Source organism: Bufo bufo, chromosome 1, assembly GCF_905171765.1.
Source record: "Bufo bufo chromosome 1, aBufBuf1.1, whole genome shotgun sequence".
Lineage (NCBI taxonomy): Eukaryota > Metazoa > Chordata > Amphibia > Anura > Bufonidae > Bufo > Bufo bufo.
The window spans coordinates 637,457,212-638,610,644 of record NC_053389.1 but is presented as its reverse complement, the minus strand read 5'-3'; the positions used below and the strand labels follow the sequence as shown (position 1 = coordinate 638,610,644).

The following is a 1,153,433-nucleotide window of genomic DNA, read 5'->3' as shown; positions in this document are numbered from 1 at the left end:
GAGATGAGCAGGAGCCAGGGCGCTCCACTGCTTCCAATTTAGTGCAAATGGGGGCCTTCATGCTCCAGTGTTTGAAGAGGGACCCCTCGTATAAAAAGCATAAATGTCAAGGAACTGTACTGGGTGGCAATGTACTTAGACACCCGGTACAAACACAAAATGGCGGACATGTTACCAGCGGGCTTGCAGAATGCAGCATTTCCAGGCCTTGCTGTGAGAGATGTTGAATTCTGCTGTTGTTGGCACTGGCAGAGGAATTTTCACCCACAGAGAAACAGGTGCGGGTACCAATCCTACCGCACCTGCAAGAAGAGGGCGGTTTGAAGATGTGTTGGTCATTTCGGATATGAGATCATTCTTGCAGCCAACCCATCGACAGCTGCCCTCCGGATCCAGCCTCAGGGAATGCCTAGACCGACAGGTGTCTGACTACATCAGGTTAACGGCTGATGTGAACGCTCTGAGAAGCGAGGAACCCCTTGACTACAGGGTGTGCAGGCTTGACCTGTGGCCAGAGCTGGCACAATTTGCCATGGAACTCTCGGCTTGCCGCTCGTTGAGTGTCCTGTCCGAAATGATGTTCAGCGCAGCAGGAAGGATCGTGATCGATAAGCGCACTCCCCTAGGTCACAACAGTCTGGACTACCTGACATTTTTAAAAATGAATGAGGCATTGATCTCGAAGGAATTCAACACCTGTGATGACCACGTGTAATTGAAATTCCTCATTCCAGCCCACACATATCTGCCACCACCAAGAACGAAGAATGGTCCTGGCCTTATCTATATACAGCATAAAAGGCCTTTTCTGTCACGTGAATGCCAAATTTTTGGGGCCTATACAGGCCGACAGTTACATATTTATGCTGTGACAGCCTAATTCACCTCCAGCCACAGAATCCAAAGTTCTGTGCTGTCAGGTGAATGTCTATTGGCTAATTTTTGGGGCCTGTACTTTCTGACACTTCGATTTTTATCCTGTGACCGCCTAATGTACCTCCAGCCACAGAATCCAAAGTTTTTTGCTGTCAGGTAAATGCCTATTGGCAAATTTTTGGGGCCTGTACTTGCTGACAGTTATATTCCGTATTTTTCACTTTATAAGACGCACCTGATTATAAGATTCACCTAGGTTTTTGAGGAGGAAAATAAGAAAAAAAATATTTTGAACCAAAAGGTGTGCTTTTGGTGGATTTTGAACTAATGGTGGTATGGGGATGATATTGTTATGGGGGACCTGTGGATGACACACTGTTATGGGGGATCTGTGGATGACAATGTTATGGAGGATCTGTGGCTGATGCACTGTTATGGGGGATTTGTGGGTGACACACTGTTATGGGGGACCTGTGATTGACACACTGTTATGGGGGATCTGTGGCTGACGCACTGCTATAGGGGATCTATGGCTGACGCACTGTTATGGGGGATCTGTGGTTGACGCACTGTTATGGGGGACCTGTGGATGACACACTGTTATGGGGATCTGTGGATGATGCACTGTTATGGGGGATGTGTGCTGTGACACATAGGGCCATGAGGGGGACCAGCATAAGATGCTATATGTGTGGATGACACACATATAGCATCTTATGCTGGTCCTCCTCATGGCCCTATGTTTCACAGCATTACTTTATTAATATGTGTCCCATTACACTCTGCGCACAGCAGTTAGAGTTATGCGGGGTGGGAGGAGGGGCTGGAGGCTGGCAACTTGCGGCGGGGCCCGGTGCAGTCACTGTATTACACCAGGCCCCGCGCACAGCAGTCTCTTTGTATGTAAATCGCTCTCCTTTGATAAACTAGCCTAATCGCCTGAAACAGTATTCACTCTATTAATGCAGCGGTCCGGCTGGCGCATGACGCCACTCAGTCAGTCACGCTCCTCCCACTTCATTAATGAAGCAGGAGCAGGAGCGTGACTGACTGATTGACGTCATGCGCCAGGACCACTGCATTCATAGAGTGAGTACTGTTTCAGGCGATTAGGCTAGTTTTATTGCTTCAGCATTAAAGAAATAGACTTTACATACAAAGAGACTGCTGTGCGCGGGGCCTGGTGTAATACAGTGACTGCACCGGGCCCCGCCGTGAGTTGCCAGCCTCCAGCCCCTCCTTCCACCCCGCACTGTGACTGATGTATCGCCGGCCGCGCTGTGCAGCATACTGGCCAGCGATACATCAGTGTCAGCCATGTAAAAATTACACCATCGCGTTATAAGACGCACTGCCATTTCCCCCCACTTTTTTTTGGGCGGGGGGGTGCGTCTTATAAAGAGAAAAATACAGTTTATCCTGTGATCTCCTAATGTACCTCCAGCCACAGAATCCAAAGTTCTTTGCTGTCAGGTGAATGCCTATTGCCTAATTTTTGGGGCCTGTACTGGACAACAGTTACATATTTATCCTTTGACAGCCTAATGTACCTTCTGCCACAGAATCCAAAGTTCTTTGCTGTCAGGTGAATGCCTATTGCCTAATTTTTGGGGCATGTACTGGCCGACAGTATTTTTTTTTATCTCTAGCCACATAATCACACCCTTGTCTCACTCCTCTGCCACTCATTATGGTGGCATATGAACCGCATTCACCATAAGGACCTTCTAATGTCGCAGGGTCATGTGACTGTGCCCTCCACCCCGTACTGTGCCCCTCATCCTATACTGTGCCCCCTTACACCCTGCATTGTGCCCTCTTACCACACCCTGTGCAGTGCCCCTAGTCATTCCCTTTCATCCAGTCACGGTATGGCGGTATTATCCGGTCACTGTACAGAGGTGTTATCCGGTCAATGTATGGCAGTGGTATCCAATAACTGAATGGCCATAACTGTATCCCTTTCCCTGCCCATGCCATCCTTTTTTAGGCCTCGCATGAGCGGGAAAAAATGCAGATTGCGGTGCTAAGGACCTTTGCGCCACAATCTGTGTCAGAAATACGCCTAACATAGACTTATTTCTATATAATAAATGACCACCTAATTGTATAATTATTCGGGGGTAGGGCTAATCATTTTATATTATATAGATTCCCCTATAGCAGAAACCATTAAGAAAGCGGTTTTGAACAACTGGCATATGCTACAAAAAGATGACCAACTGAGCGAGAAAACAAATAATATGCTAACTGTGAGTTTTAGCCCTCATGCACACAACCGTTGTTGTGTCCCGTGTCTGTTGTTCGGTTTTCTGTGATTTTCTGCGGACCCATTGACTTTCAATGGGTCCGTTGAAAACTCGGCTAATGCACCGTTTGTCAACCGCGTCCGTGATCCGTGTTTCCAGTCCGTCCAAAAAATATAACCTGTCCTATTTTTTTCACGGAAAACGGTTCGCGGACCCATTCAAGTCAATGGGACCGTGAAAAAACGCGGAGGCACACCCGATTGACATCCGCGTCTGCGTCCGTTTTATTTCTATCTTTTGCCATGGCCAAAACTTGTGCCAATAAAACGATTAAAAAAATATATACAGGAAGTTTAAGGTCACAGGTTATGCTAATTGCTAGCCACCTGTGCCGAAAAGCTGTAGTGTGGTGAGGCAGACATTGCAGCTTTATTTTCTTCAAACATGCCACGCTGGAATGTGGAAAAGCTTAATAATTTGGTACAGGAGAGGCCCGAGCTCTGGGACACCAGATGCAATTCCTATCTGGACCGAGTCAGAAAGGATGCTGCGTGGGAACAAGTGGCCCGTAGTATGAGATGGGCCGAATGGGCCAAAGCAGATAGCCGAGGCCGGGCAGATTTAGGTAAGTGATAGCAATGTAGTTGTGCTGTCCTTGCCCTGTGTGTGCCAAAATGATGTAGTTATAAATTCCATGAGGTCAGAATAGTGTTTATTTTGTGGTCCAGCTTCATTTTGCATAAAGGCCTGTACATGGTTTTTTTGCACTAAATACCATACCCCACCATTTCTAACTTTAAATGGCTGTCCTTCCCTTTGCTACAGCATACAGTACTCATGTCTAATCACATGCATGGGCACTTTTTATTTGGTGACACGTGTCCTTGTTGTAATTGAGCATCTTATAGTTGTCACCCTCACATATTCTAAAGTATTTTAGTCCAAATGACTTGCACGACTAGTCTCCTCCTCCCTGACCTTGTACATTAGTATCCACACACCTGCAGTACTGTACTATGTGCTGTATAATCTGGCCAATTCAGATATTTTGGTGATTTGTCTCCTTGAACTAGGATAACATTTCCACTTTTTTTTTTGTTAACTATTTGTATGTATTTTTTGATTCTATTTAATTTTTAGTAATTGGTATATTATGTCATTTCTTTACAGTCAAACAGACTAAAACCCGCTGGGCAAGTTGCCGTGACCAATTTAGAAGGGAGGTAACAAGCAAAGGCCGGAGCGGTGAGGGAACCTCCAAAAAAAGGTCATATCTTTACACTGCGCAGTTGCAGTTTTTGAGGCCAGTTATGGATTTGAGGCCATAAGTATTTTTGATGTTTTTTTGTCATTAAAAATGTTGTTTAAACTTAGGTTATAATCTTGGTGAGCAATAGTGGAAAAGAAAGTAATGGGTTGTGTTGCGTTGTACTACTGATGACCTATCCTTTGAGTAGGTCAGGCATGTCAAAACTGAGGCCATCCAGCTGTTTCAAAACTGCAACTCCCAGCATGCCATAATAGCTGTAAGCTATCCAGTCCTGCTGGGAGTTGTAGTTGTGCAACAGCTGGCGGGCAACAGTTTGGACATGCCTGGTGTAGATGGTCTCCATCATTTTTGTGGTGGAGTCACACCAGGCACCACCGCTGATGAGCTGTATGATGAGACGACACGTGCAGTGTGCAGATGGCGCCTCCCCTCTCTCTTTTGTTCCTGTGAAGCAATATTTTCACGGTCAAGGAACATAGATGTTTGCAATCTGATCAAGAATAGAGAAGGGAGATGGCACGTGCGCACTGCACGCATTATCTCCTCATACAGTTGATCATCGTGTTAGACGGCTGTGGGTCACACACCAATATATTCTTGTGTACCTATCCTATGGATAGGTCTCAAATCTCAAAAGGTAGGATAAACCCTCTTTTTTTGGGGGCCCTGAATAGTGTAGCCATTTGTGTTTGTTATATCTTTTCCATACATACCTATTATCTTACTGTTGTATGTTTTAGAATTTGATACCCATTAGGTATTGTCATTGTCATTTATATAGGTTAAATGCTATACTACAAACCACAACATGGCTTCCTAAAAGTTCTCATATAAAATGCCAATAACATAATTCTATGATAATGGAGTATAATGATGTTCCAACTACGTTTGACCAGCAGAATTTAAACTACTACTCCAACCATGGTCAAGTGTTGCCTGGTACATGTTGTTTCTCTGGAAATGATGTTCTATTAGGTTTACATTACATCAAGGATGTTTGGATGGTGGAAGGAGGCGACATACAGACGAGATGGACTGAATATCAGCACTGGTTTTGGTCCTTAAATGAGTAATCCTCTTTTGAGGCTGGACAGCTCCAAACGCCAAACAATGTGTTCCAAATAGTGTCACATTAGGCCTTTACATGACATTTCCCATCGTTTATTAAAAAAATTTCCCAATTTTTTCATGGAAAAATTCATATTGAAGGTGTTATTCATTGTGTAAAAACAAATATCTGATGTATGCTGCCACACCGTATATATATTGCACACACACAGCTGTTTTCACTTATTAAAAATGATGTACTTTTGCAATGAGGAAATCAAATGATATAATATATTTTTTTGTGTTTCTTTCAAATACAGTACTGTGGACAGTCTGAATGCCTCTGATGACTCGGAGACGGCGGGGAGTGAAACCCCGGCTGTTTTCTCCCCGGCCACAAGTCCAGCACCAACGCCAGCGGAGGACCCTGAAGATTCGACACTGGCCCAGGCCACCCTACCACTGGCCAATCCACAAAGAGTTCATCAGCCGCAGCCCAGGCGTTGCCGCCATGTCCCTCCCTCTACCTCTGGGCAAGAGAATCGTGAAATGATTGACGCACGCGTCATAGACTTTCTTGCTCAGAGGAGGAGTGATGGCTTGGAGGAGGCGATGCTAAGGGGACTAGGGCCACTAATTAAGCAGGTCACTCCTGAAAAATACCATGAGTGCCTGGCTTCATTGGCCCTAGTCATCAAGATGTATTGTACCCCTTACCAGGGGGACATACTTGCCAAAATTAATTTTCTGAAAAATGAAATACTAAATGCTGCTCAGCAGCAGCAAACAGGCAGCTATCATCAGCCTCCCCAAACAACCCAAGGGCCATCTTCCCCCCCCAACCACCATACCAGCAATCTCAAGAACCAACACATCATGTGGGTCAGCCGCATTATCCCGGCACTTTGCCAACTGGGGCCACACAACAGGCCCATGTAAGGCCACGGTCGTCATTTGATCATGGGTCATTTACCCAAGACCTAGTTGTTTATAAAAAATACACAAGCACTTTTTCTGTATATGTTTTTTATTTATCTACATTGCTATTGTTTTTGGATTTGAGATCCACATATTTTATTTAAAGTTTGTTTGAGAGAAAACAATTTGACTTGTGTTTATTTTCTCAATCCACAATACATTTAGAGTTCAACACATTGTAAAGACAATTCCACACGCACTCTAGCTCACAAAGCAACACTTTATTTCGAAGAACAACATCTGTATTTTGGGATACTGTGATCATGAGGTATTAGAAAAAAATTTGGACCATATATGCAAAATACTAAAGATGTTTAAGTCAATTTACATTTTAACAAAAACATCTTTAATATTTAGTTATATGCAGTTTAAAATATGTGATGTCGAAAAAAAAATCTCAGCCCGCAAGCCCACGTCAAGGGTCCTCATTCTCTTGCGAGTCCCTACACTCAACTACCACAATAAATTTTAGTAATCTATCTGCAAAATAATAAACAACTAAAGAGCCCAGAAGATTTCAAAAACTGCCACGAATAGCGTCCCTCTGCCATGGCAAGGACCCCTCTGGGCTGTAAAAGTAGTCTGCATAGAGTTCCCGAACCGCAATGCCTGCAGTCCCAGGTCGTGTATGCAGGGTCCTTTCCAAACCCAAATCTGATGACGTAGGAAGATCTTCCATGTCAACAGAAGAGGAAGCCTCGTGAATCCTGGTGAAGTTATGTAGAACAACACAAGCTTGAATCACCAGGGTAGCATTCTCCGGATCCATCTGTATGAATGACAATAACACCCTCGACTTGCTAGAGAGTATCCCAAAAGCGCACTCAACATATCGACGGGCACGAGTCAACCGGTAGTTGTAAATACGCCTCCTGACATCCAAACCACACTTTGGGAAGGGCCGCATAACATGTGGAGTCAATGCAAACCCTTCATCCGCCACGATGACAAATGGAGCCGGCGGATCTGCATATCCGGGCAGTCTTCTGGACTCGGGAAGGGCAAGCTGGTTGGCACGAAGCCGCTCACCCATTCTAGAAGCACTAAAGATGCGTGCATCCGCAGTGCTTCCATAGGCCCCGATATCAACCATTATAAACCGGTAGTTACTGTCAGCAACAGCCATCAGCACTACCGAAAAATATTGTTTATAATTGAAGAATCGGGACCCTGAGTGAGGAGGCTTCTTCACACGGATGTGCTTGCCATCCATTGCCCCGATGCAGTTGGGAAACTGCGCAGAAATTTGGAAGCCCTCAGCAATCCGAACCCAATCGTCCGCCTTGGGCTGCGGCATCACCGTCTCTCAGAGTTGCTGCCAGATGACATGGCAAGTGTGACGTACAATCCGAGAGATCATCGAGGTTCCTAAAAGAAACTCAAAATGCAGGGATGCAAAAGAGTTCCCAGTTGCAAGGAATTAGTTGAAATTTGAAAAAAAATAAAATCAGTCAGCAGCAAATCAAAGGGAACATCAGATTCATGAATCACGTATAATGTTGTATACAAGACATGATTTTAAACACCCTATGTCAGTGGTGGCGAACCTATGGCACGGGTGCCAGAGGTGGCACTCAGGGCCCTCTCTGTGGGCACCCACACCCTAGAAAAAGTCTATGGTTTACCAATATACCTTAGACTTTTCCGACCATTCATCAGCACAGGGCACACTATGAAAAGGACAGGCAGCACTGAATGTAGGCAGGCTATTATAGCTAAATGATAAGATACATGGAAGATAAACTATATTGGACTATAGTATTCAGGTTAAATTGCCGTGTTGGCACTTTGCGATAAATATGTGGGTTTTTGGTTGAAGTTTGGGAACTCAGTCTGAAAACGGCTCGCCATCACTGCCCTATGTCCTTTGTCGACTAAACAAAAATAAAAAATTAGAATTTGTGTCTATGAGCAAAATACTCCCATCTATTGGGGTGTGGACAGTACTACCACAACTAAGTAACAACAACGGTGTTTAGCCCCTTTGAAATGCTGAAAGTTATGGGCAACTTCAAAATAATGTGAACATTATGCATGATGAGGACGTTAGCTGAAAATCTCAGGGGTTGGCAGCACCACAATCCCACAAAATAGGGTACAGACCGGTATATAGGCTTCTAGCCGGGTGGTGCACGCAGATAGGGATCCTGACTGAGGGTCCCAATTCTTCCAGACACTCCCATAATCCGCAGCACTCGCCAGTAGTTTGTGAAAAATGGTGATTTAATCACTCAGACAGGCAGGTTACAGCCTGCTGTAACCTGACTGACTGACTGAATAAATCACAATTTTTCACAAACTACTGGCGAGTGCTGTAGATTATTGGAGTGTCTCGAGGACGTTAGCTGAACACAAGTTTGAAACTTGCACAAAAGAATAGACAACCTTCAATATTGGGATGTTATGTGTCAGGGATTAACGGTTTTAAAAACAAATAAAAAAAACATTCCCACAAAACATTATGGGCAAAGAAAGGTTACTTCAGCAAACAGTAGCACATGTCTAACAGCAGCCATTTTCTAGCACATGTTCCTCCTGACAGAAGCAGTGTATATTACTGGTGAAACTTTAAACGGAAAATATTGCTTACCTCAACGTGACGATGAGCCTTTCCTCAGGAGAAATGCTGCGCCTCATATTGGTGTCCATGAAGGTAAGGACAGTACGTAGAGACGACAGCAAGCAATCAAATGTAGTCACTGACATCCTACAGAAGGAAAAAAACTTCTCTGGATGCAGGCGCAGATCTTTGTAGAGGGTATGAAAGTGTCCTTTCCGGTAGCGTTGTGAAACAATCGGATGGACCCAAAATCGCCGCCTTCTACTCGGTTCCTCATCCAACAAAGGAGTGCGCTGTCCCCATCGCCGAGAAACAAGCCAATGCAGTAAGACCTCTTCCTCAGAGTCATCCGCCATGGTGATACAGCAAAGACAAGCAACCAAAAGAACCTCTGTACTCTGTGAAGACTACAGAAAATTGCCACAAAACCAAACTCAGGTGACCTTCATTTATACCAGTCTCCTTGGTGGAGTTATTAAAATTTAATTTTTTTCACCATTCCTTGTTTTCTGACGGTCCGCAAAAAAAACGGACACACGGACACATGGAAGCATAAAGGAAGAAAAAACGGACACGGATCACGGAACAACGGAACCCCGTTTTGCGGACCGTGAAAAAATACTGTCGTGTGCATGAGGCCTTAGACGTAGCAAAACCATAGGAGACGTGATTACTAATAGTAACCTACTCTATGCCAGAGAGAATTGGTTGGAGAGATGGCGTCCTGGGGGCAATTTCAAATGTGGACACTGCTCAATGTGCACTTTTGTGTACAAGAGCACACGGATACACATGGACAATGCAGAACATACAGTTAGCCAGTTCATTATTGTAAAACGAAATTTGTGGTTTATGTTGTTCTTTGCCCATTTGGACGCTTTTATATGGGTAAAACCTATAGAGCCCTTTATATGCTCTTCAGAAAACATAAGAAGTCGATTGAAACTGGAATTGGAGCTACAAGGCTTATGGAACGCGCACATGTAAAACAAGAGGTTTTAAAATGTGCAGGCATTGAAGTGGTTAATTTGCTAGCTAGAGGAGTAGATAGGAAACTTATTTTGTTACAAAAAGAAGCCGAATGGATTATTAGAACCAATGCAATGGGAGTGTAGTATACGGGAGTTGTAATACCCGTTACTACCAAAGGTCACTTGGTGTGCTGTCGTCCCTCCTTAATTATGGGGAAGTTGTTGTATGCCAGTTTTATAAAATGTAATGTAATGTGTGTATTTCCCTGTCACTGAAACTTGCACTTACAGGCCTGCTAGGGGTGTCATTCCTACTTCTAGTCCATAGAGGGAGCTAGGGAGCCCTAGTTTATATAAAGCCCAGTCAGGGAAGTGCAGGGGAGACGGAGTCTAGTGTCTGTAATCTACAGTTGGAGTTTAGACAATGTCTGAGACAAGTCCAGGCCTGAAGCCTGCTGTTCAGGAGAAGATTCCCTCCTGAATACCCATATGCAGAAGCAGGAACATCTTAGCCTAAGGGCCTGAGGAACCATTCAGAAGCTAGGAGAGACTGAGGCAAAGATCAGAGGAGCCAGAGGTACTGAGAGAAACAGAGGAGGTACTTATAGAAGCCATAGCCAAGGATATAAAGCCAGAATTAGGTTAATGGGCCTTGGTGAAGAATTGCTACATTCCAGGATCAGACAGAGTTAGAGTGCAAGCTCCTTTGCTGCAAGTCCTGTGTTCAACACTCTGTAATTACCCTGCTGTACTGAATTGCCTGCATCGACCGAATTGCAAAATCGACTGTATGCTGAGGAACTGCGTTTCCAATATTGTCTCTGCCTGCAAACTACTAAAGTTGAAGTTCTGTTTTAACACCACGTTTCCTCAAATTATTTCTGCTTTCCGCAAACGGCGTGCCACCGTTTACTTGGCACTGGCGTCACGAACTATTCCCTACCTATACCTGCCCTTGCAGAGAGTCAGCTGTACCAGGTTAGTGTATATTGCACTACATCACCCAGAAACACCTACTACGCACAACTTGAGTACGCTGCACCTCTCTTTTGGCGTCACGAACAGGATACGCACGCTTTCTAGTGCAAGAAGCGTGAACTTTGTGCCTTATACCGTTGCCCTGTGACCAAAGTGACAATTTGCCTGTTTTATTCAAGTGGACTTTGTGGATTAAAAATCATAACCAAAGTGTGTCAAAAACTTCTAAAAAGCGCTGTACAGTATTGCGCTGCACAGAGGAAGAAAGTCGCCGCATTGGAGTGTGGTTTTGTGGACTTTAAACATTCCTGCTTGCCGTCAGTGAATAGACAGCGTTTGTACCTAAAGATGGCCGCTGGGCTTGCTGAATTTACTGCTGCGTCACCTTCATCCCGAAAAGGCGGGAAAAATTGGCGCCTTTCTGAGGAAAAAGCGGGAAGAAGGTCAAGGGCAGGCGCCACGGCTTATCTGGACATTTGCATGTCTGCCAGCATGGACACCGCCCTCCATATACTGGAATACCTGGGGGGCGGCCTCCCAGTGCAATGGGAGGAGCTGGCTACTTTAATTGACGCGACCCTATCGCTCTCCTCAGAAGGATCGAGCATGTTGAATTGTGAGCAGAGTGTTGCTGCAGCGTCCGCACCTGTAATTGAAAAGATGATCGACACCGGTGTAGAGCCAGGAGAGGCTCCACCGGCCTACGCTCCGGGACCGGAGCAACCCGCCTGCCGCACCAGGGAGAAAGAACCCGAGCCCTACTATGGCTCATGGAGGGACTTTTTTCAGCCATCGTTCAAATGGTCTTCCCTGATGGCGGAGATTCGAGAGGCCGCTATCAAGCGAAATACCAAGACTAAGATCGTGTGTGAGGAATTGACCAAGACCATTCACGAGAAGCATACACACACCCAACCCCGCCTGGAAAGGAGAAAGGGAGTGGTGCTGTCGTTTGACAAACCCCGTGGCTACGGGTTTATTCAGGACTATCTTACTGGCAGAGACCTCTATGTCAATCGAAGGTCTGTCAAAAGAGACTACCTCCCTTCGTACCAGCACAGCCTCCGCGAGGGAGAGGAAGTGGAGTACACCCCTGCCGAGGGCCTGCGAGGCCCCTATGCGACTGCTGTGACCCGTCCGAAGCGAGGACCTGAGGATTGGGAGGCAGAAGAAGGAGAAGACTACTCTGGCTGCGAGCGAGAACCGGAACGCTCTCCAGAGCCGGCCCATCATGCCTTTCAGGAGCGGAGCTCCTTCATCGGGCCGAACGTCTTCTGGCAGCCAACCGTGTTGGAGAAATGGGTGAGCCCCTATCCTTCCCCCGAGCTGCCTCGTCGGGAGAAGACAATATCTGAGCTGGAACAGTTAAAAGGACTTAGTGCTACCTTTGAGAACATCCGGATGGGACGGAGACCAGATGCAAGTCCAGAACCTGAAGAGGCCGAGTCTGCGTCATCGGTGACTGTACCTGCGCCGGCGGCGCCAGCAGAGAACAGCGACTCCGACACAGAGAGTATCGGTGAGCAGATCGTCCGGCTGGAGGAGAAGTTGCGGGAGTTGCGTAAGACCTACACCGCCAGGATCCAGACACCGCCGAGGAAGGATGAGGTAAGGGTGCCTGTCACCACCCGCCGACCGCCTTCTGTTGTCACCGCTCCGTCAGTGCCCCAGACCGGACCCGCGATTGCCGTGAATTGCTGCACCCAGAGCACCGGACCGCTTGCTGCGGCGGTGCCAAGCACGTCACACCCTGCAGTGATCATGCCAGGGCCGGCACGGTCCATCAGAGGGTTCACCCCTAGGCCTATGGGGCCAATACCTATTAGGGGCCCCTTTACCCTGCAGCTGCCCCCTGATACTGTTATGTGGGCACATCCTCCTGTAGAGGACTACTACAGACGATACCTGCCAGCAGAGCCAAGCAGCTACAATATGCCACTGTGATCAGCCTGCTAGGCCTTTGATTTATTTCTTCAGAAGGTGATGTTAACCCTTCCAGGACAGGAGTCCTATGTTGCTGGTCCTTTGTTGCGGCTGCCAGTTTGTCCACGGCTCAGTGGTAGGTGTTGACCACTGAAATCACAAAGTCAGCAAGGCCACGTTTGTTTCCAGGACCTCCTGCCTGCTTTTGTTACCCACGCCAAGTTGTGCCTGTTCCTTTGTTGCACCTTTTACCCTTCACCCCCTTTTCAGGTTGATCAGGGGTTTTACAGCACTTGTCTTTGCTGTCCATTTTATTGTGCAACCAGTTACCAAGGAACCGTGCCCGGAGACAGACTCAAAAGTACCTGAGCCTCTGCGATTCTTACTCTTTTAAAAGTATTGTGCCCAGAGATGGACTCCACCGCATGAGAGCCTCTGTGATTTAATGAGAAATAACCTGGGTACGGACTCATGTTTGTTATTTGAGCCTCCAAGAACTTTTATACCGTTTTCTACTGTTTTATCATGGACTTATTCATTGTCATGGACTATCCTGGTTATAATGTTACGCTGTGCCAGGTCAGCGCCCCCGTTCCGTTCACTATCCTGAGAGAAGAGAACGACGCCCCTTGTCACTACCCTTCACTTTTGCCAATTGGACCTGATGTAAATGTAAATGCAGATGAATTACATGTATGTATGCCTGCATGTCTCTATTTTCTATTTCAGGTAGAGATTCCAGTTGGGCGACCCATGATGGAGTACGAGGTCGTACTCAGCTTAAAGCAGTGGGGTATGTAGTATACGGGAGTTGTAATACCCGTTACTACCAAAGGTCACTTGGTGTGCTGTCGTCCCTCCTTAATTATGGGGAAGTTGTTGTATGCCAGTTTTATAAAATGTAATGTAATGTGTGTATTTCCCTGTCACTGAAACTTGCACTTACAGGCCTGCTAGGGGTGTCATTCCTACTTCTAGTCCATAGAGGGAGCTAGGGAGCCCTAGTTTATATAAAGCCCAGTCAGGGAAGTGCAGGGGAGACGGAGTCTAGTGTCTGTAATCTACAGTTGGAGTTTAGACAATGTCTGAGACAAGTCCAGGCCTGAAGCCTGCTGTTCAGGAGAAGATTCCCTCCTGAATACCCATATGCAGAAGCAGGAACATCTTAGCCTAAGGGCCTGAGGAACCATTCAGAAGCTAGGAGAGACTGAGGCAAAGATCAGAGGAGCCAGAGGTACTGAGAGAAACAGAGGAGGTACTTATAGAAGCCATAGCCAAGGATATAAAGCCAGAATTAGGTTAATGGGCCTTGGTGAAGAATTGCTACATTCCAGGATCAGACAGAGTTAGAGTGCAAGCTCCTTTGCTGCAAGTCCTGTGTTCAACACTCTGTAATTACCCTGCTGTACTGAATTGCCTGCATCGACCGAATTGCAAAATCGACTGTATGCTGAGGAACTGCGTTTCCAATATTGTCTCTGCCTGCAAACTACTAAAGTTGAAGTTCTGTTTTAACACCACGTTTCCTCAAATTATTTCTGCTTTCCGCAAACGGCGTGCCACCGTTTACTTGGCACTGGCGTCACGAACTATTCCCTACCTATACCTGCCCTTGCAGAGAGTCAGCTGTACCAGGTTAGTGTATATTGCACTACATCACCCAGAAACACCTACTACGCACAACTTGAGTACGCTGCAGGAGCATTAGGGCTGAATGACAAGAATGACTTGGCTGTTTTTATCTGATCATTACTTTGTTTTTATTGTGAAATTTTGCATTTGTACGAGTAGTTCATATGTGTGATTGATTCACCTGTCCGGCTGTGAGGTAGGTGTGGGAGGTAAGTATTTACTGCGCTCTCCCCCTGCGTCACAGTAGGCTTGACAAAGCGCTATTCAGCGCGAAACAGCTGTTGCCTTGTGTCTCTGTGAAGTGCCCCGCATCTGCTGGGATTTTAATATGGAATAAAGCTGCAAGTGATACAATATTCCGGTGAGTGCCGGCATTGTTTTTTTCCTTCAATTGTGGTATTGCTACGGACATTTATTGGGCAGAGCATCATCAATTCTATCGCATGACGATCCCTATGAATGTGAATCCTGCTGTATACTAAGAGCACACTGGGCAGTGCCGACTGTTTTTCTATTATATTTTACTTCTAGTAAGTGTTTGCTGGCTGGAAATATGACCTGAAGGTTTTTCAGGTTCGCCTGCCATTAAAGTGATTGGTGCCCGCCACGAACGTGCGGTTCGCAAACATTTGATCGCGAATGCTTTCGTGAATCGTCCCGGCCGATGTTCGTCCATCACTAGACACAACACAGATGCCATTCATGTTTTTTCTGTGGTTTTCACAGATCGCCTCTAGGAGATGCTCTGGAAACTAAGTTTTAAACTAGCAGTGTCTGTGAAATATAAAGCATGCTGTGGGTATAGCCAGGGTCGGACTGGCCCACCGGGGAGGCGGGGGATTCCTCGGTGGACCCCCAGTCTCCTGCACCCGGAGATAAGACAGACGAGTAATTATTTCTCTTGTTTCTCAAGAGAGATAATTATTATAGCCACTAGGTGGCAGTATCACACAGTGATACAGCCTCTTACTGGTGTAAATTGTACAGGAGGCCCCGCAGTATCTTTTAAACTTCCCGGCTGCTGTCAGTGAAGGAGGAGAGAACATGTCTGGCCATTCTCCTGCCCTCCCTGCTGTCAGAAAACTGTGGTTGCTGGAGAGAAGGACTCCTCTGCGGTGCTGGGCTGATTTCTCAGGTGTGTGACAGTAGTGAGCTGTAGGAGACTGTAAGGGGGAAATAGGGGATTTGTTAACAGTAGACTCAGATCTGTGCATGTGTGCTGCTCTCTGCAGAGTTCAGAGTGGCATTGGGGGAATTCTGCCCTAGGTCCCCCCAATACCTCTGCTTTAGGTGCACCCTCATTAGTGCCACAGCTCTAGATGCCCCCTAATGCCCCCACTCTAAATGCACCCCTAATATTGCCTCTTCTCCAGTTGCCCTCCCTCTGCTCCAGGATCTCGACTATTACCCTGCCTCAGGCAACCCTAATGCCTCTACTTTAGGTGCACCCCCATAAATGCCCCAGATCCAGATGCCCCAACTCTAAATGCACCACTAATATTGCCTCCTCTCCAGTTACCCCTGCTCCAGGATCCACACTACTATCCTGCCTCAGGTAACCCTAATGCCTCCGTTTCAGTTATGACCCTCCATTTGTGCCCTTTGCTCACGTTGCTAATCTAGCACCTTTGCTTTGACTTTGTTAAAGGTTATGACCTGCAAAGGGGGTTGGACTTATGACTGAAAAATTCTGCACAGTGCGTCACATTCTCCAGTATTGACACGTATGGTTTACATGGCGGCAGTGGTGATATTTCGTATTTACAGCCATCACTGCTGCCATGTAAAGAGATACTGGTGGTGGAGTGGTGGAGGATTTAAAGGGGTTGTCCAGGTTTTCAAGTTATCCTCTCCTCACATAGGGCATAACTATATAATTAGTGGGGTCCGATTCTGCGACCCCCACTTATACCAGGAACGGGTCCTGTTCCCCCTTTTTGATGGTGCGGCAGGCCACACATACGCCCTGCTGCTCCATTCATTCTCTTTGGGACCACTGGAAATAGCCAGCCCTGTGCTCCGCCATCTCCGGCGACCCCATAAAGAATGGATGGAGAGGCAGGGCATATGCTCGACCTGCCACTCAATCAAGAAGGGGGATCAGTGGGGGCTCCAGCGTTCAGACCCCCACAGATCACTTAGTTATCCCCTATCCTGTGGATAGAGGGTAACTAGAAAATTGGACACAGGCCCTTTAACAGGTGAGCATTTCTATTTTAGTTTGACACATATTTTGGGCTGGATTTTTAATTTTTATTTATTTATTTTTACACCCAAAGAAAACCTTTAAAGATAGGGAATGTGAAAAGGTCCAACAGCTATGACACGACAGGTGATAAGTGTCTGATTAGTGGGGGTCTGACTACTGGGACCCCCATGATCAAGGCAACGTGGTCTTAGGACCCTTGTGTACATAGATTGGCGGTAATGTAATTGAATGTCTCAGGACCCCTTTTTTCATAATCTGTGGGTGTTCCTGCAGTCAGACTCCAGCAATCTGATATTTATCACCTATCCTGTAGATAGGCAATAGGTCCTTGTGGTCGGACAACCCTTTTAATAAGGCCTCATGCACACGACCGTGCTGTTTTTTGCGGTCCGCAAACCGCGGATCAGCAAAAAAATGCAAGGCGCCCGTGTTGCCTTCCTCAATTTGCGGAACGGAACGGGCGCCGGCAATATAAATGCCTATTCTTGTCCGCAAAGCGCGGACAAGAATAGGACATGTTATATTTTTTTAGCGGGGCCGCGGAACGGAGCCATGGATGTGAACAGCACATGGAATGCTGTCCGCATCTTTTGCGGCCCCATTGAAATGAATGGGTCCGCATCCGAGTCGCCAAACGGCGGCTCGGATGCGGACCCAAACAACGGTCGTGTGCATGAGGCCTTATACTGTAGATTATGTTCAATTTGAGAAGGTTAAGATTTGATAAATTTCATGCCACACAATTATGCTTAAAGGGGTTTAAGGGTTTGTCTCACTTCAGTAAATACAATAAATAGTTGGTAAGGGGCACTCGGCTATCTGGAACCAATGGATAACCAATACAATATTAATTGTAATGGATTATATTTATTCGATAAAATATGTATGTATGGAATTACAATTGCAATAACATCCACATCACATAACAATAACCTTTCACAAATAAAAAGGCGCCAATAAAATACATGCATACACTATCCAATAATAAACAAAATTTGAGGGATTGTAATGGCTACCCTCCACCTTGGCAAAGATAGACCAATATGTTCCAGTTCTCATAGGAGTGTATGGCAAAAACAGCAGCACTGTATGTTGTAAAAGTTCACTGGATAACCCCTTTGGTTGTGGGTCAATGCCCAAAATTCCAGTGCGCTAATGTCACCTATATTTCGAGACGAAACATCAACTGATGAATATATAACAATATTCAATTCATATATTCGATATAGAGGAATGTGTGGAAATATTCGACTCGTATATTCAATATAGATGACTAAATTCGAGACATACAGTCATAGATATATTCGGCACGTATATTCAGTACGTTACCCTTCCACGTGTCGCGTACATAAATTCAATCCTCCTAGATCAGAAGATATCTCCGTACGGTAAGGACGCCGAGTAGGTATGAAGGACCTTCCTGTTAGGTCACGTGCAGACTGATCAGATGATCTGCTTTATCCACGTGTTCCAATATGAGGCGGAGTTAAGAGATGGTATCGGAGGCTGTAGTTTGTATCAGCCTATAACAACTCACAGTCTTTAGTAGTAGGCACGCGTCTATTTGTTAATCACTCCGCTTGAGTGAATGGATCCTTTGGGAGCAATTTTTGGAGACTTTCTTTCTCTCAATAAAGCCAAACGATATCATGGCTTCTCCGGATCCTGTAGCTGCTTGTCACCAAACGCGTTTCGGGGTCTGAACTTGCCCCTTCCTCAGTGGTTAAGCAGCATACTGGCGGTGTCTTAATTAGGGCGTTAGGTGACAAGCAGCTACAGGATCCGGAGACACAGAATATTGAACCTTTTCACAATATTCTAATTTTAAGTTGCATGAATGCAACTCCTTTTAAGTTGCATTTCTAAAATAAATGAACTTTTGCATGATATTCAAATTTTTCGAGTTTTACCTGTTTATGTTTTATGTATCAGTGGTGTATGTGCAGTATGTGACATAAGCATCAGTGGCATGTCAGCCATGTATAAGTGTCTTGTGTGCCACATCTGTCCAATGAGTAATTGGTGTGCGCTGCATGTGTCTTGTTTCTGACTGACTTAGGTGCAGGATATCCATATATGTGTAAATTCTGCCATATGTATGTTTGTGCATTTTGCTGTGAATGTCTGCCATCATACTTCATCTTTAATATTTCTGTTATCACTGTAAGTGCTCGTAAACACTACCGTTGGATGTTTTGCAGTCTGCAAATTGCGGATCCGCAAAACATGTATACCGGGTGCATTCCACATTATGCCGAACAGAACAGCCGGCCTCTAATAGAACAGTCCTATCCTTGTCTGTAATGCTGCCAATAATAGGACATGTTCTATCATTTTGCAGAACAGCCATGCGGACATACAGACACGGAATGCACACAGAGTCTTTTTTTTTTTTTTTTTCGGCCCCATTGAAGTAAAAAGAACGGTACAAGCATGGAAAAAAAATAAGTTTGTGTGCAGGAGCCCTAAGGTGGGCCCCCAGAATCAGTTACACTGGTGGGCCCTAAGTACCCCAGTCCGACACTGCGCACAGGTGCGTACTAAACATGGAGGAGGTAATGGCAGTATAGCTGGAGTTATCTAATTGCTCCCATTTTATCAGGTCTGAGTAGATATTACTGATTGGTGCACTAAGTATTGTTGTGACATCACAGCACTATGTTTGTAGCATGTATGTATGGACAGCAGAGAAACAGTAATTTCTATCACACTATCTAACACCCTGCATATAGCTTACACTATATCACTATCTAACCTATACTGACTATCTCCCACTAACTATCTGTATTATATATATATGAGCTAACTAACTATCTAATGTAATTGGATAAGGAATAGGATCCAGATGAAAGCACAGAGCACAGCAATGTCACTGCTGTCTCTCTCAGAACTGCAGAAAAACAACAGAAAATGGCTGCTGGGGAGTTTCCTATATAGTAAGGGGTAAGCAACTTTCCTATTGGTTGGTAGGGAAGTTGCCAATCTCTGACAAAGATTTTGCAGCCTTCTCATTGGCCCACAAGCAAGAAGGGAGGTTACTGATGAAAAAAATTCTAGAATATTCGCGATTACGAATATATAGCACTATATTCTAAATCTTTGCAAAATCTCGAAGTGCCTATCTTCGCGATAAAAATTTGCGATTAGAATATTCGCGATCAACACTATTCTCTATGGACACATTCCCTTTAAATCTTTTATATATTAATTGAAATTAAATCACCTCACGTGAGACTTTAGCTTCTGCAGAACAGACTCCTGAGATTGGGATTGAGATTCCTCAATCATGGACATTAAGTTTTGAGGATGTGGAACTTCCTTTTATAGAACTCAAAACAGCACACATACTGTAACATCCAATATCTTTATTGGTGGGTAAAGCTTTGATGTGCTTAACCAACTCTTGAAGGTCCCAGTCATCATCTGGCCCTACTCATCATTGGAGCTTATAAAAATAATCTAGAAAAAAGTTCTTATTGGTCACACATTTTAGACATGCGTTGACATGGTTTTTTGTCTGAAAAAATGCCTAGAGCATGCTGCTGAAAAATGTAGGAAAAAAATGCCCCAAAAAAGCAAAAACCTAAAGAAACATTTAAAAATCTTCCTAGAGTTGTTTCTACCAAAGTCACATGTTCTGTTTCACAGTGCCATGCATAAGTGGAACGAATAAGTGTTTTTTCTGGATAAAACATAATTCCTTTCTTCCTAAAATAGTGCCACTCCAGTATGGCTTTTTCAGTGTTTTGCGGTCCGTTTTTTACGGATCCATTGTTCCGTTTTTTGTTTCCGTTGTGTTTCCGTTTCCTTTCCGTTTTTCCGTATGCCATATACAGTATACAGTAATTACATAGAAAAAATTGGGCTGGGCATAACATTTTCAATAGATGGTTCAGCAAAAACGGAACGGATACGGAAGACATACGGATGCATTTCCGTATGTGTTCCGTTTTTTTTTTTGCGGACCCACTGAGTTGAATGGAGCCAAGCACCGTGATTTGCGGACAAGAATAGGACATGTTCTATCTTTTCATGGTACGGAAATACGGAAATACTGAAACGGAATGCACACGGAGACACTTCAGTATTTTTTGCTGAACCATTGAAATAAATTGTTCAGTATATGTTCTGCATACTGAACTCAAACAAACGTCCAGTATACTGAACGCAAAATACTGTTGTGTGCATGAGCCCTAAATGTGATATTGTAGTTCAGCCTAATTCACTTCAATGCAGTAGAGCTGCAAGTCCAGACACTTTCCATGAACAGACAAGTGCGGCACTATTTAAAGAAGACCTTTCATCAGCATCAAGTATGTAAACTGAATATACATACATGGAGAGCGGCGCCCAGGGATCCCCCTGCACTTACTATTATCCCCGGGCGCCGCTCCGTTCTCCGGTTACAGGCTCCGGTAAAGTCATAGTTAGGCTCCACCCATTTGAGCCTGCCGGCGTCTCTTTCTCCTATGTTGTAGCGCTGGCCAATCGCAGCGCTCAGCTCTTAGCCATGCTATGAGCTGAGCGCTGCGATTGGCCAGCGCTACAACATAGGAGAAAGAGACGCCGGCAGGCTCAAATGGGTGGAGCCTAACTATGACTTTACCAGAGCCTGTAACCGGAGAACGGAGCGGCGCCCGGGGATAATAGTAAGTGCAGGGGGATCCCTGGGCGCCGCTCTCCATGTATGTATATTCAGTTTACATACTTGATGCTGATGAAAGGTCTTCTTTAAAGAAGGAAGCACCCAAGGTTTTGTAATTTTGGATAATCCATTTAAGGTTTTTTAGGCTAGTTTCACATTTGCATCAGGGAACTGGGGCAGGTTGTTTGGGTCTGCCGGACAGACCTGCCAAAGCACCCGACTGCGGGACATGGCTAATAACCTTGTTCCTGTTATAGTTACTACTGCTAGAGAACCGAAAAACATAAAAAAAAACTGAAGATATTTGCACAGCTGATCAGGAATCGTAATGCAAGAAAGTATAACATCTTAAGAAAGAAGTATCATAAAGGAAATTTGCCTTCCCTAGCATGCAGTCTTAAACTGCGATATAAAATTAAGAGAACATTAAATGTTTGCATTTCAGTGCTGTAAAATGTTTTTGATGATGGGCATATTTTGTATATAGCTATAATTTTCAGCTAAGCATATGTTTGTTGACATTCTGTAAGACATTCATTTTAAGCCTTTTTAGATAAGGTTTTTGTTGATAATTTATTTCTATTTTTCTAACTGGAAATTCATGACACCATGCATTTTAATTTTAATAATGTCTTCCATTTTTCTTATTGATAGTGCCAGGAATCCCTAGTGGTGCATCACACACCACAAGTTGAAATCAAGCTGAGAGTATAACAGAAGAAAGAAAGAGAATGTGTCAGCAGGGAATCTCTTCCATTTTCAGATATGAGTGTACTTTCTTTGGAGTTTGTCTCAATATGATAAAAGGTTTTGACTTAACTTGAAATATCTATTATGGCTTCAACAGAGAATACCCCACAGTGCACCAACTCACAACCTGTCATTGTTCTCTGCAGTATGTTCTCAAGAGTTCTGCTGTTTGTAGAACTTAAAAACCAAATGCCAACACCTCCCAATGAGCTGCTCATTGATGTCTAATTTCCAGGACCTGCGGTTTATAAATGATATGACTGAAGGGTCCCAGAGGTTTAGTAATGAAATGCTACATTGAATTTATCTTGCTCAACTTTTCTGTGCTTACCATGCTAAAAGTTGAAGTGCTCTATGAGTAAATATAGCAGACTAAAATTGAACCTGTCATGTTGAACATGATGTCTGAGCTATGGCCGGCATGTTATAGAGCAGGAGGAGCTCAGCAGATTGCCATATAGTTTTATGGGAAAATATTCATTAAAACATGAAATTTTATTATTTATATCCATGCTCATTCTGAGCTTTGAAGTCAAGGAGGTGGTCCTGTTCAGTGATTGACAGCCATCCCTCTATGACTGTGTATATAGATAGCTGTCAATCACTGATAGGACCACCTCCTGGACTTCAGAATGCTCAGAATGAGCAGGAATTTAAATGAATAAATTGCATAAGTTTTATTGAATCTTTTCCCACAAAGCTATATATCAATCTGCTCATCTCCTAGTGCCCTATAATCTGCTGCCTGCAGATTCTCATTCTGCTTCTCATTTTCATGATGACAGGATCCCATTAGGATGTCTAAAAATCTTCAATAGCTACAGTATACCACAAGAAAAGAGGTTCAAGAGCCACACCGATGCCAAGTGAACATACTGTATATAAGTGTGAAGAAAATTATTATATTACATTGTGGACTGAACTGAATATAACTGGACTGCACCTACAACTAGACAAACCCCCAAATTGTTAATAAAATGAATGAATACTTTATTAGAGTAAATTAAAAACATATATAAAAAATGCATAATAATGAGTTACACTGCATAAATGGGACTACATTACCTAATTATATAAATCAAGTACATGTACAAATATAAACTCTATAAGTATTCAAAAGTACAATTTATAAGTGTATAAAGCATGTACATCTGCAAATGTCTATAAATGGTCAAAATTACAATTAATTCATTAGAACACTTATACATTTATCTACAAATAATATATCAAGATGAGCAAATGTACACTCAACATCAATAAACACACCCTCTAGACCAGGGATGTTCAACCTGCGGCCCTCGAGCTGTTACAAAACTACAACTCTCAGCATGCCTGGACAGCCTACAGCTATCAGTCTACAGCAGGGTATGGGGGAAGTTGTAGTTTTGCAACAGCTGGAGGGCCGCAGGTTGAACATCACTGTTCTAGAAAAATAGCTAGCAAGGAGCAAGAATTGCACACAATAAATATCATAAAGATTAAGGCAACATTTTTTGACCTGGTACAGTCCAAATTATATTAATCAATAATTACTATACCGTTGAATTCAGGAAGTGAATTGTCATGTTTAGAAATGGCCTTGCGGTTCGCCCGACGGTCGTTTCGCGGCAAACTTTGTTTGTTCGCGATTCGCAGAACATGCGAAAATATGGCGATATTTGCATGTGGATAAGAAGTAGAACCGGCACTCAAACCATGAGGAATACACGTGGAGCCGAAATATAAAGTTTAAGAATTTATTAAACAATATACCCTGTGTGCACTGGGTTAAAAATACTTTTAAAATATATATAAAAAATAATCAATAAAAACATATATTAGAACACCTTGCCCATGTAATTCACTATGCCAAATCAAGATGCTTCCGTATCTTCCTCTATGGGTCCGACTCGTTGGATCACAGCCCTGTGTGGCAGAGTGAACCAGGACTAACTATATAGCTGTATTCAAATGTGGTTCGTTGCATATATGGAATACAATAAAAGCATACAAATTAAGTAAAATATACAAAGTATACAAAGTATCACCATGCAGGACGAAAGATATAGATTATTCGGATGTAAACCGTATTGTCACTTCTTATAATGAAGAGAATGTCCATCCACTATAGTTTGTGTCAAAGGACTGGGTGTGCGAAGTATCAGTTCAATTGTCCAGCATATCTGTTGCACATGTACTTGTATCGTTTTTGTTTTTTGTTGTTCAACAATGCGGTGTAACTGCACTTATAGTAGAATCATAGTTACTCACTGTGGTCTCACTGTATCCATTCCGCGGGAGGGTTACTGCCGTGGCGTCCCACGCTTCAACCTTTCTCCGCTGTGACTGTGTTGGTTCCGGTTTTGCCAAGGTCTGGTCACTAGTCTCGCGACAGACCTTTCTCGGATACTGTGCTTTTGTGAGTCTTCCAGCGATTTTGATCTTGCGTGGAGCAAATAAAGAGTTACCACGTCTTTGTTGTAAATAGATTTTTCGTCTTTCAGTACATGGCCATGCACCGCCGGGATGGTTGTCTCACAGGTATTACGCCCAGACGCGTTTCGAGATATCTTATCTCTTCCTCTTCCCTTCCCTTACACAACATCGCAACACTGAACCATAGTATACAATACTCTACAATGGGATACATCACAATATTCTATAATGGGATAGATTACTACTAAGGGAATTTTCCAATATACAGCAGGAGGTGGGGAGATATAGGATCAAAGAGGATGAAATCTCTGCGCCCTCAATCACAAAAACTAAAAATAAAAATAAAATTAAAACAAAAACTTTTTTGATAGAAATATTGGGTATATATTTTATGATGCTCATATTAAAATCTATCTAGGAGCGTATTGAGAGGGTGCCCCCAAAGCGAAACTCCTTGGGAATGATTTCTGAGTGATTTCCGGAAAAAACGCAGCCAAAAGGCACAAGAAACGCAGGTGCGTTTTTTGGGGAAACAATGCGGTTTTTATTCTGAGAGATCCTCGCACACTTAGAAAATGAGACAAAAGGGATATGTTTACGATGTAGAAGTTGTCACTATAAAGAGGGCAATGAAAAGTAATAAAAATGAATAGATATATAGAACACTGATTATGACTGAACATGTGTTTTGTTAGAGAGAGACCATTCCACTCTTCCTATTTGAGAAATATCCATTTGGAAACAACTAAAAGGTGGAGAAGAGATATAATGAAACCAAATGAAACAATGGGATGAGTGCTTTGGATTAGTTTTTAAAAAGATTTGATTGTATAGTTCTGATTGTTATATATAAATTAAAGAACTTTGGACTTTTAGAAAAGCATCAAAATGAATATATATGTAGCATAAATCCATGCCAGGGTTTAGGTGGGTGGTTGGGAACCACACAGTATATAAGTAGGAGGTAGTTGGATCCCACATTATAGCCACTGAGGAAGAGGATTAACCCTCGAAACGCGTCTGGCCTGATTTAGAGAGGACCAACTACCCATCTAAACCTAAAGAAAACCTAAAGAAAGTGTATTTGAGAAAATCGCTCATTGTACGGACCGATATATGCACTTATCCATAATCAGGAGCGGTGCTCGAACATATCGCGAGCTAATACGAGAGTTGCCGGGAGAATGACACGCAAACCAGACGAGGTTTGATGACGTCAGAGGAAGGCCACGAGACTAACTAAGAACGCCGAAGATCCCGTGAACAACTATCGGACTTTTACTATATCCAGCGGTGATACATAGCTAGTCGCACCGAAGCAGACCACCTAAAGCAACGAACACCACGCAGGGGAAGGTAAGAGGGTGAGCATCAGGGGGACGCCCCAGACGCAACCCCTATATACTAATACCTAACCCCATATACTAACATCTAACCTCTAAGCTACATTGATTGCCAATACTGGAGGAATATTGACGGATACTGGGAGACCTATACGTCTATCCTAAGCTCTCAATTCGTCTGTCCTGACATTTAAACACTGCACGAGGATTTTATCACATTGAATATTTTTACCTTGACACCTTGTCTTTATATTTTTGAAACAGCATTTTTTCATTTGGAATCACTTGAACATTTTGTCACATCATGGACACTTTTGGATGTATTTCTTGATATTTATTTGATACTTTGTTAGTTGTTACACATGGTGTAAATGTACTAGTTATAGGTATACCAAAGGCAGGACATTTATTCCAGATACTAAGAGCCAAAATATATTCACCAGATATATTCACCAATATATAGGAATCTATACAATTATGTTTTAGGATATATTAATTTTATATGTGTTGTAATCAATTTTAAATATTTAAATAGATAAAGTATTGACAATATACCAGGTGGTGAGTGCTTATTTTATTCATTTATCCAATTTAAACCTTTTCGTTACTGGGTGGATAGGTGAACCACCCATAAAATATAGCACCATTATCGTACATCAGATACGGGTGAGCCACGATATACATTTTTCCTATGAGGTGTGCTTTCGATAGGTGTGATATACTGAGGGGTGTGATATACTTATGCTTTCCAACATAGAAAGTATATTATAGTGCATTTGTATTGTGCAGCAGTTGTGTGAGGTTCTGCTGCGATATTGCAGCTATATAGAGGGACAAACGCTATTGGAATAGCTAATTGCAACTGGTGTTATATTACTGTTGCCCCCCAAAAAACTGATTGAAGGGTGTGATTTACCTACAATATACTTTCTAACATATAAAGTATATTATAGTGCAGTTGTATTGTGAAGCAGTTGTATGCGGTTCTGTTGCAATACCGCAGGTATATAAAACAACAAGCATTATTGGAACAACTATTTGTAACAGGTGTGATATACCTGTTGCCCCAAAAAAACAGCTTCAGGGGTGTGATATAACTGCTTCCACAAAATACTGATTGCGGAGTGCGATATACCTGCTTCCACCAAATATTGATTCAGGGGTTCTATATATCTGTTTCCACAAAATACTGATTAATGGGTGAAATATACCTGCTTCTACAAAATACTGATTAAGGGGTTATATATACCTGCTTTCACAAAATACTGATTGAGGGGTTCTATATACCTTCTTCCACAAAATACTGATTGAGGGGTGTGATATACCTGCTTCTACAAAATACTGATTAAGGGGTGCGATATACCTGCTTCCACCAAATATTTATTCAGGGGTTTTATATATCTGTTTCAACAAAATACTGATTGAGTGGTAAAAAATCGTTAATTTCTAACGATAATTTGTTTTCCCTTAGTCCTAACAGCAGCACAGATGGGGTTAACTGCCCCCCGTGGACTGGTAGGACCGGCGGAATTTTTAATGAGCCCAAAGAATAACCAATAGAAGAACTCCAGCTCCCTTAAAGGGAGGGGTTCGCCCCCCAGCCCACCGTGTCTATAACAAGAAAGTACTTAGGGCGGGAAAATTTGTGTGCTGCTGTTAGGACTAAGGGAAAACAAATTATCGTTAGAAATTAACGATTCCCTTACATCCTACCAGCAGCACAGATGGGGAGATAGCAAGAAGAATCCCCTAGGGAGGGTCCTCATGCCCGGCAGAAGTAAGAACTGTCTGCCCAAAGGCCGAAAACTCTGCTACCTTAGCATCTATTTTATAATGAGAGATGAAGATTGATTCAGAGCTCCAGGAAGCTGCCTTACAGATCAACTCTAGGGGGAAAAGATTTCTCTCCGCGACAGAGGTAGCTACGGCCCTAGTAGAATGGGCCCTCACAAACTCCGGAGGATATAAGGACTGGGAGGTGAAAGCTTCCCTAATGGCTTCCTTGACCCAGCAACTAATAGTAGTTTTAGACGCCTTACGGCCTTTAGAATTACCGGCAAACAGGATGAAGAGGTTCTCATCTATCCTGAATTCTCTGGATCTATCCACATAGACATAGGCATCTCGATATATCCAGTGGATGTCGGACTGGAACATCAGAGGAGGAGGCGGAGAATAATACAGATAGAGAGATTACCTGATTGATATTTTGAAAGGTTGGAACTTTAGGTCTAAAATAAGGTAGAAATTTTAGAAGGACCCTGTCCTGTAAGAAAATGATGTATGGGTGTAGAGTGGAGAAAGCTTGCAGCTCCGAAATTCTTTTAGCTGAGGTTATAGCCAGAAGAAAGGCCACCTTGAGTGTTAGAAATTTAAAGCTTGCCTCCTCCAAGGGTTCAAAGGGGGGAGATGCTAACCCCCTGAGAACTACTGACAAGTCCCATTGGGGAACGGGTTTCAGTATTGTAGGCTTCAATCTTTCCGCTCCCTTAAGGAAGCGTTTGATGAGCGGGTCCCAAGAATATGGCCTCTTGAGACAGGCCGAGATGGCAAAAACTTAGACCTTCAGGGTAGATGGGGAGAGACCTCTGTCTAACCCATCCTGGAGGAATTGTAAGATCGCAGAGAGGGGAGGATCTGCAGATGCCACCTGGTTGGAACTACACCAAGAGGTGAAGATCCTCATGATCCGGGAGTAGGCTTTCTTGGTAGACTCTGCTCTGGAATGCAACAAAGTTCTCAGGACCGACCATCTGAGGGAATTCCGAGTTTGGTTAGATAGGGAGCACAGGGAATCTAGCCCCGCAGGGCTGCCGTTCAATTTGTTTAAGACCTCCGACTGTAGAGGTCGGAGGTGCCATAAAGCCCAAGGGACTGCATCCGCAGCCGCTGACATGAGCCCCAACATCTTCATGAGGGTCCGTATGGAGACTCGTCGTGGTACGTAAAGGAACCCTGCCAGGTCCTGAATCCACGCTCTTCTTTCTGGTGTCAACTGGAGGAACATCTCCAGAGAGTTGATTACGAATCCTAGATAATGGATAGAAGTTGAAGGGCTCACGTTCGACTGCCAGTTGATGATCCAGCCTAGGCAGAGCAGAAAGGAAAGTGCGACATGAAGATGATGGGAAAGTAAAGGGACCGAAGAGGCTAGAAAAAGCCAATCGTCCAGGTAAGGAACAATGGTCAGGCCCTGGAGTCTCAGAGCTGCAACCGATACTACCACTTTGGTGAAGATAAGGGGGGCAGATGAGATTCCGAAGGGGAGGGCGGCAAATTGAAAATGCCTGCGCACTCCAGAAATCTGGACCGCGATCCTGAGAAATTTCCAGGAGGAAGGATGGATCGGGATGTGGAGGTAAGCATCCTTGAGGTCCAGAGTAGCCATCACGTCCCCAGGGCTGAGGAGGTGGCTGACTGACCTTATGGTTTCCATGCGGAACCTGGTTCTCCTTACGAAACGATTGAGGAATCTCAAATCTATGATCATCCGGAGATCTCCTGTCTTTTTGGGTACCATGAATACTGGAGAATAAATCCCTAGACCCCTCTCCCCTGCCGGTACCTCCTCCAGGGCTCCCTTGGAAATGTAGTCCTGAATATAGGACTCTATGATCTTTTGTCTGGCCGGCAAAAAACTGTGCGTGGCAATGAATCTTTCTGGGGGGAGAGAAACGAGGTCTATTAGATAGCCTGTAGCTACTATGCTTTGGACCCAGGGATCTGCGATTTCCTGGGCCCATACGTATTTGAAAAAAGAAAGACGACCCCCTACAGGGAGGTGAGGGAGGGGTACGGGAAAATCTAGAGGCGTAACGACAGGGATCGCAGGGTTTATCCAAGAGCCTCTGAGAGGCCCATAGTCAGGAGGGTTTTGCCTCCCTGGTGGGTTTACGGGAGCGTCTAGAGAACTTTCTAGACTGCCCCCCCCCCAGTCTCTACGTCTAGCCTGCTGTCCAGGTCGGCCCCCGCGAGCTTGTCCACCCCTGCCCCGAAAGGGCTGTTGGGGGAGACTTTTTCCCTTTTTATCCAAGAGACCCTCCATGATGGTGTCTAATTCTGAACCAAATAAACGGTTCGGTTCGAAGGGAAGCCCACAGAGGTCATATTTGGATGCGTTGTCCGCATTCCAGGGCTTTAGCCACAGAGGTCTCCTAGCAGCAGACACTAGAGCCATTGTTTTGGCTGCCAATTTCAGCTGTAGCTGGGACGTGTCACACAGGAAATCCATGGCCAGATTGACGGATTTGAAGGCGGCGAGGATGTCGTCTCGGGAGACACTCTGGTCGACGTCCTTTTGGATCTGGTTCAGCCTAGATCTAAGGAAAGAATAGACCTCTGTGGCAGCAATGGAGGTTGAGGCCGAGGCTGCAGCCGCCGAGTAGCCCCTTCTTAGGGTTCATTCTGCCCTCCTATCTAGAGGGTCCTGCAGACTAGACCCATTGTCTGCAGGAACCAGAGTGCGCCTGGACAATTTGGCTATCGCCATGTCCACCTTAGGAATGGAACCCCATGATTCCACTAAGGGTTTAGCCATCGGAAACATTAACTTACATTTCCGGGTAAGGACTGGACCTTTTTCCGGCTTTTTCCATTCTGTGCGCATCACAGAAAGAAGGGTCTCATCTGCCTTAAAGACCCGCTGAGTCCGGCAGACGGGATCGGAAGACTCCCCTATGTCAACATCATGGTCCCCCGACCTGATGGACTTTAATAGCTTCTGTGTCTTTTCGGGTGGAAAGAAACATGAAGTTGATTCCTCCTCATCCGAGGAAGATGACCCCACAGAAAGGGGCATAGGTCTGTCAGTGGGGGCGACAACCTCCATCGGAGTCTGAGAGGGAACCGGTAACCTCTCATTTAGAAGGCGTACGACACCCTTGATGGAGTCGTCCACGTACGTCTTAGCCCACTGGTACATGTCCTGCATAGTAGGTTCTGTAGCAGTGCCGGAGCGGCAGCTGTCTCACCTGGAATAGAGGCAACTGTCGTCAAGAGGCGTGTTGCAATCGTAACAGGCCAGGTGTTTCCTCTTGGCTGCAGACTTCATTGCTGGTCTGACTCTCTAGGAGAAGCCATAGCGGAAACGAAAGAAGAAAATTAAAGCATCCCTAAAAAACTAAGGGAGAATAAACATTAATTAGCGGCACAAACCAGAGGAGAAAAGTCAAGCACTTTGAAAAGATAGGAGCTGAATGGAATTCAGAAGATAGCAAAAACTCTCACTGAAACTAGTTTGCTTTAAGCAAAATAAAAAAGGACATCAGCCGAAAGACCGGAAGTGACGCCGCCGCCGGCTGCGCGTCACTTCCGGTCATGGCGGCGCCCATACCACGCCGGATCGTAACGAGCCGATGCATCCAGGAGGGGAACCTTAGTGTACTAGGAACACATTGCCCCCAGGTATCGCTAAACATAGCAGCTAAATGGGGGAAATGAAAAAAATAAGCGCATAGAATAAGCGCTAGATGTAAGGACAAAAAGAGACCAAACAAACAATAGGGTAAGGGTCTCCAAATCTCAGAGGGGGAGAGCTTCGCCAGTCCACCTGTCCAAAGGACAGAAAAAAACATGGTGGGCTGGGGGGCGAACCCCTCCCTTTAAGGGAGCTGGAGTTCTTCTATTGGTTATTCTTTGGGCTCATTAAAAATTCCGCCGGTCCTACCAGTCCACGGGGGACAGTTAACCCCATCTGTGCTGCTGGTAGGACGTAAGGGAATACCTGCTTCTAGAAAATACTGATTAAGGGGTTCTATATACCTGCTTCCACAAAATACTGATTGAGGGGTGCAATATACATGCTTCTTCAAAATACTGATTAAGGGGTTCTATATACCTGCATCAACAAAATACTGATTGAGGGGTGCAATATACCTGAATCTTCAAAATACTGATTAAGGGGTTCTAAATACCTGCTTCCACAAAATACAGATTGAGGGGTGTGATATACCTGCTTCCACCAAATATTGATTTAGATGTTCTAGATACCTGCTTCCAGAAAATACTGATTAGGGGTTTGATATACCTGCTTCCACAAAATACAGATTATGGGGTTCTATATACATACTTCCACAAAATACAGATTCATGTGTGCAATATTCCTGCTTCCAACAAATATTGATTGAAACCTGTGATACGCCGGCTTACACAAAATAGTGATTGAGGGGTACAATATACCTGCTTCCACATAATACTGACTAAGGGGTTTGATATACCTGCTTCGACAAAATACTGATTGAGGGGTACGATATACCTGCTTCCACAAAATATTGATTCAGTTGTTCTATATACCTGTTTCCACAAAATACTGATTGAGGGGTGCGATATACCTACTTCTACAAATTACTGATTGAGGGGTTCTATATACCTACTTCCACAAAATACTGATTGAGGTGTGCGATATTCCTGCTACCACCAAATATTGAATGAGACCTGCGATACACCGTCTTCCACAAAATACTGATTCAGGGGTGAAATATACCTGCTTCCACATAATACTGACTATGGGGTTTGATATACCTGCTCCCACAAAATACAGATTGAGGGGTGCGATATATCTGCTTCCACCAAATATTGATTCAGATGTTATATATACCTGTTTCCACAAAATACTGATTGAGAGGTGCGATATACCTACTTCTACAAAATACTGATTAAGGGGTTCTATATATCTTCTTCAACAAAATACTAATTGAGGGGTGCGATATACCTGCTTTCACAAAATACTGAATATGGGGTTCTATATATCTGCTTCCACAAAATACTGATTGAGGGGTGCGATATACCTGCTTTCATAAAAAACTGATTAAAGGGTTTGATATACCTGATTCCACAAAATTCTGAATGAAGGGTGCGATATACCTGCTTCTACAAAATACTGATTAAGGGGTTCTATATTAGAGTTGAACGGACACCTGGATGTTCGGGTTCAACGAGTTCGACCCGAACTTTGGAGCACTAAAATGGCTCTAAAAAAAAGTAATTGAAAGGGTTAGAGGGCTGCAAATGACAGCAAAATGTGGTTAAAGGCATGGCAAGTGCTCTGCAAACAAATGTGGATAGTGAAATTACTTAAAAATAACACAAAATATGTAAAAACATAAATAAATAATCTTGATCTAGGAGTAGGAGGTAGTGATGAGCAAGCATGCTCGGCCAAGTACTGGTTCGGCTCGAGCATCGCTATGCTCAGCAGATCCGAGTGCTTGGCCGAGTACCACATTTGCTCTAGCGCCATGCTCGAGTTTCCGCCCCGCACGTTTGGCACTAAACATGCTGGTAAGTATTGCCATCACTGTAATGCCATTAGCCATGTTTTCTACTGGCATTACAGTGATTGGCTGGCCGGAACACGTCATCGAGTGATATATAGCACCCGGTCATGTGGGTTCGACTTATTGCGAGTCAGGGAGAGCTGCTGTTAGGAAGGGACAGACAGTGTAGGGAGATTGGGATCGCAAATTACTTTCTTTCTCAAGATGTTTCAAAGACCCAAAAGTCCTTTTAAGGACTACCGTGTGTGTTGGCAGCAATTTAAAGTGCAGATTTTTTGTTTTAATTTACAAAAAAAATCGCTTCATTGGCTATCTTAATAGAAGGTGTCTGCAGTGACTTCAGACATCTGTGCAATACCTTCTGTGTATCAGGGGCATAGATATGAAGAATATCAGTGAAAATAGCACCCAGTTTTTTTGTCTGCGGCAGAAACAGTTTATCACAGCGCATTGCATTTCTATACCGTCTGAGTGCTTCAATCTCATATATTGGGAAAAAGTGAAAATCAATATATATATATACAAATTTCACTGAATCAGCACCCAATTTCTGTCTGCGGCAGAAACCGTTTATCACAGCGCATTGCATTTCTATACCATCTGAGTGCTTCAATCCCATATATTGGGAAAAAGTGAAAATCAATATATATACAAATTTCACTGATTCTGCACACAGTTTTCTTGTCTGCGCTAGAAACCATTTATCACAGCGCATTGCATTTCTATACCATCTGAGTGTTCTATCCCATATATTGGGAAAAATTGAAAATCAATATATATACAAATTTCACTGAATCAGCACCCAGTTTTTTTGTCTGCGGCAGAAACCGTTTATCGCAGCGCATTGCATTTCCATTTCTATACCGTCTGAGTGCTTCAATCCCATATATTTGGAAAAAGTGAAAATTAATATATATACAAATCTCACTGATTCTGCACACAGTTTTCTTGTCTGCGCTAGAAACCGTTTATCACAGCGCATTGCATTTCTATACCGTCTGAGTGCTTCAATCCCATATATTGGGAAAAAGTGAAAATCAATATATATACAAATTTCACTGAATCAGCACCCAGTTTTTGACTAGTTTTATTGAACTGTCATCTAGCACAAAAAGTGCATTATGAATTAAAGAATGCTATTATTTTCCATTATAACCATGTTATAATGGAAAATAATAAAGTAAATGGGGTCCGGGGAAACTCATCCCTCATCTCCTTAGCAACTATGCGTGAAAATCGCACTGCATCCGCACTTGCTTGCGGATGCTTGCAATTTTCACGCATCCCCTTTCATTTCTATGGGGCCTGCGTTGCGTGAAACGCAGAATATTGAACATGCTGCGATTTTCACGCAACGCACAAGTGATGCGTGAAAATCACCACTCATCTGAACAGCCCCATTGAAGTGAATGGGTCCGGATTCAGTGAGGGTGCAATGCGTTCTCCTCAGGCATTCCAACTGCGCAGAATTCTCGCCCGTGTGAAAGGGGCCTTAAGGAAATTTTGTAGCTACCTGTTTAGATATCAAGGTTATGAAGCGAAAAGCATTATAAGGCCTTGGTGCTTGGAAGGGATTACTGGATAAAGCGAGCCTTCTATTTGCAGGCATTTCATAGCATCATGGAGGGATTACAGTACATGACACCCCCACGCTTCTGGTGGTACTAGAGCTTGGTATCCACAACCCGGGAGTATTTGAGCGCTTTTGTGCATACTTAACCACTTCAGCCCCCAGTGCTTAAACACCCTGAAAGACCAGGCCACTTTTTACACTTCTGACCTACACTACTTTCACCATTTATTGCTCGGTCATGCAACTTACCACCCAAATCAATTTTACCTCCTTTTCTTCTCACTAATAGAGCTTTCATTTGGTGGTATTTCATTGCTGCTGAAATTTTAACTTTTTTTGTTATTAATCGAAATTTTACGATTTTTTTGCAAAAAAATGACATTTTTCACTTTCAGTTGTAAAATTTTGCAAAAAAAAACGACATCCATATATAAATTTTGCTCTAAATTTATTGTTCTACATGTCTTTGATAAAAAAAAAATGTTTGGGTAAAAAAAAAATGGCTTGGGTAAAAGTTATAGCGTTTACAAACTATGGTACAAAAATGTGAATTTCCGCTTTTTGAAGCAGCTCTGACTTTCTGAGCACCTGTCATGTTTCCTGAGGTTCTACAATGCCCAGACAGTACAAACACCCCGCAAATGACCCCATTTAGGAAAGTACACACCCTAAGGTATTCGCTGATGGGCATAGTGAGTTCATAGAACTTTTTATTTTTTGTCACAAGTTAGCGGAAAATGATGATTTTTTTTTTTTTTTTCTTACAAAGTCTCATATTCCACTAACTTGTGACAAAAAATAAAAAGTTCTATGAACTCACTATGCCCATCAGCGAATACCTTGGGGTCTCTTCTTTCCAAAATGGGGTCACTTGTGGGGTAGTTATACTGCCCTGGCATTCTAGGGGCCCAAATGTGTGGTAAGGAGTTTGAAATCAAATTCTGTAAAAAATGACGAGTGAAATCCGAAAGGTGCTCTTTGGAATATGGGCCCCTTTGCCCACCTAGGCTGCAAAAAAGTGTCACACATCTGGTATCTCTGTATTCAGGAGAAGTTGAGGAATGTGTTTTGGGGTGTCTTTTTACATATACCCATGCTGGGTGAGATAAATATCTTGGTCAAATGCCAACTTTGTATAAAAAAATGGGAAAAGTTGTCTTTTGCCAAGATATTTCTCTCACCCAGCATGGGTATATGTAAAATGACACCACAAAACACATTCCCCAACTTCTCCTGAGTACGGAGATACCAGATGTGTGACACTTTTTTGCAGCCTAGGTGGGCAAAGGGGCCCATATTCCAAAGAGCACCTTTCGGATTTCACAGGTCATTTTTTACAGAATTTGATTTCAAACTCCTTACCACACATTTGGGCCCCTAGAATGCCAGGGCAGTATAACTACCCCACAAGTGACCCCATTTTGGAAAGAAGAGACCCCAAGGTATTCGCTGATGGGCATAGTGAGTTCATGGAAGTTTTTATTTTTTGTCACAAGTTAGTGGAATATGAGACTTTGTATGAAAAAAAAAAAAAAAAAAAATCAGCATTTTCCACTAACTTGTGACAAAAAATAAAAATTTCTAGGAACTCGCCATGCCCCTCACGGAATACCTTGGGGTGTCTTCTTTCCAAAATGGGGTCACTTGTGGGGTAGTTATACTGCCCTGGCATTTTCCAGGGGCCCTAATGTGTGGTAAGTAGGTAAATGACCTGTGAAATCCTAAAGGTGCTCTTTGGAATATGGGCCCCTTTGCCCACCTAGGCTGCAAAAAAGTGTCACACATGTGGCATCGCCGTATTCAGAAGAAGTTGGGGAATGTGTTTTGGGGTGTCATTTTATATATACCCTTGCTGGGTGAGAGAAATATCTTGGCAAAAGACAACTTTTCCCATTTTTTTATACAAAGTTGGCATTTGACCAAGATATTTATCTCACCCAGCATGGGTATATGTAAAATGACACCCCAAAACACATTCCCCAACTTCTCCTGAGTACGGCGATACCAGATGTGTGACACTTTTTTGCAGCCTAGATGCGCAAAGGTGCCCAAATTCCTTTTAGGAGGGCATTTTTAGACATTTGGATACCAGACTTCTTCTCACGCTTTGGGGCCCCTAGAATGCCAGGGCAGTATAAATACCCCACATGTGACCCCATTTTGGAAAGAAGACACCCCAAGGTATTCAATGAGGGGCATGGCGAGTTCATAGAATTTTTTTTTTTTTGGCACAAGTTAGCGGAAATTTATATTTTTAATTTTTTTCTCACAAAGTCTCCCGTTCCGCTAACTTGGGACAAAAATTTCAATCTTTCATGGACTCAATATGCCCCTCACGGAATACCTGGGGGTGTCTTCTTTCCGAAATGGGGTCACATGTGTGGTATTTATACTGCCCTGGCATTCTAGGGGCCCTAAAGCGTGAGAAGAAGTCTGGAATATAAATGTCTAAAAAATTTTACGCATTTAGATTCCGTGAGGGGTATGGTGAGTTCATGTGAGATTTTATTTTTTGACACAAGTTAGTGGAATATGAGACTTTGCAAGAAAAAAAAATAATAATTCTGCTAACTTGGGCCAAAAAAATGTCTGAATGGAGCCTTACAGAGGGTGATCAATGACAGGGGGGGTGATCAATGACAGGGGGGTGATCAATGACAGGGGGGTGATCAGGGAGTCTATATGGGGTGATAACCACAGTCATTGATCATGCCCCTGTAAGGCTTCATTCAGACGTCCGGATGCGTTTTGCGGATCCGATCCATCTATCAGTGCATCCGTAAAAATCATGCGGACATCTGAATGGAGCTTTACAGGGGGGTAATCAATGACAGGGGGGTGATCAGGGAGTCTATATGGGGTGATAACCACAGTCATTGATCATGCCCCTGTAAGGCTTCATTCAGACGTCCGGATGCGTTTTGCGGATCCGATCCATCTATCAGTGCATCCGTAAAAATCATGTGGACATCTGAATGGAGCTTTACAGGGGGGTAATCAATGACAGGGGGGTGATCAGGGAGTCTATATGGGGTGATCACCACAGTCATTGATCACGCCCGTGTAAGGCTTCATTCAGACATCCGGATGCGTTTTGCGGATCCGCTCCATCTATCAGTGGATCCGTAAAAATCATGCGGACATCTGAATGGAGCTTTACAGGGGGTTGATCAATGACAGGGGGGTAATCAATGACAGGGGGGTGATCAGGGAGTCTATATGGGGTGATAACCACAGTCATTGATCATGCCCCTGTAAGGCTTCATTCAGACGTCCGGATGCGTTTTGCGGATCCGATCCATCTATCAGTGCATCCGTAAAAATCATGCGGACATCTGAATGGAGCTTTACAGGGGGGTAATCAATGACAGGGGGGTGATCAGGGAGTCTATATGGGGTGATAACCACAGTCATTGATCATGCCCCTGTAAGGCTTCATTCAGACGTCCGGATGCGTTTTGCGGATCCGATCCATCTATCAGTGCATCCGTAAAAATCATGCGGACATCTGAATGGAGCTTTACAGGGGGGTAATCAATGACAGGGGGGGTGATCAATGACAGGGGGGTGATCAGGGAGTCTATATGGGGTGATAACCACAGTCATTGATCATGCCCCTGTAAGGCTTCATTCAGACGTCCGGATGCGTTTTGCGGATCCGATCCATCTATCAGTGCATCCGTAAAAATCATGCGGACATCTGAATGGAGCTTTACAGGGGGGTAATCAATGACAGGGGGGTGATCAGGGAGTCTATATGGGGTGATAACCACAGTCATTGATCATGCCCCTGTAAGGCTTCATTCAGACGTCCGGATGCGTTTTGCGGATCCGATCCATCTATCAGTGCATCCGTAAAAATCATGTGGACATCTGAATGGAGCTTTACAGGGGGTTGATCAATGACAGGGGGGTAATCAATGACAGGGGGGTGATCAGGGAGTCTATATGGGGTGATAACCACAGTCATTGATCATGCCCCTGTAAGGCTTCATTCAGACGTCCGGATGCGTTTTGCGGATCCGATCCATCTATCAGTGCATCCGTAAAAATCATGCGGACATCTGAATGGAGCTTTACAGGGGGGTAATCAATGACAGGGGGGTGATCAGGGAGTCTATATGGGGTGATAACCACAGTCATTGATCATGCCCCTGTAAGGCTTCATTCAGACGTCCGGATGCGTTTTGCGGATCCGATCCATCTATCAGTGCATCCGTAAAAATCATGCGGACATCTGAATGGAGCTTTACAGGGGGGTAATCAATGACAGGGGGGGTGATCAATGACAGGGGGGTGATCAGGGAGTCTATATGGGGTGATAACCACAGTCATTGATCATGCCCCTGTAAGGCTTCATTCAGACGTCCGGATGCGTTTTGCGGATCCGATCCATCTATCAGTGGATCCGTAAAAATCATGCGGACGTCTGAATGGAGCTTTACAGGGGGTTGATCAATGACAGGGGGGTAATCAATGACAGGGGGGTGATCAATGACAGGGGGGTGATCAGGGAGTCTATATGGGGTGATCAGGGGCTAATAAGGGGTTAATAAGTGACGGGGGGGGGGGTGTAGTGTAGTGTAGTGGTGCTTGGTGCTACTTTACTGAGCTACCTGTGTCCTCTGGTGGTCGATCCAAACAAAGGGGACCACCAGAGGACCAGGTAGCAGGTATATTAGACGCTGTTATCAAAACAGCGTCTAATATACCTGTTAGGGGTTAAAAAAAACACATCTCCAGCCTGCCAGCGAACGATCGCCGCTGGCAGGCTGGAGATCAACTCTCTTACCTTCCGTTCCTGTGAGCGCGCGCGCCTGTGTGCGCGCGTTCACGGGAAATCTCAGCCATCGCGAGATGACGCATATATGCGTGACTGTGCGCAGGGCTGCCACCTCCGGAACGCGATCCTGCGTTAGGCGGTCCGGAGGTGGTTAAAGTGAAGTACAGGTATTTGGTTGGTTCGCTGCGAGGGGGAGAACCATTGCAAGACACCCTACTCATACGGGCAGGAACCTAGGGGTAGCCATCTTAAATGTTAGTCCTTGTATGTCAGTATTCTCATGCAGCACTCTGTATTTGTTTGGTACCCTGAGAGCATATTATATGTAGCCTAAGCACAAGCCAAGGATGGCTTGCCTTTCAGTAAGGGGTAATGTAATGTTCTAGAGTGGCATTACCACATTTTGCGCCTCTCCACTATTTTTAATGGGTGATTCTGTGTCATTTTATACATCTATTACCATGTCCTGCACCATGTGTATTTGTATGTTAAAGTGCAATGTGCCTGGTTCACCGGCAGATTGCAGCACCTCTGGCAGAGATGTGTTAGCTAGAATGGAACCCTTCTTCTATTCCAGCCCTCTCTCTAGACAGGGAGGAGTTCAATGTTAGTGAAGGTCAGACTAGAGTATCCCCTGCAAGGGGAAGGTCGTTTGCAAGCCAGCAGAGCACACCTTCAACTATGTTGAGCATAGAGGCCCAAGATGCAAGCATCAGAAGCCAGGAGTGAAGTTCCCTGGATAACGATAAAGACAGACCAGACTATAGGAAGTAAAGTTCAGCAGAAAGAAAAAGTTTCTATTTAATCCAGTTAGCACAGCAGCGCTAAAGAGGTTCAGATGTAGTAGAGCCGAATGTGTTTGCCTGCCAAAACCTATGCCAAAGCTTGATGGTGACCAAGATAAAGCAGGAAGATTGTTTTCTGATGAAAGTTTATGCAAGTAAAGCTGTTTCAACTTCAGTACATGTGTGGACTCAATTTATTCTACAAATTCCTCAATTAGCCACCTTATTTGCACTGCTTTGGACAACCACGCCTGGGGTTCCAGGATATCCAGGTAGGAGCACCGTGACACGTGTACAGCCACAGCACAGAAAGGGACATTATAAGCTACCCTTCGCCCACTCTGGCACCCCTATACCTGACTCACGTTACATAGAGGACCCTTGTGGTAGGTGCCAATTGCACATTAGTTGCAGAAAGCTGCGTACACCGTGTTTTATTGTAGTAACATAATTTGTCCTCCCTTTCTGCCAGAGGAAAACATTCCCCCATTTTGCCTTGGTAGCGAGAGTCTAAAAGCATGGCTATCCAGTGATCATCAGACTGCTTGATGTCACCGAACTGCCTATCACTGTGTGAGCATGCAAGACTACAGGTCGCCATTCTAGTCAGCGTACCCGAGAAGCCAGTTCTTTCCACCTCATCCCTACTGAGACGATTGGGTGTCGTAGCCAGTGTCTCCATCATCATCATCATCATCATCCTCTTTCTCCTCCACTTTCGACTCCTCTTCTTCCTCCCCCATGGTAGTTTCTCATTGTGGCTCCCCAACAGTTATAGGGCCACCTGTTGCATGAGCATCAGCATCTCTTCAAAAATATATATGAGGGGGATGAGGGACAACTGCAGCTCCCTGCTGACGTGGTCTGGTTCATGACCAAATCATTCATGCACTCGAGCATGTGCAATGTTGAATTCCAGAAAGTTGAAACGTCGCAGATTGCAACGGGCGGGGGCCTACCAGGGGTCCCTTAAAGCGAAAGGGTCCCTGGCTGTCATGCCCTGCTCTGACTATGTGCGGAGGTCGGCCAGAATAGCAGCACGTGTTTAGTTTTTTGTTTTGTTTTGGAGTCATGCTGGATCCGCCTCCCTTCAGGTGCACTGGGTGGGGTCATTGGTTTAAATCTCACTCAATTCCAGTGTTCTGTGCGGGTTATAGAAATTAGTCTGGCCTTGGAAGCAAGGAAGGAAGGATTGTCTGTTCCAGCTCAGATAAGATAAGTTTGGTTTCTGTTTTGGTTGTTTGTGTGTCATCTGTCCCCTCCAGGTTCTGAGGGAGCAGGCTGCTCCTATTCCCCTTTTCACCATCTCAGGGATTCTAGGGTATTTTAGCCCAGGCACGAGGACACATTATTCCTACCATCAAGGTCTGAATGTGGGCTTAGCAGTGTAGGGAGAGAAGTCAGGGATTTGCTAGGAGGTGACCCTTCCCCTGCTTCTCGCCTGGAACCTGGTTTGTTGGTTTATCTGTGTATCTGAGATCCCGTCCGCTGTGACACTGGCCTGTCGTGACGCCACTTGTTTTGCAGCGGGCGGTTGACAGCGTCTGTGGTATCCCTTGCCCCTTAGGAAATTTCTATGAAATATGTCCCTCTTATTAGTGTTGAGCGCGAATATTCAAATACCGAATATCGAATATTGGCACTTCGAGAATTCACGAATATTTAGAATATAGTGCTATATATTCAAAATGACGAATATTTGTAATTTTTTTCTATCTGAACACATTATTCCTCCCTGCTTCTTGCTTGTTGGCCAATGAGTCATTGGCCCACAAGCAACTTAAGCAGGGAGGAATCACGTGTTCAGATTGAAAAAATTACGAAATATTCTAAAAACGAATATATAGCACTATATTCTATAGTGCTACATATTCGTTTTTGACCCACATCTGTATTGAGAGCGCAATATTCGCATATTTCGCGATCATTACCTTGCCGATTTTCACATAAAAAAAGAATGTTGAATATAACGAATATATGAATTTGCGAATATATGACAAATATTCTACAAAATATTCGCAAAATATCACAAATTCGAATATGAGCCCTGCTGCTCATCACTACCTCTTATAGAGGTAAACGTGACGCCAGTTAAGCAACGAGGACATGGAGTCCCCTTTTTAGATGGTAGTGTTGGTACCCAGGGTAGGATTGACAGAGTGGTGTAGAGTGGCCTACAATGTGTCTGTAGATGTATACACATGTCACGGTGTTCCAACCTGGATATTGTTGGATTCCACACATGGTGTAGTCCGAAGCAGTGCAAAAAGGGTAGTTGAACTTGGATGAGGAATAAGTAGAATAAATGGAGTCCAGACTTGTATGAACGTTGAACACAGCTTTACATGTCATAAACGGTAATCCAAACAGTTTCCAAACGGTATCTTGGTCATCAGCAGGTATTGGCTTAACCTGGCAGGCAAATACTTCTCTGCAACAATATCAGCTCTACTATGCTAGCTGGAGTAAATAGGAACTTTCCTCTTCTGCTGGAACTTAGTTTAGCAGTCTGTAGTCTGTCTCTTACTTTAATCCTAGGAACTTCTTGTCCTGGCTTTGGAGTACCTCAAGCTCTAGCTTCAGCTTGGATGAAGGCAATGCAAGCGCAGAAGGGGACAAGCAACCATGTAGACTTCAGAGCCAGGGCCTCTGGGCCTAGCAGAGTAAGCAGTGCTCTGCTAGTTGACACACAATCTCTCCCTAAGGAAGGTGGCCTAGACCCTGACGCACTGACTAACTAAACTCCTCCCTCTCTAGAGAGTGCTGGAAGGAACTAGGAGTTCCTCTCCAGAGAAACTATCTCTGCACAGATCTGCTGCCACCCGCTGGTGAATCAGGCACATTACATGTTAACATTAGTTTTGCAAGGAAATGAATATACACATTGCAGGAAATGACATTAAATATGAAAGATGACACAGGATGCACCAACCAAGATAGTGGGAGTACAAAGGAGGTGGTAATGGCACTCCGAGACATTACAAGATTAGACAATGTAGCTGCATAGCATTCTGACGTTGCAAGTCCAGGAGAGCGTTCCTCAGCATGTGAGAATGTCTGAAAAGAGGGACAGTCTCTTGGAAATTGCTAGTACCTCGCGCAAGACAGTGAATTTTTTTGAAAAGGCCATGCAAGGAGCATGTGTTATTCCCCCAGGTTCAGCGTGGCCAGAATGTTGTGCTCATGACCACCTGACCACCTTGCCCAGTTGGTGAGGTGATAGCCAGCGGGATATTTGCTGCTTGATGTACTGATTGCTGGTGTGGCTACTCTCTCCCAGGCTGATCATCTCCAAGATGGCATGGCAACACTTGACTTGACACATGTGATAGGAAGGATGGGTAGTGTGAGTAATGCTGTGCCCAGCTGCTGTTTGGGATGGGATCATATCCATGGAGGAGGTGGAGGAGGCAGATAAGTGCTTGCTGTGGGAGCCAGTCCCATAAAATGGTGGGATGGGGCCAGAAGGACCTAGCCATGGTGCTGGTGTGCTGCCCCTCCACTGCTGCAAAAAACATTGACCCAGTGTGCTATGAAAGGCATATAGTGTCCTTGACTGTAACAGCTGCTCCAGGTGCCTACTGTGGAGTGCAGCTTGATGCATGTTGAGAATCACAAGGAGTGGCTCACATTATCTGCCACGTGAGAGTACAAGGCACTACTACAATGATACAGTGACTGCACGGGCAGCAACGTGACCAGGTGGGGTTTCAGCTTATAGACAAGCTAATTGCTTGTGGAGAAAAGTTTTTTCCTGGCAAAATGTTCCATTTTAGATGTCTCACAATAAAGCTGATGAATAGGAGGAGTCTTATTGGAAGAAGAAGGTGATGATGACCAGGGCCGGTGCAAGGATTTTTGTCAACACAAGCGAATCTACATTTTGGCGCCCCCCTCCCCCCCTCCCCCCCCCCCAATCATTTCACATTTCACATTTCTGCCCCTCATGATTCATGTCCATTTCTTGCCCCCCCCCCCATCATTTCACATTTCTGCCCCTCATGATTCATGTCCATTTCTTGCCCCCCCATCATTTCACATTTCTGCCCCTCAAGATTCATGTCCATTTCTTGCCCCCCCATGTGCCAATATCATAGTGCCATCCTCTCCCCCTGCCCCCTAATGTGCCAGTATCAAGTGCCTCTCTCCTCCCCCCTCCATGTGCCAGTATCATGGCGCCAATACCCCCCCCCTACCCCTCTCCCCCGTGGCAGTAAAGTAACAGTCCGGTATTTAAAAAACAAACAAACACTTTTATACTTACCTCCATGTCAGTGATGCGATGCAGGCCTCTTCCTCTTCCTGTGTTCCCACCAGCCTCTAGTGTTGAAGATTTGGTGCTCGTATTCTTATTTAGCCTGTCTTTCAGAAAAGTTTATGATGGGATTCAAACCCATGACCTTATGTATCAGAGTCAAAGCAGTTACCCACACAGCTATGAGAGCTGTATAGCCAGTTACTTAAAAAATAAAAATATAAGACCTCTACTGTAGATAACTTTGATACCTAGTGTACAACCATACACATGACAGTTGCCCCAACAAACCCAGCTCTGCTACATCCATACACAGTGTGCTGGAGCAGCTGTCATGTGTATGTAAACTAGGTATCAAAGTTATCTACAGTAGAAGTCTTATATTAATTTTTTTAAGTAACTGGCTATACAGCTCTCATAGCTGTGTGGGTAAATGCTTTGCCTCTGATGTGAAAGGTCGCGAGTTCAAATTACAGGAGAAACTTTTCTGAAAGACATGCTAAATGAGATTTAAATACACCAGGGTCTCATAGCAGAGTGTGTGTTGCTGTGGCTGAGACACCGTCTGCGCCCTCAAGCAGCCGCTTGTGCTGCCTTATGATAACAAAGATTCTGTATTGCTTGGGGATGCGTATTGGCTGCCACAAAGATAACCAGGAGAAGGAGGACAGACTTGTTCAGATGGAAAATGCTGGCCAGTTGTATTTACCCAAAGGATCCAGTGATGCTGCCTCATGTGCTGCAATAGACCTCTGTTACCTATATGGGAGTTGCTCGAACAGAGCTACAGGCAGCCAAGCTCGGCTTAGCTCTGGCATCTTTTGGGTTGCTGCCACCGCCATTCTCCACTGTTGTTGCCTCCTCAGCAATTCCCCCCCTTCGATCTGGCTCCCAGGTTCTGTCCAGCACACAATCGTCATCGGAGTCCTCAACCTCCCTGATGCTTTTATCAGATTGTGAGATATCATGAGCTCCTGGGTCCCCAACGCTGCTCTGCATTTCCCCGACTACCACTGTCACTGCCCCCACCGCGAATGCTGTGGCTACAGGTGCCACTATTACCACCACCATATCACTGGTATGCATGGGGTCACCAGCCTCTTCCCCAACCTCCATCTCAGGGCAGCTCAGTGAGGGCTCTTACACAAGTCATCAACAGGGAGACTCCCTTGACTAACTGCTGTAGGACATGGTGGAGTTTTGTTGCCACTTCTTAGGAAAAAGGAAGGTGCCACTCTAGGCAGGGGCAGTGAAGACTAGGAAGACTCCACTGTAGAGATGGCCTTGCGGTTCGCCCGGCGGTCATTTCGAGGCGAACTTTGCGTGTTCGCGATTCGCCGAGCATGCGAACATATGGAAAAGTTTGCGCCCGCCATATTCTTTTACATTGTGAAGAACTTTGACCCATGACACATCCATCAGGTGGTACAGGACAGCCAATTGAGACGTTTCAGCACATGGACATACCCCCTATCTTATAAATAAACCTGATCTGGCTGCCATTTTACATTCAATGTTTTGCCAGTGTATGGAGAGGTTGCTGTGTGGAGCAGGGACAGGCTGTTAGGGACACCAAAAGTCATTTTAAGGACTGGTATAGGCAGGGGCGGTCTGGGACGGGGGGCAGGGAGGCAATTGCCCCCAGGCCGCCCTAAAGTATGTTAACCACCTCCGGACCACCTAACGCAGGATCGCGTTCCGGAGGTGGCAGCCCTGCGCACAGTCACGCATATATGCGTCATCTCGCGAGACGCGAGATTTCCCGTGAACGCGCGCACACAGGCGCGCGCGCTCACAGGAACGGAAGGTAAGAGAGTTGATCTCCAGCCTGCTAGCGGCGATCGTTCGCTGGCAGGCTGGAGATGTGTTTTTTTTAACCCCTAACAGGTATATTAGACGCTGTTTTGATAACAGCGTCTAATATACCTGCTACCTGGTCCTCTGGTGGTCCCCTTTGTTTGGATCGACCACCAGAGGACACAGGTAGCTCAGTAAAGTCCCACCAAGCACCACTACACTACACTACACCCCCCCCGTCACTTATTAACCCCTTATTAGCCCCTGATCACCCCTGATCACCCCATATAGACTCCCTGATCACCCCCCTGTCATTGATTACCCCCCTGTCATTGAGCAACCCCCTGTAAAGCTCCATTCAGATGTCCGCATGATTTTTACGGATCCACTGATAGATGGATCGGATCCGCAAAACGCATCCGGACGTCTGAATGAAGCCTTACAGGGGCATGATCAATGACTGTGGTTATCACCCCATATAGACTCCCTGATCACCCCCCTGTCATTGATTACCCCCCTGTAAAGCTCCATTCAGATGTCCGCATGATTTTTACGGATGCACTGATAGATGGATCGGATCCGCAAAACGCATCCGGACGTCTAAATGAAACCTTACAGGGGCATGATCAATGACTGTGGTTATCACCCCATATAGACTCCCTGATCACCCCCCTGTCATTGATTACACCCCTGTCATTGATTACCCCCCTGTAAAGCTCCATTCAGACGTCCGCATGATTTTTACGGATCCACTGATAGATGAATCGGATCCGCAAAACGCATCCGGACGTCTGAATGAAGCCTTACAGGGGCATGATCAATGACTGTGGTTATCACCCCATATAGACTCCCTGATCACCCCCCTGTCATTGATTACCCCCCTGTAAAGCTCCATTCAGATGTCCGCATGATTTTTACGGATGCACTGATAGATGGATCGGATCCGCAAAACGCATCCGGACGTCTGAATGAAGCCTTACAGGGGCATGATCAATGACTGTGGTTATCACCCCATATAGACTCCCTGATCACCCCCCTGTCATTGATCACCCCCCTGTAAAGCTCCATTCAGATGTCCGCATGATTTTTACGGATGCACTGATAGATGGATCGGATCCGCAAAACGCATCCGGACGTCTGAATGAAGCCTTACAGGGGCATGATCAATGACTGTGGTTATCACCCCATATAGACTCCCTGATCACCCCCCTGTCATTGATTACACCCCTGTCATTGATCAACCCCCTGTAAAGCTCCATTCAGATGTCCGCATGATTTTTACGGATCCACTGATAGATGGATCGGATCCGCAAAACGCATCCGGACGTCTGAATGAAGCCTTACAGGGGCATGATCAATGACTGTGGTTATCACCCCATATAGACTCCCTGATCACCCCCCTGTCATTGATTACCCCCCTGTAAAGCTCCATTCAGATGTCCGCATGATTTTTACGGATGCACTGATAGATGGATCGGATCCGCAAAACGCATACGGACGTCTGAATGAAGCCTTACAGGGGCGTGATCAATGACTGTGGTTATCACCCCATATAGACTCCCCGATCACCCCCCTGTCATTGATTACACCCCTGTCATTGATCAACCCCCTGTAAAGCTCCATTCAGATGTCCGCATGATTTTTACGGATCCACTGATAGATGGATCGGATCTGCAAAACACATACAGGCGTCTCCCTGGAGCCTTCCAGGGGGAGTGATCAATGACTGTGGTGATCACCCCATATAGACTCCCTGATCACCCCCCTGTCATTGATCACCCCCCCTGCCATTGATCACCCCCCCTGTCATTGATCAACCCCCCTGTCATTGATCACCCCCCTTACAGGGGCATGATCAATGACTGTGGTTATCACCCCATATAGACTCCCTGATCACCCCATATAGACTCCCTGATCACCCCCCTGTCATTGATCACCCCCCCTGCCATTGATCACCCCCCCTGTCATTGATCAACCCCCCTGTCATTGATCACCCCCCTGTCATTGATCACCCCCCTGTCATTGATCACCCCCCCTGTCATTGATCACCCCCCCTGTCATTGATCACCCCCCTGTAAGGCTCCATTCAGACATTTTTTTGGCCCAAGTTAGCGGAATTATTTTTTTTTTTCTCACAAAGTCTCATATTCCACTAACTTGTGTCAAAAAATAAAATCTCACATGAACTCACCATACCCCTCACGGAATCCAAATGCGTAAATTTTTTTAGACATTTATATTCCAGACTTCTTCTCACGCTTTAGGGCCCCTAGAATGCCAGGGCAGTATAAATACCCCACATGTGACCCCATTTCGGAAAGAAGACACCCCCAGGTATTCCGTGAGGGGCATATTGAGTCCATGAAAGATTGAAATTTTTGTCCCAAGTTAGCGGAACGGGAGACTTTGTGAGAAAAAAATTAAAAATATCAATTTCCGCTAACTTGTGCCAAAAAAAAAAAATTTCTATGAACTCGCCATGCCCCTCATTGAATACCTTGGGGTGTCTTCTTTCCAAAATGGGGTCACATGTGGGGTATTTATACTGCCCTGGCATTCTAGGGGCCCCAAAGCGTGAGAAGAAGTCTGGTATCCAAATGTCTAAAAATGCCCTCCTAAAAGGACTTTGGGCACCTTTGCGCATCTAGGCTGCAAAAAAGTGTCACACATCTGGTATCGCCGTACTCAGAAGAAGTTGGGGAATGTGTTTTGGGGTGTCATTTTACATATACCCATGCTGGGTGAGAGAAATATCTTGGTCAAATGCCAACTTTGTATAAAAAAATGGGAAAAGTTGTCTTTTGCCAAGATATTTCTCTCACCCAGCATGGGTATATGTAAAATGACACCCCAAAACACATTCCCCAACTTCTCCTGAATACGGCGATACCACATGTGTGACACTTTTTTGCAGCCTAGGTGGGCAAAGGGGCCCATATTCCAAAGAGCACCTTTAGGATTTCACAGGTCATTTACCTACTTACCACACATTAGGGCCCCTGGAAAATGCCAGGGCAGTATAACTACCCCACAAGTGACCCCATTTTGGAAAGAAGACACCCCAAGGTATTCCGTGAGGGGCATGGCGAGTTCCTAGAAATTTTTATTTTTTGTCACAAGTTAGTGGAAAATGCTGATTTTTTTTTTTTTTTTTTCATACAAAGTCTCATATTCCACTAACTTGTGACAAAAAATAAAAACTTCCATGAACTCACTATGCCCATCAGCGAATACCTTGGGGTCTCTTCTTTCCAAAATGGGGTCACTTGTGGGGTAGTTATACTGCCCTGGCATTCTAGGGGCCCAAATGTGTGGTAAGGAGTTTGAAATCAAATTCTGTAAAAAATGACCAGTGAAATCCGAAAGGTGCTCTTTGGAATATGGGCCCCTTTTCCCACCTAGGCTGCAAAAAAGTGTCACACATCTGGTATCTCCGTACTCAGGAGAAGTTGGGGAATGTGTTTTGTGGTGTCATTTTACATATACCCATGCTGGGTGAGAGAAATATCTTGGCAAAAGACAACTTTTCCCATTTTTTTATACAAAGTTGGCATTTGACCAAGATATTTATCTCACCCAGCATGGGTATATGTAAAAAGACACCCCAAAACACATTCCTCAACTTCTCCTGAATACAGAGATACCAGATGTGTGACACTTTTTTGCAGCCTAGGTGGGCAAAGGGGCCCATATTCCAAAGAGCACCTTTCGGATTTCACTCGTCATTTTTTACAGAATTTGATTTCAAACTCCTTACCACACATTTGGGCCCCTAGAATGCCAGGGCAGTATAACTACCCCACAAGTGACCCCATTTTGGAAAGAAGAGACCCCAAGGTATTCCGTGAGGCTCATTAGCATATTAATAAAAGTTCATTTTTTAGTGAAACGGATCCACACACAGGTATGATAATAGCATGGTTAGGTAGATCAGACACTCGCTAGTGTCTGAGAGCTAATTAGGTCAAAATGAGGTGGTAGAAAATCTTTAAAAATGGCCTGTTCCTGGTATCTTCTCTCTGGGCTCCCGACAAGTTGTTAAGAAGTAGGACCTTTCCCACTCAGCCAATCAGTGGCTGCAGCTGTGTCACATGTCAGGCCAGTGAATTCCTGCTGAGCCAATTACTGGCCTGACATATGACACAGCTGTGGCCACTGATTGGCTGAGTGGGATAGGTCCTCAACAACTTGTCCGGAGCCCAGAGAGAAGATACCAGGACCACACAGAGGAGAAGGGGAGCCAAAATGTAGCTTCGCTTGTGTTGGCAAAAATCCTTGCACCGGCCCTGGCTGTCAGCTGTGCAGAGCTGTGCACAGGCGTAAGGCGCTCTGTGATGTCACGCTGTGCGCAGCCTTCACAGCACAGCAGACAGCAGGAGGATGCAGATCACGTTGGAGGAAAGGAGCGGCGGCGTCCAGGAGCAGAAAGGGTAAGTGTTTTTTTTATTTTATATTTATGAGGCTGATGGACACTTCTGGGGGCAGATGAGAGGCACTGGAGGCTGATGGAGAGGCTGCTGCGGGCTGAGAAGCTACTGGGGACTGATGGAGAGGCTGCTGGGGCTGAGAACGTTTTATCTTTATGTATATTCTAATGGATTGCCTTCCATGTACAATGTTATAATATACTTTCTATGTTAGAAAGTATATTATAGTGCATTTGTATTGTGCGGCAGTTGTGTGCGGTTCTGCTGCGATACAGCAGGTATATAGAGGGACAAGCGTTATTGGAACAAATAATTTCTCCTGGGGTGATATACCAGTTGCCCCCTAAAAAAACTGATTGAAGCGGGGTGTTATATACCAATATACTTTCTTTATAGTGCATTTGGGTACTGTATAGTACATTTGCACATGCGCGTACGCGAAAATTATATTGCCGATATTTCGCATTGAAAAAAATAATGAATGGAGATCGCAAATTCGAATAATACATCTGGTATGTCACTGTCCATGTTATGGGACTGTTTGTGCACTTCTAGTAATTATTTCTTAGCTGCAAATATGAACTGAAGGTTTTCCAGGTTCGCCTGCTATTAAAATGAATGGGACCTGCCGCGAACTTGCGGTTCGCGAACATTTGATCGCGTTTGCGCAATCGCAAACCGTCCCGTAAAATGTTCGTCCATCACTACTCCACTGAAAGCCTTCTTTGGGGCTGTAAGGAGGAGCAGCAGGCGGAACGATGTGACCCCTGGCTCCACGGCACAGTGTTGGACTCTGAAGTGACCTCCACATCATCCTGCTGCGACTGAGTGGAGGAGTGAGCCATTCAATCCACTTTCTCCTTAACTATAATGTTGCGCCTTTCCAAAACCAAATGTATTAAAAATGTGTGAAATAGGAAACAGATTTAGGCTTAAATTCATTATCACTCCCAGATACTTTTGTTTGCTACCCTGTCTATTGGTGTAGTAAACACGTATATGCTGCTAGTCTAAATATAATCAACAACTCCCCTCCCCCCCCAAAAAAAAAAAAATTGCGAAATAGGGAAACAAATTTGGGCCTAAATTTGTTATCACTCTCAGATACTTTTGTGTGATAACCTGTCTATTGGAGTAGTAATCATGTGTATATATACCTCTAGTTTGAATATACTCGGTGCCCAATAAAAATAAATTGTTTGTGACCACAAAAATAAATGTAAACTGGTTTAGCCCTAAATTCGTTATCCCTCACAGATACTTTTGTGTGCTGGCCTGTGTATAGGTGTTGATCACCTATATGCCGGTTTAATGAAATTGAACAAGTCCCAAAAAACATTTAAATTCCAACCGTGTAGAAATATAATTCATGGAAACGGATGACTGAGGCTTGGCGCTCTATTTCTCCTAAATGCACACAGTTAGATTGCTGTTATACCTTATTACCTTGTGTCTTGTATTAAATATATATATATATATATATATATATTAGAAAAACTACAGCGGCTCACCCCCTCCCTATATGGAAAAGGAAAGCAGTCGCTCAATATCTACGTCATACGAGCGTGTATCCGGTCCCCTAGGCAACCAGGTCACGTGGGACGCCACGTACAGGCCGAGCACACCACGTGAGACGCTGCTGGTGTGCGGCCACCTGGATCTACGCTGCGGAAGAGGCAGTGAACACGGGTAAGACCGGGCTCAATCTTGAGCACTGTTATTTTTGTGGAAGAAAGTGATATTTAACCCACCATTGTGGGCGTTACACCACAAGTGTGTCGGACAGTGAACTGGGCCCTTATTATATCATATCATTGCATTGGACAGTGAAGTGGGCTTTTGGACTACAACCTCAAAGTATCACATTACTGCTGGCTAATCTGTTTATGGACAGAGAGTCACAGGACTGGTGACAGAATCCCATTACAATAATATTTCCCTGAGTGGGACCTTTGCCGCTACGCGGTTTTACTGCGACTATTTGGTGTTTGCCGCAGAGCCTGAGTGTTGGATATACAGGTTTACACGTATGTGTTATATGTATTTTATTTAGATGTTTTAGGGGTATGTTCTTAATATTTTAGTTTAATAAAGTGTATTATCACTATAACCGCTTGTGGTTCCCTTGAAGCTCATCAAGAGAATGCCAAGAGTGTGTAAAGCAGTAATCAAAGCAAAAGGTGGCTACTTTGAAGAACCTAGAATATGACATATTTTCAGTTGTTTCACACTTGTTTGTTATGTATATAATTCCACATGTGTTAATTCATAGTTTTGATGCCTTCAGTGTGAAACTACAATTTTCATAGTCACGAAAATAAAGAAAACTCTTTGAATGAGAAGGTGTGTCCAAACTTTTGGTCTGTACTGTATATATATATGTATATATACTGGTTTTATTACAATTAACAAAAATAATAATAATTTCTGACCATGTGGAAACTGAAAATATGTAAACAGATGATTGAGGCTAGACGCTCAATTTTAACCTAACACACACAGGTAGATTGCTTCTACACCACGGGTATTGATTGAGGGGTGCTATATACCTGCTTCCACAAAATACTGATTGAGGGGTGCCATATACCTGTTTCTGCCAAATACTGATTGAGGGGTGCTATATACCTTCTTCCACAAAATACTGATTGAGGGGTGCTATATACCTGTTTCCGCCAAATACTGATTGAGGGGCGCCATATACCTTGTTCCACAAAATACTGATTGAGAGGTGCTATTGCTATATACCTTCTTCCACCAAATACTGATTGAGGGCTGCGATACACCTGCTTCCACAAAATACTGATTGAGGAGTGCCATATACCTGTTTCCACCAAATACTGATTGAGGGGTGCTATATACCTGTTTCCAGCAAATACTGATTGAGGGGTGCCATATTCCTTCTTCCACTAAATACTGATTGAGGGGTGATATTGCTATATATGTTCTTCCACCAAATACTTATTGAGGGCTGTGATACACCTGCTTCCACAAAATACTGATTGAGGGGTGCCATATACCTGTTTCCACCAAATACTGATTGAGGGGTGCTATATACCTTCTTCCACAAAATACTGATTGAGGGGTGCTATTGCTATATACATTTTTCCACTTAATACTGATTGATGGCTGCAATATACCTGCTTCCACAAAACACTGATTGAGGGGTGCCATATAACTGCTTCCGCCAAATACTGTTTGAGGGGTGCTATATACCTGTTTCTGCCAAAAACTGATTGAGGGGTGCCATATGCCTTCTTCCACTAAATACTGATTGAGTATTGCTATATACAAACCAGATTCCAAAAAAGTTGGGACACTATATAAATCGTGAATAAAAAACTGAATGCAATGATGTGGAGGTGCCAACTTCTAATATTTTATTCAGAATAGAACATAAATCACGGAACAAAAGTTTAAACTGAGAAAATGTACCATTTTAAGGGAAAAATATGTTGAATCAGAATTTCATGGTGTCAACAAATCCCAAAAAATTTGGGACAAGGCCATTTTCACCACTGTGTGGCATCTCCCCTTCTTCTTACAACACTCAACAGACGTCTGGGGACTGAGGAGACCAGTTTCTCAAGTTTAGAAATAGGAATGCTCTCCCATTCTTGTCTAATACAGGCCTCTAACTGTTCAATCGTCTTGGGCCTTCTTTGTTGCACCTTCCTCTTTATGATGCACCAAATGTTCTCTATAGGTGAAAGATCTGGACTGCAGACTGGCCATTTCAGTACCTGGATCCTTCTCCTACGCAGCCATGATGTTGTGATTGATGCAGAATGTGGTCTGGCATTATCTTGTTGAAAAATGCAGGGTCTTCCCTGAAAGAGATGACGTCTGGATGGGAGCATATGTTGTTCTAGAACCTGAATATATTTTTCTGCATTGATGGTGCCTTTCCAGACATGCAAGCTGCCCATGCCACACGCACTCATGCAACCCCATACCATCAGAGATGCAGGCTTCTGAACTGAGCGTTGATAACAACTTGGGTTGTCCTTGTCCTCTTTGGTCCGGATGACATGGCGTCCCAGATTTCCAAAAAGAACTTCGAATCGTGACTCGTCTGACCACAGAACAGTCTTCCATTTTGCCACACTCCATTTTAAATGATCCCTGGCCCAGTGAAAACGCCTGAGCTTGTGGATCTTGCTTAGAAATGGCTTCTTCTTTGCACTGTAGAGTTTCAGCTGGCAACGGCGGATGGCATGGTGGATTGTGTTCACTGACAATGGTTTCTGGAAGTATTCCTGAGCCCATTCTGTGATTTCCTTTACAGTAGCATTCCTGTTTGTGGTGCAGTGTCGTTTAAGGGCCCGGAGATCACGGGCATCAAGTATGGTTTTACGGCCTTGACCCTTATGCACAGAGATTGTTCCAGATTCTCTGAATCTTCGGATGATGTTATGCACAGTTGATGATGATAGATGCAAAGTCTTTGCAATTTTTCACTGGGCAACACCTTTCTCATATTGCTCCACTATCTTTCTGCGCAACATTGTGGGAATTGGTGATCCTCTACCCATCTTGGCTTCTGAGAGACACTGCCACTCTGAGAAGCTCTTTTTATACCCAATCATGTTGCCAATTGACCTAATTAGTGTTAATTGGTCTTCCAGCTCTTCGTTATGCTCAAATTTACTTTTTCCAGCCTCTTATTGCTACTTGTCCCAACTTTTTTGGGATTTGTTGACACCGTGAAATTTTGAATCAACGTATTTTTCCTTTAAAATGATACATTTACTTGGATTAAACGTTTGATCTGTCATCTACGTTCTATTACAAATAAAATATTGGAATCCGGTTTGTACTTTCTTCCACCAAATACTGATTGAGGGCTGCGATATACCTGATTCCACAAAATACAGATTTAGGGGTGCCATATACCTCTTTCCGCCAAATACTGATTGAGAGGTGCTATATACCTGTTTTGGCCAAATACTGATTTAGGGGTGCCATATACCTTCTTCCACAAAATACTGTTTGAGGGGTTCTATTGCTATATGCCTTCTTTCACAAAATACTGATTGAGGGGTGCCATGTACCTTCTTCCACAAAATACTGATTGAGGGGTGCTATTGTTATATACCTTTTTCCACCAAATACTTATCGAGGGATGCTATATAACTTCTTCCACAAATACTGCTCTTCTCTACAGACTTAGGCAGAGGGTCATTTAGAAAATGACAGGCAGCGGAAGAGGCAGACCGTTCCGCAATGATGGTAGGGGTTGGGCAGGTGCCTAAGTGGGGAGTAGTCATGCTCCAGAAAGAAGGTGTAAGGTACAATGTCACTGATGGGACCCTGGTTGCGACTGACCAGTTTGGTGATCTCATCAAATGGCCACAGAAGTCTGCATGCGTCTTGCATGAGCAGCCACTGGTGCGGTGAAAAGAAACCAAGTTCCCCAGAACCTGTCCTGCTGCAGAGTTCGTACAGGTGGTATTCAATAACTGGATGGCCATAACTGTATCCTGTCATGCCCTGCTCTGACTATGTGCGGAGGTCGGCCAGAATAGCAGCACGTGTTTAGTTTTTTGTTTTGTTTTGGAGTTGTGCTGGATCCGCCTCCCTTCAGGTGTACTGGGTGGGGTCATTGGTTTAAATCTCACTCAATCCCAGTGTTCTGTGCGGGTTATAGAAATCAGTCTGGCCTTGGAAGCAAGAAAGGAAGGATTGTCTGTTCCAGCTCAGATAAGATAAGTTTGGTTTCTGTTTTTGTTGTTTGCTGTCTAGGTTGTTTGTGTGTCTTCTGTCCCCTCCAGGTTCTGAGGGAGCAGGCTGCTCCTATTCCCCTTTTCACCATCTCAGCGATTCTAGGGTATTTTAGCCCAGGCACGAGGACACATCATTCCTACCGTCAAGGTCTGAATGTGGGCTTAGCAGTGTAGGGAGAGAAGTCAGCGATTTGCTAGGAGGTGACCCTTCCCCTGCTTCTCGCCTAGAAACTGGTTTGTTGGTTTATCTGTTTATCTGAGATCCCTTTCCCTGCCCACGCCATCCTTTTTTAGACCTGGCATAAGCGGGAAAAAATGCAGATTGCGGTGCTAAGGACCTTTGCGCCACACATGTTTGCGCCTAACATAAATGGATTTCTAAATAATAAATGATTACCTAATTGTATTATTATTCGGGGGAGGGCTAATATCTTTATATTATATAGATTCTAGTGTATTATACTGTGCCCTGTATTTCCCAGTAGAATATGATCCCTGGGAAGCACAGTCCTCATCCCTGACCACCAGGACCAGGTAGCGCTCTGTCAGTACATGGCGGCCTCCCCTCTCCGCCACACTGCTCCGATGTGTACTGGTGCTTATTCTGACACTAGGGCTGGGTTTGCATACTATTTTTGCCATCCATTTAATGCATACCAAAAATTTATGCGTTAACAGATGCCTCAGGCTGATGTCGTACAGTGGCGTCCGTTCACCATACAGTACCATGGTAGAATTTTTTTTTACGTTAATGTATGCATATTTTCTAGGCTCCAGCAGGGCACATTTTTAAGACGTATAAAAAATGGGAATTTTTTCCAATGATCCTCCTCTGGTATATCACTGTCCATGTTGTGGGACTATTTGTGTACTTCTAGTAAGTGTTTGCTGGCTGCAAATATGACCTGAAGGTTTTTCAGGTTCACCTGCCATTAAAGTGAATGGGGCCCGCCGCGAACCCGCAGTTCACGAACATTTGATAGCGAACGGGTGAACGCGTATCGGCCCAGCCGATGTTCGTCCATCACTAATAGCCATTGTTGTGAGGAGCAACAGCAAGTTAAAGGGCCGGAAGCTGAATTGTTTGTGTTGGACATTTAAAGGACCAGTAGCTTAAGTTACTGAACTGACATTTTGAAAGAAAATTTGTGTCACTGGATGTCCTGGTTTAAGGCTGCTATTAGAATTAAAGGCCAGGCGGATAAAATGGAGGATCTTGAGAAGCACCTCGTGCAGGCCAGCACCCAACAGTAGCAAGCACAACGGGAGACTAACCAGCTCCTCATAAAGCAAATGGCCATAATTCCCACAGAAATAAGGAATTCCAGCAAGTATGGCGGACAGTACGAGAAGCCATGCAAAAAATGACCACACAGGACAACGTAGAAGCCTTCCTCACAGTCTTTGAGTGGATCGCTGAGCGTGAGAGACTACCAGCTGAGCAATGGCCCAAGGTCTTGGCCCCATTTCTCTCAGATGAACCCCAGAAGGCTTATTATGACTTGTCACTGCAGGATGCCCAGGAGTACCCCAAACTAAAAGCAGACATCTTGACACGTCTGGGCTCAGAGGGTGCATCAATGGGGGTTTAGGAGAAGCAAGCCTCCCAAATGTTTGACCTACTACAGCTCGTCCAGAAATGGCTACAGCCGGATGTCTGTTCCCCAGTCAAAATGGTGGAGCAGGTCATATTGGACCGCTTCATGCACGCTCTCTCCAAGCCAGTGCAGTGCTGGGTTGCACAAGGAAACCTGCTGACTGCAGATGACTTGTTACCCTTGGTAGACAGATTTTATGCAGTGGAGAACGCCATAGCTGACTCAGGGTCCCTGACCTTCCCATACGAATGCGCGGAGTGGCTCTAAAGGTCAGAGGAAGGGACTAAAAACTCCTCAGGAAGGACATTCTAATGCCAAGAGCATACCAGAGCCAACGCCAAGACCTTCCCTTAGAGAGATCATCTGCTGGAGATGCCATGCCCCGGGACATATGGAGGCCCAGTTCCCCCTCAGTTCCGACCAAATGGACTGTTCCGTGGAGAGACGGAGCTCCATGTTTGCATGAAGTGCTGTTCCAAACTCTTGGAAGGGACGGCCATTCTGTTCAATCAGCGTTAATGACACCCCCACAACTGGACTTCTGGACTCAGGGAGCCTGGTCGCACTCCTAGTGGCCCGTATCCCTCATTGGTTGGTCCCTGGGAAAACCTTGGGAGTCACCTGTATTCATGGCGATACTAAGGTTTACCCAGTGGCCCAGGTCACCTTAAAAACAGAGGAGGGTACTGTGTCTCACCAAGTAGGGGTGGTGCAGGGGCTGATGCATGAGATGATCATTGGACGGGATTGTCCTTTGTTCTGGGATCTTTGGGGCGGTACCGCAACAACGCCCTGTGTGCTATGACAGCCCTGTGCTCATTGACCCTGAGGTGGTCCCTGAATTTCCGTTCTCGGCCATGGTAGGTGATAATGAGGTTGAGTTTATAGAAGTAAAATTGATTTAAGGATCAAAAAGAATGGCTCAAACCGCAATCTTGTTCCAAGCGCAGCAGGTCTATGGTGAGGTAGTTTCCAATTCACACTAGATCCAAAGTTCTATAAAAGATTGCACAGCTTGTATATCTTCCAACGGGAAACTGTTCAGTCAGACTCAGGAGCAAAGAATATCTGTCACTTGTATTTAATCACTGGGCTTGCACTCCAACTCCAATCTCAGTCATTCGCTTTATTTCCTAGATGTTATTCGGAAAGAGCTTGACATAGTGAAGTACTGAGTGAAATAGAAAAAGACGATTCCGGCACTTATTTTTCTTCCCATATAATCTTCCTCTTTATTAAATCACATCATATGCGGGACAGTATCACAGACAAGCTGTTTACGCGTTTCGGAGACCTTCTCCTTAGTTGTTAAAGAGGAAGATTTTATGGGAAGAAAAATAAGTGCCGGAATCGTCTTTTTCTATTTCACTTTGTCTACGTCCAGGAACTTGCTGGCTTGACTCCGTGCACACGGGATATTACACGCCGACCAGGTGAGCTGGATAACATTACCTATATAGTGAAGTACTGCAAGTATTTTTTTGGTCACGCATTTATTTATATACTCACAAGATTAAAATTAATCAGCACACATAAAATTATATATAGTATGAAAAGGTGAAGTTGAAAAACCGAGGAAATACTTCATATGATTTTATGTGTGCTGATTAATTTTAATCTTGTGAGTATATAAATAAATGCGTGACCAAAAAAATACTTGCAGTACTTCACTATGTCAAGATCTTTCCGAATAACATCTAGGAAATAAAGCGATTGACTGATATTGGAGTTGGAGTGCCAGCCCAGTGATTAACCCCTTCAAACCCGGGCCTGTTTTCACCTTCCTGCCAAGGCCATTTTTTGCAAATCTGACCAGTGTCACTTTATGTGGTAATAACTTTAGGCCATTATGAGATTGTTTTTTCATCACATATCGTACTTCATGACAGTGGTAAAAATGAGTAAAAAAAAAAGCATTTTTATTCATAAAAAAATACCAAATTTTCAAAAAAATAATAAAATTAGCAAATTTCCAAATTTCTATTTCTCTACTTTTATAATAGATAGTAATACCTCCAAAAATAGTAATTACTTTACATTCCCCATATATCTACTTCATGTTTGGATCATTTCAAAATATTTAATTTAATTTTTTGGGGACTTTAGAAGGCTTAGAAGTTTGGAAGCAAATCTTAAAATGTTTCGGAAAATTTCCCAAACCCACTTTTTAAGGACGTTCAGGTCTGAAGTCAATTTGTGAAGCTAACATAATAGAAACCACCCTAAAATGACCCCATTTTAGAAACTACGCCCCTCAAGGTATACAAAACTGATTTTACAAACTTTGTTAACCCTTTAGGTGTTCCACAAAAATTAATGGAAAATAGAGATGAAATTTCAGAAATTCACTTTTTTGGCAGATTTTAGATTTTAATCCATTTCTTCCAGTAGCAAAGCAAGGGTTAACAGCCAAATGAAACTCAGATTCTGCGGTTTACAGAAACACCCCACATGTGATCGCAAACTGCTGTACGGGCACACGGCAGGGCGCAGTAGGAAAGGAATGCCATATGGTTTTTGGAAGACAGATTAAGCTGAACTGGTTTTTAGATGCCTTGTCCCATTTGAAGCACCCCTGATGCTCCCATACAGTAGAAACTCAAAAACTGACCACATTTTAGAAACTACGGGATAACGTGCCCGTTTTATTGGTACTATTTTGGGGTACATATGATTTTTAATTGCTCTATATTATGTTTTTTTGTGAGGCAAGGTAACAAAAAAAATGGATGTTTTAGCACCGCTTTACAGCGTTTACCTGAGGGATTAGGTCATGTGACTTTTTATAAAGAATATCTTTATGGACGTGGTGATACCTAATTTGTCTATTTTTTCTTATTTTAAACAATAATAGCATTTTTGAAACCGAAATAATGATATTTTAGTGTATCCATAGTCTGACAGCCATATATTTTTTTATTTTTTGGCCGATTCTCTTAGGCAGGGACTCATTTTTTGTGTGATGAGGTAACGGTCTGATTGGTACTATTTTCGAAAGTATACGCCTTTTTGATCACTTGCTGTTGCAATTTTTGTGATGTAATGTGACAAAAATGGCTTTTTTTATTACACTGTTTATTTATTTATTTTTTTACGGTGTTCACCTGAGTGGTTAGGTCATGTGATATTTTTATAGAGCTGGTTGTTATGGACGTGGCGATACCTAATATGTATACTTTTTTTTAAATTTTTATTCACTTTAGCACAATAAAAGCAGCTTTGAAGCCAAAAATTATCATATTTTAGTGTCTCCAATGTCTGAGAGGGATATCTAGAGTTGAGCGAACACCTGGATGTTCGGGTTCGAGAAGTTCGGCCGAACTTTCCGGAAATGTTCGGGTTCGGGAACCGAACTCGACCCGAACTTCGTCCCGAACCCGAACCCCATTGAAGTCAATGGGGACCCGAACTTTTCAGCACTAAAAAGGCTGTAAAACAGCCCAGGAAAGGGCTAGAGGGCTGCAAAAGGCAGCAAGATGTAGGTAAATCCCCTGCAAACAAATGTGGATAGGGAAATGAATTAAAATAAAAATAAAATAAATAAAAATTAACCAATATCAATTGGAGAGAGGTCCCATAGCAGAGAATCAGGCTTCATGTCATAGCAGAGAATCATGCTTCATGTCACCCACCACTGGAAACAGGCCATTGTCAGATATTTTTAGGCCCCGGCACCCAGACAGAGGAGAGAGGTCCCATAGCAGAGATTCAGGCTTCATGTCATAGCAGAGAATCAGGCTTCTTTTTTTTTTATTTTTTTATTAAATCTTTTTATTTCCATTTCATAAAGACATATACATTCTAAACATATCAACTCAACAATAAAAAATTTCAGTGTCAGCAGGAAATAATTACATTTTCAATTTGTCAAACCAACAAGTTTTTCCATACATAAAAAATAGGGATGAGTGAACCCGAACTGAATTTTGGGGTGTCCGTGACACGGACCCGAACATTTTCGTAAAAGTCCGGGTTCGAGTTCGGTGTTCGGCGCTTTCTTGGCGCTTTTTGAAAGGCTGCAAAGCAGCCAATCAACAAGCATCATACTACTTGCCCCAAGAGGCCATCACAGCCATGCCTACTATTGGCATGGCTGTGATTGGCCAGTGCAACATGTGACCCAGCCTCTATATAAGCTTGGGTCACGTAGCGCCGCACGTCACTCTACTGTTACAAGCGGGCGAGATTAGGCAGTGATTAACTCCTCCAAAAGACTTCATTCAGTGATCGATCTACAGCTGTGGATCATTGAACTGCTGCTATTCAATTGCTCAGTGTTTTTAGGCTGCCCAGAGCGTTTTTCAGTCACTTTTTTCTGGGGTGATCGGCGGCCATTTTGTGGCTTGTGGTGCGCCAGCACAAGCTACCACCAAGTGCATTTAACCATCAATAGTGTGGTTATTTTTTGCTATATCCTACATCAGGGTCAAGCTTTCATCAAGTGCATTTAACCATCAATAGTGTGGTTATTTTTTGCTATATCCTACATCAGGGTCAAGCCGTCATCAAGTGCATTTAACCATCAATAGTGTGGTTATTTTTTGGCCATATACTACATCAGGGGCAAGTTGAGCCTGTCACCCAGCGCCTAAAAAATAGGCCTCACATTTATATTCATCCAAATCTGTCATTACTGCTTTAGCTGGTCAAGTTATTTAGTGTCCGTCAAAGCACAGTTTTTGTTCTGGGTTGAAATACAATTCCCAATTTTGCAATTCTCAAAATTAGTGGTTTCTGGTGTATCAGGCCTACTTTAAATCTATCCCTAAAAGGGTATATTAGATTCAAGGTGCTGATAGGGTAATTCTCAAGAACTTCACACACACGCTACAGTGCAGATCCAAGTCTAATTCTGTGATTAAACGTATACCTGTCACCCAGCGCCTAAAAAATAGGCCTCACATTTATATTCATCCAAATCTGTCATTACTGCTTTAGCTGGTCAAGTTATTTAGTGTCAGTCAAAGCACAGTTTTTGTTCTGGGATGAAATACAATTCCCAATTTTGCAATTCTCAAAATTAGTGGTTTCTGGTGTATCAGGCCTACTTTAAATCTATCCCTAAAAGGGTATATTAGATTCAAGGTGCTGATAGGGTAATTCTCAAGAACTTCACACACACGCTACAGTGCAGATCAAAGTCTAATTCTGTGATTAAACGTATACCTGTCACCCAGCGCCTAAAAAATAGGCCTCACATTTATATTAATTCACATCTGTCATTACTGTTTTAGCTGGTCAAGTTATTTAGTGTCCGTCAAAGCACAGTTTTTGTTCTGGGTTGAAATACAATTCCCAATTTTGCAATTCTCAAAATTAGTGGTTTCTGCTGTATCAGGCCTACTTTAAATCTATCCCTAAAAGGGTATATTAGATTCAAGGTGCTGATAGGGTAATTCTCAAGAACTTTACACACACGCTACAGTGCAGATCCAAGTCTAATTCTGTGATTAAACGTATACCTGTCACCCAGCGCCTAAAAAATAGGCCTCACATTTATATTAATTCACATCTGTCATTACTGTTTTAGCTGGTCAAGTTATTTAGTGTCCGTCAAAGCACAGTTTTTGTTCTGGGTTGAAATACAATTCCCAATTTTGCAATTCTCAAAATTAGTGGTTTCTGCTGTATCAGGCCTACTTTAAATCTATCCCTAAAAGGGTATATTAGATTCAAGTTGCTGATAGGGTAATTCTCAAGAACTTTACACACACGCTACAGTGCAGATCCAAGTATAATTCTGTCCGTAAACGTATACCTGTCACCCAGCGCCTAAATAATAGGCCTGAAATTTATATTCAGCTAAATCTGTCATTACTGGTGTGCCTGTATTAGTGTAATACGGTACCTAAATAGATAGCCAGTGTTAGGTGTCTGTAAAAAAAGGCCTGAATTTGAATTCAATACATTGGCCCGAATAATATTTTTCTTATTGTGGTGAACGGTAACAATGAGGAAAAAATCTAGTAAGGGACGTGGACGCGGACATGGTCGTGGTGGTGTTAGTGGACCCTCTGGTGCTGGGAGAGGACGTGGCCGTTCTGCCACAGCCACACGTCCTAGTGTACCAACTACCTCAGGTCCCAGTAGCCGCCAGAATTTACAGCCATATTTGGTGGGGCCCAATGCCGTGGTAAGGATGGTAAGGCCTGAGCAGGTACAGGCATTAGTCAATTGGGTGGCCGACAGTGCATCCAGCACGTTCACATTATCTCCCACCCAGTCTTCTGCAGAAAGCGCACAGATGGCGCATGAAAACCAAGCCCATCAGTCTGTCACATCACCCCCATGCATATCAGGGAAACTGTCTGAGCCTCAAGTTATGCAGCAGTCTCTTATGCTGTTTGAAGACTCTGCTGGCAGGGTTTCCCAAGGGCATCCACCTAGCCCTTCCCCATCGGTGGAAGACATAGAATGCACTAACGCACAACCACTTATGTTTCCTGATGATGAGGACATGGGAATACCACCTCAGCACGTCTCTGATGATGACGAAACACAGGTGCCAACTGCTGCGTCATTCTGCAGTGTGCAGACTGAACAGGAGGTCAGGGATCAAGACTGGGTGGAAGACGATTCAGGGGACGATGAGGTCCTAGACCCCACATGGAATGAAGGTCGTGCCACTGACTTTCAGAGTTCGGAGGAAGAGGCAGTGGTGATACCGAGCCAACAGCGTAGCAAAAGACAAAGAGGGAGCAGTGGGCAAAAGCAGAACACCCGCCACCAAGAGACTCCGCCTGCTACTGATCGCCGCCATCTGGGACCGAGCACCCCAAAGGCAGCTTCAAGGAGTTCCCTGGCATGGCACTTCTTCAAACAATGTGCTGACGACAAGACCCGAGTGGTTTGCACGCTGTGCCATCAGAGCCTGAAGCAAAGCATTAACGTTCTGAACCTTAGCACAACCTGCATGACCAGGCACCTGCATGCAAAGCATGAACTGCAGTGGAGTAAACACCTTAAAAACAAGGAAGTCACTCAGGCTCCCCCTGCTACCTCTTCTGCTGCTGCCGCCTCGGCCTCTTCAGCTGCTGCCGCCGCCTCGGCCTCTTCCTCCGCCTCTGGAGGAACGTTGGCACCTGCCGCCCAGCAAACATGGGATGTACCACCAACACCACCACCTGCGTCACCAGGCATCTCAACCATGTCACACGGCAGCGTTCAGCTCTCCATCTCACAAACATTTGAGAGAAAGCGTAAATTCCCACCTAGCCACCCTCGATCCCTGGCCCTGAATGCCAGCATTTCTAAACTACTGGCCTATGAAATGCTGTCATTTAGGCTGGTGGACACACACAGCTTCAAACAGCTCATGTCGCTTGCTGTCCCACAGTATGTTGTTCCCAGCCGCCACTACTTCTCCAAGAGAGCCGTGCCTTCCCTGCACAACCAAGTATCCGATAAAATCAAGTGTGCACTGCGCAACGCCATCTGTGGCAAGGTCCACCTAACCACAGATACGTGGACCAGTAAGCACGGCCAGGGACGCTATATCTCCCTAACTGCACACTGGGTAAATGTAGTGGCGGCTGGGTCCCAGGCGGAGAGCTGTTTGGCGCACGTCCTTCCACCGCCAAGGATCGCAGGGCAACATTCTTTGCCTCCTGTCTCCTCCTCCTCCTACTCAGCTTCATCCTCCTCTTCTTCCACCTGCTCATCCAGTCAGCAACACACCTTCACCACCAACTTCAGCACAGCCCGGGGTAAAGTCAGCAGGCCATTCTGAAACTCATATGTTTGGGGGACAGGCCCCACACCGCACAGGAGTTGTGGCGGGGTATAGAACAACAGACCGACGAGTGGTTGCTGCCGGTGAGGCTCAAGCCCGGCCTGGTGGTGTGCGATAATGGGCGAAATCTCGTTGCAGCTCTGGGACTAGCCGATTTGACGCACATCCCTTGCCTGGCGCATGTGCTGAATTTGGTGGTGCAGAAGTTCATTCGCAACTACCCCGACATGTCAGAGCTGCTGCATAAAGTGCGGGCCGTCTGTTCGCGCTTCCGGCGTTCACATCCTGCCGCTGTTCGCCTGTCTGCGCTACAGCGTAACTTCGGCCTTCCCGCTCACCGCCTCATATGCGACGTGCCCACCAGGTGGAACTCCACCTTGCACATGCTGGACAGACTGTGCGAGCAGCAGCAGGCCATATTGGAGTTTCAGCTGCAGCACGCACGGGTCAGTCGCACAGCACCACTTCACCACCAATGACTGGGCCTCCATGCGAGACCTGTGTGCCCTGTTGCGCTGTTTCGAGTACTCCACCAACATGGCCAGTGGCGATGACGCCATTATCAGCGTTACAATACCACTTCTATGTCTCCTTGAGAAAACACTTAGGGCGATGATGGAAGAGGAGGTGGCGCAGGAGGAGGAGGAGGAGGAAGAGGGGTCATTTTTAGCACTTTCAGGCCAGTCTCTTCGAAGTGACTCAGAGGGAGTTTTTTTGCAACAGCAGAGGCCAGGTACAAATGTGGCCAGACAGGGCCCACTACTGGAGGACGAGGAGGATGAGGATGAGGAGGAGGTGGAGGAGGATGAGGATGAAGCATGTTCACAGTAGAGTTGTTGCGATACCAAATTTTTGATTCGGTTTCGATACCATGAAAAAGTATTGCGATACTCGATACCATTCGATACCACGCGAAAAAAATAAACAAAAAAAGCCACGTGCATTCCTCATTTTTAAAAATGGCGAATCGCGCAGTTTTTATTTTATTTTTTCTGTTCCGGCATTCACCACCTAGATTTTTTTTTTTATATTTTAATAGTTTGGACTTTTCTGACGTGGCGATGTAATATGTTTATTTATAAATTTTATATGTGAAATTGGGAAAAGGGGGGTGATTTATACTTCATATTTTAGTGTTGTTTTTTTTTTCACTTTTTATTTAATAACTATTTCCCCCCTTAGGGGCTAGAACCTGGGATCTTTCATCCCTTTTCCTATTCACCCTGATAGATCTCTATCAGGGTGAATAGGACTCCACACTGTCCCTGCTGCTCTGTGCTTTGTGCACACAGCATCAGGGATGTTACCATGGCAACCAGGGCTTCTGTAGCGTCCTGGCTGCCATGGCAACCGATCGGAGCCCCGGGCTTACACAGCTGGGGCTCCGATCAGAAGCTGCCACTGCACCACCAATGAGGGGGAGTGGAGAGGTCCCTGTGGCCACTGCCACCAATGATTTTAATACTGGAGGGTTGAGAGGGGCCGGCGCACTGTGCCACCAATGATTTTAATGGGATGGGGGGATTGAGGGGGGGGGGCACACTGCACCACCAATGATTTTACCCCTTTATACAGGAGGCGGGTACTAGCAGATCAGCGGCAGTTAACTGCCGCTGATCGCAGCTCCCTGTCAGGGGCAGGGTGCCGGCAATGCGATTCTGCTGCCGGCACCCGCCTCCTGTATGTGTTAAAGACTGACTACTGTATATGAGTCCAGACTTTCACTATTAGGCCACACAGAGCGGCGCCCAGCGATGTCTCAGCACTCACCATTTAGTCCTGGGCGCCGCTCCGTTCGCCCGCAGTGCCCCATTACTGTCTCCTCTCCTGCTCCACATGCTGCTGATTACTATCGGAGCGATGGGAGGAGACATCAGCTTCACTAGTGGGCGTTCCTTCTCCCTGGCTGTAGCGCTGTCCAATCGCAGCGCAGGGAAAAGGAACGCCCACTAGTGAAGCTGATGTCTCCTCCCATCGCTCCGATAGTAATCCTATCATTGGTGGCGCAGTGCGCCCGCCCCTCCTCCGCCCCTCTCTTCTCATTGCCGCCCCTCCTCCACCCCCTCTCTTCTCATTGCCGCCCCTCCTCCACCCCCTCTCTTCTCATTGCCGCCCCTCCTCCGCCCCTCTCTTCTCATTGCCGCCCCTCCTCCACCCCCTCTCTTCTCATTGCCGCCCCTCCTCCACCCCCTCTCTTCTCATTGCCGCCCCTCCTCCGCCCCTCTCTTCTCATTGCCGCCCCTCCTCCACCCCCTCTCTTCTCATTGCCGCCCCTCCTCCGCCCCTCTCTTCTCATTGCCGCCCCTCCTCCGCCCCTCTCTTCTCATTGGTGGCAGCGGCAGCAGCACAGGGGGAGGGAGGACAGCTTCCTTCTCCCCGTGCTGCTGAGAGAGAACATGAGCGCGCCGATAGCAGCGCGCTCATGTTCAGAGATACTAGACTGCGCAGAAGCGCAGCCCAGTATCGAAAAAACGGAAATCCCGGTATCGTATCGATACCGGGACAAAAGTATCGATTGGGTATCGAAATTTCGATACCCGCAACAACCCTAGTTCACAGCGGGGTGGCACCCAACGCAGCTCGGGCCCATCACTGGTGCGTGGCTGGGGGGAAATGCAGGACGATGACGATACGCCTCCCACAGAGGACAGCTTGTCCTTACCTCTGGGCAGCCTGGCACACATGAGCGACTACATGCTGCAGTGCCTGCGCAACGACAGCAGAGTTGCCCACATTTTAACGTGTGCGGAGTACTGGGTTGCCACCGTGCTGGATCCATGGTACAAAGACAATGTGCCCACCTTACTTCCTGCAGTGGAGCGTGATAGGAAGATGCGCGAGTACAAGCGCACGTTGGTAGACGCGCTACTGAGAGCATTCCCAAATGTCACAGGGGAACAAGTGGAAGCCCAAGGCGAAGGCAGAGGAGGAGCAAGAGATCGCCAACGCAGCTGTGTCACGGCCAGCTCCTCTGAGGGCAGGGTTAGCATGGCAGAGATGTGGAAAAGTTTTGTCACCACGCCACAGCTAACTGCACCACCACCTGATACGGAACGTGTTAGCAGGAGGCAACATTTCACTATTATGGTGGAACAGTACCTGTGCACACCCCTCCACGTACTGACTGATGGTTCGGCCCCATTCAACTTCTGGGTCTCCAAATTGTCCACGTGGCCAGAGCTAGCCTTTTATGCCTTGGAGGTGTTGGCCTGCCCGGCGGCCAGCGTTTTGTCTGAACGTGTATTCAGCACGGCAGGCGGCGTCATTACAGACAAACGCAGCCGCCTGTCTACAGCAAATGTGGACAAGGTGACGTTCATAAAAATGAACCAGGAATGGATCCCACAGGACCTGTCCATCCCTTGTGCAGATTAGACATTAACTACCTCCCCTTAACAATATATTATTGTACTCCAGGGCACTTCCTCATTCAATCCTATTTTTATTTTCATTTTACCATTATATTGCGGGGCAACCCAAAGTTGAATGAACCTCTCCTCTGTCTGGGTGCCGGGTAGGGATGAGCAAACCCGAACTGTATAGTTCGGGTTCGTACCGAATTTTGGGGTGTCCGTGACACGGACCCGAACCCGAACATTTTCGTAAAAGTCTGGGTTCGGGTTCGGTCTTCGGCGCTTTCTTGGCTCTTTTTGAAAGGCTGCAAAGCAGCCAATCAACAAGCGTCATGCTACTTGGCCCAAGAGGCCATCACAGCCATGCCTACTATTGGCATGGCTGTGATTGGCCAGTGCACCATGTGACCCAGCCTCTATTTAAGCTGGAGTCACGTAGCGCCGCACGTCAATCTGCTATGATCAGTATAGGGAGAGGTTGCAGCTGCGACGTTAGGGCGAGATTAGGCAGATTAACTCCTCCAAAAGACTTCATTCTGTGATCGATCTGCAGCTGTGGATCATTGAAGTGCTATCATTGACTTGCTCACTTTTTTGAGGCTGCCCAGAGCGTTTTTAGATCACTTTTTTTCTGGGGTGATCGGCGGCCATTTTGTGACTTGTGGTGCGCCAGCACGAGCTATCACCAAGTGTATTTAACCATCGATAGTGTGGTTATTTTGTGCTATATCCTACATCAGCTGCAGGCTGAGCCTGTGTCACCGAAGTGCATTTAACCATCAACAGTCTGGTTATTTTTTGGCCATATACTACATCAGCTGCAGGCTGAGCCTGTTTCACCCAAGTGTATTTAACCATCAACAGTCTGATTATTTTTTGGCCATATACAACATCAGCTGCAGGCTGAGCCTGTGTCACCGAAGTGCATTTAACCATCAACAGTCTGGTTATTTTTTGGTTATATATTACATTAGGGGCAAGTTGAGCCTGTCACCCAGCGCCTAAAAAATAGACCTGACATTTCTATTCAACCAAATCTGCACAGTTTTAGCTGGTCAAGTTATTTGTAGTGACCGTCAAAGCAGACTTTTTGTTCTGGGTTGAAAAAGCATTCCCAAATTTGCCATTCTGAAAATAACTAGTTTGTGGTATTTCAGGCCTACTTGAAATCTATCCCAAAAAGAAAATCTTACATTGAAGTTATTGATAGTATCATTCAGAAAAACCTAAGACACACGCTAGCGTGCTGATAGAAGTGTCATTCTGTGATTAAACCTATAACTGTCACACAGCGCAAAAAAAAACAGGTCTCACATCTCTATTCAACCAAATCTGCACAGTTTTAGCTGGTCAAGTTATTTGTAATGACCGTCAAAGCAGACTTTTTGTTCTGGGTTGAAAAAGCATTCCCAAATTTGCCATTCTGAAAATAACTAGTTTGTGGTATTTCAGGCCTACTTGAAATCTATCCCAAAAAGAAAATCTTACATTGAAGTTATTGATAGTATCATTCAGAAAAACCTAAGACACACGCTAGCGTGCTGATAGAAGTGTCATTCTGTGATTAAACCTATTACTGTCACACAGCGCAAAAAAAAACAGGTCTCACATCTCTATTCAACCAAATCTGCACAGTTTTAGCTGGTCAAGTTATTTGTAGTGACCGTCAAAGCAGACTTTTTGTTCTGGGTTGAAAAAGCATTCCCAAATTTGCCATTCTGAAAATAACTAGTTTGTGGTATTTCAGGCCTACTAGAAATCTATCCCAAAAAGAAAATCTTACATTGAAGTTATTGATAGTATCATTCAGAAAAACCTAAGACACACGCTAGCGTGCTGATAGAAGTGTCATTCTGTGATTAAACCTATAACTGTCACACAGCGCAAAAAAAAACAGGTCTCACATCTCTATTCAACCAAATCTGCACAGTTTTAGCTGGTCAAGTTATTTGTAGTGACCGTCAAAGCAGACTTTTTGTTCTGGGTTGAAAAAGCATTCCCAAATTTGCCATTCTGAAAATAACTAGTTTGTGGTATTTCAGGCCTACTAGAAATCTATCCCAAAAAGAAAATCTTACATTGAAGTTATTGATAGTATCATTCAGAAAAACCTAAGACACACGCTAGCGTGCTGATAGAAGTGTCATTCTGTGATTAAACCTATAACTGTCACACAGCGCAAAAAAAAACAGGTCTCACATCTCTATTCAACCAAATCTGCACAGTTTTAGCTGGTCAAGTTATTTGTAGTGACCGTCAAAGCAGACTTTTTGTTCTGGGTTGAAAAAGCATTCCCAAATTTGCCATTCTGAAAATAACTAGTTTGTGGTATTTCAGGCCTACTTGAAATCTATCCCAAAAAGAAAATCTTACATTGAAGTTATTGATAGTATCATTCAGAAAAACCTAAGACACACGCTAGCGTGCTGATAGAAGTGTCATTCTGTGATTAAACCTATAACTGTCACACAGCGCAAAAAAAAACAGGTCTCACATCTCTATTCAACCAAATCTGCACAGTTTTAGCTGGTCAAGTTATTTGTAGTGACCGTCAAAGCAGACTTTTTGTTCTGGGTTGAAAAAGCATTCCCAAATTTGCCATTCTGAAAATAACTAGTTTGTGGTATTTCAGGCCTACTTGAAATCTATCCCAAAAAGAAAATCTTACATTGAAGTTATTGATAGTATCATTCAGAAAAACCTAAGACACACGCTAGCGTGCTGATAGAAGTGTCATTCTGTGATTAAACCTATAACTGTCACACAGCGCAAAAAAAACCAGGTCTTACATCTCTATTCAACCAAATCTGCACAGTTTTAGCTGGTCAAGTTATTTGTAGTGACCGTCAAAGCAGACTTTTTGTTCTGGGTTGAAAAAGCATTCCCAAATTTGCCATTCTGAAAATAACTAGTTTGTGGTATTTCAGGCCTACTTGAAATCTATCCCAAAAAGAAAATCTTACATTGAAGTTATTGATAGTATCATTCAGAAAAACCTAAGACACACGCTAGCGTGCTGATAGAAGTGTCATTCTGTGATTAAACCTATAACTGTCACACAGCGCAAAAAAAAACAGGTCTCACATCTCTATTCAACCAAATCTGCACAGTTTTAGCTGGTCAAGTTATTTGTAGTGACCGTCAAAGCAGACTTTTTGTTCTGGGTTGAAAAAGCATTCCCAAATTTGCCATTCTGAAAATAACTAGTTTGTGGTATTTCAGGCCTACTTGAAATCTATCCCAAAAAGAAAATCTTACATTGAAGTTATTGATAGTATCATTCAGAAAAACCTAAGACACACGCTAGCGTGCTGATAGAAGTGTCATTCTGTGATTAAACCTATAACTGTCACACAGCGCAAAAAAAAACAGGTCTCACATCTCTATTCAACCAAATCTGCACAGTTTTAGCTGGTCAAGTTATTTGTAATGACCGTCAAAGCAGACTTTTTGTTCTGGGTTGAAAAAGCATTCCCAAATTTGCCATTCTGAAAATAACTAGTTTGTGGTATTTCAGGCCTACTTGAAATCTATCCCAAAAAGAAAATCTTACATTGAAGTTATTGATAGTATCATTCAGAAAAACCTAAGACACACGCTAGCGTGCTGATAGAAGTGTCATTCTGTGATTAAACCTATAACTGTCACACAGCGCAAAAAAAAACAGGTCTCACATCTCTATTCAACCAAATCTGCACAGTTTTAGCTGGTCAAGTTATTTGTAGTGACCGTCAAAGCAGACTTTTTGTTCTGGGTTGAAAAAGCATTCCCAAATTTGCCATTCTGAAAATAACTAGTTTGTGGTATTTCAGGCCTACTTGAAATCTATCCCAAAAAGAAAATCTTACATTGAAGTTATTGATAGTATCATTCAGAAAAACCTAAGACACACGCTAGCGTGCTGATAGAAGTGTCATTCTGTGATTAAACCTATAACTGTCACACAGCGCAAAAAAAAACAGGTCTTACATCTCTATTCAACCAAATCTGCACAGTTTTAGCTGGTCAAGTTATTTGTAGTGACCGTCAAAGCAGACTTTTTGTTCTGGGTTGAAAAAGCATTCCCAAATTTGCCATTCTGAAAATAACTAGTTTGTGGTATTTCAGGCCTACTTGAAATCTATCCCAAAAAGAAAATCTTACATTGAAGTTATTGATAGTATCATTCAGAAAAACCTAAGACACACGCTAGCGTGCTGATAGAAGTGTCATTCTGTGATTAAACCTATAACTGTCACACAGCGCAAAAAAAAACAGGTCTTACATCTCTATTCAACCAAATCTGCACAGTTTTAGCTGGTCAAGTTATTTGTAGTGACCGTCAAAGCAGACTTTTTGTTCTGGGTTGAAAAAGCATTCCCAAATTTGCCATTCTGAAAATAATTAGTTTGTGGTATTTCAGGCCTACTTGAAATCTATCCCAAAAAGAAAATCTTACATTGAAGTTATTGATAGTATCATTCAGAAAAACCTAAGACACACGCTAGCGTGCTGATAGAAGTGTCATTCTGTGATTAAACCTATAACTGTCACACAGCGCAAAAACAAACAGGTCTCACATCTCTATTCAACCAAATCTGCAGTTCCCAAATTTGCCATTCTCAAAATTGTGGTGAACGGGAACAATGAGGAAAACATCTTATAAGGGACGCGGACGTGGACATGGTCGTGGTGGTGTTAGTGGACCCTCTGGTGCTGGGAGAGGACGTGGCCGTTCTGCCACAGCCACACGTCCTAGTGAACCAACTACCTCAGGTCCCAGTAGCCAGCAGAATTTACAGCGATATTTGGTGGAGCCCAATGCCGTTCTAAGGATGGTAAGGCCTGAGCAGGTACAGGCATTAGTCAATTGGGTGGCCGACAGTGGATCCAGCACATTCACATTATCTCCCACCCAGTCTTCTGCAGAAAGCGCACAGATGGCGCATGAAAACCAAGCCCATCGGTCTGTCACATCACCCCCATGCATATCAGGGAAACTGTCTGAGCCTCAAGTTATGCAGCAGTCTCTTATGCTGTTTGAAGACTCTGCTGCCAGGGTTTCCCAAGGGCATCCACCTAGCCCTTCCCCAGGGGTGGAAGAGATAGAATGCACTAACGCACAACCACTTATTTTTCCTGATGATGAGGACATGGGAATACCACCTCAGCACGTCTCTGATGATGACGAAACACAGGTGCCAACTGCTGTGTCTTTCTGCAGTGTGCAGACTGAACAGGAGGTCAGGGATCAAGACTGGGTGGAAGACGATGCAGGTGACGATGAGGTCCTAGACCCCACATGGAATGAAGGTCCTGCCACTGACTTTCACAGTTCGGAGGAAGAGGCAGTGGTGAGACCGAGCCAACAGCGTAGCAAAAGAGGGAGCAGTGGGAAAAATCAGAACACCCGCCGCCAAGAGACTCCGCCTGCTACTGACCGCCGCCATCTGGGACCGAGCACCCCAAAGGCAGCTTCAAGGAGTTCCCTGGCATGGCACTTCTTCAAACAATGTGCTGACGACAAGACCCGAGTGGTTTGCACGCTGTGCCATCAGAGCCTGAAGCGAGGCATTAACGTTCTGAACCTTAGCACAACCTGCATGACCAGGCACCTGCATGCAAAGCATGAACTGCAGTGGAGTAAACACCTTAAAAACAAGGAAGTCACTCAGGCTCCCTCTGCTACATCTTCTGCTGCTGCCGCCTCGGCCTCTTCTGCTGCTGCTGCCGCCGCCTCGGCCTCTTCCTCCGCCTCTGGAGGAACGTTGGCACCTGCAGCCCAGCAAACATGGGATGTACCACCAACACCACCACCTGCGTCACCAAGCATCTCAACCATGTCACACGGCAGCGTTCAGCTCTCCATCTCACAAACATTTGAGAGAAAGCCTAAATTCTCACCTAGCCACCCTCGATCCCTGGCCCTGAATGCCAGCATTTCTAAACTACTGGCCCATGAAATGCTGTCATTTAGGCTGGTGGACACACACAGCTTCAAACAGCTCATGTCACTTGCTGTCCCACAGTATGTTGTTCCCAGCCGCCACTACTTCTCTAAGAGAGCCGTGCCTTCCCTGCACAAACAAGTGTCCGATAAAATCAAGTGTGCACTGCGCAACGCCATCTGTGGCAAGGTCCACCTAACCACAGATACGTGGACCAGTAAGCACGGCCAGGGACGCTATATCTCCCTAACTGCACACTGGGTAAATGTAGTGGCGGCTGGGCCCCAGGCGGAGAGCTATTTGGCGCACGTCCTTCCGCCGCCAAGGATCGCAGGGCAACATTCTTTGCCTCCTGTCTCCTCCTCCTCCTACTCAGCTTCCTCCTCCTCTTCTTCCACCTGCTCATCCAGTCAGCCACACACCTTCACCACCAACTTCAGCACAGCACGGGGAAAACGTCAGCAGGCCATTCTGAAACTCATATGTTTGGGGGACAGGCCCCACACCGCACAGGAGTTGTGGCGGGGTATAGAACAACAGACCGACGAGTGGTTGCTGCCGGTGAGCCTCAAGCCCGGCCTGGTGGTGTGCGATAATGGGCGAAATCTCGTTGCAGCTCTGGGACTAGCCGGTTTGACGCACATCCCTTGCCTGGCGCATGTGCTGAATTTGGTGGTGCAGAAGTTCATTCGCAACTACCCGACATGTCAGAGCTGCTGCATAAAGTGCGGGCCGTCTGTTCGCGCTTCCGGCGTTCACACCCTGCCGCTGCTCGCCTGTCTGCGCTACAGCGTAACTTCGGCTTTCCCGCTCACCGTCTCATATGCGACGTGCCCACCAGGTGGAACTCCACCTTGCATATGCTGGACAGACTGTGCGAGCAGCAGCAGGCCATAGTGGAGTTTCAGCTGCAGCACGCACGGGTCAGTCGCACTGCGGATCAGACCCACTTCACCACCAATGACTGGGCCTCCATGCGAGACCTGTGTGCCCTGTTGCGCTGTTTCGAGTACTCCACCAACATGGCCAGTGGCGATGACGCCGTTATCAGCGTTACAATACCACTTCTATGTCTCCTTGAGAAAACACTTAGGGCGATGATGGAAGAGGAGGTGGCCCAGGAGGAAGAGGAGGAAGAGGGGTCATTTTTAGCACTTTCAGGCCAGTCTCTTCAAAGTGACTCAGAGGGAGGTTTTGTGCAAAACCAGAGGCCAGGTACAAATGTGGCCAGACAGGGCCCACTACTGGAGGACGAGGAGGACGAGGATGAGGAGGAGGTGGAGGAGGATGAGGATGAAGCATGTTCACAGCGGGGTGGCACACAAAGCAGCTCGGGCCCATCATTGGTGCGTGGCTGGGGGGAAACACAGGACGATGACGATACGCCTCCCACAGAGGACAGCTTGTCCTTACCTCTGGGCAGCCTGGCACACATGAGCGACTACATGCTGCAGTGCCTGCGCAACGACAGCAGAGTTGCCCACATTTTAACGTGTGCAGACTACTGGGTTGCCACCCTGCTGGATCCCCGGTACAAAGACAATGTGCCCACCTTACTTCCTACACTGGAGCGTGATAGGAAGATGCGCGAATACAAGCGCACGTTGGTAGACGCGCTACTGAGAGCATTCCCAAATGTCACAGGGGAACCAGTAGAAGCCCAAGGCGAAGGCAGAGGAGGAGCAAGAGGTCGCCAACGCAGCTGTGTCACGGCCAGCTCCTCTGAGGGCAGGGTTAGCATGGCAGAGATGTGGAAAAGTTTTGTCACCACGCCACAGCTAACTGCACCACCTCCTGATACGGAACGTGTTAGCAGGAGGCAACATTTCACTAACATTGTGGAACAGTACCTGTGCACACCCATCCACGTACTGACTGATGGTTCGGCCCCATTCAACTTCTGGGTCTCCAAATTGTCCACGTGGCCAGAGCTAGCCTTTTATGCCTTGGAGGTGCTGGCCTGCCCGGCGGCCAGCGTTTTGTCTGAACGTGTATTCAGCACGGCAGGGGGCGTCATTACAGACAAACGCAGCCGCCTGTCTACAGCCAATGTGGACAAGCTGACGTTCATAAAAATGAACCAGGCATGGATCCCACAGGACCTGTCCATCCCTTGTGCAGATTAGATATTAACTACCTCCCCTTAACAATATATTATTCTACTCCAGGGCACTTCCTCATTCAATACTATTTTTAATTTCATTTTACCATTATATTGTGGGGCAACCCAAAGTTGAATGAACCTCTCCTCTGTCTGGGTGCCGGGGCCTAAATGTGTGACAGTGGCCTGTTCCAGTGGTGGGTGACGTGAAGCCTGATTCTCTGCTATGACATGAATACAGATTCTGCGCTGACATAAGGCCAGATTCTCTGTTACGAGACCTCTCTCCTCTGCCTGGGTGCCTGGGGATAAATGTGTGACAGTGGCCTGTTCCAGTGGTGGCTGACGTGAAGCCTGATTCTCTGCTATGACATGAAGACAGATTCTGCGCTGACATAAGGCCAGATTCTCTGTTACGGGACCGCTCTCCTCTGTCTGGGTGCCGGGGCCTAAATGTGTGACAGTGGCCTGTTCCAGTGGTGGGTGACATGAAGCCTGATTCTCTGCTATGACATGAATACAGATTCTGTGCTGACATAAGGCCAGATTCTCTGTTACGGGACCTCTCTCCTCTGCCTGGGTGCCTGGGCCTAAATGTGTGACAGTGGCCTGTTCCAGTGGTGGCTGACGTGAAGCCTGATTCTCTGCTATGACATGAAGACAGATTCTGCGCTGACATAAGGCCAGATTCTCTGTTACGGGACCGCTCTCCTCTTTCTGGGTGCCGGGGCCTAAATGTGTGACAGTGGCCTGTTCCAGTGGTGGGTGACGTGAAGCCTGATTCTCTGCTATGACATGAATACAGATTCTGCGCTGACATAAGGCCAGATTCTCTGTTACGGGACCTCTCTCCTCTGCCTGGGTGCCTGGGCCTAAATGTGTGACAGTGGCCTGTTCCAGTGGTGGCTGACGTGAAGCCTGATTCTCTGCTATGACATGAAGACAGATTCTGCGCTGACATAAGGCCAGATTCTCTGTTACGGGACCGCTCTCCTCTGTCTGGGTGCCGGGGCCTAAATGTGTGACAGTGGCCTGTTCCAGTGGTGGGTGACGTGAAGCCTGATTCTCTGCTATGACATGAATACAGATTCTGCGCTGACATAAGGCCAGATTCTCTGTTACGGGACCTCTCTCCTCTGCCTGGGTGCCTGGGCCTAAATGTGTGACAGTGGCCTGTTCCAGTGGTGGGTGACGTGAAGCCTGATTCTCTGCTATGACATGAATACAGATTCTGCGCTGACATAAGGCCATATTCTCTGTTACGGGACCTCTCTCCTCTGCCTGGGTGCCTGGGCCTAAATGTGTGACAGTGGCCTGTTCCAGTGGTGGGTGACATGAAGCCTGATTCTCTGCTATGACATTAAGACAGATTCTGTGCTGACATAAGGCCAGATTCTCTGTTACGGGACCTCTCTCCTCTGCCTGGGTGCCTGGGCCTAAATGTGTGACAGTGGCCTGTTCCAGTGGTGGGTGACGTGATGCCTGATTCTCTGCTATGACATGAAGACAGATTCTGTGCTGACATAAGGCTAGATTCTCTGTTACAGGACCTCTCTCCTCTGTCTGGGTGCCGGGGCCTAAATGTGTGACAGTGGCCTGTTCCAGTGGTGGGTGACGTGAAGCTTGATTCTCTGCTATGACATGAAGACTGATTCTGCGCTGCAATAAGGCCAGATTCTCTGTTACGGGACCTCTCTCCTCTGCCTGGGTGCCTGGGCCTAAATGTGTGACAGTGGCCTGTTCCAGTGGTGGGTGACGTGAAGCTTGATTCTCTGCTATGACATGAAGACTGATTCTGCGCTGCAATAAGGCCAGATTCTCTGTTACGGGACCTCTCTCCTCTGCCTGGGTGCCTGGGCCTAAATGTGTGACAGTGGCCTGTTCCAGTGGTGGGTGACGTGAAGCCTGATTCTCTGCTATGACATGAAGACTGATTCTGCGCTGACATGAAGCCATATTCTCTGCTATGGCATGAAGAGACTGATTCTCTGCTGACATGAAGCCAGATTCTTTGCTATGGCATGAAGAAACTGATTCTCTGCTGACGTGAAGCCAGATTCTCTGCTATGGGACCTCTGTCCAATTGATATTGGTTCATTTTTATTTTTTTATTTTAATTTTAATTCATTTCCCTATCCACATTTGTTTGCAGGGGATTTACCTACATGTTGCTGCCTTTAGCAGCCCTCTAGCTCTTTCCTGGGCTGTTTTACAGCCTTTTTAGTGCCCAAAAGTTCGGATCCCCATTGACTTCAATGGGGTTCGTGTTCGGGACGAAGTTCGGGTCGGGTTCGAATCCCGAACCCGAACATTTCCGGGAAGTTCGGCCGAACTTCTCGAACCCGAACATCCAGGTGTTCGCTCAACTCTAGTGCCGGGGCCTAAAAATATCTGACAGTGGCCTGTTCCAGTGGTGGGTGACATTAAGCCTGATTCTCTGCTATGACATGAAGACTGATTCTCTGCTGACATGAAGCCTGAATCTCTGTTATGGGACCTCTCTCCTCTGTCTGGGTGTCGGGGCCTAAATATATGACAATGGACTGTTCCAGTTTTGGGTGACGTGAAGCCTAATTCTCTGCTATGAAATGAAGACTGATTCTCTGCTGACATGAAGCCTGATTCTCTGCTATGGGACCTCTCTCCAATTGATATTGGTTAATTTTTATTTATTTTATTTTTATTTTTATTCATTTCCCTATCCACATTTGTTTGCAGGGGATTTAACTACATTTTGCTGCCTTTTGCACCCCTTTAGCCCTTTCCTGGGCTGTTCTACAGCCTTTTTAGTGCCGAAAAGTTCGGGTCCCCATTGACTTCAATGGGGTTCGGGTTCGAGACGAAGTTCGGGTCGGGTTCGGATCCCGAACATTTCCGGGAAGTTCGGCCGAACTTCTCGAACCCGAACATCCAGGTGTTCGCTCAACTCTAATAAAAAATTATTTTTGATCCCCATTTACCCACATTTTTTTCCATACTTCATCAATACTTTTTGCTTTTTTACTATGGCCCTCCATCACCCGTTCCTCTTTAATCAGGTTATCAACTGCTTTTCTCCACTGTCCCACTGTCGGAGGGTCTACCCCTACCCATTTCTTAAGTATAAGGAGTCTGGCTTGGAATAGCACTTTGCACAGAACCGTTCGTGTATCTCTATTTAAGTTCAGGTGTTCAGTTGCCCCCAATATACAAGTCACAGGATCTTCAGATACTTGGACCTTCAAGATTAAATATACAGTCTCTGCTATTTCTGTCTAATATCTGAACAATCCTGGACATCTCCAGAAACGAGGTATTAAATCAGCATTCTCTCCCACACATTTTGAGCATTTGTCCGAGGCTCTCACACCCATTCTTTTCAATATCCATGGGGATCGATGCATCCTTTGAACTACAAAAAACGGTGAAATCTTATGTGAACCCCTATCAGAGACCCCAGAATAACTTCTAAGAGCATATTTCCATTTCTCTTCCGTATAATATTTAAGTTCATTTTCCCATTTTTTTCTGGCGAGTATTGTAATCCGTTTCTTTTTTCCCTCCATCAATATCCTATATCTTTTTGCGGTTGTTCGTCCTCTTTCGCCCTCATTAGTAAATTTGTACAATATATCTGATTTTTCCATTCTATATTTATCATCCTGCACAACTGTCCGCAACGCATTCCTAAGCTGAAAATATTTGTACATATCTTTTTGGGGAATCCCAAACTCTCTAACCATTGTATTAAAGTCTTTCAGTTTGCCCTGTTCGAATATCTGGCCTAGTTATTTCATCCCTTTTTTCCCCCAGTCTATATACATCTTAATCATTTGCAATTCCTTAAGATTTATATTTTTCCAAATAGGTGTATAGTGCAAAAACCCTTTAATCTCTAATATTTTTTTTAATCTCCACCCATATAAATTGAACCACTTACACTCTTCAGAGCCTGCTCTTTCTGAGGCTTGCTCTACTAAGTGGCTTCTTATTAAGTGGAGTTAAAAAACAAGGAGTTCTAGAAAAGGAGTTTGGAAACTAAGGTTGGATATAATTTCCTTGTGTGTTGTTGGCTTAATTTTACGTGGTCCTTCGACTACAGCAGACAGGATATAAATCATTTATACTGTTTTACTTTTTTACTGTTGTAATCCCCATTTAGTATGTGTTGCACAATTGACAATGCAGTCCAGTGCACATCTTGCATGATGTATGCAGTCCTGGAACAGCCGTTCAAGGGTGTATATCTTTGTTCTAGATGTGAGCAAATTACCCATTTGGAATCGCAGATCGAGTCTCTAAATGGGCAAGTTGCAACACTGAGAGGCATTGATAATTTGCAAAAGAGTTTGCTTCTCACCGAGCAAGCACTCTTTGGGGTAGATGAGGGGGAAGGTGACAGAGAGGAAGCTGAGGAAAGGGAGGTAGCTAGCTGGGTAACAGTTAGAAAGCGGGGTAGAGGGAAGAGTGCCAGGGAGGCTAGCCCTGATCTGACACACCCCAACAAGTTTGCACGTTTGGCAGATGAGGGGGATGTCAGTCCGGGGACGGCACTGCTGCAGCCAGACACTTCCTCTGCCAGTCAGGGGAATGTCAGCTCCAGTAAGCAGGGAACCAGGAGAGCAGGGCAGGCCAGACAGGTGCTGGTAGTGGGAGACTCCATTATTAGGGGAACAGATAGGGAAATCTGTCACAAAGACCGTGATCGCCGAACAGTGTGCTGTCTTCCTGGCGCTAGAGTTCGACACATCGCGGATCGGGTTGACAGATTACTGGGAGGGGCTGGAGATGATCCAGCGGTCATGGTTCATATCGGAACCAATGACAAAGTTAGAGGTAGGTGGAGAGTCCTTAAAAATGATTTCAGGGATTTAGGTCAAAAGCTGAGGGCAAGGACCTCAAAGGTAGTATTTTCCGAAATACTGCCTGTACCATGAGCCACACAAGAAAGGCAATGGGAGATTAGGGAGATTAACAAGTGGCTCAAGAACTGGTGTAGGAAGGAGGGGTTTGGGTTCCTGGAGAACTGGGCCGATTTTTCTATCGGCTACAGGCTCTATCGTAGGGACGGGCTGCACCTCAATGGGGAAGGGGCAGCTGTGCTGGGGAGAAAGATGACTAGAAGGTTGGAGGAGTGTTTAAACTAGGGACTAGGGGGAGGGTAATTACGTTATAGGAGGGGAAGATAGTGCAGATAGAGACCGGGGGCAAGGTAATAAGAATGGGGGAGGAATGGAAGAAGGGACTAGAACAGTTCAGAAGGAAAGGTGTAGGGTAAAAAATATATATAAACCTCTCAAATGTATGTATACTAATGCCAGAAGCCTGACTAATAAAACTGGTGAACTGGAATTAGTGATGTGTGAGGAGGACTATGACATAGTGGGAATAACTGAGACATGGCTGGATGATAGCTATGACTGGGCAGTTAATGTACAAGGTTACAGTCTGTTTAGAAAGGATCGTCAAAACCGGAGAGGGGGAGGGGTCTGCCTTAATATAAAGTCCTGTCTAAAGCCCACAGTCCGAGAAGATATAAGTGAGGGACATGAACATGTGGAGTCACTGTGGGTAGAGATACATGGAGCTAAAAACAACAATAAATTACTAATAGGAGTTTACTATAAACCACCAAATATACCAGAGTCCACAGAAAATCTACTACTAAACGAGAAAGACGAGGCGGCAAATCATAATGAGGTGGTTATTATGGGGGACTTCAACTACCCAGATATAGACTGGGAAACTGAAACTTGTATATCTCATAAGGGAAACAGGTTTGTGGCAATAACCAAAGACAATTACCTCTCCCAACTGGTTCAGGACCCGACTAGAGGGACGGCCATACTGGACTTAGTATTAACCAATAGACCTGACAGAACAACAGACGTGCAGGTTGGGGGACACCTGGGAAATAGTGACCATAAAGTAATAACCTTCCAATTATCATTCAAAAGAGCGTTTCTACAGGGAGGAACAAAAATACCAAACTTCAAAAAAGCTAAATTTAGCCAACTAAGAGATGCCATAGGCCAAACTAATTGGGACAAAGTCCTCACAAATACAGACACAAAATGGGATATCTTTAAAAACATCCTAAAAACTCATTGTGAGAGGTACATACCGTATGGTAATAAAAGGTTAAGGAGCAAAAAGAAACCAATGTGGATAAATAGAACTGTAAAGAAAGCAATAAATGACAAAAAGAAAGCATATAAAACACTAAAACAGGAGGGTAGCACGGAAGCACTGAAAAACTATAAGGAAAAAAATAGAACATGTAAAAAACAAATAAAAGCGGCCAAACTAGAGACCGAGAGATTAATTGCCAAAGAGAGTAAAACTAACCCTAAAATGTTCTTCAATTATATAAATGTTAAAAAGTATAGATCTGAAGGTGTTGGCCCTTTAAAGAGTAATGAGGGGGGAGTCGCAGAGAGCGACGAGGAGAAAGCAAAGCTGTTAAATATTTTTTTCTCCAATGTATTCACTGAGGAAAATAAATTGTCAGATGACATGCAGAATGCAAAAATAAATTCCCATTAAAAGTGTCCTGTCTGACCCAGGAAGAAGTACATCAGCGACTTAAAAAGATTAAAATAGACAAATCGCCAGGACCGGATGACATACACCCCCGTATCCTAAAGGAATTAAGTAATGTCATAGCCAGACCCTTATTTCTGATATTTGCAGACCCTATACTGACAGGGAATGTCCCACAGGATTGGCGCGTGGCATATGTGGTGCCAATATTCAAAAAGGGGCCAAAAACAGAGCCTGGAAACTATAGGCCGGTAAGTTTAACATCTGTTGTGGGTAAACTGTTTGAAGGTTTTCTGAGAGATGCTATATTAGAGCATCTCAATGGAAATAAGCAAATAACGCCATATCAGCATGGCTTCGTGAGGGATCGGTCATGTCAGACTAATTTAATCAGTTTCTATGAGGAGGTAAGTTCTAGACTTGACAGCGGCGAATCAATGGATGTCGTATATCTGGACTTCTCCAAAGCATTTGACACTGTACCACATAAAAGGTTAGTATATAAAATGAGAATGCTCGGACTGGGAGAAAACATCTGTATGTGGGTAAGTAACTGGCTGAGTGATAGAAAACAGAGGGTGGTTATTAACGGTACACACTCAGATTGGGTCACTGTCACTAGTGGAGTACCTCAGGGGTCAGTATTGGGCCCTATTCTCTTCAATATATTTATTAATGATCTTGTAGAAGGCTTGCATAGTAAAGTATCAATTTTCGCAGATGACACTAAACTGTGTAAAGTAATTTACACTGATGAGGACAGTATACTACTACAGAGGGATCTGGATAGATTGGAGGCTTGGGCAGATAAGTGGCAGATGAGGTTTAACACTGATAAATGTAAAGTTATGAACATGGGAAGGAAAAATGCAAGTCACCCGTACATACTAAATGGTAAAACACTCGGTAACACTGACATGGAAAAGGATCTAGGAATTTTAATAAACAGCAAACTAAGCAGCAAAAACCAGTGTCAGGCAGCTGCTGCCAAGGCCAACAAGATAATGGGTTGCATCAGAAGGGGCATAGATTCCCGTGATATGAACATCGCTAGTCAGTTTACTTTACAAATCGCTAGTCAGACCACACATGGAGTACTGTGTACAGTTCTGGGCTCCTGTAAACAAGGCAGACATAGCAGAGCTGGAGAGGGTTCAGAGGAGGGCAACTAAAGTAATAACTGGAATGGGGCAACTACAGTACCCTGAAAAATTATCAAAATTAGGGTTATTCACTTTAGAAAAAAGACGACTGAGGGGAGATCTAATTAATATGTATAAATATATCAGGGGTCAGTACAGAGATCTATCCCATCAGCTATTTATCCCCAGGACTGTGACTGTGACGAGGGGACATCCTCTGCGTCTGGAGGAAAGAAGGTTTGTACACAAACATAGAAGAGGATTCTTTACGGTAAGAGCAGTGAGACTATGGAACTCTCTGCCTGAGGAGGTGGTGATGGTGAGTACAATAAAGGAATTCAAGAGGGGCCAGGACGTATTTCTGGAGCTTAATAATATTACAGGCTATAGCTACTAGAGAGGGGTCGTTGATCCAGGGAGTTATTCTGATTGCATGATTGGAGTCGGGAAGGAATTTTTTATTCCCCTAAAGTGGAGAAAATTGGCTTCTACCTCACAGGGTTTTTTTCCTTCCTCTGGATCAACTTGCAGGATAACAGGCCGAACTGGATGGACAAATGTCTTTTTTCGGCCTTATGTACTATGTTACTATGTTACTATGTTACATATGTATTCCAGTAAATTTAATATTCTATTTCCTGTATTATTTTTCCCAGTGTACCAGATTCCAGCACCTCTAAGTATTTCCATTCCTCTTATCACCCCAATCTATTTAGTGCCTGCCTACCCACTAAACCATTTAACCCCTTAAGGACCAGGGTCATTTTCACCTTAAGGACCAGGCCATTTTTTGCAAATCTGACCAGTGTCACTTTAAGTGCTCATAACTTTAAAACGCTTTGACTTACCCAGGCCGTTCTGAGATTGTTTTTTCGTCACATATTGTACTTCATGTCACTGCTAAAATTGGGTCAAAAAAGTCAATTTTTTTGCATAAAAAAATAAAAATTTTACCAAAATTTTTGAAAAATTAGCAAATTTCAAAGTTTCAGTTTCTCTACTTCTGTAATACATAGTAATACCCCCAAAAATTGTGATGACTTTACATTCCCCATATGTCTACTTCATGTTTGTAGCATTTTGGGAATTATATTTTATTTTTGGGGGATGTTACAAGGCTCAAAATCCCAGTTCAGGTTTGAAGTCATATTGTGAGGCTTAGATAATAGAAACCTCCCAAAAATGACCCCATTCTAGAAACTACACCCCTCAAGGTATTCAAAACAGTTTTTTCTAACTTTATTAATTCTTTAGATCTTCCACAAGAGTTAATGGCAGATGGAGAAACAATTTTGAAATTTCTATTTTTTGGAAAATTTTCCAATATAATCAATTTTTTCCAGGAGTAAAACAAGGGTTAACTGCCAAACAACACTCAAAATGGGTTGCCCTGATTCTGTAGTTTGAAAAAACACCCCATATGTGGTCGTAAACTACTGTTTGGCCGAACGGTAGCACATAGAAGGAGGGGAACACCATATGGGTTTTGGAAGGCAGATTTGGCAGGACTGGTTTTGTTTATACCATGTCCCATTTGAAGCCCCCTGTTGCACCCCTAGAATAGAAATTTCAAAAAAGTGACTCCATCTAAGAAAGTACACCCCTCAAGGTATTCAAAACTGGGTTTACAAACTTTGTTAACCCTTTAGGTGTTCCACAAGAGTTAATGGCAGATGGAGAAACAATTTAGAAATTTCAATTTTTTGGAAAATTTTCCAATATAATACATTTTTTCCAGGAGTAAAACAAGGGTTAACTGCCAAACAACATTAAAAATGGGTTGCCCTGATTCTGTAGTTTGCAAAAACACCCCATATGTGGTCGTAAACTACTGTTTGGCCGAACGGTAGCACATAGAAGGAGGGGAACACCATATGGGTTTTGGAAGGCAGATTTGGCAGGACTGGTTTTGTTTATACCATGTCCCATTTGAAGCCCCCTGTTGCACCCCTAGAATAGAAATTTCAAAAAAGTGACTCCATCTAAGAAAGTACACCCCTCAAGGTATTCAAAACTGGGTTTACAAACTTTGTTAACCCTTTAGGTGTTCCACAAGAGTTAATGGCAGATGGAGAAACAATTTAGAAATTTCTATTTTTTGGAAAATTTTCCAATATAATAAATTTTTTCCAGGAGTAAAACAAGGGTTAACTGCCAAACAACACTCAAAATGGGTTGCCCTGATTCTGTAGTTTGCAGAAACACCCCATATGTGGTCGTAAACTACTATTTGGCTAAACGGCAGGACATAGAAGAAGGGGAACACCATATGGTTTTTGGAAGGCAGATTTTGCTGGACTGGTTTATTTACACCATGTACCCTTTCAAGCCCCCTGATGCACCCCTAGAGTAGAAACTCCATAAAAGTGACCCCATCTAGGAAACTACGGGATAAGGTGGTTGTTGTTTTGGGACTATTTTTGGGGTAAATTTGATTTTTGGTTGCTCTATTTTACTCTTTTTTGAGGCAATGTAACAAAAAAATGTAATTCTAAAATTGTTTCTACATTCGCGATTTAGTTTTGTGGAACACCTAAAGAGTTAACATAGTTTGTAAAGTAACTTTTGAATACCTTGAGGGGTGTAGTTTCTTAGATGGGGTCACTTTTTTGGAGTTTCTAGTCTAGGCTACATCAGGGGGGGCTTCTAATGGGACATGGTGTAAAAAAAAAAAAACTGTCCATCAAAATCTGCCTTCCAGAAACCGTATGGAGTTCCCTTCGTTCTATGCCCTGCCGTGCGGCTATATAGCCATTTACGACCACATATGGGGTGTTTCTGCAAACTACAGAATCGGGGTAATAAATATTTAGTTTTGTTTGGCTGTTAACCCTTGCTTTATTACCGGCAAAATGGATTCAAATTGAAATTGGCACCGTTTTTATTTAATATTTTTAACACCGTTCATCCGAGGCGTTTGGTCAAAAGTTATTTTTATAGCGACGACTTTTACGCACGCGACGATGCCCAATATGTATGGCTCTCCGACTTTGGAAACACTAAGCAGGCATCCTAAAACTGCGGCCCTCCAGATGTTGAGTAGTGGTGTCCTTCCGTACCCCCCTCTTGTGACACACTCTGCACTTTTTTTGGGTTTGTCCCTTCTTTCCAGTATGGGGGACCACACCTGGAAAGTGTTGGCCAGGGACGATCCGGGCGCCTCCAGTTCCCGAGGTACTCCGGCCTGCTCTTTCCCGGTCCGAAAAGATAAGGGCCTTGAGGACTGCCTCATAGAACTGGAGGAATGTCCCTGTGCTGCCAGCGCTTCGGGATAGTACAAAAGAGTTGTACATGGCAACCTGTACCAAGTAGACCGTAACTTTTTTGTACCATGCCCGGGTTTTGCGCATGGCGTTATATGGCGTGAGGACTTGATCAGAGAGATCAACTCCTCCCATATACCGATTGTAGTCGACGATACAATCGGGCTTGAGGACCGTTGCCGCGGTACCTCGCACAGGGACAGGGGTGGTGCCATTACCATGGATTGTGGACAGCATAAGGACATCCCTCTTGTCCTTATACCTGACCAGCAACAGGTTTCCACTGGTAAGGGCACAGGTCTCACCCCTGGGGATAGGTACCTGGAGGGGGTAGGCAGGGAGGCCGCGTTGATTTTTCCGCACGGTCCCACAAGCGAACGTGGATCTGGCTGCAAGGGACCTGAACAAGGGAATGCTGGTATAAAAGTTATCCACGTACAAGTGGTAACCATTATCCAGCAGTGGGTACATAAGGTCCCACACGAGTTTCCCGCTAACACCCAGAGTGGGGGGACATTCTGGGGGTTGAATACGGGAATCTCGCCCCTCGTACACACGAAATTTGTAAGTGTACCCTGAGGTACTCTCACAAATTTTGTATAGCTTCACGCCATACCTCGCCCGCTTTGTGGGAATGTATTGGCGGAAACTGAGTCTCCCCTTGAACGCAACGAGAGACTCATCAACCACGACCTCTCTTCCAGGTACGTAGGCCTCCATGAATTTGGCCCCAAAGTGATCGATGACCGGCCGTATCTTATGCAGCCGGTCATAGGCAGGATCACCTCGGGGTGGACATGCTGCATTATTGGAATAATGAAGACATTTCCGGATGGCCTCAAACCATGTACGTGTCATGACCATACTGTACAGTGGGGTCTGGTATAGGACGTCCCCACTCCAGTATTGCCTGACACTGGGTTTTTGGACTAGACCCATATGCAGCACGAGGCTGGTGGGGGGGCTGGTGGGGGGGGTAAGTGGCAGGGGGGGGTCTGGGTTAGGGTTAGATGGATAGATGGAAGTTTGGAATAAAAGTACTTTTTCTTTTTTTTTTTCTAACTTACTTTTCCCTTCTTTCCCTGCCTAACGGTGCCTCTCCCTCACTGACCCTAACCTACCTGGGTGGCGATGGGTGCAGGAGGGTGATGTATGCCGATTAGGGGGACGCAGGAGCTGGTGCTGGACGATGCTGCACGGTCAGGGTGCTGGACAGGAAGAGGAGGGGAGAGAGGAGCGCAGGAAGTTTGAATCTCGCGCCTCTCTCCCCTGCACCAATCAGCACCCTGGACAGCGGCGTTCAGCACCAGGGCCAGCACCGCCTCTCCAAATCCTCGGACTGCGATAGGTGGTGTATAATTACGCCACCGATCGCAGTCTTTTTCCGGTTCATCGGGTCACAGGACACCCGAATGGACCGGAAACGCAGAAAACCGCAGGTCTGAATTGACCTGCGGTTTTCTGCGATCGCCGATACGGGGGGGTCAAATGACCCCCCCCCCTGCGTTGTTACGGGATGCCGGCTGAATGATTTCAGCCGGCGTCCCGTTCCGATTAACCCCCGCGGCGCCGGAATTCCGATTTTAAGTCAGGACGTACTGGTACGTCCTTGGTCCTTAAGGACTCGGGAAATAGGGCGTACCGGTACGTCCTATGTCCTTAAGGGGTTAAACTGCCTTTTATATGACCATATTGTGTTATTAAATAATAAAAAAAACAGATCGGAACAGCTAATCCACCCTCTCTCGTTGGGAGCTGAAGCACTTCTTTCTTTACCCTAGGGATAGCACCTTTCCAAAGAAAATCACCCATTAGGCTATCAAGTAACTTAAAAATATTCTGCGGTAGCCTCAATGGGGCGTTTTGGAGGACGTAGAGTATTTTGGGGAGAAAAACAATTTTTATTAGATTTACCCGACCCTGTATTGACATTGATAATCTTCGCCAAATGTGTATTTTGGTCCTGAATTCTTTTAGTAAGGGGAGTACATTTAATTTTTCATATTCTTCTATATTTCCAGAGATTTGTATACCTAGATATTTGAAATTCTCGTGTTTTTCAAGCACATGGACCCTTAAATCTCCCTGTGGTTGTACGTCGCCTAACATCAACATATGTGATTTCCCCCAATTAATATTTAATGCAGAAAAAAAAAAAAACTTATCTATTATATCTATAACTCTATTAAACTGATCCCCAGTATTGTGCATAAATAGTAAAATATCGTCCGCATACATTAACTGTTTTTCTTCTCCTCCCTCGTATTGAAAGCCTTTAATCTCCCTATCGTTTCTTATTATACATGCCAGGGGCTCAATCGCAATAGCGAATAATAGTGGGGAGAGAGGGCATCGCTGCCTAGTGCCCCGATAAAGGGCAAGGGGCAGGGACAAGCTCCCATCCACCATCACTCTAGCCGTAGGATTATAATATATTAGCTGGATCCATCTTATAAATCCCTCCCCTATACCAACCCTTTTTAATACTGCCCACAAGTACTCCCATTCAATACAATCAAATGCCTTTTGGGCGTCCAGTGAAAGTACAGCTTTCTCCCTTACTTCTAATCTATTAGCTTCGATATTTAGAAACAACCTTCTTATATTTGAATATATCGTTCTACCAGGTATAAACCCTGTCTGGTCTTCATTTATTACACCTTTAATCACCTTTGATAACCTATCGGCCAGGACCTTTGCCAAGATTTTAACATCCGTGTTTAGAAGAGATATTGGCCTATATGATCCGGGGTCTAGTTGTTCTTTACCCTTTTTTGGGATTAGTGTAATAATTGCCTCTTTCATGGAGTCTGGTAGATCACCTATTTTTTGGGCCTCATTCAATGTTGTTTTTAATTCTGGTACTAACACCTGAGAAAAGGTTCTATATATTTTAAAGGGGAGCCCATCACATCCTGGTGCTTTATCAGGTTTTACCTTCCCCAAAGCCTCATTTATTTCCACCATCGATATTTCTTTTTCTAAATATTCTTTTTGGGCGTGGGATATCTCTCTAAGAGAGATCCGGTCTAGGTATAGGTCCAGATCTTGTTTTGAGTATTGTACCCTGGATTTGTATAGTTCCTGGAAATATTCCAGAAACACTTCTTTAATTCCTTCCGGTGTACTAATTATTTCACCCGTTTTATCTTTAATCGCCCCTATCCAGGATTTCCCTCTTTGATTTCTTACTATACTTGCCAAAATTTTACCAACCTTTTCTCTCTCTGAGGCTAACCGGATCCCTTGAAAAAGTAATTCTTTCCTACTTCTATCCATTTGATGTACCTTTAACTTTTCCTGTTCTTCCTCCCATATTTTCCTATTATAATCCGTAGGGTGTGTTATACATGTTATTCTCGCTTCTTGTACTTTTTTCTCCAGTGCATTACCTATTTCTCTAGTGCTTTTTTTCCAATAATTCACCTTTTTAAACAACAATCCTCTCAAGTATGCCTTAGCAGTATCCCAAACAATTAGCCTACTAGCGGAATCATTATTCTCCAGAAAAATCTTTTTTAGTTCTTCCATTATACTCTCTTTATCTGGGATCATCGTTAACCAGTGGGAATTGAACTTAAATAGTGGCAAAACATTCTTTTTACTCAGATCTAATTCCATTACCACTGCACTGTGATCTGATAAGGCCATGGGCAAGTACTTTATCTTAATCCTATTTTGGGACATTAGGTTTTTATTTCCCAGGACCATATCCATTCTTGACCAAGTTTGATGTGTTTTGGAATAGCAGGAATACATGGTTTCATCCGGGTTCTGGAAACGCAAAACATCAACCCAATAAAATTCTTGGGCTAGTTTAAAAAAATCTACTTTTGATGGGGGAATATTCAGCTGGTTGTCTATCACAGTGCATGGCAGTGTATGGCAGTTATTTTAGCCATACTTATACTGATACTCCCAGTTCGATTTTGATTAACCGTCTGAAGAACCCCCTCTATGGTATTAACCCCTAATCTTTCTAACACCTCTACCTTCAAACCCTCTTGGACTAAATTGGGATTAACGACTTCACATCTTCAGCTTCAGCTTCACTCAATTTCACTTTCAATAGATAAGTGGACATTTGTTTGTGACAAGTATTTGGGACGGCTCTGTGCCATTTTTGGAAAAAGCGGACACCCTTTTCTTTGATCAAATTAGTGACCTTGCTGGATAATAAAAGAGCACCTACAATCTAGTTGCTGGACTTTCTGTTCTTCTATTCTATCTCCCCCCCTCCCCTTGTGAATATTATTTGTTTTTGGTTATTAACAAATTGTCTTTACTTTACAGTTTGTTTTTCTCATATTCTGGTAATTCAGTAGTGGTGGTGGGTGGGTAAAAGAGGGGAAAGAAGGTGAGAGAAAGGGAGTTTAAAATGCCACCCAAGAAAAAGGAGGAACAGCGTGGCCCTACGGGCGGCAGCGGTAGGAGATCAGTAACAGGGTTAGAGAGTGGGCCCAAACAACAGGGTTTAAATAAATTTCTAGCTCCGAATTCGCCAGGTTTTAGATCCCCACAAAAAAGAAAAAACTCTAGAGCTAGGGCCCCACGGTCTGATACATGAGAATGGGTCTACGGGGGGAGGGGGAGAAAAGGGAGCCTTAGTGACATTTACAGAAACAGATGCAAGGATGATGAAGGACATATTTTGCGCCGTCTCGAGGATGGAGAATGTAATGGGGAACATAGTGACCCAGATCGGGGCAGTGCAAACGAATGTCAGTATAATACGGGATGAGATGGAGAAAATTAGGCAGCGTTTACATGAGATGGAGAAAAGGGTCCCTGGTCTGGAACACTCGGTACAGAACTTAGAGAAGGAGGTGGTTTTCTTAAAGGAAATGAATACCAGGATGGAACAAAAATTAATAAGTCAAGAAGATAGATCAAGAAGATCCAATATAAGATGTGTAGGTATCCCAGAGCATGCAGAGGGAGATAACTGTACTGAATATATGGAGAGATGGATAAGGGAGAATTGTAAAGAGGGTACTCTCTCCCCATTTTTTGCCATCGAAAGAGCACACAGGGTCCCTACAAAAAAGAGGGTCCCTGGGGAATACCCCAGACAGATACTGGTTAAATGTCTACTTGCTAAGGATCGTGATATAATAATATCCGATGCGAGGAACTCCGAAAAATATCAGATACAGGGCGAAAAGATAAGATTATTTCCAGATTATTCTGCTTATACTAATGCCCATATATTGCTGTTAAAAAGAGATTGAGGGAGGCAGGTCTTTTCCAGGCAAAACTAAGGGTAGAATATAAAGGTAGGACTGGTTTTTTTCAGACCCCGGAGGAGGTTAGCGAGTGGGCGGATGGGGAGGGCCTTTGAGGTTGGAAGAGGCGGAGGGGAAAGGAGTAATTATGCTAAGATATGGAGTCGCCCCGACTGCTGGCCAGCAGAGGGGGGGCTATCTATGGTGGGGGGGCATTTATGGGATGAGGAAGAGGGGGAACTTTTTTTTTTTTTGTTTGTTTTTGCTCCTCCACCTCTGCTAGATGGCTAGGATCCTTTTGTTAAATGTGAGAGGTTTACGTGAGAGAGTAAAGAGATATGCTATCCTTGAGTGGATGAAAAGGTTCTTGCCAGCCATCATTTGCCTCCAAGAGACACATTTGGATAAGGAATCTTTAAGGTGGTTGGAGAAGTGATGGATAGCGGAAGGGTACCACTCAGTATACACTACCTATTCTAGAGGGGTCTCAATTTTGATACACAATAAGATTAAATTTGAGTGTTTGGCATATGAGGCCGATGACTATGGTAGGTACCTCTTTCTATATTGTAATATGAGGGGGTAAAAACGGTTATTGCAAATATATATATTCCACCACCATCTAAGCCAGATGTCTTGTATCAATTGTATAGATTTATCCTGAATAGACAGGAATCTATAATGATTGCGATAGGAGATTACAACGCGGTGATGGATCCACTCAGGGATAGAATGTCTGGCAGAGGGGGAGGAGCATCAAAAAAAAGAGAATCAGGCTTCATGTCACCCAACACTGGAACAGGCCATTGTCAGATATTTTTAGGCCCCGGCACCCAGACAGAGGAGAGAGGTCCCATTGCAGAGATTCAGGCTTCATGTCATAGCAGAGAATCATGCTTCATGTCACCCACCACTGGAACAGGCCATTGTCAGATATATTTAGGCCCCGGCACCCAGACAGAGGAGAGAGGTCCCATAGCAGAGATTCAGGCTTCATGTCATAGCAGAGAATCAGGCTTCATGTCAACCACTACTGGAACAGGCCATTGTAAGATATTTTTAGGCCCCGGCACCCAGACAGAGGGGAGAGGTCCCATAGCAGAGATTCAGGCTTCATGTCATAGCAGAGAATCAGGCTTCATGTCACCCAACACTGGAACAGGCCACTGTCAGATATTTTTAGGCCCCGGCACCCAGACAGAGGAGAGAGGTCCCATAGCAGAGATTCAGGCTTCATGTCATAGCAGAGAATCAGGCTTCATGTCACCCAACACTGGAACAGGCCATTGTCAGATATTTTTAGGCCCCAAAACCCAGACAGAGGAGAGAGGTCCCATAGAAGAGATTCAGGCTTCATGTCATAGCAGAGAAACAGGCTTAATGTCACCCAACACTGGAACAGGCCACTGTCAGATATTTTTATGCCCCGGCACCCAGACAGAGGAGAGAGGTCCCATAGCAGAGATTCAGGCTTCATGTCATAGCAGAGAATCAAGCTTCATGTCACCCACCACTGGAACAGGCCATTGTCAGATATTTTTAAGCCCTGGCACCCAGACAGAGGAGAGAGGTCCCATAGCAGAGAATCAGGCTTCATGTCATAGTAGAGAATCATGCTTCATGTCACCCAACACTGGAACAGGCCATTGTCAGATATTTTTAGGCCCTGGCACCCAGACAGAGGAGAGAGGTCCCATAGCAGAGATTCAGGCTTCATGTCATAGCAGAGAATCATGCTTCATGTCACCCACCACTGGAACAGGCCACTGTCAGATATTTTTAGGCCCCGGCACCCAGACAGAGGAGAGAGGTCCCATAGCAGAGATTCAGGCTTCATGTCATAGCAGAGAATCAGGCTTCATGTCACCCAACACTGGAACAGGCCACTGTCAGATATTTTTAGGCCCCGGCACCCAGACAGAGGAGAGAGGTCCCATAGCAGAGATTCAGGCTTCATGTCATAGCAGAGAATCAGGCTTCATGTCACCCAACACTGGAACAGGCCATTTTCAGATATTTTTAGGCCCCAAAACCCAGACAGAGGAGAGAGGTCCCATAGAAGAGATTCAGGCTTCATGTCATAGCAGAGAAACAGGCTTAATGTCACCCAACACTGGAACAGGCCACTGTCAGATATTTTTAGGCCCCGGCACCCAGACAGAGGAGAGAGGTCCCATAGCAGAGATTCAGGCTTCATGTCATAGCAGAGAATCAAGCTTCATGTCACCCACCACTAGAACAGGCCATTGTCAGATATTTTTAGGCCCCGGCACCCAGACAGAGGAGAGAGGTCCCATAGCAGAGAATCAGGCTTCATGTCATAGTAGAGAATCATGCTTCATGTCACCCACCACTGGAACAGGCCATTGTCAGATATTTTTAGGCCCCGGCACCCAGACAGAGGAGAGAGGTCCCATAGCAGAGATTCAGGCTTCATGTCATAGCAGAGAATCATGACTCATGTCACCCACCACTGGAACAGGCCACTGTCAGATAATTTTAGGCCCCGGCAACCAGACAGAGGAGAGAGGTCCCATAGCAGAGATTCAGGCTTTATGTCATAGCAGAGAATCAGGCTTCATGTCACCCAACACTGGAACAGGCCATTGTCAGATATTTTTAGGCCCCGGCACCCAGACAGAGGAGAGAGGTCCCATAGCAGAGATTCAGGCTTCATGTCATAGCAGAGAATCATGCTTCATGTCACCCAACACTGGAACAGGCCATTGTCAGATATTTTTAGGCCCCGGCACCCAGACAGAGGAGAGAGGTCCCATAGCAGAGATTCAGGCTTCGTGTCATAGCAGAGAATCAGGCTTCATGTCACCCACCACTGGAACAGGCCATTGTCAGATATTTTTAGGCCCCGGCACCCAGACAGAAGGGAGAGGTCCCATAGCAGAGATTCAGGCTTCATGTCATAGCAGAGAATCAGGCTTCATGTCACCCAACACTGGAACAGGCCACTGTCAGATATTTTTAGGCCCCGGCACCCAGACAGAGGAGAGAGGTCCCATAGCAGAGATTCAGGCTTCATGTCATAGCAGAGAATCAGGCTTCATGTCACCCAACACTGGAACAGGCCACTGTCAGATATTTTTAGGCCCCGGCACCCAGACAGAGGAGAGAGGTCCCATAGCAGAGATTCAGGCTTCATGTCATAGCAGAGAATCAGGCTTCATGTCACCCAACACTGGAACAGGCCATTGTCAGATATTTTTAGGCCCCAAAACCCAGACAGAGGAGAGAGGTCCCATAGCAGAGATTCAGGCTTCATGTCATAGTAGAGAATCATGCTTCATGTCACCCACCACTGGAACAGGCCATTGTCAGATATTTTTAGGCCCCGGCACCCAGACAGAGGAGAGAGGTCCCATAGCAGAGATTCAGGCTTCATGTCATAGCAGAGAATCAGGCTTCATGTCACCCAACACTGGAACAGGCCACTGTCAGATATTTTTAGGCCCCGGCACCCAGACAGAGGAGAGAGGTCCCATAGCAGAGATTCAGGCTTCATGTCATAGCAGAGAATCAGGCTTCATGTCACCCAACACTGGAACAGGCCATTTTCAGATATTTTTAGGCCCCAAAACCCAGACAGAGGAGAGAGGTCCCATAGAAGAGATTCAGGCTTCATGTCATAGCAGAGAAACAGGCTTAATGTCACCCAACACTGGAACAGGCCACTGTCAGATATTTTTAGGCCCCGGCACCCAGACAGAGGAGAGAGGTCCCATAGCAGAGATTCAGGCTTCATGTCATAGCAGAGAATCAAGCTTCATGTCACCCACCACTGGAACAGGCCATTGTCAGATATTTTTAGGCCCCGGCACCCAGACAGAGGAGAGAGGTCCCATACAGAGAATCAAGCTTCATGTCATAGTAGAGAATCATGCTTCATGTCACCCACCACTGGAACAGGCCATTGTCAGATATTTTTAGGCCCCGGCACCCAGACAGAGGAGAGAGGTCCCATAGCAGAGATTCAGGCTTCATGTCAAAGCAGAGAATCACGCCTCATGTCACCCACCACTAGAGATGGCCCGAACTATCCGACGGCGAACAGTTCCCGGCGAACATAGCTTGTTCGCGTTCGCCTCTGCCGGGCGAACACATGCGATGTTCGGTCCGCCCCCTATACATCATCATTGAGCAAACTTTGACCCTGTACCTCACAGTCAGCAGACACATTCCAGCCAATCAGCAGCATACCCTCCCTCCCAGACCCTCCCACCTCCTGCACAGCATCCATTTTAGATTCATTCTGAAGCTGCAGTCTTAGTGAGAGGAGGGAGACTGTAACTGCTGCTGATTTAATTGGGAAATCGATAGCTAGGCTAGTGAATTCAGTGTCCACTCCAGTCCTGAAAGACTCATCTGATCTCTGCTGTAAGGACAGCGTCCTGACAGCACCCCAAAAAGCCCTTTTTAGGGCTGCAACATTAGTCTGCTTTTTTTTTTTCCTTTATATACATATTGCAGTTGCCTGGCCTGCCTGTGTGTGAGGAGCTGCAGGCCCACAGACTGTAGTGTGCCCACTGCCAGTGCTCACCCCTGTCATTCCGTGTGGCACAGGACTTTGCTTAAAAAAAGGCACTTAATTTTTACACTTTAATCTAAGGTTAGTTGCCTGCCAGTGTGTGTCAGGCTGACTTCCACTGACTGTAGTGTGCCCACTGCCAGTGCCCACCACTCATACCGGCTGGCACAGGACTTTGCATAAAAAAGGCATTTAATTTTTACACTTTAGTGTAATTTCAGCTGCTTGCCTGCTGCTAGTGTGTGTCAGGCCGACTTCAACTGACTGTAGTGTGCCCACTGCCAGTGCCCACCCCTGTCATCCCGTGTGGCACAGGACTTTGCTTAAAAAAAAGGCACTTCATTTTTACACTTTAATCTAAGGTTAGTTGCCTGCCAGTGTGTGTCAGGCCGACTTCAACTGACTGTAGTGTGCCCACTGCCAGTGCCCACCCCTGTCATCCCGAGTGGCACAGGACTTTGCTTAAAAAAGGCATTTAATTTTTACACTTTAGTGTAATTTCAGCTGCTTGCCTGCTGCTAGTGTGTGTCAGGCCGACTTCAACTGACTGTAGTGTGCCCACTGCCAGTGCCAACCACTGATACCGGGTGGCACAGTAGCTTGCCGATAAATAAGGCATTTAATTTTTAGACAGTAGTCTAAATTCAGTTGCTTGCCTGCTGCCAGTGTGTGTCAGGCCCGCTTCCACTGACTGTAGTGTGCCCACTGCCAGTGCCAACCACTGATACCGGGTGGCACAGTAGCTTGCCGATAAATAAGGCATTTAATTTTTAGACAGTAGTCTAAATTCAGTTGCTTGCCTGCTGCCAGTGTGTGTCAGGCCCTCTTCCACTGACTGTAGTGTGCCCACTGCCAGTGCCAACCACTCATACCGGGTGGCACAGTAGCTTGCCGATAAATAAGGCATTTAATTTTTACACTTTAGTGTAATTTCAGTTGCTTGCCTGCTGCCAGTGTGTGTCAGGCCCGCTTCTACTGACTGTAGTGTGCCCACTGCCAGTGCCAACCACTGATACCATCTCCCCGTTCGAAAAATCTATTCAATAAATGGCACCCAGATTGGGGACGTTAGAGGGATTAAACTGATGAGAATAGTACTACAGAAAATACCACTCATATCGGGTGTGACAGTAAATTGCACGGCGCAGACGCAGTCACCGTGGATTAAAACAGAGTGGAGGGAGCCAGCGTTTTTTTAACCATCTCCCCGTCCGAAAAATCTGTTTAATAAATGGCCCCCAGATTGGGGAGTCGGGGACGTTAGAGGGATTAAACTGATGAGAATAGTACTACAGAAAATACCACTCATATCGGGTGTGACAGTAAATTGCACGGCGCAGACGCAGTCACCGTGGATAAAAACAAAGGGGAGGGAGCCAGCGTTTTTTTAACCATCTCCCCGTTCGAAAAATCAATTCAATTGACCTTTCGGGGACCCTTGGTGTTGTACGTGGCTGGGTGGAGGAAGAAACCTTCAATGACATCACCGGGACGTGGCTAGCTTGGTATCCAACCTTGTGCAAATGGGGAGTTTGCGGTTGTGCAAATGAACTGTTTGCGGTGCATTAAAAGGGGAGTTTGGTCTGTCAATGTCTGTGATGCGGGCGTAACCCTTACACTACCTGATCGATACAACATCATACCTGATCGTATACACACACTGGATGTTTTAAAGCACGTTATTCCAAACAATTTAGGAATGTTAGTTGATTTATGCCCTTTATGGATTAAAACCCGACTCTGCGTCCACTACGTAATTTTCCATGGGAGTTTTGCCATAGATCCCCCTCCGGCATGCCACAGTCCAGGTGTTAGACCCCTTGAAACAACTTTCTCATCACTATTGTGGCCAGAAAGAGTCCCTGTGGGTTTTAAAATTCGCCTGTCTATTGAAGTCTATGGCGGTTCGCCCGGTTCGCCAGTTCGCGAACATTTGCGGAAGTTCTCGTTCGCTGTTCGCGAACTGAAAATTTTATGTTCGCGACATCACTACCCACCACTGGAACAGGCCACTGTCAGATATTTTTAGGCCCTGGCACCCAGAGGGAGGAGAGAGGTCCCATAGCAGAGATTCAGGCTTCATGTCATAGCAGAGAATCAGGCTTCATGTCACCCAACACTGGAACAGGCCATTGTCAGATATTTTTAGGCCCCGGCACCCAGACAGAGGAGAGAGGTCCCATAGCAGAGATTCAGGCTTCATGTCATAGCAGAGAATCAGGCTTCATGTCACCCAACACTAGAACAGGCCATTGTCAGATATTTTTAGGCCCCGGCACCCAGACAGAGGAGAGAGGTTTCATAGCAGAGATTCAGGCTTCGTGTCATAGCAGAGAAGCAGGCTTCATGTCACCCACCACTGGAACAGGCCATTGTCAGATATTTTTAGGCCCTGGCACCCAGACAGAGGAGAGAGGTCCCATAGCAGAGATTCAGGCTTCATGTCATAGCAGAGAATCATGCTTCATGTCACCCACCACTGGAACAGGCCACTGTCAGATATTTTTAGGCCCCGGCACCCAGACAGAGGAGAGAGGTCCCATAGCAGACATTCAGGCTTCATGTCATAGCAGAGAATCAGGCTTCATGTCACCCAACACTGGAACAGGCCACTGTCAGATATGTTTAGGCCCAGGCACCCAGACAGAGGAGAGAGGTCCCATAGCAGAGAATCAGGCTTCATGTCATAGCAGAGAATCATGCTTCATGTCACCCACCACTGGAACAGGCCATTGTCAGATATTTTTAGGCCCCGGCACCCAGACAGAGGAGAGAGGTCCCATAGCAGAGAATCAGGCTTCATGTCATAGCAGAGAATCATGCTTCATGTCACCCAACACTGGAACAAGCCATTGTCAGATATTTTTAGGCCCCGGCACCCAGACAGAGGAGAGAAGTCCCATAGCAGAGAATCACGCTTCATGTCATAGCAGAGAATCAGGCTTCATGTCACCCACCACTGGAACAGGCCACTGTCAGATAGAGGAGAGGTTCATTCAACTTTGGGTTGCCCCGCAATATAATGGTAAAATTAAAAAAAGAGGATTGAATGAGGAAGTGCCCTGGAGTACAATACTATATGGTTAAGGGGAGGTAGTTATAAATGTCTAATCTGCCCTTGAGGAGACGATCCCTGACTTAGAAGTATCTCAGGGAAACTTTAGGACTGCCCAACTTTGAGATGAGACTTTAAAAGGGGCTTTAAATAATGTGGGGGGTAGTCAATGAGGTACCTCAAGGGCCAGGGGCAGACGAAAGGTACGCTCACTGAATGGAAATTTGTACAGGGTGACTTCTATGAAGAATTAGTGGAACAGCTCGTGGTTTCCAAGCCATATAGACGCATGGTAATGGACCTGGCACATGGATATGTCTTAGGGGGGACACTTGGGGGCAGATAAGATCCTTGAAAGGGTTTTACATAGATTTTATTGGCCAGGGTGTTACAGAGAAATTAGGGATTATTGCCAGTCCTGCCCTATGTGTCAAGTAACCTCCCCAGTCGCAAATTTCCACAGGCCTTTAATACCATTGCCTATTATCGAGGTCCCATTTGAGAGAATAGCGATTAATCTAGTAGGGCCTTTGGTGAAGTCTGCTAGGGGTCACCAATATATATATATTAGTTGTAATGGATTATGCCACCCGGTACCCTGAGGCAGTGCCCTTGAGAAAGGCTTCCTCCAAGGTTATTGCTAGAGAGCTGTTTCAGATTTTTTTCCAGAACAGGGCTGCCTAAGCAGATCCTGACCGACCAGTGGACCCCGTTTATGTCAAGGGTAATGCAGGATCTCTGTAAAGTACTGAAAGTTACCCAATTACGCACCCCGGTTTACCACCCACAGACAGATGGCTTGGTAGAACATTTTAACAAAACCTTGAAGGCCATGTTGAAGTAAGTAGTTGAAAAGAATGGCTAAAATTGGGATTACCTGTTGCCTTACCTACTGTTCTCAATCAGAGAGGTGCCTCATGTGTCAACAGGGTTCTCGCCTTTTGAGTTGTTGCATGGCAGGCATCCTCGAGGGCTATTAGATATAGATCAGGTAACCTGGGAGAGTGAGGGCATCTGCTCCAGGCCCAAAAGGCACAAGCTAAAATATATAACAGTTCGGCCGGTCTTAGACAGTTTAGTCCAGGGGACCGGGTTCTAGTCTTAGTGCCCACAGTAGAGAGCAAATTCCTAGCAAAATTGCAAAGGCCCTATGAGATAGTTGAGAGGGTGGGCAAAGTTAGCTATTGGGTACATCAGCCAGGTAGGAGAAAGCCCTATCAGATTTACCATATCAACTTGCTTAAGCCATAGAAAGATAGGGACCCTCCTGAGGCCCGTGTCTGATGACCCAACCAGATGCCACCGTAGAGAATGTGAGGATTGCAGAATCCCTGTCCCCCTCCCAAAAATACCAATGCAAGCTCCTGTTGCTGCAGAATAGGGACTTGTTTACAGAAACCCCAGGGTTACCCAATGTCGTGGAACATGAGATTATCACAGAGCCTTATGTAAGAATTCCCGAGGCCCTTAGGGAGGTAGTTTCCAAGGAGGTCCAGAGAATGTTAAAGCTGGGGGTGATTGAGGGATCTAAAAGTGGGTAATCCAGTCCCATATTGCTAGTCCCAAAGCCCAATGAAGAGTGGCAATTCTGTAACGACTACAGCAAGTTAAGCGAGGTATCCAAGGTAGATGCATACCCCATGCCCCGGGTGGATGAGCTTATTGAGAGACTAGGGCCAGCTCGCTATATAACTACCCTAGATCTTACCAAGGGGTATTGGCAAATTCCCTTATCTAAAGAAGCTAGAGAAAAGACAGCGTTTTCCACACTAGAAGAGCCCTTCCAGTACATTAGGAAGCCGTTTGGTTTACAAGGGGCCCCCGCCACTTTCCAGAGGGCTATGGACCAGATCTTACGGCCCACACAGGGAATATGTGGCAGCTTACTTGGATGACATAGTGATCTTCAGTCATGATTGGGAGAGTCACCTCAGTAAAATTCAAGCCGTCCTAGAAGGCCGGTTTCACTGTAAATCCAAGTAAGTGTGCCATGAGGATTGAAGAGGCCAGGTACTTGGCATACATTGTGGGAAGAGGGGTTATAATATCCCAAGTAAATAAGGTGGAAGCTATCCAAGAATGACCCCGCCTACTTAACAAGAAACAGGTTAAGGATATTTTCCCCAAGTTTGCGGAAATAGCAGTATCTCTGACCGACCTTACAAAGGGGGAAAGTCTGCCATGATCAAGTGGTCCCCGAGTCTGAAGAGGCCTTTCAGAAGCTTAAGTCAGCCCTCTGTAGACAGCCAGTCTTGATAGCTCCGGACTTCTACTGAGAGTTTATCATTCAGACGGATGCATCAGAGGTAGGGCTAGGGGCAGTGATGTCTCAGGTCATAAATGGGGAGGAACATCCCGTGTGTTTCCTCAGCAGAAAGCTGTCCCTGGCAGAGCGGAATTATTCGATAATTGAGAGAGAATGCTTTGCCATTAAGTGGGCTCTTGATTACCTCCGATACTACCTCCTGGGGAGGAAATTTAAGCTGGTATCGGATCATGCCCCTCTGAAATGGCTAAGCGAGAAAAAGGGCAACAATGCCCATGTCACCCTCTGGTTTCTGGATCTACAGGATTTTAGGTTTTCTATGCCGCATAGGCCGGGCAATCTGCAAGGCAATGCAGTTGCCTTATCTGGAGTACACTGCATGCTCACTGAAGTTGGGGGTATGGGGGGTATGTAGGAAGGCACAAGGGACCATCAATGATGGTAGCTATGTGTCACCGAGGTTCCTGGCCTCGGTGAAGTAAGAGCCAGTAGTTCAGTTGTGTCAGCGGCAGTAGGTGGTTGACAATGACATTTTGTATATTTAGTATAGCTGTGAATAGCTGATCCGGGACGGCTCTTACTGAGAGTAGTCATAGTGCTGGGTGGGTGACTACTCCCCACGTTCAAGGCAGGGTCTTGACTGGCCTATAAAAAACAGCCAGCAAAGTCAGGTGGTAGTGATTACATCTGACTGTGGAGCTCTGTGGACAGCTGTGTGATCAGAGTCTGAGCTGGAGTTGCAGTGCCTGAAAGACTGAGGACAAAGCGAGGTCCACATACACCCCGTGGGGTTACGGTACTGTGCAAAACCATACAGGACTTTATTGTTTCTTTAACGCCGGCTGGAATAAAGCCGGTCACTGATGTTTTTTTTTATTTTATTTTATTCGTTTTATTGAATACACAAAGCAAGTAGTAATGACAGTCTTAGTACAAAGTCCAGCATTAATTGTACATTATTGTTATCCTGAAGAAATGTACTTATGACATGTGCATTATAATGTTAAATAAAATAAACAAAATAATAAAATAACAGTTAACAATAAACTTCTGTGCTGTATCGTTACACTGCCTCATTACATCAAGCAGAAAGGCTCTCCCAACTGGAACAAATAAAATCACGTATACATTGTAGGTTTGTCCCTGTTTATCTACTTCAGTACATTCTATTCCCCTCTATACCACAGAATCACTGCTGTTCGGCTTGTTCTGCCCTTAAGGCCTCAGACAATCTATGTGCAAAGTAAGCAGTACTCGGGGAAGTACACCAAATCCCCCATACCTTTTGAAATTTAGATATGTAACCCCTATTTTTAAATACTATATTTTCATATGGTATAATGACGTTGACTAGTTGTTTCTATTGTGTTAAGGTGGGTGGTCTATCGCCCATCCACCTCATGATGATCGCCTTCCGCGCCAGGAACAGTACTTCCCTCAGGAATATCCTAATATGGTGTGAGTACATAGTCTCATCCATTATCCCAAAGAGACAGATCTTCGGGTGTAATGGTACTACATATCCCAGTAAATCCGTGAGTAGTTTGACTACCCCTTCCCAAAACACATGTACATAAGGGCATTCCCATATAAGGTGCCAAAAGTCAGCATCCACTGACACACACCTGTGACACTCAGAGTGGGTAAGTCTGCCCATTCTGTTTAGCCTCAGCGGGGTCAAGTAGCTCTGGTGTATTATGCAAACTTGGATAAACTTATTCACGGCAGGCGACACTAATGTGGGGGATTCTAGAATATCTACCTCATCTTCATTAGTTAAATCTGGAATTTTAGCCTTCCATTTACTGAGTGCTTGAATTGGGGTGCCCTTCAGCTTAACGTCTAGTAGGTGGGTATGCAATGTTGAAATGAAACCTCGAGGTCCTTGTGAACGAATAATTCCAATCATTGGAAAATTGGACAGTATGATTGGGGTATCCCTATTATGAGTTTGCATGGCGTGCCTCAACTGTAGGAATCTATAGAAAGCCTGTCTAGGTAGTTCATGCCTGTGACTCATGGACTCATAATCATTGAATACATTATTGCTGTAAAGATTGCCCAATGTGACAACCCCATGTTCCTTCCAGAACGCCCTTTCTTGCATTGCCAGTAGATCAGGGAACATGGGGTTATCCCAAATCGGGTTTCCTGCAAATCCGCTTCTATACTATGTAGCCTCTTAATAGCTTTCCAAACCTGGATGGCCACCCTATGAATTGGTAGTAGTTTACGTGAGAATAAACCAGGTTGTTCCAGTACCAGCCATAAGTTGGTAATGCCCAGGCATTCAGCTAGTTGCCTCTCTTGCCTGCATAGATCGCCTCTCGGTGACAACCAGGACTTAATATGCCTCAATTGTCCAGCTAAATAATATAGGTATACATCAGGTAAAGACATGCCTCCTTCCTTTTTAAAACGGGACAGGTTAATTATCGAGAGCTTGGGTCTATTTGTGCCCCAGATAAAGGGTGACATCAGCGAGGTGAGGCTCTGAAAGAACTTTTTTGGAACCGCGTATGGTGCATGCTGTAAAATATATAAGCACTTTGGCAGGACAATGAGTTTTATCAAATTGATTCTCCCTGGTGCAGACAGAGGCAGGTTCTGCCATATCCTGAATTTCTCCTTACAATACGTCAGCAAAGGTTGAATATTCAGCACATGGAAGGACGTGACATTTTTGGTGATATGTACACCTAGATATTTATAACTATGCACAATGGACAGTTCTCCTGAGTCAAACGTATCTTCCAGTTGGTATAAAGGACAGAGAGTCGATTTGGACCAGTTTATCCGCAGTCCCGAGAATTGGCTAAATTATTTGATTGTGGTAATCACCCTGGGGAGTGTAGACTCCGTTTGTGACATGAAAAGCACCATATCATCGGCATATAGCCCCACCCTATCCTCTTGTTCACCTATTTGGATGCCATGATAGTATGGGTCTACTCTAATGCGCATGGCCAGTGGCTCTATAGCTAGGGCAAATAGCAATGGCGATAGGGGACAACCTTGTCTAGTTCCTCTCCTCAGATCAAAGCTGTCTGACAGTAACCCATTCCCCAATATACCTGCCCTGGGACTTTTATATAATAATTCCACCCATCGTCTGAATTTGGGGCCAAATTTCCTAAGGACCTGAAATAAATATGGCCATTCAACCGAGTCGAATGCCTTTGCTGTGTCTAATGACGCCAGAGCCCATTTCTTCTGCCTCTAAACACCAATCTGGGTCACCACCTGCACTCTTCTGATATTGTCAGTAGTGGATCTACCAGGCATAAATCCAGATTGATCTGTTTGCACCAGGGTGGTGGCCACTCTACCCAGACGTACAGCCAACATTTTTGCTATAACCTTATAGTCTATGTTTAACAAGGATATCGGACGATATGACCCGCATTCATCCGGTTCCTTGCCAGGTTTCAAAAGCACTACTATGGTTGCATCATACATTGTTGGTGGAAAACATCCATTTCTGAAGGCGTCATTATACATTTTAAGCAAAAGAGGAGTAATATGAGCAGAATATTTAACATACACCTCTAAAGGTAGTCCATCGGGACCCGAGGCCTTACCCCTCGCCAGCTGCGAAATGGACTCCTGTATTTCTAAGATAGTTATGGGAGCTTCCAAGCTGTCTATTGCCTCCTGCGATAAAGTTGGAAATTCCAAATCTTCAAGGTAGTGCATGACATCCTCTATCTCATAATTTACCCTGGAATCATAAAGATCTCTATAATATTCTTGGAATCTACCTGCTATAGCCTCTGGGTCTGAAAGTATCTGTCCATTTACTGCTTTAATGCGCAATATAGCGGGGGATGCTTGGCTCTGCCTAACGATGTGAGCTAGCAGTTTACTGGACTGGTTGCCCAACTCAAAGTATGTTTGCTTGGAGAAAAACATTTTCCTTTGAGCTTTTTCCTTAAGCAGAGTCAAGTATTGTCTCCCTTTAGATAACCACGCCTCCTTGTTTAAATCAATGGGATCGGCGACATACTGTATGCTGCCTCCAATCTAGAACAATCTGCCGCCAGGCCTTCCTCCTGCCTAGCCGCTGACTTTTTAATATATGATATAGTAGATCTGAGGCAGCCTCTAAGATATGCTTTCATGGTTTCCCATAATAGTGTATTATTCGGTTCCTCCTCATGCACCTCCATGAACACCTTTAACTGGTCAGGGATACGATCAGACGGTCCGAACAAGGTCAACCAAAAAGGATTAATCCGAGCTGAGCGTCTGGTCCTATCCCCACCCAGCCCCAATGTCAATTGCACAGGGGCGTGGTCAGATATGCCCCTCGGTCCATATTCTATATCATACATTAAAGAACTTGTACTTGAGTTGCCCAGAACATAATCTATGCATGACAATGCACCATGACTGGCGGAATAGCATGAGTACTGTCTGATATCTGGATGTTTCAGTCTCCACATATCCGTCCACCCTACCTCTTCCATTAATTCAGCTAGAGACATCTTATTATAGAAGCGACTATCAGCAGCTTCTACCGGATGGTGTCTGTCTAGGTCCTTATCTAAGGTCATATTAAAATCACCCAGGCTAACTACACGAGCTGATGGATAGGAGGCTGCAAAGCTCACTGCCTGCTGAACCACTTGCATGGAAAAGGGTGGAGGGATATATACCCAATGATAACATACAGTATACAGTTAATGTAAGCAGCTACAAACACAAATTTACCCGCCGTATCTATCTGGCATGTTTCCACCTCCCATCTGAGAGACTTGTGAACCATGAGAGACACGCCCCTAGACATATTCGTATAGCATGAGTATTGCGCCCATTGGATCCAGGGCTTTTGTATGCGGCTCGTATTATCCGCTGTTAAATGAGTCTCCTGCAGGCAGAGGATATGTGGGTTGAATCTCCTGACTGCAGAGAACACCATGGCTCTTTTCCTAGCGGCACCCAATCCCCTGACATTCCATGACATTATACGCAATTCTGACATAGTGACATTGTACAATGAACCACAGTTACCTTCCATTCCTCCCACCACTTAGCATTATAACTGATACAGCACATAAAACATAACATTTTTGCCGTCAGGTTTATCCTGACATATACTGTGAGTGCCTGCATGGTGTAACACTTAACCATTCGCATCACTCTTGACACATGAAAACAAAAACAATATACCTCGTCTGTTAGGTGGCACTTCAAATTAACGGGGTGTGCTTTTGGCAGTTAACCAGTAGCACCACAAATCTTGCAACTAGTACAGAAGTGATTCTAAACACATACAGCTTCGGACCCAATCCCCAACCTCTGATGGGATCCCAGGTCAGAACCTAAACACCCGGACCAACACGAACACTCTCAGTGAACTGGGAAACACATGTGTTATTCACTACCTCCCACCCTGACTATGATCCACCCAGTACCTCGGAAATTTAGATCAGGTGAATATTAAACTAATTCCTGAGAGTCCAACAGATATATACTTAGGCAGTCCAGATGATATCGTTGGTCCAATGTCCAGTCTCCTGGGTCCCTCTTCCTTGAGCAAACAATAAAATAATGAGGAATATCCCACTTTTATCTTGGGGCTCTTGCGTTTCTTCCTCTTCCATCCAGCCAATTAGTGGCTTCCTCAGGGCTGTTGAAGAACCTGCTCACATCGCCATCTGCTACTCTCAGGCGAGCTGGATACACCATGGAATATGGCAAATTCTTCTCACGTAGCCTCCGTTTCACCACACTGAATGTGGCTCTGCGTTTTTGTAATTCGGATGAAAAATCCGGAAAGATCATAACAGTGCTGTTTTCAAACTTAAGCTCCTGTTTCGTGCGCGCCATCTGCAATACATGATCTCTGTCCATAGAGTTCAATAACCTTGCAAGCAAGGGTCTTGGAGGGGCCCCCGGTGGAGGAGGTTTGGCGGGAACGCGATGTGCTCGCTCAATAATAAATGCAGCTGAAAATGCCGCATCCGGAAAGGAATCTCGGAGCCAGGTAGTAACAAACGCACTTGGATTATTGCCCTCTGCTTTCTCAGGCATGCCGATTATCCGTAAATTGTTGCGTCTTGTGCGATTCTCATAATCGTCACATTTCTGCTGCCAAAAGTTTACTTTTTGCTCCAATTCCTGTACCTTAGCGGGAAGTGGTTGCAGGCGGTCCTCCACGTCAGAGATCCTGTTTTCGGTCTCCTTAACGCGATCTCGAATGGCCTGCATGTCATGGCGGAGCAGGCCAATATCCACCTTTACCTCCTCCAGTTTGCCCACCATGGACGTGCGGCAGACAGATATTGCTTGCAGCAGTTGTTCAGTAACTTGTTTGAGAGAAGGTTCACTGGCCGAGGGTTCAGCCTCCCCAGACACAGCATCCTCTTTCGTCCTCTCCACTGACGATGCACGAGAGCCCGCGCCATCTTGGTCTTCCACGCGGGCAAACTCTCGGAGCTTGTCCACTGCAGACTGCGCTCTGTTTCGAGCCATATTCGGGTTGCGGGTTTTTCCTAACCTCCTGCCGGTCCTAGATGTAATGTTTGTGGCGATAAATTAACAGGATAATGCAGAAGTTAGGGGAATTGGGTCCGGAGCTCCTCTACATGCGTCCTCACATATCAACTTCCGGTCACTGATGTTTACTGCCTTATTGTTTTGTCAAGAATAAAAGACAACAGTTGCTTTGTTTCCACCGCTAAAAGGCTGCTGCTGTGTTCTTATCTAAACGCTACCAATGGGGAAGATCCCTACTATATATACAGTACAGACCAAAAGTTTGGACACACCTTCTCATTCAAAGAGTTTTCTTTATTTTCATGACTATGAAGGCATCAAAACTATGAATTAACACATGTGGAATTATATACATAGCAAACAAGTGTGAAACAACTGAAAATATGTCATATTCTAGGTTCTTCAAAGTAGCCACCTTTTGCTTTGATTACTGCTTTGCACACTCTTGGCATTCTCTTGATGAGCTTCAAGAGGTAGTCCCCTGAAATGGTCTTCCAACAGTCTTTAAGGAGTTCCCAGAGATGCTTAGCACTTGTTGGCCCCTTTGCCTTCACTCTGCGGTCCAGCTCACCCCAAACCATCTCAATTGGGTTCAGGTCCGGTGACTGTGGAGGCCAGGTCACCTGGCACAGCACCCCATCACTCTCCTTCATGGTCAAATAGCCCTTACTTTCAAAGTTTTCCCAATTTTTCGGCTGACTGACTGACCTTCATTTCTTAAAGTAATGATGGCCACTCGTTTTTCTTTACTTAGCTGCTTTTTTCTTGCCATAATACCAATTCTAACAGTCTATTCAGTAGGACTATCAGCTGTGTATCCACCTGACTTCTCCTCAACGCAACTGATGGTCCCAACCCCATTTATAAGGCAGGAAATTCCACTTATTAAACCTGACAGGGCACACCTATGAAGTGAAAACCATTTCAGGCGACTGCCTCTTGAATTTTATCAAGAGAATGCCAATAGTGTGCAAAGCAGTAATCAAAGCAAAAGGTGGCTACTTTGAAGAACCTAGAATATAACATATTTTCAGTTGTTTCACACTTGTTTGTTATGTATATAATTCCACATGTGTTAATTCATAGTTTTGATGCCTTCAGTGTGAATCTACAATTTTCATAGTCATGAAAATAAAGAAAACTCTTTGAATGAGAAGGTGTGTCAAAACTTTTGGTCTGTACTGTATATATATACACTCACCTAAAGAATTATTAGGAACACCATACTAATACGGTGTTGGACCCCCTTTTGCCTTCAGAACTGCCTTAATTCTACGTGGCATTGATTCAACAAGGTGCTGATAGCATTCTTTAGAAATGTTGGCCCATATTGATAGGATAGCATCTTGCAGTTGATGGAGATTTGAGGGATGCACATCCAGGGCACGAAGCTCCCGTTCCACCACATCCCAAAGATGCTCTATTGGGTTGAGATCTGGTGACTGTGGGGGCCATTTTAGTACAGTGAACTCATTGCCATGTTCAAGAAACCAATTTGAAATGATTTGAGCTTTGTGACATGGTGCATTATCCTACTGGAAGTAGCCATCAGAGGATGGATACATGTTCTCATTCTGTTTACGCCAAATTCGGACTCTACCATTTGAATGTCTCAACAGAAATCGAGACTCATCAGACCAGGCAACATTTTTCCAGTCTTCAACAGTCCAATTTTGGTGAGTTCGTGCAAATTGTAGCCTCTTTTTCCTATTTGTAGTGGAGATGAGTGGTACCCGGTGGAGTCTTCTGCTGTTGTAGCCCATCCGCCTCAAGGTTGTGCGTGTTGTGGCTTCACAAATGCTTTGCTGCATACCTCGGTTGTAACGTTGGTTATTTCAGTCAACGTTGCTCTTCTATCAGCTTGAATCAGTCGACCCATTCTCCTCTGACCTCTAGCATCCACAAGGCATTTTTGACCACAGGACTGCCACATTCTGGATGTTTTTCCTTTTTCACACCATTCTTTGTAAACCCTAGAAATGGTTGTGCGTGAAAATCCCAGTAACTGATTAGATTGTGAAATACTCAGACCGGCTCGTCTGGCACCAACAACCATGCCACGCTCAAAATTGCTTAAATCACCTTTCTTTCCCATTCTGACATTCAGTTTGGAGTTCAGGAGATTGTCTTGACCAGGACCACACCCCTAAATGCATTGAAGCAACTGCCATGTGATTGGTTGACTAGATAATTGCATTATTGAGAAATAGAACAGGTGTTCCTAATAATTCTTTAGGTGAGTGTATATATATATATATATATATATACAATACAGACCAAAAGTTTGGACACACCTTCTCATTCAAAGAGTTTGCTTTATTTTCATGACTATGAAAATTGTAGATTCACACTGAAGGCATCAAAACTATGAATTAACACATGTTGTATTATATACATAACAAACAAGTGTGAAACGACCACCTTTTGCTTTGATTACTGCTTTGAACACTCTTGGCATTCTCTTGATGAGCTTCAAGAGGTAGTCCCCTGAAATGGTTTTCACTTCACAGGTGTGCCCTGTCAGGTTTAATAAGTGGGATTTCTTGCCTTATAAATGGGGTTGGGACCATCAGTTGCGTTGAGGAGAAATCAGGTGGATACACAGCTAATAGTCCTACTGAATAGACTGTTAGAATTTGTATTATGGCAAGAAAAAAGCATCTAAGTAAAGAAAAACGAGTGGCCATCATTACTTTAACATATGAAGGTCAGTCAGTCTGCCGAAAAATTGGGAAAACTTTGAAAGTAAGGGCTATTTGACCATGAAGGAGAGTGATGGGGTGCTGCGCCAGATGACCTGGCCTCCACAGTCACCAGACATGTACCCAATCGAGATGGTTTTCGGGTGAGCTGGACCGCAGAGTGAAGGCAAAGGGGCCAACAAGTGCTAAGCATCTCTGGGAACTCCTTAAAGACTGTTGGAAGACCATTTCAGGGGACTACCTCTTGAAGCTCATCAAGAGAATGCCAAGAGTGTGCAAAGCAGTAATCAAAGCAAAAGGTGGCCACTTTGAAGAACCTAGAATATGACATTTTTTGAGTTGTTCCTCACTTGTTTGTTATGTATATAATTCAACATGTGTTAATTCATAGTTTTGATGCCTTCATAGTCATGAAAATAAAGAAAACTCTTTGAATGAGAAGGTGTGTCCAAACTTTTGGTCTGTACTGTATATATATATATATATATATATATATATATATTTGAACCAAACAAAAAAGGATTTCTGTGAAAATGGGGACACAAAATGAAAATATTAGCTTGCAGGTAGCTGCTTTTGAGGTACACATGCACTTCTGATGGCAGGCATAGCCACAGGTTCTCTGTATTGCAATCCTTGACTTTTCCTTCACTCTCTCTGTCAAAAAGCTTGATTGATTGATTTCTGACTGTCCTCGGTTGATTTTTAACTGTCCCTGTCTCCCTAAGGCCAAGTTGACACTTCAGTTATTTGGTCAGTTATTTCCATCAGTTATTTTGAGCCAAAACCAAGTATAGGTCAAAAACAAAGAACAGGTGCAAATCTTTCCATTATACCTTATCTCTGAGTAGGCTTCACTATTGGTTTTGGCTCACAGTAACTGATGGAAATAACTGACCAAAATACAGACCCCAACACAAAATGACATTCTTCTCATTCTGCCAGGGGACCTCCCTGTGTGCTGCAGCATTGATTGGCTCATCCAGGCTGTCTATCAACCTGAGAGCCAATCAGGGCAAGCCCCCCACTTTCTATCAGGGTCATGTGAGAGCCCTTCTTTTTCCTCCATAGTGCTTTTTTCCCACCGATGAGTGCACTAAAATTGCACAATCCGCCATTTTAGTAGATTCAGTCACATCTGCTTTGGATTTTCCACTGCATACAATTTGCAGGGGACCTACCCTAAGACTTGAAAATGTAAGGAAAAAAATAACTATTACTTTCAGTGTGTCAGTAGATTAAATGCAATATGAAATAGTTGGCACATTTTTCTGATGACTTTTTTCTTTCTTTGTACAGTAAAACGTGTCCACTATTCATCATTAAGAAGAACCAGGCAGCAATTTAGTTATGCCATTGTTTCATATTGTAGGCGCGGTATACTAATAACTGCTCATGCAATCAGAAGTAATGGGACTTTGTCATACAAAATAAAGCTTGATTACAATATATTTGCTTCAGAGATGAGGTTTTCTGCTAATCATTTCAGCTTTACATTACAAATGCTGTATAATAATGCTAAGCAGCAGTTGTCCAAAATTCATTATTATCCTCCTTTATATCACAGACTTTTCTGTGTAATTTAGTTAACTCCAAGCTAAGCTAAGATAGATAGCAGCATGCTATGCCACATCAAAAACCAACCTGCTGAAAAACTTTTTTGCATGCTGTGAGGGAGTTTTTCACATGTACTATATAATTTTATCTAATAACATTTTTTGTTGATATTATTATTTGTATTATTAACCCCTTAAGCACCCATGACATACCGGTACAGCATGGTTCCCGAGTCCTTAACCCTTTCATGACCAAAGGTCATTGATGCCCCAGTGTCCAGGTCAAAATTTACAAATCTGACATGCGTCACTTTAAGTGGTAATAGCTTTGGAACACTTTTACTTATCCACGCCATTCTGAGATTTTTTTCTCGTGACACATTGTACTTCATGACAGTCATAAATTTGAGTCAATATATATCACCTTTATTTATGAAAAAATCCCAAATTTACCAAAAATAAATAAAAATTAGCAATTTTCTAAATTTCAATTTCTCTGCTTCTAAAACAGAAAGTGATACCTCATAAAATATTTATTACATAACATTCCCCATATGTCTACTTTATGTTGGCATCATTTTGGAAATGTTATTTTATTTTTTTAGGACGTTACAAGGCTTAGAAGTTTAGAAGCAATTCTTAAAATTTTTAAGAAAATTTCCAAAACCCACTTTATAAGGACTAGTCCAGGTCTGAAGTCACTTTGTGGGGCCTATTTAGTAGATACCCCCATAAATGACCCCATTGTAGAAACTAGACCCCTCAAGTTCCTTAAAACCGATTTTACAAACGTTATTAACCCTTTAGGTGTTCCACAAGAATTAAAGGAAAATGGAGAGGAAATTTCTAAATTTCACTTTTTTAGCAGATTTTCTATTTTATTACATTTTTTTCTTTAACACATTAAGGGTTAACAGCCAAACAAAACTCAATATTTATTACTCTGATTCTGCGGTTTACAGAAACACCCAACATGTGGTCGTAAACTGATGTAAGGGCGCACGGCAGGGCGCAGAAGGAAAGGAACACCGTATGGTTTTTGGAAGGCAGATTTTGCTGGATAGGTTTTCTGAACGCCATATGTTTTTTATTTTTCTACCGATCGTCTTGTGCAGGGGCTCATTTTTTTGCAGAAAGAGTTGAGGTTTTTATTGGTACACTTTATGGGACGGGGTGGCCAAAAAATTGGCTGTTTTGGAACCTTTTTTTTTTTTTTTTACAGCGTTCATCTGAGGGGTTAGGTCATGTGACAGTTTTATAGAGCATATCATTACGGACGTGGCAATACCTCATGTGTATACTTTTTCTTATTTATTTAAGTTTTACACAATAATAGCATTTCTGAAACCAAAAAAATGATGTTTAAGTGTCTCCATAGTCTGAGAGCCGTAGCTTTTTTATTTTTTGGGCGATTGTCTTAAATATGGGCTTTTTTTGCGGGATGAGGTAACGGTTTGATTGGTACTATTTTGGGGTATATACGCCTTTTTTGATCGCTTGCTGTTGCACTTTTTGTGATGTAAGGTGACAAAAATGGCTTATTTTTTTACACCGTTTTTATTTTTTATTTTTTATGGTGTTTATTGTACGGGGTTGATGATGTGATATATTTATAGAGATGGTCGCTACGGACGCGCTGACACCTAATATGTGTGGTTTTTGTTAGTTTTTTGGGGTTTTTTTATAGGAAAAGGATTTTTTTTTAACATTTTTATTTATTTCTTTTTACTTTTATTATTTTCAATTTTTTTTTTTATCAGTTCCCTCTTGGATCTTGAAGATCCAGTGGGGCTGATGGTTGTACTATACTTTGCAATGCTTTTGCATTGCAAAGTATAATACAATCAGATGCCTGTAGGTGGCAGCACCGGACGCCTATGCCATGGCAACCGGACGCCTTTGCAAAGCGTCCGGTTGCCATGGCAACCATCGGGCGCTGCGATCGCAGCAGCCCTGATGGTTGAGAGAGAGGGAGCCCCCTCCCTCTATTAACCCCATGGATGCCGCTACTGCGGCATCTATGCGGTTAGAGCAGTGTCAGCATAGAGCTGACACACGCTGCTGATGGCGGCGGCTCAGGAATGGAGCCGCCGCCATCACACACAGAAGGGGGACCGCATCGGGGGCAGCATTTTACTTATTACAGATCGGGGCAGGAGGGGGCGGACGCATCGGGGGCAGGGGGCAGCATTTTACTTATTACAGATCGGGGCAGGAGGGGGCGGATGCATCGGGGGCAGGGGGCAGCATTTTACTTATTACAGATCGGGGCAGGAGGGGGCGGACGCATCGGGGGCAGGGGGCAGCATTTTACTTATTACAGATTGGGGCAGGAGGGGGCGGACCGCATCGGGGGCAGGGTAAGAAGAAGAACAAGAAGGGGGCACAGATCGGGGGCTTCAGGACACATTACCGATTTCAGGCTGTGATCTGCAGAGCGCAGATCACAGCCCGAAACCGGTATTTTAACACTGCCGCGATCCGATTGGTTAGTCTGCACAGACTAACCAATCGGATCGATTGCCGGCAAGGGGCCACTCTGATTGGTCCATTGCCGGCATTACTGCACTGTATGTTGTCCGTGACAGCAGCAGGGCAGGGGCAGAAGCTTTAATCCAAGCGCTTTGTAGCGCTTGGATTAAAGAGCTGGCTTGACGTCTATACACGTGATAGCTGCACGGGTTATGTGCAGCTATCACGTATATATACAGATTGCGGTCGTAAAGAGGTTAAGGACCCATGACGTACCGGTACGTCATGTATAGTTCCGATCACCGCCGCCCGGCGGGCGGTGATCGGAACCCGGTGCATGCTCAAATCATTGAGCAGGCACCTTGGCTAAATGCACGGGGGGTCCCGTGACCCCCCGTTGTCGGCGATCTCCGCAAACCGCAGGTCAATTCAGACCTGCGGTTTGTGGCTTTTACCTGGTGTGGCGGCGGTGGTGCCATCGGGTCCTCATGGGGCTGTAGGGGGGACCCGATGGCATGGAAGGCAGCGCGATGCCTTCCTGAGGCATCGTGCTGCCTTCCGGTGACGAGCCTGTGAGATCCAGCCCCCTGGATTTCACAGGCCGGAAGCTGTATGAGTAATACACACAGTATTACTCATATAGCCAATGTATTGGAATGCATTGTAAAGTATTAGACCCCCAAAAGTTCAAGTCCCAAAGTGGGACAAAAAAAAAGTGAAAAAAAAAGTTGAAAAAAGAAAGTTTTCCCCCCAAAAAAATTTAAGTTTCAAGTAAAAATAAACAAAAACATCATTTTCCCCAAATAAAGTAAAAAAAAAATAGGTCAAAAATAGGGAAAAAAAAGTATACATATTAGATATCGCCACGTCCGTATCGACCGGCTCTATAAACATATCACATGACCTAACCCCTCAGATGAAAAATAAAAACTGTGCTAAATAAACAATTTTTTGTCACCTTACATCACAAAAAGTACAACAGCAAGCGATCAAAAAGGCGTTTGCCCACCAAAATAGTACCGATCTAACCATCACCTCATCCCGCAAAAAATGAGCCCCTACATGAGACAATCGCCCAAAAAATAAAAAAAAACTATGGCTCAGAATATGGAGACATTAAACATTTTTTTTTGTTTCAAAAATGATATTATTGTGTAGAACTTACATAAATAAATAAAAAAGTATACATATTAGCTATCGTTGCGTCCGTATCGACCGGCTCTATAAAAATATTACATGACCTAACCCCTCAGATGAACACTGTAAAACATTTTAAATAAAAACTGTGCTAAATAAACCATTTTTTGTCACCTTACATCACAAAAAGTGTAATATCAAGCGATCAAAAAGTCACACGCACCCCAAAATAGTGCCAATAAAACCATCATCTCATCCCGCAAAAATCATACCCTACCCAAGGTAATCGCCTAAAAACTGAAAAAATTATGGCTCTCAGACTATGGAAACACTAAAACATGATTTTTTTTGCTTCAAAAATAAAATCATTGTGTAAAACTTACATAAATAAAAAAAATGTATACATATTAGGTATCACCGTGTCCGTGACAACCTGGTCTATAAAAAATCACATGATCTAACCTGTCAGATGAATATTGTAAATAACAAAAAATAAAAACGGTGCCAAAACAGCTATTTCTTGTTATCTTGCCTCACAAAAAGTGTAATATAGAGCAACCAAAAATCATATGTACCCTGAACTAGTACCAACAATACTGCCACCCTATACCGTAGTTTCTAAAATAGGGCCACTTTTTTGAAGTTTATACTCTAGGGGTGCATCAGGGGGGCTTCAAATGGAACATGGTGTAAAAAAAAAACAGTCCAGCAAAATCTGCCTTCCAAAAACCGTATGCCATTCCTTTCCTTCTGCGCCCTGCCATGTGCCCGTACAGCTGTTTACGACCAGATATGGGGTGTTTCTGTAAACTACAGAATCTGGGCCATAAATATTGAGTTTTGTTTGGCTGTTAACCCTTGCTTTGTTACTGGGAAAAATGGATTAAAATGGAAAATTTGCCAAAAAATTGAAATTCTGAAATTTCATCTCCATTTGCCAATAACTCTTGTGGAACACCTAAAGGGTTAACGACGTTTATAAATTCTGTTTTGAATACCTTGAGGGGTGTAGTTTCTTAGATGGGGTCTCTTTTATGGTGTTTCTACTCTAGGGTTGCATTAGGGGGGCTTCAAATGGGACATGGTGTAAAAAAAAACAGTCCAGCAAAATCTGCCTTCCAAAAACCGTATGGCATTCCTTTCCTTCTGCGCCCTGCCGTGTGCCCGTACAGTAGTTTACAACCACATATGGGATGTTTCTGTAAACTACAGAATCAGGGCCATAAATATTGAGTTTTGTTTGGCTGTTAACCCTTGCTTTGTAAAAGTAAAAAAAATATTAAAATGGAAAATCTGCCAAAAAAGTGAAATTTTGAAATTGTATCTCTATTTTCCATTAATTCTTGTGAAACACCTAAAGGGTTAACTACGTTTGTAAAATCAGTTTTGAATACCTTGAGGGGTGTAGTTTCTTAGATGGGGTCACTTTTATGGAGTTTCTACTCTAGGGGTGCATCAGGGGGGCTTCAAATGGGACATGGTGTCAAAAAAAACAGTCCAGCAAAACCTGCCTTTTAAAAACCGTATGGGATTCCTTTCCCTCTGCGCCCTGTCGTGTGCCCGTACAGCGGTTTACGACCACATATGGGGTGTTTCTGTAAACTACAGAATCAGGGCCATAAATATTGAGTTTGGCTTGGCTGTTAACCCTTGCTTTGTAACTGGAAAAAAATTCTTAAAATGGAAAATTTGCCAAAAAAGTGAAATTTGGAAATTGTATCTCTATTTTCCATTAATTCTTGTGGAACACCTAAAGGGTTAACAAAGTTTGTAAAATCAGTTTTGAATACCTTGAGGGGTGTAGTTTATAGAATGGGGTCATTTTTGGGTGGTTTCTATTATGTAAGCCTCGCAAAGTGACTTCATGTCCAATTATTCTACATTTTACTACTTTTACACAAAAATAGCATATTTCATAGAACAAAAAAGACATAAAGGGACTAATTGGTTTTGTGTCCGATTCACTGAATAAAAAAATTTTGGAGTTGAATAATTCATCACAAATTGAAGTTGCTCCAGAAAATTGGCATATAACACCCTCTAGTCTCCTAGGACTGAGATTTTTTAGGAAAAGATGTTATCTCCTTTTGTTAATTTTTGCTCTTTTTCTCCACTCTCCCCTCTCCCTAAGCTCTTGAAAGAAATGATAGCAATAGCAAATAATGAGCGACACTGATATATAGCTATGGATAAATGCATGTCTGACGGTGTTAACAAGCAGCATACTTAAAAATACTGCACCGCTGCATGCATATGTTATGTGTTTTTCATATTACAAAGCTTTCAAAAATGTTCCCTTAATGGGGGATGATGCTATTTATACACACATGGTGTTAGGGCAAAAATACAGTGACTTGTTGGGACCAAGCATCCAAACATTAGGCTTCAATAGGGGCAGATCCCTGCCCCTGTTTATACTAAACTACATTAATGTCATAAGAAAGAGTGGCGCATCCAAACATTATGCATTCATGGGGACACAATGCCTGCCCATATTTATACATGTACAAGTGTTAAATATCAGAACAAATAGTGGCTTGTTCTGAATGAACTTGGAAAAATTCTCCCTTTTAATTGGGAGCAGCAGCAGTAAAGTATGGATGTGGAAAGGGTAGGTTAGGGCAGTGGTCCCCAACCTTTTTTGCACCAAGGACCAGTTTAATGCAAGACAATTTTCCCAGGGACCAGGTGGGGTGGGGGGTTCTTGGGCGGGGCTTAGGGGATGCTGGTCGGCGCTGACTGATTCACGTGCATAAAAAAACACAAGGTGCATATTAAAATATTTAACACTATATAACGATTACATTATTATTTAAAGGGAACCTGTCACCGGGATTTTGTGTATAGAGCTGAGAACATTGCTAGATGGCCGCTAGCACATCTGCAATACCTAGTCCCCATAGCTCTCTGTGCTTTTATTGTGTAAAAAAAACGATTTGTTACATATGCAAATTAACCTGAGATGAGTCCTGTCCCTGACTCATCTCAGGTTAATTTGCATATGCATCAAATGTCCTCAGCTCTATATACAAAATCCCAGTAACAGGTTCCCTTTAAATGTGACTCAACTCACCATAATGCAGAATCAGTGTGAAATAGGCCTTACTATTACATTGATATCTCCCTGCCTTTATTTAAGGCTGACATGGTAACTATACTTTGGCTGCACAAAACTGACTAGGGTCTAGTGGTCACTGGGCTTTGCTGCACTGCTGATATTTTTAAGGTGACATGGAAGAGGAACTGAAGGTCATTCTCCCACTTACTCCCTCAGTAACTAGCTTAAACTGGACGCTGACAACCCCTCTTCCCCCTCAGGCGGTCATATTTATTTCCAGTGGTGGGGCAGTGAGACCTAACCAATCCCTGCCTCACTAGCCCTTTTCAAGCATTTTCATTGGTGGCAGTGGCTGGCCGGCATCACAGTTGGAAGGAAGGAACGCTCTCCTTCCTTTCCGCTGTACGGCCGCGCGGTGTGTGTTATGTGCGCTTCGGGCCTGGCGTCTCCGCTCATCTTTAATGCCACGACCCGGCAAACAATCTTCCAGGGCCCGGTCCTGGGCCGCAGCCTGGCGGTTGGGGACCGCTGGATTAGGGTACTTGTAGCATGTCATGGCAATAGTAGAGATTGCGGTAGCAGCATAGCATGTAACGGATAAAGCAGTAGATGTGTGTAGTGGTAGATGTATGCCGTAGTACTAGTAGTGAATGTGTAGCAATAATGGTAGTGGCAATAAAGGAAAAGTAAGAGGCATTAGGGGATTAGCAGCAGGGAATAGCAGCTAAGGCGATGGTGATAGCTAGAGATGAGCGAATTTTTCAGTTTGCAGAATTTCACAAAAAGATTTGATCCAAATTTTTTTGTGACGAATCGCGTTAAATACTGTTATTTCCTGGCTGCAGAGAGCCTGTATAGTGGTGTAGAACACTGTGCCTTTCAGTAACACGCATAGAGAGTCTGCTGGGGTAGTGAAACAGTACTGTGAGTCCGTATGACACGCAGATGACACTGTTAGAATCACTGCACACTTCACTTTCTTGGTCAGTTACGGGGACAAAACTGACCAAATAACTCAAGTGTGAAATCAGCCTGACAGGTCAATATTAGCACCAGGTATGAAGAACTGTGCAGTGGCCCAAGATTCTACTATATAAGATTCTACACCCCAAAACTGGTTGTATTAGAATGAAATTTCACCCCAGAATCAAAGATGAATGAAGATACATATATATATAATCTAAATACACCCCAAAACTGGTTGTATCAGACTGCAATTGCACCCCAGAATCAAGTACTGTAGGAATGGATGTACTTATATAGAAAATAAAAACACCCCAAAACTATTTGTATCCGAACGCAATTTCACCCCAGAATCAAGGAGGAATGGATGTACTTATATATCAACTAAATACATCACAAAACTGGTTGTGTCAGAGCAAGGATTACTGGAATTACTGATGTATCAAAGAATGCAAACAACCTAAAATCTGTAGCAGGGCCGGCGTCAGCACCCAGCACACCTGGGCAAGTTCCGGGGCCCACTGTGCCCACTCACTCCTGCAGCTGTGTCCTGGTCTTCATTAAACTGCCTGTTCTGAATTCTAGGGCAGCTTACCCCAGCAATGAAGACAATTTTTGCGGAGTGCACTGCTGGGATGGGCGGCCCCAGTACTCAGAACAGGGTAGATGGAGTTTTCTACCGGGCTAAAGGACCTTCCTGATGTCATCCACCCATGTGACCAGTGGGGTAGGAGCCGTAGGAGCAGAGAGCTGTGTTCCTGTACGGAGAGGAGCCTGGCTGGGTGTGGTGAGGCCTAGCTGTGTGTGTGTCCCTATGTCTGTGTGTGTCTGTCTGTCCCTGTGTGTGTGTGTCTGTCCCTGTGTGTGTCCCTGTGTTGTATCTATCCCTATGTGTATTTGGCCATCCCAGTGTGTGAGTCTGTCCCAGTGTGTGTGTGTCTGTCCCTCTGTGTGTGTCTGTCCCTGTGTGTGTCTCTGTCCCTGTGTGTATTTGACTGTCCCAGTGTGTGCATCTGTGTGTGTGTCTGTCCCTGTGTGTGTCTGTCCCTGTGTGTGTCTGTCCCTGTCCGTGTCTGTCCCTGTCCCTGTGTGTGTGTCTGTCCTTCTATGTTTGTCCCTCTGTGTGTTTGTCCCTGTGTGTTTGTCCCTGTGTGTGTTTGTCCCTGTGTGTGTCTGTCCCTGGGTGTGTCTGTCCTTGTGTGTGTCTGTCCCTGTGTGTGTCTGTCCTTGTGTGTCTGTCGCTGTGTGTGTCTGTCGCTGTGTGTGTCTGTCGCTGTGTGTGTCTGTCCCTGTGTGTGTCTGTCCCTGTGTGTGTCTGTCCCTGTGTGTGTCCGTCCCTGTGTGTATGTTTGTCCCTGTGTGTGTACATGTCCCTATGTGTATTTGACCGTCCCTGTATGTGTCCTTTCCTGTGTATGTGTCTGTCCCTGTGTGTGTGTGTGTGTCTGTCCCTGTGTGTGTCTCTCCCTGTGTGTCTGTCCCTGTGTGTGTGTCTGTCACCATCACCATGCCCACAGTGTTCCTATATCTTGACACTGCTGCATCAGGACGTTCTGTGCTGGGCAAGAAGAAGAAGATGGAAGAGGAGGCAGCGCCGCCAGCATGGAGTCCGTGAGAGAGGCATAGGGAGGCACACTAAGGATGTAGGTAACACTACCACATTATCAGCACTAGTGTTATCTGTGGTTTTACATAGGACTGCAGGTAACAGTACTGCATTATCAGGTCTAGTGTTATCTGTGGTTTTACATAGGACTGCAGGTAACACTACCACATTATTAGCACAAGTGTTATCTGTGGTTTTAATTAGGACTGCAGGTAACACTACCACATTATCAGCACTAAATGTTCAAAATAGAGATAGGCACAACCAGATATTTGGGTCACTTGAAAAATGCAATAATTTATTAAACATCCGATAGCATAAAAATAATAAGCAATATAATAAAAAACATATATATAAAAACCTATTGGCAATTCGCCACAGGGCAATAAAACAAGGAGATAAGTAGTGTAAAATCACCAAGCAATAATGTGCAATGACAAAAACAATGGTCACATATAAACATATGGAAAAAACTATGGACTCCGATCTATAGATGACGGATCAAGATTGGATCTGATATCATTGTCTCTCCAGGGATAATACAACAAGTTGGTTGTGTGCTGTGCGTCCTAACACTGACGTCGTTCAGTGTATTCCCCAAGATTTCATTAAGTGGGGATATTAAATGTTGTTACGCGTCCACTTTAAATTAACACCAGATCTCTACAAATTATTCTTTCGGAGTATCGGCATAACAGGGTACTCACGGTTGATGTGACCAGACTGCGGATGGAGTTGCACGCTGTGTGGCGTCCCACCTGTATTCAGCGTGACTATGGTTCTTTGTGCAGTAAGTCTCATGAGTTATCACGGGAATTTGGAGTGTTCACCCTGTTGAACTTGCCGGCTTTCAATCCTGGGGTATGTGGATCGGTGGACAGCTGTTCCTTATACCTGATCAGGCTTGTGAGCACGATTTTGTAGGTAAAGTTCTGTATATTATTTCAGTTGCGCAAATCTGTCGTTTTTCTTCAGAAAATACCTTGGCACTTCATAGATAATTCATTAAAACCAAACGCGTTTCGGAGTGTATATAATTTCTCACTCCTTCTTCAGCGGATTTCATTGATTGTGCATTTGTGAGATTGAGAAACAGCTCTCATTGTTTGAACACTGTTTGTGTGTGGATTAAGTTAAATGATCAGAACTGATATTCTGCTGTTTGGCCACAAGATGCCGCTGTTTCTTAAACACAGCTAATAGACTGCAGATATTTAAATATTCAAAGGAGGTGGGGTTTTGAGAACTTGCTAGAGGAAGCAGCAGCCATAGCCACAGCTGCAGCTGAGTGAAGCTGATCATTGTCCAAGACCCAGATCCTGTCCAGGGAAAGGAGGACTGTTTCCAGGAAGGTTGATAAGAGCTGAGTACCAAAGCTGCATACCCTGCGGGAACTCATGTTTGCTGGAGAGACTGGTTTTTCGGTTCAGAGTTGCCAGTGGATAAAGAGCAGACCAGGGTCAGTAAGATCGTGCACGCACCTCACTGCAGTGTTGGCGCCTAGAGACTGAGACCAGGCCTGTAGTTAGCTAGTTAGGGTCTCTGCTTTGTGTGAGGCCTAAACTGTTACTATTGTTACTACAAGGACTCCATTACTTAAAGGGACATTGCACATTTGAGAGCTAATAAACACCCCCATAAACTTAATCCAGTTCAGCGTTTTGCTCAGGAGTAATACTCAGGGACGTGCTACCGGACTAGTTATGGGAGGCGGAATACTATAGAGCATGGTAAGATTGTAAACTGTTGTGTTGCACTGCAGGCTAGCCCATACTAAGCACCCAAACAATTGTTTGTGTTTACTTCAGGGTAATAATAGGTACGGTGAGGCAGTTTTAGTTGTGCCAGCCAGAGGGCGTCATGCTGTGCAACACAGGGGTCTCAGCCTTCAGGGTGGGTGTATGTACATTCTTTTAATGTTCTCAGCATTTGTGGTTGTGTTTATTACCACGTGTTAGTGAAATTCTGTTTTGGCAAAAGCTGGTGTTGGAGTTGCTTTCCTCGTTTGTGACTTTGCTGTATCCTGGGGAGCCCACCACGGTACATGGCTTGCACATTTAAAAAAATATGAATAGGGAGTCTGCTGTGGTAGTACTGTGAGTCAGTATGACAGGCAGGTGACAGGCGTCACTCTCAGAATTACTTCACACTTCACATATTTTGTCAGTTACGGGGACAAAACTGACCAAAAGCTGAAGTGTGAACTTATCCTTATGGTTAATATTAGTGTCAGGTATAAAGAACCGTTCAGTGGCCCAAGATTGTACTATAGAGTGAAAGAGTGCACTCTTTTTACACCATTGTCAGCTGATTCCACATAGATTTCTACAGAGCCTGTTCTGTTACACGCTGATACAATTAGTGGAGAGGGTGTCAGCAGTAGGTTTGTGATGACAGAACTGCTTATTTTGCCCTTCTTCTGATCCATCATAAGAACAACCCCCAAATAAACGGACCATGTCTTTGGAGCATCCGCCTTCACATGGTTAGCTTTTGGTCAGTAAGCCAAAAAAACTAACAAACAGAAGTGGATCCAAAATAGAGATGATACAAGTTTGCATGTAGTCTGTGTTTTGTACCCACTCTTGCTTTTGGCTTCCAAATCATAAGCATATCCTGATGAAAAATGGGGACTGTGTGATACAGGCCTTATGGATGCTCCAAAGACAGGTTGAGTTGTGTTTAGTATTTTTCCATCTTTCTGACAGATCAGAAGAAGGCTAAAATTCATAGGGATGTCAACTAGGCCAAACAGGGACAATAGTGGCCCTGTCATTGAGTGGGGAGGGAGGCAACCACATGAGGAGTCAACAAAGTGGCCCAGTTACATTATGGGGAGGGTGGCAACCGCATGAGGAGTCAACACAATGGCCCAGTTACAGAGTGGCAAGGGTGGCAACCGCATGAGGAGTCAACACAGTGGACCAGTCGCAGAGTGGGGAGGTGGCAACCGCATGAGAAGTCACACAGTGGCCCAGTTATAGAGTGCCGGGGGTGGCAACTGCATGAGGAGTCAACACAGTGGCCTAGTCACAGAGTCTCAGAGTGGTGAGGTGGCAACCGCATGAGTAATCAACACAGTTTGGACGTGGCACCTATAATGATCTAGTCTGATGCATCAGGCACTGGTGTGTGGAAATCCTGGGTGATCCACACCTGATTCATCTTCACAATGGTCAATCTCTCCCCATTTTAGGTGGAAAGGCGAGTTCTCCTTGGGGTAACTAAGTCCCCCGCTGCACTAAACACCCCCTCTGATGCCACACTACTGGCAGGGCAGGAAAGGTTGTCCAGGGCAAACTCGGTCAGTTGCGGCTAAAAATCAAGTTTGGCTGCCCAGTAGTCCAGAAGATCTTGGATGTGGGGTGGCAGGGTGCAGTACAAGTATGCCACCACCTACTGGTTCAGGTTCTGCTCCATGTCTTGCTGCTGCTGGTGGGTGGTTTCTTCACTAGGCAGGTGAAGAAAAGTCCTCATCAGAGAGTCTAGACTTACGTTGCTGAGGATGGAGCTGGTACTGCTCCTGCCTCCCCCTCCAACCTCCAACAGCCAAGGCAGTGGAATGTGAGCACAGAGGGTCCCCCCGGTCAGACCTACGTGAGGATGGGTAATGGCACACATAGGCAGCGGCCAACTGACTACATAGGATGTTGTGATGGTAGTTCAGTTTATCTTCCCTCTCAGCGGGTGGAAAAAAGGCCCCCATTCTGGACCAGTAGTGAGGGGCTAAGATGGAGGAGAGCCAGTAGTCATCCCTCTGCTGAATTGTGATAATTCGGCTGTCACTACACAAGCAACTAAGCATTTTCGCAAGGGACTCGCGGGGACTTTCTGCCTAAATCTCCACTGCTGCATACTGCCACGTTGTGTTAGGGTCATCGGCCTGGTCTTCCTCATAGCCCTCTAGCTCTTCCTGCTCTTATCCTTTCACTTGTGCAGAAAAACCACCCATTTCTGTATACATTGCCTGTATGTGAATGTCCTCCTCCTCCATTTCAGCCCCCACAGGGCTCACATGGCCATGAGATGTAGGCACCATGTATCCTGTCCCCTGGCCAGACAGATTTAGCAGTATCTGCTCCAGGATGTGAAGGAGTAGTATGATGTTGTTCATCCCGTAGTCCAGGGCGCATGGATCAGCCCTCCTTGACACAGCGCCAACACAATGTTCTTCCCGTTGTCGGTGACCATAGTTCCAATCTTAAGTTGGCGAGAAGATAGCCAGGATTCGATTTCCTGTTGAAGAATGTGGAGCAGTTCCTCCCTGGTGTGACTCAGTTCGCCCAGGAAAACTAGGTGCAGAACAGCATGACACCGCCATACTCTGCACAGGTGGGATGCTGGAGGACCACTCCGAATTGTGCCTGCAGTGGAGGCTGAGGACAAGGTGGAGGATGAGGAGGCAGAGGAGGACATTGGCGCAGGAGCAGGACTCACAGCTTGGAGGTGGCAGTGCCGTCACCAGTGACACAGATGAATGGTGCGGTGGGACAGGGAGGAGGCGTCTCCCATCCCTGTTCCTCTCATAGGCTGCAGGCCTAGGGCCTGTAGTGTATCCGAGGCCAGTGCAGGCAGTGTGATGACGTCATCGTACAGCACGGAACACAGACCGGAAAAGGCCTGCATCGCACCGCTGAAAGCTGCACGGAGGTGAGTATATATGTACATTTTTTTATATGGCACAATGCAGGAGAGGAGCACTATGGGAGCATCTAGGGGCACTTCTTACTGGCAAATTATTGGGGGGCACTATGGTGGCATCTACTGAGGGCACAAAAAAAGGGGTATTTTATATGGGGGCACTATAGTGAAGAGGGGAGAGGAGCACTATGGGGCATCTAAAGGCACTTCTTACTGACACATTATTGGGGGGCACTATGAGGGCATCTACTGAGGGCACAAAAAAGGGGTATTTTATATGGGTTACTATGGGGAAGGGGGGAGAGGAACACTATGGGGCATCTACTGAGGACACAAATAAGGGGTATTTTATACTGGCCAATTATGGGGGACACTGAGGGCATCTACTGGGGCACTGTATATGGGAATTTTTATACTGGTACATTATGGATGGCACTTTGAGGAAGGGGGAGAGGAGCACTATAGGGGCATTTACTTGGGGCACTATATATTGGGATTTTATACTGGAACATTATGGGGCACTATGGGGAAGGGAGAGAGTAGCACTATGGGGGCATCTACTGGGGGCACTATATAGGGGTATTTTACACTGGCACATTATGGGGGCACTATGGGGAAGGTGGAGAGGAGCACTATTGGGGCATTGACTTGGGGGCATTATATAGGGGTATTTTATACTGGCACACATTATGGGGCCACTATGGCGACATTAGCTCAGCTGGGGGCACCCCATAATCAAGGATAAATGGATGTACTTCCATATAAAAAATACACCCCAAAATGTGTTATTTCACCCCACAATCAAGGATGAATGGATGTACTTATATATAAAATAAAAACACCCCAAAACTTGTTTTATCAGACCGCAATTTCACCCAAATAACAGAATCAAGGATTACTGGAATTACTGATGCAAAAATCCTAAAATCTGTAGTATTAGATCACTTTTTGTAGCCACAATTGTGCAGAAAGTTGTAATAGAATGGCTCCTATTACCCAGGCTTTACACTGTGCAATTGGTCCCTGCTCTCCTTACAGTGTGGATAATGCCTCCCTATTATATCCCTACACTATGAATAATCTTTCCCTGAACTGCTCAATAGTTATTTTTCCACAATAAAGTCTTTCCTAGTCACTGTCCCTAGTGCCTGTCACGTCTCTCTCTTCACTAAGTTCACTGGAAAATGGCGGAGGCTGAGCAGGCTGAGGCTTTTTATAGGGCTGTGACATCACATGGGCTGGCTACCTGCTGATTGGCTTGGCTGCATGCATGGCAGCGTGGGTGATCCCTCGTTCACAGGCTTCTTACTTTCTCATTCTAACATGAGCAGCAGCCATTTTAGAAAAAAATCTTATTCGTTACCACGAAGCGCAAGGAAATTCGACTTCGGAATCAATTTTTTCCTGAAATTCTGATCAAATTCGACTTCATCAAGTTGGATTCGCTCATCTCTAATTACCACTTTGCAAAGCTTCGGTGTGACCTCATCTGGAATATGCAGTTTATTTCTGGGCATCAGACCACAGAAAAGATGCCCTGGAGCTGGAAAAGGAAAAAGGAGAGCTACTAAACTGATAAAAGTCATGGAGCTTTTTAGTTATGAGGAAATATTAAAAGAATTACATTTATTTAGTCTTGAGAAGAGGCGCCTAAGGGGGGACATGATTAACCTATACAAATATTTAAGATTGGCCACGCAAAAAAAAGTATGGTGCACAACTGTTAAATATAAAATCCCCTAAAAAGACTAGTAGGCAACTTCTTTACTTTAAGAAATGTAAATCTGTGGAGTAGTCTACCTCAGGACATGGTCACAACAGGAACAGCGGGCTGTTTTTAAAAGGGATTAGATGAATTCTTAAAAGAAAATGCCATATTTTTCAGACTATATGATGCACATTTTTCCCCCAAAAGTGAGAAAAGAAGTGGCAGAGCATCTTATAGTCCAAATGCTAATGACCGTAGCTAGAAGAAGACCAAGGAGCTGTGAGTGAGTGGCAGCGCTGTCTAAAACAAGAGGTACATTTATTTATTTATGTCTAATATGAGGTCTGATGTGGTTCTGACCTGAGGCTGATGGGGTCTGATCTGAAGCTGATGGGGTCTGATCTGAGGCTGTGGGGGTCTGACCTGAGGCTGGTGGAGGTCTGACCTAAGGCTGGTGGAGCTTAGGGAGCCTGAGGGTTTGATCTGAGGCTAATGAAGAATGGGGATCTGGTGAGGATTGGGGGTCTACTCTGAGGTTTGATAAAACATATATTTTTTTCTTATTTTCCTCCTCCAAATCATAGATGCTTCTTATAGTCCAAAAATATTGTAACATTAATGCTTATGAAAATGTCTAGAAGTCTGGGTCACACTCCCCTTTTTTTAAATTAACATCCCCACCTATCCCTTGGTTCAACTTGATTTACTTACCATATTTTTCGCCCCATAAGACGCACTTTTTCACCCCCCAAAATGGGGGGGAAATGCCCCTGCATCTTATGGGGCGAATGCTTGCAGTTTTACATCGCAAGCTGCGATTTACGAGCGAGCGGGGACTCGGGAAGGGACTGGGAGGAGGAGCTGGGGGCCGGGAATAGCGGCGGGCGGTGCAGTCAGTGTAGTATAGCCCCGCTGCTCCGGTATACTAATATAAGATGTTTTATTCAATTAATAGTTATTAAACATGCCCCCTCACTCCTAATAGTACCTTACATCCTAACAGCTTCTGTAGAATGCAGGCAGGCAGGCCGGGCGGGCGGCAGCGTAACTCCCTGATGTCACGTGCCTGCGCCACCTACTTTATGAATGAAGCAGGCGGCGCAGGCAAGTGACGTCAGTGAGGGACACTCCGGCCGCCCGGCCTGCCTGCCGGCATTGTACAGAAGCTGTTAGGATGTAAGGTACTATTAGGAGTTGGGGGGCATGTTTAATAACTATTAATTGAATAAGACATCTTATATTAGTATTAGGGTGGGGGATCTGTGGATGGCACTGTTATGTGCTGGGGGGGTCTGTGGATGGCACTGTTATGGGCTGGGGGGTCTGTGGATGGCACTGTTATGGGGTGGGGGGGTCTGTGGATGGCACATATATAACAGTGATACTAAAGTGGGATTTGAATTTATCAAATGTTAGGTCGCACTACTGTGTTGGGTGGCCCGGATGAGTGCTCTCAGCCCACAGATTCACCCAATCTATAAGCTACAACAATATTTCAAAGAAAGGGCTGGGCACTCTTTATATCTGGAGTCAATGGTACTTTATTCAATAAATTCAATAAAATATTGTACTATAAATAATAACAATGTTAATAAAATGATTAAATGCACAGGTCTGGCCAGACTAAAATAGTACCTACAAACAATTATAAAAACCGCAAAGTAGCTAAAACACAATGGTTATCTTATGATCCAATGTTCGAATTTCGTATACATTTTCGAATAAAATTTCGAATAAATAATCACAAGGAAAAGAATACTAATGAATTCCAAATATTCGATTCAAATATTCGATCCAATGTCCAAACTCTTACATATAATCGTGGCTTATCCAATTTTCGCTATAAGCTTGGTTAGTCTCTTTAATCAGCACGATGCAACATCAATAAATATCTTCAAATAGGACTAAATGTCGATTATATTTACATCGCAAGTGCTTATTCCTTCTATGGTTATTTTGTCTACTCACGTAACAGGTGTACGTAGGCGGCTCCGATCAACAGTCCGCGCCGTCCCACGTGGTAATCAGAATATGATCTTCCGCTACTGCTTACAAACGTGAGTATCGACTTTAGCGTGGAATAATAATGTGCGATATATCCAAAAATTCTGAATTCGAGCTGCAGAAAGCCATTATATGATGTATATTATAATTTTAATACTGTTATTGCAACATTTTTATAGAGTCTTTTAAGATTTTTGAAATATTTTTAGATATTAGTTGATTTTGGGAATATAGATCTCTCCGTATCGTTGTATATGACATGTATCAGCATGAAGGCATCAATCTTTTTAAATTTTTTACATTTTTTATATTTATATATTTTTATGTATTATGTATGTATTTTTTTGGGATATATATGGGGAATTTATGTACCATATAACTCAAACAATGTTTTTTTAATGAAAACGCAACAAAAACGCATCAATACTGCATATGCGTTTTTTTGATATTGTGCGTTTTTTTGGTGCAAAATCACCTATAGACTGGAGCAAGTTTACATAGTGAAGATCAACATGAAGACATTAATTATTTGACTTTTACATCTTTATATATTTATGTATATATTTATTTGGGTTATATATGAGGTATTTATGCATCAATATAGCTCAAATCATGATTTCCAATGAAAATGCAACAAAAACGCATAAATACCGCACATGCGGTTTTTGATTTTGGTGCGTTTTTTGGTGTAACATTACTTAGAGCATGTAAAAAGTTTGCAGAGTGAAGATTACTGCGAAATACATTGTCTTTATTGGAGAAAATAATACTGTTTCATTTAAAGTGATCCTACAACCAAAATCCATCACTGAGTTTGAGGAAAACTTGATCCATTTCCTACTTTGCAAATTTCTGAAATCCTCTATAAAAGGAGAGGCATTATGGAGGGGAGGTCAACCACTGAGGAAGGGGCCACTAAGAGCCCCGAAACGCGTTTGGTACTGGACCCCCTGATTCAACACAAGGATCATCAACCTTTGCAGCTTTGAACCTTTTTGGAGGAAATCTACTGAGGGTACATCGTATGTATCTGCAGAGCCGTGGACTATAAAGAAACTACTGGCGCCAGTAAGTGAAAACTAAGTGTTCAACTAAAGGACATTCTGTCGAAATTCCCTCGAAATTTTTGGATATATCGCACATTATTATTCCACACTAAAGTCGATACTCACGTTTGTAAGCAGTAGCGGAAGATCATATTCTGATTACCACGCGGGACGCCGCGGACTCTTGATCGGAGCCGCCTACGTACACCTGTTACGTGAGTAGACAAAATAACCATAGAAGGAATAAGCACTTGCGATGAAAAATATAATCGACATTTAGTCCTATTTGAAGATATTTATTGATGTTGCATCGTGCTGATTAAAGAGACTAACCAAGCTTATAGCGAAAATTGGATAAGCCACGATTATATGTAAGAGTTTGGACATTGGATCGAATATTTGAATCGATATTTGGAATTCATTAGTTTTCTTTTCCTTGTGATTATTTATTCGAAATTTTATTCGAAAATGTATACGAAATTCGAACATTGGATCATAAGATAACCATTGTGTTTTAGCTACTTTGCGGTTTTTATAATTGTTTGTAGGTACTATTTTACAGGGAGTGCAGAATTATTAGGCAAGTTGTATTTTTGAGGATTAATTTTATTATTGAACAACAACCATGTTCTCAATGAACCCAAAAAACTCATTAATATCAAAGCTGAATATTTTTGGAAGTATTTTTTAGTTTGTTTTTAGTTTTAGCTATTTTAGGGGGATATCTGTGTGTGCAGGTGACTATTACTGTGCATAATTATTAGGCAACTTAACAAAAAACAAATATATACCCATTTCAATTATTTATTTTTAATAGTGAAATCAATATAACATCTCAACATTCACAAATTTACATTTCTGACATTCAGAAACAAAACAAAAACAAATCAGTGACCAATATAGCCACCTTTCTTTGCAAGGACACTCAAAAGCCTGCCATCCATGGATTCTGTCAGTGTTTTGATCTGTTCACCATCAACATTGCGTGCAGCAGCAACCACAGCCTCCCAGACACTGTTCAGAGAGGTGTACTGTTTTCCCTCCTTGTAAATCTCACATTTGATGATGAACCACAGGTTCTCAATGGGGTTCAGATCAGGTGAACAAGGAGGCTATGTCATTAGATTTTCTTCTTTTATACCCTTTCTTGCCAGCCACGCTGTGGAGTACTTGGACGCGTGTGATGGAGCATTGTCCTGCATGAAAATCATGTTTTTCTTGAAGGATGCAGACTTCTTCCTGTACCACTGCTTGAAGAAGGTGTCTTCCAGAAACTGGCAGTAGGACTGGGAGTTGAGCTTGACTCCATCCTCAACCCGAAAAGGCCCCACAAGCTCATCTTTGATGATACCAGCCCAAACCAGTACTCCACCTCCACCTTGCTGGCGTCTGAGTCGGACTGGAGCTCTCTGCCCTTTACCAATCCAGCCACGGGCCCATCCATCTGGCCCATCAAGTCTCACTCTCATTTCATCAGTCCATAAAACCTTAGAAAAATCAGTCTTGAGATATTTCTTGGCCCAGTCTTGACGTTTCAGCTTGTGTGTCTTGTTCAGTGGTGGTCGTCTTTCAGCCTTTCTTACCTTGGCCATGTCTCTGAGCATTGCACACCTTGTGCTTTTGGGCACTCCAGTGATGTTGCAGCTCTGAAATATGGCCAAACTGGTGGCAAGTGGCATCTTGGAAGCTGCACGCTTGACTTTTCTCAGTTCATGGGCAGTTATTTTGCGCCTTGGTTTTTCCACACGCTTCTTGCGACCCTGTTGACTATTTTGAATGAAACGCTTGATTGTTCGATGATCACGCTTCAGAAGCTTTGCAATTTTAAGAGTGCTGCATACCTCTGCAAGATATCTCACTATTTTTGACTTTTCTGAGCCTGTCAAGTCCTTCTTTTGACCCATTTTGCCAAAGGAAAGGAAGTTGCCTAATAATTATGCACACCTAATATAGGGTGTTTATGTCATTAGACCACACCCCTTCTCATTACAGAGATGCACATCACCTAATATGCTTAATTGGTAGTAGGCTTTCGAGCCTATACAGCTTGGAGTAAGACAACATGCATAAAGAGGATGATGTGGTCAAAATACTCATTTGCCTAATAATTCTGCACTCCCTGTAGTCTGGCCAGACCTGTGCATTTAATCTTTTTATTAACATTGTTATTATTTATAGTACAATATTTTATTGAATTTATAGAATAAAGTACCATTGACTCCAGATATAGAGAGTGCCCTGACCTTTCTTTGAAATATTGTTGTAGCTTATAGATTGGGTGAATCTGTGGGCTGAGAGCACCCATCCGGGCCACCCCACACAGTAGTGCGACCTACCATTTGATAAATTCAAATCCCAGTTTTGCATCACCCTTTAAGGCCAGCACACTGTGTGTGGGCGACCATGGATATCTGGAGTCATGTGGAAAATAAAAGACAGAAAATTGAGGCCTTCATGTTTGATGGAGAAATTGGTATAGAGACGAATGGAGATGTCTGTATTAGGGACACATTCAAAGAGTTAGAATTATTACTAACTAGGGAACTTAAACAAAGATGGGAAATCAAAACCTTGGAACAATACATTTTATTAGACAAAATCCCAAAGAGTCTTACATTGACAAAAAACCCAGCACAGGATTTATGGGAGCCCTCATTTAATGATGAATGGGAGGCGCTACTACATCAACAGTCTATAGCCCTCATCAGACTCATCATTAAAAGGAGAAAAATAATACTTGAAGAAGTTTCCATCAAAATTAATGAAATCAAAGAAATCATTGTTAAATTACCTAAAAACGATGAATATAATATGTGGCAGGGGAGATTATGTAATAACGTAGATAAGGTAGAATATGATATAGTGGATAAAAAAACAAATAAAATGAGATACAATAATAGTAAAAATAAGAATAAAAATCAACTCAGCCAGATGGACAGAAATGATCAGTTGAGCAGTAATAGAGATGTATATTATGGTAGATAGGAGACATGATAGCTCAGATTCCAGTCCACAATAGATTTGAGGCCTTAGAAGAACGGGGGCATTTTTTAGACCAAACCCCACCACACCACAGATCACGAACACGTCAAAAGACGCCCCAATTAAGGATGCACATGCACAATATGAATTCCCCCCCCCCGAATCACAAATACAATTTGAGGAACAAGCACCCCAATTCACAACAGGAGCACAAATCACGTCACCAACAGAGAACCCCAAAATGGGACACACACCAGGAGAGTCACTACACTCAGAGACACCGATCACTCACAAGGAGAGACAGAGTAAGAGGAGGAAGATTAGAAGAGGGGGGAGGAAGAACACGGGAACACCACAGATAGACGAATCAGATCTAGATAGTGATTCTATTCTAAATCTGAGCACATTTCAACTCACAAACACTCAGAATAATTTATTAAATAAAGGTCTAAAGTTTGCCCCTACGAAAAAACTCAATAAATTTGAAACATTCATAGGCGTTGAGAAATATATAAGATGATTGTGTCTCAAGAAATATCATATTAGAAACATAAGGAATGAAGAAGAAGTTTCCAAGGATTAATACATACATACTACTTTAAAAAGAAAATCTAAAAAATACCCACGTAATGAGATGGGTCCCGAATTGACCACCTTCAAAAAATGTGTTGAAAACGATATAAGGAAATTAAAAGAAAAGCCTAGATTTAGGAGAAGTAACCTAACTAATTGTGAAGTGAAGGCAATTAAGGAGTTACAAGAGGAAAATAATATCATTATCCGCCCAGCCGACAAAGGCGGTTCTATAGTTATCCAGGATAAGGAAACATATGATGCTGAATGCCTACGCCAACTATCAGACACAAGCACATATAAACTCATTATAGGGAACCCAACTGAGGCGTTCCAAAAAGAATTGAAGTTGTTGTGCGATAGAGGTTTGGAGAAAGGCATTTTAACAGATGATGAACATCTTTTTATCCTGAATAGCCAACCAAGAATACCAATTTTTTATTGCCTTCCAAAGATCCATAAGGATAAAGTAGACCCACCAGGGAGACCAATTGTGTCGGGCATTGGATCACTAACTGCGAACTTATCCCAATATATCGATGTACTACTTCAGCCCAAGGTAAAACTAATATCGTCATATACGAAAGACACGACCCAAATTATAAAGATAGTGGAAAATTTAGATGTTGAATCAAACTGGATAATGGGCACCTTGGACGTACAGTCACTGTATACAGTAATCGATCATGAACAGGGGAAAGATGCAATAAGAGATATACTTTATAAGGATAGGACTCTCCCTAATGCACAAGTAGATTTTATCATTGAAGGGATTGATTTTATTCTCAAGCACAATTATTTTGATTTTAATGGCCAAGACTCAGCGCACTGCCATGGGCACCAGGTTTGCCCCCAGTTATGCCAACTTATTCATGGCGAATTGGGAGGAGACCACCATTACTCCCAGGCTGGGGACAGACCTGGTGCTCTGGCAGAGAAACATCGATGATGTATTTTTTATTTGGCAATCAGGCCAATCAAATTTGGACCAGTTTTTAATTGATATTAATAATAATAATTTGAATTTAAAATTTACCTCCACAATCAGTCAAACGAAACTTGAATTTTTGGATCTTCAGATCCAAATTGAAGATAGAATAATAAAATGAAGAACTTTTATTAAACCCACAGCCCGTAATAGTTTTATACTATATAACAGCTGCCATCTTCCAAAATGGCTTTTAAATATAGGGCAGTTCAGAAGAATAAAAAGAAATTGTACAGCGGACCAACAATTTGAGGTTGAGGCAACAAGAATGAAAAAACTATATTTATCAAAATAATATCCTTCAAAAATGCTTGATGAAACCCTTGATAGGGTCCGCAATATGGATAGGAGTTCCTTTTTTGATGATAGCACTGTGCCTCAAAAAAGGACCATTGATGACCAGGTCAGGATGATATTACCATATAATGAACAATATGTGAAAATTCAAAAGATCATCAGGAAATACTGACACATAGTCCAGAAGGATAAGATTATTGGAGCCATGATGCCAGAATTCCCACTGATCTCCTTCACGAAGGCCCCAAATTTGGGCCTTAAGGTAGCCCCATCTATTAAACCTAGAACGAAAAAAACACAAACTATACAAAAATGGGCCGATATCAAAGTTTTTTTTACGTGTGGACAGTGCAATAATTGCAAGTCCACGACCTTCCCAAAAAAGACAATGGAAATAACATCGACTTCAAATGGACATAGATATATGATCAAAGAATTCCTATCCTGTGATACAAGTGATGTTATTTATATTATTGAATGTCCCTGTAGATTACAGTACATTGGGAGAACAAAGAGATTATTAAAGAAAAGAATAGCGGAGCACATTGCCAAGATCAAAAAGGGCTTCGAGAATCACTCCCTTTCTAGTCATTTTAAAGATATGCACAATCAGGATCCCTCGGGTCTCAAGTTTGCCGCCCTTGAAAAGGTACATAGGGATTGGAGGGGAGGGGACCACAAGGTAGGATGTCAAGAGCGGAGACACAAAAGATTTTTGAATTCGACACACTCCTTCCAATGGGGTTGAACTCCGAATTTGAACTATTTGGCTTCCTGTAGACTTGATCAGGGGTGAGTGCCATCGGCCGACTAGGGACCGTGCCATATTTAAGGTGGCCGGTCCCTCTCTGCCGTTGGCACCCACCCTTAACATACAACAATGAATTCTGAATTCGAGCTGCAGAAAGCCATTATATGATGTATATTATAATTTTAATACTGTTATTTCAACATTTTTATAGAGTCTTTTAAGATTTTTGAAATATTTTTAGATATTAGTTGATTTTGGGAATATAGATCTCTCCGTATCGTTGTATACGACATGTATCAGCATGAAGGCATCAATTTTTTTTAATTTTTTTAAATTTTTTATATTTATATATTTTTATGTATTATGTATGTATTTTTTTGGGATATATATGGGGAATTTATGTACCATATAACTCAAACAATGTTTTTTTAATGAAAACGCAACAAAAACGCATCAATATCGCATATGCGTTTGTTTGATATTGTGCGTTTTTTGGTGCAAAATCACCTATAGACTGGAGCAAGTTTACATAGTGAAGATCAACATGAAGACATTAATTATTTGACTTTTACATCTTTATATATTTATGTATATATTTATTTGGGTTATATATGAGGTATTTATTCATCAATATAGCTCAAATCATGATGGGAATTTATGTACCATATAACTCAAACAATGTTTTTTTAATGAAAACGCAACAAAAACGCATCAATACCGCACATGCGGTTTTTCATTTTGGTGCATTTTTTGGTGTAACATTACTTAGAGCATGTAACAAGTTTGCAGAGTGAAGAAATACATTGTCTTTATTGGAGAAAATAATACTGTTTCATTTAAAGTGATCCTACAACCAAAATCCATCACTGAGTTTGAGGAAAACTTGATCCATTTCCTACTTTGCAAATTTCTGAAATCCTCTATAAAAGGAGAGGCATTATGGAGGGGAGGTCAACCACTGAGGAAGGGGCCACTAAGAGCCCCGAAACGCATTTGGTACTGGACCCCCTGATTCAACACAAGGATCATCAACCTTTGCAGCTTTGAACCTTTTTCGAGGAAATCTACTGAGGGTACATCGTATGTATCTGCAGAGCCGTGGACTATAAAGAAACTACTGGCTCCAGTAAGTGAAAACTAAGTGTTCAACTAAAGGACATTCTGTCGAAATTCCCTCGAAATTTCACAATATTATTCCACGCTAAAGTCGATACTCACGTTTGTAAGCAGTAGCGGAAGATCATATTCTGATTACCACGCGGGACGCCGCGGACTGTTGATCGGAGCCGCCTACGTACACCTGTTACATGAGTAGACAAAATAACCATAGAAGGAATAAGCACTTGCGATGAAAAATACAATCAACATTTAGTCCTATTTGAAGATATTTATTGATGTTGCATCGTGCTGATTAAAGAGACTAACCAAGCTTATAGCGAAAATTGGATAAGCCACGATTATATGTAAGAGTTTGGACATTGGATCGAATATTTGAATCGAATATTTGGAATTCATTAGTATTCTTTTCCTTGTGATTATTTATTCGAAATTTTATTCGAAAATTTATATGAAATTCGAACATTGGATCATAAGATAACCATTGTGTTTTAGCTACTTTGTGGTCTTTATAATTGTTTGTAGGTACTATTTTAGTCTGGCCAGACCTGTGCATTTAATCATTTTATTAACATTGTTATTATTTATAGTACAATATTTTATTGAATTTATTGAATAAAGTACCATTGACTCCAGATATAGAGAGTGCCCAGCCCTTTTTTTTTAAACATATATAACAGTGCCACCCACAGATCCCCCCTGTAACAGTGCCATCCACAGATCCCCCCCTGTAACAGTGCCATCCACAGATCCCCCTGTAACAGTGCAAGCCACAGATCCCCCCATAACAGTGTCCGTCATCCACAGATCCCCCCCATAATAGTGTCCGTCATCCACAGATCTCCCCATAACAGTGTCCGTCATCCACAGATCCCCCATAACAGTGTCAGTCATCCACAGATCCCCCCATAACAGTGTCCGTCATCCACAGATCCCCCCATAACAGTGTCCGTCATCCACAGATCTCCAGTAATAGTGCCATCCACAGACCACCATTAGTTCCAAACCCACCAAACACACAGCACACCTTTTGGTTAAAAATATTTTTATTTTCTTATTTTCCTCCCCAAAAACCTAGGTGCGTCTTATGGGCCGGTGCGTCTTATAAGGCAAAAAATACGGTATGTCTTTTTCAACCTTAACTATGTAACTATGTAATGTTTATTTTTTATGTACAACCCCAATTTCAAAAAAGTTGGGATGCTATGTAAAATGCAAATAAATGTAAATAAACAGAATGATTTGTAATGATTTGCAAATCTGATAGACCCATATTTTATTCACAGTACAGTCCCTGACAAAAGTCTTGTCGCTTCTCTATTTTGTAGAAACTCCTGCTATTAACCTGACTTTTAATTAATCAATTGGTGTTAGAAATAGCTCATATGAAAAGCTAAAGCCCTCCCAAATGATGTTTAATGCACTGAAATAAATTAGTTTCACTGAAAAAAGATTTATCATTTAATCAAGACAGAAAGGTCAAATTTTGGCAAGACAAAAGTTTTGTCGCCTATACAGAAATTGAACAACTTTACTGCAAATCCAAAAATATGTCAGCAAATTAAGTAGTGGTGCTGTGAGATCCAAATTTAATATCTTGTATGACTTCCATGAGCTTGAAGGACAGCATCCATGCGGTTTGGCAAGGATTCATACAATTTATTGATGAAATCATCAGGAATAGCAAAGAAAACAGTCTTGCATGCCTCCTAGAGTTCATCAATATTCTTTGGTTTCGTCTTCCATGCTTCCTCTTTCATCCTACACCACATATGCTCAATGATGTTCATGTCTGGTGACTGGGCTGGCCAATCCTGGAGCATCTTGATCTTCTTTAACTTAAGGAACTTTGATGTGGAGATGGAAGTATGCGATGGAGCACCATCCTGCTGCAGAATTTGGCCTTTTTAATGCTTGGGAATATAAGAGGTAGCTAAGATTTCTTGGTATTTTAGACTATTGATGTTGCCTTCCACACTGCAGATCCCTCGCACACCCCCATACTGGATGTAACCCCAGACCATGATTTTGCCTCCACCAAACTTCACTGTTTTCTGGGTAAATCTCGGCTCCATGCGGGTTCCAGTAGGTCTCCTGCAATATTTGTGACTGTGGTGTAATTCAACAGAAGATTTATCAGAAAAATCCACCTTCTGCCACTTTTCCAGCATCCATCCTTTTAGCAGGCTTTGGCCCTTGGCAAATGCCACACGGTTTTTCAATTGTCTTTTGTTTAGTGCTGGCTTATGGGCACTGATTCGACCATGGAGGCCATTTCGAGACAGAATCCGACAAACTGTTCTGGTTGACACAGGGACTTCAGGTGACCAGGTCTCGTGGAGCTCTGCTGCAGTGGAAAATGGGCTGGCCTTGGATTTTCGAGCCAACAAACGGTCCTCTCAAGCAGTTGTCTTGCGGTTCGGCCTGACCTGGCCTTGTCCAAAACGTCTCCAGTCTCTTCAAATATTTTTTTTATGCTCTGAACTTGACGCTGAGACACATTGAAGGTGTCTGCCACATCAGCAGTGGATCAGGTCTTCAGCATCTTGATAATCAACACTTTAGTCTCCGGGTGAATCTTAGGCATGTTTGCAGAGGTCTAGTTGCAGTTGATGTGAAGGTCTAGTGTACTGGGGTTCTTTTTATACACACCTGAGACCTAATTGATCCATTATTCGTCATAGGTGAAGCTCATATGACAAGGCGACAACACTTATGTCTTGGCAAAAAATTGACTCAATGGGCTTTACCAAGCTGTGAATATTAGACTACTTTTTGTCAGTTTCGTTTTGCACTGAAACATTATAACAAAAGCTGTTGGGATTAAAATGACCAATTTCTTGTAACAAGATCTTGATTAGAAATATATTTTAGCGGCACTTCAGGTCAATTTGTACACAAGCGACAAGACTTTTGTCAGGGACTGTAGATCATAGAACACACATATGCTGAATGTGAGACATTTTACCATTTCATTAAAAAAAATTAACTCATTTAGAACTTGATGGCAGTGATGCATCTCAAAAAAGTTGGGACAAGGCAATGTCTACCATTGTATAACATTGACTTTTTTTTTAACAACAGTCTGTAAATGTCTTGGAGGTGAGGAGACCAATAGATAGAGTTTTGGTTGAGGAATGTTGTCCCATTCTTGTTTGATGCAGGATTCTAGCTAGTCAACAGTCCTTCTCCAGATTTTTTGTTTGATAATGTAAAAAACGTTTTCCATTGATGAAAGGTCCAGACTGCAGGTAGGCAAATTCAGCACCTGGACTCTTCTTCTGTGAAGCTGTGCTATTGTGCATCATCTTGCTGAAATATGCAAGGAATATGTTATTCTAAGACCTCTATATTCTGTTTAGCACTGGTTGTGCCTTTCCAGATATTTAAGCTGCCCATGCCATAGGCACTAATGCAACCTCATACCATCAGAGATGCAGGCTTTTAAACTGTGCTCTGACAACAAGCTGGATGGTCCCTCTTCTCTTGAGTCGACAGAACACGGCATCTGTGGTTTCCAAAAATAATTTTAATTCATCTGACCATAGAACAGTTTTACATTTTGCCGCAGTTCATTTTGAATGAGTTTTGGCCCAAAGAAGAAGGTGGTATTTCTGGATCCTGTTGACATATGGCTTAATATTTGCATGATACAGCTTTAACTTTAATTTGTGGATTGCATGGCGAACTGTGTTCATAGACAATGATTTCTTGAAGTGTTCCTGTGCCCATGCAGTGATTTCCAGTCATGTCTGTTTTTAATGCAGTGCTGCCTGAGGGCCCATAGATCAGCAACATTGACCATCGGTCTTGTCCCTTGTACACATTGATTTCTGCAGATTCTCTGAATCTTTTGAAGATATGTTCTGTAGATGGTGAGATATCCTTAGTCTTCATAATTTTACATTGAGGAACATTTTTACTAGTCTATAATTACCTATGGAAGACCTAGAGCCCTTTTTAAATATGGGCACCACATTTGCCTTGTGCCAGTCACTTGGCACTGTACTAGTCGTTAGAGAATCTTAAAAACCATCAACATGGGCACAGCAATAACTGAACTGAGTTCTTTAAGAACTCCAAGTCCAAAATGCCTGAAGTATTAAAATATAAAAGTACTTATCCTGTACATGAGCACCATAAAGGAAAAGAAGTAAAAATGCTTGAATTTCTTTTTTGTTGTTTCACTTCCCCAAAATAATAGAATAAAAAATCATCAAAATGATTTTAAACAACCCCTCACACTGTTTTATGGATGGAAATATAAAAAGTTAAGTGAGTCAGAATATAGCGATGCAAGGACCTTTTAAAGTAGTAAAACCTAACAAAAACTACTGTATATAGCTTTGGTATCACTGTAATCCTACCAACCTGCAGAATAAGGGTAATGTCTCATTTGTATTGCAAATTAAATGTCTTAAAAATTAAACCAGTAAAACACTGGAACAATTGCATTTTTTCTACTACATTAATATTTTTTTTATAGATTTCTAATACATAGTATGGAATATTAAATAGTGCCATTATAAAGTACTTGTCCTGCAAAAAGCCCTCATAAGGCTACAAGAAAAGAAAAAAGTTTTACACAAACCTATTTAGTGAGAGCCCTTGAAAGTCTTCATACCATGGAACATGAGATATACAATCATAAATGCTGGCAGCAAAACAGCAAAAGCATCTGGATCATCTATGTAGACCCTTACTCTATGTCCTGGCATAACTGCTATGACAAAATCTTAAAATTTACAACATAATTTAAAGCCAAATATAGTTTGTAAGTAGGGGCGGATTAAGTGCATGATAGGCCCGGGGCTATCTACCCAACTTGGGCCCCTCCCTCCATTTTAGTTTAAAAAAAAATTTGTATGAAGAGGCTGCGGTGCTTCATGAGCGCACAGTCTCTTACTAGGCCATATGACATCTTCATGTACACAAACTGAAAAATTGTGTAATGGGTATGCGTCCTTATACACAGTGAAATAAATATATGTGGGGATAGGATGCTAAAACAAAATAACAAATACTTTATTAAATTGTCTCAATAAAATATAGGGGTATCTACCCAAACTGCACAAAGCAGCAACTTAAATCGTCACTGATTTATGGGACCACCCTCATAATAACCACATAGATGGTGGTGGGGCCATATCGGGATAAATGAAGGGTGGATCCCACAAACTAAAACCCACTAACACTTAGGGGGGCCAAAACACCACAGGGTCCTATGTGTGTGACCTTGGTGAGGTACTATCTAGGTGGATATCTGGTACCAAGTAGACGCCAGGTATCACTCCTAACAGTGAATGTTAGCGTGCAGGCATCCACTGCACTAACATAGTACAGGTGCAGGACTGTGACAGGGCAAAACCCTTGGCTCCGTTTAATGTACTTGGAGCACCGATTACCCTGACACTGTCCTCAGTGGTAAATGCTCTACGTGTTTCCATGCATTAAACATGCATTTCATCAGGAGCAACATGCATCACAAATAATGAAGCCCAAAACCTCTGACATAGATATTTGACCGAGGCTATGAACGAAGGCAGGTCCCTTCACTAATCTTATACTGCCATCTACCAAAATGCTCCCCTTCAGTGATTGTACTCCTATTGACACATTTGTGTCTGTGGTCTCTAGCAAGTTAAGTCAGATTGATCTCCATGCATATAGCATGGATAATCTGAATGAACAGGAGAGAGAGGCTCTCTGGACGCTCCAACAGGACAAGGAGCTGGTGATTAAACCTTCAGACAAGGGTGGGAATATTGTGATCCTTGGGCACGAGCAATACCACAACATGTGCATGAGAGTGCTCAAGGATAAGCTCACATATGAACAACTCCCGTTTGATCCTACATCAGCTTATAGGATGGAACTGTCCTGTATTTTAAAAAGAGCTATAGAGCAGAAACTTATTGATAGAACTGAATTAGCTTTTCTTCTACCTGCACACCCAGTCACAGCCGCCTTTTACTGTCTTCCCAAAGTTCACAAGGGGTATGAGCCTCTAAAAGGCAGGCCTATAGTGTCTGGGACCAATTGCCTCACGGCTAACATCAGTACGTACGTGGACACTGTTTTACGCCCATTCGTCAGCAGTTTACCCTCACATGTCAGGGACACCATGGAGGTACTGGGACGTTTGAACGGTGTCCATTGTGACAAGGACACTTTTTTGGCTAGTTTGGACGTGGAGGCTCTCTACAGCTCAATTCCTCATGATTTGGGCTGTAGAGCGGTCCTCACGTTCCTTCAGCAAAGAGGCGAGCACTGCAGGAACCACAATACTTTTGTAATGGAACTTTTGGGTTTCATTCTCAAGCACAATGTGTTTGTTTGATGGGCGGATCTTCCACCAGCTCAGGGGGGTCGCAATGTGCAGTCCCTGTGCCCCAACCTTTGCAAACCTCTACCTGGGCTGGTGCAAGAGGGAGGCGGTATTCTTTGAGAACATGGAGCAATTCACATCTGTCATCCCCCTCTGGATCAGATACATCGACGATGTGCTGGTCCTGTGGGGGGGTGATAGAGTCTTGTTCCAGGAGTTTGTTGCAGCCCTGAATATCAATGCACTAGGGCTATTTTTTACGTCGGACATCGATTCCAACTTCATTTCCTTCTTGGATCTCACCATTTCACTTGATGCTGGTGGTCGCATCAGTACTAATGTATTTAGGAAGCCCACAGCTACTAACAACTTGCTGAAATGGGAGAGTGGGCACCCGTTGGCCCTCAAAAGAGGGATCCCAAAGGGTCAATACTTAAGGGTGAGGAGGAATTGTTCTCAACTTAGTGACTTCAGGGTGGCTGCGAGAGACCTTCAACTGAGGTTCCGGCGTCTCGGTTATCCCCAGCGATGCCTGAGACAGGCGTATCAACATTCATTAAGCACCAACAGGGACCTTCTGTTATCCCCTAAAAAGAGGGATATCGGTGATAACATTGTCAGAATTATTGGCACGTATGACAGTGCCCATGAGGCTGTACGCCAAGTCCTCTCTGAACATTGGGATATACTTAAATCTGATCCCGATATTGGCAGTATGATCCCACCCAGACCCTCTGTCACCTATCGGCGTAGCAACAACTTACGAGATATGTTGACACACAGTCTATATGTAAGCCCTAAACCACAGTCTTGGTTGCGTAATCAGCTCACAGGGACATTTCCCAGTGGATCCTGCAAATTCTGTGGGTTTATAGACAAGACCAAGAGTTTTGCCAGCAGCACTTTAAACAAGACCTTTTTTATTAGGTAATTTTACAACTGCAAGTCGATTGGTGTTATCTACCTGGTGACATGCGTGTGTGGCATCAAATATGTTGGCAAAACCATTAGGGAGCTCAGGCGACGCATTGGGGAGCATGTTTTGGACATTACGAACCTAAAGGACACCACTATTGCACGCCATGTATCGGATTTTCACAGTGGAAGAACGTCATCGGTTAAATTTCAGGTGATTGATTCTGTGAAGATGTCATCAAGGGGCGGTGACTGTGACCGCATCCTGCTGCAAAAAGAGGCGAGATGGATTTTTTCTTTAAATACCATCAAACCGTCTGGCCTCAATGATGCCATCTCGTTTGTGCCCTTTATATGAATTTACACTGGCTTTGTTGAGTCCTATGTTATTCATGTATTAAACATCAGGGGTACTATTGGATATACTTGGGCTCCCTAGTATACAGCTGTGTGTCAGCACTCTTTCTTAGGTTCTTCGATTTTGGTCTTATTCCACTGTCTACAGATAGTAATGTTTAGGTTTTGATGTTGCAATGGCATGCTCATACTGAGCCGCCGTGAATTTCTCTGTCTTTAATGCGGCGCATTGCGCTTTCCCCGGGACTGATGTAGCTCCTCCTGCTGTTCAGCCATTGGTTGTTCCTGTACCGAGCCTCCTGGCCGGATTGGCTGTCACACGGGGGGCATGTCTAGCGGGGCGGGGATTCACCCTTTAAATCGCAGGGTTCTGTGAGCCGCTTCGCGGCCATTACAGCGCCGATTTATTTGCACACCAGCACGCTGCCATCAACCTAGAGGTGGTCAGCTTAGGCAGGAGCGTAGATCATAGTGACAATACCGTACCTCTCACTAGAGGAACTCGGTGTCAGGCAGGTCACCCTACCTCTGCCTTGTGTTCATAGCCTCGGTCAAACATCTATGTCAGAGGTTTTGGGCTTCATTATTTGTGGTGCATGTTGCTCCTGATGAAATGCATGTTTAATGCATGGAAACGCGTAGAGCATTTACCACTGAGGACAGTGTCAGGGTAATCGGTGCTCCAAGTATATTAAACGGAGCCAAGGTTTTTGCCCTGCCACAGTCCTGCACCTGTACTATGTTAGTGCAGTGGATGTCTGCGCGCTGACATTTACTGTTAGGAGTGATACCTGGTGTCTACTTGGTACCAGATATCCACCTAGATAGTACCTCACCCAGGTCACACACCTAGGACCCTGTTGTGTTTTGGCCCCCCTAAGTGTTGGTGGGTTTTAGTTTGTGGAATCCACCCTTCATTTATCCCGATATGGCCCCACCGCCATCTATGTGGTTATTATGAGGGTGGTCCCATCAATCAGTGACGATTTAAGTTGCTGCTTTGTGCAGTTTGGGTAGATACCCCTATATTTTATTGAGACAATTTAATAAAGTATTTGTTATTTTGTTTTAGAGTCAAATCCCACATATATTCATATGACATCTTCAGACTAAAAAAAATACCCCAAATTGGGTCCTAAACTGAAAAATTTGGTCGGCAAATTTAAAATACATATAATTATAATAAAAAAGACATAGAGGAGAATACAGCCCCACATACCTCTTACATCCAGTGACATTTCCTGTCATGTAGACCTTCACTTTCCTCTTCTCCTCCATTTGACCCAGACCACCATGGCAAATTCTTTCAGCCACATCTCGTCTCTACAGTTTGTAACACAGACACGTTAGATTTCTCCATTTTTCCATCAACCTCCTCATCCTGGTGTCTCCACAGTGTCATCCTGCTGCCACCCCAATACTGTGCCCGTGGTGCCCCCCAATGCCTCAGGTACTATACTGCTGAAAAAATAGTGACCCTAATATAGATAATTGGAGTCATTTATCAAACTGGTGTAAAGTAGAACTGGATTTCCAAAAGAGCTGTCAAATATGAAAGGTGGAAGCTGATTGGCTGCTATGGGCAACTAAGCCAGTTCTACTTTACACCAATTTGATAAATTACCCCAAATGTTCCTATAGTGTCCACAGCAGCTATAATGTCCCTTAGAGTGCCCCGAGTAATAATACCACCCTCTATTGTGCTCCAGGCAATAATCACTGTATAGTGCCCCAAAAAATAATAGAATTGCCCCTACAGTGCCTCCCCAATAGCAACACCCCCATATAGTAATTTCCACCACACAGTAATTTCCCCCAAACTGCCCCCATATAGTAGTTTGCCCCACATAGTAATTTCCACCACACTGCCCCATATAGTAATTCCCCCATAGCAATTTGCCCCCACACAGTAATTTCCCCAAAACTGCCCATTTAGTAGTTTGCCCCCACATAGTAATTTCCACCACACTGCCCCATATAGTAATCCCCCGATAGTATTTTGCCTCCACACAGTAATTTCCCCCAAACTGCCCCCATATAGTAGTTTGCCCCACATAGTAATTTCCCCCACACTGCCCCCACATAGTAACTTCCCCCACACTGCCCCCACATCGTAATTTGCCCCCACACTGCCCCACATAGTAATTTGCCCCCACACTGCCCCACATAGTAATTTCCCCCACACTGCCCCCACATCGTAATTTGCCCCCACACTGCCCCACATAGTAATTTGCCCCCACACTGCCCCACATAGTAATTTGCCCCCACACTGCTCCACATAGTAATTTGCCCCCACACTGCTCCACATAGTAATTTGCCCCCACACTGCCCCACATAGCAATTTCCCCACACTGTCCCCACATAGCAATTACCCCACACTGCCCTAACATAGCAATTACCCCACACTGTCCCCACATAGCAATTTCCCCCACACTGCCCCACACAATAGTTTCCACCACATAGTAATTTGTCCCCACATAGAAATTTCCCCACACTGTCCCCACATAGAAATTACCCCACACTGTCCCCCATAGCAATTACCCCACACTTTCCCCACATAGAAATTTCCCCCACACTGCCCCACACAATAGTTTCCCCCACACTGCCCCCACATAGTAATTTGCCCCCACATAGTAGTCTCTCCCATAATAATTTGCCCCCACACTGCCCCCACATAGTAATTTGCCCCCACACTGCCCCATATAGCAATTTGCCCCCACATAGTAGTCCCTCGCATAATAATTTGCCCCCACATAGTAATTTGCCCCCACATAGTAGTCCCTCCCATAATAATTTGGCCCCACACAGCCCCATATAGTAATTTGCCCCCACAAAGTAGTCCCTCCCATACAAATTTGCCCCCACACTGCCCCATATAGTAATTTGCCCCCACATAGTAATTTGTCCCCACATAGTATTCCCTCCCATAAAAATTGGCCCCACACTGCCCCCACATTCCCCCCATGTACTCAATGTCTCTTACATAATATGTCCTCCTGCGTGTCCCCCCACACATGTCCCCTAAAGTAGGCACATGAAATAAAAAAATAAAAAAAATGAAAAGCTAAATACTCACCTATGTCCAGGGCCAGGCGCTTGCTCGCAGAGGAAGGCGGGATGAGGCAGACGTGCACACGTCACAGTGCTGCGTACCGACACAAGCGCACAATGACGTCATCACGCATGCCTGCGCCAGGATTTCACTACCGCATAGGCCTCAGGCCTACTAGGCCTGATGCCTATGGTGGTGATCGGTGACGGGACAGGGAGCTATGCGCTCCCGTGCCCCGCCGCAGTATGTGGGCGTTCGGGTCGGCGTTGGGCCCCCCAGCGGTGCTGGGCCCGGGGCTGCCGACACGAACGTCCCTATTGTAATCTGCCACTGATTGTAAGCTTATATGCCCTGTGCTGTAATACCTGTATCTGAAATGTATTGCATAGCTATTTTCTTGTTTTCATGTGTACCGAACTATTTTGGTTTGTTTTTACATGGAAAGGTAATTGTTGATATGTATGCAGAATACCTATTCTTTTATAATGTAACTATGTCTGCTATGGGGTCATCTAATGAAGAAGTGTCTAACACGCCAAGCAAGTTGTGTCAAATTTATCAAACCATTTGTGCCCATTTAATAATTTTGGTGTGCTTTGCAGCATTTTTGCCTTCATGTACACGATGCATTTTGTGCCACTCTTAATCATTCTCCACCATTATCTCTAAATAAAGAAGGAAGTAACCCCTTAATGACCAATTAAGTACTGTGTACGTCATGATGTGGGGTTAACAGTTCGCCGGCAAACAGTTCCCGGCTAACATAGCTTGTTAGCGTTCGCCGCGGCGGGCGAACATATGCGATGTTCGGTCTGCCCCTATACATCATCATTGAGCAAACTTTGACCCTGTACCTCACAGTCAGCAGACACATTCCAGCCAATCAGCAGCATACCCTCCCTCCCAGACCCTCCCACCTCCAATCAAAAAGCAAGGACAGCATCCATCTTAGATTCATTCTGAAGCTGCAGTGTTAGTGAGAGCAGGGAGAGTGCTGCTGCTGATTTAATAGGGAAATCGTTAGCTAGGCCAGTGTTCTGTATCCACTCCAGTGACTCCAGTGACTCCAGTGACGTAGTGACTTGCGTGACTTCTCCGCCACCAACTAGGGTTAAATGTTTTAGTGCACTTTCTGCCTGGAAAACATCAATTTTTCCGGCCGCTGCTACAGCAGCGGCTGCAACAATACATAGTTTTTCAGGCATGTGTACATGTCTAATTTTTCTGGCCTCTGGTGCTGCATTGTGGCTGAAAAAGCAAAGCAAAAAAAAAGGCACATACATGTGTCAATTCCCCTTCGTGATCGTTACCTTGTTGTGGTGAAGGGGCTTGCGTATCACAATGAAGCGATCACCTCTATAAGTGTGTTGGCAATGGCAATGTTGGCACACCCCAGATGATAAGGTCGTTGCTTCATTGTGAACAGACCAAAAGCAATCGGCTGGAAAATTTTACATAGAAAAGACATTAATTTTCTTTGTGATCATCTAAGGTGATCATTAAAGCCTACTAGGCCAACAATGGGCCCACACTACAGAATCATTGTTTTCTGGGTCACTTAACTGTCACTTAACTGGGTCACTTAACTTTCACTTAACTGTCACTTAACTGTCACCTCAGCACGACCATAGGCTTTGAAAAACTGCCATCGCCTGCAATCTCCCAAACGTGCGCACGAGCACAGTCATCACTACACCAAGATTGACGCATAGAGGAATAACATTTATGTCATGAGTGTGTCAACTATTGACAACACTTTGCGGTTGTCTAAACTCTATTCGATACACGTCCCCTGATAGGGGAAGTAACAGGGATTAAACTGATAAGAATAGTACTACTTAACACACCACTCATATAGGGTAGCACGCGCAGTGCCCCAAATTGAAAGTAAGAGGACCAACCAAGCATCTTTTTCCATCTCCCGGTTCCTAAAATCTATTCCATACACTGGCCCCTGATAGAGGACGTAACAGGGATTAAACTGATAGGAATAGTACTACTTAACATACTACTCATATAGGGTAGCACAGTACATTGCAAGGCGCACGCGCCATGCCCCAAATTGGAAGTAAGAGGACCAACCAAGCATCTTTTTCCATCTCCCGGTTCCTAAAATCTATTCCATACACCAGCCCCTAAAAGGGGATGTAACAGGGATTTAACTGATAGGAATAGTACTACTTAACATACCACTCATATAGGTGGCACAGTACATTGCACAGCGCACGCGCCATGCCCCAAATTGGAAGTAAGAGGACCAACCAAGCATCTTTTTCCATCTCCCGGTTCCTAAAATCTATTCCATACACCAGCTCCTGATAGGGGACGTAACAGGGATTAAACTACTTAACATACCACTCATATAGGGTAGCACATTACATTGCACGGTGCACACGCAGTGCCCCAAATTGGAAGTAAGAGGACCAACCAAGCATCTTTTTCCATCTCCCGGTTCCTAAAATCTATTCCATACACCGGCCCCTGATAGGGGACATAACAGGGATTAAACTGATAGGAATAGTACTACTTAACATACCCCTCATATAGGGTAGCACAGTATATTGCACGGTGCACGCGCAGTGCCCCAAATTGGAAGTAAGAGGACCAACCAAGCATCTTTTTCCATCTCCCGGTTCCTAAAATCTATTCCATACACCGGCCCCTGATAGGGGACAAAACAGAGATTAAACTGGTAAGAACAGATTTTTTTTATAATGGCTGTAGGCTCATGCGTCCTTTTGCGGAGGTGACAAACCTGGTCAGTCAAACCCAAGGCAACATCATCTACCTCATCCCATATGCGTTTTTTCTGGAGCGTGCCCTGTGAAGAGTGCTGGATCAAGCCGTAGATGAGCATGAAGAGGAAGAGTTATGGTCACCATCACCACCATAAGCAGCCTTGTCGTCGTCAATTGCTGGACCTGCGGGAACGCAGAGGGAGGAGTCTGAAGAAGAGGAGTCAGAGGAGGAAGGTGGCTTTGAGGAGGTGGAAGACCAACCACAGCAGGCGTCCCAGGGGGCTTGTTGTCACCTTTCGGGGACCCTTGGTGTTGTACGTGGCTGGGTGGAGGAAGAGACCTTCAATGACATCAGTGAGGACGAGGAACGGGACATGGCTAGCTTGGTATCCAACCTTGTGCAAATGGACTGTTTGCGGTTGTTTGCGGTGCGTTAACAGGGGAGTTTGGTCTGTCAGAGTTTGGTCTGTCACTGTGAAGCGGGCGTAACCCTTACACTAGCTGATCGATACAACATCATACCTGATCGTATACATGCACTGGATGTTTTAAAGCACGTTATTCCAAACAATATAGGAATGTTAGGTGATTTATGCGCTTTATGGATTAAAACACGACTCTGCGTCAACTACGTAATTTTCCATGGTAGTTTTGCCATGGATCCCCCTCCGGCATGCCACAGTTTAGGTGTTAGCCCCCTTGAAACAACTTTTCCATAACCATTGTGGCCAGAAAGAGTCCCTGTGGGTTTTAAAATTCGCCTGCCTATTGAAGTCTATGGCGGTTCGCCCGTTTCGCCCATTCGCGAACATCTGCGGAAATTCCCGTTCGCTAACGGAAAATTTTATGTTCGTGACATCTCTAATGTCAGCCGTGTAACCTCTTCCATGCCGTGGTCCGTAGGGAACGCTGTATGGAAGGGGTTAACAGGGAGGAAGCTCCCTCCTCCCCCATCGGGCGCTGTGCTGCTGTGGCAGTGTCCCAATTGATCATAACAAAGGGGTTAACAGGGAGGAAGCTCCCTCCTCCCCCATCAGGCCGCGGCTCTGCTGTGGCAGCATCCCGATGGTTACCATGGCAACTGGGTGCCTTATATAGGCATCCAAACTTGCCATGTTATGTAAAACTGACAGGGTCCTGCCAGAGGCAGGAGCCTGATCAGACTTACTGTGAATGAAAATACACTGCAGTACACTATGCAATGTACATCAATGTATTGTATTGACATCAGAACCACTGGATCTTCAAAAATCAAGTGGGTCTGAGTCAAAAAAGTGTAGAAAAAGTGTAAAACAAAAATGAAAAAAGTAAAAAAAAAAAAAAAATCTATCACTTTACATATACGCAAACTTATAATTGGATGAAAATGAAGAAAATAAAAAATACTAAACATGTTTTGTATCTCCGCATCCATAACAACCAGTTCTTTAAAAATATCACATGACCTAACCTCTCAGGTGAACACCGTAAAAAAAAAAAAATATTTAAAAAGTCGCAAAAAGAAATTTTTTTGGTCATCTACCATCACAAAAAGTGCAACACTAAGCAATCAAAAGGGCATGTGCCCTCCCCAAAATAGTACCAATCAAACCGTCACCTCATTCTGCAAAAATTGAGAACCTACCTAAAACAATCGGCCAAAGAAAAAAGAAGAAGCTACGGAGACACTAAAACATGATTTTTTTTTGCTTCAAAAATGCTATTATTGTGTAAAACTAAAATAAATAAGAAAAAGTATACATATTAGGTAGTGCCATGTCCGTCGTAACGACCTGCTCTAACAAAATATCACATGACCAAACCCCTCAGGTGAACACCGTAAAAAAAAAGTGCCAAAAAAGACATTTTTTGTCACCTACCATCACAAAAAGTGCAACACTAAGCGATAAAAAAGGCGTATGCCCCCCAAAATAGTACCAATCAAACTGTCACCTCATCCTGCAAAAAACGAGTCCCTACCTAAGACAATCAGCAACAAAATAAAAAAGCTATGGCTCTTAGACTATAGAGACAATAAAACATTATTTTTTGTTTCAGAAATGCTATTATTGTGTAAAACTTAAATAAATAAGAAAAAGTATACATATATCTACATCCATAACGACCTGCTCTATAAAAATATCACATGACCTAACCCCTCAGGTGAATGCCATAAAAATAAATAAATAAAAACTGTGGCATAATTACCAACGTTTTGGTCACCTTGCCCCAAAAAGTGTAATAATGAATGCTCAAAAAATTATATGTACCCAAAAATTGTACCAATAGAAATGTTAACTCCTACTGCAAAAAACAAGCCCCTGCACAAGACGATCAGCAGAAAAATATAAAAAATATGGCGTTCAGAAAATGGAGACACAAAAACATAATTTTTTTTCAAAAATGCTTTATTATGTAAAACTGAAACAAACAAACAAAGAAAGTAGACATATTTGATATCATCGCATCCATAGAAAATGCTCTATAAAAATAGCACATGATCTAACCTGTCAGATGAATGTTGTAAAAAAAACAAAATAAAAAATGGTGCCAAAACATCCATTCTTTGGTTAGCTTGCCACACAAAAAACATAACATACAGCGATTAAAAATCATATGTACCACTAAATAGTACCAGTCCAGCAAAATTTGCCTTCCAAAAACCATACAGCGCTCCTTTTCTTCTGTGCCTTTTCTTCTGTGCCTTGCCATGCTCCCATACAGCAGTTTACCACCACATGTGGGGTGTTTCTGTAAACCGCAGAATCAGGGTAATAAATATAGAAAGGCTGTTAGCCCTCGATGTGTTAAAGGGTTTCTATCACTTCGTTTTACATATTTAGCTTTCAGACACTAGCGATCCGCTAGTGTCTGCTCTATCTAACCACCCTAATATAAGAGCTTATTGTCCTGCCGTTTAGCTAAAAAAAGAACTTATATAGATATGCAAATGAGCCTCTAGGTGCTATGGGGGCGTGATTAGCACCTAGAGGCTCCGTCTACCTTAACAAACTGCAGCCGCCCAGCGCGTCCCTCCAGCAGACATCTCCACTGCGCCTGTTCCTCGGAGCATTATGACGTCATCGGCGCAGGCGCAGTGGAGATGTCTGAGCAGGGAAGCGATCAGACATTCACTGCGCATGCGCCGAATACAGACGCGCACGGGGAGCATCGCATTCCGGAGGAGATGGGCGGGCTGGAGGGACGCGCTGGGCGGCGGCAGTTTGTTAAGGTAGACGGAGCCTCTAGGTGCTAATCACGCCCCCATAGCACCTAGAGGCTCATTTGCATATCTATATAAGTTCTTTTTTTAGCTAAACGGCAGGACAATAAGCTCTTATATTAGGGTGGTTAGATAGAGCAGACACTAGCGGATCGCTAGTGTCTGAAAGCTAAATATGTAAAACGAAGTGATAGAAACCCTTTAAAGAAAAAAATTTATTAAAGTGGAAAGTCTGCCAAAAAAGTGAAATTTAGAAATTTCATCTCCATTTTCCTTTCATTCTTGTGGAATACCTAAAGGGTTAACAAAGTTTGTAAAAAAAAATTTGAGTAACTTGAGGGGTGTAGTTTTCAAAATGGGGTCATTTATGGGGGTTTCTACTATGTAAGCCCCACAAAGTGACTTCAGACCTGGACTGGTCATTAAAAAGTGGGTTTTGGAATAATTGCTTCTAAAATTCTAAGCCTTCTAACATCTCCAAAAAATAAAATGACATTTTACAAAATGATGTCAACATAAAGTGGACATATGGGGAATGTTAAGTAATAAATATGTTATGAGGTATCACTTTATGTTTTAAAAGCAGAGAAATAGAAATTTAGAAAAATGCAAATTTTTCAACATTTTTGGTAAATTTGTGATTTTCTCATAAATAAAGGTGAATATATTGACTCAAATTTATGACTGCCATGAATTACAATGTGACATAAGAAAAAAGTCTCAGAATGGCTTGGATAAGAAAAAGTGTTCCAAAGTTATTACCATATAAAGTGATACATGTCAGATTTTCAAAAATAAGCCTGGTCAGTGGCAAAATGTCTCGGTCATTAAGGGGTTAATGGAAAAGCATGAATTTACCCTGCACATCAACACTGGATCTAATATACAAAATTGGACTTTTTCCATTTTCACTCTGACAGTGAGGTCTAAGAAACATATGTACTTCTGAAAATGCGTAACTCAAAGATACTACTATTTCAAATCTTTGGAATTTTCCACTGTAAATCTGGAAGAATCCAGCATGTATGATATGTAGATGCTATCATTGAATTTATGTGGATTTGCTGCAGATCTGGCACTTTATATTACATTTTGTTCACATCACATTTTAGGTGTATGCCTAGTCTTATTTCACCTTCTGGCAGAAGACAAATCTCTTTGGTCTTATCGTATGGAACTATTAAAATATAATTTAAAAAATGCATTTCTAAGGAGTACATTTACAATAATAAGTACAAAGTTTTATAAGCTTTGCTTTACTCCCAGAATCTAAATCAGCACTATTCAAGTACATTTTGTGTGCATATTTCCTGGAGCCAATTCCCAGACACTTTGCTGAATGCCAGAAACGCATTTCAAGCAATATTTGTCTTAAAGCAATATGATATTGCAGTAACTGTGTGCTGCCAATAAGCAGGTTTTCAAGTCATCACAATGTAGTTATTTTTATGTTGCTTGCAACTGTAAAATTCAATTTCCCTTAAAGTATAAAATCATAAATAATATTTGCTGATTCCATGAACAAACCTTTATAAAGTTGGAAAGCTGTGTAATAGACTTAAAAGTGGAAAGTGTTGTATACTACTAAGCTTCATTGATATTGGACCTGAACTTCAGGAATAAACACCCTAATAAATCTGATTTATGTACTGAGAGGAAGCAGGACTGTGCTTCAATTTACAAACAATATAGCTAATGGTCTATTTCATTGAACACATGAGCATGTGTCATTGACTTGGTAATATAAAAGCACTATTCTAGGTTGTGCTAAACACTGTACTAAATTGTTATATTAATATTTAATGATTACATAGCTTCAAACTAGAAAAAATATATTTGAAAGGAAGGATATTCCTTAGTATTGTGTAAGTAGCACTGCCTTGAGGAACCATTCACCACGTCATGGTTTTGCAGTTGTATACGTTTAAACTTTTTGTTTGTCTGAAATATTAAAGACAGAACATATGAAACATTGGTTAAGTTACATAGGTGCCACCTTTATTTATAAATCATTGGATCCATACTTTTGCTACTTGTACAAATACAGTTTCAAGAAAAAGTATGTGAACCCTTTAGAATGATATGGATTTCTGCACAAATTGGTCATAAAATGTGATCTGATCTTCATCTAAGTCACAACAATAGACAATCACAGTCTGATTAAACTAATAACACGCAAAGAATTAAATGTTACCATGTTTTTATTGAACACACCATGTAAACATTCACAGTGCAGGTGGAAAAAGTATTTGAACCCCTAGACTAATGACATCTCCAAAAGCTAATTGGAGTGAGGTGTCAGCCAACTGGAGTCCAATCAATGAGATGAGATTGGAGGTTTTGGTTACAGCTGCCCTGCCCTATAAAAAACACATACCAGTTCTGGGTTTGCTTTTCACAAGAAGCATTGCCTGATGTGAATGATGCCTCGCACAAAAGAGCTCTTAGTAGACCTACGATTAAGAATTGTTGACTTTCATAAAGCTGGAAAGGGTTATAAAAGTATCTCCAAAAGCCTTGCTGTTCATCAGTCCACGGTAAGACAAATTGTCTATAAATAGAGAAAGTTCAGCACTGCTGCTACTCTCCCTAGGAGTGGCCATCCTGTAAAGATGACTGCAAGAGCACAGCGCAGACTGCTCAATGAGGTGAAGAAGAATCCTAGAGTGTCAGCTAAAGACTTACAAAAGTCTCTGACATATGCTAACATCCCTTTTAGCGAATCTACTATACGTAAAACACTAAACAAGAATGGATTTCATGAGAGGATACCACAAAGGAAGCCACTGCTGTCCAAAAAAAACATTGCTGCATGTTTACAGTTTGCACAAGAGCACCTGTATGTTCCACAGCAGTACTGGCAAAATATTCTGTAGACAGATGAAACCAAAGTTGAGTTGTTTGGAAGAAACACACAACACTATGTGTGGAGAAAAAGAGGCACATCACACCAACATCAAAACCTCATCCCAACTGTGAAGTATGGTGGTGGGGGCATCATGGTTTGGGCTGCTTTGCTGTGTCAGGGCCTGGACAGAGTGCGATCATCGAAGGAAAAATGAATTCCCAAGTTAATCAAGACATTTTGCAGGAGAACTTAAGGCCATCTGTCCACCAGCTGAAGCTCAACAGAAGATGGGTGTTGCAACAGGACAACGACCCAAAGCATAGAAGTAAATCAACAACAGAATGGCTTAAACAGAAGAAATACGCCTTCTGGAGTGGCCCAGTCAGAGTCATGATCTCAACCCAATTGAGATGCTGTGGCATGACCTCAATAAAGCGATACACACCAGACATCCCAAGAATATTGCTGAACTGAAACAGTTCTGTAAAGAGGAATGGTCAAGAATTACTCCTGACAGTTGTGCACGTCTGATCTGCAACTACAGGAAACGTTTGGTTGAAGTTATTGCTGTTTACCAGTTATTAAATCCAAGGGTTTACATACTTTTTCCACCTGCACTGTGAATGTTTACATGGTGTGCTCAATAAAAACATGGTAACATTTAATTCTTTGTGTGTTATTAGTTTAAGCAGACTGTGATTGTCTATTGTTGTGACTTAGATGAAGATCAGATTACATGTTATGACCAATTTGTGAAGAGATCCATATCATTTCAAAGGGTTCACATACTTTTTCTTGCAACTGTAGGTGTATATTGTACTTAAAGAATACATATACTTTTCTATTTGGACTTCATAAAAAATGTTGCTCTGTTAAGGCTACTTCAGCTTGCTTGTCTTCCAATATATACAGTAGCAGGCTACAGAATGACTTTTACAGTCAATTCCATCAGATGTGCCCCATCTCCCTCTAGAACACTCAGATGTTTTGGGAAGTCCCATAATGGAGAGCAAACCATAAATGTGCTTGAGATGCCATAAATATAACAGATAAGAATACCCTTTATAAGGACTGTTTTACCGCTTTAAAATGCAAGCATTTTAGCATTTATACTTGTAATGGGCAATAGGTTTGGACTTACCGTACCACATAACTTGTTTTAATTTGGGCTAGTCCTAAGGGCATTATCCTAGCAATCCCCTGGTTTTCACCTTTTAACCCCAATACAGGGATCCAGCATTTGTTGCATGGGACCTCCCAGACTGCTAACTATTGGAATAATTCAGTGTAGTTGGCAGCTGACCCACAGACACCGATGCAAAGCACCAAAGGGTTAGGTGATAATTGTAGTCAGTAAACAGGCAGAGGTCAGGGCAGGCAGAGTTTTTGCAATTCTGTGAAAATAATCTGAGGACTGACAGCACAGGGTCAGTATAGTAGACAGGCTAAGGTCAGGGCAGGCAACAAAATAACAGAGTCACTATACAGGCAGAAGTTTGGAACGCACGCCTCAACTGGTTAACCAGTTCCCCACTATATATATATATATATATATATATATATATATATATATCAAAAGTTGAAGAGCAGCACACAAATCAAAGCTGGTGCAATTCCTTGAAGCAGACCACCGACCCGGTCCTGATAGATATATGCAAAAAAGGCCAAGGCAGCACACGAATATACGTGAAAAAAAGGGTATTTTATTCACCCATGTGGTAACAGCAACATTTCAGCTCACTCCATGGAGCCTTTGTCAAGCCATAATACATAGTGCAAAATCAAGTGCTTATATAGCATACATAATTAACAAAGTGACTACATGATTATACATCAATATCAATAAAAACTGTTAAAACGATATACAGGAGGATGTGCATAATTATATCTCACTAAAAACAGACAATGAGTCATAAAGTGCTATGTGCCAATGATGTGTCCATAAATTCATATGATTACAGTGCATAACATCATTACTCAATATCGCAACTCAGGTGTACATGATCGTGTTAATTAAACACAAATAATTCATTCAATCGAAGGTTCTCACATGTAGCTTGAGACGGCAGGACCTGGTCGGCGTTCGAGATTGTAGTGCGCAGGCGTGAAATGCCTCTCATCCCGCGAGACTATTCTATCACATAGAAGACATAGGCGCCCACAACCAAGATGGCGACCTCGTGCTGGGCATCAACTGAGCATGCCCCTTCCCAAAGTAAGGTGGAAACAGTCTTTCGATCACATTACGGAGTCACATGACCGCCATTCATACCAGCGGACAATCCATATATCATTTCTTTAGTGATTACTCAAAAGGTGGGAGTCAAACAATACAAAATGGGCTAGTGGCATCCCGCCATTGTCACCCTTACAAACATACTCCCATACCATCATGTATCAATAGTTGTATATCTAATGGTCCACCTGTCATAGGCAGTCACACTTTCTCTAAGGGGGCATGGCGTCCCCGCCAGGGGTCACCCGTTCGGGGGCAGCATGCCCAAATGGGATCCAAGGACGCAGCCGTCACCGTGAAGCGACCCTACAGCCCGATCCCCATCCTGAAATGCCATCCAATCATACGCAGACCGTATAATACCCTAGGGATACAATACACACAGATACATGACCTCCAACAAGTGTCAATCTGCACTGTGCCAAAGGTCCCATATAGTTGGAAGGATTGATGCAAGGTCAAATCTTGTCTGTGTCATCATATGTCTCAATGTGATTACATACATACAACATTGTACACAAAATATAAATAAAAAATGGTTTCACATATCCATAACCGCCAGTATGGTCCTGCTGTCTTGCAGCTTCCAAGGAGGTAATTCATTGTTAAAAAGGTTTGTATATCCATCTATATAAAAAAATAAAAAATAAAACATAAATCAATTAATGGAATAAATCCAATGGTTGCACATGTATAAAACCTGTACGAGAGAGGAAAGCAGAGTTCATCAGAACCATGGAAGGGAAAGAAAAAGAAACAGGAATGAGGGAGAAGAGAAAGAAGAGCCGACAGCAGATGCAGATCGCTTTAGAAAAGGCCGGCAGTGTCCAGGAGCAGGAAAAGTGTTTTTTTATTCTATTTTTTATTTAGGCTGATGGACACTGGGGGCTGGTGAGGGCACTAGAGGCTCATGGAGAGGTTGCTGGGGGCTAATGAGAGGAACTGGGGGCTGATGAGAGGCCCTTGGCACTGATGAAAGGCACTGGGGGGCAGATGAGAGGCACTGGGGGCAGATGAGAGGCACTGGGGCTGATGGAAAGGCTGCTGGGGACTGATGAGAGGCACTGGGGGCAGATGAGAGGCACTGGGGGCAGATGAGAGGCACTGGGGGCTGATGAGTGGCACTGGGGACAGAGGAGAGGCACTGGGAGCTGATGAGAGGCACTGGGGGAAGTTAGAGAGGCTGCTGTGGGCTGATGAGAGGCACTGGGGGCTGATGAGAAGCACTGGGGGCAGATGAGAGGCACTAAGGGCTGATGGAGAGGCTGCTGGGGGCTGATGAGAGGCACTGGGGGCAGATGAGAGGCACTGGGGGCTGATGAGAGGCACTGGGGGCTGATGAGAGGCACTGGAAGATGATAGAGAGGCTGCTATGGGCTAATGAGAGGCACTGGGGGAAGATGAGAGGCACTGGGGGCTGATGGGAAGCACTGGGGGCTGATGGGAGGCACTGGGGGCTGATGGAGAGGCTGCTGGGGGCTGATGGGAGGCACTGGGGGCAGATGAGAGGCACTGGGGGCTGATGAGAGGCACTGAGGGCAGATGAGAGGCACTGGGGGCTGATGGAAAGGCTGCTGGGGGCTGATGAGAGGCACTTGAAGCAAATGAGAGCTACTAAGGATGGATAAGAGGCACTGGGGGCTGATGAGAGGCACTGGAGGCTGATGAGAGGCACTGGGGCTGATGGAGAGACTGCTGGGGCAGGTAAGAGGCACTGGGGGCAGATAAGAGGCACTGGGGCTGATGAGAGGCACTGGGGGCTGATGGAGAAGCTGCTGGGGGCTGATGAGAGGCCCTTGGCGCTGATGACAGGCACTAGGGGCAGATGAGAGGCACTGGGGGCTGATGGAAAGGCTGCTGGGGGCTGATGAGAGTCACTAGGGGAAAATAATAGCTACTGAGGGCGGATGAAAGCCACTGGGGGCTGATGAGAGGCGCTGGAGGCAGATGAGAGGCCCTGGCGGCTGATGAGAGGCTCTGGGGGCTGATGGAGAGGCTGCTGGGGGCTGATGAGAGGCACTGGGGTAGATGAGAGGCACTGGGGGCTGATGAGAGGCACTGGAGGCAGATGAGAGGCACTGGGGGCTGATGAAGAGGCTGCTGGGGGCAGATGAGAGGCACTGGGGGCTGATGAGAGGCACTGGGGGCTGATGAGAGGCACTGGGGGCTGATGGGGAGGCTGCTGGGGGCTGATGAGAGGAACTGGAGGAAGATAATAGGCACTGGGGCAGATGAGAGGCACTGGGGGCTGATGAGAGGCACTGGAGGCTGATGGAGAGGCTGCTGGGGGCTGATGGGAGGCACTGGAGGAAGATGATAGTCACTGAAGTAGATGAGAGGCACTGAGGGCTGATGAGAGGCACTGGGGACTGATGGAGAGGCTGCAGGGGGCTGATGAGAGGCACTGCGGGCAGATAAGAGGCACTAGGGGCTGATGGAGAGGCTGCTGCGGGCTGATGAGAGGCACTGTGGAAAGATGATAAGCACTGGGGGCTGATGGAGAGGCTGCTGCGGGCTGATGAGAGGCACTGGGGGAAGATGATAAGCACTTGGGGCTGATGAGAGGCACTGGGGGCTGATAGAGAGGCTGCTGGGGGTAGATAAGAGGCACTGGGGACAGATGAGAGGCACTGGGGGCAGATGAGAGGCACTGGGAGCTGATGGAGAGGCTGCTGGGGGCTGATGAGAGTCACTGGAGGAAGATGATAGGCACTGGGGCAGATGAGAGGCACTGGGGGCTGATGAGAGGCACTGGGGGTTGATAGAGAGGCTGCTGGGGGCTGTTGAGAGGCACTGGAGGAAGATAATAGGCACTGGGGCAGATGAGAGGCACTGGGGGCTGATGAGAGGCACTGGAGGCTGATGGAGAGGCTGCTGGGGGCTGATGGGAGGCACTGGAGGAAGATGATAGTCACTGGGGTAGATGAGAGGCACTGAGGGCTGATGAGAGGCACTGGGGGCTGATGGAGAGGCTGCTGGGGGCTGATGAGAGGCACTGCGGGCAGATAAGAGGCACTAGGGGCTGATGGAGAGGCTGCTGCGGGCTGATGAGAGGCACTGGGGGAAGATGATAAGCACTGGGGGCTGATGAGAGGCACTGGGGGCTGATGGAGAGGCTGCTGGGGGTAGATAAGAGGCACTGGGGACAGATGAGAGGCACTGGGGGCAGATGAGAGGCACTGGGAGCTGATGGAGAGGCTGCTGGGGGCTGATGAGAGGCACTGGGGGAAGATGATAAGCACTTGGGGCTGATGAGAGGCACTGGGGGCTGATAGAGAGGCTGCTGGGGGTAGATAAGAGGCACTGGGGACAGATGAGAGGCACTGGGGGCAGATGAGAGGCACTGGGAGCTGATGGAGAGGCTGCTGGGGGCTGATGAGAGTCACTGGAGGAAGATGATAGGCACTGGGGCAGATGAGAGGCACTGGGGGCTGATGAGAGGCACTGGGGGTTGATAGAGAGGCTGCTGGGGGCTGTTGAGAGGCACTGGAGGAAGATAATAGGCACTGGGGCAGATGAGAGGCACTGGGGGCTGATGAGAGGCACTGGAGGCTGATGGAGAGGCTGCTGGGGGCTGATGGGAGGCACTGGAGGAAGATGATAGTCACTGGGGTAGATGAGAGGCACTGAGGGCTGATGAGAGGCACTGGGGGCTGATGGAGAGGCTGCTGGGGGCTGATGAGAGGCACTGCGGGCAGATAAGAGGCACTAGGGGCTGATGGAGAGGCTGCTGCGGGCTGATGAGAGGCACTGGGGGAAGATGATAAGCACTGGGGGCTGATGAGAGGCACTGGGGGCTGATGGAGAGGCTGCTGGGGGTAGATAAGAGGCACTGGGGACAGATGAGAGGCACTGGGGGCAGATGAGAGGCACTGGGAGCTGATGGAGAGGCTGCTGGGGGCTGATGAGAGGCACTGGAGGAAGATGATAGGCACTGGGGTAGATGAGAGGCACTGGGGGCTGATGAGAGGCACTGGGGGTTGATAGAGAGGCTGCTGGGGGCTGATGAGAGGCACAGGAGGAAGATGATAGGCACTGGGGGCAGATGAGAGGCACTGGGGGCTGATGAGAGGCACTGGGGGCTGATGGAGAGGCTGCTGGGGGCTGATAAGAGGCACTGGGGGCAGATGAAAGGCACTAAGGGCTGATGAGAGGCAATGGGGCAGATGAGAGGCACTGGGCTGATGAGAGGCACAGGAGGAAGATGATAGGCACTGGGGCGGATGAGAGCACTGGGGGCTAATGAGAGGCACTGGGGGCTGATGGAGAGGCTACTGGGGGCTGATAAGAGGCACTGGGGGCAGATGAGAGGCACTGGGAGCTGATGAGAGGCATTGGGGCAGATGAGAGGCACTGGGGGCTGATGAGAGGCACTGGGGGCTGATGGAGAGGCTGCTGGGGGCTGATGATAGGCACTGGGGGAAGATGATAGGCACTGGGGCAGATGAGAGGCACTAAGGGCTGGTGAAAGGCACTGGGGGCTGATGGAGAGGCTGCTAGGGGCTGATGAGAGGCACTGGGGGCTGATGAGAGGCACTGGGGGCAGATGAGAGGCACTGGGGCAGATGAGAGGCACTGGGGGCTGATGAGAGGCACTGGGGGCTGATAGAGAGGCTGCTGGGGGCTGATGAGAGGCACAGGAGGAAGATGATAGGCACTGAGGGCAGATGAGAGGCACTGTGGGCTGATGAAAGGCAGTGGTGGCTGATGGAGAGGCTGCTGGGGGCTGATAAGAGGCAATGGGGCAGATGAGAGGCACTGGGGCTGATGAGAGGCACAGGAGGAAGATGATAGGCACTGGGGCAGATGAGAGGCACTGGGGGCTGATGGAGAGGCTGCTGGGGGCTGATAAGAGGCACTGGGGGCAGATGAGAGGCACTGGGGGCTGATGAGAGGCATTTGGGCAGATGAGAGGCACTGGGGGCTGATGAGAGGCACTGGGGGCTGATAGAGAGGCTGCTGGGGGCTGATGAGAGGCACAGGAGGAAGATGATAGGCCCTGAGGGCAGATGAGAGGCACTGGGGGCTGATGAGAGGCACTGGCGGCTGATGGAGAGGCTGCTGGGGACTGATAAGAGGCAAAGGGGGCAGATGAGAGGCACTGGGGCTGATGAGAGGCACAGGAGGAAGATGATAGGCACTGGGGCAGATGAGAGGCACTGGGGGCTGATGAGAGGCACTGGGGGCTGATGGAGAGGCTGCTGGGGGCTGATAAGAGGCACTGGGGGCAGATGAGAGGCACTGGGGGCTGATAAGAGTCATTGGGGGCAGATGAGAGGCACTGGGGGCTGATGAGAGGCACTGGGGACTGATGGAGAGGCTGCTGGGGGCTGATGATAGGCACTGGGGGAAGATGATAAGCACTGGGGCAGATGAGAGGCACTAAGGGCTGGTGAGAGGCACTGGGGGCTGATGGAGAGGCTGCTGGGGGCAGATGAGAGGCACTGGTGGCTGATGAGAGGCACTGGGGGCAGATGAGAGGCACTGGGGGCTGATGGAGAGGCTGCTGGGGGCTGATGAGAGGCACTGGGCGAAGATGATAGGTACTGGGGCAGATGAGAGGCACTAAGGGCAGATGAGAGGCACTGGGGGCTGATGGAGAGGCTGCTGGGGGCTAATGAGAGGCACTGGGGGCAGATAAGAGGCACTAGGGGCTGATGAGAGAAACTGGGAGCAGCTGAGAGGCATTGGGGGCTGATGGAAAGGCTGCTGGGGGCTGATGAGAGGCACTGGTGGCAAATGAGAGCTACTGAGGGTGGATGAGAGGCACTGGGGGCTGATGAGAGGCACTGGAGGCTGATGAGAGGCACTGGGGCTGATGGAGAGACTGCTGAGGGCCAGATGAGAGGCACTGGGGGCAGATGAGAGGCACTGGGGGAAGATGATAAGCACTGGGGGCTGATGAGAGGCACTGGGGGCTGATGGAGAAGCTGTTGGGGGCAGATGAGAGGCACTGGTGGCTGATGAGAGGCACTGGGGGCAGATGAGAGGCACTGGGGGCTGATGGAGAGGCTGCTGGGGGCTGATGAGAGGCACTGGGCGAAGATGATAGGTACTGGGGCAGATGAGAGGCACTAAGGGCAGATGAGAGGCACTGGGGGCTGATGGAGAGGCTGCTGGGGGCTAATGAGAGGCACTGGGGGCAGATAAGAGGCACTAGGGGCTGATGAGAGAAACTGGGAGCAGCTGAGAGGCACTGGGGGCTGATGGAAAGGCTGCTGGGGGCTGATGAGAGGCACTGGTGGCAAATGAGAGCTACTGAGGGCAGATGAGAGGCACTGGGGGCTGATGAGAGGCTGCTGGGGGCTGATGAGAGGCACTGGGGGCTGATGAGAGTCTCTGGGGGAAGATGATAGGCACTGGGGCAGATGAGAGGCACTAAGGGCAGATGAGAGGCACTGGGGGCTGATGGAGAGGCTGCTGGGGGCTGATGAAAGGCACTGGGGGCAGATAAGAGGCACTAGGGGCTGATGAGAGAAACTGGGGGCAGCTGAGAGGCATTGGGGGCTGATGGAAAGGCTGCTGGGGGCTGATGAGAGGCACTGGTGGCAAATGAGAGCTACTGAGGGTGGATGAGAGGCACTGGGGGCTGATGAGAGGCACTGGAGGCTGATGAGAGGCACTGGGGCTGATGGAGAGACTGCTGAGGGCCAGATGAGAGGCACTGGGGGCAGATGAGAGGCACTGGGGGAAGATGATAAGCACTGGGGGCTGATGAGAGGCACTGGGGGCTGATGGAGAAGCTGTTGGGGGCAGATGAGAGGCACTGGGGCAGATGAAGAGACTGCTGAGGGGCAGATGAGAGGCACTGGGGGCAGATGAGAGGCACTGGGGGCTGATGGAGAGGCTGCTGGGGGCTGATGAGAGGCACTGGGGGAAGATGATAAGCACTAGGGGCTGATGAGAGGCACTGGAGGCTGATGGAGAGGCACTGGGGGCTGATGAGAGGCACTGGGGGCTGAGGGAGAGGCACTGGGGGCTGAGGGAGAGGCTACTGGGAACTGATGAGAGGTACTGGGGGAAGATGATAGGCACTGGGGCAGATGAGAGGCACTGGGGGCTGATGAGAGGCACTGGGGGCTGATGGAGAGGCTGCTGGGGGCTGAAAGAAAGGCTACTGGTGGCAGATGAGAGGCACTGGGGCTGATGAGAGGCACTGGGGGCTGATGAGAGGCATTGGGGCTGATGGTGAGGCTGCTGGGGGCTGATGAGAGGCACTGGGGGCAGATGAGAGGCACTCGAGCTGATGAGAGGAACTGGGGGCAGATGAGAGGCTCTGGGGGCTGATGGAAAGGCTGCTGGGGGCTGATGTGAGGCACTGGGGGCAAATGAGAGCTACTGAGGGTGGATGAGAGGCACTGGGGGCTGATGAGAGGCACTGGAGGCTGATGAGAGGCACTGGGGGCTGATGGAGAAACTGCTGAGGGGCACATGAAAGGCACTGGGGCTGATGGAGAGGCTGCTGGTGGCTTATGAGAGGCACTGGGGGCAGATGAGAGGCACTGGGGGCTGATGGAGAGGCTGCTGGGGGCTGATGAGAGGCACTGGGCGAAGATGATAGGTACTGGGGCAGATGAGAGGCACTAAGGGCAGATGAGAGGCACTCGGGGCTGATGGAGAGGCTGCTGGGGGCTAATGAGAGGCACTGGGGGCAGATAAGAGGCACTAGGGGCTGATGAGAGAAACTGGGAGCAGCTGAGAGGCACTGGGGGCTGATGGAAAGGCTGCTGGGGGCTGATGAGAGGCACTGGTGGCAAATGAGAGCTACTGAGGGCAGATGAGAGGCAATGGGGGCTGATGAGAGGCTGCTGGGGGCTGATGAGAGGCACTGGGGGCTGATGAGAGTCTCTGGGGGAAGATGATAGGCACTGGGGCAGATGAGAGGCACTAAGGGCAGATGAGAGGCACTGGGGGCTGATGGAGAGGCTGCTGGGGGCTGATGAAAGGCACTGGGGGCAGATAAGAGGCACTAGGGGCTGATGAGAGAAACTGGGGGCAGCTGAGAGGCATTGGGGGCTGATGGAAAGGCTGCTGGGGGCTGATGAGAGGCACTGGTGGCAAATGAGAGCTACTGAGGGTGGATGAGAGGCACTGGGGGCTGATGAGAGGCACTGGAGGCTGATGAGAGGCACTGGGGCTGATGGAGAGACTGCTGAGGGCCAGATGAGAGGCACTGGGGGCAGATGAGAGGCACTGGGGGAAGATGATAAGCACTGGGGGCTGATGAGAGGCACTGGGGGCTGATGGAGAAGCTGTTGGGGGCAGATGAGAGGCACTGGGGCAGATGAAGAGACTGCTGAGGGGCAGATGAGAGGCACTGGGGGCAGATGAGAGGCACTGGGGGCTGATGGAGAGGCTGCTGGGGGCTGATGAGAGGCACTGGGGGAAGATGATAAGCACTAGGGGCTGATGAGAGGCACTGGAGGCTGATGGAGAGGCACTGGGGGCTGATGAGAGGCACTGGGGGCTGAGGGAGAGGCACTGGGGGCTGAGGGAGAGGCTACTGGGAACTGATGAGAGGTACTGGGGGAAGATGATAGGCACTGGGGCAGATGAGAGGCACTGGGGGCTGATGAGAGGCACTGGGGGCTGATGGAGAGGCTGCTGGGGGCTGAAAGAAAGGCTACTGGTGGCAGATGAGAGGCACTGGGGCTGATGAGAGGCACTGGGGGCTGATGAGAGGCATTGGGGCTGATGGTGAGGCTGCTGGGGGCTGATGAGAGGCACTGGGGGCAGATGAGAGGCACTCGAGCTGATGAGAGGAACTGGGGGCAGATGAGAGGCTCTGGGGGCTGATGGAAAGGCTGCTGGGGGCTGATGTGAGGCACTGGGGGCAAATGAGAGCTACTGAGGGTGGATGAGAGGCACTGGGGGCTGATGAGAGGCACTGGAGGCTGATGAGAGGCACTGGGGGCTGATGGAGAAACTGCTGAGGGGCACATGAAAGGCACTGGGGCTGATGGAGAGGCTGCTGGGGGCTGATGAGAGGCACTGGGGGAAGATGATAAGCACTGGGGGCTGATGAGAGGCACTGGGGGCTGATGGAGAGGCTGCTTGGGGCTGATGAGAGGCATTGGGGGTAGATGAGAGGCACTGGGGGCTGAAGAGAGGCACTGGGGGCTGATGAGAGGCACTGGAGGCTGATGGAAAGGCTGCTGGGGGCTGATGAGAGGCACTGGGGGAAGATGATGGGCACTGGGGCAGATGAGAGCACTGGGGGCTGATGGAGAGGCTGCTAGGGGCAGATGAGAAGCCCTGGGGGCAGATGAGAGGCACTGGGGGCTGATGGAGAGACTGCTGGGGGCTGATAGAAAGGCTACTGGTGGCAGATGAGAGGCACTGGGGCTGATGAGAGGCACTGGGGGCAGATGAGAGGCACTGGGGGCTGATGAGAGGCATTTGGGGCTGATGGAGAGGCTGCTGGGGGCAGATGAGAAGCACTGGGGGCAGATAAGAGGCACTAGGGTCTGATGAGAGGAACTGGGCCAGATAAGAGGCTGCTGGGGGCTAATGGAAAGGCTGCTGGGACAGATGAGAGGCACTGGGGGCAGATGAGAGTCACTGGTGGCTGATAAGAGGCACTGAGGGCTGATGGAGAGGCTGCTGGGGGCTGATGAGAGGCACTGGGCAAAGATTATAGGCACTGGGGGCTGATGAGAGGCACTGGGGGCTGATGGAGAGGCTGCTGGGGGCTGATGAGAGGCACTGGGGGTAAATGAGAGGCACTAGGGGTAGATGAGAGGCACTGGGGGCTGATGAGAGGCACTGGGTGCTGATGAATGGCACTGGGGGCTGATGGAGAGGCTGCTGGTAGCAAATGAGAGGCACTGGGGGCAGATGAGAGGCACTGGGGGCAGATGAGAGGAACTGGGGGCTGATGAGAGGCACTGGAGGCTGATGAGAGGCACTGGGGGCTGATGGAGAGACTGCTGGGGGCAGATAAGACGCACTGGGGGCAGATGAGAGGCACTGGGGGCTGATGAGAGGCACTGGGGGTTGATGAGATTCTGCTGGGGGGTGATGAGAGTCATGGGCCTCTTATCTGAGGTCTGATTGGGAGTCATTCATATTGGGGTCTGAGCTGAGGTCTGATTGGGGGCCTGATCTGAGGTCTTATTAACATTGGGGATCTTATTGGGGCTGTTAGCTGAGGTCTGATTAACATTGGGGGCCTGATTAGTGGTCTGACCCGAGGTATAATGAAAAATATTTTCCTCTTATTGTCTCCCTCTAAAACCTAGGTGCGTCTTATGGGCAAAAAATATGTTACTTGCTTGCTCCTCCTCCCGATCGCCTCTGTCCCTTGTGTACGCCGCTCGCCGTGATGTCACACGGAGGCATTGCAACGCTAGGGTGAGCCGAGCCCCGGTCTGCTTCCTGAACTGCAGAGTGGTGCCCACTTCCAGCCCTGACCCCATCTGCCTAGAGCACTGATCCTGAGCCTGCTGGAGTCTTCCTAACCGTAAGTATGTACAGTCATTCTCTGTAAGCTATATTATATACACTGCTCAAAAAAATAAAGGGAACACTTAAACAACACACTGTAACTCCAAGTCAATCACACTTCTGTGAAATCAAACTGTCCACTTAGGAAGCAACACTGAGTGACAATCAATTTCACATGCTGTTGTGCAAATGGGATAGACAACAGGTTGAAATTATAGGCAATTAGCAAGACACCCCCAATAAAGGAGTGGTTCTGCAGGTGGTGAACACAGACTACTTCTCAGTTCCTATGCTTCTTGGCTGATGTTTTGGTCACTTTTGAATGCTGGCGGTGCTTTCACTCTAGTGGTAGCATGAGACAGAGTCTACAACCCACACAAGTGGCTCAGGTAGTGCAGCTTATTCAGGATGGCACATTAATGCGAGCTGTGGCAAGAAGGTTTGCTGTGTCTGTCAGCGTAGTGTCCAGAGCATGGAGGCGCTACCAGGAGACAGGCCAGTACATCAGGAGACGTGGAGGAGGCCAACAACCCAGCAGCAGGACCGCTACCTCCGCCTTTGTGCAAGGAGGAACAGGAGGAGCACTGCCAGAGCCCTGCAAAATGACTTCCAGCAGGCCACAAATGTGCATGTGTCTGCTCAAACGGTCAGAAACAGACTCCATGAGGGTGATATGAGGGCCCGACACCCACAGGTGGGGGTTGTGCTTATAGCCCAACACCATGCAGGACGTTTGGCATTTGCCAGAGAACACCAAGATTGGCAAATTCGCCACTGGCGCCCTGTGCTCTTCACAGATGAAAGCAGGTTCACACTGAACACATGTGACAGACGTGACAGAGTCTGGAGACGCCGTGGAGAACGTTCTTCTGCCTGCAACATCCTCCAGCATGACCGGTTTGGCTTTGGGTCAGTAATGGTGTGGGGTGGCATTTCTTTGGAGGGCCGCACAGCCCTCCATGTGCTCGCCAGAGGTAGCCTGACTGCCATTAGGTACCGAGATGAGATCCTCAGACCCCTTATGAGACCATATGCTGGTGCGGTTGGCCCTGGGTTCCTCCTAATGCAAGACAATGCTAGACCTCGTGTGGCTAGAGTGTGTCAGCAGTTCCTGCAAGACGAAGGCATTGATGCTATGGACTGGCCCGCCCGTTCCCCAGACCTGAATCCAATTGAGCACATCTGGGACATCATGTCTCGCTCTATCCACCAACGTAACGTTGCACCACAGACTGTCCAGGAGTTGGCAGATGCTTTAGTCCAGGTCTGGGAGGAGATCCCTCAGGAGACTGTCCGCCACCTCATCAGGAGCATGCACAGGCATTGTAGGGAGGTCATACAGGCACAGGGAGGCCACACACACTACTGAGCCTCATTTTGACTTGTTTTAAGGACATTACATCAAAGTTGGATCAGCCTGTAGTGTGTTTTTCCACTTTACTTTTGAGTGTGACTCCAAATCCAGACCTCCATGGGTTGAAAAATTTGATTTCCATTTTTTTATTTTTGTGTGATTTTGTTGTCAGCACATTCAACTATGTAAAGAACAAAGTATTTCAGAAGAATATTTAATTAACTCAGATCTAGGATGTGTTATTTTTGTGTTCCCTTTATTTTTTTGAGCAGTGTATATATTACTTGTTTTATGTGAGTAAGGGTGCTGGGTGGTTGGAGAAGGGGAGGGATAAAGAAGGGAGAGGGAGGGGTGAATGGAGGGGTTAGTAGTACATTTGTATATTTGTCTTGCTTCGTAACATCAATATCCGTTATAAAACAAGGAAAAGGAAGGCGTGAATGGTGAGCTGTTTTGGTGGTGCAATGGGCCAATTGACTGGATTTGCCCCCCAGGACTAAGGCTGCCAGCCCTCCCCTGCCCTGTGGTTGAGTGCATAGAGCGGTTAGGACAAGCCCGGTATTCATTGGCCGCGGAGTGATCAAACCCCAAGCGAACAAAATAGAGGCGATACGGAATTGGCCCCGATCTGTCACCACTAGGCAAATAAAGTAATTCCTGTTAATGGTGGTCTATTACATGAGGTTTGTTCCCTACTTTGCTACTCTAGCCGCGCCCTTGATAGGGCTCTTGAAGGGATGAAAATCAGTGATGGTTCACTGGGATGATAGGGCGGAAGAGGCTTTTGCCGCTTTGAAGTCGGCCCTGTGCGAGTCCCCAGTTTTGGTGACGCCCAACTTCAAAAGGGAGTTTATAGTACAGACGGATGCCTCCAAAGTAGGCCTCAGTGCTGTATTGTCTCAGGAAGTCAACGAGGAGGAGCATCCCATTGTCTTCCTCAGCCGTAAGCTCACCCCAGCCGAGACCCGGTAAAGTACAGTAGTGAGAGAGTGCCTGGCTATCAAGTGGGCACTCAAGTCTCTCCTCTATTATTAGTAAAGTACAGTAATGAGAGAGTGCCTGGCTATCAAGTGGGCACTCAAGTCTCTCCTCTATTATTAGTCACCCCATTTCACCCAGGCACAGCAGGGGTTAATTCACGGCAAAAGGGGGATCTTGTCACCCAGCAATAGAACAGAGGATTTTGAGAGATTTAGGCCCCTGTCACCCAGGCACAGCAGGGATTCAGTCACGGCAAAAGGGGGTTCATGTCACCCAGCAATACAACAGAGGATTTTGAGAGATTTAGGCCCCTGTCACCCAGGCACAGCAGGGGTTCATTAACGGCAAAAAGGGGTTCTTGTCACCCAGCAATAGAACAGAGGATTTTGAGAGATTTAGGCCCCTGTCACCCAGGCACAGCAGGGGTTTGTATACGCCAAAAATGGTAAAATGTCACCCGACAATTGAAAATAAGAATTTTTTCAATTTAGGGCACTAAAATTGGCACTTTTTTGCATTAAAATGGCTCTAAAATAGTCCTTGAAAAGGCTAGAGGGATGTAAAAGGCAGTAAAATGTGCTTAAGAGCATGGCAACTGCTCTGCAAACAAATGTGGATAGGGAAATAACTTAAAATGAAATATAATAACTAAAAATTATAAATTATTAACCTGCAACTCAGAGAAGGAGGAGGATATGGAGTCGGAGGTTGAGGAGACGGTGAATGTGGTGTTGTAGGTGGAGGCAGCAATGGAGGAGGAGGAGGTAGCCAACAATGTTTTTTTATTTTTTTATTGGGGTAGGTAGCCCCCAAAATATTGGGAGAAATAAAAAAAAGAAAACAAAGAATCATTGCACTTGACTTGAGTACAAGAATGTATGTTTGATGGTGGTATAAATGTCTATTCTGCACAAGGTACAGACAAGTCTTGTGGGATCCAAGCCTGGTTCATTTTAATAAACGTGAGCTTGTCCACGTTGGCTGTGGACAGGCGGCTGCGTCTGTCTGTAATGACGCCTCCTGCCGTGCTAAATACATGTTTAGAGAGTACACTGGCTGCAGGGCAGGCCAGCACCTCCAAGACATACAGGGCAAGCTCTGGCCATGTGGTCAATAGAGATGTCCCAAACTATTTGCCGGCGAATAGTTCCCGGCGAACATAGCTTGTTCGCGTTCGCCGCGGCGGGCGAACATATGCGATGTTCGGTCTGCCCCCTATTCGTCATCATTGTGTAAACTTTGACCCTGTACCTCACAGTCAGCAGACACATTCCAGCCAATCAGCAGCAGACCCTCCCTCCCAGACCCTCCCACCTCCTGGACAGCATCCATTTTAGATTCATTCGGAAGGTGCATTCTTAGTGAGAGGAGGGACAGTGTAGCTGCTGCTGATTTAATAGGGAAATCGATAGCTAGGCTAGTGCATTCAGTGTCCACTACAGTCCTGAAAGACTCATCTGATCTCTGCTGTAAAGACAGCACCCCAAAAAGCCTTTTTTAGGGTTAGAACATTAGTTTGCTTTTTTTTTTCCTGTGTAATCTAATTGCAGTTGCCTGCCTGCCAGCGTGTGTATCAGGCTCACAGTGTATACTGTGCCCACTTGCCCAGTGCCACCATTCATATCTGGTGTCACATTCGATTACATTTAAAGAAAAACAACAATTTTGACTGTGAATAAATAGCAGTCAGTTGCACACACGTGTTTGTGTGTTTAAGGCCCAGCTGCCAGTGCATAGTGTCACTTCAGCGCCATTCATATCTGAGGAAGGGGTGTAGACGCCCCGAAACGCGTCTGGTGACTGGAAGAGAAGCGCCCACCTAACCCACTGGATCCGGATGAAATACATTGCATGGCCATGCGATAAGGAATTCCAATAATACCGCTCTAGGATACAGGAGATAACTACAGGTTCCACCAGCGATTTATTATTCCTATCAGCCGAATTTTGTGATCCCGCGATATCGTGACGTCAGCAACCCGAGATTTGCGACGTGAGACGCCGAAGCGGCCGGCATCACTCGCTCCTCATGGTAGGACGGCTCAGCGTGGAACGATTTGGAACAATTTGGGATAAGGTAGGAACCTGAACTGTATACTGAGTGGCGTGCTATCTATAGCCCTGTGCGGTTATATCGGATTATCTGTGGAGAGACTGTTATACTGGAAGACATATCTACATACATGAGGACACTTGAATATTAACTTGGAGTCATATGTACTTCTCATTGGGACATTAAAACTGCCGACCGCGGTCTGCGGTATTACCACTATCCAGAGTGGTTTGCCTTCTTTATATTCCTACACGGTGTAAAGTGCTATTTTCAATACTAAGTACGCAAGGATTGCACAATTACCATTCGTCAGTGTCATTTTACGTTGGTACCAACCATTATTTTATGAAATTTTATTATATTTGAATGTTGATGTGATTGATGTATTGCATACCACTTACTAAATATATCTTATGGTCCAGATGGTGTGAGTGCTCACTCCTTTCTTTTTCTGCCATTTACAAATCTTTTTGGGGTTCGGGCGCCCAAGTTGTGAGTTAGTAGCACCTACCCATAACCACCTGAGTGTGAGCCAACCACCAATCTATCACATTAGTTGCACACACGTGTTTGTGTGTTTAAGGCCCAGCTGCCAGTGCATAGTGTCACTTCAGCGCCATTCATATCTGGTGTCACATTCGATTACATTTAAAGAAAAACAACTATTTTGACTGTGAATAAATAGCAGTCAGTTGCACACACGTGTTTGTGTGTTTAAGGCCCAGCTGCCAGTGCATAGTGTCACTTCAGCGCCATTCATATCTGGTGTCACATTCTATTACATTTAAAGAAAAAAAACAATTTTGACTGTGAATAAATAGCAGTCAGTTGCCCTGCACGTGTTTGTGTGTTTAAGGCCCTGCTGCAAATGCATAGTGTCACCAGCGCAGCTCATATCTGGTGTCACAGTAGCTTGCACGCATAGTACAACTAAACTAATCTAAAAAAAATGACAGGCAGAGGCAGGCCACCCCGCAGGGGCCGTCGTGGTCGTGGTGCTGTGATTCGCTTTGGCCCTAGAATAATGCCCAGTGTTCAGAGGCCACGTACCCTGAACTCGAAAAGTTCTGAGGACATAGTTGACTGGCTAACACAGGACACCCAATCTTCTACAGCTTCCGCTCGGAACCTTGACGCACCATCCTCCTCCAGCTCAGCTTCAGGCACCTCTCAAGTTACCACTCGCCCACCTGCCACCACCACCAACACTAGCACCACAGCCGCTTCACTTGATCTGTCAGAGGAGTTATTTACACATCAGTTGGAAGAAATGAGTGATGCGCAACCATTATTGCCAGAGGATGTAGATAGCAGGGATATGTTTCAGTCAGGCAGCATTACACACATGGACGTACGGTGTGATGATGATGTTGTACCCGCTGCTGCTTCCTTTGCTGAGTTGTCAGATACAAGTGAAGCGGTTGATGATGACGATGTGTCCGTGGATGTCATGTGGGTGCCCGCTCGAAGAGAAGAAGAACAGGTGGAAAGTTCTGATGGGGAGACAGAGAGGAGGAGGAGACGAGTTGGAAGCAGGGGGAGGTCGACGCAAGGAGCTAGTGGCACAGTCAGACAGCATGCATCGGCACCCGGGGTCAGCCAGACAGCACGCCAATCAACGCATGCTGTTGCCACCACCAGAATGCCGTCATTGCAGAGCTCAGCAGTGTGGCATTTTTTTTGTGTGTCTGCCTCTGACAACAGCGATGCCATTTGCAACCTGTGCCAAAAGAAACTGAGTCATGGGAAGTCCAACACCCACCTAGGTACAACTGCTTTGCGAAGGCACATGATCGCACATCACAAACGCCTATGGGATTAACACATGAGTACAAGCAGCACACAAACTCAAAGCCGCCATCCTCCTCCTGGTCCAACATCTTCAGCCACGTCAACCACTGCTGTCCTCCTTACCCCCTCTCAACCATCCGCAACTCCGACTCTCGCCTTCAGCAGTTCCTGCTGATCTGCCCACAGTCAGGTGTCTGTCAAGGACATGTTTGAGCGTAAGAAGCCAATGTCACAAAGTCACCCCCTTGCCCGGCATCTGACAGCTGGCTTGTCTGAACTAATAGCCCACCAGCTTTTACCATAAAAGCTGGTGGAGTCTGAGGCCTTCCAAAAATTTGTAGCTATTGGGACACCGCAGTGGAAGGTACCCGGCCGAAATTTCTTTGCACAAAAGGCAATCCCCAACCTGTACTCGATTGTGCAAAAGGAAGTAATGGCATGTCTGGCACACAGTGTTGGGGCAAGGGTCTATCTGACCACTGACACCTGGTCTGCAAAGCACGGTCAGGGCAGGTATATCACCTACACTGCGTATTGGGTAAACCCACTGACGGCTGCCAAGCATGGAATGCGTGGCTCTGCAGAGGAGTTGGTGACACCGCCACGACTTGCAGGCAGGCCTTCTGCCACCTCCTCTACTCCTCCTACTCCATCCTCTTCCATAACCTCCTCGGCTGAGTCCTCTTCTGCTGCTGCGTCTTGCTCCACATCAACGGCACCCCCCTCAGCTCCCCAGGGGCTATTCCACATCCCGGATACGACAGTGTCACGCTGTCTTGGGGTTGACTTGCCTGAAAGCAAAGAGTCACACCGAACCAGCACTCCTGTCCGCCCTGAACGCACAGGTGGATCAGTGGCTGACTCCGCACCAACTGGAGATCGGCAAAGTGGTGTGTGACAACGGAAGCAATTTGTTGGCCGCATTGAATTTGGGCAAGTTGACAAATGTGCCGTGCATGGCACATGTGTGTAATCTGATCGTATATCGCTTTGTGCATAAGTACCCAGGCTTACAGGACGTCCTCAAGCAGGCCAGGAAGGTGTGTGGCCATTTCAGGCGTTCCTACATGGCCATGGCGCACTTTTCAGATATCCAGCGGCGAAACAACATGCCAGTGAGGCGCTTGATTTGCGACAGCACGACACGTTGGAATTCAACACTCCTAATGTTCGACCGCCTGCTCCAACAAGAAAAAGCCGTCAACGAGTATTTGTATGACTGGGGTGCTAGGACAGCCTCTGCGGAGCTGGGAATTTTTTTGCCACGTTACTGGACGCTCATGCGCAATGCCTGTAGGCTCATGCGTCCTTTTGAGGAGGTGACAAACCTAGTCAGTCGCACCGAAGGCACCATCAGCAACATCATACCATTTGTTTTCTTCCTGGAGCGTGCCCTGCGAAGAGTGCTGGATCAGGCCGTAGATGAGCGTGAAGAGAAAGAGTTGTGGTCACCATCACCAACAGAAACAGCCTTATCAGCATCGCTTGCTGGACCTGCGGCAACGCTGGAAGAGGAGTGTGAGGAAGAGGAGTCAGAGGAGGAATGTGGCTTTGAGGAGGAGGTAGACCAACCACAGCAGGCATCCAAGGGTGCTCGTTGTCACCTATCTGGTACCCGTGGTGTTGTACGTGGCTGGGGGGAAGAACATACCTTCAGTGAGATCACTGAGGACGAGGAACGGGACATGAGTAGCTCGGCTTGTGCAAATGGGGTCTTTCATGCTGTCGTGCCTGTTGAGGGATCCTCGTATAAAAAGGCTGAAGGAGAACGACCTGTACTGGGTGGCCACGCTACTAGACCCCCGGTATAAGCAGAAAGTGCCTGAAATGTTACCGAATTACCACAAGTCGGAAAGGATGCAGCAGTTCCAAAATAAATTAAAAAGTATGCTTTACACAGCGTATAAGGGTGATGTCACAGCACAACGGGAATCTAACAGGGGAAGAGATGAAATTAATCCTCCTCCTCCCACGACCACGCCGGCAAGGACAGGACACTTTACAGACGTGTTGTTGATGGAGGACATGCAGAGCTTTTTAAGTCCTACGCATCGCCACAGCCCTTCGGGGTCCACCCTCAGAGAACGACTCGACCAACAGGTAGCAGACTACCTCGCCTTAACTGCAGATATCGACACCCTGAGGAGCGATGAACCCCATGACTACTGGGTGTGCAGGCTTGACCTGTGGCTTGAGCTATCCCAATTTGGATAGAACTTCTGGCCCCACCCCGCTTCAAGTGTCCTGTCAGAAAGGACCTTCAGTGCAGCAGGATGTATTGTCATTGAGAAGAGAAGTCGCCTAGGTCAAAAAAGTCTAGATTACCTCACCTTTATTAAGACGAATGAGGCATGGATCCCGAAGGGACTGACAGTGGGCGATACATTCGACTAAAAAAGGCCTGATGAGATGAGCTGCCTTGGGCTAAAAATGGTCCACACGCTGCTGTAATTTAACTGTGAATGCCGGAGGACTTGCGTGACTTATCCGCCACCAACTATGGTTCAAGACGCAATGTTTTAGGGCACTTTCTGCCTGGGAAACATCAATTTTTCTGGCCGCTGGTGCTGCACTGTGGCTGCAAAAACCAAACAAAAAAAAAGGCACATACATGTGTCAATTCCCCTTCGTGATCGTTACCTTCTTGTAGTGAAGGGGCTTGCGTATCACAAAGAAGCGACCACCTCTATGAGTGTGTTGGCAATGGCAATGTTGGCACACCCCAGATGATAAGGTCGTTGCTTCATTGTGAACAGACCAAAAGTGATCGGCTGGATAATTTTGCATAGAAAAACATACATTTTCTTTGTGATCATCTAAGGTGATCATTAAAGCCTACTAGGCCAACAATGGGCCCACACTGCAGAATCATTGTTTTCTGGGTCACTTAACTGTCACTGAACTACCTCAGCACGACCATAGGCTTTGAAAAAACCCCATCGCCTGCAATCTCCCAAATGTGCGCACGAGCACAGTCATTACTACACCAAGATTGACGCATAGAGGAATAAAATTTATGTCATGAGTGTGTCAACTATTGACAACTCTTTGCAGTTGCCTAAAATCTATTCCATACACATCCCCTGATAGGGGATGTAACAGGGATTAAACTGATAGGAATAGTACTACTTAACACACCTTATAATAATAATAATAATACTAGTGGACGTAACAGTGATTAAACTGATAGGAATAGTACTACTTAACACACCACTCATATCTGGTCGCACAGTACATTACACGGTGCACGCGCAGTGCCCCAAGTTGGAAGTAAGAGGACCGACGAAGCATCTTTTTACATCTCTCAGTTCCTAAAATCTATTCCATACACGTCCCCTGATAGGGGAAGTAACAGGGATTAAACTGATAGGAATAGTACTACTTAAACACACCACTCATATCTGGTGGCACAGTACATTGCACGGCGCACGCGCAGTGCCCCAAATTGGAAGTAAGAGGACCGACCAAGCATCTTTTTCCATCTCCCGGTTCCTAAAATATATTCCATACACGTCCCCTGATAGGGGACGTAACAGGGATTAAACTGATAGGAATAGTACTACTTAACACACCACTCATATCTGGTGGCACAGTACATTACACGGCGCACCCGCAGTGCCCCAAAATTGGAAGAAAGAGGACCGACCAAGCATCTTTTTCCATCTCCCGGTTCCTAAAATATATTCCATACACGTCCCCTGATAGGGGAAGTAACAGGGATTAAACTGATAGGAATAGTACTACTTAACACACCTTATAATAACACAGAGAGAGGCAACGCAGAGAGAGGAGTCTGGAGAAGAGGAGTCAGAGGAGGAAGGTGGCTTTGAGGAGGTGGAAGACCAACCACAGCAGGCATCCCAGGGGGCTTGTTGTCACCTTTCGGGGACCCTTGGTGTTGTACGTGGTTGGGTGGAGGAAGAAACCTTCAATGACATCAGTGAGGACAAGGAACGGGACATGGCTAGCTTGGTATCCAACCTTGTGCAAATGGGGAGTTTGCGGTTGTGCAAATGGACTGTTTGCGGTTGTTTGCGGTGCGTTAAACGGGGAGTTTGGTCTGTCACTGTGAAGCGTGCGTAACCCTTACATTACCTGATCGATACAACATCATACCTGATGTTTTAAAGCACGTTATTCCAAACAATTTAGGAATGTCAGGTGATTTATGCCCTTTATGGATTAAAACCCGACTCAGCGTCAACTACGTAATTTTCCATGGCAGTTTTGCCATGGATCCCCCTCCTTCATGCCACAGTCCAGGTGTTAGTCCCCTTGAAACAACTTTTCATTCACTATTGTGGCCAGAAAGAGTCCCTGTGGGTTTTAAAATTCGCCTGCCTATTGAAGTCTATGGCGGTTCGCCCGGTTCGCGCGTTCGCGAACATTTGCGGAAATTCGAGTTCGCTGTCCGCGAACTGAAAATTTTATGTTCGCGACATCAATAGCTATAATCTATCTATCTACCCCATCTCTCCCAGGAAGCCCTGAAATCTTCTCCCCCTCCAGACATCTGCATTGTATGGGACCGGATTACTTTTATGTTACATTTTAAGTTTTTCTTGAACCTACAGGATATGGTAAGGGTAAGGGTATGGTATATGATAAGGGTAAGTTTACCGGCAGTTCTATGTAACTTGCGAACACATGTTGCCTTCAAAACAGACTACAAACTCCGCTCTGCTGGATGACAGTGTAGGTGCTCCCTGGTGCCTGTCAGCCCCTTCCTGGTGAAGTCTGCCCCGGGCTGTGTGACACTACCCCCTGTGTGCAGCCAAGCCTCGCAGCTAAAGGCTTATTCAGCAGCCTGACCTGCAATCGATGATCCGGGCTGCACACTGGAGGCAGCCGCCAATGTGCCTGATATGGAAACTGAGAGCAGACCGGTGTGGGCAGCGTGTAGAGCGCTGTGTGCCAATTGGTATCTGAGAGGTCGATTTTACAGTGTGGTTTATGTATGGAGGGCAGTGTCCAGAGATCACACAGAGGACTATGGGTTACACTGTACTAGGGCTGAAACGATTAAAATCAATTGAATTGAGTCATTCGACACAAAAAGCCAATGTGGCCAAGTTTCCTTGCCGTTTAAGATCGACTTTTCCTACTAGCATTTATGCACTACTGTTCTAGCGGCCGTTATTCTAACGGGCATAATGTGTAGTATATATATATATATATATATATATATATATATTGAAGAAAAAGTCCAGCGGGAGCACCACCCAAGGAGCGGGTGCAATGTCCAACAAGGGTAACGGCAATACCCAATAGTATAAAAAGCGAAAAAGTGGGACTGCACTCCTGAATTGTAGTGAAATCAAAATGCTTTTATTCACCCATTATATGGCAAACTTGCGACGTTTCGGCTCACAAGAGCCTTCCTCAAGCATAGAGACAGTGAAAGTGAGGGCATATAAAGACATATCCTGAGTGACCAACCAATCACAGTATAATTACAATCATAGTTAAATTAAATACATCTGATGCATGTGCTAAAAGTAAACAAAGTGCATGTGCATAAAGTGACATGTGCCATGAGATCCACAATACGAGAACTGTATCCTTGCATGTAGATCAAGTAACCATAAGGTATACAAGACATCAAATACATATAGATTACATCTTTAGTGAGATTATAATAAAAAGTGACTTAATGTAGCGCATGAGGATCATGGGAATCGCACCTCTGAAAGTCATGGCGCCCGCAGAGACCATCGCGCTCCATTGAGCGTCTCCAACAGTTCATTGCGCATATCCAGACGGGCGTCATCATGTGTGTCATAGCGCTTCAATGTGACGCAAGCGCTCTTCACAGTTGTAATCAAACCGCCATTTTACTTGAAGGCAGACTGCCCTACGGTGCCATTAGTGTTTGTTACAGATATATTTATTATGCAAAATGCCTCCTCAACAATGTATCAAGCCGCGGTAGGAGACATCTACGTTGTCCAGCATATGGGGAGAGCTCCAACTCGGCCGAGATAGACCCCAACCCAATGGGTCGCCTATGTCAGAAGGGGACACCTCAATGAACCCCGCTGGCACTGTCAACTCAATTGCCGGCAATAACGCAGCCATAGGGGGGTTCTCCCCAAAATTCTAAGGAAAGCATTACACAAAAATTACATGTCTGGAATTGCGCAAAAGAAGGAGAACACCGGTACTATTGCTGGGCGTCACCACTTTCAAAGAGGTTTAGTTCAGGGATCCACATCCGATCATGTGAAGGTTAAAATAACTAAAAGGCAAAGAGAAATATACACATTAGTTTCAAATTAGATGATATGATTCATGTGAATTACAAACTGTACTTTCACCATTCCTTTGCACTATCATACATAATTGAGACAGGAAAACCATAAATACAAGGAAAATCAGGATCAACCTCAAATCAATGGTCTCTCACCTAAATTCAGCATTAAGCCCTCTGGGGTGCAAGCTATCCAAGGCATATATCCATCGTAGTTCTCTTTTTTTTTAAATTGCTAAACGATCGCCACCTCTTCTGGGTAGCGCAACATGATCGATAATCCAGCATCTTAGATCCCGTTCAGTATGATGGAGGGATCCAAAATGTTTAGAGACTGGTAAATCGATACGCTTTTTCCTTATTGAATTTCTATGATTATTTAACCTTAGTTTCAATTCCGTTGACGTTTCTCCAACGTATATTAGGTTGCAGGGACATGCTAGCACATAAATCACATATGATGAAGAACAAGTAAGATGGAATTTAATGGGATACTCTTTTCCTGTATATGGGTGTACAAAGGATTTAGATTTACAAATATAGCGACAATTGACGCAGTTGAGGCACGGGAAACATTCCAGCCCCGACTGCGTCAATGTTCGCTGTAAACTGCTTCTTTTGGGACCTACATCTGCTCTGACCAAATGGTCTCTGATGTTTTTATTCTTTCGATATGATAAAAGAGGAGGAATTTTAAACTCAGGAACATCTTTAATGCATCTACTGAGAATACTCCAATTGTTTTTCAGAATCTGTCCTATCTCCAAACTACAATCAGAGTATGTAGACATGAACGGTATCCTTTGAGTTTTTTGAGAAATAGGTTGTACCCTTGCTATGTTTGTATGAAGGATTTTACTTTTTTGTTCATTTAACAATTTACGAGGGTAACCACGTTCTTTAAATTTGCCTTCCATCATATCCAATGTTGTGGACAATTCAGCCCGATTGGATATAATGCGCTTTGCCCTCAAAAATTGTGAATGAGGGAGATGTTTAATCAAACTACGTGGATGGTTACTTTCAAACCGTAAAATCGTGTTTCTATCTGTCGGCTTAATGAACAGACCCGTACAGATTAAACCATCAACCAGTTTAACATTAGTATCCAGAAATGACAGATTTGTTTAAGAATAAGACACTGTATACTGAAGATCAAGGTCCACACCATTAAGGTATTCATGAAATTCACTCAATTGTGTTTCAGTACCCGTCCAAAGGAGGAAGATGTCATCTATGTATCTCCACCACCTCAAAACATGTTGAAAGTGGTGGGATACATAGATAAAGTCCTCCTCCATGTGGCGCATATATATATTTGCGTACGTTGGGGCCACATTTGACCCCATCGCAACGCCGCGTTTTTGATTGAAGAAAGTGTCCTGAAACAGAAAATAGTTGTTCTCAAGTATCAGTTTCAAAAGGGAGCTAATAAAGTGTTTTGTATCCAGAGTTATGTGTGAGCCATCCAGATATTTATTGACTACAGCGATACCTTTCTCATGTCCCATCGATGTGTATAAAGATACCACATCAAAAGATACAAGAGTCAGAGACTGCACACCACCAATATCAACTGCTCTCAATTGTTTCAAAAAATCCCCTGTATCTTTGATATATGATTTTCCAGCTGTCGAAAAATCCCTAAGCATCTTATCAAGGAAAATAGCTATTCTGCTAAATACCGAGTCTGTACCTGATACGATGGGGCGGCCAGGAGGGTCCACAAGACTTTTGCGGACTTTAGGCAGTATGTGTATTACTAGGGTGATGGGGAAGGGTACCGTCAAGTATTCCCTTAACCCCTCATCTATAATGCCCCCCACCACCGCATCAGACAGACTCTTCTTAATTGTATTCATAATATGGAATTTTGGATCACCCTGTAAAATACCATAAACATTTGTATCCCCCAATTGACGTTGAATTTCCTTAATATAGTTGAGCGTATCAAGTACAACCACCCCCCCGCCCTTGTCGGTGGGTTTGATCGTTAGGTGGGGGTTGTTCTTGAGCTGCGATAGGGCCTGAATTTCTGCGGAAGTCACATTAGGACTTCTTAATTTATCTGTTTCTCCTATAAAGGATTTTAAATCTCTTATATCACTTTTATCCTCCAATGATGCAGACGTAGAAAAAGGGCAGCACTCCAATAAATAAGATAGCAAAAAAACTTTATTTACCCATAAGGCTGTAGCGACGTTTCGGCTCTAACACAGGAGCCTTCCTCAAGCAGGAACCTGCTTGAGGAAGGCTCCTGTGTTAGAGCCGAAACGTCGCTACAGCCTTATGGGTAAATAAAGTTTTTTTGCTATCTTATTTATTGGAGTGCTGCCCTTTTTCTACGTCTATATATATATATATATATATATATACAGTACAGACCAAAAGTTTGGACACACCTTCTCATTCAAAGAGTTTTCTTTATTTTCATGACTATGAAGGCATCAAAACTATGAATTAACACATGTGGAATTATATACATAACAAACAAGTGTGAAACAACTGAAAATATGTCATATTCTAGGTTCTTCAAAGTAGCCACCTTTTGCTTTGATTACTGCTTTGCACACTCTTGGCATTCTCTTGATGAGCTTCAAGAGGTAGTCCCCTGAAATGGTCTTCCAACAGTCTTGAAGGAGTTCCCAGAGATGCTTAGCATTTGTTGGCCCTTTTGCCTTCACTCTGTGGTCCAGCTCACCCCAAACCATCTCGATTGGGTTCAGGTCTGGTTACTGTGGAGGCCAGGTCATTTGGCGCAGCACCCCATCATGCTCCTTCATGGTCAAATAGCCCTTACTTTCAAAGTTTTCCCAATTTTTTGGCTGACTGACTGACCTTCATTTCTTAAAGTAATGATGGCCACTCGTTTTTCTTTACTTAGCTGCTTTTTTCTTGCCATAATACAAATTCTAACAGTCTATTCAGTAGGACTATCAGCTGTGTATCCACCTGACTTCTCCTCAACGCAACTGATGGTCCCAACCCCATTTATAAGGCAAGAAATCCCACTTATTAAACCTGACAGGGCACACCTGTGAAGTGAAAACCATTTCAGGGGACTACCTCTTGAAGCTCATCAAGAGAATGCCAAGAGTGTGCAAAGCAGTAATCAAAGCAAAGGTGGCTACTTTGAAGAACCTAGAATATGACATATTTTCAGTTGTTTCACACTTGTTTGTTATGTATATAATTCCACATGTGTTAATTCATAGTTTTGATGCCTTCAGTGTGAATCTACAATTTTCATAGTCATGAAAATAAAGAAAACTCTTTGAATGAGAAGGTGTGTCCAAACTTTTGGTCTGTACTGTATATATATATATATACATTTCAACAATTAGTTAATTGAATGAATAAATAAATAAGGTTTAATAAATTTATGAAAAAATTGATAAATAAACTTGATCGATTGATAAAAAAATAACAATTATTCTCCAAATAAATGCATAAAGAAATTCAACAACAGAGAAATATATAAATAAAGTCTTCCATAAATAAATACATAAATAAATTCATCAATAAATAAATACAAAAATAAATTCATCAATACAGAAATATGTAAATAAAGTGATCAATAAATAAATATATAAAAAATAAATAAATAAATACATTCATCCAGAAATATATACAGAAGTTAAAAACAACGATGTTTGGAAGGGAAAGCCAAGGAGAGGGATTGACAAGGGACCCTTCAGCGCCCTAAACTGATGGCGGGGCCAAGAAGTCGCCGCCGTTTCAGGGCTCATTAATTTTGATAAATGTCAGTCTGTCCACGGAGTGGACAGACGGGTCCGCTTGTCGGTGACCACCCCACCTGCCGCGCTGAATGTCTGCTCAGACAGTAAGCTGGAGGGGGGGGGGGGTTGGCAGGTAGTACTTCCAGCGCATACTGAGTGAGCTCACGGCAGCTGTCCAGCCTGGCAACCCAGTACTCCATGGGATCGTCAGTCCTCATGCTGTCGGAAGCACCGATGAACCCCATGTGGTCTGCCACCATGCCGGCCAGCCAACTGGTGTTGACTGCTGCTGCTGCTGTTGCTACTGGATCGCTTAGTCTGGTAGAACAACCTCATCTCACCCATAAGATCACCTACTCGGCTGGAGCTGCTTGGGCCAGCCACCTGCTGGGTGAGATGAGCGGGGAGAACTGGAGCGTGAGGCTAAGGGTTTGCCTGCTCCAGCCGGAGGAGCAGACAGGTCCGCAGGTTTTGCATATGGTAATCCCTCCGGCTGGCTGGGATGAACTGCTTCAGTTTCCCCTTGCAGTGAGGGTCTAAAAGGGTGACCAACCAAAAATCACCCCTCTCCTTAATTTTCCTGATCCAGGGGTCCCTTCAGAGGCATTGCAGCATGTGGGCAGCCATGGGGGAGACGACAGCCCGCTGTGACTCTTCTTGGCTACACGGGACCATGACATCTTTGTCCTCCTGCTGTTGCTGCTGCTCCCTGTGGGAGTCGCCCCACCTCTGGACTAACGGTACACCCAGCACCTGCTTTCCCTCCTGACCAGGCCCAGTCTCCTGGAGGTCAGAAAACTCCTCATCAAATTCTTCCTCGTCCTGGGCCTGGTCTTGGTGGAGCAATGTTTCCTCTTATTGCTCCACCAAGGCACTCTCCCCAGCATCGAGGAGGCATTCTATTGTCTTGTCCAGGTGGAACACTATGGGGAGCACGTCATTTAGGCCGACATGCTCCCCGCTGACCATCTTGGTTGCCTGCTTGAATGGGGCCAACACGTGGCAGACCTGGTGTATCTGCCCCCACTCCGCATTGGTGATGTAGGGGAGTGGGTGTGATGGCCAAGAAGTGCCTTGGTCCAGCAGGTACTCTTTCACCGACCATCGCTGCTCACACAACCTCTCCAGCATGTGGAGGGTAGAGTTCCACCGTGTCACGCTATCCTGTGAGGTGGCAGGCTGTTGTCCTGATCCAGTTTGGAAAGGGACGCTGTGGCGGTTGGGGAGTGTCGGAAGTGGCTTGCAATCCTCCGTACCATTTGCACAATGTCGCTCAACCTTGGGCATGTGTGTAAGAACTTCTGTACTACAAGGTTGAGGACATGTGCAATGCAGGGCACGTCTGTTAGACTGCCCACATGGAGGGTGGTGAGGAGGTTGCTGCCGTTGTCACAGACAACCATACCTGCCTGGAGCCTTCGGGGTGACAGCCACTTGTGGACCTGAGCCTGGAGGGTGTCCAGAATATCAGATCCAGTGTGTCTCTGTTCCCCTAAGCTCACAAGCTGGAGAACAGCCTGGCAGCGGACGTGCCCCACACTTGTGTAGCTACAGGGACGCTTGCTCGGGGGCTCAGCAGCGGTGGAGACAGTGGCTTGAGGGAGAGTAGCAGTTCTCCCCTGGATACCCCGGGGTGGCACCACAAACTGAGATGCCGCCATATCTGATGATCCCTCCCCGGCGCCTCGGAGGGACACCCAATGGGTTGTAAAGCTGATGTATCGTCCCTGCTCATGTCCACTGGTCCAGGCATCCATTGTCAGATGCACCCTGTCGCTGACAGCGTGATCCAGCGACAGGGATACATTCTGCACAATGTGCTGGTGTAGGGCAGGGACGCCGGTCCTGGCAAAGAAATGGCGGCTGGGGACACGCCATCTGGGTTGGGCCTGCTCCAACATCTGCCAGAATTAATTGCAGTCCACAATATTGAAGGGCAGAAGATGTTGGGCGATAACCCTTGCCAGAAGCCCATTGAGTGAACGCACATGTCGGTCCCCGGGTGCATAGGGTCGCGGTGCGTTCAAATGCATTGGCAGCCGATAGCTGGCGACGGACGGCAGTGGAGGGTGCAGAGGAGGCAGAGGTCTGTCTGCCGGTACCCGTACCTCTAGGAGAGGGAGTGGGGGAGTAGGAGTGCATTTTTAGAAGGGGGAGGGGTGGCTGCAGGACAGTGGCAGGAGCTGCTGTTCGCTGCACACTGCTGCTGTCACTGCTACGACCACCCTGCATCTGTTCCCACTCCAGTGGTTGACTCTCAGGTGCTGGGTAAGGGCAGTGGTATCCAGCCGAGCAACAGACCTCCCTCTCCTCACCCTGGCATGGCACAGCTGACAGATGGCAGATGGCAGATGGCAGTTGTCTGATAGTCTGCTGTCAGGGTGAAGTAAGCTCAAACAGGCAACTTACGCACCGACTTCTTGTCAGATGGGGTGGTGCTGGCTGGCGCCTGTTCGAACTCTGCTGCTGCTGCTGCCATCTCCTACTGCCATTACAGATGGAGTCCCTGTAACTGGTCTCCCTAGTGACCTGGCACACTGTTTGCCTTGGGTGCCTACCTTCCTCATTAGTGCTGCTGTCACCTGACAAGAGAGGTGGAACCCATTCTAAGTCACCCTCCTCTTCATCCCCAGTAATGTCAGACCCAAGGTCGACCAGTGGTTGACTGAGGGCAACAGCAGACATCGAGCCCCTGACCTGGCTCCGCTGTCCCCTCACTGACAACTGGGTGTGACTAGGTGCGGGGGTTCTGTGGCTGAAACCACCCGCAACAGTTGAAAGGGATGTCACTGGGGTACCCCCTCCTCCTCCATCCCTTCTAAGAGGTCCTGAGCACCCGGACCAAGCTCTAGCTCACTCTTCTTCATTTCCACCCCCAAGATGTCCCTCTCACTGTCGCTGTCAAACAGCATCAGGGACTAGTCTTGGGGGCTGAGGGCTGGTCCTGCACGAGGCAGAGAGCTGCTGCTGCTCAGAGCCGAGGCAGAGGACTCCATGCCACTGGCTTGTGTCATGAATGACACAACTGCCTCGGCGTCATGAGATGAAATGGGGTGGCTGCCACGCCCCAAAAAAATCATGAACGAGGCGGACACCCCTGCCGCCTGCCCCTCCGTGGGTAGAGGAGCGGCCCCGTGCTGGCAGCGGTCCAGCACTGGAACCAACTCCCCTACCACGACCATTGCTGCCGGTAGGACCACATCCACTCATGATTTGACCAAATGACCACAATGTTTTTAAACAACAGAAAAAAAAATATAGAAAGAAAATAATGAGGGAGTTTGGGCAAACTTTATTGGATTGGGGACAATGGGGCAAAAATGAAATAAAATAGACACAAAACTCTAGGGCAATGGCACAAAAAAAAACAGGAAAATACTTTTTTTTTTTTTCACAAACAAAAGACGCTGACAATAATCCCTCCCTAGCAAACGAAACACTAAAACGGTAACAGTAAAACACAGCAAAATACTTTTTTGGGGGTTTTTTGTTGTTTTTTTCACAGACAAAAGACGCTGACAATAATCCCTACCTAGCACACGAAACACTAAAACAGTAACACTAAAACACAGCCAAAGACTTTTTTTGTTTTTTGTTTTTTTCACACACAAAAGACACTGACAATAATCCCTCCCTAGCACACAAAACAATAAAATAGTAAGACTATAATACAGCCAAAACTTTTTTTTTTTTCTAGAATTGATTGATTTTGAGGTAAGAAGGAGAGAATAACAAAGTTGCGGCAGGGGTGTCCGCCTCGTGAGGAAGGGTTATTTATTAAGTTATAAATATTGGACGTGGCTTTCTTAATAGGGGAACATGTGTTTACACCTTTTTGCACTGCATTCGGCAACAGAGTGGTAACTTCATGTGCTTCTGATAACATGATACAGTCTTTTAGCTGTGCATATTCTACAGTGGAGAGATTTAAATCTGGGAAATAAGAGTTAATGTTGGTTTGCAAGATGAATGTGTTTATTATACAGTAAGTTCCATAGAAGAGATGCATGTAACAGCACAAAATGGCTGCTGGGGACGTTCTTATATAGCAGTGGTGGCGAACCTATGGCACGGGTGCCAGAGGCGGCACTCAAAGCCCTCTCTGTGGGCACCCGCACCCTGGAAAAAGTCTATGGTGTACCAATATGCCTTAGACTTTTCCTGTCATTCATCAGCGCAGGACGCACTATGAACAGCACACTGAATGTAGGCAGGATATTATAGCTAAATGATAAAGTACATGGAAGATATACTATACTGGACTATAGTCTTGCCGTGTTGGCACTCTGCGATAAATAAGTGGGTTTTGGGTTGCAGTTTGGGCACTCGGTCTTTAAAAGGTTCACCATCACTGTTATATAGTAAGGGGTAGGCAACTTTCCTATTGGTTGCTAGGGATGTTGCTAAGCTCAGACAAAGGTACTGCAGCCTTCTCATTGGCTCACAAGCTAGAAGCAGGGACGGATCATGTGTACTGTTTAAAAAAAATGAATATTTGAAATTACGAACATATAGCGCTATATTCTAAATATTTGCGAATTCTCGAAGTGCTGATATTCGCGATAAAAATTTGCAATACGAATATTCGCTCTCAACACTATTAAACAACAGTGGATTACAGTTTACTATAGAAGAGAGCATTTGCCTGCAGCCATCTTAGGAGCAATATAAAAGAGTATCTGTAAACTCTCATGACATGTTTGCTTTAGCAACTGCTAGCATCTCCTTTATAATAACAATTCAATTGAATTACTAGCAGTTATAAATGAAGGTCCAGATGGGTGTTACCAGTTGGCTGCTTGTTCCTGCACAATCTGACATCCACAGCACTGATTGGATAATGTCACAATATGTAGGAACACCCCCCTCAATGGGTAACACTGATCTGGACCTTCAGTGCACACTGATCGTAAATCATTTGTAACTTTCACACTAGCGTTTTTCTTTTCCGGTATTGAGTTCCGTCCTAGGGGCTCAATACCGGAAAAAAACTGATCAGTTTTGGGCCTCATGCACACGGCCGTTGGTCGGCCGTGGCCGTATAGCAGCCCGCAAACGGCGGGCCGGCAATCCACTGCCGCCATGTTCACCCCGCATCACGAATGCGGACCCATTCACTTGAATGGGTCCGCAATTCCGGAGATGCGGAACGGAGTCATGGAACAGAACACCGGAAGCACTACAGAGTGCTTCCGTGGTGTTTCTTTCCGTGGTTCCGCACCGCAAAAAAATGACATGTCATATTTTTTCACGATGTGGACATACCACCCGCTGCATGGATGTTGCTCGTGCATTGGGGACCACAATTGCGGTCTCCAATGCACGGAACGGCCGCGTGCATGAGGCCTTATCCTAATGCATTCTGAATGGAGAGCGTTCTGTTCAGTATGCATCAGAATGCATCAGTTCAGTCCCTCTTACTTTTTTTGGCCGGAGAAAATACTGCAGCATGCTGTATTTTTCTCTGCAGCCAAAAATCCTGAACACTTGCCGGAATGCCGGATCCGGCATTAATTTTCATTTAAATGTATTAGTGCCGGATCCGGCATTAAAATTGCCGCATTGACTGATCCGTTCTTCCAGTCGGCGCATGCGCAGACATTTAAATCTGTGGGGGGAAAAAATAACGGATCCGTTTTTCCGGATGATACCAGAGAGACGGATCCGGTATTTCAATGCATTTGTCAGACGGAACTGCCTGCCGGAATCCTCTGACCCAAGTGTGAAAGTAGCCTAAGCAATTGCACATCATAGAGTCATAAGAATAGATGATCCAGAATTGGTATTACATGGGAACATTTTCTATGATCAATAAGAATAAATAACACCAAACTCTTGTTTGGATAAAACTCCTAGATTATATTCGCTTCTAATTCTGGGCAAATTATGGCTGACCCAAAAAAGTCCATCCTGACACATCCATAAGTTACTTAGATCCTTTCATTTTTGCACACACAACTCCCCTATTTTTGTATGTATGTGGGCGATATGTTAAGTTCAACATGCCGTATATGGTTTACATATACTGTGCATTAGTGTTGAGCGAACCCAAACTGTAAAGTTCGGGTCCGTACCGAACTTTACGATGTTAGGTACCCAGACCCAAACCTGAACTTTGCCAGAAAAGTTCGGGTTCAAGTTCAGTGTTCAGGCACTTAATAAAGCTTGTTGAAAGGCTGCAGGGCAGCCAATCATCAAGCTTTTAAGCTGTGGGCACTTAGAAGCCATCACAGCCATGCCTAGTAATGGCATGGCTGTGATTGGCCGATACATCGTGTAACCCAGCCTCTTTAAAGCTGAATCTCGTGTAGCACCGCCCCTCAGCTCTGAGTAGTGCAGGGACAGGAAGCAGGCAGCTGAAGCGAGGAACAGTGTTAGGAATCTTATCTGGCTATTTGTTCTGTTGGTGACCTATAGTGAATTTTTTGTGGGTGCTATACACCAGCTTTGCACCCCTGACAAAGAAATATAATAATTAATCAGGCAGTTAATTCTGTCGGTGACCTATAGTGATTTTTTTTTTTGTGGGTGCAATCCACCATCTTTGTACCCCTGACACAAAAATATAATAGTTAATCCGTCTGTTAGTTCGGCCGGTGACATATACCCATTTTTGGTGTGAGGTACACCTGCACTGCATACATGACAGTGAAATTGATATAGTTAATCCGTCTGTTAGATTGGTGGGTGACATATACCCAATATTTTTGTGTGAGGTACACCTGCATTGCATACCTGACAGGAAAATAAATATAGTTAATTCGTCTGTTCGGTGGGTGACATATACCCATTTTTTGTCTGAGGTACACCTGCACTGCATACATGACAGTGAAATTGATATAGTTAATCTGTCTTTTAGTTCGATGGGTGACATATACCCTTTTTTTTGTGTGAGGTACACCTGCATTGCATACGTGACAGGGAAATTAATATAGCTAATCCGTCTGTTAGATTGGTGGGTTACATATTCCCATGGCAATTCATGGCACATGCTCACAAAACACATAATAATATATATATATTTTTTATAATAAAACCTTAATGCAATAAAAACACGAGACTAGAGAGTGGAAATAAGCCGAGGCCTGTGTATTTAAAACTCAAACCAACTTTAATATATACTCAAAATATTAACCATATAAATACCATGAGCCTATTCCTAAACTAAGACTCGTTTAAACCATCAATACATCAAAGTCCATCCCATCCCGGGATGACTATATCAACCACCCACCAGGGATGCTGAGCCTTCAAGAAGGCAGCAAGGGGCCCACCCCACCCACAGCTATTTCTATCATAGCCTGCAGGTTGAGGGTGAAAATATCATAACCGATATCAGATAAGTGTATACCATCATTGAAAAACAGGCCTGCCTCTCCACTTTCCAAATCCACATGTCTGAAAGAAAAGCCCCCTAATAAAGGCATAAACTTTGCCAACACGCGGGTAATCCGTTTCCGGACCTTGTCCTTAAACCTTAAGGCAGGATAAACCCTTCAACACCACCTAGAGATAATTTCGGAGAAAACAAGCCTCATGTCAGGGTTTTCTTCATTTGAAAAATCAACTCCATGGTGTCTCCGCCACCTACATCGTTACCACCTATATGAATAATGACAATGTCCGGGTTAGGAAACACATCATGCAGGTATAAAATTAGATCGATCAAACCTGACCACCGATGACCCCGAACTCCAGCCCAGCAGATCGTGACAGAATCTGAAGGTAACGATAAATTTAGTCCGTAGCAGCGCTCTGCGGCCCTCCTATTCGCCCAGTGGACATAACAATGGCCCAGAATCCATACCGTACGACCTGTAAAAACTAAAACATGTTAATCAATCAGCAAATGAGGTCTAACATACAGTTGATATCTATTAGACGACAATCTCCCAATCCGTTTAATGGCCGACTCATTCAACCCTGGAAGAGCAGCAGACGTTGCCGCTCCAATGCGAAAGGAATGGGAAGAAAAGAAATGAGCACCCAAACCAAGCTTCTCCAAACATTTAGCTAACACTGCCCTAAATTGAAATTGGTACAGATGAGACAGATTTTGATTTGTGTTGCTAACCCTGGGCCGGTCGCCAAATAATTCAAAATCGCATTATTGATAAAAGGATATGTCCTTATCCTTTTATCAATAATTGAACCAATACTTACATAATAACCTCTACCCTCCTGATCAGTTTTAGACCTCACAACAAAAATAGACAATATAGAACCTCTAACTGAAACATGACTCAAACTTAAACCAGACTGATCAAAATGAGAACACGGCAACAATTCACCAATCCTCAAGGCACCAAAGAATAACAAAGTAAACGCTATGTGAACCAATAAAGCTTCAAAGCCAGAAAAACAAACAGAGCTGGTAACAATACACAATTGTATCAACAATTCTGGAGAGATAGGACATCTACCATCTGGCAGATATCCAATAGATTTGTAACCTTTCAGAAGCTGTTTAATTAAAAAGAAATCTGAAAAGGACCTAGAACCAAATAATCCTAGACACTGAGCTATGTGCCAGCTTTTCTTCAAATAATTTCAAACAAAAAGACAAAGCTATAGACTCGTATAATAGCAAAGGCGATAAGGATAAACCTGTTGTAAAACGGTCCCAGTGTAACCAGGGTGACATATAACTTTTGCACGTTGAAGCTGGCACTGAACGGCTCAACAAATTCAGCGCTAAGACCAAATCAACCCCCACAGGTGCTCTGGACAAGGAGTCCCGCGAACATCCGCCGATGGAGCCAAAGCGCGAAAACGATCCATCTGAAAAACGTGACAAGGAGTCAGCAATGTCATTATTACAACCAAGAATATGGACTGCCTTAATCCAAATATTTAATTTTCTTTAATTTTATTTAATGTCTTAAGAGCTTCACCACCAATGGGCTTTTAGATGACAAACAGTTTACAGCAAATAACACCTCTTTATTGTCTGTATGGAAACGAATCCGAATTTGCCCCACAAGGCCAATGCTACTACTAGAAATAAAGCGATGAATCCAGCATTGAAGTTAGAAAATATTGTGGGTTCTTTTATTCAGTGTAGTACAGATCCATACAGTGACAGCATCACCTCAGTGTTCCAAATGAACGTCTACGAGTTTCGAACAAACATGTTCTTAGTCGTGACCGATCAGAAATCCAATTGGCCATGTCTATATAGGCTAGTCGCAACCTCTCCTCCCACCTCCAGGTGATAATTAAAAGGAGCTGATTGCAGCACACCCAAGGCACAGCCAATAGGAACAACTGAAATTAACATTGGTGCAAGTATAACATCTATAAAAACCAAGTGAGTGCACATAAAAATATATATACTATTCAGGCTCCTGGGTCCTAATCAGGAATGACAAAACATGCCAGTCTCCGAAAAATTCAGCAAAGGCGAGAAATTGGCAAAATACATATATGAATTCCTGAAAAAAACGCATGGTCTGAAAGGTGGTTTACAATGTTAAAAACAGAAAAATGCAAATTAGAAATGGCGAAAGTATCCTCATAGTTGCTAATCTGGATGAAGCAACACAATAAGAATATATATAAGCACACCAGGAATGGACCAAATCCTAATAAAGATACATGAGTTCCTTTTCCTTTTTTAAGTTTAAACCATTTGGATGTCTTGTTTTTAATCGTAGAATCCAAAAGGCCTCCCTTTATATTAATTGCCTTTAGAAATCACCCCCTCGAATAGAGGGAAAAACTCGCTCGATTCCAAAGGCAGAAAAAGTTCGTAAGCTCCTACCATGCATCGAAACAAAGTGCCTAGCAGCATTCGAAATATTGACATAGGAAGAATTAGTAACATAATTCAAATGCTCCAGGATTCTATTCTTTAACCGTCTTGTGGTGCTTCCCACATAAAGGAGGTCACACCGAGTACATCTGATAACATAAATTACCCCAGTGGTATTGCAATTTATATAAGATTTAATGGAAAAGGTTGAGATATGTTCTGAATCCTCGAAGATTTTGGTGGGGACAACATAGCCGCAAGTTTTGCAGGGATGACTGCTGCACCGTGTGAACCCGGTGTATTTAAGCCAGGTGTTGGTCTGATTTAAATCATGAAGGGGACAGGGATGAAGCCAGCGTGGGAGACCATCTGGCTGCCACTCTGTAGCCATCCTGCAGTAAACCATGTAAAATATCGTCATCATATAGAATCGATATACATTCTGATACTACCCGTTTGACCTGCTGAAATTGATTACTGTAGGTAAGAACCAAAGTAGGTGGATTAATGTGATCTTTCACACCCGCTGTGTTTCTTTCCTTCCCTGCCTTATCATCTCTCCTAAAAAGTAATGTCTTACGATTTTTCGTCTGTGCTATTTTTTCAACGCTCTTGATCATCCAGGTAGGATAACCCCTTACTAATAATCGTGATGTGATGAGTCGGCATTCCAATGAGAAGGTCGTATCATCACTGCAATTTCTTCTGGCACGCCGGTTGCGACTAGCCTATATAGACATGGCCAATTGGATTTCTTATCGGTCACGACTAAGAACATGTTTGTTCGAAACGTGTAGACGTTTATTTGGAACACTGAGGTGATGCTGTCACTGTATGGATCTGTACTACACTGAATAAAAGAACCCACAAAATTTTCTAACTTCGATGCTGGATTCATCGCTTTATTTCTACTATTTCACGGTTTTACCAAGGTCTCCGTGCTTCAAGGAAGTCGACACAAGGGATAGAGGCAGCAGGTGAGCTGGACATTGTTTACAATACGAATCATATTTGAAGTTTTCTGTGTCTCCCTACCTATCCCCTTCCAAAGTTTGTTCCGTCGGATCCGAAAGCAGTGTGTATACTACAGCATCTTTACCTCTTGACTGTTTCCTTTGCAAATTTAAGCATGGCTTTTGCATCTGCACCTGACCGCAAAACCAAAGCGGATCAGGTTTTTTCCACTGATGATATGCCTATACAAAGTCAAATAGGTATGAACAACCTTGGGTTTGAATTGGAAAAACTTTTATTACATGAAATCAGATTGTGGTGGGACCATACTACTCTCACCAAATATCTAGAAAAATCGATGATACCCAGGGGTCTAAGACTTAAGAAGATCCCTACTGTTGTATTTTCGGATTCATTTGTGGAAGACTGGAACAACACTCTTACTGACTGCTCACTCAAATTGATGTCTCTGATTGTTGAACAGGAGGGTCTCAAGCTAGCAGGCTTACAAATGGAAATTGATGAGTGCAAATTGAATTTTAAACAATATGAATCTCTCCCTGAGTATGAAGCCCTACAACAAAAAATCACCACTTCACTTCGTCAACTTGAAGAAAGTATAACTGAAATTAAGCATAGAAAGTTTCAGAGAGACTTATACGATTATCATCACAAACAGGTGTATGAGTGGGGGAGGAGAGAGCAAATGCGCAATACACCAAGACCCATTCTCAAAAAATCGAAAAACAAACACAAGTCTCCATTTAGAACTCGGACTGTCAACTTTTCTTCAGAATCCGAATATTTGCAATCCAATTCTGAACATGATGACCCCTCGACTGAACATGAAGCCGATATTCCGCCTAACAAAATTTCGTATTACAAAAAAATCAATAAATAAAGGCAAGGGTGATAAAATTTCAAAAAAACGACCCAGAAGAGGGGGCCGCAAACACAGGAAAGCCGCATACCATGGCTACGCGGCATCGCAAGAAATGAACCCCATTGCAGGGAATGCCAACGATTTTGAAGTTATCAATCTGTCAGACGAACTGTTAACTGATAATCAAATTGACATATTGAGACTTGGTTTGAATTTTGCTCCGACCCATGATTGACTTATTTTCAACTCTCATGGACATCAACAAATTTATCAGAGACCTTACGGTTAAGAGATATTTTCACAGGTCTGAGAACATGTCCAATCAACTCTCACATCCACAACAATGTAATGAATTTACTAGTATGTCTTTTACTGAACAATTGTCCTTAGTCAATTTAATCGAGCTTCAGTCAGACTATGATGGTAGCACTGCGACTTCCGAGGTTCTGGATTTTCGAACCGGGAACACGCGATTCTACACTCTGAATTCACGTACACCAGGAATGGACCTTTTCCAAGAGGTAGTCGAAAAAAGGCTTCTCTCTGTTTAAAGAGAGGCTAGCTCCCAACGAAACAATCTGTCCAAATCCCAAAGAAATGCTCTTCTTGAACTAAAAGACAAAGTAAATATCATTGTAAAAATGGCAGACAAGGGGGGCGCAGTGGTGGTATTGAATAAAATGGTTTATTAGCAACAAATTATGGATATTGTTCTGGATACCTCCACCTATAAACAATTAAAAAACGATCCAATTGTCGATTTTCAGGCACAATACCTTACTCTTTTAAACAAGGGCAAGGATTTAGGCTATTTCAGCCATAAACAATTTTTGTACCTATAGGTGGAGTCACCCATAACACCCATCATACATGTCTTACCCAAAATTCATAAGGGGTTAAATCCACCCCCACTGCGGCCTATTGTCTCTGGCATAGGCTCCCTGACCGAAAAATTAGGAGAGTGGTTAGATGCGATTCTACAGCCCCTTGTTAAATGAGCGCCAGGTTACATTGAAGACACTGGAGACATCTTAAGAAGTTTTTACAGTACCAGAAAGAGTGGTCTTCCAGTTTCACCTGACTTACTAGTGATGTTTCATCGCTTTACCCTTCTATCCCTCACAGCGTGGCTCTATTCGCATTAGAATTTCATTTGCACAAGTACAGCTGCCATGAGCCATATTACATAGATTATGTTATAGAAGTCACTGAATTTTTATTGACTCATAACTATTTTTCTTTTGACGGCTTGTTCTTTCTGCAAATTCGGGGAGTTTCGATGGGGGCCAAAGTTTCCCCTTCCCTAGCGAATCTAACCATGTCGTACTGGGAAGAAAGGTATATACACTGCTCAAAAAAATAAAGGGAACACAAAAACAACACATCCTAGATCTGAATTAATTAAATATTCTTCTGAAATACTTTGTTCTTTACATAGTTGAATGTGCTGACAACAAAATCACACAAAAAAAAAAAATGGAAATCAAATTTTTTAACGCATGGAGGTCTGGATTTGGAGTCACCCTCAAAATTAAAGTGGAAAAACACACTACAGGCTGATCCAACTGTGATGTAATGTCCTTAAAACAAGTCAAAATGAGGCTCAGTAGTGTGTGTGGCTTCCACGTGCCTGTATGACCTCCCTACAACGCCTGTGCATGCTCCTGATGAGGTGGCGGACGGTCTCCTAAGGGATCTCCTCCCAGACCTGGACTAAAGGATCTGCCAACTCCTGGACAGTCTGTGGTGCAACGTGACGTTGGTGGATTGTCACGGCTGAGGATGGGGGAAACCCTCAGCCGTGTGCCGAAGGATGATGGTCGCTGCTTTACCAGGACAAACAGGATTAGGGAGCAGGTCACCTCCTACAGCATCCCTAACCTGACCCTAACTCCTACCTGCATGGGCCGACCTTGAAGGTAGGAGGACCCATGCGCAGGAACCTCGGAGCCCTAACTTACCCTCCGACCGGTCCCTGGGCTAGGAGTCAGAGTAAGACATCCTGTTCCTTCTGGATACGGAGGAACAGGAGTCTCAGTGGCCAAGCTGCAAGCAAGGGGAAACAAATACAACCTATGGCAATGGCAGGTACTTGACACAAGCATAACAGAGACCTACCACAGACAACAAAGCCTGGAACCCATGTGGATGTACTGCCCACAGACAGCAGGACTCAGCACACAAACACACGGGAACCCAGGACCACAGGTGCAATAAAGAAACATAAAACCAAACACATCTTCCAGACACCAAAGGACATATATATTTGCTTATGACCAGAAGGTTGGCCCCCACTGGCAGTTGGTAAGTAACCAGGAGGATGTCTACAGCCAGCATGGCTGAAACACCCTCTCTGGCTACTGCCTACAACTGAGGCTTTATAGGGCCAAGCAGCCACACCCAACAATCAGACACACCCCGTGACTCACATACACTGAAAGGGAGTTAACCCTTCCAAAACCACAGAAGGGAAAACATAACTTAAAGGGGAAGTGTCCAAACAACAAACACACTGTGGCTGTTGCCGCAGGCAACGACATGGGTGGCAAGCGTGTCCTGGGAGTCAGCCCGAAGGCCGGGACACTGCCACCAGATGTACAACATACAACCAAACGTTGCCACGGACAGCCACAGTGAAGGGAAAATGTCAGTGCACACCAAACATAAACAAAGTGCACACAGACATACAAAAGTGCTTACAAACGCGCACACAACTCTGAGGGAACCGCACACATAGCTGTTGTCCGCGGCAACCGCACTTGAGGCTAACAACCTTATGCCTCAAGCTGCGGTTGACACTACAACCCAAAACCGCGGGCAACAGTATGCGGCTCCCAAGGAGTCACGGCCAAAACCGTGGCCGTGACACTCCCACCCCTCAAAGCCCCCCCCACCAAAAAAAAAAAACACGTGAGGGACTCACACAAGGGGATGGGAGAAGGGGACGTCCACTCTCAGACACGGTTCAAAAAGTCGCTGTCAGCTGCATCCTCTCCCAGCACACAACTCAGCCAGTCCGACGAGGCCTGCAGCCCGCACCAGCAACACAGGGGGGAGAACCACAAAGAGATGAACGAGGGGACTCTCCACACACGTCCCCACTCCAGTCGCTGCCAGCAGACACTCCTAACCAGCACGCAGCCGGACCACTTACGGAGTGCTGCTAGCAAACGACCAGAGATGGGAACATGGAGAGGGACGAGGGATCCCCAACACGGACACGGAAGGTAATGTGGCGGGGAAAAGCCACCAACCGTGCCGTTAACGGTGATCCCCCCGGAACGCTCTCCCTCCGGAGAACACGCATGCAGGCCACAAGGGGATGGCACTGCATGCTGCACCCTCTTTCGAAGGTATGCAAACCGCATACCAAACAAACACCACGTGTAATAAAAAATATCAGGGGACGCCAAACGAACACGGTGAGGAAATGGCGGGGAAAAAGCCACTCACCGCGCCGTCAGCGGCTAGACCCCCATAACGCTCTCCCTCCGAAGAGCGCGCATGCACCCCATAAGCATATGGCGATGCATGCTTTACCCTCTTTCGAGGGAAACCAGGTGAGGAGCCCTTCTGGTCATACTGTCACGGCTGAGGATGGGGGAAACCCTCAGCCGTGTACCGAAGGATGATGGTTGCTGCTTGACCAGGACAAACAGGATTAGGGAGCAGGTCACCTCCTACAGCATCCCTAACCTGACCCTAACTCCTACCTGCATGGGCCGACCTTGAAGGTAGGAGGACCCATGCGCAGGAACCTCGGAGCCCTAACTTACCCTCCGATCGGTCCCTGGGCTAGGAGTCAGAGTAAGACATCCTGTTCCTTCTGGATACGGAGAAACAGGAGTCTCACTGGCCAAGCTGCAAGCAAGGGGAAACAAATACAACCTATGGCAATGGCAGGTACTTGACACAAGCATAACAGAGACCTACCACAGACAACAAAGCCTGGAACCCATGTGGATGTACTGCCCACAGACAGCAGGACTCAGCACACAAACACACGGGAACCCAGGACCACAGGAGCAATAAAGAAACATAAAACCAAACACATCTTCCAGACACCAAAGGACATATATATTTGCTTATGACCAGAAGGTTGGCCCCCACTGGCAGTTGGTAAGTAACCAGGAGCATGTCTACAGCCAGCATGGCTGAAACACCCTCTCTGGCTACTGCCTACAACTGAGGCTTTATAGGGCCAAGAGGCCACACCCAACAATCAGACACACCCCGTGACTCACACACACTAAAAGGGAGTTAACCCTTCAAAAACCACAGAAAGGAAAACATAACTTAAAGGGGAAGTGTCCAAACAACAAACACACTGTGGCTGTTGCTGCAGGCAATGACATGGGTGGCAAGCGTGTCCTGGGAGTCAGCCCGAAGGCCGGGACACTGCCACCACATGTGCAACATACAACCAAACGTTGCCACGGACAGCCACAGTGAAGGGAAAATGTCAGTGCACACCAAACATAAACAAAGTGCACACAGACATAAAAAAGTGCTTACAAACGCGCACACAACTCTGAAGGAACCGCACACATAGCTGTTGTCCGCGGCAACCGCACTTGAGGCTAACAACCTTATGCCTCAAGCTGCGGTTGACACTACAACCCAAAACCGCGGGCAACAGTATGCGACTCCCAAGAAGTCGACTCCTTGGAGTCCCAAGGGTGTGTCTGATTGGTTCTAAGTCAGCTGTCTAAAATTAATACAAATAAGTCACAGGGGCCTGATGGGATACACCCAAAGCTATTAAAAGAGCTCAGCGTTGAACTAGCAAAACCATTAACAGATTTATTTAACCAATCGCTGGCAACAGGAGTCGTCCCAGAAGATTGGAAATTAGCAAATGTTGTGCCCATTCACAAGAAAGGTAGTAGGGAGGAATCGGGCAACTATAGGCCAGTAGGCCTGACATCAATAGTGGGGAAATTAATGGAAACCATACTTAAGGAGAGGATTGTGGAACATCTAAAATCCCATGGATTGAAAGATGAAAAACAGCATGGGTTTACTTCAGGGAGATCATGTCAAACTAATCTTATTGATTTTTTCGATTGGGTGACTAAAATAATAGATGGAGGAGGTGCAGTAGACATCGCTTATCTAGACTTTAGTAAGGCTTTTGATACTGTCCCACATAGAAAGCTTATCAATAAAGTGCAGTCTTTGGGCTTGGACTCCCATATTGTTGAATAGATTAGGCAGTGGCTGAGGGACAGGCAACAGAGGGTTGTAGTCAATGGAGTATATATTCAGACCAAGGTCTTGTTACCAGTGGGGTACCTCAGGGATCTGTTCTGGGATCCATATTGTTTAATATCTTTATCAGCGAAATTGCAGAAGGCCTAGATGGTAAGGTGTGTCTTTTTGCTGATGACACAAAGATTTGTAACAGGGTTGATGTTCCTGGAGGAATACACCAAATGGAAAAGGACTTAGGAAAACTAGAGGAATGGTCAAAAATATGGCAACTAAAATTTAATGTTGATAAGTGCAAGATAATGCACCTGGGACGTAAAAACCCAAGAGCAGAATATAAATCAGTGATACAGTCCTAACCTCAGTATCTGAGGAAAGGGATTTAGGGGTCATTATTTCAGAAGACTTAAAGGTAGGCAGACAATGTCATAGAGCAGCAGGAAATGCTAGCAGAATGCTTGGGTGTATAGGGAGAGGAATTACCAGTAGAAAGAGGGAGGTGCTCATGCCGCTCTACAGAGCACTAGTGAGACCTCATTTGGAGTATTGTGCTCAGTACTGGAGACCATATCTCCAGAAGGATATTGATACTTTGGAGAGAGTTCAGAGAAAAACTACTAAACTGGTACATGGATTGCAGGATAAAACTTACCAGGAAAGATTAAAGGACCTTAACATGTATAGCTTGGAAGAAAGACGAGACAGAGGGGATATGATAGAAACTTTTAAATACATAAAGGGAGTCAACAAGGTAACAGAGGAGAGAATATTTAAAAGAAGAAAAACTGCTACAAGAGGACATAGTTTTAAATTAGAGGGGCAAAGGTTTAAAAATAATATCAGGAAGTATTACTTTACTGAGAGAGTAGTGGATGCATGGAATAGCCTTCCTGCAGAAGTGGTAGCTGCAAATACAGTGGAGGAGTTTAAGCATACATGGGATAGGCATAAGGCCATCCTTTATATAAGATAGGGCCAGGGGCTATCCATAGTATTTAGTATATTGGGCAGACTGGATGGGCCAAATGGTTCTTATCTGCCGACACATTCTATGTTTCTATGAGTCACGGCCAAAACCGTGGCCGTGACATGGATAGAGCGAGAAGTGATGTCCCAGATGTGCTCAATTGGATTCAGGTCTGGGGAACGGGCGGGCCAGTCCATAGCATCAATGCCTTCGTCTTGCAGGAACTGCTGACACACTCCAGCCACATGAGGTCTAGCATTGTCTTGCATTAGGAGGAACCCAGGGCCAACCGCACCAGCATATGGTCTCAAAAGGGGTCTGAGGATCTCATCTCGGTACTTAATGGCAGTCAGGCTACCTCTGGCGAGCACATGGAGGGCTGTGCGGCCCTCCAAAGAAATGCCACCCCACACCATTACTGACCCAATGCCAAACCGGTCATGCTGGAGGATGTTGCAGGCAGCAAAATGTTCTCCACGGCGTCTCCAGACTCTGTCACGTCTGTCACATGTGCTCAGTGTGAACCTGCTTTCATCTGTGAAGAGCACAGGGCGCCAGTGGCAAATTTGCCAATCTTGGTGTTTTCTGGCAAATGCCAAACGTCCTGCACGGTGTTGAGCTGTAAGCACAACCCCCACCTGTGGACGTCGGGCCCTCATATCACCCTCATGGAGTTTGTTTCTGACCGTTTGAGCAGACACATGCACATTTGTGGCCTGCTGGAGGTCATTTTGCAGGGCTCTGGCAGTGCTCCTCCTGTTCCTCCTTGCACAAAGGCGGAGGTAGCGGTCCTGCTGCTGGGTTGTTGCCCTCCTACGGCCTCCTCCACATCTCCTGATGTACTGGCCTGTCTCCTGGTAGCGCCTCCATGCTCTGGACACTACGCTGACAGACACAGCAAACCTTCTTGCCACAGCTCGCATTGATGTGCCATCCTGGATAATCTGCACTACCTGAGCCACTTGTGTGGGTTGTAGACTCCGTCTCATGCTACCACTAGAGTGAAAGCACCGGCAGCATTCAAAAGTGACCAAAACATCAGCCAGGAAGCATAGGAACTGAGAAGTGGTCAGGTCACCACCTGAAGAACCACTCCTTTATTGGGGGTGTCTTGCTAATTGCCTATAATTTCCACCTGTTGTCTATCCCATTTGCACAACAGCATGTGAAATTGATTGTCACTCAGTGTTGCTTCCTAAGTGGACAGTTTGATTTTACAGAAGTGTGATTGACATGGAGTTACATTGTGTTGTTTAAGTGTTCCCTTTATTTTTTTGAGCAGTGTATATTGAATTGGTATGGCAGGTACATCGATCATTTGCTCATCATTTGGAGCGGCGATGTGCCTGCCATACCTGATTTTATCCGCTACCTCAATGACAATCCTTATAATCTGAGATTTAGTTATTCGCAGGATAGGTTTACGATTAACTTTCTCGATTTAACTCTTACGGGCATCCCCTGTTCGAATATGCATACAACTACTTACCGTAAACCAGTCTCTGGGAATGCGATCCTGAGAGCCAACAGCCATCATCCTATACATACTATTAAGTCTATTCTGGTTGGAGAGATGTTGCGTGCCAGAAGAAATTGCAGTGATGATACGACCTTCACATTGGAATGCCGATTCATCACATCACGATTATTAGTAATGGGTTATCCTACCTGGATGATCAAGAGAGCTGAAAAAATAGCACAGACGAAAAATTGTAAGACATTACTTTTTGGGAGAGATGATAAGGCAGGGAAGGAAACACAGCGGTGTGAAAGATCGCATTAATCCACCTACAGTACTTTGGTTCTTACCTACAGTAATCAATTTCAGCAGGTCAAACGGGTAGTATCAGAATGTATATCGATTCTATATGATGACGATATTTTACATGGTTTACTGCAGGATGGCTACAGAGTGGCAGCCAGACGGTCTCCCACGCTGGCTTCATCTCTGTCTCCTTCATTATTTAAATCAGCTTCGAAAAGAACTCAGACCAACACCTGGCTTAAATACACTGGGTTCACACAGTGCGGCAGCCATCCCTGCAAAACTTGCGGCTATGTTGTCCCCACCAAAATCTTCGAGGATTCAGAACATATCTCAACCTTTTCCATTAAATCTTATATAAATTGCAATACCACTGGGGTAATTTATGTTACCGTATCAGATGTACTCAGTGTGACCTCCTTTATGTGGGAAGCACCACAAGACGGTTAAAGAATAGAATCCTTTGAAGCATTTGAATTATGTTACTAATTCTTCCTATGTCAATATTTTGAATGCTGCTAGGCACTTTGTTTCGATGCATGGTAGGAGCTTACGAACATTTTTCCCTCTAATCGAGGGGGTGATTTCCAAAGGCGATTAATATAAAGGGAGGCCTTTTGGATTCTATGATTAAAAACAAGACATCCGAATGGTTTGAACTTAAAAAAGGAACTCAGGAGCCTGAATAGTATATATATTTTTATGTGCACTCACTTGGTTTTTATAGATGTTATACTTGCACCAATGTTAATTTCAGTTGTTCCTATTGGCTGTGCCTTGGGTGTGCTGCAATCAGCTCCTTTTAATTATCACCTGGAGGTGGGAGGAGAGGTTGCGACTAGCCTATATAGACATGGCCAATTGGATTTCTGATCGGTCACGACTAAGAACATGTTTGTTTGAAACTCGTAGACGTTCATTTGGAACACTGAGGTGATGCTGTCACTGTATGGATCTGTACTACACTGAATAAAGGAACCCACAATATTTTCTAACTTCGATGCTGGATTCATCACTTTATTTCTACTATTTCACGGTCTTACCAAGGTCTCCGTGCATCAAGGAAGTCGACACAAGGGATAGAGGCAGCAGGTGAGCTGGACATTGTTTACAATACGAATCAATGCTACTACTACCGGGAAAATCTCCAACAAAACCAGATTCTTCAATACAGCATTCGCAACCCAGGATTCATGCCAAGCAACAGCACACCAATGCCCATTCAAGTATGCACCAAAACCAACACTACCTGCCGCATCCGTGAACAAATTTAACTGAGCAGCATCCAAAAATTCCTCTTGCCACATAGACCTACCATTAAAATCCTGCAGAAAACTCAGCCAAACCAATAAATCATCCCTAATATCCTTATTTAATGACACATGCAAAGAAGGATTGCGCACTCCAGCGACTCTCAAAGATAATTGCCTGCAGAAAATACACCCCATAGGCATTATCCTGCAACAAAATGCTAACAAACCCAACAAAGACTGCACCTCTCTGACAGTGACACTATGCCGAGACAGAAAAACTTTAATTCCTAAAGCTGCTTTCAAAACCTTTTCTATAGGTAATCTACATTCACCAAGACCAGCGTCAATAACTATTCCTAAAAATTCAGGACAACTAGAAGGTTTTTTGTTTACTGTTTAGCCGACGGGTGGCCTTTTGTAGGTTAACAACTAGAAGGTAAAACAGTTTTTTCAAAAGCAAGGGGAACATCAAAATCTTCACAAACTGAATAAAAACACTCTAACAACTCAGCACAAACAGGAGAATCAACAGGACCAACAAACAGGAAATCGTCTAAATAGTGAACAACACTGCCCTTCATTGCACGCACTGAAACTACCCAATCAAGAAAAGTGGAGAACGCTTCAAAATAAAAACAGGAGATAGAACAACCCATAGGCAGACATTTGTTAAAATAAAATGAACCTTGAAAACTAAAACCCAAAGAATTAAAAGCTGCCGGATGGATGGAAAGGAGGCAAAATGCAGACTGAATATCAGCCTTGGCGATTAAAGCCCCCCTACCAAAAGACTTCACCACAGCAACCGCAGAGTCAAAAGTAGCATACCTAACTTTAGTCAATGAACTATCAATCTCATTCAATGACTGACCAAATGGATAAGACAAATGATGAATTATCCTGAAAGAATTAGGCTCTTTCTTCGGCACCACCCCAAGAGGAGATAAACGAAAATCCTCAAAAGGTGGCACTTCAAAAGAACCTGCTACCCTGTCTGACACAATTTCTTTCTGTAACTTAGCCACCACCACTTAAGGCAGCTGCTGAACAGAAAGCAAATTCCTGACCATGGGACAACAATGACCAGGGAATGCAGGCAAAACAAAACCAATAAATTAGCTATGTGACGATTTGAGAACCTGCTTAACCAAGGCAGCATTCTCAATAATTTTACCGGCGTCCATGCTTTTGGAAAGAAAAGCCACGTCTCATTGCATTACCTGACACAGACACTTTCTGATTAACTGCTGGCGGTCTCTGGGGGACCAAAAGATTGAACCATAAGCCCACATCCTTGGTGTCCCATTGCAAATGAGGATACACCACCAAATTCTGACAGAAATTCTCATCATATTGAAACCACCCAAAACCGCCAAAACTCTTGTAGGCCTCCAACACAATATCAACATGTTGGAACAATCCTGAACATTTCTCAGGATGTTTCTCACCAAGAACACTCGCCAAAATAGAAAAAGCCTGTAACCAATTATTAAACGAGCGATGAATAGGACGGCGCCTATACTTCTCTGATCTCTCATCCCTGCGTTCCCCTTTAGAGACAACTTCCTTAAACGCAGCAAGCAGAGATAAAACATCAACATATTCACCATTCCAAATTTTTTTCTTTTACCGTTGCTGGCATATGAAAACCCAAATATTACATGGTAAAACTTCTTTAAAACTATTTTCATTGACCCCTTTAGATTTGTCTAACAATGGCAAACATTGTGGAACTGATAAAGGATCCAAAACACTGTCAGTGTTACCCCAACCCTCACCCTCAGCTGCGAGCCAAGCAGAAGCTACATTAGAAAATATAGGCTCAGAAACAGCAGGCTGAGGGGGGGGGGGGAGGGGTGAAGGATGAGGGATTAACCCTCCCAAGGAAGACAAAATCTGAGACAAAGATGAAATGACTGGGGCCAGCTGTGTAGCAGCACACTCTGAGGTGCTGCACCAACCGCCGGCGTTGGAGTCCCTGTAGCTCCGGGCGGCGATCCACTGGACATCACAGCTTCTTGCATCCGGTGTCCTCCGGCATTTCCTTCCCTACCCTGCAACCCGCAAGCAAGGGTCTGCAAGGAGGGTGGAGAAATCCGCACTTGACCTGCGAAGGTCCTCCCGACAGACGAAAGCGCTGGGCATCCTGGTCCCGCTGAACCGCGACGTTCTGCCGCGATACCGAAGTCTCCGCGATCTTCAACTTGCGCGTGAGACCGCGCATGCTTACTAGGCGATGGGGAAGATCTTCTCTTCTGACGCCGAGTCCTCCTGCTCCTCTCGCGAGATCCCGCAGCGCTACCCATCTCAGGTACGTCCAGGCTCAGCAAAGGTTCAGCCTCCAGGCCAGTATCAGCCGGAACATCGCGGTCATCTACAGCCGATCGCAAGGAGGGGAAAACAGGTACCAGACATGGCTCCACAGCAGCGGGTACCGGAGGGCTCAGCTGGCGAAGGCACTCTCAAATCCAGGATGGGGCATCTTGGTCCATAGCGCGGCTAGTAAGCTCTTCAAGCAGGGACTCCATAGAAGGCACAGCTCAAAAGACCACGGCTGTGTTCAGGAACAAACTGGTCCAGGCTCCCAGGGCAGGTGAGGCAAACAGGCAAACCAGCCAGCGGAGCCGGGACACTTATAGCCCCCAAACCCCACTAATCCACCAATGATTTACTGTCACCAGGGCTCGGGCAGCGACATCATAGGTCATCAAGATGACCAATTAAGAACATCACCGGGCAGAATAAAAATTCTGCCCAGCGATCCTTACAGAAGAGCGGGAAAATTTTTCCCTCCAAAACTTCTGACTAAAAATAGCCCATAATCACTGGGCAGAGAACTGACCGCCCAGTGACCAGAACCCATACACAGGCAATGCAAGTATTGCCATGTGTACCCCTCCATAATGTCCGGGGTACCTCCATTCTTGTTGTGAGGTACACCTACACTGCATACCTGACAGGGAAATAAATGTAGTTAATCTGTCTGTTAGTCCTGTGGGTGAAATATACCCATTTTTTGTGTGAGGTACACCTGCATTGCATACGTTACAGGGAAATTAATTTAGGTTAGTTCGGTGGGTGACCTCAAAGAATAAGGAGAGCATCAAATAAGGGACGTGGCTCTGGTCGTGGTGCTGCTAGTGTTGGTGGAGCTTCTGTTGCAGGGAGAGGACGTGATCGATCTGTGCCAGTTACACGCCCAAATGAAACACCTTCCTCAGGTGCACGTAGACGACAGAACATTCAGCGTTATTTTGTAGGCCTGAATACCGGTGTACGAATGGCGAGGCCAGAACAAGTAGAGGCAGTAGTAGATTGGGAGGCTGACAGTGCCTCCAGTTCCTTCACATTGTCTCCCACCCGGTCCCCAGCTGAAAGCGCAGAGTTGGCACCTGCAGCCCATGGCCATCTGTCTTTCACCTCACCCCCTTTCAAATCAGCCAAGCAGTCTGAGCTCAAGTCATGCAGCAGTCTCTTATGCTTTTTGATGACTCTGCTGGCAAGGTTTCCGTGGGCCATCCACATACAGTAGCCCTGCCCCAGAAGTGGAAGAGATTGAGTGCACCGATGCCCAACCACTTATGTTTCGGGATGTGGACATGGGAGGTCCACCGCAGCACGTCGTGATGATGACGAAACACAGGTGCCAACTCCTGCAGTTTTCTGCAGTGTACAGACCGAAAAGGATGGCAGGGGTGAAGAGTGGGTGGAAGATGATGTGGAGGATGGTTAGGTCCTAGACCCGACATGGAATCAAGGTCATGCGAGTGACGTGTGCAGTTCGGAGGAAGAGGTGGTGGTCACACAGTGCCAGCTGGGCAGCAAAAGAGGGAGCAGGGTGCAAAAGCAGAGTGGCCATCCCCTAGCTAGTATGCCTGCTACTGCCCACCGCACCCAGGGACTGAGCACACCAAAGCCAGCTCCAAGGAGTTCCGTGGCGTGGCAGTTCTTCACACAATGTGCCAACGATTAAACGCGAGTGGTTTGCATGCTGTGCAATCAGAGCCTGAAGGGAGGCATAAATGTTCTAAACCTAAGCACCACCTGCATGACCAGGCATCTAAATGCAAAGCACGAGCTGATGTGGAGTACACACCTCAAAAACCACAAAAGATCTCAGGCTCCTCCTGCTCCCTCTTTTGCTGCAGTCTCGGCCTCTTCCTCCCCCTCTGGAGTGACAGTGGCACCTGCCACCCCGCAAACAAAGGGATGTGGCAGCAATGCCACCACCTCTGTCACCGTAGCCAAGCGTCTCCACATTGTCCCATGGAAGCATTCAGCTGTCCATTTTGGAGAGAAAGAGAAAGTACCCCCCTGCACACCTGCGATCCCTGGCCCTGAATGCCAGCATTTCAGAATTTCTGGCCTTTGAAATGCTGTCTTTCCATCTGGTGGAGACGGAGACTTTTAAAAACCTTATGGCGGTGGCTGTCCCACAGTACGTGGTTCCCAGCCTCCACTACTTTTGCAGGCGAGCCATCCCTGCCCTGCACTACCAAGTGGCAGACAAAATTAGGTGTGCACTGCGCAACATCATCTGTGGCAAGGTCCACATAACCACCGATACGTGGACCAGTAAGCACGGGCAGGGATGTTATATCTCCCTAACTGCACATTGGGTAAATCCAGTGGAGGCTGGGCCTAAGGCAGATAGCAGTTTGGCGCATGTCCTTCCGCCACCGATGATTGCAGGACGTTTCTCTTTGCCTCCTGTTGCCTCCTCCTCCTACTCCGCTTCCTCTTCTACCACCTCCTCATCCGGTCAGCATAACACCTTCACCACCAACTTCAGCACAGCCAGGGAGAAACTACAGCAGGCTGTTTTGAAACTCATCTGTTTAGGGGGAAAAACCCACACTGCGCAGGGGCTGTGGACGAGCATGGAACAACAGACCAATGAGTGGTTGGTGCCACTGAGCCTCAAGCCCAGCCTGGTGGTGTGCGATAACGGGCAAAATCTTGTAGCAGCTCAGGGCCTAGCCAGTTTGACGCACATCGCTTGCCTGGCGCATGTGCTGAATTTGGTGGTGCAGAGGTTCCTGAAAAATTACCCCGATATTTCAGAGCTACTGCAGAAAGTGTGGGCCATCTGTGCGCGCTTTCAGCATTCTCACCCTGCTGATGCTTGCCTGTCTGCGCTGCAGCGTAATTTCGGCCTCCCTGATCACCGCCTCATATGTGACGTACCCACCTTGCACATGCTGGAGAGACTGTGCAAGCAGCAGCAGGCGATAGTGGAATTTCAGCTGCAGCACTTCAGCGATGATGGAAGAGGATGTGGCACAGTAGGAAGAGGAGGACAAAGAGGGATCATTTCCATGGTTACCAGGCCAGTCATTCACAAGTGGCTCGGAGGGTGGGTTCCTGCACCAACAAAGGCCAGGTACACAACTGTCCAGCCAGAGCACAGTTCTGGAGGATGATAAGGAGGAGGAACCATGTTCACAGCAAGGTGGCACCCAAAGCAGGTCATGGGAATCACTGGAGCGTGGCTGGGGTGATACAGAGGACACACACAGACAATACACCTCCCACAGAGGAAAGCTTGTCATTGCCTCTGGGCAGCCTGGCACACATAAGCGACTACATGCTGCAGTGCCTGCGCAACTACCACCGAGTTGCCCACATGCTAACCAGTTCTGATTACTGGGTGGCCACCCTGCTGGATCCCCGCTACAAGGACAATGTGCCATTCTTAATTCCATCACTGGAGCATGATTGGAAGATGCATGAGTACAAGCGCACACTGGTAGACCCGCTGCTGATGGCATTCCCACCTGACAGCGGGGGCTCAGTGGAAGCACAGGGCGAAGGAGGCGGAGGAGGAAGAAGTCGCCAACGCAGCTGCGGCACCGCCAGCAACTCAGAAGGGAGGGTTAGCATGGCCGAAATGTGGAAAAGCTTTGTCAGCACGCCACAACAATCAGCACCACCAGCTGATACGGAACATCTTAGCAGGAGGCAGCATTTCAACAACATGGTAGAACAGTACATGTGCACACGCCTACACATACTGACTGATGGGTCTGCCCCATTCAACTTCTGGGTCTTCAAATTGGGACAAGCCCACGTTCTTTAAAATGAACCAGGCATGGATCCCACAGCACTTGTCCGTACCTTGTGCTGAATAGACAAGTATACTTGCCGCACCCAGCCATTGTTATACTCCAGCACACTTTCTCTTTGCATTCTCTTTTCTATTTCCCAATGTTTTGGGGTCTTCCAAATTTACAAACAAAAAATTCATAAATAAAGGGGGAAAAAATTTAAAATAAAAAACAACTAAAACAGTGTTGGTTACCTCATCCACCACCGCTTATACCTACACCTCCACGTCCACCGCCTTCTCAACCTCCTAATCCACTATGACCTCCGTCTCCTAATTCAAGATTATTATTCTATGTTATTTTATGTCATTTCCCTATCCACATTTGTTTGCAGGGCATTATCATGCTCTTACCCCCATTTTGCTTCCTTTTGCAGCCCTCTAGCCCTTACTATGACTATTTTACAGGCATTTTAGTTCCCCAAAGTTCGAGTCCCTGTTGGGCCCTTAACAAAGACCTTCACAGCACCCGCCCCTTTAACAGTGACCTCCACAGCATCCTGCCACCTTATCAGTGACCTCCACAGCAGTCCACCCCTTTAACAGTGACCTTGACAGCATCCCGCCCCCTTAACAGTGACCTCCACAGCAGCCCACCCCTTTAACAATGACCTTCACAGTTGCCGCCCCTTTATTAGTGACCTCCACAGTACCCCATCTCCTTAACAGTGATTTCAAGAACACACCGTCCCCTTAACAGTGGCCTCTACAGCAATCTGCCCCTTAACACTGACCTCCATAGCGGACCGTCCCCTTTACTGTGACCTCCACAGCAGCCTGCCCCTAAGATGGCCAGAGGTCCCGTCTTAGGCTTTCAGACTCCCTGTCCTACGTCCGGCGCAGGGCCTGGAAGGACACAGGGATGTTCTTTTGAACAGCTCACTCTCAGACAGCAGCACTGTGCTGTCTGAGCATGAACTGCAGGGAGAAAGTCACCCTCCCTCCCACCCCTGCAGCTGACAGAAGTTGATTTTTACCTTCATTTTTTCAATCCCCGTTGGCTGCGGAGTGGGAGGGGGCATGGCTTAGTGGGATCTGGGGGTGGGGTTTTTAAATCTGTCTTTTGAAGGTGGCCTGAATTGCCACCCTACCTGCCCCTGAACTGTGACCTCCACAGCACTCCGCTCCCTTAACAGTGTTCACAGCGCCCTGCCCCTTTAAAGCTGACTTACAGCAGTGAAGAAAAATGGCTGGGTTAGTATGGAAACCTGGTGTAAAACTGTGTGTATGTAGAGACTAAGTGCTTGCGAGCTTCTATTGGCTGATAAGGGTCATGTGACCAGGCTTCTATTGGCTAATGCATTTTTTGGGACTATCTCATGCAGGGATGTTCTTTTGAACAGCTCACTCTCAGACAGCAGCACTGTGCTGTCTGAGCATGAACTGCAGGGAGAAAGTCACCTCCCTCCCACCCCTGCAGCTGACAGAAGTTGATTTTTACCTTCTTTTTTGTTCAATCCCTGTCGGCTGTGGAGTGGGATGGGTGTGACCTAACCTGATCGGGCGTGGCTTAGCTGAACCCTGGGGTGGGGTTTTTAAGTCTGTCTTTTGGGGGTGGCCTGAATAGCCACCCTACCTGCCCCCTGAACTGTGACCTTCACAGCACTTCGCTCCCTTAAAGGCCCCTTTCACACGGGCGAGTATTCCGCACGGATGCGATGCATGAGTAGACCGCATTGCACCCGCACTGAATCCTGACCCATTCATTTCTATGGGACTGTGCACACGAGAGGTGATTTTCACGCATTACTTGTGCGTTGCATGAAAATCGCAGCATGCTCCTCTTTGTGCGTTTTTTAACGTAACGCAGGCCCCATAGAGATGAATGGGGTTGCGTGAAAATCGCAAGCATCCACAAGCAAGTGCGGATGCGGTGCGATTTTCACGCACGGTTGCTAGGTGACGATCGGGATGGGGACCCGATCATTATTATTTCCCCTTATAACATGGTTATAAGGGAAAATAATAGCATTCTGAATACAGAATGCATAGTAAAATAGGGCTGGAGGGGTTAAAAATAAATAAAAAATAATTAAACTCACCTTAATCCACTTGCTCGCGCAGCCGGCATCTCTTCTGTCTTCTTTTTTGCTGTGTGCAGGAAAAGGACCTGTGGTGACGTCACTCCGGTCATCTACCCAGCACCTAACCCAAACCCGAACTTCTGTGAAGAAGTTCGGGTTTGGCTACCAAACATGCCGATTTTTTTCACGCGAGTGCAAAACGCATTATAATGTTTTGCACTCGCGCGGAAAAATCGCGCATGTTCCCGCAACGCACTCGCACCTTTTCCCGCAACGCCCGTGTGAAAGAGGCCTAACAGTGTCATCCACAGCGCCCTGCCCCTTTATAGCTGACCTACAGTAGTGAAGAAAAATGGCTGGGTTGTTATGGAAACCTGGTGTAAAACTGTGTGTATGTGGAGACTAAGGATTTGCAAGCTTCTATTGGCTGATAAGGTACATGTGACCGTGTGTATTTCAGTTGGGATATGAAGAGAAAGACCTGCAGGCTTCTATTGGCTAATGTAGGTCATGTAATGTGCCAAATTTGCATTTTTTGGGAATATCTCAGGAACGGTACTTGATATGATAGAGAGCTGAGACACGGTCTAAAATCTTTCCAGACACCTGATGTACCTGTGTGCCAAATTTCATGATTGCAAATGCGTCGGTGCGGATTCCTTTAGCGGACATACATACACACACACACACACACACACACTCATTCATCATGTATAGTTGTAGATTCCGTTTCTTGAAATGCCAAGCTTGTCCTTATCTCCCGGTTTATCATGTGGTTATGCAGATGAAGAATTTAATGAGATTACAGACTAGAGGCCTAAAGATATATCTAACAGAATGAAAATAAATTATGAACAGCAAGGTATTTGCAACTTTTCCTCTTCTTGCACATAAAATTACTTGCATATGTAGAGTTTATTTCCAGTGTATATTTGCATGATTTAAAAAGCCTGCCTTAATTTTACAGACAGAACCTTACAAGAATATTCCAGCATGGAATTACACAGATAATTCAGGGCTTATATTCCTCTTGGAAATGAGTAACTGCTAAAAATGGTTATTCTGATCTATAAAATTGTACTGATAGCATTTCTTATACTCAACTAATTCAACATGCCTTTGATGATTATGGATTAAAATTCTCCTGCCCAACAGCTGAACATGGGCTTCTATGCATTTGAGAACTACTACTGCCTCATCAGTTTACAGTATTAGAGGAGCAATGATAAAAAATGTGGTTATTTTTTTTCGTCTTTCCAAAAACTAATGCTACAATTCTATTTAAAGCGTGACATGTAGCTGTTGCTGGTCGAGTACAATGATTGGTTGTTTCTGCCATTTAGGCCTCATGCACACGACCGTTGTGTGCATCGGTGGCCGTTGTGCCGTCTTCCATTTTTTTTCGCGGACCCATTGACTTTCAATGGGTCCGTGGAAAAATCGGAAAATGCACCGTTTTGCAGCCGCATCCGTGTGATCCGTGTTTCCTGTCCGTCAAAAAAATAAGACCTGTCCTATTTTTTGGACGGACAACGGTTCACGGACCCATTCAAGTCAATGGGTCCATGAAAGAACACGGATGCACACAAGATTGGCATCCGCGTCCGTGATCCGTGGCCGTAGGTTACTTTCATACAGACGGATCCGAAGATCCGTCTGCATAAAAGCTTTTTCAGAGATGAGTTTTCACTTCGTGAAAACTCAGATCCGACAGTATATTCTAACACAGAGGCATTCCCATAGTGATGGGGACGCTTCTAGTTAGAATATACTGCGAACTGTGTACATGACTTTGGTGGCCAGTGTGGGCCCCCCCCCCCCGCCCCCCCCCCTATTATAATATCATTGGTGGCCAGTGTGCGGCCCCCCCCTATTGTAATATCATTGGTGGCCAGTGTGCGCCCCCCCGCCCCCCCCCCTATTGTAATATCATTGGTGGCCAGTGTTCGGCCCCCCCCGGCCCCCCCTCTATTGTATTAATATCATTGGTGGCCAGTGTGCGGCCTCCCCTCCCCCCCCCCCCCCCGATCATTGGTGGCAGCGGAGATTCCGATCGGAGTCCCAGTTTAATCGCTCTGGGGCTCCGATCGGTAACCATTGCAACCAGGACGCTACTGCAGGCCTGGTTGCCATGGTTACTTAGCAATATTACAATATTAGAAGCATCATACTTACCTGCTGGCTGCTGCGCTGTCTGTGTCCGGCCGGGAGCTCCTCCTACTGGTAAGTGACAGGTCTGTGCGGCGCATTGCTTAATGATCTGTCACTTACCAGTAGGAGGAGCTCCCGGCCGGACACAGACAGCACAGCAGCCAGCAGGTAAGTATGATGCTTCTAATATTGCAATATTGCTAAGTAACCATGGCAACCAGGCCTGCAGTAGCGTCCTGGTTGCCATGGTTACCGATCGGAGCCCCAGAGCGATTAAACTGGGACTCCGATCGGAATCTCCGCTGCCACCAATGATCGGGAAGGGGGGGGGAGCGAGGTTAGGCCGCACACTGGCCACCAATGATATTAATAAAATAGAGGGGGTGCGGGGGGGCGCACACTGGCCACCAATGATAATACAATACAGGGGGGGGCTACGGAGGCCGCACACTGGCCACCAATGAAATTACAATAGAGGGGGGAGGGGGGCCGAAGGAGGCCGCACACTGGCCACCAATGAAATTACAATAGAGGGGGGGAGGGGGGCCGACGGAGGCCGCACACTGGCCACCAATGAAATTACAATAGAGGGGGGGAGGGGGCTCGACGGAGGCCGCACACTGGCCACCAATGAAATTACAATAGAGGGGGGGCCGCACACTGGCCACCAATGATATTCAAACTTGGGAGGGAGGGGGGTCTGCCCCCTGCTGCCTGGCAGCCCCTGATCTCTTACAGGGGGCTACGATACGCACAATTAACCCCTTCAGGTGCAGCACCTGAAGGGTTAATTGTGCTGATCACAGCCCCCTGTAAAAAATCGGGTGCTGCCAGGCAGCAGGGGGCAGTCATGTACACAGTTTGTAGTATATTCTAACTAGAAGCGTCCCCATCACTATGGGAACGCCTCTGTGTTAGAATACACTGTCGGATCTGAGTTTCACGATGTAACTCAAATCCGATGGTATATTCTAACATAGAGGTGTTCCCATGGTGATGGGGACGCTTCAAGTTAAAATATACCATCAGATTGGAGAAAACTCCGATCCTATGGTATATTAACTCCTGACTTTACATTGAAAGTCAGTGGGGGAGGATTCCTTTGAAATTGCACCATAATGTGTCAACGTCAAACGGATCCGTCCCCATTGACTTGCATTGTAATTCAGGACGGATCCGTTTGGCTCTGCACGGCCAGGCGGACACCAAAACGACTTTTTTTTCATGTCCGTGGATCCTCCAAAAATCAAGGAAGACCCACGGACGAAAAAACGGTCACGGATCACGGAAAAACGGAACCCCGTTTTGCGGACCGTGAAAAAATACGGTCGTGTGCATGAGGCCTAACACTGAATAGAGCAGTACGGAGCATTTTTGGATTGACAATCCATTCAAACTCCTCCTCACTTCGGCGCACACTCAGGATCTCCGTTCTAGTGAGTGGAGGTCCCAATATCTCCAACAATCATATCTGAAGTGAATATAAGTGGAAGACATCTCAGGTGACTAAAGTGCATTTTAACCCCTTAGCGACATAACTAATTGTGACCTTAAAGGGAACCTGTCATGTGGATATTTGATTATAAGCTAACTAATTATATACAATCATTAACTACTAAAAAGTACCTTAGATGTATTCACTTACTGGTGTGACAGATGGTTATCTCATAATATACACACAAAGATGCCGCATGCCGCATGCTAATGAGCTGATTGGAGTCCGGCGTGATGTCATTGAGTCCAGCGTATATTTAATTCAGAGCTATAGCCACTCCCCTGCCCACCTGCTGCTGATTCATAAGGAAAATAACTGTCAATCAGCAGCAGGTGGGCGGGGAGAGTCAGGAGCTCATGAATATTCATGACTCATCATTATCAGATGGAGCTTTTCAATACAAGATGTTGGCAGATTGACTGGGTCAATTAAAGAAAGTGACCCAGCATTGTGCTAAGAGAATCAATCACTTATTTATGTTGCCCTTAGTTAGGACACCATAAAACTGGTGATAGGTTCCCTTTAAAGAAAACTCCTGCAAAAAAATGTTATTCTCTGACCAGCTATAAAGGTACATGATGTAATCTGTAGTGGATGTAATCTTCTCATCAGTGACTGTATTTGTGACCTATCCCCTCCCTTCTGTTCTTGGCTGTGTGATGTGACCAGCAATCAGACTTTCCAAATAACACAGCATCTTATGTGTGGACAGGAAGTCAGTTTCATAGGAATGAATAGAGAAGTAACGGACTTCCTGTCCTGTGTCAGTTGGAGATCAGAGAGTTGGGCACATGACACAGCTAAAAATTAGAAGGGAGAGGATAACTCACAAATACAGTTACTGATAAGAAGGTTACCATCACTACAGATTACATCACGTACCTTTATAACCGGTCGGAAATTAAATTTTTTTTGTGGGAGTGCTCCTTTAAGGACAAAAATTTTTCCACCTATGTGTTCCGGTGGTCATAACTTTCGTTTTTCTTCAATTTGAGCTATATGAACCATTTTGGGGTACATACAATTTATTTAATAATGTTTATTATTTTTAGGGAGAAGAAAAAAACTGCAATTTTAACATTATTTTGTGGGATTTATATGCATGGTGTTCAATGTGTCTTATAAGTAATATGATAACTTTAGTCTGTGGGTCAGTAGAATTATGATGGCAAATATATTGCATTAAAAACGCTTGTTTTTTATAAAATTATCTGTTTTATGTCTCTGCATTCCAAGGCTGGTTGAGATCATAGCAGCTCACAGGGGAGGATTTCTTTAACCCTTCATATCTTGGCCTCTGCAGGAGGCTATAAAACAAGACCAGAATTGCAGTATCAGGGGATATAGCCATTAGAAAGCAGGTTGGGAGTGAAAGCAGCTGAAGAGATAATGCTGTGATCTTGATCTAGTTTTAAAACTTAGATTGCCAGCTTTCAAACAAGAAAAGGGCCTACAAACTGTGAGAAGTTTTAAAGCAGCCCATTCTCATCACCCTGCTGCCTGAGCTCTGCTGGGTCTAAACTGTTAGGTCCTTTTCTGAAATCCCGAGCAGAGCTTGAACAAAACTGTTTGGAAGTTAAAGGGAGCTGCATAAGGGTAGAGAAAAAGGCTGCATTTCTTCCAGAAACAGTGCCCCTTTTGTCAGTGGTATGTGTGTCTCATATTGTAGCGTAGCAAGTAAAGTGAATAGGACTTAAATGTAACCCATGGTAAAGAATGATTATGTGGATTTTATTAAATTTTGTATACATGGTCTGCAGTCTAAGGTGAAGAAGGATATTGCTATAAATTATGAATTGTGGTTATGATTCAAAGGGGTTATCCCATGATTAAAGTAAAAAAATAAAAATAAATCAGATATCATATATTACATGACAATCTCTAAGGCCTCATGCACACGACCATTTGTTTCCGCGTCCGTTCCGCACAATTAGCGGTTCAGATGCGGAACCATTCATTTCTATGGAGCTGTTGAAAATGCGGATAGTCCACCATATGTTATCCACGTCCGTGGTTCCAGTCCGTCAAAAATATATAACCTGTCCTATTCTTGTCCGCGAAAAACGGTTAGCGGACCCATTCAAGTCAATGGGACCGCTAAAAATGTGGATGTACAACTGTATGTCGTCCGCGTCCGTTTTTCTACAATCAGTTGCATGGCAACCTGTCTGCCAGTCCTTGTGCCAATAAAAAATGTTTAAAAAATTACAGGAAGTTGAAGGTCACAGGTTATGCAGATTGCTGATTGCTAGGCACCTGAGGTAAAAGTTTGGAGTGTGGTGTGCAGTCAGTGGATTGGGATTTTCAGCAAATATGCCTAGCTGGAATGTAGAAAAGTTGATCACTTTGGTGCAGGAGAGGCCTGAACTATGGGACACCCGGACAAATGCCTACCAGGACAGAGTTCGGAAGGAGGCGGCATGGGAGCAAGTTGCCCGTAGCATGAGAATTGGCAAAAGCAGATGGCAGAGGGCGGGCAGTTTTAGGCAAGTGCCAGCAATGTTGTTGTACTATCCTGGCCCTGTGTTGTCACTAATGATGTAGCTATTAATTCCATGAGGTCATACTACTGTATATTTTGTGGGCCAGCTTCATTTTGTATTGGCCTGTACATGGTTTTTTGAAGAGTCGTGCACTTTATACCATACCCCATCATTTTTTACTTAAAATGGCTGTCCCTATCTTTGCTACAGCAAACACTAGTCATGTATAACCTGTATGTGCACTTTTTATTTGGTGACATGTGTCCCTGTTGTAATTGAGCATCCAATAGTTGTCACCATCCCAAATGGCTTGCACGAATAATCTCCTCCTTCCTGAACTTATTGTACATTAGTATACCCACCACTGCACTACTGTACCATCTGATGTATAATCTAATAAAAGAGTTGGCGACTTGATTTAGCTAACATTTTAGCTTTGGTATTTGTCCTGTTATTATTTAATAGTTGTTTTTCCGATTTTTATAGTAATTTTTATGTTTGATTTCTTTACAGAGAAACAGACAAAGACCCGGTGGAACAGTTGCCGGGATCAATTCCGCCGTGATTTAAATGCCAAAGGCCGTAGTGGCGAAGGACGGCTCCAAGAAAAGCCCCTACTTGTACACGGCCCAATTGCAGTTTTTGCGGCCTGTTATGGATTTCAGGCCGTAAGTATTTTTGTTGAAAAAAAACACCTTATTTGCAGGTTATCAATAGTTCATAATCTTGGTTAACAATAATCGGAAATAATTAAAGGGGTTGTGTGGCGTTGTACTATTAATGACCTATCCTCTGTGTAGGTGATCAATATCATTTTTGTGGGGAACTAACACCTGGTACCACCGCTGATCAGCTGTATGATGAGACGACACGTGCAGAGCACACATGCCGTCTACCGTCTCTATTTTACTGTGTGGCACTATTTTCTAGATCAAATAACATAGATATCTGCAATCAGAGCAGGAATAGAGAAGGGAGATGGCACGTGAGCACTGCGTGCATTGTCTCCTCATACAGCTGATCGTCGTGGTTGCCGGCTGTTGGTCCCCCGCCAATCTGATCTTGTGTACCTATCGTGTGGATAGATCATAAATATAAAAAGGCCGGACAAACCGTTTCGCATTTTTTAGGCCCTGAATAGTGTTATAATTTGTGTATGGTTAGTTGTGTTCTTTTTTTGTTAACATACATGCTAAAATGGTATTAATTTTTTTTTAAAATTTTTTTTGTAACCCTTCTGTACTGTAATTGTCATTTACATAGTTTTAATGTTGGCTTACAAACCACAACATGGATTCAAAAAAGTTCTAATAAAATGACAATTACATACTTTACTATACATTACTTATTATAATAGAGTATTGATGCTCCAACTGCGTCCCTCCAGCTGATTGTGATGCCTGGTCCATGTTGTTAGTTTGGGAATGATGTTATTTTTTTGTTTTCCGTACATAAGGAGGTTTTGATGGTAGAAACAGGCCAGATACAGACGGACAAAATATCAGCACTTGTTTCGGTCCTTGAATGTGTATACCTGTTCTAAAAATAGTTTCCCATTTGGCATTAGTCTCAAAAAATAAACATATGTAATGTTTTTTTGTTTTTTATTTTAGCAAATAAGGTTTGAAGGTGACAATACAACATTAGAAAACAATATGTGATGTATGCAGGCTCACCGTATATATAGTACACACACAGCTCTTTTTATTTTAAAAACATTACGTACTTCGGAAATGTAGCAGTCAAATGATGTAATATATGTTTTCATGTCATTTTTCTATACAGTACTGTGGACAGTCTGGATGACCCAGAGGACTCAGATGTTGGAGGAAGTGACACTCCTGCGGTTTTTCCCCTAGCCAGAAGTCCTGCCCCAACACCGGCTGAGGAGCCTGACCAACCATCACTGGCCAAGCCTACCATTTCACCACGTAGCCCTGAAATAGCCCAGCAACCTCAGCCCAGGCGTCGCCGGAATGTCCCACACTCTTCCTTTGGGCAACAGACTCTGGAGATGATAGATGCCTGAGTCATTGAGTTCCTTGCCCAGAGGAGGAGTGATGGGCAAGAAGAGTCTATGTTGAGGGGCCTTTCTCCATTACTGAGGCAGGTCCCTTTAGAAAAACATCATGAGTGTGTTGCTTCCATTGTCATAAAAATGTATCCCTACCCTTACCAGGGAGACATACACACGCAAATTAATGATATGCGTCGCCACATATTGAGCCTCCCACCTCCCCAGCATGGACGCACCTACCCCCAGCCTCCATACACACCTCAAGAGCCATCTTTACCCCCCTCAAACATACCACCGGTCACAAGACCCAACACCCCCCCTTGGGCAGCCAAGTTATCAGCCCAGTTTTACAACAGGGGCCCCAGATCCTGGCCATGTACGCCCAGACTCATCATATGGGCCAGGCTCCTTTACGCGAGACCTGTTCGACCTTTAATTTGATAGTGTCAAATGTTATATATTTTAATTTTTTAAATACTTTATGGGATTGTTTGGAATTTGGATTTGTGTTCACCATGTTTTCTGTAAAGTTTATGTCAAAACTTTCAATTAGCTTGTGTTCATTTTTTCAATACACATAACATTTACAGTTCTACACATTTCCACTAAACATAGACACGCACAATAGTTCTAAAAATATCACTTTATTTAGAGGAACATAATCGGTATTTAGGTAATGTGAACATGAGGTATTAGAAGATTTTTTGGACCATATAGGCAAAATACTAAAGATATAAATTAGGGAATGTAAATGGCTAGGTAGAAAGAGGAGGGGAAAAGGAGCTAGGAAGGGAAAGTATAAAATGTATAACAAACAAACGAATGAAGGATGCCTGAAATCCCCGATATGAGATCATGAAATCAATCACTTGTATTGAAACTCCCAAGACAACCGAGGGGGGGGGGGGGGGGGGGGTAACAATTTTGCTTTATATATTTTTTGTTATTAGATACGAAACAAGATAAAAATAGAATCTTGATGTTACTTAACGATAATTATGAAACACACGTTTGAGTAGATTTTTGTACTTTTATTGTCTACCCTTTTTTCTTGTTCGGTATTTTTATATGTCGAAAGTGAAAATAAAAAGGATATGGAATAAAAAAAAAAAAAGATATAAATTACCTTTAAATTTTGGTGAAAACATCATTAGTATTTACACTCACCTAAAGAATTATTAGGAACACCATACTAATACGGTGTTGGACCCCCTTTTGCCTTCAGAACTGCCTTAATTCTACGTGGCATTGATTCAACAAGGTGCTGATAGCATTCTTTAGAAATGTCGGCCCATATTGATAGGATAGCATCTTGCAGTTGATGGAGATTTGAGGGATGCACATCCAGGGCACGAAGCTCCCGTTCCACCACATCCCAGATATGCTCTATTGGGTTGAGATCTGGTGACTGTGGGGGCCATTTTAGTACAGTGAACTCATTGTCATGTTCAAGAAACCAATTTGAAATGATTCGAGCTTTGTGACATGGTGCATTATCCTGCTGGAAGTAGCTATCAGAGGATGGATACATGTTCTCATTCTGTTTACGCCAAATTCGGACTCTACCATTTGAATGTCTCAACAGAAATCGAGACTCATCAGACCAGGCAACATTTTTCCAGTCTTCAACAGTCCAATTTTGGTGAGCTCGTGCAAATTGTAGCCTCTTTTTCCTATTTGTAGTGGAGATGAGTGGTACCCGATGGGGTCTTCTGCTGTTGTAGCCCATCCGCCTCAAGGTTGTGCGTGTTGTGGCTTCACAAATGCTTTGCTGCATACCTCGGTTGTAATGAGTGGTTATTTCAGTCAACGTTGCTCTTCTATCAGCTTGAATCAGTCGGCCCATTCTCCTCTGACCTCTAGCATCCACAAGGCATTTTTGCCCACAGGACTGCCGCATACTGGATGTTTTTTCCTTTTCACACCATTCTTTGTAAACCCTAGAAATGGTTGTGCGTGAAAATCCCTGTAACTGAGCAGATAGTGAAATACTCAGACCGGCCCGTCTGGCACCAACAACCATGCCAGACTCAAAATTGCTTAAATCACCTTTCTTTCCCATTCTGACATTCAGTTTGGAGTTCAGGAGATTGTCTTGACCAGGACCACACCCCTAAATGCATTGAAGCAACTGCCATGTGATTGGTTGACTAGATAATTGCATTAATGAGAAATAGAACAGGTGTTCCTAATAATTCTTTAGGTGAGTGTATATTTACTTTGAACTATTTTATGGCCAAAAAAACTCACGTAAAGGGTCCTCATTCTTTTGCGAGTCCCTATACACAACTACCACAATAAATTTCCATAATCTATCTGAAAAATCTAATGAGCCCAGAAGATATCAAACACTGCCACGAATAGCGGAATAGCGTCCCTCTGCCATGGCAAGGACCCCTCTGGGCTGAAAAAGTAGTCTGCATAGAGTTCCCGAACTGCAAAGCCTGCAGTCCCAGGTCGTCTATGCAGGGTCCTTTTCAAACCCAAACCTGCTGACGTAGGAAAATCTTCCATGTCAACAGAAGAGGAAGCCTCATGAATCCTGGTAAAGTTGTGTAGAACAACACAAGCTTGAATCACCAGGGTAGCATTCTCCGGATCCATCTGTATGGATGACAAAAACACCCTCCACTTGCTAGAGAGTATTCCTAAAGCACACTCAACATACCGATGGGCACGAGTCAACCAGTAGTTGAAAAAACGCCTCCTGACATCCAAACCACGCTTTGGGAAGGGCCGCATAACATGGTCAGTCAATGTAAACCCTTCAGCCGCCGCGATGACAAATGGAGTCGGCGGACCTGCATATCCGGGCAGTCTTCTGGATTTGGGCAGGGCAAGCTGGTTGGCACAAAGCCGCTCACCCATACTAGAAGCACTAAAGATGCGAGCATCTGCTGTGCTTCCATAGGCCCCGATATCAACCATTATAAACCGGTAGTTACTGTCAGCCACAGCCATAAGCACTACCGAAAAATATTGCTTATAATTGAAGAATCATGACCCTGAGTGAGGAGGCTTCTTCACACGGATTGCTTGCCATCCATTGCCCCGATTAGGAAACTGCACAGAAAGATTGAAGCCCTCAGCAATCCGAAACCAATCATCCGCCTTGGGCTGTGGCATCACCGTCTCTCAGAGTAGATGCCAGATGATATGGCAAGTGTGACGCACAATCCGAGAAATGGTTGAGGTTCACAAAATGAACTCAAAATGCAGGAATGCAAAAGAGTTCCCAGTTGCAAGGTATCTGTTGAAAAAAGAAATAAAAACCATATCAGTAAGCAGCAAAAAGGAACATACGATACATGGTTCCTCTAATGTTTGATATGAGACATGTTTAAACAATCAATGTCCCTTTACAAAAAATACAATTTCTAATGTGAATTTGGGTGTATGAACAAAACACTAGCAGCAATTGGGGTGTGGGCACTACTCCCACAACTAAGTTACACCAACTGTGTTTATGCCATTTCCATGCAGAATGTATGTGCGACTTAAGGATGATGTTAAACACTCTGCATGATGATGACGTTAGCTGAACACAAATTGTAAACCAGTTTAAAATACACGACTACCTTTAATCTTGCCATGTTATGTGTCAGGGATTTTACAAAAAAAAAAGAGATTTTACAATGGTCCAAACATATTATGGACAAAGAAAGGTAACTTCAGCAAACATTATCACATGTCTAACACCAGCCATTTTCCAAAACATGTTCTTCAAGTAAGATATTGCTTACCTCAACGTGACGATGAGCCTTTCCTCAGGAGAAATGCTGCGCCTCATATTGGTCTCCATGAAGGTAAGGACAGTACGTAGAGTTGACAGCAGGCAATCAAATGTAGACACTGACATCTGACAGAACGGAAAAACTTGGTAGAGGGTATGAAAGTGTCCTTTCAGGTAGAATTAGGAAACACTGGGATGGACCCAAAATTGCCGCCTTCTACTCAGTTCCTCGTCCAACAAAAGGGAGCGCTGTCCCCATCGCCGAGAAGCAAGCCAGTGTAGTATGACCTCTTCCTCAGAGTCATCCGCAATGGTGAAACCAAGACGCAAAAAGGGAAAATCCAACAACATCAAAGCCAAGCAACCAAACAAACATTTGTACCCTGTAAAGACTACAGAAAATGGCCACCAAAAAAAAACTCAGGTGACCAGCATATATACCAGTATCCTGGGTGGGGATATTAAAATTACACTTTTTTTTCCTTCCTTTTTTAGGACGGTCCGCCAAAAATAAAAACAAAGACACACGGAAACACAACGGCAACGGATCCCCAATTTGCGGATCGCAAAAAAAAACTGTTGTGTGCATGAGGCCTAAAGAAAACTTGATCCAGCCTGTACCTCACATGGGTCTGGGGTTCCTGCTATTAATTGCTCCAATTCCTATACAAGATTTATTTCAAGCTGGTAGATCAAGGTTGTGTCCTGCTACACGGCTCTCTCTATCACAACTTAGTGGCATGTCCTTTCTTATAGGGTGTTCTGCTGCAGTTCTCTTGCCATCACAGCTTTTAACAGGAGCCAGATCTGGTAGCAGGTAAGGATGGAGCTGAGCATGTGTGTCCACCTCAGCGAAGTTACTGTGGTGGAGGAATATGGAATACAACAAACAATAGATGGCACTATACAAATACTTAAAAATACTGTATAAAAGTATTCAGATCCAGGTGCTGCACTGAAAAATGTAAAATATTTTTTATGGGACAACCCGTTTAAGACTTTAAGATGTAACATGTTTGGAGGTTCATTATATATATATATATATATATATATATATACAGTTGCAAGAAAATGAATGTGAACCCTTTGGAATGATATGAATTGCTGCACAAATTGGTCATAAAATGTGATCTGATCTTCATCTAAGTCACAATAGACAATCACAGTCTGCTTAAACTAATAACACACAAAGAATTAAATGTTACCATGTTTTTATTGAACACACCATGTAAACATTGACAGTGCAGGTGGAAAAAGTATGTGAACCCCTAGACTAATGACATTTCCAAGAGCTAATGTCACGGCTGAGCATGGGGGAAATCCTCAGCCGTGCGATGATGGAAGATGTCCAGTCGCTACTCGCCAAGAACACAGAATCAGGGAGCAGGTCACCTCCTGTTGCGTCCCTAACGCTGACCCTGTCTCCTACCTGCATGGGCCGACCTTGATGGTAGGAGGACCCATGCACAGGAACCTCGGATCCCTGACTTACCCTCTGACCGGTCCCTGGGCTAAGGAGCAGGGTAAGACAACCCCCTCCTCCTAGGCACGGAGGAGCAGGAGTCTTACTGGCCAAGCAGCATGAAGAAGGGGGTACATAAACAGGACTATGGATAAGACAGGTGAACCAAACAGTTCCACACAAACCTGTCTCAGCCTTGCTGACTGGAACCCGTGCTAAGGAAAGGCTGTCCACACAGACAAAGGTAAACAGCACACACATGAAGACACACAGGGACCAGGACATCCATAGCTGCACAAAAACCAAAGACACAAGACATCAACAACACATCACGGTATTAGAACTTATGACCGGAAGGGTGGCCCTTACAAGAAGATGGAAAATCACAGGAGGCTGCTACAGCAAAGCATGACTGAAGCAACCTACTGAGCCATGCCAAAGTGAGAGGCTTTACAGGCCTAAGAGGCCACACCCAACGGTCAGACACACCCAGTGACATCACACACACTGGGAAGGGAGTTAACCCTTCCAGAACCACAGGTAAGGGAAAACACCAACTTAAAGGGAAAGTGTCCAACACAACAAACACACTGTGGTTGTTGCCGCAGGCAACGACATGGGTGGCAACCGTGTCCTGGGAGTCAGCCCCAAGGCTGGGACACTGCCACCACATGTACACAACGACAAACGTTGCCACGGGCAACCATTGTGCAGGAAAGGTGTCCGTGCACACCACAAACTACACAGAGTGCACACAAACGACAGTGCATACATGCACGCACACAAACTCCAAAGGGACCGCACACATACCTGTTGTCCGCGGCAACCGCACTTGAGGCAAACAACATTAAGCCTCAAGCTGCGGTGGAAACAACAACCCAAACCGTGGGCAACTGTATGCGGGTCCCAAGGAGTCACGGCCAAAACCGTGGCCGTGACAGCTAATTGGAGTGAGGTGTCAGCCAACTGGAGTCCAATCAATGAGATGAGATTGGAGGTATTAGTTACAGCTGTCCTGCCCTATAAAAAACACACACCAGTTCTGGGTTTGCTTTTCACAAGAAGTATTGCCTAATGTCAATGATGCCTTGCACAAAAGACCTCTCAGAACACCTACGATTAAGAATTGTTGACTTGCATAAAGCTGGAAAGGGTTATAAAAGTATCTCCAAAAGCCTTGCTGTTCATCAGTCCACGGTAAGACAAATTATCTATAAATAGAGAAAGTTCAGCACTGCTGCTACTCTCCCTAGGAGTGGCCGTCCTGTAAAGATGACTGCTAAAGCACAGCTCAGACTGCTCAATAAGGTGAAGAAGAATCCTAGAGTGTCAGCTAAAGACTTACAAAAGTCTCTGGCATATGCTAACATCCCTGTTAGCGAATCTACGATACGTAAAACACTAAACAAGAATGGATTTCATGGGAGGATACCACAGAGGAAGCCACTGCTGTCCAAAAAAAACATTGCTGCATGTTTACAGTTTGCACAAGAGCAACTGGATGTTCCACAGCTGTATTGGCAAAATATTCTGTGGACAGAGGAAACCAAAGTTGAGTTGTTTGGAAGAAACACACAACACTATGTCTGGAGAAAAAGAGGCCCAGCACACCAACATCAAAACCTCATCCCAACTGTGAAGTTGGGAATCATGGTTTGGGGCTGCTTTGCTGCATCAGGGCCTGGACGGATTGCTATCATCGAAGGAAAAATTAATTCCCAAGTTTATCAAGACATTTTGCAGGAGAACTTAAGTCCATCTGTCCACCAGCTGAAGCTCAACAGAAGATGGGTGTTGCAACAGGACAACGACCCAAAGCATAGAAGTAAATCAACAACAGAATTGCTTAAACAGAAGAAAATATGCCTTCTGGAGTGGCCTAGTCAGAGTCCTGACCTCCACCCGATTGAGATGCTGTGGCATGACCTCAAGAAAGCGATTCACACCAGACATCCCAAGAATATTGCTGTACTGAAGCAGTTCTGTAAAGAGGAATGGTCAAGAATTACTCCTGACCGTTGTGCACGTCTGATCTACAACTACAGGAAACGTTTGGTTGAAGTTATTGCTGCCAAAGGAGGTTCAACCAGTTATTAAATCCAAGGGTTTACATACTTTTTCCACCTGCACTGTGAATGTTTACATGGTGTGTTCAATAAAAACATGGTAACATTTAATTCTTTGTGTGTTATTAGTTTAAGCAGACTGTGATTGTCTATTGTTGTGACTTAAATGAAGATCAGATCACATTTTATGACCAATTTGTGCAGTAATCCATATCATTCCAAAGGGTTCACATACTTTTTCTTGCAACTGTATATATAGTTAGTGCAAAATTCTTATAAAAGTTGTGGCTCTATTCTTATATAAAGAGCTCCAAATCTCCTGGTCCCTTCACACGTCTAAAGTAAAATTCTATCTTCTGCCGCTGTCACTATGGGAAGCTCACAGCATAGAAATTTGCACTGCTCTCATTAAATTAAATGAAGAGTTTACATGCAGAAAAAGTTACAGACTTCAACTAGATTATTTTTGCTGTGTTGTTCAGTGATGTGTTTGCAGGTACTTATACAGGGAGTGCAGAATTATTAGGCAAGTTGTATTTTTGAGGATTAATTTTATTATTGAACCCAAAAAACTCATTAATATCAAAGCTGAATATTTTTGGAAGTGGTTTTTAGTTTGTTTTTAGTTTTAGCTATTTTAGGGGCATATCTGTGTGTGCAGGTGACTATTACTGTGCATAATTATTAGGCAACTTAACAAAAAACAAATATATACCCATTTCAATTATTTATTTTTCCCATTAAACCAATATAACATCTCTACATTCACAAATATACATTTCTGACATTCAAAAACAAAACAAAAACAAATCAGTGACCAATATAGCCACCTTTCTTTGCAAGGACACTCAAAAGCCTGCCATCCCCATGGATTCTGTCAGTGTTTTGATCTGTTCACCATCAACATTGCGTGCAGCAGCAACCACAGCCTCCCAGACACTGTTCAGAGAGGTGTACTGTTTTCCCTCCTTGTAAATCTCACATTTGATGATGGACCACAGTTTCTCAATGGGGTTCAGATCAGGTGAACAAGGAGGCCATGTCATTAGATTTTCTTCTTTTATACCCTTTCTTGCCAGCCACGCTGTGGAGTACTTGGACGCGTGTGATGGAGCATTGTCCTGCATGAAAATCATGTTTTTCTTGAAGGATGCAGACTTCTTCCTGTACCACTGCTTGAAGAAGGTGTCTTCCAGAAACTGGCAGTAGGACTGGGAGTTGAGCTTGACTCCATCCTCAACCCGAAAAGGCCCCACAAGCTCATCTTTGATGATACCAGCCCAAACCAGTACTCCACCTCCACCTTGCTGGCGTCTGAGTCGCACTGGAGCTCTCTGCCCTTTACCAATCCAGCCACGGGCCCATCCATCTGGCCCATCAAGACTCACTCTCATTTCATCAGTCCATAAAACCTTAGAAAAATCAGTCTTGAGATATTTCTTGGCCCAGTCTTGACGTTTCAGCTTGTGTGTCTTGTTCAGTGGTGGTCGTCTTTCAGCCTTTCTTACCTTGGCCATGTCTCTGAGTATTGCACACCTTGTGCTTTTGGGCACTCCAGTGATGTTGCAGCTCTGAAATATGGCCAAACTGGTGGCAAGTGGCATCTTGGCAGCTGCACGCTTGACTTTTCTCAGTTCATGGGCAGTTATTTTGCGCCTTGGTTTTTCCACACGCTTCTTGCGACCCTGTTGACTATTTTGAATGAAACGCTTGATTGTTCGATGATCACGCTTCAGAAGCTTTGCAATTTTAAGAGTGTTGCATCCCTCTGCAAGATATCTCACTATTTTTGACCTTTCTGAGCCTGTCAAGTCCTTCTTTTGACCCATTTTGCCAAAGGAAAGGAAGCTGCCTAATAATTATGCACACCTAATATAGGGTGTTGATGTCATTAGACCACACCCCTTCTCATTACAGAGATGCACATCACCTAATATGCTTAATTGGTAGTAGGCTTTCGAGCCTATACAGCTTGGAGTAAGACAACATGTATAAAGAGGATGATGTGGTCAAAATACTCATTTGCCTAATAATTCTGCACGCAGTGTACACCCCCTCCCCCGTCACTCAAGTGTGCACATTGCATAGGCGCATATTGTATCAATTTTACCCACCACCTATTACAGATACCCTTTATTTAGTCCTATAGCATTGTCTGGCTGTCTAGACATTGGCACCTGAATTATAGTAATTGCAAACTTTTTATTTTTTACTTTGTATAATATTATTATGATAGACTATAATTATTGGAGGATATTGTTTTTGCAATCGGCAAGCATTACCTCTTAACAAGATTCTTAGTAAAGATTGTTGCACAATTATGAAGCGCTATCAGAAATGTCAGCCTTAATCTCAATCTTCAGCGTCCTACTAAAAGGAAAGGTTTAAATGGATGACCTACTGTGCTTCAAGAGCAATTATGCTAAGAATAATTATATTTGGGGAAGTTTGGTTTACTTAGAATTTCAGTACGATGATATGCTGTATTGAGAATGAATTTGCAAATACTACTAAGCCAACTGTGCTGTTTGCCTATTGTTTCCCCATCAGAAAAGTACACATCTACATTACATGGGACAATTGTTACATGGAATGTGTCATCAGAAAATAACCTATTGTTTAAATCATGATTTTATGTTAAACATATTTTTTTATAATTTTTGATGATATTTTTAATTTTCTATATCAATATCTATATTTAAACAAAAGCCAAAAAGACCTGGAGTTTTCACACTGACCAATAAAAGTCCCTTTACAAGGGGCAATTTAGCAGGAGATTGTTGGGAAAGAACCGTTCATTCCTGCCAAGCGCCTGCTTGTCAGTGAAGAAGACCGACGTATTCACATGCAGCAATCTCCTCCATAGTATTGCTGATGCCATCACTCGTCTCCATACATAATCATCGGTTGCCAGCAGCAGAGCACGTTTAGACAGGAAACAATGATTTTGGTGACCAGTGCTTTAAGTGGGCCAAAAGAGGTGCCGGTACTCTATTAGGCGCCGGTGCTCCCCCCCCTGCACATCAGACCCCCCCATCACACACATATATATTAGTTCCTCTATGTACCAGTACAGTACCCCCCCCACCACCGCACATTCGTTCCTCTCTGTACCAGTACCCCCCTGCACATCAGACCCCCCCCCCACTCATCACACACACACACATTAATTCCTCTCTGTACCAGTACCCCCCTGCCAGGGGGGTACTGGTACAGAGAGGAATTAATGTGTGTGTGTGTGTGATGAGGGGGGGGTCTGATGTGCAGGGGGGTACTGGTTCAGAGAGGAACGAATGTGCGGTGGTGGGGGGGGGGGGGGTACTGGTACATAGAGGAACTAATATATATGTGTGTGATGGGGGGTCTGATGTGCAGAGGGGTACTGGTACAGAGAGGCACTAATGTGTGGTGGTGGTGGGGGGGGGGGACTGGTAAAGAGAGGAACTAATGTGTGTGATGTGCAGGGGCCCCCTACACATCAGACCCACCCATCAGACACATATATATTAGTTCCTCTATGAACCAGTACCCCCCCCCCACCACCGCATATTCGTTCCTCTCTGTACCAGTACCCCCCTGCACATCAGACCCCCCCCCCCCCCTCATCACACACATTAATTCCTCTCTGTACCAGTACCCCCCTGCCAGGGGGGGGGGGTACTGGTACAGAGAGGAACTAATGTGTGTGGGGGGAGGGGGGGTGCCTGTCACTCACCAGTACTCTTCAGAAGTTGGATTCCAAAGCAAAGTCGATGTTCTTTGCTGCACCGTCCGACTCCTGACTCCAAGGAGGACCAGTCACTGGTCGCCGCACTGATAGCTCCTCAGTCACAGGCGCGCGGGAAGGAGTTGACGTCACCTAACGTGAGGTCAACTCCCTGCCTGCGCCAGCCTGAGCCGTACTCTGTAACGACCCGCCCCCCTCCACTAGCTGCCCAGCCAACGACATTAGGGAGGAGATACTGCCAGCCAGCTGCGCTCCGGTACCGGAAACCCACGTACTGGGCGCACGGAGAGGTGCTGGTACTCTCCAGGGCAATTTTTGGAAGTGGCGGTACTGAGTACCGCCGCGTTCCGGCCCACTTCAAGCACTGTTGGTGACCACATATTAACCGGTGAACTAGTGTTTTGCTCGTTCATCGGGTAATCAGGGACACCTTTACACAGGTAGCTTATCGCTAACAAATGTTTGTATGGTGGCAATTATATGGCTGATTCTCGGACTGTGTAAAGCAAAGGAAAATGAAGGAAAAGGACCTCCGTTAGGAAAGAAGACTAATAAATCTTTTGATTCATGTGTCTTTACAGAGGAAGAGGTTCTAAGTCAGCTGTCTAAAATTAATACAAATAAGTCACAGGGGCCTGATGTGATACACCCAAAGCTATTAAAAGAGCTCAGCAGCAAACTAGCAAAACCATTAACAGATTTATTTAACCAATTACTGGCAACAGGAGTTGTCCCAGAAGATTGGAAATTAGCAAACGTTGTGCCCATTCACAAGAAAGGTAGTAGGGAGGAATCGGGCAACTATAGGCCAGTAAGCCTGACATCAATAGTGGGGAAATTAATGGAAACCATACTTAAGGAGAGGATTGTGGAACATCTAAAATCCCATGGATTGAAAGACGAAAAACAGCATGGGTTTACTTCAGGGAGATCATGTCAAACTAATGTTATAGATTTTTTTGATTCAGTGACTAAAATAATAGATGGCGGAGGTGCAGTAGACATCGCATATCTGGACTTTAGTAAGGCTTTTGATACTGTCCCACATAGAAGGTTTATCAATAAATTGCAGTCTTTGTGCGTGGACTCCCATATTGTTGAATGGATTAGTCAGTGGCTGAGGGACAGACAGAGGGTTGTAGTCAATGGAGTATATTCAGACCATGGTCTTGTTACCAGTGGGGTACCTCAGGGATCTGTTCTGGGACCCATATTGTTTAATATCTTTTTCAGCAAAATTGCAGAAGGCCTCGATGGTAAGGTGTTTCTTTTTGCTGATGACACAAAGATTTGTAACAGGGTTGATGTTCCTGGAGGGATACACCAAATGGAAAAGGATTTAGGAAAACTAGAGGAATGGTCAAAAATCTAGCAACTAAAATTTAATGTTGATAAATGCAAGATAATGCACCTGGGGCATAAAAACCCAAGAGCAGAATATAAATCAGTTATACAGTCCTAACCTCAGTATCTGAGGAAAGGGATTTAGGGGTCATTATTTCAGAAGACTTAAAGGTAGGCATACAATGTCACAGAGCAGCAGGAAATGCTAGCAGAATGCTTGGGTGTATAGGGAGAGGCATTACCAGTAGAAAGAGGGAGATGCTCATGCCGCTCTACAGAGCACTAGTGAGACCTTATTTGGAGTATTGTGCGCAGTACTGGAGACCATATCTCCAGAAGGATATTGATACTTTGGAGAGAGTTCAGAGAAGAGCTACTCAACTAGTACATGGATTGCAGAATAAAACTTACCAGGAAAGATTAAAGGACCTTAACATGTATAGCTTGGAAGAAAGACGAGACAGAGGGGATATGATAGAAACTTTTAAATACATAAAGGGAATCAACAAGGTAAAATAGGAGAGAATATTTAAAAGAAGAAAAACTTCTACAAGAGGACATAGTTTTAAATTAGAGGGGCAAAGGTTTAAAAGTAATATCAGGAAGTATTACTTTACTGAGAGAGTAGTGGATGCATGGAATAGCCTTCCTGCAGAAGTGGTAGCTGCAAATACAGTGAAGGAGTTTAAGCATACATGGGATAGGCATAAGGTGAGCCTTCATATAAGATAGGGCCAAGGGCTATTCATAGTATTCAGTATATTGGGCAGACTAGATGGGCCAAATTGTTCTTATCTGCCGACACATTCTATGTTTCTATGTAACCTAAGCCTAAGGAGTCAATAAGGTCAGCTCCAGACGATTCTGTTCTATGGCTCATGTGGCTGCCGTAAAGCAAACTTCTTAAGGCCTCTTTCACACGGGCGTCATGTTTTTGGACCGGATAAGATGCGGGTGCGCCACGGGAAAATGCACAGTTTTTCCGCGCAAATGCAAAACATTTTAATGCATTTTGCACGGGCATGAGAAAAATCTGCATGTTAGGTACCCAAAACTGAACTTCTTCAAAGAAGTTCGGGTTTGGGAACGGTGTTGTGTAGATTGTATTATTTTCCCTTATAACATGGTTATAAGGGAAAATAATAGCATTCTTAATACAGAATGCTTAGTAAAATAGGGCTGGATGGGTTAAAAATAATAATAATAATTTAACTCACCTTAATCCACTTGTTCGCGCAGCCCGGCTTCTCCTCTTTCTTCAGGACCTGGGTAAAGGACCTTTGATGACATCACTGCGCTTATCACATGGTCCATCACATGATCCATCACCATGGTGATGGATCATGTGACGAACGATTTGATGAGCGCAGTGACGTCACCACAGGTCCTTTTCCTACTGCACAGCAAAGATGAAGACAGAAGAGAAGCCGGGCTGCGCGAAGTGGATGAGGTGAATTAAATTTTTTTATATTTTTTTTAACCCCTCCATCCCTATTTTACTAAGCATTCTGCATTAAGAATGCTATTATTTTCCCTTATAACCATGTTATAAGGGAAAATAATAATGATCGGGTCCCCATCCCGATCGTCTCCTAGCAACCGTGCGTTAAAAAAATTGCACCGCATCCGCACTTGCTTGCAGATGCTTGCGATTTTCACGCAGCCCCATTCACTTCTATGGGGCCTATGTTGCATGAAAAACACACAAAATAGAGCATGCTGCGATTTTCTCGCAACGCACAAGTGATGCGTGAAAATCACCGCTCATGTGCACAGCCCCATATAAATGAATGGGTCCGGATTCAGTGCGGGTGCAATGCGTTCACCTCACACATTGCACCCATGCGGAAATCTCGCCTGTGTGAATGAGGCCTAATGCTTTCTAAATACTGTTAAGGACTGCTCAGGCAGCCCCCATAATCATGTTCAGTAAATAGAATACAAAAATCTGTGATCAGAAGATTAAAACAGATTAGAAAGAATGATATATATTGCTATCTATATATATTAAAAAGAAAAAAGACTGCAGTCTTTTTTCTTTGGATACATCTGAACTGCTGGCACTCTGCTATCTTTGCTATCGATCGTGCTGCCCTGATTTTCACTGCTATATTTGTATATATATACAGTACAGACCAAAAGTTTGGACACACCTTCTCATTCAAAGAGTTTTCTTTATTTTCATGACTATGAAGGCATCAAAACTATGAATTAACACATGTGGAATTATATACATAACAAACAAGTGTGAAACAACTGAAAATATGTCATATTCTATGTTCTTCAGAGTAGCCACCTTTTGATTTGATTACTGCTTTGCACACTCTTGGCATTCTCTTGATGAGCTTCAAGAGGTAGTCCCCTGAAATGGTCTTCCAACAGTCTTGAAGGAGTTCCCAGAGATGCTTAGCACTTGTTGGCCCTTTTGCCTTCACTCTGCGGTCCAGCTCACCCCAAACCATCTCGATTGGGTTCAGGTCCGGTGACTGTGGAGGCCAGGTCATCTGGCGCAACACTCCATCACTCTCCTTCATGGTCAAATAGCCCTTACTTTTATATTTTTCCCAATTTTTCGGCTGACTGACTGACCTTCATTTCTTAAAGTAATGATGGCCACTCGTTTTTCTTTATTTAGCTGCTTTTTTCTTGCCATAAAACAAATTCTAACAGTCTATTCAGTAGGACTATCAGCTGTGTATCCACCTGACTTCTCCTCAACACAACTGATGGTCCCAACCTCATTTATAAGGCAAGAAATCCCACTTATTAAACCTGACAGGGCACACCTGTGAAGTGAAAACCATTTCAGGGGACTACCTCTTGAAGCTCATCAAGAGAATGCCAAGAGTGTGCAAAGCAGTAATCAAAGCAAAAGGTGGCTACTTTGAAGAACCTAGAATATGACATATTTTTAGTTGTTTCACACTTGTTTGTTATGTATATAATTCCACATGTGTTAATTCATAGTTTTGATGCCTTCAGTGTGAATCTACAATTTTCATAGTCATGAAAATAAAGAAAACTCTTTGAATGAGAAGGTGTGTGCAAACTTTTGGTCTGTACTGTATATATATATATATATATATATATACACATATATATATATCTCAGGCTTCAGTGAATCATAGACGCAAAGTCGGTTTGTTCAAAAACTTTGATTTTAATGCCATTTCCGAACATACGTAATGCTTTGGTACCGAGGTACCAGCCAAAGTAATTCATAATGAATAGAATTTCTTCACGAAGTTCAGCGAAGCAGCCAAGTCGAATTTTTCAAAACTTTGCTCATCCCTACCACTACTGAATGGGGACACTAAGGGGCCACCAGTACTGAGGGCATTAAAGATGCACTCTTACGGTGTAGGGGACACTAAATACACACAATACATAGGAGGGGCACCATAGGGGTCTTGACTAGATTTTGGAGAGCACAAATTTGGCCCCTGTACTGGGAATCACTTATGCGTGGGGGGCACTATTACAGTGGGGAAGCTAAAGGGGCACTATTAGGCTACTTTCCCATTAGGGTTTTCAATTCCGCTATTGAGATCCGTCATAGGATCTCAATAGCGGAAGAAAATGCTTCAGTTTTGTCCCCATTCATTGTCAATGAGGACAAAACTGAACTGAATAAAACGGAATGCACCAAAATGCATTTCGTTCCGTTTGGTTGCGTCCCCATCGCAAGCAGCGTTTTTCTGTCCATGATGTCGTGCGGAGCAAGACGGATCCGTCCTGACACACAATGTAATCCAATGGGGGCGGATCCGTTTTCTCTGACACAATAGAAAACAGATCTGTCCCCCATTAATTTTCAATGGTGTTCAAGATGGATCCGTCATGGCTATAGAAGACATAATACAACCAGATCCATTGATGATGGATGCATGCGGTTTTATTATTGTAACGGAAGCGTTTTTGTAGATCCATGACGGATTCTCAAAAAACGCTAATGTGAAAGTAGCCTTACTTTGTAGAGAGCAACATTAGAGTATTGGAGGCAGTGTTACAGTGTGAGACATAAATAAGGGCACTACTACTATGAGTAGAGCCATTATTGCTGAGTGGTGCATTTGTAGTGATATGGGGAATCTAAGATTATCATGTGCTCCAAAAGTCGCTTTAAGTTTTGTCTACACAGACAGTATGTATAATGCAGCCGAAAATTGTGAATTTGGCCATGGAAAATGCGTTAGGGCTTGTTCACACAAACGTTTTTGCGTTCCGTATACGGGCCGTTTTTTTTTGTTCTGTATACGGTCCGTATACGGAACCATTCATTTCAATGGTTCCGCAAAAAAAAACGTATTTTTCCGTATTTCCGTTTTTTTTTGTTCCGTTCAAAGATTGAACATGTCCTATTATTGCCCGCAAATCACGTTCCGTGGCTCCATTCAAGTCAATGGGTCCTCAAAAACGGAACACATACGGAATGTACTCCGTATGTCTTCCGTATCCGTTCCGTTTTTGCAGAACCATCTATTGTAAAACGGATCCATTAAAAACAGCCCTCAAAACACTGAAAGAGCCATACGGTCGTGTGAACAAGCCCTTACATGGAGATCATCAGTTTAAATGGACATGGCGTGGATGGTCAGTTTACAATGCAGATGTTTTCCTCAAATCTCCATCATTTAAGCCTCTTATTGGACATACCCTTATTGCCAAGCTGTCTTCAATATATTTTGGGCGTTGGACAGGGACAAAACACAGTTCTCAGGGCTTATGCCCCCAATATTTTAGATCCTAGCAGCGCCCTTGTTTCCTACTATAGTTTTCTGAATATTTTCATGCAGACTAAAGCTTCAAATTTAAATCTTCCTCATCCTTTCATAAAAATGTATCATAGCATACATCACTCTAGCATAGAGTGTCAAGCATGTATTTTGCTATCTCTGAAAGGGCTAGGGACAGTGGCTATGAAAAATGTGTGAAGTGCTAAGTGTTTGATGAATGTTCTTTTGTTGCTGTTACTTTTATAGCTAGGACTTATAGGGACATTCAGACGATTCTCTGCAACCTATTTATTGTTACCTGGCTTGTGTACTCTTAGACATTTCGATTATAGAGCAGAATGTGACCGGGATGAATTATTTTTTATTTTCTTAGATTTTTGTATAGCGCAAGCAATTTAAACCATGGTCACAAACACTGATGCAATAAATGGCTCACATCCACAATACACATTTTTTTTTTCAAATATGCACAAAATGAATTTGGCGGGTGATGCTGGATTTAGATTTATGTTTAGCAGTGGCGAAAAGATCTGACAAAATTAAATTTCACTGGTATTTCAATTTTCAAATGTAGCCAAAAATCTGGACAGCAGATAAACTACAGCCAGTTTGTGCAGTCATTTGCCAATGTCATGAATAAGCCCATATTTCATCCCGCTGCTCAGCATGAAATGACAAATTGTCAGATCAGTCAAGCACACGTGTAGACAATCTGAGAACTGGCCCTAAACATAAAGTCCCAGCATCGCTTACAGGGGCCGATTATAGGTTGTGGTTAGTAAGCTATATACTGGTTATTAAAAATTATATCGGATGCTCAGTTGACAAGATGACAAAAAATGAAATCTGCATTCTACATAATTGTATGACTTGATATGTACCCTACTAAATCCACTTCATGCTGGAATCACACAAGCAGTTTTTTTTGGAGGTTTTGTACTTTTGGGAGAAAAACACAACATTGATATTTTTTGGCTTATCAAAAAAAGCCAGGATATTCTGTGTACTTTTTAGGTGGTATTTTTGTAGTCACACAGTGGACCATATTTACTAAACCTATGGAGTAAAGTTAGGCTGTCTAGACCTGCATCAGATTTATCACAGTGGCTCAGGCTGGATGATAAATGTGGTGCATGGACAGTCGGACAGACACTATTTTTTCTCTGACTCTATACCAACTATTGGTCGCCTTAGGCCTCATGCACTCGACCGTTGTGCGTTTTGTGGTCCGCAAACCGCGGATCCGCAAAACACGGATGGCGTCTGTGTGCGTTCCGCAATTTGTGGAACAACACGGACAGCCTTTAATATAACTGCCTATTCTTGTCCGCAAAGCGCGGACAAGAATAGGACATGTTATATTTTTTTGGCGGGGCCACGGAACGGAGCAACAGATGCGGACAGCACACGGAGTGCTGTCCGCATCTTTTGCGGCCCCATTGAAGTGAATGGGTCCGCATCAGAGCCGCCAAAACTGCGGCTCAGATGCGGACCAAAACAACGGCCGTGTGCATGAGGCCTTAGGCCTCATGCACACGGCCATGGAACACGGCCGTGAGCGGTCCGTGCTATCCCGGCCTGGCATCCTGCTGAGAGCAGGAACGCACGACGTCATTGGTTGCTATGACGCAGTGAGTTTCATGCCGCCGCTGCACTACAATAATACACTCGTATGATCTATATGAGTGTATTACTGTAGTGCAACGGCGGCATTAAGCGCACGGCGTCATAGCAACCAATGGCACCATGCGCTCCTGCTCTCAGCAGGATGCCAGGCCGGGATACCACGGACCGCTCATGGTCTTGTGCATGAGGCCTTACTTTGAGATTTAACTTGATGACAGAATTGTGGTGCAATTTTGGTAGAAAGATGTTGCATTGTAAGTCATGTGCCATTTCTGGTTAAGCCACGCCCTTCCAGCTAAACCCCCTTTCAGACAAGTCAGGAAAATTTGTACCAAATTGTAACAATTTAAGACACTTTTTACATGCAGCCAGATGGCCTCAATCGTGAATATGAATTGAATGCCTTTCTATAGGATCTAATCCGTATGTTTTTATTTTTATTTTCCTTACAGAAAACTTGATGTGAAAAGATATCACTTCAACAGGTTTCTTTTTCTTTTCAATATAAGACTAACAATACTAATCAGGGTACAATTTTGTATACTACGTTTTGTATACTACTTATTGAGATACTTTGTATTTATTGTCTATAATATTGTTTATATAACATTGATATTCTTGTCATTTATATTATCCTTATTACCTTTATCTTCCTCTCCGTGTATATTTCGGCCCGGTTTCCGTGTAAGTCCTCGATGTGTTTGTTTGTTGGTTTCCCTGGTTACTCAACGTCACTTCCGTTGATGTTGCAACAGGGGTTCTATTAGAATGTATTAATCTTATACTTACACTTGGATATATAGTTTTATCTTATTGTCTCTAACAATTTTCACCTTGTTATGCTTTTCCCCTCAAGTTTCCCGTTGATGTTTATGTGTAACTATTTGTTTATATATTCTCTTGGTTACGAGACGTCACTTCCGCTGACGTAGTAATAGGTGGTCTATTTAAATGTACTAAATTTGTATTTATATTCACTGGTTTGACAAAGAGTCGTATAGAGTCGAAACGCGTCACCTGTTATTGTTCCTCCGTGTGATACAATAAAGAAAATCGCATTGACATCAGTGAGTGCCGGTCTTATTCATATGGACTTTTTAGATGCAGTCGTATGAGTAAATCTGGGCCAATGTTTTTTTCTGAATTATTTTTCACATAGTGGGAGAACTCCTGAAAAATGGCACACCTGCAATAAAAAAAAATATCAAGAGGGCAAAAACAGTGTTTTTAGGGCGTGTTATATGAAAAATCTGTCTGTGGCATTACTTCCTGTCTGTGGCATTAATTCACATTTGAGAGACAGAATTTAAAAAAGATAATTTAGGAAATCACATTGTATGATTTTTAAAGAATTTATTTGTCTTGCACTGCTGAACATAAGCATTTGAACACCTGAGAAACTGCAAGAATTCTGTCTCTCAAAGACCTGTTACTGTGCCTTTAAAAACTCCACCTCTACTCCACTCATTAATCTAACTTAGTAGCACCTGTCTGAGCTCTTTAAAGACCGCTGTCCACCCCACAGTCAGTCAGACGTCAACTACTACCATGGGCATAACCAAAGAGCTGTCAAAAGGCACCAGAGACAATATTGTGGACCTCCACAAGGCTGGAAAGGGCTAGCTACAGGGCAATTGCCAAGCAGCTTGGTGAAAATAGATCAACTGTTGGAGAGATTGTTAGAAAATGGAAGAGGCTAAAGATGACTGTCAGTCTCCCTCGGACTGGGGCTCCATGCAAGATCTCACCTCGTGGGGTATAACTGATGATAAGAAAGGTGAGGAATCAGCCCAGAACTACAAGGGAGGAGCTGGTCAATGACATGAAGAGATCTGGGACCACAGTTTCAAAGGTCACTGTCGGTAGAACACTACGCTGTCATGGTTTCAAATCATGCATTGCACGGAAGGTTCCCCTGCTCAAGTCATCACATGTCCAGGCCAGTCTGAAGATTGCCAGTGACCATCTGGATGATCCAGAGGAGGCATGGGAGAAAGTCATGTGGTCAGATGAGAACTTTTTGATCTAAACTTCACTCGTGTTTGGAGGAAAAAGAAGGATGAGTTGCATCCCAAGAACACCATCCCTACTGTGAAGCATAGGGGTGGTAACATCATGCTTTGTGGGTGCTTTTATGCGAAGTGGACAGGACGACTGCACTAGTGATTAATAGGAAAAGAGAAATGTAGCAGCTCTCACCTGCCCTTCCTTTAGTTGTGAGCACGGATGGCCCGTGTCAGGTGCGGGCAGCAAATGCAGAAAGAAGTTGAGAAAAATCCAGCTCCACTTTAAAGGAATTGCGTTTATTCAGCTTGCGGTTAAAAACTCATCCAAGAAATACAAAAATTTAGCAGTCTTGTCTTGTCTACATGTTTCGGGCTATCAGAGACATTTCCAGCCCTTCTTCATGACACAGAAAGACATTAAAAGTGAGACCTTTTAAAGGGGAGGGTGCACCTGTGTTCACTGATTGTTTCCACAGGCCTGTAACCGCCCCCAGGAAAAGGTGCCACACTTCCAGTTAACTCTTCTCATGAAAATTAAATGAAAGAAAAAACAAAAATATATAATATTTACGCCTGAGGGGGGACCCCGCCACCAGTCAGGTATCCACCTGCACATATAGGAAACCTATGGCAGGCAATACCACATTACATGCGACATCATGTCATCCTAAACATGTAACTGCCAATATACCCAGGGGGGAAATCATCCGTGCAAAAAGGAATTGCACAGAGGAAATTGGCTTCATGGAGGAAGCTGGACATATTTGCCATAGACTGGGTCAAAGAGGCTATAGCATTAAACATGTAAAAGATGCTATAGCTCAGGTCTCAACCATTGAAAGGGGATCCCTCCTTTATCCCAAACAGCAAAATCCTGTGCATAAGGAGGTTCCACTACTGGATATAGGCACTAATAGTGAAAACAAAAATAGAAACACAAACAACATTATCAAGGACAAGGACAGAAGGAATCTGTTTGTAACACAATATAGTACAGAGTACCAACAGATATGTCATATTATAAAAAAACATTTTCCTGTCCTGTCTTATGACAGAGAATGGACTGACATAGTTGCAGATGGGGTTAAATGCGCAGCCAGATGGGCGCCCACAATTGCAAACTATGTCAGCCCTAGCCTATACCAAGAAGACAAAAAGTCGCAACCTGTGTGGCTTAGGACCAAGGGGAGTTACAGGTGTGGACACCACAGATGCATTTGCTGCACACATATGATGAAATCCAAAACCTTTTCCTCAACTGTAAACAACAGAGTCTTTCCAATAAAAGCGTATCTTAACTGCAATACAACCCACGCTGTATACTTGATCACCTGCACAAAGTGCAAACTGCAATACGTGGGTTGTACTATCAATGCAATAAAATCTAGGATACGCAAACACATCTCTGATGTGCCCCACCATGGCAGTCGCAATGTGTCTGCAGCTAGTCTGCATTTTGCTGTCTGCCATGGTGGGGACACATCAGATATGATAGTACAAGGCATAGAAAAAGTTTTTCTGCCTAAACGTGGAGGAGACCATAGAAGAAAATTATTAAACAGGGAATCCTTTTGGATTTTTTCACTGAATACACGCCAACCTGAGGGGCTCAATAAACGCCTAGATCTGATTTTGCAGCAATAATTCTCATGCTAATAATATTTTGGCATGTGAATTTCTTCCTTTCCTGAGAATGCTACAACACATTTCTGGTGACCTGATTTCCATTACATTCCACCATGGTTTGCTAGAATATTGCTGTATATCTGGCTCATACCCCATGTATCCTCTATATATGTATACCCTTGTATGACATAGTTTTTTTCATAGTCACTATACTTTTATTTTCTCTATGCATACATATGGTTATATATTTTTGTTTTTTCTTTCATTTAATTTTCATGAGAAGAGTTAACTGGAAGTGTGGCACCTTTTCCTGGGGGCGGTTACAGGCCTGTGGAAACAATCAGTGAACACAGGTGTACCCTCCCCTTTAAAAGGTCTCACTTTTAATGTCTTTCTGTGTCATGAAGAAGGGCTGGAAATGTCTCTGATAGCCCGAAACATGTAGACAAGACAAGACTGCTAAATTTTTGTATTTCTTGGATGAGTTTTTAACCGCAAGCTGAATAAACGCAATTCCTTTAAAGTGGAGCTGGATTTTTCTCAACTTCTTTCTGCAGGACGACTGCACTGTATTAAGGAGAGGATGAATGGGGCCATTTATTGTGAGATTTTGAGCAACAACCTCCTTCCCTCAATCAGAGCATTGAAGATGGGTCGTGGCTGGGTCTTCCAACATGACAACGCCCCGAAGCTCACAGCCAGGATAAACAAGGAGTGGCTCCGTAAGAAGCATATCAAGGTTCTGGAGGGGCCCAGTCTCCAGACCTAAATCCAATAGAACATCTTTGGAGGGAGCTGAAACTCCGTGTTGCTCAGAGACAGCCCCGAAACCTGACAGATCTAGAGGAGATCTGTGTGGAGGAGTGGGCCAAAATCCCCGTTGCAGTGTGTGCAAACCTGGTCAAGAACTACAGGAAATGTTTGACCTGTAATTGCAAACAAAGGCATCTGTACCAAATATTTACACAGATTTTCTCAGGTGTTCAAATACTTATATTAAGCAGTGCAAGACAAATACATTCTTTAAAAATCATTCAATGTGATTTCCTGATTATTTTTTTTTATTCTGTCTCTCAGTGTGGGAATGCACCTACAATGTGAATTTCAGACCCCTCCATGATTTCTAAGTGGAAGAACTTGCAAAATCGCAGGGTGTTCAAATACTCCTGTTTCTCACTGTATGTCTCCATAAGCTTTATTTTATATTTGCACCAGGGCACTTAATACATACAACAGCAATATTCACATTATAATGAATAGATGACGAGTAGATGAACTGGGTATGCCGGAGTGGAGGCTGCTCTAAACGTCCCTTTAGACTGCCTGATGTTCAGACAAATTATCGCTAACAAGCATTAATTTGAACACTCGTTACAGATAATCTGATGGTTTAAAACTGCCATCGATTACCTGATGAACAAGTGAAACACCCTTTTATCGAGTAATAATTGTTGGTTCGGTCACCTAAATCATAGTTTGCCAGTGGCAGATCGTGGTGTCTAATCACGCTCTAAGGCCAGCAAATAATAATTCTGTATGGGGACAAGCAATTGCATTAGCGATCAGTCCTCTCCACACTATGGAGGAGATCACTGCATGTATGCAGTGGGCAGCTCCACTCACGAGCAGGAGATTGTCAGGAAGTAAGACAGGTTCTCATTGCCCTTTAAGTGTATCAGTTTTAAAATGTTAGAGTTTTCTTCATAATGGAAGTAACTAGGAGATCTTTATTGACATTGTTTTTGTCAAGCTTAAAAGAAAACATAATTTTTGTTTTTAGTAGAGGTGACAAACATCTTCTACCATTCCTAGAACATAGCTATCAAGGGCTTTATGAAAACATCTGTAAACATCAATTCCAAGCCTGCCTTAAGCTGACAACCGTTTATGTACACTTTTTAGGACATTTTTATTTGTAGTGTGCAGCAGTCTGGTTGAAAAGCAAACTTCATATTATTTCCTGCATCCAATTAGGAAAGCTTTTAACTAAATCTATCAAGCATTGATTTCCAACAGGCGGCATTCAAATTCAAAAGGAGACTTGTCCTTATCTGTCATGCATGAAGTCATGAATGCTGGGGGCTCTTTATATTCAAGAATAGCAATGCTGCCACCTGCTGGCTCACTTGAATACAACAAATGAAAAAGCTGCAGAATTTTTTGCTAAAAATAATTTTGGAAAATTGTTTTGTAATTGAAATAATGTCAATGAAGTTACATTTTTAAGTAATATCAAACTTATTTTAGCTGGGCAATCTCATAAGTCCCGGTATCAGATAATAATCTTCATACGCATGAGGTTGAATGAAATTTTCTTTCTAACTGGTGTATTTGTATTGATGCATAACCCAATGTCACTTGGTGCTTGTTGTTAGAGTAAAGGTAACTGACTATTGGTATAGCCATTTATGTTGCTTTATATGTAAATTATGGCATCATCTACAAATGGATTTCTCATTTATAATAGATCTTAGGCTACTTTCACACTAGCGTTTCTATTTTCCGGTATTGAGATCCGTCATAGGGTCTCAATACCGGAAAAAAAAACCACTTCTGTTTTGTCCCCATTTATTGTCAATGGGAACAAAACGTAACTGAACAGGACGGAATGCTCCAAAATGCATTCCGCTAAGTTTGGTTGCGTTCTCATATATTGCAGCCTTCTCATTGGCCAACAAGTAAGAAGGGAGGTTACTGATGAAAAAAAAAACTAAAATATTCGCGATTACGAATATATAGCACTATATTCTAGATTTCCGCAAATTCTCGAAGTGGCGATATTCACAACGAAAATTTACCATTAGAATATTCGCGCTCAACACTATTGCACAATATCATAGACATGCCAATGGCAAACAATAGTGTTCAGTGATGTAAGCAGGTTCTGCCTTGGTACTAGTGCCAACAACTACTTTTATCATACCTCCCAACCATCCCAGATCTGGCGGGACAGTCCCAGATTTCAGTGGCTGTCCCACGGTCCCGCTACGGGGGAGGTATGTCCCGCTTTCTGGCAGCTGTCCCTGCATCCATAGGAAGCAGAGACAGTTGCCATAATGAAACAGAGAGCCGTCACCAGTATCAGCTCCCTGCTTCATTGTTCCTGCCGACTCTCCACACCTCTGGTTTGTGTGGGGGGTGGGGCCGGCCATCAGTCAGCCTTGGCTCCGCCTTCTTCACAGACTAGAGCAGCCGATGTCCTGCTGCTGCTGTACAAGGTTGGTATGTGGGGTTTATTTTTTTTTACATTCTGTGAGGGGCATAATGTGGGCATATTACTGGGGGCACAATGTGGGCATATTACTGGGGACACAGCAGGGCATATTACTGGGGAACAATGTGGGCATATTACTGTGGGCGCAGCTGGACATATTACTGGGGGCACAATGTGGGCATAATACTGTGGGCAAGGCTGGGCATATTACTGTGGGCACAGCTGGGCATATTACTGGGGGCACAGCTGAGCATATTAGTGGGGGCACAGCTGGACATATTACTGGGGCACAGCTGAGCATATTAGTGGGGGCACAAAACTGGGCATATTACTGGGGGCACATAACTGGGCATATTACTGGGGGCACATAACTGGGCATATTACTGGGGGCATAGCTGGGCATAATTCTGTGAAGGATGCACAATGTGGGGAAAAATACTGTGCAGAGGCATGAAAGGGGAATAATTACTATGTGGGGCATTAAGGGGACTGGGTGGGATTAGGTGTATAGTTATGTTTTGGGCAGAGTTAGAGGCGTGGCCTAGTGCATAAAAAATTTGCTGCGGAGCGCAAAGTGCACCGCACAATGTGTCCCTCATTGTTCGTTTACAAATTTGGGAGGTATGCTTTATTGAACTATAGTGTTGGTCTGGGATATTCGAAAAGCAAATATTATTCGCGAATATCGGCACTTTGGGAATTCTCGAATATTTAGAATATAGTGATATATATTCGTAATTTCCAATATTCTAGATTTTTTTTTTCAACAGTACCCTCCCTTCTTCCTTGTGGGCCAATGAGAAGGCTGCAATGTATTTGTCTGAGCTTAGCAACATCCCTAGCAAACAATAGGAAAGTTGCCTACCCCTTACTATAAAAGAACCTCCCAGCAGCCCTTGTGTGCAGTATTTAGCAGTTCTAAGAGAGACAGCAGTGTTATCGCTGTGCTCTGTGCTTTCCTGTGTCATTACATTAGTTAGTTAGTAAGTTAGCTTATATACATAATACAGATAGTTAGTGGGAGATAGTCAGTGTAGGTTAGATAGTGATATAGTGTAGCTGATAGGTTCTGCTGTCCATACATACAGTACAGACCAAAAGTTTGGACACACATTCTCATTCAAAGAGTTTTCTTTATTTTCATGACTATGAAAATTGTAGATTCACACTGAAGGCATCAAAACTATGAATTAACACATGTGGAATTAGATACATAACAAACAAGTGTAAAACAACTGAAAATATGTCATATTCTAGGTTCTTCAAAGTAGCCACCTTTTGCTTTGATTACTGCTTTGCACACTCTTGGCATTCTCTTGATGAGCTTCAAGAGGTAGTCCCCTGAAATGGTTTTCACTTCACAGGTGTGCCCTGTCAGGTTTAATAAGTGGGATTTTTTTTGCCTTATAAATGGGGTTGGGACCATCAGTTGTGTTGAGGAGAAGTCAGGTGGATACACAGCTGATAGTCCTACTGAATAGACTGTTAGAATTTGTATTATGGCAAGAAAAAAGCAGCTAAGTAAAGAAAAATGAGTGGCCATCATTACTTTAAGAAATGAAGGTCATTCACTCAGCCGAAAAATTGGGAAAACTTTGAAAGTAAGGGCTATTTGACCATGAAGGAGAGTGATGGGGTGCTGCGCCAGATGACCTGGCCTCCACAGTCACCGGACCTGAACCCAATTGAGATGGTTTGGGGTGAGCTGGACCGCAGAGTGAAGGCAAAAGGGCCAACAAGTGCTAAACATCTCTGGGAACTCCTTCAAGACTGTTGGAAGACCATTTCAGGGGACTACCTCTTGAAGCTCATCAAGAGAATGCCAAGAGTGTGCAAAGCAGTAATCAAAGCAAAAGGTGGCTACTTTGAAGAACATAGAATATGACATATTTTCAGTTGTTTCACACTTGTTTGTTATGTATATAATTCCACATGTGTTAATTCATAGTTTTGATGCCTTCAGTGTGAATCTACAATTTTCATAGTCATGAAAATAAAGAAAACTCTTTAAATGAGAAGGTGTGTCCAAACCTTTGGTCTGTACTGTGTATATATATATATATATATATATATATATATATATATATATATATAAAATGTGACAGAGTGTCTGGAGAAGTAGTGGACGGGGTTTATGTGTGCCCAAGGTTCATCACTTCTGTCATTTAAAAAAGCAACCAGGAAAATGTTCAGCAGAGGTCTACGCAGACATCTCTGCAAATCGGGTTTGTATAAAAAAAATAAAAAAACTGTGTTTTTAGGGCCTGTGTTGCTGGAGTGGGGAGAGAAGGGTGGGCCCCAACTCCATCTGGACAGTCCGGGTTTTGGGCTGTCAGGTAATCACTACTCAGGTGTGCTAGCCTGATATAAGGCTGAGAATGGAGACACGTCTCTGATTCTGCCTGGAGACAGAACTGCTTGGAGTCTCTGAGAGTATAGCAGGTGGTACAAACAATAGGGTTATGTTTGGTGCCCAGTGTTAGGCTGGCACCAAGTTAGTCAGGAGTTCCTGATTGTATAGTTAAAGCCGGACAGGCATCGAATTTTATTTTTTTATTTTTTATTTTATGTATCACCCGCTGTCGGGGGGCAGCCTCTGAGTTAGTTTTTAGCACAGGTAGTGAGCGCTATAAAAATTTACATAGGAGGTAGAGATGGATAGTCTGAAAGTGTAAGTGCCAGTGGCAGCCAGCGGCCACTGACGCAGACAAGCTGAGGAACTGTGAGAGATAGGCTGCCAAGCCACAGACCAGCACTACATGTGCAATAGCCCTAGCTCACCCTGATAGTTTTTAAGCTTAGTTTCTTTCTGTTTGTTTTCTTACTAGTCAAGCTTATAACTAGAGATTCGCACCGAATCCGAATTTCCTCATGCTTCATTGTAACGAATCACAATTTTTCCTAAAATGGCTGCTGCACGTGTTAAGACATGGAGCAAGGAACTCTGGGAATGAGGGATCACCCACAATGCCATGCATGCAGCCAATCAGCAGCCAGCCAGCCCTATGATGTCACAGCCCTATGAATAGCCTCGGCCATCTTGGATTCAGCCATTTTCCAGTGTACTTAGTGCAGGGAGAGATGTCAGCAGGTGCTTGGGACAGTGGTAGAAAAGACTTTAAAGCTTAAAGCTTATTTTGCTGTATAGAAGTTCAGGGAAAGGATAGGGAGGAATCATTCCACAGTATTGAAGCAGAACAGGGTTCAGTAGGGGAGTTTACAGCCTGGGTAATAGGAACAATCCTATAACACCTTGCTGCACTGACTGCGGATCCAAATTGCCATTATACAGCTCTGTAATTCCAGAAAACCGTTCTTGTTATTGGGGTGCAAATGCTGTTTGATACAGCCATTAAAGACTTGATTGTGTTGAAAATACGATTTATAAGTGCAGGGAAACGGTTTGCTAAAGCCCTTTTTGGTGTGCATGGTGAAAAAAAAAGGGCTTAATAGCCGTTTTGTGGTGAAGTGAGAAAATTACAGACTTTTTTGGGGTGTTTTATTTCCTTTTTATTTATTTATTTGATCTAACAGTATGTCAGACAGAGAAGTTCCAGGCCCTGCACAGGGGAATGGCAGAGGCCTAAATGTTTCTGGCGCAGGCACAGGTCGCAGCAGTGTAAGGGGGCGTGGCAGCAGGAGTCGCAGTGAGAGGCCTGAGCTCCCAGTGTCATCTAGCAGTCGTGTCTTGACCAGCAACCCAGCAGTTCTTGAATGGTTGACTCGGTCATCCACTTCATCCCAAATGACATCAGAAACCCACACCCAAGAGTCGGTGGATTCATAAGACACAACCCTTAGTTGGCATGGCCCGGGAACCAGTCCTGTGCCCTCACCTGTCCTCAACCTGCCTCTGTACTTTTCTGTTCCTTCAGCCAGAGAAGTATTATATGCTGTGGGCTCAGCTCCACTATACAGCGAGGAAGAGCTACTAGAGGACAGTCAGCAGCTACTGGCCAGCCAAGATGTGGAGGAGACATCCGCCGCTTCCTCCGGTAGGCGGGCAAGTAATGATGAGGAGAGTGGCGTGGGAGCTGGTGTTGCAAGCGGTCAGGCTCCTGACCCATAGACCGTTGAGGAGGACATCAGTGGCGTGCAGACAGTACTCGATGATGATGATGTAGCTGATTGCACTTGGGAGCCGGGTGAATTAGGGGCTTCATCATCATCGGGAAAAGAGGGTGGCAGCTTGCCTGTGAGGCAGCAGCGGAGCCAGCAAGTCGCTAGCTTGGCCAGCAGTCAGCAGAGTGGCAGTAGTGGGAGGTCGGTAGCCAAACATGCCCAGGGTTGACCACCCGCTTCACAGGAGCCTACCTGCCCGGAAAGTAGAGGTGCACCGGTTCACAGAGGCAGCGGCAGTAGCAGTCAGTCAGTGCGTAGTGTTGGGGGTAAAATCACCTACGCGGTGTGGCAGTGTTTTGTTAAGCCGCCTGCATTACCCAGTGGCACACACCCGATTTCAGGCAGTCAAGGCTCCACCACCTCAGCCGAAAGGAGCTATTTTCCCTTCCCATCATCTGCTGGTCCTGATGCTCGTACTCCTCCTCCTACTCCTTGCCAGTCATTCCATCAGCAATCGATCACCGAAGCGATTGCCAAAAGACAACAGTATGTGTGCACTCATCCAATGGCGCAGAAGCTGAATGTGCTCCTGGCCAATTTGCTGGTGTTGCAGTCCCTCACTTTCCAAGTGGTGGACTCTGCACCTTTCAGAGAACTGATGGCTTGTGCCGAGCCGAGGTGGAGAGTCCCAAGCCGTCATTTATTTACGAAAAAGGCAGTACCAGCCGTGCACAATTGTCGAACAGCCGACATGTGGAGCTGTAACTACAGTCAGGGACAATACATGTCCTTTACGGCCCACTGGGTGATTGTGGTTCCTGCCCAGCCACACCAGCAACTTAGCCAGGTGACGCCGCTTCCGCCTCTACGTTCTCACGCCGATGGTTCTGCGACAATGTCCGCCTCTGCCTCCTCATCCTCCACTGTGTCCTCAGCCTCCACTACAAGGACAATTCACAATGCCCCTCCAGCATACCACATGTGCAGGGCACGGCGATGTCACACAGGGGAGGAACTGCTCCGTGTCCTTCATCAAGAAATCGAATCCTGGCTTTCTCCACGACAACACAAAATCAAAACCATGGTGACCAACAACAGGAAGAACATGGTGTCAGTGCTGCGTCAAGGAGGGCTGAGCCATGCGCCCTGCATAGCACACGTGTTCAATCTGGTTGTTAAGCGTTTCCTGAAGTCTTCCACCCCTCTGCAAGACATCCTAAAAATGGCCAGGAAACTTTGAATGCACTTTAGCCACTCGTACACCGCAGAGCACACACCCCTTTAGCTGCAGAGGCAGAACAGCATCCCCAACATAGGCTGATATGCGAAGGTTCCACCCATTGGAATTCCACCCTCCATATGTTGGACCGACTATACGAACAGAGAAAGGCCAAAAATGATTTCTTGATGATCCAAGCGGACAGAGGTACTCCCCTGTGTAACTACAATGTAAGCCAGTGGCAGCTCATGCGTGATACCTGCCGTTTCCTCGTGTCCTTTGAGGAGGCCATTTTATTTGTCAGTCGCCAGGACTATAGGATGAACAATGTCATTCCACTGATTCATATCCTGGAAAAGATGCTGGTAAATCTGGCTGGTCAGGGGAGTGGAGATGTGGCACCTACATCTCACGGCCATATGAGCCCTGTGGGGGCTGAACTGGAGGAGAAGGACATTGGAGAACAAACAATGTGTAACAAAATGGGTGGTTTTTCTACACAGGTGACAGGAGAGGAGGAGCAGGAGCAGCTGGAGGAACAAGAGAGATGAGGCAGATGAGGAGGATGACCCAGGCGTAACGTGGCAGTATGCAGTGGAGATGGAGGTAGGGAGTCCCTCCGAGTCACTTGCGCAAATGGCTCGATGCATGCTCACTTGCTTGCGTACTGACAGCCAAATTGTCACCATTCGGCAGAGGGATAACTACTGGCTCTTCACCATGTTAGACCCTCACTACCAGTCCAAAATGGGAGCCTTTTTTACACCCGCTGAGAGGGAGGACAAACTGAACTACTATAGAGACATCCTATGTAGTCAGTTGGCCGCTGCCTATCTGTGCCATCGTCCATACTCTCGCAGGTCTGACCGGGGGAGCCCTCTGCGCTCATGTTCCACTGCCATGACTGCTGGGGGGGGGGGGGGTGGCAGGAGTAATACCAGCTCCATCAGCAGCAGCCTGAGTCTAGAGTCACTGATAAGCAGCTTTCTTCACCCGCATAGTGAAGAAACTTCTCACCAGCAGCAGCTAGACATAGAGAAGAACCTGAACCAGCAGATGGTGGAATACTTGGAGTGCACCCTGCCAGGTGACATAGTTTGGAGATGGCAGCAGCAGCTGCATCAGCAGACCACAAAGTGACCCGGTAAGAGAATGGGGCGGTGGATGGCAATACCAGTACACACTGACAAAGTCGGGTTAAATAAGGACCACTTGGTATCAGATGTGTGGCATCAGGTGGGTTGCAGCATCACAGTAGTAGCTGAGGCAGGTAGCCAGAAGAAATTGGTCTCTTTTAACAAAGTGTTGGTGTGGCACCATGGATGATCTAGTATGATACATCAGGAATTGGTTGTTGGAAATCCTGGCTGATCCACGCCTGATTCATCTTGACAAAAGTCAGTCTCTACACATTTTGGGTGGACAGGCGAGTTCTCCTTGGGGTAACTATGGCCCCCGCCGCACTAAAAATCCGCTCTGATGCCACACTATTGGCCGGGCAGGACAGATTTTCCAGGGCAAACTCTGCTAGTTGTGGTCACAAATCCAGTTTGGCTACCCAGTAGTCCAGTGGATCTTCACTGTTGGGTGGCAGGGTGCTGTCCAAGTATGCCACCACCTGCTGGTTCAGGTCCTGCTCCAGGTCCACCTGCTGCTGCTGGTGAGTAGTTTTTTTACTATGCGGGTGAAGAAAGCTACTTATCAGTGAGTGTAGACTGCTGCTGATGGAGCTGGTACTGCTCCTGCCACCCCACACCTCCCCAGCATCCATGGCAGTGGAACATGAGCGTAGAGGGCCCCCCGATCAGACCTGCAAGAGGATGGACGATGGCGCAGATAGGGAGCGGCCAACTGACTACATAGAATGTCTCTGTAGTAGTTCAGTTTGTCCTCCCTCTCAGTGGGTGTAAAAAAGGCCACCATTCTGGAACGGTAGCGAGGGTCCAACAAGATGGAGAGTCAGAAGTCATCCCTCTGCTGAATGGTGACAATTCGGCTGTCACTACGCAAGCAAGTAAGCATGCATCGTGCCATTTGTGCAAGTGACTCAGAGGGACTCCCTGCCTCCATCTCCACTGCATACGGCCACGGTGTGTCCAGGTCCTCTGTCTCGTCTTCTTCATCACCCTGTAGCTCCTCCGGCAGCTGCTGTCTTCCTCTCCTGTCAGCTGAGTAGTGCACATACTTTGGAACAGCAGTGTTGATACTCATTTTTTTAAACATTGTAAAATATATTTCATTGGTGTATTTGTAGTCTGCATTTGCATTGGTGGCTAATGTAGATTTGGCCATACTTTAGTCTACATGGTGTAAGAAATAAGCTGCTATGAATATTTGGTAGAAGTTCTGGGATGATGTGGCAAAGAAATAACAGACCAACAAATTGTGTTTTATGACAAATATTTATATAATGAGAAAATCACTTGTTACAAAAGCTACCACCTTGATACACACAGAAATAAGCACACTACCACGATATAGTAGAAGAAGACACTAATACCCCCTAATCAGAAGAGCCACACAGAACAACATAACCCAATTGTCTGCAGCCTTTGACCTTCGAGGAACAAAGATACACAGTATACCTCTCCTTTCTGGATTTTGGTAGCGCTTTCCTCTTCCTTTCTTGGCTGGAGCAGAGTGTTGTTGTGCGAAAGGCATCTTGATCCTGGAACTCCTAGGTGATAGACCCCTTGGCGTCGTCCTCTTGGTGGTTTCCCTCTAGTATCTTCAGTCTCTTCTTCCTCTTCTCTTCCTTGTTCCTCTCTCTGTCTCCCCCTCTGGCTATTTATATGTTTAAGAGCTAGTTCCAGAACATACTATGACATACCTTGGCAGGTTCTGATTGGTTGCTTATGTTAGCTTTCTAGCACTTTCCAATTCCTCACGTGACTGATGGAAGAAACTGGAACTTGATGCTTCTAGCAGGTTCCACCATTCTCCTGAATGTTTAGGACTCTATTGACTCTATTGACTAAGAGACAGTCATTGTTGTTGCCTTTGATATGTAAATGGTTTTTGACCAGTTGGACCCTATCTTGATAACATTAACTAGCCCTAATTGGTTTGGAGAGGAATGTCTGTGAAGGTTCTCATTTATCCAGGTCATGGTATATCTGTAAAGAATAAATCAAGGCAACTGGACTTACTGTAGATTTCTTGAAAACGTTTTACTCGTTCTTCCAACGAGCTTTCTCAATTCCGAGTAACTGTACAAGAATTCTCTGGGAATAAATATGTAACTGAATCAACATCTGGTAATTATACCCAGCATGGGGTCAGAGGTCATTATACCCAGCATGGGGTCAAAGGTGTTGATTCCATTATCCTAATTGGAGTCAGTAGGTGATAATGACCTCCCCGAAAAAGGTGTCAAGACAGCATTGTATGTGGAAGACAATAGATGTCTAACCCCTCTTCAAAGGTGTGACCCAAAAGACCCAACGCCTAAACACAAGATGGAGAACATTGTGTACGCAGTCCAGTGCAATGAGGAATGCTCAGAACTGTATATCGGCGAAACAAAACAACAACTACATCAGCGTATGGCTCAGCATAGAAGAGCCCAAAAATCTGGTCAAGATTCAGCCGTGTACTTACATCTAAAAGAAACAGGTCACACCTTTGAAGACAGTCAAGTATGTGTTTTGGTTAAGGAGGCCGATTGGTACAAACGAGGTGTGAAGGAGGCCATCTACGTAAAAATGGAGAAGCCAAGCTTGAATAGAGGCGGGGGGTTAGACATCTATTGTCTGCCACATACAATGCTGTCTTGACACCTTTTTCTGGGAGGTCATTATCACCTACTGACTCCAATTAGGATAATGGAATCAACACCTTTGACCCCATGCTGGGTAAAATGACCTCTGACCCCATGCTGGGTATAATTACCAGATGTTGATTCAGTTACATATTTATTCCGAAAAAATTCTTGTACAGTCACTCAGAATTGAGAAAGCTCGTTGGAAGAACGAGTGAAAAGTTTTCAAGAAATTTACAGTAAGTCCAGTTGCCTTGATTTATTCTTTACAGATATTTGGAGAGGAATGTTTCTTTACAACTAGAAGTCAAAAGCTGAGACAATAGATATGAATATATACAAAGTGAAATTGTCATCGACAGTTCTGTAAGAAGGTCTGGCAGACGTTCTTCTCTACCTCTTGTATGACGTTCTTTGTTTTGGTTTCACTTTGTTATCTCCTTTCCTTCTGCCAGGTGTCACTTATTCTTCCTTTATATCCGTCCCATACTGCCTCACTTTGCGGTTTATACTATTTCCTGGATAAAGTGTTCACTGCTGGAGGCTGCTGCTCTTTGCTCAGATAAGTCTTTTCCTTTATTGTGTTTCCTTGCTGGCTTGATTCTAGGTGACCCTGACTCCGTCTGTATTAAGTGCAGGGAGCCGGTGGTCGTGTCCCCTCACTATTATTGGGTTTTCAGGTGTCACACAGTCTTAGGTACGTGGGCATGCAATCGTCTACCATTGAGACCCTTGCATGTGCATAGCAGTCAGGGAGAGCTCTTAGGGTTTTATAGGGCTCCCCTTTATTCTCCTTAGTTTGGGATCAAGCCAGTCGGTCATTTATTTATAAGTTCCAGCTATCTGCAACTTCATCCGTGACAGAAATAAAATGACACAAATACAAAATAGTTAGAAATCTTACACAAATCCCCACCTAGAGGGTGAATAGCGCATCAGCGACATGATCCCTCTCAATAATTTTGCCCATATGCAATTCGTTCTAAGCTCCTGATGCTATTTTCCAATTTCCAAAATTTTAAATGACAATCTTAACAAGGGATGTTCTTCCATACTGTATAAAGACTCCGACCATCTAACATCCTTAAGCTGCAAAATGTTCTCTTTAACCCCTTTAGTACTTCCACCCGACACCGCTGCAAGTACCCACACCGCCACAAGTACCTCGAATGCTATTCCCCACCCCCCTTATAGTTGTTCCACTGATCTGCTAAGCTGGTACTTAATGGGGGGCAGTGCAGGGGCCAAATTACATAATGTGCGGCAGTGTGGGGGACAAATTACATAATGTGGGGCAGTGTGGGGGGAAAATTACTTAATGGGGCAATGTGGGGGCAAATTACATAATGTGGGGCAGTGTGGGAGCAAATTAATAATTTGGGGCAGTATGGGGTCAAATTACATAATGGGGCAGTGTGGGGGGGCAAATGACATAATGGAGGAAGTGCGGGGGCAGTATTACTAATGAGGGCATTCTAGAAGGGAATTACTATTGGTGGGACTATGAGGAGCACTATTATTTCTTCAGGATAGTATTTGGTGGTATTGGGGGGCACAGCGAGCAGCAGGATAACACTGTGGGGTCTCCAGATTGTTGGGGATGATGATAGAAAAGTAAGCAAGCTAAGATATCCGTGTATCACACTCTGCAGAGACGAGGCGGCTGAGAGAAGTTGTCCGGACCGAATGGAGAGGATGATGAGAAGATCTACATCAGAGGAGACGTCACCTGGAGGCCCTGGATGCGAGAGGTATGTGGTGCTGTATGGCGAGTACAGGAAAATGCGGTGTGCAGGGGGAGGGTTGATTTAGAGAACTGGGCCATATTCATTGGGGCTTGGGCCCCGGATCTTCTGAGACACTAGCAACGCCCCTGAGTACAATTATTGGCTTCCGCGGCCGCCCGGCGTGTGGCCTAAGTGGACTAATGGAATGGAAGAGCCGCAGCGGGGACCGCGGCTGCTCTGAGCCCCTCTCTGCCTCTTTAAGAGAGCAGTGGCTGCTGGGGCTCGGAGCCTGTCGCCCACAGGCACGTCTTCTGAACGTTGCTAGCTCTGGCCCTAGAGCGCTGCGCAGCCACGCAGGGGGGGAGAAGAAGGAGCCAGGGCCCTCACCTCAGTCCGTGTCTGGCCCACAAACAGACAGTGGTGCCCGACCAGTGAATATAAGTCCAAGGTACAAGATCACCCTGTACTATGTGCTGCAAGCATGCAGCTGCTTAACCCTGACTGTGACATCACTGTGTATACCCTGTACTGTGATGTCACTCACTGTGCATGTTAACCCTGTACTGTTAGTCACAGTACATGGTTAATATGCACAGTGATGTCACATATAGTACAGCCAGGGACCAGGGTTAATGCACTGTGGCATCCCAGTATATCCAGGGTTAATGCAAAGTGTTAATATGCACTGTGAATATAAGCCCTGTACTGTGTTGTCACTGTGCATATTAACCCTTTTCTGTGATGTCACTGCATATTAAAGGGGTACTCCGGGATAGGAAATTAAATCCCCTATCCAAAGGATAGGAGATAAGTGTCTGATCGGGGGGGTCCGATGGATGGGATCCCCCACGATCTCCTGTACTGTACTCCGGATCTCCTTGTGCCCGGATCGGTGGTCAACATTCCCCCTCCATGTATCTATAGTAGAGCCGCAGATACAGCAATTGTGTATCTCCGAGTCTTCCATATAGATACATCGAGGGGGAGTGTTGACCACACCACCACTCCGTGCGGTGGTTGACACAGCTTATTTTTTGAGGACTGAGCCGGGGCGCCGTATGGGAGATCACGAGCATCCCAACGATCTTTGTGGGGGCCTCATGTTCGAGTTTCACCTAAGGCCTCACAAAGTCTAGAGCCTCCTCTGCTAGAGACAAAGGTGGAATTGCTATCTTGAAATGAGGAGTCAATCTCTTCACTTCCTCCTCATAACGCAGTTTGACTTGTATAAGTGAGGCATTATGAAATACTGGCACAGGCATGATGGTATTCCCATTTATCATCATCGTCTTTGTCACGTGTAAGCAAAAGTTAGAGATGTTGACTGTACATTCGTGTTCTTCATAGATAAATATAGGTTCTATGGCTACCATACAATATGTCCCTTTACCCACATAAGCAATCTTCACCATGTCGTCTCTCCACTGGGTGAGTTTTATAGCACAACTTACAAAGTCATTGTCCTCACTGGTGCTGTTTCCTTGGGCTTCATTTGTTATTACCCCACATGTTGCTTCCACTTGTTCAAAGATATTGCACCGGCAGATATAATTGTCATGCTCTTGGTAACAGCAAGATCTTTGTGCCAATTGCCACTCTCCTGATCGATGTCTCACTAGTAGTTGCGGCGGCCTGTTAAACTCTTTCGAAATGTTGCCATCCAGGACTCTGAGTGAATGAATTTGAACCATGTCCTTGTACACCTCATTTGGAGGTATTATTGGCAAGGATATTGTTAGGAGAATCACTTTGCTGAAATTGTCGCTACATTTAATGGTATGCACAGTGACCTTAGCCAAGTCCAGTATGGTACACATGTCCATTTCTGTCTCCAGTTTGCCATATCATGCCTGAATTTTCTCATCCTCTAGGAAATCAAAAATCCTTTGCAACTTGATGTCACACAGGTTGTCAGAAATTTTGCTGAGGAGGAAGCTTCCATACGCATTGCAGGCCATGTTTTTGCCAATTTTATTGTTGCACAGAACTGTTAGCATTGGCTTGAGGGTACGATTCCCTCTTTTAACGGCTCTAGAAGACTGTGGATGTTAGGCAATATGCAACTCTTGTTTAATATCCAACAGCTTCTGCAACTGTGAAAAGATTTGACCAGTAAATGCTGATCCCCTGTCACTCACTACCACCTGAGGCAATCCTCACCTAGAAAACAACTCAGACAACAATATCTTGGCTGCAGTTAAAGACTTTTGATTCTAGTAGGAAACACCTCTATCCATTTGGTGAAGACATCAATCACTACCAGGCAATGACTATAGCTCTCAGGTGTTTTGGGTAGTGGATCAATAAAATCCACTTGAATTTGTGATCAAGGACCCTCAGCTGGTGGTGCTGATCTTAGTAAAGATCTGTTACTACAGGCTGGTGGATTGACTTGCAAACATGGTAGACATGAGGAACACCTGCTAATGACATCCTCTTTCACTGATGGTCATCACACCGACTGCAACACTTTGTGCAGTGTCCTTTCTGCTGAAAAATGACCCCCTACCGGATGTGCATGAAATACCTGGAAAAACTAATCTGAACAATCAGGAGGCACACAAACTACTAGATAAGGCAAATCTTTTTGGTATATTAAGCCCTATGAATGTCCTTTCACCTTTATTAATGCGCATGGTATCACCCTTGCTTGCAGTAACTCCCAAATTTATTTGAGCATAGATGCATGAGTCAGGGTTTTTCCATCAGAAGACCTAAATCCATCTTTTACATACATCGGTAGCATAGTCAAAGTATTCACCACATACGCACTATCACTGTATATGTTACAAGCATTGTTCCTACACAGTTCCAAAGTACATGCTATTGTCTGCAAGCTCTGCATACTGAGATGAGTGAGGCAAACACCTATGCATTATCGTTGATCGGGCATGCTCGACCGAACACTAGTTCGGCTCGAGCATCTCGATGCTCGGCACATGGCGGTATTCGGCTGAATACCGCATATGCTCGAGCGCAATGCTCGAGTCTCCTCCCCGCACATTTGTTGGCTGCTACGCAGCCAATAAACATGCAGATAAGTACTACCCTTAACTGTAATGCCGTAGCCATGTTGATTACTGGCATTACAGTGATTGGCTGGCCGGAACGCGTCATCGGGTGCTATATAGCACCCGATGACACGTGTTCGGCTCAGTGTTAGTCAGGGAGAACTGTGCTGAAGAAGAGAAAGATAGTGTAGGGAGTGAAAAAAAATTTTTGTAAGTTTAAAAACTTGGCAGAGACCCAAAAGTTCTATTGTTGTGTGTGGCAGCAGCAAAATATATATTTTAGCGCAACCTGCGCTAAATTGCTAATACTTTACAGACCCAAAAGTCCTTTTAAAGGGTTTTCTGTCACCTGAAAAATGGGTATTAAGCTGGCTGACATTAGCGATGTGCTAATGTCAGCTGAACATAAATATATTAGTCCCATCTCACTGCCTGCCGCCGTTATTGAGAAAAACGAACTTTGGTAATATGCTAATTAGCCTCTAGGAGCAGGGGAGCCGTTGCTCCTAGAGGCTCCGTTCTCCCACCTCTGGCCACGACCTGCTACACTAGATTGACAGGGGCCGTTGGTCTCCTACCTCCGGCCCTGTAAATCTCGCACCGTTCAGTATTTGGCGCAGGCGCAGCGAGTGAAGGGCGCTCGCTGGCTGCCAGCTTCCTCACTGCACCTGCGCCGAATACCGAATGGCACAAGATTTACACTGCAGATAGGGCCGGAGGTAGGAGACCAACGATGCCTGCCCCTGGCAATCTAGTGTAGCAGGGCATGGCCAGAGGAGAACAGAGCCTATAGGAGCAGGGCCAACGCCCCCGCCCTGCTCCTAGAGGCTAATTAGCATATTTATTTTTCTCAATAACAGCGGCAGGCAGTGAGATGACACTAATATAGTTATGTTCAGCTGACATTAGCACATTGCTAATGTCAGCCAGCTTAATACCCATTTTCAGGTGACAGAAACCCTTTAAGGACTATTGCTGTGTGTGCCAGCAGCAATATATATTTTAGCGCAGCCTGCGTTAAATTGCTAAAACTTTACAGACCCAAAAGTCCTTTTAAGAACTATTGTGTGTGGCAGCAATATCTATTTTTAGCGCAGGCTAAATAGAGTGCTATAGTTAGGCCGCTGCAGACAGCGACTTTATCTGCGCTACATCTCCTGTGTAACGTGTGCGCATCCCAAAAATATCTGTGACATCCAGTGTACTTTTTCCATAGACGGTGTCCACTGCGGAGAGTGACATTAGCTGCGCTACATCTTCTGTGTAAAATGTTCACATCCCAAAAATATAAGTGACATCCAGTGTACTTTTTCCGTAGACAGTGTCCTGTTACGGGGTAGAGTCGCGGGTATAAAGATAAAAATGCACCCCCTGAGCTGCCACCCGGTCCCCTGTCCCTGCCTACTTGCACCACCCGCCCTAGGTGACGGGGCCCAACTGGCCGACAGTCCCTGACCTGAGTAAGTGCAAGCAGAGAGATAGAGACAGCAGGGAAGTGGACAGCCAATGAGAGGTAGCACTAGAGCGGACAGAGAGGTGGAACAAGCAAGGTACCACCAAAAACAGACGGGCGAGGCGGGTCAACTAGCCGGGGTCAGTCCAGGATGTCACGTCAGTATGAGAGAAGAGGCAAAGACAAAATCCAAAAGCAAGCCGAGGTCAAAATCCGAGAGGTAGCGTCAAGGTTCAGGGAGCAGGCAGAAGAGGTGTCAGAAAGCAGATCAAGGGTCAAATCCAAAGGTAAGCTAAATAACAATAATAATACACAGCCTAAGGGACCAAAATCACAGGCAACCTGTAGCCAGCAGGTTGCCTGTATTTATAGTGGGGAGTGAGGGTCATGTGACGTAGCCAGCGTCACATGACCGACAGACAAACAAGTCGAGCACCGAGTGATCAGCTCGGCGCTAAAGGCAGACCTAGGAGCAAGGAGCCTCCCAGCTAGCAAAAGCCGCCCTGGGAACGAGGCTGAACACAGATCCTCGCTCCTGAAGCTAAGCAGCAGGTCTGCGGCTGATGGGAGACCGAGTGCACCTTCGGCGCCCCGTTACAGTACCCCCCCCTTTTACTTGGGGCCACCGGACCCAAGCCCTTGGGTACAAATCTCCCAGGATGCTCATCATGAAACTTCTTGATGAGCCTCGGGGCATGGATCTTAGTAGCTGGGACCCAAGACCTCTCCTCGGGTCCATAGCCTTTCCAGTGGACCAGGTATTGAAAGGAGTTCCTAACCTTTCTAACATCAATAATTCTAGAGATGATGAATTCCTCCTGACATTCAACCTCCACAGGTGGAGGAGGTTTTTTAACCGGAACCACTGGTGACACATATCTCTTAAGCAACGACTTATGAAACACATCATGAATACGAAAGGAGTCGGATAGCTTAAGTCTAAAGGACACTGGGTTAACAACTTCAATAATATTGTATGGTCCAATGAAACGCGGAGAGAATTTCCTAGAACACTGTTTCAAAGCAAGATTCTTAGTCGACAACCACACCTTATCGCTGAGTACAAAACTTACCCCCTTGGAACGTTTCTTATTGGCATGTTTACACTGGGTTTCCTGGGCCTAGAGGTAAAAGAATCTGCCTGCGGGTTGAGTGAGGATACAGAGGGACTAAAACAAAAGCGAGGATGCAAACCACTGTTACAAAAAAAAGGAGACACCCCCGTGGAAGAATTAACTCGATTGTTAATAGCGAATTCTGCCAACGGGAGGTATCTCACCCATAAGAGTTGGTTATGTGATACATAGCACCTTAGAAAAAGCTCCACAGCCTGATTTAACCATTCCGTCTGCCCATTGGTCTGTGGATGGAAAGCAGACGAAAAGGATAAAGAGATGTCGCATCTTCGACAAAAAGCCCTCCAGAAAACAGAAACAAACTAAACGCCTCTATCAGAGACGATATTCTCAGGGACACCATGCAGACGTACCACATGTTCAATGAACAAGGATGCTAAGGTCTTCGCATCAGGGAGCTTACTTAAAGGAAGAAAGTGCACCATCTTGCTAAAACGGTCAACCACTACCCACACCACTGATTTCCCCTCAAAAGGGGGCAGATCAGAAATAAAATCCATGGAAATGTGAGACCATGGCTTGCAGGGAATGGGTAGTGGTTGTAGTTCAACAGCGGGAAGGGTTCTCTTAGACCTGGCACAAACATCACAAGCCAAAACATAAGACTGTACATCCTTAGACAAAGTGGGCCACCAGAAAGACCTCAGCAGCAATTCCTTAGTGGCAGCAATACCTGGATGACCAGAGAGCACGGAGTTATAACATTCACCCAATAATTGAAAACGAAAGCACTGAGGAACAAATAACTTATCTGCCGGTGTTTGTGGATGAGCAAGTTGCTGAGCCCGTTGAATCTCAGAGGAAAGATCCGCAGAAATTGCTGCCACAAAGATGCTTGCCGGCAAGATGGGTTCCGGGGGGGTGTCAGGAGGTTGGATGGCATTAAAACTCCAGGATAAGGCATCTGCCTTAATATTTTTACTACCTGGTCTGAAAGTAACAGAAAAATTTAAACGAGTAAAAAACAGGGTCCATCTGGCTTGTCTAGGATTAAGGTGTTTGGCCGCCTCAAGAAACACAAGTTCTTATGATCGGTGAGGACAGTAATACAGTGTCTAGCCCCTTCTAAAAAATGCCTCCATTCCTCAAATGCCGATTTTATGGCCAGTAATTTGCGGTTTCCAATATCGTAATTTCTCTCCGATGGAGAGAACTTACGAGAGAAGAAGGCGCATGGCCTTAAATTAGTGAGATTAGAAGACCCCTGAGAAAGGATGGCCCCCACTCCATCGTCTGAGGCATCAACCTTCACCACAAAAGGTTCTTCAGTATCGGGCTGAACCAAGACTGGAGCCATCTGAAAACAGTTTGTAAGGGTATCAAAGGCTCGACAGGCCTCCAACGACCAGTTAACCAGATCAGAACCTTTTTTAGTTAAGTCAGTAAGGGGCTTGGCAATAACAGAAGAATTCTTTATGAATTTACAGTAAAAATTGACGAATCCTAAAAAGCGTTGGAGTGCCTTTAAGGAGGATGGTCTTACCCAGTCTTGGACTTACCCAGTCTCTGAACCTTACTGGGATCTATTTTAAATGAATGAGGAGAAAGAATATAGCCGAGATAAGGAATCTCTTGAACTCCAAACAAACATTTCTCTAATTTAACGGACAGATGATTCTCCCTGAGGATTTTAAGAACCAATCTGATGTGAGACACATGAGAATCCCAGTCAGGTGAAAAGATAAGAATATCATCGAGATAAACAATCATAACTTTACCAATGAGTTCTCAAAAATGTCATTCATGAAATTCTGAAACACAGCTGGGGCATTGCAAAGACCGAATGGCATAACAAGATACTCAAAGTGTCCCTCTGGAGTATTAAAAGCAGTTTTCCACTCATCTCCCTCCTTAATACGAACTAGGTTATATGCTCCTCTCAAATCAAATTTAGAAAACCACGAAGCACCAAAATCTGGTTAAACAAATTAGGAATCAACGGGATGTAATACTGATTCCTAATAGTGATTTTATTCAAATTTCTATAGTCAATGCAGGGCCTGAGACCACCGTCCTTCTTTTTAACGAAAAAGAATCCTGCTCCCAGTGGAGAGGTGGAGGGCCTAATATGTCCCTTCTTGAGACTCTCCTGGATATAGTCTTTCATGGCCCTGCGCTCAGGACCGGAAATATTATAAATCCGTCCTTTAGGAAATTTGGACTCAGGTACCAAGTCGATAACACAGTCATAAGACCTATGGAGAGGAAGAGTATCTGTCTCAGTGGTGGAAAAAACATCTGAATAATCAGAAATAAAATTAGGAATAATATCAGATGAAACCCCAGCTTGAACTACGGTTAAGCAAGAACTACAGTTAGGCCCCCATCTCTCTAACTCGCCCGAACTCCAGTTAATGACCGGATTGTGTTGCTGAAGCCAGGGCATACCAAGGACTACCTGAACAGGAAGATTCTCTAAAACAAATAAAGAGCATTTCTCTGAGTGACAGACCCCCACAGACAGGGTAACCTCCAGAGTACGGAGTTTTACTGTGCCCCCTAGCAGGGGGGTAGAATCGATGGCGACAACCTGGATCGGGGTGGACAATTCTAGTATAGGAATTCCCATTTGTTTAACAAATTTGTAATCAATAAAACTAAAAGCTGACACTGAATCCACAAAGGCATTTCCTGACCCCTTTAAGACTCCAAAGGCAATAGAAACCGGCAACAATAATTTACTTCTTACCACCTCCGGGAGTACCATGTCCTTGGATACTTCAGACTTGGATGACTTTCCAGAAGGCGGAGCTTTAGGACACTGACAGATCCAGTGGTCGGGATTCCCACAATACAATCAAGAGCCCCGACGACGGCGTAGCTCTCTTCGCGTCATCCCGAGTTGCATGGGCTCGTCCAAGTGGGCCTCCATCTTGGGTTCAATAGGGGAAACCTCAGGTTGAAGAACGGTATGAGGAGAAAACAAATGCTCTCGCTGTCTCTCTCTGATCCGTCTATCTAGTCTGATGGCTAGCGTCATGGTCTCCTCTAAAGAGTCAGGACAGGGATAACAAACCATCATGTCTTTTAACTTCTCAGTCAAGCCTGCCCTAAATTGACATTTGAGCACTGGTTCGTTCCAACCCGAGGGAACGCACCACTTGCGGAACTGTGTGAGGGCCTTAAGATTGGATTCTGCCACAGGGGCTCGGTCTGGTTCATCATAAAGAACCCCTAACGCCTGGAAAAAGAGGTCCACAGAATTTAGACAAGGGGAATCCGGAGGCAAAGAAAAGGCCCATTCCTGGGGGTCCCCTTGAAGCAGGGAGATGATAATACCAACCCTCTGTGGATCAGGACCAGAAGAGTGAGGACGTAGTCGAAAATAAAGTTTACAGCTTTCCTTGAAAGCTAAAAAACTTTGGCAGTCATCCGAAAATCGATCTGGTAATTTAATGTGTGGTTCTACCTGAACGGTGGTGGGAGCAAGAGTGGGGGGAGTTCGGACGGTCTCCTGAACCTGTAGTCTCTCCCCAAGTTCCTGTACTATTTTAGCAAGACCCTGCACATGTTCGGTGAGGCTCTGTAGATGGTCCATACTAAATTAAGGCCTGTGAATCTGTCATGGGGTAGAGTCGCGGGTATAAAGATAAAGCGGAGGTGCACCCCCTGAGCTGCCACACGGTCCCCTGTCCCTGCATACTTGCACCACCCGCCCTAGGTGATGGGGCGCAACTGGGCATCAGTCTCTGACCTGAGTAAGTGCAAGCAGAGAGATAGAGACAGCAGGGAAGCGGACAGCCAATGAGAGGTAGCACAGAGAGGTGGAACAAGCAAGGTACCACCAAAAACGGAAGGGCGAGTCGGGTAAATTAGCCATGGTCAGTCCAGATGGTCACATCAATACAAGAGAAGAGGCAAAGACAAAATCCAAAAGCAAGCCGAGGTCAAAATCCGAGAGGTAGCGTCAAGGTTCAGGGAGCAGGCAGAAGAGGTGTCAGGAAGCAGCAGATCAAGGTTTAAATCCAAAAGGTAAGCTAAATAACAATAATAATACACAGCCTAAGTACCCAAAATCACAGGCAACAGGTTGCCTGTATTTATAGTGGGGAGTGAGGGTCATGTGACGTGGCCAGCGTCACATGACCGACAGACAAACAAGTCGATCACAGAGTGATCAGCTCGGCACTCAAGGCAGACCTAGATGCAGGGAGCCTCCCAGCTAACAAAAGCCGCCCTGGGAACGAGGCTGAACACAGATCCACGCTCCTGAAGCTAAGCAGCAGACCTGATGGGAGACCGAGTGCGCATTCGGCGCCCCGTTACAGTGTCCGCTGCGGACAGTGACATTACCTCGGGTACATCTCCTGTGTAACGTTTCCACATACCAAATATCTGTGACATTCCCTGTAATTTTTTATTAACCGCTGATGACATCAGCGACATTATCTGTGGTATTTCTCCTGTGTAATGTTTCCACATCCCAAATACCTGTGACATTTCCTGTAATTTTATATTAGCCGCTGCTGACATCAGCGACATTATCTGCAGTATTTCTCCTGTGTAACGTTTCCACATCCAAAATACCTGTGACATTCCCTATAATTTTATATTAGCCACTGGTGACATCAGCGACATTATCTGCGGTATTTCTCCTGTGTAACGTTTCCACATCCCAAATGCATGTTACATTCCCTGTAATTTTATATTAGCTGCTGCTGACATCAGCGACATAATCTGCGCTACATCTCCTGTGTAACGTGTGCGCATCCCAAACATATCTGTGACATCCAGTGTACTTTTTCTGTAGATGGTGTCCGCCACAGAAAGTGACATTAGCTGCGCTACATCTCCTGTGTAACGTGTGCACATCCAAAAAATATCTGTGACATCCAGTGTACTTCTTCGATAGACGGTGTCCGCTGCGGACAGTGACATTACCTGGGGTACATCTCCTATGTAACGTTTCCACATCCCAAATACCTGTGACATTCCCTGTAATTTTTTATTAGCCGCTGGTGACATCAGCGACATTATCCGCTGTATTTCTCCTTTACACATCCCAAATACCTTTTTTAATTTTTTTGCGCATACACTTCCAAATCCTACGCTACTGTACGTGTTACATACTTTCAAGCATATATCACATTTAAAATGAAGAAGGCGAGCAATAAAGGATGGGGAAGTGGCCGTGATGCTGATGGTGCACGCAGAGGCCGTGGCAATGGGCACGTTGAAACTGCCTGCTGCCATAGCACAAGAAAAACAGTCATCCACGATACCTAGCTTCAAGTCCCAGTTTGCAGGGCGGCGCAGGATACTACTCTTGAAGTCAGACCAGTGCAACCAGGTGGTCAGTTGGATTTAGGCAGATAATGCTACCAGTCAGTTAAGCACCACCCTGTCTTCCACCAAGTCCAGTCTTGATACTCCTTTCTCCCACCATGGACAGTCTGACCAAACAAGTGATCCCACACTCGGATATTCCAAAGACCTCTTTTCCTCGCCATTCCTTGATTTGGCCCTCCCGCCAAGCATGCTTGAAGAGGGAAAGATCTTGTGCCCTGATTCCCAAACTCTTGAGCATCCACAGTCACAAGAAGATGACGGTGGGGAATGGCAATTACTGTTTAATGAGGTGGATGATGATGAGACACTTTTGCCAATAACTCAACAGCAATTACTGTTTTAAGACGTTGAGGAAGAGGATGAGACACAGTTCTCAATCACTGAGGTTGTTTTTAGGTCAACAAGTCAGGAGGATGAGCAGAGTGAGGAAGTGGAAGAGGAGGTTGTGGACGATGAAGTCATACTTTCAAGCATATATCACATTTAAAATGAAGAAGGTGAACAGTAAGGGATAGGGAAGTGGCCGTGATGCTGATGGTGCACGCAGAGGCCGTGGCCCTGGGCACGTTGAAAATGTGCCTGCTGCCAGAGCGCAAGAAAAAAAATCATCCACAATACCTAGCTTCATGTCCCATTTTGCTGTGCAGCGCAGGAAAACGCTCTCGAAGTCAGATCAGTGCGACCAGATGGTCCGTTGGATTGCAGCAGATAATGCTTCCAGTCGGTTAAGCACCACCCTGTCTTCCACCAAGTCCAGTCTCAGTAGCCAAAAGTCCGCTCAACACAATCCTCACCCTGATCCTCCTTCCTCCCACCATGGAGAGTCTTGCCAAACAAGTGATCCCACACTCGGATATTCCGAGGAGCTCTTTTCAGCACCATTCCTTCATTTGGCCCTCTCGAAAAGCCCACTCGAAGAGGGACATGAGATCTTGTGCCCTGATTCCCAGACTCTTAAGCATCCACAGTCACAAGAAGATGACGGTGGGGAATGGCAATATATGTTTCACGAGGTGGATGATGATAATGAGACACAGTTGCCATTAAGTCAACTGCAATTAGTGTCTCAAGAGGTTAATAATGAGGATGAGACACAGTTGTCAATAACTGAGGTTGTTGTTAGGTCAACAAGTCAGGAGGATGAGCAGAGTGAGGAAGGGGAAGTGGAGGTGGTGGACGATTAAGTCACTGACCCAACCTGTGAAGATGGCAAGCCGAGCGAGGACAGCAGTACAAAGGGGGAGGGATCCACAGCACGGCAACAGGCTGGAAGAGGCAGTGGGGTGGCAAAAGAGAGAAGGCAGGCCACACTAAACAGGCTCACAACTGTTACCCGGAGCACCCCCTTGCGGAAATCTCCCTTGCCAAGGGGTAGGTGTTCCGCAGTCTGTCGCTTTTTTGAGGAAAGTGTGGACGACAAAAGAATTGTAATTGGCAACCTGTGCCATACAAAAATGAGCCAGGGCGTGAACACTAGCAACCACACCACCACTAGCATGATCCGCCACATGGCAGGAAAGCACCATAATAGTTGGGATGAACACCTGGGTCCACACTCTGTTTCTGTGGGTCACACCACTGCCTCCTCTTCCCCTGTGTTACGTGCTGGCCAATCCCCTGTCGAAGGCGCAGGCCTACATGCCTGCCACCCTGCACCTGGACCTTCGCAAGCACCATCAGTGACCACATCCACTTCTGTGTCCCAGTGCAGCGTACAAATGTCCACCCACCCACAGGCCATAGCACTAAATGCGCAACTTTCCAAATTACTGGCCATGGAAATGTTGCCATTTAGGCCTGTGGACATTGAGGCCTTCCGCAGCCTGAACTCTGTCCCCAGCCGCCACTATTTTTCATGGTGTGCCGTGCCCGCCTTACACCAACATGTGTCCCGAAACGTCACAAGTGCCCTGACCAACGCAGTTACTGGGAAGGTCCACTTAACCACGGACACATGGACAAGTGCATTTGGCCAGGGACGCTACATTTCCCTGACGGCACACTGGGTGAACATTGTGGAGGCCGGGAGCGAGTCGTACCCTGGGATGGCACAGGTGTTACCGACGCCAAGGATTGTGGGCCCGAATTACATCAGGGTTTCCGCCAGCACCTATGTTAGTGGCTCCAACCCCCACTTCTCCTCCTCCGCCTCCTCCTCCACTTCCACTTCCGAATTATACGCGTGCAGCACCAGTCAGCCATTAGCCGGTAGCTGGAAGCAGTGTAGCACTGCAGTGGGGAAGCGTTAACAGGCCGTGCTGAAGCTGATATGCTTAGGGGACAAACAGCACACGCCGCAGAGCTGTTGAAGGGGATAAGAGACCAGACTGAGCTGGGGCTCTCGCCACTCAACCTACAACCAGGCATGGTTGTGTCTGATAATGGCCGTAACTTGGTGGCGGCTTTGGAGCTCGGCAAGCTCACACACATCCCATGCCTAGCCCACGTCTTAAACTTAGTGGTTTAGCGGTTTCTCAAAACCTACCCCAATTTGCCTGAGCTACTGGTGAAGGTGCGCTGTGTGTGTGCACATTTCCGCAAGTCATCGACAGCTTCAGCCGGTCTGTCAACGCTGCAGCAGCGCTTACAATTGCCAGCTCACTGGCTGGTGTGAGACGTGAGCATGCGCTTGAACTCGACGTTCTACATGTTGCCCAGGCTTGGTGAGCAGCCGAGGGAAGTAGTGGAATACCAGCTGCAACATGGTCGTCGCCTTTCCAGTCAGCTTCCACTAATCACAAGCGAGTAGTGGGTATGGATGTCTGACCTCTGTGAGGTTTTAAGAAACTTTGAGGAATCAACACAGATGGTGAGCGGCGATAACGCTATTATCAGCGTAACCATCCCACTTCTGTGTCTACTCAAACGCTCGCTGCTCACAATTAAGGACGACGCTTTGCATGTGGAAGAGGTGGAAATGGCGGAAGAATACATTACACAGGGTGATAGCCAGACCACCCTCTGTCCGTCTTCTCAGTGCGAATTGGATGATGAAGAGGAGGAGGAGGAGCAGGAGACGGTTGCCTCCGCTACAGAGGGTAGTACCCATGGAAGTTTAATTCCATCTGTTCAGCGTGGGTGGGCAGAAGAGGAGGAAGAGGATGAGGAGATTGAGAGTGATCCTCCTGATGATGACAGCGAAGTCTGACGTGCGATCGCCTAGAAGTTATCTAGAGTCAACAAAGTGGCAGCAGGCCCTCACCTACTGTACAAGTCTAGTCTCAGTAGCCAAGAGTCTGGTCAACACAATCCTCACCATGATGGCACACTGGGTGAACGTTGTGGAGGCCGGGAGCAAGTCGGCTGCTGGCACCAGACTTGCCCTCCAATAGATCCTCGTTAACGGAAAGTGTACTCATTCCAATAACAGGGCCTCTTGTTATTTATCGTCACTACCTCCCCGAGTCGGGAGTGGGTAATTGCTGCGCGCCTGCTGCCTTCTTTGGATTCTTGAACTTTAATAACTTGACCCACCCTCTCTGGGTGGTTCACATGGGCGTAGGAAGCAGGGGGGACAGATCACCCCCAGGAAATAATGCGGGGGGGACAGGTATGGTCAAATCCCCACCAGCGGCAGCGGGGCAATGTGTGCAGCGGCGGCGGGGCAGGCACTGAGATGAGCGCTTCCATTGTGGAAGCGAAGCGCTCATCTCCATAGTGATCTGTTTGTATCGCCATCCGCAGGACAGCGATACAAACAGAAGGCTGCGGAGGAGCAGGGCAGGGAGGTGTGTCCCTTTCCTGTTCCTCTGATAGGCTGCCGGCACTACTAGGCTGGCAGCCTATCAGAGGCCGACGTAGGCCGACGCAGCCTGAGCCGTACAGCGCTGGAGTCAGGACACAGTGACAGGCCGGAAGAGGCCTGCATCGCATCGCTCCAAAGAGGTAAGTATAAGTGTTTTAATTTTTTTTTTTAGATATACAATACTTTGTTTTACTGGCACATGATTTGGGGAGTGGGCTATTACTGGCACTTGATTGGGGGGGCTATTACTGGCACTTGATTGCGGGGGGCTATTACTGGCACATGATTGGGGGGCTATTACTGGCACTTGATTGGGGGCTATTATTGACACTTGATTGGGGGGGCTGTTATTACTGGCACATGATTGGGCTGGCTGTTATTACTGGCACATGATTGGGGAGGCTGTTATTACTGGCACATGATTGGGGGGGCTGTTATTACTGGCACATGATTGGGGGGGCTGTTATTACTGGCACATGATTGGGGGGGGCTGTTATTACTGGCACATGATTGGGGGGCTGTTATTACTGGCTGATGAGAGGCACTGGGGGGCTGATGAGAGGCACTGGGGCTCTTATCTGAGGTCTGATTGGGGGTCATTTATATTGGGGTCTGAGCTGAGGTGTGATCTGAGGTCTTATTAACATTGGGGATCTTATTGGGGCTGTTAGCTGAGGTCTGATTGACATTGGGGGTCTGATTGGTGGTCTGACCTGAGGTGTAATGAAAAATATTTTTTTCTTATTGTGCCCACTTCCAGCCCGGAGCCCAGCTGCCCAGAGCACTGATCCGGAGCAGCTTGGAGAAAAAGGCCTCACAGTCTCCCACACTCCTTCTGCCCGGCCAAGCCAGCCAGCACCTCAGGCAAGCCAGTCAGCACCCCTGAGTCTTCAGAACTGTAAGTGTGGGGGGGACGGGGTTCACACACACACACTTAAAATTTAACGATATAAATAACTCGCAGTTTACTGAATAAGAATATACCAGGCAAGCAAAAATGCTGTCCCCCCCAGATTTTTTGGGGTTCCTACACCCATGGTGGTTCATAATTAGGAAGAAAAAGTGGCAAGGCAACAACAGTCAATCAGATTTCAGCCATTGACCTCCCTTGGATGTGGTATTCCTTTCTCAAGCTCCCTCTGTGGCATCGAACCTTGATTCCCAGTTACCCGTGATCACCATGGTAGGCGCAGAAAAGAACATCGAAAGCAGATAGGGCAGACATCCGAATGGATCGTCGCCGTCATGGGGACGTGCAATCGCCCAGAGGTTATCTAGAGTCACCAATGCGGCAGCAGGCCCTCGCACCTAATGTTTTAGATGGTCAGATCAGCAGGCCCTTGCTCCAAATGTTTTTGAGGGTCACCAGCAGGCCATCAATCATAATTTTTCAAGGATGGGTATGATGCTCTCCTTTATGTGTAACAAAGGGTGTTTTGGAGTGCTGGTTCCTTGTAAATCTTGGCAGACCTTTCACTTAGTGCATAGGCTTTATGAGTGTAGGTCGGAGTCCCACTACCTGAACTATTGTAGCACAATGTGAATGAGGCCCTCCATTATGTGATATACAGGTTGTATCGGAGTACCTCTTTCTTGTAATTTTTGGCAGCACTTGCACTTTATATACAAATAAATATACAGGAAAGAATGTTTCTTAACAATTTTTCCTCTAAATTTTTTTTTTTTCGGTTTTGTGCGTATTATTGTCAGTCTGTAAAAATTGTGTACTATTCAGACAACATGGTTCCCGGCAGCGACCTGGGAGTCCAAGATGCATCCAAACATCCTCCCCATGCTGTTCCCGAACCATTTCGGTGGTGTTTCCCTCAATTTCTGACCTTTTCCTATGAACCAGACACCCCCCCCCCTCTTCAGAGCAGGGGGTGCCTGGTTTAATACTCGGGTTCTCCCATTGACTTCCATTATACTCGGGTGCTCGGTACAGCACCCGAGCATCCCAATGTGTTCAGCCAGAGCACCCGAGCACATTGGTGCTCGATCAACACTATAATTAATTACAATGGGATATTCCTAATGTCCAGGTCTTACACATGTCTGTTGGTTTACCCTGACCACTTGTAGCAATGTTAGGGCTATAAGACTTTCACAGTAGCTTTGGTATATTCAACCCTGATGAAGCCATACATAACAGCGATAGGTGTGGGGTCTCTTTCCCCACTTTGACTTTGGACACTTGTGTAGTGTCCCCACTAGCTAAGCGTGGGCACTACACGAGGGTCAATTGGGGTGTGCGTTACTTCTCCTCACTAGGGACAGGGATGTTATCTCTTATTGTGCATTTTATGTAAATTGTAAAGTATTGTTTTTTATATGTAATGTTTTTCCCTGTATTATGAAGTATCAGGCCTAGTCTCTGTCGTTAGTCATCCAAGACACTAGAGGGAGCTAGAGTAGCCCTGGTATAAGTATTCAGGCCCAGACAGGAGTTGGTGGTTCAGAGTCAGGAGTCTGCAGAGACAAGTGGTAAGGCACCAGCTAGTGATAAGCTGTGCCCTTCTCCTGACATGCAGCTAGACAGCCCAGGCTGTTAGTTGTTACCAGGGGGCTAGCAGAGGGATCCTAGCCTACCTGTGGATCAAGAGAGCCTTAGTTAGCTCTGAAGACGCCCCAGTAGAAGGATAGCACCTCCTGGGAGAAAACCAGCAGTTACCCTCCAGTCAAGTCAGGACAATACCAGGTCAGATAAGTACCATGATGGACAGAGGTTATATAGAATACAGCAAGTGCCGATATTGGAGAAAGAAGCGATATACCAAGGATAAAAGCCAGCATTTAGGCATCCGGGCCTTGGCATCCAGCCAGCTAGAATAGCTGAAGGGGATAGAGCAGGGTTGCACTGTAAAGCAATCATCATTGTGTTCCTCCAAGTATCTTGCCTGTTTATTTCCTGCCGCCATCTGGAGTCTACCTGTTTGTGAAGTATTGTCTGAGGAACTGCATTACAATCATTTATCAACTGAACTGTATGTACAAAGTTTGAACCGTGTTCTTCAAGTAAAAAGACGTTTGGTTTATCTACTGATTCCTCAATTATTCCACCTGTCACTACACGGTGTGCCACCGTCCAATTGGCACTGGCGTCACGTACCTCAAAGGGACCTTGCCCCAGGCACATAAAACACCTGCAACATCCAGGGCACCTCATCCACCACCAGGCCTGGTCCCTAAATACAGAGTGTGCCCCAGAGGACTCCTGTGCCAGCCTCTCCTTCACTGATGTACGCCTGCCCAGGGTTTCCCTACAGAACTGTGAGTAACCCTCGCTTGCCATTAACCGTGACCTCACAATCGCAATACCCTGCAGGTCTGGCGTACTGCACTTGGACACTGCCAGGCTCTGTAAATTCATTCCTTTTGGTAGATTTCTACATTTACTCTTATTTGCACTGTGGGGACTCGCTCTGGTAGACAAGTTCTTTGGATCAAATAGTTCAGTGTTTTATTCACACTTTAGGCAAGTGACAAAACAAGCAGTCATATTTAAACAAAAAGTCACCTTGCAGTGTTGGTGGTAATTCACACCGTGCGGCAATTCTGCCTCAAAGAGTCCTTGCTGATAGCAGCACCAACCTGTTTTCACGCTAAACAGGTAGCAAGCCTTCATCCAGACACAAGGCTCCCAGATCCCAACACAGAGACATGGCTTCTGAGCCCAGCTGTCTATTTAAGGACAGCCAGGTGCTGCCAAAACCCGGATCGGCATTTAAAATCCGGTCCGGTATTTGACCTCCAGCACATGCTTGGAGGAAAATACCTGTTTTCCCAGACCAAACCTCTCACTGTGTCACTTACTTTACCTTTTTTAGGTAGGATTTGATCGTATTGTGTTTCTTGTGCGATTTATGTAAACCCCTCTGTATATTGTCTGTGTTTGTGTGTTAGTGCAGTGTTATCACAGATTTTCATCCTATTCACTTGAATGGGAGTAAAAAGTGTAATTACACTGCACCGCTGCTACAATGAAGATGGCGTTGGGGTAAACATTGAAGAGGATGCAGCACTGAGGGTATGTCATCAATATTACACCAGTATGCAACCCCTTCAAACAAAAAACTAAATTTACTTCAAGAGTTTGTTAATCACAACGGTTCCAGTTCACTCACAGCGCTGTTCTCCTAGGGACCTAGGCACCCCTGTGCAGAACAGACATACGGATGCGAAAAGCCCGCAGATGTCTTCTTAGTTTGTGAACCTTTGAGACATGAAGGTTCCACACCCCACAACTTTGACACGATTCCGAGGCAGTCATTGTACTTACATCAGGAAGGTTTTTTACATTATATGAAACAAATGGTTGAATAAATTAAAGGTTGTGAATAAGTGAGAGATATGTTTAGTAGTTTTCTTCCATGCACTCAACGAGGAGTGTACATTAGGCTGCGTTCACATCTGTGTTGGCAAATCCGTTTTAAACAGATAACTTAAAACAGATAAAAGGATAGCATTTGTAACGGATCCGTCTAACGGATCTGTCTAAATGGAAGCTAATTTGCTGTCCTTTTAAACGGATCCGTTAAAAAGGGACAAATTTTTCCTTTTTTAAACAGATCAGTCTGATGGATCCGTCTCAATGGTGGAACAAAGTGTTATTTTCATATCTGTTTTGATCATGTATTAACGCATTTATTGTTCTTCTGTTATTATGTAAAATTTTTTACATTTATTTAAACCCCCTGGAATGCGTTTCCACAAGAAGTAAAAAAGGGCTCTCATTCCAGACTTACTGTCCAACATGAAGCCACCAATTGTACAGAAGATGCTGCCAGTTAATATAATTTTGTCTTTGGACATATTGCTTCTATGTATCCAAAGTAGAAGATATGCAAGATATGCACGTCAGAGACGTTTACGCCGCTATTGGGTTCACCCTATACCTTCATCACGACTGTCATATGGTGTTTTTTCAACCCTATATCTAGAACTTCAGGCCCATTATTTATCTGAACGAAGTGATGGATATTATCAATACAAGTTTGTTAATCTAATTAAACTAAAACAGTAGCACACCCTGTAATCCAATTACTTGGCAAGACACTATTTGCATAAATTTACTTACTTTAACTCTGCACACATAAACACCAGTATACAAACGCGTTACCCTAGATAATGGGTGTCACTGTTTACAGGAAACTCCACCATTCCTTTTGCCATTTACATGAATCTCTGTTTAAGTAATCTTACGTTGATTATGTTCATTAGGTTTTTTTCCTCCAGTTACATCCAAAACAATGTTCAGCTATTTTCTTGTAAATAGAAGTAACAGCTAAAGCTAAACACTTTTAAACGGAATGTGTTATCAGAAAATGACATTTTTAATTTTCCATGTGAATATCTATTGTAGGGATTTGCTCGGTAGGCAGGGTAAGCGGACGCAATACAGAGGCAAGACCAAGGTTAAAAAAACAAAAGTCCAGTGTTTATTCACACAGAAAAGGCAGAAAAGAAAAAAGCAATGCTTTACAGAGTCCTGGTGTAAGTTCACACAGCAAGAGCTCCCAAAATAACATAAATCACCTGGCAGACCACAGCAGGCTTTAGGGCGCCTGACTCCTAGCAGGCAGCTCTCATGCAGCTCTCAGCCTTGCAGTATGGCGGATCTCCTCAGCTCCCAAAAACACAGAGCTTCCACATCTCCACTATCGCTTGGAGGAACATACCACACCCAGCTCAGCTGCTGGCTGGGTTTTTAAACCCCAGCCCAAAACCTGGCCTGGACGTGGGGAACAGCCACCCACCCTGCTCTTTGGCTGCTCCCAATAAGAACCGCCCCGGATTGGCTTTACAGCCACACTAAGTAAAACAGTGTCAGCGAGCACTAGCTGCCGCTGACACACAAAATTACCGATTCTTATCTCACCAAGGCCAGGAACCTCGGTGACACGTACCTTCCGTCAATGACGGACCCTTGCACCTTCCTACATACCTCCCCCCTTTGTTCAACCCTGGGGGGTGAACACATGCCAGACAGTGTACTCGGGACAGGGCATCCGCGTTTCCCTGTAACCAGCCTGCCCTGTGTTCTACCGTAAACTTAAAATTTTGAAGAGACAAGAACAACTGGGTGACCCAAGCATTCCTCTCCTTGGCCTGGCTCATCCACTTGAGAGGGGAGTGGTCGGTCACCAGCGGAACTTCCTCCCCAACAGATAATAGCGGAGAGACTCGAGTGCCCACTTGATGGCCAGGCACTCTCTATCCATTATACGGTACTGGGTCTCCGCTGGAGTGAGCTTACGGCTGAGGAAGACAACGGGATGCTCCTCCCTGTTGACTTTCTGAGACAGTACCGCACCGAGACCTACTTCGGAGGCATCGGTCTGTACCACAAATTCCCTCTTGAAGTAGGGTGTCACCAAAACCGGGAACCCACACAGGGCCGACTTCAAAGCGGAGAAAGCCTCTTCTGCCTGGTCATTTCAGCGGACTATCAAGGACTTCCGTCCTTTTAAGAGCCCCGTCAACCAAGCAAAATGGGTTATGAACCTCATATAATAGCGCACCATTCCCAGGAACGACTTTACTTCTCTAGAAGTGGCAGGTCGGAGCAAATTCCGTATCGCCTCTATTTTGTTTACTTGGGGTTTGATGACTCCGTGCCCAATGACATACCCAAGGTATTTAGTCTCCTCTAACCCTATCGCACATTTCTTTGGGTTAGCCGTTATTCCCGCCTTTCGAATGGAGTCCATCACGGCCTGTAATTTTGGCAGGTGACTTTCCCAGTCGGTACTGTGAATGATAATATCGTCCAGGTAAGTCTAGGCGTACCGCCGATGTGGACGAAGTACAATATCCATTAGCTGTTGAAAAGTGGGACAGATCTTGTGCCCTGATTCCCAAACTCTTGAGCATCCCCAGTCACAAGAAGATGAGGGTGAGGAAGGGCAATTAATGTTTAATGAGGTGGATGATGATGAGACACAGTTGCCAATAAGTCAATGGCAATTACTGTCTCAGGAGTTTGATGAAGAGGATAAGACACAATTGTCAATTACTGAGGTTGTGGTTAGGTTAACAAGTCAGGAAGATGAGCAGAGTGAGGAAGGTGAAAAGCCGAGCGAGGACAGCAGATCAGAGAGGGAGGAATCTGCTGCACCGCAACAGGCTGGAAGAGGCAGTGGGGTGGCCAAAGGGAGAAGGCAGGCCACACCCAACAGGCCCGCAACCATTCCCCGGAGCACCCCTTGTGGAAATCTCCCTTGCCAAAGGGTAGGTGTTCCGCAGTATGGCACTTTTTTGAGGAAAGTGCGGATGACAAAAAAATAGTAGCTTGCAACCTGTGCCGAACCAAAATGAGTCGGGATGTTAACACTAGCAACCTCACCACCACCAGCATGATCCGCCACATGGCATCAAAGCACCGTAATAAGTGGGCCAAACGCCTGGGTCCACAGTCTAGGTCTGCGGGTCACACCACTGCCTCCTCTTCCCTTGTCGAAGGCACAGGCCTGGATGCCTCCCGTCCTGCACCTGGACCTTTCCAAGCACCATCAGCGACCACATCCACTTCCGTTTCCCAGCGCAGCATACAAATGTCCTTACCCCAGGCATTTGAACGCAAGCGCAAATACCCACCCACCTACCTACAGACCATAGCACTAAATGCGCAACTTTCCAAATTACTGGCCCTGGAAATTTTGCCATTTAGGCTTGTGGACACTGAGGCAGCCTGATGTCAGTGGCCGTCCCGCTTTATGCAGTCCCCAGCTGCCACTATTTTGCAAGATGTGCCGTGCCCACCTTACACCACCAACATGTGTCCCGTAACTTCACATGTGCCCTGACCAACACAGTTACTGGGAAGGTCCACTTAACCATGGACACATGGACAAGTGCATTCGGCCAGGGACATTACAATTCCTTGACGGCACACTGGGTGAACGTTGTGGAGGCCAGGAACAAGTCGTACCCTGGGATGGTAAAGGTGCTACCGATGACAAGGATTGCGGGCCCTAATTCCATAAGGGTTTCTGCCACCACCTACATTAGTGGCTCCAACCCCCACTTCTCCTCCTCCACCTCCTCCTCCACTTCCACCTCCGAATTATCCATGTGCAGCACCAGTCAGTCATCAGTCGGTAGCTGGAAGCAGTGTAGCACTGCAGTGGCTGATGTGCTTAGGGGACAAACAGCACACCACCGCAGAGCTGTGGCAGGGGATAAGAGACCAGACTGAGCTGTGGCTCTCACCACTCAATCTACAACCAGGCATGGTTGTGTCTGATAATGGCCGTAACTTGGTGGCGGCTTTGGAGCTCGGCAAGCTCAGACACATCCCATGCTTACCCCATGTGTTCAACCTTGTGGTTCAGCGGTTTCTCAAAACCTACCCTAATTTACCTGAGCTACTGGAGAAGGTGCGTCGCGTGTGTGCACATTTCCGCAAGTCATCGACAGCTTCAGCCGGTCTGTCAATGCTGCAGCCGCGCTTGAACTCCACACTCCACATGTTGGCCAGGCTTTGTGAGCAGCAGAGGGCAGTAGTGGAATACCAGCTGCAACATGGTCGTCGCCTTTCCAGTCAGCTTCCGCTATTCACAAGCGAGGAGTGGGCATGGATGTCTGACCTTTTTGAGGTTTTAAGAAACTTTGAGGAATCAACACAGATGGTGAGCGGCGATAACGCTATTATCAGCGTAACCATCCCACTTCTATGTCTACTCAAACGCTCGCTGTTCGCAATTAAGGACGATGCTTTGCATGTGGAATAGGTGGAAATGGGGGAAAACAATACACAGGGTGATAGCTAGACCACCCTCCGTCCGTCTTCTCAGCGCGAATTGGACGATGAAGAGGAGGAGGAGGAGACGGTTGCCTCCGTTACAGAGGGTAGTACCCATGGAAGTTTAATTCCATCTGTTTTGCGTGGGTGGGCAGAAGAGGAGCAAGAGGATGAGGAGATTGAGAGCCATCCTCCTGATAATGACAGCGAAGTCTTGCCTGTTGGTACTCTGGCACACATGGCTGACTTCATGTTAAGCTGCCTTTCCAGCGACCCGCGCATTATACGCATTTTAGACAACACGGATTACTGGTTGTTCACTCTTCTCGACCCCTGCTACAAAGAGAACTTCTCATCTCTCATTCCTCCAGTGGAGAGGACGAGCAAAATGGTGCAATACCAGAACGTCCTTGTTGAAAAATTTCTCCAAAAATTTTCATTTGATAACGCTGGCAGCAGAATCCGTAGTTCCTTGGCCAACCGAGGAGAGGAGACAAGGGGAACACACAGCAGTTCCAACAGAGGTAGGGCAACACTCTCCAAAGCCTGGGACAGTTTCATGACACCCCACCATCACCCTCATGCTGATGCGGGGCCTACTGTGACAAGGAGTGAAAAATTTTGGAAGATGGTGAATGAGTACATAGCACACTGTGTCAGCGTCCTCAATGATCCTTAAATGCCTTACAACTACTGGGTGTACAAGCTGGAGACATGGAACGAACTGGCGCTCTACACCTTGGAGGTGCTGGCTTGCCCTGCTGCCAGCGTTTTGTCTGAGCGGGTATTTGGTGCTGCTGGTGGCATTATAACAGATAAGCGTATCTGCCTGTCAACTGAAAATGCTGACAGGTTGACTCTTAAAAAAATGAACAAGGCCTGGATTGACCATGACTTCTCGACTCCACCAGAGGAAACATAAAGGCACTTTAAATGTGTTGTTTATAATGTACTGAATACACTGTATTCCCATACCCATTCCACCACAAACAAGGGTATATGGTTGAATCTTCCTTTTCTCATCCTCCTCCTCCTCTTCCATCATATCAACAGGGTCAGCTCACCTACAGGCCCTAGCATATAATTTTTTAGAGGGTTAGCTCACCAACAGACCATCAATCATAATAGTGCATAGGCTTTATGAGTGTAGGAGTCCCACTACCTGAACAATTGTACCACAATGTGAATTAGGCCCTCCTTTATGTGATATACAGGTTGTATCGGATCAACTCTTCCTTGTAATTTTTGGCAGCACTTGCACTTTATATACAAGTAAATATACAGGAAAGAATGTTTCCTAACAATTTTTACTTTGTCTAAAATTGATTTGATCTTTGGTTTGGCAGGCCCTCGCATATAATTTTTTTAGAGGGTCAGCTCACCTGCAGGCCCTCACATACAATATTTTACAGTATCAGCTCACCTGCAGGCCCTTGCATAAAATATTTTAGAGGGTCAGCTCACCAACAGGACATCACTCATAATAGCGCATAGGCTTTATGAGTGTAAGAGTCCCACTACCTGAACAATTGTACCACAATGTGAATGAGGCCCTCCTTTATGTGATATACAGGTTGTATCGGATCGCCTCTTCCTTGTAATTTTTGGCAGCACTTGAACTTTATATACAAGTAGATATACAGGAAAGAATGTTTCCTAACAATTTTTCCTCTGTCTAAAATTGGTTTTATCTTTGGTTTGGTGCGCATTATTGTCAGTCTGTAAAAGTGGCGTACTACTCGGACAACATCGTTCCCAGCAGCGACCTGAACCATTTCAGTGGTGTTTCCATCAATTTAGGAACTTTTCGTATGAACCAGACACCCTCCCCTCTTCAGAGAAGGTGGTGCCTGGTTTAATGCTCTGGTTTAATGCTTCCCGAGGTGTTCGGCCCGAGCCCCCAAGCACTATAGTGCTCGATCAACACTAGGGACAGGTCCTTTTTAAGTGTGAAACCCATATGATGTTAGATACGTTTTAAGTTCCAGTCCTTAGTAGGATATGACGATTCAACCCTCCTGAGCCTTTTCAAAGTGTCACAAATGGAGTATGTTAGAATTTGCCGATATAAGCACAGTAGGGAAGGGTAGATGAGCACTTATAACACTTTGTCTCATGGAGGCAGTTGGTATACATATCTTGACAACTAATATCATCTTAAATGCTTTACAGGTTTCTAATAAGTACTTACCTTCAGTAAAATGCAAGACTGAAGTGAGCAGCAATTCGCTAATTACTATGATGTGAGATGAGCAGGATGGGAAGAGATATCAATGTACTGTAAGTAACAAAAAATCACTGTTAGGGCTCATGCACATGAACGTATTTTCTTTCCCTGTACGTTCCGTTTTTTTGCGGACCGTATACGGAGCCATTTATTTTAATGAGTCTGCAAAAAAATACGGAAATTACTCCATGTGCATTTGTTTTCAGTATGTCTGTTCTACAAATATTAGAATATGTCCTATTATTGTCTGCATTACAGACAAGAATAGGATTGTTCTATTAGGGGCCAGTTGTTCAGTTCCCCAAAATACGGAATGCACATGAATGTCATCCGTATGTTTTTCTGGATTTATGTTTTGCGGACTGCAAAATACATACGCTCATGTGCATGAGCCCTAATTACTATGATGTGAGATGAGCAGGATGGGTAGAGATATCAATGTGCTGTGAGTAACAAAAAATCACTGTTAGGGCTCATGCACACAAACATATTTTCTTTCCGTGTCCGTTCCATTTTTTGGGGGGGACCGTATACTGAACCATTCATTTCAATGGGTCCGCAAAAAAAACGGAAGTTACTCCGTGTGCATTTCATTTCCATATGTCCGCATGTCCGTTCTACAAAAAAATAGAACATGTCCTATTATTGTCTGCATTACGGACAAGGATAGGACTGTTCTATTAGGGGCCAGCTGTTCCATTCCACAAAATATGGAATGCACACGGACGTCATCCGTATTTTTTGTGGATCCGTTTTTTGTAGACCGCACAACAAAAAGGTAATTTCTTTTGTATTTCTGTTACTTTTAAACAAATTGTATTTAATTGTGTACAATGGTTATGGGGGTTTTCTTGCAGGGACACTACCATCAAAATGGTTTTTTTTTCTCACATTAGCAGTCTATATGTGAATATTCTATGTAATAAAAAAAAATACAGGTGAATGGTTTTCTGGATATAATCTTTACATAATTATTTTATTTCAAGAATCTGATATTATATAATAAAATTAAAAAAATACCAATCCAACCCCAAACTCACTCACCAGTATCCTGCTGAAGGAGAGGAGAGAAAGACAAAAAAAGAGAGAAAATAAAGAAGGAAGGAGAAAAACCATCCACATCCTCATTATTCATAAAGAAGATCCCCATCTTGACTAAGTTCTCACTTGGCCATATTGTTCTTATTCAATTTTATTTTATTTTATATTCTCTAACCTTATTAATAAAGTTAGTCCAAAGTCCGCAAATCTGGTGGCTCTTTTGCCATCCACACTCTGGCAATTGTTACATAGTTAATACGGTTGAAAAAAGGCATAAGTCCATCAAGTTCAACCAAGGGATCTAAGGGGCGCCAAAACACCTTTGAACAGTGGCGTCTCTAGCTTTCAAATTTTGGGGGGGCACACTGGGGGCCAGGACAAAAGTAGGGGGGGCAGCTATAACAACGATACATTTACACAAGTACGCTTAGAAATGCTGCAATACTTTACCCAATACCTAAAACCGCAACAGGGAAGAAAAGTCCAGCTGTCTGTGGATGACACTTTTATAGAGAGGGGGATCTGTGGATGACACTGCTATGGGGGGGATCTGTGAATGCCACATACCGTATATAGCATCTTATGCTATATGTGTCATCCACAGATCCACCCCATGACAGTGTCATCCCCATTTCCCTCTCCATAACAGCGTCATCGACAGATCTCCCTCCCTATAACAGTGTCATCCACAGATCTCCCTCCCTGCCTCTCACAGGAGTGTACATATATAAAATAAACATATTTCACATGAAAACGTACAGTTACTTGGCTTGGCCCTTGGGGATCTCGGACACCACTTCAACACTTGGCCGGGGGCTCGGCGGAGCTGATGTTGTGTTTTATCCTAATGAGAAAGATTTCATAATAAGGATTTGGAGAAGGGGCAGAGGGATAGCAGAGCAGAGAGAGGCTGGTGCTGCTACTAGGGGGTCATACCATGGGGGAGTAATAAAACCCACCATAATGCCCCCCCCCAGTAGAAATAATTCTCCTTATAATGTGCAAAACATACCCCCTTATGCCCCCAGTTGAGCTAATTTCCCCCATAATGTGCCAGTATAAAATACCCCTATATAGTGCACCAGTAAATGCCTCCATAGTGCTCCTCTCCCCCCTTCCTGCTAGTGCCCCCCATAATGTACCAGTATAAAATGTCCCATATATCGTGCCCCAGTAGATGCCCTCAGTGTCCCCCATAATTTGCAAGTATAAAATACCCCTTCTTAGTGCCCCCCGTAGATGACTCCATAGTACTCCTCTCTCCCCTTCTCCATAGTACCCACCATAATGTGTCCCAGTATAAAATGCTACTGTACAGAGCCCCCCATATAAAACACCCCTTCTTTGTGGCCTCAGTAGATGCCCCTATAGTGCCCACCAATAATGTGCCAGTAATAAGTGCCCTCAATAACGTGCCAGTAACAAGAGCCCCCCAATGTGCCAGTAATAAGCCCCCATCACGTGCCAGTAACAAGAGCCCCCATCACGTGCCAGTAATAAGCCCCCATCACGTGCCAGTAATGAGCCCCCCATCACGTGCCAGTAATGAGCCCCCATCACGTGCCAGTAATGAGCCCCCATCACGTGCCAGTAATAAGCCCCCCATCACGTGCCAGTAATAAGCCCCCCATCATGTGCCAGTATTAAGCCCCCCCATGTTCCAGTATTAAGTCCCCCCATCATCATGTGCGAGTATTAAGTCCCCCCATCATCATGTGCCAGTATTAAGTCCCCCATCATCATGTGCCAGTATTAAGTCCCCCATCATCATGTGCCAGTATTAAGTCCCCCATCATCATGTGCCAGTATTAAGTCCCCCCATCATCATGTGCCAGTATTAAGTCCCCCATCATCATGTGCCAGTATTAAGTCCCCCCATCATCATGTGCCAGTATTAAGTCTCCCCCCATCATCATGTGCCAGTATTAAGTCCCCCCCATCATCATGTGCCAGTATTAAGTCCCCCCATCATCATGTGCCAGTATTAAGTCCCCCCATCATCATGTGCCAGTATTAAGTCCCCCCCATCATCATGTGCCAGTATTAAGTCCCCCCATCATCATGTGCCAGTATTAAGTCCCCCCCATCATCATGTGCCAGTATTAAGTCCCCCCATCATCATGTGCCAGTATTAAGTCCCCCCCATCATCATGTGCCAGTATTAAGTCCCCCCCATCATCATGTGCCAGTATAAAGTCCCCCCCATCATCATGTGCCAGTATAAAGTTCCCCCATCATCATGTGCTAGTATAAAGTCCCCCCCCATCATCATGTGCCAGTTTTGTAATAAGCCCCCCCAATGTGCCAGTAACACTATTGTTAAAAAAACAAAAAAAAAAACACTTATACTTACCTAAGTGTCAGCGATGCAATGCAGCCTCTTCCTGTGTCCCACGCTGTAATGTAAGGCTCAGGCGGCACGATGACGTCATTGCGCCGGCCTCTGATAGGCTGCCGGCCTAGTGCCTGCAGCCAGGGGCGTACATAAAAATCACTGGGCCCCATAGCAGGAATCTAAATTGGGCCCCCATTCCCCTTTTATAGCCTCTCCCTTTGTTCCATGAACTATTCTTGCTGCTGCGTTTTATAATTTATGCCATCAGGGCCGGAATGGGATTACAAAACAGCCCTGGCACACAAAAGAGGTATAATAGATGCAGATGTATATTATATACAGCAGTGTACAGTTATGTGAGGTACGCGGTATAATATATGCAGTGTGTACAGGTATATAGTATATTCCCTAGTGTTCTGATATGTGAGGTACAGGGTATAATAGATGCAGTGTGTACAGGTATATAGTATATTCCCTAGTGTTCTGATATGTGAGGTACAGGGTATAATAGATGCAGTGTGTACAGGTATATAGTATATTCCCTAGTGTTCTGATATGTGAGGTACAGGGTATAATAGATGCAGTGTGTACAGGTATATAGTATATACAGCAGTGTACTGATATGTGAGGTACGGGGTATAATATATGCAGTGTATACAGTATATACAGTAGTGTAATATGTGAGGTACGAGGTATAATAGATGCAGTGTGTACAGATATATAGTAAATACAGCAGTGTATTGACACCTCGTACCTCAGATATCAGTACACCGCTGTATATACTATATATCTGTACACACTGCATCTATTATACCTCGTACCTCAGATATCAGTACACCGCTGTATATACTATATATCTGTACACACTGCATCTATTATACCTCGTACCTCACATATATAGTATATACAGAAGTGTACTGATATCTGTACACACAGCATCTATTATACCTTGTACCTCACATATCAGTGCACTGCGGTATATACTATATATCTGTACATATTGCATGTATAATACTGTGTAATATATGCAGTGTGTGTGCATGTATGTGTGTGTGTATATATATATATATATATATATATATATATACAGAGCAGTGTATTGATGTGACACATAGAAGGTATAATACTGTAGATGCAGTGTTTATAGAAATATGTGGTCAGTTATGCATTATAGTCACTGTGAGGTACATGAGGTAGTGGTAACTGTCTGAAGTATTATACATGAGTGAGCAATGAGTAAAAACAGGGCATGGAGGGGAGGTAAATGATGAAAAGTGGAGGACCTCCTCTTACCTTTCCATTCCAGTCTGTATGGATCAATGCAGAGCTGCTTGTGAACTTTTAATACTTGCTGTTAGGGGTTGAAGGACCTGTGATGATGTCATCACAGGTCCTGGCAGATGTACCTTTGAAACCTAGGAACTACACCATTTTTGGTGCAGTTCCTTTGCTAGATTCTGCAGGACCTGTGATGTTGAAGATGATGTCATCACAGGTCCTGGCAGATGCACTGTTCTAACCTGGGAACTACACTTTACACTGTGCAGTTCCCTTACAGGACCTGTGATGACATCATCAAAGGTCCTTTAGCTTTAGAAAGGTAAACAGGAGTAATTAGGGGGCGGGGCCTCTCCTCCACTTCGGTGCCTGCCTGCAGCCTATCAGAGGAAAGGGAAGGGACACGCCTCTCCCTCCCCTGCACCTCCGCTGGCACAGACAGTTTACAATGGAGATGAGCGCAATGGAAGCGCTCATCTCCCTGTGCCCAGCGGCGGTGGCTCACTGGGGGGGTCATTTTAGTTGGGGGGGGCACAGCATGATGTAGGGGGGGCCGTGGCCCCCTCTGGCCCCCCCCCTGGCGACGCCACTGCCTTTGAATAACAAATGATGTAGGAAATTTATTATTCCCCTTATACCTCTTTTTAGTCTATAAAAGTCGCAAATCCACATTTCTAGTTGCAGTCTGCAATTTATGCAGCTCTCGCCAGGGGACATTTTGTGTTCCAAGGACATGGACATTGTGCTTGATAAATGTAGAGAGGCTCCAATAGGTGAACATTATGCTTAATATGAACCAAGTTAGTTTTTTTTTTATCATTCTTTTGAGGAAGTCTTTTCTATAATTCATCTAGAGCAAAATGGATGTATCCCTTATAAAAACACTCATATTCATCTGTGACTGCTTTGCCATTATCCAATCATCATTTTGGGGGTGTCAATCCATTCTGTCTTTGGACACCACTAGTGGTGCTACCTCTCTCTACTGACGCCTACATAAGTATAATATTCTGTATTAAATTTTCAGTGGTATAGTACTGCCAAAAATGAAAAATAAAAACTGCAAAAAAGTGTCCCTTTAACTAATAAAGCAACCCTTAAAGCGGATTATATCCTGGGGATAGATAAAGTTGGACTTTCAGATAGCCTCCGATTGTACTGAGTTGTGCTGGCCAATTCAATGCCCTATAGGTCAATGGTGTAAGGTAGCGAAAAGTTCATGGCTCTCTGGCATAATAATGTTTTACTACTATGGATAGGTCTGAACACTTACAGAGGCAATATGCATCCCAGCTAAAGGTTACATCTTTAATTTGCTGCAAAATAATAATGCAGGGGCAATGCTCATTCCTTAGACCTGCAAAAACCTTTAAAATAGCACCAAGGGCAAGATGATCAAGTTTATGGTATACTGTTAGAACCTGAATAATTGAGTCTTTGCTTTGGCTTGCATCTGTTTTGGCTCCTGAAAAAAGAGCTGATTTACTGCCAATAACTTGTCTACTTTACATCCTTCAAGCAAATTACACAAAAATACTCAGCTGCTTATTTCTCCTTTGTGAAGTGCTCCTCACTTATTATTCGACAGCATTTTGGCACCATCATGAAACTTTTATACATGGCCTTCTATATGATGGCCTTCATTATAAAAAAAACTGAATTTCAATTAGATTTTTTATTAAAATGTTTTAACACTTTATTAGAGTTTTTATAATTTTTTTACTTTGGATTTTTTAAATAAAATGTATTAAACTATTTTAGTCCCTCCTAGGGGCTTTAACTTGCTATCCTGTGATCATTTTTATAATATACTATTATATTTCTGTATTGTAGTGTTAGGCTCCTTTCAAAATAATCAGTATTCAGTCAGTTATTTCCACCAGTGAAGCCTACACAGAAATCACTGAAGGAAATCACTGACCAAACACTGACCAAATTACTGACATGTGAAACAGGCCTTATACTGCAAGAAATGGTGAAACCACACAGCTGTGAAAGTAAAGGTGCTACCTAAAAAGATTCTTCAATCAACTGTGTAATAAAAAACGATACATGCACATTTTGATTTGATATGAAATTGATGTTTAGTCACATCTGATTGCACAAGTGCATAAATTAAAGGGCTTCTGTCAACCCCAAAAGCCAAAACCCATATTTTTTTTTTTTTTGAGCTTGTTAAAATCCTTTTATAACAACTATTCCCTACATAGAGCTTTTATCTTTGGCTGTGGCTTCTTTTCCTTAAAAAACGATCTTTTAAAATATGCAAATCAGTTCACTACCAGCAAGTAGGGCGTCTACTTGCTGGTAGCCGCCGCAAAAAAACCGCCCCCTCGTCCTGTTGATTGACAGGGCCAGGGAGCTCTCTCCTCCTCCGGCTGGCCCTGTCAGCATTTCAAATCCCGCGCCTGTCTTCATTCGGCGCAGGCGCTCTAAGATAAGGAGGCTCGCCTCCTCAGCACTCCCTCGGTGCGCCTGCGCCAAAGACGTCTTCTCTTTCAGTGACGTCATTGGCGCAGGCGCACTGAGGGAGTGCTGAGGAGGCGAGCCTCCTTCTCTCAGAGCGCCTGCGCCGAATGAAGACAGGCGCGGGATTTGAAATGATGACAGGGCCAGCCGGAAGTGGAGAGCGCTTTTTTTTTTTTGTTTTTTTGCGGCGGCTACCAGCAAGTAGACGCCCTACTTGCTGGTAGTGAACTGATTTGCATATTTTAAAAGATCGTTTTTTAAGGAAAAGAAGCCACAGCCAAAGTTAAGAGCCCTATATAGGGAATAGTCATTATAAAAGGATTTTAACAAGCCCAAAAAAAAAAAAAGGGTTTTGGGGGTGACAGAAGCCCTTTAAGTATATACTTCTACGCAGTACATACATAGGTGACAGTGGCGTAACTAGAATTGACTGGGCCACAGAGGAAATTTTTTAATGGGGTTTCCCCCCAGCAACCCTTCCTCCTGTGCAACCCTCACTCCTGTGGCTTGTAAAGATAGCTCTTTTTGACCAGGCCAAGCAGCCGCTCTATCCGTCACTCTATATGCTTTCGCGTCATTGTATAATACTGTTGAAGTGCGTTGACAATAAAAAAAAATTAAGTCCTTCTCCCAGACGGGAGTTTGGACCTCATACCCCCTGCTTCACCTATAGCTAAGCCCAGATGCTGGTGGTGCATGTCAGTGATCACTGGGGGAAGTGGTATCCATGGATGCTGTCAACAAAGTTCTGCTTTGCTGAGCTCAGCGATCAAGTTGTATGCAACAAACATAAAACATGCCAGTTTAGAGGAGGATAGGAACACAGCATCGCTAAGTTATAGGCAAATGACTATTTGCCGCATTTGTGTGAGGGGAGGCGGGGTCATGTTGCTTATAAGCCGCAGTCTCCTCCTCACCTTACCGGCGGCTTGTTCCTGCGTCACTTCCAGTCACAGCGGTACGCACGTGAGTAGCAGGCTCTGGCTCCCCATCGGGACAGTATTCGCGTCAGGCAGTGGTAAGATCGGGGCCTAATGGCCTCATCCTAGGGCAGTAGGGAGGAATCGGCACGTCGCATGTATTTACCTGCTTCATCTCGGGGGGCGGCAGAGCCGGCTTCCACATGTTCTCAGCCGTGCTCTGCTGCCTCAACTTGTCCCAGCACACCATCTGCTGGCCGGCAGGGTCATTACCGCGCATAGTTTACTATTGTCTCCTCGTTACTCTGTGTATGGTTGGGAGTGTTTGTCATCTTGTGTCAGAAAGAAAAAAAATTATAATTATAAAAAAAAGTATGGCTCATATGTATATCCAGTATTGTGCTACATCATAGGACGGGGCAGTATACACTGGTTTATACTCAGTCCCACAGGGGTTGTATCTGGCTACAGGGGTGCCTTGGTTGCATTGTTTTATCCTGGTCACGGCAACTCACCTTATGGCGGTCTCATGAACTGGTGGGGGGCATCTCAAACTATACTTTACTTACCAATTACTGGGTCAATTGTCTATAGGTCTATTTTTGTTATATATGCTTTCCATAGGTTCGTGGCTCCTTCTATCCACCCGCTGCACAGCTTCTTACCAGCAGACGCAGCTGCATACTTAGTGGGCACGTTGGCATCAGGGTCAAGTAAGCTACTATGTATCACAGAAGTGGATTTTTGATTCTAGGGGGAATTGCGCAGTTGCTAATACTCTGTTTTAACATGTTCAGGTACGTTTCATTCACTGCATCAGCGAGGTACAGTAGCATTGTGGGTGCATACTCACATTCCACTTACAGGGTAGGAATAGCAGGTAGTGGCAAATCTGTCTGACTGGCAGGACTCTCATGTGTCTATTATATCCTCGGTTAGGCTCTATCCTGTCACGACTACAGGCTACATCTCGATACGTCTGTCACATCTACAGACACGTTTAAGTCCTGTCACGACTACAGGCATCAATTTGATACGTCTGTCACGTCTACAGACACGTTTAAGTCCTGTCACGACTACAGGCATCAATTCGATATGTCTGTTACGTGTACACACACGCAAGTCCTGTCACGACTACAGGATACGATCCTTCACTGCATGCCTTGTTTCACTCTCATGTCTCAGTGTACACTCGTTCGGGGCTTGCAAGACAACTTAGGTCACAGTGTATTCTGCGGTGTACACATCTTCCCATATTCAGTCACTTCAGGGGAGGGGTGCTCCGCATGCTGGACGGTATCTCGTGTGCTGGTACAGCGGTTCTTGGCACATCGGTGTTTCGGGTGTCACTGGTGAGTGGCACAAGCCTGGTGTCGGGTATTCACCTTCTGCATTAATCATGTTATGTTTTTAGTAGGATGTCTCAAGAATCATTGCTGGGCGATACATCATCATCCCGTGGGAGCGTGGCGTCGCATTCCGCAAAAGACTCCACACCATCATAAAGGTCGTGGACTGTGCCCAAGTTGATGGCAGAGTTAACCAAGAGAGGCATTCCATTTCCAGCTTCTGCAAGGAAGGCGGAACTGTTTCGTCTTCTGTCTTCAGTTCCAGTGGACCAAAACCCGCAGGTGGTGTCCATGGACACTATTCAGACCTCACTTACGCAACTGCACGCGGCCATCAACTCCATGGCATCGTCAATGTCGAACTTTCAGGCCAGGCTAGAGTCGGTTGAGGCAGGCGATACAGCTGCCCGTTTGGTGTGCCAGAGTCCGGCAGGTTCTTCTAGCTCCCAGGCTTGTGTGGCTGGTGGGTCAGGTTCTATACCCTCTATCGCACATCCCACTTCATTCCACCCAACATACAGCAGGACATAATTGACGGCAAGGACGTGAACTTAGCATCCTTACTCATAACAGCCCATGAGGCGCCAGACAACAAGACCATAGTCTGTGGGGAGGTCTCGGTTGTTCTCAAATCTAAGGATGTAAGGTTAAATAGAAAACTCAGCATACCAGAGTTCGTCTTAGCCTTTAGTCTGTACAGGGATGTTGTCTGTTCTGTTAATCCTCAGCGCAGGGAGGAGTTAGATCTTTATTTGTACAAGGTGGTGGATCTAGCCTATAAATATGGTGGGTCCGCCTTTTACGACTATCACCGTTCCTTCTCAGCGAAAGCTGAAGCGGCGTTGGCTCAATTCCAACACATGGTGGATTGGTCCAATATGGATACAGAACTGTTCTGTAGACACATTGCGGGCCTCAAAGCTCCTGCCTGTTCTAAATGCAACTCTTACTCCCATATGGCAGACTGATGCTCATATGTCAACAATCCAGCACAGTCGCAGGCTAGTAGTGTTCCTGGGCCATCAGTTAAGCAAAAGTGTCCCGGGAGTAAACAAGTTGGGGCGCCCCATCAAGTATCTGGGGAAGTCCCAGATCTGCAACAACTTTAATTACTCGGCGTGCCATTACAGTTCATGTGAAAGATCCGAACTTCCCATCTCTAGCCCGCACTACTGAGTGAGTGATTCACAAATCACAACACAGAGAACATACACAGATGACACATGACAGATGGGGGTGGGGGTGGCGTTCGGACCCAGCGGAGGCAGAGCGTGCATGGCGGGCGCAGGCTGGGAGTGCGGCAGCCGCAGAGTTGACATCACCACGTAAAGCTGCGTGCCTGCCCACCGGCGCGAACGCTTTCTTCTGTTCTGCAGCTCTGCTACTGCGTCTGCTAGTGTCAGTGAGCCTGTCTGTGCCCATCCCAGGCCCCAGCTTCGGACAGGAGAGGTCCAGAGGAGGACTGTGTGTGGCAACTTCACAAGAACTCTGCCTGGCCCTGCCCTGGCCGGCCCCTAGGCAAGCTAAGAAGAAAACAAAGTAAGAATAAAAAGTTTTAAAAAAGTATGTACCCCCACTACCTCGCCTCATGGCCTGCCTGCTTGCGCCCAGCCCCTTCTCAACCCTGATACCCCTATAACTTAGGGGTATCAGGGTACATTATACAGGGGTAATATAACTAAGGACCCCTGTATAATGTCCCCTGATAGCACTGAGTCCTCCTCAGTTATATTACCCTTGTATAATGTACCCTGATACCCCTTAGTTATAATATTACCCATAATGTCCCATGATACCCCTCAGTTATATAACTGAGGGTAATCAGGGTACATTATACAGGGGGTAATATAACCAAGGGGTATCAGGGTACATTATACAGGGGGTAATATAACTTATATTACCACCGTCTAATGCCTGATAGGCCTCCTGAGTAACTTATATTACCCTTGTATAATTATGTACCCGAATACCCGGCGGGGTCATATAACTAAGGAGTATCAGGGTACATTATTATACAGGGGTAATATAACTCAGGAGGCCTATCAGGCATTATACGTTGGTAATATAGCTTACATTACCCCTGTATAATGTCCAATGATAGCCCTCCTCAGTTATATTACCCTTGTATAATGTACCCTGATACCCCTCAGTTATATTACCCCTGTGTAATGTATCCTGATATCCCTTAGTTATATAATATAACTAAGGGGTATCAGGGTGCATTATACAGGGGTAACATAACTGAGGAGTGCTATCCTATCAGGGACGTAATACAGGGGTAATGTAAGCTATATTACCCCTTTATAATGTCTGATAGCCCTCCTCAGTTATATTACACCCAATGTACCCTGATACCCCTTAATTATATTACCCCGGCGTCAGGGGCGTAGCTGCAGGGGAAGCGGATGCTTTAGTATTTTTCAGTAGTATGATTAGCTGGTGAAAATTATTAGTGCCCCTTCATTTTAGACTGTGTATCTTCTGTGCCCCCCCCCTATATATTGATCCTAGAGTCGCCACTGGCTATATTAAAGCAACCTCGGGGGATGCTCCTCTGCTAAGGCTGGGTTCTGCGCCTTTGAGTTGTCTGAACTTCCTCAAATTTATCCGCGTATTGTTGAGAAATGTTGGTATCAACCCCAGTTCCATCGCGGGGCATTCATTTCGCATTGGTGAGGCTTCCGCCGCCTCCAAGCACAACGTCCCGATGCATGTTATCAAGAAGTTATGAAGGTGGCAGTCGGCTTGTTATGCACGGTATATACCAAATCCGCAGTGTGAAATGTTTAATGCTTTCAGGAATCTGGTCTTGTAATTCTTGTTAATAAACACTATTGCCCTGAGCTATGTTTGTGGTTTTTGGCCCCTTTAGCCTACCCTCCGTACAGCAGTCTCGGCATAACCCTACTGCTTAAGGAGACGTAGGTAGGCATACTACTCATAAGCCAACCTGAATACAAGTTATAGGCAAATTACTATTTGCCGCATTTGTGTGAGGGGAGGCGGGGTCATGCTGCTTATAAGCCGCAGCCTCCTCCTGACCTTATCGTCGGCTCGTTTCTGCCCCACTCTCCCAAGTCCCCTTTATTCTAACTACTCAATGGGGTGGGCCCCTTTAGCCTACCCTCCGTACAGCAGTCTCGGCATACCCCTACTGCTTAAGGAGAAGTAGGTAGGTAGGCATACTACTCATAAGCCAACCCGAATACAAATGGAGTGATCAACCAATGAAGCAGAGAAGGAGAGGTGAACTACAGCATAAAGCATGATAAATATGGAGCAACCCATATATAAAGATGGCGTGTGGGGGAGGATCCAATATTTATGATTCTTGGCAAGCGCCCGACTGGTGGTCCCCCCCCTTTTTCCCCTTCCTAGCCATGGGTCATATGGTGCACCTTGCCGGTTTCTTTTAGGTGCCTGAGGGGTTAATGGAGGTATGGTGGCACGTCACTGGGGGACGAGTAGGAGATGTCTCCTCCCTTTAGCAGGGTATATAACCCCCTCCCCTGCTGCTGCACTTCCTCTTTGCACCAGAAGCCGAGTTGCCCACCCTCCCGCCCTTGAATGGGTATCTCAGCGGGGAGTTTCCTTGTTTCTGTTAAAAAATAAATAAAAAAAAGAGTTGAAATAAAGGGAAGTTAAAGGAATAACGATGATATGAGAAATAATTTAAAGAAGGGTTGGACCTTTTACCGTTGTTTTATGTTATTTACATTGTCTTCTTCTTTTAGGAAGGGCGGTATGATTTGAGGTATGAAGTCACAGCTGGCGGCAATTGATACAGCGGAGTGTTGGAGATGGCTGATGGCGTACTTGCCTGCCGGGAGTCCGGCGGTTGGCATACCGCTCCAAGATGTTATTTGGTTTTGCCGTATAAAATAAATAAGCTGTGGCCGATCATCACCCAGCTAAAAGGTTACCTGTTGTCCTGCGTGTTATTATATGGGTCAGTTAAGTAAGGGGAGCTACAGGTAGGCAGAGGTGCCGGCCCGGTTCTTAGCTCTCCTTTGCCCTCTCCTAAATACCAGCAGTCATAGAGGCAAATAGTTTGTGCAAAATCACACTGTAAAGCAGATATGTTGTAAAACAATATATGTAATGGGAGTCCAAAGGAGACAAGCACACATCATGGGGGTAGTGGTGGGATGGACCAGGTAAATAGATTTTAAGGTCATGGGAAAGAAGTATTAAAAATCAAAAAAGGGGATAAGTGATTAATGGCTATGGACCTACGTTATCGCACCAAATCTGCCCACCCTGGTAAGAGTCTCACTTTATTAAGTCTGCACAGAAAAATATCCAAATAAATATTAGCAAAGAGTTACACCAGAATCTGCATGATACAGTAAACCAGATGTAGTTGTAAGAACAGTGGTTGTGGAACCACAATCTTAATTGACCAGTTTGAAATTGGTCTAGACTTAAGGCCTTTGTCTTAACAGTCTTCTGGATTTCACCCTTTACCCACTATAGAGGGATCTGGACTTTGCTGCAGGGAAGCCTCCAAGCGCTACCTCTTGGAATAGTCCCAGTGTAGTTGTTGGCAGCTGACACAACAGGTCAGTCTGACCAGTGCAAGGCACAGGAAGCACAAGCAGAACCAGACAAACCAAACAGGCAGAAAAGATGAAACATCCACGGAACAGACTTCAGGACACAGTTTGGGCATAGCACGTACATGTGCAGAAACTTAGCAAGACAGAACAGACACAGAACTCTGGGAAACAGTTCAGGACACAGTTCATACAAAGCACATCCAGATACAAAATCTTGGCAAGGCAGATCTCACAAGAACTAGAATTTTTAAATCCATTGGTACAAAGAACTAGGACAAAATTCTGAAAATGCACAGAAAAGACTCATGAGCATGGCAAACAGAAGTTGGATAGCAGATAATGTTTGCCATGGCACAGTTGTCAAATTTCGCCAAATAGGTTCTGTGTTGGACCAGCAAAAAAGTGGACATAACAAAACTGCCACAGACAAAGCAACAACAATGGTGTCCTTCAGCAAGATCCCACATAGTAGCACTCGGCGTCTATCACAGGAGAGCGGGGTGACTCGAACCAAGATCCAGTTGCTGCATCATCTCAAAGAGAACAATCTCTATGTTGAATTTGCAGTCATATCTGTGTCTGTAACAAAGATGAGATTGTTAATAACAATATCTATAAGCCATAAGCCAAGTCTGTAACAAAGATGAGATTATTAATTACCTTGGTAGGAATAAAAGTATGTCACATTTAAGCACATATGTGGATTTTTCTGCAAATTCTCTAATAGATTCATATGTCACATGGACCCCTACCATTTGAAAACTTGGTTCCAAGATGGCAGCTTTAAAAATAGCCACAGTGTTGAACACTGCCCCTTACAGATTTGCCCCCTTCCCCCGTTCCCAAGCACCATTTTCACTTTTTAAAGGTGTCTCTACAGGGCCCTCCTTGCCAGTGGTGCACCAATTATGTATCGCCATCCGCAAGGTGACTATACAGTTAGATGCTGCGGCAGGGCAAAGAAGCGATGTCTCCCTGCCCCACCTTTCCGTCTGATAGGCTTCAGGAGTGCCTGTAGGCATCAAATTATTCCTGAAATTCGAATCAAAGTATACTTCGTATACTTCGATTCGCACAACACTAGTGAAGGGTAGAGGTGAGCAAAGTTAAAAAAATTCGATTCGGATGCTTTGATGAATTCTTCCCCAAAATTTGCTTTGTTCCAAATTAATTTATCACAAAGCGCATTAAATCAGCTATATGCTGGTATCTCAGTGTACAGTACATCACTGTCCATTGCAGCAAGATGCATAGCTAGTCCTTTCTGGCAGTGAAACAGTTACTGTGACAGGGAGGTGGACAGCCCAATAAAAGTAAAAATAGACAGCTTATTCACCCCAATTTGAGAATCAATGCCTAAGGCTGCATTCACACGTCCGTGGTGTGTTGCAGACCCGCAAATTGCGGGTCCGCAACACACCAGCCCGGCACCCCCATTGAAATGCCTATTCTTGTCCGCAAGCTGCGGACAAGAATAGGACATGCTCTATCTTTTTGCGGACCCAAAATCGGGGCCGCGCTCCGCAATTGCGGCTGCAGACAGCACACTGTGTGCTGTCCGCAACCATTCCGTCCCCATAGAGAATGAATGGGTCCGCACCCATTCCGCAAAATTGCGGAAAGGATGCGGACCCATTTTGCGGACGGGTGAATGGAGCCTTATGGAACTGTTTATCCAATAATCAAGGTGGACACCCAATAACAGATAAAGGAGAAAGCTTATTCACCCCAATTTGAGAATCAAGGCATAATAGAATTGCTTATCTATGAAACAAGGTAGGCACCCCAATACCAGTAGTATTAGACAGATTATTTACCCCAATTTGAGAATCAAGGCCTAATGGAATTGCTTATCTATTAAATGGGTGGACACTGTCCAGTTAGATATCTATGTGCCCACTGCAAAATGAGCAGTCTCCTATGGATCCCTTCAGCTTCAGATTACAGAGCCTACACTGTCCCTGCACTGTTCATGCAGTCTCCCTATCTTCTTTAACACTGCCCTTAGCGCTTGTCACAACATCCCTATGCTCAGATCACAGTGAAATGGCCGAGACCCCTCAGGATGAGGCTTTTAAAGGGCTGTGGCATCAAAGGGGATGGCCAACTGCTGATTGGCTAGCTGCATAGCATTATGGGTCACATTGCATTTCCAGGCTTCTTACTTTCACTTTGTAACGCCTCATGCACACGTCAGTGTTCCATGTACGTGTGCTATGCGTGTTCTCCACAGACAGCACACGTACCATTTCATTTTAATGTGTGTATTCACACATCAGTTTTTTACCATGGTCCGTGGGTCTGTGTTTTTAGCATGGATGCATGCTCTATTTTGTCCGTGTTCACGGATCCATCACTCCTATTATAGTCTATGGGTCAGTGAAAGCCATGGATGCAACACGGATGTCATCCGTGTTTCATGGATCATTAGGAAGAGATGTTTTGAAAATTACATTTCAGCTGTGCAATGTCAGTAAAACACGAATGACACACGGACAGCAAAAAATGAACACACGGACCCAAATCAGATCCATCATGGAGGCATCACTGACCACCTTTTCACGGATTTAAGCATGTACACAGACGTTTGAATGAGTCTTAACAAGTGTAGCCACCATTTTAGGGAACAAAATGATTTGTTACCACGGATTGGATTAAAAACTGGCTGGAGATTGTGCCCCCTTCATAGTAATAATCCCATTCATTTTCTATGGGGACGGAATGGATGCGGACAGCACACAGTGTGCTGTCAGCATCCGCATTTGCGGAGCGCGGCCCCGATCTTCAGGTCCTTAGCTCCGCAAAAGATAGAACATGTCCTATTCTTGTCCGCAGCTTGCGGACAAGAATATGCATTTCTATAGGGGTGCCGGGTGGGTGTGTTGCGGATCCTCAATTTGTGGGTCCGCAACACACCACGGACGTGTAAATGGAGCCTAAGGGTCAATTTACACGTTCGCAAATGGGTCCGCATCCGTTCCGCAATTTTGCGGAACGGGTGCGGACCCATTCATTTTCTATGGGGACGGAATGGATGCGGACAGCGGAGCGCGTCCCTGTTCTTCAGGTCCGCAGCTCCGCAAAAGATAGAACATGTCCTATTCTTGTCCGCAGCTTGCGGACAAGAATAGGCATTTCTATAGGGGTGCCGGGTGGGTGTGTTGCGGATATGCAATTTGCGGGTCCGCAACACACCACGGACGTGTGAATGGAGCCTAAAGCTCACAGTCCTCTCATCCCTGCAGGCACAGATCGCTCTGCAGCACTGTGTGAGCGGAGCTTATGCAGATTACCGGGCCGCAGGCTCCGCCCGCACATGCCGGCAGCGCGATTCGTGCCTGCAGGCTGAATGGTGGATCAGGGAGAAGTCTTCCTGCTTCACCATTCTGTGCGCCGCCAGCCTGAAGGAGGGGAGGAGCGCTGGGAGCTGAGCGGTGAGGGACAGGAACGCAGCTCCCAGCGCTACAGCAATGAGCGCTTCCATCTGTATTGATGGAAGCGCTCATTGCTTCTGGCACCCCCCTGAGAGCCGGCACCCGGGGCACCCCCCTCCCCCCTTAGTACGCCACTGAGTGCTGTCCGCATCTTTTGCGGCCCTGTTGAATTGAATGGGTCCGCACCCGAGCCGCAAAAACTGGGATCCGAAAAACGGTCATGTGCATGAGGCCTAAACCTGTGAGCTGTAGGTCTTTCTTTGGAGAATTGAATTGCCTTTTGTTCAGGCTGGAAACAGAAAAACATTTCCCATGTTGTCTGGTCATGTGCACATGGTGGTGGTTTTTCTACTGCTGATTTCAAATCTGCTTGAGAAGTGCAAGTTACTGCTTTGGAATGGATTATGGATTTAACTGCGTCCCCAGTGAAATCAGGGAGAATGGCTAAAATAGATCACTTTTTGCAAATTTTTGGACGTGTTTCTGATGCCAAAAATGTACTTTTCACAGAGGCAGGTCATCCTAATCATCTGCAACTGGTTTTTGCATGCAGGAGTTTTGCTGTGTGAACATACCCTTGGTGATCCTTCAAACACAGTTTTGCCCCTAGCATTTTTGCATAAAGAAAATGGGGGAGATTTATCAAACTGGTGTAAAGGAAAACTGGCTTAGTTGTCCATTGCACCCAATCAGATTTCAACTTTTATTTTCCAGAGGAGATCTTAAAAATGAAAGATGGATCTGATTGGTTGCTATAGACAACTAAGCCAGTTTTCCTTTACACCAGTTTTGATAAATTTACCCCAATGTCTCAAAAAATGTGTGTTATCATGGGACTTGTAACTGTTTTAGTAAAAAAAAAAGGCTGCAAGTGCCTTTCTTGACCGTCCATGCAACAATATTTAGTCACAAGGCCGGTTTAGCGCTGTGTTGAACAGTTGAGTGGGATGTAGGCAGAGCAGGGGTATGATGGAGGGCTGTGCTAGTCTGGGAAAAGTTACCAATATTTACACCTGGAAACAGGCATATATATTGGTGAAAACGACTCCAGTCAGGCTGGAGTAATTTGTACGCCTAGCACACAGATGCCAGAGCTTCATCCAATTTATGACTAAACGTACAATGTGTTATAAATGATGCACATCCTCTGCAAGGTCAAAGGGGAAATAAAGACCAGCATAAAAAGCCAGTCCTTGTAAATGACCCCTACTGTTGCGTAAATGTGGCCTCGGGCTATGCACATACAGAGGATAGTAAGGGCTGCACAGTGGCCTAGAATCCACGTCAAAATCCACAGGGAAGTTTTATCAAATTGGGGTAATGCCCCCCTTTCACACGGACGAGAATTACACACAGGTGCAATGCGTGAGGTGAACGACTTGCACTCATCCTTCTATCTTCATTCAGCAGGACCTGCACTGACGTCACTACGTGGTGAACGCGATTACATCAAAGGTCCTTTTGCAGGTCCTTAAAGAAGAAAGAAGACTATGCCGGCTGCGCGATCAAGTGGATAAGGTGAGTTATTTTTTAACCCTCAATTGACATTGGACTTTGCATTCTGTATTAAAGAATGCTATTATTTTCCATTATAACCATGCTATAAGGGAAAATAATAAAATCTACAGAACACCAAACCCGAACTTCAGTGAAGAAGTCCAGGTTCAGGTCTGGGTACCACATTCAGTTTTTTCTCACACGCGTGCAAAACGCATTGCACTCGCGTGAAAAAAAAAAAGAAAACATCAGAACGCAATCACAGATTGACTGCAATTGCGTGCCTACTCGTGCGGGTTTCCCGCAATGCACCCTGAACGCATCCGGCCCTCGCCCGCGATACCCGTGTGAAGGGGGCCTAAAGGAAAACCGACAATCAGATTCCAACTTTTATTTTCCAGAGGAGCTCTGAAAATTGGAAAGGTGGAATCTGATTGGTTGCTATGGACAACTAAGCCACTTTTCCTTTTGACCAGTTGCGTTAAATCTACCCCCATCTACCCCCACGTGTTGCATGTAGATAAGTTTTTCAATTATTGCAAATCTTATGCAATTTTTTTCTCCATCATATCTGTTACTACCCAGGTTAAGACCTCATGCACACGACCGTATTTTGTTTCCGTGTCCGATCCATTTTTTTTTGCGGATAGGATGCGGACCCATTCATTTCAATGGGTCCGCAAAAAACGCAGACAGCACACCGTGTGCTGTCCGCATCAGTATGTTTGTTCCGTTGCTCCGCAAAAAAAATAGTGCATGTCCTATTTTTTTCTAGTTTGCGGACAAGGATAGGCATTATTACAATGCAATCCGCAAAAAAAACGGATCCGCAAAAAAAAAAAAAAAACGGATGCCAAAGGGAACGTCATCCGTTTTTTTTAGCGGATCCGCAATTTGCGGACCGCAAAACACATACGGTCGTGTGCATGTAGCCTAAGGCTGGGTGCATCTCTAAACATAGAACAGGTGCAGATCTTCCCCTTATACCTTAGGTCTGTGGAGGCGCCAATCCTGGTTTTGGCTTCCAATCACTGATGTAAATCACTGACCAAAACACGGACGTGTGAATGAGGCTTTAGGCCATGCACACGAACGTAGGCCGTCCATACCCACCTGTTCTATTTTTTTTGCGGCGCAGAGGCACGGATCGGAGGCCCGCAAAAGATCTACGGAGCGGATTTCCATGCCTCTGCACTGCAAAAAAATAGAGAACATGTCTTATTTTTTGGGGTGCAGACCGTGTATTGCGGATCGCTGACCCATTCAAGTCAATCGGTCGGCTAACAGCGTGCACATAGACGGTGCCCGTGCATTGCGTATGGCCTACATTTGTGTGCATGAGGCTAAAGTGCTGCAGATCACCCAATGAATGAGCAAAATGCTCGTTCATCGGGTGAAAAATGAATGGTGGAATCTGGTTGCTATGGGCAACTAAACCAGTTTGCCCTTACACCAGTTTTTATAAATCTCCCCCAATAAATTTGTACGAGCAATGACAGCAGCCATTGCTCATCCTTACACAGTGGAGATGAACGCTGTACGCTCTTCACCTCCACTGATGGGAAGGCAATTTTCAAGAGAGAACGCTTTGTCTGCTTGTCGACCCTGTGTAAATGCAGCACAACACACTACCTGGTAGCAACTGAATCAAATTCAACATTGTCCTCCTGTTCCTTTGTCATGTACTCTCCCTCTGTGGTTTCTTTTTGTCTTTGGCTTTCACATGTAAATGATACATCGCACCCATTGATTGGATAAGACGGCTAAATCTTTGGGCTTACATAGGTGTGCCTCTGTTATTTCCACACCCTACAGCTTATAAACCAGATCCCAATTTGGATGGGGTTCATTCATTTGATCAGATTTTTTTTCCTCAGTTCTAAAACAAACCACCTCATGAGTGGACTTTGTATATTCCATGTTGAGGTAGACCATAATCTGATCCTTTTCTAAACTACTCATGCTAATGAATGCCCTGGAATATTCAGGTGTGAAGACTCTGGACAGAACATAAGAAGGGATTCATTCCATTGCCTTTTGATTCAGAGATCTACTTTTAGAGGAGCTGAAAGGAACATGTAGCTTGTTCCTCAGACCTTGTCTTCTGAAGGTGTGGATTCTTCTAATACCTTACAGCACTGCACTGTGGAAGCCTGGACACCAGTAAGTATATTCCGTTTTATCCAACTTTCTGTGCAAACTGAAAAAATAGCAAGCATTAGGTACATGCACATGACCATGTTGTGTTTTGCAGTCTGCAAATTGCAGATGCCGCCTGTGTGTGTTCCGCAATTCCGTGGGCTAGACTGGGCCGCCTATTCTTCACAAAACGAGCAAGAATATAACTAGTGTTGCGTGAACTTGTGTTTTAAGTTCGGCGTCTAAAGTTCGGGTTCGGGTTAGGGTTAGTGGAGAATCCCGATATGGATTCTGCTACCACGGACCATAACGGAATTTAGAATCCATAACGCGATTCTTAGATGATGCCGAACTTAAAACACAAGTTCGCTCAACACTAAAAATAACCTTTTTTCTATATTATTATTTTTTATTTTTTTTGTGGGGCCACAGAACGGAGCAACGGATGAAGACCGCACACACAGTGCTGTCTGCATCTTTAGTGGCCCTAAGTCTGCATCCGGCCTGCATTCTGTCATGTGCATGAGGCCTTATTTGTAGCTCTGCTAGAGGGGGAATATGTGTGTGTGTGTGTGTGTGTGTGTGTATATATATATATATATATATAATCGGTCTCTCCCCTTACAAAACAGGAAAAATGTAGGGAGCTTGGCATGACTCTTTAGCAATTATTTCCAACACTAGTGTTGGAAGAAGCAGCACAAGTTTTTTAGAAATATTTTTGTGCCATGGGGCGGGTGCCCAGTTGACATGTTTGCCCTGCTCAAACTGGGGCAGCAAAGGGCCTTCACTATGACAGCTGGGGGGCAGGACAAAGTCATGGCAGGGATCAGCAAACTTTGGCACTCCAGCTCCTGAGAAACTACAACTCCCAGCATGCAAACTTGCTCGGCTGTTCTTGTAACTCCCACAGAAGTGAAAGGAGGATTCTGGGAGTTTTAGTTTCAGAACAGATGGAGTGCCAGAGGTAGCTGATCCCTAGTTTATGGCATTTTAAGAAATGCCATGGGAAATTTGCCAACCCCTTTACTAATCCTCCTTTCTAGCTGCGTTGTTAAGAATTATAGTTTTTGTTGTGTCCCAAACTCGAAAATGCATGCTGAGTGGGACACATTCTGTAACAAATCTGCTAGATGTGAAAGTCCTGTCATTGAAAAATATTTTCCATTCATCCAGCTGGAGTTGTTTTAGGCAGTAAGGACCTCAGTTTCTGCAAGTTCTGTTCTGATGAATGTGTCAGAAATTTCTGCAACAAATCTACTGCATGAGAATATACCATTAGACTAAATCCAGATCCCCAAAATCAGTAAAATTTGGCGGAGGCTTTAGTGGAGTTGTAGCTGTATACTAAATGCAGGATGAAGAGGTTGTGTTTTTTTGTTTTTGTTTTTTCCCTTAAGCTTTTAATTAAAAAAATAATAATTTTTAGCCTGCGTTTGTTTAGGAACTTTAGCTCTGATAACTCGGAAGCTCGTGCTTGACCATAGCTATGGCGCTCGTGAGAGAGCGCCATATTTAAAAGCTCTACTTCTGCTGTACATGTACAGCGGTGGTACTTGAGGTTAAAAAATGCCAGGTGCTAAAACACTGATTTACTCATGTGTCGGTGACAAAAAGCTGTCTAAAAAAAAAAGTGCCATAGCTTGGCACATCTGGAGTGTCTACACAATTTTTTTTTTTGAGGCTTAACAAGGGTGTGGAGCTTTGTGGACAGGGACGAGGTTTACGGCCTCTTGAATACGGCTGTTCCGCAATACATGGGTCACCAGCCGTGTGCATTCAGCATCACTGATGCGGACCCATTCACTTGAATGGGTCACCGTGGGGTTCCTCCAGTGCTTCCGTTGCGCCCAAAAAATAGAACTTTTTTTTTTTTCTGCGGACCTCATTCAAATGAATGGGTCCGCGATCCTCAGGCGGCTGCCCCATGGTCGGTGCCCGGCCAGCATATGGTCGTGTGCCAGAGGCCTAAGATGCACCATTTTCCGCCACAATTCTGACTTAAAGTCTCAGTCAGTCAACCAAGAGTTGGTATAGAGTCAGAGAAGAGTGTCTATCCCTGCCCCACATTTATCATCCAGCCTGAGTCCCTGGGCATCAGACCTTACACCATATTTATTTTAAGTAAATTTGGGTCAATATATTCAGTGTCTTAATAAGTGCTGATAGGGGATATGATAGAAACTATTAAATACATAAAGGGAATGAACAAGGTAAAAGAGGAGAGAATATTTAAAAGAAGAAAAACTGCTACAAGAGGACATAGTTTTAAATTAGAGGGGCAAAGGTTTAAAAGTAATATCAGGAAGTATTACTTTACTGAGCGAGTAGTGGATGCATAGAATAGCCTTCCTGCAGAAGTGGTAGCTGCAAATACAGTGAAGGAGTTTAAGCATGCATGGGATAGGCATAAGGCCATCCTTCATATAAGATAGGGCCAGGGGCTATCCATAGTACTCAGTATATTGGGCAGACTAGATGGGCCAAATGGTTCTTGTCTGCCAACACATTCTATAATCAGATTGTAAATTTTTTTCAATGTATTAAAAAAGTCTATGTGCAGCATGAAAGGCTACACGTTTCAGTAGAATGCCTTTGTTGAAGCCTAAGGCCTCATGCACACGACCTTTGTGTGCATCCGTGTCCGTTGTTCCGTTTTCTGAGATTTTCTGCGGACCCAATGCGGACACAGACTTTCAATGGGTCCGTTAAACTTGGAAAATGCACCGTTGTTCATCCGCATCCGTGTTCCCTGTCCGTCAAAAAAATATGACCTGTCCTATTTTTATTTTTTTTGACTGACAACGGTTCGCGGACCCATTCAAGTCAATGGGTCCGTGAAAAAACACGGATGCACACAAGATTATCATCCGACTCGTGATCTGTGTCCGTAGGCTACTTTCACACAGACGGATCTGCAGATCCGTCTGCATAGAGCTTTTTCAGAGCTGAGTTTTTACATCGTGAAAACTCAGATCCGACAGTATATTCTAACAGAGGTGTTCCCATGGTGATGGGGACGCTTCAAGTTAGAATATACTAAGAACTGTGTACATAACTGCCCCCTGCTGCCTGGCAGCACCTGATCTCTTACAAGGGGCTGTGATCCGCATAATTAACCCCTCAGGTGCTGCACCTGAGGGGTTAATTGTGCGTATCATAGCCCCCTGTAAGAGATCGGGTGCTGCCAGGCAGCAGGGGGCAGACCCCCCCCCCCCTCCCTCACTCCCCTGTATTAAATTCATTGGTGGCCAGTGTGGCCCCCTCCCTCCCTCCCCTAATTAAAATCCCCCCCCATCATTGGTGGCAGCGGAGAGCTCCGATCGGTTACCATGGCAACCAGGACGCTACTGCAGTCCTGGCTGCCATGGTTACTTAGCAATTTTAGAAGCATCATACTTACCTGCGCTTTCTGTGACCGGCCGGGCGCTCCTCCTACTGGTAAGTGACAGGTCTGTGCGGCGCATTGCTTATAAGCACAGACCTGTCACTTACCAGTAGGAGGAGCGCCCGGCTGGTCACAGACAGCGCAGGTAAGTATAATGCTTCTAAAATTGCTAAGTAACCATGGCAGCCAGGACTGCAGTAGCGTATTGGCTGCCATGGTAACCGATCAGAGCCCCAGCGATTAAACTGGGACTCCGATCGGGAACTCTCCGCTGCCACCAATGATTGGGGGGGGGATTTGAATTAGGGGAGGGAATTTAATACTGGGGAGGGGGGGGGGGTCTGCTGCCTGGCAGCACCCGATCTCTTACAGGGGGCTGTGATCAGCACAATTAACCCCTTAGGTGCCGCACCTGAGGGGTTAATTGTGCTTATCACAGCCCCCTGTAAGAGATCGGGTGCTGCCAGGCAGCAGGGGGCAGTCATGTACACAGTTCTTAGTATATTCTAACTTGAAGCGTCCCCATCACTATGGGAACGCCTCTGTGTTAGAATATACTGTCGGATCTGAGTTTTGACGATCTAACTCAAATCCGATGGTATATTCTAACATAGAGGCGTTCCCATGGTGATGGGGACGCTTCAAGTTAAAATATACCATCGGATTTGAGAAAACTCCGATCCGATGGTATATTAATAGGGACGCCTGACTTTACATTGAAAGTCAATGGGGACAGATCCGTTTGCAATTGCACCATATTGTGTCGACGTCAAACGGATCCGTCCCCATTGACTTGCATTGTAAGTCAGGACGGATCCGTTTGGCTCCGCACGGCCAGGCGGACACCAAAACGACTTTTTCCTTCATGTCTGGTGATCTTCCAAAAATCAAGGAAGACACACGGAAACAAAAACGGAAACGGATCACGGAACAACGGAACCCCGTTTTGCGGACCGTGAAAAAATACTGTTGTGTGCATGAGGCCTTATGAGAACTGGTGCTCTTCAACTGAAAAAAAGAACATCTATTTACATATTCAGAACATTGTTCACACTGCCCTTGTTGAATTGCCTTTCTATAATTTTTTCTTTTTTCCCTCGCATTTACTACTGGAATTATGCCTTTGGAGGCAATTTTGAAGTTTTAGACTAAGGGCTCATTCAGACAGCCGTATGTGTTTTTTACGGTCTGCAAATTGCGGATACAGGCCTCTGTGCAGAACGCACATGCCCGGCACTCTCATAGAAAATGCCTATTCTTGTTCGCACTTGCAGACAAAAATATGACATGCTTTTTTTTTTTTCTTTTTTTCTTTTTTTTTGTGGGGCTGCAGAACGGAACTACGGATGCGGACAGCACATGGTGGGCTTTATCGCATCTTTTGCAGCCCCATTGAAATGAATGGGTCCCCACACGTTCCGCAAAATTGCGGACCCGTTCATACAGCCGTGTGAATGGGCCCAAAATCTGAAGTTTCCAAACTTTTTTTTTATTTTTTTAGGACCTATTTATGTAAGTGTCTTTTTTTTTTTTCTTTTTTTTTCTCGAGGGATGGCGTACTTCATCAGTTTTGAGTAGTGAAGTGTGACCTTGCTCACATTAAGGCCCCTTTCACACGGGCGAGTATTCCGCGCGGATGCGATGCGTGAGTTGAACGCATTGCACCCGCACTGAATACCGACTCATTCATTTCTATGGGGCTGTTCACTTGAGCGGTGATTTTCACGCATCACTTGTGCGTTGCATGAAAATCGCAGCATGCTCTATATTCTGCGTTTTTCACACAACGCAGGCCCCATAGAAGTAAATGGGGTTGTGTGAAAATCGCAAGCATCCGCAAGCAAGTGCGGATGCGGTGCGATTTTCACGCACGGTTGCTAGGAGACGATCGGGATGGAGACCCCATCATTATTATTTCCCCTTATAACATGGTTATAAGGGAAAATAGTAGCATTCTGAATACAGAATGCATAGTAAAACAGCGCTGGAGGGGTTAAAAAAATAATAATAATAATTTAACTCCCCTTAGGGTACTTTCACACTAAGGCTAGTTTCACACTTGCGGCAGGACGGATCCGACATGCTGTTCACCATGTCGGATCTGTCCTGCGGCTATTTCGCCGTGCCCCCGGGCCGCCGCTCCGTCCCCATTGACTATAATGGGGGCGGAGCTCCGGCGCAGCACGGCGGTGCACGGCGAAAGGCTGCCGGACTAAAATTACTGCATGTCAGGTTTTTTAGTCCGGCGGCTTTCGCCGTGCTGCGCCGGAGCTCCGCCCCCGTCCCCATTATAGTCAATGGGGACGGAGCGGCGGCCCGGGGGCACGGCGAAATAGCCGCAGGACGGATCCGACATGGTGAACAGCATGTCGGATCCGTCCTGCCGCAAGTGTGAAACTAGCCTTAGTCCACTTGATCACGTAGCCAGCATCTCCTTCTGTCTTCATTTGAGCTCTGTGCAGCAACAGGACCTATGGTGACGTCACTCCGGTCATCACATGATCCATCACGTGATCTTTTACCATGGTGATGGATCATGTGATGACCGGAGTGACGTCACCACAGGTCCTGTTGCTTCGCAGAGCTAAGATGAAGACAGAAGGAGATGCCGGGCTACGCGATCAAGTGGACTAAGGTAAGGTTAAATTATTTTTTATTTTTTTAACCCCTCCAGCGCTGTTGCATTCAGAATGCTATTATTTTCCCTGTTATAAGGGAAAATAATACAATCTACAGAACACCAATCCCAAGCCCGAACTTCTGTGAAGGCCTCTTTCACACGAGCGTGACGGATTAGGTCCGGATGCGTTCAGTGAAACTCGCACCATTTTGCAAGCAAGTTCAGTCAGTTTTGTCTGCGATTGCGTTCAGTTGCTCAGTCTTTTCCGCGTGGGTGCAATGCGTTTTGATGTGTTTTTTACGAGCTTGATAAAAAAAAAAACTGAAGGTTTACAACAACATCTCTTAGCAACCATCAGTGAAAAACGCATCACATCCGCACTTGGTTCCGGATGCAATGCGTTATTCACGCAGCCCCATTCATTTCTATGGAGCCAGGGCTGCGTGAAAAAAAGCTAAATATAGAACATGCTGCAATTTTCATGCAACTCAGAACTGGCGCATGAAAAACAATGCTCATGTACACAGCCCCATTGAAATGAATGGGTCGGGATTCAGTGCGGGTGCTTATGCATTCACGTCCCGCATCGCACCCGCGCGGAAAACTCGCTCATGTGAAAGGGGCCTAAGGGTACAACTACATTGTAATGATAGTCTATGTCTATGGTGTCGTGGATTTATTTTTTTTATTTTTTTTAGACTATCGTGTCAGTTGCAGCATGTCGCAGTGCGACATCATAGACCAGTGTTGGCTAACCTCCGGTACTCACTCCAGCTATGGTGAAACTACATGCTCCATTCATTTCTATGGAGTTCTGAGTAAGGCTGAATGCACACGGCCGCGTTCCGCGGCCGAGAGCGGTCCGTGGTATGCCGGGCTGGATTCCTGCTCAGAGCAGGAGCGCACGGCGTCAGTGGTTGCTATGACGCCGTGCGCTTCATGTCGCCGCTGCACTACAGTAATGCGCTATACGAGTGTATTACTGTAGTGCGGCAGCATGAAGTGCACGGCGTCATAGCAACCACTGACGCCGTGCGCTCCTTCTCTGAACAGGAATCCAGCCCAGCATACCACGGACCGCTCTCGGCCGTGTGCATTCGGCCTAAGTGCACATCTTGAGAGTTGTAGTTTTATCACAGCTGGAGTGCCAAAGGTTAGCCATCACAGCCATAGACTATCATTACAATAAATGTCGCGTCGCGTTTTAGTGTCCGCCACCAGAGCGGAATGGAGACTGATTGGATGCATTCTGAGCAGATCCTTTTCCATTCAGAATGCATTAGGGCAAAACTGATCCGTTTTGGACCGCTTGTGAGAGCCCTGAACGGATCTCGCAAACGGAAAGTCAAAACGCCAGTGTGAAAGAAGCCTAACTTTTCAGTAGCTACTATCATCACCACAGACAGAATTACAATGACAAGTAACACACCTCTATATAGATAACACAGGACCCACCATTTACAATTGGTGATATCCGTTTATTAGCTCACTACTGACCTCTGACTAGGTCACAGAGCAGGTCTTGAAAGCTCTCCCATAGAAGTCAATGATATCCTCTCCTGTCCATTGTGTCTGTGGACAATGTAGCTGCTCTCAAAAGACAAGAAGTCTTAACATATTTTATACCTACTGTTAAAATTGCAGCATCATATACTTTTATATATAGTTGCTGACATGGAAAACTTCCAAAAAAAAAAATTGTTTAATATAAAAACGTGCAAAAGGGCATTTTCTGATGACACATTCCCTTTAAGGGAGTTCTGAACCTTTTTTATTAATGATCTATCCTTTGGCTAGATCATCTGATCGCAGGAGTCTGACACCTGGAATCCCTGCCAATCAGCTGTTTGAGAATATAGCGATGTGGCTAGTGTTGATCGAGCATGCTCGGCCCAACACCAGTTCAGTCTCCTCCCCGCAACCAATAAACGTGCAGGTAAGTACTGCCCTTAACTGTAATGCCGTAGCCATGTTGGTTACTGGCATTACAGTGATTGGCTGGCCGGAACACTTCATCGGGTGCTATATCGCACCCCATGACACGTGTTCGGCTCAGTGTTAGTCAGGGAGAGCTGTGCTGAAGAAGGGAAAGATAGGGTAGGGATATATATATATATATATATATATATATATATATATATATATATATATATATATATACTGTGTGTGTGTGTGTATATATATATATATATATATATATATATATATATATATATATATATATAATTTTTTTTAAGTTAAAAAACTTGTCAGAGAAAAAGTCCTTTTAAGGACTATTGTGGTGTGTGGCAGCAGCAATATATATTTTTAGCGCAACCTGCGCTAAATTGGTAACCTTTTACAGACCCAGAAGTCCTAAGTACTATTGTATGGCTGCAATATCTATTTTTAGCGCATACTGCGCTAAATAGCGTGCAATAGTTAGGCCACTGCAGACAGCGACATTATCTGCCCTACATCTCCTGTGTAACATTTCCACATCCCAAATACCTGTTTTAATTTTTTGCGCATACACTTACAAATTCTACGCTACTGTACGTGACAGTTTCAAGCATATTTAATATGAGGAAGGAGAGCAGTAAGGGACAGGGAAGTGGCTGTGATGCTGATGGTGCACTCAGAGGCCGTGGCCCTGGGCTTGTTGAAACTGTGCCTGCTACCAGAGCACAAGAAAAAAAAAAACATCCACGATACCTAGCTTCATGTCCCAGTTTGCAGGTCAGGACAACGCTCTCTAAGTCAGACCAGTGCGACCAGGTGGTCAGTTGGATTGCAGCAGATAATGCTTCCAGTCGGTTAAGCACCACCCTGTCTTCCACCAAGTCCAGTCTCGGTAGCCAAAAGTCTCGTAAACACAATCCTCACCCTCATCCTTCTTTCTTACCATGGAGGGTCTTGCCAAACAAGTGATCCCACACATTTGGATATTCAGAGGAGCGCCATTCCTTTATTTGGGCCCCTCGACAAGCCCGTGGGGTGGCAAAAGGGAGAAGGCGGGCCACACCAAACAGGCCCACAACTGATCCACGGAGCACCCCCTTGCAGCAATCTCCCTTGCCAAGGGGTAGGTGTTCCGCAGTCTGGCGCTTTTGAGGAAAGTGCGGACGACAAAAGAATTGTAGTTTGCAACCTGTGCCATACAGAAATGAGCAGGGGCGTGAACACTAGCAACCTCACCACCACCAGCATGATCCGCCACATGGCATCAAAGCACCATAATAGGTGGGCCAAACACTTGGGTCCACAATCTGTGTCTGCGGGTCACACCACTGTCTCCTCTTCCCTTGTGTTGCGTGCTGGCCAATCCCCTGTCGAAGGCACAGGCCCAGATGCCTCCCGCCCTGCACCTGGACCTTCGCAAGCACCATCAGCGACCACATCCACTTCCGTGTCCCAGCACAGCATACAAATGTCCTTACCCCAGGCATTTGAACACAAGCACAAACACCCAGCCACTCATAGGCCATAGCACTAAGTGCGCAAATTTCTAAATTACTGGCCGTGGAAATGTTGCCATTTAGGCTTGTGGACACTGAGGCCTTCCGCAGCCTGATGTCGGCAGATGTCCCTTGTTACGCAGTCCCCAGCCACCGCTATTTTTCACGGTGTGCCTGCCTTACTCCAGCATGTGTCCCGTAACATCACCCGTGCCCTGACCAACGCAGTTACTGGGAAGGTCCATTTAACCACTGACACATGGACAAGTGCTTTTGGCCAGGGATGCTACATTTCCCTGACTGCACACTGGATGAACGTTGTGGAGGCTGGGAGTGAGTCCTACCCTGGGATGGCACAGGTGCTACTGACGCCAAGGATTGCGGGCCCTAATTCAATCAGGGTTTTCACCACCACCTATGTTAGTGGCTCCAACCTCCGCCTCCTACTCCACTTCCACCTCAGAAATATCCTCTTGCAGCACCAGTCAGCCATCAATCGGTAGATGGAAGCACTGCAGTTGGGAAGGGGCAACAGGCCATGCTTAAGCTGATCTGCTTAGGTGACAAACGGCACACCGCTGCAGAGCTGTGCCAGGGGATAAAAGACCAGACTGAGCTGTGGCTCTCACCACTCAACCTAGAACCATGCATCGTTGCATCTGATAATGGCTGTAACTTGGTGGCCGTTTTGAAGCTCACATATACCACGCCCAGCCCACGTCTTTAACTTGGTGGTTCAGTGGTTTCTCAAAACCTAACCAAATTTGCCTGAGCTACTGGTGAATGTGCACCGCGTGTCTGCCCATTTCCGCAAGTCATCGACAGCTTTTGCAGCTCTGTCAATCCTGCAGAAGCTCTTACAATTGCCAGCTCACCGACTATTGTGTGACGTGAGCACGCACTGGAACTCCACGTTCCACATGTTGGCCAGGCTTTGTGAGCAGCAGAGGGCAGAAGTGGAATACCAGCTGCAACATGGTCGTCTCCTTTCAAGTCAGCTTCCGCTCTTCAAGCAAGGAGCGAGCATGGATGTCTGACCTCTGACGTTCCAAGAAACTTTGAGGAATCAACCTAGATGGTGAGCGGCGATACTGAGATTATCAGAGTCACCATCCCACTTCTGTGTGTACTTAAACGCTCACTGCTCACAATTAAGGCCGACGCTTTGCATGTGGAAATGGGGGAAGACCTTACACAGGGTGATAGCCAGACCACCCTCAGTTTGTCTTCTAAGCACAAATTAGATCAGGAGGAGGAAGAGTAGCAGGCGACGGTTGCCTCAGCTACAGATGGTAGTACCCATGGAAGTTTAATTTCATCTCTTCAGTGTGGATGGGCAGAAGAGTATGAGGAGATTGAGTCATCCTCCTGATGACAACAGCGAAGTCTTGCCTGTTGGGACTCTGGCACACATGGCTGACTTTGTTGGGCTGCCTTTCCCGTGACCCATGCGTTTTACAGATTTTGGACAACACCGATTACTGGTTGTTCACCCTTCTCGACCCCCGCTACAAGGAGAACTTCTGATCTCTTATTCCTGTGGTGAAGAGGACGAGCAAAATGGTGCAATACCAGAAGGTCCTTGTGGAAGAATTGCTGCAAAAATTTTCAGCTGACAACACTGGCGGCAGAGTACGTAGTTCCTTGGGGAGACAAGGGGAACGCACAGCAGTTCCAACAGAGGCTGGGCAACACTCTCAAAAGCCTGGGACAGTTTCATGACCCCCCGCCAGCACCCTTAGGCCCCCTGCACACGAACATGTGCACCCCGTGGTCGTGCTGCAGGCCGCAATGCACGAACACAGTCCGTGGGGCAGCGGATCGCGGACTCATTCACTTGAATGGATCCGGCCGTTCCGCAAAAAGATAGGACATGTTCTATCTTTTTGCGGGACAGAAGTACGGGACAAAACCCCACGGAAGCACTCGGTAGTGCTTCCGTAGGGTTCCGTTCCGCATCTCCGGATTTGCCCACGGAATGGCACCCGTGTATTGCGGATCTGCAAATGCGGTCCGCAATATGGCAATGGGAAGCACACGTTCGTGTGCTGGGGGCCTTACCCTGATGTGCGGCCTAGTGTCACAAGGAGGGAAACCTTTTGGAAGATTGTAAAGGAGTACGTAGCAGACCGTGTCTGCGTCCTCAATGATCCCTCTGTGCCTTACAGCTACTGGGTGTCCAACCTGGACACGTGGCACAAACTGGCGCTCTATGCCTTGGAGGTACTGGCCTGCCCTGCCACCAGCGTTTTGTCAGAGCAGGTATTTAGTGCTGCTGGGGGCATAATAACTGATAAGCGTATCCGCCTGTCAACTGAAAAGGTTGACTCTCATAAAAATGAACAAGGCTTGGATTGCCCCTGACTTCTCTACTCCACCAGAGGAAAGCGACTGAACCTAAAGGCACTCTAAATGTGTTTTTTGTAATGTACTGAATACACTGTATTCCCATGCACCCCTTCCACCACAAAAAAGGGTATATGGTTCAATCTTCCTTTTCTCGTCCTCCTCCTCTTCCATCATATTAACATGTTTATCAGTCTGCCCTTGCTCCTAATGTTTGAGGGTCAGCTCACCTGCAGGCCCTCAACCATTGTTTTACAGGGTCTGCTTAGCAGCAGGCACTCTCCCCTAATGTTTTAGATGGTTAGCCCAGCAGCAGGCCCTCGCCTGTAATGTTTTTGAGGGTCACCAGCAGGCCATCAATCATAATTTTTCAAGTGTGTATTATGCCCTCCTTTATGTGTAATAAAGGGTGTATTGTAGTGCCGGTTCCTTGTAATTTTTGGCAGCCCTTTCACTTAGTGCATAGGGTGTATGAGTGTTGGAGTCTCACTATATGAACAATTGTACCACAATGTGAATGAGGCCCTCCTTTATGTGATATACCGGATGTATCGGAGTGCCTCTTCCTTGTAATGTTTGGGAGCACTTGCACTTTATATACAAATAAATATACAGGAAAGAATGTTTCCTAACAATTTTTACTCTAAAATCGATTTTCTCTTCGGTTTTGTGCGTGTTAGTGTCAGTCTGTAAAAGTGGCGTACTACTCGGACAACATCGTTCCCAGCAGTGACCTGGGAGTCAAAGATGCATCCAGATGTCCTGCCCATGCTGTTCCCGGACCATTTTGGTGGCGTTTCCATTAATTTCTGACCTTTTTCCTATGAACCAGACATCCTCCCCTCTTCAGAGCAGGGGGTGCCTGGTTTATTGCTCGGGTTCTCCCATTGACTTCCATTGTGCTCGGTAGAGCACCCAAGCACTTTGGTGCTTAATCAAAACTAGTCGTGGCCTTTTCGCTGTTTCCCACAGGCCAGTGACGTCATGACTATTATCACCTCAATAAAGTTAACTGGTCTAAGCCACGTGCAGGCCAGTGATAATAGTCGTGACATCACTGGCCTGCAGGAAACAGCAATAAGGCAGTGGTGCTACTGCAAGCACCACTATCTTGAAATAGCTAATCGGTGGGGGTCCTGGGTGTTGGACCCCCGCCAATCAGATGCTGATGATTTATCCAAAGTGTAGATCATCAGTAGTAAAAAGATACAGAACCCCTTTCAGTGTAGAGTGAATACCACACGGACTAAACACTGATCCATGCCATGCACCTAACCAATGTCTGATGGATCATTCAGAGAATTTTAACACGTACCATTTAGGGCCGCTGTTTGTTAGACTCGCCCATACAATCCTGTGACGTTACTGCATGCCTTCTTAGAATCTATACAAGTTGGATATAATGCCTTTTGAAGGACACTGATGTAGTGCAAGGGCCATAGCAGACACAGATGTGTAAGTGTGCTATTCTAGGAAACGAGGCACCTTTTTATATACCTCTGCTTTCATATGGGGGCACACTGGGGGCTCTTTCTGCGTGATTCTCTAAAGATCCTACGTAATGAATTGTGTTATGCATGCGTCATCACATTCCGTATGTACAGAACTTGTACATCAGCACATGGATGTCATATCGCTCTGTACTAGGGAGCTATAAAGCACCTGGCCTATATGATAGTCTATCAATATCAGATTGCTGGGGGTCTGACACCATTCAGGTCAAAGGGAGCAGCACTGCAGTTAGCAGCTTCGGACACTACACAATGGGCAGAGCTGTGAAGCTTCCAACACCAGAGCTGCAAAAAAAAAGTTGACTGGTGGGGGTTAAAGGTGTTTGATCCCCACTGTTGTGATTCTGATGGCCTACCCTGAGGGTAGACCATTAATTTCAAAATCCTGGACAACCCTTTTAGTCTGAAACAAAATCATTAACAGTAATTTAACAGCAGATAGGTGGGGTTCCCATAAAATATCAGAGCTACATTCCACCAATTTAAGTTGGAAATAACTAGAGATGAGCAAATTTCAAAAAAAATTAGGTCGGCTCTCGGAATTTTCTAAAAATATTAGGTCCAAATTTATTTGTGACAATCGCGTTAAACAGCTATTTCCTGGCTGCAGAGAGCCTGTATAGTGGTGTAGAACACTGTGCTTTGCAGAAACGTGCATAGGGAGTCTGCTGGGGTAGTGAAACAATACTGTGAGTCAGTATGACATGTGGATGACAGGCGTCGCTCTTAGAATCACTTCACTTATTTCATCAGTTATGGGGCCAAAACGGACCAAGTGTGAATTCGGGGTCACAGGTCAATGTTGGCACCAGTTATGAAAAACTGTGCAGTGGCCCAAGAGTCTACTATAGCATGAAAGAACACATTCCTTTTTCACCATCAACTGATTCCATAGACTTCGAAATAACCTGTTCTGTTGGGTGGAGAGGGTGTTGGCAGTAAATTTATGTTGGCGTCACTGATCGTTTTGCCCTTCTTCTAATCCGTCAGAAGAACAACCCCCAAAAAATGGATCCTGTCTGTTGAGCATCCGCCTTCACTCGGCCAACATTTGATCAGTATTGTTAAGGCCAAAAAAAAAAGAGTGGATCCAAAACAGAAATGACACGTGGATGGAATATTTGCATGTCTCCTGTGTTTTGTACCCACTCCTGCTTTTGGCTACCTAATCATGAGTCAATCCTGATGCAAAATAGAGACCATGTCATATAGGCCTTACGGCTGTTCTGGAGACAAATCTCTTTTGTGCGAAAAAGGCAGTACCACCCCTGCACACACATGCAGAACAGAAGGTGGACAAGTCCTTGAGCCTGGGTAAATGTGGTTCCTGCCCAGCCACACCAGCAACTTGGCCAGGTGACGCCACTTCTGCCTCCACGTTATAACGCTGTTGGTCCTGTGACAATGTCTGTCTCCACTGCAGGGACAATTCACAGTGCTCATCCAGCATACAACATGTGCAGGGCACGGCGGTGTCACGCTGTTCTGCACCTAGTTTGCCTGGGTGAAAGGAGTCAAAATGGGGAGGAACTGCTCTGCGTTCTTAATCAAAAAATCGAATCCTGGCTTTCTCCTCGACAACTCAAAAGCAGAACCATCGTGACCAACAATGGGAAGAACATTTTGTTGGCGCTGCGTCAAAGAGGGTTGAGCCATGTGCCCTGCATGGTGCATATGTTCAATCTGGTTGTAAAGTGGTTCCCTAAGTCTTAACCCTGAAGACATCCTGAAAATAGCAAGGAATCTTTGCATGCACTTAAGCCACTCGTACAGCACAAAGCACACCTTTCTTTAGCTGCAGCGGCAGAACGGTGTGTCTCCCCAACATCGGCTGATATGCGATGTTTCCACCAGTTGGAATTCCACCCTCCATATGTTGGACCGATTTTTATATGAACGGAGAAAGGCCATAAACTATTTTTTGATGATACAGGCGGACAGAGGTACTCCGCTGTTTAACTTCGATGTTAGCAAGTGGCAGCTCATGCATGACACCTGCCGTTTGCTTGGGCCCTTTGAGGAGGCCACTTTATTTGTCAGTCACCAGGACTACCGGATGAACGTCATTCCACTGATTCATGTCCTGGAAAGATGCTGCTAAATCTGGCTAGCCAAGGGATAGGAGACATGGCGACTACATCTCGCCAGTACCAGCTCCATCAGCAGCAAGTTAAGTATACAGTGAGTGCAGAATGATTAGGCAAATGAGTATTTTGACCACATCATCCTCTTTATGCATGTTGTCTTACTCCAAGCTGTATAGGCTCGAAAGCCTACTACCAATTAAGCATATTAGGTGATGTGCATCTCTGTAATGAGAAGGGGTGTGGTCTAATGACATCAACACCCTATATTAGGTGTGCATAATTATTAGGCAACTTCCTTTCCTTTGGCAAAATGGGTCAAAAGAAGGACTTGACAGGCTCAGAAAAGTCAAAAATAGTGAGATATCTTGCAGAGGGATGCAGCACTCTTAAAATTGCAAAGCTTCTGAAGCGTGATCATCGAACAATCAAGCGTTTCATTCAAAATAGTCAAAAGGGTCGCAAGAAGCGTGTGGAAAAACCAAGGCGCAAAATAACTGCCCATGAACTGAGAAAAGTCAAGCGTGCAGCTGCCAAGATGCCACTTGCCACCAGTTTGGCCATATTTCAGAGCTGCTACATCACTGGAGTGCCCAAAAGCACAAGGTGTGCAATACTCAGAGACATGGCCAAGGTAAGAAAGGCTGAAAGACGACCACCACTGAACAAGACACACAAGCTGAAACGTCAAGACTGGGCCAAGAAATATCTCAAGACTGATTTTTCTAAGGTTTTATGGACTGATGAAGTGAGAGTGAGTCTTGATGGGCCAGATGGATGGGCCCGTGGCTGGATTGGTAAAGGGCAGAGAGCTCCAGTCAGACTCAGACACCAGCAAGGTGGAGGTGGAGTACTGGTTTGGGCTGGTTTCATCAAAGATGAGCTTGTGGGGCCTTTTCGGGTTGAGGATGGAGTCAAGCTCAACTCCCAGTCCTACTGCCGGGTGGAAGACACCTTCTTCAAGCAGTGGTACAGGAAGAAGTCTGCATCCTTCAAGAAAAGCATGATTTTCATGCAGGACAATGCTCCATCACACGCGTCCAAGTACTCCACAGCATGGCTGGCAAGAAAGGGTATAAAAGAAGAAAATCTAATGACATGGCCTCCTTGTTCACCTGATCTGAACCCCATTGAGAACCTGTGGTCCATTATCAAATGTGAGATTTACAAGGAGGGAAAACAGTACACCTCTCTGAACAGTGTCTGGGAGGCTGTGGTTGCTGCTGCACGCAATGTTGATGGTGAACAGATCAAAACACTGACAGAATCCATGGATGGCAGGCTTTTGAGTGTCCTTGCAAAGAAAGGTGGCTATATTGGTCACTGATTTGTTTTTGTTTTGTTTTTGAATGTCAGAAATGTATATTTGTGAATGTTGAGATGTTATATTGGTTTCACTGGTAAAAATAAATAATTGAAATGGGTATATATTTGTTTTCCATTACGCCCCATGACAGCACCTGTGAGAGATCCTCCTCCTTCCGGACAGGAAACAGGAACTTCCTAGATCTTTAAATTGGTCCCATGCCTTCCACCTTCAGTTCTTTCCTGTTTCCTGTCCAGGGACAGGAGGATTTCTTTCCAGGTCTATTTTCGGCTGCAGGATCTCTAGGGTTAAAACGAAACCTAGTGGAGGTACCTGTCGGCGTAAGTCTCCACTAGGAGCCGCTGAGAAGCCCGGCGTTTGCTGTTTTTTCCCTTCTTCGGTGCCATGGGGGGAATCCTGTTGCTGCCTTGTGACCCTGCCTGCCGGCGAAGTTGCGGCGTGAGGGGGGAGGTTCGTCTTCTCCTCTCATTGAGGCTGGCTGAGCTGGGCGTGCGCGTCGCACCAGAGGCAACGTGTGCGTTCCACCGGCCGGAAGGGGAGGAGCTTAAACATGGCGGGCGCTGCGCGGCCCATTTGAAAAAGGGAACACCAGCCAGCGTGGAGGGAGCAGCAGCAGGCAGATACTGACCGGACGCCAGGCGGCACCTGTAGCCCTCCATTGGCCCCCCTTGAGGCAGCATTATCATGCAAGAAGAGGGGGAAGTACAACAGCGCACCGACAGACAGGAGCAGCTTTCGGAACCAAGCATGGTACTCCTGGGGGTAAGAGGGGTTAACCCCCACCATCTCCCTTCGGGGAGTTATTATTATGGTCAGGTTAGACTGATTGGGCTGTTTTTATTAAATGCAGGTTAAAGAAGCCCCAAAGAAAGCTTCCCACAAAAGAGCTAAAGAGTGTGGAATTTGCAAGCGGAAGTTGGATCCGTCTTACCCAAAAACATGTTGTCAATCATGTCTGGATAAGTTAGTGGCAGAGGAGTCGCCATCTTTATTGCAAAGTATCCAAGATTTAGTTAAAAATGAAGTACGTTCTTCTGTGGAGGAGTTTAAAAAATCCCTGCCTAGCTCATCCAGGCATAAGAGGCCCAAAAGGCGATAGTGGAGGATTCTATGGACTCTGGGTCTGAGGAGGGCGCTATTGCAGACTCAGATTCCTCCTCTGAGGATTTGACAGGGAAGCCGTTATTTAGAGCGGAAAATACAGATCTACTATTGAAGGCGGTTAGATCCACGATGGAGCTTGAGGAAGAAAAGGAGTCCAGGTCTAGACCAGAGCTAATGTTTGAGAGCCTAAAACCTAAAAAGTCTAGGGTGTTCCCCATTCAGGACTGTATCAAGGACCTGATTAAACGCGAATGGGAGAAGCCCGATAAAAAATTCTTTATCCCTAGAGCGGTCAGGAGAAAGTACCCCTTTGACGATCAAGAAGTATCAGCTTGGCAGGAGGTACCGAAGGTAGACGCTTCCGTAGCTAAGATAAACAGGAAGTCAGCTCTCCCGTTTGAGGATTTAGGGTCCCTTACAGATCCCATGGACAAAAGGGCTGATGCGTACTTAAGGAAGAGGTGGGAAGCTTCCACTTCTGCCTTTAAACCAAATATAGCGACTACCTCGGTGGCAAGGTCATTAAAGCTCTGGTTGGAGGAATTAGAGTCTCATATAGAGAACAAGACTCCTAGGGATCAGCTGCTGGAGGCTATACCAACTATGTCCAGTGCAGTGGATTTCATCTCTGATGCCTCTGCTGATGCATTGAGGCTTTCCGCTAGGGCGGCTGCATTGTCCAATTCAGCCAGAAGGTCATTATGGTTGGAAGGGCGATGTAGCTTCAAAATCTAAGCTCTGTGCCCTCCCTTGCCAAGGAGATTTTTTGTTTGGGTCGGCCTTAGATGATATTTTGGATAAGGCATCTGATAAGAAAAAGATTTCCAGCACCGTCCTTTCCTAAACAGGGGAAGCCATTTCGGATCAATGAAAGAAGGAAAGGTTTGGGGATCAAAAGATAAGAAGGGAGTGGAGTTCTGATAAATCCAAAGGTGTGCTGTTTAAATCCAGACCTCAAACATCAAGTTCCACTCAACAATGACGCCAGACCCCAAGTAGGCGGTCGTCTTTCCTTATTTTTTCCGGCCTGGCGAAATATTACCGCAAGCGCCTGGATAAAGGATGTTATAAGGGAAGGCTATCGCCTAGACTTCAAGAGACTACCACCCAGGACATTCAAAATTACTTCATTAAACCAAAATCCTCCAAAACAGGTGGCACCTTCGGAGGAAATAAACAACCTCCTGGAGAAGGTACTCCTTGTTCCAGTCCCAAAGGACGAACAAGGAGAGGGTTTTTATTCAACCCCATTTCTGGTCCCCAAGCCCAACAGGCTGATGATAAATCTGAAGGGCCTAGTCTATGCTTTCCCTCCCATCACCCTATTGCCCAGAGTGATCCAGAAGATCAGGAGGGAACAGGCTACAGTGATACTAATAGCACCATTCTGGCCAAAAAGAGTTTAGTTTGCTTGGTTGAGGAGACTATCAATAGCCGATCCCTGGGTGCTTCCAGAAAGACAGGACCTATTATATCGGGGCCCTCTACGTCATCCGGAAGTCAAGAACCTCCACCTGACAGCTTGGATTTTGAGAGGACATTCTTCAGGTCTAGAGGCCTATAAGAACAAGTCATTGGGACTCTCCTGGCTAGTAGGAAAAAAGTCGCCTCCGAAATCTATCTGAGAGTATGGAAAACCTTCCTTCGGTTTGCAGGTCCAGGCTTAGACTTGAACTCACCCAACATTCCGTTAATTTTGAACTTTTTGCAGGAAGGCCTTAACAAAAAGCTTAAACCCAGTACTCTCAAGGTGCAGGTCTCAGCACTGAGTGTCCTGTTTGACTTTCGATTGGCTACTCATCCTTGGGTCAAAAGGTTCATTAGGGGGTCCTCTAGACTATGTCCTATAGTTAAATCTAAGTCAGCCCCATGGGACCTTAACCTGGTTCTTTCTGCTCTAACCAAGGCTCTGTTTGAGCCTCTGGGGGACATCCCCTTAAAGATGTTGTCCTAGAAGACCGTATTTTTAGTGGCCATTACATCTGCCAGACTAGTAGGAGAGCTGTCCGCCTTGTCCTCTTCCCCACCATATACTCAGATTCTGGAGGATAGGATTGTTTTCAAACCAGACCCTGCATTCCTGCCCAAAGTAGTGTCGGTATTCCATAAGTCTCAGGAGATAGTTCTCCCTTCCTTTTGTCAGGACCCAAAGAATGAAGGAGAAAGATCCTTTCATACTTTAGACATTAGAAGGTGTGTCTGTGCGTATTTAGAGTCTACGAAGGACTTTAGAAAGACCCCGCAACTCTTTGTTCAATTTCAGGGTCAGAACAGGGGCTCAAAGGTTACAAGCCGTACCTTAGCCAGAAGGATCAAGAGAGCGATAGGTTTGGCATATTCACTATCAGATTGTCAGGTCCCTTCAGATTTTTCAGCCCATTCCACCAGAGCAGTAGCCTCTTCCTGGGCAGAAAAAGGGTGTGCTACCATAGAACAAATCTGCAGGGCTGCAACGTGGAGTTCCCCCTCTACGTTTTACAAGCACTACAGGTTGGACCTTTCATCTGTGCAGGATATGTCTTTTGGGAGAAAGGTGCTGCAGGCTGTAGTCCCTCCCTAATAGTTGTCTAGTCTAGTCTCTCACAGGTGCTGTCATGGGGCGTAATGGAAATACTTCAATTACTCTTACCGGTAATATGTTTTCCATGAGCCCATGACAGCACCTACATAATTCCCTCCCTTAAATAAAAAAAAGAAATAAAATAATAATATTTTTTTTATAAAGAATGATGATGAAAAAATGAGACAGAAAAAAAAGAAAGAGAGAAATTTACTCTTTAGTATGGTGCCAAAGAAGAGATATGCCTGGCATATATTTGGCGCAGAGTTTTTTTCTATTATGTTTTCTCGCCTATGTTGTTAGTTTTCACTATATATAGGTGTGTTGCTGGTCCCAGGAATCTTGTCAAATACTGAAGGTGGAAGGCATGGGACCAATTTAAAGATCTGGGAAGTTCCTGTTTCCTGTCCGGAAGGAGGAGGATCTCTCACAGCTGCTGTCATGGGCTCATGGAAAACATATTACCGGTAAGAGTAATTGAAGTATTTTTGTTAAGTTGCCTAATAATTATGCACAGTAATAGTCACCTGCACACACAGATATCCCCCTAAAATAGCTAAAACTAAAAACTACTTCCAAAAATATTCAGCTTTGATATTAATGAGTTTTTTTGGTTCATTGAGAACATGGTTATTCAATAATAAAATTAATCCTCAAAAATACAACTTGCCTAATAATTCTGCACTCCCTGTAGAGTCGCTGATGAGCAGTTTTCTTCACCCACCTACTGAAGAAACTACTCAGCAGCAGCAGGTAGACATAGAGCAGAACCTGAACCAGCAGGTTGTGGCATACTTTGAGTGGACCCTGCCACCCCACATCAAAGATCCTCTGGACTACTGGTCAGCCAAACTCTATTTGTGGCCACAACTGGCCCTGGACAAGCGTTCCTGCCCATTCAGCAGTGTGTCATCAGAGCAGGTGTTTAGTGCGGCGGGGGCCATTAGTTACCCCAAGGAGAACTCTCCTGGCCACCCAAAATGTAGAGAAACTTACCTTTGTGAAAACGAATCCGGCGTGGATCAGCCAGGATTTTCAAACACCAATGCCTGATGCAACAGACTAGATCATCCATGGTGCCACACCAACACTTTAACAAAAGAGACCTGTTTATTCTGGCTACCTGCCTCAGCTGATATTCTGATGCTGCCACCCGCCTGATGCCACACCTGCTGCCAGGTGCTCCTACTGTCAGCCACCATCTTTAGCTGGTAGTGGTATTGCCCCCAACCTACCCACTATGTCACTGGGCCACTCTGTGGTCTCCTCATGCTGCTGCCACATCACTACTCTGTGGTCTCCTCATGCTGCTGCCACATCACTACTCTGTGGTCTCCTCATGCTGCTGCCACGTCACTACTCTGTGGTCTCCTCATGCTTCAGCCACCCTCCCCACTTCATGACTGGGCCACTGTTTTGCCTTTTTAGCCTGGTTGACATGATTTATTTGACCTTTCTTCTTCTGATCTGTCTCTCACAATGGATCCTGTCTGTCTCAGCTGTAAGGCCTGTATGGTCCCATCAGAATTGGGTTATGATTTGTTTGCCAAAAGCAGGAGTGGGTACAAAACACAGAAGACATGCAAATATTCTATCCACTCAGTGTGTGTGTGCGGTTTATTTAAGTTATTTATTAATTTTTTTAGAAACTCCATCTAAAACCTAAGTTCTATAAAATTTGATCGCTGTGGATCACTTAAATTGCTCGAGTCAGTCCCCACTTCATTTTCATGCCTTCGGCATGCAGGTTAATGGAATTTTTAAGACCATAAAGAAAAAAGCACAAGGAAATATCAGTCAAACTGAGGAGTTTATTTGATGAGACGCAATGTTTCAAAACTTTGCTGCTGAATGCAGGACAATTCCGAGCCTGAAGATTAGCAGTTCGATAAGGGCTCCTCCTAATAATGCATGAACAGATGTTGATGTTTTCAACTTTGTCATAAAGGCAGTATTGTCGCTGCGACTAAACATTTGCAGTTCAAGGCAGCAGATGCTTATGTGAAAATGCGCAGGGACAAAAAGTGCTGAAGCCCGGATAATGTTCTTGGAGATCACTCTAGTTTGCTTTGCAGACTTTTCTTTGGACAATGCTCCTTCCCCCCCATTAATCTAGCTATTTTTGTGATAAAGCATTGTGAGCAATGCATCATCTCGAGGAACAGACTGTGCTAATGGTGAGAACATGCTCACTGTACTGGGAAATGAAAACTGGAGAATTCTTTGTATATTTTATGCAGATTTATGTTCTGGAAACGCAATTATTTTCACTGTAAATTTGACTTTCGTAAAAGCTCGAGTGGAATTTTGCTTAACTGTGCTGTGCGCACATCGCTATTAAACATATACTATGTATGTATATTTAATATAAATTGAAAAAGTATTCATACCCCTTGAACTTTGTCAAACTTTTTTTTTTTTTTTTCACATTACACCCACAAACTTCATTTTATTGGGATGTTATGTGATAGGCCGAAGCAAATGTGTATGAAGTGAACATAAAATGATGCATGGCTTTAAAAAATTTTTATAAATAAAAATCTGAAAGTGTAGTGCTCATTTTGTATTTGGTCAGTTGTACTCTGATATCCCTAAAAAAAAAAAAAATCAATTGTGACCAATTGCCTTCAGAAGTCACCTTATTAGTTAATTGTTTCCACTTGTGTGTAATTTATTCATAGTAGCACTACAGCTGTTCTGTGAATGCCTCAGAGGTTTTTAGTGAATATTAGTGATCAAACGGCATCATGAAAACCAAGGTACACCCCAGGCAGGTCAGGGATAAAGTTGTGAAGTGTAAAACGGAAAGTGGAAGGAGTATGTGGCACAACTTGCAAACCTACCAAGATATGGCTGTCCGCCTAAACTGACAGCCCAGGCAAGGAGAGCATTAATTAGAGAAGCAGCCAAGAGGCCCATGGTCACTCTCGAAAAGCTGCAGAGATCCACAGCTCAGGTGGGAGAATCTGTCCACAGGACAACTATTAGGCTACTTTCACACCTGCGTTCAGGTGTCCGCTCGTGAGCTCCGTTTGAAGGGGCTCACAAGCGGCACCGAACGCAGCCGTCCAGCCCTAATGCATTCTCAGTAGAGGCGGATCCACTGTGAATGCATCAGTCTGCCAGCGTTCAGCCTCCGCTCAGCGAGCGGACACCTGAACGCTGCTTGCAGCGTTCAGGTGTCCGCCTGGCCGTGCGGAGGTGAGCGGATCCGTCCAGACTTACAATGTAAGTCAATGGGGACGGATCCGCTTGAAGATGACACTATATGGCTCAATCTTCAAGCGGATCCGTCCCCCATTGACTTTCAATGTAAAGTCTGGACGGATCCGTTCAGACTACTTTCACACTTAGAAATTTTTCTAAGTTATAATGCAGACGGATCCGTTCTGAACGGATGCAAACGTCTGCATTATAGGAGCGGATCCGTCTCGTGAAACATCAGACGGATCCGCTCTGAACGCTAGTGTGAAAGTAGCCTTAGCTGTGTACTCCACAAATCTGGCCTTTGTGGAAGAGAGGCAAGAAGTGTGTTTTCCATTTCGTCCACCATGACGGCTCTACTATGAGATTGACCTCTGTAGGGGCAGGAACACAGAGTTTAAAAGGCCACCACCCACTCTCGCCCTCGGTGTTTCCTGTCCCTATGGGGGCACCTCACAGAGAGGCCTCCTGATGGAGGTGGAGACTTTTATTATTTTAAAGAAATACCTTGGGATTTGTGTCCCTTTCCTCCTTCCCTCCTGCGGTTGAGTCCAAAGCTGGGCAGAGGATACCTATGGAGCTGATCTCTTTCATGTCTGCAGGAGCCTGTATCTCTCACCATAGCGTCGGTCCCCCTTCCCTGCATTGAGGAAGCTGACCACGCATCGCAGAGCACACTGCACGCCGACTCCGGGTTGAAGCTTCAGCGCTGCACTCTGCTTCGGCCGGCTGGGGCGGAGCTTGGACCGGGGCGCACCGCGATGACGTCAGACGCAGCTCTGAGTATTAGAAGCGGCAAGTTTGAATAGGCTGTGGCATACAACCGGATCTCTCCTAGAGCAGACAACCACAGATGTCTCTCCCTGACGCCCCTGCAGTCCAGATGGAATCTGAAGCCCCCTCGGCTACTCCAACTGTGAGTTCCCTGTGGGGGGAGAGACAAATTATGTGTCATATCGACTTGTTTTATTATCATGTCTATTGATACCTGGTTGCTCCTCTCTTATAGGGAGTAAAAGAGCCCAGAACTAGAACTAAAGTTCATAGGTGTGCGACTTGTAGCAAGAGACTTCCTGAGAATCGTAAAAAGAAACTCTGCCAAGTTTGCATCAATGATCTTGTAAAAGAGGAGCAACCGTCCATACTGATGGAGGTCAAAACCCTAATTCAGAACGAAATAAAGTCCTCCCTGGCCTCTCTCAGATCTGTCCCTCCTACACCTCCAGCGAAAAAACCTAGGATGTCTGTCCCAGCCTCCTGATTTAGAGGATATGGACGAGGAGGCCTCCACCTCTAGACAGAACGTTGATATTGACGCTCTATCAGAGGGTGAAATTGTGGAGGATAGTAAAAAATATTTTTTTCTCCTCCGAGGACATGGATGAATTATTGGGCGCTGTCAGAGCAACCATGGGTATTGAGGAGGTGAAAAAACCACGATCTGTCCTGGATGAGATGTTTGGGGGACTCAGAGCCAAAAAAACTAAGTATTTCCAATGAATGAAAACATAAAAGATATGATCCTGGATGAGTGGACAGACCCTGAAAGAAGACTGGGGGTATCAAGGGAATTCAGGAATAGGCTATTCGATCCAGACGACGTTAAACTGTTTAATGAAACCCCAAAAATTTACATTCAGGTAGCCAAGAAGACCTCCCTCCCATTCGAGGACTCGTCACAACTGCAGGACCCAATGGAAAGGAAGGCTGCAAAAAAAACCTGGGCGGCATCTATGTTTGGTATTAAAACCAACATAGCTGCGACGTCGGTGGCTAGGTCCATGTGTTTCTGGCTCAATGAGTTGGGAGACCATATTAAAAACAAAACCCCAAGAGAGGAAATATTAAATTCTATTCCACTCCTCAGATCAGCCACTGCCTTCTTGGCGGATGCCTCAGCGGAATCGGTGAGGTTTGCCGCCAAGGATGCTGCTCTCACCAATTCAGCTAGAAGGGCATTGTGGATGAAAGCATGGGGAGGGGATAAAACATCAAAAGCGAAGCTATGTTCTATAGCTTTTTCCGGGGAATACGTTTTTGGACCCGTGTTAGACTCCATTCTTGAGAAGGCTGCAGATAAAAAGAAAGGGTTTCCGGAGGAAAGTAAAAAGAAGCCCTTTCGTTCCTTCAATTCCCAGACTAGACCCTATAGGGGCAAAGGTAAGTCGGGTAGGTGGAGTTACCAGAAGGGGCGGGGGGGGGGAAAGGCAGAGGTTTCCTTCTCAACCCCCAGAATAGACAGTCAGATAAACAATGACGCCAGAGTAGGGGACAGACTGAGGAATTTTCTGTCCCGGTGGGAATCCGTCACCAAAAATCCGTGGGCCTTAGACATCCTACGAAATGGCTACCAGATAGAATTTTCCTCAGCCCCTCCAAAAAAGTTCAAATAACATCACAGCCCAAAAACTCTAGAAAAAATCTGCAGGGGGTCCTTCAACTTATATATTCAGGAGTGGTAGCAGAAGTCCCCAGTATGGAAAGAGGAAGGGTTTACTACTCCAATTTATTTCTGGTTCAGAAACCAGACGGTACCTTCCGCACTATTATAAATCTAAAGGGACTAAACAAAGCTGTCACATACAGAAAGTTCAGGATGGAATCCATAACATCCATCATTCCTTTGATCAAAGCCGGAGATTTCATGACTTCCATAGACTTAAAGGACGCTTACTATCACGTCCCCATAAACAAAACCTCTCAAATACCTCAGATTCGCCCTAGTGGACAACTTGGGAGAAGTAAAACACTTCCAGTACAGTGTTACCCTTTGGAATCTCCTCTGCCCCAAGGGTATTCACGAAGCTCGTAGTGGAAATGATATCCCCCCCCCGAGAGCGGAAGGAATAAAAATATTTCCATACTTAGACCATTTCCTAGTTCTAGGATCCTTGGAACTGGAAACAACCAGCCTTACCAACAACCTAATACACAGGTTCTCAGACCTAGGCTGGATAATAAACCTAAAGAAATCATGCATAATTCCATCAACCAGAATGAAATTTTTGGGAGTGATCCTGGACTCAGTTTCCCAGATTACATCCCTCCCTCAGGAGAAAATAAAATCCTTTATAGACAAAACAAGAAAATTCTGGAGTCAGTCTCAGTGCTCCGTATGCAGTGCCATGAGCCTCTTGGGAATGATGACTTCCTGTATAACGGCGGTATCTTGGTCCCAGGCTCATACCAGGATAGTCTAGTCGTGGATCCTGAAGAATTGGGACAAGAGGCAGTGCTCTCTAGAAAAAAGAATCTCCATCCCAAACCACGTAAGATCAGATTTAAACTGGTGGACGGAAAACAAACTTGCTAAGAGGTGTACCCTGGATAAAGAATCCAGAGATACAAATTTATACAGATGCAAGCGGCACAGGATGGGGAGCAAAAATAGGCTCGCTAAGCTACCAGGGCACTTGGTCGGACATCATAAGAACAAAGTCATCGAACCACAGAGAACTGAGGGCGATCTGGGAGGTTCTGAAGGCCTCACAAGACAAGGTATCCGGAAAACACCTGAAGATCCTTTCAGATAATGTAACAGCAGTCACATATCTGAAGCATCAGGGGGGGGGCACAAGATCCCAAAGCTTAAAAGATCTGGGGGAAAAAATATTCTTCTGGTCAGAAAGAAATGTTCCCTCCATCACAGCTATCGATTTTAAAGGGTACAGAAAATATTCAGGCGGATTTCCTCAGCAGGATGACCATAGATCCAGGAGAATGGGCCCTAGACTCTGAGGTATTCCATCAGATCAGGAGATGGGGGAACCCCCCAGATAGACCTGTTTTGCGTTTTTACTTGATGCAAAGTCCATCCTTTCTGCTCTCTAAACCCCAGGGACAACCCTTGGGCAGTGGATGCATTCTCAATCAGGTGGACTTGGGGTCTAGCCTATGCCTTTCCCCCTTAGCCGCTAATACCCAGAGTGCTGCAAAAGATAAGGTCAGACCCAGTAACAGTAATACTGGTTGTTCCATACTGGACAAAAATAAATTGGTTCCCAGTACTAAGGGAACTAGCTTTGGAAGAACCCTGGAGAATTCCCCCACAGGAGAACATCATTTCTAAGGGACCAAGCCTTCATCAGAATCCAGGACTGTTCAAATTATCAGCCTGGATCCTGAGCGCGAGGTCCTAAAAAGCAGGGCACTATCGGAGAAGGTTATAAATACCCTCAAATCCAGCAGGAAAGAAGTCACCTCTGCGATCTATTTTAAAATCTGGAAGAAATACTGTAGCTGGCTAGGCCAGAACACGCCGGTAGACTCTACCCCAAATATTGAGAAAGTACTGGATTTTCTTCAAAGAGGATTAGATCTGGGCCTGAGACCAAGTACTCTTAAAGTACAGGTCTCGGCCTTGGGGGCTTGCTAGGATACTGACCTAGCCAGTAATAGGTGGATAAGGATGTTTATAAGAGCCGCCTCCAGGTTAAGGCCATCCTTAACCCCTAGGACGCCTCAATGGGACTTTAACTTGGTCCTGAGAGGTCTTACAGGGTCACCTTTTTCTCCTATTCAGGATATTTCACTCAAACACCTGTCATTAAAAACGGCCTTCCTAGTAGCCATCACTTCAGCCAGACGATTGGGCGAAATCCAGGCACTGTCCTGCCGGGAACCATACCTCACTATCTTTCCAGACAGAATAGTTTTACGTCTGGATCCGGGTTTCCTGCCGAAGGTCGTGTCGGACTTTCACAGAGATCAGGAAATTGTCCTTCCATCTTTTCTCAAAGATTGTCCATCACACGATCAGTTCCAGCTTCTGGATGTTCAGGGTACTATCATACAGTACCTAGATTCAACAAAGGAATTTAGAAAGGATGATAATCTTGTTCAATACGCAGGTCCAAACGAGGGAAAAAAGGCATCCAAAGCCTCTATTGGACGATGGATTAGATCTACCATTGCCTGTTGCTATCAAAAATCTGGTCTAAACAGCCCCACAAATATAAAAGCCCACTCCACAAGAGCTATGTCTTCTTTGTGGGCATTAATGTTTCGGCTTCTGCTGACTTAGCCTTTGGTCAGAAGGTTCTGCAAGCAGTTGCCCACCCTATTTAGTAATATGGTAGCTCTCATAGTAGAGCCGTCATGGTGGACGAAATGGAAAAATCGTAATTAGACTTACCGGTAATTCTGTTTCCTTGAGTCAACCATGACGGCTCTACTATGAGATTGACCCCTTGACCTCTGTAGGGGCAGGAACACAGAGTTTAAAAGGCCACCACCCACTCTCACCATCATTGCTTTCCACATTACCAAGTGGGTGCAGCCTTAATTTAGATATATACAGTACAGACCAAAAGTTTGGACGCACCTTCTCATTCAGAGTTTTCTTTATTTTCAGGACTATGAAGGCATCAAAACTATGAATTAACACATGTGGAATTATATACATAACAAACAAGTGTGAAACAACTGAATGTCATATTCTAGGTTCTTCAAAGTAGCCACCTTTTGCTTTGATTACTGCTTTGCACACTCTTGGCATTCTCTTGATGAGCTTCAAGAGGTAGTCCCCTGAAATGGTCTTCCAACAGTCTTGAATGAGTTCCCAGAGATGCTTAGCACTTGTTGGCCCTTTTGCCTTCACTCTGCGGTCCAGCTCACCCAAACCATCTCGATTGGGTTCAGGTCCGGTGACTGTGGAGGGCCAGGTCATCTGGCGCAGCACCCCAACACTCTCCTTCATGGTCAAATAGCCCTTACTTTCAAAGTTTTCCCAATTTTTCGGCTGACTGACTGACCTTCATTTCTTAAAGTAATGATGGCCACTCGTTTTTCTTTACTTAGCTGCTTTTTTCTTGCCATAATACAAATTCTAACAGTCTATTCAGTAGGACTATCAGCTGTGTATCCACCTGACTTCTCCTCAACGCAACTGATGGTCCCAACCCCATTTATAAGGCAAGAAATCCCACTTATTAAACCTGACAGGGCACACCTGTGAAGTGAAAACCATTTCAGGGGACTACCTCTTGAAGCTCATCAAGAGAATGCCAAGAGTGTGCAAAGCAGTAATCAAAGCAAAAGGTGGCTACTTTGAAGAACCTAGAATATGACCTATTTTCAGTTGTTTCACACTTGTTTGTTATGTATATAATGCCACATGTGTTAATTCATAGTTTTGATGCCTTCAGTGTAAATCTACTATTTTTCATAGTCATGAAAATAAAGAAAACTCTTTGAATGAGAAGGTGTGTCCAAACTTTTGGTCTGTACTGTATATATCTAAATTAAGGCTGCACCCGCTTGGTAATGTGGGAAGCACTGATGGTGAGAGTGGGTGGTGGCCTTTTAAACTGTGTTCCTGCCCCTACAGAGGTCAAGGGGTCAATCTCCTAGTAGAGCAGTCATGGTGGACTCAAGGAAACAGAATTACCGGTAAGTATTATTATTATTATTATTATTATTATTATTATTATTATTATTATTATTTTATTTTTTTAAAGTAAGCCATAAGAAGTGCTGCTTGCCACAAGCCATGTAGGGTACACAGCAAACATGTGGAAGAAGGTGTTCTGATCAGAGGAGACTAAAGTTGAACTTTTTGGCCTACATGCAAAAGCTATGTGTGGTGGAAAACTAACACTGCAAATCACACTGAAAAAACCATCCCAACCGTGAAACGTGGTGGTGGTGGCAGCATCATGCTGTGTGGATGTTTTTCTTCAGCAAGAACAGGGGAAGCTGGTCAGGGCTGATGGAAAAAATGGATTGAGCTAAATACAGGGCAATCCTGGGGGAAAATCTGTAGAGGCTGCAAAAGGCTTGATACTGTAGCGGGGGTTGACCTAAACATATAGCCAGAGCTACAGTGGAATGGTTTAGTTTCGGCTGCCCAACCTGTGGCCCTCCAGCTGTTACTGCCTACATCTATCAGCCTACCGTAGGGCATGAAGGGGGTTGTAGTTTTACAACAGCTGGAGGCTGCAGATTTAGCATCCCTGGTTTAGATCAAAGCATATTCATGTGTTAGAATAGCCCAGTCAAAGTCAAGATCTAAATCCCATTGAGATCTGGTAAGACTTGAATGTCTCGTTTTCAGTTCACTTCATCACACATACTCGTTACTTTGTGTTGGTCTATAACATAAAATCCCAATAAAGTAAATTTCTTTCTGTGTGTAACATGAAAACGTGTCAAAAGGTTTAAGGGGTATGAATACTTATCCAAGGCACTATGTATGTATGTATGTATGTATGTATGTGTGTGTGATATATGTGTGTGTGTGTATGTATGTATGTATGTATGTGTGTGTGTATATGTGTGTATATATATATATATATATATATATATATATAATTGTCGTCATGCCATACCAATATAGCTGTGAGATCTATAATTCTTCTAGTCAAGTTGACAGATTAATTTTGGGAATAAGGGTACATGCACACCACAGTGAAAAAAACATGTCTGTTTAAAACTGACACACTCAGTTTTTCATGGCCCTTTTTGCAGCAGCGTGTGCATCCATTTTCTGGCCGTGTCCATTTTGCATCCGTTTTTTCATGTCTGTTTAAAACGGACATTAAAACGGATGAGTTATTTCGAGACCCACTCTTCTGAGAACACCCACAGGATGGTAGATCCCCAGCTAAAATTAATGTCCACACAGCCATTTTTCACTATCATGAGAACTAATAGTTGAAAATGTGTGGTGAACCTGGTTCTGAAATACTACCCTGGACTGCAGTTTGTCTTTAGAGACTCTTCTTCAATAACTTTGTTTAGGCAGTTTCACAATGTGTGTGTGTGTGTGGCATGTTTTCAGGACTTTTCTAAAGGAGGACAAAGTCAAAAACAACCTAAACATTGTGATAAAACTATAACCCAAAAAAGTGCTTTTATAAACTCATATGAATTTCATGGCATTTATTTATTTTTAAAGATGATAAAACAGAGTGGCAGCATTCTTAGGCTACCTGCATATACAGTAGGTGTGAACTGTCCTCTTGCAGAAATTCCTGCACAAATTTCTGCGTGTTTCTGCACCAAAAGTTTTTAGCTTTTTATTTTTTAGAGGATTTAATGTGGTTTTTGCCGCACATCTCACCCTTGCATTGTAAAGGGTGAAATCTGCACAAAAGAACTGCACAAACAGTTGACAGGCTGCGAATTTCTAAATCTGCATGTCGGATCAATTTCCACTAGAGATGGGAAGTTCGGATCTTTCACATGAATCTGTTCATTTGAATCAGTTCATTCAAATGAACCGATTCGTGAATCGAATCTTCGTTCACTAGCTGAGTCTGCTGAGCTGAGACGCAAGTGAACCGAAGAGCTTAGGTGGTGCGCATGCGCTGATGCTTCGATTCACTTGCTGAGTTGGCACTTGGTCTGAGCTCTGAGTGAGGAAGTGAAGGGAAGCGGACAAGACTTAGGACAGGAGCCCTGGTGTGCATTGTTGTGAAATGCATTGTCGCCCACAGTGACAGTCTGACAGTACAACCAAGTGAAGTGAATGCACAGGGAAAACTGTAACGCTTATAATAAAATAGTCCACAGTCCGCACAGACATCCCACAGGCAAATAACTAGTGTGAACCCACCCTTAGTTATATAGTTACTGAATGAGACAGAAGTTTCAGAAGAAGGGATGACATGTATATCTCCTTGAGAAGCCAATTTGACCCTAAAGGGTTAATTCAACCTGTAATCTAAACTCTGTGTCCTGTCACTTCTCTTATCTCTCTGCTGACTGCCCGTCTGTCCCTTAAAGGGCTTCTGTCACCCACTAAAGTCGTGTGTGTTTTTTTTTTTTTTTTTTTGGCTACTTATAATCCCTATACTGCGATATATCAATACATATTGTTATTAATCATTTTGGTTCAGTAGTTAATTTAAAAACAGACTTTTATCATATGCAAATTACCTGTACCAGCAAGTAGGGGCGGCTACTTGCTGGTAGCAGCCGCATCCTCCTTTCATAATGACGCCCCCTCCTCCTGTTGATTGACAGGGCCAGCGAAAGCGCTCGTTCTCTGGCTGGCCCTGTCTGCATTCAAAATCTGGCGCCTGCGCCGTACCTGTCTTCAGTCGGCGCAGGTGCACTGAGGGGAGGACGATCGCTCGGCCGCTCCTTCCTCAATGCGCCTGCACCGTTGACGTCACATCTACACCCGGCGCAGGTGCACTGATGAAGGAGCGGTCCGAGCGAGCGTCCTCCTCTCAGTGCGCCTGCGCCGACTGAAGACAGGTATGGCGCAGGCGCCAGATTTGAATGCAGACAGGGCCAGCCAGAGAACGAGCGCTTTCGCTGGCCTTGTCAATCAACAGGCGGAGGGGGCGTCTTTATGAAAGGAGGATGCGGCTGCTACCAGCAAGTAGCCGCCCTACTTGCTGGTAGACAGGTAATTTGCATATGATAAAGTCTGTTTTTTAAATTAACTACTGAACCAAAATGATTAATAACAATATGTATTGATATATCGCAGTATAGGGATTATAAGTAGCCCAAAAAATAAAGACTTTAGTGGGGTGACAGAAGCCCTTTAACCTTATCACTGCTGCAGCCTGGTCATTAGCCTCAGTGTAAACTGTTCGAGTGACTCACGGTTCTTTTAACTCAAAGATTGAATGAGTATCTAAGTCGGATCTTTAGATTCTTTTAACCTGTAGACTCATTCGATTCTTAGACTCCCTCCTGTACAGTGTGTGACTCAGAGCTGCTTGCCTGAGCTCTGATTGGTTGCAGGGAGGGGAGGGGCTTGGCTTCCACTCTAGGATCAGATTACGCTCCTCCCTCCCTGCTGCCAGCATCTCTCTGCTCTGCTATCTGACTGAGATGTTTCACACGGATCAGCTCAGTCAGAGGAAATCGACTCCTCCGGTTCAGTGAACTAGAACGATTCGTTCATGAACCGGACATCACTAATTTCCACATAAAATTTCAAAGGGTACATGAGATTTGTCTATTTTCATACATTACGCGTGACTTTGCATAATAACTTCACTGTATTACGCTGCGTCTTTTTCACACAGCAATCTGCGCAGAAAAAAAAACTGCGTGTGACGGTAACCTTAGATTCTTGATACTCAAGGACTTCAGTGTGCATTGCTAATTATAAGTAATTTTTGGATAAACTATACAAAACTTGATGTGGAAAGGTAAGAGCAAGTGGTTGCAGGTAGCATTCAATAGTCTTGTACTTGTCAAGTAGGGGTTAACTATCTATAAACAAATACTGTGACAAAAGAGAAAAAAATCATGGTCACAAAAGTAGCAGAAGTAAAGCAGCTGGTAGTCCGAAGCCAAATTCAATACTTGGTGCTTAATTTATTTTGATTTTATGTTGGCCAATTTATAATTGCTCCCTAGGAACATTGTTTTTGTACTGTGTGTGTGTGTGTGGCTTTTATTTTTTTTAATTTCTTTTTTTGTTTGTTTTAAAGAGGGGTGTGGTTTAAATTTTACCAGAATGTTGGAGTTGCATTTTTCATATTCGGCAGGCATGGAAAGTGACTTAAAGGGGTTATCCCATGACTAATGTAAAAAATTTAAATCAGACATCATATAGTACATGACATTTCTTTCTAACAAAGCTAGAACCAGCCCTGTACCTCCCATGGATCCAGAGATCTCCCCATTCATTGCTCTGCTAGATTTATATCAAGCTGACAGATCAAGGGGAGTGTCTTTTATGCTGCAGCTCAGGGGGCGTGTCCTCAGCTCTCCCTATCACAGCTCAGGAGGCAGCTGTAGGATGAAACTGAGCATGTGCATCCTTCTCAGTGAGCAGGTGAGAGAAATAAGTAAACTGTAGGTGGCGCAATACAGATTCATTTTATTGAATAACTCAGTGGCTATGCAAAATTTTTAATTACATGCACTTACAAAAGTATTCAGATCCAGGTGCTGGTTTGAAAACTGTCGAATATTTTTCGTGGGACAACCCCTTTTAATCTATGCTAGTAAGGGAGGCTGGCATAGATTTTATAATGTCGCATGGCCTGCTGGAGGAAGAGCCAAAGTTATGTAGAGGCCTACGCATCCACTGTCTGTGCAGAGACTAAGACCGTTGTCTAAATCGTTGATCTTAATAAATGTTCTCCATATTGAATATTGTTAGTGTTAATCCAGTGATTAATATTTGTGGTCTGTGGATTTAATAATCTTATATACAGTATTTTTTTTTATTTTTTGCAGTAAGAACCTGTGAAAATGACATTTAAAGCATCCAACAGAAGGACCTTTACAAACAATATCTTGTATGTTACATTTTGATAAGACTTATAACAGCAGACTCAACACTTGAACATGGCATTCACTCAGTTTTGTACACAGAAGGTTACGAGGCCAAGAACGCAGAGAGATCCAAAAAGAAATTTTATCTGTTTTGGGATTGTCACATAGACCAAGACCTCACTTACATGAGAAACCTACATCTGCTCCAACGTTTATGATGGATTTGTACAATTCAGTGAATGTCAAAGAAGAAAAAAATGCAGAGTTCTCCATCTTTAAACAATTTCTCAGGGATAATGAAATTTCAGTTGTTAGTCCACAGGAGAACCACTTTCTTGCTGATGCTGATCTAGTAATGAGTTTTGTAAATCTGCTGAGAATGACACTGAACTTTGTCACCAATGCTACAGTAAGGAACTGAGATTTAATCTTGCAGACATACCCGTTGGGAACAATTGACAGTAGCCGAGCTAAGAATATTTAAAAATCAAATCCCCTATAATGAAACATACCAGATAAGTGTCTACCAAGTGATTGAAGAAAACACAAGTAAGTTACTGAAGCTTGATACTCAAATTATCTATGGATCAGACAATGGATGGTTGACATTTGACATTACTTCAACTAGTAATGCTTGGGTTGTGAATCAACAGTACAGTCTTGGCCTGCAATTGATGGTTGAGACTATAGACCACAGAAAAATTCAACCAGGATTTGTAGGTCTAGTTGGCCGAAGTGGTTCACAGGAGAAGCAGCCATTTATTGTGGCATTTTTTAGATCTGAAACGAACCACCTCCGTAGTGTCAGTGTCTACCAGTGGAAACATTGGAATCTGGAGAAGGCCAAGGGATCAAAAGAGCAAGGAGAACTTCCAATTGGCAATCTCACCGAGAGTTTTATGAGCAGCAGACTAATGGTGGCCGGCGCTTCTTGAAACACGCATGTAAGAAGCATGAACTATATGTAAGTTTCCGTGATCTTGGTTGGCAAGATTGGATCATTGCTCCAGAAGGCTATGCTGCATATTACTGTGATGGAGAATGTGCTTTTCCCACTGAATTCTTACATGAATGCCACCAATCATGCCAATTGTCCAAACTTTAGTTCACTTTATTAATCCAGACACTGTTCCTAAACCATGCTGTGCCCCTAGAGAACTCCAAGGAATATCAGTGTTGTATTTTGATGATGGTTCCAATGTTATACTAAAGTCATATAGAAACATGGTGGTTGCATCCTGTGGCTGCCACTAGACTCCCCAAAGAAGCCTTTCCAGGGATTTTCAAAGCAAGCTTAATTGAAAACAACTGGATATACCCCTTTTAAATCTGTTATTTCATCTGAAATGGAAGTAATTACTAAAACAGACTTGTTGGCACTAATAGGTTGTATTTAGTCTGTGTGGTCCTTTTTAATTGAAGAAGTTTAAGGGCTTGTGTTTTTAAAGATGACATAAGAATAAAAGTTTTTTTTCTTTTATTTTATGCTGCAAATGTTTAAAGTGTCAGCATATTTGACCATACTAAACTGTTTGATGGCACTAGGTAGGGGCTGCAGACCAAACACTTTGTAGAGGTTTATTAGGAGTAGTGTAAATATGAAATTTGACTTCTGTTTTACAAAGGTGAGGCTTCACTGAAATACTGGCTGCATTGAGTGGTTTCACAGGCCCTCGCTAGGGATGAGCGAATAGATTTCGGATGAAACATTCAAAGTCGATTCGCATAAAACTTCGGTCCAATACTGTACGGAGCGAGTTCTCCTGTACAGTATTAGAATGTACTGGCTCAGATGAGCTGAAGTTATTACTTCGTGAAATCTCGCGTGACTTTGCGTAATAACTTCCTAGATTAATTTTTACTGTAAAAAAAAAAAAAACAAAAAACATTTTCCGAACTCTGGTTCGGTTCCAAGGTACCGCTCGCTCCATACAGTATTGGACTGAAGTTCTATGCAAATCAACTTCGGATTTTCCATCCGAAGTCAATTCGCTCATCCCTAGCCCCTCACCTCTGTCACTCGGTGCAAAGGGAAGTGGGCGTGAAGAAGATCAGTGCGGCGAGAGCACTTCACAGTAAGCTCCTACTCCACTTGCTAGAACAGAACCTACCAGAATAATGGTTTATATTCTCACTACTCCTGATAATAAAAACTTAACAAAATGTAGGTTGTGCTGTTCGCTATTCATTATGGTCAAAACTGCTGACAGATGCTCTTAAAGGGAATCTGTCAAAACACTTTCATGCTAAACTGCTGATAGCACTAGGTAGGGGCTGAGGGACAGCAGCGCAGTAATACTTTTTGTTGCACGTTTCTCATCCTAGAAAGTTTATTTAAAAAAAAAAAAAATCCTCAAGAAAGTGTGTGTGTGTGTGTGTATAATGTAAAATATATATATAATTTTCTATGGGGCTGTGATTTTCACGCATCACTTGCGCGGAAAATCGCAGCATGCTCTATTTCTGCGTTTTCACCGCAACGCTGGCCCCATAGAAAGCGAATGGGGCTGCGTGAAAATCGCAAGCAAGCGCGGATGCGGTACGATTTTTCACACATGGTTGCTAGGAGATGATCGGGACCCGATCATTATTATTTTCCCTATGGTTATGAGGCAAAATAATATCATTCTTAATACAGAATGCTAAGTAAAATTAGGGATTGAGGGGTTAAAAATTTTTTTTTTTTAATTAAACTCTCCTTATCCACTTTGTTCGTGCAGCAGCCGGCTCTTTTCTTCGATGATCTGGCAGGAAAAGGACCATGGTGATAGATCATGTGATGAGTGCAGTGATGTCATCAAAGGTCCTTTTGCCAGGTCCTGAAGAAAGAAGAGGAGATCAGGCTACGCGTCTAAGGTGACTGATGTGAGTTAAATTTGTTTATTATTTTTAACCCCCCAATGGACATTTTACTAAGCATTCTGTATTAAGAATGCTATTATTTTCCCTTTATAACCCTGTTATAAGGGAAAAATAAAATCCACACAACACCAAACCCAAAGTTGAACTTCTGTGAAGAAGTTCGGGTCTGGGTACTAAACATGCCAATTTTTCTCATGCACATTGAAACGCTTGCACTCGCGTAGAAAAAATCTAGCATTTTCCAGCAACGCACCCGCTTCCTATCCGGCCCTCACACGCAACACCCGTGTGAAATAGGCCTAAGAGCCAAAATCCTTGCATGATAAGATGTTGGTGGGCTTGAAATTGGGCATCAGATGTTTTCCTGTCCAATAAGAATGTAACACCTTTAATTAAGGGAGAGTGGAATAGGCCCAATAAGAGGGTTTGATATTCGGAAACAGATTGTGCCCCTGGCACAAAGTACCTAAACTAGCTATTTTAAAAGTAACTAAGAGGTTGTGTCTTCCCCATTGAAGACACAGGTGCTCTTAGGGATCCCTTAGATAAAAAAGCAGATGGGTTTTTGAAAGGTGCCTGGGAAGCTTCTACATCACCTTCAGACCCTCTATTGCCTCTACTTGTACAGCCCGTTCCTTAAATGTTTGGCTTTCTGAGCTAGAAGATCAGATTAAAAACAAATGTCCTAGGGAAGAAATCCTGGCGGGGCTTCCCACCATTAAGAAGGCAGCAGATTTTTTAGCAGATGCCTCGGGAGACTCTATTAGGCTGGCGGCTATGATCTTCTGCTGTCGCTAACTTCTGCACGTAGGGCCTTATGGCTAAAGGGCTGGAGTGGAGATTTGCTTTCTACGAAAAGGTTATGTGCCATTCCTGTGAGGGGAGAGTATCTTTTTGGTCCAGCATTAGATGAACTCTTAAAGAAAAGAGCGGACGATAAAAAGAAAAAAAAATTCCAGTCCAGAATTTTCTGCTAGGGGGAGATCTGACCGCTCCTTTCGTCCTTTTAGGGTAGTAGAGAAGGAGGTAAGAGACAGAGTATAAGTTTAGGTCACAAAGGAGAGGGCAGGCGGAAGAGGGTTCTTCCAGTCAATTCTTGGGTGATGAGAAAAAGTCAAACAAACCAAAAATAACGCCAGGTTGCCTACAGGGGTATAAGACTAGCCAGTTTTCTTCCTGCATGGCAACAAGTTTCCAGGCAGTTCATGCATCCTAGACACTATAGGTCAGGGATGGAAGCTAGAGTTTAGCTCTGCTCCTCCAGTAAGGTTTTGTGGTCACAAAGACCACATGGAGAGAGAAGGGGAACTTACTACAGAAAGTGTTGGCATTATTCAAAAGAGTTCTGATTCCAGTTCCAGGGGACAAGAGGGAGAAGGGTTTTATTCTCCTCTTTTTAGTGGAAAAAAAAAACACGTTCTTACAGAACGATTATAAATTTAAAAAAGCTAAATGGGTTCTTGCTTTGAAAAAAAAAAAAAATTGTTCCCATCCATTCCCAAACTTTACAGATGCCGCAGGAGGGTGGTCCCTGCTGTTGCTGCCTACTTCGCAATCTCTAATTGTCAGTGGTGGTGAAGATGATGACGGTTGATGCACATCACGTGGGTGCCCACAAGAGAGGAAGAGGGAAGGAGTTCAGAGGGAGAGACAGAGCAGCAGATAAGGAGGAGAAGCAGGCAGAACTCGCAGTGCACAGGAGGCAAAAAGCTAGACTGCAAATGTATCTGGAGCGAGCCATCCACCACGCAACGGTCACATCTTGCGCTCCCAGAAAGCCGGCACATGGCTCCGCAGTGTGGGCTTTTTTTTTTTTAACATGTCAGCTGCTGACAATAGTGTTGCCATCTGCAGCGTGTGCTGTCAATGCATAAGTCGCGTAAGCCCAACACTCTCCAAGGGATGACCGCCTAAGAAGGCACCTGGCCTCCCATCACCAAGCCCAGTGGGAGGCAACGCCAACAGAACCCAAAATGCGGCAGGTTTATATATCTGACACACAGTGTGGGTGCCAAGATACATCTGACCACAGACATGTGGTCTAGCAAACACGGGGAGGGATTGTACATAACTTTTACTGCCCACTGGGTGAACCTTCTGACGCAAGCAAGCATGTAACCCGTGGCACCTGTGTGGATTTGGTGTTACCAGCCACGGATTGCATGCAGGCCTGCCTCTTCTTTTCTTCTCCTCCATCCTCTGTCTCCTCATCTGCTGACTCCACAGCTACCGACTCTTCCGCTGCACCCCCAAGCTCCCCAGAACATAATTGATGTGCCCAGGTGAGATGTTGCCAATGCTGTGCTGCGGCTGTTGTGCCTGAAGCCAAGAGCCACACCGGTCCTGCACTGCTCTTCAGCTCTGCGGTCAGAGGCAGATCAGTGGCTAACGCCGCTCAATTTGACAGTTGGTAAAGTGGTGTGCGACAACGGTGCCAATCTGCTGAGCGCGCTGAAACAGAAAAATGACACTGACGTGACTTGGCACACATCCTGAACTTAATGGAACATAGGGAAATATAAACAAATTTGTTTAGACATCTTGAATAATAGAGAGTCATATGAACTCCTACCAAAGGACCCTGGCCCTATGTACCTCCTTGGACTGAAAGAGATCCTCAATAAAGATTTCGAAACAAATTGATCAGTGAGGCAGAGATGGATTTTCTCTTGCCACACCACCCGGTCACGGCTACTTTTTACTCCGTACCCAAAATACATAAGGGCATTAGTCCCCTTAAAGGACACCCGATAGTATCAGGGATGGGGAGTATCGGGCAAAACGTAGGCATCTATGTGGACAGGATCATTCAGCCATTCGTAACAGCATTGCAATCCTACATACGTGATGCCTCTGACCTTCTCTTGAAATGAATGGCATCTGTTTGGATGACTCAATGATCTTTGCATCCATAGATGTCGAGGCACTTTAAGTTCTATCAGACATGACTTGGGCTTGAATGCCGGTGGGAGTACTATCTATCAATGCGTGACAATAGATTGATAGCACATAATAAATTTCTCCTGGATCTTTGAACTTCAGCCTTACAAAGAACTACTTTGTCTTTGACGACCGCCACTACCACCAGCTCAGGGGTACCGCGATGGGCAGTTCTTGTGCGCCGTCGTACGCAAATCTACTCCTGGGCTGGTGGGAGGCCAGTTACATAGGGTCTGAAGCATTGGTAAAGTGGCAAGACAAGGTAGTTCTTTGGCTGAGGTTCATAGATGACGTGTTCGTCCTATGGAGGGGTACGGAGGAATCTTTTGCAGATTTTGTTATGACCATCAATGACAATGACCTAGGCCTCAAATTCACATCAACATGCGGAAAAAAATGCACTACCAGTTTCTTGATGTATTGATCGAAAGAGGAATAAACCAGAGCATTGTCACCTCTGTTTACCGTAAAAGCACTGCTGGCAATAGCCTTCTCCGTTGGTACAGTGCTCACCCATTCCCTTTACGTAAGGAATTCCTAAGGGGCCAATACTTCAGACCTTCGGAGGAACTGTTCAACAATGAAAAAATTCAAAAAACAGGCAGCAGACTTGAGAGTCAGATTTAGGAAGAGAGGCTATCCCGATGAAATTCTACGCACTGGCTTACGAATCTGCGTGCAGTGAGAAGCGGGATCAACTCCTCATCCCTAAAAAACAGAGATGAATAGGCACTCTGGACCAGAACAATATTCAGATTATTGGCACCGTTTTGATAGTGGACATCAGGCAATAAAACGAGTCCTATCTAGACACTGGATATCCTGAAAGCGGACCCAGACCTAGATAAGGTTCTAGGATCATACCCACAGATCACCTCAGAAAGGAGCGTAGTAGTCTGAGAGACAGACTGGTTAATAGCCACTTTCAACCACCAGAGAGACCAGGAAACTGGCTCTCTAGAAAGCCCATGGGGAACTTTTAAATGTGGCAGTTGCACAGTCATGTGGCCATATTAAAAAAAACAAAAAACATTCAAGTCCTCCCACAACACAAAGAATCACCATCGAGAGACTTTATAAACTGTCTCACTACTGGTGTGGTGTACCTGGCCCAATGTACTTGCCCACTAGATTATGTGGGCAAGACAAAACTGGAATTCAGGAGACGCATAAGGGACCACGTGAATGATGTCTTGAATGAAAAGACACATCGGTGGCACGCCACATTGTACAAAACCATGGAGGCAATACCAGCTGCCTTAAATTTATAGGAATAAAACATGTCCCCAAACTAAAGAGAAGTGGCGATTGGGACAAGATGATCCTGCGAGCCGAAACAAAATGGACATATAGACTAAACTCTGACACCGCAAGGCTTGAATTGAATTCATTTCATATAAGCCTTTTTTGTAATATCTAGCCATAATCCATTTGTTCCTGCCAGAATGGCCCCTGGATTTCTCAATTTGCCCATTCTGCTAAACCAGGGTGCTTTGATGCAGAAGCTTTATTTAAATCTGCCCCCTTCAAGGGCTATAATCGATATGTTATCTAAGCTGTAGCACTCTTACTGCCCTCAAGCACTCTAGATCACTGTAAACGTAGTAAGTGACCTGCATATACAAAAAGGAACCTGTGACCTGCAAGGACCTTAAATCCTGCAACCTAAAGTGTTTATTCCTGGAATTGTTTAATCCTGAATCGTTCGAATGGGAGATCTGGTGAGTGAGTGCTTGTGTGCACCCTCCAGACTTACACATAATGTAAACTTTGATTGTTGATCTCTTTGCTCGCTTCTGTGGACGTATGTACCAAGTGTGTTTACCTTTACCCTGCAAGGACCTGCCGGGGACGCGGGTGATAGATCCCATAGCAACTGAGACTCCACCCACCACGTCCCTTCCTGGTTGAGACAGAGCGCTGCTGACTGGGCGAGCTACAAGGTAACTGCCCAATAATGTGAGCGTCTGCCCTGGATGATATGACTCATGAGGGGGAGGTGCTCCAAAAGCGCTCACCCCAGCAACCATTGGTTAATTAACCAAGTGGGCGGGTTGAGACGCCCATAAAAAGAGACTTTGTTGCCACTGCCTTATATACGTGCGGGAGCACTGCCACTGCACTTGGCGCCCCGGCGTTTCATTCTGTGTCCCTGTAGAACCACTACTCTTTGTGGTGAAACGCGTCGGACATCTTTGAGGAAGAAAATTTACTTGTCAGGGTTAGCAGCAATAGATCCGAGGTTCCAGCGGCTGTGGGTCGTCCTTTTAAGGGCGGGGTGCCCGGATACAGCCTGTTAGGGTTCCCCCAGCTCACCTCGACACTGTTATTTAGGGATAGAACCTAGGCAGAGCAATCTGCTGAAATATCGTTCTGAAGGCGACCCCTCAGATTCAATTTGCCGCTTGAACAAAAAGAACCCGAGCTGCTAGTTTTCACCTGACACACTTCCATAAAGCAGTGCAACACCAGCATTGTTTAATATAAGTGTCACAATATTCTAATATAGATAAAATAAGTTATCTTTTAAATAACTATAATAAGGCACAGTCAGCTCAATAGTTAAAATTCAAAGACACCTCTGAGTAATCATACACTGGCCATGACTATTGACCACCTGACCCTGAGTATTCTTTTCATACGTCCTGAACTTAGTCGTGCAGTGATTCGCTGCCAAATACCCCGGGGTCCAGGACGTCTTGCGGCAGGCCAGGAAAATCTGTCAATTTTAAAAGATCTTACACGGCCATGGCTCGCCTTGCTGAAATTCAGCGGCGACACCACCTGCCCGTCAGACGACTGATTTGTGACTGACGCTATGGAACTCCACCTTGTACGTATATGCTTGATGGGCTTCTCCAGCAGAAACGTGCCTGTGGCGAAACCAACCTCGCCACTGGGTTTTGGAGGGCCTGTTTACCAGCCTCTTGCCCCAGGATTATGGGCCCTCTCATCAGCCAGGCCTCATTTGTTCACAAAGGACTTGGACTAACTTGAAACCACTGGTCTATTCGTTGCTATTTTGGGATGTTAAATGTCTGTGTGTATTGAAAAGGGTGGACATTGTATATGTTGAGTAGGGAGGTCTGTTCCATTGTCTCTGTGTGTATTGGCGATGTCCTTTGTCCTGAGAGATAATTGAATTACGTCTCGGTTGTCTCCTGGACAGAGGATTTTGTGTATTTGCCTGCCTGTGATGATTGCATCAACCCAGTGTGAGATAATTCTATCAAGGGCAGAGGGGAGGATTTTGGGTGGGAGTGTCTGCGTGTATTGTACGTGGTTATTAGCTGTTTTTACAAAACCCTGTGGGTGGTAACCTTGTTGGAAGATGTGTATACAATGCTTGTGTGTTAAAAATAGAGAGTTCCTGTTTTTTATACCTTCATGAAGTTTTGGCTCCTGTTTGGGGAATGGGATAGCTACACTCTTGGGGATTGCTATATCACATCATCCATTTGTTTTTTCTTCCTGGAGCATGCCCTGCGAAGAGTGCTGGATCAGGCCATAGATGAGCGTGAAGAGAAGAGGAAGAGTTTGGTCACCATCACCACCAGAAACAGCCTTATCAGCATCGCCTTGCTGGACCTGCGGCAGACCCCCGCTGGAAGAGGAGTCTGTTGTCCATGCTGTTGAGGGATACCCTCGTATAAAAAGGCTGAAGGAGGACTACCTGTACTGGGTGGCCACGCTACTAGACCCCCGGTGTATTAAGCAGAAAGTGGCTGAAATGGTATCGAATTACCGGAAGTGGGAAAGGATGCAGCAGTTCCAAAACAAGTAAAAAAATATGCTTTACACAGCGTTATAAGGGTGATGTCACAGCACAACGGGAATCTAACAGGGGAAGAGGTGAAAGTAATCCTCCTCCTACCGCGACCACCACCGGCACTAGGACAGGAAGCTTTACAGACGTGTTGTTGATGGAGGACAATGCAGAGCTTTTTAAGTCCTACGCATCGCCACAGCCCTTCGGGGTTCACCCCTCAGAGAACGACTCGACCGACAGGTAGCAGACTACCTCGCCTTAACTGCAGATATCGACACTCTGAGGAGCGATGAACCCCTTGACTACTGGGTGTGGCAGGCTTGACCTGTGGCCTGAGCTATCCCAATTTGCGATAGAACTTCTGGCCTGCCCGCTTCAAGTGTCCTGTCAGAAAGAACCTTCAGCGCAGCAGGAGGTATTAGTCACTGAGAGAGAAGAATCGCCTAGGTCAAAAAAGTCTAGATTACCTCACCTTTATTAAGATTAATGAGGCATGGATCCCGAAGGGACTGACAGTGGGGGATGCATTTGACTAAAAAAGGCCTGATGAGATGCCTTGGGCTAAAAATGGTCCACAAGCTGCTGTATTTAATCTCTGCATGCGGATGACTTGCGTGTGACTTCTCCGCCACCAACTAGGGTTCAAAGCCGCAATGTTTTAGTGCACTTTCTGCCTGGAAAACATCAGCGCTGCAGCAATACCTAATTTTTCTGGCCTCTGGTGCTGCACTGTGGCTGCAAAAACAAAACAAAAAAAAAAGGCACATACATGTGTCAATTCCCCTTCGTAATCGTTACCTTGTTGTGGTGAAGGGCTTGCGTATCACAATGAAGCGATCACCTCTATGAGTGTGTTGGCAATGGCAATGTTGGCACACCCCCAGATGATAAGGTCGTTGCTTAATTGTGATTGGTGAACAGACCAAAAGTGATCGGTTGGATAATTTTGCATAGAAAAAACATGAATTTTCTTTGTGATCATCTAAGGTGATCATTAAAGCCTACTAGGCCTACAATGGGCCCACACTGCAGAATCATTGTTTTCTGTGTCACTTAACTGTCACTGAACTACCTCAGCACGACCATAGGCTGTTGAAAAAACTGCCATCGCCTGCAATCTCCCAAACGTGCGCATGTGAGCACAGTCCTCACTACACCAAGATTGACGCATAGCGGAATAAAATTTATGTAATGAGTGTGTCTACTATTGACAACTCTTTGCGGTTGTCTAAAAGCTATTCGATACATGTCCCCTGATAGGGGACGTAACAGGGATTAAACTGATAGGAATAGTACTACATAACACAACACTCATATAGGGTGGCACAGTACATTGCACGGCGCACGCGCAGTGCCCCAAATTGGAAGTAAGAGGACCGACCAAGCATCTTTTTCCATCTCCCGATTCCTAAAATCTATTCCATACACCGGCCCCGGATAGGGGACAAAACAGAGATTAAACTGTTAAGAACAGAGATTTTTTTTTTATTTAAAAAAAAAAAGAGGACAGCCCCTGCGGAGCTGGGTATTTTTTGGCCACGTTGCTGAACGCTCATGCACAATGGCTGTAGGCTCATGCGTCCTTTTGCGGAGGTGACAAACCTGGTCAGTCAAACCCAAGACAACATCATCGACCTCATCCCATATGCGTTTTTTCTGGAGCATGCCCTGCGAAGAGTGCTGGATCAGGCCGTAGATGAGCATGAAGAGGAAGAGTTGTGGTCACCATCGCCACCAGAAGCAGCCTTGTCGTCGTCGATTGCTGGACCTGCGGCAACGCAGAGAGAGGAGTCTGAAGAAGAGGAGTCAGAGAAGGAAGGTGGCTTTGAGGAGATGGAAGACCAACCACAGCAGGTGTCTCAGGGGGCTTGTTGTCACCTTTCGGGGACCCTTGGTGTTGTACATGGCTGGGTGGAGGAAGAGACCTTCAATGACGTTAGTGAGGACAAGGAACGGGACATGGCTAGCTTGGTATCCAACCTTGTGCAAATGGAGAGTTTGCGGTTGTGCAAATGGACTGTTTGCGGTTGTTTGCGGTGCGTTAAACGGGGAGTTTGGTCTGTCACGGTGAAGCGGGCGTAACACTTGCACTACCTGATCGATACAACATCAACATCATAGCTGATGGTATACACAAACTGGATGTTTTAAAGCACGTTATTCCAAACAATTTAGGAATGTTACATGATTTATGCCCTTTATGGATTAAAACCTGACTCTGCGTCAACTATGTAATTTTCCATGGGAGGTTTTTGCCATGGATCCCCCTCCGGCATGCCACCAGTCCAGGTGTTAGTCCCCTTGAAACAACTTTTCCATCACTATTGTGGCCGAGAAAGAAGTCCCGGTGGGTTTTTAAAATTCGCCTGCCTATTGAAGTCTATGGCGGTTCGCCCGTGCGTGAACATTTGCAGAAATACGCGTTCGCCGTTTGCGAACGGAAAATTTTATGTTTTAGCGACATCTCTACCTGTGACCACCTAATGTGACCTCCAGCCACAGAATCCAAAGTTCGTGCTGTCAGGTGATGCCTATCGCCTTATTTTGGGGCCTGTACTGGCTGACAGTTATACATTTTTTTATCTCTAGCCACATAATCACAACCCCAGTCTCACTCCTCAGCCTCTCTTTATGGTGGCGTATGAACCGCATTAACATTAATGACCTTAAGAAAAAATAAAAAATAAAAGAATGTGGCTTGAAAGTTTGCACACCCTGGGGATGTAGCTGTATTCAGATTAAGCAATCACATTCAAAATCATGTTAAATAGGAGTCAGCATACACCTGCCATCATTCAAAGTGCCTCTGATTAACCCCAAATAAAGTTCAGCTGCTCTAGTTGGTCTTTCCTGAAATTTTCTTAGTCGCATCCCACAGCAAAAGCCATGGTCCACAGAGACCTTCCAAAGCATCAGAGGGATCTCATTGTTAAAAGGTATCAGTCAGGAGAAGGGTACTAAAGAATTTCCAAGGCATTAGATATACCATGGAACACAGTGAAGACAGTCATCATCAAGTGGAGAAAATATGGCACAACAGTGACATTACCAAGAACTGGACGTCCCTACAAAATTGATGAAAAGACGAGAAGAAAACTGGTCTGTCCCCAGATTCAGATCCAGTTGTTTTCTGTGTGTTTATCAGTTTGACATTGCATTTTAACTGTTGTAATTCATTTGCATTATATTGTATGGTAACAGCACCATCTATTAATGAGTTCATGTATTTCATCCAGCCTGTTTTTCCTATGCATTCTGGGAGTCCCAGAGCATTGTGGGTAGTTCCTGATTCTTTCTAGTCTTGTGCTGGGATAGTAAGCAGCGACCATCTTATATCTCAGGAGCCACACACTCTCACTGGTTTTCCTGCTCCATCATCTGTTATTTAGCCTGTTTTCAAGCATAGTCGGTAAGGACACTATCTATGTGACATTTACTGAAGTTTATTATATGTTTCTTGTATCTGATAGCTCATGTACTGTATGTATAGCAGATTATTCTGTATCCTATACAATGTACTATTGATGTATATGTTCTAAAATACTACTGTTTTGTTCTGTAGTTTCACCTTTCCTGTCAATCTACTACCAATAAAGAGAAAGTTAAAGCAGTACAGTTTTCTCTTCTTATCAAGACAGAGAAGGTTTAGCTACATGTCAGATTACACACCGTGCTAACGTGTATGAGGACAGTATAGTGAAACGACTGCTGAGAACAAGCTTAGAAGATCAGACTAGCCAGAGCCTCCATTATGAAAAGGGAGAATAGTGAATAGTGATCTGGATTATTTAAGACTTAACTTTTACTTTTTATACATTTATAAAATATATCCCTCAAAATATACTAGAGGTTCAATGTGAATACAATTTTTCACAGTCCCGCACACAGGGGGACTCGTTGGAAACAAAGGCAACTGTGTCTACACTTGTACATTCAGTGTCAGACTCTAGAGGGTGACAAGAGCCGATATGCACAAGCACCTTAGTTGCACAAAAATGGGGTAGCAGTGATCGGTATGTACTGGCACCCTCTGTACACACTTTTAAGAGATGATGTGAGAGCAACATCTATGCCTGCGGCCTCAATTTTGTACCGCAACTAGGGGAGGGGGTCTTCCATCTGTCCCTCTTCCTTTTTCCCTTTTCTTTTGGCACCTACCTGTGCACTCTATTCCACTGGGAGTTATCCAGCAAACGCTTCGTGGTGAACATCTTCTCCGACAAGTGAAATATATCTAGCCCACTTTTCATATTCCCCTGATGAGAGGACTGTTTCTGCCTCAGAAACGTGCATGTCGGGATCTTTTCAGGGCAAAATAGGGAACGTAATTCCAGGGTTAGGTTCCGGACAGGGGCCCAATTAGTGGGACACTCCGTGGTTAGACCAATAGGGCTATTGTAGGGCCCTATAGGGTCATCCAGGGACATATAATAACATCTTCCTGTGATTCCCATATATTCTAAGGACCTTGTACCATCGAACCGGACCACCCTACCAAGAAACTGTGAAACTGAAGTGTCTGAAGAGCCTGTCATCTGTAGGGTAGGACTCTGGGTTTCATTGGTGCCGCCGTGCTGCACCTTTATGATATAGGTGCAGCTGTGCATCCCCCCTTGCACGGTGAATCTTTGCCCCTAATCATTGTGTGTTTTTTCTTTATGCCGCCGTGCATTATGTATACACTGTCATATGTGATCTCTCACATCATTGCTTAAAATTGTGAACATAGGGTGCCAGTACATACCGATCACTGCTACCCTGTTTTTGTGCACCTAAGGTGCTTGTGCATATCGGCTCTTGTCACCCTCTAGTGTCTGACACTGAATGTACAAGTGTAGACACAGTTGCCTTTGTTTCCAAGGAGTCCCCCTGTGTGCGGGACTGTGGAAAATTGTATTCACATTGAACCTCTAGTATATTTTGAGAGATATATTTTATAATGTATAAAAAGTAAAAGTTAAGTTTTAAATAATCCAGATCACTATTCACTATTCTCCCTTTTCATGATTCATGCGAGTGATCATATATGAACATCATTTTCTGATTTAAGCTAGAGCCGCCATTATCCACGCAGAGCCTGCATACGGATATCGCAACAGTCTCCTAACAGTCGCACCGAATATCAGACTATACGGAGCCCGACATTATTCACGCAGAGCCTACTTACGGATATCGCAGCAGTCTCCTAACAGTCACAATATGTCTAATAGTTGAGCATCTTCAGTCAAGACAAGGTCTCAGATAAGTGGCTCTAACAGGACATCGATCAGAGAAGCTGCCGCCATTGCCCACGCAAGAGCAGAAGCTGCAAAGGCAAAATCCAGCTTCACAGAACAAGAGATGTAGATAAAGCTGGAGAAAGCGCAACTTGAAGCAGCTCTAGTAAAACTCACTGCTGATAAGAGACTGAAGAGATGCAGATAAAGTGGGAGAAAGCGCAACTTGAAGCAACTGTAGTAAAACTTGCCGCTGATAAAGAGACAGCAGCTGCCATAGCAGAAGCAGAATATCTAGAAGCCACGGAACATCTAGAAACCAAAAGTCATCGCAGCATCGTCCATCCAGGACTTGAATTCCAAGATCCACAATAGCGAACCTTACAATACGTCTATCAACATTCCAAGTCAGACGACGGCCCAGATCCACCGCTTAATACAAAGCAGTTTGTTGACAAGCCAAGCCAACATGCTTATTCGGATCATCAGAAAGTCGACTATCAGTCTCCTTGCAGCAAACTAGAGAATACACAGAGTGAAACCGACTACAACAACTTCTCTCCAGAACAGAGAATCAGAAATCCGCCCCTGCTAAGAGAGATGCCCTTCGCTTCAGAACGGCATTACACAGACCGGATTAAACCAGAGACTTCCAGCAGGTATGGCCGTGCACCACACATTCATTCTGACAACACCAACCGATTCCAGCGCCAATCAAGCCACAGTGGACTTTGCTAGGTTCCTTGCTCGACGTGAGCTGGTCACCAAGGGACTTGTAAAGTTCAGCGACCGTGCTGAGAACTATCGAGCTTGGAGAGCTTCCTTCCAAAATGCCACTAGAGACTTAGGTCTGTCATGTAGTGAGGAACTGGATCTTTGGTAAAATGGCTGGGAAGTGAGTCCGCCGAACACGCTAGAAGGATTAGAGACATCAATGTAAAGAGAATTGAGGACTTTCCTAAAATAGCGAACAAATGCTATTCAAAGCTTAGAGAGAAGTGACTTATTAATGGAGCTGTGTGTAGCAAAGGCAGAAGGGGATCTGGTGGGATTGACATTCCTTGACACTGCCAGAGGTGTGAATCCCATAGTTCAGAAGCTCCCATACAACCTGCAAGAGAAGTGGGTCATGTATGGTTCTCGGTATAAACAAACCTACAATGTACCATTTCCTACATTTAATGTGTTTGTAGATTTTGTCTCTGAACAAGCAAAATCAGAAATAATCCTAGCTTTGATTTCATGATGTCATGTGCCACCACCTCAGTCAGTAAACCTCGTAGGGCAACGGTGGATGTCCACAAAATTAACGTTTCTTCCACATGTTCAGTCCATAAAGAGTTCAGCTCCTATCAAGGAGAAGACAAACCCAAGGACCCGAGCAGACAGTGTCCCTTACACAGGAAGCCTGATTCCCTACTTAAGTGCAGAACCTTCAGAGAAAAGTCATTGAAAGACCGCAAGACCTTCCTCAAGGAGAACAACATGTGTTTTAAATGCTGCTCTTCAACTTCGCACTTCGCCAGGGACTGTGAGTTTAGTGCAAAGTGTGCTGAATGTGACAGCACAGATCATAACACAACTCTACACCCTGGGCCACCACTGTGGGCTTCACCCAAAACCCAATAGCATAGAGCCGAGCTAAAGGACACAAATACTGACACTTTGGCAGTTACTTCTAAATGTACAGAGGTTTGCAGAGACCTCAGGAGGCAGATCCTGCTCTAAAATCTCCCTAGTGAGGGTTTACCCAGCAGACGACCGAGACAAAGCCATCAAAGTGTATGTAATTCTAGACGATAAAAGTAACAAGTCGTTAGCGAAGTCTGCCTTCTTTGATAGCTTCGACATAAGAGGACCCGGTGCCCCCTACTCTCTAAGAACTTGTGCTGGTACTGTGGAAAAGGCCGGAAGGAGGGCAAGCGGCTACATAGTTGAGTCCAGCAATGGTCAGGTACATCTGCCTTTACAAACTATACTGGAATGTAACCAGATTCTTGACAACAGGTCCGAGATACCCACACCAGAAGTAGCAGCGCGTCAGCAACACCTGAAGCGTACGAGACCTGAACCTTGATCCTGAAGCTCAGATAGTGGTACTCCTCGGGAGGGATATCTTACAGGTCCACAGCAGATCAATAGACCTCACAACGCTCCATACGCCCAGAGACTTGACCTAGGATGGGTCATTGTAGGAGAAGTCTGTTTGGGAGGTGTAAACAAACCAACAACTGTCAACAGCATGCTTACCAGTACACTTGAGAATGGACGCCCATCTCTTCTCCAACCATGCGAAAATCACTTCTTCATTAAGGAACTGCCTCAAAGCACTTCATCATCAGGTGCCCTTGCAGGTCCTGCCTACAATGACTACATCTGGGATGGCAATCAAGACCACCTGGGATCCACAGTCTTCCGCAAGACTAAAGAGGACAATCGTATGGCGATGTCATTCGAAGATAGACTGTTCCTAGATATAATGGAGCAGGGTATGGTGCAGGACGAAACAAGAAGCTGGGTTGCACCTCTACCCTTTAAGCCTCAAAGACAACGCTTACCCAACAATAGAGAGCAAGTTTTCAAACGATTTGTCTCTCTCAGGCACAACCTATGAAGCAAACCTGAGATGAGATCACTTCGTTACCTTCATGGAAAAGATATTCCGGAACGGTCATGCAGAGCTAGCACCTGTACTTCGAGACTCGAAAGAGCGCTGGTACCTGCCCATGTTTGGGGTGTATCACCCGAAGAAGCCAGGTCAGATCAGAGTAGTGTTTGACTCAAGTGCCAAGTGTGAAGGCATATCATTGAACAACGTTTTGCTGTCAGGCCCGTATCTAAACAACAAGCTCATAGGAGTGCTTCTCCGTTTTCGCAGAGACTCCATTGCATTCACGTCTGATATCCAACAGATGTTCCATTGCTTCCTAGTTAAGAAAGAACATAGAAATTTCTTGAGATTCCTATGGTTCAAGGACACCGATCCCTCTAAAGATATCACAGAGTATCGTATGAAAGTTCATATCTTCGGCAACAGTCCTTCTCCTACAGTCACCCTCTATGGATTAAGACGCGCAGCTCAGAAAGTAGAAGAAAAGTACGGAGCGGACTCCTTGTAGAGAAGGACTTCTATGTGGATGACTGTCTGAAATCAATGCCCTCAGATGAGACTGCAATCAGTCTTCTTAAAAGAACCCAGGAGATGCTCTCTCTGTCTAACCTGCGACTACACAAGATCGCTTCTAACAGCCAGAAATTGATGGAAGCCTTTCCTTCTCAGGACCATTCAGAAGACTTAAAGGATTTAAATCTAGGCTGTGACTCACCTCCGACGCAACGGAGCCTTGGCCTACTATGGGACATAAAAGCTGATACTTTCACTTTCCAGGTTAGCAGGGAGGAAAAACCCTTTACTCGCAGAGGAGTACTGTCATCCATAAGCAGTTTATATGACCCATTGAGATTTGCAGCTCCTATACTCATTGAAGGTAAAGCTATGCTAAGAGACTTCATCAGAGAAGGGTCGAACTGGGATACTCCCCTTCCCATGAAAGAAGAACCACGTTGATGGCCTGGAAGAATTACCTTACAGCCTTATTTGATCTTCACATAGCGCATCCATATGTTTCTGTACCAACTACCAAGGTTGAGACACAAAAACTGTGTTTTCTGCGATGCTTCAGTCAAAGAAATTGCAGCTGTAGCTTAATTGGAGACTTTAGACACCAGCGGACAATGACATGTAAGGTTCGTCAAGAGTAAAGCGAAACTAACGATACTCCAGGAACACACAATGCCACGCTTGGAACTATGTGCCGCGGTGTTAGCGGTGGAGTTAGCCGAACTCATCGCTACAGAGATGGACCTGGAGATTAAAGACTGAGTTCTATACCGATAGAAAGATAGTACTTGGATATATCTGTAATGAAGCTAGATGTTTCTATGTCTACGTCAACAACAGAGTTCTAAGGATCAGAAGAACTACCTCTCCTGAACAATGGAAATACCTACACATCTCAACCCTGCGGACCAAGCAACTAGATCTGTCACTCCTGACCATCTCAAGCATACGATTCAGTTTACAGGCCCTACCTTTTTGTATAGACCTGATGACCCAACAGTTCTCACACCCGCCACACTGCTTACCCAAAAGACTGAACAAATTTGTGCTTCACCTGGAGAATTTAATTCCAAAGATCTTTACAGGAATCGATGGAGACAAGTACAGAGTCTCTCAAACTCGTTCTGGGACAAGTGGAAAAAGCAATACATTCCCACTCTGCAACCGAGGAGAAAGTGGCAAACCAGCAAGCCTAACCTCAAAGCCGGCGATGTAGTCCTAATGAAAGACTGCCAGTCACAAGTGGCCGTTAGGTCTTGTGACTAGGACATTCCCAAGTAAGGACGGGATAATACGCAAAGTAGAATTGAAAATACGGAGACGGGGAGAGACCAAATTGTTCCTCAGACCAGTAGGAGAACTCGTTCTACTGTTTGCACCCAACGAATACAATAGTGACGTCGGTTGACGTCAAGCGGGGAGTGTTCTGTCCCCAGATTCAGATCCAGTTGTTTTCTGTGTGTTTATCAGTTTGACATTGTATTTTAACTGTGTTGTAATTTATTTGCATTATATTGTATGGTAACAGCACCATCTATTGATGAGTTCATGTATTTCATCCAGCCTGTTTTTCCTATGCTTTATGGGAGTCCCCAGGCATTGTGGGTAGTTCCTGGTTCTTTTTAGTCTTGTGCTGGGATAGCAAGCAGCGACCATCTTATGTCTCGGGAGCCACACACTCTCACTGGTTTTCCTGCTCCATCATCTGTTATTCAGCCTTTTTTCAAGCATAGTCGGTAAGGACACTATCTATGTGACATTTACTGAAGCTTATTATATGTTTCTTGTATTTATATGTTTCTTGTATCTGATAGCTTATGTACTGTATGTATAGCAGATTATTCTGTATCCTATACAATGTACTATTGATGTATATGTTCTAAAATACTACTGTTCTATTCTGTAGTTTCACCTTTTATTGTCAATCTACTACCAATAAAGAGAAAGTTAAAGCAGTACAGTTTTCTCTTGTTATCAAGACAGAGAAGGTTTAGCTACATGTCAGATTACACACTGTGCTAACGTGTATGAGGACAGTATACCAAATACCAGTGAATATTGGCACAAAACCTTTAAGCTTCTGCTAGAAAGCTGAACATGAAGAGGATTAAAGTATTGGAATGGCCCAGCCAGAGCCCAGACCTGAATCCAATTGAAAATCTGTGGGGTGATCTGAAGAGGGCTGTGCACAGGAGATGCTCTCGCATTCTGACAGATTTGGAGTGTTTTTGCAAAGAAGAGTGGGCAAATCTTGCCAAGTCAAAATGTGCCATGCTGAAGGACTCATACCCAAAGAGACTGAGTGCTGTAATAAAATCACAAGCAAAGTATTAGTTTAAGGGTGTGCACGCTTATGCAACCATATTACTTTTTTTTATATTTTTTCTTCCCTCTACCTAAAAGATTTCAGTTTGTTTTTCAATTGAGTTGTACAGTTTATAGGTCACATTAAAGGTGGAAAAAGTTCTGAAATGATTTATCTTTGTCTCATTTTTTACATCACAGAAACCTGACATTTTACCAGGGGTGTGTAGACTTTTTATATCCACTGTAGATTCTAGTGTCTTATACTGTGCCCTGTATTTCCCAGTAGAAAATGATCCTTGGCAAACACAGTCCTCATCCCTGACCACCAGGACCAGGTAGCGCTCTGTCAGTACATGACGGCCTCCCCTCTCAGCCACACTGCCCCGTTGTGTACTGGTGCTTATTCTGACACTAGGGCTGGGTTCACATCCTATTTTTGCCACCCATTTAATGCATACCAAAAATGTATGCGTTAACAGATGCCTCAGACTGATGCTGTACAGTGGCGTCTGTTCACCATACAGTTCCATGGTAGAAAATACATTTTGGTTAACGTATGCATTTTTTTAATGGACTCTGCAGGATACAAAAACATGGAGTGTTGCACATTTGTATACATCAAACTGATAGGAAATAAAACATTTCTAGGCTTCAGCAGGGCGCATTTTTGAGAGTTTTCCTTTTAAGATGCATAAAAATGGCCCCTGATTAAAATACATATTTTTTGTGGGAATTTTTGCCAATGATCCCCCTCTGGTATATCACTGTTCATGTTGTGGGACTATTTGTGTACTCCTAGTAAGTGCTTTCTGGCTACAAATACGACAAGGTTTCTCAGGTTTACCTGCCATTAAAGTGAATGGTGCCCGCTGCGAACATTTGATCACGAAGGCGTGTTCGCGAATCGTCCCGGCCCCATGTTCATCCATCACTACTCCTGGATTCAGAAGTGCAGAAATGTTTTTTTATGGAAGAGAAAATTTTGAAAGTAAGAAGAAAAATGCGGGACTTGACACAGAACTCAAGGACATCTTTGAGAAAAGGTATGCAGATTCTGGGAACCTAACATCTTGTATTCCTGCCATTTGTATGGGCCCAGTTCCATTCCAGGCTTCTGCAGTGGGACTTGTTTACAGCTTGGGAAGTGGGGAAGACACCCTTAAATACAAGCTTGGTAATATCGGATCAGACCCTAGAGGATCTCGGGTGGTGGTTGATAAGAGACAACCTGTCCCAGGGGGCACCTTGGAGGAAGAAGGAGCTTTTGTGCTTGACCACAGACGCAAGCCCCTGCGGATGGGGGGCTCATATTCTGGACCAATCCATTCAGGGTTTATGGAGGGGCAGTCTGAGGTCGGCCTTCTTAAATATGAAAGAACTTATGGCAGTAAAATTTGCAATGTCAGAGGTTCTCCCATTGGTCTCAAACAAACATCTGAGTCATGTCAGACAACAGGACTATAGTCTCTTGCGTAAACAAACAGGGAGGTACCAGGAGCAGGAGTCTGATGCTAATGATGGGAAAGATTCTTCAGTTAGCCGAAAAGAATTGCAGCTACATCTCGGCAGTTCACATCACATGCATAGAAAATATTCAGGCAGATTTTCTAAGTCGTCATCTGATTTCCCAGGGGGGAGTGGAGTCTAAACCAGAGGATTTTCCAGACAGTTGGGGGGTCCCCTCAATAGACCATTTTGCAAAAAAGTCAGAACAAGAAGGTGAGGAATTTATTTTTCTCTATCCCCAGAGGGATCCCCCTGTGGGTCTGGATACTTTCTCCACAGATGGAACTTTCCTCTGGGATATGCCTTCCCTCTGTTTCCTTTGATCCCCAGGGTGTTACAAAAGATAAGGGAGGATCGTGCAAGGGTGATTTTAATAGCTCCCTTTTAGCCCAGAAGGACGTGGTTCACAGGGCTAAGTAAAGATGTCAGTGACAGATCCATGGGTCCTTCCAGAAGTCCAAGACCTTCTATCTCAGGGGCCCATTTTTCATCCACAGATAAAGGACTTCCATCTGACTGCATGGAATTTGAAAGGTTCCTACTAACAAGAAGGGGGTTTTCTTCAGACCTAGTTAATACCCTCTTAAATGTAGGAGAAGGTTTACGATGTCTATTTATGCCAGGGTCTGGAGGAAATTCCTGAGTTTTGCTAATTTGGATTTTAAGAACATCCCCTCTCAGGCTCCGATCTGGAATTTCTTCAGAAGGGTTTACAATTAAAATTGTCACCTAGCACAGTGGTCAGCAACCCGCGGCTCTGGAGCCGCATGCCGCTCTTTTGAACCTTTGCCGCGGCTCCGGCATCGGCATGAGCAGTGTGTGTGCGGCGGCGGGGCAGGCACTGTGCGGCGGCGGCTAGGCAGGCACTGAGATGAGCGCTTCCATTGTGGAAGCGAAGCGCTCATCTCCATAGTGATCTGTTTGCATTGCCGTCCTCAGGACAGCGATACAAACAGAAGGCTGTGCGGATGAGCAGGGCAGGGAGGTGTGTCCCTTTCCTGTTCCTCTGATAGGCTGCCGCCCTAGTAGTGCCGGCAGCCTATCAGAGGCCGTACAGCGCTGGAGTCGGGACACAGGCCGGAAGAGGCCTGCATCGCATCGCTCCAAAGAGGTAAGTATAAGTGTTCTTTTTTTTTTTTTTTTTTTCTACAAAATTACAATTTATTTAGAAAATAGACACAACATAAAAAGAATTAAAATCGTTGTATACAACAGGTCTGGGCCATGTAAGCCGTGTATCGGCGCATGCCCATCTGAATCACCACAAATTCATGTATGAACCCCCACATACATCAGCGTATAATAATATAAAGTGCATGAAAATCAATCAACAATTAATAAGAATAAGAGTACTTATCATAAAAATGGCATGATGGGGGGTGTCTGTGGCGATCAGAACAGAAGCCCAACGCGTATCTCCAGACTTGCTGGCTTCCTCAGGAGTGCCTGATTTCTTTTTTTTTTTATTTTATATTTTTTATTTTGAAAATATACAAAATTAATACATAAACCAATTTAAAGTAAGTCAATATATAAAACAGACATACATATCCTTATTTCCCACCCACCCCCCCCCCCCATTGGCTGTCGTTCTCCTTAATTCTTCACATACAACATAAGAGTAAATACATTCAAAAATATCTACCTACGTGGCTCTGCGTGCTACTCTCCGCTGCCTTTCCATATCCTCATACATTTTTATTTGCTGAAGGTATAGATCCCACTCCCTTGAAGAGGGCTGGGAGACTGAGCCCCAGTACTTCACCAATATAGCTTTCGCCACCATCAAACTCCTCATCCAAATCTGTCTAACCTGGGGGGGAACTTCTGCCTCAGAACCATAATCTCCTAAGATCACTGTCGATACTCCCGGGTTATATTTCATTGAAGATTCCTTTTGTAGAGCAAAGAATACCTCATCCCAATATTTACTTATTTTATTGCAACTCCAGAGCATATGAACATAGTTCGCATTTACATGGCCACATTTAGGACAACAGCAGTCCCGTCCCCTATTTTGGGGAAATTTTCCTTGGATTTGGGGTGTATAATAAAGCCTATGGAGGATCTTAAATTGTATTAGTCTATGTGCACCGGAGACTGTCGCCCTTCTCGCGTTCCTATAAATAGAAGACCAATGCAAAGGGGGGCAATTCAAGTCTTGCTCCCATTTACTTGGACTTTTGAAAGGCGTTACAGCCACCAGCGCCATACGGAGTTTAGACTATAATCTAGATATTTTCATCTTCTCATCCTTCTGGTCATAACAGTAATCCAGGAATATATTCTCTCGTAGGAGAATACACCCCCTATTCCTGTGGGCTTCAAATAAGTGTTTCAAACGTGTATACATAAATAAATCCAATGGTGAGCAATAATTAAATCCAAATTCCGAAAGTGTTTTAAACCGACCTAAATAAAAAAGGTGAGACACCATATAGATGCCTTTACGTGTCCAGTAACCAAAATCTGTAATTTTGAAGAACTCCTCCAGCGCCCCGTTCCCCCACAGAGGAGTGAAACCAAGCGGGCCGGAGACTTTAAGAATCTCCTTCAGCCTGTTCCATACCCTCTGCAGTGAGTAAGGGACCAACAAGGACCTCCTCATTCCCATAGTACCAGTTTCCAAACATACAAAAATATTATCTATTGGTGTGTCAATCACTTTATTCAAATATCGTGATAATAAACTCTCTTTCCAATGACAACACCGCTGAATCTGTGCACAAAAATAGTAACCCTGAAAGAAGGGTAGTGACAGCCCACCATCTGCCTCCGACAACCATAGATATCTCTGCTTTATACGAACTCTCTTCCTGCCCCAGATTAAATCATTAATCAGAGTCTCCAATCTATGAAAGAAGATGTCATCAATCCAGATAGGGGAAGCACACATCGGGAACAAGACTATAGGTAGAATAATCATCCTGATCAGTGCAATTCGGTCTGTCTGTGCCAATCTTAGCTTCCGCCAAGCGCCAACTTTAGTTCTCACTTTATTCAAAACTGGGGCGAGATTCAGATCGTAAAATCTACTTATTGGGACCCCGATCTTAACCCCCAAATAATTCAGAGACTCGTTAGGGGCCAAAATACAGACTCTGCTCCCCACATCTGCAGCTTTCCGGTTCAGAGGGAGGAGCGATGACTTTGTCCAGTTAATCATATATCCTGATAGTTTACCGTAAGATTCTATTACCTCTATAACATACGGAAGGATTTTCCATCCCTGGTCCAGGAACAGAATCACATCGTCTGCATATAGGCTTATTTTATCGCTCACTCCCGCTACTCTGAAACCTTCTATACGATTCTCCAAACGGATCCTACAAGCCAATGGCTCGATGAAGAGAGCGAAAAGGAGGGGAGACAGAGGGCACCCCTGTCTCATCCCTCTAAACATCGGCACAGGAGAGGAGCTCATACCATTGATACTAATACGTGCAACTGGCTGTGCATATAACATCTGAGTCATTTCCAAAAATGGAATTCCGAAACCGAAGTGGGACATCGTAGCCCAGAGAAAAGACCACTCCATCCTGTCAAACGCCTTTGCGGCGTCTAGTGACAGGATGGAGTGGTCCACACCTCCCCCAACAGACAAGTTCAAATAGACCCTATATATGCTCGTCTGAATTTGGCGGCTAGGGATAAAGCCCGTCTGGTCAGGGTGGTCATTTTTTTTTTTTTTAACTGCCAGTCTGGCACATAATGGTATTATACTGGCACATGATTGGGGAATTTGGGGGGGGCCCTGGAATTACTGCCACATGATTGGGAGGGGGGGGGGGTCTGGTATTACTACTGGCACATGATTGGGGGGGTCTGGTATTACTACTGGCACATGATTGGGTGGGTCTGGTATTACTACTGGCACATGATTAGGGGGGGTCTGGTATTACTACTGGCACATGATTGGGGGGGTCTGGTATTACTACTGGCACATGATTGGGTAGGTCTGGTATTACTGGCACATGATTGGAGGGGGGTCTGGAATTACTGGCACATGATTGGAGGGGGGTCTGGTATTACTGGCACATGATTGGAGGGGGGTCTGGTATTACTGGCACATGATTGGGGGGGTCTGGTATTACTGGCACATGATTGGGGGGTCTTGTATTACTGGCACATGATTGAGGGGGTCTGGTATTACTGGCACATGATTGGAGGGGGGTCTTGTATTACTGGCACATGATTGGAGGGGGGTCTGGTATTACTGGCACATGATTGGGGGGGTCTGGTATTACTGGCACATGATTGGGGGTGGTCTGGTAAAGGTAAATTAAATATTTTAATTAGCTATTAATTTGCAAAAATATATTTTACATTGTTAAGTGAAAAAGTCCTTTTTTTCTTCAGATTGACAGCTGACTGCACGATCCTGTATATAGCATTAAGGTAAGAAACAATATATGCAGTGTTATATTTGTTTTAAATGTCGCAATGGTTTTGCAGCTCCCAGTTTTTTTTTTTCTTCGGAAACGGGTCCAAGTGGCTCTTTATGTCTTAAAGGTTGCAGACCCCTGACCTAGCACAATGAAAGTTCACTCTCGTTGTGCCGTCGTGGGTGAGGGGAAAAATTAAGATTACTCTTACCGGTAATTGGATTTTCCTGAACCCACGACAGCACCCTTATTTCCCATTCCTGTTGTGTTTGGTGGTTGGTGCTCTCTTTTTTTCACGGTTGTTGCATAAAAAAAAAGATAAAAATGTTGGATTCTGTATTGAAAGATTTGCTTCTAATAACTGTGGGCTGAGTTCCTCTCATCCTTGGAAAAGCATACTGAAGTGGGAGGAGAGCCTCCGCCTTTTTGTACTTCAGGTTTCCTGTCTGTGGAAGCGGAGCCTCTGTCTTGTGGTGCTGTCATGGATTCAGGAAAATCCACAAACCGGTAAGAGTAATCTTCATTTTCTCTTGTTCTCCACAGTCCCTAGTGCAGTTAAAACTGCTGACAGCAGAAGATTTGTTTAAAAATACTACATTTAGATAAAATTGCATTTGCAACATTTCAGAGCAGAATAGTTAACCTCTTGCCGCACACGTAACGCCGAAAGGCATCATTGCTGCGGCGCTCCCAGGCTACACTAACGCCGAATGGCGTCATCTCGCGTGAGCCGAGATTTCCTGTGAACACGCGCACACAGGCGCGCGCGTTCACAGGATCGGAAGGTAAGCGAGTGGATCTTCAGCCTGCCAGCGGCGATCGTTCGCTGGCAGGCTGGAGATGCGATTTTTATAACCCCTAACAGGTATATTACACGCTGTTTTGATAACAGCGTCTAATATACCTGCTACCTGGTCCTCTGGTGGTCCCTTTTGCTTGGATCGACCACCAGAAGACACAGGCAGCTCAGTAATAAGTAGCACCAAGCACCACTACACTACACCCCCCCTGTCACTTATTAACCCCTGATCACCCCATATAGACTCCCTGATCACCCCCCCTGTCACTGATCACCCCCTTGTAAGGCTCCATTCAGACGTCCGTATGATTTTTACGGATCCACTGATACATGGATCGGATCCGCAAAACACATACGGACGTCTGAATGGAGCCTTACAGGGGGGTGATCAAAGACGGGGGTGATCACCCGATATAGACTCCCTGATCACCCCCCTGTCATTGATCACCCCCCTGTAAGGCTCCATTCAGATGTCCGTATGTGTTTTGCGGATCCGATCCATGTATCCGTGGATCCGTAAAAAACATACGGATGTCTGAATGGAGCCTTACAGGGGGGGTGATAAATGACAGGGGGGTGATCACCCCATAAAGACTCCCTGATCACCCCCCTGTCATTGATCACCCCCCTGTAAGACTCCATTCAGACGTCCGTATGATTTTTACGGATCCACTGATACATGGATCGGATCCGCAAAACACATACGGACGTCTGAATGGAGCCTTACAGGGGGGTGATCAATGACGGGGGTGGTCACCCCATATAGACTCCCTGATCACCCCCCTGTCATTGATCACCCCCTTGTCATTTATCACCCCCCTGTAAGGCTCCATTCAGATGTCCGCATGATTTTTACTGATGCACTGATACATGGATCGGATCCGCAAAACACATACGGACGTCTGAATGGAGCCTTACAGGGGTGTGATCAATGACGGGGGTGATCACCCCATATAGACTCCCTGATCACCCCCCTGTCATTGATCACCCCCCTGTAAGGCTCCATTCAGATGTCCGTATGTGTTTTGCGGATCCGATCCATGTATCCGTGGATCCGTAAAAAACATACGGACGTCTGAATGGAGCCTTACAGGGGGGTGATCAATGACAGGGGGGTGATCACACCATATAGACTCCCTGATCACCCCCCTGTAAGGCTCCATTCAGACATTTTTTTGGCCCAAGTTAGCGGAAATTTTTTATTTTATTTTTTTCTTACAAAGTCTCATATTCCACTAACTTGTGTCAAAAAATTAAATCTCACATGAACTCACCATACCCCTCACGGAATCCAAATGCGTAAATTTTTTTTGACATTTATATTCCAGACTTCTTCTCACGCTTTAGGGCCCCTAAAATGCCAGGGCAGTATTGAGTCCATGAAAGATTGAAATTTTTGTCCCAAGTTAGCGGAAAGGGAGACTTGTGAGAAAAAACAAAAAAAAAATCAATTTCCGCTAACTTGTGGCAAAAAAATATATATTTCTATGAACTCGCCATGCCCCTCATTGAATACCTTGGGGTGTCTTCTTTCTAAAATGGGGTCACATGTGGGGTATTTATACGGCCCTGGCATTTTAGGGGCCCTAAAGCGTGAGAAGAAGTCTGGGATCCAAATGTCTAAAAATGCCCTCTTAAAAGGAATGTGGGCCCCTTTGCGCATCTAGGCTGCAAAAAAGTGTCACACATCTGGTATCGCCATACTCAGGAGAAGTTGGGGAATGTGTTTTGGGGTGTCATTTTACATATACCCATGCTGGGTGAGAGAAATATCTCGGTCAAATGCCAACTTTGTATAAAAAAATGGGAAAAGTTGTCTTTTGCCGAGATATTTATCTCACCCAGCATGGGTATATGTAAAATGACACCCCAAAACACATTGCCCAACTTCTCCTGAGTACGGCAATACCACATGTGTGACACTTTTTTGCAGCCTAGGTGGGCAAAGGGGCCCACATTCCAAAGAGCACCTTTCGGATTTCACCGGCCATTTTTTACAGATTTTGATTTCAAACTACTTTTCACGCATTCGGGCCCCTAAAATGTCAGGGCAGTATAACTACCCCACAAGTGACCCCATTTTGGAAAGAAGACACCCCCAGATATTTCGTGATGGGCTTAGTCAGTTCATGGAAGTTTTTATTTTTTGTCACAAGTTAGTGGAATATGAGACTTCGTAAGAAAAAAAAAAAATCATCATTTTCCGCTAACTTGTGACAAAAAAATAAAAAGTTCTATGAACTCACTATGCCCATCAGCAAATACCTTAGGGTGTCTACTTTCCGAAATGGGGTCATTTGTGGGGGTTTTCTACTGTCTGGGCATTGTAGAACCTCAGGAAACATGACAGGTGCTCAGAAAGTCAGAGCTGCTTCAAAAAGCGGAAATTCACATTTTTGTACCATAGTTTGTAAACGCTATAGTTTTACCCAAACCATTTTTTTTTTACCCAAACATTTTTTTTTTATCAAAGACATGTAGAACAATAAATTTAGAGAAAAATTTATATATGGATGTCGTTATGAAAAATGTCTTTTTTGCAAAAAAATCTTTAAATTTCGATTAATAACAAAAAAAGTAAAAATGTCAGCAGCAATGAAATACCACCAAATGAAAGCTCTATTAGTGAGAAGAAAAGGAGGTAAAATTCATTTGGGTGGTAAGTTGCATGACCGAGCAATAAACCGCTAAATTTGTGGAGTGCCGATTTGTAAAAAAGGGCCTGGTCACTAGGGGGGTATAAACCTGTGGTCCTTAAGTGGTTAACTTCATTGTCAAGATGGAGGATCAACTTTTAGTTTCATTCACTTAGTTCACATTCAATTTGTTTAATTTACACACATCTTAAAGAGATATGTTCTCCAATTCATTTTTGTTTCGTTGAAGATCAAAATGCATCCCAGTGAAATCCCAAGGTAAGAATCTAACTTACTTCTAAACCATTTCCTTAATTGCTCCAACTCAAATTTTTTTTTTCTGGGGGATGTTTTGAAGGGAAGGGGGGGGGGGGTGAATCGCACCATAGTGTGTTTTTTTATATTTTTTATCCATGTTTTCTGCAGCATTGTTTTAAAACACTTCTTTTATTCTATATTTAAAGATTTATTCCCCCCCCCCCCAGATATTTTTCAACTCCCATATGGGAAAAGTGCCCAAAATAACACCATACCTAGGGCATACGGTTTTTGCACAAACACTGAAAATACACAAATGCAATACAAAAATTGCATGTTGGAAGGGGGACAAGACAGCTGTTTTAGGCGTAGAAAATGGTCTTTCATGTAAGACAGCTCAGAAGCTGTCTTACATTTAGAACTGGCGCTGGATGTGCTAAAGTTATTGAGAGGCCTGCACCTCTACATAAATTCGGCTGAACCACCGCCAGCTATGGGCCTTTATTAAGACTGGCATCTAAAACTCTGGGCTTAATAAATGTGCCCCTATAGTTTGTCTGATTTTGATTATTTTTACATTTAATCACTGGATAATGAAATTCTATTAGAATGTGTTACACACGTTTTCAGTGTTTTAAATAGTCTTGCACTCCAGAATTCTGGTTACAAAAAATAGGGTTTTGCAACTTTTTGGGACTTATCGGCCCAGATTTTCAGCAGTACATTTTTACATAATTAATTCCGGTATTGATAAGTGCTTAGGAAAGGGGGAGTGGTTAGCCTGTCTAGCTGGGTTTATCAACTGTAGCTTTTTAACTGTTTGAAAAATTATCACATCTTACTCCATTACAGGAGTGGTGCAGGATGTAAAGTATTAAACTTTAAGATGCACCAAATTTATTAAAGATCATGCAATATTTGATAAATTTGCCATAAAATTAGAGCAAAACAAATTCTGATACAGCCATTTATGGGGTGTATTATTAGGGAAAAAAATGTCTTATTTGCTGTTCTGCGGTGAAGTTACATTGCTATACAGCCATTTATGGAGTGTATTAATAGAAAATATACGTATGTCCTATTAGCTGTTCTGCAGTGAATTTACATTGTTCTGCGGTGAATGTACAGTTTTTTTGGAACGCATCGCCATGTTTACAACCAGGTTCTTGCGAGATCATTCATAGAGATCGGTGCGTTCCACTGCACCGCCACCCTCTTGTCTCCACTCCTGCTTCCACAGCGATACCACCACCTTACATCGCTATATCTAAAGCCTCCTGGAGACCCTAGTTCCCTCATCATACCCCTCTTAGACACATATATTAGGCATATATTACATGTACCTGTAGTTTTATGATTTTCCATGCATTCCACGCTGGAACACATTACACACATCAGTCAGATAGTGATGCCATGATACTGAGCAGGCCATGGCTCTCTCTCACTTCCAGTAGGTGAGATTATTATTGCATAGGAAGTGAACTTCTTTAGGTTTAGCCTTAAAGGGGTTGTGTCACTTCAGCAAATAGCATTTATTATGTAGCGAAAATTAATACAATTCACTTACTGATGTATTGTTATTATCCGTATTGCTTCCTTTGCTGGCTGAATTTATTTTTCCATCACATTATACACTGCTTGTTTCCATATTTATAGTGTGACAACACGGCCACCACTGCTGGATATCAGGGTGGTCATAAACATGGAAGCAAGTAGTGTATAATGTGATGGAAAAATGTATCCAGCCGGCAAAGGAATTAAGTAAGAGAACCCCTTTTAAGTCAAATCCTTTGGTTGGCACAGTGATTCCTCGCCCACTGTTCATTACAATAAAAATGGGTGGAACCCTACTGAGTAATGGCACATTTGCACAGATTTCACTTTCACACATTTTGATCACACTGGCCTCTAATCTCGGCTTTCCGGCCTGGCAGAAGAGGTGGAATTTTTATAATTCCAGCTGAATGTCAGGGCCTTAACACACATATTCACTCTTATTTATTTGTAATGCTCACTTTACACGTTTGTGTGTTCACTAGGACTTTTCAGGGTTGCAGCACCCTTATAGATACCCCTTCCTGGAGGACTGGGAGGGGTGGTCATATTGGTTCCTTACCCCCCCCCCCCCCCCCGTCCTGCAAACCCCTTGGCCTCTCACTATGGGGAGAGGGCCTGCGATAGACCTTAACCTAGTGGCCCTGGTACAGGTGGGCCCTCAGTCCCCCAGTACAGCATCTCAATCAGCATATACAATTGCAAGAAAAAGTATGTGAACCCTTTGGAATGATATGGATTTCTGCACAAATTGGTCATAAAATGTGATCTGATCTTCATCTAAGTCACAACAATAGACAATCACAGTCTGCTTAAACTAATAACACACAAAGAATTAAATGTTACCATGTTTTTATTGAACACACCATGTAAACATTCACAGTGTGGGTGGAAAAAAGTATGTGAACCCCTAGACTAATGACATCTCCAAGAGCTAATTGGAGTGAGGTGTCAGCCAACTGGAGTCCAATCAATGACATGAGATTGGAGGTGTTGGTTACAGCTGCCCTGCCCTATAAAAAACACACACCATTTCTGGGTTTGCTTTTCACAAGAAGCATTGCCTGATGTGAATGATGCCTCACACAAAAGAGCTCTCAGAAGACCTACGATTAAGAATTGTTGACTTGCATAAAGCTGGAAAGGGTTATAAAAGTGTCTCCAAAAGCCTTGCTGTTCATCAGTCCACGGTAAGACAAATTGTCTATAAATGGAGAAAGTTCAGCACTGCTGGTACTCTCCCTAGGAGTGGCCGCCCTGTAAAGATGACTGGAAGAGCACAGCGCAGACTGCTCAATGAGGTGAAGAAGAATCCTAGAGTGTCAGCTAAAGACTTACAAAAGTCTCTGCCATATGCTAACATCCCTGTTAGTGAATCTACGATACGTAAAACACTAAACAAGAATGGATATCATGGAAGGATGCCACAGAGGAAGCCACTGCTGTCCAAAAAAAACATTGCTGCACGTTTACAGTTTGCACAAAAGCACCTGGATGTTCCACAGCAGTATTGGCAAAATATTCTGTGGACAGATGAAACCAAAGTTGAGCTGTTTGGAAGAAACACACAACACTATGTGTGGAGAAAAAGAGGCACAGCACACCAACATCAAAACCTCATCCCAACTGTGAAGTATGGTGGTGGTGGCATCATGGTTTAGCACACCAACATCAAAACCTCATCCCAACTGTGAAGTATGGTGGTGGGAGCATCATGGTTTGGGGCTGCTTTGCTGAGTCAGGGCCTGGACGGATTGCTATCATCCAAGGAAAAATGAATTCCCAAGTTTTTCAAGACATTTTGCAATAGAACTTAAGGCCATCTGTCCACCAGCTGAAGCTCAACAGAAGATGGGTGTTGCAACAGGACAACGACCCAAAGCCAACAACAATGGCTTAAACAGAAGAAAATACGCCTTCTGGAGTGGCCTAGTCAGAGTCCTGACCTCAACCCGATTGAGATGCTGTGGCATGACCTCAAGAAAGCGATTCACACCAGACATCCCAAGAATATTGCTGAACTGAAACAGTTCTGTAAAGAGGAATAGTCAAGAATTACTCCTGACCGTTGTGCACGTCTGATCTGCAACTACAGGAAACATTTGGTTGAAGTTATTGCTGCCAAAGGAGGTCCAACCATTTATTAAATCCAAGGGTTCACATACTTTTTCCACCTGCACTGTGAATGTTTACATGGTGTGTTCAATAAAAACATGGTAACATTTAATTCTTTGTGTGTTATTAGTTTAAAGGGACACTGACAGGCCCAAAAAGCATATTTAGGTATATATATGACAGTACAGGTCTTCTAAAGTGTATTAGAATCATCTAAGTATCCCCTCTGTCCACCTTATAAATACAGTAAAATGACGTGATTGTCTATTGTTGTGACTTAGATGAAGATCAGATCACATTTTATGACCAACTTGTGCAGAAAGCCATATCATTCCAAAGGGTTCACATACTTTTTCTTGTAACTGTATCTATATAAAACTGGGTAGATTATTTTACAAACTTGAGTTGTACGTTTTAGAGGAATGCCAGTCAGTATGAGTTTTCCCCAGGGAACCACCTTTTTAAAGATGTTGCAGGGGCCCCATATTAAGCCTCTTATTGCTGCCTACTGCTGTTTGAGCAAACATTTTTTGCATTTACAGTAGCTGTACAGTGATCCCCAGAATGAATGGCCCCGGTGGGCACTAAGCACCCCAATGCAGCAATATGCACGGGTGTAGAAAGCATGTACCTTGCGCTTTAAAAAAAAAAAAAAAACACCATGGTCTGCTTTCTGGAACTGAGCTTCATCTAAATCTCTCTGCTAACTTTACTGATAGTGAATTAGTTCAATATAAATAGAATCAAACATCATCTTTACAGTGATTTGATTTTTGTTTTTCTGATATTGAGATCCAATTGGCATACAACCTCCTATATTTAAAACCGAACATGCTGGCTACTTGCAGTCGCCACTGGAGGAAGCCACAGTTATGCTTTGAGCTTAAGTGGTTTTCCAGGCTTTTAATATTGATGACCTATCCTGAGGATAGGTCTTCAATACCAGATCGACGGAGATCCGACACCTGGACTCCCGCTGATCAGCTGTATTAAGAGAAGGCACGGGCTGTCTCCTGTCTCTCTACTTAGTTGCCTAAGACATAGCAGCAGTGAGTCGGAAGAGAAGCAAGAGACGGCATGCACGTCATGTTGTAGTTTTATTCCGGTCGCCTCTCGGCATGTTTGCAGTGCTGTGCCCAGTCAATGGGGCCGGAGTGGACTTTCGGCGGCACGGTGCACTAGCGGCAGCACAGATCCAGCAGGCTGTTCCCCCGCCGTAACAGCCTTCCAGAGAAGGCTGCCGCTAGTTTGAAAGTAGCCTTATTCTCTGTCTGGATGTAGTTATCTCCCCAGATGGGACATATTTATAGCATATCCTGTGAATATGCTATAACTGTCTAAGATGGGAATACCTCTTTAAATATATAACAGTATGCAGCAAGCTCCCATGGGCTTTTAAATACATGACTATGTAGTGGGTTTGGAGCTCTATATCGGGGAAAGTGGAGTTTCAGCAGCTATACAACTATATCAGAAAATTAATCAGCAATCAATTTTAGATTTTTAAAACACGAGAATGTAAGGTGGTGATTTTAAGATCAGCAGTAATGAGAACAGACATCTTTGACCATTGAGCCATTAGTTCATAAACCATAGAATTTATGGCCCGATATAAAATGACATCAGGGATGCGTGAAAAAGTAATTGGGTAATTATATGTTTGAGTAAAGATACAATTTAATTATCTCTTACATGAGTATAGAGGTTGCCAATGAATTCTTTTTAATCATTCCACCTGGTTTCTGACAAGCCACATCCCAGTCACTACAATTTTTAGTTCTTGAGATTTGTGCAATTAAAATCAATGTGCAGATGGCTATTTTTCCTCATTATTAACGAAGCATGCCCACAAATAATGTTTTTCTGGCTTGTTAGAAAAGTACATTATAGGAGTTCTGGTGAAGATGGTCTATAGTTTACTGGTGGCTGTATTTGTGAGTTAGGTCTGTTTCACACTGGGCGGACTTCCAGCGGTACATGGCTGCATACGGTAGGTATGGATCCAGCAAGCTATTCCCCTGCCAAAGCAGCCTGCTGGAACTATTAACACAAGTGTGAAACAGGCCTTAATCACTCCCTTCTGGACCTCAGTTATGTCATGTGTCCGACAAACTGACTCTTCATTTGACACAGCATCTTATGAGTTAAAGGAATTCAGTTTCTCTATTCCTTCTTTTGGGCACCTGCAATGTTAGTCTCACAGGAATGAATAGAGAAACTGACTTCCTGTCCACACTTAAAGGGAACCTGTCACCAGTTTTTTGGTGTCCTAACTAAGGGCAACATAAATAAGTGACTGATTCTCTTAGCAAAATGCTTTAATTGACCCAGTCAGTCTGCCAACATCTTGTATTGAAAAGCTCCAGCTGATAATGATGAGTCCTGAAAATTCATGAGCTCCTGACTCTTCCCGCCTACCTGCTGCTGATTGACAGTTATTTCCCATATGAATCAGCAGCAGGTGGGCAGGGGAGTGGCTATAGCTCTGAATAAAAAAAACGCTGGACTCAAATCAGCTCATTAGCATGCGGCATGTGGCATCTTTGTGTGTATATTATGAGGTAACCATCTGTCACACCAGTAAGTGAATACATCTAAGGCACTTTTTAGTAGTTAATGATTGTATATAATTAGTTAGATTATAATCAAATATCCACATGACAGGTTCCCTTTAAGAGGCTGTGTCAGTTGGAGAGGCAGCATGTTGGTCACATGACACAGCTGAGGACCAGAAAAGAGGGGATAACTCACAAATACAGTCATTGGTAAGAAGATTACCTTCACTACAATTTTATATCATGTAATTATTTAATGGGCCAGAGAATACAAGTTTTTGTGAGAGTGCTCTTTTGATGTGAAGAATAGAGGATCACCATCCACCAAAAAAACCGGCACATTATTTCAAGAATTAAGGGGATAATTTATCAAAACCAGCATTTATATTCTGCGATATGCCTCTGTGCCACTTGTCAGAAATTGAGCACATGCTCCAACAGTCCGTTCTCCTGGATTGAAATCTACTCCAGCTCATAACTTGCATAGATTTCAATCATCATTTATATCAGAACACTGGGAAAAAAACATTAATAAGTGTGCCAGGGCCAATGACCCTGCCATGCCCCATTTTTGGAAAGAGATGAAGAGGCACCTAGATTTTGGCACAAGGATGTTTAATATTTTGCAAACCAGGGGTTTGCAACTTTTTTTATGCCACAGAAGTGGCATAGGGGAATGATAAATCTCAGCATGCAAGTTAACGTGTAACAGCTCTACATGTCCAGGAGCACATTTATCATTTATGAACCTTAGTCTTTCACAAGTTCCTGGTACCGCCTTACTTCAAGTGAAATATACTATTTATTACTGCTTAGGTAGGCGTGGCATTTTTGAAAATGCCCTGAGGTTGCCTTCATATGTGTTCTAAATGATTCAAGAGGTGGGCCACTTTCTAGCTATTTTTGACCAATGTATATGTAAGATGCCTATATGGCACTTATGGCCTTTGTTGATATTTTGTGCTGTTTGCTATATTTCATAATCCAGGTCCCCTTGTTCTGCATAGAAATCCAGTCCATAAGATGGCCACAAAGGGTCATGTGACCAGGCAAAGATAACTCCAGACACGGCACTCAGGTGTCTCCGCTCAAATACACTGTACCTGGGATCTGTACTTACCGTGTTGAGAGTTTAGTGCAGTTGTATGGAGGAGACTGAGTGATTTACCTGCTCGCATGACCCTCCATCAGCGGCCATTGTATGGACAAGACCTCTGTGTGGACAGCACAAAAGATTTGGCCAACAAGTGAGAATATCTTATGAAATATAGAAAATAGTACAGAATATCAGCAGAGACTATATTAGTAAGTGCCATATAGTCATCTCACAAACACATTGGTCAGCAGTAGCCAGAAAGTGGCCAGCCAGCTGTAAAGTGACATGCGAGCTGTAACTAAGGTCAAGAACAATATATGTCCTTTACAGTCCACTGGGTAAATGGGGTTCCGGCCCAGGCACACCTGCAACTTGACCAGGTGATGGCAATGCTGCCTCCATGTTGTAATCATGGGATTTCTGTGCCAAAGTCCTCCTGAACATCCTCATCCTCCACCTCGTCCTCACTGTCCCCTCTAGGCACAGTTCACAGTGTTCCTCCAACATATCACCTATGCAAAGCTAGGCGTTGTTATGCAGATCTGCACCTTGTCAGCCTGGGTGAACTGAGACACACCAGGGAGGAACTGCTCCATGTCATCAATAAAGAAATCAAATACTGGCTGTCTCCTCGCCAACTGGAGATAGGAACAATGGGGAACCACTAATAACAGGAAGAACATTTTGTCTGTGCTGGATCAGGGAGGGCTGACCCATGCTCTTTACATGCCGCATGTCTTCAATCTTGTCACCTGGTTATTTGTCAGTTGGCAGGAATACGGGATGAATGATGTCATTCCACTCCTTCACATCTTGGAGGGGATGCTGAGAAATATGATTGGCAAGGGGACAGAAGACATGGAGCCTATATCTCACAGACACCTGAGCACTGAGGAGGATGAACTGGCAGAGGAGGAGGATGAAGACAAGATAGAGGACATAAACACCCAGGAATTTTATACACACCTAGGTGGTTTATCTGCCCAAGGCACAGGAGAGGAGCAGGAGGAGCTGGTGGACAACAACGAAGATTACGCAGATGACCCCGACAGCCAGTATGCAGTGGAGATGGAGGCAGGGGCGCCCTCTGAGTCTGTTGTGCAAATGGCTAGATGCATGTTTGCGTAGTGACAGCCACATTGTCAGGATTCAGCAGAGGGATAACTACTGGCTATCCACATTGGTAAACCCTTGCTACAGGTAAAAAATGGGGGCAGGAGCAGCATCAGCTCCATAAGCAGCAAGTTAAAGGTGTTCATTGGACTTTTAATATTGGTGACCTATGCTCAGGATAGGTCATTAATATCAGATCAGTACTGGTCTGACACTCAGCACCCCCGCCGATCAGCTGTATGAAGGGAAGGTGCGCACATGCCGTCTCTCTTCTCTCTCACCATATACATAGCAGCAAGCAGGAAGAGAGAAGGAAGTACACGTGCCTATACTTCATACAGCTGTATGGTGGGGGTGCCGGGTGTAGGACCCCCGCCGATCTGATATTTACAACCTATCTTGAGGATAGGTCATCAATATTAAAAGCACAGAGAACAACTTTAAGTCAGGAGTCTCTGATCACCAGTTTTCTTCAGCCACCTTCTGAAGAAACCACCCAGCAGTAGCAGTAGAACATCCAGCAGAACTTCAACCAGCAGGTGGTGGCATACTTGGACTGCACCCTGTCACCCATGATCCAAGATCCCCTGGAGTACTGGGCATGCAAACTTGAAGTGATCGCAACTGGCCAAGTTTACCATGGGCATGCTTTAATACCCAGCCAATAGTGCGGCATCAGACCGGGTGTTCTTGTGTTTTGCAGGGGGCATAGTTACCCCTAAAATAACTCGCCTTTCTTCTCAAAATGTTGAGAAACTAACCATCATAAAGGTTCATCAGGTCTGGCTCAACCAGGATTTCCAGACACTCTGGCACAAATGATCATACTGTAGTGTGTTGGCAAACTGGAATATTGTGCATATTGGGCAATTATTACCGGCCACGAGCTGCTGCCACCATTCTGATGCTGCCACTCCCCTGATGCCACCTGCCTCAACTACAATTCCTACAATGGGACTTCTTGGCCTACTGATATGTACATGTTAAATTTTTAAAGGCTATGCATGCCATTTGGCCTTGCTATCACACTGATGTTTTTGGGTTCTGCTACTCCTGTGATCTGCCACCATCTTATGCTGTGTGCCACTGCTGCTCGCCACTGTCTTGATTCTGTCATGGGGCCACTATTGTCACTGTTACTGCCACCCTTCCCACTCTGTTATGGGGCCATTATTGTCACTCTGCTGCTGCAACCCTCCCTACTCTGTCATGGGCCCACTACTTTATACTACTTTTTATGAAATGTATTAGACACTTGCCAGCACACAGGTATTGGGCACCAAGGGGTTAAAAATACTGTGTTAAGGCTTGTTCACACGAACGTGCTGTATTTTGCGTCCGTAAATTGCGGATCCGTAAAACACAGATGCCAGCCAGTGTGCCTTCAGCAATTTGTGGAACAGAACATACAGCCCTTTATAGAAATGCCTATTCTTGTCTGCAAATCGGGACAGGAATAGGACATGACTCGATAATTTTTGCAGGGCCACGGAACGGAACAACAGATGCGGACAGGACATGGAGTGCTGTCCGCATCTTTTGCAGCCCCATTGAAGTGAATGAGTCTGCACCTGAGCCGCAAAGAATGCGGCTCGGATGCGGAACGAAACCACGGTTGTGTGAATGAGCCCTTATGCAGCTATAGCTCCCAAGCTTTACCCACTGAGATTTGGTCACCAATGGGGAGAATTTGCCTTTTGCTGTTTTTTAGCCTTCCGTCCATGGGATTCGCATGCCTGTTCTTTAAAACGGAAACAAACATTTCTGTTTAATTTAACCTACACTTCAATGGAGGACAGATGTCATTGTATTTACATCCGTTTTCTCCAATTCTGTCTGAAATCCATTTTTATGCCAGATTGGAGAATGCTGCTTTTAGCCAGATTGGCCTGGGTATACCTGACTTATAGTGATTTGTGGCAAATTCATAACGAATCAAATTTCTTGTCGAACTTCAGCAAAGCCTATTCAAATTTTTCAAAACTTCGCTCATCTCTAATAGCTGGTATTAACTTTTTCACAGCAATTTGTCTACAGTACTCTTGTCTTTATAATCCTATATTGTGCATATGAATAAACCAGCAATATGTATTAGCTTTCTAAGCATAGAAAACTCTAATAGATCACATGGTAAGGCAATAACAAGTAGTGTATATGGATATGTCAATGCTAGGACAGAGTTTCTACGACACAGCTCTGACCTCAGCATGCTCATGTCTGGCTCTGTCAATCAAGGGACGGAGGAGTGTGCAGAGCACAGGAGATGTTACAAAAGCAGTGCTTCAGCCCACTGCATTGTGCTCCAACATGCTTATTTGCATAGGAATAAAACAAGCCTCTCTCTGCAGCTGTTTAACATACAGACGAAAGAAAAGCATCAGTTTAATCAGCATGAACAACCCCTTACTAGGCAGTATGCCTGGTTTATACGGTTGATCATGCTGACAGATTTTCTTTAGGCTAGAGCTACACAACGACGTGTTGCGTGACAAAAAAGTGTACACTACATTGTGACTTGTGTCGCACCAATGTCGCACATTTTTTGTAATGTGCGACGCAACAGGTTGCACAGAAATTCAACGCAGCATTTTATATGTCGCAGTGTGACACCTTTGACGATAATGATAAAAAATGTTGTTTGACTTTTCTGCAACAAGAAGTTGCGTTACACATGTCCCTGTGTAGCCCTAGCCTTAAGGTTATGTTTTTTTGTTTGTTTTTTTACCAGTTTGCTTTTTAGGCTTTGTTTTTGGGAGACATTGCATAGTACACATTGTCAGCATATTAGTTTGTACATGCGAGCGGGCGCCATCTTTAAAGTGCAGAATCCTGTCGTATATCTACAGGTCGCCAAGAGATTAAACTAATGACTAAACGGTGCAGACTGGTCTTCATTACTTTAATTAGAGCCTGCCATGGCCTGTACGGCCATGTGGTACTCAACTGCGACATGACTGCACTGTGTGGCTGTACCTTAAATGATGCTTCAGATGCCTAATTTGCATATTACGAGAAATGAGTTTTTCTACTGAATGGTATAGAATAAATAAGGCATCGATGGAATCATCAGTGTCAACCCTACCACGCAATATGCCTAGTTCAAAAGGTTTGATTCTGCTGAAAAATGCTCTTTAATGAGCTATGATTGGGTTGGATACAGTTTATAGTAGACTTCTGAGGGTCATATATCACTTTATTCAGGGCAATTGGGGCACTTATAATTTTAACTGAACTTGTTTTGACTGAATTGTATCTGACCCGAAACAAATTTTTGTAAATTGGCTAATTTGTAAAAGGTAGGCGTGAGGAATACATTGTTAGAAAAACAATATACGCTTTAAATGGGTTGCCCCACCAGGATCACTTGTGTCAATATGCACTAATAGGGCATATGTATGTCATAGAGGGGGTCCCTTGCTTGGGAACTCCTTCTATGAGCTACAGCCACTAACAAGTAGCAGTTCTTGCTCAGTCAGAATTGGGTAATCCACATATTACATACCTTCATCTGAATGACTGCCTTGCACTATGCAGCATCCACTATCAGAAAAATGCCTGGCTTGCAATGACTATGTAAAATCAGCTCTGGTCTTGGTTTATTGTGTTGGCTTCCATATTAAAGAAGTAAACAATAAGACATAACCCACGTCTTATGAAAGTTGTACTTGTCAGAATCATCAAACAAATCATTTTTCATTTGAGCCAGCCAATGCAATTGCCTTTAATAACATCATCCATAGTCTTTGAATGCAATTGTTCATATCAAAAGTTCTGCATTAAAAAGATACAGGACCAGGAACATGAAACTAATTAAAGGCGTTGTATAAGATTAGTGAAACTGTTGCCGGTCTTATTCATGGGCTGTATCTGACATTGCAATAATCACTTAATTTAGACTGAAATATTAAACACAGCCCAAATACAGGAGTGGCGTTGTTTCTGGGGAAAAAGGTAAACATTTCTTCCTAATCTCATCGATCTGATCAACTTTTCTAAATATCGTCAAAATACAAAAGAAAGATTCATATGCACATACAACTTTTATGCAAATAGTTTAAAAAGTAAACATGTTAATGTCTTTTAGTAGATAGTAAAATTGCAGTTGGAGTTCCCATGAAGGCATTTCAAAAGGTATATACACTATAACATAGCAATTCGAGCTCACCAGCAAGGGTTGTATGGTTTCTGGTGCATGGACTATGCTCTGATCTAGCATGTAATGAAGCACATCTTCAAGAAAAAGTCGGCATTTTTCTTTATTGATGTTGTATCAAAATCACAGTAGGCAACTGTAACAAACCCAATCCGTGTACTTGTTTTGAGAGGTGCCACCACTTTTGGTCACAGCCACTCGATTGTGTTGTTTGCTACAGTTGTCTACTGTGGATTTTTAATATGCCATACATAAAGGAAGAATGGCTTTAACTGCTGGACTTTTATTGGACATTTGCTGCAATTAAAAGGTACTAAGCACGACTGGTAAGTTAGTCCCACAATAGTAATATCACATAATGGTATTTGTATTCACCTGGCCTTTAAATTCCTATGTGATTCATCATTTTAGAATAAAAAATCCTTAGGGCAAGGTTGAAAACAAATAATGAAGCAGCAGAGTGCTGCTTGTGTTGTAGGAACTGTATATTAGTGCACATGTCAAGGGGCGATGAACTGGGAAGATGTGAGATTTTTACTAATGTAGGTTTATAAAAATGTTACAGTGCACTTAAAAGGTACCTAAACCTTCATTCAAAGCATGGAAGATGCAAGGGCACTTCTCAGAATGCTCTGCACCTTTGGCTTACATTGGCTCTTCCCTGCTTTTGCAGCATTCAGAGTACAGATCCATAGAAGTATAGAGGATCTGCACTCCACATGCTGCAAAAGCAGGGAAGAGCCGATGCAGGCCAAAGTGATACTGAGTAAAGGCTTATGTCCCCTTTAAATGAGTAGCTTCTAAGATAACAAACTGCGATCCACCATTTGTTCTTGAAAATTATTAAGGCATTTACCATAACCAATGTCCGACATATTTGTCATATTAACAGAAGCCGAGAAGAATGCAGCATTTCCTTTTTATATATAAAATCATTATTTACACGATTGTTAATCCAACATCCCAGTCTAACTAAACTACAATTTCTTGATATTTACAGAACACAAATACCACAAGTTAAAAAAAATAGATGCTAAATCTGTGCCTCTTATTTGGCTCTTCCTACTGGTGAAGGATGGGTATTGTATGTTCCAACAGTGTGCACAAAGTCAAGTTTAAAAAGTGTGAAAAATTCTCAGCTCAGATTATAAAAAAAAAGTCAAACATCCCTATAAAAGCTGTGGCAATTTAGAGAGCCATGTCGCTGGTAATCAAGTCCCATGTGGCTAAAATGAGAAGTTTGTACTGTACAACCAGAGGCAAGGAAGCCAGATCAATAATTGTCACTGTTTTTTCTGCTGCCTCTTGTCTTGGGTAAAAAAAATTCAGTAGTTGTTATCTTCGTCCTAGGAAGCCTGATTGCCTGCTGGCTGCTTTCACGCAGGGAAGCACAACAAGCCGTCTTGTAATAGGCATATACGCAAAGCCTGGCCTGTACCACCACATTGCAGTTGTAGTATTTGTCCTTGCAATGCTCATCTGGAAGTAAAAGAAAAGAAGAAAATCTCAGAGGCATTAGTTGTACAAGGTTTAAATGGAGGTATCCCTGAGGCTCACCAGTCGGTCAATATGAATAGAGGTGCTCAATCACCAGTAACAACCTAATCCGTGAGGGTATATGTATTGGAAAAAGGAATTGTGATGGCACACTCTCATTTGGTTCAAATTGAAAGTATTTAATGTTTTTAGTTAAAATATTTAATTTGCAATATTATTTAGCAAATAATATTTTGCAACTATATTGCACACCTTAGAAGAACAGCACTACTGTACCTCACAAAAGTGAATCAACATACTTTGTTCGGCTAAATGACTTTATATTCTAGGATCATTGAACAGACTCTTTGAACATTTTTGGAAACCAGGACACTTAAAATTTGTCTAACATCATCCATTGGGAATATATACTTTTCCCAATAAGATTTTACACTCAATAACCCCTCGAGTTTCACTTCATTTTACATCTTTTTTATATATACATTTTATATATATTATTTTTATATATATTTTTATCTCATAATATCGCAAATTAAATATTTAACTAAAAACATTAAATACTTTCAATTTGAACAAATGAGAGTGTGCCATCGCAATTCTTTTTTCCAATACAATTAGTTGTACAAGACATAAAGTTAAAGTGAAATTTCATTTTAGAGCTTAACCACCTCCGGACCGCCTAACGCAGGATCGCGTTCCGGAGGTGGCAGTGCTGCGCACAGTCACGCATATATGCGTCATCTCGCGAGACACGAGACTTCCTGTGAACGCGCGCACACAGGCGCGCGCGCTCACAGGAACGGAAGGTAGAGAGTTGATCTCCAGCCTGCCAGCGGCGATCGTCTCGCTGGCAGGCTGGAGATGTGTTATTTTTTAACCCCTAACAGGTATATTAGACGCTGTTTTGATAACAGCGTCTAATATACCTGCTACCTGGTCCTCTGGTGGTCCCCTTGTTTGGATCGACCACCAGAGGACACAGGTAGCTCAGTAAAGTAGCACCAAGCACCACTACACTACACTACACCCCCCCCCGTCACTTATTAACCCCTTATTAGCCCCTGATCACCCCTAATCACCCCTGATCACCCATATAAACTCCCTGATCACCCCCCTGTCATTGATTACCCCCCTGTCATTGATCAACCCCCTGTAAAGCTCCATTCAGACGTCCGCATGATTTTTACGGATCCACTGATAGATGGATCGGATCCGCAAACGCATCCGGACGTCTGAATGAAGCCTTACAGGGGCGTGATCAATGACTGTGGTGATCACCCCATATAGACTCCTGATCACCCCCTGTCATTGATTACCCCCTGTCATTGATTACCCCCCTGTAAAGCTCCATTCAGATGTCCGCATGATTTTTACGGATGCACTGATAGATGGATCGGATCCGCAAAAACGCATCGGACGTCTGAATGAAGCCTTACAGGGGCATGATCAATGACTGTGGTTTTCCACCCCCCTGTCATTGATTACCCCCCTGTAAAGCTCCATTCAGATGTCCCGCATGATTTTTACGATGCACTGATAGATGGATCGGATCGCAAACGCATCCGGACGTCTGAATGAAGCCTTACAGGGGCATGATCAATGACTGTGGTGATCACCCCATATAGACTCCTGATCACCCCCCTGTCATTGATTACCCCCCTGTCATTGATTACCCCCCTGTAAAGCTCCATTCAGATGTCCGCATGATTTTTACGGATGCACTGATAGATGGATCGGATCCGCAAAACGCATCCGGACGTCTGAATGAAGCCTTACAGGGGCATGATCAATGACTGTGGTGATCACCCCATATAGACTCCCTGATCACCCCCCTGTCATTGATTACCCCCCTGTCATTGATTACCCCCCTGTAAAGCTCCATTCAGATGTCCGCATGATTTTTACGGATGCACTGATACATGGATCGGATCCGCAAAACGCATCCGGTCGTCTGAATGAAGCCTTACAGGGGCATGATCAATGACTGTGGTGATCACCCCCCTGTCATTGATTACCCCCCTGTAAAGCTCCATTCAGATGTCCGCATGATTTTTTACGGATGCACTGATAGATGGATCGGATCCGCAAAGCGCATCCGGACGTCTGAATGAAGCCTTACAGGGGCATGATCAATGACTGTGGTGATCACCCCATATAGACTCCCTGATCACCCCCTGTAAAGCTCCATTCAGATGTCCGCATGATTTTTACGGATGCACTGATAGATGGATCGGATCCGCAAAACGCATCCGGACGTCTGAATGAAGCCTTACAGGGGCATGATCAATGACTGTGGTGATCACCCCATATAGACTCCCTGATCACCCCCCTGTAAAGCTCCATTCAGATGTCCGCATGATTTTTACGGATGCACTGATACATGGATCGGATCCGCAAAACGCATCCGGTCGTCTGAATGAAGCCTTACAGGGGCATGATCAATGACTGTGGTGATCACCCCCCCCTGTCATTGATTACCCCCCTGTAAAGCTCCATTCAGATGTCCGCATGATTTTTACGGATGCACTGATACATGGATCGGATCCGCAAAACGCATCCGGACGTCTGAATGAAGCCTTACAGGGGCATGATCAATGACTGTGGTGATCACCCCATATAGACTCCCTGATCACCCCCCTGTCATTGATTACCCCCCTGTCATTGATACCCCCCTGTAAAGCTCCATTCAGATGTCCGCATGATTTTTACGGATGCACTGATAGATGGATCGGATCCGCAAAACGCATCCGGACGTCTGAATGAAGCTTTACACCGGGCGTGATCAATGACTGTGGTTATCACCCCATATAGCTCCCTGATCACCCCCTGTCATTGATCACCCCCTGTCATTGATCACCCCCCTGTCATTGATCACCCCCCTGTCATTGATCACCCCTCTGTAAGGCTCCATTCAGATATTTTTTGGGCCCAAGTTAGCGGAATTTTTTTTTTTTTTCTTACAAAGTCTCATATTCCACTAACTTGTGTCAAAAAATAAAATCTCACATGAACTCACCATACCCCTCACGGAATCCAAATGCGTAAAATTTTTTAGACATTTATATTCCAGACTTCTTCTCACGCTTTAGGGCCCCTAGAATGCCAGGGCAGTATAAATACCCCACATGTGACCCCATTTCGGAAAGAAGACACCCCCAGGTATCCGTGAGGGGCATATTGAGTCCATGAAAGATTGAAATTTTTTGTCCCAAGTTAGCGGAACGGGAGACTTTGTGAGAAAAAAATTAAAAATATCAATTTCCGCTAACTTGTGCCAAAAAAAAAAAAATTTCTATGAACTCGCCATGCCCCTCATTGAATACCTTGGGGTGTCTTCTTTCCAAAATGGGGTCACATGTGGGGTATTTATACTGCCCTGGCATTCTAGGGGCCCCAAAGCGTGAGAAGAAGTCTGGTATCCAAATGTCTAAAAATGCCCTCCTAAAAGGAATTTGGGCACCTTTGCGCATCTAGGCTGCAAAAAAGTGTCACACATCTGGTATCGCCGTACTCAGGAGAAGTTGGGGAATGTGTTTTGGGGTGTCATTTTACATATACCCATGCTGGGTGAGATAAATATCTTGGTCAAATGCCAACTTTGTATAAAAAAATGGGAAAAGTTGTCTTTTGCCAAGATATTTCTCTCACCCAGCATGGGTATATGTAAAATGACACCCCAAAACACATTCCCCAACTTCTCCTGAATACGGCGATACCACATGTGTGACACTTTTTTGCAGCCTAGGTGGGCAAAGGGGCCCATATTCCAAAGAACACCTTTAGGATTTCACAGGTCATTTACCTACTTACCACACATTAGGGCCCCTGGAAAATGCCAGGGCAGTATAACTACCCCACAAGTGACCCCACTTTGGAAAGAAGACACCCCAAGGTATTCCGTGAGGGGCATGGCGAGTTCCTAGAATTTTTTATTTTTTGTCACAAGTTAGTGGAAAATGCTTTTTTTTTTTTTTTTTTTTTTTTTTCATACAAAGTCTCATATTCCACTAACTTGTGACAAAAAATAAAAACTTCCATGAACTCACTATGCCCATCAGCGAATACCTTGGGGTGTCTTCTTTCCAAAATGGGGTCACTTGTGGGGTAGTTATACTGCCCTGGCATTCTAGGGGCCCAAATGTGTGGTAAGGAGTTTGAAATCAAATTCTGTAAAAAATGACCTGTGAAATCCGAAAGGTGCTCTTTTGAATATGGGCCCCTTTGCCCACCTCGGCTGCAAAAAAGTGTCACACATCTGGTATCTCCGTAATGGGAAAAGTTGGGGAATGTGTTTTGGGGTGTCATTTTACATATACCCATGCTGGGTGAGAGAAATATCTTGGCAAAAGACAACTTTTCCCATTTTTTTATACAAAGTTGGCATTTGACCAAGATATTTATCTCACCCAGCATGGGTATATATAAAATGACACCCCAAAACACATTCCCCACCTTCTCCTGAGTACGGAGATACCAGATGTGTGACACTTTTTTGCAGCCTAGGTGGGCAAAGGGGCCCATATTCCAAAGAGCACCTTTCGGATTTCACAGGTCATTTTTTACAGAATTTGATTTCAAACTCCTTACCACACATTTGGGCCCCTAGAATGCCAGGGCAGTATAACTACCCCACAAGTGACCCCATTTTGGAAAGAAGAGACCCCAAGGTATTCGCTGATGGGCATAGTGAGTTCATAGAACTTTTTATTTTTTGTCACAAGTTAGTGGAATATGAGACTTTGTAAGAAAAAAAAAAAAAAAAAAAAATCATCATTTTCCGCTAACTTGTGACAAAAAATAAAAAGTTCTATGAACTCACTATGCCCATCAGCGAATACCTTAGGGTGTGTACTTTCAGAAATGGGGTCATTTGTGGGGTGTTTGTACTGTCTGGGCATTGTAGAACCTCAGGAAACATGACAGGTGCTCAGAAAGTCAGAGCTGCTTCAAAAAGCGGAAATTCACATTTTTGTACCATAGTTTGTAAACGCTATAACTTTTACCCAAACCATTTTTTTTTTACCCAAACATTTTTTTTTTATCAAAGACATGTAGAACTATAAATTTAGAGCAAAATTTCTATATGGATGTCGTTTTTTTTGCAAAATTTTACAACAGAAAGTGAAAAATGTCATTTTTTTGCAAAAAAAATCGTTAAATTTCGATTAATAACAAAAAAAGTAAAAATGTCAGCAGCAATGAAATACCACCAAATGAAAGCTCTATTAGTGAGAAGAAAAGGAGGTAAAATTCATTTGGGTGGTAAGTTGCATGACCGAGCAATAAACGGTGAAAGTAGTGTAGGTCAGAAGTGTAAAAAGTGGCCTGGTCTTTCAGGGTGTTTAAGCACTGGGGGCTGAGGTGGTTAAAGAGGACCTTTCACCGATTATTACACTATGAACTAACTATACAGACATGTAGAGCGGCGCCCGGGGATCTCACTGCACTTACTATTATCCCCGGGCGCCGCTCCGTTCTCCCGCTATGCCCTCCGGTATCTCTGCTCAATAAGTTATAGTAGGCGGAGATTCCAGTCACTAAGTTATAGTAGGCGGAGTCTGCCCTTGTTCTGCTCTAGCGCTGGCCAATCGCAGCGCAGAGCTCACAGCCTGGGAGGTTATTTTCTTCCAGGCTGTGAGCTCTGCAATGCGATTGGCCAGCGGTACAGAAGAACAAGGGCAGACTCCGCCTACCATAACTTAGTGAACGGAGATACCGGAGAGCATAGCAGGAGAACGAAGCGGCGCCCGGGGATAATAAGTGCAGGGAGATCCCCGAGCGCCGCTCTACATGTCTGTATAGTTAGTTCATAGTGTAATAATCGGTGAAAGGTCCTCTTTAAAGTGGTTGTCTGCTCCTTCAATATTGATGGCCTGAGTATAGGCATCAATATCAGATGAATGGGGATCTGACAACCCAGGCCCCCACCAATCAGCTGTTTCAGAGTAGCTCCAGAGCAAAACGTCAGCACCAGAACTACACAGTTCCATCCATTGTGTACTGAATGGAGCTAATTACTGCAGTGCTGCTCCTATTGAAGTGAATAGGAGCTGTGTAGTCCTGGAGCCAACCTACAGCACCGGAGCTACTCTGAAGAAGCTTATTGGCAAAGGTGCGGGATGTCAGGCCCCTGCCGATCAGATACTGGTGGCCTATCCTGAAGAATCAGCATGACCTATCTTGGAGTGTAATCCTCACTGAATCTCCATTTCAAACCCATTGGTTGAAAAACTTGCATGAAAAACATGCTGAAAAAAAAGACATCCTTGGATTCCATACTGCATTTTGTAGGTGGAGTTTCAAAATCTGTCATGTGAACGTAAGATGAGCCAAATTTACAACAGTGACTCAGGCTGAATGGTACGTTCTTTACACAGCTAGACACTTCTGTGTTAACCCCTTCTACCCCCAGCAATGTTCGGTTTTTGCCTTTTTGTTTTTCACTCCCTGCTCTCCGAGAGTCAGAATTTATTTTTCCATTCACATAGACGATTGAGGACTTTTTTTGCAATACAAGTTGTACTTTCTAATAGGACCACTCAATATTGCATACAATGTGGTGGGATGCTGAAAAATCCTAAATGGGGTGAAACACAATTCAGCCACTGTTTTGTGGGCTTAGGGCATCATTTATGACCAGATAGTTGTATATTACTGGGGACAGATTCTGTCACATGCCATGGTGAGGCAGAAGCTACAACTTCTTCCCCGCTCAGGCCAGGGCTAAAAAAGTGGCCGTGGCAAGGGCAGGGAAGGGGACAGGCCGGTTTCTACTCCTGGTTTATGCTACATGCACACGACGTGCCGTGTTTTGCGGTCTGCAAATAACAGATCAGCAAAACACAAATGCCACCTGTGTGCATTCTGCAATTTGCGGAACGGAAAGGGCGGGCCATTATAGAAATGCCTACTCTTGTCTGCAAATGGACAAGAATAGGACATGTTTTATATTTGTTGCGCATCCTTTGCTGCCCCATCAAAGTGAATGGGTCCACATACGAGCCGCAAAGAATGTGGCTCGGATGCGGACCCAAACAATGGTCATGTGCATGAGGCCTTAGGCATAGAAAATGATCTAAATGTAAGACAGCTAGGAAGCTGTCTTACATTTAGAATCAGTGCTGGATGCACCGAATTTATGTAGAGGCCAGCGCCTCTACATAACTTCTGGGATCCACTGCCAGTGCAGGGGCTTATTAATACCGGCGTCTAAAATGCTGGCCTTAATAAATGCGACCCTATGCGGTAAAACTGACCTGTGAACTTCACCCTCCAGGTCAGTACGATTATGGCAATTCCAAATTTATATAGTTTTTTTATTGTGTTTTAATACTTAAAAGAAAACCTTTGAAAAAAAGTTATTTTTTCTTTTCATCGCTATATTCTAAGCCACATCATTGTTATGTCTGCGCAGCTGTGTGGGGGCTCAGGTTATGTGGGACAATCTGCAGTTTTATTGATACCATTTTGGGTTGTGTCTGACTTTTGGTCACTTTTTATAAAAAATGTTGGGAGGTAAAGTGACAAAAAATTTAAAATCAGCTATTTTTTTTCCGTTGCGTTGTTCGCTGTGTGGGATAAATATTTTTATATTTTAATAGTACGGGTGTTTTCGCATGCAGAATTGTCCATGATGTTCATTTTTTATTCTAGGGAAAGGGGGATGATTTTAATTTTAATATTTTTTTTTTATTTTTTTATATTCCTAAAAACTTTCCTAACTTTTTTGTCTACTTTCTCTTAGGCCTTTAAGGGCCTGACATCATGCAATAATTAGATTGCCACTTTTATATATAAATAAATCCATTGACAAATAGAATATTCAGTTGTTCATATTGCAATGTGGTGCTGCCACCTGCAGGCCTACATTGGAACATTCCTGTGAAAGGCATCGGAGTCCAGCAGGCCTTTCACAAGCAATGAACAGCTCTCTCGAAGTGCAGCACAGCATCTATGGGGTTATAATGCCTGCGATTGGCATTAATACTGATCTAAGACATTAGCCCTGGGTATCTGCTGTATGAAACACCAGAAACCCAGCGGATATAGCGCCCGTTGCACTCACGACCCAAGGTCGGGAAGGGGTTACATTTATAAAACCTATTGGTTTGCTTACTTTGGATTGTTCATTTTAGCTTACTTTATAAATATGTCTAAAAATACCACCAACAATGCAACAAGTCTTGGCGCCAATTACGCCAGATATGATGAGCAGCCACAATAGTAAACGTGGGCCAAACATATGTCTTTAATGCATGCCAAAAATGTGTCTGTGTTCACACTCCATTTTTCATCAGAGATTCCAATATTTTTCGCAGCAATAATGACTCTACTCTGCAGTGCTATTCTTACCATCACAAACAATGCACCACGTTATAAGTCAAGGGGACTTGTTGGTATTTGAAAGATGTTAGTGTGAACACAGTCTAAGAAGTGGCACACCCCTATTGAACATGTTAAACTTTAGAGGGGAAAAATATAAAATTTTGAATAAATATGTTAGGTCATAGATCATTCACAGTGATAATGCTCAGTTATTAAAACAAAGCTTATTTCTATCTATATTAGATAACTATCATACCATATCGATCAAAGAAATTATATATGGATTCATAATGCTCAAGCTTTGTTAGCCTGGAGTATGTAGTGTCTGACATGTGTAAGAAAGTACAAGGAATCATCGTGGATGGTAGGTATGTGTCACTGAGGGTCCTGGCCTTGGTGGCGTAAGAGCGAGTTTTCATGTGTCAACAGCAGTTGCTGTTTGACAGTTTGCTATTTAGTATGGCTGTATAGCTGATCCGGGACGACTCTTACTAGGAGTAGTCAAAGTGCTGGGTAGGTGACTACTCCCCACGTTCCAGGCCGGGTTTTGTCAGGCCTATAAAAAACAGCCAGCAGTGTCAGGTGTGGGAAATTGTATCTCTCTCTCTCTGACATTAAAGCTCTGGCAATCTCTGTACCAGGATCTGAGCCTTGTGCCAGGCTGGAGGCCTGAAACCGGGAGGACTGCTCTGTTCTGAGCTAAGCCGGTCGAGTGTGGATTAACACCCAGGACCAAAGGTAACTGTTTTGCTTTTTTTGAGCTATCTGGGTGTGAACTAACACCAATACTGCAAATGAACTCTTGTACTGTGTACTTGCAACAAGTGTGAATAAACACTGACATTTTGAGTTATAAACTGGTCTTTGCCTCTATACTGCATCCGCTGGTCCTGACTAACAAAGAGAGTCCCCACACATGATATATAGTAAATGTTATACAATAGGTAAGACATCTTTTATAATGTTTTACTGTAATTACTTTCATTAGTGTTTTATGTTTTAACTTGATCTTAGAAATGAGAATATTATACTGATAATTACCTATTTCTGGAATGCACTCTTGAGTGTTGCATGATTCAGTGTCCGCTGGTTTAAGGTCAGCTTCACATTTATCACTGTGTGACATGTCATCTGCTAAGCACCGAACCTCACGAACACGAAAACCTCCTTCACAAGACTTGGAGCACTAAGCAATGCAGGGGGGTCAAAATATTAATTCAAAGAGTATCAATTACATTTCCATAACTTTAGTAGCTTCATAAAGACTTTGGCAGGGCATTTGATATGTCACATGGTAAAATATAGTTCTAAATCCCATACTACAGACACTGAGAATGCATCAGGTATAATGGCTATAAGAGAACATATCAGGACACAAATATTTGGAAATATTTGCAGCCAACTTTGTACTATTGCCTGTAAAGCCATTGAACTATCTAAGAATGGTATTACTGGCTGAGGTTATATTGACACAATTTAACCTAAAAAGGGATTTTCCCAAGTACAATCAACCTAAAAAAAAAATCACAGACACATCTATGTTTTTTCATGGACATTAGAAAAAAAAGTTTATTTTTACAGACTGTCTAGGATTTGCTGAACAATTGCCAACCCTGGAGTAAGGGGTCAAACCTCAATAGAGCCCGGTCAACTCATCTTCCAATCTACACACACCAGATCAGGACCAAAGTCAAAGGATGCACCTGTCTCCTAAATGAAGTCACCAGGATGTCACCCTGTCTTCAGTATAGTGTGGAACATCACTGTATGTACACACAGGACAGTATGGGAGCGAGGTCACAGGTAGATAAGGTCAACAGCTCTAAAAATACTACTGTGTGCAGTCATGTGAAAAAGTATGGACAATTTAAGTAAAGGGACATAATCAATATGTGATTTCTGGTATATAGAGATAATGGTGATGTAAGAACAAAAATTGACCCTACAACCATTTGAAAAAAACAAAAACCACAGATGTGCCATTTCTTTATTAGACCCAAAATGAGAGGTGCTATATGAGATTCAAATTATTAGAACATTTATGAAAGTTTGCACAGATGCCAGTGTCGTATGAGATGAGGGGTTTTGCCATATATGTTGTAAAACACTGCAATTTTAGAAAAATATCGCAGAAACCATGACATATCTGCATCATGTGGATAAACCCTAAAGTGGATCTTGGAGGAAACAATCTTATTTAGGCTATGTGTACACACTGATTTGAATGGAGTTGCTTCTGTAGCATGTGCATGGATTTTTGCTATTCAGATGTGTGGGACAGTTGCAGACATTCATAAAACAAATCTGCATGTGATCATACCCTAAACCTCAAACATTTAGCTTAGTTTGCTTTTTGTTGCTGAAATGTGGGGTGTCACCAAGCTTAAATACAAGGAGCTTTCTGGGATCTACAAAAAAAAGGTTATAGATTCCCAAGAGGGATTTAATAAAAAACACAAAAAAAAAAAAACAAGTAGACCTCAGCGATTTCATTGTCTGAACCATTGTGGTGGAAGATGTTTCAAAACTACCTCTGTGGAACAATATCTATCATAGTGCACAAACTATGTAATATTTTTACATATCCATTTTTTTACATTTTTCATAGATTAAAGGAAAAAATCGTATCCAGTAACTTTTTAAAACACCCACAATAAGAAAAATAGAATATACATAAGTGGTGTGTTAATGTAGTTAAATTAAAATAACGTACCATACTCCAGTCAGTAAATAACCATTTTGCACCACAGGATTTGAGAAGGCAGGACTGCTGGGAGGGAGGTCGTTCCAGATAGGAACACTCTTGTGGCTTCACTACTGTAAACCCTTCAGATGTTTTGAGGACACAAATTACATCTCTCTGCTGGGTTCCACTTCCACATTCAACGGAGCACTAGGAAAAATATGCATTTGTAAGCCATTACACACCACATGGTGAAAGCAAAAAGTCAACAATATTATCAAGGCATCCAGAGAATTACATTAATTGATGAAGCATGTAGGGTAAAATTTCTGGATCAAAATTAACATGAAATTCACAGTCATTCTGCCTTCCATGTAAGTGAAAGGGGTTTCCGCAAACCTATTGACATTCAGTGGAAACAGATATTTGTCTGTGGCGCCATCTATGAGAACAATGGGGATGTTCATTATTCTTACAGATTCTGTGCAGAAAATTCTTTGATTAGTCATGTTTGCGCGATCGCGTTCGCGAACCATCCCGGCAGATGTTCGTCCATCACTACATACAGCCATTGGCTATTGAGTTACATTTAGTGCCAGTCAGAAACATACACCTGCATGGATGCACAGCAAAAACCCAAGTGGCATCCTCTTATATCTGCCATATGCAGCGACAGAGGCTGTGTGTCTTGGCAATGCTCCTTGACGCCCTGCTCATATTATAACCTTCCTTGGGTAGGTACTTTATAGTATTAGGCTGAAGGACATTTATGTTATGGCTTATCGATATGCCAGATATGTCCAGATGGGAATACTCCATTAAATACTAGCCAAAAATGAGTGGTTCACTTATTAACCTATATCGGGTGTATTTCAGGCGCAGATTGCACCCGAAAAAGCTAGTTGTGCCGCGATCTGCAACCAATCTGAACCACAGCCACCTTAGGGGTTTATTGAGACCTGCGTCTAAAAGGCCAGTCTTAATAAATATGCCCCTTAGTTTTTAGGTTCTGCTGTCCTGGGGTGGAAATAGGATAAACTGTGGTATAATTTACTGTTTTCATCTCTACCCATTATACATATTCCATAATTCATCACATTTCTGACAGCTAGTTAAATGCCCAAAACTGCTGACTTCTTGTAGTCAATTTTTTTTCTATATTAAATAATTAAATTTCTCTCCAAATTAATAAGTAAATGTCTTCAGTTTTCCAGGCTCACTCTTTAAATATTCATGGCTTTTACTAATTACTCAATAGCATTTATCCAGAAATATATTTCAAGGGCTGCAAATCAATAAATACCTTAATTATAAATGACAGTTTAAAAACACAACCCCCTAATTTGTGAATTAGCAAGTGAAGTGCAGGAGAAGATAAAAGTGGTCACACACTGGAAGATTTCTTGCCAACATTAACAGCCAGTGAGGCACGTTCCCATCTTCAGATCAAAACATGCTGGCATGACATGGTTGTAGAATTGCAAGTCGATTTTCTAACTTTCTGGAGAATCTATTTGTGTGATTTCAGCACCTCTGGAGTCAACCGAAGTGGGAGACATTTATTAAAGCTAGTGCAAGGGAAAGTAGAGGAGTTACTCATATTTCCGAGATCCCTTTAAAAATTATCCAGAAGATGTGAAATTTTAACACAAAGCGTATAGGACATTTGGATAGTGAAATATTTGGACATAAAATATTAAAACATTTACAAAAGGGTCCTTTTAATTTAAGTCAGCAAAGTATGTAGGTAATGGTTATTCTGAATGTGTAGGATTTTACAAGCCTCTATTTTATATTTATTAAGATTACTTTTATAACACATATAACGCTATGGATTTTATAATGGGAGACCATGATGTTTTATCAATACTTCACCGTATAAACAAAGATAAAAACATTTAATCAACAGAATAAGCAGCAAGTGATTCAAATTATTGGACATAGTCTTAACACAAGTTGTATTATTTATAAGCACTACAGGGGATACTTATCAAACTGGTGTAAAGTAGAACTGGCTTAGTTGCCCATAGCAACCAATCAGATTCCACCTTTCATTTTTCACAGCTACTTTTGGAAAATGAAAGGTGTAATCTGATTGGCTGCTATCGGCAACTAAACCAGTTCTAATTTACACCAGTTTGATAAATCTTAACCCTACATATTTAGGTGCTAAAAAGTTTGTATAAGGCCTCTTGCACACGACCGTGTGTATTTTGCGGTCCGCAAAAAACGGATCCGCAAAAAATACGGATGACATCCGTGTGCATTCCGTATTTTGCGGAACGGAACAGCTGGCCCCTAATGGAGCAGTACTATCCTTGTCCGTAATGCGGACAATAATAGGACATGTTCTATATTTTTGCGGAACAGAAATACGGAAACGCAATGCACCTTCGGTTTTTTTTGCGGACCCATTGAAATGAATTGTTCCATATACGGTCTGCAAAAAAAAACCGGAACAGACACGGAATAAACATGCTTTCGTGTGCAAGAAGCCCAATACTAGTATGTCATGATGAAGAACCGCTATTTCTAAAGTCTGAAACGCCTAGACAAAGTTTTTGCATATGATGTCTAGATATTTTTATACAAGGAAATAAAGCTTTTTCTTTAATGGGAAGCTGGATTCTACTTTTTATTTTTGAAAGAGGCCCAATACTGTACCAATAATAATTACTTTATCACTATACTTATTAGTAAAACAAATGCTGTTAGTGAATACATTTAACTGGCTTCCTATGATATTAAGGTGGGTAGTGAACCCACAACTGCTATAGGGTAGGGAAGAAAAGGGTAGAGGAGAAAGAAAGGCAGTTTCAGAATTTAGCATTAAAATACAAGGTCTCTAACACATACAAACTATAAAATAATATACTATATGATGGTTAAAGGATAGCACTGCTTGGTGCTCAGTTTAGACCAGGGGTCAACAACCTCCGGCACCCCAGCTATTGTGAAACTACAACTACCAGCATGCACACTTGGTCAGTTCTCAAAATTCCATAAGTGGAGAATGCTGGGAGCTGTAGTTTCACCACAACTGGAGCGTCAGATTGCTGGCGTTGATTTAGATCTATTGGCGGGGATATTAAGAATCAAGCTGCCAGCATTGGAAACACTACTGGAGGTCCCTTTAAAGATACTAGAGGAAATTTATTAAACTGGTGTAAAAGAAAACTGGCTTAGCTCCCCATAGCACCCAATCAGATTCCACCTTTCATTTTCCAGAGGAAAACCTGAAAAATGAAAGGTAGAATCTGATTGGTTGCTATGGTCAACTAACTCAGTTTTCCTTTACATTAATTTTGATAAATTGAAAGAAGGCAACTTCAACTGGCGCTGCTCTGATAGCCTGAAACAATGATCAAATGTAGCAAAGTTGAAAATTCAAATAGCCTTACTATCCACACTGTAGAACACATTTCAACCCTGGGATCGGATCTTCGTAAGATACCTCAATAAAGATGCTTTGAGTTTTCAACTTCCTCTAGATATTTGAGCATTCTTTTGGGACATCAGAGAAGAAACGTTTTTTTTTCTTTGGATATATTCCTACTCAGGGAGGGTTAACCTCTTTCACAAATTCCAGGTTAAGGGTCAAAACTGGAAGGATGCTAGGATGCTGCTGCCTAGGTAATAATGCAAAGTGTGGGGGGGGATACGTTTTTTAGTTTTTCAGTGTTTCTTTACATTGTCTTAGCAAACTCCCTGTCCCTAACATATAGCTTATATAAACAACAGGGAATTAAATAGATAAAAACTTACAAAACTAGACATGTTTTTTATGATTGTTCTATACTGGCTGCCCGCTGTAACTAATTAGCCTATTATTCTGTATAAAATATAATAGCGAGAATAATGGAAGGAAATGAGCTGGAGGGAAAAGACTTTCATCAGTATTCACTGCCCTGACTCCTGAAAACATTAACAATATTATTCATTAGAATAAATTCCACTTTATATTTTAGTCTGCACTTAACACCTATAGGTATATATAGTTAATGTTCATGATAATGCGTAAGGAAATATGTATCATGTTGCATGCATATGTTAAAGGATAATAAACTAATAAAGATATTTTCTGTAACTGAAACCAGCGTTCATATAGCGCAGGAAGGCATCATGCTATTGAAGTATGCAGCAGAGCCTACAGTGCTTGGAGCCATGAAGCATTTATTATATCAGCAGTACACGAATAACAGCCTGCACTAGGTTTTTCGAATACTACATACACCAGCAAATATGCTTTCACATTGAATACATTATTTATGAGCTCAACTCTCCAAAAGAATACTCACTGCACAGAGATAGCCTTCAAGACCAAAAGCAACAAACTAAATAGCACGTTTTCTTTTTAATCGCAGCTATCATTGTACTTTGCAGTTTCTGCTCAAATTATTTTGGACTTTTGGAGTATTTTGGACCCATACAATAATAATATATTTTGTGATTTTGTTATTTTCTTTTTAAACAACTTACACTGTAAACCACTGAATACACCAACAATTCATCTGTGCTTATTAGAGTCTATGGACAAGGCCATAATATGGCAATACTTAGGGCAAGATTAGACCCTTTCTACAAGAACAGGAGAAGCTTTCTAGATCTCCCAGAGCAGTATCAGAATCATATCCCATCCTTACCAGTAAATACACAGCTTGCCACATTAGATACGAAAAATTGCAGCCCTATACTCCATCCAGACCACTGTCCCTACCTACTTGGACTATCTGCCCTAAATAGCATCCCCCAACTGTGGGATGGTCCCTAGCCTGAGTGCACAGAACCTAATCTGGGTAAAGGGGTAGTCAAACCGGGTCAAAACCAGAGACAACACTCAGGGTCAAATACCAAGGAAGGTCAAAACCAGGAGATAACATCAGAGGAAAAGTCAGCAGACAGAGGCGAGATCACAAACAGGTAGCAAGTCAGAGATTCAGATTCCAGAAAGCAAACAAAGCTTGTGAGGCAGGAGGACCAATCACAAGCAATGGTGGACACTGCCGAGAGGAAGCATATGATGCCGTCATTGACCCAGATTGTCCCTCCTCCCCAATAGGCTGTTCAGCCCCACTGTCAGCTGAGCTGGTTGACACCAGCGGCACAACTTTAGAGAGGCCAGGTAAGTACACAACACCACTACTGCATGGAGTTTTATACACAGCCATCTATGCAAAATCTTGATGAAAAAAAATGTACTAGCCGGTCCTGCTCTCTTAAAGTTGTTGTCTGGTTACCCGATGCTGATGACTTATCAGGATAGGTTATCAATATCCTCTTCAAGGTTTACCTACAATCCGTAAACATTGTAGCTGCGGTACAGGGTAATTACATCTGCTCAATCTCATTCACTTGCATGGGATGAAAAAGCTGTAATTACCCTACACCAGTGCTACAATGTTGATGGCTTGTAAGTAAACACTGAACTCACACAAGTGCTTCGACCCCTTAAAACAGCTGAACGGCAGGGGTGTCAGGAGTCCGACCCCTGCCAATCTGGTATTGATGACCTATCCTAAAGATAGGGGACATATCAGCCAGTCTTGAGTGGGACTCGCAGACTCCTCCCTCCTCCCATTGGAAGCATGGCTACATGCTGGAGGTAACTGGTGAGCTGTTTGTGAGTCGGCCTTATGCTCCTGTAATTTGCCCACTGGCTCCTGGTATCGCCCATACGGCTCAGGTAGGAGAGTGTTAGGTCCCGGGCTACTTGAGAAACCTTGGCGTGGTGTCCGGGCTTAGACATGTTCTACACCGTAGGACATGTTGACTAATCTCTCAATTTTAAAATCAGTTTGAGGGTCTAGTGAGACTGCAGAGTGCACCTGTCCTTGTTATTGTTTTGTTATATTGTTTATATTAATTATGACATCCGCACTTGTTATCTTGTGTAGGATGTCTATTGTGGTACTTGTGGTTCGCCGCGGGCATCCTCCATTGTATGCATTTTGCTGGGGATTGCCATTAGCAACGGGCCACAAGTGCAGGATTTTCTCCCCTATATATATGCACAACTGCATGTGGGTTTGAGCACCTCCTGCTAATGCCAACCTGTCTTCTTAGTTTCTATCCTAAAGATAGGTCATCAGTATCAGAAAAACAAACAACCTCTTAAAATATACAAAATTTAGTTTCAAACATTTTTATTAGAAGGTATATCAGACAAATAATACAAATTGCTGTACCGCACTCAAGTGAGCCCCACGCAGGGGGTGACCAAGAAGACAATAAGTCAATATAAGCAATGAACACAAAAACGGAGACAAAAACGGTAATAATAACAACATTGGTCCCAGTAAAACATGAAATTCAGCAGCGTGGTGGGGTATTTCGAAATAATGGTTAAATATCGGTATCCAGCACCCTATATGTGACCAGACAATTCCCCATTCACAGCATAACATAATCTAACCTATGCAGGGTATGGGAGGAGGACAGCCAAGGCTGCCAAAGTTTTGAATATGCAGCCATCGTGTAAGTTTGGATTGAGGTGATCTTCTCATAAATGGCCATTCTGTCCATTCTTTGTATGACTTCTGAGATATGAAGTGTATTAGTACACCATTTTGCCACTATGTGAATGCGGGCGTCTAGCAAAAAAAGTTGCACCAATTTAAATGGAGCTTGTCTCAGTCCCACAGGTCTGTCACCAAGGAGGCAGGTAGCTGGTAATTTATGGAAAGAGATGCCCAGAAAGTCTGTAATGATGGAGCATGTATCCAGAATGCGCTAACAACTGGACATGCCCACCAGATATGGTACATTGAGCCTACTGAATCACATCCTCAAAAACAGAGGGGTGAGACCGAAGGGTAGAATCGATGTAGTCACTCAGGGACCATATACATCCTATGAAAGACTTTAAGTGAGGTCTCAATAAGAGAGACCAGCCAACTTCCCCTACTTATAGTCTCACAACAAGTATGCCATTTTGACAAAGGCAATGGATGTCCTCCTCCCATCTGGTCATAAATGGTCATTTACATTCACTTATCGGGGTATTTAGTAAATTATATAACCTAGAGACTATACCTACCCTTTCAAATGAATATAGGATAAAACGTTCAAAAGGAGTAAAATATACAATATTTTAAGACGTTGTCTTACTGTGGCAGCCCCTTCTTAAAAAGAAGATGGTCTAGCAAATAGCATAGATACCCAGTCATTATCCAAAGGAGCAGCAACATCCAGATAAAAATTTCCTATGAATAGTCATCCTGTATTATGTGGATGGGCTGTATCCGCCAGAGCTGCTCATACTCAGCTTATAGATGAGGTCCATATGGCACATTAGACACCTCAGGAAAAACAATAAAATATTTGCTTAGAGGTCCCCTGAACTCCACTTTGGGGCAACACTAAAAAACCTCACATTGCTGCATCGATGTCAATTATATTAACTTGTTACAGGTTAGTGCCTCCTGGTACTCAGCCCTGCTACCTTCAAGCTACTAACAAGCCATTATGCCTTTTGATATTGTAGTAGGGAAGCAAATGTATGGATGTTCACTGATTAAGGAAAGTCTATCTATGACTTTGAAGTTCATTTTAGGTTACAAAGCAAATTGCTTAAATTCTATCAACTAAATTTATATGACTCCAAACTGTTAGTATTTTATCATTTACCAAGCAAAAGAAGAGGTTTATGACTATAGAACATGAGTATACAAGAGCCTCCTGCTACCGTTGTTATTCTGTTCAGCTGAGTGAAACATTAAGCTTTGCAAGAAAGAAAGCATGCATGACCTATGGAGAGCTTTGGCCCAAAGATACAATAGAATAGATCAGTATAACATTTTGCAAGCTCTCTCATTTTTGTGCCAGATGGATATAGTAATGAAAGTCTTCATTAGCAGGCACTTCTGAGCCAACTCAGTGGAATGTTGGCTTTAAGAACTGTATTTGCTGAGGTCAAGCCACAGTCCTACCAAGAAGACATAGTGTACCTTTCAGGACTCTGATTCTTTGCTTAGTGCACTTCTACCACTGGAAGCAGAATTTTTTATACAGGAATAAAAAGAAACCTTGAAATAGAAACAAGGATTTAGATTTATCTTAACAGGGTCACCTTAGGGAAGCTGAGACATAGCCAAACTGCATATTCTTCACGTGTCACCTAAACACTCCTCGTACCCAAAGCAAAATAAGCTAATGCTAAAAGTTTCTCTTTTGTCTTGCTCCTTATTAAGACAAAGGCACAGCAGAGCTTGGCTTAACATTCTGTAAGGTAATATATTTTCTTCTGCATTTCAGCTACTTAACAATGTAACTCTATTTTTTCCCATATTCTAAACAAGGGCTTATACAACTCCCGACAGTGTTACAGAATATTGTATGAAACAGTTCAGTCTATTCAACATCTTAAAAGTAGAAAACCCTTGTAAATCTTTACATTGGCTTTGTATTGTAGTTAGTTTCTTGGACAACTATTTAAAGTATTTCCTCTGCATTTCACTGTCTTGGTATGAAACTAAACAGAACTATGTAAATAGAATATTGTTATAAAATAAACAGTAACTAGTAATATAAAATATAAATAACAATATTTAATGGAAAATATAAAAACATAAGCAGCAAACAGAACAATATTCCTCAGACAGAAGACTCTATAGAACCATACAACTGCTAAATCTCAGTACATCCACTGCACTTCAGTGTCTTGGTGTAGGACTAAACACAACAATGTAAATGAAATATTGCTATAAAATAAATAGTACTGTAAATTATAGATAAAAATACCCTACAAGTGGCAAACAGAACAATATTTCCCAGAAAGAAGACTCCACAGAACCATACAACTACTAAAGCTGATGATCAGAGGTAAATCGTTTATCGAGGGATCCATTTCATATACTTCTCATGTATAGCACATAAGAAATAAAACCATCATTTTTGAATGGAGCTGATTGAAAAAGCAAATATTTTACATTTGTGTATTTATAACATGACAAAAGCATAAGTCTTGGTTCACCCCTGTAGAAAATGTTTTCTTTAGGAGCGTCTATCACAAAGGACAAAATTCTATTGCATGCAGCAGTATTTTGTTTGGCAGAATGATAGAAACCATAACGGAAGCCCAACTGACCCCATTACAGTGAGCGGGGTCTGTCAGGGGCCATTGGTGTTGCTCCGGATCCAATTCTGTTTTTATATTTTTTTTCTTTTTGTTCTTCTGTTCCTACACCAAAAAATAATTATGGAAATTTGCCTCAGAGGAGTCTTGGCAGTGGCTCATTTCCATCTCTCTCAACTGAGAACACATGCATGCTTGACCAAGTGAAGCACCTACATGTATGAGGATGTCGGGAGAAATAACTGTCTGCCAAATGAGCATTCGGTCAACATTTAGGGCCCATTCATATTACCGTATTTTTCTGTCCGTATCTGTTCCGCAATTTTGCGGATCAGATGCTGAACCATTCATTTCAATGGGCCGCAAAAGATGTAGACAGCATACCGTGTGCTGTCCACATCCGCACTTCCGTTCTGCAGCCCCACATAAAAGATAGAACATGTCCTATTCTTGTCCGTTTTGCAGACAAGAATAGGTATTTCTATCATAGGACAGGATGTTCCGAACTGCAAAATACGGAACACATACAGCCAGTATCCGTGTTTGGCGGATCCACAATTAGGATACGGTCATGTGAATGGACCCTAACAATGCATTAGGAGAGTCCTTATACCATTTCACTTTCCACATTTTATTATGTTTACAGCCTTGTGCTAAAATAAAAAAATATTCAAGTTTTCTCCCATCAATCTGCTTTCAATACCCCAGAATGACAAATTGAAAAATTTTTTTAAAATTTTTGCTAATTTATTGAAAAAGGAAATACAAAAATTTTGCATGGACATAAATATTTAAACCCTTTGTTATGACATTTGAAATTTAACTCTGGGGACCTTCCATTGCTCTTGATTGGAGTCCACCTGTGGTCAATTCAGTTGATTGGACATGATTTGGAAAGACCCTCCCCCTTTGTCTTGAACAAACAGCAGGACTCTGGCCGCCTAACCAAACTAAGGAAATCGGTGGAGAAGGGCCTTGGTAATAGAGGATACCAAGAACCCAACAATCGCACTGGCTAAGCTCCAAAGATCCTGTGTGCAGATAGGAGAAGCTTCGAGAAGGTCAACCATCACTGTAGCACTCCATACCTGGGCGGAGTGGTCAAATAAATATCAGCCAAACCCAACAAGACAATAACCCTAAGCACACAGCCAAGACACCACAAAAGAGGCTTAGAGACAACTCTGAATGTTCCTGAGTGTACCAGCTAGAGCCCTGACGTAAACCCAATCGAACCTCTCTGGAGAGATGTGAAAATGGCTGTCCACCAATGGACCACATCTAACCTGATAGAGCTTGAGAGGATCAGCATTGAAGAATGGCAGAAAATTCCCAAATCCAAGTGTACAAACCTTGTGGCATCATATCCAGAAAGGCGCTTCAAGTAAGTACTGATTAAAGGGTCTGAATACTTATGTCAATGAAGGATTTTAGTTTTTCCCTTTCAATAAATTAGTAAACATTAAAAAAAAAAAAATTCACTTTATTATGGGATATTGAGTGTAGAATGATGGACCCTTTAAGAGCTCAACTTATTTCCAAATTAGTAAATAGACTGGAATTGGTAGACATGTTCACTGAAGGCTGTGACATGTAGTGCAGGACTGCAATTAAACCCTATCCATTTTCTTTACTCCATTGTCATGTTATAGACATGATGCAGTGGCAAAACGTAAAATTCAGCTCTTCTATTCTATATTCCCTATAGTTATAGGAGAACATTGCAGATCTTACATATTATTTTATTCACAAATACAGCTCACTTTTTATTCATTTACATACCAGTGCACACAATAGAAATATTTCATGATTACGGTACATAAATGGAATACTGTTAGCAGCTATTATGTAGTCTAGAATTGATTTTTAAAATTGCGTTAAAGATGTTTTCCTGCATTGAAAACACAGGGAAGATTTGCTAAACAAAATGAACCAGTGTTCAGGCACAAATTGCACCCCAAAAATATATTTTACACACTTTTGAACCCTCACTTTACAGTTTTGAAGTTTTCAGAAAAGAGGAAGTAGCTAAAAGAGTAAAAAAAAAAGTGCCAAATGTAGTAATGGCATGTGGCAGCCAAAAGAGAAATGTATACAAAAACCTCCAAATTTATCATAGAGTGTGTGCCATTTCTATAAATGTGATGCAGTTTCTGGTTTAGCATCATCTTATTTAACTTTAGGACAGTATAAATAAATCTCCACCATTATCACTCCATCTAGAACCCTTAGGGCTGTTTCACACGAGCGGATGCCGTGCGTGGCATCCACTCCGTGAAAGAGTGCCAAGACCCGATGCAGACTGTAGAGGCACGGAGCATTAACATGACTGATAATGCTCCGTGCCTCTCTGTGATCTCTTTACTACGAAATCACAGTGACAACTTTATCTCACTGTGATTTCGTAGTAAAGAGATCACAGAGAGGCACGGAGCATTATCAGTCATGTTAATGCTCCGTGCCTCTGCAGTCTGCATCGGGTCTTGGCACTCTTTCACGGAGCGGATGCCACGCACGGCATCCGCTCGTGTGAAACAGCCCTTAGTCTATAGTTCACATGTACAAAGTAAGCTCAGAATACCATTGTGTGCAGCAGCTGAAGGTTTCATGAAAATTGTAATGGGGTAGAAAGGAAATTTATACAAACACTATAATGATATCAGCAACATAAAAGTGTCAGCGTGCCATCCATTATATTGGGTCTTTCCAGGACTTTAAAGGGGATGTGGAATGCTACAGTCTTGATGACCTACCCTCAGGATAGACCATAAATATCAGATAGGTGGGGGTACGACTCCCGATCAGCTGTTTAAAGGGGTTGCGGCACTCATGCAAGCGCTACGTCCTCTTCACAGTTTGACTGCTTGCCGTCTATCTTGTAGTGACTGTGTAGTGCAACTACAGCTACACGTTCAATTCAGGAGAATGGGATGAGCAGTTGTAATTAAACTGCAAGCTAGATGATGTGCAGTTACAGAGTGAAGAGAATGCTGCACCTGCAAGAGCACCATGAACCCTTCAAACAACAGGAAGACCCCTGCCGATCTGATATTGAGGACCTTTCCTGGGGGATAGGTCATCAATATTGTACCAATGCACAACATCTTTAATACTGATGACCACTGATAAGATGAATTGTTTCATACAAACCAATTAGTTAATCAACAAGAGTTCTTCATATGCAAGGGGCTTCCAGGTACTAGTGCATTCCAGTTCCATTCAGTATTAAAGTCCTGGAATACCCCTGTGACCTGGTAAGCATGTAAGATTTTATCCTGATTCCTGACCATCTCTACTCAATTTTAGGCTACTTTCAAACTAGCGGCAGCCTTCTCCAGCAGGCTGTTCCGGCGGGTGAACAGCCTGCCGGATCCGTGCTGCCGCTAGTGCACGCGTGCCGCCTGAGGTCCGCTCCGGCCCTGTTGACTATAATGGGGGGCGGGCCGGAGTTCCGGTGGCAGCCTTGCAAACATGCCGAGAGTCGGCCGGAATAAAACTACGACAGTGTGAAAGTAGCCTTAGTTAGCCACAGTATCAACTCTGGGACCTCTGATTAGTTGCAACGCTCACATGCTTAGACAGCACATGATTGCTTACAGGAAGTGAACGTGGACCAGCAGGTCCTGGAGAGGCAGTGGCGGTGGACCAAATATGGCTTAAATTTATATTTGTTATTTGATTATTTTAAAGCGCTCTCAGCATTTGTAATACAATGTGCTGGAAAACCTCTTTAATATCCCATTGATTTATTTTAGTAAATGTGAATTCTATATTTTAATATGTTTCCACTGAGAATTGGGTGCTTTTCATTGTATATGTTTAGACAACTATATAAGTCCTTTCTTTATCTCCAGCCATTCAGAAAGTTATCTGTGTTTAGTGAAGAGATTTACCTGACTCCATGCTCCAGTAAACCACTCAACCTTGCCTTCACACGGACCGTTATCGCAGGTTGTAGCTTCTGTCGGTTTATTATTTCCACATCCTTCTAATGGTAAACTGCTGATGTGATTGGACATGCAAACTACTGACCGTGTCCGAACTCCTTCCCCACACTCTGCTGAGCACTGGAACAGAAGAGGGAAGCATTATTCTGACCACCGGCATTTACTTACGGACACCATTGCAGAAGATGCTGTTTACCAGTCTAGGAGCTGACTGTAATATAGAGGCGGTAGACTAAAGAAGTCATTCAGAACATGGCATGGTGACAGGATGCATGCAAAATGTAGCTGAGGGACGAATTATTAGCACTTTGTACAGTACAGGTGAAACTCAAAAAATTTGAATATCGTGCAAAGTTCATTTATTTCAGTAATGCAACTTAAAAGGTGAAACTAACATATGAGATAGACTCATTACATGAAAGCGAGATATTTCAAGCCTTTATTTGTTATAATTTGCATGATTATGGCTTATAGCTTATGAAACCCCAAAGTCACAATCTCGGGTACCCTTTGCTCAGGGGGTATGGATTAATTAGATGACTAGAGTGTGACACTTTGAGTCTAGAATATTGAACCTTTTCACAAAATTCTAATTTTAAGCTGCATTAATGCAATTCCTTTTAATTAGCATTACTGAAATAAATGGACTTTTGCACGATATTCTAATTTTTCGAGTTTCACCTGTATATGCAACTATAAAAGCTGTGCTGAAGTGACCGAATAGGACATTATCTAGCGTACTCCAGAGAACAGGTGTCAACGATAAATTCTTTCAGTGGAATAAGGGCAAATACTTAGTTGATTTTTTCATTCATAATAGCAATTCTATGTAATGTTCATAGAGGAAAATGTAGCACAGTGTCATTTCCCGCCGGCAAAAGCATTACATTTCAATAGTGGGTGCCATAACAGTGTACAGTATAATATCTCCAACTAACCCTGTAGCTGTGAAAACTACTGTGGAATAATGGAATCTAATCAATGTGACTTAGATATTAGTATAAGAACCCAACATGACATTGGCAGTGGTCTTCTAGGGGGTGGTCACCTCAAAGAAGATGACTGATATGTGAATCGGTCATAAGAAATCTGGTTTGAATAATGGGGTGATCTTGTCCAAGAGGAGAGGTGTCATTGTATGTGAAATTAAACTGCAGACCACCTACACATTCCAGGCAAATTATCCAGATAAAAAGTATCAGTTTATATTTATGTTCCTGATATGAAAATGTTCCTGATTGATAATTTATTATAATTAGAGTTATCACTGCTTTATAGAGAACCATAGTAAAGAGTGATCATATGATTTTTTTTTTTTTGGAGGTTTCCATGTGGTTTTCCTAATAGCCCATCAGCAGACTGCAGGCTGTAATATGAATAACTGTCTAAATCCAGTTCCCAAACTATTAACTATGATGATAAAAATCTATAAAAATCAGGATCCTGGTTCGCTGACAGGGGAGGACTGGCCTTTGACCCTAAAGGGAAATTAGCTGGTGGGCCAATGTCTAGGTGGCAGCCCAAGCCCTCCTCACATCCGTCAGCCAGGTACATAACAATCTGATGCTCTCAGCATTAATTACTGCAGAAGTATCAGGAACTTATGCACCTGGTTGGCGACTGTAGGTCCCTTCAATTGTATCCTCAGTACAGCAATAAAGTTGAATACTGCAGCGGGTGTGGCAGTATTTTATGCTGCCATGTGGTGGTATATTGTGCATTACAATGTTGCTGGCCCCTCCTGCTTCTGTTGTCCCTGTCTACTTATGTTGCCCCGCCTTCTGTCCATCTACACCCACCTACAACATGGGTATACTTTAGGTTGTCTTCCATGGCCACTTTAAGTTCCCAGTCCGCTCCTGTTTGCTGCTAATAGCGTAAAATTGAATTGTAAAATGTGTACTGTCTTAGGGATGATCAGTAAAGTTCCTCAAGAAAAAGGCACTCAGTCTGATGCACCTGAGGAAGAGGAATATTCATCCCCAAAATGAATTGCACATTTTACCATTAAATTTGATAGTTTTAATAGTAGTGACACCCTAGGATCCTGCTCTTTATTTTTATTTTCAAAATTGGTCAGTTTAATAAAGAAAACACTGTGGGAGGGAGCGGCAGCTACATCTACTCGTCACTGATCTACTGAGGTGCATTTATCAGAATTGTACTTGAATTTGCACTACCTCTGGTCTTTATCTTTTTATTATGTTTCACACTTGGAGCACCTTTGTGTTTTTTGTCTTTCAAACTAAGACTGTTGATACTAATGACATTATTTTCCGAACTTTTCACTGGTATTGGAAGGATTTTATAGCATTTTTAGGTTTTTCTAAATAAACTGCCCCTTCATAAATGTATATTCAATGAACTAGTACCTCTAGTCGAATCCTTTTCTGAATGCTTGCGGTGCTTGACTGTAATAAAAAGATACCCCTATCCATATAAGACAAGAAAATCAGATCTTACCCTATCACTCCATTCTGTAAGGAACCAGCTCTTGGCACATGGACCCATATCACAGTTTTCAATGTCATTTGGCCGCAGTTTCATATTGCATTCTTCATCATCAACCACATCTCCTATGTTACTGACACATTTCACATCCCGTGTCTTCTGCCCAACGCCACATGGCACGGAACACTGTCAATAAAGTAAGATGTCAGCACTGACGCCATTTACTGGATCTGGAAATAATATCAGCAATCTTTTAGTTTTAGTTTGGTTATGTCCAGATAAAAGAATTGAACAGGACAGAGAAATCTGACCTCAGTAACGTAACTGATTATTAGTTAGCAGGGGATTTAGCTGTAGCTACATAATTACCGTTAAGCAAAACACAGAAACAAACTGCACCAGTAGAATGGATTTATATCAAGCGTAATTTGAGAAATGCACAATTCACATGAATGCAAAAGAACCATGTAATTTGCTCAAGGCAATTGCCAATAATGACTTGTATTCAATTTCTTTGATGCTGAGTTAGAACTGTATGGCAAACGACTAAAGAGACGCCATAATATTAAATAACCTGAAAAGACGTTAACTCTAATTTGTGCTTATAAACATAACGTTTTCCCTAGGCAGAATGCTAACGTCTACAGCTAAAAATCTTGCTCTAGGCTCAAGAATGAGGCCAAGTGGTTTATAGTGACAGAACATGCCTGGCTTAATGTCAGAGCCAAGAAATATGTAAATCCAATCGCCTACTAATAAGCCCTTGATTAAACAGACAAGGCACAAGAGGACTGTTTGCAGACAGGTTTGCGACTCGTGCATTTCTGTATTCAGGGCAGGATTTTATTATACTATTATTCCACATTACAAAAACATTTTTGGTCTTTCTTCCCCTCAACATAATTTTTGTAAAGGTTCATTTTCTGTAGCATACTTACCTACCGGCACTCCTGCCGTGTTTGTCCCTACCAGCCGCTATTCCAGTTGTTCTCTTTGCTGTTTCCCAGTATTGACTTTGGCCTCTCTCTCCCTGCTTCCTTCACCAGTAGGTGACTACTCTGCAGATTCAACCTAAGGATTCGTAGCAGTAAAGTTCAGATCCCTGTATAGGGGTTAAAGAATAAATACCTGTGGTCCCTTAGACTGTACGTCCCTTAGACTGTACTAACCATACAGGCCACCAAAAACTCTACTCTGCTTAGCTCAGATGCATCTGTCTGCCCAATGTAGTGTGCAACTGATCTTACAGTAAGTTTCAATGCAGGACCAAAAAAAAATCTATCCATTGAAATAATTGGTGAACTGAAAAAAAAACATAGATAGATAGACATTGCATAGATAGATAGATAGATAGATAGATAGATAGATAGATAGATAGATAGATAGATACTTTAAACTTGTGCACATCACAAACTTGTGGAGAACTGTTGATTTTTTGGGGCTTTTTTTTAGATCGATAAGAAGATAGAAAGCAATACAGCATGATAGACAGACAAACAGATAGACAGACACACAGACATAATGCAAGACTGACAATTGACACACAGTTGGCTTGTACACATAAAGCAAGGGTAAAAATGACGGATTATTACTTGACAAATTGCTCAGAACACATGCCATTTTAAATATAAAACAATCTGTGTGAAGGAGATTCGGGGAAAAAAAGATAAAAATATTGTGAGGGGACCAGAGTGGAATATTTTCAGACCTGGCCAAGCAATTCATTTCAGGGTATTTTGCTTTGCATTCAGTAAGAGAAAACATGTATTGTTAGTGACAAGCAGCTAGAGACAACCCCTAGTCATATTCATATCATGAACAGAAGAGTGTGACTATAAAAGCGGGAAGATGTCTGCAGTATAAAATAACTCTGACATCTCTGAGACAAGGAATATTCTGCCTATTAAGGGCATAGAACCGTCTGCATCTAAATGCAAAGGCAGAAATCAGAGCAAGAGTTACAGCAAACTTTATGAAAACTGATTTGTTTACATTGTTTCCAGCAAATTCTAAAAGACAGCAGAAAATTTAAGACGGTACTTTATGAAAATCTTCACATTCGTTGTCAGTGTAAGCAATGAATGCTAATAGGAGGCTTCATGCTATCAAACCAAGAAAGACTAAACATACATCATATTGCATATTGTGAAATCATCTTTCTGGATTCTTATTATAATAAAACTGATATTTGGTAGAATTATAGAACTGATGATATAACACATATATTCACTGCCAAATCCAAGTCAATGAGTAGGACCTTCTAAGTATCTTCCTTCTATCCAACCATGCAGCAAAATATTGCTTAAAGGGGTATTCCGGTTGTTAAGGGTTATTCTTTATACACAGGATAGAAGAGAGAATAACTATTAGATTGCTGGGTTTTTTACATCTGAGACCTCCACTGATCACGAGTACAGGTACCCCGTACCCTTCTGAGTCCCCCCAAAATGAATGGAGCGGCAGGTTGAGCATGTGCAATGCCACTACTAGCGTTGAGCAAAGATATGAAAACTTTGATTCGGCTGCTTCGCCGAATTTCACAAAGAAATTCTCTGTCACGGCTGAGGATGGGGATAACCCTCAGCCGTGCGGTATCAGAAGATGGATGGTCAGAGCATGGCCAGGACAGGAATAAGGGAGCAGGTCACCTCCTACACATCCCTAATTCTGACCCTGTCTCCTAGCCATATGAGCCGACCCTGATGGTGGGAGGGCTCATACACTGGAACCTGATATTCCTGCTCGCCCTCAGGGTGGCCCTGGACTAGGAGCTGGGTAGACAGCCCGTTCCTCCTGGACACAGAGGAACAGGAGTCTAAAGTAGCCAAGCTACATAGAAAGGGGAACATGAACAGACATATGGCAGTGACAGGTAAGTGAGACTAGTACCACACTTACCTGCCACAGACACACCACCTGGAACCCACGTGCGAGTGCTGCTGTCCACAAACAACACAAAGGACACCGCACACACAGAGATCACACGGGAACCCAGGAAACCATATTCTGCAATAAACAAAGACCAAACAAACATCTACTAAACACCATACATAAACTTATGACCACACGGGTGGCCCCCACTGGCAGATGGAATAACACAGGAGGCTGCTCCAGCTAACCATGGCTGAAGTACCCCTCAGACTAGAGATATTCACTGAGGCTTTATAGGGCCAAGTAGCCACACCCACAGTCAGACACACCCAGTGCACACACACACTAGGAAGGAAGTTAACCCTTCTAACACCAGGGAAGGGAAGACTTCAACTTAAAGGGGAAGTGCACACAACACATATAACACCCCGTGCACACCAATAAAAGGCACACCTATAAAGAGAGGTTGCCAGGTGCAACCGCATGCACAACATAGCTAGCTGCCACGATACAGCTCAGGCTGCTATGCTGCCACATAAATAATGTTGCCAGCGGCAACCACAGATGAGGCAAATACTACAGCCCTCACCTGTGATTGACAACCAGACCAAACCGCTGACAACCGCATGCGACCACAAGAGTCACGAGCAAAAGCATGGTCGTGACATTCTCTTTGTGATGAATTACTTCATCATAAAGCGCATTTCTTTGTAATTAGCGGGCGCAATGATGGTGAACGGCGATTGCACGCCCCCCATCATTGAACCTCTCAGATGCCATGTTCATCGCTGATTGCAGCATCTGAGAAGAATAGTGAGGGCTTTCAGGGGTTAAAAGTGAAATAAGTAATACTCACCTTATCCCTTTGAGCGCGAAGAGGCCACCGCAGACATCTTGATTGAAGATTTGCGGTCATCTTGATTGAAGATCCCATCACGCTAGCTGGCACACGATTTTGCAAGGGATCTTCAATCAAGATTGCCATAGTGGCCTCTTTGCACTCAAATGTATGAGGTGAGTTTATATTTTTGTCCCCCCCCCACAAGTAAATTCTGCTTCACGGTTAATCAAATTGTCCATGAAATTTGGATCAAAGTCCACTTCAGATACTTTAATTCGCTCAACCCTAGCCACTACCTTCATCTCTATGGAAAGTTCTGGAGAAGGCCAAGTACAATGTTTGGCTACTTCCGTAACTTCCATAAAGATGAATGGAGCATTAGTTTGCATACCTGACCTGCTGCTCTGTTCATTCCAAGGGGCTCATTCTCGTGATTGGTGGTGGTCCCAGAGGTAGGACCCCCACCGATCTAATAGGTATCTCCTTTTCTGTGTATGAAATAGTAGAAAGACAAGCAGAAAAGACCTGAGCACAAACTTCGCAGCCCAACTGAACTTCACAAGTACATCACAGTGGCAGAGAATGCAGCTTGTTCAGAGGTTGCCTGGCTCGGGAACAACACCACCACTGTCCGCTGGCTGTGTGGTTTTGCTGCTTAGCGCTGTTCATTTGAATTGGACTCAGCTGCAATCCTAAACACAATGAATAACGTGTATGGCTGTATACCACACCACAGGCTTTCCTATAAAATAAGAAGTATACAACATGTAATGCCTGATGTTGTTAGGAGAATGTACTACACAGCAGGAGACTGGGAGTAAATATGAACAAGTGACAGAAACATCACCATAAGAAACACTGATACAAGCAGATGAACCCGAGTGCCAGAGGGTCTGATGGGAACAGGTGAGTGCCCAGAGCCCAGCTAGAGCCCAGAGACTATCAGAAGAACTACAGAGCACAGCTGGAGCCTTCAGGAGAACTACAAAGCCCCAGAATAACCCTCAGCCTGTCAGGACAGATACAGAACATGACGGACCAACAATAAAGACCTCTAGAGCCATCGTTGCCTGACAGCCCCCTTATCTCTGACTCCCTGTATTTGAGCCCAACAGACTGACCAAAATCCTTTGCTCTGAACTCAGACTGTGGATAAAAGAAAAGGGTTGAATAAAAATGAGGCCGCTGATCCTATTACTACTTCCTGCCTCTACGTGGACTGACTCTTGCATTGTACAATTGCATTCCCATATAAGTGCGCCAACGGTACCAGCCAACACCGGAAACTATTATGTGTTGTTTAATCTTAGCCCTCAGACACGGAGAGCTATGTAGGTAGAAGGGTTGATGCTATTGTTGTGTGTGGACCCATTTGGATGGTGTCAAGGGGAGGGGGGTGACAGTTTTGTTATTTGCTGAAACACACTTTATTGATCCTATGCTATGTTTACTAAATGTTGTATGACTGCTATTATAATTCATCTGTTCTCTAGTAGGTTGATAATCTTTATTTTATGCCTTGTGCTGTGACTAGGCCTACTAGTCCTGCCTACCTGTTGCTATGGCAATTAAGGCCTCTTCCTTTTATTTTACCTACCTATAGCTATGCTGTTTTATTATGACCACTTAGTGAGGGCTGGGCAGGGGTTCCCAGAGTCTCCCCTGAATCAAGAACCTCCCGCTACTTATCCTTCAAGCAATACTCAGATAAAAGCTCTGTACAGATGAACAATAACTGAAAATAAAGAATAAAAGAAACCACGAAAAAACGTGCTGGAAAAACAAATTTGGCAGGTGGATTTTCGAATCAAAACTTTTCCTAAATAAGTCCTGAGAGTATATGATGCCATTCTTGCTATTAAATACATGGTTCCCATATGGACCGATTTTACAGCAGTCTGCACATGTCTTAGATCAACTTATCTTACTTGATGTAGGCCTGAGTTGCCAACCTTCCGGAAATTTTTGGACAGTCCGTAAAAATAGGCAACGTCATACGTCACCACCTACAAGACATTGCAGGGAATCTTCAATCAAGATGGCCGCAGCGGCCTCTTTGCGCTTAAATGGATGAGGTGAGTATGTATTTTTTTTAATGCCATTTCAGGGAAAATGTATTAATTACCACAAAGCACAAGGAAATTCAGCCTCACGGCTAATAGAATTTTTCCTTGAAATTCGGGTCGAAGTCCACTTTGGATATATTGATTCGCTGAACCCTACTAATTATCATCGTCTTACAGCTCACAGTAAATGTTGCTAATGAGTTCTTATCAGTTTATTGAGCTAAAGACATGTATTACTAAAAGGCCCTATACGTGCGCTGAGAATACAAAAGATAATCGCTAAAGAGTGTTCATAGGAGTGCTCGTTAGCGATTATCTGGCAGTATAAATATGCTGCCAATTTCCCGATGAACGAGCACACACACAGAAATGATCATTTACCGGCAGCAGATTATGCTGTGTAAGCACGATCTGTTGTCGGCAAACAACGAGTCAGTATGGGGACAAGTGATGGCACTAACAATCGCTCCTCCCCATACTGTGGAGGAGATTGCTGGATGTAAATTCAGCGGTTCCCTCCCGATAATCTCCTGCTCTGTCGTTCCATATAAAGGGACCTTTATAAACTTTATCAGTCTTTATGGTTTTCCAGTTTGTTCGTAAAAATTATTGGCTGTCCGGATAAGTTGTCGAGAAAAAACAAAAAATTCTCGTTGGCAACCCTGATGTAGGCGACCAAGTTTGAAAATGACATTATGGTCTTTATACTTCCCCTTACATCTGCGACTTACAGGTGTCCAGTCTGCTTTGATTTGCCATTCACTGCAGATCTTCAGCTGACAAGTGCTTGTTGTGTCTGGCTTCTCCAGGTTCTGACAGCGGTTTGGTTGCACTGTATGGGTGCGGTTAGCATATATATGCCTGCACAAGATCTGGCGGTGCTGCATTCCCAAACCACAGGTCTTACTGCACTCGGACCACTCTCCAATGTCCCAGCTAAAGAAAGAACATGAAAGTAAATACAGCTTAAAAAAAGATTAACTATAAAGCATAAACATCCCGGGTGAACATCAATAAGCTTATTCTTAATTTCTATATATTATATTTGTAGTCCGATCTTTAGATTAACATGCATTCTGTATAAAAACATTATATAAAAGCATTGTTTACATTCTGAAGCTAAAAGACAGTCTTGCCCAAGCTCTGTTCACATAACTGAAGGGCTTCTTAACCCCTTAACCCATAACGCCGTACATGTACGGCGTTATGCGTCTGCGGGTGTATGGAGCTGGCCTCTGCAGCGGGCCCGCTCTACACTGCCGGCACCCACCCGCACTGACAGGAAGCGGCGATCGCGCCAATCCTGTCATTAAACCCCTCAGGTGCAGCGATCTACGCTGATTGCGACACCTGCGAGTGTAAGGCAGAGGGATGCGGCTCACTCTGCCTTCCGATCGGAGCTCCGATCAGTTGCCATGGCAGCCTGGACGCTGCTGAAGTGATCCAGACTTGTCATGGCATTGTCCATGGTGAGCAATGCACGAGGCATAGCTCAGAATGGACAGTGTGAAAATCTTATTCACCCTAATAGAGATCTATTAAGATGAATAGGAGAGGGGATCAAAAGATCCCATGTACTAGACCCCTAAGGGGTCTAATAGTTATTAAAAATAAAAGTGAAAAAAAGTTTGAAAAGAATAAAAATACACCAATATATTAAAAGTTTAAATCAACCCCCTTTCCTAATTTTACATATAAAAACATATAAACAATAAAAAAAAACATATTGAGTATCGCCGTGTCCGAAAATGTCCAAACTATTAAAATATTTAAAAAATTCCTGTGTGATGATGAATGCCGTAACGGAAAACAAAATGAAAAACATGAGATTTGCCCCTTTTTTTGTCATCTTGTTCCACCAAAAATGTAATAACGGTGATCAAAAAGTTGTACATGCTATAAAAATGGTACCAATAAAAACTAGTTTGTTATGCAAAAAATAAGCCCTCATACAGATCTGAAAACCAAAACATTAAAAAGTTATGGCTGTCAGAATATAGCGATGCAAAGAAAATGTAGATTTTTCCAAAGGTTTTAATTTTTTTTAAAAGTAGTAAAACAAAAATATATATATTCAAGTTTGGTATCACCACATTCGTATTGAGCCGCAGAATAAGGATGTCATGCCATTTTTTGTGCATAGTGAATACAGTGATGTCAAAACCTTGGCGGAATTCTTTTTTTATTTTTTTTATTTTGCCACACAAATAATTTTTTCCCATTTTCTAATACATTTTTAAAAATTTTCCATGTTACTATCTAGTCCTGCAGTTTTTTCCACTGGCTACTAAGCGTAATAATTGACACCATTTTTTGGTCTATAAACCACTTATGAGCAGTAATCTCATTATCATCACAGGCAGGATTACAATGACAAATATCACCTGTGTGTGTGTTTATATATATATATATATATATATATATATATACACACAGAATCGACTCGCATTATTATGACCACCAGCTAATATCCAGAGTTACCACAATGTACAGCACGGGCAGCAGCTAGATGGGCTAGGAGTGACTCAATAAGGTCAGGTAGGTTGTCACAGATATCTGTGACAACCTACCCGACCTTATTGTCACAGGTATCTGGATCCATGCTGACTGCAGTGCATCCCACAGCTGCTGGAGGGTACGTGGGGGAGGATCCATAGAGCGAACACAACGATCAAGGTGGAAATCAAGTCTGGTGAATTAGGGGCCAGAGTAGTATTTGGAAGTCTTGGTCATGCTCTTTCAACCAGACATTTCTAGCCACGTAACATGTTGCATTGTGTTGTTGGAAGATTCCATCTGCCCCAGGGAAGACAATCAGCAAGGATGGATTCTGCAAAGATGGATTCATACCAAAATCTGTTGATAATGCATGAGTGGGTTCAGAGAATTCCACTAAAACATTTCTCAGGCCATAACACTGCCACCACCAGCTTGTGTTCTTCCAGCAATGGTTGCAGAGTTGAACTGTTAGGCACACATCTGATAACCCCCTGGTTCATTATGGTGGTGAGCTGCTCCCCTGCAGAGTGTCCGTCTGCCCTTCCGCAATTTCGTAGCCGACATTCACCTTTTACATCAATGGCACATGGTGCTCCAAAGTTTCCACATTGCTTATTCACAATGGTGCTATCTGACCACCCAGGATACACCACAGCAGCACGTGAAGAGTTCACAAACCACACCGTTTTAGAAATACTGCCCCTCTTGGCCCAAAAGCCAATAATCATCCCTTTTGGCAACTCTAAGAAAAACATCACGTATACCCCCGACAGCGGTGAGGGCTATGTGTGCAGACAGCCTATCACACACCTTACGTACCTACAAGCCAGATCACGGGACGTGACATTCTTCATGAGCTACGCACTTCCGATGTTGAAAGTAAGAATTGATAACATAGGATTCGTGCAATAGGCGATTGTCAAAGCTTATCTACGTCTTCCTTATACAATAACCTCTGTCTATGTCACAGACCATTTCTAGAAAACCCTCCCGTAGAAGTAAATTAGCTCCTCTCCAGTCTATTGTGTCTATAGCAAATGGTGGCTGCTCTAAATGTTCTGAGAACAGTTCAGTGAAGATGGCAGCCCCCATTAACATGTTCAGGAAATAGAATAAAAAATCTACAATCAGAAAATAAAAACAGATTACAAAAAAACTGTATGTGTTGCTATCTAGTTTTAACTGGCAGAATAAAATATAGGTGACACATTCCCATTTAATGGAATGCTTCATATATATTATGGGGCACATTTATTAGGACCGGCGTTTTAGACATAGGCCTTAATAAAGCCCAAAGCTGGTGGTGGATCCACCGAAGTTATGAAGAGGTCCCGGCCTCTCCATCAATTTGGCGCATCCAACCTAAAACAGGCATAGCAAATGGTAAATGAGATGGGCCTGTCGGCCCATCCCCTTCCTCACCTATGCCACCATGCGGGGCGAAGTCGCAGATAGTGGTGCAACTAACTGTTGCACCGCTATCTGCTCCTGAAATACACCTAATATAGGCGTGTTTCAGTCCAATAAATGACCCCCTATGTGTTGTAGACACTTTTTACACTTTCTTCTACAGTTTAGAAGTCTCTAGAAAAAGAATCATGGCTAAGAGTAGTCATTTTTGGTGCATCATTCAGGTAAACCTAGTCACATTTGGTAAGATATCACTAGAGACAAGCAAAGTTCTCAAAAATTTGATTCGGCTGCTTCGTAGAATTTAACAATGAAATTTGTTTTGTGACAATTCTAAATAACTTCGTCACGAAGCACATTTCTTTGTGAGTAGTGGGCGCAATGATGGGGAACGGCAATGGTTCCGTCCCCGTCATTGAACCCCTCAGATGCCACATTCTGATAACAAATATCTGATAAGATGAGCGATGAATGGTGAGATTATTGAGAATATATATTGATTACTTGATAATAATATGTTGCGCTATTCAATTCTAAAATAAGGGAGGAAACGTAGAATTGAATAGCGCAACATATATACTAGAATGAGGACATCTATTAGTAGTTTTCATGAAATTTTTATCAAGTGGTCAATATATATTCTCAATAATCTCACCATGCACCGATCTTATCAGATATTTGTTATCAGTAATATTTTTTTACTCCAATTTAATTATCGAAGTGAAAACTGTAGAAAACGCATGCAAAACGCAGCTTAACCGCATATGCGTTTTTGTTTCTCACTGCGCTTCTTGATATCAATCGTATGTAAATGTTATTTTTACGTTTCTATATCTATTTTTTGTATCTTTTCTGTACTTTTATATGATCTTCAGAATGATTTTAAAGCATATTCCACTGTATTATATATGTTATGGTCATGTTTGTTGCTTACTCGTACATTACACTGTTTTGAGATTGAAATATATGATCCACCTATTATTTAAGCATCGAAGGACATACCATAGCATACATATTTCGGACGGATCCAGTTCGTTCTTTTAAGACCTCTAATGTTTACTCATAGGAACCTCCCACCCATTTGACTACCTATAAAAGGAGGCCCCCAATTAGCCACTGTTGACCACTGAAGAAGGAGCATTGTGGCCCCGAAATGCGTTTTGTGACCCCAACAGTGGCACAGGAAAGCCCCAAAGCACCATCTCCACATCTGTCCTATCGTTTTTACTACTGCTGTCAGGCTCGTACAGCAAAAAAAAAGCCGACTTCTATGATTCAAATAAGCCCACTCGCAAGGAACCAGTAATCCTTTACCATCTATACCACGTGGGATAGCACGTATGACGTCAGGGACACATGGGACATACGATCCATGAATCCAGTTACTGAGCGCCAGAGAAAATCTTCAGGAGTGGTAAAGTACCAAATTTCTGATTTTATGGCAATATGGCCCAGCGAAATGGTGCATAAATAGTTACTGGGGGCATAAGCAACAGCTTACGGAGTCAAATTAATGACTATCCTGCCGGCTAATATTACCTTTTTTTCCGTACTCCTCCCATACTGGAAATAACTGTTTGTTACTAACATGCTGTTATCTAACGCAGTGTATTACTCCCTATCATCCGTACATTGGTGGATTATAGATCTGTTGGATTATTAATAAGTCAGTACCAACTGCTGAATGGAACCTCTTCCCTTTTTACCTGGAATTTAAAGAACTATCATTCCAGACCAGATAGGTCCTCCGCAGCCTTTACCCTTTATGTTTGGGTCATATTACTTATATTAGGATGTTTTGTAAATGGGATCTTGTACATAAGTAACAGAGAAACTTACAATGCAGGACAAGGAAAGTGGTTACAAGGCTCTTCTTCAGAACTGGGTTTGGTAGCTAAGTCACAGAAGGCATCTGACACTTCTTCATGCGAGATCCTGTTCACACAGTGAAAGATGGAGTTCCGTGATCCTAGAAAATAACAGGTAAACAGATATACATTCATTTTCACTTTATGACTTATAACCTACGGCACCGCCGCTCTGTGTTCTCTTCTCTGGTACCTGCTCACTGTTGACATTGTAGCAGCAACCAGGTGTATTTAACAGCTCCTCCATCCCATTCACTTCAATGGGACAGCCACATTTTGGAACAATTTAAACCAAAATCTAGGTGTACTAACATTAATAATAGAAGGACAATTAGTTTACAACGCCTATACATTTTTTAAGCCTACTTCCCTTCACCCACCTCACCTTTCCCACAAGAGACTGAGCAGTCGGTTGAGCCCACTTGCTTCCAGTTATATTCCCGATTCCATCGAGGTGGCTGTACAGGAGGCACCTGATTATCAGGCTGATAAGAAGGGATTCTTCCAGGCTGTCTGGAAGGTAAGGATCCAGTTGGCTGTCCAGTGTGTAAATCAGTATCACTAAATGAATCTTGATTTTCAGTAGGGCTTGAGGTATCTGTTATTTCTAACTGGCCATTTAGAGGGTCCCCTAGGAAGAATAAGGAAAAAAAACATCCATAATACCGCCCAACAAGAAAATATTATAAGAGACAAATATTTATTTATTTTATGCACTTAAATAGCACTGAAATATTCCGAAGCGCTTTACAGACATAAGCATCACACTGTCCCCAATAGGGCTCACAATCTAAGTTCCCTATCAGTATGTCTTTGGAGTGTGGAGATAAACCGGAGTACCTGGAGGAAACTCACACAAACACGGGGAGAACATACAAACTCCATGCAGATATTGTCCTTGGTTGGATTAGAACCTGGGACCCAAGCAATGCAAGGCACCAATGCTAACCATTGAGCCGCCATGCTGCTCCTATACACTCAACACTTTTCTTTTTCAACATTGTGTTATACCTATAAATTCTAATCAAGTATTCTTACATGTTACCAGTGAAAAACAGTCTATGGCCCTACCAATATTTCTAAGGGTTTTCCAGGATTCCTGGGGTGTTCCAGGATTTTAAGAAAATTTAGGAAATGTAGGAAATGGGACTAACTGGTAAAATCTCCTACTGCTCTGTGCCGCTGCTCTGGTGGTCCATGCTGATCCTCCAGCAATGATGTCATGTACATCATTCACATGACTGCTGCAGCCAATCACCAGCCTCATTGGTGATGCTTGATTGTCTGCCAGTGAATGGCTACAGCTTCATGTGTATAAAGTACACATCATCACTGCAAGCCTCATGGGAGCCACTGGAGGGTCAGTGTTGACACCGTGGGGGATTTAATCGGTGAGTAAATTTTTTAATTTACTTTGTACAATTCCTGCAAATACTCATGTTTTTTTAAATTCCAGAGAACCCCTCAAAACTTCCTTCAAGTATTTCAACCCTTGTAATTTATATGATGAGGTTTAAAATACTGATTGAATTTTTATCTTAATTAATAATATGTTAATTATCATATAGGTAGAGTATGGGTTTATTTTTTAATCGTGTTTAAGATGTTAAAATAGTTTTTAAATTAATTAATTACACAACTTTAAGTTGAATAAAGTTGAATAAACTAAAAAAATACACAACTTTTACAAAAGTTAGTTATATATCCCCTATAATAATCTTCCAATGCTCCCACAACAAATCAGTGTTAAAAAAGTTGCATTTAATTCATACATACTACATTTAGAACTGCAATAACCATTAGACTTCAGGTATTAAGGAGACTTGTGCAACAATGTATCTACATAATGGTAATATGTTCAATAAAGGTGCTAAATGATAGTTTGCATTTTTTTCAATGAAATCAATAATACCTGGTCTCCGTTGAGCTGGCAATTGAGGACTGATTGTATTAGCAGATGGAATAACATATTCATAATGGATTCCAGGGTTAGGTTGCTGGTGAATCATCTGGAAATATTGACAAGTTGATGCTTAATGCACTACATATACATTATTACCTTTTGGCATGAAAATATATATGGATGGAATTGCTTATTACAAAAATGATGATATAAAAATTAGGGTTGTCCCGATACCACTTTTTTAGGACCGAGTACAAGTACCGATACTTTTTTTCAAGTAGTCACCGATACCGAATACCGATACTTTTTTAAAATGTCATGTGACCGTTTTGGGGGATCTGTGGATCTGTGGATGACGCACTGTCATGTGGGGGATCTGTGGATGGCACTGTTATGGGGGACCTGTGGATGGCACTGTTATGGGGGATCTGTGGATGGCACTGTTATGGGGGATCTGTGGATGGCACTGTTATGGGGGATCTGTGGATGGCACTGTTATGGGGATCTGTGGATGGCACTGTTATGGGGGATCTGTGGATGGCACTGTTATGGGGGATCTGTGGATGGCACTGTTATGGGGGATCTGTGGATGGCACTGTTATGGGGGATCTGTGGATGGCACTGTTATGGGGGATCTGTGGATGGCGCTGTTATGGGGATCTGTGGATGGTGCTGTTATGGGGGATCTGTGGATGGCACTGTTATGGGGATCTGTGGATGGCACTGTTATGGGGATCTGTGGATGGCACTGTTATGGGGGATCTGTGGATGGCACTGTTATGGGGGATCTGTGGATGGCGCTGTTATGGGGATCTGTGGATGGTGCTGTTATGGGGGATCTGTGGATGGCACTGTTATGGGGATCTGTGGATGGCACTGTTATGGGGGATCTGTGGATGGCACTGTTATGGGGGATCTGTGGATGGCACTGTTATGGGGATCTGTGGATGGTACTGCTATGGGGTGGGATATCTGTGGATGGCATTGTTATGGGGTGGGGGGATCTGAGGATGGCATTGTTATTTGGTGGGGGATCTGTGGATGGTGCTGTTATAGGGGATCTGTGGATGGAACTGTTATGGGGAGGATCTGTGGATGACACTGCTATATGTCATCCACAGATCCCCCTCATAACAGTGTCCCCCAATACACCGGGCCCCGCCGCTCACCGAAGTATTTATAAACGTGAATCCTTATCCTGTTATTAAGTTGAACTAACGCTGCCCTCTCCCATGTTCCCCTGTATCCCCCTGTATCCCCACAGCACTTACTTAAGCTTCCATAGCAGGCAGAGCAGACGGCACCAGTAACGTCACTCACTGACGTCGCGCGTCTGCTCCGCCTGCTTCACTCATAAAGTGGGCGGAGCAGGCGCTCTACGTCAGTGAGTGACGTTACTGCTGCCGTCTGCTCTGCCTGCTATGGAAGCTTAAGTAAGTGCTGTGGGGATACAGGGGAACATGGGAGAGGGCAGCGTTAGTTCAACTTAATAACAGGATAAGGATTCACGTTTATAAATACTTTGGTGAGCGGCGGGGCCCGGTGTAAGAGTACAGTGACTGCACCGGGCCCCGCCCATAGTTACGCCCATAGTATTCTATTTATGTATCGGGGCGGGGTATCGGCGGCTGAGTACCGCCGAGAAAACTCGGAATCGGTCCCGATACCGATACTAGTATCGGTATCGGGACAACCCTAATAAAAATAAATGGTAAATGTTTAAAGGGAACTTGTCACCTTAAAAATGCAATGCAATCTGTCAGCAGCATGTTATAGAGCTGGAGAAGCTGAGCTGATTGATGTATAGTTCTGTGTGAAATTATTCAGCATAACTTGTATTTCAATTATTTAAAGTACTGCTCTTTCTGAGCTTTGAAATCGAGAAGACGGTCCTATCAGTGATTGACAGCCTTCCCTCTATGACTACGTATACAGAGATAGCTGTCAGCCATCTTACCTGACTTCAAAGCCCAGAATGAGCAGGAATATAAATAATTAAAATACAAATTTTACTGAATCTTTTCCCACAAAACTATACATCAATCGGCTCAGCTCCTCCTGCTCTATAACATGCTGCAGGTCAGAGATCATGTTCAAAGTGACAGGTTGCCTTTAAAAAAGGATTGTAGTAGGCATTAAAGGGGTATTCCAGCTGTTAAAACTTATCCACTATCCATAGGACATAGAATAACTATTAGATCGTCAGAGTACTGAAGAATACAGTGCTCAGCTATTTCCAGAACTCCCATAGAGATTAATGAAGCAGAAGTTTCCATCAGTGATGGACGAACATCTGCCGGGACAGGTCCCATTCATTTTAATGGCAGGCGAACCTGAAAAACCTTCAGCTCATATTTGCAGCCAAGAAATAATTACTAGAAGTGCACAAATAGTCCCACAACATGGACAGTGACATACCAGATGTATTTTAGAATTTGCGATCTCCATTCATTATTTTTTTCAATGCGAAATATCGGCAATATAATTTTCGCGTACGCGCATGCGCAAATGCACTGTACAGTACCCAAATGCACTATAAAGAAAGTATATTGGTATATAACACCCTGCTTCAATCAGTTTTTTTGGGGGGCGACTGGTATATCACCCCAGTAGAAATTATTTGTTCCAATAACGCTTGTCCCTCTATATACCTGCAGTATCGCAGCAGAACCGCACACAACTGCCGCACAATACAAATGCATTATAATATACTTTCTAACATAGAAAGTATATTATAACATTGTACAAGGAAGGCAATCCATTAGAATATACATGAAGATAAAACGTAACCTTTAATAATGTTACTATGAGGGTCCATTCCATCCGCAAAACACGAACACCGGCATGTGCATTCCGCAATTTACGGACCGCACATCGCCGGCACTATAATAGAAAATGCCTATTGCGGACAAGAATAGGACACGTTCTATTTTTTTACGGAAACGGAAGCACGGATGCGGAAGTGCGGATCCGCAAATGCGGATGCGGACAGCACATTCCGGCCCCATAAAAAATGAATGGGTCTGCACCCGTTCCGCTAAATTGCGGAACGGATGCGGACCCATTTTGCGGACGTGTGAATGGAAAAGATATCCCTCAAAATGAAAATAAATTAAATTATTAAAGTTAAGCAAAAAGCATAGATGTGGTAGGCAATAACAAGTGCTCAGCGGCACTAAATCAGAAACCATATGTCCTACCACAATCCGGGGGGTTCTAGTGCACATCCATGAATCCCGGAGGGAAAGCAAAAAACATCTATCCGTGGGCTAGATGATGATGTGGTATTGAAGGACAGGGTGGGCAAGGAACTGTCCCTGATTTTGCCCTACAGGGGGGTGCTATTCTGGCCCTGATAGCCTAACCACAGACCACCCGCCCTGATAAGAGCGACCCCGTCCGGAACCTTACCCTATATAAAAATGGCCCTAGTAAGTCCCTAGCCCCTAGGCCCCTGACTTCCAGGTGATCACTATATAGATCTATGTGTTTTTGACTCATTATTAAAGTATATTATAAGTATATTGCACCCCTCTGTGTATGACTCCTATCGATAGCACACCTATACCAGTTCTTAAAAGAACTTTTGTGGCCCTATTAGCTAGCGTTTGGTGTCCGTAACAGCCTGTCCCTGTTCCACACAGCAACCTCTCCCTACACTGGCAAAACACTGAATGTAAAATCGCGGCCAGATCAGGTTTATTTATAAGGTAGGGGGTATGTCCATGTGCTGAAATGTCCCAATTGGCTGTCCTGTACCACCTGATGGATGTGTCATGGGTCAAAGTTCTTCACAATGTAAAAGAATATGGCGGGCGCGAATATCTCCATATGTTCGCATGTTCGGCGAATCGCGAACACGCAAAGTTCGCAGCAAAATGACAGCCGGGCGAACCGCAAGGCCGTCTCTAGTTTCCATGTCCGTCCAACCACTCCATTCACTTTGTGGGCTGTAAGGGGTATGGGCTACCCATTCTCTAGATCAGTGAGTGTTCCAGCAGTTGGACCCCCAACAATCTAAAGGTTATCCCCTGTGGATAGGGGGTAGCTTTTAACAACCAGAATACCCCTTTAAAGAGCATTTCAACACATTTTATACTCACATTTAATTTTATTATAAAAATATTTTGCGCAATTCATTGGAAAAGAATAAAACACAATTATATTGTATATGTGCAGCCGCCTCTCCATTAATGAGTCACTGAGTTTTCATATAACTTTTGATATGTCATAGACTACATATCAAACGTTTTTTTGCTGGGGTTCTGAGTGCTGAGACCCCCTCTGATCGCTAAAAGGAGGATAGAGAAGAGTTCACATATCATGCTCTGTCTCCTCATTGCAGGGGATGGAATCTAAATGGGCCTGTAGACTTTCTATTGAGCCTGTCTCGCTTCTTCTCTTGCAGCAAGGAGAGAGAGTAGGATATATGAGCACTTCTCTCTCCTATTTCTAACTATTGGTGGGAGTCTCAGCACTCAGACCCCCACATCAAAAGTTTATGAAAGCTGAGTGACCCTTTAAGTCTCCACCTGAAGCCACCTTTTCTTGAAGAATGAGTGTCAAAAGATTCCCTTTCTCCCAATCCTGTGGATATGTCCCAAAATATGTAACCTATCTAAAGATAATAGCATATTAAAATACAGGAAATAAGTCAGGTAAACTTTAAATAATTAAAAGAAAAATCAAAAGTCGACAAAGAATGCTGTGCTGCTTACTGTAAGTGCACCATATTAAACTTGTGCCCTTGTCCACAAAGAAATATTATAAGCAACTGTACACTTTGGGATCATTAGAGATTTACAAAGTGTGCATAATCAGACCATAATAGAGATTTGTGTATACGTTACCTCCCACTTGACAAATGTTTTTACGTTAATGAAGAATAAAAGATTTATTGCATTAATGCAGCAAGATCTACAAGACTATAATTCCTGAAAAATGAAGAACGGCAATGTATTTTACAAAAAGTTCAAACAGAACATTTCTTGGAACGTGACAGTGTTTATGGTGGCTGCGATAGATGTTTTAGAGAATGGATCAACACAGCCAAGTTCAAAATATTAATGATGTTGGCCGCTTTGTCAACTCTCAAGTATTTCTGGAAGACCTGTGACACCATTCAGCATGAGTTCCTTAGTTACTATACACAATGGTGTCAAGTAGCATTGATGGATCTGCTTGGAAAATGAAAAGGTAGAATAGTTTTTGTTCCAGAAATAAGACCTGACTGAAAGAGCAATAGGGGTGGACAGAGCTGAAGAATGTGTTGATTAATCATTTCACTTACTTAGATGACATATATTATATTATATTATGTCAAAACGTGTAAGAAAAACAATCACTCTTTCCTTAGGTAAACATTATTATTTCTTCCACTTCTTACATTACTAGATTTATCATTTGCATCACAAGACCACTTACTGTTATCGCACATATATATTCTTATTATTATAGCCAAATTTACCACCCTAACTCCTCCCACAGTTTTTACACTACATAGACAGTAATATAACGAAACGTGCGGATTGTTCCCGATTGGTGTGCTATTACTTTGTGGAAAGTTTTGCCGAATGGTTCACGAAATATCAGCGTTTTTGTGGCAAAATTGGTCCCATAGGAATGAATGACGGAATGTTCAAAACTAGAGTGGGAGCTGATAAAAGCTAGAGTGTGAGCTGAAAAATCAGGACATGATTGCTAAACTGCCACCACTCCCTCATTTTCAAGCCCACCTGCACAAATCTTATATCAAAACGTTCAGCTATCCCTGCTGCCCTAAACCATAGTCCTGATAGTTTTCACAATATGACCATTTGTTTGCAACTCACGCCGCCTATTGACATTCATTGAAACTCTAATCTAGCCACCTCAAATTTGAAGGGCAATTTCTAAACTGCGACTCTGCCTTCATTTTTAATATTTCAGAGACATACTAATGTAGGTCTGGCTCTTGTGATTCTCACAATATAAAGGTCTTCACTGTAGGATTTATAATTTTTAAACTACAATCGTTTGAAGATGGCAACCGCTAGTAAAGTGAGCAAGTTGGAGCAGTTTGTTTTTAACCACTCTTCTCTGCCCTTGCTGTAGAGTGAGTTGCCATAGGAACCCAGGTGTGTGAACAGCCAGCAGAGTGACAAAAGCTAGAGTGTGAGCTGAAAAATCAGGACATAATTTCTAAACTGCCACCACTCCCTCATTTTCAACCCCACCTACACAAATCGGCTGGTAATGTTTTTATAAATGTATGTTTTAATGTAACTGTGAAGCACTTTCATTATAGACGAAGCCTACGTGGCAAAACACGTGTCGAAGGTTGAAGCAGTGGGAGAACCGTGTCACCATTTTTCAGCAGCAACATGGGTAGGTAACATGGTATCTGGATTAGGGTGGGACTAGTGATTTACAGTTATTGTTATATGCCATCTTTATGAGTAGTATTGCACTATCCAATTATACCCTACAGCATGCATTGCTTGGACGCTGTGAATAAGAGCTAGGTAGTTGTTCAACACTAGGGGACAGCAATTGCACCCGCAACTACTCCAATACTCACAGCTTCTGTTAATTGTCTGTTACCTGCTGTATATGGTCACATTATCACCCATTGTGATTCTCCACATTGCAGAACCCTTCTGTGGCCCAGTCTCCATGTTCTGTCCCTTTTGAGTCTCACCTGTAATGTTCATGTGATTTATATTGAATAAAATTAGATTTCTTTACCTTGTTAAATCCTTGCTCTTTTTTTGTACAAGTTGCAGGCTTTTGGGTTATTGTAGGCTCTAGCTAAATTTTATTTAAACATATATACGGTTTTAGCCATAATATATTTACATATATTATTATATATTTAGAATATATAATATATTATAATATATGTAAAGCTGTCTGAACCCTATGAGGGTGAATGGCAGGGATAGGAGCAATTGACTCTCGTATGTGCCGCAGCCTGCAGTCTTCACTATATTGCTGTCCTGAGAACAAACGGTTCTTCAATCCGGTTGTAATTTTAACAGAACTGGCTGAGTCTCATGCCTGTCTGTGCCCTTGGTGAATCCTTCACCTCAGAGTTCACCAATCTGTGAAAACGTGCTTCTGAAATTGTGGAATACTACCATCTACAGTACATAATCATCAAAAGATTCAGAGAATCTGGAAAAATCCATCTGTGCAAGAGAGAAGGCTGACTGTCAATACTGGATGATCATGATCTACAGGCCCTCAGGTGGCACTACATTAAAAACAGGCATGGTTCACTGCATGGGCTCAGAGACACTTCCAGAAATCAATGTGAACACAGTTTACTTTGCAATGCACAAATGCAAGGTAAAGCTCTATCATGCAATAAAGAAGTCATATGTCAACACGATCCAGAAATGCTGCCTTCTTCTCTGGGACAAAGCTCATCTGAAATGGACTGAGGCAAAATGCAAAACTGTTCAGTTGTCAGATGAATCAAAAATTAAAAATTATTTTTGGAAACCAGAATAGCTGACTGTGCAACATGGTTTCTGTAGCTTACATTCATTTCTATGGGAGTTAAAGAAGTAGCTTAGCGCAGCCTGCTCAGCTGTTTCCATAACTCCTGCAACCACAAATGATGGGTATTCCCATCTCAGCCATGAATGGCTGAGATGGGAATACCTCTTTAAGTAAAAATATAAAACAAAAAAACCTATAATGAACCAATTGGATCTGTCAAGATCCATTAGGATCTGTTATGAATAGTGTTGGGTGCCAATATTCAAATAGAGAATATTAATATTTAGAATATAGTGATATGTATTCGTAATTTCGAATATTCTAGATTTTTTTCTCATCAGTAACCCCCCTTCTTGCTTGTGGGCCAATGAGAAGGCTGCTCTTTGTCTGAGCTTAGCAACATCCCCAGCAACCAATAGGAAAGTTGCCTACCCCTTACTATATAAGAACCCCCCAGCAGCCCTTGTGTGCAGTATTCTGCAGATCTTAGAGAGACAGCAGTGTTATCGCTGTGCTCTGTGCTTTCCTGTGTCATTACATTAGATAGTTAGTTAGTTAACTTATATATATAATACAGATAGTTAGTGGGAGATAGTCAGTGTAGGTTAGATAGTGATATAGTGTAGCTGGTTCTGCTGTCCATACATACATACATACATGCTACAGACATAGTGCTGTGATGTCACAAGTTCACAACAATACTTAGTGCACCAATCACTAATAAGTAGTCAGACCTGTTGAAATATGAAGTTGCACGTATTGCGCCAAAATATTCGCATCATTAGTGAAATTCGCAATTGAGAATATATTGGAGCACTCTATCTGCATATAAAGCTATTGTAATGTTCTACCGTGCCAACCATTTTCTCCAGTCTCAGGAAACTTCTAGCAGCTTGAAAAATGCAGCTATAGTGACCCACGCCTGTATTTCGCACGCATTACGTGAATATTACATTGCCGTTTTTTCGCAATCAAGAAAATAATCTCGAATTCGCGAATATATGACAAATATTCTACCAAATATTCACGAAATATCGCAAATTCGAATATTGCCCCTGCCGCCCATCACTAGTTATGAAATAGATAGTAACAAATCTGTCCTTTTGTCAAGCAATGGACTGGAAAGGGATAACTCCCTAACTGATATACATGAGCCACCATTTATGATAGAGGATTAGTATATTCTCCTAGAATAATGGGCCAAAATACATAGTAAAAGGTCATTTTGGTCACAGTTGCTTTTTAAAAGGGGTTTTCCCATCTAAACCTACCTTTTCCCACCTCTGGGACTCGCTCCTATCACGAGAACAGGGTCTCCAAAATAAATAAATGCTAGCTCTAGCTATTTCCGGCTGTCCCATAGTGGCGAATGGAGAGGTTGCCGTGCATGCACAGCTTGCTCTCCATTCACTGCTATAGGACCTCTGATATTTGCCAAGAACACTTGCTCAGCTACTTTTACAAGCCTCATAGCAAAGAATGGAGTGTGGCTGCTCGTGTGCGGTGTGCTCTCCTTCACATGACTTTGGAGGCCCATTTTCGAGATAGGAACTTGATATGCCATAAATGTTAAGATGGGAATACCCCTTTAAGCTTGCCAATGCTGATGGCATATTAGACAATTTTATGATGAGCTTACTCTGGTTTTACGAATGACTACATAATTATATATATCAAAGACAACTTTCTTGGCGTTCATATGTTTAGAAAATCCTTTCAGCCATCATTATAATGTTCATAGCAATGCCTCTGTGAGAGAGAGCAAATGATCACTTAATATCCAATTGTGAAATCTAGATTGTACTTACATAAACATCCAGTATTTCATTTGTTGGTCCCTCTGCTAGAAATGATTCGCCTGCAGTGCTTGATATCTCATTTGGTCGCTTGTATGTGAACATTGCTCCTCCACCTTCATATTTCCCAGGTCTGTCAATTGCCCAGTTTCCATTGATTATTGATCTGCCAGATCGACTACGGAGAGCTAGCGGACAAATAGATATTTTACTGTAAGTATATTTATTAGTATTTATTTATATAGCGCCACCATATTCTGCAGCACTTTACAGGCATTATCATCACTCATGGTCCCCAGTGGATCTCATATGTATGCTGCCCCTTTTAGTAGGATGCATTGAACTAGAACCCATCCATAAATAATATTTCCAAGACTTTAAATTAATATATGACAAAAAAAAAAAAAGAATAAAACATTATAGTAATGGCCAGAGATAAAACAAAATAATATTTTAAAGGGGTTCTACAGTTTGTTTTAACTGATGATCTATCCTCAGGATAGATCAACAGCATCTGACTGGCGGGGATCCATCACCCGGGACCCCCGCAATCAGCAGTTTGAGAAGGCAGCGGCGCTACAGTAGCGCCGCGGCCTTCTCACTGTTTACCGATGGCCCAGTGACATCACAACTAGTATCAACTGGCCTGGGCGGGGCTAAGCTCCATTCAAGTGAACAGAGCTTAGCCCTGCCCAGGCCAGTTGATACTAGTTGTGACATCACTGGGCCAGCGGTAAACAGTGAGAAGGCTGCGGCGCTGCTAGAGCGCCGCTGCCTTCTCATACAGCTGATCGGCGGGGGTCCCGGGTGTCGGACCCCCGCCGGTCAGATGCTGATGATCTATCCTGAGGATAGATCATCAGTTAAAACAAACTGCAGAACCCCTTTAACATATTTAACACATAGGTCATTACTTCATCCAGAGGATATGAGATAAGTTAAGACCATGAGAATGGGGACCCCGTACCCTATGGAGCCCTGTGGAATGAATGGAGCAGCCAGTCATTTCTATGGGAGTTTCAGTTCTGGAAATGCTGTACTAGGCTAGCTTCAGAACTCCTATAGAAATTAATGGAGCAGCTGCATGCAAGCCCAAATTGCATCTCTGCTCATTTTGGGGGCTTTCACTGGGTATAGAGAACCCGTTTAAATGTTGTGAAGACTAACTTCTGTGGCCTACTACAGATTGGGAAGATGGGGCATCAAATCATTGTATAGATCCACCTGTCCCATCAGCCCATATTATTACAAGTAAATATATTATACTTCATGCACAGTACATATAAGTATATGTTTCTCTCTGCTTACAATTGTTGTCCAGTATTAGGATTTGTAGTCGGAATATTAAGAAATCTATTAGCAGGCTGCGGAAGGAATGATGACCATCTGTAGTCTGCTTCCCATCCACATAATACAGATTACTCTGAATGGCATTCTATAACTTGAATATGAATTTCACTTGCAGAACTTTGGATTGTTCTCAATGAGAGCTGAATAAATAGAACCGGACAGAAACACATCTCCATTTTTTCTAATCATTTTTTCTTTTCTGATTTTTTTTAATTCTATTTTCTGAACATGATTATGGGGGAGACCATCTTGCCTGAACGAAACACCATTTGCAAAGTACTAAGAAAATTTCTTTATGGCAGCCCCATGGGCCATAGACACAATGTTCAGAAGGGGACCTCATCGACTTCTATGGGAGAGCTTTCTAGCCATGCTCTGTGACTTGTGCAGAGGTCATTGTACAAGGAAAGAATAGATAAGATTTGACAATCACCTATTGTTAATGGTGGTCCCTGTCTTATCTGTACATAGAGGTGATATCATTACAGGCAGAATTAGAATGACAGATAAGCAGGTAACTGCAGTAAAGTGACCTGTACAAACCAAGAAGTGGCGCCTATTATTGGGCTTAATGGCCTGTGCAAAAACTGCAGGATTTCATTGTCAGGCTAGGGCGACACAACGACATTTGTCGCATGTTGCGCAATATATTTTATAATGCTTGTCTATAGTGTCACACTGCAACATGCTAAATGCTGCGACTGCGACACAACAGTCAATGGATTTTTGTGCGACTGTCATGTCGCAGTCGCAGCATGTCACATGTCGCAGTGCAACACGATAGACTAGCATTATAAAATATAACTTTACTGCAACATGAATGTCACGTGACACATGTTGCAGAGTAGTTTTCCCCTATATGTCGCCATGTAGCCCAAGCCTTATTGTTTAAATATACATGAAAAATTCTTAAAATTTTTTAAACATAAAAGCATGATATAAACAATAGATCATTTTCTAATGACACATTCCCTTTAAGCAATTCCCTAATATTTTCTAATATGGTATGCCCTTAGGGGTATATGGATGGTTCTATCACCCAAAGGAATGTACAACCAGTACTCAACATCTCCTTGCATTTCATAGAAGAAGAAAACAACCAATCTTTATCTCTATATCTTTTCTTTTAAACTGTATACTACAGTCAAAATGTTATTCACTGTAATGGGGTTGTACAGCCTGTTTATATTGATGACCTATCCTCCAGGACCCCAATCCCTAAATTCTCTGTAGAAAAAAACAAACAATGGAAAACAGGCTAAGGCTACTTTCACACTGGTGTTTTGGTTTCAGTTTGTGAGATCCGTTCAGGGATCTCACAAGCGGTCCAAAACGGATCAGTTTTGCCCTAATGCATTCTGAATGGAAAAGGATCCGCTCAGAATGCATCAGTTTGCCTTCGTTCCGTCTCCATTCCGCTCTGGAGGCGGACACCAAAACGCTGCTTGCAGCGTTTTGGTGTCCGTCTGACAAAAGTGAGCCAAACGGATCCGTCCTGGCATACAATGTAAGTCAATGGGGACGGATCCGTTTTGACTGACACAATGCAAAACGGATCCGCCCCCCATTGACTTTCAATGGTGTTCAAGACAGATCCGTTTGGCCAATGTTAAAGATAATACAAACGGATCCGTTCTGAACGGATGCATGCGGTTGTATTATCAGTGCGGATCCGTCTGTGCAGATCCATGACGGATCCGCACCAAACGCTAGTGTGAAAGAAGCCTAACTATGCACATGTTAACCATGCACCTTGCCCAAGAAATGTACCCTTTAAGCTATGCATGGTTTAACGTTATGTAGAATTTATTATTTACTTTAAAGCTCTATTTATTCCAGGGGGCTTCACATCTGGAAAGGATTTACATACATAATCCAAAAACAGGTACAATAAACATGAACAAATTGAATGACAAACGTTTACAGAGGGACAGAGGATTCTGCCCACAAGGGATTACAATCTAGATGGGAAGGAAGAAGGAGACAGTAGGTGAGGATAGAAGCTACTCATAAAGTAGTGTAGTGACAACAGGGTTATTGTAGATTGTAGGCTTTATTGAGGTGGGGTTTTCAGTTTACTTTTGAAAGTTTGGATGGTGGGAGAGAGTCTCGTGTGTTGGGGTAGTGAGTTCCAGACTATGGGGGATGCGCATGAGACATTTTGGAAATGATTGTGTGAGGAGCAGAAAAGAGGAAAGCAAAGAGCAACATTTGCTCTTTCTTCCTGTGCAGTGTCCCACTACGTGGCCGTGGGCACCGCAAACTTGTTTGATTGTCATATATTATGCCTGTATGCTGTATTTCATCTCATATCATATTCTCCCATGTCATTATGTGATTTTTACATGTAAGACTCTTTACACAGGCCTAGTTAGGGTGCACTATACTAGTTTTTCCACTAGATCGGGCAGTGTTACAGTGTATATATAGCTTAGCTCAGGCCCAAGTTAGGCAGTTCAGTCCAGTTCAGTTCCAGTCTGGACTAGTTTAGTCAGTGAGCAGCCAAGATGTAGCTGCCTGCTGGAGAGAGGCCTCCTGCCTCTCTGCTCTCTCCCTGTTGGCTCCACAGTCCAGGGTTAAAGCCTACAAGATTCAGCCCAGAGGTGAGAAGTCCACTTCTTGTCACTACCAGAGCTTTGGGACGTTCTCACAGCTCTGTTTCTCCACCCCTGTGATGATGTCACTACTAGAGCTTGGAGGAGTTCTCACTGCTCTGTTTCTCCGCCCCTGTGATGAAGTCTTTACTCTCTGTTTCCTTCCTCCCAGCTGTTCCTCCTGCGTTTGATTTCCCTGCCTTTAAATCGCCCCTCCTCCTATTGTAGGGCGTGGATTATATTTCTCATTTCAGTTGTAGCTCTTGCTTGAGTATCTTCACTTGTAGCTATCAGTTCACTGGACCTGTGTTCTGCTGCAGCAAGCACTCCGGATATTGCCAGCTGTCCTTGGATCCGTCTTCTCTGCGGCTGCAGCTCCTTCAGCTAAGTGTGCAGACATTGTTGTGTACATGGTTATTTTCTGACTGGATCTGAGGTGGCCAGGGTTCCCTCCATATATTGAGCAGGGCACCGGTGGCCGTGCCCCTTCCACTATTGTAGGGGTTACAGTGGTCATCAGTCTTAGGTACGCGGGCATGCCTCGTTCCGCCATTTGGATCCGGGCATGTGCTTTAGCAGCATAGGGAGAGCTTTGAGGGTCTGACAGGGGTCACCCTTTATCCTCCCTTGTTTGGGTCCGGTCAGTAGCTCTTTTTACTGTGTATACTCTTGTTGCTCACATACAGCCGTGACACTTCTACAGCTTACTCCTCCGGGTGACCAGTGACAAACTGCAACTGCAGGTATTCAAGGGGATTATTATATGTATTTCAAGTCAAAGGATAGCAAACAGCCATACTTAAAGGCTTCCCAGGCACCTTTGCAATTAGGTGTAGGACACAGCTTCCGGCATCCACACCTTACCAGCCTAAGACTTTTATACTTCAAGAGCCTAGTCTGAAGCAGTAGCTTTCACATATATATAGGACTAAGAGCCTGTTTTTATCTGAGGACTTACATCACCCTACCCCTATATGCATGAAACTGTATTTTATACCTGGATGTACCAAAGACTGTTTATTCCTTGGATGTAACCGTTATCAGGAGCAACGTTCAGTAAAAGTTATAAGCTAGATTGTACCGTCCTTGTTTCAGTCTCCTATTCCTCAGTTAACACTACAGTAAATGGTTGTACCACCATAAAAGGTACTGGCGTCACGACTACAAGGGACCTTGCCATAGGCACATTAATACAGACCATCAAGGGCACCTCGAACCACCATCTGGCCTGTGTCCCTTACACCAGATTGTGCCCCAGAGAATTCCTGTGCCATTCTCCTCATCACTTATACGAGCCTGCCCAGGTACGACATAACCGCGAGTGACCAGAACTGTATTTACCTCGGCCCACCTAATGCTCACACCGTGATCTCACGTATAATTCTCTGGCATACCGCACCTGTACAGATATACATGTTGCCGATTGCACCATTGTGCAGCATGCTATAATGCCAGGTTTATGTTATAATGCGCTGGTAAGTAGGCATTTTCCCATCATCACCACCTTTACAGTCAAGCAGGCAAATTTATATGCCTCATTTCTCTTATAAACACTGAATGTTCTACTTTCTAAATACAGTAAATCTCACCAGCGTTACTTTATTTGACTTCAACTGTATATGACATCAGCACAGTTTAACTATAATATATGAGCTGCTAATCTGTGTGTGTGTATTACTGGCCATAATCTACGTCTACATTTCTCTTCATCATATAAAATCTGCAACAGACATAATATTATTCCCACATCTAATAAACACCCCATATCCTGTTTAAAGCTGATAGTTGATATGTATTTGTTAACCCGCCATTCTCGTACAGTGTAATGGGACTGTGTCTACGGGACTGCATTCTGTGTCTTGGCAATGTGATTTTTATGGAACTCTCTCACATTATTTCCAGCCAGTAACAGGGGCAGTTATTGTATCGGCTGAACAACTGAACATTTTTACACAGCAATGGAGGAAACAACTATAGTATCTGTGGATGCTTCACGAGGGAACTTTAGAATGATGTCTGGATAATTTGCGATCTTATCGTGATAGCATAAAATAGGAAGAAACAAGAGTATGTGGGAAAGAGCACTGAGCCTATTTTACTGACTACACCATTCTGCAGAAATGGACAGCTAAAAGGATGGGATTTCATTTCACTTTTCAGGCATTTGTTTCTAAATATCGCACATCCTTCCCGAAGCACAACCGATTCTACCACTTTGTGGCCTGTTTTATTTGATTCTTTCTTCAAGAATTTTTAAAAGGTGTTGTCTCATAAAAGCAACCCCTGCCTATAAAATAAATGCTAGGACATATGGATGGAATACAGGGAGGCCCTCTACCCAGAACCCCCACCTGGTGAGACAGAACAGAGAGCCACTTTGGCAGACCTGTTCCATTTATTCAAATACTTGGACAGAAATTAGAATTTTTGTTATCAAATCTCTTTTTATTGAATTTCACATAGGTCCTCATACTGGATATAATGAAGATAAACTACACAGACGAGTCACATTACTATGACCACTTCCTACTTTCGACATTGGCAGAGCTGGCTTGGCTTGTAGGTACATAAGGTGTGTGATAGGCTGTCTGCACACATATCCGTTGCTGTCAGGGGTAAAAGGGTTGATTTATCAGATTATTGGCTTTCAGGCCAAGGATGGCAGTATTTCTGAAATGGCACAATTTGTGAACTGTTCTATGCGCTGCTGTATTGAAAGTGTAGCGTGAGTGGACAGATGGCAGCATTGTGAATAAGCGACATGGAAAATGCAGAGTACCATGTGCCATTGATGTGAGAGGTGAAGGTGTGCAAGGGTAGAAAATTAATCATGGTCTACCAGATGTGTGTCCAAAACAACGGTTCAGCTAACCCTACTTTGTATGGGGCTCTGAAGCAGATGAATGGTCACTGCTAACAAAGTTGCATCTGCAGAAGAGGCTTGAATTTTTGCAGTATAGGAATTTGACCGCTGCTGATTGGCAAAGGATTGCCTTCTGTGATGAGTCATGTTGTCTGCTTCATCGAATGGATGGATGCTGGCGTGTCAGGCGAGAAACATCAGAAAACAAACAACATGCAACTACTGCTGGAAGAATACAAGCTGGTGGTGGCAGCATTATGGGGAATGTGTTCATGGCATTCTCTGGACCTGCTCAACCAATCTTGCAGATCACTTATACTTATACATGCTGATTGTCTTCCCTGGGGCAGACGGAATCTTCTAGCAAGGCAATTCAACATGTTACATGGCTAGAAATGTTCAAAATTGGTTGGAAGAGCATGACTAAGACTTACAGTACAAGTACTACCCTGGCCCCGAATTCCTCAGACTTAAACCCAAATGAGCATCTGTTCATTATGTTTTCTGCACACAGCATTTACTCTGGATATTAGCTGGTGGTCATAGTAACATGACTCAACTGTGTACTTTAGAAATAAGAAAAGACAACTAGTGTCATTGTGAATTTTTAAGTACAGAAATTAATTTGGCTACCATGTAGCTCTACAATTATGTTGAATCACATGACTGTGGAAGCAAAATACTGACCCTCACAGTGATATCACATTGCGATATGCACCCTCTCCATGCTGCCCTTCCTAATGCTACTAACACTTCTTCTTATTACTATCTAGTGCTATATGTGCAACTCATTTATGTGAAACGTGAAAAGGCCCAGGATGACTAAAATTATTTCCTCATGTCACTTGAATTAATTCTGCCACAAAAGAATCCTTTATTTTGCATGTTTTATGGATACTGCTTCAATGAATTATATGGAGTCTTAATAAATCTCTAAATTTGCATCCAACAAGACTGAGATGTGCTGTGTTTTACTTTGACTTAAAAAGCTATAGGCTTTCTTAGGTGATAAATGTCCAAAAATATGATCCATCATAGGCATTTAGAAAACTCTCCCTTTTCATATCAGCAATATAAAATGTATTTAATACTAGTTGATGTAAAGTGTAGCTACTGGTGGATTGGGGTTTCATAGGGCAATCAGAAAAAAAAATGATTCTCAGGATACAAAATATACCTACATTTTAATTGTAAACTTGGACAACTCCTAAGAAAGGGGATTTTTGGGCCCATTATTGCATCAGAGTCTTTGCCCACTGAAAGATCCTCTAATGGGCCAGTCTGACCGTGATAGTAGCTATACATAACAAGTAAGATTCATGAAAATCTAGCCTGCCTTCCTCTAGTTAAGTATGTATGTATACAAATATGAATATATGCATGTCTGGTAAAGCTGACTTTCTTCAAGTTAATCCAAAATTGAGATGAAACTATTTTTGGTCTTACTATGCACTAGCGCTTGCCTGCCCATCATAACTTATGTTTTAAGCAGCAAAAATACATTTTATGTAATTTTTCAATGGTGTGTTTCAAGCCACATGTAATTAAAGTTTTCAGTAACGTATTTCATGCACACCAATACAATATCTATTTAATTTAGAACGGAAGTAGGTATGTAGTAATTTTATTAACATTTACGGATTTAATGATGCTCGGTATTATACAATTAGCAAGAAATTATACGCCGCAGGATGTATTTTACTGCAAAGTGACACTTGCCCCAGGTGTTGAGAAAAGGGCACGATGCCAAACACAGAGCACCTCCAGCATCTGGCACATTTAACGGTAAAACTATACTGCAAATTTTTATACCTTCACTCCTCTTTCAGATGTTACTGTAACTGATGTTTAATTAGGCAAATGAAGATTGGAATACAAGCAACAAGTACATTTGAGATTTCTTTAATCTCTCATGTACTTACTGAAAGCACTCTTCTCACAATGTGATTATGTAAATAGCAATTTCACCAAAAACAGCTTTAGAAAATCAATATTAATGGAAACGATATAATACATAAAAGGTGCATTTATTTTTCACATTCAAGTGTCAAGGAGAGTGTGAATGTAAGTAAAAAAAAAAAAAAAATCATAATTCTATAGCAGTATCTCTGCTAGAAGGACGTAGTTAAGATATTCTTTATTGCCAATGATGGCCATGAAGTTACAAGTACTATTTTCTAACATACAGCATCATAACCAGGGGCAGAGCTAGAGGGGAAGCAGAGGAAGCTGCCACTTTGGGGCCCGAATTCAGAAGGGGCCCACCCAGGCAGAGGACTAAAATATTTTGTTGTCTGGGCTTCCTCAACAGTATTATAAAATGAGACTGCATACAGAGACACTGTAGGAAATGGAATGAGTGGAGGCCGGGCCTCGTCCGAGAGAGCAATCTTGACTAGCCTCAGGAGTGAGGTTTGCATGGGAGGAGAGCGTTGCAAAGAATTTTCTGGGGTAGGGGGGTGCCGCGTTCAAATATTTGCTGTGGGTCCCAGTCATTTCTATTTACACCTCTGATCATAACCTGTCTGTTCTCTACACCTAGATAAGGCAAAATACATTTAATAAAACATACAGTATACGTTCATACGATAAACATATGATTTTAATAAATATTTTTGCATGGTGAAAGAAATAAGTAGAATTGGGAAACTGTAATGCGCAACCACATATATCAGTTATATCCAGCTGTTTCTTCAGCCTTTTTTACTATATACAACTGATGAAATAGGTGTCCACTGGCAGAGAGTGCAGTGTGGCATTCCTTGCTTCTCTATCGAGAAGATGTACTATAATAAAACTGAGGCCACTAACCACAAGCTTACTTTTCCATCCAGCTTGTAGTAAAAAACTAGATGGAAACATGAAAAAGGTATATAAAAATGTGAGGGACATATGTAAGTGGGACTTATTGGGTTTAGGTAGGCCATAGATGATCCCCTTAATTTTTACATTACTCTTGAGCCCGAATTAATGACCTAGAGGATTGGAAATATAGTACCGTACATGACTAACTTCAACATCTATTGTCTGTGAAATAGTAGCTGAAAAATATATTTCCAGCAGTGATGGTCGTGCTTGCACACTATAGAAAAAGTGCTGGACTATGCGCACTCCAGCCATCCCAGCCACCAGAGAAGATTCATTTTTTTCCTATATTATGCAAACATGGCCACTGCTGCTGGATTACAGGGTGGTCGTAACCATGGAAATGCGTAGTGTATAATGTGATGGAAAAATGTATCAAGCCAGTAGAGGTAGCAATATGGACAATCACAATACTTTAGTAAGTACCTTGTATTAACTTTCTCAACATTATAAATACCACTTTGCTGAAGTGAGTGCTTAAATTTGAATGAGAAATTAATTATATCGTTCAGTAGTTAGAATCCTGCTAAAGTGACTGTTGAACGAAAAGCCAAGGCCAAAGTCATTAAAAAGGTTAAAAGTTGTGCCCAGGTTACCCAGGTTCTGAAACATTTAAAAGAAATTACACTCTAATTTCAAAATGAGGTGTTTAATCAGAGTGGAAAATGAAAACGAATGTGGTAAGAATTTAGACTCTGTACCCAGGAGGTCTAAGGATCAAGTAGTTCATTCAATGAGACTTCCTAGCGATTGCAGAAATTTTAGTTACTGAATCCAATTATTTTTAAGATAAAATGAATTAGCATGCAATAAAATCTCCACATGTCGAGTCTTCAGGAGCTGTAAAGGCCTTGCAATATATTAACATGTCAGGTTTTAGACAAAATATCCCAAGAAGTGTTCTGACTGTTCAGCTGTTTTGATAGTTGACAAATCCTGTAATCTAATACCAAAAGAATTATTAAAATCCCTGCAAGTTGCCTGTATGCAAAGAATGTATTTATTTTGGGTGTTCTTCAAAAAGACCTCATAAAGCACATCCTGTAGCTTGGTTATGACATATTGTAATGAGTAGCTTTCAGCCTGTACACACATTAGTTGACCAAGGTGGACATCATGTAACCACTCAGCACTGTCTATCAGGGTTGCCAACTTTTTTTTACATGTCTGTAGCTCAGTATACTAATAACACCTCATTACCAGCATTTACTGTGAGCTGTAGGGTGATTATAATTACCAACAAAATAATCTAGTCAAGTACCACTGGCCTGAAAAAAATCACGGACATATCTATTTGTTTTCATGGACACAGGAGAAAAGTTGCCTATTTTTACGGACTGTCCAGAAATTTCTGGACGGTTGGCAACCCTGCTGTCTACAATGAATTAAACATGTCCAATTATATGGTTTGTGGGTGGACCCACTGTACCAACTCACTGTACCAACTAACTGTACAACTGTACACACTAATCGGTTTGACATTGGCTAGACCTAAGGGCGTTCTCCTGGTAATCCCCTGGTTTTCACCCTTTATCCCCTGTACAGTGATCTGCCTTTGCTGCAGGGGACTCATCAGGCCCCTACCCTTTGGAATAGTTCTGGTGTAGCAGAGACGCCAGTGTGAAGAACCAAGGGTCAGTAAGCAGGCAGAAGTCAGGGCAGGCAGAGTTCATGCAAATCTGTGAAACTAATCCAAAGTCAGGTCAGGCAGCACAGGATCAGCATGGTAGACAGACTAAGGTCAGGGCAGGCAGCGGAGTATATCAAAATCAGTAAACAGGCAAATGTCTGGTACATGGGCAGACAGAATAGTATCCCATCACTGGTTAAACTAGTAAACTAGGAACTTAAGCTTAGGCAATAAGTGATAAGGCAGAAAATAATTTATAGCACAAGCTGATTAATAATTAGAAGCAGCTGTTCAATTGTACTTAGAACAATAAAAGGAGAAGAGTGGTGGTCACAAAAATAGGAGTAGTAGAAGCTCAATGAATATTGTTCTTAATAGAAGCAGCTGTTTGGACACAGGCCGTTGATGTAACTTCCAGAATGACAATTTTGGAAGTCTCTTAGGCTCACTTCACATATATCAGTTGTATCCTGCCAGTGATTTTAGTCCGGGAGCCAGACACAACTGATAAATGCGCACAGCCCTTCAGTGCACAGAGCTGGAACTCTCTCCACCTCTCCATTGAAATAGGAGACATCTTAGAATTTGTGGGGTGCCACTGATCAGACATCTTATCCTGTAAATAGGTAGTTGCAAATCTGCATTTAGGGATGAGCATTTCCTGCCTTTTGAGACCACATATTTTTGTCATTCAATTCTGAGATAACCCATTAAGCATGTGTAAAAACTCTAAATAGCTATTTAATTCTATGATAATAATCTTAAACAACAATCCCAAACAGGGCATACCCCTTCGCTGAGCAACAGGAAAACATTTCTTTAATGGGTTGAATATGAGAACACAGTCTAGTCCAACCATGTACAGTATTACTTTATATTAGTGAAAGTCATGTTGTTCTTCCTAAAATCCAGTCCTTCTTTGAGGATATCAACTTTATCTCTAATCACAAAATTAATACAGAGAAATCCTAAATCCTTAGGTTGAGTTCACATTTCCGTTAAAGAGATCTAGCTGCCTGATTTGGTGCAAATGCTGGCTGTTGGCCAGAGAAAAAACTTCAATGGTTTTTGGTTGGCCGAAAACCCGACATTTATGCTGACCTCATTACAGTCAATGGGGATCCGGCGGTGAAGTAGAGAATCCGGCAATGTTAGATCCTGCAAGATCCGTCAGTCTGCTCAGTGCTTGAACAGCCTGAAGGATCTCCTAACGGATACGTGAACTTAGCCTTAATATTACTTTGTCAAAGGGTCTTCTAGTTCTTGCAAACATCTATTTGTTTGGACCACAGACAACCTATTACCTCCAACAAGTTTGTTGCCTTTTAAATCTTGGTTTGAATCAATTCTCTGGTTATGCACGAAATTACTTAAAGGGACACTACCTTAAATTTTTTAGCACATATTAACATATATGTGACTATTTTTTATTTATTTATTTTATATTTTTTTAGAAACAGTAATAGGTGCAATCAATGCTCTTTATCTAGGCCTAAAACATGTGATACTCTTACCCCAATTGTACTAATCTATTGTACTACTAGAAAACATCATTCCATTGCACCAGCTGTATAAAATAACAAATGCCTACCTATCTATATACACTGCCTGTCCAAAACAAAAGTCGCCACCTGGATTTAACTAAGCAAATAGGTATGAGCCTCCTATTGGATAATTACTGCATGGGCGATTATCTTTCAGCTGGCAACAAGTTATTTAACCCCAACTGGTGCAATGAGTTGCTTCTCATTTCTTAAACAACCATGTCGAACGACACATCTCGTGGTTGTGGAAAAGATGTTAGTCTGTTCGAGAAGGGTCAAATCATTGGCATGCATCAAGCTGAGAAAACATCTAAGAAGATTGCAGAAACTACTAAAATTGGGTTAAGAACTGTCCAATGCTTTATTAAAAACTGGAAGGATAGTGGGGTCCCATCGTATTCGAGGAAGAAATGTGGCGGGAAAAAAATCCTGAATGATCGTGATCAGCAATAACTTAAATGTTTGGTGAAATCAAATTAAAGAAAAACAACAATAGAACTCAGGGCTATGTTTAATAGTGAAAGTAAGAGCATTTCCACATGCACAATTCGAAGGGAACTCAAGGGATTGGGACTGAACAGCTGTGTAGCTGTAAGAAAACCGCTAATCAGTGAGGCAAACCAGAAGAAAAGGCTTCAATTTGCTAGGGAGCATAAAGATTAGACTCTGGAGCAATGGAAGAAGGTCATATGGTCTGATGAGTCAAGATTTTCCCTGTTCCAGAGTGATGGGCGCATCAGGGTAAGAAGAAAGGCAGATGAAGTGATGCACCCATCATGCCTAGTGCCTACTGTACAAGCCTGTGGGGGCAGTGCTATGATCTGGGGTTGCTGCAGTTGGTCCGGTCTAGGTTCAGTATGTGCTCCAAGAATAAGGTCAGCTGACTACCTGAACATACTGAATGACCAGGTTATTCCATCAATGAATTTTATCTTCCCTGATGGCACGGGCATATTCCAAGATGACAATGCCAGGATTCATCGGGCTCAAATTGTGAAAGAGTGGTTCAGGGAGCATGAGATATCATTTTCACACATGGATTGACCACCACAGAGGCCAGACCATAAACCCATTGAGAATCTTTGGGATGTGCTGGAGAAGGCTTTGCGCAGCAGTCAGACTCTACCATCATCAATGCAAGATCTTGGTGAAAAATGAATGCAACACTGGATGGAAATAAATCTTGTGACATTGCAGAAGCTTTTCGAAACAATGCCACAGCGAATGTGTGCCGTAATCAAAGCTAAAGGCGGTCCAACTAAATATTAGAGTGTGCGACCTTTTTTTTTTTTGCGGACGCAGTATAGAGGCAACAACAAGTTCTTTGGATCCAACAGTTCAGTGTTTTATTCATACTTTAGTAAAGCAGGGGCGTAGATAAGGGGGGGGATAGGGGGGTTCAAACCCCCCCCAGAGTGTCTGTCCTCCTCAGGGCCGGCACTTCCATAAGGCAGAACCAAGCGGCTGCTTTAGGGCGCACCCTGCACAGAGAAACGGGGGGGGGGAAACAAACCTTTTTTTTTTTATCACTTACTTGCCAGCAGCGCAGCGCTGCCGGGCGCCCTCCCCAGCCAGTGTTCACTCTAAGCTGCGCTTGTGTTAAGCCACAGATAGGAGCAGGAGGCTGCTGATTGGCCAGTATCAGCTAGCTGCCCTGCCATTGGTCCATCCTTTCACACCCCCTTCTCTCTGGAGCTGAACACAGCAGGAGGCAGGCGTTCTCACAGTGGATCATGTGACCATGAAGGAGCATGTGACCAGTGACGTCACAGACCTCCTTCTAACAAATCCATTCTAGCATCTACCCAGCATGTATGGCAGGACTCTGCTGAGCAAAGACCATGTGCCCAGGTGAGGTGACCACAGAAGTGCCCTGGCATCTGTCTGCTGCTGGAAGCTCAATGTGGAGCTTTATGAATGTAAAAACTAATACCCAAGAGGCTAAACAAAACCCTGCTTGTCTGCTTCTGACCCTAATCTTAACACATAACGTTCATTTGATTGCAATTTACTCTAACACCTAAAGGGATTTGTTTAAAGCCTGCTGTTTCTCTAGATGACCTTATGTTGATAGTAGTGTTAATAGAGTCTCAAAGGTCTGTAAAAATAGGGTAACTGCTTTTATAGACCCTTGAGACTATTAACACTACTATTAACATAAGGTCACCTAGAGAAAGAGCAAGTTTTTGAAATTATTTTTTTCCTTTAGGTGTTAAAACATAACTTATTTGATTTCTTGAACACCTAAAGGAAAACAAATTAAAAACCTGCTGTTTCTCAAGATGACCTTATGTTGATAGCAGTGGTAATAGAGTCTGAAAGGTCTATAGAAGCAGTTACCCTATTTTTACAGACCTTTGAGGCTCTATTAACACTACTGTCAACTTAAGGTCATCTAGTGACACAGCAGGTTTTTAAAATGATTTTTCCTTTAGGTGTTACAGCAATCAAATGAAAGTTATGTTTTAACACCTAAAGGAAAAACATAATTAAAAAAAGATGCTGTTTCTCTAAATGACCTGATGTTGATAGTAGTGTTAATAGAGTCTCAAAGGTTTGTAAAAATAGTGTACCTGCTTCTATAGACCTTTGAGACTCTATCCTATTACCACTACTTTTAGCATAAGATCATCTGGAGAAACATCAGGTTTAAAAAAATAATAATTTCTTTAGGTGTTAGAGCAATCAAATGGAGGGGGAGAAATGTGACATGGGTGAGGATGGGGTTACATGATGGGCCGGAGACAATGTCTGTAGCCTGTCTGTGCCATGGACGGGGAGAAATATGACATGGAGGGCTGATGGCTAACATGGGGATTGGTTTAGGAATGATATGGCTGGTATATTTTTTTCAAACCCTGGTGTGTCTTCTAGATAGTCTTATAATTTGAGAAAGCTGAACCCCCCCCAGGAAAAAAAATTATCTACGGCCCTGTAGTAAAGTGACAAAACAAGCAGTCATATTCAAACAAAAAGTCACCTTGCGGTGTTGGTGGTAATTCACACCATGCAGCAATTCTGCCTCAAAGAGTCCTTGCTGATAGCAGCACCAACCTGTTTTCACGGCAATCAGGTAGCAAGCCTTCATCCAGACACAAGGCTCCCAGATCCCAACACAGAGACATGGCTTCTGAGCCCAGCTGCCTATTTAAGGATAGCCAGGTGCAGCCAAAACTTGGACCGGCATTTAAAATCTGGTCCCGGTATTTGACCTCCCTAGCTGTAAATCAGACCAGCAGCACATGCTGGGAGGAAAATACCTGTTTTCCCAGACCAAACCTCTCACTGTGTCACAATATATATATCTAAACACTTCTAAACACTATCTACACATCTACACACTCCAGAAATGGAGCATCATATCTGTGAAGATTAGTGTTGAGTGAATTGAAGTTCCCAAAACCGAATTTCCTTGTGCTTCATGGTAGCGAATCGATTTAACCTGAAGTACAAAAAACAAAAACAAAAACAAAAAAATCATACTTACCTGCTCCATTTGCTCGGCTAAAATTCTGTGCACAGGATGACATCATCTAGTGTCGCGCGAGATCCTCAAGCAAGATGGCAGCGGCCGGCCCGTCACAAGCAAATGGATCAGGTATGTATGTTTTTCTTTTGTTTTAGTTTTTTATTTTACACAGTGTTATGTATATCAGATGCCACCATCCTGTATGAACGCGGCATCTGAGGGGTACAATGACGGGGTGGCGCAATTGCAGCTCCCTGTCATTGCATCCACTACTTACAAAGAAATGTGCTTCGTGAAGAAGCAATCCATCACGAAGCAAATTTTTCTGTAAAATTCAGGCAAAGCAGCCAAATTGAATTTACAATACTTCACTCATCTGTAGTGAAGATATCACAAAAACGTACATTTATCTCAAATTATTTATTGGAGCTACAGTTGGCAAACTAGAGTTATGGCCTGGGAATGAACTATTACCTTTCCCACTTATATATTATGCAAAAATGTAAAATCCCCTCTGTGCCAGAAAACTGGCGATAAGAAGTTACAAAGTGTGGCACATGTTATAGCTTAAAAAGAAGCCCCAAACATTTCATTATGACAAAACACAACTGACTTTCTCTACTATCTTGAAGAACTATCTGATTAGGAATTGATGACCCCAAAAATTTCTATCCATCTGGCAATCTTAAAGGGGTTGTTTCATCTGAGATAATGGGGGCATATCACTAGGATTGTCTGATAGGTGCATGTCCCACCTTTGAGTCCCTCATCTATCTCCTAAATGGAGCCCTGAAAGTGGTGGATGGCACACTGCGGATGCGCTGCTGCCCTCCATTCATTTCTATGGGGCCGCCGAAAATAGCTGAGTGCAGCGGTGGGACCCGCACCTATCAGAAAATGGTGGCATATCCTAGCGATATGCCCCATTGTCTTAGATGAGAATATCCTTTTAAGCAAGTAATAAATGCTTCCTAAATGTATTTCTTTTAGTAATCCTTATGCACAATCCCATACCTCGCCACCACCCCACCTACCAAAATACCAACATAACCATCCAATAGCAGGGGCGGATTGGCCTTAGACCTTACAGGGCCAACTGATCCCTCCTCACCGCCGGCCAGTTGAAGTTTTTGGGGATGTATTTTGTGTGCTGCTGGAAGCAGTATTTTGTGATGGACTGTGGCATTTGGCTCTGTTGGGGTTGTATAATATGCCACAATATGGTATTGCTGGCCCGCCTACTTGTGTTGTCCCTGCCTTCCATCAATTTGTACCACACTACAAAACGGGGAAACAGTATTTTTTTCAATTCTTTACCTACTGTTCCCTTCTTGGATTATCTATATGGCTAAAATGAGATTTTAACTAATAAGAGCAATAAAAGCCCTCATTCGTTAAAGAGGTTATCCCATTTGGGACATTTATGGCAAATCGATGGGATGTGCCATAAATGTCCAATAAGTGTGTGTCCAATAACTGTGTGTAAATTGAGGGTGCATACATGCACGGCTTGTCTTTGTTCACTTTGGGGTCCTGTTCTTCACACAGGAGCAGGTCTCGCACCTACTGTATGGGACAATTACGGCCTATCTTATTAATATGTCAGAAATATCCCAGATGGGAATACCCCTTAAACTCAACCTGCATTCATAAAAGTGTGTGAAGTAAAAGCCTTAGCCATTTGTTACCAAGCTCAATTGCAAAAACAAACTCATACATATCTCCAAGGACAATAAAAGCAACAGCACTTCTTCTTTATAGATGATACCATATGCCAAGATTTCTTGCAGGAGCAGCCGGGCTGATAGGAGGCAATTAAACCATCCAGCAAAAAGGAGATGGTTGAAGTTCATGAAAAACTGCTTGTGGCTTCTAAACTGCAGCCTGAGAAATAGAGCTTTACAAGATAAATGTAACTTTGAGCTGTGTTTTTCATGGCAGATTTGTCTGATTCTTGTAACATTTTTCATTCCAATAGAGACTGACATCATAGGCATAAATCTTTTTATTAAGCTTAAAATAATATTCATTACATTCACATTCTCTCCAGCAAATGGCATTGGCCACTGGAAACTATACCAGCAATATTTACTTGGGGAGTTTTAATTGGGCTCCTGGGTAACAGCAGTTAAAGGCAACTTCATAGACAACAGTCTACCGCATTATATTGATTATACAGTAACTGCAATATGTAATAGTGGAATAGACATGATTGTAAGAATTAGTGCTGAGAGAATCGAAGACAAACGAATTGACTTTCGAATTTGATTCACCGCAATCCGATTCTCCTCGTGCTTCATGGTAATTAATCTATTTTTCCTGAAATGGAGGGAAAATAGAAAAAAACATACTCACCTCATTTATTTGCTCACGGAGAGGCCTTTGCGGCCATCTTGATTGAAGATACTGCGCGAAATCTCATGCGGGGTGACATGTGACGTTACCACATAACCACGCTGGCCAGCGTGACATCACCGTGCAAGATTTTGCACAGTGTCTTCATTTAAGATGGCCGCGACGTGTTTTTTTTAAATTTTTTTAACTGGATTAATCCCTGGAAGGCTTTAATTTTAATCTCAGATGCCGCGATCAGAGTGGAACGCGGTATCTGAGGGGTTCAATGATGGGGGCAGCACGATTGCCCAACATTGCGCCCACTACATACAAAGGAATGTGCTATGGGACAAAATCATTCGTCACTAATCAAATTTCTTTGTGAAATTAAGCAAAGCAGCCGAATGAAATTTTTTATAACTTTGCTCATCAATAGCAAGAATCAACAGGACCATAGATGGAGAAATTTTTATAGTAAGATATGAATGAAATATATATTCTCCAGTTTTTCTATCCCTGGTGGTTTAGGTAGGGTTTACATGCTTTGATTCCTACCCAGACCAAATACCAGATCTATATCAACATATTTCTCAAGGATCATGGTAAATAACAGGTAACAGTTACCAGGCACAATTTTATTAAAAAAATATTTAAGTATTTCTGTTTTAATTCCTGCATATTCTCTAAGACAATAGTTTGAGAACATCTTTTCTTAGAACTCTGCATTGTGCTATTGCTCTATAATTTCTATTCCAATGCAGTCATATTTTCCCAAAAGGAACAGTAAAATGTACAATTCTAAGAAAACATTATCTGAGTATTTACTAAAACAGATGGGTAAGAGATTTGGCATTGGTGTCAACCAATTTGGCATCTGCGCTGAAGTAGTGAGGGATTTGAAAGGTGAGTTATGATTGTTTTTATATATAAAATCATTTGCTGCTAGTACATTCATTTCTTAAACTTTCAGGCAAGTCATTTATGCAGGTCAGATAATAAAAAGATCTATCTATCAGCTGGGACCCAGAGGAAGGGGGCCTCAGCAATGAACTCTGTCAAAGTGACACAGCGCAAACACGCAGTGAAAAGATAATTAACAGTTTCCATTGACATAAATGATACCTGTATAAATTCCTATAAACTGAGCACCCCCTAGCAGCGGCTGCCTGCAGATAGTTTTATAATATACTACGTGAAGGGAAGCAGCAGATTTATCATGTGGTGTAAATACATTAAGAAATATGGGTGAAGACACTGGAAAGTGTCTCGATTCGCATCACAATTTGTGGCGCACACTTGCGGCTAACTTTTTGTCTAGGCCTAATTTGCACCTTCATTAGTCATAGTTAAAAGCTGTACCAGCTCCACAGTGGGTTAAATAGTAGTGTCAAATTCTGTTAGTATATATAGCCCTGTGGCGCATTATGGCACATCTTCCCTTCAGACTGTCTTACACAAAAAAGAGACCACTTTCTAAAACAACATTTAAAGGGGTTGTCCAAGATTTTCATATTGATGAAATATCCTCATGATAGGTCATCAATATCAGCTCGGTGTGGGGTCAGACTCCCGGGACCCTAGCCAATCTGATATTTATGACATCTACTGAAAATAGGTCATCAATATCAAAATCTCGGAAAACCCCTTTAGCAATCCAAATAGATACTGCTCTTAATTTTGATACTTGCATCTTAATATATCTGGTCCATAGTGTTCAGAATGCGCACCTTATTTATATTCTGTTAGTATGGCACTTGTTCCACAAAGAAGCTGGATAAAGTGGTGACGCAGTCTTTTTTGTTGCTTTTTTTGTTTTTGGGGGGATGGGGTGTCCATATTCATTTTTTCTATGGGGCCCTGATGGATAGATAGATCATAATCTATCAATATATCTACACTGACGAGCAAAAGGGTAACAATGTTTTGAGCTTTTGACTTTCAGGCTCCATATCTCACCATCCACTACAGCTTTGAACGTGAGGCTACCGTCATTTTATAGACAATTATCTTGGCTATCTCATACATAAATTGGACTTGCAACTATTTTGCATATGATTAGTTATGCAGATTCTTGTCATGTAACTGAATTGTTACTGTTTTGCAAATGGGTCTAGAAGAAACAAGGGAAAGGGGGGCTAAGAATCGATGGTGGTCTCAAAGCTGAACTATATGTGAGTATCCTACAAGACGAGTTACTTCGTTACCTGGGAACAGATTTCAGTCGAGACATGCTTGAATGTGATCTAGAGCATGTCCAGAAGGATTCAGGCAAAACTTAGAATTTTAGGAGCAAAACAGCAACAATGCAGTTACATGACAAGAATCTGCATAACTAATCATATGCTTAATAGCTGCAAGTCCAATTTATGTATGAGATAGCCAAGATGATTGTCTATAAAATAATGGCAGTCTCATGTTCAAAGCTGTAGTGGATTGTGAGATATGGAGCCTGAAATTCAATAGTTCAAAACATTGTTACTCTTTTGCTGTTCAGTGTATCGATCTACAGTTGCAAGAAAAAGTATGTGAACTCTTTGGAATTATATGTATTTCTGCACAAATTGGTCAAAAAATGTGATCTGATCTTAATCTAAGTCACAACAATAGACAATCACAGTCTGCTTAAACTAATAACACACAAAGAATTAAATGTTACCATGTTTTTATTGAACACACCATGTAAACATTCACAGTGCAGGTGGAAAAAGTATGTGAACACTTGGATTTAATAACTGGTTGAACCTCCTTTGGCAGCAATAACTTCAACCAAACATTTCCTGTAGTTGCAGATCAGACGTGCACAACGGTCAGGAGTAATTCTTGACCATTCCTCTTTACAGAACTGTTTCAGTTCAGCAATATTCTTGGGATGTCTGGTGTCAATTGCTTTCTTGAGGTCATGCCACAGAATCTCAATCGGGTTGAGGTCAGGACTCTGACTGGGCCACTCCAGAAGGTGTATTTTCTTCTGTTTAAGCCATTCTGTTGTTGATTTACTTCTATGCTTTGGGTCGTTGTCCTGTTGCAACACCCATCTTCTGTTGAGCTTCAGCTGGTGGACAGATGGCCTGAAGTTCTCCTGGAAAATGTCTTGATAAACTTGGGAATTCATTTTTCCATCGATGATAGCAATCCATCCAGGCCCTGATGCAGCAAAGCAGCCCCAAACCATGATGCACCCACCACCATACTTCACAGTTGGGATGAGGTTTTAATGTTGGTGTGCTGTGACTCTTTTTCTCCACACATAGTGTTGTGTGTTTCTTCCAAACAACTCAACTTTGGTTTCATCTGTCCACAGAATATTTTGCCAATACTGCTGTGGAACATCCAGATGCTCTTGTGCAAACTGTAAAGGTGCAATGTTTTTTTTGGACAGCAGTGGCTTCCTCTGTGGTATCCTCCAATTAAATCCATTCTTGTTTAGTGTTTTACGTATCGTAGATTCGCTAACAGGGATGTTAGCATATGCCAGATACTTTTGTAAGTCTTTAGCTGACACTCTAGGATTCTTCTTCACCTCATTAAGCAGTCTGCGCTGTGCTCTTGCAGTCATCTTTACAGGACAGCCACTCCTAGGGAGAGTAGCAGCAGTGCTGAATTTTCTCTATTTATAGATAATTTGTCTTACCGTGGACTGATGAACAGCAAGGCTTTTGGCGATACTTTCCAGCTTTATGCAAGTAAACAATTCTTAATCGTAGGTCTTCTGAAAGCTCTTTTGTGCGAGGCATCATTCACATCACGCAATGCTTCTTGTGAAAAGCAAACCCAGAACTGGTGTGTGTTTTTTTTAGGGCAGGGCAGCTGTAACCAACACCTCCAATCTCATCTCATTGGACTCCAGTTGGCTGACACCTCACTCCAATTAGCTCTTGGAGATGTCATTAGTCTAGGGGTTCACATACTTTTTCCACCTGCACTGTGAATGTTTACATGGTGTGTTCAGTAAAAACATGGTAACATTTAATTCTTTGTGTGTTATTAGTTTAAGCAGACTGTGATTGTCTATTGTTGTGACTTAGATGAAGATCAGATCACATTTTATGACCAATTTGTGCAGAAATACATATAATTCCAAAGGGTTCACATACTTTATCTTGCAACTGTATTGATCTGTCTGTTTTTCTGTTGGTCTGTCAGTCTGTCTGTCCGTCCATCCATATAAATCCTGACACAGATAGTTCATCAAAGTAACAGCCTCTTATATGTTAAATAGAGATGAGCGAATTGAAGCTGACGAAGTCGAATTAGTTCTGAATTTCAGGAAAAATTTGATTCTGAACGAATGCGAATTTCCTTGCGCTTCGTGGTAACGAATCGCAATTTTTCCTAGCATGGCGGCTAGCCGGCTACAATGGCAGCTACACGTGTGAGGACATGGGGCAAGGAACTCTGGGAAGGCGGGATGACCCATAATGCCATGCATGTAGCCAATCAGCAGCCAGCCAGCCCTATAAATACGGCGGCCATCTTAGAGTCTGCCGTTTACTATCATACTTTGTTCAGGGACAGATGTGTATGCAGGCGCTAGGGAGGGTGAAAGAAAAACTATTTGTTAAAAATAATTGTAAAAAAAAAAAGGAAAGAAGTGATTTACTAGTGCAGGGAAAGGATAGTGAGAGGAATCATTTCACAGGCAGGGAGAGACGTGTGCAGATGCTAGGGAGGAGTCATAGGAAATTCCTCATTGTGATTTACAAGTGCAGGGAAACATTACTTGGGGATCCAGATAGTCTCATAATACAGCTCTGTCATTCCAGCAATTAGTTATTGGGGTGCAAGTGCTATGTTGAAAAGCCTTTAGTGGATAAATATATATGCAGGTCACTTTTGCTGTTAACTGCGCTGATATCATTTAGTGGCCTATTTTAATACAATAAGAGAAATATTTACGCAGGTCACTTTTGTTGTTATTTGCGCTAAAAGCGTTTACTGCCATATTTCACTACAATACGAGAAAAATGGATGCAGTTCACATTTGCTGTTATTTGCGCTAAAAGCGTTTCTTGTCGTATTTCACTACAATACGAGAAAAATAGATGCAGTTCACATTTGGTGTTATTTGCACTAAAAGCGTTTATTGCTATATTTCTAGAGAAAAATGGACTTAGTTCATGTTTGGTGTTATTTGCGCTAAAACCGTTTATTGTCATATTTCTAGAGAAAAAGAGAAAAATAGACTAAGTTCTTATTTGCTGTTATTTGTGATAAAAGCGTTTCTTGTCGTATTTCACTGCAATACGAGAAAAATAGACACAGTTCACATTTGGTGTTATTTGCGCTAAAAGCGTTTATTGTCTGTGGGGGGTTAGCTCTACTTCCGGGGGTCGTCATCACAGCTTACTTCACCAGACATGGATATAATGTCCAAACTCGTGCTTTATTTTACACACTCCAACCAATACAGGTCATCATGAAGTCGCAGCTTCACCTAAACACATGTGACATCCACATAAAATAACAAACACTTGCCCGGCTAGGCTCTAACTAACACAGAGTTTTCTGACTCACCTAAGTCCCAGTTCACACCCTGTGAACCCATGCGGCTTTGTCAGCCAATGTCCCACAGCATCCTGGCTGTACAGAGCACAGTACGCCCACTGTCTCCAGTTCAGTATTTCTTGTGGGGGATTGGGGCTTAGTAGTCCGCCTGACTATAGCCCTGCGACCCTCCCAGGCGTCGCTTTGTCCTCCAACTCCAGGCTATCTCCCAGCTTTGTGGTCCCTCAGCCTTGCCCAGCTGAGACCACACAAACAGAGCCTCAACCAATTGTGGGGGGTTAGCTCTACTTCCGGGGGTCGTCATCACAGGTTACTTCACCAGACACGGATATAATGTCCAAACTCGTGCTTTATTTTACACACTCCAACCAATACAGGTCATCATGAAGTCGCAGCTTCACCTAAACACATGTGACATCCACATAAAATAACAAACACTTGTCCGGCTAGGCTCTAACTAACAAAGAGTTTCCTGACTCACCTAAGTCCCAGTTCACACCCTGTGAACCCATGCGGCTTTGTCAGCCAATGTCCCACAGCATCCTGGCTGTACAGAGCACAGTACGCCCACTGTCTCCAGTTCAGTATTTCTTGTGGGGGATTGGGGCTTAGTAGTCCGCCTGACTATAGCCCTGCGACCCTCCCAGGCGTCGCTTTGTCCTCCAACTCCAGGCTATCTCCCAGCTTTGTGGTCCCTCAGCCTTGCCCAGCTGAGACCACACAAACAGAGCCTCCAGGCCTCTGTCCACAGGTAACACACTCCCCCTTGCTGACACCCTGGGAGGGGCTTTACGCCAGCCTGATTACCTCCAGCTTGTCTCACCTGTGGTGGAACAGGGGTGTGGACCGCACCATCCACCCCTTCCTTGCCTCCAACCTGCGTGAGACCTGTCACTGTCTCACATACCCCCCCCCTTTGTTCAAGCCCGTGAGGGTGAACACCTGCATAACCACGGGAGGCTGGTGAGAGGGTATCCACCTGGCCTGGACGTGGGGAACAGCCACCCACCCTGCTCTTTGGCTGCTCCCAATAAGAACCGGCCCAGATTGGCTTTACAGCCACACTAAGTAACACAGCGTCAGCGAGCACTAGCTGCCGCTGACACAGAAAATTGCCGGTTCTTATTTCACCGAGGCCAGGAACCTCGGTGACACATACCTTCCCCTTATTCTGCCAGACCCACGCCAGCAGAGCTTGGTGTATCACCCAAACTAGCATCTTGCCCAATCTAATCTGCCTAAAGGCCTCATGTGCCCATCTCATGGCCAGATACTCTTTTTTCCTCTTTCCCGGGTGATAATGATGCGCTCTCGCACTCTTTGATCCCTCTCTCTCATACTTCTCGAACATGGCACCATACACTTGCCCTGTTAACGCCTACCCCTCTTTCTCATCAAGGCAGGAGGCACCAGGGTCTTCAGCAGACTCCTCGTCTTCTGTCATTTTCTCCGGAGGCTCACCCGGAACACTGTTCTCATTTTGAGGAGGAGTCAGGAGATACAGCCCATCGTAATAGTCCGGATCCAAAAACTGATCGTTCACCTCCTCGTACTTCTTCCCCAGCAGGCTGCTGGGTATTTGGAATGCCTTGTAGGCAGAGGGGACGTCTTCCAGGCCTGGGCTACACGCTACCACGGGTCTGTGGTCTTCGGCATCCACATCAGCCCCATCAACTGGTTCAGCAGAAGCATCTTCCATCTTCTCTGCCACAGCCAGCACCACAGTGCCACCATCTCCAGCCCCATTTTTAACAGGCTCCGGCTTCATGACGTCTTTCAGAGAACCCTCCTCTTCAGGTTTCTCACCTTCCACCTGCTGCTCGAGAGCACCCTTAGATTTCTCCAACTCATCTTTTAAGCTCATGAGACTTTCCGTCTCTGCTCTGAGTTGCTTGTTCAGCCTCTCCAATTCAGCATGCTCCTCAAGCTCTAGCCAAGGAGAGGGCATTGGTCTCCTTTTCCCAAGCATCAGTCTCTGCTTGGTCACGTTTTTCATCATATAGAGCCGAGATGTATTTCTCTTCAGCTAGGAGCCAGTCAAACTTCTCCTGTTTCTTCGCTAGATTAGACTAGATTAGACATAATTTGCTTCTGGTGGTCCAGTTCCACCATCAGATCATCCAATTCTCGCTGAAGTTTGTTCTTAGTTTTCTCCACCTTTTCGTATATCACACCCTGTTTCTCCAGGTGCTGAAGCATCAACTGCATGTTTTTCAACAGTTTCTTTTCAGCTTTTTGCATAAGCTTCTTGGAAGTACCCCGGTTTTGGGCCTCCGGTTCCAGCTGCAGCAGATGTAGTAGTATCACCATTCTCTTTCTGGCACTCCTCCTTTGCCCTTTCTGAAGCCTTCTTCAGTTGCTTTGTGAAGACAGCTAGTCACTTCTCTAATGTTTCTAGGGAGCGTGAGGAGAGAGAGAGATCATCCTCCTGTTGGCAGCTGTACTGTCGTGTCAGGTCATCTACAACTGTCTGGATGTGGGCTTCAGACACTAGGCTGGCGTCACCCGACTTAATTCTCATCTCGTCAGATATAACTGTCTGGTCGCTACTAGTAACCATCTTTATTTCGCAGGACCCTGACAGGGTAGCTTCACTCTCTGAGTTGCTATCGGTCACAGCACATACGTCACCCCTACCGCTCGTGTCATTATTAATTCTGACCTCTAGGGGCACCGCTGAGCTAATCCCCACCTGGGACACTTCCTTAGTAACCAACATTGTGGAGACTGCATTTCCACCTCTGGTCCGCGCGGTACACCCTCTAACCCTATCATATTTTCCTGCACCTTCAAACACTGAGCTGGAGCTGGGCTTTGCTCCACACTACTTATAGGCACGTCTTCAAACCTTTTGATCAAGTCATATAGCACTTCATAAAACATAGCAGATGCAGAAAATAAAGTTTCATCATCATTTACAGTTTTACCACCAGGGGGCGCTTCTCCCCTGACCACAACCTGCAACGGAAAAGGTATATCACTGACACCACATATTTCATATGACATCATATTTTCCTTATGCATTTCCGCACTCTTGTCACTATCACTTTGCACTTTACCAGCACCATTGTTTTCAATGGTCAATATTCTTTCCCCATGCAGGTCAAAGTGCAGCTCCCTTAGACCTTCACTTAAAGGGACAGGTACAGGTTCTGCAGGAGTTTCGTCACTATCTACAGAAGTGTTTACCTTACTCCACAGCAACAAACCGATATCACGGCCCAATAACACATCATGTATTCGTGAAACTGCATCACGAAGTTCACCATTCCCAGATTGCACTGGAGTCTCACACTCAGGGAGAACCAGCGGACAGTTCATATTATCCCCATGAATGTCCCGCTCATAGTTCTCAGCCCCCGGGCTGGTCTGAACCAGGATCACCTGATCCTCTGCAACACACAGAATAATTGAAACGCTCTTACCCACAGATGTCACAGGGTCAGCGCTCCCAAGGGCAGCACTCCGCTCAATCAACAAACGATCCGATCTCTGTACCAGCTGCCTCATGATTTCCTCCGTGGCACTGGTTTTCCACCAGACCGAACCACTTTTCACCGAGTAGTGGTTGTTCCTGGCAACAGCATCACGGTTCCTCTGCACCTCCTCTCCAGGACTCTGTACAGACTGACATGGAATATAGAAACTCCCGAGAACCAAACCACTCTCCATCTTGTTTTCTTCCCGTTGGTTGCCCTTGACAATGGCATGCATTTTTTCCTCTAGCATTCCATTCTCAGGCAAGTTTATAGAAGCCTCTCCAAGCGCAGCACTCGGCTTCCTCAACAAGGAATTTATTTCCTGCACCAGCTGCTTCATTAATTTCTTAGTGGCCTCGGTTTTCCGCCAAACCGGGCCACTTCCCCCAGAGGACATCACCTCCGGTATGCAAACTTTCCGCCACACCGGACCATCTTTCACCCAGGTCGCCATTTTGACCAAAAAAACACTTCCACAGGTCAGTCTCTCTCACTGGCTTCTGGCCCTTTAAATCCTGCATAGTTTGCACCACAGAAGAAAAAATTTCCAGATTAACACCAATAGTTCTCCAGCAGTCCCTGCTCCTGCAAACTAGCAGGCTTCCAGCCCTTTTACTTGTCAGCAGGGACGCTTGCCCGCATCCTCAACCAATTGTGGGGGGTTAGCTCTACTTCCGGGGGTCGTCATCACAGGTTACTTCACCAGACACGGATATAATGTCCAAACTCGTGCTTTATTTTACACACTCCAACCAATACAGGTCATCATGAAGTCGCAGCTTCACCTAAACACATGTGACATCCACATAAAATAACAAACACTTGTCCGGCTAGGCTCTAACTAACAAAGAGTTTCCTGACTCACCTAAGTCCCAGTTCACACCCTGTGAACCCATGCGGCTTTGTCAGCCAATGTCCCACAGCCTCCTGGCTGTACAGAGTCCAGTACGCCCACTGTCTCCAGTTCAGTATTTCTTGTGGGGGACTTGGGCTTAGTAGTCCGCCTGACTATAGCCCTGCGACCCTCACAGGCGTCGCTTTGTCCCCTAACTCCAGGCTATCTCCCAGCCTCGTGGTCCCTCAGCCTTGCCTAGCTGAGACCACACAGACAGAGCCTCCAGGCCTCTGTCCACAGGTAACACACTCCCCCTTGCTGACACCCTGGGAGGTGCTTTACGCCAGCCTGATTACATCCAGCTTGTCTCACCTGTGGTGGAACAGGGGTGTGGACCGCACCATCCACCCCTTCCTTGCCTCCAACCTGCGTGAGACCTGTCACGGTCTCACATGCCATATTTCACTACAATACAAGAAAAATAGACACAGTTCACAATTGGAGAAAAATATTCGCAGTTCACTTTTTCTGTTATTTACTTAGAAATCGTTTAGTGGACTATTTTAGTCCAATCCGAGAAATATATACGCAGTTCACTTTTGCTGTTATTTATGCTAAAATCGTTTTATTGCCAATTTCTAATCCTTTCGTTGACTATCTCAGTAAAAAAATAAATATATATTTGGCGCTTTTAGGGGTGTTTTAATTTGCTTTTAATTTATTTAGTTCAGCTAAAAGTATCCGACAGAGAAGTGCCAGGCCCTGCACAGGGGAGTGTCAGAGGCGTAAATGATTCTGGCACAGGGACAGGTCGCAGCAGAGTAAGGGGGCATGACAGCAGGGATTTCTTCTCGAGGCCTTAGGTCCACATGTCAGCTAGCGGTCGTGTCTTGACCAGCAACCCAGCGGTTCTTGATTGGTTGACTGGATCTTCGACTTTGTTTTAAGTGACAGCAGAACCAGCAGCCTGAGTCTAGAGTCGCTGATGAGCAGCTTTCTTCACCCACATAGTGAAGAAACTTCTCACCAACAGCAGCAGGTAGACCTGGAGCCAGACCTGAACCAGCAGGTGGTGGCATACTTTGACACCACCCTGCCAGCTGTCATAGAAGATCCGCTGGACTACTGGGCAGCCAAACTGGATTTGTGGCCGCAACTGGCCGAGTTTGCCCTGGAAAAGTTGTCCTGCCCGGCCAGTAGTGTGGCATCAGAGCGAGTGTTTAGTGCGGCGGGGGCCATAGTTACCCCAAGAAGAACTCGCCTGTCCACCCAAAATGTGTAGAGACTTACTTTTGTCAAGATGAATCAGGCGTGGATCAGCCAGGATTTCCACCCACCAATGCCTGATGCATCAGATTAGATCATCCATCTCCACACTATGTCACGTGCCACTCTGTGGTATCATACTGCCGCTGCTGCTGCCATGTCCATACTATGTCACCATGCCACTCTGTGGCCTCCTGATGCTGCCATCTCCACACTATGTCACCATGCCACTTTGTGGCCTCCTGATGCTGCCATGTCCACACTATGTCACCTTGCCACTCTGTGGTATCATGCTGCTGCTGTTGCTACTGCTATCTCCACACTGTCACCTTGCCACTTTGTGGCCTCCTGATGCTGCCATGTCCACACAATGTCACCTTGCCAGTCTGTGGTATCATGCTGCTGTTGCTGCCATCCGCACACTTGTGTACACTATGTCACCATGCCACTCTGTGGTATCATGCTCCTGCTGTTACTGCCATCTCCACACTATGTCAACTTGCCACTCTGTGGAGTCCTGATGCTGCCATCTCCACACTATGTCACCATGCCACTCTGTGGCCTAATCATACTGCTGCTGTTACCTCCACACTTTGTCATTGTGCCACTCTGTGGCCTCCTGATGCTGCCGCCACCTCCAGACCCTGTGATTGTGCCACTTGGTAGTCTCCTCATGCTGCTTCCACCTCACCACTATGTCATAGGGCCACTCTGTGGACTTCTCATGCTGTTAGCACCCTCCCCACTCTTCGACGGGGCCGCTATTGTCCTTTTTTGGCCTTCTTGAAATCACTATTTATTTGACCTTTCTTTTGATCGGTCAGGAGGAAATAAAAATTCGACCCACAATGGATCCTGTCTGTGTAGCATCTTTAAGGCCTGTATGGTCGCATCAGAATTGGCTTATGATTTGGTAGCCAAAAGCAGGAGTGGGTACAAAACACAGAAGACATGCAAATATTACATTCATGTGTCATCTCTGTTTTAGATCAACTCCTGTTTTTTTTGGCATTACCAATACTCATGGATTACTGAGCAAATGCTGACCGAGTGAAGGCGTATGCTCCACAGACAGGATCCGTTTTTTGTGGGTTATTGTTCTGACGAATCAGAGGATGGGCAAAATAATCAGTGACTTCAACACAAACTTACTGCTGACATCCTCTCCACTCTGTCGGGGGGCTCTACTTGTATAGGCGTTTAACAGAACAGGTTCTGTAGACATCTATGTGGAATCAGCTGACGACGGTGTAAAAAGAGTGCCCTTCTTCTTGGCACTAACATCAACCTGTAAGGCTCAGTTCATACTTGACTTATTTGGACAGTTTTGGCCCCGTAACCGCCCAAAAAAGTGAAGTGTGCAGTGATTCTAATAGCGACGTCTGTCATCTGCATGTCATACTGACTGACTGACAGTATTATTTCACTACCCCAGCACACTCCCTATGCATGTTACTGCAAGGCAGTGTTCTACACCCATATAAAGGCTCTATGCAGCTTGGAAATAGCAGTTTTTTATCGCGATTCGTCGCAAATATATTTGGATCGAAGCAAATTTTTAAGAAATTCTGATGTTAAATGTTTTTTTCTACAATTTCCAAAGTAGACCTACATTAGAAAAAAGGGCACAGTACTAAAAGTACACAATGAAATTAAATATTAATCTCAACACAGAACATAAAAATCACTGTAATTTTTTTCACAGTGTGAAAGATAGCGAAGACTAAAATGCTCAGGAGACCCCGCTGACAAAATGCAAGTAAATACAGTACTCTCAATGGACGGTACAATTTCCATGAGCCTCACAAATAACATAATTGCCTCTCAAATCAGTGTTTTGCCAGCATAAACAGATTCTATATAAAACTGAAATTTGCTTGGCTTCTTTAATATTTTTTTATTAAAGAATTTGTATGGCATCTCAATGCTAAAATTACATACGATATAAAAAAGACCTCTAACTTATTTTAGAACAATATTAAAATAGAAAAGATGGATTATTACAGTATTTTAATTATATTAACTTAAATGCAGGGAGAGCAAGGCTCTCCCTGCATGTAAGGCAAACCCTTAAAGAGGACCTGTCACTATTTTTATTTTTTTGTAAAAGCAATACTTCATACTGTAGTCCAGGTTCAGGAGATGACATCTTGCTATTTTTTTCAATATCTTCTCCTCCGCTGCACCGCTATGCCCCCCATTTAGTTTTGGCGTCTAATATGCTAACTAGCATCTATACAGGGAAGAGATCTCTGCTCCTCCCAGTGGGTGTCTCCTTCCTATCTGTTGACGCTGTCCAATTGCTGCGGACCACTTCACAGTCGGGGGGAGATGAGCTGAACAGGCTATGTAAGCGAGCATAGTACTTGCTGTACTTGCTTACATAGCCTGTTCTCATGAGATTTACCAGATTTACCAGTTTTGGCTATTAGTGTTGGGCAAATCGAAGTTAACGAAGTGGAATTCGATCCGAATTTCAGGAAAAATTTGATTTTCCACGAATCCAACTTTGTTTGTGCTTCGTGGTAACAAATCAGATTTTTTCCAAAATTGCGGCTGCACATGTTACAAAATGAAAGTAAGGAGCCCGGGAACAAGGGATCCCCTATAATGCTGTGCATGAGCAGATAGCCAGCCCCTGTCACAGGCCTATAAAATGCCTCAGAAATAGTGAAGGGACAGTATAGAGAGATCTCAGGGAGAGCATAGGGGTACTTCAGCATAGTGCACACTCTGTGTAAGGCAAACAGATATCTAAATGAACAGTGCCCACCTTGTTTAATAGGTAAGCATTTCTATAATGTCTTTATTCTCAAATTGGGGTGAATAAACTGTGTAATCTAACCGTTACTGTGGTGCCCACCTTGTTTAATAGATAAGCAATTCTATTATGTCTTTATTCTCATATAAGATGAATAAACTGTGTAATCTAACCGTTATTTCATAAGCAATTCTATTGTTTATTGGATAAGCAATTCTATTACGTCTTTATTCTCAAATTGGGGTGAATAGACTGTGTAATCTAACCGTTATTGTGGTGCCCACCTTGTTTAATAAATAAGCAATTCCATTAGGCTTTGATTCTCTTATTGGGGTGAATAACTAGCCTCAATGAATACTTCTGTTCAGTTTTTACAAAGGAAAATGAAGGAAAAGGACTTCAGTTAACTAATGAATCTTTTGATGCATGTGTCTTTACAGAGGAAGAGGTTCTAAGTCAGCTGTCTAAAATTAATACAAATAAGTTGCAGGGGCCTGATGGGATACACCAAAAGCTATTAAAAGAGCTTAGCGGTAAACTAGCAAAACCATTAACAGATTTATTTAACCAATCACTGGTAACAGGAGTCGTCCCAGAATATTGGAAATTAGCAAATGTTGTGCCCATTCACAAGAAAGGTAGTAGGGAGGAATCGGGCAACTATAGGCCAGTAAGCCTGACATCAATAGTGGGGAAATTAATGGAAACCCTACTTAAGGAGAGGATTGTGGAACATCTAAAATCCCATGGATTGAAAGATGAAAAACAGCATGAGTTTACTTCAGGGAGATCATGTCAAACTAATCTTATTGATTTTTTTTGATTGGGTGACTAAAATAATAGATGGAGGAGGTGCAGTAGACATCCCTTATCTAGACTTTAGTAAGGCTTTTGATACTGTCCCACATAGAAGGCTTATCAATAAATTGCAGTCTTTGTGCTTTGACTCCTATATTGTTGAATGGATTAGGCAGTGGCTGAGGGACAGGCAACAGAGGGTTGTAGTCAATGGAGTATATTCAGACCATGGTCTTGTTACCAGTCGGGTACTTCAGGGATCTGTTCTGGGACCCATATTGTTTAATATCTTTATCAGCGAAATTGCAGAAGGCCTCGATGGTAAGGTGTGTCTTTTTGGTGATGACACAAAGATTTGTAACAGGGTTGATGTTCCTGGAGGGATACACCAAATGGAAAAGGATTTAGGAAAACTAGAGGAATGGTCAAAAATCTGGCAACTAAAATTTTATGTTGATAAGTGCAATATAATGCACCTGGGGCGTAAAAACCCAAGAGCAGAATATAAAATCAGTGATACAGTCCTAACCTCAGTATCTGAGGAAAGGGATTTAGAGGTAATTATTTCAGAAGACTTAAAGGTAGGCAGACGGTGTCATAGAGCAGCAGGAAATGCTAGCAGAATGCTTGGGTGTATAGGGAGAGGCATTACCAGTAGAAAGAGGGAGGTGCTCATGCCGCTCTACAGAGCACTAGTGAGACCCCATTTGGAGTATTGTGCGCAGTACTGGAGACCATATCTCCAGAAGGATATTGATACTTTGGAGAGAGTTCAGAGAAGAGCTACTAAACTGGTACATGGATTGCAGGATAAAACTTACCAGGAAAGATTAAAGGACCTTAACATGTATAGCTTGGAAGAAAGACGAGACAGAGGGGATATGATAGAAACTTTTAAATACATAAAGGGAATCAACTAGTGTTGAGCTCGAATATTCGAATAGCGAATATTAATCGCGAATATCGTAACTTTGTAAATTCGTGAATATTACGAATATAGTGCTATATATTCGTTATATCGAATATTCGTCATTTTTTAACATCTGAAAACATGATTCCTCCCTGCTTCTTTCTTGTGGGTCAATAAGCCATTGGCCCACAAGCAACTTAAGCAGGGGGAATCATGTTTTCATATGGAAAATAAAATAAAATGACCAATATTCTAAAAAACAAATACATAGCAATATAGTGAATATATTTGTTATTTAGAATTTTGGCATTATTTTTTTCCTATCTGTACATTTGTTCGCATACTCCTCCCCGACAAGTGTCCCCGTCACACGTCCCCTTCACCATGGGAATGCCTGTGGGTTAGAAAATACCATTGGATCTGAGTTTTCCCTGAGATCGTGAAAACTCAGATCCGATGGTATATTCTAACCCACAGGTGTTCCCATGGTTATGGGGACGCTTGTCGGGGAGCAGTATGCCAAAGTGGAATAACAGTACACATTGGGGAAAAAAAAGACGAATATTCTAAATAACAAATTTATTCGCTCTATTGCTCTAACTTCGTCTTTTAGAATATTCGTAATATAACGAATATTCGTAAAATACACATATAGACTGTAATTTTGCTAATATAGTGCTATAGTAATTTTTTTAATAGTGTACATATTTTTCAAAAGTGAAGTTCAGAAGAGGCAAAAAAACTCTATATGTGTATTTTACGAATATTCGTAATATTGCTCTAACTTCGTCTTTTAGAATATTCATAATATTCTAAAAGACTAAGTTATAGCTATATATAGAATATTCGTAAAATACACATATTAGCCTAGCCATAGTCATAGGAACATTGCCTTCTACTGGCAAAAGAAAAATCGCAATACGCGAATAATTAAAACGTATATTATTCGCGATAAATAGAATAATGACGAATATTCGATTTCGAACGAATATAAGATGAATATTCAATCGAATATTCGCGAAATCGAATATGGCATCTCCCGCTCATCACTAGAATCAACAAGGTAAAAGAGGAGAGAATATTTAAAAGAAGAAAAACTGCTACAAGAGGACATAATTTTAAATTAGAGGGGCAAAGGTTTAAAAGTAATATCAGGAAGTATTACTTTACTGAGAGAGTAGTGGATGCATGGAATAGCCTTCCTGCAGAAGTGGTAGCTGCAAATACAGTGAAGGGGTTTAAGCATGCATGGGATAGGCATAAGGCCATCCTTCATATAAGATAGGGCCAGGGGCTAGTCATAGTATTCAGTATATTGGGCAGACTAGATGGGCCAAATGGTTCTTATCTGCTGACACATTCTATGTTTAAGAAACAGTGTAATATAACCGTTAGTGTGGCATCCACCTGATTTCATAGATAAGCAATTCTATTAGGCCTTGAATATATAAGAATATGGCAATCATGGATCCAGCTGTAGTACCCCAGAGGGGGCACTACCATTCTTACACCTTGCTACTGTCTATAATGGCTAACAGAGAATATCATCTGTTTATTTATTTCCAGGTCCTCTGATACTGTTCCTTAATAATATTGTTATGCAACTGTTATTACATATAATGTGCCTGGTTGTCCAGCAGGTGCCAGTATATCTGGCAGAGAGTACCTTTAGATAAAATGGAACTTACCATTCCATCCCCCCCCCCAATTTGGGCAGAAGTGGGCTAGTCCTGTTTCCTACCAAGGGAGGAGTTGGAGGAAGCTGTAGTTGAGTTGAGAGTGGAGACGTTGAGAAGTGGAGTTATAGAGTGAAGCAGCATGGTGTGGTGACGGAGCATTTTCACCTCACTGCTGCAGGAGCTTAGGGAAAGTAGCTCAGAGAGCAGCAAATTCATGATATATAAAAGGACTTAGTATTTCTGAGGAAGAAAACGTAGCCAAAGACACCATACTCAGCAAAACGGATCACAGGATATCTTACTCTCATAAGAAAAAGTAGCTGAAGCTGATAGGAACCAGACTGAATCCACAGATTAGCACAGCAGCAGAGAGATAAAGTAAATTATTCAAGTTTACCTGCCAGTTTATCCTTAGCTTGCTGGAGTCAAGAGAAACATCACATATTATTTAGATGACACAAGTTTATTGCAAGTTTATTCAAGTAAAAACCATTGAACTTTACCAAGTCTGGACTCTACTTCCTCCACCAACTAGCAACTTTGTTGCTATTGAGGCTAACCCCAGGGAGTGACAGTATCCAGGTAGGAGAACTGTGACACAAACTATTAAGGTCACGACATACCACTTGGCATTCCTAAACACTGGGATCCGATCGGCCCTGGGGGGCAGCCCTCTGCACAGCAAAGTCCGGCAGGCTGCTCTCTGCCAGAACAGCCTGTCATATATGCTGCCAGAGATGTGAACGAAGCCTTAGCTAGTGAAATGAGGCCCTTTTCACATTGCACAGGTCATGTGCTGACATAGGAAACTTTCTAGTGTCGAGCACAAGCAGGAAGTGAAGCTGCCAGGACGCAGGCTGATAGTGGAAGTTCAGGATGCCTTTTAGCAATAAAATATATCAGTTCACTCATTTTACATTTGACACACAAAGTTTTTTTTTTCTTGCTGCAAAACCCCTTAAAGGAGATGTGTCACCATAAATCTGCCATGTAAAACCAGATAGTAACACATGTCCATTTTTTCTAATCTGTTTTTATTTTCTGATTATAGATTTTTTTTAATTCTATTTCCTGTACATGATTATGGGTGCGGCCATCTTACCTGAGCTTTTCTTAACAGCATTTAGAAAGCATTAAAAAAATTGCTTTATGGCAGCCACAATGGTCTGGAGGGGTCTTCACTGACTTCTACGGAAGTATATTCTATATTCTGCGTTCTGTGCAGAGGTCATTGTACAAGGAAAGAATAAATAAGCTTTGACAATCACCTACTATGAATAGTGGATACTGTTTTATAATACTGTTGAGGGAGCCCCGAGAATAAAACCTTTTTGTCCTCCACCTGCGTGGGCCCCTTCTGAGTTTGGACCCCAAAGCAGCTGCTTCCACTGCTTCCCCTATAGCTATGCCCCTGTGTCTTATCTATACTCAGAGGTGATATCATTACAGGCAGGATTAGAATGACAGATAAGCAGGGAACTGCAGTAAAGTGATCTGTACACACCAAGAAGTGGCGCCTATCATTAGACATAGTGGCCAGTGCAAAAACTGTAGGACTTATGTTTTTTGTTTAAATGGAGATATTGACTTTGAAAATAAAAAATAACATCATGAAAAATTCTTTAAAAATATGTTCAACATAAACAATATGGCATTTCCATACACTTTAAGCTTTTTTTCCTTTAGGCATCGGAAAATTGTAACATTTTCATTGGGAATGTACACATTGCTACTAACCATTAGTGTTTCTCAGGATTGAGAGAATTGAAGTATCCAAAATGGACTTCGTTCCAAATTTCAGGAAAGTTTGATTTGCCACAAAGCCGAATTTTTCCTGAAATGGCGTAAAAAAAAACAACAACATATTCACCTCATCCATTTGAGCGTGAAGAAGACGCTGTGGCTATTTTAATTGTCAATCCAGATGGCCACAGCACCCTATTTGCACTCAAATGGATAAGGTGAGTATTATTTATTTATTTATTTTAACCTGTGAAAGGCCTCCATTTTTACATCAGATGCCACGATCAGCGATGAAAGCAGCATCTGAGGGGTTCAATGATGGGGAGGTGCAATTTCTTTGTGAAATTCGGTGAAGCAGCTGAATCGAAGTTTTCATAACTTCGCTCAACACTAGTCTTAGTATATATTTGGAACCTGCCTTTCCTAAAGTTATTCAAGGCCGGTTGGCACCAAAAGAGGTAGCATTTAGCATAGGTCCCTGCCCCAATGAGATTACCTTGCTATGGTCGATGGGCCCAAATATTTTTACTCAAAATATATTTCACAAAATTCACATTTATATAATGAACGTAGCATTAGTACAAGTATATTTTTTTTATAATGCGTATGGCATTAGTTCATATATTTTGTGTTTGCAGAGCGCTGTTGTACTGCGTTTGGTTTAGTATATTCAGCCATGGCGATGTGCACCTGTGCACTGCAATGTGCACCTGCGCACTGCGATGTGCTGAATAATTTAGTTTTTTGTCTTAAATTAGTGTGTCACAATACATTATGCTGAAATAGTAAATTCCATTTTATTCGATTTCCCCCGTGTTAAACTTGTGATTTTTTTAAACATAAGAATTCAGCAGTCTGAATATTGTGTCTGAGCAAACATATGCAACATGTTAAAGCCTACATTATTCAATTATTGAATGTATGACTGGAAACACAATAAAAGGCTCAATTGTTCTAAAATGTCAAATATAAACACAGGTGAGGTAAGCTATGTTTTAATTCTTAACCTCTGCACTAAAATAGTTTATCCATATGCATTTACAGTATTACATTTTTTACTTGGCTCAGTTTAAGCCACAGGACTAATCTTTAATACAGGGTTGCTTGTTCTTAAGGTCTGTTGTGTGATTTGCTAAAATATCAGGTGTTCTCTTACACATTACTATTTAGTTTCTAAGGCCACTTTCACACTAGCGTTCGGGGTTCTGCTTGTGAGCTCCGTTTGAAGGCTCTCACAAGTGGCCCCGAACGGATCTGTACAGCCCCAATGCATTCTGAGTGGATGCGGATCCGCTCAGAATGCATCAGTCTGGCTCCGCTTGGCCTCCATTCCGCTCAGCAGGCGGACATCCGAACGCAGCTTGCAGCATTCGGGTGTCCGCCTGGCCATGCGGAGCCAAACGGATCCGTCCAGACTTACAATGTAAGTCAATGGGGACGGATCCGTTTGAAGTTGACACAATATGGTGCAATTTCAAACGGATCCGTCCCCCATTGACTTTCAATGTAAAGTCTGGACGGATCTGTCTGACTAATTTTCACACTTAGAATTTTTTCTGAACTATAATGCAGACGGATCCGTTCTGAACGGATCCCAACGTTTGCATTATAGGAGCGGATCCGTCTGTGCAGACACCAGACGGATCCGCTCCGAACGCAAGTGTGAAAGTAGACTTACCTGTATCCATAGTAAGGTTTGATATATACACTGATAAATATTACCAACAGTTTTGTAAATACACACATCAACAGGTACAATAAAAGAAGGAATATTTGTAGTGTTGAGCGAACCCGAACTGTAAAGTCCGGGACCGTACCGAACTTTGCAAGTTCGGGTACCCAGACCCTAACCCAAATTTTGCCGGAAAAGTTTGGGTTCGAGTTTGGTGTTCGGGCATTTACTAAAGCTTTTGAAAGGCTGCACGGCAACCAATCAACAAGCTTTTAAGCTGTGGGCACTTAGAAGCCATCACAGGCATGCCTAGTAATGGAATAGCTGTAATTGGCTGATGCATCATGTGACCCAGCCTCTATATAAGCTGGATCACGTGTAGCACCGCCCATCAGCTCTGAGTAGTGCAGGGACAGGAAGCAGGCAGCTAAAGCGAGGGAGAGTGTTAGGAATCTGGCTATTTGTTTTGTGGGTGACCTATGATTTTTTGTGGGTGCAATACACCAGCTTTGCACCCCTAACACAGAAATATATAATACATCTGGCTGTTATTTCTGTGGGTGACCTGTAGCGATTTTTTTGTGGGTGCAATGCACCATCTTTGTACCTCTGACACAGAAATATAATAGTTAATCTTGCTGTTAATTCTGTGGGTGACCTATAGTCATTTTTTGTAGGTGCAATGCACCATTTTTGTACCCCTGACACAGAAATATAATAGTTAATCCGTCTGTTAGTTCTGTGGGTGACATATACCCATTTTTGGTGTGAGATACACGTGCACTACATACGTCACAGGGAATTAATATAGTTAATCTGTCTGTTAGTTCAGTGGGTGACATAAACCCATTTTTGGTGTGAGATACACCTGTACTGCATACGTGACAGGGAAATTAATATAGTTAATCCGTCTTTTAGTTCGGTGTGTGTAATATACCCATTTTTGGTGTGAGATACGCGTGCACTTTATACGTGACAGGGAAATTAATATAGTTAATCTGACTGTTAGTTCGGCCGGTGACATATACCGATTTTTGGTGTGAGATATACGTGCTCTGCATATGTGACAGGGAAATTAATATAGTTAAACCGTCTGTAAGTACGGTGGGTGACATGTTCCCATTTTTGGTGTGAGGTACACCTGCACTGCATATGTGATAGGGAAATTAATATAGTTAATCTGTCTGTTAGTTCGGTAGGTGACCTATACCCATTTTTGGTGTGAGATACACATGCACTGCATATGTGACAGGGAAATTAGTATAGTTAATCTGACTGTTAGTTCGGCCGGTTACATATACCCATTTTTGGTGTGAGATACACGTGCACAGGATATGTGACAGGGAAATTAATATAGTTAATCCGTCTGCTAGTTTAGTGGGTGACATATTCCCATTTTTGGTGTGAGGTACACCTGCACTGAATACTTTACATGGAAATTAATATAGTTATTCTGTCTGTTAGTTCGGTGGGTGACCTCAAAGAATGAGGAGAGCATCAAATAAGGGACGTGGCCCTGGTCATGGTGATGATAGTGCTGGTGAAGCTCCTGTTGCTGGGAGAGGACATGGTCAATCTGTGCCAGTTACACGCCCAAATGAAACACCTTCCTCAGGTGCACGTAGGCGACAGGACGCTTAGCGTCATTTTTTAGTCCCGAATACTGGTGTACGAATGGTGAGGCTAGAACAAGTAGAGGCGGTAGTAGATTGGATGGCTGACAGTGCCTCCAGTTCCTTCACATTGTCTCCCACCCGATCCCCTGCTGAAACCGCAATGTTAGCACCTGCAGCCCATGAGCATCTGTCTTTCACCTCACCACCTTGCAAATCAGCCAATCAGTCTGAGCCCCAAGTCATGCAGCAGTGTCTTATGCTTTTTGATGACTCTGCTGGTGGGGTTTCCGTGGGCCATTCACCTGGCCCTGCCCTATAAGTGGAAGAGATTGGATGCACTAATGCCCAACCACTTATGTTTCAGGATGTGGACATGGGAGGTCCACCGCAGCACGTCTGATGATGATGACGAAACACAGGTGCCAACTGCTGCGGCTTTCTGCCGTGTGAAGACCAGCAAGGAGGGTAGGGATAAAGCGTGGGTGGAAGATGATGTGGAGGATGATGAAGTCCTAGACCACACATGGAATCAAGGTCATGTGAGGGATGTGTGCAGTTCGGAGGAAGAGGTGGTGGTCACACAGCTCCAGCTGCACAGCAAAAGAGTGAGCAGGGTGCAAAAGCAGAGTGGGCATCCCCCTAGCCAGTATGCCTGCTACTGCCCACCGCCCCTAGGGACTGAGCACACCAAATCCAGCTCTAAGGAGTTCCCCTTGCATGGCAGTTCTTCAGACAATGTGCTGACGACAAGACATGAGTGATTTGCACGCTGTGCAATCAGAGTCTGAAACGAGGCATAAATGTTCTAAACCTGAGCACCACCTGCATGACCAGGCATATAAAGGCAAAGCACGAGCTGCAGTGGAGTACACACCTGAAAAACCACAAAAGATCTCAGGCTCCTCTTCCTCCCCCTCTGGAGTGACAGTAGCACCTGCCACCCCACAAACAGAAAATATGGCAGCAACACCAGCACCTCCACCACCGTCACCCAGCATGTCCACACAGTCCCATGGAAGCGTTCAGCTGTCCATCCCCCAAAGGCTGGAGAGAAAGAGGAAGTACCCCCCTACCCACCCGTGATCCCTGGCCCTGAATGCCAGCATTTAAAAATTCCTGGGCTTTGAAATGCTGTCATTCCGTTTGGTGGAGACAGAGACTTTTAAAAACCTTATGGCAGTGGCTGTCCCACAGTACGTGGTTCCCAGCCGCCACTACTTTTCCAGGCGAGCCATCCCTGCCCTGCACAACCAAGTGGCGGACAAAATCAGGTGTGCACTGTGCAACGTCATCTGTGGCAAGGTCCACATAACTACCGATACTTGGACCAGTAAGCACGGGCAGGGACATTAGATTTCCCTAACTGCACACTGGGTAAATGCAGTGGTGGCTGGGCCTGAGGCGGATAGCAGTTTGGCGCAAGTCCTACCACCACTGAGGATTGCAGGACATTTCTTGTTGCCTCCTCCTCCTACTCCGCTTCCTCCTCTACCGCCTCCTCATCTGGTCAGCGTAACACTTTCACCACCAACTTCAGCACAGCCACAGGGAAACGACAGCAGGCTGTTTTGAAACTCATTTGTTTGGGAGAAAAACCCCACAACGCTGGAGCTGTAGACGGGCATGGAGCAACAGACTGATGAGTGGTTGGTGCCGCTGAGCCTCAAGTCTGGCCTGGTGGTGTGCGATAATGGGTAAAATCTTGTAGGAGCTCTGGGGCTAGCCGGTTTGACGCACATCCCTTGCCTGGTGCATGTGTGAATTTGGTGGTGTAGAGGTTCCAGAAAAATTACCCCGATATGTCAGAGCTGCTGCAGAAAGTGCAGGTCATCTGTGTGTGCTTTCGGAATTCTCGCCCTGCTGCTGCTCGCCTGTCTGCGCTGCAGCATAACTTCGGCCTTCCCGCTCACCGCCTCATATGTGACGTACCCACAAAGTGAAACTCCACCATGCACATGCTGGAGAGACTGTGCGAGCAGCAGCAGGCGATAGTGGAGTTTCAGCTGCAGCACGCACGGGTGAGCCGCTCTGCGGAACAGCACCACTTCACCACCAACGAGTGTGCCTCCATGTGGGATGTGTGTGCCGTGTTGCGCTGTTTCGAGTACTCCACAAACATGGCCAGTGCAGATGACGCAGTCCTCAGCGTTACTATCCCACTTCCATGTCTCCTTGAAAAAACACTTCGGGCGATGATGGAAGTGGATGTGGCACAGGAGGAAGAGGAGGAGAAAGATGGATCATTTGCACGGTTATCATGCCAGTCATTCACAAGTGGCTCGGAGGGTGGGTTCCTGCACCAACAGAGGCTAGGTACACAACTGTCCAGTCAGGGTATAGTTCTGCAGGAGGAGGAGGATGATGATGAGGAGGAACCATGTTCACAGCAGGGTGGCACCCAAAGCAGCTTATGGGCATCAATGGAGCATGGTTGGGGGATACAGAGGACACAGACGATACATCTCCCACCAAAGATGGCTTCTTGTTGCCTCTTGGCAGCCTGGCACACATAAGCGACTACACACTGCAGTGCCTGCACAACGACTGCCGAGTTGCCCACATTCTAACCAGTATTAATTACTGGGTGGCCACCCTTCTGGATTCCCGCTACAAGGACAACGTGCTGTCCTCAATTCCGTCACTGGAGCGTGATCGGAAGATGCGCGAGTACAAGTGCACGCTGGTAGATGCGCTGCTGATGGCATTCACACCAGTGGGGGCTCAGTGGAAGCACAAGGAAAAGGCAGACGAGGAGGAAGTAGTCGCCAATGCAGGTGGGATTACCGCCAGCACCTCAGAAGGGAGGGTTACCATGGCTAAAATGTGGAAAAGCTTTGTCAGCACGCCACAACAACCAGCACCACAAGGTCATACAGAACATCTGAGCAGGAGGCAGCATTTCAGCAACATGGTGGAACAGTACACGTGTACATGCCTACACGTACTGACTTATGGGTCTGCCCCATTCAACTTCTGGGTCTCCAAATTGGGCAAATGGCCTGAGCTTGCCCTTTACGCCTTGGAGGTGCTGGCCTGCCCTGCAGCAAGTGTATTGTCTGAATGTGTGTTTAGCACGGCAGGGGGGTAATCACAGACAAGCGCAGCTGCCTGTCCACAACCAACGTGGACAAGCTCACATTCATTAAAATGAACCAGGCAAGGATCCCACTTAGGTCCGTACCTTGTGCTAAGTAGACAAGCATACCAGCCGCAACCAGCCATTGTTATACTCCAGCGCACTTTCTCTTTGCATTCTGTTTTCTAGTTCCCAATGTTTTGGGGTCTTCCCAAATTTATAAAAAAAATAAAAAATTAATAAAGAAAAAAAAAACAACAACAACAAAAACAGTTTTGGCTGCCTCTCTCTCCTCCACCGCCGCTTCCACATACACTGCCAAGTCCACCGCCTCCTCAACCTCCTACATCCACTTTGACCTCCGCCTCCTAGTTCAAGATTATTATTATTTTTTTTTTTTCTATTCTATGTTATTTTAAGTCATTTCCCTATCCACATTTGTTTGCATGGCAACTGTCCTGCTCTTATCCCCTTTTGAAGCCCTCTAGCCCTTACTACAACTATTTTACAGCCATTTTAGTGCACCAAAGTTCAGGTCCCCATTGACTTTAATGGGGTTCGGGTTCGAGTTTGGGTCAAGTTCGGGTCCCGAACATGAACTTTGATGCGAAGTTCAGCCGAACCCGAACATCCACGGGTCCGCTCATCCCTAAATATTTGCATACAGTATATTAAAGAGTTTTCCAGCTATAGAAAAAAATATAAAGGCAGCTGTTTATAATTAGTGTTGAGCAAAGCAAAGCATTCAAAGTGGAATTCGGTTCAAAGTTTCAGAAAACTTTGATCCGCAATGAATCGGAATTTGCTCACACTTCGCGGTAACTAATCAGTTTGTCCAAAGATGGTGGCCGCATATGCTACAAAGTGAAAGTTAGAAGTCCGGGAACACGAGATCACCCATAATGCCATGCAGCCAGCTAATCAGCAGATAGCCATCCCCTGTGATGTCACAGCCCTATACAACCCTCATTCTTCATGGTCTCTGCAATTGTCCTGTGAGCTATGCATAGGGAGAGATGTGGCAAGCGCTCATGCGCTAGGGACAGTGCTGCTGCAAAGTGTTAATAGGACAATATTAGAGAGGCAGAGTGCAAGAAGAGTGCATGGAGACTTATTTTGCATTAGTTTTTACTACATTTAGTTATTCCAATAAGATGGAAGCCGTTATTATTCTGGTGCCAGCATTGGAACCAATACGATCCAGTATGCACTGTATGTCTTAATGATGACCATCCTCATCTTTTGCAGACTTTATTTCTTCAAAATCATCCTTCAAAGTCTCCATGTCCTAGAACAGTCAGCAAGATGCAGAGAGAGGAGTTGCTGGATGTTCTTGATGACATATTCTCATTGATATCAGATAATGTGGAAAAGGAGGAAAAGCATATGGGAAAAGAAGGGCTCCCATCTGTAGGGCAGGAGAGCGCTGGGGTTGGAGAAGTTGGTATGCCAGAGCTTATCAATATTCAGTGTTTACATCAATAAATGAAAGGCAGCTGCGGGCTAATTGGCCGCACGGTTCTTCGCCACAGCATGGCCACAACCTGCCCGCAGCATGTGTGGCTGTACTTTAAGGCAGAGTGGCCTGGGTATACCTGATTTATAGCGATTCGTGGCAAATTAATTTGAATTTCTTGGCTAACTTCGATGAAGTTGGCAAATCAAATTTTTCAAAACTTTGCTCATCTCTACTTATAACAATTACCAAAAACTATTGTATATGTCCAAAATTGTCCCTATGGTTGCAGTAAAGAAATGAATCCATTGTCCTCCACAAGATAAAAGAATAAAGGTCAGCCATTGCTCCACTTCATCCACAACGTTTCAACTTGCTTGAATTCCACCTTGCAAATGCTAGAGTGTCTGTACGAGCAGAATAGAGCAGTAAATGACTGTGGCATCAACAATGTCAACTCCCTGATATTTATCTTCAAGCAGATGCTCATGCTGATGCAACAAGGTACAGTGGAAGAATTACAGATTCTGCATCTTGCTACTTGCTAGTCAACATATAGCTGTTGGGGACCCAGACAGAGAAACTTCCATGGAGGAGGAAGTGATGGATAAGGAGCTGGAGGAGAAGAAGTCACTTGTGCAGGAGGAAGAGGCCGCTGCTGCTGCTGATGAGGATGACACTGGCCATGAGGACCAAACATATCAGTGGGGAGAGGAGCCAGAAAGAATTGCGCCTTCGGGCACACTGGCAAGAATGGCAACCTTTACGCTTGCTTACATAATGACAGGCATAACCTTACCTTCAAGGAAGCTAATGATTACTGGATAGCTATGCTTTTAGACTATCGCTATCAAAGCAAGATAGGGGAATGTTTTCCTGTTGCTGAAAGGGAAGCCAAATTACGCAGCTTGCCATCTGCAGATGCCTTCCACCTGAGTGTATGATCAGGAGATCCCTCTCTGTCCCCCCACAAAGTCAGCCACCTTCCACCATCTCTGCATGATGGTACGCAGGCAGATAGCGGCAGAGGTATGATGAAGCACCATCATCTGTTCATCAACCTCAGCGGGAGATGTGTGAAAATCCCTATGGATCCATGCCTCATTCATTTTGACAAAAGTGATGCTTTGGACACTGGCGGAGGACAACTTTGTCCATTTTGGTGTCACAATACCATCTGTCGCACTAAAAACCCTCTCTAAGATGACACCGGAGGCTGGGCATGACAGTACAGAGACAGCATACAGGGCCAGTTCCAACCACTGTTCCAATCTGTCTGTACAGAAGTCCATGGGGTCAAGAAACATGGTATGCACCAGAGAAAGGCTAGAGTCCAGGTAGGACTAAATCTAAGTGTTCAGGTGGTACGTCTCAGTTTTTTTTTATTTGCGTGAGCCTGGTGCAACACATGGAAAAATGTCTTTACTATGTTGATGATACTGAACTAGCTGCTGCTGCTAAATTTGTGATTCTTTAGTTTTTGTTTTGTTTTGATGCTTAAAAATATACAATTATTGATTAAATCAACTTACACTCTATGTATCTTCTGCTACCTACATTCTCAACTTTTTCCTTTTGAAAAAAAAATCACTTTGCTCTTGCCCTTTGTTTTTTTACAACCTACCTAATTCTCTGCCACATTTCCTCTCTCATCTGAATTCCTAGTGTTCTGTTGTCAACTTACCACTATATTCTCTCAGTTTTCTGATCTGTTCATAAGATTATAAGAAAGCCTTTTCTTAAGAATGTTAACTTCAAACACAACACGTTTCTATAGTATTCTCTTAGTTCTAGCTCAGTCATCGTAGAGTGAAGTCTGGCAAAGCATTTTAATGAAGTACATATTACAAATGTATATGCCACCATCTTCTGTAATAGAAATGAAATGTGTAATAAACTCAGTTTACGTTTGAGTAATAAATACTAAAGCGTATGACCCACGTAAACCTATAAAATCAATATGGTACATCTGGAGCCTGTATGAAGTTCTAATGAAAAATATCTCTTGTAAAATATCTTCATATCTTCAACAAAGTAAATCATGTTGTAAAATGCTGCTTTGCAAAAACACCCTTACCTTTCCTCTCTTAGAAATTTCGCAAGGACTCTTTGTCAGAAAACTAAAACCAAAATGCATTATCGTGGCATGCTAACAAAACCCTTGACAAATTGGAATACAAATCACAACCGCTGGGTGGCCACATATAGAAACATACAGAATAAACAACTCCTGACAAGAGTATCTCAAAATCATGGGAATTTTTGAATCTTTTTCAAAGCTGGTCATCTCAGGATATGTTGAGCCAAGAGGAAAGGTACAGGCACAGCTATATAAAGAAAGCCTGCTTCTGATATTTTAAATAATGTTAGTTCTGAAAATGTACATAAATGGCTTTTATTTAGTAAGTCATAGATCTAAAACAGGGGTCAGAAACCTCTGGCACTCAAGCCTGTTTGAAATTACAACTTGCAGCTTGCAAACTTGCTAGGCTGTTCTTGGAACTCCCATCAAAGTGAATGGAACATGCTAGGAGTTGAAGTTTCATAACATCTGGAGTGCCAGAGGTTGCTGATCACTGTTCTACATGATAATGGGAAGCTAAAAGCCCAGTAAACCTCATTAAGGATGTGATAACTTAAAACTAGTTCCCTTACAGATGATTATGATTAACATCAACAATAATATATGTCCACTGATAATAAAATCACATAACATAATAAAAACATCTCACAGGAAAGAAGACCGTCTTGATGCCCTGGAAGAAACAGTAATGAAACTCGTGTCGGGCGTCTTGAAGAAGCTATATATCTGGAACTGCAACTGTCAATTGAGCGATGAACAGTGATATGGTCTCAAGCGAACTGAGGTTTATGATACGCCTGCAAGTGAGCCTTTTTCAATCCATCTTTTGTGACTGTTTTACGCCTATGTAGAGCAGCGTGCTCCAGCACTCTTATTGTTTGATTGTGGAAGATCGACCTAATTCTACTGGGGTTGATGCGCTCAGTGTGAACTGCACAGTTAGCTTTTCTGTATTCTAAATTTGAGATATATTTCTCCCTTTGACTCTAGGATCTGTATAAATATGTATGTAGTGAGCTCACTTCTATTACAGCCGCACGCAGCAACCACGTCTGCGTTCTACGAGTATGTAAACGGAGCATGAAATTAGGTGTTATGCATCTCAAAATTTGGAGCTGTAACCTCTCTAAAAATATATTGCAAAATTAAATGGCATCATATATTTTGAAATCTTTTGGAAGTAAATAACAGAGTGCCATACTGGCATATGGATTAGGCAGGCACTTTGCTGGCACTGTTTATTAGGGAACTCTGTTGGCACTGTTAATGGAGGCAATTTGGCTTTATGGGCGCATAATCTGTATTTATGAAATCTATATATAAAAAAATCAAGATGTGACATGGTGTGTAATGTGCGCTGTGTCTCACGTCCCTGAGATTGATTCTTAAAAGCAGGCGAGTTTGAGTCCAACTAAAAGGAAACATAACTTACCTAAGTAGTTGTTGCTTTTTGTGATTTCGGTAACATTGATTTTTGTGGCCCCCTCTGGAATTTCCACAATTTTATGATAGCCAATTTTAGTTAGTACATGCTTGAAGACGCCTGATACAACCTTGCAAGCTGTGTTATCTCCTCCGCAGACTCCACACTTATCAACTACTTTGTCTGGTCCCAAAAAGTCATCACAGCCAATATTCTGCAAAAACAAAAAAATTAAACAAATGTCAGACAAAAAGAACCTTACAGTAACTTTTGATCATGTGACATACTAATCGTTTAGACTTCATGCTGCCCAGGATCGCTTCATTCACTTAGAAATTGTTTCCAAGTATTATGAACACACCAGCGCCAGGAATTTCTGTGCATCCGGCTTGACTCATGCTTTTTGGAAATCAGGTTTGAGAATTGTGAACTCCACTGAAAACTACATATAACACTTTATTGTGAAGATATTTTTCCAATACAGTTATTTCCTGATATATTATTATTATTGGGATTGCTACCTTCAGCTCCAAGTGCTCAATCTACTACAAGGCTGTCAAAGTGGGAATCAAATTTCCCATTGATTCCTTGCTACTTATAAGCAGACCTCGAGCCGTTCATATTATAATATTCTTGCCCCTGCAGTACAAAGGGACTATTCTGGGACAAAAGAGTTTAGGCAGAAGCTTAGGGATGAGGAAGCCCAGTGATAGATCTCTGCCTGTTAGTGCAGTGGATTAAACTAGCCACACACATTACATAATCTAATGTGTATAGGGTCAACTTGGCTGCTATTGGATTTTAGCATGCTGATCCTCTGTTACCCTGGGAGATGAATTGTGCCATGTCCATGTGCCAATAGACATGTACTCTCAGCTAATCTGAGCATGCATGTTAATGCGAAACTCAACAAACAGCAGAGTATATGTAGATGGGAAGATTTACATTCTGCCTTCCAGAAAAACTTTAGACAATCAGAACGCAAAGCCGGCAATGAATTTCATGTCGCTCCCAGCCAAGGGGACAGGGCAGTCTCAATCTGTTCCTGTCCCAAAAATGAAATTGTATTACATCTATACTTTACAAACTTATTTTTTAACATTATTCAAGGCTACCCTTTTCTCCAGGAACGTTTAAGTGACATGATAACTTGCCATAGGTTAATTTTATAAATGGGACAGCAATCAACTGGGCTCAGTGTTGGTTTCTCAATTCGCAAGCAGAAATCACTACACATCTACACAGAGAGACTCCAAACTGACTTTAGAGAATAATGTGATACCCTCTTTAATTAATTTAGCATTAGTGGTGTATGCTGAACCACAGACTAGTAGTTCCTTTGCATTCACAATGACATAATTGGTAAGAACAGAAAATGATTGAGATTAGACGCTTGAGACTGGCATCTTCACCAGCTGGCATCCTGTGAGTCAATGTACCTATTGTTCCATATAACACGAGTGATTCTTCTCTTAAGAATCACCCAGGTATTTGTTAAAGTAAATGAACCTAATTACTTGTGAAAAAGGATACACTTTGGGTTCAAAGAATACATAGCTTAAGGATTTCTTAACTTTTTGTTTATGTTCGCTTCATGCAAGGACACTCACAAAATATTTGATATCAGGTCCCCTAACGCATGACAAACCGTTCAGATAATTATCGCCATATCATTAATTTATTATAACAAAATACACACACTTTATGTAAGGACCACCAAATATTCACAATACCCCTCTTAACATCACTATATCCACCTCTGAGCCATACAACCTTACATACAAAACATATGTACCAGGGAAAGTTCTTGGAGCTTCTAACTAATAGTCACAATCAGTTAGTATCAACAATAAACCCCCAGCTTTTAGCTCCAGCTCACAGGGACCAAATATATTTGGGTAATTATAGGGTAAACATAGGCATAAAGAATGGACCAAGACAAATGACTCTCGTGCTAACTGCCCTGACAATGCACCACACTGCACACCTCGTACATTCCAGTACATTTCAGAAGCTAGCTCATGCCCATACTGAATGGCACTTCCTTGCCCCCACAATATTCTCTTTCTCTGTTATCTCCCCTCTTCTGCATTGCCTGCATCAAATACCCTGGCTGTGACCCCCAGGTGCCCCCTTATCAATGTTTCTGCCCTAACGCCTACAGTTCGTCCAAGATTATTGGTCCTATACCGTGCAACAAAAATGCAGTTAGGTGTATGTGTAGCCTGAAAATTCAACATCATGTTTCCTTTCAGCTCACAGACATGAGGACAGATTTATTAAGACTTTTGTCTTACTACTGGGGCACAGAAAGGGCATAGCTACTGTGAGGAGTGCACAATGAGGGCATAGCTACTGTGAGGAGTGCACAATGAGGGCATAACTACTGTGAGGGGGGTGCAATGAGGGCATAACTACAGTGAAGAGGGTGAAATAAAGGGATAAGTACTTTGAGGGGGGCACAATGTGGGCATAACTACTGTGAAGGGGCAATGAGGGCATAAATCCTGTGAGGGGGCACAGTGTGGGCATAATTACCATGAGGGGGCACAACATGGGCATAACTACTGTGAGGGAGGCACAATGTGGGCATAACTACTGTGAGGGAGACACAATGTGGGCATAACTACCGTCAAGGGGCACAATGTGGGCATAACTACTGTGAGGGAGGCACAATGTGGGCATAACTACTGTGAGGGAGACACAATGTGGGCATAACTACCGTAAAGGGGCACAATGTGGGTATAACTACTGTGAGGGAGGCACAATGTTTTAAAGTATGGGGTGGGGGGCCCAAAAAAGGACCCGTCCCTGGTGCCTAACACCTTAGGCACGCCACTGCTGCTCTATTCCATATATAGCCATCAAGTAAAAAAGGTATACTGTGGGGAATACCTTTATTTAGCATGGTGAGCAGACACTGCAGGGGCAATGGAAAAGCAACATATTTCACAGCATAGACAGTGCATTCACAGACACTGGTGTTCAAACATGTGTTCATCCTCACAGCAGTTCCTGTCCATTTTTTTTTCCTGATTGGTCAACTTCATCAAGAGGGGCTAAGCTTTCATACAAATAGCAAAAATAAGTCTTTTTGTTGGGTTGATAAACTTCTATGAGGTCATTATATAGGGCAAAATATTGATTATAGCCTAGAATAAAATCTGTATAAGGCAGAATTCAATTATTTCCATCAATTAGGCCTAGTTCACACGAACGTTTTTTTTGCGGGTGTACGGGCCATTTTTTTGTGTTCCGTATACAGTCCGTATACGGAACCATTCATTTCAATGGTTCCGCAAAAAAAACGGAACACATACGGAAATGCATCCGTATGTCTTCCATATCCGTTCCGTTTTTTCTGAACCATCTATTGAAAATGTTATGCCCAGCCCAATTTTTTCTATGTAATTACTGTATACTGTACATGGCATACGGAAAAACGGAATGGAAAAACGGAACAGAAACGGAAACACAACGGAACTCAAAAACGGAACAACGGATCCGTGAAAAACGGACCGCAAAAAACTATAAAAGCCATACGTTCGTGTGAACTAGGCCTTATTGTGAGCCAAAACTAGGTTTGGGTCAAAAACACAGAACAGGTGCAGATATTTCCATTATACCTTATATCTGAGCTTCACTTCTGGTTTGGCTCACAATAATTGATCAACTGAAGTGTGAACTTGGCCTAAGCACCAAAAGGCTTGAGTCTTCTGTGGTATCGGTATAATAATGCACATCATTTTACTGCAGTTATGTACAAGGTTCAGGTGGTATAAAGCCTTAAAGGGGTTGTGCCTGCAAACATAATGATAACCTATCCTCAACTCTGCAACCCCCGAAGATCAGCTGTTTGATGGGGTAGCAGCACTTGTGCAAGTGCTGCTTCTACTTCTAAATTACCAGTGCACCTGTCTTATTTGCAGCGGTTGCGCAGTGTAATTACAACTGCTCATCTCAATTGCTTGAATTGGACGAGCAGTTGTAATTACACTGAGCAGCCAGTGAGATGAAGCAAAGGTAATTTTTAAGAGGAAGCTGCACTCACACGAGCATCACTACTACTTCAAATACCTGATCGGCAGAGGTAGAAAGAGTCTGATTTCTATCTATATGATATTGATGGTCTATCCTGAGGATAGGTAATCAATATCTTTGCACTGCACAACCCATTTAATATGGCAGCCATAGCAGTCTATGGAACCTCTGTATGCCTCCTATCTCATAGTGAATGTGACATGCTCCACAAGATACAAACTTATCTTCCCTTGTAGAGGAGAATATCTACATGTTACACTTACATTTTGAAGCACCATATAGCATAGGGAGCATGGTATGAAGCAGCAGGGCATCCATATGCTGTGGCATAGGCTTTGTGTTAACAGTGCTTTCATAGCAAAGTATACAAATACCCCTGCACCCCCAATGTAATTTGTTATAGGTTTTCAAGTGTGAGCAATCCTGATCAAAAATAAAGTATAGCAAACAGTCAGAGCAGTCATTTTATTCTTTCTAAGGATTTCTGCCAACATTTACTAATCTGTCTTTTAATTTACTCTAGTTTGTTTTCATAAACTTATTGCATCCTATAGATCTCAAACAGTCGCAAACGGCTAGAAAAACTGGAGAACTTAAAAGTCTAAAACAGCTGATGGAGGTCGCTCAAGGATAAAATAAGCTACAGTGAGACAAAAAGCCAGGAAGACCTGTAAAGATCTATATATTTCATCAAAGAGTGACACAAAGAAGAACAATGCCTCGAAAATAATACATCACATGTGTTCCACGTCAACATAAACTTTAATAATTAAATGTTGTCATGCAAAATGTCTCAAAGCAATACCGATAAGGAATGTGTAGGGAGAGGAATCACACAGATCTCAATTTTACATACCATAGTGAGTAATGGCTGCCAAACTTAGACTGAACTTCTTATAACATCTGCTTCCATTTTTGGTGATAGGAATCCACTATTCTATATATAGTCAATTAATATTCAATAAATATGGGTCATAAGCTTTATGCCAAGAACTCTAAAAAAAAAGTAATTCTCAAATGGGGAGAACAATGTTAGAGTTTAAGCTAAAAAAAAGAAACAGCAAAAAAATTGCTTGATGGATTGAATACAGGTGGACACTGCACTGACCTAATATAATTTGTTCTAGCATCACGGAGACAACGTGATTGGTGTGAAAACATATTGCTCCCTAGTCGGACATTTTACATATTTGGACTTTCAACCTCAAATGTTTAAAAAAAAAATCCAACCCTCTTAGCTAGCAACATATACAGGTGAAACTCGAAAAATTTGAATATCGTGCAAAAGTCCATTTATTTCAGTAATGCAAATTAAAAGAAATTGCATTAATGCAGCTTAAAATTTGAATTTTGTGAAAAGATTCAATATTCTAGGCTCAAAGTGTCACACTCTAGTCAGCTAATTCATCCATACCCCCTGAGCAAAGGGGACCTGAGATTGTGACTTTGGGGTTTCATAAGCTATAAGCCATAATAATCCAAATTGAAACAAATAAAGGCTTGAAATATCTCGCTGTGCATGTAATGAGTCTATCTCATATATTAGTTTCACCTTTTAAGTTGCATTACTGAAATAAATGAACTTTGCACGATATTCTAATTTTTCGAGTTTCACCTATTTGTCCTCCTCAGAAAATATTCCCTCATAGGGATTTTATCTGGTAGTGAATTACCCAGGCAGCGATGGGATTTGCCTAATTACACATAATTGCAATACCTGTAGGATTACTTAAAAAAACATATCATTAAAAAAAGGGTAAATTACCTTTCTTTACTCACACAAATAAAATTTGATTATAGCTAAAATAAAAGTAGAAAAATTGAGCCAATATTTCATAAAAGTTTTAAGACTTCTGAATATATAGATCACATCCCAAACCTAGTGAACCATAATGGACACAATTGTCTCCATTCACCAATCACTTTCCGTGTTGAAATTAAAAAATATTTTGTGAATATCTCCTGCTGTGGGGCCCAGTCATTTCTAGTTATGCCACTGATCTGCAGGTCTGATAGGCGGAGGTATAACTCTATTCAATAAAATATATCAGTATAGTGCCATCACCTGTTTGTTACTTTCTTTATTTCTGCGTCCACTTCAGAAAAATCGCTGAGGTGGTTGCACATGCTCAGTTCCAACCTTCAACTGCCACCAGCCAGATCTACTGTTAGAAACTGTGACAGTAACAGGGAGAGAGCTACAACAGAAAGGACACTCTCCCTGAGCTGTGATAGAGAGAGAGCTGTAGCAGAAAGGACACACCTTCCAGAGAAACATCATGGCCCCCAGAGCTGACCGCTTGAAAAAAATCTAGCAGGCCAACTGGAGAAATGAATGGGAGATCTCTGGATTCATGTGAGGTGCAGGGCTGGTTCTAGCTTTGTCATGCACTATATGAGGTCTGATTTTTCATTTCCTACATTATAATGGGATAATCACGAAACAATGTTGCCAGCAGGAATTACCTGATTGTCACATGATAGAGATATTAGTCTTTAATTTTCACAACATATTTCTCTATCACACCTTAAAGGAAATCTGTCACGTGGATTATCGATCTGTGGGGGTCTGATGGCTGGGACAAAACGGAGTCCTATGTCTCTCCTGTGAATGCCACCCCATTTAAACTCCATTGGAATGTTGGAGATAGCCAAGTAACATGATCACAAAATGAAAACTGAACTGGGCTAAATGGTCAAAGCTGCAATTAGCATAGGGTTAAATTGCTATAAATCATTTCTCAACAAGTGTACTAGTATATTTGGGGTAACAAAGATGAATGTAAGCCTAACATGACAGGTAAACTGCAATATATGGTAGCAAAGTTTTCACATACAGGCATATCCAAATTACAGTGAAAGCTCTCCAAAGACCACTTTTTTTGGAAAAGACTACCCTTTATCAACATAGATATTTAATTCCCTTATATCATTTGGACTTTGGTCCTTCTTAAATACCATTTTTAATGCAATTGTGAGTGGCCATCTCAAGGAGGTTTCACTGTACAGCCTTTTGATATTCTCATAATGATTGATATAGTTATGATTATTTAAAAAATTATTCTAATTAATAGACTGTTTTCCTTTATAAAAACTCATTAGACCCCCTGCCATCAGTCCCCAACACCCTTCGTTCCCCCCTGTGTGATCAGCCCAAGTGCTTCAGTTCCCCCCAGTGCCATTAGCTCTCCCCCACCCCAGAGCCATAAGCTCTCCCCCTTGTGCCAGCAGCTCTCCCCCTTGTGAAATCATTTTCCCCTGACACTCAGAGTGCACAGCTTCATTGGTAGCTATGACGCTGTGCACTCCGGGTGCCCGGCCTTATTCGCACCAACTTACCTTTCCAGCAGGGGCGCCGCCGACACTCCATCATTCCGCGCTGCTCTGTGTCTGATGTCACACAGCGCGTCAGTTCACGGCGTGCATATGTTAGGAGGTCAGTGCAGCGCAGGACCGTGGATGTGCTATGGAGTGTCCGGAGGGCCCCTGCTGGAAAGGTGAGTATTGCGAGCCAGCGGGAGACCATGGAGCGGGAGTAATAGCAAGCGCTTCACTCCTGCTCTGTGGTCACGTGACACAAACGAATTTCCGATGCAAAAAATTTGCAACGAGGATTTTTTGTGTCGAATTACTCGAGCCCTACTTCTCGTAGCTGACAGGTTTTGTGGATTGCAAACCTTGTAGCAATAGAAAAGATATATCTTTCATAAACTCCTGAATGTGTTGAAGTCATTTGTGCAATCTGGAAATCTGATATACTCTGATAAATGTTTTGACAAACCAACGAGACCTGCCATGACCTAAACTATGAAACAGAACAGCTGGAAGGAACCTTTCATATTACTCTATTGAAGACTTGTCATGCTAGAATTAGAGGGCTTGAGCAGAAATAAAATGTATCCACCCTAAGTGACATGTGTCAGATGCAATTCAGAACTGGACCATAATGAGTAAATTGTATTATAAGTGTAAGGCCACACATTTAGGTTTCTTAATGCAGCTTTGGAAGACAAAACCGGGAATCACGAAAGGAGAGAAATTATGAAGAACAGAAAAAATGTCTTCTCTTATTTGAATTCACTCCTGGCTTTGGCTTTCAAATTTCAATCAGGAAACCTTAATGTGTAGGCGTACCCTAATGCACTACACTATTTAACATGAAGAATGGAATCTCTGAATGCTAATGAATATTTATTTGGTAGCCTAAGAAAGATGCATTTTTTGTGTGTCCGGAAATTGAACACTGCAGAAAATTTTCAAGGGACCTTTCTACAAGCAGAGACTTACCGAAGCTGAAAAATTACTTCAAAGGAGGTCATCAATATATGATCAGCTGTGGATTCAACTCTCTGCACCCCTGTCAATCTGCTGTTTAAAGAGGCTGCAGTACTCAGACAAGCGCTATGCCCTCTTCATTGTAAAGTGTACCTGTACTTTTAAGAAATTTTTGTCCTAGAGACATAATAACAGTTTCAGACCCCTCATGATCAATTACGAAGCACTCATACAAGCACTGTCTGTCCTCGCTGCTGAAGACAGACTTTAAAGCCATTTTCATGGCCCAATGTAGCAAGCAATTGCGAAGAAAGTGATTCCCTCCACAGCATGGGGTGGAGCGATCACTAATGTCATTGGTTGTCACCATACAGAATCATTGCTTGCTGACAGCAGAGTGTATTTAGACAGCATGATCTGCTTCCAGCAAATGATGATTTAAGTGACCACAGCAACGATCTACTACTAAACACTAAAGTCTAGCGTTCTTTCTTCTTGTTTTAGCAATCGGCAGGGGTTTCAGCACTCAGACCCCCACTATGACATATCAAATATTTTTTAAAAGTACAGGTACAAATTAACAAATCTCAGGAAACCTGGGTTTGTCAGAATTCTAATTTTAAAAAAATTTCAAGACGAATTCAGAATCGTTCACTCATCTCAATTTAGGACCATTGCTAGGTTTTGCTGTTCCAGGCTTTGCGCAGCACTATATTTTCATACATTCTTCTTCTGGAGATGGTGTCCCCCACAGCTACCCCCAGATCAGAATGTTTCTAACAGCCTCTGATCATGGTGACATCCTCAGAGTGACAAAGATTCCTTGACTTTTCCACACAAATTCAAGAAAATCAACTATTCTTTCAAAACTTTAGCCACCATGATTCAGTAGTAATAATTAAAAAAAGTCTATGATAACATATCAGCAAAAAATAAAGGATACCGTGGCACCTCCAATAAAGTGACATGCGCTTTATTCACAAATTAGGCTAAACGTTTCGGTTCACTCCATGGAACCTTTCTCAAGCATATCAAATATCTTACACATAATCTATTTCTCAGGCCATTTAGTAACAAAGCTATGCATACGCAACCTCGGATTATCCACATCTTACCATCATGGTATACTTGCTTTATGATCAAAATAATTGAAAAGGATAAAGGTCTGTTCTTAATATTTCTAACAAGTTTGGGTTTGTGTTTTCATGGGAATATTTCAGAGTCCCATAATATTTCATTTAAACGGCACCACTAGGAATTGTTGTAAAAGCCATTGGAGCTTTTTTTTTAACAAAAGTGTTACAAAATTTTCAAAATAATAGAATCACATCTGCGTCTCGTCTGTTGTCAGATTCCAGCTCATGTTTCTTCTGCACCTGGGATTACTAATTCTTCAGATGAAATCAAATTTGACTTTGTAGTCTCATCATTCCCTTTAGAAACATATTTTAGTCATTATACCTGGCAGGAACTTTTTAACAAAACCTTTGTTTGGGCTTCACACATCTATAAAAAAGATTACTCCCTCCTATTAGAGATCCCAGTTATTGTTAAATGTACACAACATGGAAGGAAAGGGTTAGCCACAGGTTACGGGGTCCGTGAAAGTAACATAAAATCAGTCATTTCCAAGACAACGTGATAAAAATAAAATGTTTCACACCTTGTACACCTAATGAAGACGTAAACTAAAAGGAAAACATGATTGCATTTAGGACCTGGAATTCTTAGGATGCCTTCACATGCAGCAGAATTAAAAAAAAATATGTTTCTTTCATCTGAATGGGGCTTGCGGAAATCCATGTGCTTGCAACCAAATCTCCCGCCTGTGGAGGCACATTTATCTGAAGTTTTGAACCCCTGCTATAAAGTGACGCTAGGATACATCATAACAAATCAATGACTGCAGTAATATGATAAAGAGAAAAGGTACCATATAAATGTTAAAGTCCATAGCAAAATAAATTACTACAATGATCACTTAACTTAGAACAGAGATTGACTATTCAATAAATATGAAAGTTCCAGAAAAAGTATCTAGATGGCATCATTAAAATTGAAGTATTAGAAAATATTGATTGAATACAGAGGGGCACTTATTCATGAAACTCATCTTTTGGGCAGAGTGAAGAGCGAATACAAGGACCATCTTTGTCTCTGTGAAGGACCTGTCCTATCTTGCTCAGGCCACCAATTTATAAGAATAGGTTGCTAGCACTGCAGGAAATTTTAACATTATTACCAGGTTTCCTCACAGATTGAAGCTGATACCTGGGTTCCCAACAGGGTGATACTGTGTGATTAATTTGTTTCAAGGGACCTTTCTACAAGCAAGGACTCGCCAAACAATCCACACCCCCACTAATCTGCTGTGTGAGAGGCCGCAATGTTCAGATAAGCACCATGGACTCTCCATTGCATATCAAGTATTCTTAGCCTCTCGATGTAACAACTTCTCTATTTTCACACCAAATGAGCCCTTCAAAATTCCCTAGCCTCAAATTTATCTTTCTCTAATCCAATAGTGATAGAATGGATCTACAGCTCTAGGGTTGAATCACATGTGGTAGACACAGAAAAATCCGCCACAAAATCTGCATGTCTTTACCGATTTAGATGTGGATTTGACAGACTTGCTGTGGATTTCACCCTTTGTAATGCACCTCTCCAATGTGTGGATTTTGCTGCACATTTGTCCACGGTGTAAAATTTTGCCACACATGAATCCATCGAAAGTATGCAAGGTCCAGAAGATGCACGGCGGTATATGGAGGCCAATACGGTAAATGACACATGATAGTTAGGGACTAGAGATGAGCAAATCGATTCATAAGAATTGATTTGTCTCATCAGAGTATACCTGTGACATCGTGTCCCCAATGCTGAGGACACTTTCCATACTGCTTGATAACAAGGCTGGACATATAGGCAGGCCCTGAAAATCTTTCACCTACGACACTGCTCCAAGCAGTGGCACAAACAGAGAAGCTTGTCTTCCATTACTGAAACAAAGACTGAAGCACATGAACAGCTGCTGCTCTGAAAAGGAAAGCAGAGCCTTTCTGCTTGTGTTGCTACTCGGAGATGTACGAGATTGTCAGGGCCGGCCGAGATGTCTATTCCGTCAATCAAGAAGCAGGGGTGTGTTCAACTTCTGGGCCATCCTTTTGCAAGTGCAAATCTCTGCTTGATGAGACGAATCAATTCTTACCAAACAATTTGCTCATCTCTATTGGGGACAAATTACAAATTTTTCATAGACTGTATAATATTCATTAGTAAAGGTTTTCAAGTACTTGTAGCACATCAACTTTTCAAAAAACTAACAACAATCAGTGGTTTAAAGATGTCCAGAGAACCTGAAGATCATTTTCATATGGACATCCCCACTGGTGGAGAGTTGTGTCACTGTTACCGTGAAACTGCTCCCGCGAAATCTATCTGTTAGTCAGCTGTGTTTATTTTTGCTATGAACCATAGCTTTGCCATTCATGTTGCCAAATTATCATTATGATGTTGCCTGAACTATGATGAGTTCTAGAAGGTACCAGCAAGTTTTGCAAGTACTGACCCATTCATCCTATGGCAATATTTTTGGGGGTAACTAAGCAATCTTGCGGCACCTAACACAAAGTACAATTATCAATTAGGATCAATGTTTACTGTCACATACAAAGGCAGCTGGGTGCAGTCTAAAACAAGCTCTTCTTGGTTAGTGGATATAAAATCTTCTATTTTAGTATACTGCTTGCACTCATTCAGAAAGCTGGCTGTGGGGATACGAATTTTTAATTCCTTTAAATTTATGGTATTGTTTCTCAAGCTTCTAAAAACAGCCAAGAAATGCATTAGAGTTTCACAACCGGAGAAAACTAAATAAACTAATGTTTTTTGTAACTATTTTTCTGAAATGAATTCTTTATAAAATAATTATATTTGGCTTTGGCATGTTTCCTGCAGAAATGCTGTGGCAGTGGCATTAATACATAAAGAATCTGAACATTATATTTTGGAACCATACCTAAAGTATGAATAAAATATCCCGGCATAAAGAAAGAGAGCAATCTACTTATCAACAGAATCTCTAAATTGTTTCATCTGCATATTCATGATCATACTGCAGGGATTTTCACAAATACAATATTAAATAAAGTAGCATATCATTAACATCATTTGAAACAAAACTCTTTTAAAGTCTGTCTGGAGTATTTTGTACAGGATTTAAAGGGGTTGTGCAATGTTACAAATATAGATGACTTATCTTCAGGATAGGTCATCAATATCAGATCAGTGGGGGTCCGGTTCTTAGATCTTTTTGAAGAAGTAGCAAGAAAGCACTGCTTCCGCTTCGTAATTACCTGCGCATTGTCTCCTTTGCAGCGGCAGTACAGTGTAATTACAACTGATCTTCCCATTTACTTGAATTTTCAAAGGTTGTGACTTCCGCTCACATGAATGGAACAACCTTATGAGGATGAATTAGTAATTTTAGATGCAAGGATGCGTTTGGAAAGTCGTATTGGCAGTCCAAGCTTAGTGTTGGGTTTTCTTTTTTTTAATATTAATCCAATTGGATACAGATTGCACAAATGTGTGGCAACTGGCATAACATACAAGATAAGACAATAGGGGAAGTAAATATACTTGTATACAGGTGAGTGACCAGAAGACCTACCTCCATAACTGTAAAACTATTGATAAGGATTGCAATTTCTAGGTACAATAGGAGGTGAAGCTGTGGAGTATATACTGTTGTACTCATACATTGTTGCCCAATAGGCTAAGCATATGTTCACATGTGTCGGATTTAGATGCAAATCCAAAACGTATTTTAGTACAAGAATCACAGCAGAAATCAATGGCTAAGCCCTTATTTATATGTCCTTGATGACACCCATGAGAAGATTGTCAGTGTTTCATTCGTGAATATGTCTGTGAGGGATCAGTGTTTGGTTTGTGTGTCTGCTTTTTGCTTTCCATGTGTCATCCGTATTCCACGCATTGAGAACAGCACACATACGTGAATCTCTGATGTCTGAATAAGGTCTTATCCTGAGATTTTATATCGCCTGCAGGCAATCACTGGCCACAACTGTGACCGGCTCTACTTAAGTTTCTAGTAAAAGCAGGGCGGCACTACCTTCTTGAATTCGCGGTGCACGTGTCCGTGGAATGGCGTCCAGACAAACGTTTCAAAGAAGGAGACCGGCACTTCGCATGTGAAGCGAAGTGCCGGTCTCCTTCTTTGAAACGGCTCTACTTAAGTCATGACAAATGTTCACATGATGCAAGGGGATCCCATCACTGACGCAGCCAGTGATTGCGTGATTGGCTTTAGGCGACGTAAACCCGGATGTTTTCAGTGAGCAAGCCCAGTGGAGCATCTCAGGCTGTGAGAAGAAGGAGCGGGAAGCCAACACCACAAAGCAGGTAAGTAAACTTCCCTTTACAAGTTCAGCCAAGTGGTGGGGGTTTTGCAAAAAACAATTCTTGCACAACCCCTTTAAGACAGAAGGATTGTTCATAAGTACACATGTTATTTAGATGGACATGCATTTGAAGTAAAGGGTGGATTTCCTGAAAATTTACAGTACTAATAAAACTCATCAAATATGCTAATCTAATTTAATGTTTCTCATTATCCCTGCCTATTCATTTTCATTTATGAAATGCGTCTTTAATTGGCTGCTTCTGTCAACCATCTTCAATCAGTGGAATAATCAAATACAGTGTGAGAGTTATTTAACTGAAGATACTCATAAAGAATACATTAAATGAAAAAATTACAGATCTATAAAAATACAATTAAGCACTCAGTTTCTCTAGAAATGCAATAGCTACTGATTTTGATTCCTACAATAACTATCATTCATTTGAAAATTAAAAAATAATCTGAGATCTTATCAGTAGCAAAGAATGCACAAGAAGTGCACAGAAGCAAATCTCAGCACGGACGGATCATCTGATTAGAAGAATGGAACGTAGTGATCCATTCTGTACTGCAAGTGAAATTGGATTCCACATCCCGTGAATAGGGCGGCAAACAGTGTCTACACCAACCATTAGAAGGTATTTGCATGATACTGAGCCACGAGCCAGATGTCCAGCTACAGGTGTTCACGCCACCACTCTCTAAGGCTATTATAGTGCATAGCAAGGCGTCAATGGAGGCTGGAAGAGAGATCTCGAGATTACTGGTCTGGAGACCACGTCGGCAACGCCATGAAGGTCTTCACAAGGTAAAATCACATCAGTCGTTCTCCCGGGTGATCTTCGCAAACTACAAGATTACTGGATGAACGACCATTTCATTTATTAATCGGGTGATTGGCGGCACATTTAGATGGGCAGATTGTTGGGAAGGGGTCATGTAAATCCACCTTAACAGCTTGGTGTTACATTGATTTGGTCATAGAACCAGTGGTATGGCCATTAGTCCAAAGTGTCCTAGGAGCTGTTTTTCAATAAAACAATGCCGAGCAGTATGTTGTACATGCTACTGTGTGCAGCCTGTGTGGCCTTAAAGTGCTTCCGTGGCCTGCAGCGTCTCCAGCTTTGTCTCAAGTACAGTAGTGGCCAAAAGTTTTGAGAATTACATAAATTTTGGAAATTGGAAAAGTTGCTGCTTAAGTTTTTATAATAGCAATTTGCATATACTCCAGAATGTTATGAAGAGTGATCAGATGAATTGCATAGTCCTTCTTTGCCATGAAAATTAACTTAATCCCAAAAAAAACCTTTCCACTGCATTTCATTGCTGTCATTAAAGGACCTGCTGAGATCATTTCAGTAATCGTCTTGTTAACTCAGGTGAGAATGTTGACGAGCACAAGGCTGGAGATCATTATGTCAGGCTGATTGGGTTAAAATGGCAGACTTGACATGTTAAAAGGAGGGTGATGCTTGAAATCATTGTTCTTCCATTGTTAACCATGGTGACCTGCAAAGAAACGCGTGCAGCCATCATTGCGTTGCATAAAAATGGCTTCACAGGCAAGGATATTGTGGCTACTAAGATTGCACCTCAATCAACAATTTATAGGCTCATCAAGAACTTCAAGGAAAGAGGTTCAATTCTTGTTAAAGGGATTCTGTCATCAGAAATGAGCCCTGTAAGCTAAACATATGGCGATGTCCCTTGTAAAACACTGAATCCTAAAGTGAGTTTATCAAATGCCCCTGTGGCTCTATATTCATAAAAAAGCGGTTTATATCACCTGTCAATCACTTGAAAATGTGTCCGAGGGGACGTCTCATGGTGAAAGGTGTCCGGCTGCAGCCATCTCGTTTAGGTGCCCAGCGCCGCCTTCTGAGCTGAAATCGCCGCTCTCCCTTTCATGCGATACGCCTACCTCACGTCATCACTGCCTCTCTTTGCTAAACTCTCACTTTGCTAAACGAGGCCATTGCCAGTAGTCTGCACGGGCGCATCAGGTTATACCTAGTGCGCACGCGCGGGATCTGGATGAAGCGAGCGGTGATTAGAGAGGCAGTGATGACGTGAGGTAGGCGGATCGCATGAAAGGGAGGGCGGCGATTTCAGCTCAGAAGGCGGCGCTGGGCACCTAAACGAGATGGCTGCAGCCGGGCACCTTTCACCATGAGACGTCCCCTTTCACACATTTTCAAGTGATTGACAGGTGATATAAACCTCTTTTTTATGAATATAGAGCCACAGGGGCATTTGATAAACTCACTTTAGGATTCAATGTTTAGCTTATAGGACTAATTTCTGATGACAGAATCCCTTTAAGAAGGCTTCAGGGCATCCAAGAAAGTCCAGCAAGCGCCAGGATCGTCTCCTAAAGAGGATTCAGCTGCGGGATCGGAGTGCCACCAGTGCAGAGCTTGCTCAGGAATGGCAGCAGGCAGGTGTGAGCGCATCTGCACGCACAGTGAGGCGAAGACTTTTGGAAGATGGCCTGGTGTCAAGAAGGGCAGCAAGAAGCCACTTCTCTAGAAAAAAAAACATCAGGGACAGATTGATCTTCTGCAGAAAGTATGGTGAATGGACTGCTGAGGACTAGGGCAAAGTCATATTCTCCGATGAAGCCTCTTTCCGATTGTTTGGGGCATCTGGAAAAAGGCTGGTCCGGAGAAGAAATGGTGAGCGCTACCATCAGTCCTGTGTCATGCCAACAGTAAAGCATCCTGACACCATTCATGTGTGGGGTTGCATCTCATCCAAGGGAGTGGGCTCACTGACAATTTTGCCCAAAAACACAGCCATGAATAAAGAATGGTACCAAAACACCCTCCAACAGCAACTTCTTCCAACAATCCAACAACAGTTTGGTGAAGAACAATGCATTTTCCAGCACGATGGAGCACCGTGCCATAAGGCAAAAGTGATAACTAAGTGGCTCGGGGACCAAAACGTTGACATTTTGGGTCCATGGCCTGGAAACTCCCCAGATCTTAATCCCATTGAGAACTTGTGGTCAATCCTCAACAGGCGGGTGGACAAGCAAAAACCCACTAATTCTGACAAACTCCAAGAAGTGATTATGAAAGAATGGGTTGCTATCAGTCAGGAATTGGCCCAGAAGTTGATTGAGAGCATGCCTAGTCGAAATGCAGAGGTCCTGAAAAAGAAGGGCCAACACTGCAAATACTGACTCTTTGCATAAATGTCATGTAATTGTCGATAAAAGCCTTTGAAACGTATGAAGTGCGTGTAATTATATTTCACTACATCACAGAAACAACTGAAACAAAGATCTAAAAGCAGTTTAGCAGCAAACTTTGTGAAAACTAATATTTGTGTCATTCTCAAAACTTTTGGCCACGACTGTACATCCAAGCCTTGTCTTAAGCACATTTGGGACATCATTGGTCAGTAAGTGCAAAGGGAGTTGCCAGCAGTGGATCTTAATTATTTGCGCGCCCAAGGGCATTCAGCGTGGCAGAATGTTCCTCGAACAAACATTAATAACATCACTGATAGGATGCCAAGGCATGTAAGTACATAGATTTCATACTCGATACTAAATAAATCAAGATTTTTTAAATATTTAGTTTCCATTTTTATTATTTGCATATCCTTAAAATGTCTATCGATCCTGGGATTTCTATAATGCCACGACTTTTCCATCTTGCAATTTCAGTGTTGAGGAGTGTATTTCCTAATGTATACCTCCAATGGATAGGCATATAGTGAAAAATATATGATTACATTATTTAAAAAATCCCATACAGTATATGTATATACAACAGGAAAAAAGATAAAATGAAGTACAATGGCCTAACGCAGGGTAAAAGGAAAATACTCGCCTCTATTTAGTAAACAGGGATCTATGGATATGTTTGAAGTACAGTATATGCTGGAGCTTTCCTGTTGCACACGACAAATGGACACAGTTTGAAATACCCTTTTGATCCATGAAATACAAGGGCATTGCTCATCAACATCAGATAACTCACAATGGTTAAGTACACGTGACCAAAGAACTGGACAAAATCTGTACTTTGTTTCTCTTGTGTCAGTCATTCATTCCAAGATACAGTATAACAGAACATGTTATTAAAATGATTAGATAGAGAGTTTCAGATAAGCCTGTCTAAACCATTTTATTAAATATTTTTGTACAGGTCAATGGAAAGAGATGACTCATAAATTGTTGTGTAGAGAAAGTTATATTTGATAATTTTATACTCGTCCTGCTCTCCTCTTCTTCCCTGCGGGCCCGGCCACCAGGGTAACTCTGCTTTTCTTCTCTCAGGCTGAGGTCTTCTAGGTCGTGCTCCCTGCACCTGAAGGGCATGGGCACAAGCTACCTCCCTTTCATAAAGCACTAGTGCATTCCAATATTCACCAATGGCTGGCAATTTGTGGAAATTTAATGCACCTTCCCCAGTAGGAAGGTCCCTGAGAAATAATTTCTTCCATTAGCTTGCTAAGCTTGCTTTTGTCTGTTTGTGTGTACCAAACTGTGCGTGTTTATCCATATTGACCCTCCATTGCCTGACCTGACCTGTGGCTGTTACCTGTACTGAGCCTACTCTGCCTTCCCTAATATAGGACTGTTTTCCGCATTGCACATACTCAACCAGCCCTGACCTCAGCCTGTTACTGAACACAAATTTGTCTGATCCCCAGATTCTACACACTGGTGTCTCTGACCTCCGTGGGTCAGGTGTTAACCACACAGGGTTTACTCCAACAGGTAGTGGCCTGGAGGCTCCCTTGCAGCAAAGTCCAGATACCTGTATAGGGTTGAAAGGGTGAAGGGAACAGCAGGATAACACTAGGTTTAGCCCAAAGTCAAACCATCTGGTTGACACGGTGTTCCACACCAACTGCCCGTAACAAATAAACTGTACAAGCTAAGGAATCCTGATATTCATCGCCACTGATTAAGCTGTCAATCATTAGCAGGAGGGTAAGGGAGCCAAAGCTCAAGTCTCTAGCACTCTTGCACTGGAACTCTCACCAAAGATTTTAAGGCAGGATCAAGACATAAGACTAATGGCGGGTTTAAATGGTCTGAGGAGCCAGACAACTGCCTGCTTGTTCAGTGAGAGTTACGCACTGTATTTACATGGAGTGATCACCTCCATAGTATGAGAACGAGCAATCACTACTGCAATTGCTCATCCTCATACAGCTGCGCTGTTTCTGGGCAGCAGAGTGCTGTTCAGATAGCATGATCTACTGCCCAGAAATTATAATTTACTTGCCTGCACGAATGACTGATTCACTTGATGAATGAATGTTTCACTTGTTAATTGTGCGATAAACTGCGGCTTTAGATGAGTATATTAATGGGAATGAGCATTTGTAGGAACGTTCATCCCCGATAATCTGCTCTGCAATCAGCCGGTGCAAACCAGACATTATTGACCAAACATTTTCATCAAAAGCCCACTAGTTTATGCTGCCCTCAGACAGGGCAACATAACACTGCTACCAGATTATATGTAAGTAGTGACTACAAGTTATTCAATCAAGAGCTGAACCCGAACACATCGATTTTTTAACCCAGGCAGCCCCTTTGAGATGAGCACAGGAGCATTTCATGCTCTGATGCTCTTCCTTGCCCTACACTGTATTGTTTACATTTTTACACTGCCAGGGAAGTGCTAAAGCCTGCCCATTAGTGCCGATGACGTCACCGGGCTCATTGCTAGGTGGAAGCCTCCACCTAGCAGGGATCCGGTACATCATCGGATCTGCAGAAAAAGCCCTTGCCCTCCGTGATTCAGTACTCCCTGCTCCGATCCTCACGTCAGAGGGGCTGAGTGGTGGAAGAAGGGGATGTGTTCGGGTCGAGCTCTGAATCCAAACAACCTCTTTAAGTAAAATTATGTTTTGAGGGAAAAATATGATCATTGCTCTTCAAAAGGCATCCCCGCACTCTTAATACAGAAGATAAATTTATCATTAAAAGTAAAATGTCAGGACAATACTAAAATTTCTTGAGCGTAGGATAATAACTCAGTGCTATAGAGAAGGATGACAGAAAATGTCGAAATCAAACCCGCTAACACAAATGTAAATCACAAAAGGTCAATATCTGTCTTTTATTACTTAGAGACTTCCTTCTCACAACATAATTAAAGCTAAGAGTAAAAGATGATCAGATGACAACCATGCCAAAGCAAAGTTCTACTGACCCTGGCACGAAATTTCAGTACGGAACAAGAATTCAAATTATAAAGTAATATGTATTAGACAATACTAGAGTGCAATGTATTCCTGTGATTATAAATTTAGTACATCTGAAAAACCATGAAACCTGAAGCACTGGAGATTGCGGGCGTGTCCTCAATGCAATTCCAATCCACTTATAGGAACGGCACCCACAGAACTGAAGGTTCATATGGACAGCACTCAATTGGTTACAGACAAGGACAGAGATATGCATTACTTATGGTCCTCTGCTCATACCTATATCTAACAGCAGTTTTTCATTGACAAATCTGCTGACAGACTCCCTTCAAGTGAGAAAATCTACTTACAAACTCCCCTAGTTGATATGGTTAAGATGTGAATGACACTAAATTACTTGAGCTCATTTGAGCTGCTTGACTCTATACACATTGGAAATGACAATAGGCTATGTGTGTAAGAGGGCTGCGCTTGTCACGTTGTACTGTGCCAGTGGCCAACATTCTTCGAGACTGTTTGAGGGTATCCATGTGGCAACACGCTGCAAGCAATTCATCACCCCTAGACACCATGAAGGTGCAGCCCAGCTCATTAGTGCACTGAGTTGCCACAGACTGAAAGCTCACACAATGTCCTCTGAGCGCTAACTTCGGAGGTGTTGGGAGGACAGACACTGAGCTGTAACTAAATTACTTCTTTCGAATACAATTTGTTCATGCTCACATCTTAGAATGTTAACAAGATGTAGTTAAATAAAGGCGATAACCACTTGGCTGATCCTCTCAGTTTTTAATCTTAATATCCTTCTGTTCGTCTTAATGTCAACGTCTCTGTAAACAGTAACCTCTTCGGGTAATTTTTACATAAATGTAATAGAAACTTCAGTGAGACCATATTCACAATAGTGGTTATTAGTGGTGAGCAAAGTATTAAAAAATTCAATTTGGCTGATTCACCGAATTTTACAAAACAATCTGGTTTGTGACAAATTACTTCGTCACGGAGCGCATTTCTTTGTAAGTAGTGGGTGGAATGACAAGGAGCAGCGATTGACATTGATATTATAGTGTAACATACCAAAAACATTGATCTTGATTGAGGATCTAGCGCAAAATCTTGCGCAGCCCGTGATGACATCATCATGTCGCCCAGTGTGGTGACGTAATACGTTGTCGGCACCACACACGGCATTTAGTGCGAGATCTTCAATCAAGCTGGCGGCCAGCTCTTCAAGCTCAAACGGATGAGGGGAGTATGATTTTTTTTTGTCTGTGCTGTCCCTGGACAGATACTTTCTTTGGCTGTGCTGAACAGTACATGTAAATGTTTAGCACATGCACATAAGAGAATGTGTCTAGGAATGGCATAGAAAGTGGTGCTGTGGGTGAATCAAGTCTTCTCCACTATCTTGATCCCTCTGGACACAGTGGATGATCAATGTAGCAGTTTCCATACCTTTACCCTGCCACAAAGCAGAAGACCCCGAGCTCGCTGAATGCTCTTCCTGTCTTTTATGGATGGACAAGCAGTGACCATCTTCTGCTATACAATATGCATAATCAGTATCCTTTAATGTATTTAGCTATTCTGTCTTCTAAATCCACTATAGGCGATTCTGCTAGTTCTTACCAGCTGTCATATATCATTGGCTTTGTGTGTGTGTGTCGCAGGGTTGCTAAGCTGCAGGCGACGCTCACACACTAGTCTCCACCCCACTTCCGGCGACCCGGGATCACGCGATGCCTACTTCCGGTGCCGTGAAACGCACGCGGACAGCGCGCGTTCCATATGCGGACCATGATTTCCGCGCTCTGCAAGCCAGATGAGGCGGGTAATTAGGGGTTGAATTAGCCGGACATCAACTATATTTAAATAGGGGAGTGAGCGCAAATCATTGCTCTCCCAAACCACCACAAATTGCGGCGAGACACAGGTGTACAGGGGACACATCCCTACACCCAGTATGGACGTTTGCCACTGATAGTCCATACAGTGAATACGACGGGGAATCTACCTTCAGTCGATTCTAGTAAGTAGATCTTCACACTGATGATCTAGCATTTAGCTTTATATGTAGTCCGTTACCCAGGACTGTTAGTGACCAATATTTTGTGTATTTTGTGTTTCCCTTTTCTTTTTCAGTATTCCCTTAAAGTTCATTGAAGTCCCCTGATGAGTTCCGGCAATTCGGGACGAAACATGGCATGTAGGGCTTTATAAATAGGGTACTAGTAGGGATTAGGCCCCAATACAGGGAAAGGTTCCGTATGGGGTGCTCTGTGTTTGTTAGGCAGGAAACCTGTTTAGCCCCTTACCCTCGACATAGGTAGGGCCTTGTTCCAGGGTACAACAGGAGAACAAACAATTGCCTTTACTATAAGAGTGCCGGTCACAAGTGTCCTTCTGCCATTCTACTAAAGGACCATCACGCCACCAGGTGTAGATCTCTCTACTGGATGTGGTAAGATTCACCCTTTTTTCTTTTCCATTTATCCTGTGGAATTAGTAAGTGGTGCTTTTACCTAATTGCGTCTAACATAAGCTTTACAGTTTAGGCTACTTTCACACTGGCGTTTCTGGGTCCGCTTGTGAGATCCGTTTCAGGGCTCTCACAAGCGACCCAAAACGGATCAGTTCAACCCCAATGCATTCTGAATGGATAAGGATCCGTTCAGAATGCATCAGTTTGGCTCCGTTCCACCTCCATTCCGCTCTGGAGGCGGACACCAAAACGCTGCGATGTAAGTCAATGGGGACGGATCCGTTTTCACTGACACAATATGGTGTAATTGAAAACGGATCCGTTTTGACTTAACTTTATTTTTTATGAATAGTAACATAGTGACATAGTACATAAGGCCGAAAAAAGACATTTGTCCATCCAGTTCGGCCTGTTATCCTGCAAGTTGATCCAGAGGAAGGCAAAAAAACCCTGTGAGGTAAAAGCCAATTTTCCTCACTTTAGGGGAAAAAAAAATTCCTTCCCGACTCCAATCAGGCAATCAGAACAACTCCCTGGATCAACGACCCCTCTCTAGTAGCTATAGCCTGTAATATTATTACGCTCTAGAAACACATCCAGGCCCCTCTTGAATTCCTTTATTGTACTCACCATCACCACCTCCTCAGGCAGAGAGTTCCATAGTCTCACTGCTCTTACCGTAAAGAATCCTTTTCTATGTTTGTGTACAAACCTTCTTTCCTCCAAACGCAGAGGATGTCCCCTCGTCACACTCACAGTCCTGGGGATAAATAGATGATGGGATAGATCTCTGTACTGACCCCTGATATATTTATACATATTAATTAGATCTCCCCTCAGTCGTCTTTTTTCTAAAGTGAATAACCCTAATTTTGATAATCTTTCAGGGTACTGTAGTTTCCCCATTCCAGTTATTACTTTAGTTGCCCTCCTCTGGACCCTCTCCAGCTCTGCTATGTCTGCCTTGTTCACTGGAGCCCAGAACTGTACACAGTACTCCATGTGTGGTCTGACTAATGATTTGTACAGTAGTAGGAATATGTTCTCATCACGGGCATCTATGCCCCTTTTGATGCAACCCATTATCTTATTGGCCTTGGCAGCAGCTGCCTGACACTGTTTTTTGCAGCTTAGTTTGCTGTTTATTAAAATTCCTAGATCCTTTTCCATGTCAGTGTTACCGAGTGTTTTACCATTTACTATGTACGGGTGACTTGCATTATTCCTTCCCATGTGCATAACCTACATTTGTCAGTGTTAAACCTCATCTGCCACTTATCTGCCCAAGCCTCCAATCTATCCAGATCCCTCTGTAGTAGTATACTGTCCTCTTCAGTGTTAATTACTTTACACAGTTTAGTGTCATCTGCGAAAATTGATATTTTACTATGCAAGCCCAATACTGACCCCTGAGGTACTCCACTAGTGACAGTGACCCAATCTGAGTATGTACCGTTAATAACCACCCTCTGTTTTCTATCATTGAGCCAGTTACTTACCCACTTACAGATGTTTTCTCCCAGTCCAAGCATTCTCATTTTATATACTAACCTTTTATGTGGTACAGTGTCAAATGCTTTGGAGAAGTCCAGATATACGACATCCATTGATTCGCCGCTGTCAAGTCTAGAACTTACCTCCTCATAGAAACTGATTAAATTAGTTTGGCATGACCGATCCCTCACGAAGCCATGCTGATATGGCGTTATTTGCTTATTTCCGTTAAGATGCTCTAAGATAGCATCTCTCAGAAAACCTTCAAACAGTTTACCCACAACAGATGTTAAACTTACCGGCCTATAGTTTCCACGCTCTGCTTTTGGACCCTTTTTGAATATCGGCACCACATTTGCCATGCGCCAATCCTGTGGGACATTCCCTGTCAGTATAGAGTCTGCAAATATCAGAAATAAGGGTCTGGCTATGACATTACTTAATTCCCTTAGGATACGGGGGTGTATGCCATCCGGTCCTGGCGATTTGTCTATTTTGATCTTTTTAAGTCGCTGTTGTACTTCTTCCTGGGTCAGACAGGACACTTTTAATGGCGAATTTATTTCAACATTCAGCATTTCATCTGACAGTTTATATTCCTCAGTGAATACATTGGAGAAAAAAATATTTAACAGCTTTGCTTTCTCCTCGTCGCTCTCTGCGACTCCCCCCTCATTACTCTTTAAAGGGCCAACACCTTCAGATTTATACTTTTTAACATATATATAATTGAAGAACATTTTAGGGTTAGTTTTACTCTCTTTGGCAATTAATCTCTCGGTCTCTAGTTTGGCCGCTTTTATTTGTTTTTTACATGTTCAGTTTTTTTCCTTATAGTTTTTCAGTGCTTCCGTGCTACCCTCCTGTTTTAGTGTTTTATATGCTTTCTTTTTGTCATTTATTGCTTTCTTTACAGTTCTGTTTATCCACATTGGTTTCTTTTTGTTCCTTAACCTTTTATTCCCATACGGTATGTACCTCTCACAATGAGATTTTAGGATGTTTTTAAAGATGTCCCATTTTGTGGCTGTATTTTTATTTTTGAGGACTTTGTCCCAGTTAGTTAGGCCTATGGCCTCTCTTAGTTGGCTAAATTTAGCTTTTTTGAAGTTTGGTATTTTTGTTTCTCCCTGTAGAAACGCTCTTTTGAATGATAATTGGAAGGTTATTACTTTATGGTCACTATTTCCCAGGTGTCCCCCAACCTGCACGTCTGTTGTTCTGTCAGGTCTATTGGTTAATACTAAGTCCAGTATGGCCGTCCCTCTAGTCGGGTCCTAAACCAGTTAGGAGAGGTAATTGTCTTTGGTTATTGCCAAGAATCTGTTTCCTTTATGAGATATACAAGTTTCAGTTTCCCAGTATCTGGGTAGTTGAAGTCCCCCATAATAAGCACCTCATTATGATTTGCCGCCTTGTCTATCTCGTTTAGTAGTAGATTTTCTACTAATGTAATAATGTAATAATAATGTAAACGGATCCGTTATAAACGGATACAAGCGCTTGCATTATTGGTGCGGATCCGTCTGTGCAGATACAAGATGGATCCACACCAAACGCGAGTGTGAAAGTAGCCTTAGAAAGCCAACAGATTGGGACCAAGGACATTTTACTGCACAGTAGAGGAAATTGGCCAACCGAATGTCCAGCTAAATCAATATGAATTGATGAGAAAGGATCATAGAATCAAGTAGTGTCCAGCAGTATTGATCCCTTTAAAACTTAACTTTTACTTCATAAATTATAAAATACTACCACCGTGGTGGTTCACCAGTGAAAAATAGTGAAACAAACAACAATAATATACGATATAAAGTGCTCCTGGGAGCCAGCTCTCGATACACTGGTTGGGTGGTGAGTGAACACAAGGCAGCTAGAGGGAGCAGTGGGTAGAACTATCCTCTCCCTATGCTCACCCTGACTGAAACCTCAGCCCAGGGACGTCCCCTGATGGTGGAGACTCCCTGTCCTCGTACCTGGGCTGACTGCCCTGCGTTTACCCTCCTCTCCAACAATAGAAAAAATGCTCCCCAGGAAGCTGACGGGTGTAATAGTGCGTCCCTGGTAATAGATTACCCTGAGGGACACTGATAGATAGTCATAGACCAAATAAGTAAAAGGTGAACATGGTAGGTATCACCTATGTTAATGCAAAACCAAGCACAGAGGCATCATAACGGTGCGTTCCCAGACTGGTTCGCATGAGCCCCTACGCGTTTCCCCTATTCCTAGGTTCATCAGGGGGCATTCACGGTCAGGGATACAACCATCATAAATGACAAAATATATCAGATATACTTAGGATATAGTAGAGGACACAGGACCAGAGACGCAGATGATGATAGGCATAGGACCAAGGGACCAATTTGATATGTCCCGCCTGTAGAGAATAAAACACAGTATAAATATGGGTGCTACATATGAACTATATCCTAGACCTCCTGTAAATAAGCACTTACTTATTGTCCTGTGCATTCAGGAGGCTAGAGGGCCCAGAGAGATAGGGGCCAGTACTTCACCCAAATGCGTTAAAATGCCCTGTGAAATCCTAAAGGTACTCATTGGAATTTGGGCCCCTTTGCGCATCTTGGCTGCAAAAAAGTGTCACACATGTGGTATCGCCGTACTCAGGAGAAGTAGGGCAATGTGTTTTGGGGTGTATTTTTACATATACCCATACTGTGTGTGAGAAATATCTCTGTAAATGACAACTTTTTCAATTTTTTTATACAAAGTTGTCAATTTAGATATTTCTTTCACCCAGCATGGGTATATGTAAAAATACACCCCAAAACACATTGCCCTACTTCTTCTGAGTACGGCGATACCACATGTGTGACACTTTCTTGTAGCCAAGATGCACAAAGGGGCCCAAATTCCAATGAGTACCTTTAGGATTTCACAGGGCATTTTTACGCATTTGGATTCCGTGAGGGGTATGGTGAGTTCATGTAAGATTTTATTTTTTGTCACAAGTTAGTGGAATATGAGACTTTGTAAGAAAAAACAAAAAAAAACAAAAAAAAAAAAACCTTTTTACGCTAACTTGTGCCAAAGAAAAAAATCTTCTATGAACTCGCCATGCCCCTCAAAAGTGATCTTAATAGCGCCGCAGCGATTTTACGGTGTTTTTGCAGTGATCAGAAAAAAATAATAATTCTGTCATTGCGGTGGGGCGGACTGAATGCAAGTGTGCGCACAAGATCAGGCCTGATCGGGTGAACACTGCGTTTTTTGTAGAGCCTATAGAACATGTCCTATTCTTGTCTGCAATTGCGGACAAGAAAAGGCATTTTCTATATAGTTCTGGCAATGTGCGGAAAGCACATTGCCGGTGTCCGTGTTTTGCGGATCCGCAGATCCGTGGATCCGCAAAACACATACGGACGTCTGATTGGAGCCTTACAGGGGGGTGATCAATGACAGGGGGGGTGATCAGGGAGTCTATATGGGGTGATCAGGGGTTAATAAGGGGTTAATAAGTGACAGGGGGGGTGTAGTGTGGTGATTGGTGCTACTTACAGATCTGCCTGTGTCCTCTGGTGGTCGATCCAAGCAAAAGGGATCACCAGAGGACCAGGTAGCAGGTATATCAGACGCTGTTAACAAAACAGCGTCTAATATACCTTTCTAGGGTTAAAAAAATCGCATCTACAGCCTGCCAGCGAATGATCGCTGCTGGCAGGTTGTAGATCAACTAGTTTACCTAGTTTACCTTGCGATCCTGTGAACGCGCGCTCCTGTGGGCGCGCGTTCACAGGAAATCTCGGCTCACGCGAGATGACGCATCGATGCGTCCAGGAGGAATAACCCGGCCGCCCGCAGGACGCATCCAGGGAGGTGGTTAAAGTGCGCAGGAAATCTGGGCTTTAGGGGGGAATATCTCTAGTAAAAATACAAAATACATTAATAAAATATATTAGAAAAATATTATTAGGGCATTTGGGACATTTTAAAAAAACATCATTAAAAGTTTAGTTACTCTTTAACATAAGCAGTCATCTGAATTATTTCAGCCTTTTAGGGATGGATGCAGCTTGCGGACAAGAATAGGCATTTCTATAGGGGTGCCGGGCGCGTGTGTTGCGGATCCGCAACACACCACGGACGTGTGATTGGAGCCTAAGTTCCCAGTCGGCCCTGGGGGGTGCTGAAAGTCAGACCCCCACCTGTCTGATATTAAAGACCGATCCTAAGGATAAGCCATCAAACCTAAATGTGGAATCCAAGCCGAATGATTTTTAGGCATTTATATGCTATCTCAAATCCTTGCAAAACAACTTATTAGCTAATAAAGAAGCTACAGACTAATGTTTCTTTTACATATGCTATTTTTTCAGTGGTTTTAAAAGCTTGTAAAAACGCCATTAGTTTCAAGTATTTTTCATAGTGCTTTTACAAGCATTTTTGGTGGGGCATTTTATTTTGTAGCATTTAAAAAATGGGCATTTTTTTAATGGTGATTTAAAGTCATATAAAGGAACATATGGGAAAAACATCAAAAGCAATGCTATACTCAGAGCATGCGATACTTTGAAAAAAAACAAAAAAACAACCACAAACACTAAAACGCTACAAAAAACACATGCATTTTATATTTCACAAGAGACTTTAAAGTAACATTTTGCCGCAGTGTTTTTGGCCTAAAAATTCCACCCCAGTGTTTTGGCCCTGCATAAAACACTGTGGCCCTGATCTATCAAGAGCAGTGTGTGCTACACCGGTCTTGATAGGTCCGCTGAGGCAGGCATTTAATTTATAAGGAACAGACCTCAGAGCTTGTGTAGATTTCAGTCATTAGTTGCTGGCGCAAATAATAGTGACCCCACCCTCACCCTTGTTTGAAATCTGATGAGGATGGCCTAAAAATGGCAGTTAAAAAAATTGGGCTTTGCAACTTTTTTCTAACAGAAACCTGGCATGTGAGAAATGGTAAATTCTCCGGTGTTTTAATACAGACGTCTAACGTATTTTGCGTTAAAATGAAGACATTGCTATAATGATTGTAATGTTTACATCAATGATAATGTTAAATATAATTGTATTAATTCGTATATATACACATAGTCATCAATAGATGATACAGAGGTAATTAAACATAAAGGTAACAGTTCACTGCTATGTGCAATAACACCCTTGAGGTCCCTTTACACGGGATGATACAGAAGCAGATTGTCGGAAAAGAAGCGTTCCTTCAGGAAAATTGCCTGCTCGTCAGCGGAAGAGACCACAGTATTTACATGCAGCGATCTCGACAGTATGGAGAGGAGTGATTACTAATACCATCTTTCTTCCCAATACTGACTAGTTGTTTGCCGGCAGCAAATGCTGCTTACATAGTAAAATCTGTACTATAGTATGTAATAGTACAACGATTTTTGTGTCCACATGAATGCTCTATTACCCAATGAATGAGCATTTCGCACATTCATTAGTTAATTGGCGGCACTTTTACACCACCAGATAATTGCTAAGAAGAGTTCCCATAAATACTCCTTGGCGATTATCTTGCAGATTCTCTGCCCATGTAAAGGGCCCATTAGGACCCTATCAGACAAACAATAGGAAACTTGTCCGCATTCCAGACAATGAACACATAAAAAAAATTAAACTTGAGTGTATGAGTAAGGGCTCATGCACACGACAGTTGTTGTTTTGCAGTCCGTTTTTCACGGATCCGTTGTTCAGTATCTGAGTTTTTTTTTCCTCTGATTTAAGTCCTCTTCTGTTCCATTATTCCACAAAACATATCCGTATGGTTTCCGTATGCGATCCGTTTTTTGCGGATTGGAAACGGAAACAGTAACTTATTACTCACCAAACACATGAGCAATATGGGCTGGGCATAGCATTTCTACAGTATGGATCCGCAAAATACGGATGAAATACGGATGTGTTCCAGGTGCCTTCCGTTGTTTTTGCGGAACCATTGAAGTCAATGGTTTTGCATACTGCCCGCAAAAAAAAATGAACGGAAGCGGAAAGAAAATACATTCGTGTACATGAGCCCTTAATATGGGGAAAATTGGAGCAGGGTGGTGAATGTTGCTATTTTCTCAGCACAGACTGATCGTCTCATGTGAAGATACCTATTTAACTGAAAGGGTCACCCTGGCAGAAATGTTGTCCGTCTGAAAAAGCACTTAAGATAGTCTCAGAGTTTAGTCTTCATTTCTCAACCACAATCTCTGAGCAAATAGTTTAGTCTTTAGGAACTCAAAAGGAAACTGTAAAGGCATTGTGAAAATGATGTCAAATTGTCATTCAATTTCATTTTTGGATTGGGAGCACTAAACCTGCACCAGAAAAAGTCTTGGCGGACTTGTATAAAATGCTGAATTAACTTTAGTCCTTTGTGCATGAGTAAAATAAAGCAGTCCTGAATTTAAATAACTTCTTCTGGCGATATAACATGCCAGGTCATCTGGCAGCAAGTTTTCATGTCTACATCTAATGGCCAATTGAGGAATGGCTGTACACTGACGGAATAAGAATGACACTATGATGTTTCTTGGAGATCCTTTTTGGAAGCCAGTGTTACATTACAAACCAATGAAAACAAAGAGGGGGAGATGCATCAAAGTAAAGCACATGACAGCCATATGCCAAGGTGACTGAAGATTGTAAAACACAAAAACAAAAATAGCAATGGCAGGTGATTCAGATCTATAAAATCACTAACCACTGAGCCTACTCAGGCAGTTTGTGACCAAGTTCTCTACATAGTACACATATGTATTTTATTTAATGAAATTGGTTGATATATAAACACCTTAAAAGGCGTTTTCTGGGACCCAACAGGCCCCACAAACCCACCTTATTTACTCATATCTCGCCAGTAGCAAAAGGTTTCTAATATATCTACCATCTCAAAGTTGTGTGGTGTGGTTCAAGGACCCAGTTGTGTTACACCCCTCTTCTGAAAATACTGCAATCACTGACATCACATCCTTTTCCAGGTTTCTGGTCTGTACTATGATCGGGGCATCACTTCTGAAGTACAGGATGGGGGAGGTGTTGTGTATAGGGCTAGAACTATTTGTCTCCATGGCGCATGAATAGATCAGGTTTGAAGAGTGTGCACATGCACCAATGAGGAGATGTGATTTAGTGAAATGAGCCAGAGTATTTGCTATGCTCAGTGTCCCCTACTGGGCACGTGAAATGACTAATTTTCATATAAGATCAAATGTAATTTTCTCAGCAACTGGAGCTCTGTCCAGATACACAAAGGCATGCTTGCACAACTGTTTTGGTCCACTACCCAGCACTAGAATTAAACAGGCATAAAGGAGTTGGCAGACACTATAAAGGCGTTATCCAAGAGTAAGGCCTCCCAGAATGGCCGACCCCCAGTGGAGATCATACTTACCTGATTTCTACACCAATGGGTTCGGTCTCTAACGCTTCCGGGCAGTCTCTTCCTCTACCTATCGACCTGTCATCAACATCTGTTGATGGGACGACACGTGACTGCTGCAGCCAATCACAGGTTGCAGTGGTGACCTACTCCCCTTGTGTCATGTCACCAGTTGTTGTGACGTAAGGGGAGCAGGTTACTGCTGAGGCCTAAGATTGTCTGCAGTGGTCATGTGACCCCTGTCAATGTTAATTTCAGAGTAGCAGATAGGGGAAGGGGTGGCCCGGGGGCCAGGTAAGTATGATCTACACCAGGGGTCGGCCACTCTGGAGGTCTGTCTTACTCTTGGATAACCCTTTTATTGCCATGATTTTTAAAATTTACTACTATAAGCATTTGTTTTTCTTTATTGTAGATTGTATACATGGGGCATTAGGTGCCCATGCCATATATAGCACAGATAATGTAAACATATATAATGTATAACCCTATCCACCACCTTTTCCCATGTGTGGGAACTTGCTCTGGTAGACAGGATTAGCGGACGCAGTATAGAGGCAACAACAAGTTCTTTGGATGAAACAGTTCAGTGTTTTATTCACACTTTAGGCAAGTGACTGTCATGGTCTTACCTGCTTGCTGCTCTCCTTCGTTTGACATGTGCTGGCGGCCATCTTGGTTTCTGGGTTTCTTGTAGCCTTCCACCCTGCGGCTCCTCCTTCCCCTGGGAGGAGCTGGATGCCTAGCTCATATATATAGGAGGTCTGTGGCTTCAGTTCCTTGCTTGGTCCTCTTGTGTTCACATGCTTCTAAGACTGCTGCTGCTTCTGGTTCCTGATCCTGGCTTCGTCTGACTACCCTGCTGGTTCCTGATCCTGGCTTCGTCTGACTACCCTGCTGGTTCCTGATCCTGGCTTCGTCTGACTACCCTGCTGGTTCCTGATCCTGGCTTCGTCTGACTACCCTTCTGGTTCCTGACCTCTGGCTTCGCAAAGACTCTGCTCGGTTTCACCATCCGTTTGGACTTTTGCTTTACAGCTTTATTTTCAATAAAACCTTCTTATTTTCACTTATCTCTTGTTGTACGTCTGGTTCATGGTTCCGTGACATTAGGACCAAGCCATGAATTCTGACGGTACAGGGCCATCCTCGCTACCCACGCTGGTTGCCAGACTTGATCAGCAGGATCACCTGTTGGGTCGGTTTGCTGTGGCGTTGCAAACCCTGCTTGAACGCACGGCTCATTTCGCTCCCGTTGCCGATGGGTCGGTTGTCGCTCCTGGGCTCGCTCCTACTGCCGCTCCGGTTGTTGCGCCAGAGTCTACCCCGACACCTGTTGTTGCGCCTGCGGTGTTTCGGGGTATGACCGGTTCTGCCCCTCTTCCACAGCGCTTTGGGGGAGAGCCAACTCAGTGCCGAGGTTTCCTTAACCAGGTGGGCATTTATTTCGAGTTGCTGCCACATGCCTTTCCTACTGAGAGATCAAAGGTGGGCTTCTTGATCTCGCTGCTCTCGGACAAGGCCTTGGCCTGGGCCAGCCCTTTATGGGAGAACAACAATCCGGTGGTTGCCGAGTTTTCCGGTTTTGTTGCTTCTCTTCGGAAGGTATTCGATGTGCCGGCTCGTGCTGCCTCTGCTGCGAAGCTCCTTATGTCCATCAGACAGGGTTCACGATCCGTAGCTGAATACGCCATTGAGTTTCGTACCCTGGCAGCAGAGGTGGGCTGGAATAATGAGGCTCTGGTCGCTGCTTTCTCTCATGGTCTCTCGGATGCCTTGAAGGATGAGGTTGCAGCTAAGGACCTACCAGTTGAGCTCGAGTCTCTTATTTCTTTCCTGATTTTGATTGACACCAGACTCAGGGAGAGACCTTCCTTTAAGGAGAACCTGCGGAGGTCTTCTAACAGATTGGTGCCTACGTTTGCTGTCCCACCCGTGCCTCCCTCTCCTCCCACGCCTCCCGGGGATGACTTGTCTGGGGGTGAACCCATGCAGCTGGGGTTTGCTCGCCTGTCCGAGGGGGAGAGGGCACTCCGGAGACGCGAGGGCCGATGCATGTACTGTGGTCTCGGTGGGCATTTTCGGTTGGCATGTCCGAACCGTCCTGGAAACGCTCGTACCCTGAGATCCTGTCGGGGGCAGATCTTGGGTGGAGTCTCCTCGTCCCCGGTTTCCCGTGTTGACAAACCACTGATCACTGTTGTCCTCTCCTGGGTCGGGGGCTCGGTGACGACCCAGGCGTTGGTGGACTCTGGTGCTGGTGGTTTGTTCATTGATAGTGTGTTCGCTGCCGCCAATTCCATTCCTCTGCAGGCTCGAGGTTCCCCACTGGCTCTTAAGGCGATAGACGGCAGACCCCTTCTGCCGCCACACGTGACTCATGAGACCCTTCCAGTGGGGATAGCCATTGGTGCCGTTCACAGAGAGTCGGTCTGCCTCCAGGTTATTTCGTCTCCACACTACTCGGTGGTCTTGGGGTACCCCTGGCTCCAGAAGCATAATCCGACTTTCGATTGGAGATCGGTCGAGATCCTCTCGTGGTCACCGCAGTGTGGGGCTAGTTGCATCCATGGGTCTGTCAAGTTGCTGTGTACTTCCTCGGACTCTCTGTTGCCTCCTGAATACGAGGAGTACCGGGATGTATTCGATAAGGTGCGCGCGGTTGCCCTACCTCCGCACCGCCCATACGATTGTGCCATAGAGTTACAATCTGGTGCCGTTCCTCCTCGTGGCAAAGTCTATCCACTGTCGGTAGCGGAGAATGAGGCCATGGAGGAGTACGTGAGGGAGGCGCTTTCACGCGGACACATTCGCAAATCTTCGTCCCCGGCAGGGGCTGGATTTTTCTTTGTGAAAAAGAAGGGCGGTGAGTTGAGGCCTTGCATCGATTACAGGGGTCTCAATCGCATCACGATCAAGAACGCTTACCCGATACCCTTGATTTCCGAGCTGTTCGATCGCCTTAAAGGAGCCACGGTCTTTACCAAACTCGACCTGAGGGCGGCATATAACCTGGTAAGGATCAAGGCGGGCGATGAGTGGAAGACCGCGTTTAACACCAGGACCGGTCATTACGAATCCTTGGTTATGCCCTTTGGGTTGTGCAATGCGCCCGCAGTCTTTCAGGAATTCATCAACGATGTTTTCCGTGACCTGTTGCAGCAGTGTGTGGTAGTCTATTTGGATGACATCTTGGTATATTCTGAATCCATGGAGGCCCACATTCTGGATGTCAGACGAGTGTTGCAATGGTTACGAGAGAACAAGCTGTTCGGTAAGCTTGAGAAATGCGAATTTCACCGATCCCAGGTAACCTTCTTAGGTTACATCATTTCCGCTGAGGGGTTCTCCATGGATCCTGAGAAGGTTTCGGCTGTCTTACAGTGGCCCCAGCCCAGTGGTCTTCGTTCCCTGCAGCGCTTTTTTGGCTTCGCCAATTATTATCGGAAGTTCATCAGGGACTTTTCCATGCTGGCCAAGCCTCTCACGGATCTGACCAGGAAGGGCAGTAATTCCCAGGTCTGGCCGCTCGAGGCCATCCGAGCTTTTGAGGCCCTTAAGTCCGCCTTTGTGTCGGCTCCGATTCTGTCGCATCCCAACCCTGGGTTGCCCTTTGTCCTCGAGGTGGACGCGTCTGAGACGGGAGTAGGCGCCCTTCTGTCTCAGCGTAGAACACCAGAGGGTCCTCTGCTTCCTTGTGGGTTTTACTCCCGGAAACTGTCTTCCGCGGAGTGCAACTATCAGATTGGTGACAGGGAGTTATTGGCCATCGTGCAGGCCCTTAAAGAATGGAGGCACTTGCTCGAGGGTTCGGTGGTTCCGGTTCTCATCCTGACGGACCACAAGAATCTGACCTACCTTTCTGAGGCCAAGAGATTGACACCACGTCAGGCCAGATGGGCTCTGTTCTTGTCTCGTTTTAATTACGTGGTCTCCTACCTACCCGGTTCCAAGAACATCAGGGCGGATGCCTTATCACGGCAGTACTCCGAGCTGTCCAGGGAGGAGTCGATTCCGACTTCGGTCATACCTCCGAATCAGATCCTGGCCGCCATTCGCACCAGCCTGACCTCTCCCCTGGGTGAGCAGATTTTGGCGGCTCAATCTGGTGCTCCCTCTGGGAGACCCAACGGCAGATGTTTTGTGCCTGAGGAGTTGCGCACTCGGTTGTTGCGAACCTACCATAACTCCAAGACCGCGGGGCATCCTGAAAAGAATCAGCTGTCCTGGGCTGTTTCACGTCTGTTCTGGTGGCCTTCCCTACGTTCCGACATAGCCGCATATGTAGCGGCATGCTCCGTTTGTGCCCAGAGTAAGTCCCCTCGGCACCTTCCGTTGGGCCTTCTGCAACCCATAGCCACCGGGGAGCGCCCATGGTCACACCTGGGGATGGATTTCATTGTGGACCTCCCTGCATCCCGAGGCCATACGGTCATTCTCATGATTGTGGATCGGTTTTCCAAAATGTGCCACTGTGTTCCTCTCAAGAAGTTACCCTCTGCACAAGAGTTGGCCACGATTTTTGCCAGGGAGGTCTTCCGGTTGCACGGTTTGCCTAAGGAGATTGTGTCGGATCGGGGGAGTCAGTTTGTGTCTAGGTTCTGGCGCGCCTTTTGCTCCCAGTTGGGGATTCATCTCTCCTTCTCCTCGGCCTACCACCCTCAGTCCAATGGGGCCGCAGAACGATCCAATCAGGCCTTGGAGCAATTCCTTCGTTGCTATGTCTCCGATCACCAAGACAATTGGGTTGACCTCCTGCCTTGGGCCAGGAGTTTGCCAGGAACACGGCGGTGAACTCTTCCTCTGGGACGTCTCCCTTCATGGCCAATTATGGGTTCCAACCTGCCGTGTTACCGGAGGTATTCTCTCCCCAGGATATTCCGGCTGTGGAGGATCACCTTTCCGTCCTACGTGCTTCTTGGGTACAGATCCAGAAGTCCCTTGAGGTCTCTGCGCAGCGCCAGAGATTCCAGGCTGATCGCAGACGAGCGCCTGCTCCTTCCTACCAGGTCGGAGACCGTGTATGGTTGTCCACCCGCAACCTCAACCTTCGAGTGCCCACTCCCAAGCTGGCGCCTCGCTTTGTTGGTCCCTTCCGAGTGCTTCGCAGGGTAAACCCGGTAGCCTATGCCCTTGCGCTTCCTCCTGGCATGCGGATCTCCAACGTGTTTCATGTCTCCCTGTTGAAGCCACTGGTGTGTAATCGTTTCACTTCCTCGGTTCCTCGGCCTCGTCCGGTCCAAGTGGGCAATCGTGAGGAATATGAGGTGAGCAATATCCTGGACTCACGCCTGGTCCGCGGTCGGTTGCAGTTTTTGGTCCATTGGCGTGGTTATGGTCCAGAGGAGCGTTCCTGGGTTCCCTCCGCAGATGTCCATGCTCCTGCCTTGCTCCGAGCCTTCCACGCACGCTTCCCTCAGAAACCGTTTTGTGCTCCGCGGAGGAGGGGCCCTTGAGGGGGAGGTACTGTCATGGTCTTACCTGCTTGCTGCTCTTCTTCGTTTGACATGTGCTGGCGGCCATCTTGGTTTCTGGGTTTCTTGTAGCCTTCCACCCTGCGGCTCCTCCTTCCCCTGGGAGGAGCTGGATGCCTAGCTCATATATATAGGAGGTCTGTGGCTTCAGTTCCTTGCTTGGTCCTCTTGTGTTCACATGCTTCTAAGACTGCTGCTGCTTCTGGTTCCTGATCCTGGCTCCGTCTGACTACCCTGCTGGTTCCTGATCCTGGCTTCGTCTGACTACCCTGCTGGTTCCTGATCCTGGCTTCGTCTGACTACCCTGCTGGTTCCTGATCCTGGCTTCGTCTGACTACCCTGCTGGTTCCTGATCCTGGCTTCGTCTGACTACCCTTCTGGTTCCTGACCTCTGGCTTCGCAAAGACTCTGCTCGGTTTCACCATCCGTTTGGACTTTTGCTTTACAGCTTTATTTTCAATAAAGCCTTCTTATTTTCACTTATCTCTTGTTGTACGTCTGGTTCATGGTTCCGTGACAGTGACAAAACAAGCAGTCATATTCTAACAAAAAGTTACCTTGCGGTGTTGGTAGTAATTCACACCGAGCGGCAATTCTGCCTGAAAGAGTCCTTGCTGATAGCAGCACCAACCTGTTTTCAGTTGACTCCTCAATGACATTTTGACTCCTCAATGACCTTATGACTCCTCAATGACGTCTAGCTGCAACATTAGCTGCACCTCCTCCGATATGGCTTGTCGCCGAGCCTCGGGTACCCAGTATGGTTTTAATCAGACTTTTGTCATGCTGGATTATGGAAGTGCATCCAAGGAAGTCCGAAAACACATCCGTGTTCCGACTAACGAACTCCCTGGCCTCCTGAGTCTGTTTAGAGGAGAGGCTGTCAGCAATTGTTACTGTGGCAGCCGCCTCTCTTGCATTAGACAAAGGGGCCGGTACCTCTTCTCCCAGTGCTGGAGAGGGTATGGCAAAGCCCTCCAGAACATATTGGCTAATAGTCATAACCAGCATAGCCGAGGGACTCAGCACATCAGGCTGTAGCCACTTTTCCAATAGGTGGAGAAAGTTATAATACTGGGTCCTTGCAGGCTCACCCGGCTTAAACCCCCACTGATGTACCCGCTGGGCCCGGACCAACACATTCACCCCCAGTCTTGCCAAAATCTCACCCTTTATTTTTAGTAGTCGGCCGCTTGATCGTCCGGCAAGTGGAAATACACCCGTTGGGAATCGGATGCCAGGAATGGAGCGACGACCTCAGCCCACTGGTCACGGGGTAGCTTTTCCCTGATGGCCACTTTTTCGTACATCGCCAGGTAGGTTTTGATGTCGTCTGCAGGGGTCATCTTAGGAATCATGGCACCGACTGCTTTCCGAGCATTGTGGACGCTCAGGGGTTGCTCCTGCTGTCTGCAAAGCCATCACGTGTTGTAGCAGCAACTGGTTAGTTTCCTGCTCCTGCTTATTAGCCTTGCATTGCTGCAGGTTTGTCTTTCGCTGCTGCAGATTAGCCTCCATGAGGGCCTTCACACCAGCCTCCATTTTGTCGTGGGGCACTGGTTGTAATACAGCTGGTTTAATGTATGACATACAACTGTGCCTGACAAATGCAGAAACCAAAAATATCAGCGTTCACGCCAGCCTCACTGCTCTTGCCCGCATCCTCCACCAATTGTGGGAACTCACTCTGGTAGACAGGATTATCGGACGCAGTATAGAGGCAACAACAAGTTCTTTGGATCAAACAGTTCAGTGTTTTATTCACACTTTAGGCAAGTGACAAAACAAGCAGTCATATTCAAACAAAAAGTGATCTTGTGGTGTTGGTGGTAATTCACGCTATGCGAAAATTCTGCCTCAAAGAGTCCTTGCTGATAGCAGCACAAACCTGTTTTAACGCCAAACAGGTAGTAAGCCTTCATCCAGACACAAGGCTCCCAGATCCCAACACAGAGACATGGCTTCTGAGCCCAGCTGCCTACTTAAGGACAGCCAGGTGGTGCCAAAAAATGGAACGGCACTTAAACTCCGGTCCGGTATTTGACCTCACCTGGCTGGAAACCAGCGCAGCCGCACATGCTGGGATGAAAATACCTGTTTTCCCAGACCAAACCTCTCTGTGTCACACCATGATACACAGGTATCAACACCTATATTGTCCTCCACCTTCTGACAATCAGTACAAATAATCAGTGTGCAGTAAACTAATCTTAAATGTAAAATCTAAATCTAACTTAACTTTATCCATAAAAACTTACAATGTATGCTTAGATTAGGTCATATAAAAATGAACCAGAACCAGAATTATAACATAGGTTACATCAGAAGGTACGAGAAAACTGGTGTGAGCTCACTAGAAACAGACCTACCAGAATGACCAGGGGTGCAAAGAATAGTAGACAAGCAGGGTTCAAAATCAGGAGAGATGGATAGTGCCAAAACAGTATATGAGGCGTTAATCCAGAAACAAGCCACAGTTAAAATACCAGGAGTTCAAATGCAATAGTAGGGAGTAGCACAAAACAAAGGAGCCAGCAAGGAAAATCAGAGGTCATCTCAATCACTGAGTTCCTCAGGATAAATCATCAATACCAAATCATTGGGGGGTCAGGCACCCTGTATCCCCACCAATCAGGTTTTGAAGGGGCTTATGTGCCCTCTTCAGAGTTTATCTCCATCTCCATTACAATGTTCGTGCAGTGTAATTACAACTACTCATCCCATTCACTCATACAAGCATTACAACCCCTTCAAACAGCCAATCTGACATTGATGACCAATCCTGGAAATATATAATCAATACTGTACCACTACACAAACCCTTTAAATCCCCCGTCTAGCTCTGGGACTGGACACTGAGTCAGGAAGCTGATTGGCTCAACTTTCAGCCTCACTGATAGGTCAACCAGATAGGTCAATCGGCCAGGGCTTGACTGGTCAGCATGGCAACTCTCCAAGCACAGCCACAGTTTCTTGGCTGGGTAAACCTCTCACAATTATGCCACAATTCAAGAATGTTTAATAAATCTCCCACAGTGTCCCAACTGGTTAAGATTTGTCCATAAGGCTTCAGCTCAAGACCCTCTGCTCGCCAAAGCGGACAGTCAGTATATAAGCAACTCCAACACTAGAGGACTCCACACTGCTTTGTATTACATAGTACCTATTCCTTCCTTTTGAAGTGAAGGGCTACCCACAGCTTCCATAGTGACATCAACAAATCGTCTGGGCAGCTGCATTTTCAACATTTAGAAAGGGGGCTATGCTGTTGAATACCCAGTTTTAAAGTCTTACTACATGTATCCACCTAGCGCAAGCTGCCATGGGCATGCCATCCAGTACCTGCTGACAAGATGAGCAAACATAATCTATTCTGTTATTTTTTTTTTGTGCTACTCACATGCATAAAAATGGTTACAGCTTTTTAGCAAAAGCAGTTTATTTCTAAGAAATCCTGATAACTTGGACTAGGAACAGAAGTGGACATTACCAATGAATCCACTAATTAAAGAATAAAGTGATAGTAGATCTTACATTAGCACTTTATTGTGGGGTGTGTTTCTGCAAATTCTCTATCAATAAAGTAAAGTAGGATTTGTATTCCATTCTATGGCTATCCAGTAATCCAGAATATTTAGGGGGACATTTATCATGCTATTTATGCCGTATTTATGCCAGTGTTCTGAATGAAGACAGAAATCTGCAGCAGCTAGGAGGCTGCCATAGATTGTAGTCTGTCGTGCGGCCTGCAGGAAGATGTGCATAACTTTGACGCATCCTCCATCTGCACAGGGGGAAACGAGATCGGTGCTGAAAACGCCGATCTTGATAAATGTTGCTCTTTTGTTGTGCACCTAGCAGGGTCACCTGTTAGTGGTTCATTATAGGAATTGTGCTGTACATAATGTATTGTACAAAATCTTCTGAACTTGATCTAGGCAGCAAGCAAGAATCAACCATAGAAGATCAGCCTGCTTCTCTGCAAGCACTAGGCTTCTCTCCCTATCAATCTATCTATGAAAAAAAAATCTGTTCTCTCAGACAGTTTTCATCAATTGCACTTGTCAGGCATGAGTCATGATGATGATTGGGATGTTTTTCAAAGTAGCCTGGCTTTCTCCTATTCTGATTTATGGTGTTTTCTTTGTTCACTAGATGTCACATGAGAATCCAATGTTCTTGGATCACGCAACACTTAATAAGAATCAAATGAAGTTTTCGGTATAATTCAGGTTCTGTCAAGGTCGCCTGCCCCAAGGCATCTCGGTTACATTATGATTTCTTACAGGTGAGCAATGTTCTTATTAAAGAGACCTTTTTGTTTTCCATCTTGTAGAACAAGATTACACTACATTTTGGGTTCCACCGAAGCTTATTACAGGCTTGTTTTACATTAAAACTACACAGTCTAGAATGATTATTTCTATTTATTACTGGAATCAGCGCTATCTATTGTATTACAAGGTTGGGTTGCTGTTTTCATATAGTCTGGCTCCTGAGCTGGCAAGAGACCTTAGTATTATTCAGCCACAACAAATATGAATCAAAATGAAATTGCTCTGCAAAATACACGCTCTAAGTATATGTTCTAAGTATACAGTATGTTGGTAAATGACTCAACAAGCTTTTTGGACTGTTTTCATTGTTTTATTACAATATGTGGCCCTGTGGTGAGTCAAGTGCAGTTCTCCATCTGCTCTCTCTTATGTATAATAACATTTATATAATGTAATACAATGGTGCTTAAAAGTTTGTGAACCTTTCAGAATTTTCTATATTTCTGCCTAAATTTGAACTAAAGTGACATCACATTTTTACATAAGCCCTGAAAGTAGATAACGATAACCAAATTAAACAAATGAGTCAAAAATATTACATGAGCAAATTCTAAAGGAAAATGTCAGGACATGTGTGAGCTGAATCTCAAGAGACCAGGGTCATGCAGCAAGACAATGACTAGAGATGAGCGAATCGAAGTTGACGAAGTGGAATTCGATCCAAATTTCAGGAAAAATTTTATTCTCACCAAATCAGAATTTCCTCACGGTTTGTGGTAACGAATCACATTTTTTCTTAAAATGACAGTTTCCCCTGTTGAGGACATCTGGGAAGGCAGGATCACCCATAATGCCATGCATGCAACCAATCAGCAGCCAGCTGACCTGTGATGTCACAGCCCTATGAATAGCCTCAGCCATCTTGGATTCTGCCATTTTCCAGTGCACTTAGTGCAAGGGAGAGATGTCAGCAGGCGCTAGGGACAGTGCTAGAAAAAACTTCATTGTGCTAAAAAAAACTAATTACAAGTGCAGGGAAAGATTTTTTAAGGAGAAGGGAAAGGATAGGGAGGGATCCTTCCACAGCATTTATATTGAACTGGGTTCAGTAGGGGAGGTGACAGCCTGGGTAATAGGAACAATCCTATTACACCTTGCTACACTGACTGGGGATCCAAATTATACAGCTCTGTAATTCCAGCAAACCGTTCTTGTTATTTGGGTGCAAATACTGTTTGATACATTATTGCAAGAAAATATTTCTACGTCTTATTTGCCCTTGTGCGGTGCAGTTATATGTTCTAAAGCATTTTTTGGCTTGTATAAAAAGGGCTTATTAGCCGTTGTGTGAAGTGTGAAAATTGTAGCCCTTTTTGTCGTGTATTAGTGGAAAAAGAAAAATATATTTGCCGTTCAGCGGTGCAGTTATATGTTCTAAAGCCTTTTGTGGTGTGTATAAGTGGGAAAAAAATAAGGGCCTATTTGCCTTCAGCGGTGCAGTTATATGTTCTAAAGCCCTTTTTGGTGTGTAATAATGGCAAAATAAAAATATATTTGCCGCTCAGCGGTGCAGTTATATGTTCTAAATCCCTTTTTGTCGTGTATTAGTGGAAAAAGAAAAATATATTTGCCGTTCAGCTGTGCAGATATATGTTCTAAAGCCTTTTGTGGCATGTATAAGTGGAAAAAAATAGGGGCCTATTTGCCGCTCAGCAGTGCAGTTACATGTTCTAAAGCCCTTTTTACCATGTATTAGTGGCAAAAGTAAAATATATTTGCCGTTCAGCGGTGTAGTTATATGTTCTAAAGCCTTTTGTGGCATGTATAAGTGGAAAAAAATAAGGGCCTATTTGCCATTCAGCGGTGCAGTTATATGTTCTTAAGCCCTTTTTGCCGTGTATTAGTGGGAAAGTTGTGTGGTTAAGTGAGAAAATTACAGACTTTTTTGGGGTGTTTGCCATTTCCTTTTTATTTATTTATTTGATCTAAGGCTACTTTCACACTTGCGTCAGAGGATTCCGGCAGGCAGTTCCATCGCCGGAACTGCCTGCCGGATCCAGCAATCAGGACGCAAACAGATGCATTTGTCAGACTGATCCGGATGCGGATCCGTCTGACAAATGCATTGAAATACCGGATCCGTCACTCCAGTGTCATCTGGAAAAACGGATCCAGTATAAAAAATTTTCACAGATTTAAAGGTCTGCGCATGTGCGGACCGGAAGAACGAATCCCTTAATGCGGCAGTTTTAATGCTGAATCCGGCATTCCGGCAAGTGTTCAGGATTTTGGGCCGGAGAGAAAAATACAGCATGCTGCGGTATTTTCTCCGGCCAAAAAACGTAAGAGGGACTAAACTGAAGACATCCTGATGCATACTGAACTGAATGCTCTCCATTCAGAATGCATTAGGATAAAACTGATCAGTTTTTTCCCGGTATAGAGCCCCTAGGACGGAACTCAATACCGGAAAAGAAAAACACTAGTGTGAAAGTACCCTAACAGTATGTCAGACAGAGAAGTGCCAGGCCCTGCACAGGGGAGTGGCAGAGGCCTAAATGTTTCTGATGCAGGCACAGGTAGCAGAGTAAGGGGGCGTGGCAGTTAGGAGTCGCAGAGAGAGGCCTGAGCTCCCGGTGTCATCTAGCGGTCGTGTCTTGACCAGCAACCCAGCTGTTTTGGATCCACTCCTGTTTTTTTTTTGGGCATTAGCAATACTTATGGATTACTGACCAAATGCTGACCGAGTGAAGATGGATTCTCAACAGACAGGATCCGTTTTTGGGGGGTTATTGTTCTGACGGATCAGAGGAAGGACAAAATAATCAGTGACGTCAACACAAACTTACTGCTGACACCCTCTCCACTCTGTCGGGGGGCTCTACTTGTATAAGCATTTAATAGAACAGATTCTGTAGACATCTATGTGGAATCAGCTGACGACGGTGTAAAAGGAGTGCACTTCTTCTTGGCACTAACATCAACCTGTAAGGCTGAGTTCATACTTGACTTATTTGGTCAGTTTTGGCCCCGTGACCGCCCAAATAAGTGAAGTGTGCAGTGATACTAAGAGCAATGCCTGTCATCTGCATGTCATACTGACTCACAGTATTATTTCACTACCAGAGTAGACTCCCTATGCATGTTACTGCAAGGCACAGTGTTCTACACCGCTAAAAAGGCTCTCTGCAGCCAGGAAATAGCTGTTTTTAATGCGATTCGCTGCAAATAAATTCGCATCGAACTAATTTTTTTCAAAAGATTCGGCAAACTGGCCAATATCGAATTTCTGAGAAATTCGCTCATCTCTAACAATGACTCTAAGCACACAAATAATTTTACAAAAGAGTGGTTAAAGAAGAATAACGTTTTGGAATGGCCTAGTCAATGTCTTGACCTGAATCCAATACAAATGTTGTAGAACAGTTTCTGACTGGGGTGCCTAAGACCCACCAGTAAAATTCATTCTGGGAGCCCACTGTACAGCTACATGCAAATATTATCAGACATCCATTCGTAAACGGCATCAATTCATGTTTTTTCAACAGCAGCCTGCTGCTAGACAGTACCTCAGACTGTTCATTTCCTGGAGACGCTGTCAATATCTTGATGATTATCTCCTGCTTTGGACTAGGGTATTCTTCACTCTACCCAGTTTTTCATATGGGCATAGAATGGTTGAGATGCTGCAAGCTGCCTATCTGCATGTACTGCAGTCAGTATACTGTGCCATGTGCCACTTGTGCTAAGAGTGGGGGCTAGGGGCCACTAGGGGATTCACATGTTTCCCTGAGGGCCAGCCGGAGCCTGTTGTGGAAGGACCTGAAGCGAGCAGTAAATGGAAGGAAACCCACCAACATAAGAAAGTTGAAGCTGTTTTGTATGGAGGAATGGGCTAAAATTCCTCCAAGCCGATTTGCAGGACTAATCAACAACTACTGGAAACATTTAGTTGCAGCTATTGCTGCACAAGGGAGGGGTCACACCAGAAACTGAAAGCAAAGGTTCACATACTTTTGCCAATCACAAAAGTGATATTGGCTCATTTTTCTCAATGACTAAATGACCATAATCTAATATTTGTGACTCATATGTTTGATTTATCTTTATCTACTTGTAGGATGTGTGCAAACATCTGATGTGGTTTTAGGTCAAATTTATGCAGAATGATAAAAAATTGTAAAGGGTTCACAAATTTTCAAGCACCACTGTATATGCCATACATATGTATATCTATAATGATACACATGGAACAGAGTCATAACTAGACTTTTCTTCACACTCCACACAGTCAATAAGAAAGAGCTGCATGGACATGGTTATGTTACTACAGCCCAGAACAGAAGATAACAGCAATAAAGGTAAAATAAATACATTACAAAATTACAGCTACCTTCATAAATGCTTATTTTAAAGGATGTCCATGTACACTCGAAAACCCCTATAAGGCTATTCTCTTTTATGAATAAATTAGTATTTTTATATTAAAAATAACAACTAAAAACAACCCAGAGACAATAAAAACACAACACTTCTTGAAATACAATTCTAGTGAATAGGATTCTCTTAAATGAGAGGGCCTAAAATAATATTTCTATATTTACTATTATAATATTTATGGTCTAAAAATTAAGTAAACATTATAGCTGTCAATTTTAAATTCACAAACCAACAAAGCTCCCAAAGAGAACTCATTTCATTTTACCTGTTTTGAGAAGCCTCTGCTTTCTGTTCTTAACAATTATCCTCCAGGTCCCTCAGGTCTCGAGGTAATAATAATGTGAGCTGTGTAAACACCATGGCATGTACTGCACCTGGGTAACCAGTCATATTATGGTTTTGCATGTTTCCTTGTTAAAGCCACTTGTGAGCTTAGAATATATATATATATATATATATATATTGTGGGGTTTCACTCTGGTAGACAGGATTAGCGGACGCAATATAGAGGCAACAATAAGTTCTTTGGATCAAACAGTTCAGTGTTTTATTAACACTTTAGGCAAATGACAAAACAAGCAGTCATAATCAAACAAAAAGTCACCTTGCGGTGTTGGTGGTAATTCACACCATGCGGCAATTCTGCCTCAAAGAGTCCTTGCCGATAGCAGCAACAACCGGTTTTCATGCTAAACAGGTAGCAAGCCATCATCCAGACACAAGGCTCCCAGATCCCAACACAGAGACCTGGCTTCTGTGCCCAGCTGCCTATTTAAGGACAGCCAGGTGCTGAAAAAACCCGGACAGGCACTTAAAATCCGGTCCGGTATTTGACCTCACCTGGCTATAACTCAGCCCAGCAGCTCATGCTGGGAGGAAAATACCTGTTTTTCCAGACACAATCTCTCACTGTGTCACTATATATATATATATATATATATATATATATATTCCAAAAAATGAGCGGCACTCCGGTAGGTTAAGAACAAGTGATTTCTTTATTCACCCATGCGGTGCAACGTTTCGGCTCCAAACTAGAGCCTTTTTCAAGCAGCTTGAAAAAGGCTCTAGTTTGGAGCCGAAACATTGCACCGCATGGATGAATAAAGGAATCACTTGTTCTTAACCTACCGGAGTGCCGCTCATTTTCTGGATTTAATCGTTGGGGTAAGAAGTTAATTCCCCTGGAACGTGCACCCGAAAAAAAAATTCATCACTGCCAGTGCCGCCATTTTTCTTTGATATATATATATATATATCAGAATTTATATAAAGCAGCCAGTATTCAAGAAGGGCGGTAAATTGCTTATCTTGATAATTATACCAAATGTCTACAAATGTCACAAAGCACCAACAATAAATTAACTTTATTCAAGGAATTATTCAAGGAAAAAAAAGGAAATCTATTGACAGATTAGGTTCATCTTCAAGAAACTTGCAACATTATACAGTATGAGAGAAATAAATTAAATTGCATTTCTGTTATATTTTTCTGAATCACTCCCATTAGTCACATAAATATGAGGTACAAACATGAGTTTGTATTCCTGACCATAGTACTGCAAAAGAAGACAGCTTCCTAGCTGTCTTACATTTGGATAATTTTTTACGCCTAAACTAGGCGTAGAAAATGTTAAATATGACGGGCCTGCCGGGCTGTCCCCTTCCCTGCCCACGCCACGCCTTTTTTAGACCTGGCATAAGCTGGGAAAAGTCGCAGATTGCGGCGTAAAGGACCTTTATGCCACAATTTGTACCCGAAATACGCCTAATATAGGCAAATTTCTGGTTACTAAATGACCCCCTATGTCTCTATACTTTAGCTGACATCTTGGAAGACCCAAGATGGAAGTAGTTTTTTGTAGTAAATGTATTTGAACATAGTAAAAAATTATATAGTAAAACCAGAAAAAGGATAATTGAGTTTGACCTATTTTTTGAACTTTAGGATAGGTCATGATTCATGAATATCAGATTGGTGGTGGCCCAGCTCCTGGCCGCCCGCCAATCACGATAAAAATTGAAGCAGGCACTGGAACACCACCGCTCCGTACACTATGTAGTGGTCATTCACTCATCTATTCATTCAATCATTAATTTTATCCTTTCAAATACAGTGCAATTATTAAAAAGCCTTGAAGAGCATTTGTTCAACTGTAGCATAACTTGTGGTTATATTTACACATACTTACAAACAGAATGAGCATGGGCAAATTTAGTTTTTCAAGATTTTCATAAAATGTTAAACTTTTTGCTAACTTGACATTTGAAGAAATGTTTGTGATTTTAAAGGGGTAGTCTGGTATTTTAAAAGTGATGGCCCGTTCTCAGGATAGGTCAACAATAGCTGATTCACTCCTATCAATCAGCTGTTTATAGAGGCTGTGAGTACTACTGCCTCTTTCTAGGCCAGTGACGTCATGTTTATCAGTCACATGACCTAGGAATGGGCCGGAATACCAAGTACCGCCACTATACAATGTATGGCACTATGCTTGGTGAGCTGTGAGAAGGCTGGAGCACTCACCAGAGTGCTATGGCCTCTTCAAACAGCTGAATGGCTGGGGTGCCTAGAGTCAAACCCATATCAATCAGATATTGATGACCTATCCTGAGGATCAAATACCCAGAAAACTCTTTTAAACACTGCTTCCACATTTTCACTGAATCTTTTTCACTAAAGAGACAACAGTTTCTGATATGATTGATCTAAATTTAATAACTGATTGATTGAATGACTGACTGGCAGTACGCAGATAATTGTAATATAACAAAATATAAATTAAAGGGGTTGTCTGGGATTGGTCTAATAGTACTAGAGTGACATACATAATACATACATAAATTTCCTACCTTTGCCACATATTTCTGAAGCCCCGTTTTCATATAGGAAATTCTTAGCCAGAAGTGACTGTTTTCTTATACTCAGTGATGTACCAGGTCTCTAGCAGGCGAGCTGAAGCCTCTTTTTCTGGCTGCTCAGGGAGCTTGGTGACATCACCGGCACTGATGGGCGGGCTTTAGCGCTGCTCTAGCCAGTAAAACGACTAGGGCAGTGCAAAAGCCCATCCATCAGAGTCGGTGAAGTCACCGAACACACTGCCGGGCGGAGGCAGTGTGTTATTGTAAACAAAAGATCCTTTACCCTGCACGATTTAGCGCAGGGCAAAGGCGAGCATCAGAGCATGAACTGCTCTAATGCTCAAGTCAGGGGGGCTACCTGGGTGAAAATGGAGGTTTGTCTGGGTTCAGCTCTGAACCCGGACAACCCCTTTAATTTAGCCACATGTTTATTTAACTTTGGTAAGAGTAAGGGCTAGGGGTCACTGGGGGATTCACATGTTTCTCTGAGGGCCAGCCTGAGTCTGTTGTGGAAGGACCTGAAGCGAGCAGTACATGGCAGGAAACCCACTAACATAAGAAACTTGAAGCTGTTTTGCATGGAGGAATGGGCTAAAATTCCTCCAAGCCGATGTGCAGGACTAATCAACAATTACTGGAAACATTTAGTTGCAGCTATTGCTGCACAAGGGGGGTCACACCAGAAACTGAAGGCCATGTGCAAGTCACTCTGCTGCATCAATTTCTACAAAAGTCACTGCATAGACACAATCTATAACTTTATCATAAATTATGACACACAAAATTATGGAAAATAAGCAAACCTATCCTTATGGACCTTATCTTCATTTTGTTAACAAAGTGACTTACTTCTGGTGTTTAACCCCTTAGGGACGCATGACGTATCGGTACGGCATGTTTCCCGAGTCCTTAAGGACCCATGACGTACCGGTACGTCATCTATAGTTCCGATCACCACCGCCCAGCGGGCGGTGATCGGAACACGGTGCCTGCTCAAATCATTTAGCAGGCACCACGGCTAAATGCGCGGGGGGGTCAATTCAGACCTGCGGTTTGCGACTTTTTATTGTGTGGGCGGCGGTAGTCGGCGGTGCCATCGGGTCCCCATGGGGCTGTGGGGGGGACCCGATGGCATGGAAGGCAGCGTGATGCCTAAGCTGTATGAGTAATGCCGGAAGCTGTATGAGTAATACACACAGTATTACTCATACAGCCAATGCATTCCAATACAGAAGTATTGGAATGCATTGTAAAGGATTAGACCCCCAAAAGTTGAAAGAATAAAGTTTTCCCCCCAAAAAATTAAAAGTTTCAAATAAAAATAAACAAAAACGTCATTTTCCCCAAATAAAGTTAAAAAAATTGGTAAAAAATAGGGGGGAATATTTTTTTATACATATTAGGTATCGCCGCGTCCTTATCGACCGGCTCTATAAACATATCACATGACCTAACCCCTTAGATGAACACCATAAAAAATAAAAAATAAAAACTGTGCTAAATAAACCATTTTTTTTGTCACCTTACATCACAAAAAGTACAACAGCAAGCGATTAAAAAGGCGTTTGCCCACCAAAATAGTACCAATCTAACCATCACCTCATCCCGCAAAAAATGAGCCCCTACCTGAGACAATCGCCCAAAAAATAAAAAAAAACTATGGCTCTTTAGAATATAGAGACACTAAAACATGATATTTTTTTTGTTTCAAAAATGATATTATGGTGTAAAACTTACATAAATAAAAATAAAAGTATACATATTAGTTATCGTCGCGTCCGTATCGACTGGCTATATAAAAATATCACATGACTTAACCCCTCAGATGAACACCGTAAAAATTTTTAAATAAAAACTGTGCTAAATAAACCTTTTTTTGTCACCTTTTGTCACATCACAAAAAGTGTAATAGCAAGTGATCAAAATGTCACACGCACCCCAAAATAGTGCCAATAAAACCGTCATCTCATCCCGCAAAAATCATACCTTACCCAAGGTAATTGCCCAAAAACTGAAAAAATTATGGCTCTCAGACTATGGAAATGATAATTTTTTTGCTTCAAAAAAGAAATCATTGTGTAAAACTTACATAAATAAAAAAAAGTATACATATTAGGTATCGCCGCATCCGTGACAACCTGGTCTATAAAAATATCACATGATCTAACCTGTCAGATGAATGTTGTAAATAACAAAAAATAAAAACTGTGCAAAAACAGCTATTTCTTGCTATCTTGCCTCACAAAAAGTGTAATATAGAGCAACCAAAAATCATATGTACCCTAAACTAGTACAAAAATACTGCCACCCTATCCCATAGTTTCTAAAATGGGGCCATTTTTTGGGAGTTTCTACTCTAGGGGTGCATCAGGGGGGCTTCAAATGGGACATGGTGTCAAAAAAAACAGTCCAGCAAAATCTGCCTTCCAAAAACCGTATGGCATTCCTTTCCTTCTGCGCAATGCTGTGTGCCCGTACAGTAGTTTACCACCACATATGGGGTGTTTCTGTAAACTACAGAATCAGGGCCATAAATATTGAGTTTGGTTTGGCTGTTAACCCTTGCTTTGTAACTGGAAAAAATTATTAAAATGGAAAATCTGCCAAAAAAGGGAAATTTTGAAATTGTATCTCTATTTTCCATTAATTCATGTGGAACACCTAAAGGGTTAACAAAGTTTGTAAAATCAGTTTTGAATACCTTGAGGGGTGTAGTTTATAGAATCGGGTCATTTTTGGGTGGTTTCTATTATGTAAGCCTCGCAAAGTGACTTCAGACCTGAACTGGTCCCTAAAAATTGGGTTTTTGAACATTTCTAAAAAATTTCAAGATTTGCTTCTAAACTTCTAAGCCTTGTAACATCCCCAAAAAATAAAATATCATTCCCTAAATGATCCAAACATGAAGTAGACATATGAGGAATGTAAAGTAATAACTATTTTTGGAGGTATTACTATGTATTATAGAAGTAGAGAAATTGAAACTTGGAAATTTGCTAATTTTTCCAAATTTTTGGCAAATTTGGTATTTATTTATGCAAAAAAAATTATTTTTTTACCCAATTTTAGCAGTGTCATGAAGTACAATATGTGACGAAAAAACAATCTCAGAACGGCCTGGGTAAGTAAAAGCGTTTTAAAGTTATCAGCACTTAAAGTGACACTGGTCAGATTTGCAAAAAATGGCCAAGTCCTTAAGGTGAAATAGGACTGAGTCCTTAAGGGGTTAAAGGTGTTGCTCCAAGTGGAAATCCCTTTCCAAAGTGAGTTTGGTCCTTGAAATATGCTCCATGTGACAGCCATATTTCCTGGACCCACTGTTACTCAGCTGACCTAAGCTCAGTAGGAGTTCCGATGGCAGTTCTATTTTACAGTACTCAAAGCATCACATGCATACAGTAATCTCGTGGTTGGACAGGAACTCACAGCATCATAAATCACTATGATGTTCTGAGTATAGGTTAGACAAGCAGTGGTTGGTCCAGAAAATACGGTCATCACACAGAATGTATTTAGCAGACCAAACATGTTCATGTGGAACTGGCCATAAGCTGATACATGCCTTGACTCATGACCCCAAGGACTTTGCACACTAGACATTTTTTTCTCCATAAAGTAAGTAATATTATTATGTTTAATAAATAGGCTCAATATGGTCAAATGGAAAAAATGTGGCACAATAAGGTCAGAAAATTTGCTCAAAAATGTATTCCATTCATTGGTGTATTCTGTCAGTGAACCCATTTTATAGACAAGTTTCCTCTTTACTTTGTAGCTAAGCTGTAAGCCGAGAGGCATATACTATATCAGTCCAACAGGTTCTTCAAAAATTGTTGTGTATTTCACGTGTCATGAATGGTTTGCTCCCAATTTTTCAAGGTGAATAAATTCATTACATGGGTCATACATTTTAAAATGATAAACAGCACCATTTTCAGAAAGACTAAAAATAAGAATAGTGTGCGCTTCATTTGACCCGACAAGATGATGCTTCTGCCCGGAAAATGTCAGAATATGAAGGGTCATGTTCATCACTAACCCCATTGAAACAAACTGAAACATGCACTTGTTTCCTAGGACCTGTGCAAGCACAGATATGAGCTTTCCAGTGTGAGAAAACAGCACAGAATATATAAATAAATTAGTGTATATAAGCTGGCTATATTCCTGTTTACCCCACATTTAGAAAGACTACACATAAAGCGGCCAATCCCTCTAAATATAAAATGTGTTACATCAAAATAAAGCCCTAGTACATTTCTGTCACAGATAGAACATAATAACTGACATGCTGACACCTTGTACACCAGTGTCAGGTATAAAAGCATACAGTCATGTCTCTATTACTTTCTGAATAAATTCTAATAAAATGAAATTGTCATTTTGAGAATTCTATCATCTCTGGAATGGACAGTGGAGGTGAACCCACTGTGCCTACTAACCAGTTTGATTTTGGGCTATTCCTGGGGGCATTTGCCTGGCAGTCCCCTGGTTTTCACCCTTTAACCACTGTACTGGGAACTGCTCTTTGCTGCAGGGGATCTATTAGGCCGATACTTCTTGGAATAGTTACAGGATAGTTGGCAGCTGACTCATATGTGTCAGATACAACTGTGTGAAGCACCAAGGGATCAGGCAATACTCATAGTCAGGAAACAGGCTGAGGTCAGGGCAGGCAGAGTTCCTGCATAGCCAAGAATCAAGTCCAAGGTTGGGGCAGGCAGGAAATATGGTCAATATGGTAAACAAGCAGAGGATCAGAGTTGCTAAACGGACAGACTAAAAAAGAAAATCTTCACTAGGACTAGCAAACACTAGAATATCTAAAGCTCGGGTGCCTCTCATTGGCTGGCTGATTGAAACAATTGTGTACTAGCCCTTTAAAAGCTGGAGAAAGCATGCGTGCATTCCTTAGGGGAGACAGGAAGAGGTCTTGCAACCTGACCCAGGCTGCGGCCTCCAACGTGGGACAGTAATCTGGCAGCTGCCCCCACTGCTGGAGAGCAGAGTAGAACCAGAATCAAGGTGAGCAATGCGGAGCCCATACCTGCCCTTAATAGCAGGACGACAGCGGGCATGTGACATCTGGTAACTATCCAGCAGATCTGTAAGTAATACAACTGTCTTTTAAATGTTGTTTTCTAGGCAATTTACATTCCTAAGAAATTTATATAATGATAGAGTACAGATTAGGTTAACTTGTAAAAATGAATCAAAATTGTGTGCTGAGGAAAACAGGAGCAATTTAAGAAAGCAAAATAACTAGTGCCCAGTCTACATTGAACACAGACCTTTACTGCACAGCAGGGACCAGTCTCACAAGCAGAATGCTTTACTTGGTATAAAACTTTCGATCATAAAACTTTAAAGGAATATAAATATTGTGGATTAATACTGTCATCCCGATTCTTACAGAGACTGTTTACTGCAGTGCAGAGACCACCATCCCATAAATCCGTCTAAAGAAATAATCTCAGCTACTAAAACTCTACAGAACAACTTTCTCTCTTGGCGCAGAGAAATAAACCTCAAGTAGTGGTGTCAACAAGCTAATCACCAGGGGTAAGTATTCTTCTCATTTGGGAAATTAATCAGATGCCCTTCAAGTATTACTGAATGGACAGATTAAGAACCTGACACTGGGGTAATGGTCCGCTTCATATTTTGTAGTGTTACCGAGATATGAATTTAATTTTTTCATTGACAAGTAGAACTTCTGAAATGTGTGTATTTTTCCTGAGTTATAAATCAAGAACACTCCAATTATTTCATGTTGACCTATATATACGACTTACCATTCATGTATCACAATACATCAGGTCTGCTTTAGCTACTTTTGTTTGCATAAGTCCTTTTTTATTACTGGAATAGTGCCCTGCATTGTGCCATGACATACTATATCTGCATGCAGCGATCTCTCTCAGCAATTAAAATATTGTAACCACTTACTAAGTAATGATTAGCAAATACCCATATGACTAAACTCACCTTCATGTTCCACAAGTTCAAAATGTCTGCCTCAACTTCCATTCCTTTCCTATCTACATAATATACTTTACACCACTGTGTAGAATAAATATGGGTCTCATATTTTATGTGTTCAAAATCTATCACTTTGGCCAATTCTTCCACGCCTGTATGAATGGTAAGAAAGTTTCCCATTGAAAACCATGGAGTATGACTTTCACATGGATTTCAAGCAGAATGCATATGAAAATTCATGTGATGAGTTTGCCAAGTAAACATGCCCCTGGTCTTATTTTCCTCACCTCTGTTTACTGGTTGCATTCAATGTTCTCCTCATTTAAAAGGAAGTGTCTACAACAATGGTTTACATTAAAACTGCTTTTTATAGAACATAATTGATTTCCTTAAACTCGGTGCTCATTAAATTTCAAATTCTAAGTTAAGATAAGACCCTAAGACCCTGGGGATAAATTATTATCCATGACAAGTCTTATGTGGCTATGAATGAATGCCATAGGTTTCTATTAGGCTTGAGCGAATTGAGCTTTGGATCTTAGATCCGAAGTCGATTTGTTCAAAAACTTTGTTTTCAATGCTGTTTCTGTACAGCATTAAAAAGTTTTGGCTTTGTGTACCTCGGTACCAAAGCTGACTTCGGATTCCTATTTTAAAATGTTTTTAAAGACACAGATAGGAATACCAAACTAATTCACCTAAGTCTTGCACGACTTTGGTCAATATGAATTTTGCCTACGCAGAGCCAATACATTTTAATGCTGTATAGAAACAGAATTAAAAACTAAATTTTTGAACAAATCAACATCGGATCTATGATCTGAAGCTTGATTCACTCAAGCCTAGTTTCTATAATTGGTGTTTAACTGTGTGTGCCCAGATCTGTGGTGTAAGGTAAGGAAACAGTATGGAGTATGGGGCAAATACTGGAGAATGGAGGAAATGCAAAGGGAATGTATTACATATTTGTTTTACTAGTTACAACCAGATACAGATAAATATTCTTGTTTTTTTTATCAATTTTTACTTACTGGATGACAATTTTTAATTTTAGTTTCTATACATGAGTATAGGAGTGGCCATCATCCTTGAAATAACAAGTTAACCATAATTCTAAGATATGCTTTTCAACAGCCACATGGACTGTAGATGGCAGTCACTCGTTGACTTTTATGGTAGAGTGTTCTAGGCATTCTTTGTGACCTGTACAGAGGACATTGTTTATCATTTGTAAAGGAGCACACAGTGGAATCCAGATATTTTCTGGAGTTTACCCAGAAGAGCTGTATGTGTGAACGCAAACACCCGCAATATTTGTCCAAGACTTTACCCAGAATTTTTCTCCCAAGAGGCCTAGTGCTAACTCAGGGTTTTGTCCGAGTGAGCGCATGTGTGAAAACAGCTTTAAATGTTTCAGAAAATCATAGTGGCCATGCCTAAAGTTCCTGCCCCTTACCTAGGTACCTGGAACATTTCCTCTGTAGTGAGAATGCACCTGACATGGAACATCTCTGGGGTGATAGCTAGATGTGTGAAATGCCAACTCCAGTAAATCTCCGGACCTGATAATCCAGAAATATTCCAGAGTTTACATGTGAAAACAGCATTGTAAGTGATGGATCCTGTGTTTTCTATATTTAGGTTTACCTTTCTTTGATTGTAAATGATAATAAGATGACTGTTGTGAAGTGATTTCTATAGAAGAGGAAGTGGTAGGCTATCATTCAAAAGGCTCTGTGGACAATCTAAACTGCAAAAAAGAATATATAGTGAAATGGAAAATGTAAAAAATATATCTTTAACATAAAATTTGATATAAACAATGGCTCATTTTCTGATTAAATATTCCCTTTAAGTTATGGAAACAACTGAAATCATTACTTATGCTGTGCTATTTTCAAAAGAGACTCTCTAGAATCATCAATGTTATTTGGGGGCATAGTAAACAGGAAAGAAAAAGTACCACCATCTAATACAACATTTTCTTAATAAAAAAAAAGCTAATACAAGTCACAAATTCAACTTAATATAAATCAGATAACACTGATGCAATGAGTCCATGAATGTAAAATTTTAAGAATAATATTTGATCGTACAAAAAGAAATTTTAGAACAAAGTATTAAAAAAGGCAACACTACATACATCATTAGACAAATAATAAAACCAAGAATCAGTTACCAACATCATTAGACAAATAATAAAACCAAGAATCAGTTACCAACTCATCTTTTATTCTTTAGTCATTCACATTGGCTACCAATTGACAGTCAAATAAGTCCCAGGAACTGTCCAGGCAGATTATACCACTCCATGAAATACTTTTATTTTGTCAAAATGGCACCCAAGATTGACTCTTCAAGGGCCATCAACAATTCCCAAGATCTTTTGGTGTTGATTAGATAAAAAAAAAAAAATCCCTGAAGAACAGTAGCATTCCTTTCGTGATCCCAGCATTATCATACACTTTAAATGCTTATTCATCTGCAAATCGGGCTTAGGTAATGTGGAGGCTTTTGGTTCTACAACAAAGAGCAGATAGTTGATAGCCTATGATGCCTGTCCCTGTAGAACTTGTGTTTTTTTTCTTTTTCTGGGAGCATTCATTCCACTTCCTTTCCCAAGTTGCTGCTCCCTCCTCAGTGTTTATATCTTTGCTTGCACAAAGCAGTCTGTCATTAGTGACCCTGTCTGAAAGGTCTCAAGTATGACTAGCCCCGAATTTTTCCTTCAATGAACCTTTTACATTGGGCATCCTCCACTGCATTCCCCTGGAAGCAGGTGGCTTAGAATTTTGTTCAAATGAGTTAGCATTCATTACCAACACACAATGGTAACTAAGTCTCTACTGGCCAAAATACTTTCCTCAACCAAGACAGACAATGCTGCTGCTAAGAGACTTTTATGAACTACTGGTCCAGACACTGCACTTGTGTACTTCATGGTAAATTCCAGATAATCTTTAAAGCACCAGCTTCCACTCAACTATAGCATTAAGTATGTGTTGTAAGGAGTCGCTGTTTACATTTTAAGATGTATGATATAATTAGTGATGAAAGCCGTGATGTGAAAAGACATTCTGATTTCTGGCTAAATATTGCCCTTACTTTAAAGTTACATGTAACATGAAAAGTCAAGAATTTAAATACATTCACATTCACTACAATCCACTTAATTTATATGTTATGTGGATAAAATGGATGTTATACAGGTATTCATACAAAGATGTAACTTAAAATTCCTGGGTCCCAATGGCCCAACCAATTGCAGTTATTAATACTGGTGTCTTCTTATGAAGGGTTTCAGTGCCCATATTGCCACCAAAGACTGGGTGCAACTGTTACCTTTATGCACCCCTTAGCTACACCTCAATAGTTGGGTGCATTGCTAATTCCTATTGGTGATGGTCTAACCTTTCAAACTGCTATAGGTCTAGGAGAGCCTTGTGCTGCCGGAAGGGAAGCGACAACCTCCTAGAGGACATTTGGTGCCCAGAGCAATGGTCCCGTTTTGCTTCACTGATAATTACTCATAATGAGTGCAGGAGATAAATGACATACTTACTGCAATTTGTCTACCTTAAAAACAAATTCCACAGAGATTTGCTGCATGGTAATGTAAAAATCTTAACATTTTACATTATGCCTTTTATATGTTGGATCTTTTATTAATATTTTAAGCTGCAGTCTGTAGCTTTTTGCAAAGTTGTAAATTACAAAATTCTAAATGTATTTTAACAATAATATAGCTTATTTAGCAATAAAAATAGAGCATGGCATGGTCCTTAAGGGCCCCATAAACATTAGTTTAGTTTTGTCCAATTCAGCCATTTTCAGTGGGAGAAGCCAACAATGGAGAGTTCCAGACTCACTCCAACAGATAATGGGGGTTAGAAAAGGCTAAATGTCCAATCTTTTATGTCTGCTGGAAAATACTTTGCTGCTAGAGGGATCTGGCCGAGCCATTTTAGCCTGCTCAAAAAACATACATGTTTGGCAGAACTAAACATGTATGTGTATGGGGGAGTTGGGAAAGATCAAGGTGTTTGGGCACTCTTAGAGCTGGCTATATACATTAGATACAATTGGTCGAACCTGACAATTTTTTTTTTCTATCTTGTGTGTGGGAGAGTCTACAAACAATCCCAAGATATCTGAAAATTGGTAATGTTCTTTTTATTTGTGAAGTCAATACAAATTGGGTGTTGCAGCATCTTTATTCCTCTTCTCTTGAGGCTTTGGAATTAAATACATGTAGATGATGAATCTCCTACATGGAAAATCTATGTTAAAGCTGAGGATTATAAAAAACAAATGACAACTGCCCATGCCCTAAACTTGGTAAATGGCCAGACTCATTTTCAGTTTAGTACAAAAGAATGGCATGCACAAAAAGACATTGAATTTAATTGTTCAAGTGCCATTCAAAGGGATTTAGCCATTTATTACCATGACCTCTTCATTCACATTACTGATGGGTGTCAAGAGCCTCAAACACTGTCATTGTTTGACATGTCTAAATATCAGAACAGCTTACAATATGTTGCTAAAATAAAATATACAAAACTTAGGACCCAATACAAGCTTCCAAGTACCTCCGTTTTTTACATAATTCCCAGATGGCAATAAACTCTAAGTTGGTACATGTATGGTGGATGTCGGGTATTTAAAGATGGCGCCCACTCCGGAGCAGAGCAAGTGCTGTAACCACCAGATGCCTGCTGTTTCACACAGCAGACACCCGGGGCTGATGCAGACATTTAACTCCTCCAATACCATAGACCATGGCATCTAAAAGGTAAAAAAAAAAATCTAAAGTGTGTGCTACCTGGGCTAGACAAGCCTCCCCTTGCTGAGATCAGGGAAAGTGTTTCTTATTAATAATACACAACCTGCACAAGGTTTCTAGGCCTATTACTGGTATATTCCAATATAATAATTACATGTTGGGGCATAAAAAAAGTAAAAAGAAAAAAGAAAATAAGCAAAAAATATATGTACAAATTCAAATCATCCACTTTCCCCTAAATTAAAATAAATATTAAAAAAAGAAAAAAAGAAACAACAAGGCATAAGCATTATCGTGTCCAAAAATGCCTGTGCCATTACCGCGGCCTGCACACAGTTTGTGGACATCGGCGCAATCTGACCTCACCATTTGCAACGTCAGATCACAGCACAGAGCAGCAGGAAGAGTGCTGGCTCTCAGGAGTGGCAATGACGTTCAGAACAGAGTCACTTGAGTCCATCTGATCTGAGGTCTGATTAACATGGGGGTCTGATCTGAGAATTGATTGGGGGTCTGATCTGAGGTCTGGCTGGGGTCTTATTAACATTGGGGCTCTGAGCTGAGATCTGATTAAGGTTAGAGGTCTGATTGGGGCTCTGAGCTGAGGTCTGACACAGAGGTCTGATCTGATGTCCTCCTCTAAAACCTAGGTGCGTCTTATGGGCAACTGAGTCTTATAGGGCAAAAAATACAGTAAATGTGGTGTTGCTGTAAACACACTGATCAGAAGGCAACAGGTCAGTTCTGCCACATAGGGAATGCAGTGAAACTGGCAACATTTTATTTTTTCTCCAATCCACCCCATTTGGAATTTTGTCCAGCTTTCCACTACACTGTATGCAATAATAAATGGTGCCATTTAAAATTACAAATTGTCCCACAGAATACAAGTCCTCCTACGGTTATATGAATGAAAATATAAAAGGTATGGCTCTGGGAAAGAAGGGAGTAAAAAATAAAAACAAAAAGACTGAAAATCGCCATGTCAGGAAGGGGTTTAGGGCTGCACAATGAAGCAATAATCTACATACATACATCTTAGGCTACTTTCACACTCACGTTTTCTGCTGATCCGTCATGGACGGATCCGTTGAGATAATGCATCTGCATCCGTTCAGAACGGATCCGTTTGTATTATCTTTAACATAGCCAAGACGGATCCATCTTAAACACCATTGAAAGTCAATGGAGGACGGATACATTTTCTATTGTGCCAGATTGTGTCAGTGAAAATGGATCCGTCCCTATTGACTTACATTGTGTGCCAGGATGGATCAGTTTGGCTCAGTTTCATCAGACTGACACCAAAACGCTGCAGACAGCGTTTTGGTGTCAATCTCCAAAGCGGAATAAAGACGGAACTGATGCAAACTGATGCATTCTGAGCGGATCCTTTTCCATTCAGAATGCATTAGAATGCAAACTGATCCGTTTTGGACCGCTTGTGAGAGAGCCCTGAACGGATCTCACAAACGGAAAGCCAAAACGCGAGTGTGAAAGTAGACATAATCTTGCACAATAGAAAACGGATCCGTCCTCCATTGACTTTCAATGGTGTTCAAGATGGATCCGTCTTGGCAATGTTAAAGATAATACAAACTGATCCGTTCTGAACGGATGCAGACGGTTGTATTATCTGAATGCATCCACACAAAACGTGAGTGTGAAAGTAGCATTAGAAATTTAGGATGCCAGCTCATAAATATAAAATTGTACAATCCAGCAAATGTTAACTCATAATATGAAGAAGTATTTCAACACGAATAGCAAAAGCAACATTTTTAATGTACAAGTCGTATTTTATCTTATTAAATATGCCTCACATAATTCCTTTCAATGTGAGATCACTGCTCAGGTTTGTAAACAATATTTATCTAATGTCCGTGCGACTGGTAAAGCGTATAAACACAGAAATATCTATCTTGTGCCAGTAAAGAATATTAGAGATGAAGATGGAGAGGGCAACATTGATTTTTGTCAATGTTTATATGGAGTATGTATCTACCACTTGTATCTTTCTATTAGCGGGTGTCATAAAACTGTCATTTTACAAGCCAAGTGACACTGAGTAAAATAGATTTTTCTACCTTATAGCTACACCTTCAGTCATTTCAGTGATCTAGGATTTACGATCACCCTGTGATTCGTATAAGGTGGAGGTGCAAGAAAATCATTCGATTGTATGTAGTTCTTTTTAAAAAGACACTTACATCAAAATCATTCTGAGTTTGTAATGCAATTAACTACCATACAAGTTAAGCCTTGCCCAGACATGACATGACTTGCCTATGTCTTATATCCGCAGGTAGTCCTGTGCCTTCATAGTGTCAGAAAACACTGTACAGGATTATTTGAGAAGTGTAATTGCGAGAAAAAAACAATGTCAATGACTTTTACTGCATAAAGAATCAGCATAATAACATTTTTGTAGGACATTTTTGTTTTTAGGAGAAGATTCAAAGTAGGTTTATAATGTAGTGTGAAAAAAGGTTATTTGCAAGTAGAAGGCAAGGAAGTAGAAAATAAGGGTAGTCTAGGTAATAATGCTAATTAAGGAGGCTTTTTTAAGAGTTTTGTACAGCAAACTTTAGTAGAAGTTGGAAAAATATTAGCAGTAAGTTAGTTTCCAATAATCTGTTAATACATTAGGGAGTTGTATTATAAGCAAATTCTTATTACGTTGGCTTTTAAATCTATTGTAAATTAATCGTATTTGTTACAAATTTCACCAAAAAATCTATCTGAAGATTATTGATTCGTTTGTGATAAATCGTGTAAAAATGGCACCCAACGCCATTTTACTGTGAAAGTTGGCAGGGTAAAACCATGATTGAAGAACTCGGAGGAAGTAGAGGGGTGGTCTCGCTCTGTTTGGCTCAGAGGCTGACATACATCCTGGACAATTAAGGGGCCAGAAGGCAGGGAGGTCCCTGTGCAGAACATCATTCTGCATTGTACTAGTGACCTGGAAGGATCATGTGCTGTAGCTCTGTCTGCCAAACAGCAATCCACTGATAAATTGTGATAGAGACAGTATAAGAAGATTATAGGGACAGAACAGGAGATATATTTGGGAATTTGGGGTGCGGTATGTTAATCACTTTGCAACTTTAAACATGGCCGCCGGGTTTCTGCTGTTTCAGACAGCAAAGACCCGAGGCAGATGTATGCGATCAGCCATAAGGCATAGAAATAAAAATAAATTATGGGGGTAAGAATATGGTGCTGTAAAGAATTTTTTAAAAATATTTCTTCAGCATTAAAACACAAGAAAAATTATACATACATAGTATTGTTGTAATCATAGTGACTAAGAGAATGAAAGTAACAGGTCAGTTTTGCCACATAGGAAACACTGTAAAAACAAAACAGATAAAACTGGCGGAATTGAGTTTCTTTTTATAATTCCACTCTATTTGGAATTTTTTTCCGCATACCACTACATTGTATGCATCCGTAAATGGTGCCATTAGAAAGTACAGTGTGTCCCGCAAAAGAATAGCCCTCATACGACTATGTGAATAGAAAAATAAAAAAAGTTATGGCTTTGAGAAGGCTGGGAGTAAAAAACAAAAATGGGAAAAATGGAAAACTGTCCAGTCACTAAAGGGTTAACCCACTACACAACCCTGTTAATAGCCCATTTGAGGTCAATAATGAATCATTAGGCATCTCATATCTCCAATAGATTATATAAAACAGAAACCATGATACTAAGAGATTTAATACAATATTTTCTGGAATAACATAACAAAGGATACATGGACATCTGCGTGCTTTACTATTAGGATTTAATATATTTAATAAATTCCTTCATTTCACTGCATGACATTTACTCAATGAATGTCTTCCTATCCAGTTAAAATATTTACAAGTCAGTTTAATATACACATAAAAATGGTCAATAATACTTTGCTCCAGCCAGAGCTTCATTTTAAAGTGCTGATGAAACCTATTATTGGCTGGCTAAAGGATGAGGATGTCTCTAGTGAAATTACGTTTCAATTTACATCCGCTATAAACACCTTAATTTTATGGCTATATACTTATTCAGTCATTAAAGCCTGTGATTTCCTCTTTGCTCTTAAAACAATCCTTGTTAACACACAGGATATACACTTCTTTGAGTATTTGTTTTCATGCTTTTGCTTTTCTTGTTTTATTTTTAGTTATTTGTCCAATGCATCTTAAAGGGTTTGTCCGGGTTCAGAGCTGAACCCGGACATACCTCCATTTTCAACCAGGCAGCCCCCCTGACTTGAGCATCGGAGTAGTTCATGCTCCGATGCTCTCCTTTGCCCTGCGCTAAATCATGCAGGGCAAAGGCATTTTAAGGAGATTCGGTGATGTACCGGGCTCTCCATGGGGCTGCCAGGAAGCCTGGTGATGTCACTGGCACTGATGGGTGGGATTTAGCACTGCCCTAGCCAGTAAAACGGCTAGGGCAGCGCTAAAGCACGCCCATCTGAGCCGGGGACGTCACCGAACACACTGCCAGGTGGAAGCTTCCGCCCGGCAGTGTGTGATTGTAAACAAAAGAGCCATTGCCCTGCGCGATCTAGCGCAGGGCAAGGCAGCGCATCAGAGCATGAGCTGCTCCGATGCCAACATCAGGGGTGCTGCCTGGGTGAAAATAAGGGTATGTCATGTCCGGGTTCAGCTCTGAACCCGGACAACCCTTTTAAAGGCCAAATTTTAGGGTACTTTCACACTAGCACACTGAGATCCGTAATAGGGGCTCAATACCAGAAAAAAACGCTTCCGTTTTGTCCCCATTCATTGTCAATTGGGAAAAAACTGAACTGAACAAAACGGAATGCTCCAAAATGCATTCCATTCCATTTAGTTGCAATCCCAGAACGGAGAGCAAACCGCAACATGTCGTATTTTGCATTCCGTCCTGGGAAACTGATCAAGACGGATCCGTCGTGACCCACAATGCAAGTCAATGGGGACGGATCTGTTTTCTCTGCCACAATAGAAAACGGATCCATCCTCCATTGACTTTCAATGGAGTTCATGACGGATCCGTTTTGGCTATGTTAAAGATAATACAACCGGATCCGTTCATAACGGATGCAGACGGTTGTATTATCAGTAATGGAAGCATTTTTGCTGGACCCTGCCAGATCCAGCAAAGACGCTAATGTGAAAGTAGCCTTATTTATGTAAAACTGCACACAAAAATGATATTTTCTTGAGGTTACATTTTCCTTGCTTCCATGAACCCCAAAAATGTTCATGGGTTCATAGGAACAAGAGATGGACTTTGCCACTAGTACTAGCAGTAGGAGTTAACACTATTTTTGTTACAAGGATAGGTTGGTGTCCTGGTACTCTCAGTAAACTGTAGAGGCGACTGCCGCCAATGATCAATTATCAAGCAGCACCACCACAGGGGAGATAATGCATTGCACGGATCCCTTTAAAGGGAAGTTCCGGTGCCCGGTAGTAGCACCCCATATATCCTGTTTTTATCCTTTAATTATTTTCAGTCTGATTCTGCTTTAAAGGGAACAGGTCACCAGGAAATTTACTGTTAAGCCAGGCACAATGTCTTGTAGAGCAAGCTTAGTTGAATGTAATAATACCTTGCACTACGTATAGAAAAATAAAGTACTTTAAATCCATATGAAAATGAGCATTTAAGTGCACAGAGGACCGGCCCAAGCCACTTTGTGCACTCCTCCTGCTTCCCCTGCCAACCTCTCCCTGATTGACAGCGCCAGTTTCTTGCATAGTAACCTCGTCTGGCCTATCAATCAAGAAGGAGATCAGGGGGCTGGCAGAGGAAGCAAGGGTGAGCACAATAGATTGGGTCTACTTACCTGCTCATTTGGAAATACATAAATTGTTTTTTTTCTCCAGAATGAAGCAACGGATCAGTAAGTGAAAGGTATCATTGCATTTAGCTGAGCTAGCCCTACAAGGTTGTGCCTGGTTTAATAGTGTATTTCCTGGTGACAGACTCCCTTTAAAATCAGTGGGATGTTCATGCAATACTCACACAAAACATATTGATAAAATTGCACTCCACACAAGTGATAAGATGCAGATTTTATTTAATCTGCACACAACAGGATTATGTTCTCAGATATTGTATTATAGTATATGCCAGGTTTGACAAGGATAATGGAAGCATGGTGCAAGGTAGGCTTTTATAGCAACAGTTTGGACTGAGACCAGAAAAGGCTGATAGTGCAAAAGGCTGTATTAGATTATACAATCTAGTAGACGATTGTCAGGAGAGAAGCGCTCCTTTCCGGCAATTGCCTGCTCGCTAGCGGAGGAGACCACTGCTATTACATGCAGCAATCTCCTACGCAGCATGAGAAGCAGCGATCACTAAGGCCATTGCCCGTCTCCCATTGCTGTCCACTTGTGGCTGACAACAGATCGTGAGTACTCAGCACATCTGTCACTAGCAAAGTATGATTGTTAAGCATGCTTAAAAATCTGGATTTCCGATGAAAGAGTGTTTGCTCATTCATCGGGTAATCGGCGGCAGTATGACACTGCCAGATCATCACTAACGAGTGTTCCTGCTTGGCCAGTCTAATACAGGCTAAAGTACAATCATTCAAGACCATATTCAGAAAGTAGAGCAATCAATGCTGCGACATGCTGTTCACTGGGATACATTATGTTGTAAGCCAGTATTAGACTGGCCAATTTTCAGCCAGTTCATTGTTAACGAGCGTTCGCAGGAACCCTCGTTACGATGATCTGGCTGTGTATACTGCCGCTGATTACCCGATAAATGAGCAAATCCTTGTTCATCGGGCAATCCAGATTTTTAAGAACGCTTACTCCTCCCCATGCTCTGGATACAGCGGTCTCCCTCCACTAGTGAGCAGGCGATGGCCAAGAAGGAACGTTTCCCTCCGACAATCACCGGCTAATTGTTTTAATCTAATACAGTCTTTATCTTGTCTTACATGCTCTATGATGATTTTCTTACATTGTTCTCCTTTTTTGGGGGACCTTAGTAAAAGGTTAAAGTATATACCATACGATAACAATTTCTAATGAAATTGAGAACTTTAAGTGGCTAAACCCTTTAAGCATTTGCATGTTTATGGAAATCCTAGACTAGAAACAGTAGAAATAAAAAAGTATACAGCTAAAATTGTATAAACCTTTACACAGAGACTGATACTGTAATACTAGTGAGCATTTTACATTTAGTGGAGTTACCCTTTAATTTTTGCACACCGTATGAAGGGCTGTTAAGCACATGATTTCCAGGCTTTTGTGATGATCCTCTTTTAAACATAAACTTTAATTTCTACACATAAATCGAGGAAATGATAAATCACAGAGATTTATAGAAGCCAGAGTAAATGGCAAACAGCAGCAACCAAGTATTCCCCAAAAGGAGCAATACAGCAGTCCTGGACAGCAGCCCATAAATAAGAATGAAGTCATTTGGCCTCTGAAGCATGAAAGGTCGAGAGACCCCATAAAAACATGTCTCTGACTTTAAATCTATTTATACATTAGAAAACCACTGAACAATTGAATCCCGGCTGTTTATACAGGTTTATTGCTGGCCATTCACAGCACATAAGTGGGAGATCATAAATCAATTACGCTGGAAGTATTTATCTCTGATGTGTATTCATTTTCTTACTGAAGTACATGTGCAGGTGTCACCTACTATAACTACAGAGTTAAGTAGTCGAGGAAGGGTGTGTGGTATTTGTAGTTCTAGTAAAAAAACATTGGTAAGGTTGCACAGCATAAAACATATAGGGGCACATTTATTAAGACTGGCGTTTTAGACGCCGGTCTTAATAAAGGCCATAGCTGGCTTCCGAGCAGTCTTACAAGCAGTCTTACAATTAGACCTTTTTCTATACCTGAAACAGGCATAGAAAATGGTAAATGAGATGTGCCTGCCAGCCCATTCCCTTCTCAGCCCAGGCCACGTCCACAATTTAAGACCTGGCGTAAGCGGGGCGAAGTCGTTGCGCCGCTATCTGCGTCTGAAATATGCCTAATTTAGCCATATTTTAGAATAGTAAATGACCCCCATAGAGCACAGAGAAATGAGTGAACTCTTAGCAACTTTGTGGAAGGATATGGTTCAAGGGGGAAAATGTTGCTGTTTAATATTGCAATTCAATAAAAAAAACTAGGGGCAGCGGTCTTAATAAAACCCTAAGCTGGCGGAAAACCACGTTAAAACTTAAAAGCAAACTCGACTTCTGTTCCAAGGTAGTAGTTGGAACCGAAGCAGAGTTTGGTTTCCCGTTCTAAAGTGGTTTTCCAACCAACTACCGAAGTTATTCAACAAAGTCACGCCCGACCTCGTGAATAACTTTCTTTGGCTCATCAAATTCGAATACTGTATGGAGACGAATCTCCGTACAGTATTATTCCGAAGTTTTGAACAAAGCAACTTCGGATTAAGCATCACCACTTTCCCACAAACAAAATTGTTGTGTAGATCAACCCAAAAAGTCAGCCTTTTTTGTGACTTTTGAATCCAGAATCCTGGACTGCAGGCTTGATAAATTCTCCCCTAAGTATTTTTTTATTCTTACAATGAACTTTTAACCTCCATGTCAAATTCATTGGTGGCATGGACAGAAGAACAATATTCCCATTTTGTATGCAGTGCAGGCAGAGCATGATGCGGTCATTTAGTGTTAAGTAAATCAAAATGTTATGCAGATTTCCGAGGATTGGAATTTGCTCAAAAACAGCCACATGAATATATGGGTTTAGCAGAGGGACCTGTGTGTCAGGGTCATCTATTTCTGAAAGGACTAATCACATAAATTTCTATATGATCACATAAACATAATCCAGAGAAGAATTTAAAGGACATAAACATAAAATCTACTATCTAGATAAACCCATATTCTCTATGCAGTCCCAGGCTAAGCTGCCATCTCACCCAAATAGCTATTTAGGACACTCGTAGCTTCATTTTTAAAGATTGATCTGGGATGATATATTTTAATTTTGTTTACAGTGTAAGATCCAAAACAAGATCTACTTCACCGGTCGCGTCACCGATGCTTAAAAGGGTTTTCCGAGATTTTTTTTACTGATAACCTGTCCTTTGGATAGCTCATCAGTATATGATCAGTGGAGGTCCGACACCCAGGACCCCCGCCGATCAACTGTTTTGAGAAGGCAGCAGTGCTCCTGTGAGCACCACTTCCTTCTCGCAGCTTACCAAGCACAGCGCCGTACATTGTATGGAGGTTGTGCTTGGTATCATAGCTCAGCCCTATTCACTTGAATAAGGCTGAGCTGCTCCTAGGCCACATGACACATGAGTGCCGCTGACTTCTCAAACAGCTGATATGAAGAGGTCCCCGATGTTGGACCCCTGTTGATCAGATACTGATGACCTATCCTGAGTATAGGTCATCAATAGTGATGAGCGAAGTTATAAAAAATTCAATTCGGCTGCTTCGCCGAATTTCACAAAGAAATTTGCTTTGTGACTAATTACTTCGTCATGAAGTGCATTTCTTTGTAAGTAGCAGGCGTAATGACGGGGAACATTGAACCCCCTCAGATGCCTCGTTCATCGCTGATCGTGGCATTTGATGTAAAAATGGAGGACTTGGAAGGGTTGAAAAAAATACTCACCTCATGCATCCGAGCGTGAAGAGGCCATCGCGGCCATCTTGATTGGAGATCCCGTGGCCGGCATGATGACGCCATACGTCACCACGCACAAGATTTTGCATGGGCTCTTCAAACAAGATGACCACTGTGGCTCTTCACGCTCAAAGGGATGAGGTATGTTTTGGGGGGGGTTTACACCATTTTAGGGAAAATTGTTTCGTTACCACGAAGCACAAGAAAATTCTGCTTCACAGTGAATCAAATTTTCCCTAAAATTAGGATCGAAGTCCACTTCAGATACTTTGATTCGCTCAACCCTAGTCATCAGTATAAAAGTCTCGGAAAACCCCTTTCATATATGGTTCCTGTATGAAACTGTAATACAGCAAGTGTGCACAAAACCTAATATAAAATTGTATCTCAATTTTAGTCAATTAAAATTAAAACTCGCTACACAGGTTGTTTGGTATTTTTACAGAAAGCTAATCCATGAACAAGGAAAGCTAATCCATGAACAAGGAGATGTGTTAGGCAGGTTCATCAGCCATGTTCATGTGGAGCTCCATAAAGCAATCAAGTCAGATTTTAATGACCAATAAGACAATTCCCAAATACACAAACATTTTTATATTGTTTCATGAGGTCACCAAAAGTAGAATGTACAAATGCAATTACTAACTAGAGTTGTTAAAATTCAGAGCTAAAGCTGGCCTTGCAAATAAGTGGTTGTCAGTGAATGGTCAGTTGTCTGATATCTATCTCCCTTGACCTCACTATAAAAATGTACATTTGGTTCAATGCATATATTCATTTCAACAAAGAGAGGGGGATAAAGCTTCCGCCAGAAGGGAAAAAGATGAGCGAATTTTTTAAAAGTTAGAATCGGCTGATTCAACGAATTTGACAAAAAAATTCACTTCGTGACAAATTACTTCATCTCGAAGGTGCATTTCTGCGATAGCGCTGCCTCCCGTCATTGTACTCCTTAGATGCCGTGTTCATACATGATCGCAGCATCTGAGTGTAAAGTTAACATAACATTTTTTATCAAACTTAACGCCACCATTTGCTCGCGAAGGGGCTGGCGGGCCGCCATCTTGCTGGTGATGTCATATGTATTTACGCACAGGATTTCGGCCGAGATCTTCAATCGGGTTAAAACGATTCGCTAATACGAAGCACGAGGAAATTCAGCTTCGAGGCAAATCGGATTTATCCTGAAATTCTGATTGAATTCCACTTTGTGGGATTCGATTCGCTCATCTCTAGTGATAACCTTGGCCCAACCTTACTTTTTACTATGGGCACACTTACAAGGGCAGATTATTGGGCCAGTTATCAAGAACAAACATGCGCCTGAACCCTCGTTCTGGATAATTGACAAAAGTAAATGTGCTGCCAATCTTAAACAAAACGCTCATTTGTTGGGGATGCAATCATTTATGCAGCACAAAATTTTTTTTAATAAAATAATAAAGAGGGATGTGCTGCCAAAAAACTATGAAACTGCATGGGGATAAATGCATGGGGATGAATGGTAGTTATGAATGTTTAGCCCCATATAAAGGGGATGATTGCAGCATGTAAATACAACTTAATGACCATGTAATGATTGAAGATTGAGACAAACAGTACATTCCCAATTATTGTCCCATGTATTGAGCTGTGTAAAATTAGTCCAATGCCTGATTACTCAGAAATACAGCAAAAATACATTAGCTGAATAACTCTAGTACAATCAATTGCCATTAGTGTAATAATAGTAAAAACAATTCTAATGGCCAATATGTCCTCAACAATCACCACTGTATTGCTGTCTTTAATCCATTTAAAGAAGTAAATCTTTAACGCCTATTGTCTTTAAAGGACAAGTACTGTATATGGCTGTGTTAAGCCTCATTCACACGTCCGTGTCCGTGCTCAAATCCGTGAGGAGGTGGTCAGTGAAGCATCCGTGAAGTTGTCTGTGAAGGATCCATGTTGGGTCTGTGTGTCTGTTTTTTGCTGTCCGTGTTTCACTGACACTGAATAGCTGAAAAATAATTTTAAAAGCATCACTTCTTAATGATCCGTAAAACACGTATATAACACGGATGGCATCCGTAGTTTTAACGGACCCATAGACTATAATGCACATGATGGATCCGTGAACACGGAGGACACGTACAGCACACGTCATGAAACACTGACATGTGAATGAGGCTTTAATGTTGAGTGAGGTTAGTGTGCATAAAAAATTGGAGGAGTTTCCATCCCAGGTCCGGGAGATGGGCTTCTCCGGTCACAGTTATATATTATAGAAGTGCTTGCACATGGATAGGATCACTGAATAGCTATTTGGGAGGGTAGGTGGTAGAGGCCCCAGGGCACAGAATGCAACAATTCAGGATGCAATTAGAGGTCCCAATACTCAGACATAAATCTGATCTTCTTACATCTTCTTGCATGACATGGGAGAAGATTCTGTCATCTAAATAACTTTTTAAGACAAATGAATCACTGAATAAATATAAAAAATACCTAAAAAAGGCATTTGTCAGCAGATTTGTACCTATGAAACTGGACTGTCAATCCAAGTGTAGAGGGCTCAGCAGTTGCAGAGAAAGCAGGGTCTCTAGAAGTAACAGCAACGCTTCCACTGCTCCTAAGGGATCATTTTCATTTATTAAAACATTTTTCGCAGTAATGCGGACACATATGAACATGGGACCAACACAGATGCCTTCCGCTGCCAAGTGCACATGTAGCAGGTCAGTCAGTTTCATAGGTACAGATCTGCTGATAGATGCCCTTTAAATGGGGTGCCCAGCTTTGTTCACTTCTTTAAATGTCAAGCCCAGCCTGCTGAAAAAACACACTCACCTGCTCATCGGCTGCTCCATTCCAGCTCCTTGGATCCCTGGCTCCCTTAAGCAGTCTAGCGGTCCCAGCCAGAAACATTTCTGGATGGATGGGTTTATATGTACCACTGCAACCAATGAATGGCCTCAGTCAGCACTGTGTGTCCCCAAGTTGGACATGACCCAACATTGATGTGCCGCTTAAGGACATGTCATTTCTGAGTCCTGACATTGGCTGCAGTGGTTCACGTGACCGCTTCCATTTGGAAGTTTACAGGACAGGGACTGGAAGAGATGTGAAGGGAGTCAAGCACCCAAAATGGAGCGACAAAGAGTGGGTGAGTATTGTTTTTTTTTAACTATCTACAGGTACTGCAGGTTGTGTCGAAATAGGAAAACCCTTTAAACTTTCATTTCAGTACAAAACTGCAAGAAGCTCAATACTAGCATATGGAAAGTACATGCCATTTTAGCACAAAAAAAGCATAATGAGATAAATTTTAGTTGCTGGAACTGAGGCTTATTCTTATTATTTTACAGGTCGCAACAACCTGCTTTTATCAGATTTTACCCACTCTTGAACCTCTTAATCTATACTCCATTTTTCTTGCCAAGCGTTTCTGCCATGTAATGTATCTCACTTACACTATTAAATGGATTAGCAGGAATTAAAGTATGGTATTAAATTAGAACAGCTTAAAAGGCTAGAAAGACAATACAAAGTATGATGAAGGGAAGAGGTGTGCTTTTCTTATTTATTTCCTATGAATGCATACCTGGATGGCTGACAAGCCATTTGGGATAATGCAACATGAATAGATAGAGAGAAACTGCACACACAGCACAGGCCTAACTGGTTCCCATGGGTGATATAGGTGTTGGTAGGTTGGCAAACCCACAATGTACTCCGTGGACACCTTTACATACAACAATTGCAGTCAAGAGGAGATGATGTGTTGGCAGTCTCCCTCCCCATTTAAATGTTCCTGCTCGTTTAGCCTGTATGGCATTTCACTTGTTAAATCAGCAGTTTGTGCTCCACAGTAAGTCACACCATAGTTCACATTTTGGAGTCTTCTATTCACCCAGTCACCAGAGTTACCTTCTCCCTTAAAGGAATTCTACCACCCAAAAAAATATCTGCCACTTAAAACCAGATAGTAGCACATACTATATCCATTTTTATAATCTATTTTTATTTTCTGACTGTAGATTTTTTATTCTTTTTCCTGAACATGATTATGGGGGCGTTCATCTTGCCTGAGCTGTTCTTGACAGCATTTAGAAAGCATTAAGAACATTGCTTTATGACAGCCACATGGGCCATAGACGCAATGGACTGAAGGGGACCTAATTGACTTCTATGGGAGAGTTTTCTAGACATGTCTGTGACCTGTACAGAGGTCATTATACAAGGAAAGAATAGATTTTCACCTATTGTGAATGGTGGATCCTGTCTTATCTATACACAGAGGTGATATTTTACAGGCAGGATTAGAATGACAGATAAGCAGGGAACTGCAGTGAATTGATCTGTACAGACCAAGAAGTGGCACCTATTATTAGGCTTAGTGGACAGAGCAAAAATTGCAGGATTTTAGAGTTTTTGTATAAATATAAATATGGGCAGCACAGTGGGTAGCACTGGTGCCTTGCAGCTCTGAAGTCCTAGGTTCGAATACAACCAAGGACAATATCTGCATGGAGTTTGTACTGTATGTTGTCTGCATGGGTTTCCTCCCACACTCCATAGACATACTGATAGGGGACAATTGGTCATTTCTGATGAGACATTTTCTTTAACTCCCTTTTCTTTCCTCTATCTCTGTCGGTCTCATTATTCCTACTGTAATGTCTACCTAAATTAGAATACGACAGGAAGGCTAGACACACCCTGGAAGCTACTAATGTTGACTTCTCCTCCTAAGGTTTTCATTCATTTCCATGGTGTAACTTTTCTGCAGATAATAGTGGACATGATACAATGTACTGGGATTTTCTAAACAGTGTCTTCCTGTAACTGCATGAAATGGCTGTTTGAAACAGTGGTGATCCCTAAATAAAAATGTTAAAATACAGTTCAGCTGTGCAGGGAAAAGCCAAATGGCCCCTTCATTCAGATGATGGTGGGAGACCATGAAGATAGAGACCAAACTTTCATAATGTTGTGGTATATCCTAGCAATATATACAGTATTTTTCGCCCTATAAGATGCAGAGAAAGTGGGGGGAATATGTCAGTTCTTCTTATGGGGCGAATACTAATGAGCGCTTACATTACGGAAGCACTCATTAATATAGGAGGACTGAATGCGATGGATGCAGCACTTACCCAGGCTCTGTACTCACCGCTTGCTGGTCCTCAGCCCCTCGCTGTATTGTGACTGTGCACAGTATAAGGACGTGAGCATGCTGTGACCTCATGCTGTGCATGTTGGGTTACAGCACAGCAAGGCAAGTAGACCAGGAGGAGCACTGAATGTGAGGAGCGGCAATGGAATCTGGAGCAGGAGAGGTAAGTTGATTTTTTTTTATCTGATCATTCACATGGAGGTCTGATTGGGGATCATTCACATGGAGGTCTGATCTGAGGTTTGATTGGGAGACCTATTGAGGTCTGAATGGGGGACTTATTAACATTGGGGATCTGTACTGAGGTCTGATTAACATTGGCGGTCTGAGCTGAGGTCTGATGAAAAATAAAAAAAAATCTTATTTTACTCCTCTAAAACCTAATTGCGTGTTATGAGCAGGTGCGTCTTATAGGATAAAAAGTAATATACCGTATAATAATTCTACTATTTCAACTTACCACTTCATTTCATACTTACTGAAATTATATGTATGTACAATATGTATAAGCCCTGCAATGCATTTAATAAGTGACTTAATTTTTTTAAGCTGCCATTAATTCATTTAGCTAATGCTGCATAATATGCTCCATAAACCTTCACCTTCATGTTACTGAAAAGAGTAGACACCCTTATCAGTTAATTACTTGAACTTGCAACCTCAGTCCTAGAAAAATCTTAATGTGTACATCCATCTAAGGAAGAAGACAAACATTGTCAGATAATGATATAATTACTTAGCTAATGCTGTGAATGCATTTCGTATTTCAACCTTATTAAATCTACCATACATATTCATTAGATGTATAAACAAAGTTAGCACTTGAAGACTTGATAATTATTATGAGTAATTCTACAATTATTTATTGTTTTTTTCTTTTTCTTGTAATTATATTTCCACATGAATATGTGCCAACGTATTGGAATTATTGTTATATGACAAACAACATAGCATAAACTGTTAAAAAGAACTTCTTTTTCCATTGTGACCCGAAAAATTGCTGTAATACATACAGAAGATCTGCTAAAATAGAGGTTCCGTTGGGACAACAAATTATACCAACATGGTTTTGCTTTTTGTACAGGAAAAAGTCCTGTACAAAAGCCAAGGTATTACAAATTTCGGCATTAACAGAAAAGACGATTCAGTTACATATTCTTACATTTTAATGGCCACTGCCATTTCAACAAACTTTACATAATTCAATTATATAGGTAAACATATGAAACTGTGCAATATATCTTATCAGAAAATAAGCTTCTCCCCCCCTCAAAAAAAAAACAACCTAAGATTCTCTGCTGAATCAGCATTGAGAAACAAGATGGCTGTCAGCTCACTGAAGGATGAGATCACATGCTGTCCGTAGACATGGAGTAGGAGTCTGTGCAAATTACAACGAGGGAGACAAAAAGAGCTTATTTAAGGAAATGTGTCATTAGAGAATGAACTATTGCTTGAATCACATTTTTATGTTTAACATATTTTCACTACATAGAACAAAACATACAATGCAGTCTTAGAGAGATCGCCTTGACGTGTGGCAGACGGGCTCAAATAATTTGTACAAAAATGTATTTGCCAAGCATCTCTAATTTATAAGCATAGCATTAGCAATTATAATGCATTTTTGTACTTTATTTGGTTTGCAGAGAGCTGTTACATTGTATGTTTTGGTTCTATGTTGTGTTTTCAGCCATAGCAACGTGCACCTGCGCATTGGGGTGTGCTGACTAACCCCTTTTTTTCTTAACATATTTTTCACTAAGCCTAATCATAGCCACCAGTGCTTTGTTCACAGATCACTTTACTGCAGTTACCTGAGTTATTTATGCACAGAAGTGATATCATAACAGCAGGATTAGAATGACAGATAAGACAGGATCCACCATTCACAATAGGTGATTGTCAAAGCTTATCTATTCTTTCCTTGTTCAATGACCGCTGCACAGGTCACAGAGCATGCCCAGAAAACTCTCCCATAGAAGTCCAATGACGTCTCCTTCCGTCCATCTATGGCCCGTGTGACTGCCGCAAAGCACAATTTTCTAATGCTTTCTAAATGCTGTTGAGAACAGCTCAGGCAAGATGGCTGTCCTCATAATCACTTTCAGGAAATAGAATAAAACAGTCAGCAATCGGAAAATAAAAACAGATTAGAAAGAAAAGGATGTGTATTACTATCTGATTTAAACTGGCAGAATAAAAATTTGGTGACATGTTTCCTTTAAAGAGGTTAGACACAAGCAGCCCATAGCAGTCTATGGAGAGGGGAAGAAAAATGCTGCTAGAGGGATAAAAAGGCATTTTTTTTCTGATAAGATGTATTACAGTGTTTCTTATAATCACCCGCACTATTGATTTATGAAGAGTTTGTGAAAATGATATTGTCCATTTAAATGTTAAAATTTTCTGCATTTTCGTGTTAACACTTTACTGGTGACATGAAAAGAAGGCCAGTGTTTTCTGCAGTTTCTGCGGAGAGTTTGGCTTGTTCTTAATAGAAATCTCTTGATTATAGTTGTGATATAAAATAAAACCTGGATATTACTTTTTATCTTCAAAGATATATAATATAACTTGACCACCAAACATTATTGTCTGGGACTTGATTACTGACATGTCCAAATTAGAGTATCTATCCAAGTAGAATCTCTGTAGAGGTCATACTGCATGTTGTGATAAAAGGATAGAACACAGTGTGCTTTTCAAAATCACTATCTCTGGAGAAATGCTTTTTGTTGTCTGAGTAAAACAAAAATGCAAAAGATTAGAGCTTTTGAGATAGCGCAAATTTCATTAACCATTTTATCACTGTCTGAAGAGTTACCTTGAAAGACTGGAACTTTACTTTGCATACAGTATGTAAGGGCACAAGGAACTATTTTTGAAAGAAATATACTGATTAAACTAATATCGTCAAAATGAATATACAGTAAGACTGAGCTACAATTTGACCAAACACAGCCCACAGAAAGGCATGGTACTGTTTCTGAAAAAAAGACATACCGGTACTTTTTCTAGTTTTTAGGATTGTGTTATAACAATAAGTTATCTACCCCAGCATGTTCTGTCACAGTTAAAGAGCTGAGCTTGTCTGCGCAAGGTGATACATGTCTGGACATACAACAACCACAGTAGCAGTTCAGTCTAATGAAAGCACTGATGTGACAGAATGGCAAGTGCAGTACATTGCTGGTCTACAATGAAAGTTTGGGATTTGGAGCTTTGTTCCATGATTAAATTCCTTACAATGAAGAAAAGAAGCCTAAAGAAATCCATGACATAATTATTGATGTATATGGTAATAATTGCACCTTCTACTACCAAGCAAAGTTTTAGGCCAAGCAGTTTAAATAGGGTAGGAAATCAATTAAAGATGACCCCCATTCTGGGCGACCTGTCGTAGCTTCTTCAGAGGAAATGTGTCATAAAATGGAGGCCATGATTTTGGAAGGTCATCGGGTCAAAGTCAGTGTTATAGCTCATGAATAGGGATGAGCGAATCGACTTAGGCTACTTTCACACTGGCGTTTTGGCTTTCCGTTTGTGAGATCCGTTTAGGGCTCTCACAAGTGTCCAAAACAGATCAGTTTTGCCCTAATGCATTTTGAATGGAAAAGGATCCACTCAGAATAAATCAGTGTCCATCAGTTCCGTGTCCCATTCCGCTCTGGAGGCGCCTGCAGCATTTTGCTGTCCGCTTGATAAAACTGAGCCAAACAGATCCGTTCTGGCAACCAATGTAAGTCAATGGGGACGGATCCATTTTCTCTGACACAATCTGGCACAATAGAAAACGGATCCGTCTCCCATTGACTTTCAATGGAGTTATGACGGATCCGTCTTGGCTATGTTACAGATAATACAAATGGATCTGTTCTCAATGGATGCAGACGGTTGTATTATCTGAACGGATCCGTCTGTGCAGATCCATGATGGATCCGAACCAAATGCAAGTGTGAAAGTAGCCTTAGGATGAAACATCCAAAGTCGATTTGCATAAAACTTCGTTAGAATACTGTATGGAGCAAGCGCTCCGTACAGTATTAGAATGTATTGGCTCAGATGAGCCGAAGTTATTAGTTTGCAAAGTTAACTTCAGAAATTGATTTATACTGTAAAAAAAACATTTCCCGAACTCAATGGAACCGAACCCGAGTTTTTTTTACAGTATAAATCAATTTCTGAAGTTATTATGCGAAGTCTCGCAAGACTTTGCGAAGTAATAACTTCGGCTCATCGGAGCCAATACATTCTAAAACTGTACGGAGCTCCTGCTCCATACAGTATTAGAACCAAGTTGTATGCAACTTGACTTCAGGTGTTTTCATCCAAAGTCGATCGCTCATCCCTACTCATGAATTAGGCATTTCAGTTGGCGCAGTTTCCAGTATCATTCATGATGTTTTGATGATGTCAAAGGTCAACCACCGTTTATGCAATGAAGGTTGACACCAAAAACTTGTCTCCAGCATTTTGGCCAATTAATTTAGACATGCTTAGAGAAAATCCAAGAGATAATCATGAGACCAAAACAAGAGTCAATGCAATGGAAGCACAAGGGGTCACCAACTCCAAAGAAAGTCCGCTGGAAAGATCATGGCAACAGTATTTTGGATACAGAAGCGTGTTTTATTACTAGAATTAATGCAACACATTACAGCAATTACTGGAGACACCTATGCTTCAACAATGGAAGCATTAGGGAGGCAAAGAGACAAGCCGTGGAAGTTGTTGGCAGATGTGTTGCTGCTTCACGACAATGTGCCAGTTCACAAATCTTGCAAATCACAAGCTGCCATCCAACCTACAGTCCAGACCTGGCTCCCAGTGATTTCTTTCTCTATTGGTACTGGAAGAAATTTCTGCATGGGCAACAATTTCCTAATGATAATTGCAGTCAAAGAGGCAGTAACAGGGTTCCTGCAGCAGCAAGAAGGTCTTCTTCTATTCTGAGGCCATCCGATCACTGGAGGTGAAGTGGAATAAGTGTGTTGAAGTCAAGGGGGACTACATTGGAAAGTAGTAAGTTTAATTTTCTCAGAAAATGCTTTCATATACAGGTAAATAACTTATTGAACACCCTTGTAGGTTAAGCACTTTCAAACAATTAGCTCTCAAAAACTTGCAACATATAATGAAGATCAGGGCTCATGGTATGGAATCGTATGAATCTATATGACACACCAATTGGAATTCTACAATCTTCCAGGCTCACTATGGCCATTAGCACCCTCATAAATAATGATGGTTCGCTTTCTGGGGAAGCACTAATCTTGAGGACAGACCCAGTTGGACCCTGAGCATCCACTAAAAAGTCATGATGGTCATCCTCATTAAAGTGAATGACAATCTACAGCATCCACCATACTATGCAGCTTGATGGATCATAAATCTGACAGTGCTGTCAGTGAATAAAGAGCACATAATTTGCTTCTCCTTTGATTCACACTTATAAAAACATGTTCCTACAGTTGAATGTCTGAATTTTCTGTCACGATTTTTTTTTTAACAAAGATCTCGAAAATACAGGCCAATCACCTCAGTTTAATAATATCATACTTTGACTACAGAAAGTAGGAAACCCAGAGGAGGGTTGACTGGCTTGCAATACCATTCATGTGTACTCGGCACTCTCCATAACAAGAAACAGTAACTGTACCAAGGCCTCTCAGGCAGCTAAACAAGTTTTCTTTGATCTGCTCTGTTAAAGGGTAGTTACCAAAAACGAGCTGGGTTCCTGGTATGAGATACTTAATTTTACTTTCCTTGCCCAGCTGTCATGAAGAGAGCTGAGCTGCTGCTCTCTGCTGCATGGGAGATGCTTTATAAGGTAAATGTAATTAATCCCTAATTAATCCTTATTACCTTATTATGTCTGCTAGAAGTTTTTGAATGAAGTTATAACTGTATATTAAACAGTTTGGAGAGGGTGTCCTTGCGCAGTCTTATACAGGCAGCACCTGTTTGGACTGTGTCAGGACTGTGCAGGGACCCCCCCCCCCCCCCCCCAACTGGTAACACTCACCTATACCTTAATACATAAACCTCCATCAGGAATAACAGATGTTCCAGAATCTGAAATATAAATATTTACTGAAAAAGACATGTCATGAGAACTGATAGGTCTTCCTTAAATGCACTTGAATGTCATAATCAAAGTCCAGAGTTCAATCCATTGAAGATTTGTGGCATGACATAAAGATATCTGGTACAACCAAAACAACCCATCTAACTTGAAGGAGTTGAAAAAGTTTTGCCTGGAAAAATGCTACACTAATAGAGACATAAGCCCAATGGCCTTGTACACTCTGTAATTGCAAAAAGATGACTCCACAAAGTATTGACTTTAAGGGGTGAATACTTTATGCACATTAAGTTCAGTTTTTTTTGTCTCGAAACATTTTGTGTACATTCAAAGCACTGAGCATATTGTGTAAATAAAATGGTACCCAAAGGGTCATTTTAATTCCAGGTTGTAATTCAAGAAAACAGGAAAAACACAAATACAGGTGACCGTCACTGATCACTTACAGTACTGCGTGTGAAACAGTTCACAAAACTGCCGACGTCTGCTAAAAACTGTGAAGAAATAGTCTAGAGAGAACTGTATGGAGTCACATGTTCCAAATATAGAGCTTGAAGCTAAACACTCTATTGTAGCTGGCGCAAGGCATTCCTGGCATCTCTTCATATCCCATTTGCTCTGGCTAGCAGCACTCACAACACTGTCTCCACGCCAAAGTAATGACATGGGATATAAGGGTACAGCATGAGGTCTTACTCAGAAGAGCACAATTCCATGCAGGTGCTGTACTGCTTCCACTTGATTTATGAAGCACTCTGCAGACTTTACCACATTTAATACCCAGTAGGTGAGGAGCATGGCAGCTGCTTTAACAATCTGCAGAAACTTTCGGATACTTAATTTTCCTTCGGAACTTGCCACTTTTAGTATGACAAATTCATGACCATTTTGTTATTAGAGTTACAACAATATAAACCGCTAGTCAGCAGTGGGGTGGTCTTGGCCCTTTGAGCATCAGATGCATGTTTTTTCTACTATCAAGCAATTTAAGATTATTCACTATCTCACAAAAAAGTGAGTACACCCCTCACATTTTTGTAATTATTTTATTATATCTTTTCATGGGACAACACTGAAGATACAATGTAAAGTAGTCAGTGTACAGCTTCTATAACAGTGTAAATTTGGGGTGCCCTCAAAATAACTCACCACACAGCCATTAATGTCTAAAACCGCTGGTAACAAAAACTGAGTACATCTCAAAAGCGAAAATGGACAATTGTGCCCAAAGTGTCAATTTTTGCGTGGCCACCATTATTTTCAAATAAAGTGCAATAATGCTTCGTAATTTTTTCCATCTGAAGTCATGATTCCTCCCTGCTTAAGTAACTTAAGCAGGGAGGAATCATGACTTAAGATGAAAAAAAAAGATTAATATTCTAAAAAAGAATATATAGCACTAAATTCTATAGTGCTATATATTCGTTTTTGACCCAGGCCTGTATTGATCTCGTAATATGTGAATTACCTTGCCGATTTTTAAAGTAAAAAGAATGTAGAATCTAACCAATATTCGAATTCGCGAATATTCAACGAATATTTTACGAAATATCGAATATGACCTCTGCCGCTCATGACTACCCAGCATGCATGTTGAACCTGCACTCCCTGAATTTTCTGGTGGCCGTTATGGCACATAACAGGTAGAATTTAGTGTTAGGTTCCCGTCTTACAGAGATCACCTTGACGTTTTGGAAGACGGGCCCAAATAATTTTTTACAAAATGTATTTGCCAAGAATCTCACATTTACAAAATAAGCGTAGCATTACCATCAGAATATTTTCTTATAACTATGGCATTATTGTACTTTATTTGGTTTGCAGAGTGCTGTTGCACTATATTTTTTTCTTCATGTTTCTAGCCATGGCACCGTGCACCTGCGCATTGGGATGTGCTGACTGATCTCCTTTTTCTTCACCATGATTTTCCAGCACTGCCTTTACTCTCTTGGGCACAGAGTTCACTAGAGCTTCACAGGTTGCCACTGGAATCCTCTTCTACTCCTCCATGATGACATCACGAAGCTGGTGATTGTTATAGACCTTGCACTCCTCCTTCCGTTTGAGGATGCCCCACAGATGCTCAATAGGGTTTAGGTCTGAATACATGCGTGGACAGTAGAGCACCTTTACCCTCAGTTTCTTTAGCAAGGCAGTGGGTTTGGGGTTGTCATCATGTTGTAAGGAGGAGATCATGCTCTGCTTCAGTATGTCACAGTACATGTTGGCATTCATGGTTCCCTCAATGAACTGTAGCTCCCCACAGCTGGAAGCACTCATGCAGCCCCAAACCATGACACTCCCACCACCATGCTTGACTGTAGGCAAGACACACTTGTCCTTGTACTCCTCACCTGGTTGCCACCACACATGCTTGAAACCATCTGAATCAAATAAGTATATCTTGGTCTCATCAGACCACAGGACATGGTTCCAGTAATCCATGTCCTTAGTCTGCTTGTCTTCAGCAAACTGTGGGCTTTCTTGTGCATCATCTTTAGAAGAGGCTTTCTTCTGGGACGACAGCCATGCAGACAAATTTGATGCAGTGTGCGGCGTATGGTCTGAGCACTGACAGGCTGACCCCCACCCTTTTAACCTCTGCAGTAATGATGGCAGCACTCATACATCTATTCTGAAAAGACAACCTCTGGATATGACGCTGAGCATGTGCACTCAACTTCTTTGGTCGACCATGGCCAGGCCTGTTCTGAGTGGAACCTGTCTTGTTAAACTGCTGTATGGTCTTGGCTACCGTGCTGCAGCTCACTTTGAGGGTGTTGGCAGTCGTCTTATAGCCTAGGCCATCTCTATGTAGAGTAACAATAATTTTTTTTAGATCCTCAGAGAATTCTTTGCCATGAGGTGCCATGTTGAACTTCCAGTTCTCTCTCAGAGTGTGAGAGCGATAACACCAAATTTAACACACCTGCTCCCCATTCACACTTGAGACCTTGTAACACTAATGAGTCACATGACACCAGGGAGGTAAAATAGCTAATTCTAGAATAGAATATTTACAAAAATGTGAGGGGTGGACTCACTTTTGTAAAATACTATGTGTGTGTGTGTGTGTGTGTGTATATATAGTTATATATATATTTATATTTATTTTATGCACATATTCCACAGTGCTTTACAGACATTAGCATCACACTGTCCCCAATGGGGCTCACAATCTAAGTTCCCTATCAGTATGTCTTTAGAGTGTGGAAAGAAACTGGAGTACCCGGAGGAAACCCACACAAACACGGGGAGAACATACAAACTCCATGCAGATGATATATAAAGCTGCAGCCGCGCTGAGTACGGGCACAGTAATATGGAAACAGAAGAAACTATGAAATTAGTAAGAAAAGCTAGATTATCTCATAAAAACAGCCTATGGTAACAGATAGCCTGATACCTCTCCATCATCTATACAGTGGCAAGTGTGGGGGGGCCGGGGGGGGGGTGTTGCTTCGTATGCAAAATTCCAGGGGCTCCAGCAGGGCCACACCGCCAATTAGGCAAAGTGAGGCGATTGCCCTAGGCGGCGCGTTCCTGGTGACAAGGGGGGCGGAGGCAGGGCACAGGGAGATGAGCGCTTCAATGTGGAAGCACTCATCTCCATGGTCATCTGTATTGCAGTCCTCAGGACAGCGATAAAGATGGATGCTGGGGGGCAGGGGAGAGAGGTCCCTCCCTTCCCCGTTCCTCTAATAGGCTGTAGACACTAGGCCTGCAGCCTATCAGAGGTCAGTGCAAGCGGCGCGATCGTGCTGCCTGAGCCATACAGCGCGGGACACAGGCTGCAAGAGGCCTGTATCGCATTTCTGCCAGCCGGATGGAGGTAAGCATAAGTGTTTTTTTTTTTATAATGGTACAATACTTGTTACTGGCAGATGATTGGGGGGCACTTCTTACTGGCACATGATTAGGGGAGCATCTATGGGGGCACTTCTTATTGGCATATTATTGGGGACATCTACTGAGGCCACAAAGAAGGGTATTTTATATGGGGGGGCTCTGTATAGGGGCATTTTATACTGGGACACATTATCGTGTACTATGGTAAGGGGAGAGGAGTACTATTGGGGCTTTTACTGAGGCCACAAAGAAGGGGTATTTTATATGGGGGCTCTGTATAGGGGCATGTTATACTGTCACACATTATGGTGGGTACTATGGGGAGGGGAGAGGAGTACTATGGGCTCATCTATGGGGGCACTAAGAAGGGATATTTTATACTTGCAAATTATAGGGACACCTGAGGGGCATCTACTGGGGCACTATATAGGGGTATTTTATACTGGCACATTATGGGGGCACTATGGGGACATTAGCTCAACTGGGAGCATTAAAATGGGCTATTTTTTGTACTGGCACATTATAGGGAGAATTATTACTACTGGGGGCATTATGATGGGCTTTATTACTACTGGGGGTCTATAGGGAACATGATTACTAGTATGGGCACTATGGGAGCATTATTATTTCTGGGGCACAGTGGGGACATGTTGGGGAAACTGTAGGAGAACTATTACTACCATGTGTGCTCTAGCAGAGAATTATTACTATTGGTGAGACTTTTGGGAGCACTATTACTGTGGGGGCACCTTGGCACAGTATCAGCTTACCACAATTAATTTTGGGGGACGTTATGTTTATGCTATTAGTATCAGGGGCACTGTTTGCTGGGCACAGTTAGGTTAGGGCACTGTATGCCTATAATTATTAAAGGGGGCATTATCTGTGTGTTACTAGTATTATCAGGGGGTTTATTGGTTTCTGCAGTATAATAATGGGAGCACAGCGGCACAGTATTGGGGCTGGTAGTATGATTTGCCCAGAAGATGGGAGAATGATGGAAAAGTAGTAAACTAAGATTTTTTTTTTTGTCAAACTGCAGAGACGAGAAATGGCTGAAAAATGGTGTCTGGTCTGAAGGTCTGAAAGGAAAAGATGAGGAAAGAGAACATCTACATCAAAGGAGACGTCACTGGATGTAAGAGGTATGTGGCGCTGTATTACCCTGTATGTTCTGTAGTGATGGGAGGGTGGATATAGAATTTGGCCCACACTGTAGCAGCCCGGCCCCAGACTTCAGGTCACACTGTGCGTGTTCTGAATTCTGGGGGCTCACACCCATCTACTACATTATCTGTACATAGAGAGTTATCACTGTGTTATCTGTGGTGTTATGTATGACTGCAGGTGATATCTACTACATTATCTGTGAAAAGGGTTGTGGCCACAAGTTGGGCAGGGGCACAATACTTGGCTTGCCCCAGGTGCTGGCAACCCACGCTACACCAATGCCTCCATAGAAATACTCATTTTAGCTATTTGCTGACATTGCCGACAATTATTATACATCTATGGCTGGCTTTAGGAATCTATGTAAATCTGCTGTAGTAAAGGGATACTGTAACTTAAAGCTCCTGGGTTCCAATGCACAATCTGTGACAACACTCCAGCCTACACGTGCCATTTATAATTCCATGGCAGAGGGGGATTTGGGTCTCCTCAGGCACTAGTAATATCTCCACAACCCCAATACATATACCCTGATGATGCAGATCTTCTAAAATTAAGAGTGTGGTTAAAGTAAAAATTTAAAAATGAGTTCTATTAGGGGGCTGTCTTTAATAAACAGCTTACGTTCATATTCTCCATCTATGAACCATAGTAGAGAGCAGCTAAACACCAGCTCCAGCTCTGGTGGACTTGAGACATGGCCGGTCCTTTATTTCAATAGCCACATGTACAGTAACTCTAGTTCTCTGCTGCAGCGGTCAACGTCAGCTGTTTACAGCAGTGAGAACCTGGTGTCTTCATTTGGAAATTGGGTTGTTTTTGTGATGTTAATGCTAATGACATATTTCACATTTTTGTCAGCACTGTGAAGGCAACTTATGGTGTGAATTCTCTCTATAAGTGCACATTAACTTCATAGCTTGGCAAGGGCATCAAGAACACGTTAAAAAGAATATAGTATCTTACTGACACAGAACTAAGTGGTTTAACATACATCATAACACATTATTAGAAGCCATGGCAATGTAATGAAAAGGTCTTCTCCCTCAACATTTATTTGCATCGCCCTGCAGCCAAGAAAGTTGGCACAGTTTAGTTACAAGGGATCTCACAGCAAGAATGCTTTTAACCGAAAACACAAAAGGCTAATATTAGAGCAGAAAACATTCACTGCTTCTAAAAAATAAAAAATAAATCTGCGATTTATAATTTTTAACCTCTTTTTCAAAAACTATTATTTAAACTTTTTGGTATTTAAATATTAACCCAATCTAGGAAAAGTCTAATTAGGAATGAGGACTGATAACCTTCTTATTTAACATACAATGAGACCTGCATATTCTTTTAAATTGTCATTTAGTGGAATGCTCTTTGCACCGTACAATCACATATTACATGCGGAGTGAAAGATTATTACTACTAATGTGGTAAATTGCTAAATAAAGATAATTAATATTTCTGCGGTCTTTTTAAAGCTATGACCAATTTAAAACACAGTAGAGGTCATTAGGTAAATATTTGCAAGGAAAAAAAAAAAAATAAGACAAATTGCACGTTGCCAGGAATATGCCGCTGGCATCTCTATCTAGAATGGACACCCTCCCACATAGACCTGACTTTTACAACGCTGCTAATTTAGGAAAGCTGAAACACATTCATTGCTAGATGATGAAATATTGTACCATTCTTTAGCACAGTAGCTGAGCAACAAGTGTGGCCAAGCCAGGGAGTTAACAAATGACTTTGAGATTGTCTGTCAAGATAACCAAATATATAAGCTCTTTGTGGTGTCTAGGAGTAATGTTAGGACATTAGTGTAAATCCTTCCAGCTGAAGAAATAAGAATCTCCTATCTATTACTTTGAAGTGTCATGCCATACAGGCAAATGTTACTGGGTATAAAGGTTTGATTCCTGCTATTATTGCTACAGGCGTAGTGAGACAGTCTGGTACTATTGGTGCATATAGATTCACTCTGGTAACATTGGTGCACTCACTGGATTTAGATTTTGGGAAACTATAGGCACAAATACTCTGGTGATTTAGGCTTACCCATCAAGTGAGACACGTTTTATTTCATATATGGATTTCAAAATGTCTGTATGTGGGTAAGTAACTGGCTCAGTGATAGAAAACAGAGGGTGGTTATTAACGGTACACACTCAGATTGGGTCACTGTCACTAGTGGGGTACCTCAGGGGTCAGTATTGGGCCCTGTTCTCTTCAATATATTTATTAATGATCTCGTAGAAGGCTTGCACAGTAAAATATCAATTTTTGAAGATGACACTAAACTGTGTAAAGTAATTAACACGGAAGAGGACAGTATACTGCTACAGATAGATCTGGATATATTGGAGGCTTGGGCAGAGAAGTGGCAGATGAGGTTTGACACTGACAAATGTAAGGTTATGCACATGGGAAAAAATTATGCAAGTCACCCGTACATACTAAATGGTAAAACACTGGGTAACTCTAACATGGAAAAGGACCCAGGAATTTTAGTGAAAAGCAAACTAAGCTGTAAAAAACATTGTCAGGCAGCTGCTGCCAAGGCAAATAAGATAATGGGTTGCATCAAAAGGGGCATAGATGCCCATGATGAGAACATAGTCCTACCACTTTACAAATCACTAGTCAGACTATACATGGAATACTGTGTACAGTTCTGGGCTCCTGTGAACAAGGCAGACATAGCAGAGCTGGAGAGGGTTCGGAGGAGGGCAACTAAAGTAATAACTGGAATGGGTGGACTATAGTACCCTGAAAGATGATTAAAATGAGTGTTATTAATTTTTGAAAAAAGACGACTGAGGGGAGACCTAATAACTATGCATAAATATACCAGGGGTCAGTACAGAGATCTCTCCCATCATCTATTTATCCCCAGGACTGGGACTGTGACGAGGGGACATCCTCTGCGTCTGGAGGAAAGAAGGTTTGTACACAAACATAGAAGAGGATTCTTTACGGTAAGAGCAGTGAGACTATGGAACTCTCTGCCTGAGGAGGTGGTGATAATGAGTTCACTAAAAAAGTTCAGGAGGGGCCTGGATGTATTTCTGGAGTATTTCTAGAGATGGGTCGTTGATCCAGGGAGTTATTCTGATTGCCTGATTGGAGTCTGGAAGGAATTGTTTCCCCTAAAGTGGGGAAAATTGGCTTCTACCTCACAGTTTTTTTTTTTTTTTACCTTCCTCTGGATCAACTTGAGGGATAACAGGCTGAAATAGATGGACAGATGTTTTTTTTCGGCCTTATAAACTATGTTACTATGAAAGCGGCTATCTTGCCAACTAAAATTTTTAAAAAATAGTCTTAAATAATTCATACTTATCATTTCTCCTGCAGCTCCCGTTCTGATACTTTCTGATACCCTGGTCTATACTTCCTGGTCCATCTCAACACAGGAAATGACCAATCACTGGGTGCAGTGGTCACCGACCCTAGCTAGAATTTAGCTGATAGTCATCTCCTGTCTGTGGAGAGGGACTAGGAAATAGACAATAGTATTGGATAGGAAGCATTGGAATGAGAGTAGTGGGGGATTGGTAAAGAAAATATGATTTTTTTTAATTTTACACATTATGAGTTTTTTATTAATTGGCCAGACAACCCTACTGTTAGAAAATAAAGTAATCTAGCACAACCTTCAGCCTCATCTTGTCTGTCCTTGGCTGTCCTCCTCTCATTCCGTCAGGATGGTGATCATCTAGTTAACATATAAAGTCACACACTGTTTGGAATAGACCTATGTAAGTTTTTAATTCAACTGTGTGACTGGAAACCCCCACCAATCATGAGAATAGAGAAACTGCAACTTTATAGCTTTAACAAATTCCAAAATAGTCCATAAAGAGAAAATATCACTGTCAAGTACAAGATGAGAAAGCTCACATGTACTGAATACTGTATATGTTCTAAACATTTTCTACAAATACGCTAGAGCCATAATTCTTACAGGGGTATTCTGGTTATAACAAGTGATCCCCTAGCCACAGGATAGAAGATAACTATCAGATCTGTGGGGTCCTACCACTGGGACCGCCACTTATCATGGAAATGGAGACCCCCATATCCAAAGCCTCCCTAAATGGATGGAGCAGCTGGTTGAAAAAATCATGCCACCGCTCCACTCATTTCTGTGGGAGTACCGGAGATAGCAGAGTACAGTGCTCGGCTATCTCTGGAGCTCCCTAACAAATAAATGGAGTGGTAGCGTGCATTTCTGACCAACAGCTATGTTCATTTCAGCAGGGCTCAACAGGGTATGGGGCCCCCGTTCTCATGATCTGTGGAGGCAGTTAGACTCCCACCAATCTGATAGTTATCCTCTATCCTGTGGATAGGGTTTGACAAGTTATAACTGGAATACCCTTTAATTAAAATAAAAGCATTTATTGTGTCATTAAAAACAAAGAAACCATGATGTGCTTCATAATTTTGCCAGATACATCAATGCTTTCATATATGGACTATGTCTGGTATTGCAGCTCAACCCCATTCACTTGAATGGAAACGAGCAGTAACACCAGATAAAGAAACGTACAAGATACAAGTAAAGTACAGGGTCTGATAAAGCTGCAAAGCCATTGGCTATTGAGGAACAGTTACCTCATTACTAAATACCTGAGCCACCAGGTATTAGATACCTCTTGGGATTATCCCATGAAAGTAACATACACAACATGGTCATATTGCATTTATAGTTCAACCAGAATTTAACCAGGAGTAGAACGCATGAGCTCAGACTATACTACGAGTAGCTGTCTCTGTAAGAAACTACAATAGCCACCTCTTATCTTAATCATGAATCAAATCCATATGTCATGGGGTGTTGCACTACGACAGTCTCATACCATTAAACAAAACAAGATCATAACTCCCAAAGGCTTGAAAAAATGATGACACCATGTCATTTAATTGCTCTTTTTGTAGAAGTCGTATATTTAAAATTGTGTATTTTACAGGTCAGTACTATAACATTTGGATGAAATGGAAATAACATTTTCCAAGAAGAAAAGATAGCGGCAAATCACACTCCCACATGGTTTCTTTTACACAAGGACATACAGAAGCGTGGTTCTAACAAGCATAGGGCATAATTTATTTGACAGAAGTCATCTAAGGCTAACTTGTCTTTCAAGAAAATGTTCCCAAAACATATTCAGCAAGTACACGTTTCTGGCTTCAGTAAATTTGTTCTGAGTTCTTTGTGAACTTTCTCTACCAAGTCTTCAGGAACAGATTTCTGTTAGCTGTATTATCACTGCTGGCAATCTAAAAACACAGGGAAGTCTACGTTAATCCTTTCAGTTTCTTCCCTTGCACAATTTTCTTGCCATCTTTAACAACTTGAAACATGGTAACATTTTTTTCCAACTTCATTTGGTGAAAAGTATCCTTTAAAACCTGAAATGCGTTTCCTCCGCACATTTTTTGCCACTCTTCAGAACATGCCTGGTACATTTAATGAACTAGCATTACACTGATCCCACCCATGCAAATATTCCTACTCGTACTACATTTCAGTTGTATTTTAAAATTCCACCGAGGTTCCAAAAGTATAATAAATGAAACATTATCTGCACTTAAATGAAAAGAAAGCACTGTATTTCCATCCAAATTCAATCTCATTTACAGGCTGGATACTGGTATTTGTAATAGATAGTTCAGTAATTTCCTGAAAACAGCCTTCTAGCAAATATTATCCTGTCCTCTATTTCTTACCAGGTAGTTAAAAAATGTATATAAGCTTTTTACATATTGTTACATTTTGGAAAATATTTTCTAATATTTTTGCAACTTCAACGTATCCCTTTTAGAATGATCTGGTTTCAAGGGGTTCAGTGTTTTGTGTATAACACCCTAAAAATTAATGTACAATTACTTAGCATTTTATTCTAATTATTATTTATGTCTCTGATTAATTGCCTCCTTTGCTGGCCTCATTCATTTTTCTATCACATTATACACTGCTCGTTTCCATGGTTACATACCACCCTGTAATCTATCAGTTGTGTCGTGCTTGCACACTATAGGAAAAAGCACCAGCCTATGTGAGCTCCCATGGTCCCGGCCACCAGAGAGGCTGATGCTTTTTCCTACAGTGTGCAAGCACGATCATCACTGATGGATTGCAGGGTGGTCTGTAACCATGGAAACAAGCAATGTATAATGTGATAGAAAAATGAATGAGGCCAGCAATGGAAGCAATATGGACAATAACAATACATTAGTAAGTGCCTTGTATTAACCTTCTCTACATGATAAATGCAACTTACTAAAGTATCCAGTCTTATAAAACTGCATATTAAAATATAAACGTTCATTCAGCCTTTTGTTAGCGTCCTTATTTTAACTGCAAATTTGGGACTCACCACAGTTCTACAGAACCAAGCGTCCTCATGTAGGGTCTACTGTACTCTAAGTTTAGATTAGTAGAAATATGTGGGTATGTGTGTTGCAGCCATAGTACGACACCAAAATGTACTGTTGAAATAATGTTTCACCAAAGCAATGCAGTATTTCATTTAAAGGCTATGGACACTGTTAGGGGCATCAGTTATATAAAAATTTAGCTTACACGAGTCTTTATGAGCTGTCAGAGAACTAGAAATAAAGCCTACTGATCAAGCCATCAGCTCTCTTACGTATTTCATTGAGAAGGAAAAGGAACAGTCTGCCGATGCGGTGAAACCAAAGGCTGAAGAAAAATTGTAGAAAATGTTAATAAAAAATATATTTTAGCTCAAAATATGTAGAATGAAATAATAGAAAAATGTTCCAAAGTCTTTGAAAACTTTTGAATTTTTTTTTATTTAGATTTGACTTTACATATTACCTCGAAATTTCACAGATAAACATATCAAAAAATAAATCTATGGTTTTGGCTGAGTTGCAAAACAACATTTTGTCGGTTTATTATTACACAATCTGACATGTAAGCTTTATATTGGGATAACCTGGCCTATGCGTAGAAATCCTAAAGGAACCTACTGATGCATAGAAAGATCTACCAGGCTTCTGTAGGGGTTGCGGGATTTCTGACAGCAGGAATAGCAGTGCAGACTGGGTAATTCTTCAATAGCAGTGCACACTGGGTAATTCTTCAATAGCACTGCAGACTGTGTAATGTTTGAATAGCACTGCAAACTGAGTAATGTTTAAAGAGAACTGCAAACTGTGTAATGATTGAATAGCACTGCAGATTGGGTAATTTTGGATAGGACTACAGATTGGGTAATTTTGGATAGGACTTCAGACTGAATATTTTTTCAATGGCACTGCAGAATGTAATTTTTGAATAGAACTGCAGACTGGGTACTTTTTGAATAGCACTGCAAATTCGTCAATGGCACTGCAGACTGGGTAATTTTTAAATATCGCTGCAAACTGGATAATTTTTAAATATCGCTGCAAACTAGGTAATTTTTAAATATCGCTGCAAACAGGGTAATTTTTGATAGCACTACAGACTGGGTTATTTCTGAATAGCAGTGCAAAGTGGGTTATTTTTGGATAACATTGCAGACTGGGTAATTCTTGAATAGCACTGCAGACTGGGTAATTTTTGGATAGCACTGCAGACTGGGTAATTTTTGGATAGCACTGCAGACTGGGTAATTATTGAATAGCACTGCAGACTGTGTAATTATTGAATAGCACTGCAGACTGGGTAATTATTCAATAGCACTGCAGACTGGGTAATTATTAAATAGCACTGCAGACCGGGTAATTATTGAATAGCACTGCAGACTGGGTAATTATTGAATAGCACTGCAGACTGGGTAATTATTGAATAGCACTGCAGACTGGGTAATTTTTAAATAGCACTTCTGACTGAGTATTTCTTGAATAGCACTGTAGATTGGGTAATTTTTGAATAGCACCTCAGATTGGGAAATTTTGGAACAGGACTTCAGACTGAATATTTTTTCAATGGCACTGCAGACTGAGTCATTTTTGAAAAGCAATGCAGAATGTAATTTTTCTATAGCACTGCAGACTGAGTATTTTTTTTATATCACTGCAAACTGTAATTTTTGAATAACTGGGTTATTTCTGAATAGCAGTGCATACTGGGTTATTTTTGGATAGCACTTTAGACTGGGTAATTCTTGAATAGCACTGCAGACTGAATAATTTTTGGATAGCACTTCAAACTGGGTAATTCTTGATTAGCACTGCAGACAGTTTTTTTTTTTTTTTTAAATAGCACTGCAGACTGGGTAATTTTTGGATAGCACTTTAGACTGGGTAATTCTTGATTAGCACTGTAGACTGGGTAATTTTTGAATAGCACTGCAGACTGGGTAATTCTTGATTAGCACTGTAGACTGGGTAATTCTTAATTAGCACTGTAGACTGGGTATTTTTGAATAGCACTGCAGACTGGGTAATTCTTAATTAGCACTGTAGACTGGGTATTTTTGAATAGCACTGCAGACTGGGTAATTCTTGAACAGACTGGGTAGTTATTGCTGTCAAAATTACTTGAGATCTTGATGAAATGGCAAAAATGGCAAAGTGAACAGAGCCTCAACCACCCGCTACTTTTTATGGAGTTATTTAAAGTGCCTACAGGGGAATAAATAGGTATTTCTCACAAACAGTAGATTTCCCAATGCCATCATACTTCCATTCTTTAAGTAATGGAAAGGAGCAAACCAGTGCTAAGCCGTTCATTCTACTGGCATAATGGGATCGGTGATTTAAGAAAAAGAAAACTCTCACTGCTGATAGACTGACGAGACATCTCACTGCCAAAGGACACCACAATAAACTTTGTTTCACAAGTGTTGGATCAGTTTGACTTGTGTTACATGCAGAGGTAAAATGTTTGCTTCATGTTATGTCAAGATAACAGCACAAAATTCATTTTAGTTCACGGAATACATTTGGAAATGTCAGTTTCTGGTTTATTTGACCTTTACGTTTTTACGTCATGATGAAAACTGCACTTTACATCAAACTGTTAAAACAAACTGCAAAAATGAATGGCATTAAAACAATTGTGAAGAAATTAGGTTGTGTAAATACACGCTTAAACTTTATTCTACAATGCGTTTCCCAATATACCATAGAAAAGTCTCATATATGCTTCATAGGATAATGGGATTCAAAGTATTACAATACTAAAAAGAAAGCGTAAACCTACAAACTAAAATAGACCTAGAAAAAATATGACACCTAGTACAGATACTGACCATCAAGACAGCTGCACCCCAATGTACGTTTCAATGTTTGCTTCTTTTAAGGGGGTGACTGATTTTAGTTTTAATTGCTTTATACATTTCACGGCCAGTAGATGTTTTTCGGCTGGTGCCTTCTACCAAGCCTATATACAGTTTAATGTTTGTATATAACCTATAACTAGGGATGAGCAAACTTCAAGTTTTGGAGTTCGATTTCAGGTATTTGCTGAATTGTGTTATGGATTCCGTTACCACGGATCATAACGCAATTCCATGAAGGAATGCATAACGGAAACACGAACTTCAAAACTTGAAGTTCGCTCACCCCTACCTGTAACCACTTCACATTTGTGTTCTCGTGAGTTTTTTACCTGCTCATTATTTTATTGGTGTTAATATTCTTTTATATTTAATAAAGACTGCTTTTTGGACTTTATCGTGCTGTGTACCATTTCTTTGTAACATAGAAGAATGAGAAGGAATGACCATGGAGAATGTGCTGTAAATTACAAAATCTAAATGAAAAACCTGCTGGAGTAATGACAAACTGTGTGAACAGGCTGGACTTCTGTGCAGTGTGAGCTTTATTATTGTAACTTTACCAAATATCAGCACAACGTCTTCTGGACTCATAAAATGGTCAAATCTGGCAGCTGCAGTCTCATAAAGGCTCCTCATGTGCCTCATGTGTACAGGCATTATTGTAGAGGAGCAAAAGTGCATTGGTGGTAACAAGCTGACAAAAGACAAATTCAAGTACCAGACACAATAAACAGCAGAAACCAGAATAGATATGTTCCTAGGATCTGCGAAACCGACAGATGTTTTACCTGCTGCTTTAAATAGCAGATCAAGCTTTCTATTTGTTGCATTGTTCATTTCTGTACCTTTATTTTGCGGCTTTATTAAACCTTTATTAAATCCTTATATATTAGAAAACTGCCATTTACAGCAATTACCTGATATTATATTTTTTATCAGGAGTACATTAAAAGTTGCAACAACCCATTAATAAGCTTCCAAGGCAGCAGCAAATGTTGCTCTGCAAATCAGTGAAAAGTAGATGCACACGACCATTGGGTGTTTTGTGGTCCACAAGTTGTGGATCCCCAAAACACGGATACCAGCCATGTGCATTACGCATTTTGCAAAACAGAAGGTCCGTCCCCTAATAAAACAGTAATGTGGACAAAAATAGGATATATTCTATTTTTTGGTGGACATATGGACATGGAATGCACAGAAACGTGAAAAAGACAGAGTTTTTTTGCAGCTCCATTGAAGTGAATGGTTCCGCATACGGGCCGCAAAAAGCTGAACGGACACGAAAAAAAAAAAAAAATCATGTGCACGACCCTAATTGGGAAGCAACAGACATAGCCTGCTATAAATAGCCAATAGAAGATTATATACTAAGGCTTCATACACACGACCGTATGTATTTTGCAGTCTGCAAAATACGGATCCTCAAAAAATACGGATGATGTCCGTGTGCATTCCGTATTTTGCGGCACGGAACAGCTGGCCCCTAATAGAACAGTACTATCCTTGTCTGCAATGCGGACAATAATAGGACATGTTCTATTTTTTTACAGAATGGAAATATGGACATACGGAAACGGAATGCACATGGAGTAACTTCCGTTTTGTTTTGTTTTCAGACCCATTGAAATGAATGGTTTCGTATACGGTCCGCAAAAAAAAACGGAACGGACACAGAAAGAAAATACGTTCGTGTGCATGAGGCCTAACAGGGAGTATACCAAAAATGTTAAAGATTTAGACTTTGCCGTTTCTACTGTCATAATGACAAATGGCAGATTTGAGTTTTTCATTCAGCACAATGCATTGGTATAACTTAAGATTGGTATCACTGCAGGGTCCAACTTTTAAAGGGGTCATTTAAAAAAAAAAATATCTGCGATATACAGTACAGACCAAAAGTTTGGACATACCTTCTCATTCAAAGAGTTTTCTTTATTTTCATGACTATGAAAATTGTAGATTCACACTGAAGGCATCAAAACTATGAATTAACACATGTGGAATTATATACATAACAAACAAGTGTGAAACAACAGCAAATATGTCATATTCTAGGTTCTTCAAAGTAGCCACCTTTTGCTTTGATTACTGCTTTGCACACTCTTGGCATTCTCTTGATAAGCTTCAAGAGGTAGTCCCCTGAATGGTTTTCACTTCGCAGGTGTGCCCTGTCAGGTTTAATAAGTGGGATTTCTTGCCTTATAAATGGGGTTGGGACCATCAGTTGCGTTGAGGAGAAGTCAGGTGGATACACAGCTGATAGTCCTACTGAATAGACTGTTAGAATTTGTATTATGGCAAGAAAAAAGCAGCTAAGTAAAGAAAAACGAGTGGCCATCATTACTTTAAGAAATTAAGGTCAGTCAGTCAGCCGAAAAATTGGGAAAACGTTGAAAGTAAGGGCTATTTGACCATGAAGGAGCGTGATGGGGTGCTGCGCCAGATGACCTGGCCTCCACAGTCACCGGACCTGAACCCAATCGAGATGGTTTGGGGTGAGCTGGACCACAGAGTGAAGGCAAAAGGGCCAACAAGTGCTAAGCATCTCTGGGAACTCCTTCAAGACTGTTGGAAGACCATTTCAGGTGACTACCTCTGAAGCTCATCAAGAGAATGCCAAGAGTGTGCAAAGCAGTAATCAAAGCAAAAGGTGGCTACTTTGAAGAACCTAGAATATGACATATTTTCAGTTGTTTCACACTTGTTTGTTATGTATATAATTCCACATGTGTTAATTCATAGTTTTGATGCCTTCATAGTCATGAAAATAAAGAAAACTCTTTGAATGAGAAGGTGTGTCCAAACTTTTGGTCTGTACTGTATGTACATGAGGAATAACACTATTTCTGACCATTTTATGACTTGTATCTGACATTTTTATCAGTTTTTCCCTCTGTAATCTATAATTGTCATTTTTCCTGAGCTAATGGGGTAGAGACTAGTTGGTTTCATGTCTGCCCACACACTACACATGAAGAAACAGAGGACCTGTGTGGTTCTATGCGTGGCACAGGGCTTTTTTTAGAAAAAGATTGTCATGTACTGTATGAAGTCCAATTTTAATTTTTACATCAATTATGGCATAATCCCTTTAAGACAAAAATAAGCAGCAGTCTTTCTGCCTATCTCCAACATCCCTTCCTTTCCCCCCTCACTGAAGACGGATTTGAGAAGTGAATTCAGGCTTAGAGCTCTTTCGCATGTCCGTGATGACATCCCTGACATAATGGTTAGTGGTTCATCTGTGAAGAATCTGTGTTTGTTCCATGTAACAGTTTTTTTAATCCATATTCTACAGACACTGCTGGGCTGAAAATTAATTTATAGTGCATCTACCACCAAACTACAGACCAAACTTGGATGGCATCATGGACCCACACTGATGTGTAAAAAAAAGTAATAAAGTCATTGGGTACGTGTGCTGTCCGTGGAGACCATGGTTTTCTCAACCTAACCATGTTATTATTCTAGCATGGTCTTCTGCGTTTTCATCTCAGTTCCATCATACTTCACATTCCAGTTTTGCTAGAGAAGCCAATGTCATGTACTATATATGACATTTTTATTATCAAGTGGAAATATCTAAAAGCAACAACCTTTTAACCGCCAACTTGCATGCAACCGAGTTCCACACTGCCAAGGGAAGCATCACCATCTGCAGAACTGTTCAATGAGAAGATTGCATTTCCATCGTCAGACACACAAAGGCCATCAGCATATGTTAGAGTGATGCACCATCTTACTCAAGAGAAGTGCAAACATGGTTCCTGGACTGAATTTGTGACTTTGGTCTGTTAATGCTTCAGGCCAAGTCAATTATGGTGGAAGAAGAACACTGCTCTTGGGATATTTTGTATAAGTAGTAGCAGCACTAGAAAAATGCCATGCAATTTTGGACCCCAATTTTTTTTTGTTTGTTTTGTGCCCCACAATAAGCAGAATTAAGTTGGCATGAAACAGAAGGGTAGTATGCTTTCCTAGTGCCCAGCAATTGGCAGAGACCACAGAAGGCTGAACACAACCTGTAGGACATTGATGCCATTTTCAAGCAGTTTTCCATCAATATTTCTACTGGGACAACACTTTAATGCTACATCATACAACTGCATTTAAAAGAATTGTGTATGAATACCTTCATGGCAAAAGTTTAAGGAAGGTTTTTCTTGGTTCAGCATTACCCTTGCACACAAAGTGAGGTCTACAAAATAAATGGTTTACCAAGTCTTATGTCAGAACTGTGAGGATTCCTAACTTCAACACCATTGAACCCGTTTGGGAAGAAGGTGGTGTATGTAAAAATGGTCGGCTGAACATTTGGCAGATAGTTATCACTCCCTATCCCCCTATACATATGCATGCTCAGCTAAGCATGCAGGTCTGGTAAATGGGAGAGGGGATTAATCTGCAGCAAGACACCACCGTAAGACTGTTTATCTCAATGAGATAATAATTGGGCAAGTTGAAATCCAACGTGTCCAACCCATCTTTACCCCCGCATCTTACATCAGCGGCCCCCTTACATATACGTTTTTTATGCTGAATCTTACAGATTCTTCCCAAAAAGCAGCGATTTTCAGGTTTCTGTATACTATTGACCACATGTTCTTATTATATTTATTTATTGCAATTTTATATTAAATAACAGTGACTTTCACAATGGCCGCCCCTTTAATGGTGACTGCCCCTTTAACAGTGACTTTCACAGTGGACGCCCCTCTAACGGTGACCGCCCCTTTAACAGTGACTTTCCCAGTGCCAGCCCCTTTAACATTGACTGCCCCTTTAACAGTGAATTTTAGTGGCCATCCCTATTAATGGTGACCGCCCGTTTAACAGTGACTTTCATAGTTGCCGCCTCTTTAACGGTGACCGCCCCTTTAACAGTGACTTTCACAGTGACCACCCCTTTAACGGTGACTGCCCATTTAATAGTGACTTTCACGGTGGCTGCCCCTTTAACAGTGACTTCGGTGACCGCCCCTTTAACAGTGACTTTCACAATGACCGCCCCTTTAATGGTGACCGCCCCTTTAACAGTGACTTTCACAGTGGCCGCCCCTTTAACAGAGACTGCATCTTTAACAGTGACTTCCACGGTGCCTTCCCCTTCAACCGTGAACTCCACGGTGCCCGCCCTGTTAACAGTGAACTCCACAGTGCCCGTCCGTTTAATAGTGGCCCCTGCCCCCCATGCATGTAGCCGTGTAGTTGTGCCGTCATACGTCATATGACTGAATATTTCAGGACCTGCGAACTGCTAAAACCTGTGATCAGTTGTTATGGAACCTGGAGTAGGACCTGTGAGCTTCTATTGGCTGATAAGGGACATGTGACCGTGTGTATGGCAGTTAGGATATGAAGAGAAAGACTTGCAGGCTTGTATTGGCTAAAGCAGGTCATTTTTGGGGAATATCTCAGGAACGGTACGTCCTAGAGAACTGAGACCCCCGCAAGATTTCTTCCAGGTAGCAAGAGATATGTATAACAAGTTTTAAAATGGATGGTTGCGTTTTTGAGTTTTCGCAGAAAATTACACACTTACATATGTCCCTTTTTTATATATATAGATATTAATAAAGCATGTCCATGTACAGTACTGTGCAAAAGTTTTAGGCAGCATGAAAAAATACCACAAAGTAAAGTAAATACTTTTAAAAACAGAAGTGTTAACAGTTTAAATGGAAATTTATTCTGCAGCAGGACAACACCCCCAAACATGCAACCAACGTCATTTAAAGGGGTTGTCCGGATTGGGGACTTTGGTTTAATTGTTTATTAAGGACAGAAATATCTCCTACATGACTGTCCTACCTTTCCATACTTTTCTGATACCCCGTATTCATTACACAAGTTCTCAGCCGGATGTGAATCTTTTCTCACATTCAATGACGTACCGGGTCCCTTCTGCAGAGCGAAGCCGCTTCTTCCGCTTCGCAGGGAGCCCAGTGACATCACCATCAGCCGCAGGCATTATGCAGAGCGCTCGGCAACAGATTGCGCTAAGCCACTCCCCTCCGGTCCGGTGACGTCCACCGGGCAGAGTGTGTTGTTCACAATGAAGGAGGCAAGGGGAACTATGCTAATTAGCATAGTAAACACCTCCAATGCAGGCAAATGGGGCGGCAGGCTGGAGATAGAAGCAATACTCTGAGGACTGAGCCAGGAGGAGTTTAAGGGCGTTACTAAGGGGGGGGAGAAAATGTGCGCAGGAGGCTGAACATGATTCAATGGGGGCGGATGCATGGAGGACGTGGCGATGTGCGGCAGGAGGCGGAAAAACAATGAGGAGGCGGGGTCACGGCGGAGAGGAGAGTCGTCTGAAAGCATGTGATGCCACGCTGCGCTGGGACCCACAGTGCAGAATAATACAGAGATGTAAACAGTGCGTGGGGGACCGTCGGAGCCGTGTAGAAATGGCGAAAATACCTTAAAACATATGGGGGGACCTAGAATCACCTGTTAACTGTGAGTACACTTAAAAAAAATATATAATATCATTTTATCCCGGACAACCCCTTTGAGACCTATCTTCAGTGTAACTAAGACAAGGTGTTCTAGAAGTGATGATATGTCCCCCACAGAGCCCTGATCTCAACATCATCACGTCTGTCTGGGATTACATGAAGAGACAAGGATCTGACCAAGCCTACATCCACAAAAGATCTGTTGTTAGTTCTCCAAGAGATATGGAACAACCTCCCTGACGAATTCCTTGAAAAATGGTGTTCAAGTGTACCTAGAATTTATGCCGTTTTAACAGCAGTCATACTATTAATTGTATTAGATTCATTTTTTTTTTGTTGATTCACTATGCATTTGATAATTTAAAAAAATTAACTAGTAACACTTCTATTTTTGAAAGCATTCTTACACTGCAGCATTTTTCCACAAATGCTGCAAAAACTTTTGCACAGTACTGTAAATAAATCCCTTAGGTATTTGATTAAATGATATTGTTCCCGATAAAAAAAAAAAAAACAAGAAGAAACTATCAGGTCATTGTACATTCTATTAATACATTTTCAAATTGTCTTTGCAAGAGATCTAATGAAATATTGCATTTAGGTATCAATAGACACTGCCATCTACTGACCAAAATATAAAAATGGTAATGTACATTTTTGTCACTAATAATAGGTACAATCATTATAGCAGAAAAGAATCAGAAACATAAATTCATCCTTCCATATAAACCAACAGTATATTAATTAACTTACACTTTAAAGCTAGTGTCTTAAAAGAAACCTGTCATCAACTTTATGCTAACCTTACTGAGGGCAGCATAAAATAGTGACAGAAATGCTGATTTCAGCGCTGTGTCACTCATGAGCTAAAAGTAAGTGGTTGCTGAGAATCAGCATCATAATGATTGCAGCACAGGCCTTGAAAAGAGACAAATCTTCCTGAGAAGAGTCATGGATATCCATAATCTCCTGCTCTCCCCGACCCATCTGCTGATGATTAGCAGTTCTCTCCTAGAGAGAAAGGGAGAAAACTAGGTAGAAGCCTGTCAGTCATCAGCAGGTGGGCAGGAGAGCAGGGATTCATGAATAACCATGACTCTTCTCAGGTGGATGGGACTCTTTCCAGGCCGTGTCTGCAATGATTGTGATGTTAGGTTCTCGGCAACCACTTACTTTTAACTTATAAATGACAGAACGCTGAAATCAAGTCACCTGTCTCTACTTTATATTGCTGTTAGTATGGGCAGCGTAAAATGGATAACAGGTTTCCTTTAAGGTTGCAGAAGATTTACAAGCAGAGCTTGGATGATCAGGCGTGGATTATCAGTGTCTGGGACTGATCATGTGCATTTTTTATATATATATATCTATAGGGACTGAATAAAAAATAACAAAATTTGAAACTACGGATACTGGAAGCCTGTGCTACCATTTCTTCTGCGGTGTTGCTATCAGTGTGTGAAGAGTGGGAGAAGAGGGTTGCATTGACAATCCAACACAATGGGCAGCACATTGAACACATTTTATAAGTGGTCAGAAACTTGTAAATAACTCATGAAAGAATAAAGTTACGTTAAAACCAAGCACACCATTGTTTTTCTTGTGAAATTCACAATAAATTTGATGTGCCACATGACCCTCTTCCTATTGAAAAAACAAAAGTTGGATTCAAAATGGCCGCCATGGTCACCACCCATCTTGAAAAGTTTCCCCCCTCACATATACTAATGTGCCACAAACAGGAAGTTAATATCACCAACCATTCCCATTTTATTAAGGTGTATCCATATAAATGGCCCACCCTGTACTATAAAAAGAGACCATGTGGGGCCCATGGAGAGGGTGAGTCAGTCCAGAATCCAACAATGCTGTAAAAAAGTTGGGGGGGGAAAAACAATAATCAGGCAAAGAAGGACGGGACAAGAAAGCACCAACTTCTCCTGTGCCTGGGGTGGGTAGCATTATCAATCACCAAACAAAGGCCCACTTTTAATTTTTACTGTAGGCCCCACTTACCTCCATGTATGTTCTAGTTCAGATTCATTATCACCCTATAAAACAGCATCCATCTGTTGAATGGCCAACAGGGAAGCTATTGGGAACATGTTGTAACATATCTTATTCTCTCTATTAAGGAATTGTTGCATATAAAAGTCCCTAAAATATACATATATAAAAAAAACCTTAGGTGTAAGACAGAGGCATAGCCATAATTCACAGGGCCCCAAAATAATATGGTAAGATGGGGCACCTGTCAACTAGTGTAAGAAAATTAAAACAGCATCATAAATAACAATAATTAAAGGTACGTACAATAGCACCATATAAAAAAAAAATATATAATTATACTGTATTAACAAGATGCCATATAGTTATTCCCCACAAAAAGGTACAATGTTCTAGCACCTAATCACCCCCTGCCCTCCCACCCCCCGTCTCTGGGTTCCAATAGTGCAGCGTCCCACTAGCTTATGTGGGAACTGCAAAAGCTTTTTGTTGTCATCTGCAATATCATGCTGTAATGTACTACTGTGTGAAATCCCTTTTTACCAGGCTGTCAGGTGCATTACAAACAACAGTATATATAGTGCAGTTCTGGCCTAGTTAGGCAGAGTTTAGAGTTGGGAGTGGGAAGGAGAAGGAGATGGAGTGGAGGAGCTAAGAGGGAAGGAGAGGTCCCCTCTGCTCTCAGCTCTCTCTGGAGTCCACGGCCCAGAGGAGCCTTCGTACACCTCAGTATCAAAGCCAGGAAGACAGGCAGAGGAAAGTCTACATTCTACTATTCACTCTTCAGGAGTAACAAGTGAATCTTGGTCAAGTTTATTATTGGATAAAGACAAGGAAGGACAAGGCCATTATTATAGGCTCTAGGCGCCTTTGCATATAGGTGTAGGCTTTATTAGCTTCCGGCAGCCTCACCGTTATTTGAAGGACAGATAGGATTTCTGTTGCATCACTTGTGTGTAGAAGACGAGGACTTGAACTCAACTGAGACTGAAGCAAGGCAAAGAGCTGTTTATCAGTGAGTACATAACTAACTACCCTAGCCTGACACATTACCACCAGAACATCCTGTTACTGGTATTCATCACATCACTTGCATGTATACCAGAGACTGTTTAATAACTGGATGTAAACTGTTATTAAGAACCTGGTTATAGTAAAGTTTTCCGTTGGATTTAAGCCTCATTCTTCTAACTCCACACCACTATTACTCTCAACATTTTGCACCATCAAGGTGCTGGCGTCCCAACGAAACCTAAACCAGGGGCCCAGCCGCACAAGCACTCAGCACCTATTCACCATCAAGGGCACCTCAATCACCACCTGGCTGGTGTCCCCTGTAACCGAGTGTGCCCCGGAGAATCCAGTGCTGTTCTCCCCTTCACTGCACTGCTGGCCCAGGGTGGCGACTGCTAAACAGTGAGTAACCGATGAACTGTATGTACATTCCGGCCCACCGTGCACCTCACGTGTTCTACCCCTGGGGACTGGCACGTTGCAATAGCAAGTGCTATGGCTGATATGGCTATATTTCCACCCATGGTTTGCAAGGATGCATATAATGTAATGCACAGTAGAAAAGTTTTTAAATAAATTTAAATATTTGAATTCTGTATAAAACTATGGGGGGGGGGGATTTATCAAACTGGTGTAAAGTAGAACTGGTTTACTTGCCCATAGCAACAAATCAGATTCCACCTTTTATTTTCCAAAGGAGCTGTGAAAAATGAAAGGTGGAATGTGATTGGTTGCTATGGCAGTTCTACTTTACACCAGTGTGATAAATCTCCCCCTATGTATTTAGTGATCTCTATGGAAGTAACCATGTATTATCTGCTGTCTGCAGCACAGACTTGAGAGTCCAGTTTAATACTTGCATTTCCATATGCAAAAAACCTGAATCACATTGTCATGTTCCCAGGGCCTCATGAAATAATAGTTTTATATTCATTTCCCTAAATGTTTGGTAGGACTGTATTTAAAGCCATCATCCATAAAGCACATAGAAAACCTGCTCTCCAGACTGAGGTTAACAAGAGTTTTACAATTTATTCCAACTTGTTCCAGATTCTATTGGAGATTGTCCTTATATAATAATCTAGAAAACACAAATTGTATTTTCTGGCCACTCTGTATTCACATTGTTATTCTGGATGCAATTACTATCCTCAAAAATGCCTTGGTGAAAAGAAAAGTATGTATGTGGGATTTAAAGCTTAAAACTATGTCACTTGGAAGAAGTGTTTTAATTAGCTATGCCAAAAAACTGACTAAAAGCTTTGCAGATTGTCATTATTGTTAAGTTATTGATAGTAACATGAAAACCAAGTCAGGATTTTCCTCCATCCTTTATACTTTTGGGATTTCCGTCAATCCCATTTGGTGTACATTTGCCAAACACCAAAGTGCTCTACTGTATCAATGGTAAAACCAGTCGTGAGCTTGGTCCAGTACTTGTGGGGGTGGTAAGAGACAAGTTTGACTTTCATTAGGATTTAGGGGATAAATGAAGGTGAAGGATGCTCGTGGATAGTGAATAATAGTCATTACTTAGCTGACAAAAATTCTCCATATGCTTTACGGGTAATGATTTCTAAAGCTGTGTAGCTGAGCAAATCCACATAAATAAAGAGATGAATGCACACTTTATGGGGTAAGTATGGATCTGATAAACAGTAAATTTCAGAAAAGTTATTTGCATGTCTATCAATTTATATGGCACACATATCAGGTGTGAATGGGCTCTAACCTTTCAAAAATACATTGATTGGGCATGTGTAATGGCGACCAAGAGGTAGCGATTCCTTTATCAAAAAACACCAGCAAGCACCAGGGAAATAAAGATCTTGGGACTGTGATATTTGCTCTGAATCCACACTGCAATATAGTTACTGGCTTTTTCTCTTAGACACTGGGAAAAACAGTTTTAAACATTACTCAATGTCCATGGTGAGGATGTAGTGGAGGTTGTTAGCCAGCCACCTATCTGTTCTATGAGCATTCAGGACTTCTACTCAGTCCTTCAACAAAGGTTCAGAACTTTGCTACTTCCAGACCACCACAGCTTTCCTTAACCACTCTTGCTCAATTATTTTTCTGTTCACAGGCGGGTACACTGATCATCACCTCTCAGTGCCGCACCTCACCGCACACACTCCTCTGGCAGGAAAAAGCAAAGAGACTACTTCACCGCTCCTTGGTCCCTCTCAGGTGGGTCACATGGTTCATACACCACATGCCCACTCTGACGAACTAGAACTGGAGTTACTGCCAGAATGCCCACTATGGCACTAGTACTCCCAGTAATGTACTGACCCACTTTTCCTCCACTGCACTTCCTCCCAGGATTTATACAAACAAAAATTGCCATGCTATTAACCCAATATTCACACAACACAAGGTGCCCACATATGTATTCCCAGTATGTTACACATGATATGGAGAGGAGAGCCATCAGGTACGCTTCCTATTATACAACAAATAGTCCTGATTTTTCAAGTGGTTTTCTATCTTTACACGTGAAATCCTATTGAAAGAAATGAGTATGGGGGGCAACCACTTCTTAGTTGCTCACTTGATAGTTTTGCTTGTCAATATTAAAGACATTTGTCTTTCCATTTGTCAGACACCATAAGGAATAGCAAAAACCTAGTACTGTTATCAATACAAGAACTAAAGTTCCACCATGATGGCACTCTATAATAGTATGCTGTGCCAGTGGATAAACGTTTTGGCCATACAATGAAGCATAAATAAATGTCAGCAAACTTCCTTAAAGAGCATCTGTCAGCATGATCAACTGGTAGGGTTGATCAGGGTTAAGTAAAACAATATATTTATTTTTTCTATAGGGTTAATAGTTGCCAACATATATTCCTTTTAATATTTATGTAAATGATTTATTTGGAGCAGCAAGGTGCTGACCATAGCGTGAGCAGCCCCGCTAGAGCAACGCCCCATGCTCTCTCCCCTCTACACTCCCCTATCAGTGACAGGGCTAGACTGGTGCAGTGAATCAGATGTTGCTTCCTGATCTTGGGAAGCAGGAGAAGATCCATTGGGCAAGCACAGAGTCAGGTCAGTGACTCAGTGCCTGTTGAGCGCTGTCTTCAGAGCTCATCAGATCCACTGCGCAGGTGTCAAGTCACTAAGCCTTGGCGCTGGCAAAAACACAGGGCTAGATGAGATGTCTAGCCCTGTCACTCAAAAGGGAGGTGGGAGAACAGTGGGCATGGGGGCATTGTGCTAGTGGTGCTCCTAGCACTATGGCCAGCCCCTTGGTGCTCCAAATAGGTAATTTACATAAATTTTAAAATAAATATATCCCAGCAACTATTAACCCTATAGAAAAAAGAAATATATTATTTTACTTAGCATGACCAACCTTACCAGGCAATATACCTGGTTTAATAGGGCTGATCATACTGACAGATGCTCTTTAAATATTGCTTTATGTTCTCTTCTTTGTAACATGTTTCAGACTATGTACTGTAGCCAGTTTAAAAGTCCAGGATGTGCTGTAATATGCCACAAACAAGGAAAAACTAAACTGATATACGTTAATATTTGGAAGTGCCAGCATTTTTCCATCATTAGGGGGCAACCACCTGGTAGATGCTCACTTATAGATAGTGCTGCTCTTTGATAGATAAATTAGTGGGGGAGCCGTTTACCTACATACAAAGTAGGTAGCAAAGTTAGGGTACAGAGAGCTAGAAGGAACCAAAGGCCCATTATCTCAGTGTGAGGATTCATTTGCTTGTTGTCTGGATATACAGGGAGTGCAGAATTATTAGGCAAGTTGTATTTTTGAGGATTAATTTTATTATTGAACAACAACCATGTTCTCAATGAACCCAAAAAACTCATTAATATCAAAGCTGAATATTTTTGGAAGTAGTTTTTAGTTTGTTTTTAGTTTTAGCTATTTTAGGGGGATATCTGTGTGTGCAGGTGACTATTACTGTGCATAATTATTAGGCAACTTAACAAAAAACAAATATATACCCATTTCAATTATTTATTTTTACCAGTGAAACCAATATAACATCTCAACATTCACAAATATACATTTCTGACATTCAAAAACAAAACAAAAACAAATCAGTGACCAATATAGCCACCTTTCTTTGCAAGGACACTCAAAAGCCTGCCATCCATGGATTCTGTCAGTGTTTTGATCTGTTCACCATCAACATTGCGTGCAGCAGCAACCACAGCCTCCCAGACACTGTTCAGAGAGGTGTACTGTTTTCCCTCCTTGTAAATCTCACATTTGATGATGGACCACAGGTTCTCAATGGGGTTCAGATCAGGTGAACAAGGAGGCCATGTCATTAGATTTTCTTCTTTTATACCCTTTCTTGCCAGCCACGCTGTGGAGTACTTGGACGCGTGTGATGGAGCATTGTCCTGCATGAAAATCATGTTTTTCTTGAAGGATGCAGACTTCTTCCTGTACCATTGCTTGAAGAAGGTGTCTTCCAGAAACTGGCAGTAGGACTGGGAGTTGAGCTTGACTCCATCCTCAACCCGAAAAGGCCCCACAAGCTCATCTTTGATGATACCAGCCCAAACCAGTACTCCACCTCCACCTTGCTGGCGTCTGAGTCGGACTGGAGCTCTCTGCCCTTTACCAATCCAGCCACGGGCCCATCCATCTGGCCCATCAAGACTCACTCTCATTTCATCAGTCCATAAAACCTTAAAAAACCTTAAAAAATCAGTCTTGAGATATTTCTTGGCCCAGTCTTGACGTTTCAGCTTGTGTGTCTTGTTCAGTGGTGGTCGTCTTTCAGCCTTTCTTACCTTGGCCATGTCTCTGAGTATTGCACACCTTGTGCTTTTGGGCACTCCAGTGATGTTGCAGCTCTGAAATATGGCCAAACTGGTGGCAAGTGGCATCTTGGCAGCTGCACGCTTGACTTTTCTCAGTTCATGGGCAGTTATTTTGCGCCTTGGTTTTTCCACACGCTTCTTGCGACCCTGTTGACTATTTTGAATGAAACGCTTGATTGTTCGTTGATCACGCTTTAGAAGGTTTGCAATTTTAAGAGTGCTGCATCCCTCTGCAAGATATCTCACTATTTTTTACTTTTCTGAGCCTGTCAAGTCCTTCTTTTGACCCATTTTGCCAAAGGAAAGGAAGTTGCCTAATAATTATGCACACATAATATAGGGTGTTGATGTCATTAGACCACACCCCTTCTCATTACAGAGATGCACATCACCTAATATGCTTAATTGGTAGTAGGCTTTCGAGCCTATACAGCTTGGAGTAAGACAACATGCATAAAGAGGATGATGTGGTCAAAATACTCATTTGCCTAATAATTCTGCACGCAGTGTATAATGAGAGTGAGGATTTGACTAGCTTCTGAATTACTAGTCTATGCTATAAGATATTATTATTCATTTGGTTAAAAAAAACAAAAAACTTTCTGTACAGAATTACTATAAAGCTATCTCAAGGTCTTCTTCTCTACATTGCTCATATTCAATGGGGTAACGAATGTCACAATGGTCAGAAGATATTCTATAAAGAAAGTGATCCATTGCATTTGTATTATTTGGAAATGAAATAGCACTTTGTGAACTTTACGAACATTAATTTCCTCATGTACAATGTCTATTAAACAGCTGTCATTTATAGTACAGATGCCTTGATAGAAGTAGACTTTGTTTCTATAAAAGAACATCCAACCCACATAAGCAAATCTCTGGTAATGTACACTATGTTAACTAATATATTCTTTGTGCACAAAGATCTTTTTATAAATGAACGTGCTACAGATGGATCTGATAATACATCTGACACTGGTAATCTCTCTGGAAGGATAAGAAGAAATGCAAATTCAAACAAGTGTATGAAAAAGAGAAAATTATTAACAATAATTTAATGGACAGAAATGTTTAATCAATTCAATTCCATTTCTGCTGAATTTATTTTCCATGAAAAGCAAAATAATACAGCACATAAATTTCAGCACTTTTATAATATTGCACAGTAAAAAAGAAGATTTCTTGATCAATCCAATCACATCTGAACACAATTGTGCTACAATCTGTATGGCACCCTGCCTCTCACTCATCTAGTCTTGAAGATTGCTGTACTGACTAGGATATCAGTTCTGCGGAAACCTACCTGTCTCAGTAATGAAAAGCAGAAACTCAACTGTAAATTTGGGGCAGTAGATTTTAATTGTCACAGTAGCTTGTAATATGTAGGTCATGGTGGGAAGGTTGCTCTACAGCTTGCTCATATTTTAATAAAATTCTTGAAAATTTAACTTTATGTAATACTTATTGGACCAATATTTTATCTGTATTGCATCCGAGTTTCAAAGGCTGCCTGACTTGTAGTGCATCCTCCCTAGAAAACAGCTCAACAATATTTCTGATCTGTAATTCTGATGACGTACTTACACAATATTATCAGTAATATGTTTGTATTACAGAATATATTATAGAAGTTTACACTAGAATTAGAGATTCTAAAATTCGATTTGGCTGCTTTGCTGAATTTTACAAAAAAATTTGCTTTATGACAAATTACTTCATCACGAAGCGCATTTCTTTGTGAATAGCGTGTGCAATGACAGGGAACAGCAATTGCGCTGCCCCCTTGTCATTGAACCCCTCAGATGCCGCGTTCATTGCTGATCACGGCATCTGAGACCCATATTAAAACATTTTACTGTAACCAAATTAACAAAAAAGAATCATACTTACCTCATACATTTGAGCATGAAGAGGCCGCAGCGGCCATCTTGCATGAAGATCCCACGCAAAATTTTACTCAGTGCACGATGACATCATCACGTTGACCAGCGTGGTGACTTCATACATTACTGCACACAAAATCTTCAGTCAAAATGGCAGCGGTGTACTCTTTGCGCTCAAATTGATGAGGTAAATATGATTTTATTTTTATTTTTACCATCATTTCAGGGAAAAATCAATTTGTTACCACGGAGCACGAGGATATTCAGCTTCACTGCGAATCAAATTTTTCCTGAAATTTGGACTGAAGTCAACTTCATGAACTTCGATTCACTCAACACTAAATAGAATGAAACACTAAATAGAATGAAAGTGAGAATTGCAGTATTTTTTTCCACAGCTCTGCAGAAATAACTATAAAAAAAGTTATGGGCATCAGAATATGACAATGTAAAGAAAATAAAATGTTTTTATTTTACACTTATTTATTTTTAAGTATTAAAATACAAGAAAAACTGTATATAAATGTGCTATCGCTGTAATCATACTGATTCAGAGAATGAAGTTAACAGCTCGGTTTTACTGCATAGGGAACGCTGTAAAAACAAAACCCATAACACTGTGGCAGACTTGAGTTTCCTTTCCAATTCTGGCCAATTGGAATTTTTTCCAGCTTCCCACTATATCATAAGCAATATAAGATGGTGCCATTAGAAAGCAGAAATTATCCCACAAAAAAACAAGCCCTTATAAGGCTATGTGAATGGAAAAATAAAAATGTTATGGCTCTGGGACTGGGAACACAGAAAGTAAAAAAAAAACAAACACAAGAAGTCCCTGTGTCCTTAACCCCTTAAGGACCCTGCCATTTTTCACCTTAAGGACTAGGCCATTTTTTGCAAATCTGACATGTGTCACTTTATGTGGTAACTTTAAAATTCTTTTACTTATCTAAGCCATTCTGAGATTGTTTTCTCATCACATATTGTACTTCACGACAGTGGTAAATTTTAGTCAAAATATATCATTTTTATTTATAAAAGAATACCAAATTTACCAAAAATTTAGAAAAAATTGCAATTTTCTAAATTCCATTTCTCTGCTTTTAAAACAGATAGCGTTATCTCCTAAAATAGTTATTACTTTACATTTCCCATATGTCTACTTCATGTTTGGATCATTTTGTAAATTACATTTTTTTTTGGACTTCAGAAGGCTTATAAGTTTAGAAGCAAATCTTGAAATTTTTCAGAAAATTTCCAAAACCCACTTTTTAAGGACCAGTTCAGGTCTAAAGTCACTTTGTGAGGCTTACATAATATAAACCACCCATAAATGGCCCCATTTTAGACACTACACCCCTCAAGGTATTCAAAACTAATTTTACAAACTTTGTTAACCCGTTAGGTGTTCCACAAGAATTAAAGGAAAATGGAGATGACATGTCAGAATTTCACTTTTTTGGCAGATTTTCCATTTTAATCCATTTTTTCCAGTAACCAAACAAGGGTTAACAGCCAAACAAAACTCCATATTTATTACCCTGATTCTGTAGTTTACAGAAATACTCCATATGTGGTGGTAAACTGTTGCACGGGCACGCGGAAGGGCGCAGAAGGAAAGGAATGCCATTTGGTTTTTGGAAGGCAAATTTCACTGGGATAATTTTAAGTTGCCATGTCACATTTGAAGACCCCTAAAGTAGAAACTTAAAAAATATTACCCCACTATTGGATAAGGTGGCAGTTTTGTTGGTACTATTTTAGGGAACATATGATTTTTGGTTGCTCTATATTACACTTTTTATGAGGCAAGGTAACAAAAAATATCTATTTTGGCACCGTTTTTATTTTTTGTTATTTAGAATGTTCATCTGACAGGTTAGATCAGGTGGTATTTTTATAGAGCAGGTTGTTACGGACGCGCCAATACCAAATTTCACAACTTTTTTGGGTTGCGTGTTTCAGTTTTACATAATATAGCATTTTTCAAAAAAAAATTTTTTTTTGTGTCTCCATATTCTGAAAGCCATAGTTTTTTATTTTTTTTGGGGGAGGCTGTATTTTGTAGGGTTTCTTTTTTTGCGGGATGAGATGACAGTTTGATTGGTATGATTTTGGGGTGTGTATGACTGTTTGATCGCTTGGTATTACACTTTTTGTGATGTAAGGTGACAAAAAATGACTTTTTTGACACAGTTTTAATATTTTTTACAGTGTTCACCTGAGGGGTTAAGTCATGTGGTATTTTTATAGAGCAGATATTTATGGATGCGGTGATACATAATATGTCTACTTTTTTTAAGTTTTACACAATAACAGCCTCCATATTCTGAGAGCCATAGTTTTTATATTTTTTGGGCCATTGTCTTAAGTAGGGTCTCATTTTTTGTGGAATGAGATGACGGTTTGGGGTTGCAATTTTGGGGTGCATATGAAATTTTTGATCGCTTGGTATTACACTTTTTGTCATGTAAGATGACAAAAAATGGCGATTTTTTAGCACAGTTTTTATTAATGTATTTTTACGGTGTTGACCAGGCGGGGTGGATCATGTGATATTTTTATAGAGCAGGTAGTTACGCACGAGGTGATACTTAATATGTATGTTTTTACTTTTTTTTGTATTTTAAAAACACATTTTTTTTCACTTTTAATTTTTTAATTTGTGTCCCACTATGGGACTTCAACATTACAGGGTCTGATCCCTGTTTCAATGCAGCACAATACAACTGTATTGTACTGCATTGACTATCAGTGTATTACACAGTGTAATACACTGTTAGTTTGCCTATAAAGACCCAGCCTGGAGGCTGGGCCTCATAGTCCTCTGTACATGTTGGGCCCCAAGGCCTTGGAATGGCTTGGGGCTGCCATGGCAACTATTGGGTCCCAGCCACCGCAGCGCGGGGACCCGATGGCTAAGGAGAGGGAGCGCAAATCTCCCATATGCCGCGATCAGCGCTGACCAAGGCATATGAGAGGTTAATTCACCAAAGCTGGGGAATGCAGCAGGGATCCAGCTGTCAGTAACAGCCTTATCTCTGCCGCTAATCGTGGCACCACACGTGGGGAGGAGGAAGGACCACAGGACGAGAATGCGCATCCTGGGGCGCAAAGTACTGGCTATTTAGGACAAGCATTCTTGTCCTGGGTCCTTAAGGCGTTAAGGGGTAAATATATGCAAAAACACTGCATGTTTTGGGGTTTGGGGAGAGCATTTATGTCAACTCTGACCTAATGGAATTAAAAGAGTAGTTTTGTAATGCAAAAGCAAAACCCTAATAAAACACTGGCTGATTCTCTGAATATTTGCCGGGTTTCAGTCAGATCTCCGCCAGACCCCATTATAGTTAATGGGATCAGACAGCATTCCGATAGCATCTGGCAGTGACCGATCTAGTAGTCTATTCCCGACCGTTACAGCCTTCCGTATTTGTAAACGCTAGTGTGAAACTAGCCTTCATTTTATTTTTTTCACATAATAAAACAAATGATCTATTTAAATCATATACAAACTACTTCAGATAGATTTGATAAACCATCTACAAAACTGGATTCAGGAATGTACCATAAAATGGCAGGCACGCAGCCAAGTGTCATAGGGTCACTTGTGATGCTGTAGTGTTTTTGAAGTGGTGAGAGTTTATAATGAAAGCAGAAGCTTGGGAACCACCTGCAGTAATGAAACCGCTCTCTCTGAGACAGCAAGAGGATGACTTAAACAGCATCTTGCGAAACAAAAGCCCCAAACCATACACACACACGAAGAAAAAAATAAAATAAAATAAAAACTGCATTGAGAATTGTTTGCTTCATCACAGTCACAGTCCTGGGGATAAATAGATGATGGGAGAGATCTCTGTACTGACCCCTGATATATTTATACATAGAAATGAGATCTCCCCTCAGTCGTCTTTTTTCTAAAGAGAATAACCCTTTATTATTATTTTGATAATCTTTCAGGATACTGTAGTTGCTCCATTCCAGTTATTACTTTATTTGCCCTCCTCTGGACCCTCTCCAGCTCTGCTATGTCTGCCTTGTTCACAGGAGCCCAGAACTGTACACAGTACTCCATGTGTGGTCTGACTAGTGATTTGTAAAGTGGCAGGACTATGTTCTTATCACGGGCATCTATACCCCTTCTGATGCAACCCATTATCTTATTGGCCTTGGCAGCAGCTGCCTGACATTGGTTTCTACAGCTTAGTTTGCTGTTTATTAAAATTCCTAGGTCCTTTTCCATGTCAGTGTTACCCAGTGTTTTACCATTTAGTATGTACGGGTGACTTGCATTATTCCTTCCCATGTGCATAACTTTACATTTGTCAGTGTTAAACATCATCTGCCACTTCTCTGCCCAAGCCTCCAATCTATCCAGATCCACCTGTAGCAGTATACTGTCCCCTTCAGTGTTAATTACTTCATACAGTTTAGTGTCATCTGCAAAAATGTATATTTTACTGTGCAAGCCTTCTACAAGATCATTAATAAATATATTAGAGAATAGGGCCCAATACTGACCCCTGTGGTACCCGACTAGTGACAGCGACCCAATCTGAGTGTGTACCATTAATAACCACCCTCTGTTTTCTATTACTTAGGCCTCTTTAACACGGGCATTGCGGGTGACGTGCAGGAAAAGATGCGAGTGCGTTGCGGGAAAATGCGCGATTTCTCCCCGCAAGTGCAAAGCATTTTAATGCGTTTTGCACGCGCATGAGAAAAATCGGCATGTTTGGTACCCAAACCCGAACCCGGACTTCTTCACAGAAGTTCGGGTTTGGGTTAGGTGTTGTGTAGATTTTATTATTTTCCCTTATAACATGGTTATAAGGGAAAATAATAGCTTTCTTAATACAGAATGCTTAGTAAAATAGGGATGAAGGGGTAAAAAATTAATTTTACTCACCTCATCCACTTGTTCGCGCAGCCCGTCTTCTCTTCTTTCTTCTTCTTTGATGACCTGGGAGAAAAGGACCTTTGGTGACGTCACTGCGCTCATCACATGGTCCATCATGATGGATCATGTGATGGACCACGTGATGAGCGCAGTGACTTCACCAAAGGTCCTTTTCTCCCAGGTCATCAAAGAAGAAGAAGAAGGAAGACAAGCCGGGCTGCGCGAACAAGTGGATGAGGTGAGTTAAATTTTTTTATATTTTTTTTTTACCCCTCCATCCCTATTTTACTAAGCATACTGTATTAAGAATGATATTATTTTCCCTTTCACCTAGCAACCATGCGTGAAAATCGCACCGCATCTGCACTTGCTTGCGGATGCTTGCGATTTCCACACAGCCCTATTCACTTCTATGGGGCCTGCGTTGCGTGAAAAACGCACAATATAGAGCATGCTGTGATTTTCACGCAACGCACAAGGGATGCGTGAAAATCACCGCTCATGTACACAGCCCCATAGAAATTAATGGGTCCGGATTCAGTGTGGGTGCAATGCGTTCACCACACGCATTGCACCCACGCGGAAAACTCGCCCGTGTGAAAGAGGCCTTAGCCAGGGTAATACTGGATCTTTGACTTTTACAGTAGTTAAAACTAGTGGAACCTACAGAGAAAATTATATAATAGAAAAACATGTTATGGATCCACTCCTGGATTAAGCTTATGCCTATGCAAAACACTGAGTGACAGTGTCCATATTCAGCCATTGCATGAGCACATATAACATATTTTAGTGACAGACTTAAAGTGCATGGTAAAATCACTGGTTACTGTGAATACAATGCTTACCAATGATGGTCACAAGTTTTTTTTCAACCATGTAAGGCTTATTGCAGTCATCGTACAACTTTATGCCTAATAGAGAAACAATGACTTTCCATAATTATTGTGGTGGCAAGCATTTTCATAGTATTTGTCATGCAGTCAACAGTCTGGATTTATCAACCGGCACAGTAGGCATGAGTGGCCCTTGGGGTAAAGTGCTTGCTAAAGGGAGGATGCCTAGGATTAACCTAGGCCAGTAATGGCAAACCTTTTAGAGACAGAGTGCCCAATCTCCAACCCAAAACCCACTCATTTATCACAAAGTGCGAACACAGCAATTTAACCTGAATACCGATATAATATATCTTCCATGTGCTTTATCATGTAGCTATAATAACCTGCCTACATTCAATGCACTGCCTGTGCTGTTCATAGTGCAGCCCTGTGTTGATAAATGGCAGGAAAATTCTAAGGCATATTGGTACACCATAGACTTTCTCCAGGGTTCAGGTGCCCACAGAGAGGGCTCTGGGTGCCACCTCTGGCACCTGTGCTATAGGTTCGCCACCACTGACCTAAGCCATGTGACCGATGAATGTGACATCACTGGCCCAGGAAGAGGCGGCAGTGCTCACCGGCCTCTTCATATAACTGATCATGTATCCGATATTGATGAAATATCCTGAGCATAGTTCATCAATATTAAACCCTCAGAAAACCCCTTTAAACCTAAAGTCGACACTGAGAAGCGTCTCAGTAAAAGCCAACATAGATTCACAGTTGTCAGTCAAGTAAGGTTTAAATTCTTCATTTTCTAATTTTATATAATAGAAACTGTTTAGTTTATCCTCAACATCTTATTAGGAAGTGATGTGAAAACTATGCCAAATAAACTTTTATAAAAGAGGGAAAATGAAGATTTGTGTGGTGTAATCCAGCACTAGGCTTATATTTATAAAGGTGGGTTAATGTATGAAGTTTAAATGTCTTTCATCAAGTCATCGTTTACTCCTCTGTGAACTGAATATAATTTTACACAATAATCTACACCCTTTCACTTTTAAGAAAATGATTTGCGCAGTCCATGATTCTGTGAACCATGCTGGTCCCCAGAGAGATCAGGTGCTACAGAACAGCAGAGTAACAAGGTGTTGAGTGGAAAGGACTGGACCAGATGGAATCTCTATCCTTCGAGGTTAAATATTTGCTGACACCGTAAACATTAAAGTGTAGGCGTAGAACGGTAGTAATGTTTTCTGCTTCTGGTACAGGTGAACCTGACTTCAATTCAGTTAGACCACAGGAAATTGTCTCCATATCTACATCAAATTTAGACAACCTGCGACCAGACCTTCCTCTACTCTGGCCAACTGGAAAATGATAGTTTAAAACATTGTACTTTTTAGGAAAAAATAGGCAGGTTGTCAATGAAAGTCTTCAGAGAGAAGTAAGACTATTTATTAAAGAGAGCCTTAACCTGTTCTTGTCTGGATCCATTTGAAAATTTTGTGGAACTACAAAATATAAATTTCCCTGCCATTACAAGGGAAAGAATATGCAAAGAAGTATCTCCCAAGGAACCAGAACTATCTTGCTAGCGCCACCTTGTGGAAGTGGTTTCCTATGAGTCAAAATCTGACTTTTTAAAAAGCCTTGGTACGTGACAAGGGAAAAATAGCAAAGTCAAATATTCATCTATAGACAGCTGTTTTGGAGTGCTTGTGGTGTAGGATTCTGGCTGACTGGATGCAGCTTAGGTAGGATACAAAACCCTCCCTAAGCTACAAAGGAAAGAAAATCTGTTCTAGTAAACTATAGCCACAGGTATCATGCCAAAGATAGCATATGCTTTATGTAATTATATATTCCCATACAGTTCAAGATTTGCTGAATTCGGTTATATCACATTTGTTCAGTTGGGCATCTCTGAGGTTAGATGCCATTAGAAACATGGCTCAGGTTTAATAGATTATTGACTTCTTGCTGGGAAAGAAAAGGATTACCAAGAAACTAAGAAGTGAAATGGAAAAACACGTGACAACATATTTTGTATCCCTAAAAATCTTACCTGAAGCTTTCCTACCTCTTTCCTCCAATTTATAAAACTTTCAGCACTTGCATTAATAGTTCTTATCCTAATGATGCTAGGCAGAAGTAGCTCCAGAGATCTAAATGGAGCTGTGTGGGCATTTCTCTAGAATGTGACATCAAGGTGGGGTTGGTGCTGGGCCATATATTTGTTTTTCTATGTTGCAGCTCAACCTTCTGCTCCAGTAAATGCAGAAGTGTCTAACATGTGTCCACTGAAGCACTGGGTGATCTATGGACCTTGTCAGTCTGTTTAAAAATGGCACCACCCTCATCTCCACAACAATGAATATATATTTTATTTAAAAAGTTTCACCCCCCTCATAACAATTGAAGTCTTTTAAGAGCATTCCATGCCATTTTATTAACCTATTCAACTATCTATCTATAATCAAAAACAACCAGTCATAAGCCAAATCCATTTTTTACTGAAAAATACACAAAATATTAGCAGCATTTACAACAGGATGGAAAATGTTGTCATATAAGTCTCATGCTCTCTGATATTACTCTTCTAGACATTTTGTAAGTATGCATACTTATATAAAAGGTATAAATTACAACACAGAGACTGACTTCACTGCCGAATATACAACAGAAATGTTTTTGTAATAACGCAATGCATTTTTGTGTTCAATAAAAATGGAGTTTCTCCTGAATACCCATGTGGCCATTAAACAGTAACTGTTTTTTTGGAGAGAGGTTATGCCAGTTTAGTTTTCCACAGCACCATAAAAGAGAAAGGTAGTGTGTGTGCCATATGTTAAGCATTACAGGCTCTAGAGTAAAAAACATATATGCCTACAAGACATCTACTGTGACAATTCCTTTCCAGATTAGCTTGTAACCCTTTTTACGGCCTTTTCTTCCTGGAGTTACTGTAACATGTGGCAACACACTACTGCTGAGTTTCTTTAAATTTCCTCCTAATAGCATCTATGAATTGTATCTGTAGGCAGGGGGTAGGAATTCAAAATGTTTACTAAATTCCCACTCAAGAAAACTGTGTGAAACTGTGAAACCTGCTACCACTCAATTTTATGTTTGAAATCTATAAATGCTGCAAAGTCTTCTGTTACCAGCAGCCATAATTGTATATTAGGATAGAGGCAACATGCTGCTTTCCAGGTAATGCAGAACTACAAATCCTAGTAAGCTTTTCTAATATTGAAGATGGCCTGACATAAATAGCATTTCTCCATCAGATAAAAAAAAAACTTAAATATAAGAATGTTTCTGTTAAAGCAACCCCTTGTATGCACCTCCTTCTGCCCTTGCTGTAATGGACATCAGATCTCCGTACCCTTCCTGGTGAGTAAGTCATAGGCAACTGCAACCAATCTGAGGAAACAAAGCTGCAAGAGGAGGAGAGAGTAGCAAACTGAACCAAGGATGAAATAGGGTGTGTGTCGCAGACTACTTTAGACTCCCTATAGGCACCGTAGATAAACTATGGTCTAAGATGACAGCTCTGTCCTAATGGAGCTCAGCTAAAAAGTGTTTGAGCAGCAGGATATAAGGAAAGTGAATAGTAGGCAAGAATCTCTATAGGAACTGACTTACATATCATTTTGAGATCATGACAGGACAGTACAGTAGCTTTAAGTTTTCTTATATTCTTTTCAGTGTTTCATGCACCCTGAATGGCATTTAAATCTGCATTACTATGTAGCATTAAACCTTTCCATGGTCCCTCTTCCATACTGTCCTATATATTCACTGGCAGCAGGGGCGGATTGGGAACTTAAAGTGGCTCTGGTAAAAAAAAAGAAAAGTGGCCCAATGATGTAGGTGGGACTAAACTGATAGAAGAGAAGCAACACAAGTAGGAAGGGGCAACAGAAGTAGGCGGGGCCAGTAATTCCTTAGTGCAGCACATACCACAGTGCAGCACAAAATACTTCCACCCTCTCTACAGTATTCAACTGTATCATCATCCTTTGGACGGTAATACAGTTAAGTTCAGAAGGGCATCAGCTCATTATGGACCTGGCCTACGGCCATCAGGAGAGCTTGCGTGGCCCCCTGGGCATTGGACCACTGGAAAATTTCCTGTAGGGTCTATGGCCAATGTGCCCCTGACTGGCAGTTTTATCAGTTCTTGCATTCTATTCATGTGCCAGGAAGAGCATGATGATTGATGATCTATTAAAAAAGGAGAATAATGCAGTGCAAACATTCAGAGCTTACATCAACCATATCATTGAACAGTGGCCACCAGTGAGGTAATGGGTGATACCTTACTTGACTAAGTGTTCGCCCCTTATGCCGAGACTGCGCTGAGTAATGCAAGTGGTTGTGGAACACTTTCGGCCTTGAGACTGTAATATAGTAGACCCCAGTCTGATACTATGGAGGGGAGATTGTAATCTTGCCAACCCGCTGTGCAATGTAAGTGCTTGCTGAGTGCGTAGGAAGGACTAAGTAGCAGCCCTTAGGTCCTCATTCACTTAAACTCACTAGCAATTAATTGGTATTTACCAGCAATACCTATGTTTCAGTTCAGGTGAATACACCAGCTAGTGGGACCTATAATGTGCCATCACTGATGCATCATGGAGCAGGCGTCATCAGTGTGCAGTGATATCATACCTCTGTTCTTGTCACATGGCCATTATAGCTAGCACCTTCGCTTTACCCACATACTTTGATGGATAGGGGTTTTGTTCCTTCCCAGTTACCTTTGGGTTTTGCCCCAGCTTTTATAGTTTTCTGTATGAATAAATGGTTTTTGTTTTATAATTTTCACAGGCAGTGATTTAGCCGTCAAGTCTTGCCACAGTATTGTATGTAACCAGTAAGTTTATGCCCTCTCTAAGAGAGTGTAACCTTGTTCTTGTTGCATGAATTGGAGTAAACTGATAAGGAAAATAATCATATAGAGCTTCTATAATAATCAATTGCTAATATTATAGTATATTTTATGTAGTGTGGGAATTCAACGTAAGCCTACTTAAAGGATTAAGTGTATCTAGGTGTGCTCAGATAGAATTTGTGGTATTACCTTGGTACTGCCATTATGACATTAAAGAGGTACCAGGAAGAGACTTCATGGAGATAAGCCAGCTGGGATGGTTGGAGACAAAGACATCACCCTAGACAATATAATCTTAATATAATGTACTCTCCTGATGTTAATGTGCAAATTGTGGAGAATGCCTAAATGGCAGGTGGCCAGAAAAATTGTATAAAGAGGTTTTCCAGTTTGAATCAACAGCCATTAAAATAACCAAGTATGAAGGTAGCTGTAATTTTGTAATGTATTTCTTTTACCTTTATTGCTCCTATCTTCCATTCTCGGCTGTGGTCACATGATCATGTCCATGCAGCTTTCTTATTTCCTGTGATGTTATGTCCATGGGTGTGTCAAAGCAGTAACAGAGGCAGTGATAGGGCAGGGTTTACGTAACTAGCTGGGTGGGGGAGCTATAAACTAGCTGGGTGTTAGGGGCGGTGCAAGGGCTGTGGCGGAGAAAGAAGAAGTGCATCATGGGTCTGGCTGGATGCAACAATAGGAAGAGATACATACACAAAGTAAACTAGAGTGATTGGTTTACATGCTGAAAATGGGTCAGGAGAGTCGAAACAGAAAAAAGCATGAGGTAAACATACAGTGCTAATAGCCCCAGTGATCACTAGAATGAGGAGAGCAAAGCAGTCACATAGAGGACTCTCCTCACTGCAGGTGATAGGTTCAATATAAAGTCTACAGTCCCATCTCGATTCCATCTCCTGAAGTGAGGAAAGCAAATATTGTCCTTCTGTAGCAGTCAACAAAGAGAGATAACAGTTATATATATATATATATATACAGTACAGACCAAAAGTTTGGACACACCTTCTCATTCAAAGAGTTTTCTTTATTTTCATGAGCAGCAAAACTATGAATTAACACATGTGGAATTATATACATAACAAACAAGTGTGAAACAACTGAAAATATGTCATATTCTAGGTTCTTCAAAGTAGCTACCTTTTGCTTTGATTACTGCTTTGCACACTCTTGGCATTCTCTTGATGAGCTTCAAGAGGTAGTCCCCTGAAATGGTCTTCCAACAGTCTTGAAGGAGTTCCCAGAGATGCTTAGCACTTGTTGGCCCTTTTTCCTTCACTCTGCGGTCCAGCTCACCCCAAACCATCTCAATTGGGTTCAGGTCCGGTGACTGTGGAGGCCAGGTCATCTGGCGCAGCACCCCATCACTCTCCTTCATGGTCAAATAGCCCTTACTTTCAAAGTTTTCCCAATTTTTCGGCTGACTGACTGACCTTCATATCTTAAAGTAATGATGGCCACTCGTTTTTCTTTACTTAGCTGCTTTTTTCTTGCCATAATACAAATTCTAACAGTCTATTCAGTAGGACTATCAGCTGTGTATCCACCTGACTTCTCCTCAACGCAACTGATGGTCCCAACCCCATTTATAAGGCAAGAAATCCCACTTATTAAACCTGACAGGGCACACCTGTGAAGGGAAAACCATTTCAGGGGACTACCTCTTGAAGCTCATCAAGAGAATGCCAAGAGTGTGCAAAGCAGTAATCAAAGCAAAAGGTGGCTACTTTGAAGAACCTAGAATATGACAGATTTTCAGTTGTTTCACACTTGTTTGTTATGCATATAATTCCACATGTGTTAAATCATAGTTTTGATGCCTTCAGTGTGAATCTACAATTTTCATAGTCATGAAAATAAAGAAAACTCTTTGAATGAGAAGGTGTGTCCAAACTTTTGGTCTGTACTGTATATATAACCCATTGTTAGTTTACTCTTGTTGTGAGGGGAAAATTCTATCTGCATTTTAATCCTCAGGATAACAGTAGGCATAGAATTAGGATATAACTGCTCTATTGTCCTCTTGGCCTTGGCCTAACCCTATAGATGCTCTATAGAAGTCACCAAACCCCTTCCCTGTCAGGTTGCAGTAATAGTCTGACTGAGAAAGTAAAGCAAGGCTATTTCAGTTCTAGAAAGGATATCTAGAAAACCATCTACTCATGTTTTATAAATAATAAATAAAATACATAGAATATTCTGATATAGGTTAATATGTGATAAGAACTATTAATGGAACTTTCCTAGGACATCAGTATTGACTCAACAATGTCCAACACTAGATGATTGCACTGCGAAATGAGAGTTGGTCAGATGTGACGGTGTTTCATTGATGTCATAAAACTACAGCTTGGGTATCTCCATCTACAGATGTCTTTTTATATATATATATATATATATATATATATATATATATATATATATATTGAGCTTTCAGATTACATATAGTTGATAACGTCATCCTTACCTGGTAATAACCTATCCCACTCCACTAGAACTATGACCATTGTATACGGAGGTTGTGGTCTGGCTAGTAGTATCTGACAGAATATTTATAGTGTGTAATAATTTAGTCTAACTTCTCTAAGCATAGCCTAATCCTAAAATCCCCTATGCTAAATTGATTCTTGTTGTCTTGTTGGCTGACCATGTACGAAACATAATAGATAAAAGATGTGACATAAGAAACCATTACCACTTGAAGATAGAGGTCAGTACTGCTCAAAGAACATCATACACATTAAACAGATGCATAGGTGTTTCCCATTTCAGAAACAATCATCAAGCATGATTACATACAAGTTGATGACAATTTTATGATAAATGGAAGTGTAGGATACCATATAAAGTATCCTACACTCCCCACAGCATCCACTGTGAATCACCAAGACGGAACACATAATAAATTTAGATATATTACTAAGAACATTACTTCCATTGGTAGTAATACGGATTCACCTGTCCACTATCTCACTGCTACTAAAAACATAATATAAAAAAATTACTATAATTAAAACACATTTGCTTAACGTTAGATTGTAAACTCATACGGGCAAGGTTCTCCCTCCTGTTGTATCCTGCCATTACCAGTTTGTAATGCTAATCTTGATTGTACTGTGTTGTATTTTTACCTTGTTGTACAGCACTGTTGAATGTGATGGCACTACAGAGCAAATAAATCAAAGCAATTTAATCATGGACTGCTAAATATCTCCTTTGCCAATCTACCCACCAAAGTTCCAGCAAGTTATATTATCACTGCCATCATATATTATTTATCGAGATAAGCTAAGCTCCCGAAGTTATAAAAATCTATTTTTCACATAGGGAAACATAAAATAAATGTCAACTTTATGAGAGCGATAAGACTATATTAACCTATTAATAATAACAGTCTTTAAAATGGTCCCTTCTATAAGTCATAACTTTATGTCGAAGACAACTTTGAAAAACTTTATATCATCTCCTTCCAAGTATCAGGCTCTATTTAATAGGACCAACTTTTTCTCATTCAGCAAAACATAGAAAACGGCATGGCAGTCAGGTATTAACAGCTAAATCAGTTCTGAAAAGAACATCACACTAGACCAAATGTGACTTACCTCTCCCCCAGGTCTTGCTAGTATGGCTTTTTGAAAGGAGAGGAAACTTAAAATCAAGTAGCTGACAAACATTATTATCAACTTAATGTCAAAACTATCCTAGAGGAAGAAAATCCTTCTGCCAAGTATTAACAGCTAGCAGATGCACTTGTGTCTCAGTATCTCAACACTGCAGTCCTGCAAGGCACTGATCTCTCTCCCTCTCTGTCTCGAGCTGTTTCAATACAAGAAGCTTTGCTTCAGCCACAGCTCTGGAGACAACTGGTAAGCTGATCCCCTCATGGAATAACTTCTCCGTGCTAGGGGAGGGGGAAGGAGACAGCAATGTGCTAGGGGCTGTAGTTCATATAAAGCGAAGAGAGGGAGGGACAAAAGTGGTCCATGCCAAGTTACGCATCTGGTCCAGTGAAAGGATAACTTTCTCAGTGGACCAGGAAGGTAACTTTTTAGCCCCTGTGCATCACAAGAGGAATCATAGTAAAATCTATGAAGATAAAATGGATATAAGATGCTTGATGAGTCACACTGAAGGAAACATGCAAACTTTTTGGAAAACATAATCAAGTTTTTCAGTTAACATTCACTGCAGTCAAATGCTATTATGCAGGGTTATAAAAGCAGGAGCTGACCAAAGGCGAATATAAATAAATGAATTTGGTTAGCAAGAGGCAGGGGAAACATATACTTGCAGGATCAGACTACACACAGGGCTTGTTTGTAGTCTGTAACCATAGAAACACATGGTCTGACGTAGCTTTAATCACAAAACTGTAGGAAATTTTTTACACAATTTAAAAATGTAGAGCGTACCATTCAAAATGTCAAGAACTAGTATTATACTGTCTCTTATAAATTCAGTAGGTGGCTACAGTTTGACCTCTTAATCACTGAACACTCCAAAGCAGTCTCACTAACATACTGTCCAAGGTCGGGGTCAGAGGTTGGAGGTAAGGGAATAAGATAGCTCAACAATAGGTGGGACGCCACCTAGAGCTTAAAACTCCCGAATTTTTCAAAATTTCGATAAGCCTATGAACTATTGCATAAGAACTAATGTGACTCTTTCAATTATTTGAGCCAAGAATTCATAATCAAATCGAAAAGTGTATAAATGCATTATAGTACCAAGAATCGACGATTATATTAACCGAAGATATGATGACTATTTAATCGAGAGCTTCAGCGAATAACCAGATCTTCCTGTGGTGAATCTATCTAGCACCTATATGCTGTCTGACTTATATGACAATAAGCTAAATCTATACCTGAAGTGAATTTTTACCTTACCGTCATTTGTGATGTTTTATCCTTTTGTTTTTTAATTTCTCTACAATTTGCATATCTTGTATGACGTTTTAATACTATAACTTTTTAATATTGTGAATTTCAATAGTAGAATTCAAATAAAGTAATTTGTTTTGAGCAACTCTCCAGCTATATGAGTGCCATATCTTTATTACTACAATTTTAATTAACCCCTTCATGTCCTATTCTTGTCCGCAATCTTGGACAAAAATAGGCATTTTCTATTATGGTTGCGGCCATGTGCGGTCCGCAAATTGCTGATCCGCAAAGCACTACGGTCGTCTGAATGGGCCCTAAGTCATCACTATCAGACCGTCAGAGATCTGACTCCCAGCACCCCCTATGATTAGCTATTTGAACGGGTTGCGGCGCATGTGCGAGCGTTGCTTCCTATTCAACTTTTGCCTGCATGTTGTCTCCTTTGTAGCGGTGGTGCAGTGTAATTATTGGGATGAGCAGCTGTAATTACAATGGAATGGAACAGAGCAGTTGTAACTACAAAGGGGGCGGCGCACAGGTAAACTTTGAGGAGGAAGCAGTGCTTGCACAAGCTGATCAGCGAGGTGCCGGTAGTATGGCCTCTACAGATCTAATATTGATGACCTATCCTGAGGATAGTTTATCAATATTGCGCCACTGCACAACCCCTTTAATAAACTGTAAGTATTAGTTTAAGAGCAAACAAAAGTTTATTTTGTAAAATGTCAAAGGATTTAAAGTTTAGATAGATATGAGATAGATAGATAGATAGATAGATTAACAGATACAAATATTTGCCTGTACTTTATATAAACTTTTTATTTACAGCAATAAACAGAATATTTAATTTCCTGAATGCTGAATATTCATATAATTGACTATAGGACCAGACACCAACAAACCACCACCTTGTCTTTAGTACAAACTGCACAATCAATAGAAATTATTAACAGCCAGATTACAAAAAAGTAGCCATGCACATTAGATGAATGTCAGCAGAATCTGCCGATTTTGGCAAGCCAACTGATCACCTAATGCAGGGGGAGGCTCAAGCTGCAGACCTCAAGCTGTTGCAAAACTACAACTCCTAGCATGCCCTTATAGCTGTAGGCTGCCCAGGCATGCTGGGAATTGTAGTTTTGCAACAGCTGGAGGGTCGCAGGTTGGGCATCCCTGATCTAATTTGTATGAGGGCCTCTTGATAGCAGATTCCATTGGAGAGAATGGTCGAGCAGTTGGATTTCAACATGCCTGATCATTTTGTTCCTAGAGGAAGATATGCTGCTGTCAGAGGCAGCTGTATAATACCCTGTCCCTATCAAGAACACATACACACACACCTGAATGAACCCAGTGTGCATGTCTACAGGGGAGGGCTGCTGGAAGGAAAAGCTGTCCGCCATATGAGCATTCAGCCGGCAGCCATCTAATGTGTATGGCCAGCCTAAATCTTGGCTGGCTCAGAAGTCAGGACAGATCAGCTGACCAGATAAAAAGATAGAGATGATAAAATCAGGCAACGGGCGTTAGAGGAAAACTTTTATAGCATGCTTGTCTACTGCGTTAAGGTTTCTACATATACTTCCTGTTAAATGGCTGTGACCAACTGATGACAGATGTACTTTGAAGTCCATGTAAACTACTGTTTTTTCATACATTAGTCAGCGTCTGCCCACCATTATTAAAAGGTTACAAAACTTGTAACTGAGAACTTTTTCTGTAGATGGTGATGACAAAAATACTATGCTATTTCCTTTTCATATTAACCATAACAGTACATCTTCTCTAAAGTACCTGTAGCAAGGGGAATGTTTATGGGGTTGTGAAAGACTCACAAAACAGATGGGATCTCCCCATATTTCGCAACCCTACTCAAGTCATGTTTCGCGTTAACATGTGAAACGTGAAATACCATTCTGGGAAACCTCAATGCTGTCATGCCATTGCTTCATCTAAACATATTAAACACATACATTATTTATATTATCAAAGCACACATTACTTATCAGTCATTAGTACCAAGAGAACACCAGACTGCTTTCAAAATGGAACTCAAACCCCCAAGCTTAGTGTAAAGTTTATACAATTTCTTAAGTTTTAAAAAATCCGTGACTCACTTGAAAGTAAGTCCTGTCTGCAGTAAAATTTGTAAGATGAATAGCTTTCTGCGAGACATACGTACTGCTGCAATAACAGTGTTAACCATCATTTATATTGAGGCTTGGAATGGGTTTCCCACATGCGTATCTTGAAGGCAGGTCCAAAATATGCATAAATCTTGGAGACTATAGATGTCTCTTGATCATACATGAAGAACTTATAAGAATATTATGTCATTGAGCAGATGTGATGAGGTTTATGTACCAGAGTACCGCATAAGCCAAGTTCTTAACTCTGTCCATACCTGTATAATATATGTTATAATGGGTCATTAAGCCAAATGCTGTAATAGAGGCAGGTAAGCAACTGAAATATGCATCAACATAATTAAACTACATAACCACAAAAGCATAAGACTGAAAGAATTTTATAGAAAGGATAGACCTAAGGTAAAAGTTTGGGTATCTACCAGGTTATTTAGAATACTTATCTCTTCTGAGGTGACATAGAGGCTTTGGGGCTATTGCTATGCCTCTGGGAAGTATAGAGGTCTCATTTCTTCCTTTGGCTTGACATATCCTCTACGTGTGGTGTGAGATGATCAGCTTGAGAAAAAAAAATGTTTCATGATACTCTGCTGGGAGATATATTTGTCTATGTTTGGCCACCCCAGTGGTTGAGATGTGAAATTAATTTGTAAAGTGATATATTGGAGTCCTTAACAAAATTCAGTTAAGGGTAGACACAACCGTTCCTTCTCGCAAGTCTTGTCTTGCCCATTGCCCTTATTATACAAGATGCCATAGGGCAGCAACATTGTCCATTGGTGAAAAGGACAGATGTGAATGATGACATAATCTTTACAGTGCTCTGGATAGATGGGTACTTTGTAAGGCTAGGCTCACAAAATTCCAGAATTCTATTCTGGGAAAATAAAATATTATTGTAAATACATGATTATTTGCTCATGATGGGAGTTGAAGTTTTGCAACAGCTTAAGAGCTACAGGTTAAAGATCACTGACTTATAGGATAGCTGCATGGCAACAAGTGGCAACAAAGGCACTGCTAAGCTAATTTGAATACCTTTTTTTTCTAGAGGAGCCTTCCATGGCCTATAAGACTCCATACACCTACTAGTCTACTATTAGGCACGCTCCACAAGGAGAAACAGTAACACTACCCAACCTCCCCCCCCCCCCCACCAAAGTCATTGACAAAGGCCTCACACACAGCTAAGCCAGTTCTTTCTGTTTTGCACTGATGAGGGGCAATCACTTTAAAACAGCTGTCTACAGATGAGGTACTGGCATGGCTATAATCCTAACTTAAGCCTTAAGGCCTTTTTAAAAGATCGAACATTGACTTATATGATAACTACCTTTAACAGGTGGTGCCAGATGCATAGCTTTTCTTTTATTTTTTGGAAAAAGTGCTAATTTGTACTAAAAATATCTTTCTGCAAACAACACACTCCTCCTCTGTCCTCCTCTGTCACCTTACATACAGCAATGCAGTGAGCTGAAGCAGGAGGAATAAAACAAATAAGTGGGAAAAAAATTTCACTAAATTAATACATAATATAATAACAACAATGAACTTAGTAAAATAGCTTATTAATTATTGAAACCAAAAGTCCTATCCTAGATCTTGGTAGAGGGTGACACTACAAGATACTAAGGGTAAGTTTGTGGTCACTGCGTCAAAATATCAGGGGCTTGGGCTCTAGATGTTTTTTCCAGGACCCCCCCCCCCGGCCTTACTCGTGCCTAACTCCTACCCTGTGTATCCTCAAGCCAGCCCTGTATGCTTGTGACATCATTCATTTTCTGCAGCCCAAATCCGGCATCTGCGCAGTACACTGGGCCAGTTAAGTGACCTTCAGGCCCGAAGGTGATGTGTGCAGGCGCCGGATTTCGGCTGCAGAAAATGAATGATGTCACAAGCATACAAGGCTGGCCGGAGGATACACAGGGGAGGAGTTAGGCGTGAGAAGGGGAGGGGGAGCCTGGGCACTTGCAGTAAATGATCTGCCCCTAGGCACTTGCGATGCCTAGTTTGCATATCTTTAAAACTTGATTTTTGGCTATTTGGAGACTCTCACAAATAAAACAAAGGTAACATTAGTGTCATGTACTTGTGTCCCACACAGCTTTATAATCAGTTTAACCCCTTCAGGACCCTGCCATTTTTGACCTTAAGGACCAGGCCATTTTTTGCAAATCTGACCAGTGTCACTTTATGTGGTGATAACTTTAAAACGCTTTTACTTATCCAAGCCATTCTGAGATTGTTTTCTTATCACATATTGTACTTCATGACAGTGGTAAATTTGATTCAAAATATTCCATTTTTATTTATAAAAAAAATATCAAGTTTACCCAAAATTTGGATCATTTTGTTAATAAAATTTTCTTGTTTTAGGACGTTAGAAGGCTTAGAAGTTTAGAAGCAAATCTTAAAATGATTTTTTTTTTTTTCAAAAACCCAATTTTTAAGGACCAGTTCAGGTATGAAGTCACTCTGTAGGGCTTACATAATAGAAATCCCCCATAAATGGCCCCATTTTAGAAACTACACCCCTCAAGGTATGGTTTTTATTTTTTTACAATGTTTATCTGACAGGTTAGGTCATGTGCTATTTTTATAGAGCAGGTTGCTATGGACGCAACAATATCAAATATGACTATACTTTTTTGCGGGGTGAGATGACTGTTTGATTGGTACTATCTTAAGGTGTATATGTGGTATTTTTATAGAGCAGGTTGTTACGGATATGGCAATACCTAATATGTATACTTTATTTATTTATTTAAGTTTTACACTATAAAAGAATTTTTGAAACCAAAACAAAATGTTTTAGTGTCTCCATATTCTGAGAGCCATATTATTATTATTTTTTGGGCGTTTGTTTTAGGTAGGTTCTCGTTTTTTGCTGGATGAGATGACTTTTTGATTGGTACTATTTTAGGGTGCGTATGACTTTTTGATCGCTTTGTATTAGACTTTTTGTGATGTAAGGCGACCAAAAATAAATTTTTTGGAGTTTTTTATTTTTTTACATTGTTTATCTAAGGGGTTAGGTCATGTGATATTTTTATGTAGCAGGCAGTTACGGATGTGGCAATACCTAATATGTATACTTTTTTATTTATTTAAGTTTTACACAATAAAAGCATTTTTGAAACAAAAAAAAAATCATGTTTTAGTGTCTCCATATTCTGAGAGCCATAGTTTTTTTAATTTTTTGGGCAATTGTCTTAGGTAGGATCTCATTTTTTGCGGGATGAGACGACTGTTTGATTGGTACTATTTTAGGGTCCATATTCTATTTTTGATCACTTGTTATTATACTTTTTGTGATGTAAGGTGACAATTTTTTTTATTTTTTCACCTGAGTGGTTAGGTCATGTGATATTTTAATAGACCTGGTTGTTACATACACGGTGATACCTAATATGCCTACTGTTTTATTTTTTCACTTTTAACATTTAGCATTTTTGAAACAAAAAAAAATCATGTTTTAGTGTCTCCATATTCTGAGAGCCATAGTTTTTTTATTTTTTGCATGATTGTTTTATGTAAAGCCTCATTTTTTGCGGGATGAGGTGACGGTTTGATTGGTACTATTTTGGGGGTCATACACCTTTTTGATCGCTTGGTGTTGCACTTTTTGTGATGTAAGGTGACCAAAAAATTATTGTTTTAGTACAGTTTTTATTTTATTTTCTCTACGGTGTTCAGGTGAGGGGGTGGATCATGTGATATTTATATATAGCCGGTCATTACAGATGCGGCAATACCCAATATATCTGGTTTTCTTTTTTTTTCTTTTTTTTTACAATTAAGTGTTTTATTTTGGGGATTTTATTATTTTATTTATTTATGAAACTTTATTTTCTTTTATAATGAAAAACACTTTTTTTTTGTCCCACTCTGGGACTTCAACTTCTGGGGTCTCATCCCCTCTGCAATCCATGACAATACAACCTGTATTGTAATGCATTGGCTGTCAGCTTTTATGCTGAACGCCTGCCTAAGGGCTGGATCTCACAGGCTTCTGCAGAAGGCAAGCTCCAATGCCTATGCAAGGCATCGGGCTTGCCTTCTCTGCCATCGGGTCGCCGCCACTGCAGCGCGGGGACCCGATGGGGAAGAGGAGGGCACCAGTACCCTCCGAGAAGTCTCTGCATGCCACGGTCAGCTTTGAACGCAGCATACAAGCGGTTAACCCGCCGGCATCAGTGTTTTCACCGATGCCGGCGTATGCGGCTGGGGCCTGGCTCTCAGTGACTGCAGGGTCCGTGCCGCTGATCGGGCGGGCGCAGCTCCTGCACCCGCCTGATCAGCCCGCCGTACATGTACGGTGCTGGTCTTCTATGGGTTAAAACGTGTCAAGTAGGTGACAGACTCCCTTTAAGCAAAGAATTTCTCAAACAATAAGCACTTAACAAAAAAGCATTATGCTTGTAATGGTCTAGGAGAACAGTCTTTTACAAAACAGCTATTTAACGTTCATGCATGGAGTAGAACGCTGAGAACGACCTCAGCTTTATGTTGTTTGCCAACTTGATGATTTGATCTATAGTTAATAAGCCCAGCAGTTTAAATTCACAATTGAACTGGCTGGGATACATTTTTCTTCTCTTTTGCCTCCAACTACATTAAAGTCCTCAGCATGTGCTGCTATATACATTTCAATAACTCAATACACTTGGCTTCTTAAAGGCAGTAGGCTCAGTAACAGGAGAGCCATCTTGGTAGAGGTAACAGCAGATTATGTATCATAGCAGACTTCACATTAGAGTTTTCACTGCTGAGTTCTTTTACATAACTGTAAATTTGCAAATCTAGGCATACGTTTGAAACAAGTCATTTCACTGATGACACCAAGAGAAAGGTGCCTGCAGTACTATATGTGCATCTACCACAGTTACAGTTACTATTGTGTTCGCTCCTTGGTGGGGGATTTACCTCTATCTTTTGGAAGCTCTTTGGTTAGATTTTGTCATAAATTAGTCCATGGGTACATTTCTTCTAAATGCTCTTCAGTATTTTGACTGTATGCTGTTTTTTGAGATTATACGATGGTGTGTCTCCTGGCTGAACAACCACTGAACAGATTACTTCTAGAGGTAGTGGCCTGGTGGCCTCCTGCAGTGAAATCCAGATCCCCGTTTGGGGTAAAATGGGTGAAAACCAGGGGATTATTTAGACATGGTCCTCATGAGTTGCCCTGAGCCAGATCCATTCAGTGGCACAGCTGTTCCACAAACCCACTGCATTAGGCCTCTTCACACTACCGTATGGCTATTTCAGTGTTTTGCGGTCCGTTTTTCACGGATCCATTGTTCAGGTTTTTTTTGTTTCCGTTGTGTTTACGTTTCCGTTCCGTTTTTCCATTCCGTTTTTCCGGATGGCATATACAGTATACAGTAATTACATTGGGCTGGGCATAGCATTTTCAATAGATGGTTCTGCAAAAACGTAATGGATACGGAAGACATACGGATGCATTTCCGTATGTGTTCCGTTTTTTTTGCGGACCTATTGACTTGAATGGAGCCACGGAACATGTTCTATCTTTCAACGAAACGGAAATACGGAAACGGAATGCATACGGAGTAGATTCAGTTTTTTTTGCGGAACCATTGAAATGAATGGTTCCGTATACGGAACGCAAAAAAACGGCCCGCAAAACTGAAAAAAAGAAACGGTAGTGTGAAAGAGGCCTTACTGCCGATGTAAGAAATGAAGAAAATAGATTATAACTCCCATTGGGAACAGAGACTAATGTCAATAATGACAATTTCTCTACAGTGATGTAAAATATAATGGTCTAATAGGACCCTTACAGAAGGACAGACTGATAGAAGCAAAGTAGACTGTAGAATACCATAGTGCACTTATGAGCATTGTCATTTTCAAGTTTAAGCCACCAGCACCTCGCTAACCAAATCTAATGAACTTTTGACATTAGCAAAAATATGCACATATCACAAAATGCAGGCATTGCTGTTAGGTCATGATGACAAGACTTATAGTAGCACTTTGTCCACCTCACAAATCACTTGTTTACGCCGAGAAAACAAGAAAGCTTATATGAGGCCGCATTCATGTAAAATCTGTAAAAGACACAACTGTTCTATTACAAATGCAAAAAAACAAGCAGCTATTTACCCCGCTGAACACTGTTCCATTTACTGCACAGATAATGTCTCTCTAATCAGCATGGTCCTGTACGAAATGATGTGATTACAAGAGGTAAATTGTAGATGATTATTCACAATGACATGATTTATCCAAAGTATATACAGTAGCTCAATTACTGTAAAATATACATCATGAGTAGCTGCAGATTATCAGAAATTATTAGCAATAATGACAGCTAAGTACAAACAGGACAAGTAATAAGATCCACATTCATAGATTCTGAGGTCACAGACATGTCTGATTTCATAGGTACTAAATAGGTTTCCCAATCAGGGTTACCTCCATGGTTCCCAGCAGATAGGAATGGAAAAAGAGGTGCGCGAAGCAAGCTTCGGATGCTACATCCAAAGTCACTTCATCCAAACCTTTGGATTAATAACCAACTTCGGCTCATCGGAGCCTGTACATTCTAACGGATCTCTGTACAGTATTAATCCGAAGTATTGAACGAAGCAACTTCAGATGTAGCATCTGAAGCTCGCTTCGCTCATCACTACAGTCAATGATCACACTGTCACTGATCAGCGATTTCCATCAGTTATTGTGAGCCAAAACCGGGCGTGGGTCAAAAACACAGGAGAAAATCTTTCCATTTTACTTTATCTCTGTGTAGCCTCCACTGGTTTTGGCAGCAGCCATGATAGAATTCACTACTAAACACTGACAATGTGGACGTACCTTGATAATGCGAATGCACCTAAAAAGGGTTAAAAGAGGCATGACTTTATGGGACAGGGGGGCGTGGGCTAAGATGTGACATTTTGCAGCAAAACTGAGTGACAATCCCGGCGTAAGCCCAGTGCCGTCATCAGCACCCGGCAAAGCAGGGCAACTGCCGGGGCCCACCGCTCTTGTTCACAAGATGGCTTTTGTGCTGAAATTCTGCTGAAAACCACATCTTGCTTGGCACTGACCATCCCACACCTGCACCGCAGCTCCAAGTAATGGCGCAGAGGCTCTGATTCTGATGCTGGAGCAGTAACTGTTCAAATCGCTGGTAATGGGAAATGTGAGATTGTATAAGCAGAAAGGGCACCAAAAACAACTGTGGGATATCAGCCTAAGAGCTCCTTTACACACTTTTTTAACATTATAATATGTATGAAAAAAAAAGCATTACATACATACTGTGGAGGTGATCGTTGCATGTAAATGCAGCTTTTTACCTCCACTGAATAGCAGGCAGTGTTTGGGAAGGGATGGCCCCTTCCCGATAATTGCCTACTCAGTCAGGAAGTGTAAATGTACCTTAAGGGTGATGTTACACACAGCATTTTGTGGCAGTTCTGGTGGTCAATTTTGATGTTGGCTTTTGACCTAAAACCAGAAGTGGATCCAGGGGGAAGGAGAAGTACAAGTCCTTCCTTCATATTTCTTATTCATTTCTCCATTTTCTTGACTCCATCCCTTGCTTTGGCTCAAAAAACAGCATCAAAATCTGGCACAAAAAGTTAGCAAGGAAGCCACTGGACACTTGAGATTCTAGACAGTTCTTCCTAAAAGAGAATTAGAACTGGCAGTTTTCTTCCAAAAAAACACTGCACCAGTTCATGAGTTGTGTTTTCTTTGTAGCTCTCCATTTAAATGAATGTGGCTGAGCTGCCATAACACATGAACGACATCACCCATTTTCTTTTGATCTTAGGAAACTCATTACATTTTTGACCACTAACTAATAATTTATTGAAATGCTTAATTTAATAACATAAAAGCTCAAATAGTTTAGGCCACTATTGAATTATGTTTTTAAGTGAATACCAAAATGAATAAACATAACTTAAATATAAACACGTCTATTGTATTTTAAAGTTCTAATATAAAAATCTAATTTGTATATTAACAATTGTCCCCTATTTGTTCTGTGGCTTTTAAGTAAATTTTAATCTGCATTCTACAAACAAGTGCCCACTTCAAAAATCTGATACAGCAATTTCAATGAGATATGATTATCGCTGTGGTACTTAAATAGCAGTTCACTAATCATATGCAATAAGTGTGTTCAGAGTTTCTTTTCACTTATTCCAAGTACTGAAGTATTGTACCATAGGTATACTGAGTAGTAAAGGAAATTGTAAGTCAAATTATGGCCAGACCTTTTCTGGTGATGAGTGTTTGTAATACATGCCATTATACTACTGCAGAACAGACCCTATTTCTACTTTTTCCCCTTCACATATTTCTTTACCAGTGGATGTGCCAAAGACGGATAACAACTATACTATAATACAGAATGGGACTGAAAAATAATCTTAACTCAAAAAGAATGATGGACTTGGTTTTGAGATCTTATTTCCTCCACCCGCGATGGGCAATATAATTATGTTCTGGTGAGTCTCCAGATTACTACTCACACATTATTTATCAATTGTGGATTATTCTGAATTATACCAATGGAATGTACACAACCAATGTAACCACTTAAAAAATTGCGTGCAGACCACAAGTAAGTGAATATCACAAGACTCCTGTCTGTTCCTTTTTGCATCCTTTAAAGGTAACTCCATCCAGAACTTTGGTTTCTAGTAAAATCTGTATGCACAGTAAAATAACATTTCAAAAATCTCTTTAAAAAACACAAGCACATATTATGTTAACTGAATGTGCTGGTGACACAGACAACTTGATGCTGCTATGATAGAAGACAGGAGCACTCTGGTCCAGAGCCGAAGAACTGTTGTCCAGCACTGGAGAGGTTAAGGAGGAAGGAGAACCAGGTTAAACACCTAACCAATGTGACAGATGCAACCATCAGCAAGTAACGGTAATAAAATGAGTTCTGCCATTTATTACCTATCCACCTTTTAGTAGATCAATGTTAGATTGGTGAGAGTCAGATTCCTGGGACCCCTTGGACCATTAGAATTAAAGGCCCCTACCTGCCCTCCTCTATTCTATGGCCCGCTGTATACTAGTATATGGGAGATACAGGAACAGATGAGTCAGCATTTTCGAATGAATGTTTGTTCTCGATCATTGCCTACTCATTGTGGAAATGAGAAGACCTGTAATGGGCTTCATGATTGTTCCCATGATCATTTGTCTCCATACAGTTTCCTTGTTTGGCAGTAGCACATCTCTGTTTACACACGAAAGGTGAACGAAGATTTCATGTGCCACATCAAAGATGTGATCACACAATTAACAAGCATTTGCCCATTTGTAAGCTGGTTGTCGGCACCTTTATACAGGGCAATTATTGGGAATGAGCATTTTTACCAATCCTTATTTCTGATAATTATCTCAATCTCATGTAAAAGAGCCCTTGGGGTAAGGTTACACGGCGACACTGGTCATGTGACAGCAAAAAATTCTAACACTGCTGGATATTATGAGACTCACACAGTTCAAATCAAGACCATAAGTACCCCAAGATAAACTCCATGATCTGCAAAAACTTGTGAATTGCATGTATCAATGGAATTGCTCTTTCATGATACAAAATACTGCATTAATGAGGCTTTGAAAGCTGTCTCAAACTACTAAAAAATTATTAAAGGGGTTCTGCATTTTTTTTTAAACTGATGATCTATCCTCTGGATAAATCATCAGCATCTGATCGGCGGGGGTCCGACACCTGGGACCCCTGCTGATCAGCTGTTTGAGAAGGCAGCGGCACTGGCAGTAGCGCCGCGACCTTCTCGCTGTTTACCACAGGCCCAGTGACGTCATGACTAGTATCAATGGCCTGGGCAGGGCTATTCTCTGTTCACTTGAATGGAGCTTAGCCCCGCCCAGGCCATTGATACTAGTCGTGACGTCACTGGGCCTGCGGTAAACAGCGAGAAGGCAATGGGACTACTGCCAGCGCTGCTGCCTTCTCAAACACCTGTTCGGCAGGGGTCCCGATCAGATGCTGATGATCTATCCAAAGGATAGATCATCAGTTTAAAAAAAACTGCAGAACCCCTTCAAATATAAAACAGGACAATAAGAAAATTTTCAAAACTACAGATTTTTTAACGTATAAAAGGCAAAAAACAAGGTTTACAATTCAAAACCTGCAGCACCTGCAATATTCTTTGTGCATGCATCTGGTCCTCAATTCTCATGGAGACAGAAACCTGATATTTAACACCTCTTAATAGAGCATGCAGTTTATTTTTGCAGTGGGAAAAGGACGCTGTAAAAACACACAGAAAGGTACACTAAATAAAACTACTCTGCTGTCAATGTTATAATGAAAGTGTAAAACCACAAGAACAAGATCCGAGTGGGTTATGTCACCTGGACTTTAATTAGGATATATAAGAGATCTCTTTGTTCCATTCTTTGCTCAGAAGGTTATTAAATCTATAAGATGCATTACATTTGTAAGCCTGGTAAAGGCAAAATAAGTGTCAACACTTGATAACTGTTTATTAGAAAATATATGAATTACAAAAAAAAAACATTATTGGTTATTGAGACCATAGCAACATAAAAACAGGCTAATGCAATATCTCATCCAAATGTTTCATAACATAAGCCTCGGGACATAAGGCATTTCTAACAGATCATATATCCATAGTCATAATACTCATATTAAATGATTAAGGACGCTACCTGTTTTAGACTTATGGATGCAGCAATAGTTGTTTTTTCCTTTCATTCCAAAAGCCATAACCTTTTTTTTTGCCAACATATGAGGTCTTCTTTTTTGTGCGATGAGTTGTATTTTGTAATGCCATTATTTTGGGATACATATAAATGATTTATTAACTTTTATTAACTGTTTCTGGGGGGAATAGATAAATAAAAGTAATTTATTCTTTTACCATTTAAATCTGGTATGACAAACATAACATGTTAACTTTATTCTATGGGACAGTCTTTTTTATATTTCTATATATAAATCAGGCAGGCACAACCCCTTCTGATATTACAGGAACAACAATCCACGGGGAACCAAATATATTAAATAGATAAAAATACTTTAATGAAAAAATATCGGTCTAGTGAATATATTCTAAAACAAAAACAAAAATAAATCAGTCTAAAAACATGGATAACGAAATCCCCCTTTTTCTAAAAATGGCCAAATTGCAATAGTATACCACTCAATCAGTATCACTCAATAGATAAAAATAAATCTGCACATAGCAGAAAACCATGAAGTAGTAGTTATGAGTATTACTGATTAGGTATACTGCAATTAGTACATAGTACACACTATGCGGACAATTGCTCAAAGTAGTTGGTTTCTAATGCTGAGTTTGGATATTGCCCCATACAAATCCTCTCTGTGATTGAGTCCACAATATCAATGTAGCCAAATATATTCCCTCCAGATATAAATAACAAGTAACAAGTGTCCAGAGTAATCCGTGCTTGACAATGTGATTTCCCATTCCCTGCCACTTCAAGACCCAATGCTCCCTCAGTCGGTGAGCGGGAATTTCCTGCAAGTCATTAGGGACCAGGAAGCAGAGACCAGCGGGGATGCAGGAAGCATCAGTACAGGAGTGGTGGGGAATCGGTAAAGGTGAGTATTATGTCTTTTGTTTTTTATGTTGCTCTGAGCCTGAAAAGAAAAAAAGATTGGCTGGGCAACCCTTTAAAACCTATTACTAAGACCAGTAATATGTAAGTGGCCAAAGCGGACTTAAGAATGCAGTTTCTGATTTTTATTGATATGTTGAAAACTAAACTTGCCCTTTAAAATTCACAAAAATATATAATTTCATTGAATAAAATGATGAGTTTTAAATGGTCTCTGCTTATTTTGCCCACACAAGATGTGTTCCAAGTGGTTAAGTTTAAGACTTACTATCCCTGATGGGTCTATTCTACAATGCAAAAAACATCTGTATGTCCCTCTATGTAACTCAAAGCTCTGAATACGATATATATTGCGCTAAGGAGCTGTGAAAGTTACATAAAAGAAACAAAAAAAGTCTACTGTAACCATAACATAATTACTTCAGAATATATAATACCAATAACTCTGATAGATGCAGTGAGTCTATTACAAAGGTGATCAACCTACTATATAATTGGGTCTCAAGATAAGGCCCTTGACTTTATCCAATGGTTAAGTATTCAACTCAGTTTGCGGTTTCCCCTGTTGCAACATATAGGTTTCTGTACACCCATGATTACAGTGTGAGAACACTCAGTTGTTTCCTTATAATGTATTCACTGGCCATTGGTGGCGAGCTCTCTGCTGCAGAAACACTACCTAAGACCCCAGTTTGTATATTGGTTGGAGTGCCAGTATTCTTAGCAGAACTCCTACCACTCAAGCATTTACAGCAGATGACAAAGATATAGTTGGATCATTAAACATTTTACCATCTGGAGAATATATTTTACCTTACAGACAGTACATAGATATATGTACATTCAGAGTATGAATCAGTACAAGTTCTCAGATGTTAAAGAGCAGTTAGAGACCCAAGAACACCATTAGCCCACCATTGGTCTTTTGGCTTTACCTTTTACATAGATTTTTAAGTTAGCCATTGTTCATGACTGATGCAAACTCTGATCTCTAAAATCTACACTGGTTTCCAACAATTGGTGATGGAAATAGTGGGATTTGCCAAAAAAAGAAGAAGGCTTCTTTAAATATAGATTTTATTTCTTTGCTTTTATGTGAAAATATTATTTGGAACAAAGAATTAATTTTTTTATTCAACTTGAGAGAAACATCTGCTTTCAAATCCAGAAAGAGTCATCAAATCACACTCAATTTAAGCTAACATTCAGTCCACTCACTGGAATCAAAGGAGAGGAGATTGACTTTTGTCTACAGTTCAGTCTCTAATAAGAATGAAAATGATTAAGGTTTAAAGCTTTTACTTTTGTAGCCAAATACATAGCCCTTTTGTATGGTCACAAATATAGACAGGTTGGTCATATTACAGATTTATCGTATGACATTAATCCATTGTACATATGGTCATCTGGCAATAGATATATTGAATCTAAGTCGTCCTATTAACTTTAATAAATACCTAGCAGTTCATAATTAATGGAGTTGGACCACTTTCTGGCGAAGTTTCCTATGGCTGTACGTGATATCAAACAACCTAGAAAAATTTCAAATAACGGCCATCCAGACCAAGCAGTTAGATTTAAGCTATGATTAGCCTGTCATGTTCTACTGCTTCCAACTTTTGGTCACTCATACACTGATATTTTAGTACAGAATGCATGGCTTCTATCAGCAGTCATCCAATGAATGTAATCTAACACAAAATTGAAAATGGCCATAGATTTGTAAATCTTGATAATGCAAATCATTTAATCACCCACTGAACTGGTGGTGCCTTACATACATGTCTTAAGCCCTCATCTAATTGGTTTGCTTTTTGCCTGAAGCAGTCATCTATGAATTATTGCTACAGTAATGAATGTCATATAGAAAGCATGTGCGTCTCCTAGAACTTTGATATCGTCAGGAACCATGTGTAAAACAGCTTAGCCGTAACTACTTTAAATCATCTAAGACACATCTGAGATAAGGACCAATAAAATGCAATACTAGTTAATCTGGTAATAATACTCATTTTGAACATGTATCTTAATGGCTTTAGTATTATAGAGGCTAGTAAATCATGTGAAAAACTATCACACTTAGATGAAGAAGGTAGAAGAGACGTATTCCTAAGGGTAAGCAGTCATGGTGCAGTGTACAGTATTTTAATTTAAACTAGAAAAGCTACAATTTCTGTGGAAATTGTGTGAAGTGTTCTTGCCTCCATCAGTAGTCTACAACTGGAGTGGGCGGAGTAACTGGGTGGAGTGGGCGGAGTAACTGTTGTGTGGTTGGAGTGGCTGGAGTAACTGTGGAAAGGTTGGACTGGGAAGAGTACCTTCATGGAGTGGGCAGAGTAACTGCATGGAGTGTTTGGAGTGAGTAAAGATAGTAAACATTACACTAACCAATTGATTGATCAAATTTAAAAAATGCACATGTGCGCAAGCTTGATAGAGTGAGAAATGCATTTCAATTATTACTTTTATTTACTTATATAGCACATTTAAATACAATGTTGTTGCCCAAAGTGCTTCACATTTACATTAAAACATACATTTATAAAAACATTAGCAGCAAATTTGTGTAGGTGGGCTTGAAAATGAGGGAGTGGTGGCAGTTTAGAAATCATGTCCTGATTTTTCAGCTCACACTCTAGCTTTTGCCACTCTGCTGGCTGCTCACACACCTGGGTTCCTATGGCAACTCACTCTACAGCAAGGGCAGAGAAGAGCGGTTAAAAACAAACTGCTCCAACTTGCTCACTTCACTGGCGGTTGCCATCTTCAAACGGTTGTAGTTAAAAAATTATAGAGCTTTATATTGTGAGAATCACAAGACCCAGACCTACATTTTGATCCATAGTATGTCTCTGAAATATTAAAAATTAAGGCACAGTCGCAGTTTAGAAATTGTACTTCAAATTTGAGGTGGCTAGAGTGGAGTTTCAATGAATGTCAATGGGCAGCGTTGCAAACAAATGGTCATATTGCCAAAACTATCAGGACTATGGCTTAGCCGTGGACATTTTTTGTGTCAGCAGGGATAGCTGAATGTTTTGATATAATATTTGTGTAGGTGGGCTTGAAAATGAGGGAGTGGTGGCAGTTTAGAAATTATGTCCTGATTTTTAAGCTCATACTCTAGCTTTTGTCAGCTCCCACTCTAGTTTTGAACATTCCGCCATTCATTCCTATGGGACCAATTTTGTCACAAAAACGCCGATATTTTGTGAATCATTTGGTGAAACGTTCCACAAAGTAATAGCACACCAATCGGGAACAATCTGCACGTTCGGGTATATTACTGTCTATGTAGTGTAAAAACTGTGGGAGGAGTTAGGGTGGTAAATTTGGTTATAATAAGAATATATGTGAGATAACAGTAAGTGGTCTTGCCATGCAAGAACACTTAACAAGACATAGATGTAAAAGTTATTCATCAACATGTTGAACACTGCAAATCAGGAGAGAAGAACCACACTAGAGAAACTAGAACTAGAGATGCTTGGCTGAAGCTTGACAAGTTGCTAGAAATGCATGAGTTATGAATGAGAATAATGGAAGCTGAGGATTTTCTTTATATGTGATAGTTATCCTCAGGCACCAAGCCACATCTACTAATAGCTAATAATTACTCTACCATGTCAAATTACGTTTCACTCCCTAGAGTTTGTCAGAGGTCCTTTACCTGGATTGTTTTGAATTATATTCAGATCTGGAAGATGATTAGGAGTCACCTAATTTTTTTCCTCCAAACGTGGTTCATGTTCTTCTTCTAGCGGCATGCACATGGCTGGTCTCCGTGTTTTGCAGATCCATGGTCATGTGGATGAATCCTAATTGGATGTTGTTAACCCTTATCTTCCCAACCAAACTAGTCACAGTATACTTAATGCTTAATGCATTTTTATATATCATTAATAAAAATAAAAAATAAAAACATCAGTACATAAATTTACGCCATGTGGAAACCTACTGTTTATAGTCAAAATCCACATCATCTCACCATTGTGTACTTTTTATTCCCATTTTTCACCATGCACCGGTTAGTAAACTTTTTCCACACCAACAACCTGGTGACTATCTCTGTTACCAACATAGCACTGTACAAAGTGCTGGGAAACAGACATCATATTGCATTTATTGGGGTTGGAAAGTCCCACAAAGGTTCTGTCACGAGGGTGTCGAGGACCACGCCTGACTCCGTTATACCCGGGGTCAGGAAGTCGCAGCGGTTGGCTGCACGCTCTATTTAAGATAGGGCTGTTTTCCTTATGGTAGCTTTCTGGGTTTGCTTAGCAAACCCTTTTGGCTCACTCAGGGATCCGTAGCTCCTTCTCCTCAGCTGTTCCTTGTCCAGCACTCCCAGACCTCCTTATATTTCTCTCTCACACTTCTCTGGTTGCCAGAGATAGAGCTTCCTGCCTGGACATCTATTCTGACCTTCTGGAGCTGTGTTGCTGCGTTCGCTGGTAGTTGGTCCAGTACGCTACCCTCCAGATCCCTGTTGGACCTTTTTGGTTTATTGTGGTCGCCCACCTGGGTGTATGTGTTTGTATGTTTTGTCTGTCCTCTCCCTGGTGTTTCCCTCTTAGTGATAGTGGTGTGGACTAGCGATCCCACCGGCCTGTTCACTATCCAGGGCTCATATTAGGGAAAGCCAGGGTTTAGGCACGTGATCGCCGCACGGGTGAGGAACCCGTCTAGGGACGTCAGGGCAGTCAGGTGCCAGCCGCAAGGTGAGTTAGGGGTCACCACCTTTCCCTCTCCCTTGGGCAGGGCTTTCCCTGTTTTCCTCCTTGTGCGTGTCGTCGGTCATTACATTATCTCTGGCGATTATTTTGTGTAGGTAAAAAAATAAATAAAAATTTTTACCTACTTAGAATCCAGTATGGATCAAATTGCTGCTCTGTCCAAACAATTTCATGGCCTGTCTTTGGAGGTGGTAGGATTGAAGGCGTCGGTCCTCCAGCAACAGCAGCAATTACAACTGACTGCAAGCCCAGCGGTTGCTACTGGTAACCAGGTTGTTGCGGAACCCAAGGTCCCTCTCCCTGACAGATTTTCTGGGGGAAGGGACAAGTTTTTGACATTCCGTGAGGCCTGTAAGTTATATTTTAAACTGCGCCCTTACTCCTCTGGTAATGAAGATCAGCGGGTGGGGGTTGTTATTTCCCTGCTGCAGGGGGATCCGCAGTCCTGGGCGTTCTCTTTACCTACTGATTCCCAGGCTCTTCGGTCAGTGGATGAGTTTTTTGGGGCCTTGGGTCTCATATATGATGACCCTGACCAAGTCGCCCTGGCTGAATCAAGATTACGGAGACTCTTACAAGGAGAGCGGCCGATAGAGGAGTATTGCTCTGAATTCCGTAGGTGGGCTACGGATACCCAATGGAACGACCCGGCTCTCAGGAGTCAGTTCTGCTCTGGGTTATCCGAAAGGGTTAAGGATGCGCTTGCATTATATGAGACCCCCTTTTCCCTTGATGCGGTTATGTCCCTTTCTATCCGAATAGATAGACGCCTTAGGGTCAGGTTGAAAAAACCGGAGCAATTGTTAACCCCTCCCAAGCAGCAGTTAGTCTGTACGGACTTAGACGAGCCTATGCAGCTAGGAGGAACTTCTCGTCAGGTCCGTCCTCCTGAGGCTCGCTGTAGGCGTGGGGTTTGTTTTTTTTGTGGGGAGAGGGGTCATTTCATTAATGTCTGTCCTTCTTTCCTCAGAAACAAAAGACAGTCGGAAAAACTACTAACCCCAGGCTGTGTGGAGGATGTCAGCCGGGGGGTATACGTTTCCTCCATACGTACATCGCAATTTGTGTTGCCAGCGGTTATTATTTTTGGTGATAAGACGGAGACTATTTCTTTCTTTCTAGACAGTGGAGCAGGGGTAATTTTGATAGATGCCCATTTTGCCCGCACTTTGGGTTTGTCTCTCTGTACTTTACAGAGACCCATTCCCATATTCGCTATTGATTCTGCTCCCCTGTCTCAGAGAAACCTCACGCACATTGTTCATAATTTACACCTTCGGGTAGGGGACCACCATAACGAGATGCTTTCAGGTTATGTTCTGGAGGGGCTTCCCACTCCGGTAGTGCTGGGTCTTCCCTGGTTGGTAGCGCACAATCCAGTGGTGGATTAACAGGCCAGGGAGATATTGGAGTGGAGTGAGCAGTGCAGAGAAAATTGCTTAAATAGCAATTGCTTAGTCGCCTCCATAACTACCCTACCTACATTTATTTCGGACTTTGAGGATGTTTTTTCTGAAAAGGGTTGTCAGAAGTTACCACCTCATCGTCCTTATGATTGCCCGGTTAACCTTATTCCCGGCGCAAAATTACCCAAGACCAGGTTATATAATCTTTCGGGTCCAGAGAGACAAGCCATGAAAGATTATATCTCCGAGAGCTTGGCTAAGGGACACATCAGACCCTCTTCTTCACCCGTGGCTGCAGGGTTTTTCTTCGTTAAAAAGAAAGATGGGGGCCTGCGTCCTTGCTTAGATTTTCGCGAATTAAATCAGATAACCATCCGAGACCCATACCCTCTTCCTCTCATTCCTGACCTGTTTAATCAGATTGCGGGTGCTAGGTGGTTCTCCAAACTTGATCTTAGGGGTGCCTACAATCTGATTCGTATTAAGCAGGGGGATGAGTGGAAGACAGCGTTTAACACCCCTGAGGGGCATTATGAAAATCTAGTTATGCCTTTCGGTCTGACCAATGCTCCTGCCGTCTTTCAACATTTCGTTAATGACATTTTTAGTCATCTAATCGGCAGGTTTGTGGTAATATACCTAGATGATATTTTAATTTATTCGTCTGATCTGAAAACACATGAGGTGCATGTCAGACAAGTACTGCAGGTCCTACGGACGAATGAATTATATGCTAAAATTGAAAAATGTGTCTTCGCCGTTCAGGAGATACAATTCCTGGGTTATTTTTTATCTGCGTCAGGTTTCCGTATGGATCCTAGGAAGGTCCAGGCAATTTTAGATTGGGATCTTCCTGAGAACCTCAAAGCACTACAACGGTTCTTGGGCTTCGCGAATTTCTATAGGAAATTCATTAAAAATTATTCACTTATTGTAAAACCGCTTACTGACATGACTAGGAAGGGGACTGATTTTTCTAAATGGTCTGACGCCGCTAAAGTTGCTTTTTCCTCTCTAAAAGAGAGGTTTACCTCAGCACCTGTACTGGTCCAACCTGATGTCTCTCAGCCTTTTATTGTTGAAGTCGATGCGTCAGAGGTGGGAGTGGGGGCGGTGCTGTCTCAGGGTCCGTCTCCTGGCAAATGGTGTCCTTGTGCTTTCTTTTCTAAAAAACTATCTGCAGCAGAAAAGAACTACGATATTGGCAATAGGGAACTATTAGCTATTAAACTTGCGTTTGAGGAGTGGCGTCATTTCTTAGAGGGGGCAGTCCACCCCGTCACTGTGATTACGGACCACAAAAATCTTCTGTACCTCGAATCAGCTAAGCGTCTCACCCCTAGACAGGCTAGGTGGTCGCTATTTTTTACCAGGTTTAACTTTGTGATTACCTATCGTCCTGGGGCAAAGAACACCAAGGCTGATGCACTCTCTCGTTGTTTCCCTGGAGGGGGTAATGTGAGTGATCCGGTACCCATTCTTCAAAGAAGAGTGGTTGTTTCTGCGGTACACTCTGTTTTGGAGGGGAAGGTGTTAGAGGCCCAGGGGGACGCCCCGGTCTCTTGCCCCTCAGAGAAATTGTTTGTACCGTTGAACTTACGTTTCGAATTATTAAAGGAACATCATAATTCGGCACTTGCTGGGCACCCGGGTAGTAAAGCAACCTTGGAACTATTGTCTCGTCGTTTTTGGTGGCCAAGGTTGCGTCAGGATGTATTGGATTTTGTGTCTTCTTGTTCTACCTGTGCGCGCGCAAAAGTTTCACATACACGTCCTGCAGGGTCTCTATTACCACTCGTCATTCCCAATAGACCGTGGATACATCTGTCAATGGATTTTATCACTGACTTACCTTTGTCTGCGGGTAAAACAGTTATTTTGGTAGTAGTGGACAGGTTTAGCAAAATGGTACACTTCATTGCGTTACCCGCACTACCTAATGCTAAGACTCTTGCTCAGGTATTCGTCAGTGAAATCGTGAAGCTTCACGGGGTCCCCTCCGATGTTGTTTCGGATCGGGGTACCCAGTTTATTTCTAAATTTTGGAAAGCTTTTTGTTCTCGTTTGGGGGTACACTTGTCCTTTTCCTCTGCTTTCCATCCTCAGTCGAATGGACAGACTGAGCGTACCAACCAAAACCTTGAGACATATCTAAGATGTTTTGTGTCTGAAAACCAAGAGTTGTGGTCATCATATTTACCGTTAGCTGAGTTTGCCATAAATAATCGTCGTCAGGAATCCACTGGCAAGTCACCATTTCTTGGTGCATATGGTTTTCATCCCCAATTCTGTACTTTCAAAGAGGGGGGGTCTTCTGGGGTTCCCGAAGAGGAACGGTTTTCGTCATCTCTTTCATCGGTATGGCAGAAGGTGCAAGCTAACTTGAAAAATATGGGAGGTAAATACAAATGCATGGCTGATAAGAGACGGTCGCCAGGTCCGGACCTAGGAGTGAATGACTATGTGTGGTTGTCTACTAGGAATATTAAATTGAAGGTTCCCTCTTGGAAACTGGGTCCTAGGTTTATTGGCCCTTACAAAATTGTAGCCATCATCAACCCCGTGGCTTTTCGCCTGGAGTTACCTCAGACTTTTAAAATTCATAATGTTTTTCATAAGTCGTTACTCAAAAAATATGTTCCACCTCTAGAACCATCACCGCTGCCACCCCCTCCTGTTGTCGTGGATGGTAACCTAGAATTTCAGATATCCAAAATTGTTAATTCTCGTCGGGTCCGCCGCTCTCTTCAATATCTGGTGCATTGGAGAGGTTACGGTCCCGAGGAAAGAATGTGGGTTCCTGCGTCTGAGGTAAACGCCGACAGGTTAGTTCGGGTTTTTCATGCCTCTCATCCTGAGAGACCTGGTCCTGAACGTCCGGAGGCCCCTCGTAGAGAGGGGGGTACTGTCACGAGGGTGTCGAGGACCACGCCTGACTCCGTTATACCCGGGGTCAGGAAGTCGCAGCGGTTGGCTGCACGCTCTATTTAAGATAGGGCTGTTTTCCTTATGGTAGCTTTCTGGGTTTGCTTAGCAAACCCTTTTGGCTCACTCAGGGATCCGTAGCTCCTTCTCCTCAGCTGTTCCTTGTCCAGCACTCCCAGACCTCCTTATATTTCTCTCTCACACTTCTCTGGTTGCCAGAGATAGAGCTTCCTGCCTGGACATCTATTCTGACCTTCTGGAGCTGTGTTGCTGCGTTCGCTGGTAGTTGGTCCAGTACGCTACCCTCCAGATCCCTGTTGGACCTTTTTGGTTTATTGTGGTCGCCCACCTGGGTGTATGTGTTTGTATGTTTTGTCTGTCCTCTCCCTGGTGTTTCCCTCTTAGTGATAGTGGTGTGGACTAGCGATCCCACCGGCCTGTTCACTATCCAGGGCTCATATTAGGGAAAGCCAGGGTTTAGGCACGTGATCGCCGCACGGGTGAGGAACCCGTCTAGGGACGTCAGGGCAGTCAGGTGCCAGCCGCAAGGTGAGTTAGGGGTCACCACCTTTCCCTCTCCCTTGGGCAGGGCTTTCCCTGTTTTCCTCCCTGTGCGTGTCGTCGGTCATTACAGGTTCCCTAATATGTTGGAGTAATGGTCCTAGGGCCCATTCACACGTCAGTAAGTGTTTTGCAGTCTGCGAAACACGGATTCCGCATTTTGCAGACCGCACATGGCCGGCCCCATGACAGAAATGCCTATTCTTGATTGCGGACAAGAATAGGACATGCTTTATCTTTTTTGCAGGGCCGCGGAACGGAACTACAGATGCGGACACGTTGTGCCCCATTGAAATGAATGGGCCCGCACCCATTCTGCAAAATTGAGGAATGGATGTGGGCCTAGAACGACAGACGTGTGAATTGACCATTATGGTACATCCTATATACTGTAACTCACAGCAATCACAACTAATACAGTATATACCATGAGAAGGACTACAGTACAGTTTACTGCTATAAGATGATAAATGATGTCTCTTGGGCATATATATACTACTGTCGCATTTTTGTAAACCTCTGCTACATAATCAGGTGCCAATTTTGTCATTTTTCTCACCTAGAAGCATACTGGGAGACAATTGATTTCCTATGGACAATGTTTTAATTTAGTACCCCAGAACTGCCTCTACATAGTGGACAGAGCCTTCTGCTTCTGGTTCCATCAACTGTATAGTTTCTGGTGCTACTGCTAGAGCTACTGCTACAGCCAGTTGTCAGACCCCAATTGATCTGATATTGATGACCTATCTCGAGGAAAGGTTATCAATATCTAGGTCCTGGAAAAGCTGGTTTTAAATTCAGTACGTAAAATGCACCAGAACCTTGTTACATTACTCTAAACTCCACTAAGGAGGAGAAGCATTACATTTCACCATACATCTGTTCCTCACAAATATTCAGTAGATACATTTAATTTATAATAAAATGCACATTTCATGTAATGGGAGTCGAGCGGCTTCAATACAGCAAAAATGTATTTTGTGCATATTTGTACACTTCCATCACCGCTATATAGAGACAGTCTTCAGTGCTATCTGGTAGCAATATGTTGCAGTGATGACAGGAAAATGATAATAATTACTAAACACCACCATGTGATGCTGTGTATACATCACTCTCGTATGAGCATATGGTTATAGATTCCTGACAATAAATATGGCAGTGATTTACTTACCATAAAATTTTAGTGTGTGACTACTGAATGAAGGCTGTGTTAAGCAAACAGCAATGCAGCAGTTTAGGGGTGCTAGACTTCAGAACTAAATTTAACCCATTAGGTATTTTAAAATAAGGTAATTATGTTCCCCTGTTCGGGACCCTTACCTATTAGTGAAGAGTAATTCTCTCTGGTGGGTCTGTCACATTCATGCATTACATGAACAGCTTGTTTATATCAATGGGAAGTATGTAATGCTTCATTTCACCTGCAGGGGTGCTGCAGGGAACTGAATACTTTATGTCGGATTATCTCACACACTTACAACTATCATTGTAGATTCCAGCAGCATGTCAATCTAGAGTAATCTTGTTGATTGTGGGCCCTTTCAACAAAATGGGATTGTCCAAAGTAGACAACCCTTTAAAAGCAAATTGCAATTCAAAATATAAAAATGGCAAAAGTAGCAAATTGATGTAGTGGAATTAGTTTTCCACAAAATATTGGTAATCAACAAAGTGACAGTTTCACCATTAGTTTCTGATCAACTGGTTCAAAAGTAACTGCTAATATGGCTGCCACGTCTGTAAAAATGAAACTAGAAAAAACAACTTGTGCTTATTGGAGCTTCTTATTTACTAATACATGACAATTCTGCTTGGGGTAAAACCCTCTATGAGAAAATGATACTTAGAAATATATCTCCACAATTAGGGATGCTCAACCTGCGGCCCTCCAGCTGTTGCAAAACTACAACTCCCAGTATACCCTAATACCTGTAGGCTGCCAGGCATGCTGGAAGTTGTAGTTTTTAAACAGCTGGAGGGCAGCAGGTTGGGCATCCCTGTCCACAATTATTTTAATTTTTTTTTAAATTCTTTATTTAAAGAAAAGCAAATACAATAGTCTGACCTCTCAATAAAGATGGTGAGCGACAGATAGAAATTCTTAGAGGCCACTTGAATAACATAGACAGTACATAGTATCTTGTCCAACAAAATATGACCAGTCTTCGTATAGCAATATAGATACCAGAAAGGCAAATTAAAACAAGATGGAATATCTTAACCAACAACGGTATGAGAGATATTCATATAACCACATATATGCCGAAAGGCAAGTAGTTTAAGGAAGAATAATGGCAACAGAAAGCCAACAGAGGGCAAGGGGTGGACAGATAACATCTAGACCTTAGGGGGGATCAGGGGGGAGAGGTGGGGGAGACTAATGGAGAAAAATATTATTGGTAGAGAAAAGGAAGAAAAAAACTTAAATTATTATGCACCCCCCTCCCCCACTAAACGCCAAGTTTCTAGGCATGAGAGCCTTGGAACATAAACCAAGGGGTCCAAGAGGTAATGAAGGCATGGTGGGTGTTTCTCAAAAGAGCTGTCAGCTCCGGATATCTTCCACCTTGTGAACCCAAAGATCTACAGAAGGTGGGGAGGGGATTTCCACCTGGCTGGAATGCAGGTGAGAAGGCTTACTGAGAAGGCGAGTAGGCAAGTCTGAGGGAAATAGCAAAAAAGAAAACAGGGGTGTTCGGTATGGAAAACGGAAAGATTGAAGCTATGGCCCTGTAGACCGATTAACAGAACTGTCTAAGCTTGCTACAATGCCAGAAGATATGAATCAGAGAGCCTTGCGCTGACTCACATCACCAACATAATGGGGATGCCGAAGGGAACATTTTAGGCTGATGAGTCAGTACATAATACCATCTAGACAGTACTTTGTAATCTGTTTCCTGAAATTTGCTAGCTATCAAGGATTTGTGCGTGAAACGGTATAGTCTTGGCCACTGGTCGGAGGGGATGTCCATCTCTAGATCAGAGGCCCATCTGTCAATGTAGGGAGGGTGGAAATCCAACTGGGGCAACACCAAAGCCTTATAGATTTCAGACAGAGAATGCCGGTATACACCCGTGCCGATACACACTTTTTCAAAAGCAGTGAGAGGTCCCCTGTCCACAATTATTGTATATGTCAGGGTTTACATGTCAAAATTTTAAAATTGACCATGATGTTCTGCATCATGGTCATTCAACAAAAGGTTTTTATGGCATGTCAATCAGGCAAATTATTCATGTCAGATTGGCAGGGGTCTGCCATCTGAAAATTCATTATTAAAAGGGATGTCAGACATTGGTGGCATATTGCTAGGATAAAGGTAAAGAGACGAGGACATGCTGCGGATGTGGCTACTGTATGCACTCTCCTACATTACCAAATCCACACATCGTTCTGTCTTTTCCATCCTCTCTGTACTTCTTTCCTTTACCACAAACAAACAGCTGATATCTTATCATCTGTATGTAAGATGGTGCTAATTTATGACAGCAAGAGTAGTGAGGAGAGCTGAGACAGCTCTTTAGATAACTGCTTTGACTAAACCCATTCAGCTGTGTTTTTAGGACTACAGTGTATTAGGATGGGTTTTATATGTGCAAATAGGGCAGCAGCCATTAAGCAATGTGTTTATAATAAAACAATATTTAGGTATTTTCAGTAATTTTATTTTATTAATTTCCATAGAACACTTTTAATAAGGACATTAATTTGTAGGATTACAAAGGGACCATCAGACCAGGAGCTTTAGGTATCAGGTATGGAACATTTAGTACTGGCAATGTGGCAAAAACACTATTAAACTTGTTTCCAGAACACTCTATTGCCTATAAGATTATTGACAGTTCTCCTTTAAAACTGGAAATAGGAATACTTGGGTGTTCAAATTTAATGTAATTCAGCCCTATTCAAAGTAATGACATTTTTTCAGTATATTTTCATGCCCATAACAGTAATGTGATTTTATTTCCAAGAAAATCGCTATGTTCAAACATTAAGACTGGAGACAGCAATGATCATTTTGCTCATGTGATTTAAAATCTATCATCCAAATTCTACGACCTTTTATATCCATCATTTAATTAGCTACAGGGAAGCATATGATCTTCTGTAGCCCAATAAATAAATCTAAAATATGTTGAGAGGGATTGAGAATGTTCCAGAGATAACAACTAATCATTTGGACTGAATCCCCTCAGCTGTCCTACGGTACATTTCACACCGGCTGTAATCAAAGTTGAAGATTGTCTGTATGAAGGTAAAGCGGGCTTTAAAGGTCGCAGAACTCTTACAAAAGTTGCAAAGATCTTGTATTCTGTTAGATTTGGCAATAAAACTTCTATCAAATACCAAGTCCAAATTTGAGAAAAATTAGAACCAGGTTTTGAGGACTTGGTAACTGTTGGCACCATAATTGCTTGGAATATAGGACATTTATAAAGCTTATGCAATGTACATTGATAATATCTTATTACAGACAGCTGTTGAGTGATATACTGGGGCCTGTATATCAAGTCCAATGCACTTCATTTTTGGCTATAAAAATTTAAATGGGTTTCCTAATATAATTGAATCACGTTATTTGGTATGGTTTTATTACGAGTGTATAGAAACTTGGAGGCATTATCATTAACACATTACATTGGAATGCAGGTTCTCCTAAATATAAGGTATCAAGCAAATCACACATTGCCATGAAAAGTCTATTTTTGGCCCATTCTATACATAAGAAAATACTCACATGCAAACAAAGAACCCAGCATAGTTAATGGTGAAGTCCCCGTTCAGGTTTTTGGATGCAGTTTTTGAAGTCAAACCAGGAGTGGATTATGAAGAGACGTAAATATAAAGGGCAGATTCTACTTCTCTATTCATCACCTACCCACAAGATAGGTGATAAAAGGATGACTGTTGAGGTCCAGCTGTTCTCACCATAAGTGTGGACGCCCTAGTAGTTGGACACCTAGAAATCATACATTGATCACCTATCCTGGGTATAGGTACTATACATTGTATGGGAAAAAAAACCTCTTTGATCGGACTGGGTAAATAAACCAATGTTTCAGCTAAAACTAAATGTTTCCCTTTAGACTAGTTATGGACCAAAGTATTTTCACCATATCTGTACATTACATTGCAAGCCTAAAGACAGAAGTACAGAATAAAATGTGTTGTAATCATCTTATGTGTGTTTATAACTATTATGTTGTTGGAGTCTTTCTACTTGTGATGATGTAATTAATAGTTACACCAACCCTGGGCTAATTTGGGTCCACATACCCATAACCGACAAGGAAATATAACAATTCTACTTCCTTAGTGATAGTGCTCAAGATTAGGCACAACACTAATGAAAGTTTATGTGATGTATTGGTTGCTGTCGTGTCAGCACTGCCCTAGAACCAGATGCCGGTCATGTCTAGGCTGATCAAAGGCCATGGACACTACTGGAGGGCAGTGGAGGACCAATGTGTCTGGACCACTGGACAGCAGCAGTAAGGTATTTAGAGCAGCACTGTGCCAGCCAGGGGGAGAAAGACAGTAGCAGACACGGGACGCATACATAAATGGCATTTCAGCTTTGGCCTGACAGAGTGCTATTTGGAATATATGAAATTTGAAACCTTTGGAATATTAATGCTATTTTTAATGTGAATGTCTAACTTTTAACAATGTCCAGTTTTTAGGTTCAATATTCTGTACTAATTCATCTTTATAGGGTTTTTTCAGGATCAGGATATTAAAGGGGTTTTTCAGGCTTTTAATAGGTCATCAATATCAGATCGGCTGTATGAAGAGAAGGCATTCACCATGCGCACGTGCCGTCTCCTGTCTCTCTTCCTGCTTGCTGCTGCTAGGTCTATGGCAAGCAGGAAGAGAGATAGCAGACGGCAAGTGTGCACTTCTCTTCATACGACTGATTGGCTGGGTGTCGGACCCCCGCCGTTATAATATTGATTACCTATAGGTAATCAATAGAGATGAGCGAATCGAAGCTGTCGAAGTGGAATTCTATCCGAATTTCAGGAAAAATTTGATTCGCACTGAAGCTGAATTTCCTCACGCTTTGTGGTAACGAATGGCATTTTTTCCTAAAATGGCTGCTGCACGTGTGAGACAAAATGGAGCAAGGAACTCTGGGAACGAGGGATCAGCCATAATGCCATGCATGCAGGCAATCAGCAGCCAGCGAGCCCGAGGATGTCACAGCCCTATAAATAACGTCAGCCATCTTAGATTCTGCCATTTACCAGTGTACTTAGTGCAGGGAAAGATGTCAGCAGGTGCTAGGGACAGGTATAGGAAAGACTTGATTGTGATGAAAAAACGATTTATAAGTGCAGGGAAAGGATAGGGAGGAATCGTTCAACAGCATTTGTGTAGAACAATCCTATTACACCTTGGTGCACTGACTGGGGATCCAAATTGCCATTATAAAACTCTGTAATTCCAGCAAACCGTTCTTGTTATTGGGGTGCAAGTGCTGTTTGATATAGCCATTAACAGGGTTTATTAGAAGGAAATATTTCTAGAGTACGTCTTATTTTCCCTTGTGCGGTGCAGTTATATGTTGTAAAGCCCTTTTCGTCGTGTATTAGTGGCAAAAGAAAAATATATTTGCCCTTGTGCGGTGCAGTGATATATTCTAAAGCCCTGTTTGCTGTGTGTTAGTGGCGAAATTAAAATATATTCGCCGTTCAGCGTTGAACTTATCGGTTGAAAAGCCTTTTGTGTTGTTTAATAGTAGAAAAAAAATTAGGGCCTAATTGCCATTCAGCGGTGCAGTGATATACTCTAAAGCCCTGTTTGCCATGTATTAGTGGCGAAATTAAAATATATTCGCCGTTCAGCGTTGCACTTATCTGTTGAAAAGCCTTTTGTGTTGTGTAAAAGTTTAAAAAAATTAGGGCCTAATTGCCGTTCAGCGGTGCAGTGATATACTCTAAAGCCCAGACAAAGAAGTGCCAGGCGCTGCACAGGGGAGTGGCAAAGGCCTAAATGTTTATGGCACAGGTCGCAGCAGAATAAGGGGGCGTGGGAGCAGAAGTCACAGCGGTCGTGTCTTGACCAGCAACCCAGCGGTACTTGAATGGTTTACTCGGTCATCCACTTTGTCCCAAGTGACATCAGACACCCCCAGGAAAGAGTCACTGGGTTCCTCTGACACGGCGCTTAGTTGGCATGGCCCGGGAGCATGTCCCCACCTGTCCTGAACCTTCCTCTGTCATTTTCAGTTCCCTCACTGCCAGAAGTATTATATGCCGTAGGCTCGGCTCCACTTATCAGCGAGGACGAGCTACTAGAGGACAGTCAGCAGCTACTGCCCAGCAAAGTTCTAGAAGAGACATCTGCCACTTGCTTCGGTAGGCGGGCAAGTAGTGATGAGGAGAGTGGCGTGGGAGCTGGTGTTGCGAGAGGTCAGGCTCCTGACCCAGAGACGGTTGAGGAGGGCATCAGTGACATGCAGACAGTAATCGATGATGATATAGCTGATCGCACTTGGGAGCCGGGTGACGAAGGGGCTTCATCATCATCGGAAAAGAGGGTGGCAACTTGCTCGTGAGGCAGCAGCAGAGCCAGCAAGTCGCTAACGTGGCCGGGAGTCAGCAGGGTGGCAGCAGTGGGATGTCGGTAGCCAAACGTGCCAGGGGTAGACCACCCGCTTCGCGGGAGCCTACCTGCCCGGGAAGTAGAGGTGCAGGGGTTCAGGGAGGCAGAGGCGGCAGCAGTCAATCAGTGCGTAGTGTTGGTGGTTAAATCACCTACTCGGCGGTGTGGCAGTTTTTTGTTAATCCGCCAGAGGAGGTGAACGTGGCCATATGTAGAATCTGTGGGCAGAAGGTGAAGCGTTGCCAGGGTGACAATGTTGGCACTATGGCCCTGCGTCAACATATGCAGCATCGCCATAAAGTGGCCTGGGTGAACCGTGGCTCCGATGTGGTGGTCCAGCCTGCCACAGCAACTGCTTTATCACCCAGTAGCACGCACCCGGTTTCAGGCAGTCAAGGCTCCACCACCTCAGCCAAAGGGAGCTGCCTGTCCTTCCCATCATCTGCTGGTCCTGATGCTCCCACTCATCCTCCTGCTCGTCAGTCATTCCGTCAGCAATCGATCAGCAAAGCGATTGCCAGAGACTACAGTATGCATGCATGCATCCAACGGCGCAGAAGCTGAATGTGCTCCTGTCTAATTTGCTGGTGCTGCAGTCCCTCCCTTTCCAAGTGGTGGACTCTGCACCTTTCAGAGAACTTATGGCTTGTGCCGAGCCGAGGTGGAGAGTCCCAAGCCATCATTTCTTTGCCAAAAAAGCAGTACCAGCCCTGCACACGTATGTAGAACAGAAGGTGGGCCAGTCCTTGAGCCTGTCAGTGTCTGCCAAAGTGCATGGCAGAGCCGACGTTTGGAGCTGTAACTACAGTCAGGGACAATACATGTCCTCCAAGTTGCCATGACATTGGTCCAGCGACAATGTCCGCCTCTGCCTCCTCATCCTCCACCGTGTCCTCAGCCTCCACTGCAGGAAAAATTCACTGTGCCCCTCCAGCATACCACATGTGACCGACAACAGAAAGAACATTGTGTCGGCACTGCGTCAAGGAGAGCTGAGCCATGCACCCTGCATGGCACACGTGTTTAATCTGGTTGTCAAGCGGTTCCTGAAGTCTTCCACCCATCTGCAACCCATACTAAAAATGGCCAGGAAATTTTGCATGCACTTCAGCCACTCGTACACCACAAAGCACACCCTCCTTGAGCTGCAGCAGCAAAACGGCATCCCTCAACATAGGCTGATATGCAACGTTTCCACCCTCCTTATGTTGGACCGACTATACGAACAGAGAAAGGCCATAACAATTTCCTGATGATCCAAGTGGACAGGAGTGCTCCCCTGTGCAACTTCGATGTCAGCCAGTGGCAGCTCATGCGTCACACCTGCCGTTTGCTCAGGCCCTTTGAGGAAGTTACGTTATTTGTCAGTCGCCAGGACTACGGGATAAATAACGTCATTCCACTGCTTCATGTCCTGGAACAGAGGCTGGTAAATATGGCTGGTCAGGAAATTGGAGACGTGGTGCATAAATCTCAAGGCCACAAGAGCCCTGTGGGGGCTGAACTTGAGGAGGAGGAGGACATTGGAGCACAAGCAATGTGTAGAGAAATGGGTGGTTTTTCTACACAGGTGACAGGAGAGGAGGAGCAGGAAGAAGAGCTACAGAGTGATGAGGAAGATGAGGCAGAGGACCCAGACACACCGTGGCAGTATGCAGTGGAGATGGAGGCAGGGAGACCCTGTGAGTCACTTGCACAAATGGCCCGCTGCATGCTCACTTGCTTGGGTAGTGACAGCTAAATTGTCACCATTAGGCAGAGAGATGACTTCTGGCTCTCCACCTTGTTAGACCCTTGCTATCGGTCAAAAATGCGGGCCTTTTTTACACCCGCTGAGAGGGAGGACAAACTGAACTTCTATAGAGACATCCTATGTAGTCAGTTGGCAGCTGCCTATCTGCTCCATCATTCATCCTCTCGCAGGTCTGACCGGAGGCCCTCTGCGCTCACATTCCACTGCCATGGCTGCTGGGGAGGGGTGGGGTGGCAGGAGCAGTACCAGCTCCATCAGCAGCAGCCTGAGTCTACAGTCACTGATGAGCAGCTTTCTTCACCCGCATAGTGAAAAATACTACTCACTAGCAGCTGGACGTAGAGCAGAACCTGAACCAGCAGGTGGTGACATACTTGGAGTGCAGCCTGCCAGTCGTCATTGAAGATCTACTGGACAGCCAAACTGGATTTGTGGCCGCAACTGGCAGAGTTTGCCCTGGAAAAGCTGTCCTACCCAGCCAGTAGTGTGGCATCAGAGCGGGTGTTTAGTGCGGCTGGGGCCATAGAGGGAGGTGCTCATGTCGCTCTACAGAGCACTAGTGAGACCTCATTTGGAGTATTGTGCTCAGTACTGGAGACCATATCTCCAGAAGGATATTGATACTTTGGAGAGAGTTCAGAGAAGAGCCACTAAACTGGTACATGGATTGCAGGATAAAACTTACCAGGAAAGATTAAAGGGCCTTAACATGTATAGCTTGGAAGAAAGACGAGACAGAGGGGATATGATAGAAACTTTTAAATACATAAAGGGAATCAACAAGGTAAAAGAGGAGAGAATTTTTAAAAGAAGAAAAACTGCTACAAGAGGACATAGTTTTAAATTAGAGGGGCAAAGGTTTAAAAGTAATATCAGGAAGTATTACTTTACTGAGAGAGTAGTGGATGCATGGAATAGCCTACCTGCATAAGTGGTAGCTGCAAATACAGTGAAGGAGTTTAAGCATGCATGGGATAGGCATAAGGCCATCCTTCATATAAGATAGGGCCAGGGGCTATCCATAGTACCATTGGGCAGACTAGATGGGCCAAATGGTTCTTATCTGCCGACACATTCTATGTTTCTATGTAGTTACCCCAACAAGAACTCACTTGTCCACCCAATATGTGGAGAGACTGATGTTTGTCAAGATGAATCAGGCATGGATCAGACAGGATTTCCATCCACCAATTCCTGATGCATCATACTAGATCATCCATGGTGCCACACCAACACTTTGACAAAAGAGACCGGTTTCTCCTGGCTCCCCACCATCTTCAGCGGGTACTGGTATTGCCACCCACCTCCACACTGTCACCTTGGCACTCTGTGGTCTCCTCATGCTGCTGCCACCTCCACACTATGTCACCTTGCCGCTCTGTGGCCTCCTGATGCTACTGCCACCTCTACACTATGTCAACTCTGTGGTCTTCTGATGCTGCTGCGACCTACAGACTCTGTCATTGGGACACTCTGTGGCCGCTTCATGCTGCTTCCACCTCACCTCTATGTCATAGGGCCACTCTGTGGACTTCTCATGCTGTTCCCACCCTCCCCACTTCATGATTGGGCCACTATTTATTCTTTTTGGCTTGGCTGACATCATTATTTATTTGACCCTTCTTCTGATCTGTTAGAAGGAAGGTAAAATGGGACGCCCAACGGATCCTCTCTGTGTAGAAGCTGTAAGGCCTGTATGGTTTCATCAGAATTGGCTTATGATTTGGTAGCCAAAAGCAGGAGTGGGTACAAAACACAGAAGACTTTCAAATATTCCGTTCATGTGCCATGTCTGTTTTGGATCCACTCCTGTTTTTTTTGGCATTAGCAATATGAATGGATTACTGACCAAATGTTGACCGAGTGAAGGCGGATGCTCCACAGACAGGATCCTTTTTTTGGGGATTACTGTTCTGACGGATCAGAGGAAGGGCAAAATAATCAGTGACGTCAACACAAACTTACTGCTGACACCATCTCCACTCTGTTGGGTGGGCCTCTACTTATATAAGCGTTTAATAGATCAGGTTCTGTTGACATCTATGTAGAATCAGCTGACGACGGTGTAAAAGGAGTGCACTTCTTCTTGGCACTAACATCGACCTGTAAGACTGAGTTCATACTTGAGCTATTTGGTCAGTTTTTGCCCTGTGACTGCACAAATAAGTGAAGTGTGCAGTGATTCTAAGAGCGACGTCTGTCATCTGCATGTCATACTGCCTCACAGTATTATTTCACTACCAGAGCAGACTCCCTATGCGTGTTACTGTAAGGCACAGTGTTCTACACCACCATAAAGGCTATCTGCAGCCAGGAAATAGCCGTTTTTTTATGAAATTCGGCGCAAATATATTTGGATCGAACTGAATTAAAAAATAATAATTGGCAAATTGAATTTTTGAAAAATTCGCTCATCTCTAGTCATCAATATTAAAAGCCTAGAAAACCTCTTTAAAGCCCTTTCCTTAGGATAGGTCATCAAAAACAGATCGATGCGGCTGTGACTCTCTGTACCCTTGTCGAACAGTTGTTTGAAAGGGCAGTGGCGTTCCTGTAAGCCTTGTGTCCAATTCATTGTTTACATTGTGTCATCTCCCTCCCTGCCTGCTGTATATTTAAGTAGCGATAGTGCAGGGTATTGCAGCTTTTTGCCATTCACGCAGCCCCTTTAAACAGCTGATCGGAAATGGTATCGAGATTCAGACTCCAACCAATCTGATGCCTTGGGATGGGCTTTTAATATTGTGAACCCGTAAAATCCCTTTATTAAATCTTTATTGTGGTTGGAGTGCCCATTTTCTAAAAATGAGCTGAAAATCTCCTATATACACAAAGGTAAATAATAGGAATAGATAATTCAAGCTACCTGTAGCTACCACTAGGGGGAGCTGAGGAGCTTACTGAATATTGTGTTGTTTTTATTAAGTTCAATGTATAAGCAGTATACAGTAAGTCCATAGGCTACCCAGAGATGGCTTCAGGTAATCAGAAAGTTAAAACTATGCATCTGCAGAGCTTTGTATTATATAAAAATTGATCTAAACACTCTATAAGATATATTCAGAAATTATGTTGAATGGCAAACATTCTGCATATACACACAAGTTTCCTTCTACTTGTTACATATTGGGAATCCAGATCCCAGGATAAATATGATTGAGTTTGTACTGACTAATAGTATATCAAATAATGTAAATACACTGCTCAAAAAAATAAAGGGAACACTTAAACAACACAATGTAACTCCAAGTCAATCACACTTCTGTGAAATCAAACTGTCCACTTAGGAAGAAACACTGAGTGACAATCAATTTCACATGCTGTTGTGCAAATGGGATAGACAACAGGTGGAAATTATAGGCAATTAGCAAGACACCCCCAATAAAGGAGTGGTTCTGCAGGTGGTAACCACAGACCACTTCTCAGTTCATATGCTTCCTGGCTGATGTTTTGGTCACTTTTGAATGCTGGCGGTGCTTTCACTCTAGTGGTAGCATGAGACGGAGTCTACAACCCACACAAGTGGCTCAGGTAGTGCAGCTTATCCAGGATGGCACATCAATGCGTGCTGCGGCAAGAAGGTTTGCTGTGTCTGTCAGCGTAGTGTCCAGAGCATGGAGGTGCTACCAGGAGACAGGCCAGTACATCAGGAGACGTGGAGGAGGCCGTAGGAGGGCAACAACCCAGCAGCAGGACCGCTACCTCCGCCTTTGTGCAAGGAGGAACAGGAGGAGCACTGCCAGAGCCCTGCAAAATGACCTCCAGCAGGCCACAAATGTGCATGTGTCTGCTCAAACGGTCAGAAACAGACTCCATGAGGGTGATATGAGGGCCCGACGTCCACAGGTGGGGGTTGTGCTTACAGCCCAACACCGTGCAGGACGCTTGGCATTTGCCAGAGAACACCAAGATTGGCAAATTCGCCACTGGCGCCCTGTGCTCTTCACAGATGAAAGCAGGTTCACACTGAGCACATGTGACAGACGTGACAGAGTCTGGAGACGCCGTGGAGAACGTTCTGCTGCCTGCAACATCCTCCAGCATGACCAGTTTGGCATTGGGTCAGTAATGGTGTGGGGTGGCATTTCTTTGGAGGGCCACACAGCCCTCCATGTGCTCACCAGAGGTAGCCTGACTGCCATTAGGTACCGAGATGAGATCCTGAGACCCCATGTGAGACCATATGCTGGTGCGGTTGGCCCTGGGTTCCTCCTAATGCAAGACAATGCTAGACCTCATGTGGCTGGAGTGTGTCAGCAGTTCCTGCAAGACGAAGGCATTGATGCTATGGACTGGCCCGCCCGTTCCCCAGACCTGAATCCAATTGAGCACATCTAGGACATAATGTCTCGCTCTATCCACCAACGTCACGTTACACCACAGACTGCCCAGGAGTTCGCAGATGCTTTAGTCCAGGTCTGGGAGGAGATCCCTCAGGAGACCGTCCTCCACCTCATCAGGAGCATGCACAGGCGTTGTAGGGAGGTCATACAGGCACGTGGAGGCCACACACACACTACTGAGCCTCATTTTGACTTGTTTTAAGGACATTACATCAAAGTTGGATCAGCCTGTAGTGTGTTTTTCCACTTTAATTTTGAGTGTGACTCCAAATCCAGACCTCCATGGGTTGAATAATTTGATTTCCATTTTTTTTTTGTGTGTGATTTTGTTGTCAGCACATTCAACTATGTAAAGAACAAAGTATTTCAGAAGAATATTTAATTAATTCAGATCTAGGATGTGTTATTTTTGTGTTCCCTTTATTTTTTTGAGCAGTGTATATAATTAGGTAACTTCTCTGTTTTGACAAGAATAAGTCCTAAAGGGGATATAAGTAATTTTATATATAATCATTCAGAGCCTGAATCTAATGCTTTTAATGGTCACCATTGACTCCTAGTATTTTTCACTAAGGTTGGGAATAACATATTGGTTTTATATGCTAAAAAAGGGGCCCTGTTGGGTTACTTTGGTAACTTATTAGTGTATATAATACCCTTGGAATGTTATCGTTGCATAACGTTACTAAATAGATGACTAAAAGAAATATTTTACAAGCTCCTATTTCAAATTTGAGATGCACTGTTACCAGTATCTTATATGTGTCTCATCATATATCATCAAGTTGTTTAGCCTTTTATTAGATTATAGGTCTACAGTAAAACGATATTGGTTGTCTGTATAATGAAACATAATGTTGCTCAGTATAAGTGGTTTTAAAAAAAGAAATCCCTGGAAAAAAGGGTACTGCATAACAGATACAGAGACGTACCACACACTATATAAAGTACTATTCTCTCCACCTTAGCATCTAGTGATACATTAATAAATGGATACCACACCACCAAAACCAAGGCTTTTGACCTAAAAGCAAACAGTCTTTATAGATATGATATTCCATTAAATTTTGATCAAGAACACTGTAGTACAATGTATACTTTCAAACAAGTCTTAAATAGTTTGCAGCAGAATAACTGGCAAGTAGCAGCATACATTTTTTAGGTTATAAAAATAAATACCTTAATGATTAGTGAGTGGTTTTACTTCTAATCTTCTATCCCATTCAAGAGATTAAATGTATTAGTCATGCTATAATTGTGCTGGCTCTCAAATAGTAGCACTCTTCATCTTCGTTCACATTTTCCATTCAGTATAATTTCCAAAAGTATCACTTGGACTGAGTGCACAAGTAGAACAGAAGTCAAAATTTGAAACTTATTTATTTAATAGCTCAATATATTAGATTTCAAGAGGACCCCACATGTTGACTTCACAAGGGTATGAAGAATTTTCAGACGTCAGTAAAACTGAGTAATAAACAGCTTTATTGCATCTATGTAATTATGGGTATTGCATTGGTATTTACTAAGGTTACTTTCACATTTGCCTTTTGAAATCCGGCAGGCTGTTCCGGCAGAGAAACAGCTTGCTGGAGTTCACTGTATCTGGCATAGCCGGATTATGCTGCAAACTGCCGGATCCCTCTCCTGGAACAGCCTGCTGGATTTCAAATTGCAGATGTGAAAAAATCTAAAGATGCCATTGCACATTGCGTAACATTGTGGAATCATTTTCCTAGTGATATAGAGTTCAAGTTCCCCCATGAATCAGTAAGTTATAGTACACCCTAGCAATATGCAATAAGTGAGTTTAAGCTCACCCATATTTATTCAAATGTTCTCCCCTACATAAAGAAAAAACTGTTTCTATTGTGCTACCAGTCTTCTATCTTTTTGAGAAGAGCTACAGTAATTTGCTTCATTTTTCCCATGGAGAACTTTCTACAAGACTCCATATACCAGCTGGATTTTCTCAATGACCCTTATTTATTAAAAATTTTAGAATTATTTTACATTTTCTAAGATCATAGCGTGGTAAAATGCAGTGAACTATGTTATACAGCTAAGGCTACTTTGACATTAGCGTTAGCAGTGGCCGGCTGGATCCGTATTAATGCTTGCACACTTCTGCCGCCGAAAGTCTTCTCCGGCCCCATTCACTATAATGGGGTCGGGCCGGATAACATTCAACAGCACGACAAATATGCAGAGAGGCGGCCGGACAAAAACCGCAGCATGTGCAGGAATTAGTACAGATCCGGCAAGCTGTTCCCCTGACAGAACAGCTTGCCGGACACTGCTAATGCTAATGTGAAAGTAGCCTAAGTATGTACTATGTCTAGCGTCACTAGAGAAACAGGTTTCTTAATTCTAGAGGAGAGCAAATTTGCATACTTTTTCCCATTGAGCACCTTCAACTAGATCTCCTCAATGAGAATCCCTACCCCTAAAAGACCCTTATTTATTAAAAGTCTTCCAAATGGAGTAAAATGCAGTGAACTTCATTATACTGTCAAGTATGTACTAATTCAGTAGAGATAATAGAACTATAGGAGCAGACATATTTTGGGGGGATATTGTTAACAGTTACTTATATAGTCTTTTTAGAACAATGTGTCAACTGACAAAAAGAGTATAAAATAAATAGAACATTTTGGCATCCTTGCTACTACAGAAGAACCAGGCTTTTCAAGTTTTACTAGAGTGTCAAGAGAGAAGTGATTGCTATAACAGGTTTGTAGGACAGATGTGACTTTTATTTAGGGACAGGTTCACTAAGGATTAAAAGACAGCACTTTGGAAACATATTTTATATGCCGGCTCTGTAATTTCCACAGGAAACAGTTTTAAATCAGAAGGAAAAAAAAAGTCTGAGGTTCAAAAAATATTATTTAAGTTATAAAAATGCCTAAAGTTAGATCTTAAGCACTAGACAATTTAAAAGGTTCATATTTATAGATTACTCTACATTTCATGAGACACAAGCTCATTTTAAGTATTTTTCCAGCAATCCTTACGCATTTGGTTTTCAAAACCGTGAAGAATGTTTTTTTATGTGATTTATTGTGAAGACTTAAAACACCATAAGGAAAAAGAACATAAACCAAGGCACACAGACTTTAGAAAAACATTTAACTATAATTGCAAATTATTACACATTCTCTTTAACCCCTTGAACACACAAACCTACATTATCACAACGTCCAAATTATATCACGTTAACTGACAAGACAATGTTTCTTAAAAATATAAATGAGTAAAAGCGAGCAAAAGAAATTAAACAATATGCATCTTAAATTAATGCTACTAGTTGCCTACATTTAGATTGATCAAGGACAATACCTGCTAATATTTTACCACTTTTCTCTGCAGCTGAATATCTAGGTAACACTTAAAGTGTCCATGTACTTTTCATACTGTATGTCATAGCAACATATCAAAAGTTTTGATCGTGGGGGTGCAAGTGCTGAGAACCCCAATGATTGTAAGAATAAGGAGAGAGAAGTGATCACATAGCACTTGGTCTCTTTTCACTGCAGGTGACGGAAGTAAAGTGAAAGGACCTTAATAGAAAGTCTATGGACCCCTTTCTATTCCATCTCCTGCAGTGAGGAGAGAGAGCGGGCTATGTAAACTTTTGATATGTCACTATAGCATAAAAAGGTTTTTTCAAAGTACAGTGCCACTTTACTGCATACCCGAAAAAACTAGTAAGTTACCTTAAAGTAGCACTGTACTTTCATTAAAACTTTTATATGTTATAAGGACATATTAAAAGTTTAGATCAGTGAGGGTCTTAGTGCTGAGACACCCACTGATCTCCAGAACAAGGAGAGAGTCATGTGCTTAGCAAGCTCTCTCTCCTTGCTGCACGAGATGGGAGCAAGACGGGCCCATAGACTTTCTATTGGGTCTGTCTTGCTTCCTGTCCTGCAGTGAGAAGAGAGAACGTACTAAGCATGCAATTTTCTCCCCTCGTTCTAGAGATTGTAGGGGTCTCAGCACTCAGATACCTATAACATATAAAAAGCTTAATGAAAATACAGTGCCACTTTAAGGTCCCTTCCAGGCTGCCATAATACAGTCCAGAATAGGAAAGGTTTTAATACTTATCACAAATTATATTTGGTTGAGCACAGATTTGTATTATGCCTGTCTGTAAGTGGCCTTAAGAGACGGTAAATCTAGGGTACAAATATAAAAAAACTGCAGCTGCCGATACTATTCACCCAGATTTTCTTATCCTAATTTCCAGACAGTGTCAACTAGACAGTCTAAATTGCAAATATTTATCCCAGTGCCTGATGCTGGATGATAAATCTGGCACATCTTTACACTGTCTTGTCTAACTTCACACCACTCATTGGTTGGTGCATTAGTAAATCTCTAGAGATAATGAGAATTGAAGACATTGGCCCAAAATTCCAACTCAAACTAAACCAACAAAACTAAAATTGCATAAAAATCTGTGAACATGTATCAGTCAGATGGAGCCAGTGGATTAACAAAAATAGAGTTACTTTTTATGCCAATGTGGTCATATTCACACTCAATATGATGACGATCCTAAAAGTTAATGAATAAGTAAATATTTGTTATATTCACTAATTCACAGAATTTTTGGACAGTGGTCATATTCAGACCTTCTCTACATTTCCCTCTGCAATCCCATGAATACCACGGTAACACTATGTGTATGCCAGATCACAAGGCGAAATTTTTAAATACCTCATAATGACCATAAGACTTGTAATAGCAGGTGTACTACATTGTAATGGTACAAATGACATTAAAAACTGTTTCTGTTCTAGGCATCATAAGCTACATCAAGGCAACCCTACTCTTTTATTGGTAAAAAAAAAATTCTGATTAGTTATACAGTGCTATGGGGAACACACATACAGGTATTTTTTACATTTGAAATATGTTCTCCAATACACTTAAGGCGATATTTTCTACATACAGTACCAGCTACCAAATAAGAGATACAGTCCTTATTTCCCAAGCGTCCCAGCAGCGCAGGTTTGTATATCTTGCATTTTGAAAAACAATATGTCTGTTTTTCAAATATCGTATTCTCCTGTTTAAAACCACTCCAAGGTTCGCCCAAGGTTTTAGAGAAACAAAATTCACAACGTTCTCCATGTCTCTTGCAGCTATAAAAACATGGTTACACCTATCTGTACTGGCAGTGATACAAATCTTTGTGGGATAAAATGCTTTCCTACACACTTCTCAAGCTTGCATCTCAAGCACAAGAAAAACATAGAAAAATCATCATAAAAATGATGAACCAGTTTAGGGTTAAAAATATAAAATATACATATGCTTACTGCTACCTGTACACTGTGATAATGAAAGTTATTGCAAATTGGTATACATGTTTGTTGAGGATGGTACCCATTCTGGTTGAGTACTGCATAACGTCGGAATCAAACATAATTGCAATGCAACAAGAACAGATAACTTCAAAGCCCACCAAATCCAAGAAGGACAAGGCAGCGAAACAAGATCTAGAAGAAGAACTGATAGGACACCAATGGGGCTGTAAGTATGTGTTACTATAGATGAGATTTACAATATGTTTGCCTCACCATCTACTATACAATAGCACAAAGTGCAGCAGAAAGGCTGCATATTACAATCTATGCTCCAGCTGCCACAACCATAAAGAGATATTGGTTGCACACTCGATCTAGCTTTGTTCTATGCACTGTGTATTTCACTGTGGCTTTTTATACTTCACATTTATAGGCACTTTAATCTTATATTTATTTGACCTAGTCAAAACCACTCACTGGTTTTTGATTAATTTCTTGAATAGTTTATTGCACTTGAACACTTTGCATATTAACTTATATTTGGCTATGGTATGGGGTAATACTTTGCATATGTTCTAGCTCAGAAGCTCTAATTTATCAGAGCTATGGTTTTTGGAGGGGTGGTTTTTTGGATTTGGACTTATGGCCCTTTTCTTTGCTCAATTTAATAAGTACTGGGTGTATTTTAAAATTGTTTTGTATGTGTCTACCGTGAGTGATGTAATAAAGCATTTTAATATATATTATTTGGTTCATATCCTAGTGCTCATTGCTTTTATCACAACACTATTTTCTCTTAGCACAAGGGTTGCCATCAACTCTAACTGTTAAGCCATAGGCTGATCAATCTGCTAAAATTCTTTTATCTTTAGTCCAAGCATTAGTGAAACCATCCAAAAAGATTCAAACAAACCAATCTGATTGGATAGAGACACTTAAAAGGCTTTTCTTGGTTGCTGAGAATGGGGAGCTGAATATATAAAAAAGAAGCTTACATGTCTTCTCCGACTACCTTTGAAAAATAGGATTTAATGGTCTAAAATCCTTTCCCTTAGTAGGGAAACCAGACAGGGCTTAACTTCTATCATATCCCACCAGCAGATCATAGACAAGAGAAGCCATCATTCTTGCATAGAGTTTCAGTGATAATAATGATGATAATGATATGATTTTTATAAATCTTGGATGTGTGAAAGATACATGAAATGCCCATTTTTCCACACTTCCATAGACTGGGAAAGTTTGGTCCACAAAAGTGGCATGAAATAAGGTATGCAGTGTACACCCAGTTGGATGAAAAAGGCGGTTATGCAATAGCCCCACTGACTTGTGCAGTGATCGGGCCGCAGGGGCAACACGTGAGTTGTAGTAGTTTATACTCACGGTTAGCAGAGCCTCTCTGGGCAGGCATGCAGTGATGGGAAGGACAGCACCAGTTCCTTCGGGGCACACTCTGTTTGTGCAGGGAATCCCGCCAGATGGTGGTTGAGGTGCCCTTAGTGGAACCGTTTTTTAGGTGCCTTGGAGGCAGAGTCCCTAGTGATCGTAACGCCAGCACCGTTAGGTGCAAAAGAAGGTGGTAGAAAGGATGAGGAGTCAATTGTTGATTAATTGTCTTGGGGTAGTTACTACAGTTTATTTAGATAACAAAGCAATAATCCAAATATTAGTGCAGCTGTAATCCTTGTAACAGGCTTGGCAATTGTAACTTGAGGAGTTCTCCTTCTTTCTATATCTGTCTAAACTATATCCACACTCTAGCACTCAGGTACTGGATATAATAACTTCTTACATGTAGTTAGCAATCCACAGGGCGGCTCCCTAATGGCAGGCATCAGTCTTCTGCTCCGTTCTTTGGAAAAGATGCTCACTGAAGAATTGCGGTCCACTATGTCCATGGAGGCATGTGGTAAAGGATAATTTTGCGCATTAATCATCCGGCTGCCTTCAGGTACTTTTAGGTTCCTCCTGGTCACTGGTGCTTGTGATGTCCATTGGCTAATTTAGCTCTAATCTCCACTAGACTTTCTCTACATCAGACGTAGACTTACTGGTCTGTGCTGTGCTGCTGGAATACTGTTCTCTATACTCCCTTAGCTTGATCAGGGCCAAGGGCTAAAATAGCAGGTACATTGTGGACTAGGCATATTCTGCTCCTCCATTAACTTCCTACCTTCTCCTCTGTTCTCAACTCCACTCTGCTTCCTTTCTTTTCTTCTAGACACACCCTCAACTATATATATGTGGTGCCAAATACATTTGATAAGCATATATAAAAGTTTGAAGTGCCCACAATCCTAACTGAGTGGGACACTGCACTTGTATGCATCCTAGTGCTGTCAATTTACACAGCATCTCATTGTCTTTAACAGAGTAGCATCCACCAATTCCTTTAACCTAACAGCAGCCACATTAAAGCCTGATAAAACCTGCAAAGTTTTAACAGAATATACACTATGTGGACAAACGCATTGGGACACCTACACATTACACGTACAGAAGCTTTTATGACATCCTATTCTAAATCCATAGATAATGGATTAATATGGTGTTGATCTCCCCTAGCTTCTACAACTGCTTTAACTCTTCTGAAAAGGCTTTCCATTAGAAATCGGAGTGTGTCTGTGGGAATTTTTGCCAATTCACGCTGAAGAGGATTTATGGAGGTCAGACATTGAAGTTGGACAATAGGGTCTGGCTTCGAAATCTCCATACTACTTCAACCCAAAGGTGTAAGATGGACTGAGGTCAGCTCTCTGTGCAGGCCAGCTAATTCCGTCTACATCAAACTCACCCAACCATGCCTCTATGGACCTTGCTTTGTGTACTTGGCACAGGCATGTTGTAACAGAAAAGAGCCTTTCTAAACAGTTCCCTTAAAGTTGGAAGCATACAATTGTCCAAAATGCCTTGGTATGCTCAAGCATTAAGATTTCCCTTCACTGCAGCTAGGGGGCCTTGGCAACCTCTATATAATTATCCCTCCTCCACCAAATGTTACAGGTGGCACAATACAGTCAGGCAGGTAACGTTCTCCTGGTATTTGCCAAACCCAGACTCATCCATCAGACTGTGAGGTAGAAAAGAAAAGTGTACTTTAGCTTTCTCCACTTATGATAGGGATTCTAAACTGGAGTGGGACAGAAGCATGTGTTGACTGTAATTAGGGGTAGGGCCTTTGGTTCACTGCGGGCTTCACTTCCTCACGGGCCCCATAGCAGCTGCATGGTCTGCCTCCATTGGAGGTATGCCACTGCTTCCACTTTACAATAATACCACCAGTTGATCGTGATCTAAGAAGGAAAAAATTTCACAAACTGACTTGCAATGGTGGAATACAGCACCACACTCAAATACAGCGAGATCTTTAGACCGACCTATTCTTTCAAAACTGTTTGTAAGGGCAGACTGCATGGCTAGAGGCTGGTTTTTATACATCTGTTTCAATGGTACTGAATGAAACACCTGAATCCAATGATTAAGAGGTGTGTATGAATACGTTTGTCCATATAGTACATATCATTCTAAACAATTTGTTGAAACATTAATGGCAGGTTTGAAAGAGGTGTGTGTCCACAGGACCTTAGAAGATAGATATGATAGAACTACTGGAGAATAATAATGACATATTGTAGACTGCACTGTATTCACTGTATAGTTACTTTTGCTGCATTGTATTATCAGATAATTATTTATAGCAGAGGTATACATTGCTTCCAATGTTTAGACTTTATTATTTCTAATGAACAGCAATACTGCTACCACAAGTAATGATGAAGAAGGGTCATCAGATTGTATTTTCCACTTGGATAGTTATTTGCAGTATGTGAAGCACATCTTCAGATAACTAGCTTTCTGTTTGGACCATCTCAGATTTTACGATGAGCTTACTCAGCCGTACAAGTAACAAGTCTAGTGAAACACCTGCTTAGCACATACTAGGACATATTTATGGAGACTCCAGCAATAAGATATTTACTAAACTTACACAATATGCACTTTGTTGCTCCCTATTAGTTTCTATAAATTACAGTGGTAGTGATTTCAAATTACTATATAAATAATGGGGAAACCCATTGGGCTTGGGTCTAATTATGAGACACTTTTGCTATTAGTGCTTGTTTGATTACCATACTGGTGGGCCACATACATTGAGCGTATTGCTCAAAGAGTTATAACACCTCTACAAATAGGTTTCCATCTACTTCGAGTTCAACCTTTTGAGATTATCATATCCTAGTGGTTGCTTGGTTACCCTACTGGTGATAATGCTCATAGTGATATATATCTGCTACATAGGTCCCTACTTGCCACTATATTATTTATATAAACCAGTTTAGGGCAACCCACTGACTCGGGGTCAGTTTTTCCCTGGACACCTAAGGCCCCTTGCAGACGAGCGTGTCCGGATGCGTCCCGGTGCATTGCGGTAAACCCGCGCGAGTAGGTACGTAATTGCAGTCAGTTTTGATTGTGATTGCGTTCCGTTGTTCAGTTTTTATCGCGCGGGTGCAATGTGTTTTGCAGGCGCGTGATAAAAAACCGACTGTGGTACCCATACCCAAACTTCTTCACTGAAGTTCAGGTTTGGGTTCAAGGTTGTGTAGATTGTATTATTTTCCCTTATAACATGGTTATAAGGGAAAATAATAGCATTCTTAATACAGAATGCATAGTACAATAGGGCTAGAGGGGTTAATAAAAAATTAAAAATCATTTAACTCATCTAACTCATAATTTAATCCACTTGTTCGCGCAGCCGGCATCTCTTCTGTCTTCATCTGTGAGGAAAAGGACCTTTGAAGACGTCACTACGCTCATCACATGGTCAGTCACATGATCCATCACCATGGTGATGGATCATGTGACGGACCATGTGATGAACCTAGTGACGTCATCAAAGGTCCTATTCCTCACAGAACAAGACAGAAGAGATGCCAGCTGCGCGAACAAGTGGATTAAGGTGAGTTAAATTATTTTTATTTATTTTTTAACCCCTCCAGCCCTATTTTACTATGCATTCTGTATTCAGAATGCTATTATTTTCTCTTATAACCATGTTATAAGGGAAAATAATAATGATCGGGTCCCCATCCCGATCGTCTCCTAGCAACCGTGCGTGAAAATCGCACTGCATCCGCACTTGCTTGCGGATGCTTGCGATTTTCACGCAACCCCATTCATTTCTATGGGGAATGCGTTACGTGAAAAACGCACAAAGAGGAGCATGCTGCGATTTTCACGCAACGCACAAGTTATGCGTGAAAATCACCGCTCATGTGCACAGCCCCATAGAAATGAATGGGTCAGGATTCAGTGCGGGTGCAATGCGTTCACCTCACGCATTGCACCCGCGCGGAAATCTCGCCTATGTGAAAGGGGCCTAAGTATTGTGATATCTTTGGGATATTCTCCCTAACTGCACCCATGGCTTATGTTCTGCGAGACCTATTTTATCCTTCAGTAATTTTGATATTTCTCTATGGTGTTCATTGTTTTAATATATTATTAATAAATATTTCTATTTTAATTATCTGACTTACTGGAAGTCTACTTAACAGCTTTGTGATTTCTATATACTGAAAATAATGAAAAATATGGGCACTCTGCTTGAAAGTTTAATTAACCATTGGTGATTACTGATTTTTCTTTTGCTTTTTTTGTCATCGCATTCCAAGAGCTATTTATTTATTTTTTTTCAATCTATGTAGCCGAATGATGGCTTGTTTTGCAGGACAAATTGTAGTTTATAATAGCACTTTTTTATGGTACACATAGTTTACTAACTTTTATAAACTCTTCCTGGGGGGGATGGGAAAAACAGCAATACTGCCACTGACATTTTACATTATAAATTTTGTGGGGCTAATTTTTTCTCTCTGGGTCAGGACGATTACAGCAGTACCAAATATGTATATTTTTATTACTTTTGCACAATAAAAACATAAAAAAAATAGCTCTATGGAACTGTGTGGGGGCTTTATTTTTGCAGAATGACTTGTACTTTACAGTGGTATCATTATGGAGCACATAAGACATTTTGATTGCTGGCATGTTTTTACGCCATTCACTGTACAGGATGAATTACAGGATAATTGTGTAGTGCAGGTGATTACGAACGTGGCGATACCAAATATGTGGAAGGGATTTTATTGTTGCAATTTTTTCCTTTGAATAGCTTTTTTTCAATTAAAAAAGGTACTGGTATATTTTTTTAACTTGGAATTCTTTAAAATTAATAGAGAAGCGCAGCTTGATACATATATTCTGCAGGCAGACCTGGGGCCTTTATTAAACTCCAACCAGCTATGCGAACATATTAGCACACAGCAATTTAATTTGCAAGGTGCCAATGGGAGGCCACTTATATGCCGCGGTCGCTATTGACTGCAGCATCTATTGACCACTCTAGATCACCAGGGATATCGCCAGGTATTTATTTTGTCTTAGGCTATTTTTACACTCGTGTTTGGTGCAGATCCGTCATGGATCTGCACAGACGGATCCGTTCAGATAATACAACCGTCTGCATCCGTTGAGAACGGATCCTTTTGTATTATCTTTAACATAGCCAAAACGGATCCGTCTTGAACACTATTGAAAGTCAATGGAGGACGGATCTGTTTTTTTTTTGTGCCAGATTGTGTCATGTAAAACGGATCCGTCCCCACTGACTTACATTGTGTGTCAGAACGGATCAGTTTGTCTCAGTTTCATCAGACAGACACCAAAACGCTGCAAGTAGCCTCCAAAGCGGATTGGAGGCAAACTGAGGTAAACTGATACATTCTGAGCCTATCCTTTTCCATTCAGAATGCATTAGGGCAAAACTGATCCGTTTTGGACCGCTTGTGAGAGCCCTGAACGGATCTCACAAACAGAAAGCCAAAACGCCAGTGTGAAAGTAGCCAAAAATGCAAATATGCACTGCCTTTAACAAATGCAATTGCAAATATAATTATATTAGATTGTGAGCCCCACTGGGGACAATGTGATGCTAATGTCTGTAAGGCACTGCAAAATATGTCAGCGCTATATAAGTCAGTATAATAAAATAAATACAAATATTGGATCAGGATTTATTTTTCCTCAAAGGAATGTAATACGTTTAAAAGAAAAACCACAATAACAACAACTAATTGCTACAAGAATCCATCTGTGCCACCTCCCCCAAATTCTTTGGTTCTGAGGTCAGAATTAAGGAACAAATATTTAGGCATGGTATTAATATGGTATAATAAACTATCATTGCTTGAAATATATTTTTGTTAATTACGTTTCTTGACTTCTTTGATATTTTTCTCTTTACTCTCTGAACAAATGAAGTCACAGTATATCGCAGTAAGCTGCACATTCTAAGATCTCTATAAAAACAAGTCTTCATACACACATCTTAGGAGTCAACTAAAATTTGCAAACATATTGCAAGGAGCAGAAACACCTTACAGTATAACATCAAAAGTCATGACTAGCAAAAGTATTGGATTGTGATGAAATAGATTCTGTACTTTATAAATACTGCATATTCACTGTTCTGTTATCCAGTTTGCAGGATAGCTTATGTCTTTGTTCCCAGGACGTGGATCTCATGGTCAGTTGGCTGCAGACAGGCGCTGTGCTTACTTATTTATATTTGTCCACATAGCAGTCTATGTGCACCCAGTAGGTAAATAAGCAATGTCCCCTCCTGTAGCTGGAGTCCTAGAGCTGAACTATTGCAGGACAAGTACCAAGTGTCAGAAAAAAGCAACCTGTATGCAGTATAAAGCACTGAACCTCTGTAAGTATCAAGTAATGTCTCAGAAGTGTTTAGGAACTAACGAATTTACCAATTTATACAGAAACCAAATGGGGAAGGAGACAGAAGCACAACAGAGCCATGAAAATTAATACAGACTATGTAAAGACATTGTAATGAACTTACCTGTCCAGGCTCCGGTGGTGCGATCTTCAGCACAGATGTGCCGGGAGAGACGCGCTGCTGAGCCACGACCTCCAGTGATGCAGCCATATCACAGGATTTAATGCTCTGCTTTCTCCCCTCAGTACGTGTGTGCTAGAAGAGACTGGCAGTGGGCTGAAGCTTACCTTTTGTGATCTAACTCTCTGACCTATGGTTCTGGTCTGGGGGCCTGGCTCTTTATTTTAATCCTCTATTGTCATGTTACCATTGCCAGTGATAGTCCTATTTGGCTCACTGGTTGTTCATGGTTCCCTATTCCTAATTTGCTGCAATATATACATATATATATATATATATATCCCATACTTCTGATTTCGGCTTTCCTCCTGACGTCTCTTTGTCTCTTGTTTTGGTACTGCATTGCCCATCTGGTTGTGACCCTTTTTCTGACTACTACACTTAGGCCCCTTTCACACGAGCGAGTTTTCCGCGCGGGTGCAATGCGTGATGTGAACGCATAGCACCCGCACTGAATCCTGACCCATTCATTTCAATGGGTCTGTGTACAACAGTTCTGCGTTGCGTGAAAATCGCAGCATGTTCTATATTCTGCGTTTTTCACGCAGCCCTGGCCCCATAGAAGTGAATGGGGCTGCGTGAAAAACGCATTGCATCCGCAAGCAAGTCCGGGTGCGATGCGTTTTTCACTGATGGTTGCTAAGAGATGTTGTTTGTAAACCTTCCGTTTTTTACCACGTGTGTGAAAAACGCATCAAAACGCATTGCACCCGTGCGGAAAAAACTGAACAACTGAACGCAATCGCAGACAAAACTGACTGAACTTGCTTGCAAAATAGTGCGAGTTTCACTGAACGCACCCTGAACGCATCCGGACCTAATCCGTCACGCTCGTGTGAAAGTGGCCTTATTGTGTTTGTTTTTACGTCTCTTCACTTACTTAACGTAGGGACCGTCGTCCAGTTGCAGTTCTGCCACTTACAATGCAATGTTGTCAAATGAATCACTATTTTCCAAGAGGAACGACTGAGAAAGACACACTCCATATTACTAAGAAATGACGCTCTAGAATTATTTTATGGAACTTGCAAGGCATCCACATGGGACGTAAACCCCTCCAGAAAATACAATGCAGTTTTTGCTGTAGATTTTACCCAATCCATCTCAAATGTCATTGCAAAGGTCAGAGATCCTAGCATACATTGACATGCTGCAGATTTAAAATCCACACTGCGGGTCAATTTACGTTTCAGATTTTTTTTTCTGCAGTGCGTGGATGAGATTTCTTCAAATCTCATCCACTTGGCTAGTACTGTAAATTGCTGCAGAAGCACTTTGCATGTAATCACTATCTACCAGATTAGCTCTTAGAAATTTAATTATTCCACCAGACAAATTATAAATGATCAGTTGCTTATTTCAGTTAATTGATAAAGCAACCCAGAGAAAAACTCCTAACAGCATCCAAGGAAGTCTGTCATCAGCGACCACCCTATCAAATTATCTGCATAGACACAAAGCAGTAGTCCACTTTTTAAAACTCTGGTTTTCTTTTGTAGATCCAAGGCTCTCCCGAGTTATATGTTTTCTTCATTTACAAATTAGGAATTTGGTGCAACAAGGGAATCACAGTTACTCTCATTGCACCCAGCCTCCACTCATTTCTGTGACCACCCCCTACCTCGCTGCTTTCACAGGGTCAGGAAGCGGTTTAGCAGCCGGGGGAGGGGCTGGCCACAAAGAGGAGCAGAGCTTGGGTGCGAGATGAGCAAAAGTGACACCCTCATTGCACCAAACTCCTAATTTGCAAATTAAGAAAATGTATCAATCTCGGCAATGGAGCCTCAGATCAATAAAGAAAAAGAAAAACAGGTCAACTACATCTGTGTGTCTATGCAAATAGATGGATAGGTAAGTCGCTAGTGGCAGCCACATTTGTGCAAGTGTTTTTCCATCCAAGTCAAATATTTTTAAAAAGTTTATACCGTAATCATCAATACTGTAATATTAATATAGGTGAACAGGGCACTCAAGGATAGCTGCGACCGTGTATTTAAGGCAAAGATGAGCTTTATTGATAATATAAATATATTTGATGCATATAACAATCAAGAATGCAGTAGAATAAATAGGTTATTAACAAATAAATATAATGAATATTCGACAGAGCAAAGGCTATTTTTCGATTAATCAGCAAATATTCAATAGTCCAATATTGTAAATCTTGGATCCAATGATTGTGAACATCCAAAGACTTGTTTGCAATAAGTCTATTCGTTTTTTACTTTCATATTGAGACAACAGTCATATGCTTTGCAGTTATTCAAATAGTCGCGGCGGCGTCCCGCCAAAGCGACGTGAATGGCAGCAACTCACTGCTGAAAAGCTTGCAAGCGAATTAAGTCCATTACCTTTGTATCGACCAAGTGTTCGTCCGAAATAATCACAAGAGCCTTCAAGTGTACTTACTCCCAGGATCTGCCTTTAGATATTTGTAGCAGTATTCAATCAGGAGATTAAAGCCGGCTCTCTGTTCGGTTATGGTCGATTTAATGGTAAGGTAGGTTTTTCAGTACAAAGGTGGGGTGTAGCACCAGACGCGTTTCGGGGTCCAACCCCTTACCACTGAGGAAGGGGTTGGACCCCGAAACGCGTCTGGTGCTACACCCCACCTTTGTACTGAAAAACCTACCTTACCATTAAATCGACCATAACCGAACAGAGAGCCGGCTTTAATCTCCTGATTGAATACTGCTACAAATATCTAAAGGCAGATCCTGGGAGTAAGTACACTTGAAGGCTCTTGTGATTATTTCGGACGAACACTTGGTCGATACAAAGGTAATGGACTTAATTCGCTTGCAAGCTTTTCAGCAGTGAGTTGCTGCCATTCACGTCGCTTTGGCGGGACGCCGCCGCGACTATTTGAATAACTGCAAAGCATATGACTGTTGTCTCAATATGAAAGTAAAAAACGAATAGACTTATTGCAAACAAGTCTTTGGATGTTCACAATCATTGGATCCAAGATTTACAATATTGGACTATTGAATATTTGCTGATTAATCGAAAAATAGCCTTTGCTCTGTCGAATATTCATTATATTTATTTGTTAATAACCTATTTATTCTACTGCATTCTTGATTGTTATATGCATCAAATATATTTATATTATCAATAAAGCTCATCTTTGCCTTAAATACACGGTCGCAGCTATCCTTGAGTGCCCTGTTCACCTATATACGTATATGCTTTTCTAAATTGAGTGAGTGGCCTCAATTTACAGGAGCACCTGGTGTCGTTTGAGTGTTCTTAGTGCGACATCTTACTCAATTTTACTGTAATATTAATGCCTTACTAAAAACGCAGGTTTTTTCACTCTATGTTGCAGCCTTATGGGTCACGTCTCTTTAATCTTCTCCCTAAAACTTAGCTTTTTGTAATAAGAGCCTCTAAATTAGCAACTAATGAAGTAAAGCAGTCACTGAAGGAAGAAAACCAATTCTAGAAGTGTCCGAAGTAACACTGCAGCTCTGTGTGCAGCATGAAACAAGCCTTGTGCAATGCGCCCTAAACTTGTTTAGTCTTTTGGCATTATACAAAGAATTAACCCCTTAGTGACCAAGCACATTTTTTTAAAATTGCATTCCAAGAGCTAGAACCTTTTTGTTTTTTCATAAATGTAGTTGTAGGAGGTCTTTTTTTTTTGCAGGACAAGTTATAGTTTCTAATACACCATTTTAAGTACATGTAATGATTGATTAAAGCCAGCCGTTTAGCTAAAACCCCCTTTGTTTACACCGTAAAAACACGTATGGGTGGTCACTAAGGAGTTAATCCAACGCTGCCAAAGGTTAGCTACAGGGAGACATTCACAAATAACTGTGATGTTGACGTATCAAATTTACCATCGACTATAAAAAGCGAAATGTATTCTCAGAGAGCTCAACACTGCCAGGGGGACAATGTAAAACAGGCATAGATTGTTTATATGAAACGGTTATCATCCTCTACGGAACATAATTACCCTCAAGATGGGATTTTTGACTAAACACATTTGGAAATGATGGTGGTGCCCAAATCACTGCTATATTAGGTCACCTATGTCAAGGTGAGAGAATCTGTCCCTCTACAAGGGATGTCCTCCCACACACAGCACTGCAGTTCTGCATTAGAAAACCTAATATGGAGTTTGAGGGTACAGTTACATGAGGGGAATCTCAACTGTGGATATCGTTTTTTGTGTACTCACAGCAACATCCATGATGAATCCGCAGCAAAATCTGGATGTGATACATGCACACTCTGCTGAAGATCTGCAGTGGGTTTCAGTCTATGCATTGCAATTTATGGTCAATTTACAGTGCAGATTTTTTGCAGTATAGATGAGATCTATTAAAACCTCATCCATTTTACGGCTATTGCAAAACACTGTAGTGATGAGCGGTAGGGGCTATATTCGAATTCGCAATATTTCACAAATATTTGGGTGAGTATTCGTCATATATTCATGAATTCGAGATTATTTTCTTGATTGCGAAAAATCGGCAATGTAATTTTCGTGTAATGCGCGCGAAATACAGGCGTGGGTCACTTTTGCTACATTTTCCAAGCTGCTAGAAGTTTCCTGAGACTGGAGAAAATGGTTGGCATGGCAAAACATAAAAAATGGCTTTATATGCAGTTAGAGTGCTCCAATATATTCGCAATTGCGCTAATCGGCACTAATGATGCGAATATTTTGGCGCAATACATGAAACTTCACATTTTAGCAGGTCTGCATGTATGTATGGACAGCAGAACTTATCACACTGCACTGCAACAGCTACACTATATCCGGATATAACCTACACTGACTATCTCCCACTAACTATCTGTGTTATATATACAGGTCCTTCTCAAAAAATTAGCATATTGTGATAAAGTTCATTATTTTCTGTAATGTACTGATAAACATTAGACTTTCATATATTTTAGATTCATTACACACAACTTAAGTAGTTCAAGTAGTTTTCTTGTTTTAATATTGATGATTTTGGCATACAGCTCATGAAAACCCCAAATTCCTATCTCTAAAAATTAGCATATCATGAAAAGGTTCTCTAAACGAGCTATTAACCTAATCATCTGAATCAACTAATTAACTCTAAACACCTGCAAAAGATTCCTGAGGCTTTTAAAAACTCCCAGCCTGGTTCATTACTCAAAACCACAATCATGGGTAAGACTGCCGACCTGACTGCTGTCCAGAAGGCCATCATTGACACCCTCAAGCAAGAGGGTAAGACACAGAAAGAAATTTCTGAACGAATAGGCTGTTCCCAGAGTGCTGTATCAAGGCACCTCAGTGGGAAGTCTGTGGGAAGGAAAAAGTGTGGCAGAAAACGCTGCACAACGAGAAGAGGTGACCAGACCCTGAGGAAGATTGTGGAGAAGGACCGATTCCAGACCTTGGGGGACCTGCGGAAGCAGTGGACTGAGTCTGGAGTAGAAACATCCAGAGCCACCGTGTACAGGCGTGCGCAGGAAATGGGCTACAGGTGCCGCATTCCCCAGGTCAAGCCACTTTTGAACCAGAAACAGCGGCAGAAGCGCCTGACCTGGGCTACAGAGAAGCTTTTTTCGGATGAAAGCAAATTTTGCATGTCATTCGGAAATCAAGGTGCCAGAGTCTGGAGGAAGACTGTGGAGAGGGAAATGCCAAAATGCCTGAAGTCCAGTGTCAAGTACCCACAGTCAGTGATGGTCTGGGGTGCCATGTCAGCTGCTGGTGTTGGTCCACTGTGTTTTATCAAGGGCAGGGTCAATGCAGCTAGCTATCAGGAGATTTTGGAGCACTTCCATGCTTCCATCTGCTGAAAAGCTTTATGGAGATGAAGATTTCATTTTTCAGCACGACCTGGCACCTGCTCACAGTGCCAAAACCACTGGTAAATGGTTTACTGACCATGGTATTACTGTGCTCAATTGGCCTGCCAACTCTCCTGACCTGAACCCCATAGAGAATCTGTGGGATATTGGGAAGAGAAAGTTGAGAGACGCAAGACCCAACACTCTGGATGAGCTTAAGGCCGCTATCGAAGCATCCTGGGCCTCCATAACACCTCAGCAGTGCCACAGGCTGATTGCCTCCATGCCACGCCGCATTGAAGCAGTCATTTCTGCAAAAGGATTCCCGACCAAGTATTGAGTGCATAACTGAACTTAATTATTTGAAGGTTGACTTTTTTTGTATTAAAAACACTTTTCTTTTATTGGTCAGATGAAATATGCTAATTTTTTGAGATAGGAATTTTGGGTTTTCATGAGCTGTATGCCAAAATCATCAATATTAAAACAAGAAAAGACTTGAACTACTTCAGTTGTGTGTAATGAATCTAAAATATATGAAAGTCTAATGTTTATCAGTACATTACAGAAAATAATGAACTTTATCACAATATGCTAATTTTATGAGAAGGACCTGTATAAGCTATCTAACTATCTATCCAACGTAGTGTGGAAAGCACAGGGACAGCAATGAAACTGCTGTCTCTCTCAGAACTTTAAAAAAACTGCAGAAAATGGCTGCTGGGGAGGTTCTTATATAGTAAGGGGTAGGCAACTTTCCTATTGGTTGCTAGGGATGTTGCTAAGCTCAGACAAAGACATTGCAGCCTTCCCATTGGCCCACAAGCAACAAGCACGGAGGGATCATGGGTTCAGATGAAAAAAAATCTAGAATATTCAAAAATACGAATATATATCACTGTATTCTAAATATTTGCGAATTCTCGAAGTGCCAATATTTGAGATTAATATTTGCTATTTGAATATTCGCGCCCAACACTAAAACCCTGCAGATTTAAAACATGCAAATCCCCATGCAGAGTAATTGTCCCATGTAGACACACCCTATAAGTTCTCCCTCAGTGCTTCCTCCAAGTATTCTGGTTTCTATCCACACTCCAAAAAATATGGATAGCTTATATGGATTGCTTTGCTATTTATTTTATTTTATTATTTATTTTACCCACTTATATAGCACTAATATATTCCACTGCGCCTTACAGACATTAGCATCACACTGTCCCAACTGGAGCTCACAATCTAAGGTCCCTATGTCTTTGGAGTGCTGGAGAAAACCGGAGTACTCCATGCAGATGTCTCCACGGTGTGTGTGAGAGAGGGAAATCATTCTGTGAGCCCCATTAACGACAGGGACTAATGTGAGTGATCTGCATGTAGCCCAAGCACACCACCACCCAATGTATTCTGTAAGCTATATGATGATACATATAGGGCCTACATATTTTCAAGCCAGGGGACTGTGTTTAAACCTGCCTGTGGGCCATCTATATTCATCAACATTTAGTGTGTCTTACACACTGTGAGGGGAAAAAAATAATAGTATTTCATAACCAGTCTTAGAGCTACACAGCGACTTTGGCTGCGGCAAGCGAGTTGTCATGATTTTAGAACTGCAAAAAATTTAGCAGTTTAGGGTCACGACCACTTGCAAGTCGAGCTGAGATTTCATTTGGTTCTATTATGTTTTCATGTGATGCTTGTCAAGTCACTGTGTAGTCATGACCTTAAAGGGGTTTTCCGTTATTACCATGGTTTTTAACAGTTATGCTCATGTAGTTACTTACCTCATGTACATCTTCCCCATGATTTTTTATTTTCCGTTTGGACTCTCCTGTCCCATTTTCACCATGTAATCTCTGTGGTTTGTTTATATCCTGTATGTAGCACTTATTTTTGCTGCATCCAACCAAACCCATGATGCCCTTCACTTCTCTGCTACAGTTCAAGCACCGCCTCTAACCACACCCAATTAGTTTATAGCTCCTCCCACCTGCTAGTTACATAAACCCTGCCCTATCACTGCCTCTGTTGCTGCTTTGAAACACCCATGGACATAACATCACAGGAAATAAGAAAGAGCTGCATGGTCATGTGACCACAACATAGAACAGTTGATAGGAGCAGTACAGGTAAAAGAAATACATTACAAAATGACAGCTACCTTCATAAATAATTATTTTAAAGGATTTTAATGCAAACTAAAAAAAACTTTAAACCTAAGTAAATTGGATGTGCTTAATTTATTACGAGGCCTGTTTGCCTGTCCATGAGGAGGAAATTGAACTTGATGACTGCTATAAGCAGGTGTAGATTTGTGCTAGAATTTATGCAAATTTCTGGCATAAATTATAGTAACATTTGCCACTAAATGTGATGAGAGTCATAAATTTTAGAGTAAAAGTCAAAATTTGTGACTTTTATACATCAGAAAACTAATTAATTGCCTCCATATAATTTGCCTCTCTGTTCATCAATATTGTCATTATGGCTTTGGTCTTAAAACAAAGTTCAAATCAAGGTGATCCTTTCTGCAGTTTCATCACAACAGTGCAGGTTTATCCAGGATATAAAGATGACTCTCTATTACAGGTTGTTTTGGCACCTGTTTAGTCAATCTTCTTCTTCTATACCGGAGGAAAATGCATCCAGGGTTGAATTTAGCAATTTTCCTACATTGAGATATTGAAGGGTTTGTCCAGGATATTGATGGTCTATTCTCAGGATAAGCCATCAATATCAGAGCGCTGGGGGTCAGACATCCCACATCTCCACCTACTGTATCAGCTTTTTGGTTGGAGACCTGGAGCCGGAAGTCTTCAATGGGAGCAGCGTTGGAGTCACCGGTTCTGTCCACTACACAAGAGAGGGAGCTGAGTAGTTCCAGTTCCAACTTTTGGCACCAGAGCTACAAGGAAACAGCTGATCGGTGGAGGCGTGAGGTGTTGAAACCCTTTAAAATAAGCTTTAGTCAAAGTAATGTTTGACTAACCAAGGATATAAGTCACTTAATTAAAAGAAACGATATATAACTTAATGTGGGTCTAAAATAGGACATAGGATTCTGCTCAATTTCAGACATTTTCCCCCTTTCTCAAACCCTAAAAATGAGGGTCAAGAGAAATAATTTTTTAGAAATATTATGTAGCATAGATCCATATGTATTTTCATATAAAGTAAATCATTTACATACTAGCCATTATACCCTAAAATGCTAGATCAGACATGTCTTCTTATTGACATAACATAATATACCCAGTCACCTTTGACCTGACAGATTTCTTAAATGTCTACTTTACTGCAGTGTATGATTGAAATGCTTGTCTGAACCAGATGCTACAGATGTCACCAAGTTACAAAGAAAAATGCTGTCTCCTCAAAGGTATTTTATAAAGAAAGAGAACTTATAATTGCTTTTATATTTCCTGTTATCAAAAGATGAATATTCTTGGGCAACAAATATTAATACATCAACTTTAGGCCTCTTTCACACTTGCGTTGTCCGGATCCGGCGTGTACTCCACTTGCCGGAATTACACGCCGGATCCGGAAAAACGCAAGTGTACTGAAAGCATTTGAAGACGGAACCGTCTTCCAAATGCGTTCAGTGTTACTATGGCACCCAGGACGCTATTAAAGTCCTGGTTGCCATAGTAGTAGTGGGGAGCGGGGGAGCAGTATACTTACAGTCCGTGCGGCTCCCGGGGCGCTCCAGAGTGACGTCAGAGCGCCCCATGCGCATGGATGACGTGATCCATGTGATCACATGATCCATGCGCTTGGGGCGCCCTGACGTCACTCTGGAGTGCCCGGGGAGCCGCACGGACGGTAAGTATGCTGCTCCCCCGCTCCCCGCTACACTTTACCATGGCTGCCAGGACTTTAGCGTCCCGGCAGCCATGGTAACCACTCTGAAAAAGCTAAATGTCGGCTCCGGCAATGCGCCGAAACGACGTTTAGCTTAAGGCCGGATCCGGATCAATGCCTTTCAATGGGCATTAATTCCGGATCCGGCCTTGCGGCAAGTGTTCCGGATTTTTGGCCGGAGCAAAAAGCGCAGCATGCTGCGGTATTTTCTCCGGCCAAAAAACGTTCCGTTCCGGAACTGAAGACATCCTGATGCATCCTGAACGGATTTCTCTCCATTCAGAATGCATTAGGATAATCCTGATCAGGATTCTTCCGGCATAGAGCCCCGACGACGGAACTCTATGCCGGAAGACAAGAACGCAAGTGTGAAAGAGCCCTTAGAAATATGAAAACCTTTTCATTTTATTGCCATCGTAGGTTTCCTCATTTCAGACAAAGGATAAATGTCTGATGGGTAGAGATAGGGAGAATGAGGTACTGTTGCATAGGTATAGAGGTAGCGTAGAGACCCATGTGAATGAGGTTGTCTTGTTGTGGTTTAGGGATAAAACTGCTTGCTTCCCTATTTTCACCCTAAAGATTATCGAGTGTTTGCCTTAACAAGGCAGGCCCAACCTGCAGGAACCTCTCTGTTACATGACCCTTAAAGGGACTGTCCAATCCTTTCTTATTGATGGCTTATCCTCAGGATAAGAGGGGATCCGAAACCATGTGCCCCGATGATCAGCCGTTCAGCAAAATCTACGGCACCAGAACAACCCAGCTCCATCTCTTGTGTAATGGAGGAAGTTGGTATCTGCAGCACTGCCGTCATTGAAGTGAATGGGAGCAGTGCTGCAATAATATGCAGTACACAACGGATGAAAATTCTGGCACTGAAGCTATAGCAGAATAGCTAATTGGGGAAAGGCCATCAGTATGAAAGTATCAGAATACCTCTTTAAAGGGCTTCTGTCACCCCCAAAACCCTTTTTTTTTGGGGGGGGGGGCTTGTTAAAATCCTTATTTTACGACTATTCCCTATATAGGGCTCTTACCTTTGGCTGTGGCTTCTTTTCCTTAAAAATTGATCTTTTAACATATGCAAATCACTTCACTACCAGCAAGTAGGGCGTCTACTTGCTGGTAGCCGCCGCAAAAAAAACGCCCCCTCGTCCTGTTGATTGACAGGGCCAGCGAGCGCTCTCCTCCTCCGGCTGGCCCTGTCAGCATTTCAAATCCCGCACCTGTCTTCATTCGGCGCAGGCGCTCTGAGAGAAGGACGCTCGCCTCCTCAGCACTCCCTCAGTGCGCCTGCGCCGATGACGTTTTCTCTTTCGGTGACGTCATCGGCGCAGGCGCACTGAGGGTTTTGGGGGTGACAGAAGCCCTTTAAATTCATTGGGAGAAGGGTCATGTTAGGATAAGGTTTCAGCTAGTGAAACCTTTTCTGGGCGAACATTCAATTATCCATAGGGGGGAAATAGGGAATAATGATCTAAAGAGACATATAGGGCTGGCCTGCTACACTAGAGGGCTAGCCCATCAGAAATGTCACTGTCTACATATGCCCTACCTCTGGTTGTCCCATTACAGTACAATACAGATTGGGAGGACCTTTGACTAAAACCATGGAAAAAGTGGACTCGGCTGATACAACAGTGTTGAATCCTCCCTCGTACTGTACATAGCACTTTAATCATCACTCTGTTAGTATTTTAATGTATCAATAACAGTTACATTGAATAATGCAGTGACTGGAGAAAATGGTTGGCACGGCAGAACATTACAATAGCTTCATATGCAGATAGAGTGGTCCAATATATTCGCGATTTCGAAATTGGCACTAATGATGCGAATATTTTGGCGCAATACGTGCAACTTCACATTTTAACAGGTCTGACTATTTATTAGTGATTGATGCACTAAGTATTGTCGTGAACTTGTGACATCACAGCACTATGTATGTAGCATGTATGTATGGACAGCAGAATCTATCAGCTACACTATATAACTATCTAACCTACACTGACTATCTCCCACTAACTATCTGTATCACATAAATAAGCTTACTAACTATCTAATGCAGGAGCGTTGCTAGGCTAAAACATTCGGGGCCTAGGCCCCTGATGTTTTGTCCCAGGCCCTGAATGTACTGCCTGGTGCCTGCTAGATACAACTGTATTGCCATCCTTAGGACGGCAATACAATTGAATCTAATGCCCTGAAAGAGCTGAAGGAAGTGTGGTGACATCACAGGTCATGTGATCAGTTCTAAATGCAGTAGCTGAAAAAGACCTGCGATGATGTCACCGTCATGTGACCAGTGCAGGAGGGGACGACTCAGCAGTGAAGAGAAGTCCTGGGAAGAAGCTGTGGTGAGGTCTGCTACATGAGAAGAGGTAAGTGAAGGGGTAGATTACTCAGTGTGAGAGGCAGAGCAATGTTGGGAGTATTTAACTGGGACTGTATGTTAGGGCTGAAGGGAGGGAAGTTATTTACATGGGACAGTGGGGTGGAGTGATGTTATTTACATGGGACTGAAAGTTGAGTGAGTGATGTTATTTACATGGGAATGCATGTTGTAGGTGGCTGGGGCAGGGTGATGTTATTTACATGGGACTATACGTATGTTGAAGGCGGCTATGGGAGGGAGTGATATTATTTACATGGGGCTGAATGTTGAGGGGTAATGTGATTTACATGTGACTGCATGTTGGAGGTGGCTGGGGGGTGATTTTATTTACATGGGACTGTATGCTGAAAGTGACTGGGGGAAGAAGTGATGTTATTTACATGGGGCTGAATATTGAGGGGGTGATGTTATTTACATGGGACTGTATGTTGAAGGCGGCTGGGGAGGGGGTAATGTTCTTTACATGAAACTGTATGTTGAAGGCGGCTGGGAAGGGGCTAATGTTATTTACATGGGACTGTATATTGAGGGGGGGAGGAGAGATGGTGTGATGTTATTTACATAAGACTGTATTTTAGAGGGGGCTGTAGATAGAAAGGGATGTTATTTACATGGGACTGTATATTGGAGGGGGTTGGAGAGATGGTGTGATGGTATTTACATGGCACTCTATGGCGGAGAAGGGAAATCATGTTATTTACATGGGACTGTATGGTGGAGGGGCTGATGAATTATAATTTTTGAGGACAGTAAACGGAGGAATATAACTACAGGGGGAACTGCAGGGGGCATTATAAATACTGGGAGGGCTTCAGGGTGAGCATTATAACAGTAGGGGGCGAGGTAAATACTGGGGCACTTCAAGGTGAACATTATAACAGTAGGTTGCATTATAAATACTGGGGGCACAGTGGGGCATTTTAAATCCAGGAGACATTAGGCGTTCTTATTACTACTGGGGGCTCTATATGAGGGACTTTTAGATCCGCATTATTTCTACTAAGAGCACTGTGGGGGTCTTATTACTACTGAGGGGTCAGTAGAGAGCTTTATTACCACTAACAATAGGGGGGCCTTATTTCTACTAGCGGCTCTGTAAGGGCATTATTTATACTGGAGGCAACTAATGGAGGCACTCTTAGGGAGCATTATCACAGTTGGGGGCACTGTAGGGGGCAGTATTATTAATGAGGGCATTCTAGAAGGGAATGACTATTGTTGGGACTGTGAAGAGCACTATTACTATGGGGAGCACTCATTTTTCTTTAGGATAGTATTTGGGGGTACAAAAAAAAGAGGAATCTAAGATGTCTGAGTGTCACACTCTGTAGAGAGGAGGAGCGGCTGAGAGAAGTTGTCCGGACGGAATGGAGAAGATGATGACAGAGAAGATCTACATCAGAGGAGACGTCACCTGGGAGGAACTGGATGTGAGAGGTACGTGCTGCTTTATTGCTGTATAGCTGTATAGCTATAGCGGGCTTAGGGGTCGGTTGGTCGACTTAGAGAATTGGGCCATATGCATTGGGGCTTGGGCCCCAGATCTTTTGAGACCCTAGCAACACCCCTTATCTAATGTAATGACACAGAAAAAAAAAGAGCACAGTAATAACACTGCTGTCTCTCTCAGATCTGCAGAATACTGCATACAAGTGTTGCTGGGGAGGTTATTCTATAGTAAAGGGGTAGGTAACTTTCCTATTGGTTGCTAGGGATGTTGCTAAGCTCAGACAAAGACATTGCAGCCTTCTCATTGGCCCACAAGCAAGAAGGGAGGTTACTGAAGAAAAAAAAAATCTAGAATATTTGAAATTACGAAAATTCTCGAAGTGCCGATATTTTCGATCAATATTCGCTATTCGCGCTCAACACTATCCAGGGGCTGCTCATACAATAGAGAACAGGAGACAGAGTGAGAGTTTAGCTCTTTCTTACTCTGGCCCTTTCCCCTATGACATCCACATGCCTCAATAAGACAAAGACACATCTTCACACGCATCTTTTTTGGCATTTTAAATTTGCATGTAATAAAGTAAAGGGTTTTAAACATTTTCAATGGCATTTTTACAATTGGTTTTGCTGGCATTTCTCATTTCTGACATTTTATTTGTGTTTTTTTTTTTTGAAGTTCCAGAGAACCCAGAGAATACTGCATTTTGGGGGAAAAACTCACAGCAAAAAATCTGCAAAACACTGTAGTTAGATGTTCTTTAATGTCTATAGTAAAACACTGTAAATTCTACATACGCAAAGGGTCATGTATCAACCCCTTTACCCTAGAAAACTGGCATCAAAAGGTTGCAAAGTTCGGCGCATGCCATGCTTACACAAAATTTTGCAACTATTTGGGAGTTTTGTGTCTCCCGTTCAACACTGGAGGGCTGGAGGGCTGAGAGCCGAATGCTATGGTCAAGGACTCTTTGAGGCAGAACTTCCGCATGGTGTGAATTACCACCAACGCAAGGTGACTTTTTGTTTGAATATGACTGCTTGTTTTGTCACTTGCCTAAAGCGTGAATAAAACACTGAACTGTTTGATCCAAAGAACTTGTTGTTGCTTCTATACTGTGTCCGCTAATCCTGTCTACCAGAGCCAAACCCCACAATGTGTATACAGAGATATCTGTCAGTCACTGATAGTTGTACATGGGAGAGGTATTATCAGTGATTGATAGCATTCTCTGTGTAAGTGTGTATACAGAGATAGCTGCCAGTAACTGATAGCTGTACATGGGGGAGGTGTTATCAGTGACTGATAGCATTCTCTGTGTAAGTGTGTATACGGAGATAGATGTCAGTCACTGATAGCTGTACACAGTGGATGTGTTATCAGTGATTGATAGCATTCTCTGTGCAAGTTTATACATAGGTAGCTGTCACTAACTGATAACATCCGTCACCACTCCTGACATGCCTGGTTTAGAAAATAAATGTATGTCAATAATATAACAATTCTAGAGCATCATTTCTTAGAACTGTGTTGAGCCATTCCTCTGTTACTGCTCCTAGAAAGTTATCAGTCTCACATTGTTCAATCAGCGCTGTCAGTGTCTGTATATGGACATACCCCGTGTCAATGGAAACACCCTGTTAACATTTAAAATATAAGTCTCTAGGAGGAATAACAGAGAAATGGCACAATACTTTTTTTTTATTTATTGGGAATATGAATATTTAACAGACATGCCAGGGGAGGTGTCAGGTCCTATTTTAATGCAAGTCTGTATTCAGCTCAGCCACAGACAAAAAAATTAAAGTTTGTAGCTGCAAATCTGTATCCAAATAAGGAAATTCCATCATGTTAAATGGTTGTTGCATTTTTTTGTCTCTCTTTGTGTAGCTTACAACTATCACAATGATAATGATGACAATGACACTACCAGGCCAAAGAGGCATTCCCTGGTGTAATTAGTCTCCAGCCATTTCCTGGATCACAGGACGTACAGTGCACACGTGATCCAGACATGGCTACAACCCACAATGTACACAGGTTGCACCAGTGCAGTCAGGCAGCTTCGGGCACTGACTGCTCAAAAGAGGCATTTTAGCTACAATTCATTGTTATTGATTTAAAATTGGCGATTAATATTGTAAATTTTTTTACTCTATGAAAGAGAATCAAACTGAGGCATTAGTTGAATCAACATAAAAGATCAATATAGGCCAGTATGCTGGCAGTAGTTAAAGAGGACCTTTCACCGGATTTTATTAATTGAGATAAGTACCGGCACTTGAGGGGTACCCCGCTGATGCTGCCACCCTGCCTGTTTTGTTAAAATAGCGCTCCTATGCCGCTCTGTGCCCCCTGGTATTTTCCCCGCTCAGTATACTAATACTGAGCATCAGAGCAATGGGGAGGAGACACAGTCTTTCTCTGTGGGCGTTTCCTTTTCCCCTGGCTGTAGCGCTGTCCAATCACATCAGAGAGCGTCACAGCCAGGGGAGAAGGAGACGCCCACAGAGAAAGACTGCGTCTCCTCCCCATTGCTTCGATGCTCAGTATTAGCATAATGAGTGGGCAAAATACCGGGGGCAGAGCGCGGCGTAGGAGCGCTATTTTAACAGGCAGGGTGGCAGCATCAGCGGGGAGTACCCCGCAAGTACAGGTACTTATCTCAATTAATAAAATCCAGTGAAAGGTCCTCTTTAAGAAGAACACCATCATTTGTAGCAGTGAAAGATGAGGTCACTGTTTTAATCAGATTTACAATGCAAGTCGGAAGTAAATATGGGCAAGGAACCAAATGACTCACCAACAGAGACTTTACTTATGGAACACCACACAATGGTCCTGTTCTGTTTTTCTTTATGAACAGATCTCTTATTACAGGAAAATATGGGGTTATGCAACAGTATACACTGTGTCTTTTCTTGCCTTAAACCACAAGCTGAGATGACATTTATAGATATGTTTTATGAGAAGGTGACATGTTTAAAAGGTGGTAAGCTCTATTGCTATGTACCACTAGATCAGTGTTTCCCAACCAGTGTGCCTCCAGCTGTTGCAAAACTACAACTACCAGAATGCCTGGACAGCCTTTGGCTGTGCGGGCATGCTGGGAGTTGTAGTTTTGCAACAGCTGGAGGCACACTGGTTGGGAAACACTGCACTAGATGATCGGTAAGCTCTATTGCCATGCACCACTAGATGATCAGTAAGCAATATTTCCATGCACCACTAGATGATCGGTAAGGTCTATTGCCATGCACCACTAGATGATCGGTAAGGTCTATTGCCATGCACCACTAGATGATCGGTAAGGTCTATTGCCATGCACCACTAGATGATCTGTAAGGTCTATTGCCATGCACCACTAGATGATCGGTAAGGTCTATTGCCATGCACCACTAGATGATCGGTAAGCTCTATTGCCATGCACCACTAGATGATCGGTAAGGTCTATTGCCATGCACCACTAGATGATCGGTAAGGTTTATTGCCATGCACCACTAGATGATCGGTAAGGTCTATTGCCATGCACCACTAGATGATCAGTAAGCTCTATTGCCATTAACCACTAGATGATCGGTAAGCTCTATTGCCCTGCACCACTAGATGATCGGTAAGCTCTATTGCCATGCACCATTAGATGATCTGTAAAGTCTATTGCCATGCACCACTAGATGATCGGTAAGCTCTATTGCCATGTACCACTAGATGATCGGCAAGCTCTATTGCCATGCACCACTAGATGATCGTAAGGTCTATTGCCATGCACCATTAGATGATCAGTAAGCTCTATTGCCATGCACCACTAGATGATCGGTAAGGTCTATTGCCATGCACCACCAGATGATGATGAGTTTTATTATATAACAGAGCAATTTTTCTTTGGCCACTCCTGGTCCTGATTCTCTGAACTGGTTGTGAAGGCTTTGAGCAGATTCTCCTTTTCTCTATAGAGACAGCGTAGTATACAAGGTGCACATTCAAATGAATGGGCCAACCAGGCTGTGCGTCAGAGTGGATATTCCTTTCCCTGGTAAATAGAGGTGGGGATCAAATTTATATGCGCTAAGAGAGCATAAGGAAAATATTTATCCTAACCTATCCTGAGGAAAGATCATCTATATCAGATCAGTGATGATTCAACTCCCCTTATCACATTCGATCTGCTGTTTAAAGAGCCCACGGTGCTCCCTTGAGCGCTAGTGACTCCTCACAGCATACCAAGCACAGTGCCATACATTTTATAGTGGCTATGCTTGTTATTGCATTCCAACCCCATTCACTTGAATGGGACTGAGCTGCACAGAGGCCATGTGACCAATGAACATGACATCATTTTTCTAGGAAGAGGCCGCAGCTTCACTGGAGCACTGCAACCTTTTAAAAAAGCTGATTGGCAGGTGGTGCCGGGTGTCAGACTAACCACCAATCTAAGGGTAGGTCTTCAATGTTATACTCTCCCGAAAAACCCCTTTAATAACAACAATTACATTTTGAACATAAATTTAAAGAAAACATAACTCAAGAGACATTTTTTCTATGGTGTCACAATACTCAATGATTCCGTTGAATAAACCCCTGTAGAGGAAGAGTGCCTTTCCTTGTGGATGAAAATAATTCTACGTTATCTCCAGGATAACACAGATGAGTATACACTGCAGCTTACCAATATCATTTTGGAATATTTCAAGTCAAGAGACATCCCAGGCTTGTAAACTGAATATTCATAAGGTGTTTATATTCATCTGGGAAACGAATCTTCAGTAATAGATTATCTGTTTTCTCTGCTAACTCCCATCAGTTTAGGCATCTGCAACTTGATCACTATGCAATGTTAACTACACCTCTAAGCTTCTGGAAATCTCATATTACAGTTGTTACTTTGCACAACAGCTGGTTAGCATGTGCATTTCTCAAACCTTTTTTTTTATATTGTTACTTTTTATGTCTTGGCTACATAAAAACAGATGCTACATTAAAGTGCAGACAATTAAAAAGTATTTTATTTTGAGGCTTAAGTGAGTGTGGTAGTTCAAAGGCATCCTGAGAGAATGAGATTCTATTGCTAGTAAATCCAAAGTAAGACAAAGTAAATAACTGGAGAGTGAATTCCAAGCTTTGTTCTGTTTCTCTATTTACAAATAAGTAAACACAAAGTGATTAAAAAAAGGCTATGCAGAGATTTGGAGAGCAGCGGAGGGTTATAACAACTCAGTGTGATTTATTTAAGCATAATTTATGCAATCTGGAATGTTTAAAAACAGATTATATTGAGGATCTACTTTATAAAAAGCTTCTGGTTACTGTGAGTATGCTGTCTCCTTCCCTTGTTGCCTCTTGTTGGACTTTAACCCCTTCAGGACAGGGCAATTTTACATTTTTACGATTTCGTTTTTTACTCCCTGCATTCCTGGAGACATAATTTTTTTTTCTGTTCATAGAGCTGTGCGAGGGCTTGTTTTTTTGCGGGAGAAGTCTTTCTTTCTAATGGTACCATTTACTATTACACAGTCATAGTGTATTACACAGTCATAGTGTAATAGTAAATGGTACCATTAGAAAGAAAGACTTCTCCCGCAAAAAAACAAGCCCTCGCACAGCTATATGAACAGAAAAAAAAATTATGTCTCCAGGAATGCAGGGAGCAAAAAACGAAATCGTAAAAATGTAAAATTGCCCTGTCCTGAAGGGGTTAAAGTCCAACAAGAGGCAACAAGGGAAGGAGACAGAATACTCACAGTAACCAGAAGCTTTTTATAAAGTAGATCCTCAATATAATCTGTTTTTAAACATTCCAGATTGCATAAATTATGCTTAAATAAATCACACTGAGTTGTTATAACCCTCCGCTGTATAGTGGGAAGCTGGAAAAAAATTCCAAATCATGTGGAATTGGAAAACGAAATGCAGTTCCACCACAGTTTTAGGAGTTTTGTTTTTACAACGTTCCCTATGTGGTAAAAACGGACCTGTGCAACTTTATTCTCTGGGTCAGTATGATTACAACTAGAGATAAGCGAATCGAATTTCCTCACGCTTCATGGTATCGAATTGCAATTTTTTCCTAAAATGGCTGCTGCACATGTTAGGACATGAAGCAAGGAACTCTGGGAACGAAGGATCACCCACAATGCCATGCATGCAGCCAATCAGCAGCCAGCCAGCCATGTGATGTCACAGCCCTATAAATAGCTTCAGCCATCTTGGATTCAGTCATTTTCCAGTGTACTTAGTGCAGAGAGAGATGTCAGCAGGTGCTAGGGACAGTGCTAGGAAAGACTTGAAAATGTATATTTTGCTCAATAGAAGTTTAGGGAAAGAGCATTAGAAGTGTAGGGAAATGATAGGGAGGAATTATTCCATAGTATTGAAGTAGAACAGGGTCCAATAGGGGAGTTTACAGCCTGGGTAATAGGAACAATTCTATTACACCTTGCTGCACTGACTACAGAACCAAATTGCCATTATACTGTGCTGCTCATTTCAGGTTTGCAATAACTCTGTAATTCCACCAAACCGTTCTTGTTATTGGTGTCTTATTAGCCCCTTGTGCAGTGCAGTTTGTTATATGTTCTAAAGCCTTTTTTTGGCATGTATTAGTGGGGAAAAAGAAAAAGTGCTTATTAACCGTTGTGTGGTGAAGTGAGAAAATTAAAGCCCTATTTGGCATGTATTAGTGGTGGTGGGGGGGGGGGGGGGGGCTTATTAGCTGTTGTGTGGAGAAGTGAGAAAATTACAGCCCTTTTTGGCGTGTATTAGTGGCAAAAAAAAATTATTTGCCATTCACGGCCGCAGTTATATGTTCTAAAGCCTTTTTTTTTTGCGTGTATTAGTGTGGGGTGAAAGGGGCTTATTAGCCGTTGTGTGGTGAAGTGAGAAAATTACAGCCTTTTTTGGCGTGTATTAGTGGCAAAAAAATATATCATTTGCGGTTCACTGCCGCAGTTTTATGTTCTAAAGCCCTTTTTTGTGTGTTAGTGGGAAAAAAAAAAAAGGGCTTATTAGCCGTTGTGTGTTGAAGTGAGAAAATTAAAGTCCGTTTTGGCATGTATTATTTTTCTTTTTATTTACTTATTTGATCTAACAGTATGTCAGACAGAGAAGTGACAGGCCCTGCACAGGGGAGGTGCACAGGCCTAAATATTTCTGGCGCAGGCACATGTCGCAGCAGAGTAAGGGGGCGTGGCAGCAGGGGTCACTTCGAGAGGCCTGAGCTCCCAGTGTCAGCTAGCAGTCGTGTCTTCACCAGCAACCCAGCGGTTCTTGAATGGTTGATTCGATCTTTGACTTTGTCGCAAGTGACATCATCTTTGACTTTGTCGCAAGTGACATCAGACACCCCCAGCCAAGAGTCAGTGGGTTCGTCATACACAACCCTTATTGGCATGGCCCGGGAGCAGGCCCAGTGCCCTCACCTGTCCTCAACCTGCTTCTGTTCTTTTCTGTTCCCTCAACTAGAGAAGTACTATATGCTGTGGGCTCAGCTCCACTATACAGCGAGGACAAGCCACTAGAGGACAGTCAGCAGCAACTGCGCAGAAAAGATCCGGAGGAGACATCCGCTGCTTCCTCTGGTAGGCGGGCAACTAGTGATAGTAAAGTGGCGTGGGAACTGGTGTTGCGAGCGGTCAGGCTCCTGGCTCAGAGACCATTGAGGAGGACATCAGTGACGTGCAGACAGTACTCAATGATGATGTAGCCGATCACAATTGGGAGCCGGGTGATGAAAAGGCTTCATCATCATCGGGAGAAGAGGGTGGCAGCTTGCGTGTGAGGCAGTGGTGGAGCCAGCAAACCGGTAGCGTGGCCGGGAGTCAGCAGGGTGGCAGCAGTGGGAGGTTGGGAGCGAAACATGCCCGGGGTAGACCACCCGCTTTGCAGGAGCCTACTGGCCCGAAAAGTAATGGTGCAGGGGTTCACAAAGGCAGTGGCGGTAGCCGTCAGTCAGTGCAGAGTGTCGGAGGTAAAATCACCTACTTGGCGGTGTGGAAGTTTTTTGTTAGGCCTCTGGTGGAGGTGAACATGGCCATTTGTCGAATATGTGGGCAGAAGGTGAAGTGTGGCCAGGGTTCCAATGTTGGCACCACGGCCCTGCGTCAACATATGCAGCGTCACTATAAAGTGGCCTGGGAGAACCGATGCTCCAATGTGGTGGTCCAGCTTGCCGCAGCAACCGCTGCATCACTCAGTGGCACGCACCCGATTTCAGTCAAGGCTCCACCACCTCAGCCAAAGGAAGCTGTCTATTCGTTCCATCATCTGCTGGTCCTGATGCTCCTGCTCCTTCCCCTCCTAGTCAGTCATTCTGTCAGCAATCAATAACCGAAGTGATTGCCAAGAGACAACAGTATGCGTGCACTCATCCAATGGCGCAGAAGCTGAACTTGCTCCTGGCCAAGTTGCTTTTACTGCAGTCCCTTCCTTTCCAAGTGGTGGACTCTGCACCTTTCAGAGAACTGATGGCTTGTGCAGAGCAAAGGTGGAGAGTCCCAAGCCAAAAAGGCAGTACCAGCCCTGCACACATATGTAGAACAGAAGGTGGGCCAGTCCTTGAGCCTGTGGGTGTCTGCCAAAGTGCACGGCAGCGCCGACGTGTGGAGCTGTAACTATGGTCAAGGACAATATATGTCCTTTATGGCCCACTGGGTAAATGTGGTTCCAGCCCAACCAAAACAGCAACTTGGCCAGGTGACGTCGATTCCGCCTCCACGTTCTCACGATGTTGGTCCTGCGACAATGTCCGCCTCTGCCTCCTTATCCTCCACCTTGTCCTCAGCCTCCACTGCAGGGACAATTCACAGTGCCCCACCAGCATACCACATGTGCAGGGCACGGTGGTGTCATGCTGTTCTGCACCTAGTTTGCCTGGGCAAATTGAGTCACACAGGGGAAGAACTGCTCCGTGTCCTTCATCAAGAAATTGAATCCTGTCTTTCTCCGCAACAACTCAAAATCAGAACCATGGTGACCGACAATGGAAAGAACATGGTGTAGGCGCTGCGTCAAGGAGGGCTGAGCCATGCACCCTGCATGGCGCACATGTTCAATCTGGTTGTCAAGCATTTCCTGAAGTCTTCCTGAAGACATCCTAAAAATGGCCAGGAAACTTTGCATGCACTTGAGCCACTCGTACACCGCCAAGCACACTCTTCTTGAGCTACAGCGGCAGAACGGCATCCCCCAACATAGGCTGATATGCGATGTTTCCACCCGTTGGAATTCCACCCTACATATGTTGGACTGACTGTACGACCAGAGAAAGGCCATAAATTATTTCTTGATGATACAGGCGGACAGAGGTCCCCTGTGTAACTTCGATGTTAGCCAGTGGCAGCTCATGCGTGACACCTGCCATTTGCTTGTGCCCATTGAGTTAGGCCACTTTATTTGTCAGTCACCAGGACTACGGGATGAACAACGTCATTCTACTGATTCATATCCTGGAAAAGATGCTGGCAAATCTGGCTGGTCAGGGTACTGGAGGCGTGGCGCCTACATCTCTTGACCACATGAGCCCTGTGGGGATGAACTGGAGGAGGAGGACATTGAAGTGAACTGGAGGAGGAGGAGGACATTGGAACACAAGCAATGTGTAGTGAAATGGGTGGTTTTTCTACACAGGTGACAGGAGAGGAGGAGAGGAGCAGCCGGAGGACCAACAGGGAGATGAGGAAGACGAGGCAGAGGACCCGGACGCACAGTGGCAGAATGCAGTGGAGATGGAGGCAGGGAGTCCCTCCGAGTCACTTGAGCGAATGGCCTGATGCATGCTCACTTGCTTGCGTAGTGACAACCAAATTGTCACCATTTGGCAAAGGGCTGACTACTGACTCTCCACCATGTTAGAACCTCACTACCGGTCCAAAATGGGGGGCTTTTTACACCCGCTGAGAGGGAGGACAAATTGAACTACTATAGAGACATACTATGTAGTCAGTTGGTCGCTGCCTATCTGCGCCATCGTCCATTCTCTTGTAGGTCAGACCTGCCCTCTGCGCTCATGTTCCACTGCCATTGCTGCTGGGGGGGGGCAGGAGCAGTATCAGCTCGATCAGCTGAGGCCTGAGTCTACAGTCACTGATAAGCAGCTTTCTTCACCGGCATAGTGAAGAAACTACTCACCAGCAGCTAGACATAGAGCAGAACCTGAATCAGGAGGTGGTGGCATAATTGGAGTGCACCCTGCCAGCCATCATTAAAGACCTGCTGGACTACTGGGCAGCCAAACTGGATTTGTGGCCACAACTGGCCGAGTTTTCCCTGTAAAAGCTGTCCTGCCCAGCCAGTAGTGTGGCATCAGAGCGGGTGTTTAGTGCGGCCGGGGCCATAGTTACCCCAAGGAAAACTCGCCTGTCCACCAAAAATGTGGAGAGACTGACCTTTGTCAAGATGAATCAGGTGTGGATCAGCCAGGATTTCCACCCACCAATACCTGATGCTTAAGATTAGATCATCCATGTTGCCTCACCCAAACCTTGGGTGCCTGCCTCAGCTACTATTCTGATGCTGACACCCGCCTGATGCCACACATCTGATGCTAAGTTCTCCTTCTTACACCCACTATCGTCAGCAGGTGCTGTTAGTTCCACCCACCTCCCCACTCTGTTACCGGGTCACTCTGTGGTCTCCTGATGCTGCTGCCACCTCCACACTGTCACCTTTCCACTCTCATACTGCTGCTGCCACCTCCACACTGTGTAATTGTGCCACTCTGTGGTCTCCTGATGCTGCTGCTACCTCCACACTATGTCACCGTTCCACTCTGTGGTCTCCTGATGCTGCTGCTACCTCCACACTATGTCACCTTGCCACTTGGTGGTTTCCTGATGCTGCTGCTACCTCAACACTATGTCACCTTGCCACTTGGTCTCCTGATGCTGCTGCTACCTCAACATTATGTCACCTTGCCACTCTATGGCCTCCTCATGCTGCTGCTGCCACCTCCACACTCTGTCATTGTGCCACTCTGTGGCCTCCTCATGCTGCTGCCACCTCCACATTATGTCACCTTGCCACTCTGTGGTATCCTGATGCTGCTGCTACCTCCACACTATGTCACCTTGCCACTCTGTGGTCTCCTGATACTGCTGCCCCCTCCACACTATGTTGCCTTTCCACTCTGTGGTCTCCTGATGCTGCCATCTCCACATTATGTCATTGGGCCATGATGTGGACTTCTCATGCTGTTCCCACCATCCCCACTTCATGACTTGGCCACTATTTTATAGAACAGGTTCTGTAGACATCTATGTTGAATCAGCTGACGACGGTGTAAAAGAAGTGTGCTCTTTCACACTATAGTAGGATCTTGGGCCTCTGCACGGTTCTTTATACCTGACGCTAACATCGACCTGTAAGGCTGAGTTCACACTTGAGTTATTTGGTCAGTTTTGGCCCCATAAACTGCCCAAAGAAGTGTGCAGTTATTCTAAGAGCGATGCCTGTCATCTGCATGTAATACTGACTCACAGTATTGTTTCACTACCACAGCAGACTCACTATGCATGTTACTGCAAGGCACAGTGTTCTACACCACTATACAGGCTCTCTGCAGCCAGTAAATAGCTGTTTTTTAACCCGATTCGCCACAAATTAATTCTTGTGTTCATCTATACTTGTTGGGCCTTATCTAACCTTTACCAACCCCCTGAAGAACCCACCTGGGGGAAACTCGTCGGGGTGATGCCTAGAAAAGCTCTTATTGTTTAGGGTTTTCCAGGGTGTACGAGGGTAGGCACGAGGACGGGGAGACCCCACTATTAGGGGTCATCTCCGGGTAGAGGGTAGACTAGGGTTTCCGCAGGGAAAGTTTCCCCTTCTCCTTTTTCCATACCGTCCCATACCTCCCTAGTTCCCTTTATGTTGCTTACATCTCTTTATATCCACTGTGACTATCACTTGTGATTATGTACCTACTTTACCATTAGGGTAAAACCAATAGAAATAAATTTGTGATTTTAAGGGTCCTTTTTCTTCTTTTTCTTTTGTAATGATGATATTTTGTTAGGACGCCTCTACTATCTTTGATATATTACCTTGTGTCTATTTGAATTCCTATCTTTCTTAAGTCATAACTTTTCATTTTTTCATTCACATAGCTGTATGAGGGCTTTTTTTAAAAAAATTAAAAAAAATCACCATTTTACGGGTTTTTCCACCACGGCGTTCCGTTTGTGGCAAAACTGACCTGTGCCCCTCATTCTCCGGGTCAGTACAATTACAACAATCCCAAATATGTAAAGGTTTCTATGTCTAAACAGTGTAAAATAAATTTAAACTTTGAGGAAAAAAAACATTTGTTTTTACATCACTATATTCTGACCCCCCCATAACTTTTTTATAGTTATCTACTGAGCTGTGTGGGGAATAATTTTTTGCAGGACAATCGGTAGTTTTTATTGTTATCCCACTTTGTTTGTGACTGTTTTATTACATTTTATAAAAAAATATTGTGTAAGAGAAGCAATGAAAAAATGGCAAATTGGCCTTTTTGACCCTTTTTTTCATTACGCCATTCGCCATATTGGAAAAATATTTTTATATTTTAATAGTACAGGCATTTTTGGTCACGGTGATACCCATGATGTTTATATTTTTAGTTGTTTATGTATTTATTTTTTTATTCTACAGAAAGAAGGGTGATTTAAACTTATTCTTTTTAATTTAAGTTTTATTTAACTTTTTTATGATTTTGAAGCTCGTATTTGAGCCTATAAAATCCAATAAAATAAAAAAAATTCTGAACAATCATGGATGTTTTTAGATCCATTAATTGTTTAGAATTGCTCATTTCTTATGTTGGCCTGCCACCTGCTTGCCAAAATAAGAATTGTAGCTTCAATACCCTAGGTCTCTTCAGCAAGACCCAGCGATTTGAAATCAATTAAGGCAGGTTTTTCACCCTTTAGATGCAATATTGCCGGTCGCAGTCATTAGCCGCGGGTCTCTGCTATTTGAAACAGCAGAGACCCTCTAGCCATAACGCCTGCTGCACACACAAGCGGGGGCCATGTTTGCCCATTGCTCCAGCGCTGTGTATGATGTATGGTGCTGATAGCAAAGGGGTTAATACTGAAAAAACTATGGAAAAAATTATTTATATCTTTTCATCGCCATATTTTGACACCCTCAACTTTTTTTTATAGTTATGTCTATGGAACTGGGTGAGGGCTAATTTTTTGAAGGACAATGTGTAGTTTTTATTGATTTTTGTTTTTTGGTGTGTGTATGACTTTTTGATCACTTTTTATTAAATTGTTTTGAGAGTTGAAGTGACAAAAAAATGGCCATTTTAATTTTATTTCCCTTAGGCCTCATGCACACGACCGTTGTGTGCATCCGTGGCCGTTGTGCCGTTTTCCGTTTTTTTTCGCGGACCCATTGACTTTCAATGGGTCCGTGGAAAAATCTGAAAATGCACCGTTTTGCAGCCGAGACCGTGATCCGTGTATCCTGTCCGTCAAAAAAAATATGACCTGTCCTATTTTTTTGACGGACAACGGTTCACGGACCCATTCAAGTCAATGGGTCCGTGAAAGAACACGGATGCACACAAGATTGGCATCCGTGTCCGTGATCCGTGGCCGTAGGTTACTTTAATACAGACGGATCCGAAGATCCGTCTGCATAAAAGCTTTTTCAGAGCTGAGTTTTCACTTCGTGAAAACTCAGATCCGACAGTATATTCTAACACAGAGGCGTTCCCATGGTGATGGGGATGCTTCAGGTTAGAATATACTAAAAGAACTGTGTACATGACTGCCCCCTGCTGCCTGGCAGGTGCTGCCAGGCAGCAGGGGGCAGCCCCCCCCTGTAGTTAACACATTGGTGGCCAGTGCGGCCGCCCCCCCCTCCCTCCCCTGTAGTTAACTCGTTGGTGGCCAGTGGGCCCCCCTCCCTCCCCTGTAGTTAACTCGTTGGTGGCCAGTGGGCCCCCCCTCCCTCCCCTGTAGTTAACTCGTTGATGGCCAGTGGGCCCCCCCTCCCTCCCCTGTAGTTAACTCGTTGGTGGCCAGTGCGGCCGGCCCCCCTCCCTCCCCTGTAGTTAACTCGTTGGTGGCCAGTGGGCCCCCCCTCCCTCCCCTGTAGTTAACTCGTTGGTGGCCAGTGGGCCCTCTCCCCTCCCTCCCCCTCCTAATTAAAATCTCCCCCCCTATCATTGGTGGCAGCGGAGAGTACCGATCGGAGTCCCAGTTTAATCGCTGGGGCTCCGATCGGTAACCATGGCAACAAGGACGCTACTGCAGTCCCGGTTGCCATGGTTACTTAGCAATTTGTAGAAGCATTATACTTACCTGCGAGCTGCGATGTCTGCGTCCGGCCGGTAGCTCCTCCTACTGGTAAGTGACAGGTCATTAAGCAATGCGCCGCACAGACCTGTCACTTACCAGTAGGAGGGGCTCCCGGCTGGAGATTTTAATTAGGAGGGGGAGGGAGGGGAGAGGGCCCACTGGCCACCAACGAGTTAACTACAGGGGAGGGAGGGGGGCCGGCCGCACTGGCCACCAACAAGTTAACTACAGGGGAGGGAGGGGGGCCCACTGGCCACCAACGAGTTAACTACAGGGGAGGGAGGGGGGGGCCGGCCGCACTGGCCACCAACGAGTTAACTACAGGGGAGGGAGGGGGGCCCACTGGCCACCAACGAGTTAACTACAGGGGAGGGAGGGGGGGGCCGGCTGCACTGGCCACCAACGTGTTAACTACAGGGGGGGGCTGCCCCCTGCTGCCCGACAGCACCTGCCAGGCAGCAGGGGGCAGTCATGTACACAGTTCTTTTAGTATATTCTAACCTGAAGCGTCCCCATCACCATGGGAACGCCTCTGTGTTAGAATATACTGTCGGATTTGAGTTTCACGATCTAACTCATATCCGACAGTATATTCTAACATAGAGGCGTCCCCATAGTGATGGGGACGCTTCAAGTTAAAATATACCATCGGATTGGAGAAAACTCCGATCCTATGGTATATTAACTCCTGACTTTACATTGAAAGTCAATGGGGGACGGATCCGTTTGAAATTGCACCATATTGTGTCAACGTCAAACGGATCCGCCCCCATTGACTTGCATTGTAATTCAGGACGGATCCGTTTGGCTCCGCACGGCCAGGCGGACACCAAAACGACTTTTTTTTTTGAGGGTGCACAATATAGATATTACTACCAGTGATGGCTAGTTCGCCGTGTTCACCCGCGAACACATGCGGGCTGCCATCTTAACTCACAAGTCCTTACCTGTGCCTGTGCGCGAGCCGGTCTGAAATTAAATGCGGTCACCGGGAGCAGGCAGTTCCGAGAATAGCCGCGTTTAAATGTTCGCGAACCGCAAGTTCGTGGCGGGTCCCATTCATTTTAATGGCAGGCGAACCTGAAAAACTTTCAGCTCATATTTGCAGCCAAGAAATAATTACTAGAAGTGCACAAATAGTCCCACAACATGGAGAGTGACATACCAGATGTATTATTCGAATTTGCAATCTCCATTCATTATTTATTTCAATGCGAAATATCAGCAATATAATTTTTGCGTACGCGCATGCGCAAATGCACTATACAGTACCCAAATGCACTATAAAGAAAGTATATTGGTATATAACACCCTGCTTCAATCAGTTTTTTGGGGGGCGACTGGTATATCACCCCATTAGAAATAATTTGTTCCAATAACGCTTGTCCCGCTATATACCTGCAGTATCGCAGCAGAACCGCACACAACTTCTGCACAATAAAAATGCACTATAATATACTTTCTAACATAGAAAGTATATTATAACATTGTGCAAGGAAGGCAATCCATTAGAATATACATGAAGATAAAACGTAACCTTTAATAATTTTACTATGAGGGTCCATTCACACGTCCTTAAGTGTTTTGCGGATCCGCAAAACACGGACAACGGCAATGTGCATTCCGCAATTTGCGGACCGCACATCGCTGGCACTATAATAGAAAATGCCTAATCTTGTCTGCAATTGCGGACAAGAATAGGACATGTTCTATTTTTTTGTGGAAACGAAAGCACGGATGCGGAAGTGCGGATCCGCAAATGCGGATGCGGACAGCACATTCCGGCCCCATTGAAAATGAATGGGTCTGCACCCGTTCCGCAAAATTGCTGAACGGATGCGGACCCATTTTGGGGATGTGTGAATGGAAAAGATATCCTTCAAAATTAAAAGAAATAAAATTATTAAAGTTAAGCAAAAAGCATATATGTGATAGGCAATAACAAGTGCTCGGTGGCACTAAATCAGGTGCTCAGCGGCACTAAATCAGAAACCATATGTCCTACCACAATCCGGGGGCTTCCAGTGCACATAGAAACATAGAATGTGTCGGTAGATAAGAACCATTTGGCCCATCTAGTCTGCCCAATATACTGAATACTATGAATAGCCCCTGGCCCTATCTTATATGAAGGATGGCCTTATGCCTATCCCATGCATGCTTAAACCCCTTCACTGTATTTGCAGCTACCACTTCTGCAGGAAGGCTATTCCACGCATCCACTACTCTCTCAGTAAAGTAATACTTCCTGATATTACTTTTAAACCTTTGCCCCCCTAATTTAAAACTATGTCCTCTTGTAGCAGTTTTTCGTCTTTTAAATATTCTCTCCTCTTTTACCTTGTTGATTCCCTTTATGTATTTAAAAGTTTCTATCATATCCCCTCTGTCTCGTCTTTCTTCCAAGCTATACATGCTAAGGTCCTTTAATCTTTCCTGGTAAGTTTTACCCTGCAATCCATGTAAGATACCCTGATAAGAGCGACCCCGTCCGGAACCTTACCCTATATAAAAATGGCCCTAGTAAGCCCCTAGCCCCTAGGCCCCTGACTTCCAGGTCATCACTATATAGATCTATTGTCACGACTATGGTTATGGTCGTGACTCTTAAATCCGCATGCAGTTGCCAGCGGCCATTATTGTTGGTTTGCTGCAGGTGAGGGCTGTGAGCTTGTTGCCTCACGTGTGGTTGCCGCTGGCAACATGATGTTGTTGGCAGTGTAGCAGCCTGAGCTGGTTGCTAGGCGGCTCGCTGTCAATGCATGCGGTTGCCTCTATTAACCTGTGTTTGTATGTGTGCACTTTCCCTGTTTGGTGTGCACGGGGCTTTAGTTGTGTGTGCATTTCCCTTTTAGTGGCTTCACTACTCTGTTTGGTGTTGGAAGGGTTAACTCCCTTCCTAGTGTGTCTGAGTGGGTGTGGCTGCTTGGGCTATTTAACTTCCTCTGGAGACCTGAAGCTGAGGGGTACTCCAGCCATGATGTATGCTGGAGTCATCCTCCTGGTCTTCTTATCCCAACTGTCCAGTGAGGGCCACCCTTGTGGTCATAATTAATGTTTAGATGTTAAGATTATGTTCCTGTGATGTCTCACCTTATTGCAGCTATGGTGTCCTTGTTTCCTGTGTGATTCGTGGTGTGTGCTGAGTCCTTTTGTGTTGGTGTGGACATCAGCACTTGTGCACGGGTTCCAGTCTGTGTGTCTGTGGCAGTTAGGAGTGGAACTGCTTTCACTTACCTGACATATCCATATGCTGTATATGTACTCCTCTCCTTGCAGCTTGGCCAGTTGAGACTCCTGTTCGTCCGTGATGTGGAGGAACAGGTCGTCTTACTCTGCTCCTACTCCAGGGATTTCCTGAGGGCTAGTAGGGACCCGAGGTTCCGGAGTATGAGTCCTCCTACCATCTGGGTTGCCTCATACGGTTAGGAGTCAGGGTCAGAATTGGGGACGTATTAGGAGGTGACCTGCTCCCTGATCCTGTCGTCCTGGCCTAGCAGCTTCCCATTATCCCTTTATCCCTTTAACATCGCACGGTGGGGGGTTTCCCCCACTCCTCACCGTGACATCTATGTGTTTTTGACTCATTATAAAAGTATATTATAAGTATATCGCACCCCTCTGTGTATCACACCTATCGATAGCACACCAATACCAAACTTTTGTGGCCCTATTAGCTAGCGTTTGGTGTCCCTAATAGCCTGTCCCTGCTCCACACAGCAACCTCTCCCTACACTGGCAAAACACTGAATGTAAAATGGCAGCAAGATCAGGTCTATTTATAAGGTAGGGGATATGTCCATGTGCTGAAACATCTCAATTGGCTGTCCTGTACCACCTGATGCATGTGTCATGGGTCAAAGTTCTTCACAATGTAAAAGAATATGGCTGACGCGAATATCTCTATATGTTCGCATGTTCGGCGAATCGCGAACACGCAAAGTTCGCCGTGAAACGACCGCAAGGCCATCTCTATTTACATAGACATTGTACTGAATCCTAGCCACAGGTGCAGGAAAACCGAGCTACCCGCCTGTAATTGAACTATCCCGAGGATAGGTCATCAATATTTAACACATGGAAAACCACTTTAAGTAAAGAATAATTAAAAAAAGAGTCCATCAAAGACATGATTAAACAGGTCAATGGCATGACCTAGATACACTGTTATACTTCACAAAACAATCTACAACCAAAGATTAAATGAACAACCAAATTCTAAATGTAAAATGGCATTTACTTGCTGTACTGTTTTTCTGTCGTTTTTACAATGCAGCTGTAGTATGGTTCTAATCCCTGAGTGTTGCATCCTGCTGACTTCATTGGAGAAAACAGAAGCAGTTCTAAAACAGTTTCTTTAAAGTGTCACTGAACTTTTACAAAACTTTTGATATGTCATAGTGACATATCAAAGAATTTAATCATTGGGAGTCTAAGTGCCGAGACCCTCATCGATCAGTAGAAGAAGAAGTAGCATGCCCTCTCTTCTCACTGCAGTAGAAGGACTCAATAGAAGGTCTATAGACCCTTCTCGAGTCTGTCCTCTGCAGAGAGGAGAGAGAGTGCAATATGCAAGTGTTTCTCTCTCCTCATTCTAGCAATCAGTAGGGGTCTTAGCACTCCCCAGCTCTGGTAGTTTTTGTAAAAGTTCAATGAGACTTTAAGACCTCATGCACATGGTCTTGTCCGTATTTTGATCTGCAATCGCTCTGAAAAACATGGATATGTTCAATGTGCATTCCAAATTTTTCTCACTCCCATCAATAGAAAGGACTATTCTCGTCTGCAATACGGACATGACTAGGACATGTTCTGTAATATGCGGAATGAACATATGGATCCACAAAAAATACAGATGTGTGCGTGGTCCCATAGAAATTAATGTCTCAGAGTGCTACCAGCAAAAATGAGGATAGTACACAGAGAACAATATGTGTGCATGAAGCAAACCACAAAAAAATCATTTATGCAGTCAATCACTCAAGAGATTTTAGTAGGAAAAGCACAGTATAGCAATTCCAAAAAGTTCTTATATTAACATGAAATTTTGACTTCTGAGTGCAGTAAAATAAAAACAGTTCATTATTAATAGTTCAGGCCAAGAGGCCAATATAGTTATACTCAACACTCAAACATGACAACCATTGGAAACTCCCTGCTGGTGGTGAATGACATATATACAAGCTGTATTATATGTGCTGATCTCTGCCAGGTCTTGGCTGCCTGTAGCCCACTTGTTAACGATTACACCTTTGGGCAGCTCCTTTGGTTCTGACACACATCGTTAATCCTAGATTTAAACAAAAAGCAATGGGATAGGATATGTCTCCCCAGCTATAGGAACGCCAGAAAGGTTACTCACCATTACTGTTATCCGTTATTGCAGAACACTCACTTTCCTAATTAGCGAATTATAAGCCCCCGTTTAAAAGTTTATAGAAATGTAGACTAATAAGTTGGGAAATGATTCATATTTTAGCTCTGCTCGTGATTAACACAAGATACTTGCCAAAAATGAATGAACTAATGGCCGTATAAATCAGTGTGTAAATCTAGCATTAGGAAAGCTGCTACATTAAAGTGATGGCTTGGAGGCAGGTTTACTGTTCAGATGCATATCTCTGGAATGACTAATCTCTTTTCACTTAGAACCGCAGCTAAAGAACTCATTTTCTGAATACATCAGATATGCTTCAGAATGTAAATGTAGTCTGTAAACTATGAGACAGACACAGGTGCTTGTTCTCCTTAACACAGCGGACATAGAGTATAGGAAGGAGCATTACTATATGCATAAATTAAGAGATGACAACTTGTATATTTACATAAGGATATTGTCTGGCACTTAAGGGGCTTTTCTGGGTTCTAGGAAACATCAAAGAAAAAAAATAATAACTAATGTACTGTATATTGTGTTCCAGATCATTCATATTAATGGACTAATGGACTGAGAGCAGGGTATAGATTGCTTAAAGCCTAACCATTTTTGTTTAAATTGAAGCAACTTTGACATAGGTCTTTATTATAAAAAATTGCTTTATTTTTACAGCTCCTATGTAGACTATGAATTTCTATGATATCAGAGGGCAAACAAATTCTGCGTAATGTAATCTTGCAATTGTAACACAAGGACGGTGTGTCACTGAATGGATTCAACTTAAGGCTGCTTCTGAGGATGTTGTCAAGGTGATCCCCTGGCATACCCAACAGGGATCCAGACTTCGCTGCAGGTACTACCAGGGGCCACAAACTTTAGGACTAGTTTCTGTTCACAGGTTGCTGACCCGAGCGAGTCAAGAGACACTGGTGCATGACACCAAAGTGTAGTCAGAGGACCAGTCATAGTAACATAGTAACATAGTATATAAGGCCGAAAATAGACAATTGTCCATCCAGTTCGGCCTGTCATCCTGCAAGTTGATCCAGAGGAAGGCAAAATAAAAAAAAACTCAGGTAGAAGCCAATTTTCCCCACTTTAGGGGAAAAAAATTCCTTCCCAACTCCAATCAAGCAATCAGAATAACTCCCTAGATCAACAACCCCTCTCTAGTAGCTATAGCCTGTAATATTATTACACTCCAGAAATACATCCAGGCCCCTCTTGAACTCTTTTAGTGAACTTACATCACCAACTCCTCAGGCAGAGAGTTCTATGTTTGTGTACAAACCTTCTTTCCTCCAAACACAGAGGATGTCCCCTCGCCACAGTCACAGTCCTGGGGATAAATAGATGATGGGAGAGATCTATGTAATGCCCCCTGATATATTTATACATAGTAAATAGATCTCCCATCAGTCGTCTTTTTTTAAAGCGAATAACCATAATGTTGATAATCTTTCAGGGTACTGTAGTTCTCCTATTCCAGTTATTACTTTAGTGGCCCTCCTCTGTACCCTCTCCAGCTCTGCTATGTCTGCCTTGTTCACAGGAGCCCAGAACTGTACACAGTACTCCATATGTGGTCTGACTAGTGATTTGTAAAGTGGTAGGATTATGTTCTCATCACGGGCATCTATGCCCCTTTTGATGCAACCCATTATCCTATTGGCCTTGGCAGCAGCTGCCTGACACTGTTTTTTACAGCTTAGTTTGCTGTTCACAAAAAATCCTAGGTCCTTTCTCATGTCAGAGTTACCCAGTGTTTTACCATTTATTATGTATGGGTGACTTGCATTATTTCTTCCCTTTTGCATAACCTTACATTTGTCAGTGTTAAACCTCATCTGCCACTTATCTGCCTAAGCCTCCAATCTATCCAGATCCATTTGTCGCAGTATACTGTCCTCTTCCATGTCAATTACTTTACATTGATATTTTACTGTGCCAGCCTTCTACAAGATCATTAATAAATATATTGAAGAGAATAGGGCCCAATACTGACCCCTGAGATACTCCACTAGTGACAATGACCCAATCTGAGTGCGTACCGTTAATAACCACCCTCTGTTTTCTATCATTGAGCCAGTTACTTACCCACATACAGACATTTTCTCCAAGTCCAAGCATTCTCATTTTATATACTAACCTTTTATGTGGTACAGTGTCAAATGCTTTGGAGAAGTCCAGATATACGACATCCATTGAATCGCCGCAGTCAAGTCTAGAACTTACCTCCTCATATAAAATGATTAAATTAGTATGACATGACCGATCCCTCATGAAGGCCTGCTGATATGGTGTTATTTGCTTATTTTCATTGAGGTACTCAAAGATAGCATCTCTTAGAAAACCTTCAAACAGTTTACCCCAACAGATGTTAAACTTACTGGCCTATAGATTCCAAGCTCTGTTTTTGGACCCTTTTTGAATATTGGCACTACAATTGCTGTGCGCCAATCCTGTGGAACACTTCCTGTCAGTATGGAGTCCTTAAATATCAGAAATAAGGGTCTGGCTATGACATTACTTAATTCTCTTAGGATACGGGGGTGTATGCCATCTGGTCCTGGCGATTTGTCTGTTTTTAAGACGCCGCTGTACTTCTTCCTGGGTCAGACAGGGTACTTTTAATAGGGAATAAACTTTTACATTCTGCATTTCATCTGACAGTTTATTTTCTTCAGTGAATACAGTTGAGAAAAAAATATTTAATAGCTTTGCTTTCTTCTCATCGCTCTCTGCAACTCCCCCCCCTCATTACTATTGTAATGGGGCCGACACCTTCAGATTCATACTTTTTACCATTTATATTTTAGGACATTTTAGGATTAGTTTTGCTCTCTTTGGCAATTAATTTCTCAGTCTCTAGTTTGGCTGCTTTTATTTGTTTTTTACATATTCTATTCTTATTCCTTATAGCTTTTCAGTGCTTACTCTTCACCCTCCTGTTTTAGTGAATTAAATGCTTTCTTTTTGTCATTTATTGATTTCTTTATAGTCCTATTTATCCACATTGTTTTTTCTTGTTCCTTAACCTTTTATTCCCATAAGGTATGTACTTCTCACAATTAGATTTTAGGATGCTTTTAAAAATATACAATTTTGTGGTTGTATTTTATTTTTGAGGACTTTGTCCCAGTTAGTTAGGCCTATGGCCTCTACTTAGTTGGCTAAATTTAGCTAAAGGCAGACCCCTCCCCCTCTCCGGTGTTGGTGATGCTTTCTAAACAGTAACCCTGTACATTAACCGCCCAGTCTTAGCTATCATCCAGCCATGTCTCAGTTATTCCCACTATGCAGGGCTCCAGGTGGCGACCAAAAGGGTCGCCAATGCGCCTTAACCACCTCCGGACCGCCAAACGCAGCGACGCGTCCTGGAGGTGGTTGTTTCATTCCGCTTGGACGCGCCGGCGCGTCCTCTCGCGAGACGCGAGATTTCGGTCACAGCCGGCCCGCGCATGCGCATCGCGGGCCGGCAAAAGTTTGAGGACAATTGCATCAGCAACCTGCCAGCCAATGATCGTCGCTGGCAGGTTGCTGATTTTTAAAAAATCGAATCACAAGCCATATAACAGATCATATTAGTAAATATGATCTGTTATATGGCTTCTCTGCTCCTCTGCTGGTCCTTTTCGTCGGTTGGATCCAGCAGAGGAGCAGACTTCACAGTGAGTAGCACCAACACTACACCTTAGCCCCAGATCACCCCCCTGCACCCCAATTAACCCTTTGATCACCCCTTTGATCGCCCCTGTCAATCACTAGTGAAAGACAAAAAGTGATCAGTGTGAACTGTCACTTTTTTTTTTTCACTAGTATTGGCTGTTAGGTTTTAGGGATAGTTTAGGCCCCTTGGTTAGGTAGTTAGCGTCAGTTAGCGCCCAGCCCACCACACCGCAGTCACTTTTATTCGCTGATTAGCGTATTGCTAATCAGCATTTGTACTTTTATAGTATCTGTAAGTGATCAAAACTGATCACGGTTAGATCTATAATTGTATTAGTGTCACCTTAGCTCGCCCTCCACCCAAAACACAGTGTTTGCCCGATCAGGCCTGATCGGTCGCCCACACGTGCGTTCACCCACGCCCGCCCCACCGCAGTGACAAAAAATTATTATTTTTTGATCACTGCACATTCACTTTACACGCACTGCGGCGATAAAAAAATCTGTTTTGATATTTTTTATCAACCGCAGCGGCCTCCGGTACTTCGCTAGCCTCCCCTTTGTAAGACAGGTTTGCTTTTTTTCTTGGGTAGTCTCAGGGAATACCCTTAAATTTAGTAGTCCAAAATGTCAAACAGGGGGGTATTCTTCTGAAGAGGCCTACAGGATTCTGACCCAGTCGGATGAGGAATGGGAACCCTCATCTGACGAATCTAGCGGGTCAGAATATGAACCTGTGAAAAGCAGTGGCTCTCTGACCCAAAGTTCGGACGAGGAGGTGGAGGTCCCTGATAGAACCAGGCGTACCCGGCCCCGTGTCGCTAGACCACAGGTTACGCAGGATCCGCTTCAAGAGCAGCAGAGTGGGGCTGTCGCTGCCGGATCACGTGGTGAGGCATACACCAGCAGCGCAGCCCTTCCTGGACCTAGTACCAGCACTGCCGTACAACCTGGTGAAGTAGCGAGCACCAGAAGGGCAGTTGAAGCTGGTACGGTGGCACGTGCAGTAGTTACCCCGTCGCAGCCACCGCACAGACAGGCCCGTAGAGCCCCTAGAATCCCTGAGGTGCAAACCCTGATTGGCAGTCACCAACTTCAGCCGCACCATTAGTTCCCCCTTTCACCGCCCAGTCTGGAGTTCGGGTTGAGACGGCTCAAATCGGTTCGGCCCTGGGATTTTTTGAGCTGTTCTTGACTGCGGAGTTCTTGGACTTAGTCGTGGCAGAGAAAAACCGGTATGCCACACAATTTATAACCGCAAACCCGGGAAGCTATTATGCCCAGCCTTTCCGGTGGAAACCTGTCCAAGTTTCCGAACTTAAAATTTTTCTGGGCCTTCTCCTCAACATGGGTCTAACTAAAAAGCATGAATTGTGGTCATATTGGTCCACGAACCCAATTCATCACATGCCCATGTTCTCTGCTGCTATGTCCAGGACACGATTTGAGACCATCCTGCGTTTTCCGCATTTTAGCGACAACACCACCTCCCGTCCCAGAGGCCACCCAGCTTTTGACCGGCTCCACAAAATTCGGCCCCTCATAGACCATTTCAACCAGAAATTTGCAGATCTGTATACCCCTGAGCAAAACATCTGCGTAGACGAGTCCCTAATACATTTTACCGGGCGCCTTGGCTTCAAACAATACATCCCAAGCAAGCGTGCCCGGTATGGGGTCAAATTGTATAAGCTCTGTGAAAGGGCCACAGGCTATACCCACACAATTTCGGATCTATGAGGGAAAAGATCAGACCCTGGAGCCGGTCAGTTGCCCTGACTACCTGGGGAGCAGTGGGAAGACAGTCTGGGACTTGGTGTCACCCTTATTCGGCAAGGGGTACCATCTTTATGTGGACAATTTTTACACAAGTGTGGCCCTCTTTAGGCATTTGTTTCTAGAACGGATTTGCGCCTGTGGCACCGCACGAACTAGTCGCGTGGGCTTCCCCCAACGGCTCGTTACCACCCGTCTTGCAAGGGGGGAGAGGGCTGCCTTGTGTAATGAAGAACTGCTCGCGGTGAAATGGAGAGACAAGCGTGACGTTTACATGCTCTCCTCCATTCACGCAGATACGACAATCCAAATTGAAAGGGCAACACGTGTCATTGAAAAGCCCCTCTCAGTCCACGACTATAATGCGCTCATGGGAGGGGTGGACTTCAATGACCAGATGTTGGCTCCCTATTTAGTTTCCCGCAGAACCAGACGCTGGTATAAGAAGGTGTCTGTATATTTAATTCAATTGGCGCTGTATAATAGTTTTGTTCTCTACAGTAAGGCTGGGAGAACACGATCCTTCCTCAAAATCCAGGAAGAGATCATCGAGAACCTCCTGTATCCAGAAGGTTCCGTGGCCCCATCCACCAGTGTAGTTAGCCGTCTACACGAGCGACATTTCCCCAGTGTCGTTGCTGGTACCTCAACCCAACCGCCACCCCGAAAAAAATGTCGTGTCTGTAGCAGGAGTGGAATAAGGCGTGACACCCGCTATTTCTGTCCTGACTGTCCTGACCACCCTGCCCTATGCTTAGGAGAGTGTTTCCGGAAGTACCACACACAGGTACACCTAGCATAGGGATTGCATCTCACAGGACAGGCACACAGGGCTATTAGGGCCCTTTTACTCACAGCTGCTGCAAACCTCTCCTTTCACCTGGGATAAAGTGCATAACGTACTTCGCCACATCTTTGGGCGATTTGCGCTTTGCACATTGTCCCATGGGGAAGGAGAGGTTTGTTCTATAAAAGGTAAAAAAAACTAAACGAAAAAAAAATTAGCGGTAAGTAAAAAAGTTAAAAAAGTTTAAAAAAAGTTAATATGTGCTGTTCTGAAGTTAATAAATTTATTGCGTTGCGGCCTGGTTTTTTCTTTTTTGTTTTGTTTTTTTTACCTTCCAGGTGGACCAACCGATCGACTAGCTGCAGCACTGATGTGCATTCTGACAGAAGCATTGCGCTGCTGTCAGATTACACGCAAGTCGGTGTATGCGGCGCTGCAAGACGAGATTTCTCCTCTGCAGTAAAAGATACGTTTGCCGAGGCATATGAGCTGAGGAGGTGGCGGTGTTCATATACTTTGGCAAACACTTTGTATATATAAAAAAAAATAAATCCCGGCAATGATTTATTCATCCACATCGATTGATGTGAATGGAGAAATCTGGTTTGCCAGGGCATACGAGCTAAGTGGGTATGGATGTTGGGCGGAGCTCCTATGTCCTGGCAGACGCCTTTCCCCTTCTTTTTCTTTTTTTGGCAGAGATTTTTTCATCCACATTGATCGATGCGAATGAAGAAATCTGTGCCGTTAATTTTTTTCTTTCAGCCCAGAGGCTGAACGGAAAAAAAAATCTCATTGCCCGTATGCTCAATATAAGGAGAATAGCAGAAACTCCTAATGCTGGGCATACATGTAATGATTGCGGAGACCCTCAAATGCCAGGGCAGTACAAACACCCCACAAATGACCCAAATTTGGAAAGAAGACACCCCAAGGTATTTGCTGAGGGGCTTATTGAGTCCATGAAAGATTGAAATTTTTGTCCCAAGTTAGCGGAAAGGGAGACTTTGTGAGAAAAAAATAAAATAAAAAATTTCCGCTAACTTGTGCCCAAATTTTTTTTTTATATGAACTCGCCATGCCCCTCATTGAATACCTTGGGGTGTCTTCTTTCCAAAATGGGGTCACTTGTGGGGTATTTATACTGCCCTGGCATTTTAGGGGCCCCAAAGCGTGAGAAGAAGTCTGGTATCCAAATGTCTAAAAATGCCCTCCTAAAAGGAATTTGGGCCCCTTTGCCCACCTAGGCTGCAAAAAAGTGTCACACATGTGGTATCTCCGTATTCAGGAGAAGTTGGGGAATGTGTTTTGGGGTGTCATTTTACATATACCCATGCTGGGTGAGATAAATATCTTGGTCAAATGCCAACTTTGTATAAAAAAATGGGAAAAGTTGTCTTTTGCCAAGATATTTCTCTCACCCAGCATGGGTATATGTAAAATGACACCCCAAAACACATTCCCCAACTTCTCCTGAATACGGAGATACCACATGTGTGACACTTTTTTGCAGCCTAGGTGGGCAAAGGGGCCCATATTCCAAAGAGCACCTTTCGGATTTCACAGGTCATTTACCTACTTACCACACATTTGGGCCCCTAGAATGCCAGGGCAGTATAACTACCCCACAAGTGACCCCATTTTGGAAAGAAGACACCCAAAGTTATTCCGTGAGGGGCATGGCGAGTTCCTAGAATTTTTTATTTTTTGTCACAAGTTAATGGAAAATTATGATTTTTATTTTTTTTTCTTACAAAGTCTCATATTCCACTAACTTGTGACAAAAAATAAAAACTTCCATGAACTCACTATGCCCATCAGCGAATACCTTGGGGTGTCTTCTTTCCAAAATGGGGTCACTTGTGGGGTAGTTATACTGCCCTGGCATTCTAGGGGCCCAAATGTGTGGTAAGGAGTTTGAAATCAAATTCTGTAAAAAATGACCAGTGAAATCCGAAAGGTGCTCTTTGGAATGTGGGCCCCTTTGCCTACCTAGGCTGCAAAAAAGTGTCACACATGTGGCATCTCCGTATTCAGGAGAAGTTGGGGAATGTGTTTTGGGGTGTCATTTTACATATACCCATTCTGGGTGAGAGAAATATCTTGGTAAAAGACAACTTTTCCCATTTTTTTATACAAAGTTGGCAATTGACCAAGATATTTATCTCACCCAGCATGGGTATATGTAAAATGACACCCCAAAACACATTCCCCAACTTCTCCTGAATACGGAGATGCCACATGTGTGACACTTTTTTGCAGCCTAGGTAGGCAAAGGGGCCCACATTCCAAAGAGCACCTTTCAGATTTCACTGGTCATTTTTTACAGAATTTGATTTCAAACTCCTTACCACACATTTGGGCCTCTAGAATGCCAGGGCAGTATAACTACCCCACAAGTGACCCCATTTTGGAAAGAAGACACCCCAAGGTATTCCATGAGGGGCATGGCGAGTTCCTAGAATTTTTTATTTTTTGTCACAAGTTAGTGGAAAATGATGATTTTTTTTCTTACAAAGTCTCATTTTCCACTAACTTGTGACAAAAAATAAAAACTTTCATGAACTCACTATGCCCATCAGCGAATACCTTGGGGTGTCTTCTTTCCAAAATGGGGTCACTTGTGGGGTAGTTATACTGCCCTGGCACCAATGAATGTAAAACATAAGTATAGGCAGCGGTATCACAGACCCGGCCTCAATAACAGGGCATGCGATATGCAGCAATTAACCCCTCAGGTGCCACAGATCGCATGCCCTGTTATTGAGGCCGGGCGCCGGGTCTGTGTTACCGCTGCAGACAATTGTATAAAGGAGTTAAAGAGGACCTTTCCTGGGCCCAATGAATATGAACTTAGTAGCAGGCTGCATAGAGCGACGCCCAGGGATCTAAGTGCACTTACTATTATTCCTGGGCGCTGCTCTGTTCTCCCGATGTGGCCCCCGGTATTTTCAACATTCAGAGCAAGGAGGAAGAGATGCCAGTGTCTCTCCTTCTCCCTGACAGCTGCGCTGTCCAATCACAGCTCAGAGCCAGGGAGAAAAAAAAACTCCCTCTCTCTCTGAGCTGTGATTGGACAGCGCTGCTGTCAGGGAGAAGGAGAGACACTGGCGTTTCCTCCTCCTTGCTCTGAATGTTGAAAATACCGGGGGCCACAGCGGGAGAATGGAGCGGCGCCCAGGAATAATAGTAAGTGCACTTAGATCCCTGGGCGCCGCTATATGCAGCCTGCTACTAAGTTCATATTCTTTGGACCCACGAAAGGTCCTCTTTAATTACATTCATTGGTGGTGCAGTGCGCCCCCCAAAGCCTCTTTCCCCCCATTATCACTGGCCACAAGTCCCCCCCCCATTCTCACTGGCCACAAGTCCCCCCCTCCCCATTATCATATGGTGGCCACAGGGTCCCATCCCCTTCATTGGTGGCAGTGGCAGATTACACTGCTGGGGCTCAGATCGTTACCATGGCAGCCAGGACGCTACTGAAGCCCTGGCTGCCATGTTCAGCTCCCTGCTGCTGTGTGTACAGAGCACAGGGAGATGTGTGAAATCCTATTCACCCTGATAGATCTCTATCAGGGTGAATAGCACAAGGGATGAAAAGATCCAAGTTCTAGTCCCTAAGGGAAGAAATGGTTATTAAACAAAAAGTTAAAAAAAACAAAAAAAACACCAAAATACTAAAAGTTTAAATGGCCCCCTTCCCAGTTTTACATATAAAATTTACAAACAATAAAGAATAAACATATTACATATCGCCACGTCCCAAAAAGTGTGAGTTATTAAAATCTAAAAAAATATTTACGCTTAGAGTTTTTTTTTCTGTTACGGCCTTCACCGGCCGTAACAGAAAAAAAAACTCTAAACCACGCAATTCGCCATTTTTAGTCACCTTGTCCCCCAGAAGATGTTACTGGATGTGAGAGGTATGTGGTGCTGTTTTCTCCTATATGTAGTGCTGGCTCACTACTGTCACCTGCGTCTCATCTTCTCAAAGTCCTTAAGTCCTTTTTTTTTAATTATATGCATTTTAAATTTGGCGACTAAAAATTTTTATTTGGCTCCTAAATTTTTTAGTTTAGGAGCCAATGGCTCCTGGTCATTTTTTTTGGTCTGGAGCACTGCTATGTTATACTCCTCCTCACACATCACTAATTTCAGCTCCCCAGTTTTATTAGTCAGGCTTCTGGCATTAGTGTACATACATTTAAGAGGTTTGTGTATATTTTTTACCCTACACTTTTCCTTCTGAGCAGTTCTAGTCCCTCCTTCCATTCCTCCCCCAGTCCTGTTACCTTGCACTATCTTCCCATCCTATAATGTAATTACCCTCCCCCGCAGTTTCTAGTTTAAACACTCCTCCAACCTTCTAGCCATCTTCTCCCCCAACACAGCTGCCCCTTCCTCATTGAGGTGCAGCCCATCCCTACGATAGAGCCTGTAGACAAGAGATAAGTCGGCCCAGTTCTCCAGGAACCCAAACCCCTCCTTCTTACACCAGTTCTTGAGCCACTTGTTAACCTCCCTAATCTCCCGCTGCCTTTCTTGTGTGGCTCGTGGTACCGGTAGTATTTCGGAAAATACTACATTTGAGGTCCTTGCCCTAAGCTTTTAACCGAAATCCCTAAAATAGTTTTTAAGGACGCTCCACCTATCTCCAACTTTGTCATTGCTTCCAATATGGACCATAACTGCTGGATCTTCTTCAGCCCCTCCCAGTAATCTGTCAACCCGATCCGCGATGTGTAGAACTCGAGCGCCATGAAGACAACACATCGTTCGACGATCCCGGTCTTTGTGACAGATCGTCCTATCTGTACCCCTAATAATTGAGTCTCCCACTACCAGCACCTGTCTGGCCTGCCCTGCTCTCCTGGTCCCCTGCTTACTGGCAGAGGAAGTGTCTGGCTGCAGCAGTGCTTTCCCTGAACTAACATCCCCCTCATCAGCCAACCGTGCAAACTTGTTGGGGTGTGTCAGATCAGGGCTAGCCTCCCTGGCACTCTTCCCTCTACCCCGCTTTCTAACTGTTACCCAGCTACCTACCTCACATTCCTAAACCTCTTTACTACCACCCTTTCCCACATCTACCCCATAAGAGTGCTTGCTCAGTGAGCAGCAAACTCTTTTCCAAATTGTCAATGCTTCTCAGTGTTGAAATTCGCCCGGTTACATACTCTATGTGCGATTCCAAACGAGCAATTTGCTCACATTTTGAACAAAGATATGCACCCTCAAATGGCTGTTCCAGGACTGCATACATTAGACAAGATGTGCACTGGACTTCGCTGTCAATAATGGAACACATACTAAATGGGGATTATAGTCGAGGTCAGAACAGGCAGAGTTTGTTCAATACAGTAAACAGGCAATAAGTCAAGGCAGGCAGCACTGGGTCAATACATTTACCAGGCCAAGGCCAGGTATGGTAGGTCAGAATACACAATAGACACACCATTGCAGGGATCAAGGCAAGCTAGGAACTATTTGCTGAGTTGCCATTTATAGCCCAGGGAATGCCACCAAGATCTGAGGATAGATTAGCCCATGGACAAGCTGGGAACAGCATTTGTGCACTGTATGGGTGGGTGTACCAGCCACAGCAGGGGGAAGAAGGCAGAGTGGCCGTGAATGGCATGGAGTGTGGTACAGTGGTAGGAGCTGTGCCTACTGGAAAAGGACAGATGTTGGAGGACACAGAGAGCATTACAGCAATCTCATACCTTTCCACAATTCCTCCTACACTATGGTAACAGTGTTTTGTTAGGTTAGCCAAAAGTAGAGGACAGATCATGAGAATATACCTTCGGTTTCTTCACTTGCTGCTGTGCTGATGTTTGCTGCTGTGAAGTTGGGAGAGTGCATCTAGCCATTACCTCTGTGAAACTTAATTTTCATTACCCCATATCCTATATGTACACAGCTGTTATGAGAGGGGGGGTCCAAGCCCTTTCACAAGATGGAGGCTACCACCTCTTTAACAAATGAGCATTAACAGAATACTTTCCCCAAAATGTAGACTATGGAAACCTCTGCACGGTTCTTCAGTAGAGAACTTACAGCACTTGCTATATTTGTCCCATAATTTGTGTCTTTTTACCTATGATTATTTTTCTATTTAGTGTCTGGGGCAATTTAATGTAGGAATTTAGGGGCTAGACTATAAGTAAAGTGGAAAATATGCAAACTTTACACATAAGCCCACACCAGTGAAACGCTTTGCCAAATTTCCAAGCTGCTCATTAGTAACAATATCTGTAATGCAGACATTCTTTAATGTAATGCAAATTTTAACATTTTAAAAAGCCTCCTAAGGCTTCCTATGGCTTCATGTTATTAACTCATACTTACCCCTAAACAAGAACAGATTGAAATTAATTCAACAAAAAAAAAAAAACGTAGAAAATTTAATTTTTTTTTTAACAAACCATCTATTTGGGGCAACTTATGCTCAAAATGTGTCATATAAAGTAAGATATTTTTCACTATACATGAATTAACACAATACCAATTTTGCCAAGTCTTTTAAAATCCTATTGGATCAGTAAATTGGTAGTCAATAATTGCAAAAATGGGGCACCTTACCCTGTGGGGGTCGCCAAAATTAATGGAGCGACAGGTCTAGCATGCACACTGCCACTCTATTCATCTCTGTGGGAAATAGCCAGCAGTCCATTAGAGATGAATGCCATGGCAGTGTGCATGCTCGAACTGCTACTCCATTGACTATGATGGCCGGCGTTCTCCTGATAGTGGGGTTGCCCCTCCAATTATTTAAAGTGGGTGCACAGTCCTACAGTATTGATGACCTATTCTCAGTATAGGTCATCAATATCAAGCTGAACTCAGTTATGCAAGCGTCTTTCTTCAGTTATGAACTTATGCGAGCGTCTTCAAAATTTAAAAATGTGGGTGATTGAGTCAGCACAACCTGTATGTAGGTGCACATCACTATGGTGAAATACATATACAAACGCAAAATACAAATGTGATAGCACTCTGCAACCAGCATTCTGCCCTGCCTCTATGCTGGATGAGGCACTAGTTCCTACCTGTTTATGGGCCATGACAGCCACACAAAGTCCAGGGAATGCAGGTCAGCATGCACGCCAAGCACACTCTGCTTTTAACCCCGTCCGGTGCCATTACAGCTTTCATCGGATCTAGGGATGCAAGTACCAACATGCACGCTGAGCCCGCCATATACTTCTCCTGGAGCCAAATGGCTACTGGTAGGTTCTATATAAGCAGACTCAGTTTTATACTGACTCCAGCATAGAGGCAGGGCAGAATGCTGGTTGCAGAGTGCTATCACATTTGTATTTTGCGTTTGTATATGTATTTCGCCATAGTGATGTGCACCTACATACAGGTTGTGCTGACCCAATCCCCCACATTTTTCTTTGTAGTATATATTGGAGGCATGGCGATCTCCATGCAGTCATGCACACCTGACCAGTCAATCTGTCCTGGAGGCTGGTTTTAAAGTCAGTATAAAACTGAGTCTGCTTATATAGAACCTACCAGTAGCCATTTGGCTCCAGAAGAAGTATATGGCGGGCTCAGCGTGCATGTTGGTACTTGCATCCCTAGATCCGATGAAAGCTGTAATGGCACCGGACGGGGTTAAAAGCAGAGTGTGCTTGGCGTGCATGCTGACCTGCATTCCCTGGACTTTGTGTGGCTGTCATGGCCCATAAACAGGTAGGAACTAGTGTTAGGGACCACTCCATAGAGGCGACCTTGACGTGGTGAGTGGCTTATTACGCTTTGGCCAAAATGTACACCAATGCCTCATCCAGCATAGAGGCAGGGCAGAATGCTGGTTGCAGAGTGCTATCACATTTGTATTTTGCGTCTTCAAAATTAGTTGCATATTGTCTCCTTAATTGTCTCCACTGCAAAGGAGATGGCAAACAGGAAATTTTGAATAGGATGCAGCACTTATGCCAGCCCCATTACCTTTTTAAACAGCTGACTGTCAGGGGTTCTGGGAGTTAGACTCCCGCCAATCTGATACTGATAACCAACTGAGGATAGGTCATCAATATTGTAGCACTGCCAACCCCTTTATTCCAGAGGCCATATTTGATCCATCCACAATGTTTGGCCATCTAGTCTTAACCCTAACAATTTTAAAAGCAAAATACCACTAGGTCCAGAGGAGAGAGGGATCCAGGACTTTATAGAGGGATCCACATAGAATTATGATCATCCGTGTTGTAGATCCCTCAATTTTATTGCTTTGAAGAAGGTTTTCCTGCCTCAATGCTGTTTAACATCTCTTATTCCATCACACAGCAGAGTGGCCTGGGTATACCTGATTTATAGCGATTCAAGACAAATAAATTATTGGCAAACTTAGGCGAATGGGCCGAATCAAAACTTCGCTCATCTGTACAAATCATGTCATTCACCACAACTGCACAAAAATTAAAGTTTTTGCACTTGACTTGCCAAAATGTAAAAATTACATGGCAACTAGACGTGGTCCCTATGAAGTGGGCATGGTCTCAAAGTGTAGGACAAATTTATAACGGGACAATTTTTGGAGCAAATTTATTTCATTTTCTGACTTTCAGACATTCCCAAATGCATCTTTTAATAAAATAAATGTGGCTTTTAATAACGGTTTCACAAATCACTTCACCTATCACCTATATGTCAGAAATTCCAATCCTAATAAACATGGCCCATAGTATCTTGTAGCACATAGTTGGCAGGATAGAAAAACTACTTTGATTTGAATGTTCATGCAAACATTAAAAACCCAATTAGCCCCAATCTGGCAAATTATTACACATAATTAAGCATATGCTACTTAGTATTGGTAAAGCCAAAAGGTGAAGCCACATGCACATGCCAAGCCGACCAATAATTCATACTGCCATGTGCTGAACCTGATGAGCATGGCCTGTAGCACGTGGCTGGCTATACCACAGCTATCCAGTTTGTCCATTCCCTATCAGTGCAGTTGATTGACAGATGATTTTAGATGCTGACTATAGGCACAATTAGGATTCCTTTTGACTATGGAAATTGTTCTTTCTTAGACTATCATAAGAAACTGACCACATGTTGAGGCTATCTCAAACACATTATTTTTTAGCTACATGTTGGTATTCAATTTTATTATTGCAGTCCTTTAAAACCAACAATCATCGGGCCTCATTGTATATTTCAACTATACTTTAGACATAAACAGACTCGGCTTTGTGCAGACATCTCATATACACATCAACTATCAACATGTAAACTTTAAGATCTTCTTCCATAGCCTTGAATTAGTGTTGGGACAGTAAACAGCTGTAATGCAATGTCCACATGGTACCTTTCAGGCAGGAGGACCGCAATGTGCACTAGTAAATCAGCTGTCAATATCAGAATGAAGCTGTTGTTGTGAAGAACTTTTTCCATATGTCAACTATTAATAAGCACAAAGAGCAGCCAAACAATGTCCGGGGTAAGGTTAGTTAACTAAGGGCACTTAGGACAATGGGGCAAGAGTGACACCATCAAAAATGTGAAGCTTTTGTCCTTTATTAACCCTTTAAATATGTCTCTTACAATGGAGTTATACATATATATTGTGAGACAGTGACTGGAAAAGTGATCGGGGATCATCATATTTCCCTAAGATTGCTCTCATATATGTATGAGGCTCCAGGAAGAATATATCTCTTACAGGGAAAGCTTATATGAGATATAAGGAATCCAGGAAAGCATCTCTATGAAACAGTAGTTTTCTAAAGGCCTTGGTAAGTCCTATTTTCAAGCCTAGATTTTTATGGAATGATGGGCAGGTTGATAGTGGTGCCTTTCATTCCCAGCTGGCCAGTACAAGTTTTCTTTGTGACACAGTCCAGCTGATTACGGGGCTATTAAGGTGCAGTAAGCCACTTGTATAATAAGGAAAATTATTTTAGTTATGTTTTGGGCCTGAATGTAAAGTCTATACATTTATTGTGTGCAACAGGCAAAGCCCTGTATGAAAGTGACTCATGTGCGGATTCTGACTGCATTTGATCCAATTTTGCCTCCTGCTACCGAGCTAATTCTGACTATATGCAACTGAGATTAAAGGACTGTCTGTGATTAAATACTGTATTTTTCGCCCTATAAGATGCACCGGCCCATAAGACGCACCTAGGTTTTTGAGAAGGAAAATAAGAAAAAAAATATTTTTAACCAAAAGGTGTGCTTTTGGTGGGTTTGAACTAATGGCGGTCTGTGCATGACACTATTATGGGGGATCTGTGGATGATGCACTGTTATGGGGTGGGGGATTTGTGGATGGCACTGTTATGTGGGGGATCTGTGGATGGCACTGTTATGGGGGGAGCTGTGGATGGCATTATGAAGGGGGGTCTGTGGATGGCATTATGATGGTTGGGGGGATCTGTGGATGGCATTATGATGGTGGGGGGGATCTGTGGATGGCATTATGATGGGGGATCTGTGGATGGCACTGTTATGGGGTAGTGGATCTGTGGATGAACCTGCTATATGTGTCATCCAAAGATCCCTCCCATAACAGTCCCATGTCAGAGTTTTGTGTGGATTTGTTTCCAAATATGAACATTACAGTCTGTGCACTGCATAAATAACGAAGGAAGGAAGAAATAGGCATGTAAATCCTGATGAAATCCTGATGACGATACTGATCGTATATCATCAGGAATCCTGAGCCAGAATACTGACGGATCTCAATACACTCGTCTGAAAGCTGCCTATTACTTTCTTGCACTTTTACATGTACTTTTGACTAGCAGCTTAGTAGAGGTGCTATGAATCCAAAATGTACCAATACAAATACTGTACTTTTACTACCAGTCACTCAGGAGTGTTATACTTTGACCAAATGATGCTTACTTAGGGTCCATTCACACGTCCGTAGAATGGTCCGGATCCGTTGCGCAACATTGCAGAATGAACCCGGACCCATTCATTGTCTGTGGGGCCGGAAGAGATGCGGACAGCACACAGTGTGCTGTCCGCATCCGCATTTCTGGAGCGCGGCCCCGATCTTCCGGTCTGCGGCTCCCGAAAAAAATAGAACAATTGCAGACAAGAATAGGCAGTTCTATGGGGGTGCCGGACAGGTGTATTGCGGATCCGCAATACACTACGGATGTGTGAATGGACAGTTAAAGGGGGTTTACCACAAAAAAAAATATTCTAGATTTTTCAAACCAGCACCTGGATCTAAATACTTTTGTCACTGCATGTGATTACAAATTCAGCATAGCCACACAGGTATTCAATACAATGTATCTGGATAGCACCGTCTGCTGTTCGTTCTTTTTCTTATTTCTCTGTCCACCTCCATGAGGAAGACACACATGCTCAGCTCCATTAGTAATTGTAGAAATGAATGGCGAGATCTCTGGATCCATGTGAAGTAAATGGCTGGTTCTAACTTTGCTAAAAAGAGATTGTCATGTATTATCAGATGTCTTAATTTTAATTATTTTCCATGAATCATGGGATAACCCCTTTAAGATGCTCAACAGTAAACCTTCTATAATAAGGTGTATGTACATTTCCAAATGAAAGCATCTATAGATGTGTACTGTACAAGAACTTTTACAATTTCCCAGTAATCCACCCAAGATGTTTACTGCAGTGTTCATGCCACACACGTCAATGGATTAATGCGATCAAAGTATTTCTATTTATACTATACTTTCAAATTGTGAGTAACAGAAAAAATAATTTCGAAAACAGGGCAGATGATTCAATTATGAATCACAAATGGAATAACTCAGACACGCGGGAAAATGTGCTTTTCACTCTAAACAGATCTCACAGTTTTGCCTTGTTCCTGTCCCCAAGTGGACCATTACAAATTGCTGCCAGAACATCTATCCTCAATGCCGAGAAAACCACAAAAATTCATTTAAAGTGCCTAAGAGGAATTTGTTTCTTCTTGCACTGGTATGACTGATCAGTGAGTCAAAAGGAATCTTTTTATTCAATAAGCTTTTGAACATCCTACATGGTTTGAGAAGAAGACGTGTTCTTCTGCAAAACACTGACAAAGTGATTTCAGAGCAGACAGAATATTACCTTTATTTGTTTCCTTACTTCTGCTGTCCTTCTGTCCAAACACCACTCCTTGTCCTGATAATCTTATTATGGTCACAATAGGTCCAGTCAAAGGTATATGTAACATAGAGGCAGATTATGCAGCTCTTGGAGAGAGGGAGCCTTGGCTTGGCTGGTCTCATCTCCTTTGGCATTAGGCAGTGAGAACCTGTCCAGAATCCCCCTCTCCAGAAGAACTATGCTGTTAGCGAACAAGATGTGGGGGGACTGGTCCAATTGTTATGAAAATTGTTATGAAACAAGGGTAGAGGAGGAAACAAATGTCAGACCCTCCCTTCCTGGTTGGAGACACCTGACAACATAATGAAGGACTCAGTTTGTAGTTTGCAATGTATTCCATTCAGACCAGTATTTATACAAATTAAGCTTTACGTGGCCCATATGGGTCTACTCAATGTACACTGCTCAAAAAAATAAAGGGAACACAAAAATAACACATCCTAGATCTGAATTAATTAAATATTCTTCTAAAATACTTTGTTCTTTACATAGTTGAATGTGCTGACAACAAAATCACACAAAAATAAAAAAAATGGAAATCAAATTTTTCAACCCATGGAGGACTGGATTTGGAGTCACCCTCAAAATTAAAGTGGAAAAACACACTACAGGCTAATCCAACTTTGATGTAATGTCCTTAAAAGTCAAAATGAGGCTCAGTAGTGTGTGTGGCCTCCACGTGCCTGTATGACCTCCCTACAACGCCTGTGCATGCTCCTGATGAGGTGGCAGACGGTCTCCTGAGGGATCTCTTCCCAGACCTGGACTAAAGCATCTGCCAACTCCTAGACAGTCTGTGGTGCAACGTGACGTTGGTGGAAAGAGCGAGACATGATGTCCCAGATGTGCTCAATTGGATTCAGGTCTGGGGAACGGACGGGCCAGTCCATAGCATCAATGCCTTCGTCTTGCAGGAACTGCTGACACACTCCAGCCACATGAGGTCTAGCATTGTCTTGCATTAGGAGGAACCCAGGGCCAACCGCACCAGCATATGGTCTCACAAGGGGTCTGAGGATCTCATCTCGGTACCTAATGGCAGTCAGGCTACCTCTGGGGAGCACATGGAGGGCTGTGCGGCCCTCCAAAGAAATGCCACCCCACACCATTACTGACCCAATGCCAAACCGGTCATGCTGGAGGATGTTGCAGGCAGCAGAACGTTCTCCACGGCGTCTCCAGACTCTGTCACATGTGCTCAGTGTGAACCTGCTTTCATCTGTGAAGAGCACAGGGCGCCAGTGGCGAATTTGCCAATATTGGTGTTCTCTGGAAAATGCCAAACGTCCTGCACGGTGTTGGGCTGTAAGCACAACCCCCACCTGTGGACATCGGGCCCTCATATCACCCTCATGGAGTCTGTTTCTGACCGTTTGAGCAGACACATGCACATTTGTGGCCTGCTGGAGGTCATTTTGCAGGGCTCTGGCAGTGCTCCTCCTGTTCCTCCTTGCACAAAGGCGGAGGTAGCGGTCCTGCTGCTGGGTTGTTGCCCTCCTACGGCCTCCTCCACGTCTCCTGATGTACAGGCCGGTCTCCTGGTAGCGCCTCCATGCTCTGGACACTACGCTTACAGACACAGCAAACCTTCTTGCCACAGCTCGCATTGATGTGCCATCCTGGATAAGCTTCACTACCTGAGCCACTTGTGTGGGTTGTAGACTCCGTCTCATGCTACCACTAGAGTGAAAGCACCGCCAGCATTCAAAAGTGACCAAAACATCAGCCAGGAAGCATAGGAACTGAGAAGTGATCTGTGGTCACCACCTGCAGAACCACTCCTTTATTGGGGGTGTCTTGCTAATTGCCTATAATTTCCACCTGTTGTCTATCCCATTTGCACAACAGCATGTGAAATTGATTGTCACTCAGTGTTGCTTCCTAAGTGGACAGTTTGATTTCACAGAAGTGTGATTGACTTGGAGTTACATTGTGTTGTTTAAGTGTTCCCTTTATTTTTTTGAGCAGTGTATATGCTATTCTTGGTAAATATTTAAATTGTTAGTCATGATTTCACTTGTTAAAGGAATTGCCTTATCATACAAAGGGATGGCAAACCACTAGGACTGTTCCCTTCAGGTACACTGCACCTGCCATCTGTACTTGTTCTGTTGGGAATATAGTGCATGTGCAGTGTATCTGAATGGAGGAGACATCACATGGAGGTGATTTGTCTGGTAACATGACCCTCAATCAGCAGCCATCTTATGGACAGGACCTCTGTGTGGGCAGCAAACAAGGGGTCATACCTTGAAATATAGAAAATAATGCAGAATTTCAACAAAGACTATATTAGTAAGTGCCATATAGACATCCTACATACACATTGGTTACAAGTAGCCAGAAAGTGGCCAGTCCATTAAGGTAAACCAGCAATATGGCAACCTCATTCTTAGGATCAGTGGGGGGTCAAGCATCACCATGGAAGTGTGAGATAAGAAGAGTATATAGATTTTTTTATGTTACACTGCTTTTTTTTTTATTTTGCACTGAAGTCAAAAAGGAAAATCCACAACAAATCCATGGTCTCTCTGAAACAGAAAGTGACATGATTTGGATTAAAAAATCTGAACCACAGGTCAATTCTGCGTGGAAAATTTACACAGCACGTGTGTGAAATTTGTTAAAATTGCATACACTTCCCTGCCACTGTATTCAGCTGTGGATTTTTCCATAAAAAATCTGCCAAAATAAAATCCACAGCATTTTCATCCCATGTGAATTCACCCTAACGTGAGTAGTATCATCTACTCAGCAAGTGCCCAATATGTATCTTAAATATTTATCTTTCTGTCCCCAATTTTGGGAAACTATTAGACTATTGCTTAACAGATTTGCACCTAAAGAGAGTCTTGGATTGGTGAAGGAACAAAACAGCCTTTTGTAAAAGGAACTGGAATCAACAACAATGGAGCAGATGCTGGAATTACTTGTTCTGTGTCTCTTTTTTATGGGCCCTATTCATACTCCCTACATCTTCTTTCTTCTGAACCTTCCACAAAACATTTCACAATCATTTTGTCTACCGCTATGAGTGTGTCCTTCCCATCTCTGCTGGCGATTATCACGGTCTGAACAGGAAGAGGGACTGAGCAGTATTTTAGGATATTGCCAGTTCTATAAATTCTCATATGGTGCTCACATAAATACATCTGGAAGCATGGCTCCTATGCATCACAGCAATAGCTTTCAATTTATACAACTGACAAGTTTACAGTAAATGTAAATGAGAAACAGAATGCATTCCATCAACACTAAATATCTTGAGGCTAAGTGAGGACAAATGATATAAAAATGATGACAAGATGTAGACAATGGAGTGCTATAGATGCTTTAGCTATGGTGATATAGCTGACATACATGTCATCTGCAGATGTCAGCCTCTAAAGTCATAAATGTTTGGACGATTGTTTGCCAGCAAGGGTGTAACTACCATCGCGGCAGACCAGGCGAATGCTATGGGGCCCAGGGCAAGAGGGGGCCTAGTCTTAGTTGGGATCATCTCCTCTTCTACTGGAGGTGAAAACTTGGTCAGGACAGAAAATGAGGCAGTGGAAAAATGTCCCAAGGGTCATTGAAAAGGGTTTAGGTAGAAACCCTTCTGTCCTGTGTGGGGGGCCTGGTTTGATCCTTGCTATGGGGCCCCTACTTCTCTATGTTCACCACTGATCTGAGGCAACATTGCAAGGAATTCTGAATCTAGATACAAAGAGACAATTAAAGGGTAGGGAATTTTACATAGAGAAGCTTACTGGTGCATCCACACCACTTAAGGGCTCATTCAGACGACTGCAGTGTTTTGTGGATCCGCAAATTGAATATCCGCAAAACACGGATGCCGACCCGTGTGCGTTCCGCAATTTGCAGATCACACATAGCCTGCCCTATCATAGAAAATCCCTATTCTTGTTCGCAATTGCAGACAAGAATAGATCATGTTCTATCTTTTTTTGCGGGGCCATGGAATGGAACTACGGATGCGGACAGGACACAGTGTGCTGTCTCCATCTTTTGCGGCCCCATTGAAATGAATGGGTCCGCACCAGTTCCGCAATTTTGGCCATATGGCCATCTGAATGGGCCCTAACTAGAATACTGCTTATGCTAATAACTGTTTCTAAAGCCTGTATTACAGTGGCCGATACTTTGGCCGATAATCGCTAACAAGCTTTCGCATGAACGCTCATTAGCAATCATCTTGCAGTGTAATACTGCCGCCGATTGTCCGATGAATAAGCAAACACGCGTTCATCAGGCCATTCTGAATTTTAAGCATGCTTAAAAATCTGCATTTGCTAGCGGCAGCTCGTGCTGTCTAATAGCGAACTGCTGCCAGCGAACCATTAGACAGTATGGGGATGAGCAGTGGCATAGCGATTGCTTCTCCTCCTGCTGCAGAGGAGATTGCTGCATATAATAGCAGCGGTATCCTCCACTAGGTAGCAAGCAATTGCTGGAAGGGAACACTTCCCTCCCAACAATCATTTGCTCATCTGCCTGCCTAATACAAACTTAAGCCTCCTTTGCCAATTCAAACTGTCAGCACCATTTAGGGTAATTTATCATAGACCATTTTACACTGGTCTTTGATATCCCCTGTGCCATAGACATAGACATAGAACGTGTCGGCAGATAAGAACCATTTGGCCCATCTAGTCTGCCCAATATACTGAATACTATGACTAGCCCCTGGCCCTATCTTATATGAAGGATGGCCTTATGCCTATCCCATGCATGCTTAAACTCCTCCACTGTATTTGCAGCTACCACTTCTGCAGGAAGGCTATTCCATGCATCCACTACTCTCTCAGTAAAGTAATACTTCCTGATATTACTTTTAAACCTTTGCCCCTCTAATTTAAAACTATGTCCTCTTGTAGCAGTTTTTCTTCTTTTAAATATTATTTCCTCTTTTACCTTGTTGATTCCCTTTATGTATTTAAAAGTTTCTATCATATCCCCTCTGTCTCGTCTTTCTTCCAGTGGATGCAGTAGATCTCAGTTGACATTTATGCCAGTAAGCTGGCGTTAATGATAATGAATGTACCAAAACAGATGGACCCGTCCACACCACAAGCCCACCCTGTCACTCCCCCTTTTTAGAAAGTGTCGAGGGTGGTGTTCAAATGCTATATGTCCATAAATTTAGGTGAAGAAGCATTCAAGAAGTTGCAAACTGTGGGCTTTCAACTAATCTACCCGTTTTATGATATAGGGGGGTTATAATAAATGACCTCCATTGACTTTTCAAAGAATTTGTATAGACAGACTGTCAATGGGGCATCAATTGGTATTACAGTAGATGCACATTTATTTTGGTACTTTGTAGATGCCCATAAGCAAAAGAGTATGTCCAGAAAAAGATGCCATTGGCGCTTAATGCCTTTTCATGGTCTGGAAGACTCAAGAGTCTGGCAGGACAGCCCACATCTTCCATATTAAAGGGAACATGTCACATTGTACATGCAGCCCTATCTGTGGGCAGAATATTACAGAGCCGGAGGCGCTGAGCAGACTGATATATAGTTTTGTGGGAAAAGATTCAGTATAACTTAAAAATTCGTTCATTTGAATCTCTGCTCATTTTATGCTTAGGAGTCCAGGGTGTGGTCCTACTCAGGGACTGACAGCTATCTCTGTATACACAGTAGTAGGCTGTCAGTCCCTGAGTAGGACCACCCACTGGACTCCTAAGCAAAGAAAAAGCAGGCAGTTATATGGATAAATTACACATTTTACAAAATCTTTTCCCACAAATGATAAATAAATCCACTCAGCTCCTCCTGCTCTATAACATGCTGCCCACAAACAGGAATGCATATATAATGTGACCATTTCCCTTCAATTTATCATTGTATAAACGTAAAAAAAATAATGTAATAGGTATTCAAGAAAATAGACTGTGCTGGTACTTACAGTCACTTGTGATTATAAAATGGATCCTGTATTTTAAGCATCTGTTATGCTCAGCCATACACAGTTTGCATCCGCTTTACCCATTTCCATCTGAGATCTGTTATTTTAGACGGGAAAAAAAAGTCCTGCAAAAAAAGTCCACCGTCCGAACACCAAACGGTGATGTGAACCCGGCCTTTATTAGAAATACATAGTACAGGGGTCAGCAACCTCCAATACTCCAGCTGTTGGTAAAATTACAACTCCCAGCATGCTTGATTCTCTTCAGTAGACGTTCTGAAAACAGCTGGGCTAATGTGCATGCTGGATGTTGTAGTTTCACAACGGCTGGAGTGCCGGAGGTTGCTGACCCCCGACAGAGCAGGAATAAACATGTTTGTAGATTGTTAGTGAAAAATAAATCTGTGCGATACCAGGAAAATTCAACAGACATAATAAACCAAATGATTACCTCTGTTAACTCATTGCACCCTGCTGCTGCATGGAGCCATACTAAATGTAATATGCACCGTTTTAGTATGATCAGCCATGCAGGCCCTTAGGTCACAGAGCGCTTCTTTAGTTAAAAAACTTTAAATAAATAAATGCCAGTTTTCTGGTGTGAAAAAATGCAAACTTTGTGTTTGAAACTTTTTTTAACACCATTTGCGCAAAAGTTTTTGCGACAGTGGTGTTTCATCGCCGCATTTGCCACTTTAGCTAAAATGGGTGTGGCAAAGAAAGGGAGGGGCGGGGCCAGCGGCGTAAAGTAGCACTGAAATCTATGCCAGCCAGGAGGTTCATATATGTAAACTGAGGAGAATCCGGCACTCCATGGCTTTATTGTACAGAGACCAACATAGACATATTTCCTCACACACTTATGTGATTCGATCTAGGTCATTGCATAATGCCATGATTAGCATTGTCCTACTGTAGATCGAAACGTGTAACCTTGTGAGGAAATATGTCCAGGCCGGTGATTGTAACTGAGAACAGGGAAAATAATTTTGTACCATTACGTTTTCCAGCACAGTGAAGTACACAATTGAATGGTATACCTTTGAATGGTTTTTCTGTACATAACATAAAAATATTTCATATATCTTAAGGAAGCGCCTACAATATTTATCTGTAAAACATTGGGGGGGTCCAAATACACACAGGGATAGGTAAATTTGCTGTGTCACGTGAATACACTGACAACTCAAAAAAATATTATATCTAAGGATATCTTAGAATAACAGTCCATTTTGGAAAGCAGCTATAGTTTGGGAATACATGCAGTATTTCACAGCATCCACCGAAATTAATGGGGGACTTTTTAATACAATGATTGATCTAAGTGCTCCAGAGTAGGAGATACTTTGCCGTGGTTTTCTGCCCTACCTGACGAAGAGGGGCCCCTCAATAACATCCATATGCCCTAAGGGATAAGGCATATAAACAGGGGTTATCCAGTTGTGACCACCTCTTTCAACTGAATGCATGTAACCCATTGTAGTCTAGGGTACTTTATCACATTTAATATCCATGGTAGATTGGCCTTCTGCCATGTTCTACCACTTGAGAGACCTTCTGTCTCTGGCCTATAGTTCTGAGAGCTAATCTTTGCAAACTCTATTTTGGGACGAGTAAGGAGTCTTGGGTTGACCCATCTGTGGTCCACTGGCATCAGATGAACCCCAATCACTGAGGTACAAGGCTCCTAAAAATTGCATTTCGAGCCCTCTATGTGCTATAACGGAAATTTAAGTAAGCTAGGAGCACAAGTATATTTCGGGTATACATGTAATTTATGCCATTTATCTAGCATAAATTATAATAAATGTGCTAGACCACCTAGGTCCCATCCCCAGCTATCTATGCCCCACCCTAGTGTTGTCCACTTTTTTGAAAACTGGTGTCCACAGTACAAAGCTTCCAAAAGTTGCAAATTTTGATGCAAATAGGCCTTGCACCAAAATTTGTGATTTTATCGAAAAAGTTAATAAATGTGCCCCGTAATCTGTAAAAATTTTATGAACTGAAAGAATCGATTTCATTACTTATTAGTAGGACGCTACCACCTAGAGCAATAAACAGAGAACTGCACATTTAAAATGGTGATAACAGTACTGTAATAATTCAGTGTACATATAGAAAGAGAAGGTCAGGCTTGATGTTGAAATTACTAGATGATCCTCAGCTGAGCTTTGAGCTTTACTAGGGTTTTACAGAATGTCCGATACAAAGGAAATGACGGAAAGTTACCTTATTGCATTCTGATCTTACAAAATCCACTGAAAAATAAAACCACAATTACGTTTTCTCTAGGAGCTTCTCTGCATTAGGTGGAACCACGTGAAACACATATTAATGCAGTCATATATACCAAGAAATCACAGCAATCACCAACCATACCAATCATATTGAACAATAAAAGCCTAAAATTACAATGTACTTTTATTTATTCACTAATCTAAAAGGCGTGTTTATCTCGCATCGCGGTGAGGACCCATTGACTTCAATGGGTTCGGAATCTGCATGTTGTGAACAAAGGACATGTCCTATCTTTTGCGGCGCTGCTGCATGGAAGGCCGTCACATGGTGGTGTGAATGGGGCCTAATATGAATCACTAATACCTGAGACAGACATCAGAAAGACATCTGCCTTGTACAAGTGTACAATTGCAGCAAGTTTACATTGTGGATGAAGAACCGAAGGTAAAGAAAAGGAAAAATAATGTAAACTACATATAAATATATCAATTAAAACACAATTTACAAGTTAAGATCCAAATCGTCTAACTTGAAAAATAAAAAAATTATAACATTCAGATGTGATGGCTGTTTCCAATCCAATGGAGATTATGACACAGAGTCAGGATTTATGGTCCCAACCACAGATCACCTAAACATAATATTAAAAAATTCTTAAAGGGGTATTTCTGTTGTTAAAAGTTATCCCCAGGGGGTATAGCTATAGGAGAAGCAGTGGAAGCAGCTGCTTTGGGGCCCAAGCTCAGAAGGGGCCCACCCAGGAGGAGGACTGATAGACTAAAATATTCTACAATGATATTATACACAGAGACACTGTAGGAAATGGATGGAGCGACTGTCGGACCGTGTCTGAGAGAGCAATCTTGACTAACCACAGGAGTAAGGGTTGCACGAGAGAAGGGGGTTGTGAAGAAGGTTCTTGGGGGGGGGGGGGGGGGGGTGATATAAAAATTAGCTGTGGGGCCCAGTCATTTCAAGTTACACCACTGGTTATCCCATCTCCGTAGGATAGGTAATAACTATTAGATCATGAGACCCCCAAAGTAAATGGAGCGGCAGGTAGGGCATACACACTGTAGCTCCATTCATCTCTACTGAACTTCCAGAGTACAGCGTTCGGCTATTTCAAGAACTCTTATAAAGATGAATGGAGCAGCAGTCTCTGTTCATTTAGGGGGTTCCAAAAAGTATGGGGTACCTATTCTTGTGATCAGTGGGGGTACCTGCCGTAGGACCCTCCTGATCTAATAGCTATTCCCTATCCTGTGCATAGGGAATACTTTTCAACAACCCCTTTGAATCTCTTAGTACTGTGTTTCTAGCCTCTGCCCCACTGATGAAACACTTATTTCAATCATTATCGTTACTGTCTCTTTCATACGCGTCAGTCTGTTCTTTTCTCAGAACTGAAGGTTATTTGAAAAACAAACTTCATATTTTCATATGGTGAATAAACAAACAGAATTTCTAAGCAAACTGTGATGACAGCTACACGTGAAGCTCACATTAATGCTTGATTAACAGCGACATTCCCCCAGCACACTAACATGCAAAATGATTACGCAATTTATTCTCTATATATCTTGCATTAATTAGAAATGCATAAAAGAAGGAGAAACGAGCATGCAAATTGTTCTGCAATGTCACAGGGTTACAAAGGAGGAACCATTGAAGAATGCTTAAGTAAGTCGCAGAGAGCAAAGCAGTGAGTGAATCATTTCAAATAATGTGCCACTGAAAAGGAGCCAGAGCAAAATGAAAATCCAAGGAAAAAAGATCTTGTTAAAGGCGTTGCCCCGACTTATAAATAAAATAAAAACTTCACTGCACACTGCAGCTGGGCAACCCTTTAAAAGACAATTACAGTCAATAATGTTTATGCTTAAAGGGTTTCTACCGCCAGAAATACCGTTATGTAGCTGACTGATATAGCGATGCGCTAATGTCAGCACTACATAACAGTATGTTTTTGACATTTCTCCCTGCAGCCGTTTTGGCAAAATAAGCACATTTATAATATGCTAATGAGCCTCTAGGTGCTATGTGGGCGTAAAATCAGCACCTAGAGGCTCCGTCCACTCACCCTTTATCCCGCACAGGTCCCCTGTTCTGCCCGACCCGCTCCTCTTGATTGATGTGACAGTTCGCAGCATCGTTGACGAAATCCCGCGCCTGCGCCGTTCACTTCTGTCTTCGGCGCAGGCGCAGTGAGTGAATGATGCGCTCCTGGTGCCGGATTCCTCACTGCACCTGCGCCGACTACGTCACAGTGAGGAAGCCGGGACCAGGAGAGCGGCCTTCACTCACTGCGCCTGCGCCGAAGACAAAAGTGAACGGCGCAGGCGCGGGATTTCGTCAACGATGCTGCGAACCATTATATCAATCAAGAGGAGCGGGGTGGGCAGAACAGGGGACCTGGGCAGGATAAAGGGTGAGTAGACGGAGCCTCTAGGTGCTGATTCTACGCCCACATAGCACCTAGAGGCTCATTAACATATTATAAAAGTGCTTATTTTACCAAAATGGCTGCAGGGAGAAATGTCAAAAACATACTGTTATGTAGTGCTGACATTAGCGCATCGCTATATCAGTCAGCTACATAACAGTATTTCTGGTGGTAGAAACCCTTTAAAGGGGATGTCGACGTTACATTAAAACTCTGGAAACTGATAACTGTAGAAATGATACTTACTACTTTTCTACCCTGCCACTTCCTGCACCGTGCTCGGCTCCTTCCTGTTTGGGTTTGTTTTTAAAGGTGCAGCAGTAAGGTCCCATGCCCACCACCTCACCACTACAGTCAAAGGCCTCAGCAGTCATGTGCCAGTAGACGTCAGTGATTGGTTGTAGGGTGACATTGTCTGTATAGGATGTCACCGCTACAGCCAAGTAGACGATGCCACTGCTGCAGGACTGGAGTGTGGCAATGGAAGCAGCAGGTGAGAAATATGGCATCACTTCTTTTGTTATTTTAGTACATATATTGTTGCTTACAAAGTTGTAATTTATCTTGGACAACCCCTGTAACATTTAGCAATAGCCAGACATTTTTACAACAGAACGATGATTATTTCTCTACAGTAAGTAGTTTTTTTTTTTTTGTAAAGCCTTTCTTTACAAAAAAGCCTACTGAAGAGTAAAGATCTGATGACAGGAAATATTTGTACAGTCTTATTGATCTGAGGAAGAGGGACATACTAATAGTAATAATCTTTATTTATTTAGCACCAACATATTCTGCAGAGCTTTACAAAGGGTCCGTGTACAAAAAAAAATCAGACGTTACATGGTAACAAACAAGTCAACCATTAAAACAATAGGAGTGAGGGCCCTGCTCAAAAAAGCCTGCAATCTATGCGGAAATAGGGTTAGCACAAGAGGTAAAAAGCGCTTGTACACAATGGTCCAACCATCTTAACTAAGAACATATAGAGCCAACCAATATATTTGATGCATTGAGGACATAAGGTGTGGTGGATACTATTGGATGAAAAGATCAGGTTCTGAAGAATAATGTCGAAGTGAATGCAGAAGTGTTAGATTAGTGGAGGTGATAGGTCACCATAAAAATATATGTTTTTAGGAAGCACTTAAACATGTGGGTGTTGGGAGTTAACTTGGAGACAGGAGTGAGAGTGTAGAGCATGGTTAGGCAGGTAGGTAGAGATGGGTGAGGAGATATGGGGGGTGCAGCACTGTGGATTGTGTGTGTGAGAGTGAAAAATTTAGATTTGATTCCATACTGTATGTAACTGGTGCCATGACTGGCACCGGTACATCCCTAAAGTATGGCCAATAATGGCCCGTTATACACATGTGTAACATGGCCACAAGTCCTAGTATGATCATGGGTCTAACCATCTTAACTAAAAGCATCACAGACATCCTAAAAGGACTTGTAGCCATAACATGTACTACGCTAATGTGAAATTTCTTTCCTGTACTTCCATTCAGAAGGACTTTCAGATGTAAACATCTCTGCAACTAATCTGCAGCATGTGAACATGGCCTAATACAAAATCTCTTTCTGTATGTTCAACTGTTAAAAAACATATTTAAACAACACATTGTGTAAAAAGCTCACATTACGTCTTCCCTCTGGTAAAAGATGGTTATTTGTCTGCCAGACACTGAAAACTGTCTATTTAATCTAAGTACAGGAGCATATGTGTCGTGTCAAAACCCAGTTACAGAAAATCACCTGTTTAGCTGTCAAAGCACTAAGAAGGTCAATATAGTTCTGTACGGAGCCTGAGTAAAATTAGGATCTATAAAGATTTAATGTTGTGGAAGCTTGAGGTAGCCAACACTTTAAAAGAAAACTATAAGAAAGGCATGCCTTGTTCCACAGGAAACAATCCCGTGCTGCAGACCTCATTACAAAACCAGCCAGGGTTCACTCATATATATATATATATATATATATACACAGTACAGACCAAAAGTTTGGACACACCTTCTCATTCAAAGAGTTTTCTTTATTTTCATGACTATGAAGGCATCAAAACTATGAATTAACACATGTGGAATTATATACATAACAAACAAGTGTGAAACAACTGAAAATATGTCATATTCTAGGTTCTTCAAAGTAGCCACCTTTTGCTTTGATTACTACTTTGCACACTCTTAGCATTCTCTTGATGAGCTTCAAGAACTAGTCCCCTGAAATGGTCTTCCAACAGTCTTGAAGGAGTTCCCAGAGATGCTTAGCACTTGTTGGCCCTTTTGCCTTCACTCTGCGGTCCAGCTCACCCCAAACCATCTCGATTGGGTTCAGGTCCGGTGACTGTGGAGGCCAGGTCATCTGGCGCAGCACCCCATCACTCTCCTTCATGGTCAAATAGCCCTTACTTTCAAAGTTTTCCCAATTTTTCGGCTGACTGACTGACCTTCATTTCTTAAAGTAATGATGGCCACTCGTTTTTCTTTACTTAGCTGCTTTTTTCTTGCCATAATACAAATTCTAACAGTCTATTCAGTAGGACTATCAGCTGTGTATCCATCTGACTTCTCCTCAACGCCACTGACGGTCCCAACCCCATTTATAAGGCAAGAATTCCCACTTATTAAACCTGACAGTGCACACCTGTGAAGTGAAAACCATTTCAGGGGACTACCTCTTGAAGCTCATCAAGAGAATGCCAAGAGTGTGCAAAGCAGTAATCAAAGCAAAAGGTGGCTACTTTGAAGAACCTAGAATATGACATATTTTCAGTTGTTTCACACTTATTTGTTATGTATATAATTCCACATGTGTTAATTCATAGTTTTGATGCCTTCACAATTTTCATAGTCATGAAAATAAAGAAAACTCTTTGAATGAGAAGGTGTGTCCAAACTTTTGGTCCGTACTGTATATATATATATATATATATATATATATATATTGACAACTCAGGGTCAGTTAGCTCTCCAGGATCACCATCTTCTCAGCTTAGACGGTTGGCACACCTCAAGAAGCCACTCCAACACTGCAGATTTAAAGTGCAAACTGGCCATTACCAGCTTTATTGTCACTTTTACAGCAGATCAAACATAAATCATAAACATAAATCCTCGGCCGTCTGGCCACTGACTACACAGTATTTCTCCCTCTCTACACAGGGTTAGAGGGTCCTGGCTCCCACAGGCCTTGGCACAGCCTTCTCCTTCCCCAGACTGGGAGCCCTGATTGAGGAGCTCAGCCCACATTTACCTGAGCTCCTCAGCTGGCTGCTAATTATCTTAATTACCAGCGAAGCTGCTGCAGACAGTGGGAAAAAACTATTTCCCTCTCACCCAGCTTCCTTTGGGTGAGATACACCATTTTAATGTCACTCATATGGCCCTCTGGCAGCTCCACTACATATACACAGTATATAATATTCCTAACAGATATAAATTGTCTTAAACTTAAATATGCAATGGAAGACTTTTAGTGTACTAGAATACACAATTATACATTTAGGAAGAAATATACAGGTCCAGGTACTGTACATCAGTTAACAATGACAGAATGATAGAAGGTTAGGCAAAATGTATATTATTAAGGGAATTCCTACACATTCCTGCTTCCTAATTGTGTCCTTTCAATGTGAATAAAACCCCGAGTTTTATGATGTAACTTTTTAAAGATACAAATTTGAAAAAGCCCAAAAATGGTGAACTATACACTGCAAACATTCAAAAGGGCATCCATCAATGTGCATGCATACAGGATAGCAGACTTGGATGTCAGCATATAAGACATGGGACTTACACAATTGGAAGCCAATTAAAGGACATCTGTCAGCAAATCTGTATCTATGAAACCTGCTGACCTGTTACATGTGCACTTGGCAGCTGTAGGCATCTGTGTTGGTCCCATGTTCATATGTGCCCGCATTACTGAGAAAAATTACGTTGTAATATTTGCAAATGAGCCTCTAGGAGTAACAGGGGCGTGGTCCTTACACCTAGAAGCTCAGCTCTCTCTGCAACTGCTGCGGTCTCTGCAAGCAGCGTTTTTCTGTCCAAGATGCGGTGCCGAGTAAGACGGATCAGCCTGACACACAATGTAAGCCAATGGGGACAGACAAAATAGAAAACAGATCCGTTCCCATTGACTTTCAATGGTGTTCATGACGGATTCGTTATGGCTATAGAAGACATAATACAACCGGATCCATTGATGATGGATGCATGCGGTTGTATTATTGTAACGGAAGCGTTTTTGCAGATCCATGACGGATCCGCAAAAAACGCTGAAAGTAGCCTTACTATCTTTATTATTCATTATGGCTTTCCAATTGTTTTCCTTCCTTTTTCTTTTTGCTTTCTTTTAATACCCTTGTTTATATAAAACACATCCTTTGAATTCTGTTTTCCATTTAGCGATTGTATTCTCACATGATGTCTCATTGACAGGATATTACGTCTATAGTCACCACAGATGTGTCTTGTTCTAATTTGCTGGATTCCCAATAAAATCTTTTTGAACCATAAAAATGTTGGTTGTCCATGATTTTAGGTTAAGTTGTCCAGAACAAAGAAAAAATAAAGTTGGCAGCCTTGCCAGGCACATCTATTCTTCTTAGTATATGTATAAGAATGGACTGTAATGAACGCTATATTAGCCAGCTAGAATACCTCATGTATCAAATACTCCTGTAAAAAAAAAACTAAAGTGAATATTTTGCACTCTATATGGCCAGGAAGTGCACTGAGCCATGAGTAAAGTTTTCAGCTGGGCTCTGCCGAATAGCTGTCAGTACTGTGGAAGTCATTTACTGCTACTCAAACAGTACAGGGTGATCGCAAGAGGACGAATAGTAGAATAGAAAGGGATTCAGGAATTATTTAAAATGGCTGCCATCAATCTGAATGTGAATTGCCTCCACTTGCAGAGCTGCCTATGGAGATGGGGGATGGGGCCTCACTACACTCTGAGACTTGCAAATACTAGGTACATATTGATGAGTTTTCCTGTCAGGCTGCTCAGCCATAGAGGCATATCATAGGCAGGATTACATCTTTACTGTGTATTGTAGAGCAGTGTGGTGAGGCCAACCCCCCATCCCCGCACCCAGCTCTGAAAATGGTGGCAACCAGTCCTCCTCACATTCTAGGACAGGTTGCTGGTGGCCATTTTAAATCATTCCAGGTGAACCCTTAAAGGAGACACTCTAGCATTTCAAACACTTGCTCAGACCATACATCTATCTGTCTGTAACATGTAGTCCGATGAATTATTCGTTGACAAAAATAACGTTAATTGTAAAATGTCACACTTATAAAAGGCTGCTACAGTAGTAGTACCATCAATGACATCTATCCTAGCTGTCTGTCTAAGCTGACCCATCGGCTAATGACTTAGGCTACTTTCACACTAGCGTTTCTCTTTTCCGGTATTGAGATCCGTCATAGGATCTCAATACCGGAGAAAAACGCTTCCGTTTGGTCCCCATTCATTGTCAATGGGGACAAAACGTAACTGAACAGAGCGGAGTGCTCCAAAATGCATTCCGTTCTGTTTTATTGCGTTCCCATACCGGAGAGCATGCTGCGGTTTTCTTTCTGTCATGGGATGCAGAGAAAAATTGATCCGGCATGACCCACAATGCAAGTCAATGGGGATGGATCCATCCCCATTGACTTTCAATAAAGTGCACGACGGATCCGTCATTGCTGTATTAAAGATAATACAACCGGATCTGTTCATAATGGAGGCAGACGGTTGTATTATCAGTAACGGTCCCTGCAGAATCCAGCTAAATTGCTAGTGTGAAAGTAGCCTTAAACATAATGAAGGAAGTCAAACAGTTAAATCTTTTGGCAGCGATATTTTAAAAGTACCTAAAAAAACCTAGCCTATATTTATATAACCTAGTGCAGCACAAATATGCATCGGGACACATTAATCTCCCCCTCAGTCCTCCTGCCAGATGTAAAGTTTTACATTTGTAATGTAATTGTCATTTTAATTTATAGGCGTCAGATTCGGGATTATTAACACATGCTTGTTTTATTAAGCGAAAGAAAGCCAATTTCATCTCACTCTAATATAGGTGTTAGCCATTTAAAGGGCCATTGGAACTCGCGGCATGTACACGCATTTATACGGCGTGGATATTTGGCCACAATGATCCATGCTTGAGTAAAAGGACACAATGCTCTCCAACCCAACCATTCCCCTTCTTTCTCTCCTTCAGGTTTATTGTCTAGGTCACGTGTTCACTCTCTTCAGTCATAAGCTTTTAAGCAGAAAAGGCTGAGAAATGATTTAGAAGAGGCTTGAAGACTTCAAAAGCAAGCCCCCAACTCAAGTGCAGTGTCAATGCACATTCATTGAAGGGCCGGAGCAGGGCGGACTGACCTCACGTCACCTACAATTCCCATGGAAAACACATTAAGCCCATTTACCACCACTCATGGAATCTCCGCACATTGTGAAGCCTAGGCGTACAACAGCACACTACTTTGGGGCGAGTTTAAAGGTTACACTATGCGCTGCAATAAAACATTGTCTTGGGCTTAAGAGGGCAAAGGGACTGACGAAGAATTGCTCCAATGGTACACATTTCAATGAATTTTCTCTCATGCCCCATTTACTTCCATACTAGGAAACTATGAGGAGTCTATTTATGTGAGGCATGCAAAGAAAGGGAAGTTTGCTTTAGAAAATGTACAACTGATGTAAATGGCGTTTACTTTTTTTTTTTTACGAATGCCAAATATTGTACAAAAAAATACATGAACTAATTATGTAAACTCACCAGACATTTTTAATGAATACTTAAATAGCCCTCCTTTAACAATCGCCATAGCAAAGCAGCTGTACAATATAACCCTCACATCTTTGCCGGAACATATAGTGATTTTAAGCCATTCAGTCCATAAACGAGTGCCGCATGCAGTCTTTCCTGACATTTCTTTTTTAATAAATCATCATGTTTCCTACCCAATAACAATGCTGAAAAAAGTCAAAAAAGTAAGTATTAGTATTATTATTAAGTATTAAGTTTATATTGTTCCTCCTCGGAATACTGTACATCAGGGATACTCAACCTGTGGCCCTCCAGCTGTTGCAAACTCCCAGCATGCCCTAATAGCTGTAGACTGACCAGGCATGCTGGCAGTTGTCATTTTGCAACAGCTGGAGGGCCGCAGGTTGAGCATCCCTGATGTACATGAATGAATGAATGAATGAATGAATGGAGAACTGTCTGTCAATGAGCAATGTCCTTACACGCTCTTTCCGGGCCCCTGGCTGGTGTCAGTTCTCCCTTCTCCAGCAATAACGTATCGACACAACATATGACTGATGCAGCCAATCACTAGCTATAGCAGTGACATGTCGATACCACAATGGTACCGCTAATAACAACACATCATTGCTGGAGCGGAGACCGGGCGGGGACCAGGTCACTGGAAAGGCAGATGATTTGTAAGGGGAGCATTTCTCCTTTTGATTGGGTCCGTAAGCCCACAGGCAGGCTGGTACACAGATCCAGAATATGGATGCATGAATGCGACCATAATATGCTCATATGGATTTGGCCTATGATGGTTCAATTTACAGAAGATACTTTTTTGACTCTACACCCATAGTCATTGAATATAGTTGGACATCAGGATATGGATTTCCCATGAAAAATTTAGTCGGTCTATATAGAAGCTAATACGCTTAACTTAAAGAACTCCCTTACAAAAATATATTTGGGAAAACTGTAGATGTTCAGTGGCATAATGATTTCCACGTACTGGAAGGAAGCAATAAAATCCATTGTAAATTGCAATTAAAACAGGTGACCATTCACAGCAGCATCACAGACTGCAAATAATTTTAATTGTTTTCTTACTCTATTGCTTCTGTCTTTTGTACAATTATTGATATCTGCAAGTCTTGGAGAGGATGAGCATCATGAGAATGAGTCCATGAGAAGGTCTGTACATGTAGTTAAGGAACTCTAATTTCAAGAACAGGGTACTGGTTATCCTTAGAGCCATAGATCCGGAGTAGGTAGGAAGACTCTAGTGCTAGTAGTATGAAGCTATCATGGTTGCACAAATAAAGGTAGTAAACAAAAATTATGTTTTGTGTGGAACTGTTATTTTTTGCTCTTTTGCGTCTACCAATTCTAAACCACTTAAATTCGGCTTTAAAGAATCACTGAACTTTCACACAATGTAATTTAATAGATGGTGTAACTGGCAAATTTCTAAATCACTTCATTTAAAAAATCTGCCTACATCCACCTGAAAAATAGCTGTAATGTCATGGCCACTAGGGGTCTCACGTCCACCTAATCTGCATTCCACTTCCTGTTGTGAGGCGAGATCCGTCCCTAGTAACGGAGACTCAGAAGACGGCAGAGAGGAAGTGGGAGGTTGCCAGAGCTAGCTGAAATTGTAACCTGAAAAAAGAACTGCTTCTACACAGCCTTTGAAGATTATAGGAGACTCCTGTATGTCTATAAGTGTGATTTCCCCCTACTTATCTGTTCTGTGAGCTCCAGAGCTGAAAAAAAAAACATATTGGGAAGTAAGAGAAAGGAGACACAGCAGTACAGTGCTAGCAGATTTCACAAAAGGGATACGCCCCCTGCTTCTGAGTGAGATACCTCTAGTTGTGCAGCTGAAACAGGGAATAATATGGCTGAGAAAGACATTTGGGGAAGCCCAAAAAAGACCTATTCATTTACAGTTATGATTATATAAAGATGCATAGCCAATATACAAACTTTCTTTGAAAACTCTCTATGATACCAGGCCATCCTGGAATATTGGGGCAGATTTCCTAACAGTGTTATACTTTCCACTGTCTAAGAATGTAAATCACAGCCTTACACCTCATGCACATGACCATGTCCATTTTGCTGTCTGCATTTGTGGACCAGAAAATACATTTGGTCGTGTGCATGAGGCCTTAATATTAGGCAAATTTACTGTTCTGGTGCACCTACCTTTTTAAATTTGGAGTATCATAACTCCTGTGCCAGATTATTGCTAGAATTCTATCCGTATGCCAAAAGTTTGTATCTGCGCCACAATTTTGTCCATATGCCAGAAAATTATGTCCTTGTGCCAAAAAACTGCCTATTTAAAATTTACAACACCTGCTGTACAGTATAAGTTAGAGTAGTTTTGCTTCAAAAATGCACCACAATTTTGGTACATTTTATGGGGCACAGAGGTGCATTTACGCCATGCCCCTTTCCTGAGAAGCCATGTCCCCTTGCCAGGGGTGGTGTAAAACTTTCAGAAAAGTGTATAAAACAATTGCTAAATGTGATGCACAGCATGTACACAAGTTTTTTGGTGCAAAATGTGCCCAAAAAACTGGTGCATTTTCAACACTAAATTTGCCCCATTCTGTGCTAGTGTGAACACTAAGGGAGTAAATACTCCTTGAATATTACAGTGAATAAGCTTTAAATAAGACGTCTTTTGAAAGTGCCACCTTATCTCTCTGTTATCTACCATCTTGGGCGTTGGATCGCATAAAGAGGGATCCAACTGAAGCTGTGACTGTTTCTTTATATGCTTATTCTGTATATGCCCTATATCACTGCTATAATTACGTGACATCACTTACTATTCACTTAGCTATTGTGTAAGCCTATTTATTCTGTATCCCAGAATCCACTGTAGAATAATTTCTAAAGAAACCGACTGAATATGTACATTTTCAATTCATCAGTTCCTGAATCCAAAATGTAAAGTGGACGGTAATGTCTCTTCCCCTCTATGACAAGACGTGACTATAATAAGAAGCCTATTATCCCTGCAATTACATTGACAAATGCAGCTATACAGTATTTACATACAGAATAGTATTATGTAAACCTTACAGGGACACGTCCAGACATACAGTGGTATATGTCATCATAAGACACGCCAGAAGAATTGCTGATGTTGTTCATGTCGTGTCTATGGCATATTTATTAACATGTTATTTTATTTTATCTCAGATGATGACAGTCTTCACAGCTTTTTTTAAATAAATTTACAAATGTAACAGTCTAGAGCTGGTGTCATGACCGGCGTGCCGATCACATACGTGACGCAAAGGGAGGGAAATGGGAAGGCCCTGTCCAAGGGAGAGGGAAAGGTGGTGACCCCTAACTCACCTTGAGGCTGGCACCTGACTGCCCTGACGTCCCTAGACGGGTTTCTCACCCGTACGCCGATCACGTGCCTAAACCCTGGCTTTCCCTGAGATGAGCCCTACGTAGTGAATAGGGCGGTGGGAACACTAGTCCGCACCACTAACACTAAAGGGAAACACCAAGGAGAGGACAGACAATACAGACAAACATATAATCCCAGGTGGGCGACAACAGCGGACAACAAAAGCCCAACAGGGATCTGGAGGGTAACGCTCTGGAACAACAACCAGGAATCACAGCTACACAGCTCCAGTGGGTCAGTATAGAAGTCCAGGCAGGAAGCTCTATATCTGGCAACCAGAGAAGTGGGAGATGGGAATATAAGGAGTGTAACGGTCGCGTACACACACACACAGGGGGGAGGGAAGTGACCACTGCGCTCCACCCTTACCCCTGGCCCTGCCTACTTGCCTCGCGAGTCCTAATGACAGGGGACAACTGGACGGCAATCCCTAACTTGGAGTAAGTGCAGGGATGACAGACAGACAAACAACAGGACGTGAATGGACCGAGTCAATACCAGGAAAGCTGCAAAGTACAAATGGAGCAAGCAGAGAATTGTCAGGAGAAGCCGGGGTCATAAATACCAGGAGAGCAGAGAAGTACAAGAGGAGTCCTAAGAGAGTAGTCAGGTGGGAGCCGAGGTCACAATACCAGGACGGATGCGCAGTACAGGAGGATCAGGCAAAAGGATGGTCAAGGAACAGGATCAGGTAAGTATTCAGCAGTCCAACAAATAGCCAGGAACCTAGAAATTAACAGGCAACCTGTAGCCAGCAGGCTGCCTGTATTTATAGTGGGGAGTGAGGGTCATGTGACGTGGCCAGCGTCACATGACCGACAGACCAACCAGTCGAGCACCGAGTGATCAGCTCGGCGCTCAAGGCAGACTTAGGAGCAAGGAGCCACCCAGCTAGTAAAGCCGCCCTGGGAATGAGGTCAAACACAGAACCTCATTCCAAAAGCTAAGCAACAGTTCTGCGGGCAATGGGGGACCGAGTGCACCTTCGGAACCCCGTGACAAGGAGGTTGGGATTGCTGGACAAGAAACAGCTGAGGAGGAGAAGCTACGGATCCCTGAGTGAGCCAAAAAGGATTGCAAGGCAAACCCAGAAAGCTACTATTAAGAAACAGCACTATCTTTAGACATAGAGCGCACAGCCACCCGCTGCGACTTCCTGACCCCGGGTATAACGGAGTCAGACTTAGCTCTTGACACCCTCGTGACAGCTGGACTTAAAACTGCAGCACATTACTGTACGTCCTGTGATAGTTTCATCAATGGTTGCAGATTCTGCTGTGCACAAAGAGGAGATGGGGACCCACAGCAAAGACAGAAATGGCCTCCATTATTTTGGCATCATGTGTGGTACCCAGGAAATCAGGGCCTGGTATTTGCTTTCTTCTGCACAGTCTTTCCATGACTCTTTGCCCAATGCTTTTTCCCTTGCTTGGTGACAAGGCAGTTCCTCTGCAGGGGGAAACAGGGCCGACACCACCCAGAGTAGGCCACCGCGTAGAGTGCACTCTTGCTGGGGGCACCGATGCTCTGGAGTCTGGCCACAATAGAAGTCACAGTAGCAGACTGCTATTAGCAGTGGCGTTGTGAGGGGGGTGCGGCAGGTGCGGGCCACACCGGGTGACATGTCTGATGGGTGATCCGGGTCTGGACCCAACACGCACGCCTGCGCAGCCAGCCCCGCCCCTTTAAACTTAAACTGTCCCAGCTCCCTGGCGGTGGCGGGCCCGGCGCTGCACTATCCTAATGAGCGCGTACAGCATCAGGACATAGTGCGCGCACTATGATCTGAAGCTGCACGCTGTCTGGTGACAGTGCAGCTCCGGCGGGAAGACGGGAGCGCGAGGAAGAGGAGCCGCAGCGTTCTAGGTAAGTATTGTAGTATGTACTTAGTTCTGCCTGCCGTAATGATTTAAGTTTTAATGAGGGGCATTGGGGGCTGAGTGGGGGTCTTTGGCTGATCTGAGTTCTGAAGGGGGCTGAGTGGGGGTCTTTGGGCTGATCTGAGGTCTAATGGGGGTCTGTGGGCGTGTCAAAGGGCGTAGTCAATGGGCGGAGTCAAGGGGGCGGCAAAATTAGCTTTTGCCTAGGGTGGCAAAAATCCTTGCACCAGCCCTGGGGGGAGGAATGATATACAGCTTCTTACCACAGAGTAGCAAAGAAAATAAGCCCAAATAGGGATGGGCCCTCTCTCTGCAAAGGCCCCATAGAAGCCACATGGGCCATCTCTGTGGTAAGTAGTCCCTTGGAAGAGGACAACTCAGAAGGATAAGAATTATTCTTTATCAAAGAGGTATTACCAGATTAAGATGAATTTCAACAAACTGCTTTTACTGTATATTTTCTGTAATAACATAAAATATGTTAAATATACGGCTGGTCTGTTCAGAAAAGCAGGTCATAAGGACACATCCAATGTGATGTCCACCTCTCTTTAAGATGTGCCTCAGTCTGGACGCTCAAGTTAAAAGCTCCCTCTGCTCTACCCTTGCATAATGAGGAGGGAGCAGCCTTCCAGACATACAGTTACAGCTTCTCCATCTTCTCTATTCTCTACTTGCACTCATCACTATGACCAGTGCAGGGAGAGAACAGTAAGCTGAATGATCACTATTCCGCGTCCTGCTACAGAGCTGACACCACTGGAGCCCAGAGAGGTGAGCAACCCACTGGAACCCAGGGATGAAGTAAAAACCACTTCACTGCTGTCCAACAGGGATCCTCAAATGAATATCTTTATATATTATTTATATTAACGCCTTCCTATATATTTATATTAACCCCTTCATTGTTCTAGACCAGCTCATTATTAGGGCTATGTCTATTAAAATATTTTATGCGTTTCTGCATCGTCACCTTTGGCCCGTTTCAAATGATTGTAAGATAGTTTGTAAGGCAGAAAAACATCTTATGAAAACATTTATTGACACCAACATTTTCCACATTGGTCTTAAGTCCCTCTGCACTGCTGGTGAAAGCGCCAGCAGCCAGTGTGACAGACTGAAATCTTTGCAAGCCCCCTTGCTGGCGTAGATTTAGGCTATTTCCCAAGTCAAAAACTGGCGTGGAAAATGGTAAATGAGTCAGGTCTGCCAGCGCACTTCCCCGACCCCTTTTCTCGCCACTTCAGTGGCACGAGGGGTGAAAAGTCACAGATTTTGCCACAAAAATGTTGTGCGACAAAATCAGTGATTTTAATATGCCACTATTGGGGCATATATTAGTTAATAATTGTCCCGCTTAATATCCATCAAGTTCACCTTATTCACCAAGTTCAGTTCTGCAAAGTTGATCCAGAGGAAGGCAAAAAACCCTAATGATGTATTAGCCAATTTTCCTCATCTTAGGGGGGAAAATTTCCAGATTCCACATCTGGCAATTTCTATTTTGAAATATTATTACACTCCAGAAATACATCCAGGCCCCTCTTGAACTCTTTTAGTGAACTCACCATCACCACCTCCTCAGGCAGAGAGTTCCATAGTCTCACTGCTCTTACAGTAAAGAATCCTCTTCTTTGTTGATGAAGAAACCTTCTTTCCTCTAGATGAAGAGGCTGTCCCCTTGTCATGGTCACAGTTCTGAGTATAAGAAACTGCTTTTTCATAATAATATTTTTATCTGTTGCTGTGCTTGTGTCTCCACACAATGCTTCTCTAGAAAAAAAGACATACAAGCCAGTCTCCTTTACAAAAGTAAAATTGAGTGTCTTATACGAGGAACCCAGTTCTTTCTGGGTAACTACCCTTCAACAGAGTGGAGCAAAGAAAATTTGCTTGGCTGCCTAAGAGGCCTTGGTTGGAATACTGTGTCTCTTTATGGAGAGCACTGAATAAACTTAAGGCGTATTGTAAGTCAAACAACGTTCCTCTAGGTTTTTGTGAAAAATATCAGAAAATTAGCACATCTTAAAGACTTAATTTGAAAGCAAAGTTGAATATCTTTCATAGAAACCCAGAGGAGTGTTGCCTAATCTACAATATTCTACACACCTACTACCAAACTATGCACACTAGGAGCTCTCTCCATCTAGATTCACACAAAATGAATCACAAGAAGTTTGCTAGAATCAGAATTTTTTTGAGAAATGCAAATTCCGAATACCGTATATACTCGAGTATAAGCCGACCCGAGTATAAGCCGAGCCCCTAATTTTACCCCCAAAAAATGGGAAAAATTATTGACTCGAGTATAAGACTAGGGTGGGAAATGCAGCTATAATGCAGAGTGTATGTGTATATAATGCAAACACTCTACATTATATACACACATCTGCAAGAGGGTGACTCCCTGTATTTAATGCAGAGTGTGTGCATTATATACACACACACTCTGCATTAAATACAGGGAGCCATCCACAGATCTCCCCCCTAAACAGTGCCATCCACAGATCCCCCCTAAACAGTGCCATCCACAGATCCCCCTCTCCCCTAAACAGTGCCATGATGGCACTGTTTAGGGGAGGGGGGATCTGTGGATGGCACTGTAGGGGGATCTGTGGATGGCACTGCCATCCACAGATCCCCCTACAGTACCATCCACAGATCCCCCTACAGTGCCATCCACAGATCCCCCTACAGTGCCATCCACAGATCCCCCTACAGTGCCATCCACAGATCCCCCTACAGTGCCATCCACAGATCCCCCTACAGTGCCATCCACAGATCCCCCTACAGTGCCATCCACAGATCCCCCTACAGTGCCATCCACAGATCCCCCTACAGTGCCATCCACAGATCCCCCTACAGTGCCATCCACAGATCTCCCTACAGTGCCATCCACAGATCCCCCTACAGTGCCATCCACAGATCCCCCTCCCCGACGCTCACAGCAGTATATTTAAACTAATCAGCAACCTTTAACTTTGGATATCTTACTTTGTCTTTGCTTCGGTAATACAGGCAGTGCGGGGAGCGGCGCTCACTCACTGACGTCACGCGCCTGCTCCCACTAGGCGGCACAGGCGCGTGATGTCAGTGAGTGAGCGCCGCCCCCCGCACTGCCTGCTATTACCGGAGCTAAGACCTAGACTCGAGTATAAGACGAGGAGGCTTTTTGAGCACAAAAATATGTGCCAAAAAACTCGTCTTATACTCGAGTATATACGGTAAGTAGAATCAATTCAATCATTTCTACAGTCCACCCATTCTATTTATTACTTTAGCTGCCCACCTTTGAATCTGTTTAAGCTCCGCTATGTCTTTATTGTACAATGGTGCCCGAAATTGTACGCAATACTCCATGTGCAGTCTGATACTCCATGTTTGGTCTGTCTGCACCTTTCATAAGAAGTATATGTGGGGATACAGGAGTGTTTTCCTGTACAAGACTATGTTGTTCATGGGGTTCTACTGTTCATCAGAGTTCTTGAGCAGCAAAAGGCTGTCCCGAGACTGTCAGGGCCAGGCAAAATGTTTGGCCCTGTCAATAAAGCGGCAAGGGAAAACCTTGAACAGTGGAGACAACTCCTCTCAGCACAAGAACTCTGTTCGATTAATAAATCGATTCAGATGTGTGAACACTCTTATTGGCAAGAGTTTCCAGATTCCTTACTGTTGAGTAAACATGAGGCGTATTGTAAGCCAAACAACATTCTTCTAGTTTTTTCTGAAAAATATATGAAAATTAGCACATCTTAAAGACTTAATTTGAAAACTAATTTGAATATCTTTCATAGAAACCCAGAGGAGTGTTGCCTAATCTACTGTACAATACTCTACACACTTAGGCTGGGTTCACACGGGCGTTGCGGGAAAATGTGCGGGTGCGTTGCGGGAACACCCGCGATTTTTCCGCGCAAGTGCAAAACATTGTAATGCGTTTTGCACTCGCGTGAGAAAAATCGCGCATGTTTGGTACCCAAACCCGAACTTCTTCACAGAAGTTCGGGCTTGGGATCGGTGTTCTGTAGATTGTATTATTTCCCCTTATAACATGGTTATAAGGGAAAATAATAGCATTCTGAATACAGAATGCATAGTAAACTAGCGCTGGAGGGGTTAAAAAAAAATAAAAAATAATTTAACTCACCTTAGTCCACTTGATCGAGCTGCCCGGCTTCTCCTTCTGTCTCCTTTGCTGAACAGGACCTGTGGTGAGCATTCATTACAGGTAAAGGACCTTTGGTGACGTCACTCCGGTCATCACATGATCCATCACCATGCCGGGCTACGCGATCAAGTGGACTAAGGTGAGTTAAATTATTATTATTATTATTTTTTAACCCCTCCAGCGCTAGTTTACTATGCCTTCTGTATTCAGAATGCTATTATTTTCCCTTATAACCATGTTATAAGGGAAAACAATAATGATCGGGTCTCCATCCCGATCGTCTCCTAGCAACCGTGTGTGAAAATCGCACCGCATCCGCACTTGCTTGCGGATGCTTGCAATTTTCACGCAACCCCATTCACTTCTATGGGGCCTGCGTTGCGTGAAAAATGCAGAATATAGAGCATGCTGCGATTTTCACGCAACGTACAAGTGATGCGTGAAAATCATCGCTCATGTGAACAGCCCTATAGAAATGAATGGGTCGGTATTCAGTGCGGGTGCAATGCGTTCAACTCACGCATCGCATCCGCGCGGAATACTCGCCCGTGTGAAAGGGGCCTTACTACCAAACTACGCATACTAGGAGCTCTCTCCATCTAAATTCACGCAAAATGAATTACAAGAAGTTTGCTAGAATCAGAAATAAAATTTAAAAAATGCAAATTCTGAATAAGTAGAATCAATTCACTCATTTCTACAGTCCACCCATTCCATTTATTGCTTTAGCCGCCCACCTTTGAATCTATTTAAAGGGAACCTGTCCTCAACTTTATGCTGACCGCACTGAGGGCAGTATAAAGTAGTGATCACTCATCAGCTAAATGTAAGTGGTTGCCGAGAACCAGGGAGGTGGGTGGAGAGAGCAGGTATTCATGAATAACCAGGACTCTTCTCAGGTAGATCTGACTCTTTACAAGGCCTGGGCTGCAATGATTATGATGCTGGTTCTCACCTAAAATCACTTACTTTTAGCTCATGAGTGACACACCGCTGAAATCAGCATTTCTGTCACTACTTTATGAACAGCGGGGACAACTCCTCTCAGCTCAAGAACTCTGTTCGAAGAACAATTCGATTCAGATGTGTGAACACTCTTAGGGTCCATTCACATGTCCGCAATTCTGTTCCGCATTTTGCGGAACGGAATTGCGGACCCATTAATTTCTATGGGGCTGCACTATGTGCTGCCCGGATCCGGAAATGAGGATTCCGTTCCCGAAAAAAATAGAACATGTCCTATTCTTGTCCGCAATTGCGGACAAGATTAGGCTATTTCCATTATAGTGCCAGCAATGTGCGGAACGCATATCGCCGATGTCCGTGTTTTGCGGATCCACGGATCTGTGGATCCGCAAAACACACACGGACGTGTGAATGGACCCTTAAGGTACTTTCACACTTGCGTTGTTGGATTCCGGCAGGCAGTTCTGTTGCCGGGACTGCCTGCCGGATCCGGAAATCCGTATTCAAACGGATAGCATTTGTTTCCGGATCCGGATCTGGCTGACAAATGCATTGAAACACCGGATCCGTCTCTCTGGTCTCATCCGTAAAAACGGATCAGGTATTTATTTTCTTCACATTTTTAAAGGTCTGCGCATGTGCAGATCGGGAAACCGGATCCGGTTTTCCAGAACACTTTGTACCGGATCTGGCATTAATACATTTCAATGGAAATTAATGCCGGATACGGCATTCCGGCAAGTGTTCCGAATTTTGGCCGGAGAAAATACCGTAAGAGTGACTGAACTGAAGACATCCTGATGCATACTGAACGGAATGCTTTCCATTCAGAATGCATTAGGATAAAACTGAAGCGTTTTTTACCGTTATTGAGTCCCTGTGACGGAACTCAATACCGGAAAACGTTAACGCAAGTGTGAAAGTACCCTTAGTGGTAAAAGTTTCCAGATTCCTAACTGTTCTGTTTACTGGTTACAAAATGGTCATGTCATGTGATCAAAGCGGCCAATAATGGCATGGTGACTGTATTCTGTGGCACGGCCTTGTGGACAAGCAGATGCAGTGCAATGCCAAGATTGGCTGCCATCGATTTCAGAATCATTTAAGTCAGAATTATCAATGATATCTAACATTCTAATGAAATTATGTACGGTAATCTGTAGGAGAAACCAACACTTTATCTAGATCACTGTACACTTGGCATGCATTTGATTTCAATAGCACTAGATAAATTAAGTGCATCTTGTACTGACTTCTCAGTGATACTTCCCTAAATACCTATCTTTTTTTCCTAGTGAATTGTACAAGCACAGACTTATGTTGCTAGCGTATTTATATAGTGCCATGGTAAATGCTGGCAACCTAGTGCCAATGAAGCAGGAAAGCAAAAAGCTGGACGCTTCTACATGAAAATGATGAATCATATTGTCAGGCGGTAAGGAAGGAAGGATTAACCCGTATAAAGCAACAATAAACAATATAACACATGACACATACTTGGACTTAAATGTGCTTATCACAGTGAAAAGTGCCTGTTAATTTAATGCAATCAAATCCTTCCTGAAATAGGAGCGGGATGTCTGTACCAAATTACAAATAATTAGCAGTCCTTTCAACTCACAATGATCCTGATGATATAGAATTATTTTCTTCTCCATAGCATAGGAAATGGTTTCAACGTTTTCAGGTAGCAACAGAAGATAATTTGTAACCCAGTCTGATAAAACTTCACTGAAATATAATTATAATGGGAAATTACAGGCAGAGCATCTTGGATTATTATAACTGAATTATGATGACTGCACATGATGCCACCTTAAAGTGCTTGTACAAGGCTTAAAAACAGTAGGAAAGTATATATATATATATATATATATATATATATATAGTAGTGATGTGTATACAGGTGAAACTCGAAAAATTAGAATATCGTGCAAAAGTCCATTTATTTCAGTAATGCAAATGAAAAGGAATTGCATTAATGCAGCTTAAAATTAGAATTTTGTGAAAAGGTTCAATATTCTAGGCTCAAAGTGTCACACTCTAGTCAGCTAATTAATCCATACCCCCTGAGCAAAGGGGACCTGAGATTGTGACTTTGGGGTTTCATAGGCTGTAAGCCATAATCATCCAAATTATAACAAATAAAGGCTTGAAATATCTCGCTTTGCATGTAATGAGTCTATCTTATATGTTAGTTTCACCTTTTAGGTTGGATTACTGAAACAAATGAACTTTGCACGATATTCAAATTTTTCGAGTTTCACCTGTAAGTTCGGGGAGGCGTGTATATCCCACCCAGATTCCTTAGCTGGGTGAGATAACTGAAATCTAGAAAGCTGAAGTGGTTTCAGCAAAGTGTAGTTTGCGGAGACAGTTTTGTCTAAATGTTGTTCTGGGCTGGTTTGGTAGTGGGATCTGCCAGTCCACACCCTTCCACTACATGTATTGTCTTTTGCCGGAGGTAATCGCAGGTGAGGCCTGCTGCTGTAATCAAAGAGGGATAAAACAACTCTCTGTATAAGACTTGTAGGGAGAAAGGCTGAGGAAGCCTGAGAAAGAGGGGAGCCTAAGAGGCTCTGTATGGTCTCAGCCAGGAGGGCTGAGGGGCCACAAGGCTTTGTAATGCCTGACGTTTGGGGGGCCCAAAGACGCCTACGGATAGAGGGTCACACAGTCAGAGTCGGAAGGACTTCTGGACCATCTCCCCCCAAGGGTGCTGGTGTGATCACAGCCTGGAGGCTGCTGGACCGTATATGGCTGAGGAACCCGGATCTAATCCCGTGTGTGAACGGCGCTCTATAGGTGAGGTACAGACAACACATGTATTAGGTACAGCCCAGACGGGCAGGTGTTTTTTTTTTTATGTTTATGTGGGTGATGGTGCTGAAGTGCCGAAATAAAGCACCTTTTGGACTTGAACCCTGTTGTCAGAGGAGAAGTCTGTGATTACGACCCCCTGAGAGAGCGATCCCTTACAATATATACATACATACTAGCATAAGGACCCAGCATCGCAGGGGTACATTTCATCTATTTCATTTAATGTTTGTGTGTGTCGTTAAAAGATATCAACAGTATCCACTATAACAGTGACATCTACAGTACCCCCCCTAACAGTGACCTCCACAGTACCTTGTCTCATTAACAGTGATTTTCAAAATAACCCACTCCCTTAACAGTGACCACTACAGCACCCTGCCCCTTAACACTGACCTCCAAAGTGGACCGTCCCCTTAACTGTGACCTCCACCATTCCTTGCCCCCTTAACAGTGACCTCCACAGCATCCCGCCCTTTAACAGTGACCCCCCAGCAGCCCGCCCCTTTAACAGTGACCGACACAGCGTCCGCCCCCCTTTAACAGTGACCTACACAGTACCCCATCTCCTCAAGGCTACATTCACACGACCGTATGTGTTTTGCGGTCCGCAAATTACAGATCCTAAAAAAACGGATAACGCCCGTATGGTATCCATTTTTTTGCGGATCCATTGCAACAATGCCTATTCTTGTCTGCAAAACGGACAAGAATAGAACATGAATAGAATGGACATACGGGTGCGATTAGCACACGGTGTGCTGTCTGCTTTTTTTGTGGACCCATTGAAATGAATGGGTCCTCATCCAATCCGCAAAAAAAACGTGACGGATACGTTCGTGTGAATGTAGCCTAACAGTGATTTCCACAACACCCCGTCTCCTTAACAGTGGCCTCTACAGCAATCTGCCTCTTAACACTCCATAGGAGATCATCCCATTAACTGTGACCTCCACAGCAGCCTGCCCCTAGGGCGGCCAGAGGTCCAGTTTTAGGCCGGACAGTCCGGCTTTCAGACTCCCTGTCCTTCGTCCGGCGCAGGGCCTGGACGGACACAGGGATGTCCTTTTGAACGGCTCACTCTCAGACAGCAGCCCTGTGCTGTCTGAGCGTGAGCTACAGGGAGAAAGACCCCCTCATTCCTACCCCTGCAGCAGACAGAAGTTGATTTTTACCTTAATTTTTTCAATCCCCGTTGGCTGCGAAGTATGAGGGAGAGTGGCCTAACCGGGTCGGGGCGTATCTTAGCAGGACCTGGAGGAGGGGTTTCTAAGTCCTTCTTTTGAGGGAGGCCTAAATGGCCACCCTACCTGACCCATTAACTGTGACCTTCACAGCACTCCGCTCCCTTAACAGTGTCATCCACAGCGCCCTGCCCCTTTAAAGCTGACCTACAGCAGTGAATAAAATGGCTGGGTAGTTATGGAAACCTGGTGCAAAACTGTGTCTATGTGGAGACTAAGGGCCTGCGAGCTTCTATTGGTTGATAAGGGTCATGTGACCAGGCTTCTACTGGCTAATGCATTTTTGGGAATAACTCAAGATTGGTACGCGCTAGAGAGCTGAGTCCCGGTCTAAAACCTTCCCGGACACCCCGTGCCAAATTTTGTGACTGTAAAAGCGACAGTGCGGATTCCTTTAGCGGACATACACACAGCTTTATATATTATATATAAACCTGTTAAAGGAGTAGTCTTATCTCTGACATTTATGAAATACCCACACCTCTGGGACCTACAGTACACCTTTCTAGAAAGAACCCATCCAGGTTACGAGGAGTCTGGGTTTCAGATAGAAATGACTTCACTGTGCTACACTGCTTCCATGACTCTGTAGGCTTTTTTAGTTCAAGAATAGTGTAGTCTGCAATGTTAATAGATGGAATCTGTCACGAATGAATCCACTGGAACTGTCATGTCTGTTACAAACCGAAGCCATGACACTAGTTTCACTCTAAACTGGTATTTTGCAAAGAAAAATGGTGCACATTTTTTAAAGGGAACCTGTCACCTGGTTTGGGGTCACTAAACCACCACCATGCCATTATGCAGCTAGCGTTAAAGGTCCTAAGCCTGCCCATAGCAAACCTTTCTATCCCTGCAAAGAATACTAATGAAAACCAAACTTTCATTTAGAAGAGTCCAGGACTCTTCTCTAGCGGCACTGGGAACATGTGCAGATGAAGTAGAGGACAGTAGACCTCACCTCACTTACTATTCTTTGCAGGGACAGATGGGTTTGCTATGGGCAGATTTGTACTCTAAACCTTAGCTGCATAATGGCATGGTGGTGCTTTAGTGACATCAAACCAGCTGACAGAATCCCTTTAATACATTGGTCACAAGTTACAAATCAAGACCGTTTCCAAAACTATTGCATTAAGCACATAAAGTGTCTCCAACACATAATAAATCTGTTAGTTTTCTGGTTCATTTTGCAACTTAGCATGAATTCACCTTCGTATAAATCTCTTCTATCAAGAAGAGATTGATGGCCTGTCAATCATAGCTCCCATTCATTTCAATAGAGTTAACACAAGCACAGTCACCTCTTACCATTGAGAATCAAACCAGGACTCATCTGTTTTCAGGATCAGCGATTGCTGCTGATCCCCAACTAATCTCACTTTCATGAAATGTGCCAAATTAACAAGTCATAAACGTATTTATTACTACAACACCCTTAACGAAAGCCGTTCATGTTCAGTAATTGGATTTGTGATGTATGGCTTTCAGACAAGAGCTGCCATGTTCGTATCATGAGTATTCAGGGAAAAAAGTGTTCAAGGGATACTAAACCAGAAAAAATGAAATGGACAACAACTTTTTAACACAACCTATATATCTGTATGCTAGGATTGCTATGCATTATTGCTTTAACCATTGCCACAATAAGAAAGCTTGGTTTTTCCCCATTAGCTCCAGGTCACAGTAAATACCAAGGATATAGATTTAAAACATTATTTACAAATATATAAAAATGAGAAGAAACACTTTGCATATGCTAGGAATAAATAGGCCCAGTGTTCTTTACTGAAGTTTTACAGAGATTATTTTCTTCAATATTATCTTTGAATTTCCTGTTACGCTACGAAGAGCGCGTTAGTGTTTAATATAGTACATACTGCCATCAAGTGGCAAGCTGGGGAATAGCAATGTACATCAAAACTAAAAAACACAACATACTTTATGTTATGCTAAAAGCTAATGCATGCAAGCATAAGAGTTATATACATGTGGTTAATAGGTCGATTAAAAGGGTTTTCTAAGACTCTGGATAGGTCATCAGTATCTGATGGGTGGGGGTCAGACACCCGGGACTCCTGCTGATCAGCTGTTTGAGACGGCACCTGTGCTCCTGTGAGTGCCACGGCTTTCTCGCAGCTTACCAAGCAAAGTGTTGTGCATAGTATAGCGGCTGTGCTTGGTTTCGCGCTCTGCCCCATTCACTAAACCACCATCGTGCCATTATGCAGCTGGAGTTAAAGGTCCCAAGCCTGTCCATAGTGAACACATCTATCCCTGCAAAAGAACAGTAAATGAAAATCAAACGTTCAATGAGAAGAGTCCAGGAACATGTGCAGATGAGGCAGAGGACAGTTAACCCACTTCACTTCATTTACTATTCTTTGCAGGTGCAGAACGGTTTTCTATGGGCAGATTTGGACCCTAAACCTTAGCTGCATAATGGCATGGTGGTGGTTTAGTGATATCAAACCAGGTGACAGGATCCCATTAATACATTGGTCACAAATCAAGACCGTTTCCAAAACTATTGCATTAGGCACATAAAGTGTCTCCAACACAGCCACTATACTATGCACGGCGCTTTGCTGTGATAAATCCATGGCGCTCACGGGAGCGCTTGTGCCTTCTCAAACAGCTGACTGGCGGGGATCCCGGGTGTCTGACCACCACTGATCAGATACTGATCAACTATGGCACAGTAGAGTTACTGGACTAGATATAGATAGGCACCATAGAGAGTCTCAGCCAGCCTATGTTGATATGAAAACCTGGGCACATTATTTAACAAAGCACCCAGTTTATTATTATAGACACATTGGGTGGCTGAGATGACTTTTAGATATAGACTCTGGCTAGCCGTTGTTCTCTTGCCCCAAAGACCTACCCTCTCGAAGTCACTGCATGGGCCCCCATAATCATCTTGCTGCTGCTGCTGCCACTGTATGGGTGGTTAGTATTTGCATGTAGTTTTATAGTTGGCCCCCAAAATGAATTTTACTGGTGGGCCCTAGGCACCTCTGTCCAATACTGCTGCCACTACAAAGTAGACAGCGTGCAAATAAACACAGAAGAGGATGTTGTGGCCCCTTCAATCAGCTGACTGGCAGTCTTACCAGGAGCTGGATCCCAACTGACCCGATATTGATGACCTATCCATGAAACCGGACAACCTCTTTAAAATCTCTCAAAATACAAATTCAACAAATCATGACATGCCAGCAGGACAGGCTGCAGTTCACACAGGCACATATAGTATTGAAATCTCATGACACAATATCACAAAAAAAGAGGCAACAACAAGCTGCTATGCCTAGCTAGGAAAGCCTTGTAGGACCATCTTATTTTTTTAGGGTACTTTCACACTAGTGTTATTCTTTTCCGGTATTGAAATCCGGTAAAGGGTCTCAATACCGGAAAAAAACACTTCCGTTTTGTCCCAATGCATTCTAAATGGAAAGCAATCCGTTCAGTATGCATCAGGATGTCTTCCGTTCCGTCCCTTTGTACGGTATTTGACCGGACAAAATACCGGAACACTACCGCACTTGCTGGATCCAGTCTGCACATGCGCAGTTCTTGCTAGCCTTGAAAAATTAAATACCGGATCCGTTATTCCGGATGATACCAGAAAGACAGATCCAGTATTTCAATGAATAAGTCCTAACGGATTCGGGGAAAAAAAGATATCCGTTTGCATACGGTTTTCCGGATCCGGCAGGCAGTTCCAGCAACGGAACTGGCTGCCGGATTCTAACAACGCTAGTGTGAAAGTACCCTTAGGGAGAGCTGATGCACAAGGCCATATTACATCTCTGCACAATTGTGCCATGTATAATGGGAGTATTATCACCTAGAGGCTTGAGGGTGCAGATCTCCTATAATATGGTGCCATATAAAAGCACCATACAGTACACAACACAGGCACACAGAGTTCATATGGAATTGGATCCATAATTTGTATGAGGTATGAGACCCATGACTAGGTGAACTGCTTACTGAAGGTGCCCAAACATATCGAATAGCATTAGGCCAAACGTTCCTTTGGCCAACAGCTATCTCTCCTAACACCCCCATACACAAACACAATAGTCTGATCGTATATGTGTTTTCATTGGGAAGAACAAAAGGACCGAGCATTGAAATTCAGTGTTCCCAATCCTTCTCTTACCATATATCATTTGTTGGGCAAGAGCTGGGAGCTCCCTATACACATGAGATTGTTGGATAGCTGATCATAGTTTAATGTGTGTGGGGGCTTCACTAAAATAATTAGACAGATACATAGGTAAAAGTGATTATTCTTTGGTGACACCACTAGAAATGCAGAAGAAGTTAGGCCCCTTTCACACGGGCGAGTATTGAATCCGGACCCATTCATTTCTATGGGGCTGCGCACATGAGCGGTGATTTTCACGCATCACTTGTGCGTTGCGTGAAAATCGCACCATGCTCCTCTTTGTGCGTTTTTCACGTAACGCAGGCCCCATAGAAATGAATGGGGTTGCGTGAAAATCGCAAGCATCCGCAAGCAAGTGCGGATGCGGTGCTATTTTCACGCACGGTTGCTAGGTGACGATCGGGATGGGGACCCGATCATTATAATTTCCCCTTATAACATGGTTATAAGGGAAAATAATAGCATTCTGAATACAGAATGCATAGTAAAATAGGGCTGGAGGGGTTAAAAAAAAAATAATAATAATTTAACTCGCCTTAATCCACTTGTTCACGCAGCCGGCATCTAAAAAAAAATAATAAAAATTTAACTCGCCTTAATCCACTTGTTCGCGCAGCTGGCATGACGTCACTGCGTTCATTACATGGTCCATCACATGATCCATCACCATGGTGATGGATCATGTGATGGACCATGTGATGAACGCAGTGACTACATCAAAGGTCCTATTGCTCACAGATGAAGACAGAAGAGAAGCCGGCTGCGCGAAGAAGTGGATTAAGGTGAGTTAAAAAAAATGTATTTATTTTTTTAACCCCTCCAGCCCGATTGTACTATGCATTCTGTATTCAGAATGCTATTATTTTCCCTTATAACCATGTTATAAGGGGAAATAATACAATCTACACTACAACTAACCCAAACCTGAACTTCTGTGAAGAAGTTCAGGTCTGGGTACCACAGTCGGTTTTTTATCACGCGCGTGCAAAACACATTGGAACGTTCCTACTCGCGCGGGTTTGCCGCAATGCACCGGGACGCACCCGGACCTAATCCGGACACGCTCGTCTGCAAGGGGCCTTAGTTTAGGGAAATACAAGTCAGGATATACTAGTAGAATATAACCCTTAAATGCCCTTGCTAACATGAAGGCCATCTCTACTCTCCATGGTTTTAACATGATTATTGATGTGGAAGAAAACCTGGAGAACATGTGAAAACCTAAAAAAAGGTATATAAATATATTACAAAGATGTCACATTTTGCAATATATTTCATATCTAATGTTAATCAATGGTGGAGCTTCACTTTAAGGCTCCATTCACACGTCCGCAATTCTGTTCCGCATTTTGCGGAACGGAATTGCAGACCCATTCATTTCTATGGGGCCACACTGTGTGCTGCCTGGATCCAGAAATGCAGATCCGCAAAAAAAAAATCCCGAAAAAAAATAGAACATGTCCTATTCTTGTCTACAATTGCGGACAAGATTAAGCATTTTCTATTATAGTGCCGGCAATGTGCGGTCTGCAAAATGTCCGGTGTGAATTGACCCTAAAGGGAATCTGTCACCAGCGACTTCCCTCTCCATTTATTTGCTTAGACATATACTGTCGCTATAATTCACTTGATTAACGCGCTCTTTTGTTGTTCTATTCCTGAGGCTAATATGCAACTTAGGCTACTTTCACACTTGCATTTGGAGTGGATCCGTCATGAATCTCCACAGACGGATCCACACCGATAATACAACCGCATGCATTCGTTCAGAACGGATCCGTTGTATTATCTTTAACATAGCCAAGACGGATTTGTCTTGAACACTATTGAAAGTCAATGGAGGACGAATCAGTTTTCTATTGCGCCATTTTGTGCCAGAGAAAACGGATCCGTCCCCATTGACTTACATTGTGTGTCAGGATGGATCAGTTTGCCTGTGCATCGTCAGGCGGACACCAAAAAGCTGCATGCAGCGTTTTCGTGTCCGCCTCAAGAGCGGAATGGAGACGGAACGGAGGCAAAACTGATGCTTTCTGAGCGGATCCTTTTCCATTCAGAATGCATTAGGGCAAAACTGATCTGCTTTGGACCGCTTGTGAGATCCCTGAACGGATCTCACAAACTGAAACCAAAACACCAGTGTGAAAGTAGCCTTAGGTATTTGGTCCAACCAGGGCAACACCATCCTTCTCATTGTACCCAACCTCCACTGCTTTCTGTGGCTGCTTTGATTGACAGGTCCAGGCAGTGGCAAAGCAGCGAGGGAGCGGTCACAGTAAGGAGCAAAGCTTGGGATAAAGTATCATAACTCTTAGGCCTCGTTCACACTTCAGTGTTTGGTCAGTGATTTCCATCAGTGATTTGTGAGCCAAAACCAGGTGCAACTTTAAACACAGAACAGGAGCAGATCTTTCCCTATTACCTCATGTCTGTGGAGGCTCCACTTCTGGTTTTGGCTCACAAATCACTGATGGAAATCACTGACCAAACACTGAAGTGTGAACGAGGCCTTAAGAGGAGCCTCAGATAAACAAAAGAAAAACTGCGCTTTAATCAGGGGAACCATAGCTATGTGTCTCTGCAAACAGTTTGATAGGGGGGAGGCTGGGGACAGATCCCTTTAAAACAACAGAAATACCTTCAGCTTTTGCTTTTGTTCCAGTTTTTGATGTTCCCCTGAATTATAAATTCCCTTTTCATTTTCACAGGCCAAGTGATTTATCTGATACAATAAATGCCAAGAAAAAGCAAACGCGCTATATTGTAATTCCTAGTAAATTGATTGCAAACTGTATTACAGAATATGGCCATTACTCGTGTTGGACAGCGAGATTTAGAGGATGAAGCATGTGAGATGATGTAATACCGCAGGAAAAGAAATAACGGCTAAATACCAGCAGATTATTTTCGCAGACATGGAGATCATGCAGAAATATATCTGGCGATGCTAAACCTACCTGGCTGTGTGTAACTCAGGCGGATATATGAACGCTATCCGAACGCTGAATTCCCACTGCAATTTGTTTATGCCAAATTTTTATGTGACGCTGCTAAAGCCACGGTAATTGGCTGTTCATTTCGCCTCTCCAGATATATTAAGATTTTTAGTGCAGTTTTCTGGGCTTATGTGAAGTCCTGACATGGTCCCATCATTACACAATCTCTACATTACACATGCAGGCACAGATTCATCTGGATTTAGGACAAATTTCTGAATTATTTTGTCAGGTGATGTTACATGCTCATCTAGACAAGACTGCATTCATCACAGTATTAGCAACTATTGGAAAAAAAATCTTCTACTAAATATTTCAACTATATCCTAATTTCAAGGTCAATAATTGAGAGCATCAAAATCTAATCTAATTCACTTCTACATGGCACATAACAGGTAGAATTTAGTGTTAGGTTCCCGTCTTACAGAGATCGCCTAGACGCCGGCAGACGGGCTCAAATAATTTGCCATACATCTCTAATTTATAAGCATAGCACTAGCAATTATAATGCATTTTTGTACTTTATTTGGTTTGCAGAGAGCTGTTGCATTGTATTTTGTTCTAAGAAACAGGTGAAAACTAATTCAGGTAAATTAAAAGTTGTCACTTTTCAGCTGCATTGTTGATCACAATCAGCACCAACTGCATGAAAATACAGATGTCCTACAATCTGCCTGTACATTCAGGTGCAGGGCAGTGGTGGTCATCACCTAGGAAGTAACAAACTGCATATGTGAAGGTTTTCCCTTCCCACACAGCTTTCCATGCAGAGTCCCACACCTTAATGTACAGGCATACATCAGTGACTGGGGGAGTGAGGGGTGAGACACCAGATGGAAGAGAAAGCGTTAAAGTGGTTGTCTCACTTCAGCAAGTGGCATTTATCATGTAGAGAAAGTAGTTAATACAAGGCACTTCCTAATGTATTGTGATTGTCCAGATTGCTTCCTTTGCTGGCCTCATTCATTTTTTCAGAACAACATCTTCTTCCAGGGGTGAGGCACTTAAAGAGGTTGTCTCACTTCAACAAGTGGCATTTATCATGTAGAGAACGTTAATGCAAGCCACTTACTAATGTATTGTAATAATCCATATCCATATTGCCTCCTTTGATGGCTTGAGTAATTTTCCCATCACATTAAACACTGCTTGTTTCCATGGTTACGACCACCCTGCAATCCATCAGCGGGGGTCGTGCTTGCACAATATAGGAAAAAGTGTGCCGTTTCCTATAGTGCGCAAGCATGAGTACCGCTGCTGGATATCAGGGTGGTCATAACCATGAAAACGACCAGTGTATAATGTGATGGGAAAAATGAATCCAGCCAGCAAATGAGGCAATATGGAAAATCACAATACATTACTAAGTGGCTTGTATTAACTTCCTCTACGTGATAAATGCTATTTGCTGAAGTGAGACAACTCTTTTAAGGAAAGGTCATCAAGTTCAGATCCTTGGGGGTCAGACACCCAGCACCCTCATTGATCTGCTGTTCACAGCAGCCAACAGTGCCGGATCTAACACAGAGAGCCAGAAGCACAGCTCTATTCTCTGTGTAGTGGCCATGCCAGGTTACTGCAGATCAGCCCCATTTACTCATAATTTAGCCTTCTTGACAAGGCACAATGTGATTTCTGACATGAGGTACAAAAGGATCTGAAGATGGGACACTGGCAGCAGATCATTTTAATACATATTTCACTAACAGTAAACTCAAGAGACTGTTAAAGGTCTTGGAATAATCTACCATGAGAGAAACAAATGAAGTCATCAGAAGATTGGGTTCAAGAAGCCATATGTTAGAACCACAAGATAAATAACATTCTGGTTGATGAAGATTGAGCTAATTTCACAAACCTCTATTTAAAGTAATGCTATTGAGAAAAAAAAAACAGTTTGTTCATTTTCTGAAACTAAAACATGGTGATCAGATAACCACGAAAAGTAAACTTTACTAATATTTCTTATAATTGGATGATGTCTTTACCTATTGCTGGTAGCAGGAAAACGGTAAACTATTAAAGATACCAGAAAAACCACTAATACCACGAGTATGACTGGAGCTCAGGGAGGTAATCAAGACGAAAACTCCACCCAAGCCTTAATTAATCACATCTTCTGTCCATATAACCACAATTCATGACTCTTTACCATAAAATCAGCAGCCTGCTCCCATCACTTCTGTTCCATCTCGTCTCATACTACATAAAACATTAGTGAAGGGGAATTAGAGGACAATAAGCAAGTTGCAATATCAACTAATGAAAGATTAATATAATAAGAGGACAGGAATTACTGACTAAGCCAATAAAAAGTTATTTTCTTGTCAAGTGTTTCCTAAGCAGGGCTCTGAGAAACCTGATCAGATGTTCCCCAGAACTCAGCAACAGCAACAAGACCTACCTATCAGTTGCATATTATGCCTTGTCAAGTCTAAATTATGAGAGAATAGGAGCTCATCTGCAGTAGCTGCCACTACATATTGATTGGAGATGCTAGTTCTGGAGCAGGAGGCTAAAGGAAATAGTGATTGTTGAGGGTGCTGGGTTTTGGTTCTCCACTAGGGTTGAGTGAACACCTGGAAGTTCGGGTTCGTCGGGTTCAGCTGAACTTTGCCGCAAACTTCGGGTTCAGGACCCCAAGTTGACCCGAACTTAACCCCGAACCCCATTGAAGTCAATGGGGACCTGAACATTTGGGAAATAAAATGGCTCTAAAAAAGTCACAGAAAGGGCTAGAGGGATGCAAAAGGAAGCAAAATAGGGGTAAGAGCAGGTCATTTGCCCTGCAAACAAATGTGGATAGGGAAATGAATTAAAATAACATAGAATTAAAAAAAATATTAAAAATAATGATCTTGAACTAGGAGGCGGAGGTCAAAGTGGAGTAAGAGGTTGAGGAGGTGGCGGAGTAGGTGGAAGCGGTGGAAGTAGGCAGAGCGACTCACCCGAGCGTGCTGCAGCTGAAACTCCACTATTGCCTGCTGCTGCTCGCACAGTCTCTCCAGCATGTGCAAGGAGGAGTTCCACCTTGTGGGCACATCGCATATGAGGCAGTGAGTGGGAAGGCTGAAGTTACGCTGCGGGGCAGACAGGCGAGCAGCAGCAGGGTGAGAAAGCCGAAAGCGCGCACCGACGGACCGCACTTTCTGCAGAAGCTCTGACATGTAGGGGTAATTTTTCAGGAACCTCTGCACCACCAAATTCAGCAAATGTGCCAGGCAAGGAATGTGTGTCAAATGGGCTAGGCCCAGAGCTGCTACGAGATTTCGCCCATTATCGCACACCACCAGGCCGGGCTTGAGGCTCAGTGGCACCAACCACTAATCGATCTGTTGTTCCATCCCCGTCCACAGCTCATGCGCAGTGTGGGGTTTTCCCCCCAAACAGATGAGTTTCAAAATAGTCTGCTGTCATTTCCCCCTGGCAGTGCTGAAGTTGGTGGTGAAGATGTTACACTAACCAGACGAGGAGGCGGTAGAGGAGGAAGCGGAGTAGGAGGAGGAGGCAACAGGAGGCAAAGAGAAACGTCCTGCAATCCACTGTGTCGGACGGAGACGCGCCAAACTGCTATACGCCTCAGGCCCAGCCGCCACTGCATTTACCCAGTGTGCAGTTAGGGAGATATAACGTCCCTGCCCGTACTTATTGGTCCACGTATCGGTGGTTATGTGGACCTTGCCACAGATGGCGTTGCGCAGTGCACACCTAATTTTGTCCGCCACTTGGTTGTATAGGGCGGGAATGGCTCGCCTGGAAAAGTAGTGGCGGATGTGAACCACGTACTGTGGGACAGCCACCGCCATAAGTTTTTTAAAAGTCTCTGTCTCCACCAGACGGAATGACAGCATTTCAAAGGCCAGTAATTTTGAAATGCTGGCATTCAGGGCCAGGGATCGCGGGTGGGTAGGGGGGTACTTCCTCTGTTTGGGAGATGGACAGCTGAACACTTCCATTGGACATTGTGGAGATGCTTGGTGACGGAGGTGGTGGTGTTGCTGCCACATCCTTTGTTTGCGGGGTGGCAGGTGCCACTGTCACTCCAGAGGGGGAGGAAGAGGCCGAGACTGCAGCAGAAGAGGGACCAGGAGGAGCCTGAGATCTTTCGTGGTTTTTGAGGTGTTTACTCCACTGCAGCTTGTGCTTTGCATTTAGATGCCTGGTCATGCAGGTGGTGCTCAGGTTTAGAACATTTATGCCTCGCTTCAGGGTCTGATTGCACAGCGTACAAACCACTCGCGTTTAATCGTCGGCACATTGGCTGAAGAACTGCCACGCCAGGGAACTCCTTGGAGCTGGCTTTGGTGTGCTCAGTCCTTGGGTGCAGTGGGCAGTAGCAGGCGTACTGGCTACGGGATGACCACTCTGCTTTTGCACCCTGCTCCCTCTTTTGCTGTGTGGCTGGTGCTGTGTGACCGCCACCTCTTACTCCGAACTGCACAAGTCACTCGCATGACTTTGATTCCATGTGGGGTCTATGACCTCATCATCCTCCACATCATTTTCCACCCACTCTTCACCCCTTCCCTCCTTGCCGGTCTGCACACTGCAGAAAGCCGCCACAGTTGGCTCCTGTGTTTTGTCATCATCAGAGATGTGCTGCGGTGGTCCTCCCATGTCCACATCCTGAAACATAAGTGGTTGGGCATCAGTGCACTTAATCTCTTCCACTTCTGGAGCAGGGCTAGGTGGATGGCCCTCGGAAACCCTGCCAGCAGAGTCATCAAAAAGCATAAGAGACTGCTGCATGACTTGGGGCTCAGACTGCTTGGCTGATTTGCAAGGGGGTGAAGTGAAAGACAGATGCCCATGGGCTGCAGGTGCCAATTCTGTGCTTTCAGCAGGGGACCGGGTGGGAGACAACGTGAAGGAACTGGAGGCACTGTCAGCCACCCAATCTACTACCACCTCTACTTGTTCTGGCCTCACTATTCGTACACCGGTATTCGGGCCTACAAAATAACGCTGAACGTTCTGTCCCCTACGTGCACCTGAGGAAGGTTTCATTTGGGAGTGTAGCTGGCACAGATCGACCACGTCCTCTCCCTGCAACAGGAGCTCCACCAACCCCAGCAGCACCACGACCGAGGCCACGTCCCTTATTTGATGCTCTCCTCATTCTTTGAGGTCACCCACCGAACTAACAGACAGATTAACTATATTATTTTCCCTGTCACGTATGCAGTGCAGGTGTACTTCACGCAATAAATGGGAATATGACGTGCACCTAACTAACAGACGGATTAACTATATCAATTTCCCTGTCACGTATGCAGTGCAGATGTACTTCACACAATAAATGGCTATATGACGTGCACCTAACTGACGGATTAACTATATTATTTTCCCTGTCACGTATGCAGTGCAGGTGTACTTCATGCAATAAATGGGTATATTACGTGCACCTAACTAACAGACGGATTAACTATTATATTTGTGTGTCAAGGGTACAAAATACAGGGTGGGCCATTTATATGGATACACCTTAATAAAATGGGAATGGTTGGTGATATTAACTTCCTGTTTGTGGCACATTAGTATATGTGAGGGGGGAAACTTTTCAAGATGGGTGGTGACCATTGCGGCCATTTTGAAGTCGGCCATTTTGAATCCAACTTTTGTTTTTTTAATAGGAAGAGGGTCATGTGACACATCAAACTTATTGGGAATTTCACAAGAAAAACAATGATGTGCTTGGTTTTAACGTAACTTTATTCTTCCATGAGTTATTTACAAGTTTCTGACCACTTATAAAATGTGTTCAATGTGCTGCCCATTGTGTTGGATTGTCAATGCAACCCTCTTCTCCCACTCTTCACACACTGATAGCAACACCGCAGGAGAAATGCTAGCACAGGCTTCCAGTATCTGTAGTTTCAGGTGCTGCACATCTCGTATCTTCACAGCATAGACGATTGCCTTCAGATGATACGAGATGTGCAGCACCTGAAACTACGGATACTGGAAGCCTGTGCTAGCATTTTTTCTGCGGTGTTGCTATCAGTGTGTGAAGAGTGGGAGAAGAGGGTTGCATTGACAATCCAACACAATGGGCAGCACATTGAAGACATTTTATAAGTGGTCAGAAACTTGTAAATAACTCATGAAAGAATAAAGTTACATTAAAACCAAGCACATCATTGTTTTTCTTGTGAAATTCCCAATAAGTTTGATGTGTCAAATGACCCTCTTCCTATTGAAAAAACAAAAGTTGGATTCAAAATGGCCGACTTCAGAATGGCCGTCATGGTCACCACCCATCTTGAAAAGTTTCCCCCCTCACATATACTAATGTGCCACAAACAGGAAGTCAATATCACCAACCATTCCCATTTTATTAAGGTGTATCCATATAAATGGCCCAGCCTGTACAATGTTGCATTGCACCCACACAAAAAAAAAATCGCTATAGGTCACCCACAGAATTAACAGCCAGATTTATGATTAGCTTTCTGTGTCAGGGGTGCAAATATGGTATATTGCACCCACAAAAAAAATCGCACTTGCACACTGTCCCTCACTTCAGCTGCCTGCTTTCTGTCCCTTCACTATGAGAGCTGATGGGCGGTGCTACACGTGATCCAGCTTATATAGAGGCTGGGTCACATGATGCATCGGCCAATCATAGCCATGCCATTAGTAGGCATGGCTGTGATGGCTTCTAAGGGAACACAGCTTAAAAGCTTGCTGATTGGCTGCCCTGCAGCCTTTTAACAAGCTTTATTAAATGCCCGAATACCAAACTCAAACCCAAACTTTTCCGGCAAAGTTTGGGTTCGGGTTCGGGTCCGGGTACCAAAAATCGCAAAGTTCGGTACAGACCCGAACTTTACAGTTCGGGTTTGCTCAACACTATTCTCCACTGATCCAATATTAATGGCCAATTCTGAGAATAGGCAATCAATACGTGGTGCCTGGAAAAAAAAACTTTAATCAGCAAAGAATATTGGATTGGACAAAAGACAAAATGACATGGTATTAGAAAGTTTGAGTTCAAATACATTTTCTGGGGCCTAAAAGTTAAAAACCTATTGTATCTTCAGGATAGGTCATTAACATTTAATAGGATGGGGTCTGGCTTCTGGCATCCCTGCTGATCAACTGCTGAATGCTGGGCCCCTTCCAACCACTGATTGGCAGGAGTATAATGGGTTACATCCCCCAGGATCAGATATTGATTACCTATCCTGGTGAAAGGGCATGAATAAGTACTGCTCAAAGCCCGTACAACAACAACCTCTCCCCCCCAGAACAAACTCTCTGAGAACACTGTCCAAAGTCGGCTGTGTGGCTGCAGTAGGGGGCTGGTTTAGAGAGCTCTTTCTCAGAGTAGAATGTGACTAGAACCATGTTCTTGATCTTGTTTTAAAGTTCTAGTTGCAATCTACCCTGAACTAGAACAGGTTGAAGTGAGAGAGGCATATACTATGCTTGCAGCTCTCACTTGAGGTTGTGTGGAAGAGGAGATAGGTCATCTTAGGGAAAGGGATGACATTAAGCCTTCATGTTATTTCCCCCTACATCAATGAGAGGGCATACTGGCTCTGATTTTCACATACAAAGGGAGTCTTTTTGTTTTCTGAAAAGTGTGTGCTTGCTCATCTTACCACCTCTTTATAACCAATTACTAATTTAACCCCTCAAATGCTGCTTAAAATCCTGGATATACAGTGATAATACAGAAAAAAAAGAAAATAATAACTTTTCTTCTATATACAGTGATCCCTCAATATACAATATTTTCAACATATAATTGTCTTTTATGACTCATCGTAAGTTGAAACTAGACTCAACGTACAATGCCTCAGACTCAGATCCAACCAGACAAGGCCACGTCTCTGGTAAAGTAGCTGGATTAGTTACTAGTTAGCAGCTATTCCTGACTGTTATATGTAAGGACTTGTTTTATCTGTCTTAGTTATCTGCTTATTTTTTCTCAAATCTTAATTTTCTCTTATTTTGGATGACATTTTGGGGCTTTGGAACCGATTACTCAGCTTACAATGGTTTCAACATGCAATGGTTGTCCTGGAACCAATTAATATTGTAACTTGAGGGACCAGTGTACAATGTTTTATATAAAAAAAAAAAAATGTAATGATCTGTACTGTAAACCTGTCACATTGAACATGGTGTCTGAGGTTAAAGCAGCATGTTATAGAGCAGGAGGAGCTGAGCAGATTGATATGTAGTTTTATGCGAAAATGTTGCAATTTAAAAAACTTGCAATTTATACATTTAAATTTACTGATAGGACGGTGTCCTTGACGTCAAAGCCCAGAATGTGCAGGAATTTAAATTAATGAAATACATGTTATACTGAATCTTTTCCCATAAAACTATATATCAATCTGCTCAGCTCCTTCTGCTCTATAACACACAAGTAGTATAACATATAAACTATATAAATTTGGCATTATTGTGATTGTACTGATCCACAGAATTAAGGTCTCATGTTATGTATACCACACAATGAAAGCTGTAAAAATAAATTCCCAAAAAGAGTGTTGCAATGTCCCCCCTATCTCAAAATGCTTCCTATAAAAACTGCAACTGTCCTGCTAAATTGAAAGTCTCAAACAGCTACATTGAAGAAAAAATAAAAGACTTAAGACCGCTGCAACACAGATGGGGGAAACATTACTGGTCCTAAAGGCTAAAATGCACTTATGGCACCTGAGTGATGCGCCAACTATATTTAATTTGAGATATAAATTCAAATAAACAATAAAAAAGTGACAGTAAAAAAAAAAATTTGTGGAGTGTTTTCCTATTTCACTGTGACTGTTAGTGGGTTAAGAACCATAAGAATATCTTCATTCTAGACACCAAACTTTGTGGGATGAGTTGTAGTTTCTTTACGTATCATCATCGGAGGGTACTATTAAGGGGGTTAAACACTCAGGCTGGCTTGAAGTTTAGCAAATTCATAACTTTCACTTATTATTTGTAGCCCAGTTACTGGCAGTAGTAGTAATACTACTACATGATCTTCTTTCTCAATAAACCAAGTCTTCCAGATAAACACTGTGATGTTCACTACAACAGATGACCAGTAGAGGTCACCAGACACCACGTTTATATGTGAGTTAATAGGGTGGGCATAGAATCATGTGAAACCTGTTAAGCCTCATGGTTACCCAATTGTAGTGTGGTGTCAACTCTGCATAAAGATCCAATCATTGTAGTGTACGATAATTATTTTCGGACTGCACGTATTTGATGGTGAAAGGAGTCGGAGCCCCACCAATCTGATATTTATGACCTATCCTGGTCATCAATACTGTACTCCTGAAAAAACCCTTTAAACTCAGTTTATGAAGGTTGTCAAAATTGATATGGAAAATTGGAATAATATTTAATATTCTCAATAATGAACATGTCTTATCTTGCTTGAAACTGTTACATTGTTTAAGGACACACCGCGTGAAGTCAGACACTGCCCATAATCTATCTCTCATTAGCAAATACATATATTTGATTTATGCTATAAATACTGTGCTTGAAAATAAAAAAGGGCAAAAAAAACTATATACACACATCATGTCACAGCATATTCATCCCCGTGTCTCTCTATATTTCCACTCTTTGCTCAGATAATCCAGACCCCATATCACAAGGACAGTTCCTCACTCACCACCAAACACAGACCTTAAATAATGGTTGTGATGACGGACGGCTCCCATGATTACAAAGTCATTACTGCAGAGCGCGGATGTACAGAGAAGAGCACAAAGAACATTTAATCTACAAAGGTCACAAAGTGGCAATACGGAAATTGAAGCATGCGCCAGTGGTTTTTCTAGTGTTCCTCACCGAAACATTTACAGAAAATAAAATGTCCTTACAAGAAAAAAGTTCAGGCGGATTTAATTTCTGACCATATCTATGGCAGATGAAAGAGCATCTGAGTTAAACCTAATAGACTTATAAGATATCTAGGACAAGCAGTTGAACATACAGTATAGGAGGTGATTTATCAAACTGGTGTAAAGTAGAACTGGCTTCGCTGCCCATAGCAACCAATCAGATTCCACCTTTCATTTTGAAAAACTTCTTTGGAACATGAAAGGTGGAATCTGATTGGTTGTTATGGGCAGCGAAGCCAGTTCTACTTTACTCCAGTTTGATAAATGACTCCCATAATTCACATATGTAGAATTCCACAATAGAAATGTACAATGTGTTCATAGAAGTGTAGTTGTTTCTAGGCTGTATCTGACAGTAATGGCCTATCCTCAGGATCAGTTATCAGTGTCTGACTCCCGTCACCCCTGCCAATGAGATGTTTGAAAAAGCACAGCGATCACATAGGCCAGTGATGTCACATTCATCGGTCACGTGGCCTATGTACAGCTCATGGTCATTCAAGTGAAAGAGCCTGAGCTATAATATCAATCACAACCACTATACAGTGTACGGCACTGTGCTTGGTAAGCTGTGAAGAGACAGGCAGGCCCACCGGAGCTCTGTGACCACTCAAAATACATGATCGGCGGGGATGCCTGGTGTTGGACCCCTACTGATCAGATATTGATGGCCTATCCTGAGGTCAGGCCAGCAATATCGAACTTCTGTAAAACCCTTTTTACATTTTCTGGAGCTGTGGAACATTCGAGAAACCCAAGTATCTACTGGATGGGAACAATCATATTAAAAGCTTATACTGTAGCACACTCTTAGAACAAGGTTTATCAATCACCTTTCCACAAAGAAATGTCAGTTTCAGTAAAAAATGAAAGGTTGATATGTAATAAGTCAACAGATGAACAGTTATTAAAAGGAAAATGTCACATTGAAAAATCAATCTCATCTCTTACAGAGCAGGAGCTGAGCAGATTGGAATATAGTTTTGTGGGAAAAGATCAAGTTTAACCCCTTAAGGACTCAGCCCTATTTCACCTTAAGGACTTGGCCATTTTTTGCAAATCTGACCAGTGTCACTTTAATGCTGAGAACTTTAAAACGCTTTGACTTATCCAGGCCATTCTGAGATAGTTTTTTCGTCACATATTGTACTTCATGACACTGGTAAAATGAAGTAAAAAAAAAATATTTTTATTTATAAAAAAAATACCAATTTTACCCAAAAATTTTTAAAAATAGCAAATTTCCAAGTTTCAATTTCTCTACTTCTATAATACATAGTAATACCTCCAAAAATAGTTATTACTTTACATTCCCCATATGTCTACTTCATGTTTGGATCATTTTGGGAATGATATTTTATTTTTTGGGGATGTTACAAGGCTTAGAAGTTTATAAGCAAATCTTTTTAGGGACCAGTTCAGGTCTGAAGTCACTTTGCGAGGCTTACATAATAGAAACCACCCAAAAATGAGCCCATCTAAGAAACTACAACCATCAAGGTATTCAAAACTGATTTTACAGGCCACTAACTCTCCAGGTACTCTTGGATGACTGAGTTCGGTTCCATGTTGGAATACCTTTCTTGTCTGTCTTCTCCCTTACGTGTCTTGTGTGCTTTGTCTTAGTTTGTCGTGTCCCTGTATGTCTTGTCTTGTTATATACGGGTTCTATGGGAAATTATTCCTGTTTTGGCAGGACACTACTTTGATTAAGTCTTAAGACTCCTGTTTAGAAGCCAAACTGTCAATATTTTGATGTGCATTCCACAACGTATTTGTACATGATGTTACATATACATTTGTGTTCATCCTTAATAAAATGATTGAACAACAAAACTGATTTTACAAACTTTGTTAACCCTTTAGGTGTTCCACAAGAATTAATGGAAAATAGAGATACAATTTCAAAATTTCCCTTTTTTGGCAGATTTTCCATTTTAATAATTTTTTTCCAGTTACAAAGCAAGGGTTAACAGCCAAACCAAACTCAATATTTATGGCCCTGATTCTGTAGTTTACAGAAACACCCCATATGTGGTCGTAAACCGCTGTACGGGTACACGGCAGGGCGCAGAAGGAAAGGAATGCCATACGGTTTTTGGACTGTTTTTTTTGACACCATGTCCCATTTGAAGCCCCCCTGATGCACCCCTAGAGTAGAAACTCCAAAAAAGTGACACCATTTTAGAAATTACGGGATAGGGTGGTAGTTTTGTTGGTACTAGTTTAGGGTACATATGATTTTTGGTTGCTCTATATTACACTTTTTGTGAGGCAAGGTAACAAGAAATAGCTGTTTTGGCACCGTTTTTTATTTTTTGTTATTTACAACATTCATCTGACAGGTTAGATCATGTGATATTTTTATAGACCAAGTTGTCACAGATGCGGCAATACCTAATATGTATACTTTCTTTTTATTTATGTAAGTTTTACACAATGATTTCTTTTTTGAGACAAAAAAAATCATGTTTTAGTGTTTCCATAGTCTGAGAGCCATAATTTTTTCAGTTTTTGGGCGATTACCTTGGGTAGGGTATGATTTTTTGCGGGATGAGATGACCGTTTTATTGGCACTATTTTGGGGTGCGTGTGACTTTTTGATCGCTTGCTATTCCACTTTTTGTGATGTAAGGTGACAAAAAATGGTTTATTTAGCACAGTTTTAATTATTATAATTTTTTTTACGGTGTTCATCTGAGGGGTTAGATCATGTGATATTTTTATAGAGCCAATTGATACGGACACGGCGATACCTAATATGTATACTTTTTTTTATTTATGTAAGTTTTACACAATTACAGCTTTTTTAAAACAAAAAAAATGATGTTTTAGTGTCTCCATATTCTGAGCCATAGTTTTTTCAGTTTTTGGGCGATTGTCTCAGGTAGGGGCTCATTTTTTGCGGGATGAGGTGACTGTTAGATTGGTACTATTTTGGTGGGCAAACGCCTTTTTGATCACTTGCTGTTGTACTTTTTGTGATGTAAGGTGACAAAAAAATAGTTTATTTAGCACAGTTTTTATTTTTTACGGTGTTCATCTGAGGGGTTAGGTCATGTGATATGTTTATAGAGCCGGTCGATACGGACGCGGCGATACCTAATATGTCTACTTATTTTTTTTCTTCCTATTTTTTACCAATTTTTTTTTACTTTATTTGTGGAATATGACGTTTTGGTTTATTTTTACTTGAAACTTAATTTTTGGGGGGGAAAACTTAATTTTTTCTACTTTTTTTTTACTTTATTTTTTTTCCCACTTTGGGACTTCAACTTTTGGGGGTCTAATCCCTTTTACAATGCATTCCAATACTTCTGTATTGGAATGCATTGGCTGTATGAGTAATACTGTGTGTATTACTCATACAGCTTCCGGCCTGTGAGATCCAGGGGGCTGGATCTCACAGGCTCGTCACCGGAAGGCAGCGCAGATGCCTAAGGAAGGCATCGTGCTGCCTTCCATGCCATCGGGTCCCCCCTACAGCTGCATGGGGACCCGATGGCACCGCCGCCCGCCGCCCACCGGATAAGGTAAAACCGCAAACTACAGGTCTGAATTGACCTGCGGTTTGCGGCGATCGCCGATGCGGGCGGTCACATGACGCCCCCCGGCGTTGTGACAGGATGCCCGCTGAATGATTTCAGCGGACATCCTGTTCCGATTAACCCCCGCCGCAATGTAATTTTAAAGTTAGGACGTACCGGTACGCCCTGGGTCCTTAAGGACTCGGCAAACATGGCGTACCGGTACGTCCTAAGTCCTTAAGGGGTTAAAGGGAATCTGTCACCAGTGGTCTCCTTACTAAACTGTCTGCATAGCCATATAGCTGTGTTTCACTTGATTAAAACGCCGTTTTTCTTTTGTTGATCCGAGGCTCCGTTCCTGAGTTATGATACTTTTTATTAACAGATTAGGTCTTTGGTACAATGAGGGTGTCACCACCGCTCTTGCTGCACTCACACTCCACTCAGGTCTATGCAGGGGTGCACCTAGCCTTTCTGCGAAACCTGAAACAGTGCCCCCCATGCCAATTTCTTAACCTTACTCCTTTGCCACAATGAAAGCATTCATTACCCATGGCCCTTCTGCTGCCCCCTCTTGCCCCTACCTGGTGCTGTCTGAGACGATCGCCTGACCATGGCCTCATCGGTGGTGCACCCCCGTAGGGAAGGGGTTTATTGAGATAATATCATAGGCCCAAAAAGTAACCACGAAGACCCATTGCAAAACTTGGAATGGACCCCCCATTCCACCATAACCACCTTTACCAGCAATATCAGAATATGTAACGTTTAGTGATTATTTTGCTCCCTAATGCACAGAGATAATGCACACAGTGATGTCACAATACAGGGATAATGCTCACAGTGATGTCACAGTACACAGATAATGCACACAGTGATGTCACAGTACAGGGATAATGCTCACAGTGATGTCACAGTACAGGGATAATGATCACAGTGATGCCACAGTACACAGATAATGCACACAGTGATGTCACAGTACAGGGATAATGCTCACAGCGATATCACAGTACAGAGATAATGCTCAAAGTGATGTCTGAGTACACAGATAATGCACACAGTGATGTAACAGTACAGGGATAATGCTCACAGTGATATCACAGTACAGGGATAATGCTCACAGTGATGTCACAGTACACAGATAATGCTCAGAAAGAAGTCAAAATAATGTAATAATGTGCACAGTAATGTCACAACAGTGGAAAATTGCTCACATTGATGTCCCAATAGTGTGGTAATGCACACAGTGATCATCTACACAGTTACAGCACGAGAATTATACATACATACAAGAATAATGCTCAACATGATACAGCACAGACATAACGCAAACAATAAAAAGGTCACCATGTACCTATGACCTCACAGCAAGGAAAAAAACTATAATGATATTACATACATGATATTATAGTACAGGAATAATGCAAAAAAGCATTGCCACTGAAAGGGACACACCACCTTCCATAGTCATTACTAATTGCCCCTTATGACAATTCAGAAATGGGCCCCCTTACTTGTAGAGCCCCAAAGCAGCTGCTATGCCTGCTACCCTGGTAGTTATGCCCATGGATAATATTGTGTTCAATCATTTTAATTCATTACAGGTTAATCACGAAAAAAAGGAACAGGCATAAAATAGAATGATCATCATATAAATGACTTCCCAAGATGTTTCATAAAAATCAAACCAACTACTGGGCAAAATGAGGGCCTCTTAGTTTTTGTCTGGCTAGATATATAAAAAGTTCATAGGGAGTAAATAGACTATTAATTACTTTCACATTCTAATAATATCATTTATTATTACTATAGGGTGGGATAGGTAGTTTAGCTTCATCTATTCGTACTGACAGTATAGTACACAGTACAGCTGTTCACATCTGTACTGAGGCTTCCACTTATAGCAGAAGCCAACGACGCTGCGCTGAATCTGTTGCGGAATGGACACCGGTGACCGAACCTACCGACGTAAAACGAAATCCATCAGGTTCCACTAATGTGTCCATCATTTTGGACACATTGTGATGGAGGTTCTTAGATAGCATGAAGTCACATCGATGCAACTCCAACCCCAATGTACAGTTAATGTACAAGAAATTAAGCGTAAAAAACAAACACACCTTTGGGATCAACCTGGTGAAGGGTCATTGACAATTTATTATTTTACACCAATGTATACTTTAATCAACAACCACACAGAAAAGATATCCTACTTCATAATAGATGGCAAATTAATGTAGGTAATTGGAAGTCTTTATAATGAAATGATCACTTACCCTGCACTGGCCAGACACGCAGACCGCCGTCCCATTGTGGTCACATGGTGTTCCGTCTATTACCTTTTCAGCTTGCCTTACATAGAACCTGAAGCCCATTGCGCGGCACGTCAGCTCACACTTCAGTGTGTTTCCTAGGAATGGAGATCAGATCCTTTATTACAGAGTACAATCATTATGTGTGAATACAAGTGTAAAGTTATTAAAATGATTGTTCAGAAGAGACATTGATGGCCGATTGTTAGGCTCGGCAAGGGTAGGACTGCTATGACCCAAATATTCTCCAAAGTAAGTGGCAGCTGCTCTAGGAAAGCAGTGTGCCGCTTTCTTCTTTTGTTGACCCAGCTTGGCATTTTCTGGAGGCAGCATGGGTGACCACAAGGGGACCTTCTTAAGAACTGAAACCGAGTCAACAGTAGACAAAGCAGCCTGAAGCATTCCTTCTACACCTGCCATTATGCAATGTTTCAGACCCTGCTGATAGGACATTTATAGCATACTCTGGCAATATGCCCCCGCTGCATCTCCAGAGACCATATCATATTCCAATAATGCCTTATAAAGTACTCAAGTGTGTGCATTAAAATAATGATCAGATAGATCACAGTGGAGATTTTCCGAAATCAAGTGGAGCAGATGATCATACCAAATAATCATGTGGCAGGTCTCCATTTCATGGCCTCTATTTGCTCCCAGTGAACGTTTCCATCCAAAGGCTGAAATCCCTTACAGATCTAGTCCTGCTAAACGGCAGAACCTCACTGAAAAACGGGGTATGGTCCAAGATACATACAGTAAAATTCTGTCTCAAGTCCACCAATAGTTGGTATAGGGCTAGAAAAATGTATCTAGCTCTGCCTCACATGTATCATCCAGCCTAGGCCACCATGATAAATGTGATGCACATTGAACAGCCTAAGGTTATGTCATTTATGGTATTAGTAAAGCTGTCCCAATGACTGAGATTCTGTATTCTTGTACAGCAAATACTTTCTTCCCTGTTGATCTCTGACATCATGTAAAGAAATCAAGAACACATGAATGCCCTACATATATCTGCACCCAGAAATACCCAACTTCCTTTATAATTCAAATACTTCACTAAGGGTCACTTATCTGAAAGCACAAATAATTCAGATGAGCTAATTCGTGTCTACGCTGATATAATCATGTTGTTCGCCATCATTCAAAATGGGTGCACTCAGCTATGAAAAGACTTGATGACTGATTTATTAGCATGTCAGTCATAGCAACTCCAGAGGAACATGAGGAACTGATTATGGTTACATTACGCATTAAATAAGTAGGAAATGTCTTCTCAGGCCCATACGATTAAGATGCTCTGATGTATCTCTATTAGGGCTCATGCACACAAATGTATTTTTAGTCCGTGTCTGTTCTGTTTTTTTTTGCAGGCCATATGCAGAACCATTCATTTAAATGGGGCTGCATAAAAAACGGAAATGACTCTGTACATTCCGTATCAGTATGTATGCAAGCTGATTCCAGCCCAAAAATAGAACATGTCCTATTCTTGTCCGTTTTACGGACAAGGAAAGGCATTGTTACAATGGATCCAAAAAAAAAGATGTATCACGGACGTCACATGGATCCGTGTTTTGCGGACCGCGAAATAAATACGTTTGTGTGCAAGAGCCCTTAGGGTGCCTTCACGCGCGGCAGATTTCGTTGTAGGAATTTCTGCAAACAGATTTTCAGTTGCAGATATTTTTGCAACAAAATCTGCTGCGTGTGAAGAAACCCTAATAGAGATACATAGGAGCTTCTTCGTGGCATGCTCCTGAGAAGACATTTCCTACTTGTTTAACACGTAATGTAACCATAATCGGTTCCTCATGTTCCTCTGGAGTTGCTATGACTGACATGTTAATAAATCAGTCATCAAGTCTTTTCATAGCTTAGCGCGCCCATTTAAAGAGGACCTTTAATGTTTTTTTTTTTATTCTAGATAAATACCCTTACTTGTGGAGTACCCCTGCTGATGCTGCCACCCTGCCTGCTTTTTTAAAATATCGCTCCTACTCCCTGCTGTGCCCCCTGTAGTTTTCCCGCTCAGTATGTTAATACTGAGCATCAGTACAGGAAGGAGGAGATGCTAGGGTTTCTCAATAGGTGTCTCCTGCTCCCTGGTTGTGAAGGTCTCCACTATGATTGGATTGCGGCGCAGCCAGGGAGAAGGAAACCCCCATTGAGAAACCCTGGCGTCTCCTCCTCCCTGTACTGATGCTCAGTATTAACATACTGAGCCGGAAAACTACATGGGGGCACAGCAGGTCATAAAAGCGATATAAAAAAAACAACAGGCAGGGTGGCAGCATCAGTGGGGGGGGGACCCCAAGGTATTTATCTAGTTATCTAGAATTAAAAAAAATCATGAAAGGTCCTCTTTAAGATGATGGCGGACAACATGATCACCTATAAGATGGTGTTGTTACTACAAAAATTCACCAAAATTTTGGTGGATTTTTGGTTCACGGAGGAGCGTTTAGGTCATGCCCTATTTTCCAGGGAAGCTACGCCCCTTTCCCATGAAGCCTTGACCCTTGTCAGACGAGGCATGAAATGCTTAGAACAGTAAGTAAAACAGGATGAGTTCACACTTCAGTTATTTGATCAGTGATTTCCATCAGTGATTGTGAGCCAAAACCAGGATTGGAGCCTCCAGACTCATAAGGTAAAGATCTGTACCTGTTCTGTTTTTTGACCTACACTTGGTTTTGGCTCACAAAAACTTATGGAAATAACTGACCAAATAACTGAAATTGGCCTTAGTAAATGTAATGCAAAGAACACATGCCAGTTTTTTTGGCACAAAATGAGCTAAAAAATGGCACATTTTCAACAGTAAATCTACCCCAACATGTTATGGCTAGTGCAGGAGATCTGTGGAGTTTAAAGAACACCTAAAAGATAATACCTGTGTCATCCCCTCAGGCCCTTGTACAGTCCTGATCACTTGAAAAATGGCAAAAAATCATATTTTACATTGTTGGATCTTAATAAGGTTCCAAGTAGAGCTTCAACATGCAACAAGAAGAAATGAGAGTGAGACAAAACATTTTTTTGAGTATTCAATTTAATGAAAACAACGAATAAACTGAAACAGGCTGTTTTTCAGCTGATCCAAATTTTAGGACCACATGCCTTTAAAAGGCCAAATCAGTGCAAAGATAAGGATTCATTCTCATTTTCTGTTAGGTAGTCACACGTTGTGATGGCAAAGGCAAAAAAACTCTCCCTTTTTGAACGTGGTCGGGTTGTTGAACTGCATAATCAGGGTCTCTCACAGCGCGCCATCGCTGCTGAGGTGGGACGCAGTAAGACAGTCATTTGGAATTTCTTAAATGATCCTGAGGGTTATGGAACAAAAAAGTCAAGTGGAAGACCCAAAAAATTTCACCAGCACTGAGCCGGAGGATCCAATTAGCTGTCCGTCAAGACACTGGACGATCCTCGACCCAAATTAAGGCCCTTACTGGTGCTGACTGCAGCCCCATAACCATCAGACGGCATCTGAGACTGAAAGGCTTTAAAACAAAAAAAGTCTTCAAAGACCTCGTCCCCTTGAGCGCCACAGAACTGCTCGTTTGGACTTTGCAAGAGAGCACCAAACATGGGACATTCAAAGGTGGAAGAAAGTTTTATTCTCTGTTGAGAATTTTTTTTACCTTGATGGTCCTGATGGTTTCCAACGTTACTGACATGACAAGCAGATCCCACCTGAGATGTTTTCTACGCGTCACAGTGGAGGGGGCGCCATAATGGTCTGGGGTGCTTTTTCCTTCAGTGGAACAATGGAGCTTCAGGAAGTGCAGGGGCGTCAAACGGTCGCTGGATATTTCCAGATGTTGCAGAGAGTATTCCTCATGACTGAGGGCCCTCGTCTGTGTGGTAACGACTGGATTTTTCAACAGGACAATGCTACAGTACACAATGCCCGCAGGACAAGGGACTTCTTCCAGGAGAATAACATCACTCTTTTGGCCCATCCTGTGTGTTCCCCTGATCTAAATCCAATTGAGAACCTTTGGGGATGGAATGCAAGGGAAGTTTACAAAAATGGACAACAGTTCCAGACAGTAGATGGCCTTCGTGCGGCCGTCTTTACCACTTGGAGAAATGTTCCCACTCACCTCATGGAAACGCTTGCATCAAGCATGCCAAAACAAATTTTTGAAGTGATCAACAATAACGGCGGAGATACTCATTACTGAGTTCATGTTTGGAAGTTGGATTTCTGTTTTGGAGGGGTTTAGAGGTTGTTTGGAGGTGTGGTCCTAAACTTTTGATCAGCTGAAAAACGGCCTGTTTCAGTTTATTCGTTGTTTTCATTAAATTGAATGCACAAAAAATGTTTTGTCTCACTCCCATTTCTTCTTTTTGCATGTTGAAGCTCTACTTGGAACCTTGTTAAGATCCAGCCATGCTAAATATGTTTTTTTGCCATTTTTCAAGTGGTCTTAAACTTTTGATCAGGACTGTATTTTGGAGGATGACTTGTACATTTATTAGGCATCATTTCATGTTCATATAATTTTGTTTTAAATTCATATGTATTTAAACTCATAGGTAGGGAGAAGGTGAGTTTTTTTTTCTCCCTGGCTGTGATACTCTCCTCTGCGATTGGACAGCGCTACAGCCAGGGAGAAGGAGACGCCCATTGAGAAAGACTCAGTCTCCTCCTCATTGTTCCAATGCTAAAATTAGCATACCAGGCGGGAGAATACATTGGGGGCCACAGCGGGCGAACGGAGTGGCGCCCAGAAAAAATAGTAAGTGCAGTTAGATCCCTGTATTATGCCTTACGTACCCTGATACTTAGTTTATCATGTCTGGACCCATGAAAGGTCCTCTTTAAGCTTGGAAAGTGAAAAACAGCAGAGACTGAACAGCCTTTCAGCAGGGGCAGAGTGTTGGTGAGCGTGTGTACTCACTACCAACAATTTGTACAGCATTAGAAAACTATCGGCCCTGACAACCGTTAGACCAGGGCAGATAGTGGCAGGACTAAGGGAGTTCTCTTAATTTGTTAGAGACACAATTTGCACTGACCACAGTGCTTAAAACTTTCAAAGGCCTGAAACTAAGTTTTCTCCAATCAAAAGCGTTGTGCCCGCATGATCACGACGACATAAATGAGCAGCACGGTGAATGAATTAGCTCTTATTGATGATGTACATGTATAGGAAGGAGGTGAGAACACAGAATAATTAATCAGCGGAACAATAACATCCAATATATTAATGTACTATGACAATGACATCACTTCTAACTGAATCACATGTAACATCTGCAGGTTTGTTATTTTAGAAGAAAAATTATACAATATGCAAATATCATCATTTCTGAACCTGAACTTCTTGTTTGTTTGTCTTGCCTAACGGCAGGGGCTGGGAAGTAACCATTAAGAAAGTAAAAGCTGTATAAAAAGGTCACAGAAAGATTACACACACAGAGCACAGGCCTTAAATGTACAGTATCCCAAAATTCTACAGGTCTCTAACGGCACAGTTAAGTCACTTCACCACTAGATGTCACTGTTATACTGATGACTGCTTTATAATAACATTCAGTCTAGAACCAACTTACTAGAGGCGCAAGTGGTTGAGATTATCAGTAGTGATGAGCGAATCAAAGCTAAACGAGTTGACTTTGATTTTAATTTCAGGAAAAATTTGATACGCCAAGAAGCCAAATTTCTTAGTGCTTCGTTGTAATGAATCTACTTTTCTTGAAATTCAGTTAAAAAAAAAACATACTCATTGCTTGGCTAGCGTAATGACGTCATCACGGCGCTGCACGAGATTTTGTGTGGTTTCTTCAATCAAGATGGCCGCAACGGCCTCTCCGCAAGCAAGTAGATAAGGTGAGTTGTTTTTCTTTTTTAACCCTAATTAACCCCTGAAAGACCTAAATTTTAATATCAGATGCCATGATCAGCGATGAATTCATCATCTGAGGGGTTAAATGACGGGGGTGGCACGATCTCCATTCCCCATCATTGCACCCGCTACTTACAAAGGAATGTGATTCGTGATAAAGTAATTCGTAAGAAATTGAATTTTTCGTAAGTTCACTCACTAATTTTCAGAGCGATTTGAATTCTTGCGAATGAAAAGAACAGAAGAGAGACCTTTTAAAATGTTCATATCTGTAAAGATGGCAACATTGATCTAAATATCGAAATGCACAGCAATATTAGACTGATTTGTAAATGAGAATATATATTTTTTATTTTGTGTGATTTTAATATTGATGACCTAGTATCAGTATCAGATCAGCGGGGATCTGACACCTGGCACCCCCACTATCCGCTGGTTACAGGGAAGGCTGCGCTCCGTGCAAGTGCAGACTTCCCTTCTTGGTTTACCTGCTCGCCGTCAACATTGCAGCGGTGAGCCGATGTAATTACAAGAAGCCGTTCCATTCACTTCTATAGGACGGCATGTTCCTATACACTTATACACATTTGAATAGGAATTAGCCGTCCCATAGAAGTGAATGTGATGGCTTCTTGTAATTACCCCTGCTCGCCGCTGAAATGTCGACGGCGATTGGTCTGATATCGATGACCTATCCTGAGGATAGTTTTATTATTATTTTTTTTACAGATTAAAAATTATTCGGTAGAATCGATTTGCTCTGCTCATCTCTAAGGGCTCATTCAGACAGCCGTACGCTGTCTACAAAAATGCTGATCCGTTTTTTTGCGGATTAGATGCTTTCTCATTCACTTCTATGGGGACCTTTTCTTCCATTGCACGGCTCAGCAAAAAAATGAAACATGTCCTATACTTGTCAGTGAAAATCAGGACATGGCCCTGTTGAAGTCTATGGATCAGCAAAAAAACTGAATGCAATCCTTTTTTGGCGGACATGCTGAACTGTCCGCAAAAAAACGGATCCTCATTTTTGCGGACAGCATACGGCCATCTGAATGAGCCCTAAAAAACTGGCAGCCTCTGGCTGTTGTCAGGGCAAGCTTGGAGTTGTAGTTCCGCAATAGCTGGAAGGTCACAGGGCAATGATCACTGATCTAAGGTATAAGGTATTATTTTATCCTAGTCATCTAGTGTACAAGCAGTGATATACTCAGAAAACCCTAGCAATCTGCACAGCAGTGTCCTTTCTCTGACAATGTGTACGCTGCATTCAGCTTCCCCGATGCCCTGATACTGCGAAACCTTGTCACTGCAGCGAGCCGTTCCTCATATTAGAAAGACTACAGACATCTGAAATATAGCAGAGCAGCGGTTAACACTTTGCCGCTAATGTGATTTATTGTATGACAACTCCACTACAGTCCAGAGGACATACCTAAGTATAAGGCAAGAAAGGAGATGTGGTGTGAAGCAGACCGTGAACCTCATTGTCACACCTGCTTCCTTCCCCATGTCCCCGTACAGAGCCTTGTCAAGTTCCATCTTCCTACTGGCCTGCCTCCCACCCCTTACCACTTTCCATTCCCCCAGCCCTTTCCTCCATACAAAGAGCTTTGCCACCCAATCATTCTCCCTTCCCGCGAGAGAAACCCTACCAGCATATTGTCTCTACCCTTTCCTTCCACAGATGCTCTGCTAGTTTGTGTCTCATCCCTTCCCAACCTCCTGCTACTTTCCATTAATAATAACGGGTGAGGTCCAGACTTCTGTGGTTGGACCTAGCACTGGTTTTGGCTTACAAATACTGACTGTGTAAAGGTAGCCTTAAAGGTGGAATCAGCACTGAATCCACATGCTATGTATGCAGATTTTGCAGCAAATTTACCATGGATTTACAGAGAAACATAGTTGCCGATTTGCAGTGGAAAAATTTGCCACTTGTGGAACCAGCCACGAGTGTCCACTAAGCTCCCAAAATGCACTGCTCTCTGGTAACTGTAAGCTACTGACTGGAGTGAATGTGTTGTGCAGAACTGGAGCTTTCAAAGACCTGGGCCCATTGCCAACTATGTTGGAGGTGAAAAAAGGGGGGATTACTGATACACCATGTTTTCAACTGGAAGAAAAAGAAAGCAGCCTTGCAGTAATCATTGCCTAGTTTTTCCCCCCCGAATAATCCAAAGGTCAGCTGCCAACTTTTCTCCCATAGGAAAACAATGAAATGGATTTGTGGTGAACAAATGTCGCTGTAGGACCTATTGTTTCTTCCTAAAGCTCCATTGACTTCTTTGGGACTGCTGGAGAAAGTCTTCACTATGTGACTTTTGGGTAGTATGCTAAAGTCCCACAGATGTTAAATGGAGCTAAGGGGATACACGCGCACTTCTCGTTCTTTCACACAAGGGACTCTGGGACTCCTATGGATAAGTGATTAGGTGATAAATGTTGTTAATGGGACAACACCTTTAAAGACCCCATGTCAACAAGATCAACCCTATTAAATAAAAATATGACAGTTATCCTTTAAGATAAACGTATCCCCTATACGCTGGTGTTGGATCAGCGCGAGTCAGACTGCTGGGGGCTCCATCGATCATGAAAATAAGGGCTGGTGCTCCTTGCTTGAATGGAGTAGCAGGCACGAATGCATGTCCGCCACTCCATTCAGAGATAGCCGAGCACTTGTATTTGGTTATTTCCAGCAGCGCCATAGAGCTGAATGAAGCGCCACTGCGCATGTGTATCTATTGCTCCATATGGGGAAGTAGTCTGCCTCGTTCTTGTGATCAGTAAGACACCATCAGACACAAATAATATGATAAATTGTCTTAATGGCAGAGCCCCTTTAAACCAGGCATCCAGCCTTGTAGGGTTGTTCCTGCTGATAAAATTATACCTGTCTTGTGAAAATTGGTCTTAGTGTTCCCGAGAAGAAAAAAAACCTTTAATTCTGAATGCAAATGAGGGCTTCAGTGCACTGAGGGGTGTGGCCATCCCGATCCTACTGACAGGTGCTCTTTAACTGTCTGACTTTGAAGGAGCAATAATCAAGGGGCAGCAGCAGACATCTACATTTTCCATGTAGATTGTAAGCCCTCACGGGCAGGGCCCTCTCTCCTTCTGTACCAGTTTGTAACCAGTCTTGTTCATGCTTAGTGCAATTGTCTGTATTATGTATGTATACCCCTTTTCATATGTTCAGCGCCATAGAATGAACGGCGCTTTAATAATAAACAGTAATAATAATAAATGTACTGTACCAATGTTTTAGTCTATACATCGGTACTGACAATAAAATGTATTTGCTAAAAAAAAATTATTACTTTTCCACTGAAATGATACAAACTCTTTGTGCTGACTTTTTCCATTGTGGAGCATTTCATTCACATTATATGACATTACATTTGACTGTAACAGGGATTATACTGTAGCATTATATTACAGATTAGAGGTCCCTGGTCCCTGAGGGGACCCAAAGGTACCATAATACTAGAAAGGAGTATTATACAGAACACATGGTAAGTGGAAAGCCCTGCATTGGGATCCAGGGGCTTACAGTTTGGGAAGTATGTCATGATACCATGTAATATCATGAGAAATAGGCAGATGCTGCAGAAAAAGTCGTCATGAAGTGACATAATTTACATAAATATTTTTCAGACATTTTTGTCTTATGAGCAATCAGTTTTCGGAACAATCTTGGCAGACAATATACCTTCCACTAGTCAATTTGGAATGCTCTAAAGTTTCAGTGTTATATTATATTGACCCTTGATCTGTCTATTACTAAAACGTAGACTGAGTAGTTGATAGCTCAACAAGACTGAAACATTTTTCCAAGAAAAGAAATAAGAAGCCAGAAAAATATGTCATGTATGTTTCCAGTCAGCAGTGACAGTAGACATGATAGCATTCCTAAAATCCATACATATATAGGATTATGCAGTATAGCAATGAGAGGGTAGAGGCTGAATTATGCGTGTGAAAATATTAGTCTATCTGAGCATACTGTATTTGTCTGGAGAGACGTCTAGAATAAAAAGAACGTCTTTCTGCCTGTGCTACTGCTGATAAAATGTAAGGGGGTGTACAGTACATTCTATAAGACACATTTACCTGTTTAGAATCCAAATGTCAAGACCAGTCATGCTGAACAAGGAGAGACCTCCTGGGCTCTCAACAGAGTAGTCACCCACAAAACTGGTTGAGTATGCCCAGCACTCTGCATTGAAAATCACATTCTTTTTAGCAGTATTTCAGGGGACACTCAGACCAGCATTGATATGGGGAACTGGTCCGTTTATAAAGATGAGGCTTATGTATTAAGTATTTTTTAATTACACTCACCTAAAGAATTATTAGGAACACCTGTTCTATTTCTCATTAATGCAATTATCTAGTCAACCAATCACATGGCAGTTGCTTCAATGCATTTAGGGGTGTGGTCCTGGTCAAGACAATCTCCTGAACTCCAAACTGAATGTCAGAATGGGAAAGAAAGGTGATTTAAGCAATTTTGAGCGTGGCATGGTTGTTGGTGCCAGACGGGCCGGTCTGAGTATTTCACAATCTGCTCAGTTACTGGGATTTCTAGGGTTTACAAAGAATGGTGTGAAAAGGGAAAAACATCCAGTATGCGGCAGTCCTGTGGGCAAAAATGCCTTGTGGATGCTAGAGGTCAGAGGAGAATGGGCTGACTGATTTAAGCTGATAGAAGAGCAACGTTGACTGAAATAACCACTCGTTACAACCGAGGTATGCAGCAAAGCATTTGTGAAGCCACAACACGCACAACCTTGAGGCGGATGGACTACAACAGCAGAAGACCCCACTGGGTACCACTCATCTCCACTACAAATAGGAAAAAGAGGCTACAATTTGCACGAGCTCACCAAAATTGGACTGTTGAAGACTGGAAAAATGTTGCCTGGTCTGATGAGTCTCGATTTCTGTTGAGACATTCAAAAGGTAGAGTCTGAATTTGGCGTAAACAGAATGAGAACATGTATCCATCCTCTGATGGCTACTTCCAGCAGGATAATGCACCATGTCACAAAGCTCGAATAATTTCAAATTGGTTTCTTGAACATGACAATGAGTTCACTGTACTAAAATGGCCCCCACAGTCACCAGATCTCAACCCAATAGAGCATCTTTGGGATATGGTGGAACGGGAGCTTCGTGCCCTGGATGTGCATCCCTCAAATCTCTATCAACTGCAAGATGCTATCCTATCAATATGGGCCAACATTTCTAAAGAATGCTATCAGCACCTTGTTGAATCAATGCCACATAGAATTAAGGCAGTTCTGAAGGCAAAAGGGGGTCCAACACCGTATTAGTATGGTGTTCCTAATAATTCTTTAGGTGAGTGTATGTTAAAATGCATTTTTCACTTTACTTTCTGTCAAATGAATATGAGATAAATAAGAAACAAATCACAGCTCATCCACTGTAGATATCATGGGCACAGTGAAATAATCCAAAGGGAGAAATGTCCTCTGTAGGATGCACAGTTTTGCTTGGGGATCCAGAAGCTGGAAAGCAGAATATGAGACAGGAGGAAATCCAGCATCCAACATTTCAATCACATTCTCCAAGTTAAAAAGGCAGAAAAAATGGTCTTGCTTATGTATTTCAGGCAGACCTTTAAGTAAGGGTTGTCTATCCGAAGCATGTAAGAAAGGCAATTTTAACTTGATGGTAAGAATGTGATTTTAACTTCATCACAATTTTGGATGCTGAATTTTATCCTATCTCATATTTTGGGATGAGCAAATCGAAGTCCACGAAGTGGACTTTAACCTGAAATAGTGTAAAAATACAAAAAATATTTACCTGATCCATTTGCTCGAGACAGGCCGCCTGCCCCATCTTGCTTGAAGATCTCGGCCGAAATCGGCCGGCGTGATGACGTCATGTCGGGTCGCACAAGATTTCGCGCCAGACCTTCAAGCCCCGTCGCGAGCAAATCTATCAGGTTTTGTTTTAAATTTTACACACTTTTATGTATATCAGATGCCGCGATCATGTATGCACTCGCCACTCCCTGTCATTGCACCCACTACTTACAAATAGTGTTGATCGCGAATATTCTAATCGCAAATTTTTATCGTGAATATCGGCACTTCGAGAATTCGCGAAGATCTAGAATATAGTGCTATATATTCGTAATCACGAATATTCTAGATTTTGTTTTTATCAGTAACCTCCCTTCTTGCTTGTGGGCCAATGAGAAGGCTGCAATATCTTTGTCAGAGCTTAGCAACATCCCTAGCAACCAATAGGAAAGTTGCCTACCCCGTACTATATAAGAACCTCCTCAGCAGCCATTTCCTGCAGTTTTTTTGCAGTTCTGAGAGAGAGAGAGCAGTGACATTGCTGTGCTCTGTGCTTTCATCTGGATCATATTCCTTATCCAATTACATTAGATAGTTAGTTAGCTCATATATATAATACAGATAGTTAGTGGGAGATAGTCAGTGTAGGTTAGATAGTGATATAATGTAGCTGATAGGTTCCAGTGCAGGGTGTTAGGTAGTGTGATAGGAATTACTGTTTCTCTGCTGTCCATACATACATGCTACAGACATAGTGCTGTGATGTCACAACAATACTTAGTGCACCAATCAGTAATATCTACTCAGACCTGATAAAATGTGAAGTTGCATGTATTGTGCAAAAAATATGCACATCATTAGTGTCGATTTGCACGATCGCGAAAATAATGACTGGAGATCACGAATTCTCGAATTCGCAAATTTATTGCAAATATTATGCAAAAAAATTGTGAAATATCGCGAAAATGAAAATTGCCTATGCCGCTCATCAGTACTTACAAAGAAATGCAAAGTAATTCGTCACAAAGCGGATTTTTGGATAAAATTCGGTGAAGCAGTTGAACTGAATTTTACAAAACTTCGCTCATCACTACTCATATTCTAAATCAATATAAGACTGCATTGTAAATTGCTATAATTCCCACCAATGAGTTCCCTACAATCATCATGATCCATTCAGAATTTCTGTGATTAGCCATGAGATGACTTGTAGGCAGATGTACAGTAGTGTTCAAAAAAAATTGCAATGAGCCTAAAAAGCTAAATATAGTGCAAAATTAGTATAACTTTTATTTCCATAAATGCAAATGTATTGGAAATACTACATATTCAATTCCAAATCAAAACAATTATAAAATCTATCCAGTTTGTGTTAATCCATTACAGAAAGTAAATAAAAATGAGTAAAAGGCTGTTAAAAAAAAAAATAGCATTGCCAGCCTTTTTCTGTAAAAACGGAAAAAAAAATGTAAAAAAAGTTTGAAATTTCACATTACTTTGAAATACTGAACTAATATTTAATGGTATAACCACTGTTTCTGAGAACTGCTTGACATCTGTGTTTCATGGAGTCGACCAACTTCAACATAAACCACATTTTTTATGTCACACCACAAGTTTTTTGGGGGATTAAGGTCAGGGGATTGGGCTTGCCACTCCAATTCCTCAATCCTGTTTGTCTGTAACCAAGAATCTATTGCATTGCTAGGGTCTCAAAAGATCCGGGGCCCAAGCCCCAGTGCATATGGCTGATGATAGAAGTAGTCCTGGCATTTTATAGACAGGCCTACTTACTGTGTGGTGAATGTGAAATACGTTTGTGTGCCAAAATCTACCCCCCACCCCATCCCTGTGCTAAAGGCATATTTGGATGGACATTACTTTCAGCACTACCAAACATACAAGAATATACAACACTACATAGCTATTATATGTAGTGATGTCTCTAATGCAGAGCCTCTTTTTCCTCATCTTCTCTATTGGCAGCAGACCGCCTTGATGACTTCTTTCTTTCTTTCATCTCTGCAGAGCTTGCCACACAGACATCTTTTCCATCACCCTCCTCTTGGTGCCCCAACAGTGTTATCTAGTGCCCCACTACTGTGCCCACTGTGCTCCCCAATGCCCCCAAATACTGTAAAGTGAACCAAAACTTACAAATCAACTCGATTAAATCCTACTCAAAATGTGACTACATACATTTTTGTAATATGCTTTATTTTATTTTTTTTACTTAGCGAAATAGGCAACTGAAGTTCAGGTGCACATTGCACTCCTGTACAATGCTGTGTATGGGAGTACATATTCATTGTAGCCACACTGAGCGCTGTACAGGCAGAAGCTCCATTGCACATTGTGGCTCCAATCTGTACTAGCGCTGCCCTCCTAAAGCCTGGCATAGATGGGCGGGCCCTGCGCTCACTCCGCTCAACTAATAGCCTGTACCGATGCACTATTTTTATAAATGCAGTTGCACTGAAGCAAGGCATGGATGTACAAAGCGGGCATCTTAGTATTTCTCACTAGACAGCTGTATGCTGTTTTTAATATTATTGTATAAAACCAAATTTGATTTCCTTTTCATGAATCTGCAACTGATCCTCATCTTTTGTTTACAGCCACAAAAAGTGCATTTTGCGGGTACACCAACAATTTCCACATTAACAGCCTTTAGTAGACTATAAGACTCTGTTGAGTTTTACCACAAATGAACATTTACAACCATTCCTGGCACAACATTCCAATAAAGCAAATAATAACAGATCCCGGAAACTGATCTTATTTACTTATCAGTTATTAGCTGTTCCTCTGTTCGGGATACTTGATACAGTCTTGGCACAACTGTACTGCAGTTTCATTTGATATTTTAAGTTAGAGATAATGCGTCTTGCTCCAGCTTGAAGGAGATCTGTAAAGTATTATATTGCTGTGCTCTGCAGCCTTTAGTAACAATGTAAAAGTGAAATGATTGTTCTGGTGTGTATTAGCCATGGTTCTACATCAATGCCAGTCATTTCACGCCTGCTAAAAAAGAGAACCATGGACCGTTTCCATATACAACCCTACATTATTTTTTATTGCCTTCAAAAGAGGCCATTTTACATTTAAAATTTTTTTCCATTTGTAATCTAAACAAATTAATACTTTTACTTCACCTAACAGTTCCCTGAAGGACATTCATCGAAGTCCTTCTTTCACTTTTCCAGCAGTTAAATAGAAATGGAATTGACATCATATTTCACTGCTTACTTTCTAAGGAACGGCAGAAGGAATAAAATGCACCTTTAAAATTTAGAAAAGTCATAAACTGGGTAACACTTCTAAACAACAAAAGAATGAAGAACTTTTCTTGAATTTGGATAAAGACTCCAATTTCTCATAGAACAAATTCAATACAATATCGCAGCATGCTAGAAAAATACTTGACAGTCTGCAATACACGTCACAACCACTGGGTGGACGTAGAGAGACACATAGGATAAGCATCTCATGAAGATTTGTGAAATCTTTTTTTTTTTTTTGGGGGGGGTGTGATAAAAAAAAATGGTAATCTCACAATACACATATCGGCATATGTTGAGACATGAGCAAAGGTAAGGAAGGGCACATCTGTATATATGTGTATATGATACAAAATATATGGCTATATACCGACAAGAAAATGTAAGATATTTATTACTTAAATATGACCTATTTTATTATACTATTTATCTAGCTATCTTAGTAGCTGTTAAAATTCGATGAACGAGGATTATCAGTAAGAAAAGCACTTTGGCGGAGTAAGCACCGGTCTTGTCATCCCTGTGCTACCAGAGGATGCGCCTAATTTAGGACAAGGCGCATGCAGGCGCTCCTGTAGTCCATGTGTCTAAACAGAAATCTACGGCAGCTCAAAGAAGCTGTAGATTTCTGGCTCCATTGGTGCCAGAAAGCTGACGTAAATTAAGTTAAATTGGTCAGGGTGGCTGGCCATGTCCCCTTCCCACCCTTGCCAAACCCCGTTAGGGAACATGGTGAGGGTGGCAAAAAATAAGAGATCCAACAATTCTTTGAAAAATTGTTGTTAAAAACGTTGCAAAAATAGTTTTTGACTACGCTACATTTCAGGTACAAGGGGGATGATAAATCTCCCCCTTTAAGTTCAAATGGAACAGTGTTTCATCCTCCATTGATTACCTGAGCTGAATGCAGGAAGAACAGGACAATATTGCTTTGAACAAGTCCAGCTTGGGTTGTGTGGCTGCAGTTTTTTCTCAAAGTACAATTCAGCTACAGCCGCATTCTTGGTCTTGTTTTAAAGAGTCACTAAGCTTTCAACAAACTTTTCACAATCAATAGTACAATAGTCCCTGCTCACTCTTACCCCCTACCCTCTCCATAGCGATGCACTGACATGTGTAATATCATCCTCCTGAAGAGATTATCCATCCTGGATGGGAATAAAGCATTTTTCAAAGTGGAAAGCAATTAGCAGGAGGAGAGGGAGTGGTAAACAGCTGATAAAAGAAGAACTAGACATTTCTCACTTAAAAGACATATTACAAAGTTTCTTCTGGTCGCTTGTACTATTGATTTATGAAAAGCTGCGAGAAAAGTTAGTGACTATTTAAAGCCAAGAATACAGCTCTAATTCTGATCTACCCTGAATTAGAGCAGGTTGACATAAGAGATGGCAGGATGAGCAGGCAGAGTGGATGGTAAGGAGTAACCTCCCAGACCTTCCTCCTGTCCCTGTATGACTGCAGATTATTTCTGGAAAATGGATGACATTAACACTTCATGTTTTATTTGCTCACATATGATCTTTTTTTCAGAAAAGGAGTGAAAAATTAGCACTCACTCATCTAATCACACCTCTATGTCTAACCATAGCAACTGGTTTTACAAAAAACTAAGTTTAAAAAAAATCTTCTCTTTCACATACAATGTTTTATGATTGAAAACTAAAAGGTTGTATCTATCATGACCCATACTGTTAACTTAAAGGGGTTTTCAAGGCTTTTAATATTTATAATCTATCCTCAGATGAAGAGAAGGCACGCGCCTTGCGCACATGCCGTCTCCTGTCTCTCTTCCTGTTTGCTGTCTACATAGCAGTGGCGAGCATGAAGAGAGACAGCTGATCGGCGTGGGTGCTGGGTGACGGCCCCCGCCGAACTGATATTGATGACCTATCCTGAGGATAGGTCATCGATATTAAAAGCCTGGGAAAAACCTTCAATACATCATTTATTAGTCACAGTAAACACAAAAAATATTTTTGTAAAAATACATTATATGTACGCCAAAATGGTTCCTATTAAAACTACAAATCATCAAGGTCAATATTCAACTACGGTACATTGAATGGGGGGAAAAATGTTACTGGTCCTTAAGGCAAAGTTACTGTAGTTACATTATTAAGGGGTTAAAATACACTTAAAGGGGTGGTCTCATCTCAGTAAGTGGCATTTATCATGTAATACAAGTCACTTATTAATGTATTGTGATTGTCCATATTGCTTCCTTCGCTGGATTGATTCAATTTTCCATCACATTATACACTGCTCATTTCCATGGTTACAGACCACCCTGCAATCCATCAGTGGTGGTTGTGCTTGCGCAGTATAGGAAAAAGCAGTAGCCTATGTGACCTCCCATGGTCCCGGCCACCAGAGAGGTTAACGCTTTTCCCTATAGTGTGCAAGCACGACCCCCCGTTGATGGATTGCAGGGTGGTCTGTAACCATGGAAACAAGCAGTGCATAATGTGATGGAAAAATGAATCCAGCCAGCAAAGGAAGCAATATGGATAATAACAATACATTAGGAAGTGGCTTGTATTAACTTTCTCTACATGATAAATGCCACTTTCTGAAGTGAGACAACCCCTTTAAGTCACTTGAGTTCTGCCCCAACTATATTTTAGACATAGAGTCATATCTACAATAATAAAAAGTGACATTTCTGGGAGAGTTTTCCCAACTTCAATGTGACTTGTTTAAATAAAAAGTGGTACATAAAATTAAGGGAGTGATACCAGCCAAATGTATGCCAAAAGGACCCTCTGACTCATGTGTCTGTACATAGATGTATAGATGTATGGTCTCAGAAAAAAACTGACTATGGGTATGTTGAGCTGACTGCAGGGTTACTACCAGGAAAAAGCCTGTGAACTATTTCTACATACAAATGAGTTATGTGACAGGATTCTTTTGATGTGACATTTTTTTTTCTACAAGTGCCATAAAACGAATCTTTTCTAAATTGCTAGGAAAAACTGTGTTAACTCCAGCCAGCACTGTCAAGCTGTCTATTGTAAGTACAATGGCAGAAAAATGTGTAGCTGAGTCAAGGTGGACATTTGGTGAACCTCGACTGAAACTGCCCACAATTACATCAAAGTATAGTCAGTGGGACAGAGCGAGAATAGAAATTGTGCCAGCCAATGCCAGGTCAGACCAGTAAATATTGTAGGGTATTTCATTTCTGTGCTCTGTTTAGGTGGTTTTACTGTAATGCGGAGTGATTCAAAAAAAGATGGTGCAAAAATAAAGGTTTGTAGTAAAATAGGTCGTCCAACGAAAAATGTTCTACAGTTTTCAAACCAGCACCTGGATCTGAATACTTTTGTAATTGAATGAAATTAAAAATATAGGATAGCCAATGAGTTATTCAACAAAATCTATCTGTATATCGCCACCTGCTGTTTGTTCTTTTTCTTATTTCTCTGTCCACTGTGCTGAGGTTGGACACACATGCTCAGTTCCAACCCAACAACTGCCTCCTGAGCTGTGATAGGGAGACAGCTGCAGCAGAAAAGACATGTCCCCTCCTCCCTCTAGCAGAGCAATTGTAGCAATAAATAGGCAGATCTCTGGTTATAGTTTTGTTAGAATAAGACAGTCATGTACTACATGATGGCTGATTTTTAGGGTTGAGCGAACCCGAACTGTAAAGTTCAGGTTCGTACTGAACTTTAGTTTTTTTGGACCCCGGACCCGAACCCGAACATATCCGTAAAAGCTTTCTTGGCGCTTTTTAAAAGGCTGCACAGCAGCCAATCAACAAGCGTCATACTACTTGCCCCAAGAGGCCATCACAGCCATGCCTACTAATGGCATGGCTGTGATTGGCCAGAGCAGCATGTGACCCAGGCCCTATATAAGCTTGAGTCACATAGCGCTGCACGTCACTCTGCTGTTACAAGTGTAGAGAGAGGATGCTGCTGGACTTGTGATTTTAGGGAGAGAATAGGAGAGAATCTAACTCAGCGATCTACCTAGAAATAGTTGTGTGGGTGTAGGGCACAATCATTTTACCCTGCCCTGAGGCCATTGACCAAAAAAAAAAAAAACTTTTATAATTCTGTTAGTTAGGTGGGTGGCGGCAGCCATTTTATGCAAGCTCAGTGCACCAGCACTGCATCTCAGCTTTTGGGACATTGCAAATCACAATTTTTTTGGGCGATCTACAACATCTTGATTATTCAGTGTGCAATTTAAGGTAGAAATACACCCATCATTTTCTAGGGTTTGGAAAACACACTTTTTTTCCCCAAAAAACAGTATTTTCCAGATCTACAAGTGTTAAATTCAAGTTTAATATATACAGCTTTCATATTCTGTTACCAAAAAGACTTTTTTGGCAATCTACAACATCTGTATTAGTCAGTATGCAATTTAAGCTAGAAATACACCCATCATTTTCTGGGGTTTGAAAAACACACTATTTTTTTCAAAAAACATTATTTTCCAGATCTGCAAGTGTTAAATTCAAGTTTAATATATACAGCTTTCATATTCTGTTAACAAAAAAAGACTTTTTTGGCAATCTACAACATCTCTATTAGTCAGTGTGCAATTTAAGCTAGAAATACACCCATCATTTTCTGGGGTTTGAAAAACACACTTTTTTTTCTTCAAAAAACAGTATTTTCCAGATCTGCAAGTGTTAAAATCAAGTTTAATATATACAGCTTTTCATATTCTGTTACCAAAAAAAGACTTTTTTGGCAATCTAAAAACATGTGTATTAGTCAGTGTGCAATTTAAGCTAGAAATACACCCATCATTTTCTGGGGTTTGAAAAACACACTTTTTTTGACAAAAAACACTATTTTCAGGCCTTGCAGCATCAGCACGTGTGAAATTACAGGCTTATATACTGCTGTCAAATTTAGTTGTTAAACAAACACTCGTTTGGGCACAAAAAATTTTGTTGGCAGCCTTTGATGCAGATGTCATTGTAAGATCCCCCCTAATACATTTGGGTTACATTCAGAGATTTTAAATACCGCCACACTGGTTCAGGCCGTGTGAGATACAGGCATTTGAAATACAGCCATTTGAAATACAGCCGTTTTGTGCAAAGATATATTTACTTCAGGCCTACAGTGGTTCAGACCGTGTGAGATACTCCCGCTACATACAGGGGTTTGATTCAGGGATTTGAAATACAGCCATTTTGTGCAAAGATATACAGTCCTGATCAAAAGTTTAACCCCTTAGGGACACAGCCTTATTTCACCTTAAGGACCAGGCCATTTTTTGCAAATCTGACATGTGTCACTTTATGTGGTGATAACTTAAAAACACTTTTACTTATCCAGGCCATTCTGAGATAGTTTTTTCGTCACATATTGTACTTCATGACACTGGTAAAATGAAGTCAAAAAAATTAATTTTTTTGCATAGAAAAATACCTAATTTACCAAAAATTTCGAAAAAATGTCAAATTTCAAAGTTTCAGTTTCTCTACTTCTGTAATACATAGTAATACCCCCAAAAATTGTGATGACTTTACATTCCCCATATGTCTACTTCATGTTTGAATTATTTTGGGAATGATATTAAATTTTTTGGGGATGTTACAAGGCTTAGAAGTTTAGAAGCAAATCTTGAAATTTTTCTGAAATTTACAAAAAAACTATTTTTAGGGGCCACTACAGGTCTGAAGTCACTTTGCGAGGCTTACATAATAGAAACCGCCTAAAAATGACCCCATTCTATAAACTAGACCCCTCAAGGTATTCAAAACTGATTTTACAAACTTCGTTAACCCTTTAGGTGTTGCCCAAGAGTTATTGGCAAATGGGGATGAAATTTGAGAATTTCATTTTTTTGCCTAATTTTCCATTTTAACCCATTTTTTCCACTAACAAAGCAAGGGTTAACAGCAAGACAAGACTGTATCTTTATTGCCCTGACTCTGCCGTTTACAGAAACACCCCATGTGTGGCCGTAAACTACTGTACGGGCACACAGTAGGGCGTAAAGAAAAAGGTGCGCCGTATGGTTTTTGGAAGCCAGATTTTTCTGGACTGGTTTTTTGACACCATGTCCCATTTGAAGCCCCCCTGATGCACCCCTAGAGTAGAAACTCCATAAAAGTGACCCCATCTAAGAAACTACACCCCTCAAGGTATTCAAAACTGATTTTACAAACTTTGTTAACCCTTTAGGTGTTGCACAAGATTTAATGGAAAATAGAGATACAATTTCAAAAGTTCCCTTTTTTGGCAGATTTTCCATTTTAATATTTTTTTTCCAGTTACAAAGCAAGGGTTAACAGCCAAACAAAACTCCTTATTTATGGCCCTGATTCTGTAGTTTACAGAAACACCCCATATGTGGTCGTAAACTGCTGTACGGGCACACGGCAGGGCGCAGAAGGAAAGGAATGCCATACGGTTTTTGGAAGGCAGATTTTGCTGGACTGTTTTTTTTTACACCATGTCCCATTTGAAACCCCCCTGATGCACCCCTAGAGTAGAAACTCCAAAAAAGTGACCCCATTTTAGAAATTACGGGATAGGGTGGCAGTTTTGTTGGTACTAGTTTAGGGTACATATGATTTTTGGTTGCTCTATATTACACTTTTTTGTGCGGCAAGGTAACAAGAAATAGATTTTTTGGCACGTTTTTTTTTTTTGTTATTTACAACATTCATCTGACAGGTTAGATCGTGTGGTAATTTTATCGAGCAGGTTGTCACGGGCGCGGCGATACCTAATATGTATAGAATTTTTTTTATTTATGTAAGTTTTACACAATGATTTCATTTTTATAACAAAAAAAAATGTTTTAGTGTCTCCATAGTCTAAGAGCCATAGTTTTTTCAGTTTTTGGGCGATTATCTTAAGTAGGGTCTCATTTTTTGCGGGATGAGATGATGGTTTGATTGGCACTATTTTGGGGTGCATATGACTTTTTGATCGCTTGCTATTACACTTTTTGTGATGTAAGATGACAGAAAATGTGAGGGATTAGGTCATGTGATATTTTTATTTTTATAGAGCAGGTTGTCACGGACGCGGCGATACCTAACATGTATACTTTTTTTTTATTTTTTTTAAGTTTTACACAATGATTCCATTTTTGAAACAAAAAAAATCATGTTTTAGTGTTTCCATAGTCTAAGAGCCATAGTTTTTTCAGTTTTTGGGCGATTATCTTGGGTAGGGTATGTTTTTTGCGGGATGATTGGCACTATTTTGGCGTACATGCGACTTTTTTGGTCACTTTTATTACCTATTTTGGGAAGTAAGGTGGGCAAATTTTCAATTTCATCATAGTTTTTTATTTTTTATTTTTATGGCGTTCACCATTCGGGTAAAGTAACATGACCGTTTTATAGATCAGGTAGTTATGGACGCGGCGATACCAAACATGTGTAGGGAATTTTATTTTTTTCATTTTTAATCAGTGATAAATGTGTTTTTTGATTTTTACTTTTTTTCATTTTTTTTTTCACTTTTTTTTTTACCCAGACCCTCTTAGTTCTTAAAGATCCAGTGGGTCTGATATCTGTATAATACAGTACAGTACACTATATAGTGTTTTGTACTGTATTTTACTTACACTTTCTCTGAACAGATCTATGCCTTTAGCACAGATCTGTTCAGGACCATGGACAGCAGGATGCCTGAGAAGGCGTCCTGTTGCCATGGGAACCTTCCCCGTCTGCTCAGTTGTGGCCTAAACTGCGCAGACGGGGAACAACAGACCGATGAGTGGTTTGTGCCAGTCAGCCTCAAGCCCGGCCTGGTGGTGTGCGATAATGGGCAAAATCTCGAAGTAGCTCTGGGACTAGCCGGTTTGACGCACATCCCTTGCCTGGCGCATGTGCTGAATTTGGTGGTGCAGAGATTCCTTAAAAATTACCCCGACATGTCAGAGCTGCTGCATAAAGTGCGGGCCAGACTATGGTGGAACTCCACCTTGCACATGCTGGCCAGACTATGCGAGCAGCAGCAGGCGATAGTGGAGTTTCAGCTGCAGCACGCACGGGTAAGTCGCTCGGCGGAACAGCACCACTTCACCACCAATGACTGGGCCTCCATGCGAGACCTGTGTTCCTTGTTGCGCTGTTTCGAGTACTCCACCAACATGGCCAGTGCCGATAATGCCGTTCTCAGCGTTACTATCCCACTTCTATGGCTCCTTGAAAAAACGCTCCTGGCGAAGATGGAAGAGGATGTGGCACAGGAGGATGAGGAGGAGAGGGATCATTTCGTAGGGTTTCCGGCCAGTCATTCCCAAGTGGCTCCGAGGGTGGGTTCCTGCACCCACAAACCCAAGGTACACAATTGTCCAGCCAGGGCACAGTTCTGGAGGATGAGGAGGTGGAGGATGAGGAGGAGGAGATGGAGGAGGAGGAACCATGTTCACAGCAGGGTGGCACCCAGACCCAGCTCATGGCCATCACAGGTACGTGGATGGGCGGATACAGAGGACACAGACAATACACCTCCCACAGAGAACAGCTTTTCTTTGCCTCTGGGCAAACTGGCACACATGAGCGATTACATGCTGCAGTGTCTCCGCAACAACCGCCGAGTTGCCCACATTCTAACTTGTGCTGATTACTGGGTGGACAAGTTGCTGAATCCTTGTTAAAAGGACAACGTACCGTCCTTCATTCCGTCACTGGAGCGTGATCGTAAGATGCGCGAGTACAAGTGCACGCTGGTAGATGCGCTGCTGGTAGACGCGCTGCTGGTGGCATTCCCACCTGACAGAGGTGGCACAGTGGAACCACAAGGCAAAGGCAGAGGACGAGGAAGAGGTCGCCAACGCAGCTGGGGCACCGCCAGCACCTCAGAAGGGAGGGTTAGCATGGGCGAAATGTGGAAAAGCTTTGTCAGCACGCCACAACAACCAGCACCACCAGCTGATATGGAACGTCTTAGCAGGAGGCAGCACACGCCTACACGTACTGAATGACGGGTCAGCCCCTTTCAACTTCTGGTTCTCCAAATTGGGCACATGGCCTGAGCTTGCCCTTTACGGCTTGGAGGTGCTGGCCTTCCCTGCAGCCAGTGTATTATCTAAACGTGTGTTTAGCACGGCAGGGGGCGTCATCACAGACAAGTGCAGCAGCCTGTCCACAGCCAATGTGGACAAGTTCACGTTCATTAAAATGAACCAGGCATGGATCCCTCAGGACTTGTCCGTACCTTGTGCAGAATAGACATGTATACCGGCACTAAGCAGCCATTGTTATACTGCAGCGCAATTGCTCATGTTTGTATTTTGGATATTTCACACTCTTTTGGAGTGTACCTTAATTTTACTAAATTAAATTAAAACCAAAAACCTGGCTATCTCGTCCTCCTCCACCACCGCTTCCACCTACTCCACTACGTCCACCGCCTTCTCAAACTCCTACTCCATATGGAACTCCACCTCATAAATCCATTTTTTTTTTTGTACGAGTTTTATTTTATATCATTTCACTACTTTGTCATTTACATTTTCGGGTGAAATTCACCAATTTTTGGGTGTATAGTACCACTGCTATACCTAGTAGACCGGTAAAAAAAGAAATAAAAAAAATTGTCAGTTACATTTTATGGTGAAATTTACACATTTTTGGTTGTATAGTACCACTGCTATACCTAATAGACAGGTTAAACAAACAAAAAAAATTGTCATTTACTTTTTCGGGTGAAATTAACAAATTTTTGGGTGTATAGTACCACTGCTATACTTAGGCCGGTTTGAAAAAAAAAATTGTCATTTACATTTTAGGGTGAAATTCACCAATTTTGGCATGTATAGTACCACTGCTATACCGAGTGGACCTGTAAATAAATAAATAATAAAAAATAAAAAAATGTCAGTTACATTTTATGGTGAAATTAACCAATTTTTGGGTGTATAGTACCACTGCTCTACCTAGTAGGCCGGTTAAAAAAGAAATACATTGTCATTTGCATTTTAGGTTGAAATTCACCAATTTTGGTGTGTATAGTACCACTGCTATACCTAGTGGACCGGTAAAAAAAATATAAATAAATTGTCAGTTACATTTTATGGTGAAATTAACCAATTTTTGGGTGTATAGTACCACTGCTATACCTAGTAGGCCAGTTAAAAAATAAATAAATTGTCATTTACATTTTAGGGTGAAATTCACCAATTTTGGCGTGTATAGTACCACTGCTATACCTAGTGGACCTGTAAATAAATAAAAAAAAATAAAAAAAATGTCAGTTACATTTTATGGTGAAATTAACCAATTTTTGGGTGTATAGTACCACTGCTATACCTAGTAGGCCAGTTAAAAAATAAATAAATTGTCATTTACATTTTAGGGTGAAATTCACAAATTTTTGGGTGTAATATACCCCTCCTCTACCTAGTTGACAGCTTAATAAATTTCAATAATTTTTCTGTTACATTCTTGGGTTGACATTATACAATTTTAGATGTGAATAAACACCTGCTATGCATAGGTGACAGGGAATAAAATTTAATAAATTATTCAGTAACTAATGCGCACCACATCCTTTCATTCAATGCTTAAACTTTGAAAAGTTGTCACACTTTTATGCTTTAATAATTTCTCCCATATTTCAACTCTAATTTTAAATTGAAAAAATGAATCCTCCCTTGGATGTGGTCTCTCTTTCTCACGCTCCCTCTCTGGCCTGGAACCCTGATTCCCGGCTAACCGTGATCACCATGGTAGGCGCATAAAAGAACATCGAAAGTTGATAGAGCAGATATCAAATTGGATTGTGAACATCACGGGGACGTGAGACATAGTGGGGCAGTAAGTGTGCACATGCCTACACGAACTGACTGACAGGGGTCAGCCCCTGCAACTTCTGGGTCTCCAAATTGGGCACATGGCCTGAGCTTGCCCTTAACCCCTTGGAGGTGCTGGCCTGCACTGCAGCCAGTGTATTGTCTGAACGTGACTGGAGGGGGTTATCACAGGTTATATTTCCCAATGTTTTGGGGTGTACCCTAATTTTTAAAAAAAAATTAAAAACCAAAAACCAGTGTAGGCTACCTCCTCCTCCACCGCCACTTCCACCTACACCGCCACATCCGCCGCCTCCTCAACCTCCTACTCCATATGGACCTGGTCCTCCTAGATCAAGATTATAATTTTTTTATTTTACGTATTTTGTTATTTAAAGTAATTTCCCTATTGACATTTGTTTGCAGAGCACTTGCCATGCTCTTAACCACATTTTGATGCCATTTGCAGCCCTCTATCCCTTTCCATGACATTTTTACAGCCATTTTAGTGCTCAAAAGTTCGGGTCCCCATTGACTTCAATGAGTTTTTACATGACAAAAATGTAAAGAAAGGTTATTGATTATTATGTTAGGACAATCAGAAAACTTTTTGTCACTCTAATGATATTGATCTAGGTGCGCAGGTCCACCCAAGCCATCCAACAGATCTGAAGTAACTTTGAGGTTTACTAACTCTCAATCAGATGAGAGCTGGTTTGGAATGTCTCATAGTGCACAAGGCTGCCATTGTAAGGTATGCTGACTAAGCCTGTCATCTGTCTCATGGAGTCCAAGACGCATCCAGCTATCCTCTTAATGCTGTTTCCAAACCATTTTGATGGGGTTTCCATCAATTTCTAATCTTTTTTTTTGTGAACCAGACACCCTCTTCTCTTCCGAGCAGGGGGTACCTGGGGTTCTCCCTTTGACTTCCACTGTGCTCGGGTGTTCGGTAGAGCACATGAGCATACCGATGTGTTCGGCCAGAACACCCGAGCACACGAGCACTTTGGTGCTCGATCAACACTAGTCACAATGTTTTTTTGTTTCATTTAAGACAAATAAAAGCTTCAGATTTCTGTGGGGTGTAAATTGATACTAAATATGCATTTTGGGATTCGTTTGGAGGTGCTCTGTCAGTATTCATTTTCTGTAAGACTTGTCAAACCCGGCATACTTTATCTTTGAGTCCCTTGAAAGAGAAATGTGCTGGAATTCCTTTTTTATTGTCTATGAATGCATCAGATTTGCTATACCTTTTTTCAAATCTATTGTTACTTGCTAACTATTGCCACCATGTTAATATAGTATGAAACATAGATATAAGGCATAAAATGAGCATTATTCAGCTATTTTTAGATTTTAAGTCAGTAACTTATCTTTGTTCCCTTTCTTGGGTAGAAAGCCTTCTCAACAACCTTACTACCTACCCTGGCTTACAGGGAACCTGTCATCAACTTTATGCTGACCTCACTGAGGGCAGCATAAATTAGTGACAGAAATGCTGATTTCAGAGGTGTGTCACTCATGAACTAAAAGTAAGTGGTTGCCGAGAACCAGCATCATAATCATTGCAGCCCAGGCCTTGAAAAGAGTCAAATCTACTTGAGAAAAGTCATGGTTATTCATAATCTCCTGCTCTCCCCGACTAGGGATGAGCGAACCCGAACTGTATAGTTCGGGTTCGTACCGAATTTTGGGGTGTCCGTGACACGGACCCGAACCCGAACATTTTCGTAAAAGTCCGGGTTCGGTGTTCGGCTCTTTCTTGGCGCTTTTTGAAAGGCTGCAAAGCAGCCAATCAACAAGCGTCATACTACTTGCCCCAAGAGGCCATCACAGCCATGCCTACTATTGGCATGGCTGTGATTGGCCAGTGCAGCATGTGACCCAGCCTCTATTTAAGCTGGAGTCACGTAGCGCCGCACGTCACTCTATGATCAGTATAGGGAGAGGTTGCAGCTGCGACGTTAGGGCGAGATTAGGCAGATTAACTCCTCCAAAAGTCTTCATTCTGTGATCGATCTGCAGCTGTGGATCATTGAAGTGCTATTATTGACTTGCTCACTTTTTTGAGGCTGCCCAGAGCGTTTTTAGATCACTTTTTTTCTGGGGTGATCGGCGGCCATTTTGTGACTTGTGGTGCGCCAGCACAAGCTATCACCAATAGGGATGAGCGAACCCGAACTGTATAGCTCGGGTTCGTACCGAATTTTGGGGTGTCCGTGACACGGACCCGAACCCGAACATTTTCGTAAAAGTCTGGGTTCGGGTTCGGTGTTCTGCTCTTTCTTGGCGCTTTTTGAAAGGCTGCAAAGTGGCCAATCAACAAGCGTCATACTACTTGCCCCAAGAGGCCATCACAGCCATGCCTACGATTGGCATGGCTGTGATTGGCCAGTGCAGCATGTGACCCAGCCTCTATTTAAGCTGGAGTCACGTAGCGCCGCACGTCACTCTGCTATGATCAGTATAGGGAGAGGTTGCAGCTGCGACGTTAGGGCGAGATTAGGCAGATTAACTCCTCCAAAAGACTTCATTCTGTGATCGATCTGCAGCTGTGGATCATTGAAGTGCTATTATTGACTTGCTCACTTTTTTGAGGCTGCCCAGAGCGTTTTTAGATCACTTTTTTTCTGGGGTGATCGGCGGCCATTTTGTGACTTGTGGTGCGCCAGCACAAGCTATCACCAAGTGTATTTAACCATCGATAGTGTGGTTATTTTGTGCTATATCCTACATCAGCTGCAGGCTGAGCCTGTGTCACCGAAGTGCATTTAACCATAAACAGTCTGGTTATTTTTTGGCCATATACTACATCAGCTGCAGGCTGAGCCTGTGTCACCGAAGTGCATTTAACCATCGACAGTCTGATTATTTTTTGGCCATATACTACATCTGGTGCAGGCTGAGCCTGTGTCACCCAAGTGCATTTAACCATCAACAGTGTGGTTATTTTTTGGCCATATATTACATCAGGGGCAAGTTGAGCCTGTCACCCAGCGCCTAAAAAATAGACCTGACATTTCTATTCAACCAAATCTGTACTGTTTTAGCTGGTCAAGTTATTTGTAGTGACCGTAAAAGCACACTTTTTTTCTGGGTTGAAAAACCATTCCCAAATTTGCCATTCTCAAAATAACTAGTTTCTGGTATTTGAGGCCTACTTGAAATCTATCCCAAAAAGAATATCTTACATTGAAGCTAGTGATAGTGTCATTCAGAAAAACCTAAGACACACGCTAGCGTGCTGATAGAAATCTGATTCTGTGATTAAACCTATACCTGTCACACAGCGCAAAAAAAAACAGGCCTCACATCTCTATTTAACCAAATCTCTACTGTTTTAGCTGGTCAAGTTATTTGTAGTGACCGTAAAAGCACACTTTTTTTTCTGGGTTGAAAAACCATTCCCAAATTTGCCATTCTCAAAATAACTAGTTTCTGGTATTTGAGGCCTACTTGAAATCTATCCCAAACAGAATATCTTACATTGAAGCTAGTGATAGTGTCATTCAGAAAAACCTAAGACACACGCTAGCGTGCTGATAGAAATCTGATTCTGTGATTAAACCTATACCTGTCACACAGCGCAAAAAAAAACAGGCCTCACATCTCTATTTAACCAAATCTGTACTGTTTTAGCTGGTCAAGTTATTTGTAGTGACTGTAAAAGCACACTTTTTTTTCTGGGTTGAAAAACCATTCCCAAATTTGCCATTCTCAAAATAACTAGTTTCTGGTATTTGAGGCCTACTTGAAATCTATCCCAAAAAGAATATCTTACATTGAAGCTAGTGATAGTGTCATTCAGAAAAACCTAAGACACACGCTAGCGTGCTGATAGAAATCTGATTCTGTGATTAAACCTATACCTGTCACACAGCGCAAAAGAAAAAACAGGCCTCACATCTCTATTTAACCAAATCTGTACTGTTTTAGCTGGTCAAGTTATTTGTAGTGACTGTAAAAGCACACTTTTTTTTCTGGGTTGAAAAACCATTGCCAAATTTGCCATTCTCAAAATAACTAGTTTCTGGTATTTGAGGCCTACTTGAAATCTATCCCAAAAAGAATATCTTACATTGAAGCTAGTGATAGTGTCATTCAGAAAAACCTAAGACACACGCTAGCGTGCTGATAGAAATCTGATTCTGTGATTAAACCTATACCTGTCACACAGCGCAAAAGAAAAAACAGGCCTCACATCTCTATTTAACCAAATCTCTACTGTTTTAGCTGGTCAAGTTATTTATAGTGACTGTAAAAGCACACTTTTTTTTCTGGGTTGGAAAACCATTCCCAAATTTGCCATTCTCAAAATAACTAGTTTCTGGTATTTGAGGCCTACTTGAAATCTATCCCAAAAAGAATATCTTACATTGAAGCTAGTGATAGTGTCATTCAGAAAAACCTAAGACACACGCTAGCGTGCTGATAGAAATCTGATTCTGTGATTAAACCTATACCTGTCACACAGCGCAAAAAAAAACAGGCCTCACATCTCTATTTAACCAAATCTCTACTGTTTTAGCTGGTCAAGTTATTTGTAGTGACCGTAAAAGCACACTTTTTTTTCTGGGTTGAAAAACCATTCCCAAATTTGCCATTCTCAAAATAACTAGTTTCTGGTATTTGAGGCCTACTTGAAATCTATGCCAAACAGAATATCTTACATTGAAGCTAGTGATAGTGTCATTCAGAAAAACCTAAGACACACGCTAGCGTGCTGATAGAAATCTGATTCTGTGATTAAACCTATACCTGTCACACAGCGCAAAAAAAAACAGGCCTCACATCTCTATTTAACCAAATCTCTACTGTTTTAGCTGGTCAAGTTATTTGTAGTGACCATAAAGGCACACTTTTTTTTCTGGGTTGAAAAACCATTCCCAAATTTGCCATTCGCAAAATAACTAGTTTCTGGTATTTGAGGCCTACTTGAAATCTATCCCAAAAAGAATATCTTACATTGAAGCTAGTGATAGTGTCATTCAGAAAAACCTAAGACACACGCTAGCGTGCTGATAGAAATCTGATTCTGTGATTAAACCTATACCTGTCACACAGCGCAAAAAAAAACAGGCCTCACATCTCTATTTAACCAAATCTCTACTGTTTTAGCTGGTCAAGTTATTTGTAGTGACCATAAAGGCACACTTTTTTTTCTGGGTTGAAAAACCATTCCCAAATTTGCCATTCGCAAAATAACTAGTTTCTGGTATTTGAGGCCTACTTGAAATCTATCCCAAAAAGAATATCTTACATTGAAGCTAGTGATAGTGTAATTCAGAAAAACCTAAGACACACGCTAGCGTGCTGATAGAAATCTGATTCTGTGATTAAACCTATACCTGTCACACAGCGCAAAAAAAAACAGGCCTCACATCTCTATTTAACCAAATCTCTACTGTTTTAGCTGGTCAAGTTATTTGTAGTGACCGTAAAAGCACACTTTTTTTTCTGGGTTGAAAAACCATTCCCAAATTTGCCATTCTCAAAATAACTAGTTTCTGGTATTTGAGGCCTACTTGAAATCTATCCCAAAAAGAATATCTTACATTGAAGCTAGTGATAGTGTCATTCAGAAAAACCTAAGACACACGCTAGCGTGCTGATAGAAATCTGATTCTGTGATTAAACCTATACCTGTCACACAGCGCAAAAAAAAACAGGCCTCACATCTCTATTTAACCAAATCTCTACTGTTTTAGCTGGTAGAGTTATTTGTAGTGACCGTAAAAGCACACTTTTTTTTCTGGGTTGAAAAACCATTCCCAAATTTGCCATTCTCAAAATTGTGGTGAACGGGAACAGTGAGGAAAACATCTAATAAGGGACGCGGACGTGGACATGGTCGTGGTGGTGTTAGTGGACCCTCTGGTGCTGGGAGAGGACGTGGCCGTTCTGCCACAGCCACACGTCCTAGTGAACCAACTACCTCAGGTCCCAGTAGCCAGCAGAATTTACTGCGATATTTGGTGGGGCCCAATGCGGTTCTAAGGATGATAAGGCCTGAGCAGGTGCAGGCATTAGTCAATTGGGTGGCCGACAGTGGATCCAGCACGTTCACATTATCTCCCACCCAGTCTTCTGCAGAAAGCGCACAGATGGCGCATGAAAACCAAGCCCATCGGTCTGTCACATCACCCCCATGCATATCAGGGAAACTGTCTGAGCCTCAAGTTATGCAGCAGTCTCTTATGCTGTTTGAAGACTCTGCTGCCAGGGTTTCCCAAGGGCATCCACCTAGCCCTTCCCCAGGGGTGGAAGAGATAGAATGCACTAACGCACAACCACTTATTTTTCCTGATGATGAGGACATGGGAATACCACCTCAGCACGTCTCTGATGATGACGAAACACAGGTGCCAACTGCTGCGTCTTTCTGCAGTGTGCAGACTGAACAGGAGGTCAGGGATCAAGACTGGGTGGAAGACGATGCAGGGGACGATGAGGTCCTAGACCCCACATGGAATGAAGGTCGTGCCACTGACTTTCACAGTTCGGAGGAAGAGGCAGTGGTGAGACCGAGCCAACAGCGTAGCAAAAGAGGGAGCAGTGGGCAAAATCAGAACACCCGCCGCCAAGAGACTCCGCCTGCTACTGACCGCCGCCATCTGGGACCGAGCACCCCAAAGGCAGCTTCAAGGAGTTCCCTGGCATGGCACTTCTTCAAACAATGTGCTGACGACAAGACCCGAGTGGTTTGCACGCTGTGCCATCAGAGCCTGAAGCGAGGCATTAACGTTCTGAACCTTAGCACAACCTGCATGACCAGGCACCTGCATGCAAAGCATGAACTGCAGTGGAGTAAACACCTTAAAAACAAAGAAGTCACTCAGGCTCCCCCTGCTACCTCTTCTGCTGCTGCTGCCTCGGCCTCTTCTGCTGCTGCCGCCGCCTCGGCCTCTTCCTCCGCCTCTGGAGGAACGTTGGCACCTGCCGCCCAGCAAACATGGGATGTACCACCAACACCACCACCTGCGTCACTAAGCATCTCAACCATGTCACACGGCAGCGTTCAGCTCTCCATCTCACAAACATTTGAGAGAAAGCGTAAATTCCCACCTAGCCACCCTCGATCCCTGGCCCTGAATGCCAGCATTTCTAAACTACTGGCCTATGAAATGCTGTCATTTAGGCTGGTGGACACACACAGCTTCAAACAGCTCATGTCACTTGCTGTCCCACAGTATGTTGTTCCCAGCCGCCACTACTTCTCCAAGAGAGCCGTGCCTTCCCTGCACAAACAAGTGTCCGATAAAATCAAGTGTGCACTGCGCAACGCCATCTGTGGCAAGGTCCACCTAACCACAGATACGTGGACCAGTAAGCACGGCCAGGGACGCTATATCTCCCTAACTGCACACTGGGTAAATGTAGTGGCGGCTGGGCCCCAGGCGAAGAGCTGTTTGGCGCACGTCCTTCCGCCGCCAAGGATCGCAGGGCAACATTCTTTGCCTCCTGTCTCCTCCTCCTCCTACTCAGCTTCCTCCTCCTCTTCTTCCACCTGCTCATCCAGTCAGCCACACACCTTCACCACCAACTTCAGCACAGCACGGGGTAAACGTCAGCAGGCCATTCTGAAACTCATATGTTTGGGGGACAGGCCCCACACCGCACAGGAGTTGTGGCGGGGTATAGAACAACAGACCGACGAGTGGTTGCTGCCGGTGAGCCTCAAGCCCGGCCTGGTGGTGTGCGATAATGGGCGAAATCTCGTTGCAGCTCTGGGACTAGCCGGTTTGACGCACATCCCTTGCCTGGCGCATGTGCTGAATTTGGTGGTGCAGAAGTTCATTCGCAACTACCCCGACATGTCAGAGCTGCTGCATAAAGTGCGGGCCGTCTGTTCGCGCTTCCGGCGTTCCCGCTCACCGCCTCATATGCGACGTACCCACCAGGTGGAACTCCACCTTGCATATGCTGGACAGACTGTGCGAGCAGCAGCAGGCCATAGTGGAGTTTCAGCTGCAGCACGCACGGGTCAGTCGCACTGCGGATCAGACACACTTCACCACCAATGACTGGGCCTCCATGCGAGACCTGTGTGCCCTGTTGCGCTGTTTCGAGTACTCCACCAACATGGCCAGTGGCGATGACGCCGTTATCAGCGTTACAATACCACTTCTATGTCTCCTTGAGAAAACACTTAGGGCGATGATGGAAGAGGAGGTGGCCCAGGAGGAAGAGGGGTCATTTTTAGCACTTTCAGGCCAGTCTCTTCAAAGTGACTCAGAGGGAGGTTTTTTGCAACACCAGAGGCCAGGTACAAATGTGGCCAGACAGGGCCCACTACTGGAGGACGAGGATGAGGAGGAGGTGGAGGAGGATGAGGATGAAGCATGTTCACAGCGGGGTGGCACCCAAAGCAGCTCGGGCCCATCACTGGTGCGTGGCTGGGGGGAAACACAGGACGATGACGATACGCCTCCCACAGAGGACAGCTTGTCCTTACCTCTGGGCAGCCTGGCACACATGAGCGACTACATGCTGCAGTGCCTGCGCAACGACAGCAGAGTTGCCCACATTTTAACGTGTGCGGAATACTGGGTTGCCACCCTGCTGGATCCCCGGTACAAAGACAATGTGCCCACCTTACTTCCTACACTGGAGCGTGATAGGAAGATGCGCGAGTACAAGCGCACGTTGGTAGACGCGCTACTGAGAGCATTCCCAAATGTCACAGGGGAACCAGTGGAAGCCCAAGGCGAAGGCAGAGGAGGAGCAAGAGGTCGCCAACGCAGCTGTGTCACGGCCAGCTCCTCTGAGGGCAGGGTTAGCATGGCAGAGATGTGGAAAAGTTTTGTCACCACGCCACAGCTAACTGCACCACCACCTGATACGGAACGTGTTAGCAGGAGGCAACATTTCACTAACATGGTGGAACAGTACCTGTGCACACCCCTCCACGTACTGACTGATGGTTCGGCCCCATTCAACTTCTGGGTCTCCAAATTGTCCACGTGGCCAGAGCTAGCCTTTTATGCCTTGGAGGTGCTGGCCTGCCCGGCGGCCAGCGTTTTGTCTGAACGTGTATTCAGCACGGCAGGGGGCGTCATTACAGACAAACGCAGCCGCCTGTCTACAGCCAATGTGGACAAGCTGACGTTCATAAAAATGAACCAGGCATGGATCCCACAGGACCTGTCCATCCCTTGTGCAGATTAGATATTAACTACCTCCCCTTAACAATATATTATTCAACTCCAGGGCACTTCCTCATTCAATACTATTTTTAATTTCATTTTACCATTATATTGCGGGGCAACCCAAAGTTGAATGAACCTCTCCTCTGTCTGGGTGCCGGGGCCTAAATGTGTGACAGTGGCCTGTTCCAGTGGTGGGTGACGTGAAGCCTGATTCTCTGCTATGACATGAAGACAGATTCTGCGCTGACATAAGGCCAGATTCTCTGTTACGGGACCGCTCTCCTCTGTCTGGGTGCCGGGGCCTAAATGTGTGACAGTGGCCTGTTCCAGTGGTGGGTGACGTGAAGCCTGATTCTCTGCTATGACATGAATACAGATTCTGCGCTGACATAAGGCCAGATTCTCTGTTACGGGACCTCTCTCCTCTGCCTGGGTGCCTGGGCCTAAATGTGTGACAGTGGCCTGTTCCAGTGGTGGGTGACGTGAAGCCTGATTCTCTGCTATGACATGAAGACAGATTCTGCGCTGACATAAGGCCAGATTCTCTGTTACGGGACCTCTCTCCTCTGCCTGGGCCTAAATGTGTGACAGTGGCCTGTTCCAGTGGTGGGTGACGTGAAGCCTGATTCTCTGCTATGACATGAAGACAGATTCTGCACTGACATAAGGCCAGATTCTCTGTTACGGGACCTCTCTCCTCTGCCTGGGTGCCTGGGCCTAAATGTGTGACAGTGGCCTGTTCCAGTGGTGGGTGACGTGAAGCCTGATTCTCTGCTATGACATGAATACAGATTCTGCGCTGACATAAGGCCAGATTCTCTGTTACGGGACCTCTCTCCTCTGCCTGGGTCTAAATGTGTGACAGTGGCCTGTTCCAGTGGTGGGTGACGTGAAGCCTGATTCTCTGTTATGACATGAAGACAGATTCTGCGCTGACATAAGGCCAGATTCTCTGTTACGGGACCTCTCTCCTCTGCCTGGGCCTAAATGTGTGACAGTGGCCTGTTCCAGTGGTGGGTGACGTGAAGCCTGATTCTCTGCTATGACATGAAGACAGATTCTGCGCTGACATAAGGCCAGATTCTCTGTTACGGGACCGCTCTCCTCTGTCTGGGTGCCGGGGCCTAAATGTGTGACAGTGGCCTGTTCCAGTGGTGGGTGACGTGAAGCCTGATTCTCTGCTATGACATGAATACAGATTCTGCGCTGACATAAGGCCAGATTCTCTGTTACGGGACCTCTCTCCTCTGCCTGGGTGCCTGGGCCTAAATGTGTGACAGTGGCCTGTTACAGTGGTGGGTGACGTGAAGCCTGATTCTCTGCTATGACATGAAGACATATTCTGTGCTGACATAAGGCCAGATTCTCTGTTATGGGACATCCCTCCTCTGCCTGGGTGCCTGGGCCTAAATGTGTGACAGTGGCCTGTTCCAGTGGTGGGTGACGTGAAGCCTGATTCTCTGCTATGACATGAAGACTGATTCTGCGCTGACATGAAGCCAGATTCTCTGCTATGGCATGAAGAGACTGATTCTCTGCTGACATGAAGCCAGATTCTTTGCTATGGCATGAAGAGACTGATTCTCTGGTGACGTGAAGCCAGATTCTCTGCTATGGGACCTCTGTCCAATTGAGATTGGTTCATTTTTATTTTTTTAATTTTTATTTTAATTCATTTCCCTATCCACATTTGTTTGCAGGGGATTTACCTACATGTTGCTGCCTTTTGCAGCCCTCTAGCTCTTTCCTGGGCTGTTTTACAGCCTTTTTAGTGCCCAAAAGTTCGGGTCCCCATTGACTTCAATGGGGTTCGGGTTTGGGACGAAGTTCTCGAACCCGAACATCCAGGTGTTCGCTCAACTCTATCCCCGACCCATCTGCTGATGATTGGCAGTTCTCTCCTAGAGAGAAAGGGAGAAAACTAGGTAGAAGCCTGTCCGTCATCAGCAGGTGGGCAGGGAGAGCAAGAATTCCTGAATAACCATGACCCTTCTCAGGTAGATTTGACTCTTTTCCAGGCCTAATCTGCAATGATTGTGATATTGGTTCTTGGCAACCACTTACTTTTAACTTATAAATGAAAGACCTCTGAAATTAACTCGCCTGTCTCTTCTTTATTTTGCCTTTAGTATGGGCAGCATAAATGTGATGACAGGTTCCCTTTAAGGCCTTCAGAGACCAAGCTCCTTAGTTGTAGGTTTGATATTTTGCCCAAATGTAGGCTAAAAAACTCAAATCAGTTGGAAAAATGTCTGTTAGAGCACTGTATGTTCATATGCCCCAAATTTGTTGCAGAAACTTGTCCGATTAAAAATCTGTTTTCTGAATGACTGTTACCACTCCAGACACTAATCAGAGGAATAGGATAGTCACAGAAATGACTACAAACTTTCCATATGTTTTGGCTGTATGTGTGCCATGTACCAGCTGTTCTAGAAGAAAGCTTGGCCTCTAGGGGCATAACTAAAAAAAACGTCTCTGTCTCCTGTCCCAAAAGGACTGAGCAGGTAAATTCCATCTGTTCTAAGAAGTCCTTGTTGTAATGCCTTTAGACGCTATTAGATTACTTGGACGCAGGTTTGCCCTTCTTAATACAAGTGAAATGTCTCGCTCCTTTCATGTGAGGCCAATATGCGTAGAAACCGGCACACTGATCTCTTCGCAATGCATATGTTTGCTATCACTGTAGTTATATTTTCTATACAGCTTGTGAATTGAGGACCAGTTTTGCAGTTGTTAAATAAGCTTGAATTTTGCCCAGATTTATTTTTATAAAAGCCAAACTTCAACGTCCTAAAGAATTTACCAAAACAAACTTTGTATGACAAGTAAAGAAATGATTTACGTTCCCTCCATTTATTCATTTTGGAAGGCTTACTGTTTAGTCCTTACTTCACGCAAGTATTCAGTTATTCATGTCTCCTTCAGGATATAAATAAGTTAAAATAAGTTGTGCTCCATTAATTTCTGTGCGTCATAACAAAACCCCTTAGTAGCCCTTGATGCTTTTACCAACTTGAATACAGAGCAGAAGTTGTGTCTCCTTGAGATTATGAATAATGTGGAATATTCTGTACATAGTCATGTTTATTAGTGGAGAGTGAGAGGGAGATCCAGAACATTGTAATTTATTTTTCTCCAAAGTGTCCAAAGAAGTTAACATTCTCTCGGAGCACGAATTTAGGCTGAGAGTACTTTTTCCACTTGTATTGTGAAGATTCGGCAGGCAGTTGCGTCGCTGGAACTGCCTGCCAGATCCGGAAATCTGTGTGCAAACAGATAGCATTTGTAGACGGATCCGGATGCGGATCCATCTAACAAATGCATTGAAACAGCGGATCCGTCTCTCTGGTGTCATCCGGAAAAACGGATCCGGTATATATATATTTATTTTGCATTTTTAAAGGTCTTGCCGGAACACTTGGTGCCGGATCTGGCATTAATGCATTTCAATGGAAAATAATGCAAGTGTTCCGGAATTTTGGACGGGGAAAATACTGCAGCATGTTACGGTATTTTCTCCGCCCAAATAACGTAAGAGTGACTGAACTGAAGACATCCTGAGGCATACTGAACGGATTGCTCTCCATTCAGAATGCATTAGGATAAAACGGATCATTTGTTTTCCGGTATTGAGCCCCTAGGACGGAACTCAATACCGGAAAACTTTAACGCTAGTGTGAAAGTACCCTAAGCTAGCTGTAATGCGCTGTGCCAGATTCAAAGACAGAAGTGTAAGCCATTCAGGTACGTTATTTTTGGCAGACAGAGAAAGCCTTTATAGCCAGTTAGCATTACCACTGAAAATGTTGCATTATCTGTTTAAAGAGGACCCGTCACCTCTCCTGACATGCCTGTTTTAATAGCTTCATGCATACACCATGTAATAATTCTGGAGCATCTATTCTTATGGCTCTATGTTGTACCATTCCTTTATTATTTGTACTAGTAGTTGTGAATGAATTGCTAGAAGTCTGCAGTAAGGGTACAGAGGGGCGGTAACCAGTTGGGGGTGTGTCCCTGCACAGTCTGAAAATGGCAGCACTGATTGGATAGAGTCAATCTGTGCAGGTACACACCCCCAACTGGTTACCTCCCCTCTGTACCCTTACTGAAGGCTTCATTTTAGGATTTTTTCCACTGTAGCATCTACTACATTTGATTAGCGGTAGGCGCCATTTGGTGATTTTTTTCTTTTTTATCTCTCTGAAGGCTGATAGCAATTCATGCATAACCTCTAGTGCAAATAATAAAGGAATGGCACTACATACAGATATAAGAATAGATGTTACAGAATTGTTAATACATGGGGGATGCATGTAGCTAATAAAATAGGCATGTCAGGAGTGGTGAAAGGTCCTCTCTTAGGCAAATAAAATAATCTACTTCAACCTATGGACCAATATTTGGAATAAAAAAACATGAGTCGCATAAACCACCATGCCCCTTACAAGTGCCAGTTATAACTGACAAAGGTGAAGAAAGTGGTAAATGTATTACTGCTTCAGTTGGGCAATACTGGAACCTGGAATTAGCTCTTTGGAGAATAGTTAGAACCTGAACTTTGGATGATGATTATATTATTGACCCTTAAATTTAATTTTGTAACTCTTTTTTGGTGGTAATTAAAATTTTTCCATATTACTATATTGTCACGGATAAGCAAGTGTGGACCCAATGTGCCTACTACCTGGTTTGGGCTAAACCCTAAGAGTGTTATTCCAATGCTTTCCTGGTATTCACCCTTTAACCCCTGTACAGGGATCTGGACTTCACTGCAGGGGAGCAACCAGACCGCTACCTCTTGGGATAGTCCCAGTATAGTTGTCAGCTGACTTACTGAGGTCAGGGACACTGGTGCAAGCAGCAGAGGCTCTAGGCACAGAAAACGCTGAGGATGGCTGAGATGCAGGGAAACTTCACCACAATAGCAGAAGCAGTCGGGACAGTCACTAATACTGGAGCTGAAGATATCTGGCAACACTGAAAAGGAGACACTAGAAGAAACTGTGGGTGGGGTAGTGGTGGATGCAGGAACAAGGCATGCAGGAACCAAGACTGTAGAACAGACAAACCGACTAGGATAACTTAAACATGGACTAGAACTGAAACTGAACTGAGAGGTCAGAAATACACAGGCAGGATGGGAACACAGGAGGAACACAGACAGGAACACAGGCTGGATAACACAGGTAAATCACATGGAAATCTGTGAAGAAATAAGAATTTCAAAGACCTTTGCTGGTCACAGGAAACCTTGAAGATCAGGCATCCTCTGCCTGAAGAGGGTGCCTTATATACCCAGGCCATTAGCTGGGGAAGGATTTGCAAATGCGCGCACTCGCATTTTAAGAGGGTACAGGTGAGTGCGTGCATGCCTTAAGGGAACCAAGAGTGGAGCGAAGGAGACGGCTTGCAAAGTACACCAGGCAGCATGGTGAGTAGCGTGTCAGTGGCAGGCACACACTGCTGACATAATATTTTAAAAAATGTATACAATCCTGCAATATTCACACTGGCCACTAGGGCTAATAACAGGTCATGATTTTCAGTTCTGTACAGGTAACTTTTCAGTAGCTATTATCATTATGACCACCACAGGTAGAGTTACAATGATAAGTAACACCTATGGGTAGATAAGATAGGATCCACCATTCACCATTTCCTCCTGACCTCTGCAGATAACAGAGAATGCCTAGAAAACTCTACCATAGATGTCAATGGGGTCGGCTCCTGTCAATTGTGTATATGGCCCATGTAGCTGCTCTCAATAGACAAGAAGTTTTAACATATGTAGGCCTAGTGGCCAATGTGAAAACTGAAAATTAAACCTTCCTACTATGTAGATGTGTGCAGTCGCTTGAAAGATCCCATGTTGATATGTGGCCCTAATTCGGAGAAATAAGTCTTTATAGTTTATGCAAATAAGTGACTAGCAACTAGGTGCAACTAGGCATTGCGTTTGCACCCGAAACTACAATAATTTTCTGTGCCGGCCATGCATCCCTCCCCCCTCGCTTTGATTGACTTGGTCAAGCAGTGTAGGCATAATCGTGCCTGGCCCTGTAATCTCATGGCTGTGCTATACAGGGCTGGAGCTGGGCAGATGGAATCAATAGTCACATTCATGGTAGGTGGGGGCAATGCAAAAATACAATGATGTGTGCTCCTGCAGCAGCGGAGGTGTATATTCTGAGGTTCTGCAGTAGCCGAGGTGTGTATTATGATGTTCTGCAGCAGCGGAGGTGTATATTATGATAAACTGTACCACTCAATTGAAAAACAAACTGAAATCTTTTAGGTAGAGGGAAGAAAAAATATAAAATAAAATAATATGGTTGCATAAGTGTGCACACCCTTAAAGGGAACCTGTCATCGGGATTTTGTGTATAGAGCTGAGGACATGGGTTGCTAGATGGCCGCTAGCACATCTGCAATACCCAGTTTCTATAGCTCTGTGTGCTTTTATTGTGTAAAAAAAACTATTTGATACATATGCAAATTAACCTGAGATGAGTCCTGTCCCTGACTCATCTCATGTACAGGACTCATCTCAGGTTAATTTGCATATATATCAAATAGTTTTTTTTACACAATAAAAGCACACAGAGCTATAGGGACTGGGTATTGCAGATGTGCTAGCGGCCATCTAGCCGCTAGCTGCAAGTCTACACTTATGTGTAGACTTTTTATATCTACTGTAAGTGGTCAGTAACCTCAGCCACTTCAGTCATTGTCAGATTACAACTCCTAGCAAACACAATAAAAGCACACAGAGCTATGGGGACTGGGTATTGCGGATGTGCTAGCGGCCATCTAGCAACCCAAGTCCTCAGCTCTATAAATTAAATCCCGGTGACAGGTTCCCTTTAAACTAATACTTTGTTGAAGCACCTTTTGATGTTATTACAGCACTCAGTCTTTTTGGGTATGAGTCTATCAGCATGGCACATTTTGACTTGGCAAGATTTGCCCACTCTTCTTTGCAAAAACACTCCAAATCTGTCAGATTGTGAGGGTATCTCCTGTGCACAGCCCTCTTCAGATCACCCCACAGATTTTCAATCGGATTCTAGTCTGGGCTCTGGCTGGGCCATTCCAAAACTTTAATCTTCTTCTGGTGAAGCCATTCCTTTGTTGATTTGGATGTATGCTTTGGGTCGTTGTCATGCTGAAAGATGAAGTTCCTCTTCATGTTCAGCTTTCTAGCAGAAGCCTGAAGGTTTTGTGCCAATATTGACTGGTATTTGGAACTGTTTATAATTCCCTCTAGCTTAACTAAGGCCCCAGTTCCAGCTGAAGAAAAACAGCCCCAAAGCATGATGCTGCCACCATCATACTTCACTGTGGGTATGGTATTCTTTTGGTAATGTGCAGTGTTGATTTTGGGCCAAACATATCTTTTGGAATTATGGCCAAAAAGTTCAACCTTGGTTTCATCAGACCATAACACCTTTTCCCACATGCTTTTGGGAGACTTCAGATTGTTTTTGCAAAATGTAGCCTGGCTTGGATGTTTTTCTTCGTAAGAAAAGGCTTTCGTCTTGCCACTCTACCCCATAGCCCAGACATATGAAGAATACAGGAGATTGTTGTCACATGTACCACACAGCCAGTACTTGCCAGATATTCCTGCAGCTCCCTTAATGTTGCTGTAGGCCTCTTGGTAGCCTCCCAGACCAGTTTTCTTCTCGTCTTTTCATAAATTTTTGGAGGGACGTCCAGTTCTTGGTAATGTCACTGTTGTGCCATATTTTCTCCACTTGATGATGACTTCACTGTGTTCCATGGTATATCTAATGCCTTGGAAATTCTTTTGTACCCTTCTCCTGACTGATACCTTTTAACAATGAGATCCCTCTGATGTTTTGGAAGCTCTCTGTGGACCATGGCTTTTGCTGTGGGATGTGATTAAGAAAATTTCCGGAAAGACCAACTAGAGCAGCTGAACTTTATTTGAGGTTAATCAGAGGCAATTTAAATGATGGCAGGCGTATGCTGACTTCTATTTAACATGATTTTGAATGTGATTGCTTAATTCTGAACACAGCTACATCCCCAGTTATAAGAGGGTGTGCACACTTCTGCAACCACCTTGTTTCATTTTATTATTTATTTTCTTCCCTCCACCTAAAAGATTTCAGTTTGTTTTTCAATTGAGTGGTACAGTTTATAGGTCACATTAAAGGTGGAAAAAGTTCTGAAATGATTTACCTTTGTCTCATTTTTTTACATCACAGAAACCTGACATTTTAACAGGGGTGTGTAGTCTTTTTATATCCACTGTATGTAGTATCCCCTTAATATACTAAGCTAGTATGGACAGAGTTTCTGTGCCTTGTACTTTTGGACATAGATATGAGAATGAAAGCTTTGTCTACAACAGATTTAAACATGTATGTTTCCTAATCCCTAGTTATAACTCAATTTTCCTCAAAGATGTTCCATTGCGCTTAGTGCACACCTAAAAGTAAGACAAGGTGTGGGGTTTTAGTATCTAGGAACAGGATAAATACAGTAAGACAAGGGACAATCATGAGAAAATCTGTAAAAGCCAGGGTTTTAACATTCCATAATTTTTCACTGAAGAACCAAAATAACAGTTTTATCTTTAAATGGTGGAACAGATAACTACTTGTTTAAGTTTATTCCTAAAGCCACAGTCTCTTACACATAGGAGTTGTGTGCAAAATTTCCTTGTAAGTGATGATTCCATCTAAGTTTTGCAAATCTTTCAAGACAAACTTACTACAGATTCCAGATTGTTTCCATAATGATCAAGTTATTAAGTAAATACTGTAGTGTATAAATACATGAATTTTTGGATACCGTGTTAAAACTTGGCTGAGGAAAAGTTTTGGCATTATCTTTTCAGTTAGCCATTAAAAGGTATCAACCACTAAGGAATCTCATTTTTATATCTTCTATTTACTGGCTAAAATGGTACAAATACAGTTTATTGTTTACTTCAAGTTATTACATTCATTTGAATAAAAATAAATGCAGTTTATGAGCTAGATCCATGGCTTGTGTGGTGCTCATTAAAATGAACCATAATAACGGGAACCATAATGAGGTCTGGTGCTCATCCAAGACTTTGTAGGAACTGTGTTACTTGCTTTTGTCTACACTTACATGGAACCATTCTATATAGTTGTTACCTAACCCTGCTTTACACTTCTCCACAATGTTATCCCCGACCTGTCTGGTGTGTTCCTTGGTTCCTTTATGTATAACAATGCAATAGTTCCATAGACAGCTCACCAATATGTTCTAAGGAGGAACTGCTGCTGGATTGTTGGGTCATAACCCCTAGATACGAGCAGTGTATAATGTGATGGAAAAATGTATCCAGCCAGCAAAGGAGGCAATATGGAGGTGTCTAGCAGCACCTAAACCTCTGAGGCTTTCACAGAACAGCTGTAGTTATACTGAGAATAAATTACACATCGGTGGACTCTATTTAGGTCCAGGTTTTGCGTGGCAGGTCGAAACCCGGTGGAGTTTGGGTAATGCATGGCATAGGCATGTTGTTGTGATGCATGTTATGTACTTGGATCCATGCATTGGTGAGATTGTACCCTTCCTCCATGATCATTTTTGCTGTTTTGGTAGGTAAATGTGGATACTGAGCAATAGCAAAATTCTGAAACAAAACTGCCTCGACATGACAACAACTTCTACTGCTATGTCATCCAGCAGTTGGCCAGTGATGGATGGCATTTGTCCATACCATAGATTCTGTAATGGCATGCACTGAAATGCCATTGGCCCTTACGCCTAGTTGCTGAAAATATAACATTCTTTCACGGAGAGAAAGAAAACAAATGTATATCAATCTGTCTGTCTGCAACAATGGCACTAAAACTCCGAGCTCTGAAAGGAGTCAGTGCACAAGCATGTGAAAGCATGTATATCCCGGAGGTTTGGGAATAAAGGTTACGTTTATTATGTAGCACACTGCAGCATGAGTCACAGCAAAGCATATGCTAGCAATCAGCATTAAAGTCCTGTACATTATAATAGAATACAAATATTTGGTATGCTCAAAGGAATTTCACAATTCTCTCCAATGATTAAACCCTCTGAGTGCTAAACGGAGGGTCAGTAATGGGCAATACTTTGTTAGGATAACATAAGGGCCCCTATTCATTATGCTAAGAAGTGGTCTCACAAGGCCTAGAAATGACCGAGCTCCATTCATCACCGCTATCAAGAGGTTTGACACTGCATTTGCTCTGGTTATGTCAATGTGTCATTTTATTAGTGCTTAAAACAATAATGGTGAAGGTATCATTCTACACAGTGAATTTTACTCAGAAAGTATGTACCTATCACATTTCCCGTTTTTTGTGAATTATTATTTTTTCTATTGACAAAGTGATATATTACTGTATCAGTAGTCCAATGCTCTAATTTTACTGTGTGTAGTAAATGGATATGGTACATGAGACTTATATGTTTACCCATATTTTATAAGACTCTTTTGGAAGTGCTAATTAGTATGCAGGAAGTATGGGGAGTGCTAGCTACTGTACTCACCACTCTCTGGTCTTCTGACTACGTATAGCTTCAGAACATGACGATGTGCATCCACATCGAAGACCAGGGAGCAGTGAATGCAGGAAGTGTGTGTAATCTGGAGCAGGAGAGGTAAGTTGATTTATTTATTTTATGTCTGATCTGAGGTCTGATGAAGATTGGAGGTCTAATTGCAGGGTCTGATCTGAAGTCTTATGAAGTCTGGGGGTCTGATTGGGGGGTCTGATAAAGACTGGGGGGGTCTGATCTTAGGTCTGATAAAGATTAGGGGTCCTGATAGGGGAACTGATCTGAGATTTGATGAAGATTGGAGGGTCTGATCTAAGGTCTGATGAATAATATTTTTTAACAGATTTTCCCCCTCTAAAAGCTAGGTGTGTCTTATAAAGCGAACAATATGGTACCTGCTTAGATATAAAAGAAAGAATAGCAATGACTTACTTATGAGATGGTGCTGTGGTTTACGAAACACACATAAATAGTTATACACGACCAATGAGAATACATACAAAAATTATGATTAAAATGACTTGTTAACCGTGAGATTCACATATATTGGTAATGTTAGGATTGTTGAGTTTCTGAAAAGGAGACTCACAAAAATGTATTCACGTAAAGTAACTAATTGTGTAAGATTAAATCATATCTGCGGTTCAGGGCGTAAGGGGCACAAAGGGACATCCAAAGGGAATCCCAACCGGGCAATTTTTAATGATAATTTATAATCCCCCTCTTCCCCACTGGGGCACTTACATATTCCATGCCCTGAACCGCAAATGATGATGTATTATTGGTCATGTACTGTATAACTATTAATGTGTGTGTCTGAAACTACAGCATCATATAATGAGCAAGGATCTAGATTTGCTGATCTGAAATTCGTAGCCGCTGTGTGTCCTATTTGTGTATTCTGGGTTTTATCCTAAAAAATGGGGCTTCTTCTGCTATGTGCTTTTCACATACTGAATATTTTTCATACAGAGATACCAATCACAGAATTTATAGAAAAAATATCCAGTAATGATCTATAAAATAAAAGTGAATGGTTAACATCAGTTATAATATACAGTAACATATTATAATAATAATAGCTACATATAAACTTACAGTCACAAACTAAGGCTATTTTCACACTAGCGTTAGCTCTCCAGCAGGCTATTCTCTGCTATAGCTTGCCACAGAGCACACTGCATATGTTTAAAGGGGTTATCCGAGAGTATAAACTGCCCCCCCATATGCTGGGCCCCCATATTGAATATACTTACCTGGCTTCCCACTCCCTGCGCCACTCCTGGTCTCCACACCGCTACTGCAGCTTCTCCCCAAGCGTCAATGAAAACATCCGGTGTCGGGGGGGTGGGCAGCCAATGGCAGGCGGTGATGGGGACAAGCCTCCCTAGCATCGTGGGTGACGCTAGGGAGGCTCGTCCCCATCCCTGTCTGCCATTGGCTGCCCCCCCCCCCGACACCGGATGTTTTAATCCGCGCACGGGGAGAAGCAGCGGTGCAGGGTCCACGAGCGGAGCAACGAGCAGGGAGCTAGGTTAAGTATATTCAATATGAGGGGCCTGGCATATGTGAGGGCCGTTTATACTCTTGGAAAAACCCATTAAGAAGCCTTACACTGTCCAAATAGTCCTTTTAGTGGAATTAGCCGAAACTGCCCAGATTTATAGGTCTTTTACTTTTTATATGCTATGATGAGGGGAAAATCAATGTTATTAAACTCAAGCTCCATAAAATTGGATCATTTACTGTATATTATCTGATTATAAATTTTAAAGCAGATTTTAATTCTTATCACAATATGTAAGTTGTACCTGACTGGGAGTGTAGCCCTGGGGGTACACCTCAAAGCGAATGTGTCATCCGAAAATTACCTACAATTTTTATGTTAAATATATTTTAAAGTCTTGGAGATGTTATCTTTTATTTTCCATGTCAATATCTAGATTCCAAATATCCTAAAATCCTGCATTATTTGCATAGACCATTAAAGAGAACCTTTTACCACTCCTAACTAGTGTTGGGCGTGAATATTCGAATCACGAATCTTAATTGCAAATATCGCCACTTCGGGAATTCGCGAAGATTTAGAATATAGTGCTATATATTCGTATTCGCGAATATTCTAGATTTTTTTTTTATCAGTAACCTCCCTTCTTGCCTGTGGGCCAATGAGAAGGCTGCAATGTCTTTGTCTGAGCTTAGCAACATCAATAGCAACATCAATAGCAACCAATAGGAAAGTTGCCTACCCCTTACTATATAAGAACCTCCCCAGCAGCCATTTTCTACAGTTTTATGGAGTTCTGAGAGAGACAGCAGTGTCATTGCTGTGCTCTGTGCTTTACTGTTTAATTACATTAGATAGTTAGTTAGTTAGTTAGCTTATATAGACTATATAATACAGATAGTTAGTGGGAGATAGTCAGTGTAGGTTAGATAGTGATATAGTGTAGCTGGTTCTGCTGTCCATACATACATACATACATACATACATACATACATAGTGCTGTGATGTCACAAGTTCACAACAATACATAGTGCACCAATCAGTAATATGTAGTCAGACCTGCTAAAATGTTAAGTTGCAAGTATTTGCAAAAATATGTGCATCATTAATTGCCGATTAGCGCAATCGCGAATATATTGGAGCACTCTATCTGCATATAAAGCTATTGTAATGTTCTGCCGTGCCAACCATTTTCTCCAGTCTCAGGAAACTTTGAGCAGCTTGAAAAATGTATCAATAGTGACCCACGCCTATATTGCGCGTGCAATATGCGCAGATTACATTGCCCATTTAAGCAATCAAGCAAATAATCGCGAATTCACGAATATATGACAAATATTCTAAAACATTACTAGTTTGAGGAAGATCACCAGCTTCAGTGGAGCCCGTTCCACTACTCACCCCTCAGTTATAGATAATAATTATATTAGAAAAATATGACTGGCTCTCAACTATTTACTTACATTTTATTCAACAATAAATAGTTAACATACACATAAAAAATTATAAATATATCCCTATTTGGTATAAAACCTAATTTCCTTTGTAATTCATATACCAAAAGCGCTTCACGTTAATAATCATTTCATATAGAATGACCCAGATCCCTCATGTAAAGCACTTGCATGAAAAATAAAAGCCGGCTGACTGACTGACCTTTATTTCTTAAAGTAATGATGGCCACTCGTTTTTCTTTACTTAGCTGCTTTTTTCTTGCCATAATACAAATTCTAACAGTCTATTCAGTAGGACTATCAGCTGTGTATCCACCTGACTTCTCCTCAACGCCACTGATGGTCCCAACCCCATTTATAAGGCAAAAAATCCCACTTATTAAACCTGGGGCAATATTCGAAGTCATGATATTTCACGAATATTTGGGCGAATATTCGTCATATTCAACAATAAACAGTTAATATACACATAAAAAATAATAAATATGTCCCTATTTGGTATAAAACCTAATTTCCTTTGTAATTCATATACCAAAAGCGCTTTGCGTTAATAATCATTACTTATAGAATGACCCAGATCCCTCATGGGGAGCTCTTGCATGAAAAAGAAAATTAAATGAAAAAATTTAATGAACAAATTAAAACAATAGGCTGAAAATTGTTCGGACATATGATTGGACTGTGTTTCAGTTGTAAACAATAGTAGATTTTGTTTCGTGTTGATATAATAGACACTTTATCTGCAACTGGCCCAACAGGACATATGTGTCTTTTGCTGCTGTGTCTATATTTAGGCATTTCTTGTGGCGACAAAGTTCGTGTTTGTCCCACGTTTTCAAATACTGTGTCCGTATTCCGATTATAATTGACACTCCTTATGGAGTTAAATTCACATAAACTGTATTGGTAGCAACTAGAGTGTGCACACATTATATATTTGTGCTGCAATGTTCACATTACAACCGGACAGATTTGTATTACTCACGGCCGTGAGGTATCTTCTGAGGTTGCGGCTTATGTATTCAGCTGCAGGCTGCGCTTTCGCCAGCTAAACTCGCTCTGCTCCCAGCTTTGTTCACAATGTATTCGCCGCTACTCCAGGTCAGGTATCAATCAATCAATCAATCAATCGTTGTCTTTATAACTTCTTTGTAAGTTGCCGTCCACACTGTTCTCGTATCAGCCTTCACCAGACTCGTTTCAGAACGGCTATGTTCCTTCCTCAGTGGTATAAAATCAAATAGTGGGTTCTTTTAAACTCTTTCGTATAGAGTCAAATCCAATAACTGGACTGGATCATTCAACTTACAATGGCGCATGTTTAATCTGTATTTATCCCGTAGTGCATTCAAATGTAATCATTTATCTCTCACTTGGTCTATACAATGAATAGGGTTATATGTTATTTAAAAATATACATGTATTTAAAACAATATATATAAATTTTGATGTCTACATTGCACAGCTGTATATTATGTCTTTAACGATGTAATAGACCACACTTTTAACCATGATCATCAATGGTGCCTTCCTCCAGTGTGGACTTCTCAAACATATATTTTTATATGTTTACTCCTTTACTCATATTTAAGGACTTCAATCCACATTGTGCGCCCTATAACAATGGCTGCCTCTCGTGTGGTCCATGGGATAATGTGATACCACACCTTGGTGTAGCTTCCCACGTCCACATACAATGGTGTTTCACCGATTTGTATCATTCACATGGTGCGTTTTATATAGAAAACAGCCACCAGCCTGATCTGTGGATTAGATGCAATGGTCTTGACTCCAAGGCAAACATTTAATAGTGATATATTGAAGTGGCAGCTATGGTTCAACACTCCGAATTGCTCAGCTGTCTATCCCACAACAATACCATTCACACACAACGTCTCATCATTTCTCATTTCGTTCAAATTATATAATCATTTAGATCCTATATAGACATCGTTATAAACATCTCCCTAAAAATGGCCAGATAACCAAAATGAATGTAAATACAAACATAAATATATATATATATATATATATACAGTACAGACCAAAAGTTTGGACACACCTTCTCATTCAAAGAGTTTTCTTTATTTTCATGACTATGAAAATTGTAGATTCACACTGAAGGCATCAAAACTATGAATTAACACATGTGGAATTATATACATAAACAAGTGTGAAACAACTGAAAATATGTCATATTCTAGGTTCTTCAAAGTAGCCACCTTTTGCTTTGATTACTGCTTTGCACACTCTTGGCATTCTCTTGATGAGCTTCAAGAGGTAGTCCCCTGAAATGGTTTTCACTTCACAGGTGTGCCCTGTCAGGTTTAATAAGTGGGATTTCTTGCCTTATAAATGGGGTTGGGACCATCAGTGGCGTTGAGGAGAAGTCAGGTGGATACACAGCTGATAGTCCTACTGAATAGACTGTTAGAATTTGTATTATGGCAAGTAAAAAGCAGCTAAGTAAAGAAAAACGAGTGGCCATCATTACTTTAAGAAATAAAGGTCAGTCAGTCAGCCGAAAAATTGGGAAAACCTTGAAAGTAAGGGCTATTTGGCCATGAAGGAGAGTGATAGGGTGCTGCGCCAGATGACCTGGCCTCCACAGTCACCGGACCTGAACCCAATCGAGATGGTTTGGGGTGAGCTGGACCGCAGAGTGAAGGCAAAAGGGCCAACAAGTGCTAAGCATCTCTGGGAACTCCTTCAAGACTGTTGGAAGACAATTTCAGGGGACTACCTCTTGAAGCTCATCAAGAGAATGCCAAGAGTGTGCAAAGCAGTAATCAAAGCAAAAGGTGGCTACTTTGAAGAACCTAGAATATACATATTTTCAGTTGTTTCACACTTGTTTGTTATGTATATAATTCCACATGTGTTAATTCATAGTTTTGACGCCTTCATAGTCATGAAAATAAAGAAAACTCTTTGAATGAGAAGGTGTGTCCAAACTTTTGGTCTGTACTGTATATATCTTAAAATGATTTGATAACGTATGTTTTTCATACCCTTTTTTAATGTTAATGATATGTTCAGCAATTCGTGTTTTTAGAGTTCTCTTGGTTCACCCAATATACTGTCTCCGACATGGACACTCAATCACATAGATAACCGACCTGCTACTACGTGTGAGTAATTCTTTTATTTCCCATTGGAAACTGTTGGCTGTTGATTTGATTATGCTGTTTTTTCTTGAAGAACTTGTTAGTTTACAATTTTGACAGCTGCCGCACCTAAAGAGCCACTAAATGTCATCCAATTTTTCGACACCATCTTTCTTTTGTTGTCATGGTTAGAATTTTTAACAGTTGGTGCTATTTGTAAGCCCAAATTGGGCGCCCTAGTGTAAACTATTGGGGGCCGGTCAGGGATTACAGGTCCCAATGTTTTGTCTTCTTTTAATAGATGCCAGTGTTTATGTATCATCCTTGATATTCTTTTATGTTCTACATTGAATGGCAGAACCAATTTACAAGAATCCGCCACGGTTTGTTCAGTATTTGTTGATTTAGGTTCAAAGAAAAGAGCTCTATCTAGTTGTTTTACTTCTCTGAGGGATTTTTCTAATGTCTCTAATGGATATTGTTTTTCTAAAAATGTATTTTTAAACTATTCTGCCTCGATCTCAAACTGATTTGTTAAAGTACAATTTATTTTTAGACCCCGAAACTGACTTTTCGGAACAATGAGTAGCCATCTTGGTAGATGGCAACTCGTATGAAGAATGAAAATGTTCTTGGCCACATCTTTTTGGTACGTACTGCAAATAAATCTGTCCGCTTGCATTTCTATTTTAAGGTCTAAAAATTCTACTGTTTTATTATTGATGTTGAGTGTAAATTTCAAATGATACTGGTTATTATTGATTGAATTAACAAATTAATTTAATGTTTGATGTGTACTTCCCATTATTAAAAATACATCATCTATATATCTTCGCCAGAGCACCAGGTCCGCCCCCAGTCTGGGAGTGATGGTCTCTTGTTCCCACGCCGCCATAAAAAGGTTGGCGAAACTGGGGGCAAACCTGGTGCCCATGGCGGTTACTCTTATCTGTAAAAAATAACCAGCATTAAAATTAAAATAATTATGCTGAAGTACAAAATTTATACCATCCAATATGAATTGTATTTGCTCTTCACTGAGTTTTCTTTACTGTTTAAGGACTTTTGCCACTGCTTGAATGCCTTGTTTGTGATTTATGCTTGTATATAACGCACTTATATCGAGTGTGGCCAGAATCCAATGAGGTTAACAGCTTGTGTTTTCCAAAAGAGACACTACAACGGTAGTATCCTTCAAATGTGATGGAGTGTTTCCGACATAGGGCTGTAGAAACCTGTCCAAATACTGGGACAACACCATTGTATGTGGACGTGGGAAGCTAAACCAAGGTACGGTATCACATTATCACATGGACCACGTGAGAAGCAGCTATTGTTATAGGGCGCACAATGTGGATTGAAGTCCTTGAATATGAGTAAAGGAGTAAACATATAAAAATATATGTTTGAGAAGTCCACACTGGAGGAAGGCACCATTGATGATCATGCCGCCAATACAGTTTATGTGAATTTAACGCCATAAGGAGTGTCAATTATAATTTGAAACGTGGGACTAACACGAACTTTGTCGCCACAAGAAACATTTAAATATAGACACAGCAGCAAAAGACACATCATATGTCCAAACAATTTTCAACCTATTGTTTTTAATTCTTTCATTTCATTTTTCCATTGGATTTTATTTTTCATGCAAGAGCTCCGCATAAGGGATCTGGGTCATTCTATATGAAATGATTATTGACGTAAAGCGCTTTAGGTATATGAATTACAAAGGAAATTAAGTTTTATACCAAATAGGGACATATTTATTATTTTTTATGTGTATATTAACTGTTTATTGTTGAATATGACGAATATTCGCCCAAATATTCGTGAAATAGCACGAATTCGAATATTGTCCCTTCCGCTCATCACTACTACTGACGTGCCTGTTTTAATAGCTACATGCATTTCCCATGTAATAACAATTCTCGTACCTCTATTCTTATGGTTCTATGATATGTCATTCCTTTATTATTTCTACTAGAAATTATGAATGAATTGCTAGCAGTCTGCAGTAAGGGTACAGAAGGGTTGGTGCACAGTCTGAAAACAGTAGCACTGATTGGATAAAGTAAGTCTGTGCAGGTACACACACCCAACTGCTTACCTCCTCTCTGTACCCTTACTGCAGACGGCTAGCAATTCATCCATAACTTCTAGTAGAAATAATACTGGACCAGCACAACACAGAGCCATAAGAATAGATGTTCCAGAATTGTTATTACATGGGGAATGCATAAAGCTGTTAAAATAAGCATGTCAGGAGTGGTAACAGGTACTCTTTAAGCCTAATAATAAGCTCCACCATATACAATAGGTGATGTTACAGCATATCTACTCTCTCCTGACGTCTGCACAGGTCACCGAGCAGGCCTAGAATACTCTCCCACAGAAGCCAATAAGTACCCTCCAGTCTATTGTGTCTATGACCCATTGTGGCTGCTGTAAAGCATCTCTAAATGCTCCCAAAAATGGACCAAGCAGTATGGCAGCTCCCAAAATTATGTTCAGGAAGTAGAATAAAAAAAAATTTTTACAATCAGAGGGGAAATAAAAAATAAAAAAAAGGATGTGTGTTACTATCTGGTTTTAACTGACAGAAAAAAATTTGAGGTGCGATCAGTGACTGTAGCGTCACTGCATTGTCTAAAGGAGGCAAGAAGTGTGAAATCTACCACGAGTCATAAAAACATAAGAGGGTCGAGCTGCTATTCTGTCAAAACCCCCTGCTCCTTGACATACAGTACATTGCAACTCTGCTTGTTCATATTGGCTGCAAACTCTAAATACATGCCCACCACAAACTCACTAATAAGCAATTCATTGAAAAGTAAGCATTGCATAAAACTAAATGAACCTCGGCAAGAATAGTTCTTGGAGCTCTATTGTAATAAATGGCATGTTTCTCCAGAGAGGAGAAGGTAGAATTTACACCCTACTAAAAACAAAAGCTTAGCTTAATATTTTATATTAAACGTCATTGCTAAAGGAAATATTAACTAATAGAACATTTTTATTAATGCATCATAATAAGTCTATAATGTCTTCCTGTAATGACCATAAATCACCCATACGATCAATAGTTAAATGTCTATGTAAACATATTAAGTAATACTATAAAAACAATAGCCATTAAAATAATGATATATGAAGTTATAGCTTGGACAAATACCCAAAGTACATTTTCGTTTCTTTAAGGCACAGCTCCTCAAGCAGAAATTGAAAATTAAATTACAAAGAAGGAAGAAATCGTTTTAAGTTTCCAAAGGGAGCATTAGATTCTCATGTGAATCGTTAAAACCCCAGACGTATCCTGCTAGATTACAAATGAAAAAACAATCCTTTCATCTAGCTAATAATTTACTGCTATACGCCACTTTACAGACTCCATATTAATAGATCCAACACTGAGCATGTGTAATATGCCATAGACTTCACATTTTATTCCCCTAAAATAAATGTTTTATAGGTGGAGTTGCAAAGTTTTACTACATATATGTCCAATTAGATAATTCTCCTAGGACGCAATGACACCTATAACATAAGATTGTGTTCCCATTGTTTTGCTGAATCTAATATGTACATAATAAGGATGATGACAGACAATAATTTGTTTCTAGGGTTCAAACTTCCATTGTAACATTAAGATTAAGAACCTCCCTTATGGCACTCAGCAATGTCACCACAAAGCTTTAGAATGTGAATATGTTGCCAGACTGTCTCACAGAATGCACTGGTTATCCATATGTCAGTGCTGAGTAAAATATAGTTTTATTTTTAGTTTTCATAGGCAAAAGTTTGCACTTGAGAATAATAAACTTTAAAAAAATGAAACAACATGATGTAAGTCATTTTCCATTCTACTGTTTTTGAGAACGGCGGTTTAAGTTAAAGGTACTAAGTCAGTCAATACTACATATTGATATTTGACTTTTTTCCCTTTTTATGTTGTATGACATTTCTAATATATGAAATTACTCTGTATGATGTATACTATGTTTAAAGAGGCAGAACCCCCAGATGCATCACAACATTTAATGCAGTACAGCTGGAAAACTGGAAAATAGGCCATACAATAAAAGAAAGGGATGTGTGAGCCAGTAATGGGATACTTACATACAACTATGCTATAGGCTCATAGACTCTTCCGCCAGGTACAATGCGTCTTACTGTGTCAAGTCTTTTGGCTGGTTCATGACAAAGGACACAATACAGCCAAGAGGTTCAAACCTTTAAATCATTTTTTTTAATTGTAGTTTTATTCGTAAATTCAGCCAACATACTATAAGTAGCACTCAGGGAAGTTGAATTTGGAAATCAAATTCAAGCCAGAAGAGAATGACCCCATTGTGGGGTTGAAACATCACTGCTGTATCAAAACTGAGTAAAGGTCTAAAAAGCTTGGTATAAAATAATTCAAGACTTCCTGTTCTGTGCAAGTAACTTCTGTCATTGTAATCCTGCATCATTATCATTAGAGGCAGAATTACAATGACAGATGTCAACTCTATATAGATGGCACAGGATCCACTATTCACAATAGGTGATATAACAGCTTATCTATTCTCTCCTGACCTCTGCACAGGTCACAGATTATGCCTAGAAAAATTTCTCAATAAAGTCTTCTCCAGTCTCTTGTGTCGATGTGGCTGCTCTCAAAGAACAGGTAGTCTTGACATACTTTAGGCCTTGACCAGAGTGAATTATTTTTTTTAAAGTCACCAAAAAAAGTGTAAGAAAAATATGTTTAATATAAAAACTTGATTTAAACAATAGGGCATTTTCCGATGACAAGTTCCCTCTAATGACTTGCAATTTTCATCCACTGTTGGTCATGAGCTGCAGTGAAGCCATTTTTGATTCTTCAGTGGTGGCCATGCTTGCACACTATAGGAAAAATCACTAGCCTATGTGCGCTCTGGGTAGTCATAACCATGAGAGCTGGCAGAGTATAATGTGATGGAAAAAAAAAATCAAGCCCTCAATGGAGGCAACATAGACAATCTCAATACATTAGTAAGTGCCTTGTTAACTTTCTCTATATGAGAAATGCTACTGAAGTGAGACAACCCCTTTAAGGTGAAGCCCCCCAGGGGAAGATGCACCTACTTTATTAAGAGAATATGAGCTGCCATAGCTGCCACATTTTTAGAAAAATCCAGCACATGGCCTTTCATAGATGATCTCAAATACCCAAACAAAAGAAACAGAGAACTGCCGAGAAGCTAGTGACCATTTGGATAGTTAACTAGGAGCTATTTATTGCGTTGACTGTCTTAGATTGTTAACATATTTATTTCCCAGCAGGGCTAGAAATGATTGTGGACAGGTAAAAATGGTTAGTTTCCTGTCATAACTTACTTAAAGAGAAGTGGATGTGTGAAACTGTACAACCCATGGAGAGAAATGTGTAACATCTGTTTCCCAAAAGACTGGCCCCCAGCACAAAATGTAAATGAGAATTACGCACTGGGTGAAAGTGGGGTGGTGTGTGTGGACACGGTGATGGATACAAAACTATACTCCACTATAAATTGTTTTACATTTTGATTCAGATTTATATAGCAGTTACTGTCTATGTCTTAAAGGAGATTAGTCTTTTTAGCGCAAATCATATTCTCAGTTAACTCTGTGTCTACATTGCAAATTATTTTGAAATACTCTTCTGCTTAAACAATGAAAGATAAGCTTGCAAATAAATAATGCATATGAGTCACAAAAATGAATAATCTACCATGCAATTCTTTATATAAGAGAAGCTAAACTGATTAGCCATGATAATGTAAAGATAATGCTAATATACAACAGCATAATTTGAAGCTCCTGGGCGCCTGGTTGTCCATTTTGGCACATGTGCCTACATACAGACAAAAGCTATAGCAGCAATAAAAAGATAGATACTGTGACAGGGTTGTCCCAGAATGACAACATATCACCTATCCACAAGACGGTTGATAACAGTCTGATCCGTAGAGATCAAGCAGCATTGATCCCCACCACAGGATATATGAAAATTGTCTAATCAATGGGGGTCCAACTGCTAGAACCCACCAATGATCAGGAGAAAAGGGGTTCCGTGTGTCCATTTGAATGGAGCAGTGGTCAAGCATACATACTGTCGCTTTATTCAAACTCTGTAGGACTGCCAAAGATACCCAAATGCTGCACTCAGCTATCTTTAGTCATACACATTTAAATAGAGCAGTGGTGCATATGCTTATCCTCTGGATAGGAGATAAGTTGGGCAACCCCTTTAACACTTTCCTGACCTCCAACGTACAGTACATCAAATGTCGGGTCTTTAAAAGTGCTGCCCGCTCAGAAGCTAAACAGGTACTATAGCCACAGGGTGCCTGTTGGCATTTTTCATGTTCGGCAATAATGCCAATAATAGACTTTTATCCCCTTAGATACTGTGGTCAATTGTTACCACAGTATCTGAGCAGTTAAAGCCTGGAAGCACTGCACTCCAGGTGCCCGAACAGCAACCCCATCACCTTCTGAGGGCTCCGAGGCCTGCAACAGCTAAGTTCCTATAGCAGGGCTCCATAGGATCATAGTAAAACTCCAAGAGGCTACAATGTTAAATCATTCTAAGTCTATGAAAGAAGTGATCAGACAATCACATTAGTCCCCTAGTGGAACTTAAATAAGTGAAAAAAGTATTTAAAAGTTTTTAAAAATAAAAAAATGTAATAATTCAAATCACCCCTTTCCCCATATTAAAAATTAAATAGAAAATAAGAATCCATCTTTCATACAATACATAAAGCAGTACTCACCGGTCCCTTTTCAACAGCTTTACTTAATCCATGCCAAATTACAGATAAACAAGGGAGGGCAAAAAAAAATCCTTTTCCTATAGCCGTTTCGCATGATGTCACACTTCCTCTGGGCCCATAAACTGTTAATGTGACTGTTTCCTCAAGCTGTTCCTGCCTTTCTCCACTATGGTGCAGGCCCTGAATGGTAGTGGATGCATCCAGCGCATGTGCACATACAGGTCATTCTAGGAAATGGTCATATGAACAAATCACATGACCACCATAACCATTAGTCCTATAAATGTGTAGCATTCCAGGCTCCTGTGTGAACAACACCAATACCAAGGCAGCTGGGGGCCAGGGATGGTGTACAGTACACAATATCTTATGAGTGCATGTAAAATGCATTACCGTTTGTAACACTGGAGACTGTGCCCACCACTGTCGCTCTCCTCTGAGGTAACTTAGCCTCTTCTTCTGCTGTTTCCACGGCCCGGACCTGCTTGCACTTCTTTGCCCACCAGCAGGTCCAACCCGTGGTGTCCCATGTGGCTTTCTCTGCTGCAAGCCGCAGCCTGTGTTTTCCTGTTAGGTCCCCCTGGTCTGTTTCTAGGGTACATTTTATGGCTCTTAAAGGTCCAGCACTTGCACACTGTAGCCTTCTCCAACCAATTGTTGGTCACCTCATCATATTTAAGGCTCTTTCCCCTAGGGGAGGGTGCCTGGGCTTTAGGTCATCTAGCTTGATAGTTCCTTGAAAAAATCTGCTGTTCTGTTTATCTGCCTGTGTACTGACTTCTGCTTGTATACAGATTCTGATCCTATGTTGCCTTCTCTGACCATTGCCTGTTTACTGTATTGACCCTCGGATGCCTGGCCGGACCTCAGACTAGTTTCAAGGATTCTTACGTACTCTGCCTGCACTGACCTCTGCTGTTCCTGACTACAAGTATTGCTTGGACCTCAGTACTTTGCTCCAGGGTTTGTAACCAACCACACCAGGACTATTCCAAGAGGTAGAGGGCTGGTGGCTCTCTTGCAGTGAATCCTTGTATAGGTGAATACCAGGGGACTTCCAGGAGAACGCCCTTAGGAATAGCACTAAGTCAAACTGGTTGGTTCTACACCCACTGTCTGTGAGACGATATATGGGCTTAAACTTACTGATTGGCCAACCACTTTAATACCATACAAGTTATAATATATATAATATATATATGTCCTAAAATTGGCAAGAGCTTATGTACATGACCGTATAACAGCTCTGTTTTCTGTGATGAGCCCTCTATTGTACCTTTGTGTGCCTCCAATTTCACACTGAAGTTTGAGTTATACAGTATTTCATGTTGACTGTGCACTAAATGAAATAAGTTCTGGTGTGTACCATCAGCTGCCATATTCTCCTTCATGACCGCCCATAGACTATAAACGTCCTATGGGCGGTTGTTAATCTCTGAATGGACGTTTTAGAACGTCCAATCAGAGATCGCAGCTGCACGCTAGTCGTGCAGCTGCCGAGCAGGGGACCCGCTGTCAGTGACAGCAGCGAATCTCGGAGAGAGAAGGCAGGGACAGTTTCCAGGTGTCCCTGCCTTCTAGATGCGCTTCCTGTCTCGGCCCGGTGATCAGGTGACCGCCGGGGCCGGGAGAGGGCAGGAGCTGTCGGGTCTTCCACAGACCTCGATCAGCCCTGCACTGAGGCTGTACAGTGCTGTATAATTCTGTACAGCCTCTCTGGGTGTGTATTTCCCCTGTAACTGGGGCTACTATTTCAGCCCCAGTTACAGGAGAAATCAATAGTGAAAAAAAAAAGTGAAATTAAATGTCCCCAGATGTCTAGTATGACCTTATAGGAGACACAAAGTTTAAAATGAAAAAAATAAAGTGTTTTATAATAAAAAGAAAAAAGGTTCACATGTAAAAAAACAAAAAAAAACAATTAAGTAATAAAAAAAATGCTAAAAAAGAGAAAAAAAATATTAAAATAGACATATTTGGTATTGACGCGTCCGTGATGACCAGCTCTATAAATATATCACATGATCCACCCGTCCGATAAACACCATTAAAAAAAAACTGTCAAAAAAAGCCATTTTTGTCACCTTACATTACAAAAGTGCAATACTAACTGATCAAAACAGCATATGTCCCACAAAATGGTACCAGTAAAACCGTCACCTCATCCAGCAAAAAATTAGCCCCTGCATAAGAAAATTGCTCAAAAAAAAATAAAAAAACTATAGCTCTTAAAACATGGATACATTAAAACATAATTTTTTGTTTCAAAAATGCTATTATTGTGTTAAAGTGAAATAAAAAAAAAAAAGTATACATATTAGGTATCGCCGCATCAGTAACAACCAGCTCTATAAAAATATCACATGACCTAACCACGACCTAAAAAAAAAACACCAAGCGATCAAAAAGGCATATGCACCCCAAAATAGTGCCAATCAAACTATCACCTTATTCCGCAAAAAAATAAGACTCTAACTAAGACAATCGGTCAAAAATAAAAAAAATATGACTCTCAGACAATGGAGACACAAAAACATCATTTTTTGGGTTTCAAAAATGCTATTATTGTGTAAAACTTAAATAAATAAAAAAAAGTATACATGCCACGTCCATAATGAACTGTTCTATAAAAATGTCACATGAACTAACCCCTCAGGTGAACGCTGTAAAAATAAATAAATAAAAACTGTGCTAAAACAACCAATTTTTTGGTCAAAGTGTAATAATGAATGATCAAAAAATCATATGTACACAAAAATGGTACCAATAAAAACGTCAACTCTTCCTGCAAAAAACTAGCCCCTGCACAAGACAATCAGCAGAAAAATGTTAAAAAATATGGCGTTCAGAGCAATTAAAAATCATATTTACCCCAAAATAGTACCAATAAAACTGGCACCTTATCCCCTAGTTTCCAAAATGGCGTAACTTTTAGGGAGTTTCTACTGTAAGAGTGCATCGGGGGGCTTCAAATGAGACATGGCATCTAAAGACCAGTTCAGCTAAATCTGCCTTCCAAAAACCATATGGCGCTCCTTTTCTTCTGCGCCCTGCTGTGTGCCTTTACATCAGTTTACGACCACATGTGGGGTGTTTCTCTAAACCGCAGAATCAGGGTAATAAAAATTGAGTTTTTTTTGGCTGTTAACCCTCGATGTCTTAAAGAAAAAAATTGATTAAGATGGAAAATCTGCCAAAAAAGTGAAATTTAGAAATTTGATCTCCATTTTCCTTTAATTCTTGTGGAACACCTAAAGGGTTAATAAAGTTTGTAAAATCAGTTTTGAGTAACTTGAGTGGGTTTTGAAAATTTTCTTAAACATTTTAAGAATTGCTTCTAAAATTCTAAGCCTTCTAATGTCCTGAAAAAATTAAATGACATTTACAAAATTATGCCAACATAAAGTAGACATATGGGGAATGTTAAAGAGGACCTTTCACCGATTATTACACTATGAACTAACTATACAGACATGTAGAGCGGCGCCCGGGGATCTCACTGCACTTACTATTATCCCCAGGCGCCGCTCCGTTCTCCTGCTATGCCCTATGGTATCTCCGTTCACTAAGTTATAGTAGGCGGAGATTCCAGTCACTAAGTTATGGTAGGTTGAGTCTGCCCTTGTTCTGCTCTAGCGCTGGCCAATCGCAGCGCAGAGCTCACAGCCTGAGAGGTTATTTTCTCCCAGGCTGTGAGCTCTGCAATGCGATTGGCCAGCGCTACAGAAGAACAAGGGCAGACTCCGCCTACCATAACTTAGTGAACGGAGATACCGGAGGACATAGCAGGAGAAAGGAGCGGCGCCCGGGAATAATAGTAAGTGCAGGGAGATCCCCGGGCGCCGCTCTACATGTCTGTATAGTTAGTTCATAGTGTAATAATCGGTGAAAGGTCCTCTTTAAGTAATAAATATTTTATGAGGCATCACTTTCTGTTTTAAAAGCAGAGAAATTGAGATTTTGAAAATTGTGAATTTTTTAAAATTTTTGGTAAATTTGGGATTTTTTCATAAATAAAGGTGAAATATATTGACTAAAATTTTTGACTATCATGAAGTACAATTTGTCACGAGAAAACAATTTCAGAATGGCTTGGATCAATAAAAGTGTTCCAAAGCTATTACCACATAAAGTGACACATGTCAAATTTGCGAAATTAGGCCTGGTCAGGAAGGGGGTAAATGGCCCGGTCTGGAAGTGGTTAAAAACACTGCTCTAGGGGATAATATCTACGTACATATGGTAGTATCCATACTAAGGAGCCCTACAGGCTCTGCGCATAGGCCATGTGCATTAGTTCTAACACTACGATAATACCAGGTGTCAGACCTCTGTATTCTGTCCCTTAAAATATATTGTACTTTTCCATATAGGCAACTGTGAGCTGGCAGATTTCTTTTTTTATACTAGAACTTTGCATAAGTGCCAAATACCAAAGCTGGTGAATGAACATTTTTTACTCGGCCCTTAATACTTCTAATAAAGCACTGCAGACACACAATAAAAACCAGATGCTGGAAACAGTGACCTTTCCTTTTTCTTACTCAATGGGCAGAAGCAGAGTTGGCTTTTTGAAGTGATCACCTTCATTTTTTTTTCCACATTTCGATCCTCTTGCTTTTACTAAATTATTTTGACCTTTTGAATAAAATGACAACAGACGCATTAAAAGCATAAGATAGCAAATATCTAAAAGAAGAGTTTCATGTAACGGCAGTTCTCTCTCCACTCTTGCTTGGTTTACGAAGATTTATGGAATGTCAAGAAAGTTAATGGATAAAACTTATATTAACCTCACTTCTTTGGTCTGCGCTGAACTCAACCGTGTACATACTGTACTATTTATAGAGGGCAATGATGATGATGAACACCAAGGGCTTATTCAACAGATCACTCTGGAAATAATTACACAGTCAATTTGCAAAACTATCCTTCTCATAGAAGCTCTATGGGCTTAAGCGAGCAAAAATGTACACAGTGAACTAAATTATTGTAAATTATAGTAGATATATATATATACAGTCAGGTCCATAAATATTGGGACATCAACACAATATTAACATTTTTGGATCAATACACCACCACAATGGATTTGAAATAAAACGAACAAGATGTGCTTTAACTGCAGACTGTCAGCTTTAATTTGAGGGTATTTACATCCAAATCAGGTGAATGGTGTAGGAATTACAACAGTTTGCATATGTGCCTCCCACTTGTTAAGGAACCAAAAGTAATGGGACAATTGGCTTCTCAGCTGTTCCATGGCCAGGTGTGTGTTATTCCCTCATTATCCCAATTATAATGAGCAGATAAAAGGTCCAGAGTTCATTTCAAGTGTGCTATTTGCATTTGGAATCTGTTGCTGTCAACTCTCAAGATGAGATCCAAAGAGCTGTCAATATCAGTGAAGCAAGCCATTATTAGGATGAAAAAACAAAATAAACCCATCAGAGAGATAGCAAAAACATTTAGCGTGGCCAAAACAACTGTTTGGAACATTCTTAAAAAGAAGAAACGCACCGTTGAGCTCAGCAACAACAAAAGACCCGGAAGACCATGGAAAACAACTGTGGTGGATGACCGAAGAATTCTTTCCCTGGTGAAGAAAACACCCTTCACAACAGTTGGCCAGATCAAGAACACTGTCCAGGAGGTAGGTGTATGTGTGTCAAAGTCAACAATCAAGAGAAGACTTCATCAGAATGAATACAGAGGGTTCTGCACAAGATGTAAACCATTGGTGAGCCTCAAAAACAGGAAGGCTAGATTAGAGTTTGCCAAACGACATCTAAAAAAGCCTTCACAGTTCTGGAACAACATCCTATGGACAGATGAGACCAAGATCAACTTGTACCAGAGTGATGGGAAGAGAAGAGTATGGAGAAGAAAAGGAACTGCTCATGATCCTTAGCATACTGTCACGGCCACGGTTTTGACCGTGACTCCTTGGGAGCCGCATACTGTTGCCCGCGGTTTTGGGTTGTAGTGTCAACCGCAGCTTGAGGCATAAGGTTGTTAGCTTCAAGTGCGGTTGCCGCGGACAACAGCAATGTGTGCGGTTCCCTCAGAGTTGTGTGCGCGTTTGTAAGCACTTTTGTATGTCTGTGTGCACTTTGTTTATGTTTGGTGTGCACTGACATTTCCCCTGCACTGTGGCTGTCCAAGGCAACGTTTGGTTGTATGATGTACATGTGGTGGCAGTGTCCCGACCTTCGGGCTGACTCCCAGGACACGCTTGCCACCCATGTCGTTGCCTGCGGCAACAGCCACAGTGTGTTTGTTGTTTGGACACTTCCCCTTTAAGTTATGTTTTCCCTTCTGTGGTTTTGGAAGGGTTAACTCCCTTTCAGTGTGTGTGAGTCACGGGGTGTGTCTGATTGTTGGGTGTGGCCTCTTGGCCCTATTAAGCCTCAGTTGTAGGCAGTAGCCAGAGAGGGTGTTTCAGCCATGCTGGCTGTAGACATCCTCCTGGTTACTTACCAACTGCCAGTGGGGGCCAACCTTCTGGTCATAAGCTAAATATATGTCCTTTGGTGTCTGGAAGATGTGTTTGCTTTTATGTTTCTTTATTGCACCTGTGGTCCTGGGTTCCCGTGTGTTGTGTGTTTGTGTGCTGAGTCCTGCTGTCTGTGGGCAGTACATCCACATGGGTTCCAGGCTTGGTTGTCTGTGGTAGGTCTCTGCTATGTTTGTGGCAAGTACCTGCCATTGCCATAGGTTGCATTTGTTTCCCCTTGCTTGCAGCTTGGCCAGTGAGACTCCTGTTCCTCCGTATCCAGAAGGAACAGGATGTCTTACTCTGACTCCTAGCCCAGGGACCGGTCGGAGGGTAAGTTAGGTTCTCCGAGGTTCCTGCGCATGGGTCCTCCTACCTTCAAGTTCGGCCCATGCAGGTAGGAGTTAGGGTCAGGTTAGGGACGCTGTAGGAGGTGACCTGCTCCCTAATCCTGTTTGTCCTGGTCAAGCAGCGACCATCATCCTTCGGCACACGGCTGAGGGTTTCCCCCATCCTCAGCCGTGACACATACCACCTCACCAGTGAAGCATGGTGGTGGTAGTGTCATGGTGTGGGAATGTATGGCTGCCAATGGAACTAGTTCTCTTGTATTTATTGATGATGTGGCTGCTGACAAAAGCAGCAGGATGAATTCTGAAGTGTTTCGGGCAATATTATCTGATCATATTCAGCCAAATGCTTCAGAACTCATTGGACGGCGCTTCACAGTACAGATGGACAATGACCCAAAGCATACTGCAAAAGCAACCAAAGAGTTTTTTAAGAGAAAGAAGTGAAATGTTATGCAATGGCCAAGTCAATCACCTGACCTGAATCCGATTGAGCATGCATTTCACTTGCTGAAGACAAAACTGAAGGGAAAATGCCCCAAGAACAAGCAGGAACTGAAGACAGTTGCAGCAGAGGCCTGGCAGAGCATCACCAGGGATGAAACCCAGTGTCTGGTGATGTCTATGCGTTCCAGACTTCAGGATGTAATTGACTGCAAAGGATTTGCAACCAAGTATTAAAAAGTGAAAGTTTGATTTATGATTATTATTTTGTCCTATTACTTTTGGTTCCTTAACAAGTGGGAGGCACATATGCAAACTATTGTAATTCCTACACCGTTCACCTGATTTGGATGTAAATACCCTCAAATTAAAGCTGACAGCCTGCAGTTAAAGCACATCTTGTTCGTTTCATTTCAAATCCATTGTGGTGGTGTATAGAGACAAAAATTTTAGAATTGTGTCGATGTCCCAATATTTATGGACCTGACTGTGTGTATATATATATATATATATATATATATATATATATTATCTCCTACAATGCAATCCAAGCCAATATTGTTAAACAGGTTCGGGAATTAGAACTTAGGTCATTAACCCCAAGGCTACCGGAGGTTTTTTCTTTTTTGCGTTTTCATTTTTCTTCCCTATTTTCCTTGAGCCATATTTTTCTATGTTTCCGTTCACACAGCTATATGATGGCTTATTTTTTGTGGGACAGGTTGTACTTTCCAATCCCACCATTAATTATGGCATACGATGTAGTGGGAAGCAGTAAAAAAAAATCCAAATGGGGTGGAATAAAAAAAACAACACAATTTCTCCACAGTTTTACGGGTTTTGTTCCCACTGCGTTTCGTTTATGGCAAAACTGACCCATGCCCTTCGTTCTCTGTGTCAGTAAAAATTACGATACCCCATATTTATAGGTTTTTTATGTCTAAATAGTGTAAAAATAAATGTAAAATCTTAAGTTTTCATTGATACCATTTTGGAGTGTGAATTATTTTTTGATCACATTTTATTAAATTTTTTTCAGTAAGAGAAGCAATGAAAAAATTGCAAATTGACCATTTTGACCCTTTCGCCATATTGGAATAAAAAAAATAAAAAAATGAATAATATGAGCATTTCTGGTCGCGATGATACCCATAATGTTTATATTTATTGTTATTTAGGTATCTATTTTTTAATTATACGGAAAGGGTAGTGATTTAAACTTTTTTATATATTTTTTTTTATATATATATATATATATTAAATATATTTATATATATATATATATATATATATATATATATATATATATATATATAGAAAAGAAAATAATGGCGGCACTGGAAAAAACACAAGGAGGGTGCTATGTCCAGGGATGTAGCAGCTTACCCCGTCAATTAGAGATGAAAAAACGGACAGCACTCCAAGTAAAAGCTAGTGGTGTTTATTCACCCATGTGGATGGCAATGTTTCAGCTCATACAAGAGCCTTTTTCAAGCTTGAAAAAGGCTCTTGTATGAGCTGAAACGTTGCCATCCACATGGGTGAATAAACACCACTAGCTTTTACTTGGAGTGCTGTCCGTTTTTTCATCTCTCTCTCTATATATATATATATATATATATATATATATCCATATTTCCCACATTGCAATCAAAGCCATTATTGTTAGGGTTTTGGGTTTTCTGGGACTTTTCTATTAATGACCTATCTTCTGTATAAGGTTATTGTAACGAGCCCCTGCTCGCTCTATTCTGCTTTCACGACACTCCCTGATGTGACCACAATATCTGCTGGCTCTGCCGTTAATGATCCGGCCTCAAACGACCGCTCGTGTCGTTTTAATTCTCACAGAACTAACACCAGTCAGGCTGAATGTGAGTTCAAACTAATAAATTCTTTATTGAATGCATCACATATATTTATATTGACAGTTGGAACACCTCTTTCAATTGGTAAATTGTAAAACCCCCTCTGATTGGCTATGCAAATGAGGTAAGCAGGGATTAGTTCAAGAGCTTGGCTGGGAGGCAGATGGGTGTGGCCATTGTCACAGAGAGATTCAAACCATGACAGTTATAATTTTCAGACTGGTGGCATTCCGACACCCAACACCCCCACTGATCTGCTGCTTTCGGCAGTAGCCGATGCCAGAAACTATGCACTGGATGGAGCCGGAAGCAGAAGGCTCTGTCCACTGTGTAGTGGCTTTCCCAGGTACTACAGCTCAGCTCCCATTCAAGCGAAAGGGAGCTGAGCTGCAGGACGCCAGCACCAGAAACAATGTATAATTTCTGGGGCTGGCGACAGTCTGAAAAGATTCATTAGTTGTGGTGCCAGGTGTTAGACCCAAACAATCTGATACTTATCACCTATCCTGAGGATAGGTCATCATATCTAAGTCTCAGAAAAAAAACATTTTATAGTGAGCAAAGGTTTGAACAGTTTCCATTTATTCAATACACTTATAATAAGCAGTGTGTTATCATAACAATATAATAAATAGTCCCTAAAGTTAATGGAAAGTCCCAGATGTCTGGAACATCTATAACTAAACTATGTCAGCCTAAAGACTATAATATTTCAGGTAAGCTGCCCTAAGGGAGAGATAGGCGTGTTGGTAGCATAATGAGCTAGCAATAAAAATTCTCCCTCAATCTCTTAGGCCTCTTTCACACGGGCGTCGTGTTTTTTCCCCGGATAAGATGCGGGTGCGTTGCGGGAAAATGCAACGCACCCAAATTTTTCAGCGCGAGTGCAAAACATTGTAATGCGTTTTGCACGCGCGTGAGAAAAATCGGCATGTTTGGTACCCAAACCCAAACTTCTTCACAGAAGTTCGGGTTTGGGTTAGGTGTTCTGTAGATTGTATTATTTTCCCTTATAACATGGTTATAAGGGAAAATAATAGCATTCTTAATACAGAATGCATAGTACAATAGGGATGGAGGGGTTAAAAAAAAGAAAAAATTATTTAACTCACCTTAATCCACTTGATCGCGCAGTCGGCTTCTCTTCTGTCTCCTTTCTTCAGGACCTGGGTAAAGGACCTGTGATGACGTCACTGCGATCATCACATGGTCCATCACATGATCTTTTACCATGGTGATGGATCATGTGACGGACCATGTGATGAGCGCAGTGACGTCATCACAGGTCCTTTACCCAGGTCCTGAAGAAAGAAGAAAGAAGAGATGCCGGCTGCGCGATCAAGTGGATTAAGGTGAGTTAAATTATTATTATTTTTTTTTAACCCCTCCAGCCCTATTTTACTATGCATTCTGTATTAAGAATGCTATTATTTTCCCTTATAACCAGGTTATAAGGGAAAATAATAATGATCGGGTCTCCATCCCGATTGTCTCCTAGCAACCGTGCGTGAAAATCGCACCGCATCCGAACTTGCTTGCGGATGCTTGCGATTTTCACGCAGTCCCATTCACTTCTATGGGGCCTACGTTGCGTGAAAAATGCACAAAATAGAGCTTGCTGCGATTTTCATGCGCCGCATAAGTGATGCGTGAAAATCACCGCTCATGTGCACATCCCCATAGAAATGAATGGGTCTGGATTCAGTGCGGGTGCAATGCGTTCACCTCACGCATTGCACCCGCGCGGAAAACTCGCCCGTGTGAAAGGGGCCTTAGAAATCTGTCAGAAAAGCTGCAACTCTGATTGTGACCAGACCACGTAAAAAAGACTAAATATATGTTTTTATAGAGGTGTTGCTTTCTGCTGTAGAAATTCCATCATACACATCCATGCCCATTGTGGAGTGGAATACAGACTCATATAATACAGGTTACACTATTTAAATTAAACTACCTTAAATTACATGATTATTTGTCAAAGAAATCTACTAAGGGCTCATGCACACAAACGTATTTTCTTTCCGCTTCCGTTCCGTTTTTTTTTGCGCACCATATGCGGAACCATTCACTTCAAAGGGTCCGCAAAAACAATGGAAGGTACTCCACTGTGCATTCTGATTTCCATATTTCCGTTTTGCAAAAAAGTAGCGCATGTCCTATTATTGTCCGCAAATCATTGTCCGAGGCCCCACTCAAGTCAATGGTTCCGCAAAAAATACAGAACGCACAAGGAACACATCCGTATGTCATCCGTATTTTGCGGATCCATACTGTAGAAATGCTATGCCCAGCACATATTGCTCATGTGTTTGGTGATTAATAAGTTACTGTTTCCGTTTCCGATCCGCAAAAAATGGATCGCATACTGAAACCATACGGATATGTTTTTTGGAATAACGGAACGGAAGAGGACTTAAATCAGAGAAAAAAAAAACTCAGATACGGAACAACGGAACCGTGAAAAACGGACCACAAAACAACAACTGTCGTGTGTATGAGCCCTAAGGCAGGATATGACAATACTGTTTGAAGGTGTCCGGGCTGTGTGGCGTCAGAGTAGGGGCTGCTTCTGATGGCTCTTTTTTAGGCTACATTCACATGATCATAAGTGTTTTGGAGTCCGCAAATGGCAGATCCGCAAAACACTGATGCCGGCCGTGTGCGTTCCGCATTTTTCGGCCCGCACATGGCCGGCACTATATAGAAAATGCCTTGTCCGCGGATAAGAATAGGATATGTTCTATATTTTTGCAGGGCCGCGGAACGGAACTACGGATGCCGACAGCACACGGTGTACTGTCTACATTTTTTGCCGACCCATTCATATGGTCGTGTGAATGTACCCTTAGGCTGCATTTAAAATAAAGTTGTAATCTTGGTCTTGTTTTAAAGCTGACAAAGAGAGCAGTAAGAAGAGAGGGGAAGATCTGGCTGTGTTTGTAAATGATAGATGGTGTAACTCTGGGCATCTAACTATCAAGGAGACGCTTTGCAGTGAAGACATTGAGCTGCTAGCTGTTAGGATGAGACCTCACTATTTGCCACGTGAGTTTACATTGGGCATTAGGGCCACTTTTGGTTTTGCTTTTCTATGCATTATTGTGTTAGCAGTCTACAGTCGTGGCCAAAAGTTTTGAGAATGACAAAAATATTAGTTTTCACAAAGTTTGCTGCTAAATTGCTTTTAGATCTTTGTTTCAGTTGTTTCTGTGATGTAGTGAAATATAATTACACGCACTTCATATGTTGCAAAGGCTTTGATCGACAATTACATGACATTTATGCAAAGAGTCAGTATTTGCAGTGTTGGCCCTTCTTTTTCAGGACCTCTGCAATTCGACTGGGCATGCTCTCAATCAACTTCTGGGCCAATTCCTGACTCCCATTCTTTCATAATCACTTCTTGGAGTTTGTCAGAATTAGTGGGTTTTTGTTTGTCCACCCGCCTCTGAGGATTGACCACAAGTTCTCAATGGGATTAAGATCTGGGGAGTTTCCAGGCCATGGACCCAAAATGTCAACGTTTTGGTCCCCGAGCCAATTAGTTATCACTTTTGCCTTATGGCACGGTGCTCCATCATGCTGAAAAATGCATTGTTCTTCACCAAACTGTTGTTGGATTGTTGGAAGAAGTTGCTGTTGGAGGGTGTTTTGGTACCATTCTTTATTCATGGCTGTGTTTTTGGGCAAAATTGTGAGTGATCCCACTCCCTTGGATGAGAAGCAACCCCACACATGAATGGTCTCAGGATGCTTTACTGTTGGCATGACACAGGACTGATGGTAGCGCTTACCCTTTCTTCTCCGGACAAGCCTTTTTCCAGATGCTCCAAACAATTGGAAAGAGGCTTCATCGGAGAATATGACTTTGCCCCAGTCCTCAGCAGTCCATTCACCAAACTTTCTGCAGAAGATCAATCTGTCCCTGATGTTTTTTTTTTGGAGAGAAGTGGCTTCTTTGCTGCCCTTCTTGACACCAGGCCATCTTCCAAAAGTCTTCGCCTCACTGTGCATGCAGATGCGCTCACACCTGCCTGCTGTCATTCCTGAGCAAGCTCTGCACCGGTGGCACTCCGATCCCGCAGCTGAATCCTCTTTAGGAGACGATCCTGGCGCTTGCTGGACTTTCTTGGACACCCTGAAGCCTTCTTAACAAGAATTGAACCTCTTTCCTTGAAGTTCTTGATGATCCTATAAATTGTTGATTGAGGTGCAATCTTAGTAGCCACAATATCCTTGCCTGTGAAGCCATTTTCATGCAACGCAATGATGGCTGCACGCGTTTCTTTGCAGGTTACCATGGTTAACAATGGAAGAACAATGATTTCAAGCATCACCCTCCTTTTAACATGTCAAGTCTGCCATTTTAACCCAATCAGCCTGACATGATGATCTCCAGCCTTGTGCTCGTCAACATTCTCACCTGGGTTAACAAGACGATTACTGAAATGATCTCACCAGGTCCTTTAATGACAGCAATGAAATGCAGTGGAAAGTTTTTTTTGGTATTAAGTTAATTTTCATGGCAAAGAAGGACTATGCAGTTCATCTGATCACTCTTCATAACATTCTGGAGTATATGCAAATTGGTATTATAAAAACTTAAGCAGCAACTTTTCCAATATTTATGTAATTCTCAAAACTTTTGGCCACGACTGTACGTTCTCCCTCTGCCAATGCTTCAGTTGCCTGTGACATTATTCACACTGTGACCAGCAGGCTCCAGACAAAACACCCCCAGGCCCTCTTTTTTCTGGAGACTTTAATCACGTGTCCTCGTCTTCCACTCTTCCCACCTTTACCCAGTATGTTAAATGCCACACCAGAGACAATAGAACGCTGGACCTACTGTATGCTAATACTAAACAGGCATACAGCTCCTCACATCTCCCTCACCTGGGGGACTCAGACCACAATCTGTTTTATCTTCAGCCTGTATACAGACCCCTTGTATGCAGAAAACCAGCTGTGAGGCGCACAGTGGGAGGATGGTCTGAGGAGACTGAAGACGCTCTAAGGGACTGTTTCAGTGTGGGATGAGCTCTGTGCTCCTTATGGGGAGGACATCGACAACATTACTGACTGCATCACAGACTACATCAACTTCTGTGTGGACAAAACCATGCCGGTCATGTAGGTACAGTGTTTTTCTAATAATAAGCCTTGGATTAACCCAGAAATAAAGGCTCTCCTCAAGGAAAAGAAAAGAGCCTTTAAATCTGGAAACAAGGAGGAGCTAAAAACTGTGCAGAAGGAGCTGAGACGGAAGATCAGAGAGGGAAAAACCATCTACATGAAGAAGATGGAGGACCAGCTGCAGCAGAATAACACAGGCGGGGTCTGGAAAAGCCTGAAAACCATCTCAGGTCACAAACTGGGTCAAATACAGACTGCAGATGACTTGGGGTGGGTTAATGAGTTGAACCAGTTCTTCAATAGGTTTGACCAGATACCCACCCCTCCCCTGACCCAATCCCCAATGCTTCTACAAACACCCCCCCATCACTACCATCACTGCCTGTTCACCTCTCAGCAACCTACCACCACTCTCCCCCCTACACCAGAGGACTCGATCGTTCACCCCCCTCTCCACACGCCCACCCTGTCCTTCACCACACTCCAGGTGAGGAAGTAACTACAGAAAATCAAGGTGCGTAAAGCTGCAGGACCAGACGGCATCAGCTCCAGACTCCTGAAGTTCTGCTCATACCAACTGTGTGGCATTATGGGTCACATGTTCAACATAAGCCTGAGGCTTGGGAAGGTACCACAGCTGTGAGAGACCTCCTGTGTGGTACCAGTGCCAAAGACCTCTCACCTGAAAGACCTCAGCAGCTACAGGCCAGTAGCACTGACCTCACACTTGATAAAGACCCTTGAGAGGCTGGTTCACAACCATCTTCGCCCCCTAGTGAGGTCGTCATTGGATCCACTGCACTTTGTCTAACAGCCTGGCATCAGGGTGGATGATGCCATCATCTACCTACTACACCGAGCTCTAACTCACCTGGAGAGGTCTGGAAGCACTGTGAGGATCATGTTTTTTGATTTCTCCAGGGCTTTTAACACCATCCAACCTGGTCTTCTGAGGGACAAGCTGAAGATGGCAGGAGTGGACTACCACATGTCACATTGTATACTTGACTACCTTACAGAACGCCCACAGGTTGTGTCTCTGACAAGCTGTTTTGCAGTATGGGGGCACCACAGGGAACTGTGCTGGCACCGTTCCTCTTCACCCTCTACACTGTAGACTTCTCCATCAACTCTCCAGACTACCACCTACAGAAGTTCTCTGATGACTCTGCCATAGTCAGCCTTATCACAGGTGAGGACGACTCAGAGTACAGATGGGGATTTTGTGCACGGGTGTCAGCGGAATCAGCACCAGATCAACGTGGGCAAAACCAAGGAGCTGGTGGTGGATATCCGCAGACACAGGCCCTCTGCTTTGGTTCCGGTGAACATACAGGAAACAGACAATGAGGTGGTGTACTCTTATAAGTACCTGGGTGTTCACCTGAACAACAAACTGGACTGGAGCCATAACACTGATGCTCTTTTCAAAAAGGGTCAGAGGAGACTCCATCTATTGAGGAGACTGAGGTCCTTTGGAGTGCAGGGGACGTTCCTAAAGACCTTCTTTGACTCAGTGGTGTCATCAGCCATATTCCATGATGTGGTTTGTTAAGGGAGCAGCTTATCTGCCGCTGAGAGACGGAGATTAGATAAGTTCATTAAGAGGCCAGCTCTGTCCTATGTTGTCCCCTTGATCCAGTGCAGGAGGTGGGTGACAGAAGAACTCTAGTAAAATTAACTTCACTGTTAGACAATGTCTCCCACCCCATGCATGAAGCTGTTGTGAAGCTGGAGAGCTCCTTCAGTGACAGACTGCTGCATCCTAGGTGCACAAACGTTATCAGAGGTCCTTCCTCCCAGCAGCGGTTAGGATTTATAACTACCACTGTTCCCAAAAACCCAGTAGTGTATTTTTAAAGTAAATTCTGTGTTATGTTTTTCTTGTTTTACTCTTTAATTTCTAATTACTCTTACTTTTACTCCTGTTGTGAATGTGATTGCTGCTGTTATGCCAAAATTTCCGCGGCTGAGAGTTAAAATACCCCTTACAAACAAGTAAAAACAAACAAGTGTAGGACCTAAATTGGTGCGCTACCCATGGATGTGGCGACACACCAGGCTAGGTGCAACCCACCCAGGGCCTGAATGCACATTAAACTAGGTGCATGCAGGGCAGGGCATGGGGTCCCTAAGTTCAGTCCCATAAGAAGGTGCCGGGACGGTAGGGACCCTAGATAAACACGGAATGGTCTTACCGGTTTCGTTGAGAACCTCACTATTCACAATGTATGAAAGTGTTAGCAGAAGGAGTGGTCACACAATATGGGCTTGTCGGTACCAGATGTCCAGACGGTGGTACAGGCATCCGATTCTTGGGTCAGTCGTAGCAGTAGGGAGGCCTCAAAAAGAGAAATAAACTGTCCCTATTAAAACCCTACTTGACCTATTCAGCCCTAGTGACCTAACACAGAGTCCATGCCCCACAAGGGGTGGCCCCGTCGGAACCTTACCCTGATCAGGAATGCCTATTCAGCCCTCTAAAGGTCTCCAGAGGTAACTGGGTGTCCGATCAGGTTAAAAGAATATAAAATAAAAATAAAATGAATGTCCACAATATGTTCGGTCTTCCACTTGCATTTCATCAAATGAACATATCATTAATCTAGAGGGGTATGATGGAGAGGCGAATGGGGAGGGGTTGTTTTTGATCTAGAGGAGGCTTTTAGAGGGCGATGGACAGTCACAAAAAGCATCCAAAATTTAACTGTTCATTCAAGCCATAGGGGTGGGAGGTGTTAAGTTTAAAAATCCACCAACACTCTTTTTGAAGGATGCGTCTATAGAGTGTTGATGGATTTTAAAACTTAACACCTCCCACCCCTATAGCTTGAATGAACAGTTACATTTTGGATGCTTTTTGTGACTGTCCATCGCCCTCTAAAAACTTCCTCTAGATCAAAAACAACCCCCTCCCCCATTTGCTTCTCATCATACCCCTCTGGATTAATGATATATGGTTTGGTTTATAGATTAATTCCCTATTTTGGTAGGTGTGTTGCTGATCCCTGCCACTAATGTTCCTTTTGTCATGTACTGGAGGGTCTCTATCTTTTTATATTTCCCCCAGGAATCTAGGGTGGTAATATAGTGGCTGTGGGGCTTGCTTATTCCTCCCGACAGCTACATCCCCCTATCGGTAGCATCGGTACATTGCTGTCAGACATAGGTGCGCATGCCTCGGTGACGTGGTGACGCTTACACATCACTGAGGCTAAGTCCATTGTTGGCAGCCCTGGCACCGGTCGGCCGCATGCGCCTGCGCACTGTACTTGAGCACCGCACCTCCGTCAACCCGATCATTTGACATGGTCTGGTCACGTGGGCCGACTCTCCTCCCCTTCATTTTAAATACAGCGCGCCATTCAGTGCCTGTCAGGCCTACGTTTGTGAATGAGGCACTGTGAACATCATTGCCCACGACCCTGGACATTTGCGACACGCCTCTCCGGGAGTACTGTGAGTACTAGCCCTCACCCATTATTTATGTAGGCGGTGTGGGATCGTTTTTCTAACGGGTTGCCCGTATGTTTATATTTCTTGCAGGTGATATTGTGGAATAACGCCATACGCCTCACTGTAGTATTTTTCTATCTTGCTCTATATTGTGGGGTTATGATATAAGTGCCCCCCGCTTTCTGTAGCAGGTAATTAGGATTTGCTTAATACCAAGCCCCGTGTCCCCTGACGATTCAGGGGGCTTTTCTAGTATATTTAGCAGCTTTTTGATATGTTCATTTGATGAAACGCGTTGGAAGACGCGAACATATTGTGGCCATTCATTTTATTTTTATGTTACATTCTTTTACTTTGATCAGAAACCCAGTTTAGCCTCTGGAGACCTTGCAGAGGGCTAAATAGGGATTCCTGATCATGGTAAGGTTCCGGACGGGGCCACCCCTTGCGGAGCACGGACTCCGTGTTACATCACTAGGGCTGAATAGGTCAAGTAGGGTTTTTAATAGGGACAGTTTATTTCTCTTTTTGAGGCCTCCCTACTGCTACGACTGAACCAAGAATCGGATGCCTGTACCACCGTCTGGACATCTGGTACCGACAAGCCCATATTGTGTGACCACTCCTTCTACCAACACTTTCATATATTGTGAATAGTGAGGTTCTCAACGAAACCGGTAAGACCATTCCGTGTTTATCTAGGGTCCCTACCGTCCCGGCACCTTCTTATGGGACTGAACTCGGACCCCATGCCCTGCCCTGCATGTACCTAGTTTTATGTGCATTCAGGCCCTGGGTGGGTTGCACCTAGCCTGGTGTGTCGCCACGTCCATGGGTAGCACACCAATTTAGGTCCTACACTTGTTTGTCTTTACTTGTTTGTAAGGGGTATTTTAACTCTCAGCCGCGGGAGTATCTTTGAATACATTAAAAGTAAAATTTTATTATGTAACTGCCCCCGTTCCTTTTAGCCTTTGACTATTTCTGAGCAGTATCCAGGAAGAATTTCACACGCACTTACTTATCCTGGTTAGACAACTTATTTGTTTCCTTTCCCCTATGCCAAAATGTCCCCATTATGGGACAATAAAGGGATTTTTTTCTTTTCTTTTTAATTTAAGCTTTTAAAGGGATGTTTACCAGTGTCCAGATCACAGCATTAAATACGTTTCACCAAACACTTCCATCCCACACACACAAACAGCAGAGATGCTCCATTTTATACTTACTATGTTAATTTCTGATCTTTAGCGTAAAATATGCAGCAATATGTACCAATATCTGTTACATTTTGTAGTAATAGCGATAACAATTATAACTAGAGCGGAATATATAATATATTTCTTTTTATGTATCTCTAAAAAAATATTTTGAGCGTCTGAAAAAACATTTTCTCTCACTGACTGTCAGTGGTTTTATTGTAAACAAAAGCATTGCTAAGATTCGAAAACTTCAGAGACAGGGTTTTTTTTATAAAAAAGAACAAAATCACTTAATGAAGTATATTACAAAAATACTCCTAGTCACTTCCCCTACACATTAAACAAATAATTCAAGAATAATTCAAGTGACAGTTACACTACGATCTTGTCACAATGACAATGCTATATGATCTGCAGGCAGCATTTTATAAAGCGGGAGGAGCTGAGCAGATGGATACGTCTTTTTGTGGGAAGAGATTTTGTATAAGGCTACTTTCACACTAGCGTTTTTGCTGGATCCGGCAGGGTTCAGCAAAAAATACTTCCGTTACTGATAATACAATCATCTGCATCCGTTATGAATGGATCCGGTTGTATTATCTTTTTTTTTTTTCTTATAAATTTCTTTACTAATTTTCTCTGAGACAAAACAATTTACAAATGTAAAAAAAAGGGAGGAACACAATACGTATACATATTACATCTTCAAGTGTGCAATCTAAATAGTATACATACTGATAGGATTCTGGCATGACACATTGGCCTGCCAGTCCGACCAGCTTATAAGAAACCCCCAGAATGGGTGCACATCTCCCTCCTTCCATAGCAGACAAGCCCTAACCAACCTCCAAAACAATGTACAAATATATAAAAAAGGGAGGAACACAATACGTATACATATTACATCTTCAAGTGTGTAATCTAAATAGTATACATACTGATAGGATTCTGGCATGCCAGATTGGCCTGCTAGTCCGACCAGCATATAAGAAACCCCCAAAATGGGTGCACATCTCCCACCTTCCATAGCAGACAAACCCTAACCAGCCCCCCCCCCCCCTCCGTTCCCACCCTCCCAAGCCAGGCCACGGCTGTCGCGGGGGGCGGCGGGCGACTCCCACCACCATTCCAAGTTAATTCCTACTGTCTCGTATTACACTGTAGAGCATACCATTATCATGGTTGTATTATCTTTAACATAGTCAAGACGAATCCGTCATTAACTCCATTGAAAGTCATCGGGGGATGAATCCGTTTTCTATTGTGTCAGATTGTGACAGAGAAAACGGATCCGTCCCCATTGACTTGCATTGGGGGTCATACCGGATCCGTCTTGCTCCGCATCCCAGGACAGAAAGCAAACCGCAGCATGTTGCGGTTTGCTCTCCGGTATGGGAACGCAACTAAACAGAACGGAATGCATTTTGGAGCATTCCGTTCTGTTCAGTTTTGTCCCTATTGACAATGAATGGGGACAAAACTGAAGCGTTTTTTTTCTGGTATTAAGCCCCTATGACGGATCTCAATACCGGAGAACTTAAACTCTAGTGTGAAAGTAGCCTTGTATTACTTGTATTCTGTTCATTAAATTTCTGTCCCTTCTTCATGGTAAGGAGTCCAGCAGGTTGTCCTACTCAGTGATTGACAGCTATTTCTGTATGCAAGAAGGCTGTCAATCACTAACAGGACTTTCCACTGGACTCTTTAGCATAAAAAGAGCAGAGAGATAAAATGTATAAATTATTGAATCTTTTCCCATAAAACTAAATATCAATCTGCTCAGCTCCTCCTGCTTCACAATATGCTGTCTGTGGATTGCATTGAATTTCCATGGTGACAGGTTGTCTTTAAGATGTTCATGAAGAACATTGAGTATCTTATACCCACACTATGAACATTTACACACATAGTGTAAAAGAACATGCTATAAAACGCAAGCAGTCCCCTGCCTGCAAAAAATGTATTTAATTAAATGAACACGACAGTGATAAAACCACTAGCATCCAGTTAGAACATTGCATCACTGAGGAAAGTGACTCCAGATGTTGGTATTAAATCTTAAAATTGCTCGGCAAGCATCAGTGCAAGCTACAATATCCATGTCGATCCAAACCCAGAATTCTTTGAATGCTAAGTATGCTGAGAAGAAATGTGTCACTTAATGAAGACGTAACACCCCAAAAATTTATGGTGTGTGGTTTAAAGTTATTTTTCCTTCAGAAAGTCACATCCAATGACTCAAGCTTTGTTCTGCGCTCCATGCCCTTAATAAGCAACCGAACACGGATCAGCTACGCCTAGTGTGGAGTTATAAATCACTGAATGGATTTTATATTGTGCATAAATTATGCAACGCATTTATTACATAAAAGATGTGAAATCCTCCATCAGTCACCTGAACTTTGCTGCCGTTGGTGTTACTATACATATATAATGGGATATGTTTGCATTGGGGTTTAGAACAAACCATGCATCTTTTTGGGTGGGTTCACATCATGTTTTATGTCTCCGTTTGATGTATACATTAGGGGGAGAAAAAGGATACAAAAACGCAGCACAGCACGTTCTTGTATGCTACACAGTCCGGTAAAAAAAACACAGTTTTTTTTACAATGGTAAAAAAAAAACGTATACTTTTTTTTATTACAATGGAACATACACTGTATGGCATCAGTCTGAGCATACGTTTTCGTATACGTTAAACGGATGGGAAAAACGTGATGTGAACCCACCCTAAGAGGTACAGTGTGTGATCATGTCGTACTTATAGGCTATGGCCACACATGGGGGAAATGCTGCAGATTCTCCACCGTGGTACCACATGCAGAAAATCCACAACATTATATTTCTAATCCATGTTATGCATCGAAAACTCGCAGCATAAACCGATTTGCCCTTTTGGTTTTTAATCTGCAGCATGTGAATTTATGCTGTGGCTTTCAACCTTTGCAATGGAAAAACTTGAAAGCAGTGGGAGACCCCCACTGCAATGCCGGACGCCCATTTTATGTGTTTTCTACAGTAGCAGTTTTTGGCCAGATCTGCTGCTTGAGAGTGGACTCCCTATATATGGCCATATCCAAAAGGCATGGCGACATGTATGTTTATAGACTTGATGCAAAGTATTTTACTAGGTGTTAAAAACATTGGGAAATACTGTTGTAGCATATTCCTTTCACCACCTAAGCAACCTTCTCCCTCTTTGCACATTCTGAATAGACAGACATACCACTCATGTTTAACCCCGTCTTCTTATCTAATCTTATGCACCTTTTTATGTACAGGAGATAATAACTTTGAATTGTCGAATAGAAGGGTAGATACAGGATCTAGGCGCATTCACGATGCTTAGAAGGAATACTGTGACCATTTTAGTCTTTACATGAGAATACAGCAATGTTTCAATGCAACTTAGATGTCACAGTGTTTCCATAACGGCATACGCTTTGGCTTGGCTATCACACCAATAGTCGCAGTACATAGAAGTCAATGGATATTGCAGATTGTGTAAATGTCATGCATGACTTCTATTTGAAAATAGTATATAGGAGGGACTTACTTCACTTTACTATATGGTTTTGAAAATAAAAAATATTAAATGAAACAGGAAATGAGAGTAAAATAAAGCCCCCATTTTAATATTGTTGCTCTTTATAAGCAATTTATTCTATTTATATTTTTTTGTCAGGGGGAAGATCAGAAGCAATGTCAGGAAATATTATTTACTGTAGGAGTAGTGGATGCTTGGAACAAACTTCCAGCAGGTATGGTTGAAAAATCAACAGTAAATGAATTAACACATCCCTGGGATACACATACATCTATCCCAGGATACAAATAAAAAGGAAATAATATAAGAGAAAACTAGATGGCCACGTGTCATTTTCTATCTTTTATTTTATGTTTCTCTGTTGACAAATTTCATTTTCTCCAACAGGAACCATGCAGAAATTGTGCTCACTCTTGACCTGCACTTATACACTTAAGAAATTGCAGGACAATTTTGCAAACTGTTAAATTAAAATACAGTACTTTTTGCATTCTGGAAACTATCCATGACTTGTTACTAAATGCCGTGTCCCAAACGCTTCAGTCTGGTGCTACGACCAAAGCTGGAATACATGCAAACAGTTCAGAGTTGGGCTATAAACTCCACTGTTTCTGCAAAAGGTCTCAAGTTCACATTAAAAAGACAGAACGTAGAACGTTTGTTATCCTAACAAATCCTGGAAAGATTTTAGGAATTTACTAAACCATCCATACTTATTATGACTTGTTCACTACCTTATGTAAATTCAGTGACACTTTGGCATTGTTATAATGTTTCGTAAATCCTACTTATGCTCCTCGTGGACATCAGGCTGTCCGTACATTAAAGGGGTTGTCCGGGTTCAGAGCTGAACCCGGACATATCCCCATTTTCACCCGGGCAGCCCCCCTGACAAGAGCATCGGAGCAGTTTATGCTCCGACGCTCTCCTTTGCCCTGCGCTGAATAGCGCAGGGCAAAGGCATTTTCTGGAGTTCCAGTGATGAACCGGTTCTCCTTAGGGCTGCCAGGCGAGGCTTCTGCCCAGCAGTGAGCTCGGTGATGTCACCGGCACTGATGGGCGCGCTTTAGCGCTGTTTTAGCCTGTAAAACGGCTAGGGCAGCACTAAAGCCTGCCCATCAGAGCCGGTGACGTCACTGAACACACTGTTGGGCGGAAGCCTCCACCCGGCAGTGTGTTATTGTACATAAAAGAGCCCTGGATCGCACAGGGCAAGGGAGCGCATCGGAGCATGAAATGCTCCGATGCAGGGGCGTAGCTAGAAATGACTGGGCCCCATAGCAAAAAAGATTTATGGGCCCCCCTCCCGAATCTCCCACCCCCACATACCTTTTGGACCTCGCCGCCACATCTGCAGCTCCTCATACACTTGCGATGGTTACGCATAGGACTGAGCACAGATGGTTGGTCACTGGCAACGCATTTGTGCCAGTGTAGGAAATGTATGAATCTAAATGTCTGTGTATTAAAGAAGATTGTTAAATTGTACAGGGGTCTGTAACACAAGAAGGTGAAGTACATATCGTGGGGTGTGTATGTTTATAAGGCCTCATGCACATGACCGTGGTGTGTTTTGCGATCTGCAAATCACGGATCCGCAAAACACGGATGGCGTCCGTGCGCGTTCCGCAGTTCGCGGAACGGCACAGACAGCCTTTAATATAACTGCCTATTCTTGTCCGCAAAGCGCGGACAAGAATAGGACATGTATATTTTTTTAGCGGGCCTCGGAACGGAGCAATGGAGCAATGGATGCGGACAGCACACGGAGTGCACACTATAAATGGTTAAACATAGAGGTGCGTCTGAGGATTGTGTGGTCAGTAGAATGCAGAGCATGCACAGAGCAGTCACACGGAGACGCTGTGCTGAGAGGCACTGCAGGAGCACACTGCCTGGTACTTAGCTAGCTAGTGGAGGTGAGGCCATAGGGCTAAAGCAGCTGTAACAGCCACAGAAGTAACACCCCACTCTACAGAAGGGTAGCCTAAAGCAGAGATAGCCAATTTCAGTAGCCCTTATGGCCATGCAGAAAGTAGAGAGTGTAATGTCTAGATACCTGTGCACAGTGAGAGTTGATGTAGAATGAGGAAAGTTTCCACGGCCTCTAACAGAGAGTGTACATAAGTGTGCCATGAGGACATATTACAGTGGATTATAACAGTGAGTGTGATGAGTGTGCCATGTAGAGAGTTGCCATGGCCTGTAAACAAGGAGCATCAAGCCACCTCCATTGCTGACACAGAGGGAAACTCTACGCAGGTTTGTTGTCACTCAGGGAAGTTGGCTGCAACATCTGAAGATAAAGCAAGCCTGCAGCCACTTAAAGAGAACCTTTCATGGGTCCAGACATTATGAGATAACTAGCAGGTTATGTAGGGGCACTGTTGCAGGGATGTAATATTGACTACTAGAGGAGGAGACTGCCTGTTTCTCAATGGGCGTCTCCTTCTCCCTGGTTGTGATGCTCTCTTCTGTGATTGGATAGCGCTACAGCCAGGGAGAAGGAGACACCCATTGAGAAACAGGGCAGTCTCCTCCTCCCTGTTCCGATGCTATTCATTAGCATATCAGCCGGGAAAAACTGCAGCGGGGCACAGCGGGCGAACGGGAGTGGCGCCAGACAAATAGTAGGCAATATTACACCCCTGCACTATGCCCTACATAACTGCTAGTTATTTCATATGTCTGGACCCATAAAAGGTCCTCTTTAAAGAGGGGCCTGTTCACCAAAAAACACAGCGCAATCTGACAGCACCATGCTGTAGAGTAGAAGAAGCTGAGCAGATTGATATATATTTTTGTTGGAAAAGATTCAGTAAAACCTGTAACTTATACATTTATATCTTTGCTTTTTCTATCTTCTGTGAACAGCATCGGTACAGGGAAGAGGAGGTGTTATCAGTGATTGATAGCATTGTGTGTATAAATGTACATAGAGAGATAGCTGATAACCCCTCCTCCCTGCACCGATAGACCTTCACAGGACTGCAGATGTAAACGTGAAAAATACAAGTTATACTGAATCTTTTCCCACAAAATATATATCAATCTGCTCAGCTCCCCCTGCTCTATAACATGTTGCTTGCAGGATGAATTGCATTTTTTGGTGACTGGTCCTCTTTAAAAGACAGTAAGGGAAATTTCTCAAAACTGGTGTAAAGTAGAACTGGCTTAGTTGCCCATAGCAACCAAACATATTCCACCTGTCTTTTCCAAAGGAGCTGTGAAAAATAAAAGGAAGAATCTAATTGGTTGCTATGGGCAACTAAGCCAGTTCTACTTTACACCAGTTTTGAAGAAACTACCCCAGTATGTTCACCAAACTTGCTTTAAAAACATTAAAACCACCAAGCTTGTTGCCTAATGTGTGATCAATAAAGCTGTTCTTCCAGTTACATTGGTGTCTGCCTGATTCTGCATGTTTCCTTTCACTATCCTTGGAAGCCATATACACACTTATGGGCCAAGTTTTTTCTTATTTTTAATTTATCCTAATCCAAAGTGCTTTCCTTTAACTTTGATGTTGCCTTAGCATAATTAATTATGCATACAGTCATATTAGGTTGTTGCAGTATCTAACAATGCAGCCAGAAAAGCATATCCAAGAATAAAGTCAGCTTGCTAATACTGTAGATCTTATCACATGAACACTAACACTGCAGGAGTGTATTATGTACCCATTTCATGCATATATGAATATGAACATTTACTGAAAACATACTGAATGTAGCCAGAGAGCTGGCAAAATTCAAAAGCAGCCTAGTGAGCAATATATAATTTAAAGCGGTTGTCCGGGTTCAGAGCTGAACCCAGACATGTCCCTTCTTTAACAGGTAGCCCTCTGAGATTAAATGCTCCAATGCTCACCCTTGCCCCTGCGCTGAATCACACAGGGCAAGTGCTTTTTCTAAAGATCTGTTGATGTACCGGGTCTCTGCTAGACGAAGGATTCCGCCTAGCAGTGTTACCGGAGACGTCACCAGCACTAATGGACGGGCTTTAGTGCTGCCCTACCCTGTAAAACAGGCTAAGGCAGTGCTAAAGCCCACCCATTAGTGCTGGTGACATCACCGGCAATACTGCTAGGAGACAGCCTCCGCCTAGCAGTGCAAAAATATAATAAAAAAGCCCTTGCCCTACATGATACAGCTCAGGGCAAGGGAGAGCATCAGAGCATGAAATGCTCAGATGCTCATATGAGGGGGGCTGTCTGGGTGAAAAAGGGGATATGTCTGGGTTCAGTTCTGAACCCTGGACAAATGAGCTGATTTTATCAGTGTGTCATTCATGAGCTAAAAGTGGTTGCTGAGAACCAGCATCATAAACATTTCCAGCTAAGATTTGGAAAAGAGTCAAGGCTACTTGAGAAGAGTCAAGGTTATTTCTGAATTACTGTCTCTCTCTTCCCACCCGCTGATAATTGCCAGTTTACTCATAGGGTGCCATCAGTGGATGGGCAGAGAGAGAGAGGCAGTAATAACCAATAACCATGACTCTTCTTAAGTAGACATGACCTCTTCTCCAGGTCCAGGCTGCAATGATTATGATGCTGGTTCTTGGCAACCACTTACTTTTAGCTCATGAAGACAGCTCATCTGTCACTACTTTATGCTGCCTTCATAAAATTGACAAAAGGTTGTCTTTTAAAGAAGACCTATCATGTCCAAAATATGCATAAGAATTGATATCTCATAAGACATGTATTAACCCGTTCCAGCACCACAACATAACAGTACGTCATGGTGAAGGCTAAAGGGGTATTTATCAAACTGGTGTAAAGTAGAAGTAGCTTAATTGCCCATAACAAACCAATCAGATTAACCTTTCATTTTCCAAAGGAGCTGTGAAAAATGAAAGGTGGAATATGATTGGTTGCTATGGACAACTAACCCATTTCTACTTTACACTAATTTGACAAATCTCCCCCTAAGTTTATGCAGCACGATGTACAGTTATCTCACAGGGATGGTGCGGGCACAGCAGTCTTGCTCATGCCATCGGAAGTGGGAGCAAGCTATAATATACACAATTGGGTCCCCCACTGCAACATCCAAAATTGGAGCTAGCTTTGATCCTGAACTTTGAATCCCTTAGATGCCGCAATCTATAGTGACTACAGCATCTAAGTAGTTTGGCAAAGGGAGGGAGCTTATGGGATGCAAAGGGGTTTCTATCACAGCTGGCCTTCAGGTCTGCCAAGTACAGAGGCAGGGTAAATAGGCTGTTAGTAGTATACTGACTAGTAGGGATAATATACTGCACTACTTAAGTTGTGCAGTGTATTATCTATGGCATATGCAATCAAATAATCTCAGGTGTAAGTCCCCTAGTGTAACTAATTAATATAATAATAATAATAATAATAATAATATAAAACAGTGAAAAGGAAGTCAGTAACAACCCATCCTAAAGTTATTGTGTCATTTAATTCCCATGGTAAACATTGTAAAACAAGTAAAAAATGCTAAAATGTATATTTTTTACAATATTTATACTCTGCTTAGAAGCCCTTGGCAGATGGGTGGGAAAGCACAGTCTAAGGCCGGGTTCACACGAACGTGTGTGACCCGTGCCTGTGAAGCGGCCCGCAAATAGCGGGCCGCAATGCTTGTTCGCCGGCCGTAGGTCAGCCGCATCGGATCGCGGACCCATTCACTTTAATGGGTCCGCGATTCCGGCCGTTCCGCGAAAAGATAGGACTTGTTCTATCTTTTAGCGGAACGGAACAACGGGACGTAACCCCAGGAGGCACTCCGTAGTGCTTCCGAGGGGTCCCGTCCCGTGCGGCCGTTCTGCGATTCCGGATTAGCGGACCCATTGAAGTGAATGGGTCCGCATCCGTGATGCGGAATTCACACGGAACTGTGGCCGTGTATTGCGGCCCGCGATTTGCGGGCCGCAATACGGCCACGGATCACACACGTTCGTGTGAACTTAGCCTAAAGGAGAGTGGCTGCCTCCTTTAGACTGTGCACTCCAGCCAATCTGCCCAGTGCTTTTTAGCAGAGGATGATATAGCTGGATTCTACACTGTCCAGAATTTTGTAGGCTTATTTAGGCCCAGGAAAGGCGAGTCTGATAGTGTTCGGTTACCATCTGCATTTGATCAAAATTATGCGCACAGAGCTTTCATTTTTCATGAAGTAAGAAAGTATAGCAGTAATCCAATTCAGATTAACCCATGTTTCCTGTGTCAGCATGTGTCTATGCGCATGGAACAGTGTGCTGCTACATATAGTGTTTTGTACATATAGTTGCTTTTGCATGTTTGCCATTGTGGTGCGTGCCTGTGTTTTATTTAATATTGTTTGGATGTACTAGTGATGGAATTGCTCTTTATTTTGCCATTCCCCGAAGAAATAGTAAAAGATAATAAATAAGTTATATGTACCCCCAAAATAGTGCCATTGACAAATACAACTCCTCTCACAACAAAAGAAGACTCATATATCTATGCTGGTGGAAATATACGTTTTACACCTCTTGGAGTTAAATGATGGGAAAAATATACTTCTAAAAGGCCCAAAATAACCTGTTCCTCAAGGAGATACCGTAAATTATGCTTTAGCATATAACAATCTGAAAACACATCACCAACTTCATGCCGGAAATTTGGCCATACAATATTATTGAACCTCCCCCAACATTCAACTATTGGAGTCTTACATCTTACAATCTCCTCAAATAAAGATCTCAGTGTGATATTCTGTATTTTATAGCTCTTGCTCATCACTGATGGTATACTTGGGGGTCATTTAATGCAATGCACACTTACAGCACTACTGTAGATAGCATTATTTATGTGCGGTCTCCTGGTACTGGCAATCCCAAAATGGTGTACATCAGAAGTGCAAAAATAAAGAGGGGCATGTATCAAAACCTGTTTTGCAATAAAATGTGTGACTTTTGGCTCTTCACGCCACTTTTCTAAACTGTCAAAGAAAGGCGCGTCATGTGGGTGGGAAGGGGTTGAGCCAGCAGGCCTGGTACATTTATGTTAATTCAAGCCAGTTTTCTGGAGTGAATTAAGACAGCTAGGAGGGCCCTCTGCATAAATTTGGTGCATTGTCCGGCTGCGCAGGGGAAATCAAGACCAGAGTGGTTTTGATAAAGTTCCCCAAAGTGTCTAGCATTTTATGATTTCTGCATATTATTGAGAAGCTTTACCGATTAGCTTCTGATACAGATTATATCAAGGCAAATAATTCCCACCGCACTTTATCTTTTTTTCTTATAGAAAAATACCACAGAAAAACACAATGGAAAACACCACTTGGGGTTCTTAAAAAAAAAAAAATCTTCGAGAAAAATAACACACAAAAAACACAATGGAAAACACCACTTGGGGTTCTTCAACATTTATGCCCTGGAACTATTATTAGCATTATGATTCTTACCCAGAAAAGGCTACAAATTTTGAAGCCATTTGGACAAGTGGTCAAGGAGAATGTCAGAAGATTGGGTATAAGATAATTACATGAGTTGTCTAAATCAAGGGTTTTTCAAAAAAGTTTCTTTAGTTCAAGTAATGATTATTTAGATCATTCGAAACCATTTATCTTTCCTCCAAATGATCAAAATTTAGCAATTTGAAAGCAAAGAGTAAAAAAAAGATGATAATAATTACCACATACTATTTTAAGACATCGTCCATGCCCTGTCCTACATTTCTAAGTAATCAAGTAATTTACAGTTCTGCTAGAAATAAGTGCATGGCTTTTACTAGCTTATACAATCACGCTCTAAAAGGTTTAAGATATATGGACAAGGAGAAGTGGATACCCACAAAAGAGCTGTGTGTTTTAAATAGAGGGAAAAAAACACATCACTAATGAAATATGATGGAAGTGAATATAACACTGTAATACATAATATTCATTGCCAATAGGTGTTTATAAATCTGAAGAGACTTTTCCATTCCTAGAGCATAAATAACTTTAAACTGTATCAGATTTACAATGTCAGATTAAGAAAAAAATAAACAAAGTTCCAAAGGCTTCAATATTTTAATTCATATCTAAAGTAAAAGTCAAAAAACAGCCATTCTGGACCAAAAATATGACTGAATCTGGCATACTACATCCATTCCAATCCATGTACAATGTTTCTCACTCGTTCTATAAAGCACATTGAATTGTGCTGATAATCTGCTGGTATGTACACACTTGTGCACTACAGATACCATAATTACTTCCCCAGTTTACCCAATGTTTTAGGATCATTAAAAAATGCCAATATTATACCAGGGAGCCTTTCATGAGTATAGCTCAAAGTGCTTAGTGTCAGATTTTTATCCATCACCACTAAAAGAATTTAAATAATATATGTCACAGAAAAGTTTGCACACAACAGAATGAAAGCTATCAAGAATAACAAGAACCTGCAAAAGAACAAACTCATATGATCTAACCACGGTTAAAAATTGCCCCTAAACGAGATTAACAATCATAGCAAGAAAACAAATCTATTCACTGTACCACTCAAAGGGGTGTTTTTTTTTTTTTTTTGGGGGGGGGGGTGGTCTGATGGATTTTTAGAAAAGCTTTTACTACAGTCAGGTCCATAAATATTGGGACATCGACGCAATTCTAACATTTTTAGCTCTATACACCACCACAATGGATTTGAAAATGAAACGAACAAGATGTGCTTTAACTGCAGACTGTCAGCTTAAATTTGAGGGTATTTACATCCGAATCAGGTGAACGGTGTAGGAATTACAACAGTTTGCATATGTGCCTCCCACGTGTTAGGGGACCAAAAGTAATGGGATATAATAATAATCATAAATCAAACTATCACTTTTTAATACTTGGTTGCAAATTCTTTGCAGTCAATTACAGACTGAAGCCTGGAACGCATAGAAATCACCAGACGCTGGGTTTCACCCCTGGTGATGCTCTGCCAGGCCTCTACTGCAACTGTCTTCAGTTCCTGTTTGTTCTTGGGGCATCTTCCCTTCAGTTTTGTCTTCAGCAAGTGAAATGCATGCTCAATCGGATTCAGGTCAGGTGATTGACTTGGCCATTGCATCACATTCCACTTCTTTCCCTTAAAAAACTCTTTGGTTGCTTTTGCAGTATGCTTTGGTTCATTGTCCATCTGCACTGTGAAGCGCCGTCCAATGAGTTCTGAAGCATTTGGCTGAATATGAGCAGATAATATTGCCCGAAACGCTTCAGAATTCATCCTGCTGCTTTTGTCAGCAGTCACATCATCAATAAATACAAGAGAACCAGTTCCATTGGCAGCCATACCACGCCATGACACTACCACCACCATGCTTCACTGATGAGGTGGTATGCTTAGGATCATGATCAGCTCCTTTCCTTTCCATACTCTTCTCTTCCCTTCACTCTGGTACAAGGTGATCTTGATCTCATCTGTCCATAGGATGTTGTTCCAGAACTGTGAAGGCTTTTTTAGATGTCGTTTGGCAAACCTCTAATCTGGCCTTCCTGTTTTTGAGGCTCACCAATGGTTTACATATTGTGGTGAACCCTTTATAATCACTCTGGTGAAGTCTTCTCTGATTGTTGATATTGATACACATACACCTACCTCCTGGAGAGTGTTCTTGACCTGGCCAACTGTTTTGAAGGGTTTTCTTCACCAGGGAAAGAATTCTTCGGTCATCCACCACAGTTGTTTTCGGTGGTCTTCCGGGTCTTTTGGTGTTGCTGAGCTCACCGGTGCGTTCCTCCTTTTAAAGAATGTTCCAAAGTTGTTTTGGCCATGCTAAATGTTTTTGCTATCTCTCTGATGGGTTTGTTTTGTTTTTTCATCCTAATAATGGCTTGCTTCACTGATATTGACAGCTCTTTGGATCTCATCTTGAGAGTTGACAGCAACAGATTCCAAATGCAAATAGCACACTTGAAATGAACTCTGGCCCTTTTATCTGCTCATTGTAAGTGGGATAATGAGGTAATAATACACACCTGGCCATGGAACAGCTGAGAAGCCAATTGTCCCATTACTTTTGGTCCCTTAACAAGTGGGAGGCACATATGCAAACTGTTGTAATTCCTACATCGTTCACCTGATTTGGATGTAAATACCCTCAAATTAAAGCTGACAGTCTGCAGTTAAAGCACATCTTGTTCGTTTCATTTAAAATCCTACTGAGAAGTGATCTCTACAAAATAGCAAGTGTCTACAATATTCCAGTTTGTGGAAAAAATGTGTTTAACATGAAAAATCACTTACTGAGGTATACTGTGCCGTTACAAATAAAAATAACACAAACTTTTACTTAAAACTAGATGTTATAGCTGGGAAAAAAACACATTCTCATATTTTTTAAACAAATATTCAATTTTATGTGAAAGAAATGAGAGCCAAATGTACAAATCACTAATCACTTCTCTATCTCCCATTTCTGTGGCAAAGGCTTTCTTCCTTTTCATGCATCCTGACTGCAGGGCATCTTTCAATTCCTTATTTCTTTGAGGACCTCCCTTCTCAAATCTATCAGCATGGTGCAATCTTTTATCATTTAGTATATTGAAGTACATCTAGTTCACATATACAGACTTTAACAATTGAGGTTATATGGCAACTGTGCACAATAATCATTCTTATTCTTATCTGCGAATTAAAAATACAAGATCAAGTCAAAGGAAACTTCCACCATTTCCTCACTTCCTTATAAAATGTAAAATTAAAGTAGAAGTAAATTTCAACATGTACTATAAAGTACTACTACTGATGCTGCATATTCGATAGTCTTCCAAATCAAAAGTCCACCCTAACTTTTCCCATTCTACCCATTTTGACTGAAATTTTTTTTTGGGTGATTGGTTTATATTAAGATTTTTCAACAGTTTTTTTCTTCTACTGTTTTTTTACATTTAGTGAATCTTAAGACTATTGCTGTCCCCCTTAGTGAATCCGTTAGTGAGCAGCTCACAGAATGATCTGTAGCCCTTATCGCTGAACTCCTGACAGCTCATAAACTGATAAACATTTAGCTATAATGAGTGTTTATGAGCTGTTAGGAAAGTACAGATAAGGGGTACAGATCAAGCCATCAGAGTTAATCTCTGATGGATTCACAACAAAGCAAAAAGCCACAGTCTGCAGATGCATTGAAAGTGAAAGTGTTAAATAAATAAAAATATATATTTTTTATAAAGGCCAACTGAATGAATGGATTTTTGGCCCAAAATGAGTAGAATGTGATTGATTTAAAAATGACCCCAAAGATGTTCATAACCTTTAAAGACTCCAATTTCTCCAATGCCTTATGGTGGCATGCTACTAAAACCCTTTACATGCTGCAACCTGCTTCACAATCACTAGCTGGCCACAAATAGAAACATATAGCAAAATGAACTCCTGACAGAGTGTCACAAAATTATGCTTTTTGTAAGTCTGGTCATCTTGCACTGTTCATCTTGGCATATGTTGAGCCCAGAGCCCAAAAGTAAGGAAGGACACAACTGTACAATCCAATTAGCTAAATGTACTCTTCCTTGAGAGATTGCATGAAAAATATTTACATAATAGCTGCCATAGACAAACTTATTAAAGTATGGAACTATTTATCCTCCCCGTTTTAGATACTATTTTCACATTTACTAGTTTACTGGAAATAAATAAAACTACTTATCATGACATGAATGGCTTTACTTAAAATTATTTTTTATTTCATTTTTTTTTTAACAAAATGGAGAAGGCTGCCAGGCCATATAGGAAAAGTAGCATGTTATAGTAGTATGAGATGGGCAGTTTTGTTTGAAAGTTCAAACTGTATTTCATTCATTCATACTCCTTCTCATTCTGGGCTTTGAAGCCAAGCAGTTGGCCCTATCAGTGATTGACATCCAAAGTCCAGAATGTGCAGGAATTTTAAATGAATGAAATATAGGATATACTGATTTATTTTTTGCCATAAAGCTATATATCAATCTGCTCTGCTCTTCCTTCTCTATAACATGATGCCTGCAGCTCAGACACGATGCTGCAGTTCAGTGGTTCCCTTCAAAGTTGCAATTATACAAGTTATATATTTTATTAGAGTTCTGTGCCATTTTCTACTGTATATTACTTAAGCTGTGCCCCTTTGTTCAGAAAGCCTTCTCCTACCATCTATCTGGTGACTGTGTCAATAAGGTGGCTGCAGATGGAGGACTATTTCACCAAATATGTAATTCAGCTTCCTCCACTTGCGCCTGCCATCAGCACATGTGCAGCTCCTGGATGTCATTCTTAGTCACATACCCCTCCAATTGCTGCCATCTTATGGCTGTAACTGCAGTGCATTTGGCAGGAAAGGCTTGCCTAACAAGGGGCATGGATTTAGGATAAAGAAAATGGTCCAGAGCTTCAATAAAGCATTAATTGGTAAAATTGCATAAATGCATCTTTAAAACACATTGTTAAGATTAGATATAAAGATTTCTTTTCCAGGTGTATTAAACATATAAAATCACTTTAATAATGACTTTGGCTTTGTTTCTGGATTTTGCTATGTTTCCTGTTGTTCTACTTCCGGTTCTGACTCCTGGCCCATCTTCTGATTACATCTCCATCTCATCTGCTGTCCTGTCACATCCTGTTTTTCGGCTGGTGTTCCTGAGTGTGCAATAGTTGCATATGCGCACCTACTACTAACTGGTGACGGCGATGGCAAACCTTGGAACAGCATGCATTTCTGCGCACCAGAGTCTAGCCATCACAAAACCCAATTACAGTTCAGAGGATCCATTTCTTTGGTGAGAAACATAAATTCTATATCAGTCATTATATACATTCATTATGCTAAGACATAACAGAGTCTATTTCACATTTGTCAGTTTCTTATTAATGATTCCACAGAAAAAACCCTGACCAATCCATAGCAAAATCCACTGAGGATTCTGCCCAAAATATTCTATGCAGCATATGGATGAGAATTGGTAAAATTTCACCCACTTTGCTGTTGCTGTAAACACTGTGGATTTTCCACCCCCAATTCTGCAGTGGAAAATCTTACATCATATCTGCTTTCTGTGGTCGTACTCATAATTGAATTTGATTCTGTGTTTATTATCTGCTGCCCCTTGTGCAAATACAAATATGTTCTAATTTACAATGTATATCCCACTTGATAGTGACATCAGCTTTTGGAAAGAACCCCAAGTCCGCTTACAGTTACATTTTCACTTTCTAAAAATTGTTTCTGCATATATCACAAAGATCGTGTAATTATAATGTTTCATGAATACTACTTCAGCAGTAATGTGCTACTTTATGGTCAATAGCTAGCCTATTATTCTTAGATGATCCTTGCATGGCACAGACAAAATTCATAACGGAAATCATAACAATAAAATGCATTAATAATAAAATTACAGTGTCTGCACAAAGCAGCCTCTAAAATACTCAAAGATATAAACCTCATAAAACCATTTTTTTTCGGCTTTTATGTGTGCCCACTTTCAAATATCTTGAACATATTGTTTGGGGGTTTGATGGTATACCGCATTTTCTGGAATATAAGAAGCACTTATACTAAGACTATATCTAAGATTTAGAGGAGGAAAATAAAAAAATATATATTTTTTCTTTATACCTCAGATCAGACCCCCAATTCTCATCAGACTCCCAAATCAAACCCCCATTCTTTATCAGACCTCAGATCAGACCCCAAAAAATAAGACCCCCAAGCTCCATCAGACCTCAGATCCGACCCCTCATCAGATCCCAAACCTCCATCAGCCTCAGATCAGACCCCTCCAGCCTCCATCAGACTCCCATCAACCTCAGATCAGACCCCCATCAGCCTCATATCAGACCCCCATCAGACCTCAGATCAGACACCCATCAGCCTTAGATTCAGACCCTCATCAGACCTCAGATGAGATATAAAAAAAAACCTCCTACTCTGGATGGTGCTAACAGGACTTACCACTTCCTGCTCTTCTTCTGTCCCATGCTGCACTACTCAAGTCCTGTGAGAAGGCACAAGGTGCCATAGTAGACGATAGATACGTGTCACCGAGGTTCCTGGCCTCGGTGAAAATGAACCGGTAACATTCATTAACCTAGGTTACTGACACTTGTTAGTAGTAGTTTAGCTGCTGGCTGCAGCTAATCCGGGCCAGGTTTCATTGGAGTAGTCAAAGGAGCAGGGTGGGATGACTACTACCACGTAATCCTGATCAGGTTTTGGGCTGGCCTATCTATGCTAGGAAGCCCCGGAGAGCTGGGGGTGTGGTTCCTAGTCTGGAAGTGTGATAGACTGGGAGTACAGCTGAGTGGAGTGTTTCAGGCGAGAAGCCTGCTATTGCAAAAAAAAATTCACCCTCAAGCTGGTGGTGGAAACCAGGAACTACAGAGGACTGTGAGTCAGAACACTTCACATGGACTGTGTTTTGGTGTGTTTACATGCTGTAAGTAAGTAAGCGAGTATTTTGTGGAATCCGTTGGACAAAATAAAATACTATTGTTGAACTATATCTTGAAGTCACCATTTGAGTTGATCGCCACAGTCGTGACACTGTATTAAGTCAGGACACGTGCAGCGCAGTGCCCGGAAGAAGACCAGGAAGGTGAGTAGTGCCAGGGCAGTACTTCCCTCACTGCTCCCGTGCCTCCTGCATGCTGATGACCACTTCCATAATGGAGGCAGTCATCATTTAGACTTAAGATGCAATGCCATTTTTCCCTCACTTTTGGGGGAAAAGTATTTCTTATAGGCCAAAAATTACGGTAAATGTAATAAAACATTATACATTCAAAGTTCATTCTCATTGTAAATATGCTAGTATTTTTTGTTTTTGAAAGAATATATATATAATTTTATATATATATATATACACACACTCACCTAAAGAATTATTAGGAACACCTGTTCTATTTCTCATTATGCAATTATCTAGTCAACCAATCACATGGCAGTTGCTTCAATGCATTTAGGGGGGTGGTCCTGGTCAAGACAATCTCCTGAACTCCAAACTGAATGTCAGAATGGGAGAATGTAAGAAAGGTGATTTAAGCAATTTTGAGCGTGGCATGGTTGTTGGTGCCAGACGGGCAGTCTGAGTATTTCACAATCTGCTCAGTTACTGGGATTTTAAACGTACAAACCATTTAGTCACGGATGGTGTACAGGAAACAAGACAATACCATATAAACAATGTCTCTCTGGATCCACAACTAAGGAACAAAGGGAGACCCCTGCATAGACCTGCCGCTCTCCCTCACTTGCTCAGCCTATGCGAACACCCCAAAGGTGGATGGCCGCATATCCACGTTCCTCGGCTATCTATTACCTGAAGACCCTACAATAGTGAAGGGGACACGACCACCGGCTCCCTACACTGACACGGAGGGAGTCAGGGTCTCCTGGATCAGAAAAGACAAAATCATAAATACATAAACAGCACTTATCTTGCAGACGAATGACGACTGGGAACTGGGAACTGGGAACTGCATGCACACACACTCCAGGAAGTTGTATCAGCTGCACACTACTGCATTATGGGGAGGAACTTAAAGGGTAGCGATCAGTCTAACTGCATGACAGCTGAGATAGACTAACAGGTTGAGAAACTAAACCAAAACAAAGAAATTCAAGGAGGAGGATCTGAGAAGCTCCTGTGAGCGCTTCTCAGCTGTCTGGCTGTGACAGTACCCCTCCCTCTAGGAGTGGACTCCGGACACTCAGGGCCCACCTTCTCAGGATGGGACCTATGGAAAGCCCTGATGAGACGAGAGGCCTTAATGTCCGTCCCTGGGACCTCACATCCTCACCTCAGACCATAACCCTCCCAATGAACGAGGTACTGGAGGGAACCGCGGACAAGACGAGAATCCACAATCCTAGAGACCTGAAATTCAAGATTTCCATCAACCATAATCGGAGGAGGAGGCAAAGGCGAGGGTACAATAGGTTGAACATAAGGTTTCAATAAGGACTTATGAAAACATTATGGATCTTCCAAGTCTGAGGAAGATCAAGACGGTAGGCAACAGGATTGATGACAGACAGGATCTTGTAAGGCCCAATAAACCTAGGACCCAACTTCCAGGAGGGAACCTTCAATTTGATATTCTTGGTAGACAACCACACCAGATCACCAACATTCAGGTCCGGACCAGGCACACGTCTCTTATCCGCCACACGCTTATATCTCTCACTCATGCTCTTTAGATTATCCTGAATCTTTTGCCAAATAGATGACAAAGACGAGGAGAATCTGTCCTCATCAGGCAAACCAGAAGAGCCCTCTTCCGAGAAAAACCCAAACTGCGGATGGAAACCCATATGCAACCAAAAAATGGTGACTTATCAGAGGACTCCTGACGACGGTTTATTTAAAGCAAACTCAGCAAGGGACAAAAAAGAACACCATCCTCCTGATTCTCCGGCACAAAAACAGCGCAGATATGTCTCCAGATTCTGATTGACGCGCTCTGTCTGGCCATTCGACTGCGGATGGAAAGCAGAAGAGAATGACAACCGAACCCCCAAGCGAGAACAGAAATCCTTCCAGAATCTGTGAAACAAACTGCGTGCCCTATCAGAGACTATGTCTGAAGGAATCCCATGCAATTTGACAATGTGGTCAATAAATGCCTGCGCTAGCGCTTAGCATTGGGCAAACCAGGAAAAGGGATAAAATGCACCATTTTGCTAAAACGGTCCACCACCACCAGAATCACAGACTTCCCCGAGGAACGAGGCCAAGTCCGTTATGAAGTCCATGGACAGATGTGTCCAAGGACGGGAAGGAATGGGCAAAGGAAGGAGAGGACCTGATGGCCGTGAATGAGGGACCTTGGCACGAGCGCAAGTCTCGCAAGCTGCCACAAAACCCTCAACCGACTTACGAAGCGCAGGCCACCAGAATCTCCGAGCGATGAGATCCAGTGTGGCTCTTGCCCCCCGGGTGCCCAGCAAGGACCGTGTCGTGGTGTTCTTTAAAAATCTTGTGTCTCAAAGCGAGAGGCACAAACAACCTCCCAGGAGGACAAAGATCAGGAGCTTCTGACTGGGCTGCCTGCACCTCTGCCTCCAATTCAGGAAAAAGAGCAGAGACCACCACACCTTCAGCCAAAATGGAAAACAACGTGACAGGGCATCTGCCTTCACATTCTTAACCCCCGTGCGGAACGTAACAACAAAATTAAACCTTGAAAAGAACAAAGACCATCTGGCCTGTCTCGGGTTCAGACGCTTGGCTGACTCCAAGTAGGCCAGATTTTTATGGTCAGTAAACACGGTAATAGGGTGTCTGGCTCCCTCTAGCCAATGGCGCCATTCCTCAAAAGCCAACTTGAATGGCCAACAATTCCCTATCTCCCACATCATAATTTCTCTCTGCGGAGGAGAGTTTCTTTGAGAAAAAGGCACACGGTTGCCATTTGGCTAGGAGAGGAACCCTGAGACAGAGACGCATACCACCCCTACCTCAGAAGCATCAACCTCAACTATGAAGGGTAACGAAATATCAGGTTGTACTAGGATGGGAGCGGAAGCAAAACTCTCCTTGATATTAGAAAAGGCCTTACGCGCCCTACCGACCAGGAAGAAAATCTACCCCCTTTCTGGTCATATCAGTGAGTGGTTTAACGACAGAGGAATATTCAAAATAAATTTCCTGTAATAATTGGCAAAGCCCAAAAATGCATCAGCGCCTTCTGATTCTCAGAAGCTCCCACTCAAGCACAGCGCGGACCTTCTCGGGGTCCCATGCGAAAAACCAGAAGCCGGTGACAAGAAACCCCAGAAATTGGATTTCTGGAACCGCAACACACATTTTTTCCAGTTTCGCGTATAATTTATTCTCCCGCAGGATGAGCAAGACCTGACGTAAGTGTTCCTTATGAGTCTTGAAATCAGGAGAAAAAATCAAAATGTCATCCAAATACACTAATACAAATTTTCCCATTAAATGATAAAAAATGCTGTTGACGAAATGCTGAAAAACGGGTGGGGCATTCATCAAACCAAAAGGCATAAACCAAATTCTCAAAATGGCCCTCAGGGGTATTGAAAGCCGTCTTCCATTCGTTTCCTTCTCTGACCCTAACTCAGGTTGTATGCTCCTCTTAGGTCTAATTTGGAAAAGACTTTAGCCCCAACAACCTGGTTAAACAGGTCCGGGATCAGAGGAAGCGGATAAGGATCACGAATAGTGATACTGTTCAGCTCCCTGAAATCCAGACAAGGTCTTAAAGAACATCTTTTTTCTTAACAAAGAAAAAACCAGCGGCAACAGGTGACTTCGAGGGTCGTATGTGTCCTTTTCTCAGACTCTCAGAGATATAAGCCCGCATAGCGACCCTCTCAGGTTGGGAGAGATTGTATAAACGAGATTTAGGCAGCTTGGCGCCTGGGATGAGATTAATAGGGCAATCATACTCCTGTGCGGAGGTAAACCCTGAACTCCACTCTCAGAGAAGACATCCAAAAAATTCAGGAGAGGAAAGGTGGTACAGTCTTAGTAGAAACCTCAGAAACAGATGTTATGAGGCAATTCTCTCTGCAAAAGTTACTTCAAACCATTTATTTGCCTCGCTTGCCAATCAATGGTGGGTTATGTTTAGTGAGCCAGGGTAGCCCCAACACTAGAGGAGTTGGCAAACCGCTAAGGACGAAACATGACACATCCTCAACATGAGCATCACTCACAATTAAACGGATATTGTGAACTATGCCCTTTAATGATTTCTGAGAAAGTGGAGCTGAATCAATAGCAAAAACAGGAATATCCTTTCCCAAAGTGCATACCTGGAAACCATGAGTTATTGCAAATTGATTATCAATGAGGTTGACAGCTGCTCCACTATCCACAAAAAATCTCACAAAAAATGCTCTTGCTCTCTAGCGCCACCCTAGCAGGCAGGACAAAAACGGGATACACAAGCAAACGGAAAACCTTCAATTTCCGCCTCAACGTGCCTATAGTAACAGACGGAACATTTTTTAAAGATTTTTTCCTTTTTATCTCTTTATTACTCCCAGAAAACTGCCTGAATCTCCTAGAGGGACAAACATTTGCCAGATGATTTATACCTCCACAACAAAAACAAACCCTCCCCCTGTGGGCTGAATCTTCTATTGTCAGAGGCAATCAACCCCAGCTGCATGGACTCCTGCTCAGAAGGTGCTGACAGCGACTGAGACCCCTGTGCACAGAATGAGACCGCTGCACTGTCCCGGGACTGAGTAAGACAGGAAGAGAGATCTCTCCTCTCTCTCTAAGAAGACGCCTGTCCAATATGAACAGCCTGAGACATAGCAGAATCCAAGGAGGTAGGTCTTTCATGAAGGCAAATGCATCTTTCAATCCCTCTGAAAGACCATAGCAAAATTGACTTCGGAGTGCAGCATCATTCCAACCCGTATCTGCTGCCCATCTCCGAAATTCTGAACAGTATATCTCTGCGGATTGTTTACCCTGGCATAACAGACGTAGTCTAGACTCAGCCAGAGCAATACGATCCGGATCATCATATATCTGACCCAGGGCTAAAAAGAATTCATCTACTGACGGAGAGGCCGTGCCCCCTCCGGCAGCGAAAAGGCCAGGACTGAGCGTTACCCTGAGCAGCGATATAATGATCCCCACCCTCCGTTCTTCATCAACCAGAAGAATGGGAAGAAGGCGAAAATGGAGTTTGCAAGCCTCTCTAAAACGCACAAAATTCTCACTACCCCCGGAGAACGTATCCGGGAGCGAGATCTTAGGCTCAGCACAAACTCCAGGAACGCAAGCTGAACCGGTCACTTGAAACTGAGAAAAAGTCTTACGGAGATCAGCTACCTCCAAAGAAAGACCCTGGAAGCGTTCAGCCAAAAGTGAAACCGGATCCATGCTTGAGACGGTTTTGGCGGCTGATAATGTCATGGATGGTGTACAGGAAACAAGACAATACCATATAAACAATGTCTCTCTGGATCCACAACTAAGGAACAAAGGGAGACCCCTGCAATAGACCTGCCGCTCTCCCTCACTGCTCAGCCTATGCGAACACCCCAAAGGTGGATGGCCGCATATCCACGTTCCTCGGCTATCTATTACCTGAAGACCCTACAATAGTGAAGGGACACGACCACCGGCTCCCTACACTGACACGGAGGGAGTCAGGGTCACCTGGATCCAGAAAAGACAAAATCATAAATACATAAACAGCACTTATCTTGCAGACGAATGACGACTGACGACTGGGAACTGGGAACAGCATGCACACACACTCCAGGAAGTTGTATCAGCCGCACACTACTGCATTATGGGGAGGAACTTAAAGGGTAGCGATCAGTCTAACTGCATGACAGCTGAGATAGACTAACGAGATGAGAAACTAAACCAAAACAAAGAAATTTAAGGAGGAGGATCTGAGAAGCTCCTGTGAGCGCTTCTCAGCTGTCTGGCTGTGACACATTTCTAGGGTTTACAAACAATGGTGTGAAAAGGGAAAAACATCCAGTATGCGGCAGTCCTGTGGGCGAAAATGCCTTGTTGATGCTAGAGGTCAAAGGAGAATGGGCCGACTGATTCAAGCTGATAGAAGAGCAACGTTGACTGAAATAACCACTCGTTACAACCGAGGTATGCAGCAAAGCATTTGTGAAGCCACAACACGCACAACCTTGAGGCGGATGGGCTACAACAGCAGAAGACCCCACCGGGTACCACTCATCTTCACTACAAATAGGAAAAAGAGGCTACAATTTACACAAGCCCACCAAAATTGGACTGTTGAAGACTGGAAAAATGTTGCCTGGTCTGATGAGTCTCGATTTCTGTTGAGACATTCAAATGGTAGAGTCCGAATTTGGCGTAAACAGAATGAGAACATGTATCCATCATGCCTTGTTACCACTGTGCAGGCTGGTGGTGGTGGTGTAATGGTGTGGGGGATGTTTTCTGGGCACACTGTAGGCCCCTTAGTGCCAATTGGGCATCGTTTAAATGCCACGGGCTACCTGAGCATTGTTTCTGACCATGTCCATCCCTTCATGACCACCAAGTACCCATCCTCTGATGGCTACTTCCAGCAGGATAATGCACCATGTCACAAAGCTCGAATCATTTCAAATTGGTTTCTTGAACATGACAATGAGTTCACTGTACTAAAATGGCCCCCACAGTCACCAGATCTCAACCCAATAGAGCATCTTTGGGATGTGGTGGAACGGGAGCTTCGTGCCCTGAATGTGCATCCCTCAAATCTCCATCAACTGCAAGATGCTGTCCTATCAATATGGGCCAACATTTCTAAAGAATGCTATCAGCACCTTGTTGAATCAATGCCACGTAGAATTAAGGCAGTTCTGAAGGCAAAAGGGGGTCCAACACCGTATTAGTATGGTGTTCCTAATAATTCTTTAGGTGAGTGTATATATATTTATATATATATATCCAGGAAAAATGGCGGCACTGGCAGTGATGAGAAAAAATCGGGTGCACGTTCCAAGGGAATAGACTTCTTACCCCAGCAATAAATCCAGAAAATGAACGTCACTCCGGTAGGTTAAGAACAAATGATTTCTTAATTCACCCATGTGGTGCAACGTTTTGGCTCCAAACTAGAGCCTTTTTCAAGCCTGCTTGAAAAAGGCTCTAGTTTGGAGGCGAAACGTTGCACCGCACGGGTGAATAAAGGAATCATTTGTTCTTAACCTACCGGAGTACCGTTCATTTTCTGTATATATATATATATATATATATATATATATATAGATACAATTACCGTATTTTTCGCCCCATTGCATTTTGTCAGCACATTACAGGCTGTGCAGCATAGGGAGCAGGCCGGGATGTACCGGACATCCGTCTTTTCATTAACTTTCTCTGTCTGCAGAGCAAGTGCAGCGGGGGCTGGAGGAATGTGCTGCTGGAGAGCCCGGCGGGGGGAGGCTGAAGGAATGTGCTGTGGTTGAAGGTAGGAGAGCGTGTATCTGAGCCGGCAGATGCACAGTAGCAGGGAGACCAGGGGCTGGTGTGCTGGAGCAGGCAGACGATGGGCTGGAGCAGGCTTTCCTGTTAAACATGACTACTCTGCCCTTATGTCTTCCCACATGCCTGCTCCTGTGTACCTGTGTCCTCTGGTGACTGTGCTGCTGTGAAAAATTCTTTGGAGTGCAGCTAAACTACTGACAAAAGGTGCCTACAGTGTCCCCCTAATAAAGGGTCCCCCAAAAGCCTATCACTGGACTTCCCCCTTCCACAAGTGTGTCAGCAGCAGATCCCCCCCATAACAGTGCCTCACAGCAGATCCCGTCATAACAGTGCGCCATAGCAGATCCCGTCATAACAGTGCGTCACAGCAGATTTGCCCCCATAACAGTGCATCACAGCAGATTCTTCCCCATAACAGTGTGTCACAGCAGATTCTCTCCCTTAACAGTACGTCACAGCAGATAACCCCCACCATAACAGTTGGCCACAGCAGATTCCCCCCATAACAGTGCACCACACCAGATCCCCCCATAACAGTGTCACAGCAGGTTCCCCCCATAACAGTACATCACAGCAGATCCCCCAATAACAGTGCGCCACAGCAGATCCCCTCATAACAGTACATCACAGCAGATCCCCCATAAAAGTGCATCACAGCAGATTCCGTCATAACAGTGTGCCAAAGCAGATCCCCCCATAACAGTACATCAGAGCAGATCCCCCATAACAGTGCATCACAGCAGATCCCGTCATAACAGTGCGCCACAGCAGATCCCCCCATAACAGTTATCACAGCAGATCCCCCCATAACAGTTATCACAGCAGATCCCCCCATAGCAGAACGTCACAGCAGATCCCCATAAGTGTGTCACAGCAGATCCCCCCATAATATTGTGTCAGCAGCAGATCCCCCCCCCCCATAATGTGTCAACATTATTTTAACACAACTTTGGTTCAAAATATTTTTTTTCTTATTTTCCTCCTCTAAAACCTAGGTGCGTCTTATGGGCAGGTGCATCTTATAGGGCAAAAAATACGGGACATTTATTTAAACATATAGGAAGACATTTATTAAGACCTGCGTATTACACACTGGTCTTAATCTATACCCTGTTGCCGTCAGATGTGCCACAGTTATTAAAAGGAGCACGCCTGGATTTGTGCAGGTACATGCACTAAAACCAAAATGTACACCAACAAGGGTATAGATATTTTTGCTATAATCTATGCCACTTTTTTGGCATATATTATAATAAATGTGCTGCACCAGCTATAGCTACTCTGCACCATCTTGCTCTGCCTACATTTTGGAAAAAGTGACAACCCCCAAACAGTCAGAACGTTTTGAGCAAACCATGGTGTGTGCCAAACCTTGAAACTTTTTGATGCCACTTTTCAGGCTTACAAGGCATGTTAAATGTGCACTATACTTTGTGTCTGATCATTGGCCCACGTAAAAGGCCCCTGTCAGATTTCATACGAAAGCATCCAGTATAGCGTGCAAAAGGGGCAAACCAGGTAGAACAAAGATATAAAAGGGGACCCAAAATTTTTGAAAAGCAAAGTATGAATGGACCTTATGTATTATACAATGTGAATCTTGTATAATACAAAAATTGTGAAGATTTATTGGAAGTGCTGGATATTTGCACTGGTGAGACACAGACAAACCTCTAACACTGTGCACTTAAGCCTGGTGAGCATTTTCTTTTGCCGCATTTACCAGAGTCTACAGTTTGAAACAGAGGCTATTTTAAATAGTGCACACCCAGTACTAGTGCCTATCTGTAACAGTAAAAAGATGACTCTGATATGTTGAGGTTTTCTGGTTAAACAAAAAAAGAAATAACGCCATCATTCAACCTTACTGCATTATATAAGTCAGATGATGAAGTTCTGAGCGCATTTTGACTCCTACAGTGTAATTGTGATCTGAGATCCACGAGGAGTGTCTGTAGCATCTGGTTTCTGCTTCTCCTCCCCCCAGCTAACATGTCACAGATCCAAACCTGCTTGAGGCCCTGCTAGAAAAATCTCACCCTAAGATACGGCATCATTGCTGACATCACATCTACAGAGCAGAGTCAGGGAGAATGAGCAGAACATCACCCACAGAGGCAAGGTCCTTGATGATGTTGTGCCAACAGGGCAGAGCCTTACAAGCTTTGCCACGCCTCAGAAGCAGATGTCACTGGGATGGGGAACCAAGACAGTAAAACATATCATGTGATCATCATGGAGTGCAGGAAAACAGAGCATTACAGGTAAATTATCATTGTTAGTAAATGACAATGTGTAGTTTCCTGTCAACTGATGCTGAAAATCGCAAAACCAGAATACCCATCCAAATAGTCTATATGTACCGTATACAGGCAGTAGATCTGCTGTGGAAATTTCTGCAACTGCAAATCAGTTCAGTGCAGAAATGTCTACAAAGAATCTGCCACATGTAAGAACTGGATCCAAGAGAAGAGCAAATATGTTATGTAGAGCAAATAAAAAGCTACTAACGCTTGATGCCTTCCGTCAAGCATGGAGTGGCACATTTAAAGGTATTCAGCTATTTTGGTGCTGATCAGAAGGGGAATGTTTTCTAAGTTCAAAAACTATTGAACCAACAATTTATCAGTCACTGTTTGGAATGTGATGAGTTCCCCCATAGTCAGTAATGGATTAGTGCAAGTTTTAACATGCAAAGGGAAAACGATTCCGTATAACAGGCACAGAATATCTGAGGGGAATCCGTCACTAGATTTAGGCCAGAGACCCTGATCAAAACATTGGGTCACTGTTTTCTTAAAATCAATGTTGAGCAGTATTGAACCCACTGACCCATGATTGACAGCTCTCTGAAGCTGAAAATTCCCCTGAATATGCTCTAAAAGTAGCAACTAAAACATCTGCCAAGTTGCAATTGCTAAAAATGCAGGACTGATCTCTAAATGTAACTCAGAAGAAGCATACATAGTGCTCTGTCATAAAGGCATTGATTCATTTTTGGTCAATTTAAAGGGAATCTGTCACAAGTTTTCTGCTGCTATGAGTCCCCATATTCATGAGCTCACAGCTCTCCCCACCCACCTGCCTCTGATTGACAGGTTTCTTCATATGAATCAGCATCAGGTGGGCGGGGAGAGCCGTGAGCTCATGAATATGGGGAGTCGATAAGCATACGCTGGAGTTGTTTTGCCCAAGATTTTAGCTAAATGACTGGGTCAATTAAAAGCTTTCTGTCGTCAGAAAAATCGTTATGTATCTGGCTGACATTAGCGATATGCTAATGTCAGCAGAACATAACAGTATGCTTTATATCTCCCTGCCTGCCACCGTTCCCTCAAAATAAAGACTTTTATAATATGCTAATGAGCCTCTAGGTGCTAGTGGGGCATTGCTGCAGCACCTAGAGGCTCCGTCTTCTCACCCTTTGGCACTCCCATGTCCAGTTGATTGACGTCCTAGTTCTCCTCTGTGCCCGTAAAATCCCGTGCCTGCGCCGTCCTGTTTAGTATTCGGCGCAGGCGCAGTGAGTGAAGGACGCTCTCCTGCTGCCGGCTTCACTCACTGCGCCTGCGCCGAATACTAAACAGGACGGCACACACGTGGGATTTTACGGGTACAGAGGGGAACTAGGACGTCAATCAACTGGACATGGGCATGCCAAACGGTGAGAAGACAGAGCTGCAGCAATGCCCCACTAGCAACTAGAGGCTCATTAGCATATTATATAAGTCTTTATTTTGAGGGAACGGTGGCAGGCAGGGAGATATAAAGCATACTATTATGTACTGCTGACATTAGCACATCGCTAATGTCAGCCAGATACATAACGATTTTTCTGATGACAGAAACCCTTTAGTTGACCCAGTGATTTAGCTAAAATCTTGGGCAAAACAACTCCAGCGTATGCTTAACGAATCCCCAACGATTTTTCTGATGACAGAAACCCTTTAAAGAAAGTGGCCCAGCATTTTGCTAAGGGGATCTGTCACTAGTTTATGTTGCCCTTAGTTAGGAGACCATAAAACTGGTGATGGATGCCCTTTTTAAAAAATGTAATCTTTATTAGAAATTAGACATAAATAATAAAAATACAAACTGCTATGAGTTTTATTTTACTTATTCTCTTCGTAACCCCAGGGAATAATCTATAGATCTTTATCTTTACCCATACCCACCCAACCAATTCTCTCTGGACAGTTCAGGGTTATATAAAAAAAATATATATATACATAAAAGTAATAAAAGTAATCCTGTTCCTTTAGAATTAAGAAAATTCTCCCAAGCTTTCCATAATACCTTATGAATATACATTTTTTGTCTACCACCACTTCTCCATAGATCTATTCAGATGCATAACAGATATCTATTCCTGAACAGTTGGAATCTCAGGACGCATCTATCTTCTTGCCATAAGCAAGCGGCTGTAAAAAAAAAACCTTTGTACAGTTGCAAGAGAAAGTATGTGAACCCTTTGGAATGATATGGATTTCTGCACAAATTGGTCATAAGATGTGATCTGATCTTCATCTAAGTCACAACAATAGACAATCACAGTCTGCTTACACTAATAACTCACAAAGAATTAAATGTTACCATGTTTTTATTGAACACACCATGTAAACATTCACAGTGCAGGTGGAAAAAGTATGTGAACCCTTGGATTTAATAACTGGTTGAACCTCCTTTGGCAGCAACAACTTCAACCAAACGTTTCCTGTAGTTGCAGATCAGACGTGCACAACGGTTAGGACTAATTCTTGACCATTCCTCTTTACAAAACTGTTTCAGTTCAGCAATATTCTTGGGATGTCTGGTGTGAATAGCTTTCTTGAGGTCATGCCACAGCATCTCAATCGGGTTAAGGTCAGAACTCTTACTGGGCCACTCCAGAAGGCGTATTTTCTTTCTGTTTAAGCCATTCTGTTGTTGATTTTCTTCTCTGCTTTGGGTCGTTGTCCTGTTGCAACCACCCATCTTCTGTTGAGCTTCAGCTGGTGGACAGATGGCCTTAAGTTCTTCCTGCAAATGTCTTGATAAAATTGGGGAATTCGTTTTTCCTTCGATGATAGCAATCCGTCCAGGCCCTGACGTTAGCAAAGCAGCCCTAAACCATGATGCCCCCACACCATACTTCACAGTTGGGATGAGATTTTGATGTGGTGTGCTGTGCCTCTTTTCTCCACACATAGTGTTGTGTGTTTCTTTCAAACACTCAACTTTGGTTTCATCTGTCCACAGAATATTTTTCCAGTACTGCTGTGGAACATCCAGGTGCTCTTGTGCAAACTTTAAATGTGCAGCAATGTTTTTTTGGACAGCAGTGGCTTCCACTGTGGTATCCTCCCATGAAATCCATTCTTGTTTAGTGTTTTACATATTGTAGATTCGCTAACGGATGTTAGCATATGCCAGATACTTTTGTAAGTCTTTAGCTGACACTCTAGGATTCTTCTTCACCTCATTGAGCAGTCTGTACTGTGCTCTTGCAGTCATCTTTACAGGACGGCCACTCCTAGGGAGAGTAGCAGCAGTGCTGAACTTTCTCCATTTATAGACAATTTGTCTTACCGTGGACTGATGAACAGCAAGGCTTTTGGCCATACTTTTATAACCCTTTCCAGCTTTATGCAAGTCAACAATTCTTAATCGTAGGTCTTCTGAGAGCTCTTTTGTGCGAGGCATCATTCACATCAGGCAACGCTTCTTGTGAAAAGCAAACCCAGAACTGGTGTGTGTTTTTTATAGGGCAGGGCAGCTGTAACCAACACCTCTAATCTCATCTCATTGATTGGACTCCAGTTGGCTGACACCTCACTCCAATTAGCTCTTGGAGATGTCATTAGTCTAGGGGTTCACATACCTTTTCCACCTGCACTGTGAATGTTTACATGGCGTGTTCAATAAAAACATGGTAACATTAAATTCTTTGTGTGGTTATTAGTTTAAGCAGACTGTGATTGTCTATTGTTGTGACTTAGATGAAGATCAGATCACATTTTATGACCAATTTGTGCAGAAATCCATATTATTCCAAAGGGGGTCACATACTTTTTCCTCCTACTGAATAGCATTTATGCTATTATCCGTTCAACTTTTTGTGGCATATCTTTTAATATGCATAACCCAACACACTTTTCATATATCCTATAATACCTTAGAGCCTGTCTCAGATGTGGAATATTAGAGGCAGATTTTACCCATGTGGTGGAGCTGCTCAAAGATCAGCCATTCTGGGATAATTTAACTGAGATTATAGGTGACAGATACCGTTAAGTAGTAGTTTAATTTAAAAAAAAATTAACATTTCTTTCAAATATGGAGCTGTGTATACTGTTATTGCTTTCATTAATTCTTTGATTGCCTGTTGTCACCACAATGCCTAGCCTAATTATCACAAAATGCTCTAAGATGTCTTCTTTAACCATGCAACGGTTCATATATATGAATATGATCTGAATAAAAGTCATGTAACTTTGTATAAATAACACCCTTGCATTACAACCTTCACATTTCTGCTAGCGGGTTATAAAAATAGTCAACAGCTAGTAAATTAACTGTACAATATAAATGGTGTAAATGCAACATTTCCCAAAATGCAAGTCACCAGAATAAGCACCGTAGAGAAAAAACGCAAGAAGGATATCCTAAGAAGAGGTTTCAATTTATAAATGTAGTTTGAATGTGAATGCATTATAAAGGATTTCAATTTAGGCTGTAATTGAAAATCACTAAAAAATCACTCGCACTTTAATGCAATGACTGCAATGGCATATTATGTCAGAGAGAACTGCACATATAGCTATGGATAAACATATATTCCCCCCTAATTCTCCCTTAAATTTGGGAGGCAGTACAGTGTGGATGTGGAAATGGCAAGATGTGTGGAGTAATAGTGGCAGTAATAGTAGAGGTAGCAGTAGCAGCACAGCATGGACAGACAAGGAAGCAAGATGTAAGGCTGTGTTGAGGAGTAGTTCTAGTACTGGCAGCTGTGTAGGGGTAAAGGTATTAGCAGCGGGAGTGGCAGCTGCAGTGGTGGGGCGGTAGCAGCAGCCATATGGTGATGGCAGGCAGACAGCAGCAAGGGCGTGACGGGGCTGCCACCACCGGACCACAGGTACCACTACTACTACCATCACCACCATTAGGCTATGCATGGCGTCAACCACCTCCCCCTGTACCTCCTCCTCATGGCATTCCAAACACTGAAGCTGATGCTTTTCATACAAGTTATCAATAGGGAAGCTATCTTGACTATCTTTCATAGCACATAGGATTTTGTTACCTCTTCTTAGAAAAAAAGAAGATGCCCCACTAGAAGGGAGCATGAAGACAGAGATAATGCAACTGAATGGCTTCCCTGGGGCCGCAAGGAGGAGAAGTAGGAGGAATGCTGTAAACCTTGTCTCCAAGCACAGTGTCAAATCAGAGGTGACATCGACAGCATCCCGTTGTGACTGAAAGTATTAGTCCACAATCTCCTCCTGTTTGTCTTCAATAACAATGTGGGGCCTATCGGAAGCCAGAGAGAACTGTGGCCAACTGCTACTACTGACCGCAAGGCTCAAGCGCCGCTGTTCCCCTGCTTACCACTGCGGTCCCGGGCGCCGTTTTAAGCGGCGATCTGCTGCCAGTGCTTCCCAATCACCTCTGCAGTCCTGGTCTATGTCTGTGTAGGTACTGTTGTTCTGGGATCCGTTTCCTCTCAGCCCTGGCCACAGAATGTTGCTGCTTGTTTCCTGCAGCACTTCTTTAAGGGCCAGAGCGCGTCACTCCCTGTGCTTTATGGGTTAGGTCATGTGACCTCGCTGACCAATCCCTAGCCCCCCTGAACATATATAAGTGGCTCAGCCCCTTCCCAGATGCCTCAGGTGTCAAGGTCTTTTGTGATCCTGCTAAGGTTCCTGATTTCCCCTTGTGTTCCTGACTCGTACCTGTATTCCTGGACTCTGATACCTGTTACATCCCTGCCTGCTTGCCTCGACTCTCCTGTTGCCAATCCGGATTGCCTGACCTGTACCTGTGCAGCCTGCCCTGACTTATTGCCTGTCTGACTTCACCTCTGCCTCATCCTTTGGTCCTGCACTGTTGCTCCTGGTTACGACTCAGCCTGCTGACGCCTGTACCTCTGGTACCTTTCTCAGGTACCTTCTGGTCCGCCTGGACCAGCTGCCTCGTGTGCCTATCCTCCTCAAGAGGTAGCGACCTGGTGTTCCCCTCGGGAAAGTCTATCCCCACCATAAGAGGTACTGGGAAGATCGAGGGGTTCACTTAGACAACGCACTTAGAGGAGGTAGGACACGTGGCACAGTGGGTTCACACCTGCTGGTTCGTGACAGCTCATGCAGCTACTGCTGCTACCCACATTCTGACTCTCGGATGATGAGGCATAGGTTCTTTGTTTGAGCTCTTCAATTTACTAGACATTGATGAGGCCTATAACTGAAAAGTCACAGGTTAGTTACACAGATTATTAAACAATACTATCAAAATTGTAAGTGTTTTTTCAGAATTTAAAGACATAGGCACATGTGGTATTGAGAATTTACAATGTAATAATTCAGTTTTTGCAGTAAAATGCTTTTGCTGTAAATAAACGGTATCTTGATCTTGAGGTAACACTAACATAGGCATACCAACGTTGTTATTGTAATGAAATTCTTTTGCTGCAGCTAACGGTAACTTGCAGTAATACAAAGTGATCATTAACATGGAATACCAATAGGGTAAAATGCCTTTGCTGTAAGTGAATGGTATCTTGCAGTAGTACAATGCATTCAATGACACAAATATACTAATGGTATTATTGCAATATAATGCCTTTGCAACTTTGCTGTAACTGAACGGTATCTTGCAGTAATACAATGTGATGTATATTGATAACACTGAAATTATTTATTTTAGAAAAAAAAGGGGCGATTGTTCAACGTTTGCAGCAGAATCTATGCTATTGGGGTGCTGGCAATAAGCCTATACTGAGAAGAAAACTTGATTTTCTGGCTGTCCTTATAGAGAAAAAATTTCTCCTATAAAACCCTAAAATCTATCCAATTATATCTCCCTACAGATTAATGGCTTGTGTCCTGTATAGCTTTTTGTCAGACACAGCCAAGCCACATGCTCTCAGGTCACAGAAGAGCGTTCCATCTTGCTCTCATCGACAGGACCTGCCTGAAGCATGCCCCTAAACAGTCTTTTAAGCCGACAATTTTTTTGTGAAAATTCGTAACAAATCTATTTGTTTGGAATCAATTCACTCATCTTAATATAACTGTAAAATGGCATTAAAAAAACATAGTCTAGCAGCAAAAGTTCAAATGTGGTTTTTAATATAGTTTAATATTCCACTAAGAATTTAAAATGAATGGAAAACAATTTAAGTATTAGTAACAAAAGATAATGATAATACTGGAGCCAGGATTCAGACAGACAAAATCACTGATAAAGTAACGTGATACAAATTAATGAACACGTTCTGACTAGGGATGAGCGGACCTGTGGATGTTCGGGTTTACAGGAGTAACGGATCTCCTAGCACCCCCGACCGGTACCTTCCATTGATAGATGCTCCTAGTGCTTCCAGAGATCCCAAGCACTCCACTTGACACCGTAAGCGCTGCAGACCCCACGAACCGCCGAAGCTTGGTTGAGGTCTCACTGTCTCCTACCCACCCTGGACCTACGACAAGGCTCCAGGCTCCAGTGGGGTGAACCTCTCCCAAATCCCGAGAGCAGGAACAGCTCTTACAAGAGCTAGTAGTTATGCCAGGGGAGTATAGCAAATCTTCAGTGTATAGCAATCCCCCAGTGTCGATCAGTTACCCAAACACCAGCCTCAACATGATGAAGGGTAAAACAGGAACTCTGTATTTAACACACAAGCCTTGATTTATACACATTTTCCAACAAGGTTACCACCCACAGGGTTTTGTAAAAACAGCAAATACCCACGTACATTACACTCAGACACTCCCACACAAAATCCTCCCTCTGTCTGTGACACAATTACCTCACTCTAGGTTGATGCAATCACACAGCAGGAGAATACACAATGTCCTCTGTCCTGGAGACAACCGAGACGTAATTCAATTATCTCTCAGGACAAAGGACATCGCCAATACACACAGAGAGACAATGGAACAGACCTCACTACTCAACGTATACAATGTCCCACCCTTTTCAATACACTAGTCATGTAACCTCCCAAAATGGAACGAATTAGACCAGGGGTTCAAGTTAGTAAAAGTCCTTTGTGAACAAAGGAAGCCTGGCTGATGAGAGGGCGCATAATCCTGGGGCAAGAGGCTTGTAGCCAGGCCCCTCCAAAACCCAGTGGCGAGTTTGGTTTCGCCACAACAGGGTTAGGCCAAACTTCTGGGTCAAAGTTTGGGTTCGGGACCCCAAACTTGACTCGAACTCGAACCCGAACCCCATTGAAGTCAAAGGGCACCTGAACTTTGGTGCAACTAAAATGGCTGTAAAATAGTCGCAGTAAGGGCTAGATGGGCTGCAAAAGGAAGCAAAATGGGGGGAAAGAGCAGGAAAGCTTCCCTGCAAACAAATGTGGATAAGGAAATGACTTAAAATAACCTAGAATAGAAAAAAAAAATAATAATAATCAGCGTCGTTGCGCAGGCACTGCAGCAGGTATTCGCTCATTGGCCAGGTAGTGATGACGAACATCTGCCGTGGACGGTTCGCGATCGCGAAATGCAATCAAATGTTCGCGAACCGCAAGTTCACGGTGGGTCCCCTTCATTTTAATGGCAGGCGAACCTGAAAAAAGTGCACAAATAGTCCCCACAACATGGACAGTGACATACCATATAAATTATTCGAATTTGCGATCTCCATTTCATTATTTTTTTCAATGCGAAAATATCGGCAATATAATTTTCATGTACGGCGCATGCGCACACCAGTTATAATTATTTTTTCCAATACCGTATGTCACTGTGTGTAGCAGAGGGAACGCAGCAAAACCACAAACAAATGCAGCACTTACCCAAATGCACTATATAGAAAGTTATTATTGGTATATAACACCCCCGCTTCAATAAATTTTTTTGGGGGGCGACTGGTATATCACACCAGTAGAAATTATTTTTTCCAATACCTTTGTCACTGTGTGTAGCAGAGGGAACGTAGCAAAACCGCAAACAAATGCTGCTGTACCAAATGCACTATATAGAAGATTCAATTACTTACCGGTAATTGTTTTTTTCCTCTAGCCCCCACAGTGGCACGATTAATAGGAGGATTACCCCCGCCTCCCTCAGGGACAGGAAACAACGTTGAGATCTTTAAATAATTCCCTCCCCTTACCTGCTCCAGTAAATAACCGAGAAACTCTGAAATTGGAGCAACATATTATTATTTATCTCTATTGAAACAACAGAATTATACTCAGAGACAAAACAAAAATGTCTTCAGAATCAAAATAATGTGGGGGAGAATTTTCGCATTGCCGCTGGTGGGGCTAGAGAAAAACCAATTACCGGTAAGTAATTGAAATCTTTCCAAACGCCCCCACAGCGGCACGATTGATAGGAGGAATAACAGAAAAATTAAAGTCTAGGGAGGGACAACCGCAGATAACACTCTGCGAGAGAAGGACAAGTCCTTATTTTTTAGCACGTCTAACTGATAATGTCTGAAGAACGTTGAGGGCGAAGACCACGTGGCTGCTTGGCAAATCTGTTCCAGAGGGACATCGGCTGAGGGTCCATTTACACATCCGTAAGTGTTTTGCGGATCCGCAAATTGCGGATCCGCAAAACACGGACACCTGCAATGTGCGATCCGCAATTTGCGGACCGCACATCACAGACACTATAATAGAAAATGCCTTTTCTGGTCTGCAATTGCGGACAAGAATAGGACATGTTCTATTTTTTTCAGGAACGAAATTGAGGATCCCGAAAAAATGTATCCCGAAAAAACGGATGCGGATCCCGAAAATGCGGATGCGGATCCAGGAAATGTGGATTTGCATCCGTTCCAGCCCCATTGAAAGTGAAAAGGTTCGCAAATTGCGGAACGAATGCGGACCCAAATTACGGACGTGTGAATGGACCCTGACTCAGCCCATGAGGCTGCGACTGATCGCGTTAAATGAGCTTTAACCCTGCTGGGGGAGAAACCTTTTTCAGATCATAACAAAATAGGATTAACGTTCTGATCCATCTGCCTATGGTAGTTTTGCTTGCAGCTTTTCCTTTGTTTGGCCCTGCAAATTGGACAAAAAGCCTGTCTGTCTTCCTAAACTCTTCTGTTGTCTTAAGATAGGTCAACACTGATCTCCGAACGTCCAAATTGCGAAACCACCTTTGTTCTTGACTGCCTGTTGGAGATCCAAAGGAAGGCAGGGATACTTCCTGTACACAGTGTTTTAGCACTATTCTATCATCTCTAATTGTTAAATATGGTGGTCTGCATGAAAAGGCCTGTATCTCCCCTATCCTTCTAGCTGTAGTAATTGCAACTAAAAAGATTGTTTTTAATGTTAGAAATTTTTAAGAAATCTCTGGCAGAGGCTCAAATGGGCACTCAATTAAAAAGGATAACACTAAGGTTAAATCCCAGGGAGGGACAGTGGTTCTACTCATAGGTTCCTTTCTACGGGCCCCTTTAATAAACCTTTTAATAAGATCCACTTCTGCAAGTCTAGAATCTAAATAACCACTGAGGGCTGAAATCTGGACCTTAATGATGCTAACTCTTAAACCTTTATCCAAACTGCTCTGTAGGAAATCTAAGATATTAGGGATCATAAAGGGAGCTCCAGTGTTACCTTCTGTAAATTTTAGAAAGCCCCTCCAGATTCTATTATAAATTTTTGACGTGATAGTTTTATAGCTGTGGAGTATAGTAGAGATTACTGCTTCAGAGAGTCCCTTTTTCTTCAGTAATTCCCGTTCAGATTCCAGGCTGTCAGCCGCAGACCTGATGATTTTGGATGTACCACTGGACCCTGATGTAGAAGGTCTGGAATATTCGCTAGAATCCAAAAGTCCCCTGCCGACATCCTCAGAAGTAACGGAAACCAAGTAACGGAAACCCCCTTGGCCAATAAGGTGCGATTAGTATTAGCTTGTGGTTCTCCTGTAGTACTCGCTGTAGGATCTTTGGAATCAATGCAAAGGGGGAAAGGCATACAGATTTTCTTTTGGCCAAGGCTGGGAGAGCGCATATACGAAAATTGGGCGATCCTTGTAGGATAGGGAGCAAAATCTTTTTGTTTTTCTGTTTTGACGAGTTGCAAACAGGTCTAGGTCTGGAAAAACCCATCTTCTTGTTATCTGAAAAAAGATTTGTTGTTTTAGACTCAACTCCCCTTCTTTCAGGGTATCTCTGCTCAAGAAGTCTGCGATTTTGTTCTCTTTTCCGCTTATGTATATTGCTGAGATAGAATGTATATTTCTCTCTGCCCATCTGAAAATCTTTTGTGATACTCTTGACAGGGATGGGTTTTTTGTACCTCCCTGCTTGTTCAAGTAGGTAACTGTCGTGATGTTGTCTGATAGAATTTTTATCTCTTTCCCTTTTATTTCTGGTTGAAGTGTTTTTAGGGCTTCCCAAACCGCTGACAATTCTCTCAGGTTGGAAGAGGCTAGACTTCTGCTGGCGTCTGTTGTTATTGTAATCATATTTGTCTGTCGCCACGGTACCCCTCTGCAAAGATTTTTTCAGTTCTGCCACCAATCTAGGGATTTTTTTACATACTGGGGCAATTTTACCTTCTTCTCTAAGGAGGATTTGTGTTTGTGCCAATTTCTTAACATGAACGCTTGAAGGGTTCGAGAATGAGCCTGTGCCCATTTTACAGCTGGAATCGAGGAAGACATTAGACCTAATATCTTCATTATTATTCGAATGGATACTTTCTTCCTGCTGCGGAACAGAAATCTCCTGGATGATTTTTAACCATTTCTCTACTGGCAGGAAGGTCTTCATAAGCTTTGAATCCAATAACATTCCCAAAAATATCTTCTTTTTTCCGGGATTAAGATTTTTCTTGATTTAATATCCAACCTAACTTTTCTAGATCCTGCCGCACAACAACCAGTTGTTCCTCTAGGATCTGCTCTGACTCGGCAGCAATAAGAAAATCGTCCAAGTAGGGGACGATCAAAATGCCTTTTTGATGTAAATCTGCTACCGATTCTGCCATTACTTTTGAAAAGACCCTTGGTGCGGAAGTTAGGCCTGAAACTGAAAGTGTAGCATTCCTTCTTCCCCCTGAATTGCAAATCTTAGATACTTTTGGTGGGCGCTGCAGACTGGAATGTGATTAAATCCAGGGTTGCCATGAAAGAGTCTCTGCTTAATAGATTTATGGTGGATTTTATTGTTTCCATTTTGAAACGTTTGTAATGGAGAAAACAATTTAGGCTCTTTAGGTTTATTATTGCTCTGAATGAGCCGTTTGGTTTCTGTACTAGAAATACTGGGGAATAAAATCCTGTTGTCTCTTCTGCTGGGGGAACTGGAACGATGGCCTCTTTTTGTAGCAGAATTCTTATTTGGTCTCTGAGCAAAGACTAAATTGTTTTTGGTTCTCTGGTGACCCGGAAGACATCCAGAGGTAAGGAGGAGAACTCCAGTTTTAGGCCTGTTGATATGACGTCCAAAACCCAAGGAGACTTGGAAATGCTTTTCCAAGCCGACAAGAATCTGTTTAGTCTTTCTCCCACGCTGCTTCTGGCGTCATTGATCTGAAGATTTTTGGGAAGAATTTGTTGGGTTGAAGAGAAAACCTTTTCCTCTTTCTCTACCTGTTTGCCATCTGGAAGAAAAACCTCTTTTCTTCTGATCTTGCCTGCCCCTTGTGGCTGCGGTGAAATTTAGTTTCGGACGAAAATTACGGGGGTCTGATGGAAAACCCTTTTTCTTGTTAGTGGCTTTCTCAAGAATGTCATCAAGTACAGATCCAAAGATCCTATCACCTTCACAGGGGTTAAGGCACAGCTTATTTTTTGATGCGGCGTCTCCTGACCATGATCTTAACCAAATGGCTCTTCTAGTGGCACTAGAAAGGGCCGCTGATTTTGCTGCTAGTCTAATAGTGTCCACTGAGGCATCTGCCCAAAAATTTGCCGCCTGTTTAATCATGGGCAAGGAAGCGGTGATGTCCTCCCTTGGATTACCTGCCATAAGATGTTCCTCTAGCTGATTAATCCAGATAGCCAAAGATCTGGCCGTGTAAGTGGATGCCACACTAGGTCTTAAAATGGACATTGATGCTTCCCAGGATCTCTTTAGGAACGCTTCACTTTTTTTGTCCATAGGGTCTTTTAGGAGACCTAAGTCCTCAAAGGGTAGCGCTGATTTTTTCGTTATTTTCGCTACAGGGGCGTCTACCTTTGGGCATTTATCCCAAAGGGTAGTATCATCTTCAGAAAAGGGATATTTCCTTTTATGATTCTAGATACACCTGTTCTTTTATCCAGGTCAGCCCATTCCTTATTTATGAGCTTTGTTATACTTGAATGTAGAGGAAACACTCACTCTCTTTCTCTTTTCTCCCAATCCTTTAAAATTTGAGATCCTGTACGGACTTTGGCTGTTTAGCCTCCTCTAAATTTAGGGTTGCTCTTATTGTTTTAATAAGGAATCAGTGTCCTCAATAGAGCAAAGTGGGCACCCACATTCGTCATCCGAGTATTCGGAATCGGATCCTGAAGGTAACTCTCCCTCGTCCAAGTCATCCTCTTGGAGATCAATTTCAGAGGGTGCTGACATTACGGACATAGAAGTGGAAGGCTTTTGAGCTGCGGCAGCCAATTTAAGGTCCACAGCGCTGTTCACTTCCTCTTTAACAATGTGTCTAATATTATCCAGTAAGGATGGGGATTCTTCAGACACAATCCTTTCTAGACATTTAGAACAAAGGGGCTTCTTATATCCCGGATGGGTAGAACCTTTTTAGATATGGAGCATTTTTTGATCTGTTAAGCATATTCACCACCTTTTTGGGTCTCCCTGACCTATGGGGAAAAGGTGCATTTAGAAGGGGGCAGTTTTCTAATACTAATAAGGGATAGCCCCACGCGCCCAGGTGCCAAAAAGATAATTATCTCCCCACAGTGGAGATGATCAACATGCTCAAAAAAGAAGCTCCTCATAGGAGGGAAGCTTACCGGGCTGCTGGCCTTTTGCCGGTCTAGTGATCACTGGGGCGTCCGAATCCCCTGGTGCAGACATGTTTGCTCTGCTTTCGGAAGGCATTCCCGCTCTTTATTCAAATGCTCGTGTCCAGGGGAAAAAACGTCATCCGACACGACTCGGCGTCCTGAGATCTCGTCATTGACCCACCTCCTATCGCGATTTTACGCTGGACGCTGCCCGGGCTGCCTCCCACCGAGGACTTATGCCTAAGAACAGGAAGGACCGACCGCGCGTTCCGCGACCCCGCTCTCTGCCCGACTCGTCAGGCGCAAAAGAAAATTAACAAAATCCTGCCGCTTTTCCTAGCAGGAGGATCTCCACGCACTCCCAGAGGGACAGGAAACAACAGGAGCATGTAAGGGGAGGGGACTATTAAAAGATCTCCACGTTGTTTCCTGTCCCTGGGGGAGGCGGGGTAATCCTATCAATCGTGCCGCTGTGGGGGCGTTTGGAAAAGTATATTATTGGTATATAACACCCCGCTTCAACAGTTTTTTGGGGGGGAGACTGGTATATCACACCAGTTATAATAATTTTTCTAATTGCGTTTGTCACCGCTTACCCACTGCTGCCACAATACAAATCCACTATAATATGCTTTCTATATTAGAAAGTATATTATAAGTGTATTACACCCCTCAGTACTGCACACCTATCAATGAGTACAACCTATACCAGTCCTTAAAAAGGACTTTTGTGGACCTATATGATAGCGTTTTGTCCCTAACCAGTCTGTCCCTGCTTCACACAGCAACCTTTCCCTACACTGACAAAAGTCTGATTGTAAAACGGTGTGCCAGATCGGGTCTAATTATAAGGTAGGGGGTATGTCCAACTTTTCAATTGGCTGTCCTGTACCACCTGATGGAGTGTCATGGGTCAAAGTTCTTCAAAATGTAAAAGAATATGGCGTGCGCGAATATCGCCATATGTTCACATGTTCGGCCGAATCGCGAACGAACAAAGTTTGCCGCAAACCGCAAGGCCATCACTAGTGCCAGCTGCCCAGAGGCTAACAACAAGCTGTCCTTTGTGGAAGGAGTATCGTCTGTGTCCTCTTGTATCCCCCCAGCCACGCTACATTGATGCCCATAAGCTGCTTTGGGTGCCACCCTGCTGTTAACACGGTTCCTCCTCTTCATCATCCTCCTCATCCTGCAGAACTGTGCCCTGGCTGGACAGTTGTGTACCTGGTATCTGTTGTGCAGGAACCCACCCTCCGAGCCACTTGTGAATGACTGGCCTGATAACCATGAAATTAATCCCTCTTCCTCCTCCTGTGCCACATCCTCTTCCATCATCGCCCAAAGTATTTTTTCAAGGAGACATAGAAGAGGGATAGTAATGCTGAGGACTGTGTCATCGGTACTGGCCATGTTGGTGGAGTACTCTAAACAGCACGACACGGCACACACGTCCCCGCATGGAGACCCACTCGTTGGTGGTAAAGTAGTGCTGTCCACAAGTGACTCACCCGTGCGTGCTGCAGGCTAAAACTCCACTATCGACTGCTCTGCTCACACAGTCTCTCCAGCATGTGCAAAGTGGAGTTCCACCTTGTGAGTATCTCGCATATAAGGCGGTGAGCGGGAAGGCCGAAGTTACGCTGCTGCGCAGACAGTCGAGCAGCAGCAGGGGGAGAATGCAGAAGCTCTGACATATCGGGTAATTTTTCAGGAACCTCTGCACCACCAAATTCAGCATATGCAGCCAGCAAGGGATGTGCGTCAAACCGGCTTGCCCAAAGCTACTACGAGATTACACCCGTTATCGCACACCACCAGGCTTGAGGCTCAGCAGCACCAACCACTCATCAGTCTGTTGTTCCATGCCCGTCCACAACTCCTGCGCAGTATGGGGCTTTTCCCCCAAACAGATGAATTTCAAAACAGCCTGCTGTCGTTTCCCCTGGCTGAAGTTGGTGGTGAAGGTGCTATCACTGACCGGATGATGAGGCGGTAGAGGAGGAAGCGAGTAGAAGGAGGAGGCAACTGGAGCCAACGAGAAATGTCCTGCAATCGTCTGTGGCGGTAGGACATGCGCCAAACTGCTATCCACCTCAGGCCCAGTCGCCACTGCATTTACCCAGTGTGCAGTTAGGGGAGATATAATGTCCCTGCCCATGCTTACTGGTCCACGTATCGGTAGTTATGTGGTCCTTGCCACACAAGGGCGTTGCACAGTGCACACCTGATTTTGTCTGCAGGGCAGGGATGGCTCACCTGGAAAAGTAGTGGTGGCTGGGAACCACGTACTGTGGGACCAGCCACCGCCATAAGGTTTTAAAAGTCCTCTGTCTCCACCAGACGGAATGACAGCATTTCAAAGGCCAGGAATTTAAATGCTGGCATTCAGGGCCAGGGATCGCGAGTGGGTAGGGGGGTACTTCCTCTTTCTCTACAGTGTTTGGGGGGATGGACAGCTGAATGCTTCCATGAGGCAGTGTGGACATGCTGGGTGACGGTGGTGGTGGTGTTGCTGCCAATCCTCTGTTTGCGGAGTGGCAGTGCCACTATCACTCCAGAGGGGGAGGAAAAGGCTGAGACTGCAGCTGAAGAGGGAGCAAGAGGAGCCTGAGATCTTTTGTGGTTTTTTCAGTGAGTACTCCACTGCAGCCCGTGCTTTGCATTTAGATGACTGGTCATGCAGGTGGTGCTCAGGTTTTAGAACATTTATTCCTCACTTCAGGCTCTGATTGAACAGCGTGCAAACCACTTGCATCTTGTCGTCAAGCACATTGTCTGAAGAACAACCACGCCAACGGAACACCATGGAGCTAGCTTGGTGTGCACAGTCCCCTGGTTTGGTGGGCAGTAGCATTCGTACTGCTAGGGGATGACCACTTTGCTTTTTGCACCTTTGCTTCCTCTTTTTGCTGTGTGGCTGGAGCTGTGTCACACGTAGACCTTGATTCCATGTGGGGTCTAGGACCTCATCATCCTTCACATCATATCCACCCACTCTTCACACCCCTGCCCTCCTTGCCGGTCTGCACACAGAAGAAAGCCGCAGCATTTGGCACCTGTGTTTCGCCATCATCAGAGACGTGCTGCAGTGGTCCTCCCATGTCCACATCCTGATACATAAGTTGGTAGGGGCATCAGTGCACTCAATCTCTTCCATTTCTGGGGCAGGCTAGAGGATGGCCCACAGAAACCCTGCCAGCATAGTCATCAAAAAGCATAAGAGACTGCTGCATGACTTGGGCTCAGACTGCTTGGCTGATTTGCAAGGGGTGAGGTGAAAGACAGATTGCCCATATGGGCTGCAGGTGCCAACATTGCGGTTTCAGCAGGGGACCGGGTGGGATACAGTGTGAAGGAACTGGAGGCACTGTAAGCCATCCAATCTACAACCGCCTCTACTTGTTCTGGCCTCACCATTTGTTACACACTGTATTCGGGCCTACAAAATGACGTTGAACGTCCTGTCCCCTACGTGCAACCTGAAGAAGGTGTTTTCCTTTGGGCGTGTAACTGGCACAGATCGACCACGGTCCTCTCCCTGCAACAGGAGCTCCACCAGCACCACGACCAGGGCCACGTCCCTTTTTTGATGCTCTCCCTCTTTCTTTGAGGTCACACCACCGAACAAACAGACAGATTAACTATATTAATTTCCCTGTCACGTATGCAGAGCAGGTGTACCTCACACCAAAAATGGGTATATGGTCACCAGCCGAACTAACAGTCAGATTAACTATATTAATTTCCTGTCACGTATAAAGTGCACGTGTATCTCACACCAAAAATGGTATATGTCACCCATCAAACTAACATGACGGATTAACTATTATATTTTTGTGCCAGGGGTACAAAAATGGTGCATTGCACCCACCAAAATATCACTATATGTCACCCACAGAATTAACAGCCATATTATATTATATTTCTGTGTCAGGGGTGCAAAACTGGTGTATTGCACCCACCAAAAATATAGGTTCATCCACAAAACAAATAGCCAGATTCCTAACACTCTTCCTCGTTTCAGCCGCCTGCTTCCTGTCCCTGCAATACTCAGAGCTTGATGGCGGTGCTACACGTGATCCAGCTTGTATAGAGGCTTGGTCACATGATGCACCGGCCAATCACAGCCAAGCCATTACTAGGCATGCCTGTGATGGCTTCTAAGTGCCCACAGCTTAAAAGCTTGTTTGATTGGCTGCCCTGCAGCCTTTCAAAAGCTTTATTAAATGCCCGAACACCGAACTCGAACCCAAACTTTTCCGGCAAAGTTCGTGTTTGGGTCCAGGTACCAGAACTCGCAAAGTTCGGTGCGGACCCCGAACTTTACAGTTTGGGTTCGCTCAACACTACTCCTGTACAAAACTGATGTACAGTATCATGCAGAACACAAGGCATGAGGAGGCAGGACATGACACAGGTATTTTCTCTTTGATGTTCTTTGGATTACTGTGCCATGCTACTTACAATTACATTTTTTTTCTAATCTGTCAAATATCTAGTAATCCAATCTTAGTTTTCTATAAGGAATAATAAAGTGATGGTAGCAACCACAGGGTTATAAGAATAGATGGTCCAGAATTGTTATTACATGGGGAATGCAAGTACAGTATTTGATATAACAGACATGTCAGGTAGTGGTGACAAGTCCTCTTTAAATTACCAAATCAATAAATACAGTCTCAGTTATAATTAATATATACAAACAGCTTATTTTATATGGGAGTACTTTGCTCTCCTTTTTAATTCTTTCGCTATAATAGTCTAGTTCTCATAATCCCTTCTAAATACAACATCGTTTTGGAGGGGTTGTCTCACTAAGCAGCCCCTTTTCAGATTGAAGCAGGTTAGCCTCATAGCCTCTGCAGGATCAGTTATTATTATATGAAAGTGGAATGAAGGCCGATCCAATTATATATGAAGGTCAGGCCTAGCAGAGTGAGAGACTAATAGAGATGGGCCTGAGGAGGAAACAACCAACTAGGTCCTAGTAAGGTACATGAAATGGCGTTCTTCTAAAGCAAAATCATTTAAAAGGGGTTCTCGGGAACAAAGAAAATAAAAATACTTAAATATTACTTTATTATAAATATATTCCCAAATATCTTTCATTAGTTAAATAGGCTTGTTTTGTTAGGGAGGAAACATTAGGAGAAATAAAATTGGATAAGTCCTATTAGTATGCACAAAACCTGTCCTAATACACACTCAAGGACAAGTTACTTCAAAACACTGATGTAACAAACTTACCTGTCCAGGCTCCAGCGGCATAATCCTTAGCCTCGACAAGGCCACGTCCCGAGACACGCACTGCTGAGTCACGCCCCCGGTGGATGCGACGGCGTCCTTAGCAACAGGAAGCATGCTCTGTTGCTCCCTGCAGTGGGAGTGTGCTGGTAGAGGGTTAGCATGGGCTGATTGCTCTGCTGCTCTTATGACTGTGTCTAGTGTGTCTGACTAATGGAGCACTGGAGTGAATGGACCTATCAGGTTTCTGATCCAGGACTCTGCGCTCTAATTTAAATCCATCCATACAACATTGCCAGTGATAGTCTTTGACTCACTAGCTGTGTTCCTGGTTCTTGTTCCTGTGCTCATTTGGAATGCTCGTGCTTTTGACCCCGGCTTGTCTTCTGACCACACTTTGTCCCTCATTTGGTAATGCGTAGTCTGTCTGTTCTGACCTATTTTTGTACAACGCTGGTATGGTGTTTGTCGGTCTGTCTTTGCTTGTTAGTGTGTCTCTGCACTTAATTAGCGTAGGACCGGTGACCAGTTGCTATCTAAGGCTTGTTCTGCAAGTAGGAAAGGAAAGTGGGCTGGGTTCTAGCCTTAGGGCTCACTGTCCTTGTCTGTCCTTACCTACAGTCGTAACAACAAAGCTGCGCCGACTAGTAGATGGTCTGGGATCTATATAGTGGGGCCAATACAGTTATAATACATGAAATATATATAAAGATATAAATACATTTCTTCACCCTGTTGCTGCTCATCGATCAACGTGGCCAGCTATGTCAGGGAGCTCGTCCCCTGAACTCCTGACGTGCTGAGTATTGAACCAGCTACCGGGTATGATGCCTGTGTGAGTGGTAAGCGCTCACCACAGTCAAAGCAGGGAGGTAAAGGGAAGATCCTCTACTGTACATAGGACAGTAATACACTATAACTGACCTGTATCGGTCAGCTTGCCGCTCATTTTATGCTATAGAGAAGATTTATCAATGTGGTACAAAACTGGCATAAAAATTGCTAAAGGGTCACTGAGCTTTCAAAAAAACTTTTGATATGCCATAGCGTTATGTCTGAGTGGTAAGACCCCCATCGATCTCTAGCATGAGGAGAGAAAAGCACTTGCGTAGCGGATTGTTTCTCCTCGCAGCAGAAGATGGAGAGCTATGGGTCCATCTCAATTCTGTCTCCTGCAGTCAGGAGATAGAGTGCACTACATCAGTTGGTATGACATAGCAAAAGTTTAGTGAAAGATCATTGACCCTAATGCATGTCAGAGCTGATGCGCAATCTGTGCCAGTTTTTAGAGCAGTTGCTAAAAAAAGGATACAATCTACAGATTTATGTGCACTGCTACCAGTATGTAGCAGATGCAGTTGTTACATAGCACTAGAACTTTTTGCTGCAGATAGCTCAGTAATTGCAGAATTGAAAAGCATGATAAATAATGTATAATAATCCTGTTTTGAACACACTCGAGCCAAGCATGAAAACGCCCAGGTGCATAGGAGCAAGGGCCATAGGGACATATCTCTAACGTGGCACATGTTTTTTGACCTAATGTTCTACAGAATGCAACAATTTGAATAATCTTTTGGATAATTTATAAGTATCTATTGTACATCAACATAAATATATTCTCAAGAGATATGCTTCATATGCAGGTGTGAAAACGCAAGTCATATGGTACTTTCCAAAATACAGGTCTAAGGGAAAAGGCATAATGGAGTGTTGCTATAAAAAAAAAAACTCTGAAGAAAATGATTTCACTAACAACATATTTTTTCTTACTTATAGAGCTAAGCTCTAAAGTAGTATCACATTTTATGGCTCACCCGCAAAACTTCTTCGTGAATGTCTCTATGGGTTTATGCACATCCTTGCTTTAAATAAAGAAAAGATTATCACTTCCTGTCTCAGATTGTGCATCAGAGATTCGTGTCATGTCCAGGGACTTATTCATCACATTTATGAAAAATGTTAAGAAAATGCGATGACCTGTGATTATACGTGGAGCAAGTGATATGGGAATAACTTTATGCTTAAGGAGCAGATAGAATCCAACAAGTTTCCTGGACCTGTCATATAAAATAAATTACATTTACATCAGGAACACTCTTTATAACACTACAACTGGAACTAGCACAGTACCTAGCACACTCATATAAAACAAGCTGCAATTCCAGAACAATAGTATACAGTTTACAATTAATAAAATTGAGTCAAAGTCAATGTTATTTTTTTAACCCCTTCAGGACGAAGCCCATTTTAGTTTTAGAATTTTTGCTTTTTCCTCCCAACAAGAGCCATGACTTTTTTAAAGGGAGTTTTTTCACCTAAAATTACCAATATAGAACACTAACATCAGGATCTCCCATTACATTCCCCATATTAGATTGCTACCTTCCATATTGCTGTCCATCGCTGATTTTCTCAGAAAAACACTTTTATTCAATATGTTAATTAGCTTCTGAAGGTGCCCAGGGCGGCGTTCATGCGGCCGTTGCCCAGGCCCCTCGCACTTTTCATATGAAACCCCTCTCCTTTCAACTCTCTGGCCCGCCCTAGGTTCTTCTGATTACGTCCTCCTCTTAGTGAGAAATCCACCGCCAGCGCCGTTCACAAGATTCGCAGCACCTGCGCACTTCATTCCCTATTATGGGCAGAGGCACAAGAGTGTTAATGCGCATGTGCTGGCCCGATCTAGCCGGCCTTGTGCCTCTGCCCCATAATGGGGAATGAAGTGCTCAGGCACGGCGAATTTTGTGAACGGCGCTGGCGCTGGATTCTCACTAAGAGGAGGACGAAATCAGAAGAACTTAGGGAGGGCCAGAGGGGTTTTTATATGAAAAGTGGCGAGGGCCTGGGCAACTGCCGCATGAACGCCGCCCCTGGGCACCTTCAGAATCTAATTAACATATTGAATAAAAGTGTTTTTCTGAGAAAATCAGCGATGGACAGCAATATGGAAGGTAGCATTCTAATATGGGGAATGTAAAGGAGATCCTGATGTTAGTGTTCTATAATGGTGATTTTAGGTGAAAGACTCCCTTTAATTTTCCGTTCAGCCATATGAGGGCTTATTGTTTGTGGGACCAGTTGTGTTTTTTAATGGCACCATTTAGTTTACCATGTTCTTGCATTGGAAAACAGAGGGGAAAAATATTTTTGGAGTGAAATGGAAAAAAAATCCAGGTTTTGATATTACTGTGTGCTAAAAATGATAAGACATCCTTTATCTGCGAGTAAATACAATTACGGTGGTACTAGATTTGTATAGTTTTTATTTTGTTTTACCACTTTAAAAAAATAAACACAAAAAATTAACATTTTCTTGCATCACCATTTTTTGACAGTGATAACTTTTTAAAATTTCCATCCACAGAGCTGTGTGAGGGCCTTGTTTTATGTGGAACAAACTATAGCTTTAATTGGTATCATGTTTTTGGGATACATATGACTTTTTGAACACTGTTAGGCAATTTTTTAGAGGGGACAAAGTGACTAAAAATGGCGAATCATGTTACAGTATACACTGTGCAGGAAAAATATATTTATATTTTAATAGTTCGGACATTTTCAAACACGGATAACTGTTTATTTTTGACTATTTATTTAATATGTAAATTGAGAAAGGGGGGCTATTTGAATTATTGCTTAATTCTACGTGGCATTGATTCAACAAGGTGATGATGGCATTCTTTAGAAATGTTGGCCCATATTGATAGGATAGCTCTTTGCAGTTGATGGAGATTTGAGGGATGCACATCCAGGGCACGAAGCTCCCGTTCCACCACATCCCAAAGATGCTCTATTGGGTTGAGATCTGGTGACTGTGGGGGCCATTTTAGTACAGTGAACTCATTGTCATGTTCAAGAAACCAATTTGAAATTATTCGAGCTTTGAGACATGGTGCATTATCCTGCTGGAAGTAGCCATCAGAGGATGGATACATGTTCTCATTCTGTTTACGCCAAATTCAGACTCTACCATATGAATGTCTTAACAGAAATCGAGACTCATCAGACAGGCAACATTTTTTCCAGTCTTCAACAGTCCAATTTTGGTGAGCTCGTGCAAATTGTACCCTTTTTTTCCTATTTGTAGTGGAGATGAGTGGTACCCGGTGGGTCTTCTGCTGTTGTAGCCCATCCGCCTCAAGGTTGTGCGTGTTGCTTTGCTGCATACCTCGGTTTGTAACGAGTGGGTATTTCAATCAACGTTGCTCTTCTATCAGCTTGATCAGTTGGCACCATTCTCTCTGACCTCTAGCATCCACAATGCATTTTTGCCCACAGGACTGCCACATACTGGATGTTTTTCCCTTTTCACACCATTCTTTGTAAACCCTAGGAAATGGTTGTGCGTGAAAATCCCAGTAACTGAGCAGATTGTGAAATACTCAGACCGGCCCGTCTGGCACCAACAACCATGCCATGCTCAAAATTGCTTAAATCACCTTCTTTCCCATTCTGACATTCAGTTTGGAGTTCAGGAGATTGTCTTGACCAGGACCACACCCCTAAATGCATTGAAGCAACTGCCATGTGAATGGTTGACTAGATAATTGCATTAATGAGAAATAGAACAGGTGTTAATTCTTTAGGTGAGTGTATATATATTATTTTTTTACTTTTTAAATAATTAAGTTTAGCCCCCATCAAGGGGCTAGAACTGTGATCTTCTGATCGCTTGTCCCATAGACCAAAATAGAAAACTATTATAGTCTATAAGATTCTGATACTCTGCTAGCTGAGCCAAATTTGGTCTACCGCTTTACAGGCAGTTTACCATGACAGGCCTGGGAACCTTCAGCAGGCCCAAGGCTGACATGGTAACCAATCGTAGCCATGCGATTTCACTGTGTGGGTTCCGATTAGAAGGCAGAGGGAGCCCCCTCCCTCTGCCTAACTCTATAGAGCCTGTCTAACTCGCTACTGACCGTGGCATCTGAGGGTTTAAATAGTGGGTTCTGCGTCATCAACTATACTGGTCTTTGTGGCCGAGTGCCTGCTATATTATACAGCAGGAACCCGCCATGTATGGAGTGGGCTCAGAGCAGCAGCCTGCTGCATACAGTCCCCTACACATTATCACATACATGTACATGATAACACATATAAGGGTTTAATGTCACTTTTTGCTTTTTAATTTAGCTGATATTTTTGGCTAGTAGGCATTCTCCAAATGTCTTACATCTATGATTTTACCTTATTACTTTTCTACTGTGGATTCTTTTTTAGTGTTAAGGGTACACAGCAAAGGAAACAAGGGCACATTTTCCACATACAGTACATGCATAATGGGGGTAAAAATCATGGGAGAAAAGGGTAGAATAATAACACAAAATGAATCAGTAACAAAAACATTAAATAACTACCCCCAACAGGTCCACATATGTGTAGAGGTATTAAGTTAAAACACAAACAACACAAATTTTTTCGCCCCATATACCTGTTTTTTTCAAGGCAGTACTTTTCTTCCCCTGTTCTCACTTTCACTGCCTCCTGGCAGGATGTTTACATACAGGACTTCCCATTTTCATCAGCTTCCTGACAGGTTTTCCAACCAAACCCAGCATGCTTTGCTCTGTAATGTTCCACGGGGCTTGCTCCACCTCGCTAATATGGAAATGGGAGCTAATAAGGAGGGGGAGGGGCATGTCTAAAAGCCCTGTAAAACATTACAGAGCAAATAATGCTGAGTTTGGTTGGAAAACACAACAGGAAGATGATGAAACAGGAAGTCCTGCATGTAAACATCCTGCAGGATGCAGCAAAGCTGAGAAAAGGGGAAGGAAGTAATGACCTGAAAAATAGGTATATGGGGGCAAAAAAATGCATTGTTTGGAGTTCTCTGGGCATAAATACCATATGTCACTATAAAACTGGAGAACCTTTTTAACATATTTAACAGCAAACAGGAAAAGGAAAAAAGGAAAATCTAAAGTAAGACTGGGAATAAAGGAATCAAGAGGTGTAATAAAAAAATGGAATGGAAGGGGAGTAGCAGCACTAAAGGACAGATGCTGTCAATGCATTAAGGAATCAAACAAAGCTGGTTATTCTCTCTAGCCCTTGTAGAGGGGTCGAAACTTAAACTGCGGCCCAAAGCACTGCTCATTTAAAATGGGAGGATCAAGTGCATGGCCAATGAATGGTCTTAATTCCTTAAATAACCTAGGTGCTTTAACATCTGTGAAACAGATGCCAATTATTGTCAGACAAGACTGGACAGAAATGAACAAAGACAAGATTATCATTAGTGTTAGGCCTCATGCACACGGCCGTTGTTTTGGTCCGCATCCGAGACGCAGTTTTTGCGGCTCAAATTCGGACCCATTCACTTCAATGGGGCCGCAAAAGATGCGGACAGCACTCCATGTGCTTTCCGCATCCGTTGCTCCATTCCGGGGCCCGCTAAAAAAATAAAACCTGTCCTATTCTTGTCCATTTTGCAGACAAGTATAGGCAGTTATATCAATGGCCTGTCCATGCCATTCCGCAAATTGCGGAATGCACACGTACGGCATCCGTGTTTTGCTGATCGGCAATTTGTGGACCGCAAAACACACAACGGTCGTGTGCATGTAGCCTTAAAGCATCCAAAGTGCAATTCGATCCAAAGATTGGGAAAAATCTTGTTCATAACGAATTTTCTCACGCTTCATGGTAACAAATAATTTTTTCCCTAAAATGGCGGCTACACATGTTACAAAATAAAAGTAAGAAGCCCGAAAACACAAGATCACCATAATGCCGTGCAGACAGCTAATTAGGCAGTTAGCCAGCCCCTGTGATGTCACAGCCTTTTAAAAAGCCTAATCCTGCACGGTCTCCGCCATTTCACTGAGGACTGAGCATAGGGAGAGACGTGACAAGCGTTAGGGACAGTGTTGCTAAAAGATTTTAATTGTGGAAATATTGGATAGAGAGAGAGCAGGGATAGTGTGTGTAGGGAGATCGTAGGGCGAGCATAGAAGACTGCATAGACAGTGCAGGCACTGTAATCTGAAGTTTAATGAATGGATCTATAGGAGACAGTACAATTTGCATGAATCCCTGTGTAAGGCACATAGCTATCTAATTAAACAGTGTCCTTCTTGTTTTATAGATAAGTAAATCCATTAGGCCTTCATTATCAAATTGGGGTGAATAAGCTGTCTAATTTTATTGTTATTGGGTAGCAGGGGCATAGTTATAGGGGCAGCAGGGAAGCGGCTGCTTTGGGGCCCAAACTCAGAAAGGGGCCCACCCAGGAAGAGGACTAAAAGATTTGATTGTCAGCGCCCCCTCAACAGTATTAACAATCACATAATATACAGTGACAGTATATACAGTTCATGACATACAGTATACATGTAGGAAATGGATGGAGCGGCTGCTGGGCCTCATCTGAGAGAGCGATCTTGACTAGCCGCAGGAGTGAAGGTTGCACAGGAGGAAAGGGCTGCAAAGAAGTTGCTGGGCAGGGCCCTTTCAAAAATATGCCATGGGGCCCAGTCATTTCTAGTTATGCCACTGTTGGGGTGTCCATCTTTTTAAATAGATAAGCAATTCTATTACACCTTGATTCTCAAACTGGGGTTAATAAGCTGCCTAATTTAACTGTAATTGGTGTGTCCACCTTTTCTATAGATAAACAATTATATTAGGCCTTAATTCCCAAATTGGGTGAATAACCTGTCTACTTCTACTGTTAGTGGGTTGTCCATATTGTTTAATAGATAAACAATTCTAGTATGCCTTGATTCTCAAATTGGGGTGTATAATCTGTCTAGTTCTACTGTTATTGGGGTGTCCACCTTGTTTTTAAATAAGCAACTCTATTATGCCTTGATTCTCTAATTGGGATGAATAATCTGTCTAGTTCTACTGTTATTGGGGTGTACATCTTGTTTATTACATAAGCAATTCTATTAGGCCTTGATTCTCAAATTGGGTAAATAAGCTGTCTAATTCTACTGTTATTGGGGCACCTGTCACAGTAAGGCCCCCTTCACATGGGCGTCGCGGGTGAGGGCCGGAGGAGATGCAGATGCGTTCAGGGAAAATCGTGTGAGTAGGCACGCAATTTCAGTCAATTTTGACTGTGATTGCGTCCGTTGTTCAGTTGGGGTATCTTGGGGTGTCTTGGGGTGTCTTCTTTCAAAATGGGGTCACATGTGGGGTATTTATACTGCCCTGGCATTTTAGGGGCCCTAAAGCGTGAGAAGAAGTCTGGAATCAAATGTCTAAAAATGCCCTCCTAAAAGGAATTTGGGCCCCTTTGCGCACCTAGGCTGCAAATAAAAGTGTCACACATGTGGTATCGCCGTACTCAGGAGAAGTTGGGCAATGTGTTTTGGGGTGTCTTTTTACATATACCCATAGGAATTTTGTTTTGCTGTTTAACAAAATTCATAGGTCCTTTTTCATGTCAGTGTTACCCAGTGTTTTAACCATTTAGTATGTACAGGTGACTTGCATTATTCCTTCCCATGTGCATAACCTTACATTTGTCAGTGTTAAACCTCATCTGCCACTTATCTGCCCAAGCCTCCAATCTATCCAGATTTTCTGTAGCTTTATACTGTCCTCTTCAGTGTTAATTACTTTACCAGAATATATAAATATATAAATATCATTCTTCAACATCACACTCATCCTGGATAATTTTAACATAAACTTTGAACCACACTTTTAAATGAAATCTAACATGTAACACGGATGCGCATATACAGGGAGTGCAGAATTATTAGGCAAGTTGTATTTTTGAGGATTAATTTTATTATTGAACAACAACCATGTTCTCAATGAACCCAAAAAACTCATTAATATCAAGCTGAATATTTTTGGAAGTAGTTTTTAGTTTGTTTTTAGTTTTAGCTATTTTAGGGGGATATCTGTGTGTGCAGGTGACTATTACTGTGCATAATTATTAGGCAACTTAACAAAAAACAAATATATACCCATTTCAATTATTTATTTTTACCAGTGAAACCAATATAACATCTCAACATTCACAAAAATACATTTCTGACATTCAAAAACAAAACAAAAACAAACAGTGACCAATATAGCCACCTTTCTTTGCAAGGACACTCAAAAGCCTGCCATCCATGGATTCTGTCAGTGTTTTGATCTGTTCACCATCAACATTGCGTGCAGCAGCAACCACAGCCTCCCAGACACTGTTCAGAGAGGTGTACTGTTTTCCCTCCTTGTAAATCTCACATTTGATGATGGACCACAGGTTCTCAATGGGGTTCAGATCAGGTGAACAAGGAGGACATGTCATTAGATTTTCTTCTTTTATACCCTTTCTTGCCAGCCACGCTGTGGAGTACTTGGACGCGTGTGATGGAGCATTGTCCTGCATGAAAATCATGTTTTTCTTGAAGGATGCAGACTTCTTCCTGTACCACTGCTTGAAGAAGGTGTCTTCCAGAAACTGGCAGTAGGACTGGGAGTTGAGCTTGACTCCATCCTCAACCCGAAAAGGCCCCACAAGCTCATCTTTGATGATACCAGCCCAAACCAGTACTCCACCTCCATCTTGCTGGCGTCTGAGTCGGGACTGGAGCTCTCTGCCCTTTACCAATCCAGCCACGGGCCCATCCATCTGGCCCATCAAGACTCACTCTCATTTCATCAGTCCATAAAACCTAGAAAAATTTGTCTTGAGATATTTCTTGGCCCAGTCTTGACGTTTCAGCTTGTGTGTCTTGTTCAGTGGTGGTCGTCTTTCAGCCTTTCTTACCTTGGCCATGTCTCTGAGTATTGCACACCTTGTGCTTTTGGGCACTCCAGTGATGTTGCAGCTCTGAAATATGGCCAACTGGTGGCAAGTGGCATCTTGGCAGCTGCACGCTTGACTTTTCTCGTTCATGGGCAGTTATTTGCGCCTTGGTTTTTCCACACGCTTCTTGCGACCCTGTTGACTATTTTGAATGAACGCTTGATGTTCGATGATCACGCTTCAGAAGCTTTGCAATTTTAAGAGTGCTGCATCCCTCTGCAAGATATCTCACTATTTTTGACTTTTCTGAGCCTGTCAAGTCCTTCTTTGACCCATTTTGCCAAAGGAAAGGAAGTTGCCTAATAATTATGCACACCTGATATAGGGTGTTGATGTCATTAGACCACACCCCTTCTCATTACAGAGATGCACATCACCTAATATGCTTAATTGGTAGTAGGCTTTCGAGCCTATACAGCTTGGAGTAAGACAACATGCATAAAGAGGATGATGTGGTCAAAATACTCATTTGCCTAATAATTCTGTACAGGGTGTAAGCCACTTGCTATAGCTAACTTATATTTTATAGATGTCAGATACTGGTAAAAATCTTTCTACACATACACATTAAAACTTTAATAATTCTAACCTGGCTTAGCTGAACTTCATACAATACCTCAAGTACACTATGTTTTCATTAGAAAATCTAATGTTTGTCTGAAGCAGCAGGACATTAAGCTTTGGATTGGATACAAAGAGAGAATTAATCAGATGGATATAAAATGCCATCCAGGTCCCCAAGGGGACAAGAAATGAGATTTCCCTTGGACAAGAGGACAATAGTTGGCAAACAAGAACATCATTAAAAATTGATTATGTAAGAAACAAGAGAGGTTCATCTTTAAACTTGGATATATTTTACTTACCAAACTCAAAAATGATTCGGACACCTGGAAAACTGATTTCAATAGATTTAGAGCAGCTTTCTTCCTGAACATGCATTATGGTATAATTAACTGTAACACTACTTACTGTCAAGTCGTACTACTTACATGTCATAGTTTTATTCCGTCAATTTATCGGCATGTTTGCCGTGCTGCCGCCGGTCAGTGGGGCCGGAGCGGTAGTCTGCGGGCACGCGTGCACTAGCGGCAGCACGGATCCGACAGGCTGTTCACCCACCGAAACAGCCGGCCGGAGTTCCTTGCCGCTAGTGTGAAAGTAGCCTTAGATGTGACTGTTCAGGACCGTTAACACAATAATTGGAGGAAAAAAATGATCAAATTATTTATTGGTTTGGTTCTCTAGAGCCATGGAATGGCTATGTGTTTTATATCCAGGATATTAAGTTATGTAGGATATTAAGTTATTCAAAGGTACTTCAGAAGCAGCACAGCTTGCTATTCTAAGCTGTTTTTGTGGCTCCTATACACAAAAATTGGAAGTATGGAAACAGTGGAGCACTGGCCCACCAGGACCACCTGGTGCTTGGCTCATAGTCCCATCTTACTTTAGAAATGGCGAGAATGGACAACCGATTTAAGCGAAAGAAAAAAATACATTGTTATGATAGAATATTTAGTTTGAGAAACAAAATGAAATATGATCCCTATTTTAAGAGTAAGAAAATACAGCATAAAATACAGATGTAAAATACTAGAAAACAAACTATAGCTCCTTCAGGAACATTAGTATATATAATATTAAATGAATTAAGCATAAAGAGGTTTTCCCACAAAAATCATTTATCCCCTTATCCACAGGACAAGGGATGCATGTCTGATCAGTGGGACCTAACCATTGGGGCCCCATCGATCAGAAAAGCAGAGTCCCGTTTTCCCTGCTTTCAAGAAAAGTCTATTGCTCATATCTGTGCTGCTCAATTCAATTTCATGGGACAGTTGGAGATAGTAGAGCATCAGCAAATGTGCAACTGATGCTTCATTCAAATGGGGAAACACATGATCACCATTCTTGTGGTCCAAGCGATCAGGCATCAAATTTTTGTTGGAAAACTCCTTTAGCCTCTTCACAATAACTGATGTAATAGTACTCCAACATAGGGCATAGGAGGAGTATTGTGCGGGATCATCAGGTGATTGCGCTCCATACGAGGCAGGTGTTGGCTGTGTAATATAGCTGGCACTTGGCTGCAATGCCCAGGATTGGAGTTAACTCCATCTCCAGTCATTTAACCCATCAGATGCCATGGTGACCATGGTTAGACAGAGGGGCAGAAATCCCCTGTTGAGAAATCATGGGACTACAATTGGTTGCTATTGCAGCATCGGCCTCTTGTGAAGGCTCCAGGCTGCCATAGTAGGTTGTCTGCTAATCCATGCTTTAATCATGATTGCTTTGTTTTGGTTCTTGATGCTTTTTAATGCTGCTTTTGTGTTATTCCTGTGTGTGTTAAGATAGCGAAGAAAAAGGCCTAAAACTACTCAAATGTTTAGCAAAAGGAGGTTTCTTAATTTAGATTCATGGGGATGTAAGATTCACTGTTATGATACAGAAATAAAAGTGTACACTGGTTTTTAAAGTTTAATAACTGCAATAATAGTGATAATAATAGAGTATAATAATTATAATGTCACCTTCTGAAAATGGCTCCCATTCATACAGTCGGCCCATAAATGGCTTGTTGTTGTAGGATGCGCACTGCACTGCTCTGGTGCCTCTGTTGTTACCAGGACACAGCTGTGAAAGCAAACAACCAGACATGAGTTTATAATGCAGACTTAATGGTTGTTTCTGCAAGGATTTTGTATAATGCTAACAATGATATAATATATACATCCTTAGCATAGTGAAATGCAACCCCTATGTACAGAACATTTAGAAATGAGTTGAACCTATATGATGCTAAAATGTAATTGTATTTATGAAAGTCATTCAGCTTCTACCTTCTGATGCCATGAAAAAGAAAGGCACTGATCCTCAAAATGACCAGCCATAGCATAGGCTGGGAGGATAGCTACTATATAAAAGTTAATTAATAAATTAATATAGACATGTGGCATAAGGCTACAGGGTTTGTACAATAGTCTAACACTCACTGTTAAACCCCTTACCCACCCAGGCCCTGTTTGGGCCTTAAAGGCTTTAAACAACTTTTGGGGCATTTTTTATGATTGCATTTAAGTCATTTTGCCTGCAAAATTTCCCGGAAAAGGTGTACACAGCCTTTAAGATTCAGTCTATTTTCAAACTGTCACCTTCTGTGTTACACTGGGTCCCATTATGTTGCTGTTCTGATGATTCAGTCTGTAGCCCTTATCTCAGAATTCATGACAGCTCATAAAAGTCATATACAGTAATATTCTTTCTGAATATAAAAATGGGGATTTAAAAAAAAAATTAAGACCAATTAAAAAATATATTTTTATCCAAAATGAGTACAATGTAATCATAATAAAACACTGCCCCCAAATGTGTTCATAGCCTTTAATCATTAAGCATTATCATATATGATATGATAATTTAATAGTTTGTTACCGACACAGCAAAACAACAGTTATATGTGGGTTCATATTTTTCAGTTTTTTAAATTCAGTTTTTATTGTTTTTTCAAAAGATATCAATGAACACTCTTTAGAAGCAGCAAAATTACGGTGGGGCTACATATGCAGTCGTATGGTAATTGAGCATACACTTTTAAGGCAAGATAATGTCATTACAGCCCACCAAAACATGACAGATAATGTGTACATAGAAGATAAGTCAGAAAAGGTGTAAGATTTACTGTATATGTAGGAAGTGTAGGGATTTGCTCTGGTAGGCAGGGTAAGCGGACGTAATACAGAGGCAAGACCATGGTTAAAAAACAAAAGTCCAGTGTTTATTCACACAAAAAGGCAGAAAAGAAAAACAAATGCATCACAGGGTCCTGGTGTTAATTACACCCAGAATCACACAAATCTTCTGGCACTCCACAGGGCTTTGGGGCGCCTGACTCCCAGCAGACGTCTCTCATGCGGCTCTCAAACACAGAGTTTCCACAGCTCCACTTTCAAATGCAGGGTAATCCACCCCCAGCTGAGCTGCTGGCTGGGTTTTTAAACCCCAGCCCAAAACCTGGCCTGGACGTGGGGAACAGCCACCCACCCTGCTCTTTGGCTGCTCCCAATAAGAACCGGCCCGGATTGGCTTTACAGCCACACTAAGTAGAACATTAAATCGAGGTAAGTAGAAGCAGCACACAACGGTATCCCAGAGCTTGTATGTGGAATGCAACAGCTGTATCCAACACCACGGATCCCAAGTGGACACAGAACGATTGAAGAACAAAGGTGTTACAGCAGCATCTCCAATGATCTCCTTTATTGTGGTATTCAAAGCATATGTGCAAACAGACAATGCAACGTTTGTCACGGCTTTCATCAGCCATGCTTGACAAAGGCTGAGGACAGCCGAAACGTTGCATTGTCTGTTTGCACATGTGCTTGAAATACCACAATTAAGTAGAACAGTGTCAGCGAGGACTAGCTGCCGCTGACACAGAAAATTACCGCTTCTTATCTCACCGAGGACAGGAACCTCGGTGACACGTACCTTCCGTCAATGACGGACCCTTGCGCCTTCCTACAGAAGTTAAAAAGCTATAATTGATTGTAGTGCAATGTCTCAGTGCAAGTGCCTGGAAAACAAAGTTCCAGTACCACAATGGTGACATCACATCGAGAATGCATGACCATTGCAGCCAATCATTAGCCTCAGCATTGGTCAAATGCCGTTGACTTTATGCTACCGTCTCAACTGGATGGAGGTCGGGGGGAACCAGACCAGCAGTGCTGTATCTATGGGTAAATACTAGCGGATTTTTTATTTTTGCCATTTTCCAACAAAAGTTTGTATTGAAATTTTGAAAATGTTTATATGGCATGAAAATTCCCTGCTATATAGAATATTTGTGGAGAGTACAATTTTCTCAAAGTACCACCACTGGTTAAAAGAAGAATTACATAGCTTGAAATAAAATTAATGACCAGTCATGGACATGGACATGATGGTTCTTCCAGATGGAGAGATGTTTGTAACCATGCTCTACTCTCGCTGATAAATGGGGAACCCAAACCCAGAAAACTACTGTATATTAAATAAAATGTAACACATAAAATGTAACATGTGAGCTACATGTTTTCATTGCTTTCTTACAGACAGGAAAAAGGTAATTGCCATGTATTTCCATCTGCAATAAATCTTTAAACCCTGTATAGGACAATTTTGTATTAATTTATACAGAATTGTCACATGGAGGAAATAATGATAGTCCTTCCAGCTGCTGCGATATTGATAGCTGCTATATAATGATAAAAGGGGGATTTTGGGGAACATCTATTATTCCCATAATAAGTAAGGATTTGGCAAACTTCACATTTATTGCATCACGCAGCTTGTAAATGAACCAGGGAATAACCTGAAGTGTATATAGCTTAATGCTATGGTAACCTAGGTAAACCTAAGTCTGAGCCTGTAAAACCTTTCTATGATTTTTTTTTTGCTTAGCTGCTACAGTCATACTGTAAATATTCTGTAACCTGATGTACAGAACTGGAAACAGGGTCAAATTGCAATTTTTTTTATGTGGCAAGGGCAATTATTCCATGAATTTCTGACTCATCTTTGTTCCATTTTTCCAGTTGAAAAAATAAGAATGATCTAAGTCTTCAGTTTTAAAATCATTTGGACATCTTTATGTGACTTTAATCCATGACACCAAAATATCTACTGTAAATTCACATTGTGCTGCATGATATAGTTACTCAAAGTAGTAAAAACTCATCTTAATATAAAAACCTGTAGAGAATATTTGTCCAGAGCAAACCTACAGTCTTAGCTTGGCACATGCTTAGAGATGGTAAATGATGGTGTTTATTGTGCCATATTGTTAAAGAGGCTTTGCGTTCGTAAAATATTGATGACATATCCTCAGGATGGGCCATCAATATGGTATCGGTGTTGTCCGACTCCCGACACTCCCGCTGATCAGTTGTAGGAAAGGGTCTCCTCACAGCTTACAGAGTGGATTGTACAGTGGCTGTGCTTGGTGTTGCAGCCCAGGTCCATTCAGCTGAACGAGATTGCATGTAGGCCAAATGACCAATGAATGTGACGTTACTGGCTTAGAAAGAGGCTGCATTATTCAATGGAGCAACACAGCATCTTTAACTAGCTGATCTCCAGAGGTTCCAGGAGTCAGACCCCCACTAATCTGATACTGATGATCTATCATGAAGACTACCTCCCAGACCACTCCAAAACTAAACAATCATAATGACATTCAATCTATTCAATGGGACATGTAGCAGATGTATCTAACATTCAATGGTCAGCAACTCTGAAATTGGTAAATTCTAATACAACATAACTCTAAAGTCAATCCAGTTGTTCCATAAAGTCAAATAATCCAAAGGTCCAAAGATTTTTTTTTAAAAAACTATAAAAATTAAACTATTGGTGGCACCTTTCCGATTTTTCAAATACTAGAAAACACCATACTCTACATTGTAAGCAGGTGCCACCAACATTTGGATGGCCTATGTCATTGAAACTTGAAAGGCACTGGATGGGGTTGACCACATTATCATTATTGAAACCAGTTTTTAAGATCTAAATCTGCGACACTTCACATATATGATCTTCTGACAATTCTCCTTTAGTAAAAGTTGTTGCTTCATGTAATTCCAGTGGCAGAGTGTAAATCATAAATTGTACAGCAAATAGCAAGACCTAATGGCAGTGCCATCCCCATAGTGGGTACATTTTTATGAATGTCATCTCCAGCTGGAATGTTCCCTATGCATTAGAATATAGGTTACCGAAACCAGGGAAGATAAAGATGTCAATAAATGGACATGCTCACTATTCTGGCATACTGTCTGCACGACCTCAAGAGATCTAAATAATATACACAGGGTATTACTAAGTGGAATTTTACTAGAATTTCACCAATAAATTAATGGATCAATAAACCATGAAAGGCATTAGGATAATAAAGAATTACATATTACTCATGGCATATTGGCCTCATGCTGTAATAACAATGAGCTGTAGTGAGATAGCTGGGATCCTATCCAAAGTGGACGTCCTGCTGACTCTGACTTTGATGTGGAGAAAGTATTATTGATATAAAGCACACGTCTGGTGGATTATATTAGAGTGAAGACTCCCATGCATGTGTTTTCTATGAAAACATCATATAAACCATTGCAAAAGAACAATGTCCCAAATTGTAACAAATCACTTTTTTATAAACTGTATTCTGCAAATGTCATTATGTTGTCTAGATTTACTCAATCTCTGCCTAAATTCAGCCTGAATCCTATTGTGAGTCAGGCTCATTGATACTACAGTTCATTCCATCCGCAATAAGTTCAAAAATTTGGAAGGGAAACAATACAAGCTTAAATATTTTTGTTCAGGTGCAATAAATCTGTTAAAATGGATAGATGAAGCGGAGATGAATCTAAAGCTGGCAGTGGCACCAAGATGGGTAATTACTAATGAAACAAGTAGTTCATTGTTTGGATGAAACCTGCCATGTGACTCAACGGTTTAGGTGAAGTCAGAGCGAACAGATCATCCCTCTGATTGGTTGCACATAGAACCAGGACTTGTAATTATACTGTCTGGATCCTGGTTTGTGATTGTGTCTGGCATTTTAAGAGTCATCTGACAATGACAGCATTTGAAACCAAGACGAGCTCATTAATCAATGTTGTCTATATTACAGTTGCTGCATTATAATGTCTCAAAAAGAATAAAACTATAGTAGCTGTCACAGGCATAAACTGCCAGAAATGCTAGCCATGGACAAATGATTATCCACTGTTTTAATAATCTCTATGCAGAAAGTTTAAGGAACTGGTTTGTCAAAGTAGAATGTATCAGCCTCTTGCTTTCTTATATTCCAGTCCCAGGTTTTCTATAGCTACCGGTACATAACATCCAAAATAGCAAAGTGGAAAATATAAAACAAAAAATATTAAAGAAATGTAATATGCATTGACAAATCACAATAATTCTTACAAGGGTTACATAAGATTGGGTAAAAAAAGCTTTCATTTGACTAAGGGCCAGAAATGAGCATACATTTTATTTCCACCCTATTAAAATTTGGCCCAGATCTCTAGGGCAGCTTCTGCACATGTGTGTAATGTGAATACCTGCATGTCCATTCCATACGCTATCTAAATACACTTTGCAATATCAATCAGCACAACTGTGGCAGTTTTCTGCACTGAAAAGAATGGCAGTGAGACTAAACATCAGATTTACAAAGCATCACAATATTTTTAAAACACTTGCAAAGGATTGAAACATAGGGGGCTTAGGGATATACAGTTGCATTGCACTATTATGACAGGTCAGAGCCTGATCTGGGACATGGAAACCTATTATCCTTCAGTAGCTGCACGACATGTTGTGTGCCATGGTGCATCCTACATTCAAATACCGTATATACTCGAGTATAAGACGAGTTTTTTGGCACATATTTTTGTGCTCAAAAAGCCTCCTCGTCTTATACTCAAGTCTAGTCTAGCTCCGGTAATACAGGCAGTGCGGGGGGCGGCGCTCACTCACTGACGTCACGCGCATGCGCCGCCTAGTGGGAGAAGGCGCGTGACGTCAATGAGTGAGCGCCGCTCCCCGCACTGCCTGTATTACCGGAGCAAAGAAAGTAAGAATACTGCTGTTAGCGTCGGGGAGGGGGATCTGTGTATGGCACTGTAGGGGGATCTGTGTATGGCACTGTAGGGGGATCTGTGGATGGCACTGTAGGGGGATCTGTGGATGGCACTGTAGGGGGATCTGTGGATGGCACTGTAGGGAGATCTGTGGATGGCACTGTAGGGGGATCTGTGGATGGCACTGTAGGGAGATCTGTGGATGGCACTGTAGGGGGATCTGTGGATGGCACTGTAGGGGGATCTGTGGATGGCACTGTAGGGGGATCTGTGGATGGCACTGTAGGGGGATCTGTGGATGGCACTGTAGGGGGATCTGTGGATGGCACTGTAGGGGGATCTGTGGATGGCCCTGTAGGGAGATCTGTGGATGGCACTGTAGGGGGATCTGTGGATGACACTGTTTAGGGGGGGAGATCTGTGGATGGCTCCCTGTATTTAATGCAGAGTGTGTGTGTATATAATGCACACACTCTGCATTAAATACAGGGAGTCACCCTCTTGCAGATGTGTGTATATAATGTAGAGTGTGTGCATTATATACACATACACTCTGCATTATAGCTGCATTTCCCACCCTAGTCTTATACTCGAGTCAATAATTTTTCCCATTTTTTGGGGGTAAAATTAGGGGCTCGGCTTATACTCGGGTCAGCTTATACTCGAGTATATACGGTAATATACAGTCACCAAAAAAGGCCCTGGGGGACTAAAATGAGTTGCAAATTATAGCATGTCTGTAACTTGGCATATGTTTTAGTGATTTGTTTCATAACCGCAAACCAGGGTAAAAAAAGGGAGTAAACTCTTCATATACTTTATTATATAATTCATACGTTTCTGATTAAAACAATATGGTAAAATGCCTTTATACATGTAGGTTTATAGTACCAGTCAATAGTTAATAGTTGGTATATTGCCAAACTCTAAATAAATGTGAGAAGTAACATTTTTCCAATGGCAATTCTGCAGTTACTTTGTATGTACACTAATGAAGCACTCTTTTCCTTGCCTATATAGTGCAGACTGGGCTATTATTAAAGAATAAGATATAGGCTTTATATACCTGTTTTTATGTGTAATTTGGGGGTTTCCTGCCATCTTGATTCCTTCTTCCCCTCAGATATGGTTGTCCTAATAACTCCCACATTTCCCATCAGGCCTGGTTTTGCCTAGGGAGGAGAGTCTTACCACCCTGCACTGCTCTGTGTAATGGCAGCCATGACTCCCTTCACACTGCAGGGTCTTCATGTTCTCTTATGTGATACAATCAATGGGTTTATATAACTTCAGATAACCACTGTATACACTCACCTATTAAAAATCTGCACTCCTGGTCCTTTAGATAGGTGACACATTATATCTTCAACAGAATACAGGGATATACAGAGGAACATGGAGCGTGGGAAGAGGAGGGGCCTAAAAGCTGCCAGGAGGTATTTGATTGGTGATGATGTCATCCTGTAGTTCACAGGAAATCAGCCACAGGGGAGAGATAGGGTTCCTGTTTACACTTTAGAGCAAGCCCTGGGCTGCTGGTCAGACTTGAGATCACATGATCTGATAAGAAAAGGTTCACATCTATGAATGCAACTCAGGGTGTAGCATATCACACTGCTAGAATATTGGTGGTTAGTTAGCATTATATCTAAAATAAAATACAAAAAAACTGGAGTGCTTCTTTAACTTGTACAGGCTTTATCCTGGAAATGTTTTTGCATCGACAATTATTTTTCTACACTCAACATTCAAATTGCAAGACCAAGAAAAACAAGCTGTAAAGTTATACAAGTTGAGAAAGAGCAGGTGTTGCTAAAATCTGCAAATGATTCAATTTTCAAGCACCTAGCTCCAATCTGGGGTGTGTGGGAATGATATAAAAAAAAAAACTGAAAGTAACATTTTTTTTTTAGCTACATGAAAGTTCAAAAATAAGATCAAGTTGTGTGGAATGATTGTGCAATGCCTCCTGTTCATCGATGGGCCAGTTATCACCACTTATCACAATCTCAGAGGGACAGAATCCTTGAACTGAGAGACTTTAGTTTATCACTCCAGCAGATCACTAAGTGCATAGGCCAAAATGTCAGCACTGTTCAACACTGTGTGTCCTGGTGCTTAGGAGAGCAATGGCGAACTTGAACGACAGCAACAAGTGCACAAAATTTAATCTCTGCACAGACAGCTCATCTGATTACAAGAATTGTAATTCTGTACCACAAGTGAAATTGGACATAACGTCCCAAGCCTAGGGTGGCCAATTACAAAGGCTATCATGGTGCACAGCAAGATGGCAACGGAGGCTATAATGGAAGTCTATCCGCTTCAACAATGAGTCCTGATTTTGTCTCAGATGCAATGATAGCCAGATATTGGCCTGGAGACCATGTGGACAATGACATAAAGAGACTTACACAAGCGAACATCACTTTAGTCCTACTCCCAGGATTAGGGTGTGGGGTGGCATAGTGCATGGTAGCTAGACCCCTCTAGTCTTCATTTCAGGTACACTAACAGCTCAACATTATCTTGATTTGGTTAGGGCACCAGTGGCAAGGACATTTCTGCAAAGTGTCTCAGGAGCCATTTTTCAACAGGACAATGAAAGACCCCATGTTGTTTGTACTACTGTGAGCAGCCTGCGCAACCTAAATGTGCTACCATATTATGAGTAGATGTATATTGGAATGGAAGAGCCTTAAAAATAACAAGCTGTATGGATACCATTATGTAGGACCAAAAGGTGTTGTCATTCTGTTTCATCTCTTTAGTTGATATGTTGTTATCACAAGCTAAAAAGGGTCCAAGAACCTGAAATGTGAGGACTTGATATAGTCATAAACAGTCACATGAGATTGAAATCTCTAGTTTCCAAATTTCAAGCATTTTTTTTTCTAGTGAGAAGTCTTTATCACTTTTTTTTACATTTGGGGGTTCACTGTTAAGAAATTCTAAATGTTCAACTCTTCAGGCAAATGTATTTCTCCAAACAATTGAATGGATATAAAACACTATATATTTGCATGTAATTTCTTCTGTATGGTAGAATCTCTTCCCTGCTCCCTCATTCTACAGGTTACTACACTCAGATATGCCACTATTGTAATATGGCAAGCTAACTATTTACCATCAATCTTGTTGTCACAAGACACATTAACGGAATTTGATCCTTCAGAGAACAATATTTAGAATATGGATTATGCTGAGTTACAACGTTGCACTGTACAAATAAAACAAAATGGCCCACCCGTAGAGAAAATATTTTAACCACACAATAACATGTTAGTGCAGATGTTTGCAATAAGACAGAGAGGCAGATATTTTGCAATATAGAAATAAAATGTATTTTATGTAAATCTGTTCATAGGATTGAACCCCCAAGTATTATAGAGCATATATGAAATTAATATATAACCAGAAAGTAATCATGTCAAACATTCATTTTTGCAGGTTCCCACAAAGCTGTGTGTTTAGCGGCTGTACCACTTCCAGCTTGAGGCTCACTGGTAAAAAAAAAGAAACAGAACATCCATAGAATGGTTCCAAATATAAAAACCTAAGTGCTTCCATCAATGAACCATCTTCTAGCCAGTGTGATCCATATCCTGCAAAAGTTCTAGACACTCTAGAAATGAAAGGCCAAATTTACTAATACTGCCTAAAAGTAAAGCTGCATTTACACACAGTTAGTGATGGATGAACATCTGCTTGGACGTTTCGCGAACGATCAAATGTTAGCGAACCGCAAGTTTGCGGCGGGCCCCATTTACTTTAATGGCAGGCGAACCTTAAAAACCTTCAGGTCATATTTGCAGCCACCAAATACTTACTAGAAGTGCACAAATAGTCCTACATAATAGACAGTGACATACCAGAGGGGGATCAATGGCAAAAATTCCCACCAAAAATATGTATTTTAATCAGGGGCCATTTTTATCCAACTTAAAGGGAAACTCTCAAAAATGTGCACTGCTGGAGCCTAGAAATTTTTTATTTTAGGCCACAGGAGAATGGGCCCCAAAAGTTAGGCATTTAACTGACAGAAAAGAACTAGTGATTATGTGGCTGGAGGTATATTAGGTGGTCACTGGATAAACATTTTACAGTAGGCCAGTTCAGTCCCCAAAAATTAGGCATTCACCTGACAGAAAAGAACTAGTGATTATGTGACTGAAGGTACATTAGGCAGTCACTGGATAAAATTTTTACTGTAGGCCACTGGAGTAGAGGTCCCAAAAATTAGGCATTCACCTGACAGAAAAGGCCTTTTATGCCGCTATACAGTACAGACCAAAAGTTTGGACACACCTTCTCATTCAAAGAGTTTTCTTTATTTTCATGACTATAAAGGCATCAAAACTATGAATTAACACATGTGGAATTATATACATAACAAACAAGTGTGAAACAACTTAAAATATGTCATATTCTAGGTTCTTCAAAGTAGCCACCTTTTGCTTTAAATACTGCTTTGCACACTCTTGGCATTCTCTTGATGAGCTTCAAGAGGTAGTCCCCTGAAATGGTCTTCCAACAGTCTTGAAGGAGTTCCCAGAGATGCTTAGCACTTGTTGGCCCTTTTGCCTTCACTCTGCGTTCCAGTTCACCCCAAACCATCTCGATTGGGTTCAGGTCCGGTGACTGGAGGCCAGGTCATCTTGCGCAGCACCCCTTCACTCTCCTTCATGGTCAAATAGCCCTTACTTTCAAAGTTTTCCCAATTTTTCAGCTGACTGACTGACCTTCATTTCTTAAAGTAATGATGGCCACTCCTTTTTCTTTACTTAGCTGCTTTTTTCTTGCCATAATACAAATTCTAACAGTCTATTCAGTAGGACTATCAGCTGTGTATCCACCTGACTTCTCCTCAACGCAACTGATGGTCCCAACCCCATTTATAAGGCAAGAAAGCCCACTTATTAAACCTGACAGGGCACACCTGTGAAGTGAAAACCATTTCAGGGGTCTACCTCTTCAAGCTCATCGAGAGAATGCCAAGAGTGTGCAAAGCAGTAATCAAAGCAAAAGGTGGCTACTTTGAAGAACTTAGAATATTACATATTTTCAGTTGTTTCACACTTGTTTGTTATGTATATAATTCCACATGTGTTAATTCATAGTTTTGATGCCTTCAGTGTGAATCTACAATTTTCATAGTCATGAAAATAAAGAAAACTCTTTGAATGAGAAGGTGTGTCCAAACCTTTGGTCTGTACTGTATATACATAAGACAAGGACTATGTCACAGCCAGACAGCTGAGAAGCGCTCACAGGAGCTTCTCAGATCCTCCTCCTTGAATTTCTTTGTTTTGGTTTAGTTTCTCATCTCGTTAGTCTATCTCAGCTGTCATGCAGTTGGACTAATTGCTACCCTTTAAGTTCCTCCCCATAATGCAGTAGTGTGCGGCTGATACAACTTCCTGGAGTGTGTGTGCTTGCTGTTCCCAGTTCCCAGTCCTCAGTCCTCTGTCGTCAGTCGTCTGCAAGATAAGTGCTGTTTATGTATTTATGATTTTGTCTTTTCTGGATCCAGGTGACCCTGACTCCCTCCGTGTCAGTGTAGGGAGCCGGTGGTCGTGTCCCTTCACTATTGTAGGGTCTTCAGGTAATAGATAGCCGAGGAACGTGGATATGCGGCCATCCACCTTTGGGGTGTTCGCATAGGCTGAGCAGTGAGGGAGAGCGGCAGGTCTATTGCAGGGGTCTCCCTTTGTTCCTTAGTTGTGGATCCAGAGAGACATTGTTTATATGGTATTGTCTTGTTTCCTGTACACCATCCGTGACATTATCAGCCGCCAAAACCGTCTCAAGCATGGATCCGGTTTTACTTTTGGCTGAACGCTTTCAGGGTCTTTCTTTGGAGGTAGCTGATCTCCGTAAGACTTTTTCTCAGTTTCAAGTGACCGGTTCAGCTTGCGTTCATGGAGTTTGTGCTGAGCCTAAGATCTCGCTCCCGGATACGTTCTCCGGGGGTAGTGAGAATTTTGTGCGTTTTAGAGAGGCTTGCAAACTCCATTTTCGCCTTCTTCCCCATTCTTCTGGTGATGAAGAACGGAGGGTGGGGATCATTATATCGCTGCTCAGGGGTAACGCTCAGTCCTGGGCCTTTTCGCTGCCGGAGGGGGCACGGCCCCTTCGTTCAGTGGATGAATTCTTTTTAGCCCTGGGTCAGATATATGATGATCCGGATCGTATTGCTCTGGCTGAGTCTAGACTACGTCTGTTATGCCAGGGTAAACAATCCGCAGAGATATACTGTTCAGAATTTCGGAGATGGGCAGCAGATACGGGTTGGAATGATGCTGCACTCCGAAGTCAATTTTGCTATGGTCTTTCAGAGGGATTAAAAGATGCATTTGCCTTTCATGAAAGACCTACCTCCTTGGATTCTGCTATGTCTCAGGCTGTTCGTATTGACAGGCGTCTTAGAGAGAGAGGAGAGATCTCTCCTTCCTGTCATACTCAGTCCTGGGACAGTGCAGCGGTCTCATTCTGTGCACAGGGGTCTCAGTCGCTGTCAGCCCCTTCTGAGCAGGAGTCCATGCAGCTGGGGTTGATTGCCTCTGACAATAGAAGATTCAGCCCGCAGGGGAGGGTTTGTTTTTGTTGTGGAGGTATAAATCATCTGGCAAATGTTTGTCCCTCTAGGAGATTCAGGCAGTTTTCTGGGAGTAATAAAGAGACAAAAAGGAAAAAATCTTTTAAAAATGTTCCGTCTGTTACTATTGGCAGGGTTGAGGCGGAAATTGAAGGTTTTCCGTTTGCTTGTAGTTCCCGTTTTGTCCTGCCTGCTAGGGTGGCGCTAGAGAGCAAGAGCATTTTTTGTGAGATTTTTGTGGATAGTGGAGCAGCTGTCAACCTCATTGATAATCAATTTGCAATAACTCATGGTTTCCAGGTATGCACTTTGGGAAAGGATATTCCTGTTTTTGCTATTGATCCAGCTCCACTTTCTCAGAAATCATTAAAGGGCATAGTTCACAATATCCGTTTATTTGTGAGTGATGCTCATGTTGAGGATGTGTCATGTTTCGTCCTTAGCGGTTTGCCTACTCCTCTAGTGTTGGGGCTACCCTGGCTCACTAAACATAACCCCACCATTGATTGGCAAGCGAGGCAAATAAATGGTTGGAGTAACTTTTGCAGAGAGAATTGCCTCATAACATCTGTTTCTGAGGTTTCTACTAAGACTGTACCACCTTTCCTCTCTGAATTTTTGGATGTCTTCTCTGAGAGTGGAGTTCAGGGTTTACCTCCGCACAGGGAGTATGATTGCCCTATTAATCTCATCCCAGGCGCCAAGCTGCCTAAATCTCGTTTATACAATCTCTCCCAACCTGAGAGGGTCGCTATGCGGGCTTATATCTCTGAGAGTCTGAGAAAAGGACACATACGACCCTCGAAGTCACCTGTTGCCGCTGGTTTTTTCTTTGTTAAGAAAAAAGATGGTTCTTTAAGACCTTGTCTGGATTTCAGGGAGCTGAACAGTATCACTATTCGTGATCCTTATCCGCTTCCTCTGATCCCGGACCTGTTTAACCAGGTTGTTGGGGCTAAAGTCTTTTCCAAATTAGACCTAAGAGGGGCATACAACCTGGTTAGGGTCAGAGAAGGAGACGAATGGAAGACGGCTTTCAATACCCCTGAGGGCCATTTTGAGAATTTGGTTATGCCTTTTGGTTTGATGAATGCCCCACCCGTTTTTCAGCATTTCGTCAACAGCATTTTTTATCATTTAATGGGAAAATTTGTATTAGTGTATTTGGATGACATTTTGATTTTTTCTCCTGATTTCAAGACTCATAAGGAACACTTACGTCAGGTCTTGCTCATCCTGCGGGAGAATAAATTATACGCGAAACTGGAAAAATGTGTGTTTGCGGTTCCAGAAATCCAATTTCTGGGGTTTCTTGTCTCCGCTTCTGGTTTTCGCATGGACCCCGAGAAGGTCCGCACTGTGCTTGAGTGGGAGCTTCCTGAGAATCAGAAGGCGCTGATGTGTTTTTTGGGCTTTGCCAATTATTACAGGAAATTTATTTTGAATTATTCCTCTGTTGTTAAACCACTCACTGATATGACCAGAAAGGGGGTAGATTTTTCTTCCTGGTCGGAAGAGGCGCGTAAAGCCTTTTCTAATATCAAGGAGAGTTTTGCTTCCGCTCCCTTCCTAGTACAACCTGATATTTCGTTACCCTTCATAGTTGAGGTTGATGCTTCTGAGGTAGGGGTGGGTGCGGTCTTGTCTCAGGGTTCCTCTCCTGCCAAATGGCAACCGTGTGCCTTTTTCTCAAAGAAACTCTCCTCCGCAGAGAGAAATTATGATGTGGGAGATAGGGAATTGTTGGCCATCAAGTTGGCTTTTGAGGAATGGCGCCATTGGCTAGAGGGAGCCAGACACCCTATTACCGTGTTTACTGACCATAAAAATCTGGCCTACTTGGAGTCAGCCAAGCGTCTGAACCCGAGACAGGCCAGATGGTCTTTGTTCTTTTCAAGGTTTAATTTTGTTGTTACGTTCCGCCCTGGGGTTAAGAATGTGAAGGCAGATGCCCTGTCACGTTGTTTTCCGGGAGGTGGGAATTTTGAAGACCCGGGTCCCATTTTGGCTGAAGGTGTGGTGGTCTCTGCTCTTTTTCCTGAATTGGAGGCAGAGGTGCAGGCAGCCCAGTCAGAAGCTCCTGATCTTTGTCCTCCTGGGAGGTTGTTTGTGCCTCTCGCTTTGAGACACAAGATTTTTAAAGAACACCACGACACGGTCCTTGCTGGGCACCCGGGGGCAAGAGCCACACTGGATCTCATCGCTCGGAGATTCTGGTGGCCTGCGCTTCGTAAGACGATTGAGGGTTTTGTGGCAGCTTGCGAGACTTGCGCTCGTGCCAAGGTCCCTCATTCACGGCCATCTGGTCCTCTCCTTCCTTTGCCCATTCCTTCCCGTCCTTGGACACATCTGTCCATGGACTTCATAACGGACTTGCCTCGTTCCTCGGAAGTCTGTGATTCTGGTGGTGGTGGACCGTTTTAGCAAAATGGTGCATTTTATCCCTTTTCCTGGTTTGCCCAATGCTAAGACGCTGGCGCAGGCATTTATTGACCACATTGTCAAATTGCATGGGATTCCTTCAGACATAGTCTCTGATAGGGGCACGCAGTTTGTTTCCAGATTCTGGAAGGCTTTCTGTTCTCGCTTGGGGGTTCGGTTGTCATTCTCTTCTGCTTTCCATCCGCAGTCGAATGGCCAGACAGAGCGCGTCAATCAGAATCTGGAGACATATCTGCGCTGTTTTGTGGCGGAGAATCAGGAGGATTGGTGTTCTTTTTTGTCCCTTGCTGAGTTTGCTTTAAATAACCGTAGTCAGGAGTCCTCTGATAAGTCACCATTTTTTGGTGCATATGGGTTCCATCCGCAGTTTGGGACTTTCTCGGGAGAGGGCTCTTCTGGTTTGCCTGATGAGGACAGATTCTCCTCGTCTTTGTCATCTATTTGGCAAAAGATTCAGGATAATCTAAAGAGCATGAGTGAGAGATATAAGCGTGTGGCGGATAAGAGACGTGTGCCTGGTCCGGACCTGAATGTTGGTGATCTGGTGTGGTTGTCTACCAAGAATATCAAATTGAAGGTTCCCTCCTGGAAGTTGGGTCCTAGGTTTATTGGGCCTTACAAGATCCTGTCTGTCATCAATCCTGTTGCCTACCGTCTTGATCTTCCTCAAACTTGGAAGATCCATAATGTTTTTCATAAGTCCTTATTGAAACCTTATGTTCAACCTATTGTACCCTCGCCTTTGCCTCCTCCTCCGATTATGGTTGATGGAAATCTTGAATTTCAGGTCTCTAGGATTGTGGATTCTCGTCTTGTCCGCGGTTCCCTCCAGTACCTCGTTCATTGGGAGGGTTATGGTCCTGAGGAGAGGATGTGGGTCCCAGTGACGGACATTAAGGCCTCTCGTCTCATCAGGGCTTTCCATAGGTCCCATCCTGAGAAGGTGGGCTCTGAGTGTCCGGAGTCCACTCCTAGAGGGAGGGGTACTGTCACAGCCAGACAGCTGAGAAGCGCTCACAGGAGCTTCTCAGATCCTCCTCCTTGAATTTCTTTGTTTTGGTTTAGTTTCTCATCTCGTTAGTCTATATCAGCTGTCATGCAGTTGGACTAATTGCTACCCTTTAAGTTCCTCCCCATAATGCAGTAGTGTCCGGCTGATACAACTTCCTGGAGTGTGTGTGCTTGCTGTTCCCAGTTCCCAGTCCTCAGTCCTCTGTCGTCAGTCGTCTGCAAGATAAGTGCTGTTTATGTATTTATGATTTTGTCTTTTCTGGATCCAGGTGACCCTGACTCCCTCCGTTTCAGTGTAGGGAGCCGGTTGTCGTGTCCCTTCACTATTGTAGGGTCTTCAGGTAATAGATAGCCGAGGAACGTGGATATGCGGCCATCCACCTTTGGGGTGTTCGCATAGGCTGAGCAGTGAGGGAGAGCGGCAGGTCTATTGCAGGGGTCTCCCTTTGTTTCTTAGTTGTGAATCCAGAGAGACATTGTTTATATGGTATTGTCTTGTTTCCTGTACACCATCCGTGACAGACTATTCTTTGTTCTGGGGGGTGGCGGATATGTGTGGGCTGGCATGAGGAAATTCAATTACACATGGTCGTCACAGGTATTGAATTCCTCCGAGATCCAGGCCTCATTCATTTTTAGAAATGACTCACTGTCGTGAGCTAGCGAGTGCGCTCATCAGTCACGATCCCCGCTGCTGCGCTGAACGTCCTTTCGGACAGGACACTCGACGAGGGGCAAGCCAAGAGTTCCATGGCAAATTATGCCAGCTCTGGCCACAGGTCAAGCCTGCACACCAAGTAGTCCAGAGATTCCTTACTTCTCAGAGCGTCCACATCGGCCGTTAACCCGATGTAGTCGGACACCTGTTGGTCTAGGTGTTCCCTGATGCTGGATCCGTAGGGCGACTCTCGATAGGTTGGCTGCAAGAATAATCTTATATTCGAAGTGACCAACACTTCTTCAAACCTCCCTCTTCTTGTAGGCGCGGTAGGATTGGTACCTGCACCTGTTTCACTGTGGGTGGAAATTCCTCTGCCAGCGCCCGCAACAGCAGAATGCAGCATTTCTCGCAGCAAGGCCTAGAAATGCTGCATTCTGACAGCCCTCTGTGATGCTGGTAACATGTCTGCCATTTTGTGTTTGTACCGGGGGTCTAAGTATGTTGCCACCCAGTACTGGTTCTTGCTCTTTATGCTAGAGCATGAAGGCCCCCATTTGTACTAAATTGGAAGCGGTGGAGCGCCCTGGCTCCTGCTCATCACCCAGAAGAATGTTATCCTCAGTCTCCTCCCAACCCAGCCACGGACAACACCAGGGATCCCTGAAAAGTTTAAAGTCCCCCTCAAAGCCTGCCCTTCTTGCTCCTCTGCCTCCTTCTCCGCCCCCCAGCCACCAGCCACCATCTGACTTTCTTCAGACTCCTGTCGACTTGTCTCAGATGGAGTAGCCCCCCCTGGAAATTCATTCAGCATTGCGACTTCCTCATCTTCCAGCTCCTGCTCCTTGATGGCTTGTTCAATGACACAACACAATGCACGCTCCAGAAAGAAGCGTAAGGTACAATGTCACTGATGGTGACATGGCTGCGACTGACCAGTTTGGTGATCTCATCAAATGGCCGCAGAAGTCTGCATGCATCGCGCATAAGCAGCCACTGGCGCGGTCAAAAGAAAAAAAGCTCCCAGAACCTGTCCTGCTGCAGAGTTTGTACAGGTAGTCGTTAACAGCACATTGCTGCTGGAGCACACTGAACGTCAGCAAGGCGAGCCATGTAAGATCTTCTAAAATGGCCAGATTTTCCTGGCCTACCGCAAGACATCCTGGACCCCGGGGTATTTGGCAACAAATCGCTAGACGATTCAGTTCAGGAAATGTGCCATGCAGGCACGTGCGTCATTTTGCCCTGCTTCAGCGCGCTCAGCAGATTGGCACCGTTGTCGCACACCACTTTACCAACTGTCAAATTGAGCGGGGTTAGCCACTGATCAGCCTGTGACCACAGAGCTGAAAGCAGTGCAGGAACAGTGTGGCTCTTGGTTTCCAGGCACAACAGCCGCAACACAGAATGGCAACGTCTCAACTGGCACGTCAAATAGGTTCTGGGGAGCTTGGGGGGTGCAGCGGAATAGGCAGTAGCAGTGGAAAAGGAGGAGTCAGCTGAGGAGGAGAAGAAGAGGCAAGCCTGCATGCAATCTGTGGCGGTAACACCAAATCCGCACAGGTGCCATGGGTTACATGCTTGACAGCCATCAAACTTGGGTAGCGCCGATAGTATCCCACTATAGTAGTCTATTACGAGACAACCCCTTAACAGTGATCTCCTGCCCAGAAAAATTTTTATCTGTATGAGAATAAGTGATTGCAGTAGCCAGGTTCCTTTCCGATAATCCGATAATCGCCTGCTCAGTTGAAATGTGTAAATACGCCTTAAAATTCACAGAGTTTTATACTACACAAATTTTATCATAGTGGCTGATGGTGGACAATAAATCTTCAGACTCTGTAGTCTACTTTTATGCAATTTATGTTGGCTTAATTTTACTGGGATTTACTTAATTTACTTAAATGAACTTAATTTTAGGTTGGTTTAATTTTACTGGAAAAAAGCCAATCCCCTTTACCATGAAACCACACCACTTTCTGCTAAACCACACCCATTCACCAGGGGAGGCAGATTGGGCCAAAAACTGGAACCTTTTATTATAGTAAATCTGCCCCATTATTCTTAAACCACAATCTATCACACAGTCAATGAGGGATACTTATGAGAGATGCATTACAGTCAATGTATTGCTTATAAAACATGGGTAAAACAGGTAATTTTGGCTAAGTTGTGGAGAGAGTTGAAGTTACACACAAGGAAATTTTGAGTATAGGTGAGGGACCGTTCCTTCCCGATAGCTGCCTGCTCGTCAGTGGAAGAGAGCTCTGCATTTATATGCAGCAGTCTCTCCTACATTGCTCGTCCTCATACAGATTTATTATCTGCTGCCCATAAATTATGATTTAGGTGTCTGCATGAACAATCATTTCACCTGATGAGTGAGTGTTTTGCCCGTTCGGCGAATGATCAATAGCACCTTTACAAATTAACATTCGTTCCCAATAATGGGCCTGATAATTGCCCCATATAAACCCATCATAAGATACAAGAAAAGGTATAATATAATTGTACTGTAGAAAGACTCGCTGATCTACAATCCAAACAACTCTAAGATCTGGGTGCAACTCCCTGAAAAATCTCTACAATAATAACATCCTCCTTCATTATCATAATTAAAAATTATCATAGACAAATTCCCTATTTTCATAGGGATATAATGTATACAAAGTCAATATCATGTTAACTTACAGAATAAAGGTTATTTGTATTAATGCTTTTTATATTTTTGCCATATTTTCTTTAATTATATTGTAGTAAGTGTGTTATTACACACACAATGTGGAAGCTGACATTTTTACAATTGGAACTGAACATCTATGCCTGGCAGCACTAATACATGACTACTTATAAGACTATGTGATTCCTTACCTTGATACTTCATATTAGTTACCTAAATAATCTCCTCTTTAGTCTAAACTCACGTAGAACTTGCTTTCAAACTGTATGTGAAATCAGGAATGAAAATGAAATTAAGATATGCCAGCACTATCAGTCATACTTTGTGCCAGTATATAAAATACACAGTCAAAAACTATGAAAAACAGGAGACTGCTTTATTTCAAATGGTGAAGAATTCCAGATGTTTTTGTTTTTTGTTAGGTTCTTCAGGGGTATAAAATATGTCTTTCATTTCCTCTGTCTAAAGGTCTAGGTTTTGATGTTTCTGGATGTATTGTACAGTTTTACTGGTTCCAGGAGAAATGTACTTGAAGCATTACAATGAATTTTAATTTTAAGTCCAAAAGTTTATCATAGTTTATAATAATATTACATACAGTACATCCAAGATTTGAAGCAATCAAAGATTCCCAAATATAAACCTAATTAAAGTAAAAATCTGATGATTCGGGTGTTTTTAGTTAGACCTACTATATATACTGTATCGTCTTACATCACAGTAATACTTGTAATACTAATAGTAAGACTAATGATTCAAGAATGGGTAAAGTTTATCTTTAGAAGTATTTGGGTTAAAGTGTACATAAACTTATAGGAAATAGTCTAAAAATAATATTTGCAATGCACTTTTATTATTATTATTATTTTTTATTTTCAGGTGCTTTACAATCTGTACACATATACACTACTGTGTATGGGAGTACAGACTCTCTCCCTGCAGCCGTACTGTAAGCACTGAAGCTGATATAAGACATTGCACTCCTGCCCGTGCCCACTCTCTGACTTGGAACTTGTATCCAAGGCTGCAGAGAGCAGCTCTGGTACAAACAGGAGCAGCGCAGTTCTATGAAGCTCCTCCTGCCTGTACAGTGCTTACAGTATGGCCACAGGGACAGTGTATACTCCCATACAGAGCAACGTATGCGTGAATAGGCACCTACATTTCAGGTGCCTTTTCACATGATAAAGTTAAAAAACAATAAATAAAAATGAAAGTGCGTTATCAATATTATTTTGAGACTATTTCCTATAAGTATTAATAAAGTGTACTTAAAAGTCTAGTTACACTTTAAGGGGGCATGTCTATGCTTTGAACTCTTCGAAATCTAGGTGATTTCAGTATACATATTTGAGTTTTAAAGGCTATAGATGCCTTTGGGGGCATTTCTTTTACTGAAATGCATGTGTTTTTACCTAAAAAAAACATTCTTGTTTATTAAACAAATGCTTCGTTTGGCTTCTGCAGCTTTTATGCTTCACAGTACATAGCAGGCAGCAGAATGCCATCCATAGTGAAATCAGTCAGAGAGCTCATCTGGTGGCTCAGTCTCCTTGCTTCTCTCTCTCTCTTCTCCTGAACAATCTTCTAATCTTATTTATGACATCAAACTAAATAAGCAAAAATTATTAATCAACAAAGCATCACTAACAAATACTCATGTATAGTGTATATAGTTTACATTTGTGTTGAGTGTGTAAACCTTAAATTGTTGTCCCATCACGATAACCCTTGTACAGTATATATGTTCGGTTGAGGTACATTGTAGGAATATCATAGATGGAAGTCAGTACCCTCCTCAATGAGACAAAGCAGACCACTCATCAAATAAGACTGGAGTCTTGGGCTACCTTTACACTTGCGTTGTTGTTTTCCGGTATTAAGATCCGGCAGAGAATCTCAATACCAGAAAAAAATGTTTCCAGTTAGTTCTCATGCATTCTAAATGGAAAGAGATCTGATCAGGATGCATCAGGATGTCTTCCGTTCCAGCAGCATTCCATTTTGTGGCTGGACACAAAACCGCTGCAAGCTGATCCGGCACTGAAAACAATGTAAGTCAATGGTGACAGATCTGTTTTATTAGGATCCTAAAAAAAATCGGCTCCGTCACCCATTGATTTTCAATGTATTTATTGACGGATCTGTTTTTTTTCCGTTTTGATTTCACACAACCCCATCCTAATGGAACGCATGCGTCCTGATGTGCAAAATCAAAATGGATCAGTTTCCAAATTAACAACACAAGTGTGAACGTAGCCTTAGGAGAAGGACCTGTGGTGGTGGCCAAATTGAAGGGTGTGCCTGTGATGACTCAAACTCTTTACCATATTGTGTAGGCAGAAATCATTCCTTCAGTTACCTAAGCACGCTATGATATCATTTGGCCAAAAATAATCTTCTCTCTTCAGTAAAGAAACTAAAGCAAAACAAATATGTTTTTAATTCAGAGCTTTACAGACAGACAAAAATCTGATGTCTGGACCTTTGTAGCCTGACAAGAAAATATGCATAAAAATAGCACCTGAGTTAGATTTTGGCCGGTTTATCTGGTTCTAAGATTTATTCCTTTGAGAGGAGCAACAAATCATTTCTTGGTCAAGAAAACCTGCACATGTGATAGAGTGGATCTCAAATATTTGTGAAGGAAATTTAAAGTGGGAATGAAATATGTACTGTACTATATCAGCAGCATATGAAAGTAGTTACAGTAGATCCTGGCTCATGGAGTACAATCATTCTAGGGCAGTCAGATACCCAGACATACAATATGAAGAGTAAATCTAATGCATGTCTTGAATAACCTGATTCAAGAATGGAATGTGTTTAATGGCCTTTAAAACGTAGAAGAATTTCTTTTGCATCTGAAGAGGAAGGGAGGGTGCTTGGTTACTCCAACACAGAAATAAGAATGGGACTACATGCAGGTGGCGGAGTTCAACATCAAGAATGTATAAACACAGCTGGAAAGTTTAACGTCTAACTCGGAGTAGCAGGAAAGTGCCAGGCAAACTCAATGTGTTCTCAGTCAGGACACTCCAGCGAGTAGTCAGCGAGTGGATATAGGACTCACTTTGAGCAGGTGTAGATGACAGTGGGAAGTGCTGGCGTTGTGTCAGCCACACTTAATTTTAACATTAAGCAATGACTTAGATTCACTAGTCGTCTACTGACACTATCTCATCCCGTCATGTGGATTATCTCAAGAATAATCATTGTTATCCATATCAGACATGATATGTGCATGTGGAAGCTAAGGAGTTTTACTTACCATAATTGATATTGACCTAAAATGTTTAACTTCCTGTGAGCTATCTGGTGCCATACACTGTAAAAAGTGATACAGGCATGAGAAAGTAAAGATCATGCATGATTCATATTCATATCATTCTTAAAGGGGTTCTGCAGTTTGTTTAAACTGATGATCTATCCTCTGGATAGATCATCAGCATCTGATCGGCGGGGGTCCCGGGTGTCGGACCCCCGCCGATCAGATGCTGATGATCTATCCAGAGGATAGATCATCAGTTTAAACAAACTGCAGAACCCCTTTAAGTATTAAAGAGAAAGTGCAGTGGCTCAATACTGATGACATATCCGCAGGATAGGTCAGCAATAACAGATTGGCAGGGGTGGGGACGTATATGACACCCAGGACCCCTGCCAATCAGCTGTTTGAAGGTGTGGTGTCACTCATACGAGCACTGCTTCCTCTTCAAAATTTGTGAGTGCCCCTTCAAACAGTTGATCGGGAGCCGGTCCGCTACCGATCTGATATGGATGACCTATCCCAAGGATATGTATCGAAGAAGATGGGTCGGCACTGCGGTTTGCACGTGGTGGGCATGTCCAGGAAAGGCATTTCACTAGTATATAGCGAAGAAGGACCGGCACTCACTTTTAAAAGTGAGTGTCGGTCCTTCTTCTCTCTATCCTGAGGCTATGTCATCAATATTAAGCTATTACACAACCACTTTATTTTCTTTCGAAATGTAGCTGGTGTATATTTACAGACATAGATGACATAGACAAAGTAAACTTATGCAAGCTAAAATAGCTCTCAATAGGATATCACATGTAAGGCATTCCATTCAGCCAGCCAGTGTCCAGCTCTGTACTGATGAGGGTCAAAAAGTCTGAAACAATGTAAATTGCCGACTGGTCTCTGGTTTGACTCATATGATCTAATTTGCATATTATATATCTAGACAAAGAGACTTCTGGAATGCTGGTATGCATAGTTAGTTCTATAACCTATAGCCTACATATATCCTTAGTGTAATTCAAGGAGGTTTTTACCAGCCCAAGTACTGTACAGTAAAGTATATCTGTTACAATGTTACCTTCCTTAGTCACAAGGAAGCAAGTTTATATACCCCTTTATATGTAGTAGCCATATACAACCCCTTTAACTGGTGTAAGGGATTCCTATTATATAGAGAGAGAAAGTGAGAGGAATCCATTACACCATTTAAAGCTGTTTGGTTTCAAAAGGAAACCGGACAACTGGACTACAGTCAATATTTGACTGCTACATCTAATCACAGACCTCTTCAGTGCACCGCTGAAGCCAATGATTGGCTGCAGCAGTCGTGTGTTGTTGACGTGACATCACTGCTACAGACGGAAAAACAGAGGCCTGCGGGGAGAACCGGAGCAGAGGAACAGGATGTGTTGAGTAAGTAATCATCTATTCTTAAAGGGGTTGTCCACGTTATTTTTATTGATGACCTAAAAATGATCGGACCCCTAATGATCTGATTTTTAGATCCTGAGAATATGTCAACAATAAATATAATTTGTAGAACCCTTTTATTTACTGGTCAATTCTAGGTTGTCTGGTGTCCTCTTGAAACCAGACAACCTCTTAAATATCCAATACATAAAACAATTTAAATGCTGATTACCAATTTCAGTGATGCTCATTGTGCTGTACATTTGACATGTCTGTTTCTATTCTGGGGCTTTATAATATCACCTTGTCCTTTCAGATATATCAGAAATGTATGTACTATTAATGTCACCGCTCATAATCCACATTCAGGTTAGCCAATCATCTGCACAGACCAGGATTTCAACAGTCCAGACATAAACATCATCCATTAAAAATATTACATGTTGACACATTCTTCGCTCTTATCCAAATATTATCTATAAGCTGAAATACTTATTACGCTCTACAGTCAGTTTCTACATTGTAAATTTTCGGTGGCCCAGTTGGCCTCCTTTGTATTTGCTTGACAGAAGAAAAGTTAATAAACACTTGAGGTTTTTCCAAATATTCCTGCTAGAGTATGTCCAGCGTGGTAACCAACTTTTAATGCCTCAGTGAATTCAAATAAAGATGAATGTTGACCAGGGATGAGGAAAACTTGACCTGTTTTGACCTATTACTTCATGTCTACAAATCTTATTCAAATCTAGGCAGGTTATGGTTATAGACTTTTACTTTTTGCTATAATAAATGCATTCAAAGTGAATTTGAAGTGATCAAAGGTTCACAAGTTGAAGGCTACACATCAGCCCATAGAAGGAATAGTCTCAAGAGAAGATAAATAAACTATATTGAGGTGCAGCAAAGTGGATCTGTCACCATACTATACTGTCTCAATTGAGAGCAGCATATTACAAGGACAGGTCCATTATGCACAAGCTCGAACTGGACCACAGGAAAACAGGGAATCCCCCAGTGGACTTCTGACAAAGGTGGGCCCCAGTCCCTCACCCCCTGCACAAGGAGCACATGGCACAGTAGACTGACCACACCACATACAGCCAGCATACAGAATTTCAACCAGCCTAGATCCATATAAAAAAAAAAATTGGTAGATTAACAAACTACCCAGTTTACTATTATATCGAGTGGCTGAGATGACTTCTAGACTCTGATGCAAGCGCCAGAAGCTCAGGATGCAAAAACCACACCAAAAACATGAAAAGTCACTTAGGGTACTTTCACACTAGCGGCAGGACGGATCCGACAGGCTGTTCACCCTGTCGGATCCGTCCTGCCGCTATTTCGCCGTGCCGCCGGACTGCCGATCCATCCCCATTGACTATAATGGGGACGGGTGCGGAGCTCCGGCGCAGCACGGCAGTGCACGGTGAGAGGCCGCCGGACTAAAAAGTCATACATGCAGTACTTTTAGTCCGGCGGCCTCTCGCTGTGCACTGCCGTGCTGCGCCGGAGCTCCACCCCCGTCCCCATTATAGTCAATGGGGATGGAGTGGCAGTCCGGCAGCACCGCGAAATAGCGGCAGGACGTATCCGACAGGGTGAACAGCCTGTTGGATCCATCCTGCCGCTAGTGTGAAAGTACCCTTAGGCTTGAATGCCGGTCTTAGGGATACAGACAGCACACTGGTAGCGTAGATGAAGGTAGACACAGACAGGGTCATAGTGATGACACAGAGCAGGCAGGCTGGATACTTCTCAGGAACAGAGACAAGGCAGATGGAGAGGGTTAACTCAAACACAAACATAACTGAAACTGGAAGTGCAGGACAATACAGGCAAGGAACAGGGAACCCAAAGCTTAGGCACCATATGACTAGAGGTGCCATGAATACCCTGGGACTCCTAGCCATTCAAAGTGTGTGCACTGGCCCTTTAAGGGGAAAGACATGAGCACACATATGCCCTAAATGCACAGATACAAGCAGGCTGGAAGGGAGCGTGCAGGCCACAACCTGCAGAGGACAAGGCTGGGCAGCATGGTGAGAAGCATGGTGGGCACAGACCACCAAACCTAATAAGAATGAATAAAAGAAATACAAATTGCGCTTTGTTTCCGGTTAGTAGTCCTATAGTGTTTCCTGAGTCACTTTCTAATAGATAGTCAAACTATTTGAGTTCATCTAAAAACTGCATTTCTGATGGAATAGTCTCTTTCTATAAATCAGCTGGTATTGGATACAAAGTCCAATAAACCCAGACTGACTCCTTCCATTAACCTTCAGAGCCTGGAAACCAGCAGACAACTGTATCCCACCCAAACTGCATGCAAGCCAGAAATAGGATTCTTACATACAGAAGTGCAAAGGTCAGAGATCACCCTTTCATTCTTTTATTTATCTATTGATTTTTCAGACATACTCATCAGAAAATGGTCAAAAACATTGAGTATTTAGTATAAAATTAAATCTAATATATTTCCCCAGTTGTTATTTTTCAGCACCCTACTGCTACTTTAATTGGGGTTTCCCACAAAAAATATTCAACATTTTTCAAACCAATACCTGGATGTGAATACTTTTGTAATTGCATGTAATAAAAAATGTAAGTTATTCAGTGAAATCTATCCGTACAGCGCCACCTGCTTTTTGCTCTTTTTCTAATTTCCTTGTCCTGCTCAGAGATGGAAGCACATGCTCAGTTCCATCCTTCAACTGCAGCAGAAAGGACATTCCCCCGAGAATGGAAACAACGCTGAACTGCCAACTTGAAGTAAATCTAGCAGAGCAACTGGAGAAATGGGGAGATCTCTGGATCCAAGTGAGGTACAGGGCTGGGTCTAAGTTTGTTAGAAAGACACTGTCATGTACTATACATATGAGGTCAGATTTTTTATTTTTACATTATTCATGGGATAACCCTTTTAACTCTTCTTCTGTTCTAACCTTATGAATAATGGGTTACAGCTGTAGTTTCACCCAAGATGTTCCTATAGTGTGACTGATATTAAAGATGGACATTCACATGCATACAAACAAACCTCCAGTGCCTTACTAACGTTGTCAGGTGTGGTCACTTTCACACAATTGTTTGTATTACTGTAAGGGGATTTTCTTGCGTTAACGCGTTTAGCCAATCAAAATTACATCCGTAATTCAACAGCAAATTATGACAGCAAACTGCCACGAAAGTAAAGATTTTTTGCTTAAAGGGGTTGTCTCACTTCAGCAAATGACATTTATTATGTAGAGAAAGTTAATACAAGCCACTTCCTAATGTATTGTGATTATCCATATTGCTTCCTTTGCTGGCTGGATTCATTTTTCCATCTCATTATAACACTGCTCGTTTCCATGATTATGACCACCCTGCAATCCATTAGTGGTGGTCGTGATTGCACACTATAAGAAAAAGTGCTGGCCTATTTTGTGGCTGGGACTGTGGTAGCGCCCATAGGCGAGCACGACCATCACTGATGGATTGCAGGGTGGTCGTAACCATGAAAACGACCAGTGTATAATGTGATGGAAAAATTAATCCAGCCAGCAAAGGAAGCAATATGGATAATAACAATACATTAGGAAGTGGCTTGTATTAACTTTCTCTACATGATAAATGCTATTTGCTGAAGTGAGACAACCCCTTTAATGTGTTTCTGATCTTCTCCGCTGATCCTGAAGAAGGTATAATAAGACAGAGAGACATAATAGCTGATATATAAAAGGGTGGTCTCTGATATGATTCAACATAAAATGCATTAGTTGTGTCTTAGCTTCAAATTCTGACTGTGCTATAAATGACAAAAGTTCCCATGGCTTTCTCATGTGGGGAAGTATATAATATGCAGAGGTATCCAGCACATTATTAATAAAACTATATAGGGAAAATTGGTTTCTACCTCACATTTTTTTTTTTGCCTTCCTCTGGATCAACTTGCAGGATAACAGGCCGAACTGGATGGACAGATGTCTTTTTTCAGCCTTATGTACTATGTTACTATATATTGTCATGTTGATGTCTTTGTTGTAGCTAAACATGTTCTCGGATACTGCATCCAAATATACCATATGTCTTAGATTTGTCTGTCCAAAGGAGGGTGGAGGAAGATGCTATAACATAGTAGATGTTACCTGCAGTCCTATGTAACACCACAGATAATACACTAACTCTCTGAATACAGATAATGTAGTAGACGTCACCTGCAGTCCTATGTAACACCACAGATAATAAGCTGATAACTCTCCGAGTACAGATAATGTAGATGTCACCTGCAGTCCTATGTAACACTACAGATAACACAGTGATAACTCTCGGAGTACAGATAATGTAGTAGGCGTCACCTGCAGTCCTATGTAACACTACAGATAACACATTGATAACTCTCGCATTACAGATAATGTAGTAGATGTCACCTGCAGTCCTATGTAAAACCACAGATAACACAGTGATAACTCTCTGAGTACAGATAATGTAGTAGGCGTCACCTGCAGTCCTATGTAACACTACAGATAACACAGTGATAACTCTCTCAGTACAGATAATGTAGTAGATGTCACCTGCAGTCCTATGTAACACCACAGATAATAAGCTGATAACTCTCCGAGTACAGATAATGTAGATGTCACCTGCAGTCCTATGTAACACTACAGATAACACAGTGATAACTCTCGGAGTACAGATAATGTAGTAGGCGTCACCTGCAGTCCTATGTAACACTACAGATAACACATTGATAACTCTCGCATTACAGATAATGTAGTAGATGTCACCTGCAGTCCTATGTAAAACCACAGATAACACAGTGATAACTCTCTGAGTACAGATAATGTAGTAGGCGTCACCTGCAGTCCTATGTAACACTACAGATAACACAGTGATAACTCTCTCAGTACAGATAATGTAGTAGATGTCACCTGCAGTCCTATGTAACACTACAGATAACACAGTGATAACTCTCTCAGTACAGATAATGTAGTAGATGTTACCTGCAGTCCTATGTAACACCACAGATAACACAGTGATAACTATGTGAGTACAGATAGTACATGATAAATCTCCCCTTATATGTTTGCACAAGGTTTATATGAAGCTTTACAAGGTAGGAATAATGTAGTGCTGGAGGCTCAGTGTACAAAATCCAACTGACTTTGCTAAGTTTATTTTCACTTGAAATACTGTTTAAATGAAGCTCCAATACTATTATGCCACAAATATTATAGGGAATCTGTCACCAGTGGCCGCCTTACCCAGCTGTTTGCATAGACACGTGGCTGTGGTTCACCTGATTCATACGTTGTTCTTTTGTTAATCTGAGGCTCCCTTGCTGATACTTTTTCTTAATAAATTAAGCCTTTGGTGCAATGAAGGTGTCACTGATACTCTTGTTGCACCCAAGCGCCACTCTTTTCTGTGACCATCCCCTTCCTGGTTACTTTGATTGACAGGTCCACTCAGTGTCAAAGCTTCCGGGAAGGGGCTTCCCATAGAAAGGAGCGGAGCATGGGTGCAACAAGAGCAATAGCGATGCCCTCGCTGCGCCAAAGGTCTAACTTGCAAATTAAGCAAAAGTGTCATGACTTAACTGAGACTTAGATCAAGAAAAGAAAAAAAACATTTTAATCTGGTGACCAGTTGGATAGGGAGGTTGATGGTGACAGATTCCCTTTAACCTATTCTCCTGCAGTGTTAATCATGAGGAAGGCAAAAAAACTATCTTCCTCATCTTAGGGAGAAATTCCCATATCTCAGGAACTGAACCTCAGATCAACAAAAGGAAAACAATATTTTAATCAGGAGGACTACAGCTCTGGGTCTGTGAAAATAGTTGGATAGGGAGGTCACTGGTGGCAGATTCCCTTAAAGGAAATGTCACCAAAAATGTTATCTGCCAGTTAAAACCCGATAGTAACACATATACTTTTTTCTAATCTAATTTTATTTTATGATTACCGATATTTTATTCTATTTCCTGATCATGATTATGGGGGCAGCCATCTTGCCTGAGCTGTTCTTAACAGCATTTAGAAAGCATTAAGAAAATTGCTTTACAGCAGCCACATGGGCCATAGACACAATGGACAGGACCTCATTGACTTCTAGGGAGAGCTTTCTGGGCATGCTCTGTGACCTGTGCAGAGGTCACTGTACAAGGGAAGAACAGAGAAGATTTAACAATCACCTATTGTAAATGGTGGATCATGTCTTATCTGTACACAGAGGTGATATCATAACAGGTAGGATTAGAATGAAAGATAAGCAGGTAACTGCCCTAAAGTGATCTGTACAGACCAAGAAGTGGCGCCTATTATTAGGCTTAGTGGACAGTGTGAAAACTGAAAGATTTTAAGGGTTTTGTTTAAACAAAGATATTGACATGGAGAATTAAAAAATCATCAAAAATTCTTTGAAACATAAAACGTGATTTAAACAATAGGTCATTTTCTGATGACAGATTCCCTTAAAAAAAAAAAGAAGAAGAAAAAGAAAACTTTTACATGAGGTGCTCTTACTTTGTACCAGAACAATACTAGATTATTCCACCTCTACTGACTTATTGTCTAAGCTGAAAGCATATCCAGTAAAAAGAGAATTATAAAATTACAGCATTTACTGGGCAACGCTGGTACTAGAAAATGATTAAAGCAGTATGTATTTTAACTGTGATATGTAAGCTATTGCCTGTCGCTATAGATATAAAGAAAACATTGCACGTGAATCAAGGACAAAGACAGTCCACATTCTTGATGACATCCAGGCTTCTGCATTCCTTCAGCTCCAGGATTTCCTCCATACTCTACTTAAAGTCAGTGATGCGTCTTAGATTGTTTCCCTAATTGTTGCGTATCCTACTTTTTCTATAAGGTTACAGAAAAGGTCATTCTTTGCTAAGGCTGAATTTAAGGCAGCTTTCTAGAATGGGCCACCAGTGCTGAAGAACTGTAGAGCAGTGTGCTACACATGTGGGGTTTATGATGCGTGTTAGTACTCACTAGGGAACATCTTTTCAACCACAACTCTGAATTTCAAGTCCATGAACTGTGCATACATTTCTAAATGGAGGAAATGTGTGTGTCTGTTTCCCTGGGTGTGGAGTAAATGAACATAGAGTAATTATAAGTTTTCAGTATTATTTAAAGCATGAACATGGGGGGCAGTATAAAATATGCACTGTAAAATATACGTTAATTTTTGTGTATCAATTTAATTTATTTTACATACATGAAATCACACACGTCTAGCTGTTTTTTCCTTTTTTCATTGTTGCATTCCAAAATGTATAACTTAATTTAAGGGGCTTATTTTTGGCGGGACAAGTTTTTAGTTGTTAATGACTCCATTTTGGGGTACACATAAATTACTGATTAATTATTATTATTTCTTTATTAAGGGTGATGGAAAAAACAGCAATACTACCAGTGAGTTTTTGCAGTGTTCATTTTACGGCATAAATAACACAATAACTGTATGCTCTCGGTCAGCACGATTACAGAGATACCAAATACTGTTATTTTAAGTTTTAATACTTTTAAAGGAAATTGCTTAAATCACATTTTTATGTTTAACATAATATTAAAGAATTTTTTATGATGTTATTTTAAATTTTCCATGTACATATCTATATTTAAACAAAAACCATACTATCAAGCAGTTTTTGGCCGCTAAGTCTAATAGTAGGAGCCACTTCTTGGTCTGCACACTTTACTGCAGTTACCTGAACTAAGCTGTCTATAACCAGGTAGTGGTAGTCATACTAATTATTATAAGTCAAAGGGTTATTTCCATCTAATAAAGTGACATCTCTCCAAGATCAAGATCATCCTTAAACGATGAAGTCTCAGTGTAGGTCTAGTTACTGAGTCCTCTTCTAATTTTTCTCTACACTGTGGATCTCCCAGTTTCCTGCATAAAAAACTTCACCAAGAACCATTCACTTGAATATGGCTGCTCTGAAGTTCCTTGCAAAGCAGGCGACCGGGGTGCAGTTCTATGAAAGTGCTGCGGCCCCTTCATTCTCAAGATCGATGAAGGTCCCAAAGGTTGAGTTGCCACAGCTCATAAAGTGAAGGCAACATCCTAGTGATATATCATCGCTTTACAAGATGATAATAACTCTTTAATGGTATGCAACATTACAAAAAAGATCTGCCATAGCCGTCAGATTCTCAGTACAGTAGCTGATTGACGGGGGTCTAATACTAGTAGCGCTGCAGTGACGAGCTCAGTCCACTACAAAGTTGATGGATCTATCTGCTTCTAGCGCCGTAGCTTTTGCCAAACAGCTGATCGGCGGGGGCGCTGGGTGTCGAAACCAGGGGTGCACCACCAATGAGGCAAAGTGAGGCAATCAACTCAGGTAGTACCAGGTAGGGGCAAGAGGGGTCAGCAGAATAAGCATGGGCAATGAGCACTTTCATTGAGGCAAAGGGGTTAGGCTAAGAAATTGGCATTGGGGGGTGCCGTTTTAGTTTTAGCCTCAAGCAGCAGAAAGGCTAGGTGCACCCCTGGTCGGAACCCATCAGCTTGTGATGACCTATATTCCATCACTTTTTACTTCTATCACACGTTATTTGATTATAATTCACTTTGGCTCCCTCATAATTTTCAGCAACTTGACTTCATGCAGGTAAGCGCACATTTCCATGACACGTCATTTAACAGCAGACATCACAGCCCACTTCATGACTTCTGATTACCTAGCAGACTTTCCTGATTCTGCTTTTCACTCTCGACATACCATTTAAATAGCTGAAACTATGATGATGGGCTTAGGTTAGAAACTTCATTATTACTACATGAAAATTGTTTTCTAAAGAAGTACTTCATGTGTGCAAATTGGAAATGTTGAGACCACTAAAAAACCCACAGTGCACTTCTGCCAGGACACATTCAGAAAATCACTTATTTCCCGTTGTCTGTGATTTATTTGGTCAGACGGCAATTTTTTCCACCCGTGCGGTTTTAAAAGTATAAAATAACACACAATATATTTACTCTTGTCTTTTTAAATCTACAAAATATATAAAATGAGTTCCCCATCATTATATATCGTGGTAGGGTATTATTTTAAGGAGAGGAAATATTTTACAGAACACATATATATGGCTACAACATAAAGACGGTATTTAGACTTTTGGATTGATTGGTATAAGGAAATTCATTTTATTCTTTCACTTTTTTCATTATATTTATGCTTAATGTGTATAAAGTTAGTGTTACAGAGAGGTTGGCCAGTTTCTATTACTAGCTGCACATGGTAACAACACAGTATTATTAAGCTATTGACACTGTCTAATAGTTTAATAAGAAAAATTCATGTTTACATACACGTCTTCCGAACTGAGTGCTGGCACATATACAGGTGAAACTCGAAAAATTAGAATATCGTGTTAAATTCATTTATTTCAGTAATGCAACTTAAAAGGTGAAACTAACATATCAGATAGACTCATTACATGCACAGCGAGATATTTCAAGCCTTCATTTGTTATAATTTGGATGATTATGGCTTACAGCCTATGAAACCCCAAAGTCACAATCTCAGGTCCCCTTTGCTCAGGGGGTATGGATTAATTAGCTGACTAGAGTGTGACACTTTGAGCCTAGAATATTGAACCTTTTCACAAAATTCTAATTTTAAGCTGCATTTTTCGAGTTTCACCTGTATTTAAAATTTTAGGGTACTTTCACACTTGCGGCAGAGGATTCCGGCATCCGTCTCTCCGGTGTCATCCGAAAAAACGGATCCGGCACTTATTTTTTTCACTTTTTTTGCGGTCTGAGCATGCACAGACCGCAATGCCGGATCCGTTTTGCCGGAAGACTAATGCATGTCAATGGGAAAAAATGTTTTGCAAGTGTTCCGGAATTTTGGACGGAGATAAAACCGTAGCATGCTGCGGTATTATCTCCGTCCTGAAAAGTCAAAAAGACTGAACTGAAAACATCCTGAACGGATTGCTCTCCATTCAGAATGCATTAGGATAAAACTGATCAGTTCTTTTCCGGTATTGAGCCCCTAGGACGGAACTCAATGCCGCAAAAGAATAACGCTAGTGTGAAAGTACCCTTTGTCCTGTAAAATGCATCCATAGGAGATTTGAATACGACTAAAGATGGAGTCAGTCATGTGACCTCTGGCATGCAGGTAACTGTCCAGATAACATAGGTTAATAGCAGTTTATTGAGATGCAGAACATATGAATACAGCATATACAGTATTACTGCCTGCAGCTGCACCTCATCATGTCTGTTAGGGCTCATTCAGACGGCCATAGTGTTTTGCGGTCCGCAAAACACGGATAACGGCCCATGTGCGTGCCACAATTTGCGGACTGCACATGGCCAGCACTATGATAGAAATGCCTATTCTTGCCCGCAATTGCGGACTAGAATAGGACACATTCTATATTTTTGCGGAGCCGCAGAACTGAACTACAGATGTGGACAGCACAGGGTTTGCTGTCCACATCTTTTGTGGTCTCATTGAAAAGAATGGGTCTGCACCCGTTCCACAATTTTGTGGAACGGATTCAGACCCATTCATACGGTCGTGTTAATGAGCCCTTAGTGTCAGTGTAGAAGCACATCTGACATTGTTCTCCCTGTGTCCCCAGTGTTTTTTTTTACAACTTTATTAACTACATGACATCACCAGGAAGCAGGCAGCCATTTTACATATCAACTGGAAACAGGCAGCCATGTAAACACACATACAGTGAAGTAGTTAGTAATAGCCACAATGGTTTCCACCATTAGTCCATGGAAGTGTCCTGTGTGCTGACCCAGCACATATATGTCATGTTACACCAGTGCTTACTGAATATTAGTGGGGTGTCACATGACTGATTCAATTTTTTCAGTTAGGCCAGGGAAACATTACACAGCAGTGAGTGATTCATGGGCTATTACATTCTACTGTGCAGATAGTGGTTAATAGCCTGATAAAAAAAAAAGTTATTTAAGCAAAATTTTAAATACATGTATATTTGAAAATTGTATAATTTCCTAATATATAAACAAATAAAAAAGTAAAAACTGGAACACCTCTTTAACCTCTTACGGACACAGGGCGTACATGTACGCCCTGATGTCCGAGTACTTAAGGACACAGGGCGTACATGTACGCCCTGTGCATTTCCGATCACCGCCATTATTCAGCAGGCACCCTGTGACAATGCTGAGGGGGGTCCTGTGACTCCCCCGTATCGGCGATCGCTGCAAACCGCAGGTCAATTCAGACCTGCGTTTTGCAGCATTTCCAGGTCATTCGGGTCTCCGGTGACCCTTCGCAGATCCTGAGAGGTGGCGGTAACGCCATCTCTCAGGATCGCCTGTGATTGGATAATGTCCAGGAGCTCCGCTCTCCCCGCCCACAGACTTCCGTGTGAGAGAGGAGCCTCGTGTCGGTCCCTCTGCCTACCACACGATCCGCCGCCATCCGTGGCCACCTATTTTCTGACTCGGGAGAAATTGGATTACGAATTTTGCGGTGCTTATTCTCCTTTTAACACTTGTAAAAATGAAATAAAAGGGGCTACAAAAACATGTTAGTGTACAAAAAGGAGATTTTGAATTTTCTCCTCCACTTTGCAGCTATTCCTGTGAAACACTTAAACGGTTAACAAACTTTCTGAATGTTATTTTGAATACTTTGAGGGGTGCAGTTTTCATAATGGGGTAATTTATGGGGAATTTCTAACATAAAGACCCTCAAATTCATTTCAAAACTGAACTGGTCCCTGAAAAAATCTGATTTTGAAATTTTCATGAAAAATTGGAAAATTGCTGCTTAACTTTGAAGCCCTCTAACGTCTTCAAAAAGTAAAAACATGTCAACTTTATGATGCCAACATAGAGTATACATATTGAATATGCGACTCAATATATAATTTATTTGGCGTGTCCATTTTTCTTACAAGCAGAGAGTTTCAAAGTTAGAAAAATGCTAAATTTTCCAATTTGTCATGAAATTTTCAAATTTTTCACAAAGAAATTAGGTAAGTATCGGCGAAAATTTACCACTAACATAAAGTAGAATATGTCACGGAAAAACTAACTCGGAATCAGTATGATAGGTAAATGCATCCCAGAGTTATTAATGCATAAAGTGACACTGGTCAGATTTGCAAAAAATGGCCTGGTCCTTAAGGTGAAAATGAGCCCAGTCCTTAAGGGGTTAAGTGGCCCCCATCAGGGTTATCTTTGATGTTGGCTGTTACAGCAGGAGCCAGGCTTCAGTCAGTGCCGGGTTCCTGAGGTGATCCAGAGAGCCGTATCAGACCAATCAGCGCAGCAGTTACAAAATTACAGCTACCTTCATAAATGATTACTTTAAATGATGCTTATGCAAACCTTTTATAATTATGGCCTATCCTCAGGAGTCACTTTGATGAGAGCCGTACTGCAGTACACAAAGGACAAAGCTGTCTAGTTCCAGCACCGGAGCTTCTCCCAACAGCTGATTGTGGAAGTCTGGGTTGTCAAACCACCACCGATCAGATATAAATGACTAATCCTGAAGACAGGCCATCAATTAAAAAAAGGACTGGACAACCCCTTTAAGGTTGTTTACTTGAGAGGCTAACATCATTTTGTGAACAGTTTAGGGCACCAGATGTACATCATTTTGTGTACAAGAAAAGTCAGTTTAGGGGTGACCTTATTACTATGTATAAAAATATCAAAGACCACTATAGAGATAAGTCTAATCATCTATTTATACACAGGACCGTAGCTATAAAATGTGGGCACCTACTAGATCAGGAAGAAAGAGGCTTTCTACACCAACATAGTCAGTGATTATTTACTGTAAGAGTCAGACTCTGAAAATCTCTACCAAATGAACTAATTAATTGACAGAGTTTAAGAAAGGATGAAACGAAAACCACAACAGACATCAATGATGTGAAATGTCCGTCATTTTGATGGTATGCAGCATGATTTTTTCTTTCAAAAAGTCTAAATCTGGCTCCTAGTGGTGCCTCCAACACAGATGTGACTATAGCCTTATAATTACTAGATTACTGGAGATAGGTCGTTGAACCCAAGATTAGTTGAGATATTTTGAGTCACGGAATTTCTCCCTAAGATGAGAAAAATAGTTTTTTTTACCTTCCTCATGAATTAAACTGCATAATAGGTTATAGGGAATCCGTCACCACCGACCTCCCTGTCCAACTGTCTCCATGGACACGTAGTTGCGGTTATCCTGATTAAAATGCCTTTTTTTGTTTTGTAGATCTGAGGCTCCGTGATGACAGTTTTTGTTAATATGCAAATTAGGACTTTGGTGCAATGAGGGCATCAACATTGCAATTGTTGCACCCAAGCTCAGTTCCTTTCTGTGGCCAGCCCCTCCCTTGCATAATTTGAGAACGGAGCCTCGGATCAACAAAAGAAAACCAGTGTTTTAATCAGGTGAACCACAGCTATATGTCTATGAAAACAGATTGTTAGGGAGGTCGCTGGGGACAGATTCCCTTTAAATTAGATGGACTGTCTTTTGTCATCCTTACTATTTGATCTGCTAGTTGCCTCCAGCACACACTGAATGAGATGGGTTACAAGGGCGGACTGGGGACCTAAAGTGGTCCCGGAAATAAAAAACTAAAAGTGGCCCCATGTTGTAGGTGAATCCAAATTAATAGAAGGCGGGGCAACACATATGGTTGGTGTCAGCAATACCGTAGTGCAAAATACCATCCCAGCAGAACCAAATACTACCCCAAAAGCTGTCCCTGTGGTGGCCAACAGCAGCAGCCATTTTCTATCCTCCTACAGTTGTCTCTGATTAAGATATGGAGCAGGGGGTTTAGCAGGTGAGATGAGGGCCACAGAAGTTGAATTCAGGAGAGGTATGTATGGTCATTTCCTTGTAGGGTCTATGGCCACTCTGCACCAGATGGGTTGTCTATATAATACACAGATATCCTGGGTCTTCCAGAGATAGAGATGATCTTTGTAGTTGTACCCAAAAAGGATTACACTATTGTCCTTTATTCTTTAGTCCTTATACATCAGCTAAAAGGCCTGAAAATAATTCTTTAGTTTCTGTTACACTACATGTAATCAACTGGGTTATGTCATGGTTATATAGTTTAGTACTTCTCCATGCTCAGAAATTCTAAAGATCTAAGATCAACATTACCTTAAAGGGGTTCTCCGGGTAAGTACTAACCTGTGGACAGCAGATGCTTTGAATGGTACCTAACCTTCAGTTGCTCTGCCGATTCCACAACCTGAGGAGCAGATCCTGTTGCAATGACCGAGTTAGAGCCTGCAGCCAATCGGATGGTCAGATGATCCCAGTCGGGATGGCGGAATCAGTGGAGAGACAGAAGGCTAAGTACTGCTCAACGTGTCTGAAAGAGACATTTTAGGTACAGACCTGGATAACCCCTTTAATAAACTGTACAACATAACAGCTTCTCCATGTTATTGTGAGCGATGATGTGCTCTTAGATACAAAGCAGTGTGATTGATTAGTCTGATAGAATGCATGTATTTTGCACTTACATCCTTATTGCACAGCTTATACTGTTTGTAGACTCCAGTACACGTGATAGCTGTAGTTCCACGCTGGCCTTGTGGATTACCTCTGAGCAAATTGAGGGATGCTCCCTGAACAGGAGAATCAGGGAAGACATTTTGAGATATTGGTTGAGTCTGAGAAGGGGAAGGCAGCCACTTATTTGCTGAAGGATGTGCAGACCTAATTGAAGGATTAAGACCTTCTTGGTGAATGTTACCAATGCCGGAGTAACGATTCTGCGCTACGATTCGTCCGTTGGTAAACTGTCTTCCGGTCTGGAGCTGTCTCCTTTTTCTTGGTGTTTCTTGACCTGTGTCACTTTGCAGAGGTAAAACGTAAGGAACTTTTCCATATCCGTAAGATCCTGGACTGACTGGAGTCCTTGTCCGGTTTCTAAATTAGAACAAACAAAAGTATAAAATACATACCACTAGATACAAAGTCTTCAACAGATTGCATGATTTAAAATGAAGGCAAATACATAACACCACTATACAAAATGAATACAAGCAGTATTTTTATTTATTTTTTCTCTCTCTCTATTAGCACATACTGGTTTTACTTATTTCATTACATACATATGTTTGTTGAATACGCAATACAATAAAATGTCCTGAAGATTACTAATACATTATTAAACATTGACTTGGAAGTCAATCATAATACAAGTGCCCTTTAAAAATGACATTACACGAAATGTATGGTGTAAGCTGTTAAACGTGAAACAAAAACATGTCTGATGACGGCTCGATGGATGCCATGTGTCAGACATGTGTAGGCCATCCATCGGACATATGTTACCCAATACATTTATTCTCCATAAGAACTACAGCTTTAACATCTGCAGAGAGACCCAGGCTACTGCAGACAATGAACAACTCCCTCGATCTCCACGCAGGGGTGCTGCGCAGCACTCCAGGGGAAAGCCATCTCAGATGCCATGGTCACAATTGACCATGGCATCTGAGGTGTTAAATGTCTGAAATTGGCAATTGCAGACATTAGCCCCAAGTGTCTGCTGTTTAAAACAGCTGAAACGGGATGGCTATTGGCGGGCACCATCTAGAAAGACCTGACTTCTGCCATACATGTACAATGGCAGTCAGGAAGGGGTTATATGAACCAGTAGACACACATGCATGTTGGCCACTCCATTCACCTCTACGGAGCTACTTTGCTTTTCCTAGGCCAGTGACGTTATGTTCATCAGTCGCTTGGCCTTGAGACAGCTCACTTCTATTCAAGTGAATGGTGCTGAGCTGCGATACCAAACACGACCGCTATCCAATGGATGGCACTGGTCAGGGTAAGCTGCGAGGAGACCACAGAACTCACCACAAACAGGAACCCCACCAATCTGATTTTGAAGGCCTTCAAGATATGTCATCAATAGCAAATTCTCGGAAAACCACTTAAAATGAACAGATACAGCTATGTTCATAAGTGACAGATTTTTATTACAGACTGAAAATCCATCCCATACATCTGAATATAAAAATGAGACACAAGTACTGCAGAAAAAAGCTCCACTCAGAAGTATGGAACAGATTTTCAGTTGCTAAAATTTCAGTGCCGCCATGGTCATTCTGAATAAACACATTACCACTCCTTTGCTTGCCAAATATATATGGTGACGGTGACCCACAGGCGCATTTCCCCTTCTAAAGTGTTACTATGATTTGGCTTTCATTGTGCTTGTGTCACTGACACATTTTACAGGGGTAATGGATGAGCTGTATAATGTATAGCATGCAGTTCACACATACGTAAAAACGGCTTTCAGCTGGGCTACTTATGCATTCAGATGTTTCAACTTTTGGTGAGTGAATGTACCAATATTTTATAGCCATAAGCTGGTCCAGACTACGCTATTATAGCTTCTCACATATAAACAGCAGAGACCTTCATTTACAAAATAGCCAATTCCATTTCCCAATGTGCTAGATATGATAATCTAACAATAAAGCAAAAAAGCTATAGAGAATTATCTGCGGATTCCTCATCAATCTGTCAGCGGGGCCACATTTACTGAGCTTGATGACACTTTTCTCAATGTAATTATCTTGATATATTCTTTGGAAGCTACAGTGGGTAAGAATGTGCTAATATGTCAGGCAGCAGCAACTAGGAACATGTAGAAGATTGTTTAACTTTCTCCCGCCATGTACATAGCAAGTCAACAAGCTCCACCCTGTGGACCTAAACACATACCTAACAGAAATGTCCTGAATAACGGTGCCTTTACCTTATAAGCCATGATAAACCATATTAGACTGAAGGGCAGCATGTGGTTAATCAACATTAGGTTATCACAAAATATTTATAAGGAGTCTGTTAGGAGTTTTCACAATGCTAAACTGTTGACAGCACTAGGCAGAGGATGGGGAGAGTAGTACAAGCATACCGGTAGTGGAGCTTTTATCACCAGGAGTAGTGAGAACGTGAAATTTTATTCTGCAAGTTCTCAGAAGGCGGAGCTTCAATATGAAGTGCTCTCTGTACTGAGCTGCTTCACAGCCTCTCCCCTCGGCTCTGAGTGACAACTTTTGTTGTCTTCTGGTTGGATGCTACAGCTGTCAGTCAGAGTAGAGGGGCTGTAGAGCAGCTGAATGCAGAGAGGACTGCACAGTTAAAGTGCAACTCATTTTGGTTTAAAGATTCTGCTTAGCAAACTTCTAAGTGTTGCTAAGGAGAGCCTGTCGTCAGTCTTCAGAGTTTTATTGTGCGCTTAAGATGCCTGTTGTGTGTAACAAGTCGGATAGGCAGGGTGATGGACAGTGATGATTAGGCCACATGTCCATAGTCAGGGACTGAGGTAGTGACAAAAGGAGGCTAGAAGCTTCTGCATGTAACACACAGGTGTCTTTGGCGCTCAGTAAAACACTAAAGACAGATTCTCCTGAGCAACATTGTTAGAGCTTTGCAGAGAAGACTCTTTACACCCTGTTTTTTAGAACATAGAAACATCTTTCACTTAAAGTATTTTACAAAAATGTTAATGTCTGTGTCCCTACACAATATTAAAAATAAACTGAGACAGCTACACTTTAATCTGTATATAAAATCAAATGAATAAGGCTACTTTCACATTAGCCTTTTTTTGCGGATCCGTCATGGATCTGCAAAAAAGCTTCCGTTACAATAATACAATCGCATGCATCCGTCATAAACTGATCGGTTGTATTATGTCTTCTAAAGCCATGATGGATCCGTCATGAACACCATTGAAAGTCAATGGGGGAAGGATCCGTTTTCTATTGTGTCAGAGAAAATGGATCGTCCCCATTGACTTACACATGGTGGCCGCCTCCAGAGCGGAATGGTGACTGAATGGAGGCAAACTGATGCATTCTGAGCGGATCCTTTTCTATTCAGAATGCATTAGGGCAAAACTGATCAGTTTTGGACCGCTTCTGAGAGCCCATGATGGATTTTAGAAATGGAAAGCCAAAACGCGAGTGTAAAAGTAGCCCAAGAGTTTATATTTCTCACTGTTCCCTATAATAAAAGTCCTTCTATCCCCAGACCCCCATGACCCCAGGGCTGTCAGCAGTTTAACATGGTCAAAACTGCTGACAGATTCCCTTTAAGGCCTCTTTCACACGAGTGTGTCTGGATAAGGTCCGGATGCGTTGCGGCAAACCCGCGCGAGTAGGTACGCAATTGCAGTCAGTTTTGACTGCGATTGCATTCCGTTGTTCAGTTTTTATCGCGCGGGAGCAATGCGTTTTGCACACGCGTGATAAAAAACTGACTGTGGTACCCAGACCCGAACTTCTTCACAGAAGTTCAGGTTTGGGTTCAAGGTTGTGTAGATTGTATTATTTTCCCTTATAACATGGTTATAAGGGAAAATAATAGCATTCTGAATACAGAATGCTAAGTAAAATAGGGCTGGAGGGGTTAAAAAAAAATAACAAATAATTTAACTCACCTTAATCCACTTGTTCGCGCAGCTGGCATCTCTTCTGTCTTCATCTGTGAGGAAAAGGACCTTTCATGACGTCACTGCGTTTATCACATGGTCCATCACTTGATCCATCACCATGGTAAAAGATCATGTGATGGACCATGTGATGAGCGCTGTGACGTCATCAAAGGTGCTATTCCTCACAGATGAAGACAGAAGAGATGCCGGCTGCACGAACAAGTGGATTAAGGTGAGTAAAAATTTTTTTGTTTTTTTTAACCCCTCCAGCCCTATTTTACTTCTAAATTTACTTCTAATTCTATTTATTCACAGACACAATATATGATTGTAAAGAAACCAGTAATATGTAATAGCTTTTGTTATGCAAGCGGGTGTGGACCCGCTGCGCCACTGACTGGCTATACTCTGAAGGGGCGTGACCAAGCAACTACCTGGTCTTCACTAGAGCCTCTGATGGTGAGGATAGGCTTGGGCTAGGGTTGGACGATATCAAAAATATTCCCACGATAACGATATTAAGAAATTTATCGCGATAACGATATATATCGCGATAAATGCCCATTTAGAAGAAAAAAACACTTGGGGCCACAAGGAGACGTTATACTGTATGGGGGCAGCCACAAGGAGACGTTACACTGTATGGGGGCAGCCACAAGGAGACGTTACACTGTATGGGGGCAGCCACAAGGAGACGTTATACTGTATGGGGGCAGCCACAAGGAGACGTTACACTGTATGGGGGGCAGCCACAAGGAGACGTTACACTGTATGGGGGCAGCCACAAGGAGACGTTATACTGTATGGGGGCAGCCACAAGGAGACATTATACTGTATGGGGGCAGCCACAAGGAGACGTTATACTGTATGGGGGCAGCCACAAGGAGACGTTACACTGTATGGGGGCAGCCACAAGGAGACATTACACTGTATGGGGGCAGACGGGCAGTTCCCCAGCCTCTGATCAGCCCCCCCAGCCTCTCCCTCTTATCAGCCCCCTCTGGTAACCCCCCCCCCCTAGTATTAATCATTGGTGGCAGTGGCCACAGGGTCCCCCTCCCCATCATTGGTGTCAGTGCCCTTCCCCCCAGTATTAATCATTGCTGGCAGTGGCCACAGGGTCCCCCTCCCATCATTGGTGGCAGTGGGCCCCCCCCTCCCCAGTATTAATCATTGGAGGCCACAGGGTCACCCCCCCCATCATTGGTGGCAGTGGGCCCCCCTCCTCTCTCCCTCCCCAGTATTAATCATTGGAGGCCACAGGGTCGTCGTCCTCCTCCTCCCCCCATCATTGGTGGCAGTTTGCAGTTCCGATTGGAGTCCCAGCAGTGTAATGCTGGGGCTCCGATCGGTTACCATGGTAGCCAGGACGCTACTGGAGCCCTGGCTGCCATGGTATGTTAGTGAGCAGCATTATACTCACGTGCGTCGTGGCCGCCGGGCGCTCCTTCTTCTGTCTGTGCGGCGCATTGCTAAGGCTTATAGCATTAGCAATGCGCCGCACAGACCTATGAGAAGAAGGAACGCCCGGCGGCCACGACGCACGTGAGTATAATGCTGCTCACTAACATACCATGGCAGCCAGGGCTCCAGTAGCGTCCTGGCTACCATGGTAACCGATCGGAGCCCCAGCATTACACTGCTGGGACTCCGATCGGAACTGAAAACTGCCACCAATGATGGGGGGAGGAGGAGGACGACGACCCTGTGGCCTCCAATGATTAATACTGGGGAGGGAGGGAGGAGGGGGGCACTGCCCACATTCCCGGCACCCGACCTCTGAGAGGACGCTGTGATCACCTGAGGGGTTAATTGCGCAGATCACAGCGTCCTATCAGAGGTCGGGTGCAGGAAATGCGAGTCACAGAATTTCTTCCCTCCCCCACGCCGGCCGAACTGCTGAGAGAGCCACCGCAAGCGGCCAGCAGGTATCGGGGGCATTTGCACGAGTAGAAGTACTCTGCAAATGTCCCGTATCGGTTCATGCTGGGGCGGGCGGCCGCAGATTTAGAAGCGGTCAGCGCACATGACCGCTTCTATGATGTCACGAAATACCGCGGTATTTACGAAACGGCGATATCGCCATATCGCCGTTTTTTTAATACCGCGGTATATCGTGATACCGGTATATCGCTCAACCCTAGCTTGGGCCATTAGGATAGTTGCCAGGTGCCACTCCAGAGCAGTTCCTGAGTCAGTGGCAGCAGACCAGAGATACCGGTGCAACCACCGAGGGAAGTACGCGGTTAAGGCAGGCAGAGATAAAGCAAGGTCCGTAAACGAAGTCCGATGTCAGAGGCAGGCGGCAAACAGGCAAAATCCGATAACTACAAAAGCAGAACTTGAAAAACATCTTCACACTTGGAACTAGGGAAGCTAGTGACCATGAGTTGCTCAGGCATCTTCCTGTGGTAGGAAGAGCTTTTAAATACTTCCTGCAATCCAGCCATAGGCTGGTGAGACAGAGGGCGCGTACGTGCTGCCTTACAAAGGAGGAGAGACACACCTAACAACAGTACAGGTCTCCAGCAGGAAGTAAACTCTGGCATGGAGCACAGAAGCAACAGTTAAGTCAGCACAGCGCATGGCAGCAGGAGGTAAAGAGGGAGCCCGGCACCCGTGCCCACAGGTAGGGGCAGCAGCACTGGCATGGGTCGCTGGGCTAACAGCGTTCTAAAAAAAAAACCATTATTCTCAATATAACATGGACATAGACTTTTCTTATAGGATAAATGTGGAAGAAAAAATATATCTGAAGAAGAAAAAATTATATGTGTCACACAAGATTCAAATCTGGGATCTCTACATGTAAAACCAATCATTTAACCACCAAGCTATAACATTACCACATAGATATATAAGTTTTCCCCATGCTTGTAAGCTAGCACATATGACTGGCGTCTTTATAATCATACATTGTGCCTGTGAATAAAGCAGTCATATGTATTTTAGCTTTCTGAGCAGATCTCAGTGTGGTGAAGCTACAGTACGTAGAGTATATGATATGTAGATGCAAGGACACAGCTCTGCCCTCAGCATGTCTAGCCCTGTCAATCAAGGGGAGGGTGGAGTGTACAGAGCACAGGGGGTGTTACATAGCAGTGCTCAAAAGATTCAGCCCTGCCTCCTGGTGCTCGAAATAATCATTTGCAAATAAAAATGCAGATTTCTCTGCAGCTGTTTATCATACAGACAAAAGAAATGTATAGTTTTAATCAGCATGATCAGCCCTACCAGGCAGTGTGTCTGGTTAAGGCTACTTTCATACTTGCGTTCAGAGCGGATCCGTCTGTGGTCTGCCCAGACGGATCCGCTCATATAATGCAGACGTTTGTATCCGTTCAGAACGGATCCGTCTGCATTATAACTTAGAAAAAATTCTAAGTGTGAAAGTAGCCTGAGCGGATCCGTCCAGACTTTACATTGAAAGTCAATGGGGGACGGATCCGTTTGAAAATTGAGCCATATTGTGTCATCTTCAAACGGATCCGTCCCCATTGACTTACATTGTAAGTCTGGACGGATCCGCTTGCCTCCGCACGGCCAGGCGGACACCCGAACGCTGCAAGCAGCGTTCAGGTGTCCGCTTGCTGAGCGGAGCGGAGACTGAACGCCGCCAGACTGATGCATTCTGAGCGGATCCGCGTCCACTCAGAATGCATTAGGGCTGGACGGATGCGTTCGGGGCCGCTTGTGAGACCCTTCAAACGGAGCTCACGAGCGGACACCCGAACGCAGGTGTGAAAGTAGCCTTAATAGGGTTGATCCTGGTGACAGAGCGTCTTTAATATCTTTTTGCAGCAATTAACTGCACATTTCCTTTGGACATGTATGTTTTAGACAGGTTCCCTTTCTCACAGATATCTTTTACAGATATCGTGCTTTTATATGACATGAGATCATAGATCTTTTTACTTTACAAGTGGAAGCCCAAGCAACAGTTCTTTGTGAACTTCTTCACAGGGAGATCTGCCCAGGTCTAATTAGATCTCATGAAGGACAGATTTAATCTCTAACCAATTAAATGACCTTGGAACTTTGCCTATAATGGGAAAACATCCAAAACTTCCTCAGACACAAAGTACATTTCCAGTACAGTCCAATATTTTGAATAATGACCCTTGAGTGAGGAAGTAAACTGCCATAGTAGCGTATCACAACACCTCGTCATCTTCTGAAGAGCTGCCAAGATGATGAAAAGTTCAGCTTTCTTTTAGGTTTCATAGTCATCGGGGCCGTATAAGATCTGTGAAGGTGCTGATTTGCAATGTCAGATCATATCTTATGTCATCCTTCTGGTGAAGTTCAGCTGTTGTTGCTCTTCAATAAAAATGCTGAGGGACAGTAATGCTTATTACTGACATTTTATAGCTCTCTGCTGCTGCCTAAAACACTGGATTTCTCAAAATGATATAGTGTAGATGAAAAAGTAAAGATGAAATGTCCCAAGCAAAGAATATAGGAAAAAATACTGAAAAAATTAAAAGATTTCCTCATTTAAGCTGATTACTAATGCTAGGGTGAATTTTCATACAGCAGATTTCTTGCACAAATTTCAGTTCTTAAAGGTGTTTCAGTGACAAACATGAATTCAGATGAATGGGGCATTAGTACAGAATTCTGCTACAAATTAGCTGCAGTAAGGCCACCCTATTCTGTGATTTTTCTTGATATGTATTGAATGTGCGGCCGCTTATCGTTGGTAACATTCGAGTGCACCTTGTAGCCTGCGTCACATGGCCTGCCGTAGTTGGGGCTCGCAACCTCCTCCCTCATCCCATTGTGTTAGTGATTTTACTTTGGAGGTATGTGGGAGTTTGGCTGTGAGTCGGACCTTGGCACCTATCGGACAGTGTTCGCACACTATAGGTAGGTTAGCGATAGGTCCTGCGCTACACTGAGATACCTTGGCGGGCTCCGATATGCTCCTGACAGGAATATATTGTCTAAAATCAAATTTTTTAACATCAGTGTGAGGGCTTAGCCTTATATTGTCAGTTGCATATTAGTGTGGTGCACCATTTGCAGTGATCTATTTACTCTTATATTTTCATCCACACATTATTCCATCTTGTGTAGGATGTTTTTGTGGTGCATGTGGCCTGCTGCCGGCATCCTTCATTGTATGCATTTTTGCTGGGGATTGCCGTTAGCAACGGATCACATGTGGAGGATCTGCTAGCCCAGTTATAAATACGCTACAGTATTTAGGGTTTGAGTATTTCCTCCCAGTAAGACCACTCTATTCTGTGATTTTTTTTGCATGTGAACTCACCCTAAACTCTTTCGAAGCAACAGTACATCAGACACAGCTCATAAAACTGGACCATGTGTGAAGGCATGTACCATGTAAAAATCAGCTGTTTTCAGTCTTATTTAAAATACATCACTCTAGAAAGAATATAACCAATCAGGTTGAGTTTTTATGGTCCAGCAGACCAGCAAAACAAAGATGAAGAAGAAATAGAGATTTGTAATTGTTGTAAACCAATAAAAACATTGAAAAAGGTGTGATAAAGTATCTCTTCCAGGGAAGGTAAAGTATACATTTTAGGTCCTAAGCACTGCATCACACAAACAGCCTTTTTTGGATAACCTATATCCTGGGTCATATCTGGACCTTTACGGGTGTCACCCACTGGTGAGCCTGTACCTAAGCTACTTGTGGTTTGTGGTGGTCTTGGCTCCACTGGCCTTGCCCATTCTATACTTGCTGGAATATCTGTATACCAGCTCTAACCACCGTATGCTCATTCCTTTTTCCCTACTTTTTGTTTTTTTCAATGCAGGCTTTACCATCAGCCTGGCATTGCATTTGTACATCTCCCCTGATGAGTTCGTCTTGAATGAAACGTCGGGAGTCTACCTTTATAGGGTGTACTAGGGATTCCGCCCGCGACTAGGGAAAGGTATCCCGACGGGGACGCGCCTTGCGGGGCAAGTACCTCGTATAGGTAGGCAGGGTGATTTAGCCCCTACCCCTCTATCAGGGTTGATTAGGGATTCTTTGCTCCCGTTTCCTGCCTTGCTGAGGTTTCTATGTTGGAATCATCTCCATTGGTAACACATCCATGCAATCCATCGTATGGGAGGCCGTATGCATTCAAGTTACTCCACCATCTACGCCTACAGCATCTGATGGGTGAGAACGTTCCTTTTTTGCCTGCTTTCCATGAGTGTTACCTATTCGTGTTTGTTTGTCCTGGCCCCATTGGGCTGTCTTCATGTTAGTCTGTTCAGAGGCCCCTCAGGCCGATGCTTTATGTTAGTGCTTCACTTTTTTAGACATAGGAATAAATGTTAAGTTTTACCCCTTTGTCCCCTAGGGGATCAGTACATTTTGTCACTTATTATTGGGAGTAATTGGTCAAGTGCAGTAACTTGGCGTTATAGATTCGTTGAACAAAAATATTAGCAATAATAATGTCACCATCCAATACGCAACATAAAGCTAAGAATGAACCTACACAGGCCACATCCTACCAACAAAATGATTCATTGACCAATATGGAAGTTCTTACAAACTACAGAGGAACATCACCTGTATGCCTGTAGAACTTCCCACTCATAAATTGAATAGTGTAGGTTTCCTCATTTGCTAATTTCACAAAGGTGAGTGTAGTTTGCAGTCGGTAAGTATCCATTTCCAATAGTTCTAATGCGACATGGCACAAGACTCCAGCTGTTTCCACTCCCTACAGAAAACTTGCTTCAATATAGGTAAGTATAGAATTGTTTTAAAAATAAATATATATACATAATGCCTCGTAGGGCTAGCTCTGCATAACGTAATGATACCTTTCCCGTAGCAATCGATTGCTTCATTCTGGAGAAAAAGCACTTTTAATGCATATACACATGAGAAGTTAAGTGCACTGTGGGCAGGCCCAAGCCACTCTGTGCAACCTTGCTGCTTGTGCTTCCTCTTCCAGCTCCTCCCTCTCTTTCTTGATTGGCAGGGTCAGGTCCCTGCTCAGTCATCTTACTTGGTCCTGTCAATCAAGAAGGAGAGGGAAGAGCTGGCAGAGGAAGCAGAAGACTATCTATTTACCCGTGTATTACAGCAAAATATGTAATTGGAGGAGGCAGATTTGGCATTTCTGGGCCCCCGAGCAAAGTTATGTTTGGAGGCCACTGTCACATACCTCGTTGCACCACAACACTCATCCCCTGTCAGACAGCTAAACTTCCCTTCCAAATTAGCAGTGCAACCTGGTCACTTCTACCACTGCCCTACAACTGGGAAGGTCCTCCTCCGGTGCACTGTGCAGGCGAACCAGCTACACAGGCAGTATTTCCATCCCTTTAGTAATTTTTCTTCAGCAAACCACTTGTGGTCCCCAATCTCGGAGGCCTCAAGCATTTGCTTTATTTGCACGGTGGTAAAGTCTACCACTGGTCATTGCTAATGCATTTTAACACTGAGCCCATATAATGCAGCAAATTTACATAAGCACATTGCGTTATGATGATTAAAAATTGCATCAAATAACAGTCAACCCTGCTACATCTGCATTAAGCACAATGTTGTAGCATCATGAATACGGCTACCAGTAATCTAGTACGTAACTGATAACACTGTCGGCAAGCCAAGTCCCTATAACGTGAGCTTTGTGTAAAATCACAGGCATGCTGCATCATGTAGATTTATCTCTATCACAAGTATTACCCGTGGATTACTCTCAATGCAGAGCTTTCTTCATTATGTCACGTTAGTGGGTGTTTAGACAAAACTAAGTAGCCCGATTGATAACATGAAAGAGCAGTAAATTAGAAGTAATCCAACGTAAACTCTCTACTTCATTCTCCAGATTAGCTCAACAAGACACTTAGTGGCCTGTGTTGTTTCCAAGTATAAAATTGAACTGCTGCTGTACACAGTGCCAGACATATGCCCAACATCACATTACAAAGCCATTCAAATAAAAGCGATAAAAACTGCCCCACCACATCATAAACTAATAATCTGACTACCTAATGGATGCAGTAAAAGACCTAAATCTAAGTCAATCCCAACAGAAGAATCCCGTAGCTGCCAAAAAATACACTGCACTAGACCTCCAACATTATTACTACTAAAATATCCCTCCTTGAAAATACAAGCAGCAGCCTGGCTTGTCGAGCCAGAAGTCTGTGCAGAACGGCCACAACTTTATTATTAGATCCAGTCGATGGACAGTGACTTCTAGGTGTCTACCACAGGCTGGGATTTAATACCTGAAAACAAAGCATTTCTCAAAATAAACTAATTGATGGAGACACAGAAAAAAAAAAGGGAGTGCAGCTTTATAATAATCTCGCAAAACACCTGCTGGAATTTGTCTTGGCAAAATCCAAAGCAAAACTGCTAGCCAAGCTGAAACACAAATAGAGTAGAAATGGCAGAAAGTATGCTAAACCTTTTGAAGTTTCCTTTTCCACTTTTCATTCTCTGGAAAGCACTTTTTTCGTTCACCGCAACTTTGCACAATGTGTCCCCAAGGTGTGTTTTTGGAGTCCGGTTAAGTGGTAAAATGTGCGCCGGTACTGTACACAATTTCTGTACAGCCTTTTCAATAAGTAATGGATTTATACTGAGGAGAACTAAAACAAAAGATCTATTTTATGTTAATATAAAGGAACTAGCCTAATATTGAAATCTAGAAATAAAAGAATATTTACGTAGGAACATATGGTTTGTGGAAACAGACACCATTTAGTAAGGTTGGCACAGAATCGAAGTGAACAGTTCACTATGTTAGAAATACTGGAGGACCCAGTAATATACACCATATAAAGGGGCTGTAGGAGAGGTAACAGTGTAGCTGGGCCCTGGGACGTGTCACATTTAAGTCCTCTTATTGCATCTCCCACTGCATCTCCTCCGCTCCTGGCTCTCTGCTGGTCCTGGCCTCATCTTCCCGGGTATTACCTGCTAAATACGAAGAATATGCGGATGTCTTTGAGAAAGCAGGGGCAGACACCTTACCTCCCCACAGACCTTATGACTGCCCCATTGATCTACTCCCCGCGGCCCCGCTGCCGTACGGACGGTTATACAACTTGTCTGAGCCCGAGATCCAGGCGCGAGGGGTTACATTGAGGAAAGCCTGGCGAAGGGCTTCATCGCCCGTCCACCTCCCCAGTCGGTGCAGGTATCTTTTTTGTGGGGAAGAAGGACGGGGGTCTTCGGCCCTGTATGGACTACCGGGGCCTTAACAACATCACCAGGAAAAATAAATACCCTCTCCCTCTCATCCCTGATCTCCTGGACCGAGTGAAGGATGCCAAAGTGTTCTCCAAGATCGACCTCCGGGGGGCCTATAATCTTGTGCGGATCCGTGAGGGCGATGAATGGAAGACAGCTTTTCGTTCCAGATTCGGCCATTATGAGTATCTGGTGATGCCCTTCGGGCTTTGCAACGCCCCAGCTACCTTCCAAAGCTTTATCAACGATGTCTTCCGCGACCTTCTGGACACATAAGTGGTAGTGTATCTGGATGACATCCTAATTTTTTCCCACACACTCCAGCAGCATGAGAGACATGTGAAGGTAGTCCTCCAGCGCCTTCGGACACACCGACTCTATGGGAAGCTGGAGAAGAGCATCTTTGAGGTTCCTTCTATTGAATTCTTGGGATACATACTGTCCCCCGGAAAAGTGGAGATGGATCCCAAGAAGGTTCAGGCCGTCCTAGAATGGCCTATCCCACAAAACCGACGAATAGTCCAACAGTTCATCGGTTTCGCGAATTTCTACCGTCGATTCATCCGGAATTTCTCGGTCATATGCGCTCCTATTACAGTCCTAACCGGGAACAACGTTCCATTTGTATGGACCCCTGCCGCTCATAAGGCTTTCCAAACCCTCCAAAGGCTCTTCACACAAGCTCCGATACTGGCACAGCCTGACACTGCTCTCCCCTTCTACCTGGAGACAGATGCCTCAGAAAAAGCCGTCGGGGCAGTTCTCTCCAAAGACAAGGGGAGAAACAACTCCTACACCCACAAGCCAGGTGGGCCCTCTTCTTTTCCCGCTTCACCCTCCAGATAACATATCGTCCTGGATCAAAGAACGGGAAGGCCGATACCCTCTCCCGTCTTCACGACACTGATGCCGTGTTTTCACCTCCAGAAACCATCCTTCCAAGCACCTACTTTTTGGCCACACAACATTCATTACTCGAAGAGATCCGACAAGCCAGCGTGACCGTACCGTCAGAAGCAGCACACCTGCCACAAAGGCAGGGTCTACGTTACCATGAGGGAAAGATCTACGTGCCTACTTCCCATCGGGTGCCGATCCTGCAACATCATCACGACCACCCAACCGCAGGTCACAGGGGAATACGCAATACCTTAGAGTAAGTGCAGAGGCAGTTCTGGTGGCCTTCCCTAGCGGCAGATGTACGTTCCTTTGTGGGCTCATGCACCATCTGTGCCATGCACAAGAGACCCCACACCCGGCCAGTCGGCCCACTACAACCTCTACCCGTGGCAACGGTGCCCTGAAGGGACCTCGCCATGGATTTCGTGGTGGACTTACCTCCTTCACAGGGCCACACTACGATCTTGGTTGTAGTAGATAGATGCACCAAGATTGCCCACTTTATTCCGACCGGCCTTCCAACAGCCCAACATACCTCAAAATAGTTTTTACAGCACGTGTTCCACCTACATGGACCCCCCTCCTCTATTGTATCTAATCGGGGTTCGCAGTTCACCTCCCGTTTCTGGAGCCAATTTTGCCACTGCCCTCCGCAACCTGTCCTCTGCTTATCATCCCCAGTCCAACAGCCAGACGGAGAGGACGAACCAAACCTTGGAGCAATATCTCCGCTGCTATTCGTCATACCTACAAGACGACTGGGTGGACCTTTTCCCTCTGGCAGAATATGCATACAATCAACAGCAGCATACCTCTACGGGACTCTCACCCTTTTATGCGAATTATGGGTACCATCCCTTGACTCTTCCAGACCTTCCGGTGGACATTCCCGTACATGAAGTGGCCTAGCGCCTCCGTCGTCTCTGGGGTTTGCTACGTACCCTAGTGCGGAAGCTCCGCACTACCCAGCAAAAGACTCAGGCCGATCGGAGACGCACCGAGAGCCCCAAATACAGAAGTGGGGATAGGGTATGGTTATCTTCTCAGCACCTTAAACGGACCTGCCCGTCCATGAAATTGGGCCCCTCGCTTATTTGGGACCATTCCACCATCGCCTCAATGGTCAACGACGTCGCGGCGAGGACTAAACATGCCTACTTCATTTACCATCCATCCAGTGTTTCATGTATCACTACAGAAACCCTATCGTGCCAACCACCCCTTGTGGGCAGAGTGCCGGTGCCACCCGCTCCCCATTCAGGTGGATAACAATGATGAACTTATGAAGTCCAGGGGATCTTGGACTCCCGCAGCACGCCGTGGAGTCTTGGAATACCTTGTCACTGGAAGGGATATGGGCCAGAGGAGCGGCAACAGAGGGGGCGGTCTGGGTGAACTGTTGTACTTAAAGCCAGTCAGAGCCTTGACTCATTGTGAGTTATTCAACCTTATGGTGAACACCCAGCTCCCTCTGTGAACCTGTTGTTTAATCTGACTTCCCAGCTACCGACTCCTTGCCTGTTTCCTCGATTACGATTTCTGCTGCCCGCCACAACCCAGAACTGGAACCGACTACCCGATTGGATTGACCTTTTTTGTACTACGCTAATTTTTGGGATTATTTCGTCCCTGCCAAAGGATTCCATACCTGATCCACTATTCCAGCCCTGACACTAAGGGTTAAAAAGAATCTAATCTTGATGATGTATTTCACCTTCTTTCTTATTGAATACTCAAACCTGAATGATTTCACTGCTGCTTACCCACCTATATATGTGTGATCTTTGCATATGATTTTTGTGGCATGATTAAGATCTGTTGGCCATGAACAGCCTTGTAGTTACAGAGATATACCTTTAATAATGAATAAAGTTTGAAGATTTTACTCCAGTGCTGGATGCTCTTTTTCTTTAATTGGTTTATCCACGGGCTGGAACGGGACCTTTGTACAGAGACTAAGCCCTGTTTCACACTGTGGTTACCCGCTCCGACAGGCTTTTCCGGCAGTGGAACAGCCTGCCGGATCCATAACTACCATGTACAGCCGTTTGCTGCCTGAAGTCCGCCTGGCCCCATTCACTATAATGGGGATCCGGCCGCAGCACAGCAAATATGCCGAGAGGTGGCCGGACAAATACCACTGCACTCAGTGTGCATATCACAGTCCTGACCACACACCAACAAGCCTCCTTTGCAAGACCAATAAGTTGACTGCATATGTGTGTGTGTGTGTGTGTGTGTATATATATATACACTGCTCAAAAAATAAAGGGAACACAAAAATAACACATCCTAGATCTGAGTTAATTAAATATTCTTCTGAAATACTTTGTTCTTTACATAGTTGAATGTGCTGACAACAAAATCACACAAAAATAAAAAAATGGAAATCAAATTTTTCAACCCATGGAGGTCTAGATTTGGAGTCACACTCAAAATTAAAGTAGAAAAACACACTACAGGCTGATCCAACTTTGATGTAATGTTCTTAAAACAAGTCAAAATGAGGCTCAGTATTGTGTGTGGCCTCCACATGCCTGTATGACCTCCCTACAACGCCTGTGCATGCTCCTGATGAGGTGGCGGACGATCTCCTCCCAGACCTGGACTAAAGCATCTGCCAACTCCTGGACAGTCTGTGGTGCAACATGACATTGGTGGATAGAGCGAGACAGGATGTCCCAGATGTGCTCAATTGGATTCAGGTCTGGGGAACGGGCGGGCCAGTCTATATCATCAATGCCTTCGTCTTGCAGGAACTGCTGACACACTCCAGCCACATGAGGTCTAGCATTGTCTTGCATTAGGAGGAACCTAGGGCCAACCGCACCAGTATATGGTCTCACAAGGGGTCTGAGGAACTCCTCTCCGTACCTAATGGCAGTCAGGCTACCTCTGGCGAGCACATGGAGGGCTGTGCGGCCCTCCAAAGAAATGCCACCCACACCATTACTGACCCAATGCCAAACCGGTTATGCTGGAGGATGTTGTAGGCAGCAGAACGTTCTCCATGGCGTCTCAAGACTCTGTCACGTCTGTCACATGTGCTCAGTGTGAACCTGCTTTCATCTGTGAAGAGCACAGGGCGCCAGTGGCGAATTTGCCAATCTTGGTGTTCTCTGGCAAATGCCAAACGTCCTGCACGGTGTTGGGCTGTAAGCACGACCCCCACCTATGGACGTCAGGCCCTCATATCACCCTCATGGAGTCTGTTTCTGACCGTTTGAGCAGACACATGCACATTTGTGGCCTGCTGGAGGTCATTTTGCAGGGCTCTGGCAGTGCTCCTCCTGTTCCTCCTTGCACAAAGGCGGAGGTAGCAGTCCTGCTGCTGGGTTGTTGCCCTCCTACGGACTCCTCCACGTCTCCTGATGTACTGGCCTGTCTCCTGGTAGTGCCTCCATGCTCTGGACACTACGCTGACAGACACAGCAAACCTTCTTGCCACAGCTCGCATTGATGTGCCATCCTGGATAAGCTGCACTACCTGAGCCACTTGTGTGGGTTGTAGACTCCGTCTCATGCTACCACTAGAGTGAAAGCACCGCCAGCATTCAAAAGTGACCAAAACATCAGCCAGGAAGCATAGGAACTGAGAAGTGGTCTGTGGTCACCACCTGCAGAACCACTCCTTTATTGGGGGTGTCTTGCTAATTGCCTATAATTTCCACCTGTTGTCTATCCCATTTGCACAACAGCATGTGAAATTTATTGTCACTCAGTGTTGCTTCCTAAGTGGACAGTTTGATTTCACAGAAGTGTGATTGACTTGGAGTTACATTGTGTTGTTTAAGTGTTCCCTTTATTTTTTTGAGCAGTGTATATATATATAAATATATATATATATATATACTACATATATGTAAAACAGTGCAATGGGGTACCAGGCAGGGATGGAAATCTACATAGACTTTTTGAGTATTACGGCTATTGTTAATGATAATTGGTTTCATTATACCCTATACGGTATATGCTCGCAGCATGGAGCATACAAGCAGGAAAACATGGCAAATAGTCTGAAAAATTAACAAAAACATACACTCAGCAAAGAGAAGTTAATCCAGAGACAAGTGCATAAGTGAGTCTTCAGATATGATTTATCACTGGTGAGTGGATTTATCAGATGAATTTTTCACCAAAGTAACGCATTCCATAGAGAGGAAGCAATGAATGAAAAGGTAAAACGGCAAAAGCAGTGAAGGTGCTGAAAGGGAGCACCAACAACCAGGCTTATTGTTAAAATATGTATGAAAGTGAAATGACAAAATGATCGCTTTACAGTTTTAACTGGCGACTAGTGTTGAGCGAACTTGTGGTTTCAAGTTTGGCATACAAGGTTCGGGTTATCTAAGAATTCCGGTATGGATTCCACTACCACAGACCATACGTTATGGTCCATGGTAGCGGAATCCATAACGGGATTCTTAGATAAGCCGAATCTTGCACACAAACTTGAAAACACAAGTTCGCTCAACACTACTGGTGACCTTATGTTAGCGCATAACATTTAGATACTTAGGCATTTTAGGCATAGTAATATTCTAATGTAAGACAGCTAAGTCTATGATACTTTTATTGGGGCAGCATGGTGACTCAGTGGTTAGTACTGGTGACTTGCAGCGCTGGAGTCCTAGGTCAGAATCCGACCAAGGACAACATCTGTATGGAGTTTGTATGTTCTCCCCGTTTGTGTGGGTTTCCTTCAATTGTTTCCTAGTACCAGACTTTTAGTCTATTTAGTTGTAAAGACTTCGTGAAGATGTACATTCTGACATAAGTGTCATATACAGTGCTCAAGTTACACTATCAATTGAAGATTACAATGCAAAACTGAGAAAAGTAAGCAGATACAGTAACTAATACAGATAAAGGATGTGCTTACTTATCAAAGTGAGAAAGAGCTGCTGGAAGCTGGAAATTACATTCTAGATGGAGGACAGGAACTTTTCCAGGATCCTGTACAATACACACATTAGGGGAGATTTATCAGAACCGGTGTAAAGGAAAACTGGCTTAGTTACCAATAGAAACCGATCAGATTAACCCTTTCATTTTTCAGCACTCCTTTGTAAAATGAAAGCATCAATCTGATTGGTTGCTATGGGCAACCAAGTCAGTTTACCTTTGCATCAGTTTTGATAGATCTCCCCATCAATGTACCAGAAAATAACATGAAGCCACCCACATCTGATTTCCAAAGGAGCAACTAATCCTGGTACAGGTAAAGAACAGTATAGTACAAATAGTACCACATTGTACTGTAAGGAGGCGCTACTAGGCAGCCAATCAGTGCATGCAGTTCAGTAACAGGTGTTTTACCAGTGAAATGCCCATGCTGATTGGCTGGATCCTCCAATCGATCACATACACTACTCACAAAAAGTTAGGGATATTTGACTTTCGGGTAAAATTTATGGAAAGAATAAAAAGTTCACGCTACAGTGATATTATATCATGAAAGTAGGGCATTTAAGTAGAAGCATGCAATGACTCAAACAATTTATTGTAACAAAAGCCAACAACAGTGGTGGGTGTACCCCCACAAAAACATCAGTGTCTCAATAACTTGTCATGTGGCCTTAAGCATCAATTACAGCTTAAAAACGACGTCTCCTGCTGTTCGCAAGTGGACCTATTGTCTGCTGAGGCATGGCATCCCACTCTTCTTAAAGGGTGTCCCTCAGGTCATTGAGGTTCTGTGGTACAGAGTTATGAGCCTCTACACCATGACTCAGCTGATCCCATAGGTTTTCAATGGGATTCAGGTCTGGAAAAAGTGCAGGCCACTCTATTTGAGGTACCCCAGTCTCCAGTAGCCATTCCCTAATGATTCAACCTCAATCAGTTGGTGCATTGTCGTCCATGAAGATTAAATTAGGCATGTGTTGTTCATGCAGAGGCACAATGACTGCATTAATGATATTATTCAAGTAGTATGGGCTTGTCACGGTACCATTCACAAAGTATAGGGCAGTTCTGTATTGACTAGACACAACTGCCCACACTGTAACACCTCCAGCACCAAAGGGTCGTCTGGTGACAACAGTGGCTGATGCATAGCACTCTCTTTGACGTTTTCAACATCGTTGGTGGCCATCATTTCTGCTCAGCATGAATAGACTTCAAACAGTGAACAGCACTGAGGCCCACTAGTCCCTCGTCCAGCGTAGATGCTCCCTGGCCCCTGCAAGACGATGACGCCTGTGCCTGGTGGTGTGGTCAGGTACCCTTGCAGGTCGTCTAGCACGCAGACCACCCTGATGTAAATTGTTTGAAAATGGTCTGACGTGTCACTTGGGTGCCTCTCACATCCCTTAAATGTTCCTGGAGTTGTGTGGCATTCATCATCCGGTTCCGCAAGGCATTGTTCACAATGAAGCGGTCATCAGTGTGGGATGTGGCCAAAGGACGTCCACTTCTATGCCTTTCTGTGACTCTTCCAGTCTCTCTGTTGTCACCTGCTGATGACACTCTGTGACATTCTAAGCTCAGTGGCCACTTCCATCTGAGAACATAATGCTTGAAGCCTCGCAATGGTGAGGTACTGTTGATCAATTGTTAGGTGTCTTGGTCTCATAATGTCAAAATGTGAACAGCATGATGAGGAGGACTGTTTAAATACCAGTTCTAATTGAACCAGGAAATTTATTGGGAGATTCATGGATCAAACACCTGTTGTGAATTTTGCAATTGAGCTCCTTGTTAGAGAACAGCAATTTGTGCAAAAAGTACTGAAACACTGAACAATAGGACATGTGCATTCAAAAGTTTAGAGAAGGTCACACTAAGTTCACCTATAAAGGTTAGGTTTATCCTGGAATTTCACCCACAAGCCAAATATCCCTAAGTTTTTGTGAGTAATGTATGTGTATCAGCGCTGTTTGCAACATTGTATATTGAATGGTTCCAGGTCACAAGGAAAAATTTTTTACCCTCATTCCTGAGGCCATTGTATCTTGAAAGACCACTACACTTTTATTTCCATTAGGTGTTCTGCATCTAACATTCTTGGTTGTCTCAGAGATTCTATTTAACGCTTTAGCCACACGCATTTATTTCGATGCACCTTTTTTGTCAAATGTAATTTATGACGAGACGCAAAATTAGTTGCATCCTCCACTAGTCTGTGCGCCTAAGCTGAAATCCAGTTCCTGGACCAGATTTATTATTTGTGCTAGGAAAGTGACATAAATGTTAGTGAATTTGCTGGGTCTGATGGTCCTGTCTCTGCCACGCCCCCACCTTGCTACTCCACAATGTCAAGGGTGGCATAAAGAAGGTAAATTTAGGCATACAGGGGTTTAAAAAGTCCCAAACCAGAGGGGTAATATTTTTTTTAAGTCAAACACTGGTGTAGGGAATAAATGGCCCCCATTGTTTTGAAAGCCCTTGGCACTGAAAGGTTAAAGGAAGACACAGAGGGGTAAGAGATGTTAGTTCCATCTGATAGCTGAATCTGCCCACTACAGCCAATCAGGTCACTGCTTCAATTTTCCATTGGGCCTCTGAATAAAACAGAGCTGAAATATGATTGGTATTTTGGGCAACTGCTCTACTTGATAAATCTCCCTTATTGTGTTAATGTTTGGAAAACAAATTTAGACACGTGAAATAAAAGTGATTCATAATGGGCTTTGCCAAGTATAAACTTAAGCCCTGGAGTATGTGATTAATTATGACAGACGACTGTTAAAAAAAGATGCAATAAAGCGTGAAATTCAAGCTGCAGGGTACAAAATACCAATAAAGAATAATGCAGACACGCAGCCAGGCGTCCAAAACAGGAATCGCCTCCATGCTGCCAAATTTACCCATCCGCTTAGTGAAAAACATATATTTTCCTTCTACCTTGAATTACACAAAGAACTACAGACCCAAAACACCTTATGTTACAGAATTCAATTTCACTAATAAATTGTAAACCATGCAGTAATTCCGGAGGAATGTGAAAACGGTCATACAGTACAAGGCCAAGAGGTTCTGAGGTTGTTACAACGCGGCCAATATGCCAAGAAGTTCTCTTTTTGTTACATTGTATCAAAAAGTGACAATAAAAAAGAGAAGTATAAAATTACAGAGTGAAGAGAGGATAAGGAAGGTAGGGCTGGGTCTGCTACCAAGTAAAATACTCAGAGTTCCAGTTGAACCTATAAAAGTCAGGAAACGGATTAATGTACAGTGATGCTAGAGGGAGGCATTTTCTTCACAGACAAAAATACACCAAGCAGAAACTCTTACCTTGATCTTAGCGCTTTACAGATTTAGAGGGGCATTTATCAAGACTGCCATGACAGTTTTCTGACAGTAAAAAGTTGCAAGTGAGTTGGCGAAGTTCATTGTATCTGGCCTAGCAGGATACTGCCGTTCACAGCCGGACCCCATTGTTTATAATGGGATGTGGCTGGGATCCAGCCACTTTCCAACATAAGTGCTGTTTTTTCTCCGTCCGAAAGCCAGCATTTCTCTGGAAGGCAAACGGATCCCATAATAGTCATCGAGATCCAGAGGTGAACAGCAGTATCTGGCTAGGCCAGATCTGGTGAACTCTGGCAGGCTGTTCTTTGCCGGATCAGTTAAACAGAGATGTGCACCTATTCTAACCTCAATGTTAATATGTCCTTAGGCTCCAAACACAGTTTATGTCTGCAGTTTCATCACTTATTACAATAACCATAGTGCAGCATGTAGTGTTTCTGTAAAGGATTTAAAAATTAAATACACAATGAACCCCCATTAAAGTCAGTGGAACCATGGTATGAAGGATCGAGCACAGAAGACATGACACCAATGTGAACAGAAAGTAAGGAAGTTTTTTTTTTAAATAACCATCCAGTAGGCAGTTCACTTTTCAGAAAATAATCAGCTGTTTTAGCCCAGACATTTTATCTTTGTCAAAATTGTGGTAGCAGGAAAACAAAAATGTTACTATGATTATAACAATAGTCATTACAATAGTTATCGCTTAACTTCAAACTACTGCTTCCCACCATGGAAAAATACATAAAAAAGCAATCAGTAAAAAATATGTCATCTACTAGAAAAAAGTTCGGTAGAGCACATGTTCTGTTCCTGCGGTCAACATATTCTATTTGATAAGTACGACCAATAAGTAACAACCAATTTTCAGGTGATTTCTGATCTGAAAGCAGGATATGAAAGAGGTAGGGCAGGTGAACTCTGTAATATACGGTTTATTTTATTTGGAGCAGGGTTTCTGAGTAAAGAGTAAATTCTGACAGGACTCCTAGGAGAGACAGTGAGAGTCCTGATTAATCCGCCCACAAAGGATGATTGACAGTTCTCCCTGAATCAATGTGTGTACACAGAGGGGTGTTAATCACTGTGTGTGGGCAGGGTTATCAGGACTCTCACTGTCTCTCCTAGGAGTCCCGTCTCAAATTACTCTGCTTTTTACTTAGAAATTCTGCTCCAAATCACATAACCCTATATATGTATCACAGAGCTCAGTTACTCTCCCTCTATTACATACTGCTCTCAGGAGGGGTGACAGAAATCATCTGACAGGTTAAAGGCTACATGCACATTGCGTGACATAATACCAAATGGTTATTAAAGGGGGTCACAATGTGAAATACAACATGTCACAACTGCGCCACAACATATCCAGGAAGTCTAGAATGCCCTCTGCCTCTTTTACTATTGTTGGTAGGTAAGCAAGAAAAGTAGGCAGACAAAAAAAAGAGTATTCCTCAGGATCAGACTACACAGGGTCTGTTTGTGGTCAGCAACCATGGATAAACACAGGTTCACAAGGGACATTTTTAATCAGGATTGCTGCAAAGTTGCCTCAAATGTATAACATATCTTTTATTATTTATGCTTAAAAGGGTTGTCCCATGAAAAAAATTGTATGGTTTTCAAACCATCATCTGGATCTAAATACTTTTGTAATTGCTTGTAATAAAAAATTTAGCATAGCCACTGAGTTATTAAATGAAATGTATCTGTATAGCGCCACCTGCTGTTTGTTTTATTCTTATTTCTCTGTCCTGGTCACTGAGAAGGCCGCACATGCTCAGTTTCATCCTACAACTGCCTCCTGAGCTGTGATAGGGAGAGCTGAGACACGCCCCCAGAGCTGCAGCAGAAAAGACACTCCCCTTGATCTGTCAGCTTGATATAAATCTAGCAGAGCAATGAATGGGGAGATCTCTGGATCCATGGGAGGTACAGGGCTGGTTCTAGGTTTCTTAGCAAGAGATTGTCATGTACTGTATGATGTCTGATTTTCATTTTTTACATTAGTCATGGGATAACCCCTTTAAATAATTCTCTGAGTATTGTTATACAGAGATTTCTTTATTTTAATCAATGATGTAAAATATGTGGTGCCACATATAAATATGTATAAATACTCTCATTCTATAGTTAAGCTCTTTAACAATACTCCTTCCTGCCAGACTCCACATAGCACAGCTAACTCATTAAATAGCTTTCTGTACTAAACTGGAGCTGCAATTCCAATAAAGATCATTAAAAGGTACTTATCTTTATCATCTTCAGCTGAACAATTTTAGTATTAAAAACACAAAGGAGCTAGTGTTGATCTTTTAAAAGGAGCTGAGCCCTCAAGACTTTAAATGTTTGTAGCTGCATGGAATTTTACTAGCTGCTGTGTGATGGAAATGTTACTAGTACAACCATACCACACACTGGAATTTAGAGAAGATAGGGGTAAAGAAAGGTTACACTTAGGCCTCATGCACACAACAGTGTTTTTTCACTGTCAATGATTTGGCTTCAGTGGTCAGTGTCCGATTTTGCTTCAGTTGTGTTTCCATGTGTCTTCCTTTTTTTTTGTCTGACAGGGGGAAAAAAAGGAAGGTTAATGAAAAGTGTAATTTTATTGCACCATGGTCTTGTAGAAAAAAACGGACACGGACGCGGACACGGGTGACATACCAGTTGTGCATCCATTTTATTTTTGACGGACCCATTGACTTGAATGGGTCCGTCCTCCGTATAGGTTATATTTTTTTGACGGACTGGAATCACAAACGCGGAGAGAAAACAGAGGACTATCAGTTTTTTTTCACAGCTCCGAAGAAATGAATGGGACCTGCGCTAAACTGTGAAAAATGACGGAACGGACGCGGATGCACACAACGGTCGTGTGCATGAGGCCTTTGGCTACATAAAACCATTGTAATGAAGTGAGATGCTCATCTTAAAAAATCAACAGATTATACACAGGACTTGAATGGACTCAATATTTTTCAATTTCTTTACAACCCTGCTTGAATAAACTTACATAGTTTTAAAAAAATCTGAAAAAATAAGCCAAGTGCAATTGTAACAGTCCTGTGGACCTTGTGGACCGGAGAATCCAAGGCGTAGCTGGGCGAAATCTGCAGCAAAATCCTTTGATGGATCTGCCTGAAATCCACAGACCAAAAAAACCTGCAGATGGTGTGCAAATGCTGCAGATTTCATCCGTACCTGTAGAATGTTGATATGCTGGGGTTGTAAAATCTGCACTGCATGTCAAGCTACAGTACAAAGAGTTTTCTTTATTTTCATGACTATGAAAATTGTAGATTCACACTGAAGGCATCAAAACTATGAATTAACACATGTGGAATTATATACATAACAAACAAGTGTGAAACAACTGAAAATATGTCATATTCTAGGTTCTTCAAAGTAGCCACCTTTTGCTTTGATTACTGCTTTGCACACTCTTGGCATTCTCTTGATGAGCTTCAAGAGGTAGTCCCCTGAAATGGTTTTCACTTCACAGGTGTGCCCTGTCAGGTTTAATAAGTGGGATTTCTTGCCTTATAAATGGGGTTGGGACCATCAGTTGCGTTGAGGAGAAGTCAGGTGGATACACAGCTGATAGTCCTACTGAATAGACTGTTAGAATTTATATTATGGCAAGAAAAAAGCAGCTAAGTAAGGAAAAACGAGTGGCCATCATTACTTTAAGAAATGAAGGTCGGTCAGTCAGCCGAAAAATTGGGAAAACTTTGAAAGTAAGGGCTATTTGACCATGAAGGAGAGTGATGGGGTGCTGCGCCAGATGACCTGGCCTCCACAGTCACCGGACCTGAACCCAATCAAGATGGTTTGGGGTGAGCTGGACCGCAGAGTAAAGGCAAAAGGGCCAACAAGTGCTAAGCATCTCTGGGAACTCCTTCAAGACTGTTGGAAGACCATTTCAGGAGACTACCTCTTGAAGCTCATCAAGAGAATGCCAAGAGTGTGCAAAGCAGTAATCAAAGCAAAAGGTGGCTACTTTGAAGAACCTAGAATAAGACATATTTTCAGTTGTTTCACACTTGTTTGTTATGTATATAATTCCACATGTGTTAATTCATAGTTTTGATGCCTTCATAGTCATGAAAATAAAGAAAACTCTTTGAATGGGAAGGTGTGTCCAAACTTTTGGTCTGTACTGTATGTGTGGAATTATTTACAGGATTATTTGGATGAAATCTGTTAAAATCATATCCTGTTTCTGCACACAATTCCTTAGCATTTACACCAGGAGTGGCCTAAAGGTAACAAGTTCTGCATCTCCAACTACTGCATCTAAAGGGGAGATTTATCAAGACTGGCATTTTCTACGTCAGTCTGAAACCCCCTGCGTGAATGCACCTAATTTATGGCAAGATAAAGACCTCGTCATATATTAGGTGTATCTTCTAGCAGTCCGTGGGCCTAGTCTGAAACCTACAGATCTGAGCTGCCATAGTCTTCAGTCTTCATTTATGCCAAAAACTGACCCCCTTTTCAGAAAGACAATATTTCTTCGCAAAGGCATTTAAAAAGTTGCAAACACAGTGCTTGCCATTTTTAAACTAGGGAAGGAAGATAATAAATATATAAATACCCCCCCCCCCACACCCAAGTCCCTGAAAAAAAAGGTTGTATAGGGAGATGTCAATCAGCAAAGAACAATAAAACTTTTTCATCCAAAACAAGTTTGTTGTTAGTACAGTTTTAGGCAGGTGTGGAAATTGCTGCAAAGTAAGAATTCTTTCAAAAATAGACGTGTTAATTGTTTATTTTTATCAAATAAGAAAATGAAAAGTAAATAAACCAAATAGAAAAACCCACTATTGTTTGGGGCCATTGTCCTGCTGGAGAATACATTTGGAGCCAGACACCTCACTGATGGTGTCGCATGATGGATAAGCATCTGCCTGTATTTCTCAGCATTGAGGACACCATTAATCCTGACAAAATCCCAAACTCCATTTGATAAAATACAGCCCCAAACTTGCAAGGAACCTCCACCATGCTTTACTGTTGCCGATATTTGTACCACTCGACAGCCCTACAGCAAACAAACTGTCTTATGTTTAAGCCAACTATTTCAAATTTTGACTCATCAGTCTAGAGCGAGGGCTGCCATTTTTTTGCTCCCCAGTTCCTATGTTTTTGTGCATAGGTGAGTTGTTTAGCCTTATTTCCACATCAAAGGTATGGCTGCCATTAGAGATGAGCAAATTTCCGGTTATGAAATTCATTTGCGATTCGTTTACTGTAAAAGGTGAATTCCATTATGGATTCTGTTACCACGGACCATAACGCAATTTTATGAAGGAATGCCTTTAGAGGCATTCCCTAAAGGCATTTCGTTATTCATTCCGTCATAATAGAAGTCTATATGCTGCATAACGGATCCGTCCCGTTTCCGTTATGCAAGAAAGGACACCCCTGCATAACTCAAACGGGACGGATCCGTTATGCAGCCCATAGACTTCTATTATGATGGAATGAATAATGGAAGGCCTCTTGGCAGTCCACTGGTATTCAGCCTTTAACCCCTACTCAGGGATCTGGACTTTGCTGCAGGGGAGCCATCAAGCTGCTACCTCTTGGAGTAGTCTTGACGTGGTTGACAGCTGACCCACGAGGGTCAATCACTGGTGCAAAGCACTGAGGGACCATGCAGACTTGTAGTAGTTAATCAAGCACAGGTCAGGTCAGGCGGTGGCGGGTCAATACACGTAAACAGGCACATCTCAGTAAACAGGCAGACAGCAGAATAGAACACCTTTGCAGGAACTTAGCATGCTAAGACACCTATTGCTCAGACACCCTCCCATTGGGGAAGGTGCCAGAAGAACCCCAGGTTTGCCAGCCATTGGTTGATGAAGTTTTGGATGCGCTCTGGCATTTCAAGGGACGGAGGAACCGTGCACCCGTGCCTTATGGGTGCAGGGGAGTGAGTCAAGCTGACAGCCAGTCCCCTAGCCTGCATGGGGAAGCAGAGCGAGCCCAGTGGCCGGACCTAGCAAAGGAAGAAGAGAAGCAGGAGGCAGATAAGGGCCATTAGGTAAGTTTACAAGGATGACAGCAGCTTGCACCCTCCACTGCTATAGGTGATGCAGCAAGAGAGTGACCTTATACACACAAGAGTTTTGGAACAGCCAAATCAAAGCTCTGACCTTAATCCAATGGAAATGTTGTGGAAGTACCTGAAGTGAGCAATACACAAGAGGAAACCTGCCAACATCACAGAGCTGAAGCGGTTTTGTATGGAGGAATGGTCTAAAATTCCTCAAAGTTGAAGTGCAGGACTAATCGGCAGCTACGGGAAGAGTTTATTTGCAGTTATTGCTGCACAAAGAGGTCACACCAGAAACTAAAAAGCAAGGGTTCACATACTTTTACCACTCACAGAAGTGATATTGGATTATTTTTCTCAATAAATAAATAAATGGCCAAGTCAAATATTTTTAGCTTATTTTATTTAGCTATATTTATTAATTTGTGTGAAAATCTGATGTAGTTTTAGGTTGAATGTATGCAGAAATGTAGACAATTCTGGAGGATTCACAAACCCACTGTACTTTTTCAAGTGAAGGATTCAACTACATTATATTGCATTGCTGCTTCTACATTTTATTAAAATACATGTATATAGTAACAGTCCACTGTGTAGTAAAAATGAACCCCCTAAAAACTATCGCATTTTTCGCTTTATAAGACGCACCCCAGATTTTAGAGGAGGAAAATAAGAAAAAAATATTTTTCATCAGACCTTATATCAGATCCTCAGATCAGACCCCCATATCAGGACATCATATCAGACCCCCATATCAGCCCTCCATGTCAGAACCCCACCAGACCTCAAATCAGCCCTTTATTTTGAACCCCCATCAGACCTCAGAACAGCCCTTTATTAATAACCCCTATCAGACCTCAGATCAGCCCTTTATTATTAACCCCCATCAGACCTCATATCAGACCTTTATTATTAACCCATATCAGACCTCAGATCAGCCCTTTATTATTAACGCCCATCAGACCTCTCCTTCCTTACCTCTCCTGCGCCACGGCTCCGCTCCGGGTCCGGCGTCTCGCTCCCCATCTTCTCTGGCATGCGCTGAACTGTCACCTGACAGCGTGCAGCGTCAGGTCATAGTGCGCGCACTACATCCTGATGCTGTACGCGTTCAGGACAGTGAAGCGCCGGCACCAGCAAAGAAGACCGAAGATGGTGAGTGCCGGAAGCGCTCCCGGCACCTAATGTATACTAGTGAGCGCTTCCATAATAGAAGCGCTCACTAGTATTCGCTTTATAAGACGCACGCCCATTTCCCCCCACTTTTTTGGGGGGAAAGTGCGTCTTATAAAGCGAAAAATACAGTAATTAAGGCTAGGTTCACATTTGCAATGCATTTCTAGTGAAGGAACAGAAAAGTATAAAAAATATATATATCTGGGATATGCTTGCAGATCCGGCATATGACAGATACGCCTGATGGACCCAATTACTATAATGGGGTCCGTTAGGTTTCTGCTATAGGGTTATGTCATTCTGCAGCTATTTTTTGTCCAGTTTATTCTGGAGGAATCCGCAATAGAGGCTTTAACATATATCATGGAACCTCTAACATATATGCTGTATGAACCCAAACTTACAATTGGATGACTCATAAAGTACTTTCTACAATGCAGCAGGAATTTTTTTCTGAACATAAAGTAAAAGCATTGCATTTCAAGTTTATTTTCTATAATATCGCAGCAAACTGTTTTCAAGCTGCCATTATTGTCCCAAACAAGGTAATCATTAACCTATATGTGTTTGAATATTCACCACTGCTATTCATCCAAATGGACACTGGCCAACACAGCAGTTAAATATATTATTGCATTATTATTGCATTCCTATAATAAAGTCATCTAGAAAAGGATCAGGGAACAAAGGCATTATGATGTAAAACTTGGTGTGACCCCAGCAAAAAATGAAAACAGTGTTATTAGGGTTTATAAAAACATGATCCATTGTTCAGTAAAATTTTCCAGATGGGCAAATGTCCCATCCAAAATCTACTGTAGTCTACATATCACATAAAGACATATAAAATATCAAAATAATGGCTTCTATCAGCAAAAACTTGAGAATGTAGTCTACCAATTATGACGCTAAACAGAGTATATGACTATCTTGTATGATCTACTAAACATGTAGATAGATGAACACCAACCATGGACAGATACTTTTTGGGACTGCATAAAAACATTGTTGCCTAATGATAAAGACAGTAGGGGAGATTTATTAAGACTGGTTGTTGTGCTGGCGTCCCGTGCCTGCCGCTGTCCTGCTTCCCCTTGCAGGCACAGGTGCCGCTCTACTAAGGATGCTGCCTGGCCAGCACTCTGGTACCGTTCGCCTTCCTCTCTCTGCCGGCGGCAGCCCCAACTGCCAGTATCCCTAATGTCTTCAGCAGGTTGCGGCGTGCACTTCTGTGTGAAGCTCTCTAGGCCAGTTCTATAGGTACATGTCTAAATGCTTCCCCAGCCTATGGCTGGCCATCCCTGGGTATATAAGGCACCTTTACCAGTAGTAGGGTGAGTGAGCTTTAGATTCCTAGTCTCTAGTTTCCAGCAAGGATGTGATTCTCTGTCTGACTCTACTAAACTCCTGCCTGACTACTGACTCACTCCTAGCCACCCACTCTGACCTTAGCCTTTTTTCTCATTTTTCCCCACTGCCACCTCCACTGACCTCTGACTTGTTTCTCGGATATGTTTGTACGCTGCCTGCCCTGACTTTGGCCTGTTATTGGACTACGAATATTGCCTGACCCCTTAGTGTTTTGGCCAAATGTCTCTGATCCCTGTGGGTCAGCCGTCAACTACAGCAGGACTATCTCAGGAGGCAGAGGCCTGGTGGCCTCCCCTGCAGCGAAGACCAGATCTCTGTATAGGGGTTAAAGGGTGAAAAACAGTAAAGCCCTTAGAGTTAGCCCAAATTCAAACCGGTTAATTGATACAGTGGGTCTAAACCCACTTCCCATTACACTGACGTTTCATACTCCAGTCTAATGATAAAGTTTATTGGAGTAAAATGTGCCAGATTTATTAAAAGTTGCACACATAAATTTGGAGCATTTTGGACTGTACTAAAAAAAATTTTTTTATTAAATCTACACCTGCTAGGTGCACAACAAATTGCACCCTTTTTCTTGTCATTAGTAATAATAAATCTCTTGGAAAGCTGCTGACCACTCCCACTCCTGGTTAAACCCACCCACTTTTTACCCAACTTTAACACAACTGCCAAGTGGCAAGAAACACCTAATTAAATAATGGATGACTGAAAAATTCTTTTACATATCATAAAGGGGTTACATACTAATGTCCAAGGATCAGGACGGTTTATGCTTTGGTTTTTCATTTTGAATGGTGTGATCCTGGTCTTGGTTTAGCTCCACTAAATGTCTCCCACTGCGGCTTTCTGAGGAGTCCGTGCGGTAACTGCACCAAGAAGGAACGTATGCTGTAGTTTGTGTTGTCTGGAAAACTGCACATGAAAAATCATTGGGTACAAGAACTGTGGCATGGCTTCCAACTGAAAAAAATTGGAGGCAGTTTTAGCACAGATTTTATGTACTTTTCGGCAGTGAACCTGCACTGAAACCTGTGCCGAAAATCTGTTGTGTAAAATACCCAAAGGCATTCACTGGAAAGTCCATACATACAAGTGTGGCTGTGCCTGATACTTACTGCTATCTACATCTGTGGAATATACACTGATGAGCAAAAGGGTAACAATGTTTTGAACTTTTGACTTTCAGGCTCCATATCTCACCATCCACTACAGCTTCGAATGTGAGACTACCATTATTTTATAGACAATCATCTTGGCTATCTCATACCTAAAATGGACTTGCAGCTATTTAGCATATTATTAGTTATGCAGATTGCATTGTTACTGTTTTGCTTCCAAAATTCTATATTATAAAATTTATTGTTAGTATTTTGTAAATCCACCTTTGGCTTTCAACACTTTGGCTTTCAAATCTGTTCCCAGGTCTCTTCTACACGTTCTCAATGATGGTGCATACTGGTCGACTCACTTGCGTAGGAATTCAGCTTTTTCTTCAACTCTACCCACAAATGTTCAATTGGGTTGATGTCTGGGGACTGTGGGGGCCAATCCAGCACCTCTCCTTCATAGTCATTGAACCATTTTATCACCATTCTCGACGTATGCTTCGGGTCGTTGTCCTGCTGTGTTCCAACACTATGTCGTCCTTTTCATACCCATAGTACTTGAGTGTAATAAATCATCTTGTAGGATACTCACATATAACTCCGCATTGAGACCACCATTGATCCTGGTATTCAATGCCTTTGGATGTGAAACAACTCCATATCAGGCTTCCTCCACCGAACTTCACAGTTCCTTCAATTTCTCAATCAATAAGCTCCCTTTTCCCTTCCAGATCCATTTGCACCCATCAGAGCCCAGTCTATTGACTTTTGTCTAATTGCACCAAATCAGCCGTTTCCATCTTCTACTGTCCACTGTTCATACTTTTTTGCAAACTCAAGCCGACACTTCATATGACGATATTGAAGTCGAGGCTTCTTCACTTTTTTGGGCCACCATTCCAGATTGCCTAATGTGTGTCACACAATGCTTGCATAAACTTCTGTGATCCCACTATTACAATGCATACAAGCCACTTGCACTGCTGCGTTTTCGCACCAGAACTCATAGACCTTGTGATGAGCTGACCTGCTGACTCTGATATTTGGACATCCACCTTTTGGCTTTGGAATGGATTGATAGACTCCATTTTGTATTTTTCTAACTGTCATGGCACTCACATGATGCAGTTTGGCAATTTGCTTCACCGAGATACCACTATTGATGAGCTGTTTCTCTTTTCTTAGGAAATCTTCTTCATGGCTGCTCCTGGATTCGAACCAGTGACCTTTCGTTTGAGAATCAACCTGATAACACACTGAGCTATTAGGAAATGTGAGAGCAGGTTGTAATTTGTAGTATAAAAAAGAAAAAGATTGTTCCACCACCAGGAGCAAAACAGTAATGTAACGGTCACGTCCACACACACACAGGGGGAAGGATAGTGACCACTGCGCTCCACCCTCACCCCTGGCCCTGCCTACTTGCCTCACGAGTCCTAATGACAGGGGACAACTGGACGACAGTCCCTAACTTAGGATACGTGCAGGGAAGACAGACAAGACAAAATACGGAACATGAACGGACTGGGTCAGAACCAAGAGAGCTACGCAGTACAAAGGGTTAAGCAAAGAATGATCAGGGCAAGCCGGGGTCAAATACCAGGAGAGCAGAGAAGTACAAGAGGAGTCCTAAGAGAGTAGTCAGGTGGGAGCCGAGGTCACAATACCAGGACGGATGCGCAGTACAGGAGGAGCAGGCAAAGGATCGTCAGGGAACGGAATCAGGTGAGTATTCAGTAGTCCAACAAATAGCCAGGAACCTAGAAATTAACAGGCAACCTGTAGCCAGCAGGCTGCCTGTATTTATAGTGGGAAGTGAGGGTCATGTGACGTGGCCAGCGTCACATGACCGACAGACCAACTAGTTGAGCACCGAGTGATCAGCTCGGCGCTCAAGGCAGACTTAGGAGCAGGGAGCCACCCAGCAGTAAAGCCGCCCTGGGAATGAGGTCAAATACAGATCCTCATTCCCAAAGCTAAGCAACAGGCCTGCGGGTAATGGGGGACCGAGTGCACCTTCGGAACCCCGTTACAAGTAACAATGCAGTTACATGACAAGAATCTGCAAAACGAATCATATGCTAAATAGTTGCAAGTCCAATTTATGTATGAGATAGCCAAGATAATTGTCTATAAAGTAATTGTAATCTCACATTCACCGCTGTAGTGGATGGTGATATATGGATCCGAAAGTCAACAGTTTATAACATCGTTACCCTTTTTCTCGTCGGTGTAACTAAAGTACCCAGAACGGCCGCCAATATGGACAAGCAGTTGTGCTTGTGTAAAAAAATAAAGGCAAGCCCACTCCTGTTTCTTTCTGATTGGCAGGAGTGGTAGTGGTTGGATCCTCAGGACTTACGTTTTGCTAAAATTCTTTCCTGACCTCTGCTGGCAATTGGACAGCTCTGGATAACATTCTATATTAATACTATTAATCCTGTATATTGTGTTTCACAAGGAAGGTATCTAACCCAATCTTAAAGCTTTTCACACTTTCAGGCATTACCAAATCTTGTGTGAGCACGTTCCATAACATATTGGTTTGGACAGTAAAGAAATGCTATCAAATTTTGTAAGGAAATCACACTTCATTTAACTGTAAGCAGTGACCTCATGTTCTCTGTTGGGTTAGCAAAACAAATCATTTGTCACATTTATCACAAGTTATTACATGGTCCAGTTACTTACTGTATGTATATAAAATAATCATTTCCCCTCTCAGCCTTCTCACTAGGGTAGACACATTTAGTTAAGGTAACCTATCTTCATAAATGAGATGTTCCATGCCTAGCTCTCTGGTATCTTTTTTATAGACTGATGACCAAAACTGAATTGCATACTCAAGGTGTGGTCACATCAATGCTTTATGAAATAGTAAAATAATACTTTATCCTTTAGAAGCCATTTCTTTCTTAATGCAGGACATTATCTTCTTAGCTTTTGATGCAGCTGACTGGCATTGCATGATATCATTTAGTTTATTATCAACAATTACGCCCAAATACTTTTCCATTTACATTCAGGCATAAGCAGCTGACCTTTGGCCCCAACAAACCATAAACTTAGCAATATTAGAGCGTTTGTGTCACGGATTATATTCTACATTTTGCAAACCAGCACCCTGATCTAAATACTTTCCCAAATGCATGCAATTAAAAACTTTGTATAGCTTAGTGAGCTATTCAAGAACAAGTATCTGTATAGCGCCACCTGCTGTTTGTTCTTTTCCTCATTTTTTTCATCTGTCTCACTGAGCTAGTTGAACCTGCTCAGTTTGAATCTTTAACTGCCACCAGCTATGTGTTCTATTACAAGCTGTGGCAGTTAAAGGGAGAGAGCTGCAGCAGAAAGGACATGCCCCTGAGCTGCCAGACTAAAGATAATCTAGCAGAGCAATGAATGGGGAGATCTCTCAATCCATGTGAGGTACAGAGTTGGTTCTAGCTTGTTAGAAAGAGGTTGTCATGTACTGTATGATGTCTGATTTTCATTTTTTACATTAATCATGGAATAACCCCTTTAAGCCTCATCTGATATTTTGCTACCCATTTGACCAGTTTATTTAGGTCAGGGATTGGACTTTCTGTACTGTATCAACAACGCTACCGCACTTTGTGTCATCTGTGAATACAGAAAAAGTGCTAAGAGGTCCAATGTCTGCATCATTTATACACACCCTGGGGTAATCCACTTATAACAATAGGCCAGTTTGAGTAAACACTTCATGATGTATTATACTTTTTGGCATTGTGCCTTCTGGTTTATTAAGTACAGATTATACAATACAATTTATACTATAGGCAAATAAAAAATAAATAGATAAATACTATGGACTGAAGTGTCATATAACTAAGATTTAGTTCATTATTTATATACACTTAGCAATTTTATGTATAACGGAAACAATTAATTTTTGTCTGGTGCTACAGTGCCTAGTATCTATACCGATATTCTCCGTCCTTGTGTAACGTGTAAAGCCAAAACAGTGTTGTGAATTCAAATTATGTATCCTAATAAATGAAGCAGCTATTTTTCAATTCCTACATCACAGTCATAATCTATAATCATATGACATTCCATACAACTGAAGTAAAATGGTCTGCGAGGGAGAGGCATTCAATGTCACATTGTATTGTAAGAATTTTTTTTTTAGATTTGTAGGAAATTGTTATATGGCTTTTCCATTTCTTATTAGCGATACATTATGCAAGACTCTGGGTCAGCAACAGGCACACTGGCTAAGAGTTATGCCAGTCTGAAAAAGACGTACCATACGAGTTGTATCCTTAATACACTGCATGACTGATTAATTAAAACTTTTCTAATGAACACTGGCTTAAATAAATATTTTAGAGACGTTTCTCCCTTTCTTTCAAACGACAAAGAAGTTTAATTAGTTTTTGGCAAATGCCACTATTAAAACAAAATTACTCCAGATAACTGGTGAACCTGTATTGACATACTGTACAAGTCAAACAAAGCCTATTGTATTGCAAATACTAGTACATCTCCTATTATGGTGTAAGGCTACTTTCACATTAGCGTTTACGTTTTCCAGTATTGAGATCCGTCACAGGGGCTCAATACCGGAAAATATGCTTCAGTTTTGTCACCATTCATTTTCAATGGGGACAAAACAGAACTTAACAGAATAGAACAGAATGCTCCAAAATGCATTCCGTTCCGTTTAGTTGCGTTTCCATACCGGAGAGCAAACTGCAACATGTTGTAGTTTTCTTTCCGCCCTGGGATGCGGAGCAAGACATGACCCCCAATGCAAGTCAATGGGGACGGATCCGCTTTCTCTGCCACAATTTGCCACAATAGAAAACGGATTTGTCCCCCCATTGACTTTCAATGGCGTTCATGACGGATCCGTCCTTGCCATGTTAAAGATAATACAACCGGATCCGTTCATAACGGATGCAGATGGTTGTATTATCAGTAACGGAAGCGTTTTTGCTGAACCCTGCCGGATACAGCAAAAACGCTAGTGTGAAAATAGCCTAATACATGCTTTAAATGGGTAGCTTGAGATCAGACACAGGCAGTAGCTGGCGTAAAATGACAAATTAAGCAGCACTTAGGCCACATTCACACAGTCAGTGTTTGGTCAGTGATTTCCATCAGTGATTGTTAGTAGTGAAGGCTACACAGAGATGAGGTACAATGGAGAGATTTGTAGTAGTGATGAGTGAACCGATTCGTATGAATTGATTAGTTCATTTTATTGAATTGAAAATTTTTGGGTGCATCCCCACAGTTTTGGATTAGCATGGCCACACATCTCACGCGGTAATATTGTGTATGTGTTGGTACTGTGAGTATCGGCATATGCGCAATGATATCAAGCGAATCCACATCAACAAATTTAAATGTCCTGCTAAATGAAGTTTAGCGGCGCCTGCACAAACGCTGTTTCGGTTTACCAGACAGCGCATGTGCAAGATTATCATGGCTGCGCGAGATGTTCGGCCATGTTAACCTTCTGTAAAGGGATGATCCCTGAAATTCGACCCGATGAACGAATCAATTCGTGAGTGGAAAAAAAACTGAAGATTTACAAACAGCATCTCCTAGCAAAAACACATTGCATCTGGATTGTATCTGGATACAATGCGTTTACACTGAAGCCCCATTTATTTCTATGGGGCCAGGGCTGCGTGAAAAACAACATTCATGTGCACAGAACCATTGAAATTAATGGGTCAGGATTCAGTGCGAGTGCAATGTGTTCCTGCCACGCATTGCACCCGCTCGGAAAGCATGTATATGTGAAAAAGGCCTAACTGTGCTGGATTTTTTAGGATTCAGGGGTGCAACTAGAGATGAGACCCCATTCACTTCTATGGGATCACTGCTACACTGCAATGCACCTGCAATCCTGGTCATGACCAGTGTCGCTGTGTAGCTGTACCCTAATTTGCAGCTGTTCTGTGTTTTTGACCTACAGTGGCGGAAATAATTATTTGACCCCTCACTGATTTTGTAAGTTTGTCCAATGACAAAGAAATGAAAAGTCTCAGAACAGTATCATTTCAATGGTAGGTTTATTGTAACAGTGGCAGATAGCACATCAAAAGGAAAATCGAAAAAATAACTTTAAATAAAAGATAGCAACTGATTTGCATTTCATTGAGTGAAATAAGTATTTGAACCCTCTAACAAAAAAAGACTTAATACTTGGTGGAAAAACCCTTGTTTGCAAGCACAGAGGTCAAACGTTTCTTGTAATTGATGACCAAGTTTGCGCACATTTTAGGAGGAATGTTGGTCCACTCCTCTTTGCAGATCATCTCTAAATCCCTAAGGTTTCGAGGCTGTCTCTGTGCAACTCTGAGCTTGAGCTCCCTCCATAGGTTTTCGATTGGATTAAGGTCCGGAGACTGACTAGGCCACTCCATGACCTTAATGTGCTTCTTCTTGAGCCACTCCTTTGTTGCCTTTGCTGTATGTTTTGGGTCATTGTCGTGCTGGAACACCCATCCACGACCCATTTTCAGTTTCCTGGCAGAGGGAAGGAGGTTGTCGCTCAGGATTTCACGATACATGGCTCTGTCCATTTTCCCGTTTATGCGAATAAGTTGTCCTGTGCCCTTAGCAGAAAAACACCCCCAAAGCAAAATGTTTCCACCCCCATGCTTGACGGTGGGGACGGTGTTTTGGGGGTCATAGACAGCATTTTTCTTCCTCCAAACACAGAGAGTTGAGTTAATGCCAAAGAGCTCTATTTTGGTCTCATCAGACCACAGCACCTTCTCCCAGTCACTCTCTGAATCATTCAGGTGTTCATTGGCAAACTTCAGACGGGCCTGCACATGTGCCTTCCTGAGCAGGGGGACCGTGCGAGCCCTGCAGGATTTTAATCCATTGCGGTGTAATGTGTTTCCAATGGTTTTCTTGGTGACTGTGGTCCCTGCTAATTTGAGGTCATTAACTAACTCCTCCCGTGTAGTTCTAGGATGCTTTTTCACCTTTCTCAGAACCATTGACACCCCACGAGGTGAGATCTTGCGTGGAGCCCCAGAGCGAGGTCGATTGATGGTCATTTTGTGCTCCTTCCATTTTCGAACAATCGCACCAACAGTTGTCACCTTCTCTCCCAGCTTCTTGCTAATGGTTTTGTAGCCCATTCCAGCCTTGTGCAGGTCTACAATTTTGTCTCTGACATCCTTGGACAGCTCTTTGGTCTTTCCCATGTTGGAGAGTTTGGAGTCTGCTTGATTGATTGATTCTGTGGACAGGTGTCTTTTATACAGGTGACTAGTTAAGACAGGTGTCCTTAATGAGGGTGACTAATTGAGTAGAAGTGTCTAACCACTCTGTGGGAGCCAGAACTCTTAATGGTTGGTAGGGGTTCAAATACTTATTTCACTCAATGAAATGCAAATCAGTTGCTATCTTTTATTTAAAGTTATTTTTTCGATTTTCCTTTTGATGTGCTATCTGCCACTGTTACAATAAACCTACCATTGAAATGATACTGTTCTGAGACTTTTCATTTCTTTGTCATTGGACAAACTTACAAAATCAGTGAGGGGTCAAATAATTATTTCCGCCACTGTACATCTGGTTTTTGCCTTGCCCGTTGAATTGCCCACTGCTCTATTCCAGTCCGCTCCACTGGTTTTGTATAGAGGGCTGTAGCGCTGATGTCACATCGACGACATATGACCTCTGTGGTCAATCACTTGATATTTGACGCCAGCCCCCTACTTGTGCCCAAATGTTTCCTAACCGCTAAAAACCCTTTTAACTTGGCGACTTTAGAAAGGACTTTGGACTAAAGAGTCTAAAAAGATGGAATCAGCTCATCTTGTATATATACTCCATGCACAGCAGAACCGTGAACTATAAGATCTGCTTTACTTTAATACCAGAGAGCATGGTACAGCAACCAGCATTTCACACGTACCCGCCGCACCCTGCAGTACAATAGTGAGCTTGAAAGGCAAAGCGTTTTTTGGCAATGAATATGCAGTTTCCTGAGAGCAAACAGGTAATGGAAATATCAGATCTTAAGTAGTGTGAAACTTCCGTAACATTGTGGGTGCAGCCTAGTCGTAAAATGCGTCTTATATCTAGCAGCAGAAAATTATACCGGGCCCACACCCATCCGAGAATGAATAGATGCTCTTCACTGTAAAACACAGTGCATTCATATAGTGTAACCTCTATTTTATGTGCCCTGTGCGCACACTGCAATAGAAAGAGTATTATTGGCAGCTGTCAGCAGTTCTTACACCCCTTCCCTGCATCACAGTCCAGGGACTAGCACGTAAAATACACCAATGCTTAGAAATACCTTGCTGGATATGTCATGGCAGTTTTAACCCAGTGCATATACTGTATTTTAATATTTATATTTAGCAAGTCAACGCCATGAAAAAAAACTAACAAATCTATGTTCTTCAAGCTTCACTCTTAAAGTTTCATCAAGTAGAAGTTTTTCTTACTATAATAGAAAGTTATACAATTTTCCAGTAAACTTAAATTACCTAAGATTTCTGCTTTCTGTCATTCGGTACAAAGTTTGACTGCCGCGGATACGAAGACACAACTCTGATAACTGTATTGTAATGGATCAGTCTATCTATCACATAACATGAGTTTTATCCACTGGAAGTACAGAAAGCAATGAAGCTTCTTTTTGCATGACAGCAAGCAGAGATCTTGAAAACCACAAGGAACTGAAATATTTCCAGATCATGTCCATCTGACACAAGAACAGAGCTTACTGAAAAATGAATCCCTATCGGCTGAATTTACACACAGCTGTTGTGTGTGGGTTTTGATTCTGTGGTTTTCCATAATCCTAGCATAAATACTAAAAAATACAGAAACATTTGCACCATGGATCCACTCAGTTGAGAAAGGCTGGAAGGGCCAAAACGCGTCCTGAAAAAACTATTATGTGTATGATACAATAAAGAATACACTTTGCTGAATGAGACGCGCCTGCTGGGATTACTTGCATGCTGCTAATAAAGGGACATGCGACCAGTCCTGTTCATAAGTGGCCTCCATTTACTTACATTGGGTTTGGACTGCGCTAGTTCCCCTGTCAGTTCAAAATGGAAGTGAATGGAGGCTGCTGCTATACAGAACGAGTAACATGACCCTCCATAAGTGATAATTTTGGGACTGCAGCACCAGCAAGAAAGTACGACGACCTGCTAATAAAAATGAGTTAGGCATATTGAGCCTTAAGACATCTGCGTCAAGGCTTCTTTAATAATGACTATTACTAGCTGCATAATTGTGATGCTCAGAGCACTTGTGAAGCTAGAAGTATAGTACGGCCAGTCCCTTTAGATCATACCCTAAAGCAGTGTTTCCCAACCAGCGGGCCTCCAGGTGTTGTAAAACTACATCTCCCAGCATGCCTGCACAGCCAAAGGCTGTCCGGGCATGCTGGGAGTTGTAGTTTTGCAACAGCTGGAGGCACGCTGGTTGGGAAACACTGCCCTAAAGGACAGTGTACAGCAGGGGCGGACAGGGACATTTCCCAATGGACTGATGCCCAGGGGTCCGCCAAAGCCCTTCTCACTGCCACTAGCCAGGTACATATTGATCTGTTGCTCTCAGCAGTAATAAACTTGAAGTACCAAGTACTGTGTACCTGGCCCACGACTGCAGGTGCCCTCCTGAATTCAATTGTACTGCTGTCCTCAGGACGGGAATACAGTTGAATACTGAGGCAAGGCAGGGGAGGCCATACCTCCCTGCCCTGATGTCCACCCTCATAGACCACAAGCATCTCAAGCCGCAGGCAGGAAAAGGTCTGTGTCTTCACGGAGATGGCAGCTTGGAACGGGACTCAGTTTTTTTATATTTTTATTATTATTAGAGGACGTCCAGGCAGCATGCTGAAGGTAGGACTGTGGCCCATATCTCACCTCTTATTCCCCTTGCTCCATATCTTAAGGCCTCTTTACACAGAAAAATTTAGCAGGCGATTGTCGGGAAGGAAGCCTGCTCATCAGTGAAGGAGACCGCTGAATTTACAAGCACAGTATGGGGAGGACCCCATACAGAATCATTGTTTGCACGTGGCAGATGCTGTTTAGATGGCACGATCTGCTGCCCGCAATCAATGATTTTGGTGACCGCACAAACGACCATATTATCTGCGTTTCGCTGGTTCATTAGGTAATTGGCGACACCTTTACACCAGCAGATAATCAATGAGCGTTCCTACAAATGCTCGTTAGGAATTATCTGGCCGATTCTCACCCAGAATTAGAGACAACTGGATGAAGAGGACAGAATGTGACAGCTACCGATGGCCACTTAAGGTGTACAGCTTGGTTATTGCAGACTCCCCTACTTGCGTTGGCCCAATCTACACATGTTGGCCCTGTCTACTTCTATTGCTATGCCTTCTGTCAATATGAACCCGTCTACAACATTTGGGTCACTAAGTTTTTTCTGTTCTAGGGACACTTTAAGTACAGGAGCTCAGCCCCATTCACTTCATAGATCTGACATTCAGTCCAACTCATGGAGGAGCCGTTTTTTAGAGAAAGCAGCCATGTTTTTCAGATCTTGTACAATCCCTGAAATTACTGTATTTCTGTGAGTGAATTCTGTCTTTACACCAGTGACCAGCTTGTGTAAAAGAACACTTATTCTCACAAGTGGATGACAGCTGATGGATTTGCTCATATGTTTAACTTTTGCTGTGTGGTCAGGGAATAAGCTCTGAAATAAGTCTAAACTGACTTGTATTTAAACCACCTGGGATGAGGACCCTTATAGATTCCCTCCAGCTGCTTACTGCATGGTGTCTATGCTACAGCTGTTTCTGTAACCCATCCAAACTGTCCAGCTACACTGCAGAAACGTGGTGTTCCTTAGCTACAGATTGCAGACAAAGTAGCACTGTCAATGCAGATTTATTCGTAATATTTAAATGTCTACGTATATTTCAAAACTGCTAAAGTATACGAAATAATAAATCAGAAAATATCCTATGACCACGAAAAGGGATTTAGAAAAGTAAAGCCTCATGCTCAACGCAATGGCTTGTGAATGGGAATGTATGGTAGTGGACATGGTGGACAGCAGGCCATAGAAGCAACATGGAGGAAAATTCCCATAATACAGCACATGTTGAAGCACACCTGAAATAGAGACATATATATTTGGGATCCATATTACACAGATTCCAACTAAGGGTCGTGTGAGTTATATACTGTATGTATGTAAAAACTGCTTTCATGTATTAAGTATAACTAATAAGACAATACCAGAATTTTTCTTATTTTTCATGATCCTCTCAGCATCTTGTCTCATGTTAGGAAAAAAAAAAAAAACTATGACAAAGGCTTAATTTGCATACATTAACCCTTTGAGGAAATTGTGATTTTTAATTTTTGCATTTTCATTTTAACTCCCTGCCTTCCCAGAGGAATAACTTTTTATTTTTCCGTTCCAATAGATGAGGGCTTATTTTTTTGCAGAACAAGTGTTGCACTTTCTAATGTCACCATTTAATATTGCATATGATGGAAGCTGGAAAAAATTCCAAATGGGGTGGAATGGGGAAAAAACAGAAATCCGCCCCAGTTTTATGGGTTTTGTTCTTACCATGCGGTAAAATTGATCTGTGCCCTTCATTCTACAGGTCAATGTGATTACAGCGATGTCACATTCGTATAGTTTTTCTTGTGTTTTAATACTTAAAGGGGTTAGCTAAGAATAAAACAGACCCCCTCCCAGAGTGGCCGACCCATGGTGGAAATAATATTTCCCTGGTCCCTACTGCTGAGTTCGGTGTCTAAAGATCCCAGGCCAGCTTTTGCTCTTACTGCTGTGCTGGGATCAACATCCGTCGACAGGGGTACATGTGACTGCTGCAGCTAATCAGAGGTCGCAGTGGTGCATCACATGACCAGAAGTATGTGAGAGATTTGCTGTGTTCCTATGGAGCTCTGCCACAAGAACATAACTGTAGCAGATTCAGAACTGTAGATCCTTCAGAGGGACCGAACCTGCCAAAGGGAATGAATGGCTACCCTGATCACTGCTAGGGGGAGCCGATCCAGAAATTTTTAGCTCTCAGTTGCCATGACCATGGCATCTGTGGGGTTAAATGTCTGCAATTGGTGACCTCTGCGATCTCTTTACTCCTTCAGATCGGGCACGGGCATTGGAATAGCCCTGGTCCGTCTACTCCACACTGGGATCATGTGCTTCCTCAAGCTCCAGTGCACTTACTAATCTATTCAGACTATGGATAGCCATCTTATGGTACTTAGGGCACCTTCCCTTCTGGGAATATGTGTGAGCAATAGGTATTCTAGCTTGCTTGTCACTGCAACGGTGAACTATATTCCGTTCTGACTTCCTGTACTTGACCTCTGCCTGTTTACTGGATTTGAATCTCAGCTGCTTGACCTGACTTCTGCTTGACTCTCGTGTTGACGCCTCACTGTCTGCCCAGACCTTTGGCTTGATAACCGGACTCTGCCTGCCCTGACTTCAGCTCTTACACTGACTACAATTTTTACTGTCCCCTTTGTGCTATGCTCCAATGTTTCTTAACTCACTTGGGTCAGTTGTCAATGAACAGAGAGGTAATTGCCTGGTGGTTTCCCTGTAGCAGAGTCTAGATACCTGTATAGGGGTTAGAGATCATGGGAGCCACTTAGATAGCACCCTTAGAAGTCCCCCTAAGCCAAATCTGTTCAGTGACATAGTCCACACCAGCTCCACGACAACATGTTTACAGCTTTGGACTACAGCTGTCACTCATTAAAATGAAATAAGTGCTGCAAAAAGTCTTGGTGTAGCTATAGCCTAAGGGCTCATTCAGACGGCCATATATTGCTTTCCGCATCTGATACACAATTTTGCGGATTATATGCGGACCCATTCACTTCTATGGGGCCCCAAAAGATGCGGACAGCACTCCGTGTGCTGTCCACATCTTTTCTTCTGTTCCACAGCCCTGCAAAACAAATAAAACATGTCCTATACTTGTCAGTGTAAATTGGGACCCTGCTCCATTGAAGTCTATGGGTCCCCAAAAATGCAGAATGCAATCCGTTTTTTTGCGAACATGCTGAACTGACCGCAAGAAAATGGATCAACATTTTAGCAGACCGCAAAAAACGTCTGAATGAGCCCTTAGGCTGTGGCTATACCTAGACTTCTTTGTCACTCTACAAAGAAATCTCTGTGAAATTGCTGCCCATAGGAATGTATTGAATAGCTTGAAAATCGCTTCCAAATTGCTGCAGATAAGTGACTAGCTGGAGGCAATTAATCAGAGATCTCAGTGATTTTTTTAGGCAAGACATTTTCATGTTACTCCGTGGAGAAAAAAGTAGTTTGGAAACCACTCCAAAATCCCAGCATGTAGCAATTTAAAAAAATATCGCTGCCTACTCACAGCAGGAATTTCACAGCGACTTTATCTCTAGTGATTAAATTGCTCCAGCAATACACACTTAGCTACAGCAATTTGTAAGCAATTTTCAAGCTCCTCAATGCATTCCTTATGCATAGCGATTTCACATTGATTTTTATAGTGTGACAAAAATCTGTAGGAGTAGCCTCAGCTAAGGTATATGGCCACCATTAGACTGATTGCAGATGACCAGTATATACATAAGCATGTGTAGGTCCCTCCTAGATCTGTCATTATGAATCTAATAATATAGTCATTATGGTTCAACCTTATCTGCGTTTTTTTACTCATCACACGCATCAATATTAAAATTTTTTAAATTGGTTAGAATTATTGTGCCATGTTCCACTATTCTGACCTTCAAATCCCACGGAAACTTGAGCAAGAAGAACTTAAGGAACTCCAACCCAAAAACTAATAATATATAAAAATAAAGAATGCAAAGCATCTTGCTCAGAAACTAACCTTGTCCTTTAATAATTTGGCAGAATGTGTGAGACAAGTTTTGACTTAGCACAAAGTCTCCTGCTGCTTCCACTTGGCTTTCTCTGCAAAGCTGCTTAGGCCTGTTTCACACTGCTGGTATAGTTCCGGTAGGCTATTCCAACACAGAACAGCCTGACGGAGCTACAATACATATCTGGATCCGGCATCGCCAGACATTACCGGAATGCCCACCGGCCCTACTGACTATAATGCTGGTAGTGCGAAAAAAGTCTTAGACAGCCATTGACCAAAGCAGTGAACTACAGATAAAGATAAGGAGAATAGATAGAAAGATAAGCTGAAAGAGTACCCAAAAGATCCCAACAAAGGCCTCTCAGCTAGCTAAGCTAATTCTTTCTGCTCTGCTCTGATAAATAGGCTGAACAGGATGGACATATGTATTTTTTCAGCCTTACAAACTATGGTGGTCATTTAAGAACAGATATATGCCAATTTTGTGGTGTATATCTGATGGTTATTGCCCTGAGTATCAGGTCATGTAAATGGGCCAACAGTCTACCTTTATAGCTACCTAAAATCTCCAGTGGTTAGCTTGAGGCTGGGGCTGCATGGCGACTTTGGTCACTGCAGCCTAAAGATCGCTGTGTAGCACTGCCTGAATAGCAAATAATCTCAGTCAATGGGGTGATGTTGCAACCCATAAGTTGACACGACCAGACAAAAACTGCACCCAAAAAAACAATCAAAACAACCTGCACGTGGACAGCACCCGATGACTTCAAAGTCTAGCTTTTAAAACATACCACTACAGGGTGCGGCAGGAAAGATTTTAATTTTTTTTGTGGCTTACAAAGCTTTGCTTTTGAAATAATAGGATAAAAGTATAATTGTAAAAGATTCAGTTAATAATTCAATTTAGATTCGAAGTTGGAAATTTCCCTTTATCAAAGAAAACAAGGATTTTAGACTTCAAAAGGACAGTTTTGCAATTACCATTATTTCGTTCTTTGTTCAAATACTGGATTCCTCCCAAATCCCTTATGACATCATCATCATACTAATAAATGTTCTTTAAACGTGCAAAATGTAGTGATGTAAATGATTTGTAGATTTATAAAAGTAGAACACGCTTTGGGAGAGTATTTCTAACATGTCAGCAGAAGGTCTATGAATATAACACTGGGTGGGTTTAGAAGTTTGCCCTGTTCTATGAAGCATGGTACTATAACTTGTGGCTCTGCTGTCCCAGGCTATACTTTTTGATGAGGTGCTGAAATTAACACAATGTCAACATTTTCTAATAGGTGATGATTCTGCATTAAAGCGAGGGTTGCAAACAGGAATTTCCTGGACAACTTATCCAAAAATCACAGGCATCTAAAATTTTTTATGGCCAAATGAATGATAAAGATAATAAGTAATGCAACTCTATAGATCGGCATACAGAGAAGTATTCATTACCAGCATTAACTGTGAGATGTAAAATAATAATAGCTTCCACCAAAATAAATTTGCTTGTGCACCACTAGCCTAAAAAAAAAATTACAAAACAATTATTGTGGTATTGAGACCCTATGACGGATCTCAATACCGGAAAATAGAAGCGCTAGTGTGAAACTAGCCAAATCAGTATCTGATCAGTGGGGTTCCAACAACCGGGACCCCCACCGATCAGCTTTTTGAGAAGGCACCGGTGCTTGCAGTAACGTTGTGGCCTTTTCTCATCTCATCAAGCACAGCGCCATACATTGTACAGCGGCTGTGCTTGGTATTGCAGCTTAGTCCCATTTACTTCAATGGGGCTGAGCTGCGCCTAGGCCATGTAATAGATGAATGGGTCATCACATGGCCAAGGCTAAGCTGTGAGAAGACCATGACGCTACTACGAGTGCCGATGCCACCTTAATAGCTGATCAGCAGGCGTCCCGGATGTCGGACACCCACTGAACCAATACTGATGACCTATCTAGAGGATAGATCATCAGTTAAAAAGTCTTGGAAAACCCCTTTTAATAATTCAATCAGTGCATTTCCTTAAAAGTGTGGGGAGAAGTATCACTTGACCCATATTTGCCTATGCACTGTATATGTCCTCTAAGCTTTACTACATAGAATCTACAGTATATAAACATGGATAATGAAGCATTTAATTGTGAGATAGCTGCATCAGTTTGCATTGAGCAGATGGCATAATTTGTCACATATCTACTGTACAGTACTTCTATACACTTCTATCATGGTTATTTAAAGGGGTTTTCCAGGAGTACATACCGTAATTGATCATCTATCCTCAGGGTTTTCTTAGGATAAGATTATTTTAAAACATATTGGAAGTAGAATTTGATCTGGAATGTATAATTCTAATTAGTTTTGTTTTAAAGCTGGGCCTCTGCTTATGTGGTATTTGTTCAGTGTGTTATTGGCCACACATTATTAATATATCTTCAGGACAATAACATATACCCTATACTGATTTGAATTACAAACTTAAAGAAAACTTGTCACATTGAAAATGCAGTCCGATCTGCAGACAACATATCACCGAGCAGGAGGAGCTGAGCAGATTGATAAGTAGTTTTGTAGGAAAACATAATTTTTTAATTCCTGCTCATTCTTAGTTTAGGAGTCCAATGGGCAGTTTAGGAGGAGTCCAGTGGGCAGTCATTAGTGATTGACAGCTATCTCTGTATACACACTATCACTGAGTAAGACCACTCACTGGACCCCTAAATTAAGTTATACTGAATCTTTTCCTACAAAACTACATGTCAATCTGCTCAGCTCCTCCTGTTACATAACATGCTGCCTGCAGATTGCACTGCCTCTACAACATGACAAGTTCCCGTTAATATGCATGCAGTGACATTAAAATATTACTGTTTTAGTGACTAGCTTTAATATACTGCAGCCATACATTTTAGCTACTACACTTCTTTCTCAGCCATCTCTAGGTTTTGTCAGGTGGCTTACACTTCAGATCAGTTTGTATATAAAAGTAGGGGTAATTTCATTCAATAATAGACACACTTTAAAAAGTAAATGTCATTTCATGTTTTTTTCATTAGAGAAAGATGTTTCCTTCTTCTCTTATCAGGCTCCTGCCCCTCCCCCCATTAACGCTCAGTTCACTGCTGAGATCCATCCTCAGGGAAGATGGGCTGCCTGCTCACTGAAGGATCATATTACATAGTCAAAGTCTATGGAGAAGGGAGGAAGGATTAGGAGGAGGAGGAGGAGGAAGGGGCTGCTGCAGACAAGCAGAGGCAGAGAGACTGCTGCTGCTATGTAAGTGATTTACTGTCTTAACTACTGGATTTATATATAAGCATTTCAGTTTTGCTGTAAAATGCCTTCCATTACTGCTACTGCTTCTGAGGGTGTGCTACAGACAGGGAGCAGAATACCCTGTTTCTCCATGTTTCTTCAGGGCAGACATGCAGTCAGATAGTCTCTACCCACTTGCACGGGATGTGCTGACTAACCCCCTTTTTATTTGCAGATTTACAGTGCAGTGGAGATGTCATTGTGTACAGCTTCTGACCACTGTGGCCAGTGCTGGGTCACAGCAGTCACATGTCGATATGGCATTGAGATACAAATGTGAAGTAGGCATTAGAAATAGCACAGTACAATGGTAGCTGTTGAGGGAAGTGTTGGATTTAAATATATATGTATGTATGCCCTTACATATATGCATATATATATTGGCCCTTTTGCATGGGCCGGTCCAGGTGGTATGGGTGTATACATGGAGATGTATGTATGCCCCCTTGTCAGCATACATCTCTATGTATAATATATCCATATGCAGGTGGGCTTATTACTGCCCATTTATGCCCCAGAATTATATTGTGTATATATACATGCATGTAGATGTGCCCCAGACATCTATATGAATGTATATACCTAAATGTGGGCCCAGTATATGGATCTGTCCAGGTTGTGTGTATGTATATACATGTCTACATAAGTGCCCCCAGGTTGGGTGGGTATATATGTATATACTGATATGATCCTCAGGTTGTGTAATGTGTATATATATATATATATATATATATATATATAGAATCCAGAAGAAGGACGGCACTCCAGTAGGGTGAAAAAAATGATGATGCCTTTATTCAACCATCCGGTGCAAAGTTTCGGCTCTAAATGAGCCTTTTTTTTATAGCCAGTGCCGCCATTTTTCCTTTGCATATATATATATATATATATATATCAGCCTAGTTCTGTTTAGGGATTGTTATGACATAGGCGTGTGAGGTGCTATGTTGTGGCATCTGGGGGGATGCTCTCCTTTACACCTTGGGCAGGAAGTCTTTTGATTCCTGAGCTAGCCTCAGGGGGGGGCCAACTGGCAGTTCAAGGATTCTGTCACACGCCCACGATGATGTCATCACCATCCTGTTGAAGAGGGGGAGGTGGGCTGCTTTTGGGCATATATTGGCCCTAGCCAGGACAAAGGGGCTCTCTTGGAACTGGACTACAAACAGAGACACATGGGGGGTGTGAGGTGCTATGTTGTGGCATCTGGGGGGATGCTCTCCTTTACACCTTGGGCAGGAAGTCTTTTGATTCCTGAGCTAGCCTCAGGGGGGGGCCAACTGGCAGTTCAAGGATTCTGTCACACGCCCACGATGATGTCATCACCATCCTGTTGAAGAGGGGGAGGTGGGCTGCTTTTGGGCATATATTGGCCCTAGCCAGGACAAAGGGGCTCTCTTGGAACTGGACTACAAACAGAGACACATGGGAACAGCTCCCTGAAGGAAGAGAGGCCACATGCCCCTGGAGATGGCTGAGTAACCTTTTCCCTCCAGCACTGTATAACCCCTGCATTACCCTTGCTCCACCAACCATCCCCCAACCCTGGCTGCTGACCTCCTGCAGCATTAACCTCAGCCCTGTACCCTTGAGGCAGCCCCAGTTACCCCTGTAGCTGCCCTGTTATCCTTTACCCCTTCACTGCTGCCTGCTTACCCCAGCAGCAGCTGAGCGTGTGTTAACCCTTTGTCAGTCAGTAGCCAGGCGGGTGGGTTGCTGCTAATGAATGTATGTAAGTGTATTGTATAGCTAGTGTGTGGGGTGGAATTGGCAATTGTGTATTGTCTAGTGTAGTTAGGTTTGTATTGTGTTTTACTGTAGTGTAATTGCTGTACTGTGGTGTGTGCGTCTATATGTATATATATTTATAACCATTGATCTATAAATATATATAGATATAGCGTATAATTAGACTTGTATTATTGTAATTGTAGTTAGATCCTGGGGAGGATTTGTGACTGTGTTAGCGTAGTTAGGACCGTTTTAGTGTGTTGTTATAGTGTGTTTACTTATATTGCTGTGTGCTGCTATAACTATATATGTATATTCCATTGATAAAGATATATATATTTATAAGCAAATATTAGACTGTAACGTGTAGTGTGTTAATAAATACCTTTTATTTAAGCACAGTGTGTAGTCTTTTGTAGTAGTAAGGCGCTGCAGAAATAGCCACAGGTAGTTCAGTGTAGCGTAAGGTAATCAGTAGTGATTTGTTTATTTAGGCATAAATAGGAGGAGTAATCACTAGACGACTCACGCCTATTTATGAATATTAATTATTGAGATTTGCATAAATATCAATAATTAATATCCCCATTAACAGTAGCAAAGATAAAAATGCATGTCTCCTTTTTCTTTTTTGGGGTTTAAATGTTGACATGACACCATGGCTAGTGTGGTGAGAGACTTCTGCACCATCAGTGTTTGCGATAGAGAAGTTTGTGGATTTAGTATGTCATATATTTGATGATGTACACAGATATGACAGTATACTCATACACCTAAATTTGGATTGTTCTGTTTCAGGAATCAGTTTTTTGACATGCTAAAATTCATAGAGTGCCTCATCTCAGTCTAAAGGTATGTGCTGGCATCCAGGTTACTAACTAATGCCAATGTTCCTCATACATAAAACACTGTCTCTACCAAAATTAAAGTCTTACATGAAATAATTTTTAATTCATGATTTTCCAGAGATATTTTTGTATCTTCTTACTAGCTCAAATAAGGAAAGTGGTATTTCAGATTTAGTAATCCTCTATGAACCTTTATCATTTACTCACTATGTTACCTTTCAACTATTTCTTCTTCCTAGAATTTACTATAATAATAGTCACTGGTTCTCCATAAATGCATACAATACTGGTGCACCTCCTTAAGTCATCAAGTATAGACTTCACGATGACTCCATCTCACTGCCAAATGTTATTAACTTATGTAGATGAATAAAATAAACCATGTACAGGTGGAAATAGAAAACAGTTAATGGATTCCAAACTAAAAATTAACACTGGTAATACCTCCTTTCTAATCTTGAGATGTGTCCTTGAGGCAGTGGCTGACGACTTCTTATTATTCCTCTTCCAAGGTTAGTTTGACTCAAGTCACTGGATACCGGAAACTTTATTCTAGAGTTGTCCCCACTTCTGTGTAATGGTACTGATGTCCGAATGGCAGATACCACATGTCCAGTATATGGATTCAAAGCCGTTTCATAACCAAGTGAATTTTGATAACTGGTACTTCTTTCTCCAGCAGAGTACTGGAAACTTGGAACCTGTTGGCTCCTTTCTTGGTAATTACTAGGAAGGCATGGTCGGGTTTGCTCCATAACACCACCACCACAACTTCTAGAGCAAGCTGACCAAGGTCCCCAACTACCCCACTGTCCAGTAGACCCAACACTGATATTTTCTGTAGTGCCACTTTGTTCTTCTATCCTCTGTGGAACCTGGAATATATAAAAACGTTGATATAAATGAGGTTTCAACTATTATAGAATAAGGACAATATAAAACATTCAACCGCATTATGTTTTAGCACATCTTAACTAGCTTATCCCATCCAGTCTTACAATGTACATGTGCATGGTGAGACACAACTGCAAGCTGGGGGATCAGGCTGCTGTGGCCAGCATGCACCACCCTGTGAGTATCATGTACAGGTCCTATTTATGGCAAGCACTATGCTTGCTTTTGGCTAGAATGGAGAGCAGATACAGAGTGAGTAGAGGATTGGGCTGATCCTGCATTAACAACCAATTCATTTTAATGGGGACTAGGTAATGCTTCATTTATCTTGTGCTGGTGCTTCAGGGAACCTGAACACTTACTGTATTCACAAGTTGCCCATCAGATCACAGCTGATCACTGGGGTCCCCAGCTTATTGATAAGGTTATCTTCTAACATTTAGGAATTGTCCAAAGTGGACAATGCTTTTACGCTACAATACCTGTAGAAATAAGCAATCAACAAAGCTGAGTAGATTGATTGCAATGTTACAACAGGTACTGGAGTACTGAAAAGTCTAATAAAGTACGTGGTCCAGAAATCATTGTAAATGTGATAATAATCCTCTAAAAATGTAAGCAAACAACCTCATTTGAACCTGAATTGGAGGCCATTACTTGCTAACAACAGTAGATAATTTACTACAGTTTATTAATTACAAGACCTGTATACACAACGATAACACAACATTTACTAAAAGGAACTAGTGGTTAAGGCTACTTTCACACTAGTGTTTTTACTGGATCCAGCAGAGTTCAGCAAAAACGCTTCTGTTATTGATAATACAACCATCTGCATCCGTTATGAACGGATCCAGTTGTATTATCTTTAACATAGCCAAGACAGATCCGTCATGAACTCCATTGAAAGTCAATGGGGGGACAGATTCGTTTTCTATTGTGGCAGATTGTGGCAGAGAAAACGGATCCGTCCCATTGACTTTTATTGGGGATCATGCCGGATCCGTCTTCCTCCGCATCCCAGGACGGAAAGCAAATTACATGTTGCAGTTTGCTCTCCGGTATGGGAACGCAACTAAACGGAAAGGAATGCATTTTGGAGCATTCTGTTCTGTTCAGTTTTGTCCCCATTGACAATGAATGGGGACTAAACTGAAGCGTTTTTTTCCGGTATTGAGACCCTATGATGGAATTCAATACCGGAAAACTAAAACGCTAGTGTGAAAGTAGCGTAAAGGCATCGATGTGGGGTATAAATTGTATCAAAACTACTACCTAGTATCATTCAAAGACTTCCAAACTACCTTTGACATCCTAAATTTTCATTTTTTTTTTTATCCTTAAAGGGGTTTTTGAACTTCATCAAATGGCCCATCAAACATGCAATATTCTGGTTGGCAAAAAACGCGACCTGTATTAACCCCTTAGGGACGCATGACGTACTGGTACGGCATGTTTCCCGAGTCCTTAAGGACCCATGACATACCGGTACGTCATGAGTTTAAAATAAGATTGCGGGGCCCCGGGGGTTAATTCCGAACGGGATGCCGGCGATCCCCCGCCCGCCTCCCCTTGAATAATCGTTGGTGGACAGTGGTTATACAAGGGTGTCAGCACATTGCTGACACCCTGGTATAAACGGCTGACATCGGTGATGCGATGTAAGCCGTTTAACCCTTTCCATACAGCGGTCCGTACGGACCGCTGTATGGAAAAGGTTAAGAGCTCAGGGAGCACCCTCCCTCTCCCATCAGCACCCTCCCTCTCCCGCGTCCGTAACGACCTGATCTATAAAATGGTCATGTTACTTTCCCCGCACGGTGAACGCCATAAAAATAAAAAATAAAAACTATGAGAAAATTTAAATTTTGCCCACCTTACTTCCCAAAAAAGGTAATAAAAGTGATCAAAAAAGTCGCATGTACGCCAAAATAGTACCAATCAAACAGTCATCTCATCCCGCAAAAATCATACCCTACCCAAGATAATCGCCCAAAAACTAAAAAAAAACTATGGCTCTTAGACTATGGAAACACTAAAACATGTTTTTTTTTGTTTCAAAAATGAAATCATAAAAAAAAAGTATACATATTAGGTATCGACGCGTCCGTATCGACCGGCTCTATAAAAATATCACATGACCTAACCCCTCAGATGACCACCGTAAAAAAATAAAAATAAAAATGGTGTAAAAAAAGGCATTTTTTGTCATCTTACGTCACAAAAAGTGTAATAGCAAGCGATCAAAAAGTCATATGCACCCCAAAATAGTGCCAATCAAACCGTCATCTCATCCCGCAAAAAATGAGACCCTACTTAAGATAATCGTCCAAAAACTGAAAAAACTATGGCTCTTAGACTATGGAGACACTAAAAAATGTTTTGTTTTAAAAATGAAATCATTGTGTAAAACTTACATAAATAAAAAAAATTGTATACATATTAGGTATCGCCATGTCCGTGACAACCTGCTCTATAAAATTACCACATGATCTAACCTGTCAGATGAATGTTGTAAATAACAAAAAAAAAACATGCCAAAAAATCTATTTCTTGTTACCTTGCCGCACAAAAAAGTGTAATATAGAGCAACCAAAAATCATATGTACCCTAAACTAGTACCAACAAAACTGCCACCCTATCCCGTAGTTTCTAAAATGGGGTCACTTTTTTGGAGTTTCTACTCTAGGGGTGCATCAGGGGGGCCTCAAATGGGACATGGTGTCAAAAAAAAAACAGTCCAGCAAAATCTGCCTTCCAAAAACCGTATGGCATGCCTTTCCTTCTGTGCCCTGCCGTGTGCCCGTACAGCGGTTTACGACCACATATGGGGTGTTTCTGTAAACTACAGAATCAGGGCCATAAATAATGAGTTTTGTTTGGCTGTTAACCCTTGCTTTGTAACTGGAAAAAAAAATATTAAAATGGAAAATCTGCCAAAAAAGTGAAATGTTGAAATTGTATCTCTATTTTCCATTAAATCTTGTGCAACACCTAAAGGGTTAACAAAGTTTGTAAAATCAGTTTTGAATACCTTGAGGGGTGTAGTTTCTTAGATGGGGTCACTTTTATGGAGTTTCTACTCATGGGGTGCATCAGGGGGGCTTCAAATGGGACATGGTGTCAAAAAACCAGCCCAGCAAAATCCGGCTTCCAAAAACCATACGGCGCACCTTTCCCTCTACGCCCTACTGTGTGCCCGTACAGTAGTTTACAGCCACATATGGGGTGTTTCTGTAAACGGCAGAGTCAGGGCAATAAAGATACAGTCTTTTTTGGCTGTTAACCCTTGCTTTGTTAGTGGAAAAAATGGGTTAAAATGGAAAATTAGGCAAAAAAATGAAATTCTCAAATTTCATCCCCATTTGCCAATAACTCTTGTGCGTGTTGCACAAGAGTTATTGGCAAATGGGGATGAAATTTGAGAATTTCATTTTTTTGCCTAATTTTCCATTTTAACCCATTTTAACCCATTTTAACGAAGTTTGTAAAATCAGTTTTGAATACCTTGAGGGGTGTAGTTTATAGAATGGGGCGGTTTCTATTATGTAAGCCTCGCAAAGTGACTTCAGACCTGTAGTGGTCCCTAAACATTGGGTTTTTGTAAATTTCAGAAAAATTTCAAGATTTGCTTCTAAACTTCTAAGCCTTGTAACATCCCCAAAAAATAAAATATCATTCCCAAAATGCTACAAACATGAAGTAGACATATGGGGAATGTAAAGTCATCACAATTTTGGGGGTATTACTATGTATTACAGAAGTAGAGAAACTGAAACTTTGAAATTTGCTAATTTTAAAAAAAAATTGGTAAATATGTTTTTTTTTTATGCAAAAAAATGAACTTTTTTGACCCAATTTTAGCAATGTCATGAAGTACAATATGTGACGAAAAAACAATCTCAGAACGGCCTGGATAAGTCAAATCGTTTTAAAGTTATCAGCACTTAAAGTGACACTGGTCAGATTTGCAAAAAATCCTTAAGGTGAAATAGGGCTGAGTCCTTAAGGGTAGCAAATCTGGAAAGTACAACTGGACAGATTAGCTTATAATATAATATACCCTGTATGCCTCAAGCTACTTGAACAACATGTCCATTCTGAACTGTCCTCTCACCTGTCCTCCTGCTCCCCCACTACTCAACGGAGACTGTCCTTACCAAAGTCACCAATGACCTACTACAGTAACAGCCAAAACCAAAAATTATTACTCTGTCCTCCTTCTCCTTGACCTGTACTCTGCCTTTGACACTGTCGACCACTCCCTTCTGTTGCAAACTCATCTCTTGACATCACTGACCTGGTCATCTCCTGGATCACATCATACCTCACAGACCGGACGTTTAGCGTCTCCCACTCTCGCACCACCTCCTCGTCTCATTCCCTCTCTGTTGGTGTCCCGCAAGGCTCTGTCCTAGGACCCCTGCTCTTCTCTATCTACACTTTTGGCCTGGGACATCTCATAGAGTCCCATGGCTTTCAGTATCACTTTTATGCTGACGACTAATCTACCTCTCTGGTCCAGACATCACCAGCTTATTATCCAGAATCTTATAATGCCTATCTTCCATATCATCCTTCTTCTCCTCTCGCTTTTTAAAACTTAACATGGATAAAACAGAATTCATCATCTTTACTCCATCTTGCTCAACCCCCCCAACAGACCTATCTATCACGATCAATGGCTGCACACTCTCTCCGGTCAACCAAGTCCGCTGCCTTGGAGTGACCTTGGATTCTGCCCTCTCCTTCTGACCGCACATCCAAACCCTTTCCACCACCTGCCGCCTCCAACTCAAAAACATGTCTCGCATCCGCGCTTTCCTCAACTTTGAATCTGCGAAAATGCTTGTACATGCCCTCATCATCTCCCGCCTAGACTACTGCAACATTCTCCTCTTTGGCCTTCCATCTAGCACTCTCGCCTTGTTGCTCCTCTGCCTCTCCCCTCCCATACCATATAGATTGTAAGCCATCACGAGCAGGGCCCTCTCTCCTTCTGTACCAGTTTGTAACTCGTCTTGTTTATGCTTAGTGCAATTGTCTGTATTATGTATGTATATCCCTTTATATATGTACAGCGCTATGGAATGAATGGCACTTTAATAATAAATAATAATAACATTATCCCAGGGTACAATGTTACATGCTGGTATAAGTGCGGGCAAAGAAGCATAAAGGCTCATGTGTGGTGCTACCGCCCCCAAATATTCCCTCCATGGTAAATTATTTTTCTCTCACATAATTTATCTGGTTTCACAATCCCATAAACCAAGCCCTAGCCCTCTGTATGGGGCTTAATAACCTTAATTAGATGGACAGTAGCTCATATTCACTCAGCTACCCACAATACAATAGCTTGACACTGGAAACTTTCAGTATTTCCCCGAATCTCAAAAGTTTCATCAGTCAATCAAGACTTGCAGCAAGAATTTATTTATGCGGTGGATCTGTAATCAAAAGACAAAAATGCAAACCCAATGGGAGGTTTGGCTTTTTTGCCCACTGCCTAGCTCTTTACCTTCATCTGTACTGTATTGTATTCTTCGTAGAGATAGCAATAAAACATAAAAACATAGAATGTGTTGGCAGATAAGAACCATTTGGCCTATCTAGTCTGCCCAATATACTGAATACTATGAATAGCCCTTGGCCCTATCTTATATGAAGGATGGCCTTATGCCTATCCCATGCATGCTTAAACTCCTTCACTGTGTTTGCAGCTACCACTTCTGCAGGAAGGCTATTCCACGCATCCACTACTCTCTCAGTAAAGTAATACTTCCTGATATTACTTTTAAACCTTTGCCCCTCTAATTTAAAACTATGTCCTCTTGTAGCAGTTTTTCTTCTTTTAAATATTCTCTCCTCTTTTACCTTGTTGATTCCCTTTATGTATTTAAAAGTTTCTATCATATCCCCTCTGTCTCGTCTTTCTTCCAAGCTATACATGTTAAGGTCCTTTAATCTTTCCTGGTAAGTTTTATCCTGCAATCCATGTACCAGTTTAGTAGCTCTTCTCTGAACTGTCTCCAAAGTATCAATATCCTTCTGGAGATATGGTCTCCAGTACTGAGCACAATACTCCAAATGAGGTCTCACTAGTGCTCTGTAGAGCGGCATGAGCTAGCATTTCCTGCTGCTCTATGACATTGTCTGCCTACCTTTAAGTCTTCTGAAAAATTTGACCCCTAAATCCCTTTCCTCAGATACTAAGGTTAGGACTGTATCACTGATTTTATATTCTGCTCTTGGGTTTTTATGCCCCAGGTGCATTATCTTGCACTTATTAACATTAAATTTTAGTTGCCAGATTTTTGACCATTCCTCTAGTTTTCCTAAATCCTTTTCCATTTGGTGTATCCCTCCAGGAACATCAACCCTGTTACAAATCTTTGTGTCATCAGCAAAAAGACACACCTTGCCATCGAGGCCTTCTGCAATTTCTTTGATAAAGATATTAAACAATATTGGTCCCAGAACAGATCCCTGAGGTACCCCACTGGTAACAAAACCATGGTCTGAATATACTTCATTGACTACAACCCTCTGTTGTCTGTCCCTCAGCCACTGCCTAATCCATTCAACAATATGGGAGTCCAAGCCCAAAGACTTCAATTTATTGATAAGCTTTCTATGTGGGACATTATCAAAAGCCTTACTAAAGTCTAGATAAGCGATGTCTACTGCACCTCCGCCATCTATTATTTTAGTCATCCAATCAAAAAAATCATGCTGTTTTTCATCTTTCAATCCATGGGATTTTAGATGTTCCACAATCCTCTCCTTAAGTATGGTTTCCATTAATTTCCCCACTATTGATGTCAGGCTTACTGGCCTATAGTTGCCCGATTCCTCCCTACTACCTTTCTTGTGAATGGGCACAACATTTGCTAATTTCCAATCTTCTGGGACGACTCCTGTTGCCAGTGATTGGTTAAATAATTCTGTTAATGGTTTTGCTAGTTCACCGCTGAGCTCTTTTAATAGCTTTGGGTGTATCCCATGAGGCCCCTGTGACTTATAAACTTGTACTGTATTGTATAAATCTGTACTGTATTGTATTCTTCATAGAGATAGCAGTGTACTTGTATTCTTGTATTTAACCTGTTTTCTGATTACCGGATTTTTCGCTCCATTACACACACTTTTTCCCCTCAAAAGTGGGGAGGGAAATGGCAGTGCGCCTTATGGAGCGAATACTAGTGAGTGTTTCCATTATGGAAGCCCTCACTAGTACACAGTATTACCAGGGTGTGATAAGTGAAGCGATCCTAGTGCTGGCTGTACTCACCGCTCCCTGGTCTTCTCTGGGTGCTGCACTGTCCTGAATGCATATTGCGTCAGGACATAGTGTGTGCACTATGACCTGACGCTGTGCAATGTCAGATCACAATGTAATGGGGCATCCGGATAAGACCAGGAATCGGTGAGTGCAGGAACAGCCAATGGATCTTCAGAGTGGAGGCACAATCCATAGCTGGAGAAGTAAGTTAATTTATGTCTGATCGGGGTCTGATCTGAGGTCTATTGAGAAATGGGGATCTGATCTGAGGACTGATGAGGGTCTGAAGTGTAATAATCAATGAGGGTCTGATTTGGGGGTCTGATCTGAGGTCTGATGGGGGTCTGAGGTTTAAATCAATGGGGGTCTGATCTGAGGTCTGATGAGGGTCTGATCTGAGGTCTAATAATCAATGGGAGTCTGATTTGGGGGTTTGATCTGAAATCTGATGGGGAACTGATGAGGAATGGAGGTCTAATTTGAGGTCTGATGAAAATTGGGGGTCTGATATCGGTGTCTGATCTGAGGTCTGATGTTCATCTAATAGACAGAAAAATATGGTCTATACATGTATATGTATTATTTGCACATTTAATCTGTGTGCGATATTTTGTTGACTATTTACCCTTTTTAATTTCTCTTAGGGCTCATGCACACGACAGTATTGCTTTTTCAGTGTTTTGCAGTCCGTTTTTTACGGATCCGTTGTTCCGTTTTTTGTTTCTGTTGTGTTTCTGTTTTTCCATATGCCATATACAGTATACAGTAATTACATAGAAAAAATTGGGCTGGCATAACATTTTCAATAGAAGGTTCAGCAAAAACGGAATGATACGGAAGACATACGGATGCATTTCTGTATGTGTTCAGTTTTTTTTGCGGACCCATGGACTTAAAATGGAGCCAAGCACCGTGATTTGCGGACAATAATAGGACATGTTCTATCTTTTCACGGTACGGAAATACTGAAACGGAATGCACACGGAGACACTTCAGTTTTTTTTGCTGAACCATTGAAATGAATGGTTCAGTATATCTACCGCATATTGAACTCAAAAAAAAACCCGTATACTGAACGCAAAATACTGTCGTGTGCATAAGCCCTTAGACAGCAATTGCGAAATTTGGGACATTTTACAAGAGGCCATGTTCCTTCTGTATGCTGGTATCTATATGTATCTTATATTTGTTACTTTTGAATTGGATTTATATTCCCTGCTGTTAAAATATTCCAATGAAATAATTTTTTTGATACAGGTTCTATATAGATTCATAGTAATCCTCTAAATCTTTTCCTCTGTTGAGCACAATACACTCCATTCAACAACTGGGCTTCATTAGAAATGTTGCAGAATGAGTCATAGGATTCTTTTAGCATTGTTCTGAGCTGAGTTAGGTTAATACGACTCTGACCTTGTTAGCAGGTAGTCACTATTTATAAAAATAACTTCAGTAAAGACTTAGAATAGATTTTCTTTATTTAGCTCTTAAAAATACATGGAATATACTTTATACCTAAGACTTCATGTCTTCATTTTATATATCCTAATGTATGAGATACTTTGAAGAGAACACAGCCAGGATGTGTTTAGATATATTCAGACACACCTAGAAGCCAGTTGCAAAAATAGTCAAGGCTGTAAAACCTACTGAGGCCTAAGACGATAGGTTTAGGATTCCATTGTAACACAACCTCATTTCAAACTGTGTGATTCTTCAACGTAGACAATCATACAGTATGACAGTCATCCTACCATCCCACAAAGCAAAGTGTGGGTGGCATCTTCAAGCAATAAAACCATAGCTGTAGACCATGTAACCCTTTCTTTCTTATGTGTAATCACATAAGAATGACACCGTGTCAGGATGCTTTTGAAAGATGGCATGGATTCATGGCTCCATCAGATCCTTCAGAACAAAGTCTGTATTACAGTTCTGTGCATGTGCCTTATACTTAAAGCCAAAGAAAGCATCAAATTCCCTCCTGTGAAATCAGGAAAGCCTTTCCCAAAGAAGAATTTGCAAAATTTGAATGACAAAACTACGTTTCATGGTCGGTGGGCTCACACATGTTCAAAAAGCAAAGAAACCTGAAGCTCCTAGGCCCTAATTTAAAATCTGTGACAAGGCTTCCCGCCAACCATGTGCTAGCTATAATGTGGCAGAGGATCCTTTGGCTCTCCAGAGGTACCAGAGCCTAGTTTTGACTGATACCTCTATAGTTATACCCATGGCATTTACAGTAATAATGGTAGGGTACTATTTCTCCTTGTGGAGAGCGCCTAGGACTGAAGGAGTCTTATAGGCCATTGCAATGCTCCTCTGGTAAAAAGGTATGCAGCTCTCTTCCAACAGGTAGTGCTAGAGGCTCAGCTTTCTTTTTTTCCTTTTTCTTTTTTTGAAAGAGAGACGATTTGCGTAATAATGCAATGAACACATATTCAAATATTGCATTTTACATATATGTTAGCAACTTCAGAGTGCTGCTGAACATCTGTGAGTGTTTGCTTATGTATTATGGTCACAGTAGATTCACACGTGCCAATGTATACCACTATCATAGGAAATATGTATTTCAATTATAAAGATCACCAAAGGTTTCAGAAGCCAAGCCTACAGTGTTCAACTGATCGCAGACCCAGCTCCATGATGAAAAAGGGTTTTCTTAACTAGTTTGACAGTATTATTGGTCATGGCATTTACTTATCCAATGTACTAAAAAAAAAAAAGTACGCAAACTGTTAATTCATTGAAAATGTTCATACTTGCAAGAACTTAAGAGCTTTAATATGCAATTTTCCTTCTAATTGAATTAAAATCCGATTTATAGTATATTATACAAATAAATCAAATTCCATCCTTCAGCCTTCATTGAAGAATGCAACAAGTGTGAGACAGAAATCCCAAACAAGAACAGTAATAGAAACAGTATGTTAAACTGCTGGCTTCAAGGACAGAGAAAATCTACAGATGAATGTGAAATCCTGGCTGCCAGTTTTCTCAGATTGTAGTTTTTTTTTAGGTCTGAAACAGACATGACCGAATAATACTTATGTAAATATCCAGTAACTAATGGAGCTGTTCTCAATGCCCAGCAGTTATTCTGTTCTGAGCTCACAATAGACCATGAGAGGTTCCAAAGTGGAACGTGAGTTTGAAGCCATGTGATGGAATTGTTGGATTGTGATGAAAATGAAACATATTTCACTGGGGTGGATCTGTTTGGGCAGTATGCCACTTTGCTTTTAAACCTTTTATTTCTTCATCGTTTTCTCAATGTTGAATTCCCACACTTCTGAAGTCAGCCAATGTGTGTTGGCTGAGCAATGTGTAATCTTCCAAGAGGACCTTGTGATATTTAATATTTAAGCAGGCAACAGACATAAGATTTCAAAAGGCCAACTGATGCACAACCAATTAATAAATACCACTACAAACATGTACAAATATAAAAAGTTAAAGATTGCAGGAAAAAAAAGGAACTTGTTATAGTGTCCAGTCAGCCATCAATTGGTCAGTAACTAAGGCCCCAATCATTAAAGGGGTTCTGCACTTTCATTTAACTGATGATCTATCCTCTGGATAGATCATCAGCTTCTGATCGGCGGGGGTTCGACACCCGGGACCACCGCCGATCAGCTGTTTGAGAAGGCAGTGGCGCTCCAGCAGCGCCGCGGCCTTCTCACTGTTTACCGCCAGCCCACTGATGTCACAACTAGTATCAACTGGCCTGGGCACGGCTAAGCTCCATTCAAGTGAACAGAGCTTAGCCCCGCCCACGCTAGTCGTGACGTCACTGGGCCGGCGGTAAACAGTGAGAAGGCCACGGCGCTGCTGGAGCGCCGTTGCCTTATCAAACAGCTGAGCGGCGGGGGTCCCGGGTGTCGGACCCCGCCGATCAGAAGCTGATGATCTATCCAGAGGATAGATCATCAGTTAAATGAAAGTGCAGAACCCCTTTAAGGCCCCATTCACATGACCATATTTTTGGTCCACATCCGTTCTGCATTATTTTCGAATAAAATGCAGACCAATTTATTTCAATGGGTATGCGTGTGCTGCCCGCATCTGTATGTCTGTTCCGTAGCCCTACAAAAAATATAGAACATGTCCTATTCTTGTACGTTTTGCTGACAAACATAGGCATTGTCACAATGGATCTGCAAAAAAAAAAAAACGGATGCAACACAGATGTCACACATACGTAATTTTTGTGGATCTGCATTTCATAGACCACAAAATACATACTGTCGTGTGAATGCACTCTAAGGTCGCCATGGCCCCACAAAAAATTTAGAACATGTCCTATTCTTGTCCGCAAAAATGTAGTAAAAAGATGGAGAACCCTCTTTAAATTAAATAAGAATTCTGGTTGACAAATGCATCCCCTCCATTTTTAAATAAGGCACACTGGTGGAGACTCTTCTTGAGAATCAGCCCCATCACATCAATGAGGCTGAGCGCGATACTAAGCACAGCCACTATACAATGTACGGCGCTGCGCTTGGTAAGCACCGAGAAGGCCACGGTGCTCACCTTCTCAAAGCTGCTGCCTTCTCAAACTGCTGTTTGGTGAGGGTCACGGGTGTTGGACCCCCAACGATCAGATACTGATGACCTATCCTGAGAATAGGTCAACACTATCAAAACCCCTTTAATGTATTACTTTATTTAGATATTCATCTTAAAAATGGGTATGAGGAATTTAAAAAGGTGGCAAATTTATTTAACATTTACTGCAATTTTCACTGCAAAATAAAAGTCAAATTACAAGCAAAAACAAAATCACGGTAGAAAATTGTTGAAAAGCGTGAGCCAGCCACCAGTTGGTATAACAAGTATCTAATATGCCTATTGACTTGCCTCAAAGTTATTATGGCATGTCCTTCATTAGCCTCAGTCCCTGATATTAGCCCGTGGGGACTGAGTTTTGACACATATTAATACAGTCTCACAGTATACGTTTTGAATGAGTGTGGGGATCAGCAACCTGCGGCACTCCAGCTGTTCTGAAACTACAACTCCCAGAATCCACCTTTCACGTCCATGGGAGTTATAAGAACAGCCTGGGAGTCTGCATGCTGGGAGTTGTAGTTTCACAGCAACTGGAGTGCCGAAGGTTGCCCTAGTGCAACGAGTGTCATCAACAGAACACATTTTACAACATTTATCTATCTACTACTTTCCATTTGTTAAGCAGTATTTGTATTTCTCCAAAAAACGGTTGCAGGGTCTTTAAAAATATGGTCTTCAGCCCAAACATCATATTTTTTAAATTTAAATTATGCCAGGAAAATATGTAATTTTACTCCTAAAAATGCAACTTTTTTGATTCTCTGATTCTGAAATATGGTGCAAAAAGAAGATAAAGACTAAATTAGTAAACTGTCAAAAATATTAACAAGCTTTACTTGACAGATTAATGTGCTCCAGTTTCATACCCAAAATCCATTTCCTCCATTTAAAAAGTGTTGCCAACTCCAACCAGACATTATACAACTTATGATCGTGTGCTAGGTATGCAAGACATGCCTGCTTCGCCTTTTAAGACTACAATGATATTGCTGAGTATTGCTGTTTGCATCATACGTTTGTCCAACACGTGCCAAAGTCAAGGAAACCATTTCCACTCCTCTCTTTTCAGTGTCACATAAATAGAATCCTTGATAATATCTTTGACGGAAAATAATTGGAATTTATCATAATGACATAGGTGTTCTTTTTATGGGGTGCCTTAAAATTCTGAGATTTATTCAAGAAAAGTCATGAAGTCATGTTAGTAATTTGCTGTGTGGGCAGTTTTCATTGTAAAAGCTTCCTGTATTTATCGCAGTACTCTAGAAGAAGGCAAAAGTTTATAGCAACATGTTAAAACTCAATAACCAAAGGATTGCTGGAAAGGTTTTGATGAAAGATTCTGAAAAGTTTTTCATTTATATTAGGCAATTGCATTTACACAACTGCCCTATTATACAGTTACAATGCTAATTACTCCCAACTCTAGTAGTAGCAATGCCAGTTTTAAGGGAGAAGACTAGCAAGGGCATATTCTAGTCCTGGTGGCAATCACATTAGGCTCTCTACAACAGACCATAAATCCTGTGGTTGTCCCTGGCATACAGCAACCACAGTGGATCTGATTACCTCACACTTCTTCTCCATGACCGCCTTTTACAAGAAGGGGTGATTTGTAGTACAGAAGTATATTAGGGAGTCACTGAGCTCAGTTTCTATACCCCAAGGGTTCAATAGTATAGAGGTTTAACTCATTAGTGAGCAACCTGTTTTGGGCATAAATGGCCAAGTGTTTTTTTTTTTTTTTTTTTTTTAATAATCACATTCCAAGATATCTACAGTAACATAGAAACATAGAATATGTTGGCAGATAAGAACCATTTGGCCCATCTAGTCTGCTCAATATACTGAATACTATGAATAGCCCCTGGCCCTATCTCATATGAAGGATGGCCTTATGCCTATCCCATGCATGCTTAAACTCCTTCACTGTATTTGCAGCTACCACTTCTGCAGGAAGGCTATTCTATGCATCCACTACTCTCTCAGTAAAGTAATACTTCCTGATATTACTTTTAAACCTTTGCCCCTCTAATTTAAAACTACCGTATTTTTCGCTTTATAAGAAGCACCTGATGATAAGACGCACCTAGGTTTTAGAGGAGGAAAATAAGAAAAAAATATTTTGAACCAAAAGGTGTGCTTTTGGTAGGTTTTGAACTAATGGTGGTCTGTGGATGACGCGCTGTTATGGGGATCTGTGGATGACGCACTGTTATGGGGATCTGTGGATGACGCACTGTTATGGGGGGATCTGTGAATGACACTGATGGGGGGGGATCTGTGAATGACACTGAGGGGGGCTCTGTGGATGACACTGAGGGGGGCTCTGTGGATGACACTGAGGGGGGCTCTGTGGATGACACTGAGGGGGGCTCTGTGGATGACACTGAGGGGGGCTCTGTGGATGACACTGAGGGGGGCTCTGTGGATGACACTGAGGGGGGCTCTGTGGATGACACTGAGGGGGGCTCTGTGGATGACACTGAGGGGGGCTCTGTGGATGACACTGAGGGGGGCTCTGTGGATGACACTGAGGGGGGCTCTGTGGATGACACTTATGGGGCTCTGTGGATGACACTGAGGGGGGATCTGTGAATGACACTGAGGGAGGATCTGTGCATTACACTGATGGGCGATCTGTGGATGACACTTATGGGGCTCTGTGGATGACACTTATGTCATCCACAGATCCCCATAAGTGTCATCTACAGATCCCCCATCAGATGCATCAGTGTGGAGGGAGGAGGCGGGGACACTCATGGCGGGGCCCGGTGCAGGGACTCTACTCTAATACACCGGGCCCCGCAACATTTAATCTGATCTATATCTAATTGTATACGCGCTGTACGGTACTTACTGTAGTACCGGAAGTATAACATTAAGACGGCGCAGACCGGCTTCTCCCTCGGTCATGCGCCGCCTGCCGCAGCTCCCTCGTCATGCGCCGCCTGCCCCAGCTCCCTCCGTCATGCGCCGCCTGCCTCAGCTCCCTCCTCATGCGCCGCCTGCCTGCTTATCTCACTTTATGAATGAACAGGCAGGCGGCGTATTACAGAGGGAGCTGGGGCAGGCGGCGCATGAGGAGGGAGCAGCGGCAGTCGGCACATGAGGAGGGAGCTGCGGCAGGCGCTGCGCCGTCTTAATGCTATACTTCCGGTACTACAGTAAGTACCGCACAGCGCGTATACAATTATATATCAGATTGAATGTTTAACAGTTGCGGGGCCCAGTGTATTAGAGTAGAGTCACTGCACCGGGCCCCGCCATGAGTGTCTCCGCCTCCTCCCTTCACACTGATACTTCGCTGGCCGAGCTGTGCAGCATAGCGGCCAGCGAAGTATTCGCTTTATAAGACGCACGGCCATTTGCCCCCCACTTTTGGGGGAAGAAAAAGTGCGTCTTATAAAGCGAAAAATACGGTATGTCTTCTTGTAGAAGTTTTTCTTCTTTTAAATATTCTCTCCTCTTTTACCGTGTTGATTCCCTTTATGTATTTAAAAGTTTCTATCATATCCCCTCTGTCTCGTCTTTCTTCCAAGCTATACATGTTAAGGTCCTTTAATATTTCCTGGTAAGTTTTATCCTGCAATCCATGTACTAGTTTAGTAGCTCTTCTCTGAACTCTCTCCAAAGTATCAATATCCTTCTGGAGATATGGTCTCCAGTACTGCGCACAATACTCCAAATGAGGTATCACTAGTGCTCTGTAGAGCGGCATGAGCACCTCCCTCTTTCTACTGGTAATGCCTCTCCCTATACACCCAAGCATTCTGCTAGCATTTCCTCCAGCTCTATGACATTGTCTGCCTACCTTTAAGTCTTCTGAAATAATGACCCCTAAATCCCTTTCCTCAGAGACTGAGGTTAGGACTGTATCACTGATTTTATATTCTGCTCTTGGGTTTTTACGCCCCAGGTGCATTATCTTGCACTTATCAACATTAAATGTTAGTTGCCAGATTTTGGACCATTCCTCTAGTTTTCCTAAATCCTTTTCCATTTGGTGTATCCCTCCAGGAACATCAACCCTGTTACAAATCTTTGTGTCATCAGCAAAAAGACACACCTTACTATCAAGGCCTTCTGCAATTTCGCTGATAAAGATATTGAACAATATGGGTCCCAGAATAGTTCCCTGAGGTAACCCACTGGTAACAAGACCATGGTCTGAATATATTCCATTGACTACAACCCTCTGTTGTCTGTCCCTCAGCCACTGCCTAATCCATTCAACAATATGGGAGTCCAAGCTCAAAGACTGCAATTTATTGATAAGCCTTTTATGTGGGACAGTATCAAAAGCCATACTAAAGTCTAGATAAGCGATGTCTACTGGACCTCTGCCATCTATTATTTTAGTCACCCAATCAAAAAAATCAATAAGATTAGTTTGACATGATCTCCCTGAAGTAAACCCATGCTCTTTTTCATCTTTCAATCCATGGGATTTTAGTTGTTCCACAATCCTCTCCTTAAGTATGGTTTCCATTAATTTCCCCACTATTGATGTCAGGCTTACTGGCCTATAGATTCCCGATTCCTCCCTACTACCTTTCTTGTGAATGGGCACAACATTTGCTAATTTCCAATCTTCTGGGACGACTCCTGTTACCAGTGATTGGTTAAATAAATCTGTTAATGGTTTTGCTAGTACACCGCTAAGCTCTTTTAATAGCTTTGGGTGTATCCCATCAGGCCCCTGTGACTTATTTGTATTAATTTTAGACAGCTAACTTGGAACCTCTTCCTCTGTAAAGACACATGCATCAAAAGATTCATTAGTCTTCCTCCCTAACTGAGGTCCTTTTCCTTCATTTTCCTTTGTAAAAACTGAACAGAAGTATTCATTGAGGCAGTTAGCTAGTTCATTTTCTTCTTCCATATACCTTCCTTCCTTTGTTTTTAATTTGGTAATTCCTTGTTTTAATTTCCTTTTTTCATTTATGTATCTGAAGAATGTCTTATCACCGTTTTTCACTGACTGAGCTAATTTCTCTTCTGCCTGTGCTTTAGAAGCTCTTATAACTTGCTCTGCCTAATCTTATAAATTTCCCTGTCATCCTCGTTTTTTTGTTTTTTATATAATTACTAAATGCTATATTTTTGTTTTTTAATGATTTTGGCCACTTCTGCTGAGTACCACAGTGGTCTCTTCCTTTTTTTTCTTTTACTGATAAGCCTAATGCAATTATCTGTTGCCTTCAATAGTGCCCCTTTTAAGTAGTCCCATTTCTCCTGGACTCCATTGAAACTGTTCCAATCTGATAGGGACTCGTATACCACTAATCTAATTTTAGAAAAGTCAGTTTTTCTAAAATCTAAAACTTTTGTTTTTGTGTGGTGTGACTTAGTCACTGTACTTATAGTAAACCACACTGACTGGTGATCACTAGATACCAAGCTTTCCCCTACAGTAATATCAGATACCAAATTCCTGTTTGTGAATACTAAATCTAAAATGGCCTCCTTCCGGGTTGGCTCCTCAACTACTTGCTGTAGAGATAATCCCAGTAGGGAATTTAGAATATCTGTACTCCTGGCAGAACTAGCTATTTGGGTTTTCCAGTTTGCATCAGGAAGATTAAAGTCTCCCATAATGATAACTTCCCCTTACAATGAAATTTTATCTATTTCCTCAACTAGTAGATCATCTAATTCTTTGACTTGGCCAGGTGGTCTATATATCACACCTACACGAGTTACCTTATGATTATCAAGCTGCAACGTAACCCAAACCGACTCTAAATTGGTCACGCTAACTTGTATTGGATTCGATTTTATGCTATCTTTCACATACAGGGCTACTCCTCCCCCTTTCTTGCCTTCTCGGTCTTTCCTATATAGAGAGAACCCTGGTATTGTTATATCCCAGTTATTACTCTCATTGAACCATGTCTCAGTAACAGCCACTAAATCTATATTCTCAGATGCCAAGTTCATTGATCTTATTCTCTAAACTGCGAGCATTTATAGACAAGACTCTGAGCTTGTCATTTCTTAACCTATGTGCTTCCGGCATCTTCTGGCATTGTTCCGGGGGGGCAGTCGGACTGCTGAATTATCACTCTTTTGCCCCCCCCCCCTTTCCTACTTTAAATGCTCCTTAGCAAATACTTTGAACTGTTTACTGAGGTAACTTTTTTATTTTTACGTAGGGCTTGCTTTTTGTGGGACAAGTTGTAGTTTTTAATGGCATCATTTTGGTGTGCACATAGCTTACTAACTTTTATTAACTTTTTCAGGGGATACAGCAATAATCCACTGAGTTTTTAATGATATAAATTTTGCGGCATTCATTTTTCTGTATAAATAAAACAATAACTTTATTCTATGTGTCAATGCTATACTGATAGTATTATACTGTCAATGCTATACTGACAGTCACCATCAGGGTGCACCAGAAAGGCACAGCATGATGGGAAACACTGCAGGCAGACCTGGGGCCTTCATTAAGTCCTAGGCTGCCATGCACATACATTGGCACCCTGCAACCTGATTCATGGGGTGCTGATGGAAGACAAAGGGAGTCCACTCACTCTGTAACAGCTTAGATGCCATGGTCGCTATTGACCGCGGCATCTAAGAGGTTAAACAGCCTGGATTGGTGCTTCTACAGATCGAGGTAATTCGAACAGGAGTTCAGCTCTCACTATTCGCTGCATGGGAGACCTGTGCAGTGCTTAGACTGGGCTGCTGTAAAAAGGAGGCAGCCCAGTCTAAGGCCCCTTAATGAAGACCTTAAAAAGGCATATTGGTGGCCATGAAAATGTGCCGTGACATGCCGAAGTGGCAACTTGTCCCCAATCCAGCATACCAGACACTCTGATGTACATTGGGGAAGTAGGCGTTCCTCCCAACAGTCAGCTGCTCGTTTAGCGAAGGAGACCGCTGCATTTACATGCACTGATCTCCTCCACAGTATGAGGATGAGGGATCGCTAATGTGAATGCGCTTCCCCATACAGAATCATTGTTTCTGGGAAGCAAATTGCTGTTTAGATTGCACAATCTGCTGGCCAGAAACCATAATTTAGGTGCCTGCACAAACGAAAGGATCACCTGATGAACGAACGCTTCGCTCCTTCATAGGGGGACTGGCGGCACATTTGGATGGGAAGATTGTTGGGAACAAGCATTCGCAGGAATGTTTATCCCAGATAATCTCCCCGACAGTCTGGCAGTGTAAATCCACCTTTAGTCCACATATTGAATTGATAAAATTGGCTATCCACATTGCATATGCTATTATTTTTTTCTTCCATGGGATGCTTGGCCTGCTCGTATATGCCCTTGGACATCTTACAACTGTCCAAGTAGAGGCTAAATAATAGTATACTAAAATATTATACAATATAAATGTAAGTCAGGATTTATTTTAATGGAAATACTTTTTGTAAAGGGTCTGTCTGGAACTAGAACACAAAGTGGATGTTTTCCAGACTTGGCTGTGTCTAATATTGCAACTTAATGTAGAAAAGTAGGCGGGAACGCGTATGATCAGAACTGGAGTACAAAGTCCTAAATCAGTGAATACAGTATATACACTACAAAAAAAATAAAGCACAAAACAAAAGAGAGACTACCCCTATCAGGGGCATGCACAGATCTCATAGGGCCACATAGTGAAATGTTTACAAGTATGCGTGTGTCAAACACTCCCAGACAAGGTGGGATGCTTAGCGCGAGCCCCCTGATTTATTACAAAGTTATGATTAAGTGAAAGAAAATTTTCATAAAAAAATGTAATAGAAAAGATCACTGAGCTCCCTCTAGTGGTATCTGCTGGAAATGCTGTGAATTTAGGTAAAGACTAGCAGCTTAGCAATGGCCCCCCCCCCCCCCCTCACCACTATAGCAGTTGTACACCATGGTCACCTATAAAAAGAAAATTAAACATTTTATTACAACCCACTTATGTTAAAACACTGTATACCGAAAATCCATACAGTGGTCCATGCCCCCCCCCCGCCCCATGAACTGTATGTGCAAAGGAAAGCCCCGTCCTCTATTCATCCACCCCCACAAAGAGGACTGTCTAAGGGAGCACAATAAAACACATACCTTACATACAAATTGAAATCCAATGTGACTTCCAGTGCTTAGGTATACAATACAGCCTAGGACAGCTGGATAGGCCATCCTAAGGTAAATGTAGGTTCAGCATGGAGGGCAGGAAAAAAAAAACCTCTAAGCACAGACAAATCCTTTACAGTGGGCCAGTCCTAGAGAGACATTACATTTGATAATAAAGGGTGTGAATTAGGGGGAACAGTAGAAACAAAAAACTAGTGCCTTGCTCGATCAGACTTTTGCTATTAGGCGAGATTATTTCTGTATACATGGAGTACGACGGAGCCTGTACAGCAGTCAGTGGAGGGTGTACGGCTACTTTCTAGAGCTCTACAGGCTCTACACAAATGGCTTTGTCCCTACCCTTAGGGTGCATTCACACGACTGTAATTCTGGGTCCGCAATTTGCGGATGGCAAAACACTTATGGTCGTGTGAATGCACCCTTAGAAGTAGATACTCCTAAGTAATAAGGACAAACAATGTACTCTTAAAAAAATGTTCCTCTATGACTAATCCTCTAGTAAGAGTCTACTTTTGGTACGCAATGCAAGAGGAAACGTTACCTTGATGCTTTCCTTTAAAGGGGTTGTGCCATAAACTACATTTCACTCTAGAGTATATTTTCATCAATTATTCTACATTCTATTTGTTTGTTTTCTTTTGTTTTTCTTTTAATTTACCTTATTTGCAGTTTTCTCTTACCCCCTATGCTTGCCTACTTCTCAGTATGGCATGTGCATATATCCTATAATTCCTTAGGGCAGCAAAATGTGACCTGACATCAGCAGGTCATGTGACACTAACTACACCCCTTGTTCTTACCAATACCGCTTATGCGTCCTACATTACAAGACTCCAATGCAGGACGTAACCTACAGCAACCGAATATCAAAACAGATTTGCCATAGAGCACAATGGTTAGCTAAAAACCTTAGAATAAGACACTTTTTCATAAATGATGGTATTTGGGAAAAAGCAATATTTGTTGGGCGGGAGCATTTATATTCTATATTAGTGGAACTACTCATTTTAGTGTCACCTGCTAAAATGTATTACCGTAAATCATATTTCTAGTGTTCTGTATACACGTTCTAATATTCCAGAATACTGAGTATCAATTGATGATGGCTACTTTAATATTTTAATGTTCATTAAAGTATTTATCATTTGGAAAGTATATATTCACTCATCTACAAAAAACTATCCCTTACAATTCATGGATATGAGGATGACTGGATACAATTACACAGTTTCTGTATTATAAAGATTGCTATACAATATACTGCACAACATAAAAAATATCTGCACTGACACCTCCCCCTTCATCTATTTGTCCACAACCGTTGGCTTTTTATGTCAATAGTCACCGAATGTCTTGGTGTCTTCTCTTATCCTAGCATTATATTGCCTGCACGTAACATCCTATCGTTGTGTGAGGTTTTTAGTAAGCAGAAAACATTTGCAAATGGTACTTTTTTTGTTCATTATCCAAGACACTAAAAACCAGTAAAAGTAAAAACTTAGCAACTGTACATGAAGCGTGAAGAAATAAAATCCTACTGTAAAGATTTACCAAACAGTTGTTGAAAATTGTCCTGCAAAATCATCTCCCCGGGGGTGACAGTGTCATTCGTTGTTTTACACACAAAAAAATACACAAAGCAAGTTTTATTTTGTGTCTGACATCATCCGATTTCTAATGTAATTTTATACCACCATAGCCACATGCAGCAGCAATCCCAGTGAACTTTACATTAGCTCTTTGCAATCTTGGTAAATTTGTATTTCGAATTGGCAGCCCTGGAAACAAAGCTGTACTGTTGAGGCTGAATGCTATGTCAAACAGTAGTTCCCAGTTGCCCATTCAGTCATTGAGATGAAAATCAACCCAATAATGGCTCTAACTTTCCTTCCAGACACATTAATTCCTTCCATTTTCTTCTACGATTCCTAATTAGAGCATATATTGTAGACCGTGGCTTAGTAATTTGGACTTGAATGGAAACAAATTAACGAAGGTCAACAGTGCTTCAATGCAAAGGATATGTTCTGATTTGAATCACAATGCTTGGAAAAAAAACTAAACTTGTTGCCATTGGCATTTCTTTTACAACAGTCTAGAAAAAAAGCACAAAATATAAAAAAAAAAAAAAAAATGAATAACTTAAGCCTAGAATGCATCTTTTATAAATATGCGTGTAGGTCTGAGTACAGAAGGCAGAATTTCCAGACTGTCCCTCTAATTGTGGAAAGAAGCTTGAAAATCCATTTTTTTTTTTTGTATATTGTGTACATGTGTAATAATTATTCTTGGCAAAAATGAGGATTTAAAGGGGTTCTCCAGGAATTAAGAAAATGAAAATAGGTAAATATTACTTTATTATAAATAAATTCCCAAATACCTTTCATTATTTATAATGGCTCGTTTTCTCTGGGGAGCAATCATAATGAGAAATAAAATGGCCGCTGTCCTATTAGTACATACAAAACCTGTCATAATCACACAGGAGGACAAGTTACTTCAAAACACTGAGGTAAAAAGCTGCCTCATCCTCCTCTCTGCTCTGCTTGTCAGGGGTTATAGTCCTGAAAACTGTTTAATATGATCTTCAGCTGAATATCTGTAGGAATGGAGTTCATGAGGAGACATGAAGTACAGAGAGGAGGTGGGGATGTGGCTTTCTCATGCTGTGTGTTTAGGACTGGTTTTGTGTGTAATAGGACGGCGGCCATTTTATTTTTCCTAATGATTGCTCCCCAGGCAATATTTAGGTATTTTCATTTTCTTAATTCCCAGAGAACCCCTTTAAAGAAAGATTGATATAGGAACCCTCTTCCACCACTGGAGAAATATATAGACAGTAAGAGCTTCTCTGGCAATAAGAGCTGATCCCTGGGGATCCCAGTAGCTGAACTCACAGAGGAAAAGTGGGTAAGTACTTGGAAAAGCAGTTGCCTTCATGAGACAACCCTCTACAAATTTAGGCCAGTTTGTAATTTTATCACATTTACTCAGACAACCTCTTTAACTAGGCTTATGCAGTCCCCAAGATATGGCTCTCATCTTCACCATGTACTATAAATTCTTAAGGCCAGTTTCACACTGACATTAAAGGGGACCCAATCCTATAAAAAGTCCCCCATTATGCCGGGCCCCCCACAATGAATATACTTACCTGGGTCCCCGCTTCCTGTGCCACCGCTGCTGCTTCTCCCAGTGCACAGATTAAAACATCCAGTGTTGGGGGGGAGCAGCTAATGGCAGGCGGGTACGGGGACGAGCCTCCCTAGCATAGTGGGTGACACTAGGGAGGCTCGTCCCTGTCCCCCATTGGCTGCTCCCTCCCCCCCCCCCCCGACACAGGATGGTTTCATCCTCGCATGGGGAGAAGCAGCAGCGGCGGTGCGGGGACCAGGAACGGGACAGGGATTGGCGAGCCGGGTAAGTATATTCAGTGTGGGGGGCCCGGCATATTGCGGGGCTTTTTATAGTACTGAATAATCCCTTTAAGCTTTTCCGGCAGGCTGTTCTGGCAGGGGAACAGCCTGCAGGATCCGTACTACCGTTTGCACACGTGTGCTGCCGAAAGTCTGCCCGGCCCCATACACTATAATGGGGACCGCACGGCGAACATGCCGAGAGGCAGCCGGACAAAAAACGCTGCACGCAGCAAACGTGTGCAAATGGTAGTACGGATCCGACACCCTTGTGAGGCCAGTGATTTGCTTTAATGGTGAGGTGGCGTGCACAGGACGTCACTGCTACATCCAGGGAAACAAACACTAGTGGGGAGCATCAGGAAGCAATGCCAGAGATGTTAGTGGCAAAAAAAAAAGCTAAGCATTGCTTTTTTTTCTTTTTACTATTTGATCACATTTCCGACCGTTGTGTGCATCCGTGGCCGTTGTTCCGTTTTCCGTGATTTTTTGCGGACCCATTGACTTTCAATGGGTCCGTTGAAAACTCGGAAAATGCACCGTTGTTCATCCGCGTCCGTGATCCGTGTTTCCTGTCCGTCAAAAAAATATGACCTTTCCTATTTTTTGAACGGACAACGGTTCACGGACCCATTCAAGTCAATGGGTCCGTGAAAAAACACGGATGCACACAAGATTGGCATCCGCGTCCGTGATCCGTGGCCATTGGCAACTTTCACACAGACGGATCGCAGATCTGTCTGCATAAAAGCTTTTTCAGATATGAGTTTTCACTTTGTGAAAACTCATATCCGACAGTAAATTCTAACACAGAGGCGTTCCCATAGTGATGGGGACTCTTCAAGTTAGAATATACTGAGAACCCCTCAGGTGCCGCACCTAAAGGGTTAATTGTGTGTATCATAGCCCCCTGTAAGAGATCAGGTGCTGCCAGGCAGGAGGGGGCACACCCCCCTCCCTCCCCAATATTATATTCATTGGTGGCCAGTGCGGCCCCCCCTCTCTCCCCCCCCAGTTTAAATCACGTTCCGAATCCCCCATCATTGGTGGCCAGTGCGGCCTCACATCTCCCCCACCTTGTTAAAATCACGTTCCGAATCCCTCATCATTGGTGGCCAGTGCAGCCTCACATCTCCCCACTTCCCCTCCCCACCTTAGTTAAAATCACGTTCCCCCATCATTGGTGGCAGTGGAGAGTTCCGATCGGAGTCCCAGTTTAATCGCTGGGGCTCCGATCGGTAACCATGGCAACCAGGACGCTACTGCAGTCCTGGTTGCCATGGTTACTTAGCAAATTTTAGAAGAATTATACTTACCTGCGAGCTGCGATGTCTGTGACCGGCCGGCGCTCCTCCTACTGGTAAGTGACAGGTCTGTGCTATAAGCAATGCGCCGCACAGACCTTTCACTTACCAGTAGGAGGAGCGCCCGGCCGGTCACAGACATCGCAGCTCGCAGGTAAGTATAATGCTTCTAAAAATTGCTAAGCAGTAGCGTCCTGGTTGCCATGGTTACCGATCGGAGCCCCAGCGATTAAACTAGGACTCCGATCGGAACTCTCCACTGCCACCAATGATGGGGGAATGTGATTTTAACTAAGGGGGGGGGGGAGATGTGAGGCCGCACTGGCCACCAATGATAGGGGATTCGGAACGTGATTTTAACTAGGGGGGGGGGAAGGTGAGGCCGCACTGGCCACCAATGATGGGGGATTCGGAACGTAATTTTAACCTGGGAGGGGGGAGAGGTGAGGCCGCACTGGCCACCAATGATGAACGGGATTTTAATTAGGGGGGGGGAGAGGTGAGGCCGCACTGGCCACCAATGAATGTAATACAGGGGAGGGAGGGGGGGTCTGCCCCCTCCTGCCTGGCAGCACCTGATCTCTTACAGGGGGCTATGATACGCACAATTAACCCCTCAGGTGCGGCACCTGAGGGGTTAATTGTGCGGATCACAGCCCCCTGTAAGAGATCGGGTGCTGCCAGGCAGCAGGGGGCAGTCATGTACACAGTTCGTAGGATATTCTAACTTGAAGCATCCCCATCACTATGGGAACGCCTCTGTGTTAGAATATACTATCGGATCTGAGTTTCACGATCTAACTCAAATTCGATGGTATATTCTAACAGAGGCGTTCCCATGGTGATGGGGACGCCTAAAGTTAAAATATACCATCGGATTGGAGAAAACTCCGATCCTATGGTATATTAACTCCTGACTTTACATTGAAAGTCAATGGGGGACGGATCCGTTTGCAATTGCACCATATTGTGTCAACGTCAAACGGATCCGTCCACATTGACTTGCATTGTAAGTCAGGACGGATCCGTTTGGCTCTGCATGGCCAGGCGGACACCAAAACGACTTTTTTTTTTCATGTCCGTGGATCCTCCAAAAATCAAGGAAGACCCACAGGCGAAAAAACGGTCACGGATCACGGACCAACGGAACCCCATTTTGCGGACCGTGAAAAAATACTGTTGTGTGCATGAGGCCTTACTGATGCTTCATGAGTTTTTCTTTACCTCGGAAAACACCTTTAAACCATATATCTTAGGGTTATGTCTGCTGACAAAGTGCTTTATAAGTTTGCTAATTCCCTATGACATTATAGGATATCTGAGTTGGAAGTTGTGTATTCCTTGCTAAATTTAACAACTTGAGTCAAAAAAAAAAAAAATTATTTTATGCGGACAGTCAAACCAGGAGATTTTTTTTTTTTTACAGATACATATTTTATGTTAATTTGACATGCGCTGCTTCTTCTATAAGAGCTCCTGTGGAGCCTTAATAAAGAGCCCATAGACTTCTATGGGAGCCTATTGTATTGTCAGAGTATCCCTCAGATTTTTTATGCTACTGAACGTTTTGTGTCATACTATATATGCAGGGTAGGAGATAATTCCTGACAAGTAGGATCTTGTTGAAGTAAGCACATAGCACCATTTATACGGATTTCCACCAAATGTTGTAATATAACTTTTAACAGCATCAATTATTAAAGGGGTTTTCCAGAAGTTAGATATTGATTATCTATCATTAGGATAAGTTGTGGGATCCAACACCCGGTAATCCTCCAACCAGTGTTTTGGGCAGCCGCCAGCACCAGAAACTATATAGTGGGTAGAGCAAAAATCAGAAAGCTCTGTCCACTGCGTATTTTACAGCTCCGGCAAACTGCAGCTCAGATCCCATTTACCTGAATGGGAGCTCATCTGCAGTAGCCTGGCTCGACCACTACACAGGGACAGAACTAGCCAGGTTCGGGGTGCCAGCCCCCCACTGATCTGATATTCATGAAATGTATTATTGGTACAAGAGTTTTTTCCTTGAGGTTCGTATGATGTACTCCAATCCCCTACTGAACCAGTGAAGAAAATCCAGTAGCCCGTCAGTTCCTTTTTTTCCAAAGCGAAAGGTATGTGAATGCTGGCTGCTGCTGATCAGTGGTCACATGCCATGCTACTGGCTCCGATAGCTGATGCCAGCAGTATGGAACATGACCACTAAAGCCACCTATTGGCCTCAGTGGTCATGTACCAGGCACTTGTAAAGAAAAGCTGGGAGTCTCTTTAGGACAGGAACCTACACTAAATACTACCTCCGCTAGTGCCATACTGGCATGCATTAAATTCATGGAATGCAGATTCCACGTGCATGCTGAGCCTGCTTTCCCTCCATTTATTGGAGGGCATTTGGCACCAGGAGAGGTAAAATACAGAGGCACCAAAAGCAGTATAATATAGTGTGGGATCAGCTTGCATGTAGAACCTGCATTCCCTAAATTTAATGGAGGCCATTGTGGCACCAAAAGAGGTATAATACAGAGTGGGCTCAGCATGCATGTGGATCTTGCATTCCCTAAATTTAATGGAGGCCAGTATGGCACCAGCGGAGGTAGTATTTAGTGCAAGTTCCTGTCCTAAAGAGATTTCCTTACCGGTGGCGGACAGGCACAAATTATTTTGCACAATTTCACATTTATAATGTAGCATTAGCACATTTTCTATAGTGCATATCGCACTATTGTATTTGCGTTATTATTTCTATTTGCATAGTGCTGTTGCATTGTGTTTGCTTTTGCTTTTGTGCTTTCAGCCATGGCAATGTGCACCTGCGCACTGGGATGTACTGACTAAGCCTGATTTCTTTCTTTCAAGAAATTTGGCTAGTTATGAATTAATCGCAAAAAATCAGGTATGCCAGGTCAATCAGCGCAAAAGTAACAGTGGCCTGTAATACTGTTGCACAGTAACTCTACAGCTAACAGAACGGATTAACGATGAATATTGGTGCATTGCACACTTATGTACATAGCGATAAATTAGATCTGCCTGTAATACTGGTGGCACAGTAACTACTGCTAACAGAATGCATTAGCTATGACTCTTGGTGCACTGCACAGTTATGTATATGGCGATAAATTGTAGCAGAATCTGTAGTTCAGCAATCTCCTACACTCTCCCTCCACTCTCCATCTCCAATATTGTCCTTCACTCTCTTTTAACAGTTTGCAGCAACACTATCCTTAGTGCATGGGCATCTTGTAACATCTCTCGCTATGTTCAGCTCACAGGAAAATTTATAGGGCTCTGCCAAGCTGTGTCATCACAGGGGGGTGGCTACCTGTGTATTGGCTGGCTGCACGGCATTATGGATGATCTTGCGTTCCGGGGCTTGTCTCCTCTACACTTACTTTCACTTTGTAACATTTGTAGCCGCCATTTTAGGAAAACAGATTTGTTACCATTAAGTGCGAGTAAATTCGGATTAGTTTACAATCAAAGTTTTCCTAAACTTCAGACTGAATTCCACTTCGGATGCTTGGCATCGCTTAACACTATTCTCTCAGGGTCACATACCCAAAATATAAATAGCTTCAAACAATTACTTGTAAAAACATTTACATTTAGAAAAATGTCTACTCACCCCCATGACAATACTCATCACATACACCATACATAATCACAACTGCCAGCCTGAGAAATTGTTTTACTGAACATGTAATTCCCATGACTAAATAACTATGCAATCCACAAGTAATCAGCAAATGAAGTATGTGTGCCCAACACATAGAATACAGAATACTGAGGACAGTAACAAATGAAAATCTATGCAATAAACGCATCCACATAACCTCATAGGGCATATCACCACTTTGTCTAAATGGGTTTTCCAGGATCCTTAGAATGTTTGACCTAATACAATAACCATACTCAACTAGTCCAACTGCTCCAGTCTTGCCTCCAGTTCCACAATTTTCCTATCGTAGGCTTATTTACTTCTGGCCAAGCTAGGGAGGGGGGTCGCGTGTTGCTAATGACTGGTCAAAGCGGTTACTTTTCCTTAAGTGGCATGCCACTGCTGCGATATGTGCCAATTGGGCTGAGGCCAGTCATTCACTTTAAGCAGCACACATGACCCTGTCTGTGGCAAATCTGGAAGTAAACAAGCCTAGAGGATGGCCGAAAAGTGCAAGGTTGCATGACCAAAGCAGCAGAGACTAGGTGAGTATGATTCTTGAATTTAGTCAAACCCACTAGTGGGGCTAAATAAAAAGCAGGTTGGGGGAGGAGGATCCTGGAAAACCACTTTAGAGCGAGCCATTATCCTGCATATGATCAATAGTAATCTTCTTTACCTCCATTTGGTTTATGTTACAAAGCATACAAGAAAACGTAGACTAGAGGAACCATTTGCCTCAGAATATGTGTGGCATTTACAGTACCTGGTAACCTTTTTACTAGTGGTTAAATAAGCTGCACTTGATAATCATACTGTTCTTGCTATAATAGACATCATATTTCCATGCATTGATCTCCTGGTGAGCCAGTGATAGAATTGTATCTATTATTTATACACAGCAGCCAATCTGATAAAGCAGAGCTGCAGCCTGAACAATTGATCAGACAGGGGGCGCGTCTCAGACTACCTAGCACTCCCTGTATACATTGTTACTAAACAGTAATCACAGATCAGAGCTCTGCCCTAATAAACACTAAAGCAACAAGCAATGTGCAAAACAAATATCAGAAAAGTATAAGCCTGTATTAGACCTAGCGATCCTACAGGTGATTGTTGGGAAGTTCCTTTCCAGCAAACAGCTGTTCGCTAGCGGAGGATACCACTGCTATTAAATGCAGAAGTCTCCTCCACAGCATAGAAAGGAGCGATCATTATGCCTTCGCTCTTCCCCATGCTATCTAGTTACTTGCCGGCAGCACGATCTTTAGCAGGCTGAAAGATCACAATTGCCCGATGAACAAGCGCTTGCTCATTCATCGGATAATCTATGACAGTATTACACTGCCAGATGATCGCTAACAAACGTTACAATGAACGCTCATTAGCGATCATCTTGCAGAAAATCTGCCAGTGTAATACAGCCTTTACAAGCAACCAGTTGTAAGCACGCAACTGGAGAGTAGCTTTATGGTAATTGTCCTAAAATACTCAGTAATAAAGGTTCTAGGCACAAATCTTCCAAACAAAATGTGGAAATGATCTTCGAGGCATTTGTTATCACTTTACACAAATAGATGGTTTGGAAGTAAGATGATGAATAACATAGCTCTCCGTCTGGAATCAAGCAAATGCATCCTCAGTGAAACATGATGCTTATAGTGTGTTAAACTGTGCAGAAATGGAATACATAGACAGTAGAGATGAGCCAATCGAAGTTGACAAAGTGGAATTCGAACCGAATTTTAGGAAAAATTTGATTTGTCCTGAAGTCGAATTTCCTCGCGCTTCGTGGTAACAAATCGCATTTTTAACTCGCGATTCATGGGAACGAATCGCATCTGTTATTGGGTTGAAAGTGGGGTCTGATACAACCAGTTTTGGGGTGTATTTATTTTAAATACATAAAAGTAAGTCTATTCATCCTTGCTTTTGGGGTGAATTTGCCGCCTGGTACAACCAGTTTTGGTGTGTATTTATTTCATATATAAAAGTACCTCCATTCATGCTTGCTAACATTGACCTGTAAGGCTGAGTTCACACTTGAGTTATTTGGTCAGTTTTGGCCCCGTGACCGCCCAAATAAGTGAAGTATGCAGTGATTCTAAGTGCGACGCCGTCATCTGCATGTCATACTGACTCACAGTATTATTACACTACCACAGCAGACTCCCTATGTGTGTTACTGCAAGGCACAGTGTTCTACACCGCTATAAAGGCTCTCTGCAGCCAGGAAATAGCTGTATTTTAACGCGATTCATCACAAATAAATTCATATCGAATCAAATATTTTTGGGAAATTCGGTGAACCATTCAAATCAAATTTTTGAGAAATTCACTCATCTCTAATAGACAGACGACAGAAGGCAGACAGATAGATAGAGACCGATAATAGATGCTGTATACTGAACGAACTGAAGGAAAAATTTGATGGAAAGACTTCCCAATACAGAACAGTTTATGGGTAACAAAATTTGAGTCTAATTTATTCTGGGTATTTCATGCCTTTGTAATAAATAAGCATTTGTAGCTAAAAGTAATGGATGTAGAAATGTTGTGCAAAAGACATGGCTATATTATTGGGGGTGAAAAGGGGCAATTGATTAGGGGCCTTCTGCAACCAGTTCCCACATACTCTACATAAGTTTTAGTACATAGCAAAAGAGATGATTATGACGTTTTTACTAAGATTTATTAGTAGGAATCAGAATTCTCCTGCTTGCACCACTAAATAGAAGAAATATAATTGATAAGTGTGCGTAGATGGACAGCTAGCTAGATTGATATGAGAGAGATAGATAGATATGAGATAGATTGACAGAGAGTCAGACAGATACATAGACAGAAAGAAATGAGATACATAGATTGAAATGAGATAGATATGAAGATAGATATGAAGATAACTTATTAGTTGTGTGCTGCCTTAATCTTAATTATTATATTTCACAGTTTTTCCACGACCATTTTCCCAAGCCTGTCAAACACAAGGACAGAGGTCCATGTAACTCAGGAGGGGTCACTCGTCTGGTAAATAATGACTATTCTACTCGGGTAGTCAGGAAAGGATTCATGTGAGGTCACAGCAGAAGTCTCCATGTGGAATGCATTGCATATTTCATGACACTGTGCAGAGTGTAAGGTTACAAGGGGAATACTTCTGAAACTTAACAGGGGCAGTTTTCATCATAGCAAAGAGCCCAGTGAAAGAAAGTGAGAGTGACACCAGCAAATGATGGTTTTAATGAGCACAAAGAAACAGCTGTGTCTGGGGACAGTTACTCAAGGCAGTGAAATAGAATTCAGGGTGTCTGTAGTCCAGGAGGCCTCTATTCAAGGACATTCAAAGCATGTGTTAACACGGGTTCACATCCTGTTTGTATAGCACTGGGAAGTACAATATTTCAGTCACTCAATTAGCAATTACCCTTTTGCCTCCGATTGACTGATGGCTCAATACCATCACTAATTATTTATCTCACCCCAATAGCTGTCTTGTGTAACGTCAGATATGCAGTAGAAGATAAGTAAATGAACAAGTGTGCTGAAAGATGCTAGATATCTAGTCCATTAATACAAACCGGATTCCAAAAAAGTTGGGACACTAAACAAATTGTGAATAAAAACTGAATGCAATGATGTGGAGATGGCAAATGTCAATATTTTATTTGTAATAGAACGTAGATGACAGATCAAACGTTTAATCCGAGTAAATGTATAATTTTAAAGGAAAAATACGTTGATTCCAATTTTCACGGTGTCAACAAATCCCCAAAAAGTTGGGACAAGTAGCAATAAGAAGCTGGAAAAAGTAAATTTGAGCATAACGAAGAGCTGGAAGACCAATTAACACTAATTAGGTCAATTGGCAACATGATTGGGTATAAAAAGAGCTTCTCAGAGTGGCAGTGTCTCTCAGAAGCCAAGATGGGATCACCAATTCCCACAATGTTGCGCAGAAAGATAGTGGAGCAATATCAGAAAGGTGTTACCCAGCGAAAAATTGCAAAGACTTTGCATCTATCATCATCAACTGTGCATAACATCATCCGAAGATTCAGAGAATCTGGAACAATCTCTGTGCGTAAGGGTCAAGGCTGTAAAACCATACTGGATGCCCGTGATCTCCGGGCCCTTAAACGACACTGCACTACAAACAGGAATGCTACTGTAAAGGAAATCACAGAATGGGCTCAGGAATACTTCCAGAAACCATTGTCAGTGAACACAATCCACCATGCCATCCGCCGTTGCCAGCTGAAACTCTACAGTGCAAAGAAGAAGCCATTTCTAAGCAAGATCCACAAGCTCAGGCGTTTTCACTGGGCCAGGGATCATTTAAAATGGAGTGTGGCAAAATGGAAGACTGTTCTGTGGTCAGACGAGTCACGATTCGAAGTTCTTTTTGGAAATCTGGGACACCATGTCATCCGGACCAAAGAGGACAAGGACAACCCAAGTTGTTATCAACTCTCAGTTCAGAAGCCTGCATCTCTGATGGTATGGGGTTGCATGAGTGCGTGTGGCATGGGCAGCTTGCATGTCTGGAAAGGCACCATCAATGCAGAAAAATATATTCAGGTTCTAGAACAACATATGCTTCCATCCAGACGTCATCTCTTTCAGGGAAGACCCTGCATTTTTCAACAAGATAATGCCAGACCACATTCTGCATCAATCACAACATCAAGGCTGCGTAGGAGAAGGATCCGGGTACTGAAATGGCCAGTCTGCAGTCCAGATCTTTCACCTATACAGAACATTTTGCTCATCATAAAGAGGAAGGTGCAACAAAGAAGGCCCAAGACGATTGAACAGTTAGAGGCCTGTATTAGACAAGAATGGGAGAGCATTCCTATTTCTAAACTTGAGAAACTGGTCTCCTCGGTCCCCAGACGTCTGTTGAGTGTTGTAAGAAGAAGGGGAGATGCCACACAGTGGTGAAAATGGCCTTGTCCCAACTTTTTGGGGATTTCTTGACACCATGAAATTCTGATTCAACATATTTTTCCCTTAAAATGGTACATTTTCTCAGTTTAAACTTTTGTTCCGTGATTTATGTTCTATTCTGAATAAAATATTAGAAGTTGGCACCTCCACATCATTGCATTCAGTTTTTATTCACGATTTGTATAGTGTCCCAACTTTTTTGGAATCCGGTTTGTATATACTATATACATAATTACCAACAGTCCACATTTGCAGGGACCTTGCCAAATTTTCAGAGACAATCCCAGCAAATTTGTGTTGTACCAGGCCAAAAATCATTGGGGCTTATTTAAATACTGTGGGGTTTCACTCTGGTAGATAGGGTAAGCAGGCGCAGTACAGAGGCAAAATACAAGTTCTTAACTCAAAACGTCAGTGTTTATTCACACTTGAGGCAATTGCACAAAACAGCACGTAAGGGTACTTTCACACTTCCGGCAGTGTGATCCGCCGATCTGGATGTGACTGAAAGCATTTGTGAGACGCATCCAGATGCGGATGTGTCTCACAAATGCATTGCAAGAACGGATCAGTCTGTCCGCTTGTCATGCGGACAGACGGATCCGTCTTGTATCTTTTTTTAAATTTTTACCAGTCTGCGCATGCGCAGACCGGAAGGACGGATCCGGCATGCCGGTATTTTGAATGCCGGATCCGGCACTAATACATTTCTATGGGGAAAAATGCCGGATCCGGCATTCAGGCAAGTCTTCAGTTTTTTTCGCTGGAGATAAAACCGCAGCATGCTACGGTTTTCTCTTTTGCCTGATCAGTCAAAATGACTGAACTGAAGACATCCTGATGCATCCTGAACGGATTACTCTCCATTCAGAATGCATGGGGATATAACTTATCAGTTCTTTTCCGGCATAGAGCCCTTTTGACGGAACTTTATGCCGGAAAAGAAAAACGCTAGTGTGAAAGTAGCAGTCTTGGTGTTAATTCACACACAATGGAAAGTTCATATAAACACAAGTCACCTTGCTGGCAGTTCTGCCTTCAGTAGTCCACAGCAGGCTTTAGGGGGCCTGTTTCCCCAGCGTGCGGCTCTCAGCCCTCCAGCACGGCACAAAGCCTCAGATCACAAAAACAGAGATATCTCTGCTGAGCCCAGCTGCCTATTTAAGGACAGCCAGATGCTGCCAAAACCCAGACCGGCACTTAAACTCCAGTCCGGTATTTGACCTCACCTGGCTGGAAACCAGCCCAGCCGCACATTCTGAGAGAAAAATACCTGCCTTGCCAGATGCAACCCCTCATTGTGTCACAATACTTACCAATGTGATAGTTGGAAAATTTAAGGCATGTAAGCCACCGCCTCTAGGAATGCTCCCAAACCCAACCTGTACCATCCAATTATGAATGGGGCTTACATAGGACTTGCTCATTATTGGCATGGAGCAGACGAAATTTGCAAGATCTGTCTGTAAAAATTAGGTAATTTTCCACATTTTTTCACGGTACACTCACAAATTTAAATTTACTTTATTATGATTTTATGTGATAAACCAAAACAAAGTAGCAAGTATGTGTGAAGTGAAATGAAAATAATACATGATTTTAAAACTTAGGTCTGGACTTTGACTGGGTCATTCTAACACATGAATATGATTTGATCTCAACCATTCCATTGTAGCTCTGGCTGTATGTTTAGGGCCACTGTCCTGCTTGAAGGTGAACCTCTGCCCCAGTCTCAAGTCTTTTGCAACCTCTACCACTTTTTTTCTCCAGGATTGCCATGTATTTAGCTCCATCCATCTTCCCATCAACTCTGACCAGCATCCCCACAGCATGATGTTGCCGCCACCCACATCACAGTGGGAATAGTGTGTTCACAGAGATGTGCAGTGTTAGTTTCCGCCACACATAGTGTTTTGCATTTAGGCCATTTCTTCCACATGTTTGCTGTGTCCCCTACATGGCTTGTGGCAAACTGGAAACTGGGCTTCTTATGCTTGCTTTAAAAAATGGCTTTCTTCTTGCCACTCTTCCATAAAGGCCACATTTGTGGAGTACACGACTAATAGTTGTCCTCCAGAGTGACAATGTGCCCTGGACAATGTGCTGCTTCTCTAATTAGTGTTCTCCTTGCCTGGGCTGTCAGTTTAGGCGGACGGTCATGTCTTGCTAGGTTTGCAGTCGTGCCATACTCCTTCCATTTTCAGATAATGGACTGAATAGTGCCCTGTGAGATGTTCAGAGCTTGGGATATTATTTTATAACCTAACCCTGCTTTACACTTCTCCACAACTTTATTCCTGACCTGTCTGGTGTGTTCCTTGGTTTTCATAATGCGGTTTGATCACTAATGTTCTCTAACAAACCCCTGAGGCCTTCACAGAACAGCTGTAGTTAAACTGAGAATAAATTACACACAGGTGGACTATATTTACTAATTAGGTGACTTCTGAAGGCAATTGGTCACACTGGATTTTATTTTGCGGTATCAGAGTACAGGAGGCTGAATACAAATACACACCACACTTTTCAGATTTTTGTTTATTAAAAATTTTGAAAACCATGTATCATTTTCTTTTCATTTCACACATACTTGCTACTTTATGTTGGTCTATCACATAAAATCCCAATAAAATGCATTTAAGTTTGTGGGTATAACGTGAAAAAATGTGAAAACGTTCAAGGTACATTACAGACCAAAAATTTGGACACACCTTCTCATTGAAAGAGTTTTCTTTATTTTCATGACTATGAAAATTGTAGATTCACACTGAAGGCATCAAAACTATGAATTAACACATGTGGAATTATATACATAACAAACAAGTGTGAAACAACTGAAAATATGTCATATTCTAGGTTCTTTAAAGTAGCCACCTTTTGCTTTGATTACTGCTTTGCACACTCTTGGCATTCTCTTGATGAGCTTCAAGAGGTAGTCCCCTGAAATGGTTTTCACTTCACAGGTGTGCCCTGTTTAATAAGTGGGATTTCTTGCCTTATAAATGGGGTTGGGACCATCAGTTGCGTTGAGGAGAAGTCAGGTGGATACACAGCTGATAGTCCTCCTGAATAGACTGTTAGAATTTGTATTATGCAAGAAAAAAGCAGCTAAGTAAAGAAAAACGAGTGGCCATCATTACTTTAAGAAATGAAGGTCAGTCAGCCGAAAAATTGGGAAAACGTTGAAAGTAAAGGCTATTTGACCATGAAGGAGAGTGATGGGGTGCTGCGCCAGATGACCTGTCCTCCACAGTCACCGGACCTGAACCCAATCGAGATGGTTTGGGGTGAGCTGGACCGCAGAGTGAAGGCAAAAGGGCCAACAAGTGCTAAGCATCTCTGGGAACTCCTTCAAGACTGTTGGAAGACCATTTCAGGGGACTACCTCTTGAAGCTCATCAAGAGAATGCCAAGAGTGTGCAAAGCAGTAATCAAAGCAAAAAGGTGGCTACTTTGAAGAACCTAGAATATGACATATTTTCAGTTGTTTCACACTTGTTTGTTATGTATATAATTCCACATGTGTTAATTCATAGTTTTGATGCCTTCATAGTCATGAAAATAAAGAAAACTCTTTGAATGAGAAGGGGTGTCCAAACTTTTGGTCTGTACTGTATATAAATAAATTTTCAAGGCACTGTATGTAACCCCATCCAGTTTGGGTATTCCCAGTGCAGCGCTTACATGCCCAAAATTTACATTGGTAAGTATGTAAATGGAGGATTTTTATTAACATCAGCTTTTATATTTCAGTCTTAATCTGTCAAATAGTGAGAGATGTGCCATCATTATAAAGAGGAGCATGGCTCTTAATATTTGTGGTGCATCACTGCAGGGCTCAGCCGAAAACTGACATCTATGGCACCAAAGGAGTTGATGCACATTTCCAGTATAATTTACATCAGTTAAATTATAATACCCCACTCTCTGACCCACTCTGCTGACTTTTAAGGAAACATTGGGAGAAGGATGCAAAAATCCAAAAGGTTGCAGATTTTTACTGAAGTAGAGTTCATGGCAAAATTTTACTTTTCAACGCTATGTCATTTTCTGGTGTTGAGAAATGATAAATGTAGGCCTATATATCCTGAAATAAAAAAAAGCTGTAGTAGAATAAATTATTACACCTTGATGTATACTTTTAAAAGCCTGTCATGTGAAAAATGCAGTCCTGCAGGCACTGAGTAAGACCACCCACAAAAAAAAACTCAGTTTTGAGAAACAGGGTACTTGGTACAAAAGAGAAGACAATAAGGTCACAGTGTCATGGACTGCTATGAGCATGACTAAAAAGGATATAAACACCTTTGGGGGCAATTTTTTTATTACTGCATTGTACTCATTTTGAGCTAAAAAATCTTTTTTTAAATTGGTCTTTATTAAAAATATGATATCCTTTTTTCTGTACACAACTGACATGCTCTAGTAGCACCCTTTGGATTTTCTGTCTCTTCCGTCAGACGAGGAGCAGACGTACTCCTTATCTCTGCTCTATGACCTCCTAAATACTCAAAGTTCTCAGTTAGAAAAACAGATAAGCCTTTGTGACAGAACAGCTCAATATATTAAATAAAGGGCAATTGAAAAAAGTTTTTTAACCAAAAATGAGTAACATGCAATCATAAAAAAAAAAAACTGCCTCCAAAGGTGTACATAGCCTTTAAAGGGAGTCAGTCACCATGATTTTGGACTATTACCTACAGTAATACATGTATAGTACTGCAGATTAGGAATCCAGATCTCTATTTTTTATTTTCCTACTGCCCTCCATTCTCCCACTGTCAGCGTTCAGAGCTGCACTGAAATACATTGCCAGGATTTCCGGGCACAGAAGTCCTCTGCATTTTAACCGCACATTAGTCTGGACTGTATATTTCAGTGCAGCAAAAAGTGCTGGCAGCGGGATAAGAGGGGGCCAATACGAAAATAAAAAATATTAGTGCAGATAATAATCCAGAATTGTGGTGACTGATTCTCTTTAATACCAGTCTTCTTTAATTAAGTTCAACCCTCCTAAAATAATCAGATTATAATACAGAACAAGACGCATCAATTATCACTACCGGTAATTCTGCTAGATGTAAATATCAGTTGTAGAATGGAGAAAAGTTATATTGCTAATAAGACTGGACAACTGCATTGTTAATAGTGACCACTAGGTGTAGATACGTGTTAAACTGCAATTACAATTTTATCTTTATATGTTTAATATTTCTATTAAATATTTAAAATCTAGGGCATGGATGACTGCTCTTATGATGCTTCATGTTAAAATACTAATGTTTTGGTGTATGTTTTTCTATTTAATTTATAATCTCTATCTTCTAGAATACCAATATAGATTTTTTCTGCTTCCCGATGCTGCGCTTCTGATGATGACGGATCCATCAGTGGCCTCCATTGATTTACACTGAGGACATGCAGGGGAACTAGTGCATGCTGATGGATGGGACCTTCTATCATAGGCCATTTTGGGAGTGCACCGTCGGGAAGCAGGTGAGCAGACTTACAATTAGGGCCTAGGCATATTAAACCATCGAATCTAAGCGCTGATGGTTTACTAATACGTATTACTAGCTCCCAGTACATATGCGGCTAGTAACAGATTTGCCAATTGATTTAAGCGCACATTAGCCCGATAAAGGCGCATGCACGCACCGACTCAGTGGGGTGGCAGGTGGCAGGAAGAGAGGTGAGCCCACAAGTACACATACTAAACTAAAATGTATACAAATGTCATGTTTTCATTTGAACCTATGACTTATTAAAGAATAAGAAGCAGGCAGCAACAATTTTCCTATTTACCTAATTTCCCATTTTAAAACTGTGTAGGAGTATCCTATCCTGGTACTAACAGTGACTTATAGCAAAGAAAGCCTTCATTCAGCAGCTTACAATCTCTGCCAAGGAAAAAATCCAAGGTCAGGCGTGCTATCCTATGAAAAATAAGTAGCCCTTTGTGGCTGACATCAGCAGACATCTAGTAAGGCTTGAATTGGTGATTTATAACTATATAACCAAACTGTAGCACAGAGGATATCCATGACAATACTGAATGACCTGACCCCTATTCTAATAGGGAGTGGTACACCTTGGCAATTAACACCAAAAATAAAAAGCAGCACATAAATAGGCAACATGGCATGGAAAAGGGTTGTGCCACCATTAAATGTTAGTTTAATATAATATAATATAATTTAAGCCTAAAAAAACTAGTAGCAGTGATGAGAGGACAAAAAACGATCAAGGAGAGCAGGGCGGAAGCACCACTCGGCCCAGCAGATATCCAAAAATATAAACAAAAAACACAAATAAATAAATCCGTGCTATAGATTCACGGAGGCACAATTGCATCTAGTGAACAAGGGACTTTCTTTTGCCCCCAGGTGCAATTTTGATGTTTTTCAAACCATTCTGGACATTAATAAATTTGCTCGTAATTTAACAGTTAAGAGGCACTTTTGTTTTTTGGGTGATGGCGATATGCCAGTACAGACGCAGAACGATGATAATGATAGTACCAATACTGAGTTTCAAGGTGTTGAAACGGATGTTAATGTTATTCGACCTTAATTTAAAGGAACAGTATGGCAGTTTAACCTTACAAGCATTGCAATAACAGAAAATGATAACAGAAAAAACTAGTTTTAAGGATAATATAACCAAAAAGGAGAGGGTGGCACTCAAAGAGTTAACACAGAATGGAGATCTTATTATAAAAAATGCTGATAAGGGAGGATGTGTGGTGGTCTTAAATGCAGCTTTACATAAAATCCTGAATGAAAACCTATTGAGTGATGACAGCACATATGGCAAGTTGTATACAGATCCCTCCTTTTCTTTCAGAGAAGGGCTAGAGGAATTACTTAATGAAGGGATCTCTCAGGGTGTCATAAATGAAGAGATGAAAGATTATTTATTTGTTCAACATCCAGTCATCCTAATCTTCCACTCGCTCCCCAAGGTGCATAAAGGTGTTTTCCTGCCGCCACTAAGACCCATAATGGGAGGTTGGCGGAGCGATTGGGAGCCTCTGGTACTGAAAATCCTTAGCTATATCAGGGACACAAAACATGTGCTTGATATGGTGAGCAGATTGGAATGGAGGGAGAGCTATAAATGGGCCACGTGTGATGTGGCGGCTTTATATCCCTCCATCCCACATCATTTAGGTCTGTCATGCTTGAAAAGGCACTTAGATCTATACAGTACGTATAGCCCAGCATTGAAGGAATTCATATACATGTCGGTGGAGTTCCTCCTAGAACATAACTACTTCTCCTTTAATGGGACCTTCTACTTTCAAACGAGGGTGGCATCTATGGGTGCGAAATTCTCCCCCTCATTGGCAAATATATATATATATATGGCCCCTTGGGAGGAGCTATGCCTTATGAGCGACAAAAACATATTCCTACCAAACATTGTTTGGTATGGAAGATTTATAGATGATCTGATTATGGTATGGGACTCCACAGACACAGAATTCGGACACTTTGTCAAATACTTAAACAAGAATGACATGAATCTTAATTTTACACATCATATAACCAGCAGGGAGATTCCATTTCTGGATATCCAGCTGTCTAATGAAGGTAACAGAAGTGTCCAATAACTATAGGACGGATATTAGTGGGAATACTGTGCTGTTGGCGTCCTCATGCCACCCCCGGCATGTGATAAATAGCATTCCGTATGGGGAGGGCATTAGGTTACACCGCAACTGCACAGAAAACATTACCTTTGAAAAGGAGCGAGAGACATTACATATTAGATTTAGAAATTGTACACAGATATCTTCCTATCCTTTTCCAGGATGAGAAATGAGAAGCTATTTTAGACCCTGGTATTAAAATAGTGAGCAGAAGAGCACCTACATTAGGTTCCAAACTATCTCCAAGTCTATTCCCCGACAATCCACCTAAACTGCAGACCTGGTTAACGACTACTGGTTGTTATAGGTGTGGACATTCCAAGTGTAGGCTCTGTTCACACATGAAAACAGGTAATGCAGCTAGTGTTACTGGGGACACTTATCGGATAAAAACATGCATTAACTTAACTGTGAGACAGCCAATGGGGTTTATGTAGCCAGGTGCAAGGAGTGTGACCTCCAGTATGTAGGGTGCACCACGAATACTCTGAAAACACGCATGAGAAAACGGTTTTCTGATGTGACTAATGAAAAAGTGGTGAACATCTCCATGCTATCCAAACACCAGGGTAATGTGGCTAGCTTGGAGGTTACAGGCATTGAAAGAGTCTTTAACCCCTGCAGGGGAGGTGACTTGCATAGAAAAGTATTGAATCGTGAAAGCTATTGGATTTTTATGTTAGACAGCAGAATTCCAAAGGGATTAAATCATAGACATGATCTGATATTTGAATATTGAATGGATACTCCGATTCCCGCATTTCTTTTAAGTCTGTATATGACATGGATTGGATGGATTTATTATGCACACACATGTAGGTGCACATGTCATTAGGGGCATGCTTGCTCTCTTAAAGGAAGGTGGATTAGTAGAACAGTAGGTCATGACTAAGACTTGATGTCGAAACGTGTCAATCTGTTATGGCCTCATGCACACGACCGTTGTTGTTTTCCATTCCGCAAATTGGGGATCCGTTGTTCCGTTGCCATTTTTTTTCCCCTTGTGTTTCCGTGTGTCTTCTGTTTTTTTGGGCGGACCGCCCCAAAAAAAAGGAAGGTAAAAAAAAGTGTCATTTTAATATCCCCACCCAGGATACAGATTCTGCAAAAACGGACGCTGACACGGATGACAGACGGTTGTGCATCTGCATTTTTGGCGGTCCCATTGACTTGAATGGGTCCGCAAACCGTTTTTCGCGGACAAGAATAGGACAGGTTATATTTTTTTTACGGACTGGAACCACCAACCACGGACGCGGATAACAAACGGTGGACTATCCGCATTTTTAACAGCTCCATAGAAATTAATGGGTCTGCATCAGAAACGCTAAAATCGGCAGAACGGGCGCAGAAACAAACAACGGTCGTGTGCATGAGGCCTATGGCTCATGTTCCTCTACTTTTAACGTATACTGAATAAAACTTGGATTTTAACAGCGGACGACCGTGCTGGAGGATTTTTCTTTTTCTCACAGCCTAAAAAACTAGCTACTTTTTCAGTTTACTTGCTCAAGCTGTTGGATATTCTCTTTACTTTATTGGTGTTTAATCTGCAAAGTAATGTGGACGTTCACTTACTGAGGTGGACACACATGATCACTTCCATCCCTTCGAGCTGCCACCATCCCTATCTACTATTAGAAGCTGTGGCCAGTTACAGGGATAGAGCAGCAGAATGGACACGTCCCAGAACCTGAAGAGAATTTACCAGAGCAATTGGAGCATTGAATGGGGAGAGCTCCAGATCCATGTGGGGTACAGGGCTGATTCTAGCTTTCTTAGGGCTCATTCAGACGGCCGTATTCTAACCGCAAAAATGCGGATCTGTTTTTTTGCGGATTAGATGTTGTCCCATTCATTTCTATGGGGACCTTTTCTTCCATTGCACAGCTCAGTAAAAAAATTAAACATGACCTACTTGTCAGTGAAAATCAGCACATGGCACTATTGAAGTCTATGGATCAGCAAAAAAAAACGGAATGCAATCAGGTTTTTTGCGGACATGCTGAACTGTCCGCAAAAAATCGGATCCGCATTTTTGCGGACAGCATACGGCCATCTGAATGAGCCCTTAGAAAGAGATTGCCATGTACTATATGATGTCTGGTTGTATTTTTTTTACATCAGCCATGGCATAACCCATTTAAAGCCCTTTTATGTAGTCTAAGAATCAGTGCAATTATCAGGGAGGAGCATTCCTAGGAACACTGGTTCCCAGTAATAGCCCTGTGTAGATGTGCTGCCACATCTTTAATGTGGCACCAGAATCATTGTCAGCAGCAGATAGTCCTGTGTAGACTGGCAACTGCTGCCTGCAAACAATGAATCTGTATGGGAACAAGTGATCACTTTAGCGATCATTTGCTCCAGTGCAGAGGGCATGATTGCTGCATGTAAACTCAGCTTAGCTTGCCCCTTTCTTAATGATAGGCAATTATAGGGAAAGAACCACTGCATTTTCATTTAGACCACATAAAGGGTCTTTAGGTTGGAGCTACAACTAGGGGAAGATTTATCAAAACCGATGTTAAAGAAAACTGGCTTAGTTGCCCATAGCAACCAATCAGATTCCACCTTTAATTCTCCAAAGGGCCTCTAAAAATTAAAGGTGGAGTCTGATTGGTTGCTATGGGACACTAAGCCAGTTTTCCTTTAAACCAGTTTTGATAAAATCAATCAGCACTGTTACAAAAAGTCTATGTGTAGTCTTAAAGAGACTCTATAGTTACCTATTAATCCAGCCATATATCCTGGTAGGCTTGATCTAGCTGAGTAAAACGATACCTGTATTGTCTTTCTAGGTGTCAGCATTGTGGAGAAATGAATACTTTTATCCGTGCGCAAATGAGCCATTGGAGCACCAAGAGGTGGGTTTGAACACTGCACCAGCAACGCCCCTGGTGCTCCAAACACTCCCCCCCCTCACCTTGGATTGACAGCGCTAGACTTAACATTTATCGCTGAGTTCTTGCGCCTGTGCACGCATCATATCTGTTTCTGAATCCCATCTCTAATCATAAACACTTCTAACTGGATCGGCACATGGTGGACACTGGGACACTTACACACTTGGAGACAGTAAAGGGATGTTTAGTGAGCCTTCAATGTAAATTTTAATCCACGGGGACACTAGAGAAAGGCGTGGAGTTTCCTGCGAGTGTCGGCTACTATGGGCAGCAGCACTGATCTTAACAGTGCGCATGCGCAGGCCCGATCGTGACTGGCGCTTGTGAGAACCTCCAAGCCAGAGGAGGAGGATGCAATACGAGAGGTGACGGGCCAGAGGAGTGAAAGGGAAGCTGTTATTTGGGCACATAGTTGAGGGGCCTGGGCACTTGTGGCCATAATTCCACTCCTGGGCACTTGAAACAATGAATTTGCATACCTTTATAAAGTACTTTTTTCAGGATCTCTACGTGGGACAGACACAAGAGAGGCACTATTTTAAAACGTTCTATAACATGATCTGAGTGGTCTAAAACGCTCAGAGTAGGTGACAGACTCCTTTTTAAAATATACATAAAATTGCATTATCATTCCCTGGAACTACAGTAAATACTTTAAAACACATGAGTTGTCTGTCTGTGTCAGTCTCTTATCATGAAGCTTGCGCTGCAGAATTCTCCTGGAATGGCAGAGACAAGAGAACTAAAACATCTTAAAGTATTTATCATGGGTGAAGTTGCAGATAGATGGAACTTATAAATAAACGACTGACTGGCTTGATCCCAAACTAAGGAGCATATAGGTGAGCCCTTTAAAACCCTAAGAGCTCTCCCTGACTGCTATGCACATGCAAGGGTCTCAATGGTAGATGATTGCATGCCCACGTAGCTAAGACTGTGTGACACCTGAAAACTCTATAATAGTTAGGGGACACGACAACCGGCTCCCTGCACTTAATACGGACTGAGTCAGGGTCACCTAGAATCAAGCCAGCAAGGAAACACAATAAAGGAAAAGACTTATCTGAGCAAACAGCAGCAGCAGCCTCCAGCAGAGAACACTTCATCCAGGAACTAGTATAAACCGCAAAGTGAGGCAGTATGGGAGGGAATATAAAGGAAGACGATAAGTCTAAATAAGTGACACCGTCTGGACTACTAGTACAATACCTCCTCCCCTCCCCCTCTTCTCCCTTCCCCCCTTGATCCTTTGTCTTGTCTCCCCCCCTTTTTCCTTTCATCTTGTATTGATGATTATGGATTTTATCTCTGTACACTGATATGATATGTGATTCAGTAACTTTCTTATATTGCTTATGTCTAAGTTTACATGGTTTTCAATCAAAACAAATTGAACCATAAATAAGTGACACCTGGCAGAAGGAAAGGAGATGATAAAGTGAAACCAAAACAAAGAACGTCATACAAGAGGTAGAGAAGAACGTCTGTCAGACCTTCTCACAGAACTGGCGGTGACAGTATTTCCCCGTATCATTGTATGCATTGTCTGAAAATGTCACTTATACAAGCCCTTAGTCTGTGGCCAAAGATGTGCAGGCAAGGCCGGAGGTGGGTTTCCCACAATGAACGCAGCTTGGTTTTCTATTTTTAATGAAGTGTGACAACTGCTTGAAGAGAAGAAGGTAACAGTCTGCTTCTTAACACAAATTTCAGCACTTCCAAAGGTAATTATGTTCTGTCTACAGAGCGACACACACAGCTTCAGCAGAAACAAGCAGCTTAGAACTGGCAAATAAATCTGACGAGTAGGTGATTGTGTCATCATTGGGAGCTAGAAGGGATATGCATGTTCAGAAACGATATTACATAATATATTCCTAAACTATATCACAGGGTTCAGAACTGGTATAGAAACAGAACAGAGAACTAAAGATTGCAATATATTGTCAGGAAACCTATAGGTTACAATTGTGTTTTCTAGGTCATCGTAACTCAAAAAACACATTACCTTTAAGATACCACAGGCAGTACCAATTAGGTAGAAGATCCAGCCAATGCACCGTACACTGGTAAATTATCTGTGATTGATCACAGTATTAGCCACATCATATTGGGGACAAGAAGAGCATTTACTAGGAACTGACTAGTCAAGAGGCATTTCTGTGCATTACAGAAGTATAGTCTACGAGGGCGCACTGGTAAGTCTTTGGCGTTGTAAAGAAAGCATTAACAGGACTGATAACTACTCTACATTTCCCTACTAAACTCCAAACATGTATGACTTACTTACTTACTTAAACTTTTTTAACCCATCAAAACCCACTACACACCACTTACCTACAGCTAAATTGGCCTTGCTTGAAAACTTTCCTTAATATAGGAAAAAGGCAGTAGTCTGAAGGGGCCAAATCAGGTGACCAGGATAGGTGCTTCTCACCTATTATAAAAGGAAGAACTTGTCTTATCTGTACGCTTATTTTTCCTTGATCTCTATTATTCCTATTTTGGGGGCTTCTGAACCAATTACTAGTTTTCAAAAAGGTTTTGTATCAAATTGCAATATTTGCTGACGTAGAACAATTAAAGGGAATCTGTCGTCAGGAAATTAGCTGTTAAACCAGGCATTATTCCTTGCAGGGCTAACTCAGCATAATGTAATGATACCTTTCACTTAATGGTCTGCTGCCTCATTCTGGAGAAAAATGACTTTATATGCAAATGAGTAGTTAAGTGCATAAACCTAGGCCAGAGTCACTTTGTCCTCCTACTTTCTTGGTCAACCCCTCCCTCCTTCTTGATTGAGAGGGCCAGGCACGATGACTATGCAGGAACGTTGTATATCGCTCGTGTGACAATTTCCTGGTCACAGATTCCCTTCAATGGTGTAAGCTGAAGAAATCAAACTCAGCTTGCACCTGTAGTCCCTGAGGTCAATGTTTGGGGACTACATTTTTACATGTAATATGTAAGAAACACAGAGAAAACATTCTGTACATTATAAAGGATCTATCTATGGAAGGAACTAGGAAGAGCTGGCTGCAATAGCATCAGCGGAATTTCGAGTTAAGATGAATATGAGAAAACATGCAGAAAAGCACTGTTCACAGCACAGAAACTTGTATATTATTTTTTTTATAGTCTGCTTAAGGTATGTCTCAAAGCAGACACCATGATAACGAGCAGCAATGTACAAATGCAAACACTAACATACTTGAGTAGTTTCTTAGCTGTTCAAGTATATATAATAAATCTTGGCATTATGAAAAATCAGCCGTGCTACACTGATATCTTTAATGTCTTCAGACTACCATTCTAATATCTAAAATTTTGCTGGGGCATGCATGTGAATCCAGGTCATCATTTGCATAAACCTTTTTCCCCATCTTTATGATATTGGGCTTTTCTGTGAACAGCATGACTTTCTATGGACTGTGTTGTGCACCAACAGTAAATATATTTACAGTATACGTCAATTCTTATGTCAATTGAGTCAATTAAGCTAGTCCAATAAATCCGTCCTTACCCATGCATGTACTTCAATACGTATTCAATCAGTGAGGGCGATGAAGAGGTACTGTTTTTTTGTTAAATCCAAACATTTGTGGCCTCTTTTTGTCTCAAACTATTGAAACCCCCTTTTAAATAGACTAATTTCAGTACTGTATTCCATCTCTTCAGTGTTCAAGCAGCCAGAATTGACCATGTGCAGCACCATAAATGTGGGCCTACACCTTCAACAGCTGTCAAACGATTGCTCATTCTGTAGTAAGCTATTCCTTCCGACTCCCCCATTCACCTGTACGCTTGGCTGAACATGTATGTGTTCTCAATAGGGATAGGGCAGCATGTCAGTTCCAGACACCTCTGGCGGTGGCTTATCTGCCATGAGAAGAAAAGATCAGGCATGTTGAAACCCAGTATGACAGATCCTTCTATCCCCAGCATCTTCTGTCCAGTCCCATTGATGACGGTAGCTTTTAGTCACTTCTTTTCTGGCTAAAGTAAATTTTTATTGAAAATTTTCAGTTATGATATACGGTAAATAAGGTCACAAATCAGCTGGCAACCAAAATCAATAGGTCAACGTTCAATCGGTCAACGTACTGTACAGTAGAAAGATTATAATCTCATGTTCTCACCTACACTTTACTGTCCTCCAACAGTTTCATGATGTGCTATTTAAATTGAAGCAACACAAGGGTTAAAAGGTTAGCTCTGGGCTTTCGATTGAATCCAATGAGGAAGACATCTGCATAATGACTGTATGTTCTACCCACGTTTGTTTGGGTTTATTCCAGGAACTCTGGTTTCCTCCCACACCGTAAGTCCATACTGGTGTTATGGTATGCCAATGAAACCTTACCTGAGTGCGTGTGTCTGAGGTGAGGAATTACACTGTGAATTACTAAACACTATGGACATTGCTGTGGAATATGTTCACTGTAGTGGATTTTGAATACAAACATGGCTTTTATTATATACCAATGACATGATCATTTGAATGTATGGAGCAGTGACATAGGAATAACAATGAACCCAGTAGCTAAAAAGCACGTAATAGCTATAAATTATTTTAACAAAAGTCTCAAACTAAAAATGGGCACAAAAAATGAATCTGGCAATGCACCACCATCGTTCCTTGAGAGCCTACAAATTATCCCACCTTTTACGGAACGAGGAAAACCAGCTGTGTGATGCGAGCACATCAAAAGACCATAAAACCTTAATCCGGCTGAGCCCCAGCAATTCAACTATTGTTTCAAAGATAAATGTGATTATTCCAGTCACAGACGTTAAAAACCAGAACTGACAATATTTTCTTCTCATCAGCTCACAAAACGGCCGTACAAGGCTTCATTCTAAAAATTCCCTCGTCCGCGAACACTACGGCAAAGTGAAACGCTTTTATGTAGAGCTGTCATCAGTCATTTTCATGAGTTATCTTAACACTTGATTTTTCAAACAATAACTTCCTAGGGTTATGAAAGCAATGCTATCGGAGGCATATGAAGACTTTACAATGTTCCATACCGGACCACACAGGTATAAATGGATTTCGATATTTTACCAGTGCTTCTAGATCTGCAGTGCTGTCGGTTAGGTATGTATTCATTTCCATCTGGTCTATTAGGCAGCAAAATGTTAAATGGATCTGAAAACATTTTTCTTTCCTCATTGCAGAACCATGCCTCGATGTCAGCAGCTTGCTGGCACATGACCTAACTCTTTCAGGGGCATGACATTCAGAGTGCAAATCAGGGCCAGCCTTAGGGGTGGGCAACCTGTGCGACTGCACAGGACACACAATCCTGGACTCCTGGAGGGGGCGCCAGACTGCCCCTTTGCAAGGCACCCAATCACAGATGATTTATGTGGTTTCCACATGCTCTTGCACTCAATGGTATCTGTGCCCACAGGACACCGATAAAGTTGAATGCCCTAGTGAAGCAGGAAGCCATCAGAACTCTGCTTCACCATTCACGGGCCTGCTCTCTCCAGCAGTAAGTGTGATGCAGTGACACATTGCATCTGCTGGGGTGAATAGAGGCATGTACACAGGCCAGGAATCATTACCCAGCTGAGGAATCGTCCGGTTCACTCTCCAGTTCAGCAGGCATGATGACATCACCACATTGCATCTGCTGCTTGGGAGAGCGGTATGTTCTCCATTCATCTGGGGAAGTGTCTACTAGATGAGTTAAAAAAAAATTATTTCATTATGGGCTCATCCAGACGATCATAGTGTTTTGCGGATCTTTTTATGCTGGCCCGCAGAACGGAACATGGTGTGCTGTCCACATTTTTTGCGGCCCTATTGAAATGAATGGGTCCCGTTCATACGGCCATGCGAATGGGCCCTAAAGCTAAGGGACGGCACCACTGGATGGGGAACTAAGGTAGAGACATTAAGGAAGCATTTTACTATGTGGGTGCACCTTAGGTGGTCATTTTACTGTGTAGGGGCCCTATGGGGGTATAAAAATTGTGTGTGGTCACTTAGGGGGCATAACTACTGTGTGGGATCACTGAGGTTCTTATTCTGTATTTATGTACTATACTTGGTTCTGGTGCTGTATTTATGTGCCATGCAAGGTTCTTATCCTGTATTTATGTGCTATGCTTGGTTCCGGTGCTGTATTTATACACCATGCTTTGTTCTTGTGCTATATTTATCTACAGCCACACACAGGTCAATAAAAAGGCAGGAGGAAGGGAATGACTCAGCGCCACAAGTACATTAAAGGGGTTCTGCACTTTGTTTAAACTGATGAACTATCCTCTGAATAGATCATCAGCTTCTGATCAGCGGGGGTCTGACACCCAGGACCCCCCGCCGATCAGCTGTTTGAGAAGGCAGCGGTGCTGGCAGTAGCGCCGCGGCCTTCTCGCTGTTTACCGCAGGCCCAGGTACGTCACGACTAGTATCACTGGCCTGGGCGCGACTAAGCTCTGTTCCCTTGAATGGAGCTTAGCCCCGCCCAGTCCAGTTGATACTAGTCATGATGTCACTGGGCCTGCGGTAAACAGTAAGAAGGCCGCGGCGCTGCTGGAGTGCCGCTGGAGCGCCGCTGCCTTCTCAAACAGCTGATCGTGGGGGTCCCGGGTGTCGGACCCCCGCCGATCAGAAGCTGATGATCTATCCAGAGGATAGATCATCAGTTTAAACAAAGTGCAGAACCCCTTTAAACCTTTATATCTCAGTTACCATTGCAGTAGGCGTCAATATAGGATCAAAAGAAATATGAGGAGAGGCATTGGCAGAATTAATATTTCACATTTCTTTGTATTTTCTGTGCTTAGTGTCCTTTAAATGAGAAGCCACAACTGAACAACCCTTTACATACAACATTTCAGGGTATTTAGACATAATAGAGGGAGTTGCTCCACTCAGACCTCATTATTAGACCTGCAGAAGCCACCCTATATGCTAGTATTCTCCTATAATGTACTGTTTCCGGTAGATTATTCCACGCCTCATAATAATTAACAGAGCAGTAAGACACCATAACCAATTTACATTCACCTCATTAAATAGTGCAGTGCAGAATGCAAGGCTCTTGGACCTGGACAGGCAACCAGTAGCTCAGGATCTACTAGTAGATCTGACAAGTCCTCAGCAGATCCCAATGCTTTTACGTTGACCATACACTAGAGAGTTAAGTCATCTTAACTGAACTGCCTCTTTATAAATATTAACTGTGTCTAACAAAAACTGAAAAGAATTTCCATCATGTCAGATCAGAATTTTTGTAGCTCTGTCTCTCAGGGGTGTACATTTACTATTGATTTGAACTGAAAATAACAGAGGTTTGCACTTTTGAGACCCTTTTCAAAAGTGTCTAGTAAAGGGGGTTCAACTGTGTGTGCTACTGTCTCCTGATTGTCCTGTCGATGTTTATGCCGTCTATATGTTACACAGCATCATTATGGATGACAGACATCACTAGAGTATGGCCAGCTTTTTATTTTTTTACCAAACCGACTGACGTGTCCTTCTCTGCTCCAGTGAAAGGCTTTTCCTTGATAAGACATTAAAGTGGCTCTCCAGTCATTTTGTCTAATGAGCACTTGGCAATAATCTGTGTAAGAAGAACTTTTACATAGTACTTACCCATCCCTCACTCCACCAATGCCGCCATTTGCACTGCACTCACACAGTCTCTTTCCACCTGGGTCCCCAATGGATGTGGCTGCTATTCTTCCTGTTCAGCTTCATTACAGTTAATGCATGGCCACTTTTTTCCTGTTCAGCTGCATTAAGTTAAGGACGAAGGACCGGTAAGTATTATGTAAAAGATCTTCCTTCCACAGGTTTTTGCCAAGAGCCGATTGTATGAAATGACTAGAGAACCCATTAAAATGCTACAGAAATGCTGCATCCTTGCTCCTTTTTGAAATGGGTACAAAAAAGTGGAGCAGATTTACTTATACTATCTCATACTTTGACAGTATGAACTTAAATAGTCTAAACAACCAGATTTATCACAGTGGCTCAAGATGAATGATAAATCTGGTGCATGCACAGACACCTTTGTCTAACTTTATATTACAGTACCTATTGGTTGGCTTACTTTGAGAAATAATTTGGTGCCAAAATAGTGCATCAAAAGCCACAACCTCTTTCCTGCAAGTCAGATGGCCAATTTTAGAATAAATTACTCCTGAATTCAGGCACACCCACAACAGTAAATGCCGGCCATAGTTTTTGTCAAAGAAAAAATACTTTTCAAATGGTGAGCACTAGAGATGAGCAAATATATTCGTAAGATTTGATCTATCTTATCAAGCAAGGTTCTGCACCTTAGATAGGATGTCCCCGAAGCTGAGCATGCTCTCCTGCTGCATGATTGACAGGGTCGGACACCTCGCCCAGCCCTGACAATCTTGTGCCTGTGCAGCAGCTGAAACATCTGACCCTGTCAATCAAGCAGCCGGAGGAGTATCCTCAGATTCAGGGACACCCTGTTGTGGGTTCAGAAAGCTTCTTGATGAGATGAATCGATTCTTACAAATTGATTCGCTCATCTCTAGAAAGCACCTTGTATAAGCATAAAGCTAGACATGGCCACTTCCATACTGTGTGAAAACAGAACATTTTACGGTATATTGGTAGATCTTTATCAACTTCTCCAAAACTCCAATAGACCTACCTCCCCAAGGCTGACTACCCCTGTCACTGATCCTTTAGTTTTATCTTCATGTATGCTTTCTTTTTAGAGATGAAGATCACTTTTGATTCATTTTGTATTATTTTCAATGTTAAATGCATGACAGGTAATATAAATCTATGTCAGATAGCTACTGTGTTATCCTGGTTCATAGTATTCAGTTTTACAAACGGTGAGGTCTATTAATCACTTCTGCAAATTAGTTGTGTACAACCCACTGCAGACATGAAAGAAAAAGGTCCTGCTAGTATAGACCACTGGACTGGCTCCAAATGAATTATCCTATAGGGCTGCATTGTGCTGCACGTACATTCAGGCATGCTAAAGAATAATGGAAAAAGTTTCCTTGGTGATCTCTCCTTCTTCCATCCCTTATTAATCTCCAGCCTTCAAATTCCAGCCATACAATAAGGTCACCCCTGCCAGACTTTTATCTCCATTAAACTAATGGTGAAGCGGGCCGTTTCTGTAGATTGCAATGCCATTTAGCTGTTGTCCTGAGTGACAGCATATGCTCTTTACAAGGTTCACTGCACAATCCCCTGTTTCATATCTCATGCCAAATACAGCCAGACATAGCAATTTTCTTTCTTGAATAAAACAGTTAAAAATATGAATTGTCCTCAAGACACTTGATTTTATTAGGACTGGAATGCATTTAAGTTTTTTTGCTTAAGAATAGGAGTCTAGACATATCCTGAAGCTGGTAAATATCAGAGTTATTGGCAGAATTGAAGTGTAAGAAATGTGAGTCAGATTATTTTAAACAGATTATTACCATCTAGTCAGGTTTCAGTCCATGACACAAGGATCCATAGTCGCATAACTTTAAAGAAAGTCATTGAGGATACATGTGGAGAGTCAAAATCAATATAATGTTACAATTTGATATGGTGTGCACTTTTTTCCAGTGATGTCTACGGAGATGTGTGACAGCTCATTTTTTGCGGGACGTTGTGTAGTTTTTGTTAATACCATTTTGGGGTGTATATGACTTTTTGAACTCTTTTTATTCTATTTTTTGGCAGGTAAAGACAATTCACTGTATGGGATAAGTTTATTTTATATTTTAATAGTACAGGCATTTTCGCATGCGGTGATGCCCATGATGTTGAATTTTGGAACTTGGTGATTTTTTGAGGATAGAACATCCTATAACTCCCCCATTATATATACTCCCAAAGATACATAAGAGATTAGAAAATCCACCAGGTAGACCTATAGTGTTAGGCCGTGGGTCCATCTTCAGCACTATAGCCATTTTTCTTGATTTGGTACTTCAGAAATATGTAATGGAAGCTCCATCATATATTAGGGACACTGGTGATTTTCTCCTGAAATTGCATGAGATTGAGCTCCCAGAGGTTTTTTATTTTGTCTCCGTTGATGTGGTTTCTTTGTACACATCTATAGAACATGGTAATGGCTTGAGGGAAGTTGATGTGGCGCTCACCGGCGCTGAATTCTTCAAAGATGGTGCACAGCTTGTTCCCCACCTATTGGAGGTGGTCGTCAGGAGGAATCATTTCCTCTTTGGGGACACCTCCTACCAACAGAGGCAGGGCACGGTGATGGGGTCCAACATGGCCTGATTTATGCAAACATCTTTATGGCCGAGATGGAGAGCAGGTATGTGTACCGCTCTACATTTTGGGGAAGGATCCAGAGCTGGTGGTGCTACATCGATGATATTTTCTTGATTTGGAGGGGCACTGAAGATGAGTTGGAATCATTTCATCAATATTTGAATGGATTTGTCCCTGGTCTACAGTTTATCAAAACAATCTCCTGTTCGGAATTACAATTCCTTAATGTGAGAGTATATGTGGAAGAAGGTACTGTTAAAACAGATTTGTATCAAAAACCCACAGATAGAAATAAATTATTGAGATATGATAGCAATTATGCCCGAAGTATAATAGAGTCACTCCCGTGGAGTCAGTTACTCAGAGTGAGGAGAGTGGTGTCAGATAATGGTATGTTCAATAGTAGGTTGAAGAGATGTTCGGGAAATTTGTGAGTAGAGGATATCCCCAGAGATGATTACAGAGATCATTAAACAAAATTAAGACTGCTGATAGGGAGACCACATTACAAACTGGTTATGGGAAGAGAGGTGGAATACAGAGGATTCCATTTGTCTCCACATATGATAAATATAGTGGTATGATAACCAACATGTTAAAGAAGGAGTGGCCTATCTTGCAGAAGGGTCTACCATCGATTGCTGAATTTGGAGTACCTCCACTCATGGCATATAGAAGAAATACTAGCCTACAAGATAGACTAGTTAAAACTGACTTAAGAGATATGAATAGGGACAGTCAGAGATACTTAGCCCCTCCCAAGATGGGTCATTTTTCCTGTTTAGGTTGTTTTAATTGTGAGAACCTAAATAAGGGGGACCTAAATAAGGGGGACCTAAATAAGGATGTAATTTACATGATACAATGTCCATGCAGTCTGAAATAAATTGGTGAAACAACTATGGAGGTTAGAGAGAGGATTACTAAGCATAAAAGTACAATAAGGAAGATGTCCTCAGCTCTATACCAAAAATCCAGGTGACAGGTTCCCTTTAACCTCTTAAGGACACATGACGTACCGGTACGTCATGATGTCCTGGTACTTAAGGACACATGACGTACCGGTACGTCATGTGTTGTTCCGATCACTGCCGCCTGGCCGGCAGTGATCGGAACCCGGTGCCTGCTCAAATCATCGAGCAGGCACCTAGGCTAAATGCGCGGGGGGGTCCCGTGACCCCCCCATGTCGGCGATCGCGGCAAACCGCAGGTCAATTCAGACCTGCGGTTTGCTGCGATTTCTGCAGTTTCTGATCCCTGCGGTCCCTGACCGCGGGGATCAGAAACTTTAGTATTCCTAAAATAGATCTGTATCCCTCCCCCTGCACCCCCCGAGTGATTTTAGCCCGGTGGGAGGTGCAGGGGGAGGGTTGCGGGCGGTGCGGGCGGTGCGGGAGGCGGGCGGTGCGGCAGGCGGGATCGCGATCCCCCGCCCGCCTCCCCTGGTATAATCGTTGGCTTCTAGTGGGTATACCAGGGTGCCAGCACATTGCTGGCACCCTGGTATAAACGGCTGACATCTGCGATGCGATGTCAGCCGTTAACCCTTTCCATACAGCGGTCCGTACGGACCGCTGTATGGAAAAGGTTAACAGCGCAGGGAGCTCCCTCCCTCTCCCATCGGGGGGCTGCTGTGCCTTTGCAGCCCCCCGATGGGAGAGGGAGAGAGCCCCCAGAGAGCCCCCCTCAGCCCTGTGCTTACCCTTCCCCGTCTGCGCAGTTCTGAGCAGACGGGGAAGGTTCCCATGGCAACAGGACGCCTCTCAGGCGTCCTGCTGTCCATGGTGCTGAACAGATCTGTGCTAAAAGCATAGATCTGTTCAGTGTAAGTAAAATACAGTACAGAACAATATATATTGTACTGTACTGTATTATACAGACATCAGACCCACTGGATCTTCAAGAACCAAGTGGGTCTGGGTCAAAAAAAAAGTTAAAAAAAGTGAAAAAAAAGTAAAAATCAAAAAACACATTTATCACTGATTAAAAATGAAAAAAATAAAATTCCCTACACATGTTTGGTATCGCCGCGTCCGTAACGACCTGATCTATAAAACGGTTATGTTACTTTACCCGAACGGTGAACGCCATAAAAATAAAAAATAAAAAACTATGATGAAATTGAAATTTTGCCCACCTTACTTCCCAAAAAAGGTAATAAAAGTGATCAAAAAAGTCGCATGTACGCCAAAATAGTACCAATCAAACCGTCATCTCATCCCGCAAAAATCATACCCTACCCAAGATAATCGCCCAAAAACTGAAAAAACTATGGCTCTTAGACTATGGAAACACTAAAACAGGATTTTTTTTGTTTCAAAAATGAAATCATTGTGTAAAACTTACATAAATAAAAAAAAGTATACATATTAGGTATCGCCGCGTCCGTATCGACCGGCTCTATAAAAATATCACATGATCTAACCCCTCAGATGACCACCGTAAAAAAATTAAAATAAAAACGGTGTAAAAAAAGCCATTTTTTGTCATCTTACGTCACAAAAAGTGTAATAGCAAGCAATCAAAAAGTCATATGCACCCCAAAATAGATGCCAATCAAACCGTCATTTCATCCCGCAAAAAATGAGACCCTACTTAAGATAATCACCCAAAAACTGAAAAAACTATGGCTCTTAGACTATGGAGACACTAAAACATTTTTTTTGTTTTAAAAATGAAATCATTGTGTAAAACTTACATAAATAAAAAAGATTGTATACATATTAGGTATCGCCGCGTCCGTGACAACCTGCTCTATAAAATTACCACATGATCTAACCTGTCAGATGAATGTTGTAAATAACAAAAAATAAAAACGTGCCAAAAAATCTATTTCTTGTTACCTTGCCGCACAAAAAGTGTAATATAGAGCAACCAAAAATCATATGTACCCTAAACTAGTACCAACAAAACTGCCACCCTATCCCGTAGTTTCCAAAATGGGGTCACTTTTTTGGAGTTTCTACTCTAGGGGTGCATCAGGGGGGCTTCAAATGGGACATGGTGTAAAAAAAAAACTGTCCAGCAAAATCTGCCTTCCAAAAACCGTATGGCATTCCTTTCCTTCTGCGCCCTGCCGTGTGCCCGTACAGCAGTTTACGACCACATATGGGGTGTTTCTGTAAACTACAGAATCAGGGCCATAAATAATGAGTTTTGTTTGGCTGTTAACCCTTGCTTTGTAACTGGAAAAAAAATATTAAAATGGAAAATCTGCCAAAAAAGTGAAATTTTGAAATTGTATCTCTATTTTCCATTAAATCTTGTGCAACACCTAAAGGGTTAACAAAGTTTGTAAAATCAGTTTTGAATACCTTGAGGGGTGTAGTTTCTTAGATGGGGTCACTTTTAGGGAGTTTCTACTCTAGGGGTGCATCAGGGGGCTTCAAATGGAACATGGTGTCAAAAAACCAGTCCATAAAAATCAGCCTTCCAAAAACCATACGGCGCACCTTTCCCTCTACGCCCCGCTGTGTGGCCGTACAGTAGTTTACGGTCACATATTGGGTATTTCTGTAAACGGCAGAGTCAGGGCAATAAAGATACAGTCTTGTTTGGCTGTTAACCCTTGATTTGTTAGTGGAAAAAATGGGTTAAAATGAAAAATTAGACAAAAAAATGAAATTCTCAAATTTCCTCCCCATTTGCCAATAACTCTTGTGCAACACCTAAAGGGTTAACAACGTATGCAAAATCAGTTTTGAATACCTTGAGGGGTGTAGTTTCTTAGATGGGGTCATTTTTGGGTGGTTTCTATTATGTAAGCCTCGCAAAGTGACTTGAGACCTGAACTGGTCCCTAAAAATTTAGTTTTTGTAAATTTCTGAAAAATTTCAAGATTTGCTTCCAAACTTCTAAGCCTTATAACATCCCCAAAAAATAAAATATCATTCCCAAAACAATTCAAACATGAAGTAGACATATGGGGAATGTAAAGTCATCACAATTTTTGGGGGTATTACTATGTATTACAGAAGTAGAGAAACTGATACTTTGAAATTTGCAAATTTTTCCAAATTTTTGTTAAAATAGGTATTTTTTGGTGCAAAAAAAATAATTTTTTTGACTTCATTTTACCAGTGTCATGAAGTACAATATGTGACGAAAAAACAATCTCAGAACGGCCTGGATAAGTCAAAGCGTTTTAAAGTTATCAGCACTTAAAGGGACTCTGGTCAGATTTGCAAAAAATGGCCTGGTCCTAAGGTGTAAAAAGGCTGTGTCCTTAAGGGGTTAAGCAAATATGGTGACCCCTGATTTATCGATAACTATAATGTTCCTTGTATAAACTATAGTCTCTGACAGACCACAATAATACCTTTGATGACCAGGATGCTGCTGCGCTTAGTGGGACGGCCTGCCATGAGGTGGTCTGTGTTGCTGATGCGCCGCCCTGATGTGACTGTTTCCATGGAGATATGGGACACGTCCTGAGTGGGGTGTAAACAGCGGGGTCAAGGGAGTATGACGTTTTTAGTCACGTGGTTGTGATTTGGTCACATGATGAGAAGACGTCAATGGAACACAACGAATAGGGATTAAGGGGTGCCAATAGGAACGAGACATGCGCAGTTACATTCTGTAGACGCTGAATCCATGTGCGCGATGTTGGGGACCCGTCCACCGGCCTTCATTATGAGACACTAAATGAACCTACAAAGATTGGTTATCAGCCATGGCAATCACTTAGATGAGGTACATGATTGGTGAACACATGGTGTTTTGTGATCAAATGATTATACAGTGGTCCCTCAAGATACAATATTAATTGGTTCCAGGAAGACAATTGTATGTTGAAATAATTGTAAGCTGAGTAATCGGTTCCAAAGCCCCAAAATGTCATTCAAGATAAGAGAAAATGAAGATTTAAGAAAAATAAGCAGATAACTAAGAAAGATAAAACAAGTCTTTACATATAACAGTCAGGAATAGCTGTAACCAATACAGCTATTTTACCAGAGAAGTGGCCTTGATTGGTTGAATCTGAGTCTCAGGCATTGTATGTAGTATTGAGCGGCAGGGGCTATATTCGAATTCGCAATATTTCACAAATATTTGGGTGAATATTCGTCATATATTTCGCAAAGTCGAGATTATTTTCTTGATTGCGAAAAATCGGCAATGTGCAATGTAATATTCACGTAATGCGCGCGAAATACAGGCGTGGGTCACTTTTGCTACATTTTCCAAGCTGCTAGAAATTTCCTGAGACTGGAGAAAATGGTTGGCACGGCAGAACATTAGACCCAGGCTGCACTAAGAATTGCAACTATTACTAACAGCCAGTTCTCAGTGTAGGAGCGCCACCCATCTAGTGCAGCCCTGCACCACCTGCCATCAAAAGGCAGAAGGCAGTTGTAAAGCGGTTTCCCATAAACAACATTTTTCACCTGTCAACAGGACAGATAAGTGTACCAGTTCTGAGGTATGAATGCTGGGACATCCACCAGTCACAAGATTGAGGTTACAAGATCAAGATTCCTGAATACAGTGGCGCCCACCACTATGGTCACTGTCTATGAAGTGATAGAGATATGCAAGTGTTGTACTTGACAGTCCCATAGTAAAGAAAGTGGTGGTCAAGCATGTGCCTTACTGCTCCATTCACAGAAGGAATCAGGGACCCCTGTGCTTCTGATTGGTGGGGATCCCAGTAATCATACATTTAACGCTTATCCCTTTGCTAGTTATTAAATCTTGTTTATATGTAAATCCTTTTAATGACGGACAGGACGCCCACAATAAAGGCTCTACAGCAGCTAAGTATTATATGGAAGAACATATCTACTTGTCTAACTTTTAAATAATATTAGAAGTTACCACCACTTCTATAAACGCACTTGGCCTATGGCCTCAAGTTTCATATGGTCACGGAAATCCTTGGTGCCTTCTAATCGTCTTAGAATTTACAATATGAAATATATTATACCAAATACAATTCACATTTTCTTTTGCTGCATCACAGTTAAGATATGAACCATGCCAACTATCACTGTGTATAAAGAATAATTACTCATTTCTCATAGAAGCACATGCACGCCTCGATAACATTGTTTTCCCCATGATACCACATTCATTCAAAGGAAACACCCAAGAGAATGACACAATGGTCCAAGCAGGGCATTGCTTCCTCAATAAAAAGCTCAGTTTAAATCGCATGAGTCATATTAAAATAAAAGCTTATGTGGGATTCCCCGCTTTATCAGGCTTCTCAGCACATCTGTAGCATTTGTTATCACTACTTAGAGCGTAGTTTAAATGGTAACTATGTACCAAATTATCTGGGTAAATATTGGATATCACCCATGTCTCTGTGCAAATAAAAAAAAATGCTGCTTGTTATTACCTACTACTGGGGGAATTTATCAAGACTGCAGTTTTATATGTCAGTATTATTATTCAGAAGTCTGTGGAGTGAGATGCTTCAACAGGCATTGGCGTTTTAATAATCCAGAAAAGCAACTCTATGAGCTGGCTTAGATCCTCAATGTCATCAAGGGCAGTTACAAGCGTAATTATAATATGGACAAGGAAGGCCCCACCTCTCTTGATAAGCCCCATGCACTTTCTTGAAATGCTCCGAGAGAGTTGAAGAACTGCAAAAAGTTTTCGACTTTTGTACATCGGAAAGTGTGTAAGTAGGTTAATCATTTCCCTTCAGAATGCTTTAAATGGTGGGTGAGCATTGAGTTGGACAAGAAGACCATTCTTGTCCAACTTCTTCATTGTCAATAGACTTTCAGAGCTTGAAGCCTATGAGAGCACAGATCAACAGCACAGGTAGTGTGATGACGTCACTGCAACTGCCTGCATCGGGATGTGGGCAGCTCAGGCCAAGGACCAGAAGAGGTCTGTGGCCTGCACCATATCACAGACAGTAGCACAGAACAGGAGTCAGGGAAGTATTTTTTTGTTTTCCTGAACCATTTAGAGATTATACTACTGACGGCACTCTAGAGGCATTTTTTTTAATTATTACTGGGGGTATTACTAATACTGGGAGCATCATGGGGGGCACCATAGGAGCATTATTAATACTGAGAGCACTACAGTTATAACTATTGCTGGAGGCACTATAGGGGACATTATTAATAATGGAGGCACTATAAGACAGCACTGTAACTGTTAAGAGCACTCTGGCACAATTATTTTGTATGGTACTAGTATTTTTGGAAGGACTTTCTGAATGACACTATTAGTTAAGCAATATTTGGCATTGCAGAGCACAGCTGGCACAGTATTGGGAGTAGCAGCATAATGAAACTGTTGGGGCACCAGAATTGAGTATTTGTGTTGAGAAGGAAGGGATAATAATGAAAAAGTAAGTAACCTAAGTGTCTGTATAGCAAACTATGCAAGACATGGCTAAAAAGTTGTAATGGGGATCTGACCCCAATGGAAAAATGAGGAAAGAAAATGTCTACAATCAAGGAAACATCACTTGATGTAATAGGTATGTAGTGATGTATTTTTCAGCATTTTTTGTGGCGCTGAAAGACCAGGAAGCAAGTTGTTGGAAGAGGGGGCTAAAGAGGTGAAATGAGAGCCACCGTTTATTAACCCCTTAATGACCGAGCAATTTTCCCTTTTTATTTTTTCATTTTCATTTTTTACTCCCTACTTTCCCAAAGCCATAACTTTTTATTCTTCCATTCAAATAGCCCTATGAGGGCTATTTTTTTTGCGGGGTAGATTGTATTTCTAACTACACCATTTGCAGTTGTGAACAATGTAGTGGAAAAGCGGCAAAAAAAAATCAAAATGAGGTGGAATAAAAAAAAAAAAGCAATTGTATGGGTTTTGTTTTTAAAGAGTTTCCTATGCAGCAAAACAGACCTGTTACTTTCATTCTATAGGACGGTATGATTACCACAATACCACATATGTATAGTTTTTCTTCTGTTTCAATACATTTTTTTTGGAAAACATAAATTTTTTCCTTGCATCGCCATATTCTTACCCCAGAACGTTTTTAATTTTATGTGTATGGAGCTGCGTGAGGGCTTATTTTTTGCAGAGCGATCTGTACTTGATACCATTTTGTATGACTTTTTGATTACTTTTCACAAAAAAAAAAATTGGACCGCCAACATATATATGCGTAAGGCGGTCAGTAATGGGTTAATATACAACTAGCAACCTCTCATGTTCCTGACCTCTCGGTTATGTGAAGAATAGAGATGAGCGAATTTTTCTAAAATTCGATTCGGCCAATTCGCCAAATTAAAAAAAAAAAATTGGGTTCGATCTGAATTTGTTCGCAACGAATCGCGTTAAAAAGCGTCTATTTCCTGGCTGAGAGAGTCTTTATAGTGGTGTAGAACACTGTGCCTTGCAGTAACACACATAGGGAGTCTGCTGTGGTAGTGAAACAATACTGTGAGTCAGTATGAAATGCAGATGACAGGCGTCGCTCTTAGAATCACTGCACACTTCATTTATTTGGGCAGTCACGGGGCCAAAACTGAACAAATAACTCAAGTATAAACTCAGCCTTACAGGTCGATGTTAGAGCCTTTTACACCGTCGTCAGCTGATTCCACATAGATGTCTACAGAACCTGTTAAACGCTTATACAAGTAGAGCCCCCAGAGAGGATGTCAGCAGTAAGTTTGTGTTGACGTTACTGATTATTTTGCCCTTCCTCTGATCCGTCAGAACAATAACCCCCAAAAAACTGATCCTGTCAATGCCAAATTGTTAATGGAATATTTGCATGTCTTATGTGTTTTGTACCCACTCCTGCTTTTGGCTACCAAATCACAAGTCAATTCTGATGAGACCGTACAGGCCTTACAGCAGCTACGCAGACAGGATCCGTTGTGCGTCTCATTTTTCCATCCTTCTGACAGATCAGAAGAAGGGTCAAATAAATTATGATGTCAGCCAGGCCTAAAAGGCAAAATAGTGGCCCAGTCATGAAGTAGGGAGGGTGGGAACAGCATGAGAAGTCCACAGAGTGGCCCTATGACATAGTGGTGAGGTAGAAGCAGCATGAGGAGACCACAGAGTGGCCCAATGATAGAGTCTGGAGGTGGCAGCAGCATCAGGAGGAGGCCACAGAGTGGCACAATGACAGTGTGGAGGTGGCAGCAGCAGCATCAGGAGACCACAGAGTTGCAAGGTGACATAGTGTGAAGGTGGCAGCAGCATCATCAGGAGAGCACAGATTGGCAAGGTGACAGTGTGAAGGTGACAGCAGCATTAGGAGACCACAGAGTGGCAAGATGACATAGTGTAGAGGGGACAGCAGCATCAGGAGACCACAGAGTGACCCGGTGACAGAATGGGGAGGTGGCAGCAGCATCAGGAGACCACAGAGTGGCAAGGTGACATATTGAGGAGGTGGTAGCAGCATCAGGAGACCAAAGAGTGACCCGATTACAAAGTGGGGAGGTGGGTGGCAATACGAGTACCAGCTGAAGATGGTGGGTGAAAGAAGGAGCACTTGGCATCAGATTTGTGTGGCATCAGGCGGGTGGCAGCATCAGAATAAAGCTAGCCAGAAGAAACCAGTCTCTTTTGTCAAAGTGTTGGTGTGGCACCATGGATTATCTAGTCTGATGCATCAGGCATTGGTGGGTGGAAATCCTGGCTGATCCACACCTGATTCATCTTGACAAAGGTCAGTCTCTCCACATTTTGGGTGGACAGGCGAGTTCTTTTTGGGATAACTATGGCCCCCGCCGTACTAAACACCCGCTCTGATGCCACACTACTGGCAGGGCAGGACAGCTTTTCCAGGGCAAACTCTGCTAGTTATGGCCACAAATCCAGTTTGGCTGCCCAGTAGTCCAGCGGGCCTTCAATGTGGGGCGGCAGGGTACTGTTCAAGTATGCCACCACCTGCTGGTTCAGGTCCTGTTACAGGTCTAGCTGCTGCTATTGGTGAGTAATTTCTTAACTAGGCAGGTGAAGAAAGCTGCTCATTAGCGACTCTAGACTCTGATGGAGCGAGAACTGCTCCACCCCCCCCCACCCCCACCCCGACTCTGCCACAGGAGCCATGGAAGAGGAACATGAGTGCAGAGGGTCCCCCCGGTCAGACCTGAGAGAGGATGGACGATGGTGCAGATAGGCAGCGGCCAACTGACTACAAAGGATGTCTCTATAGTAGTTCAGTTTGTCCTCCCTCTCAGCGGATGTAAAAAAGGCCCTCATTTTGGACCGGTAGCGAGGGTCCAACAAGGTGGAGAGCTAGAAGTCATCCCTCTGCTGAATGGTGCCAATTCGGCTGTCACTACGCAAGCAAGTGAGCATGCATCGGGCCATTTGTGCAAGTGACTCGGAGGGACTCCCTGCCTCCATCTCCACTGCATACTGCCACGGTGTGTTGGGGGTCCTCGGCCTCGTCTTCCTCATCGCCCTGTAGCCCCTCCTCCTTCTCCAGTTCAGCCTCCACAGGGCTCATGTGGTCGTGAGATCTAGGCGCCACGTCTCCAGTCCCCTGACCAGCCAGATTTACCAGCTTCTGTTCCAGGACATGAAGCAGTGGAATGACATTGTTCATCCCGTAGTCCTGGCGACTGACAAATAACGTGGCCTCCTCAAAGGGCCTGAGCAAACGGCAGGTGTCATTGGCTGACATCGAAGTTACACAGAGGAGTACTCCTGTCCACTTGGATCATCAAGAAATCGTTTATGGCCTTTCTCTGTTCGTATAGTCAGTCCAACATTTGGAGTTTGGAATTCCAACGGGTGGAAACGTTGCATATCAGCATATGTTGGGGGATGCCGTTCTGCCACTGCAGCTCAAGGAGGGTGTGCTTTGCAGTGTACGGGTGGCTGAAGTGCATGCAAAGTTTCCTGCCCATTTTTAGGATGTCTTGCAGATGGGTGGAAGACTTCAGGAACCGCTTGACAACTAGATTGAACATGTGTGCCATGCAGGGCGCATGGCTCAGCCCCTCCTTGACGCAGTGCCGACACCATGTTCTTCTCGTTGTCGGTCACCATGGTTCCGATTCTGAGTTGTCGCTGCGGCAGGCTGGACCACCACATCGGAGCCACTGTTCTCTTAGGCCACTTTATGGTGACGCTGCATATGTTGACGCAGGGCAACCTGGCCACACTCCACCTTCTGCCCACAGATTCTTCATATGGCCATGTTCACCTCCTCCGGCGGCTTAACAAAAAACTGCCACACCACCGAGTAGGTGATTTTACCCCCAAAACTACGCACTGACTGACTGCTACTGCCGCTGCTTCCGTGAACTCATGCAACACTACTTTCTGGGCAGGTAGACTCCTGCGAAGCGGGTGGTCTACCCCAGGCACGTTTGTCTACTGACCTCCCACTGCAGCCACCCTGCTGACTCCTGTCCACGCTAGCGGCTTGATGGCTCTGCCACTGCCTCATGGGCAAGCTGCCACCCTCTTCTCCCGATGATGATGAAGCCCCTAATTCACCCGGCTCCCAAGTGCAATCAGCTACATCATCATCGAGTACTGTCTGCACGTCACTGATGTCCTCCTCAATGGTCTCTGGGTCAGGAGCTGCACAGCTCGCAACACCAGCTCCCACGCCACTCTCCTCATCACTACTTGCCCGCCTAGCGGAGAAAGCGGCGGATGTCTCCTCCACATCTTGGCTGGCCAGTAGCTGCTAACTGTCTTTTAGTAACTCGTCCTCACTGTATAGTGGGGCTGAGCCCAAAGCATATAATTCTTCTCTGGCTGAGGGAACAGAAAAGGACAGAGGCAGGTAGAGGACAGGTGAGGGCACAGTGCCTGCTCCCGGGCCATGCCAACTAAGGGTTGTGTCTGACGAACCCATCGACTCTTGGCTGGGGGTGTCTGATGTCACTTGGGACGAAGTGGATGACCGAGTCAACCATTTAAGAACCGCTGGGTTGCTGGTCAAGACACGACCGCTAGATGACACCAGGAGCTCAGGCCTCTCGCTGCGACTCCTGCTGCCACGCCCCCTTACTCTGCTGCGACCTGTGCCTGTGCCAAAATCATTTAGGCCTCTGCCACTCCCCTGTGCAGGGCCTGGCACTTCTCTGTCATAATTTTAGATCAAATAAATAAATGAAAAGGAAATTAAAACACCCCAAAAAAGTCTGCAATTTTCTCACTTCACCACACAACGACTAATAAGCCCTTTTTTTCCACTAATACACGCCAAAAAGGGCTGTAATTTTCTCACTTCACCACACAACGGCAAATACTTTTTTTGTGCCACTAATACACGCAAAAAAGGGCTTTAGAACATATAACTGCACCGCTGAACGGCAAATATATTTTTCTTTTTTCCACTTATACACGCCACAAAAGGCTTTATAAGATATAACTGCACCGCTGAACGGCAAATATATTTTTCTTTTTTCCTCTTATACACTCCACAACAGACTTTAGAACATATAACTGCACCGCTGAACGGCAAATATATTTTTCTTTTGTACTAATACACAAAAAAAGGGCTTTAGAACATATAACTGCACCGCTGAACGGCAAATAGACCCTTATTTTTTTCCACTTATACACTCCACAAAAGGCTTTAGAAAATATCACTGCATCACTTAATGGCAAATAGACCCTTATTTTCTTCCACTTATACATGACACAAAAGGCTTTAGAACAGGCATGCTCAACCTGCGGCCCTCCAGCTGTGGCAAAACTACAACTTCCATCATTCCCTGACAGCCTACAGCTATCATCCTACAGAAGGGCATCGTGGGACTTGTAGTTTTACAACAGCTGGAGGGCCGCAGGTTGAACATCCCTGCTTTAGAACATATAACTGCATCGCTGAACGGGAAATAGGCCCTTATTTTTTCCACTTATAGATGCCACAAAAGGATTTAGAACATATAACTACACTGCTGAACGGCAAATATATTTTTAGTTTGCACTAATACACGACAAAAAGGGCTTTAGAACATATAACTGCACCGCTGAACGGCAAATAAAATATATATTTTTGCCACTAATACACGACAAAAAGGGATGTAATTTTCGCACTTCACCACACAACGGCTAACAAGCCCTTTTTCACACTAATACAAGCCAAAAAATGCTTTAGAATATATAACTGCACCGCATAAGGGCAAATAAGACGTAGAAATATTTCCTTGTAATAAACCCTGTTAATGGCTGTGTCAAACAGCACTTGCACCGCAATAACAAGAAGGGTTTGCTGGAATTACAGAGCTGTATAATGGCAATTTGGATCCCCAGTCAGTGCAGCAAGGTGTAATAGGATATTTCCTATTACCCAGGCTGTAACTTCCCTACTGAACCCTGTTCTACATAAATGCTGTAGAATGATTCCTCCATATCCTTTCCCTACACCTTGAATAATCTTTCCCTGAACTTGTAAATAATTTTTTTTAGCACAATGAAGTCTTTCCTAGCACCGACCCTAGTGCCTGCTGATGTCTCTTCCTGCATTAAGTACACTGGAAAATGGTAGAATCCAAGATGGCTGAGGCTATTTATAGGGCTGTGACATCACATGGCTGGCTGGATGCCGATTGGCTGCATGCATGGCATTATGGGTGATCCCGCGTTCCCAGAGTTCCTTGCTCCATATCCTCACACGTGCAGCAGTCATTTTAGGAAAAAATGCGATTCGTTACCACAAAGTGTGAGGAAATTCGGATTTGGTGTAAATCGAATTTTTCCTGAAATTCGGATCGAATTCAGTGGTGCTGTATTCTCCAATATGTAGTGCTGGCTCATTACTGTGACCTGCATCTCATCTTCTCCAAGTCTTTTTTTTTTATTATAATTATATATATTTTCAATTTGGCAACTAAAAATGTAATTTGGCTCCTGTTTATTTTTTTTAGTCTGGAGCACTGCATAGTAGTACTTGTAATTATTCACCAGTGAGGCCCCGGAATCACGATGGATTGGATGGTAAGGCCACAGTACAAAAACTAAGAAGCTTTGTATACTTATATAAGAGAATAAATGCAACATCATGTTCCTAGTAAGGCTGAAAAAAGTTTAAAAAGTTTGATAGGGGCTTTAATCCTTGCTGTCGAGTAACTTAGGAGATAATGATCATACTGACGGGGGTAGAAGCTCTCCTGCCCTTCCCGGGCTGTTAGTATGTAATATTTTCAAGGACACTTCATTTCCTTAACCATCTCCTCTCTTGCGATGGCTTCCTCTTCAATGTAATGAAAGAGGCTGCAGATGGTCCCTACTCTTTGCCTGCTCCAGGTGGCTGACTATGACTATGCCACAAGGCGAGCAGTCTTCCCCATCATGTATAGAATTCCATATATCTATGTAATAAAGGTGCATTGAACTCCTAAAAATAAACTTCTTAAGATGTCTTATTCGGGGCAAAGTCCTGTTTTTTAAAAAAAAAAAATCCAAAAGAAAGAAGTTTAATAGTATTCTCTGACAGTGTTAATCAATTGGTGTTGTTCACCTATGAAAGTCTTACCTCTGGAATAAAAAGTTATAAGTATAGTTAAAAATTAATAAACTATTCTATCATAGTATAACGTTTTATATCAGGACATTTTGCAGTAAATAGAAGAACCCATGAAGTGTAATGCACGATTAGATGAAAAGCTGACTCAGCATTCTATATTAAGGCTTAAGTGAATTTCGTCCCTACGGAGATTAAAAGGATTAAGATATCGGTTAATTAGAACTAACTCTTTCCAGCCATAGTGATGAAATTAAAGTTTATTATATTCTATTCCTCTATATAATAAGTTAGAATGTGGACAAGTTAATTAAGCCATAACGGACCTGAGTGGAAATCCCTAGGTGAGGTAATCAAGCATCAGGGGAGGTAAGGCGGAAGAAAGGGCTATTTCAAGGTCAACATATAATATTTTATGAACCTGCAGACCATTAGATGTATCAGAACACTGGCTATGCTGAAAGGCATGCAGATGTTCTTGTCAGCAGAAAAATCTGAAACACAATTTTTGACATCCCATGTGGCTATAGTTAATGTAGAAGTATGGAAACACGCACCCCATCAGCGTACAACTGTGGAATCTGGAAAAGATATTGTTAATGAATCCAGGCAGAAAGGAAAATTTAATTTTAGATGACATAATTCATTAACATTAGGACTGCATCCTAAAATATTCTATTCATATATCCATAACTTTTTAATGGAGGAAATGTTAAACTTTTTAAACATTCCCTACTATATCTTATTACTACATCAGGTAAAGGAGCTATAGATACATCATTCCTTAATGCTGCTTTTGGCTCAACATATCCTGAGATGAGCAGTGTGAGATACCTAGCTTTGAAAAAAACATGATTTTGTGATAGTCTGTCATGAGATGTTTATGCAATATGTATCCATGTGCCGCCATCCAGTGGTTGTGATGTGGACTGCAGTCTGTCGATAGTTTTGCCAATATACACTATATGAACAAAAGTATTGGGAAACCTACACTTTACACCTCCAGGAGCTTTCATGACATCTCATTCTAAATCTGTAGGCATTAATATGGAATTGGTACTCCCTTTGCAGCTAAAACGGCTTCCACACTTTTAGGAAGATTTTCTGCAAGATTTTGGAGTGTGTCTGTGGGAAGTTTTGCCCATTCATCCAGAAGAATATTTGTTAGGTCAGACACTAATGTTGGATAAGGGGGCATGGCTCACAATCTCCATTACAGTTCATCCCAAAGGTGTTCAGTGGGGTTGAGGTCAGGGATCTGTGAACCAGCTAAATTCTTCTACACCAAACATCTCGGCCATAGAAACCCATGCTGTGAAGCTCAGTGCTTTTTGTGCTGATGTTAATGCCAGAGGTTTGGGTTTCTACAGTTATTTGGTCAGAATGGCTGATTTTTTTATGCACATCAGCACTCGCCATTCCCGCTCTGCACCTTTACGTGGTCTGCCACTTTGTGGATGAGTTGCTGCGATTCCTAAACACTTCCACCTTGCAATAATACTACTCACAGTTGCTTGCAGAATATGTAGGAGGGGTGGGTAGCATGCTATTACAGTACCACACTCGAATTCAGTGAGCTTTTAGAACTAAGAAGCTTAGCCTCCTTTAAAGCAGATTTCCACAGAGAAACTTAGGGTAAGTTCAAACCGGGGATCATGCGGGGATCCGCCGCTTTACAGGAAAATGCCGTCTTTTGGCAGGATAAAAGCTGTTGCTGCACTTGTGCCAGAAAGCCGCCAGATCCCATTACCATCAATGAGGTCCAGCGGTATACTGCAGTATAGGACTAGGTCGGATCCAGTGATCTCTGGAACAACCTGCCGGATCAGTTAAACGGAGGTTTGTCCTGCAAAAGATTATCATACAGTGTCTGAAGCAAGTTTGGCATCTGTACACTCATTTCAGGACAGTCCCCAAAAAAATAAAATGGGACTTTTTCTAATGTCTTAGAAAAAAATGGATGCATGTGTGAATTTTATTATATTGTAATTGTAATTATCATCTTTTTACAGACCACAGTGTATATGTAGGTTAGTTCTATATGCAAACATGCACCTTGAAATATCAATGTACAGCTTGTGACCTAGAGGGTCCAATCTATACACCGTTTCTACTGACCACAACTTTTTAAACTGAACCCTAAATTTCACAGAATGCAGGCACCATCATATATTAGACAATCATGTCTTCTCTCTTTTGACAAGGGAACACAGTATGTACCTGTATTCCACAGCCCTGCAGCTCACCAACCTAGGTATGAATCCAACCAAGGACCTGCATGGAGTTTGTATGTTCTCCCCGTGTTTGTGTGGGTTTCCTCCAACACTCCAAATGACATATTGATATGGAATTTACATTTATGGCACATCAAATCAATATAATTGGCAAGCGCTTTCAAAGTGGTTATCCAAAGGACTACATTTTTAATATATGGGGAGGAATGGGTTAACAAAATCATTACTCAACTAGACAATCTCCTGCCAGAGCCATTCTAAAGCTTACCAGGTCTCCGTTGCTCTCCATTTCTTGGTTCTGGATCAAGACACAAGAACTAGAAGGACATACCTGGTCAGCCAAGCACTACCCAACATCAGCCAGTGATCGGCTGAGCAGGAATGTACAGGCATTTCCTACATGTCAATCCAGGACCAGGAAGTGTAGACCAATGGGGACCTGCTAAACATTGAAACCAATCTACATAAAAAAAAACTGTGAGGCTTACATATTCAAGACTGGGAAGATAAATCAGACACATTTACTCCTATATACACCGTTACCTTGCCCATAGAACACCTGTTACATGTAGGACGGCCATTTCATTTATAAGCAACACTTCAAAAGATCGCAACTTGGCAGGACTTTAGATAAAAGCTTTTAATATCTTCTAGAAAAATATGATTGGCTTTCAAACAAAAACGGGAAAAGGTATGTTGACCAGATACAACGTCAGATAACAATTCACAGGTCATTTATAAAACCTGCCGCAGCCAATAATTTGCAGAAAAACTGGCGGGTGTGAATGCATTATCGTAAGTGGACTATGTTAACCCCTTAATGACCAGGCCTGAAAATGCCTTAAAGGGGTGTCCAGATCTTAGATAATGGTGACCTATCCTGGAAAAGAGTTTTGTTCCTAGCGGTAACCACAAGTGCAGCTCATGTAAATATTGTGACTATATGAGATGAGGCAAAAAGATTTGCATAGGTCCCGTAACACTTAAGAATAGGAATCTTATTACATGGCGATCAGATTTTGTAGTTTAGGTCATTTTTTGTCCCTGTGAGTATTAATATATAGGAAAAACAATCCGCCCGTTGCACACACGTATTTATGAACATTTGCACTCATTGAAGACAGGTAAGGGTAGCACTCGCCTTATAAACCATGTAAAAGATATACATAATAGAGATGATCGATGCATATGATTTGCTGGTTTACAAAGAATCTTTTCACCTGTTAAAGGGGTTATCCCGTGACTAATGTAAAAATTGAAAATTAGACAATCTCTTTCTAACAAACCTAGAACCAGCCCTGTACCTCACATGGGTCCAGAGATCTCCACATTCATTGCCGTGTTAGATTTATATCAAGCTGACAGCTCAAGGGGAGTGTCTTTTCTGCTGCAGCTCAGGGGGCGTGTCCCAGGTCTCCCTATCACAGCTCAGGAGGCAGTTGTAGGATGAAACTGAGCATGTGCGGCCTTCTCAGTGAGTAGGTCAAAGAAATTAGAAAAAAGCGGAAGGTTGCGCTATACAGATACATTTTATTGCATTATTCAGTGGCTATGCTAAATTTTTTATTACATCCAATTACAAAAGTATTCAGATCCAGGTGCTGGTTTGAAAATGTAGAATATTTTTCGTGGGACAACCATTTTAATGGATCGGACCGACATAGATCCCTCCTACAATGTGAGGCGATATGGATTATTAAGACCGGTGCACTAGGACCTTGTGGATTTAATTATAGGAATGATTTGTCTTCTTTTCTATGAATTATGTTTTTAATGTCTAAAGAGATGATCATGTTGGTGATTAATTATTTATATACTTTCCATAGTGACTAATATTTTTTTATATCCCTTTTATATCTTACATGTTACTGTGTTAGTAATGGGTTAAATCGGAAAGATTTGAAGCTTGGGGTTAAAAGGCGTAATGATGCTCTATCCTGATAGGCCTTGAGAAAGCGTCAGATGACGCAAAACGGCCACAGGCCCTGCATCGTGCATTTAGCTGAATAAAGCTATTTTTACAAATTGGGTGAGTGCCATGGAATATATCTTTATTGCTTTGGACTATCCTGGGAATAGGCTATCAATATTAGATCAGAGGAGGTCTACCACCTGGCACTCACTACCTTAAAAATTGTCCGCAGCAAAAACTGTGCAAAACATATAAAAACATACAAAAATATTTTTTTTCCCTTCATACATGTGGTTACACATTCTATTTATTACTGCGTCTTTCCTTCTCTTCCTTCATCACTGCGGCATAGTGTCTGAAGAAGGCCTGCGTGCCGAAACGTAATATACGAATATTGCCGCATGTCAAAAATTTAAAATCTCTACTATCAAGATCAAAAAGTCTGATGCTGTAGTTATATTAATTATTACAAACGGGGTTGGCTCATGTAGTTAGCACTGGTGCATTGCAGCTCTGGGGTCCTACGTCCTCTTGTAAATGTGCTACCAAGTACCCGATGAATGCGCAAACATTGTTGATGTGGGCACCAACATAAAAGTTTCTGGGCAGCAAATCGCACTGTGTGTCATAGTAGCAATCACTCATCCCCACATAAAGGAGATGATTGCTGCATGCGAAAGCAGTTCTCACCTCTGCTCACAATCATGCAATTATCAGTAACGAATGGTTTGTTCCCGATAATTGCCTTGACAGGTGTCCCATGTTCAGGGGGTTGCCCCACATTGCAGTTCCCAAGATGACAGGGGCAAAAAGAGGAAATACTCATGGCTGCTAGTTTCTTATATAACCTCAGAGCAAATTTTCAATCAGCAATTTTTAGTCACTTATCCAAATTTCTTACATATTGGGCAACTTCTAAAAAACTCAATCTAATCATAACTGAATAAAGTAGGAGCTTAAAGGTAATGTTCCTTGGAAATTCATGTGAAAAGCTTATTTTCAACCACAGAGAAAATTTTATGAAATGGGGAGCCATTAGTAATGGAACAAAACAACTGTAGTCACTTGATTGATTGACTCCCGTGTAGCCTTGGCTGCTCACATGTAAGTGTAATCAATAAAGGACGCGTGATTTTTCTAAAAACAGAAACATATGAGTTAAAAGCAAGCTTTGTTCAACTTTTTACTACTGGGGAGACTGAAAATAACATTGGCCACTGAACAGTGGAGATTTCTTACCTTTCTGTGGTCAATTGACAGCTGTGAGAAAACCAGCTGAAATCCTAACAATACTATGGGGCTGACCAATCTGCAAAGAAAAACAGAGCGGGTAATGTAAAGATAACTTAGCGTTCACTCCAGCATTCCAGCTGCATACCAGCACATTGACTGGTGATTACAGATGCCGCATTCTTTCATAATGACGTCTCCTTACAGTGTACACATATAAATCAAAAGGGAAACATTGGCTTCATTAATTGACAAAAACATATTCCTTTCCATAATGGGGTCATGGAGAGCACAATGTACCTGTTCCTAAACTGAGTGAGGCTTCCCTGCTTTTAGGACATGAAGTATAGATATGTTTACTGGATGGAAAGTATAGCACAATTCAGATGATACAGAGAAGAACACAGACAAAATAACATGCTAAAAATTAACCCCTTGCTGCTGCAGCCAGTTTTAGTCATCATTTTCTTTTCATCCATGCTTTCTGAGTGCTATAACTTTATTTTGCAGTCGACTTTACTGTGTGAGGGCTTGTTTTTTTTTTGTTTGTTTTTTTTTTCAGGACGAGTTGTATTTTTTTTTGCAATATGAGAAGAAAGCAATAACCAGCATCAGGAACGAACTGTTAAAACTTCATTTTATTTTCATGTATTAATATCTCAATAGATGAGAAAAATATACATTTTCCCCCTCTGATGTTATCACACTAAAATAAAGTGAAATTTTAACCCCTTAAGGACCGTTCCAATTTACTTTTTTCTTTTTGTTTTTCCTCCCCTCACTCCAAAGGCCATAACTTTTTTACTTTTCCATTCAAATAGCCACATGAGGGCTTGTTTTTTGTGGGTCTGGTTGTATTTTCAATGACACCATTTGATTTACCATATCTTTTATTGAAAAACAGAAGAAAAAAAATCTTTCTGGGTGCAAATGAAAAAAAAAAAATGCAATTCCACCATGTCTTTTAGGGGGTGATTTTTAGGGCATTCACTTGGCTCTAAAATGACATGACAACCTTATTCTGTGGGTTAGGGTGATTACAGCAATAGCACATACTGTATATTAACTTTTTAAAAAAAAATTTACTTTCTTTTAGGGCCCCAATGAAAATAAATCTGATGACAAATAGAAGATTCAGTAAACTGCAATGTATTGCTGCCACTTGCAGGCCTATATTGGAATATACTTGTGAAAGGCATTGGAGACTCAACAGGCATCGGCTCTTCACAAACAATAAACGGTTCCCCTGATCACCGAATGGGTGAACCATTCCAGGCCCAGAAACGCAGTGCTTCCGGGTTTTGCACTCTTATATGCCTTGGTCACATTTGACCATGGCATCTAATATGGTTAAAGGCCTGCGATTGGCATTATCACTGATCATAGACAGCCCCAGGCATCTTCTGCATGAAACAGCAGATACCCGGCACTTATGGCATATGCTGCGCTCGTGCTGGCAACATCTTTAAAGACCCAACTTCCATAGTACTATTATGGCAGAGGTTAAGAAAGGATTATATAATATGAACATTTCTAATGATACTTTCCATTTAATATTTATGATGAGTTTTATTTCTAAAGTGAGTTCTACATACCTTTTAATGTCTAATACCAGAATATTTGATCATTTGATAAATAACTAAACCACTGAACTAAACCACCCTTCCCAACTGATCAGCCCAAGCTCTGTTCAGTAAAAAAAGAACTTGTCTCTAGTTACAATCCAGCCTGAATTAGAGCAAGTTCTCACTTAAGCCTGTGTGAAGGAGAAGGAAAGGGCCTGGATAGGGATAAGCAGACAGCATGGAGGGAGAAGAGGCGGCTCACAGACTTTTCTCCTGTATCAGTTTAGACATTAACCTATGTTGAAATTGCTATTTTTAATTCCCCTCAATAAAAAATAAGTTCTTTATTACAAAATATATACCCCAAATGGTTCCTCTAAAAAACGATGTGTCCCGCAAAATGCAAAGCCTCAAATAGCTACACTGAATAAAAATAAAAATGTTATGACCACTTGAATAACAAAGGTGGAAAATGTTACTGGTCCTTAAAACTAAAATGAGTTACCATACATCACTAAGGACTTAAAATGTACTTTTGGGGTTGTCCAATCCTTTATTTTTGATGGCCTATCCTCTGTGTCAGGCCCATACTAATCAGATATTGATAGCCTATCATGAAGATAGGCCGTCAATAATAAAGGTGTAGACAACCTCTTTAGTGTGGACAACCTCTTTAAAGCACTTGAGTTGTGCTCCAACTATATTAATTTGAGACATACGCTCAACATCTACAATAAAAAGGTGACATTTTCAAGAGGGTTTTTCCCATTTTAGTGTGAATTTTTGTGTAGTATAAAGCAGAGCAACTTGGTAAATATAAGTGTCTTTTATTAAACTGGTGTAAAGTAGAACTGGCTTGCCCATAGCAACCAATCAAATTCCACCACTCATTTTGGACAGTTCCTTTTGAAATTGAAAGGAGGAATCTGATTGGATGCTATGGGCAACTAAGCCAGTTCTACTTTATACCAGTTTGATAAATGACCCCCATAGTGTATTATTTATCTTGTAATTATGTATAAAGCCTATACTAGAATCCAGAGCTGAATTCATAACCCTCAACTTTACAGTAGATACCTGCCTGCATCTTTTGCTGTTTAAATACCTGGACATAGCTTCCTTTGATGATATTCATTCTGAGAAGTGTTATCTTTACACCAAGAACTGCACAGTAAACTGATAATAATAAGCAAAATTGTGAATGTACCTCTGGATTATATAATATAGGCTATAGGCTATAAAGGTAGGATCAGTGCAAGATAATATATATATATATAGATATAAAACAGCTGTTACTGTTTTTGACTTGTAATAATTGCACTACACACAGGTGAGGTTATTAACCATTTATGCACTGGGCACTTTACCCATCTTATTTTTTTATTCATCTTATCTGCACTATATGGCGTTTTATGAATTATTCAATATGAGACACTGCAATCATGTAATTTTTGAATCATGAATTTACCTTTATGAATGTACATACACATAATTATGTTTATTGGTTATTAATTATGCAATCATGTATTCTAATCACATTATGGGTATTTATGTCTGCACTTAACATCATTTTACTACTTGACAAAGGCCTCATTGAGCTGGGCTAAAACATTGCGACTGGGGAAATAAACGGGTCTAACACTCTTCCCTGATACCGGAGTGCTGCCTAATCATTTGCTTTTTGGATAATGTCTATGGATTGTTGCGTAAAATCCAGGAGGGATGGCACCCATTTTCACTACTGACTGTGCTGCTGTTTCTTTTTGTTTATTATATATATATATATATATATATATATATATATATATATATACACAAAAGTTTTAGGTAGATGTGGAAAAAATGCTGCAAAGTAAGAATACTTCAGCTGGACCCTCCGTGTTAGAGTTGGTCCCACCTGATAAGAAGCTACCTTGTCGTCTGGTAGGTGGGCCCGACATATTCTTGATCAATAATATGCGCTAAGAGCTTCTTCCATAAGTATTGGCGACATGTATTTGACCCTGTTCACACATTCACCTGTTCGCTCAGTCTTAGTGCATTTAGTGGTGTGCTGCTGCTTTATTTGTTTGCTGTATTATTGCCGGGTAGCTTGCACCTGCGATTTGTCTCAGGAGGTGCTGTTCCGTTTTTTTGTGGAAAAAATGCTGCAAAGTTAGAATGCTTCAGCATCATTTCTTCTAGGTACACTTGCACAAAGTTGGGTATTTTGTAGGATTTTGGGCAGGTGTATGATTAACCAATTATACCAAATAGGTAATGATCTTCATTTTCATATGTAGGTTGAAACACAGTCATTAAATGAAACTGAAATAGCTGTGTAGGAGGTTTAAAACTGGCTGAGGAACAGCCAAACTATGCTACAAAGGTGAAGTTGTGGAAGGCATGTTCATAGTATGGCAAGACTGAGCCCAGTAACAAGATGCAAGGTTGTTATGCTGCATCAAGGTCTCTCCAAGGCAAAGATTTCAAAGCAGACTGGCTTTTTAAGATGTGTTGTTCAAGCTCTTTTGAAAAAGCCCACAGAACCAGGCAGTGCTGAGACCCGTAGATGCAAATCATGCTTACTTCCCTTTGAAATCAGAAGATGTCCAACAGTGTCATTAGCTCAGAACTATTATGTGATTTATTCAGCCGGACATAATTTTAGGCAACGTTTCGGGCTATATTTAGCCCTTCATCAGGCCCAATGGATATGAACGGGTGGTTGAGGAGCCGGCTCCTCAACCACCCGTTCATATCCATAGGGCCTGATGAAGGGCTACAAATAGCCCGAAACATTGCCTAAAATTATGTCCGGCTGAATAAATCATATAATACTTCACCTGAAATTTTGGAGTGCTGTCAATTTGTTTATGCAACAAGAATAGGGTCCAATAGGTGGATTTGGGGACCCGCACAGATGAGCACCCTAAGAAAAGCCAGCAATTAGATGAGTGCTGTGATCAACTATATTTGAAATATTAGCTCAGAACTGGCAGAAACCAGTGTGACCCAGGTACACATCTACTGTTCAGAAAAGTCTGACCAGAAGTGGTCTTTATGGAAGAATTGTGGACAAAAAGCCATACCTTTGACATGAAAACCAGGCCAAATGACTCAACTATGCATTATAACATAGTAACTATGGTTCAGAAAAATGGCAACAGATGATTGGGACTGAGGAGTCAAATTTTAAAATATTAGACTTTAACAGGCAGTATAATCACAGAAGGGATGTCAAAAGAGAAGCATGGTGAAGGTCCCTTGCAAGTCTAAGGCTACATCTCTGCAAATAGAGTTGGGGATTTGGTCAGGATTAATGCTGTCCTCACTGCTGAGAAATACAACCTGATACTTATCCACCAAGCAATACCATCAGGAAGGCATCTAATTGGCTCCAAATTTATTCTGTAGAGGACGATGACCTCAAATTGCATTAAGTCATTAAGAACTATCTTAAGCATCAAGATAGTTGGAAATGATAATATGGCCCCCACAGATCTCAACATCACCGAGTATGTCTGGGATTACATGAAGAGGCAGAAGTATTTGAGCAAGCCTACATCAACAAAACATTAGTGGTTAGTTCTCCAAGATGGCTGGAACAACCTGCCTGTCGAGTTCCTTCAAAAGCTGTGTGCAAGAGTACCTAGAAGAATTGATGCTGTTTTGAAGGCAAAGGGTGGTCACATCAAATATTGATTTGATTTAATTTTGTTCATTTGCATTTTAGTAATTGATAGTTCTATTTCTGAAAGAATGCTTACTTTCTAGCATTTTTTCCATATATATAATGTGTCAGTGAAGCTGCCAGAGGGCCATATGAGTGACATTAAAATGGTGTATCTCACCCAGAGGAAGCTGGGTGAGAACAGGAAAGGCTGGGGAAATAGTTTTTTCCCACTGTCTGCAGCAGCTTCGCTGGTAATTAAGATAATTAGCAGCCAGCTGAGGAGCTCAGGTAAATGTGGGCTGAGCTCCTCAATCAGGGCTCCCGGGAAGGAAAAGGCTGTGCCAAGGCCTGTGGGAGCCAGTACCCTCCAATCCTGTGTAGAGAGGGAGAAATACTGTGTAGTCAGTGGCCAGACGGCCGAGGATTTATGTTTATGATTTATGTTTGATCTGCTGTAAAAGTGACAATAAAGCTGGTAGTGGCCAGTTTGCACCCAAATCTGCAGTGTTGGAGTGGCTTCTTGAGGTGTGCCAACCTTCTAAGCGGAGAAGACGGTGATTCTGGAGAACTAACTGACCCTGAGTTGTCACATTACATATATATATATATATATTAGCTGAGGGACCCAGCTTCGCACAGGTATATTTAATCTATTTCATTTAATGTTTGTGTGTGACATTAAAAGATATCGACAGTATCCACTATAAAAGTTACGTCTACAGTACCCTGCCCCCCTTAACAATGACCTCCACAGCACCCCACCCCGAAATACTGCTCCCCCTCACAGTGCCACATCTCTTTTACACCTGATGTACCTGTGTGCCAAATTTCATGATGTGCCAAATTCCTTTAGCGGACATACACACATACATACACTCAGATTTATATATTTTATATATATTTTATATTTATATAATATATATTATATATACATTAGAGCACAGAAACCTGACATTTTAACAGGGGTGTGTAGACTTTTTATATCCACTGTGTATAATAGATTGATATATATATATATATATATATATATCAAACTGCAAAATGATGCTCAAGGTAAACATGGAAAGTTTGAAATATGACCTCAACATTAAAGAGGACCTTTCATGGGTCCAGACTTTATAAACTAAGTATCAGGGTATGTGGTGCATACAAGCAGGGATCTAATAGCGCTTACTATTTTTTCTGGGCGCCGCTCAGTTCATCCGCTGTGGCCCCCGTTAAATTCTCCCACACAGTCTCCTCCCCCCTATTCCGATGCAAAAATTAGCATACAGGGCAGAAGAATTTAACGGGGGCTACAACGGACGAACGGAGCGGCGCCCAGAAAAAATAGTAAACACTATTAGATCCCCGCTGTATGCCCTACATACCCTTATACTTAGTTTATAAATTCTGGACCCATGAAATGAATAAGCTGATAAAATGCAAGAACTTATGGTACAATGCAGTCTGAACTGATAATTTCACATTCTGTGATTAAACCAAACTAGTGAAAAGCACCTGAAATCACATACAAGCCTCGTTACATGGTTTTTGGAAATGTGACATGTTAAATACACTGGAAGTCATGCATTCTACTTTATAAACAGAACTTCAGGGATCACAGGTCCATACCAATAATGATGAATAACTCACCGTAAAGATACAATCAAACTGTCAACCATGTTCCTAGGAAATGAAGAATTGCTGAAGCGTGAAAAAGCTTCCTGAGGGATGATAGTGTGGCCTTGATCTTCAGATAATGGCAACAAATTCCAACCTGAAACAAAAAAACACATATGTAGTACATTCATCTTGGAGAAATCAATCACATGGTCACTTATCCTGAACAAATGTTCAAAAAGAGATAAAAATACCATTGTTGAATACTCACCATTAACAACACATACAGGTGAAACTCGAAAAATTTGAATATCGTGCAAAGTTAATTTATTTCAGTAATGCAACTTAAAAGGTGAAACTAACCTATGGAGATAGACTCATTACATGAAAGCGAGATAGTTCAAGCCTTTATTTGTTATAATTTGGATGATTATGGCTTATAGCTTATGAAACCCCAAAGTCACAATTTTGAGGTACCCTTTGCTCAGGGGATATGGATTAATTAGATGACTAGAGTGTGACACTGAGCCTAGAATATTGAATCTTTCCATAAAATTCTAATTTTAATCTGCATTAATGCAATTCCTTTTAATTTGCATTACTGAAATAAATGGAATTTTGCACGATATTCAAATTTTTCGAGTTTCACCTGTATGTAATGTAATTACAATATCAAGAGAGAAAAAAACCGAAATAACATTATCTTGTGACAATGGCATCTGTTGAGATATACAAGGGTATAGAATTTATTTTAATCAACTTTCGGAATAGACAAATTCTTCATTTTTCCCCATAATCTCCCTAGTCACCGCTGTGCACGTTTGAACGCGTTAAGTCAGTTCATTTGTGACCGCAGTGCAAAAAGCAATGGCTGCCCCACTTGTGATTTGGATGACTATTGCATAGTCAGAGCCATGGCTGATTTGCAAATGATTTGCCATATAATCCACTATCACTCGTCTATCCAACAAAATCAGTTCACATGCACGCTCAATGTTGTCATCAGTCATGGATGTGGACGGGCATCCATCTCCTTCTTCATGACAGACACTTGTGCACCCTTCCTTGAACTTCTCATTTCATTCATACACACTTCTTCATGACAAAACACTTTCTCCATACTGTGCCCAAAATCTTCAATAAATATATATCGGCTCCAGACACACCCTCAGACCACAAAAAATAAATCAATGCATGCTGCTCTTCTTTTGTGCAAATCAGCCATTGTTTCTCCACTGCAGTCACAAATGAACTGATGTAACATGTTCAAACCTGCACAGCAGTGTCTCAGAAGATTATGTCAAAAAATGATGGATTTCTCTTTTCTGAAAGTTGATTGAGATAAATTCTACAGACATACTACAGATAGTTTTTGATGGCAAAGGTCTTCCCCAATGGAAGTGGGCTCTCGCGGGATAATGTGTCCTGTTGCACTGCAAAAATGCTCCAGAAATGGCTTGAGGATTATGGCAAAGAGTTCAAGGTTTTAACTTTTCTCCAGATCTCAGCTCCATTAAGCATCTAAGCATCTCTCGGATGTGTTATGTTTTTAAATTGTTGTGCACCTCTCTTGTGTCTTACTCTTACGCACTACCTCTGTTTGTATCTCAGTGTTGTATTATGTTGGTGTTAGTGGAGCACAGCACAACCAAACCAAGCTGATGGGAGTTGTAACTTATGTCAAGTTCTGCTCCTTGCTTCTCCTCACAATGGTGAAGCTGGTGAATGAGAGAGGTGGCAGGGAAGTCAGCTGCTTAATAGGAGAAGACTGCATATAGCAGTGAGAAGAGATTAGGATCCTGAACTTCTCTCTATTAGTGAATCAAACAGGAGTATACAAATAAGAGTCCCTTATTCAAAATTCTCTGTCCAATCAAAAAATGTTACAAACTGAAGAATATTTTTTATATATATCTGAATATAATTGTGTCTGCCTTCAAGTCTATTCATCACCAAGCACACAGTGTCATTAAGGGTTCTGTAATTTATGTGAAGAAAATATGGTTTTCTCCATTTTACTGCAATTGCATAATTAATCATCAATTGGAGGGCACTCTACCTAAAATCTACACTTCAATACATCTACACATCTTTCAATGATGCTTCACAAATAGTTGAAGAGAACCTATAAACATTCTGAAATAACCAATATAAGAAGCAGTAGATATTACTTTGTTGAACACTATTACCCAAATAGTACATAAAGGGGTATAGTACGAATAAATACTATGGAAACTTTAAAAAAACCAAGATATGAGAAAAAAGCATGAAAAACTCACGGAAATCGCACATGCGTTTTTTCTATATATCGAAAATCTATACTAAGCTATGTTAACTACCAAGGTTTTTCTATATCGTATTTATGTTTAAACTATCTAAAAGGGTAATATCACCTTTCCGGGTTTTTTGAATAACCCACAATTGGCTACAGGTTTTCTAAGTAACAGATAAACGCTATATAAGGACTGATTTTGTGGGGTTTCAGATATGGCTACTGAGGAAGAGGTCTGAACCTCGAAACGCGTTTAGCAGACATTTCGGAACACCCACATAAATATCGCAAAATAGCTTTGAAAGCTTTCGGACACTACTGCCAGCGATATAACTAACAGTGTTTGTTAGTCAAATTTCCGCTGTCAACCAATATTACAGCAATCTTTGAATCCCGCGGGATTTCAAGCGAGAACTACGGTCATCACGTGAGACGCCGAGCCGTAGCAGGAACAAACACAAGCGCACATTCGGATACCAAACCAAAGTGATAACACAGACACCGTGATCAAGCGGGGTGAGTACACTGAATATCGACTGGGACGCCACCTTAACCAGTGTAACTCTACAAAACAACCAAACAGTGAGTATTAAACACATAAGTGTTCCTCACTAATGTACCCAACACGGCTGTCATAAACAAATCCCTGGCAAGTATCAAAAGTAAAATTAAACAGTCTCAAGCTAGACTGAATACCACACTGTTGAACTGTGCCACTGGCGATGCTGCCACAAGCTATCACTATTATTAAATACCACGGTCACTATAGCCACCATTACCGCTGTTTTCAATTGTTGGTGGTACGAATAACTGAATTCTGCAACTGGTGGTAATCGCTATTATTGACTATTGTTACTATGGACTATTGCTGCTATTGACTATTACAGCTAACAACCGCTGCTATTAACAACTGCTGCTACAAAAACTGCTGCTACCAACCATTGATGTTATTGTTGCTATTGACAACCTTTGTTGATAACTACTGGAGGTTACTATTAACCACTGATACAAATTGTTACCAACCATAAAAAACAACATACGGGATATTACTAAGCATAACGGGATACATGCCATTGGTTTAAAGGAATAACATCAATCACCACCATAACATGCTAAAAATACTTAGATTATTGGAGCCACTAGCAAATTTTGCCACCATAGATTTTTATAGATCAATTGTGGGATATTGATTTATAAGTAATAGCCAATGATTATTTAATCTTGGTGAACAAAGATGACTGTTAATTGGATGTTATTTTATCTGTAGAGATTTTACTTTAGGGTCATTTTTAACTATTTTTTTAAATTAATAACTGATATAATGTTTACATTAACTGCTCTTTATTGATTACTCTATATAACCAGATGGTGAGTGCCTGCTATTTGGAAAACGTAGATTACATTGTTTTGTGATTGGGTGAAATCACTACTGAGCAAGAGCACCCGTCCTTTGCTACATAGCCACTATATTCTTTTAACTATTCTGAATATAATTGTGTTTGCCTTCAAGTCTATTCATCACCAAGCACACAGTGTCATTAAGGGTTCTGTAATGTATGTAATTTTACTGCAATTGCATAATAAATCATCAATTAAAGGGGAACCCCTTTTACAACTGGCGTAGTTGACAGGATGAATCTCCATGTTGCAACCCCTAAACCACTCACAAGCATACCTTCTGTCCCTATGATCGTGCTCCAGGAAATCATTAAATATACTGTATTATGGACTATGGAGAATTTGCTAAAGAGATTGCCAAGATAAGCAGTGGAAGCCATGCAAATTGTTTCAGATAAAATAAAGCCAAAACTCTCAGGTGCTGTGACCGACCTAGATATTTTGTCAGGGAACGCTGGACCCCAAGAAGCCAGCAGAAATCATCCCACTCCTATTAGAAAAAACATCATTGCCAATGAACCTCTCATTAGAATTTCCACAATAGTATTAACTTTTCTCAACAGGTGCTGCTTGGTAGAACGGACTACCCAGCAGGAAGACTTAAACCTGTATTACACCTGCCGATTTTTCGCCAGATGATCGCTCGTTAGCGATCATCTTGCAGTGTAATACTGCCGCCGATTGTCTGATGAATGAGCAAACACTCGTTTATCGGACAATTGTGATTTTTAAGCATGCTTGGCGGGCTGATCACTAAAGCCTGTATTACACAGACCAATTAAGCAAACGATTGTCGGGAGGGAAGCTATGCCATCACTCGTCCCCATGCTGTCTAGTAGTTTGCCGTGGCTGATCGTAATTAGACAGCCCAATCTGCCACTGGCAAACAATGATTTTTAAGCATGCTTGCTTAAAAATCACAATTGCCTGATAAACAGGCAATGGCCCGTTCATCAGGCAATCGGCGGCAGTATTACATTGCAAGATTATCACTAACAAGCGTTCATACAAACGCTCATTAGCGATCATCTGCCGAAAAATCGGCAGGTGTAATGCAGCCTTAATAAATGGCTGACTGAAGGGAAAGATGAAAAGGTTTGAAGCTAACAAGGGGTATGGATTCATCAGGCAAACTGGCTCTGACCAATGACATTTTGTTTATTGGACCACTTTGAAGCAGAATGGCATGTTGAGGTACTCTAATGGCCTAGGTGAGGGAGAGTAAGTGGAGCTTCATTTGGTGAAGAAAGCGATGACTTGACTTTGAAGACCAAACCTCTACAGATCAGAGCTGATTTGGAAAAGAGTGAGACCTACACAATAATAGGCAGGTGGTTTAAATGTTATGTACAGTGTACACAACAACTAGTCATATCAAACCAGTCAATTAAACTAGGTTCAGATGGCTACCCAGCAACACCAGCTGACACCAGTGGAACGTGTATATATATTGGAGATGGTTTTGTAAGACCATGTTTGGCCAGTACCTTATAAGACCTTTAGTTTAGTTTTTGCTTTTTCTTCTCTTTTCAAGACTACTGTAGTACACATAATTCATTTAAACTTGCTAAATATAAGAGATATGGCGGACACACGGACCTTGTTTCTCATGCTGAGTCGTTAGCAACATACAGGTAATTGACTATTTTTGTGCTTTTTTACTGCTGCAAAGAGTTTAAGAGGCAAATAAGACAAAAAGGTACATTTTAGCATAGATTTGGTGTTAATGTTCAGATATCACCATGTACTTCTGGCTGGAAAGACTGCAAAAGTTAAAGGGGTTTTCTGAGATTTTTATACAGATGACCTATCCTCTGGATAGGTCATCACTATCTGATCGGTGGGGGTCTGACACCTGGGACTCCCACTGATCGCGTTCCTGTAAGCGCTGTGGCTTTTTCTTTGCTTTTCCTAGTATAAAAATCTCTGAAAACCCTTTTAAGGCTGTGTTCATATCGGTGTTATTGATTTCCACTGTTCTCCTCTGTTATAGGAGCAGAACAAAGAAAATAATGGAAGTGCCTGACTCACCTAATAAGAGTCAAACAGACCTCACTGACTATAATGGGGACTGCTCAGGAGGCTGCTTTTTTTTAGCTGAGAAAGAAGTCCCACATACGGGACTTTTCTCCTTGCTGTTTCTGACGGACTCTGTGACAGAGAGCCTGAATAAAGCCTCCAACGCAGATGTGAATAAGACACAAAAAACCCTAGTCAATGTAACTTAGAATGTAGGATAACTAAACCTTTTATTAGGGATCAATCACATAGGCATTGGTCACGTCCATGTTTAGAATGGACTAAACGCTGACACATTATAGTAAATGGGTCAAAAAAAAGGGGGAAAAAATGTGTCCGTGTTCATTGCCTGGAATATGGACGTTTCATATCACTCATCTGAAAGAGTAATAGGCAGATGATAAATGATGGTGCATTATTAGAAGAAATACCAATACTTTCAGCCAAATCTGTATAGCCAATGTCAACCAGATAAAAGATCTTTTACAGCCACACAAACTTTTATATATGGCTTTTCTTGTATTCATTCTGTTACTCTGCACATAAAAAGGGGCTTTTTTAAGCACATACTCTGGTTAAGAATAAGACATGAGAGAACACAGAGTTATTACTATCCAGTAAAAGACGTGAACATTGGGATTCTTCCTCGTAGACAAGTTTTTATTAACTGCCCTTGTGCACCATGCTCATTTTAATTTGAATAATGAAGTTTACATATGAAAACACTGTAAAAGCTATGTGGCTCCGAGCTGTGAGATGAAATGTCATTGGTTTAATCATCTGGGCTAGGCATTGTGATGAGTGCTACTTTAGTCTTTTATCTACACATTGGGGCACTCAGCAATAAGCTTGTGTAATAAAAAGCTCTTTATAGACTACAGAATGAGAGCAGTGAAGCTTTCTTGCAGTTTAATTACCACTGTTGAATAACTAGAAATGCTGAACACTTTAGGGTCAAAAATCTAATAAGAGAACATAATATTTTATCATCTGGTGTTAATACTGGCCAGCAAATTGTACCACTGGAAGCGTGTGTGTTCATAATTGAATGTACACAACTTCTGTTATGTGCACAAATAAATTCTCATGGCGTGGGGATGCGGAAACAGGAAAGGCTCAATGGAAAAGATATAATCCACAGGTAGTCTAATAGAGTAAAATGGAAATGGAGACTCCAGTGTGGCTTTCTAGACAGACTTTGCAGATTCATATTGAAGACATGAAAAGAATGAAGGAAGACACATGGAATTAGGTAGTAAACAAAAAAGTGTTAAACCAGAATACGTTTTAGAATATATTTTAGATTCTTCAAAGTAGCCCCTTTGTTTTGATGACAGCTTTGTGTGCTCTTAGTATTCACTCAGTCAGCTTCATGAGGTAGTCACCTGGAATGGTGTTCAGTTTATAAGTATGTCTTGTCAAGAGTTAATTTATGGAATTTATTGCCTTCATAAGATACATTTCAACATCAACTGTTCACAGGAGACCAAGAGAATCAGGCCTTTATTGTCAAATTTCTGCAAAGAAGCTACTACTGAGGAACAATAAGAAGTGAATTACTTGGGCCAAGAAATACAAGAAATGGACACTAGACCAGTGGAAATCTGTACTTTGGTCTGATGAGTCAAAATTTTAGATTTGGTGTTCCAACCGCCATGTCATTGTGAGACGCAGAAAAGGGGAACAAATGTTTAGTTCCCACCATGAAGCATGGAGGAGGAGGTGTGATAGTGGTCTGCATGTGACACTGTTGGCGACTTATTCAAAATTCAAGGCACATTTAGCTAGCATGGCTACCACAGCACTCTGAGGCAACATACCATCCCACCTGGTTTGAGCGTAGTGGGACTCATTTTTTTTCAATAGGACAATAACTCACTTCCAGGCTATATAAGGGCTATTTGACCAATAAGTAAAGTGATGGAGTGCTGCGTCAAATGGCATGGCCCCCATAATCACACAATTGAGATGGCTTGGGTGAATTGAATTGCATTATGAAAGAAGAGCAGCCAACAAGTTCTCAGCACCTCTGGAAACTCCTTCAAGACTTTTGCACTATTCCAGGAAACTATCTTATGGGGCTGATTGTCAAAGTCCCATAGCAGTGAAATGAAAGCAAGCCACACATGCGTGGTGTGCTCGCCTTCACTTTGGGGCCCCGTTATGGAGATAGGAGCGGGTACAACCCCCATCTGAGACTGATGGCATATCCTAGCAATATGCCATCAATGTCCCAGATGGGAATATCTCTTTAAATCCATATGTGTTCCTTCAACGTTTTCATGTCTTCAATATGAATCTACAATGTAGAAAATAAAAATAAACATGAAATTAAAAGATATGTCTAAACCTTTGACCGGTACTGTATGTATGTATTTATGTATTTATATATATATATGTGTGTGTGTATACACAGTCGAGTCACATTATTATAACCACCAGCTAAAAGATAATCTCACAGGTATCTGGAGGATCTATAGAGTGAACACGACGATCAAGGTGGTCCCACAGATCCTCAATTGGGTTTAAATCTGGGGAATTAGGGGGCCAGAGTAGTACTTGGAAGTCTTGGCCATGCTCTTCCAACCAATGTTGAACATATCTACCGATGTGATATGTTGCATTGTCTTGCTAGAAGATTCCATCCACCCCAGGGAAGACAATCAGCATGTATGGGTGATCTGCAAGGATGGATTCATACCCAAATTGTTGACAGTGCCTTCCACATGGATCAGTGGGCCCAGAGAATGCAATGAAAACATTCCCCGGACCATAATGCTGACACCAGCTTAAGTTCTTCCAGCAATGGTTGCAGAGTGTTTGTTCTCCAATGTTTCTCAACCTACATGCCAATGTCCATCCATTCAATGAAGCAGGAAAAGTGACTCATCAGAGAAGGCAACCCTTTGCCAATTAGCAGAGGTCCAATTCTGATACCTTTTCTGTTGAAGCAACTTTGTTAGCAGAGGTGCAGTGACCATCTGTCTGCTTCATAGCCCCATACGCAATGGGGTTCACTTAAGACAGACGTCTGGAAGCCTCCTGGTTTATTTTAGTGGTAAGCTGCTCCACTGTAGCATGTCAGTTTGCTATTGTGCGCCTTCATAACCAACGTTCACCTCTCACATTAATGGCATATGGTGCTCTGCAGTGTCCACCTCGTTTATTTACATGATACACTTTCACGACAGCAGCACACAAAAGATTCAGAAACTACGCAGACTCAGAAATACTGCCACCCTTAAACCAATGATCCCTTTTTGCAACTCTTTTACCCATGACAGCAACCAGGGATGTTGCTAGGTTAAAACATTCGGGGCCTGGGCCCCTGATGTTTTGTCCCAGGCCCTGAATGTCCTGCCTGCCAGATAGATACAACTGTATTGCCATCCTCAGGATGGCAATACAATTGAATCTAATGCCCTGCAAGAGCTGAAGGACCTGTGATGACATCACAGTCCATGTGATCAGTTCTAAATGCAATAGCTGAGAAGGACCTGCGATGATGTCACCATGCAGGAGAGGAAGGCTCAGCAGTGAAGAGAAGTCCTGGGAAGAAGCTGTGGTGAGGTCTGTACATGAGGAGAGGTAAGTGAAGGGGTAGATTACTCAGTGTGAGAGGCAGAGCAATGTTGGGAGTTGTAGTTATTTAACTGTGTCTGTATGTTAGGGCTGAAGGGAGATAAATTATTTACATGGCACAGTGGGGTGGAGTGATGTTATTTACATGGGACTGAAAGTTGAGGGGGTGATGTTATTTACATGGGAATGCATGTTGGAGGTGGCTGGGGCAGGGTGATGTTATTTACATGGGACTATATATTGAAGGCGGATGTGGGAGGGAGTGATATTTCTATGGGACTGAATGTTGAAGGGTAATGTTATTTACATGGGACTGCATGTTGGAGGTGGCTGGGGAGGGGATGCTTTTATTTATATGGGACTGTATGTTGAAGGTGTCTGGGGGAGGGAGTGAAATTACTTACATGGGACTGAATATTGGAGGGGGCAGGAGAGATGGTGTGAAGTTATTTACATGGGACTGTATATTGGAGGGGCCTGGAGAGATGGTGTGATAGTATTTACATGGGACTTTATGGCGGAAGGAGGGAAATATTGTTATTTACATGGGACTGTATGGTGGAGGGGCTGAGGCATTATAATTTCTGAGGACACAGAGGAATATAACTACAGGGGGCATTATAACAATACTGGGGGCTCTTCAGGGTGAGCATTATAACAGTAGGGGGCAATATATAATATAAGCAGTATTACAAATAAGGGCATTCTAGAAGGGAATTACTATTGGTGGGACTAGGAGGAGCACTATTACTATGGGGTGAGATTATCTGTATGACACTAATTTTTCTTCAGGATAGTATTTGGGGGTACAGAAAAGTGAGGAAGCTAAGATGTCCGTGTGTCACACTCTGCAGAGACGGGGCTGAGAGAAATTGTCTGGACTGAATAGAGAAGATGATGACAGAGAAGATTTACATCAGAGTAGACGTCTCCTGGAAGCCCTGGATGTGAGAGGTACGTGCTGCTGTATAGCAAGTACAGTAAAATGTCTTCAGTGCTAGTGTTTGCGGGGGGGGGGGGGGGGGCATTTGGTCGACTTATAGAGTTGAGCCATATGCATTGGGGCTTGGGCCCCGAATCTTTTGAGACCCTAGCAACACCCCTGACAGCAACAAGGAATATGTCTGCAAACAGCCTATTGTACACCTTACATACCTAGCTAGATCAGGATAAAGCTAAATTAGTTGCATAGCAACTAATTTGAATTTCTTTTCCCAGAAACTTGGGAGATATGCATTCACTGCCCAAACTTTTGCACGTCACTGTATGAACACTGCTTGATTTTGTTACTGTATTGTATATAATGTTTTGATATTGTCTACTGCATAAGTGCAAGGAACAAGTCAGTATGCAACCTTCAAAAAAAGGAAATTTGTTTAGCAAACTTTCCTTGGTAACATTTCGTAGGTTAACGTGTAAAATAAATGCAAGCTGTAATCAGTTTATACCGAAACTTTATAATCTGTACAACAGTGTAGACAACAGAAAATTGTGGAAATCATATGATCAACCCAGTGGTTGGAGCAAACATCAAAAGTCCAAATAGTCCATACAGATATGTTCTTTCTTACATTTTTTTCTTGTCCTGATATGTGTGTCACATGATGACCAGCGTTTTACATAATACACAATTTTGCAATATTCTTTCATGAAATTTTTATCTACGAGTAGCCAGCCAGCAGTTGTGTTGTAAATTGCAGACTGTTAACAATTTTGCTAGTATGTTGCTATTGTATGGAATTTGTTTAATCAGAAACTGCAGTCCTTAACCAAATTAGAGCTAAGGTAGGGGAAGACACATCTGTATATGGAATCTGTTTCAGATGTGGAGATGCTGCCTGGGGAGGACAAGCACCTGCACACCTCTTTTCATCCAAATATCTGTTTTCATGATTTAATCAATAGTAGCATAATAATATTAAAAAGGCTCTTGTGGAAAAGACTTTATGCTTTCATCTACAGCGAGGGAGAAGTATGTACATTACGTCAGTGGTAACATTGGCATCCATATTAGGAAAAGAGATTAAACCATTTTGGCATATTCTTCAGGCTATAATATTTGGCAAGAATCTTCTGATTTGTAGATTGAGTGAAATTTTTCTTTCTGCTCCATTACAATAACTATAATAAAAAAAAATCCCAATATTGAGGATTACTGGCTCATGACCATTTCTTCACTGTACTAACAATGGTTCACTGGTTGAATGGGGAAAACCTGAGCATTTTTCTAAGGTCTATTTTTATCTTGGCAGCCGACAAGGTTCATCTGTGAGCCAATGAAAAGTATACTGTGCAGAACTGGACTTATCTTTACTATTCTATGGAGCATGGACAGCTGAGGAGCAATAACAGATGAAGCGTCCTATTGTTCTTTCTCCCCAAGATGTACATTTTCATTAACACGTACCCACTCCTAAACCATAATATTGCACATGAACCACCTGTTTCAAGTCAACCATCTTCTAATGGGAAAAACACAGTCCGATTAGCAAGCCAAGCTATGCAGGAGCTATCTCCAGGTTTATGTGAATCCTTTGGCAACAAAGTTACTCTGGCATTCATGTCTACTCCACGCTCCAAGATCCACAGCCCAGTATTCTGCATGGATGGCACAGTAAGGTGCACAAAAAAAGTTCAATGCCAATGTCAAGTCTTTTTACTGGTGTAACTCTTTAAAAATATCCTTCCTTTCCACAAGCCATCTAAAAAGCAAGGATTGCTGGATCTCAAGATATCTCATGTCATTTCCAATTAGAAATCATTTAGAATTATTCCAAGTACCTTCTGCAGAATTCCAAGTCTCTAGGGCTTATATAGCTTATTTGTGCGGACACCAGTACGTATACTACTGAAGCAGGATTGAGATCATTAATTTTTTTCTACTAATCAGTCACTTATTATCTAGTTTTAATTACAAAGAAATAGATTACTACACCAGTAACAATAAGTGAGGGCCAAACCAAAAGGAAAATGTACTGCACATAAAACAGGCTCAGTAAGTAAGGAGATAGGCAGGATGTGCCCCTATTACCAGAATATACTTAGACTCTAGTAAATGTAGGCTTTGACTCTGAAACCAAACACTTTAACCTCATCCAGCTTCTGAGAATAATCGCACATCTTTGTCTAAACTGTATTTGTCTAAACTGTAAGGGTACTTTCACACTTGCGTCAGAGGAATCCGGCAGGCAGTTCCGTCAAAACGTATGCCAACTGATGGCATTTGTAAGACCGATCAGGATCCTGATCCGTCTTACAAATGCATTGAAATGCCGGATCCGTCTTTCCAGTGTCATCCGGAAAAATGGATCCGGCATTTATTTATTTTCACATTTTTTTCGGTCTGCGCATGGATCCGGCATTCCGGTATTTTGAATGCCAGATCCGGCACTAATACATTCCTATGGAAAAAATGTCGGATCCGGCACTAATACATTCCTATGGGGAAAAAAAAATGCCGGATCTGGCATTCAGGCAAGTGTTAAGTTTTTTTTGGCCGGAGATAAGACCGTAGCATGCTGCGTTATTATCTCCGTCCTGAACAGTCAAAAAGACTGAACTGAAGACATCCTGAACGGATCGCTCTCCATTCAGAATGCACAGGGATAAAACTGATCAGTTCTTTTCCGGTATAGAGCCCCTAGGACGGAACTCAATGCCAGAAAAGAAAAACGCAAGTGTGAAAGTACCCTAAGAAAGTCATGATGCATCTAGGCAAATATAAGTAGCTGGACCTCATCCATGATCAGTGCTTAGATACAGTTATCGCCACTCTCTGTGTACAAAGCAGGAATTAAATGTGTTATTAAACAGACTGAATGAGAAAATGATGCAATGAAAGAAAAAATATTTAACCAAATTTAATAAAAGTTGACTTTTGAACCTTATGTTCACATTTTAACAAAGTATATTTTACATACAGGAATTATGACCATAAAAGGTACAGTTAGTTTAATTCCCAAATATGTATACGGCACTTTGTCTTTGAAATCTTGAAGTCTTTATTGAGTCATGATAAAAACAACATCCAGTTTCATAGGTACAAATCTGATGACAGATGCCCAGTTAAAGTATAGCTTGTGATGTAATGTGAACAGTGCTGGAAGGTGTGTTGTCCCACTTCAGGTACCTCAGATGGGTGAGACAGGTAAAATCCAGAGAGTGGCAGTAGTCTCAGCAAAGCATAGTTTGCTGAGACATTTTTGTATACATGGATTGTACTTGGACTGGTGGCTAGGCTTGGTAGAGGGAGTTGCCAATCCACACCCTTCCAGTATGGGTTTTCCTTTCTACCTGAGGTGATCGCAGGTGAGGCCTGCTGTAATCAGGCTTGCATAAAGTGCCTCAGAGTAGGTCAGTCTGAGGAGGGAGAGCGAGACTGTTTTGTGAAGCAGAGGCCCCTAGAGAACGAGGGTTGCACGCCCAGCGTCTGGAGGACTACTGGGCCACACTCCCCCAAAAGGTACTGGAGTTGCCACAGCCTGGAGGCTGCAGTATTGATGTTGGCTGAGGAAAGCCGCATATGTTGTCCATGTGTAAACTGAGCTCTATGAGTGATGTAGAGACGTATTTTGTTTAGGTAGCACCTAGACGGGCAGGAGTTTATTTGTGTTTTAAGTGTTGGCGGTGCGGGAACCTCACCCCACACAGTGATGTATAACTGGACTATCCTTTATAAGACTGTCAAAATAAATGCACAGTTTGGACATGAAAATCTGTTGTCTGGTGAGATATCTGTGAGTGTGACCCCCTGAAAAGAGACGATCCCTTACACTTGATTTTGAACTAATTTCATGAACATGATGGAGAATTGTGTAAACAGAAGGAACTGTGCCTTCGGCAGTGGAAAGATTCCAGTATTACGGGAAATACAATTTGCCACTGTTTCCCACAAGACCCAGCAGCAGACACAGGCTGTAATATGACAATCCAGTAAACAGCAGCCTGAAACCTACAGACAAATCTACAGGGAAGCAGAACAAAATCTGGAATTCTCCTCAGACCTGCATATTAGAGAACTGCACTGGAGGATAATTAAAGCATTTGTAATGAGAAATTAGTATATTGATTTTTAACATTCTTAAAAGCAATAGGGGGAGATTTACTCAGCAAAATTCTCGGAAATGTTGTACAAATTGCACCAAATACTTGGATTAAATGGCATGCACCAATTATTTTAAATGTTTAATAAAACTATATAAAACCCCCAAAACTACATCAGTCCACTCTTCACTATAACATGCTGCCCACAGATGGGACTGCATGTTCATAGTGAATGGTTCAATTTAAAGAGGCATTTATCCAAGTAAAGGTCAAAGTGGTCTGCCTTTCCACAATCTGAAATTGCTGAACACTTAGGGTGCTACCACACAGTCTGGCTTTTTGATGCAGTTTTTGAAGCCTGGATCATAACAGGAGAGAAAGTATTAAGGGCAGATACAACTTCTATTTTTTCAATCCACTTCTGTTTTTGGCTTCAAAAACTGTATCAAAAAACCTGAATGTGTGTCAGCACCCTTAGGGCAATATATTTGCTGACACTCCAAACATATCTACACTGCCTGGCCAAAAAAAGGTCACACACTCTAATATTTTATTGGACCGCCTTTAGCTTTTTTTATGGCACGCGTTTCCACAAGCTTCTGCAATGTCAAAACATTTATTTCTGTCCAGTGTTACATTCATTTTTCCCCAAGATCATGTATTGGGAGATTTGGACCACTGCGCAAAGTCTTCACCAGCACAAGATTCTCAATTGGGTTCAGGTCTGGACTCTGTGGTGCCCACTCCATGTGTGAAAATGATGTCTCTTTCTTCCTGAACCACTTTTTCACAATTGGAGCCCGATAATTCCTGGCATTGTCATCTTGGCATATGCCCGTGCCATCAGGGAAAAAAAATCCATTGATGGAATAACATGGTCATTCAGTATGTTCAGGTAGCCAGCTGACCTCCTTCTTTGGGCACATAATGTTGCTAAACCTAGAGCTGACCAACTGGGAAGCGCTTACCTCTTTCCTTATTTAAATCCAGGTGGTGACCTTTTGTTGGCAAGGCAGTGTATATAATAAAGGTAGCATGCAAGGTATAACAAATTCTACCAAAAGAGCTTATAACACACATTTAACTTCCCCAGAAGGTACTGTGAAGTGTCAGCGTACATTAATTATGACCAATACAGCCAAGCAAGAGGAGCCATGCCTTCTAATTACAGGACAAATATGCATCACTTCCTTACTGCTGCCAGTGCCCTTGCTGTAACATGGAAAGTATTTATTAAGTAGCAGCAAGTTGGTAAGTCACTTCATAATGTGCAAATTACTCCATGAAAAACACTATTCAACCCAAACTACAGAGACGCGATGGCAAAGGCTGATTTCTTCATTCTGAGCTAGAAACATTTTACAGTTTATCCAAAATAAGGTCATGGAGTCCTACCTGAGACAGAGCAATATTCACAGCAGGAATCTGCAGGAAAGCAATGTCCTGGTCAGACTTCCATTAGGACAGGACTTCCCAGTTCTATTAAAGTATATTTGACCCTAGGAGTACACCCAACAGTAGGAACCCAAAGAGAAATGTATGAATTGACAGTAGGAACCCAAAGAGAAATCTGTAAGCCAAGATATGACCTGCTTGAAAAACCTGCATCTTTAATTTAATCAGCTAGTTAATAAAAGTGTTTGAGGTTCAAAGAAGTTGTAGATGAATGAAAAAGTTGGCTGCTTTCTTCCACATCTGCCCACAGGTTGTAGGTGGTCTTGCAGATCAGTGCCATTGAAGTGAATGAAGCTGAGCTGAGCTGTGCTACCACATACAAACTATGGACAGGTGTGGTGCTGTTTTTGGTAGAAATCAGCAATGTTTTATTATCTCTTTACGGTGGCTTAGGACTAACATATTGATGACCTATTCAGAGTGGCTGTTCTTGGGTACTGCAGTACAGCTCCCATTGACTTCAATAGGGGCATCTGCCGCAGTACACTGGGTACAGAGCTTTGTGTTCTAGTTCTGCTGCAGGTAACAGCTGGAGGTGCTGGGTGTCGAGCTCCCACTGATCTATGAATAGGTCATCCATACGTTCCTCCTGAAAATCACCTTTAACTCAACCATCTGCAAGATAAATTTAAGTTTATTGCATGTGTTATGTTTAGTGCATACGGTACATTTATATGTCAAATAATTCAATTATCAATCAAAATAAGAAAATGCATATTACGGTATAGTCACAACTAATGTTTTTTTTAATGAAGACAGCTCTAATCTCTAGTAATTAAAATTGTTTTTCATTCATTATTATATTCATTAGGTTTGTAACAGTAATTTATTTTTTCAAAGAACAGCCCAAAATATTTGGGCCATTGTCCTGTAACAGCTGTCATTGCTAACGGGTGACATGGCAAGACTGCTATGAACCTGTGAAGCTCCAGATGTGTCACCATCTACGCTAGTGAAGCACTAAATGTGCTCTAACTTGTTAAAATACCGTATGTAGAATTTCTGCAGGGGGCCTGCATGGGGTTGTTTCTGAGGATGCACATTCATATAGCAGCCGATGGATACATAGATACAATAACAACAAACCATTGATTTAGGTGTATGTCTTCTGTCCATACAAAGTTTTAGGGATCAGTGGGGTCTCAGCACTCAGACCTCCACTGATCAAAACGTTTGATACGTCTCTATGACATATCAAACGTTTTTGGAAAACTCAGTGACCCTTTAATACAAACTGTAAGGTACAAAGTATATCTTTTGGTCTAAATCATTATTTATGAGCACGCTGATTTTGATGCTTGCTTGTACCTAGAGTGCAACCTGGTGGTTGTATATGGGCGACATATTTAGAAAGTTCCTCTGAGTGATTGTCCTGCTCTGGCCTCTACAGTGTACAAACGACGACATTATCTGCTACTGCCTCTTTCTGCACTTAGATAGACGGGAAGAATGCATGTGTATTAAATATGTAATTACGGTATATGGGGAATACAACATTGAGCGGAATTTGCTGATGATCAAAATGGTTTTTAAAAAATAAGCACAGTCAAAGTAAAATGTGATTTTAAGCAAGCAGCAGATTCAAGTTTCTGGTCATGAGTGGGAGTCAGCATTAAACTTGCAGATGTGATCAGAAGTGGATAGGAAAGTATTTTTTCTTGGCACTATACAATGTAATGCAATTTTATATTATGTCCATTATTTAAAGGAGCAACATAGAAATGTGATATAGACTAAAAGGAAACCCAATACTTCTAATATTTTTAGAGTTGTAACTCGTCACAGATTAGAATTCTGATTAAAGTCAAACACATTTGTATTGTTGTTCAACCCAGTAGGTCGTTTGGGGACATGAGGTCCTGTTCTTGGTGAAAGTTCAGCATACATTATGTGCATTTGATCCTGGTCACCTGCTTCTCTGAATGCCTCTGCAATAGCTCCCTGCCCGGAAAGAAGTCATTTTTCCAAACCAAATTAATTTGTGTTTAAAAGGGTTATCCCATAATTAATGTAAAAAATGAAAATCATACATCATATAGTACATGAGAATCTCCTACAAAGCTACATCCAACCCTGTACCTCACATGGATCCAGAGATCTCCCCATTCATTGTACTGTTATGTTTATTTCATGCTGGTAACTCAAAGGTAGTATGTCTAAGGGGGGGGGGGGGGATGTCTTGTAATTGGTAGATATATTTTAAATAACTCACTGGCTAACATGAAATTACAAAAGTATTCAGATTCAGGTGCTGGTTTGAACAATGCAGAATATTTTTCTTATGAAAAGCAAGAAATAGAAATATACATCTATTCAGCCATAATATTAGAGAATAAATAACTGATTATCTCTTGATAATGGCACCTGTCAAGGGGTGGGATACATTATGCAACAATATTAAAAAGATAACAGACACTCTACCATCTGGACTTACATGGACAGACTATATATAGGTAGACATGATTTTTTGATTCTACCCATGTAAAGTAAAGGGGATTACAATCCATCCCGTTTCTAGGGTGTTACTGAATGACTTAATGTGAAAAGTACTGCCCCTGCAAAATGGAGTGTTTAAATGGACATGTTAAATGGATTGCATGTGGAGTCACTGAGGAAGAAGCATATAGGCTCCAAAATGCGTTTGGTGTATTGCAATCCTAGATATCTAAAGAAGCGAGGACCCCCGCAGGACCCCCAGAATACGTACATGCTGAGACATCTAACCGGAGAATTATACTGGAGGGAGTCGGCGTCTAATTGCCAGTGCAATGAGCCGGCGAGTGAAGGGTCCGGAGACCACGTGGGACTCTGAACTAAGAGAGGCACACACAAACCTGCTATGCACGGGGAACCTCTGCTCAGCTAAGAAATATCACGCTGAGAGCAAAACACAGCGATTCCTACCTGACAGACGAGGGACGGCTAAGTGGTAATGTAAACTCAGTATAAGAGAAGAAAAGTGGTCCAAGGAAGGACAAATGGCGAACCTGAGCGGCTTATTGATAGATGTGTGGAATGAAGGCTAGGAGGTGAGATCCAATCACACAGAAGGCCTACTGTAGCACAATGCACTAAAAAAATATAATTGTGGACACCTACAGAGAAGTCTTCCAGAGTTCATGCCGTGATGGGTTAGATACGTTCTGGCAACACAAATCAGGGCAACACAATATTAGAATGTTCTACGGTTTAGCGAACAATAACACATTTTGTGGTGACAACACAGCCAGCGCTGACTTCAGATCAAGGTTAAGTAGTGTGAATTGAAGGTGAATGTGAAGCGATTCAGCAGCTAGCAGTGCTAGGCTTTTACTACACCAACATTGGTCAGATGGCTAATTACACACACACATATTTTGTTGTACGCACCAACTTTTGGTCTGACTAGACAGATATTGGCCAGATAATCTGTTGGTGTAATACAGGCCTAAAATAAAAGATATTATGGGCAGACAACATGATCTAACAAACTATGAACAAGGGATAATTGTGGATGATAAACTGGTAGAAGCATAATTTTGAATTGTTTTTATCAAAAAATCAATTTTAGCATATGTTACTGCAGCAGCAGCATTATGCATAAAGCAATCTTTATACCGCTGTTTTCCTTGAGTTTTTCCCTTAGTTACGGCTTTAAACATTTACAATATGGGGACCTTCTCAAGATGGCTCCTCTGACAGTTCTCTGAGGCCAAAACTGCTTTCCCTCATTTCCATACACACTTGCTGTAGCCAGCAGCCAGCCAATCAGATTCGATTACTTAGAGACACGCCTTTCTAAGCTCTAAACATGCTCGTCAGGTGTCATTTTTTCAGGCATATGCCATAGAGCAAGTTCTGGCACCCAAAAGGGGCGGAGATCATCGGAAAAAAATCCTTCTCCGAGAGGCCTACTGGATTTTCAGACTTGACACTAGAATTCCAGTAGGTCTTAACTTGAAAAAAGAACTAATATATATTTATCAGTGAGTTACTAAATAAATAGACTAGTTTCAAATATATACCATTAAAAACTCAGTATGATAGTATATTGTATGTTTACCAAAAGAATCTTCCCCAATATAGAAATGTTGATAATCCGGGCTGTTCGGCTTTTACACACATCTCTGTTCATCTGTGCACAGGACGCTGGTCAGACAGGGCGGCTTCTCGCTTGCATTCTGGCTGTTTATAGAACGGTTTGATCTAGCGCATCCAAGGTTTATTGAAAGCTATGTATTTTTACTATGTTATATACATGCAGTCGTTGCTACCTGTGAACAGCAGAATTTTTCCAAATTTGCTTCCAGGACTATAAGGTTACTCGCCGGTATCAATAACTAACAGTATTACAAATTAATTGTTTGATGTAATCTGCTATAACAGAACGGATTCCAGCCTGCTGGAGGACAGAAGGTCATTTTTTGTTGTATGTTTTTGTATGTATTATATATTTTTAATTGATGGAATGATGGCATGTTCACACTGTGCGGTTTTCTTGTCAGGGAATGAATACCTTGGTACTCCCAGGGTTAATATGCTCAGAGAAGTGTCCACACAGTGTGTTACTAATTATATCCGTGATTGATGCAGCAAACGAAAAGGTGTGTCTCAGTGTGTGGCAGCCTATGGAGTTGGAGACTCCTTCCTCGTTGTTGGGGGAGGTGCACTCCAACTCCTTTAAATTGAGGGGTCACACATGGCAAATTGTTACGACTAAGGGTACCAACCCGAAACGCGTCAACGTCATGCCGTGTATGAGGTGGTTATGTCTGTCAACTATATGTGACAAATAAAGAAGAGCTGACAGAGGAACTCCATTTGTCTCCGGGACCTTTTTTCTTCATTTACACGCCTTTCTAACTCTGAAGCATAATGCAGGCATGCAGTGTGAAGGACCGCCCCTCTGTCTTCTGTTTACATTAAGTTGGGAGACAGACAAGCCCTAGTAACGGTCTTTTAAGGGAGCAGTGAAAAGGGACAGACAACATTAATGAAAGCTGTTATTATAAGGTATTTACAGATCTTTTGACAATCATTGACAGACTAACTCAGGTATACATGCCTAGCTCTAATAAACTAGCAAATAAAATAAAAATATGACAGTTACCCTTTAAGACAGAAAACGGTAATACCTGTGACATTGCCTGTAAAGACATATGTAGGTAACATAAATCAAGCAAAAGGTGGCCCAGCAAAGCATTAAAACCTAAGTTGACCTTTTCTGTGTTATGCTATATCAAAATTCTGAGATTGAATTGAATATATGTTCACAAAGTTTTTTTGGCCACGGATTATGCGCCAATAATTCTCCGCCAAAGTACACGCACATTAAATCAATGGTGAGTCCACATGTGAAGACATAATGCACTTTTTTCCACTTGCGATTTTAAAAAACGCACAGTGGAAGAAAGTGACCCGTCCATACTTCATGCAGAACCCATCTGCAGAATTCCCACTGAAAATGGTAAGGGTGAAAAAACATGCCAAAAACCCCCTGAAAAACTGCATTGAGTAAAATAAAAAAAGCACAGCCTAAAAACCTGATTACACATTGCATTTTTTGGCACAGAAAATACTTTGTGTAAACATACCCTAAAAGAATAAGACATCACACTTACAGCACATATATTCTGCTGCAACTGGGGGAATGTGGGTTATAATGTGGCAAATTTAAGAGACTAGCCACAAGTGTATTACAATATAATGTAATTGTAAATTGTTGATATATCTGTATCCATCTGTAGACCATGTTTACAATTTCCATGGGGAATACCAATAATGAATTCTATAGCATATTTATTTTAGCAAGTCCCAAGGTTTATCTGAAAATAAAGTCCAACCTGAACAGTCCACAATGCAGTAGAACTTCCTTGAAGTAGTCTTCTTCCTACAGGATTGCCACAATGAGAGCCACAAAGATAGGCAACGGTGACAGAACAGTCCATGGTGTAAAGAATAAAGAAGTTGCTGGAGAGCATGCATGGTAGAAGAGGACACCTCCTTCTCTGGAGCGGTGCCACCAACGGGGAGATTGTGGGAGGAGAGGGAGCCTGCCTTCCTGCCAAAAGTATAAGGTTAGAATAGTTGGGTCTCTGGGAAGATGAAGCAGTACCATTAGTGCCACCAGACCTGAGGAGGAGCCAATGTTGTGGTCTATGTGTCAGACTTTAGAAACACTGGAGTAGCAAGAGGAGCAAAGCCCAGGTCAAGTCTGACAGTTTTAAAGAAAGAGGAGACTCCAAACTAAGGCACCTAAAGCCAAGAGGCTTGCAACATCTCCCCTGGATCAAGGACTTATGGACTGTAGTTAATGGATTGTGTTTTTAAGACATAGTACATCTATGTGACAACCAATCTCTTAGATGAGTTCTTTAAGAGACTGTAACTGAAGCATATCGTAACTTAACAGTGATTAACGGTCAAGCCTAAGTACCTGTAAATATGTTTGGTGCAATGTTATAAAGTGCCTTTCTCCTTATGAGGAGTAACCCATATGTCTCCACCGGTCATCACCAAATACCATCAAGGCTCATCATTTTAGAGCTGACCAGGCAGAGAAGTACTATCCATAAAACAAGGGAAATGCAGATGAGAAAAATGTAACCTCTCATTATCTTCACAATGAAAACTGGACATCAGTATTGTCAGATCATCTGGCCAAAGACTTTCAGCGTTTCTAATCTGTGCTAAGAGGAAGACACACATAGATGAAGAGAGGAGAAATAGATAAAAGCCGGGCTAATAAATCATGAATATGTGTAGAAATGGTTCTGAGAACCAGAGTTATGCGAGTATATGTTTGAGTATTTTTTTCCTATTTTATATAGTATTTCTATTTTATTATTGTCACTTTGTAGTCAGGAAAGGCTCTATGTATATTTGGACCTTTAGAGACAAAGAATGTTGGTCCAAAGGTTTTACCATTGTAAATCCACCCAGGGACCAATCACAATAGTGGTGTATTAAGGTCACAGATTTTGTTGCACACCATTTTGTGGCATAATCTGAGACTTTTCCCGAAGTTGCGAGAAAAGGGGGCATTGAGTGGGCGGGAAGCAGGGGGGCCAGCAGGTCCGGTTGATTTATCATTTTCCACTCTGGTTTTTCGAGCGGAAAATGTCTTAAATCTATGCCAACAAGTGAGCTGGTGTAGATTTAAGACTGTTGCATGGCCTGCTGAAAGAGGCGCCAAACTTATGTAGAAGCCTGTGCCTCTACATAACATTGGCATCTCCTCCAGAAGTGCAAAGGGACTTAAGACAAATGCTGCCCCTAATAAATGTCCCCTATAGTTTGTAAGGCTGAAAAAGACACCTGTACATCCAGTTCAGCCTGTTATGCTCCAAAGTTGATCCATAGGAAGGAAAAAAATCCTCATGAGGTAGAAGCTAATTTTCATCATTTTTTGGGGGGGAAATCCCCCCCCTCCCGACTCTAATCAGACAATCAGAATAACTCCCTGCATCAACGACCCTAGAATTTCGGTAGTCCCAGCTACAGTGCTCTAATGTTCCCCAATAGAGTTACAACCAGCAACAACTGCGATATTTACACACACTGAGTAGTCATGCTTATTGTGTCAGTCACCATATAGCAAGTTGTTTTTACATGCTGTCTATCGTATTCAACTGATATCATGGCTGTGATATATGATGTCACCTTACCAACCAGGATCAGATTGGCCCACCAGAGTATGAGTATTCCCTGGTGGGCCCAGACCATAATCCCTGCCAAAAAACGCAGTGTGAACATACTTTTAGTCTAAGAATTTTGATCTCAGAACTTTGATTTGGCATAACACAGAGAAGGTCAACATAGGTTTTAATAATGGGCCCCAAAGATCTAGGAGAAACCCATTTGGCTGCCTTTGGAGCGAATCTCTTGCCACTATGGTCTACGTTATGTCTAATTAAACTTTATTGATGATACAGGGGTTGGGCTTGAGAATATATTTCTGTGGGGGGCCCCAGGAACCCCAGTCTGACACCGTTACCAGCACTGAGGTTTGAATTGTTGCCATCACAGATCACCAAGGTCTGGATTGAAAATACATAGGAATTTGTCAGCCACTTTCTGTGACAGTGCCAGTCAAGCATGACTACTATGACCTAGTCCAGTCAGCCAAGAAGGAGAGGGAGGGTCTGACAGAGGACGCAAGAGGAGCAAGGCTGTGTGGAGTGGTTTGGGCCTTTCCTCAGTGCTCTTAACTGACCATTTACATATGGATTAAAAATAAGTAAGTTTCTCTAGAATTAAGCAACAGATCACTAAGTGAAAGGCATCATTACATTCAGATGAGCTAACCGTAAACGGCATTGTGCCTGGTAATAAAGACAATATTTACAATGTTCACATTTGCACTGGTGGCTCTGTTTGGGGCCCCTGTCATAGATTCCATCATAAATAGTAGATGACAAAGTCCTCCATGCAGACTTTTTTTGTCCATGCAGACTTTTTTTGTCCAACTAAAAAAGGCAGACTCTCACACGGAACCTGAGTGGACCCCATTACTGTCAAAGGGGTCTGTTTGGTACTATCTGGTAATGTGCTGGCACTTGCATTATTTTCATTGTTCTAACAAAGCAGAATAACGCAAACAGCTAGCACTGATGTTAACAAGCCCATACACTGTTTGACTCCATTTGTCATCAGCAGCTACTGAGAGGTTACAATCACTACTTGTATCTCCTGTTGGAAAGGAAGAAACTATGAGGCACATTTATTAAGGCTGGTCTTTTAGATGCCGGTCTTAAAAGAGGACCTTTTATCTCTCTTGACATGCCTGTTTTAATAGCTTCATCAATTCCCCATGTAATAACAATTCTGGAACATCTAGTCTTATGGCTCTGTGTTGTGCCATTCCTCTATTATTTCTACGAGAAGTTATGAATAATTGCTAGCAGTCTGCAGTAAGGGTACAGCGGGGAGGTAACCGGTTGGGGGTGTGTACCTGCACAGTCTGAAAATGGCAGCACCGATTGGATAGAGTCAGACTGTGCAGGTACACACCCCCAACTGGTTACCACCCCTCATCATGAAGACCACATTTTTAAAAAGATAATAGGTTCACCTTATGTCATCTCAGAGTGCAGTGAGTCACAGGTGGACTGCAACATTGTGACATGTAATATCATGTTATGTGCCAACACCAGACCACTAGACTAGAAAAAAAAAGCATTTCCAATCTGAGGAATCATGTAACATTAAAGGGCTTCTGTCACCCCCCATTGTGCAATTTTCATTAGCCGACATTAGCTATTTGCTAATGTCAGCTGAGTGCAATCATACATGTCCTACCTTTGTCTGTGGCTTATTTCTTGTAAAAATCATACTTTTATCATATGCAAATTTCTTCACTACCAGCAAGTTGGGCGTGTACTTGCTGGAAGCCGCCGCATCTGCCGCTTCTAGACACGATCTCCTCTTGATAGACAGGGCCAGCGAGCGCTCTCCTCCTCCCGTTGGCCCCGTCTGCTGCTGAATTCCCACGCCTGCGCCGTAGCGTTCCTCGATCGGCGCAGGCGTGCTAAGTGAAGGACGCGCGCTTGCCAGCTCCTTCCTCAGTGCGCCTGCGTCGATTACGTCACAGTACACCCGGAAGAGAAGACTGCCAATTATCGCTGATGCCAGCAGTCTTCTCTTTCGGCTGTAGTGTGACGTAATCGGCGAAAATAGCTAATGTCGGCTAATGAAAATTGCACAATGGGGGATGACAGAAGCCCTTTAATGGAAGGGGCACAATTTGGCACAGCATTTGTCCATGAACCAATACTTCTATATGCAGCTTATATGTTTTCAAAATTTCCTAGCTTACACACTGGGAATAACCTGATTTACCAGGCATTACTTTTACAGGTTGGCGTACCTGGTATATTTTGCTGCTCCTTCCCTCTTGAAGGTGTCTATTTCATATCTAATCTCCTGACCAGACTACTTACAAGATTATTTCTGCACTGTACAGAACAAGACACAACTATGTAGGAAGACAAAGCCCACAGGCACATTTTTTCTGTACATATTCCCTCCCCCAAACCAATCTCAATGGAATCTAAGGCCTGTGGTGCCTTTCTGGTCCTTCTAATCCTACCAAGAATTCTGCAAGAACATACAACTTTTCTAGAGTATTTCTCAGTGACATTTTCCCCTGCAGGAATCTGCAAATATTTTATAAAAGACACAGGGCTTTGCAAATTGAGTTCAATTCTTTAATCCTATTATAAATTACATTCTTGAACACAGTTACTAATTTCATCTTAATGATTATACAATTTTCATGTAAGAATATACAGCAGAGATAATGCCAAGGTCACGTGAAGTATGTGAATCTAGCGAGGACCACGCGTGACATAGGAGACTGCAGAATAATAATCAGATGTGAAAACCCCTGCTCACCGTGTTCTTCTGTCTACTGGTTTAATGTGTCCACCTTTTGAACTGGTTGGAACAGATTTGCTTTGGCTACAGGGTGAGAAAACATTCTGTTCAACCTATCTTTCATTTCTCATCTGCAGCTAGAAGATGAAATATGAAGTAAATCTGCACGACAGTAAAACAATAACCTATCCTTTGAACATAAGGACCATTCAGTGCAGCGGTTCAGAAAATGAAACTTCATATTTGGTGAATATTGGCTCAAAGCTGTAAAGTCTAGTCATTCTTTAGAAAATCCTCATTACTTTACTTACTCTTTGCCATTATTAGTTTGTCCTTATATAATTACTTCAGTTTGCTAACTGGAAACTATCAGCAAGATTATGTGGATAGATATTATTCCTACTACATGTTTATATCTAGTGGCTTCAGCTCATATTGTTGTACTTTCTGAAGGCCACCCTAAAGGATTTTCAATTTCCAATATTGAGGACCTATCCTCAGGACAGGCAATCAATATCTGATTGGTGCCAGTCCCAATACCTTCAACCTCATCATCAGCTGTCCAGTGAGTGCTGTGGTCTCCTTACAGCATACCAAGCACATACGCCGTACATTGTATAGTGGCCATCAAGGATAGGCCATCAGTACTGAATGCCTGGAAAACCCCTTTAATAACCACTAAGCTCAGCTCATTTACGTCACAGGTACCTATGATGTTTTAGGTGTTAATGAGCATACAGTCATTTTGTGTTACAGGGGTTTTCAAGGATCAGCATATTGATGACTTATACTTAGGATAGGCCATTAATATAAGATCAGTGTGTTTTCAACTCCCAGCACCATCACTGATCAGCTGTTTGTGACACCCATGCGAGAATTGTGGTCTCTTCTTCGTTTGCCTCAGCCTGTCAAACTGTATGGTAAATGAGACAAAGCAGCAATACCCTGCCTATCAAGCAGATGGAGTTCAGGTAGATGGACCAAGGTAAATACTGAAGAGGTTGCAACACTTGCATGAGTGTTGCAGCAGCTTCAAACAGCTGAGGGTCAACCCCCACCCCCCATGTCCTACACCAAGGATACCTCTTTAATGGCCTGGAGGCTCTTATGCTTTCTCCCCTGCACCAGAAGCATGGATATTGCAGAGGCAGAGGTTGTGGTTTCACTTGGGCCACAGGTTCATTCTGCCCATATGAAAAGACAATACTTCAAATTATGCCTATTCTCTGGGGGCTCTGGAGCTCTAAAATGAGTAAAAAATAACCACTCACTTATAGGCTATGTACACCCTTAGAGCCATTATTTTTATTATTGCATTGTGCTCACTTTGAGCTTAAAATCATCTTTATAAAAAATTTGAAGCCCTTTTCCCTGCACAGGGCTGAGTTTCTCTAGTAGCAGGATACTAATTTTCTCTCTTTTCCGTCACCTAGCTCACCTGACGGGCTCTTTATCTCTGACCTTATAAACACTCATTATAGCTCAATTCTTATCTTACCATTTAGTAATTTAGACAGAAGGGTTATTAGATGACAGGCACAAAGTGAAAAAGTTAACCCTTTCGGACAGCTGAATATTTTTTAATAAAGACCAATTAAAAAAATTCTTTTTAGCAAAAAATGAGTAAAATGCAATCGTAAAAAAAAAAGCTCCCGGAAGGTATACATAGACTTTAAGACATATTACAAAGAAGCCATATTAGCCAATGCTAATCATTGTATCACTTCAGCACATATGGTTATATTTTAGCTGTTATTTTTATATGCATTTGTTGTTGGAACAGTGTACATTACCAATGACTGTAACACAAAACTGGAATGAAGAGGGGGTGGTGTGGGTTCCTTACTGCTCACTGTGAGCATAGATAAATAAAGAGTATGCTCCCCTTTCTGAGGCCAACATATAGTGACAGAGCCCATGATTATAGCACAGTCAATTACTTATTAATATCCAATAGTTTTCATCTTCATACCTTTGGCTCAAGCCAAACATTGTGTAACATGCATTCACAAACAATGGCCTCCAGCTGCCACTGACAATTTCTCCCAATACTGTGCAAAGGGCGACAGCTGTGAATCAGTAGAGGAGAGTGGCAGATCATTAATATCAAAAACTCCAGATGCACGCGCAACATTGAGAAGACGTCAGCACTGGTTCATGCTTCCCCATGATAAACAGGGCTTTTATGATCATAAACCTACAGTAGTAACAGATTCCCTTTTGATGAATTAAAAGATGTAACTTTTTTGTGCTACAGTAGCTTACATGTATCACAGGCAATACTGACTCACTGTGTTATGACTAGTGTAGGGCCTGAGAGAGCCGTGAATTACTTCTTTCTTTAGTGTTGTTTGAATCCCTGATCCTTCCTTTGCCTCCTAAGGCCCTGCATAAGGCTCAACACAGTGTATCCATAGATACTGCATAGTGCAGCCAGAAATGTTTTGTCTAACCTGCATTTTAGGATCTATCTCATTATTTCTGCCGGTTTATCCTCAATGCTTACTATACTGTGCGTAACAACGTTGGTTGAGCACAACATGGTAAAACTGGACTTCAGTTGCCTTTCGCATGATCTAACTGTGGCTCAAGGTACTCAGATACCACCAGGGCCTACAGTAAGGCTGAACTGCACAACTGTACCCAGATACCACCAGGGCCTACAGTAAGGCTGAACTGCACAATTGTACTCAGATACCACCAGGGCCTACAGTAAGGCTGAACTGCACAATTGTACTCAGATACCACCAGGGCCTAAAGTAAGGCTGAGGCTGCACAACAATTAGACAGTTGCAAAACCACATACGGTAACTGAAGAACATATAAATACTGGCAGAAAACTAGACACTTAAGGCGGGTTTAGGAGCTCTGATGTACAGCCGATTATCTGGAAGGAAGCCTTCCTTCCCGACAGTTGGCTGCTCATTCAGTGAAGGAGAAAGCTGCATTTACATGCAGCAATCTTCTTCACAGTATGAAGACAAGGGATGGCTATTGTGATCCCTCGTCCCCGTACAGAATGATTGTTTCTGGGCAGCAGATTGTGTTTAGACAGCACAATATGCTGCCCAGAAACGATAATTGGTGTACCTGCATGAACAACAGGATCACCCGATATAAATCCACCTTTAAACTCACCAGAGGGTTACAGACAATGTTGGACTGGGATGCTTAGGGCTCACCAGTAAAATTAATTCTAGGCGCCCGCTATGAAGCTAAATGCAAATATTATTTGCGTTCACAGATTATGGGGTCCCTGCAGCAACTTTGAGAAGGCAGGTTTGTGATGAAAGAGGATACTGCCTGGTCTGCCGCTGTACTTAGAAGTCACCTCAACAATCTGATGCATCTATAATAATAAACTGGGTAGTTTGATAAATAATCCACCCAGTTTATTTTATATGAACATAGGCTGGTTGAGGTGCTGTATACTGCCTATCTATATGTAGTGCAGTAAATCTACAGTACTGTGCCATGTGCCACTTGTGCACCTTGCTCGGGAGCCCACCGATGGATTCACCTGTTTTCCTGTGGGCTACTTTCACACTAGAATTTCTATTTTCCGTCATAGAGTCTCAATACCAGAAAAAAAAGCTTCCGTTTTGTACCCATTTATTGCCAATGGGGACAAAACGTAACTGAACAGAACGTAAAGCTCCAAAATGCATTCTGTTCCTGTGGCGAAACCAACCTCGCCACTGGGTTTCAGAGGGGCCTGGTTGCCAGCCTCTTGCCCCAGGATTATGGGCCCTCTCATCAGCCCATGCTAAACTAAAACCCCATGGCGATTTGACTGTGTTTGTGGCATCTGAGCGCTGTTTGGATATATTGAGCGCTCAGATCCAAGCCATCTGGGGATATGTTAAATGTCTATGTTACTGTAATGGTTGGGACATTGTATATTTAAATAGTGATGTCTGTCATATTGTCCCCACGTGTGTATTGGCGATTTCCTTTTGTCCTGAGAGATAATTGAATTACTCCTCGGTTGTCTCCAGGACAGAAGACATTGTGTATTCTCCTGCCTGTGATAATTACATCAACCCATTGTGTAAGGTAATTGTATCACAGGCAGAGGGGATGATTTTGTGTGGGAGTGTTTTACTGTATTGTACGTGTTCATTGGTTGTTTTTACAAAACCCTGTGGGTGGTACTAGTGTGTAACAATGTTATATAAGATCAATAAACGCACAGCTCTGGGTGACCACTGCTTGACCCTCAACACGGAGCCTCGTCTCGTTCTTGGGGGGATTCACTGTATGCTGTTAGAGACTGATTGCTAGGAGTGTAAGCCGCTTGAGTGCGTTTCCTATTCGTCTGCTAGCAGCTATTCGTGAGGTTCCGTTCGGAGTTTGGAGCATTCCCTTGTATGCCGTTACAGTTACGTTTGGTTCTGTTCTCATACCGGAGAGCAAACCGCAGCATGCTGCGGTTTTCCTTCCGCCCTAGGATGCGGAGCAAGATGGATCCATCATAACCCACAATGCAAATTAAATAAAATTAATGGGGACGGTTCCGTTTAACTCTGACACTATCTGGCACAATAGTAAACGGATCTGTCCCCCATTGACTTTCAATGGAGTTCATGACGGATCCGTCTTGGCAATGTTAAAGATAATACAACCGGATCCATTCATAACGGGTGCAGATGATTGTATTATCAGTAACGGAAGCGTTTTTGCTGAACCCTGCCGGATCCAGCAAAAACGCTAGTGTGAAAGTAGCCTTACTAGAGGAGGTAATCCAGCAATGAAGTGGCTTGCATATGTACGGCATGCAGCTGGATGGCGGATGAATGATAGTTTACAGAAATGGAGCAATACTGAACTGACTATCTGAATCGACACAGTAATTCACCCAGGGTAATAAATAAAGATAAAAGAACAGCATCAAACAAATCCAAAAACTCCCAACAAAACTCAGTAGAACTACAGATTCTACACACAAGACTAGAACTGACTTTGGACGACATGGACATGGCAAGCACTAAACTAGAGGGAAGGGAGGCCTGGATCTAAAGAGACTCTAAAATCAGCACTCAACCCAAATCAACCAGACAAAGCAAAATGAAAACCAAACCCAGATTTAAATGGGCAGTTGCACAGCAAGTGTCAAAACAAAGCTAACGATCATGAGAGTTTGAAATAACAAGACGTCTATTGCTCATAACAGACTTTGACATCACAAATGCAAGTACCTGAGAAAAGACATAAGACAATAAATAGCATAGTAAGTACCCACCTAGAGCTCAACACAAGCATTGAAAGTCAGTAAAATGGGAGCCGTTGTTAAATATCTCCTGTAAGACATTTCCAAACGAGCTTCCTCCTACCCTGCATTGTGTATGTAATAATTAGATCTCTTTCTCAGTGATGCAAAGTGTATGGTAAACTGACATGGAAACAAGTGTTTATGGATGCAGTTAAAGGGGTTATCCAAGTTATATTTATTGATGACCTATCCTCAGGATAGGTCATCAATATCAGATCGGCGGGGGTCCGACACCCGGCACCCCCTCCGATCAGCTGTTTGAAGAGAAGGCATGTCAGCGCTGCCTCCTCCTCACTGTTTACCTTCTAGCCGTTGCATCTGCAGTGGTGAGCAGGTGTAATTACACCCAAGCCGTCCCATTCATTTCAATAGGAAGGCTTGGGTGTAATTACACCTGCTCACCACTGCAGATGCAACGGCTAGAAGGTAAACAGTGAAGAGGAGGCAGCGCTGACACCGCACATGCCTTCTCTTCAAACAGCTGATCGGAGGGGGTGCCGGGTGTCGGACCCCCGCCGATCTGATATTGATGACCTATCCTGAGGATAGGTCATCAATAAATATAACTTGGATAACCCCTTTAAGGCTACATGCACACGACTGTATGTGTTTTGCGGTCCGCAAATTGCGGATCCGCCAAAAAAAACAGATGACATCCGTATGCCATCCATTTTTTTTTTTTTTTGCGGATCCATTGTAACAATGCCTAAAACGGACAAGAATAGGACATGTTCACCTTGCGGTTTTATTGCAAAATTTCATCGTGACTTTTTCAAAAACTGTGGCAGAACCATAACAAAGTCACTTTTTCAGGACTATCCATAAGGGTAGTCATATCATCTGCCAGATTTTTCCAGACGACTTTAGATTAAAAAAAATATATCACATTCAAACATTTTCACATAAGAGGAGAAATCAATGAACATGATTTTTTTAAACTTCCTTCTGGGATTTGCGTAACTATGATTACATTATTTTATTAATTTATTAATATAATTAATTTGAAGAGGGTCTGTCTCTTCCTAAGGCCTCATGCACACAGCCGTGCTCCGCGGCCGAGAGCGGTCCGTGGTAACACGGCCTGGATTCCTGTTGAGAGCAGTAGCGCACGGTGTCATTGGTTGCTATGACGCTGTGCGCTTCATGCCGCCGCTGTATTACTGTAGTGCAGCGGCGGCATGAAGCGCATGGCGTCATAGCAACCAATGACGCCGTGCGCTCCTGCTCTCAACAGGAATCTAGGCCGTGTTACCACGGACCGCTCTCGGCCGCGGGACACGGCCGTGTGCATGAGGCCTAATAGAGCTGAAATTGGTGCATTACTTTTATAGCTGCCTCTTCATCTGATCTGGCACTGTTTTTCATTTTCTTCTAGCCCTCTTCCCTGTTCGACACCTGATACTAATGAAATGTCAGGTTGGCGGTCTCCACTGCTTAGTGTCATTGGAACATCACCTCGGTTATTGGCAGTGAGCGATGGCCACTGCCAATGTAACCATTGACTAGGATGAGGAGCCATAACTAACAGCACCAACAGTGGGTGAATGGTGGTGGGGGGGGGGGGGAGTACTAATAAAAACTGAAAAGCTGTACCAGAACAAGAAAAAAGGTGACTGTAAAGGTAAGCTGCCAGTTTCAGTTCTGTGAGGACAAGGCCTCCTTTAATTTATATGGGTGCACAGTATAGAATTTAAATACAGTGCAACCTTGTGTTTCAATTAAAATATTCACAATATATACTAGGGGTATGGTGCAGGAAAGTGCCGTGTGATATGTCTTTTGTTTTACATTTCCCTTTTGACTTACAGTGTGATGAGAAATACACAGATTAGGAACAAATGATGCTCTTAAAACACACAGAAATTGACTGTTGGAGGAAATACACCCAAAAAGTGAACCAATCTCCTATGTCCATCTCAGTACCTCAGTATGGACAGGGAGAAGAGGCTGCACCCATAATGGAAATTTAGTTGGATTTCATTGACATCTATTGGTCAAGATGGACCCCATAAATAAGGGTATGCTTAATCTCTCCAGTGCTATCACTTATGTTAACTAGGAAAATATTAACAGCAGAAGAAAAAGAAATGACGACTTTCCTCATTCACGATGTTAAAGGACATTGTCTAATAGGCTGTTAGATTTTAGGCCAAACAAAATCAATTACAATACACTATGCACAGCCCCCCTTTCTCCTGTTACCTGCCCCCCAATGTTAAATGCACTAATGTACATGGACCTAGTGGTGGATAATGTTCTAGTGTGAGTAGAATGAGATCACTTTATAGATGGTGGTGGTATTTATTTAAAATCTTCCTTGCCCTTTTTGGGTGGGGATGCTGACCACTTTTCATTACATTTGGTAATACATTTTACCTCCATCTTTTTTGGTAAAACTGTACGGCACTGCCAGTGCCACCACACAAAGCACTATGCCAATTCAAGGTGTTTAAATTGAGTTAATACTAAAAACTTTGTGATGCTTACTATATTCTTTCTATGAAGTTTGGAGTCCTCCTGTCTACCATCAAAGTATCCACTATTCTATGACCACATGGTTATGTAATATCTAGTATCACTTTTTCAGAACCTAGTTACAATATACTTAAACTTTATTTAGGTCAGCTGAAGGCATCCGTGTTGGTCCCATGTTCATATGTGCCCCTACTGCTGAGAAAAATGATGTTTTCATACATGCAAGTGAGCCTCCAGGAGCAATAGGAGCATTGTATTTTCATGGTGATAAGTTTTCTTCAAAGGGGGTTTCCAGGACCCATAGGATAGGTCAACAATATAACATTGGCGTCCACACCGAACAGTTGTAAGCAGCAGCCGCAGGTTACGGTAGTAAACCGTGTACAGCTCTGTACACTTTCTAGTGGCCATTCTCCTATGGATAAGTCATCAATATATTAGTCCAGGAAACCCCCTTTCAGGTCAGCATAAGTTAGTGGCAGAGACATGCAACATAGGCAGTAAAGCTTTTCAAAAAATTATTGCTAGAGATATAGTATGTCCAATAGGAGGTTCCTCTCTGCATTCCCTCCCCTTTTTCCCTATGACTGGCATATCTCTACTTAGGGAAATAGACAGGGTGATACCTGTAGCAGGCCGACAAAGAACATTCACCCAGGTAGAATTATCTGGCAAACTTGGCAGCATTTCAAAAATAAAAAGCAGTCTATGCTGCATGCCCTCGTCACTAGCCTACTGTAGACTGTTCTTAGATAGGGCAACATGACAGGTTCCCTTAAAGGGGTTATCTCATCATAGACAATGGGGGCATATCGCTAGGACCAGCACCTATATCGAGAACGGAGCCCCGCAAGTAAAGGAGGGTGAACTGTGCATTCGCAGCCGCCCTCCATTCATTTTCTATATTTCGGTCGGCCCCATAGAAATAAATGGGAGCGGGGGCCGCGCATGCACGATACGCTCCCATTCACTTCTATGGGGAGCCGGCTTGGTGGTGGCCGGGCCAGAGTCCTCCAGCCACCATCTTGCGGGGCTCTGTTCTCGATATAGGTGTGGGTCCCAGCGGTGGGACCCACACCTATAAAACAATAGGGGCATATCCTAGCGATATGCCCCCATTGTTTATGATGAGACAACCACTTTAAAGGGGTTGGACACTTTCTGGCTACTGTTGGCCAATGTGTTTGTGAGAAGATTATATGGCACTTACTAATATAGTCTTTGTTGAAATTCTGCATTATGTTTTATATTTCATAATGTATGCCCCATTGTTTACAAAGTCTTTTGTGCTGTCCACACAGAAGTCTTGTCCATAAGATGGCTGCTGATGGAGGGTCATGTGACCAGGCAAATCACCTCCATGTGATGCCTCCACCATTCAAACACAGTGCACCTGCCATCTGCACTTGTCCTGTTGGGAGTTTAGTGCAGGTGCAGTGTGTTTGAATAGAGAAGACATCACATGGAGGCGATTTGGTCACATTGGTCAAAAGTAGCCAAAAAGTGGTCAACCCCTTTAATAGTATGTGCTGCACTAGTTGCTGGGTAATGTTATCCTACTGTTAAGTCACGTAAGCGGTCCATTTAACACAGTTTATCACCAGACAGAAGAAAGCTGATGGACATCTGTAAAATGAGCAAGGCATTCCACTTTAAAGCTGTCATAAAGCACTCTTAGCTAACGCATTAAAACGTCAGCTCACATTTTTACGTCCATAAAACTGGGTAAAAACAGTTGTTCAAGTGCAGCAGAGAAAAAAAAATGATGTTTAAACATGTTTCCCTGAATTCCCATTAGAGAATGTCACAAAAATAGAGAAAAAAATCATGTAGTACCTTCACTGGCTGCTCATCCGATAAATCTATGAATGACTCCTAACAAATGTAAGCATTTTCCTACATCTGCCATATGTCCATTCATAGAAGCCCAACGCCGTAAATGTCCAGTATGAATGATGAAACATTTCATTTCACTACTGTAGTGGGTCTGACAAAAATATTCAAATCAATAAAATTTGTATCTTAAATATTGCTTGTGAGGTCTGGATAGAGGGTAGGAAATGTTTGGGGAAAAATGTAAAAGTAAAAAAAAAAGCAGGTAGCCATAAAAAGTAGTACAATGATCAAAAAGTCTAGAATTTTCAGAAACCAAAAAGGTGGCAGAGATTTTCTTAAAACCTGAAAGATGCAAGAGAAAGCATGAAACCTCACTAGATCCTAGGATGAATCATGAACCATGAAGATGTTTTGCTATTTTACATTATCACTGCACAGCTTATTATATTTTATATAGGTTAATAACCTTTCAGTGATGACGGATCACGTTTGGAGACTATGGTTTTACCTGAACTTACTTATATTCCAGATGATTTTTTGACTTTCCTGTCTCTGTTGTCATCTATGCCTGTTCCGTGATAAAAAGTGGGTGATAGGACCTGGAAAATGGTGAAGGAAATGTACACTATGGGGCAGAAAAATAAGTCTTGTATGCTAACATTTTCAATGAGAAATTTTTGTTTTTGTTTTTGAGCACTGACACCGGGAGGACAGGGGACAGCAGAAAATTAAAAAAAAAAATAGTGATCTGGTCTCCTTATCTGCAGTACTACTGCAGATAATAGTATAAGATCATGGTGACAAAATTCCTTTAAATAGAATCACCCAACTTCTAGAATTGAGTTTCATCCATGATTTTCCGTTCTGGTTGACTACAAATGACTCAACAATAATTCAAATCAGTGGACACCCTGCAATACCCTGTGTTTCCTGCAGTGACATGCCATAATTTGCTGAGCTCTAGGGGACACACAATGTGAGAAGGGGGCTTTCAACTGGATAAACCCTAGCAAATGTGCCAAGATTTGAAATGTATGTTACATACTTCTTCGAACTGGGTATATATTGGGACCTCTTCCTGACCAAGTTGGAGGACACAGAAGGGGATGGAGTAGAAATGTTTTTATTATTTATTTTACTCACTTATATAGCGCTGCCATATTCAGCAGCTCTTTACAGACATTATCATCACTTGCTGTCACCAATGGCTTGCTTCCCTATCAGTATGTCTTTGGAGTTTGGGAGGAAACCAGAGTACCCGGAGGAACCCACACAAACACGGGGAGAACATACAAACTCCATGCAGATGTTGTCCTTGGCCAGATTCCAACCTAGGACCCCAGAGCCGCAAGGGACCAGTGCTAACCATTGAACCACCATGCTCTTTATTTAATCATGTTTCAACAATGACAGAAAAACTGATTCTAGTACCCAAAATATCAGTAAAATAACAGTTTCCCATCCCATTAACTCCCAAGGAGAGAGAACAAAAATATGTCTAGATATAAATCATTCCCTTGTTTTGATTCAACCAGGGGATCAAGTCAATAAGTACCTCATGATTTTCTTTTATCACAGGTAAGTTTAATTCAAAAGTTATATATCGATTTATATTGTTTTCTCAATATCCTAGGGAAGTTGCATTACAGGAAAGCCAGAAGTGCGGAATTGCCTGGCTCATCATGAATACAGCACTGCGGATTGCTGGTTTGAATTTACATAAAACTGCTAAAAATCATACAGCCATGTTCTTGGGTGAAATGGGATAGTCACTTGAAAAATAAATTCTAAATGAGATACTAACTCTTTCCAGAATCAATTTAGGACATCGCCAAGTCAGGTTGTACTATTTGTTACAGATCAGCGAGCGTGTACCCACTGTGCCAACTAACTGGTTTGGCATAGGGCTAAACCTAAGAGCTTTATTCTGCTGCTCCCGTGGTATTTACCCTTTAAACAATGTACGGGGATCTGGCCTTCACTGCAGGAAAGCAATCAAACTGCTATCTCCTGGGATAGTTGGCTGTAGTTGGCAGCTCACCCACTGTATTCAGGGTCTCTGGTGTAGGCACCGGGAGCTCAAGATACAGAAAATGCCCCAAAACAACAGGAAAACTGCAAGAGCAGTCACTAAGGCTTACATGCAGGTTACTAGATCCAGACTGCACACTGGTAGTGTAGTTGAATAAAGGCAGCAGCATGGTTTGGTTGGTAGCAGGGCTTCTGTACCCGCAGGGAACAGCAGTGCAGTGGTGGCCATGGGCAGCTTTCCTAACACCAATCTGCCAATGGCCCATGACATTTAGGGCATCTATTTTCATGTGGCAATTTTATGAAGAAAACTGTCACGGATGGTGTACAGGAAACAAGATGATACAAATAACAAATGATGACTCACTGGATCCACAACTAAAGAACATAAAGGGAGACCCCTGCAATCGACCTGCCGCTCTCCCTTAATGCTCAGCCTATGCGACCACTCTAAAGGTGAATGGGCGCATATCCACGTACCTCGGCTATCTTAACCTGAAGGCCCTACAATAGTGAGGGGACACGACCACCGGCTCCCTACACAGACACGGAGGGAGTCAGGGTCCCCTGGATCCAGACAACAGAAAATAATAAATACAAAACAGCACTTATCTGAAGACGACTGAGAACTGGGAGCTGAAGTCAGCATGCACACTCATTCCAGGAAGTAGTATCAGCCACACCCAACTACCTTATGGGGGAGAATATAAAGGGAGGTAATGAGTCTGAATGCATGACAGCTGAGATAGCCTAACGAGGTGAGGAACAGAAACCAAAACAAAGAAACTCAAGGGGGAGGATCTGAACGGCTCCTGTCAGAGCCTCTCAGCTGTCTGCTTGTGACAGTACCCCTCCCTCTAGGAGTGGACTCCGGACACTCAGGGCCCACCTTCTCAGGATGGGACCTATGGAAAGCCCTGATGAGGCGAGAGGCCTTAATGTCCGTCACTGGGAGCCACATCCTCTCCTCAGGACCATAACCCTCCCAATGAACGAGGTACTGGAGGGAACCACGGACAAGACGAGAATCCACAATCCTAGAGACCTGAAATTCAAGATTCCCATCAACCATAATCGGAGGAGGAGGCAAAGGAGAAGGTACAATAGGTTGAACATAAGGTTTCAATAAGGACTTATGGAAAACATTATGGATCTTCCAAGTCTGAGGAAGATCAAGACGGTAGGCAACAGGATTGATGACAGACAGGATCTTGTAAGGCCCAATAAACCTAGGACCCAACTTCCAGGAGGGAACCTTCAATTTGATATTCTTGGTAGACAGCCACACCAAATCACCAACATTCAGGTCCGGACCAGGCATACGTCTCTTATCCGCCACACGCTTATATCTCTCACTCATATTCTTTAGATTATCCTGAATATTTTGCCAAATAGATGACAAAGACGAGGAGAATCTGTCCTCATCAGGCAAACCAGAAGAGCCCTCTCCAGAGAAAGTCCCAAACTGCGGATGAAACCCATATGCACCAAAAAATGGTGACTTATCAGAGGACTCCTGACGACGGTTATTTAAAGCAAACTCAGCAAGGGACAAAAACGAACACCAATCCTCCTGATTCTCCGCCACAAAACAGCGCAGATATGTCTCCAGATTCTGATTGACACGCTCTGTCTGGCCATTCGACTGCGGATGGAAAGCAGAAGAGAATGACAAGCGAACCCCCAAGCGAGAACAGAAAGCCTTCCAGAATCTGGAAACAAACTGCGTGCCCCTATCAGAGACTATGTCAGAAGGAATCCCATGCAATTTGACAATGTGGTCAACAAATGCCTGCGCCAGCGTCTTAGCATTGGGCAAACCGGGAAAAGGGATAAAGTGCACCATTTTGCTAAAACGGTCCACCACCACCAGAATCACAGACTTCCCCGAGGAACGAGGCAAGTCCGTTATGAAGTCCATGGACAGATGTGTCCAAGGACGGGAAGGAATGGGCAAAGGAAGGAGAGGACCTGATGGCCGTGAGTGAGGGACCTTGGCACGAGCGCAAGTCTCGCAAGCTGCCACAAAACCCTCAACTGACTTACGAAGCGCAGGCCACCAGAATCTCCGAGCAATGAGATCCAGTGTGGCTCTTGTCCCCGGGTGCCCAGCAAGGACTGTATCATGGTGTTCTTTAAAAATCTTGTGTCTCAAAGCGAGAGGCACAAACAACCTCCCAGGAGGACAAAGATCAGGAGCTTCTGACTGGGCTGCCTGCACCTCTGCCTCCAAATCAGGAAAAAGAGCAGAGACCACCACACCTTCAGCTAAAATGGGACCCGGGTCTTCAAAATTCCCACCTCCCGGGAAACAACGTGACAGGGCATCTGCCTTCACATTCTTAACCCCAGGGCGGAACGTAACAACAAAATTAAACCTTGAAAAGAACAAAGACCATCTGGCCTGTCTCGGGTTCAGACGCTTGGCTGACTCCAAGTAGGCCAGATTTTTATGGTCAGTAAACACGGTAATAGGGTGTCTGGCTCCCTCTAGCCAATGGCGCCATTCCTCAAAAGCCAACTTGATGGCCAACAATTCCCTATCTCCCACATCATAATTTCTCTCTGCGGAGGAGAGCTTCTTTGAGAAAAAGGCACACGGTTGCCATTTGGCAGGAGAGGAACCCTGAGACAAGACCGCCCCCACCCCCACCTCAGAAGCATCAACCTCAACTATGAAGGGTAAGGAAACATCAGGTTGTACTAGGATGGGAGCGGAAGCAAAACTCTCCTTGATATCAGAAAAGGCCTTACGCGCCTCTACCGACCAGGAAGAAAAATCTACCCCCTTTCTGGTCATATCCGTGAGTGGTTTAACAACAGAGGAATAATTCAAAATAAATTTCCTGTAATAATTAGCAAAGCCCAAAAAACGCATCAGCGCCTTCTGATTCTCAGGAAGCTCCCACTCAAGCACAGCGCGGACCTTCTCGGGGTCCATGCGAAAACCAGAAGCGGAGACAAGAAACCCCAGAAATTGGATCTCTGGAACCGCAAACACACATTTTTCCAGTTTCGCGTATAATTTATTCTCCCGCAGGATGAGTAAGACCTGACATAAGTGTTCCTTATGAGTTTTGAAATCAGGAGAAAAAAATCAAAATGTCATCCAAATACACTAATACAAATTTTCCCATTAAATGATAAAAAATGCTGTTGACGAAATGCTGAAAAACGGCTGGGGCATTCATCAAACCAAAAGGCATAACTAAATTCTCAAAATGGCCCTCAGGGGTATTGAAAGCCGTCTTCCATTCGTCTCCTTCTCTGACCCTAACCAGGTTGTATGCCCCTCTTAGGTCTAATTTGGAAAAGACTTTCGCCCCAACAACCTGGTTAAACAAATCTGGGATTAAAGGAAGCGGATACGGATCACGAATAGTGATACTGTTCAGCTCCCTGAAATCCAGACAAGGTCTTAAAGAACCATCTTTTTTCTTAACAAAGAAAAAACCAGCGGCAACAGGTGACTTTGAGGGTCGTATGTGTCCTTTTCTCAGACTCTCAGAGATATAAGCACGCATTGCGACCCTCTCAGGTTGGGAAAGATTGTATAAACGAGATTTAGGCAGCTTGGCACCTGGGATGAGATCAATAGGGCAATCATACTCCCTGTGCGGAGGCAAATCCTGAACTCCACTCTCAGAGAAAACATCCAAAAATTCAGAGAGGAAAGGTGGTACAGTTTTAGTAGAAACCTCAGAAATAGATGTTATGAGGCAATTCTCTCTGCAAAAGTCACTCCAACCATTTATTTGCCTCGCTGGCCAATCAATGGTGGGGTTATGTTTAGAGAGCCAGGGTAGCCCCAACACTAGAGGAGTAGGCAAACCGCTAAGGACGAAACATGACACATCCTCAACATGAGTATCATTCACAATTAAACGGATATTGTGAACTATGCCCTTTAATGATTTCTGAGAAAGTGGAGCTGAATCAATAGAAAAAACAGGAATATTTTTTCGCAAAGTGCAAACCTGGAAACCATGAGTTATTGCAAATTGGTTATCAATGAGGTTGACAGCTGCTCCACTATCCACAAAAATCTCACAAAAAATGCTCTTGCTCTCTAGCGCCACCCTAGCAGGCAGGACAAAACGGGAACTACAAGCAAAAGACAATTCTTCAATTTCCGCCTCAACCCTGCCAATAGTAACAGACGGAATATGCTTAAAAGATTTCCTCCTTTTTGTCTCTTTATTACTCCCAGAAAACTGCCTGAATCTCCTAGAGGGACAAACATTTGCCAGATGATTTATACCTCCACAACAAAAGCAAACACTCCCCTGCGGGCTGAATCCTCTATTGTCAGAGGCAATCAACCCCAGCTGCATGGGCTCCTGCTCAGAAGGGGCTGACAGCGACTGAGACCCCTGTGCACAGAATGACACCGGTGCACTGTCCCGGGACTGAGCATGACAAGAAGGAGAAATCTCTCCTCTTTCTCTAAGACGCCTGTCAATACGAACAGCCTGAGACATAGCAGAATTCAAGGAGGTAGGTCTTTCATGAAAGGCAAATGCATCTTTCAATCCCTCAGAAAGACCATAGCAAAATTGACTTCGGAGTGCAGCATCATTCCAACCCGTATCTGCTGCCCATCTCCGAAATTCTGAGCAGTATATCTCTGCGGATTGTTTACCCTGGCATAACAGACGTAGTCTAGACTCAGCCAGAGCAATACGATCCGGATCATCATATATCTGACCCAGGGCTAAAAAGAATTCATCCACTGAACGGAGGGGTTGTGCCCCCTCCGGCAGGGAAAAGGCCCAGGACTGAGCATTACCCCTGAGCAGCGATATAATGATCCCCACCCTCCGTTCTTCATCACCGGAAGAATGGGGAAGAAGGCGAAAATGGAGTTTGCAAGCCTCTCTAAAACGTACAAAATTCTCACTACCCCCGGAAAACGTATCCGGGAGCGAAATCTTAGGCTCAGCACAAACTCCATGAACGCAAGCTGAACCGGTCACTTGAAACTGAGAAAAAGTCTTACGGAGATCAGCTACCTCCAATGAAAGACCCTGGAAGCGTTCAGCCAAAAGTGAAACCGGATCCATGCTTGAGACGGTTTTGGTGGCTGATAATGTCACGGATGGTGTACAGGAAACAAGATGATACAAATAACAAATGATGACTCACTGGATCCACAACTAAAGAACATAAAGGGAGACCCCTGCAATCGACCTGCCGCTCTCCCTTAATGCTCAGCCTATGCGACCACTCTAAAGGTGAATGGGCGCATATCCACGTACCTCGGCTATCTTAACCTGAAGGCCCTACAATAGTGAGGGGACACGACCACCGGCTCCCTACACAGACACGGAGGGAGTCAGGGTCCCCTGGATCCAGACAACAGAAAATAATAAATACAAAACAGCACTTATCTGAAGACGACTGAGAACTGGGAGCTGAAGTCAGCATGCACACTCATTCCAGGAAGTAGTATCAGCCACACCCAACTACCTTATGGGGGAGAATATAAAGGGAGGTAATGAGTCTGAATGCATGACAGCTGAGATAGCCTAACGAGGTGAGGAACAGAAACCAAAACAAAGAAACTCAAGGGGGAGGATCTGAACGGCTCCTGTCAGAGCCTCTCAGCTGTCTGCTTGTGACAAAAACTTACAGAATAATAAAGTAATAAACATGAACTGAATAATTCAGTAGCTATTGTTTAGTGATATTTTGGTATGCTAGCATAAATCTATCTCCAATATGGTAGTGACATTTTTCTCACATCCCTAATACATTTTTGTGATTTAGTAATTATATTATAGAGGCTTAGTATCAAGTTGTAAAAGAATATTGTAAAAGACAAACATAGATACGCGTCTGCTTCTAGAATTAATCCAAGCAGGTAAAACTCTATACGGTCAATGTCTACATTTTTCTAATCACATGCTATATAGTTCTCAATTGAAAATAATGAAAGAAACCTTTGATATGTCCAAATTCTAAAGAATTATCCATTTTACAGTATATGACAGAGCTCTACCACCCCCTTAGGTACCCAAAAATCCAGATCCAGAACAAGACCTAATTTTTTATATCTGTTTTAAGTTTACCCAAACTTTGTTAATTAGTTAATTTAGTTAGTTTTCATAATACTCCAGATTCTAGAGTATGGAATACTCTCCTATATAGGATGTTAGCATAAAAAAATATTTCAATTTAATATGTAGAACTGAAAGACCACTGTCTTATATCTTATTAAATACCAGTAGTTTCTTTACTACAAGATAAGGCTACTTTCACACTTGCGGCAGAGTGATCCGGCAAGCAGTTCCTTCGCCGGAACTGCCTGACAACTGCCTGACAACTGATGGCATTAGTAAGACTGATCAGGATCCTGATCAGTCTTAAAAATGCCTGATCAGTCAAAAAAATTCATTGAAATGCCGGATCCGTCTTTCCGGTGTCATCCGGCAAAACGGATCCGGCATTTATTTTTTTCACCTTTTTTTCGGTCTGCGCAGTCATGGATCCGGCATTCCAGTATTTTGAATGCCGGATCTGGCACTAATACATTCCTATGGAAAAAAAATGCCGGATTCAGCATTCAGGCAAGTCTTCAGTTTTTTTCGCCGGAGATAAAACCATGCTATGGTTTTCTCTTTTGCCTGATCAGTCAAAATGACTGAACTGAAGACATCCTGATGCATCCTGGACAGATTATTCTCAATTCAGAATGCATTAGGATAAAACTGATCAGTTCTTTTCCGGTATTAAGCCCTTTTGACGGAACTCAGTGCCGGAAAAGAAAAACGCTAGTGTGAAAGTACCCTAAGGTGGCTTTCTCTTCCCTATAAACTCTCTAAATATCTTATTAATACTGCTAAAGTGGTTGTCACTAGAGATGAGCGATTTTCTGCTTATGAAATTCGTTCACGCTTCGTATTCTGGTAAACGGTGAGTTGCGTTATGGATTCCGTTACCACGGACCATAACGCAATTTTTTGACAGAATGCATTACGGAACCGGAAATGGGATAGATCCGTTTTGCAGCCAATAGACTTCTATTATGACGGAATGAATAACGGAATGCCTCTAAAGGCATTCCGTTATGTATTCCGTCATAGAATTGCGTTATGGTCCGTGGTAACGGAATCCATAACGCAATTCAGCTTATACCAGTAAACGAAGCGTGAACGAATTTCAAAATATGAAATTCGCTCAACTCTAGTTGTCACATAGCCAGATTGGACAATTTGTTACTATGTAAAGAATTTGGGGTAAATATCAGTCAATGCTAATCTGTCCACTATATTCAATGCCATTTTTTTTCCTTTAAATTCTGGATTAATGGGGTAGTACTTAAAGAGGACCTTTCACTAGTTTAAAAACTAAAAACTAACTATATCAGTGGGCAGAGTGGCGCCCAGGGGTCCCCCTGCACTTACTAGTATGTCTGGGCGCCGCTCCGTTTGGGACTCCCAGGCTATGAGCTGTGCGCTACGATTGGCCAGCGCTGCAGCAAGGGACAACCCTAATACAAAAACTCCGCCCAGTACAACAGAGGGAACGGCAGACACAGGAGCCTATACCGGGAGAACGGAGCGGCGCCCAGACATACTAGTAAGTGCAGGGGGACCCCTGGGCGCCGCTCTGCCCACTGATATAGTTAGTTTTTAATGCAAACCTTTCACCTGGATTTCACTTACTAAACTATCAAAAGTACCTTATAGATCATCCTCATTGTGTTAGCACACGGTCTTGTCCCGCTTTTCTGTCATGTATATGCATGGAAAAATCGCTTTATAAAGTACTCTTCTCGAGCTCCACAAGTCACGGTAGAAGTCAAGGGGGTAGCGCTTCCCTCACTCCAGGCTGTAACTTCCCTGCCCTAACCCCGCCTCTATGCAGTCTAATTGACACCCGGCTCAGTCGCCAGGACCGCGCTTGTACAGGCGGCACATGCGCTGTCGGACTCAAGCGCGATCCTGTAACTGAATCGCGCATGCGCCGTCCCCGATGCCTGCCTGTCTTCTCTTCCTCACGCGCGATTCAGTTACAGGACCGCGCTTGAGTCCGACAGCGCATGCGCCGCCTGTACAAGCGCGGTCCCGGCGACTGAGCCGGGTGTCAGTTAGACTGCAGAGAGGCGGGGTTAGGGCAGGGGAGTTACAGCCTGGAGTGAGGGAAGCGCTACCCCCTTGACTTCTACCGTGACTTGTGGAGCTCGAGAAGAGTACTTTAAAAAAGGGATTTTTTCATGCATATACATCACAGAAAAGCGGGACAAGACCGTGTGCTAACACAATGAGGATGATCTATAAGGTACTTTTGATAGTTTAGTAAGTGAAATCCAGGTGAAAGGTTCGCTTTAAACTAGTGAAAGGTTGTTACTATAAAATCCAGGTATTTAAAATATACTGTTGGTACCACACTCATAATCTTGTCTTGAAACGGATATTCCATTTCTCTTACCGACATTAACACCAATTTTGACCAATTAATTCTGAAGCCCAAAATGTCCCCGAACCTATCAATAATTTTCAAAATTACAGGAACAGATGTATCCATATGAGATACATAAAGAAGAATGTTGTAAGCATATAGAGAATTTTGTTCTTCATAATTTCCAAATACAAAATCCTTAAAGTCTGGACAATTTCTTAAAATAATTGCAAGATGTTCTAATACCAAAGCAAACAATAGTGGGCTCCCTTGCCTTGTTCCTCTGGATATTACAAAGGCATCTGACAATGTACCATTAACTGTTATCCTGGCTTTGGGTGTCAAGTAAAGGTTTTGTATCCATTTGATGATGTCGTCTCCGAATCCAAATGTACTCATCCCCTTCCAAAGAAATCCCCAACACAATCAAATGTTTTTACTGCATCTCCCGTCCTGAATCTGTAAACTAGAATACAATCTGGGTGGATTGAGTTTGTAATAATTTCAGTAAGACTATTAGCTAAAAAGTTAGAACTTAGCACCATCATTAAGGCTACATTCACACTAGCGGCAGGACGGATCCGACAGGCTGTTCACCCTGTTGGATCCGTCCTGCCACTATTTCGCCGTGCCGCTGGACCGCCGCTCCGTCCCTATTGACTATAATGGGGACCGGGGCGGAGCTCCGGCGCAGCACGGCAGTGCACGGCGAGAGGCCGTCGGACTAAAAAGTCGGACATGTCGTAGTTTTAGTCCGGCGGCCTTTCGCGGTGCAGTGCTGTGCTGCGCCGGAGCTCCACCCCGTCTCATTATAGTCAATGGGGATGGAGCAGCGGTCCGGCGGCACGGTGAAATAGCGGCAGGACGGATCCGACAGGGTGAACAGAACTAAACGGATCCAATGTTGATGACCTATCACAAAACCACAATACACCTTTAAAGGGAACCTGTCACCGGGATTTTGTGTATAATGCTGAGGATATGGGTTGCTAGATCGCCGCTAGTACATCCGCAATACCCAGTCCCCATAGCTCCGTGTGCTTTTATTGTGTAAAAAGAACGATTTGATACATATGCAAATTAACCTGAGATGAGTCCTGTACGTAAGATGAGTCAGGGACAGGACTCATCTCAGGTTTATTTGCATATGTATCAAATAGTTTTTTTTACACAATAAAAGCACACAGAGCTATGGGGACTGGGTATTGTGGATGTGCTAGCGGCCATCTAGCAACCCATGTCCTCAGCTCAATACACAAAATCCCGGTGACAGGTTCTCTTTAAGTTTTCAAACTTTGCTTTTTTATTAAGGTCAATAAAGAAAATTGCTTGTTTAGCCACATTAACCATAGTGTTGGGTTGTGTAGCTATATTTTATAACATGCAAACTAGTAAAACAATAAGAACAGCAAAACTAGTTATGAACAGGAACAAGTGTCATAAAATGGATATCTTGTTTGTTTGCTGGAATTCTGGGTCAAGAATAAAGAAAAAAAAAATTCAATAGTACATACTTCATTTATCGTTAAATCTACACAAAAACTGAGACTGGCTTTTGGACACATGGGATGGAATGTTATCAAAGGTACTGAAAATGATACTGAGAAAATTAAATGTACCTTTTTGCTTAGAAGCTTACAGCAGCCTATTATGGAATGCTGTATACATGTATTTGTAGTAGGCTCCCCCTAGTGGTGGTCACATACAGCCATTATTTTATACAGGAACTCTACATCTATACAGGAGCTCGCTATCAAAAAAAAAAATGAACTCCAAACCCAGCAAAAATATATTATTAAATTATTCAGCCCAGAATATTGGAGAGAATAACTGGAGATTTATGGATAGTTTTAGCTCATGTGTTAATTCCTCTGCATTATACTATACTTTGAGCTGTCTCCCCACATAGTCCTGCCTCCAGCAACAATTATGGTGTTAAAATTGTTAGGAAGTCTTCTATAGCTACAGGTCCAGATTTAAAGGTAACATTAATCTTCACAGTGTGCAATACCCCAAATTAAGGAAATGATTACTTTTCTTTGACAGCATTATAAAGCATATTGACACATGTGACACTTTCTAACACCCATCCTCAAGGGCAGGCAGGTGGGAATGCTCCGTGTTTGTATTCCAGCAGTCACTGAGGAAATATCAGTTACTGCCTGTCAATAACTAATATGTAACAATCCCGTCACCTGCGTTAATCCAACACATAACCTTTTTACTCATCTTATTTAAAACTTTAATGGCCTTGTGCAGTATCATATGACGTACGATCCTTTCCTAAGCATCGTGCCATAAAAACCATTACATTCTGTTATGATCTATGCGTGGAAATAAACGCAACATCAAACCTGTCAAGCATTAGACAAAGGCCAGAGTCATCAAGAAATGATTATAATCAGTATATATTCTGTTTTAACACAATATAACATGAATGATCACCGTATCACTAGTTCCATCACTGCGCCTTTCTTTCTTCTGTGACATAATAAACCTGACACTTGTCATAATGTGGAGGTGCTGAAGTTGTCATGCTAGATACATCATCATTTCTATACCATATCATCAAATAAAAATATCAACGATCAGTTATAAAACTGATCCTTCATACATAAAAATGTCTTTTTATCAGCAGCTGTTCTTACTGCGGTCAATGTAACGTGACCCTGATTTTACTGTATGTTGCAGTGTAGCCTCTAAGGCTTCGTGCTCATAGCCATCTGCAGGATGGCTTCATATTAGGGTACTGTAGGCCATCTGTGTACAGCCGTATGGTGTTCTATATGATAGGAAGGGAGGATAGGAGAGGTGGCACTGAAATGATAATAGGTTATCTTCCCTTAAGGGTCCATTCACACGTCCGTAGTGTATTGCGGATCCGCACTACACCCGGCCGGCACCCCCATAGAACTGCCTATTCTTGTCCGCAATTGCGGACAAGAATAGGACATGTTCTATTTTTTTCTGGAGCCGCACACCGAAAGATCGGGGCCGCTCTCCTGGAAATGCGGATGCGGGCAGCACACTGTGTGCTGTCCGCATCTCTTCCGGCCCTATAGAGAATTAATGGGTCCGGATTTGTTCCACAATGTTGATCCGGACCAATTCTACGGACGTGTGAATGGACCCTAAAGGGAATAGGTCATCAAAAAATTACCTATTCTTTAAATCGTGCTTATATATTAACCTTTTCTAAAAAAAAAAAAAAAAAATTCCAGAACAGTATTTATATTTAAAAAGAATGTACATAATCATGCAATTTTCACACTGGCCATTAGTCTTCGAATAGGACAAGATTTCCTGTTGCCACCTCACTATCATCACAGGCAGGATTACGATGGCAGATATCACACAGACAGATAACGCTGGATCCACCATTCCCAATAGGTGATATCACAGTTTATCTACTACCTCCTGACCTCTGCACAGGTCACAGAGCATGTCCAGAAACCTCTCCCACAGAAGTCAATGAGGTCCCCTCCTGACCATTGTGTCTATGGCCCATGTGGCTGCTCTTAAAAAGAACAGATATCTTTACATATTTTAGACCTGGTGGCGAAAAACTGCACAATTTTAGAATTTGTTTTTTAATATAGATAGGGAGATGGAAATGAAAGATCTCAGAAATGTTAACACCCATGTTTAACATAAGATGAAAAAATATTGGAGATTCCTCAGTTCTTTTTTAATCTTATATTTACTGGCTAATACGGTACAAATACAAATATATATTTTTTATGTTGAACATAAAAACTTAATTTAAACAATAGGTTATTTTCTAATTATACATAAAAAACTAAAAAAAACTCTAAACTGCCCCTTTAACCAATGTATCTCATTAGAACCTAAAGCCTCAAAGGAATTGTTGATCTTTGGCCTTTCTGCTGTTCCAGTTACCCTAACAATGTCCATTGTCTGCCGCCTACAGATCATTCCCAGGCTGTCATCGGTGTAACAGATACGGCTGCGCTGCCTGATAAGCATTGGTTTTTTAAGAAGGGTCACCGCTGTGAATCTCCTTGATGTGGCTATAAATGCCCATGTGAAAACTGCAGCAATAAGCAAATCACAAGTAAAGATAGACTCGTATAAAAAGGAATGTGCCAGGTAAAATATAGTGCCTGTCCAGAGGAACGTGAGACAACATGTGAGCAGATGACGCGTGGAATATTTTGGCATAATTATGTAAGGCACTGTATGTTTCATTCCTCTTATTCAGATTGGGTTACATGTTCCTTGTGCTGATCTTAAGACATCACAAACTAGTACAAAATATATTACTTTATTAATTACTAAACTTCACACCGTCGCCATAGAAACATATACACATTTAAAGGGAACCTGTCATCAACTTTACGCTGCCCATACTAACGGCAGAATAAAGTAGAGACAGGTGAGTTGATTTCAGCGTTCTGTCATTTAAAAGTTAAAAGTAAGTGGTTGCCGAGAACCAACATCACAATCATTGCAGACTGGGCCTGGATAAGAGTCACGGCCACCTGAGAAGAGTCCTGGGTATTCATGAGCTCCTGCTCTCCTGCCCACCTGCTGATGACTGACAGTCTTCTACCTAGTTTTCTCCCTTTCTCTCTAGGAGAGAACTGCTAATCATCAGCAGATGGGCGGGGAGAGCAGGAGATTATGTATAACCAGGACTCTTCTCAGGTAGATGTGACTCTTTTCAAGGCCTGGGCTGCAATAATTATGATGCAGGTTCTCAGCAACTACTTACTTGTAGCTCATGTGTGACACAGCGCTGAAATCAGCATTTCTGTCACTATTTTATCCTTCCCTCAATGAGGTCCGCATAAAGTGGATGACAGGTTCTCTTTAAAACCAAAAATGAGGTGGAGAACCTCCCAGGTACTTATCATATAATTTATGGAGGAGATTTTTCGAAACTTGTGTAAAGGAAAACTGGCTTAGTTTCCCATAGCAACTAATCAGAGTCCACCTTTCACTTTTTAGAGCTCCTTCGGAAAGTGAAAGGTGGAATCTGATTGGTCGCTCTACTCCAGTTTTTTTGTCTCACAATCACTGATGGGACTTAATGACCAAATTCTTATGTGTGAATAAGGCCAAGATCCTGACAAGACTGCTAGGAGAGACAGTGAACCTATAAAAGGACACTGAGAACTACTAAGCTAAAAATATTATTTTATTGAGTATATAATTAAAAACATACAAAGAGATGACAGACAAATGCAAAAGTGCAGTACAATCCTGGGAGAGTTTATAAGGTACAGCAATAAAATAAGGTAGGTGACCTCAATATAAGCGCCAGAGGAAGGTTTCAAATCGAAACGCGCGTCGGGGTGTGCTTGTGCAGTCCTCCTGTGGATCTATTACCTTTTACACACTGTATGTGACCTTACCTTCTAAATCACTTGGTTGATGTATTTTCTTGTGGCATTTTGCATTTGGTTGAATAGATATATATATATATATATATATATATATATATACACTTAAAGCGAACCTTTCACCTGGATTTCACTTAATAAACTATTACCAGTACCTTATAGATTATCCTCATTCTGTTTCAATGCATTCTTGTCCCGCTTTCCTGGGATGTATATTCATGAAAAAAACGACTTATAAAGTCCTCGTCTCCAGCTCCTGAAGTCACGGTAGAAGTCAAGGGGGTAGCCCTTCTCTCACTCCAGGCTGTAACTCCCCTGCCCTAACCCCGCCTCTAAGCAGTGTAACTGACACCCGGCTCAGTCGCCGGGACCGCGCTTGTACAGGCGGCGCGTCGGCCTCAGTAGCAGCGCAATCCCGTAACTGAATCGCGCATGCGGCGTCCGCCCCCGATGCCTGCCTGTCTTCTGTTCCTCAGGCGCGCACGCGCCTGAGGAACAGAAGACAGGCAGGCATCGGGGACGGATGGCGCATGCGCGATTCAGTTACAGGATCGCGCTTGAGTCCGCGCGATAGACGGGATCGCGCTGCTACTGAGGCCGACGGCGCATGCGCCGCCTGTACAAGCGCGGTCCCGGCGACTGAGCCGGGTGTCAGTTACACTGCTTAGAGGAGGGGTTAGGGCAGGGGAGTTACAGCCTGGAGTGAGAGAAGGGCTACCCCCTTGACTTCTACCGTGACTTCAGGAGCTGGAGACGAGGACTTTATAAGTCGTTTTTTTCATGAATATACATCCCAGGAAAGCGGGACAAGAATGCATTGAAACAGAATGAGGATAATCTATAAGGTACTGGTAATAGTTTATTAAGTGAAATCCAGGTGAAAGGTTCGCTTTAAAGACCCACATTGGAGAGTTGCCATCTTTTTCTCAGCTTATATTATAGCATGCACTTGCACTTTATATTTGATGCTACTATTTGCACTCTCATCAATAGTGGATATTCTATCAATATATATCTTATATGGTAGTCTTTTTACTTATAGGCGCTTATATTGAGGTCACCTACCTTATTTTATTGCTGTACCTTATAAACTCTCCCAGGATTGTACTGCACTCTTTGTATGTTTTTAATTATATACTCAATAAAATAATATTTTTATAGCTTAGTAGTTCTCAGTGTCCTTTTATAGGTTCTCTAGTTATTTCTGAGTTAAGCTCTAGTGAGGGGCTTTATTGTTGCTTTACGCTATTTCCTTGTAACCTATTTTCGTATTAATCTGCTAGGAGAGACAGTGAGAATTCTGACAGTCACACCTGTCAATCATCCTGTGTGTGCAGGGTAACCAGGACTCTTACCATCTCTCCTAGGAGTCCTGTCAGGGTTTACTCTGCTTTTTCTCTGACAAATGAAGGTTTTACATTTACATATTTATAAGTTTCCAAACTATGGCTGATGGGATGGTAGGGGTGTTAATAATATTCTCTCGTCTATGTAATCCTGGAGAAACCACTTTAAAGGGGTGGTCCCATGAAGACAATTTATCCCCACAAATGTCTAATTGGCTTGGGTCCACCGATAATAAGAACAGGGCCTGTGCCCCCTATTTTAATGGAACATCAGACACACATGCTCCTTTCAACTCCGCGGGAGATATCCAAACACAAGCACTTAGCTGTCTCCATACAGCTGAATGTAGCAGAAGTGTGCAAGTGTGAACGCCGCTCCATTCAAATTGGGGAACACAGGGAACCCATGTTCTTTTCATTGGCGGGATCCCCAGCGTTCTGGCACCCACTGATGAGATGCTTATCCCCTATCCCATGAGGATAAGTATCTGTGTGACACTATCTTAAAGGGGTTTTCTTTGTGATAAGTCTTCATGGAATACCCCTTTAACTGGGTTTTCTGGCAATAATTATTTTTTTATCAAGTGTCCACAGCCTGCTTCCTAAAACAGACTCATACTTTCCTGCTCCACGCTGCTCCGCTCCTCCGTGCCGCCCTCGTACACTTTACATCCGGCTGGCCACGGGCATGGCCACGTGCACAGCTCCAGCCAATAAGTGGCTTCAGTGGTGATGTGGTCACAAGCGGCATGTCCCCGAAGACAGTCATTGGCTGGAGCCATGCATATGACCATGCCCATTGCCAGCTGGATGTAAACTGTACGGGGACCAGACGATGGAGACAGTGGAGCAGCATGGAGCAGGTACCTATAAATCTTCTTCTTCTAGATAAAAATTATTATTACTGGAAAACCCCTTTAAAATAGCATCACACGGGCTCTGAGTTCAACAGGATCAGATTCCTAGAAGCAAAAAATGAAGGCCGACATAAGACCCTACCATTCATAACAGCAGTACATCCATCACTATACAAATAACTAGATCTCATCTGAAATAAGTTCCTATTGCTGTCCAAGGACCACACAAGGACTGTCAGTGCTAGATCACATGAGATCAATGCGCCAAACCCCACCGCAGGTTTTGCCCATTGCAGACTACATATATTTTATCTTTCAAATTTCCGTGTTGCATACGTCCCATTAACATACAGTGAGTGCAGAAAATGGGTTTATGAATTAGATAGTCTCTTTGCTGAGAACTCGTAAGGGTGTTATTACACTGTGAGCACCAAAGAAGACGACACATCCATCGGACTTATTACACAGGCCGTTACATACTGAATGGGAAGTTACATCATTGAAATTACAAACAGAAAAAAATTCCTTTCTGTGGTTGACAGGTGAAAGTTACAAATACTATGCACGGCAGGTTGATCAATGGCATTATTAATTAATACCTGCAATTCTATATCTGCATTCCAGAAATCGATATACGGTTGTAGCAAGGGCCATCTTGCCAGGCACGGCACACTACAGAGTTATCACGGGCTGTACGGATGTTTAAAGTGGACCTATAACCTCCCCTGACATGAGCATCTATTCCTAGGACTTTATGTTGTGCCATTCCTCTATTATTCCTGCCAGAAGTTAGGATTTGCTTGCAGTTTTCAAAGGTCCGCAACATTAAAAACGTGCGTGTGGAGGAAGCCTAATGGAAAGATTTGTACCTCTTCTGTCACCACTGGTTTTGGCTAATACGGTCTATGGATGATTGTGAAAGTCGCCAAACAGCATCTAGCGATTAGTGCCGCCACAGCACCTGCATGAGGATCGGCCCTGCAGAACTATCATGGGGGTAATTACATCTGTAGAAACCATAGCAGTTATTTGGGGCCTAGAGACAGATGGACTACTGACCTATCTGGTAAGCATACCAGTTTCTAACATATAAACCCATGAAGGGTCCTCTTTAGGCCGTGAGTGGTCCGTGGTATCCCGGCCTGGCATCCTGCTGAGAGATTGGTTGCTATGACGCCGCGCGCTTCGTGCCACCGCTGCACTACACTAATAAACTCGTGTTCCACGGCCGTGTGCATGAGGCCTTAAGGAACAACTTTCTACCATTCTTGTGGGGGGATGAATTTCGCCAGAAAATCCCAACATAAGGACTTCCCCCATGTTATCCTATGGTGTTGATAAGTGTCAATCCCTGTCCTGTGTTTTCCTCTATGGCAGGGATGCCCAACCTGCAGCCCTCCAGCTGATGCGAAACTACAACTTCCATCATGCCTGGACAACCTACAGCTATCAGGGCATGGTGGGAGTTGTAGTTTTCTGAAGCAGAATGTCTATGTTCATCTCAATGGGGGATGTCATCTGTGCAGAAATCCATGTGTAAAGATCTGCACCTGCATCTTTTCTGGCAGATTGTTCTGCCACGTTTGAAGACGTGAAGACTGCAGAAGATCTGATATACGATACTATTGTACCTTCTTTGGTTGCTTCTCAAGTAAAAGTACAGGCAGCTCGTTTTACTTCATTGTACTTTATGTAATGAATGAAAAAAGCACCACTTAAACACTCCACCTACAATATGGCTACTACAAACCACCACCATTCCGTTCACGTTCCATTTTTTTGTGTTCCGTATACGGACCGTGTACGGAACCATTCATTTCAATGGATCTGAAAAAAAAACGGAAGGTACTCCGTATGCCTTCCGTTTCCGTATTTCCGTTCAAAGATAGAACATGTCCTATTATTTATTTATTTTTTATTTATTTTTTATTCTTTATTTAAATGAATACGGAAATCCAACCATGCATTAGCAAAGTCAATACATCCAGTGTATCAAAGATATTGCACAACAACGATATCACCTTATACGCCAGCCAACATAACAATATCTAATGGCACTTGTGGTATAATGATAGGAACCTCGACAGAGCAGAAACCCTTTCGACTGAACAATGACCACATCGGGCTAAAATAGTAAAAACATAATCCTGGCCTTTAAACAGAGCTACCAGGGAGAGTAAAGCAGCATAAGTGCACACAGATTAGGAGGTGCAACCACTAGACACATATCAACAAAAGGAGAGAAACAATACACACAGACAATAGACACTAAAGGGGGGTGGGTACTAGAGAGGGGGTAAACCCACAGAGTACAGAGTAAGATCCGCAGCTCAGGCCAAAAGGTTCTGAAACTCCTGAGACTCCTGAAAAGAAAACCAAGGGGCCCATGAATCAAGGAAGGCTTTATGCTTGGCTCGCAGCTGTGAGGTAAGTTCCTCCATTCTCCGGATCTCCTCCACCTTTTGGATCCAACAACTAATTGTCGGAGGCGCAGAGAGCTTCCATCTCGCAGGTATACACGACCCAGCCGCTATCACCAGGGAGCACAGACAAGACTTCCGGAGAACACTCATTGGCAGATCCGAGAGAAATAGTAAGAAGAAACCAGGGGTGTGTGGTATCGTAAATCGGAAAATTGAGGACAAGGTCTTATGGACCAACTGCCAAAAAGGACTCATTTTTGGGCAATCCCAGAAAATGTGCATCATGGAGCCCATAGCGGAGTCACAGCGCCAGCAAATAGGAGACGCGGATGGGAACATTTTCTGCAATCTGGTCGGAACATAGTACCATCTGGACATTATCTTATAACCCGCCTCCTGGAACCTACTCGCTATGGATGACCTGTAGAGCAGACTGAAGAGGTTTAGAACATGTCCTATTATTGTCCGCATAATGGACAAGGATAGTACTGTTCTATCAGGGGCCAGCTGTTTTTCGTTCCGCAAAAAATGGAATGCACACGGACGTCATCTGTATTTTTTGTGGATCCGTTTTTGACGGACTGAAAAAGCCATACGGTCGTGTGCAAGAGGCCTTAATGGAAAGCCGTACTTTCTGATCACTGTGCTGTGCTAAAATACTACAGTGCTAAATGCCACCACGACTAAGCCACGTGTCGTAGAGTGATTACCCTGATCCAGAGGGTGTCCTGTCCCTCTCGGGTGTGAAGCAGCTCCCCCAGTGTCAGATTCTCTTTCTCCCTTTGATTTGCCTGAGCCGCAGTTACCTGGCGCTCTGGAGCTCCTGACACATGCAGGTAAAGGCGAGTTGTGTTGCTCAAGGGCTCAAGAGCAGTGAGTGATAAATCCTGAGATTAAAAAGCTGTCTCCTTACTGCTGGGATTCTGTATATGTCGAATTTTAATTTACCTGAAAGAATGTGTTTTCAAAATCTGCCAACAACTATTGTTGTAAATCAGGCGTGAAGATAAGGTGAAATGACGGACAGAAAATGGACTGTTCCAAGAAAGTTTTTTTTTTTTTAAATAAAGGAATTTGTAACTGCTAGGTATTAAGGGACTGCTTAATTACAGGAGTTGTCTCAAAAGAAAAAAACAGCTCCCTCCTGTCCACAAGCCGTGTGTGGTATTACAGCCCCCTTCACGTAGCTGAGCTGCAATACCAGGCACAACCCATGGACACGTGTGGGGCTGTTTTTGAAATAATGCAGCCATGTTTTTCTAATTCTGGACAACCCCTTTAATGGGTCATGCACATGGCCATATTAAGGAGAGTTAGTTCCCCCCTTACCTGGACACAGGCCTCTCACCCAGTTAAGCCAGTACTCTCTGCTCTGCACTGATGAGGGGCAATCGCCCCGAAACAGCTGTCTGCAGATGAGGTGCTGGCTTATTTTATATCCAAGTCATGTCTCAAGGCTTAGTTAAAGAGCTGAACATTGACTTATAGGATAGCTGCCTTACATCTGGTGGCATTAGAGGAGCTCATTTGCATCTCTTCCCTCCATGGCCATATTGATACTCAGTTTAGTAATGACTATGTATGTGTCCACCTTCATACAGAGAATGTTATCCAGTTATTCTGCATGCTCCATCAGATGGGAGGTATTATTGCTTCATGCAGCACCCAACAGAGCCTGTACAGCAGCACATAAGGGCTTTACTTCTCTGTATTAGGGCTCATGCCCACAAACGTGCCTGTGGTGAGGATCACAAGTAGCGCTCTGCAACGCACGGGCACTGCCCATATGCGCTCCATGTTGTGGATGCGGACCCACTGACTTGAATGAGTCCGCAATCCACACAAAATGGCAAAAGATAGACCGTGGTGTTTCCGTGGGCTTCTGATCCATGCCTCCGCTCCGCAAATCATAGGACATGTCCGATTTTCGTCCGTTTATTGCGGATCATGGACACATTCAAGTCATAGAGGCACGGAGCCATTACTGCACATGTTTCAGAATACATGCAGGTTTTTTTTTTATGCAGATTCCCGTGTGTAAAAACCGCAGCAAAGTTTGTATGAGATTACACAAATCCCAAGTACTCTTTGCGGATTGTTTCCGTGCGGAAATGTACCTGCATTGCAGATTTCCAAATTCACAGCATGACAATTATGTTTGCGGTTCTTTTGTGCAGATTTCACTCTTTTCAACGGAAGGATGAGATCTGCGGCAAAGCCGCATTAAATCTGCACCAAAAACCGCAATTGGACAGTGAGGATTTTGGTACGGATATGCTGCAGAAAAACGCACATAAATCTGTATGAAAATTCATGAGGATCTTATGTGTCTTCACGCGCACTCACGCGCAGGTGGCCTTAAAGGGAACCTGTCACCAGGATTTTGTGTATAGAGCTGAGGATATGGGCTGCTAGATGGCCGCTAGCACATCCGCAATACCCAGTCCCCATAGCTCTGTGTGCTTTTATTGTGTATAAAAAAACTATTTGATACATATGCAAATTAACCTGAGATGAGTCCTGTCCCTGAGATGAGTCCAGCACCGCCCCGCATCCCCCGGTGACAGGTTCCCTTTAAGTAGGACCTGTCCCCTCTCCTGACGTCCAGTTTAGTAACTACTTGTATTCCCCTTGAAATAATTCTGGAAACATCTAAAACCACAGATATAACTGACACGCTATTTATTTTTAAATCTGCACGGCAGGTCGATTTCCGCACGGAAAAAAAATTGCAAAGTGTACATGAGATTTGTGCAATCTGACACACTTTCCGATACTGTGATACACTGCACAGAAAACAGCGCTGAACAACTGCACGTATTCCGCAACATGTGCAGGTGGCCTTAGGGTGGCAGCACATGATGCAGATTAGGTGCGGTTTGTATATGATATTAGACAAATCTCACGTACGTTGCTTTTTTCTTAGATGTGGAAATTGACCTGCTGTGTGAATTCTGAAATCTGCAGCATGTCAATTGTTGCTGTGGTTTTTTTCATGCAGGTTTCAACCTTTTCAAAAAAAAGGGTGAGATCTGTGGAAAACCGCATCATAACAAAATGCAGTAAATAGCGCAGATTTCTGTGTGCTTTTATGTGTAGAAAATCTGCATGAAATCCACTCCAAAACCACCAAAAAATGCACAGAAATCCGCATTTTAGTTCGTTTTTTTATGCGTTTTTTGGGCAGATTTTATGCGGATCTTACCTTTCCATTAAAAAGAGTGAAATCCGCACAAGAAAGACGAAACAATTGACATGCTGCGGATTTCTAAATCTGCGCAGTGGCTCAATTTACGAACCTAAGAAAAAAGTATCACCCTTAGAGCTCATGCACACGAATGTATTTTCTTTCTGTGTCCGTTCCGTTTTGTTTTTTTTGCGGGCCGTATGCAGAGCCATTCATTTCAATAGGCCTGCAAAAAAAACAGAAGTTACTCCGTGTACGTACGTTACTCCGTGTTTCTGTATGTCCGTTGTGCAAAAAAATAGAACATGTCCTATTATTGTCCGCATTACGGAGAAGGATAGGACTGTTCTATTAGGGACCAGCTGTTCCGTTCCGCAAAATACGGAATGCACATGGATGTCATCCTTATTTTTTGCAGATCCGTGTTTTGCAGACCGCAAAATACATACGGTCGTGTGCATGAGGCCTTAGGACAGTCAGTTCTATTCATTGTAGTCCATGTTCTTGCTGCCAAACCGACCCCCTTACAATAATTGGAAATGATTCAGTGGTAGAAATTTTTACACTAAAATCCGCAGCGTGTGAAGGCGCCCTGAGCCGCTGTCAGACGCCTCTGGTGGCTACTTATCGCCAGTGAAAACAAAAGGACGATCCTTAAATAAAACCCCTTTAAGAACCACCACACACTCCGGAATTCTGGATAACTGGGTGAGCAGATCATTAATGCCCCACTGGTCGGCTGGTCCCTGCAGCCTCCTGCGCTGGCACAGCAAGAACAGCTCCTGCTGGGTCACTCCAGGTCCATTGATGGTGCCAGGTCCAGCTGAACGGTGTCAGACCCCCGCTAATCCGATATTAACGGTGTATCCTGATTATAGCTCATCAATCTCACTCCGCATTCGCACGTCCATTCCGTGCCGTCCACAAAATGATAAACTGTGTCCTATTCTTGTCCGCATTACAGACAAGGATAGGACTGCGGAATGCACACGGCCGGTATCCGTTTTTTGGGGATCCGCAATTTGCAGACTGTAAAACAGGCAACGGTCGTGAGCATGAGCCCTTAAGGTGTAGAAACAAGACTTTACTTGCAGTCACATCTTTAGTCATACCATCTACATGTCTCCACAGCAGAGCTGCATCACAGCCTTACAGAAATAATTCATTACAAATCTGAATAGTCACCCACCTAGGTGCCCCCCATACCCATGCACAGTGCCAGTGCCCACTGATTCACCTCAGCACAACAGTCCCACTGCAGAACATGCTGCTGCCGGATCTCACCTGTGCTGCTGATGGCTCCCCCGGATCCTCCAGGTCCCAGCCCAGATTCCACAAGTGACTTCTCCGACTCTAGCAGGAGGACAGAGCACATGCAGGTTCACTCCAGTTCCCTGGCAACTCCACGCTGTGGGAAAGAAGGCAGCTCCGTCCTCCCAGCGCTGCTCACCGAGACCTGCACTGTCAACTCCGGGGACGGTGCGCCCTACCGCCACCTGCTGGCCGACCTGCAGAAACGCCTGGTGAACGCTCAGAGCTGCTCCAGAACTACAAATCCCACAATACCCATCACCTGAACAACCAGCTTGTAGGTCATTAGAAGGAGAAGGAAATAAAGTGCATGTATTCATGCTTAGATCATTTCCAAGGAGAGCTAGTACTTTCACACTAGCGTTGTTTGAATCCAGCGGGCAATTCCGTCGCCGGAACTGCCCGCCAGATCCGGAAAAACGTGTGAAAACGGATTACATTTGAATCCTGATCACAGGATTCTGCTCACAATGAAAAAATGCATTGAAAAAATTGGATCCGCCATTTATGGACTTTAACTTTTTTTTTCGTTTCGTTTTGTTTTTTACGTTTCGGGTTTAACATGCAAAAGCCTGATCCGGTTTGACGAACACACGACGCCGGTATTAACGCAAGTCAATGGGAAAAATGACGGATCCGGCGTTCAGTCAAAGTGTTCCGGATTTTTGGCCGGAGGTAAAAATACAACATGCTACGGTTTTCTGAAAAGCCTGATCAGTAAAAAAGACTGAACTGGATGCATCCTGAACGGATTACTCTCCATTCAGAATACATGAGGAAAAAACTGATCAGTTCTTTTCCGGATTTGAGCCCCTAGGACGGAACTCAGCGCCGGAAAAGAAAAACGCTAGTGTGAAAGTATAGATAAGCCATACCATACAGCTGATCGGCAGGACGTGCTCCCTCCTCACCTCGACCTCCTCCTGAACTGCCCAGACACGGTGTCCTTGTGGTAATGCTCTGATGGAGAGTTTGGGAGCACAGGAGAAGCTGCGCAAGATAACGGATTAAGAAGACCGGCGTCACAGAGGTCATAGGATTGAAGCAGCAACTTTAGGGCTCGTTCACACAAATGTTTTTTGCGTTACGATCCGTATACAGAACTATTCATATCTACGGGTCCGCAAAAAAAAAAAACTAAATGTACTCCGTAAGCAATCCATTTCCGTATGTCCGCATTTCCGTTCCACTACATTTTGAGTCTTGTCCTATTATTGTCCGCGAATCACGCTCCGTGGCTCCATTCAAGTCAATGGGTCCGCAAAAAAAAAACGGAACACATACGGAAATTCATCCGTATGTCTTCCGTATCCGTTCCGTTTTTGCAAAACCATCTATTGAAAACGTTATGCCCAGCCCAATTTTTTCTATGTAATTACTGTATACTGTATGTGGCCTACGGAAAAACGGAACAGAAACCGAAACACAACGGAAAAAAAAAACAGAACAACGGATCCGTGAAAAACGATCCGCAAAACACTGAAAAAGCCATACGGTCGTGTGAACAAGCCCTTAGAAAGAGATCCTATGATGGGGGATGAGCAGGTGACCGGGAGATAACTACTGTGCTAGGAAGGCAATCGTGGATGACCCCTGCAGCGAGAAACGGATGGTGATCAAGCGCAGCATATATCTGTGTTATCTGATTTAGGCCTCATGCACACAAAAGTATTTTCATTCCGTGTCCTTTCCATATTTTTTGCGGACCGTATATGGAACAACTCATTTTAATGGGTCCGCAAAAAAAAGGAAGGTACTCCGTGTGCATTCCGTTTCCGTATGTCTGTATTTCCGTTCCACTACATTTTGAGTCTTGTCCTATTATTGTCCGCGAATCACGCTCCGTGGCTCCATTAAAGTCAATGGGTCCGCAAAAAAAAAACGGAACACATACGGAAATTCATTCGTATGTCTTCCGTATCCGTTCCGTTTTTGCAAAACCATCTATTGAAAACGTTATGCCCAGCCCAATTTTTTCTATGTAATTACTGTATACTGTATGTGCCATACGGAAAAACGGAACAGAAACCGAAACACAACGGAAAAAAAAAACAGAACAACGGATCCGTGAAAAACGATCCGCAAAACACTGAAAAAGCCATACGGTCGTGTGAACAAGCCCTTAGAGAGAGATCCTATGATGGGGGATGAGCAGGTGACCGGGAGATAACTACTGTGCTAGGAAGGCAATCGTGGATGACCCCTGCAGCGAGAAACGGATGGTGATTGAAAAGCAAGCGCAGCATATATCTGTGTTATCTGATTTAGGCCTCATGCACACAAAAGTATTTTCATTCCGTGTCCTTTCCATATTTTTTGCGGACCGTATATGGAACAACTCATTTTAATGGGTCCGCAAAAAAAAGGAAGGTACTCCGTGTGCATTCCGTTTCCGTATGTCTGTATTTCCGTTCCGCAAAAAAAATAGAACATGTCCTATTATTGTCCGCATTATGGACAAGGATAGGACTGCTCTATTAGGGGCCAGCTGTTCCGTTCCGTATTTTTTGCGGACCTCAAAATACATACGGTTGTGTGCATGAGGCTTTAAAGCTATTATTAACTCACTAACCAGTTAACCTGCTAATCTAACCTCCTATTTACTATCTGTTAGGCCTCATGCATATGGCCCTTGCGCGGCTGTGGCCATATTGCGGCCCGCATACAGCGGGTCCGCAATACACGGGCACCAGCCGTGTGCACCCCGCATCACGGATGCGGACCCATTCACTTGAAGATGCGGTGCGGATCTGAAGCACTACGGAGTGATTCGGTGAGTTTTCTGTCCGTGCCTCCACACTGCAAAAAAGTAGTGAATGCGCTACTTTTTTGCGGTGCGGACTGTCGGATTTGGATGGCGGACCCCATTCAAGTGACCCACAGTCCACAGCACGGACCCAGCCAGCACACGGTCATGGGCATGAGCCCTTAACCAGTTAAGTGCTTCAAGGGTAATTCACCATCTAACTAACTCGCTGATATCTGCTACCACATTGACTCATCTAACCTTCTGCTCTGGAAGACAAGGGCAAAGAGAGTTTGTATATACAGTCAAGGTGTATGAGCCGTGGCCCATGGTGTCTGGATTAGTGAGGATACTGGTGATAAATTGGGGGTACGAGAGCGCGGCATTATTGAGCTGGGACTCTTAATCATCTGAAGTGGCGACTCATTTTTATACATTGTGTATAACACAGTGTATAAATATGCCCCCGAAATCACAAAACCGAAAATCAATTGGTACGGCATCGCGAAAGGTGTGGTTGGTAATAACTCTAATAAAATGGAAACATTTTGGAAATCTCTGCCACTGACTAAAACAAGAAATGCCCAGAAAAGCCTGCAGGTAACAGAGGCAATAGAGGATAGTGCCCTATCAACAAATGAGCTAACTCAAGTGGAACAAACAGTGGAACCCAATGGAAACAATGGAGGTGGAAGCGGAGAAGAGGAAAAAAACTTTATAAATGACAAGCCTGAGGAGCTTCTCTCAGCAATTAATAAAACAAATCATTCATTGGCAGAACTTTCCGCTCAAATGGGCACAGTTCAAACAGATATAACATTGATCAGAGACGATATGAACAAAATGCGGGGTAAAATTAAAGAACCGGAGGGGACTATTAGGCCCCTTTCACACGGGCGAGTTTTCCGTGCGGGTGCAATGCGTGAGGTGAACGCATTGCCCCCGCACTGAATACCGACCCATTCATTTCTATGGGGCTGTGCACATGAGCGGTGATTTTCACGCATCACTTGTGCGTTGCGTGAAAATCGCAGCATGTTCTATATTGTGCATTTTTCACGCAACGCAGGCCCCATAGAAGTGAATGAGGCTGCGTGAAAATCGCAAGCATCCGCAAGCAAGTGCGGATGCGGTGCGATTTTCACGCATGGTTGCTAGGAGACGATCGGGATGGGGACCCGATCTTTATTATTTTCCCTTATAACATGGTTATAAGGGAAAATAATAGCATTCTGAATACAGAATGCATAGTAAAATGTCCATTGAGGGGTTAAAAATAATAAACAAATTTAACTCACCCCATCCACTTGGTCGCGTAGCAGATCTCCTCTTCTTTCTTCTTTCTTCAGGACCTGGCAAAAGGACCTTTGATGACATCACTGCGGTCATCACATGGTTCATCACCAAATTTTGCCAGGTCCTGAAGAAAGAAGCAATAAGAGGAGATCCGCTATGCGACCAAGTGGATGGGGTGAGTTAAATTTGTTTATTATTTTTAACCCCTCAATGGACATTTTAGTAAACATTCTGTATTAAGAATGCTATTATTTTCCCTATAACCATGTTATAAGGGAAAATAATAAAATCTACAGAACACCGAACTTCTGTGAAGAAGTCCGGTTTCGGGTCTGGGTACCAAACATGCCGATTTTTCTCACGCGTGAGCAAAACGCATTAAAACGCTTTGCACTCGCAAATTGTGCATTTTCCCTCTACGCACCCGCTTCCTATCCGGCCCTCACACCCGACGCCCATGTGAAAGAGGCCTTAAGGAGTTAAAAACTGACTTGAATAACATTCATGAGGCTATTAGGGTACTTTCACACTAGCGTTTTTGTTTTCCTGTATTGAGTTCTGTCACAGGAGCTCAATACCGGAAAAAAACTGATCAGTTTTATCCTAATGCATTCTGAATGGACAGCATTCCATTCAGTATGCATCAGAAAACATCAGTTCAGTCCCTCTTACGTTTTTAGGACTGAAAAAATACCGCAGCATGCTGCAGTTTTCTCTCCAGCCAAAAATACTGAACACTTGCCGGAATGCCAGATCCGGCATTAATTTACATTGAAGTGTATTAGTGCCGGATCCGGCATTAAGTGTTCTGGCAAAACGGATCCGGCTTTCCGGTCTGCGCATGCGCAGACCTTTAAAAATGCAACAAATAATAATACCGGATCAGTTTTTCCAGATGACACCGGAGAGATGGATTAGGTATTTCAATGCATTTGTCAGACAGATCCAGATCCTTCTGACAAATGCCATCAATTTGCGTTTAGATTGCCGGATCCGGCAGGCAGTTCCGGCGACGAAACTGCCTGCTGGAATCCTCAGCTGCAAGTGTGAAAGTACCCTTAGCCACTTGGAAAGCGAAAACAGTGTGTTGAGAATGACTAATTTAGAAGATAGAGCCCGCCGTAGTAATATAAGAATTATTGGCCTCCCAGAAGGGGCAGAGGGTGGGGATGCACAGACATTCATACAAAAATAGATTGCGGAGTCTGTGGGTCAAGAATATCCCTCTCTGCAGTATGGAGTTGAACGAGCCCACAGAATCCCTAATAAAAAAACAACCGCCAAGAAGCCCACCATTAATTGTCAAAATCTTAAGCTCAAGGGACAGAGATGCAATATTGAGCCACAGTAGGAGCATCAAGGATATCTAATATATAAAGCTAAGTGTATGTATGTGTGTGTATGTCCGCTAAAGGAATCCGCACCTGTCGCATTTACAATCACAAAATTTGGCACACAGGTACATCAGGTGTCCGGGAAGGTTTTAGACCTGGTCTCAGCTATCTAGCATGTACCGTTCCTGAGATATTCCCCCCCAAAAATGCAAATATGGCATCATTTTAAGACCTACATTAGCTAATAGAAGCCTGCAGGTCTTTCTCCACATATCCCAACTGCCATACACGGTCACATGGTCACCATTATCAGCCAATAGAAGCTCGCTGGCCTTTAGTCTCCACATACACACAGTTTTACACCAGGTTTCCATAACAACCTAGCCATTTTTCTTCACTGTTGTAGGTCAGCTTTAAAGTGGCAGCGCGCTGTGGATAACACTGTTAAGGGGGTAGGCTGCTGTGGAGGTCACAGTTAAGGTAACAGTCCGCTATGGAGGTCAGTATTAAGGGGAAGATTGCTGTAGAGGCCACTGTTAAAGGGATGGGGTGTTGTGGAAATCACTGTTAAGGAGATGGGGTACTGTGGAGGTCACTAATAAAGGGGCGGCTGCTGTGGAGGTCATTGTGAAAGGGGCGGGTCGCTGTGGAGGTCACTGTTAAGGGGGCGGGATGCTGTGGAGGTCACTGTTAAGGGGAAGATTGCTGTAGAGGCCACTGTTAAAGGGATGGGGCAGGGCCGGGCCGACACAGAGGCTGGTGAGGCTCCAGCCTCAGGGTGCAGGCCAGCTCCCCAGCCTCTGGGCGGCAGGCAGGCCACTGAGTCAGGTGTTCCCATGGTGAAAGGGATGCTTGCCTGGGGGTTAGAATATACAGGGCCACGCCGCTCACAGGAGTACATTTATAAACTAATCAGTAACCTTAACTTTAGTCATTGCTAATCTCTTTACTTGGATACCTTACTCTGTCTTAGCTCCGGTAACAGCAGTAAGTGCGGGCGGGCAGCGCTCACTCACTGACGTCACGTGCCTGCGCCGCCTAGTGGGAGAAGCAGGCGCGTGACGTCAGTGAGTGAGCGCCGCCCTCCCGCACTTACTGCTATTGCCGGAGCTAAGACAGAGTAAGGTATCCAAGTAAAGAGATTAGCAATGATTAAAGTTAAAGTTACTGATTACAGTTTATAAATGTACTCCTGTCCTGTGAGCGTCGGGGAGGGGGATCTGTGGATGGCACTGTTTAGGGGAGGGGGATCTGTGGATGGCACTGTTTAGGGGGGATCTGTGGATGACACTGTTATAGGGAGGGAGATCTGTGGATGGCACTGTTTAGGGGAGGGGGATCTGTGGATGGTACTGTTTAGGGGAGGGGGGATCTGTGCATGGCACTATTTAGGGGAGGGGGATCTGTGGATGGCACTGCTTAGGGGAGGGGGATCTGTGGATGGCACTGTTTAGGGGAGGGGGATCTGTGGATGGCACTGTTTAGGGGAGGGGGATCTGTGGATGGTACTGTTTAGGGGAGGGGGATCTGTGGATGGCACTGTTTAGGGGAGGGGGATCTGTGGATGGCACATAGGAAGGGGTGGGGTTTAGCGAGAAAGGGGTTTGGCCTTGACAGGAAGGGGTGGGTCAAATTTATATTAGGGGGGTGCCCGAGTTTAGTCTCGCCTAGGGCAGCACAAAACCAAGATACACCACTGCCACTGACCACGTCGCTGCTGCTGCCGTGCCTGCCGGGCTGCCGGCCACGCTGGAGGACAGAGGGAGTAGTGAGCACTTGGCACTGACTTACGTGCTCCCTCCCCGCTCTGCCTCCTGGCTCGGCCGCTCCGCTGCTCTGGTCTCTGCTCAGTCACTTGCCTGACTGGCTGCGTACAGCGCGCACTTTGACCTGACGCGCTGTACGCAGTCAGGTCACATGTGCACCCTCTGGAGACCAGGAGCAGCGCGGGCAGCAGCAGGCAGCAGCACAGCACTGTGTCACGACCCAGCCCAGGCCCCAGCAGGGATAGAGCGTGAGAGTCTGCCTGAAGTGAAGTAAGATTTTAAATAAAGATAATATTCTTTTCAGTCTGATCTGAGGTCTGATGGGGTAAAATTACAAGGAACGCCCCGGGGAGGGGGGGGGGGGGGGGGGTTGGGGTGGATGATGATTAATAACAAACATACATATCTAAATGGCGGAGGGGGGGGCGCACTTGGGCAGCTCAGCCTCTGTTGGTGGTGGACCTTGTCCCAGCCCTGGGATGGGGTGTTGTGGAAATCACTGTTAACCCCTTAAGGACACATGACATACCGGTACGGCATGTTTCCCGAGTCCTTAAGGACACATGACGTACCGGTACGTCATGGCTTTAAATCGTGATGCCGGCGCCGCGGGGGTTAATCGGAACGGGATGCCGACTGCGATCGGTGGCGTAATTATACACCACCTATCGCAGTCCGAGGATTTGGAGAGGCGGTGCTGGCCCTGGTGCTGAACACTGCTGTCCAGGGTGCTGATTGGTGCAGGAGAGAGAGGCGCGAGATTCAAACTTCCTGCGCTCCTCTCTCCCCTCCTCTTCCTGTCCAGCACCCTGACCGTGCAGCATCGTCCAGCACCAGCTCCTGTGTTCCCCTAATCGGCATCCATCACCCTCCTGCACCCATCGCCACCCAGGTAGGTTAGGGTCAGTGAGGGAGAGGCACCTTTAGGCAGGGATAGAAGGGAAAAGTTAGAAAAAAAAAAAAAAAGGCACATTTATTCCAAACTTTTTTGTTTCAGCTTTCAGACCCCAGACCCCCTGCTACTTGCCCCCCCGCATCCCGCCCACCACCAGCCCCCCACCCCACCAACCCCTCCACCCCCCCCCCACCGGCCCCTGCCCCCACCACCACTTTTTTTTTTTTCTGCGTGCGCTGACTGGCCGGCACTTTTAGCGTTCGGCCACTGTTAGCGCATCGCCCGCCCCACCGTTGATCAGCGTTGAACCGCTGATCAGCAAGTTTGAACTTTTTTTTTTTTTCCTAAACACATTTTTTTGCCTGGACTTTTTAGTACGTGAACACCGATGCCCCCACACACATGCACATAGAATAAAGCTTTACACGCACGCACATACACACGCACACACACACACCCATGGCCCGCCTGATGTTCTCGGTGGAGGAGGCATACGCCAAGATTGCCTCCGACTCCGAGAGCCCCAGTGAGGATGAGGATGACCCCACGTTCCTTTTGTCATCCGCATCCTCCTCATCATCATCGGATGACGATGAGCCACCAAGGCGGCGGAGATGCCGCCAGGCGGAGCCAGGGGCCCCACATGCTAGGGATCCTGTGGCCCACCCTAGTACGAGCCGCCCTCGGGTTCGTACTGGTTTCCCGGCCCACCAAATAAGCCCACCGGAGCCCCCTGCCGATGAACTTAGCTGGTGTCCCCCAGTGGACTTTGAGCCCGAGATTCCGGATTTTGCTGGCAATCCAGGAATCCAGATTCCCACAGTGGGGTTTACTGAAATTGACTTTTTTAGTTTTTTTTTTCAGTAACCCACTGGTGAATCTGATGGTGGAGCAGACGAATCTGTACGCCCAACAGTTCGTCGCTCAAAACCCGGGCTCATTTTTGGCTAGACCCGGTGGCTGGACGCCGGTCAGTGCAGCCGAGATGAGGACATTTTGGGGCCTCGTGCTGCATATGGGTCTAGTGCAAATACCCAGTGTCAGGCAATACTGGAGTGGGGACTGTACATTATGTGCATGACACGCTCCCGGTTTGAGGCCATCCGGAAATGTCTGCATTATTCCGATAATGCAGCATGTCCCCCCCGAAGTGATCCTGCCTATGACCGGCTGTATAAGATACGGCCGGTCATCGATCACTTTGGGGCCACATTTCAGCAGGCCTACGTACCTGGAAGGGAGGTCGCGGTTGATGAGTCTCTCGTTGCATTCAAGGGGAGACTCAGTTTCCGCCAATACATTCCCACAAAGCGGGCGAGGTATGGCGTGAAGCTATACAAAATTTGTGAGAGTACCTCAGGGTACACTTACAAATTTCGTGTGTACGAGGGACGAGATTCCCGGATTCAACCCCCAGAATGTCCCCCCACTCTGGGTGTTACCGGGAAACTCGTGTGGGACCTTATGTACCCACTGCTGGATAAGGGTTACCACTTGTACGTGGACAACTTTTATACCAGCATTCCCTTGTTCAGGTCCCTTGCCGCCAGATCCACGTTCGCTTGTGGGACCGTGCGGAAAAATCAACGCGGCCTCCCTGCCCACCCCCTCCAGGTACCTATCCCCAGGGGTGAGACCTTACCAGTGGAAGCCTGTTGCTGGTCAGGTATAAGGACAAGAGGGATGTCCTTATGCTGTCCACAATCCACGGTAACAGCACCACCCCCGTCTCTGTGCGAGGTACCGCGGCAACGGTCCTCAAGCCCGATTGTATCGTCGACAACAATCGGTATATGGGAGGAGTTGATCTCTCTAAACAAGTCCTCAAGCCATATAATGCCATGCGCAAAACCCGGGCATGGTACAAAAAAGTTGCGGTCTACTTGGTACAGGTTGCCATGTACAACTCTTTTGTGCTGTCCCGAAGCGCTGGCAGCACAGGGACATTCCTCCAATTCTTTGAGGCAGTCCTCAAGGCCCTGATCTTTTCGGACCGGGAAAGAGCAGGCCGGAGTACCTCGGGAACTGGAGGCGCCCGGATCGTCCCTGGCCAACACTTTCCAGGTGTGGTCCCCCATACTGGAAAGAAGGGACGAACCCAAAAAAGATGCAGAGTGTGTCACAAGAGGGGGATACGGAAGGACACCACCACTCAATGTGACACTTGCCCCGATCATCCGGGCCTCTGCGTTACCGATTGCTTCAGGGAGTATCACACTTCCATGGAGTACTAAATTTTTATAATCTCCAACAGTCCCCTAGAGAACATAAAAAACTATGTCTCTCAGACTTTGGAGACACAGAAACAATTTTTTTTCCCCAAAAAAATATTAGTTTTAGTGCAGGCATCCTCAAACTGCGGCCCTCCAGATGTTGTAAAACTATAACTCCCAGCATACCCAGACAACCTACAGCCATCAGCAGGGCATGGTGGGAATTGTAGTTTTACAACATCTGGAGGGCCGCAGTTTTAGGATGCCTGCTTAGTGTCTCCAAAGTCTGAGAGCCATACATATTGGGCATCGTCGCGTGCGTAAAAGTCGTCGCTATAAAAATAACATTTGACCAAACCCCTCGGATGAACAGCGTTAAAAATATAAAATAAAAACGGTGCAAAACACCCATTTTTGGGCAAAATTTCCATTTGAATCCTTTTTTTCCAGTAATAAAGCAAGGGTTAACAGCCCAAAAAACTCAATATTTATGGCCCTGATTCTGTAGTTTGCAGAAACACCCCATATGTGGTCGTAAATGGCTATATAGCCGCACGGCAGGGCATAGAACGAAGGGAACTCCTTATGGTTTCTGGAAGGCAGATTTTGATGGACAGTTTTTTTTTTTACACCATGTCCCATTAGAAGCCCCCCCTGATGTAGCCTAGACTAGAAACTCCAAAAAAGTGACCCCATCCAAGAAACTATACCCCTCAAGGTATTCAAAAGTTACTTTACAAACTTTGTTAACCCTTTAGGTGTTCCACAAAACTAAATAGCGAATGTAGAAAAATTTTAGAATTTTATTTTTTTGTTACCTAAAAGTGTAATATAGAGCAACCAAAAATCATATTTACCCCTAAAATAGTCCCAAAACAACAACCACCTTATCCCGTAGTTTCCTAGATGGAGTCACTTTTATGGAGTTTCTACTCTAGGGGTGCATCAGGGGGCTTGAAAGGGTACATGGTGTAAATAAACTAGTCCAGTATGGCGTTCCCCTTCTTCTATGTCCTGCCGTTTAGCCAAATAGTAGTTTACGACCACATTTGGGGTGTTTCTGCAAACTACAGAATCAGGGCAACCCATTTTGAGTTTTGTTTGCCTGTTAACCCATTTTTTTCAGTAATAAAGTAAGGGTTAAAATGGAAAATTTTCCAAAAAATAGAAATTTCTAAATTGTTTCTCCATCTGCCATTAACTCTTGTGGAACACCTAAAGGGTTAACAAAGTTTGTAAAACCAGTTTTGAATACCTTGAGGGGTGTACTTTCTTAGATGGAGTAACTTTTTTGAAATTTCTATTCTAGGGGTGCAACAGGGGGCTTCAAATGGGACATGGTATAAACAAAGCCAGTCCTGCCAAATCTGCCTTCCAAAACCCATATGGTGTTCCCCTCCTTCTATGTGCTACCGTTCGGCCAAACAGTAGTTTACGACCACATATGGGGTGTTTTTGCAAACTACAGAATCAGGGCAACCCATTTTGAGTGTTGTTTGGCAGTTAACCCTTGTTTTACTCCTGGAAAAAATTGATTATATTGGAAAATTTTCCAAAAAATAAAAATTTCCAAATTGTTTCTCCATCTGCCATTAACTCTTGTGGAACACCTAAAGGGTTAACAAAGACTGTAAACCCAGTTTTGAATACCTTGAGGGGTGTACTTTCTTAGATGGAGTCACTTTTTTGAAATTTCTATTCTAGGGGTGCAACAGGGGGCTTCAAATGGGACATGGTATAAACAAAACCAGTCCTGCTAAATCTGCCTTCCAAAACCCATATGGTGTTCCCCTCCTTCTATGTGCTACCGTTCGGCCAAACAGTAGTTTACGACCACATATGGGGTGTTTTTGCAAACTACAGAATCAGGGCAACCCATTTTGAGTGTTGTTTGGCAGTTAACCCTTGTTTTACTCCTGGAAAAAATTGATTATATTGGAAAATTTTCCAAAAAATAGAAATTTCTAAATTGTTTCTCCATCTGCCATTAACTCTTGTGGAAGACCTAAAGGGTTAATAAAGTTTGAAAAAACTGTTTTGAATACCTTGAGGGGTGTAGTTTCTATAATGGGGTCATTTTTGGGAGGTTTCTATTATCTAAGCCTCACAATATGACTTCAAACCTGAACTGGTCCATAAAAAGTGGGATTTTGAAGATTTCTGAAAAATTTTAAAATTTGCTTCTAAACTTCTAAGCCTTGTAACATCCCCAAAAAATTAAATATCATTCCCAAAATGCTACAAACATGAAGTAGACATATGGGGAATGTAAAGTCATCACAATTTTTGGGGGTATTACTATGTATTACAGAAGTAGAGAAACTGAAACTTTGAAATTTGTTAATTTAACTTTTTTGACCCAATTTTAGCAGTGTCATGAAGTACAATATGTGACGAAAAAATAATCTCAGAACGGCCTGGGTAAGTCAAAGCGTTTTAAAGTTATGAGCACTTAAAGTGACACTGGTCAGATTTGCAAAAAATGGCCTGGTCCTTAAGGTGAAAATGAGCCCGGTCCTTAAGGGGTTAAGGAGATGGGGTACTGTGGAGGTCACTAATAAAGGGGCGGCTGCTGTGGAGGTCATTGTGAAAGGGGCGGGTCGCTGTGGAGGTCACTTCACTGTTAAGGGGGCGGGATGCTGTGGAGGCCACTGTTAAAGGGGCGGGTGCTGTGAAGGTCTCAGTTAAGGGGGCAGGGAACGGTGGAGGTCACAGTTAAGGAGACGGTCTGCTATGGAGGTCAAAAAAATATATACTACAATGGCATCAAATCCAAATATAATCTGCCTAGGCATCCAGGTACCTGAAGTGTACAGCGACTTCACAATAGGCATCACATAAAGCGGGGTATTACAAACCACACAGTAGTGGATGGTAAAAAACACACATCAAACACCCGATGTCTGCATGGCGGTCCCCCACTTACCCAACGCGTTTCGCCAACGGCTTTGTCAGGGAAAAAGTGAATACAAAGGATAGTAACATCCACCTATATATACCTATGCCGCACTGATTATTCCAATTGGAGGCCTAATTGCTTCAGCCAGCAATAATGGTGCCGCATGATCAGTATCCCCAAAAGGGGCACCAAGATGGATATAGGCAGAACGCTGTTGAATATCTCAAAAGGGGAAGGGGTGGACCGCTCCATCCTGTCACTGGATACTGCTAAAGCCTTTGGGAGGGTGGAGTGGTCCTTCCTCTGGAAGGTAATAGATAGAATGAAATTGGGAAAAAACTTTATAAGTTGGGTTAAATTGATATATCATGAACCCAAGGCAAAATAAAAGAACAATGGGGAACAAACAGTTAGCTTTAATATAGGTCGAGGTACCAGACAAGGATGCCCTTTATCGTCCAATGTTATTTTCAATTTTTTTTTAGAACCGTTTGCCTGTAAAATAAGAAATGATGAGGAAATCTGTGGTTTTGGGGTACAAGGGGAGAAGGAAAAAATTTGCTTGTATGCAGATGAGATTTTTTTTATTTTTAAAGGATACCCAACAGACACTTCCTAAGCTAAGGTAATTGAAAATTTTTGTTCCTTGTCCGGATTTGAGATCGATCGGAGTAAATCAACATTGCTCCCCATCGATAGTGATATAACAATATCAAAGGAAGGTTTAAACGTACTATGTAAAACAGATTGCTTTGAGTATCTAGGTGTTAAAGTATCAGTTAAAATAAAAAAATACTCAATACAAAATATCTCCCCAATCCTCAGTAAGATAAAAAGTAAGGTGAGTGTATGGCAGAAGTTACCTCTGTAGATCGGACAGAGTTGTATTAGTTAAGAAGATAATTCTTCCACAAATATAATATATTTTAATGCCCTACCCGATTTGGATAGAGGATATTTTTTTTAGGTTGATTGAAAGAATAATTAAAGGGAACCTGTCACCGGGATTTTGTGTATAGAGCTGAGGATATGGGTTGCTAGATGGTCGCTAGCACATCCGCAATATCCAGTCCCCATAGCTCTGTGTGCTTTTATTGAGTAAAAAAAAACTATTTGATACATATGCAAATTAACCTGAGATGAGTCCTGTCCCTGACTCATCTCACATACAGGACTCATCTCAGGGTAATTTGCATATGTATCAAATCAGGGTTTTTTACTCAATAAAAGCACACAGAGCTATGGGGACTGGATATTGCGGATGTGTTAGCGACCATCTAGCAACCCATGTCCTCAGCTCTATACACAAAATCCCGGTAAGAGGTTCTCTTTAATGAACTTATATGGAAACGGAAAAGGGTTAGAATAAAGCCGCAGTATTTATGGTTACCTGAGGAGATGGGAGACTTAGCACTCCAATTCTTTCATAGTTACTTTGTGGCTTCTCAGAAACAATGGATCACGTCTGAAGCTAATAAAAGCCCTTTTGGTTATTGATATAGTAAATAAAATGGATCGTAAATTTTCCAATATTTTTGAGGTTTTGGAATCAGGGACATTGAAAAATATATCATATAGAAAATGTGAGGTCTGTCATATGTTGCAACAATCATGGGCATGGCTTAAAAGAATATTGGGTATTAAGTACTCCTACACCTTTATGGCACAATATTCACCCATTCAGAGATGAATATAGGTGATGAAAGATATAATGATAAAATTTAGATATTTTCAGCTTAAACACGCCTATGAAAACACGTTGGAAAGAGAGTTATTTTATATTGAACCTCACAAAGTCATGGAATTATGCTATAAAACTAGGGGCACACAAATTTCACTTTCTAAAATATATTTAAAAAAATTATAAAAGGAATGGCAGAAGTAATATTATTGAAAAGTGAAGGGAAATGGGAAAGAGATATAGGTGTAAGAGGGGAAATTCAATGGGGAAAGGTATATAGGAATATTGAAGATTCTTCTTTGTCAAAACATAGGATGACCCAATGTAAAATCCTGCATAGATTGTATTATACCCCTAAATTACTGCATGTTATGCAAGCGGGTGTGGACCTGGAGGGGCGTGACTAAGCAACTACCTGGTCTTCACTAGAGCCTCTTATGGTGAGAATAGGCTTGGACCGTTAGGGTAGTTGCCAGGTGCCACTCCAGAGCAGTCCTCGAGTCAGTGGTAGCTAACCAAGGGGTCAGAGATACCGGTGCAAGCCCCGGGCGGATGTATGTGGTCAGGAAGTTCAGAGTCAGGGCAGGCAAGGATCAAGCAAGGTCCGTAAACGAAGTCCAAGGTCAGAGGCAGGTGGCAAACAAGCAAAATCTGATAAATCCAAAAGCAGGGTCCGGTACACAGCAACACCTTCACACTTGGAACTAGACAAGCTAGTGACCATGAGTTGCTCAGGCATCTTTCTGGGGAAGAAAGCGCCTTTAAATACTTCCTGCAATCCAGCCATAGGCTGGTAAAACAGAGGGCGTATACGTGCTGCCTCACAAAGAAGGAGAGACACACCCACGCAAGCCCTAACAAACAGTGGGTAGAGGCAGCAGCACCGGCACGGATCGCTGGGCTAACACTGCATAGGAATAAATTGAAGAATATGGAAAAGATGAAGGACGGCTCACCTCTGGCTCAAGATGGCAAGGTGCACCAAACAGATGTCGGTACTGATATAGCTAATAGATGAAAAAGTTGGAGGTCTGATGGTCCGGCCAAAAAGATTGATAGATAAAGTATGGAACAAAGTCTATCCAGACTGCATAAGAACTAGCGGACTAACTGTACTCTGTTAATTACAGCAGTGGCTGATACCGAGTGATTCTCCACAAATAAAATACAATTCAAAAATAATTATAATCCAACGTGTATAAGTGTAAATAACAAGTGCTGTCAAAAAAGTAAATCAATATTAATAGTAGAGTAGTGATAAAAAACAGTAGCATATAGTAGTGCAATTACGTGAAAATACCTGTAAAATAAATATATATATATATATATATATATATATATATATATAAATTGAAGAATAACTCAAAATGTTGGCGTTGTCAACAAGAAGAGGCAGACTTCCTACATTTAATATGGGCTTGCCCTAAAATAAGGGAATATTGGAACCAGATTTTTCAGATAGTGGAGAGAAAGATGGGGGTAAAATGTCCTGATACTCCAGACGTGGAGAAATGTATTAATAAACAAAAATGTATTCTACGAGTGCTTTTAATAGCACAAGTTATTATTACCAGAGTATGGTGCTCAGAAAAATCCCCAGATATAAAGGAATGGGAAGGTTTGTTGAATGTTGATAGGAGAAGATTTATTTTCAGAGTATTAATCAAGAAGTCAAGTGGAATAAAATTTGGAGTTGGTGGATGGGTTGTGGATAAGAGCCATGAAGGTAGGGAGGGGAGGGAAGAGGGGGAAAGGAAATGTGTATGTATACATACGTGTATATGCAACTTTTCTTTTTTTCTCCAGCTGGCGTCCAGAGGGTGTGAGGGGGAGGGGGGGGTGCCAAAGAAACTCTTTATAATGTGTTTTATAAATATGGTGTTAACAGTAATTATATGTGAAATAAAAATTAAAAAAGATAAGCCATACATTGCATGATAAATAGATCCAGTTCTACAGTAAGGCTACATGCACACGACCGTATGTGTTTTGTGGTCCACAAATTGCGGATCCGCAAAAAAAAGGGTGACGTTCCGTATGGCATCCATTTTTTTGCGGATCCGTTTTTTTGGCGGATCCATAGTAATAATGCCTATCCTTGTCCGCAAACTAGAAAAAACTAGGACATGCACAATTTTTTTTGCGGGGGAACGGACATACTGATGCAGACAGAACACGGTGTGCTGTCCGCGTTTTATGCGGACCCATTGAAATGAATGGGTCCGCATTCTATCCGCAAAAAAAAACGGAATGGACACGGAAACAAACAACGTTCGTGTGCATGTAGCCTAAATTGCTGATTATTTCCTATTTTGTGAAATATTTTAATAGGTCACTGCTCCTATTCCCATTCCATTGATTAAGGCTACATGCACACGACCGTTGTGTGTTTTGCGGTCCGCAAAGAGCGGATCCGCAAAACAAGGATGGCGTCCGTGTGCGTTCCGCAATTTGCGGAACGGCACGCACAGCCTTTAATATTACTGCCTTAGTCTTGTCCGCAAAACGCTG

The 1,153,433-nt window shown here is 42.9% G+C and overlaps 2 protein-coding genes and 1 long non-coding RNA gene across 3 annotated transcripts; 2 read left to right on the top strand and 1 right to left on the bottom strand.

Annotated features, from left to right (window-relative positions):
- The first annotated feature begins 287,154 nt into the window (after nt 1-287,154).
- On the top strand, nt 287,155-299,859 carry LOC120987152. Its single transcript, XR_005775935.1, has 3 exons — nt 287,155-287,164; nt 296,543-296,548; nt 299,681-299,859. It is a non-coding gene; the product is annotated as an uncharacterized LOC120987152 (long non-coding RNA).
- Nucleotides 299,860-332,652: 32,793 nt separating this feature from the next.
- On the top strand, nt 332,653-343,603 carry LOC120986363 (bone morphogenetic protein 7-like). The gene is given in 9 exon segments (XM_040414897.1): nt 332,653-333,316; nt 335,896-336,145; nt 342,393-342,430; nt 342,433-342,720; nt 342,723-342,800; nt 342,803-343,281; nt 343,284-343,397; nt 343,399-343,437; nt 343,439-343,603. Coding segments are annotated over 9 exon segments (2,115 nt in total).
- A 42,258-nt stretch (nt 343,604-385,861) lies between these two features.
- On the bottom strand, nt 385,862-1,136,170 carry THSD4 (thrombospondin type 1 domain containing 4). The gene is given in 19 exon segments (XM_040413864.1): nt 385,862-386,117; nt 386,119-386,213; nt 395,598-395,742; nt 397,270-397,449; nt 410,206-410,379; nt 412,723-412,896; nt 419,220-419,424; nt 424,237-424,366; nt 424,651-424,896; nt 426,178-426,274; nt 435,462-435,637; nt 484,410-484,614; nt 767,023-767,156; nt 903,424-903,526; nt 942,098-942,506; nt 994,322-994,752; nt 1,068,648-1,068,717; nt 1,075,494-1,075,617; nt 1,136,066-1,136,170. Coding segments are annotated over 19 exon segments (3,237 nt in total). The 5' UTR covers nt 1,136,157-1,136,170; the 3' UTR covers nt 385,862-386,069.
- Nucleotides 1,136,171-1,153,433: the final 17,263 nt, after the last annotated feature.